The sequence below is a fragment of the Rutidosis leptorrhynchoides genome, chromosome 11 (genome assembly GCF_046630445.1).
Source record: "Rutidosis leptorrhynchoides isolate AG116_Rl617_1_P2 chromosome 11, CSIRO_AGI_Rlap_v1, whole genome shotgun sequence".
Classification (NCBI taxonomy): Eukaryota; Viridiplantae; Streptophyta; class Magnoliopsida; order Asterales; family Asteraceae; genus Rutidosis; species Rutidosis leptorrhynchoides.
Genome location: NC_092343.1, coordinates 229,997,859 through 231,151,291, shown reverse-complemented (window position 1 = coordinate 231,151,291; position 1,153,433 = coordinate 229,997,859). Strand labels below are relative to the sequence as shown.

General features: G+C 34.0%; 4 protein-coding genes, 1 long non-coding RNA gene and 1 other non-coding gene across 12 annotated transcripts; 1 reads left to right on the top strand and 5 right to left on the bottom strand.

The window, feature by feature from the left end:
• Positions 1-92,188: 92,188 nt before the first annotated feature.
• Positions 92,189-94,926, bottom strand: LOC139876971 (large ribosomal subunit protein eL20y). Its single transcript, XM_071864378.1, has 4 exons — positions 94,793-94,926; positions 94,540-94,655; positions 94,356-94,419; positions 92,189-92,614 (listed from the first exon to the last, which is right to left on the bottom strand). Exons 1-4 carry the CDS (start codon positions 94,802-94,804, stop codon positions 92,273-92,275), a joined length of 534 nt encoding a protein of 177 aa, XP_071720479.1. The 5' UTR covers positions 94,805-94,926; the 3' UTR covers positions 92,189-92,272.
• Positions 94,927-395,309: 300,383 nt separating this feature from the next.
• LOC139877558 (uncharacterized) lies at positions 395,310-397,265 on the bottom strand. The gene is made up of 4 exons (XR_011768665.1): positions 397,032-397,265; positions 396,316-396,464; positions 396,169-396,232; positions 395,310-395,596 (listed from the first exon to the last, which is right to left on the bottom strand). It is a non-coding gene; the product is annotated as an uncharacterized lncRNA (long non-coding RNA).
• Positions 397,266-633,556: 236,291 nt separating this feature from the next.
• LOC139876594 (phospho-N-acetylmuramoyl-pentapeptide-transferase homolog) lies at positions 633,557-641,213 on the bottom strand. Of its 3 annotated transcripts, none has more exons than XM_071863933.1 (8): positions 641,013-641,213; positions 640,852-640,923; positions 637,103-637,326; positions 636,525-636,975; positions 636,207-636,271; positions 635,086-635,279; positions 634,321-634,529; positions 633,557-633,770 (listed from the first exon to the last, which is right to left on the bottom strand). In XM_071863933.1, exons 1-8 carry the CDS (start codon positions 641,142-641,144, stop codon positions 633,588-633,590), a joined length of 1,530 nt encoding a protein of 509 aa, XP_071720034.1. In that variant the 5' UTR covers positions 641,145-641,213; the 3' UTR covers positions 633,557-633,587. The 3 variants fall into 3 exon arrangements, with proteins under 3 accessions (XP_071720034.1, XP_071720035.1, XP_071720036.1); XM_071863934.1 differs by having other exon boundaries at positions 637,103-637,315; positions 641,013-641,144; XM_071863935.1 differs by lacking the exons at positions 640,852-640,923; positions 641,013-641,213 and adding an exon at positions 637,428-638,906.
• A 239,964-nt stretch (positions 641,214-881,177) lies between these two features.
• On the bottom strand, positions 881,178-882,309 carry LOC139875439 (uncharacterized). Its single transcript, XM_071862775.1, has 2 exons — positions 882,221-882,309; positions 881,178-881,718 (listed from the first exon to the last, which is right to left on the bottom strand). The coding sequence occupies exons 1-2, from the start codon at positions 882,307-882,309 to the stop codon at positions 881,178-881,180; spliced, it is 630 nt and encodes a 209-aa protein (XP_071718876.1).
• A 95,918-nt stretch (positions 882,310-978,227) lies between these two features.
• LOC139878909 (small nucleolar RNA R71) lies at positions 978,228-978,334 on the top strand. The gene has a single exon (XR_011769771.1). It is a non-coding gene; the product is annotated as a small nucleolar RNA R71 (small nucleolar RNA).
• An 86,232-nt stretch (positions 978,335-1,064,566) lies between these two features.
• LOC139876324 (uncharacterized) lies at positions 1,064,567-1,070,142 on the bottom strand. 5 transcript variants are annotated; one of them, XM_071863631.1, is made up of 9 exons: positions 1,070,088-1,070,142; positions 1,068,419-1,068,800; positions 1,067,966-1,068,071; positions 1,066,747-1,067,800; positions 1,066,038-1,066,243; positions 1,065,739-1,065,942; positions 1,065,381-1,065,633; positions 1,065,185-1,065,253; positions 1,064,567-1,065,073 (listed from the first exon to the last, which is right to left on the bottom strand). In XM_071863631.1, exons 6-9 carry the CDS (start codon positions 1,065,745-1,065,747, stop codon positions 1,064,766-1,064,768), a joined length of 639 nt encoding a protein of 212 aa, XP_071719732.1. In that variant the 5' UTR covers positions 1,065,748-1,065,942; positions 1,066,038-1,066,243; positions 1,066,747-1,067,800; positions 1,067,966-1,068,071; positions 1,068,419-1,068,800; positions 1,070,088-1,070,142; the 3' UTR covers positions 1,064,567-1,064,765. The 5 variants fall into 5 exon arrangements, with proteins under 5 accessions (XP_071719732.1, XP_071719730.1, XP_071719731.1 ...); XM_071863629.1 differs by having other exon boundaries at positions 1,066,038-1,067,595; positions 1,067,736-1,067,800; XM_071863630.1 differs by having other exon boundaries at positions 1,066,038-1,066,879; positions 1,067,736-1,067,800.
• Positions 1,070,143-1,153,433: the final 83,291 nt, after the last annotated feature.

The window sequence follows — 1,153,433 nt, the reverse complement described above, 5'->3', positions numbered from 1 at the left end:
TCCATATTAATTGATTTCGTTGCGAGGTTTTGACCTCTATATGAGACGTTTTTCAAAGACTGCATTCATTTTTAAAACAAACCATAACCTTTATTTCATAAATAAAGGTTTAAAAAGCTTTATGTAGATTATCAAATAATGATAATCTAAAATATCCTGTTTACACACGACCATTACATAATGGTTTACAATACAAATATGTTACATCAAAATCAGTTTCTTGAATGCAGTTTTTACACAATATCATACAAACATGGACTCCAAATCTTGTCCTTATTTTAGTATGCAACAGCGGAAGCTCTTAGTATTCACCTGAGAATAAACATGCTTTAAACGTCAACAAAAATGTTGGTGAGTTATAGGTTTAACCTATATATATCAAATCGTAAGAATAGACCACAAGATTTCATATTTCAATACACATCCCATACATAGAGATAAAAATCATTCATATGGTGAACACCAGGTAACCGACATTAACAAGATGCATATATAAGAATATCCCCATCATTCCGGGACACCCTTCGGATATGATATAAATTTAGAAGTACTAAAGCATCCGGTACTTTGGATGGGGTTTGTTAGGCCCAATAGATCTATCTTTAGGATTCGCGTCAATTAGGGTGTCTGTTCCCTAATTCTTAGATTACCAGACTTAATAAAAAGGGGCATATTCGATTTCGATAATTCAACCATAGAATGTAGTTTCACGTACTTGTGTCTATTTTATAAATCATTTATAAAACCTGCATGTATTCTCATCCCAAAAATATTAGATTTTAAAAGTGGGACTATAACTCACTTTCACAGATTTTTACTTCGTCGGGAAGTAAGACTTGGCCACTGGTTGATTCACGAACCTATAACAATATATACATATATATCAAAGTATGTTCAAAATATATTTACAACACTTTTAATATATTTTGATGTTTTAAGTTTATTAAGTCAGCTGTCCTCGTTAGTAACCTACAACTAGTTGTCCACAGTTAGATGTACAGAAATAAATCGATAAATATTATCTTGAATCAATCCACGACCCAGTGTATACGTATCTCAGTATTGATCACAACTCAAACTATATATATTTTGGAATCAACCTCAACCCTGTATAGCTAACTCCAACATTCACATATAGAGTGTCTATGGTTGTTCTGAAATATTTATAGATGTGTTGGCATGATAGGTCAAAATATTGTATACGTGTCTATGGTATCTCAAGATTACATAATATACAATACAAGTTGATTAAGTTATGGTTGGAATAGATTTGTTACCAATTTTCACGTAGCTAAAATGAGAAAAATTATCCAATCTTGTTTTACCCATAACTTCTTCATTTTAAATCCGTTTTGAGTGAATCAAATTGCTATGGTTTCATATTGAACTATATTTTATGAATCTAAACAGAAAAAGTATAGGTTTATAGTCGGAAAAATAAGTTACAAGTCGTTTTTGTAAAGGTAGTCATTTCAGTCGAAAGAACGACGTCTAGATGACCATTTTAGAAAACATACTTCCACTTTGAGTTTAACCATAATTTTTGGATATAGTTTCATGTTCATAATAAAAATCATTTTTCCAGAATAACAACTTTTAAATCAAAGTTTATCATAGTTTTTAATTAACTAACCCAAAACAGCCCGCGGTGTTACTACGACGGCGTAAATCCGATTTTACGGTGTTTTTCGTGTTTTCGGGTTTTAAATCATTAAGTTAGCATATCATATAGATATAGAACATGTGTTTAGTTGATTTTAAAAGTCAAGTTAGAAGGATTAACTTTTATTTGCGAACAAGTTTAGAATTAACTAAACTATGTTCTAGTGATTACAAGTTCCTTGGATAAACCTACTGGAAATGAGAAAAATAGATCTAGCTTCAAAGGATCCTTGGATGGCTTGAAAGTTCTTGAAGCAGAATCATGACACGAAAACAATTTCAAGTAAGATTTCCGCTTGAAATAAGATTGTTATAGTTATAGAAATTGAATTAAAGTTTGAATATGATTATTACCTTGTATTAGAAATATAACCTACTGTAAGTAACAAAGGTTTATTGATCTTGTATGATTACTTGGAATGGATTTAGAAAACTTGGAAGTAAACTTGCAATCTTGGAAGTATTCTTGATTTTATGAAACTAGAACTTTTGGAATTTATGAAGAACACTTAGAACTTGAAGATAGAACTTGAGAGAGATCAATTAGATGAAGAAAATTGAAGAATGAAAGTGTTTGTAGGTATTTTTGGTCGTTGGTGTATGGATTAGATATAAAAGATATGTAATTTTGTTTTCATGTAAATAAGTCATGAATGATTACTCATATTTTTGTAATTTTATGAGATATTTCATGCTAGTTTCCAAATGATGGTTCCCACATGTGTTAGGTGACTCACATGAGCTGCTAAGAGCTAATAATTGGAGTGTATATACCAATAGTACATACATCTAAAAGCTATGTATTGTACGAGTACGAATACGGGTGCATACGAGTAGAATTGTTGATGAAACTGAACGAGGATGTAATTGTAAGCATTTTTATTAAGTAGAAGTATTTTGATAAGTGTATTGAAGTCTTTCAAAAGTGTATGAATACATATTAAAACACTACATGTATATACATTTTAACTGAGTCGTTAAGTCATCGTTAGTCGTTACATGTAAACGTTGTTTTGAAACCTTTAGGTTAACGATCTTGTTGAATGTTGTTAATCCATTGTTTATTATAACAAATGAGATGTTAAATTGTTATATTATCATGATATTATGATATATAATATATCTTAGTATGATATATATACAGTTAAATGTCGTTACAACGATAATCGTTACATATATGTCTCGTTTCGAAATCATTAAGTTAGTAGTCTTATTTTTACATATGTATTTCATTGTTAATACACTTAATAATATATTTACTTATCATTTAACATAATTAACCAAGTGTATCAATATCTTATTATGATTCATATGTACCTAGTAAGACGTTGTTATAACGATAATCGTTATATATATCGTTTTCGAGTTTCTTAAATTAATAGTCTCATTTTTATGTATATAACTCATTGTTAAAATACCTAATGAGATACATACTTATAATAAAATCATGTTAACTATAACCATATATATGTCATCATATAGTTTTTACAAGTTTTAACGTTCGTGAATCACCGGTCAACTTGGGTGGTCAATTGTCTATATGAAACCTATTTCAATTAATCAAGTCTTAACAAGTTTGATTAATTAACATGTTGGAAACACTTAATCATGTAAATAACAATTTCATTTAATATATATATATATATATATATATATATATATATATATATATATATATATAAACATGGAAAAGTTCGGGTCACTACAGTACCTACCCGTTAAATAAATTTCATCCCGAAATTTTAAGCAGTTGGAGGTGTTGACGTATCTTCTGGAAATAAATGCGGGTATTTCTTCTTCATCTGATCTTCACACTCCCAGGTGAACTCGGGTCCTCTACGAGCATTCCATCGAACCTTAACAATCGGTATCTTGTTTTGTTTAAGTCTCTTAACATCACGATCCATTATTTCGACGGGTTCTTCAATGAATTGAAGTTTTTCATTGATTTGGATTTCGTCCAACGGAATAGTGAGATCTTCTTTAGCAAAACATTTCTTCAAATTTGAGACGTGGAAAGTGTTATGTACAGCCGCGAGTTGTTGAGGTAGCTCCAGTTGGTAAGCTACTGGTCCGACACGATCTATAATCTTGAATGGTCCAATGTACCTTGGATTTAGTTTCTCCCGTTTACCAAATCGAACAACGCCTTTCCAAGGTGAAACCTTAAGCATGACCATTTCTCCAATTTCAAACTCTATATCTTTTCTTTTACTGTCCGCGTAGCTCTTTTGTCGACTCTGGGCGATTTTCAATCTTTGTTGAATTTGGATGATTTTCTCGGTAGTTTCTTGTATTATCTCCGGACCCGTAATCTGTCTATCCCCCACTTCACTCCAACAAATCGGAGACCTGCACTTTCTACCATAAAGTGCTTCAAATGGCGCCATCTCAATGCTTGAATGGTAGCTGTTGTTGTAGGAAAATTCTGTTAACGGTAGATGTCGATCCCAACTGTTTCTGAAATCAATAACACAAGCTTGTAGCATGTCTTCAAGCGTTTCTATCGTCCTTTCACTCTGCCCATCAGTTTGTGGATAATAGGCAGTACTCATGTCTAGACGAGTTCCCAATGCTTGCTATAATGTCTGCCAGAATCTTGAAATAAATCTGCCATCCCTATCAGAGATAATAGAGATTGGTATTCTATGTCTGGAGACGATTTCCTTCAAATACAGTCGTGCTAACTTCTCCATCTTGTCATCTTCTCTTATTGGCAGGAAGTGTGCTGACTTGGTGAGACGATCAACTATTACCCAAATAGTATCATAACCACTTGCAGTCCTTGGCAATTTAGTAATGAAACCCATGGTAATGTTTTCCCATTTCCATTCCGGGATTTCAGGTTGTTGTAGTAGACCTGATGGTTTCTGATGTGCAGCTTTGACCTTAGAACACGTCAAACATTCTCCTACATATTTAGCAATATCGGCTTTCATACCTGGCCACCAAAAATGTTTCTTAAGATCCTTGTACATCTTCCCCATTCCAGGATGTATTGAGTATCTGGTTTTATGAGCTTCTCTAATACCATTTCTCTCATATCTCCAAATTTTGGTACCCAAATTCTTTCAGCCCTATACCGGGTTCCGTCTTCCTGAATATTAAGATGCTTCTCCGATCCTTTGAGTATTTCATCCTTTAAATTTCCCTCTTTTAAAACTCCTTGTTGCGCCTCCTTTATTTGAGTAGTAAGGTTAGTATGAATCATTATATTCATAGATTTTACTCGAATGGGTTCTCTGTCCTTTCTGCTCAAGGCGTCGGCTACCACATTTGCCTTCCCCGGGTGGTAACGAATCTCAAAGTCGTAATCATTCAACAATTCAATCCACCTACGCTGCCTCATATTCAGTTGTTTCTGATTAAATATGTTTTGAAGACTTTTGTGGTCGGTATATATAATACTTTTGACCCCATATAAGTAGTGCCTCCAAGTCTTTAATGCAAAATCAACCGCGCCTAATTCCAAATCATGCGTCGTATAATTTTGTTCGTGAATCTTCAATTGTCTAGACGCATAAGCAATCACCTTCGTTCGTTGCATTAATACACAACCGAGACCTTGCTTTGATGCGTCACAATAAATCACAAAATCATCATTCCCTTCAGGCAATGACAATATAGGTGCCGTAGTTAGCTTTTTCTTCAATAACTGGAACGCTTTCTCTTATTCATCCTTCCATTCAAATTTCTTCCCTTTATGCGTTAATGTAGTCAAGGGTTTTGCTATTCTGGAAAAGTCTTGGAAGAACCTTCTGTAGTAACCAGCTAGTCCTAAAAACTGGCGTATGTGCTTCGGAGTTTTTGGGGTTTCCCACTTTTCAACGGTTTCGATCTTTTCTGGGTCCACCTAGATACCTTCTTTGTTCACTATGTGACCGAGGAATTGAACTTCTTCCAACCAAAATGCACACTTTGAAAACTTAGCATACAGTTTTTCTTTCCTCAATACTTCTAGCACTTTTCTCAAATGTTCTTCGTGCTCTTGATCATTCTTTGAGTAAATAAGTATGTCATCGATGAAAACAATGACAAACTTGTCAAGATATGGCCCACACACTCGGTTCATAAGTTCCATGAACACAGTTGGTGCGTTAGTCAATCCAAACGGCATAACCATAAACTCGTAATGACCATAACGCGTCCTAAAAGCAGTTTTTGGAATATCATCCTCCTTTACTCGCATTTGATGATATTCAGAACGTAAATCGATCTTCGAATAAACCGAAGAGCCTTGTAGTTGATCAAATAAGTCGTCAATTCTCGGCAGTGGATAACGGTTTTTGATGGTAAGTTTGTTCAACTCTCTGTAGTCAAGACATAACCTAAATGTACCATCCGTCTTCTTGACAATCAAAACAGGAGCTCCCCATGGTGATGTGCTTGGTCGAATGAAACCACGTTCTAATAGTTCTTGCAGTTGGCTTTGCAGTTCTTTCATCTCGCTGGGTGCGAGTCTGTAAGGAGCACGAGCTATTGGTGCAGCTCCTGGTACAAGATCTATTTGAAATTCAACGGATCGATGTGGGGGTAATCCCGGTAATTCTTTCGGAAATACATCGGGAAATTCTTTTACGACGGGAACATCATTGATGCTCTTTTCTTCAGTTTGTACTTTATAGCATAGCAACCTTTTCTTATTAGTTTTTTGTGCCTTCAAATTACTAATAAGATGTAGCTTCGTGTTTCCCTTTTCTCCGTACACCAATAAGGGTTTTCCTTTTTCTCGTATAATAAGAATTGCATTTTTATAACATACGATCTCTGCTTTCACCTTCTTCAGCCAGTCCATGCCAACTATTACATCAAAACTCCCTAACTCTACTGGTATCAAATCAATCTTAAATATTTCGCCACCTAGTTTAATTTCTCGATTCCGGCATATATTATCTGCTGAAATTAATTTACCGTTTGCTAATTCGAGTAAAAATTTACTATCCAACGGCGTCAATGGACAACTTAATTTAGCACAAAAATCTCTACTCATATAGCTTCTATCCGCACCCGAATCAAATAAAACGTAAGCAGATTTATTGTCAATAAGAAACGTACCCGTAACAAGCTCCGGGTCTTCCTGTGCCTCTGCCGCATTAATATTGAAAACTCTTCCGCGGCCTTGTCCATTCGTGTTCTCCTGGTTCGGGCAATTTCTAATAATGTGGCCCGGTTTTCCACATTTATAACAAACTACATTGGCATAACTTGCTCCGACACTACTTGCTCCGCCATTACTCGTTCCGACACCATTTGTTCCTTTCGTTCTATTAACCCCTGGTCCGTAGACCTCACACTTCGCCGCGCTATGACCATTTCTTTTACACTTGTTGCAAAATTTGGTGCAGAACCCCGAGTGATACTTTTCACACCTTTGGCATAGCTGCTTCTGATTGTTGTTGTTGTTGCGGTTGTTATTGTTGTTGGGATGATTGTTGTAGTTGTTGTTGTTATTATTGTTGTTGTTGTTGGGCCGTTTGTTGTAGTTGCGATTGATGTTGCGATTGTTGGGATAATTGTTGCGATTATTATTGTAATTGATGTTATTGTTGTATTGGTGATTCTTATCACCGTTTTCCTCCCACTTTCTTTTGACTTGCTTCACATTGGCCTCTTCAGCCGTCTGTTCTTTAATTCTTTCCTCAATCTGGTTCACTATTTTGTGAGCCATTCTACATGCCTGTTGTATGGAGGCGGGCTCGTGTGAACTTATATCTTCTTGGATTCTTTCCGGTAATCCTTTCACAAACGCGTCGATCTTCTCTTCCTCATCTTCGAACGCTCCCGGACACAATAGGCACAATTTTGTGAATCGTCTTTCGTACGTGGTAATATCAAATCCTTGGGTTCGTAACCCTCTAAGTTCTGTCTTGAGCTTATTGACCTCGGTTCTGGGACGGTACTTCTCGTTCATCAAGTGCTTGAATGCTGACCACGGTAGTGCGTACGCATCATCTTGTCCCACTTGCTCTAGATAGGTATTCCACCATGTTAACGCAGAACCTGTGAAGGTATGCGTAGCGTACTTCACTTTGTCCTCTTCAGTACACTTACTTATGGAAAACACCGATTCGACCTTCTCGGTCCACCGTTTCAATCCGATCGGTCCTTCGGTTCCATCAAATTCCAAAGGTTTGCAGGCATGAATTCTTTGTAGGTACATCCTACACGATTTCCTGTACTGCTAGATCCAAGGTTATTGTTGGTATGTAGCGCAGCCTGTACTGCGGCTATGTTTGAAGCTAGAAAAGTACGGAATTCCTCTTCATTCATATTCACGGTGTGTCGAGTAGTCGGTGCCATTTCCTTCAAAATAGTCAAATGGAACAAGTTAATCATACAGAATATTAAGAGTAGTTAATAGTATTTTGTAGCATAATATGAACTCATTTATAAAAGCTTTTTCTTCATATTAGCGTTTTATAAGTTTAAATTCGGGTAGTACCTACCCGTTAAGTTCATACTTAGTAGCTAATATACAATTCAACTACTACAATTCTATATGAAAAACTGATTATAATAATATTTCGCGTTCAAACTTTTATACAATATTTTACAAACTTACAATACCGCTTATTTTACATAAAGCATGAAATATAGCACACAATAACTTTGATACAAGATAGTTGTGAAGATAATTCTAGCTAGTACACAAGTCGTTCAGCAAAGGCAATAAAGACACGTAATTCATACGTCCAAAAACAAGTCATGCATTCTGGTTTTACTAGGACTACTTCCCATCCTTGGTCTTGTGGAACATAACCGTTATGGCTGTTGATAAGATAGCGTGTTGTAACGTCATCAAAGGGACGAGGGTTACGTAATGACCAACAGTCCCGTAACAATCTAAAAACCTCATTTCTTACCCCAATTACCGACTCCGTCACTTGTGGGAACGTTTTGTTTAATAGTTGTAGCCCGATGTTCTTTTTCTCACTTTGGTGAGAAGCGAACATTACTAACCCGTAAGCATAGCATGCTTCTTTATGTTACATGTTAGCCGCTTTTTCTAAATCATGAAGTCCTATATTCGGATACATTGAGTCAAAATAATTTCTTAACCCGTTGCGTAAAATAGCATTTGGGTTCCGCGCAATATATGCGTCAAAGTAAACACATCGTAACTTATGGGTTTCCCAATGTGATATCCCCCATCTTTCAAACGAAAGTCTCTTATAAACCAAGACATTCTTGGAACGTTCTTCAAATGTCTTACAAACTGATCTCGCCTTAAATAGTTGTGCCGAGGAATTCTGACCGACTCTAGACAAGATTTCATCAATCATGTCTCCGGGTAGGTCTCTTAAAATATTGGGTTGTCTATCCATTTTGTGTTTTTATACTGTAAAATAGACAAGAGTTAGATTCATAAAAAAAATACTTATTAATACAAGAAATTTTTACATATATCATAAAGCATAAGCACACTATATTACATATATTACACCACACGAATACAACTATCTTATTCCGACTCGCTCGTTTCTTCTTCTTCGGTTTTGGTTCGTTTTGCCAAGTTTCTAGGGATATATGATGTTCCCCTAATACGAGCTGTCGTTTTCCATATTGGTCTAGAAAAACCTGGTGGTTTAGAGGTTCCCGGGTCATTGTTACAACTTAAGAGCTTCGGGGTTTGACGATACATATAAAGTTCATCGGGGTTGGAATTAGATTTCTCTATTTTTATGCCCTTTCCCTTATTATTTTCTTTTGCCTTTTTAAATTCAGTTGGGGTAATTTCTATAACATCATCGGAATTCTCGTCGGAATCCGATTCATCGGAGAAGTGGTAATCCTCCCAATATTTTGCTTCCTTGGCGGAAACACCATTGACCATAATTAACCTTGGTCGGTTGGTTGAGGATTTTCTTTTACTTAACTGTTTTATTATTTCCCCCACCGGTTCTATTTCCTCCTCCGGTTCCTCCTCTTCCGATTCTGATTCTTCTTCCGGTTCTGATTCTTCTTCCGGTTCTTCTTCGGGAACTTGTGAATCAGTCCAATATATATTTGACTCTTCGTTATTATTAGGTGAGTCAATGGGATTTGTGCTAGAGGTAGACATCTGTCACACAATATCAAACATGTTAAGAGATTAATATATCACATAATATATACATGTTAATAATATATAGTTTCCAACAAAAATGTTAAGCAATCATTTTTAAAGAAAACACGGTCGAAGTCCAGACTCACTAATGCATCCTAACAACTCGATAAGACACACTAACGCAAACTTTCTGGTTCTCTAAGACCAACGCTCGGATACCAACTGAAATGTCCCGTTCTTATTGATTAAAAACGTTCTATATTAATTGATTTCGTTGCGAGGTTTTGACCTCTATATGAGACGTTTTTCAAAGACTGCATTCATTTTTAAAACAAACCATAACCTTTATTTCATAAATAAAGGTTTAAAAATCTTTACGTAGATTATCATTACTACCTCAAGTTCCTTGGATAAACCTACAGGAAATGAGAAAAATAGATCTAGCTTCAAAGGATCCTTGGATGGCTTGAAAGTTCTTGAAGCAGAATCATGACACGAAAACAATTTCAAGTAAGATTTCCGCTTGAAATAAGATTGTTATAGTTAAAGAAATTGAATTAAAGTTTGAATATGATTATTACCTTGTATTAGAAAGATAACCTACTGTAAGTAACAAAGGTTTCTTGATCTTGGATGATTACTTGGAATGGATTTAGAAAACTTGGAAGCAAACTTGCAATCTTGAAAGTATTCTTGATTTTATGAAACTAGAACTTTTGGAATTTATGAAGAACACTTAGAACTTGAAGATAGAACTTGAGAGAGATCAATTAGATGAAGAAAATTGAAGAATGAAAGTGTTTGTAGGTGTTTTTGGTCGTTGGTGTATGGATTAGATATAAAGGATATGTAATTTTGTTTTCATGTAAATAAGTCATGAATGATTACTCATATTTTTGTAATTTTATGAGATATTTCATGCTAGTTGCCAAATGATGGTTCCCACATATGTTAGGTGACTCACATGGGCTGCTAAGAGCTGATCATTGGAGTGTATATACCAATAGTACATACATCTAAAATCTGTGTATTGTACGAGTACGAATACGGGTGCATACGAGTAGAATTGTTGATGAAACTGAACGAGGATGTAATTGTAAGCATTTTTGTTAAGTAGAAGTATTTTGATAAGTGTCTTGAAATCTTTCAAAAGTGTATGAATACATATTAAAACACTACATGTATATACATTTTAACTGAGTCGTTAAGTCATCGTTAGTCGTTACATGTAAACGTTGTTTTGAAACCTTTAGGTTAACGATCTTGTTGAATGTTGTTAACCCATTGTTTATTATAACAAATGAGATGTTAAATTGTTATATTATCATGATATTATGATACATAATATATCTTAGTATGATATATATACAGTTAAATGTCGTTACAACGATAATCATTACATATATGTCTCGTTTCGAAATCATTAAGTTAGTAGTCTTATTTTTACATATGTATTTCATTGTTAATACACTTAATAATATATTTACTTATCATTTAACATAATTAACCAAGTGTATCAATATCTTAATATGATTCATATGTACCTAGTAAGACGTTGTTATAACGATAATCGTTATATATATCGTTTTCGAGTTTCTTAAATTAATAGTCTCATTTTTATGTATATAACTCATTGTTAAAATACCTAATGAGATACATACTTATAATAAAATCATATTAACTATATATATATAACCATATATATGTCATCGTATAGTTTTTACAAGTTTTAACGTTCGTGAATCACCGGTCAACTTGGGTGGTCAATTGTCTATATGAAACCTATTTCAATTAATCAAGTCTTAACAAGTTTGATTGCTTAACATGTTGGAAAAACTTAATCATGTAAATTAAAATTTCATTTAATATATATATAAACATGGAAAAGTTCGGGTCACTACATATAATATATGTATTAAGTATATTTTAGGTACAAAATATTTATTTGTAGCGAAAATGATAGTTTTGATAATAATGATTTACTAATAATAATAACTTTCATAATATTGATAATACTAATATTAATAACGATATTGTTAAAATATGTTTATAATAATAATAGTAAAACTAATAATTACGAAAATGATATTTATACCAATATTAGTGAGAGTAATAATAACTTGTATTATTTTATAATAACAATAATAATAATCCTAAACATATTAATAATAATAATAATAGTACTAAAAATGGTACAATTACTAATATTTACAAAAATAATAATAAGTTGCATTATTTTTGTCACTAATTATAATGTTTATAATGATAATTTTATTATGTTCCTAATAATGATAATAATAATAATAATAATCCTAATACTTAATAATAATAATAATAATAATAATAATAATAATAATAATAATAATAATAATAATAATAATAATAAGAATAATAATAATAATAATACTAAGTAATTATAATAACTTTAGTAATGATAACAATTATAACAATAATAATTAGTACTAACAATAACAATAACAATAACAATAACAATAATAATAATAACAATAACAATAACAAATCAACAATAATAATAATAATAATAATAATAATAATAATAATAATAATAATAATAATAATAATAATAATAATAATAATATTAATAATAATAATAATAATAATAATAATAATAAAATAACAAGATTACTACCTCACATAAACTAAGCTTCAAAAAGAATAGAATGGCATTGCCCGAACTCGAACCCGCGCCCTCTCGCTCCCCCGCTAGCAACCTAACCGTCCCTCTGTTCCTCTCTTTTCTGTTTAACCTCTCAACTGTATTATACTTAATCTGTATTATTTCTATTTTCCTAGTCTTCTTCTTCGTTTAACACTAGCTCGACCAGAGATAATCCAAAACCGAAATAACCAACTTAATTTTATATAAGACTTATAAATAATCAAAATATATATTTAGAGTTGTGTTTCTGATTAATAATAATAAAAAATATATATATACATAAACACAGCAGCAGTTATTCGACGCTGTAAATAAAGAAAAAAAAATTTGATTGTTAATTTGAGAACGTTTTGGATAAAACTTTCAACACAAATTGTGTTCCAAATCATGCCTATAAACTTTATAAATTGATAATTTCAACAGAAACAATCTTTAAAACTTTAATTTGATCAAGGAACAAAGGTTGACTTTTTTTATCTAAAACTTTGACTCAGCAATTAACGATCAATACAAGAAATTGGAATCTCATTTTTTGCAGATAGTTTAAGAAATAGACTCCTAACAAGACCTCATTAATGAATTTTGAAATTAAATTCGAATTCAAGATTTGGATTAAAAGAATAAAGAACAGAGGTCATCGATTAAAAAAATAAATTTGATTGAATTAGCACTTTGATTCTATTTTAAGAAGATTGTAAGTGATAATGAGAATGGAGAAAACGAAGGACTTATTCAATTTTAATGAGGATCAATTGTTTTATAGTAAATGTGTCGACAGAATTATACTCAGACAAAAGGAAGAAACAAAAAAAATTTTAAAAGCAGATATGGACTTTTAATTGATTCGTACATTTAACTGTGATTGATTATCGAATAATTCATACAAGAAACAAAATTCCAAACAATTTGATCGAGACCCAAAACTGATTCGTACAAGATGTTTGATTTTTATAGTTTACAAAAATAATACAAATAATAATAAATCTATTATTAATAATAATAATTATATTAATAATAATAAAGAATAATGGTACAATAATCATTAAAATTATAATAATTTTTATTATTACTGATAATAATAGATTGTATTAATTTTTGATAATAATAACTATAATAATACTAATATTGATAAAGATAATAATAATAAATAATCATTAATAATAATTAAAAATTTTAATCTTAATACTATTTATAATATAAGTAATGATAACAATAATTTTAGTAATAATAATAACACTATAACAAATCCATTGTATAAATTTTCATATTTATGTATTTTACTTAATAATAATAACACTGATATTAAATATCTATTCTATTATATAATATTAATAATACAAATACTAATACTGATATTAATATTAATACTAATAATGAGAGTAATATTAATAATATGGATATAACAAATTATGCTTATAAAATCTCATATTTATCTATTATGTATTAAATTAATAATGTTTATAATACTGGTATCAATATTAATAATGAAAGTAATTTTCATTAATATAATAATTATATTATAACTTGTACTTTTATTTAATATATTAACATTACATATTATTAATTATGTAATACTTATTTTATATAATAACATATTTGAATATATATATCATTTATATATATTTTATGTATATTTTAATATAATAATTATTAATAGCAATCATATATATACAAATTCATTTTAAATTATACTTATTTATTTTGTATCATACTTATTTCTAATGTTTACATTATATTTTATAATTTTAAATTATTATACATACTTTCATTTAAATATACATATTTATTTACAACTATTGTTCGTGAATCATCGGAAATAGTCAAAAGGGCAAATGCATTCATGTAAACTGTTCCAAAGTTTTTGAGACTCGACATTACAGACTTTGCTTATCGTATCGAAATCATATAAAGATTAAGTTTAAATTTAGTCGGAAATTCCCGGGTCGTCACAATTGTGACGCTTCGCGACAAGGTTTTGGTTGTGTCTTCATGCAACGAAAGAAGGTTATTGCATATGAATCCCAACAACTGAAGATTCATAAACAAAATTATACAACTCATGATCTAGAATTGGGAGCAGTGGTATTTGCATTAAAGATTTGGAGACACTACTTGTACGGGGTTAAATGTACTGTGTATACCGACCATAAAAGCCTTCAACATATCTTCAACCAAAAAAAACTGAACATGAGGCAATGTAGGTGGGTCGAGCTGATAAACGACTATGATTGTGAAATTCGCTATCATCCCGAGAAAGCAAATGTAGTAGCAGATGCTTTAAGCAGGAAGAAAAGAGAGCCGATTCGAGTACGAGCAATGAATATGAAGATTCATACAAACCTGACTACACAAATAAAGGAGGCTCAATGAGGAGCTCTTAATGAAGAAAACTTTGGAAATGAGATGCTCAAGGGTTTAGTCAAGCAACTTGAGATACGAGAAGATGGAACCCGGTATTTTAATGGACGTATTTGGGTACCGAAGTTTAAAGGGTTAAGAAAATTAGTTTTGGATGAGGCACATAAGACGAGATACTCGATACATCCCGGAGCTAGAAAGATGTATCAAGATCTTAAGGCACACTTTTGGTGGCCAAATTTGAAAGCTGATATTGCAACATACATTGGAGAATGTTGACTTGCTCCAAAGTCAAGGTGGAACATCAGAAACCATCAGGTTTGCTTCAACAACCAGAAATCCCTGAATGGAAATGGGAATGTATTACTATGGATTTCATCACGAAGCTACCAAAGACTGCATGGGGTTATGACACCATTTGGGTAATTGTCGATCATCTCACCAAATCTGCACATTTCCTACCTATGAAGGAAATGGATAAGATGGAGAAATTGGTACGATTATACATGAAGGAAGTTGTTTTAAGACATGGAGTACCTATTTCCATTATATCTGATCGTGACAGTAGGTTTGCGTCAAGGTTTTGGCAATCACTACATGAAGCTCTAGGGACTCATCAGGATATGAGCACTGCATATCATCCTCAGACCGATGGACAAAGTGAAAGGACCATTCAGACTCTTGAAGACATGCTTAGAGCATGTGTGATCGATTTCGGAAATGGATGGGATAAATATTTACCATTGGCAGAATTCTCGTATAACAACAGTTATCATACGAGTATTAATGCTGCACCATTCGAAGCACTTTATGGAAGAAAGTGTAGATCCCCTATCTGTTGGAACTAAGTAGGTGACAGACAACTGACTGGTTCCGAGATCATACAGGAGACTACTGAAAAGATTGTGCAAATCAAGGAGAGATTGAAGACCGCCCAAAGTCGTCAAAAGAGCTATGCTGATGTTCGAAGGAAGCCGTTAGAATTTCAGGTTGATGACATGGTTATGTTAAAGGTGTCACCTTGGAAAGGTCTGATACGCTTTGGTAAGAGGGGTAAATTGAACCCAAGATATGTAGGACCATTCAAGATCATCGAACGTATTGGACCGGTGGCTTATCGACTTAAGCTACCATAACAACTTGCTGGAGTACACAATACCTTTCACATCTCGAACCTAAGGAAATGCCTTGCAAAAGAAGACCTCACTGTTCCTCTTGAAGAAATCCAAATCGACGAGAAACTGCATTTTATAGAAGAACCTATCGAAATCATGGATCGTGAAGTCAAACGGCTCAAGCAAAGCAACATACCTATAGTTAGGGTTCGTTGGAATGCTCGAAGAGGTCCTGAGTTCACTTGGGAAAGAGAGGACCAAATGAAATAGAAATATCCACAGCTGTTTACAAATACCGCCCATTGAATAGGTATTACTTCAAATTTTGGGACGAAATTTCTTTAACGGGTAGGTACTGTCATGACCCGGATTTTTCCATGATTATATATTGAACAATATTAATATTTACATGATTAAATGTTTCCAACATATTAAGTAATCAAACTTTTTAAGACTTGATTAATTAAAACAAATTTTATGTAAACGTGTGACCACCCAACTTGTCCGATGATTCATGAACGTTATAACTTGTAAATAACATGATAATATATATATATATATATAAACTTATATATATATATATATTTAACATGATGAAATGATAATTAAGTATCTCATTAAGTATATTAACAATGAACTATATACATAAAATGAGACTACTAACTTAAGGATTTCGAAACGATATATATACGTAACGATTATCGTTGTAATAACGTCTTAATATTTATATATCGTATTAAGATATATTAACACACTATGTTATCATGATAATATAACAATTTAACATCCCATTAGATATAATAACAATGAGATTAATTATATTTAACAAGGTCGTTAACTTAAAGGTTTCGAAACAACACTTACATGTAACAACTAACGATGATTTAACGACTCAGTTAAAATGTATATATATATAGTGTATTAAGATGTATTAATACACATTTGAAGGACTTCAATACATATATCAAAACACTCTTACTTAACAAAAATAATCACAATTATATTCCCATTTATTTTTATCAAGAATTCTACTCGTATTCGCTCGGTATTTGCACTCGTATTATACCCAGCTTCTAGATGTATTTACTATTGGTATATACCAATAAAAATCTGCTCCTTAGAAGCCTTAAATGATTAAGGAACATGTGGAACCAACCATTTATCAAGTAGCATGAATTATTTAGCAAGAAAACAAAATTAGAAATCTTTTCTTTCTTTATAAACTAAAAACGTTTTTATGCATACACACCATTTCTTCATTCCATTTTCTCATACTTACACTCCCAATTCTCTCTCAAAATACTCCTAACTTCATACTTGATCATCTTCAAGTATTTTTCCCATCATTTAGCTTCAATTACTGTAATGACCCGGAAATTTCTGACTAAATTTAAGCCTTAATCTTTATATGTTTCCGACACGATAAGCAAAATCTGTAATGTTGAGTCTAGAAAGTTTGAAATCTATATTCGGTTAATCAATTACCCTTTTTACCATGCCTGACGATTCACGAACAATTAATTACAAATAAATATATAGATAGATACATAAATGTGTGTGTGTGTATATATATATATATATATATATATATATATATATATATATATATATATATATATATAAACAAAGGTACATATATATAATAATTTAAATAATAAAATACAATAAATCAATTAGAATTAAAAATAATAATTAGAGAAACTAAATTACTGTTAAAAGAAATATATGTATGGTATTATTATAACTATATATGATTCTAATTATTGTAATTTGTATTATTAGTATCATTAATAATATCATTATTATCACTTTTATAATTACCTTATTTATTAACAATATTAGTATAATTTTGATAAAGTTATTATTAATATTATTATTAATTCTATTATTATTATTAGTATTCTTATTAGAAAAGTTATAATATTATGAAAGTTTATAAAATATATATATGGATAAACCGATACATATATATAACGACCATTATATAAATGAAATTATATATATATATATATATAATAGATATATATATAAATAGATATAAAAATCCGGATATAATTATACAGGTATATAAATTCGGATGTATACAATATTAGATAATTAATTGGATTCAGAATATGCACAAAAACCATTATACCGACATCAGGATATGCATTAGGTTATACATAACTATCATACTGTGATGAATTCTTGGTTCTTTCTTTAAAATCTAATTTTATATTCTTATCAGCAAGATTCTATAATCTGCTTTTATTTTATTTTTTTTGTATCCTTTTCCTTGTCTGATTGAAGAGCTGGCAATACCTCCTTCCCTTTTTAAAGCCAACGATTTTTTTGTGTTTTGGGAAGAAATACTATCGACCTCACACTCATAAAATCAGATACAAATGCATTCAGCAACTTTTAATTAGTGAATTAAACAGAAAAAAAAAATAAACAGAAACCTGTAAGCTCCCCTGTACGCGAATACCTCTAGCAAGATTTTGATTTCGAAATTTTTTTTCAAAAATCCATAAATGTAGTTGTCTTAGGATCCTTTTTCTCAAACTATATACAAAAACTCAGATTCTAAATCTTGTTATCGATTATCAATTTTGCAAGTCAAACTTGATTTTAAAAAGTCAACCGTTTTAGTTCATGAGAAAATTCGAATTCAACTGGGTGTTTCAGCTGCAATTGATAATCCCAATAGTTTCTAGGAGTAAATTGAAAACTATTTCGTGAAGACATCATAAGCTAAAACTTACTGTAATTAAAAATCAAAGTATGAGTTCTTTGTGTTCATCGACGAGGTTAAGCTTCTGCTATTTTTATTTTTTTATTTTTCAACAATCTATAATAAATCGTTGGTTTCAATTATAAGCCATCATCCATAATTGTTTCATGCTTTTATGATTTGGGGTATCCTCTGGCCAAATTTACGTTCTTTGGAGAAGAAGATTAAAATGGATTTTAGAGATAACTAAAAATCAATCTCTGTAACATTAATCAGAAAAACAGGAAACGGTCCAATGGTTTAGTGGTGTGTTGGGTGAGCGGGGGTGTCTTGGGTTCAAGCCCGGGCGTGGTCATCTTTTTGGAAAACCATTTAAAGGTAGTTTTATTTGTTATATTTATATTTATTATTATTATTATTATTATTATTATTATTATTATTATTATTATTATTATTATTATTATTATTATTATTATTATTATTATTATTATCATTATAGTTATTAATATAAATAATGGTTTCATTATTATTATTAGTAGAAATTATTATTTATTTTTTTTATTATTAGTATTCATTAATATTAAAATTAACATTTTTATTAAAACGAATCATTTTTATTAAAGTTATCATTTTTATCATTTATAAAAAAAAGTATCATTTCTAACTCTATTATTATTATTATTATTATCATCATCATTACTATTATTATCATTATTTTAGTATTATAAAGATTACTTTAATAAACAAATGACATGTATATATAAAATAGATATAATTTATTTATTTATTAATATAACATACAAATTCTTAATATAAGAAGTATACTAATAATATTAATATATAAACTAGTTAATTGTTATTATGTGTTTTAATATATATAAAAATGATATAGGTTCGTGAATCCGAGGCCAATCGTATACTTGATCAATGATGTTATATATATTTTTACTACAAAATACAGTATGGTGAGTATATAGTCCCTTTTAAACTCTAAATATTTTGGGATGAGAATACATGCATTTTATGATTTACGTTATGGACACAAGTGATCAAAAATAAATTCTATGTTGAGTTGTACCATGGCATATTTCTTTATACTTGGTAGCTAATATTTACATGAGGAATGTAAACGCGAATCCTGTTGATAGATCTATCGGGCCTGACAACCCCAACCGGGCTGGACGACCAGTTTTAAACGGTTGCACAGTACTTCGTTTCGTTACTACACTTGGTACGGTGTAGGGTTTATTTAAGAATATGCTGCTGTGATTTAAATGTTAAGTATGGTTACCAAGTGCTCAACGACTTTTCATACACGAGGAGTGTATTATGTATAAACATGAAATCTTGTGGTCCATAGTTATAACGCTGCTAGCATCAAACCTATATATCTCACCAACTTTATGTTGACATTTTAAAGCATGTTATTCTCAGGTACGAATTAAGTCTTCCGCTGTGCATTTGCTCATGTTAAGGACATTACTTGGAGTCGATCATCGCAATGGGACCAAATGTTGATGACTTCATCCAGGTAGATAAGGACGGGTCGTCACAGGTGGTATCAGAGCATTGGTCCTAGTGAACCAGGTCTTGCATTAGTGTGTCTAACTGTTAGTTGTTAGGATGCATTAGCGAGTCTGGACTTCGACCTTAGCTGCATATTATACGTATGGTTTATCATTCCTAGTGGAAAATTACCTGCTTATCATTCCTAAGTCTAGACACGACTTCCTGCACTTATTTGATAGATAGTGTACAGATAAATTCATATCTTAGTGTATCTGTTACTATAGACTTTATCTGACACGTTTCCTTAGATCCCTTCGTAATCTACGGGATCTTCTGTACTATATTCTATGTAATTAGAATATCATCCAACATCCAAAAATCATTTCATATCGAAAAATCATTCATTCAATCGTACTCAATGGAACTCACCACTAGTTCAAGTCCCTCAGATTCCGATATGGAGTTTCACCTAAGCTCCGAAAGCAGCGTCACCAGAATGAATCACATCCCCAATTCATCTGATGGGTTCGAAGTCGACTTAATCAATGGAAACGCGAAGAAGGCGATCCTTTCCGTCAACCGAATTCACCTCTTGACGAAGAACCTGAAGCATTCACCGACGAACTTGTTCGAAACACCATTTTCACCCTTATTTCCCGAATATCCTGCCACAACTATATCATAACTCAGATTCTAAACCTTATTCATCCGCTCGTTCCGACCGACAATCATCCCGGAATAATAGAAGAAGTCAACGAACTTCGCGCTCGAGTAATCAATCTGGAGAATATGGTGTAAAAATTTATCAGCTTCAGCAACCTCACCGGCACCAACAGTACCATCAATAACAGCACCAGTATCGTCAACAATTCATGCCTCAACATCTCATTCTGTACCTCCAGCATAATCATCGTTCTATGCATCGTTCTATCTACTTTATCTTCATTCTACATATCGTTCTACATCGATTATCTTCGCTCGACATGGCGATTATGTAATTTCTAAAGTTTTAGAGATTATGTAATCTAGTATTAACGATAAATCAAATGAGTTTAATATCTTATTGACTCATTAAATCCATGATTACATCTGAAGAAAATATATATGCAAGTATATTTTCATAAAGATTGTAATTAAAATTCTTTTGTACAAACTGTTAATGGTGAAAATATTTTAACGGGTAGGTAATACTCGAGGAATATTTAGATTTCACATTAATCAGTTACATGGTACATTCTTCGACTCTGATTCAACAGTCAGTCACTATCTTACTTGTATCCATAGATATACGTATCCGTTCACCACAGAATCCATTTTCGTTCAATTTCATATTTGGATTCTGACCTATCAAAATCCAACAAGTGGCATAATGAAGAAAACATCGGACAAAGTAAAATTTGTTAGAAACAAACGAACTAACTAATTGAAATATTGGTAAGAATCCACGCTAACTGTTCCTAGCTAACTGGTTACATTTTATTTATCGTAATTTAATTATCGCAATTTACATTCTCGCAATTTTATTTATCGTCATTTAATTTCTGTATTTATTTTACGCACTTTAAATAACGGAACACGTATACAAGGTTTCGACATATCATATTGACCCATCTATATATTTATCTTGGAACAACCATAGACACTCTATATGCAAATGACGGAGTTAGCTATACAGGGTTGAGGTTGATTCCAAAATATATATTTAGTTTGAGTTGTGATCAATACTGAGACCGATACACGGGTCATGATACGTATTAATTAATTCGAATGTTATATATTAAACTATGTATGAACTATTGGACTGTTAAATGAGGACTATAGACTGTGGACGAATAATATTAGACAATTAAAATGAATTAAAATACTGATTATAACATATGAAACTAAATAATTCTTCAAGTTTGCCACTTGATTTCATCTTAAACCTCATTGTATCTCGACGATTACAATCAGCGTTCAAATCTATCATGATTCTTAAAAACTCCTCAATCGAGAGGATAAACCAACCACACCTCATCCACGAAAGGAAAGAATGATGCCTATAGTTATGCATCTGAAAAACTCTCGGAAACTGAGTAAACGTTTAACAAGTAGCTGTGCTAATTCCTTTAGTGTTATTATTATCCAAAATAACTTTGCAGTTCTTTTTCAAAGTAGCAAATTTTGTCACAGCTCCAACAAGACAATTTCGATCTTTCTTTCGAAACAACCTTATCATAACCTTGATATATATGTGTGCTCTTTTATTGTTACCAGAGAACCTTTCATATACCACCATATTACCATCAGCATTTAATCATCTAAAAACACAATTCTTCTGAAACCACCTCGGTTTGATAACCGATGACCCAGATCCGTTAACTTTGAGAATGCTGACGAAGCAGCATGTTGTAGATGGTCTTAATGGCCAAAAGTTGATGATAAAGAAGGAAGAGTTAGGAACGCTCGATAGAAAATTTGGTACTGAAAACCGGATTGAGCTAATCATGAAGAAGACCAAGGAAAATACAAAGACCAAACCTTATATTCAAAGAATCCAGGTAATTTTGGATCCGCTAAAATTTTAGAGAATATCTTGTTCCAAAGTCATGTTTTCGAACTTAGAAATTCCAAAATATCATCATAAATATCTTCGATATTTCTGAAGATATATTCATAAAAATTCTTGTCCGAAAATTATCTATCTCTACGTGCTATCTGTGTTACATCCTAAAAGAAACTGTTTTAGTTTCTATATTCTTTAAAATTCAAGTTAAATTATGAATGATTTCCTAGAGAAGTGTTGGGAATTGAAGCATGAATTAGTATAATATAATAACGCTTGGCCAACGTGATTATATTACAGTAAGTCATGCTGAAAATTCTAATGAAGTGTGATGATGGTTCACAGTAGATTATACCATCATCATGTGTCATGTTACATAACTCTTTTATTCTACATAACCTCCGAACATATCAAGAAGAATATATTCTTGATAGTTCTATCTTCAGTAATTTTGATAAATTTGAAAATCAAATCGTGCTATCACATTCCTTCCTGCTTAGAACATTATAATCATTCGAAATTCTATATCTACGAATTCTGAATCATTATTCGCTTGATTTAGAATCGGGAAGAGAAAACAAGAGCTTGTAGCTCCGAAATATAAGGAAAAATATAAGGCCGATAACAACACAGAAATTACAAACCGTGTATATCAATACGTATTGCAACGTAAAGACACGGGAGAATTAAAAACACTATAACCCCAAAGGCGAAGTAGAAGAAAGTAGATTCCTCTGGTGGTAGAAGAAAAAGGAGAATGACAGATGTGAAAATTAAGAGTATATCAAGGATCAGAATGGGATGAAGCATATTGACGAACGTCTTAAAGTAGGAATTAAGGAGAAAGAATAGAAGGTGTGAGTTATGGAGAATAAGGAAAAGAAGGGATAGATTTATAGTGAAATATCCGACAGAGAAATCGAAACAGATTGCCGCATTAAATCAAAGAAGATCCTGACCGCCGAAGAACCAAATCTTATTACGTAAGATTTTCTTTAAATCCCTTAAATTCCGGAAATTCACTGTGACTACGTTAAAAGTTAAATCTCTATCTCAATCTCTTATGATAGCTTCACTTGTGCGCTTCCTATGATCGAATCGTTTTATCTATATCTCTCAATAATGATAAAACTCCATTATTACCTCATATTCGTCATGAAAACATTCCTAGTGTTATCCATGACAACCTTTATCAAATTTCGAGGACGAAATTTCTTTAACGGGTAGGTACTGTAATGACCCGGAAATTTCTGACTAAATTTAAGCCTTAATCTTTATATGTTTCCGACACGATAAGCAAAATCTGTAATGTTGAGTCTAGAAAGTTTGAAATCTATATTCGGTTAATCAATTACCCTTTTTACCATGCCTGACGATTCACGAACAATTAATTACAAATAAATATATAGATAGATACATAAATATGTGTGTGTAGATATATATATATATATATATATATATATATATATATATATATATATATATATATATATATATATATATATATATAAACAAAGGTACATATATATAATAATTTAAATAATAAAATACAATAAATCAATTAGAATTAAAAATAATAATTAGAGAAACTAAATTACTGTTAAAAGAAATATATGTATGGTATTATTATAACTATATATGATTCTAATTATTGTAATTTGTATTATTAGTATCATTAATAATATCATTATTATCACTTTTATAATTACCTTATTTATTAACAATATTAGTATAATTTTGATAAAGTTATTATTAATATTATTATTAATTCTATTATTATTATTAGTATTCTTATTAGAAAAGTTATAATATTATGAAAGTTTATAAAATATATATATGGATAAACCGATACATATATATAACGACCATTATATAAATGAAATTATATATATATATAATAGATATATATATATAATAGATATATATATAAATAGATATAAAAATCCGGATATAATTATACAGGTATATAAATTCGGATGTATACAATATTAGATAATTAATTGGTTTCAGAATATGCACAAAAACCATTATACCGACATCAGGATATGCATTAGGTTATACATAACTCTCATATTGTGATGAATTCTTGGTTCTTTCTTTAAAATCTAATTTTATATTCTTATCAGCAAGATTCTGTAATCTGCTTTTATTTTTTTTTTTGTATCCTTTTCCTTGTCTGATTGAAGAGCTGGCAATACCTCCTTCCCTTTTTAAAGCCAACGATTTTTTTTGTGTTTTGGGAAGAAATACTATCGACCTCACCCTCATAAAATCAGATAAAAATGCATTCAGCAACTTTTAATTAGTGAATTAAACAGAAAAAAAAAAATAAACAGAAACCTGTAAGCTCCCCTGTACGCGAATACCTCTAGCAAGATTTTGATTTCGAAATTTTTTTTCAAAAATCCATAAATGTAGTTGTCTTAGGATCCTTTTTCTCAAACTGTATACAAAAACTCAGATTCTAAATCTTGTTATCGATTATCAATTTTGCAAGTCAAACTTGATTTTAAAAAGTCAACCGTTTTAGTTCATGAGAAAATTCGAATTCAACTGGGTGTTTCAGCTGCAATTGATAATCCCAATAGTTTCTAGGAGTAAATTGAAAACTATTTCGTGAAGACATCATAAGCTAAAACTTACTGTAATTAAAAATCAAAGTATGAGTTCTTTGTGTTCATCGACGAGGTTAAGCTTCTGCTATTTTTATTTTTTTATTTTTCAACAATCTATAATAAATCGTTGGTTTCAATTATAAGCCATCATCCATAATTGTTTCATGCTTTTATGATTTGGGGTATCCTCTGGCCAAATTTACGTTCTTTGGAGAAGAAGATTAAAATGGATTTTAGAGATAACTAAAAATCAATCTCTGTAACATTAATCAGAAAAACAGGAAACGGTCCAATGGTTTAGTGGTGTGTTGGGTGAGCGGGGGTGTCTTGGGTTCAAGCCCGGGCGTGGTCATCTTTTTGGAAAACCATTTAAAGGTAGTTTTATTTGTTATATTTATATTTATTATTATTATTATTATTATTATTATTATTATTATTATTATTATTATTATTATTATTATTATTATTATTATTAATATTATTATTATTATTATTATCATTATAGTTATTAATATAAATAATGGTTTCATTATTATTATTAGTAGAAATTATTATTTATTTTTTTTATTATTAGTATTCATTAATATTAAAATTAACATTTTTATTAAAACGTATCATTTTTATTAAAGTTATCATTTTTATCATTTATAAAAAAAAGTATCATTTCTAACTCTATTATTATTATTATTATCATCATCATTACTATTATTATCATTATTTTAGTATTATAAAGATTACTTTAATAAACAAATGACATGTATATATAAAATAGATATAATTTCTTTATTTATTAATATAACATACAAATTCTTAATATAAGAAGTATACTAATAATATTAATATATAAACTAGTTAATTGTTATTATGTGTTTTAATATATATAAAAATGATATAGGTTCGTGAATCCGAGGCCAATCGTATACTTGATCAATGATGTTATATGTATTTTTACTACAAAATACAGTATGGTGAGTATATAGTCCCTTTTAAACTCTAAATATTTTGGGATGAGAATACATGCATTTTATGATTTACGTTATGGACACAAGTGATCAAAAATAAATTCTATGTTGAGTTGTACCATGGCATATTTCTTTATACTTGGTAGCTAATATTTACATGAGGAATGTAAACGCGAATCCTGTTGATAGATCTATCGGGCCTGACAACCCCAACCGGGCTGGACGACCAGTTTTAAACGGTTGCACAGTACTTCGTTTCGTTACTACACTTGGTACGGTGTAGGGTTTATTTAAGAATATGCTGCTGTGATTTAAATGTTAAGTATGGTTACCAAGTGCTCAACGACTTTTCATACACGAGGAGTGTATTATGTATAAACATGAAATCTTGTGGTCCATAGTTATAACGCTGCTAGCATCAAACCTATATATCTCACCAACTTTATGTTGACATTTTAAAGCATTTTATTCTCAGGTACGAATTAAGTCTTCCGCTGTGCATTTGCTCATGTTAAGGACATTACTTGGAGTCGATCATTGCAATGAGACCAAATGTTGATGACTTCATCCAGGTGGATAAGGACGGGTCGTCACAATTACAAGTTTTAATCATCATAAAAACAACCTAGAATCAAGAAGTTGCAAGATTACTTCCAATCTTTTTAATTCAATCCAACAACTCATCAAAGATCAAGAACTTCCATCTAATCTCAGTAACTTTTCATTCTTAATCAAGGTAATAATCATATCCAAGCTTTGGTTTAATTCCTATAAACATAACTACCTTAAATCAAGTAGTAATCTTACTTGAACTTGTTTTCGTGTCATGATTCTGCTTCAAGAACTTCCAAGCCATCAAAGATCCTTTGAAGCTCAAGTTATTTTCTCATCATTTCCAGTAGGTTTACCTACTATACTTGAGGTAGTAATGATGTTCATAACATCATTTGATTCATATATATATAACTATCTTATTCGAAGATTTAAACTTGTAATCACTAGAACATAGTTTAGTTAATTCTAAACGTGTTCGCAAACAAAGTTAATCCTTCTAACATAACTTTTAAAATCTACTAAACACATGTTATATATCTATATGATATGCTAAATTAATGATTTAAAACCTGTAAACACGAAGAACGTCGTAAAACCGGACATTACACCGTCGTTGTAAAATCGGGGGCTGTTTTGGGTTGGATAATTAAAAACTATGATAAACTTTGATTTAAAAGTTTTTCTTCTGAGAAAATGATATTTCTTATGAACATGAAACTATATCCAAAAATCATGGTTAAACTTAAAGTGGAAGTATGTTTTTCAAAATGGTCATCAAGATGTCGTTTTTCGACAGAAATGACTACCTCTTTCAAATATGACTTGTAACCTGTAACTCCAACTATAAACCACTACTTTTTCAGTTTAGTTCTAAATACTACAGTTCTTTATGAAACCATAGCAATTTGATTCACTTTAAACGGAGTTGTAATGAATATTTGGCGAGCAAAACAAAATCTGCTAAAATTAACGTTGTGTGGACGAAATTTATATTGTAAAAACTATATTAACCATATCCTTGCTAAATTTTCCTATATATATTTGGACATATTATCATTAGTATAACAAAATATTATAATCTTAGTTAATTCCGAGATTGTATATATATATATATATATATATATATATATATATATATATATATATATATATATATATATATATATATATATATATAATAATCTTGGTACATTCCATGACAATAAGTATACAATACGTTTTGATAAATCCTAAGACAATAAGTATACAATACGTTTTGATAAATTCTAAGACAATACATATACAATACGTCTCTGGGTTGATGCAAAGACAATACGTATACAATACGTCGTGGGGTAATTCTAAGATTATATATATACATATACACATATATATATATATATATATATATATATATATATATATATATATATATATATATATATATATATATATATATATATATATATATATATATATATATATATATATAAAACCGATTATTGGACTGTTGGACATTTCGGACTATTTAGGACTACTAACATAAAAATGTTAAAAATTAATATATAAGTATTCTATGAACTTGTTTTATTTTATTCACATGTCGTATTATTATCTGAATCATTATTATTATTATAGGTTCGTGAATCCAAGGACGACGGCCATATTTTTAATAAGCTGAAAACTTATTATTAATATACTTTTACTACAGTGAGTATATAGTCCCATTTTTAAACTCTACAAATATTTTGGGATGAGAATACATGCATTTTATGTTTTACGCCATAGACACAAGTATGTAAAATATATTCTACGTTGAGTTGTACCACTTTGCATATCTTCCCTAATAGCTTGGTAACTAATATTTACATGTTGTAAGAACATGTATACACGAATCTGATAATGCTCCAAATGAACATATATTTAGTAGCAATATCCTCCCAATATGTAAATTATTTAGTTGTAATTGTCCTATTTTAAGTTGTAATCGTTTATATTAAATAAGTGCGAAGACAAAAGGCGAAAACGACGATTTGAAGACGCAAATGACCAAAAAGCTCAAATGTACAAGATACAATCCAAGTGGTTCAAATTATTGATGAAGAACGTCTAAAAAAAAATAAGAGTACAAGTTACAAAACGCAAAGTACAAGATATTAAATTGTACGCAAGGACGTTCGAAAATCCGGAACCAGGACATGAGTCAACTATCAACGCCCGACGCAACGGACTAAAAATTACAAGTCTACTATGCACAAGAATATAATATAATATATAAATAATTATATTAATTATTTATATTTTATATTTATATATATAAAACGTCGGCAAAGAAGATCCAAAGGGGTGTGAGCTGTATTCCATTTCCCCGCGACTCGCGGAGTTCTCAGGCACAAAGTGCCGCGACTCGCGGAGCACAGAAATTTCAGAATCCCTATAAAAGGTCGCGAATTCTGCCGAGTTTAATAACATAATAATAATAATACTCCATAGTATAATATAAATATATATATATAATATAGATTAGTGTTATATTAGATTAGTTCGGGTTATGTAAAGGTTATTTTACGGGTTTTAAAATCGGAGCTCTGTCCGTGTAACACTACGCGATAAATAATCAATGTAAGCTATGTTCTCCTTTTTAAATTAATGTCTCGTAGCTAAGTTATTATTATGCTTATTTAAAACGAAGTAATCATGATGTTGGGCTAATTACTAAAATTGGGTAATTGGACTTTGTACCATAATTGGGGTTTGGACAAAAGAACGACACTTGTGGAAATTAGACTATGGGCTATTAATGGGCTTTATATTTGTTTAACTAAATGATAGTTTGTTAATGTTAATATAAAGATTTACAATTGGGCATCCTTATAAATTACCATATACACTCGATCGGACACGATGGGCGGGGTATTTATATCTACGAATAATCGTTCATTTAACCGGACACGGGAATGGATTAATAGCCACTAGAATAATTAAAACAGGGGTGAAATTACATTCAAGGGTAATTGGTGTAATTGTTAACAAAGTAGTAAAACCTTGGTTTACACGCAGTCGATAACCTGGTGTATTCATTAAACAAAGTATTAAAACCTTGTTATAATTCGAATCCCCAATTAGTTGGAATATTTAACTTCGGGTATAATAATAATTTGACGAGGACACTCGCACTTTATATTTATGACTGATGGACTGTTATGGACAAAAACCAGACGGACATATTAAATAATCCAGGACAAAGGACAATTAACCCATGGGCATAAAACTAAAATCAACACGTCAAACATCATGATTACGGAAGTTTAAATAAGCATAATTCTTTTATTTCATATTTAATTTCCTTTATTTTATATTTAATTGCACTTCTAATTATCGCACTTTTATTTATTGTTATTTAATTGCACTTTTAATTATCGTCCTTTTTAATTATCGCAAGTTTATTTTATCGCACTTTTATTATTCGCAATTTCATTATCGTTATTTACTTTACGCTTTAATTTAAGTCTTGTATTTATTTTATATTTTACATTAGGTTTTAACTGCGACTAAAGTCTTAAAATCGACAAACCGGTCATTAAACGGTAAAAACCCCCCTTTATAATAATAATATTACTTATATATATGTTTGTATTTTTATAAAAGTAAATTAATATAGCGTTGAGCTTTGTTTAAAAAAGATTCCCTGTGGAACGAACCGGACTTACTAAAAACTACACTACTGTACGATTAGGTACACTGCCTATAAGTGTTGTAGCAAGGTTTAAGTATATCCATTCTATAAATAAATAAATATCTTGTGTAAAATTTTATCGTATTTAATAGTTTTTCCTAGTAAAATATAAACTATTTCGTATCCCTTAGCTTTGACATCAAGTAATTTTTGGCGCCGCTGCCGGGGATTATCTTAAAAGCCGGAAGTGCAACGCTAATATAAAAAAAAAGATTTTTTATTTACTTTTATTAAAAGAAAAACAAAAAATTATATATTTTTAAGAGTTTGTTAAAAAGTTTTATAAGTTTCTTTATTTTTATTTTAGTTTATAAAAATATAAGTTTTATTTAAATATCTTTTATTTATATTAAAACATTAAAAAAAAACGCGTAAAATTTCAAACTGCTCCAGATCTGAAATTCTGAACCCCGCGAGTCGCGGGGTTTGAAGCATTAAATACCGCAAGTCGCGGAGATAACCTGACACGCCGACAGAAGCCCTAATTCAGCATTAATTACGGTTAATTATTAATTATTATTATTATAACCCTAACTAATTATTATTATTATAATTACTTTTACTTTTTATTTAATTTATATATTTTAGTTAAATTAGTTTAATTAAATTGTAAAATTAATAGTTTAATAAAATAAATAATATAAAAATAATATTTTTATAAAAATTGTAATTTTTACAACTTTTTGTATATTTTTATAGTTTGTCCCTTTTTAATCGCTTTAGTGTAACTTTTGTATTTTTAGCTCATATTTAATTTTAAACTTAGTTTTTGCCATAGTCATTTTTACTCTTAGATTTTTAGGCTTTGCCGTAGAATTCCTTAAGTGCTTTTTCTTTAGACTAAGATTTAGGTACTCTAGAATTTTGCGACGCCTTTTTAAGTTTTAGTTTCTTTTTAAGTTATTTCCATTTGGGATTTAGTTTTTCCTGTAAGCTTTAATATTTTTAGACACCTTTTACTATGTATCAATTATCATTCCAATTAGTAATTTCAATTTGCGATTATAATTTTAAGTTAGTTGTAGTAATAAGATTAGGTTAGTCAAGTATTTTTAAGTTTTATAAGTTTCTTTTATTTTTTTTTCGTCACCTTTTATTTTTCAACCATTTTTCTTTTTCGACCTTTTGCGACGAACTCTTTTTCTCTCTTATTTCTCGCTATTCTAGTTTTTAGGACATAGATTTTTATTCTACTTCTTATCTAAATTTCTTAAAATTACGAAAATTTATTTTGAGTGGTTAAATTGATAGACATCAAAATTTTCTGGTTCGTAGTAATAGTTGGATTTGTACGTGGACCGGGTTATTGGAGCCAAACAGTCCTCAATTATATTGAGACCAAACGAATCCTGCCCCTCTGCTGCATCTTTTGGCTATTCGAAACGTGGGCAAAATCAGAAAAGTCTATTAATTGGATAACTTATTATAATTTTTCTTTCCTTTTTAAAACTAATAGGATATTCAGTGAATGCACCGAGCAAGACGTTCATCACCTTTTGTACGTTCACCACCTGTAACTAGATCAAGACATTTAGCAAATATAACCGCCGTTGATTTTTCTTTAGAATCGTCATCCAGTCGACCAAGTACTTCAGTTCAAATTTCCGATAATTCATTTTTTGAACCCAACCTCACAATTGAGAATCCGGAGAATATTCAGGAACTGTTCGTAGATCCTGAACCATTAAACTTTCCTCCGGAGCCACCAATCATTCAAACAGAGATTGTTGAGGAACGAACCATTAAATCAGAATCATCTAGTGATACCGATTTAACAAATTCAATTATGGAGAATCTGGAACCTTTAAGTATGGAAGACCGAATGAGAGCTAAACGCACTGGCCAAGGTCACGCAATTACTCATCCAGACATTAATGCGCCAGATTATGAAATCAAAGGACAAATTCTACACATGGTGACTAATCAATGCCAATTTAGTGGTGCGCCGAAGGAAGATCCAAATGAACATCTACGTACCTTTAATAGGATCTGCACACTATTTAAAATCCGAGAAGTGGAGGATGAACAGATATATCTCATGTTATTTCCCTGGACTTTAAAGGGAGAAGCCAAAGATTGGTTGGAATCGTTACCTGAAGGGGCGATTGATACATGGGACGTTTTAGTTGACAAATTTCTTAAACAATTCTTTCCTGCATCTAAAGCCGTAAGACTTCAAGCAGAAATTGTTACGTTTACACAGAAGCCAAATGAAACTCTATATGAGGCGTGGACTAGATATGGAAAGTTGTTAAGAGGATGTCCGCAACATGGTTTAGACACCTGTCAAATAGTACAAATATTCTACCAAGGATGCGACATCACTATAAGAAAAGACATAGATATAGCAGCTGGTGGTTCTATTATGAAGAAAACCGAAACTGATGCTTACAAAATTATTGATAACACTGCTTCCCACTCACATGAGTGGCACCAAGAAAAAGATATCGTTAGATCATCTAAAGCAGCTAGAGCCGATTCTAGCCATGACTTAGATTCCATTTCTGCAAAGATAGATGCTGTGGAGAGACGAATGGAAAAGATGACTAAAGATATTCACTCAATACGAATTAGTTGTGAGCAGTGTGGAGGACCATATTTGACAAAAGATTGTCTCAGTATTGAATTAACAATGGAACAAAGAGAGAATATTTCATACATAAACCAAAGGCCTGGAAATAGTTATCAGAATAATTATCAACCGCCAAGACCGATTTACAATCAAAACCAGAATTATAACCGAAATATTCCATACAACAACCAACAAGGTCCTACCAATCAACAAGTATCTAATAACAATTACAATCAGCAAAGACCTAATTTTCAAAACAAACCACCACAACAAACCGATGATAAAAAGCCGAATGTAACAACCCAAACCGTAACCGACCAAACACGACGAAATTGCAAACAAAAAAAAAAATTTTCTGGTGCAGGCAATCTGCGCGGCGCGCCAGATGGCCGCGCGGCGCGCCGAATCACTTGGACAGCCCGCTGTCCCCGGAAGTCTATTTAACGAAAATGTTTGACTAGTTCCCGACATTTTTAGCCAAAACGCTTTTAACCATACATTCATATATGTAAAACTAGCACATAACTAAGGTTTGAGCGAGTTTTACAAAGTGGGGCCCACACGTGCCCAAAACGCCACTAAGTTTAAAATACAACGTTTAATACAAATTAGAGTTTCGACCACAAAAGTTTAATTGCCAAACGACACAACGAGCATGGTGTTTGGGGTTAAACTACCCAAGTCTCGGTCAAACTCCAAGCCAAAGCCAAAAGCGCTTCTTAATCATCGAAGCGGGAAACTCAATCCAAGGTAATGCCCTTACCCTTATCCACACACGAACCTATAAAAAGATAAACAACGAGAGGGTAAGCAAAGCTTAGTGAGCAAAAATAATTATACATATACATATATAATCTACTTACTCGCATCACTTACACAACATCATATTCGAGTTTAACAATTCATCAAGCATGCTTCAATACTAAGCATATACCAATAACCGCAATACCACAATAGCTAGTAATACAATAGCATATATTTCATGATTAAATACTTTCAATACATAAATCTCATAACCTTGGTTAACCAATTCGAACAAGGGAAACGGTGCTTAAGAGCCCGTTGGAGTTCATAACATCCGTTAGTGCTACTTAACCAACGCGTAGTCACTAATCCCCCGGGTGATGTCTTAAACAACGCGACTCACTCACCCTTTCCAATGTGGCGTCTTAAACAACGCGACGATTCCACATGCCATTCAATACGATGGGTGGTGTCTTAAACAACGCGACATCCACCCCAATACATTGTGGTGTCTTAAACAACGCGACATCCACTTCTATACCATGTGGTGTCTTAACAACGCGACAATGCCACATTCATGCAACACAAATAAGTACATTATATACACATACGCATAATTATTCCACTCACCTTATGCCGTCGGTGATTACTAAACCAAGCTTGAATTCCGAGGTAACGTACCTATTTCACAAGCATATAATCAATCAATCAACTTGGTCCAATCTCACATTACACACCATCCTAGTTCATCTTGACCCATTTGGACACTTAACCCTAATTTGGGTCATTTTCACCAAAAACCCTAACACTTGGCACTCAAGGCCTTCATACCCATTAAATCGCTAGGTTTTAACACAAAACACTAACATTAACCAACATTGGTCCATTTTGACCCATTTGACCTAATAAAAGTCAATACACTCATTTTGGGTCATCTATACCCAAATAGCACCCATTTATACATCAAGCAAGTGTTCTAACCAATTATTAGCCAATTAGGGTTTCTTAACATCAATTAACACTTTTAAAACCCTAGCTAACCCATTATTGAGTCTACATGACCCAATTTACCCAAAACACCCAATTTACCTAGAAATGGGTCTTAGTGTTCATCTTCAACACAAACCCTAACTCATACACAAAATCAAAACAAGAAATGGAAGTTAAGGCATACCACAACTATCAAAATGTAGCAAATGACGAGATGAACAACTTTAAAGCTTGCGATTAAACCCGAAACGAACTCCTTCTCCTTCAAAATGAGCTTCCTCTCTCAACAATCAACTCTCTCTCTCTAGAGTGAATGGGAGAAGATAAGGTTGGTGTACAAGGGAGTAAATGAGCTCCCAAACTACTGAACCAAGCATTAAACTCGGCCTTGATGTGAATTTACCAAAATACCCCCAAAATATCTAATTTAAAAAGAGAAAGGAAACTGTCACAGACATTTGGCGCGGCGCGCCACAAGGCCGCGCGGCGCGCAACCCTGCCAGTTCAGCTCCTTTTGTATTTTAAATACGCGCAACAGAACCCCGTTTCAAGTACCGTACATTACACTTATATACACTTATGTACACTATAAATAATCGGGTCTTACAACTCTTCCCCACTTATTCGGATTGCGACCTCGCAATCCATGCCGCATGACAAGCGGGAAGATAAACCAACACAAACTCTTCAGGTTCCCAAGTGAACTCGGAACCCTTATTCCGCCGCCATTGAACTTTAAAAGTCCTAACCTCCTTATGCCTCAACCTCTTGACCTTTTCATCAAGTATTGCAATTGGCTCTTCAACATACTCCAACTTATTGTTTAGCTCAATTTCATCTAAAGGCATCCATGAAGAATCATCCGCAAGGCACTTACGGAGGTGAGAAACATGAAACGTGTTATGGATCCCCGCAAGCTCTTCGGGCAATTCCAATCGATATGCAACTTCACCAACACGAGCTAAGACTTTAAACGGTCCAATAAACCGAGGGCCTAACTTTCCCCGTTTTCGAAATCGAATAATACCCTTCCATGGCGAAACCTTAAGCATAACCATGTCGCCCTCTTGGAATTCGATCGTTCGTCTACGTTTATCGGCATATGACTTTTGCCTATCTTGAGCCTTTTTCAAATGCTCCCGAATAATATCAATCTTGTTATTCGTCTCTAAAACCAAATCGGTACTTCCGATTTCTCTTTGACCCACTTCTCCCCAACAAATGGGAGTTCGACACCTTCGGCCATAAAGCATCTCGTAAGGTGGCATCCCGATACTAGTATGAAAACTATTATTGTACGAAAATTCCACCAAAGGTAGATGCTCATCCCAACTACCACCGAAATCGATAATGCACGCCCGTAACATATCTTCCAAAGTTTGGTTCGTACGTTCGGTTTGACCGTCCGTTTGAGGATGATACGCCGTGCTCAACTTTAATTGTGTACCCATATCTTCGTGAAACTTTTCCCAAAATCGAGATGTAAAACGGGTATCTCGATCCGAAATAATAGATATAGGAACGCCATGTCGCGAGACCACTTCCTTGATAAACAACTTAGCCAAGGCCTCCGACGATATTGCTTCTTTAATAGGAAGAAACAAAGCGCTTTTCGTCAACCGGTCCACGATCACCCAAATCGAATCATATTGAGTTCTCGCCGTCTTAGGTAATTTAGTGATGAAATCCATGGTAATGTGCTCCCATTTCCATTTCGGGATCTCTAACGGTTGCAACTTACCATACGGCTTTTGATGTTCGGCTTTAACTTGCAAACAAGTAACACATCGTTCAACGTATTTTACAACATCGCGTTTCATGCCCGGCCACCAATAATCTTTCTTCAAGTCATGATACATTTTCGTCGCGCCCGGATGAATGGAATATTTCGACTTATGTGCTTCATCGAGTAGCACCCGTCGGTAATCACCCGTCTTAGGCACCCACACCCTTCCTTGAAAGGACAACAAACCCCGCGGACCCATAGTAATAAACTCCGATTGGCCCACAATTCGTTCCGTGTGCTTATCGTGAACATAAGCCTCTATTTGGTCTTCAACCATCTTTTCAAGAAAGTCGTTAGTGATAATCAAACGTAACGATGTTATACGTATCGCCGGATGTTGAGTCTTTCGACTTAACGCATCCGCGACCACATTCGCCTTACCCGGATGGTAAAGTATCTCACAATCATAATCTTTCACCACATCCATCCATCTACGTTGACGATAATTCAAATCCCTTTGAGTAAAAAGGTGTTTCAAATTCTTATGATCCGAATATATCGTACACTTGACACCATACAAGTAGTGGCGCCAAATTTTCAACGCATGCACAACCGCCGCCATTTCAAGATCATGAGTCGGGTACCTCGTTTCGTGTTCCTTTAATTGTCGAGAGGCATAAGCAATGACTTTACCCCTTTGCATAAGAACGCACCCGAGCCCATTTAATGAAGCATCACAATAAACCACCATGTCTTCGACGCCTTCCGGTAACACTAACACCGGAGCTTGACACAACTTCTCTTTCAATAATTGAAAAGCAATTTCTTGTTCGTTTTCCCAATTGAACTTAGCACTCTTCCTCGTCAACTTTGTTAATGGAGAAGCAATCTTAGAAAAGTCTTGGATAAACCGACGATAATAACCGGCCAATCCGAGAAAACTTCGGATCTCCGTGGGCGTAGTCGGTCGTCCCCAACTCTTCACCGTCTCAATCTTCCCCGGATCCACTTGGATACCGCTTTCGTTCACAATGTGACCAAGGAATTGAACCTCCCTTAGCCAAAATTCACATTTAGAGAACTTTGCATACAACTTCTCTTTTCTTAGCGTCTTCAAAACTTCACGCAAGTGACGTTCATGTTCGTGCATACTTTTCGAGTAGACTAGTATGTCGTCAATGAATACAATAACCGACTTGTCCAACATAGGTTGGCACACCCGGTTCATAAGATCCATGAATGCCGCCGGTGCATTCGTAAGACCGAAGGGCATAACTACAAATTCATAATGCCCGTAACGCGTTCGGAAAGCCGTTTTCTCAATATCTTCCTCACGGACCCGCATTTGGTGATAGCCGGACCGTAGGTCGATCTTAGAGAAATACGTTGCGCCTTGAAGTTGATCAAACAAATCGTCGATCCTAGGTAATGGATAACGATTCTTGATCGTCACTTTATTCAACTCGCGGTAATCAATGCACATACGCATACTACCGTCTTTCTTCTTCACAAATAAGACCGGAGCGCCCCATGGCGAAGCACTCGGTCGGATAAAACCCTTCTCGAGCAATTCTTGAATTTGATTCAACAACTCTTGCATCTCCGTTGGTGCTAAACGATAAGGAGTTTTAGCAATGGGGGTAGCCCCCGGAACCAACTCGATGCGAAATTCGACTTGTCTTTCCGCCGGGACACCCGGTAACTCATCCGGAAAGACATCTTCAAACTCATTAACTACCGGAATTTCACGAATTGGTGGTGGCTCATTACGAGTGTCGACAACATGAGCAAGGAAAGCCATACCACCGGTAACAACGTGACGTCGTGCCCGAGCAAAAGTGCATATCGGCACCGATCTCCTTCGTTTGTCACCATGAATAATCATCTCTCCCCCACTTGGGGTCTTTACACGAATAAACTTGTCGTGGCATGCAATATCGGCTCTATAACGATCGAGCCAATCCATACCAACGACAACATCAAAATCACCCAAAGTCATCGGAATAAGATCAATTTCGAAACTTTCGGCGCCAAACACAACATTGCAATTTTTACACACATCAACCACTAGCGCCGTCTTGCCATCCGCTATTTCAACTTCTACCGGACGACTCAACTTTACTAGCGGTTTATTTAACTTAGGCACAAATCTTGGAGATACGAAAGACAAATTAGCACCACTATCAAAAAGTATCCGAGCCGGATTAGAATTAACCATGAAAGTACCTGAAACGACTTCATTGGATTGTTTAGCTTCTTCGTTAGACATCAAGTAGTTACGACCCCTAGCCGTACCCGCCGCCTTCTCTATCCGCTTAGCATTATCATTACGCAACTCGGGACACTCGGGCCGTTTGTGCCCTTCTTTACCGCAATTGAAACAAGTAAACTTGGGTGTAGTAGAGGGATTGGTGCAATCACGGGCCATATGTCCCTTTCGCCCACAATTATGGCAAGTATAACGAAACTCTCCCGGCGCACTCTTCTTGACACTTCCGACACTCTCGGTTGCACCCTTCTTTGAAAAGTTTGACTTCTTGCTTGAAAAATTTGAGTGACTCGAACCTTCATACTTTCTCTTCCTCAACACAATCGCTTCAAACCCTTTCGCCATATTAAACAACTCATCGAAGCTCTTCACCACATTTACGCTAATCTTTTCTTGATAACTGTCATTCAAGGTTCGATAGAAATCTTCTTTCAACATTTTATCATTCCCGACATACTCCGGGCAAAATTGCGTCTTGGACAAGAACACGGATTTGAGAGTGTTCAAGTCCATCGACCCTTGCCTTAAGGTGCGTAACTCGTCCTTAAGCCTTGTAAGATCGGCCGAAGTTCGGTACTCATCGAAGAACTCCGCTTTAAATTCATCCCAAGTGAAGTCCATACATTGTTCTTCACTATAAAGTTGGATCTTAGCATCCCACCACAATTTCGCGTCACCCCTTAGCATGCTACAACCATACCTAGTCTTCTTGTCGGGTGGACACTCACAAGTACGGAAGGCCCCCTCCATATCGGAGATGAATCGGGCACTCTTGAGTGGGTCCCGATCGCCCTCAAAAGTAGGAGGTTGAGCATCCCTAAAGTTCTTGAAGAAAAAGTCACGCCTTCCCCCATTTTCTTCTTGAAGAGCAATCTTAATTTGCTCCTTAACCAAAGTGACGACTTGTTCGTCAATTGTCTCGAGAAACATCTTCTTAACATCTTCGCGAAACTCCGCCTTTTGGCGTTGAAAGATGGCCTCAACCTTGGCCGTGAACTCGGGGTCCTCGCTCGTGCCCCCAATATCGGTGTCGTGTCCGTTTCTCATCTTCATTCTATAAAACGGAAAAGATTAAACAACGAAACTAAAGACATGACACATATATATATATACACCATACCACTCCATCTCGCTCGACAATCGTCGTACATCGCTCGTTTGACACGATTTGCACCCGTAGTAAGGGTAGCTAATCATTACTACGCGAGCTCGTCGCGTTAACTCGCTAGTACAACGTTCATTTCGCTCGATGATTGCTATACAACACAAACAATAACGCATGATTAGTTCATATAAACCTATGCGCTAACCAAGACCCGGTCCGACCCAAAGTCCTACAAGTCCCGCACAATACGCACACAAAAGTCTAAGTCTAGGCGCCTATCTCAAGTCACCTAAATCCCTTAGACCATGCTCTGATACCACTTGTAACAACCCAAACCGTAACCGACCAAACACGACGAAATTGCAAACAAAAAAAAAAAATTTCTGGTGCAGGCAATCTGCGCGGCGCGCCAGATGGCCGCGCGGCGCGCCGAATCACTTGGACAGCCCGCTGTCCCCGGAAGTCTATTTAACGAAAATGTTTGACTAGTTCCCGACATTTTTAGCCAAAACGCTTTTAACCATACATTCATATATGTAAAACTAGCACATAACTAAGGTTTGAGCGAGTTTTACAAAGTGGGGCCCACACGTGCCCAAAACGCCACTAAGTTTAAAATACAACGTTTAATACAAATTAGAGTTTCGACCACAAAAGTTTAATTGCCAAACGACACAACGAGCATGGTGTTTGGGGTTAAACTACCCAAGTCTCGGTCAAACTCCAAGCCAAAGCCAAAAGCGCTTCTTAATCATCGAAGCGGGAAACTCAATCCAAGGTAATGCCCTTACCCTTATCCACACACGAACCTATAAAAAGATAAACAACGAGAGGGTAAGCAAAGCTTAGTGAGCAAAAATAATTATACATATACATATATAATCTACTTACTCGCATCACTTACACAACATCATATTCGAGTTTAACAATTCATCAAGCATGCTTCAATACTAAGCATATACCAATAACCGCAATACCACAATAGCTAGTAATACAATAGCATATATTTCATGATTAAATACTTTCAATACATAAATCTCATAACCTTGGTTAACCAATTCGAACAAGGGAAACGGTGCTTAAGAGCCCGTTGGAGTTCATAACATCCGTTAGTGCTACTTAACCAACGCGTAGTCACTAATCCCCCGGGTGATGTCTTAAACAACGCGACTCACTCACCCTTTCCAATGTGGCGTCTTAAACAACGCGACGATTCCACATGCCATTCAATACGATGGGTGGTGTCTTAAACAACGCGACATCCACCCCAATACATTGTGGTGTCTTAAACAACGCGACATCCACTTCTATACCATGTGGTGTCTTAACAACGCGACAATGCCACATTCATGCAACACAAATAAGTACATTATATACACATACGCATAATTATTCCACTCACCTTATGCCGTCGGTGATTACTAAACCAAGCTTGAATTCCGAGGTAACGTACCTATTTCACAAGCATATAATCAATCAATCAACTTGGTCCAATCTCACATTACACACCATCCTAGTTCATCTTGACCCATTTGGACACTTAACCCTAATTTGGGTCATTTTCACCAAAAACCCTAACACTTGGCACTCAAGGCCTTCATACCCATTAAATCGCTAGGTTTTAACACAAAACACTAACATTAACCAACATTGGTCCATTTTGACCCATTTGACCTAATAAAAGTCAATACACTCATTTTGGGTCATCTATACCCAAATAGCACCCATTTATACATCAAGCAAGTGTTCTAACCAATTATTAGCCAATTAGGGTTTCTTAACATCAATTAACACTTTTAAAACCCTAGCTAACCCATTATTGAGTCTACATGACCCAATTTACCCAAAACACCCAATTTACCTAGAAATGGGTCTTAGTGTTCATCTTCAACACAAACCCTAACTCATACACAAAATCAAAACAAGAAATGGAAGTTAAGGCATACCACAACTATCAAAATGTAGCAAATGACGAGATGAACAACTTTAAAGCTTGCGATTAAACCCGAAACGAACTCCTTCTCCTTCAAAATGAGCTTCCTCTCTCAACAATCAACTCTCTCTCTCTAGAGTGAATGGGAGAAGATAAGGTTGGTGTACAAGGGAGTAAATGAGCTCCCAAACTACTGAACCAAGCATTAAACTCGGCCTTGATGTGAATTTACCAAAATACCCCCAAAATATCTAATTTAAAAAGAGAAAGGAAACTGTCACAGACATTTGGCGCGGCGCGCCACAAGGCCGCGCGGCGCGCAACCCTGCCAGTTCAGCTCCTTTTGTATTTTAAATACGCGCAACAGAACCCCGTTTCAAGTACCGTACATTACACTTATATACACTTATGTACACTATAAATAATCGGGTCTTACACCGAATTTAGAAGATATGATGACGAAGCTAGTTGAAACTCAAACGCAGTTTTTCACATCTCAGAAACAAACCAATGAACAAAATGCTCAAGCATTTAGAAATCAACAAGCTTCTATTCAAAATCTGGAACAAGAATTGAGTAACCTAGCAAGGTTAATAGGTGAAAGAAAACCGGGAAGTCTACCTAGTGATACAAATGCTAACCCCCGGAGTGAAACAGCTAAAGCCATTACCACAAGAAGTGGCACAACACTTAAACCACCGGAAATACCTGTAACTTCTGATGAAACTATTCCTACTCCACAAGAACCACAACCTGATCAAGATAAGGAAAAAGAACCGGTAGTTGAGAAGGTTAATGAAGATAACACAGTTAAGGATAAACCTTATGTTAAACCATACCAACCACCACTTCCTTACCCGAGTAAAATGAAGAAAGAGAAACTTGAAGTCGAGCAATCCAAATTCTTGGATATGTTTAAACAGATAAATGTAAATCTTCCTTTCATTGATGTGATTTCAGGAATGCCTAGATATGCTAAATTCTTGAAAGATCTAATCTCAAATAGAAAGAAAATGGAAGAACTCTCGGCTGTTACTATGAATGCTAATTGTTCAGCAGTGCTGTTGAATAAGATACCAGAAAAATTATCTGATCCAGGAAGTTTCACAATTCCATGTTTTCTGGGTAGTCTTAGTTCAATAGAAGCATTGGCAGACTTAGGTGCTAGTATAAATCTAATGCCGTATTCACTATACACTAAACTAGACCTTGGAGAATTGAAACCAACCAGAATAAGCATACAACTAGCCGATAGATCAATAAAATATCCTAGAGGGATAATGGAGAACATGCTAGTTAAAGTTGGTACTTTAGTATTTCCAGTAGATTTTGTTGTTCTGGACATGGAAGAAGATTCTCAAGTTCCTCTCATATTAGGAAGACCATTCTTAAACACGGCTAAAGCAATGATAGACGTGTTCAGTAAGAAACTGACCCTAAGTATAGAGGATGAGAGTGTTACCTTTTCAGTTGATAGAGCAATGCAACAACCACAATCTGCAGATGATACATGTTATTATATTCAAACTATAGATGCACATGCAGAATTATTAGAAGAATTTCCAGAATTACAAGGAACAGGAGAATGTTCTTTAGGAGAAGGTAATGAACCAATTAATGAAGCTGAAATGTTATCTACACTTATAGCTAATGGATATGAACCAACAACAGAAGAAATTCAAATGCTAAAAGAAGAAGACAGATATCGATACAAATCATCGATAGAAGAACCTCCGAAATTAGAGTTAAAGCCACTTCCAAACCATTTGGAATACGCTTATTTACATGGTGAATCTGAATTACCTGTAATAATATCGTCTTCTCTTACTGAAAATGAGAAATCACAACTCATTTCTGTGTTGAAAGCTCATAAACCAGCCATTGCATGGAAGATTCATGATATTAAAGGAATAAGTCCTTCGTATTGCACACATAAAATCCTTATGGAAGAAGGTCATAAAACGTATGTGCAACGCCAACGAAGACTAAATCCTAATATGCAAGATGTAGTTAAGAAAGAGATTATTAAACTGCTAGATGCAGGTTTAATTTATCCAATTTCCGATAGTCCATGGGTAAGCCCAGTTCAATGTGTACCTAAGAAGGGTGGCATGACTGTCATCACAAATGAGAAAAATGAGCTTATTCCTACTAGGACTGTAACAGGATGGCGTGTATGTATTGATTATAGAAAATTAAATGACGCCACCAGAAAAGATCACTTTCCCTTACCTTTCATAGATCAAATGTTAGAAAGATTAGCCGGAAATAGTTACTATTGTTTTCTAGATGGATTTTCCGGATATTTTCAAATTCCAATAGCACCCGAAGATCAAGAGAAAACCACATTTACGTGCCTTTATGGTACTTTTGCTTACAAACGCATGCCATTTGGACTTTGTAATGCCCCTGCAACCTTTCAAAGGTGTATGATGGCGATTTTTCACGACATGATAGAAGAATGCATGGAAGTATTCATGGATGACTTTTCAGTCTTCGGTGATACATTTAAATCATGTCTAGTTAATCTGGAACGAATGCTAATTAGATGCGAAAAATCAAATCTAGTACTTAATTGGGAGAAATGCCATTTCATGGTTAAAGAAGGCATCGTTCTTGGACATAAAATTTCAAAAGAAGGAATTGAAGTGGATAGAGCTAAAGTAGATGTAATTGCTAAACTTCCACATCCCACCAATGTTAGAGGAGTTAGGAGTTTTCTAGGGCATGCCGGTTTTTACCGACGTTTCATAAAAGATTTTTCTAAAATTGCCACTCCTATGAATAAACTCCTAGAAAAGGATACTCCATTCATCTTTTCAGATGAGTGTATCAAATCTTTTAATATTCTTAAAGAGAAACTCACTAATGCGCCGATCATGATAACACCAAATTGGAATCTACCATTTGAACTAATGTGCGATGCAAGTGATTTTGCAATGGGAGCCGTTTTAGGACAAAGGATTGAAAAACGATTTCAACCTATATATTATGCTAGTAAGACATTACAAGGAGCACAAACGAACTATACAACTACTGAAAAAGAACTCCTTGCTATTGTCTTTGCTTTTGACAAATTTCGATCATATCTCGTTCTAGCAAAAACGGTGGTCTATACCGACCATTCTGCTCTTAGATACCTATTTTCAAAACAAGATGCTAAACCAAGATTAATCCGTTGGATCTTACTCTTACAAGAGTTTGATATTGAAATCCGAGATAAAAGAGGAGCAGAAAATCTCACCACTGATCATCTTTCTCGTCTTGAAAATCCTGAGTTAGAAGTTCTAAATGAATCGGCCATACAAGACAACTTTCCTGATGAATATCTATTGAAGATAGATTATAATGAAATCCCATGGTTTGCAGACTATGCAAACTACTTAGTTTGTGGATTCCTTGAAAAAGGATTATCGTACCAAAGACGAAAGAAATTCTTCAGTGATATAAAACACTATTTCTGGGAAGATCCACATCTGTTTAAAAGTTGTCCCGATGGAATAATACGCCGATGTGTATTTGGAGATGAAGCTAGTAAAATTTTAAACCATTGTCACACAGGACCAATAGGAGGGCATTATGGGCCTCAACTAACAGCAAGAAAATTTTATGAAGCTGGATTCTATTGGCCTACAATTTACAAAGACGCACACCTTCTTTGCAAATCCTGTGATGCATGTCAAAGGGCCGGAAAAATAAATCAACGTGATGAAATGCCACAAAATGTCATCCAAGTATGTGAAGTATTTGACATTTGGGGTATTGACTTTATGGGTCCATTTCTAAAATCTCATAATAATCTATATATACTCGTAGCCATTGATTATGTATCTAAATAGGCGGAAGCACAAGCTCTCCCAACTAACGATGCACGATTTGTAGTCAACTTTTTAAAACGTCTTTTTGCAAGGTTTGGAACACCGAAAGCTTTAATAAGTGATCGGGGTACTCATTTCTGTAATAATCAACTTGAGAAAGTTCTTAAAAGATATGGAGTAACTCATAAAATCTCCACCGCATATCATCCACAAACAAGTGGACAAGTTGAAAATACCAACCGAGCCTTAAAACGTATTCTAGAGAAAACCGTAGGATCAAATCCGAAGGAATGGTCCATTAAATTGGAGGATGCACTCTGGGCTTTTAGAACAGCCTACAAAACTCCAATTGGAACCACACCTTTTAGACTTGTTTATGGAAAAGCATGTCATCTTCCAGTAGAAATTGAACACAAAGCATTTTGGGCTTTGAAAACATGTAATCTTGATTTACATGAAGCTGGACGTCTATGATTAAGTCAACTAAACGAATTAGAAGAATTAAGACATGAAGCATACGAAAATTCGTTAATCTATAAAGAAAGAACGAAGAAATGGCATGATAAAAGAATCAGAAGTTCAAAAGAATTTAAAGAAGGAGACAGAGTTCTTCTTTTCAATTCACGATTCAAGCTATTTCCTGGAAAATTGAAATCAAGATGGTCTGGACCATTCATAGTCAAAAGAGTTTTCCCATACGGAACGATAGAATTGATAAATTCAAATGGGATTGAATTTAAAGTTAATGGTCACAGAGTTAAACATTACATACATGGTCCGATGGAAGTCGACAACGAAGTTAATCACAATTTTGACACCACAGCTAACTAAGTGTGGGGAGAATCAAAGGGGTATATGTATTTCTGTTAGAGTTAGATTGTCTGTTTTCGTGTAGTTCTCGAAAATGGAACCCGAATGGTCTTTCCCTAGCAGACCCTAAAGAACTAGTCTTCTCCCCCCATTCTGAATTTTTATTTTTTTAGGTTTTTACAAAATGAAGACTGCCTGTGAACTAAACCATGGTCTAATGCTACACGCTTTGATCACTAAACGTAATAATGACATACTCCCAAGTGAAATAGTATCAGTAATCAGAGAAAGAATGGACGGAGTTAGAAAAGAATCCAGATGTGAAGATAATAAGTTACAATTTGGTAAAGGAAAATCAAAATCCGCAGCGAAAAGAAGAGCACGACACCTAGAAAGATGTCACAAATGCGGAAAATGGTCACATGGAGGTAAATGTTCAAATAATCAAACCTATTCAAATACCGAATTTGTTACTTTATGCAGAGACGGACCGTTCATATGTTTAGAAGAAAAGACACTGAATGCTCGAGGTTACGCCTATGTAGCCATGGAAAACCAATTAAACCGACTATCTTATGAATGGGATAGATCATATAACTAAGAAATCTATTTCACAGGTATGTCTGTATAGTTTTTATTTTTATTTTTATTTTTAACCTTTTGATAATAAACGCTAATTTGTTCGCTAAAAAGTATTAAATTGGTATTGAATAAAATTAGGTTTGGCGACCGAAATTATTGATATCATTCAAAAATTTATTACATCACTGCGAAATTTAACATTTATTCTTAAGGTATAAATATCTTTAATCAATCAACCCAAAATATTTCAAAAATTCGTCATGATTTAAATTAGGTCTTGGAACCGAAATTACTTTACCGAAAAGAGGGGCGCATATTTTTGATAATATTTGATTGATTAAAGTGGGATAAAAAGACAAAAAGATTTTTAATTTTATTTTTACCATGTTTTTAAAATTAATATTTAAATCTTAAATTAATATTGTAAACTTTGTAAAAACAATATTTTTAAAATTGTAAATATTTGAAAAATTAATATAAGTTTGGTATGAATTTATAATATGAATTTTTAATTTAAGTTTGGTGTGAACTTTTAATTTTTAAAATATGAATTTTTAATTTTATGCATTTCAAATTTTAAGTTTGGTGTGAATTTTTAATAATAATTTTGAATTTTATATTTAAGTTGTGTGAATTTAAAAACAAAAATTTACTTTATCTCATTAAGTTAAGAATATGATTTTTAAAATTCGTCGTAAGTTGAAGACTAGGTCTTTGAACCGAAATTGCTTTACCCGAGGGAGGGACGAGAACTTTTATTATCATTATTTTTAATCTTATTGAATTAAAGTATGCCAAAAACATTAAAAAAAAAACCCCCCAAAAATCTTAGCTTTTAAAACAATCGCTACAAAAAGACAAATTTTAAAATTTTGTCGAAGGACGGACTAGGACATCGATCCGAAACGACCTCGTCCTAAATAACAAGGGAAATAAAATTTTAAAATTAAGTACTTAATTGTTTCATAAGTTAATGATTATAAAAAAAAAAAATATATATATATATATATATATATATATATATATATATATATATATATATATATATATATATATATATATATATATATATATATATATATATATATATATATATATATCAAACTCCGCGACTCGCGGAGTTTGAAGAGTATTTCACCGCGAGTCGTGGGAGGACCAATTTACAGAAAAAAAAATATAACGCAAGAACTGATCAGTCCAACCCCCAACTCAAAAATAACAGCGAAAAACACTCCGAAAATACCCGAGAAAAAACCCCCAAAATCACAATTTTTAACCGTTAATCACCAAATCTTTTGCTAAAATCATGTTGAGAAGGATGCTATCTAAGAATTACTCAAGAAAAACGGTAAATTTCTACACCTAAACACCATTTAATCCGAAATTTGGTGTTCTTGAGCAATTTTTTCCCCAATTTGATTTTGATGCTTTTTAGTGTAATTAGGCTTAAATTGTTTATGTATTATGCTTGTATAACCTAGATTGATGCTATTTAACATGATTAGAAGCCTTAAACTTCAAATTTTGAGTAATCTAGGGTTTGTGTTCTTGAGCAAATTTGGGGCTTTTTGATATAAACAGGTTATGGCCGATTTTTGTCATGAATTGTTACTAAATTAAGTAGTGTAACATGTTTAGGTAGTTAAATGATCCAAACTTTGAGCCTAAACATGATTTTGAGAATTAAAGTGGACTTTTTCAAGTCTAAAATTCATGAACTTGATTTTTGAAAGATAATGCCATTTGAGACTTGTTTAATTGCTAGTAATGATTATTTTGACATGTTATTTGAGTTGAATGCTTATGAACTTTATTATCAACTAATTTTGACGACAAGATGCAAAATATATGTGAAATAACAACAAGACGGAATGAACAAATGATGTGCACCATTTATCATTCAGCAAACAAACGCCAATATATTTGGAAACTTTGGTAAAAATTTAATCATTTTCACACAAATCACCCTCAATAATTTAAATTGTTACTGATTTCTTGCAAATGAGGGCATTGCAAGATCTTAAGTGTGGGAAGGGGTTAAATTCTTTCGGATTTTAAAATTTTTACTTTATACACTTGGTTACCATTAAAAATACTAGTAAAGCAGTAGTTGTATTAGAATCTAGTGCTCTCTGATAATAAAGAATAGCCCTGGTCTTATATACTGACTACCCAATTCTAGTAAAATTTTTTAAAAATTTTCAATTAAATGAACTCAAAATCATGTTTATACATATTTATGAACGATAAAACTAGGTTTTAACACCGAAATTATTGTTACCTCGGAAAGGACATAAATTGAGAAACAAACTAAAATGTTAAAATTCATTTAAAATGGAATAGAGGACGATAAAAAGGAAAATAAAAGCCAAGTGTGGGAAAATTTACCAAGTTATCTTAAACATATGTCACATATATCTGTAACAAATAACTGAAAATACTTTTGCTTTGGACTAAACTAAACTGTTTTACCCGATGAAAGAAAAGAAGAGATGGATCTACACGAAGAATCAATTCCATCATTAAAAGGAAGTAAAGTCTTCCGAAAAAGACACGCGCTTCTTGATTTAGGTCAAGAAGTTGTCGTCCAGACCAGCTGTAGGTTGACGAAAAATCTAGAAAAGTCATCACTAAAATCAGCAGGAAATCCACGGACCTCAGCATTAAACAGGGTCGCCAAGTGGTCAGATTTATCCTAACCATGAGAAGGATTTATCTCGTACAATGGGGGGCACCATGCAAATTAGCTGGACAAGACTAATGAATCAGATCCCCAGAAAGGATAATCTCCTTAAAGATTAAAAATCAGCTTTTAAGACTGATATTACTCAATCCTAGAGATTGACCTTAAAGATTGAGAATTACAAACTCATGGAATTCAATGATATCTAAACTCGAGCTTGAACGAGAAAATATTTTGATCAAAATTACAAACCGATTTATTTTCTGAAAACCCTATTTTCAATGCGTTCATTACCATTGAACGTAAAATCCTAGGAATTCACCTGGAATTCATTAGGTCACCTGAACTAAAACGGGTGTCAACCGTAAGAACGGTGGTTGCATAGTGGTCAAAGACAGGACCTTGTGCCATACCGAAAAATTTTAAGGGTGAGCTTTACTATTGCTTCTACCAAGGATAGTAATTGCGTCCGACACGTTATAGACCATAATTAAAAGCATGTCAGGGGACATAGCCTTAACAGTTGCTTGTTCAACGCTTTCCTTTACAACCGGACGGTAGTTTACTGAAAGGTAATATACGGGACAAGTGAACTGGACGTGTTGCTTTCCAAATACAAGGTTAGAAAGTGGGTGACACAAAACCATAAGTTTTGAGCTAAAATTTTTTCAATTCTGAAACCCACCAAACCCACAAAAATATTTTGCAAACACCGGTAAAGGGTTATTCCGGAAAACTTATCTAGGGTAAAAACTAGATTTAATTTTCAAAAGATCAAATGTTTTCATAAAGATCCAATTTCCTTACGGATCTAAATTTTAATAGTCATGTGGGACTGTAAACCGCCTTTCAAATGTGCACTTTGCTTTGGAAACCGAAAGTAAATCGGCTATTTGATTGCAAGTGTCGTTGACCTAAACCCGAGGCAACTGTGGATGACACACCTACCTTTAACCATGGTTCTATCGTTACTATCATAATTTATACTGCCATATCAAAATCACTGATGTACAAAGTGTGAAGAATAAAGAAGTGATTCGTGTGATTTATTATAATTTCAAGTTATGTATTGCTTGAGGACAAGCAACGTTCAAGTGTGGGGATATTGGATAATGCTCCAAATGAACATATATTTAGTAGCAATATCCTCCCAATATGTAAATTATTTAGTTGTAATTGTCCTATTTTAAGTTGTAATCGTTTATATTAAATAAGTGCGAAGACAAAAGGCGAAAACGACGATTTGAAGACGCAAATGACCAAAAAGCTCAAATGTACAAGATACAATCCAAGTGGTTCAAATTATTGATGAAGAACGTCTAAAAAAAATAAGAGTACAAGTTACAAAACGCAAAATACAAGATATTAAATTGTACGCAAGGACGTTCGAAAATCCGGAACCAGGACATGAGTCAACTATCAACGCCCGACGCAACGGACTAAAAATTACAAGTCTACTATGCACAAGAATATAATATAATATATAAATAATTATATTAATTATTTATATTTTATATTTATATATATAAAACGTCGGCAAAGAAGATCCAAAGGGGTGTGAGCTGTATTCCATTTCCCCGCGACTCGCGGAGTTCTCAGGCACAAAGTGCCGCGACTCGCGGAGCACAGAAATTTCAGAATCCCTATAAAAGGTCGCGAATTCTGCCGAGTTTAATAACATAATAATAATAATACTCCATAGTATAATATAAATATATATATATATAATATAGATTAGTGTTATATTAGATTAGTTCGGGTTATGTAAAGGTTATTTTACGGGTTTTAAAATCGGAGCTCTGTCCGTGTAACACTACGCGATAAATAATCAATGTAAGCTATGTTCTCCTTTTTAAATTAATGTCTCGTAGCTAAGTTATTATTATGCTTATTTAAAACGAAGTAATCATGATGTTGGGCTAATTACTAAAATTGGGTAATTGGACTTTGTACCATAATTGAGGTTTGGACAAAAGAACGACACTTGTGGAAATTAGACTATGGGCTATTAATGGGCTTTATATTTGTTTAACTAAATGATAGTTTGTTAATGTTAATATAAAGATTTACAATTGGGCGTCCTTATAAATTACCATATACACTCGATCGGACACGATGGGCGGGGTATTTATATCTACGAATAATCGTTCATTTAACCGGACACGGGAATGGATTAATAGCCACTAGAATAATTAAAACAGGGGTGAAATTACATTCAAGGGTAATTGGTGTAATTGTTAACAAAGTAGTAAAACCTTGGTTTACACGCAGTCGATAACCTGGTGTATTCATTAAACAAAGTATTAAAACCTTGTTACAATTCGAATCCCCAATTAGTTGGAATATTTAACTTCGGGTATAATAATAATTTGACGAGGACACTCGCACTTTATATTTATGACTGATGGACTGTTATGGACAAAAACCAGACGGACATATTAAATAATCCAGGACAAAGGACAATTAACCCATGGGCATAAAACTAAAATCAACACGTCAAACATCATGATTACGGAAGTTTAAATAAGCATAATTCTTTTATTTCATATTTAATTTCCTTTATTTTATATTTAATTGCACTTCTAATTATCGCACTTTTATTTATTGTTATTTAATTGCACTTTTAATTATCGTCCTTTTTAATTATCGCAAGTTTATTTTATCGCACTTTTATTATTCGCAATTTCATTATCGTTATTTACTTTACGCTTTAATTTAAGTCTTGTATTTATTTTATATTTTACATTAGGTTTTAACTGCGACTAAAGTCTTAAAATCGACAAACCGGTCATTAAACGGTAAAAACCCCCCTTTATAATAATAATATTACTTATATATATGTTTGTATTTTTATAAAAGTAAATTAATATAGCGTTGAGCTTTGTTTAAAAAAGATTCCCTGTGAAACGAATCGGACTTACTAAAAACTACACTACTGTACGATTAGGTACACTGCCTATAAGTGTTGTAGCAAGGTTTAAGTATATCCATTCTATAAATAAATAAATATCTTGTGTAAAATTTTATCGTATTTAATAGTTTTTCCTAGTAAAATATAAACTATTTCGTATCCCTTAGCTTTGACATCAGAATCCTATTGATAGATCTATCGGGTTTGACAAACCCAACCGGGCTAGTCGCTCTAGTATCGTAAATGGTTGCATAGTACTTCATTTTTACTACACTTGGTACAGTGTAGGGAGATTTCATAATAAAGGAAATATGCCACATTAATGGTTAAGTATGGTTACCGAAGCGCTCAACAATTTATAGAATATCTCTATTGAAATATTTATAACTATGAAATCTTGTGGTCTATATTTATATCGATGCTAGCTTTAAACCTATATATCTCACCAACCTTTGTGTTGACTGTTTAAGCATGTTTATTCTCAGGTCCTTAAGAAAGTATTCCGCTGTTGCATTATCTGAGCAAGCTGTGCATGGAGTCTCATACTTTTGTTTAAATGAAGTGTTGCATTCAATAAAACCTTTGTCATGTATTATATTCGACTGTTTGTCACGTGTGTAGTATTTCGAAACCGATGTATTATGGGAATTATTTCTTAAATAATCGTCCACTTGTTTAAAACATGCATTATGTATAATAAGGGTGTGTCTTTTTATGAAACGAATGCAATATTTTCTAAAATGTATCATATAGAGGTCAAATACCTCGCTATGGGACCAATGAATAACGTACCGCGTTTATAGTAATATGGACGAGTCGTTTCACTATCTCGCTCAATGATATAAACCAACACAAACAAAAATTCTACGCGATATAAACACACGCAAGAACTACATCACAACACAAACAACAATCCTAGTTAATTCACCTGCACGCTAAGGCACTAAACAAGTCCCCGTCCGATCCGTTCACCTACAAGTCCCGCAACAAATAAGCACACACAAAAGTCTAAGTCTAGGCACTATCTCAAGTCGCCTAAATCCCTTAGACCATGCTCTGATACCACTTGAAACAACCCAACCCGTATTTAAACTGGCCCAGATTTTTTTTTTTGTAATACACTAATATCATTAACATTAGGTCCCAATTATGTTTTCAAAAACATCTTTAGTACAATATTAAGTTTAATGAACTTTAAAACATACATGACATGAGTTGAGATACAAAACGGGCATACACTCAAGACCCGTTTGACTTATCCAAAAGACACTAATCAATTTTCGACAAAAGACCGAGCATGGTGATTAGGAACGAACTACCCAATCCTGTATAACTCAAAAGCCAAGTCTTCTAAGCATCAAAACCTAGCACACTAGTCCCCACGCTTACCCTTGCCACGTCCGCCTTACAAATCTATAAAAATGTAAACAACGAGAGGGTAAGCTAACGCTTAGTGAGTGAGAATATACTACATACATATATATGCATAAAATGGACACGCCACATATTAATAATCAAATAGCACATACCAGAGTCCAAGCATAAAGGCAAGCTAAACTAAGCATACCGTATGATTGCTATACAACAAGCCAAAGTCAATAAATGAAAGTACACCAACAACGATATGTACAACGCCATTAACCTACACCCGGAGGGTTAGCTACAACACAACAATACGACAATATATATCTATATATATAACAACGCGTAAACCGCCCAAGGTTAACCCCTTAACCCAATACCGAAAGCCAAATACCAAATACCAAAATGAAGATTGGCCGAAACTACACGAGCCTTAGTAAATTCGCACCACATGCGACTACTATCTTCATTACCACAACAACATCGAGGTTGGCTGAAACTACATGAGCCTTAGTGAATCCGCACAACACGTGACCACTACCTCAAAAAGATGACCGAAACTACACGCGTCATCGTGAATCTGCACCACACGTGACTCACCTCCCGAATCAAAACCCACGGTCCTGAGATTATAAAAATCCACATCATCGGGGTTACTCAACCGCAACTCATACCAATCCCACACCATCGGGATTATACACATCCACATCACAAGCCCATGTGATAACGTACACACGAAGTGTGAACCTCGCCAAAGGTGGTCAACCAAAATGCATAACCATGCCCATTGGACCTATACACAAGTCCATCTAATCCACCTATATGTGAAGTGAGCTCTATAGCCGAGAATCACTTCACTCGACCCGCACCCACCCTATACATACATATGCACATAGTATATTAACACTCACCTCGAAGTCTTGATGGATGCACGAACCAAAAATCCACAATCGCCAATGAAACATACCAATACCACCAAAATGATGCCGTTGATGAGTAGAACAACTTTAACACTTGAACTTTAACCCGAAACACTCTTCTTCTCCTCCAAATGGAGCTCTCTCTCTCTCTCTAAACTCTCTCCTCTCTCTCTAGGGTTGAAGATGAGAGTGTTTGGTGTGTAAATGAGGATAAGATTGATCCTTGAATCAGTCTTATGGCTATAAAACCATCCATATGTGAAATTACTAAAACACCCCCAAAAGATCCCATTAAAACGGGTTAAAAATGTCAATACAGCGACAATTATCGCGTTTCTGTAACACCCCATTTTCCTCATACATGGTATAAAGGTACGTATTTTACCTTGTAAACGTTTAATATTAACCACAAACGATTGTTTATAGTTTAAATCTTGAAAATGTTGAAAGTGGTTTGATCAGGCCTTCTTATCGCGTTTTGGGTGTGCATGTCGTGTCTGGGAGTGTCGCGAGACGCGACAAAGTTGATTGAAATGCAACAATGAGTGAGCCAAGGATTTCTGATCAAACTATCGCGTTTTAGGCTAATCTATCGCGTTCTGTTTTGTCGCGGTTCGCGACATGGCGTGTCAAAACGCGATGGGTTCTGAAACCCACTTCTGTCCACTTTATCGTGTTTTAAAAGTGTTTGTCGCGTTTTGGTGTCGTGTAACTCACCATTTTTCGTGAAACGCGACAGGTGTCGATGTTTGACTATTTTAACCCGAATTAATAGCATCTTCTGGGGGTGTATTGGTCTTTTCACTTGTGGACGATTATAGATCTAGAAACTGATACATGAGTTATCCTAACTCATTTAACACACTTCCAACTACTCCACATTCAATTTAGAGAGAGAGTTAAGGTTCTAGTGAGAGAAAGCTCATTTGGAGAAGAAAGAGACCAAATCTCACCCAAGTCCGAGTTTTAAAGTTATTCCCTACGTCCCTAGCTACGTTGTGATTGTGTTAGTAATTCTTAACTCCATGTTTTGAGTTTTAATTGATTTATCGCTAGGGTTTGCTCATTTGGGACTTGTAAGACCCATTTGGGGTTAAATGGGTGAACTTGGGTTAAATTGATGTAAGAAAACCCTAAGGTTTTGTAATCTAGGGTTTGGTCTTACGAAGCTAAGTGAGTACGACTAACTACAGCCCATAGCATACATAACTGTTATACTAATCATGTCACATATTCTAACACACAAACATCACCCAAGTGCCGTCTACAGAGAATCTGGCGGCTCGGCCAAACCATTAACCACCAGCTGATCGGACTGGGGCTTACCAGAAGTTCCTCAACCACCGTATGTATATACATAATCCACACACGACGGACGCGTCATTCACATATATATACACCATGGCTGGTTAGGCTACCACAGAGGAACCCAACCCGCAGGTTGATCTCTCCTATCGAGGCTACCACACAATAGGGACGCACTGGGCTCCAGCAGACAGGCATCATCTAACATGCAGTCATCACAAGAACTAACTAACCACAACAATAAGTATATCTAACAAGCATGGCAATCATAATATAACATGCTTCTATATACTATATTCTCTAGTTAGTCCCACTCACCAAATATCAGCAACCAGCTCAGATAATCTACTACTGAGCGGCTTCCTTATCTTTTTCACCTGAACATAAGGCAAATCAAGTTAGTTACTATCCGATAACATCAAATAACACAATACAGAAATTTTTTTCAGAAAAAGTGTCCGCTAAATTTTTTTGCTTAACACTTATGCACTTTCAAAATTTACATCAGATCATCAAAATACAAACGGGCAGCATAACGGCTAAAAATCAACACTTGGTAAAATATTCACTGCCCAAGACAGTCGGACGACTGTCTACACTCACTCGGCCGAGTGTCTAGTCACTCGGTCGATGGTCTCTCACAGACACACTCGGTAGTGGGTCTTACACACTCGGTCGATGGTTGAGTCAGTCGGTCGAGTCAGTCGGTCGAGTGTCAGGAGACACTCGGCCGACCGTGTTCATCTACAGAAGCTGAAGACAAAGTGACGGGTTTCACTCAAAATCGACCAATTCTTGCTCTAGAGCTCGTTTAAGACCTCAAAACTGACCAAATCTAAGACACTAAACATGTAGAGACATAAACCCACAAGATTTGGACTCAAACAACATCAAATCTAACCATTTTGACCCAAATTACTCACTTTGTAAAAACTAACACAAAAACTCAATTTTCTCAAAGATTAAAGCATGAAATGCTACAAATCTTACCTTGATAGACTCAGTAAATCGAAAGGAACAAGATAATGTAAAAGATTTGAGCTCAAGAACAAGGATTAGAATTTAGGGTTTTGGTAGTTGGAGAAGATGAAGTACGGGTGTGTTTGTGTGTGAGAAATTTATGGAAACCAAAGGAAGAAAATGGTAGCACTAGTCACTTAAAGTGGGTTAAATCCTACACTGTGCAACACACGGGTATTTATCAGTTATCTGATATCTTTCGTACATCATTTGGCAACCCAAACGAAGTCCAAATTTAATAAACAAACCTGTTCTGTGACCCTTGTCACAAACTGGTCCTAACCACATCATTATTTAATAATAAATATTAAATAAAAATAAAAGCATATAATATCTCAACACTAACTTAAGGGCAATTTAATAATCTTACATCTAGGCCCAATTGAGGATGCTACAGTATGAAGGAACATGAACGTCATTTGCGTGAAGTATTGAAAACTTTGCGGAAGGATAAGTTGTATGCTAAATTTTCCAAGTGGGAATTTTGGCTAAGGAAAGTGCAATTCCTTGGCCACATTGTGAATAAAGAAGGCATTCAAGTAGATCCGGGGAAGATAGAGACGGTGAAGAGTTAGGAACGACCGACTACGCCTACGGAAATCTGAAGTTTTCTCGGATTGGCCGATTATTATCGTCGGTTTATCCAAGACTTTTCTAAGATCGCTTCCCCATTGACGAAGTTAACGAGAAAGAACGCGAGATTTAATTGGGAAAATGAGCAAGAGATCGCTTTCCAATTGTTGAAAGAGAAATTGTGTCAAGCTCCGGTGTTAGTATTACCGGAAGGTGTAGAAGTTATGACGGTTTATTGTGATGCCTCATTAAATGGAATCGGGTGTGTTCTAATGCAAATAGGTAAAGTCATCGCTTATGCCTCTCGACAATTAAAGGAGCACGAAAAGAGATACCCGACTCATGATCTTGAATTGGCGGCGGTGGTACATGCGTTGAAAATTTGGCGCCATTACTTGTATGGTGTCAAGTGTACGATTTATTCGGATCATAAGAGTTTGAAACATCTCTTTGATCAACGAGATTTGAATTATCACCAACGTAGATGGATGGATGTGGTAAAGGATTATGATTGTGAGATACTTTATCATCTGGGTAAGGCGAACGTGGTCGCGGATGCGTTAAGTCGAAAGAGTCAACATCCGGCGATACGAGTAGGATCGTTACGCATGATTATTACTAACGATTATCTTGTAAAGCTTGGTGAGATACAAATTGAAGCGTTCATTTATAACAAGCATGAATAACGAATTGTGGGGCAAACGGAGTTTATTACCTTAGGCTCGCATGATTTGTTGTCCTTTCAAGGGCGAGTGTGGGTGCCTAGAATGGGAGAATTCCAACAAGTGCTACTTGATGAAGCGCATAAGTCAAAGTATTTCATTCATCCAGGCGCGACAAAGATGTATTACGATTTGAAGAAGGAGTATTGGTGGTATGCATGAAATGTGATGTTGTAAAGTATGTTGAACAATGTGTCACGTGTTTGCAAGTTAAGGCCGAACACCAAAAGCCGTATGGTAAGTTACAACCATTGGAAGTCCCGAAATGGAAATGAGAGCACATTACCATGGATTTCAATACAAAACTACCAAAGACGGCGAGAACCCAATTTGATACGATTTGGGTGATAGTTGATAGGTTAACAAAGAGCGCTTTGTTTCTTCCCATTTGGGAAACGATATCGTCAGAGACTTTGGCTAAGTTTTTTATCAAGGAGGTGATATCGAGACATGGGGTTCCTATATCTATTATTTCGGATCGGGATACTCATTTCACATCTCGGTTTTGGAATAAGTTTCATGAAGATATGGGTACACAATTGAGAAAGAGCACGGCGTACTATCCTCAAACGGACGGTCAAACCGAACGTACGAATCAAACATTGGAGGATATGTTAAGGGCGTGTATTATTGATTTCGGTGATAGTTGGGATGAGCACTTGCCTTTGGAGGAATTCTCGTACAACAATAGCTATCATGCTAGTATTGGAATGCCACCTTATGAAATGCTTTATGGGCGTCGGTGTAGGACTACTATATGTTGGGGTGAAGTGGGACAAAGAGAAACCGGGAGTACCGATTTGGTTCTAGAGACGAATAGTAAAATTGAGATGATTCGGGCTCGACTTAAGGCGGCGCAAGATGGACAAAAATCTTATGCCGATAAACAAAGACGACCGATTGAGTTTCAAGAAGGTGACATGGTGATGCTTAAAGTTTCGCCATGGAAAGGTGTTATTCGGTATCGAAAACGAGGAAAGTTAGCTCCTCGGTTTATTGGTCCTTTTAAAATTTTAGCTCGTGTTGGTGAAGTTGCGTATCGTTTGGAATTACTCGAAGAGCTTGCGGGGATCCATAATACATTTCATGTTTTCCATCTTCGTAAGTGCCTTGCGGATGATTCTTCATGGGTGCCATTAGACGAGATTGAACTAAACAACAAGTTAGAGTATGTTGAGAAGCCGATTGCTATACTCGATGAAAAAGTAAAGAGGTTGAGAAATAAAGAGGTGAGAACTTTTAAAGTTCAATGGAGTCGTAGTAAAGGTTCCGAGTTTACATGGGAACCCGAAGAGTTTGTATTGGTGTATCTTCCGGCTTGTCATGCGGCTTGGATCGCGAGGACACGCTCCGATTCAAGTGGGGGAGAGTTTTAACACCCCGTTTTCCTCATACATGGTATAAAGGTACGCATTTTACCTTGTAAACGTTTAATATTAACCGCGAACGATTGTTTATAGTTTAAATCTTGAAAATGTTGAAAGTGGTTTGATCAGGCCTTCTATCACGTTTTGGGTGTGCATGTCGCGTCTGGGAGTGTTGCGAGCCGCGATAAAGTTGATTGAAACGCGACAATGAGTGAGCCAAGGATTTCTGATCAAACTATCGCGTTTTAGGCTAATCTATCGCGTTCTGTTTTGTCGCGGTTCGCGACATGGAGTGTCGAAACGCGATGGGTTCTGAAACCCACTTCTGTCCACTTATCACGTTTTAAAAGTGTTTGTCGCGTTTTGGTGTCGCGTAATGAAACGACCCGTCCTTACCCACCTGGACGAAGTCTTCAACATATGGTCCCATTGCGAGGTACTAAACTTTACATGCCATGAACGACTCCATATAGTATCTTTAAGATGAGCAAATGCACAGCGGAAGATTTCTTTCATACCTGAGAATAAACATGCTTAAAAGTGTCAACCAAAAGGTTGGTGAGTTCATAGGTTTATCATAACAATCATTTCATTATTTTAATAGACCACAAGATTTCATATACATAAACGTTTTAATAAAGATATTCTAAGTGGTTGAGCACTTGGTAACCATACTTAACATTTAATCAACGTCGCATATTCCCTTTATTATGAAATCTCACTACACCGTACCAAGTGTAGTCATCGAAACGAAGTATTGTGCAACCGTTGAATACTGGTCGTCCAGTCCGGTTGGGGTTGTCAGGCCCGATAGATCTATCAACAGGATTCGCGTTTACAATACTCATGTAAATAGTAGTTACCAAGCTACAGAGAGATATGCCAGTGGTACAACTCAACGTAGAATATATTTTAAGTACTTGTGTCTATTTTGTAAACATTTATAAAAGCATCGCATGTATTCTCAGCCCAAAAATATATATTGCAAAAGCAATTAAAAAGGGAGCAAATGAAACTCACCTAATGTATTTTGTAGTAAAAATACATAGAACGACATTGAACAAGTATAGGGTTGGCCTCGGATTCACGAACCTATATCATTTATATATATATTAACACACATAATTGTAATCAAACGAATTTATATAGTATTTGTTATTTTAGTAATTTATATGTTTCATTAATAACTTAATTAACTATTTTTATTCCCTATACTTTAGATACATAATTAGTATTTATTATAAGAATATTAATATATTTAAGTCATATATGTTTAAATATATATATTTTTTATATAACAAATATTTATTTAGTAAAATAACATTAATAATAATAATTAAAAGGTGTATTTTAAAAATAATAATACTAATAATAATTTTAATAAAAATGATAATTTTTCTAATAAAAAAATGATAACAATAATAAAAATGATAATTTTAATATTTTTTGAAAATAAAAATGATCATAATAATAGTAGTAGTAGTAGTAATAACTATAATAATAATATTTTTACTAATAATGATACTCATAATGATATTAATACTAATAATATTTATTTTAGCAATAATAATGATTTTAATGATTTAATGATAATAATAATAATAATAATAATAATAATAATAATAATAATAATAATAATAATTTTAACAAAAACTACCTTATAACTTTTTCTAAAAAGAATTTGCCTCAGACGGGACTCGAACCCGCGACCTCTCGATAACCCGAACACTCCCCTAACCACTCCTCCATACTAGTTTATCCCTTTTGCATCGTGACCCATTTATATATATCCGTTCTATATGTCTCGGCCCAATCCTCAAAATATCCTACGGCCCAACAGAAAAAGATATCCAGTCCAATAGCAATTAAATCAAACTTTGGCCCAACAAGCAAACACTTGTCCTTGGCCCATAAAAAAATATACGGCCGTTCAGTGAAGGGGTTTAAAAAAATCGTAGCCATCCATCTCTCTTAATGTCATTTTATACATTAATATAAATTCAAGTGGGGTTCTTGCCTTGTCACTGTCGGCCAATCAAGGGAACAAGAAAACGAAAAAAAAAAACAGTGTCTCTATTTGCTTCAGTTTACAAATAATTCCATAATAGTTTATTAATTTAAAAAAAAAAAATTTTACGATGGCTTTTTAATCTTGGCAAAAGAATAGCAATAAATGGCTCGATCCCTTTTTGAAAAGAAACAGAAATATACTAGGTGTAGCGACTGTGGCAGTTGGTAAGGTGGTGGAAGGTGACCGGTGGTGGCCTGGTGGTTTAGGGTGGCGATGGTATTCTCAACCGGAACAGAAACAGAAACAAAGAAAAACGCAGTAACAATGGTAGACGATGGTGGTGGTTATGGAGATGGTGGTCATGGTAGTTTTTAATCGTAATAGAAAATAGTAGTGGGTTTTCAAAGATGAAGAAGGGTTAAGTGGTTCTTGGTGATTCACGAATAAGAGAAAAGTAGAGAGAGGGAGGATGAGAGAGAGGTTCAATGGTGGTCGTTCATGATGGTTAAATGGGTGGTTTCCGATTGTAACAGGAAGAAAATAGAAACAGATAGAATGATGGTGCTCACGGTTGTAGAATGGTGAAAACGTGGTGATCATGGTGGAATTGGCTAACGGTTGTAGGTAGGTTCTTGATCAAGAAACGTAGAGAGATGGGGAGATGGCCGTTGTGGTGGTGTTTGTCGAACTGAACCAGAACCATATAGTAGGAACGATGTTTGATGATGATTAATGATGATGTGTTTTGTTTGTGGTGTTATAGAATTGAAGTAAGGTGATGAAAATGCAAATGTTGTGTTGTAAGTCTTTGTTATAAAGCAAAAGAAATCAGACAAGCTTTGTAATATAATACAAAAATAATAATATTATTATATTTATCAATCAACAAATTAAACGTGGGAAACACCTAAGAAACAGCCATCAAATTAGAAGTATTCTGCCGACAGTTTACGGGGTGTAATTCGTACCCCGTTGTTAAATAGTGACGGATAAAAGTCTTTCAGAAAAATCTTAAATTTTTAAATTAAATTTCTTTATTTATTTTAGTCATTGTGGTATAAGATTCGATCATTAATTATTAAACAAAAATTAACTCATTGTCCACTCCCCATCTTGGTTAAAATATAAAAAAAATGTTGAAATTAATTAATTAGCTCATAAATATATTTTTAATAAGCCTAAAATTTATCTAACTCATTTTCGGATCACCGTTTATTTTAAAATAATATAAGCTCAAATTTAACTTGCCTAATATCAATCGAGTGACATTTGAGTGTTACTATCGTTTACTAAATAGATTCGAACTCACAAAATATATATTTAATATACTTTATTCATATGGATGTGTTTTAAATAATAATTATCATAATATTTTTATTTTTTTTTACATATTTAATTTTAATAGTAACAACATATAATACTTCAAATTATATTTCGAATTATTATTTATGTATACATATACACATATCTATTTACAATTAAAGGTTCGTGAATCGTCGGGAATAGTCGAAGTTAAATGAATATATCAAACAGTTCAAAATTTTTGAGACTCAACTATACAGACTTTGCTTATCGTGTCAAAATACAATATTGTATCGAGAGTTTGATTTAAAATTAGTCAAAATTTTCCGGGTCGTGACAGTACCTACCCGTTAAATAAATTTCGTCCCGAAATTTGTGTGAGGTCGTCATAGCTAACAATAAAAATGTTTTCATGTCGAATATGAGTTGATAATTAGAGTTTTATCATTATTGATTAATATAGATAAAACGATTCGATCATGTGAAGCGTACGAGTGAAGCTATCACAAAAGAGTGAAAAGTTTCGTCTGAACTTTTGACGTAGTCATGGTGGATTTCCGGAATTCAAGGAATTTAAGGAAATCTTCTAATCATAAAGAAATGTATTAGCACGATTTATTAGCAACCTTGTGGAATTACAGAAGAACAGAAATATCAAGAAAATATTTTCGTGATATGCTTAGAGCTTAAGTAGAATGGAAGAGTCGTGTAACATGGCACATGATGAGTGTAAGATCTGTGAACCATCATCACGTTCCGTTAGAAATTTAGCATGACTTACTGTAATATAATCACGTTGGCCTGACGTCATTATATTATACTAACTCATGCTTCAATTCCTAATTAAACTCGAATTTTAAAGAAATTTAGAAACTAAAATGGTTTCCTTTATGATGTAATACGGATAGCACGAAGAGATAACTAATTTCGGACAAGAAGATTTATGAAAATATCCTCAGGAATATCGAAGATATTTATGATGATATTTTGGGATTTCTAAGTTCAATGGTGGTTGGAAAAAAAAATTTCCGCAAGATTTTAACATGAGTACGGATCAAGATATTCGTTGAAGGTTTCATCGGATCCATAATTACCTGGATTCTTTGAATATATGGTATGGTCCTAGTATTCGGCCTTGGTCTCCTTCATGGTGTGCTCAATCCGATTTTTAGTACCAAATTTTCTATCGAGCGTTCCTAACATTTCCTTCTTTATCATCAAACTCTTAGCCATCCAGGCCATCTACAATTTTACTGTTTCGTTTGCATTTAATGCAGCCATATCTGAATCGTCGGTTATCAATCCGAGGTGGTTTCAAAAGAATTGTGTTTTTAGATGACTAAACGCTGATGGTAATATGGTGGAATATAAAAAGGTTCTCCAGTAACGATAAAGATACGCATATATATCAAGGTTATAATAAGGTTGTTTCGAACGAAAAGTCGAAGTTGACTTGCTGGAGCTGTGACAAAATTGGCTACTTTGGAAAGGGATTGCAAAGTGATTTTCGGTAGTAACATCGCCAAAGATGCTAGCACAGATATGTGTTAAACGTTTGCTCAGGTTCCGAGTGTTTTTCATGTGCATAACTATGTGTATCAATCTTTTCTTCCGTAGATGAAGTGTGGTTGATTTATCCTCTCGATTGAGGTGTTTTCAAGAATCATGAAAGATTTGAACATGGATTAGAATCGTCAAGATTCAAATGAGGTTTAAGATGAAATCAAGTGGCAACTTGAAGAATTGTTTAGTTTCATATGTTATAATCAATATTTTAATTCATTTTAATTGTCCAATATTATTAGTCCACAGTCGATACTCCACAGTTAACAGTTCAATAATTCATATATAGTTTAGTATATAATATTCGAATTAATTAATACGTTTCGTGACCCGTATACGTCTCAGACTCGATCACAACTCAAACTATATATATTATTGTAGAATCAACCTCAACCCTGCATAGCTAACTCCCGCATTACTGCATATAGAGTGTCTATGGTTATTCCAAATAATATATATAGATGCGTCGATATGATATGTCAAAACCTTGTTTACGTGTCCCAATATTTAAAGTGCGTAAAAATAAATAACAAAAATTAAATGACGATAAATAAAGTGCGTAAAGTAAATAACAGAAATTGAATGACGATAAATAAAATTGCGAGAATGTAAATTGCGATAAATAAATTGCGATAAATAAAATGTAATCAGTTAGCTAGGAACAATTAGCTAGGAACAGTTAGCGTGGATTCTTAACAACATTTTTCTCGTAGTTAATTTGTTTGTTTCTAACAAAATTTATTTTGTCCAGTGTTTTCTTCATTATGCCACTTGTTGGATTATGATAGATCAAAATCCAAATATGAAATTGAATGAAAATGGTTATTCTGTGGTGAACGGATACGTATATCGGTGGTTGTAAATAGGATCATAAATGACTATTGAATTAGATTTGAAAGAATGTACAATATACTTATTAATGTGAAATCTGAATATTCCTCGGGTATTACCTACCCGTTAAAATATTTTCAACATTAACAGTTTGTACGAAAGAATTTTTAATTACAATCTTTATGAAAATATACTTACATATATATTTTCTTCAGATTTAATCATGGATTTAATGAATTAATATGATATTAATCTCATTTGCTTTTCGGTTTGAGCTAGAATAGCTAATCTCTAAGACTTTAGAGATTACATAATCGCCATGCTCCGTGAAGATAAATGATATAGAACGATTCGTAGAACTAAAATTAATCGATGTAGAACAACGTGTAAAACGAAGATCATGCTCGAGGTACAGAATGAGATGTTGAGGCATGGATTGTTGACGGTACTGGTGTTGGTACTGATGGTACTGTTGGTGCCGGTGATGTTGCTGAAACTGGTAAATTTTGCACCATATTCTCCCAATTGATTACTCGAGCGCGAAATTCGTTGACTTCTTCTATTATTCCGAGATGATTGTCGGTTGAAACGAGCGGGTGAATAAGGTTTAGAATTGTGGATAGAATATAATCGTGTCGAACTACTCTGGAACTGAGGTTGAAAATGGTGTTACGAACAGGTTCGCCGGTAAGTGCTTCAGGTTCTTCATCAAAAGGTGAATTCGGTTAGTGGAAGGGATTGCCTTCTGCGCGTCTCCATTGATTAAGTCAACAACGAACCCATCAGATGAAGTGGGGATGGATGATTGGTTGATTCATTCTGGTGACACTACTTTCGGAGCTTAGGTGAAACTCCATATTAGAATAGCTGTCGAAATTCGAGGAATTCGAACTAGTTGAGGGATTCATCTCGTACGATCAGATAAATGATTTTCGATAAGAAATAGATTATAGGATGTAGATTAGTACCCTACGATACATAATTTACATATGCATATATAAAACTAAAATCTCATAAGTTACAGAGGAATCTACGGAATATGTTAGGCAAAGTTTACAGTAACAGATATGTTAAGATATGAATTAGCAGATACGCTAAGATATGAATTATGTTTATACACTATTCATGCAATCCAGGCAGTAAGATATGTCTAGATTAAGTATGATAAGCAAGTGATTCCCTAAAAATGATAAGCAGAAAATTTTCGACACGGAATGATAAGCAAAGATTTTGACATGCAGACACGGTCGAAGTTCAGACTCACTAATGCATCTAATCAACTATCAGTTAGACACACTAATGCAAGACCTGGTTCGCTAAGACCACCGCTCTGATACCACCTGAAACGACCCGTCCTTACCCACCTGGACAAAGTCTTCAACATATGGTCCCATTGCGAGGTACTAAACTTTACATGCCATGAACGACTCCATATAGTATCTTTAAGATGAGCAAATGCACAGCGGAAGATTTCTTTCATACCTGAGAATAAACATGCTTAAAAGTGTCAACCAAAAGGTTGGTGAGTTCATAGGTTTATCATAACAATCATTTCATTATTTTAATAGACCACAAGATTTCATATACATAAACGTTTTAATAAAGATATTCTAAGTGGTTGAGCACTTGGTAACCATACTTAACATTTAATCAACGTCGCATATTCCCTTTATTATGAAATCTCACTACACCGTACCAAGTGTAGTCATCGAAACAAAGTACTGTGCAACCGTTGAATACTGGTCGTCCAGTCCGGTTGGGGTTGTCATGCCCGATAGATCTATCAACAGGATTCGCGTTTACAATACTCATGTAAATAGTAGTTACCAAGCTACAGGGAGATATGCCAGTGGTACAACTCAACGTAGAATATATTTTAAGTACTTGTGTCTATTTTGTAAACATTTATAAAAGCATCGCATGTATTCTCAGCCCAAAAATATATATTGCAAAAGCAATTAAAAAGGGAGCAAATGAAACTCACCTAATGTATTTTGTAGTAAAAATACATAGAACGACATTGAACAAGTATAGGATTGGCCTCGGATTCACGAACCTATATCATTTATATATATATTAACACACATAATTGTAATCAAACGAATTTATATAGTATTTGTTATTTTAGTAATTTATATGTTTCATTAATAACTTAATTAACTATTTTTATTCCCTATACTTTAGATACATAATTAGTATTTATTATAAGAATATTAATATATTTAAGTCATATATGTTTAAATATATATATTTTTTATATAACAAATATTTATTTAGTAAAATAACATTAATAATAATAATTAAAAGGTGTATTTTAAAAATAATAATACTAATAATAATTTTAATAAAAATGATAATTTTTCTAATAAAAAAAATGATAACAATAATAAAAATGATAATTTTAATATTTTTTGAAAATAAAAATGATCATAATAATAGTAGTAGTAGTAGTAATAACTATAATAATAATATTTTTACTAATAATGATACTCATAATGATATTAATACTAATAATATTTATTTTAGCAATAATAATGATTTTAATGATTTAATGATAATAATAATAATAATAATAATAATAATAATAATAATAATAATAATAATAATAATAATAATAATAATTTTAACAAAAACTACCTTATAACTTTTTCTAAAAAGAATTTGCCTCAGACGGGACTCGAACCCGCGACCTCTCGATAACCCGAACACTCCCCTAACCACTCCTCCATACTAGTTTATCCCTTTTGCATCGTGACCCATTTATATATATCCGTTCTATATGTCTCGGCCCAATCCTCAAAATATCCTACGGCCCAACAGAAAAAGATATCCAGTCCAATAGCAATTAAATCAAACTTTGGCCCAACAAGCAAACACTTGTCCTTGGCCCATAAAAAAAATATACGGCCGTTCAGTGAAGGGGTTTAAAAAAATCGTAGCCATCCATCTCTCTTAATGTCATTTTATACATTAATATAAATTCAAGTGGGGTTCTTGCCTTGTCACTGTCGGCCAATCAAGGGAACAAGAAAACGAAGAAAAAAAACAGTGTCTCTATTTGCTTCGGTTTACAAATAATTCCATAATAGTTTATTAATTTAAAAAAAAAATTACGATGGCTTTTTAATCTTGGCAAAAGAATAGCAATAAATGGCTCGATCCCTTTTTGAAAAGAAACAGAAATATACTAGGTGTAGCGACTGTGGCAGTTGGTAAGGTGGTGGAAGGTGACCGGTGGTGGCCTGGTGGTTTAGGGTGGCGATGGTATTCTCAACCGGAACAGAAACAGAAACAAAGAAAAACGCAGTAACAATGGTAGACGATGGTGGTGGTTATGGAGATGGTGGTCATGGTAGTTTTTAATCGTAATAGAAAATAGTAGTGGGTTTTCAAAGATGAAGAAGGGTTAAGTGGTTCTTGGTGATTCACGAATAAGAGAAAAGTAGAGAGAGGGAGGATGAGAGAGAGGTTCAATGGTGGTCGTTCATGATGGTTAAATGGGTGGTTTCCGATTGTAACAGGAAGAAAATAGAAACAGATAGAATGATGGTGCTCACGGTTGTAGAATGGTGAAAACGTGGTGATCATGGTGGAATTGGCTAACGGTTGTAGGTAGGTTCTTGATCAAGAAACGTAGAGAGATGGGGAGATGGCCGTTGTGGTGGTGTTTGTCGAACTGAACCAGAACCATATAGTAGGAACGATGTTTGATGATGATTAATGATGATGTGTTTTGTTTGTGGTGTTATAGAATTGAAGTAAGGTGATGAAAATGCAAATGTTGTGTTGTAAGTCTTTGTTATAAAGCAAAAGAAATCAGACAAGCTTTGTAATATAATACAAAAATAATAATATTATTATATTTATCAATCAACAAATTAAACGTGGGAAACACGTAAGAAACAGCCATCAAATTAGAAGTATTCTGCCGACAGTTTACGAGGTGTAATTCGTACCCCGTTGTTAAATAGTGACGGATAAAAGTCTTTCAGAAAAATCTTAAATTTTTAAATTAAATTTCTTTATTTATTTTAGTCATTGTGGTATAAGATTCGATCATTAATTATCAAACAAAAATTAACTCATTGTCCACTCCCCATCTTGGTTAAAATATAAAAAAAATGTTGAAATTAATTAATTAGCTCATAAATATATTTTTAATAAGCCTAAAATTTATCTAACTCATTTTCGGATCACCGTTTATTTTAAAATAATATAAGCTCAAATTTAACTTGCCTAATATCAATCGAGTGACATTTGAGTGTTACTATCGTTTACTAAATAGATTCGAACTCACAAAATATATATTTAATATACTTTATTCATATGGATGTGTTTTAAATAATAATTATCATAATATTTTTATTTTTTTTACATATTTAATTTTAATAGTAACAACATATAATACTTCAAATTATATTTCGAATTATTATTTATGTATACATATACACATATCTATTTACAATTAAAGGTTCGTGAATCGTCGGGAATAGTCGAAGTTAAATGAATATATCAAACAGTTCAAAATTTTTGAGACTTAACTATACAGACTTTGCTTATCGTGTCAAAATACAATATTGTATCGAGAGTTTGATTTAAAATTAGTCAAAAATTTTCGGGTCGTGACACGTAACGCGACCATTTGTCGCGAAACGCGACAGGTGTCGCTGTTTGACTATTTTAACCCGAATTAATAGCATCTTTTGGGGATGTATTGGTCTTTTCACTTGTGGACGGTTTTAGATCTAGAAAACTGATACATGAGTTATCCTAACTCATTTAACACACTTCCAACTACTCCACATTCAATTTAGAGAGAGAGAGAGAGAGTTAAGGTTCTAGTGAGAGAGAGCTCATTTAGAGAAGAAGGAGACCAAATCTCACCCAAGTCCGAGTTTTAAAGTTATTCCCTACATCTCTAGCTACGTTGTGATTGTATTAGTAAGTCTTAACTCCGTGTTTTGAGTTTTAATTGATTTATGGCTAGGGTTTGCTCATTTGGGATTTGTAAGACCCATTTGGGGTTAAATGGGTGAACTTGGGTTAAATTGATGTAAGGAAACCCTAAGGTTTTGTAATCTAGGGTTTGGTCTTGTAAGTTGGTGTTTGTAAGTATTAATGGTGTTGTCAAATCCCTAATATACTTGTGTGTTAGTTAAAGGTTGATAACGGTTTCGAGTTTGGCCAAAATATAAGTCTTGTTGTTAAAATGGGTCAAATGGGCAATGGTTGACTTAGTTGGGCAAGATGGGTAAGAAAATACCCTAAATGGTATTAGTCTTTGTTGTGGGACTTTAATCACTAGCTTTTAGTGATTTATGATGAGTCTTGGCCATTAATGGGCGATTTTGGTGTAATGGGTCATTCAATGCAAGCAAGTCATTAAATGCTCAAGAGTTAAGTGCTGGTGGTTAGTTCCACTAGTTTGTATATTGATGTGATTACTTAATGTATTAGGTACTTTGCGTGAAGCTTGCGGAGTTGTTAACCCATCGCCTAGTCGATAAGGTGAGTGGAATAATTATACATGTGTGTATGTAATGTATTTACTTGTGCGGAATGCGATGTGGGTTTTAAGTTCGGGTATGCGATACAACATCGTGTTGACATGTGATATGGGTTTAAAGTTCGGGCGTTCGATACCATATCATATGTATGTGTGCGAGCGTGAAGTGTGGGTTTAAAGTTCGGGCGTTCGATACCACATTTCACGTGACGGGTGGGTTTAAAGTTCGGGCGTCGATACCACTCAAGGGACTAGTGATGCATACTAGTGACGTCTGTGTGGCTAACGGTTCATTCGCGAGAATCGTTCATTTTGGATTTTGGTTAACCATGGTTGTGTGTTGTAGTGTAGCATATTATATTGTTCGTGTTATATGCTATTGTTGTGCTAGCTTGTGTTATTGGAAATTTAGCGTTATACTTTGCGATGGTATGCTATTTATATTGCTAGCATGTATGCGGTAAGTGTGCAAGTGATTGCAAGTAAGTAGGTTATATATGTATGTGTATACTTGTTGCACTCACTAAGCGTTAGCTTACCCCTCTCGTTGTTTACTTTTTAGATGAAGGTGCGAAGAAAGGGAAGGGGGTTGTTGGGCACTAGTTTTCCCTTGTTGGTTGATTGTTGAAGCTTTTGAAAGTTGACCTAGCGTTTTGGGTAGTTTAGCCCCAAACCATGCTCGGGTGTTGTTTGGATTAAAACTACCATGTTAATGGGTCGAACTTACATTACATTTGATTAAGGGCCTTCGTGCCTTCTTTGTAAACATTAAACTTGTTGTAATGGTTTAAACGGATTGTATGGAATGGGTGGCGTTATGTAATCATTTAATTGGGCGTTAACGGTTATTTAATTTTTTTTTAAAAAAGTATCCGGTTGAGTACGGGTTGGGTTGTTTCAGTTTCGCGACACCAGGACGCGATACTCTTCATCCAAACGCGACAAAAGGACAGAAGGGAGGGTTTTTACCCCATCACGTTTCAACATCAACTGTCGCGTTTCGCGACCCTTCCAGACGCGACAAAACCCTTTCAAACGCGACATATTGATCAGGTTTAACGACCGGTCCTATTTCTCCCGGACGGAGTCATCAACAGTTGGTCCCATCGCGATGATCGACTTCAAGTAAGGTCCTTATCATGAGCAAATGCACAGCGGAAGACTCAATTCGTACCTGAGAATAACATGCTTTAAAATGTCAACATAAAGTTGGTGAGATATATAGGTTTGATGCTAGCAGTGTTATAACTATGGACCACAAGATTTCATATTTATAAACATAATACACTCGCAAGTGTATGAAAAGCATTCCAAGCAGTGGGCACCCGGTAACTAGCCTTAACAAGAGTGTGTACCCCTGAGTTATAATAATATGTGCACCGAATCAAGTGCGTTCCGTTAACCTCGAAGTACTAAACACCCGTTCTTCTAGTTTAGTAGTAACTAAAACAACATCTGGGTGGGGGTGTAAAACCCGATAGATCTATCTTTAGGATTCGCGCCTACCAGTTCATAAACCAATAGTTAAAGTTACCAAGCTAGGGGATTTTTGATTCAAACCCATGTAGAACGTAATTTTAGTCACTTGTGTCCATAACGTAAATCATTTATAAAAATAGCGCATGTATTCTCAGCCCAAAAATATTTAAAGTTTAAAAAGGGACTATATACTCACCATACTGTATTTTGTAGTAAAAATACATACAACACCATTGGTAACTTATAAGGTTGGCCTTCGATTCACGAACCTATATCAATTATGTATATTAAATATATTATTGTATCTGAACAAGTTTATATATATTATTATTTCGACTGTTATATATATTTCTATATATATATATTTATAAATAGTTATTTGATTAAATAATATTACTGATATTAATGAATAAAGAGTTGTGTTATTGTAATAATATTGGAAATGATACTCCTTAACATAATAATTTGTAATATTCTTAATAATAACAATAATGATACTAGAATAATATTGATAAAATAAATGGTAATTTGTTTTAAAAAAATAAATTTTAACAAAAAGATATATATATTTTTTTAAAATTTGATAATAATTATAATGATAATTTGTAAAAATAATGATAATAGTAGTAGTTTTGTGGTTTTAATTATAATAATACTACTATTATTATTAACCTTAATGATGTTACAATAATAATTCTATTGTTAATAATGTTAATAATAACTAATGATAATTCTAATAATAACAATAAAGATGATAATTTTAATTATATTAAAGATATTAATATTAGTTAACATAATATTGGTAATGATGATATTAGTAATATTAATAAAAGATCATAATAATAAACATTGTTATACCTTAAAAAGATAGGTTTTTAAAAAGAAACGCCTCTGCTGGGTATTGAACCCACGACCTCTCGGTCACCAGACACAACACCTTGCCCTTCCTCCAGTTCATTATTTCTGACTTAATCTCTAATTAAAAGTTTATGACCCGTGTTTTACAGTTCTCATTCTTCTTCACATCAGTTTAACCCGAATTCAGTTACCCAAATCGACAAAGCTTTATAATAGAATAGAAATATTTTATTTAAGTTTAATTTAAAACGAAAAAGAAATAAAAAAAAAAATAACACAGCCTTTATTGCTGCTTCTGTTCGACGCCATGTAGGAAGAAGGAGAAGAACTGGGTTTCGATTTTGATAAAGTTTTAACCAAACTTCATAACACGAAATATGTTGCAAATCACCTCTATAAACCATAAAAAATATCAATTTAACTCAATTCGAAACGGAATACTCAAATTTGACTGAAGAACAATTGTTGACTTTTAAAATCCCAAACTTTGATCTAAAAATTCGGGTTTGATAAAACGAATTGACATTTGATAATTTGAAGAAAGTTTAAGTAGACCATTCTCAACAAAACTGTATTTTTAGATTTGAGAGAATGATTCGGTTTTGAGCTTTTGATTATCTTGTGACATGAACAGAGGTTAAATATTCATCTTCTTAAATTTCTGTTGGATTCTATAAATATCAGTAGGCACCTTAAAGGTGTAAATGATAGATGAAAGTAATAACACGAGTTACACAAGATTTGATTTTATAAAGTATTTAGCTAGACAAAGTATCACAAGCATATAGTATGAAAACGAAAAGGGACAGAAAAAAAATAAAAAATAAAACAGATGCAGAGATGGGCCTTTCCAATCAGATATATAGAGATAAGGCTCCGTGTTTTTTTTTTATATTTATACTAATATCACAATTAAATAAATATAGATGCATTATTAATAATGCAATTGATAATCATATTAATAATAATAATACTAATGATTTGCATTAACAATAATAATAACAATTATAATACTTTTAAAATAATTTTTTTTATAATAAGAATAATACTAATAATATTAATGATATCTATAATAATATTAATAATGTTCATTAATAATAAAAATATCAGTAATAATAAATTATATGTTACATAAACTATATTTTAAATTTTATACATGTTAATAATATAGTTAATAATACAAAAATTGTGCTAATAGTAATAGTGAGTGTTATAATAATAATGTTGATATAAATAAATATTAAATTTTGTAATTATATATTATGTACTCATATGCTATATATAAAAATTCATTTTATAAATCTTATATTTTATAATTTAGATCCATTTTTAATTAAACTTAATTATTTTGTATATTATTTTACATACATAATCTTACTAATCTATTATATATATATATACACATTTATTTACGTAATTGTTCGTGAATCGTTTGGCATTGTCGAAGGGTAACTGATTATCCGAATACAAATTTCAAACATTCTAGACTCATCATTAGGGTTTTTGCTTATCGTGTCGGAAACATATAGAGATTAGGGTTTAAATTTGGTCGGAAATTTCCGGGTCGTTACAGTACCCACCCGTTAAAAAAATTTCGTCCTCGAAATTTGGTCGAGGTTGTCATAAATAACAATAGGAATGTTTTCATGACGAATATGAGGTAATAATGAAGTTTTATCATTATTGAGAGATTTAGATAAAATGTTTCGATTATGTGAGACGCACGAGTGAAACTATCACAAAAAAAAAATGAGATGAATAAAAATATACTTGTTTTAACCAATGATGTGTTTAGAATTGATTTCCGAAATTTATGGAATTAAGGAAAATCTTACGTAATAAGATTTGGTTCTTCGGCGATTTAGAAAACAGGATCTCCTTTGATTTAATGTGGTAACCTGTTTCGATTTCTTTGTCGGATATTTCACTATAAAACTACTCCCTTCGTTTTCTTATTTCCATATCCCATATCTTCTACTATTTCTCCTAAATTCCTATTTTAAGACATTTGCTAAAATGCTTCATCTCATTCCAATCCTTGATATACTCTTAATTTTTACGTCTGTCATTCTTCTTTTTCATCTACCACCAGAAGAGTCTATTTACTTCTACTATACTCTTGCGTTGATAGTGTTTCTAGTTCTCCCATGTCTCTATATTGCTATCGGTATAGATATACATGGTTTGTAAATCCTGGGTGGTTGTTGAGTTTGATATCTCTTCTTATACTTTGATGCTCTTGTTTCTGTTTTCTATAATCATTGTTACTCATAGTTAATACTTTCTTCTTTTTGCTGCGATTTATACCCCAATTTCTATTTTGGGGCTTTGTCCCTTCGTTTCTTCTTCCCGTCCTTGAGTCTAGTGAGCAATGGTCCGGAATTCGTAGGTATGAGATTTGAAATGAACATAGCTAATGCTCTAAGAAAGAAAGGGTATTGGCACGATTTTGATTTGTCAAATTACCAGAATATCCAGGGAAATAGAGCTATCAAGATGATTTGTTCTTAATACATTTCAGAATTGGATAGAATGCAAGAGCCGTGTAACATGGCACATGATGACGGTACTGTAAATCATCACATTCCATTAGAAACTTAACATGACTTACTGTAATATAATGAAGTTGATCAAGTTTCATTATATTATACTAATTCATGCATCAGTTCCCAACACTACTTCAAAACATTCATATTTTAACTTCAGAGGTTTCAGAATTTAGAAACTAACACAGTTTCTTTTATATTGTAACGCAGATGTTACGGAGAGATAAACGATCCCAGATAAAAATAGTTGTGATAATATTTCCAGAAATATAGAGAACATGTATAACGGAAGATATGAAGATATCTTATAATATCTAAGATAAGATGATGATGAAGAATATCATCTGGAAAGGTTTAGAATAAGGAGTAGGGTTATTACTAACGGTTTCAGCAGGCACTGAATCGTGTGGGTTATTTGAAGTCGGGTTTAGTTTTCATGATTTGTCCACGGTTTCTTTCATACATTGCTCAATCCGTTTTCCATTTTCAACTCTTCTCTTTTTCTGGGCTTTTCCAACATACTGTACTTTATCGTAAACTTTTGACTATTAAGGTCGTTTACGGTTTTTGCTACTTCATCAGCATTTCAAGAACTACTTCATAGTCCAGGGTGTTTTCAGAAACTTCACATTCGCAATATGTACTTCTTAGGGATAAACGTTTTCGGTATAACTGGGAGAATTTCTACGAGATTTTTAAAATACTGATTGCGGATTTCGCCAAAGAGATAACGAGTTGCTGGTACATCTGCTGATGATGTTGTGAAATATAAAAGATTCTCCAGTAACGACGGCGAAAAGGACAAGGTATAAATATCGAGGTTATGATAGGAGTAGTCTTACTGAGAAGTCGAAGTGGAGCTGTGACAAAATTAGCTTCTTGAAAAGGAATCATATGATCGTTTTTACTAATGGATGATAAGGAATTCGACGCGGATGTGATTTAACTATAAGTTTGGTTTTGAAAGTTTTCAGGTGCATAACTGTATGCATAAATCTTTCTTTCGTAGACAAAGTGCGGCTGGTTCAACTTCTCGATCGAGGTGTTTCCAAGAATCATGAAAAGTTGTGGATGCGAATTGTAGTTGTCAAGATACGAATGAGGTTTTAAATAGAATCAAGTGGCAAACTTGAAGAATTGTTTAGTTTCATATGTTATAATCAGCATTTTAACTCATTTTAATTGTCCAGAGTTAGCAGTCCAATTGTCCGATAAATTCATATATAAATTAGATATATAATATTCGAATTACTTAATACGTATCGTGACCCGTGTACCGGTCTCAGTGTCGATCACAACTCAAAGTATATATATATCTTGGAATCAACTCCGACCCTGTATAGCCAACTCACACCTTCACATATAGAGTGTCTATGGTTGTTCCGAAATATATATATAGATGGGTCGATATGATAAGTCGAAACCTTGCATACGTGTCCCATTATTTATAGTGCGTAAAAGTAAATAACAGAAATTAAATGATGATAAATAAAATTGCGAGAATGTAAATCGCGATAAATTAAATGTTAATCAGTTAGCTGGGAACAGTTAGCCGAAACAGTTAGCGTGTAATCCTATCACAATTTCAATTAATTAATTCGTTTGTTTCTAACAAATTTTATTCTGTCCAATGTTTTCTTCATTATGCCACTTGTTGGATTCTGATAGGTCAAAACCCAATATGAAATTTTGAATGGAAATGGTTATTTTGTGGTGAATGGATACGTATATTGATGATTGTAAGTAGGATAATAAATGACCGTTGAATCAAATTTGAAGAATGTACAGTGTAACTTGTTAATGTGAATTTTAAATATTCCTTGGGTACTACCCACCCGTTAAAATATTTTCATCATTAACAGTTTGTACGAAAGAATTTTTAATTACGATCTTTATGAAAATATACTTGCATATATATTTTCTTCAGATGTAATTATGGATTTAATGAGTCAATAAAATTTTATACTCATTTGATTTATTGTTAGCACTTGATTACATGAGCTCTAAAACGTTAGAGATTACATAATTGCCATGTCGAACAAAGGTAAATGAGGTATAACAATACGTAGAACGAAATTAATTGATGTAGAACAATATGTAGAACGAAAATCATACTCGATGTACAGATGGTAATATTGAGGCGTGTGAGGTTGGTATACAAGATACAGATCGTAACGTTGAGATTTATGACGTGATTGTGGTTGAGGTGATAAGAGTATTGTCGGCGTTGATGATGGTGGTACGGATTATGCTGCTGGTGCTGCTGCTGGTGTCTCCACACCAGATTTTCCAAAGCCATCACTCGATCACGTAGTTCAGTAACTTCTTATATGATGTCGGGATGATTGACGATTGAAACGAGCGGGTGAGTAAGATTCGACATGTAGGATAATATATAATCATAACGGGATATTTCTAGAAAGGAGAGGTTAAATGGTTTCTCGAACAGGTTCGCCAGTAAGTGCTTTCAGGTTCATCGTCAAACGAGCAGTTTGATAGATGGAAGGGATCGTCGATGTGAAATGATTTTCGGATATCGGATGATATTCTAGTTATATAGAATATCTATAATACCAAAGATTTCGTAGACTACAGAAGAACCTACGGCATACATTAGGCAAGTCTACAGATGCGCTAAGATATGAATTCTAGTCTATACACTATCAATGCACTAAATGCAATAGGACGTGTCTAAACTTAAGATTGATGAGCAGGCAATTCCCTAAGGATGATAAGCAGCTGGTTTCCGACTAAAAATGATAAGCAAAACTTTTTGACAAGTAGACACGGTCAAAGTCCAGACTCACTAATGTATCCTAACAACTACTAGTCAGACACACTAATGCAAGACCTGGTTCACTAAGACCAACGCTCTGATACCAACTTTAACGACCGGTCCTATTTCTCCCGGACGGAGTCATCAACAGTTGGTCCCATCGCGATGATCGACTTCAAGTAAGGTCCTTATCATGAGCAAATGCACAGCGGAAGACTCAATTCGTACCTGAGAATAACATGCTTTAAAATGTCAACATAAAGTTGGTGAGATATATAGGTTTGATGCTAGCAGTGTTATAACTATGGACCACAAGATTTCATATTTATAAACATAATACACTCGCAAGTGTATGAAAAGCATTCCAAGCAGTGGGCACCCGGTAACTAGCCTTAACAAGAGTGTGTACCCCTGAGTTATAATAATATGTGCACCGAATCAAGTGCGTTCCGTTAACCTCGAAGTACTAAACACCCGTTCTTCTAGTTTAGTAGTAACTAAAACAACATCTGGGTGGGGGTGTAAAACCCGATAGATCTATCTTTAGGATTCGCGCCTACCAGTTCATAAACCAATAGTTAAAGTTACCAAGCTAGGGGATTTTTGATTCAAACCCATGTAGAACGTAATTTTAGTCACTTGTGTCCATAACGTAAATCATTTATAAAAATAGCGCATGTATTCTCAGCCCAAAAATATTTAAAGTTTAAAAAGGGACTATATACTCACCATACTGTATTTTGTAGTAAAAATACATACAACACCATTGGTAACTTATAAGGTTGGCCTTCGATTCACGAACCTATATCAATTATGTATATTAAATATATTATTGTATCTGAACAAGTTTATATATATTATTATTTCGACTGTTATATATATTTCTATATATATATATTTATAAATAGTTATTTGATTAAATAATATTACTGATATTAATGAATAAAGAGTTGTGTTATTGTAATAATATTGGAAATGATACTCCTTAACATAATAATTTGTAATATTCTTAATAATAACAATAATGATACTAGAATAATATTGATAAAATAAATGGTAATTTGTTTTAAAAAAATAAATTTTAACAAAAAGATATATATATTTTTTTAAAATTTGATAATAATTATAATGATAATTTGTAAAAATAATGATAATAGTAGTAGTTTTGTGGTTTTAATTATAATAATACTACTATTATTATTAACCTTAATGATGTTACAATAATAATTCTATTGTTAATAATGTTAATAATAACTAATGATAATTCTAATAATAACAATAAAGATGATAATTTTAATTATATTAAAGATATTAATATTAGTTAACATAATATTGGTAATGATGATATTAGTAATATTAATAAAAGATCATAATAATAAACATTGTTATACCTTAAAAAGATAGGTTTTTAAAAAGAAACGCCTCTGCTGGGTATTGAACCCACGACCTCTCGGTCACCAGACACAACACCTTGCCCTTCCTCCAGTTCATTATTTCTGACTTAATCTCTAATTAAAAGTTTATGACCCGTGTTTTACAGTTCTCATTCTTCTTCACATCAGTTTAACCCGAATTCAGTTACCCAAATCGACAAAGCTTTATAATAGAATAGAAATATTTTATTTAAGTTTAATTTAAAACGAAAAAGAAATAAAAAAAAAATAACACAGCCTTTATTGCTGCTTCTGTTCGACGCCATGTAGGAAGAAGGAGAAGAACTGGGTTTCGATTTTGATAAAGTTTTAACCAAACTTCATAACACGAAATATGTTGCAAATCACCTCTATAAACCATAAAAAATATCAATTTAACTCAATTCGAAACGGAATACTCAAATTTGACTGAAGAACAATTGTTGACTTTTAAAATCCCAAACTTTGATCTAAAAATTCGGGTTTGATAAAACGAATTGACATTTGATAATTTGAAGAAAGTTTAAGTAGACCATTCTCAACAAAACTGTATTTTTAGATTTGAGAGAATGATTCGGTTTTGAGCTTTTGATTATCTTGTGACATGAACAGAGGTTAAATATTCATCTTCTTAAATTTCTGTTGGATTCTATAAATATCAGTAGGCACCTTAAAGGTGTAAATGATAGATGAAAGTAATAACACGAGTTACACAAGATTTGATTTTATAAAGTATTTAGCTAGACAAAGTATCACAAGCATATAGTATGAAAACGAAAAGGGACAGAAAAAAAATAAAAAATAAAACAGATGCAGAGATGGGCCTTTCCAATCAGATATATAGAGATAAGGCTCCGTGTTTTTTTTTATATTTATACTAATATCACAATTAAATAAATATAGATGCATTATTAATAATGCAATTGATAATCATATTAATAATAATAATACTAATGATTTGCATTAACAATAATAATAACAATTATAATACTTTTAAAATAATTTTTTTTATAATAAGAATAATACTAATAATATTAATGATATCTATAATAATATTAATAATGTTCATTAATAATAAAAATATCAGTAATAATAAATTATATGTTACATAAACTATATTTTAAATTTTATACATGTTAATAATATAGTTAATAATACAAAAATTGTGCTAATAGTAATAGTGAGTGTTATAATAATAATGTTGATATAAATAAATATTAAATTTTGTAATTATATATTATGTACTCATATGCTATATATAAAAATTCATTTTATAAATCTTATATTTTATAATTTAGATCCATTTTTAATTAAACTTAATTATTTTGTATATTATTTTACATACATAATCTTACTAATCTATTATATATATATATACACATTTATTTACGTAATTGTTCGTGAATCGTTTGGCATTGTCGAAGGGTAACTGATTATCCGAATACAAATTTCAAACATTCTAGACTCATCATTAGGGTTTTTGCTTATCGTGTCGGAAACATATAGAGATTAGGGTTTAAATTTGGTCGGAAATTTCCGGGTCGTTACATCAGGAATTTGGGGACTTCATGTCATCGCGTTTCAATCATTCCCATCGCGTGTCGCGATGCACTGGAACGCGATACTGTGCCTTCAAACGCGATAATTCTCCAGTTTAGTCCAATTTCCAATGTTTAACCCATTTAAATCGACCACGTTTAAGGTTAAATGTAACATCCCGCGTTTTTCCGTTAAATTTATTTTTAACACCGTCTTTTTTTTTTTTAAAATAATATCCCTCGTTATTTAATTTTAACGTCACCCGTTTACACGAGCGTTTTTTTTAAAAATATTCGATCGGTTAAATCCCGCACCCGCTTTGAAACTCGAGGGACCGGAGTTGCCAAATGGGCAAACTAGTTGACTAGGTCAACTAGTCAACCCATTTTTCCACCATTTCCATCATCTCCCTCTCCCTCTCTTTCTCTCTTTCTAGCAAGAACACACACAAACCCCAACTTCATAGATTCATCATCTAAATTCGGATCGGGAAGCAAACTTCAAAACAAATTACATATTCGTGATCCTCTCATCATCCTCTTCGATTTGGTACCAATTTCATCCATTTTGGGTAACATTTCTAAAACACTAAATTTCTCTAAATTCGTTTTATATACTTGAAATTGTGTTAGTTAGTGTCTATGGCTCGTGTATAACATGAATATATGTTTTGTTTGTTCGATTTGTTGTTTTGGAGTAACTAGTTTGAACATTTGAAATGGGTTAGCTTAATCCTTGATTTTGGATGAGTTAATGTTGTTAGATTGTTAAAGTGCATGTTTTAATTGTGTTACTAGTATCACTAGCTTCGTTTTGATGTATAGGTTGATTTAGAAAACTTCAAAAACCCGATTAATGATTTTGTGATGTTTGACTAGGGTTTGATAGTTCTTGACATGAACTTTTGGATGCTTAAATGCCATGGAATGTTAATTGTTAGTGTTTAGTTGTAATGTATGCTTAATTACCTTCGAAACGGCATATCGTATGTGTGAATTGGATTCCCGAATCATAAAATACGTTTTACGAACTTGAAACTTTGAAAATAAACCTTTCTTGATCAATTGACGAGTTTTCGGTTATTGTAAATGATGTTTTTGCTGGGTGAAAGGTAGTTAATTGTATTCCTTGTCAAAAGAGCTTTCCAATGATATAAGATGCGTATTCTAAGTGTTTACGGTTTGCGTTTTGTGCTAAATTGAATTTTGGATCAAGACTTGAACTTTTGAAACTGACCAGGCACCAGGCCACGCCTAATGTCGCGCCGCGGAGCAATTTGTCGCGCCGTGGCCCAAAGGGTGATTTTAGAACATGTTTTTCAGGCTTTCTGACCTTCAACATAGGCATTTGTCGCGCCGCGGAGCAATTTGTCGCGCCGCGACAATTGCCTGTTTCATCCGAACTTCAGCAAACTTGTTTTGGCCATAACTTTTTGACCGTAACTCCGTTTTCGATGAATCAAATATCGTTGGAAACGTAATAAGATTTCCTTTCTAATGGTAAGGTTTTGAAATGTCAACTCAAACTTTATTACAATCGTTCTAACATGCTTTTATACTTGATTCTTGCATGAAACTTGACAACGTGATTCACATGCTATACTATTCGAGTCGTAACGAGCCATAGGACTAATTGAACACATTTCACCCGACCTTGTGTCGTAACCGGTTAATTGATACAACTTACTTGTTTAGGTCAAGGCTAAGCAACTTTCATGCATACGTTACTTTGTGAAGTACTTTTATACTCGTGCACTCGAGGTGAGATCATAGTCCCACCTTTTCAACAACTTTTATTCTTTTAAATCGTGGGCTGAGAAACATATACATTACATACTTATATACATTTCACATGTATATATACTTTTCATACTTTTATACTTTGAACACAAATACGAATACAAAGATACAGACGAGTTAGAACAAAAGTCCTCAATCCAATTATCATTAGTTCCACTTGCAGGGTGTAAGTGTAAGCGAGTGATTATGTTGTGTGGCCATACGGGTTTAACGAACCCTCATTCAGACGGTTCGCTACCGTTAGTGGATGAAATATAATTTCAACGTGCATAGTGTATGTTCTAACACTATATTCAAAATTCAGAGGGAAGATTCAGTTAAGCTTTGGTAATTGGGTGCTCGTAATACAAACTACATTCTTCGGAATAAATACGATTTGGATAATCATCTATACAAACTATTGTGGTTCAAAGTATACTTTTACAAATACATTTATGATCTCACCAACGTTTTTCGTTGACAGTTTTCTACATGTTTCTCAGGTTCATACATGGCTATTTGATACATGCTTCCGCGTACATTCATACTTGCTTGGGGTCAAGCATACATGCATACACTCTGATTTCATGCTTGGAGTCAAGCATACATACATACATACGCTAGGGATAGCACTTTTGGATTCAAACTTTTGTTTACATACTTACGCTATTTATAGCAACTGTGTTTTTAAACTAATTATGTCGCAAGTTATTTCATTTATACTTTATGACTTTTGTAAACTTAGACTTGTTGTCGAACGGTTTTGTAAACTAAACTTGCAAGTCTTGTACCTTTCAAATGAATGCGACATAATTTTGGTCAAACGAGTCTCATATAGGGACTACGACCACGTAACGGGACCTAAGTTAGCGGCGCCGTCAATGACGATTTTGTCGGGTCGCTACAGATGGTATCAGAGCGTTGGTTGTAGGGAACTAGGATGTGCATTAGTGTGTCTGACAGAGTCGTTAGGACGCATTAGTGAATCTAGACTACAACCGGATAGTTAGCCATTGCATTCTGACATACATTTGCTATAGATAGCACTTACTTGACTACTTGTGCATTATACTTGAATCATTCTTAATCAAACTTTTTAATGGTACCCAACCTTCATCATACGAACTCGTATTCCGCCACTTTTTGGTAACACACGTGAATTCAAGGTTCATACGCGTACGGATGACCACGACTTCGTTAGTCACTCTAGTTCGGGAATTCTGACTCCTTGGTTGTTATCCACCCCGTCTCAGCTTACTATCCACAAGTGTTGTAAAGTTACCACCACCACTTTAGATGAGTATCGTCATCACTGTTTATCACTACGGTTGCGTACTACTTGTTATCATGACTCGTTACTCTTTTCATATCTAAATACATTATTGTCTGACTCGAACCGCATTGACGTGAACAATCATTTATACACTTCCCTCGGGGAACGCTTCCTTAGAGTTGCAGAAATTCTTTCGATTTAATACGAGTCACGTTTGAGACGTCGTTACATTTTGTTCATTTTAGATTTTCACGATGACACGAACTTGAACTCATGGAGTGATGTGGGAATGGAAGTATGATTTGGCGTAATATAACGACACTCGATCAATGTGGTTATATTACGGTAAGACATACCAAAGTTCTAGTGACGCGTGATGGTGGTTAGACTCGATCAACCTAAACACCACCATGTGCCATGTACATGACTTCATCTTTTCAGGTTTGGACATCCGAAACTCCGAGAATATTTATAACAACCATACCGGGGACACACCTTCAATTATTGTCAAATTATATTTATGCTTCCGAATGAATTACCGATTCCATTCGACTTCAACCGTATGTCACATGGGTATACTAGCTCGTCCTCGCGCAGTCTTGTTGACTAACTACAATTTACTCGTTATGCTCACATCGGGGCGGAAACTTCTCTTGCATCACCCTCGTACTTCCGATTCAGGAGGTCCTTATTCTAAATTCGCAATGGAGAGCGACTCTTCACGTCGTACAAATATTCGCCACGAGGGTGGATAGTCCTAACAATCGTTTCCAAAACCCGATAAGAACTTGCCCCGACGAACGTTTTTGGAAACCGATAAATCTTCCGCGACGCGAATATTCTTGAGAAACTTGTCCTAGCTAACTTTTTCAATTCCTAGCAAACTTGTTCACTATGCCTTAGGGAAATGTACCCCGTTTCGGATTGAGATCCTCGTTTCACTTCTAGATTTTGGAGTACCTTACAAAAAGCCTCGGGACCGCGTTTAGACACGAGTACCGCGTACCATCCACAACCCGACGGACCGAACAAACATGCGATTTAAACCTTGGAAACCATAATACAAGTTTGTATTACCAACTTCAAATTTACTTGAGAAAAGTATTTTTCTTAAACCGAATCCTCGTACTACAATGATTTTCATTCGAGTTTTAACGTCACTCCTTTTGAAACCACATGTGACCGGAAACGTCATTCTCCTTTGTCGAACCAAGTAAACGATGATCAATTCACCGGGGCCGAGGTTATTCATGAGCAACCGAGAAAATTTATTCATATTCAGGTAAAACCCTACGCGACTCGTAATCACCAAGAGCTACGCCGATGTTAGACGTAAACATTTCAAATTCCACGTGGGAAACCGCGTCACGTTAAGAGTCGCATCTTGGAAAGGTGCAATCCGTTTCGGGAAACGTAGGAAGCTAAATCCGCAATATTTTGATCCTTTAAATTCTTGGGGTGTTTTGGACCCGTCGCTAGCCGTTTAGACTTTTCCGACTCATTTTGGGTCTCCGTTTATCCTACATTCGATGTATCAACTCAAAGACGTGTTTGGCGAAACAAGAACTTGTCATTCCTTTTCGATAAGCTTACTATCGACGATAAACTTCATTCCTAGGAGGACCGGTTGAAACCATGAATCGTGAAACCAAACTTCAATCCAACGTAAAAAAAAAAAAAATCCCGACCTTCAGGTTCGTTGAAATACCCTAGGACGTACTTCTCCCTTATTCGTAGAATTTACAACGCAAGATCTCGAGTAAGATTCAACAACTACTACTTCCAACTAAATTTCGGGACGAAATTTCTTTTGAGGTGTGGATAATGTAACATCCCGCGTTTTTCCGTTAAATTTATTTTTAACACCGTCTTTTTTTTTTTTAAAATAATATCCCTCGTTATTTAATTTTAACGTCACCCGTTTACACGAGCGTTTTTTTTAAAAATATTCGATCGGTTAAATCCCGCACCCGCTTTGAAACTCGAGGGACCGGAGTTGCCAAATGGGCAAACTAGTTGACTAGGTCAACTAGTCAACCCATTTTTCCACCATTTCCATCATCTCCCTCTCCCTCTCTTTCTCTCTTTCTAGCAAGAACACACACAAACCCCAACTTCATAGATTCATCATCTAAATTCGGATCGGGAAGCAAACTTCAAAACAAATTACATATTCGTGATCCTCTCATCATCCTCTTCGATTTGGTACCAATTTCATCCATTTTGGGTAACATTTCTAAAACACTAAATTTCTCTAAATTCGTTTTATATACTTGAAATTGTGTTAGTTAGTGTCTATGGCTCGTGTATAACATGAATATATGTTTTGTTTGTTCGATTTGTTGTTTTGGAGTAACTAGTTTGAACATTTGAAATGGGTTAGCTTAATCCTTGATTTTGGATGAGTTAATGTTGTTAGATTGTTAAAGTGCATGTTTTAATTGTGTTACTAGTATCACTAGCTTCGTTTTGATGTATAGGTTGATTTAGAAAACTTCAAAAACCCGATTAATGATTTTGTGATGTTTGACTAGGGTTTGATAGTTCTTGACATGAACTTTTGGATGCTTAAATGCCATGGAATGTTAATTGTTAGTGTTTAGTTGTAATGTATGCTTAATTACCTTCGAAACGGCATATCGTATGTGTGAATTGGATTCCCGAATCATAAAATACGTTTTACGAACTTGAAACTTTGAAAATAAACCTTTCTTGATCAATTGACGAGTTTTCGGTTATTGTAAATGATGTTTTTGCTGGGTGAAAGGTAGTTAATTGTATTCCTTGTCAAAAGAGCTTTCCAATGATATAAGATGCGTATTCTAAGTGTTTACGGTTTGCGTTTTGTGCTAAATTGAATTTTGGATCAAGACTTGAACTTTTGAAACTGACCAGGCACCAGGCCACGCCTAATGTCGCGCCGCGGAGCAATTTGTCGCGCCGTGGCCCAAAGGGTGATTTTAGAACATGTTTTTCAGGCTTTCTGACCTTCAACATAGGCATTTGTCGCGCCGCGGAGCAATTTGTCGCGCCGCGACAATTGCCTGTTTCATCCGAACTTCAGCAAACTTGTTTTGGCCATAACTTTTTGACCGTAACTCCGTTTTCGATGAATCAAATATCGTTGGAAACGTAATAAGATTTCCTTTCTAATGGTAAGGTTTTGAAATGTCAACTCAAACTTTATTACAATCGTTCTAACATGCTTTTATACTTGATTCTTGCATGAAACTTGACAACGTGATTCACATGCTATACTATTCGAGTCGTAACGAGCCATAGGACTAATTGAACACATTTCACCCGACCTTGTGTCGTAACCGGTTAATTGATACAACTTACTTGTTTAGGTCAAGGCTAAGCAACTTTCATGCATACGTTACTTTGTGAAGTACTTTTATACTCGTGCACTCGAGGTGAGATCATAGTCCCACCTTTTCAACAACTTTTATTCTTTTAAATCGTGGGCTGAGAAACATATACATTACATACTTATATACATTTCACATGTATATATACTTTTCATACTTTTATACTTTGAACACAAATACGAATACAAAGATACAGACGAGTTAGAACAAAAGTCCTCAATCCAATTATCATTAGTTCCACTTGCAGGGTGTAAGTGTAAGCGAGTGATTATGTTGTGTGGCCATACGGGTTTAACGAACCCTCATTCAGACGGTTCGCTACCGTTAGTGGATGAAATATAATTTCAACGTGCATAGTGTATGTTCTAACACTATATTCAAAATTCAGAGGGAAGATTCAGTTAAGCTTTGGTAATTGGGTGCTCGTAATACAAACTACATTCTTCGGAATAAATACGATTTGGATAATCATCTATACAAACTATTGTGGTTCAAAGTATACTTTTACAAATACATTTATGATCTCACCAACGTTTTTCGTTGACAGTTTTCTACATGTTTCTCAGGTTCATACATGGCTATTTGATACATGCTTCCGCGTACATTCATACTTGCTTGGGGTCAAGCATACATGCATACACTCTGATTTCATGCTTGGAGTCAAGCATACATACATACATACGCTAGGGATAGCACTTTTGGATTCAAACTTTTGTTTACATACTTACGCTATTTATAGCAACTGTGTTTTTAAACTAATTATGTCGCAAGTTATTTCATTTATACTTTATGACTTTTGTAAACTTAGACTTGTTGTCGAACGGTTTTGTAAACTAAACTTGCAAGTCTTGTACCTTTCAAATGAATGCGACATAATTTTGGTCAAACGAGTCTCATATAGGGACTACGACCACGTAACGGGACCTAAGTTAGCGGCGCCGTCAATGACGATTTTGTCGGGTCGCTACATTAAACGTTCAAGGGGTTCAATACGTAACTTCGAATATATACTAGGAAAAACGGGGTGTTACAAAACAACAGAAAGAAATTGACTGTACAACAGTTGCACCAATCATTCATGAAGATAGCTTATCCCCAAATCCACCGTTTCCTGATCAAATGATCAATACTGGGAATACTCACAAAGGAAATTAAAGAAAAGATCTACAATATTCTGGCTTTCATTATAGATGTATTTGCATGGCAAGAGTCAGACATGACAAAAATACCGCGAATAATAGGAAAGCAAAGCTGAATGCAATACAAATATACCTCCATTGTGCCGGAAGCGAAAAGGTATGGCACCAGACAAGGGTAAATTTCTGCAAGCTGTACAAAAGTTAGTAAAAGCTGAGATTTTACGAGAAGTTAAATATTAAACATGAGTAGCAAATCTTGCCATGGTAAAAAAGCCAGACAATATAAGGAGAATGTGTATAGATTTTATAAATATCAATAAAGCATGCTCAAAAGAATAAATATTCTTTGTTTGAGATTGATTGGAAGGTAGAATATCTTTACAGTTAGTCGTGGAGTGACTTAAGTCAATCTCGAGATCCAGACATTTTAAGCACCTTAACTATGTGTATTTGATTTGTTTAGATAATAGTAAATTAAATCATGTGAATTAAATCTTCGCATCAAAGCGCGGACCTTTTAAAACTAGTTAATATCATAAACTATCTTCATGGGAAAATGGGTATACTTAGTTCGATAAATTGAATTGGTTGTTGGAGCGTGAGATCGTTTCCATACTATTGTTGTGGCGCAATATCATAATCGTGTCACTTTTAATTCACACTCAATGTGAAAAAGTGAATTATTTGAATTAATCAGTAGATTTCCCTGTTTTGACTTGTATACATAGAAGTCGTAGATTTATATTGGAAATCGTGATTTTTTAAGTTGTAAGTTTCTTTTCGAAATCCTTATTATTATTATTATTTTAATTTTAATAATACCACTTTTAAGGCGATATATAAGAAATTAAATTTTGCATAAATGATACTACATTAAAATAGTTGTATGATTTCTTTTACATCAATTTGGGATCACTCAAGGGAACTTAACCATCCATGCATAACTTATCGCTAAGAAAGTCAAATTACTGAGCTACAACTCAATGTTAAATAATAGTAAAGTGGTTTTTAAAAGTTAATGGATGATTATATGCAATGTAAAACTCAAAATTGCAAGTCCTGATTTCTTAAGTGTAGCCTTACATAAAAATTTCTTCAAAAATAAATGTCAAAAACAATTACGTGATAATTCAATTATGTCACTATGAGAAAAATATTTCTCTTTTTCGATAGCTTGAAAAGTAAAAGTTTTATCCATTTACACAAATGATAACTGTAAATTCACAAGGAAAAATTGATCGAGTCGACAATTTGTTACACATGGAGGTCCATTTAAATGTTGGTGAATATTGACAAATGAAAACTTCAACACACTTCAGATATCATACAAAATTTCAACAAATAAAAAATATGAATACAAAGGGGTTTATAGCATTAATAACTTTTACACCATGATATAAAAAATAGAAACTTCAAGGACCAAATTTGTAACTTTCCAAACATACCAACGGCATAATTTTTTCAGTTCTTGAACAGCAAAATCTGACTAACAAAATCTTGAAATCGAACAACTAAAAAATCAACCATATTTCCTTAGAATTCCATAAAAAACCAAAATCATAATCTGAAAATATAGCATAGATTCGAAATCTGCACCGCAAATTGAACTAACAACGTCTGCCGTCATATTACCACCGTCATCTGCCGTCATAGTACCACCGTCATCTGCCGGCGGCAACCACTGCACCGGCGGCGGAGTAAGAAAATTAGCCGGTATCTTATCACCAACATCACCGTAGACTACGAAATCAAAAAGATCTTCAACCCCATGCACACAAACGACGTCGTTTGTGTAAAAATCAGGTGATGTGATTAAAGAATCATCAATTGTAAAATTACCAATTTCATTATTGGTAATGACAATTGTTTTGAAGGGTAATAGTGTAGGAATCCGGGTATGAGTTTTGAATAATTGGAGCTCCGAGAATGTGAAACGTTGTGGGAGAATATGGTAGGGGATAATGGTCAACGGGTCAAAGTTGAGGGACCCGGTTGCGGTGGTGGAAAGGCGGGAAAGCGCATCGTTTTCGGGAAGGAAAATGGTGGCGGAAGTTGGGATATTTGTGGTTGTTGGAATTGAAGAAACTGATGATGTTGAATTTGTGGGGTTGAAGAGTGTGTTGAGCCATGAAGTGAAGTCGCCGGAACCGATTAATGCGTCAAGAATGTTCTTGAGTTGTTGTTGTTGAATGGTGGTGGATTTTGGCGGTGGAATGGTGGGCGGTTGTGATGGGGAAGTTTGGTTTGTGGCGGAGATGTGGTGATGAATGGTGGTGGTTATGATGGTAAAGAGGAGAAAAATGATAAAATTTTTTGACATTATTTGTTTGTTGGAGGGAAATGAATTAGTTCTGATAAATTGTGATTTTTGGTTTTATTATATTTATGTAGAGAGAGAAGAGAGAAAATAGAGATGATGATAATAATGTGGTGTTTTGAGTTCATGCAATCACCTTTAACTGAAGTGATTTTTGGTTTTCTGCCTTGCATATAAATTCAATCAAGATCAGTCGGTTGCTATTTTTTTATAAAGATTTGTTATTGTTATATGATTAATTATTAATCTACACAAAATTAAAAAATATAAAAAAAAAAAAATTATGAAGAGAAAGGTTTGATGCTTATCTTAGTTACGTGGGAAAGAAATTAAAATTAAGCATTCACGAGTCACTGGTAAAATAAAGTTTGAACACTTTTTCTGGAATTGTAACAAGAAACCTAAAAATGATAAGAATAGATTGAAATTGGACAGATTCAGCAGAAAGCAATAATCAGTTCATAGGAGAAAAATGGGGCCTACGTCGCTAAATCGACAAACAATAGGATGAAATAGCAATTATCTAAAGAAATTAAGGGGTCCCAAAACCATTTTACGATATCCATAATCTTTTAAAACCAACAAAGAATCCAGGATCATGAAACAACAAACACGTTTATGGTAATAATAATAAGTTGAAGTCAAGAACATCTCTTATACAAACAAACTACAAAACCGATAACTCAAACAAACAGATTAGGCCTTGAAGCTTTGTAAGTGGTCTTGAGCTTCCTAGTTGGAGGTCTAACTTTCTTAAACACCAATGGGAATTTGATCTTTGAGTTATGAAATTGTTTTGTGGACTCCCTCTTGCAAAGCTTAGCTGGAATGGTTGCGGTCTTGATGACCTGGATGCAGTGGTGGCGCACCCTGTGGCGAGATGCCATCTCAGTGTACATTTGTTCAATAGAACCGTTAAGAGTTGTATCCCTGTACTCTTTGTACATGTTATGGTACCCTGTCCTCGATTGGTATCTTAGCCATATGCCATAGTTCTTGATCGTTGTTGGATTCTTCTCAAAAATCTAGAGAAATAAAACAATGCAACCAACGCGAGTTATATATATGTATATAATGAAGCAGATAAAGATAACTAGTGAATGATATAGATATATGATTTATTGGTTTATGATAGCAATACCCTCCCTTTACACATTACATACTACTAATTGCTTCTTCAAACCCTTTTCTACCGTATTATTGCTTAAACAACACAAATACTTCACTTACATACTAAAAATGTAAAAAATTTGAATTTTCATAGTTTTGTATTCGCCACTATATTCATAGTATGACTAGTGATGAAAGTCAACATAAACGTTAGAAATGATCCATTTGCTTTATTCTTACTTATATTCAGGTTGTGTTCGATTCAACTTTCAGTGCTGGTAATTTGGGTTTGTTTCTTAACTTGGAGCCATTAACCATTTATCACCAAGATGTGTTAAAAGTTAAAACAAATCAATAGCCAAGGGACAGACAGTAGAAGCCACTAGTATTTGTAACAAGCTTAAGAAAAAGATACTAGCCCATTAAAACCTATTCAACAAACCTGTATTATACCTGGCAAACGGGTCGAGATGGGTCGGGTTGGGTCAAAGATGGGTTCGGGTCGAAATGGGTCATGGGTCCAAACAGGTCAGAATTAAAATGGGTCGGACGGGTTGGGTCGAGACCCGGGTCGGGTTGGGTCAAGACCCGGGTCGGGTTGGGGCAAGACCCGGGTCGGTTGGGTCGGGCTAGTAACAATTTCTTGTTTGTATTTTTTGATGTATCTCTTCTGAACACGAGCCCCGAAAACGGGCGCCGAAAACGGGCGCCGAAAACGAGCGCCGAAAACGGCTGCAGAAAACGGGCCGAAAACGAACCCCGAAATTGCGCGATGAAATCGCGCGCCGAAAAACGCGCGCCGAAAACGACCGCCGAAAAAGCGCGCCAAAAACGGGCGCCGAAAAAGGGTGACGGAAAACGTGCGCCGAAAACGCGCACCGAAAACGGGCCCCAAAATCGCGCGCCGAAAACGGCCGCCCAAAACGGGCCCCGAAATCGGGCGCCGAAATCGCGCGACGGAAAACGCGCGCCGAAAACGCGCGCCGAAAACGCGCGACAAAAATAGCGCGCCGGAAAACGTGCGCCGAAAACGCGCCCCGAAATCGCGCGCCGGAAAAGCGCGCCGAAAAAGCGCGCCGAAAACGGGTGTCAAAAACGGGCGACGGAAAACGCGCGCCGAAAACGGGCCCCGAAATCGCGCGCGGAAAACGGGCCCCGAAAGCGCGCCCCGAAAACGGCCACCCAAAACGGGCCACAAAATCGGCGCCGAAATCGCGCGCCGAAAACTATAAATAAAGAGGCAGCCCGATACAAACAATTTTATGACCATAAAAGGTGCCAAAGCACGTCTCAAAGCACTAGGAGCCTAAGCAACCACCTTAAGCCAATTTACACTTACTTAACATCCCTAGCTTAAAAGCACTTATGCTCGCCTAAGGCACACTTCTTTCAAACATTACATAATGGTCAACTCGAACAACAAGAAGCAAAACTAGATGAACGTAGTTGTAAACCTGAACAACCTATAGCATATTGTACCATATAAGAACAGCTCATTTAACTACAACTTAAGTTGAACTTCAACAACTGCAATAATATAGATCTAATGCCACTTTATTTAAATCAACAAAACATACAACAATTATAAAAATCTTATAGACTATAATTATAATTAAAATTATAATTATATAACAATATCATGTTGGGGACTATTACCTCATTGATAGCCAGCATCTGACCATTGCTCTTTTTCACCTTCTTAAGCTTCCTCAAAAAGTACCTTTTTCACAAGAAATTAAGAACAAAAATCGCTTCATATATGTATCAAAATGCATATAAACGATCAAATATATATATATATATATATATATATATATATAAATTGATTGTGTAGATATACCAAAACTTGCTCTTTGCACGAACTTCGTTAGTAGCCCAAAGCTTCATACGGTAGATTTTAGGATGTTCATCTGTTTCAGTAGGCAATGCTCTGCCTACAACCTGAAACTGATGAAACTAGACACACAAATACAACAATTAATTAACAAATTATTGCCATTTATAATTAACCTAATTTATCAGTTAGTACTACATAAATACTTAAACTACGTAATTAAAATGATTAAATTACAAAAAGATAGATACTTAATTACCTTGTAACTCATGTTGTATTGCTGCCTGGTTGATCAATTTCAAACAATCAAGGTGTGTGCAAGATGTGAAATGCAGCAAATGTATAGGGGGTATGCTTTACTAAATTATGAACCCTACATCTGATTGTTTTTTCTGTTGAAATGGGCTGAGCCCATTAAGGCGTTGGGTTCACGTCCATAAAATTAAAATTGGAAAATTGATCAAAACTAGTTTTCGAACCCCTCGCTTCGCGCTGGGGGTCGGTTTTCAATGTATTTTATTGCGTTTAGTTTGTAAAATTATTTCGTAGCTAACGATGATGTCGTTGAAGCGCAACTCGAGTCGAACTAAAAGGTATAACCCGTGAAAGATTTACATGTTATTTTAAATTAACAATATATGTGCATCTCTGCGTTTCGCTATGGAATTGTCGATTTTTAAAAATTTAACGCAAAATCAACGTGTATTAAAAGTACCCCAAATATTTAGCGTTTTTTAAAAAGCGTCCGTTTTGCGTATAGTTAGTGACATTGTGTTCCTAAAATTATTTCGAGTTTAACGATGGTGTCGGAAATATTTAACTCGTTGCGAGCGAGAAGATATGATCCGTTGAATATTTGGGTGGAGTTTACTTAAGATTTTTTATGAAAATGGTTATTTGACACTTTACCCCCTGTTTAGGGGGTCGATTTGAATTTTTGAAAAAAGTCTTAGGGGCTTTTGGTGAAATGAATTTTTTTTTTTTAAAAAGATGAAAAGTCGAAAATGCCCCTATACTATTCATCATTTTTGTCTATTAGATATATGTATATATAATACTGTCATTTCAAATACTATTTTATAATATGCCTCCAAAAAATCATAATTGCAAATATGTTCATTGTGCCCATATCACGTACCATACATGATGTGTTCAAGTACCTGTTACCAAAATTTTTATCGAGACAACTTAATTTCTGACGCCACATGCACTGTGCGTGGTGTGTAGTGACCCGTCCTAATTCATCTGGACGAAGTCTTCAACAGTTGGTCCCATTGCGAGATTCTGACCTCTATATGCCATGAACGACTCCATGTAATATGAGCAAATGCACAGCGGAAGATTTCTTTCATACCTGAGAATAAACATGCTTTAAAGTATCAACCAAAAGGTTGGTGAGTTCATAAGTTTATCATAAAACAATAAAATTAATCATTTTGATAGACCACAAGATTTAAATCCTGCATGGTACAAATGGGCCCGAATCCTATACCCACCTGTAATGTACATGCGATATATTTTAAATACAGTACACCTTTCTCGTGTACGAAATCATCTTTCATAAATCTTAGTAACCGTACACATATCTCGTGCATAAAAATAACATACACATAACCTGTGTATAAAATCATTCTCTCGATACATAACATTCATTTTTCATTGTTTTTATAGCTTGGCTTGGTAACCGACCTTAACATATAATGCGCATAATAATATCCCCAAAACAGAACATCTCGTCTGTATAATAATCATATAAACTTCGAAGTACTAAACACCACGCCCACTAGCCCTTCCGTCTAGTGAACATTCTGGGTGGGGGTGTTAAATCCGGTAGCTACCTTTAGGATTCGCGTGAATTAGGGCCATACCCGATTCTAATTCTTAGGTTACCAAGCAATAATAATCAGGGGAAAAATATTCACAACAATTAGTGGCAATTATCAAGTCCACATAATTCAATAATAATCCACAGAACTTCTGTCTGCATAATAATTCATTCGAGGAATGGTTTGCTTGTGTCTATCTCGTCAAACATTTATAAAAGCATTTCATGTATTCGCAGTTCAAAAATATATTTAAAAAAAAAATATTTAATAAAACATTTGTAAAAACAGCGCATGAATTCTCAGTCCCAAAAATGTAAAGAGTAAAAGGGAATCAAATGAACTCACCTAATGTATTTTGTAGTAAAATACATAAGACTATATTCAACAATGCAGGGTTGGCCTCGGATTCACGAACCTCAAAGAGTAGTCCTTAAAAAAAATGTCCAAGTCCAGGTTTGAACACGCGACCTCTCGTTCATCAACACAACACCCAACCATCCATCTGTTTTCCCTTTTCTGTTAAACCACGACTTTGATTTTATTTATACATTACTTCAGTTCCTTTATCTTTATTGTTCTTATTATTATATTCGACATCATACGATCAATATCATAATTCAACCCGAATCATCATGACATCATACAACCTCATCGTCTATTATGATCATAATCATCATGATCTAATCTTCACCATCATAAACAATTTCGGTTATCGCTCAAATCATGCAAGCGTTGGGTGTTGTCATCGTCAGGAATCAATAAGTAAAGAACGGCCCATTTGTTCAAAAAGGTTTACTAGCCTATCAAAAATTATTACTAACCTAACAGGAAAAACCCCTTTAAACCTTGGTGCTTTATAAAAAAATCTACCACATGTTCGATGGTTTCATGGCATTATCAAATAATGTAACAACTTCTCGTCCCAACCATTAAACTAAGTCCACGGTCCCCAAATCATTTAACAGGAAAAATAATGGGTGGAATTAGTCGGGTGTCGGCCATAGAGACAAAGAAGAAACACTAATTTCCTTGGATACTCAATAAACAAATTCTATGTAATGTCAAATGTCGGCCATAAAATTTCAATAATGATCCACTTGCATAACTTTCCTCAAATATTGAATAACAAATATATTTTTAATATACTCTCTTATCTTAACATATTACCTTATCTTCATTGCTAGCTACTCATCATCACCATATCATTGTAATCCTCACAGTAACAGATGGCCGAAGCAAAAATAGAAAGAAAGGAGAAGTGTGTAGCAGCAAGTCTTCGACAGAAATATATATATATATATATATAGAGTTGCAGTGAATCGATTTGTCAAGTGGTGAACTAATACCACAACAGCAGCCCGATACATAAGCTATTAGCTGGCCCATCTTAGTTCACCCCAACAGAAAACGAACCTCGACCCATCAATTAATTGGATCTCGGCCCAAAGACCTCTTCTTGGATTCAAGGTTCATAAATAAAAAGAAAACTGCCCAACCCAAGTTCGTAGCAGCTCATAACATAAAGCAAAAGAAATTTTGGTTCATGGTTATCTAAGTGGGACGTTTTCTTTTATAAAAAAAAAAAATATACTATGAAGTTCCTTGGATGCTCAAGTACCACATACTTTTGGTGCCTTGTTAGATTAATAAGTGGGGTACATCTTGTGAAAACTTGTCGACCATTACAACTCCACTAGATTAAATAATAATTGAACGCCATATATTAATATAAACAAGTTGTCCAAAAACTTCACCATAATCTCATCTTGTCCCACTTCAATTAGTACGCACACATAAGAAGAGTAAATTTGTTGAGTCTGGTTCACGAATAGGAAAAGAAGGAGAAGGATGTAGTAGCAAAAGTTGTGGTGTTTATAAGTTGTGGTATTCGATAGTTCTTCCCAACAGAACAAGAATTAGAAGAGTAAATATTAACAGCCATATTAGAAGCTGTATCTTGAATAACAGAAGTGTGGACACAGGTTGTCGAAGAGAAAAGAAAAAATAAAAGTAGTAGGTTCATGGGTCTTGGTTGGTGTTTGTTTCGATTACCACAGAAAAAGAATAGTAGAACAGCAACCAGAATAGTGACAGCATGGTTTGGGTGATCGTACAAGGAGAGCAAGGGCTTTAGTAGCGGTGGTCTATAGTGGTGGTAGTTTTCAAGATGGTTATGTTGATCAAGCATGATGGTGGTGGAAGCTCACAGTGATGACGGGTGAAGAGTTGAAGTAAGAAGACAAGGTGATGGAGAAGAAGAGAGTAGGTTAATGGTGATTGAAAACACATAAGATTCCCGTTGTCATTCTCCATCATTCTATGTATATGTAATATAGCTAGATTTGCTCAACAAGAAAAATATTCTGTCAGAATATAAAATAAAATTGACTGTAACAGAAATTTGTTTGTTCATGATAATTGGATTCTTAATTGTACGATTCATGAGATAGAAAACAACTTGCTTAAAGTTTGAAAATGATTGGAAACAGAATACTTGTTTGCCTGTATTTATATATATGTATACGGTATTTATATTTATTATGTATATATGTATAATCTGTACATATCCGCGTATTTTATATCTATATAGTTGTTTATCTGAAATTTATATATCAATATATATGTATTTTTCATATTAAGGAAAACATAATATTATAAATAACACAAACATTAATATTTACTTTAATATTAATTTTAATAACTAAATTAGTAATATTTATAATAAAGATGATATTGCATCATATAATACTAGTAAGAATAATGAAACTTAACAATTTTAAATAATATAATAATTTAGTAATCAGATTAATAATAATACCTTCAATAATCCTAATAATAATTAAACTTATAATTTTACTAATAACCATGATACTAACAATAATGTATTAACTATATTTTACTTATAATTTAAATTTAATATGTTAATATTACCGTTTATTAATTACATATTTATTTACAGACCATAGTTCGTGAATCGTCGAGAGTAGTCAATGGTTAAATGGATATATTAAAACAGTTCAAAAATTTTGAATCTCAAATTACAGACTTTGCTTATCGTGTCGAAATCATATAAAGATTAAGTTTAAATTTGGTCGGAAATTCTCGGGTTGTCACAGTACCTACCCGTTAAAGAAATTTCGTCCCAAAATTTGAGTGAGGTGGTCATGGCTAACAATAAAAATGTTTCTATGACTAATATGAGTTGATAAGTAGAGTTTTATTACCATAGAGTAATATGGATAACATGACTCGATTACTCGAAAGTATAAGTGAAGCTATCGCAAAAGATTGAAATAGGAAAAGTAAAGATTCGTCTTAACTTTTGACAGAGTCAGGGTTGAATTCCGGAATTCAAGGGATTTAAAGAAAATCTTCGAAATCTCAAAGATTTGATTTTTCGGTGAATAAGAAAATTAAGATCTCCATAATTAAATACGATGATCTGCCTTGATTACTCTGTCTGATATTTCCATTATAAATTAAACTCTTCCGTTCCATTATTCACACCATTCCTATACTTTCTTTCTTATTTCATACATCTAAAAGATTGTGAAAATGCTTAATTCAGTTCTAATCCTTGTCCTTATCCTGGCTATCGCAACACTCATTCTCCTTTTCCAATTTCCACAGGAGGATTCTATTTTCTTCCACATCCCCCTTGGTGTTATATTGTTTTTAATTCTCCCATGTCTTTATGTTGCGATAAACATTGACATACATGGTTTGTAATTTATGTGTTGTTATCGGGCTTTATATTCTCCCTTATATTTCGAAGTCCCTTCTTCTGTTTTCCATAATCATTGTCATCCCCAGTTAATGCTCTCTTTAATTTACAGCGATTTATACCCCAATTTCTATTTCGGAGCTTTGTCCCTTCGTTTCTTCTTCTTGCGATTAAACACCGCTTGTAATGGTTCAGAATTCGAAGATATAAACTTCGGAATGAACATTGTTAATGTTCTAAGAAGGAAATCTTAATGGCACGATTTGATTTGTCAAATTACCAGAATCACTGAGAATAGAACTATCAAGAATATATTTTCTTGATATGTTCGGAGGTGAAGTAGAATGAACGAGTCGTGTAACATGGCACATGATGACGTTATGATCTGTGAATAATCATGTTCCATTAGAAACTCAGCATGACTTACTGTAATATAATCACGTTGATCAAGTGTCATTATATTATACTAACTCATGCATCAATTCCCAACACCACTTCAAAACATTCATAATTTAAACTCGAATTTTAAAGAATTTTAGAAACTAAAGTAGTTTCCTTTATGATGTAATATAGATAGCACGAAGAGATAAATAATTTCGGACGAGAATATTTATGAAAATATCTTCAGAAATATCGAAGATATTTATGATGATATTTTGGAATTTCTAAGTTCGATGGTTGATGAAGAAAGATTTTCCGCAAGATTTTTAACATGGGTACGGAGTAAGATATTCGTTGAAGGTTTCATCGGATCCAGAATTACTTGGGTTCTTTGAATATATAGTATGGTCCTTGTATTTGTCCTTGGTCTCCTTCGTGGTTAGCTCAATCCGTTTTCCAGTTCCAACTTTTCTGAGCTTTTCCAACATACTATTCTTTATCATCAAACTTTCGATGATTAAGGTCGTTTACGGTTGTCTATGGTTTCTGCTACTTCATTCAGCTTTTTCAACATTCAGAGTATTGATTTGTGATTGAGTGCTTTTCAGAATTTCAGAATGAGAGATCATAATTCTAAGAGATAAATGTCATACATATAACTGTTGATATAGATATGCTGTGAGTTTTCAAAGTACTGATTGCTGATTCCCGGTAATTGTTATGGCAATTCTTGTTACAAGATGCGGATGAGTATATGATAGGGTTTCAATGAATAAATATAATGATTTGTCAGAGAGATTTAAGCCAAGAAGCAACGAGGTTGCTGGTACGTCTACTGGTAATATGGTGGAATATAAAAGAATTCTCCGGTATCAAAAGGGTAATTGTATATATATCAGGATTATAGTAAGACTACTTCGAATGAAAAGTCGAAGTTGACTTGCTGGAGCTGTGACAAAATTGGCTACTTTGAAAAGGGATCGCAAAGTTACTTTTGCTAATAAATGCCAAAGGATCTGACGCGGCTACGTGTTAAACTTTTACTCAGTTGCCGAGAGTTTCTCAGGTGCATAACTATTTGCATAAATCTTTCCTTTCGTAGATGAAGTGCGGTTGATTCATCCTATCGATTGAGGTGTTTTCAAGAATCATGAAAGGTTTGAACGCAGATTGTAATCGTCAAGATACAAATGGGGTTTAAGATAAAATCAAGTGGCAAACTTGAAGAAATGTTTAGTTTCATATGTTAAAATCAATATTTTAATTCATTTTAATTGTCCAATGTTATTAGTCCACAGTTAACAGTCCAATAATTCATATATAGTTTAATATATAATATTCGAATTAATTAATACGTATCGTGACCCGTATACGTCTCAGACTCGATCACAACTCAAACTATATATATTATTGTAGAATCAACCTCAACCCTGTATAGCGAACTCGATCATTACAGCATATAGAGTGTCTATGGTTATTCCAAATAATATATATAGATGCGTCGATATGATATGTCAAAACCTTGTATAGGTGCCCTGATATTTAAAGTTCGTAAAATAAATAACAGAAATTAAATGACGATAAATAAAATTGCGATAATTAAATTGCGATAAAATAAATTGCGATAAAATAAATTACGATAAATAAATTGCGATAATTAAAATGTAATAAGGAATTAACAGTTAGCTAGGAACAGTTAGCTAGGGTTTTGTCAGCGTAGATTCTTAACAAAATTTCTCATAGTTAATTTGTTTGTTTCTAATAAATTTTATTTTGTCCAATGTTTTCTTCATTATGCCACTTGTTGGATTCTGATAGATCAAAATTCAAGTATGAAATTGAATGAAAATGGTTATTCTGTGGTGAACGGATACGTATATCGGTGGATGTAAGTAGAATAGTAAATGACTGTTGAATCAGATTCGAAGAATGTATAGTGTAACTTATTAATGTGAAATTTAAATATCCCTCAGGTATTACCTACCCGTTAAAATATTTTCACCATTATTAGTTTGTACAAAAGAATTTTAATTACAATCTTTATGAAAATATACTTACACATATATTTTCTTCAGATGTAATCATGAATTTAATGGGTCAATATGATATTAGACTCATTTGATTTACCGTTAGAATATGAATATATAATCTCTAAAACATTAAAGATTATATAATTGCCATGTCGAACGAAGATAAATAATGTAGAATGATTCGTAAAATGATGATTATGCTTGAGGTACAGAATGAGATATTGAGGTTTGTGCTGCAGATGTTGTTGTTGATGGTACTGGTGTTACCGGTGCTGTTGTTGAAGCAGGTACGTTTTGCACCACATTTTCCAAATTGATTATTCGAGCGCGAAGTTCGTTGACTTCTTCCATTATTCCGGGATGATTGTCGGTCGGAACGAGCAAAATGAATAAGATCTAGAATCTGGAATAGTATATAATCATGACGGGATACTCTGGAAATGAGAGAGAAAATGGTGTCTCGAACAGGTTCGCCGGTAAACGCTTCAGGTTCATTGTCAAGAGGTGAATTCGGTTGGTGGAAGGGATCGCCTTCTTCGCGTCTCTATTGATTAAGTCGACTACGAACCCATCAGATGAATTGGGGATGGCTGATTGATTGATTCATTCTGGTGACACTGCTTTCGGAGCTTAGGTGAAACTCCATATCGAAATAGCTGTCGGAATAACTATCGGAATAGTTATCAGAATCTGAGGGACTCGAACTGGTTGAGGGATTCATCTCGTACGATCAGATGAAGGATTTTCGATAAGAAATAGATTATAGGATGTAGATTAGTACCCTGCAATACATAATTTTACATATGCATATATAATACTAAAATCCCATAAGTTACGGAGGAATCTACGAAATATGTCAGGCAAAGTTACAGTAACAGATACGCTAAGATATGAAGTAGCAGATACGCTAAGATATGAATTTGTCTATACACTATTCATGCAATCAATGCAGTAAGATGTGTCTAGACTAAGAATGATAAGCAAATGATTTTCTAAGAATGATAAGCAGGTAATTTTTGACACGAAATGATAAGCAAAACTTTTGACATGCAGACACGGTCGAAGTCCAGACTTACTGATGCATCTAAACAACTATCAGTTAGACACACTAATGCAAGACCTGGTTCGCTAAGACCAACGCTCTAATACCACCTGTAGTGACCCGTCCTAATCCATCTGGACGAAGTCTTCAACAGTTGGTCCCATTGCGAGGTTCTGACCTCTATATGCCATGAACAACTCCATGTAATATGAGCAAATGCACAGCGGAAGATTTCTTTCATACCTGAGAATAAACAGGCTTTAAAGTATCAACCAAAAGGTTGATGAGTTCATAAGTTTATCATAAAACAATAAAATTAATCATATTGATAGACCACAAGATTTAAATCCTGCATGGTACAAATGGGCCCGAATCCTATACCCACCTGTAATGTACATGCGATATATTTTAAATACAGTACACCTTTCTCGTGTACAAAATCATCTTTCATAAATCTTAGTAACCGTACACATATCTCGTGCACAAAAATAACATACACATAAACTGTGTATAAAATCATTCTCTCGATACATAACATTCACTTTTCATTGTTTTTATAGCTTGGCTTGGTAACCGACCTTAACATATAATGCGCATAATAATATCCCCAAAACAGAACATCTCGTCTGTATAATAATCATATAAACTTCGAAGTACTAAACACCACGCCCACTAGCCCTTCCGTCTAGTGAACATTCTGGGTGAGGGTGTTAAACCCGGTAGCTACCTTTAGGATTCGCGTGAATTAGGGCCATACCCGATTCTAATTCTTAGGTTACCAAGCAATAATAATCAGGGGAAAAATATTCACAACAATTAGTGGCAATTATCAAGTCCACATAATTCAATAATAATCCACAGAACTTCTGTCTGTATAATAATTCATTCGAGGAATGTTTTGCTTGTGTCTATCTCGTCAAACATTTATAAAAGCATTTCATGTATTCGCAGTTCAAAAATATATTTAAAAAAAAAATATTTAATAAAACAGTTGTAAAAACAGCGCATGAATTCTCAGTCCCAAAAATGTAAAGAGTAAAAGGGAATCAAATGAACTCACCTAATGTATTTTGTAGTAAAATACATAAGACTACATTCAACAATGCAGGGTTGGCCTCGGATTCACGAACCTCAAAGAGTAGTCCTTAAAAAAAATGTCCAAGTCCAGGTTTGAACACGCGACCTCTCGTTCATCAATACAACACCCAACCATCCATCTGTTTTCCCTTTTCTGTTAAACCACAACTTTGATTTTATTTATACATTACTTCAGTTCCTTTATCTTTATCGTTCTTATTATTATATTCGACATCATATGATCAATATCATAATTCAACCCGAATCATCATGACATCATACAACCTCATCGCCTATTATGATCATAATCATCATAATCTAATCTTCACCATCATAAACAATTTCCGTTATCCCTCAAATCATGCAAGCGTTGGGTGTTGTCATCTTCAGGAATCAATAAGTAAAGAACGGCCCATTTGTTCAAAAAGGTTTACTAGCCTATCAAAAATTATTACTAACCCAACAGCAAAAACCCCTTTAAACCTTGGTGCTTTATAAAAAAATCTGCCACATGTTCGATGGTTTCATGGCATTATCAAATAATGTAACAACTTCTCGTCCCAACCATTAAACTAAGTCCACGGTCCCCAAATCATTTAACAGGAAAAATAATGGGTGGAATTAGTTGGGTGTCAGCCATAGAGACAAAGAAGAAACACTAATTTCCTTGGATACTCAATAAACAAATTCTATGTAATGTCAAATGTCGGCCATAAAATTTCAATAATGATCCACTTGCATAACTTTCCTCAAATATTGAATAACAAATATATTTTTAATATACTCTTTTATCTTAACATATTACCTTATCTTCATTGCTAGCTACTCATCATCACCATATCATTGTAATCCTCACAGTAACATATGGCCGAAGCAAAAATAGAAAGAAAGGAGAAGTGTGTAGCAGCAAGTCTTCGATAGAAATATATATATATATAGAGTTGCAGTGAATCGATTTGTCAAGTGGTGAACTAATACCACAACAGCAGCCCGATACATAAGCTATTAGCTGGCCCATCTTAGTTCAGCCCAACAGAAAAAGAACCTCGACCCATCAATTAATTGGATCTCGGCCCAAAGACCTCTTCTTGGATTCAAGGTTCATAAATAAAAAGAAAAGTGCCCAACCCAAGTTCGTAGCAGCTCATAACATAAAGCAAAAGAAATTTTGGTTCATGGTTATCTTAGTGGGACGTTTTCTTTTATAAAAAAAATATACTATGAAGTTCCTTGGATGCTCAAGTACCACATACTTTTGGTGCCTTGTTATATTAATAAGTGGGGTACATCTTGTGAAAACTTGTCGACCATTACAACTCCACTAGATTAAATAATAATTGAACGCCATATATTAATATAAACAAGTTGTCCAAAAACTTCACCATAATCTCATCTTGTCCCACTTCAATTAGTACGCACACATAAGAAGAGTAAATTTGTTGAGTCTGGTTCACGAATAGGAAAAGAAGGAGAAGGATGTAGTAGCAAAAGTTGTGGTGTTTATAAGTTGTGGTATTCGATAGTTCTTCCCAACAGAACAAGAATTAGAAGAGTAAATATTAACAGCCATATTAGAAGCTGTATCTTGAATAACAGAAGTGTGGACACAGGTTGTCGAAGAGAAAAGAAAAAATAAAAGTAGTAGGTTCATGGGTTTTGGTTGGTGTTTGTTTCGATTACCACAGAAAAAGAATACTAGAACAGCAACCAGAATAGTGACAGCATGGTTTGGGTGACCGTACAAGGAGAGCAAGGGCTTTAGTAGCGGTGGTCTATAGTGGTGGTAGTTTTCAAGATGGTTATGTTGATCAAGCATGATGGTGGTGGAAGCTCACAGTGATGACGGGTGAAGAGTTGAAGTAAGAAGACAAGGTGATGGAGAAGAAGAGAGTAGGTTAATGGTGATTGAAAACACATAAGATTCCCATTGTCATTCTCCATCATTCTATGTATATGTAATATAGCTAGATTTGCTCGACAAGAAAAATTTTCGATCAGAATATAAAATAAAATTGACTGTAACAGAAATTTGTTTGTTCATGATAATTGGATTTTTAATTGTACGATTCAAGAGATAGAAAACAACTTGCTTAAAGTTTGAAAATGATTGGAAACAGAATACTTGTTTACTTGTATTTATATATATGTATACGGTATTTATATTTATTATGTATATATGTATAATCTGTACATATTCGCGTATTTTATATCTATATAGTTGTTTATCTGAAATTTATATATCAATATATATGTATTTTTCATATTAAGGAAAACATAATATTATAAATAACACAAACATTAATATTTACTTTAATATTAATTTTAATAACTAAATTATTAATATTTATAATAAAGATGATATTGCATCATACTAGTACTAGTATGAATAATGAAACTTAACAATTTTAAATAATATAATAATTTAGTAATCAGATTAATAATAATACCTTCAATAATCCTACTAATAATTAAACTTATAATTTTACTAATAACCATGATACTAACAATAATGTATTAACTATATTTTACTTATAATTTAAATTTAATATGTTAATATTACCGTTTATTAATTACATATTTATTTATAGACCATAGTTCGTGAATCGTCGAGAGTAGTCAATGGTTAAATGGATATATTAAAACAGTTCAAAAATTTTGAATCTCAAATTACAGACTTTGCTTATCGTGTTGAAATCATATAAAGATTAAGTTAAAATTTGGTCGGAAATTCCCGGGTTGTCACATGGTGCGTGTTGGGAGCTGTTCTTGCACCTGATTTAGTCAAAAAAGTGACTAAATCGAAACTACGAGTCAAAAAATACGGTCGTTCAAAATTCTGGCACAGCAAGTGATGTGCAAAAGTTTGTGCTTACATTTATTTACTTTTATATTTAAGATTTTTAATTTACTATTCACTAAAGCACTCTAACGAGCAACAAAACCCGATCAAGGGCAATATAGTATAGTAAGTCAGGCATATTTAAGATTTTTAACTTGTTTGTAGAATCCCTTTTATCACTAATTTTCGTTTAATATTCGGTTTTGATCTCATTCGAGCAGGCGGGGTTGTTTTGATGTAAATAGTATAGACGATACCCTTATATGCTGCTCGTCTTGTATTTATATGTCTGTACATAAGCTTTGAGGTTATATATAATTTGGCTTACTTTTCAAAAAAAAGTATAGTAAGTCAGGATCGTTTCCAAGAAAGGAGTGTTATAGAGCTTTTTGAGTTTGTGATTTGAATTAAAGTAATAAAAATTAAATAACAACTAAAGGCACTAGATAGTAATAATAAAATAACGAAGTAAACAATATAATTAAAGACAAGTGTTTGAAACTTTCATGCCCTGCTTCTCCTTACATTCAATTTATAATTTTATATGACTTTTAATGACTTGACATTAGAATATCTTTACCTAAGACTAATTGATCAGGTTAATCATAAAAAAGATGGCTAGTTTTAACTTAAGGTTAATCATAAAAAAGATGGCTAGTTTTAACTTAAGGCTTGAGACCTAATAGGTAGTTTAATGTGGTTAATTAAACAATGATTATAGTTACTAGCTACAATCCTCACTATTATCTCAATCATATTTTAATATCAATCAAACGTATTAATATGGTTAATTAACTTGCTCAACTGATAATTTTAGTCTAATAATAAAAGTTAATCCTAGTGATGTGTTATTCATATACTCTTATTCATTCTAAAACTGGTTTTAAGTCATTTGAGTTATTTTATAGACAAAATTGCTGAAATGGTCCCCGTGGTTTGTACCAAAATGCTAGTTTTGTCTCTGTGTTTTTTTTCGATGGATTTGGTCCTAGCGGTTTGTCAATGTTGCTGTTTAGTGCCTATTTCTGACGGCCGTTAAAAAACTCTGTTAACTCCAGTCATGTGTCAGACATGTGAGGGTATTTTTGTCTATTTCTCTCCTATATTGACAAATTGCTGAAATCGTCCCTATAGTTTGTACCAAAGTTGCCGAAATGGTCCCTGCGATTTGTACGAAAAACTGGGTTCGTCCCTACAACCATTTCATCGTTTTCAGATCCGGATATCGTTTAGTCTGGGTAACAGTGTTGCGATTCGAAAATTCCAATCTGTATGTACACTTGAATTCTTGTTTAATTTGTTTAAATTTTCAGATTTAGAACTCGATTTTTACCTCTATTAACTTTTGATCGATTTATATTTGTAGAACAAACTAGCTAAATCTAACAATGAGGAAAGTTTCAGAAACACTTAGTGATGGTGTATGCAAAATTAAGACATTAATTCCTCATATTGATTGAGTTATCGTTGTTTTTATGTTAAAAAAAATTGAAATCGAATTTGTTTGCATTTTTATTATTGCTTTTGGAAAAATAAAATTGCAGACGTGTTTATGACTACTCAACACAACTTTCTGGAAATTTTCGTAGCTTAATTTGGTGTTTTGAGATACTTTTACACATCACCATCGTTAACCGCCAAACCACCGGATCTGAAAACGATGAAGTGGTTGTAGGGATGAAGCCAGCTTTTCGTACAAACCACAGGGACCATTTCAGCTGAAAGGACCCGTTCATATACATTATAAACGATTCTCAATAGTTGATTACATCGCGAGGTATTTGACCTCTATATGATACATTTTTCAGACATTGCATTCGTTTTTAAAAGATAAACTCTCTTTACATCGAAAATTGACAGGCATGCATACCATTTCATAATATCCAACTATAAATGACCTAATCTGTCATTTACTTAATAATAATCTCTATTGAACTCAACGACTTAAATGCAACGTCTTTTGAAATATGCCATGAATGACTTCAAGTAATATCTTTAAAATGAGCAAAATGCACAGCGGAAGATTTCTTTAATACCTGAGAATAAACATGCTTTAAAGTGTAAACCAAAAGGTTGGTGAGTTCATTAGTTTATCATAATCATTCATTCTCATCATTTTAATAGACCACAAAAATTTCTTTTCCGGTTCTCATAAATATACGTCCCATGCATAGAGACAAAAATCATTCATATGGTGAACACCTGGTAACCGACCTTAACAAGATGTATATAGAATATCCCCATCATTCCGGGACTCCCTTCGGACATGATAAATTCGAAGTACTAAACCATCCGATACTTTGGATAGGGCTTGTTGGGCCCGATAGATCTATCTTTAGGATTCACGTCAATTAGGGTGTTTGTTCCCTAATTCTTAGATTACCAGACTAAAAAGGGGCATATTCGGTTTAATAATCAAGCCATAGAATGTAGTTTCATTTACTTGTGTCTATTTCGTAAAACAGTTATAAAAGCAGCGCATGTATTCTCAGTCCCAAAAATATATATTGCAAAAGCATTTAAAAAGGGAGCAAATGAAACTCACCATACTGTATTTCGTAGTAAAAATACATAACGTCATTGAACATGTGCAAGGTTGGCCTCGGATTCACGAACCTATATTATATATATATAATTATATATATATATATATATATATATATATATATATATATATATATATATATATATATATGTTGGTCAAAATTTGTCTAACAATTTAGTTTAGGTCATAGTGTACCATAATCCTAATGCTCGAGACTAATATGCAAAAGTCAACAAAAGTCAATTTGACTCAAAATGATTTCCAAAATTTATACATGATTATAATATATTTTAAATATCGTCGTTTTATATTTTTAAATATTTTTAAAAAATTTATAAGAGTAAATAATATAATTCATTTATTAATAAATAAAATTTTATATAAAATATACTTTTATATATCTTAGGTAATAAAATTTATAAAGTTTATTTAACATCATAAAAATAATATGATAGGTAGTATTAATGTAATTATATTACACGTAGTAAAACATCTTTGTATTACATATTTATTTGATAAAATAATATCGATAATAATAATAATAAGTAAAAATTATATTATTTTGTAATGATAATTATTATTATTCTATTAATAATAATATCAATATTTATAATTATTAAAAATGACATTTTGATAAAATGATAATTCTAATTATGATAACTTTAATATTTACAACATTTTTTTAATATTATCTTTAAAATAATAATTCTATTTAAAATGATAATAATAGTGATATTTTATAATAACAATGACATTTCTATTAAAATAATAATTTTTGTTAAAATGATAGTTTTAATACTAACGATACTTTTAATAATAATAGTAATGATAAAAAATTTAAGAACGATAATTTTATCTAAATCAATATCTTATAATATTTTAATTTCATCAAGATACTCTTACTCATTATTTCCCAATCGATTCATTTAATAGTTTTTAATCATCTTTTATATCACGTTCATTTTAATAATAATAATAGTAATCATAATAATTAAATGTTACTTATATTAGTTTTAAATACTAATAATAATAAATATTATTATAATATTAATACTAATAACTATTTTAATGATAATAATAATAATAATACTAATTCTAACTTTAATGATAATAACGATAGTAATAATAATAAAATAATAATTTTTAATGATAATACTTTTTATGGATAATGATAATAATAATAATCATAATAATAATGATAATAATAATAATTAGATAAAACTAGAACGACGATAATAACGACGATAATAATTATTATAATAATACAAAAATTCAATTGACTATAACTTCAAATCCGTTCATCGAAACCATTCGATATCTAAATGAAAAGTTCTTAATTTTTCGCTAGCTTTCCAACGACATGCATATCTTATACCTTATCTCAACCGCATATGTAACTAATTCAAGATTCAACATAACCTATCTAAGGGCAATATCAAAAGTACAAGCATGCATAATCCTATATACTCGAGCACTAGTCAGGGATACACTATTAGTATGTAAAAATTAAATTACGAGTACTCAGGTATCAATATTGAGATTCAATATTGCAGGAAAGGTATGTAGACGCAACGGAGATGATAAACACTAGATTGACCTCACGAGCATACCCATGAACATTACCCATCACCTCCATAGCTATAACCCATAATTTCCTTAGCCCTATCCTACTCGAACACCAGTTTTAAAATTACTCGCTCATGACCTCGTCGTAGTATTTTATGTAATAATACTAAAAATATCGCTCCTAATACTACTAATACTAATAATAATAAGATTAATAATCTTAATATTAATAATAATAATATTAATAATATTAATAATTATAAATATAAATATAGAGAGATTGAGAGATGTGAAGTAACAAATGAATCAGGAAACGAGTACGATCGAGTCTTTATGCATTTTTTCCCACCTAACACCCCATGCAATCGCATGGGGTTTGTAAGTTATAACCATGCGATTGCATGGATAAAGAATTGTGGCCACAGTCGATTTTTCTAAGCTGCCGACACACACGTTTTAGTTTAATTAATTTATAATATATTTAATCATTATAATTAATTAAATATTATATTATATTTAGGTGCGTAGTAAAAATATAAATTTTGTTCAAAAGACTCGTACGTTGTCACTCGACTCATGTCCCACTTCCGTTTTTTTCGAACACACTTTCGTACGTTTAGAAAACTAGCCTTTTACGTTTAGTGACTCGTACCCTTATCAAAATATAGTCTTAAATCATTAACAAACAATATTACACGAAGTATAACTTATGCATGTGAGTGTTGTGTCATTTGCTTCTATAAATCAAAGTCTCGTTTGTTTATTAAAATACGTTTAATAATATTGGAACGTTTTAAATTATACATTAACGCGTTTGTAAAATATATTTATATTCTTACTTAAAATATAATTTTGTATATCTCATATATAATTGAAATATCTATCTAATTATATTTCAAAGTTCAAAATGTTTAAGTAACAGAAATATCATGTCGTATCACATTTTTACGTTTTTGAAACAATATATATATATATATATATATATATATATATATATATATATATATATATATATATATAATACAAACTTTAATTAGTTCCTTTAAAACTTATGAACAATTTATCTTATAAAACGTTTCACTAATAAAGTTCTTTAAAAATTATTTTTGTACGTTTGAAACAATATTAAATAAATATGAAAACTTTATTTTCCAAAACTAAGTATTTTTAAGAATCATTTTACTAAAAAGTTATATTAGTAGAGGTTGTTATATCGTAAAACATTTTTAGAGAAATAAAATTAAATATACTTTTCATAGGTTTCAAGTTCTTAACGTTTGTTGGTGCAACGTGGTATAAAGTCTAAAGGTTAGATAAACGTACGAAATCACTTTAATGTAAAATGTTGATACCCATTGTCTAAGTTATTTTCATTCCACATTCCAACTTTAAAATGATAATTATAATAGTTATCTTATTAATATAACGAGGAAAATGTTGTAAGGTATGAATTGAAAATCAAATAAGAATCTTCACTAACTCTTGTCTAGTTCTCGTTAGTTGACACTTTGTTTTTATTTTTAAAATCACTTTACCATTTTCCAAATATGGTTAAAAAGGAAAAGTTTCCTAAATTAAAGTGGACCTCCTAATAGGGACTCGTAATCATAATTCAATGTATCTGATAATTCAATCATTTGATATATCTTTTAATTCCATCGATAACTATTTGAATATATTATGAAACAAATACGTTTATGTAAAGTATTATACGTCTAATACTTTATTAACGTATTCAAGTTATAATATATACAATATACATATATAATCATATCCGTTCCTATAATGGTTCGTGAATCTTTGGAATTTGGTTGAGGTTAAATGAATGTATGAACACAGTTTAAAATTCTTGAGATTCAACTTACAAACTTTGCTTATCGTGTCGGGAATATATAAAGATTAAAGTTTAAATTTGGTCGAAAATTTCTGAGTTGTCACAGTACCTACCCGTTAAAGAAATTTCGTCCCGAAATTTGATTGGGATGGTCATGGCTGACAATAAGTATGTTTTCATGACGCATATAAGCTGAAGATTAGGGTTTTATTATCATTGAGTAATATGGATAAAATCATTTGATTTTGTGAAGAGTACGAGTGAAACTATTACCAAAAGAGTGAAATGAGTAGGTATAGATTCGTCATATCTTTTGACGTAGATAGGATTGATTTCCTAGTTCAAGAGATTTGGAGAAAATCTTCGTAATAGGATTTGATTCTTCGATAATCAAGGGAATTAGGATCTGCTTTAAATGCGATCATCTGTTTTGATTGCTCTGTCGGATATTTTACTATAAATCCATTTTCTTCGTTTCTTTACAACTCACACCTTCTCTTCTTTCTCCCTCAGCTCATACTTTAAAGTATTTGTCAATATGCTCCATCCAGTTCTGATTCTTGATATAATCCTTACCTTCATATCTGTCATTCTTCTTTTTCATCTCCCGCCAGAAGAATCTATTTACTTTTACTATACCCTTGGGTTTATAGTGTTTTTAGTTCTCACGTGTCTTTATATTGCTATTTGCATCGATATATACGGTTTATAATTTCTGGGTGGTTGTTGGATTTTATATCTTCTCTTATGTTTCGATGTCTCTACTTCTGTCTCCCTATTCATTGTCATCTCTAGTTAATGCTCTCTTTTATTTACTGTGATTTATACTCTAATTTCTATTTTAGAATTTTGTCCTTTCGTTTCTTCTTCTTGCGATTAAGCACCGCTTGTAATGGTCCAGAATTCGCAGATATGAATTTCGGAATGAACATTGTTAATGTTCTAGGAAGGAAATTGTAATGGCACAATCTTGACTTGTCAAATTACCAGAATACCTCAGAAAAGACCGAATCATCAAGAAATATTTTCTTGATATTTTAGTGGTTAAAGAGAATACAAGAGTCGTGTGTAACAACCCAACCCGTTAACCTACCAAAAACGTGCCATAAAAAAAATTTTCTGGGATAGTTCATCTGGACGGCATCCAGTAATCTGGACGGCATCCAGTTGTGAAGACCAGGACGGCGTCCAGCCATCTGGGACGGCGTCCAGTTGTACTAAAAAGTTCTGATAAGTTTTTCAAACACACGCGAGCGGAAAACCCGCTTCCCGACACTTTTAAACCAAAACACTTTCACAATATGTTATAATAATTAAAATTAAGAGTTTTCCATAATAAAACCGAATTTTACAACACCGGGCCCACATCGACCCAAATTACCACAAGTGACCATTTCGACCCAATTTAGTTTATACAAAACATAGACCGAGCATGGGATTAGGGATACGCTACCCAATCCTAATCAAACCAAAAGCAAGTCTTCTAAAGCAAACTACGCAAGCTCACTAGTCCCCACGCTTACCCGAGCCACGCATCCATGCAATCTATAAAAATGTAAACAACGAGAGGGTAAGCTAACGCTTAGTGAGTGAGAATATACTACATACATATATATATGCATAAAATGGACACGCCACACAAATAATCAAATACCGCATACCGGAGCATCCAAGTACAAAGGCAAGCTAGTCTAAGCATACCGTACAATCACTAAGCAACGAGCTAAAGGTACATCAACAAAAATATAAGTTCACCAACGACGAGGTGAACAACGCCAATAAGCTACACCAGGATGGTTAGCTACATCACAACAATGCATTAATATATAACAATATATAAACGCCCAAGGTTAACCCCTTAACCCAATACCGAAAACCGAATACCACAATGAAGATTGACCGAACTACACGAGCCTTAGTAAATCTGCATCCACACTAGACTACTATCTTCACTAACATAACAACATCGAGGTTGGCCGAACTACACGAGATTTAGTGAATCCGAACTACACGAGATCACTACCTCAATAAGATAACCGAACTACAAGCGTCACCGTGAATCCGAACTACACGAGACTCACTTCCGATAAGATGACCGAACTACACGCGTCATCGTGAATTCGCATCCACACGTGATACACTCCTCCAACTCAAAACCCACGGTCACGGGATTATAAAATCCACCACATCGGGGTTATCCACATCACAACAATATCAACCCTTCACCATTGGGGTTATATACTCCACATCACAAACACGTGTGATAACGTACACATAAAACGTGTACCCCGCCAAAGGTGGTCAACCAAAACGCACAACCGTGTCAATTGGACCTAAACGCAAGTCCATCAAATCCACCTATTTGTGAAGTGAGCTCTATAACTGAGAACCACTTCACCCGACCCGCACCTGTAAAGACCCGTCCTAATCCATCCGGACGAAGTCATCAACATTTGGTCCCATTGCGAGGTACTGACCTAAATATGTCATGTACGACTCCAAGTAATATCTTTAAAATGAGCAAATGCACAACGGAAGATTTCTTTCATACCTGAGAATAAGCATGCTTAAAAGTTCCAACCAAAAGGTTGGTGAGTTCATAGGTTTATCATAACAATCATTTCAATATATTAATAGACCACAAGATTTTCGTTTATAAGTATATGTACACTCGCAAGTGTATAAAAGTATTCTATAAGTTGTTGAGCGCTTCAGTAACCATACTTAACAATTAATGTGGCATATTCCCTTTATTATGAAATCTCCCTACACTGTACCAAATGTAGTAAAAACGAAGAACTATGCAACCGTTTCGATACTAGAGCGACTAGCCCGGTTGGGGTTGTCAAACCCGATAGATCTATCAATAGGATTCACCCTTACATGTTCTTACAACATGTAAATATTAGTTACCAAGCTATTAGGGAAAAAAATGCAAAGTGGTACAACTCAACGTAGAATATGTTTTTAGTACTTATGTCCATTTCGTAAAACAGTTATAAAAATAACGCATGTATTCTCAGCCCAAAAATATATAACGCAACAACATTTAAAAAGGGAGCAAATGAAACTCACCATACTGTATTTTGTAGTAAAAATACATATGACGATATTGAACAAGTGTAAGGTTGGTCTCGGATTCACGAACCTAAAACAATTGTGTATATTAAAAGCTGTAATCATAGTCGAATAATTTATATATTATTATTAATAATAATATACTTGTTTATATTATATGTTACATAGTTAAATTTAATTTATTTATTTCATATATTTTATATAGTTTATACTTATTATATTAATATAGTTTTAATTAATAACATTGTATTGATAAAGTATAGTAATAAGTAATATTGGTATAATTGTAATAATGATAGTAAATATAGTAATTTTTACTAAAAGATAGTTTTAGCAGAAGTTCCATAAAATGATATTGTTAATAATGATTTTTATGTTAATAATAATAATATTACTAATAATTATAAGAATGATACTAATACTAATATTAGTGAAAATAATAATAATTTTGTATCATTTTCATAATAATAATAATAATATTAATAATCATAATAATAGTAATAATACATATACGATAAATAACAATAATAATAATAATAATAATAATAATAATAATAATAATAATAATAATAATAATAATAATAATAATAATAATAATAATAATAATAATAATAATAATAATAATATTTAAATTGAGTAAACTACCTTTAAGCTTTCCTAAAAAAAAAAAAACTGCCTCCGACAGGGCGCGAACTCGTGACCTCTCCTTAACCCGGCATAACCCTAACCATTCCTCCATCATAGCTTTCCTGATTTACATCAGGTTCTAATTTTTATACTAGTCGTATTTCCTGTTTCCCCTATTCTTCTTCCTTTTTTAAAAAAAAATGTCACAGCTTGGGTTCGAACTCAAGACCCTTCGTTCCCATAACCAAACGCATAACCATCTGCTCTACTCTTCATTTCTATTTTAATTCACAGATTAAATTCTTATAACCACTACGTGACTGCCTTCTTCTTCTTCATCAATTATCCTTCACTACCTCTAATATATGATCATAATCTTATTCTATAATCATCATCATTATCGAACCTATATATCAGGACATTATTTAATTCATTCTAAATAACTTCAAATCATTATCAATACGCGTTCAATCTTCATCATACAACATTAGCATTATACCCGTATTATATCGTGTACCATTTCCTAGCAAACCGTAACCATTATCCTTAACATAATCATCATTCTTTTTCACATAATTCTCTTCATTGCCTTTATTACTAGAAATGGGTTATATAAGTTGAATCGTGTAGCTGTAACAAAGATTGTAATTCTCACATGAAAAATAATTGACTACCAATACAGCTCGGTCATAATAAAAACTAACCACGGCCCAATATTCCAAATAAGTGTACAGCCCAAGTACTAAATTCAGATCGTGGCCCAAGGTAGCAGCAATACTCCTTAATATTATACCCGTTTTTGAGTGGTGTACTATAAAGGAGAATAGATATCTTTAAAGTAGATTCAGTCGTATCCACACTCAATTTGTCGGTTATGGTTCCTACTTTATTCCTCATCTATGATTTAAAATGTTTTGCCTATCAATATTCTATGTATCCACTTGATAACTTTAATAAAGTTCACCCATTTATCACGTTATAATGCTCGACATATGACAGAGCAAAATTTATAGCAGGGGTTATGGTATTCGTAAATTTATGATGGGGTGCGTGTGTTTGCACTTGCAGAAACATAAGAAAAGATAGAGATGTTGGTTGGTTTATCGAATTGATTCGAGAATAAGCAGAAGATGATGAAAGTAGTGATGGTGTGTCACGATTGCATGAATGCAGTAGCAGGTATTAAAAAAGGTTCTTTAGTGTTCTAGGTCTTCATTATCACGACAAGGAATGATTTGGATTTGGTTTGCAAACTAAACACGAAATCAAAAACAGTATTATTAACAAGAAAGTCGTGTTCAAAGTGGGTTTGTTGGTGATCTTACTTGTTAACAACAGCATGTTCGATTAAGATGATGATGATATAATTGATGGTGTTCCAATGTTGAGTCGAGCAAGTGCAACAATTGAGTAGTAATAATTCGATGGTGGTGGTTAGTGGTAATGGAAGTTGCCTCATAGTAATTGTGACGACCGTGGATTTTCTAACATTTATTTATTGATAATTATTATTATTAATACTTGTGATTAAAAAAATGTATGTTATTACATTTACATGTTGCCATGATTGCCCGTACTTGACTTTAATTGCCCAAAACGTCTTTGTGACACACGAAACTTTCACGAATAATATTTTTAGAATATTATTTACATTCATGATTGATTTTATTAATCATTTTAATTAACTAAGATTATTAGTCAGTTACTGGGGCTTTTATTGGATTAGTTTGTTAATTACTTGAACTTGGGCCTTAATTAGTGTTATTGGACTTATAAGCCCACCCTACATCTTAAATGGATTCATTAGCCCATGTCTTTCATGTGTAAGTATTACTTAAAGATGTAACTAGTTAGTTTAATACTTGAAGAATCTAGTTACCACCTTATCCCCATGAAACCACCCCATTTATCCAACTTTTGAAGGCTTTTACATGCTTAAACTTGTGGACAAACCTCTCCTCCCCTTGTGCTTGCAAACCGTCGGTTTTGACATCAATAAGGAGAGTTTTGGTTTTCAAATTTCATTACTTACTTACTCACATTTCTCTCATTCTCAAAACATACTTACATTCTCTCAAACATTTCTCTTTTTTTTTTCTCTCAAGGATTTGTAAGTAACTTGAACTTTCTTCTCTTCTCCTTTTCTTTGAAAAACCATAGCAAGCTACTCTCATCATCATCATCTTTGTTTGTTGTTGATTACTTGTTAGTTGTAGTTATTTACTTACTAGTTTTCAAGAACCAAACTTGTTAGTTTGTTCTTCATTTATCTTGTATTTACAAGAACACACAAGAACATAAACTTTCTAGTTTATGTTCTACACTTAATATGTTAAAAGATTTTAAGTTCATGGTTGTAGAATCATTACTTGTAAGTCATGTTTGTAAACTTAAAGTTTACATTCTTAAAGATCAAACTTTGGTTTGAATCTTTAAAGTATGAACAACCCATAAACTAGTTACTAGTTTACTTAGTTTATTTCCTTATATTATGCACTTTAAATTCTTATATGTTGGTTAAATTTGGTCAAGTGTTACTAGTTAACTTTGATCTCATTTATCTTGAACAAAAGTTAACTTTAAAAGTTCAAGAACATGTAAGTAAGCTTTCTTTAATTATAACTTTGTACACTTATGTTAGATCTAGACTTTTGAGTCTTGGATCTTCAGGATCAAACTAAGAACTATGTTCTACATCTTAAGATCTTGATTAGTTAGTTTATTTTCAAGTTTGAAGTTCTACATTTCTTTTATATTTCATGTATGTGTTAAATCTAAGACTTTGATGTAACTTTGGTTCATCAAAACACTTGCAACACTTAAGTGTGTTGTGCGTCATATCTTGGGCTTGCACAAGTGTTATGATGGTGAAACATTGGTTAAGATGATGCAAACACATCAACGAGTGGTACACTTAAAGCTATATGCATCAAGGATGAGAACCGTGATAAGCATCGAACCCAAGAACCCACCGGAACCTACTGTTTTACTATTTATGTTTCTGACACGTAAGACCTGGGCTACTGTAAAGATGATTTTCAGATATCTCTGTTCGAGTAGATAATTTTTCATTTAGGACTCGTCTTAATCCGAGTTACGGTTTAGGATTTACGGCCCTCCGATCGTCCCTATGTCCTTTTAACGTTGTACTGAAAATTCTGACCTACTCGCACTTAGACCGTCGCCACGGTCAAATGAAGAAGAGTTTGCTTCTGGGATTTTTACCACACTTAAAAGACTCATAGACGGAGCCATGTCCACTGGTCTCACCTCTGTTCAGTTTGTGTAGAGACCGTGGTGACTGACCGAAGTCAGCCTTTGTTTTAAACTCTTTTCATAAACGAAACTTACTTTGCACCTTTTGTTTGATGATGAATGATGATGACCCTTAAGACCTTATTTACATACTTTTAAACCTATTCGGATGATTTACTGACTTAGTACTATTTGAATTAGGTTGAGGACTTTCCGGACCTACACACTTGCTTATTTCCCGAGTCATACTTTACCGCTACTTTATCATTGTGAGTTATATCATTCCCTTTTTACTTTAACTTATTTTGGGAACTGTGAATACATGCGGATTTTATGTTTTACATACTAGGCATGAGTACTTAAACTTATATATGTGTGGGTTATACAACGGCATAAACATTCCCTTTAGCTCGGTAACGTTTAGTCATTGGTTTTTGAACCGGTGAACGCGAATCTTAGATATGGATCCATAGAGTTTGACATCCCTACTCGGGCTAGTAGCACTAGCATTTAATGGGTGTTTAATACTTCGTAAACATACGCACTTGCCAAGGTACTTTCAGGGAGTATAAACGTTAAGTTAGTTACAAAGTGCCCACGGTTAACATATACTTTATCATACTGTTTTGAAACGCTCTTCGTAGCACTGAAATCTCGTGGCCTACCTTACATACTGTTATACTTAAACTATAGATCACCAACCTTTATGTTGACATTTTAAGCATGTTTTTTTCAGGTGCTTAAGGTTGCTTCCGCTGTCGTGCTAGTCTTGCTGTAGACACCCGCTGTTCTAGAGTTATCACCGCATGAACTGTTTATCCTGCATTCATAACTTTAATACTTTTGAACTATGATTTGTAACGACCTAAGGGTCATGTACTATTATCTTTGCTTCCGTTCATAGAAGCATACTTTGGTTGTAAAACACTTGACGTTCGTTATGACGTCACCTTTTATCTTGAATGCAAACGTATTTTGAAATAGCATATAGTGTTTGACCTTGTAGTGATCCTGTTGTTGATGATTCGTACACGATGGTTTTGTACGGGGCATCACATTTGGTATCAGAACTTTGGTTGTAGGGAATTAGGTTGCATTAGTGAGTCTAAGACCGACCCGAGTAGGATTCACTAATAGTCAATCTACAACTTGCTAATTTACTTGTTTCCGCTGAGCTTACTGCATGCTGCTGCTTACTTTTACTGCTATATGCCGTATGCTATTACATGATTTCACTACTGCATTCTATTATCTACTTTCGATTGCATGATACTTGTCGTTATTGCCATGCTACTTACTGTTACACATGATTTAGACTGTTGGCCTAATACGTGCTTGCTTTATGACTTACTGACATGGAAAATTTATTTTTCCTTGTTCAAATGTCAGATATTCCACCTGCTATCATTTTGGGCAGTTCAGACTCGTCAGCCACCCCACCTACTGCTGCTGCCGACACACCGATCCCGTTGCCTACTAGTGACCCCGGCGCTTCATCTTTCGGAGCTAGCAGCCACGCGCCTGCCCCAGTGGTTACTTCTAATGGAACCCAGGACTCTCCAGAGATTCCAGCTCCATCTGCCCCCGGACCCTCGGTGTCACAGCCCCGCTCCGGTGAGATTGTGATTCTCGCGAAATTCGGGGAAGGTCCATTCCGTAACCGGTATCGCCATTGGTGCTGACGCGCCCCTGATGGACGTCTCATTCCGATCAGACTCGCCCGTTACCGATAGATGATAGCCGCCCAATGAGGGCCGCCCGTGCAGTCACCACCACATGATTCGGACGACCCATCATCCGCTGATTCTTCATCCGATGACTCATCCATAGACGACTCGAGTGATGATGACTCCGATGAGGAGGACCCTGATGCACCTGTTCAGCCACCCTCCACCCCGCCGAAGAAGCGGTACCGCTTCGATGGCACCATTATTCCGGGGATCAACGGAGGACCAGCATTCACTGACGCATTTAGACGGCGTCGTAGGGTTACCGCCCGTAAGCGGCTTATTCCATACCCTGCGGATCTCTTCATCCGTAAGCCTTACCGCCTTACAGCGTCTACGTCTGGAGCTGGACCCTCGGCACCACCTGCACCACCAGCACCACCAGCACCACCCACCCCACCAGCTCCCACTGTCGAGGAATTGACAAGGGAGGTGGAAACCCTCCGTACTCGGGTAGCTGAGCTAGAGGACCAGATGTCCCATGTTATGGACATCCTACACCCACCTTCACCGTAGGGCTTTTGTATGTAGATTTCATTATGTAATCTAGCTGTAGTTATGTTTCACTTATGTATTGTACGGACTTATTCAGATGTATGAAACTTATTATTATTAATGAATGGAACTTTGCGTTATTTAATTCTTGCACGATGTTCTATTTACATTACTGTATAATGATTCTGTGGTATTTGTACCTAGATGCGTTATTTAATAACATGTGATGTTTTGATTCCATGTTGGTTACTATATACTGTATTATTACTATTTGAATACTGGATTTTGACTTGAGTCAAAATTTTTATTTAGAACACCATGGCCAACGGACGATCAACACCTACCACCGCCCAAATCGAGGAGATGATTGCCGAAAGGGTAGCCGCAGCCATTGTGGAAATGCAACCCCAAGCTCCACCGCCACCGCCACCACCACCGGTTATTCAGCCCGTTCATAATGGGTGTACGTACAAAGAGTTCCAAAGCTGTAAACCACATAAATTTAGCAGAACCGAGGGGCCGGTTGGTCTCACTAGATGGTTTGAAAAACTTGAATCAGTATTCCGAGTTAGAAACTGTTCGGAGGATAGCAAAACCAAATTTACTTCTTGCACGCTGTCTAACGGCGCGCTCACGTGGTGGAACACAATGGCACAGGCACAAGGCATTAATGAGGCGTATGCTACGCCATGGGAAGAATTTAAGTGTGCCATGATTGAGGAGTATTGTTCGAGAACCGAGATACAAAAGATGGAAATGGAATTTATGCAGTTAAAGGATGTTGGGAACGACCTTGATGGTTACAACAGGAGATTTTTGGAATTAGCCCTGATGTGTTCGACAATGGTCACCCCGGAATTCAAGCGAATGGAAAGATACTTCTGGGGACTTCCTAAGAGCATTAAGGGAAACGTCACCTCGTCCAAGCCACCAAATGTCCCGGAAGCGATGCGCATGGCGCATACTTTAATGAATCAAATAATCATCGACGAACCGGAGAAGGCTAAGTCTGAAGCAGGTAGTAGTGAGAAGCGCAAATGGGATAACAACAGGGGAAGGACCTATGATCAGAACCCGGCGAAACGACATGAGGGTTTCAGAGGAAACAACAACGGTGGAAACCCCAATCCGAACACCAACTCAAACCCGAACTACAAGGGAACCTTACCACAATGCAAGCGGTTCTACAAGCACCATACTGGGTATTGTAATGTTGTTTACGAAAAGTGCCAACGGACTGGGCATATCGGGAAAGACTGCAAGGTCACCACTTTAAATGGGAAGCAGAACCCCACAGGGCCGAGGAAGTGTTACGAATGCGGACAGATAGGCCATTTCAGAAATGCGTGTCCAAACAAGCGAAAAGATGGTGGACCACCCCGTGGTAGAGCTTTCAACGTTAATGCAAGGGACGCCCGAGAAAACCCCGACTTGGTGACAGGTATATTCACTATCAACAATCTTTTAGCTTCTGTCTTGTTTGATACTGGTGCAGATAGAAGTTATGTATGTAGACATTTTTGCGATTAGATTAATTGGTCATTAGTCCCGTTAAGAGAGAGAGTGCTTGTCGAGGTCGCCAATGGAAAACTTGAGAAAGTTGACCATATTAGTCGAGGAGCTATTATAAACATAGCTGGTGCAGATTTCGAAATTGATTTGATACCCATCAAATTGGGAAGTTTTGACGTGATCATCGGTATGGATTAGTTGAGCAAGGTAAGGGCCGATATTATTTGTGGAGATAAAGCTCTTCGTATACCACAAGGAGACGGTGAGCCACTGATCATTTACGGAGAGAGATGTACCTCGAAGCTGAACCTTATTAGCTGCGTGAAAGCGTAAAAGATCATGAAGAAGGGATGTCTTGCTGTCCTAGCACATGTGAAAGCGGTAGAAACCAAGGTGAAGAGTGTGAACGACGTTCGAATTGTGAACGAATTTTCCGATGTCTTCCCTGAAGAATTGCCTGGATTACCGCCACCAAGAGCTGTAGAGTTTCAGATCGACTTAGTGCCAGGAGCTGCACCTGTAGCTCGTGCACCTTATAGACTCTCACCTTCCGAGATGCAAGAATTACAGAGTCAACTACAAGAACTACTTGACCGTGGATTTATCCAATCAAGTTTCTCGCCTTGGGGAGCACCTGTGTTGTTTGTGAAGAAGAAGGATGGATCCTTCCGTATGTGTATCGACTACCATGAACTTAACAAATTGACAATCAAGAATAGGTATCCTCTTCCCCGCATTGACGATCTTTTTGATCAACTACAAGGATCGAGCGTTTACTCAAAGATCGATTTGCGATCCGGTTATCACCGGTTGAGGGTGAAGGAAAATGATGTGATGAAGACCGCATTTAGAACTCGCTATGGTCATTATGAGTTTCTTGTAATGCCATTCGGTTTAACCAATGCACCTGCTATATTCATGGACCTCATGAATCGTGTCTGCAAGCCGTACTTGGATAAGTTCGTTATCGTCTTCATAGATGATATCCTCATCTACTCTAAGAGCGAAGAAGAGCATGAGCAACACCTCCGACTAGTACTTGAACTCTTGAGGCAAGAGCAACTTTACGCCAAATTCTCCAAGTGTGAATTTTGGTTGAAGGAAGTCCAATTTCTGGGTCATGTTGTGAGCGACCAGGGTATCAAAGTTGATCCCGCCAAGATTGAAGCTATCAGCAAGTGGGAGACCCCCACTACACCGACGCATATTCGCCAATTCTTAGGTCTCGCCGGTTACTACCGAAGGTTTATTGAAGGTTTTTCGTTGATTGCGCGTCGTTTGACCGCGCTAACTCACAAGGGCAAGAAGTTCATTTGGGAACCCGGACACGAATCAGCATTTCAAACTTTGAAGAAGAAGTTAACCATCGCACCTATCCTATCACTTCCTGAGGGCAGTGACGGCTTTGTTGTTTATTGTGATGCATCGAAGAGTGGTTTTGGTTGTGTACTGATGCAACGATCAAAAGTTATTGCCTATGCCTCCCGCCAATTGAAGATTCATGAGCGGAACTACACTACTCACGATCTTGAACTTGGAGCCGTTGTATTTGCGCTCAAATTGTGGAGTCACGATCTTTATGGAACTAAGAGCACTATCTTCACCGATCACAAGAGTCTCCAGCACATCTTTGATCAGAAGCAACTAAATATGAGACAGCGTCGATGGATTGAGACGCTCAACGACTATGATTGTGAACTTCGTTATCATCCTGGCAAGGCCAATGTTGTAGCTGACGCTTTGAGCCGAAAGGAGAGGATGGCACCTCTTCGTGTTAGGGCTCTGAACATCACCATTCATTCGAACCTCAACAGCCAGATCAGAGTAGCCCAGGATGAGGCTCTCAAGGAGGAAAATATATCTCATGAACATTTGAACATACTTGTCTCTCGATTCGAGGTTAGGGAGTCTGGACTCCGATGTTATGCCGGAAGAATTTGGGTACCTCTTTATGGAGATCTACGGAACTTATACTTGATGAAGCACACAAATCAAGATATTCGATTCATCCTGGAGCGGGCAAAATGTGCCACGACCTTAAAGAACAGTATTGGTGGCCGAATCTTAAGAAGGACGTTGCTACTTATGTTGGTAAGTGTTTGACTTGTCCGAAAGTTAAGGCTGAACATCAGAGACCTTCTGGGTTACTTCAACAACTAAAAATCCCACAATAGAAGTGGGAACAGATAACAATGGATTTCATCACCAAGCTACCAAAGACGGTGGGCGGATACGTTACTATTTGGGTTATTGTTGACCGCCTTACTAAATCTGCACACTTCCTAGCGATGAAGGAAATAGATACGATGGAGAGACTTGCTCAATTATACATCAAGGAGGTTGTATCTCGTCATGGTGTACCTTTATCGATCATCTCGGATCGCGATCCCCGTTTTGCTTCTAGATTTTGGCATTCTTTGCAAGAAGCCATGGGAACTCGTCTCGACATGAGTACTGCTTATCACCCACAGACCGACGGGCAAAGTGAACGAACGATTCAGACCTTGGAAGACATGTTGCAAGCATGTGTCATTGATTTCGGAAAGGCCTGGGAAAGGCATTTGCTGTTAGCCGAATTCTCGTACAACAACAGTTACCACTCGAGCATTAATGTCACACCTTTTGAAGCGTTGTATGTCCGCAAGTGCCGATCTCCTATTTGTTGGGCCGAAGTAGGCGAAAAGCAAATCACCGGACCCGAGGTAGTCCATGAAACCACGGAGAAGATTGCTCAGATTCAAGATAGGCTTAAGACTGCTCGCGATCGTCAAAAGAGTTATGCCGATCTTAAACGTAAAGACTTTGAATTCAACGTCGGTGACCGCGTAATGTTGAAGGTTGCACCTTAGAAAGGTGTGATCCATTTTGAAAAACGTGGAAAGTTAAACCCACGATACATTGGTCCTTTTGAAATCTTGGAACGTGTTGGACCCGTTGTTTACCGTTTGGATCTTCCAGCTCAATTGAGCTCAGTTCATCCTACCTTCCATGTGTCAAACTTGAAGAAGTGTCTTGCTGCACCCGAACTTATCATACCACTTGAGGAACTTACGATTGACGATAAACTCCACTTCGTGGAAGAACCTGTTGAAATTATGGATCGTGAGATCAAAACTTTGAAACGCAACAAGATTCCGATCGTCCGAGTGCGATGGAATGCCAAACGAGGACCTGAGTTTACTTGGGAGCGAGAGGATCAAATGATGCAGAAGTATCCTCACCTTTTCCTGACTCCTCCATCTACCTCAGCTTAAATTTCGGGATGAAATTTTCATTAACAGGTGGGTAATGTAACGACCCTGAATTTTCTAACGTTTATTTATTGATAATTATTATTATTAATACTTGTGATTAAACAAATGTATGTTATTACATTTACATGTTGCCATGATTGCCCGTACTTGACTTTAATTGCCCGAAACGTCTTTGTGACACACGAAACTTTTACGAATAATATTTTTAGAATATTATTTACATTCATGATTGATTTTATTAATCATTTTAATTAACTAAGGTTATTAGTTAGTTACTTGGGCTTTTATTGGATTAGTTTGTTAATTACTTGAACTTGGGCCTTAATTAGTGTTATTGGACTTATAAGCCCACCCTACATCTTAAATGGATTCATTAGCCCATGTCTTTCATGTGTAAGTATTACTTAAAGATGTAACTAGTTAGTTTAATACTTGAAGAATCTAGTTACCACCTTATCCCCATGAAACCACCCCATTTATCCAACTTTTGAAGGCTTTTACATGCTTAAACTTGTGGACAAACCTCTCCCCCCCTTGTGCTTGTAAACTGTCGGTTTTGACATCAATAAGGAGAGTTTTGGTTTTCAAATTTCATTACTTACTTACTCACATTTCTCTCATTCTCAAAACACACTTACATTCTCTCAAACATTTCTCTTTTTTTTTTTCTCTCAAGGATTTGTAAGTTACTTGAACTTTCTTCTCTTCTCCTTTTCTTTGAAAAACCGTAGCAAGCTACTCTCATCATCATCATCTTTGTTTGTTGTTGATTACTTGTTAGTTGTAGTTATTTACTTACTAGTTTTCAAGAACCAAACTTGTTAGTTTGTTCTTCATTTATCTTGTATTTACAAGAACACACAAGAACATAAACTTTCTAGTTTATGTTCTACACTTAATATGCTAAAAGATTTGAAGTTCATGGTTGTAGAATCATTACTTGTAAGTCATGTTTGTAACTTAAAGTTTACATTCTTAAAGATCAAACTTTGGTTTGAATCTTTAAAGTATGAACAACCCATGAACTAGTTACTAGTTTACTTAGTTTATTTCCTTATATTATGTACTTTAAATTCATGTATGTTGGTTAAAATTGGTCAAGTGTTACTTGTTAACTTTGATCTCATTTATCTTGAACAAAAGTTAACTTTAAAAGTTCAAGAACATGTAAGTAAGCTTTCTTTAATTATAACTTTGTACACTTATGTTAGATCTAGACTTTTGAGTCTTGGATCTTCAAGATCAAACTAAGAACTATGTTCTACATCTTAAGATCTTGATTAGTTAGTTTATTTTCAAGTTTGAAGTTCTACATTTCTTTTATATTTCATGTATGTGTTAAATCTAAGACTTTGATGTAACTTTGGTTCATCAAAACACTTGCAACACTTAAGTGTGTTGTGCTTCATGTCTTGGGCTTGTACAAGTGTTATGATGGTGAAACATTGGTTAAGATGATGCAAACACATCAACGAGTGGTACACTTGAAGCTATATGCATCAAGGATGAGAACTGTGATAAGCATCGAACCCAAGAACCCACCGGAACCTACTGTTTTACTGTTTATGTTTCTGACCCATACAACCTGGGCTACTGTAAAGATGATTTTCAGATAACTCTGTTCGATTAGATAATTTTTCATTTAGGACTCTTCTTAATCCGAGTTACGTTTTAGGATTTACGGCCCTCCGATCGTCCCTATGTCCTTTTAACGTTGTGCTGAAAATTCTGACCTACTCGCACTTAGACCGTCGCCACGGTCAAACGAAGACGAGTTTGCTTCTGGGATTTTTACCACACTTAAAGGACTCATATACGGAGCCATGGCCACTGGTCTCACCTCTGTTCAGTTTGTGTAGAGACCGTGGTGACTGACCGAAGTCAGCCTTTATTTTAAACTCTTTTCATAAACGAAACTTACTTTGCACCTTTTGTTTGATGATGAATGATGATGACCCTTAAGACCTTATTTACATACTTTTAAACCTATTCGGACGATTTACTGACTTAGTACTATTTGACTTAGTTTGAGGACTTTCCGGACCTACACACTTGCTTATTTCCCGAGTCATACTTTACCGCTACTTTATCATTGTGAGTTATAGCATTCCCTTTTTACTTTAACTTATTTTGGGAACTGAGAATACATGCGGATTTTATGTTTTACATACTAGGCACGAGTACTTAAAATTATATATGTGTGGGTTATACAACGGCATAAACATTTCCTTTAGCTCGGTAACGTTTAGTCAATGGTTTTTGAACCGGTGAACGCGAATCTTAGATATGGATCCATAGGGTTTGACATCCCCACTCGGGCTAGTAGCGCTAGCATTTAACAGGTGTTTAATACTTCATAAACATACGCACTTTCCAAGTGTACTTTCAGGAGGTATAAACGTTAAGTTAGTTACCAAGTGCCCACGGTTAACATATACTTTATCATACTGTTTTGAAACGCTCTTTGTAGCACTGAAATCTCGTGGCCTACCTTACATACTGTTATACTTAAACTATAGCTCACCAACCTTTGTGTTGACGTTTTAAGCATGTTTTTCTCAGGTGCTTAAGGTTATTTGCTTCCGCTGTCGTGCTAGTCTTGCTGTAGACACCCGCTGTTCTAGAGTTATCACCGCATGAACTGTTTATCCTGCATTCATAACTTTAATACTTTTGAACTATGATTTGTAACGACCTAAGGGTCATGTACTATTATCTTTTCTTCCGTTGATAGAAGCATACTTTGGTTGTAAAACACTTGACGTTCGTTATGACGTCACCTTTTATCTTGAATGCAAACGTATTTTGAAATAGCATATAGTGTTTGACCTTGTAATGATCCTGTTGTTGATGATTCGTATACGATGGTTTTGTACGGGGCATCACAGTAATCGAATAGGGTGGTTCGTGGTGATGAAGATGAAGTGTAGTTGTTGAGTATTGACGTTCCAAGTGTTGTAGTAGCTCGTGGTGATCTCTCTCTTTCTCTTTGTAATGTAACAAGTAGATATATCCATATATAAGGAGGAAGGTGATGTTTGTTGTCGACAGAAGTATTCGAGCCAAGAAGAAGAAATCAAGAAAAAAATAAAAAGTGAAATCGATGGCTAACAGAATTTGGATCTCTCTGTGTGATTGCTATTATTGACTAATAATGATAACAGATAGTATCCAAATCTTGAGCAGTTGATGAAAGGGATTTGATCAAATGAAAATAAAACTGGAAATTGATTTTCAATAGATCGTAATAATTAGCTACAGGAGAAAATTTAAACAGATAGTGAATTATAACAGAATTTGTAATCTTCTATTTTTTTATATTTTATATTTATTAAATATTAATTATATTAATAGTGATAATAAACAATAATGATACCACTACTAATAAAAATGATAAAAATAATATCCTTAATGTTAATAACAATAAAATGTATTGTTTCCAACAAATATTAATAACCCTAATAATAATTATTTTAGTAATAATTGTAATAATATTAGATAATAATAATGATATTAATTATAAAATGGTAATAATAATATTATTCATAATACTAATTATAATAATACTGATTATAATAATATTATTATTATTGATGATTAAATAATATTAACAATAGTATAACAATATACATATTCATACATATATATTAAATTTCATATTTATATCATACTATCACTAATAATAATGAAAGTAAAAAAAATATTATTATAATTACTATGTTTAAATTATAATTTATAATTTCAAACTAATATATACACTTGCATTTATATATATACATATATATTTACAAACAGTTATTCGTGAATCCTCGGGAACAGTAGAAGGCTAAATGTTTTTCCAAGTAAACAGTTTAAGAATTTTGAGACTCGGTTTAATAGACTTTGCTTATCGTGTCGAAACTATATAAAGATTAAGTTTAAATTTGGTCAAAAATTTCTGGGTCGTCACAGTACCTACCCGTTAAAGAAATTTCATCCCGAAATTTGAGTGGTGTGGTCATGGCTAACAATAAAAATGTTTTCATGACGAATATGAGTTGATAAATAGAGTTTTATCATTACTGCTTAATATTGATAAAACGATTCGATTATGTGACACGTATGAATGAAGCTGTCATAATATAGTGGGATTAGTAAATAGTGTTTCGTCAAATCTTTTGACGTAAGTATGGTTGATTTCTGAAATTCAAGGGATTTAGAGAAAATCGTAGAGATCTGAAAGATTTGATTCTTTGGTGAACAAAATCTCTTTAATTAAATGCGATTATCTGCCTTGATTTTCTTTGTCTGGTATTTTCACTATAAATGAACTTCTTCCATTTCATTACTTCCCACCACTCCCATTTTCTATATTTTAATTCATACTTTCACATCATCAGTCAATATGCTTTATCCAGTTTTTATTCTGGATATATTCTTGACTTTCATATCGATCATTCTCCTTTTTCATCTACCACCGGAGGAATCTGTTTACTTCTACTATGCTCTTGGGATTATAGTGTTTTTAGTTCTCCCGAGTCTTTATGTTGTTATACGCAGTGATATACTCGGTTTGTAAATTCTGTGTGTGTGCTCGGTTTTATGTTTCTTGTTATATTTTGGAGCTCTTTGCCTTTTTCTTCTCTTCTCGACTTCTAGTAAAGCGAGTAACGGTCCAGAATTCGTAAGTATGGAGTTTCGAATGAACTTAATGTTCTAATCAAGAAAGAACGTAGTAGTAAGATTTGATTTGTCAAATTACCAGAATCACTGAGAATAGAACTATCAAGAATTTATTTTCTTGATATGTTCAGAGGTTAATTAGAATGAAAGAGTTATGTAACATGACACATGATAATGGTATGATCTACTGTGAACCATCATCACGTTTCATTAGAAACTCAGCATGACTTACTGTAATATAACCACGTTGGCCAAGCGCCATTATATTATACTAACTCATGCTTCAATTCTCTACACTTCTCCACAATTCATTAATAATTTATACTTAGATTTTACAGAAGTTTCCAATATAATGAAATACAGAAAACACGAAGAGGTAGATAATTTCGGACAAGAATATTTTTGAAAATATCCTCAGAAATATCGAAGATATTTATGATGATATTTTAGAATTTCTAAGTTCAAAGGTTGATGAAGAAGAATTTTTCGCAAGATTTTAACATGACTTCGGAGCAAGATATTCTCTACAGATTTCATCAGATCCAGAATTACCTGAATTCTTTGAAAATAGGGTTTGGTCCTTGTATTTGTCTTTGGTCTCCTTCAGGGTTAGCTCAATCCGTTTTTAGTACCGAATTTTTTATCGAGCATTCCCAACACTACATCCTTTATCATCAAACTCTTGGCCATTTAGGCCATCTACAATTTTATTGTTTCATCTGCATTCAATTTAGCCATATCTGAATCGTCGGTTATCAATCCAAGGTGGTTTCAAGAATTTCGAAGGATTTGAACGCAGATTGTAATCGTCAAGATACAAATGAGGTTTAAGATGATATCAAGTGGTAAGCTTGAAGAATTTTTTAGTTTCATATGTTATAATCAATATTTTAATTTATTTTAATTGTCCAATGTTAGCAGTCCACAGTTAGCAGTCCACAATTAGTAATTCAATAATTCATATATAGTTTAATATAAAATATTCGAATTAATTAATACATGTCGTGACCCGTTATATACAGGTCTCAGACTCGATCACAACTCAAACTATATATATTATTATAGAATCAACCTCAACCCTGTATAGAGAACTCGATCATTACTGCATATAGAGTGTCTATGGTTATTCCAAATAATATATATATATATATGCGTCGATATGATATGTCAAAACCTTGTATACGTGTCCCGATATTTAAAGTGCGTAAAATAAATAACAGAAATTAAATGACGATAAATAAAATTGCAAGAATTAAAATTGCGATAAATAAATGTAATCAGTTAGCTAGGAATAGTTAGCTAGGAACAGTTAGCGTGGATTCTTAACAAAATTTTTCTCATAGTGAATTTGTTTGTTTCTAACAAATTATATTTTGTCCAATGTTTTCTTCATTATGCCACTTGTTGGATTCTGATAGGTCAAAATCCAAATATGAAATTGAATGAAAATGAGAATGGTTATTCTTTGGTGAACAGATATGTATATGTGTCTATTTGAGTAGTTTTGTTAATGACTGCTGAATCTAAATTGAAGAATGTACAGTGTAACTTATTAATGTGAAATCTAAATATTCCTCGGGTATTACCTACCCGTTAAAATATTTTCACCATTAACAGTTTGTACAAGAGAATCTTTTAATCACAATCTTTATGAAAACATATACACATATATATTTTCTTCGGATGTAATCATGGATTTAATGAGTCAATATGATATTAATCTCATTTGCTTTTCAGTTTGAGCTAGAATAAGTAATCTCTAAAACTATTAGGAACCACATATTCTTCGCAGAATATTAATGAAGTTGTGGATCAATACTTCATCGTTAACTATTAGGAACCACATATTCTTCGCAGAATATTAATGAAGTTATGGATCAATACTTCATCGTTAACTATTAGGAATCACATATTCTTCGCAGAATATTTACAATGAAGTTATGGATCAATACTTCATCGTTCATTGTTGTTGGTTCTCCTTGGTATCTATGGTGCGTATGATGTTGATGTTCGCGGGACAGATTGTGATATCGAGACGTGTGATGTGGATGTTGCTGTTGGCAATGGTGATGGTACTGTTAATGTTGTTGATGGTGGTACTGTTGGTGCCAGTGATGTTTCTGAAGCTGGTACGTTTTGCACCATATTTTTCAAGGCTACAACTCGAGTGCGAAGTTCATTTACTTCTTCTATTACTTCGAGATGATTGTCGGTCGGAACGAGCGGATGAATAAGGTTTAGAATTTGAGATAGTATATAATCATGACATGATACTCTGGAAATGAGAGAGAAATTGGTATTACGAACAGGTTCGCCGGTAAGTGCTTCAGGTTCTTCGTCAAGAGGTGAATTCAGTTGATGGAAAGGATCACCTTCTTCTTGCCTCCAATGATTATGTAGGCTACGAACCCATCAGATGAATTGGGGATGGCTGATTGGCTGATCCATTCTGGTTGCACTGTCTGTAGAGCTCGATTGGAAATCCATATCAGAATCCAAGGGACTTGAACTAGTTGTGAGTTCCATCAGGTACGGTTAGATAAAGGGTTTTCGATATGAAATGATTTTCGGATATCGAATGATATTCTAATTACATAGAATACCTGTCTATAGTACAGAAGATCCCGTAAATTACGGAGGGAATTATGGAAACGCGTCAGACAAAATTTAATGTGATGAGATATGAATTCGTCTGTACACCATCTATGCAATAATTGCAATAAGACGTGTTGAGACTGAAAATGATAAGTAGATATTTTTCGACAAATGGTGGTAAGCAAAAACTTCTGACATGCAGACTAGGTTCAAGTCTAGACTCATTAATATAACCTAACAACTACTAGATCGAAGTCCAGACTCATTAATGCATCCTAACAACTACTAGTTAGACACACTAATGCAAGACCTGGTTCGCTACGACCACCGCTCTGATACCAACTGTAACGACCCGTCCTAATCTATCCGGACGAAGTCATTAACATTTGGTCCCATTGCAAGGTGCTGACCTAAATATGTCATGTACGACTCCAAGTAATATCTTTAAAATGAGCAAATGCACAGCGGAAGATTTCTTTCATACTTGAGAATAAACATGCTTAAAAGTGTCAACCAAAAGGTTGGTGAGTTCATAGGTTTATCATAACAATCATTTCAATATATTAATAGACCACAAGATTTCCGTTTATAAGTATATGTACACTCGCAAGTGTATAAAAGTATTCTATAAGTTGTTGAGCGCTTCGGTAACCATACTTAACAATTAATGTGGCATATTCCCTTTATTATGAAATCTCCCTACACTGTACCAAATGTAGTAAAAACGAAGTACTATGCAACCGTTTACGATACTAGAGCGACTAGCCCGGTTGGGGTTGTCAAACCCGATAGATCTATCAATAGGATTCGCGCTTACATGTTCTTACAACATGTAAATATTAGTTACCAAGCTATTAGGGAAAAATATGCAAAGTGGTACAACTCAACGTAGAATATGTTTTTAGTACTTGTGTCCATTTTGTAAAACAGTTATAAAAATAATGCATGTATTCTCAGCCCAAAAATATATAACGCAACAGTATTTAAAAAGGGAGCAAATGAAACTCACCATACTGTATTTTGTAGTAAAAATACATATGACGACATTGAACAAGTGTAAGGTTGGTCTCGGATTCACGAACCTAAAACAATTGTGTATATTAAAATCTGTAATCATAGTCGAATAATTTATATATTATTATTAATAATAATGTACTTGTTTATATTATATGTTACATAGTTAAATTTAATATATTTAGTTCATATATTTTATATAGTTTATACTTATTATATTAATATAGTTTTAATTAATAACATTGTATTAATAAAGTATAGTAATAAGTAATATTGGTATAATTGTAATAATGATAGTAAATATAGTAATTTTTACTAAAAGATAGTTTTAGCAGAAGTTCCAAATAATGATATTGTTAATAATGATTTTTGTGTTAATAATAATAATATTACTAATAATTATAAGAATGATACTAATACTAATATTAGTGAAAATAATAATAATTTTGTATCATTTTCATAATAATAATAATAATAATAATATTAATAATCATAATAATAGTAATAATACATATAAGATAAATAATAATAATAATAATAATAATAATAATAATAATAATAATAATAATAATAATAATAATAATAATAATAATAATAATAATAATAATAATAATAATAATAATAATAATAATAATATTTAAATTGAGTAAACTACCTTTAAGCTTTCCAAAAAAAAAAAAATGCCTCCGACAGGGCTCGAACTCGTGACCTCTCCTTAACCCGGCATAATCCTAACCATTCCTCCATCATAGCTTTCCTGATTTACATCAGGTTCTAATTTTTATACTAGTCGTATTTCCTGTTTCCCATATTCTTCTTCCTTTTTAAAAAAATGTCACAGCTTGGGTTCGAACTCAAGACCCTTCGTTCCCATAACCAAACGCATAACCATCTGCTCTACTCTTCATTTCTGTTATTTCACAGATTAAATTCTTATACCCACTACGTGACTGCCTTCTTCTTCTTCACCAATTATCCTTCACTACCTCTAATATACGATCATAATCTTATTCTATAATCATCATCATTATCGAACCTATATATCAGGACATTGTTTAATTCATTCTACTTAACTTCAAATCATTATCAATACGCGTTCAATCCTCATCATACAACATTAGCATTATACCCGTATTATATCGTGTATCATTACCTAGCAAACCGTAACCATTATCCATAACATAATCATCATTCTTTTTCACATAATCCTCTTCATTGCCTTTATTTCTAGAAATGGGTTATATAAGTTGAATCGTGTAGCTGTAACAAAGATTGTAGTTCTCACATGAAAAACAATAAAGGCAATGAAGAGGATTATGTGAAAAAGAATGATGATTATGTTATGCAGCTCGGTCATAATAGAAACTAACCACGGCCCAATATTCCAAATAAGTGTACAACCCAAGTACTAAATTCAGATGGTGGCCCAAGGTAGCAGCAATACTCCTTAATATTATACCCTTTTTTGAGTGGTGTACTATAAAGGAGAATAGATATCTTTAAAGTAGATTCAGTCGTATCCACACTCAATTTGTCGGTCAATGGTTCCTACTTTATTCCTCATCTATGATTTAAAATGTTTTGCCTATTAATATTCTATGTATCCACTTGATAACTTTAATAAAGTTCACCCATTTATCATGTTATAATGCTCGACATTTGACAGAGCGAAATTTATAGTAGGGGTTACGATATTCGTAAATTTATGATGGGGTGCGTGTGTTCGCACCTGCAGAAACATAAGAAAAGATATAGATGTTGGTTGGTTTATCAAATTGATTCGAGAATAAGCAGAAGATGATGAAAGTAGTGATGGTGTGTCACGATTGCATGAATGCAGCAGCAGGTATTAAAAAAGGTTCTTTAGTGTTCTAGGTCTTCATTATCACGATAAGGAATGATTTGGATTTGGTTTGCAAACTAAACACGAAATCAAAAACAGTATTATTAACAAGAAATTTGTGTTCAAAGTGGCTTTGTTGGTGATCTTACTTGTTAACAGCAGCATGTTCGGTTAATATGATGATGATATAATTGATGGTGTTCCAATGTTGAGTCGAGCAAGTGCAACAATTGAGTAGTAATAATTCGATGGTGGTGGTTAGTGGTGATGGAAGTTTTCTCATGGTAATCGAATAGGGTGGTTCGTGGTGATGAAGATGAAGTGTAGTTGTTGAGTATTGATGTTCCAAGTGTTGTAGTAGCTCATTGTGATCTCTCTCTTTCTCTCTGTAATGTAACAAGTAGATATATCCATATATAAGGAGGAAGGTGATGTTTGTTGTCGACAGAAGTATTCGAGCCAAGAAGAAGAAATCAAGAAAAAAATAAAAAGTGAAATCGATGGCTAACAGAATTTGAATCTCTCTGTGTGATTGCTGTTATTGACTAATAATGATAACAGATAGTATCCAAATCTTGAGCAGTTGATGAAAGGGATTTGATCAAATGAAAATAAAACTGGAAATTGATTTTCAACAGATCGTACTAATCAGCTACAGGAGAAAATTTAAACAGATAGTGAATTATAACAGAATTTGTAATCTTTTATTTTTTTATATTTTATATTTATTAAATATTAATAATTAATAATTATATTAATAATAATATTAATTATATTAATAGTAATAATAAACAATAATGATACCACTACTAATAAAAACGATAATAATAATATCCTTAATGTTAATAACAATAAAATGTATTGTTTCCAATAAATATTAATAACCCTAATAATAATTATTTTAGTAATAATTGTAATAATATTAGATAATAATAATGATATTAATTATAAAATGATAATAATAATATTATTCGTAATACTAATTATAATAATACTGATTATAATAATAATATTATTATTGATGATAATAATAATATTAATAATACTATAACAAAATACATATTCATACATATATATTAAATTTCATATTTATATCATACTATCACTAATAATAATGAAAGTAAAAAAAAATATTATTATAATTACTATGTTTAAATTATAATTTATAATTTCAAACTAATATATACACTTGCATTTATATATATACATATATATTTACAAACAATTGTTCGTGAATCCTTGGGAACAGTAGAAGGCTAAATGTTTTTCCATGTAAACAGTTTAAGAATTTTGAGACTCGGTTTAATAGACTTTGCTTACCGTGTCGAAACTATATAAAGCTTAAGTTTAAATTTGGTCGAAAATTTCCGGGTCGTCACAGCACCCATCCTACACATACACATGTACATAGGATATTGATAATGCTAAAAACGAACATATATTTCATAGCATTATTCCCCAAGAAAGACAAGATTTTAGTTGGTATTGTTCGATTTACAAGCAATATTCGTTTAAATATTAAAAAGTGAAGACAAAAGGCAGATTCGACAAATTGAAGACAAAAAGGTCCAAAGAGCTAAAAAGTACAAGATACAACTAAAAAGGTTCAAAATATTGATGAGGAACGTCTCAAAATGACAAGAGTACAAGTTACAAGACGCAAAGTACGCGATATAAAATAATACGCGAAGACGTCCGAAAATCCGGAACCGGGACCTGAGCCAAGAAGAAACGCCCGACGCAACGGACCAAAAATATCTAGTCTACTATGCACAAGAATATAATATAATATATATATAATTATATATAATTATATATTATATATATTATTATTATTATATTACGTCGGCAAGAAGAAAACAAAGTAGTTGGCTGAATCCAGGGTGGCCATGCGACTCGCATGGCCAGAAGCACAAATCCATGCGAGTCGCATGGTGTGAGATTGCTGGTCAGGTCCTATAAAAAGCCAGTTTTCTGCCGAGTTTTACACATCCTTTTTCTCTTCCTCTTCAACGTAAATATATTTATATTTATAATTTATATTTTAATTTTAATTATAATTCTAATAATAAGGGTATGTTAGCGAATGTTGTAAGGGTGTAAGTCGAAATTCTGTCCGTGTAACGCTACGCTATTTTTAATCATTGTAAGTTATGTTCAACCTTTTTATATTAATGTCTCGTAGCTAAGTTATTATTATGCTTATTTAAAACGAAGTAATCATGATGTTGGGCTAATTACTAAAATTGGGTAATTGGGCTTTGTACCATAATTGGGGTTTGGACAAAAGAACGACACTTGTGGAAACTAGACTATGGGCTATTAATGGGCTTTATATTTGTTTAACTAAATGAAAGTTTGTTAATGTTAATATAAAGATTTACAATTGGGCGTCCCTATAAATTACCATATACACTCGATCGGACACGATGGGCGGGGTATTTATATGTACGAATAATCGTTCATTTAACCGGACACGGGAATGGATTAATAGCCACTAGAATAATTAAAACAGGGGTGAAATTACATTCAAGGGTAATTGGTGTAATTGTTAACAAAGTAGTAAAACCTTGGTTTACACGCAGTCGATAACCTGGTGTATTCATTAAACAAAGTATTAAAACCTTGTTACAATTCGAATCCCCAATTAGTTGGAATATTTAACTTCGGGTATAATAATAATTTGTCAAGGACACTTGCAATTTATATTTATGACTGATGGACTGTTATGGATAAAAACCAGACGGACATATTGAATAATCCAGGACAAAGGACAATTAACCCATGGGCATAAAACTAAAATCAACACGTCAAACATCATGATTACGGAAGTTTAAATAAGCATAATTCTTTTATTTCATATTTAATTTCCTTTATTTTATATTTAATTGCACTTCTAATTATCGCACTTTTATTTATTGTTATTTTATTTAATCGCACTTTTAATTATCGCAATTTAATTTTATCGCATTTTTATTATTCGTAATTTCATTATCGTTATTTACTTTACGCTTTAATTTAAGTCTTATATTTATTTAATATTTTACATTAGGTTTTAACTGCGACTAAAGTTTTAAAATCGACAAACCGGTCATTAAACGGTAAAAACTCCCCTTTATAATAATAATATTACCTATATATATATTTGTATTTTTATAAAAATAAACTAATATAGCGTTGAGCTTTGTTTAAAGATTTCCCTGTGGAACGAACCGGACTTACTAAAAACTACACTACTGTACGATTAGGTACACTGCCTATAAGTGTTGTAGCAAGGTTTAAGTATATCCATTCTATAAATAAATAAATATCTTGTGTAAAATTGTATCATATTTAATAGTTTTTCCTAGTAAAATATAAACTATTTTATATACACCTCGTTCGACATCAAGTATTTTTGGCGCCGCTGCCGGGGAACTATCTTAAAAGCCGGAAGCGCAACGCTAATATAAAAAAAAGATTTTTAGTTACTTTTATTAAAAATTCGCTTTTGTAGAAATACGTTTTAATTATTCAAAAATATAAAAAGAAAAACAAAAATATATGTATTTTTAAGATTTTGTAAATATTTAAGTTTTATAAGTTTCTTTATTTCTATTTTAGTTTATAAAAATATAAGTTTTATTTTAAAATCGTTTATTTAAATTAAAAACAGAAAACATAAAAAAAAAAATAAATAAAAAAATAAAAAATAAAGAAAAACGCGTAAAAAGTAAAACCTGTCAACTGAATTCTGGATCCCCGCGACTCGCGGGGTTTTCTTCTCTCTTTGCCGCGACTCGCGGAGGCCTTCTGACACACGGACAAAACCCTAATCAAGCATTGATTACGGGTTATTTTAAATTATTATTAATTATTTAACCTAATTATAATTATAATTATAATTATTTTTAGTTTTAGTTTTATTTTTACTTTTTATTTATTTATGTATTTAGTATTAATTAAGTTTTCATAAAATTATAAAATTAATAGTTTTATTAAATAAATAATATAAAAATAATATTTTTATAAAAATTGTACTTTTTACAACTTTTTGTATATTTTTATATTTTGTCCCTTTTTAATCGTTGTAGCGTAATATTTGTATTTTTAGCTCATATTTAATTTTAAACTTAGTTTTTGCTATAATTATTTTTACTCCTAGATTTTTAGGCTTTGCCGTAGAATTCCTTAAGTGCTTTTTCTTTAGACTAAGATTTAGGTGCTTTAGAATTTTGCGACGCCTTTTAAAGTTTTAGTTTCTTTTTAAGTTATTTCCATTTGAGATTTAGTTTTTCCTGTAAGCTTTAATATTTTTAGACACCTTTTACTATGTACCAATTATCATTCCAATTAGTAATTTCAATTTACGATTATAATTTTAAGTTAGTTGTAGTAATAAGGTTAGGTTAGTCAAATATTTTTAAGTTTTTAAGTTTCTTTTATTTTTCCGTCACCTTTTATTTTTCAACCATTTTTTTTCTTTTTCAACCTTTATCGACGAACTCTTTTTCTTTCTTATTTCTCGCTATTCTAGTTTTAGGACATAGATTTTTATTCTACTTCTTATCTAAATTTCTTAAAATTACGAAAATTTATTTTAAGTGGTTAAATTAATAGACATCAAAATTTTCTGGTTCGTAGTAATAGTTGGATTTGTACGTGGACCGGGTTATTGGAGCCAAACAGTCCTCAATTATATTGAGACCAAACGAATCCTGCCCCTCTGCTGCATCTTTTGGCTATTCGAAACGTGGGCAAAATCAGAAAAGTCTATTGATTGGATAACTTATTATAATTTTTCTTTCCTTTTAAAAACTAATAGGATATTCTGTGAATGCACCGAGCAAGACGTTCATCACCTTTTGTACGTTCACCACCTGTAACTCGATCAAGACATCGTTTAACAAATATAACCGCCGTTGATTTTTCTTTAGAATCGTCATCCAGTCGACCAAGTACTTCAGTTCAAATTTCCGATAATCCAGTTTTTGAAACAAACCTCACAATTGAGAATCCGGAAAATATTCAGGAACGGTTCATAGATCCTGAACCACTAAACTTTCCTCCGGAACCACCAATCATTCAAACAGAGATTGTTGAGGAACGAACTATTAAATCAGAATCATCTAGTGATACCGATTCAACAAATTCAATTATGGAAAATCTGGAACCTTTAAGTATGGAAGACCGAATGAGAGCTAAACGCACTGGCCAAGGTCACGCAATTACTCATCCAGACATTAATGCGCCAGATTATGAAATCAAAGGACAAATTTTACACATGGTGACTAATCAATGCCAATTTAGTGGTGCGCCGAAGGAAGATCCAAATGAACATCTACGTACCTTTAATAGGATTTGCACACTATTTAAAATACGAGAAGTGGAGGATGAACAGATATATCTCATGTTATTTCCCTGGACTTTAAAGGGAGAAGCCAAAGATTGGTTGGAATCGTTACCTGAAGGGGCGATCGATACATGGGACGTTTTAATTGACAAATTTCTTAAACAATTCTTTCCTGCATCTAAAGCCGTAAGACTTCAAGCAGAAATTGTTACGTTCACACAGAAACCAAATGAAACTCTATATGAGGCGTGGACAAGATATGGAAAGTTGTTAAGAGGATGTCCGCAACATGGTTTAGACACCTGTCAAATAGTACAAATATTCTACCAAGGATGCGACAGCACTACAAGAAAAGACATAGATATAGCAGCTGGTGGTTCTATTATGAAGAAAACCGAAACTGATGCTTACAAAATTATTGATAATACTGCTTCCCACTCACATGAGTGGCACCAAGAAAAAGATATCATTAGATCATCTAAAGCAGCTAGAGCCGATTCTAGCCATGACTTAGATTCCATTTCCGCAAAGATAGATGCTGTGGAGAGACGAATGGAAAAGATGACTAAGGATATTCACTCAATACGAATTAGTTGTGAGCAGTGTGGAGGACCACATTTGACAAAAGATTGTCTAAGTATTGAATTAACAATGGAACAAAGAGAGAATATTTCATACATAAACCAAAGGCCTGGAAATAATTATCAGAATAATTATCAACCGCCAAGACCGATTTACAATCAAAACCAGAATTATAACCGAAATATTCCATACAACAACCAACAAGGTCCTAGCAATCAACAAGTATCCAATAATACTTACAATCAGCAAAGACCAAATTTTCAAAACAAACCACCACAACAAACCGATGATAAAAAGCCGAATTTAGAAGATATGATGACGAAGCTAGTTGAAACTCAAACGCAGTTTTTCACATCTCAAAAACAAACAAATGAACAAAATGCTCAAGCATTTAGAAATCAACAAGCTTCTATTCAAAATCTAGAACAAGAAGTAAGTAACCTAGCAAGGTTAATAGGTGAAAGAAAACCGGGAAGTTTACCTAGTGATACAAATGCTAACCCCCGGAATGAAACAGCTAAAGCTATTACCACAAGAAGTGGTACAACACTTAAACCACCTGAAATACCTGTAACTTCTGATGAAACTATTCCTACTCCACAAGAACCACAACCTGATCAAGATAAGGAAAAAGAACCGGTAGTTGAAAAGGTTAATGAAGATAACACAGTTAAGGATAAACCTTATGTTAAACCATACCAACCACCACTTCCTTACCCGAGTAAAATGAAGAAAGAAAAACTTGAAGCCGAGCAATCCAAATTCCTGGATATGTTTAAACAAATAAATGTAAATCTTCCTTTCATTGATGTGATTTCAGGAATGCCAAGGTATGCTAAATTCTTGAAAGATCTAATCACGAATAGAAAGAAAATGGAAGAACTCTCGGCTGTCACTATGAATGCAAATTGTTCAGCAGTGCTATTGAATAAGATACCAGAAAAACTATCTGATCCAGGAAGTTTCACAATTCCATGTTTTCTGGGTAGTCTTAGTTCAATAGAAGCATTGGCAGACTTAGGTGCTAGTATAAATCTAATGCCGTATTCACTATACGCTAAACTAGACCTTGGAGAATTAAAACCAACCAGAATAAGCATACAACTAGCCGATAGATCAATAAAATATCCTAGAGGGATAATGGAGAACATGCTAGTTAAAGTTGGTACTTTAGTATTTCCAGTAGATTTTGTTGTTTTGGACATGGAAGAAGATTCTCAAGTTCCTCTCATATTAGGAAGACCATTCTTAAACACGGCTAAAGCAATGATAGACGTGTTCGGTAAGAAACTGACCCTAAGTATAGAGGATGAGAGTGTTACCTTTTCAGTTGATAGAGCAATGCAACAACCACAATCTGCAGATGATACATGTTATTATATTCAAACTATAGATGCACATGCAGAATTATTAGAAGAATTTCTAGAATTACAAGGAACAGGAGAATGTTCTTTAGGAGAAGGTAATGAACCAATTGATGAAGCTGAAATGTTAGCTACACTTATAGCTAATGGATATGAACCAACAACAGAAGAAATTCAAATGCTAAAAGAAGAAGACAGATACCGATATAAATCATCGATAGAAGAACCTCCGAAATTAGAGTTAAAGCCACTTCCAAACCATTTGGAATACGCTTATTTACATGGTGAATCTGAATTACCTGTAATAATATCGTCTTCTCTTACTGAAAATGAGAAATCACAACTCATTTCTGTGTTGAAAGCTCATAAACCAGCCATTGCATGGAAGATTCATGATATTAAAGGAATAAGTCCTTCGTATTGCACACATAAAATCCTTATGGAAGAAGGTCATAAAACGTATGTGCAACGTCAACGAAGACTAAATCCTAATATGCAAGATGTAGTTAAGAAAGAGATTATTAAACTGCTAGATGCAGGTTTGATATATCCAATCTCTGATAGTCCATGGGTAAGCCCAGTTCAATGCGTACCTAAGAAGGGTGGCATGACTGTCATCACAAATGAGAAAAATGAGCTTATTCCTACTAGGACTGTAACAGGATGGCGTGTATGTATTGATTATAGAAAATTAAATGACGCCACCAGAAAAGATCACTTTCCCTTACCTTTCATAGATCAAATGTTGGAAAGATTAGCCGGAAATAGTTACTATTGTTTTCTAGATGGATTTTCCGGATATTTTCAAATTCCAATAGCACCCGAGGACCAAGAGAAAACCACATTCACGTGCCCTTATGGTACTTTTGCTTACAAACGCATGCCATTCGGACTTTGTAACGCCCCTGCAACCTTTCAAAGGTGTATGATGGCAATTTTTCATGACATGATAGAAGAATGCATGGAAGTATTCATGGATGACTTTTCAGTCTTCGGTGATACATTTAAATCATGTCTAGTTAATCTGGAACGAATGCTAATTAGATGCGAAAAATCAAATCTAGTACTTAATTGGGAAAAATGCCATTTCATGGTTAAAGAAGGCATCGTTCTTGGACATAAAATTTCAAAAGAAGGAATTGAAGTGGATAGAGCTAAAGTAGATGTAATTGCTAAACTTCCACATCCCACAAATGTTAGAGGAGTTAGGAGTTTTCTAGGGCATGCCGGTTTTTACCGACGTTTCATAAAAGATTTTTCTAAAATTGCCACTCCTATGAATAAACTCCTAGAAAAGGATGCGCCATTCATCTTTTTAGATGAATGTATCAAATCTTTTAATATTCTTAAAGAAAAACTCACTAATGCACCGATCATGATAACACCAAATTGGAATCTACCATTTGAACTAATGTGCGATGCAAGTGATTTTGCAATGGGAGCCGTTTTAGGACAAAGGATTGAAAAACGATTTCAACCTATATATTATGCTAGTAAGACGTTACAAGGAGCACAAACGAACTATACAACTACTGAAAAAGAACTCCTTGCTATTGTCTTTGCTTTTGACAAATTTCGATCATATCTCGTTCTAGCAAAAACGGTGGTCTATACCGACCATTCTGCTCTTAGATACCTATTTTCAAAACAAGATGCTAAACCAAGATTAATCCGTTGGATCTTACTCTTACAAGAGTTTGATATTGAAATCCGAGATAAAAAAGGAGCAGAAAATCTCGCCGCTGATCATCTTTCTCGTCTTGAAAATCCCGAATTAGAAGTTCTGAATGAATCGGCCATACAAGACAACTTTCCTGATGAATATCTATTGAAGATAGATTATAAAGAAATCCCATGGTTTGCAGACTATGCAAACTACTTAGTTTGTGGATTCCTTGAAAAAGGATTATCGTACCAAAGACGAAAGAAATTCTTCAGTGATATAAAACACTATTTCTGGGAAGATCCACATATGTTTAAAAGTTGTCCCGATGGAATAATACGCCGATGTGTATTTGGAGATGAAGCTAGTAAAATTTTAAACCATTGTCACACAGGACCAACAGGAGGGCATTATGGGCCTCAACTAACAGCAAGAAAAGTTTATGAAGCTGGATTCTATTGGCCTACAATTTACAAAGACGCACACCTTCTTTGCAAATCCTGTGATGCATGTCAAAGGGCCGGAAAAATAAGTCAACGTGATGAAATGCCACAAAATGTCATCCAAGTATGTGAAGTATTTGACATTTGGGGTATTGACTTTATGGGTCCATTTCCAAAATCTCATAATAATTTATATATACTCGTAGCCATTGATTATGTATCTAAATGGGCGGAAGCACAAGCTCTCCCAACTAACGATGCACGAGTTGTAGTCAACTTTTTAAAACGTCTTTTTGCAAGGTTTGGAACACCGAAAGCTTTAATAAGTGATCGGGGTACTCATTTCTGTAATAATCAACTTGAGAAAGTTCTTAAAAGATATGGAGTAACTCATAAAATCTCCACCGCATATCATCCACAAACAAGTGGACAAGTTGAAAATACAAACCGAGCTTTAAAACGTATTCTAGAGAAAACCGTAGGATCAAATCCAAAGGAATGGTCCATTAAATTGGAGGATGCACTCTGGGCTTTTAGAACAGCCTACAAAACTCCAATTGGAACCACACCTTTTAGACTTGTGTATGGAAAAGCATGTCATCTTCCAGTAGAAATTGAACACAAAGCATTTTGGGCTTTGAAGACATGTAATCTTGATTTACATGAAGCCGGACGTCTACGATTAAGTCAACTAAACGAATTAGAAGAATTAAGACATGAAGCATACGAAAATTCGTTAATCTATAAAGAAAGAACGAAGAAATGGCATGATAAAAGAATCAGAAGTTCAAAAGAATTTAAAGAAGGAGACAGAGTTCTTCTTTTCAATTCACGATTCAAGCTATTTCCTGGAAAATTGAAATCAAGATGGTCTGGACCATTCATAGTCAAAAGAGTTTTCCCATACGGAACGATAGAATTAATAAATTCAAATGGGATTGAATTTAAAGTTAATGGTCACAGAGTTAAACATTACATACATGGTCCGATGGAAGTCGACAACGAAGTTAATCACAATTTCGACACCACAGCTAACTAAGTGTGGGGAGAATCAAGTCTTTAAAGGATAATATGTATTTCTGTTAGAGTTAGATTGTCTGTTTTCGTGTAGTTCTCGAAAATGGAACACGTATGGTCTTTCCCTAGCAGACCCTAAAGAACTAGTCTTCTCCCCCCATTCTGAATTTTTATTTTTTTTAGGTTTTTACAAAATGAAGACTGCCTGTGAACTAAACCATGGTCTAATGCTACACGCTTTGATCACTAAACGTAATAATGACATACTCCCGAGTGAAATAGTATCAGTAATCAGAGAAAGAATGGACGGAGTTAGAAAAGGATCCAGATGCGAAGATAATAAGTTACAATTTGGTAAAGGAAAATCAAAATCCGCAGCGAAAAGAAGAGCACGACACCTAGAACGATGTCACAAATGCGGAAAATGGTCACATGGAGGTAAATGTTCAAATAATCAAACCTATTCAAATACCGAATTTGTTACTTTATGCAGAGACGGACCGTTCATATGTTTAGAAGAAAAGACAATGAATGCTCGAGGTTACGCCTATGCAGCCATGGAAAATCAATTAAACCGACTATCTTATGAATATAATAGATCATATAACTAAGAAATCTATTTCACAGGTATGTCTGTACAGTTTTTATTTTTTTTTTTTATTTTTAACCTTTTGATAATAAACGCTAATTTGTTCGCTAAAAAGTATTAAATTGGTATTAAATAAAATTAGGTTTGGCGACCGAAATTATTGATATCATTCAAAAATTTATTACATCACTGCGAAATTTAACGTTTATTCTTAAGGTATAAATATCTTTAATCAATCAACCCAAAATATTTCAAAAATTCGTCATGAGTTAAATTAGGTCTTGGAACCGAAATTACTTTACCGAAAAGAGGGGCGCATATTTTTGATAATATTTGATTGATTAAAGTGGGATAAAAAGACAAAAAGATTTTTAATGTTTTTAAAATTAATATTTAAATCTTAAGTTAATATTGTAAACTTTGTAAAAATAATATATTTAAAATTGTAAATATTTGAAAAATTAATATAAGTTTGGTGTGAATTTTTAATTTTTAAAATATGAAATTTTAATTTTATGCATTTCAAATTTTTAAGTTTGGTGTGATTTTTTTAGTATTAATTTTGAATTTTATAATTGTGTGAATTTAAAAACAAAAATTTACTCTATCTCATTAAGTTAAGAATATGATTTTTAAAATTCGTCGTAAGTTGAAGACTAGGTCTTTGAACCGAAATTGCTTTACCCGAGGGAGGGACGAGAACTTTTATTATCATTATTTTTAATCTTATTGATTTAAAGTATGCCAAAAACATTAGAAAACCCAAAAATCTTAGCTTTTAAAACAATCGCTACAAAAAGACAAATTTTAAAATTTTGTCGAGGGACGGACTAGGGCATCGTCCCGAAACGACCTCGTCTTAAAAAAGAAACAAAATTTTTAAAATTTTATTAAATTTTATGTTTTAAAAGTATAAGGTTTTTATATAAAAAAAAAAAAAAAAAAAAAAAAAAAAAAAAATCCAGAAATTACATCCCATGCGAGTCGCATGGGGATGGGCAGGAAGCCATGCGACTCGCATGGCCATAAAAAACTGGACAGGATCAAGTTTCAGCCGAGCTGCTCTGTCTCTCACAATAACACACACACACATACACGAAAACTCTCCAAACTCTCTCAATTTTTCACCAATTTTCACCAAATTTCTTGCAAAAATTTCACAATAATCATGCCTAGATTCAGTAGTCTCAACCCCTTCAGGAGAAAGGTAAAGATTTCACCCCTAATCTCTTTAAATTCGAATTTTTGTGTTCTTGAGCTAGAAAATTTATATTTTGATTTTGTTAAATTTAGGTGTAATTAGAGCTAAATTGTTGTTATATTATGCATGTATATCCTAGATAGAAGCTATTTAACATGAATTGAAGCTAAAAACTTCAAATTTTTAAGAATCTAGGGTTTGTGTTCTTGAGCAATTTGGGGCTTTTTGATATAAACAGGTTATGGCCGATTTTTGTCATGAATTGTTACTAAATTGAGTAGTGTAACATGTCTAGGTAGTTAATTGATCCAAACTTTGAGCCTAAACATGTTTTTGAGAATTAAAGTAGACTTTTTAAGTCTAAAAATTCATGAACTTGGATAATTTGATATAAAGGCCATTTGAAACTTGTTTCATTGCTAGTAGTGATTATTTTGGCATGTTATTTAAGATAAATGCTTATGAACTTGATGTACATTTTTCGTATATGCTTATTTGAAAAAGTGTAGACTTGACAAAAATATGAAAATGAGCACTAGTTTGATTTGAATGCCATGTAACAAGTGTTTAATTGCTATAATGATTATTGTTGACATGTTTAAGAGTTTAGATGTGATAAAACATTGTATACATTTTCGTATGTAAAAATGTAGAATTGTTATTGTTAAGAAAATGTGTATAAAATGTGTTATGAATTGAACATGTCATCATAATTGTTTCAAGTTATTATTTTGCTAACACTAATGCATATTTGGATGCACAATTTTTGTGTTTAATGTGTTTTACAGAAAGCCGATACTGGAGGTTCAGGAGCATCATCGTCCAGACAACCAGAGCCCGAACCGGAAATGTTTCATGAACAAGAACAACATATGCAACAAGAAGAAGAAGAACATGAGGAGCAACATATTCCTTATCACGATCAAGATCAATTATTCGTGAATCAGTTTCGTCAATTCGCTCCACATCAAAGGATTATGAGCTTAGACATTAATGAAGATCAGTTACACCCAAATCTGAGATTTGATCGATGTTGGATAGAGTATCCAGATTATCAAAAGAACATGCACATTCTCTACTTTAAGGTTGTTGAAATGCCAAGGGCAATTGACTGGGTACCTTTGGAAACAGTTGACCTTGCCGAACCGATTCGGGAATTATTGGTGCAAAGGTATGGTAATTCTCAGTTTAACAATTGGATGCGCCTATTTTCCATTCGTAGAACCATATATAGGGAATGGTGTATAGAATTACTTAGTACTATTAAGTTAAACAGTGATGTTAGGAGGATAGATGATAGAAGCTTTATTAGATTTCTGCTAGGTGGACGCATGTACAGAATGTCCATGATAGATTTAGCTAGGGCCTTACAGATTTACACCCCTACTGAACTTTTGAGCCCCGACTGTAATAGCTTGATTGCCCAAGGAGAAAGGGTAGATAGGGAATTTGATATTAACGCTGTCTGGAGGCGTATGTCCCACTTTAATGAATTTCACGCCAGTGGAAATCATACATACTTAGATATAGACAGAGCTGAACTCCGGGTGATTCATAGATTCTTAGCAAACACAATTACACAAAGGGGTAGGAATAAGGAGAAATTGACCGTAAACGATTTGTTCTACCTCAAGTGTATTAGAGACCCGAGGAGTTTCGTTAACATTCCCTATTGTGTTGGTTATTATCTCGCTAATGTAGTTTCGGGGATGAAATCGGGGAGTATTATAGGTGGTGGTATTTTCATTACTCTCATTGGAGAGTATTTAGGTGTAGATAAGCACCAAGGGGGTCCAATGAACGAAATAGAGGACGGAGGTGAAACTATAAGTTCAAACCTTTATCACGGTGCAAGGGTATTATTAATGAGACGTGGTCGGGTATATCGATACGAGGGACCTCAGCGACAGGTAGAAAGAGGTTCGGATGACGAGATGGAGGATGCGAACAACATTATAGGAGTTGTTCGGGAGACTGCTCTTGATTTAGGCGTTCGTATGGAGGATGAATACATGACGAACTATGATAGGCATATGCAGTACGAGGCATGGCAACGTCGGAATGACTACGAGCATTCCCGGCAACGAGAGCATGGCCGATGGTATTATCATCAGCGCCAAATTATAAGCCAGTTGCAGCCTGGCGAGATGTATTATCCGACCCGACCCGCATACTATCCCGCACATCAGCCAGAAATGAGACCACCCTATGATTCATATGATTATGACGCAGCATACCAGTTCACCTATAATCAGCCATGGAACCCGGACGCGAACATGAATTGGGATCCCTATCCTAATTATCCTCCTAACCCACCTCCTGATCAGTAGAGATAAGTTGGTAATTTTTATTTTTATTTTAAATACTTAACATTTTATTACGTTTATGTAATGTTTGATATTCTTATTATTATTGTGTACTAATATTTTTCTTATAGTTTGAAAGTGGGATGCCAAAGTTCCATTTCAAATTGCATGTATGATTATATTTGTATTGTATGTATTCTACTTTATGCACAAAACAGGGTAAAACAACGCATTTTCAAAGACTGGCATTAAGTTCAGCAAAAGCAAGTAATTTTGACGACAATGATGCAAAATGTATGTGAAATAACAACAAGACGGAATGAACAAATGACGTGCACCATTTATCATTCAACAAACAAACGCCAATATATTTGGAAACTTTGGTAAAAATTTAATCATTTTCACACTAATCACCCTCAATAATTTAAATTGTTACTGATTTCTTGCAAATGAGGGCATTGCAAGATCTTAAGTGTGGGAAGGGGTTAAATTCTTTCGGATTTTAAAATTTTTATATTAAACACTTGGTTACTATTAAAAATACTAGTAAAGCAGTAGTTATATTAGAATCTAGTGCTCTCTGATAAAAAAGAACAGCCCTAGTCTTATATACTGACTACCCAATTCTAGTAAAATTTTTCAAAATTTTTAATTAAATGAATTCAAATCATGTTTATACATATTTATGAACGATAAAACTAGGTTTTAACACCGAAATTATTGTTACCTCGGAAAGGACATAAATTGAGAAACAAATGAAAATGTTAAAATTCATTTAAAATGGAATAGAGGACGATAAAAAGGAAAATAAAAGCCAAGTGTGGGAAAATTTACCAAGTTATTTTAAACATATGTCACATATATCTGTAACAAATAACTAAAAATACTTTTGCTTTGGACTAAACTAAACTGTTTTACCCGATGAAAGAAAAGAAGAGATGGATCTACACGATGAATCAATTCCATCACTAAAAGGAAGTAAAGTCTTCCGAAAAAGACACGCGCTTCTTGATTTAGGTCATGAAGTTGTCGTCCAGACCAGCTGTAGGTTGACGAAAAATCTAGAAAAGTCATCACTAAAATCAGCAGGAAATCCACGGACCTCAGCATTAAACAGGGTCGCCAAGTGGTCAGATTTATCCTAACCATGAGAAGGATTTATCTCGTACAATGGGGGGGCACCATGCAAATTAGCTGGATAAGACTAATGAATCAAATCCCCAGAAAGGATAATCTCCTTAAAAATTAAAAATCAGCTTTTAAGACTGATATTACTCAATCCTAGAGATTGACCTTAAAGATTGAGAATTACAAACTCATGGAATTCAATGATATCTAAACTCGAGCTTGAACGAGAAAATATTTTGATCAAAAATACAAACCGATTTGTTTTCTGAAAACCCTATTTTCAATGCGTTCATTACCATTGAACGTAAAATCCTAGGAATTCACCTAGAATTCATTAGGTCACCTGAACTAAATCGGGTGTCAACCGTAAGAACGGTGGTTGCATAACATGGTCAAAGACAGAACCTTGTGCCAGACCGAAAAATTATAAGGGTGAGCTTTACTATTGCTCCTGCCAAGGATAGTAATTGCGTCCGACACGTTATAGACCATAATCAAAAGCATGTCAAGGGACATTGCCTTAACAGTTGCTTGTTTAACGCTTTCCTTTACAACCGGACGGTAGTTTGCCGAAAGGTAATATACGGAACAAGTAAACTGGACGTGTTGCTTTCCTAATACAAGGTTAGCAAATGGGTGACACAAAACCGCAAGTTTTGAGCTAAAATTTTCAAATTTGAAACCCACCAAACCCACAAAAATATTTTGCAAACACCGGTAAAGGGTTATTCCGGAAAACTTATCTAGGGTAAAAACTAGATTTAATTTTCAAAAGATCAAATGTTTTCATAAAGATCCAATTTCATTAATGGATCTAAATTTTTATAGTCATGTGGGACTGTAAACCATATCGTTACTACCATTGTTTATACCGCCGTATAGAAATCACTGATGTACAAAGTGTGAAGAATAAAAAAGTGATTCTAGTATTTCAAGACAATATTGCTTGAGGACAAGCAACGCTCAAGTGTGGGAATATTTGATAATGCTAAAAACGAACATATATTTCATAGCATTATTCCCCAAGAAAGGCAAGATTTTAGTTGGTATTGTTCGATTTACAAGCAATATTCGTTTAAATATTAAAAAGTGAAGACAAAAGGCAGATTCGACAAATTGAAGACAAAAAGGTCCAAAGAGCTAAAAAGTACAAGATACAACTAAAAAGGTTCAAAATATTGATGAGGAACGTCTCAAAATGACAAGAGTACAAGTTATAAGACGCAAAGTACGCGATATAAAATAATACGCGAAGACGTCCGAAAATCCGGAACCGGGACCTGAGCCAAGAAGAAACGCCCGACGCAACGGACCAAAAATATCTAGTCTACTATGCACAAGAATATAATATAATATATATATAATTATATATAATTATATATTATATATATTATTATTATTATATTACGTCGGCAAGAAGAAAACAAAGTAGTTGGCTGAATCCAGGGTGGCCATGCGACTCGCATGGCCAGAAGCACAAATCCATGCGAGTCGCATGGTGTGAGATTGCTGGTCAGGTCCTATAAAAAGCCAGTTTTCTGCCGAGTTTTACACATCCTTTTTCTCTTCCTCTTCAACGTAAATATATTTATATTTATAATTTATATTTTAATTTTAATTATAATTCTAATAATAAGGGTATGTTAGCGAATGTTGTAAGGGTGTAAGTCGAAATTCTGTCCGTGTAACGCTACGCTATTTTTAATCATTGTAAGTTATGTTCAACCTTTTTATATTAATGTCTCGTAGCTAAGTTATTATTATGCTTATTTAAAACGAAGTAATCATGATGTTGGGCTAATTACTAAAATTGGGTAATTGGGCTTTGTACCATAATTGGGGTTTGGACAAAAGAACGACACTTGTGGAAACTAGACTATGGGCTATTAATGGGCTTTATATTTGTTTAACTAAATGAAAGTTTGTTAATGTTAATATAAAGATTTACAATTGGGCGTCCCTATAAATTACCATATACACTCGATCGGACACGATGGGCGGGGTATTTATATGTACGAATAATCGTTCATTTAACCGGACACGGGAATGGATTAATAGCCACTAGAATAATTAAAACAGGGGTGAAATTACATTCAAGGGTAATTGGTGTAATTGTTAACAAAGTAGTAAAACCTTGGTTTACACGCAGTCGATAACCTGGTGTATTCATTAAACAAAGTATTAAAACCTTGTTACAATTCGAATCCCCAATTAGTTGGAATATTTAACTTCGGGTATAATAATAATTTGTCAAGGACACTTGCAATTTATATTTATGACTGATGGACTGTTATGGATAAAAACCAGACGGACATATTGAATAATCCAGGACAAAGGACAATTAACCCATGGGCATAAAACTAAAATCAACACGTCAAACATCATGATTACGGAAGTTTAAATAAGCATAATTCTTTTATTTCATATTTAATTTCCTTTATTTTATATTTAATTGCACTTCTAATTATCGCACTTTTATTTATTGTTATTTTATTTAATCGCACTTTTAATTATCGCAATTTAATTTTATCGCATTTTTATTATTCGTAATTTCATTATCGTTATTTACTTTACGCTTTAATTTAAGTCTTATATTTATTTAATATTTTACATTAGGTTTTAACTGCGACTAAAGTTTTAAAATCGACAAACCGGTCATTAAACGGTAAAAACTCCCCTTTATAATAATAATATTACCTATATATATATTTGTATTTTTATAAAAATAAACTAATATAGCGTTGAGCTTTGTTTAAAGATTTCCCTGTGGAACGAACCGGACTTACTAAAAACTACACTACTGTACGATTAGGTACACTGCCTATAAGTGTTGTAGCAAGGTTTAAGTATATCCATTCTATAAATAAATAAATATCTTGTGTAAAATTGTATCATATTTAATAGTTTTTCCTAGTAAAATATAAACTATTTTATATACACCTCGTTCGACATCAGATATTAACACTCACCTTATCGCCTTGATGAATCCCACCGAATAATCCACAACTCGTCAATGGAAAGTACCTATTCCATTTTCACAAAACACACAACACAATTAGGGTTGACTTACAAACCAACCCATTTGACACTTAGTGCAACTTCGACCCAAAAGCACTTCCAAGCACAAACCGCACCCAAACTAACCAACATTCACTAACACGAGTGAAAGTGGTCCTAACACTCCGATTAAACCCAAACACAAGTGTTAAACACGTGTCTTACCCATTTTGACACCAAAACCCTAATTCGACCCATTTTAAAATTAGGTAACCAAACACACCCAAAAGTGTTCCAACACTTCCATAATCACTAAACCTAGTGATTAAAACTCAAGATCAAAGCCTAATCAAGGCCAAATCGTCAACCAATCCAAAACCCGCCAAGTGACAAGAATAACTGGTCACCATAAACCCATTTCATCATCTAAGAGGGTTTCACAACAAATCAAGCTCAAACCCTAACTTGAATATCAAATCTAACAAATAAAATTCGGAGTTTGAACTTACCAATACTACCACAACGTAGCTAGGAGCAATATGAACAACTTTAAAACCCGAGCTTTGGTGAGAATCCGACTCCTTCTTCTCCAAATCAAGCTCTCTCTCTCTAAACTCTTACTCTCTCACTAGAACAAGATGAGAGGGTTTGTGTTGGTGAAGATAAGGTTGAATGAGCTCAACCTTTGCCCATTTGTGGCTTAAAACTGGCCACCAAGTGAAAAGACCAACATATCCCTTATTAAAAACTAAAATATCACAGCTGGCCCGACAGACCAACTGGATCGCGTCCCAAATATTGGACGGCTTCCGGCTCTTCTTTGCTGGACGGCATCCCGAATCCTGGACGGTGTCCCGATCAACTGAAATGGAAACAGGGTCTTACAACTCTCCCCACTTAGAATCGATCACGTCCTCGTGATCTTCGTTACCTACCCGAACGGACCTCACTTAACAGTCCTCAAACACAAGTCCCAATCCGACTTTCCTAGGCAACTCTTCCCAATGACTCACCTTTAACAACTAAAATCGTCACTCGCGATTTATCAAATCCACGATCCGAGCACTAAAACCTCCTCATTCCCTCACACTAGGAAAACTCATCCAATCTCGAACCGAGATATCAAACCTTTAGCGTACTCATACCAAGTACACTGCTAAAGTAACCACGTACCAAAATGAGGTCAACCATCTAAATCGATGAAGACCGAATAAAAGTGAATCCTTACGGATAACACTTACCACTCAACATCCCCTGTAGTGCGCAATACGACCAATACGCAACTATCGTAACGTCATAAGCAACGGTTAAAACCGATAGCGCCCAAAACAACTATGGCAACGCTAGATCCCAAGGTGAACAAAATCGACTATTGTCACACCCGTAACAACATGTGAGCGAAACACGGCTATCGCATCACTAATCCCACAACATGGTCCTCACGACCACACCATTGGCGTATAAAACAACCAATAGATCATACAACATGGTCCTTACGACCCCACCATCGGTGTATAAAACAACCGATAGATCACACAACACGGTCCTTACGACCCCACCATCGGTGTATAAAATAACCGATAGATCACACAACACGGTCCTTACGACCTCACCATTGGTGTATAAAACAACCGATAGATCACACAACACGAAGGCTGGCCGAAAACTACATGCGCCTTAGTGAATCCGAACTACACGCGACTCACTACCTTCCTCGCAACAACAATCGGGATTGGCCGAGCTACACGCGCCTTAGTGAATCCGAACTACACGAGAGTCACTATTCCAAAAGAATGACCGCAACCACACACGTCACTTGTGAATCTGAACTACACTAGACTCACTTCTCAATACAATGACCGAAACCACACGAGTCATTTGTGAATCCGAACTACACGCGACTCACTTCCACAATAAGATGACCAAACTACACGCATCATCGTTAATCCGAACTACATGCGATCCACTTCACAACTACAACACCGGATGAAGTCAGCGGACCCCGTCAATGGTCATGCTTCACCGATATATCACTACTCCCATGATGAAGTCAGCGGACCCCGAACGGTCATGCTTCACCAATCACATACTCCCATGATGAAGTCAGCAGACCCCGAAGGTCATGCTTCACCAATCACATACGCACTTTTGGCCTCAAACAACGAGTAGTGCAACATCGCGCTCTGCTACACTATAGTGAACCCTAACGGATACCACTAACCATCCACACAATCGAGCAAGAACCACCTATATCAAACATAGGCACAAAATAATAGTTCTCTAGAAGAGAATCCGATACGCACATCCCTTAACCGAGGGATTTCACCTTGCTCACCAAACACGTCCATTATCTCCCAACGAGATTTACCACATTACCACCTCGGTGATAATTCAAACCTAAAATCATAAGTACAATTTAACCGAAATTGTACTCTACCACAAATCGACCAAAACTAGGTCCCAACAAAATTTTCGGATCTACTAAAAACGTCATCCAAAATCTCACACTAGAACTTCCTCGTGTGGGAGTGTAAATCCCCCACTTGGAACTACGTTCCATTGCCGCATCTTGTACAACCGTACAATGCTACCGAAGGTAGACTTTACCAACCAATTGGGTTCACACGGCCCATCACCACATCTTATGTGATGCCCCGTACAAAACCATCGTGTACGAATCATCAACAACAGGATCATTACAAGGTTAAGTACTACATGCTGTAATAAAAGAAGTTGCATTCACGATAAAAGATGATGTCATAACCGACGTCAATTGTTTTACACCAACAATATGCTTCTACGAATAACAAGCATGAATAAATGTATGTGACCCTTAGGTCGTTACAAAACATAGTTTCAAATGTATAAAGTTTGAATGCAGGATAAACAGTTCATGCGGTGATAACACTAGAGCAGCGGGTGTCTACGGCAAGACTAGCACGACAGCGGAAGCAAATAACCTTAAGCATCTGAGAAAAACATGCTTAAAAACGTCAACACAAAGGTTGGTGAGCTATAGTTTAAGTATAACAGTAAGTAAGGTAGGCCACGAGATTTCAGTACTACAAAGAGCATTTCAAAACAGTATGATAAAGTATATGTTAACCGTGGGCACTTGGTAACTAACTTAACGTTTATACCCCTGAAAGTACACTTGGCAAGTGCGTATGTTTATGAAGTATTAAACACTCGTTAAATGCTAGCGCTACTAGCCCGAGTGGGGATGTCAAACCCTATGGATCCATATCTAAGATTCGCGTTCACCGGTTCAAAAATCAATGACTAAACGTTACCGAGCTAAAGGGAATGTTTCTGCCGTTATATAACCCACACATATATAAGTTTAAGTACTCGTGCCTAGTATGTAAAACATAAAATCCGCATGTATTCTCAGTTCCCAAAATAAGTTAAAGTAAAAAGGGAATGTTATAACTCACAATGATAAAGTAGCGGTAAAGTATGACTCGGAAAGTAAGCAAGTAATGAAGGTTGTCCGAACGGGTCCTCAACCTAAGTCAAATAGTACTAAGTCAGTAAATCATCCGAATAGGTTTAAAAGTATGTAAATAAGGTCTTAAGGGTCATCATCATTCATCATTTAACAAAAGGTGTAAAGTAAGTTTTGTTTATGAAAGTAGTTTAAAACAAAGGCTGATTTCAGTCAGTAACCACGGCCTCTACCCTTACTGAAATAAGGTGAGACCAGTGGCCATGGCTCTGTATATGAGTCCTTCAAGTGTGGTAAAGTTTACAGAAGCAAACTCATCTTCGTTTGACCAGGGCGACGGTCTAAGTGCGAGTAGGTCAGAAATTTCTGCACAACGTTAAAAGGACATAGTGACGATCGGAGGGCCATAAATCCTAAACCGTAACTCGGATTAAGACGAGTCCTATATGAAAAGTTATCTACTTGAACAGATCTATTTGAAAATCATTATCACAACAGCCCAGGTCTTATTGATCAGACCCAGAATACAGAAAACAGACAGGTCAGTAGGTTCCGGTGGTTCTTGGTGTTCGATGCTTATCACGGTTCTCATCCTTGATGCATATAGCTTCAATTGTACAACTCGTTGATGTGTTTGCATCATTTTCAACAAGGTTTGACTATTATGACACAAGTGTAGGTCTAAGACATGTAGCACAACTCACTTAAGAGTTGTATGAAGTTTGATGAACCAAAGTTACATCAAAGTCTTAGATCTAACACATACATGAACTTTAAAACTAATAATAAGTTACAAACTTGAAAGTAAACTTATGAAATCAAGATCTTGAGTGTAGAACATAGTTCTTAGTTTGATCTTGAAGATCCAAGACTCAAAAGTCTAGATCTAACGTAAGTGTACCAAGTTATAATTATAGAAAACTTACTTACATGTTCTTGAACTTTTAAAGTTAACTTTAGTTCAAGATTAATGAGATCAAAGTTAACTAGTAACATTTGACCAATATTAACCAACAAACATGAAATTAAAGTACATAAAATGAAGACATAAACTAAGTAAATAAGTAAATAAGTTCATGGGTTGCATACTTTAAAGATTCAAGCCTAAGTCTTGATCTTTAAGAAAGTAAACTTTAAAGTTTACTAACATGAATTACAAGTATGATTTACAACTCATGAACCTTAAATCCTTTGAAACAAGTAAGGTAGAATCATAAACTAGTAAGTTTATGTTCTTGAGTGTTCTTGTAATTACAAGATAAAAGAAGAATGAAACTAGTAAGTTTGATTCTTGAAATTAGTAAGTAATTAACTAACAAATACATGTAACTAAACAACAACCAAGATCAAGTGATTAAAACAAACAATGATGATGATGAGAGAGTGGTGTTAGGCCACGGTTTTGGCCAAAGAAAAGGAAGAGGAATAAGTTCTTGCTACTTACAATTTAGAGAGAAAAAGGAGAGGAAAGTTGAGAGGAATTAAGTGTGTGTTTTTGTGAGAGGATACAAGTGAAAAACTCCCTCCAAGGCCTACTAAGGCCACGGCCTGCAGCTCCAAAGGGGGGAAGGGAAGAGTTTAATGGTTACTAGCATGTAAAAGTCATAAAAGGTGGATATAAGATATGTTTGCATAGGGATTATGGGTTAACTAGATTCCAAGTGTATAAAACTAACTAGTTTCCATCTAATTGATACTTACAAGTGTAGGACATGGGCTAACTAATCCAACTAAGAAGTAGGGTGGGCTTATAAGTTCATATTCATGAGTCCATTATCATTAAACAAGCCCAAGTTCAAGTATTAACAATTTAATCCAATTAAAAGCCCAAGTAACTAACTAATCACCATAGTTAATTAAAATGATTAATAAAATCAATCATGAATGTAAATAATATCTGAAAATATTATTCGTGTAAGTTTCGGGTGTCACAAAGACGTTTTGGGCAATTAAAGTCAAGTACGGTTAATCATGGCAACATGTAAATGTAATAACATACATTCGTTTAATCACACGTATTAATAATAATTATTAATAAATAAACGTTGGAAAAATCCAGGGTCGTTACATCTTGCTCCAATCTTGAGCACACGAAGGATTTCAACCAATTCTTAACCACTTCGAACGAAAAGTGTACCGCAATTTACACAAACTCTACTCTCGCAATCATCTAATTGCTATAGTTCGTCAACTTCCAACTAGTCACTCATGTACCTAAGGGTTTCTCTCTGGTACCCTAAGTACAATGTAACTGCAACACTATCGGAGTCGAACACCACACTAGTAGGTATGAAAGAGGCACCTAATGTCGCGTCATGTAAACTCCACTACCAACATACATCGAGATCCAAAACACGCGATCTCAAGGGTTTCAATCCACCTGACGAACCCCATGGTTCATTGACTTCAACACGAGAGCGATCACGCTCTAACAACAGAACACCAAAGCCCATTCCCAAAGCTTGGTAGAAACATTTCCCAAATACTAAGAAATGCTTGGTTGCACCAAGTCTTACGCCCTTCGCCCGACAATCAAATGTCACCATAGGGTACTTCCATTAGGAGCGTCACCTATAACAACAATATGCACAACATAAGGCATTTTACAACTCAAACACAAACGGCACTTAATAATAATCAAAGGACATATTTATTAAAACGAAACGTACCTTAACGTCTCCTTGCCGCACCCGTCCCCTCCAACTTGGGACATTCTGACTTACGATGTCCTTCTTCTTGGCAGTTGAAGCACACCATGCCATCACCCTTTGGTACCGAACATTCCCAATACTTGTGACCCCTCATGCCACAATTGTAACATCTAGACGCACTAGAATCCGATATACCCGTCCGTGTACCACCCGTGCTCACACTCGGACCCTTAGCCCTCTTACTCGGAGCACCATACGAAACAACCCTTCTCTCACTTGAAGATTCACCCTTCTTCGATCGTGAATACGACTCGAAACCTCTAGGCAAGTCGAATAATTCCGCAAACGATTTCGCTTGACCTCGGCTAATTTTACTCTTCAAGTCATCATTCAAGGTCTGATAGAAATCCCCCATCAACAAACGATCATTCCCCAAATACTCCGGGCAAAAACGAGCCTTCGCCATAAATGTCGTCTTGAGAGTATTCAAATCCATAGATCCTTGTCGCAAATTTCGCAACTCATTACGCAACTCCTACAAATCGGCTGAAGTCCGGAACTCCTCGAAAAATTCCTTCTTAAACTCATCCCATGATAACGCCATAAACGGTTCACCACCTACAAGATCAATCTTACCATCCAACCAATCCTTCACCCTACCCCGTAACAAACTAGTAGCGAGTCTTGTCTTTTTCTCAGGAGGGCATTCAATAGTACAAAAACACCCTTCGACATCCGAGATCCAAGTTGTGCTTATCAAAGGATCTGGTTTCCCGTCATACATCGGGGGTTTAGTCCTCATGAAGCTCTTAAGACAACACTCCATTTCACCACTACACTGAAGTTTGGAATACTTCCTATCCATCTCTTCTTGAAGCACACTCATTTGCTCCGCAACGGCGGCCGCAACTCTTGCGTTAAACTCCAAATCGTTCGTCTCGATCCCGGTTCCCGTCGCAATTCTAAGGAATGCAAAGCGATTAGATCACGAACGTATAAAGCACACACACAATACCACCCCCATCTTGCTAAACACTCGTCGTACATCACTCGCTAGACACGATTTGCACCCGTAATAAGGTTTGCAAGTCCTTATTACGCACACACGCCGTATCAACTCGTTAGTAGAAACGACCGCCTCGCTCGATGATATAAACAAACACAAACAAAATTCTACGCGATATAAACACATGCAAGAATTATTATCACAACACAATAATATATTAATAATATCCGCATTACTAATATAAACGTTAGTCCACCTACAAACAAGGCACTAACTACAACCTATTCCGATCCGTGATCCTATAAGTCCCGCAACAAATAAGCACACACAAAAGTCTAAGTCTAGGCACCTATCTCAAGTCGCCTAAATCCCTTAGACCATGCTCTGATACCACTTGTAACAACCCAACCCGTTAACCGACCAAAAACGTGCCATAGAAAAAAAAAAATCTGGGACAGTTCATCTAGACGGCGTCCAGTAAGCTGGACGGCGTCCAGTAATCTGGACGGCGTCCAGTTGTGAAGACCAGGATGGCGTCCAGCCATCTGGGACGGCGTCCAGTTGTACTAAAAAGTTCTGATCAGTTTTTCAAACACACGCGAGTGGAAAACCCGCTTCCCGACACTTTAAAACCAAAACACTTTCACAATATGTTATAATAATTAAAACTAAGAGTTTTCCATAATAAAACCGAATTTTACAACACCGGGCCCACATCGACCCAAATTACCACAAGTGACCATTTCGACCCAATTTAGTTTATACAAAACATAGACCGAGCATGGGATTGGGGATACGCTACCCAATCCTAATCAAACCAAAATCAAGTCTTCTAAAGCAAACTACACAAGCTCGCTAGTCCCCACGCTTATCCGAGCCACCGCATCCATGCAATCTATAAAAATGTAAACAACGAGAGGGTAAGCTAACGCTTAGTGAGTGAGAATATACTACATACATATATATGCATAAAATGGACACGCCACACAAATAATCAAATACCGCATACTGGAGTATCCAAGTGAAATGTCCCGTTCTTATTGATTAAAAACGTTCCATATTAATTGATTTCGTTGCGAGGTTTTGACCTCTATATGAGACGTTTTTCAAAGACTGCATTCATTTTAAAACAAACCATAACCTTTATTTCATCAATAAAGGTTTAAAAAGCTTTACGTAGATTATCAAAAAATGATAATCTAAAATATCCTGTTTACACACGACCATTACATAATGGTTTACAATACAAATATGTTACAACAAAATAAGTTTCTTGAATGCAGTTTTTACACAATATCATACAAGCATGGACTCCAAATCTCGTCCTTATTTAAGTATGCAACAGCGGAAGCTCTTAATAATCACCTGAGAATAAACATGCTTAAAACGTCAACAAAAATGTTGGTGAGTTATAGGTTTAACCTATATATATCAAATCATAATAATAGACCACAAGATTTCATATTTCAATACACATCCCATACATAGAGATAAAAATCATTCATATGGTGAACACCTGGTAACTGACATTAACAAGATGCATATATAAGAATATCCCCATCATTCCGGGACACCCTTCGGATATGATATAAATTTCGAAGTACTAAAGCATCCGGTACTTTGGATGGGGTTTGTTAGGCCTAATAGATCTATCTTTAGGATTCGCGTCAATTAGGGTGTCTGTTCCCTAACTCTTAGATTACCAGACTTAATAAAAAGGGGCATATTCGATTTCGATAATTCAACCATAGAATGTAGTTTCACGTACTTGTGTCTATTTTGTAAATCATTTATAAAACCTGCATGTATTCTCATCCCAAAAATATTAGATTTTAAAAGTGGGACTATAACTCACTTTCACAGATTTTTACTTCGTCGGGAAGTAAGACTTGGCCACTGGTTGATTCACGAGCCTATAACAATATATACATATATATCAAAGTCTGTTCAAAATATATTTACAACACTTTTAATATATTTTGATGTTTAAGTTTATTAAGTCAGCTGTCCTCGTTAGTAACCTACAACTAATTGTCCACAGTTAGATGTACAGAAATAAATCGATAAATATTATCTTGAATCAATCCACGACCCAGTGTATACGTATCTCAGTATTGATCACAACTCAAACTATATATATTTTAGAATCAACCTCAACCCTGTATAGCTAACTCCAACATTCACATATAGAGTGTCTATGGTTGTTCCGAAATATATATAGATGTGTCGACATGATAGGTCGAAACATTGTATACGTTTCTATGGTATCTCAAGATTACATAATATACAATACAAGTTGATTAAGTTATGGTTGGAATAGATTTGTTACCAATTTTCACGTAGCTAAAATGAGAAAAATTATCCAATCTTGTTTTACCCATAACTTCTTCATTTTAAATCCGTTTTGAGTGAATCAAATTGCTATGGTTTCATATTGAACTCTATTTTATGAATCTAAACATAAAAAGTATAGGTTTATAGTCGGAAAAATAAGTTACAAGTCATTTTTGTAAAGGTAGTCATTTCAGTCGAAAGAACAACGTCTAGATGACCATTTTAGAAAACATACTTCCACTTTGAGTTTAACCATAATTTTTGGATATAGTTTCATGTTCATAATAAAAATCATTTTCTCAGAATAACAACTTTTAAATCAAAGTTTATCATAGTTTTTAATTAACTAACCCAAAACAGCCCGCGGTATTACTACGACGGCGTAAATCCGGTTTTACGGTGTTTTTCGTGTTTCCAGGTTTTAAATCATTAAGTTAGCATATCATATAGATATAGAACATGTGTTTAGTTGATTTTAAAAGTCAAGTTAGAAGGATTAACTTTTGTTTGCGAACAAGTTTAGAATTAACTAAATTATGTTCTAGTGATTTCAAGTTGAAACCTTCGAATAAGATAGCTTTATATGTATGAATTGAATGATGTTATGAGCATCATTACTACCTTAAGTTCCTTGGATAAACCTACTGGAAAAGAGAAAAATGGATCTAGCTTCAACGGATCCTTGGATGGCTCGAAGTTCTTGAAGCAGAATCATGACATGAAAACAAGTTCAAGTAAGATCATCACTTGAAATAAGATTGTTATAGCTATAGAAATTGAACCAAAGTTTGAATATGATTATTACCTTGTATTAGAATGATAACCTACTGTAAGAAACAAAGATTTCTTGAGGTTGGATGATCACCTTACAAGATTGGAAGTGAGCTAGCAAACTTGAAAGTATTCTTGATTTTATGTAACTAGAACTTGTAGAATTTATGAAGAACACTTAGAACTTGAAGATAGAACTTGAGAGAGATCAATTAGATGAAGAAAATTGAAGAATGAAAGTGTTTGTAGGTGTTTTTGGTCGTTGGTGTATGGATTAGTTATAAAGGATATGTAATTTTGTTTTCATGTAAATAAGTCATGAATGATTACTCATATTTTTGTAATTTTATGAGATATTTCATGCTAGTTGCCAAATGATGGTTCCCACATGTGTTAGGTGACTCAAATGGGCTGTTAAGAGCTGATCATTGGAGTGTATATACCAATAGTACATACATCTAAAAGCTGTGTATTGTACGAGTACGAATACGGGTGCATACGAGTAGAATTGTTGATGAAACTGAACGAGGATGTAATTGTAAGCATTTTTGTTAAATAGAAGTATTTTGATAAGTGTATTGAAGTCTTTCAAAAGTGTATAAATACATATTAAAACACTACATGTATATACATTTTAACTGAGTCGTTAAGTCATCGTTAGTCGTTACATGTAAGTGTTGTTTTGAAACCTTTAGGTTAACGATCTTGTTAAATGTTGTTAACCCAATGTTTATAATATCAAATGAGATTTTAAATTATTATATTATCATGATATTATCATGTATGAATATCTCTTAATATGATATATATACATTAAATGTCTTTACAACGATAATCGTTACATATATGTCTCGTTTAAAAATCATTAAGTTAGTAGTCTTGTTTTTACATATGTAGTTCATTGTTAATATACTTAATGATATGTTTACTTATCATAGTATCATGTTAACTATATATATATATATCCATATATATGTCATCATATAGTTTTTACAAGTTTTAACGTTCGTGAATCACCGGTCAACTTGGGTGGTCAATTGTCTATATGAAACATATTTCAATTAATCAAGTCTTAACAAGTTTGATTGCTTAACATGTTGGAAACATTTAATCATGTAAATATCAATCTCAATTAATATATATAAACATGGAAAAGTTCGGGTCACTACAGTACCTACCCGTTAAATAAATTTTGTCCCGAAATTTTAAGCTGTTGAAGGTGTTGACGAATCTTCTGGAAATAGATGCGGGTATTTCTTCTTCATCTAATCTTCACGCTCCCAGGTGAACTCGGGTCCTCTACGAGCATTCCATCGAACCTTAACAATTGGTATCTTGTTTTGCTTAAGTCTTTTAACCTCACGATCCATTATTTCGACGGGTTCTTCGATGAATTGAAGTTTTTCGTTGATTTGGATTTCATCTAACGGAATAGTGAGATCTTCTTTAGCAAAACATTTCTTCAAATTCGAGACGTGGAAAGTGTTATGTACAGCCACGAGTTGTTGAGGTAACTCAAGTCGGTAAGCTACTGGTCCGACACGATCAATAATCTTTTCTTTTAATGTCAGATTTAATTTCCCTCATTTACCAAATCTAACAACGCCTTTCCAAGGTGCAAATTTAAGCATGACCATCTCTCCAATTTCAAATTCTATATCTTTTCTTTTAATGTCAGCGTAGCTCTTTTGTCGACTTTGGGCGGTTTTCAACCGTTGTTGAATTTGGATGATCTTCTCGGTAGTTTCTTGTATAATCTCCGGACCCGTAATATGTCTATCCCCCACTTCACTCCAACAAATCGGAGACCTGCACTTTCTACCATAAAGTGCTTCAAACAGCGCCATCTCAATGCTTGAATGGTAGCTGTTGTTGTAGGAAAATTCTGCTAACGGTAGATGTCGATCCCAACTGTTTCCGAAATCAATAACACATGCTCGTAGCATGTCTTCAAGCGTTTGTATCGTCTTTTCACTCTGCCCATCAGTTTGTGGATGATAGGCAGTACTCATGTCTAGACGAGTTCCTAATGCTTGCTGTAATGTCTGCCAGAATCTTGAAATAAATCTGCCATCCCTATCAGAGATAATAGAGATTGGTATTCCATGTCTGGAGACGACTTCCTTCAAATACAGTCGTGCTAACTTCTCCATCTTGTCATCTTCTCTTATTGGCAGGAAGTGTGCTGATTTGGTGAGACGATCAACTATTACCCAAATAGTATCAAAACCACTTGCAGTCCTTGGCAATTTAGTGATGAAATCCATGGTAATGTTTTCCCATTTCCATTCCGGGATTTTGGGTTGTTGAAGTAGACCTGATGGTTTCTGATGCTCAGCTTTAACCTTAGAACACGTCAAACATTCTCCTACGTATTTAGCAACATCGGCTTTCATACCCAGCCACCAAAAATGTTTCTTGAGATCCTTGTACATCTTCCCCGTTCCAGGATGTATTGAGTATCTGGTTTTATGAGCTTCTCTAAGTACCATTTCTCTCATATCTCCAAATTTTGGTACCCAAATCCTTTCAGCCCTATACCGGGTTCCGTCTTCCCGAATATTAAGATGCTTCTTCGATCCTTTGGGTATTTCATCCTTTAAATTTCTCTCTTTTAAAACTCCTTGTTGCGCCTCCTTTATTTGAGTAGTATGGTTATTATGAATCATTATATTCATAGATTTTACTCGAATGGGTTCTCTGTCCTTCCTGCTCAAGGCATCGGCTACCACATTTGCCTTCCCCGGGTGGTAACGAATCTCAAAGTCGTAATCATTCAATAATTCAATCCACCTACGCTGCCTCATATTCAGTTGTTTTTGATTAAATATGTGTTGAAGACTTTTGTGGTCGGTATATATAATACTTTTGACCCCATATAAGTAGTTCCTCCAAGTCTTTAATGCAAAAACAATCGCGCCTAATTCCAAATCATGCGTCGTATAATTTTGTTCGTGAATCTTCAATTGTCTAGACGCATAAGCAATCACCTTCGTTCGTTGCATTAATACACAACCGAGACCTTGCTTTGATGCGTCACAATAAATCACAAAATCATCATTCCCTTCAGGCAATGACAATATAGGTGCCGTAGTTAGCTTTTTCTTCAATAACTGAAACGCTTTCTCTTGTTCATCATTCCATTCAAATTTCTTCCCTTTATGCGTTAATGCAGTCAAGGGTTTTGCTATTCTGGAAAAGTCTTTGTCATAACCCGTCCTTAACCGTAAGAACGTGTTAGATAACGTATGATTTCATTGCGAGGTATTGACCTCTATATGCGACATTTTTAAAAGAAAAACTGCATATATTATACATTACAAACCATGATTCTTATTTTTGATACAAGCTTTGGACGAAATAAAGATGATTATCGTTTAGCGATAATCTTCGACTTACAAACTTTACAAATGATGATAACAACATGATTTCTAGCATATTTTACAACACAAGTTCTTGGATATGCAGTCTTATTTTTGACACAAATATGCGTACGCAAGATCCTGCTCAAATTCAACATAATGCAGCGGAAGCTTTTAGAAATCACCTGAGAATAGACATGTTTTAAAAGGTCAACATAAAGTTGGTGAGATATAGGTTTAGTGCCGGCAGCAATATATATATAGACCACAAGATTTCGTATATAAACAGTTTAATAAAAATATTCTAAGTGGTTGAGCACTTGGTAACCATACTTAACAATTAATCACGTCGTATATTCCCTTTAATATGAAATCTTACTACACTGTACCAAGTGTAGTCATGAAACGAAGTACTGTGCAACCGTTGAATACTGGTCGTCCATTCCGGTTGGGGTTGTCAGGCCCGATAGATCTATCAACAGGATTCGCGTTTACAATACCGCTGTAAATATTAGTTACCAAGCTACAGGGAAGTATGCCAGTGGTACAACTCAACGTAGAATATATTTTTCAGTTACTTGTGTCCATATTGTAAAACATAAAATACATGTATTCTCATCCCGAAATATTTAGAGTTTAAAAGTGGGACTATATACTCACTTTCGTCTTGAAGATATATATATATATAATTTGACTTGGTCTCCGGTTGATATCACGAACCTCAAGTTCCTTGGACAAGGTTGCTGTAAAAGAGGAGTAATAACCTAGAACCAAAAGGGTGATGGAAGTGGATGAAAGATTGGAAGTAAGTTGGTGTTCTTGGAAGGTTTTCTTGAAGTATTTTTGTAAGGGTTTTCTTATGATGATTAAGTGATGTTTTGAAGCTAAAAACTTATGAGGACCTTGAAGAACACTTGAAGGTTGAAGATAAGAGAGTTTAGAAGATCATTTAACTTGAAAGAAAATTGTTATGAAAGTGTGCATATGTGTATATAGGCGTATATATGTATATGTATATATAGACTTTATTTTTTTTGATTTTTAGCTCAAAAGTCCTCATATATGATCCCACATGTATTGACTAATCAAAGGCTGCTAAGATCATATAATTGAAGTCTAATAATTGGTATTTTTCAATAGTAAAACTTCTAGAAACTACGTATTTATACGGGTACATATACCCTAAGTATACGTATAGAAATCTTGTGAAAACGGAACGAGGATTCAAATATAGCTATCTTTTGTGAATATACTTATATGGTTTTATGTATTTAAGTCCTTAAAAATGATTAAATACATTACTTATACGATATATATATAAACATTATATGTCATAAGTATTTAAGTCAAATAACGTTACGTATGGTTATCGTTTTGAAAACTTAAGTTAGTAGTTTCAAAATATACTTATAACTTATTGTTATTAATACAAAATGAGGTATTAAAACATCCTTAAATCATGTTAAACATGTATATATACATATATATATACAAACGTATAGTTATCATATATTGTATAGTTCGTGATATCATCGGTCAAACTAGACGGTCAAACGTTGTGTAAATCTCTTTTCGAAAAACATAAGTCTCGACAATTTGGATTGCTTATCATGTTGGTAAGGTTTAATTTATGTAAATATTAATCTTATAAGTATAGAATGATCGAAAAAGTGCGGGTCGTTACATTACCTCCCCGTTAAATAAATTTCGTCCCGAAATTTTAAAATTGTACCTATTTTGCGTCATCGAGAAACAAGTGTGGATACTTTTGTTTCATCTGATCCTCTCGTTCCCAAGTAAACTCGGGACCTCTTCTAGCATTCCAACGAACCTTAACAATCGGTATGTTGCTCTGTTTGAGCTGTTTAACTTCACGGTCCATGATTTCGATTGGTTCTTCGACGAATTGTAGTTTCTCGTCGATATGGATTTCTTCAAGAGGAATAGTGAGGTCTTCCTTTGCAAGACACTTCTTAAGGTTTGAGACGTGAAAGGTATTATGTACCCCGACGAGTTGTTGCGGTAACTCAAGTCGATAAGCTACCGGTCCAATGCGTTCAATAATCTTGAACGGGCCTACATATCTTGGGTTCAGCTTACCCCTTTTGCCGAAACGTATTACACCTTTCCAAGGTGACACCTTTAACATAACCATGTCCCCGACCTAAAACTCTAATGGTTTCCTTCGGACATCGGCGTAGCTCTTTTGGCGACTACGGGCTGTTTTCAATCTCTCCTTGATTTGTACTATCTTCTCAGTCGTTTCGTGTATGATCTCGGGACCAGTTAATTGTCGATCTCCTACTTCATTCCAACAGATAGGAGATCTACACTTCCTTCCATACAATGCTTCGAATGGCGCAGCTCCAATGCTCGCATGATAACTATTATTATACGAGAATTCTGCTAACGGTAAATACTTATCCCATCCGTTTCCAAAATCGATCACACATGCCCTGAGCATATCTTCAAGAGTCTGAATTGTTCTTTCACTCTGCCCGTCCGTTTGCGGATGATATGCGGTACTCATATCTAAACGAGTTCCTAGTGCCTCCTGTAGTGCTTGCCAGAACTTTGAGGTAAATCTACTATCACGATCAGATATAATGGAAATAGGTATTCCATGCCTTGAAACAACTTCCTTTATATACAATCGTAATAGTTTCTCCATTCTATCCGTTTCCTTTATAGGCAAGAAATGTGTAGACTTGGTGAGACGATCAACAATCACCCAAATGGTGTCGTAACCCCAGGCAGTCTTTGGTAACTTCGTGATGAAATCCATGGTAATACCATCCCATTTCCATTCTGGGATTTCTGGTTGTTGAAGTAACCATGACGGCTTTTGGTGTTCTGCTTTGACCTTGGAACAAGTTAAACACTCCCCAACATATGTTGCTACGTCTGTCTTTAAATTAGGCCACCAATAACGTGTCTTAAGATCTTGATACATCTTTCCAACTCCAGGATGTATCGAGTATCTTGTCTTATGTGCCTCATTCAATATCAACTTCCTTAATCCACCCAACTTCGGTACCCAAATACGATTTGTAAAATATCGAATTCCGTCTTCCCGTATAACGAGTTGCTTCTCATACTTCTTCATTATTTCATTTCTTATGTTTTCTTTATTGAGTGCTTCTTGTTGAACTTCTTTGATTTGTGAGTTGAGATTCATGCGAATTTTTATGTTCATTGCTCGAACTCGAATTGGTTCTCGTTCCTTTCTGCTTAGAGCATCGGCCACTACGTTCGCTTTCCCGGGATGATAACGAATTTCACAATCATAGTCATTTATTAACTCGACCCACCTACGTTGCCTCATGTTCAACTGTTTCTGATCAAAAATATGTTGAAGGCTTTTATGATCAGTAAACACAGTGCATTTAACCCCATACAAGTAGTGTCTCCATATCTTCAATGCAAACACGACTGCTCCCAGTTCTAGATCATGCGTCGTATAATTCCGCTCGTGAATCTTTAATTGTCGGGATGCGTATGCAATAACTTTCTTCCGTTGCATAAGAACGCAACCAAAACCTTGTCGCGAAGCGTCACAATATATTTCAAAATCATCGTTCCCTTCTGGTAACGATAAAATAGGCGCCGTAGTTAACTTCTTCTTTAGTAATTGAAATGCACTCTCCTGCTCAGAAGTCCATTCATATTTCTTCCCTTTTTGTGTTAACGCTGTCAACGGCTTAGCTATTCGGGAAAAATCTTGAATAAACCTTCTATAATAACCGGCTAAACCCAAAAATTGGCGTATCTGCATTGGTGTCTTAGGAGTCTCCCATTTTTCAATGGCTTCAATTTTTGCTGGATCAACCTGAATTCCTTTGCTACTAACAACGTGGCCAAGAAATTGCACTTCTTTCAACCAGAAAGCACATTTAGAAAATTTAGCATATAGCTGTTCTTTTCTTAACAACTCTAATATCAACCTTAAATGCTGCTCATGCTCTTGCTCACTCTTGGAATAGATAAGAATATCATCAATGAAAACGATAACAAACTTATCTAAATATGGACTACAAACTCGATTCATGAGGTCCATGAATACAGCTGGCGCATTCGTCAATCTAAACGGCATGACCAAAAATTCGTAATGACCGTAGCGTGTTCGAAAACCAGTTTTCGGTATATCTTCTTCTTTGACACGTAATTGATGATAGCCCGATCTTAGGTCAATTTTCGAGTACACACATGATCCTTGGAGTTGATCAAATAAGTCGTCAATTCTCGGTAGTGGATACCGATTCTTGATAGTTAACTTATTTAATTCACGATAATCTATACGCATTCGGAAAGATCCGTCTTTCTTCTTGACGAATAAAATTGGAGCTCCCCACGGTGAAGTACTTGGTCGTATGAATCCACGATCCAGTAATTCTTTTAACTGACTCTGAAGTTCTTTTAACTCGGACGGTGCAAGTCTATATGGAGCACGGGCAACCGGTGCAGCTCCTGGTACAAGATCTATTTGAAATTCTACAGATCTAAATGGAGGTAATCCCGGCAACTCTTCCGGAAATACTTCAGGAAAATCTCTTGCCACAGGCACGTCATTGATGCACTTCTCTTTTTCTTTCTTTTCGACTTTATTAACATGTGCTAAGATAGCATAGCACCCTTTCTTCAAGTACTTTTGAGCTTTCAAATAACTAATGAGTTTTAGCTTTGAGTTACCCTTCTCTCCATAAATCATTACTGGCGTTTTATCCTTACGAGGAATGCGAATTGCCTTCTTGGCGCACACAACTTCAGCTCCTATTTTGGACATCCAGTCCATGCCGATTATTACATCAAAACTTCCTAATTCTACGGGTATCAAATCAATCTTAAATGTTTCTCCGGCTAAATTTATTTTACAATCACGGCAAATTTTATCGGCTTTAATTAGTTTACCATTAGCTAACTCAATCATGTACTTAGCATCTAGAGGTAATGATGAACAATTCAATTTAGCGTGAAAGTCTCTACACACGTAACTTCTATCAGCACCAGTATCAAATATAATAGATGCGGATAAGTTATTAATGGTAAACGTACCCGTAACAAGCTCCGGATCTTCGCGTGCCTCTCTAGCATTAATAACAAATGCTCTCCCACGTGCAGGTCTGACATTCTTCTCTGAATTCGGGCACTGACTCTTATAGTGACCTTGTTTTCCACACCCAAAACAAGTAACGGTAGCCAAAGCAGTTCTATTTGCATTGGTGGCAGGAGTCTTGGTACCATTTGTATTTGTAACGAGAGCCCTACAATCTTCAGCAAGATGACCCTGTCGATTACACTTGGTGCATAACACACTACAGTAACCAAAGTGATGTTTGTGACAACGGTTGCATAAAGGATTTTGTCCTTTGTAACCAAAGCTTGAACCACTACCTGCACCTTGCGTGGTTTCTTGTTTCTTAAAAGATTGTTGTTGGTTACCTCGATCATAATTTCCATTCCACTTTCTTTTGTTACCTGATACCTTCACATCAGTATTGGATGCTTTCTTATCCATGATGACCTGATCCATTAGCTTGTTTGCCATGGTTATAGCTTCATGAATTGTCTTAGGTTTCGATGCTGTAACATTTGCCTTGACCTTTTTGGGCAAACCATCTTTGTACATTTCAATCTTCCGTTCTTCGGTTGGAACCAATTCAGGACATAGCAAAACTAATTCCATGAATCGCTGATTGTAGTTGGTGATTTCAGTACCAACAACCTTCAGGCTTCGTAATTCATCTTCCAACTTTCTAACCTCGTTCCTTGGACAATACTCGTTGATTAACATTATTTTGAATTCTTCCCATGGAGTATCATAAGCTACATCTCCTCCTACAGCCTTCACATAATTTTTCCACCACGTGAGTGCACTATCTTGTAAATTGCACGATGCATACTTGGTCATGTCCTTCTCAACACAACCACTGATTTTAAACACAGTCTCCATCTTTTCTATCCACCGGGTTAAACCGATCGGTCCTTCTGTTCCACTGAATGATGAGGGCTTGCAAGCTTGAAAAGTTTTGTAAGTGCACCCCACACGAGGATTTGGGTTAACTGCAGCACCTCTTGCAGCCTCGACCCATAACATTCTGTCGTTCACTCGCTGATTGATGAGTTCCTGGATTTCTTGTTCCGTCATTCGGTTCAATCGCCCCATATTCTTCTATAAGAATGAAAAGAAAATAATTATTCACATGGAATATTATAGATGTAGTGTATATTTACAGTACATTATAGCTTATTAATAATATGAACCAGGTATTATTATAAAAGCCTTTTCTTCTTATTAGCGTTTTATAATTATATCTAGGGTAGTACCTACCCGTTAATGTCCATACTTAATAGCTTAGTACAGAATCAATTACTACCATCTAAATAATACTTAACCATGGAAAATTATTGCATTTCACACTTCACTATTTTACATATGCTTATCTTACATCGAACATTAAGCAAACCACACTAATAATATTATACAAAACATTATATGATCCCATGGTTTAATACGGCAGTGCATCGTTTGGTCTATTTTCTAGGACGTTTAGGTTCAAAGAATCGCTTAACGCTTATCCTGGCTGTCTGCCTATATTTTGGCTGTGGGACTGAAGAACTGGATGTCGGGATAGAACGAATAGGAATAGCGGGAATAGGGGTGGTAGTGTCTAGTGGAGTTGGTGCCACATCATCCTTATTAAACTCAGGATTTGAATTTTCTAATTCATTAGCCTTTCGTTTCTTTCCTAGTTCGAACTCTTCTTTTGTAATTTCCTGTATTTCTTCCTCGGGTTCACTTTCCTCCTCGGGTTCACTTTCCTCCTCGGGTTCACTTTCCTCCTCGAGTTCACTTTCCGGGTTCTCTATAGTCGGTTCATCCGGAATTTGTGAGTCTTCCCCAAAGATATTATTTTCGTCATCGGATAGGTTAATGACTGGAACACCATCTGAAGATTCTGGTTCGGAGTCGCTGAATGTGATAACAAGTTTTGAGCCCGACATCTATTACACAACAACTAACCCATTAGTACTACATAATATTTACATATAAATTTTAACCAACAATGATAAGCAATGGTTTTTAAATCAGACCCGGTCAAAGTCCAGACTTACTAATGTATCCTAACGACTTATCAGTTAGACACACTAATGTAAACCTGGTTCGCTAAGACCACCGCTCTGATACCACATGTCATAACCCGTCCTTAACCGTAAGAACGTGTTAGATAACGTATGATTTCATTGCGAGGTATTGACCTCTATATGCGACATTTTTAAAAGAAAAACTGCATATATTATACATTACAAACCATGATTCTTATTTTTGATACAAGCTTTGGACGAAATAAAGATGATTATCGTTTAGCAATAATCTTCGACTTACAAACTTTACAAATGATGATAACAACACGATTTCTAGCATATTTTACAACACAAGTTCTTGGATATGCAGTCTTATTTTTGACACAAATATGCGTACGCAAGATCCTGCTCAAATTCAACATAATGCAGCGGAAGCTTTTAGAAATCACCTGAGAATAGACATGTTTTAAAAGGTCAACATAAAGTTGGTGAGATATAGGTTTAGTGCCGGCAGCAATATATATATAGACCACAAGATTTCGTATATAAACAGTTTAATAAAAATATTCTAAGTGGTTGAGCACTTGGTAACCATACTTAATAATTAATCACGTCGCATATTCCCTTTAATATGAAATCTTACTACACTGTACCAAGTGTAGTCACGAAACGAAGTACTGTGCAACCGTTGAATACTGGTCGTCCAGTCCGGTTGGGGTTGTCAGGCCCGATAGATCTATCAACAGGATTCGCGTTTTCAATACCGCTGTAAATATTAGTTACCAAGCTACAGGGAAGTATGCCAGTGGTACAACTCAACGTAGAATATATTTTTCAGTTACTTGTGTCCATATTGTAAAACATAAAATACATGTATTCTCATCCCGAAATATTTAGAGTTTAAAAGTGGGACTATATACTCACTTTCGTCTTGAAGATATATATATATAATTTGACTTGGTCTCCGGTTGATATCACGAACCTCAAGTTCCTTGGACAAGGTTGCTGTAAAAGAGGAGTAATAACCTAGAACCAAAAGGGTGATGGAAGTGGATGAAAGATTGGAAGTAAGTTGGTGTTCTTGGAAGGTTTTCTTGAAGTATTTTTGTAAGGGTTTTCTTATGATGATTAAGTGATGTTTTGAAGCTAAAAACTTATGAGGACCTTGAAGAACACTTGAAGGTTGAAGATAAGAGAGTTTAGAAGATCATTTAACTTGAAAGAAAATTGTTATGAAAGTGTGCATATGTGTATATAGGCGTATATATGTATATGTATATATAGACTTTATTTTTTTTTATTTTTAGCTCAAAAGTCCTCATATATGATCCCACATGTATTGACTAATCAAAGGCTGCTAAGATCATATAATTGAAGTCTAATAATTGGTATTTTTCAATAGTAAAACTTCTAGAAACTACGTATTTATACGGGTACATATACCCTAAGTATACGTATAGAAATCTTGTGAAAACGGAACGAGGATTCAAATATAGCTATCTTTTGTGAATATACTTATATGGTTTTATGTATTTAAGTCCTTAAAAATGATTAAATACATTACTTATACGATATATATATAAACATTATATGTCATAAGTATTTAAGTCAAATAACGTTACGTATGGTTATCGTTTTGAAAACTTAAGTTAGTAGTTTCAAAATATACTTATAACTTATTGTTATTAATACAAAATGAGGTATTAAAACATCCTTAAATCATGTTAAACATGTATATATACATATATATATACAAACGTATAGTTATCATATATTGTATAGTTCGTGATATCATCGGTCAAACTAGACGGTCAAACGTTGTGTAAATCTCTTTTCGAAAAACATAAGTCTCGACAATTTGGATTGCTTATCATGTTGGTAAGGTTTAATTTATGTAAATATTAATCTTATAAGTATAGAATGATCGAAAAAGTGCGGGTCGTTACATTACCTCCCCGTTAAATAAATTTCGTCCCGAAATTTTAAAATTGTACCTATTTTGCGTCATCGAGAAACAAGTGTGGATACTTTTGTTTCATCTGATCCTCTCGTTCCCAAGTAAACTCGGGACCTCTTCTAGCATTCCAACGAACCTTAACAATCGGTATGTTGCTCTGTTTGAGCTGTTTAACTTCACGGTCCATGATTTCGATTGGTTCTTCGACGAATTGTAGTTTCTCGTCGATATGGATTTCTTCAAGAGGAATAGTGAGGTCTTCCTTTGCAAGACACTTCTTAAGGTTTGAGACGTGAAAGGTATTATGTACCCCGGTGAGTTGTTGCGGTAACTCAAGTCGATAAGCTACCGGTCCAATGCGTTCAATAATCTTGAACGGGCCTACATATCTTGGGTTCAGCTTACCCCTTTTGCCGAAACGTATTACACCTTTCCAAGGTGACACCTTTAACATAACCATGTCCCCAACCTGAAACTCTAATGGTTTCCTTCGGACATCGGCGTAGCTCTTTTGGCGACTACGGGCTGTTTTCAATCTCTCCTTGATTTGTACTATCTTCTCAGTCGTTTCGTGTATGATCTCGGGACCAGTTAATTGTCGATCTCCTACTTCATTCCAACAGATAGGAGATCTACACTTCCTTCCATACAATGCTTCGAATGGCGCAGCTCCAATGCTCGCATGATAACTATTATTATACGAGAATTCTGCTAACGGTAAATACTTATCCCATCCGTTTCCAAAATCGATCACACATGCCCTGAGCATATCTTCAAGAGTCTGAATTGTTCTTTCACTCTGCCCGTTCGTTTGCGGATGATATGCGGTACTCATATCTAAACGAGTTCCTAGTGCCTCCTGTAGTGCTTGCCAGAACTTTGAGGTAAATCTACTATCACGATCAGATATAATGGAAATAGGTATTCCATGCCTTGAAACAACTTCCTTTATATACAATCGTAATAGTTTCTCCATTCTATCCGTTTCCTTTATAGGCAAGAAATGTGCAGACTTGGTGAGACGATCAACAATCACCCAAATGGTGTCGTAACCCCAGGCAGTCTTTGGTAACTTCGTGATGAAATCCATGGTAATACCATCCCATTTCCATTCTGGGATTTCTGGTTGTTGAAGTAACCCTGACGGCTTTTGGTGTTCTGCTTTGACGTTGGAACAAGTTAAACACTCCCCAACATATGTTGCTACGTCTGTCTTTAAATTAGGCCACCAATAACGTGTCTTAAGATCTTGATACATCTTTCCAACTTCAGGATGTATCGAGTATCTTGTCTTATGTGCCTCATTCAATATCAACTTCCTTAATCCACCCAACTTCGGACCCAAATACGATTTGTAAAATATCGAATTCCGTCTTCCCGTATAACGAGTTGCTTCTCATACTTCTTCATTATTTCATTTCTTATGTTTTCTTTATTGAGTGCTTCTTGTTGAACTTCTTTGATTTGTGAGTTGAGATTCATGCGAATTTTTATGTTCATTGCTCGAACTCGGATTGGTTCTCGTTCCTTTCTGCTTAGAGCATCGGCCACTACGTTCGCTTTCCCGGGATGATAACGAATTTCACAATCATAGTCATTTATTAACTCGACCCACCTACGTTGCCTCATGTTCAACTGTTTCTGATCAAAAATATGTTGAAGGCTTTTATGATCAGTAAACACAGTGCATTTAACCCCATACAAGTAGTGTCTCCATATCTTCAATGCAAACACGACTGCTCCCAGTTCTAGATCATGCGTCGTATAATTCCGCTCGTGAATCTTTAATTGTCGGGATGCGTATGCAATAACTTTCTTCCGTTGCATAAGAACGCAACCAAAACCTTGTCGCGAAGCGTCACAATATATTTCAAAATCATCGTTCCCTTCTGGTAACGATAAAATAGGCGCCGTAGTTAACTTCTTCTTTAGTAATTGAAATGCACTCTCTTGCTCAGAAGTCCATTCATATTTCTTCCCTTTTTGTGTTAACGCTGTCAACGGCTTAGCTATTCGGGAAAAATCTTGAATAAACCTTCTATAATAACCGGCTAAACCCAAAAATTGGCGTATCTGCATTGGTGTCTTAGGAGTCTCCCATTTTTCAATGGCTTCAATTTTTACTGGATCAACCTGAATTCCTTTGCTACTAACAACGTGGCCAAGAAATTGCACTTCTTTCAACCAGAAAGCACATTTAGAAAATTTAGCATATAGCTGTTCTTTTCTTAACAACTCTAATATCAACCTTAAATGCTGCTCATGCTCTTGCTCACTCTTGGAATAGATAAGAATATCATCAATGAAAACGATAACAAACTTATCTAAATATGGAGTACAAACTCGATTCATGAGGTCCATGAATACAGCTGGCGCATTCGTCAATCCAAACGGCATGACCAAAAATTCGTAATGACCGTAGCGTGTCCGAAAAGCAGTTTTCGGTATATCTTCTTCTTTGACACGTAATTGATGATAGCCCGATCTTAGGTCAATTTTCGAGTACACACATGATCCTTGGAGTTGATCAAATAAGTCGTCAATTCTCGGTAGTGGATACCGATTCTTGATAGTTAACTTATTTAATTCACGATAATCTATACACATTCGGAAAGATCCGTCTTTCTTCTTGACGAATAAAATTGGAGCTCCCCACGGTGAAGTACTTGGTCGTATGAATCCACGATCCAGTAATTCTTTTAACTGACTCTGAAGTTCTTTTAACTCGGACGGTGCAAGTCTATATGGAGCACGGGCAACCGGTGCAGCTCCTGGTACAAGATCTATTTGAAATTCTACAGATCTAAATGGAGGTAATCCCGGCAACTCTTCCGGAAATACTTCAGGAAAATCTCTTGCCACAGGCACGTCATTGATGCACTTCTCTTTTTCTTTCTTTTCGACTTTATTAACATGTGCTAAGATAGCATAGCACCCTTTCTTCAAGTACTTTGAGCTTTCAAATAACTAATGAGTTTTAGCTTTGAGTTACCCTTCTCTCCATAAATCATTACTGGTGTTTTATCCTTACGAGGAATGCGAATTGCCTTCTTGGCGCACACAACTTCAGCTCCTATTTTGGACATCCAGTCCATGCCGATTATTACATCAAAACTTCCTAATTCTACGGGTATCAAATCAATCTTAAATGTTTCTCCGGCTAAATTTATTTTACAATCACGGCAAATTTTATCGGCTTTAATTAGTTTACCATTAGCTAACTCAATCATGTACTTAGCATCTAGAGGTAATGATGAACAATTCAATTTAGCATGAAAGTCTTTACACACGTAACTTCTATCAGCACCAGTATCAAATATAATAGATGCGGATAAGTTATTAATGGTAAACGTACCCGTAACAAGCTCCGAATCTTCGCGTGCCTCTCTAGCATTAATAACAAATGCTCTCCCACGTGCAGGTCTGACATTCTTCTCTGAATTCGGGCACTGACTCTTATAGTGACCTTGTTTTCCACACCCAAAACAAGTAACGGTAGCCAAAGCAGTTCTATTTGCATTGGTGGCAGGAGTCTTGGTACCATTTGTATTTGTAACGAGAGCCCTACAATCTTCAGCAAGATGACCCTGTCGATTACACTTGGTGCATAACACACTACAGTAACCAAAGTGATGTTTGTGACAACGGTTGCATAAAGGATTTTGTCCTTTGTAACCAAAGCATGAACCACTACCTGCACCTTGCGTGGTTTCTTGTTTCTTAAAAGATTGTTGTTGGTTACCTCGATCATAATTTCCATTCCACTTTCTTTTGTTACCTGATACCTTCACATCAGTATTGGATGCTTTCTTATCCATGATGACCTGATCCATTAGCTCGTTTGCCATGGTTATAGCTTCATGAATTGTCTTAGGTTTCGATGCTGTAACATTTGCCTTGACCTTTTTGGGCAAACCATCTTTGTACATTTCAATCTTCCGTTCTTCGGTTGGAACCAATTCAGGACATAGCAAAACTAATTCCATGAATCGCTGATTGTAGTTGGTGATTTCAGTACCAACAACCTTCAGGCTTCGTAATTCAGTTCTTGATGGTAAGTTTGTTCAACTCTCGGTAGTCGATACACAACCTGAATGTACCATCTTTCTTCTTGACAAACAAAACAGGAGCTCCCCACGGTGATGTGCTTGGTCGAATGAAACCACGCTCTAATAGTTCTTGTAATTGGCTTTGCAGTTCTTTCATCTCGCTGGGTACGAGTCTGTAAGGAGCACGAGCTATTGGTGCAGCTCCTGGTACAAGATCTATTTGAAATTCAACGGATCGATGTGGGGGTAATTCCGGTAATTCTTTCGGAAATACATCGGGAAATTCTTTTGCAATGGGAACATCATTGATGCTCTTTTCTTCAGTTTGTACTTTTTCGACGTGTGCTAAAACAGCATAGCAACCTTTTCTTATTAGTTTTTGTGCCTTCAAATTACTAATAAGATGTAGCTTCGTGTTGCCCTTTTCTCCGTACACCATTAAGGGTTTTCCTTTTTCTCGTATAATGCGAATTGCATTTTTGTAACAAACGATCTCTCCTTTCACTTCTTTCAACCAGTCCATACCGATTATCACATCAAAACTCCCTAACTCTACTGGTATCAAATCAATCTTAAATGTTTCGCTAACCAGTTTAATTTCTCGATTCCGACATATATTATCTGCTGAAATTAATTTACCATTTGCTAATTCGAGTAAAAATTTACTATCCAAAGGCGTCAATGGACAACTTAATTTAGCACAAAAATCTCTACTTATATAGCTTCTATCCGCACCCGAATCAAATAAAACGTAAGCAGATTTATTGTCAATAAGAAACGTACCCGTAACAAGCTCCGGGTCTTCCAGTGCCTCTGCCGCATTAATATTGAAAACTCTTCCGCGGCCTTGTCCATTCGTGTTCTCCTGGTTCGGGCAATTTCTAATAATGTGGCCCGGTTTTCCACATTTATAACAAACTACATTGGCATAACTTGCTCCGACACTACTTGCTCCGCCATTACTCGTTCCGACACCATTTGTCCCTTTCGTTCTATTAACCCCTGGTCCGTAGACCTCACACTTCGCCGCACTATGACCATTTCGTTTACACTTGTTGCAAAATTTGCTGCAGAACCCCGAGTGATACTTTTCACACCTTTGGCATAGCTGCTTCTGATTGTTGTTGTTGTTGCGGTTATTATTGTTGTTGGGATGATTGTTGTAGTTGCTGTTGTTGTTGTTGTTGTTGTTGTTGGGCCGTTTGTTGTAGTTGCGATTGATGTTGCGATTGTTGGGATAATTGTTGCGATTATTATTGTAATTGATGTTGTTGTTGTATTGGTGATTCTTATCACCGTTTTCCTCTCACTTTCTTTTGACTTGCTTCACATTGGCCTCTTCAGCTGTCTGTTCTTTAATTCTTTCCTCAATCTGGTTCACTAGTTTGTGAGCCATTCTACATGCCTGTTGTATGGAGGCGGGCTCGTGTGAACTTATATCTTCTTGGATTCTTTCCGGTAATCCTTTCACAAACGCGTCGATCTTTTCTTCCTCATCTTCGAACGCTCCCGAACACAATAGGCACAATTCTGTGAATCGTCTTTCATACGTGGTAATATCAAATCCTTGGGTTCGTAACCCTCTAAGTTCTGTCTTGAGCTTATTGACCTCGGTTCTGGGACGGTACTTTTCGTTCATCAAGTGCTTGAATGCTGACCACGGTAGTGCGTACGCATAGTCTTGTCCCACTTGCTCTAGATAGGTATTCCACCATGTTAACACATAACCTGTGAAGGTATGCGTAGCGTACTTCAGTTTGTCCTCTTCAGTACACTTACTTATGGCAAACACCGATTCGACCTTCTCGGTCCACCGTTTCAATCCGATCGGTCCTTCGGTTCCATCAAATTCTAAAGGTTTGCAGGCAGTGAATTCTTTGTAGGTGCATCCTACACGATTTCCTGTACTGCTAGATCCAAGGATATTGTTGGTATGTAGCGCAGCCTGTACTGCAGCTATGTTTGAAGCTAAAAAAGTACGGAATTCCTCTTCATTCATATTCACGGTGTGTCGAGTAGTCGGTGCCATTTCCTTCAAAATAGTCAAATGGAACAAGTTAATCATACAGAATATTAAGAGTAGTTAATAGTATTTCGTAGCATAATATGAACTCATTTATAAAAGCTTTTTCTTCATATTAGCGTTTTATAAGTTTAAATTCGGGTAGTACCTACCCGTTAAGTTCATACTTAGTAGCTAATATACAATTCAACTACTACAATTCTATATGAAAAACTGATTATAATAATATTTCGCGTTCAAACTTTTACACAATATTTTACAAACTTACAATACCGCTTATTTTACATATAGCATGAAATATAGCACACAATAAATTTGATACAAGATGGTTGTGAAGATAATTCTAACTAGTACACAAGTCGTTCAGTAAAGGCAATAAAGACACGTAATTCATACGTCCAGAAACAAGTCATGCATTCTGGTTTTACTAGGATTACTTCCCATCCTTGGTCTTGTGGAACATAACCGTTATGGCCGTTGATAAGACAGCGTGTTGTAACGTCGTCAAAGGGACGAGGGTTACGTAATGTCCAACAGTCCCGTAACAATCTAAAAACCTCATTTCTTACCCCAATTACCAACTCCGTCACTTGTGGGAACGTTTTGTTTAATAGTTGTAGCCCGATGTTCTTGTTCTCACTTTGGTGAGAAGCGAACATTAATAATCCGTAAGCATAACATGCTTCTTTATGTTGCATGTTAGCCGCTTTTTCTAAATCACGAAGTCCAATATTCGGATATATTGAGTCAAAATAATTTCGTAACCCATTGCGTAAAATAGCATTTGGGTTCCCCGCAATATATGCGTCAAAGTAAACACATCGTAACTTATGGATTTCCCAATGTGATATCCCCCATCTTTCGAACGAAAGCCTTTTATAAACCAAGGAATTCTTGGAACGTTCTTCGAATGTCTTACAAACTGATCTCGCCTTAAATAGTTGTGCCGAAGAATTCTGACCGACTCTAGACAATATTTCATCAATCATGTCTCCGGGTAGGTCTCTTAAAATATTGGGTTGTCTATCCATTTTGTGTTTTTATACTGTAAAATAGACAAGAGTTAGATTCATAAAAAAAATACTTATTAATACAAGCAATTTTTACATATATCATAAAGCATAAGCACACTATATTACATATATTACACCACACGAATACAACTATCTTATTCCGACTCGCTTGTTTCTTCTTCTTCGGTTTTGGTTCGTTTTGCCAAGTTTCTAGGGATATATGATGTTCCCCTAATACGAGCCGTCGTTTTCCACATTGGTTTAGAAAAACCTGGTGGTTTAGAGGTTCTCGGGTCATTGTTACAACTTAAGGACTTCGGGGGTTGACGATACATATAAAGTTCATCGGGGTTGGAATTAAATTTCCCTATTTTTATGCCCTTTCCCATATTATTTTCTTTTGCCTTTTTAAATTTACTTGAGGTAATTTCTATAACATCATCGGAATTCTCGTCGGAATCCGATTCATCGGAGAATTGGTAATCCTCCCAATATTTTGCTTCCTTGGCGGAAACACCATTGACCATAATTAACCTTGGTCAGTTGGTTGAGGATTTTCTTTTACTTAACTGTTTTATTATTTCCCCCACCGGTTCTATTTCTTCATCCGGTTCCGATTCTTCTTCCGGTTCCGATTCTTCTTCCGGTTCCGACTCTTCTTCCGGTTCCTCTTAGGGAACTTGTGAATCAGTCCACGAATCATTCCAACTTATATTTGACTCTTCATTATTATTAGGTGAGTCAATGGGACTTGTTCTAGAGGTAGACATCTATCACATAATATCAAACGCGTTAAGAGATTAATATATCACATAATATTCACATGTTAAAAATATATAGTTTCCAACAAAATTTGTTAAGCAATCATTTTTCAAGTAAACACGGTCGAAGTCCAGACTCACTAATGCATCCTAACAAACTCGATAAGACACACTAATGCAAAATTCTAGTTCTCTAAGACCAACGCTCGGATACCAACTGAAATGTCCCGTTCTTATTGATTAAAAACGTTCCATATTAATTGATTTCGTTGCGAGGTTTTGACCTCTATATGAGACGTTTTTCAAAGACTGCATTCATTTTAAAACAAACCATAACCTTTATTTCATCAATAAAGGTTTAAAAAGCTTTACGTAGATTATCAAAAAATGATAATCTAAAATATCCTGTTTACACACGACCATTACATAATAGTTTACAATACAAATATGTTACAACAAAATAAGTTTCTTGAATGCAGTTTTTACACAATATCATACAAGCATGGACTCCAAATCTCGTCCTTATTTAAGTATGCAACAGCGGAAGCTCTTAATAATCACCTGAGAATAAACATGCTTAAAACGTCAACAAAAATGTTGGTGAGTTATAGGTTTAACCTATATATATCAAATCATAATAATAGACCACAAGATTTCATATTTCAATACACATCCCATACATAGAGATAAAAATCATTCATATGGTGAACACCTGGTAACCGACATTAACAAGATGCATATATAAGAATATCCCCATCATTCCGGGACACCCTTCGGATATGATATAAATTTCGAAGTACTAAAGCATCCGGTACTTTGGATGGGTTTGTTAGGCCCAATAGATCTATCTTTAGGATTCGCGTCAATTAGGGTGTCTGTTCCCTAACTCTTAGATTACCAGACTTAATAAAAAGGGGCATATTCGATTTCGATAATTCAACCATAGAATGTAGTTTCACGTACTTGTGTCTATTTTGTAAATCATTTATAAAACCTGCATGTATTCTCATCCCAAAAATATTAGATTTTAAAAGTGGGACTATAACTCACTTTCACAGATTTTTACTTCGTCGGGAAGTAAGACTTGGCCACTGGTTGATTCACGAACCTATAACAATATATACATATATATCAAAGTCTGTTCAAAATATATTTACAACACTTTTAATATATTTTGATGTTTAAGTTTATTAAGTCAGCTGTCCTCGTTAGTAACCTACAACTAATTGTCCACAGTTAGATGTACAGAAATAAATCGATAAATATTATCTTGAATCAATCCACGACCCAGTGTATACGTATCTCAGTATTGATCACAACTCAAACTATATATATTTTGGAATCAACCTCAACCCTGTATAGCTAACTCCAACATTCACATATAGAGTGTCTATGGTTGTTCCGAAATATATATAGATGTGTCGACATGATAGGTCGAAACATTGTATACGTGTCTATGGTATCTCAAGATTACATAATATACAATACAAGTTGATTAAGTTATGGTTGGAATAGATTTGTTACCAATTTTCACGTAGCTAAAATGAGAAAAATTATCTAATCTTGTTTTACCCATAACTTCTTTATTTTAAATCCGTTTTGAGTGAATCAAATTGCTATGGTTTCATATTGAACTCTATTTTATGAATCTAAACATAAAAAGTATAGGTTTATTGTCAGAAAAATAAGTTACAAGTCGTTTTTGTAAAGGTAGTCATTTCAGTCGAAAGAACGACGTCTAGATGACCATTTTAGAAAACATACTTCCACTTTGAGTTTAACCATAATTTTTGGATATAGTTTCATGTTCATAATAAAAATCATTTTCTCAGAATAACAACTTTTAAATCAAAGTTTATCATAGTTTTTAATTAACTAACCCAAAACAGCCCGCGGTGTTACTACGACGGCGTAAATCCGGTTTTACGGTGTTTTTCGTGTTTCCAGGTTTTAAATTATTAAGTTAGCATATCATATAGATATAGAACATGTGTTTAGTTTATTTTAAAAGTCAAGTTAGAAGGATTAACTTTTGTTTGCGAACAAGTTTAGAATTAACTAAACTATGTTCTAGTGATTACAAGTTTAAACCTTCGAATAAGATAGCTTTATATGTATGAATTGAATGATGTTATGAGCATCATTACTACCTTAAGTTCCTTGGATAAACCTACTGGAAAATAGAAAAATGGATCTAGCTTCAACGGATCCTTGGATGGCTCGAAGTTCTTGAAGCAGAATCATGACACGAAAACAAGTTCAAGTAAGATCATCACTTGAAATAAGATTGTTATAGCTATAGAAATTGAACCAAAGTTTGAATATGATTATTACCTTGTATTAGAATGATAACCTACTGTAAGAAACAAAGATTTCTTGAGGTTGGATGATCACCTTACAAGATTGGAAGTGAGCTAGCAAACTTGAAAGTATTCTTGATTTTATGTAACTAGAACTTGTAGAATTTATGAAGAACACTTAGAACTTGAAGATAGAACTTGAGAGAGATCAATTAGATGAAGAAAATTGAAGAATAAAGGATAGAACTTGAAAGTGTTTGTAGGTGTTTTTGGTCGTTGGTGTATGGATTAGATATAAAGGATATGTAATTTTGTTTTCATGTAAATAAGTCATGAATGATTACTCATATTTTTGTAATTTTATGAGATATTTCATGCTAGTTGCCAAATGATGGTTCCCACATATGTTAGGTGACTCACATGGGCTGCTAAGAGCTGATCATTGGAGTGTATATACCAATAGTACATACATCTAAAAGCTGTGTATTGTACGAGTACGAATACGGGTGCATACGAGTAGAATTGTTGATGAAACTGAACGAGGATGTAATTGTAAGCATTTTTGTTAAGTAGAAGTATTTTGATAAGTGTATTGAAGTCTTTAAAAAGTGTATAAATACATATTAAAACACTACATGTATATACATTTTAACTGAGTCGTTAAGTCATCGTTAGTCGTTACATGTAAGTGTTGTTTTGAAACCTTTAGGTTAACGATCTTGTTAAATGTTGTTAACCCAATGTTTATAATATCAAATGAGATTTTAAATTATTATATTATCATGATATTATCATGTATGAATATCTCTTAATATGATATATATACATTAAATGTCTTTACAACGATAATCGTTACATATATGTCTCGTTTAAAAATCATTAAGTTAGTAGTCTTGTTTTTACATATGTAGTTCATTGTTAATATACTTAATGATATGTTTACTTATCATAGTATCATGTTAACTATATATATATCCATATATATGTCATCATATAGTTTTTACAAGTTTTAACGTTCGTGAATCACCGGTCAACTTGGGTGGTCAATTGTCTATATGAAACATATTTCAATTAATCAAGTCTTAACAAGTTTGATTGCTTAACATGTTGGAAACATTTAATCATGTAAATATCAATCTCAATTAATATATATAAACATGGAAAAGTTCGGGTCACTACAGTACCTACCCGTTAAATAAATTTCGTCCCGAAATTTTAAGCTGTTGAAGGTGTTGACGAATCTTCTGGAAATAGATGCGGGTATTTCTTCTTCATCTGATCTTCACGCTCCCAGGTGAACTCGGGTCCTCTACGAGCATTCCATCGAACCTTAACAATTGGTATCTTGTTTTGCTTAAGTCTTTTAACCTCACGATCCATTATTTCGACGGGTTCTTCGATGAATTGAAGTTTTTCGTTGATTTAGATTTCATCTAACGGAATAGTGAGATCTTCTTTAGCAAAACATTTATTCAAATTCGAGACGTGGAAAGTGTTATGTACAGCCGCGAGTTGTTGAGGTAACTCAAGTCGGTAAGCTACTGGTCCGACACAATCAATAATCTTGAATGGTCCAATATACCTTGGATTTAATTTCTCTCGTTTACCAAATCGAACAACGCCTTTCCAAGGTGCAAATTTAAGCATGACCATCTCTCCAATTTCAAATTCTATATCTTTTCTTTTAATGTCAGCGTAGCTCTTTTGTCGACTTTGGGCGGTTTTCAACCGTTGTTGAATTTGGATGATCTTCTCGGTAGTTTCTTGTATAATCTCCGGACCCGTAATCTGTCTATCCCCCACTTCACTCCAACAAATTGGAGACCTGCACTTTCTACAATAAAGTGCTTCAAACGGCGCCATCTCAATGCTTGAATGGTAGCTGTTGTTGTAGGAAAATTCTGCTAACGGTAGATGTCGATCCCAACTGTTTCCGAAATCAATAACACATGCTCGTAGCATGTCTTCAAGCGTTTGTATCGTCCTTTCGCTCTGCCCATCAGTTTGTGGATGATAGGCAGTACTCATGTCTAGACGAGTTCCTAATGCTTGCTGTAATGTCTGCCAGAATCTTGAAATAAATCTGCCATCCCTATCAGAGATAATAGAGATTGGTATTCCATGTCTGGAGACGACTTCCTTCAAATACAGTCGTGCTAACTTCTCCATCTTGTCATCTTCTCTTATTGGCAGGAAGTGTGCTGATTTGGTGAGACGATCAACTATTACCCAAATAGTATCAAAACCACTTGCAGTCCTTGGCAATTTAGTGATGAAATCCATGGTAATGTTTTCCCATTTCCATTCCGAGATTTCGGGTTGTTGAAGTAGACCTGATGGTTTCTGATGCTCAGCTTTGACCTTAGAACACGTCAAACATTCTCCTATGTATTTAGCAACATCGGCTTTCATACCCGGCCACCAAAAATGTTTCTTGAGATCCTTGTACATCTTCCCCGTTCCAGGATGTATTGAGTATCTGGTTTTATGAGCTTCTCTAAGTACCATTTCTCTCATATCTCTAAATTTTGGTACCCAAATCCTTTCAGCCCTATACCGGGTTCCGTCTTCCCGAATATTAAGATGCTTCTCCGATCCTTTGGGTATTTCATCCTTTAAATTTCTCTCTTTTAAAACTCCTTGTTGCGCCTCCTTTATTTGAGTAGTAAGGTTATTATGAATCATTATATTCATAGATTTTACTCGAATGGGTTCTCTGTCCTTCCTGCTCAAGGCATCGGCTACCACATTTGCCTTCCCCAGGTGGTAACGAATCTCAAAGTTGTAATCATTCAATAATTTAATCCACCTACGCCGCCTCATATTCAGTTGTTTCTGATTAAATATGTGTTGATGACTTTTGTGGTAGGTATATATAATACTTTTGACCCCATATAAGTAGTGCCTCCAAGTCTTTAATGCAAAATCAACCGTGCCTAATTCCAAATCATGCGTCGTATAATTTTGTTCATGAATCTTCAATTGTCTAGACGCATAAGCAATCACCTTCGTTCATTGCATTAATACACAACCGAGACCTTGCTTTGATGCGTCACAATAAATCACAAAATCATCATTCCCTTCAGGCAATGACAATATAGGTGCCGTAGTTAGCTTTTTCTTCAATAACTGAAACGCTTTCTCTTGTTCATCATTCCATTCAAATTTCTTCCCTTTATGCGTTAATGCAGTCAAGGGTTTTGCTATTCTGGAAAAGTCTTGGATGAACCTTCTGTAGTAACCAGCTAGTCCTAAAAACTGGCGTATGTGTTTCGGAGTTTTCGGGGTTTCCCACTTTTCAACAGTTTCTATCTTTGCCGGATCCACCTTAATACGTTCTTTGTTCACTATGTGACCGAGGAATTGAACTTCTTCCAACCAAAATGCACACTTTGAAAACTTAGCGTACAATTCTTCCTTCCTCAATACTTCTAACATCTTTCTCAAATGTTCAGCGTGTTCTTGGTCATTCTTTGAGTAAATAAGTATGTCATCAATGAAAACAATGACAAATTTGTCAAGGTATGGTCCACACACTCGGTTCATAAGGTCCATGAACACAGCTGGTGCATTAGTTAAACCAAACGGCATGACCATAAACTCGTAATGACCGTAATGTGTTCTGAAAGCAGTCTTTGGAATATCATCTTCTTTCACCCGCATTTGATGATACCCAGAACGTAAGTCAATCTTTGACTAAACAGACGAGCCTTATAGTTGATCAAATAAGTCGTCGATTCTCGGTAGTGGGTAGCGGTTCTTGATGGTAAGTTTGTTCAACTCTCGGTAGTCGATACACAACCTGAATGTACCATCTTTCTTCTTGACAAACAAAACAAGAGCTCCCCACGGTGATGTGCTTGGTCGAATGAAACCACGCTCTAAAAGTTCTTGTAATTGGCTTTGCAGTTCTTTCATCTCACTGGGTGCGAGTCTGTAAGGAGCACGAGCTATTGGTGCAGCTCCTGGTACAAGATCTATTTGAAATTCAACGGATCGATGTGGGGGTAATCCTGGAAATTCTTTCGGAAATACATCGGGAAATTCTTTTGCAATGGGAACATCATTGATGCTCTTTTCTTCAATTTGTACTTTTTCGACGTGTGCTAAAACAGCATAGCAACCTTTTCTTATTAGTTTTTGTGCCTTCAAATTACTAATAAGATGTAGCTTCGTGTTGCCCTTTTCTCCGTACACCATTAAGGGTTTTCCTTTTTCTCGTATAATGCGAATTGCATTTTTGTAACAAACGATCTCTGCTTTCACTTCTTTCAACCAGTCCATACCGATTATCACATCAAAACTCCCTAACTCTACTGGTATCAAATCAATCTTAAATGTTTCGCTAACCAATTTAATTTCTCGATTCCGACATATATTATCTGCTGAAATTAATTTACCATTTGCTAATTCGAGTAAACATTTACTATCCAAAGGCGTCAATGGACAACTTAATTTAGCACAAAAATCTCTACTCATATAGCTTCTATCCGCACCCGAATCAAATAAAACGTAAGCAGATTTATTGTCAATAAGAAACGTACCCGTAACAAGCTCCGGGTCTTCCTGTGCCTCTGTCGCATTAATATTGAAAACTCTTCCGCGGCCTTGTCCATTCGTGTTCTCCTGGTTCGGGCAATTTCTAATAATGTGGCCCGGTTTTCCACATTTATAACAAACTACATTGGCATAACTTGCTCCGACACTACTTGCTCCGTCATTACTCGTTCTGACACCATTTGTTCCTTTCGTTCTATTAACCCCTGGTCCGTAGACCTCACACTTCGCCGAACTATGACCATTTCTTTTACACTTGTTGCAAAATTTGGTGCAGAACCCCGAGTGATACTTTTCACACCTTTGGCATAGCTGCTTCTGATTGTTGTTGTTGTTACGGTTATTATTGTTGTTGGGATGATTGTTGTAGTTGCTGTTGTTGTTGTTGTTGTTGTTGTTGTTGTTGGGCCGTTTGTTGTAGTTGCGATTGATGTTGCAATTGTTGGGATAATTGTTGCGATTATTATTGTAATTGCTGTTGTTGTTGTATTGGTGATTCTTATCACCGTTTTCCTCCCAATTTCTTTTGACTTGCTTTACATTGGCCTCTTCAGCTGTCTGTTCTTTAATTCTTTCCTCAATCTGGTTCACTAGTTTGTGAGCCATTCTACATGCCTGTTGTATGGAGGCGGGCTCGTGTGAACTTATATCTTCTTGGATTCTTTCCGGTCATCCTTTCACAAACGCGTCGATCTTTTCTTCCTCATCTTCGAACGCTCTCGGACACAATAGGCACAATTCTGTGAATCGTCTTTCGTACGTGGTAATATCAAATCCTTGGGTTCGTAACCCTCTAAGTTCTGTCTTGAGCTTATTGACCTCGGTTCTGGGACGGTACTTCTCGTTCATCAAGTGCTTGAATGCTGACCACGGTAGTGCGTACGCATCGTCTTGTCCCACTTGCTCTAGATAGGTATTCCAATATGTTAACACAGAACCTGTAAAGGTATGCGTAGCGTACTTCACTTTGTCCTCTTCAGTACACTTACTTATGGCAAACACCGATTCGGCCTTCTCGGTCCACCGTTTCAATCCGATCGGTCCTTCGGTTCCATCAAATTCCAAAGGTTTGCAGGCAGTGAATTCTTTGTAGGTGCATCCTACACGATTTCCTGTACTGCTAGATCCAAGGTTATTGTTGGTATGTAGCGCAGCCTGTACTGCGGCTATGTTTGAAGCTAGAAAAGTACGGAATTCCTCTTCATTCATATTCACGGTGTGTCGAGTAGTCGGTGCCATTTCCTTCAAAATAGTCAAATGGAACAAGTTAATCATACAGAATATTAAGAGTAGTTAATAGTATTTCGTAGCATAATATGAACTCATTTATAAAAGCTTTTTCTTCATATTAGCGTTTTATAAGTTTAAATTCGGGTAGTACCTACCCGTTAAGTTCATACTTAGTAGCTAATATACAATTCAACTACTACAATTCTATATGAAAAACTGATTATAATAATATTTCGCGTTCAAACTTTTACACAATATTTTACAAACTTACTATACCGCTTATTTTACATATAGCATGAAATATAGCACACAATAAATTTGATACAAGATGGTTGTGAAGATAATTCTAGCTAGTACACAAGTCGTTCAGCAAAGGCAATAAAGACACGTAATTCATACGTCCAGAAACAAGTCATGCATTCTGGTTTTACTAGGATTACTTCCCATCCTTGGTCTTGTGGAACATAACCGTTATGGCCGTTGATAAGACAGCGTGTTGTAACGTCGTCAAAGGGACGAGGGTTACGTAATGTCCAACAGTCCCGTAACAATCTAAAAACCTCATTTCTTACCCCAATTACCGACTCCGTCACTTGTGGGAACGTTTTGTTTAATAGTTGTAGCCCGATGTTCTTGTTCTCACTTTGGTGAGAAGCGAACATTACTAATCCGTAAGCATAACATGCTTCTTTATGTTGCATGTTAGCCGCTTTTTCTAAATCACGAAGTCCAATATTCGGATATATTGAGTCAAAATAATTTCTTAACCCATTGCGTAAAATAGCATTTGGGTTCCCCGCAATATATGCGTCAAAGTAAACACATCGTAACTTATGGATTTCCCAATGTGATATCCCCCATCTTTCGAACGAAAGCCTTTTATAAACCAAGGCATTTTGGAACGTTCTTCGAATGTCTTACAAACTGATCTCGCCTTAAATAGTTGTGCCGAAGAATTCTGACTGACTCTAGACAAGATTTCATCAATCATGTCTCCGGGTAGGTCTCTTAAAATATTGGGTTGTCTATCCATTTTGTGTTTTTATACTGTAAAATAGACAAGAGTTAGATTCATAAAAAAAATACTTATTAATACAAGCAATTTTTACATATATCATAAAGCATAAGCACACTATATTACATATATTACACCACACGAATACAACTATCTTATTCCGACTCGCTTGTTTCTTCTTCTTCGGTTTTGGTTCGTTTTGCCAAGTTTCTAGGGATATATGATGTTCCCCTAATACGAGCCGTCGTTTTCCACATTGGTTTAGAAAAACCTGGTGGTTTAGAGGTTCCCGGGTCATTGTTACAACTTAAGGACTTCGGGGGTTGACGATACATATAAAGTTCATCGGGGTTGGAATTAGATTTCCCTATTTTTATGCCCTTTCCCTTATTATTTTCTTTTGCCTTTTTAAATTCAGTTGAGGTAATTTCTATAACATCATCGAAATTCTCGTCGGAATCCGATTCATCGGAGAATTGGTAATCCTCCCAATATTTTGCTTCCTTGGCGGAAACACCATTGACCATAATTAACCTTGGTCGGTTGGTTGAGGATTTTCTTTTACTTAACCGTTTTATTATTTCCCCCACCGGTTCTATTTCTTCATCCGGTTCCGATTCTTCTTCCAGTTCCGATTCTTCTTCCGGTTCCGACTCTTCTTCCGGTTCCTCTTCGGGAACTTGTGAATCAGTCCACGAATCATTCCAACTTATATTTGACTCTTCATTATTATTAGGTGAGTCAATGGGACTTGTTCTAGAGGTAGACATCTATCACATAATATCAAACGCGTTAAGAGATTAATATATCACATAATATTCACATGTTAAAAATATATAGTTTCCAACAAAATTTGTTAAGCAATCATTTTTCAAGTAAACACGGTCGAAGTCCAGACTCACTAATGCATCCTAACAAACTCTATAAGAACACTAATGCAAAATTCTGGTTCTCTAAGACCAACGCTCGGATACCAACTGAAATGTCCCGTTCTTATTGATTAAAAACGTTCCATATTAATTGATTTCGTTGCGAGGTTTTGACCTCTATATGAGACGTTTTTCAAAGACTGCATTCATTTTAAAACAAACCATAACCTTTATTTCATCAATAAAGGTTTAAAAAGCTTTACGTAGATTATCAAAAAATGATAATCTAAAATATCCTGTTTACACACGACCATTACATAATGGTTTACAATACAAATATGTTACAACAAAATAAGTTTCTTGAATGCAGTTTTTACACAATATCATACAAGCATGGACTCCAAATCTCGTCCTTAATTAAGTATGCAACAGCGGAAGCTCTTAATAATCACCTGAGAATAAACATGCTTAAAACGTCAACAAAAATGTTGGTGAGTTATAGGTTTAACCTATATATATCAAATCATAATAATAGACCACAAGATTTCATATTTCAATACACATCCCATACATAGAGTTAAAAATCATTCATATGGTGAACACCTGGTAACCGACATTAACACGATGCATATATAAGAATATCCCCATCATTCCGGGACACCCTTCGGATATGATATAAATTTCGAAGTACTAAAGCATCCGGTACTTTGGATGGGGTTTGTTAGGCCCAATAGATCTATCTTTAGGATTCGCGTCAATTAGGGTGTCTGTTCCCTAACTCTTAGATTACCAGACTTAATAAAAAGGGGCATATTCGATTTCGATAATTTAACCATAGAATGTAGTTTCACGTACTTGTGTCTATTTTGTAAATCATTTATAAAACCTGCATGTATTCTCATCCCAAAAATATTAGATTTTAAAAGTGGGACTATAACTCACTTTCACAGATTTTTACTTCGTTAAAGAAGTAAGACTTGGCCACTGGTTGATTCACGAACCTATAACAATATATACATATATATCAAAGTCTGTTCAAAATATATTTACAACACTTTTAATATATTTTGATGTTTAAGTTTATTAAGTCAGCTGTCCTCGTTAGTAACCTACAACTAATTGTCCACAGTTAGATGTACAGAAATAAATCGATAAATATTATCTTGAATCAATCCACGACCCAGTGTATACGTATCTCAGTATTGATCACAACTCAAACTATATATATTTTGGAATCAACCTCAACCCTGTAAAGCTAACTCCAACATTCACATATAGAGTGTCTATGGTTGTTCTGAAATATATATAGATGTATCGACATGATAGGTCGAAACATTATATACGTGTCTATGGTATCACAAGATTACATAATATACAATACAAGTTGATTAAGTTATGGTTGGAATAGATTTGTTACCAATTTTCACGTAGCTAAAATGAGAAAAATTATCCAATCTTGTTTTACCCATAACTTCTTCATTTTAAATCCGTTTTGAGTGAATCAAATTGCTATGGTTTCATATTGAACTCTATTTTATGAATCTAAACATAAAAAGTATATGTTTATAGTCGGAAAAATAAGTTACAAGTCATTTTTGTAAAGGTAGTCATTTCCGTCGAAAGAACGACGTCTAGATGACCATTTTAGAAAACATACTTCCACTTTGAGTTTAACCATAATTTTTGGATATAGTTTCATGTTCATAATAAAAATCATTTTCTCAGAATAACAACTTTCAAATCAAAGTTTATCATAGTTTTTAATTAACTAACCCAAAACAGCCCGCGGTGTTACTACGACGGCGTAAATCCGATTTTACGGTGTTTTTCGTGTTTCCAGGTTTTAAATCATTAAGTTAGCATATCATATAGATATAGAAAATGTGTTTAGTTGATTTTAAAAGTCAAGTTAGAAGGATTAACTTTTGTTTGCGAACAAGTTTAGAATTAACTAAACTATGTTCTAGGGATTACAAGTTTAAACCTTCGAATAAGATAGCTTTATATGTATGAATTGAATGATGTTATGAGCATCATTACTACCTTAAGTTCCTTGGATAAACCTACTGGAAAATAGAAAAATGGATCTAGCTTCAACGGATCCTTGGATGGCTCGAAGTTCTTGAAGCAGAATCATGACACGAAAACAAGTTCAAGTAAGATCATCACTTGAAATAAGATTGTTATAGCTATAGAAATTGAACCAAAGTTTGAATATGATTATTACCTTGTATTAGAATGATAACCTACTATAATAAACAAAGATTTCTTGAGGTTGGATGATCACCTTACAAGATTGGAAGTGAGCTAGCAAACTTGAAAGTATTCTTGATTTTATGTAACTAGAACTTGTAGAATTTATGAAGAACACTTAGAACTTGAAGATAGAACTTGAGAGAGATCAATTAGATGAAGAAAATTGAAGAATGAAAGTGTTTATAGGTGTTTTTGGTCGTTGGTGTATGGATTAGATATAAAGGATATGTAATTTTGTTTTCATGTAAATAAGTCATGAATGATTACTCATATTTTTGTAATTTTATGAGATATTTCATGCTAGTTGCCAAATGATGGTTCACATGTGTTAGGTGACTCACATGGGCTGCTAAGAGCTGATCATTGGAGTGTATATACCAATAGTACATACATCTAAAAGCTGTGTATTGTACGAGTACGAATACGGGTGCATACGAGTAGAATTGTTGATGAAACTGAACGAGGATGTAATTGTAAGCATTTTTGTTAAGTAGAAGTATTTTGATAAGTGTATTGAAGTCTTTCAAAAGTGTATAAATACATATTAAAACACTACATGTATATACATTTTAACTGAGTCGTTAAGTCATCGTTAGTCGTTACATGTAAGTGTTGTTTTGAAACCTTTAGGTTAACGATCTTGTTAAATGTTGTTAACCCAATGTTTATAATATCAAATGAGATTTTAAATTATTATATTATCATGATATTCTCATGTATGAATATCTCTTAATATGATATATATACATTAAATGTCTTTACAACGATAATCGTTACATATATGTCTCGTTTAAAAATCATTAAGTTAGTAGTTTTGTTTTTACATATGTAGTTCATTGTTAATATACTTAATGATATGTTTACTTATCATAGTATCATATTAACTATATATATATCCATATATATGTCATCATATAGTTTTTACAAGTTTTAACGTTCGTGAATCACCGGTCAACTTGGGTGGTCAATTGTCTATATGAAACATATTTCAATTAATCAAGTCTTAACAAGTTTGATTGCTTAACATGTTGGAAACATTTAATCATGTAAATATCAATCTCAATTAATATATATAAACATGGAAAAGTTCAGGTCACTACACGAAGCACAAAGGCAAGCTAGTCTAAGCATACCGTACAATCACTAAGCAACGAGCTAAAGGTACATCAACAAAAATATAAGTTCACCAACGACGAGGTGAACAACGCCAATAAGCTACACCCGGAGGGTTAGCTACATCACAATAATGCATTAATATATAACAATATATAAACGCTCAAGGTTAACCCCTTAACTCAATACCGAAAATCGAATACCACAATGAAGATTGGCCGAACTACACGAGCCTTAGTAAATCCGCATCCACACGAGACTACTATCTTCACTAACATAACAACATCGAGGTTGGCCGAACTACATGAGCCTTAGTGAATCCGAACTACACGAGATCACTACCTCAATAAGATGACCGAATTACACGCGTCACCGTGAATTCGAACTACACGAGACTCACTTCTGATAAGATGACCAAACTACATGCGTCATCGTGAATCTGCATCCATACGTGATCCACTTCTCCAACTCAAAACCCACGGTCACGGGATTATAAAATCCACCACATCGGGGTTATCCACATCACAACAATATCAACCCTTCGCCATTGGGGTTATATACTCCACATCACAAACACGTGTGATAACATACACACAAAACGTGTACCCCGCCAAAGGTGGTCAACCAAAATGCACAACCGTGCCAATTGGACCTAAACGTAAGTCCATCAAGTCTACCTATTTGTGAAGTGAGCTCTATAACCGAGAACCACTTCACCCGACCCGCACCCATCCTACACATACACATGTACATAGGATATTAACACTCACCTTATCGCCTTGATGAATGCCACTGAATAATCCGCAACTCGTCAATGGAAAGTACCTATTCCATTATCACAAAACACATAACACAATTAGGGTTAACTTACAAACCAACCCATTTGACACTTAGTGCAACTTCGACCCAAATGCACTTCCAAGAACAAACCGCGCCCAAACTAACCAACATTCACTAACACGAGTGAAAGTGGTCCTAACACTCCGATTAAACCCGAATACAAGTGTTAAACACGTGTCTTACCCATTTTGACACCAAAACCCTAATTCGACCCATTTCAAAATTAGGTAACCAAACACACCCAAAAGTGTTCCAACACTTCCACAATCACTAAACCTAGTGATTAAAACTCAAGATCAAAGCCTAATCAAGGCCAAATCGTCAACCAACCCAAAACCCGCCAAGTGACAAGAATAACTAGTCACCATAAACTCATTTCATCATTTAAGAGGGTTTCACAACAAATCAAGCTCAAACCCTAACTTGAATATCAAATCTAACAAATGAAATTCAGAGTTTGAACTTACCAATACTACCACAACGTAGCTAGGAGCGAGATAAACAACTTTAAAGCCTGAGCTTTGGTGAGAATCCGACTCCTTCTTCTCTAAATCAAGCTCTCTCTCTCTCTCTCTAAACTCTTACTCTCTCACTAGAACAAGATGAGAGGGTTTGTGTTGGTGAAGATAAGGTTGAATGAGCTCAACCTTTGCCCATTTGTGGCTTAAAACTGGCCACCAAGTGAAAAGACCAACATACCCCTTATTAAAAACTAAAATATCACAGCTGGCCCGACAGACCAACTGGAGGGCGTCCCAAATATTGGACGACGTCCAGCTCTTCTTTGCTGGACGGCGTCCCGATCAACTGAAATGGAAACAGGGTCTTACATCGTGTAACATGGCACATGATGACGTTATAATCTGTAAATCATCACGTTCCATTTAGAAACTCAGCACGAATTACTGTAATATAATCACGTTGATCAAGTGTCATTATGTTATACTAATTCATGCTTCAGCTCCCAACAATACTTTAAAAATATTCCTATTTTAAACTCGAATGTTTCAGAATTTAGAAACTAAAATAGTTTCTTTTATGATGTAATACAGATTGCGCGAAGAGGTAAATAATTTCAGATAAGAATAATTAAGAAAATATCTTCAGAAATATGGAGGATATTTATAATGAAAGATACGATGATATCTTAGAATTTCTAATATCAGAGGATGATGAAGAATATTATCCGCAGGGGTTTAGAGTCAGGAGCAAGGTATTCGTTAATGACTTCAGCAGGTACTGAATCATTTGGATCCTTTGAAGTCAGGTTCAGTCTTTGTGATTTGTCCACAGCCTCCTTCATACTTTGCTCAATCCGGTTTCCAGTTCCAAAACTTCTCTTTTTCTGCGCTTTGCCAGCACACTACTCATTATCATCAAACTTTTTAATGTTAAGCTCGTTTTATAGTTTTTGCCGCTTCATCAACATTTCGAGAATTATTCCGCAGTTCAGGGTGTTTTTCAGAAACTTCACATTCGAAGTATGTAAGCCTTGGAGATAGACGTTATATGTATAACTGTTGGCATCAACATGCTGCGAAATTTCAAAATACTGATTGCTAATTCCCAATGATTCGTATGGCAATTCTCGTTACAAGATGCGAATGAGTAAATGATGGGGTTTCGGTAATTATAATGATTCTTCGGAAGGTCAAAGATCAGTGAAGTTGTGATTAAGTTTATTGATAATGTGGTGAAACATGAAAGGTTCTCCGGTAACAAAAGGGTAATCATATATATCAAGATTATGATAAAGCTACTCCAAATGAAAAATCGAAGTTGTCTTGCTGGAGCTGTGATAGAATTTGCTACTTTGAAAAGGAATTGCAAAGTTATTTTTGCTAATAAATGCCAAAGGATCTAACACAAATCTGTGTTGAATTATGACTTTGGTTTCGAGAGCTTTTTAAGTACATAACTGTGGGTAATATGTGGTTGAATCGTCATCTCGATTGCTCATTATTTGAAGTGTCTTCAGAAATTTTTGAAGGGTTTGAACACAGATTGTAATCGTTAATATACATTTGATGTTCTAACACAGTTTTGAAGTCAAAGTATAGCTTTGAAAGGTGTAAGAATCTAAAAGTGATGGTACCGGTTATATTTCGTATTGAATTCTGAGGTTTCAAAATCAGAATATGTAATTGGGTTTGAATGAGTATTGTTGTTTTGATTGCTATGAAGAGATGTATATTATTGTGAAAGTAGGAAGTATAGTTGATAATTTGTTTAATCAGATTCGAAGAATGTAACATATTAATTGTGAATATATATATATATATATATATATATATATATATATATATATATATATATATATATATATATATATATATATATATATATATATATATATATATATATATATATCTCGGGTATTACCTACCCGTTAGAAAATTTCACAATTAATATTTTGTACATAAGAATTTTTATTACAATTTTTATGAAAATATATATGTATATATTCTCCTCAGATGTAACATAGATTTTAATGAGTTAATACTAAATTAAACTCATTCGATTTACGGTTGGAACTAGAATTGAATAATCTCTTGAAGGCTTTAGAGATTACATAAGTATTTCTTCAATAATATTGAAATTATGAATCAATACTTCGTTATTTGTTGAGGCGTGATGTTGGTTTTGGTTAAATTCTTGTGAACTTCGCAAAGTACGAATGATGTTATCTGAAAAGTTTCGGTTACATCGATGATGAACGTGTAAAATCAAATATATACTTGATTTATTAGGAATTGAAATTTGATGAATTGAGACAGAGATTGTAGTTAACGATGGTTAAGTTGCGGGCGAAGGACGTACATTATTGCATATTTGTAATATGAATTAACCGAGTAGTTAAGATTCACACACAATAGGTTAGCACGGAAAGATTTATTTTTATTTCAAAATATATATATATATATATATAATATACATATAATTTCTTCAGGGGGAATGAGTTAATTCTTCATAACTCGTTGATACAATATACGCGTTATTGATTCGTAATGATGTCCACAGTGATTCTTGAACTGACAGAGTTTGTGATGTTACAGGTGTTGTTGATTCTGATGTTGACTGTACTGACGATGCTGGTGACGCTGACGGTACTGTTGATGCTGTTGGTAAAACAAGTTTAGCTTGTTAATCACACGCCATTTTTGTCAGGGTTTCTACTCTTCCTTCTATCATTTTAGTTCGCTTAACTGATTTATGGTTAGGGATAGATTAGATAATCTCTAAGACTTTAGAGATTACATAATCACTGCGGAATGTTTCTCTAATGAAGTTATGAATTAATACTTCGTCAGTTATTGTTGTTGGTACTCTTTGGTATCTATGGTGCGTATGACGTTGATGCTCGCGGGACAGATTATGAAGTTGAGGTTTACGATGCGATTGTGGTTGGAGGTGGTAATGGTACTGTTGGCGTTAATGATGGTGGCACTAGTTATGCTGCTGGTGCTGCTGCTGGTGTTTGTAATCTCTGCACCATATTCTCCAAAGCCACTACCCGAGCGCGAAGCTCGTTGACTTCTTCTATTACACCAGGGTGATTGTCGGTTCGGACGAGTGGATAAATATAATCTAGAATTTGATGTAGTATATAATCGTGATGAGATACTCTGGAAATGAGAGAGAAAATGGTGTTTCGGACAGGTTCGCCGGTAAGTGCTTCAGGTTATTCATCAAGAGGGCAATGTGGTGGATGAAAAGGATCGCCTTCTTCTTGTCTCCAATGATTGAGGAGGCTACGAACCCATCCCTAATTCATCCAGAATAGATGATGACTGATTGGTTGATCCATTCCGGTCACACTGCTTTCGGAGCTGGAATGGGATTCCATTTCGGAATCCGAGTGACTTGAACTGATGACAAATTCCATTTCGTACGATTGAATAAAGGATTTTTCGATATAAAATGATTTTCCGGCTATCGGATGGTATTCTATTTACATAGGATATCTATATATATAGATCAAAAGATTTCGTAGATTACAGAGGAATTTGCGGGACATGTCAAACAAAGTTTAAAGTAACAGATACGATACTATATGATTTAGCAGATACACTAAGATAAGAATTTTGTCTATACTCATGCAATTAATGTAGCAAGACGTGTCTAGACTAAAAATGATAAGCATGTAATTTCCTAAGGATGATAAGCAGATGATTTCCGACTAGAAATGATAAGCAAAACTTTTGACATGCAGACAAGGTCGAAGTTCAGACTCACTAATGCATCCTAACGACTTATCAGTTAGACACACTAATGCAGACCTAGTTCGCTAAGACCACTGCTCTGATACCAACTGAAAGGACCCGTTTAAATACATTATAAACGATTCTCAATAGTAGATTACATCGCTAGGTATTTGACCTCTATATGATACATTTTTCAGACATTGCATTCGTTTTTAAAAGATAAACTCTCTTTACATCGAAAATTGATAGGCATGCATACAATTTTATAATATCCAACTATAAATGACCTAATCTGTCATTTACTTAATAATAATCTCTATTGAACTCAACGACTTGAATGCAACGTCTTTTGAAATATGCCATGAATGACTTCAAATAATATCTTTAAAATGAGCAAAATGCACAGCGGAAGATTTCTTTAATACCTGAGAATAAACATGCTTTAAAGTGTCAACCAAAAGGTTGGTGAGTTCATTAGTTTATCATAATCATTCATTCTCATCATTTTAATAGACCACAAGAATTTCATTTCCGGTTCTCATATGTAACATCCCGCCTTTTTTCGTTTATTTTTCCGTTTAATTATTTAAGTCCTTTATATGTTTATAACACCTCCCGTTAATACGCGTTTTAAATTATCTCGTTTAGGTAATTCACGCACCCGATTAAAACTTGAGGGACCAATCTTGCCATGTGACCAAACTTTTGACTAGGTCAAAGTGGTCAAACCACTCCCATCCATTCATCTTTTTCATTTTCATTTTTCCTTTTCTCTTCATACTTTCCATTTTTCTTTCAATTCTCCAAACAAAGGAATCATCATCTAAATTCGTTCAAGAAAGCTTCAATCAAAACAAAATACATATTTGAACTCCTTGCAACTTCCTCTTCGATTCCATACCGATTATATCTCATTTGGGTAACTTTCTAAAATCACTAGATTTTGTGTTCTTGATGTTTTTAACTTATAAAGTTGTTAATTAGTGTCTATGGCTCAAGTCTAACATGAATATATGATTTATATGTTCGATCTTGTTATTTTTGATAACTAGCATGAACTTGAAAGTTTGGTGTGTTTGATTGATGATTTGATTGCTTAAATGTTGTTAAATGTTATAAATGCATGTATTAAATGTGTTCCTAACATCACTAGCTTCAATTTGATGTGTAGGTTGTTTTAGAAAACTTCATAAACTTGATTAGTGAATTTGGTGAATTTGAGTTAGGGTTTGATAAGCTTGAAATGAATATTTGATGCATTGAATGACATGAATTATTGTTAGTAAGTAGTTAGTTGTATTGTATGCTTGATTATCTACAAAACGGCGTGTTTTATGTATGCATTAAATGCCCGAATCATAAATGTGCACTTGTAAAATTTGAAGCATTAAATGTGTGCATTGATTGATCATTTGATTTGAAAAGTCGGTTATTGAAAATAAGGTTTTCGGTTGGTGAAATGTGTTTAGTTGGGTTCCTTATCAAATTAGCTTTCTAACGATATAAGGTGCGAGTTCTAAGTGTTAGCGGTTTGTAATTTATGCTTGAAAGAGTTTTGATTTGGGACTTGAACAATTGAGACTGACCAGGTACCAGCACACGACCAATGCCGCGGCGCGGTAATCCTGGGTCGCGGCGCGACCTAAGCCGTGTCCAGCTTCTGACCTACTTGTCAATTATACGGAAAATGTTTGGCACGCTATGGACCTCCAATTCACATGAGACTTGTTCTAACATACTTATATATGAATAATTAGCACAGAAAAATAGTTCGGGACCCGACCCGAACGCGTTGACTTTTTCCTTGACTTTGACCGACCAAAGTTTGACTTTTTGTCAAACTTAACCAAATGATTATACAATCTTTCTAACATGATCCTATAGTTGTATCTTGCATGAAACTTGACAATTTGATTCACATGCTACATAATCGAGTCGTAACGAGCCATAGGACTAATTGAACATCTTTGACCTATCGTGTTTACCGTTATTGATACGACCTATTTGTTTAGCTCAAGACTAGCATTGTTCTTTGCACACGTTACTTGTTGAAGTACTTATTACTCGTGTACACAAGGTGAGATCATAGTCCCACTTTTTACCCTTTTGAACTTACTTTTGGGATGAGAAAACATAAACGCTTCTTTTAACTAAGTGAACACAAGTACATGAAAACAAACATTCTACATACGAGTTTAGAACGAAAATCCTCAATTCGATTATCATTAGTTACACTTGACGGTGTAAGCGAGAACTTATGTTATATGGCCATATGGGTTTGACAAACCCTCATTCGGACGGTTCACTACCGTTATTCGAATGACATATATTTTCGGGAAACGGTGTATGTTCTAACACTATTGTGATGGGGTACTAAGGAAGGAAACGTTAAGCTTTGATAATTGGGTGCTCGTGAATATTAACTTTTAGAATGTATTACTATTTATCAATGATGCAAATCTTGTGTTTCGACTTACTTTTACTCACTGACTTACTTAAACCTATGATTTCACCAACGTTTTCGTTGACTGATTTCTATGTTTTTCTCAGGTCCTTGAACATTAGGTGATGCATGCTTCCGCTCATTCTTTTTGATGTTTGCTTTGAATGTCGAGTATAATTGCTGAAATGTCCCGTTTTTAATGATTAAAAACGTTCCATATTAATTGATTTCGTTGCGAGGTTTTGACCTATATATGAGACGTTTTTCAAAGACTGCATTCATTTTAAAATAAACCATAACCTTTATTTCATCAATAAAGGTTCAAAAAGCTTTACGTAGATTATCAAATAATGATAATCTAAAATATCCTGTTTACACACGACCATTACATAATGGTTTACAATACAAATATGTTACAACAAAATAAGTTTCTTGAATACAGTTTTTACACAATATCATACAAGCATGGACTCAAAATCTCGTCCTTATTTAAGTATGCGACAGCGGAAGCTCTTAATAATCACCTGAGAATAAACATGCTTAAAACGTCAACAAAAATGTTGGTGAGTTATAGGTTTAACCTATATATATCAAATCATAATAATAGACCACAGGATTTCATATTTCAATACACATCCCATACATAGAGATAAAAGTCATTCATATGGTGAACACCTGGTAACCGACATTAACAAGATGCATATATAAGAATATCCCCATCATTCCGAGACACCCTTCAATATGATATAAATTTCGAAGTACTAAAGCATCCGGTACTTTGGATAGGGTTTGTTAGGCCCAATAGATCTATCTTTAGGATTCGCGTCAATTAGGGTGTCTGTTCCCTAATTCTTAGATTACCAGACTTAATAAAAAGGGGCATATTTGATTTCGATAATTCAACCATAGAATGTAGTTTCACGTACTTGTGTCTATTTTGTAAATCATTTATAAAACCTGCATGTATTCTCATCCCAAAAATATTAGATTTTAAAAGTGGGACAATAACTCACTTTCACAGATTTTTACTTCGTCAGGAAGTAAGACTTGGCCACTGGTTGATTCACGAACCTATAACAATATATACATATATATCAAAGTATGTTCAAAATATATTTACAACACTTTTAATATATTTTGATGTTTTAAGTTTATTAAGACAGCTGTCCTCGTTAGTAACCTACAACTAGTTGTCCACAGTTAGATGTACAGAAATAAATCGATAAATATTATCTTGAATCAATCCACGACCCAGTGTATACGTATCTCAGTATTAATCACAACTCAAACTATATATATTTTGGAATCAACCTCAACCCTGTATAGCTAACTCCAACATTCACATATAGAGTGTCTATGGTTGTTCCGAAATATATATAGATGTGTAGACATGATAGGTCGAAACATTGTATACGTGTCTATGGTATCTTAAGATTACATAATATACAATACAAGTTGATTAAGTTATGGTTGGAATAGATTTGTTACCAATTTTCACGTAGCTAAAATGAGAAAAATTATTCAATCTTGTTTTACCCATAACTTCTTCATTTTAAATCCGTTTTGAGTGAATCAAATTGCTATGGTTTCATATTGAACTCTATTTTATGAATCTAAACATAAAAAGTATAGGTTTATAGTCAGAAAAATAAGTTACAAGTCGTTTTTGTAAAGGTAGTCATTTCAGTCGAAAGAACGACGTCTAGATGACCATTTTAGAAAACATACTTCCACTTTGAGTTTAACCATAATTTTTGGACATAGTTTCATGTTCATAATAAAAATAATTTTCTCAGAATAACAACTTTTAAATCAAAGTTTATCATAGTTTTTAATTAACTAACCCAAAACAGCCCGCGGTGTTAGTACGACGGCGTAAATCCGGTTTTACGGTGTTTTTCGTGTTTCCAGGTTTTAAATCATTAAGTTAGCATATCATATAGATATAGAACATGTGTTTAGTTGATTTTAAAAGTCAAGTTAGAAGGATTAACTTTTGTTTGCGAACAAGTTTAGAATTAACTAAACTATGTTCTAGTGATTACAAGTTTAAACCTTCGAATAAGATAGCTTTATATGTATGAATCGAATGATGTTATGAACATCATTACTACCTTAAGTTCCTTGGATAAACCTACTGGAAAAGAGAAAAATGGATCTAGCTTCAACGGATCCTTGGATGGCTCGAAGTTCTTGAAGCAGAATCATGACACGAAAACAATTTCAAGTAAGATCATCACTTGAAATAAGATTGTTATAGTTATAGAAATTGAACCAAAGTTTGAATATGATTATTACCTTGTATTAGAATGATAACCTACTGTAAGAAACAAAGATTTCTTGAGGTTGGATGATCACCTTACAAGATTGGAAGTGAGCTAGCAAACTTGAAAGTATTCTTGATTTTATGTAACTAGAACTTGTAGAATTTATGAAGAACACTTAGAACTTGAAGATAGAAATTGAGAGAGATCAATTAGATGAAGAAAATTGAAGGACGAAAGTGTTTGTAGGTGTTTTTGGTCGTTGGTGTATGGATTAGATATAAAGGATATGTAATTTTGTTTTCATGTAAATAAGTCATGAATGATTACTCATATTTTTGTAATTTTATGAGATATTTCATGCTAGTTGCCAAATTATGGTTCCCAAATATGTTAGGTGACTCACATGGGCTGCTAAGAGCTGATCATTGGAGTGTATATACCAATAGTACATACATCTAAAAGCTGTGTATTGTACGAGTACGAATACGGGTGCATACAAGTAGAATTGTTGATGAAACTGAACGAGGATGTAATTGTAAGCATTTTTGTTAAGTAGAAGTATTTTGATAAGTGTATTGAAGTCTTTCAAAAGTGTATAAATACATATTAAAACACTACATGTATATACATTTTAACTGAGTCGTTAAGTCATCGTTAGTCGTTACATGTAAGTGTTGTTTTGAAATCTTTAGGTTAACGATCTTGTTAAATGTTGTTAACCCAATGTTTATAATATAAAATGAGATTTTAAATTATTATATTATCATGATATTATCATGTATGCATATCTCTTAATATGATATATATACATTAAATGTCTTTACAACGATAATCGTTACATATATGTCTCGTTTAAAAATCATTAAGTTAGTAGTCTTGTTTTTACATATGTAGTTCATTGTTAATATACTTAATGATATGTTTACTTATCATAGTATCATGTTAACTATATATATATCCATATATATGTCATCATATAGTTTTACAAGTTTTAACGTTCGTGAATCACCGGTCAACTTGGGTGGTCAATTGTCTATATGAAACATATTTCAATTAATCAAGTCTTAACAAGTTTGATTGCTTAACATGTTGGAAACATTTAATCATGTAAATATCAATCTCAATTAATATATATAAACATGGAAAAGTTCGGGTCACTACAGTACCTACCCGTTAAGTAAATTTCGTCCCAAAATTTTAAGCTGTTGAAGGTGTTGACGAATCTTCTGGAAATAGATGCGGGTATTTCTTCTTCATCTGATCTTCACGCTCCCAGGTGAACTCGGGTCCTCTACGAGCATTTCATCGAACCTTAACAATTGGTATCTTGTTTTGCTTAAGTCTTTTAACCTCACGATCCATTATTTCGACGGGTTCTTCGATGAATTGAAGTTTTTCGTTGATTTGGATTTCATCTAACGGAATAGTGAGATCTTCTTTAGCAAAACATTTCTTCAAATTCGAGACGTGGAAAGTGTTATGTACAGCCACGAGTTGTTGAGGTAACTCAAGTCGGTAAGCTACTGGTCCGACACGATCAATAATCTTGAATGGTCCAATATACCTTGGATTTAATTTCCCTCGTTTACCAAATCGAACAACGCCTTTCCAAGGTGCAACTTTAAGCATGACCATCTCTCCAATTTCAAATTCTATATCTTTTCTTTTAATGTCAGCGTAGCTCTTTTGTCGACTTTGAGCGGTTTTCAACCGTTGTTGAATTTGGATGATCTTCTCGGTAGTTTCTTGTATAATCTCCGAACCCATAATCTGTCTATCCCCCACTTCACTCCAACAAATTAGAGACCTGCACTTTCTACCATAAAGTGCTTCAAACGGCGCCATCTCAATGCTTGAATGGTAGCTGTTGTTGTAGGAAAATTCTGCTAACGGTAGATGTCGATCCCAACTATTTCCGAAATCAATAACACATGCTCGTAGCATGTCTTCAAGCGTTTGTATCGTCCTTTCACTCTGCCCATCAGTTTGTGGATGATAGGCAGTACTCATGTCTAGACGAGTTCCTAATGCTTGCTGTAATGTCTGCCAGAATCTTGAAATAAATCTGCCATCCCTATCAGAGATAATAGAGATTGGTATTCCATGTCTGGAGACGACTTCCTTCAAATACAGTCGTGCTAACTTCTCCATCTTGTCATCTTCTCTTATTGGCAGGAAGTGTGCTGATTTGGTGAGACGATCAACTATTACCCAAATAGTATCAAAACCACTTGCAGTCCTTGGCAATTTATTGATGAAATCCATGGTGATGTTTTCCCATTTCCATTCCGGGATTTTGGGTTGTTGAAGTAGACCTGATGGTTTCTGATGCTCAGCTTTGACCTTAGAACACGTCAAACATTCTCCTACGTATTTAGCAACATCGGCTTTCATACCCGGCCACCAAAAATGTTTCTTGAGATCCTTGTACATCTTCCCCGTTCCAGGATGTATTGAGTATCTGGTTTTATGAGCTTCTCTAAGTACCATTTCTCTCATATCTCCAAATTTTGGTACCCAAATCCTTTCAGCCCTATACCGGGTTCCGTCTTCCCGAATATTAAGATGCTTCTCCGATCCTTTGGGTATTTCATCCTTTAAATTTCCTTCTTTTAAAACTCTTTGTTGCGCCTCCTTTATTTGAGTAGTAAGGTTATTATGAATCATTATATTCATAGATTTTACTCGAATGGGTTCTCTGTCCTTCCTGCTCAAGGCATCGGCTACCACATTTTCCTTCCCCGGGTGGTAACGAATCTCAAAGTAGTAATCATTCAATAATTCAATCCACCTACGCTGCCTCATATTCAGTTGTTTCTGATTAAATATGTGTTGAAGACTTTTGTGGTCGGTATATATAATACTTTTGACCCCATATAAGTAGTTCCTCGAAGTCTTTAATGCAAAAACAACCGCTCCTAATTCCAAATCATGCGTCGTATAATTTTGTTCGTGAATCTTCAATTGTCTAGACGCATAAGCAATCACCTTCGTTCGTTGCATTAATACACAACCGAGACCTTGCTTTGATGCGTCACAATAAATCACAAAATCATCATTCCCTTCAGGCAATGACAATATAGGTGCCGTAGTTAGCTTTTTCTTCAATAACTGAAACGCTTTCTCGTGTTCATCATTCCATTCAAATTTCTTCCCTTTATGTGTTAATGCAGTCAAGGGTTTTGCTATTCTGGAAAAGTCTTGGATGAACCTTCTGTAGTAACCAGCTAGTCCTAAAAACTGGCGTATGTGTTTCGGAGTTTTCGGGGTTTCCCACTTTTCAACAGTTTCTATCTTTGCCGGATCCACTTTAATACCTTCTTTGTTCACTATGTGACCGAGGAATTGAACTTCTTCCAACCAAAATGCACACTTTGAAAACTTAGCGTACAATTCTTCCTTCCTCAATACTTCTAACACCTTTCTCAAATGTTCACCGTGTTCTTGGTCATTCTTTGAGTAAATAAGTATGTCATCAATGAAAACAATGACAAACTTGTCAAGGTATGGTCCACACACTCGGTTCATAAGGTCCATGAACACAGCTGGTGCATTAGTTAAACCAAACGGCATGACCATAAACTCATAATGACCGTAACGTGTTCTGAAAGCAGTCTTTGGAATATCATCTTCTTTCACCCGCATTTGATGATACCCGGAATGTAAGTCAATCTTTGAATAAATAGACGAGCCTTGTAGTTGATTAAATAAGTCGTCGATTCTCGGTAGTGGGTAGCGGTTCTTGATGGTAAGTTTGTTCAACTCTCGGTAGTCGATACACAACCTGAATGTACCATCTTTCTTCTTGCCAAACAAAACAGGAGCTCCCCACGGTGATGTGCTTGGTCGAATGAAACCACACTCTAAAAATTCTTGTAATTGGCTTTGCAGTTCTTTCATCTCGCTGGGTGTGAGTCTGTAAGGAGCACGAGCTATTGGTGCAGCTCCTGGTACAAGATCTGTTTGAAATTCAACGGATCGATGTGTGGGTAAATCCGGTAATTCTTTCGGAAATACATCGGGAAATTCTTTTGCAATGGGAACATCATTGATGCTCTTTTCTTCAGTTTGTACTTTCTCGACGTGTGCTAGAACAACATAGCAACCTTTTCTTATTAGTTTTTGTGCCTTCAAATTACTAATAAGATGTAGCTTCGTGTTGCCCTTTTCTCCGTACACCATTAAGGGTTTTCCTTTTTCTCGTATAATGCGAATTGCATTTTTGTAACAAACGATCTCTGCTTTCACTTCTTTCAACCAGTCCATACCGATTATCACATCAAAACACCCTAACTCTACTGGTATCAAATCAATCTTAAATGTTTCGCTAACCAGTTTAATTTCTCGATTCCGACATATATTATCTGCTAAAATTAATTTACCATTTGCTAATTCGAGTAAAAATTTACTATCCAAAGGCGTCAATGGACAACTTAATTTAGCACAAAAATCTCTACTCATATAGCTTCTATCCGCACCCGAATCAAATAAAACGTAAGCAGATTTATTGTCAATAAGAAACGTACCCGTAACAAGCTTCGGGTCTTCCTGTGCCTCTGCCGCATTAATATTGAAAACTCTTCCGCGGCCTTGTCCATTCGTGTTCTCCTGGTTCGGGCAATTTCTAATAATGTGGCCCGGTTTTCCACATTTATAACAAACTACATTGGCATAACTTGGTCCGACACTATTTGCTCCGCCATTACTCGTTCTGACACCATTTGTTCCTTTCGTTCTATTAACCCCTGGTCCGTAGACCTCACACTTCGCCGCGCTATGACCATTTATTTTACACTTGTTGCAAAATTTGGTGCAGAACCCCGAGTGATACTTTTCACACCTTTGGCAAAGCTGCTTCTGATTGTTGTTGTTGTTGCGGTTATTATTGTTGTTGGGATGATTGTTGTAGTTGTTGTTATTGTTGTTGTTATTGTTGTTGTTGTTGTTGTTGTTGTTGTTGTTGTTGTTGTTGTTGTTGTTGTTGTTGGGCCGTTTGTTGTAGTTGCGATTGATGTTGCGATTGTTGGGATAATTGTTGCGATTATTGTTGTAATTGCTGTTGTTGTTGTATTGGTGATTCTTATCACCATTTTCCTCCCACTTTCTTTTGACTTGCTTCACATTGGCCTCTTCAGCAGTCTATTCTTTAATTCTTTCTTCAATCTGGTTCACTAGTTTGTGAGCCATTCTACATGCCTGTTGTATGGAGGCGGGCTCGTGTGAACTTATATCTTCTTGGATTCTTTCCGGTAATCCTTTCACAAACGCATCGATCTTCTCTTCCTCATCTTCGAATGCTCCCGGACACAATAGGCACAATTCTGTGAATCGTCTTTCGTACGTGGTAATATCAAATCCTTGGGTTCGTAACCCTCTAAGTTCTGTCTTGAGCTTATTGACCTCAGTTCTGGGACGGTACTTCTCGTTCATCAAGTGCTTGAATGCTGACCACGGTAGTGCGTATGCATCGTCTTGTCCCACTTGCTTTAGATAGGTATTCCACCATGTTAACGCAGAACCTGTGAAGGTATGCGTAGCGTACTTCACTTTGTCCTCTTCAGTACACTTACTTATGGCAAACACCGATTCGACCTTCTCGGTCCACCGTTTCAATCCGATCGGTCCTTCGGTTCCATCAAATTCCAAAGGTTTGCAGGCAGTGAATTCTTTGTAGGTGCATCCTACACGATTTCCTCTATTGCTAGATCCAAGGTTATTGTTGGTATGTAGCGCAGCCTGTACTTCGGCTATGTTTGAAGCTAGAAAAGTACGGAATTCCTCTTCATTCATATTCACGGTGTGTCGAGTAGTCGGTGCCATTTCCTTCAAAATAATCAAATGGAACAAGTTAATCATACAGAATATTAAGAGTAGTTAATAGTATTTCGTAGCATAATATGAACTCATTTATAAAAGCTTTTTCTTCATATTAGCGTTTTATAAGTTTAAATTCGGGTAGTACATACCCGTTAAGTTCATACTTAGTAGTTAATATACAATTCAACTACTACAATTCTATATGAAAAACTGATTATAATAATATTTCGCGTTCAAACTTTTACACAATATTTTACAAACTTACAATACCGCTTATTTTACATATAGCATAAAATATAGCACACAATAAATTTGATACAAGATGGTTGTGAAGATAATTCTAGCTAGTACACAAGTCGTTCAGCAAAGGCAATAAAGACACGTAATTCATACGTCCAGAAACAAGTCATACATTCTGGTTTTACTAGGATTACTTCCCATCCTTGGTCTTGTGGAACATAACCGTTATGGCCGTTGATAAGACAGCGTGTTGTAACGTCGTCAAAGGGACGAGGGTTACGTAATGTCCAACAGTCCCGTAACAATCTAAAAACCTCATTTCTTACCCCAATTACCGACTCCGTCACTTGTGGGAACGTTTTGTTTAATAGTTGTAGCTCGATGTTCTTGTTCTCACTTTGGTGAGAAGCGAACATTACTAATCCGTAAGCATAACATGCTTCTTTATGTTGCATGTTAGCCGCTTTTTCTAAATCACGAAGTCCAATATTCGGATATATTGAGTCAAAATAATTTCTTAACCCATTGCGTAAAATAGCATTTGGGTTCCCCGCAATATATGCGTCAAAGTAAACACATCGTAACTTATGGATTTCCCAATGTGATATCCCCTATCTTTTGAACGAAAGCCTTTTATAAACCAAGGCATTCTTAGAACATTCTTCGAATGTCTTACAAACTGATCTCGCCTTAAATAGTTGTGCCGAAGATTTCTGACCGACTCTAGACAAGATTTCATCAATCATGTCTCCGGGTAGGTCTCTTAAAATATTGGGTTGTCTATCCATTTTGTGTTTTTATACTGTAAAATAGACAAGAGTTAGATTCATAAAAAAAAATACTTATTAATACAAGCAATTTTTACATATATCATAAAGCATAAGCACACTATATTACATATATTACACCACACGAATACAACTATCTTATTCCGACTCGCTTGTTTCTTCTTCTTCGGTTTTGGTTCGTTTTGCCAAGTTTCTAGGGATATATGATGTTTCCCTAATACGAGTCGTCGTTTTCCACATTGGTTTAGAAAAACCTGGTGGTTTAGAGGTTCCCGGGTCATTGTTACAACTTAAGGACTTCGGGGGTTGACGATACATATAAAGTTCATCGGGGTTGGAATTAGATTTCTCTATTTTTATGCCCTTTCCCTTATTATTTTCTTTTGCTTTTTTAAATTCAGTTGGGGTAATTTCTATAACATCATCGAAATTCTCGTCGGAATCCGATTCATCGGAAAATTGGTAATCCTCCCAATATTTTGCTTCCTTGGCGGAAACACCATTGACCATAATTAACCTTGGTCGGTTGGTTGAGGATTTTCTTTTACTTAACCGTTTTATTATTTCCCCCACCGGTTCTATTTCTTCATCCGGTTCCGATTCTTCTTCCGGTTCCGATTCTTCTTCCGGTTCCGACTCTTCTTCCGGTTCCTCTTCGGGAACTTGTGAATCAGTCCACGAATCATTCCAATTTACATTTGACTCTTCATTATTATTAGATGAGTCAATGGGACTTGTTCTAGAGGTAGACATCTATCACATAATATCAAACGCGTTAAGAGATTAATATATCACATAATATTCACATGTTAAAAATATATAGTTTCCAACAAAATTTGTTAAGCAATCATTTTTCAAGTAAACACGGTCGAAGTCCAGACTCACTAATGCATCCTAACAAACTCGATAAGACACACTAATGCAAAATTCTAGTTCTCTAAGACCAACGCTCGGATACCAACTGAAATGTCCCGTTCTTATTGATTAAAAACGTTACATATTAATTGATTTCGTTGCGAGGTTTTGACCTCTATATTAGATGTTTTTCAAAGACTGCATTCATTTTAAAACAAACCATAACCTTTATTTCATCAATAAAGGTTCAAAAAGCTTTACGTAGATTATCAAATAATGATAATCTAAAATATCATGTTTACACACGACCATTACATAATGGTTTACAATACAAATACGTTACAACAAAATAAGTTTCTTGAATGCAGTTTTTACACAATATCATACAAGCATGGACTCCAAATCTCGTCCTTATTTAAGTATGTGATAGCGGAAGCTCTTAATAATCACCTGAGAATAAACATGCTTAAAACGTCAACAAAAATGTTGGTGAGTTATAGGTTTAACCTATATATATCAAATCATAATAATAGACCACAAGATTTCATATTTCAATACACATCCCATACATAGAGATAAAAGTCATTCATATGGTGAACACCTGGTAACCGACATTAACAAGATGCATATATAAGAATATCCCCATCATTCCGGGACACCCTTCGGATATGATATAAATTTCGAAGTACTAAAGCATCCGGTACTTTGGATGGGGTTTGTTAGGCCCAATAGATCTATCTTTAAGATTCGCGTCAATTAGGGTGTCTGTTCCCTAATTCTTAGATTACCAGACTTAATAAAAAGGCGCATATTCGATTTCGATAATTCAACCATAGAATGTAGTTTCACGTACTTGTGTCTATTTTGTAAATCATTTATAAAACCTGCATGTATTCTCATCCCAAAAATATTAGATTTTAAAAGTGAGACTATAACTCACTTTCACAGATTTTTACTTCGTCAGGATGTAAGACTTGGCCACTGGTTGATTCACGAACCTATAACAATATATACATATATATCAAAGTATGTTCAAAATATATTTACAACACTTTTAATATATTTTGATGTTTTAAGTTTATTAAGTCAGATGTCCTCGTTAGTAACCTACAACTAGTTGTCCACAGTTAGATGTACAGAAATAAATCGATAAATATTATCTTGAATCAATCCACGACCCAGTGTATACGTATCTCAGTATTGATCACAACTCAAACTATATATATTTTGGAATCAACCTCAACCCTGTATAGCTAACTCCAACATTCACATATAGAGTGTCTATGGTTGTTCCGAAATACATATAGATGTGTCGACATGATAGGTCGAAACATTGTATACGTGTCTATGGTATCTTAAGATTACATAATATACAATACAAGTTGATTAAGTTATGGTTGGAATAGATTTGTTACCAATTTTCACGTAGCTAAAATGAGAAAAATTATCCAATCTTGTTTTACCCATAACTTCTTCATTTCAAATCCGTTTTGAGTGAATCAAATTGCTATGGTTTCATATTGAACTCTATTTTATGAATCTAAATAGAAAAAGTATAGGTTTATAGTCGGAAAAATAAGTTACAAGTCGTTTTTGTAAAGGTAGTCATTTCAGTCGAAAGAACGACGTCTAGATGACCATTTTAGAAAACATACTTCCACTTTGAGTTTAACCATAATTTTTGGATATAGTTTCATGTTCATAATAAAAATAATTTTCTCAGAATAACAACTTTTAAATCAAAGTTTATCATAGTTTTTAATTAACTAACCCAAAACAGCCCGCGGTGTTACTACGACGGCGTAAATCCGGTTTTACGGTGTTTTTCGTGTTTCCAGGTTTTAAATCATTAAGTTAGCATATCATATAGATATAGAACATGTGTTTAGTTGATTTTAAAAGTCAAGTTAGAAGGATTAACTTTTGTTTGCGAACAAGTTTAGAATTAACTAAACTATGTTCTAGTGATTACAAGTTTAAACCTTCGAATAAGATAGCTTTATATGTATGAATCGAATGATGTTATGAACATCATTACTACCTTAAGTTCCTTGGATAAACCTATTGGAAAAGAGAAAAATGGATCTAGCTTCAACGGATCCTTGGATGGCTCGAAGTTCTTGAAGCAGAATCATGACACGAAAACAAGTTTAAGTAAGATCATCACTTGAAATAAGATTGTTATAGTTATAGAAATTGAACCAAAGTTTGAATATGATTATTACCTTGTATTAGAATGATAACCTACTATAAGAAACAAAGATTTCTTGAGGTTGGATGATCACCTTACAAGATTGGAAGTGAGCTAGCAAACTTGAAAGTATTCTTGATTTTATGTAACTAGAACTTGTAGAATTTATGAAGAACACTTAGAACTTGAAGATAGAACTTGAGAGAGATCAATTAGATGAAGAAAATTGAATAATGAAAGTGTTTGTAGATGTTTTTGGTCGTTGGTGTATGGATTAGATATAAAGGATATGTAATTTTGTTTTCATGTAAATAAGTCATGAATGATTACTCATATTTTTGTAATTTTATGAGATATTTCATGCTAGTTGCCAAATGATGGTTCCCACATGTGTTAGGTGACTCACATGGTCTGCTAAGAGCTGATCATTGTAGTGTATATACCAATAGTACATACATCTAAAAGCTGTGTATTGTACGAGTACGAATACGGGTGCATACGAGTAGAATTGTTGATGAAACTGAACGAGGATGTAATTGTAAGCATTTTTGTTAAGTAGAAGTATTTTGATAAGGGTATTGAAGTCTTTCAAAAGTGTATAAATACATATTAAAACACTACATGTATATACATTTTAACTGAGTCGTTAAGTCATCGTTAGTCGTTACATGTAAGTGTTGTTTTGAAATCTTTAGGTTAACGATCTTGTTAAATGTTGTTAACCCAATGTTTATAATATAAAATGAGATTTTAAATTATTATATTATCATAATATTATCATGTATGAATATCTCTTAATATGATATATATACATTAAATGTCTTTACAACGATAATCGTTACATATATGTCTCGTTTAAAAATCATTAAGTTAGTAGTCTTGTTTTTACATATGTAGTTCATTGTTAATATACTTAATGATATGTTTACTTATCATAGTATCATGTTAACTATATATATATCCATATATATGTCATCATATAGTTTTTACAAGTTTTAACGTTCGTGAATCACCGGTCAACTTGGGTGGTCAATTGTCTATATGAAACATATTTCAATTAATCAAGTCTTAACAAGTTTGATTGCTTAACATGTTGGAAACATTTAATCATGTAAATATCAATCTCAATTAATATATATAAACATGGAAAAGTTCGGGTCACTACACTTGCATATGTGGAGCGTCTTTTGACTACTTTAAACTGTGTCGCACGTGTTTCATTTGTACTTTAAAAATCGTTATGTACTAGTTATGGAAACTACTTTTGTAAACTTTGAAACATCCACACTTATGAAATGAATGCGACATATTTTCGGTCAAACTTTGTCTTAAAGACTTATGACCATGTAATGGGACCTACGTAGACGACGCCGTCAAACATGATTGGTCGGGTCGCTACATCATAAATATACGTCCCATGCATAGAGACAAAAATCATTCATATGGTGAACACCTAGTAACTGACCTTAACAAGATGCATATAGAATATCCCCATCATTCCGGGACTCCCTTCAGACATGATAAATTCGAAGTACTAAAGCATCCGGTACTTTGGATGGGGCTTGTTGGGCCCGATAGATCTATCTTTAGGATTCACGTCAATTAGGGTGTCTGTTCCCTAATTCTTAGATTACCAGACTAAAAAAGGGCATATTCGGTTTAATAATCCAGCCATAGAATGTATTTTCATTTACTTGTGTCTATTTCGTAAAACAGTTATAAAAGCAGCGCATGTATTCTCAGTCCCAAAAATATATATTGCAAAGGCATTTAAAAATGGAGCAAATGAAACTCACCATACTGTATTTCGTAGTAAAAATACATATAACGTCATTGAACAAGTGCAAGGTTGGCCTCGGATTCACGAACCTATATATATATATATATATATATATATATATATATATATATATATATATATATATATATATATATATATATATATATATGTTGGTCAAAATTTGTCTAACAATTTAGTTTAGGTCATAGTGTACCATAATCCTAATGCTCGAGACTAATATGTAAAAGTCAACAAAAGTCAATTTAACTCAAAATGTTTTCCAAAATTTATACATGATTATAATATAGTTTAAATATCGTCGTTTTATATTTTTAAATATTTTTAAAAAATTTATAAGAGTAAATAATATAATTCATTTATTAATAAATAAAATTTTATATAAAATATACTTTTATATATCTTAGGTAATAAAATTTATAAAGTTCATTTAACATCATAAAAATAATATGATAGGTAGTATTAATGTAATTTTGTTACACGTAGTAAAACATCTTTGTATTACATATTTATTTGATAAAATAATATCGATAATAATAATAATAGTAAGTAAAAGTTATATTATTTTGTAATGATAATTATTATTCTATTAATAATAATATCAATATTTATAATTATTAAAAATGACATTATGATAAAATGATAATTCTAATTATGATAACTTTAATATTTACGACATTTTTTTAATATTATCTTTAAAATAATAATTCTATTTAAAATGATAATAATAGTGATATTTTATAATAACAATGACATTTCTATTAAAATGATAATTTTTGTTAAAATGATAGTTTTAATACTAACGATACTTTTAATAATAATAGTAATGATAAAAAAATATAAGAACGATAATTTTATCTAAATCAATATCTTATAATATTTTAATTTCATCAAGATACTCTTACTCATTATTTCCGAATCGATTCATTTAACAATTTTTAATCATCTTTTATATCGCGTTCATTTTAATAATAATAATAGTAATCATAATAATTAAGTGTTACTTATATTAGTTTTAAATACTAATAATAATAAATATTATGATAATATTAATACTAATAACTATTTTAATGATAATAATAATAATAATACTATTTATAACTTTAATGATAATAACGATAGTAATAATAATAAAATAACAATTTTTAATGATAATACTTTTATGGATAATGATAATAATAATAATCATAGTAATAATGATAATAATAATAATTAGATAAAACTAGAATGACGATAATAACAACGATAATAATTATTATAATAATACAAAATTCAATTGACTATAACTTCAAATCCGTTCATCGAAACCATTCGATATCTAAATGAAAAGTTCTAAATTTTTCGCTAGCTTTCCAATGACATGCATATCTTATACCTTATCTCAACCGCATATGTAACTAATTCAAGATTCAACATAACCTATCTAAGGGCAATATCAAAAGTACAAGCATGCATAATCCTATATACTCGAGCACTAGTCAGGGATACACTATTAGTATGTAAAAATTAAATTACGAGTACTCACGTATCAATATTGAGATTCAATATTGCAGGAAAGGTACGTAGATGCAACGGAGATGATAAACACTAGATTGACCTCACGAGCATATCCATGAACATTACCCATCACCTCCATAGCTATAACCCATAATTTCCTTAGCCCTATCCTACTCGAACACCAGTTTTGAAATTACTCGCTCATAACCTAGTCGTAGTATTTTATGTAATAATACTAATAATATCACTCCTAATACTACTAATACTAATAATAATAAGATTAATAATCTTAATAATAATAATAATAATAATAATAATAATAATAATATTAATAATAATTATAAATATAAATATAGAGAGATTGAGAGATGTGAAGTAACAAATGAATCAGGAACCGAGTACGATCGAGTCTTTATGCATTTTTGCCCACCTAACACCCCATGCAATCGCATGGGGTTTGTAAGTTATAACCATGTGATTGCATGGATAAAGAATTGTGGCCACAATCGATTTTTCTAACCTGCCGACACACACGTTTTAGTTTAATTAATTTATAATATATTTAATCATTATAATTAATTAAATATTATATTATATTTAAGTGCATAATAAAAATGTAAATTTTGTTCAAAAGACTCGTACGTTGTCACTCGACTCATGTCCCACTTCCGGATTTTCGAACGCACTTTCGTACGTTTAGAAAACTAGCCTTTTACGTTTAGTGACTCGTACCCTTATCAAAATATAGTCTTAAATCATTAACAAACAATATTACACGAAGTATAACTTATGCATGTGCGTGTTGTGGTCATTTGCTTCTATAAATCAAAGTCTCGTTTGTTTATTAAAATACATTTAATAATATTGAAACATTTTAAATTATACATTAACGCGTTTGTAAAATATATATATATTCTTACTTAAAATATAATTTTGTATATCTCATATATAATTTAAATATCTATCTAATTATATTTCAAAGTTCAAAACGTTTAAGTAACAGAAATATCATGTCGTATCACGTTTTTACGTTTTTGAAACAATATATATATATATATATATATATATATATATATATATATATATATATATATATATATATATATATATATATATATATATATATATATATATATATATATATATGTAATTTATAATACAAACTTTAATTAGTTCCTTTAAAACTTATGAACAATTTATCTTATAAAACGTTTCACTAATAAAGTTCTTTAAAAATTGTTTTTGTACGTTTGAAACAATATTAAATAAATATGAAAACTTTATTTTCCAAAACTAAGTATTTTTAAGAATCATTTTACTAAAAAGTTATAGTAGTAGAGGTTGTTATATCGTAAAACATTTTTAGAGAAATAAAATTAAATATACTTTTCATAGGTTTCAATTTCTTAACGTTTGTTGGTGCAACGTGGTATAAAGTCTAAAGGTTAGATAAACGTATGAAATCACTTTAATGTAAAATGTTGATACCCATTGTCTAAGTTATTTTCATTCCACATTCCAACTTTAAAATGATAATTATAATAGTTATCTTATTAATATCACGAGGAAAATATTGTAAGGTATGAATTGAAAATCAAATAAGAATCTCACTAACTCTTGTCTAGTTCTCGTTAGTTGACACTTTGTTTTTATTTGTAAAATCACTTTACCATTTTTCGAATATGGTTAAAAAGGAAAAGTTTCCTAAATCAAAGTGGACCTCCTAATAGGGACTCGTAATCATAATTCAATGTATCTGATAATTCAATCATTTGATATATCTTTTAATTCCATCGATAACTATTTGAATATATTATGAAACAAATACGTTTATGTAAAGTATTATATTTCTAATACTTTATTAACGTATTCAAGTTATAATATATACAATATACATATATAATCATATCCGTTCCTATAATGGTTCGTGAATCTTTGGAATTTGGTCGAGGTTAAATGAATGTATGAACACAGTTTAAAATTCTTGAGATTCAACTTACAAACTTTGCTTATCGTGACGGGAATATATAAAGATTAAAGTTTAAATTTGGTCGGAAATTTCCGGGTTGTCACATCGGCAACTTTGGTACAAACCACAGGGACGATTTTAGTAATTTATCAATAAAAGGAAAGAAATAGACAAAAATACCCTCACATGTCTGGAACATGACTGGAGTTAACAGAAATCTTTGATGGCCGTAAGAAATAGGGACTAAATCAGCAAGAATGACAAACCACTGGGACCAAATCCGTCAAAAAAATATATGGACGAAACCAGCATTTTGGTATACACCACAGGGACCATTTCAACAATTTTGTCTATTTTATATTGATGTTGTTTTATTTTCAAGTAATGAAGTGGGCGGTTTCGGTGTACATAGCCGGAGGCTATGGATACCAGATGTAACACCCTAAAATCTGTTTCACGTTCGAGCCGCGGCGCGGGCTAATAAAGGAGCTGAATCTAAATCCTCTTAAAAGGCTTGACCTTGCTTTTTAGTACTAAGCCGCGCCGCGGGCTTCCTAGCCGCGCCGCTGCTATGAACTGTAACATGTGCGTTTTTCAGCATTTTAAAAAGGATTAAATGAGGGGCTAAAATGGTATTTTGCATATGGAAGGGTTTTAAGCCTCAAAACTGATACCAATCTCAACCTTATCCTCATTTTATCCCATCTCATCCACTCAAACACTCTCTTCACTTCTAGAGAGAGAAACCCACTTCTAGAGAGAGGAAGCTTGATTTGGAAAAGAAGAAGCTTGATTCGGGTGAAAGCTCAAGTGTTAAAGTCGCTCATCTCGTTCTTGGCTACATTGTGGTAGTGTTGGTAAGTTCTAACTCTGAATTTCAATTGCTTGATTGTTGTTCAATTTAGGGTTTTGAACTTGCATGTTCTTGAGGAAACCCATTTAGCTCTTTAATGGAAGTTTGGAGCTAGTAATTGCTGTTGTTGACCCTTGTTGGTGGATTTTGGGTTGGTTGATGATTTAATCATGTGTATGTCTTGTAATTGGGTTTAATCACTAGGTTTAGTGATTTTGGAAGTGTTGGAACCCTTTTGGGTGTGTTTGGAAGACTGATCTTGAAATGGGTCAAATTAGGGTTTATGAGTCAAATTGGGGAAGACAAGTATTAATACTTGTGTTTTGGTTAAATTTGGCGTTATAAGACCATTTTCACTTGTGATTAGTGATTATTGGTTAGTTTGGACGTTGTTTGTACTCGGAAGTGCTTTTGGGTCGGAATTACACTAGGTGTCAATTTGGGTTGGTTTGTAAATCCACCCTAATTGTGTTGTTTGTTATGTGTTAAATGGATTAGGTACTTTCCTTTGGCGATTGTGGATTTTGGTGTTGCATCCATCAAGACGACAAGGTGAGTGTCAATATACTATGTGCATATGTATGTATAGGATGGGTGCGGGTTGGGTGAAGTGACCCTCGACTATAGAGCTCACTTCACATGCAGGTAGTTTTGATGGACTTGTGTATAGGTCCAATTGGTACGGTTGTGCGTTTTGGTTGACCACCTTTGTCGTGATGCACACAATGTGCGTACGATATCACATTGTCTTGTGATGTGGATAATCCCGATGGCGTGGGATTGGTATTTGAGATGTGGTTGAGTAACCCCGATGATGTGGATTTTTATAATCCCGGGACCGTGGGTTTTGATTTGGGAAGTGAGTCACGTGTGGTGCGGATTCACGATGACGCGTGTAGATTCGGTCATCATATTGAGATAGTGGTCACGTGTGGTACGGATTTACTAAGGCTCGTGTAGTTTCGGCCAACCTCGATGTTGTAATGGTATTGAAGATAGTAGTCACATGTGGTGTGGAATTACTAAGGCTCGTGTAGTTTCGGCCAATCTTCATTTTGGTATTTGGTATTTGGCTTTCGGTATTGGGTTAAGGGGTTAACCTTAGGCGGTTTACGCATTGTTATATATATATATATATATATATATATATATATATATATATATATATATATATATATATATATATATATATATATATATTGTCATGTTGTTGTGTTGTAGCTAACCCTCCGGGTGTAGCTTGATGCCGTTGTACATATCGTTGTTGGTGTACTTTCATTTGTTGACTTAGCTTGTTGTATAACGCTCGTACAATATGCTTAGATTAGCTTGCCTTTATGCTCGGACTCCGGTATGTGCTATTTGATTATTATTATGTGGCGTATCCATTTTATGCATATATATGTATGTAGTATATTCTCACTCACTAAGCGTTAGGGTAAGCGTGGGGACTAGTGGACTTGCGTAGATTGCTTAAGAAGGCATGCTTTTGGATTGATTAGGATTGGGTAGCGTATCCTCAATCACCATGCTTGGTCTTTTTTAGAGTTTAAACACTTTGGGTCGAAAGTGTCGTTTGGGTCTTGTTAAACGGGTCCAGGTGGTCCCGGGATTTTAGAACTTATATCGTTGATTTAAAGCCACTTAAATTATGTATTATGTCGTTAAACATGTTTTGGAGTCAATCGGTGTTTTATGGTTGCTTAAATTGGAACTTGTGTAATTAAATGTAAGTCAGCATCAGACCAAGTGTTAAGCCGCGCCGCGGCCCTTGGGGGCGCGTCGCGGGTCAAAAGAGAAAATGGGGGTCGAGGGTTTTGATGGTTCCTGAGCATCAGGGCTTTTGTTAGGCCGCACCGCGGCCAGTGTCTCCGCGCGTGGGTTAAGCCTGGCAGGTGTGGTCTGCCTTTATGTTTAAAAAAAACAAATGTGTACATTAATGGTTGGTTATCGGGTTGGGTTGTTTCAAGTGGTATCAGAGCATGGTCTAAGGGATTTAGGTGACTTGAGATAGGTGCCTAGACTTAGACTTTTGTGTGTGCTTATTTGTTGCGGGACTTGTTGGTGAATGGGTAAGACGGGGATTTAGTTAGTGCCTTAGCGTGTAGGTGAACTAACTAGGATTGTGGCTAGTATCGTGATATTATTCTTGCGTGTGCTTATATCGCGTAGGATTTTTGTTTGTGTCAGTTTATATCATCGAGCGAGGCGGTCGTTGTACTAACGAGTTGATACGGCGTGTGCGCGTAATAATGACTAGCTACCATTATTATGAGTGCAAATCGATTTGAACAAGTGATGTAAGACGATTGTTGAGCTAGATGGGGTGACGTTGTGCGTGTGGTTATATACGTTCATGGACTAATCGTTTTGCATTCTTTAGAATGACGACGAGAAACGGGATTGAGGCGAGTAACGATGAGTTTAATTCTAGAGTTGCGGCCGCCGTGGCGGAGCAAATGGGAGCGTTACGAGAAGAAATGGATAGGAAGTACTCCGAATTTCGAACTAGTGGTGAAATGGAGCGTTGTCTTAAGAGCTTCATGAGGACTAAACCCCCGATGTATGACGGAAAGTTGGATCCTTTGGTAAGCACAACATATATGTATCTCGGATGTCCAAGGGTGTTTTCGCACTATTGAATGCCCTCCTGAGAAGAGGACAAGACTCGCTACTAGCTTATTGCGGGGTAGGGCGAAGGATTCGTTGGATGGTAAAATTGATATTGTTGGTGGTGAAGCATTTTTGGGGTTATCGTGGGACGATTTTAAGAAGGAATTCTTCGAGGAGTTCCGGACACAAGCCAATTTGTCGGATTTGCATGATGAGTTGCGAAATATGCAACAGAGTTCTATGGACTTGAATACTGTGACGACCCGGAAATTTCCGACCAAATTTAAAACTTAATCTTTATATGATTTTGACAAGATAAGCAAAGTCTGTAATATTGATTCTCAAAATTATTGAACTAATGTTATATATATTCAGTTAATCTTTGACTATTGAGTATTGACCGACGATTCGCGAACATCTATTTGTATATATATATATATATATATATATATATATATATATATATACAATAAGTTGGAATATTAATTATTAAAATTAATTATAAATAACTTGCAATGTGTATTTAAAAACTGATTTATGTATATTAAATAAAGATATATACATATACATATATATAATTTCAAGTTATTTAGTAAACGATAGTAACATTCGATTATTGATTCGATTGATATTTAGATAAGTTAACTAAAACGTTTAAGATGAACAAATAAAACACTAATTTGCTACAGTATTTTCGAATTGCTACAGTACCCGAAAAGCTAAATTGTTTTCGAAAACCACTATTTGCTACAGTAAAAATCATTTTGCTAAAGTAAAACACTATTTCAAAATGAAAATGTATGTATATTTTACAAATGTTATAAAATACAATATTAACTTATATATAAAACTTCTGATTTAAAATAATATTATTATATATTAAGACGTTAATTTATAGATGTAAATGACCAAAACACTCGAACGTACAAGATACACTTCGGGTAATATAGTTATTGGTAATGTAAGTCTCTATTTTTACAAAGGTACACGTCGCGAAACGTAAAGTACAAGTTATAAAAGCGTACGAAGTAACGTTCTAAAAAATGGGAACCGGGACATAAGTCGAAGGTAAACGTACAAGACATCGGAACCAAAATTTCAAGTTAAGTAGGCACCAGAATATAATATAATATATAATTAATTAATATAAATTATATATATTATATATTTATTTAATTATGTCGACAAGCAAAACAACAAAATATTTATGAGCTGTCAGGGCACCCCATGCGATCGCATGGGAATTGCACTGAGAAGCCATGCGATCGCATGGCAGTCAGGGTCAGAAAACATCTATAAAGCTCGAGCGTTTCTGCTTCAACACACACACATATATTACTACACATATATTACTCCCTCTGTATTATATTATTATTATTATTATTATTATTATTATTATTATTATTATTATTATTATTATTATTATTATTATTATTATTATTATTATTATTATTATTATTATTATTATTATTATTAATCTTATTATTATTAGTAGTAGTATTAATATTATTATTATACATAAAATATTACGACGAGGTTATGCCCAAACGATTTCAAAACAAGTCTTCGAGTAAGTCAAATCTAAAGAAATTATGGATTATTGCTAAGGAGGTTATGGGTTATGATTATGAGTCAGAGGTCAACCTAGCGTTTATCATTTCCGTTACGTCTACGTACTTTCCTGCAATATTGAATCACAATATTGATACGTGAGCATTCATATATTATCTTTTATATATTAATAGTTTATCCATGTCTAGTGCTCGAGTATATATGTTTATACATGCTTGTATGCTAAATTTCATCGTTAGATAGTTTTATGATGAATCACGAATTTAATAAATATACTACTGATATAAAGTATATAATATGCATGTCATTGGAAAGCTATCGAAAATTTAATAACTTTTCATTTAGAAATCGTGTGATTTCGATGAACGGATTAAAAGATATGGTCAACTGAATTATGTTTGACGTTAATTGAAATTGTGTTTGAAACTGTAAATTTATATTTAAAAAACTTGTCTATAAGATTGATTAATTGGATTTTTGGATACTACTAGTCAAGTAAATGAATTCTTATATAAGACACGTATAGTTTTGTTAAACAATTGTCAAAGTTGACTCTTTGAGATGACTTTTGTTAACTTTTGCATGTCGGTCTCGAGCATTAGGATTGTGATACACTATGACCCGACCTAGCTTGTTAGACATGTATTGACCAACATATGTTCTCTAGGTTGAGATCTACGATTATTTTGCATTCCGAGTTTTGGTCACATTTCGATGAATGACCTTATGTGCTGCTAAGGTGAGTTTCATTTGCTCCCTTTTTAATTGCCTTTACAATCTATATTTTTGGGCTGAGAATACATGCGCTTTATTTTAAACGCAATGGATACAAGTACATACTAAATTCTACACCGAGTTTGAACCAAAAATCCCTTAGCTTTGGTAACTAGTAACTGTCGATTATAAGAACTGGTAGGCCCGAGTAGTTATATATAGATCCATAGGGCTTGACATCCCCATCTGTTCCAGGTATAGAAACCCTAGCTTTAACTATAAAACAGACGTATGCTATTTGAGTTTAGTATACGTTGGATTGCGTGTATTGTACATGTTGGTTGCATGTATGTTAAAACAGGGGTACTTATTATAATGCTAAAGCTTAGTTACCAGGGTGCTCAATCTTATAGAATATTTTGATAAACATATCTGGATGAAACAACTGAAATCTTGTGATTCACCTTTATATACAGATTATGCGCAATATTAAAACTATGAACTCACCAACCTTTGTGTTGACACTTTTGAGCATGTTTATTCTCAAGTTCTTAGAAGTCTTTGGCTGTTTACTTATATGTGATACAAGCTATGTGCATGGAGTCATACATGCTTTATTCGAGAAAACGTTGCCTTCACAAAATCATCACCATGTATCTTATTTTGACTGCATTATCAATGGATGTAGTATTGTAAACTATTATTTACGGTGATTGTCTAAATGTAAAAATCATCAAACGTTAAAAACCTTGGAATTTGATATTCAATTTTGATGTGCCTTTTTAAAAGAATGCAATGTTTACAAAACGTATCATGTAGAGGTCAGTACCTCACTGTGAAATCTATGAATGATGTATTCGTCCAAATGGATTTGGACGGGTCATCACAGTTGGTATCAGAGCTTGAGGTCATAGGGAACCAGAATTTGCATTAGTGTGTTTAACTGGTAATTGTTAGGATGCATTAGTGAGTCTGGACTATGACCGTATCTGTTTTTACCGAGTTTTGCTTACCATTTATTGTCAGAAATTACGTGCTTATCATTCCTAATTCTAGACATGTCTTACTGCATTTACTGCATAGATAGTGTATCAACAAAATTCATATCTTAGCGTATCTGTTACTGTAAACTTTGCATGACATCTTCCATAAAATCTTCCGTAATTTATGAGATTTTGGTATTATATATACATATGTCAATTATGTATTGAAAAATACCAATCTAAATCCAATAATCTATCTCATATAAAAAATCAATTCCCTGATTATACAAGATGGATCACGTATCTCGTTCAAATTCCGACAGTTATTCTGATATGGAATTCGACATGAGCTCCGAAAGCAGCGTAACCGGAATGGATCAACCAATTAGCCATCACGTATTCTGGATGAATTGGGGATGGGTTCGTAATCTACTTAATCATTGGAGACAAGAAGAAGGTGATCCCTTCCATCCACCACATTCCCCTCTTGGCGAAGAACCTGAAGCACTTATCGGCGATCCTGTTCGTAATACCATTTTCTCTCTCATTTCCAGAGTATCTCGTCATGATTATATACTATCTCAAATTCTAGATCTTATTCATCAGCTTGTCCAAACCAACAATCACCCCGGTGTAATAGAAGAAGTCAACGAGCTTCGCGCTCTAGTATTGGCTTTAGAGAATATGGTGCAAAGATTACAAGCACAATCAACAACACCAGTACCAACAACAGCATCCACATCGCAAGCCTCAATACCACAAGCACTAGCAGCATCACAGGCATCAACAGTACCACCACCATCAATATCAACAATATCATTACTACCACCAACAACAACATCTGCATCCCACACCTCAACATCACAATTTGTCCCACGAGTATCAACGTCATACGCACCATAGATACCAAGGAGTACCAACAACAATAACCGATGAAGTATTGATTCATAACTTCATAACTTCATTAGAGAAACATTCTGCGGCGATTATGTAATCTCTAAAGTCTTAGAGATTATCTATTCTAGCCTTAACCATAAATCAGATGAGTGGACCAGGATGGTGCGTGATTTACAAGCTAGACTTGCTATACAAGCACCACCGGTAGTACCACTAGCATCATCATCATCAGTATCACCAACACCAGCAACATCTATAACATCACAAACTACACCAGCTACATAACCACCGAAGATATCGACATCACAATCATCAACGGATATATTGTATCAACGTGATTATATTACAGTAAGTCATGCTGAGTTTCTAATGGAATGTGATAAAGGTTCATAGATCATACCTGAAAGGACCCGTTCATATACATTATAAACGATTCACAATAGTTGATTATATCGCGAGGTATTTGACCTCTATATGATAAATTTTACAAACATTGCATTCGTTTTTAAAAGACAAACTTTCTTTACATCTAAAGTTGACGGCATGCATACCATTTCATAATACATCCAACTATAATTGACTTAATAATAATCTTGATGAACTCAATGACTCAAATGCAACGTCTTTCGAAATATGCCATGAATGACTCCAAGTAATATCTTTAAAATGAGCTAATGCACAGCGGAAGATTTCTTTAATACCTGAGAATAAACATGCTTTAAAGTGTCAACCAAAAGGTTGGTGAGTTCATTAGTTTATCGTAATCCATCATTTCCATAATTTTAATAGACCACAAGATTCTCATTTTTCATAAATAACATTACACTCGCAAGTGTAATAAAAATCATTCGTATGATGAACACCTGGTAACCGACATTAACATAATGCATATAGAATATCCCCCGCATACTCGCAAGTATGCCATAATATTGGCAATCGCAATCACCATTTAAATCGAAGTACTAAAGCATTCCAAATTCCAGAATGGGGTTTGTTAGGCCCATAGATCTATCATTAGGATTCGCGTCAATTAGGGGCCATTTCCCTAATTCTTAGGTTACCAGACTTGAAGGGGCGATATTCGATTTTGATAATCCAACCATACAATGTAGTTTCAAGTACGTGTGTCTATTTATTCAAAAATTTATAAAAAAAGTGCATGTATTCTCAGTCCCAAAAATATATATTGCAAAAGAATTTAAAAAGGGAGCAAATGAAACTCACAATACTGTATTTTGTAGTAATAATACATATGACGTCATTGAACAAGTGCAAGGTTGGCCTTGGATTCACGAACCTATATTAATTATATATATTTATATGTTTGATCAATATCTGTCTAACAATTTAGGTCAAGTCGTAGTGTATCACAATCCTAATGCTCGAGACTAAATATGAAAAAGTCAACAAAATTCATATTGACCAAAATGTCTTCCAAAATTTATAAATGATAATTATATAGTTTAAATATAGTCACTTTATATATTTAAATATTTTTAACATATTTTATTAAAGTAAATAATATAGTTCTTTTATTAATAAATAAAATTTTATATTAAAATTTATATAATAAAAATATACTTTTATATATCTTAAGTAATAAAATTTATAAAGTTCATTTAATATCATAAATATAATATGATAGGTATTATTAATGTAATTATATTATACGTAGTAAAATATCGTTGTATCACATATTTATTTGATAAAATAATATTGATAATAATAATAATAATAATAAGTAAAAGTTGTATTATTTTATAATAATAATTATTATTCTACTAATAAAAATAAAAATAATTATATTTTCTAAAAATGATAAAATGATAATTTTTATTATTAATAGTACTAAAATGATAATAATAATGATGTTTCATATTAACAATGATATTTTTATTAAAAATAATAATTTTAGTAAAAATAATAGTTTTAATATTAATAATACTTTTAATAATAATAATAGTAAAATAATGAAAACGATATTTTTCCTTTAAATCAATATCTTACAATATCTTAATTTCATCATGGTACTTATACTCATTATTTCCTAATTGCTTAGTTTAATAGCTTTTAGTCGTCTTTTATATCGCATTCATATTAATAATAATAATAATAGTAATCATAATAATTAGATGTTACTAATATTAGTTTTAATTATAATAATACTAATACTAATAATAATAATAATATTAATGATAATACTAATAACTATTTGAATGATAATAATAATAATCTTAACGATAATAACGATAATAATAATAATAAAAATAACAATAATATCTTTTATTAATAACGACAATGATAATAATAATAATAATAATAATAATAATAATAATAATAATAATAATAATAATAATAATAATAATAATAATAATAATAATAATAATTAGCTTATAACGACGATAACAACGACGATAATAATAATCATTTTTACAAAAATTCAATTGACTATAACTTCTAAACCTTCATCGAAACCATTCGATATCTAAATGAAAAGTTCTCAATTTTTTGCTAGCTTTCCAACGACATGCATATCATATACCTTATCTTAATATCATATGTATTTAATTCAAGATTCAACATAACCTATCTAACGACAATAACGAACGTATAAGCATGCATAATCCTATATACTCGAGCACTAGTCAGGGATACACTAATAATATATAAAAGTTAAGTTATGAGGGCTCATGTATCAATATTGAGATTCAATATTGCAGGAAAAGTACGTAGACGCAACGGGGATGATAAACACTAGTTTGACTCACGAGCAATACTCCCGAACCATACCCATAACCTCCATAGCTATAACCCATAATTTCCTTAGCTCTATCCCGCTCGAAAAACAATTTCGAAATCACTCGGACAGCACTCCGTCGTAATATTTTATGTATACTAATAATATCTTGAAATAATACGGAGTAAATATATATATGTAAATCGATTGAGAGAGTTTAGAGAAAAAAATATTTTCAAGTTTCTATGAAATAATGAAACCTATTGAATTCTATTTATAATAGATTTTTGAATTATTAAAGTGAATTATTAAAGTATGAATTATTAAAGTGAATTATTAAAGTATGAATTATTAAAGTATGAATTATTAGATTGAATTATTAAAGTTAAAGTAAAGTAAAAATAAAGTAAAGGTAAAATTTAAGTATAGTAAAAGTATAAAACTATGTACGTATAATACGCGTATAAATATATATAATATTAATTTAAATCATTATATATATTTAATAAAATAAAATATAAATATCGTTATCTTTATCATACTGGTTTAGTAATGAGTTGTCAAAAGTGGTTCTAGATATTTATAAAAGTTATATACGTTTTAATAATAAAGTTCTCTTTAAACTGAAAACATTTTTGTACGTTTGAAACTAAATCAAATAAATATGATAATTTTGTTTTCCAAAACTAAATATATTTAAGAATCATTTGGTTTAAAGGTTAAAATAATGGAAATCAGTATATCATAAAACATTTTAGAAAAGTAGAATCATATATATTCATACTAGGTTTCAAGTTTTTAAATTACAGTCTGTTGGTGAAGTATGAGATAAAGTCCAAAGGTTAAATAAACGTATGAAATCATCTTAATGAAAAATGTCGAGTTACTTAACTTGTCGATATCCAACATCTAAGTTATTTACACTCTACGTTCTTACTTATAAATCACTTTACCATTTTCCGAATGTTATCAAAAAGAATAGATTTCTTAAATCACAGTGGACCCGTAATCATATCACAATGTATCTGATAAATCAATCATTTGATATTATCTTCTAATTCCATCGATAAACATATTGAAACAAATACGTTCGTGTAAAGTATTATACGTTTAATACTTTATTAATATTCTCAAGTTATAATATATATATACATATATATACATATCTATTTATATATAACGGTTCGTGAATCGTCAGAATTTGGTCGAGGTTATAATGAATGTATGAACACAGTTTAAAATTCTTGAGATTTAACTTAACAAACTTTGCTTATCGTGTCGGAATAATATAAAGATAAAGTTTAAATTTGGTTAGAAATTTCCAGGTTGTCACAGTACCTACCCGTTAAAGAAATTTCGTCCCGAAATTTGAATGGGATGGTCATGGCTGACAATAAGTATGTTTTCATGACGTATACGAGTTAGAAATTAGAGTTTTATTACCATCAAGTAATATAGATAAAACAATTTGATTTTTGTGAAGAGTACGAGTGAAGTTATCACAAAAGAGTGAAACGAGTAAGCGTAGATTCGTCATATCTTTTGACGTAGATGGGTTGATTTTCGGAGTTCAAGAGATTTGGAGAAAATCTTCGTAATAAGATTTTATTCTTCGGTAATTAAGGAAATATAGGTTCTGCTTTAAATGCGACCATCTGTTTTGATTGCTCTGTCGAATATTTTACTATAAATCCACCCTCTTCGTTTCCTTATTCTCACAGCTCACACCTTCTATTCTTCCTTCCTCAATTCATATTTTAAAACATTCATTAATATGCTCCATCCCGTTCTGATCCTTGATATACTCCTAATTTTCATATATGTCATTCTGTTCTTTCATCTACCACCGGAGGATTTTATTTATTTTTACTATTACCTTGGGGTTTGTAACAACCCTGCTTTTTCCATTACTTCCGTTAGTTTATTTAATGGCAATTATTTACCTTTTGTGCATTTACGTGTAATAAATGCATATTTGATCTTTGGAGAGTTACAATAATTGATATGGGTTAATATTAATTCAAATAAATATTTCGGATAATGAAATACGATAAAAACGATACGATTTTGATAACTGCTTTTTGAGCAACGAAACGCTCGGGTTTATTTTAATAATTAATTTATTAATTATTAACTTTTTAAAAATAATTAATTTATTGGGTTTTTAATAAATTAACGTTTGGTTGCGTTTAACGATCGGTTTAGCGTTCCGGGCCTTCGGTACGACTAAACGACACTTGAAACGGACCACGAGTACAAGAAATTGGACAACACGAGCCCGGGCACCTCCCTTGGGCCCCATTCAGCCGATTTCCCCATCCCCACCCCTTTTATGTTTAAATTTTACGAGTTGATGGACTTAAGTGTAACTAGTGCATGCTTAGGCCCTAAGTTATGTTATAATTAGTGAATTAAAATTTCTGGAACCCTCATTCACAAAAATCCAGTCGACATATTGCTCCCTCTTTTCTCACTTGCTGCCGTCGTACCTCACCCACACACATACCATCAATTTTCGTTTTTTGATCAAGTCTTGAACATAAAGATCGCAATTCGTGTAATCCTCTACACATTGGTGTATTTTATTTGACGATCAAAGGTATATTTAGCTAAACCCTAATTATAAAAATCTGATTTTTAATAAAGTTTCATAGTTATGTTGTCTATTGCTCAAGTCTATACGCGTACGTGTTAATTGTAATCGTTATATTGATTGTTTGATGCGTTAGGGTTTAAAAATGAATTTGTTTTTGCATGATCAGAAAAATTAAGTTTTTCAAATATTAATTATTATGTTATATTCAGATTCCTAGCGAAAAACTATTGAGTTTAGGCTTTGGATTCGCTTGATTTCGTTTCCGGATGATCAAGTTATGCTTAATTGAAATTAACGTTGTGTTTTCGTGATTGATCAGAAATCTGGATTTGATAGACCATGAATTGGCATGTGAAACTTATACGAATGGAAATATAATTTAAAAACACTCAATTTAGACTAGGATATCATGCCATTTGCTTTTGTATAACCTGAGATATGCTTGAATTAGTGTAAAAGTAGTTTTATACAGCACTTGTATGAAAATAACCTTTTATGATAAAATTTGATAGCTTCTGTGATTAAAGCTTTGCATATTTGAAATATACACAAAAATTACTTCCCTTTCATGTAGATATCATAGGCTAATTGTGTCTAGATCTTTGGATAATCGCGTGCGAATGTGACTAACTAAACTAGAATCGAATCTGTAAATTGCTCTCTATTTTATACTCTGTGGATTGTGTTTATCGAATTAGAATGTAAGCTTCTGGAATATGAATTTTAACATGATATGTGACTTATTTTTAGTTTATTTCAATCTCTGAAACCTTATGCATTGGACACAATAGAGCCGTACTTTATGTGGATTCTGATTTGAGCTGAAAAATTGAACATCCAACTTGCATGAATAAAATGTACAAATTGGCTAAACAAAATTTGCTAGATTTTTTATATGTGTTAATTCTACTTGTCCTTGAACTTTGGACACTTGTCTTGTATCAATTTCATGTCCCTAACTCCGGTTATAGCCAAAATGAAATCAGTGCGTGGTCAGAAACTGACTGGGCAAACCCCAAATGTACCCCTTCTGATTCCTGACTTTTAGTTATCGTATGAGTCCCTGGCTGGACTTTTTGGAATCTATTTTAAGTATATTTATGATCTGGAGTTTTCCATGTTTACATGAATTTTGTACAATGAGATATTGTGCTAAGTACGATACGTGTTCACGAACTTTGTGCACAACGATAAACAGAAATTGTGAAAATGATTATTCATGGCCCGAAACGTATTGTTTGACTTAGGTTTGACATGTTGACCAAAATTTGACATGAACCTACTGATGTTAACTTTAGTTGACCACATTGACCAAGTTTGACTTTCTGTTTGACTTCGGTTGACTTTGTTTGACTTGCATGAATTACTTGACTATATGTTGACTTTTACTTTGAAACGCGTCGAGTCGAGAAATATGACAACTTATACTATGAAACCACCCTTATTTAAGATACATATATTGACCAAACTATATACGTATACTTAGGTTGCCTTACTCAGCTGTAAACCGTACAAGTTTTATCTGTCATCCAAGTTTATTCAAAGGTGAGTCTACAGTCCAGCTTTTTACATGTTTTTAGGGATGAGAATACACGCTGTTATACTTACATTATCAAATGCTTTTTTATTGACACGAGTACTATATATGAAAATTGAGTTTGTTCACAAAGCCTCTAGCTTGAATACTTTTAATACCATCGGTGTAATCACAATTTAGATGGACGGATCCGTTAGGTTGACAACCTCACCCACTATAAAAACTGTGGTGCATTTATTTTGAACATTAGATAAACTCGAACAAGTGTATAACATTTTAGGATGTAAAGGCGGGCATAGTGGTTTCTATACTCGGGTCATTGCTAGTATTCAGGTGCTCATATTATGCAAACGTTTTTACGACTTGGTGTTGTACTTGTAAAATCTTGTGGTCAAGGAAATTAAACTATTTTTCTGATAAATGTTTTTCAGATACTATACAACGTTATTTAAAACTGTGGTTTACGAACAATTGAGATAAAATGTGACATGGTATTGTCTACAAATATTTGAAGCTTGACATGATAGTGTCAACAAACTTTTGAAACAGGACACGGTGTTGTCTACAAACTTTTAACATTAAACCTTGGTGGTCTTCCACTAATAAACGTTTTCTCAATATTGAATATTAAACATATTGCATTGTTTACCTAAAACCTGTAGATTCACTCAACATTATTGTTGATCCGTTTTTCGTGTTTTATTCTCAGGTATTAATTGCTTCAGCTGTAAATTGTTGCCGTTACGTAGAAGTCAAGCCAAGCACTGGGACCAGAGTTAACGCTCTGTCAAAGGGATTTTTGACGGGGTGTTACATATGGTATCAGAGCTTTGGCTATAGGGAATTAGGATAAATTAGTGTGTCTAACCGTAAGGCGCATTAGTGAAGTCTAGTCTATAGTCGTGTGTCTTGGATGACTTTTATACACCATACCTGCACTATTTGCTTCACAATACGATATGTAGGGCTACACATTACATCACGTACATATACACCTTATACCCATATGATAAGGACTTGAACTAAACGCTATACTACGAATCGCATACGTACACGCAATGCGAGGTTGAACTGAATTAAGTTGACTACGCCATCTTGAACTCATGGAGTGATGTCGAATGGAAATATGAGATAGTGTAATGTAATGACCGTGATTACATTACGGTAACTCATATGGAAGTTCCGACATCGCAAAATAAGGAATTGGGGCCAAGTCAAGTAGGTTACTTGGATAAACAACGTTTAGAAAACAAACCGTGTAATCTCAAATGTGAGAAGAAACTTAACATGTGTAAATTAATTGTTAATATAACTTGTAATCATGACACAAATCGTCACTGCTCGACACTGTCTGTCACTGCCGATCACTACTTGACACTAGAAGGACACTACTTGAGTACACTCGTCATTTCATACCACTATTCAGTACTACTTATCACTGTTAACTACTACTCAACACTACCTCTCACTGCTAGTCACGACTGAACACTACTTCTCACTACTTGTCATTACTAAATACTACTTACTACTACCCCTTGCTACTTGCTACTACTCAATACTACTCATTACTGCTTACCACTACTAAGTAATACTCGACACTACCAACACCTCCGCGTTTTACTACTCGCTAATGTGCACCACAACTCATTTCTGATACGTCTTTAGAGGAGGAAAACCTGATGACCACCCGCAAAATATGTAGTAGATATTGTCTACCCGACTTCCAACTTACCAATCATTCAGCCACCCGCCGTTCATGATTTTGTTTCCCAACACGAGTCTACCGACTGATAACTATTATGTCTTATTGGGTACAATTGGTATACATGTGTATATATACTTATGATGCGAGCATGCGATCTTACAACTTATACGTCACTACTATCATCACTTCTTATCACAACCCATCGCTACTTATCACTAACGACATCACTTATTTCTACTAGTAATACTACTTTTTACCGTATCCCTTCTCATTCTTTTCCAACGTACTTATCTTAAGCGGCAATCATTTTCATTATACCCACAAACATTACCAACCAACTTTGAACACATCGACGCGAACTACATTTCATCTATTTTCCACGAGGCACATACATCTAGAAGTTTGTACCAACACTTTGACGATACAACCGAGGTAGCTATGACCTGAAGGCTATTCGAATTCCTTTCACCAACGGTAATGGTGTACGGAGAGGAGATCAGTACACCGTCATGTTACACTAATTACTCGAAGGTCCAGAAATACATGAAATGAGAATGCCCCGCAATTCTGGCACATGTGAGTGAGGATGGATCGACGTTTAAGAGACCCGAATATGTCCCGACTATTAGAGATTGTTCCGGATTTACACGTCTACCCCACCGTGAAGTCGAATTTCGAATTGATTTGTTGCCAGCAGCTGCACCCGTTACGCGTACAATATACGCATTTGCACCTTTAGAACTACAAGAGCTTCCCATAATGAAGAACATTAGGGTTGTAATGCCCTAATTTGTGACATGTACTAGAAGGTGTGTCACATAACCACGAATTCCCGAGTTAGAACTCCGGTATTGTTTGTTAAGAAGAAGGATGGGTCGATGAGATTGTGTATCGACTATAGAGAAGTGAACAAGTTGGTAATCAAGAATCGGTATCCGCTACCGAGGATTGATGACTTATTTGATCAGCTGCAGGGATTCAGTTGTTATTCGAAGATTGATTTGATATCCGGGTATCACCAATTGAGAGTCAAAGAAGCTGATGTCCCGAAGGCAGCGTTTAGAACACGTTATGGACATTATGAGTTTACAGTGATGCCGTTTGGTTTGACGAACACACCAGCAGTGTTCATGGATCTCATGAACAGTGTGTGTAAGCCATACCTAGATAAATTTGTCATTGTGTTTATTGATGATATATTGTTGTACTCCAAGAGCAAGGAAGAGCACGAAAAACATCTACGTTCGATTTTGACTATGCTTAGAGATGAGCAGTTGTAAGCAAAGTTCTCTAAGTGTGACTTTTGGTTACCAGAAGTACAATTTCTTGGCCATGTTATAGGGGCCAATGGAATACAGGTCGATCCAGTAAAGATTGAGTCGGTTAAGAATTGGGAAACTCCAAAGACGCCAACTCAGGTCCGGCAATTTTTGGGTCTAGCTAGTTACTACTGAATATTCATCAAATGATTCTCTAAGATCGCCCGACCATTGACCGCGTTGACTCATAAGGGCAAGAAGTATGAGTGGTCAGAACCGTAAGTGGCCGCATTTCAGTTGTTGAAAGAGAAGTTAACAACTGCACCAGTATTGTCTCTACCCGAGGGAAGTGAAGATTTTGTTGTTTATTGTGATGCCTCACGTCAAGGAATGGGTTGCGTGCTTATGTAACGAAATAAGGTTATTGCTTATGGATCGTGTCAGTTAAAGATTCACGAGCAGAACTACACTACGCACGACCTTGAACTAGGAGCTGTTGTCTTTGCACTTAAAATGTGGAGACACTACCTGTATGGAACCAAGTTTACTATCTTCACTGACCATAAGAGTTTACAGCACATATTCGATCAGAAACAACTCAACATGTGACAACAATGTTGGATGGAACTACTTAATGATTATAACTGCGAACTTCAATACCATCCGGGCAAGGCGAATGTTGTGGCGGATGCTTTAAGCAGAAAAGAGCGGGGTAGACCTCTTAGGGTTAAAGCTCTTAACATAGTTGTCCGTACGAATATCACATCACAAATCCGCGAAGCACAACAAGAAGCAGTGAAACAAGAAAATGTCAATGTTGAATTTCTCAGAGGAATGGATAAGAAATTTGACATCAAGGAGGATGGAACACGGTACTTGCCAATCGAATCTGGGTACCAAAGTTTGGTAGATTGAGAGAACTAGTGTTGGAGGAAGCACACAAGTCAAGATACTCAATTCATCCAGGATCAGATAAAATGTATCAAGATTTGAAGGTGTTTTATTGGTGGCCAAATATGAAAGCTGACATTGCTATCTATGTCGATAAGTGCTTGACTTGCGCTAAAGTCAACGCTGAGCATCAGAAGCCATCAGGATTATTAACTCAACCAGAGATTCTCCAGTAGAAGTGGGAAGGTATTACCATGGACTTCATCACAAAACTGCCGAGAATGGCGGGAGGTCACGATACTATTTGGGTTATCGTGGATCCTCTCACTAAGTCTACACACTTTCTACCGATATGAGAAACTGATAAAATGGAGATGTTGGTTCATATCTACATTAAGGAAGTCGTCTCTAGGCATGGAGTGCCTATATCTATTATATCTGATCGCGACAGCATATTCACTTCCAGATTTTGGCAGTCATTACAGAAAGAAATGGGGACTCGTTTAGATATAAGTACAGCATATCACCTCCAGACAGATGGCCAGAGCGAGCGAAATATTCAAACTTTTGAGGACATGTTGAGGGCATGTGTCATCAATTTCGGTAACGGATGGGATAAGTATTTACCACTAGCTGAGTTCTCATACAATAACAGCTACCATGCGAGCATTAAAGCTGCACCTTTCAAAGCATTGTACGAAAGGAAGTGTAGGTCTCCCGTTTGTTGGAGCGAATTGGGAGATAGTCAGTTGACAGGCCCTGAGATTATTCAGGAGACAACTGAGAAAATCCTACAGATTCAGGAACGATTGAGAACGGCTCGGAGTCGTCAAAAGAGTTATGTCGATGTTAGACAGAAGGACATAGAATTCCAAGTTGGTGACAAAGTTATGCTAAAAGTATCGCCTTGGAAGGGTGTTGTACGATTTGGGAAACGAGGTAAACTGAGTCCTAGATATGTTGGACCGTTCGAGATAACTGAAAGAGTTGGACCGGTAGCTTACAGATTGGAACTGCCACAAGCTCTCAGCGGTATACACGACGTTTTTCATGTATCCAATCTAAAGAAGTGCCTAGGAGAGGAGAATTTGATTATTCCTTTAGAGGAACTACGTATCGACGACAAACTTCATTTCATTGAGGAGCCTGTCGAAATTTTGGGCCGTGAGGTCAAACAATTGAAACAAAGCAGAATTCCTATCGTTAAAGTTCAGTGGAACGCGAGAAGAGGACCAGAGTTCACGTGGGAGAGTGAAGACCAGATGAGACTGAAATACCCGCAACTGTTTCCCGAGGAAACTACTTCAGAGGACGATCACTAAAATTTCGGGACGAAATTTTAATAACAGGAGGGTAATGTAACAACCCTGCTTTTTCCGTTACTTCTGTTAACCTTCCGTTAGTTTATTTAACGGTGATTATTTAACTTTTGTGCGTTTACGTGTAATAAATGCATATTTGATCTTTGGAGGGTTACAATAATTGATATGGGTTGATATTAATACAAATAAATATTTCGAATAATGAAATACGATAAAAACGATACAATTTTGATAACTGCTTTTTGAGCAACGAAACGCTCGGGTTTATATTAATAATTAATTTACTAATTATTAACTTTTTAAAAAATAATTAATTTATTGGGTTTTTAATAAATTAACGTTTGGTTGCGTTTACCGACCGGCTTAGCGTTCCGGGCCTTCGATACGACTAAACGACACTTGAAACGGACCACGAGTACAAGGAATTGGACAACACGCGCCCGGGAACCTCCCTTGGGCCCCATTCAGCCGATTTCCCCATCCCCACCCCTTTTATGTTTAAATTTTACAAGTTGATGGACTTAAGTGTAACTAGTGCATGCTTAGGCCCTAAGTTATGTTATAATTAGTGAATTAAAATTTCTGGAACCCTCATTCACAAAAATCCAGTCGACATATTGCTCCCTCTCTTCTCCCTTGCTGCCATCGTACCTTACCCACACACACACCATCAATTTTCGTTTTTTGATCAAGTCTTGAACACAAAGATCGCAATTCGTGTAATCCTCTACACATTGGTGTATTTTATTTGACGATCAAAGGTATATTTAGCTAAACCCTAATTATAAAAATCTGATTTTTAAAAAATTTTCATAGTTACGTTGTCTATTGCTCAAGTCTATACGCGTACGTGTTAATTGTAATCGTTATATTGATTGTTTGATGCGTTAGGGTTTAAAAACGAATTTGTTTTTGCATGATTAGAAAAATTAAGTTTTTCAAATGTTAATTATTATTTTATATTCAGATTCCTTGCAAAAAAACTATTGATTTTAGGCTTTGGATTCGCTTGATTTCGTTTCCGGATGATCAAGTTATGCTTAATTGAAATTAACGTTGTGTTTTCGTGATTGATCAGAAATCTGGATTTGATAGACTATGAATTTGCATGTGAAACTTATACCACTGGAAATATAATTTAAAAACACTCAATTTAGACTAGGATATCATGTCGTTTGCTTATGTATAACCCGAGATATGCTTGAATTAGTGTAAAAGTAGTTTTATACAGCACTTGCATGAAAATAACCTTGTATGATAAAATGTGTTAACTTATGTGATTAAATCCTTGCATATTTGAAATGTACACAAAAATTACTTCACCTTTCATGTAGATATCATAGGCTAATTGTATCTAGATCTTTGAATAATCGCGTGCGAATGTGACTAACTAAACTAGAATCGAATCTGTAAATTGCTCTCTGTTTTATACTATGTGGATTGTGTTTATTGAATGAGCATGTAAGCTTAGGGAATATGAATTTTAACATGATATGTGACTTATTATTAGTTTATGTCAATCTCTGAAACCTTATGCATTGGGCACAATAGAGCCGTACTTTATGTGGATTCTGATTTGAGCTGAAAAACTGAACATCCAACTTGCATGAATAAACTGTACAAATTGGCTAAACAAAATTTGTTAGATTTTTGATATGTCTTACTTTGACTTGTCCTTGAACTATTTCCACTGGTCTTGTATCAATTGCATGTCCCTAACTCCAGTTATAGCCAAAATAAAATTAGTGCGCGGTCAGAAACTGACTGGGCAAACCCCAAATGTACCCCTCCTGATTCCTAACTTTTAATTATCGTATGAGTCCCTGGCCGTACTTTTTGGAATCAATTTTAAGTATATTTATGATCTGGAGTTTTCCATGTTTACGTGAATTTTGTACTATGAGATATTGTGCTAAGTATGCTACGTGTTCACGAACTTTGTGCACAACGATAAACTGAAATTGTGAAAATGATTATTCATGGCCTGAAACGTATTGTTTGACTTAGGTTTGATATGTTGACCAACATTTGACATGAACCTACTGATGTTGACTTTATTTGACCACATTGACCAAGTTTGACTTTCGGTTTGACTTCGGTTGACTTTGTTTGACTTGCATGAATTACTTGACTATATGTTGACTTTTACTTTGAAATGCGTCGAGTTGAGCAATAAGACAACTTATACTATGAAACCACTCTTATTTAAGATACATATATTGACCAACCTATATACGTATACTTAGGTTGCCTTACTCAGCTGTAAACCGTACAAGTTTTATCTGTCATCCAAGTTTTTTCAAAGATGAGTCTACAATCCCGCTTTTTACATGTTTTCAGGGATGAGAATACACGCTGTTATACTTACATTATCAAATGCTTTTTTATTGACACGATTACTATATATGCATATTGAGTTTGTTCACAAAGCCTCTAGCTTGAATACTTTTAATACCATCGGTGTAATCACAATTTAGATGAACGGATCCGTTAGATTGACAACCTCACCCACTATAAAAACTGTGGTGCATTTATTTTGAACATTAGATACACTCAAACAAGTGTATAACATTTTAGGATGTAAAGGCGGGTATAGTGGTTTCTATACTCGGGTCATTGCTAGTATTTAGGTGCTCATATTGATGGAATTTAACATTTTAACTAGCAACATGTTCATGTAGTTTACTCAATCATAAAACCAATTTTAAGATAGTTAAAGCAAGCAGAAGCATTAATAGAACAAGTACATTTGTTAAGCCATTTTGTTAAATCCCATATTAATATCAAGTCATTAATTTATGCTTACATATAAAACAAGTAGATAGGATATATACCTCCTCAAGCTAGTTGAGGGTATTAAGGGAAATCAATATGATGATGAAGATGATGACTGTTGCAACCTCTAATTAGAAGCCTCAAGTGTGTAATACCCCAAGCTTTCAATCACCAACACCCTACTTAGTTTAGTTAGGATTTTTTGACACTAAATTGCTACCAAAACAAGAAGTAACACCTCCCCTTTTGTGGTAAAAGTTTCAGCCATCAAAACAGAAAAAGGGATGGAGAGAATGTTAGAACTTCTTCGTTTATGCTTGAGTCAATACCTTGTTAAAAGAGTTCTCACATGCACCTTTGGAAGTGTGTTATGGAACTTAACAAAAGCAATAGCATGGGTGTTTCCTTGTTCCTCTCAAAACCGCCACCCACCTTCATTTTATAACAATAATTGTTTAAAAAAAAACTTGTAATAAAATGCCATGTATTTTGTTAAGTTACTTGAACTTTTATAAACCAATTTATAAAACATAACACAATGTAATTATTTAAACCTATAAATAATTAATTCCTTAAGGTATAAGTTATCCAAATAACTTGACTCAAGTGATAATATTTTAGAAACCCGATTTTCTAAAATCTAAGCGTCACGTATTTATTTAACGATCCGATCATTAAGATTAAATACATACAAAGTGTTGGTAAGCTTGTTATTGGGTATGACCCAACTTGGATCATAACATATTAGCCACATTGATTTAATATGTCTCTCGGGCATATGAAATACCTTCACATATTATGCAAACGTTTTTATGACTTGGTGTTGTACTTGTAAAATCTCGTGGTCAAGGAAATTAAACTATTTTTCTGATAACTGTTTTTCAGATACTATACAACGTTATTTAAAACTATGGTTTACGAACAATTGAGATAAAACGTGACATGGTATTGTCTACAAATATTTGAAGCTTGACATGATAGTGTCAACAAACTTTTAAAACAGGACACGGTGTTGTCTACAAACTTTTAACATTAAACCTTGGTGGTCTTCCACTAATAAACGTTTTCTCAATATTGAATATTAAACATACTGCATTGTTTACCTAAAACCTGTAGATTCACTCAACATTATTGTTGATCCGTTTTGCGTGTTTTATTCTCAGGTATTAATTGCTTCTGCTGTAAATTGTTGCCATTACGTAGAAGTCAAGCCAAGCACTGGGACCAGAGTTAACGTTCCGTCAAAGGGATTTTTGACGGGGTGTTACAGGGTTATAGTAATTTTAATTCTCCCGTGTCTTTACGTGGCGATACGTATTGATATGCACGGTTTGTAATTTATGTGTTGTTGTCGAGCTTTATATTTTCTTTTATATTCAAGAGTTCTATACTTTTGTCTTCTCTTCCCGACTTCAAGTTAAGCGAATAATGGTCCAGAATTCATAGGTATGGATTTTGAAATGAACGTAGTTAATGTTCTAAGAAGGGAATTGTAATGGCACGATCTTGATTTGTCAAATTACCAGAATACCTCGGAAAAGGCCGAATCATCAAGGAAAATATTTTCTTAATATATTTAGAGTTTAAGTAGAATATAAGAGTCGCGTAACATGGCACATGATGATGTTATGATCTGTGAGTCATCACGTTTCATTTAGAAACTCAGCATGACTTACTGTAATATGATCACGTTGATCAAGTGTCATTATATTATACTAACTCATGTTTCAGTTCTCAACACTACTTCAAAAATATTCATAATTTAAACTCGAAGGTTTACAGAATATAGAAACTAAACAGTTTCCTTTTTGATGTAATAGAGATAGAGCAAAGAGATAAATGATTTCAGATAAGAATAGTTATGGAAGTATCTTCAGAAATATGGAGGATATTTATAATGAAAGATTAGAATATCTAAGATCAGAGGATGATGAAGAATATTGTCCGTAAGAGTTTTAAAGTAAGGAGTAAGATATTCGCTAAAGACTTCAGTAGACACTTAATCATTTGGATTCTTTGAAGGTAGGTTTAGTCTTTGTGATTTGTCCACAACCTCTTTGTGATAGGTAAATGATGGGGTTTTGATAATTATAATGATTTTTCAGAAAATCAAAAATCTGTGAAGTTGTTGGTAAGTTTATTGCTAATGTGATGGAACATAAATGGTTCCCCGGTAACGATGGGGAAAGGGCAATGTATATATCAAGGTTATAATAAGGTTGTTTCGAATGAAAAGTCGAAGTTGACTTGCTGGAGCTGTGACAAAACTGACTATTTTGGAAAGGAATTGAAAAGTCATTTTAGCTAATAAATGCCAAAGGGTCTGACACGGATACGTGTTAAACTATGACTTTGGTTTTATAAGTTTTTCAGGTACATAACTATGGGTAACATGTGGTTGGATCATCATCTCGATTGTTCATTATTTGAAGTGTCTTCAGGAATTTCGGAGGGTTTGAACACAGATTGTAATCGTTAATATACATATGATGTTCTAGCACAGTTTTGAAGTCAAATTATAACTTGGAAAGATATAGGAATCTAAGAGTGATGATACTGGTTATATTTCGAATTGAATTCTGCGATTTCAAGATCAGCATATGTAATTGAATTTGAATGAGTATGGTTGTTTTGATTTTTATAAAAGAATTTGTATTGTTGAGAAAATAGTGTGTATAGTTGTTGATTCCTGATTCAGATTCGAAGAATGTACCATATTAATTGTGAATTTATATATCTCTCGGGTATTACCTACCCGTTAAATTTTTTTTTCACAATTAATATTTTGTACAAAAGAATTTTATTACAGTCTTTACGAAAATATATATGTGTATATTTTCTTTAGATGTAACATAGATTTAATGAGTTAATATTAAATTAAACTCATCTGATTTATGGTTGAAACTAGAATTGAGTAATCCCTAAAACTTTAGAAATTACATAAGTATTTCTTCAATAATATTATGAATCAATACTTCGTTATTTGTTGATACATGATGCTGGTTTTTGTGAAATTTTTGTGAACTTCGCCAGGTACGAATGATGTTATTTGGAAAGTTTTGAGTACATCGATGATGAAAGTGTAAAATTAAACATATATTTTAATAATACACTTGGTTTATTATGAGTTGGAATTTATTGAATTGAGACAGAAATTTTAGCGAACGATGGTTAAGTTGCGGAAGAAGGACGTACCTCATTGCATATTAGTAATATGAATTAATCGAGTAGTTAAGATTCACACATAATAGCTTAGTATGGAAAGATTTATTTTGATCTCAAAATTTATATTTATATATATATATATATATATATATATATATATATATATATATATATATATATATACATATAATTTCTTCAGAGGGAGTGAGTTAATACTTCATAACTCGTTGATACAATATACGCGTTATTGATTCGTAATGATGTCCACAGTGATTCTTGAACTGACGGAGTTTGTGATGTTATAGGTGCTGCTGATTCTGATGATACTGACAGCACTGACTATGATGGTGATGCTACAGTACTGTTGATGCTGTTGTTAAAACAAGTCTAGCTTATAAATCACACATCATTCTTGTCAGGGTTTCTACTCTTCCTTCTATCATTTCGATTCACTCGTCTGATTTATGGTTAGGGTTAGAATAGATAATCTCTAAGACTTTAGAGATTACATAATCACCGCGGAGTGTTTCTCCAATGAAGTTATGAATCAACACTTCATCGTTTGTTGTTGTTGGTATTCCTTGGTATCTACAGGGTGTATGACATTGGTGCTCGTGGGAAAGATTGTAAAGTTGAGGTTTACGATGCGGTTGTGGTTTGGGGTGGTAATGGTACTGTTGGCATTGATGATGGTAGTACTGGTGATGCTGCTGGTGCTGCTGGTGTTTGTAACCTTTGGACTATATTCTCCAAAGCCACTACCCGAGCGCGAAGCTCGTTGACTTCTTCTATTACACCGGGGTGATTGTCGGTTCGGACGAGCGGATAAATAAAATCTAGAATTTGATGTAGTATATAATCATGACGAGATACTCTGGAATAAAGGAGAAAATGGTGTTTCGGACAGGTTCGCCGGTAAGTGCTTCAGGTTCTTCGCCAAGAGTGCAATGTGGTGGATGGAAAGGATCGCCTTCTTCTTGTTTCCAATGATTGAGGAGGCTACAAACCCATCCCCAATTCATCAAAAATAGATGATGGTTTATTGGTTGATCCATTCCAGTCACACTGCTTTTGGAGCTTGAGTGGAATTTCATATCGAAATTCGAGGGACTTGAACTAATGACGAATTCCATTTCGTATAATTGAATAAAGGGTTTTTTTTCGATATGAAATGATTTTCAGCTATCGGATGATATTCTAATTACACAGAATATCTATATATATAGAGTAAAAGATTTCGTAGATTACGGAGAAATTTACGGAATATGTCAGGCAAAGTTTACAGTAACAGATATGCTAAGATATGAATTAGCAGATACTCTAAGATATAAATTTTCTCTATACACTATTCATGCAATCAATGCAATAAAATGTGTCTAGACTAAGAATGATAAGTAGATAATTTCCGACAAAAATGATAAGCAAAACTTTTGACATGCAGACACAGTTGAAGTCCAGACTCACTAATGCATCCTAACGACTTATCAGTTAGACACACTAATGCAGACCTGGTTCGCTAAGACTACCGCTCTGTGAAATGTCCCGTTCATATTGATTATAAACGTTCCATATTAATTGATTTCGTCGCGAGGTTTTGACCTCTATATGAGACGTTTTTCAAAGACTGCATTCATTTTTAAAACAACCATAACCTTTATTTTATCTATAAAGGTTTAAAAAGCATTACGTAGACTATCAAATAATGATAATCTAAAATATACCGTTTACACACGACCATTACATAATGGTTTACAATAAGAATATATTACATCAAAAATAAGTTTCTTGAATGCAGTTTTTACATAATATCATACAAGCATGGACTCCAAATCTTGTCCTTATTTTAGTATGCAACATCGGAAGCTCTTAATAATCACCTGAGAATAAACATGCTTAAAACGTCAACAAAAATGTTGGTGAGTTATAGGTTTAACCTATATATTATCAAATCATAATAATAGACCACAAGATTTCATATTTCAATATACATCCCATACATAGAGATAAAAATCATTCATATGGTGAACACCTGGTAATCGACATTAACAAGATGCATATAAGAATATCCCCTATCATTCCGGGAAATCCTTCGGACATGATAAAAACGAATTCGAAGTACTAAAGCATCCGGTACTTTGGATGGGGTTCGTTAGGCCCAATAGTTCTATCTTTAGGATTCGCGTCAATTAGCAGATCGGTTTACTAATTCTTAGGTTACCAAGCAAAAGGGGCATATTCAGCTTCGATTATTCACCCATATAATGTAGTTTCATTTACTTGTGTCTATTTCGTAAAGCATTTATAAAACTGCATGTATTCTCATCCCAAAATATTAGATTTTAAAAGTGGGACTATAACTCACTTTCACAGATTTTTACTTCGTCGGGAAGTAAGACTTGGCCACTGGTCGATTCACGAACCTATAACAAATATGTACATATATATCAAAGTAGGTTTAAAATATATTTACAACATTTTTAATACGTTTTACTGTTTTAAGTTTATTGAGTCAGCTGTCCTCGTTAGTAACCTACAACTAGTTGTCCACAGTTAGATGTACAGAAATAAATCGATATATATTATCTTGAATCAATCCACGACCCAGTGTATACACGTCTCAGGCTAGATCACAACTCAAAGTATATATATTTTTGGAATCAATCTCAACCCTGTATAGCTAACTCCAACATTACTGCGTATAGAGTGTCTATGGTTGTTCCAAATAATATATATACATGGGTCGATATGATATGTCAAAACATTTGCATACGTGTCTATGGTATCCCAAGATTACATAATATATTAGAATACATGTATAATACAATATAAATTAGCTAGGATATGATTTGTATAGAATTGTTACAATATTTCCCGTAGCTACAACAATAAAAAATATCCAATCTTGTTTTACCCATAACTTCTTCGTTTTAAATTCGTTTTGAGTAAATCAAATTGCTATGGTTTCATATTGAACTCTATTTTATGAATCTAAACATAAAAATTATAGGTTTATAGTCAGAAATATCAGTTACAAGTCGTTTTTGTAAAGGTAGTCATTTCAGTCAAAAAATGACGTCTAGATGACCATTTTAGAAAACATACTTCTACTTTGAGTTTAACCATGATTTTTGGGTATAGTTTCATGTTCATAAGAAAAATAATTTTCCCAGAAGGACAACTTTTAAATCAAAGTTTAACATAGTTTTTAATTAACTAACCCAAAACAGCCCGCGGTGTTACTATGAAGGCGTATATCCGGTTTTACGGTGTTTTTCGTGTTTTCAGGTTTTAAATCATTAAGTTAGCATATCATATAGATATAGAACATGTGTTTAGTTGATTTTAAAAGTCAAGTTAGAAGGATTAACTTTTGTTTGCGAACAAGTTTAGAATTAACTAAACTATGTTCTAGTGATTTCAAGTTTAAACCTTCGAATAAGGTAGTTTTATATATATGAATCGAATGATGTTATGAACATCATTACTACCTCAAGTTTTATGGATAAACCTACTGGAAATGAGAAAAATAGAACTAGCTTCAAAGGATCCTTGGATGGCTTGAAAGTTCTTGAAGCAGAATCATGACACGAAAATAAGTTCAAGTAAGATTTCCACTCGAAATAAGATTGTTATAGTTATAGAAATTGAATCAAAGTTTGAATATGAGTATTACCTTGTATTAGAAAGATATATTAATGTAAATAATAAATATTTCTTGAGGTTGGATGATCACTTTACAAGATTGGAAGTAAGCTAGCAAACTTAGAAGTATTCTTGATTTTATGAAACTAGAACTTATAGAATTTATGAAGAACACTTAGAACTTGAAGATAGAACTTGAGAGAGATCAATTAGATGAAGAAAATTGAAGAATGAAAGTGTTTGTAGGTGTTTTTGGTCATTGGTATATGGATTAGATATAAAGGATGTGTAATTTTGTTTACATGTAAATAAGTCATGAATGATTACTCATATTTTTGTAATTTTATGAGATATTTCATGCTAGTTGCCAAATGATGGTTCCTACATGTGTTAGGTGACTCACATGGGCTGCTAAGAGCTAATCATTGGAGTGTATATACCAATAGTACATACATCAAAAAGCTGTGTATTGTACGAGTACGAATACGGGTGCATACGAGTAGAATTGTTGATGAAACTGATTTTTGTTAAGTAGAAGTATTTTGATAAGTGTATTGAAGTCTTTCAAAAGTGTATGAATACATATTAAAACACTACATGTAAATATATTTTAACTGAGTCGTTAAGTCATCGTTAGTCGTTACATGTATATGTTGTTTTGAAACCTTTAGGTTAACGGTCTTGTTAAATGTTATTAACCCATTGTTTATTATATCTAAAGAGATGTTAAATTGTTAAATTATCATGATATTATGATATATAATATATCTTAGTATGATATATATACAGTTAAATGTCGTTACAACAATAATCGTTACATATATGTCTCGTTTCGAAATCATTAAGTTAGTAGTCTTATTTTTACATATGTAGCTCATTGTTAATACACTTAATGATATATTTACTTATAATTTAACATAATTAACCAAGTGTATCAGTATCTTAAAATGATTCATATGTACTTAGTAAGACATTGTTTTAACGATAATCGTTATATATAACGTTTTCGAGTTTCTTAATTTAATAGTCTCATTTTTATGTATATAACTCATTGTTAAAATACCTAATGAGATACTTAATTATCATAAAATCATGTTAACTATATATATATAACCATATAAATGTCATCATATAGATTTTACAAGTTTTAACGTTCGTGAATCACCGATCAACTTGGGTGGTCAAATGTCTATATGAAACCTATTTCAATTAATCAATTCTTAACAAGTTTGATTGCTTAACAGGTTGGAAACACTTAATCATGTAAATAACAATTTCATTTAATATATATGTAAACATGGAAAAGTTCGGGTCACTACAGTACCTACCCGTTAAATAAATTTCGTCCTGAAATTTTAAGCAGTTGGAGGTGTTGACGTATCTTCTGGAAATAAGTGTGGGTATTTCTTCTTTATCTGATCTTCTCGTTCCCTGGTGAACTCGGGTCCTCTACGAGCATTCCATCGAACCTTAATAATTGGTATCTTGTTTTGCTTAAGTCTTTTAACCTCACGATCCATTATTTCGACGGGTTCTTCGATGAATTGAAGTTTTTCGTTGATTTGGATTTCATCTAACGGAATAGTGAGATCTTCTTTAGCAAAACATTTCTTCAAATTCGAGTCTTGGAAAGTGTTATGTACAGCTGCGAGTTGTTGAGGTAACTCAAGTCGGTAAGCTACTGGTCCGACACGATCAATAATCTTGAATGGTCCAATATACCTTGGATTTAATTTCCCTCATTTACCAAATCGAACAACGCCTTTCCAAGGTGCAACTTTAAGCATGGCCATCTCTCCAATTTCAAATTCTATATCTTTTCTTTTAATGTCAGCGTAGCTCTTTTGTCGACTTTGGGCGGTTTTCAACCGTTGTTGAATTTGGATGATCTTCTCGGTAGTTTCTTATATTATCTCCGGACCCGTAATATGTCTATCCCCCACTTCACTCCAACAAATCGAAGACCTGCACTTTCTACCATAAAGTGCTTCAAACGGCGCCATCTCAATGCTTGAATGGTACTGTTGTTGTAGGAAAATTCTGCTAACGGTAGATGTCGATCCCAACTGTTTTCAAAATCGATAACACTTGCTCATAGCATGTCTTCAAGCACTTGAATCGTCCTTTTGCTCTGCCCATCAGTTTGTGGATGATAGGCAGTACTCATGTCTAGACGAGTTCCTAATGCTTGTTGTAATGTCTGCCAGAATCTTGAAATAAATCTGTCATCCCTATCAGAGATAATAGAGATTGGTATTCCATGTCTGGAGACGACTTCCTTCAAATACAGTCATGCTAACTTCTCCATCTTGTCATCTTCTCTTATTGGCAGGAAGTGTGCTGATTTAGTGAGATGATCAACTATTACCCAAATAGTATCAAAACCACTTGTAGTCCTTGGCAATTTAGTGATGAAATCAATGATAATGTTTTCCCATTTCCATTCCGGGATTTCGGGTTATTGAAGTAGACCTGATGGTTTCTGATGCTCAGCTTTGACCTTAGAACACGTCAAACATTCTCCTACGTATTTAGCAACATCGGCTTTCAAACCCGGCCACCAAAAATGTTTCTTGAGATCCTTGTACATCTTCCCCGTTTCAGGATGTATTGAGTATCTGGTTTTATGAGCTTCTCTAAGTACCATTTCTCTCATATCTCCAAATTTTGGTACACAAATCCTTTCAGCCCTATACCGGGTTCTGTCTTCCCGAATATTAAGATGCTTCTCCGATCCTTTGGGTATTTCATCCTTTAAATTTTCCGCTTTTAAAACTCCTTGTTGCGCCTCCTTTATTTGAGTAGTAAGGTTATTGTGAATCATTATATTCATAAATTTTACTCGAATGTGTTCTCTGTTCTTTCTGCTCAAGGCGTCGGCTACCACATTTGCCTTCCCCATGTGGTAACGAATCTCAAAGTCATAATCATTCAACAATTCAATTCACCTACGCTGCCTCATGTTCAGTTGTTTCTAATTAAATATGTGTTGAAGACTTTTGTGGTCAGTATATATAATACTTTTGACCCCATATAAGTAGTGCCTCCAAGTCTTTAATGCAAAAACAACCGCGCCTAATTCCAAATCATGCGTCGTATAATTTTGCTCGTGAATCTTTAATTGTCTAGACGCATAAGCAATTACCTTCGTTCGTTGCATTAATACACAACCGAGACCTTGCTTTGAGGCGTCACAATATATCACAAAATCATCATTCCCTTCAGGTAATGACAATATAGGTGCCGTAGTTAAATTTTTCTTCAACAATTGAAACGCTTTTTCTTGTTCATCCTTCCATTCAAATTTCCTCCCTTTATGCGTTAATGCAGTCAAGGGTTTTGCTATTTTGGAAAAATCTTGGATGAATCTCCTGTAATAACCAGCTAGCCCTAAAAATTGGAGTATGTGTTTCGGAGTTTTCGGGGTTTCCCACTTTTCAATGGTTTCAATCTTTGCTGGATCCACCTGAATACCTTCTTTGTTCACTATGTGACCGAGGAATTGAACTTCTTCCAACCAAAATGCACACTTTGAAAACTTAGCGTACAGTTTTTCTTTCCTTAACAACTCTAGCACTTTTCTCAAGTGTTCTTCATGCTCTTGGTCATTCTTTGAGTAAATAAGTATGTCATCGATGAAATAAATGACAAACTTGTCAAGGTATGGTCCACACACTCGGTTCATGAGGTCCATCAACACAGCTGGTGCGTTAGTCAACCCAAACAGCATAACCATAAACTCGTAATGACCGTAACGCGTCCTAAAAGCAGTCTTTGCAATATCATCCTCCTTCACCCGCATTTGATGATACCCAGAACGTAAATCAATCTTCGAATAAACCGATGAGCCTTGTAGTTGATCAAATAAGTCGTTGATTCTCGGTAGTGGGTAGCGATTCTTGATGGTAAGTTTGTTCAACTCTCGGTAGTCGATACACAATCTAAATGTACCATCCTTCTTCTTGACAAACAAAACAGGAGCTCCCCACGGTGATGTGCTTGGTCGAATGAAACCACGCTCTAAAAGTTCTTGTAATTGGCTTTGAAGTTCCTTCATTTCGCTAGGTGTGAGTCTATATGGAGCACGAGCTATTGGTGTAGCTCCCGGTACAAGGTCTATTTGAAATTCAACAGATCGGTGTGGAGGTAGTCCCGGTAATTCTTTCGGAAATACATCGGGAAATTCTTTTGCGACGGGAATATCATTGATGTTCTTTTCTTCGATATTGACTTTCTTGACTTGTGCTAACACAGCGTATCAACCTTTTCTTATTCGTTTTTGTGCATTCAGGTTACTAATAAGATTTAACTTCGCGTTGCTCTTTTCTCCGTACACCATTAAGGGTTTTCCTTTTTCTCGTATAATACGAATTGCATTTTTGTAACAAAGGATCTCTGCTTTCACTTTCAACCAGTCCATACCGATTATCAAATCAAAACTCCCTAACTCTACTGGTATCAAGTCAATCTTAAATGTTCCGCTAACCAGTTTAATTTCTCGATTCCGACATATATTATCTGCTGAAATTAATTTACCATTTTCTAATTTGAGTAAAAATTTACTATCCAAAGGCGTCAATGGGCAACTTAATTTAGCACAAAATTCTCTACTCATATACCTTCTATCCGCACCCGAATCAAATAAAACATAAGCAGATTTATCGTCAATAAGAAACGTACCCGTAACAAGCTCCGGGTCTTCCTGTGCTTCTGCCGCATTAATATTGAAAACTCTTCTACGGCCCTACCCATTAGTATTCCCCTGATTCGGGCAATTTCTAATAATGTGGCCAGGTTTTCCACATTTATAACAAACAGCGTTGGTATTACTTGCTCTGACACTATTCGTTTCGGCATTACTTGTTCCGACATTATTTTTTCCTTTAGTTCTGTTAAACTTTGGTCCGTAGACCTCACACTTTGTTGTGCTATGACCATTTCTTTTACACCTGTTTCAAAATGTCGTGCAAAACCCCTGATGATTTTCTTCACACCTATGACATGGCTGTTTTTGGTTTTTGTTGCCGTTGTTGTTATTGAGGTTGTTGTTGGGATTGTTATTGTTGTTGAAACGGTTGTTGTAGTTATTGTTGTTGTTGGGATGTTTGTTGTAGTTATTGTTAGGATTGCGATTATTGTTGCGATTGTTATTGCGGTTGTTAGGATAGTTGTTGTGATTGTGATTGTAATTGTTGTTGTTGTTGTTGTACTGGTGACTCTTGTCACCGTTTTCCTCCCACTTCCTCTTAAGTTGTTTCGTGTTGGCTTCTTCGGCCGCCTGCTCTTTAATTCTTCCCTCAATCTGATTTATGAGCCATTCGACTTGCCTTCTGTATAGAATTGGGCTATTGTGAACTCACATCTTCTTGAATCCTTACTGGTAACCCTTTTACAAACGCGTCGATCTTCTCTTCTTCATCTTCGAATGCTCCCGGACACAATATGCACAACTATGTGAATCGTCGTTCATATGTGGTAACGTCGAACCCTTGTGTTCGTAACTCTCTAAGTTTTGCCTTGAGTTTATTGACTTCGTTTCTAGGATAGTACTGCTCGTTCATCAATTGCTTGAATGCCGACCACGGTAGTGCGTAAGCAGCATTTTGTCCTACCTGTTCAAGATAGGTGTTCCACCACGTTAACGCAGTACCTGTGAAGGTATGCGTAGCGTACTTAACTTTGTCCACTTCAGTATACTTACTTATGGCAAACACCGATTCGACTTTCTCGGTCCACCATTTCAATCCAATTGGTCCTTCGGTTCCATCAAATTCCAAAGGTTTACAGGCAGTGAATTCTTTGTAGGAGCATCCTACACGATTTCTTGCGCCGTTAGCTGCATTGCTAGATTCAGAGTTATTGTTGGTATGTAGCGCAGCCTGTACTGTGGCTATGTTTGCAGCAAGAAAGGTACGAAATTCCTCTTCGCTCATATTCATGGTGTGTCGAGTAGTCGGTGCCATTTCCTTCAAAATGGCCAACTGAATAGAGTTAATGATACAGAATATTAAGAGTAGTCAATAGTATTTCGTAGCATAATATGAACTCTTGTATAAAAGATTTTTCTTCATATTAGCGTTTTATAAGTTTAAATTCGGGTACTACCTACCCGTTAAGTTTATACTTAGTAGCTAATATACAATTCAACTACTACAATTCCATATGAAAACTGATTATAATAATATATCATATATAAACATTCTTCAAACTTACAACATCTCTATATTACATATAACATGAAATATAGTACACTTTGATACAGGACAGTTTTGAAGATAAATCTAGTTAATACGCAAGTTGTTCAGCAAAGGAAATAAAGACACGTAATTCATAAGTCCATAAACAAATCATGCATTCTGGTTTTACTAAGACGACTTCTCATCCTTGGTCTTGTGGAAAATAACCGTTATGACCATTGGCTAAGCAGCATGTTGTAATGTCGTCAAAAGGACGAGGGTTTCGTAATGTCCAACAGCCCCGTAATAATCTAAAAACCTTGTTTCTCACCCCAACTACTGAATCCGTCACTTGTGGGAAGGTTTTATTTAAAAGTTGCAATCCGATGTTCTTTTTCTCACTTTGGTAAGAAGCGAACATCACTAACCCGTAAGTATAACATGCTTCTTTATGTTGCATGTTAGAAGCTCTTTCTAATTCATGAAATCCTATGTTGGGATATGTTGAGTCAAAATAGGTTCTTAACCCGTAGCGTAAAATTGCATTTGGGTTCCCCGCATTTAACGCTTTAAAGAAAACACGGCGTAACTTACGGTCTCCCCAATGTGATATACCCCACCTATCAAAGGAAAGCCTTTTATAAACTAAGGCATTTCTAGAAAGTCTTTCAAATGTTTGACAAGTTAATTTTGCCATAACTAAATGTGCTGATGAATTCTGACCGACTCTAGACAAGATTTCCTCAATCATATCCTCTGGTAGGTCTTCTAAAATATTCGGTTGTCTACCCTTAACGTCCATTTTGTTTTTATACTATAAAATAGACAAGGATTAGATTCGTAAAAGATAATTAACAAACAATACAAGCAATTTTTACATAGAACATTAAAGTACACGCACACTACAATACATATAATACACAACATGATTACAACCCTCTAATCTAAATCACTGGTTTCTTCTTCTTCGGACTTGGTTCATTTTTCTAATTTTCTAGGAATATATGGTGTTCCTCTAATACGAGCCGTCGTTTTCCATAATGGTTTAGAAAAACCTGGTGGTTTAGAGGTTCTCGGGTCATTGTTACATTTTAGGAAATGTGGATATTATCGATACATATAAAGTTCATCGGGGTTGGAATCGGGTTTCTCTATTTTTATACCTTTTCCCTTATTATTTTCTTTCGCTTTATTAAATTAGGTCGAGGTAATTTCTATAACATCATCGGAATCCTCATCGGGATCCGATTCATCGGAAAATTGGTAATTTTCCCAATATTTTGCTTCCTCGGCGGAAACACCATTGACCATTATTAACTTTGGTCTGTTGGTTAAGGATTTTCTTTTATTTAATCGGTTTACAATAGGTATCAATATTTCTTCCTCCAGAACCTCTTCTTCTTCTGGTTCCTCCTCTTCCGATTCATCCTCTTCTGGTTCCTCTTCTTCCGGTTCCTCCTCTTCCGGTTCCTCCTCTTCCAGTTCCTCTTCGGGAATTTGTGAATCTTCCCAAAATATATTCGAATCTTCATTATTATTAGGTGAATCAATGGGATTTGTACTAGAGATAGACATCTATCACACAATATCAAACACATTAAGAGATTAATATATCACATAATATTTACATGTTAATAATATATAGTTTCCAACAAAAGTGTTAAGCAATCGTTTTTAAAGAAAACACGGTCGAAGTCCAGACTCACTAATGTATCCTAACAAACGCGATAAGACACACTAATGCAAATTTCTGGTTCTCTAAGACCAATGCTCTGATACCAACTGAAATGTTCCGTTCATATTGATTATAAATGTTCCATATTAATTGATTTCGTCGCGAGGTTTTGACCACTATATGAGACGTTTTTCAAAGACTGCATTCATTTTGAAAACAACCATAACCTTTATTTTATCTATAAAGGTTTAAAAAGCATTACGTAGATTATCAAATAATGATAATCTAAAATATACCATTTACACACGACCATTACATAATGGTTTACAATAAGAATATATTATATCAAAAATAAGTTTCTTGAATGCAGTTTTTACATAATATCATACAAGCATGGACTCCAAATCTTGTCCTTATTTTAGTATGCAACAGCGGAAGCTCTTAATAATCACCTAAGAATAAACATGCTTAAAACGTCAACAAAAATGTTGATGAGTTATAGGTTTAACCTATATATTATCAAATCATAATAATAGACCACAAGATTTCATATTTCAATATACATCCCATACATAGAGATAAAAATCATTCATATGGTGAACACCTGGTAACCGACATTAACAAGATGCATATAAGAATATCCCCTATCATTCCGGGAAATCCTTCGGACATGATAAAAACGAATTCGAAGTACTAAAGCATCCGGTACTTTGGATGGGGTTCGTTAGGCCCAATAGATCTATCTTTAGGATTCGCGTCAATTAGTAGATCGGTTTACTAATTCTTAGATTACCAAGCAAAAGGGGCATATTCAGCTTCGATCATTCACCCATATAATGTAGTTTCATTTACTTGTGTCTATTGCGTAAAGCATTTATAAAACTGCATGTATTCTCATCCTAAAATATTAGATTTTAAAAGTGGGACTATAACTCACTTTCACAGATTTTTACTTCGTCGGGAAGTAAGACTTGGCCACTGGTTGATTCACGAACCTATAACAAATATGTACATATATATCAAAGTATGTTCAAAATATATTTACAACATTTTTAATACGTTTTACTGTTTTAAGTTTATTGAGTCAGCTGTCCTCGTTAGTAACCTACAACTAGTTGTCCACAGTTAGATGTACAGAAATAAATTGATATATATTATCTTGAATCAATCCACGACCCAGTGTATACACGTCTCAGGCCAGATCACAACTCAAAGTATATATATTTTTGGAATCAACCTCAACCCTGTATAGCTAACTCCAACATTACTGCATATAGAGTGTCTATGGTTGTTCCAAATAATATATATACATGGGTCGATATGATATTTCAAAACATTTGCATACGTGTCTATGGTATCCCAAGATTACATAATATATTAGAATACATGTATAATATAATATAAGTTAGCTAGGATATGATTTGTATAAAATTGTTACAATATTTCCCGTAGCTACAACAATAAAAAAATATCCAATCTTGTTTTACCCATAACTTCTTCGTTTTAAATCCGTTTTGAGTGAATAAAATTGCTATGGTTTCATATTGAACTCTATTTTATGAATCTAAACAGAAAAAGTATAGGTTTATAGTCAGAAATATAAGTTACAAGTCGTTTTTGTAAAGGTAGTCATTTCAGTCAAAAAAATGACGTCTAGATGACCATTTTAGAAAACATACTTCCACTTTGAGTTTAACCATGATTTTTGGATATAGTTTCATGTTCATAAGAAAAATAATTTTCCCAGAAGAACAACTTTTAAATCAAATTTTAACATAGTTTTTAATTAACTAACTCAAAACAGCCCGCGGTGTTACTACGACGGCGTATATCCGGTTTTACGGTATTTTTCGTGTTTTCAGGTTTTAAATCTTTAAGTTAGCATATCATATAGATATAGAACATGTGTTTAGTTGATTTTAAAAGTCAAGTTAGAAGGATTAACTTTTGTTTGCGAACAAGTTTAGAATTAACTAAACTATGTTCTAGTGATTTCAAGTTTAAACCTTCGAATAAGGTAGTTTTATATATATGAATCGAATGATGTTATGAACATCATTACTACCTCAGGTTTTGTGGATAAACCTACTGGAAATGAGAAAAATAGATCTAGCTTCAAAGGATCCTTGGATGGCTTGAAAGTTCTTGAAGCAGAATCATGACACGAAAACAAGTTCAAGTAAGATTTCCACTCGAAATAAGATTGTTATAGTTATAGAAATTGAATCAAAGTTTAAATATGAGTATTACCTTGTATTAGAAAGATATATTACTGTAAATAAGAAAGATTTCTTGAGGTTGGATGATCACTTTACAAGATTGGAAGTAAGCTAGCAAACTTGGAAGTATTCTTGATTTTATGAAACTAGAACTTATAGAATTTATGAAGAACACTTAGAACTTGAAGATAGAACTTGAGAGAGATCAATTAGATGAAGAAAATTGAAGAATGAAAGTGTTTTTAGGTGTTTTTGGTCGTTGGTATATGGATTAGATATAAAGGACGTGTAATTTTATTTACATGTAAATAAGTCATGAATGATTACTCATATTTTTGTAATTTTATGATATATTTCATGCTAGTTGCCAAATGATGGTTCCCACATGTGTTAGGTGACTCACATGGGCTGCTAAGAGCTGATCATTGGAGTGTATATACCAATAGTACATACATCTAAAAGCTGTGTATTGTACGAGTACGAATACGGGTGCATACGAGTAGAATTGTTGATGAAACTGAACGAGGATGTAATTGTAAGCATTTTTGTTAAGTATATGTATTTTGATAAGTGTATTGAAGTATTTCAAAAGTGTATGAATACATATTAAAATACTACATGTAAATACATTTTAACTGAGTCGTTAAGTCATCGTTAGTCGTTACATGTATATGTTGTTTTGAAACCTTTAAGTTAACGGTCTTGTTAAATATTATTAACCTATTGTTTATTATATCTAAAGAGATGTTAAATTGTTACATTATCATTATATTATGATATATAATATATCTTAGTATGATATATATACAGTTAAATGTCATTACAACGATAATCGTTACATATATGTCTTTTTTCGAAATCATTAAGTTAGTAGTCTTATTTTTACATATGTAGTTCATTGTTAATACACTTAATGATATATTTACTTATCATTTAACATAATTAACCAATTGTATCAATATCTTAATATGATTCATATGTACTTAGTAAGAGGTTGTTATAACGATAATCGTTATATATATCGTTTTCGAGTTTCTTAATTTAATAATCTCATTTTTATGTATATAACTCATTGTTAAAATACCTAATGAGATACTTACTTATCATAAAATCATGTTAACTATATATATAACCATATATATGTCATCATATAGTTTTTACAAGTTTTAACGTTCGTGAATCACCGGTCAACTTAGGTGGTCAAATGTATATATGAAACCTATTTAAATTAATCAAGTCTTAACAAGTTTGATTGCTTAACATGTTGGAAACACTTAATCATGTAAATAACAATTTCATTTAATATATATATAAACATGGAAAAGTTCGGGTCACTACACTCTGATACCAACTGAAAGGACCCGTTCATATACATTATAAACAATTCACAATAGTTGATTATATCACGAGGTATTTGACCTCTATATGATACATTTTATAAACATTGCATTCGTTTTTAAAAGACAAACTTTCTTTACATCTAAAGTTGACGGCATGCATACCATTTCATAATACATCCAACTATAATTGACTTAATAATAATCTTGATGAACTCAATGACTCGAATGCAAGGTCTTTCAAAATATGCCATGAATGACTCCAAGTAATATCTTTAAAATGAGCTAATGTACAGCGGAAGATTTCTTTAATACCTGAGAATAACCATGCTTTAAAGTGTCAACCAAAAGGTTGGTGAGTTCATTAGTTTATCGTAATCCATCATTTCCATAATTTTAATAGACCACAAGATTCTCATTTTTCATAAATAACATTACACTCGCAAGTGTAATAAAAATCATTCGTATGATGAACACCCGGTAACCGACATTAACATAATGCATATAGAATATCCCCCGCATACTCGCAAGTATGCCATAATATTGGCAATCGCAATCACCATTTAAATGGAAGTACTAAAGCATTCCAAATTCCAGAATGAGGTTTGTTAGGCCCATAGATCTATCTTTAGAATTCGCGTCAATTATGGGGCATTTCCCTAATTCTTAGGTTACCAGACTTGAAGGGGCGATATTCAATTTCGATAATCTAACCATACAATGTAGTTTCAAGTACTTGTCTCTATTTCGTCATACATTTATAAAAACAGTGCATGTATTCTCAGTCCCAAAAATATATATTGCAAAAGCATTTAAAAAGGGAGCAAATGAAACTCACAATACTGTATTTTATAGTAAAAATACATATGACGTCATTGACCAAGTGCAAGGTTGACCTTGGATTCACGAACCTATATTAATTATATATATTTATATGTTTGATCAATATCTGTCTAACAATTTAGGTCAAGTCATAGTGTATCACAATCCTAATGCTCGAGACTAAATATGCAAAAGTCAACAAAAGTCATATTGACCAAAATTTCTTCCAAAATTTATACATGATAATTATATAGTTTAAATATAGTCATTTTATATATTTAAATATTTTTAACAGATTTTATTAAAGTAAATAATATAGTTCTTTTATTAATAAATAAAATTTTATTTTAAAATTTATATAATAAAAATATACTTTTATATATCTTAAGTAATAAAATTTATAAAGTTCATTTAATATCATAAATATAATATGATATGTATTATTAATGTAATTATATTACACGTAGTAAAATATCTTTGTATCACATATTTATTTGATAAAATAATATTGATAATAATAATAATAATAAGTAAAAGTTGTATTATTTTATAATAATTATTATTATTCTACTAATAAAAATAACAATAATTATATTTTCTAAAAAATAACAATTATTATCATTTCACTCTTTTGTGATAACTTCACTCGTACACTTCGCATAAACAATTTGTTTTATTCATATTACTCAATGATGATAAAACTCTACTTTTCAACTCATATGAGCCATGAAAACATACTTATTGTCAACCATGATGATCCCACTCAAATTTCAGGACGAAATTTCTTTAACGGGTAGGTACTGTGACGACCCGAAAATTTCCAACCAAATTTAAAACTTAATCTTTATATGATTTTGACAAGATAAGAAAAGTATGTAATATTGATTCTCAAAATTTTTGAACTAATGTTATATATTCAGTTAACCTTTTACTATTGATCGACGATTCACGAACATCTATTTGTAAATAAGTATATATATATATATATATATATATATATATATATATATATATATATATATATATATATATATACACACAATAAGTTGGAATATTAATTAATAAAATTAATTATAAATAACTTGTAATGTGTATTTAAAGGCTAATTTATGTCTATTAAATAAAGATATATACATATATATAATTTCAAGTTATTTAGTAAAATTCGTTTATTGATTCGATTGATATTTAGATAAGTTAACTAAAACGTTTAAGATGAACAAGTAAAACACTAATTTGCTATAGTATTTTCGAATTGCTACAGTACCCGAAAAGCTACAGTTTTTTGAAAACCACTATTTGCTACAGTAAAAATCATTTTGCTACAGTAAAACACTATTTGCTACAGTAAAAATGACTTGCTACAGTAAAACACTATTTTCTACAGTAAAAACGATTTGCTACAATAAATACTATTTGCTACAGTAAAACACTATTTGCTACAATGAATAATATGTCGACGAGCTAAAAGTTAAACGATTGTGAGCTGGACACTAGGGCCATGCGATCGCTTGGCTAATGCCCTTCTAAACCATGCGATCGCATGGTGAGGTTTGGTGGCACAAGTCTATAAAGTTCAACGAATTCAGTTCATTTGTTGCACATTTCAATCTCTTCCTCTGATCTTCATATTACTCTGTATTTATTTTATTTATTTTATTATTAATTATTATTAATCCAAATATATTATTAGTAGTATTAGTATTATTATTATTATTATTATTATTATTATTATTATTATTATTATTATTATTATTATTATTATTATTATTATTATTATTATTATTATTATTATTATTATTATTATGACATAAAATACTACGACGAGGGTATGTTTGAGTTATTTCATACGGGTTTTATGAGCGGAAATTATTTCATAAGGAAATTATGGATTATAGCATTGGAGGTTATGTGTATCGTTCGGGGGTATGTTCGTGAGGTCAATCTAGTGTTTATCATTCCCGTTGCGTCTATGTAGTTTCCTATAATATTGAATCACAATATTGATACGTGAGAATTCATATCTTATCTTTTATATATTAATAGTGTATCCATATCTAGTGCTCGAGTATATATGTTTATGCATGCTTGTATGCTTTAATTTTGTCGTTAGATAGTTTATGATGAATCACGAATTTGATACATATGCTACTGATATAAAGTATATGATATGCATGTTTTTGGAAAGCTTGCGAAAAATTATTAACTTTTCATTTAGAAATCGCGTGATTTCGATGAACGGATTAGAAGATATGGTCAACTGAATTATGATTAACATTAATTGAAATTGCTTTTGAATTTGCATTTGATATTTAAACAATTTGTTTATAAGATTGATAAATTGGATTTTTTAAATATTACTAAGCCAGTAAATAAATTTCTATATAAGGCACATGAAACAACCCAACCCGTATTCCATACGATAAATTTTTTTTTAAAATAATACACATTTATGCGCCAATTAAATATGTAACCATTCCACACGTTCGTTGGAACATACAACAAGTTTTAGTGTTTACAAAAGGCACAAAGGCCATTAACGAATGAGATACAAATTTGACCAATACAAAAATGATAGTTTTAAACCAAACAACACATCGAGCATGGTTTGGGACTAAACTACCCAAAATGCTAGGCCAACTTCCAAAAGCTCCAACAAAACATCATCAAAAGACACCTAATGCCCGATAACCCCTTTGCCCTTATCCACACCTGCATCTAAAAAGATAAACAACGAGAGGGGTAAGCTAATGCTTAGTGAATGCAATAATTATACATACACATATATAATATATCTACTTGCAAACACTTACACAATACCGTACACAAGCTAGCAATTCGACAACCATGCAAAACATTATGCATATACCAATAACCGCAATTCACATTGAGCTAGCAATAACAAAAGCATATAGTTCATATTTAAGTATGCAAATGCACAATTCATACAACCATGGTTAACCAATCGTAAAAGGAATGGTACTCTAATTTCCCATTGGTGTTCATAACAACCATTAGTGCACAACACATATATCACTAACCCTTGGACAACACATATCCATTTATAAAATCGTTAGTGTACAACACATATAACACTAAATCGGACAACACATATCCATTCATAAATCATTAGTGTACAACACATATAACACTAAATTGGACAACATATATCCGTTCTTAAAACCGTTAGCGTACAACGCATATATCACTAACTTGGACAACACATATCCATTTCTAAGTAAACACATCATATACGTACATGTATACTTATTCCACTCACCTTGACATAAGGATGATGATTATGCACGTCCGAACTTCAAGGCAATGTACCGAGACTATCAACGTGTAGCTAGAGACACAAGGAACAACTTTAATTCTTGTTCCAAAGATCAACCCTCAATCCTTCACTCTCCAATCTCATTTTTAATTCAAATGGGTTTTAAGTTTTAGGAGAGAAATTTGGAAAGAAAATAGAAAAGAAATTGCATTAAATGAACAAGTGGCTGAGATTTAATGCTCCCATCAGACTTACACGTCAAATTACCAATTTGCCCCTTAAATTCCCTTAAAATGAGCTAAGTCCGACACCAGTTCAGCAGAACTGTCGCGGCGCGTCCTTAATCGTCGCGGCGCGGCGTATAAAAGGAAAATATGTGATGACCCGGGAATTTTCGACCAAATTTAAACTTGATCTTTATATGATTCCGACACGATAAGCAAATTCTGTAATGTTAAGTCTCGAATATTTTGGAACTACGTTCATATTCAATTACCCTTTGACTATGCCCGTCGATTCAGGTACAATTGTGTTTAAATAAATATGTATATATATATATATATTTATATATATATATATGGATATATAAATATAAACAAAAGTATATATATATATATATATATATATATATATATATATATATATATATATATATATATATATATATATATATATATATAATGAATTGAAATAATACAATTTAATCTTTAGAATTAAAAATATAAAATAATATATAGAATAAATAAATTACTATAAATATATATAGGTATATATATATATATATATATATATATATATATATATATATATATATATATATATATATATATATATATATATATATGACCATGATTTCTATAATTGGTGACTATAGTTATATTGTAATATATATAAAAATGTATAAGTATTAAATATAAAAGATATGTTAAAATTTACATAATTAATAAATTATAATATTAATACATTAAAAGTAAATACAAGATAAGAATATAGTTGTTGTAGTAATATAATTATCACTTTCATTATTATTATTAATGTTAATATTAATATTTGTATTATTAATATTATATAATACATAGATATAAAAATTGAAATATAAAACTTGTTATATGTTAAACCTTAATTGTATTATAATTAGATATTATTAAAGACACTATTATTTTTTTTATTCATTTATAAAATTATTATCATTTTTATGATTTTTTATCATTATTACTTATTATTATTATTATTGATATTATTATTATTATTATTATATTTATTAATTATTAATATTAAATAAATAAAAAAAAGTCATGAGCTAGTACCATTCAGTTACCCATATCCCTCAAAACTGTATTTGATTTTTGTAATTGTCGGATGTTGTTACAAGTCATTCTCAATCACAATTCAAAACAAAAATCTTGTGCTATATAATGTCTCTTGCATCCAGTGAATGAATGAACCTGAGAAAAAATCACTAAATAATCTCGACACTCTGTACATTCATCTTTTTAACCATATTTTGATTTCGAATGAATTTTTAAAATGTAATAATGCAGTCTTGTTAGGAATCGTCTATCTAAACTATCTGTAAGTTTTCAATCTTCAATTCTTTCTATCAATTTCTAATTTGAGAGTCAAAGTTTTGGTTTTCAAAGTCAACTAAGTGTTCTTGAATCAAATTCGAGTTTGTTTTGATATCTCCAGTTAATTTGATAATCCATAAAGTTTATAGGAATGATTTGCAACACAATTCATGTTGTAATCATAACCTATAACACTCTTAATCTAAAAATCAATTTTTGAGTTCTTGAGTTCTTCACAGTGATATACACTAACGAGAATTCGAAACAAATTTCAAAAACTAGAAATGTAGAGTTGTTAGGAATCATTTACTTAAACTTCTTGTAAAATCTCAAGTTTCAATTCTTAATAACGAAATCGAATTTGCGAGTCAAAGTTATGTTGTCAAAAGTCAACGAAAGTGTTCATCGCGAAATTCGTAAACGTGTTGAAGTTTCCAGTTAAATTGATGATTTAAATAGATTTTAGGAATGATTTGAAACATGTTTCATGTTGTAAAGATTGTCCAAAATGAACTCAAAATTGAAAAAAAAAAAATAATTTCTTGGCTACTAGCAAGCAGTAGGATTTTTTTTGTTTTTTTTTTCTCATTTTTTTTTATCATGAACACATTTTTTTTGTTCATGTTGTTTACAAGTCATAAATGAAAACCCGTTCGATTGTTGTTGAGTTTTTGCCCCCGTTTGATTTTAAACTTGGTGAAGAAGATGATGAACATGGCTAAATGAAATACTATATATATAGTTTGGGTTGCCTTATAAATCAGATAAACAAGACAGAGGGAATGGTTAAGTGTGTTTGCGGGTGAGCTGGAGGTCTCTAGTTCAAACCCGGTTCAGGGCATATTTTTTTAGAAAGGCTTTGGAAGGTAGATTTCATTACCAAAATTATTATTATTATTATTAGTATTGTGATTATTATTATTATGGTTATTTTTAGAACACTTATTATTACTAATACAAGTATTATTATAAAGACTATAATTTATTATTATAATTATGATTATGATTATTATTATTATTATTATTATTATTATTATTATGAGAATGATACAAATTATTATTATTTTTATTAATATTAGTACTTGTAACATTTTATAATTGTTAGTGTTATTATTATCATCCACATAGGTATTATTATTAATATTATCATCATTATTATTAATATTACAAAGTATCATTAATAGACTTATCATTTAAACATTTATATTAGTGATATTGTATAATTATTGAAAATTTCTATTAAAACTATTAAAAATTACCATTATTATTATTAGTATTATTTTTTACTAAAACTATCATTATTATTGATATCAGTATTATCTATGTCATTATCATTAAAATAATTACGATTATGAAAAATAAAAGTTTTAAAGACGTTATTAAAATTATAAACATAAAAATAAAGATTTTATATATAAATATATATTTAATACACATAACTTAACTTAACTATACTAATATATCTATATATATAATGAAAATATATATAATGAACCTATTAGTCTACTATATATATAAATTACATCACTAATAATAATATAAATAAATATATTTGTTCGATTACAAGTATATGTCTTAATAGATATATGAATGATATAGGTTCGTTAATCCGAGGCCAACCCTACATTGTTCAATGTCGTCATATGTATTTTTACTACAAAATACATTATTGTGAGTTTCATTTGCTTCCTTTTTAAATGCTTTTGCAATATATATTTTTGGGACTGAGAATACATGCGCTGCTTTTATAACTGTTTTACGAAATAGACACAAGTACTTAAAACTACATTCTATGGCTGGATTATTAAACCGAATATGCCCCTTTTTAGTCTGGTAATCTAAGAATTAGGGAACAGACACCCTAATTGACGCGAATCCTAAAGATAGATCTATCGGGCCCAACAAGTCCCATCCAAAGTACCGGATGCTTTAGTACTTCGAAATTTATATCATATCCGAAGGAGGATCCTGGAATGATGGGGATATTCTTATATGCATATTGTGAATGTCAGTTACCAGGTGTTCAATCCATATGAATGATATTTTTGTCTCTATGCATGGGACGTATGATTATGAGAAATGGAAGTATGAAATCTTGTGGTCTATTAAAATTTTTGAAATGATTATTTATGTTAAACTAATGAACTCACCAACCTTTTGGTTGACACTTTAACGCATGTTTATTCTCAGGTACGAAAGAAATCTTCTGCTGTGCATTTGCTCATCTTAGAGATATTACTTGGAGTCATTCATGACATATTTCAAAAGACGTTGCATTCGAGTCGTTGAGTTCATCACGATTATTATTAAGTCTATTATAGTAAGATATATTACGAAATGGTATGCATGTTGTCAACTTTCGATGTAATGAAAGATTGTCTTTTCAAAAACGAATGCAATGTTTGTAAAATGTATCATATAGAGGTCAAATACCTCGCGATGTAATCAACTATTGTGAATCGTTTATAATCGATATGGATTTCGTCCGGATGGATTAGGACGGGTCGCTTCAGTTGGTATCAGAGCGGTGGTCTTAGCGAACCAGGTCTTGCATTAGTGAGTCTAACTGATAGTCGTTAGGATGCATTAGTGAGTCTGGACTTCGACCGTGCCTGCATGTCAAAAGTGTTGCTTATCATTTTTGTCGGAAATCATCTATTTTTCATCCTTAGGAAATTACCTGCATATCATTCTTAGTCTAGACACATCTTACTACAATGATTGCATGAATAGTGTATAGACAAAATTCGTATCTTAGCGTATCTGTTAATTCATATCTTAGCATATCTTGTAATGTAGACTTTGTCTGACAACTTTCGTAGATTCCTTCGTAACATATGGGATTTTAGTATTGTATATGCATATGTGAATTATGTATTGCAGGGTACTAATCTACATCCTATAATCTATTTCTTATCGAAAATACTTCATCTGATCGTACGAGATGAATCTCTCAACCAGTTCGAGTCCCTCAGACTTCGATAGCTAATCCGATAGTTATTCCGATAGCTATTCCGACATGGATGTTCACCTAAGCTCCGGAGGCAACGTCACCAGAATGAATCAACCAATCAATCATCCCCAATTCATCTGATGGGTTCGTAGTTGACTTAACTGATGGAGACGAGAGGAAGGCGATCCTTTCCACCCACCAACCGAATTTACCTCTTGGCAATGAACGTGAAGCACTTACCGGCGAACCAGTCTGAAACACCATTTTCACCCCCATTTCTCGAATATCTCACCACGATTGTATTCTATCTAAAATTCTAAACCTTATTCATCCCCTCATACCGACCGACAATCATCCCGGAATAATAGAAGAAGTCAATGAACTTCGCGCTCGAGTAATCAATCTGGAGAATATGGTGCAAAAATTACCAGCTTCAACAACATCACCGGCACCAACAGTACCATCAATAACAACACCAGTACCATCAACAACCCATGCCTCGACGTCTCATTCTATACCTTGAGTACAATTATCATTCTACGTATCGTTCTACATCATTTATCTTCGTTCGACATGGCGATTATGTAATATCTAATGTTTTAGAGATTATATATTCTTGTTCCAATGGTAAATCAAATGAGTTTAATATCATATTGACTCATTAAATCCATGATTTCATCTGAAGAAAATATATATGTATATATATTTTCATAAAGATTGTAATTAAAAATTCTTGTGTACAAACTGTTAATGGTGAAAATATTTTAACGGGTAGGTAATACCCGAGGAATATTTAGATTTCACATTAATAAGTTACACTGTACATTCTTCGAATCTAATTCAACAGTCATTTACTATCCTACTTACATCCACCGATATACAAATCCGTTCACCACAGAATAACCATATTCATCCAATTTCATATTTGGATTTTGATTTATCAAAAATCAAGTGGCATAATGAAGGAAACATTTGACAAAATAAAATTTGTTAGAAACAAACAAATTAACTATGAGAAATTTTGTTAAGAATCCACGCTAACTGTTCCTAACTAATTGTTTCCAGCTAACTGATTACACTTTATTTATCGCAATTTAATTATCGCAATTTACATTCTCGCAATTTTATTTATCGTCATTTAATTTCTGTTATTTACTTTACGCACTTTATTTATCATCATTTAATTTCTGTTATTTAATTTACTCACTTTATTTATCGTCATTTAATTTCTGTTATTTATTTTACGCACTTTAAATATCGGGACACGTATACAAGGTTTTGACATATCATATCGACGCATCTATATATATTATTTGGAGTAACCATAGACACTCTATATGCAGTAATGCGGGAGTTAGCTATACAGGGTTAAGGTTGATTCTACAATAATATATATAGTTTGAGTTGTGATCGAGTCTGAGACGAATACGGGTCACGATACGTATTAATTAATTCGAATATTACATATTAAACTATATATGAATTATTGAATTGCTAACTATGGACTATCAACTGTGGACTACCAACATTGGACAATTAAAATGAATTAAAATATTGACTATAACATATGAAACTAAACAATTCTTCAAGTTGCCACTTGATTTCATCTTAAACTTCATTTGTATCTTGACGATTCCAATATGCGTTCAAACCTTTCATGATTTTTGGAAATACCTCAATCGAGAGGATGAACCAACCGCACTTCATCTACGGAAGAAAAGATTGATGAATATAGTTATGCACCTGAAAACACTCGGAACCCGAGTAAACGTTTAAAACGTATCTGTACTAGCTTCTTTGGCGTTGTTATTACCGAAAATAACTTTACAATCACTTTCCAAAATAGCCAAATTTGTCATAGCTCCAACAAGTCAACTTCGACCTTTTGTTCTAAACAACCTTATTATAACCTTGATATATATGCGTGCTCTTTTATTGTTACCGGGGAACCTTTTATATTCCATCATATTACCAGCAGACGTACCAGCAACCTCGTTGCTCCTTGGCTTAAATCTCTTCGACAAATCACTATATTTATCTATTGAAGTCTCATCATGTACTCATCTGCATCCTGTAACAAGAATTGCCATACCAATTACCGGGAATCAACAAATCTGTATTTTGAGTCTCGCAACGTTTCCACATCAACAGTTATATGTATCCATATAACATTTATCTCTTAGAACTATGATCTTCCATTCTGAAATTCTGAAAAGCACCCAGTCTGTGAATTAATGCTCTGAATTTTGAAAAGTTGAATGAAGCAACAAAAACTGTGGATGATTTTAACAGTCAAAAGTTTGATAAAAAAAAGATACGTTGGAAAAGCTCAAAAGGAAGTTTGGTACTGAAAAACGAATTGAGCAAACCATGAAGGAGACTCTGAGCAAATCACAAGGACTAAACTTGTACATAAAGAACCCTGATGATTCTGTTTCTGATGAAGTCTTTAGCGAATATGTTGCTCCTTATTTATTCTAAATCCTTGCGAAAGGATTTTCTTCATCAACATTCGACCTCAGAAATTCTGGAAATATCATCATAAATATCTTCGATGTTTCCGAGAATATTTTCATAACAATTCTTATCTGAAATCATTAATCTCTTCGTGCTATCAGTGTTACATCATATAGAAACTATTAGTTTCTATATTCTGTAAACTTTCATGCTTAAAATATGAATGTTGTTGAAGTAATGTTGGGAACTGATGCATGAGTTAGTATAATATAATGACACTTGATCAACGTGATTATATTACAGTAAGTCATGCTGAGTTTCTAATGGAACGTGATGATTCACAGATTATAACGTCATCATGTGCCATGTTACACGACTTTTACATTTTATCTGATATATAAACATATCAAGAACATATTTTCTTGATAGTTCTATCTTTCCCGGATATTCTGATAATTTGACGAATCAAGATCGTGCCATTACCATTCCTTTCTTAGAACATTAACAATGTTCATTATGGAAATTATATCTGCGAATTCTGGACCATTACAAGAGATGCCTAACTGCAAGAAGAAGAAACGAAGGGATAAAGCTCCGAAAGAGAAATTGGAGTATAAATCGCAGCAAATAGGAGGGATTATTAACTGTGGATGACAATGATTATAGGAAACAGAAATAGGGACATTGAAAAATAAGGGGAGATACAAAGCCCGATAACAACGTATAAATTACAAACCGTGGATATTAATAGGAATAGCAATATAAAGACACGGTAAAATTAATAATAGTATCACCCCATTAAAAGTAAACATATTTTTCTGGTGGAAGATTGACAAGAAGGATACAGAAAAGATAATTAGAAATATATCAAGGATTAGAAATGGATTAAGCATTTTCACAATCTTATGGATGTAAGAACTAAGAAAGAAAGTATAGGAATGGTAAGAATAATGGAACGAAGGAGCTTAATGTATAATGGAATTATCAGACAGAGTAATTGAGACAGATCACCGTATTTAATTATAGAGATCTTAATTTCCTTATTCGCCGAAGAATCAAATCTTTTAGATTTCGATGATTTTCTTTAATCCCTTGAATTCCGAAATTCAACCAAGACAACGTCAAAAGCTAAGACGCACCTTAATTTCTAAATTCAAACGTGACCAAGTCAAATATTATGACGAATCTCTATTTCTTCGTTTCAATCTTTTGTAACAGCTTCACTGTTACGCTTCACACAATCGAATCATTTTGCCTATGTTAATCGATAATGATAAAACTCTATTTATCAACTCATATTTGTCATGAAAACATTCTTATTGTTAGCCATGATGACCTCACTCAAATTTCGGGACGAAATTTCTTTAACGGGTAGGTACTGTGATGACCCGGGAATTTCCGACCAAATTTAAACTTGATCTTTATATGATTCCGACACGATAAGTAAATTCTGTAATGTTAAGTCTCGAATATTTTGGAACTATGTTCATATTCAATTACCCTTTGACTATGCTCGTCGATTCATGAACAATTGTGTTTAAATAAATATGTGTATATATATATATATATATATATATATATATATATATATATATATATATATATATATATATATATATAATATAAACAAAAGTATATATATATAATGAATTGAAATAATACAATTTAATCATTAGAATTAAAAATATGAAATAATATATAGAATAAATAAATTACTATAAATATATATAGGTGTATATATATATATATATATATATATATATATATATATATATATATATATATATATATATATATATGAACATGATTTCTATAAGTTGTGACTATAGTTATATTGTAATATATATAAAAATGTATAAGTATTAAATATAAAAGATATGTTAAAATTTACATAATTAATAAATTATAATATTAATACATTAAAAGTAAATACAAGATAAGAATATAGTTGTTGTAGTAATATAATTATCACTTTCATTATTATTATTAATGTTAATATTAATATTTGTATTATTAATATTATATAATACATAGATATAAAAATTGAAATATAAAACTTGTTATATGTTAAACCTTAATTGTATTATAATTAGATATTATTAAAGACACTATTAATTTTTTTATTCATTTATAAAATTATTATCATTTTTATGATTTTTTTATCATTATTACTTATTATTATTATTGATATTATTATTATTATTATTATTATATTTATTAATTATTAATATTAAATAAATAAATAAATAAAGAAAAGTCATGAGCTAGTACCATTCAGTTACCCATATCCCTCAAAACTGTATTTGATTTTTGTAATTGTCGGATGTTGTTACAAGTCATTCTCAATCACAATTCAAAATAAAAATCTTGTGCTATATAATGTCTCTTGCATCCAGTGAATGAGTGAACCTGAGAAAAAATCACTAAATAAGCTCGACACTCTGTACATTCATCTTTTTAACCATATTTTGATTTCGAATGAATTTTCAAAATGTAATAATGCAGTCTTGTTAGGAATCGTCTATCTAAACTATCTGTAAGTTTTCAATATTCAATTCTTTCAATCAATTTCTAATTTGAGAGTCAAAGTTTTGGTTTTCAAAGTCAACTAAGTGTTCTTGAATCAAATTCGAGTTTGTTTTGATATCTCCAGTTAATTTGATGATCCATAAAGTTTATAGGAATGATTTGCAACACAATTCATGTTGTAATCATAACCTATAACACTCTTAATCTAAAAATCAATTTTTGAGTTCTTGAGTTCTTCACAGTGATATACACTAACGAGAATTCGAAACAAATTTCAAAAACTAGAAATGTAGAGTTGTTAGAAATTATTTACTTAAACTTCTTGTAAAATCTCAAGTTTCAATTCTTAATAACGAAATCGAATTTGTGAGTCAAAGTTATTTTGTCAAAAGTCAAAGAAAGTGTTCATCGCGAAATTCGTAATCGTGTTGAAGTTTCCATTTAAATTGATGATTTAAATAGATTTTAGGAATGATTTAAAACATGTTTCATGTTGTAAAGATTGTCCAAAACGAACTCAAAATTGAAAACAAAAATTTTTTTTTCTTGGCTACTAGCAAGCAGTAGGATTTTTTTTTTTATCATGAACACATTTTTTTTTGTTCATGTTGTTTACAAGTCATAAATGAAAACCCGTTCGACTGTTGTTGAGTTTTTGCCCCCGTTTGATTTTAAACTTGGTGAAGAAGATGATGAACATGGCTAAATGAAATACTAGATATATAGTTTGGGTTGCCTTATAAATCAGATAAACAAGACAGAGGGAATGGTTAAGTGTGTTTGCGGGTGAGCGGGAGGTCTCTAGTTCAAACCCGGTTCAGGGCATATTTTTTTAGAAAGGCTTTGAAAGGTAGATTTCATTACCAAAATTATTATTATTATTAGTATTGTGATTATTATTATTATGGTTATTTTTAGAACACTTATTATTACTAATACAAGTATTATTATAAAGACTATAATTTATTATTATAATTATGATTATGATTATGATTATTATTATTATTATTATGAGAATGATACAAATTATTATTATTTTCATTAATATTAGTACTTGTAACATTTTATAATTGTTAGTGTTATTATTATCATCCACATAGGTATTATTATTAGTATTATCATCATTAATAGACTTATCATTTAAACATTTATATTAGTGATATTGTATAATTATTGAAAATTTCTATTAAAACTATTAAAAATTACCATTATTATTAGTAGTATTATTTTTTACTAAAACTATCATTATTATTGATATCAGTATTATCCATGTCATTATTATTAAAATAATTACGATTATGAAAAATAAAAGTTTTAAAGACGTTATTAAAATTATAAACATAAAAATAAAGATTTTATATATAAATATATATTTAATACACATAACTTAACTATACTAATATATCTATATATATAATGAAAATATATATAATGAACCTATTAGTCTACTATATATATAAATTACATCACTAATAATAATATAAATAAATATATTTGTTCGATTACAAGTATATGTCTTAATAGATATATGAATGATATAGGTTCGTGAATCCGAGGCCAACCCTACATTGTTCAATGTCGTTATATGTATTTTTACTACAAAATACATTATTGTGAGTTTCATTTGCTCCCTTTTTAAATGCTTTTGCAATATATATTTTTGGGACTGAGAATACATGCGCTGCTTTTATAACTGTTTTACGAAATAGACACAATTACTTAAAACTACATTCTATGGCTGGATTATTAAACCGAATATGCCCCTTTTTAGTCTGGTAATCTAAGAATTAGGGAACAGACACCCTAATTGACGCGAATCCTAAAGATAGATCTATCGGGCCCAACAAGCCCCATCCAAAGTACCGGATGCTTTAGTACTTCGAAATTTATATCATGTCCGAAGGAGGTTCCCGGAATGATGGTGATATTCTTATATGCATATTGTGAATGTCAGTTACCAGGTGTTCAATCCATATGAATGATATTTTTGTCTCTATGCATGGGACGTATGATTATGAGAAATGGAAGTATGAAATCTTGTGGTCTATTAAAATTATGAAATGATTATTTATGTTAAACTAATGAACTCACCAACCTTTTGGTTGACACTTTAATGCATGTTTATTCTCAGGTACGAAAGAAATCTTCCGCTGTGCATTTGCTCATCTTAGAGATATTACTTGGAGTCATTCATGACATATTTCAAAAGACGTTGCATTCGAGTCGTTGAGTTCATCAAGATTATTATTAAGTCTATTATAGTAAGATATATTACGAAATGGTATGCATGTTGTCAACTTTCGATGTAATGAAAGATTGTCTTATAAAAAATGAATGCAATGTTTGTAAAATGTATCATATAGAGGTCAAATACTTCGCGATGTAATCAACTGTTGTGAATCGTTTATAATCGATATGGATTTCGTCCGGATAGATTAGGACGGGTTGCTTCAAAATAGACCCTTCTTAACTAAACTTCCGATCCATATTTCCTTTGTTTGTCGCGTCGCGGCCCAGATCGTCGCAGCGCGGCATTAGCCTATGCCTGAACAGTTCGACAACCTAAAACACGTTTCGATTTTATATAATTCGTACACTTAAATCCCGCTTCCTATATTCGCCTATCCCTCAACAATAGTCTCACAAGACTTAACGCTATCAAAACCCATGTATAAACTTGTATATGCACACATTATCAAGTATATATATACACACACGTATATCTATATATATATATATATATATATATATATATATATATATATATATATATATATATATATATATATATATATATATATATATATATATATATATATATATATATATATATATATATATATATATATATATACACGTATATCTATACGATTACGCATAATCTAATGAGTTACAAACGTACAAATGATTAAGTTTGTACCTTTCAATATGTACGGGAAAAACGGGATGTTACAACTCTCCCCCACTTGAATCGGAGCACGTCCTCACGCTCCAAGACGCATGACAAGCCTGGAGATAAACCAAAACAAACTCTTCGGATTCCCGCGTAAACTCGGAACCCTTTCGATGTCGCCATTGCACTTTGAAGGTTCTAACTTCCTTGTTTCGCAACATCTTAACCTTTTCGTCAAGGATCGCAATCGGTTCTTCAGCTTATTTTAACTTGTTATTCAAAGTAATCTCATCTAAAGGCACCCAAGTCGAGTCATCTGCAAGACACTTACGAAGATGGGAAACATGAAACGTGTTATGGATTCCCGCAAGTTCTTCGGGTAACTCTAGTCGATAAGCAACCTCACCAACACGTGCCAAAACCTTGAAAGGACCAATAAACCGAGGGGCTAACTTTCCTCGCTTTCGAAACCGAATAACACCCTTCCATGGAGAAACCTTAAGCATCACCATGTCACCTTCTTGAAACTCAATCTTTCTCCTACCTTTATCGGCATAAGACTTTTGTCTATCTTGTGCCGCTTTAAGTCGAGCCCGAATCATCTCAATCTTGCAATTCGTCTCCAAAACCAAATCGGAGCTCCCGATCTCTCTTTGATCCACTTCTCCCCAACAAATTGGAGTTCGACACCTACGCCCATAAAGCATCTCATACGGTGGCATTCCAATACTAGTGTGGTAACTATTATTGTACGAGAATTCCACCAATGGCAAGTGCTCATCCCAACTTCCACCAAAATCAATAATACACGCCCTTAACATATCCTCCAACGTTTGGTTCGTACGCTCGGTTTGACCGTCCGTTTGAGGATGATACGCCGTGCTCATTTTCAATTGAGTACCCATATATTCATGAAACTTGTTCCAAAACCGGGACGTAAAACGAGTATCTCGATCCGAAACAATAGATATAGGAACCCCATGCCTCGATATCACCTCCTTGATAAACAACTTGGATAAAGTCTCCGATGATATCGTTTCCCGAATGGGAAGAAACAAGGCACTTTTCGTCAATCGATCAACTATCACCCAAATCGTATCATATTAGTAATGAAATCCATGGTAATGTGCTCCCATTTCCATTTCGGGATCTCTAACGGTTGTAACTTACCGTACAGCTTTTGGTGTTCGGCTTTAACTTGCAAACACGTGACGCATTGTTCAACATACTTAACCACATCACGTTTCATACCGGGCCACCAATAATATTTCTTCAAGTCATAGTACATCTTTGTTGCACCCAGATGAATGGAATACTTTGACTTATGTGCTTCATCTAGTAGCACTTGTCGGTTACCACCCATCTTATGTACCCACACTCTTCCTTGAAACGACAACAAACCACGCGAGCCCATAGTAATGAACTGTGTTTGCCCCACAATCCGCTCTTCATGCTTGTTGTGAACATACGCTTCTATTTGAATCTCACCAAGCTTTACAAGGAAATCGTTAGTAATAATCATGCGTAACGATCCTACTCGTATCGTCGGATGTTGACTCTTTCGACTCAACGCATCCGCGACCACGTTCGCCTTTCCCGGATGGTAAAGTATCTCATAATCATAATCCTTTTCCACATCCATCCATCTATGTTGACGATAATTCAAATCTTGTTGGGTAAAGAGATGTTTCAAACTCTTATGGTCCGAATAAATCGTACACTTGACACCATACAAGTAATGGCGCCAAATTTTCAACGCATGTACAACAGCCGCCAACTCAAGATCATGAGTCGGATATCTCGTCTCGTGTTCCTTTAATTGTCGAGAGGCATAAGCGATGACTTTACCCCTTTGCATAAGAACACACCCGGGCCCATTTAGAGAAGCATCACAATAAACCGTCATGTCTTCTATCCCTTCCAGCAATACCAACACCGGAGCTTAACACAATTTCTCTTTTAACAATTGAAAAGCAATTTCTTGCTCGTTCTCCCAATTGAACCTTACGTTCTTCCTCGCCAACTTCGTCAAAGGAGAAGCAATCTTAGAAAAGTCTTGGATAAACCGACGATAATAGCCGGCCAGTCCGAGAAAACTTCCGATTTCCGTAGGCGTAGTCGGTCGCCCCCAACTCTTCACCGTTTCTATCTTCCCCGGATCTACTTGAATACCTTCTTGATTCACAATATGGCCAAGGAATTGAACTTCCCTTAGCCAAAATTCACATTTGGAGAACTTAGCATACAATTTCTCCTTCCGCAACGTCATCAATACTTCACGCAAAAGGTGTTCATGTTCCTTCATACTCTTAGAATAAACAAGTATGTCGTCAATGAACACAATTACCGACTTGTCCAACATAGGTTGGCACACTCAGTTCATAAGATCCATGAATGCCGCCGGTGCATTCGTAAGACCAAAAGGCATAACTACTGTTAACACCTATTTCTTTATGAGGTAAGGCTTAGTGTGCAACAAGATACTAGAAGTAATCTAGCTTTGGGAGGGCGGAGTGTTGCCGATTGATTTTTACCCTCGGGAAATAATCCCTGCAGACCCGGTTCACAAGTGTAGAAACTTGTGGGGTGGCTTAATCAATCTGTCATCCGTAGAGCGTAAGAGTGCTAGCCGGATGACTTCTAGTGAGAGAAAGTAGAGAGAGAGAGAGAAGTGAAGTCTCAGCTCTCAAAGTTGTCAGAATACCTGAACTGTGTAAAATGACGACCCAAGGGGTCTATTTATAGTGTCAGATCCCCCAGATGACTTGGGGACACGTGTCAGATGATGATACGTTCTGTTATTCGTGATCCGTAATTTACGCTGAAGGTGGCGTTCTCTGACCAGGGCTTACGCGCTAGGCGGCCTTCAGGGCTTACGCATGACGGAGCAGCCTGTACAGCGGAGAACGCTGGACGGTTAACTCCACAAAACTGTTGCTTCCAGCATTCCTGATGCTACTTTTATGCAACCATTATGCCTTTTATGTGTGTATACGATAGGATACACCATTAAGTCCCCCCAGTTTAATGACTTAAGCATTTGAAGAATGATTAAGTCGTTAAACTTTTGAAAACGCATGCCAAACCAGCCTGTTCATTGCCCACTTGCATCGGGGAAAACATTTTAGGCATTAATTGCAGACGAATTTTACTGACGCTGTTATGATTAATTTTTTACGACTGAGATCATCCACGCGCCTCCAGCTGTAAAAAGTGTTATTTCGTACCCTTCATTTAAACTTACCCATACACGTGTCTCAATCATGGCCATAAAAATTGCACCGATGAACCCTATAAAAACCGTCATAACCCTGTTACCATCACTTTTTTACTTTTGCCAAGATCTAAAAAGCATATTTCTCCCCCAAATCTTCATCGCCTTCTTCAATCTTCAACTTTTTAAGGCTTACCGTCTTCCAAGGTCAGTACACTTCATCTTACTACTATTTTCTGCTTGTTGATATCTTTTACTGTATTATCATGGCTTCTACACGGAGTACTGGCCAAGAGCACGCTAAGCCTTCTTCGTCAAATACCGCTGACATTCCAGAAGTTATCACGATGGCTTCATCATTGACAAGTGAATATTTAGATGGCTTAAAGATTGCCTTCCGCCATCTCAATCAATACAACCCTGTTCTTCCCACCAATAGACAAACTGCTGACAACCCTCCTGAGGGGAAAATTACTTTACATGCCTTACAAATTACCCACGGCAACCTCCGTGTTCCCCTTACTAACTTTCTTCTTCGCCTTCTTAGATATTATAAGGCCTGTCTTAGTCAAATGCATCCCCACGGCCTTCAAAAAATCATCCTTTTTGAAATGTACTGCAATGCTATTAATATAAAGCCTCGCATTAAAGTTTTTATCTCTTTGTTTAGAATTCGCACAATTAGTGATTGCTGGCTTACTATTGATAGTAAGAAAAATAACCATTTTATTGTTCCAAATAGAGTTTCAAATTTGAAGGACTGGAAAAGTCCATTTTTCTTTGTTGATGAGACCGTTATCCCGGAAGAGTACTCCGTTGTCCGGGAATGGGGTGCTATTGATGCTGGTATAGGAAAGGGCGTTAAGATTTCTCCCTCAGAGCAGCGGATAGTAAATAGCTTGAAAGAGCTCCGCCTTCCGCCCAGATCATACGAAAGGTATGAGGGAATTCTTGTGCTGTGCAAAGTGAGTCAAGAATGGCCAAGCAATTCTGTGCCAGTACTTCGTGAGAAAAACCAGGGTAGGATGTGATATGATCATCCTATTATATATAAATAGATTTGTGTCTATTGTTTGTCATGTTTACTTATATTGCTGTTTATGTGTAATTTTTGCAGCCAACTCCGTGATGCAGGTTCGCTCTGCTCTTTTATCCGCTGATCTCAATGATGATGTAGAGGTCACTGCTCGTGACAAAACTGTTGAAGAGCTACAGGCAGAGAGAATTGCAGCTGAAACTAAAGCTGCTGCTGATGCTGCTGCTACTGCTGAAAAGGGGAAAGAAATTGCTGTGAGCAGCTCAGACAGTGAATCCGGGTCTGAGCATACAGACACTGAGCGGACAACGGATGATACCACTACCGCTGATCAACAAACATCGGAGTCAGTTGACATCACGGGTGAAACTAACCCCACTCCTCCTCCAACCCAAAAGACAAGAAAGAAGAGCATAGGCTCTAAAAGGGTGAAGAGTACAGAGGAGGGCAAAAAGCAGAAACGCAGGAGAAGTATGTCCATTATGTGCTTTCTTGAAAATGCACATGTTTTTGCTTACAATCGTTATGTTTGTTCATAATGCTAATTTGTTCATGTTAGTGATTTTAGCAGAGTCGGATGATAGCCAAGGGAAGGCCGCGAAGGGCGATGAACGAAGGTCGGAGGAGATTCTTGAAAGTGAAGGAGAGAAGGGCCTGAAAACGCCTGACCCAAACTTTACTCCATTCGATGAATCTGAATTTCATGAAGATAGGCCGGAAGGCAACTCTGCTTATCATTCTCCTCCTCCTAATATCACTAACCCAGCTATCACATCCTCCAATGTGCAAGAGCCAACTCTTCCTACTCATGTGAAGGCATTGCAGGCCATCATTACAAACCCTGCCACTAAGGATAAAGAATTTGCAACTCTTCTTCAGGTATTAATGATAAGACCTTCTGCATGTATACGTTTGTAACTTATTGATGTGAGTTGCCTGAAATTACTCATAAATTTTTTTTCTTGTACAGGGTTGTGTTATCCCTGAGCTGAAACCCCAATTCACCGCTCTCCGTTCTGATCAACTCAGGGAATCAACTATGGCAGCTCATGTACTGCTAACCAATCATCTGGACTCTGTGCTGCAACTGCAGAAGCGTCAAGAGTCTATTCTTGCTATAGCCCATAAAGACATAGCTGAAGGTGCAAATGCTCGTAAAAGAGCTGCTGATGCTTAGCGTGCCTTAAGTGATGCGCAGAAAATAATAAAGGCTAAAGAAGTTGAGCTAAAAAGTGCTCAAGATGCTGCTGTTGTTCTGTAAGGGGAAAGGGATGCTGAGAAGAAAATACTTGAAGAGGAGCAAGTGAAAGTGGGTGAACTGGAGAAGCACCTGAATGCAGAGAGGGAAAAATTTGCTGAGCTTCTCCGGAGGGCGGAGAAAGGTGAAGGTAATTTTGCTGAGCTTAAGAAGGGTATATCAGGTCTGATAGCTAAGGTGCTTGGATTAAGTCTTGTAGGGAATCCCTACAATGATTAAGTTGATGCTGCCTGTGCCCATGCTATTGCTGATGTGACTGGAAAGCTGTTTAAACGCCTTGCACCCAACCAAACCCCTTCTGCTGCTATTACCAAACTTATGCCTCCTGGTACTCAGGAAAAGGTTGATGAGACTAAAGACAAATTGATATATTTGAAGATAAACGTTTACGAAGAAGTATGTAGCAAAGAAGATTCATCTGCTCAAGATGTGCTTAGCGTGCAGTTTGATTGATTTTTGTAAAAATGTCAAACAATGTTTTGTAATAAATTTCCTTCTGACCTTGACATTATATACATACTGACTTTATTGTGATGACTACATGTGTTTACATGCTTGTTGCAAATATTTTGATGCTTAATGCTTTAAAACCAATCGATTATGCACCTGAGCATAAAATTTCTATACACAATTATGCAGTGTATAATTGAGCAAATCATTTTAAAAAGTGTATAAGGTAATTCATATGTAGACGCCTTGTAGTATTAAGTTTTGCTAAATGAATATGATGTCTGAATTCTGTTACACGGTTTCCGTCATAAAATTAATGAGGAAGAATTATGAAGTGTTTTAGAAGAATGATTACAAATCAATAGACTCTCCGTCTTACGTCTTCCGTCATAAAGTATATGAGGAGGAATTGCTAATTATTTTGCCTTCATACATAAAATATAGAACTTCGTTCTGTGAAGTAAGTTTTTTATAATGTTTGTCATGACAAGTATCTGAGTTTTGTATCATGCCTCGGTGCGTTCTAGTAAAACTTAAAAGTTTTCTAGCCGATCCCTTGTGCCTTTACTGGCCGGCACAAAAGCTTCCGCCATCGGAGGTATTTTAAAAATGCACTCCTTCTGTGGGCAGGTTATAAATGTAATGTTTTACAGTTGTCACGGGCAGCACTTTGTTTAAGAAAAATATAAAATTTATTGTTCGGTACTGTGCAATACATAAACGATTGGTGATGAATTTAGGTGGATCAAGCCTAATTAGTATGCCATGAATGTTTAATGTATGCAATTGCTAACATATGCATTGTAAAATAACCACAATGGTTCACAGTAAATTGATAAACGTTGCTCTTCATATAATGCGAAAATATGTTTTTCAAATGCCAAACATGCGTATTTTGGCATGAATACAATGATTGTAAAAGACAATGTCTTCGTAAAAATGCTAAAAAACTGCTCTGATAATAAACTTTTGTTCTTGATAACATGATGAGATTTGCTTCTTCATACGCCAAGCGGCCAGCGCTATCCGGCCTACACACTTGATTATGTAATGAAAAACTCCTGAACTTCATCATCACTAAACAACCGATCATGCTTTCTCCAGTTTATGTTGCCTTTTGGTAAGTTCACAAATGTGGATCTCTCCCTAGCCGGTGCCACATACTGCGAATGTATGGCGGCTACTCCGTTAGGAGTTGGGAACCTGATCTCTGCATGAGCTGTCGATGTTATCACTCCGAATTTAGCCAACGCTGCCCTTCCAAAAAGGACATTAAATCGAGAATTTCGATCTATGATTGTGAAATCGATTGTTTCTGTTCTCAACAATGGGAATGTGCCCATAACAACTTCCAAACGAATCTGCCCCATGGCATTTACCGATGCTCCCGTTAATCCATAAACTTTTAACCTCGTTTGCCTAGCTCTACTCTGCACATACCTTGGAAAAGTCTTCAAGCAATGCCAGTAAATGATGTCAGCTTCACTTCCCGTATCTGTGTAGATACAGTTAACAAACTTATTTGCTATCTCTGCTGAAATGATCACTGGTTGGACGGACAACACCCAATTCTGAATTGGCTGAAAGATAATTGGAGCATATCTCCAGCTGTCCAAATTGCTGTTTGTTGATTCACCTTCTTCATAATGACTGTCGTTGATCCAAACCATCCTAATTACAACTTCTGGAGTTGTCTCGCACTCTGTGATCCAGTCTCCGTACTGTGGTTGGTTTCGATTATCTCTTCCGCCATGCTGCTCTCTTTTGTTCTCTCCACGGCATCCTTTGTTACCATCATTCCTTTGCCACGCAAATTTCCTGCGAGGATCATTCCTCCTGTACTGTTTGCCAGGCAACAAATGATTCAGTTCTCCTGCCTTGATTTTCACTATAATTTCTCTCATCAAAGATTTGCAATTGTCCGTATCATGGCCCCAAGCTTCATGGAAATCGCACCACAACTCACTCTTTGGACCCTCCCTTTCTTCCATAGGTGCTGGAGCATTGAAAGTGGTCCGAATTGGTTCAGTGAAGAGAATCTCTTTTGGAGTTTTGGTAAGCTCCATTATTAACGGGTGCCTTTCTATTGGTCTTCTATTGTGGTGGAAATCATTAGGGTGATTGTTTCCTCTCCATCCTCCATTTGAATTGTCATTCCTTCTCTGATTTCTGTCAAAATACCGTCCTCCGTTGTGCAGCTTGCTACTACTGCCAGTATCAAACTTATTCAACCCATGCTCACCAGCTCGAACATGCCTCTGTGCAACCTCCAACGCCTGATGCAATGTTTTTGGCAAGTCATACCGTAATGCATGAACAAGTGCACTAAACCGTCGCTGGTCCAAACATAAAATGAAACCAGATACAAGCTGTGATTCTGGAAAATCAGGGATCTTCTGTGCTTCAAGTGTATAACGCTTCATAAAATTGCTCAAAGATTCGTTATGATGCATTGTGATCTCATGTGCATCAAGATGTGTCAGAGTACAGCTCCGAAGATTTTGGTATTGCATCACAAATTTTGCTCTCAAGTCAAGAAAACTAGTAATACTCCTTGGCAGCAAACTATCAAACCATTCGCGTGCCATTTTCTGCAGTACCATAGGAAACATATGGCACACAGTTTCATCCTCCCAATGATGCAACCTCATAACTCCTTCAAACATAGTCAGAAAATCTTCCGGATCCGTTGTGCCATCATAAACTCCAATTGTTGGTATAGCAAGATTTCTGGGCAATGGATAATTAGCAATTCGATCAATGAAACACTGTGTAGATTCTGCCATGGCTGGTGGCTTGGTGGCTTGCTCTCCAGTAATGAGGGCAAAGAAATTGTCCACGGCCACAGCACGGACGGCGGGCTGCGCTAAGCGTTGCTTATATTTTGCCGGAGCTGTTTGCTTAAGAATGTCATTTAATAGCAACACTGCCTGCTTCTCTGACATGAACTCATCTTTGTCAATTTCATCATCAGAGTCGTTATTATCATAGCTCAGGTCGTTATCATCCCCAGAATCATCAATAAGACTGCCCAGCTTGTCGAGTAGCCTGGATAACTTGTATTTTGATATAGATTGCCTTTTCATTATTTGCTTATCTTTGCCATACGCCATCCACCGAAGGGGTATAAATGATGGACATCATCGTGGTTGCATCAATGGTTATCGCTCTGGATTAGTAACAAAATTTGAAAGTCTTTCTGCACTTTTGGCTGTCGTTTCTTCGATTACTGGCCTTTTCTCCGCATTAGTTGCCAAATGTTTAAGCCTTTCTGCAGTTTCAGCAACTGTTTCTTCAATCGTACCATCTAGTGGCTGAACGGGTACATCTTCAACAGTTATCATGTCGTCAGTTGATGGATTGTTGACTGCTTCAAGTACAAATGGAACTTTAGTTGTTTTTGTTCCTTTTCCATTTCGTGTGTTCTTTGCATTAGTGGATGGCGCCATTGTTAACACCTATTTCCTTATGAGGTAAGGCTTAGTGTGCCAACAAGACACTAGAAGTAATCTAGCTTTGGGAGGGCGGAGTGTTGCCGATTAATTTTTACCCTCGGGAAATAATCCCTGCAGACCCGGTTCACAAGTGTAGAAACTTATGGGGTGGCTTAATCAATCTGTCATCCATAGAGCGTAAGAGTGCTAGCCGGATGACTTCTGGTGAGAGAAATTAGAGAGAGAGAGAAGTGAAGTCTCAGCTCTCAAAGTTGTCAGAATATCTGAACTGTGTAAAATGATGACCTAAGGGGTCTATTTAGAGTGTCAGATCCACCAGATTGCTTGGGGACACGTGTCAGATGATGATACGTTCTGTTATTCGTGATCCGTAATTTACGCTGAAGGTGGCGTTCTCTGACCAGGGCTTACGCGCTAGTCGGCCTTCAGGGCTTACGCATGACGGAGCAGCCTGTACAGCAGAGTACGCTGGACGGTTAACTCTACAAAACTGTTGCTTTTAGCCTTCCTGATGCTACTTTTATGCAACCATTATGGCTTTTATGTGTGTATACAATAGGATACACCATTAACTATAAACTCAAAATGCCCATAACGCGTTCGAAAAGCCGTTTTCTCTATGTCTTCCTCACGGACCCGCACTTGATGATAGCCGGACCGTAAGTCCTTGATCGTCAAAATACGTTGCACCTTGGAGTTAGTCAAAAAATCGTCAATCCTAGGCAAAGGATAACGATTCTTGATCGTCACTTTATTCAATTCCCGGTAATCGATGCACATCCGCATACTACCATCCTTCTTTTTCACGAATAAAACTAGAGCGCCCCATGGCGAAGCACTCGGTCGAATAAAACCCTTTTCAAGAAACTCTTGGGTTTGATTTAGCTACTCTTGCATTTTCGTTGGTGCTAAACGATAAGGAGTTTTAGCAATGGGAGTATCCCCCGGAACCAACTCAATGCGAAATTCAACTTGTCTTTCCGCCGGAACACCCGGTAACTCATCCGGAAAAACGTCTTCAAATTCACTAACCACCGGAATTTCACGAATGGGTGGTGACTCATCACGAGTATCAACAACATGGGCAAGAAAGGTCATGCCACCACTAACAAGGAAACGACGTGCCCGTGCAAAAAAACATATCGGCAAAAGTCTTCTTCGCTTATCGCCATGAATAATTAACTCTCCCCCACTTGGGGTCTTTACACGAATAAATTTTTCATGGCATGCAATATCGGCTCTATTATGATCGAGCCAATCCATACCCACAACAATATCAAAATCACCCAAGGTCATCAGAATGAGATCTATCTTAAAGTTTTCGGCACCAAACACAACATCACAATTTTTACACACGTCGACCACTAGCACCGTCTTGCCGTCCGCTATTTCGACTTCTACCGGACGACTTAACTTAGCTAATGGTCTATTAAGTTTAGGCACAAATTTAGGAGACACAAACGACAAATTTGCACCGCTATCGAAAAGAATCCTTGCCGGATTAGAATTGACCATGAAAGTACCTGAGACAACTTCGTTCGATTGTTTGGCTTCATCATTGGTCATCAAATAGTTGCGACCCCTCGCAGTACCCGCCGCCTCGAGACACTCGGGCCTTTTGTGCCCTTCTTTACCACAATTGAAACAAGTAAATTTGGGTGTGGAAGGTGAGTTGGGGCAATCACGAGAGATGTGACCTTTTTTCCCACAGGTATAGCAAGTGGGTACATGACCACTGGAGCCACCTTTCTTCGCACTATTAACACTTTCGGAGCCCTTCTTGTTCTTTTTGTTGGAAAAGCTCGATTGATTCGAATTCTCGAACTTCCTCTTACCAAAAGTAAAACTACTCTTTCTCAACACAAGCGCTTCAAAACCCTTCGCCATATTGAACAATTCATCAAAGCTCTTCACCACGTTTACACTAATTTTCTCTTGATAGTTATCATTCAAGATTCGATAGAAATCTTCTTTCAACATTTTATCATTCCCGACATACTCCGGGAAAAATTGGGTCTTGGACAAAAACACGGATTTGAGAGTGTTCAAATCCATCGACCATTGCCTCAAGGAATGTAGTTCATCCTTAAGCCTAGTAAGATCGGCCGAAGTTCGGTACTCATCGAAAAACTCCGCCTTGAATTCATCCCATGTGAACTCCATACATTGTTCTTCGCCATATACTTGGATTTCCGCGTCCCACCATAACTTAGCATCGCCCCTTAACATACTACATCCGTACCTTGTCTTCTTATCAAGAGGATATTCGCAAGTACGGAAAGCCCCCTCCATATCGGAGATCCAACGGGCACTTTTAAGAGGATCTCTTTCGCCATCAAAAGGGGGAGGTTGAGAATCCTTGAAGTTCTTATAGAAAAAGTCTTCCCACATTATCTTCATGTAGGACGGCCTTAACTTGTTCCCTTACTACATTGACTAATTGTTCGTCAATTGAATCTAGGAACATCTTCTTGATATCTACGAGATACTCCGCCTTTTGAGCTTTATGGATGGCCTCAATCTTGGCCGTCAACTCGGCGTCCTCACTTGTATCCCCGTTACCATTATCGGGTCCATTTCTCGTCTTCATTCTATAAAACAAAATGGATTAAACGACGAAACAAAAGAACATAACACGCATGCATATACATATACACCACACTACTCCATCTTACTCAACAATCGTCGCATTAACTTGCTAGTACAACGTCCATCTCTCTTGATGATTTCAACTACAACACAAAACAATTGGTGCAAGGTTAAATCACATAAACCTAAGCACTAACAATTCCCGATCCGACCCGTAGTCCTACAAGTCCCGCTTAAAGCGCATACATATAAAAGTCTAAGTCTAGGCACCTATCTCAAGTCACCTAAATCCCTTAGACCATGCTCTGATACCACTTGAAACAACCCAACCCGTATTCCAAATGATAATTTTTTTTTTAAAATAATACACATTTACGCGCCAATTAAATATGTAACCATTCCACACGTTCGTTGGAACATAAAACAAGTTTTAGTGTTTACAAAAGGCACAAAGGCCATTAACGAATGAGATACAAGTTTGACCAATACAAAAATGATAGTTTTAAACCAAACAACACATCGAGCATGGTTTAGGACTAAACTACCCAAAATGCTAGGCCAACTTCCAAAAGCTCCGACAAAACATCATCAAAGGACACCTAATGCCCGATAACCCCTTTGCCCTTATCCACACCTGCATCTAAAAAGATAAACAACGAGAGGGGTAAGCTAATGCTTAGTGAATGCAATAATTATACATAAACATATATAATATATCTACTTGCAAACACTTACACAATACCGTACACAAGCTAGCAATTCGACAACCATGCAAAACATTATGCATATACCAATAACCGCAATTCACATTGAGCTAGCAATAACAAAAGCATATAGTTCATATTTAAGTATGCTAATGCACAATTCATACAACCATGGTTAACCAATCGTAAAAGGAATGGTACTCTAATTTCCCATTGGTGTTCATAACAACCGTTAGTGCACAACACATATATCACTAACCCTTGGACAACACATATCCGTTTATAAAATCGTTAGTGTACAACACATATAACACTAAATCGGACAACACATATCCATTCATAAATCATTAGTGTACAACACATATAACACTAAATTGGACAACATATATCCGTTCTTAAAACCGTTAGCGTACAACGCATATATCACTAACTAGGACAAAACATATCCATTTCTAAGTAAACACATTATATACGTACATGTATACTTATTCCACTCACCTTGACACAAGGATGATGATTATGCACGTCCGAACTTCAAGGCAATGTACCGAGACTATCAACGTGTAGCTAGAGACACAAGGAACAACTTTAATTCTTGCTCCAAAGATCAACCCTCAATCCTTCACTCTCCAATCTCACTTTTAATTCAAATGGGTTTTAAGTTTTGGGAGAGAAAATGGAAAGAAAAGAGAAAAGAAATTGCATTAAATGAATAAGTGGCTGAGATTTAATGCTCCCATCAGACTTACATGTCAAATTACCAATTTTCCCCTTAAATTCCCTTAAAATGAGCTAAGTCCAACACCAGTTCAGCAGAACTGTCGCGGCGCGGCCTTAATCATTGCGGCGCGGCGTATAAAAGGAAAATAGACCCTTCTTAACTCAACTTCTGATCCAGATTTCCTTTGTTTGTCGCGTCGCGACCCAGATCATCACGGCGCGGCATAAGCCTATGCCTGAACAGTTCAACAACCTAAAACACGTTTTGATTTTATATAATTCATACACTTAAATCCCGCTTCCTATATTCGCCTATCCCTCAACAATAGTCTCACAAGACTTAACGCTATCAAAACCCATGTATAAACTTGTATATGCACACATTATCAAGTATATATATATATATATATATATATATATCTACACGTATATCTATACGATTATGCATAATCTAATGAGTTACAAACGTACAAATGATTAAGTATGTACCTTTCAATATGTACGGGAAAATGGGATGTTACAGCACGTCTCATTTTGGTAAACAATTGTCAAAGTTGACTGTCTTATCATGTGTTAAAGCTTTATAAACACTATAATCTGATTTTACAAGTATTGGAAAGCTATGTGAAATAATAAAATATTTTCGATTGCCATGATAATTCAAATATAATATAGCTCCTGAAATAAATAATATTTTGAGTTTGATAAACTATAAATTCGTTCAATTATCAAAACTTATACTATAATAATAAACATGTATAGATTTAAAGATCATATTGGGTCAGATTGACTGTTGAGATGACTTTTGTTAACTTTTGCATGTCAGTCTCGAGCATTAGGATTGTGATATACTATGACCTGACCTAGTTTATTAGACATGTATTGACCAACATATGTTCTCTAGGTTGAGATCTACGGTTATCTTGCATTCCGAGTTTCAGTCACATTTCGATGAATGACCTTATGTGCTGCTAAGGTGAGTATCATTTGCTCCCCTTTTAAATGCTTTTGCAATATATATTTTTGGGCTGACAATACATGCAATTTATTTTAACGCAATGGACACAAGTACATACTTAATTCTCTACTGAGTTTGAACAAAAAATCCCTTAGCTTTGGTAACTAGTAACTGCCGATTATAAGAACTGGTGGGCGCGAGTAGTTGTATATGGATCCATAGGGTTTGACATCCCCGTCTGTTCCAGGTATAGAAACCTAGCCTGAACTATAAAACAGACGTATGCTATTTGAGTTTAGTACACGTTGGATTGCGTGTATTGTACATGTTGGTTGCATGTATGTTAAAACAGGGGTACTTATTATAACGTTAAAGTTTAGTTACCAGGGTGCTCAATTCCGTATAATCTTTTGCTAAACGTTTCGGATGAAACAACTGAAATCTTGTGATCCATCTTTATATACAGATTATGCGAAACATTAAAACTATGAACTCACCAACCTTTGTGTTGACACTTTTAAGCATGTTTATTATCAGGTTCATAGAAGTCTTCTGCTGTTTGCTTATACGTTATACAAGCTATGTGCATGGAGTCATACATGCTTTATTCAAGAACACTTTGCATTTACAAAATCATCACCATGTATCTTATTTTGACCGCATTGTCAACGGATGTAGTATTTTTAAAAACTATTATTTACGGTGATTGTCTATATGTAGAAATCATCAGATGCCGAAAACCTTGGATTTATATATTCAGTTATGGTGTGCCTTTTCAAAAGAATGCAATGTTTACAAAACGTATCATATAGAGGTCAAAACCTTACTATGAATTCAATGAATGATGTATTCGTCCAAGTAGATTTGGATGGGCCATTACAGTTGGTATCAGAGCTTGAGGTCAAAGGGAACCAGAATTTGCATTAGTATGTTTAACTGGTAATTGTTAGGATGCATTAGTGAGTCTGGACTATGACCGTATCTGTTTTTACCGAGTTTTGCTTATCATTTCTTGTCAAAAATTATTTGCTTATCATTCTTAAGTCTAGACACATTTCCTGTATTTATTGCATACATAGTGTACAGACGAATTCATATCTTAGCATATCTATTACTGTAAACTTTGCTTGACATCTTCTGAAAATTCCTCTATGATATATGGAATTTTGGTATTATATATACATATGTGAATTATGTATTGAAGAATACCAATCTAAATTCTATAATCTATTTCATATCAAAAATCATCTCCCTAATTATACAAGATGGATCCCGTATCTAGTTCAAATTCCTTAAACTCCGACAGCTATTCCGATATGGATATTCACCTGAACTCCGAAGATAGTGTAATCAGAATGGATCAACCAATCAGCCATCACCTATTCTGGATGAATTGGGGATGGGTTCGTAGCCTACTTAGTCATTGGAGGCAAGAAGAAGGTGATCTCTTTGATAAGGCTAAAAAGGAACATATATTTCATAGCAAAATCCTCCAAGAAAGACAAGATTTTAGTTGCAATTGTTCCATTTTCAAGTAATATTCGTTTATTTTAAATAAGTGCGAAGACAAAAGGCGAAAACGACGAATTGAAGACACAAAGGTCCAAAAAGCTCAAAAGTACAAGATACAATCAAAAAGGTTCAAATTATTGATGAAGAACGTCTAAAAATGACAAGAGTACAAGTTACAAAACGCAAAGTACACGATATAAAATTGTACGAAAGGACGTTCGAAAATCCGGAACCAGGACATGAACCAACTCTCAACGCTCGACGCAACGGTGTAAAAATTACGAGTCAACTATGCACAAGAATAAAATATAATATTTAAATAATTCATAATAAGAATAATATTAAATAATAAAAAGTTGTTAATTGAGCATAGTTCAGGGGTCATAAGCGAAAATTCAAATTTATAATTCGCCTATAAAAGGCTATATTACGTTCGATGAAGGGAGAAGACTTTTTTTTCGATCTTTTTTTTCTTCTATCTTTTTCTTATTTTTCTATTATCAATATCAATATCTAAAAATCTCTATCATAATGTTAATGTAATAAGATATAACAATAATCTTAATTTTAAGTTTAAATTATGATAATAATAAGATTTATGATAGAGATCGTTTGAGTGTGTAAGTCGAAATTCTGTCCGTGTAACGCTACGCTATTTTTAATCATTGTAAGTTATGTTCAACCTTTTTACATTAATGTCTCGTAGCTAAGTTATTATTATGCTTATTTAAAACGAAGTAATCATGATGTTGGGCTAATTACTAAAATTGGGTTATTGAACTTTGGACCATAATTAAGGTTTGGGCAAAAGACCGACACTTGTGGAAATTGGATTATTGACTATTAATAGATGGGGGGTATTGTCTAATTGAGTGACAACTCATTGGAGTCTGTCGAACCTATCTTCAAATTAATTAACCTAATAATTAATAATGATTATGGTTGTCCTATTTAGTGACGTTCATATGGAATCTGTTATAATCATTTAATTAATCAATTGGGTTGGGTAATTGATTATTCATTCTGATCAAGTGGATGAATTAATATTCATAAACTAATTAAAACAGGGGTGGATTACATACAGTGATAACTGGTGTAATTGTTGACAGAAGTGATAACTGCGTCACAGTTTAAATCCTTAATCAGTTGGAATATTTGACTTCGGGTATAAGGGTAATTTGACGAGGATACTCGCACTTTATATTTATGACCGATGGACTATTATGGACAAAAATCAGATAGACGTATCAAATAAACCAGGACAAAGGACAATTAACCCATGGTAATAAATTAAAATCAACACGTCAAACATCATGATTACGGAAGTTTAAATAAGCATAATTCTTTTATTATATTTCTCATCGTATCTTTATTTACTGTCATTTTATTACTCGCAATTTTATTTACTGTCATTTTATTTATTGTCATTATTTTACGCACTTTAATTATCGTCATTTATCTTTACGCTTAAAATATAGAATCGACAAACCGGTCATTAAACGGTAAAACCCCCCTTTTATAATAATATTACTACTTATATAATTATATATATTTTGTATAAATATAGTTGTTAAAAATATAGTAAGTATCACCAGCTCCCTGTGGAACGAACCGGACTTACTAAAAACTACACTACTCTACGATTAGGTACACTGCCTATAGTGTTGTAGTAAGGTTTAGGTATATCCCATCCGTAAATTAATAAAACTTGTGTCATATTTTGTAGTATTTCCTAGTAAAAATAATAGTATTTCGTACCCTCACGCTACATCATCAAGTTTTTGGCGCCGCTGCCGGGGAGCGCTAAAACGCTATATTTTTAATTATAATAATATTGAAATAAAATATAATAATATAATAATATTGAAATAGAATATAATAATATAATAATATTGAAATAGAATATAATAATATAATAATATTTAAGAATAAAAAATTTATACGTAAATTTTAAAAAAAAGTCGTATTTATTAAATACTTCAGGGGTATATTATGTAACTTATAATTAATAATTGCTATCATGTCGCTTTCATGTGAATAGTAAATTAATTAATTTATTTTCATTTACTATTCATAAATAGTAAATGAATTAAAAAAAAAAAAGTTTTGAAAAAAAAAATTATAATTATAAAAAAATTATTAATTTGTAAAAAAAAAAATCGTTTTTTTAAAAAAAAAAAAAAATCGTTTTTTTAAAAAAAAAAAAAAATTTCGTTTTAAAAAAAAAAAAAAAATTTGTGTAAAAAAAAATCGTTTTTTTTTAAAAGAAAAAAAAATTCGTTTTAAAAAAAAATTTGTAAAAAAAAATCGTTTTTTTTTTAAAATTTTAAAAAAAAAAAAAAAAAATTATTAAAAAAAAAATATATATATAATTTTAAAATTTTGTCTATAAAAAAAAAATGTTTTTTTTTAGTTTTATTACCTTTAGATTTTTAGACTATAGTCGCAACTTTTAGTATTAAGTTTAGTTTTGCCATAGTTATTTTTATACTTTTAGATTTTTAGGCTTTGCCGTAAAATTCCTTAAGTGCTTTTTCTTTAGACTAAGATTTAGGTGCCTTAAAATTTTGCGACGCCGTGTTAAAATTTTAGTATCCTTTTAAGTAATTCCCGTTTTTCGTTTAAAATCGCTTTTTAATTTTAGACGCGCTACAATTTTCTTATTTTTCGACCTTTTATTTTTTTCAACCATTTTTATTTTTCAATTTTTTTTTTTTTCCGACGCACTCTTTTTCTCTCTTATTTCTCGCTATTCTAGTTTTAGGACATAGATTTTTATTCTACTTCTTATCTAAATTTCTTAAAATTACGAAAATTTATTTTAAGTGGTTAAATTAATAGACATCAAAATTTTCTGGTTCGTAGTAATAGTTGGATTTGTACGTGGACCGGGTTATTGGAGCCAAACAGTCCTCAATTATATTGAGACCAAACGAATCCTGCCCCACTGCTGCATCTTTTGGCTATTCGAAACGTGGGCAAAATCAGAAAAGTCTATTGATTGGATAACTTATTATAATTTTTCTTTCCTTTTAAAAACTAATAGGATATTCAGTGAATGCACCGAGCAAGACGTTCACCACCTTTTGTACGTTCACCACCTGTAACTAGATCAAGACATTTAACAAATATAACCGCCGTTGATTTCTCTTTAGAATCGTCATCCAGTAGACCAAGTACTTTAGTTCAAATTTCCGATAATCCATTTTTTGAACCCGACTTCACAATTAAGAACCCGGAGCATATTCAAGGACAATTCCAAGATCCTGAACCACTAATTATTCCTCCTGAGCCACAAACCATTAAATCAGAATCCTCTAGTGATTCGGATACAACAAATTCAATTATGGAAAATCTGGAACCTCTAAGTATGGAAGATCGAATGAGAGCCACACGCACGGGCCAAGGTCACGCCATTATTAAACCAGAAGTTAATGCTCCAGATTATGAAATTAAAGGACAAATCCTACACATGGTAACTAACCAATGCCAATTCAGTGGTGCACCGAATGAAGATCCTAACGAACACCTTCGTACGTTTAAAAGAATTTGTACACTATTCAAAATCCGAGAAGTGGAAGACGAACAAATCTATCTCATGTTATTTCCCTGGACTTTAAAGGGAGAAGCCAGAGATTGGTTAGAATCGTTACCTGAAGGGGCGATTGACACATGGGATGTTTTAGTTGAAAAATTTCTTAAACGATTCTTTCCGGCATCCAAAGCCGTGAGACTTCAAGGAGAAATTGTTACGTTCGCGCAAAATCCAAATGAAACATTATATGAGGCGTGGACAAGATTCGGAAGGATGTTGAGAGGATGTCCTCAACACGGATTAGATACTTTTCAAATAGTACAAATCTTCTATAAAGGCGTAGACATCGCCACACGAAAAGACATCGACATAACCGCTGGTGGATCCATTATGAAGAAAACCGCAACTGAAGCTTACAAGATCATTGATAGCACAGCCTCCCACTCACATGAGTGGCATCAAGAAAAAGATATCTTTCGATCATCTAAAGCGGCTAGAGCCGATTCTAGCCATGACTTTGATTCCGTTTCCTCAAAAATAGATGCTTTCGAAAGACGAATGGAAAAGATGAATAAAGATATTCACGCAATACGAATCAGTTGTGAGCAATGCGGTGGACCACACTTATTGAAAGATTGTCACATTGAACCAACCATGGAACAACGAGAGAATGTTTCCTACATGAACCAAAGGCCTGGAAATAATTATCAAAATAATTATCAACCGCCAAGGCTAAACTTAAATCGAAATCAAAACATTCTTTACAATCCAAAAGGACCCGAAAATAACTGGTATAACCAACAAGGTCCGAATAACCAACCGACTCAAAACAACACTTTCAATCAACAAAGACCTAGCTTGTATAAACCACCACAACAACCCGAAGAGAAAAAGCCAAATCTAGAAGAAATGATGGCAAAGCTAGTTGAATCTCAAACACAATTTATTACATCTCAAACCCAAACGAATGAGAGGTTTGATCAGTCATTAAGAACTCAACAAGCTTCCATTTTGAATCTAGAAAAACACGTAGGTACTCTTGCTAGCATGATGAGTGAGAGGGAACAAGGAAAGCTACCGAGTAATACTGAAGTAAATCCTCGGAAAGAGAATGTTAATATGGTGTCAACAAATTCTGAAAAACCAGCACCAGAAGATGGGAAGGTTTTAGATGTGAGTAACAATGAAGAAGTTACACCACCACCACCACCCGAGTATGTAAAGCCAGTGGTGACACCATACAAACCACCCATCCCGTTTCCAAGAAAAGGAGTTGAGTATGAGCAAGTAATAGGTAATAAAGTTGGTGATACCATTGGAAAGAAGAAGAAGAAGAAGTATAAGAAAGTGCAAGAAACAAAAACCGTAGAAGTAAACCCGGTGAATACAGTTCCACCAAAACCTCCACCTAGGGTAGGTGATCCGGGTGAATTTATTGTTCCTTGTCTACTTAGTGATTGTGTCATGTATGATGCACTAGCAGATTTAGGTGCAAGTGTAAGTGTTATGCCTCTTTCCTTATATAAGAGATTAGGTGTAGGTAAGTTAAGTCCAACGGATATGAGTGTTCGACTCTTTGATCAAACCATTAAGCACCCAGTTGGAATTGCTGACAACCTACCCGTTCAAGTAGGCAATTTAACCTTTCTAGTCGAATTTATTGTCATTGACATAGAAGAGGACCCAAACATTCCTCTAATTTTAGGTCGGCCATTCTTAGCGTCCACCAAGGCGTTATTTGATGTAGGAAATGGAAGAATGACACTTAAAAGTGGTGACAAATCGATCACCTTTATGATTCGAAAGTCTAAATCTCCACCAGCCAAAACCGTTGAACCAGTAAAAATAATTGGTAAGAACCATGTGGTTTTACCAACTCCAACGGTAATACTTAGCAATAATGAAACGCCTAAGTGTGGGGAAAATGAAGTAACACCTAATGATGACATGATAACAAAGAACCCCGTTGTTGATACGAAATTAAATGATCCCGTTATTAATAGTTCAATGAAGAAACTTATTAAACGGATTCGCGATGCTAGAACCAAGGGGAACTTTAAGTTATGTAACCGGTTAGTATCCAATCTATCACCTAAAGAAAAGGAGAAACTAGTTGAAATTGTGGATATTACACAGGAATCCGACCAATGGCTTAAAGAAAAAGTCACGGATATGCAAGTTGATTATGGACCAAGAGAAATTGACGATGAAGCTAATCACAATTTCGACAACACAGCTACCTAAGTGTGGGGAGATTCAAATGTTCTAAAAGGAAAATGTTGTCGAGAGTTAGTTGTTCTGTTCTCGTGTAGTTCCGAGAATGGAATCCGATTGGTCTTTTCCGCTAGCAGACACTAAAGAACTAGTTTTCTCCCTCCATTCTGAATTTTTGTTTTTTAGGTTTTATATAAAATTAATATGTTTTTTTAAATTTAATGTTTTGTGTGATTTTAAAAACAAAAAAATTGACTTTATTTCATTAAGTTAAAAAAAAAAAAATTGATTTCTAAAATTCGTCGTGAGTTGAAGACTAGGTCATTGAGCCGAAATTGCTTTACCCGAGGGCGGGATGAAAAATTTTGTTATCATTATTTTTAATTTTATTGATTTAAAGTATGCCAAAAAATACTATGTTTTATAAATTTTTGAACGTGGGGTTATATACCAAACTTCAAAAATATGTATATATGTTTGTATTTTATGTTATGTACAAAACAGGGTAAAACAGCGCACTTTCAAAGACTAGCATTAAGTTTAGCAAAAGCTAATAATTTTGACGACAATATCAAATGTGAAATAACAACAATATGTTTGCAAACTCGGTATTTTTAATCACTTTTCTACGTTAATCACCCTCATGAATTTATAATTATAGTCTGATTTCATGCAAATGAGGGCATTGCATGATCTTAAGTGTAGGGAAGGGTTATAAATTCTCTCGGGTTTACACTTAGTTTAATTGCCAAATTTTGTGAAAATTTGAAAAATTTTCAACTAAACGAATTCAAAATCATGTTTATACATATTTATGAACGATGAAAACTAGGTGTTAATATCGAAATTATCGTTACATCGGAAAGGACATAAATTGAGAAACAACCTAAAATGCTTGAATTCATTTAAAATGGAATAAAGGAGAATAAAAAGGCAAAGAAAGAAACTAAGTGTGGGGAGAATGTACCAAGTTATTCAATTAAAAACTATCTATCACATATCTTTGTACAAGATTATTGCAGGTACTTTTGTTTTGGATGATACTAATCAGTTTTACCCGGTTTACTGTAATATATTTGAAAGAAAGATGGATCTACATGATGAATCAATTCCATCATTAAAAGGAAGTAAAGTCTTCCGAAAAAGAAACACGCTTCTTGATTTAGGTCATGAAGTTGTCGTCTAGACCAGCTGTAGGTTGACGAAAAATCTAGAAAAGTCATCTCTAAAATCAGTAGGAAATCCACGGACCTCAGCATCAAACAGGGTCGCCATGTGGTCAGATTTATCCTAACCATGAGAAGGATTTATCTCGTACAATGGGGGGCACCGTGCAAATTAGCTTGATAAGACTAATGAATCAGATCCCCAGAAAGGATAATCTCCTTAAAGATTAAAAATCAGCTTTTAAGACTGATATTACTCAATCCTAGAGATTGACCTTAAAGATTGAGAATTCAAACTCATGGAATTCAATGATATCTAAACTCGAGCTTGAACGAGAAAATATTTTGATCAAAATTGCAAACCGATTTGTTTTCTGAAAACCCATTTTCAATGCGTTCATTACCATTGAACGTAAAATCCTAAGAAATTCACCTGGAATTCATTAGGTCACCTGAACCAAATCGGGTGTCAACCGTAAGAATGGTGGTTGCATAGCATGGTCGGAGACAGGACCTTGTGCCAGACCGAAAAAATCATAGGATGATCTTTACTATCGCTCCTACCAAGGATAGTTTTAGCATCCGACACGTTAAAAGACCATAATCAAATGCATGTCACGGGACATTGCCCTAACAGTTTCTTGTTCATCGCTTTCCTTTACAACCGGACGGTAGTTTACCGAAAGGTAATATACGGAACAAGTAAACTGGATGTGTGCTTTCCGATACCGGGATAGCAGTGGATTACACGAACCTAAATGTTTTAGCCAAAATAATGATCCACAAATATATTTTGCAACACCAATGATGGATCAAATCAGAAAACTTGTCTAGGGTAAAATCTAGCTTGAATTTTCAAAAGATCAAATGTTTTCATAAAGATCCAATTTCCTAAAGGATCTACATTTTTATAGTCATGTGGGACTGTAAACCGCCTTTCAAATGTGCACTTTGCTTTGGAAACCGAAAGTAAATCGGCTATTTGATTGCAAGTGTCGTTGACCTAAACCCGAGGCAACTGTGGATGACACACCCACCTTTAACCATGGTTCTATTGTTAATATCATTGTTTATACCGCTCTATAAAAATCACTGATGTACAAAGTGTGAAGAATAAAGAAGTGATTCGTGTGATGTATTATATTATTTCAAGACTGTATTGCTTGAGGACAAGCAACGCTCAAGTGTGGGGATATTGATAAGGCTAAAAAGGAACATATATTTCATAGCAAAATCCTCCAAGAAAGACAAGATTTTAGTTGCAATTGTTCCATTTTCAAGTAATATTCGTTTATTTTAAATAAGTGCGAAGACAAAAGGCGAAAACGACCTATTGAAGACACAAAGGTCCAAAAAGCTCAAAAGTACAAGATACAATCAAAAAGGTTCAAATTATTGATGAAGAACGTCTAAAAATGACAAGAGTACAAGTTACAAAACGCAAAGTACACGATATAAAATTGTACGAAAGGACGTTCGAAAATCCGGAACCAGGACATGAACCAACTCTCAACGCTCGACGCAACGGTGTAAAAATTACGAGTCAACTATGCACAAGAATAAAATATAATATTTAAATAATTCATAATAAGAATAATATTAAATAATAAAAAGTTGTTAATTGAGCATAGTTCAGGGGTCATAAGCGAAAATTCAAATTTATAATTCGCCTATAAAAGGCTATATTACGTTCGATGAAGGGAGAAGACTTTTTTTTCGATCTTTTTTTTCTTCTATCTTTTTCTTATTTTTCTATTATCAATATCAATATCTAAAAATCTCTATCATAATGTTAATGTAATAAGATATAACAATAATCTTAATTTTAAGTTTAAATTATGATAATAATAAGATTTATGATAGAGATCGTTTGAGTGTGTAAGTCGAAATTCTGTCCGTGTAACGCTACGCTATTTTTAATCATTGTAAGTTATGTTCAACCTTTTTACATTAATGTCTCGTAGCTAAGTTATTATTATGCTTATTTAAAACGAAGTAATCATGATGTTGGGCTAATTACTAAAATTGGGTTATTGAACTTTGGACCATAATTAAGGTTTGGGCAAAAGACCGACACTTGTGGAAATTGGATTATTGACTATTAATAGATGGGGGGTATTGTCTAATTGAGTGACAACTCATTGGAGTCTGTCGAACCTATCTTCAAATTAATTAACCTAATAATTAATAATGATTATGGTTGTCCTATTTAGTGACGTTCATATGGAATCTGTTATAATCATTTAATTAATCAATTGGGTTGGGTAATTGATTATTCATTCTGATCAAGTGGATGAATTAATATTCATAAACTAATTAAAACAGGGGTGGATTACATACAGTGATAACTGGTGTAATTGTTGACAGAAGTGATAACTGCGTCACAGTTTAAATCCTTAATCAGTTAGAATATTTGACTTCGGGTATAAGGGTAATTTGACGAGGATACTCGCACTTTATATTTATGACCGATGGACTATTATGGACAAAAATCAGATAGACGTATCAAATAAACCAGGACAAAGGACAATTAACCCATGGTAATAAATTAAAATCAACACGTCAAACATCATGATTACGGAAGTTTAAATAAGCATAATTCTTTTATTATATTTCTCATCGTATCTTTATTTACTGTCATTTTATTACTCGCAATTTTATTTACTGTCATTTTATTTATTGTCATTATTTTACGCACTTTAATTATCGTCATTTATCTTTACGCTTAAAATATAGAATCGACAAACCGGTCATTAAACGGTAAAACCCCCCTTTTATAATAATATTACTACTTATATAATTATATATATTTTGTATAAATATAGTTGTTAAAAATATAGTAAGTATCACCAGCTCCCTGTGGAACGAACCGGACTTACTAAAAACTACACTACTCTACGATTAGGTACACTGCCTATAGTGTTGTAGCAAGGTTTAGGTATATCCCATCCGTAAATTAATAAAACTTGTGTCATATTTTGTAGTATTTCCTAGTAAAAATAATAGTATTTCGTACCCTCACGCTACATCATCACTCTTCCATCCACCACATTCCCCTCTTGGCGAAGAACCTGAAGCACTTACCGGCGAACCTGTTCGTAATACCATTTTCTCTCTCATTTCCAGAGTATCTCGTCATGATTATATACTATCTCAAATTCTGGATCTTATCATCCGCTCGTCCGAACCGCCAATCATCCCGGTGTAGTAGAAGAAGTCAATGAGCTTCGCGCTCGGGTAGTGGCTTTGGAGAATATGGTGCAAAGATTACAAGAACTAGCAGCATCACCGGCATCAACAGTACCACCATCATCAACACCAACAGTATCATTACCACCACCAACAACAACATCAGCATCCCACATCTCAACATCACAATCTGTACCTCGAACATCAACGTCATACGCACCATAGATACCAAGGAATACCAACAACAAACGATGAAGTATTGATTCATAAATTCATCGAAGAAATATTCTGCAGAGAATATGTAGTTTCTAAAAGTTTTAGAGATTACTTATTCTAGTTCTAATTGTAAATCAGATGAGTGAGCGAACAGAAATGATGAAATAAAACCCTGATCGGAATGGTGCATGATTTACAAGCAAGATCTGTTTAACCAGTATCATCAACAGTACCGTCTGCATCAGCATCATCTACAACATCACAAGCTCCGCCAGATCCATAATCACCGCAAACATCATCACTAATCAACAACGCGTATATCGTATCAATGAGTTATGAAGTATTAACTCATTCCCTCTGAAGAAATTATATGTATATTTTATATATATATGAATTTTGAGATCAAAATAAATCTTTTCGTACTAAGCTATTACGTGTGAATCTTAACTAGTAGGTACTACTCGGTTAGTTCATGTTACTGATATGCTATGATGTACATCCTTCGTTAACCACAATCTCCGTTTCAACTCAATGAATTCCATTTCATAATAAACTAAGTATATTATTCAATTATATGTTTGATTTTATACTTTCATTTTCGATGTACTTGAAACTTTCCAGAAAACATCATTCGTACCTTGCGAAGTTAGCAAGTGTTCTATAAGCACCAACATGATGCTCTAAGGAAATAACAATAAAACTGCATAATGAAGTATTGATTACATTAGTGAAATACTCCGCGAAGATTATTAAATCTTTAATTTTTTAGAGATTATTCATTTCTAATCCACCCAAAAATCAAATGAGCTTAATATGATATTAACTCATTAAATCTGTATTACATCTGAAGAAAATATACATACATATATTTTCATAAAGACTGTAATAAAATTCTCTAGTACAAAATATTACTTGTGAAACTTTTAACGGGTAGGTAATACCCGAGAGATATATAAATTCACAATTAATATGTTACAATCTTCGATTCTGATTCAGCAAATCATCAACTATACTCACTACTTTTACAATGATATACAAACTTTCATAGAAATCAAAACAACCATTCGCATCTAAATTTGATTACATATTCTGATTTTGAAAAATCAGAATCCAAGCCAAGATTTAACAGAAAACATCACTCTTAGATTCCTACATCTTTCAAAGCTATACTTTGTCTTCAAAACTGTGCTAGAACATCACTTAGATTCATAAAACCCAGAAAAATATTTGTATCATTCAAATTTCTAGAACATTATATGTATCTTGACAATTACAACCTTCATTCAAACCCTTCAAACTCTTGAAAACACCTCAGATTGATAATTGATGATTAGGTTATGATAACTTTGAATGCTGATGAAGCAGCAAAACTGTAAATGGTCTTAATGGCCAAAAGTTTGATGATAAAATAGTATGTTGGCAAAGCTCAGAAAATTTGGTACTGAAAAACGGATAGAGCAAACCATGAAGGAGGCTGTAGACAAATCACAAGGACTAAACCTGCCTTCAAAGAATCCAAATGATTCAGTATCTGCTGAAGTCATTAACGAATACCTTGCTCCTGACTCTAAACCTTTGCGGACAAATATTCTTCATCACCTTTCGATAGTAGAAATTCTAAGATATCATCTTATCTTTCATTATAAATATCCTCGATATTTCTGAAGATATTTTCATAACTATCCTTATCTGAAATCATTTATCTTCTTGCGTTATCTGTATTACATCATAAAGAAAACTGTTTAGTTTCTATATTCTGTAAACCTTCGAGTTTAAAATATGAATGTTTTGAAGTAGTGTTGGGAGTTGAAGCATGAGTTAGTATAATATAATGGCACGTGATCAACGTGATTATATTACAGTAAGTCATGCTGAGTTTTTAATGGAATGTGATAAAGGTTCATAGATCATACCCTCATCATGAACCATGTTACATAACTCTTTCATTCTATTTAACCTGTAAACATATCAAGAAAATATTTTTCTTGATGATTCGGTCTTTTCCGGATATTCTGGTAATTTGACAAATCAAATCGTGCTATTACCTTTCCTTTCTACTTTGTATATTATGATCATTCGAAGCTCCATACCTACGAATTCTGGATCATTACTCGCTTGACTTGAAGTCGGGAAAAAAAAACAAAAGCATGAAGCTCCGAAATAGAAATGGGAGTATAAATCGCAGCAAATAAGAGACAACATTAACTGTGGATGTTAATGATTATAAAAAGATAGAAGCAGGGACATCGAAATATAAGGGGAGATATAGAACCCAACAACAACCCAGAAATTACAAACTGTGTATATCGATGCGTATAGCAATATAAAGACACGGGATAACTAAAAACTCTATAAAACCAAGAGTATAGTAGAAGTAAATAGAATCTTCCGGCGGTAGATGAAAAAGAAGAATGAGAGATATGAAAGTTAGGAGTATATCAAGAATCAGAACTGGATGGAGCATAATGATGAATGCTTTAAAGTATGAATTGAGAAAGAAATAATAGAAGGAGTGAGCTGTGGAAATAAGGAAACGAAAGTGGTGAATTTATAGTGAAATATCCGACAGAGCAATCAAAATAGATTATCGCATTTAACCAAAGAAGATCCTATCTCCTTAACTACCGAAGAATCAAATCTTATTACGAAGATTTTCTCTAAATCCCTTGAATTCCGGAAATCAACTGTGACTATGTCACCGGTTAAGACAAACCTTCATTTACTCATTTCACTCTTTCGTGATAACTTCACTCGTACACTTCGCATAAACAATTTGTTTTATCCATATTACTCAATGATGATAAAATTCTACTTTTCAACTCATATGAGTCATGAAAACATACTTATTGTCAACCATGATGATCCTACTCAAATTTTGGGACGAAATTTCTTTAACGGGTAGGTACTGTGACGACCCGAAAATTTCCAACCAAATTTAAAACTTAATCTTTATATGATTTCGACAAGATAAGCAAAGTCTGTAATATTGATTCTCAAAATTTTTGAATTAATGTTATATATTCAGTTAAGCTTTAACGATTGACCGACGATTCACGAACATCTATTTGTAAATATATATATATATATATATATATATATATATATATATATATATATATATATATATGATGTGCGTAGAGGTGTATACGAAATAGCTTATATTTTACTCTGAAATACTATTAAAAACGATACAATTTTACACAAGTTATTTATTTATTTATAAAGTGGATATATCTAAACCATAATACAACACTTATAGGCAGTGTACCTAATCGTACAGTAGTGTAGTTTTTAGTAAGTCCGGTTCGTTCCACAGGGAGCTAGCTAAGTTTAAAGCTATATTTTTAAAACTATATTTGTAAATATATAAATATATATATATAAGTAGTATTATTATTATAAAAGGGGGTTTTTACCGTTTAATGATCTGTTTGTCGATTTTAAAACTTTAGTCGCGGTTAAAACCTAATGTAAAATATTAAAAATAAATAAAACTTAATTTAAAGCGTAAAGTAAATGACAATAATTAAAGTGCGATAAATTAAAGTGCGATAAATAAAACGACAATAAATAAAATTGCGATAATTAAAAAGTACGATAATTAAAAGTGCAATAAATAAAATGACAGTAAATAAAAGTGCGATGAAATATGAAATAAAGGAATTATGCTTATTTAAACTTCCGTAATCACAATGTTCGACGTATTAATTTTAGTTTATTACCATGGGTTAATTGTCCTTTGTCCTGAATTATTCAATATGTCCATCTGGTTTTTGTCCATAACTGTCCATCAGTCATTAATATAAAGTGCGAGTGTCCTCGTCAAATTATCCTTATATCCGAAGTCAAATATTCCAACTAATTGGGGACTTAAACTATAATTACACCTATTTTCCTTGTATATAATTCACCCCTGTTTTAATAAGTCCATTGACTATTAATCCATTCTCGTTTCCGGTTAAATGAACGATTATTAGTACTTATAAATATCTCTCCCATCGTGTCTGATCGAGTGTATGTGGTTATTTATAATTATGTCCAATTGTAAATCTTTATATTAAATTAACGAACTATCATTCAATTAAACAAATATAAAGCCCATTAATAGCTCATAGACTAATTTCTACAAGTGTCGTTCTTTTGTCCAAACCCCAATTATGGTACAAAGCCCAATTACCCAATCTTAATATTTTAGCCCAACATCACAATTATTTCGACTTAAATAAGCATAATAATAACTTAGCTACAAGACATTAATTTAAAAAGGTTGAACATAACTTACAATGATTAATAATAGCGTATCGTTACAAGGACAGAATTTCGACTTACACCCTTACAACATTCGCTAACATACCCTTATTACTATTAAATTAAAATTAAAATTATAAATTATAAATTATATATATATATATATCGTAAGAGTGAGAGATAGATTAGAGAAAGATATGTTACATTCGACCAAAAACTGCGAACTTTATAGGACCTGGGCTGATACTGTTCACCATGCGATCGCATGGCATTTGTGCCTTCTGGCCATGCGATCGCATGGCCTTCTTTTACAGCTCACATACTTTTGTTTGTTTATTTGCCGACGGTTTTATTAAATAATATAAAATATATAATTTTAAGAATTAATTATATATTATATTATATTCATGTGCATAGTTGACTTGTAATTTTTAGTCCGTTGCGTCGAGCGTTGAGAGTTGACCCTTGTCCCGGTTTCAGATTTTCGAACGTCCATGCGTACTATTTAACATCTTGTACTTTGCGTTTTGCGGCTCGTACTCTTGTAACTTTTAGACATTTCTCATCAATAATTTGAACCACTTTGATTGTACTTTGTACTTTTGAGCTTTTTGGTCGTTTGCGTCTTCAATTCGTCGAATCTGTCTTTTGTCTTCACCTTTTATTATTTAAACGAATATCACTTGTAAATAGAACAATTGCAACTAAAAGCTTGTCTTTCTTGAGGGATAATGCTATGAAATATATGTTCGTTTTTAGCATTATCAATATATATATATATATATATATATATATATATATATATATATATATATATATATATATATATATATATATACACAATAAGTTGGAATATTAATTATTAAAATTAATTATAAATAACTTGCAATGTGTATTTAAAAGCTGATTTATGTATATTAAATAAAGATATATACATATATATAATTTCAAGTTATTTAGTAAAATTCGTTTATTGATTCGATTGATATTTAGATAAGTTAACTAAAACGTTTAAGATGAACAAGTAAAACACTAATTTGCTACAGTATTTTCGAATTGCTACAGTACCCAAAAAGCTACAGTATTTTCGAAAACCACTATTTGCTACAGCAAAAATCATTTTGCTACAGTAAAACACTATTTGCTACAGTAAACACTATTTGCTAAGTAAAAAACACTATTTTCTACAGTGAATAATATGTCGACGAGCTAAAAGTTAAACGATTGTGAGCTGGACACTAGGGCCATGCGATCGCATGGCCAATGCCCTTCGAAACCATGCGATCGCATGGTGGGGTTTGGTGGCACAAGTCTATTAAGTTCAACAAATTCAGTTCATTTGTTGCACATTTCAATCTCTTCCTCTGATCTTCATATTACTCTGTATTTATTTTATTATTAATTATTATTATTAATCCAAATATATTATTAGTAGTACTAGTATTAGTATTATTATTATTATGACATAAAATACTACGACGAGGGTATGTTTGAGTTATTTCATACGGGTTTTATGAGCGGGATAGAGCTAAGGAAATTATGGGTTATAGCATTGGAGGTTATGGGTATCGTTCGGGGGTATGTTCATGAGGTCAATCTAGTGTTTATCATTCCCGTTGCGTCTACGTAGTTTCCTACAATATTGAATCACAATATTGATACGTGAGCATTCATATCTTATCTTTTATATATTAATAGTGTATCCATATCTAGTGCTCGAGTATATATGTTTATGAATGCTTGTATGCTTTAATTTTGTCGTTAGATAGGTTATGATGAATCAAGAATTTGATACATATTCTACTGATATAAAGTATATGATATGCATGTTTTTGGAAAGTTGGCGAAAAATTATTAACTTTTCATTTAGAAATCGCGTGATTTCGATGAACGGATTAGAAGATATGGTCAACTGAATTATGATTAACATTAATTGAAATTGCTTTTGAATCTGCATTTGATATTTAAACAATTTGTTTATAAGATTGATAAATTGGATTTTTTAAATATTACTAAGCAAGTAAATAAATTTCTATATAAGGCACGTCTCGTTTTGGTAAACAATTGTCAAAGTTGACTGTCTTATCATGTTTTAAAGCTTTATAAATACTATAATCTGATTTTACAAGTATTGGAAAGCTATGTGAAATAATAAAATATTTTCGATTGCCATGATAATTCAAATATAATATAGCTCCTGTAATAAATAATATTTTGAGTTTGATAAACTATAAATTTGTTCAATTATCAAAACTTATACTATGATAATAAACATGTATAGATTTAAAGATCATATTGGGTCAGATTGACTGTTGAGATTACTTTTGTTAACTTTTGCATGTAGGTCTCGAGCATTAGGATTGTGATACACTATGACCTGACCTATTTTATTAGACATGTATTGACCAACATATGTTCTCTAGGTTGAGATCTACGGTTATCTTGCATTCCGAGTTTCAGTCACATTTCGATGAATGACCTTATGTGCTGCTAAGGTGAGTATCATTTGCTCCCCTTTTAAATGTTTTGCAATATATATTTTTGGGCTGAGAATACATGCAATTTATTTTTAACGCAATGGACATAAGTACATACTTAATTCTACACTGAGTTTGAACCGAAAATCCCTTAGCTTTGGTAACTAGTAACTACCAGTTATAAGAACTGGTGGGCGCGAGTAGTTGTATATGGATCGATAGGGTTTGACATCCCCATCTGTTCCAGGTATAGAAACCCTAGCCTGAACTATAAAACAGACGTATGCTATTTGAGTTTAGTATACGTTGGATTTCGTGTATTGTACATGTTGGTTGCATGTATGTTAAAATAGGGGTACTTATTATAACGTTAAAGTTTAGTTACCAGGGTGCTCAATTCCGTATAATCTTTTGCTAAACGTTTCGGATGAAACAACTGAAATCTTGTGATCCATCTTTATATACAGATTATGCGAAACATTAAAACTATGAACTCACTAACCTTTGTGTTGACACTTTTAAGCATGTTTATTCTCAGGTTCCTAGAAGTCTTCTGCTGTTTGCTTATACATTATACAAGCTATGTGCATGGAGTCATACATGCTTTATTCGAGAACACTTTGCATTCACAAAATCATCACCATGTATCTTATTTTGACCGCATTGTCAACGGATGTAGTATTTTTAAAAACTATTATTTACGGTGATTGTCTATATGTATAAATTATCAGATGCCGAAAACCTTGGATTTATATATTCAGTTATGGTGTGCCTTTTCAAAAGAATGCAATGTTTACAAAACGTATCATATAGAGGTCAAAACTTCACTATGAAATCAATGAATTATGTATTCGTCCAAGTGGATTTGGATGGGTCATCACAAAAACTCTCTTGTACAAAATATTAACTTGTGAAACTTTTAACGGGTAGGTAATACTGAAAGATATATAAATTCACAATTAATATGTTACATTCTTCAATTTTGATTCGGCAAATCATCAACTATACTCACTACTTTCACAACGATATACATTCTTTCCTAGAAATCAAAACAACCATTCGCATCCAAATTCGATTACATATTCTGATTTTGAAAAATCAGAATCCAAGCCAAGATTTAACAGAAAACATCACTATTAGATTTTCACATCTTACAAAACTTTGAATTCAAAACTGTGCTAGATCCTTTGACATTATTATTACCGAAAATAACTTTGCAATTCCTTTTCAAAGTAGCCAGTTTTGTCACACCACCAGCAAATCAACTTCAATTTTTCATTCGAATAAGCCTTATTATAACTTTGATATATAAGTTTGCCCTTCGTCATCGTTACTGGGGAATCATTTATATCCCACCACATTAGCAGTAAACTTACCAGCAACTTCGTTACTCATCAGCTTAAGTCTCCCCGAAAAACCATTATATGTATTCATTAAAACCCTATCATATACTTATCCACATCTTATAACAAGAATTGCCATACCAAGTACCGGGAAATCAGCAATCAGTATTTTGAATCTTGCAGCGTTTCTACATCAACAGTTATATGTATACATATAACATTTATCTCTTAAAATTTTGATCTTCCATTCTGAAATTTTGAAAAACACCTAGTCTACGAATCAATACTCTGAATTTTGAAAAAGTTGAATGAAGCAACAAAAACTGTAAACGACCTTAACAGTCGAAAGTTTGATGATAAAGAATAGTATGTTGGCAAAGCTCAGAAATGTTGGAACTGAAAAATGGATTGAGCAAACTATGAAGGAGACTGTGGACAAATCATAAAGACAAAACCTGCCTTCAAAGAATCCAAATGATTCAGTGTTTGCTGAAGTCATTAACGTATACCTTGCTCCTGACTCTAAACCTTTGCGGACAAATATTCTTCATCACCTTTCGATATTAGAAATTCTAAGATATCATCGTATCTTTCATTATAAATATCCTCAATATTTCTGAAGATATTTTCATAACTATCCTTATCTAAAATCATTTATCTCCTCGCGCTCTCTGTGTTACATCATAAAGGAAACTGTTTTAGTTTCTAGATTCTGAAAAATTCGAATTAAAATTTGAATGTTTTTGAAGTAATGTTGGGAATTAAAGCATGAGTTAGTATAATATAATGATACTTGATCAACGTGATTATATTACAGTAAGTCATGCTGAGTTTCTAATGGAACGTGATAAAGGATCACAGATCATACCCTCATCATGAACCATGTTACATAACTCTTTCATTCTATTTAACCTCTAAACTATCAAGAAAATATTTTTCTTGATGATTCGGTCTTTTCCCGATATTCTGGTAATTTGATAAATCAAATCGTGCTATTACCTTTCCTTTTTACTTTGTATATTATGATCATTCGAAACTCCATACCTACGAATTCTGGACCATTATTCGCTTGACTTGAAGTCGGGAAGGAAAAACAAAAGCATGGAACTCCTAAATATAAGGGAAAATATAAAGCCTGACAGCAACACATAAATTACAAACCGTGTATATCAATACGTATTGGAATGTAAAGACACGAGAGAATTAAAAACATTATAACCCCAAGGTAATAGTAGAAGAAAATAACTTCCTCTGGTGGCAGATGAAAAAGAAGAATGAAGGATACGATAGCCAGGAAAATATCAAGAATCAGGACTGGATTTAACATTTTCACAACCTATTGGGAGGTATGAAATGAGGAAGAAGATGTAGGAGTAATATATGAAAATAATGGAACGGAAGAGGTTGATTTATAGCGAAATATCATACATAGCAATCGAGGCAGATTACCGCAATTAATCAAAGAGGATCATAATTTTCTTGATTACTGGAGAATCAAATCTTTATAAATTTCAAGGATTATCTTTAGATTCCTTAAAATCTGGAAATCCACCGTGACTACATCAAAAGTTAAATCTTTATCTCAACCTTTTGTGACAGCTTCACTCGTACGCTTCACATAATCGAATTGTTTTATCTATATTAGTCAATAATGATGAAACTCTATTCAACAACTCGTATTTTTCATGAAAACATTTTTATTGATAGCCATGACAATCTCTATCAAATTTTGGGACGAAATTTCTTTAACGGGTAGATACTGTGACGACCCAGAAATTTCTGACCAAATTTAAAACTTAATCTTTATATGATTTCGACAAGATAAGCAAAGTCTGTAATATTGATTCTCAAAATTTTTGAACTAATGTTATATATATTCAGTTAACCTTTGACTATTGACCGACGATTCGCGAACAACTATTTGTAAATATATATATATATATATATATATATATATATATATATATATATATATATATATATATATATATATATATACAATAAGTTGGAATATTAATTATTAAAATTAATTATAAATAACTTGCAATGTGTATTTAAAAACTGATTTATGTATATTAAATAAAGATATATACATATATATAAATTTAAGTTATTTAGTAAACGATAGTAACATTCGATTATTGATTCGATTGATATTTAGATAAGTTAACTAAAACGTTTAAGATGAACAAGTAAAACACTAATTTGCTACAGTACTTTCGAATTGCTATAGTACCCGAAAATCTAAAGTGTTTTCGAAAAACCACTATTTGCTATAGTAAAAATCATTTTGCTACAGTAAAACACTATTTCAAAATGAAAATGTATGTATATTTTACAAATGTTATAAAATATAATATTAACTTAGATATAAAACGTTTTGATTTAAAATAATATTATTATATATTAAGACGTTAATTTATAGACGCAAATGACCAAAATACTCGAACGTACAAGATACACTTCGGGTAATACAGTTATTGGTAATGTAAGTCTATATTTTGACAAAGGTACACATCACGAAACGTAAAGTACAAGTTATTAAAGCGTACGAAGTAACGTTCGAAAAACCGGAACCGCGACATAAGTCGAACGTAAACGTACAAGACATCGGAACCAAAATTTCAAGTTAACTAGGCACGAGAATATAATATAATATATAATTAATTAATATAAATTATATATTATATATTTATTTAATTATGTCGACAAGCAAAACAACAAAACATTGTGAGCTGTCAGGGCACCCCATGCGATCGAATGGGAATTGCACTGAGAAGCCATGCGATCGCATGGCAGTCAGGGTCAGAAAACATCTATAAAGCTCGAGCGTTTCTGCTTCAACACACACACATATATTACTCCACATATATTACTCCATCTGTATTATATTATTATTATTATTATTATTATTATTATTATTAATCTTATTATTAGTAGTAGTAGTAGTAGTATTATTAGTATTATACATAAAATATTACGACGAGGTTATGCCCAAACGATTTCAAAACAAGTCTTCGAGTAAGGCAAATCTAAAGAAATTATGGATTATTGCTAGGGAGGTTATGGGTTATGATCATGAGTCAAAGGTTAACCTAGCGTTTATCATTTCCATTGCGTCTACGTACTTTCCTGCAATATTAAATCACAATATTGATACGTTAGCATTCATATCTTATCTTTTATATAGTAATAGTGTATCCATGTCTAGTGCTCGAGTATATATGTTTATACATGCTTGTATGCTAAATTTCATTGTTAGATAGTTTTATGATGAATCAAGAATTTAATACATATACTACTGATATAAAGTATATAATATTCATGTCATTGGAAAGCTATCGAAAAATAAATAACTTTTCATTTAGAAATCGTGTGATTTCGATGAACGGATTAAAAGATATGGTCAACTGAATTATGTTTGACGTTAATTGAAATTGTGTTTGAAACTGTAAATTTATATTTAAACAACTTGTCTATGAGATTGATAAATTGGATTTTTGGATACTACTAGTCGAGTAAATGAATTCTTATATAAGACACGTCTCGTTTTGTTAAACAATTGTCAAAGTGGACTCTTTGAGATGACTTTTGTTAACTTTTGCATGTCGGTCTCGAGCATTAGGATTGTGATACACTATAACCCAACCTAGCTTGTTAGACATGTATTGATCAACATATGTTCTCTAGGTTGAGATCTACGATTATTTTGCATTCTAAGTTTCGGTCACATTTCGATGAATGACCTTATGTGCTGCTAAGGTGATTTTCATTTGCTCCTTTTTTAATTGCCTTTACAATCTATATTTTTGGGCTGAGAATACATGCATTTTATTTTAAACGCAATGGATACAAGTACATACTAAATTCTACACCGAGTTTGAACCGAAAATCCCTTAGCTTTGGTAACTAGTAACTGCCGGTTATAAGAATTGGTGAGCGCGAGTAGTTATATATGGATCCATAGGGCTTGACATCCCCGTCTGTTCCAGGTATAGAAACCCTACCCTGAACTATAAAACAGATGTATGCTATTTGAGTTTAGTACACGTTGGATTGTGTGTATTGTACATGTTGGTTGCATGTATGTTAAAACAAGGGTATTTATTATAACGTTAAAGCTTAGTTACCAGGGTGTTCAATCTTGTAGAATATTTTGATAAACATTTCTGGATGAAACAACTGAAATCTTGTGATCCACCTTTATATACAGATTATGCGCAACATTAAAACCCAACCTTTGTGTTGACACTTTTAAGCATGTTTATTCTCAGGTTCTTAGAAGTCTTTTGCTGTTTTCTTATATGTGATACAAGCTATGTGCATGTGAAGGTATTCGTATGCCCGAGAGATATATTAAATTAATGTGGCAAATATGTTATGATTCAAGTCGGGTCATACCCAATAACAAGCTTACCAACACCTTATACGTATTTAATCTTAACGATTGGTTCGTTAAATAAATACGCGACACTTGAACTTTAGAAAATCGGTTTTCTAATATCACTTGAAATAAATTATTTGGATAATTTATATTTAATTATTTATAGGTTTAAATAATTATGTTGTGTTATATTTTATAACTTAGTTTATAAAATATGTAAGTAACAAATGCAAGGAATTAGATATAACAAAGTTTATATTCTACAAGTTTTATAAAACAATGGTCTTTTATAAAAAAAATAATACCCACTCATGTGCTGAATTTTGGAAGCCCCATGAGGACACACATGCAAGCATATTTGTAACTTTTAAGGTGACTCCATTCCAAATGTGCATGGGTGATTGAAAGACCAAGATATTCCTTGACTTCTACTTAGAAAAATACAACATTTCAAGTGTTAAAGAGGCTCACATTTTCTGTCCAATATTGCTGCTGCTGTTCGATTTTTTGGGCAGCAAGAAAGGGTCTTTGAGCTTGTTTTTTTTGGTCATTCAAGTGTCTCTAAAGCCTAACCACATTAAGGAAGGTGTTGGTAATTGAAAGCTTGGGGTATGCTACACTTGAGGCTTCAAGTTAGAAGCTTATTTGCCATCATTTTCTTCATCATTTTCAGCTCACAAACTGCAGCTGCTGTCCGATTTTTACAAGGCAGAAAAGTGGTTTTTCAAGTTAGTTAACAAGGGTTTAAAGGTTCCAAAGTATAGCCAAGATTAAGGGTGGTGGTGGAGCACAAGAGCTTAGGGTTCTATACACTTGAAGGTTCAAGTTAGGGGCTCATTTCATCATCATCTCCTTCAAGCTTTCTGCTCATTTTGGACAGCCCTTAAACTTAATTAAGGAGGTATAACACTCTATCTTTTCTTGTTAATTAGTAAGCATAATATTCACAACTTGATCCTTGTGGGATTTGGCTTTAATTGGTTTAAAGATGACAAGTAAAATTGATTAACACACGCTTCCGCTTATTATGATTCTTAAAAGGTTTTAAGATATATGAACTTGTTAAATCCCAACATTGGTATCTAGAGCCGAAGTTGTTGAAATATGCTTCGAATTGTTGTCTTTAAACCCACTATATTTGCATTCCAAGTACATGCATGAAAATGGAATACAAAATTTTGGGTTTGGGTGGGTTTGAGGAGATGGCCGAATTCTTGGAGGTTCCAAAAGGGGTTTGGAACTTACCATTTTGGTCAATTTTGGTTGCATGTTAATGTTCACAATCCTAGCCTTGACCTTGTGTTGCATGCATGTGTGTTTGGTTGATTTATGATTCATTTGGTATGTATTATTATTCATTCAAATGGCATGTAATAATTATTCAATTGGTTTGTAATAATTCATTCATTTGTTATGTAATTCATTTTATATTTGGTATGTAAAATAGAATAGGTTGTAATTTCATTTTCTGGATAAAATGTATTAGGATACATATTTTGTAAAAATGAAGAACAAGATCATGAAGACTTGTAGAACACAAGGAGCATTTGGATGCAAGGTTAAGTGGGAGATTGGAAATCTCTTACTTTGTGTTAAAACCCCTTAACCGGTGGCATTTGTTTTCGGCTAAACAAATGTCCACCAAAATGGCTAGATTGTGAACACACTTATTTTGCATGTATGGTTGTTTGTATGATTATTGTTTTGTATGTTTGGTTGATACAATTAATCACAAGATAACAACAAACAAAACGACAATTTAAATTGGTTAAATTAGACGTACTAAGTACATGCAAAACGGCAATTTAAATGGTTAAATTAAAAGGCAACCAAAAACCTTAATAAATGGTTATTAAGAACAAGAAAAGGATAACGTATATAAAATGGTTTATATCAAGTAATTGGCTCAATTACAAGATATGAAATTGGTTTTTCATAAGTACCATACACTAAATGCATGTTAGTGTATGGCATAAAAGTTTTCTCAAACTAGAATTAAACGAAAACTTAAAATCCCTTTTACAAACAAGGCAACAAGTTTAACGCCATCCTTTTGTGTGACACTTGAACATATTAGGGAACTCATGATGGGATAAAGGTCACCTAACCATCATGAACAAACTAATGTGGTTAAGGTGAATTTTACATACTTGTGGGATAAAGGTCACCTAACCACTTGTATGTTAAATTTACACGTTTACACAAGTAGGACGACTTGATTTGGGAATCATGAACTTAGGGTCACCGAAGCATGAGGAACAAATAGGCATTGATGGGATAAATATGCCATGCAAAAGGATTGCATGATCCCATACATTAGAAGTTGCAAAAGGATTGCAATTGTCATATAATGACTACCTAGCTAAATCAAACAACGGGATAAAGGTCACCTAACCGAAATTTGGTTTACCGTTGGATTCTAAAATTTAATATATCAATTGGATTAAAAGGGTATTGAATGTTAAATTAAAATCGATACTTAAACGAACTTTGTTAAATTTTGTAGATGGCCGCCAATAACAACAACATTCCAAACGCACCAATCCACTTTAATAACCTATCATTGAGGTCCATCCTCAGAAAAGAAAATAACTCCCAATCTGTTTCATCTAATGCACTAAAGATGAAAAGCCTCATTGATCGATTGCACCGTCTCAACAGTCCCGTGTCTAATGAATTAACCACGGTCCTTATCCTCAACTCTTTGTCAAAAAGGTTTGACACATGCGTGTTGAATTACAGCATGAATGATTGGGATAAGAGCATTGACGATTTATATGTCATGCTAAGGACGGATGAATCAAGCATGGGTAAAAGGGCTTCACCCATGCTCATGATCAAAGAAGGTGGATCCAAGGATAAATCCTCTTCTAAGCCAAAGGTGGCTAAGAAGAAAGGACCCACCTACAAGGGCAAAGGAAAAGGGAAGATGGTTGCCCCAACCAACAACACTAAATGGCAAAAGGGTGCCAGACAAGCAAACCCCAAGGAAGATCCGTGCTTTGGTTGCGGTGTGACAGGTCACTGGAAACGCAACTGCCCGGTCTACCTAAAGGAGTTGAATGCAAAGAGGGATGCAGGGCAAACCTCAAGTAATGTATACATGATATACGTTGAGCTTAGTATTACTTCTTCTAATACATGGGTATTAGACACAGGATGTGGAACTCATATTTGCAATTCATTGCAAGGGTTCATAAGAAGTAAACTAAATGCGGGAACAACAAGTCTCTACATGGGAAATGGTGCAAAGGTGCACGTAAAAGCTCAAGGAGACTTTGTTTTACAGCTACCAAGTGGTTTGGAGCTTATATTGAAAAATGTTTTGTATGCACCTGATTTAACACGAAACATTATTTCTGTTTCCCGTTTAAGACAATGTGGTTTTAATCTTAATTTTATTAATAATGATATCCATGTTTTCTTGAATGATATGTTCTATTTTAAGGCTTCGCCTTTGAATGGTATTTATGAATTGGTTCATGATAACACATCATTCGATAGCTCAATATACCAAGCAAGCACCAAGAAGCTCAAAATGGATTTGAGTGATTCCTACTTATGGCATTGTCGCCTTGGTCACATAAACAAGAATCAAATACATACACTTCAAAAGAATGGACTTTTGAAATCGAATGAACTTGACTCGTTTGATGTATGTGAATCTTGTTTGCAAGGCAAAATGACTAAAGCACCTTTCAAAGGGACCTATGAAAGGGCTAAGGACTTATTGAAATTAATACATTCGGATGTATGTGGACCCTTTAAGCCCATAGCTGGGAATGGTGAAAGATACTTCGTTACTTTCATTGATGACTTCAGTCGTTTCGGATATGTCTACTTATTAAGACACAAGGACGAAACTTTTGAAGCATTCAAGGAATATCAAAACGAAGTACAAAATCAACTCAATAAGACAATCAAGGTACTTCGTACCGATAGAGGAGGTGAATACCTAAGCGATGCTTTCCAAGATCATCTTAGGAGTTGTGGGATCATCTCACAACTTACTCCACCCGGAACACCACAACTTAATGGAGTTTCCGAAAGGAGGAACCGAACCCTAATGGATATGGTTCGATCTATGATGACAAGAAGCTCGTTACCTCTATCATTTTGGGGTTATTGTCTATGCTCCGCGGCTCGTATTTTAAACATGGCCCCAACCAAGAAAGTGGAACGAACACCTCATGAGATGTGGTTTGGAAAACCTCCATCTCTATCATACTTAAAGGTATGGGGATGTGAAGCTTATCCTAAGCGTTACGTCCCTAATAAGTTGAATGCTTGATCCACGAAGTGTATCTTCATAGGATATCCCAAGGATGATATGGGATATTATTTCTATGATCCATCCGAGCAGAATGTATTTGTTGCTCGGAAGGCTGAATTCCTTGAAACTAAGTTCCTTCTGGAAGGAAATAGTGAAAGGAAGATAGATCTTGAAGAGGTTCAAGATCAAGTGGATGATACACAATTGGTTGACACTAGCACTCAACATGAAAATGTTGAGAATGATCACATGGGTGATCAAGGTATACAAAACATTCGTAGATCTGGTAGAATTAGTAACCCTCCTGAGAGATATGGGTATCTCATAGATGGTTGCAATACGGTTGATTTGGATGAACCAACAAACTACCAAGATGCTTTATCACGGATTGATAAAGATAAATGGCAGGAAGCCATGAAAGCTGAAATGCAATCCATGTATGACAACCAAGTTTGGGAATTGGTTATACAACCTACTAGCTCTAAGTTAGTTGATTGTAAATGGATTTTAAGAAGAAAACCGACATACATGGAAACTTAGATACATACAAAGCTAGACTTGTAGCAAAAGGTTTCACTCAAACTCAAGGGGTTGATTATGATGAAACTTTTTCACCTGTAGTAATGCTAAAGTCTATCAGGATATTATTTACCATTGCTGCACATTATGATTATGAGATATGGCAAATGGATGTCAAAACCGCTTTCCTAAATGGATATCTTGAGGAAGATGTCTATATGGTTCAGCCTGAAGGTTTTGTCGATCCAAAACATCCTGACAAAGTATGTAAACTAAAGAAGTCAATCTACGGACTGAAACAAGCTTCTAGAATGTGGAATCATCGTTTTAATGAGGAAGCCAAGCAATTTGGCTTCATTAAAAATGGAGATGAAGCTTGTGTATACAAGAAAGCTAGTGGGAGCTCTGTCATATTCCTTGTACTATATGTGGATGATATATTATTATTTGGAAATGATATTCCGCAAATTCAAGGAGTTAAGACTTGGCTAAATAGTTGCTTCTCCATTAAGGATATTGGAGATGCAAAATACATTTTGGGGATTGGGATCTACATGGATAGATCCAAGAAATTGATAGGTTTGAATCAAAGCGCATACATTGAAAAGGTCTTGAAAAGGTTCAAGATGGAGAACTCTAAGAAAGGTTTGGTACCTATTCAAAGAGGAACACTTCTCAGTTCATCTCAGTGTCCCACCACAAAAGATGAACAGGAGAGAATGAAGAATGTCCCATACGCGTCAGCTATTGGGTCAATCATGTATGCAATGATATGTACTAGACCGGATGTGTCATGCGCTCTAAGCTTGACAGGTAGATACCAGAAAAACCCAGGAAACAGTCATTGGATTGCTGTTAAAAGTATATTGAAATACCTTAGAAGGACTAAGGATATGTTTCTTATATACGGGTCTGGTGAGGATGAACTCGCTGTAAAAGGTTACGTGGACGCGAGCTTCCAAACTGATTGAAATGGATCTCGGTCACAATCCAGTTATGTCTTCATTTTAAATGGAGGTGCGGTCTCTTAGAAGAGTTAAAACTAGGATGTTGTTGCTTTATCCACTACAGAATCAGAGTACATCGCCGCCTCATTGGCAGCTAAGGAAGCTGCAAGGATGAAGAAATTCATCGACGACTTAGGAGTGGTCCCTACCATTCAGGACACTCTTGAGATCTTTTGTGATAACGAAGGTGTGATTGTTCAAATCAAGGAACCTCGTGCTTACCAAAAGACCCGTCACTTTGAGCGGAGATTCAACTACATAAGGGATGAAGTTGAAAAGGGAAAGATATGTATTCGCAAAGTTCACACAGATCTTAACATAGCGGATCCACTCACGAAGTTCTTACATGGAGCAAAACATGAAGGACATGTTTGTGCATTAGGGCTTCGATATTCTAGTGATTGGATATGGTCTGTTTTAAGTATTGTAAAGGAACGAAGTGGTTCAAACTCATTAATATAATTATGGTTTAATTTATTTTGAGTTAAGTTCCTATTTTGCATATTTTATCCATGAATAAGTTATTATTCTAAATTCCGTAGTCGATCACATTTGTGGGAATGAATGTGAGGTTTAGACTATTATGAACTTGGATTGGTAAACATTCACGGACTGAATGTGGGGCAAGGTTGCTACCAAGGTTCATAGATATTTGTGGGATACAAATATTGGAAGACCCGCTCTCAAGACTTACTGTATGGAGCCTTTGTGGTTGATCACATGTAATCTTGAGTAAAGGCGAATATCATCGTATCCTCTGACCTGAGATACATATTGGGTCCTAATATTCACCGAGTATTATGCCTTGATTCTTTCCTTCGCTATTCTGAAATATGGTAGTACATAAGGAAGAGCTCAGGTATAATACAAAAGTGTGTATCTAGGACGTATGTAGTCAAGATGGAATTTGTCCCTCTTATTCGTTGAGAGTCAGATGTCTAAGGCCTGATAAAGTTAAATCTAAAAGAGAGTGATCATTCTGTATCTCTTGGATTTAACATGACATCTAGGATGAAAGGATATAATGAAAGATTCACCTATTCATATTCGAGATGGGACTCGAAAGGGATGATGTTATTGAATGGCACAAAGTCATAACATATTGGGGGTGATGGACGGTGTGTTAGGCTGTATCCATCACTTGCATTAATTTCTTATGTTTCTCGTGCAAGTGGGAGATTGAAGGTATTCGTATGCCCGAGAGATATATTAAATTAATGTGGCAAATATGTTATGATCCAAGTCGGGTCATACCCAATAACAAGCTTACCAACACCTTATACGTATTTAATCTTAACGATTGGTTCGTTAAATAAATACGCGACACTTGAACTTTAGAAAATCGGTTTTCTAATATCACTTGAAATAAATTATTTGGATAATTTATATTTAATTATTTATAGGTTTAAATAATTATGTTGTGTTATATTTTATAACTTAGTTTATAAAATATGTAAGTAACAAATGCAAGGAATTAGATATAACAAAGTTTATATTCTACAAGTTTTATAAAACAATGGTCTTTTATAAAAAAAAATAATACCCACTCATGTGCTGAATTTTGGAAGCCCCATGAGGACACACATGCAAGCATATTTGTAACTTTTAAGGTGACTCCATTCCAAATGTGCATGGGTGATTGAAAGACCAAGATATTCCTTGACTTCTACTTAGAAAAATACAACATTTCAAGTGTTAAAGAGGCTCACATTTTATGTCCAATATTGCTGCTTCTGTTCGATTTTTTGGGCAGCAAGAAAGGGTCTTTGAGCTTGTTTTTTTTGGTCATTCAAGTGTCTCTAAAGCCTAACCACATTAAGGAAGGTGTTGGTAATTGAAAGCTTGGGGTATGCTACACTTGAGGCTTCAAGTTAGAAGCTTATTTGCCATCATTTTCTTCATCATTTTCAGCTCACAAACTGCAGCTGCTGTCCGATTTTTACAAGGCAGAAAAGTGGTTTTTCAAGTTAGTTAACAAGGGTTTAAAGGTTCCAAAGTATAGCCAAGATTAAGGGTGGTGGTGGAGCACAAGAGCTTAGGGTTCTATACACTTGAAGGTTCAAGTTAGGGGCTCATTTCATCATCATCTCCTTCAAGCTTTCTGCTCATTTTGGACAGCCCTTAAACTTAATTAAGGAGGTATAACACTCTATCTTTTCTTGTTAATTAGTAAGCATAATATTCACAACTTGATCCTTGTGGGATTTGGCTTTAATTGGTTTAAAGATGACAAGTAAAATTGATTAACACACGCTTCCGCTTATTATGATTCTTAAAAGGTTTTAAGATATATGAACTTGTTAAATCCCAACAGCATGGAGTCACACATGCTTTATTCGAGAAAACATTGCATTCACAAAATCATCACCATGTATCTTATTTTGACTGCATTATCAACGGATGTAGTATTGTAAACTATTATTTACGGTGATTGTCTATATGTAAAAATCATCAAACGTTAAAAACCTTGGAATTTGATATTCAATTATGGTGTGCCTTTTTAAAAGAATGCAATGTTTACAAAATGTATCATGTAGAGGTCAGTACCTCACTGTGAAATCGATGAATGATGTATTCATCCAAATGGATTTGGACGGGTCATCACAAATACTCTCAAGATGACCTTTATGGCGAAGGCTCATTTTTTCCCGGAGTATAACGGAAGAGATAGTATGTTGATGGGAGATTTCTATCGAAATTTGAATGATGACTTACGGAGCAAGATTAGCCTTGGTCAAGTGAACTCGTTTGCGGAGTTATTCGCAGTGGCTAAGGGTTTCGAATCGCATTCAAAATCGAAAGTTAGTGAACCTTCAAGTAAGAGAATGGTTGTTTCGTATGGTGCTCCAAATAAGAGAACTAAGGGTGCAAGTGATGTGCGTAGAGGTGTATACAAAATAGTTATATTTTTACAAGAAAATACTATTAAGTACGATACAATTTTATACAAGATATTTATTTGTTTATAGAATGGATATACCTAAACCTTGCTACAACACTTATAGGCAGTGTATCTAATCGTACAGTAGTGTAGTTTTTAGTAAGTCCGGTTCGTTCCACAGGGAGACTTAGCCAAGTTTAATGCTATATTTTTAACTTATGATTGTAAAAATACAAAAATATATATAAGTAGTATTATTATTATAAAAGGGGGTTTTTACCGTTTAATGACCGGTTTGTCGATTTTAAAACTTAAGTCGCAGTTAAAACCTAATGTAAAATATTAAATATATAAAAGACTTAATTTAAAGCATAAAGTAAATAACGATAATGAAATTGCGATAAATAAAAATGCGATAAATAAAATGAAAATAAATAAAAGTGCGATAATTAAAAGTGCAATTAAATATGAAATAAAGGAAATTAAATATGAAATAAAGGAATTATGCTTATTTAAACTTCCGTAATCATGATGTTTGACGTGTTGATTTTAGTTTATTCCCATGGATTAATTGTCCTTTGTCCTGGATTATTCAATATGTCCGTCTGGTTTTTGTCCATAACAGTCCATCAGTCATAAATATAAAGTGCGAGTGTCCTCGTCAAATTATCCTTATATCCGAAGTCAAATATTCCAACTAATTGGGGACTTAAACTATAATTACACCAAGTGTCCTTTTATATAATTCACCCCTGTTTTAATAAGTCCATTAACTATTAATCCATTCCCGTGTCCGGTTAAATGAACGATTATTAGTACTTATAAATATCCCGTCCATCGTGTCCGATTGAGTGTATATGGTTATTTATAGGTACGTTCAATTGTAAATCTTTATATTAAATTAACAAACTATCATTTAATTAAACAAATATAAAGCCCATTAATAGCCCATAGTCTAATTTCCACAAGTGTCGTTCTTTTGTCCAAACCCCAATTATGGTACAAAGCCCAATTACCCAATTTTAATATTTAGCCCAACATCATGATTACTTTGGCTTAAATAAGCATAATAATAACTTAGTTACGAGACATTAACTTAAAAAGGTTGAACATAACTTACAATGATTAATATTAGCATAGCGTTACACGGACAGAATTTCGACTTACACCCTTACAACATTCGCTAACATACCCTTATTATTAGAATTTAAAATTAAAATTAAAATATAATATATATATATATATATATATATATATATATATATATATATATATATATATATATATATATATATATATATATATATATATATATATATACGTTTGAGTAAGAAGAAGAAAAAGATGGATATTTTAATTGATCACCAAACTGCGAAATTTATAGGAGTGTGGCCAGCTACCTACTGCCATGCGATCGCATGGAAAATTCACCTCCTGGCCATGCGATCGCATGACCTCTTTTTCCAGCTCACATGAGCTTGTTTTCTTTCTTGCCGACGGTATTTAATAATAATATAATATATAAATAATTTATAGAATTATTTAAATATTATATTATATTCGTGTGCATAGTTGACTTGTAATTTTTAGTCCGTTGCGTCGAGCGTTGAAAGTTAACTCTGGTCCCAGTTTCGGATTTTCGAACGTCCTTGCGTACAATTTAATATCTTGTATTTTGCATTTTGCGTCTTGTACTCTTGTAATTTTGAGACGTTTCTCATCAATAATTTGAACCACTTTGATTGTACTTTGTACTTTTGAGCTTTTTGGTCATTTGCGTCTTCAATTCATCGAATCTGTCTTTTGTCTTCACCTTTTATTATTTAAACGAATATCACTTGTAAATAGAACAATTGCAACTAAAAGCTTTTCTTTCTTGAGGGATAATGCTATGAAATATAAGTTCATTTTTAGCATTATTAAATATTCTCACACTTGAGCGTTGCTTGTCTTCAAGCAATATAGACTTGAAATAAAAATACTAGAATCACTTCTTTATTCTTCACACTTTGTACATCAGTGATTTCTATACGGCGGTATAAACAATGATAGTAACGTTGTGGTTTACAGTCCCATATGACTATGAAAATTTAGATCCTTAAGGAAATTGGATCTTTTATGAAAACATTTGATCTTTTGAAAATTAAATCTAGCTTTTACCCTAGAAAAGTTTTCCGGAATAACCCTTCACCGGTGTTTGCAAATTGTTTTTGTGGGATTGGTGGGTTTCAGATTTGAAAATTTTAGCTCAAAACTTGCGGTTTTGTGTCACCCACTTGCTAACCTTGTATTGGGAAAGCAACACGTCCAGTATACTTGCTCCGTATATTACCTTTCGATAAACTACCGTCCAGTTGTAAAGGAAAGCGTTGAACAAGCAACTGTTAAGGCAATGTCCCATGACATACTTTTAATTATGGTCTATAACGTGTCGGATGCAATTACTATCCTTTGTAGGAGCAATAGTAAAGCTCACCCTATAATTTTTTGGTCTGGCACAAGCTCCTGTCTTTGACCATGCTACGCAACCACCGTTCTTACGATTGACACCCGATTTGGTTCAGGTGACCTAATGAATTCCAGGTGAATTCCTAGGATTTTACGTTCAATAGTAATGAACGCATTGAAAATGGGTTTTCAGAAAACAAATCGGTTTGTAATTTTGATCAAAGTATTTTCTCGTTCAAGCTCGAGTTTAGATATCATTGAATTCCATGAGTTTGTAATTCTCAATCTTTAAAGTCAATCTCTAGGATTGAGTAATATCAGGCTTAAAAGCTAATTTTTTATCTTTAAGGAGATTATCCTTTTCTGGGAGTCTGATTCATTAGTCTTATCAAGCTAATTTTCCCGGCCCCTCCCCATTTTACGAGATAGATCCTCTCATAGTTAGGATAAGTCTGACCACTTGGCGACCCTGTTTGATGCTGAGGTCCGTGGATTTCCAGCTGATTTTCGAGAAAACTTTTCAAGGTTTTTCGTAGACTCTACAACTGGTCTGGACGACAACTTCATGACCTAAATCAAGAAGCGCGTTTCTTTTTCGGAAGACTTTACTTCCTTTTAATGATGGAATTGATTCATCTTGTAGATCCATCTTTCTTTCAAATATATTACAGTTTTTCGGGTAAAACGGTTAATTTTGTCCAAAACAAAAGTATCTGCAATTATTTGTACAAAAATATGTGATATATAACTTGGTAAATTTTTCCCACACTTGGCTTTTATTTTCCTTTCTTTTCCTTTTTATTGTCCTCTACTCCATTTTAAATGAATTCTAACATTTTGGGTTGTTTCTCAATTTATGTCCTTTTCGAGGTAACAATAATTTCGGTGTTAATACCTAGTTTCATCGCTCATAAATATGTATAAACATGATTTTGAGTTCATTTAATTGAAAATTTTGAAAAATTTTACTAGAATTGGGTAGTTAGTATATAAGACTAGGGATGTTCTTTATTATCAGAGAGCACTAGATTCTAATACAACTACTGCGTTACTAGTATTTTTAATGGTAACCAAGTGTATAAGTTAAAATTTTAAGAATCCGAAAGAATTTAACCCCTTTCCACACTTAAGATCTTGCAATGCCCTCATTTGCAAGAAATCAGTAACAATTTAAATTATTGAGGGTGATTAGCGTAGAAAAATGATTAAATTTTACCAAAGTTTCCAAACATATTGGCGTTTGTTTGTTGAATGATAAATGGTGCACATCATTTGTTCATTCCTTCTTGTTGTTACATCACATTCGTTTTTCGTTTTGTCGTAAAAATTAGTAGCTTTTGCTGAACTTAATGCCAGTCTTTGAAAATGCGCTGTTTTACCCTGTTGTATAAAATTGACAATATACATACATACAAATATAAACATGCATGGTAATTTGAAATGGGACTTAAAATCCCACTTTCAAATCAAATATGAAATATTAGTACAACATAATAAAAATATTAAACATTACAATAAAAGTATCAAAATATAATGTGTTTAAACATAAATAAATAAAAATAATAAAAAAAATAAAAATCATAGAAATCACCAACTGGAACTATATCAATCTGGATAGGGGTTCCAGTTCATGTCATCGTCCGGGTTCCATGGTTGGTGATAGGTGTACTGATAGGCCTGGTTAGGGTCGTAGAGAGTATATGGTGGTCTCATCTCGGGCTGGTGTGGAGGATAGTAAGCAGGTCGGGTCGATACGTAGTGATCCTGAGGTTACAGCCGGCTCATGATCTGACGCTGATGATAGTCTCATCTATCATGCTGTCGTTGCCTGGAATGCTCGTAATCATTCCGGGCTTGCCACTGCTCCATCCGACCAAATCTATCCTCATTTGTCATTTCCACCTCATCTACACGCTGGTAGACGTCAGTCATAGCCTCCCTAATGACATCCCTAATGTCATTCGCTTCCTCCATTTCCTCATGTGAACCTCTCTCTACCTGAGGATGACTACCAACATAGGGTATTGCCTGATTGCATCTGCTTTTTAATACCTTAGCACCCTGATAGACCCTCAATCCTAAAGGCTCAACCTGTTCCCTACATTCCAAAAGTGAACCTCCTTGATCCCTATCTACACCCAAATACTCTCCAATGAGAGTAACAAAAATACCTCCTCCTATTATTCCCCCTTCCTGTATTCCTTCTACCATCTTAGACAAATAAAAACCAACACAGTAAGGGATATTAACAAAGCCTCTTCGGTCTCGAATACACGTTAGGTAAAATAAATCATGTAAGGTCATTTTCTCCTTATTGTGACCTCTCTGTGTAATCAAGTAAGCCAAAAATCTATGAATTATACGAAGCACGGCTTTGTTAATATGTAAGTAGGAGTGTTTTCCTCCCAGCGTAAAAACATTATAATCTGACATATGCCTCCAGACAGCGTTCGCGTCAAAATTCCTATCTACCCTTTCACCACAATAAATCAAATTCATACAATCGGGTAGTAGTAATTCACCAGGAGTATATATCTGCAAAGCCCTGGCCATGTCCAGCATGGACATCCTGTACATCCTACGGCCAAGTATAAATCTAAGAAAACTTTTATCATCTAATCTATCTACATCTGCATTTAACGCTATAGTACTCATAAGCTCAATGCACCATTCCTTATATACAGGTCTACGAATGGTGAATAAACGTTCCCAATCGTAAAAAGAAGAGCTGCAATACCTTTGGATCAAATGCTGTCTAACTGAGTTAGCAAGTTGGACCCTTTCCAAAGGCTCCCAATCGATTACCCTCGGCACTTCTACATTTTTCGGTATCAGTTTGAATTTGTTACTTTGATATGTCGGGTAATCTCTCCAGCTTCTATCGAATCTCATATTAGGATGCAACGTGTGTTCAGGAATCGTTGGGTATTCTACTGGCGGATGCATCGGAAATACTATAAAGGCATCAACAAATTATAGCGGATCATAATAAGGTACGTGTTGATCAGGTTGATGTTGTGGTTCGTGTTGTTGTTCCGGTTTAGGTTCATATTGCAATTCTGGCTCAGGTTCCGGTTGTGGTTGTCTAGATGATGATGATGCACCATCAGTATTAGTAAATCTCTGCAAAACACATTAAACACAAAATTTGTGCATCCAAATATGCATTAGTGTTAGCAAAATAACGACTTAAAACAATCACAATGACATGTTTAATCAAAATTAAACTTATACACATTTTCACAATTTTTACAATTCTACACTTTTTCAAATAAGCATATATGAAAATGTATACAAAGTTCATAAGCATTTAACTTAAATAACATGTCAAAATAGCCATTACTAGCAATTAAACAAGTTTCAAATGGCATTTACATCAATTTAATCAAGTTCATGAATTTTATACCTAAAAAGTCCACTTTAATTCTCAAAAATCATGTTTAGGATCAAAGTTTGGATCATTTAGATACCTAAACATGTTACACTACTTAATTTAGCAATAATTCATGACAAAAATCGGCCATAACCTGTTTATATCAAAAAGTCCCAAATTGCTCAAGAACACAAACCCTAGATTTCTAAAATTTTTGAAGTTTTTGGCTTCAAATCATGTTAAATAGCATCAATTTAGGTTATACATGCATAATATACTAACAATTTAACTCTAATTACACTAGAAATTAACAAAATCAAATTAGGTAAAATATTGATAAATATCACAAAAACTAGAAAATTTATGAGTTTAGGGGTGTAATTTTTACCTTCTTTGAAATGCTTCTGAACAATTTCATGATTAAAGCGGATTATAGCGAGAAATTTGGTTGATTTTGGTGAAAAATGGTGATTTTAGGGTGAGATGTGTGTGTGTTTTCGTATGTGTGTGTGAGTATGGAATGGGACAGAGAGCAGCTCGTTGGAGCTTTTGTTTCTGGCCTGATTTCGACCTCCATACGATCGCATGGCTTACAAGGGTAAATCTCATGCGATCGCATGGGTCCCTGTATTTTTTATTTTTTTATATAAAAACCTTATACTAATAAAACATATAATTAATTAAAAATTAAAATTTTGTTTCTTTTTAGGATGAGGGCATTTCGGATCGTTATCCTAGTCCGTCCCTCAACAAAGTTTTAAAATTTGTTACTTTTTTAAGCGCGGTTTTAAAAGCAAAGATTTTTGGGTTTTTTTTTAAATATTTTTGGCATACTTTAGTTCAATAAGATTAAAATAATGATAATAAAAGTTCTCGTCCCTCCCTTGGGTAAAGTAATTTCGGTTCAATGACCTAGTTTTCAACTCACGACGAATTTTAAAAATCATATTTTTATCTTAGTGAAATAAAGTAAATTTTTGTTTTTAAATTCACACCAAACTTAAATTTAAAATGCATAAAATTAAAAATTCATACTATTAAAATTTTAAAAATTCATACCAAATTTATATTATAATTTTGTTTTTATACATACAAACTTATATTAAAAATATAAATTTTTCAAATATTTACAAACTTAAATATATTGATTTAAAAAGTTTACAATAATAATTTAATATTAATATATTAATTTTAAAAACAAAGTAAAAATAAAAATTAAAAATCTTTTTGGTCTTTTATCCCACTTTAATCAATCAAATATTATCAAAAATATACGCCCCTCTTTTCGGTAAAGTAATTTCGGCTATATTACCTAGTTTTACTCCTGACGAATTTCTGAAATATTTTGGGTTGATTGATTAAAGATATTTATACCTTAAGAATAAACGGTAAATTTCGCAGTGATGTAATAAATTTTTGCATGATATCAATAATTTCGGTTACGCATACCTAATTTTATTGAATACCAATTTAATACTTTATAGCGAACGATTCAGCGTTTATTATCAAAAGGTTAAAAGCAATAAAAATAAAAACTGTACATACTTACCTGTGAGATAGAATTCTCAGTGACCTGCTTTAGCCCACTCAAAAGATAGTTGGACTAATTGGTTTTCCATAGCTACATAGGCATAACCTCGAGCATTCAACGATTTTTCTTCGAAACATATGAACGGTGCTTCTCTGCATAAAGTTACGAACTCGGTATTGGAATATGTCTGATTCGTCGAGCATTTTCTTTCGTGTGACCATTTTCCGCATTTGTGACATCTTTCAAGGTGTCGTGCTCTTCTTTTCGCTGTGGATTTTGATTTTCCTTTACCAAAAAGTAACTTATTATGATCGTTTCTGAGTTCTTTTCTTACTCCGTCCAATTTGGCTCTTATTACTGATACCAGTTCACTCGGAAGTGTATCATTATTACGTTTAGTGATCAAAGCGTGTAGCATTAGACCATGGTTCAGATCAAAGGAATTCTTCATCTCGTAAAACCTAAAATAAAAAATAAAAATTCAGAATAGGGGGAGAAGACTAGTTCTTTAGGGTCTGCTAGGGAAAGACCATTCGAATTCCATTCTCAAAAACTACACGAAAACAGAATATCTGACTCTAACAGAAATACATATTACCCTAAAAATATTCGAACTCCCCTTACTTAGTTAGATGTGGTGTTGAAATTGTGATTAACATTATTTTCAATTGGATCATCAACAACTTGTATATCTCTGATTTTTGCTTCAATCCATTTGTTGATTTCCTCCGTAACTTTCACAAATTCAACTAACATTGCCTTATTGTTTGGCGATAAATTGGATACTAATCGGTTACATAACTTAAAGTTTCCCTTAATCTTAGCATCGTGAATCCGTTTATAAAGTTTCTTCGTTGAACTGTTAAAAACGGGTTCATCTAATTTTGTATCATCAACGGGGTTCTTTGTGATCGGATCATCATTAAGTGTTTCTTCATCTTCCCCACACTTATGCGTTTTTATTGGTTTAACAGTTTTGGTTGGTGGAGATCTAAACTTTCGGTTCACAAAGGTGACCGATTTGTCACCATCCCTAAGTGTCATTCTACCTTCTCTTACATCAATGAATGCCTCGTTGGTTGCTAAAAATGGGCGACCTAAAATTAGAGGAATATCAAGGTTTTCCTCCATATTAATCACTATGAAGTTTGCAACAAAGGTCAAACTTACCACGTTAACAAGTAAATTATTTGCTATTCTAACCGGGTGTTTAATTGTTAGGTCAAATGATTGAACACCTATTTTGGTTAGTTTTAATTCTCCCATCCCTAATATTTTGTATAAGGAAAGAGGCATAATATTTGCACTTGCTCCTAAATCTGCGAGTCCATTATATATAGCACCATCATTAAGCAAGCAAGAAATGATAAATTCGCCCGGGTCTCCTGCTTTAGTAAGTTGAGTTGATTTGTAAACCTTTTTCCGGTGTTCTTTTCTTGGTTCTTTCACTTCTATTTGAACTTCTTGTTCACATTTTCCTTCCTTTCTTAGAATGGGAGGTTTGTATAAGAATTCTTCTTCATCACTCCAATTTGAATCCTCCATATTTTCTAATTTCGATTTTTCATATGTTGTTGATAACATATTTATGTTTTCATTTTGAAGGTTTTCTTGGGTTGTGAAATTATGATTGACTTCATTGTCAACTTCCATCGGACCATGTATGTAATGTTTAACTCTGTGACCATTAACTTTAAATTCAATCCCATTTGAATTTATTAACTCTACTGTTCCATATGGGAAAACTCTTTGGACTATGAATGGTCCAGACCATCTTGATTTCAATTTTCCAGGAAATAGCTTGAATCGTGAATTGAAAAGAAGAACTCTGTCTCCTTCTTTAAATTCTTTTGAACTTATGATTCTTTTATCATACCATTTCTTCGTTCTTTCTTTATAGATCAACGAATTTTCATATGCTTCATGTATTAATTCTTCTAATTCATTTAGTTGACTTAACTGTAGACGTCTAGCTTCATGTAAATCAAGATTACATGTTTTCAAAGCCCAAAATGCTTTGTGTTCAATTTCTACAGGAAGGTGACATGCTTTTCCATAAACGAGTTTAAAAGGTGTGGTTCCAATTGGAGTTTTGTAGGCTGTTCTAAAAGCCCAGAGTGCATCCTCCAATTTCATGGACCATTCCTTCTGATTTGATCCTACGGTTTTCTCTAGAATACGTTTTAATGCTCGATTAGTATTTTCAACTTGTCCACTTGTTTGTGGATGATAAGCGGTTGAGATTTTATGAGTTACTCCATATATTTTTAGAACTTTCTCAAGTTGATTATTACAAAAATGAATACCCCGATCACTTATTAAAGCTTTCGGTGTTCCAAACCTTGCAAGAAGACGTTTTAAAAAGTTGACTACAACTCGTGCATCGTTAGTTGGGAGAGCTTGTGTTTCCGCCCATTTAGATACATAATCAATGGCAACGAGAATGTAGAGATTATTATGAGATTTTGGAAATGGACCCATAAAGTCAATACCCCAAATGTCAAATACTTCACATACTTGAATGACATTTTGTGGCATTTCATCACGTTGACTTATTTTTCTGACCCTTTGACAAGCATCACAGGATTTGCAAAGAAGGTGTGCGTCTTTGAAAATTGTAGGCCAATAGAATCCAGCATCGTAAACTTTTCTTGCGGTGAGTTGAGGCCCATAATGCCCTCCTGTTGGTCCTGTGTGACAATGGTTTAAGATTTGACTGGATTCATCTCCGAATACACATCGGCGTATTATTCCATCGGGACAACTTTTAAACAAATGTGGATCTTCCCAGAAATAGTGTTTTATAGCACTAAAGAATTTCTTTCGTTTTTGGTACGATAATCCGTTTTCAAGGAATCCACATACTAAGTAGTTTGCATAGTCTGCAAACCATGGAATTTCATTATAATCTATCTTCAATAGATATTCATCAGGAAAGTTGTCTTGTATGGCCGATTCATTTAGAACTTCTAATTCAGGATTTTCAAGACGAGAAAGATGATCAGCGGCGAGATTTTATGCTCCCTTTTTATCTCGGATTTCAATATCGAACTCTTGTAAGAGTAAAATCCAACAGATTAATCTTGGTTTGGCATCTTGTTTCGAAAATAGGTATCTAAGAGCAGAATGGTCAGTATAGACCACCGTTTTAGCTAGAACGAGATATGAACGAAATTTGTCAAAAGCAAAGACAATTGCAAGGAGTTCTTTTTCAGTAGTTGTGTAATTTTTTTGTGCTCCTTGTAACGTCTTACTAGCTTAATAAATAGGTTGAAATCGTTTTTCAATCCTTTGTCCTAAAACGGCTCCCATTGCAAAATCACTTGCATCGCACATTAGTTCAAACGGTAGATTCCAATTTGGAGTTATCATGATCGGCGCATTAGTGAGTTTTTCTTTAAGAATATTAAAAGATTTGATGCATTCATCTGAAAAGATGAATGGAGCATCTTATTCAAGGAGTTTGTTCATAGGAGTGGCAATTTTAGAAAAATCTTTTATGAAACGTCGGTAAAAACCGGCATGCCCTAAAAAACTCCTAACTTCTCTAACATTTGTGGGATGTGGAAGCTTAGCAATTACATCTACTTTAGCTCTATCCACTTCAATTCCTTCCTTTGAAATTTTATGACCAAGAACGATGCCTTCTCTAACCATGAAATGGCAATTCTCCCAATTAAGTACTAGATTTGATTGTTCACATCTAATAAGCATTCGTTCAAGATTAACTAGACATGATTCAAATGTATCACCTAAGACTGAAAGGTCATCCATGAAAACTTCCATGCATTCTTCTATCATGTCGTGAAAAATCGCCATCATGGACCTTTGAGAGGTTGCAGGGGCGTTGTAAAGTCCAAATGGCATGCGTTTATAAGTAAAAGTACCATAAGGGCACGTGAACGTGGTTTTCTCTTGGTCCTCAGGTGCTATTGGAATTTGAAAATATCCGAAAAAACCATCAAGAAAACAAAAGTAACTATTTCCGGCTAATCTTTCTAACATTTGATCAATGAAAGGTAAGGGAAAGTGATCTTTTCTGGTGGCTTCATTTAATTTTCTATAATCAATACAAACACGCCATCCTGTTATAGTCCTAGTAGGAATAAGCTCATTTTTCTCATTTATGATGACATTCATGCCACCCTTTTTAGGCACGCATTGAACTGGGTTTATCCATGGACTATCAGAGATTGGATAAATAAAACCTGCATCAAGCAGTTTAATAATTTCTTTCTTAACAACATCTTGCATATTCGGATTTAGTATTCTTTGCTGTTGCACATACTTTTTATGACCTTCTTCCATATGGATTTTATGTGTGCAATACGAAGGACTTATTCCTTTAATGTCATGAATCTTCCATGCAATAGCTGGTTTATGAGCTTTTAGCACAGTAATGAGTTGAGATTTTTTATTTTCAGTAAGAGAAGATGATATTATTACAGGTAATTCAGATTCACCATGTAAATAAGCATATTCCAAATGGTTTGGAAGTGGCTTTAACTCTAATGTCGGTGGTTCTTCTATCGATGATTTATATCGATATCTGTCTTCTTCTTTTAGCATTTGAAGTTCTTCTATTGTTGGTGCATATCCATTAGCCATAAGTGTAGCTAACATTTCAGCTTCATTAATTGGTTCAGTTCCTTCTCCTAAAGAACATTCTCCTATTCCTTGTAGTTCTGGAAATTCTTCTAACAATTCTGTATGTGAATCTATAGTTTGAATATAATAACATGTATCATCTGCAGATTGCGGTTGTTGCATGGCTCTATCAACAGAAAAGGTAACACTCTCGTCCTCTATACTTAGGGTCAGTTTCTTACCAAATACGTCTATTATTGCTTTAGCCGTGTTTAAGAATGGTCTTCCTAATATGAGAGGAACTCGAGAATCTTCTTCCATGTCTAGAATAACAAAATCTACTGGAAATACAAAAGTACCAACTTTAACTAGCATGTTTTCCATTATCCCTCTAGGATATTTTACTGATCGATCGGCTAGTTGTATGCTTATTCGTGTTGGTTTCAATTCTCCAAGGTCTAGTTTAGCGTATAGTGAATACGGCATTAAATTTATACTAGCATCTAAATCTACCAATGCTTCTATTGAACTAAGACTTCCCAGAAAACATGGAATTGTGAAACTTCCTGGATCTGATAATTTTTCTGGTATCTTATTCAACAGTACTGCAGAACAATTAGCATTCATAGTAACAGCCGAGAGTTCTTCCATTTTCTTTCTATTTGTGATTAGATCTTTCAAGAATTTAGCATATCTAGGCATTCCTGAAATCACATCAATGAAAGGAAGATTAACATTTATTTGTTTAAACATATCCAAGAATTTGGATTGCTCGGCTTCAAGTCTCTCTTTTCTCATTTTACTTGGATAAGGAAGTGGTGGTTGGTATGGTTTAACATAAGGTTTAGCCTTAATTGTGTTATCTTCATTAACCTTTTCAACTACCGATTCTGTTTCCTTTTCTTGCTCAGATTGTGGTTCTTGTAGAGTAGGAATAGCGTCATTAGAAATTACAGGTATTTCAGGTGGTTTAAGTGTAATACCACTTCTTGTGGTAATAGCTTTAGCTGTTTCATTCCGGGGGTTAGCATTTGTATCACTAGGTAGACTTTTCGGTTTTCTTTCACCTATTAACCTTGCTAGGTTACTTACTTCTTGTTCCAAATTTTGAATAGAAGCTTGTTAATTTCTAAATGCTTGAGCATTTTGTTCATTGGTTTGTTTCTGAGATGTGAAAAATTGAGTTTGAGATTCAACTAGCTTCGACATCATATCTTCTAAATTTGGCTTTTTATCATCGGTTTGTGGTGGTTTGTTTTGAAAAATAGGTCTTTGCTGATTGTAAGTATTGTTGGATACTTGTTGATTGCTAGGACCTTGTTAGTTATTGTATGGAACATTTTAGTTATAATTCTGATTTTGATTGTAGATTGGTCTTGGCGGTTGATAATTATTCTGATAATTATTTCCAGGCCTTTGGTTTATGTATGAAACATTCTCTCTTTGTTCCATTGTTAGTTCAATACCGAGACAATCTTTTATCAAATGTGGTCCTCCACACTGCTCACAACTAATTCGTATTGAGTGGATATCTTTAGTCATCTTTTCCATTCGTCTCTCGACAGCATCTATCTTTGCGGAAATGGAATCAAAGTCATGGCTAGAATCGGCTCTAGCTGCTTTAGATGATCTAACGATATCTTTTTCTTGATGTCACTCATGTGAGTGGGAAGCAGTGTTATCAATAATTTTGTAAGCATCAGTTGCTGTTTTCTTCATAATGGAACCACCAGCTTCTATATCTATGTCTTTTCTTGTAGTGATGTCGCATCCTTGGTAGAATATTTGTATTATTTGACAGGTGTCTAAACCATGTTGCGGACATCCTCTTAATAACTTTCCAAATCTTGTCCATGCCTCATATAGAGTTTCATTTGGCTTTTGCGTGAACGTAACAATTTCTCCTTGAAGTCTTACGGCTTTAGATGCCGGAAAGAATTGTTTAAGAAAATTTTCAACTAAAACGTCTCATGTATCAATCGCCCCTTCAGGTAATGATTCTAACCAATCTTTGGCTTCTCCCTTTAAAGTCCAGGGAAATAACATGAGATATATTTGTTCATCCTCCACTTCTCTTATTTCAAATAGTGTACAGATCCTATTAAAGGTACGAAGATGTTCATTTGGATCTTCCTTCGGTGCACCACTAAATTGGCATTGATTAGTTACCATGTGTTGGATTTGTCCTTTGATTTCATAATCTGGCGCATTAATGTTAGGTTGAATAATTGCGTGACCTTGGCCAGTGCGTTTAGCTCGCATTCGGTCTTCCATACTCGGAGGTTCTAGATTTTCCATGATTGAATCTGTTGAATCTGAATCACTTGAGGATTTTGATTTAATGGATTGTTCCTCGACAATTTCTATTTGAATGATTGGTGGTTCCGGAGGAAAGATTAGTGGTTCAGGATCTCTGAATTGTCCTTGAATATCCTCCGGATTCTCAATTGCGAGGTCGGGTTCAAAAAATGGATTATCGGAAATTTGAATTGGAGTACTTGGTCGACTGGATGACGATTCTAAAGAAAAATCAACGGCGATAATATTGGCTAGATGTCTTGATCTGGTTACAGGTGGTGAACGTATAAAAGGTGGTGAACGTTTTGCTCGGTGCATTCACTGAATATCCTATTAGTTATAAAAGATAAAAAATTATATAAGTTATCAAATTAATAGACTTTTCTGATTTTGCCCACGTTTCGAATAGCCAATAGATGTAGCAGGTAGTCAGGACCCTTTAAATCGAAAGCTCACAACTCAGCCACTAACAAATCCAACTATTACTACGAAACAGAAAATTTGGATGTCTATCAATTTAACCACTTAAAATAATTTTTCGTTGAAATTTAAAGAAATTTTAGATAAGAAATAGAAAATTCTATGTCCTAAAAACTAGAGCGTCGAGAAATAAGAAAGTAAAAGAGCGCGTCGAAAAACGTCGAAAAATAAAAGGTCGAAAAAAATAATAGGCGTCCAAAAATAAAAATAAGAAAGTAGCGCGTCGAAACTTAAAAAGGAACTAAAAACTAAGAATTAAAAGTTGCGTCTAAAAATATTAAAGCTTACAAGAAATTATATATCCAAAACGGCAAAAACTTAAAAAGTACTAAAATTTATAAAATGGCGTCGCAAAATTCTAAAGCACCTAAATCTTAGTCTAAAGAAAAAGCACTTAAGGGATTTTACGGCAAAGCCTAAAAATCTAGAAATAAAAATACCTATGGCAAAAACTATGACTTAAAACTAAATACGAGCGAAAAATACAAATATTACGCTAAAACAAATAAAAATAAACAAAATATAAAAATAAACTTAAAGTTGTAAAAAGTACAATTTTTATAAAAATATTATTTTTATATTATTATTTATAAAAGTATTAATTTTTATATATTAATAAAACTAATTAAACTAAAAATACAAATTAATAATAAAAACTAAACTAATTAATTAAAAACTAAACCCTAATTAGGGTTTTAATAATAATAATAATAATAATTAAACTAAACCCTACTGTCGGCTGAGGTTACCAGGCGAGTCAAATCAAGCCATGCGATCGCATGGTTTGATAGTTAAAATCTCATGCGGTCGCATGAGGTAGATTTTCGGGCCAGGATATTGGGCTTCAACAGTGATCGGGCCGAGTTCTTATATTTTTTTCTGTTTTAATATTTATAAAAAAGTGTTTATATAAATTAAATAAAACTTATATTTTTACAAACTAAAAATAGAAATAGAAATATTTTATAATTTTATATATTTTTGAACAACTCTTAAATATATATATATTTTGTTTTTGTTTTTATATTTTTGTATTTTTAATATTTAAAACGTATATTTTTATAAAAACGATCTAAGACTTAATAAAAATCTTTTTTTTTATATAGCATCGCGCTTTCGGCGTTTTAGTTTCCCCGGCAGCGGCGCCAAAAATACTTGATGTGCGTAGAGGTGTATACAAAATAGCTATATTTTTACAAGAAAATACTATTAAATACGATACAATTTTACACAAGATATTTATTTATTTATAGAATGGATATACCTAAACCTTGCTATAACACTTATAGGCAGTGTACCTAATCGTACAGTAGTGTAGTTTTTAGTAAGTCCGGTTCGTTCTACAGGGAGACTTAGCCAAGTTTAATGCTATATTTTTAACTTATGATTGTAAAAATACAAAAATATATATAAGTAGTATTATTATTATAAAAGGGGGTTTTTACCGTTTAATGACCGGTTTGTCGATTTTAAAACTTAAGTCGCAGTTAAAACCTAATGTAAAATATTAAATATATAAAAGACTTAATTTAAAGCGTAAAGTAAATAACGATAATGAAATTGCGATAAATAAAAATGCGATAAATAAAATGACAATAAATAAAAGTGCGATAATTAAAAGTGCAATTAAATATGAAATAAAGGAAATTAAATATGAAATAAAGGAATTATGCTTATTTAAATTTCTGTAATCATGATGTTTGACGTGTTGATTTTAGTTTATTCTCATGGGTTAATTGTCCTTTGTCCTAGATTATTCAATATGTCCGTCTGGTTTTTGTCCATAACAGCCCATCAGTCATAAATATAAAGTGTGAGTGTCCTCGTCAAATTATCCTTGTATCCGAAGTCAAATATTTCAACTAATTGGGGACTTAAACTATAATTACACCAAGTGTCCTTGTTTATAATTCAACCCTGTTTTAATAAGTCCATTAACTATTAATCCATTCCCGTGTCCGGTTAAATGAACGATTATTAGTACTTATAAATATCCCGCCCATCGTGTCCGATCGAGTGTATATGGTTATTTATAGGTACATTCAATTGTAAATCTTTATATTAAATTAACAAACTATCATTTAATTAGACAAATATAAATCCCATTAATAGCCCATAGTCTAATTTCCACAAGTGTTGTTCTTTTGTCCAAACCCCAATTATGGTACAAAGCCCAATTACCTAATTTTAATATTTAGCCCAACATCATGATTACTTTGGCTTAAATAAGTATAATAATAACTTAGCTACGAGACATTAATTTAAAAAGGTTGAACATAACTTACAATGATTAATAATAGCGTGGCGTTACACGGACAGAATTTCGACTTACACCCTTACAACATTCGCTAACATACCCTTATTATTAGAATTTAAAATTAAAATTAAAATATAATATATATATATATATATATATATATATATATATATATATATATATATATATATATATATATATATATATATATATATATACGTTTGAGTAAGAAGAAGAAAAAGATGGATATTTTAATTGATCACCAAACTGCGAAATTTATAGGAGTGTGGCCAGCTACCTACTGCCATGCGATCGCATGGAAAATGCACCTCCAGGCCATGCGATCGCATGGCCTCTTTTTTCAGCTCACATGAGCTTGTTTTCTTTCTTGCCGACGGTATTTAATAATAATATAATATATAAATAATTTATAGAATTATTTAAATATTATATTATATTCGTGTGCATAGTTGACTTGTAATTTTTAGTCCGTTGCGTCGAGCGTTGAAAGTTGACTCTGGTCCCGGTTTCGGATTTTCGAACGTCCTTGCATAGAATTTAATATCTTGTATTTTGCATTTTGCGTCTTGTACTCTTGTAATTTTGAGACGTTTCTCATCAATAATTTGAACCACTTTGATTGTACTTTGTACTTTTGAGCTTTTTGGTCGTTTGCGTCTTCAATTTGTCAAATCTGTCTTTTGTCTTCACCTTTTATTATTTAAAAGAATATCACTTGTAAATAGAACAATTGCAACTAAAAGCTTGTCTTTCTTGAGGGATAATGCTATGAAATATATGTTCGTTTTTAGCATTATTAGCAAGTGTAAGTACGAGTGATATACGGATGGGTATATCGGATTCTAGTGTGTCTAGGTGTTACAATTGTGGCGTGAGGGGTCACAAGTTTTGGGAATGTTCTTTGCCAAACGGTAGTGGCACGGTGTGCTTCAATTTCCAAAGAGAAGGACATCGTAAGTCAGAGTGTCCCGAGTTAGCGGGGACGGGTGTGGCGAAAAGACGTTAAGGTACTTTTTGTTTTAATAAATATGTCCTTAAATTATTTATTATGTGCCGACGAGTTTGGGTTGTTAAATACATTGTGTTGTGCGTGTTATTGTAAGGGTGACATTCCTAATGGAATTACCCTATGGTGACGCTTGGATTGATGGATGAAGGGCGTAAGACCTGGTGCAAACAAGTATTCCTTAGTGTTTGGGAAATGTTTCTACCAAGCCATGGGAGTGGGCTTTGGTGTTCGGTCGTTAAGCCCGTGTTCGCTTTTGTGTTGAGGTTGGCGAACCATGAGTTTCATCGGGTGGATGGAACCATAGAGATCGAGTGTTTTGATCTCGATGTGTGTGTTGTTAATGGGGTCTACGTGACGCGATGTTAGGTGCCTCTTTCATACCTACTAGCATGGTATTCGACTCCGACGGTGTCGCGGTTACATTGTATTTAGGGTACCGGTGAGAAACCCTTAGGTGCTTTAGTGACGGTGGGAAAGTTACAAGTGATAGCAACCCGGTGATTGCTAGAGTGATACTTGTACGGTTTGGTAAGTACTTCGGTTGAAGTAGTGAAGGATGATCCGAAATCCTTTGTATGCTCAAGGGTGGAGCAAGGTATTGTGATGTGTATGTTATGGGATACTATTATCTCAATGATGTGGGTACGGAACAGAGTTATAAGTGGGGGAGTTTGAACTCTCGCACGAAGATGTTCTAGTGTGTTGACATTGGACGATGCTCGTATAGATTCGAAGCTAGTGTTGAGACCTACGTTGGTCGAGTGTGGTAAAAGTACGGTTGAAATAAATTGCACTTATGGTTTTGGATTTAAATTATCACCGAGGTGGTAATGTGGTGAATCTCATTGAGAGATAATGGACGTGTTGACGAGCAAGGTGAGATACTTCGGTTAAGGGATGTGCATGTCAGATTCTCTTCTAGAGAATTATTGTCTTGTGCCTAGGTGCGATATAGGTGGTTCTTGCTCGATTGTGTTGGCATTGTGTATGCGTGCGTATGATGCGTATGCAAAGATTCCAAATGAGTGGAATGTTTCTAAGTATGAGTATATACTTGTTGTTTGGGGTGGATGGTTAGTGTATTACGTTAGGATTCACTATGGTGTAGCAGGGTGCGATGTTACACTACTCGTTGTGATCGAGGCCAAAAGAGCGTGTGTTGATGGTTAGTGTATTCCGTTAGGATTCACTATGGTGTAGCAGGGCGCGATGTTACACTACTCGTCATTGAGGCCAAAAGAGCGTGTGTGACGGGTGGGTTTAAAGCTCGGGCGTTCGATACCACCCAAGGGACTAGTGATGCATACTAGTGGCGTCTGCATGGCTAACAGTTCATTCGCGAGAATCGTTCTCTTTGGATTTTGGTTATGTGTTGGGAGTAGTGTTATATCGGCATGGTATAACATTATCGGGAAATGGGAGTACCGGTGGGAAATGAGAGTACCATTCCTGTGTTGTGATTTCGGGGAGTGAGTCTCGTGTAGTTCGGATTCATAATGACACGTGTAGATGTGGTCATTCTATTGGGATAGTGACTCTCGTGTGGTTCGGATTCACTAGGGTGCGTGTAGTTCGGCTAATCCCGATTGATGTTGCGGTGGAGGTAGTGAGTCGCGTGTGGTGCGGATTCACTAAGGCGCGTGTAGTTTCGGCCAGCCTTCATGTTATTGATTTGAGAACTATCAGTTGATGGTTCGGTCGTGAGGACCATGTTGTGTGATTAGTGATGCAATAGCCGTGTTTTGCTCACGTATTTGCGGTAGTTGCGTATTAGCCGTGTTTGCGCACTACAAGGGATGGTAAGTAGTAAGTGTTATCCGTAAGGATTCGCTTTTATTCGGTCTTCATCGGTTAGATGGTTGACCTTATTTTGGTATGTGGTGGTTACTTTAGCACGGTACTTGGTATGTGATTGGTATTGTTTTTCCGATGTGAGGGATTTAGCAAGTTTTAGTGCTCGTATTTGCGAATTCGATAAATTGCGAGTGACGTTTAAGTTGTTGAAGGTGACTCTCTGAGAAGAATTTCCTAGAGGGGTTAGAAGAATACATGGTGATTTCGTGTATTCTAGGTGATCGTTATAGACTTCGGATGTTGTGTGCATTGCATGTCTCAGAATGCGTACGAGTGTGTATTTGGTGAAATGTCCCGTTCATATTGATTATAAACGTTGCATATTAATTGATTTCGTCGCGAGGTTTTGACCTCTATATGAGACATTTTTCAAAGACTGCATTCATTTTTAAAATAACCATAACCTTTATTTTATCGATAAAGGTTTAAAAGCATTACGTAGATTATCAAATAATGATAATCTAAAATATACCGTTTACACACGACCATTACATAATGGTTTACAATAAGAATATATTATATCAAAAATAAGTTTCTTGAATGCAGTTTTTACATAATATCATACAAGCATGGACTCCAAATCTTGTCCTTATTTTAGTATGCAACAGCGGAAGCTCTTAATAATCACCTGAAAATAAACATTCTTAAAACGTCAACAAAAATGTTGGTGAGTTATAGGTTTATCCTATATATTATCAAATCATAATAATAGACCACAAGATTTCATATTTCAATATAAATCCCATGCATAGAGATAAAAATCATTCATATGGTGAACATCTGGTAACCGACATTAACAAGATGCATATATAAGAATATCCCCATCATTCCGTGACACCCTTCGGATATGATATAAATTTCGAAGTACTAAAGCATCCGGTACTTTGGATGGGGTTTGTTAGGCCCAATAGATCTATCTTTAGGATTTGCGTCAATTAGGGTGTCTGTTCCCTAATTCTTAGATTACCAGACTTAATAAAAAGGCGCATATTCGATTTTGATAATTCAACCAATGTAGTTTCACGTATTTGTGTCTATTTTGTAAATCATTTATAAAACCTGCATGTATTCTCATCCCAAAAATATTAGATTTTAAAAGTGGGACTATAACTCACTTTCACAGATTTTTACTTCGTCGGGAAGTAAGACTTGGCCACTGGTCGATTCACGAACCTATAAAAAATATGTACATATATATCAAAGTATGTTCAAAATATATTTACAACATTTTTAATACGTTTTACTGTTTTAAGTTTATTAAGTCAGCTGTCCTTGTTAGTAACCTATAACTAGTTGTCCATAATTAGATGTACAGAAATAAATCGATATATATTATCTTGAATCAATCCACGACCCAGTGTATACACGTCTCAGGCTAGATCACAACTCAAACTATATATATTTTTAGAATCAACCTCAACCCTGTATAGCTAACTCCAAAATTACTGCATATAGAGTGTCTATGGTTGTTCCAAATAATATATATAGATGGGTCAATATGATATGTCAAAACATTTGCATATGTGTCTATGGTATCTCAAGATTACATAATATATTAGAATACATGTATAATACAATATAAGTTAGCTAGGATATGATTAATATAGATTTGTTACCAATTTTCAAGTAGTTACAACAAGCAAAAATAACCAATCTTGTTTTACCCATAACTTCTTCATTTTAAATCCGTTTTGAGTGAATCAAATTTCTATGGTTTCATATTGAACTTAAATTTATGAATATATACATAAAAAGTATAAGTTTATAGTTTGAATTATAGGTTACAAGTCATTTCTGTAAAGGTAGTCATTTCAGTCGAAAGAACGACGTCTAGATGACCATTTTGGAAAACATACTTCCACTTTGAGTTTAACCATAATTTTTGGATATAGTTTCATGTTCATAAGAAAAATCATTTTCCCAGAAGAACAACTTTTAAATCAAAGTTTATCATAGTTTTTAATTATCCAAACCAAAACAGCCCCCGGTTTCACTACGACGGCGTATATCCGATTTTATGGTGTTCATCGTGTTTCCAGGTTTTAAATCATTAAGTTAGAATATCATATAGATATATAACATGTGTTTAGTTGATTTTAAAAGTCAAGTTAGAAGGATTAACTTTTGTTTGCGAACAAGTTTAGAATTAACTAAACTATGTTCTAGTGATTACAAGTTTAAACCTTCGAATAAGATAGCTTTATATGTATGAATCGAATGATGTTATGAATATCATTACTACCTCAAGTTTTCTGGATAAAATCACTAGAAATTAGAAAAATGGATCTAGCTTCAAAGGATCCTTGGATGGCTTGAAAGTTCTTGAAACAGAATCATGACACGAAAACAGTTCAAGTAAGATTTTTACTCGAAATAAGATTGTTATAGTTGTATAAATTGAATCAAAGTTTGAATATGAATATTACCTTTAATTAGAAAGATAACCTACTATAAATAACAAAGGTTCCTTGATCTTAGATGATTACTGGGAATGGTTTAGAAAGCTTGGAAGTAGACTTGCAAACTTGGAAGTATTCTTGATTTTTATGAAACTATACTTATGGAATTTATGAAGAACACTTAGAACTTGAAGATAGAACTTGAGAGAGATCACTTATATGAAGAAAATTGAAGAATGAAAGTGTTTTTAGGTGTTTTTGGTCGTTGGTATATGGATTAGATATAAAGGATGTGTAATTTTGTTTTCATGTAAATAAGTCATGAATGATTACTCATAATTTTATAATGTTATGAGATATTTCATGCTAGTTGCCAAATGATGGTTCTCACATGTGTTAGGTGACTCACATGGGCTGCTAAGAGCTGATCATTGGATTGTATATACCAATAGTACATACATCTAAAAGCTGTGTATTGTACGAGTACGAATACGGGTGCATACGAGTAGAATTGTTGATGAAATTGAACGAGGATGTAATTGTAAGCATTTTTGTTAAGTAGAAGTATTTTGATATGTGTCTTGAAGTCTTTCAAAAGTGTAAGAATACATATCAAAACACAACATGTATATACATTCTAATGGATTCGTTAAGTCTTCGTTAGTCGTTACAAGTAAGTATTGTTTTGAAACCTTTAAGTTAACGATCTCAATTAATGTTGTTAACCCAATGTTTATTACATCAAATGAGATGTTAAATTATTATATTATCATGATATTATGATGTATGGATATCTCTTAATATGATATATATATACATTAAAATATCGTTACAGCGATAATCGTTACATATAGGTCTCGTTTCGTAATTCTTGGGTTAGTAGTCTTGTTTTTACATATGTAGTTCATTGTTAACACACTTAATGATATATTTAATATCATTTTATCATGTTAAATATAGGGTATCAATATCTTAACATGATACATATGTATTTAGTAGACGTTATCATAACGATAATCGTTATATATATCATTTCGAGTTTCTTAACTTAGTAATCTCATTTCTTATGTATATCACACATTGTTAATATACTTAGTGCGATACTTACTCATCATAATCTTATGTCAACCATATATATATGTCTATATATATACCATGATAATGCTAAAAACGAACATATATTTCATAGCATTATTCCTCAAGAAAGACAAGCTTTTAGTTGCAATTGTTCTATTTACAAGTGATATTCGTTTAAATAATAAAAGGTGAAGACAAAAGATAGATTCGACGAATTGAAGACGCAAACGACCAAAAAGCTCAAAAGAACAAAAGACAATCAAAGAGGTTCCAATTATTGATAAGAAACGTCTCGAAATCACAAGAGTACAAGATTCAAAACGCAAAGTACAAAATATAAAATTGTACGCAAGGACGTTCGAAAATCCGGAATCGGGACCAGAGTCAACTCTCAACGCTCGACGCAACGGACTAAAAATTACAAGTTAACTATGTATATAAATATAATATAATATATAATTAATTATATTAATTATATATATATTATATTTATAAATAAAAAAACCGTCGGCAGAGAAAGACTCCAAGGACTGAGCTGTAAATTCATTCTCCGCGACTCGCGGAGTTTGAAGAGGATTTTACCGCGAGTCGCGGAGCCCCAAAAATCGAAAATCCCTATAAAGCCAACCGAATTCTGATCACAATTAATAATCTTTTTCTCTCTTCTCTCATATATACGTAAAATATATATATATAATTTATATTTTAATTTTAATTTTAATTATAATTCTAATAATAAGGGTATGTTAGCGAATGTTGTAAGGGTGTAAGTCGAAATTCTGTCCGTGTAACGCTACGCTATTTTTAATCATTGTAAGTTATGTTCAACCTTTTTATATTAATGTCTCGTAGCTAAGTTATTATTATGCTTATTTAAAACGAAGTAATCATGATGTTGGGCTAATTACTAAAATTGGGTAATTGGGCTTTGTACCATAAATGGGGTTTGGACAAAAGAACGACACTTGTGGAAATTAGACTATGGGCTATTAATGGGCTTTATATTTGTTTAACTAAATGAAAGTTTGTTAATGTTAATATAAAGATTTACAATTGGGCGTCCCTATAAATTACCATATACACTCGATCGGACATGATGGGCTGGGTATTTATATGTACGAATAATCGTTCATTTAACCGGACACGGGAATGGATTAATAGCCACTAGAATAATTAAAACAGGGGTGAAATTACATTCAAGGGTAATTGGTGTAATTGTTAACAAAGTAGTAAAACCTTGGTTTACACGCAGTCGATAACCTGGTGTATTCATTAAACAAAGTATTAAAACCTTGTTACAATTCGAATCCCCAATTAGTTGGAATATTTAACTTCGGGTATAATAATAATTTGACGAGGACACTCGCACTTTATATTTATGACTGATGGACTGTTATGGACAAAAACCAGACGGACAGATTAAATAATCCAGGACAAAGGACAATTAACCCATGGGCATAAAACTAAAATCAACACGTCAAACATCATGATTACGGAAGTTTAAATAAGCATAATTCTTTTATTTCATATTTAATTTCCTTTATTTTATATTTAATTGCACTTCTAATTATCGCACTTTTATTTATTGTTATTTAATCGCACTTTTAATTATCGTACTTTTTAATTATCGCAATTTTATTTTATCGCACTTTTATTATTCGCAATTTCATTATCGTTATTTACTTTACGCTTTAATTTAAGTCTTGTATTTATTTTATATTTTACATTAGGTTTTAACTGCGACTAAAGTCTTAAAATCGACAAACCGGTCATTAAACGGTAAAAACCCCCCTTTATAATAATAATATTACTTATATATATATTTGTATTTTTATAAAAGTAAACTAATATAGCGTTGAGCTTTGTTTAAAGATTTCCCTGTGGAACGAACCGGACTTACTAAAAACTACACTACTGTACGATTAGGTACACTGCCTATAAGTGTTGTAGCAAGGTTTACGTATATCCATTCTATAAATAAATAAATATCTTGTGTAAAATTGTATCGTATTTAATAGTGTTTTCTGCTAAAATTAATAACTATTTTATATACACCTCGCATAACATCAAGTATTCCCGGCAATGGAACCAGGGGTTAAATTCTTTCGGATTTTAAAATTTTTTACTTTATACACTTGGTTACCATTAAAAATACTAGTAAAGCAGTTGTTGTATTAGAATCTAGTGCTCTCTGATAAAAAAGAACAGCCCTAGTCTTATATACTGACTACCCAATTCTAGTAAAATTTTTCAAAATTTTCAATTAAATGAATTCAAAATCATGTTTATACATATTTATGAACGATAAAACTAGGTTTTAACACCGAAATTATTGTTACCTCGGAAAGGACATAAATTAAGAAACAAACTAAAATGTCAAAATTCATTTAAAATGGAATAGAGGACGATAAAAAGAAAAATAAAAAGCCAAGTGTGGGAAAATTTACCAAGTTATTTTAAACATATGTCACATATATCTGTAACAAATAACTGAAAATACTTTTGCTTTGGACTAAACTAAACTGTTTTACCCGATGAAAGAAAAGAAGAGATGGATCTACACGATGAATCAATTCCATCATTAAAAGGAAGTAAAGTCTTCCGAAAAAGACACGCGCTTCTTGATTTAGGTCATGAAGTTGTCGTCCAGACCAGCTGTAGGTTGACGAAAAATCTAGAAAAGTCATCACTAAAATCGGTTGGAAATCCACGGACCTCAGCATTAAACAGGGTCGCCAAGTGGTCAGATTTATCCTAACCATGAGAAGGATTTATCTCGTACAATGGGGGGGCACCATGCAAATTAGCTGGACAAGACTAATGAATCAGATCCCCAGAAAGGATAATCTCCTTAAAGATTAAAAATCAGCTTTTAAGACTGATATTACTCAATCCTAGAGATTGACCTTAAAGATTGAGAATTCAAACTCATGGAATTCAATGATATCTAAACTCGAGTTTGAACGAGAAAATATTTTGATCAAAATTATAAACCGATTTGTTTTCTGAAAACCCTATTTTCAATGCGTTCATTACCATTGAACGTAAAATCCTAGGAATTCACCTGAAATTCATTAGGTCACCTGAACTAAATCTGGTGTCAACCGTAAGAACGGTGGTTGCATAGCATGGTCAAAGACAGGACCTTGTGCCAGACCGAAAAATTATAAGGGTGAGCTTTACTATTGCTCCTACCAAGGATAGTAATTGCGTCCGACAAGTTATAGACCATAATCAAAAGCATGTCACGGGACATTGCCTTAACAGTTGCTTGTTCAACGCTTTCCTTTACAACCGGACGGTAGTTTGCCGAAAGGTAATATACGAAACAAGTAAACTGGACGTGTTGCTTTCCTAATACAAGGTTAGCAAGTGGGTGACACAAAACCATAAGTTTTGAGCTAAAATTTTCAAATCTGAAACCCACCAAACCCACAAAAATATTTTGCAAACACCGGTAAAGGGTTATTCCGGAAAACTTATCCAGGGTAAAAACTAGATTTAATTTTCAAAAGATCAAATGTTTTCATAAAGATCCAATTTCCTTAATGGATCTAATTTTTTTATAGTCATGTGGGACTGTAAACCATATCGTTACTACCATTGTTTATACCGCCATATAGAAATCACTGATGTACAAAGTGTGAAGAATAAAGAAGTGATTCTAGTATTTCAAGACAATATTGCTTGAGGACAAGCAACGCTCAAGTGTGGGAATATTTGATAATGCTAAAAATGAACATATATTTCATAGCATTATTCCTCAAGAAAGACAAGCTTTTAGTTGCAATTGTTCTATTTACAAGTGATATTCGTTTAAATAATAAAAGGTGAAGACAAAAGACAGATTCGACGAATTGAAGACGCAAACGACCAAAAAGCTCAAAAGAACAAAAGACAATCAAAGAGGTTCCAATTATTGATAAGAAACGTCTCGAAATCACAAGAGTACAAGATTCAAAACGCAAAGTACAAAATATAAAATTGTACGCAAGGACGTTCGAAAATCCGGAACCGGGACCAGAGTCAACTCTCAACGCTCGACGCAACGGACTAAAAATTACAAGTTAACTATGTATATAAATATAATATAATATATAATTAATTATATTAATTATATATATATTATATTTATAAATAAAAAAACCGTCGGCAGAGAAAGACTCCAAGGACTGAGCTGTAAATTCATTCTCCGCGACTCGCGGAGTTTGAAGAGGATTTTACCGCGAGTCGCGGAGCCCCAAAAATCGAAAATCCCTATAAAGCCAACCGAATTCTGATCACAATTAATAATATTTTTCTCTCTTCTCTCATATATACGTAAAATATATATATATAATTTATATTTTAATTTTAATTTTAATTATAATTCTAATAATAAGGGTATGTTAGCGAATGTTGTAAGGGTGTAAGTCGAAATTCTGTCCGTGTAACGCTACGCTATTTTTAATCATTGTAAGTTATGTTCAACCTTTTTATATTAATGTCTCGTAGCTAAGTTATTATTATGCTTATTTAAAACGAAGTAATCATGATGTTGGGCTAATTACTAAAATTGGGTAATTGGGCTTTGTACCATAAATGGGGTTTGGACAAAAGAACGACACTTGTGGAAATTAGACTATGGGCTATTAATGGGCTTTATATTTGTTTAACTAAATGAAAGTTTGTTAATGTTAATATAAAGATTTACAATTGGGCGTCCCTATAAATTACCATATACACTCGATCGGACACGATGGGCGGGGTATTTATATGTACGAATAATCGTTCATTTAACCGGACACGGGAATGGATTAATAGCCACTAGAATAATTAAAACAGGGGTGAAATTACATTCAAGGGTAATTGTCGTAATTGTTAACAAAGTAGTAAAACCTTGGTTTACACGCAGTCGATAACCTGGTGTATTCATTAAACAAAGTATTAAAACCTTGTTACAATTCGAATCCCCAATTAGTTGGAATATTTAACTTCGGGTATAATAATAATTTGACGAGGACACTCGCACTTTATATTTATGACTGATGGACTGTTATGGACAAAAACCAGACGGACAGATTAAATAATCCAGGACAAAGGACAATTAACCCATGGGCATAAAACTAAAATCAACACGTCAAACATCATGATTACGGAAGTTTAAATAAGCATAATTCTTTTATTTCATATTTAATTTCCTTTATTTTATATTTAATTGCACTTCTAATTATCGCACTTTTATTTATTGTTATTTAATCGCACTTTTAATTATCGTACTTTTTAATTATCGCAATTTTATTTTATCGCACTTTTATTATTCGCAATTTCATTATCGTTATTTACTTTACGCTTTAATTTAAGTCTTGTATTTATTTTATATTTTACATTAGGTTTTAACTGCGACTAAAGTCTTAAAATCGACAAACCGGTCATTAAACGGTAAAAACCCCCCTTTATAATAATAATATTACTTATATATATATTTGTATTTTTATAAAAGTAAACTAATATAGCGTTGAGCTTTGTTTAAAGATTTCCCTGTGGAACGAATCGGACTTACTAAAAACTACACTACTGTACGATTAGGTACACTGCCTATAAGTGTTGTAGCAAGGTTTAAGTATATCCATTCTATAAATAAATAAATATCTTGTGTAAAATTGTATCGTATTTAATAGTTTTTCCTGCAAAAATTTAATAGTATTTTATACCCCTCTGCTTTAACATCAAGTATTTTTGGCGCCGCTGCCGGGGACACTCTTAAACGCCGGAAGCGCAACGCTAATAAAAAAAATAAAAAATTTTAGCTTACTTCTATTAAAAATTCGTTTTTGTAAAAATACGTGTTAATTATTCAAAAATATAAAAAGAAAAACAAAAATATAAGTATTTTTTTTAAATATTTAAGTTTTATAAGTTTCTTTATTCTTATTTTAATTTATAAAAATATAAGTTTTATTAAATATCTTTTATATATAGAAAAAACAGAAAACAGAAAATAAAAAAAAATAAATAAAGAAAAAACGCGTCGATTCAAACTGTGCCAGAATTGAATTTCTGAACCCCGCGACTCGCGGGATTTTCTTCATTAATTACCGCGACTCGCGGAGACTTTCTGACACGCCGACAGAAGCCCTAATTCAGCATTTATTACGGATTATTATTAATTATTATTAATATAAACCCTAATTATGTATTATTATTATAATTAAGTTTTATTTTAAAATTTCTTTTTATTTAATTTGTTTTATTTTGTTTAAATTAGTTTTATTAAATTGTAAAATTAGTAGTTTTATTAAAAAAAAAAATAATATAAAAATAATATTTTTATAAAAATTGTACTTTTTATAACTTTTTATATATTTTTATATTTTGTCCCTTTTTAATCATTGTAGCGTAATATTTGTATTTTTAGCTCATTTTTAATTTTAAACTTAGTTTTTGCTATAGTTATTTTTACTCCTAGATTTTTAGGCTTTGCAGTAGAATTCCTTAAGTGCTTTTTCTTTAGACTAAGATTTAGGTGCTTTAGAATTTTGCGACGCCTTTTTAAGTTTTAGTTTCTTTTTAAGTTATTTCCATTTGGGATTTAGTTTTTCCTGTAAGCTTTAATATTTTTAGACACCTTTTACTATGTATCAATTATCATTCCAATTAGTAATTTCAATTTGCGATTATAATTTTAAGTTAGTTGTAGTAATAAGATTAGGTTAGTTAAGTATTTTTAAGTTTTTATAAGTTTCTTTTATTTTTCCGTCACCTTTTATTTTTCAACCATTTTTTCTTTTTCGACCTTTTTCGACGAACACTTTTTCTTTCTTATTTCTCGCTATTCTAGTTTTTAGGACTTAGAATTTTTTCTACTTCTTATCTAAATTTCTTAAAATTACGAAAATTTATTTTAAGTGGTTAAATTGATAGACATCAAAATTTTCTGGTTCGTAGTAATAGTTGGATTTGTACGTGGACCGGGTTATTGGAGCCAAACAGTCCTCAATTATATTGAGACCAAACGAATCCTGCCCCTCTGCTGCATCTTTTGGCTATTCGAAACGTGGGCAAAATCAGAAAAGTCTATTGATTGGATAACTTATTATAATTTTTCTTTCCTTTTAAAAACTAATAGGATATTCAGTGAATGCACCGAGCAAGACGTTCATCACCTTTTGTACGTTCACCACCTGTAACTAGATTAAGACATTTAGCAAATATAACCGCCGTTGATTTTTCTTTAGAATCGTCATCCAGTCGACCAAGTACTTCAGTTCAAATTTCCGATAATCCATTTTTTGAACCCAACATCACAAATGAGAATCCGGAGAATATTCAGGAACGGTTCGTAGATCCTGAACCACTAAACCTTCCTCCGGAGCCACCAATCATTCAAACAGAGATTGTTGAGGAACGAACCATTAAATCAGAATCATCTAGTGATACCGATTCAACAAATTCAATTATGGAGAATCTGGAACCTTTAAGTATGGAAGACCGAATGAGAGCTAAACGCACTGGCCAAGGTCACGCAATTACTCATCCAGACATTAATGCGCCAGATTATGAAATCAAAGGACAAATTCTACACATGGTGACTAATCAATGCCAATTTAGTGGTGCGCCGAAGGAAGATCCAAATGAACATCTACGTACCTTTAATAGGATCTGCACACTATTTAAAATCCGAGAAGTGAAGGATGAACAGATATATCTCATGTTATTTCCCTGGACTTTAAAGGGAGAAGCCAAAGATTGGTTGGAATCATTACCTGAAGGGGCGATTGATACATGGGACGTTTTAGTTGACAAATTTCTTAAACAATTCTTTCCTGCATCTAAAGCCGTAAGGCTTCAAGCAGAAATTGTTACGTTCACACAGAAGCCAAATGAAACTCTATATGAGGCGTGGACAAGATATGGAAAGTTGTTAAGAGGATGTCCGCAACATGGTTTAGACACCTGTCAAATAGTACAAATATTCTACCAAGGATGCGACATCACTACAAGAAAAGACATAGATATAGCAGCTGGTGGTTCTATTATGAAGAAAACCGAAACTGATGCTTACAAAATTATTGATAACACTGCTTCCCACTCACATGAGTGGCACCAAGAAAAAGATATCGTTAGATCATCTAAAGCAGCTAGAGCCGATTCTAGCCATGACTTAGATTCCATTTCCGCAAAGATAGATGCTGTGGAGAGACGAATGGAAAAGATGACTAAGGATATTCACTCAATACGAATTAGTTGTGAGCAGTGTGGAGGACCACATTTGACAAAAGATTGTCTCAGTATTGAATTAACAATGGAACAAAGAGAGAATATTTCATACATAAACCAAAGGCCTGGAAATAATTATCAGAATAATTATCAACCGCCAAGACCGATTTACAATCAAAACCAGAATTATAACCGAAATATTCCATACAACAACCAACAAGGTCCTAGCAATCAACAATTATCCAATAATACTTACAATCAGCAAAGACCTAATTTTCAAAACAAACCACCACAACAGACCGATGATAAAAAGCCGAATTTAGAAGATATGATGACGAAGCTAGTTGAAACTCAAACGCAGTTTTTCACATCTCAAAAACAAACTAATGAACAAAATGCTCAAGCATTTAGAAATCAACAAGCTTCTATTCAAAATCTGGAACAAGAAGTAAGTAACCTAGCAAGATTAATAGGTGAAAGAAAACCGGGAAGTTTACCAAGCGATACAAATGCTAACCCCCGGAATGAAACAGCTAAAGCTATTACCACAAGAAGTGGTACAACACTTAAACCACCTGAAATACCTGTAACTTCTGATGAAACTATTCCTACTCCACAAGAACCACAACCTGATCAAGATAAGGAAAAAGAACCGGTAGTTGAAAAAGTTAATGAAGATAACACAGTTAAGGATAAACCTTATGTTAAACCATACCAACCACCACTTCCTTACCCGAGTAAAATGAAGAAAGAAAAACTTGAAGCCGAGCAATCCAAATTCTTGGATATGTTTAAACAGATAAATGTAAATCTTCCTTTCATTGATGTGATTTCAGGAATGCCAAGATATGCTAAATTCTTGAAAGATCTAATCTCAAATAGAAAGAAAATGGAAGAACTCTCGGCTGTTACTATGAATGCTAATTGTTCAGCAGTGCTGTTGAATAAGATACCAGAAAAATTATCTGATCCAGGAAGTTTCACAATTCCATGTTTTCTGGGTAGTCTTAGTTCAATAGAAGCATTGGCAGACTTAGGTGCTAGTATAAATCTAATGCCGTATTCACTATACACTAAACTAGACCTTGGAGAATTAAAACCAACAAGAATAAGCATACAACTAGCCGATAGATCAATAAAATATCCTAGAGGGATAATGGAGAACATGCTAATTAAAGTTGGTACTTTAGTATTTCCAGTAGATTTTGTTGTTCTGGACATGGAAGAAGATTCTCAAGTTCCTCTCATATTAGGAAGACCATTCTTAAACACGGCTAAAGCAATGATAGACGTGTTCGGTAAGAAACTGACCCTAAGTATAGAGGATGAGAGTGTTACCTTTTCAGTTGATAGAGCAATGCAACAACCACAATCTGCAGATGATACATGTTATTATATTCAAACTATAGATGCACATGCAGAATTATTAGAAGAATTTCCAGAATTACAAGGAACAGGAGAATGTTCTTTAGGAGAAGGTAATGAACCAATTGATGAAGCTGAAATGTTAGCTACACTTATAGCTAATGGATATGAACCAACAACAGAAGAAATTCAAATGCTAAAAGAAGAAGACAGATATCGATATAAATCATCGATAGAAGAACCTCCGAAATTAGAGTTAAAGCCACTTCCAAACCATTTGGAATACGCTTATTTACATGGTGAATCTGAATTACCTGTAATAATATCGTCTTCTCTTACTGAAAATGAGAAATCACAACTCATTTCTGTGTTGAAAGCTCATAAACCAGCCATTGCATGGAAGATTCATGATATTAAAGGAATAAGTCCTTCGTATTGCACACATAAAATCCTTATGGAAGAAGGTCATAAAACGTATGTGCAACGCCAACGAAGACTAAATCCTAATATGCAAGATGTAGTTAAGAAAGAGATTATTAAACTGCTAGATGCAGGTTTGATATATCCAATTTCTGATAGTCCATGGGTAAGCCCAGTTCAATGCGTACCTAAGAAGGGTGGCATGACTGTCATTACAAATGAGAAAAATGAGCTTATTCCTACTAGGACTGTAACAGGATGGCGTGTATGTATTGATTATAGAAAATTAAATGACGCCACCAGAAAAGATCACTTTCCCTTACCTTTCATAGATCAAATGTTGGAAAGAATTGCCGGAAATAGTTACTATTGTTTTCTAGATGGATTTTCCGGATATTTTCAAATTCCAATAGCACCCAAAGATCAAGAGAAAACCACATTCACATGCCCTTATGGTACTTTTGCTTACAAACGCATGCCATTTGGACTTTGTAACGCCCCTGCAACCTTTCAAAGGTGTATGATGGCGATTTTTCACGACATGATAGAAGAATGCATGGAAGTATTCATGGATGACTTTTCAGTCTTCGGTGATACATTTAAATCATGTCTAGTTAATCTGGAACGAATGCTAATTAGATGCGAACAATCAAATCTAGTACTTAATTGGGAGAAATGCCATTTCATGGTTAAAGAAGGCATCGTTCTTGGACATAAAATTTCAAAAGAAGGAATTGAAGTGGATAGAGCTAAAGTAGATGTAATTGCTAAACTTCCACATCCCACCAATGTTAGAGGAGTTAGGAGTTTTCTAGGGCATGCCGGTTTTTACCGACGTTTCATAAAAGATTTTTCTAAAATTGCCACTCCTATGAATAAACTCCTAGAAAAGGATGCTCCATTCATCTTTTCAGATGAGTGTATCAAATCTTTTAATATTCTTAAAGAAAAACTCACTAATGCACCAATCATGATAACACCAAATTGGAATCTACCATTTGAACTAATGTGCGATGCAAGTGATTTTGCAATGGGAGCCGTTTTAGGACAAAGGATTGAAAAACGATTTCAACCTATATATTATGCTAGTAAGACGTTACAAGGAGCACAAACAAACTATACAACTACTGAAAAAGAACTCCTTGCTATTGTCTTTGCTTTTGACAAATTTCGATCATATCTCGTTCTAGCAAAAACGGTGGTCTATACCGACCATTCTGCTCTTAGATACCTATTTTCAAAACAAGATGCTAAACCAAGATTAATCCGTTGGATCTTACTCTTACAAGAGTTTGATATTGAAATCCGAGATAAAAGAGGAGCAGAAAATCTCGCCGCTGATCATCTTTCTCGTCTTGAAAATCCCGAATTAGAAGTTCTAAATGAATCAGCCATACAAGACAACTTTCCTGATGAATATCTATTGAAGATAGATTATAAAGAAATCCCATGGTTTGCAGACTATGCAAACTACTTAGTTTGTGGATTCCTTGAAAAAGGATTATCGTACCAAAGACGAAAGAAATTCTTCAGTGATATAAAACACTATTTCTGGGAAGATCCACACCTGTTTAAAAGTTGTCCCGATGGAATAATACGCCGATGTGTATTTAGAGATGAAGCTAGTAAAATTTTAAACCATTGTCACACAGGACCAACAGGAGGGCATTATGGGCCTCAACTAACAGCAAGAAAAGTTTATGAAGCTGGATTCTATTGGCCTACAATTTACAAAGACGCACACCTTCTTTGCAAATCCTGTGATGCATGTCAAAGGGCCGGAAAAATAAGTCAACGTGATGAAATGCCACAAAATGTCATCCAAGTATGTGAAGTATTTGACATTTGGGGTATTGACTTTATGGGTCCATTTCCAAAATCTCATAATAATCTATATATACTCGTAGCCATTGATTATGTATCTAAATGGGCGGAAGCACAAGCTCTCCCAACTAATGATGCACGAGTTGTAGTCAACTTTTTAAAACGTCTTTTTGCAAGGTTTGGAACACCGAAAGCTTTAATAAGTGATCGGGGTACTCATTTCTGTAATAATCAACTTGAGAAAGTTCTTAAAAGATATGGAGTAACTCATAAAATCTCCACCGCATATCATCCACAAACAAGTGGACAAGTTGAAAATACCAACCGAGCTTTAAAACGTATTTTAGAGAAAACCGTAGGATCAAATCCGAAGGAATGGTCCATTAAATTGGAGGATGCACTCTGGGCTTTTAGAACAGCCTACAAAACTCCAATTGGAACCACACCTTTTAGACTTGTTTATGGAAAAGCATGTCATCTTCCAGTAGAAATTGAACACAAAGCATTTTGGGCTTTGAAAACATGTAATCTTGATTTACATGAAGCCGGACGTCTACGATTAAGTCAACTAAACGAATTAGAAGAATTAAGACATGAAGCATAAGAAAATTCGTTAATCTATAAAGAAAGAACGAAGAAATGGCATGATAAAAGAATCAGAAGTTCAAAAGAATTTAAAGAAGGAGACAGAGTTCTTCTTTTCAATTCACGATTCAAGCTATTTCCTGAAAAATTGAAATCAAGATGGTCTGGACCATTCATAGTCAAAAGAGTTTTCCCATACGGAACGATAGAATTAATAAATTCAAATGGGATTGAATTTAAAGTTAATGGTCACAGAGTTAAACATTACATACATGGTCCGATGGAAGTCGACAACGAAGCTAATCACAATTTCGACACCACAGCTAACTAAGTGTGGGGAGAACCAAGTCTTTAAAGGATAATATGTATTTCTGTTAGAGTTAGATTGTCTGTTTTCGTGTAGTTCTCGAAAATGGAACCCGAATGGTCTTTCCCTAGCAGACCCTAAAGAACTAGTCTTCTCCCCCCATTCTGAATTTTTATTTTTTTTAGGTTTTTACAAAATGAAGACTGCCTGTGAGCTAAACCATGGTCTAATGCTACACGCTTTGATCACTAAACGTAATAATGACATACTACCGAGTGAAATAGTATCAGTAATCAAAGAAAGAATGGACGGAGTTAGAAAAGAATCCAGATGCGAAGATAATAAGTTACAATTTGGTAAAGGAAAATCAAAATCCGCAGCGAAAAGAAGAGCACGACACCTAGAAAGATGTCACAAATGCGGAAAATGGTCACATGGAGGTAAATGTTCAAATAATCAAACCTATTCAAATACCGAATTTGTTACTTTATGCAGAGACGGACCGTTCATATGTTTAGAAGAAAAGATACTGAATGCTCGAGGTTACGCCTATGTAGCCATGGAAAACCAATTAAACCGACTATCTTATGAATGGGATAGATCATATAACTAAGAAATCTATTTCACAGGTATGTCTGTACAGTTTTTATTTTTATTTTTATTTTTAACCTTTTGATAATAAACGCTAATTTGTTCGCTAAAAAGTATTAAATTGGTATTAAATAAAATTAGGTTTGGCGACCGAAATTATTGATATCATTCAAAAATTTATTACATCACTGCGAAATTTAATGTTTATTCTTAAGGTATAAATATCTTTAAACAATCAACCCAAAATATTTCAAAAATTCGTCATGAGTTAAATTAGGTCTTGGAACCGAAATTACTTTACCGAAAAGAGGGGCGCATATTTTTGATAATATTTGATTGATTAAAGTGGGATAAAAAGAAGAAAAAAAAAGATTTTTAATTTTATTTTTACCATGTTTTTAAAATTAATATTTAAATCTTAAATTAATATTGTAAACTTTATAAAAACAATATATTTAAAATTGTAAATATTTGAAAAATTAATATAAGTTTAGTATGAATTTATAAATTTTTAAATTAAGTTTGGTGTGAATTTTTAATTTTTAAAATATTAATTTTTAATTTTATGCATTTCAAATTTTAAGTTTGGTGTGAATTTTTAATAATAATTTTGAATTTTATATTTAAGTTGTGTGAATTTAAAAACAAAAATTTACTTTATCTCATTAAGTTAAGAATATGATTTTTAAAATTCGTCGTAAGTTGAAGACTAGGTCTTTGAACCGAAATTGCTTTACCCGAGGGAGGGACGAGAACTTTTATTATCATTATTTTTAATCTTATTGAATTAGAGTATGCCAAAAACATTGAAAAAACCCAAAAATCTTAGCTTTTAAAACAATCGCTACAAAAAGACAAATTTTAAAATTTTGTCGAAGGACGGACTAGGACATCGATCCGAAACGACCTCGTCCTAAATAACAAGGGAAACAAAATTTTAAAATTAATTACTTAATTGTTTTAATAAGTTAATGATTATAAAAAAAATAAAAAATAAAAATAAAAATACCAAACTCCGCGAGTCGCGGAGTTTGGAGGGTAAATCCCCGCGACTCGCGGAGGGGCCGGATTACAGAAAAAAAATAAAGAGCTGAACGATCAGTTTCAGTCCCCAACCCAAAACTCAAAAAACACAGCGAACATACTGCCGAAAATACACCCAAAAACATCCCCAAAATCACAATTTTTAACCGTTAATCACCAAATCTTTTGCTAAAATCATGTTGAGAAGGATGCTATCTAAGAATTACTCAAGAAAAACGGTAAATTTCTACACCTAAACACCATTTAATCCGAAATTTGGTGTTCTTGAGCAAATTTTTCCCCAATTTGATTTTGATGCTTTTTAGTGTAATTAAGCTTAAATTGTTTATGTATTATGCTTGTATAACCTAGATTGATGCTGTTTAACATGATTAGAAGCCTTAAACTTCAAATTTTGAGTAATCTAGGGTTTGTGTTCTTGAGCAATTTGGGGCTTTTTGATATAAACAGGTTATGGCCGATTTTGGTCATGAATTGTTGCTAAATTAAGTAGTGTAACATGTTTAGGTAGTTAAATGATCCAAACTTTGAGCCTAAACATGATTTTGAGAATTAAAGTGGACTTTTTCAAGTCTAAAATTCATGAACTTGATTTTTGAAAGATAATGCCATTTGAGACTTGTTTAATTGCTAGTAATGATTATTTTGACATGTTATTTGAGTTGAATGCTTATGAACTTGGCGAACATTTTCGTATATGCTTATTTGAAAAAGTGTAGATTTGATGAAAATATGAAAATGAGCTTAAGTTTGATATAAATTGATAATGTCATTGTAATTATTTTGATTGATGATTTTGCTGACACTAATGCATATTTGGATGCACAAAAATTGTGTTTGATGTGTTTTGCAGAATGAAAGGGGTGAATCTTCATCCCAAGCCCGCAATGCTCCTGCTGAGAATTTGGAACAACAGGAGGTGGATAACTACTACAAGCAGGATATACCTCATCCAGTCATGACCTTTTCTGATATGCACTTGGAAGAGTTGCACCCGAACCTGAGATTTGACAGACTTTGGATAGATTATCCAAAATATCAACGGGGTTTGCATACTCTTCATTCCAAGGTTGTTGAGGTACCGAGGGTCATAGAATGGGGACCCTTAGAAGCTGTAGAATTGGCCGGGCCAATTAGGGAATTACTTGTACAGAGGTATGGTAATTCTTCTTTTAATGACTGGGTATGTTTATTCACCATACGTAGACCTGTATATAAAGTATGGTGTGAAGAATTGTTATGTAGTATAGAGTTGAATGATCGGGTAGCTAGTTTAACCGATCGTTCTTTTATTAGATTTTTATTAGGCGGTTCGATGCGCCACATGTCTTTACTGGACATGGCTCAGGCTTTACGTATATATACGCCTGAGGAGTTAGCGTCTGCCGATTGTAGAGGATTGATACTAAACGGTAGAAAGATAGATGAGAATTTTGATACACACGGTGTGTGGAGTCAAATGACAAGCCATCACCGTTTCAAAGGGGGAAATTACTCTTATTTGGATATAGATAGAGCCGAATTAAGAGTGATACATAGGTTTTTAGCTAATTCGATTACACAAAGGGGTAAGAACAAAGAAAAAGTAAATGAACAGGATTTGTTTTACCATATGTGTATTCGAGACCCACAAAGCGCTGTAAGTATACCATATTGTGTGGGTTATTATTTATCAGCTATGGTTCGGGGGATGCGACCACATAGCATAATAGGAGGTGGTATTTTTATTACTTTGATTGGTGAATATCTCGGTGTGGATATAAGTCGGGGGGGATTATTACTAGAAGAGCCGGAACCCCGCGATACTATAGGTTTAAATGTATACCATGGTGCGAAAGTTTTGAAGAGGCGAAATAACGCCGCAGTACGATACCATGGTAGACATCCACAAGTGGAGAGAAACCAGCAGTAAGGTAATGTAGGAGGGGGGAATGAGATGCAAGAAATGCATAGGTTTATAGCTTCTCAGGAATACGAAAATGCTAGACAGAGAGCATTTGAAGATTGGCAAGTTCATCAGAACCAAATCATAGCTCATTGCCAACATATAGGTAGAAACTATATTCCTACACCGAAACCCATCTTCCCTCCTTGGTCTATAGAGATGCAGCCACCATATCCTACGTATGACCCTGCCGAAGCATTCTATAGCACCTATGGTTATGCCTGGAACCCCTATTGGTACCAATATCATCCTTAGTTTACTTATTATTTTTTTTTTATTTTGTAATTTGTAATTATTGATACGTTTAATACTTTTGTTAATATTGTAATCATTTTTATAATTGTCTAACTTTTATTCTTAGATTTTAATAATTTTTGAATGTGGAGTAATATACCAAACTTCAAAAATATGTATATATGTTTGCAGTTTATCTTATGTACACAACAGGGTAAAACAACGCATTTTCAAAGACTGGCAATAAGTTCAGCAAAAGCAACTAATTTTGACGACAAGATGCAAAATATATGTGAAATAACAACAAGACGGAATGAACAAATGATGTGCACCATTTATCATTCAGCAAACAAACGCCAATATATTTGGAAACTTTGGTAAAATTTAATCATTTTCACACAAATCACCCTCAATAATTTAAATTGTTACTAATTTCTTGCAAATGAGGGCATTGCAAGATCTTAAGTGTGGGAAGGGGTTAAATTCTTTCGGATTTTAAAATTTTTTACTTTATACACTTGGTTACCATTAAAAATACTAGTAAAGCAGTAGTTGTATTAGAATCTAGTGCTCTCTGATAAAAAAGAACAGCCCTAGTCTTATATACTGACTACCCAATTCTAGTAAAATTTTTCAAAATTTTCAATTAAATGAATTCAAAATCATGTTTATACATATTTATGAACGATAAAACTAGGTTTTAACACCGAAATTATTGTTACCTCGGAAAGGACATAAATTAAGAAACAAACTAAAATGTCAAAATTCATTTAAAATGGAATAGAGGACGATAAAAAGAAAAATAAAAAGCCAAGTGTGGAAAAATTTACCAAGTTATTTTAAACATATGTCACATATATCTGTAATAAATAACTGAAAATACTTTTGCTTTGGACTAAACTAAACTGTTTTACCCGATGAAAGAAAAGAAGAGATGGATCTACACGATGAATCAATTCCATCATTAAAAGGAAGTAAAGTCTTCCGAAAAAGACACGCGCTTCTTGATTTAGGTCATGAAGTTGTCGTCCAGACCAGCTGTAGGTTGACGAAAAATCTAGAAAAGTCATCACTAAAATCGGTTGGAAATCCACGGACCTCGGCATTAAACAGGGTCGCCAAGTGGTCAGATTTATCCTAACCATGAGAAGGATTTATCTCGTACAATGGGGGGGCACCATGCAAATTAGCTGGACAAGACTAATGAATCAGATCCCCAGAAAGGATAATCTCCTTAAAGATTAAAAATCAGCTTTTAAGACTGATATTACTCAATCCTAGAGATTGACCTTAAAGATTGAGAATTCAAACTCATGGAATTCAATGATATCTAAACTCGAGTTTGAACGAGAAAATATTTTGATCAAAATTATAAACCGATTTGTTTTCTGAAAACCCTATTTTCAATGCGTTCATTACCATTGAACGTAAAATCCTAGGAATTCACCTGAAATTCATTAGGTCACCTGAACTAAATCGGGTGTCAACCGTAAGAACGGTGGTTGCATAGCATGGTCAAAGACAGGACCTTGTGCCAGACCGAAAAATTATAAGGGTGAGCTTTACTATTGCTCCTACCAAGGATAGTAATTGCGTCCGACACGTTATAGACCATAATTAAAAGCATGTCACGGGACATTGCCTTAACAGTTGCTTGTTCAACGCTTTCCTTTACAACCGGACGGTAGTTTGCCGAAAGGTAATATACGGAACAAGTAAACTGGACGTGTTGCTTTCCTAATACAAGGTTAGCAAGTGGGTGACACAAAACCATAAGTTTTGAGCTAAAATTTTCAAATCTGAAACCCACCAAACCCACAAAAATATTTTGCAAACACCGGTAAAGGGTTATTCCGGAAAACTTATCTAGGGTAAAAACTAGATTTAATTTTCAAAAGATCAAATGTTTTCATAAAGATCCAATTTCCTTAATGGATCTAATTTTTTTATAGTCATGTGGGACTGTAAACCATATCGTTACTACCATTGTTTATACCGCCATATAGAAATCACTGATGTATAAAGTGTGAAGAATAAAGAAGTGATTCTAGTATTTCAAGACAATATTGCTTGAGGACAAGCAACGCTCAAGTGTGGGAATATTTGATAATGCTAAAAACGAACATATATTTCATAGCATTATTCCTCAAGAAAGACAAGCTTTTAGTTGCAATTGTTCTATTTACAAGTGATATTCGTTTAAATAATAAAAGGTGAAGACAAAAGACAGATTCGACGAATTGAAGACGCAAACGACCAAAAAGCTCAAAAGAACAAAAGACAATCAAAGAGGTTCCAATTATTGATAAGAAACGTCTCGAAATCACAAGAGTACAAGATTCAAAACGCAAAGTACAAAATATAAAATTGTACGCAAGGACGTTCGAAAATCCGGAACCGGGACCAGAGTCAACTCTCAACGCTCGACGCAACGGACTAAAAATTACAAGTTAACTATGTATATAAATATAATATAATATATAATTAATTATATTAATTATATATATATTATATTTATAAATAAAAAAACCGTCGGCAGAGAAAGACTCCAAGGACTGAGCTGTAAATTCATTCTCCGCGACTCGCGGAGTTTGAAGAGGATTTTACCGCGAGTCGCGGAGCCCCAAAAATCGAAAATCCCTATAAAGCCAACCGAATTCTGATCACAATTAATAATCTTTTTCTCTCTTCTCTCATATATACGTAAAATATATATATATAATTTATATTTTAATTTTAATTTTAATTATAATTCTAATAATAAGGGTATGTTAGCGAATGTTGTAAGGGTGTAAGTCGAAATTCTGTCCGTGTAACGCTACGCTATTTTTAATCATTGTAAGTTATGTTCAACATTTTTATATTAATGTCTCGTAGCTAAGTTATTATTATGCTTATTTAAAACGAAGTAATCATGATGTTGTGCTAATTACTAAAATTGGGTAATTGGGCTTTGTACCATAAATGGGGTTTGGACAAAAGAACGACACTTGTGGAAATTAGACTATGGGCTATTAATGGGCTTTATATTTGTTTAACTAAATGAAAGTTTGTTAATGTTAATATAAAGATTTACAATTGGGCGTCCCTATAAATTACCATATACACTCGATCGGACACGATGGGCAGGGTATTTATATGTACGAATAATCGTTCATTTAACCGGACACGGGAATGGATTAATAGCCACTAGAATAATTAAAACAGGGGTGAAATTACATTCAAGGGTAATTGGTGTAATTGTTAACAAAGTAATAAAACCTTGGTTTACACGCAGTCGATAACCTGGTGTATTCATTAAACAAAGTATTAAAACCTTGTTACAATTTGAATCCCCAATTAGTTGGAATATTTAACTTCGGGTATAATAATAATTTGACGAGGACACTCGCACTTTAATTTTATGACTGATGGACTGTTATGGACAAAAACCAGACGGACAGATTAAATAATCCAGGACAAAGGACAATTAACCCATGGGCATAAAACTAAAATCAACACGTCAAACATCATGATTACGGAAGTTTAAATAAGCATAATTCTTTTATTTCATATTTAATTTCCTTTATTTTATATTTAATTGCACTTCTAATTATCGCACTTTTATTTATTGTTATTTAATCGCACTTTTAATTATCGTACTTTTTAATTATCGCAATTTTATTTTATCGCACTTTTATTATTCGCAATTTCATTATCGTTATTTACTTTACGCTTTAATTTAAGTCTTGTATTTATTTTATATTTTACATTAGGTTTTAACTGCGACTAAAGTCTTAAAATCGACAAACCGGTCATTAAACGGTAAAAACCCCCCTTTATAATAATAATATTACTTATATATATATTTGTATTTTTATAAAAGTAAACTAATATAGCGTTGAGCTTTGTTTAAAGATTTCCCTGTGGAACGAACCGGACTTACTAAAAACTACACTACTGTACGATTAGGTACACTGCCTATAAGTGTTGTAGCAAGGTTTAAGTATATCCATTCTATAAATAAATAAATATCTTGTGTAAAATTGTATCGTATTTAATAGTTTTTCCTGCAAAAATTTAATAGTATTTTATACCCCTCTGCTTTAACATCATACCACAACATGTAGTTTTTACAATTTTGTAACGTTCGTGAATCGCTGGTCAACATGGGTGATCAATTGTCTATATGAAACTTATTTCATTTAATCAAGTCTTAACAAGTTTGATTGCTTAACACGTTGGAAACATTTAGTCATGTAAATATCAATCTCAATTAATATATATAAACATGGAAAAGTTCGGGTCACTAAAGTACCCACCCGTTAAATAAATTTCGTCCAGAAATTTTAAGCTGTTGAAGGTGTTGACGAATCTTCTGGATAGATGTGGGTATTTCTTCTTCATCTGATCTTCACGCTCCCAGGTGAAATCGGGTCCTCTACGAGCATTCCTTCGAATCTTAACAATCGGTATCTTGTTTTGCTTAAGTCTCTTAACCTCACGATCCATTATTTCGACGAGTTCTTCAATGAATTGAAGTTTTTCATTGATTTGGATTTCGTCCAACAGAATAGTGAGATCTTCTTTAGCAAAACATTTCTTCAAATTCGAGACGTGAAAAGTGTTATGTACAGCCGCGAGTTGTTGAGGTAGCTCCAGTTGGTAAGCTACTGGTCCGACACGATCTATAATCTTGAATGGTCCAATGTACCTTGGATTTAGTTTCCCCCGTTTACCAAATCGAACAACGCTTTTCTAAGGTGAAACCTTAAGCATGACCATTTCTCCAATTTCAAACTCTATATCTTTTCTTTTACTGTCTGCGTAGCTCTTTTGTCGACTCTGGGCGGTTTTCAATCGTTGTTGAATTTGGATGATTTTCTCGGTAGTTTCTTGTATTATCTCCGGACCCGTAATCTGTCTATCCCCCACTTCATTCCAACAAATCGGAGACCTGCACTTTCTCCCATAAAGGGCCTCAAACGGCACCATCTCAATACTAGAATGATAACTGTTGTTGTAGGAAAACTCTGCTAACGGTAGGTGTCGATCCCAACTGTTTCCGAAATCAATAACACATGCTCGTAGCATGTCTTCAAGCATTTGTATCGTCCTTTCACTCTGCCCATCAGTTTGTGGATGATAGGCAGTACTCATGTCTAGACAAGTTCTTAATGCTTGCTGTAATGTCTGCCAGAATCTTGAAATAAATCTGCCATCCCTATCAGAGATAATAGAGATTGGTATTCCATGTCTGGAGATGACTTCCTTCAAATACAGTCGTGCTAACTTCTCCATCTTGTCATCTTCTCTTATTGGCAGGAAGTGTGCTGATTTGGTGAGACGATCAACTATTACCCAAATAGTATCAAAACCACTTGCAGTCCTTGGCAATTTAGTGATGAAATCCATGGTAATGTTTTCCCATTTCCATTCCGGGATTTCGGGTTGTTGAAGTAGACCTGATGGTTTCTGATGCTCCGCTTTAACCTTAGAACACGTCAAACATTCCCCTACGTATTTAGCAACTTCGGCTTTCATACCTAGCCACCAAAAATGTTTCTTGAGATCCTTGTACATCTTCCCCGTTCCAGGATGTATTGAGTATCTGGTTTTATGAGCTTCTCTAAGTACCATTTCTTTCATATCTCCAAATTTTGGTACCCAAATTCTTTCAGCCCTATATCGGGTTCCATCTTCTCGAATATTAAGATGCTTCTCTGATCCTTTGGGTATTTCATCCTTTAAATTTCTCTCTTTTAAAACTCCTTGTTGCGCCTCCTTTATTTGAGTAGTAAGGTTAGTGTGAATCATTATATTCATAGCTTTTACTCGAATGGGTTCTCTATCCTTTCTGCTCAAGGCGTCGGCTACCACATTTGCCTTCTCCGGGTGATAACGAATCTCAAAGTCATAATCATTCAACAATTCAATCCACCTACGCTGCCTCATATTCAGTTATTTCTAATTAAATATGTGTTGAAGACTTTTGTGGTCGGTATATATAATACTTTTGATCCCATATAAGTAGTGCCTCCAAGTCTTTAATGCAAAACCAACCGCGCCTAATTCCAAATCATGCGTCGTATAATTCTATTCGTGAATCTTCAATTGTCTAGACGCATAAGCAATTACTTTCGTTCATTACATTAATACACAACCGAGACCTTGCTTTGAGGAGTCACAATATATCACAAAATCATCATTCCCTTCAGGTAATGACAATATAGGTGCCGTAGTTAACTTTTTCTTGTACAATTGAAATGCTTTCTCTTGCTCATCTTTCCATTCAAATTTCTTCCCTTTATGCGTTAATGCAGTTAAGGGTTTTGCTATTCTGGAAAAGTCTTGGATGAACCTTATGTAGTAACCAGCTAGTCCTAAAAACTGGCGTATGTGTTTTGGAGTATTCGGGGTTTCCCACTTTTCAACGGTTTCGATCTTTGCCGGGTCCACCTGGATACCTTCTTTGTTCACTATGTGACCGAGAAATTGAACTTCTTCCAACCAAAATGCACACTTTGAAAACTTAGCGTACAGTTTTTCTTTCCTCAATACTTCTAGCACTTTTCTCAAATGTTCTTCGTGCTCTTGATCATTCTTTGAGTAAATAAGTATGTCATCAATGAAAACAATGACAAACTTGTCAAGATATAGCCCACACACTCGGTTCATAAGGTCCATGAACACAGCTGGTGCATTAGTCAATCCAAATGGCATAACCATAAACTCGTAATGACCATAACGCATCCTAAAAGCAGTTTTTGGAATATCATCCTCCTTTACTTGCATTTGATGATATCCAGAACGTAAATCGATCTTCGAAAAAATAGACGAGCCTTGTAGTTGATCAAATAAGTCTTCGATTCTCGGTAGTAGGTAGCGGTTCTTGATGGTAAGTTTGTTCAACTCTTGGTAGTCGATACACAACCTGAATGTACCATCTTTCTTCTTCACAAACAGAACAGGAGCTCCCCATGGTGATGTACTTGGTCGAATGAAACCACGCTCTAAAAGTTCCTGTAACTGACTTTGTAATTCTTTCATTTTGTTGGGTGCGAGTCTGTATGGAGCACGAGCTATTGGTGCAGCTCCTGGTACAAGGTCTATTTGAAATTCAATGGATCGATGTGGGGGTAATCCCGGTAATTCTTTCGGAAATACATCGGGAAATTCTTTTGCGACGGGAACATCACTGATGCTCTTTTCTTCAGTTTGTACTTTCTCGACGTGTGCTAGAACAACATAGCAACCTTTTCTTATTAGTTTTTGTGCCTTCAAATTACTAATAAGATGTAGCTTCGTGTTGCCCTTTTCTCCGTACACTATTAAGGGTTCTCCTTCTTCTCGTACAATGCGAACTGCATTTTTGTAACATACGATCTCTGCTTTCATCTCCTTCAGCCAGTCCATTCCAACTATTACATCAAAACTCCCTAACTCTACTGGTATCAAATCAATCTTAAATATTTCGATACCCAGTTTAATTTCTCGATTCCGGCATATATAATCTGCTGAAATTAATTTACCGTTTTCTAATTCGAGTAAAAATTTACTATCCAACGGCGTCAATGGACAACTTAATTTAGCACAAAAATCTCTACTCATATAGCTTCTATCCGCACCCGAATCAAATAAAACGTAAGCAGATTTATTGTCAATAAGAAACGTACCCGTAACAAGCTCCGGGTCTTCCTGTGCCTCTGCCGCATTAATATTGAAAACTCTTCCGCGGACTTTTCCATTCGTGTTCTCCTGGTTCGGGCAATTTCTAATAATGTGGCACGGTTTTCCACATTTATAACAAACTACATTGGCATAACTTGCTCCGACACTACTTGCTCTGCCATTACTCGTTCCGACACCATTTGTTCTTGTCGTTCTGTTAACCCCTGGTTCGTAGACCTCACACTTCGCCGCGCTATGACCATTTCTTTTACACTTGTTGCAAAATTTGGTGCAAAACCCTGAGTGATACTTTTCACACCTTTGGCATAGCTGCTTCTGATTGTTGTTGTTGTTGCGGTTGTTATTGTTGTTGGGATGATTGTTGTAGTTGTTGTTGTTGTTGTTGTTGTTGTTGTTATTGTTGTTGTTGTTGTTGTTGTTATTGTTGTTGTGCCATTTGTTGTAGTTGCGATTGATGTTGCGATTGTTGGGATAGTTGTTGTTGTTGTTGTTTTAGTGACTCTTATCACCGTTTTCCTCCCACTTTTTTTTGACTAACTTCACGTTGGCCTCTTCGGCCGCCTGTTCTTTAATTCTTCCCTCAATCTGGTTCACTAGTTTGTGAGCCATTCTACATGCCTTTTGTATGGAGGCAGACTCGTGTGAACTTATATCTTCTTGGATTCTCTCCGGTAACCCTTTCACAAACGCGTCGATATTCTCTTCCTCATCTTCGAACGCTCTCGGACACAATAGGTACAATTCTGTAAATCGTCTTTCATACGAAATTATATCGAATCCCTGTGTTCGTAACCCTCTAAGTTCTGACTTGGGCTTATTGACCTCGGTTCTAGGACAGTACTTCTCGTTCATCAAGTGCTTGAATGCTGACCACGGTAGCGCGTAAGCAGCATCTTGTCCCACTTGCTCTAGATAGGTATTCCACCATGTTAACGCAATACCTGTGAATGTATGCGTAGCGTACTTCACTTTGTCTCCTTCAGTACACTTACTTATCGCAAACACCGATTCAACTTTCTCGGTCCACCGTTTCAATCCAATTGGTCCTTCGGTTCCATCAAATTCTAAAGGCAGGCAGTGAATTCTTTGTAGGAGCATCCTACATGATTTCTTGCGCCGTTAGCTGCATTGCTAGATTCAGAGTTATTGTTGGTATGTAGCGTGGCCTGTACTGTAGCTATGTTTGAAGTAAGAAAGGCACGAAATTCCTCTTCGCTCATATTCAGGGTGTGTCGAGTAGTCGGTGCCATTTCCTTCAAAATAGTCAAATGAAACAATTTAATCATACAGAATATTAAGAGTAGTCAATAGTATCTCGTAGCATAATATGAACTCATTTATAAAAGCTTTTTCTTCATATTAGCGTTTTATAATTTTAAATTCGGGTACTACCTACCCGTTAAGTTCATACTTAGTAGCTAATATACAATTCAACTACTACAATTCCATATGAAAAATTGATTATAATAATATATCACATACAAATATTCTTCAAACTTACAACTTCGCTATATTACATATAACATGAAATATAGTAAACTATGATACAGGACAGTTTTGAAGATAAATCTAGTTAATACGCAAGTTGTTCAGCAAAGGAAATAAAGACACGTAATTCATAAGTCCAGAAACAAGTCATGCATTCTGGTTTTACTAAGACGACTTCCCATCCTTGGTCTTATGGAAAATAACCGTTATGACCATTAGCTAGGCAGCATGTTGTAATGTCGTCAAAAGGACGAGGGTTTCCTAATGTCCAACAGCCCCGTTATAATCTAAAAACCTTGTTTCTCACCCCAACTACTGAATCCGTCACTTGTGGGAAGGTTTTATTTAAAAGTTGCAATCCGATGTTCTTTTTCTAACTTTGGTAAGAAGCGAACATCACTAACCCGTAAGCATAACATGCTTCTTTATGTTGCATGTTAGAAGCTCTTTCTAATTCACGAAATCCTATGTTGGGATATGTTGAGTCAAAATAGGTTCTTAACCCGTAGCGTAAAATTGCATTTGGGTTCCCCACATTTAACGCTTTAAAGAAAACACGGCATAACTTACGGTCTCCCCAATGTGATATACCCCACCTATCAAAGGAAAGCCTTTTATAAACTAAGGCATTTCTGGAAAGTCTTTCAAATGTTTGACAAGTTAATTTCGCCATAACTAAATGTGCTGATGAATTCTGACCGACTCTAGACAAGATTTCCTCAATCATATCCTCTGGTAGGTCTTCTAAAATATTTGGTTGTCTACCCTTAACATCCATTTTGTTTTTATACTGTAAAATAGACAAGGATTAGATTCGTAAAAGATAATTAACAAACAATACAAGCAATTTTTACATAGAACATAAAAGTACAAGCACACTACAATACATATAATACACAACATGATTACAACCTTCTAATCTGAATCACTGGTTTCTTCTTCTTCAGACTTGGTTCATTTTCCTAATTTTCTAGGAATATATGGTGTTCTTCTAATACGAGCCGTCGTTTTCCATAATGGTTTAGAAAAACCTGGTGGTTTAGAGGTTCCCGGGTCATTGTTACATTTTAGGAAATACGGATGTTGTCGATACATATAAAGTTCATCGGAGTTGGAATCGGGTTTATCTATTTTTATACCTTTTCCCTTATTATTTTCTTTCGCTTTATTAAATTGGGTCGAGGTAATTTCTATAACATCATCGGAATCCTCATCGGGATCCGATTCATCGAAAAATTGGTAATCTTCCCAATATTTTGCTTCCTCGGCACCATTGACCATTATTAACTTTGGTCCGTTGGTTGAGGATTTTCTTTTATTTAATCGATTTACTATAGGTATCAATATTTCTTCCTCCGGAACCTCTTCTTCTTTTGGTTTCTCCTCTTCCGATTCATCCTCTTCTGGTTCCTCTTCTTCCGGTTCCTCCTCTTTTGGTTCCTCCTCTTCCGGTTCCACTTCGGAAATTTGTGAATCTTCCCAAAATATATTCGACTCTTCATTATTATTAGGTGAATCAATAGGTTTTGTACTAGAGGTAGACATCTATCACACAATATCAAACACATTAAGAGATTAATATATCACATAATATTTACATGTTAATAATATATAGTTTCCAACAAAAAAATGTTAAGCAATCGTTTTTGAAGAAAAACACGGTCGAAGTCCAAATTCACTAATGCATCCTAACAAACTCGGTAAGACACACTAATACAATTTTCTGGTTCTCTAAGACCAATGCTCGGATACCAACTGAAATGTCCCGTTCATATTTATTATAAACGTTCCATATTAATTGATTTCGTCGCGAGGTTTTGACCTCTATATGAGACGTTTTTCAAAGACTGCATTCATTTTTAAAACAACCATAACCTTTATTTTATCGATAAAGGTTTAAAAGCATTACGTAGATTATCAAATAATGATAATCTAAAATATACCATTTACACACGACCATTACATAATGGTTTACAATAAGAATATATTATAACAAAAATAAGTTTCTTGAATGCAGTTTTTACATTATATCATACAAGCATGGACTCCAAATCTTGTCCTTATTTTAGTATGCAACAGCGGAAGCTCTTAATAATCACCTGAGAATAAACATGCTTAAAACGTCAACAAAAATGTTGGTGAGTTATAGGTTTAACCTATATATTATCAAATCATAATAATAGACCACAAGATTTCATATTTCAATATACATCCCATACATAGAGATAAAAATCATTCATATGGTGAACACCTGGTAACCGACATTAACAAGATGCATATATAAGAATATCCCCATCATTCCGGGACACCCTTTGGATATGATATAAATTTCGAAGTACTAAAGCATCCGGTACTTTGGATGGGGTTTGTTAGGCCCAATAGATCTATCTTTAGGATTCGCATCAATTAGGGTGTCTGTTCCCTAATTCTTAGATTACCAGACTTAATAAAAAAGGGCATATTCGATTTCGATAATTCAACCATAGAATGTAGTTTCACGTACTTTTGTCTATTTTGTAAATCATTTATAAAACCTGCATGTATTCTCATCCCAAAAATATTAGATTTTAAAAGTGGGACTATAACTCACTTTCACAGATTTTTACTTCGTCGGGAAGTAAGACTTGGCCACTGGTCGATTCACGAACCTATAACAAATATGTACATATATATCAAAGTATGTTCAAAATATATTTACAACATTTTTAATACGTTTTACTGTTTTAAGTTTATTAAGTCAGCTGTCCTTGTTAGTAACCTATAACTAGTTGTCCATAATTAGATGTACAAAAATAAATCGATATATATTATCTTGAATCAATCCACGACCCAGTGTATATATGTCTCAGGCTAGATCACAACTCAAACTATATATATTTTTGGAATCAACCTCAACCCTGTATAGCTAACTCCAACATTACTGCATATAGAGTGTCTATGGTTGTTCCAAACAATATATATAGATCGGTCGATATGATATGTCAAAACATTTGCATACATGTCTATGGTATCCCAAGATTACATAATATATTAGAATACATGTATAATACAATATAAGTTAGCTAGGATATGATTAATATAGATTTGTTACCAATTTTCACGTAGTTACAACAAGCAAAAATAACCAATCTTGTTTTACCCATAACTTCTTCATTTTAAATCCGTTTTGAGTGAATCAAATTGCTATGGTTTCATATTGAACTTAATTTTATGAATCTATACAGAAAAAGTATAAGTTTATAGTCGGAATTACAGGTTACAAGTCGTTTTTGTAAAGGTAGTCATTTATGTTGAAAGAACGACGTCTAGATGACCATTTTGGAAAACATACTTCCACTTTGAGTTTAACCATGATTTTTGGATATAGTTTCATGTTCATAAGAAAAATTATTTTCCCAGAAGAACAACTTTTAAATCAAAGTTTATCATAGTTTTTAATTATCCAAACCAAAACAGCCCCCGGTTTCACTACGACGGCGTATATCCGATTTTATGGTGTTCATCGTGTTTCCAGGTTTTAAATCATTAAGTTAGTATATCATACAGATATAGAACATGTGTTTAGTTGATTTTAAAATTCAAGTTAGAAGGATTAACTTTTGTTTGCGAACAAGTTTAGAATTAACTAAACTATGTTCTAGTGATTACAAGTTTAAACCTTCGAATAAGATAGCTTTATATGTATGAATTGAATGATGTTATGAACATTATTACTACCTCAAGTTTTCTGGATAAAACCACTGGAAATGAGAAAAATGGATCTAGCTTCAAAGGATCCTTAGATGGATTGAAAGTTCTTGAAACAGAATCATGACACGAAAACAGTTCAAGTAAGATTTTTACTCGAAATAAGATTGTTATAGTTGTAGAAATTGAATCAAAGTTTGAATATGAATATTACCTTGAATTAGAAAGATAACCTACTGTAAATAACAAAGGTTCCTTGATCTTAGATGATTACTTGGAATGGATTAGAAAGCTTGGAAGTAGACTTGCAAACTTGGAAGTATTCTTGATTTTTATGAAACTATACTTATGGAATTTATGAAGAACACTTAGAACTTGAAGATAGAACTTGAGAGAGATCACTTAGATGAAGAAAATTGAAGAATGAAAGTGTTTGTAGGTGTTTTTGGTCGTTGGTATATGGATTAGATATAAAGGATGTGTAATTTTGTTTTTATGTAAATAAGTCATGAATGATTACTCATATTTTTGTAATTTTATGAGATATTTCATGCTAGTTGCCAAATGATGGTTCCCACATGTGTTAGGTGACTCACATGTACTGCTAAGAGCTGATCATTAGAGTGTATATACCAATAGTACATACATCTAAAAGCTGTGTATTGTACGAGTACGAATACGGGTGCATACGAGTAGAATTGTTGATGAAACTGAACGAGGATGTAATTGTAAGCATTTTTGTTAAGTAGAAGTATTTTGATATGTGTCTTGAAGTCTTTCAAAAGTGTAAGAATACATATCAAAACACAACATGTATTTACATTCTAATGGAGTCGTTAAGTCTTCGTTAGTCGTTACAAGTAAGTGTTGTTTTGAAACCTTTAAGTTAACGATCTCAATTAATGTTGTTAACCCAATGTTTATTATATCAAATGAGATGTTAAATTATTATATTATCATGATATTATGATGTATGAATATCTCTTAATATGATATATACATTAAAATATCGTTACAACGATAATCGTTACATATAAGTCTCGTTTCGTAATTCTTGGGTTAGTAGTGTTGTTTTTACATATGTAGTTCATTGTTAACACACTTAATGATATATTTAAATATCATTTTATCATGTTAAATATAGTGTATCAATATCTTAATATGATACATATGTATTTAGTAGACGTTATCATAACAATAATCGTTATATATATCATTTCGAGTTTCTTAACTTAGTAATCTCATTTCTTATGTATATCACACATTGTTAATATAATTAGTGCGATACTTACTCATCATAATCTTATGTAAACCATATATATATGTCTATATATATACCACAACATGTAGTTTTTACAATTTTATAACGTTCATGAATCGCCGGTCAACATGGGTGATCAATTGTCTATATGAAATTTATTTTATTTAATCATGTCTTAACAAGTTTGATTGCTTAAAACGTTAGAAATATTTCGTCATGTAAATATCAATCTCAATTAATATATATAAACATGGAAAAGTTTGGGTCACTACATTTGGTTAATGGAATAATCTTCGGGTTAATGAGAAATGTGGTAGAAGTCGGATTGGAACGATTGTTTGAGGACCTTAGAGTGTGGGTCCGGACGGTTAAGTGACTAGGATCACGGGGACGTGATCGGATTTAAGTGGGGGAGAGTTGTAACACCCCAATATCTATTTCAGGTTCGAGCCGCGCCGCGGGCAATTGGGCCGCGCCGCGGGCTAATAAAGGAGTTGAATCTGAATCCTTTTAAAAGGCTTGACCTTTCTTTTTAGCACTAAGCCGCGCCGCGGGCTTCCTAGCCGTGCCGCGGCCATGAACTGTAACATGTGCGTTTTTCAGCATTTTAAAAAGGATTAAATGAGGGGCAAAAATGGTATTTAGCATATGGACGGGTTTTAAGCCTCAAAACTGATACCAATCTCAACCTTATTCTCATTTTATCCCATCTCATCCACTCAAACACTCTCTTCACTTCTAGAGAGAGAAACCCACTTCTAGAGAGAGGAAGCTTGATTTGAAGAAGAAGAAGCTTGATTCGGGTGAAAGCTCAAGTGTTAAAGTCGTTCATCTCATTCTTGGCTACATTATAGTAGTGTTGGTAAGTTCTAACTCCGAATTTCAATTGCTTGATTGTTGTTCAATTTAGAGTTTTGAACTTGCAAGTTCTTGAGGAACCCATTTAGCTCTTTAATGGAAGTTTGGAGCTAGTAATTGCTGTTGTTGACCCTTGTTGGTGGATTTTGGGTTGGTTGATGATTTAATCATGTGTATGTCTTGTAATTAGGTTTAATCACTAGGTTTAGTGATTTTAGAAGTGTTGGAACCCTTTTGGGTGTATTTGGAAGACTAATCTTGAAATGGGTCAAATTAGGGTTTATGAGTCAAATTGGAGAAGACAAGTATTAACACTTGTGTTTTGGTTAAATTTGGCGTTATAAGACCATTTTCACTTATGATTAGTGATTATTGGTTAGTTTGGACGTTGTTTGTACTCGGAAGTGCTTTTGGGTCGGAATTGCACTAGGTGTCAATTTGGGTTGGTTTGTAAATCCACCTTAATTGTGTTGTTTATTATGTGTTAAATGGATTAGGTACTTTCCTTTGGCGATTGTGGATTTTGGTGTTGCATCCATCAATACGATAAGGTGAGTGTCAATATACTATGTGCATATGTATGTATAGGATCAGTGCGGGTTGGGTGAAGTGACCCTCGGCTATAGAGCTCACTTCACATGTAGGTGGTTTTGATGGACTTGTGTATAGGTCCAATTGGCACGGTTGTGCGTTTTGGTTGACCACCTTTGGCGTGATGCACATTATGTGTGTACGATATCACAAGGTCTTGTGATGTGGATAATCACAATGGCGTGGGATTGGTATTTGAGATGAGGTTGAGTAACCCGGATGATGTGGATTTTTATAATCCCGGGACCGTGGGTTTTGATTTGGGAGGTGAGTCACGTGTGGTGCGGATTCACGATGACGCGTGTAGATTCGGTCATCATATTGAGGTAGTGGTCACGTGTGGTGCGGATTCACTAAGGCTCGTGTAGTTTCGGCCAACCTCGATGTTGTAATGATATTGAAGATAGTAGTCGCGTATGGTGCGGATTTAGTAAGTGATATCGGCCAAAAAGTCACATTTTTACCCCCAATATTAAGCCCTAGAACAATAAAGATTTAAAATTTGTCAGCAAAATTATCGCTTTTTTGTTTTATTTTGTAGATTAAGTAATTACAAAGGCGATGCAAAAAGAATCAAGTAAAACGGAGCTAAAACGAAGATTCTAGAGCGAAAACGGTGAAAGACAAGAAATCAAGTTACAATCCAGTGAAATCAGCTGACCAGGCAGACCAAATGGCTTGCCAAACGGCCTGCCAAACGACCTACCAAATGGCCACAACAAATGGGCACCTTAAACGGCTTGACTTGCCAAACGGCCCCTGCAAACGGCCTGCCAAACGGCCTGCCAGCCGTTTGCAGGCAAAAATCAAGTCTATTTAAAGGGCTTTCTCCATCCATTTCAACACACACTCAATTTGTAATTCACTTTATATTTTTCAAGCTTTTAGTTAGTTTTTAGTAGTAGTTAGCTTAGCTTTTATTTTCCGGAGGATATCCCGGCGAGTCCCTGCGATATCGGGCAGATTTCTTCGGCTTTTCAGGTTTTTATCCGAAACGCTTGTCTTTTGTATTAAACATGTGTTCTTACTTTTTATGTTTAATAAGGCATTCCGATATTACCATGATAGCTTAATTAATCTGTATGTTGCCATGATAGAAGTTTGGGTTAGCGTAATTATGTTAATTTAGTACGATTACTGTTATAATACTGAACTAGGAAGTCTGATAGATTTGTATGCTAGCATCTTAAGGATTAACCAACCTAGGTTGTGATCAGGACTTGTCCACCTATATGAAATTAGCTACTTCATAGGATTAAGACCCCTGGTTATACTGTATCTGAAGATTCTATGAACTCGGTATGGCCGGAGTTCCCGAGAGGCATTTAATGTGCTTTTAGGACACGGAACTTAGGAATTGAGACATGAATGACCTAGTATGCCTATTGATTGTTCCAAAGAGACTTCTTAGGAGCTGTTAAGATATAGTTAGCGCCTTCACTGTGTGACCCAAGCCTATTGCATGTTCTTGTTTGATTGTTGCCTTAGGACTTAGTCGTATCAACTGTTTAGGTACTCATTAGATTTCTATCTGCTTTACTATCAGTATATCAACTGTAATATTGTATAATGTTTGAATTGATATGATCTCATTAATATGATGGAATGGTTGTTAGTTTTCACTTAAAGTTTTGCCAACTTAAACCGACGGATTCCTTCCGTTTGTGATCAGTGTTTAATCAACACGACACGTTGTTATTCAGTTAACTAAACTGACAACGAGGGTTAGGATTAGAGCTTAACTCACTAATAAACCTAGTACTTTACTGAGGATAACCTTCGAGGTATAGTTACCTTTCAATTATATGACCAAGTGACATACTTCTCACTGCTCAAAGAGAACTCCGAGAGTTCAGAGACAAGTAGATCTGTGTAATTGGCTCATCCAACCAGATCTACATCATTCCAAGCATAGTCTTAACATAAGCATAATTACCTTCCCCTAACCCAACACTGATATCTTGGTCAACATTTCCCTGATCTGCATACTACGGATATCCTTCCACTTATTTACTTTTCCGCACTTAGGACTTTTAGCTTAAACCAACTACTATCTTTTATCTAGGTAATTTAACTAAAAGACAATTATCCACTTGATCTTCAATTCGTTAATCCATAAAAAAACACGACACTAGGTTAACTTACACCTTCTACACTTTAGAAAGTAAAAGTAAATTTAGGCCCCGCACAATATAAATAAACAAAACCACTGTGCTACTTTGTTCCATCGAACCGGACATTCTGCGGCCTAACGACACCGCATGAATAAAACCGTCCGTTAGTAGCATATCACTAAGGCTCGTGTAGTTTCGGCCAATCTTCATTTTGGTATTTGGTATTTGGCTTTCGGTATTGGGTTAAGGGGTTAACCTTGGGCAGTTTACACGTTGTTATATATATATATATATATATATATATATATATATATATATATATATATATATATATATATATATATATATATATATATATATATATATATATATATATACACATTGTCATGTTGTTGTGTTGTAGCTAACCCTCCGGGTGTAGCTTGATTGTGTTGTACATATCGTTGTTGGTGTACTTTCATTTGTTGACTTAGCTTGTTGTATAGCGCTCGTATGGTATGCTTAGATTAGCTTGCCTTTATGCTCGGACTCCGGTATGTGCTATTTGATTATTATTGTGTGGCGTATCCATTTTATGCATATATATGTATGTAGTATATTCTCACTCACTAAGCGTTAGCTTACCCTCTCGTTGACTTTATTTTTATAGATTCGCGTGAAGGTGGTCTCTCGGGTAAGCGTGGGGACTAGTGGACTTGCGTAGATTGCTTTAGAAGGCGTGCTTTTAGATTGATTAGGATTGAGTAGCGTATCGCCAATCACCATGCCCGGTCTTTTGTAGAGTTTAAACACTTTGGGTCGAAAGTGTCGTTTGGGTCTTGTTAAACGGGTCCAAGTGGTCCCGGGATTTTGGAACTTATATCGTTGATTTAAAGCGACTTAAATTATGTATTATGTCGTTATACATGTTTTGGAGTCAATCGGTGTTTTGTGGTTGCTTAAATTGGAACTTGTGTAATTAAATGTAAGTCAGCATCAGACCAAGTGTTAGCCGCGGGTCAAAAGAGAAAATGGGGGTCGAGGGTTTTGATGGTTCCTGACCATCGGGGCTTTTTTTAGGCCGCGTCGCGGCCAGTGTCCCCGTGCCGCGGGTTAAGCCTGGTAGGTGTGGTCTGCCTTTTTGTTTAAAAAAATGTGTACGTTAATGGTTGGTTATCGGGTTAGGTTGTTTCACCAGAATCCGAATTTTGAACAGTTTCTTATTCTTCATTAATTATGCAATTATCACAGGGTATTACATTCACTCAAGCATATGTTAAGGGTTTTAGCCCATAAATAACTCACAATAAATAAAAGAGAAGAATACTTAAAAGAAATACCGGAATAACTTGAATTGAATTGCAAAAGATTAAGAAAAAGTACCAAATTCTCGATTATAATGGAAGAAAGCTTAAAAAACTAAACTATAATTGAATAATGGAAAATCTACTCTAAATTCGTAATCTGATTTTGAAATCCAGGAAAAAACTGTCTAAAATATGAACCGAGCTCTTAATATTACTTTTCTGTCGACAACCCAGCCGGCAGCTTTAACTAGTAAAGCCGGCGGATCTAGTGAATTTTGAGTGACCTGTACATTTTGACTTGTACTTGAAGTCCACGAATGTCATAACCAGAATTTTTTCATGATTATATATATATATATATATATATATATATATATATATATATATATATATATATATATATATATATATATATATATATATATATATATATTATGAGATTAATATTTACATGTATAAATATTTCTAACATGTTAAGCAATCAAACTTGTTAAGACTTGATTAATTGAAACGGATTTTATGTAAACGTTTGACCACCCAGTTTATTCGATGATTCACGAACGTTATAACTTGTATATGATATGATAATATATATATATATATATATATATATATATATATATATATATATATATATATATATATATATATATATATATATATATATATATATATATATATATATATATATATATATGTTTAACATGATGAAATGATAATTAAGTATCTCATTATGTATATTAACAATAAACTATATACATAAACCAAGACTATTAACTTAAGGATTTCGAAACGATATTTATATGTAACGATTATCGTTGTAACGACGTCTTAATATATATATATCGTATTAAGATATATTAATACACTATGTTATCATGATAATATAACAATTTAACACCTCATTAAATATAATAACAATGGATTAATTGCATTAAACGATATCGTTAACTTAAAGGTTTTAAAACAACGCATGCATGTAACGACTAACGATGATTTAACGACTCGATTAAAATGTATACATATCTAGTGTATTAAGATGTACTAATACACATTTGAAAGATTTAATGACATATATCAAAATACTTCTAATTAACAAAAATAGTTACAATTACATTCCCATTCGTTTTCATCAATAATTCTACTCGTATTCATTCAGTATTCGTACTCGTATTATACCCAGCTTTTAGATGTACATACTATTGGTATATACACTTCAATGATCAGCTCTTAGCAGCCTTAATGAGTCATCAAAACATTTGGAAACCATCATTTAACATCTAGCATCAAATATCTAGCAAAAATACAAACTAATGGAGCCTATATCCATGCTCCATTTTCACGAATTCAACCACCACCATAAACACTTTCATTTTTCAACTTTCATGCATCAAACTAATCTCTCTCAAGTTCTCTCTTGATGTTCTAAGTGTTCTTAATCATCTTTATCAAAATCTACATCAATCTAGCTCATAAATCCAACCTTTAATCATCATACAAAACAACTACTCTAGAACACTTCAAGAACACTTTCAAGTTTACTAGATTACTTCCAAGCTTTCAAATCCATTCCAATTAATAATCTAAGATCAAGAAACCTTTATTATTTACAGTAGGTTATCTTTCTAATTCAAGGTAATATTCATATTCAAACTTTGATTCGATTTCTATAACTATAACTATCTTAATTCAAGTAGTAATCTTACTTGAACTTGTTTCGTGTCATGATTCTATTTCAAGAACTTCCAAGCCATCAAAGATCCTTTGAAGCTCAAGTTTATTTCTCATCATTTCCAGTAGTTTTACCTACTATACTTGAGGTAGTAACGAAGTTCATAACATCATTTGATTCATATATATATAACTATCTTATTCGAAAAATATAACTCGTAATCACTAGAACATAGTTTAGTTAATTCTAAACTTGTTCGCAAACAAAGTTAATCCTTCTAACTTGACTTTTAAAAACAACTAAACACATGTTTTATATCTATGATATGCTAACTTAATGATTTAAAACTTGGAAACACGAAGAACACAGTAAAACGGACATACGCCGTCGTAGTGAAACTGGGGACTGTTTTGGGTTGGATAATTAAAAACTATGATAATCTTTGATTTAAAAGTTTTTTTTCCTGGAAAATGATATTTCATATGAACATGAAACTATATCCAAAAATCATGGTTAACCTCAAAGTAGAAGCATGTTTTTCAAAATGGTCATCAAGATGTCGTTCTTCGACGGAAATGACTACCTCTTTAAAAATATGCATGTAACCTGTAACTCCGACTATAAACCACCACTTTTTCAGTTTAGTTTCACAAAATTCAGTTCGTTACGAAACCATAGCAATTTGATTCACTCAAAACGGATTTGTAATGAAGAATTTATGGACAAAACAATATTGATTAAAATGGCTAAAATGAATACGGGATTAGTTTGATAAAATCTATACTAACCATATCTTAGCTAACTTTTCTTGTATTATACATGTATTCTAACATGTCATGGTTACACAATACGTCGGATAAATCAAAAAACACCACATGCACAATACGTCGAGATAACTTCAAAGACAATAGCGGTATTGTGGGTCATGATTGAGTCTTATACAACACGTGTATACTATGTACTACTAATTGTGGACTACTAATTGTGGACTACTAATTGTGGACTACTAACTTAACAACTTAAATTGTCAACACGTAAATAAAAATATGATGTGAATGTATTTCTATCATACTTTGATATATATGTATATATTTGTTATAGGTTCGTGAATCGGCCCGTGGCCAAGTCTTATTTCCGACGAATTGAAAATCTGTGAAAGTGAGTTATAGTCCCACTTTTAATATCTAATATTTTTGGGATGAGAATACATGCAGTTTTATAAATGTTTTACAAAATAGGCACAAGTACTTGAAACTACATTCTATGGTTGGATTATTATACCGGATATCACCCTTTTTAGTCTGGTAACCTAAGAATTAGGGAACGGACACCCTAATTGACGCGAATCCTAAAGATAGATCTATCGGGCCCACAAGCCCCATCCGGGTTACGGATGCTTTAGTACTTCGATTTATCATATCTGATGAGAGTCCCGGAATGATGGGGATATTCTAGATACATTTTGTTAATGTCGGTTACCAGATGTTCACTATATGAATGATTTTTATCTCTATGCAGTTTGCGAAATGCCTGTACGTGATGTATATTTAAGGAAAATGAAATCTTGTGTTCTATTATTACAATTTACGATATAGGTAAAATCTATAACTCACCAACATTTTTGTTGACGTTTAAAGCATGTTTATTCTCAGGTGATTATTAAGAGCTTCCGCTGTTGCATTGAAACGACCCAACCCGTATTAAAACCGGCCCATAAATTTTTTTCCTTTTAATACGCTTTAAATAACACTTTAGGTCCCAATTGTGTTTTCATAAACATCTTTAATACAATAGAAGGTTTAATAAACCTTAAAACATTTAATACATTGATTAATTGTCCAAACGGACATACACGACCCGACTAGTTTAGTTTCCAACCAAAACCGTGCATGGTGATTTGGGACTACGCTACCCAAATCCTAATCGAATACAAAAGCAAGATCTTCTTAGCAACCTAGCCAAGATCTCTAATCCCCAAACTTACCCAAGCCGCCAAGCATGCGATCCTATAAAAATAGCAACAACGAGAGGGTAAGCTAACGCTTAGTGAATGATAATATACTACATACATATATATGTATAAAATGGACACGCCACACAAATATCAAATACAGCATACCGAAGCATCCATGCATAAGGCAACTACACTAAGCATGTCGTACTATCTCTAAGCAACAAGCTAAAGATATCAACAAAGTGTAAGTTCACCAACGACGATGTGAATAACGCCAATAAGCTACACCCGGAGGGTTAGCTACAACACAACATTACATTAATATATATAACAATATAAAATGAATAAGGTTAACCCCTTAACCCATTACCGAATACTAAACGCCACAATGAAGATTGGCCGAGCTACACGAGCCTTAGTAATCCGAACCCACACGAGATTACTATCTTCACAACATCGAGGTTGGCCGAACTACACGAGCCTTAGTAATCCGAAACCACACGAGATTACTACCTCAATAAGATGACCGAACTACACGAGTCATCGTGAATCCGAACTACACGCGATTCACTTCTCAACATCAAAACCCACGGTCACGGGATTATAAAATCCACCACATCGGGGTCATCCACTTCACAACAATATCAACCCTTCGCCATTGGGGTTATAACATCCAAATCACAACCACGTGTGATAACGTACACACAAGCGTGTACCTCGCCAAAGGTGGTCAACCAAAACGCACAAACGTTCCAATTGAACCTATACACAAGTCCATCAATCCACCTATATGTGAAGTGAGCTCTATGACCGAGAACCACTTCACCCGACCCGCACCCATCCTACAATGCATATAGGATATTAACACTCACCTTGTCGCCTTGAAGAATGCTTCCAAGTAATCCGCAACTCGTCAATGGAAAGTACCTATTCCATTATCACAAATTCAACAACACACTTAGATTGGATTTACAAACCAACCCAATTTGACACTTAGTGCAAATTCGACCCAAATGCACCTCCAAGTACAAACCGCGCCCAAACTAACCAATAATCACTAACACAAGTGATAATGGTCCTAATATGCCAATTAAACCCGAACACAAGTGTTAAACACTTATCGTTCTCAAAATCGCCCATAAACCCTAATTTTGACCCATAAGGTCAAAATCTCACCATTTACAAGTTTTGACACCAAAACATGTTTAACTCGGCTTTATACTTAAACTTAATCCATTTTAAGTTTACAACCCTCATTGAATCGACATTCGGGTTATAATCCTCAACAAACCCTAATTTCGACTCTAATCAAAATTAGTCAACCACAAGAACCCTAAAAGTCTCCAAAACATCAATAATCGCTAATACTAGTGATTATACACCATCCTCAAGTCTTAAACATGGTTAAATCATTAACCAACCCAAAACCCGCCTCTAACACTTACAAACCCGAATCTTGGTGTTAATCTCCAATTAACAACTAAATGGGTTCCATCTATGAATCATACAATCAAAAGCCCCAAATTTGAATGATGAACACGAAAATGAAATTCGGAGTTAGAGCTTACCACTAGTATCACCATGTAGCTAAGAACGAGGAGAACAAACTTGTCAACTACGCCAAAGATCAAAACCCGCTTCTTCCTTTCCAAAATCCCACTTGAATCACTTGAGGATTTTAAGTTTTGAGAGGAAAATAGGAAAGAAAAGGAAAAAGAAAATAAAGAAAATGAATGACTGGATGAGGTTAAAGCCTCAAATCTGGCTCAAACGTGAAATGACCAAATTGCCCTTGAACTTCATTTAAAATTACAAGAATCCGGTGCCAGTTCGCACTGTATGCCGCGACGCGGCCTAATTCGTCGCGCCGCGACCTATAACTAGGTCTGGGATCATTTTATATCAAGCTTCTGATCTGGATTCTTTCGAAACGCCGCGCCGCGGCTCCATTTGTCGCGCCGCGACACTCTGCTTTCCCTGATTCATTTTTCTCGCGTACTAACTTCAACATGCGAGTACGCTTTGAACCATCCGTAAACTAGTCGTACGCACACTTTACACCTATAAGTCATGTACGGGGAAAACGGGGTGTTACATGCATGCTAATTAAAGACAAGAATTGGAGTCAGCATGCTTGTATGATAATGTTTAAAAACAGCATTCGAAAAACACTTTGTTGTATCATATTATTGTAATCCATTATGTAATGGTCATGTGTAAACGTTATATTTTTTATTATCATTACTTGATAATCTACGTTATATCTTTTAAACCTTTGTAGATAAAATAAAGGTTATAGTTTGTTTTAAAAACGAATGCAGTCTTTGAAAAACGTCTCATATAGAGGTCAAAACCTCGCAATGAAACCAATTAATATGAAACATTTATAATCAATATGAACGGGGCATTTCAACGAAATCCCAAAATTAGTATATTAGCCGGTAGTTGAGAGTGAAATAGCCTGCAGCTCCTATTCTTCCGAATCAAGGTAAACCTTCTTACCTTATCCAGTTCAACTTGGGCTTTACGGTCAAGTAACCTCCTCATCTTGCCACTTATCAAAGATCCATCGTACTAATAACCGAGTTTGATGAGCGAATACATTCAATGGAATTTGTGCAACTATTGTGTAATTTCTTGCAAGCGAATCTGTGAACCCGAAAATAAAAGGAAAAATCGCAAATAAAAGAAATGGAAAGATTAATTGAAATCCCATGAGAAATATGTGAACATTGTGATTTTCATTTTCATACGTAATAAATACTGAGTGAGTAATGTATATGTGTAGGACTTTTAAATGTGTTACTCCACTACAACAACTGATTCTTCTGCATAAACCAGCGAATTTGCGAGTCTTAAGCTAATTATCATATTATTTTAAAAATAATAATCAATGCATATAATCGAAAAGCTCGTATAGACTCAAGAGTTTGTTCGAGCTCTACTGGTCGTCCCGTGATGTTGACAACTTTTGAAAGTTCTTTCGAGTTTAAGAGTCCGTGGTGTTGACAAATTTTAAAAGTGATTTTGAGTGGCGTTAGTAACTTAACGTCTATAAATTTTTTTTATATTGTAACAAAATCATATTTATATTGTAACAGTTATTCAGATTGCTGGGCTTGATATATTGCATACAATTACAAAATATGATATATAGTTGCGGCACTCTTATATATGAGATAAAATGAAAATATAATATCATACTTATAATTCGTAATGAATAATAATATTAGGTACAAAGAATGACAAGTGTATTATGCATCAACCTTAAACTTTACTTGAACATATATATATATATATATATATATATATTGATTGTATTTAAGGGAAGTTTAATTATGAAAATTTCATATAAACATGGATTAATTATGAAAATTGTTAAACGAAAATGTAAAGGTAAAGATTATGGTGAGTGTAACCGTTCAACACGTTTGGATTTTGTATTATGATGATTAACTCATGATGGTGGTAAATTATAAATAAACTAGTAAGGTTCGTGGCCGTGCAAATGCACGGCCCACGCTACATACTATGATTAATAAATTAATACATACGACCTGAATCTAGAGGCGACCTGAATCTAGAGGCGTACTTCATAGTACGCTTTAATAAATTTGTGCGCACAATCTGAATGTAGAGGCATACTTCAATGTTCTTGAATGTTAAGGAATTAAGTAGTCATAAGGTGTTTGTATGTCTGGCATATAGATCTTCCAACGGCTTCAACATCTCACGCCTTATTGATCCAAGACGACAGTTAATTTCCTAGATTTGACATGCAGGGGGGAGTAGGATAAAGAAAACCTTACTTTACCACCTTGGGCATGTGCTTCCTCAATTATCTTCATTGCAATCATACGATCTGATGCATAAAATTCAAGTTATATGATTGAGGTATTTAACTAAGGATTTAAAAAATCATTGATACTGCGTCTCTTTCAAACAAACTACTTGTATGTTCATGCAAAATAACTGAGTGATGATAACAAAACAAATTTATTTGTAAATCTAAAGCAAAAGATAAGAAGAAAAACTAACAATTCAGGGAATTTATTTGGTGATAGTTGCATAGTCTGGTAAGGCTATTTTGCGTAGTCGGAATAACAAAATTGTATCGAAATTTAGGTGTCATATTTCGGCACATAAATAATAAAAAAGACCCCTAATTATTGTTGATTACCTATGTAACTCCTCAATTACATCGAACCTAAAGCAGCCCGAACTCTATATACATAATTAAAAAATCAAATCAAATAACAACAAACAAACAAAAAGACCTAAGAAATGATAATTTGCACAATAAGTAGTCGAATTACGAATTATGATCAAAAGTAGTCACGAAATAACGGATCGTCAAAGAGAAAAATTATTTACATTTCACATGTCACGATTGATTTCCCTAGTACGGAGAAAAGGGGTGTGAAGCAAATGTACCCGGTAAGCGGAACGTGAGCCAAAACTACACATGCCGTAAGAAGCTGATGCATACCTATATCAGCTGTCAGCTGCTTGTCAGTTAGGAGAAAAAGGTTCAAACTCAAATTGGAAGTAAAATAAACTTAAATTTAAACGACAACGAACCTAAAGAAGGTTGATGGAATGGTGTTGGTGGTGATGTAAAGGGATACACCACCCACTCTGAACATCAATCAACGAATTGATTGGCAACCGACTGTGTTCATCAACCGAATGCCTTCAGAGTTCCTGAATTTCCTTATTAGATTAAGCATCTGAACCGAAGAAAAACGAGATTAATCACGATAAGTAACCCTAACTCGATCACCTAAATCTCCCTTCAGTACCACAAAGGCAACTCAACAACTCAAGTACAAATATAAAACATATGTTATAGCCATCAACAGGCGCTAACCCCTGAGCTAGAACGTCATGAAATTATACAAAGAGACACCAAATTCAGTGAACCACAACAAGAACTACAAATAAACTCTATCAATTGATGACCTAAATCTCCCCTCGTCATTAATCATTTAAAAGATAACTGAAGAAGGCAATCTAACTACAAATATAAAACATATGATATAGTCAGTAACAATGACTAACCCCTGCTATGTATCATAGTAAAACGCTAGAAATAGATACAAAAATCAGAGTATTACAACAATTCAATGATCCACAATCAAAATAAAGAGGCAACAATAAAAAAAAATACCCAATTTCATATAATCGATAATCAAAGAGACAATAGAAAAAAGATATAACTAATTCTGTAGAGTTAACATTAACAATCAAATTAATAAAGAAAAAAAAATTAATAGACACAAGGGAAAAAGAAATACCCAATTCAATTTTTAATGTTGCGGAAGAAGAAGTGCACGAAAGGTAGTGAAGGAGAAGCCGATTTGAATTCAGATTAGTTGCTGTCATTTGTAAAGGAGAACCACGTTCGAGAAGCGAGGGAAACAAGCAGGTGGTGGCAGGTCATGAGGACTTGGAGAAGCAGGAGGTGGCACTTTGAAATACCCTAAACGTGTAACGTTAGAGATGATAGGATTTGCTGGTTAAATTGGAGACGGTTTAGCGAGAGGACAAAATGTGTCATTCAAATAAAGCAAGCGTACACAGGAAGGCAGTTTTAGGGAAGATATTTTCTCACGTGAATGGCCATGGAATTACCATTATACCACTTGCCGCTTAGGTAGATTCGAACCTTGAAGCTTCTGAACAAATTAGTAATAGGATTTTTACCAAGTAGCTGGGTGGTAGACGACAAAAGTGTACAGTAAACAAATGCTCCTTTTTATGAGTACGTAGATATAATAAATATAATGTAATAATAGGCCACATATTGTTGAATTGTGAACTCATAAATGAGAATCTTTATATTTTTTCGTACTACGCTAAGATATACACATACCAGATTGATTGTACACATAATTTGTATAATAACTGATAATATAATAATCATTTAAAGAAGAGATTTGGAAATTAATACAATAATATATATATATATATATATATAATATCAAGTTAGAACTTTTTTAGTGTAAGAACTCTAGGAACTCCAAAATACACTGAAATTCGAGCAAAAAAAAGTGACGGACGAGCAAAAAATAAGGAATTCGAGCATAAAACAAGGAATTCGAGCAAAAAAACACAGGCAAGCAAATTTTTTTTGTTCGAATTACGAAAATGTAGAACACAAAATTGTTCGAATTTCAATTTTTTTGTTCGAATTTCACGTGTTTTACAAATTTTTGTTCGAATTTGAAGAATGTAGAACACAAAATTGTTCGAATTTCACCAGTTTTGTTCGAATTTCACTTTTTTGTTCGCCCGCCATTTTATTTTTGTTTGACTTTCACCATTTTTGTTCGAATTTCACCATTTTTGTTTGCCCGCCCCTTTTTTGTTCGAATTTCAGTGTATTTTGGTGTTTTTTGGAGTTCTCAGGGTTCTCATACAAAAAAAAATCTCATTTGATCCCTTTACTATATATATATATATATATATATATATATATATATATATATATATATATATATATATATATATATATATATATATATATATATATATATATTCATATTCATATAACCTCTAAAATGATGATGTTATCATTACACTAATTATCTTCTAATTTTCATAATGATGATGTCATTATTTTTTTATATATTAATTCTATTATAAAATTAATTATAATTAAAAAATGATACAAAATCAAATAAATAAATACCCAAAATATATAAATACCTCAATGACTATATGTACAAACTTTTTAACAAATAAGACAATCTTTTACAAAATAACTCATGAACACATGTACAAACTTTGAAGCATATTTTACAACCTTCATATAATAATTGTATTTTAAGTTTTAAAAAATTTTCAAGAAACATTTGTTATTACTAATTATTATTGTTAAGAATATAAATGCTCAAATTTTAAGCAAACTTTATTATTATTATTATTACTATACTATCTAAAAGACAAAACCATGTAGCACTATTCATCAATAGTAACCAGGGGTATTTTCGTTATTTCACCTTTTTTTGTCTCCAACGATAAAAGAAGCAACTTTCGTAAAAGAACAAACCCTTCAACGTTACCAAAAGATGTCGAAAAAAATTCTTTTTTACAAAAAAATAAACTACCTTTTTTTTTTTCCTCCACGATAAAAGAGGTAACTTTCATAAAAGGAACAACCCTTCAATGCTACCAAAAGATGTCGAAAAACATTCTTTTTTACAAAATAGATCAACCAACTTTAAAAAAAAGGAACACTAAAAGAAGCAACTTTCACAAAAGGAACAACCCTTCAATGTTAGATGTCGAAAAAAATTCTTTTTTACAAAATAGATAAAAAAAAAAAATTTTAACTCGCATTCAAAACGGAGCCCCCGGCGCGAAGCGAGAGCTCCACAACTAGTTATTATATTATTATTATTATTATTATTATTATTATTATTAAAATATGAGTTCTCTTTACAGGATTAATTACGTTACATATGTATCCGAACTACATGTCTCAATAAAAAATTGTAATGTAGGTTTTTATGACATGAAAAACAGTAATTGTGATGAAAATTGAAAGATAGTGGTTAGAGAATGAATGTAGTTCATTTATTATGACCAAGTTAAGTAAATCAATATGTTTGTAAAAACAACGACAAGTTTCTTAGTCAGAATCTGTAGTTCCACGGGTCATTAAACTAAATGACTTTAACATTTACATTCACTTAATACCTAAAACATATCATTAAACTGTTTCGTTTAAACAAACTCACGATTCCACGAGTCGTTTCACTAGTGTTATGAGTAATTCTCTTTTGATAGCAATTTAGAACAAATTGTTCTACTTTCGAATGACAATTTATGGATGGAATAAAAAACGTATACATATTGTATGAATCTCATATAATTAAGGAATATTATATAATTTATAATTATAATTATATTTAATTGATATTTATAAATATCGAAGGCATGTGGCAAAATTTAATATGGTGGTGACATTTGACAGATATGCACAAGATTTATAATAGCGTACGTATATATGTATAGATGGATAGATAAATTTGTATAATAACTAAGGGTGTGTGTTGATTGAATGTTGGTTAATGGACTAAACGACAAAGTTAAGTATGATGCTTAACCAAAGAATATGTTTTGATGATGACACATACATATGCATAAGTGATGATCGACATCTTAACATAAAACACGCAAGGTCGCTAATCCATACTTGATCCTGCAAATGACCAAGTCAAACAAAACTTAATGAATGAAAATAAAGGTCAGCAAAGCACACGGTCAAAGTACGGTCGACCGCATACCCAGCCGTAGAAGTCCAAACTAAATTGCAACGCAGTTTTGTGAAAACAAGTTGCACGGTCGCCACCACGGTCAACCGCAGTGCAACCGCAGTGCAACCGCTATTTTCTCTGTCACCATTTTTGACCAAATTTAGTTTGACTAGTTCCCGACATCTATAATTCATGAAACCTTTCTCAACATGCTTAGAATAGATGCCCTCTCCATACTCAATTGAGTTTTGGTCATAAAAACACTAATCTTGGTTAATTACGCTTAATTACATCTTAATGATAAAATAATCAAGTTTAGACATAACACATAAGTGTCAATCAACAGCTTGTGATCTTAAAACTTATCTAGATATCCTTTGTATGATCACCAAGTACCAACACATTTAAGCTAATGTCACTATAACATTAATTACAATCAAAGATGAATTAGTGATTAATTAAGACTAAATGAAGAACAACGCTTTCAAGTGTAACTAGTAAAGACTTGTAATCCTAGAATACACTTAGATATATTTAGGATGGTCACCAAGTCCTAACTCGAGATTGCTCTTCCCTTGTGCATGTGTTGGACATTAATGTGTGCTTACACATTAATCATGCAATATGTTATATTGCAAGTAAGCTTATTAAAAGCTTAAACTATAGTGTTGTGCAAATATCTATGTAACGACCCTGGATTTTTCATCTTATATTATTGATATTTATTATTAATACTTGCGTTGTACTAAATATATTCTTATACAATTTGACTTTCCATGTCCCGACTTGTCTTTTTGACACGTGCTTTTCACGAATAATATTTCGAATATTATTTACGTTCATGATTAATTACTATTAATTATTTCTAATTAACTAATGTAAGTAATTAATTACTTGGGCTTGTTACTAAGTTGTTGCATACTTATACATGGGCTTTTGTTATTGGATTTGAACTATCAAAGCCCACCCTACATCACTTAATGGACTACTTAATGAGCTCATCTTTATGCTAATGATACATTAAGCTAAACAAGGATTAATTAAGTTAAGTGAGGAGAAAAATGTTTCAAGCATGCATGATCCCTTTCCCATGCATTTAACCTTATACACCTTCCTAGCAATCACCACTCTCCCACACATGAAAGCACCATGTTGACTACCCCTTTTGGAGGCCAAAACCATCGGCCTTTTTGTTGGTGGGGAGGGAGTTCAATTTTTTTTTTTTGTTACTTATATTCTTGTATTGAACTTCATTTTTCACACATCTTTCTTACATACTTTCTCTCTAAACTTTTCTCTCAAATTTGTAAGTAAAATTTATTTTTCTTTCTTCTTTTTCCTTTAAAATCACCAAGTATCATCATCATGTTATTTACTAGTTTGTTGTTTGTTGTTAAAGATCAAACTTTCTAGTTTGTATCTTCATGGATCTTGCTTCTTCCATCCTTTGTTTTGATGAAGAACCAAGAACAAGGATCTAAGCTTGTTAGCTTATGGTTCTACACTTGAGATATTATAAAGATCTAAAGTTCATAAGCTTTAAGATCTTACTTGTGTTTATGTTTTGTAAACTTAAGGTTTATTTTCTTAAGATCCAAGCTTTGGCTTGAATCTTCTTAAGTATGAAACAAACATGAACTTATTAATTGTAACTTTAGTTTATTTCTTTCTTTTGTAAGTATTTTAATTAGTGATTTATTTAATTTTGGTCAAGTATTACTAGTTAAACTTGATCTCATTTTTCTTGGAACTAAAGTTTAAACTTTGTAAGTTCAAGAACATGGAAGTTTAACTTTCTAGTTATAACTTCATACACTTATGTTAGATCTAAGTTTCTATAGCTTATGGTCTTTCAATTTTGTCTAAAACAAAATCTTATAAGCTTATATATACATTCTACAAGATTAAAATCTAAGTTTCATAACTTATGGTTTTATTAAAGTAAAGATCCAAGTTCCATAACTTAGGGTTTAACTTAAGAATACTAGATCTAGACTTTCTAGTCTAGGATCTTCAAGATCTAACTAAGATCTAAGTTCTACAACTTAAGATCTTGTTTATTTAGTTTGCATTCAAGTTTATAGCTTAATATTACTATTAGAACTCATGTATGTGTCGGATCTAAGATCTTGATGTAACTTTGGTTCATCAAACTTCTTACAACCCTTAAATGAGTTGTGCTATTTATCTTAGACATACACTAGTGTCACGATGGTCAAAAATTGGTAAAGATGATGCAAACACATCAACGAGTTGTACACTTGAAGCTATAAGCATCAAGGATGAGAACTGTGATGAGCATCAAACACCAAGAATCCACCGGAGCACTTTGCTTAATGTTTTCTGGATCTGATCAGGCTACTGGTGTAGTGACCCGAACTTTTCCATGTTTATATATATTAATTGAGATTGATATTTACATGATTAAATGTTTCCAACATGTTAAGTAATCAAACTTGTTAAGACTTGATTAATTGAAATATGTTTCATATACACAATTGACCACCCGAGTTGACCGGTGATTCACGAACGTTAAAACTTGTAAAAACTATATGATGACATATATATGGATATATATATATATATATAGTTAACATGATACTATGATAAGTAAACATATCATTAAGTATATTAACAATGAACTACATATGTAAAAACAAGACTACTAACTTAATGATTTTTAAACGAGACATATATGTAACGATTATCGTTGTAAAGACATTTAATGTATATATATATCATATTAAGAGATATTCATACATGATAATATCATGATAATATAATAATTTAAAATCTCATTTGATATTATAAACATTGGGTTAACAACATTTAACAAGATCGTTAACCTAAAGGTTTCAAAACAACACTTACATGTAACGACTAACGATGACTTAACGACTCAGTTAAAATGTATATACATGTAGTGTTTTAATATGTATTTATACACTTTTGAAAGACTTCAATACACTTATCAAAATACTTCTACTTAACAAAAATGCTTACAATTACATCCTCGTTCAGTTTCTTCAACAATTCTACTCGTATGCACCCGTATTCGTACTCGTACAATACACAGCTTTTAGATGTATGTACTATTGGTATATACACTCCAATTGTAGAAACCCGAACTAATCCTCCCGGATGGAATCTTCAACAGTTGGTCCCATTGCGATGATCGACTCCAAATAATGTCCTTAACATGAGCAAATGCACAGCGGAAGTCTTAATTTGTACCTGAGAATAACATGCTTTAAAAAGTCAACATAAAGTTGGTGAGATATATAGGTTTGATGCTAGCAGCGTTATAACTATGGACCACAAGATTTCAAGTTTATAAACATAATACACTCGCAAGTGTATGAAAAGCATTCTAAGTAGTGGGCACCCGGTAACTAGCCTTAACAAGAGTGTGTACCCCTGAGTTATAATAATATGTGCACCGAATCAAGTGCGTTCCGTTAACCTCGAAGTACTAAACACCCGTTCTTCTAGTTTAGTAGTGACTAGAACAACATCTGGGTGGGGGTGTAAAACCCGATAGATCTATCTTTAGGATTCGCGCCTACCAGTTCATAAACCAATAGTTAAAGTTACCAAGCTAGGGGATTTTTGATTCAAACCCATGTAGAACGTAATTTTAGTCACTTGTGTCCATAACGTAAATCATTTATAAAAAATAGCGCATGTATTCTCAGCCCAAAAATATTTAAAGTTTAAAAGGGACTATATACTCACCTAATGTATTTTGTAGTAAAAATACATATAACATCATTGATCAAGTATAAGGTTGGCCTCGGATTCACGAACCTATATCATTTATATATTTATTAATTATTGTAATCGAACGATTCCATATATTATAATTTTATTTATTATGCAATTATTAATGTTATTATGTGATATGTACTAAATATATTCTTATTTAGCTATACATTTGGTGAAATAATGTATGTAGCAATTTGTATATTTTTATGATAATAATAATACTAGTAATTAGATTTTTAGCAATGATATTAGTATTAATAGTTTTGATCATAGTAATATAGGTAATGTTAGTTATGATAAAAGTAATGATATTAATGATAAGGTAAAATGTTAGTTTTTATAGAATATTATCTTTAATAATAATGTTACTTCCATTACTAATAATAATAACAATAATAATCATAATAATAATAATAATCCCAAATAAAAAGAAATTTGATAAATAACTACCTCTTCAAAAACAATTGCCTGCGCCAGGGTTTGAACCTACGACCAATAGCTTACCCGACCACTCCCTCAACCGTTAGGCTGTGCTTGATTATCTGTTTTAATACGCTTACCAGTTTATTTAGCCCGTAATTATTTTTGTCTAATTCATCTCCTTCCTCAATAACAAATCGACCCAAGACCCAAAACAAATTCCAAAATATGAACTGTGAGTTTAAGTGATTATATATGAAACAAAGATCAATTTATACTAAGTATTATATTAATTTGACAATCGAAATAAAAAAAAAATTGTTACCTGTTACGTTGCTGAAAGAAAAAAAAAATTAAAAATAAAAAAAATAAAACGTGATTTTGAAATCAAAACGTTTTGAGAGAAAAACTTCTACACGAAATAGATTGGAAATCCTATTTAGAAACTTTCTGCACCTTCGATTTAACATAAAACCCAAAAACGAGTTCGAATTTTCCCATGAACAACTCAATTGACTTTTTAGAAAAATACCTTTAACTTCAAAATTCGAATCCAATTTAATGATTTTGATTCTGAAAGTTTACAGGTAGTTTCAACAGACGATTACTAACACAATAGCAGTTTTAGATTTTGAAAATCGTTTAAAAACCAAGCCTCTGCAAATAGCAATACACGAACAGGACACTCGACTTTTTATTAAATTTAATTGGATTTAATTCTTCCTCACTTAATTACATTCAGATTGTATTCTGTGATTAGTAGTGATATTTGAAGTTTTTAACTGGTTTTTCCCAAGCCTATAAACTCGATGTGTATATATAGAAGGATTTAATTCTATTGACAGTCAAGACATAAAAAAAATAAATGATAAATAAATAATAATAATAATAAAAATAAGAAAAATTTGAGAGTGATAGGCAACGAATTTTTGGCCATATTGTGAAATTGATTCTTTCATTGGTACGTTTTAAGAGCTAGCAAACAATTTCCATAAAGTTTGAAAATGATAGAAAACATATTATATACTTTATAAATGTATTTAATTGAACTTTCATAGATATATCTTCGGATAACCATTGCTATATATCGTTTATATTTATATCTGTAGTTTAAATATATACAGAAAATAGAATAATATTAATTATACAGCATTAGTATTTACTACCGATTTTAATAATGATAATTATCTATAATAACAATAATAACAATAATAATTATAAATAAACTAATAATAATAATATTAATATCAAGAAAAATGTTAATTATTAATAATAAGGTTATATATTAACATAAGTTGTATTATTATAATAATATTTATAATAAATTTAATAATTAACCTTCATAAGTTTGTTTTAAACTAGTTTAATAATAATCGAATAGATCTCATTTTAATAATCACACATATGTATATGTATATGTATATATATATTTACACATAATTGTTCATGAATCGTTAGGCTTGGTCAAGAGGGTAACTAATTATCCAAATATAGGTTTCAGACTTTCTAGACTCAAAATTAAGGTTTTTGCTTATCGTGTCAGAAACATATAGAGATTAGGGTTTAAATTTGGTCGGAAATTTCCGGGTCGTTACAGTACCCACCCGTTAAAGAAATTTCGTCCCCGAAATTTGAGTGAGGTCGTCTTGGCTAACAATAAAATTGTTTTTATGATAAATATGAATTGATAGAATAGAATTTTATTACCCTTGAGTATTAGGGATAAATCAATTCAATTATTAGATGAGTACGAATGAAGCTATCACAAAAGAGTGAGATGTGTAATTAGTGTTTCGTCAAATCTTTTGACATAGATAGGTTTGATTTCCAGAATTCAAGGGATTAAGGAAATCTTCTATTCAGAAAGAAAATGTATTCGCACGATTTATTAGTACACTGTTGGAGTTACAGAATAACAGAAATATCAGGTAAATATTTCTGTGATATGCTGAGAGATTAGATCGAATGTAAAAGTCGTGTAACATGGCATATGATGATGGTACTATGAATCATCACATTCCATTAGAAACTCGACATGACTCACTATAATATAATGAAGTTGATCAAGTTTCATTATATTATACTTAATTCATGTATCAGTTCCCAACACTACTTCAAAAACATTCATATTTTAAACTCGGAGATTTCAAAATTTAGAAACTAACACAGTTTCTTTTATATTGTAACGTAGATATTACGGAGAAATAAATATTCTCAGATAAGAGTACTTATGAAAATATCTTCAGTAATATTGAGGATATTTATAATGAAAGGCACGATGATATCGTAAATCTTCTATCATTGATGGATAACGAGGAAGATTTGTCTGCGAAGGTTTAGAATGAGGAGTAAGGTGTTTACTAATGATTTCAACAGGTACGGAATCATTTGGATCCTTTGAAGTCAAACTTATTCTTTGCAATTTGTCCACAGCCTCCTTCATACTTTGCTCAATTCATTTTTCAGTTCCCAACCTTCTCTTTTTCTGAGCTTTACCAACATACTGTACTTTATCGTTAAACTTTTGATTGTTAAAGTCGTTTACAGTTTTTGCTGCTTCATCAGCATTTCAAGAACTAGTTCATAATTCATGGTGTTTTTCAGAAACTTTACATTCAATGTATAAAGTTCTTTAGGGATAGACGTTATTATTTCCAAGATACTGATTGTTGATTTTTGTCAAAGGGATGACGATCTGCTGGTACATCTGCTGACGGTGTGGTGGGATATAAAAGGTTCTCTGGTAACGATGGCGGAAGAACAACGTGTATATATAATGAAGTTGTAATGAGAGTAGTCTTGCTGAGAAGTCGAAATGGGGCTGTGACAAAATTGGCTACTTGAAAAGGAATCGTATGGTTGTTTTTGCTAATGAATGATAAGGAATTCGACGCGAATAGGTTTTAACTATAACTTCGATTTCGAAAGTTTTTCAGGTGCATAACTGTATGCATGAATCTTTCTTCCATAGACGAGGTGCAGCTGGTTCAACTTCTCGACCGAGGTGTTTTCAAGAATCGTGAAAAGTTGTGGATGCGAATTGTAGTCGTCAAAATACGAATGAAGTTTAAAATAGAATCAAGTGGCAAACTTGAAGAATTATTTAGTTTCATATGTTATAATCAACATTTTAATTCATTTTAATTGTCCAAAGTTAGCAGTTCAATAGTCCGATAATTTCATATATAAATTAAATATATAATATTCGAATTAAATAATACGTATCGTGACCCGTGTACCGGTCTCGGTGTCGATCACAACTCAAAGTATATATATATTTTGGAATCAACTCCGACCCTGTATAGCCAACTCCCACCTTCACATATAGAGTGTCTACGGTTGTTCCGAAATATATATATAGATGGGTCGATATGATAAGTCGAAACCTTGCATACGTGTCCCGTTATTTAAAGTACGTAAAATAAATAAATATATATCATGACCCATGCACCATGTTGTCTCAGAATTAATCCGACGTATTGCGTACATGTGTCCCGACTTAAAATGCATAAAAGTAAATAACATAAATTAAATGACGATAAATAAAATTGCGAGAATATAAATTGCGATAAATTAAATGTTAATCAGTTAGCTGGGAACAGTTAGCCGGAACAGTTAGCGTGGATTCCTATCACAATTTCAATTAATTAATCCGTTTGTTTCTAACACTTTTTATTTTTGTCCAATGTTTTCTTCGTTATGCCACTTGTTGGATTCTGATAGGTCAAAATCCAAATATGAAATTTTAAATGGAAATGGTTATTCTGTGATGAATGTGTAGCGACCCCGACAAATCGTCAAATGACGGCGTCATCTACGTATGGTCCCATTACATGGTCGTAAGTCTTTATAACAAAGTTTGACCGAAAAGTATGTCGCATTCATTTCATAAATAAGGGTGTTTCAAAGTTTACAAAAGTAGTTTCCATAACTATTACATAACAATGTTTAAAGTTTGTATGAAACACGTGCGACACGATTAAAAGTAGTCAAAAAGACGCTCCACGTATGCAAGTATACTCGACATCCAATGCAAGTATCAAATAGTATGAGCGGAAGCATGTATCAACTAAGTTCAAGGACCTGAGAAAAACATAGAGAAACTGTCAACGAAAACGTTGGTGAAATCATAGGTTTAAATAAGTAATTGAGTAATAGTAAGTTGAACCACAAGATTTGCAACATCGATAAAGCCATAGTACATTCTAAAAGTTAATATTCACGAGCACCCAATTATCAAAGCTTAACGTTCCGTCCGTTGAATACCCCATCAATTAGTGCTAGAACAACACTGTTCCCGAAAATATATTTCATTCGTAAACGGTAGTGAACCGTTTGAATGAGGGTTTGTCAAACCCATATGGCCATATAACATAAGTTCTCGCTTACACCATCTGATGTAACTAATGATAATCGGATTGAGGATTTTCGTTCTAAACTCGTATGTAGAATGTTTGTTTTTCCCGTTCTTGTGTTCACTTAGTTCAAAAGAATCGTTTATGTTTTCTCATCCCAAAAGTAAGTTCAAAAGAGTAAAAAGTGGGACTATGATCTCACCTTGAGTGCACGAGTAGTAAAGTACTTCGACAAGTAAACGTGTGCAAAGAACAATGCTAGTCTTGACCTAAACAAATAGGTCGTATCAATAACGGTAAACACGATAGGTCAAAGATGTTCAATTAGTCCTATGGCTCGTTACGACTCGATTATTTAGCATGTGAAATCAAATTGTCAAGTTTCATGCAAGATACAAGTATATAAACAAGTTAGGAAGGTTGCATAATCATTTGGTTAAGTTTGACAAAAAGTCAAACCTCGGTCGGTCAAAGTCAACGAAAAAGTCAACACGTTCGGGTCGTGTCCCGAACTATTTTTCTGAGGTTTTTAATCATGTATGAGCATGTTAGGACAAGTTACATGTGAATCGGAGGTGCGTAGCATAGCAAACATTATTCAAAAATTGACCAAGTTAGACAGACCCAAATGGCGCGCCGCGCGGGTATATGGCGCGCCGCGCCATTACCTGTGCAGAGAATTCTGGCAGTTTTTAAGTTTTATGCACGAACCTAACTTCAAACAATCACCATTTATGATCCGCAAACAATCAAGACAAGTATCTTATACCGTTGGGAAGGTAATTTGACGAGGAAAACAACTAAACACATTTCATCAATCAATCTACCTATTACAACAACCAAAACCGCATCTAATGCTTAACATTAACCGCATACAAGTTCATAAATGCAATTCAATGATTCGGGCAACCAATTTACATGAATGATATGCCGTTTCGAAGGTAATCAAGCATACAATCCAACTAAACACTTACCAATAATAATCCATGGCATTCAATGCATCAAAAGTCCATTTCAAGTTCATCAAACCCTAACCCAAATTCACCAAAATCAATAATCAAGTTCATGAAGTTTTCTAAGGCAACCTACACATTAAATTGAAGCTAGTGATGCTAGTAACACAATTAAAACATCAACTTTTAACATCTAACAACATATGATCATCCAAAATTCAAGAACAACACACCAAAATTCAAGTTCATGCTAGTTACACTAAAACAACGAGATCGAGCATATAAATCATATATTCATGTTAGACTTGAGCCATAGACACTAATTAACACTTTTATAAGTTAAAAACATCAAGAACACAAAATCTAGTGATTTTAGAAAGTTACCCAAATGAGATGAAGTTGGTACCAAAATGAAGAGGATGAAGAGAGGATCACAAATATGTAGTTTATTTTGTTGTAAGCCTCCTAGATCGAATTTAGATGATGATTGAATGAATTTGGTAGATGGGTGTGTGTTCTTGCTAGAGAGAAAGAGAGAGAGATGGAGATGGTAATGAATGGGTGAAAGGGGTTTGACCCTTTGACCTAGTCAAGGGTTTGATCCCTTGTCAAGTTTAGTCCCTCAACTTTCGTTCGGGTGCGGGAATTACCTAAACGAGATAATTTAAAACGCGTATCAACGGGAGATGTTATAAACATATAACGGACTTTATATTAGTATAACGGAAAAGTAATTGGAAAAAGGCGGGATGTTACATTACCTACTCCTTAAAAGAAATTTCGTCCCGAAATTTAAGTAGGCGTAGTAGTCGTTGTTTCTTCCTCGAGGTCTTGCGTTTCCGAATTCACGAATAGATGAGGATACTTCCTTTGCATTTGATCTTGTCTTTCCCAAGTAAACTCGGGTCCTCTTTTGGCATTCCAACGAACCTTGACAATCGGAATTCGGCTTTGTTTCAATGTCTTGACGGAGGTGTCCACAATTTCAACCGGTTCCTCCACAAAATGAAGTTTGTCATCAATAGTAAGTTCTTCGAGAGGGATGACGATATCGGGTTCGGCAAGACACTTTTTCAAGTTAGATACATGGAAGGTAGGATGAACGGAGTTCAATTGAGGCGGAAGATCTAAACGATAAGCAACGGTTCCAATACGCTCCAAGATTTCGAAAGGACCAATATACCGCGGATTTAGCTTCCCGCGTTTCCCAAAACGGATTACACCCTTCCAAGGTGCGACTTTTAACATTACTCGGTCACCGACTTGAAATTCAAGATCGTTGCGTCGTTTGTCGGTATAGCTCTTTTGACGACTTCGGGCCGTCCTAAGCCTATCTCGGATTTGAACGATTTTCTCGGTGGTTTCGTGAATGAGTTCGGGTCCGGTGATTTGCACGTCGCCTACCTCGGCCCAACAAAGAGGTGAATGACATTTGCGGCCATATAGCGCTTCAAAAGGTGCGGCTTTAATACTCGCGTGATAACTATTGTTGTAAGAGAACTCGGCGAGAGGTAAGTGCTTGTCCCAAGCTTTTCCGAAATCAACCACGCAAGCTCGTAACATGTCCTCTAAGGTTTGAATTGTACGTTCGCTTTGTCCATCGGTTTGAGGATGATATGCGGTGCTCATGTCTAAACGCGTTCCCAACGCTTCTTGCAATGTACGCCAAAATCTAGAAACGAAACGGCCATCTCGGTCGGAGATAATCGATAAAGGTACACCGTGTCGGGCTACGATCTCCTTAATGTAAAGTTGTGCAAGTTTCTCCATTTTGTCCGTTTCTTTCATGGCAAGGAAGTGTGCGGATTTGGTGAGACGGTCAACAATAACCCAAATGGTATCATAACCGCCCGTCGTTTTTGGTAGCTTGGTGATAAAATCCATCGTTATCCTTTCCCACTTCCATTGCGGGATCTCGGGTTGTTGAAGTAGTCCGGACGGTCTTTGGTGTTCGGCTTTGACTTTGGAACATGTCAAACACTTGGAAACATAAGTAGCTACGTCCCTTTTGATGTTCGGCCACCAATATAGTTGTTTAAGGTCGTGGTACATCTTATTGGCACCGGGGTGAATCGAGTATCGTGACTTATGGGCTTCATCTAAAATAAGGCTTCGTAGGTCCCCATAACTAGGCACCCAAATCCTTCCGGCGTAATATCGGAGTCCGGTCTCCCTAATTTCGAATCGAGAGACGAGAATGTTCAAGAGCTCGTGTGAAAGGTTTTCATCCTTGAGAGCCTCATCTTGGGCTACCCGAATTTGGCTATTAAGGTTTGTGTGGATGGTGATGTTTAAGGCTCGGACACGAAGAGGCACCGCTCTTTCTTTTCGACTTAAAGCATCGGCTACTACATTTGCCTTCCCGGGATGGTAACGAAGCTCGCAATCGTAATCGTTTAAGGTTTCAATCCACCTTCGTTGTCTCATGTTTAGTTGCTTTTGATCGAAAATGTGTTGGAGGCTTTTGTGGTCGGTAAAGATAGTACTCTTGGTTCCATAAAGATAGTGTCTCCACATTTTAAGTGCAAAGACAACGGCTCCGAGTTCGAGATTATGTGTCGTATAGTTTCGTTCATGAATTTTTAGTTGTCGAGAAGCATAAGCAATGACTTTCGTTCGTTGCATCAATACACACCCAAAACCATGTTTCGAGGCATCACAATATACAACAAAGTCATCATTGCCTTCGGGAAGTGACAAGATAGGAGCGGTGGTTAGCTTCGTTTTCAAGATTTGGAATGCGGATTCATGTTCGGTCGCCCAAATGAATTTCTTTCCCTTGTGAGTCAATGCGGTTAGAGGACGTGCAACCAAAGAGAAGTTTTCGATGAATCTACGATAGTACCCGGCGAGACCCAAGAATTGACGAATGTGAGTAGGAGTAGTAGGAGTCTCCCATTTGCTAATGGCTTCGATTTTCGTTGGATCGACTTTAATACCTTGGTCACTTACAACATGACCAAGAAATTGAACTTCCTTTAACCAAAATTCACACTTGGAGAATTTGGCATAGAGTTGTTCTTGTCTTAAAAGTTCAAGCACAAGTCGGAGATGTTGTTCGTGCTCTTCTTCATTTTTAGAATAGATCAATATGTCATCGATGAACACAATAACGAATTTATCGAGATACGGTTTGCACACGCGGTTCATAAGATCCATGAACACCGCCGGTGCGTTAGTGAGACCAAATGGCATGACAAGGAATTCATAACTACCATAACGAGTTCGGAAAGCGGTTTTGGAGACATCTTCCCCCTTAACCCTCAATTGATGATAACCCGAGCGGAGATCGATTTTCGAATATACACAAGACCCTTGTAGTTGATCAAAGAGGTCATCGATGCGAGGAAGAGGATATCGGTTCTTAACCGTCAATTTATTTAGTTCATGATAATCAATGCACATTCGTAGGGATCCGTCTTTCTTTTTAACAAACAAAATCGGAGCGCCCCAAGGTGAATGGCTAGGTTGGATAAAACCACGATCAAGTAGTTCTTGGATTTGACTTTGCAATTCTTGCATTTCAGATGGAGCGAGTCTATATGGTGCACGCGCTACGGGTGCAGCTCCCGGAATAAGATCGATTTGGAATTCAACCGGTCGATGAGGCGGAAGACCCGGCAATTCGTCGGGAAATACATCGGAATAGTCACTAACAATTGGCACATCATCGATGTGCTTCTCATCGGACTCGACTTTCTTAATGTGAGCAAGGATCGTAAAACAACCCTTACGGAGTAGTTTTCTAACTTTAATACTCGAAACGAGGTTGAGTCCGGTGCAACTCTTATCGCCATAGACGATCAAAGGTTCACCATTCTCGATAGGAATTCGGATTGCGTTAAGATCACAAAGAATGTGAGATTTCGTTTTGACTAACCAATTCATACCGATTATTACATCAAAGCTTCCTAGTTCCATGGGTATCAAGTCAATTTCAAATTCCTTACCCAAAATGTTCAAAGTACACCCCCGGTAATATGTGTCGGCACTTAAGAGTTTTCCGTCGGCCACTTCGATAGAATAAGTAGTATCTAAGGGGTGTGGTGGAGTGCAAAGGGTAGGAGCCAAAGTCTTAGACACAAAACATTTATCGGCACCCGAATCGAATAAACAAGTAACATAAGTGTTGTTGAGAAGAAACGTACCCGTGACTAGTTCATTGTCATCTCGGGCTTCCTCGGTGTTGATGTTAAAGGCTCGGCCTCGGTTGTTGGGGTTGGTTTTCTTTTTCGGGCATTCGTTCTTATAATGGCCCGTTTGGCCACATTCGTAACAAGTGACCGTTTTTGGACGATTGGGCCCCTTTCGAGCGACGGGGGCGGTGCTTGTGCAATTGTTGGCCCTATGACCAACTCCTTGGCAACGGTGACAAATTAGCTTGTTACATTCGCCGTAATGATGTTTGTGGCACTTGTTGCACAAAGGTAAGTTTCCGACATAACCCTTCTTGCCGTCGTTGTTGAAGGGCTTTTTGGTGAAGGTGTTGTTGTTGTAGTCAGTTGATGGAGTGGCTTCCCATTTCCTTTTGTTGCCACCCGACTTGTCCTCGGCCTTAGGAGCCGGCACTACGATTTCGTCAACCGTTTCGATTAATTGACGAGCCATGTTCATAGCGGCTTGATGAGTAGCGGGTTTGGATGACATCACCCCTTGTTTGATGCTTTTTGGAAGACCGAGCATGTAGAGCTCAATCCTTTGAGATTCGGGGTTAACAAGATTAGGACACATCAAGGATAGTTCGGCGAAGCGTTGATTATAAGCTTTAAGATCGTTTCCGACCGCTTTCAAAGCTCTTAGTTCTTCCTCGAGCTTTCGGGTTTCTTCGCGCGGAAAGTATTCGACAATCATCTTTTCCTTCAAATCGGCCTAAGAGAGGGCATGAGCTTCATCGGTACCCACCGATTGAACATAGGTGTTCCACCAGGTGAGAGCAACACCGGAGAACGTGTGGGTGGAGTATTTGACCTTGTCTTGATCCCGACAACCGCTTATGCTAAAGACGGCCTCAGTTTGTTCAAACCAACGAGTAAGCACAACCGGTCCACCGGTTCCATCATAAGTGTGAGGTTTGCACCCCATGAAAGCTTTGTAGGAGCATCCCTCGTTTGAGTTACCGGCCCCATTGTTGTTGTTGTTGTTGTGGTTGTTGTTATTGTTATTGTTGTTGGAAGAGTGACCGGCCATGGCCGCATCTACGGCGGTAGCTATCATCCGTTCGAGAGCTTGTTCGGGAGTTTCGTTGCGGCGTACGCGACGAGGAGCCATTGTTCCTTCAAAACAAAAGAATACCGTTGGTTAGTATTCTAAATAATACTAACCGTGATATGGGATAAAGATAGAGAGAAAATTATCCTTGACCCGCCTTAAATTCTTTATGTCATAATGTCGGTGTGTTCATATGAGTCACCGTAATATAATTTCCGGGAATTATATTACCCTAATTCATATGTGCATTCGACATTACATCATATAGTCAAGGTGGCGTGTCAATTAAATTATACAACGCAAGATTTAGATAGGATAAGAGTAGATATGAGTAAGAGAGTTCGAGTATAAATGCACAAATAGTCAAGTAATTCCTACGTCAAGTCTATATGCCGGTTGTAGTCTAGACTCACCAATGTACCCTAAGACTCGGGGTTGACACCAATGAACTCTAAATCCCTACAACCAAAGCTCTGATACCACTTGTAGCGACCCCGACAAATCGTCAAATGACGGCGTCATCTACGTATGGTCCCATTACATGGTCGTAAGTCTTTATAACAAAGTTTGACCGAAAAGTATGTCGCATTCATTTCATAAATAAGGGTGTTTCAAAGTTTACAAAAGTAGTTTCCATAACTAGTACATAACAATGTTTAAAGTTTGTATGAAACACGTGCGACACGATTAAAAGTAGTCAAAAAGACGCTCCACGTATGCAAGTATACTCGACATCCAATGCAAGTATCAAATAGTATGAGCGGAAGCATGTATCACCTAAGTTCAAGGACCTGAGAAAAACATAGAGAAACTGTCAACGAAAACGTTGGTGAAATCATAGGTTTAAATAAGTAATTGAGTAATAGTAAGTTGAACCACAAGATTTGCAACATCGATAAAGCCATAGTACATTCTAAAAGTTAATATTCACGAGCACCCAATTATCAAAGCTTAACGTTCCGTCCGTTGAATACCCCATCAATTAGTGCTAGAACAACACTGTTCCCGAAAATATATTTCATTCGTAAACGGTAGCGAACCGTTTGAATGAGGGTTTGTCAAACCCATATGGCCATATAACATAAGTTCTCGCTTACACCATCTGATGTAACTAATGATAATCGGATTGAGGATTTTCGTTCTAAACTCGTATGTAGAATGTTTGTTTTTCCCGTTCTTGTGTTCACTTAGTTCAAAAGAATCGTTTATGTTTTCTCATCCCAAAAGTAAGTTCAAAAGAGTAAAAAGTGGGACTATGATCTCACCTTGAGTGCACGAGTAGTAAAGTACTTCGACAAGTAAACGTGTGCAAAGAACAATGCTAGTCTTGACCTAAACAAATAGGTCGTATCAATAACGTTAAACACGATAGGTTAAAGATGTTCAATTAGTCCTATGGCTCGTTACGACTCGATTATTTAGCATGTGAAATCAAATTGTCAAGTTTCATGCAAGATACAAGTATATAAACAAGTTAGGAAGGTTGCATAATCATTTGGTTAAGTTTGACAAAAAGTCAAACCTCGGTCGGTCAAAGTCAACGAAAAAGTCAACACGTTCGGGTCGTGTCCCGAACTATTTTTCTGAGGTTTTTAATCATGTATGAGCATGTTAGGACAAGTTACATGTGAATCGGAGGTGCGTAGCATAGCAAACAATATTCAAAAATTGACCAAGTTGGACAGACCCAAATGGCGCGCCGCGCGGGTATATGGCGCGCCGCGCCATTACCTGTGCAGAGAATTCTGGCAGTTTTTAAGTTTTATGCACGAACCTAACTTCAAACAATCACCATTTATGATCCGCAAACAATCAAGACAAGTATCTTATACCGTTGGGAAGGTAATTTGACGAGGAAAACAACTAAACACATTTCATCAATCAATCTACCTATTACAACAACCAAAACCGCATCTAATGCTTAACATTAACCGCATACAAGTTCATAAATGCAATTCAATGATTCGGGCAACCAATTTACATGAATGATATGCCGTTTCGAAGGTAATCAAGCATACAATCCAACTAAACACTTACCAATAATAATCCATGGCATTCAATGCATCAAAAGTCCATTTCAAGTTCATCAAACCCTAACCCAAATTCACCAAAATCAATAATCAAGTTCATGAAGTTTTCTAAGGCAACCTACACATCAAATTGAAGCTAGTGATGCTAGTAACACAATTAAAACATCAACTTTTAACATCTAACAACATATGATCATCCAAAATTCAAGAACAACACACCAAAATTCAAGTTCATGCTAGTTACACTAAAACAACGAGATCGAGCATATAAATCATATATTCATGTTAGACTTGAGCCATAGACACTAATTAACACTTTTATAAGTTAAAAACATCAAGAACACAAAATCTAGTGATTTTAGAAAGTTACCCAAATGAGATGAAGTTGGTACCAAAATGAAGAGGATGAAGAGAGGATCACAAATATGTAGTTTATTTTGTTGTAAGCCTCCTAGATCGAATTTAGATGATGATTGAATGAATTTGGTAGATGGGTGTGTGTTCTTGCTAGAGAGAAAGAGAGAGAGAAGGAGATGGTAATGAATGGGTGAAAGGGGTTTGACCCTTTGACCTAGTCAAGGGTTTGATCCCTTGTCAAGTTTAGTCCCTCAACTTTCGTTCGGGTGCGGGAATTACCTAAACGAGATAATTTAAAACGCGTATCAACGGGAGATGTTATAAACATATAACGGACTTTATATTAGTATAACGGAAAAGTAATTGGAAAAAGGCGGGATGTTACAGAATGAATACGTATATCGGTGATTGTAAGTAGGATAGTAAATGACCGTTGAATCAGATTCGAAGAATGTACAGTGTAACTTGTTAATGTGAATTTTAAATATTCCTTGGGTACTACCCACCCGTTAAAATATTTTCATCATTAACAGTTTGTACGAAAGAATTTTTAATTACGATCTTTATGAAAATATGCTTGCATATATATTTTCTTCAGATGTAATTATGGATTTAATGAGTCAATAAGGTATTGAACTCATTTGATTTATTGTTAATACTAGATACATGATCTCTAAAACTTTAGAAATTACATAATTGTCATGCCGGACGAAGGTAAATGAGGTAGAACAATACGTAGAACGAAATTATTCGATGTAGAATGATATGTAAAACAAGGAGTATACTTGAAGTACTGATGATGATATTGAAGCGTGTGATGTTGATATTCAAGGTACAGATCGTGACATTGAGATTTATGACGTGATTGTGGTTGGGGTGATAAAAGTATTGTCGGCGTTAATGATGGTGGTACGGATTATGCTGTTGATGCTGCTGCTGGTGTCTCCACACCAGATTCTCCAAAGCCATTACTCGATCACGTAGTTCGTTAACTTCTTATATTATGTCGGGATGATTGACGATTGAAACGAGCAGGTGAGTAAGATTCGAAATATAGGATAATATATAATCGTAACGAGATATTTCTAGAAATGAGAGGTTAAATGGTTTTCTCGAACAGGTTCGCCGGTAAGTGCTTTCAGGTTCAATGCCAAGAGAAAGTCGATAAATGGAATGGATCTTCGATGTGAAATGATTTTCGGATATTGGATGATATTCTAACTTCATAGAATATCTACCTATGTATTACTAAAGATTTTGTAGACTACAGAGGAATTTACGGCATATGTCAGGCAAATCTACAGATGAGCTAAGATACGAATTATCAGATATGCTAAGATATGAATTTCGTCTACACACTATCGATGCAGTAACTGCAGTAAGACGTGTCTAGACTTATGAATGATAAGCAGGCAATTCCCTAAGGATGATAAGCAGATGGTTTCCGACTAGAAATGATAAGCAAAACTTTTGACATGCAGACACGGTCAAAGTCCAGACTCATTAATGTATCCTAACAACTACTAGTCAAACACACTAATGCAAGACCTGGTTCACTAAGACCAACGCTCTGATACCAACTGTAGAAACTCGAACTAATCCACCCGGATGGAATCTTCAACAGTTGGTCCCATTGCGATGATCGACTCCAAATAATGTCCTTAACATGAGCAAATGCACAGCGGAAGTCTTAATTTGTACCTGAGAATAACATGCTTTAAAAAGTCAACATAAAGTTGGTGAGATATATAGGTTTGATGCTAGCAGCGTTATAACTATGGACCACAAGATTTCAAGTTTATAAACATAATACACTCGCAAGTGTATGAAAAGCATTCTAAGTAGTGGGCACCCGGTAACTAGCCTTAACAAGAGTGTGTACCCCTGAGTTATAATAATATGTGCACCGAATCAAGTGTGTTCCGTTAACCTCGAAGTACTAAACACCCGTTCTTCTAGTTTAGTAGTGACTAGAACAACATCTGGGTGGGGGTGTAAAACCCGATAGATCTATCTTTAGGATTCGCGCCTACCAGTTCATAAACCAATAGTTAAAGTTACCAAGGTAGGGGATTTTTGATTCAAACCCATGTAGAACGTAATTTTAGTCACTTGTGTCCATAACGTAAATCATTTATAAAAAATAGCGCATGTATTCTCAGCCCAAAAATATTTAAAGTTTAAAAGGGACTATATACTCACCTAATGTATTTTGTAGTAAAAATACATATAACATCATTGATCAAGTATAAGGTTGGCCTCGGATTCACGAACCTATATCATTTATATATTTATTAATTATTGTAATCGAACAATTCCATATATTATAATTTTATTTATTATGCAATTATTAATGTTATTATGTGATATGTACTAAATATATTCTTATTTAGCTATACATTTGGTGAAATAATGTATGTAGCAATTTGTATATTTTTATGATAATAATAATACTAGTAATTAGATTTTTAGCAATGATATTAGTATTAATAGTTTTGATCATAGTAATATAGGTAATGTTAGTTATGATAAAAGTAATGATATTAATGATAAGGTAAAATGTTAGTTTTTATAGAATATTTTCTTTAATAATAATGTTACTTCCATTACTAATAATAATAACAATAATAATCATAATAATAATAATAATCCCAAATAAAAAGAAATTTGATAAATAACTACCTCTTCAAAAACAATTGCCTGCGCCAGGGTTTGAACCTACGACCAATAGCTTACCCGACCACTCCCTCAACCGTTAGGCTGTGCTTGATTATCTGTTTTAATACGCTTACCAGTTTATTTAACCCGTAATTATTTTTGTCTAATTCATCTCCTTCCTCAATAACAAATCGACCCAAGACCCAAAACAAATTCCAAAATATGAACTGTGAGTTTAAGTGATTATATATGAAACAAAGATCAATTTATACTAAGTATTATATTAATTTGACAATCGAAATAAAAAAAAAATTGTTACCTGTTACGTTGCTGAAAGAAAAAAAAAATTAAAAATAAAAAAAATAAAACGTGATTTTGAAATCAAAACGTTTTGAGAGAAAAACTTCTACACGAAATAGATTGGAAATCCTATTTAGAAACTTTCTGCACCTTCGATTTAACATAAAACCCAAAAACGAGTTCGAATTTTCCCATGAACAACTCAATTGACTTTTTAGAAAAATACCTTTAACTTCAAAATTCGAATCCAATTTAATGATTTTGATTCTGAAAGTTTACAGGTAGTTTCAACAGACGATTACTAACACAATAGCAGTTTTAGATTTTGAAAATCGTTTAAAAACCAAGCCTCTGCAAATAGCAATACACGAACAGGACACTCGACTTTTTATTAAATTTAATTGGATTTAATTCTTCCTCACTTAATTACATTCAGATTGTATTCTGTGATTAGTAGTGATATTTGAAGTTTTTAACTGGTTTTTCCCAAGCCTATAAACTCGATGTGTATATATAGAAGGATTTAATTCTATTGACAGTCAAGACATAAAAAAAATAAATGATAAATAAATAATAATAATAATAAAAATAAGAAAAATTTGAGAGTGATAGGCAACGAATTTTTGGCCATATTGTGAAATTGATTCTTTCATTGGTACGTTTTAAGAGCTAGCAAACAATTTCCATAAAGTTTGAAAATGATAGAAAACATATTATATACTTTATAAATGTATTTAATTGAACTTTCATAGATATATCTTCGGATAACCATTGCTATATATCGTTTATATTTATATCTGTAGTTTAAATATATACAGAAAATAGAATAATATTAATTATACAGCATTAGTATTTACTACCGATTTTAATAATGATAATTATCTATAATAACAATAATAACAATAATAATTATAAATAAACTAATAATAATAATATTAATATCAAGAAAAATGTTAATTATTAATAATAAGGTTATATATTAACATAAGTTGTATTATTATAATAATATTTATAATAAATTTAATAATTAACCTTCATAAGTTTGTTTTAAACTAGTTTAATAATAATCGAATAGATCTCATTTTAATAATCACACATATGTATATGTATATGTATATATATATTTACACATAATTGTTCATGAATCATTAGGCTTGGTCAAGAGGGTAACTAATTATCCAAATATAGGTTTCAGACTTTCTAGACTCAAAATTAAGGTTTTTGCTTATCGTGTCGGAAACATATAGAGATTAGGGTTTAAATTTGGTCAGAAATTTCCGGGTCGTTACACCAATGATCAGCTCTTAGCAGCCCATGTGAGTCACCTAACACATGTGGGAACCATCATTTGGCAACTAGCATGAAATATCTCATAAAATTACAAAAATATGAGTAATCATTCATGACTTATTTACATGAAAACAAAATTACATATCCTTTATATCTAATCCATACACCAACGACCATAAACACCTACAAACACTTTCATTCTTCAATTTTCTTCATCTAATTGATCTCTCTCAAGTTCTATCTTCAAGTTCTAAGTGTTCTTCATAAATTCCAAAAGTTCTAGTTTCATAAAATCAAGAATACTTTCAAGTTTGCTAGCTCACTTCCAATCTTGTAAGGTGATCATCCAACCTCAAGAAATCTTTGTTTCTTACAGTAGGTTATCATTCTAATACAAGGTAATAATCATATTCAAACTTTGGTTCAATTTCTATAACTATAACAATCTTATTTCAAGTGATGATCTTACTTGAACTTGTTTTCGTGTCATGATTCTGCTTCAAGAACTTCGAGCCATCCAAGGATCCGTTGAAGCTAGATCCATTTTTCTCTTTTCCAGTAGGTTTATCCAAGGAACTTAAGGTAGTAATGATGTTCATAACATCATTTGATTCATACATATAAAGCTATCTTATTCGAAGGTTTAAACTTGTAATCACTAGAACATAGTTTAGTTAATTCTAAACTTGTTCGCAAACAAAAGTTAATCCTTCTAACTTGACTTTTAAAATCAACTAAACACATGTTCTATATCTATATGATATGCTAACTTAATGATTTAAAACCTGGAAACACGAAAACACCGTAAAACCGGATTTACGCCGTCGTAGTAACACCGCGGGCTGTTTTGGGTTAGTTAATTAAAAACTATGATAAACTTTGATTTAAAAGTTGTTATTATGAGAAAATGATTTTTATTATGAACATGAAACTATATCCAAAAATTATGGTTAAACTCAAAGTGGAATTATGTTTTCTAAAATGGTCATCTAGACGTCGTTCTTTCGACTGAAATGACTACCTTTACAAAAACGACTTGTAACTTATTTTTCCGACTATAAACCTATACTTTTTCTGTTTAGATTCATAAAATAGAGTTCAATATAAAACCATAGCAATTTGATTCACTTAAAACGGATTTAAAATGAAGAAGTTATGGGTAAAACAAGATTGGATAATTTTTCTCATTTTAGCTACGTGAAAATTGGTAACAAATCTATTTCAACCATAACTTAATCAACTTGTATTGTATATTATGTAATCTTGAGATACCATAGACACGTATACAATGTTTCGACCTATCATGTCGACACATATATATATATTTCGGAACAACCATAGACACTTTATATGTGAATGTTGGAGTTAGCTATACAGGGTTGAGGTTGATTCCAAAATATATATAGTTTGAGTTGTGATCAATACTGAGATACGTATACACTGGGTCGTGGATTGATTCAAAATAATATTTATCGATTTATTTCTGTACATCTAACTGTGGACAACTAGTTGTAGGTTACTAACGAGGACAGCTGACTTAATAAACTTAAAACATCAAAATATATTAAAACTGTTGTAAATATATTTTGAACATACTTTGATATATATGTATATATTGTTATAGGTTCGTGAATCAACCAGTGGTCAAGTCTTACTTCCCGACGAAGTAAAAATCTGTGAAAGTGAGTAATAGTCCCACTTTTAAAATCTAATATTTTTGGGATGAGAATACATGCAGCTTTTATAAATGATTTACAAAATAGGCACAAGTACGCGAAACTACATTCTATGGTTGAATTATCGAAATCGAATATGCCCCTTTTTATTAAGTCTGGTAATCTAAGAATTAGGGAACAGACACCCTAATTGACGCGAATCCTAAAGATAGATCTATTAGGCCTAACAAACCCCATCCAAAGTACCGGATGCTTTAGTACTTCGAAATTTATATCATATTCGAAGGGTGTCCCGAAATGATGGGGATATTCTTAAATATGCATCTCGTTAATGTCGGTTACCAGGTGTTCACCATATGAATGATTTTTATCTCTATGTATGAGATGTGTATTGAAATATGAAATCTTGTGGTCTATTGTTACGATTTGATATATATAGGTTAAACCTATAACTCACCAACATTTTGGTTGACGTTTAAAGCATGTTTATTCTCAGGTGAATACTAAGAGCTTCTGCTGTTGCATACTAAAATAAGGACAAGATTTGGAGTCCATGTTTATATGATATTGTGTAAAAACTGCATTCAAGAAACTGATTTCGATGTAACATATTTGTATTGTAAACCATTATGTAATGGTCGTGTGTAAACATTATATTTTAGATTATCATTATTTGATAATCTACGTAAAGCTTTTTAAACCTTTATTTATGAAATAAAGGTTATGGTTTGTTTTAAAATGAATGCAGTCATTGAAAAACGTCTCATATAGAGGTCAAAACCTCGCAACGAAATCAATTAATATGGAACTTTTTTAATCAATAAGAACGGGACATTTCAGTTGGTATCCGAGAGTTGGTCTTAGAGAACCAGAATTTTGCATTAGTGTGTCTTATCGAGTTTGTTAGGATGCATTAGTGAGTCTGGACTTCGACCGTGTTTACTTGAAAAATGATTGCTTAACAAATTTTGTTGGAAACTATATATTTTTAACATGTGAATATTATGTGATATATTAATCTCTTAACGTGTTTGATATTATGTGATAGATGTCTACCTCTAGAACAAGTCCCATTGACTCACCTAATAATAATGAAGAGTCAAATGTAAATTGGAATGATTCGTGGACTGATTCACAAGTTCCCGAAGAGGAACCGGAAGAAGAGTCGGAACCGGAAGAAGAATCAGAACCGGAAGAGGAGGAACCGGAGGAGGAAATAGAACCGGTGGGGGAAATAATAAAACGGTTAAGTAAAAGAAAATTCTCAACCAACCGACCAAGGTTAATTATGGTCAATGGTGTTTCCGCCAAGGAAGCAAAATATTGGGAGGATTACCAATTCTCCGATGAATCGGATTCCGACGAGAATTCCGATGATGTTATAGAAATTACCCCAACTGAATTTAAAAAGGCAAAAGAAAATAATAAGGGAAAGGGCATAAAAATAGAGAAATATAATTCCAACCCCGATGAACTTTATATGTATCGTCAAACCCCGAAGCCCTTAAGTTGTAACAATGACCCGGGATCCTCTAAACCACCAGGTTTTTCTAAACCGTTGTGGAAAACGACAGCTCGTATTACGGGAACATCATATATCCCTAGAAACTTGGCAAAACGAACCAAAACCGAAGAAGAAGAAACGAGCGAGTCGGAATAAGATAGTTGTATTCGTGTGGTGTAATATATGTAATATAGTGTGCTTATGCTTTATGATATATGTAAAAATTGCTTGTATTAATAAGTATTTTTTTATGAATCTAACTCTTGTCTATTTTACAGTATAAAAACAAAAAATGGATAGACAACCCAATATTTTAAGAGACCTACCCGGAGACATGATTGATGAAATCTTGTCTAGAGTCGGTCAGAATTCTTCGGCACAACTATTTACGGCGAAATCAGTTTGTAAGACATTCGAAGAACGTTCCAAGAATGTCTTGGTTTATAAGAGACTTTCGTTTGAAAGATGGGGGATATCACATTGGGAAACCCATAAGTTACGATGTGTTTACTTTGACGCATATATTGCGGGGAACCCAAATGCTATTTTACGCAACGGGTTAAGAAATTATTTTGACTAAATGTATCCAAATATAGGACTTCATGATTTAGAAAAAGCGGCTAACATGCAACATAAAGAAGCATGCTATGCTTACGGGTTAGTAATGTTCGCTTCTCACCAAAGTGAGAAAAAGAACATCGGGCTACAACTATTAAACAAAACGTTCCCACAAGTGACGGAGTCGGTAATTGGGGTAAGAAATGAGGTTTTTAGGTTATTACGAGACTGTTGGTCATTACGTAACCCTCGTCCCTTTGACGACGTTACAACACGCTGTCTTATCAACGGCCATAACGGTTATGTTCCACAAGACCAAGGATGGGAAGTAGTCCTAGTAAAACCAGAATGCATGACTTGTTTCTGGACGTATGAATTACGTGTCTTTATTGCCTTTGTTGAACGACTTGTGTACTAGCTAGAATTATCTTCACAACTATCTTGTATCAAAGTTATTGTGTGCTATATTTCATGCTTTATGTAAAATAAGCGGTATTGTAAGTTTGTAAAATATTGTATAAAAGTTTGAACGCGAAATATTATTATAATCAGTTTTTCATATAGAATTGTAGTAGTTGAATTGTATATTAGCTACTAAGTATGAACTTAACGGGTAGGTACTACCCGAATTTAAACTTATAAAACGCTAATATGAAGAAAAAGCTTTTATAAATGAGTTCATATTATGCTACGAAATACTATTAACTACTCTTAATATTCTGTATGATTAACTTGTTAAATTTGACTATTTTGAAGGAAATGGCACCGACTACTCGACACACCGTGAATATGAATGAAAAGGAATTCCGTACTTTTCTAGCTTCAAACATAGCCGCAGTACAGGCTGCGCTACATACCAACAATAACCTTGGATCTAGCAGTACATGAAATCGTGTAGGATGCACCTACAAAGAATTCACTGCCTGCAAACCTTTGGAATTTGATGGAACCGAAGGACCGATCAGATTGAAACGGTGGACCGAGAAGGTCGAATCGGTGTTTGCCATAAGTAAGTGTACTGAAGAGGACAAAGTGAAGTACGCTACGCATACCTTCACAGGTTCTGCGTTAACATGGTGGAATACCTATCTAGAGCAAGTGGGACAAGATGATGCGTACGCACTACCGTGGTCAGCATTCAAGCACTTGATGAACGAGAAGTACCGTCCCAGAACCGAGGTCAATAAGCTCAAGACAGAAACTAGAGGGTTACGAACCCAAGGATTTGATATTACCACGTACGAAAGACGATTCACAGAATTGTGCCTATTGTGTCCAGGAGCGTTCGAAGATGAGGAAGAGAAGATCGACGCGTTTGTGAAAGGATTACCGGAAAGAATCCAAGAAGATATAATGAAACAACCCAACCCGTATTAAAACCGGCCCATAAAAATTTTTCCTTTTAATACGCGTTAAATAATACTTTAGGTCCCGTTACACATATTCCAAAACGTATTTGTTATCAAAGTAAGTTCATCGAACTTAAAACATACATTAATGATTTAAACTCCTTAATACAATGGTTCATTAATTAAATCGTAAACCGGTTATAATCATTATGACCCGACTAGTTACGTTTACACAAAACCGAGCATGGTGATTTAGGACTACGCTACCCAAATCCTAATCGAGTCCAAAAGAAAGATCTTCTAAAGCAACCTAGCCGAGATCTCTAATTCCCAAGCTTACCCGAGCCGCCAAGCATGCGAACCTATAAAAATATCAACAACGAGAGGGTAAGCTAACGCTTAGTGAGTGAGAATATACTACATACATATATATGCATAAAATGGACACGCCACAAAATAGCAAATACCGCATACCGGAGCATCCAAACATAAAGGCAAGCTAGTCTAAGCATACCGTAAGATCACTAAGCAATGAGCTAAAGATACATCAACAAAATATAAGTTTGCCAACAACGATGTGAACAATGCCAATAAGCTACACCCGGAGGGTTAGCTACAACACGACAATACAACATTATATGTATACAATATATATGTATATATATGTATATATCTCTCGAATAACATAAATTGCTTACGCTTACAACACAATAACCATGGTTAACCAATCGTACAAGGGAACGATACTCGTAAGAGACCGTCGGAGTCCGTAACATCCATTAGCGTTGCTTAAACACCGCGTAATCACTAATCCCCTGGGTGATGTCTTAAACACCGCGACTAATTCACCCCCATGACAATGTGGCGTCTTAAACACCGCGACGAATCCACACGTCAATCAAAATAATGAGTGGTGTCTTGAACACCGCGACAATTCCACTCCCATGACAATGTGGTGTCTTAACCACCGCGACAATACCACATTCATACTACACAAATAAATACATTATATACGTACACGCATAATTATTCCACTCACAATATTAACCCTTCGCCATTGGGGTTATATAATCCACATCACACGCCCATGTGATAGAGTACACGCAAGGTGTGCACCTCGTCAAAAATGGTCAACCAAAATGCACAACCGTGCCAATTGGACCTACACACAAGTCCATCAATCCACCTATATGTGAAGTGAGCTCTATAACCGAGAACCACTTCACCCGACCCGCACCCATCCTACACATACATATGCATATAGGATATTAACACTCACCTTAAGCCTTGATTAATGCAACCAAGTAATCCGCAACTCGTCAATGGAAAGTACCTATTCCATTATCACAAATTCAACAACACACTTAGATTGGATTTACAAACCAACCCAATTTGACACTTAGTGCAAATTCGACCCAAATGAAATTCCAAGTACAAACCGGGCCCAAACTAACCAATAATTACTAACATGGGTGAAAATGGTCCTAATATGCCAAGTAAACCCAAACACAAGCGTTAAACACATGTCTCACCCATTTTGACACCAAAACCCTAATTTTGACCCATTAAGTCAAAATCTCACCGTTTACAAGTCTTGACACCAAAACACATTTAACTCGGTTTAATACTTCAACTTAATCCATTTTAAGTTTATAAACCTTAATAAATCAACAATCGGGTCAAAATCATCACCAAACCCTAATTTTGGCTCTAGTCAAAATTAGTCAACTCCAAGAACCCTAAATGTCCCCAAAACCTCAATGATCACTAATACTAGTGATTATACACCATTTACAAGTCTTACAAGCATGAACTTGCACACCAAACCCAAAACCCGACATTAACAACAATAAACCCGAATCTTGGTGTTAACCTTCAATTAACAACTAAATGGGTTTCACCTATGAATCATACAATCAAAGGCCCTACACTTGAATGATGAACACGAAAATGAATTTCGGAGTTAGAGCTTACCACTAGTATCACCGTGTAGCTAAGAACGAGGAGAACACACTTGTCAACTACGCCAAGGATCAACTCCCGATCCTTCCTTTCCAAAAATCCTTTTGAAATCAAATGGGTGTTTGAGTTTGAGAGGAAAAATGAAAAGAAAAGGGAAATTAAAATGAGAAATGAAATGAATGGATGAGGTTAAATCCTCAAATCTGGCTCAAACGCGAAAAGACCAAATTGCCCTTGAACTTCATTTAAATTTACAAGAATCTGGTGCCAGTTCGCACCATTCGCCGCGCCGCGGCCTAATTCGTCGCGCCGCGACGATTGCCTCGAACTGGTGACTTTGTTAACAAGCTTTCTGATCTGGATTTATTTGAAATGCCGCGCCGCGGCTCCCTTTGTCGCGCCGCGACACCCAACGTGGCCTGACACATTTTCTCGCATACAAGACTTTAACACCCAAACATGTATAGAACCCTTCATACGCCTGTCGTACACACACAATACACCTATAAATCATGTACGGGGAAAAACGGGGTGTTACAACTCTCCCCCACTTAGACTCGATCACGTCCTCGTGATCCTTGTCATTTAACCAAACGGACCACACTTCACGGTCCTCAAACATAAGTCCAAACCGACTTTCCTAAGCAATTCTTCCCACTGAATTGCCTTTAACAACTAAATCGTCACCCGCGATTTATCAAATCCACAATCCGAGCACTAAAACCATGCTCATTCCCTAACATCGGGAAAACTCAACCAATCTCGTACAGAGATATCAACCCCTTAGCGTACCCTTACCGAGTACAACGCTAAAAGCAACCAAGTCTCAACCTAAGGTCAACAATCCGAAACGATGAAGACCGAACCAACGAATCCTGACGGATAACACCAATCACTAAACATCCCTTGTAGTGTGCAATACGATCAATACGCAACTACCGTAACATCATAATCAAAAGGCTAAAACCGATAGCGCCCAAAACGACTATGAAAATGCCAAATCCAAAGGTGTACAAAATTGACTATCGTCACACCCGTAACAACACGTGAGCGAAACACGGCTATCGCATCACTAATCATACCACATGGTCCTCGCGACCCCACCATCGGCGTATAAAAACACCCGATCGATCACACAACACGGTCCTTACGACCCCATCATTGGTGTATAAAACAACCAACAGATCAACATCACGGTCCTTACGACCCCACCATCGGTGTATAAAACAACCGACAGATCACACAACACGAAGGCTGGCCGAAAACACACGCGCCTTAGTGAATCCGAACTACACGCGATTCACTACCATGATGAAGTCAGCGAACCCGAATATCATGCTTCACCAATCAATAATCCCATGATGAAGTCAGCGGACCCCGAAGGTCATGCTTCACCAATCTCAACACCGGATGAAGTCAGCGGACTCCGAAAGTCATACTTCACCGATATAACACCTCGCTCATGAGGAAGTCAGCGGACCCCGAAGGTCATGCTCCACCAATCGCATACTCCCATGATGAAGTCAGCGGACCCTAAAGGTCATGCTTCATCAATCACCAATACCATGATGAAGTCAGCGGACCCCGAAGGTCATGCTTCATCAATCAACGCCCTTTTGGCCTCGAACGACGAGTAGCGTAACATCGCGCTCTGCTACGCCATAGTGAATCCTAACGGATACCACTAACCATTCACATACACGAGCAAGAACCACCTATATCAAACATAGGCACAAAACAATTATTCTCTAGAAGAGAATCCGACACACACCTCCCTTAACCGAAGGATTTCACCTTGCTCGCCAAACACGTCCATTATCTCTCAATCGAGATTTACCACATTACCACCTCGGTGATAATTCAAATCCAAACCATAAGTACAATTTATCCGAAATTGTAATCTACCACAAATCGACCAAAATCAGGTCTCGACAACATTTTCCGGATCTACCAAAAGCATCATCCGAAATCTCACACTAAAACTTCCTCGTGCGGGAGTATAACTCCCCCATTTGGAACTACGTCCCATATCCACAACTCGTACAACCGTACAATGCTACCTAAGGTAGACTTTACAAAGATTGAGCTCACACGACCCGTCACCATATCTTGCTCCAGCCTTGAGCACACAAAGGATTTCAATCAATCCTTAAACACTTCGAGCAAAAAGTGTACCACGATTACACAAACCATACCTTCGCAATCATCCAATTGCTTTAGTTTGTCAAATTCCACCTAGTCACTCATGTACCTAAGGATTTCACTTCGGTACCCTAAGTACAATGTAACCGCAACATAATCGGAGTCGAACACCACGCTAGTAGGTATAAAAGAGGCACCTAATGTCGCGTCATAAAGACTCCATTACCAACATACATCGAGATTCAAAACACTCGATCTCAAGGGTTTCAGCCCACCCGTCGAACCTCACGGTTCATCGACCTCAACACAAAAGCGAACACGCGCTTAACAACCGAACACCAACCCATTTCCATGGCTTGGTAGAAACATTTTACAAATATCAAGGAATGCTTGGTTACACCAAGTCTTACGCCCTTCGCCCGTCAATCAAAACGTCGTCATAGGGTACTTCCATTAGGAACGTCACCCATATCAATAACATGCACAACACAATGCATTTAATAAACTCAACTTCAAACGGCACTTAATAAATAATCAAAAGACATATTTATTAAAACGAAACGTACCTTAACGTCTCCTTGCCGCCCCCGTCCCCGCTAACTTGGGACATTCTGACTTACGATGTCCTTCTTCTTGGCAATTGAAGCACACCATGCCATCGCCTTTTGGTACCGAACATTCCCACGACTTGTGACCCCTTATGCCACAATTGTAACATCTAGATGCACTAGAATCCAATATACCCGTCCGTGTACCACCCGTGCTCACACTCGGACCCTTAGTCCTCTTACTCGGAGCACCATGCGAAACAACCCTTCTCTCGCTCGAAGGTTCACCCTTCTTTGATCGTGAATACGACTCGAAACCTCTAGCCACGGTGAATAATTCCGCAAACGATTTCGCGTGACCCCGGCTAATCTTATTCTTCAAGTCATCATTCAAGGTTCGATAGAAATCCTCCATCAACAACCGATCATTCCCTAAATACTCCGGGCAAAAACGAGTCTTCGCCATAAAGGTCGTCTTGAGAGTATTCAAATCCATAGATCCCTGTTGCAAGTTTCGCAACTCATCACGCAATTCCGACAAGTCGGCCGAAGTCCGGAACTCCTCGAAGAATTCCTTCTTAAAATCGTCCCACGATAATGCCATAAATGGCTCACCACCGATAAGATCAATCTTACCATCCAACCAATCCTTCGCCCTACCCCGCAATAAACTAGTAGCAAGTCTTGTCTTTTTTCTCGGGAGGGTATTCAATAGTACGAAAACACCCTTCAACATCCGAGATCCAAGTTGTGCTTACTAAAGGATCCGGTTTCCCATCATACATCGGAGGTTTAGTCCTCATGAAGCTCTAAAGACAATGCTCCATTTCTCCACCATTTCGAAATTCGGAATACTTCCTATCCATTTCTTCTCGAAACGCACTCATTTGCTCCGCAACGGCGGCCGCAACTCTAGCGTTAAACTCAGCGTCGTTCGTCTCGATCCCATTTTCCGTCGCCATTCTAAGGAATGCAAAGCGGTTAGACCACGAACGTGTAAATCACACGCACAACACTGCCCCATCTTGCTAAACATTTGTCGTACATCACTTGCTAGACACGATTTGCACCCGTAATAAGGTTTGCATGTCCTTATTACGAATACACGTTGTATCGGCTCGTTAGTACAACAACCGTCTCGCTCGATGATATATGCAAACACAAACAAAATTCTACGCGATATAAACATACGCGAGAATTATTATCACATCACAATAGCATATTAATAATATTCGCATTACTAATATAAACGTTAGTCAACCTATAAACAAGGCACTAGCTAGAACCCATTCCGACCCATACTCCTACAAGTCCCGCAACAAATTAAGCACACACAAAAGTCTAAGTCTAGGCACCTATCTCAAGTCACCTAAATCCCTTAGACCATGCTCTGATACCACTTGAAACAACCCAACCCGTATTAAAACCGGCCCATAAAAATTTTTCCTTTTAATACGCGTTAAATAATACTTTAGGTCCCGTTACACATATTCCAAAACGTATTTGTTATCAAAGTAAGTTCATCGAACTTAAAACATACATTAATGATTTAAACTCCTTAATACAATGGTTCATTAATTAAATCGTAAACCGGTTATAATCATTATGACCCGACTAGTTACGTTTACACAAAACCGAGCATGGTGATTTGGGACTACGCTACCCAAATCCTAATCGAGTCCAAAAGCAAGATCTTCTAAAGCAACCTAGCCGAGATCTCTAATTCCCAAGCTTACCCGAGCCGCCAAGCATGCGAACCTATAAAAATATCAACAACGAGAGGGTAAGCTAACGCTTAGTGAGTGAGAATATACTACATACATATATATGCATAAAATGGACACGCCACAAAATAGCAAATACCGCATACCGGAGCATCCAAACATAAAGGCAAGCTAGTCTAAGCATACCGTAAGATCACTAAGCAATGAGCTAAAGATACATCAACAAAATATAAGTTTGCCAACAACGATGTGAACAATGCCAATAAGCTACACCCGGAGGGTTAGCTACAACACGACAATACAACATTATATGTATACAATATATATGTATATATATGTATATATCTCTCGAATAACATAATTTGCTTACGCTTACAACACAATAACCATGGTTAACCAATCGTACAAGGGAACGATACTCGTAAGAGACCGTCGGAGTTCGTAACATCCATTAGCGTTGCTTAAACACCGCGTAATCACTAATCCCCCGGGTGATGTCTTAAACACCGCGACTAATTCACCATCATGACAATGTGGCGTCTTAAACACCGCGACGAATCCACACGTCAATCAAAATAATGAGTGGTGTCTTGAACACCGCGACAATTCCACTCCCATGACAATGTGGTGTCTTAACCACCGCGACAATACCACATGCCAATCAAACAATGAGTAGTGTCTTAAACACCACGACACTACTACTCGTTACTTAGAATGTGGTGTCTTGAACACCGCGACAATACCACATTCATACTACACAAATAAATACATTATATACGTACACGCATAATTATTCCACTCACAATATTAACCCTTCGCCATTGGGGTTATATAATCCACATCACACGCCCATGTGATAGAGTACACGCAAGGTGTGCACCTCGTCAAAAATGGTCAACCAAAATGCACAACCGTGCCAATTGGACCTACACACAAGTCCATCAATCCACCTATATGTGAAGTGAGCTCTATAACCGAGAACCACTTCACCCGACCCGCACCCATCCTACACATACATATGCATATAGGATATTAACACTCACCTTAAGCCTTGATGAATGCAACCAAGTAATTCGCAACTCGTCAATGGAAAGTACCTATTCCATTATCACAAATTCAACAACACACTTAGATTGGATTTACAAACCAACCCAATTTGACACTTAGTGCAAATTCGACCCAAATGAAATTCCAAGTACAAACCGCGCCCAAACTAACCAATAATTACTAACACGGGTGAAAATGGTCCTAATATGCCAAGTAAACCCAAACACAAGTGTTAAACACATGTCTCACCCATTTTGACACCAAAACCCTAATTTTGACCCATTAAGTCAAAATCTCACCGTTTACAAGTCTTGACACCAAAACACATTTAACTCGGTTTAATACTTCAACTTAATCCATTTTAAGTTTATAAACCTTAATAAATCAACAATCGGGTCAAAATCATCACCAAACCCTAATTTTGGCTCTAGTCAAAATTAGTCAACTCCAAGAACCCTAAATGTCCCCAAAACCTCAATGATCACTAATACTAGTGATTATACACCATTTACAAGTCTTACAAGCATGAACTTGCACACCAAACCCAAAACCCGACATTAACAACAATAAACCCGAATCTTGGTGTTAACCTTCAATTAACAACTAAATGGGTTTCACCTATGAATCATACAATCAAAGGCCCTAAACTTGAATGATGAACACGAAAATGAATTTCGGAGTTAGAGCTTATCACTAGTATCACCGTGTAGCTAAGAACGAGGAGAACACACTTGTCAACTACGCCAAGGATCAACTCCCGATCCTTCCTTTCCAAAAATCCTTTTGAAATCAAATGGGTGTTTGAGTTTGAGAGGAAAAATGAAAAGAAAAGGGAAATTAAAATGAGAAATGAAATGAATGGATGAGGTTAAATCCTCAAATCTGGCTCAAATGCGAAAAGACCAAATTGCCCTTGAACTTCATTTAAATTTACAAGAATCTGGTGCCAGTTCGCACCATTCGCCGCGCCGCGGCCTAATTCGTCGCGCCGCGACGATTGCCTCGAACTGGTGACTTTGTTAACAAGCTTTCTGATCTGGATTTATTTGAAACGCCGCGCCGCGGCTCCCTTTGTCGCGCCGCGACACCCAACGTGGCCTGACACATTTTCTCGCATACAAGACTTTAACACCCAAACATGTATCGAACCCTTCATACGCCTGTCGTACACACACAATACACCTATAAATCATGTACGGGGAAAAACGGGGTGTTACAACTCTCCCCCACTTAGACTCGATCACGTCCTCGTGATCCTTGTCATTTAACCAAACGGACCACACTTCACGGTCCTCAAACATAAGTCCAAACCGACTTTCCTAAGCAATTCTTCCCACTGAATTGCCTTTAACAACTAAATCGTCACCCGCGATTTATCAAATCCACAATCCGAGCACTAAAACCATGCTCATTCCCTAACATCGGGAAAACTCAACCAATCTCGTACAGAGATATCAACCCCTTAGCGTACCCTTACCGAGTACAACGCTAAAAGCAACCAAGTCTCAACCTAAGGTCAACAATCCGAAACGATGAAGACCGAACCAACGAATCCTGACGGATAACACCAATCACTAAACATCCCTTGTAGTGTGCAATACGATCAATACGCAACTACCGTAACATCATAATCAAAAGGCTAAAACCGATAGCGCCCAAAACGACTATGAAAACGCCAAATCCAAAGGTGTACAAAATCGACTATCGTCACACCCGTAACAACACGTGAGCGAAACACGGCTATCGCATCACTAATCATACACATGGTCCTCGCGACCCCACCATCGGCGTATAAAAACACCCGATCGATCACACAACACGGTCCTTACGACCCCATCATTGGTGTATAAAACAACCAACAGATCAACATCACGGTCCTTACGACCCCACCATCGGTGTATAAAACAACCAACAGATCACACAACACGAAGGCTGGCCGAAAACACACGCGCCTTAGTGAATCCGAACTACACGCGATTCACTACCATGATGAAGTCAGCGAACCCGAATATCATGCTTCACCAATCAATAATCCCATGATGAAGTCAGCGGACCCCGAAGGTCATGCTTCACCAATCTCAACACCGGATGAAGTCAGCGGACTCCGAAAGTCATACTTCACCGATATAACACCTCGCTCATGATGAAGTCAGCGGACCCCGAAGGTCATGCTCCACCAATCGCATACTCCCATGATGAAGTCAGCGGACCCTAAAGGTCATGCTTCATCAATCACCAATACCATGATGAAGTCAGCGAACCCCGAAGGTCATGCTTCATCAATCAACGCCCTTTTGGCCTCGAACGACGAGTAGCGTAACATCGCGCTCTGCTACGCCATACTGAATCCTAACGGATACCACTAATCATTCACATACACGAGCAAGAACCACCTATATCAAACATAGGCACAAAATAATTATTCTCTAGAAGAGAATCCGACACACACCTCCCTTAACCGAAGGATTTCACCTTGCTCGCCAAACACGTCCATTATCTCTCAATCGAGATTTACCACATTACCACCTCGGTGATAATTCAAATCCAAACCATAAGTACAATTTATCCGAAATTGTAATATACCACAAATCGACCAAAATCAGGTCTCGACAACATTTTTCGGATCTACCAAAAGCATCATCCGAAATCTCACACTAAAACTTCCTCGTGCGGGAGTATAACTCCCCCATTTGGAACTACGTCCCATATCCACAACTCGTACAACCGTACAATGCTACCTAAGGTAGACTTTACAAAGATTGGGCTCACACGACCCGTCACCATATCTTGCTCCAGCCTTGAGCACACAAAGGATTTCAATCAATCCTTAAACACTTCGAGCAAAAAGTGTACCACGAATTCAACAACACTTAGATTGGATTTACAAACCAACCCAATTTGACACTTAGTGCAAATTCGACCCAAATGAAATTCCAAGTACAAACCGCGCCCAAACTAACCAATAATTACTAACACGGGTGAAAATGGTCCTAATATGCCAAGTAAACCCAAACACAAGTGTTAAACACATGTCTCACCCAATTTGACACCAAAACCCTAATTTTGACCCATTAAGTCAAAATCTCACCGTTTACAAGTCTTGACACCAAAACACATTTAACTCGGTTTAATACTTCAACGTAATCCATTTTAAGTTTATAAACCTTAATAAATCAACAATCGGGTCAAAATCATCACCAAACCCTAATTTTGGCTCTAGTCAAAATTAGTCAACTCCAAGAACCCTAAATGTCCCCAAAACCTCAATGATCACTAATACTAGTGATTATACACCATTTACAAGTCTTACAAGCATGAACTTGCACACCAAACCCAAAACCCGACATTAACAACAATAAACCCGAATCTTGGTGTTAACCTTCAATTAACAACTAAATGGGTTTCACCTATGAATCATACAATCAAAGGCCCTAAACTTGAATGATGAACACGAAAATGAATTTCAGAGTTAGAGCTTACCACTAGTATCACCGTGTAGCTAAGAACGAGGAGAACACACTTGTCAACTACGCCAAGGATCAACTCCCGATCCTTCCTTTCCAAAAATCCTTTTGAAATCAAATGGGTGTTTGAGTTTGAGAGGAAAAATGAAAAGAAAAGGGAAATTAAAATGAGAAATGAAATGAATGGATGAGGTTAAATCCTCAAATCTGGCTCAAACGCGAAAAGACCAAATTGCCCTTGAACTTCATTTAAATTTACAAGAATCTGGTGCCAGTTCGCACCATTCGCCGCGCCGCGGCCTAATTTGTCGCGCCGCGACGATTGCCTCGAACTGGTGACTTTGTTAACAAGCTTTCTGATCTGGATTTATTTGAAACGCCGCGCCGCGGCTCCCTTTGTCGTGCCGCGACACCCAACGTGGCCTGACACATTTTCTCGCATACAAGACTTTAACACCCAAACATGTATCGAACCCTTCATACGCCTGTCGTACACACACAATACACCTATAAATCATGTACGGGGAAAAACAGGGTGTTACATATAAGTTCACACGAGCCCGCCTCCATACAACAGGCATGTAGAATGGCTCACAAACTAGTGAACCAGATTGAGGAAAGAATTAAAGAACAGACGGCTGAAGAGGCCAATGTGAAGCAAGTCAAAAGAAAGTGGGAGGAAAACGGTGATAAGAATCACCAATACAACAACAACAGCAATTACAATAATAATTGCAACAATTATCCTAACAATCGGAACATCAATCGCAACTACAACAAACGGCCCAACAACAACAACAACAACAGCAACTACAACAATCATCCCAACAACAATAACAACCGCAATAACAACAACAACAGTCAGAAGCAGCTATGCCAAAGGTGTGAAAAGTATCACTCGGGTTTATGCACCAAATGTTGCAACAAGTGTAAAAGAAATGGTCATAGCGCAGCGAATTGTGAGGTCTACGGAGCAGGGGTTAACAGAACGAAAGGAACAAATGGTGTCTGAACGAGTAATGGCGGAGCAAGTAGTGTCGGAGCAAGTTATGCCAATGTAGTTTGTTATAAATGTAGAAAACCGAGCCACATTATTAGAAATTGCCCGAACCAGGAGAACACGAATGGACAAGGCCGCGGAAGAGTTTTCAATATTAATGCGGCAGAGGCACAGGAAGACCCGGAGCTTGTTACGGGTACGTTTCTTATTGACAATAAATCTGCTTATGTTTTATTTGATTCGGGTGCGGATATAAGCTATATGAGTAGAGATTTTTGTGCTAAATTAAGTTGTCCATTGACGCCTTTGGATAGTAAATTTTTACTCGAATTAGCAAATGGTAAATTAATTTCAGCAGATAATATATGTCGGAATCGAGAAATTAAACTGGTTAGCGAAACATTTAAGATTGATTTGATACCAGTAGAGTTAGGGAGTTTTGATGTGATAATCGGTATGGACTGGTTGAAAGAAGTGAAAGCAGAGATCGTTTGTTACAAAAATGCAATTCGCATTATACGAGAAAAAGGAAAACCCTTAATGGTGTACGGAGAAAAGGGCAACACGAAGCTACATCTTATTAGTAATTTGAAGGCACAAAAACTAATAAGAAAAGGTTGCTATGCTGTTCTAGCACACGTCGAGAAAGTACAAACTGAAGAAAAGAGCATCAATAATGTTCCCATTGCAAAAGAATTTCCCGATGTATTTCCGAAAGAATTACCGGGATTACCCCCACATCGATCCGTTGAATTTCAAATAGATCTTGTACCAGGAGCTGCACCAATAGCTCGTGCTCCTTACAGACTCGCACCCAGTGAGATGAAAGAACTGCAAAGCCAATTACAAGAACTTTTAGAGTGTGGTTTCATTCGACCAAGCACATCACCGTGGGGAGCTCCTGTTTTATTTGTCAAGAAGAAAGATGGTACATTCAGGTTGTGTATCGACTACCGAGAGTTGAACAAACTTACCATCAAGAACCGCTACCCACTACCGAGAATCGACGACTTATTTGATCAACTACAAGGCTCGTCTGTTTATTCAAAGATTGACTTACGTTCCGGGTATCATCAAATGCGGGTGAAAGAAGATGATATTCCAAAGACTGCTTTCAGAACACGTTACGGTCATTACAAGTTTATGGTCATGCCGTTTGGTTTAACTAATGCACCAGCTGTGTTCATGGACCTTATGAACCGAGTGTGTGGACCATACCTTGACAAGTTTGTCATTGTTTTCATTGATGACATACTTATTTACTCAAAGAATGATCAAGAGCACGAAGAACATTTGAGAAAAGTGCTAGAAGTATTGAGGAAAGAAAAGTTGTACGCTAAGTTTTCAAAGTGTGCATTTTGGTTGGAAGAAGTTCAATTCCTCGGTCACATAGTGAACAAAGAAGGTATCCAGGTGGACCCGGCAAAGATCGAAACCGCTGAAAAGTGGGAAACCCCAAAAACTCCGAAACATATACATCAATTTTTAGGATTGGCTGGTTTCTACAGAAGATTCATCCAAGATTTCTTCAAAATAGCAAAACCCTTGACTGCATTAACGCATAAAGGGAAGAAATTTGAATGGAAGGATGAACAAGAGAAGGCGTTTCAATTATTGAAGAAAAAGCTAACTACGGCACCTATATTGTCATTGCCTGAAGGGAATGATGATTTTGTGATTTATTGTGACGCATCAAAGCAAGGTCTCGGTTGTGTATTAATGCAACGAACGAAGGTGATTGCTTATGCGTCTAGACAATTGAAGATTCACGAGCAAAATTATACGACGCATGATTTGGAATTAGGCGTGGTTGTTTTTGCATTAAAGACTTGGAGGCACTACTTATATGGGGTCAAAAGTATTATATATACCGACCACAAAAGTCTTCAACACATATTTAATCAGAAACAACTGAATATGAGGCAGCGTAGGTGGATTGAATTGTTGAATGATTACGACTTTGAGATTCATTACCACCCGGGGAAGGCAAATGTGGTAGCCGACGCCTTGAGCAGAAAGGACAGAGAACCCATTCGAGTAAAATCTATGAATATAATGATTCACACTAACCTTACTACTCAAATAAAGGAGGCGCAACAAGGAGTTTTAAAAGAGGGAAATTTAAAGGATGAAATACCCAAAGGATCGGAGAAGCATCTTAATATTCGGGAAGACGGAACCCGGTATAGGGCTGAAAGAATTTGGGTACCAAAATTTGGAGATATGAGAGAAATGGTACTTAGAGAAGCTCATAAAACCAGATACTCAATACATCCTGGAACGGGGAAGATGTACAAGGATCTTAAGAAACATTTTTGGTGGCCAGGTATGAAAGCCGATATTGCTAAATACATAGGAGAATGTTTGACGTGTTCTAAGGTCAAAGCTGAGCATCAGAAACCATCAGGTCTACTTCAACAACCCAAAATCCCGGAATGGAAATGGGAAAATATTACCATGGATTTCATCACTAAATTGCCAAGGACTGCAAGTGGTTTTGATACTATTTGGGTAATAGTTGATCGTCTCACCAAATCAGCACACTTCCTGCCAATAAGAGAAGATGACAAGATGGAGAAGTTAGCACGACTGTATTTGAAGGAAGTCGTCTCCAGACATAGAATACCAATCTCTATTATCTCTGATAGGGATGGCAGATTTATTTCAAGATTCTGGCAGACATTACAGCAAGCATTAGGAACTCGTCTAGACACGAGTACTGCCTATCATCCACAAACTGATGGACAGAGCGAAAGGACGATACAAACGATTGAAGACATGCTACGAGCATGTGTTATTGATTTCGGAAACAGTTGGGATCGACATCTACCGTTAGCAGAATTTTCCTACAACAACAGCTACCATTCAAGCATTGAGATGGCGCCGTTTGAAGCACTTTATGGTAGAAAGTGCAGGTCTCCGATTTGTTGGAGTGAAGTGGGGGATAGACAGATTACGAGTCCGGAGATAATACAAGAAACTACCGAGAAAATTATCCAAATTCAACAAAGATTGAAAACCGCCCAGAGTCGACAAAAGAGCTACGCGGACAGTAAAAGAAAAGATATAGAGTTTGAAATTGGAGAAATGGTCATGCTTAAGGTTTCACCTTGGAAAGGCGTTGTTCAATTTAGTAAACGGGGGAAACTAAATCCAAGGTACATTGGACCATTCAAGATTATAGATCGGGTCAGACCAGTAGCTTACCAACTTGAGCTACCTCAACAACTCGCGGCTGTACATAACACTTTCCACGTCTCAAATTTGAAGAAATGTTTTGCTAAAGAAGATCTCACTATTCCGTTAGACGAAATCCAAATCAATGAAAAACTTCAATTCATTGAAGAACCCTTCGAAATAATGGATCGTTAGGTTAAGAGACTTAAACAAAACAAGATACCGATTGTTAAGGTTCGATGGAATGCTCGTAGAGGACTCGAGTTCACCTGGGAGTGTAAAGATTAGATGAAGAAGAAATACCCGCATCTATTTCCAGAAGATTCGTCAACACCTTCAACAGCTTAAAATTTCGGGACGAAATTTATTTAACGGGTAGGTACTGTAGTGACCCGAACTTTTCCATGTTTATATATATTAATTGAGATTGATATTTACATGATTAAATGTTTCCAACATGTTAAGCAATCAAACTTGTTAAGACTTGATTAATTGAAATATGTTTCATATAGACAATTGACCACCCAAGTTGACCGGTGATTCACGAACGTTAAAACTTGTAAAAACTATATGATGACATATATATGGATATATATATAGTTAACATGATACTATGATAAGTAAACATATCATTAAGTATATTAACAATGAACTACATATGTAAAAAACAAGACTACTAACTTAATGATTTTTAAACGAGACATATATGTAACGATTATCGTTGTAAAGACATTTAATGTATATATATCATATTAAGAGATATTCATACATGATAATATCATGATAATATAATAATTTAAAATCTCATTTGATAATATAAACATTGGGTTAACAACATTTAACAAGATCGTTAACCTAAAGGTTTCAAAACAACACTTACATATAACGACTAACGACGACTTAACGACTCAGTTAAAATGTATATACATGTAGTGTTTTAATATGTATTTATACACTTTTGAAAGACTTCAATACACTTATCAAAATACTTTTACTTAACAAAAATGCTTACAATTACATCCTCGTTCAGTTTCATCAACAATTCTACTCGTATGCACCCGTATTCGTACTCGTATAATACACAGCTTTTAGATGTATGTACTATTGGTATATACACTCCAATGATCAGCTCTTAGCAGCCCATGTGAGTCACCTAACACATGTGGAAACCATCATTTGGCAACTAGCATGAAATATCTCATAAAATTACAAAAATATGAGTAATCATTCATGACTTATTTACATGAAAACAAAATTACATATCCTTTATATCTAATCCATACACCAACGACCAAAAACACCTAAAAACACTTTCATTCTTCAATTTTCTTCATCTAATTGATCTCTCTCAAGTTCTATCTTCAAGTTCTAAGTGTTCTTCATAAATTCTACAAGTTCTAGTTACATAAAATCAAGAATACTTTCAAGTTTGCTAGCTCACTTCCAATCTTGTAAGGTGATCATCCAACCTCAAGAAATCTTTGTTTCTTACAGTAGGTTATCATTCTAATACAAGGTAATAATCATATTCAAACTTTGGTTCAATTTCTATAACTATAACAATCTTATTTCAAGTGATGATCTTACTTGAACTTGTTTTCGTGTCATGATTCTGCTTCAAGAACTTCGAGCCATCCAAGGATCCGTTGAAGCTAGATCCATTTTTCTCTTTTCCAGTAGGTTTATCCAAGGAACTTAAGGTAGTAATTATGTTCATAACATCATTCGATTCATACATATAAAGCTATCTTATTCGAAGGTTTAAACTTGTAATCACTAGAACATAGTTTAATTAATTCTAAACTTGTTCGCAAACAAAAGTTAATCCTTCTAACTTGACTTTTAAAATAAACTAAACACATGTTCTATATCTATATTATATGCTAACTTAATGATTTAAAACCTGGAAACACGAAAAACACCGTAAAACCGGATTTACGCCGTCGTAGTAACACCGCGGGCTGTTTTGGGTTAGTTAATTAAAAACTATGATAAACTTTGATTTAAAAGTTGTTATTCTGAGAAAATGATTTTTATTATGAACATGAAACTATATCCAAAAATTATGGTTAAACTCAAAGTGGAATTATGTTTTCTAAAATGGTCATCTAGACGTCGTTCTTTCGACTGAAATGACTACCTTTACAAAAATGACTTGTAACTTATTTTTCCGACTATAAACCTATACTTTTTATGTTTAGATTCATAAAATAGAGTTCAATATGAAACCATAGCAATTTGATTCACTCAAAACGGATTTAAAATGAAGAAGTTATGGGTAAAACAAGATTGGATAATTTTTCTCATTTTAGCTACGTGAAAATTGGTAACAAATCTATTCCAACCATAACTTAATCAACTTGTATTGTATATTATGTAATCTTGAGATACCATAGACACGTATACAATGTTTTGACCTATCATGTCGACACATCTATATATATATTTCGGAACAACCATAGACACTTTATATGTGAATGTTGGAGTTAGCTATACAGGGTTGAGGTTGATTCCAAAATATATATAGTTTGAGTTGTGATCAATACTGAGATACGTATACACTGGGTCGTGGATTGATTCAAGATAATATTTATCGATTTATTTCTGTACATCTAACTGTGGACAACTAGTTGTAGGTTACTAACGAGGACAGCTGACTTAATAAACTTAAAACATCAAAATATATTAAAAGTGTTGTAAATATATTTTGAACATACTTTGATATATATGTATATATTGTTATAGGTTCGTGAATCAACCAGTGGCCAAGTCTTACTTCCCGACGAAGTAAAAATATGTGAAAGTGAGTAATAGTCCCACTTTTAAAATCTAATATTTTTGGGATGAGAATACATGCAGGTTTTATAAATGATTTACAAAATAGACACAAGTACGTGAAACTACATTCTATGGTTGAATTATCGAAATCGAATATGCCCCTTTTTATTAAGTCTGGTAATCTAAGAATTAGGGAACAGACACCCTAATTGACGCGAATCCTAAAGATAGATCTATTGGGCCTAACAAACCCCATCCAAAGTACCGGATGCTTTAGTACTTCGAAATTTATATCATATCCGAAGGGTGTCCCGGAATGATGGGGATATTCTTAAATATGCATCTTGTTAGTGTCGGTTACCAGGTGTTCACCATATGAATGATTTTTATCTCTATTTATGAGATGTGTATTGAAATATGAAATCTTGTGGTCTATTGTTACGATTTGATATATATAGGTTAAACCTATAACTCACCAACATTTTTGTTGACGTTTAAAGCATGTTTATTCTCAGGTGAATACTAAGAGCTTCCGCTGTTGCATACTAAAATAAGGACAAGATTTGGAGTCCATGTTTGTATGATATTGTGTAAAAACTGCATTCAAGAAACTGATTTCGATGTAACATATTTGTATTGTAAACCATTATGTAATGGTCGTGTGTAAACATTATATTTTAGATTATCATTATTTGATAATCTACGTAAAGCTTTTTAAACCTTTATTTATGAAATAAAGGTTATGGTTTATTTTAAAATGAATGCAGTCTTTGAAAAACGTCTCATATAGAGGTCAAAACCTCGCAACGAAATCAATTAATATGGAACGTTTTTAATCAATAAGAACGGGACATTTCAACTGGGCTACTAGAAAAGTTGATTTCCAGATTTTTTGGTTTGAGTAGATGACTTTTCATTTAAGACTCATCTTAATCCGACTTACGGTTTGGGATTTATAGCCTTTCGAAAGTCACTACGCCCTTTTAACGTTGTGCTGAAATTTCTGACCTACTCACACTTAAACCATCGCCACGGTCAAACAAAGACGAGTTTGGTTCTGAAAATTGGTCAGCGGTTAAAAGACTCATATACGGAACCATGGCCACTGGTCTTACCTCATTTCAGTTTGTATAGAGGTCGTGGCAGCTGAGCGAAGTCAGCCTTTGTTTCGATCTCTATTCTTGATTGAAAACTTACTTTACTTTTTACTTATGTTGTTGATGATGATGATACTTAAGACCTAATTTACATAATCTTAAACCTTTGAGAACGATTTACTAACTTAGTAACTTTTGACTTAAGTTGAGGACCTTTCGGACCAACTACTTGCTTACTTATCTAGTACCGACTTTACTACTTTTCACTGTGAGTTATAGCATCCCTTTTTTACTTTAACTATTTTGGTATCTGAGAATACATGTGAGTTTTACGTTTTAAATACTAGGATAGTACTTAAACTTTATATATGTGTGGGTTATACAACGGCATAAACTTTACCCTTAGCTCGGTAACGTTTAGTCATTGGTATTTGAACTGGTGAACGCGAATCTTAGATATGGATCCATAGGGTTTGACATCCCCACTCGGGCTAGTCGCGCTAGAATTTAACGGGTGTTTAATACTTCGTAAACTTACGCACTCGCCAAGTGTACTTTTAGGGGGTGATATTTACGTTAAATTAGTTACCAAGTGCCCACGGTTGAACATATACTTTTCATACTATTTTGAAATACTGAAATCTCGTGGCCTACCTTACATTACTGTTATACTTAAACTATAGCTCACCAACATTCGTGTTGACGTTTTTAAGCATGTTTTCTCAGGTGCTTAGAGGTTTGATGCTTCCGCTGTAGTAGTCTTGCTGTGTAGACTCCCGCTGCTTTTGTTAGAGATGTCTCTACATGAAACGTTTACCTTGCATTCACAAACTATGTTACTTTTGAAACAATGAATTTGTAATGACCATTGGGTCTCGTACTTATGTTAATTGCTTCTATTCGTAGAAGCCTACTATCGTTTGTAAAACTTTTGATGTCGGTTATGACGTCACTCTTTCTTATGAATGCAAACTTATTATAAAACAGCATATAGTGTTTGACCTTGTAACGATCCTGTTGTTGATGATCCGTACACGTTAATTTTGTACGGGGCGTCACATTTGGTATCAAAGCCAGGTTGTAGGGAATTAGGTTGCATCAGTGAGTCTAGACCGGACCAAGTAGGATTCACTAATAGGACTAATCTACAACTTGCTAGTTTACTTGTTTCTGCGGAACTTGCTGCATGCTGCTACTTACTTTTACTGCTATATGTCGTATACTGCTACTTGTTTTCACTAGTGCATGCTACTATATGCTTTCGATTGCATGATACTTCTGTAGGATTTGTTATTATTGCCATGCTACTTACTGCTATAGATGATCTAGACTGTCGTAGTTACTTTGCCTAACACGTGCTTGCTATATGATTTACTGACATGGAAAAAGTTATTTTTTCTTGTTCAGATGTCGGATATCACGCCCATTATCATTGACTTGGGGAGCGACTCAGATTCATCTGCCGCCTCGCCTGCTACTGCTGCCGACTCACAGATCCCGTCATCGCTACCCTCCAGTGACTCTGGCGATTCCTCTAGGGACAGTAGCCATGCACCTGACCTAATGATCATCTCTGATGGAGACGAGGACCCAGAGGAGATTCCAGCTCCACCTAGCCCAGGACTCCCGGAGCCACAGCACCATTTCGGTGGTGCTGTGTGAAATGTCCCGTTCTTATTGATTAAAAACGTTCCATATTAATTGATTTCGTTGCGAGGTTTTGACCTCTATATGAGACGTTTTTTCAAAGACTGCATTCATTTTAAAACAAACCATAACCTTTATTTCATCAATAAAGGTTTAAAAAGCTTTACGTAGATTATCAAATAATGATAATCTAAAATATCCTGTTTACACACGACCATTACATAATGGTTTACAATACAAATATGTTACAACAAAATAAGTTTCTTGAATGCAGTTTTTACACAATATCATACAAGCATGGACTCCAAATCTCGTCCTTATTTAAGTATGCGACAGCGGAAGCTCTTAATAATCACCTGAGAATAAACATGCTTAAAACGTCAACGAAAATGTTGGTGAGTTATAGGTTTAACCTATATATATCAAATCATAATAATAGACCACAAGATTTCATATTTCAATATACATCCATGCATAGAGATAAAAATCATTCATATGGTGAACACCTGGTAACCGACATTAACAAGATGCATATATAAGAATATCCCCATCATTCCGGGACACCCTTCGGATATGATATAAATTTCGAAGTACTAAAGCATTCGGTACTTTGGATGGGGTTTGTTAGGCCCAATAGATCTATCTTTAGGATTCGCGTCAATTAGGGTGTCTGTTCCCTAATTCTTAGATTACCAAACTTAATAAAAAGGGGCATATTCGATTTCGATAATTCAACCATAGAATGTAGTTTCACGTACTTGTGTCTATTTTGTAAATCATTTATAAAACCTGCATGTATTCTCATCCCAAAAATATTAGATTTTAAAAGTGGGACTATAACTCACTTTTACAGATTTTTACTTCGTCGGGAAGTAAGACTTGGCCACTGGTTGATTCACGAACCTATAACAATATATACATATATATCAAAGTATGTTCAAAATATATTTACAACACTTTTAATATATTTTGATGTTTTAAGTTTATTAAGTCAGCTGTCCTCGTTAGTAACCTACAACTAGTTGTCCACAGTTAGATGTACAGAAATAAATCGATAAATATTATCTTGAATCAATCCACGACCCAGTGTATACGTATCTCAGTATTGATCACAACTCAAACTATATATATTTTGGAATCAACCTCAACCCTGTATAGCTAACTCCAACATTCACATATAGAGTGTCTATGGTTGTTCCGAAATATATATAGATGTGTGGACATGATAGGTCGAAACATTGTATACGTGTCTATGGTATCTCAAGATTACATAATATACAATACAAGTTGATTAAGTTATGGTTGGAATAGATTTGTTACCAATTTTCACGTAGCTAAAATGAGAAAAATTATCCAATCTTGTTTTACCCATAACTTCTTCATTTTAAATCCGTTTTGAGTTAATCAAATTGCTATGGTTTCATATTGAACTCTATTTTATGAATCTAAACAGAAAAAGTATAGGTTTATAGTCGGAAAAATAAGTTACAAGTCGTTTTTGTAAAGGTAGTCATTTCAGTCGAAAGAACGACGTCTAGATGACCATTTTAGAAAACATACTTCCACTTTGAGTTTAACCATAATTTTTGGATATAGTTTCATGTTCATAATAACAATCATTTTCTCAGAATAACAACTTTTAAATCAAAGTTTATCATAGTTTTTAATTAACTAACCCAAAACAGCCCGCGGTGTTACTACGACGGCGTAAATCCGATTTTACGGTGTTTTTCGTGTTTCCAGGTTTTAAATCATTAAGTTAGCATATCATATAGATATAGAACATGTGTTTAGTTGATTTTAAAAGTCAAGTTAGAAGGATTAACTTTTGTTTGCGAACAAGTTTAGAATTAACTAAACTATGTTCTAGTGATTATAAGTTTAAACCTTCGAATAAGATAGCTTTATATGTATGAATCGAATGATGTTATGAACATCATTACTACCTTAAGTTCCATGGATAAACCTACTAGAAAAGAGAAAAATGGATCTAGCTTCAATGGATCCTTGGATGGCTCGAAGTTCTTGAAGCAGAATCATGACACGAAAACAAGTTCAAGTAAGATCATCACTTGAAATAAGATTGTTATAGTTATAGAAATTGAACCAAAGTTTGAATATGATTATTACCTTGTATTAGAATGATAACCTACTGTAAGAAACAAAGATTTCTTGAGGTTGGATGATCACCTTACAAGATTGGAAGTGAGCTAGCAAACTTGAAAGTATTCTTGATTTTATGTAACTAGAACTTGTAGAATATATGAAGAACACTTAGAACTTGAAGATAGAACTTGAGAGAGATCAATTAGATGAAGAAAATTGGAGAATGAAAGTGTTTGTAGGTGTTTTTGGTCGTTGGTGTATGGATTAGATATAAAGGATATGTAATTTTGTTTTCATGTAAATAAGTCATGAATGATTACTCATATTTTTGTAATTTTATGAGATATTTCTTGCTAGTTGCCAAATGATGGTTCCCACATATGTTAGGTGACTCACATGGGCTGCTAAGAGCTGATCATTGGAGTGTATATACCAATAGTACATACATCTAAAAGTTGTGTATTGTACGAGTACGAATACGGGTGCATACGAGTAGAATTGTTGATGAAACTGAACGAGGATGTAATTGTAAGCATTTTTGTTAAGTAGAAGTATTTTGATAAGTGTATTGAAGTCTTCCAAAAGTGTATAAATACATATTAAAACACTACATGTATATACATTTTAACTAATTCGTTAAGTCATCGTTAGTCGTTACATGTAAGTGTTGCTTTGAAACCTTTAGGTTAACGATCTTGTTAAATGTTGTTAACCCAATGTTTATAATATCAAATGAGATTTTAAATTATTATATTATCATGATATTATCATGTATGAATATCTCTTAATATGATATATATACATTAAACGTCTTTACAACGATAATCGTTACATATATGTCTCGTTTAAAAATCATTAAGTTAGTAGTCTTGTTTTTACATATGTAGTTCATTGTTAATATACTTAATGATATGTTTACTTATCATAGTATCATGTTAACTATATATATATCCATATATATGTCATCATATAGTTTTTACAAGTTTTAACGTTCGTGAATCACTGGTCAACTTGGGTGGTCAATTGTCTATATGAAACATATTTCAATTAATCAAGTCTTAACAAGTTTGATTGCTTAACATGTTGGAAACATTTAATCATGTAAATATCAATCTCAATTAATATATATAAACATGGAAAAGTTCGGGTCACTTCAGTACCTACCCGTTAAATAAATTTCGTCCCGAAATTTTAAGCTGTTGAAGGTGTTGACGAATCTTCTGGAAATAGATGCGGGTATTTCTTCTTCATCTGATCTTCACGCTCCCAGGTGAACTCGGGTCCTCTACGAGCATTCCATCGAACCTTAACAATTGGTATCTTGTTTTGCTTAAGTCTTTTAACCTCACGATCCATTATTTCGACGGGTTCTTCGATGAATTAAAGTTTTTCGTTGATTTGGATTTCATCTAACGGAATAGTGAGATCTTCTTTAGCAAAACATTTCTTCAAATTCGAGACGTGGAAAGTGTTATGTACAGCCGCGAGTTGTTGAGGTAACTCTAGTCGGTAAGCTACTGGTCCGACACGATCAATAATCTTGAATGGTCCAATATACCTTGGATTTAATTTCCCTCGTTTACCAAATCGAACAACGCCTTTCCAAGGTGCAACTTTAAGCATGACCATCTCTCCAATTTCAAATTCTATATCTTTTCTTTTAATGTCAGCGTAGCTCTTTTGTCGACTTTGGGCGGTTTTCAACCGTTGTTGAATTTGGATGATCTTCTCGGTAGTTTCTTGTATAATCTCTGGACCCGTAATCTGTCTATCTCCCACTTCACTCCAACAAATCGGAGACCTGCACTTTCTACCATAAAGTGCTTCAAACGGCGCCATCTCAATGCTTGAATGGTAGCTGTTGTTGTAGGAAAATTCTGCTAATGGTAGATGTCGATCCCAACTGTTTCGGAAATCAATAACACATGCTCGTAGCATGTCTTCAAGCGTTTGTATCGTCCTTTCTGTCATAACCCGTCCTTAACCATAAGAACGCGTTAGATAACGTATGATTTCATTGCGAGGTATTGACCTCTATATGAGACATTTTTAAAAGAAAAACTGCATATATTATACATTACAAACCACAACCATTATTTTTGTTACAAGCTTAAGACAATAAAAAGAAGATTAACGTTTAGCGATAATCTTCGACTTACAAACTTTACAAATGATGACAACAACACGGTTTCTAGCATATTTTACAATACAACATCTCGGATATGCAGTTTTATTTTTGACACAAACATGCGTACGCAAGATCCTGGTTAGATCCAACATGATGCAGCGGAAGCTTTAGAAATCACCTGAGAATAGACATGTTTTAAAAGGTCAACATAAAGTTGGTGAGATATAGGTTTAATGCCGGCAGCAATAAATATATAGACCACAAGATTTCGTATATAAACAGTTTAATAAAAGTATTCTAAGTGGTTGAGCACTTGATAACCATACTTAACATTTTCACGTCGCATATTCCCTTTAATATGAAATCTTACTACACCGTACCAAGTGTAGTCACAAAACGAAGTACTGTGCAACCGTTGAATACTGGTCGTCCAGTCCGGTTGGGGTTGTCAGGCCCGATAGATCTATCAACAGGATTCGCGTTTACAATACCGCTGTAAATATTAGTTACCAAGCTACAGGGAAGTATGCCAGTGGTACAACTCAACGTAGAACATATTTTTCAGTTACTTGTGTCCATATCGTAAAACATAAAATACATGTATTCTCATCCCGAAATATTTAGAGTTTAAAAGTGGGACTATATACTCACTCTTGTCTTGATGATATAAATAATTTGACTCGGTCTTCCGGTTGATATCACGAACCTATCCATATATAATATATCAATATGTTTTCATTTTTAAACAAACGTTATAAATATATACTTGTTATACTTTTAATACTTTGAATAATTCCTTAGTCCGTAGTTAGCAGTCCGATGTTAGTAATTCAATTTTTAATGGTTCATTTTTAGATGTTTAATATACCCGCAATAAATAAAACCCCCAACGAAATAAATAAAACCCCAACGTATATGTATTGGTCGAGATTAATCTTGACCCATGGTACCGGTGTTGTCAAATGACGTGTTGCGTACATAAAGTACCGGTGTTGTCAAATGACGTGTTGCGTACAATCATGGGATCTTATGATTAATCTTCTCGTGTTGTTTACGGGTAATCCTGAACCATATAAAATTGAATTATAAGTACATATATATAAAATATCATGTTATCTTAGAAATATGTGATTTATATCATTTTTTTCCAATTGATCCCGTAGTTGAAATGATCTAGGATAACCAATTTTGTTTCGGTCATAGTTTCTTCGTTACAAATCCGTTTTCGTTGATTCAAATTGCCATCTTCTTGGATCGAGTTCTTCTTTAAGACTATGAACTGTAAATACCTTGGTTTGTATTCAAAATCATACGGCATAAGTGAAACATTAGTGAAACATATGAAGTTAAACATTTTTGTTACAACAAAATCATTTAATGACCATTTTTCTAAAAATACTTATACTTTGAAAAACCAAGTTCTACCTTGTTAAATTAACATATAAATAAGTTATGTTACATGTCTTGAAGTATTTTAAAAGTTAAGTTAGAAGGATCTATTTAGTTTGCAAACAAGTTTGAAAACATTCAAACTATGTTCTTGTTGTTAAACTTTTGTACCACAAAATAAGATAGCTATATATATATGAATTGAATAAGGTTATGAACATAGATTCTACCTCAAGTTCCTTGGATAAGTTTGCTGTAAAAGAGGAGTAAGAAGCTAGAATCAAAAGGGTGATAGAAGTGGATGAAAGATTGGAAGTAAGTTGGTGTTCTTGGAGGGTTTTCTTGAAGTGTTTTTGTATGGTTTTCTTATGGTGTTTTAGTATGGTTTTTGAAGCTAGATCTTCTTGGAAACTTTGCTGAATTGATTAAGGATTTTAAGGCTATGGAAGAGTGTGTGTTTTGCTAAGAGATTTGAAGTTGAAATGAACTAAAATGATGATACATATAGATAAAAAAAAACGTGACCATGGGGGTCCTCATGGACAAAATTTCAAGTTATGATTTCATGTATCTAGCCTTATTTGTGTCCAAGTTCAATTACCTAGCCCTCATGGCATGAATAATGGCTGGTTAGGTGGTGATTTTGATGTGTATTTACTATTAGTAAATACGTATAGGAGCTTGGTATGATACGAGTACAAATACTCTAGGTATACGTATAGAAATTTTGTGAAAAATGGAATGAGGATTCAAATATAGCTATCTTTTGTGAATACACTTATATGGTTTTATGTATTTAAGTCTTTAAAAGTGATTAAATACATTACTTATACAATATATGTATAAACATTATATGTCTTAAGTATTTATGTCAAATAACGTTACGTATAGTTATCGTTTTGAAAACTTAAGTTAGTAGTTTCAAAATACACATATAACTTGTTGTTATTAATACAAAATGAGATATTAAAACATTTATTAATCATGTTAAATATGTATATATACATTTATATACACAAACGTATAATTATCATATATTGTATAGTTCGTGATATCATCGGTCAAACTAGACGGTCAAACGTTGTGTAAAACTCTTTTCGGAAATATAAGTCTCGACAAATTGGATTGCTTATCATGTTGGCAAGGTTTAATTTATGTAAATATTAATCTTATAAGTATAGTATGATCGAAAAAGTGCGGGTCGTTACATTACCTCCCCGTTAAATAAATTTCGTCCCGAAATTTTAAAATTGTACCTATTTTGCGTCATCGAGAAACAAGTGCGGATACTTTCGTTTCATCTGATCCTCGCGTTCCCAAGTAAACTCGGGACCTCTTCTAGCATTCCAACGAACCTTAACAATCGGTATATTACTCTGTTTGAGCTTTTTAACTTCACGGTCCATGATTTCGATTGGTTCTTCGACGAATTGTAGTTTCTCGTCGACATGGATTTCTTCAAGAGGAATGGTGAGGTCTTCCTTTGCAAGACACTTCTTAAGGTTTGAGACGTGAAAGGTATTATGTACTCCGGTGAGTTGTTGCGGTAACTCGAGTCGATAAGCTACCGGTCCAATGCGTTCGATGATCTTGAACGGGCCTACGTACCTTGGGTTCAGTTTACCCCTTTTGCCGAAACGTATTACACCTTTCCAAGGTGACACCTTTAGCATAACCATATCCCCGACCTGAAACTCTAATGGTTTCCTTCGAACATCGGCGTAGCTCTTTTGGCGACTACGGGCTGTTTTCAATCTCTCCTTGATTTGTACTATCTTCTCGGTCGTTTCGTGTATGATTTCGGGACCAGTTAAATGTCGATCTCCTACTTCATTCCAACAGATAGGAGATCTACACTTCCTTCCGTACAATGCTTCGAATGGCGCAGCTCCAATGCTCGCATGATAACTATTATTATACGAGAATTCTGCTAACGGTAGATATTTATCCCATCCGTTTCCAAAATCGATCACACATGCCCTGAGCATGTCTTCGAGAGTCTGAATCGTTCTCTCACTCTGTCCATCGGTTTGTGGATGATATGCGGTACTCATATCCAAACGAGTTCCTAGTGCCTCCTGTAGTGATTGCCAAAACTTTGAGGTAAATCTACTATCACGATCGGATATAATGGAAATAGGTATCCCATGCCTTGAAACAACTTCCTTTATATACAATCGTAATAGTTTCTCCATTCTATCCGTTTCCTTTATAGGCAAGAAATGTGCAGACTTGGTGAGACGATCAACAATCACCCAAATGGTGTCGTATCCCCAGGCAGTCTTTGGTAACTTCGTGATAAAATCCATGGTAATACCATCCCATTTCCATTCTGGGATTTCTGGTTGTTGAAGTAACCCTGACGGCTTCTGGTGTTCTGCTTTGACCTTAGAACAAGTTAAACACTCCCCAACATATGTTGCAACGTCGGTCTTTAAATTAGGCCACCAATAACGTGTCTTAAGATCTTGATACATCTTTCCAACTCCAGGATGTATCGAGTATCTTGTCTTATGTGCCTCGTTCAATATCAACTTCCTTAATCCACCCAACTTCGGTACCCAAATACGATTTGCAAAATACCGAATTCCTTCTTCCCGTACAACAAGTTGTTTCTCGTACTTTTTCATTATTTCATTCTTTATGTTTTCTTCATTGAGTGCTTCTCGTTGAACTTCTTTGATTTGTGAGTTGAGATTCATACGAATTTTTATGTTCATTGCTCTAACTCGAATTGGTTCTCGTTCTTTTCTGCTTAAAGCATCAGCCACCACGTTTGCCTTCCCGGGATGATAACGAATTTCACAATCATAGTCGTTTATTAACTCGACCCACCTACGTTGCCTCATGTTCAATTGTTTCTGATCAAAAATATGTTGAAGGCTTTTATGATCAGTAAACACAGTGAATTTAACCCCATACAAATAGTGTCTCCACATCTTCAATGCAAACACTACTGCTCCCAGTTCTAGATCATGCGTCGTATAATTCCGCTCGTGAATCTTCAATTGTCGGGATGCAAATGCAATAACTTTCTTCCGTTGCATAAGAACACAACCAAAACCTTGTCGCGAAGCGTCACAATATATTTCGAAATCATCGTTCCCTTCTGGTAACGATAATATAGGCGCCGTAGTTAACTTCTTCTTCAATATTTGAAATGCATTCTCCTGCTCCGAGGTCCATTCGTATTTCTTCCCTTTTTGCGTTAACATTGTCAACGGCTTAGCTATTCGGGAAAAATCTTGAATAAACCTTCTATAATAACCGGCTAAACCCAAAAATTGACGTATCTGCGTTGGTGTCTTAGGAGTCTCCCATTTTTCAATAGCTTCAGTTTTTGCTGGATCAACCTGAATTCCTTCGCTATTAACAACGTGACCAAGAAATTGCACTTCTTTCAACCAGAAAGCACACTTAGAAAATTTAGCATAAAGTTGTTCTTTTCTCAACAACTCCAGTATCAACCTTAAATGCTCTTCATGCTCTTGCTCACTCTTGGAATAGATAAGAATATCATCAATGAAAACGATAACAAACTTATCTAAATACGGACTACAAACTCGATTCATGAGGTCCATAAATACAGCTGGCGCATTCGTCAATCCAAACGGCATAACCAAAAATTCGTAATGACCATAACGTGTTCGAAAAGCAGTTTTCGAAATGTCCTCTTCTTTGACGCGTAGTTGATGATAGCCCGATCTTAAGTCGATTTTTGAATAAACACATGATCCTTGCAATTGATCAAATAAGTCATCAATTCTCGGTAGTGGATATCGATTCTTGATAGTTAACTTATTTAATTCACGATAGTCTATACACATCCTAAAAGATCCATCTTTCTTCTTAACAAACAAAATTGGAGCTCCCCACGGTGAAGTACTCGGTCGTATGAATCCACGGTCCAGTAATTCTTTTAACTGACTTTGAAGTTCTTTTAGTTCGGACGGTGCAAGTCTATATGGAGCACGAGCCACTGGTGCAGCTCCTGGTACTAAATCTATTTGAAATTCTACCGATCTAAATGGAGGTAATCCCGGCAATTCTTCCGGAAAAACTTCAGGAAAATCTCTTGCCACAGGCACGTCGTTGATACACTTTTCTTTCTTTTCGACCTTATTAACATGTGCTAAAATAGCGTAACATCCCTTTTCTAAACACTTCTTGGCTTTCAAACAGCTAATGAGTTTTAGCTTTGAATTACCCTTCTCTCCATAAATCATCACCGGTATTTTATCCTTACCAGGAATACGAATTGCCTTCTTGGCACAAACAACTTCCGCTCCTATTTTGGACATCCAGTCCATGCCGACTATTACATCAAAACCTCCTAATTCTACGGGTATTAAGTCGATTTTAAACGTTTCTCCGGCTAGATTTATTTCACAATCACGACAAATTTTATCGGCTTTAATTAGTTTACCATTAGCTAACTCAATCATGTACTTAGCATCTAGAGGTAATGATGAACAATTCAATTTAGTGTAAAAATTTCTACACACGTAACTTCTATCGGCGCCAGTATCAAATAAAATAGATGCTGATAAGTTATTAATGGCAAACGTACCCGTAACAAGCTCCGGGTCTTCTCGTGCCTCTCTAGCATTAATAACAAACGCTCTTCCACGTGCAGGTTCGCCATTCTGATTCGGGCACTGGCTCTTATAATGACCTTGTTTTCCACACCCAAAACAAGTAATGTTAGCCAAAGCAGTTCTATTTGCGTTGGTGGCAGGAGTCTTGTTACCATTTGCATTTGTAACGAGAGCCTTACAATCTTCAGCAAGATGTCCCTGTCGATTGCATTTGGTGCACAACACACTACAGTAACCAAAGTGATGTTTGTGACAACGGTTGCATAAAGGACTTTGTCCTTTGTAACCAAAGCCTGAACCGCTACCCGCACCTTTCGGGGTTTCTGATTTCTTAAAAGATTGCTGTTGGTAACCTCGATCATAATTTCCGTTCCACTTCCTTTTGTTACTCGATACCTTCACCTCAGTAGTGAATGCTTTCTTATCCAGAATGACCTGATCCATTAACTCGTTCGCCATGGTTATAGCTTCATGAATTGTCTTAGGTTTCGACGCCGTAACGTTTGCCTTGACCTTTTTGGGCAAACCACCTTTGTACATTTCAATCTTCCGTGCTTCGGTTGGAACCAATTCAGGACATAGTAAAACCAATTCCATGAATCGCTGATTGTAGTTGGTGATTTCAGTACCAACCACCTTCAAACTTCGTAACTCATCTTCTAACTTAATAACCTCATTCCTTGGACAATACTCGGTGATTATCATTGCTTTGAATTCTTCCCATGGAGTATCATAAGCTACATCTCCTCCTACCGCCTTCACATAATTCTTCCACCATGTGAGTGCACTATCTTGTAAAGTGCACGATGCAAACTTGGTCATGTCTTTTTCATCACAACCACTGATTTTGAACACCGTCTCCATCTTTTCTATCCATCGGGTTAAACCGATCGGTCCTTCCGTTCCACTGAATGATGAAGGTTTGCAAGCTTGGAAAGTCTTGTAAGAGCATCCTACACGAGGATTTGGATTAACTGCAGCAGCTCTTGCAGCTTCGACCCATAGCATTCTATCGTTCACTAGCTGGTTGATGAGTTCCTCGAGTTCTTGTTCCGTCATTCGATTCAATCGCGCCATTTCCTAATGAAAGAAAATAATTATTCACATGGAATATTATAGATGTAGTGTGTATTTATAGTACATTTATAGCTTGTTAATAATATGAACCAGGTATTATTATAAAAGCCTTTTCTTCTTATTAGCGTTTTATAATTATATCTTGGGTAGTACCTACCCGTTAATGTTCATACTTAATAGCTTAGTACAGAATCAATTACCACAATCTAAATAATACTTAACCATGGAAAATTATTGCATTTCATACTTCGCTATTTTACATATGCTTACATCAAACTTTAAACAAACCACACTAATAATATTATACAAAACATTATGTGATTCCATGGTTTAATACGGTAGCGCATCATTTGGTCTATTTCCCAAAACATTTATGTCCAGGGAATCCCCCAACGCGAATCCTAGCTGTCTCCCTACGTTTTGGCTGAGGAGCCGAAGAACTAGATGCGGGGATAGCACTAATAGGAATAGCGGGGATAGGAGTGGTAGTGTTGAGTGGAATTGGTGCTACGTCATTCTCACTAAGTTCGGGATTTGAATTTTCTAATTCATTCGCTTTTCGTTTCTTTCCTTGATCGAATTTTTCTTTCGTAATTTCTAGTATTTCTTCCTCGGGTTCACTTTCTTCTTCGGGTTCACTTTCCTCTTCGGGTTCACTTTCCTCCTCGGGTTCACTTTCCGATATTTCTATAGTTGGTTCATCCGGAAATTGTGAATCTTCCCCAAAAATACTACTTTCGTCATCGGATATGTTAATGACTGAAACACAATCTGAAGGTTCTGATTCGGAGTCGCTGAATGTGATAATAAGTTTCGAGCCCGACATCTATCACACAACAACTAACCCATTAGTACTTACATAATATTTACACATAAATTTTAACCAACAGTGATAAGCAATGGTTTTTTTTTTTTAAAATCAGACCCGGTCAAAGTCCAGACTTTACTAATGTATCCTAACGACTTCTCGGTTAGACACACTAATGCAAACCTGGTTCGCTAAGACCAACGCTCTGATACCACATGTCATAACCCGTCCTTAACCATAAGAACGCGTTAGATAACGTATGATTTCATTACGAGGTATTGACCTCTATATGAGACATTTTTAAAAGAAAAACTGCATATATTATACATTACAAACCACAACCATTATTTTTGTTACAAGCTTAAGACAATAAAAAGAAGATTAACGTTTAGCGATAATCTTCGACTTACAAACTTTACAAATGATGACAACAACACGGTTTCTAGCATATTTTACAATACAACATCTCGGATATGCAGTTTTATTTTTGACACAAACATGCGTACGCAAGATCCTGGTTAGATCCAACATGATGCAGCGGAAGCTTTAGAAATCACCTGAGAATAGACATGTTTTAAAAGGTCAACATAAAGTTGGTGAGATATAGGTTTAATGCCGGCAGCAATATATATATAGACCACAAGATTTCGTATATAAACAGTTTAATAAAAGTATTCTAAGTGGTTGAGCACTTGATAACCATACTTAACATTTTCACGTCGCATATTCCCTTTAATATGAAATCTTACTACACCGTACCAAGTGTAGTCACAAAACGAAGTACTGTGCAACCGTTGAATACTGGTCGTCCAGTCCGGTTGGGGTTGTCAGGCCCGATAGATCTATCAACAGGATTCGCGTTTACAATACCGCTGTAAATATTAGTTACCAAGCTACAGGGAAGTATGCCAGTGGTACAACTCAACGTAGAACATATTTTTCAGTTACTTGTGTCCATATCGTAAAACATAAAATACATGTATTCTCATCCCGAAATATTTAGAGTTTAAAAGTGGGACTATATACTCACTCTTGTCTTGATGATATAAATAATTTGACTCGGTCTTCCGGTTGATATCACGAACCTATCCATATATAATATATCAATATGTTTTCATTTTTAAACAAACGTTATAAATATATACTTGTTATACTTTTAATACTTTGAATAATTCCTTAGTCCGTAGTTAGCAGTCCGATGTTAGTAATTCAATTTTTAATGGTTCATTTTTAGATGTTTAATATACCCGCAATAAATAAAACCCCCAACGAAATAAATAAAACCCCAACGTATATGTATTGGTCGAGATTAATCTTGACCCATGGTACCGGTGTTGTCAAATGACGTGTTGCGTACATAAAGTACCGGTGTTGTCAAATGACGTGTTGCGTACAATCATGGGATCTTATGATTAATCTTCTCGTGTTGTTTACGGGTAATCCTGAACCATATAAAATTGAATTATAAGTACATATATATAAAATATCATGTTATCTTAGAAATATGTGATTTATATCATTTTTTTCCAATTGATCCCGTAGTTGAAATGATCTAGGATAACCAATTTTGTTTCGGTCATAGTTTCTTCGTTACAAATCCGTTTTCGTTGATTCAAATTGCCATCTTCTTGGATCGAGTTCTTCTTTAAGACTATGAACTGTAAATACCTTGGTTTGTATTCAAAATCATACGGCATAAGTGAAACATTAGTGAAACATATGAAGTTAAACATTTTTGTTACAACAAAATCATTTAATGACCATTTTTCTAAAAATACTTATACTTTGAAAAACCAAGTTTTACCTTGTTAAATTAACATATAAATAAGTTATGTTACATGTCTTGAAGTATTTTAAAAGTTAAGTTAGAAGGATCTATTTAGTTTGCAAACAAGTTTGAAAACATTCAAACTATGTTCTTGTTGTTAAACTTTTGTACCACAAAATAAGATAGCTATATATATATGAATTGAATAAGGTTATGAACATAGATTCTACCTCAAGTTCCTTGGATAAGTTTGCTGTAAAAGAGGAGTAAGAAGCTAGAATCAAAAGGGTGATAGAAGTGGATGAAAGATTGGAAGTAAGTTGGTGTTCTTGGAGGGTTTTCTTGAAGTGTTTTTGTATGGTTTTCTTATGGTGTTTTAGTATGGTTTTTGAAGCTAGATCTTCTTGGAAACTTTGCTGAATTGATTAAGGGTTTTAAGGCTATGGAAGAGTGTGTGTTTTGCTAAGAGATTTGAAGTTGAAATGAACTAAAATGATGATACATATAGATAAAAAAAAACGTGACCATGGGGGTCCTCATGGACAAAATTTCAAGTTATGATTTCATGTATCTAGCCTTATTTGTGTCCAAGTTCAATTACCTAGCCCTCATGGCATGAATAATGGCTGGTTAGGTGGTGATTTTGATGTGTATTTACTATTAGTAAATACGTATAGGAGCTTGGTATGATACGAGTACAAATACTCTAGGTATACGTATAGAAATTTTGTGAAAAATGGAATGAGGATTCAAATATAGCTATCTTTTGTGAATACACTTATATGGTTTTATGTATTTAAGTCTTTAAAAGTGATTAAATACATTACTTATACAATATATGTATAAACATTATATGTCTTAAGTATTTATGTCAAATAACGTTACGTATAGTTATCGTTTTGAAAACTTAAGTTAGTAGTTTCAAAATACACATATAACTTGTTGTTATTAATACAAAATGAGATATTAAAACATTTATTAATCATGTTAAATATGTATATATACATTTATATACACAAACGTATAATTATCATATATTGTATAGTTCGTGATATCATCGGTCAAACTAGACGGTCAAACGTTGTGTAAAACTCTTTTCGGAAATATAAGTCTCGACAAATTGGATTGCTTATCATGTTGGCAAGGTTTAATTTATGTAAATATTAATCTTATAAGTATAGTATGATCGAAAAAGTGCGGGTCGTTACACTTTCGCTCTGCCCATCAGTTTGTGGATGATAGGCAGTACTCATGTCTAGACGAGTTCCTAATGCTTGCTGTAATGTCTGCCAGAATCTTGAAATAAATCTGCCATCCCTATCAGAGATAATAGAGATTGGTATTCCATGTCTGGAGACGACTTCCTTCAAATACAGTCGTGCTAACTTCTCCATCTTGTCATCTTCTCTTATTGGCAGGAAGTGTGCTGATTTGGTGAGACGATCAACTATTACCCAAATAGTATCAAAACCACTTGCAGTCCTTGGCAATTTAGTGATGAAATCCATGGTAATGTTTTCCCATTTCCATTCCGGGATTTCGGGTTGTTGAAGTAGACCTGATGGTTTCTGATGCTCAGCTTTGACCTTAGAACACGTCAAACATTCTCCTACGTATTTAGCAACATCGGCTTTCATACCCGGCCACCAAAAATGTTTCTTAAGATCCTTGTACATCTTCCCCGTTCCAGGATGTATTGAGTATCTGGTTTTATGAGCTTCTCTAAGTACCATTTCTCTCATATCTCCAAATTTTGGTACCCAAATCCTTTCAGCCCTATACCGGGTTCCGTCTTCCCGAATATTAAGATGCTTCTCCGATCTTTTGGGTATTTCATCCTTTAAATTTCCCTTTTTTAAAACCCCTTGTTGCGCCTCCTTTATTTGAGTAGTAAGGTTATTATGAATCATTATATTCATAGATTTTACTCGAATGGGTTCTCTGTCCTTCCTGCTCAAGGCATCGGCTACCACATTTGCCTTCCCCGGGTGGTAACGAATCTCAAAGTCGTAATCATTCAATAATTCAATCCACCTACGCTGCCTCATATTCAGTTGTTTCTGATTAAATATGTGTTGAAGACTTATGTGGTCGGTATATATAATACTTTTAACCCCATATAAGTAGTGCCTCCAAGTCTTTAATGCAAAAACAACCGCGCCTAATTCCAAATCATGCGTCGTATAATTTTGTTCGTGAATCTTCAATTGTCTAGACGCATAAGAAATCACCTTCGTTCGTTGCATTAATACACAACCAAGACCTTGCTTTGATGTGTCACAATAAATCACAAAATCATCATTCCCTTCAGGCAATGACAATATAGGTGCCGTAGTTAGCTTTTTCTTCAATAACTGAAACGCTTTCTCTTGTTCATCATTCCATTCAAATTTCTTCCCTTTATGCGTTAATGCAGTCAAGGGTTTTGCTATTCTGGAAAAGTCTTGGATGAACCTTCTGTAGTAACCAGCTAGTCCTAAAAACTGGCGTATGTGTTTCGGAGTTTTCGGGGTTTCCCACTTTTCAACAGTTTCTATCTTTGCCGGATCCACCTTAATACCTTCTTTGTTCACTATGTGATCGAGGAATTGAACTTCTTCCAACCAAAATGCACACTTTGAAAACTTAGCGTACAATTCTTCCTTCCTCAATACTTCTAACACCTTTCTCAAATGTTCACCGTGTTCTTAGTCATTCTTTGAGTAAATAAGTATGTCATCAATGAAAACAATGACAAACTTGTCAAGGTATGGTCCACACACTCGGTTCATAAGGTCCATGAACACAGCTGGTGCATTAGTTAAACCAAACGGCATGACCATAAACTCGTAATGACCGTAACGTGTTCTGAAAGCAGTCTTTGGAATATCATCTTCTTTCACCTGCATTTGATGATACCCGGAACGTAAGTCAATCTTTGAATAAACAGGCGAGCCTTGTAGTTGATCAAATAAGTCGTCGATTCTCGGTAGTGGGTAGCGGTTCTTGATGGTAAGTTTGTTCAACTCTCGGTAGTCGATACACAACCTGAATGTACCATCTTTCTTCTTGACAAACAAAACAGGAGCTCCCCACGGTGATGTGCTTGGTCGAATGAAACCATGCTCTAAAAGTTCTTGTAATTGGCTTTGCAGTTCTTTCATCTCGCTGGGTGCGAGTATGTAAGGAGCACGAGCTATTGGTGCAGCTCCTGGTACAAGATCTATTTGAAATTCAACGGATCGATGTGGGGGTAATCCCGGTAATTCTTTCGGAAATACATCGGGAAATTCTTTTGCAATGGGAACATCATTGATGCTCTTTTCTTCAGTTTGTACTTTCTCGACGTGTGCTAAAACAACATAGCAACCTTTTCTTATTAGTTTTTGTGCCTTCAAATTACTAATAAGATGTAGCTTCGTGTTGCCCTTTTCCCCGTACACCATTAAGGGTTTTCCTTTTTCTCGTATAATGCGAATTGCATTTTTGTAACAAACGATCTCTGCTTTCACTTCTTTCAACCAGTCCATACCGATTATCACATCAAAACTCCCTAACTCTACTGGTATCAAATCAATCTTAAATGTTTCGCTAACCAGTTTAATTTCTCGATTCCGACATATATTATCTGCTAAAATTAATTTACCATTTGCTAATTCGAGTAAAAATTTACTATCCAAAGGCATCAATGGACAACTTAATTTAGCACAAAAATCTCTACTCATATAGCTTCTATCCGCACCCGAATCAAATAAAACGTAAGCAGATTTATTGTCAATAAGAAACGTACCCGTAACAAGCTCCGGGTCTTCCTGTGCCTCTGCCACATTAATATTGAAAACTCTTCCGCGGCCTTGTCCATTCGTGTTCTCCTGGTTCGGGCAATTTCTAATAATGTGGCCCGGTTTTCCACATTTATAACAAACTACATTGGCATAACTTGCTCCGACACTACTTGCTCCGCCATTACTCGTTCCGACACCATTTGTTCCTTTCGTTCTGTTAACCCCTGGTCCGTAGACATCACACTTCGCTGCGCTATGACCATTTCTTTTACACTTGTTGCAAAATTTGGTGCAGAACCCCGAGTGATACTTTTCACACCTTTGGCATAGCGACTTCTGATTGTTGTTGTTGTTGCGGTTATTATTGTTGTTAAGATGATTGTTGTGGTTGCTGTTGTTGTTGTTGTTGTTGGGCCGTTTGTTGTAGTTGCGATTGATGTTGCGATTGTTAGGATAGTTGTTGCGATTATTGTTATAATTGTTGTTGTTGTTGTATTGGTGATTCTTATCACCGTTTTCCTCCCACTTTCTTTTGACTTGCTTCACATTGGCCTCTTCAGCAGTCTGTTCTTTAATTCTTTCTTCAATCTGGTTCACTAGTTTGTGAGCCATTCTACATGCCTGTTGTATGGAGGCGGGCTCGTGTGAACTTATATCTTCTTGGATTCTTTCCGATAATCCTTTCACAAACGCGTCGATCTTCTCTTCCTCATCTTCGAATGCTCCCGGACACAATAGGCACAATTTTGTGAATCGTCTTTCGTACGTGGTAATATCAAATCCTTGAGTTCGTAACCCTCTAAGTTCTGTCTTGAGCTTATTGACCTCGGTTCTGGGACGGTACTTCTCGTTCATCAAGTGCTTGAATGCTGACCACGGTAGTGCGTACGCATCGTCTTGTCCCACTTGCTCTAGATAGGTATTCCACCATGTTAACGCAGAACCTGTGAAGGTATGCGTAGCGTACTTCACTTTGTCCTCTTCAGTACACTTACTTATGGCAAACACCGATTCGACCTTCTCGGTCCACCGTTTTAATCCGATCGGTCCTTCGGTTCCATCAAATTCCAAAGGTTTGTAGGCAGTGAATTCTTTGTAGGTGCATCCTATACGATTTCCTGTACTGCCAGATCCAAGGTTATTGTTGGTATGTAGCGCAGCCTGTACTGCGGCTATGTTTGAAGCTAGAAAAGTACGGAATTCCTCTTCATTCATATTCACGGTGTGTCGAGTAGTCGGTGCCATTTCCTTCAAAATAGTCAAATGGAACAAGTTAATCATACAGAATATTAAGAGTAGTTAATAGTATTTCGTAGCATAATATGAACTCATTTATAAAAGCTTTTTCTTCATATTAGCATTTTATAAGTTTAAATTCGGGTAGTACCTACCCGTTAAGTTCATACTTAGTAGCTAATATACAATTCAACTACTACAATTCTATATGAAAAACTGATTATAATAATATTTCGCGTTCAAACTTTTATACAATATTTTACAAACTTACAATACCGCTTATTTTACATAAAGCATGAAATATAGCACATAATAACTTTGATACAAGATAGTTGTGAAGATAATTCTAGCTAGTACACAAGTCGTTCAGCAAAGGCAATAAAGACACGTAATTCATACGTCCAGAAACAAGTCATGCATTCTGGTTTTAATAGGACTACTTCCCATCCTTGGTCTTGTGCAACATAACCGTTATGGCCGTTGATAAGACAGCGTGTTGTAACGTCGTCAAAGGGACGAGGGTTACGTAATGTCCAACAGTCCCGTAACAATATAAAAACCTCATTTCTTACCCCAATTACCGACTCCGTCACTTGTGGGAACGTTTTGTTTAATAGCTGTAGCCCGATGTTCTTTTTCTCACTTTGGTGAGAAGCGAACATTACTAACCCATAAGCATAGCATGCTTCTTTATGTTGCATGTTAGCCGCTTTTTCTAAATCATGAAGTCCTATATTCGGATACATTGAGTCAAAATAATTTCTTAACCCGTTGCGTAAAATAGCATTTGGGTTCCCCGCAATATATGCGTCAAAGTAAACACATCGTAACTTATGGGTTTCCCAATGTGATATCCCCCATCTTTCAAACGAAAGTCTCTTATAAACCAATACATTCTTGGAACGTTCTTCGAATGTCTTACAAACTGATCTCGCCTTAAATAGTTGTGCCGAGGAATTCTGACCGACTCTAGACAAGATTTCATCAATCATGTCTCCGGGTAGGTCTCTTAAAATATTGGGTTGTCTATCCATTTTGCGTTTTTATACTGTAAAATAGACAAGAGTTAGATTCATAAAAAAAAATACTTATTAATACAAGCAATTTTTACATATATCATAAAGCATAAGCACACTATATTACATATATTACACCACATGAATACAACTATCTTATTCCGACTCGCTTGTTTCTTCTTCTTCGGTTTTGGTTCGTTTTGCCAAGTTTCTAGGGATATATGATTTTCCCCTAATACGAGCCATTGTTATCCACATTGGTTTAGAAAAACCTGGTGGTTTAGAGGTTCCCGGGTCATTGTTACAACTTAAGGACTTCGGGGGTTGACGATACATATAAAGTTCATCGGGGTTGGAATTAGATTTCTCTATTTTTATGCCCTTTCCCTTATTATTTTCTTTTGCCTTTTTAAATTCAGTTGGGGTAATTTCTATAACATCATCGGAATTCTCGTCGGAATCCGATTCATCGAAGAATTGGTAATCCTCCCAATATTTTGCTTCCTTGGCGGAAACACCATTGACCATAATTAACCTTGGTCGGTTGGTTGAGGATTTTCCTTTACTTAACCGTTTTATTATTTCCCCCACCGGTTCTATTTCTTCATCCGGTTCCTCCTCTTCCGGTTCTGATTCTTCTTCCGGTTCCTACTCTTCTTCCGGTTCCTCTTCGGGAACTTGTGAATCAGTCCACGAATCATTCCAATTTACATTTGACTCTTTATTATTATTAGGTGAGTCAATGGGACTTGTTCTAGAGGTAGACATCTATCACATAATATCAAACACGTTAAGAGATTAATATATCACATAATATTTACATGTTAAAAATATATAGTTTCCAACAAAATTTGTTAAGCAATCATTTTTCAAGTAAACACGGTCGAAGTCCAGACTCACTAATGCATCCTAAAAAACTCGATAAGACACACTAATGCAAAATTCTGGTTCTCTAAGACCAACGCTCGGATACCAACTGAAATGTCCCGTTCTTATTGATTAAAAACGTTCCATATTAATTGATTTTGTTGCGAGGTTTTGACCTCTATATGAGACGTTTTTTCAAAGACTGCATTCATTTTAAAACAAACCATAACCTTTATTTCATCAATAAAGGTTTAAAAAGCTTTACGTAGATTATCAAATAATGATAATCTAAAATATCCTGTTTACACACGACCATTACATAATGGTTTACAATACAAATATGTTACAACAAAATAATTTTCTTGAATGCAGTTTCTACACAATATCATACAAGCATGGACTCCAAATCTCGTCCTTATTTAAGTATGCGATAGCGGAAGCTCTTAATAATCACCTGAGAATAAACATGCTTAAAACGTCAACAAAAATGTTGGTGAGTTATAGGTTTAACCTATATATATCAAATCATAATAATGGACCACAAGATTTCATATTTCAATATACATCCCATACATAGAGATAAAAATCATTCATATGGTGAACACCTGGTAACCGACATTAACAAGATGCATATATAAGAATATCCCCATCATTCCGGGACACCCTTCGGATATGATATAAATTTCGAAGTACTAAAGCATCCGGTACTTTGGATGGGGTTTGTTAGGCCCAATAGATCTATCTTTAGGATTCGCGTCAATTAGGGTGTCTGTTCCCTAATTCTTAGATTACCAGACTTAATAAAAAGGGGCATATTCGATTTCGATAATTCAACCATAGAATGTAGTTTCACGTACTTGTGTCTATTTTGTAAATCATTTATAAAACCTGCATGTATTCTCATCCCAAAAATATTAGATTTTAAAAGTGGGACTATAACTCACTTTCACAGATTTTTACTTCGTCGGGAAGTAAGACTTGGCCACTGGTTGATTCACGAACCTATAACAATATATACATATATATCAAAGTATGTTCAAAATATATTTACAACACTTTTAATATATTTTGATGTTTTAAGTTTATTAAGTCAGCTGTCCTCGTTAGTAACCTACAACTAGTTGTCCACAGTTAGATGTACAGAAATAAATCGATAAATATTATCTTGAATCAATCCACGACCCAGTGTATACGTATCTCAGTATTGATCACAACTCAAACTATATATATTTTGGAATCAACCTCAACCCTGTATAGCTAACTCCAACATTCACATATAGAGTGTCTATGGTTGTTCCGAAATATATATAGATGTGTGGACATGATAGGTCGAAACATTGTATACGTGTCTATGGTATCTCAAGATTACATAATATACAATACAAGTTGATTAAGTTATGGTTGGAATAGATTTGTTACCAATTTTCACGTAGCTAAAATGAGAAAAATTATCCAATCTTGTTTTACCCATAACTTCTTCATTTTAAATCCGTTTTGAGTTAATCAAATTGCTATGGTTTCATATTGAACTCTATTTTATGAATCTAAATAGAAAAAGTATAGGTTTATAGTCGGAAAAATAAGTTACAAGTCGTTTTTGTAAAGGTAGTCATTTCAGTCGAAAGAACGACGTCTAGATGACCATTTTAGAAAACATACTTCCACTTTGAGTTTAACCATAATTTTTGGATATAGTTTCATGTTCATAATAACAATCATTTTCTCAGAATAACAACTTTTAAATCAAAGTTTATCATAGTATTTAATTAACTAACCCAAAACAGCCCGCGGTGTTACTACGACGGCGTAAATCCGGTTTTACGGTGTTTTTCGTGTTTCCAGGTTTTAAATCATTAAGTTAGCATATCATATAGATATAGAACATGTGTTTAGTTGATTTTAAAAGTCAAGTTAGAAGGATTAACTTTTGTTTGCGAACAAGTTTAGAATTAACTAAACTATGTTCTAGTGATTACAAGTTTAAACCTTCGAATAAGATAGCTTTATATGTATGAATCGAATGATGTTATGAACATCATTACTACCTTAAGTTCCTTGGATAAACCTAATGGAAAAGAGAAAAATGGATCTAGCTTCAATGGATCCTTGGATGGCTCGAAGTTCTTGAAGCAGAATCATGACACGAAAACAAGTTCAAGTAAGATCATCACTTGAAATAAGATTGTTATAGTTATAGAAATTGAACCAAAGTTTGAATATGATTATTACCTTGTATTAGAATGATAACCTACTGTAAGAAACAAAGATTTCTTGAGGTTGGATGATCACCTTACAAGATTGGAAGTGAGCTAGCAAACTTGAAAGTATTCTTGATTTTATGTAACTAGAACTTGTAGAATATATGAAGAACACTTAGAACTTGAAGATAGAACTTGAGAGAGATCAATTAGATGAAGAAAATTGAAGAATGAAAGTGTTTTTAGGTGTTTTTGGTCGTTGGTGTATGGATTAGATATAAAGGATATGTAATTTTGTTTTCATGTAAATAAGTCATGAATGATTACTCATATTTTTGTAATTTTATGAGATATTTCTTGCTAGTTGCCAAATGATGGTTCCCACATGTGTTAGGTGACTCACATGGGCTGCTAAGAGCTGATCATTGGAGTGTATATACCAATAGTACATACATCTAAAAGCTGTGTATTGTACGAGTACGAATACGGGTGCATACGAGTAGAATTGTTGATGAAACTGAACGAGGATGTAATTGTAAGCATTTTTGTTAAGTAGAAGTATTTTGATAAGTGTATTGAATTCTTCCAAAAGTGTATAAATACATATTAAAACACTACATGTATATACATTTTAACTGATTCGTTAAGTCATCGTTAGTCGTTACATGTAAGTGTTGTTTTGAAACCTTTAGGTTAACGATCTTGTTAAATGTTGTTAACCCAATGTTTATAATATCAAATGAGATTTTAAATTATTATATTATCATGATATTATCATGTATGAATATCTCTTAATATGATATATATACATTAAACGTCTTTACAACGATAATCGTTACATATATGTCTCGTTTAAAAATCATTAAGTTAGTAGTCTTGTTTTTACATATGTAGTTCATTGTTAATATACTTAATGATATGTTTACTTATCATAGTATCATGTTAACTATATATATATATCCATATATATGTCATCATATAGTTTTTACAAGTTTTAACGTTCGTGAATCACCGGTCAACTTGGGTGGTCAATTGTCTATATGAAACATATTTCAATTAATCAAGTCTTAACAAGTTTGATTGCTTAACATGTTGGAAACATTTAATCATGTAAATATCAATCTCAATTAATATATATAAACATGGAAAAGTTCGGGTCACTACACTGTGATTCCTGGGGGAAATGAGGACGGTCCTTTCTGTAATGAGCGAGGACATTGGGTCAGACGCCTTGCTGATGGGCGTGTCGTGCCAATCCCACCTAGCAGATATCGATTGATGACCACCGGTCAAGCAGATCCACCCTCAGATGATTCAGATGACTCATCATCCGATGACTTCAGCGAGGAGGATTCCGACGAGGACCCTGAGGAGACGCCCGTGCAGCCGCCCTCTACCCCGCCGAAGAAATGGTATCGTTTTGATGGTACTGTTATTCCGAGGGTTAACGGAGGTAGACCGTTCGTGGACGCACACGGACAGTTGGTTAGGGTTACCGCCCGTAAGCGGGTTGTGCCTTACCATGCCGATCCATTCGTGCGTAAGGCTTCCCGTTACGTACCGTCTACTTCTGGTGCTGGACCGTCTGCACCACCAGCTCCACCAGCATCATCTGCACTACCAGCTCTACCTGTACTATCTGAATCGCCTGCCCCACCAGCATCCCCCGTCGTCGAGGAACTGACGAGGGAAGTGCATATCCTCCGTGCTCGGATAACTGAGCTCGAGGACCAGGTGTCCCACATGATGGACATCCTTTACCCACCGTCACCATAGGGCTATTGTATTAGATTTCATTATGTAATCCCGTTTGTAGTTTCATGTTTTACTCATGTATTGTACTAACCTTATGTGGATGTATGCAACTTTCTTATTAATGAATGGAACTTGGTGTTGTTTAATTTCTGTACGGTGTTCTATTTACGTTACTATATGATGATTTTGTGGTACCTGTATCTAGTTAAATTACTTAATTAACATGCGATGTGTTGATTCCATGTAAGTTACCATATACCGTATTATTATTTATTGAATGCTGGATTATGACTTAAGTCGAAATTTCAGTTTCGAAGATCAATGACAAATGGAAGATCAACGTCCACAGCAGCACAGATTATGTAGTGACCAGAACTTTTCCATGTTTATATATATATTAAATGAAATTGATATTTACATTATTAAGTGTTTCCAACATGTTAAGCAATCAGACTCGTTAAGACTTGATTAATTGAAATAGGTTTCATATAGACAATTGACCACCCAAGTTGACCGGTGATTCACGAACGTTAAAACTTGTAAAAACTATATGATGACATATATATGGATATATATATAGTTAATATGATATTATGATAAGTAAGTATCTCTCTAAGTATATCAACAATGAGTGATATACATAAAAATGAGTTTATTGAATTAAGAAACTCGAAAACGATATATATAACGATTATCGTTATAACAACGTCTTACTAATTACATATGAATCATTTTAAGATATTAATACATTATATAAACATGATAAATGATAAGTAAACATATCATTAAGTATATTAACAATGAACTACATATGTAAAAACAAGACTACTAACTTAAGGATTTCGAAACGAGACATATGTGTAACGATTATCGTTGTAATGACTTTTAATTGCATATATATCATGTTAAGATATATTAATACATCATAATATCATGATAATTTAATAATTTAACATCTCATTAGATATAATAAACATTGGGTTAACAACATTTAACAAGATCGTTAACTTAAAGGTTTCAAAACAACACTTACATGTAACGACTAACGATGACTTAACGACTCAGTTAAAATGAATATACATGTAGTGTTTTAATATGTATTTATACACTTTTGAAAGACTTCAAGACACTTATCAAAGTACTTCTACTTAACAAAAATGCTTACAATTACATCCTCATTCATTTTCATCAACAATTCTACTCGTATGCACCCGTATTCGTACTCGTACAATACCCAGCTTCTAAATGTATTTACTATTGGTATATACACTCTAATGATTAGCTCTTAGCAGCCCATGTAAGTCACCTAACCATGTGGGAACCATCATTTGGCAACTAGCATGAATGATTACACAAAATTACAAACTAATGGAGCCTATATGTTGACTCTATTTTCACGTGAAGTATGGTGTCCACAAACACATTCATTTTGCAACTTACATGCATCAAACTACTCTCTCTCAAGTGTTCTTTCTTTGTTCTAACTGTTCTTCATCATCTTCAACAAAATCTAGCTCAATCTAGTTCATAAATCCATACATAAACCAAGATACAAAACAACTACTCAAGAACACACCAACAACACTTCCAAGTTTGCTAGCTTGCTTTCAATCTTGAAAATCCATTTCAAGTGATCATCCAACCTCAAGAAATCTTTCTTAATTATAGTAAAATATCTCTCTAATACAAGGTAGTACTCATATTCAACCTTTGATTCAATTTCTATAACTATAACAATCTTATTTCAAGTGGAAATCTTACTTGAATTTGTTTTCGTGTCATGATTTTGCTTCAAGAACTTTCAAGCCATCCAAGGATCCTTTGCAGCTAGATCTATTTTTCTCATTTCCAGTAGGTTTATCCACAAAACCTGAGGTAGTAATGATGTTCATAACATCATTCGATTCATATATATAAAACTACCTTATTCGAAGGTTTAAACTTGTAATCACTAGAACATAGTTTAGTTAATTCTAAACTTGTTCGCAAAAAAAAGTTAATCCTTCTAACTTGACTTTTAAAATCAACTAAAACACATGTTATATATCTATATTATATGCTAACTTAATGATTAAAAACCGGAAAACACGAAAAACACCGTAAAACGGGATATACGCCGTCGTAGTAACACCGCGGGCTGTTTTGGGTTAGTTAATTAAAAACTATGAAAAACTTTGATTTAAAAGTTATTCTTCTGGGAAATGATTTTTCTTATGAACATGAAACTATATCCAAAAATCATGGTTAAACTCAAAGTGGAAGTATGTTTTCCAAAATGGTCATCTAGACGTCGTTCTTTCGACTGAAATGACTACTTTTACAAAAACGACTTGTAACCTATATTTCCAACTATAAACTTATACTTTTTCTGTTTATATTCATAAACTTAAGTTCAATATGAAACTATAGCAACTTGAATCACTCAAAACGGATTTAAAACGAAGAAGTTATGGGTAAAACATGATTGGATAATTTTTCTCGTTATAGCTACGTGAAAATTGGTAACAAATCTATATTAATCATATCCTAGCTAACTCATATTGTATTATACATGTATTCTAATATATTATGTAATCTTGGGATACCATAGATACGAATACAATATTTTGACATATCATATCGACCCATCTATATATATATATTTCAAAACAACCATAGACACTCTATATGCAGTAACGTTGGAGTTAGCTATACAGGGTTGTGGTTGATTCCAAAATATTATATATACTTTAATTTGTGATCTAGCTTGAGGTTTTTATACACGAGGTCGTGGATTGATTCGAGATATTATATATTGCTTTATTTTTCTCTACATCTAACTATGGACAACTAGTTGTAGGTTACTAACGAGGACAGCTGACTTAATAAACTTAAAACATTAAACGTATTAAAAATGTTGTAAATATATTTTGAACATACTTTGATATATATGTACATATTTTTTATAGGTTCGTGAATCGACCAGTGGCCAAGTCTTATTTCCCGACGAAGTAAAAATATGTGAAAAAGAGTTATAGTCCCACTTTTAAAATCTAATATTTTGAGATGAGAATACATGCAGTTTTATAAATATTTTACAAAATAGACACAAGTAAATGAAACTACATTCTATGGCTAGATTATTAAACCGAATATGCCCCTTTTTAGTCTGGTAATCTAAGAATTAGGGAACAGACACCCTAATTGACGCGAATCCTAAAGATAAATCTATTGGGTTCAACAAACCCCATCCAAAGTACCGGATGCTTTAGTACTTCGAATTCATGATGTCTGAAGGGAGTCCCGGAATGATAGGGGATATTTTATATGCATCTTGTTAAGGTCGGTTACCAGGTGTTCACCATATGAATGATTTTTATCTCTATGTATGGAATGTTTATTGAAATATGAAATCTTGTGGTCTAGTATTATGATTTGATAAATACATAGGTTAAACCTATAACTCACCAACATTTTTGTTGACGTTTAAAGCATGTTTATTCTCAGGTGATTATTAAGAGCTTCCGCTGTTGCTAAAATATGGACAAGATTTGGTGTCAGCATGCTTGTATAATATTGTTTAAAATTGCATTCGAGGTTTACTTTGTTGTAACATATTAATATTGTAAACCAATATGTATTGGTAGTGTGTAAGTGTGATATTTTAGATTATCATTTCTGGATAATCTAGGTGGTGACTTTTTAACCTTGTCGATAAAATAAAGGTTATGATTTGTTTTAAAAACAAATGCAGTCTTTGAAAAACGTATCATATAGAGGTCAAAACCTCGCAACGAAATCAATTAATATGGAACGTTTATAATCAATATGAACGGGACATTTCATTTGGTATCCGAGCGTTAGTCTTAGAGAACCAGAAATTTGCATTAGTGTGTCTTATCGAGTTTGTTAGGATACATTAGTGAGTCTAGACTTCGACCGTGTTTTCTTTAAAAACGATTGCTTAACACTTTTGTTGAAAATTATATATTATTAACATGTAAATATTATGTGATATATTAACCTCTTAATGTGTTCGATAGTGTGTGATAGATGTCTACCACTAGTACAAATCCCATCGACTCACCTAATAATAATGAAGAGTCGAATATAATTTGGGAAGATTCACAAATTCCCGAAGAAGAACCGGAAGAGGAGGAACCGGAAGAGGAGGAACCGAAAGAGGAAGAACCGGAAGAAGAAGAGGTTCCAGAGGAAGAAATATTGATACCTACAGTAAATCGTTTAAATAAAAGAAAATCCTTAACCAACGGACCAAAGTTAAAAATGGTCAATGGTGTTTCCGCCGAGGAAGCAAAATATTGGGAAGATTACCAATTTTCCGATGAATCGGATCCCGATGAGGATTCCGATGATGTTATAGAAATTACCTCGACCCAATTTAATATAGCAAAAGAAAATAATAAGGGAAAAGGTATAAAAATAGAGAAACCTGATTCCAACCCCGATGAACTTTATATGTATCGGCAACGTCCGTATTTCCTAAAATGTAATAATAACCCGGGAACCTCTAAACCACCAGGTTTTTCTAAACCATTGTGGAAAACGACAGCTCGTATTAGGGGAGCATCATATATCCCTAGGAAATTAGCAAAATGAACCAAGTCCGAAGAAGAAGAAACGAGTGAGTCAGATTAAAAAGTTGTAATCATGTTGTGTAATATATGTAATATAGTGTGCTTGTGCTTTTATGATAAATGTAAAATTGCTTGTATTGTTTGTTAATTATCTTTTATGAATCTAACCCTCGTCTATTTTTACAGTATAAAAACACAAAATGGACGTTAAGGGTAAACAACCGAATATTTTAGAAGACCTACCAGAGGATATGATTGATGAAATCTTGTCTAGAGTCGGTCAGAATTCATCAGCACAATTAGTTATGGCGAAATTAACTTGTCAAACATTTGAAAGACTTTCCAGAAATGCCTTAGTTTATAAAAGGCTTTCCTTTGATAGGTGGGGTATATCTGATAATGCTAAAAACGAACATATATTTCATAGCATTATTCCTCAAGAAAGACAAGCTTTTAGTTGCAATTGTTCTATTTACAAGTGATATTCGTTTAAATAATAAAAGGTAAAGACAAAAGACAGATTCGACGAATTGAAGACGCAAACGACCAAAAAGCTCAAAAGTACAAAAGACAATCAAAGAGGTTCCAATTATTGATAAGAAACGTCTCGAAATTACAAGAGTACAAGATTCAAAACGCAAAGTACAAGATATTAAATTGTACGCAAGGACATTCGAAAATCCGGAACCGGGACCAGAGTCAACTCTCAACGCTCGACGCAATGGACTAAAAATTACAAGTTAACTATGTATATAAATATAATATAATATATAATTAATTATATAAATTATATATATATTATATTTATATAATAAACCGTCGGTAAACAAAGAGCCAAAATGGAGTGAGCTGTATTTACAAACTCCGCGACTCGCGGAGTTTGAAGGTAAAAAGGGCCGCGAGTCGCGGAGCCCCAAATTCTGAAACTCCCTATAAAAGCAAACGAATTCTGATCGCAAAAACCAACAAATATATCCATTCTCTCTATATCTATACGTAAATATTTATATTTATATTTTAATTTTAATTTTAATTTTAATTTTAATTTTAATCCTAATAATAAGGGTATGTTAGCGAATATTGTAAGGGTGTAAGTCGAAATTCTGTCCGTGTAACGCTATGCTATTTTTAATCATTGTAAGTTATGTTCAACCTTTTTAATTTAATGTCTCGTAGCTAAGTTATTATTATGCTTATTTAATCCGAAGTAATCATGATGTTGGGCTAATTACTAAAATTGGGTAATTGGGCTTTGTACCATAATTGGGATTTGGACAAAAGAACGACACTTGTGGAAATTAGACTATGGGCTATTAATGGGCTTTATATTTGTTTAACTAAATGATAATTTGTTAATTTTAATATAAAGATTTACAATTGGACGTCCCTATAAATAACCATATACACTCAATCGGACACGATGGGCGGGGTATTTATATGTACGAATAATCGTTCATTTAACCGGACACGGGAATGGATTAATAGCCACTAGAATAATTAAAACAGGGGTGAAATTACATTCAAGGGTAATTGGTGTAATTGTTAACAAAGTAGTAAAACCTTGGTTTACACGTAGTCGATAACCTGGTGTATTCATTAAACAAAGTATTAAAACCTTGTTACAATTCGAATCCCCAATTAGTTGGAATATTTAATTTCGGGTATAAGGATAATTTGACGAGGACACTCGCACTTTATATTTATGACTGATGGACTGTTATGGACAAAAACCAGACGGACATATTAAATAATCCAGGACAAAGGACAATTAATCCATGGGCATAAAACTAAAATCAACACGTCAAACATCATGATTACGGAAGTTTAAATAAGCATAATTCTTTTATTTCATATTTAATTTCCTTTATTTTATATTTAATTGCACTTCTAATTATCGCATTTTTATTGTTATTGTATTTAATTGCACTTTTAATTATCGTACTTTTTAATTATAGCAAGTTTATTTTATCGCATTTTTATTAATCGCAATTTCATTATCGTTATTTACTTTACGCTTTAATTTAAGTCTTGTATTTATTTTTAATATTTTACATTTGGTTTTAACTGCGACTAAAGTTTTAAAATCGACAAACCGGTCATTAAATGGTAAAAACCCCCCTTTATAATAATAATATTACTTATATATATATTTGTATTTTTATAAAAGTAAACTAATATAGCGTTAAGCTTTGTTTAAAGATTTTCCCTGTGGAACGAACCGGACTTACTAAAAACTACACTACTGTACGATTAGGTACACTGCCTATAAGTGTTGTAGCAAGGTTTAAGTATATCCATTCTATAAATAAATAAATATCTTGTGTAAAATTGTATCGTATTTAATAGTATGTTCCTGCTAAAATTAATAGTATTTTATACCACTCCGCTACCACATCAAGTATTTTTGGCGCCGCTGCCGGGGAACAATCTAGCTTAAAAGCCGGAAGCGCAACGCTAATTAAAAAAAAAAGATTTTTAGTTTACTTTTATTAAAATACGTTTTTGTAAAAAAAATATATACGTTTTTAATTATTCAAAAATATAAAAAGAAAAATAAAAAAATATAAGTATTTTTAAGATTTTGTTAAATATTTAAGTTTTATAAAGTTTCTTTATTTTTATATAAGTTTTATTTAAGTATTTTGTTTTTATTTAAAACATATAAAAAAAACGCGTAAAATTTCAAAACTGTACCTGAGTTGAGTTTTGAAACCCCGCGACTCGCGGAGGTTTGCTGCTTGGACTACCGCAACTCGCGGAGCCACTCTGACACCGACAGAAACCCTAATCTGCATTTAATTAGGAGTAATTAATTATTATTATTATTTTAACCCTAATTAGTTTAATTATTATTATAATTTAGTTTAAGTTTTAATTTAATTAGTATAATTAATTATAATTAGTTTTAATATATATATAAAATTAATGCTTTTATAAAATAATATAAAAATAATATTTTTATAAAAATTGTACTTTTTACAACTTTTTGTATATTTTTATATTTTGTCCCTTTTTAATCGTTTTAGCGTAATATTTGTATTTTTAGCTCATATTTAGTTTTAAACTTAGTTTTTGCCATAGTTATTTTTACTTCTAGATTTTTAGGCTTTGCCGTAGAATTCCTTAAGTGCTTTTTCTTTAGACTAAGATTTAGGTACTTTAGAATTTTGCGACGCCTTTTTAAGTTTTAGTTTCTTTTTAAGTTATTTCCATTTGGGATTTAGTTTTTCCTGTAAGCTTTAATATTTTTAGACGACTTTTACCTATGTATCAATTATCATTCCAATTAGTAATCTCAATTTGCGATTATAATTTTAAGTTAGTTGTAGTAATAAGGTTAGGTTAGTCAAGTGTTTTTAAGTGTTATAAGTTTCTTTTATTTTTCCGTCACCTTTTATTTTTCAACCATTTTTCTTTTTCGACCTTTTTCCGACGCGCTCTTTTTCTTTCTTATTTCTCGCTATTCTAGTTTTAGGACATAGATTTTTATTCTATTTCTTATCTAAATTTCTTAAAATTACGAAAATTTATTTTAAGTGGTTAAATTGATAGACATCAAAATTTTCTGGTTCGTAGTAATAGTTGGATTTGTATGTGGACCGGGTTATTGGAGCCAAACAGTCCTCAATTATATTAAGACCAAACGAATCCTGCCCCTCTGCTGCATCTTTTGGCTATTCAAAACGTGGGGAAAATCAGAAAAGTCTATTGATTGGATAACTCATTATAATTTTCTTTCCTTTTAAAAACTAATAGGATATTCAGTGAATGCACCGAGCAAGACGTTCACCACCTTTTGTACGTTCACCACCTGTAACTAGATCAAGACATTTAGCAAATATTACTGCCGTTGATTTTTCTTTAGAATCGTCATCCAGTCGACCAAGTACTCCAGTTCAAATTTCCGATAATCCATTTTTTGAACCCGACCTCACAATTGAGAATCCGGAGAATATTCAGGGACGATTCATAGATCCTGAACCACTAAACTTTCCTCCGGAACCACCAATCATTCAAACAGAGATTGTTGAGGAACGAACCATTAAATCAGAATCCTCTAGTGATTTCGATTCAACAAATTCAATTATGGAGAATCTGGAACCTTTAAGTATGGAAGACCGAATGAGAGCTAAACGCACTGGCCAAGGTCACGCAATTACTCATCCAGACATTAATGCGCCAGATTATGAAATCAAAGGACAAATTCTACACATGGTGACTAATCAATGCCAATTTAGTGGTGCGCCGAAGGAAGATCCAAATGAACATCTACGTACCTTTAATAGGATCTGCACACTATTTAAAATCCGAGAAGTGGAGGATGAACAGATATATCTCATGTTATTTCCCTGGACTTTAAAGGGAGAAGCCAAAGATTGGTTGGAATCGTTACCTGAAGGGGCGATTGATACATGGGACGTTTTAGATGAGAAATTTCTTAAACAATTCTTTCCTGCATCTAAAGCCGTAAGACTTCAAGTAGAAATTGTTACGTTTACACAGAAGCCAAATGAAACTCTATATGAGGCGTGGACTAGATTTGGAAAGTTGTTAAGAGGATGTCCGCAACATGGTTTAGACACCTGTCAAATAGTACAAATATTCTACCAAGGATGCAACATCACTACAAGGAAAGACATAGATATAGCAGCTGGTGGTTCTATTATGAAGAAAACCGAAACTGATGCTTACGAAATTATTGATAACACTGCTTCCCACTCACATGAGTGGCACCAAGAAAAAGATATCGTTAGATCATCTAAAGCAGCTAGAGCCGATTCTAGCCATGACTTAGATTCCATTTCCGCAAAGATAGATGCTGTCGAGAGACGAATGGAAAAGATGACTAAAGATATTCACTCAATACGAATTAGTTGTGAGCAATATGGAGGACCATATTTGACAAAAGATTGTCTCAGTATTGAATTAACAATGGAACAAAGAGAGAATATTTCATACATAAACCAAAGGCCTGGAAATAATTATCAGAATAATTATCAACCGCCAAGATCGATTTACAATCAAAACCGGAATTATAACCGAAATATTCCGTACAACAACCAACAAGGTCCTAGCAATCAACAAGTATCCAATAATACTTACAATCAGCAAAGACCTAATTTTCAAAACAAACCACCACAACAAATCGATGATAAAAAGCCGAATTTAGAAGATATGATGACGAAGCTAGTTGAAATTCAAACGCAGTTTTTCACATCTAAAAAACAAACCAATGAACAAAATGCTCAAGCATTTAGAAATCAACAAGCTTCTATTCAAAATCTGGAACAAGAAGTAAGTAACCTAGCAAGGTTAATAGGTAAAAGAAAACCGGGAAGTCTACCTAGTGATACAAATGCTAACTCCCGAAATGAAACAGCTAAAGCCATTACCACAAGAAGTGGTACAACACTTAAACCACCTGAAATACCTGTAACTTCTGATGAAGCTATTCTTACTCCACAAGAACCACAACCTAATCAAGATAAGGAAAAAGAACCGGTAGTTGAAAAGGTTAATGAAGATAACACAGTTAAGGCTAAACCTTATGTTAAACCATACCAACCACCACTTCCTTACCCGAGTAAAATGAAGAAAGAGAAACTTGAAGCCGAGCAATCCAAATTCTTGGATATGTTTAAACAGATAAATGTAAATCTTCCTTTCATTGATGTGATTTCAGGAATGCCTAGATATGCTAAATTCTTGAAAGATCTAATCTCAAATAGAAAGAAAATGGAAGAACTCTCGGCTGTTATTATGAATGCTAATTGTTCAGCAGTGCTGTTGAATAAGATACCAGAAAAATTATCTGATCCAGGAAGTTTCACAATTCCATGTTTTCAGGGTAGTCTTAGTTCAATAGAAGCATTGGCAGACTTAGGTGCTAGTATAAATCTAATGCCGTATTCACTATACGCTAAACTAGACCTTGGAGAATTGAAACCAACCAGAATAAGCATACAACTAGCCGATAGATCAATAAAATATCCTAGAGGGATAATGGAGAATATGCTAGTTAAAGTTGGTACTTTAGTATTTCCAGTAGATTTTGTTGTTTTGGACATGGAAGAAGATTCTCAAGTTCCTCTCATATTAGGAAGACCATTCTTAAACACGGCTAAAGCAATGATAGACGTGTTCGGTAAGAAATTGACCCTAAGTATAGAGGATGAGAGTGTTACCTTTTCAGTTGATAGAGCAATGCAACAACCACAATCTGCAGATGATACATGTTATTATATTCAAACTATAGATGCACATGCAGAATTATTAGAAGAATTTTCAGAATTACAAGGAACAGGAGAATGTTCTTTAGGAGAAGGTAATGAACCAATTGATGAAGCTGAAATGTTAGCTACACTTATAGCTAATGGATATGAACCAACAACAGAAGAAATTCAAATGCTAAAAGAAGAAGACAGATATCGATACAAATCATCGATAGAAGAACCTCCGAAATTAGAGTTAAAGCCACTTCCAAACCATTTGGAATACGCTTATTTACATGGTGAATCTGAATTACCTGTAATAATATCGTCTTCTCTTACTGAAAATGAGAAATCACAACTCATTTCTGTGTTGAAAGCTCATAAACCAGTCATTGCATGGAAGATTCATGATATTAAAGGAATAAGTCCTTCGTATTGCACACATAAAATCCTTATGGAAGAAGGTCATAAAACGTATGTGCAACGCCAACGAAGACTAAATCCTAATATGCAAGATGTAGTCAAGAAAGAGATTATTAAACTGCTAGATGCAGGTCTAATTTATCCAATCTCTGATAGTCTATGGGTAAGCCCAGTTCAATGTGTGCCTAAGAAGGGTGGCATGACTGTCATTACAAATGAGAAAAATGAGCTTATTCCTACTAGGACTGTAACAGGATGGCGTGTGTGTATTGATTATAGAAAATTAAATGAGGCCACCAGAAAAGATCACTTTCCCTTACCTTTCATAGATCAAATCTTGGAAAGATTAGCCGGAAATAGTTACTATTGTTTTCTAGATGGATTTTCCGGATATTTTCAAATTCCAATAGCACCCGAGGACCAAGAGAAAACCACATTCACGTGCCCTTATGGTACTTTTGCTTACAAACGCATGCCATTTGGACTTTGCAATGCCCCTGCAACCTTTCAAAGGTGTATGATGGCGATTTTTCATGACATGATAGAAGAATGCATGGAAGTTTTCATGGATGACTTTTCAGTCTTCAGTGATACATTTGAATCATGTCTAGATAATCTGGAACGAATGCTTATTAGATGCAAACAATCAAATCTAGTACTTAATTGGGAGAAATGCCATTTTATGGTTAAAGAGGGCATCGTTCTTGGACATAAAATTTCATAAGAAGGAATTGAAGTGGATAGAGATAAAGTAGATGTAATTGCTAAACTTCCACATCCCACCAATGTTAGAGGAGTTAGGAGTTTTCTAGGGCATGCCGGTTTTTACCGACGTTTCATAAAAGATTTTTCTAAAATTGCCACTCCTATGAATAAACTCCTAGAAAAGGATGCTCCATTCATCTTTTCCGATGAGTGTATCAAATCTTTTAATATACTTAAAGAGAAACTCACTAATGCGCCGATCATGATAACACCAAATTGGAATCTACCATTTGAACTAATGTGCGATGCAAGTGATTTTGCAATGGGAGCCGTTTTAGGACAAAGGATTGAAAAACGATTTCAACCTATATATTATGCTAGTAAGACGTTACAAGGAGCACAAACGAACTATACAACTACTGAAAAAGAACTCCTTGCTATTGTCTTTGCTTTTGACAAATTTCGATCATATCTCGTTCTAGCAAAAACGGTGGTCTATACCGACCATTCTGCTCTTAGATACCTATTTTCAAAACAAGATGCTAAACCAAGATTAATCCGTTGGATCTTACTCTTACAAGAGTTTGATATTGAAATCCGAGATAAAAGAGGAGCAGAAAATCTCGCCGCAGATCATCTTTCTCGTCTTGAAAATCCTGAATTAGAAGTTCTAAATGAATCGGCCATACAAGACAACTTTCCTGATGAATATCTATTGAAGATAGATTATAAAGAAATTCCATGGTTTGCAGATTATGCAAACTACTTAGTTTGTGGATTCCTTGAAAAAGGATTATCGTACCAAAAACAAAAGAAATTCTTCAGTGATATAAAACACTATTTTTGGGAAGATCCACATTTATTTAAAAGTTGTCCCGATGGAATAATACGCCGATGTGTATTTGGGGATGAAGCTAGTAAAATATTAAACCATTGTCACACAGGACCACCAGGAGGGCATTATGGGCCTCAACTAACAGCAAGAAAAGTTTATGATGCTGGATTCTATTGGCCTACAATTTACAAAGACGCACACCTTCTTTGCAAATCCTGTGATGCTTGTCAAAGGGCCGGAAAAATAAGTCAACGTGATGAAATGCCACAAAATGTCATACAAGTATGTGAAGTATTTGACATTTGGGGTATTGACTTTATGGGTCCATTTCCAAAATCTCATAATAATCTCTATATTCTAGTAGCCATTGATTATGTATCTAAATGGGCGGAAGCACAAGCTCTCCCAACTAACGATGCACGAGTTGTAGTCAACTTTTTAAAACGTCTTTTTGCAAGGTTTGGAACACCGAAAACTTTAATAAGTGATCGGGGTACTCATTTCTGTAATAATCAACTTGAGAAAGTTCTTAAAAGATATGGAGTAACTCATAAAATCTCCACCGCATATCATCCACAAACAAGTGGACAAGTTGAAAATACCAACCGAGCTTTAAAACGTATTCTAGAGAAAACCGTAGGATCAAATCCGAAGGAATGGTCCATTAAATTGGAGGATGCACTCTGGGCTTTTAGAACAGCCTACAAAACTCCAATTGGAACCACACCTTTTAGACTTGTTTATGGAAAAGCATGTCATCTTCCAGTAGAAATTGAACACAAAGCATTTTGGGCTTTGAAGACATGTAATCTTGATTTACATGAAGCCGGACGTCTACGGTTAAGTCAACTAAACAAATTAGAAGAATTAAGACATGAAGCATACGATAATTCGTTAATCTATAAGGAAAGAACGAAGAAATGGCATGATAAAAGAATCAGAAGTTCAAAAGAATTTAAAGAAGGAGACAGAGTTCTTCTTTTCAATTCACGATTCAAGCTATTTCCTGGAAAATTGAAATCAAGATGGTCTGGACCATTCATAGTTAAAAGAGTTTTTCCATACGGAACAGTAGAATTGATAAATTCAAATGGGATTGAATTTAAAGTTAATGGTCACAGAGTTAAACACTACATAGATAGTCCGATGGAAGTCGACAACGAAGTTAATCACAACTTCGACACCACAGCTAACTAAGTGTGGGGAGAATCAAGTCTTTAAAGGATAATATGTATTTCTTTTAGAGTTATATTTTCTGTTTTCGTGTAGTTCTCGAAAATGGAACCCGAATGGTCTTTCCCTAGCAGACCCTAAAGAACTAGTCTTCTCCCCCCATTCTGAATTTTTATTTTTTTTAGGTTTTTACAAAATGAAGACTGCCTATGAACTAAACCATGGTCTAATGCTACACGCTTTGATCACTAAACGTAATAATGACACACTACCGAGTGAAATAGTATCAGTAATCAGAGAAAGATTGGACGGAGTTAGAAAAGAATCCAGATGTGAAGATAATAAGTTACAATTTGGTAAAGGAAAATCAAAATTCGCAGCGAAAAGAAGAGCACGACACCTATAAAGATGTCACAAATGCGGAAAATGGTCACATGGAGGTAAATGTTCAAATAATCAAACCTATTCAAATACCGAATTTGTTACTTTATGCAGAGACGGACCGTTCATATGTTTAGAAGAAAAGACACTGAATGCTCGAGGTTACGCCTATGTAGCCATGGAAAACCAATTAAACCGACTATCTTATGAATGGGATAGATCATATAACTAAGAAATCTATTTCACAGGTATGTTTGTACAGTTTTTATTTTTTTATTTTTATTTTTAACCTTTTGATAATAAACGCTAATTTGTTCGCTATAAAGTATTAAATTGGTATTGAATATGTAACAACCCAAACCAACCCGCGAACAAACCACATGAAAATACAAAATAATTTTTTTTTTGCTGCACAGTGAACTGGCGCGGCGCGCCAGTATGGCCGCGCGGCGCGCCATTCGGGTCTGTCCGGAAAGTCTCAAAATGCGAAAAAGTTTGACTAGTTCCCGACACTTTTAGACGAAACGCTTTTTACCATACATCCAAATATGTAAAACTAACTTGTTTCAAATATAAAATCAATGTTTTACAAGCGGGGCCCACATCGGCCGTTTTACGAGTTTAATACAATTTACGAGTTTCGACCACCAAAAAGTTTAAGTTCCAAACTACACAATGAGCATGGCGTTTGGGATTAAACTACCCAACTATCGGTCAAACTCCACGAGCTACTAAAGCCAAAAGCGTCCCCTAGCATCAAGCGGGATCTCTAGTCCAAAACGATGCCCTTACCCTTGTCCAAAACCGAACCTATAAAATGGTAAACAACGAGAGGGTAAGCAAAGCTTAGTGAATGCAATAATTATACATACATATATATAACCCATCTATTTGCAATCACAATTACCGAATACCTTGTACGAACTTGAAACTCAAATTAGCATAACATCATACCCGAAATACTTAACAAGTCGCACATTATCACCAAACCGCATTAACATATACTCAACACAATATATTTAAACAATATGCCAAACAATCAACAATCTCAATATGGTTAACCATAACGCTATGGTGCTACCGGCTCGTGGTTCATACCATACGCAATTGAGTCATACTCTTTTATAGTGCTACCGGCTAGTGGTTCACACTCGATGCTACCGGCTCGTGGTTCACATCTTAGTTTATAGTGCTACCGGCTCGTGGTTCACACTCGATGCTACTGGCTCGTGGTTCACATCTTATCGCACACATGTCATGGAACTACCGGCTCGATGGTTCATGCCATAACACCCACAAATAAACACGCCATATACACATACGTATAATTACTCCACTCACCTTAGAGTCTTCGTGAAAAGATACCCGAGCTTGCGAAACCTCAAAGTAACGTACCTATCACATTATACATATCATCAAACGCAAACTCAAGTCGGTCAACCAATTCTTTCACCATTCCTAAGTCATTTTTACCCAAAGTGCAATCCCGAGCCATTTTGCACCATTAACCCTAATAATGGGTCAACTTCACCAAAAACCCTAACTCTAGTCAAATATGGTCTTATTACATTTTTAAATCACCAATTTAACTCATTTTCACACATGCAAGACCACTTAGGTCATTAAAGACCCATTTGACCCATTTCAAGGTCAACACACCTATTTGGGTCATCCATGCCCAATTAACACCCATTTACATATCATTGAAGTGTTCTAGTACTTTAACTAACTAATTAGGTTCATAAACATAAATTAACACTTTGAAAACCCTAATTAGTTACCTTTGAGTCTACATGACCCAAAATCACCCAAATCCCCCAAATTACTAGCAAGTGGGTTTTGTGTGCATCACTAACCCAAACCCTAATCCCTTAATGCAATTAAAGTAAGAATCTAGGTTTTAGAACTTACCAACACAATTACTACGTAGCTAGCGACTAGATGAACGACTTTAGAACTCGCACTATGACCCGATTCAACCTCCTTTACCCTTTAATGAAGCTTTCTCTCTCCAGAAATGTACTCTCTCACTAGAATTGAATTGGAGAGGATAAGGTGGTTGTGAATGGAGTTAATGAGCTCCCAAAACTGATCCAAGGCATTAAATTCGGACCCCAAGGTGATTTTACTAAAATGCCCTCAAAATATCTAATTAAAAAGAAAAGGGGAATCTGTCGCAGACAGATGGCGCGGCGCGCCACATAGCCGCGCGGCGCGCGACCTCCCAGTTCAGCATCTTTTGTCCTTTTTAATTATGTGCAACAAAAACCCCAAACTTGAGTAACTCATATACACATATGTACACTACGAATATTCAAATCTTACAACTCTCCCCCACTTATTCGGATTGCGTCCTCGTAATCCAAGCCGCATGACACGAGGGAAGATAAACTAACACGAACTCTTCGGGCTCCCAAGTGAACTCGGAACCTTTGCTTCATCGCCATTGAACCTTAAAGGTCCTCACCTCTTTATTCCTCAACATTTTCACCTTCTCATCAAGGATAGCAATCAGTTCTTCGACATATTCTAAGTTGTTGTTTAGCTCGATCTCGTCTAAATGCATCCATGAGGAATCATCCGCAAGACACTTACGAAGGTGGGAAACATGAAATGTATTATGGATCCCCGCAAGCTCTTCAGGTAATTCTAATCGATATGCAACTTCACCAACACGAGCTAAAACCTTGAACGGTCCAATAAACCGAGGAGCTAACTTTCCTCGTTTTCGAAATCGAATAATACCTTTCCATGGTGAAACCTTAAGCATCACCATATCGCCTTCTTGGAACTCAATCAATCGCCTACGTCTATCGGCATACGACTTTTGCCTATCTTGAGCCTTCTTCAAATGTTCCCGAATCAAATCGATCTTTCTATTTGTCTCTAAAACCAAATCGGTACTCCCGATCTCTCTTTGACCCACTTCTCCCTAACAAATGGGAGTTCGACACCTACGCCCATAAATCATTTCGTAAGGTGGCATCCCGATACTAGTATGATAACTATTATTGTACGAGAATTCCACCAAAGGCAAATGCTCATCCCAACTACCACCAAAGTCAATGATGCACACTCGTAGCATATCTTCCAAAGTTTGATTCGTACGTTCGGTTTGCCCGTCCGTTTGAGGATGATACGCCGTGCTCAACTTCAATTGCGTGCCCATATCTTCATGAAACTTTTCCCAAAACCGCGATGTAAAACGGGTATCTCGATCCGAAATAATAGATATAGGAACCCCATGTCGCGAGACCACTTCCTTGATAAACAACTTAGCCAAGGTCTCCGACGATATCGCTTCTTTAATGGGAAGAAACAAAGCGCTCTTTGTCAATCGGTCAACTATAACCCAAATCGAACCGAATTGGGTTCTCGCCGTTTTAGGTAACTTTGTAATGAAATCCATGGTAATGTGCTCCCATTTCCATTTTGGGATTTCTAACGGTTGCAATTTACCATACGGCTTTTGGTGTTCGGCTTTTACTTGCAAACACGTGACGCATTGCTCAACATACTTCACAACATCACGCTTCATGCCCGGCCACCAATAATCTTTCTTCAAGTCAAGATACATTTTCGTCGCGCCCGGATGAATGGAGTATTTTGACTTATGTGCTTCATCAAGTAGCACTCGTCGGTAATCACCCATCTTAGGCACCCACACCCTTCCTTGGAAGGACAACAAACCACGCGGACCCATAGTAATAAACTCCGATTGGCCCACGATTCGCTCCGTATGCTTGTTGTGAACATAAGCCTCTATTTGAATCTCACCAAGCTTTTCAAGAAAATCGTTGGTAATAATCAAACGTAACGACCCCACTTTTATCGCCGGATGTTGACTCTTTTGACTCAACGCATCCGCGACCACATTCGCCTTACCCGGATGATAAAGTATTTCATAATCGTAGTCTTTCACCACATCCATCCACCTACGTTGGCGATAATTCAAATCTCGTTGATTAAAGAGATGTTTCAAACTCTTATGATCCGAATAAATCGTACACTTGACACCATACAAGTAATGGCGCCAAATTTTCAACGCATGCACTACCGCCGCCAACTAAAGATCATGAGTCGGATACCTCGTTTCATGTTCCTTTAATTGTCGAGAGGCATAAGAGATGACCTTACCTCTTTGCATTAGAACACACCCAAGACCATTTAAGGAAGCATCACAATAAACCACCATGTCTTCAACACCTTCCGGTAACACTAACACCGGAGCTTGACACAACTTCTCTCTTAACAATTGAAAAGCAATTTCTTGCTCGTTCTCCCAACCAAACCTCGCATTCTTCCTTGTCAATTTCGTCAATGGAGAAGCAATCTTAGAAAAGTCTTGGATAAACCGACGATAATAACCAGCCAATCCGAGAAAACTTCGGATTTCCGTAGGCGTAGTCGGTCGTCCCCAACTCTTCACCGTTTCGATCTTCCCCGGATCTACTTGAATACCGTTTTCGTTCACAATATGACCAAGGAATTGAACTTCCCTTAGCCAAAATTCACATTTGGAGAACTTTGCATACAACTTCTCCTTTCGTAGCGTCTTCAATACTTCACGCAAATGATGTTCATGTTCGTTCATACTTTTCGAGTAGACTAGTATGTCGTCAATGAACACTATTACCGACTTGTCCAACATAGGTTGGCACACTCGATTCATAAGATCCATGAATGCCGCCGGTGCATTCGTAAGACCAAAGGGCATAACTACAAACTCATAATGCCCGTAACGCGTTCGAAAAGCTGTTTTCTCTATGTCTTCCTCACGGACCCGCATTTGGTGATAGCCGGACCGTAGGTCGATCTTAGAGAAATACGTTGCACCTTGAAGTTGATCAAATAAATCGTCATTCCTAGGTAATGGATAACGATTCTTGATCGTCACTTTATTTAACTCACGGTAATCAATGCACATACGCATACTACCATCTTTCTTCTTCACAAATAACACCGGAGCGCCCCATGGCGAAGCACTCGGTCGAATAAAACCCTTCTCGAGCAACTCTTGGGTTTGATTTAACAACTCTTGCATTTCCGTTGGTGCTAAACGATAAGGAGTTTTAGCAATGGGAGTAGCTCCCGGAACCAACTCAATACGAAACTCAACTTGTCTTTCCGCCGGAACACCCGGTAATTCGTCCGGAAAAACGTCTTCGAATTCCCTAACAATCGGAATTTCGCGAATAGGTGGTGGCTCATTGCGAGTATCAACAACATGAGCAAGGAAAGCCATGCCACCGGTAACAACAAAACGACGTGCCCGTGCAAAAGTGCATATCGGCACCGGTCTCCTTCGCTTATCACCATGAATAATTAACTCTCCCCCACTTAGGGTCTTCACACGAATAAACTTATCATGGCATGCAATATCGGCTCTATAACGATCGAGCCAATCCATACCGATGACAATATCAAAGTCGTCCAAGGTCATTGGAATAAGATCAATTTTAAAGGTTTCGGCACCAAAAACAACCTCACAATTTTCACACACATCAACCACTAGCACCGTCTTTCCGTCCGCTATTTCGACTTCTATCGGACGACTTAACTTAGCTAACGGTCTATTAAGTTTAGGCACAAATTTAGGAGACACAAACGACAAATTTGCACCGCTATCGAAAAGAATCCTTGCCGGATTAGAATTAACCATGTAAGTACCTGAGACAACTTCATGCGATTGTTTGGCTTCATCATTGGTCATCAAGTAGTTGCGACCCCTAGCCGTACCCGCCGCCTTCTCTAACCGCTTCACATTATCATTTCGCAAATCGGGACACTCCGGCTTCTTATGCCCCTCTTTACCACAATTAAAGCAAGTGATTTTGGTCGACGCCTTGGTGCAATCACGGGCCATGTGTCCTCTTTGATTACAATTATAACACGTGGGCCAGAAACCCCCGGAAGCACCCTTCTTCACACTATTAAAGCTTTCGGAGCCTTTCTTGGACTTCTTATTTGAGAAGTTCGAATGACTTGAACCCTCAAACTTCCTCTTTGAAAAAGTAAAATCGCTCCTTCTTGGCACCTCCGGCTCAAAACCCCGAGCAAATTCAAATAATTCGTCAAAAGACTTAGCCATACCCCGACTAATCTTACCCTTGTACTCATCATTTAAAGTGCGGTAGAAATCCTTCATTAGCTTGTGATCATCACCGACATACTCCGGGCAAAAACGAGTCTTTGCCAAGAAGGTAGACTTAAGAGTAACTAAGTCCATTGAACCTTGCTGCAAATGGTGCAACTCGTCCCGGATTCTATCGAGATCGGAAGAAGTTCGGTATTCCTTGAAAAACTCCTTCTTAAATTCTTCCCACGTCAAGCCCATACATTGTTCCTTACCATACAAGTTGATTTTATCATCCCACCATAACTTAGCCTCTTCTCGTAGCATGCTAGAGCCATACCTCGCCTTCTTCTCGGGAGGACATTCCGAGGTACGGAAAGCTCCCTCGATGTCGGAGATCCAACATGTACTTTTTAAAGGATCTCGTACCCCATTAAACATCGGGGGTTGAGCGTCCTTGAAATTCTTGTAGTGGAAGTCCCGCCTCCCTTCACCTCCTTCACCACGAGGATAAATGTTTCTAGCATCAAGGGCCTCTTCGATAGTGGCCTTCATTCGTTCATTTATCAAATCGATCACTTGCCCATCGACCGAATCCTGGAAGACTTTTCGGACGTCCGTAAGAAAATCCACTTTTAACTTTTCAAAGACGGCCTCAACCTTGGCCGAAAACTCGGCGTCCTCACTTGTACTTCCGTTATCATGATCGGGTCCGTTTCTCGTCTTCATTCTATAAAACGAAGTAGGTTAAGCGGCGAAACAAAAGACATAACTCGTATGTATATACATATACACCACACTACCCCATCTTGCTCAACAATCGTTGTACATTGCTTGCTCGACACGATTTGCGCCCGTAACAATGGTAGCTAATCATTGTTACGCGAGCACGTCGCATTGACTTGCTAGTACAACGTCCATCTCGCTCGATGCTCGCTAAACATACATAACAAATAGCTCATGATTAGTTTACATAAACCTATGCACAAACCAATCCCGATCCGACCCAAAGTCCTACAAGTCCCGCATAAACGCGCATACAAGAAGTCTAAGTCTAGGCGCCTATCTCAAGTCACCTAAATCCCTTAGACCATGCTCTGATACCACTTGTAACAACCCAAACCAACCCGCGAACAAACCACGTGAAAATACAAAATAAAATTTTTTTTTGCTGCACAGTGAACTGGCGCGGCGCGCCAGTAAGGCCGCGCGGCGCGCCATTCGGGTCTGTCCGGAAAGTCTCAAAATGCGAAAAAGTTTGACTAGTTCCCAACACTTTTAGACGAAACGCTTTTTACCATACATCCAAATATGTAAAACTAACTTGTTTCAAATATAAAATCAATGTTTTACAAGCGGGGCCCACATCGGCCGTTTTACGAGTTTAATACAATTTACGAGTTTCGACCACCAAAAAGTTTAAGTTCCAAACTACACAATGAGCATGGCGTTTGGGATTAAACTACCCAACTATCGGTCAAACTCCACGAGCTACTAAAGCCAAAAGCGTCCCCTAGCATCAAGCGGGATCTCTACTCCAAAACGATGCCCTTACCCTTGTCCAAAACTGAACCTATAAAATGGTAAACAACGAGAGGGTAAGCAAAGCTTAGTGAATGCAATAATTATACATACATATATATAACCCATCTATTTGCAATCACAATTACCGAATACCTTGTACGAACTTGAAACTCAAATTAGCATAACATCATACCCGAAATACTTAACAAGTCGCACATTATCACCAAACCGCATTAACATATACTCAACACAATATATTTAAACAATATGCCAAACAATCAACAATCTCAATATGGTTAACCATAACGCTATGGTGCTACCGGCTCGTGGTTCACACCATACGCAATTGAGTCATACTCTTTTATAGTGCTACCGGCTCGTGGTTCACACTCGATGCTACCGGCTCGTGGTTCACATCTTAGTTTATAGTGCTACCGGCTCGTGGTTCACACTCGATGCTACCGGCTCATGGTTCACATCTTATCGCACACATGTCATGGCACTACCGGCTCGATGGTTCATGCCATAACACCCACAAATAAACAAGCCATATACACATACGTATAATTACTCCACTCACCTTAGAGTCTTCGTGAAAAGATACCCGAGCTTGCGAAACCTCAAAGTAACGTACCTATCACATTATACATATCATCAAACGCAAACTCAAGTCGGTCAACCAATTCTTTCACCATTCCTAAGTCATTTTGACCCAAAGTGCAATCCCGACCCATTTTGCACCATTAACCCTAATAATGGGTCAACTTCACCAAAAACCCTAACTCTAGTCAAATATGGTCTTATTACATTTTTAAATCACCAATTTAACTCATTTTTACACATGCAAGACCACTTAGGTCATTAAAGACCCATTTGACCCATTTCAAGGTCAACACACCCATTTGGGTCATCCATGCCCAATTAACACCCATTTACATATCATTGAAGTGTTCTAGTACTTTAACTAACTAATTAGGTTCATAAACATAAATTAACACTTTGAAAACCCTAATTAGTTACCTTTGAGTCTACATGACCCAAAATCACCCAAATCCCCCAAATTACTAGCAAGTGGGTTTTGTGTGCATCACTAACCCAAACCCTAATCCCTTAATGCAATTAAAGTAAGAATCTAGGTTTTAGAACTTACCAACACAATCACTACGTAGCTAGAGACTAGATGAACGACTTTAGAACTCGCACTAAGACCCGATTCAACCTCCTTTACCCTTTAATGAAGCTTTCTCTCTCAAGAAATGTACTCTCTCACTAGAATTGAATTGGAGAGGATAAGGTGGTTGTGAATGGAGTTAATGTGCTCCCAAAACTGATCTAAGAAATTAAATTCGGACCCCAAGGTGATTTTACCAAAATGCCCTCAAAATATCTAATTAAAAAGAAAAGGGGAATCTGTCGCAGACAGATGGCGCGGCACGCCACATAGCCGCACGGCGCGCGACCTCCCAGTTCAGCATCTTTTGTCCTTTTTAATTATGTGCAACAAAAACCCCAAACTTGAGTAACTCATATACACATATGTACACTACGAATATTCGGATCTTACAGAATAAAATTAGGTTTGGCGACCAAAATTATTGATATCATTCAAAAATTTATTACATCACTGCGAAATTTAACGTTTATTCTTAAAGTATAAATATCTTTAACCAATCAACCCAAAATATTTCAAAAATTCGTCATGAGTTAAATTAGGTCTTGGAACCGAAATTACTTTACCGAAAAGAGGGGCGCATATTTTTGATAATATTTGATTGATTAAAGTGGGATAAAAAGCCAAAAAGATTTTTAATTTTATTTTTACCATGTTTTTAAAATTAATATTTAAATCTTAAATTAATATTGTAAACTTTGTAAAAACAATATTTTTAAAATTGTAAATATTTGAAAAATTAATATAAGTTTGGTGTGAATTTATAATATGAATTTTTAAGTTTGGTGTGAATTTTTAATTTTTAAAATATGAATTTTAATTTTATGCATTTTAAATTGTAAGTTTGGTGTGAATTTTTAATATTAATTTTGAATTTTATATTTAAATTGTGTGAATTTAAAAACAAAAATTTACTTTATCTCATTAAGTTAAAAATATGATTTTTAAAATTCGTCGTGAGTTGAAGACTTGGTCTTTGAACCGAAATTGCTTTACCCGAGGGAGGGACGAGAACTTTTATTATCATTATTTTTAATCTTATTGAATTAAAGTATGCCAAAAACATTAAAAAACCCAAAAATCTTAGCTTTTAAAACAATAGCTACAAAAAGACAAATTTTAAAATTTTGTCGAGGGACGGACTAGGACATCGATCCGAAATGACCTCGTCCTAAATAACAAGGGAAACAAAATTTTAAAATTAATTACTTAATTGTTTTAATTAGTATAAGATGTTATTAAAAAAAAAAAAAAACTCCGCGAGTCGCGGAGTTTGAAGGGTAATATACCGCGACTCGCGGAGTTCCTAAAATTCAGGAAAAAAAATATAAATGCAGAACTGATCAGTCCCCAACCCACAACACAGAAAAAAACTGCGAAAATACTGCCGAAAAAACCCGCAAAAACACCCCCAAAATCACAATTTTTAACCGTTAATCATCAAATCTTTTACTAAAATCATGTTGAGAAGGATTCTATCAAGGAATTACTCAAGAAAAACGGTAAATTTCTACACCTAAACACCATTTAATCCGAAAATTAGTGTTCTTGAGCAATTTTTTCCCCAATTTGATTTTGATGTGTTTTAGTGTAATTATGCTTAAATTGTTTATGTATTATGCTTGTATAACCTAGATTGATGCTATTTAACATGATTAGAAGCCTTAAACTTCAAATTTTGAGTAATCTAGGGTTTGTGCTCTTGAGAAATTTGAGGCTTTTTGATATAAACAGGTTATGGCCGATTTTTGTCATGAATTATTGCTAAATTAAGTAGTGTAACATGTTTAGGTAGTTAAATGATCCAAACTTTGAGCCTAAACATGATTTTGAGAATTAAAGTGGACTTTTTCAAGTCTAAAAATTCATGAACTTGATTTTTGAGAGATAATGCCATTTGAAACTTGTTTAATTGCTAGTAATGATTATTTTGACATGTTATTTGAGTTGAATGCTTATGAACTTGGCGAACATTTTCGTATGTGCTTATTTGAAAAAGTGTAGATTTGATGAAAATATGAAAATGAGCTTAAGTTTGATATAAATTGATCATGTCATTGTAATTATTTTGATTGATGATTTTGCTGACACTAATGCATATTTGGATGCACAAAAATTGTGTTTGATGTGTTTTGCAGACTGAAAGGGGTGAATCTTCATCCCAAGCTCGCAATGCTCCTGCTGAGAATGCGGAACAACAGGAGGTGGATAACTACTACAAGCAAGATATACCTCATCCAGTCATGACATTTTCTGATATGCACTTGGAAGATTTGCACCCGAACCTGAGATTTGATAGACTTTGGATAGATTATCCAAAATACCAAAGGGGTTTGCATACTCTTCATTCTAAAGTTGTTGAGGTACCGAGGGTCATAGAATGGGGACCATTAGAAGCTGTAGAATTGGCCGGGCCAATTAGGGAATTACTTGCACAGAGGTATGGTAATTCTACTTTTAACGACTAGGTACGTTTATTCACCATGCGTAGACCTGTATATAAAGTATGGTGTGAAGAATTGTTGTGTAGTATAGAATTAAATGATCGGGTAGCTAGTTTAACCGATCGATCTTTTATTAGATTTTTGTTAGGAGGTTCGATGCGCCACATGTCTTTACTAGACATGGCTCAGGCTTTACGTATATATACGCCTGAGGAGTTAGCATCTGCCGATTGTAGAGGGTTGATACTAAATGGTAGAAAGATAGATGAAAATTTTGATACACATGGTGTATGGAGTCAAATGACAAGCCATCACCGATTCAAAGGGGGAAATTACTCTTATTTGGATATAGATAGAGCTGAATTAAGAGTGATTCATAGGTTTTTAGCTAATTCGATTACACAAAGAGGTAAGAACAAGGAAAAGGTAAATGAACAGGATTTGTTTTACCATATGTGTATTCGAGACCCACAAAGCGCTGTAAGTATACCTTATTGTGTGGGTTATTATTTATCAGCTATGGTTAGGGGGATGAGACCGCATAGCATAATAGGAGGTGGTATATTTAAAACTTTAATTGCTGAATATCTCGGTGTGGATATAAGTCGGGGGGGATTATTAGTCGAAGAACCAGAACCCCGCGATACAATAGGTTTAAATGTATACCATGGTGCGAAAGTTTTGAAGAGGCGAAATAACGCCGCAGTACAATACCATGGTAGACATCCACAGGTTGAGAGAAACCAACAGCAAGGTAATGTAGGAGGGGGAAATGAAATGCAAGAAATGCAAAGGTTTATAGCTGCACAGGAGTACGAAAATGCTAGACAAAGAGCATTTGAAGATTGGCAAGTTTATCAAAACCAAATCATAGCTTATTGCCAACATATAGGTAGAAACTATATTCCTACTCCAAAGCCCATATTCCCTCCCTGGTCTATAGAGATGCAACCACCGTATCCTACGTATAACCCTGCCGAAGCATTTTATAGTACCTATGGTTATACATGGAACCCCTATTGGTATCAGTATCATCCCTAGTCTACTTAGTTTTTTATTTTATTTTATTATTTGTAATGTTGATACGTTTAATACTTATGTTAATATTGTAATAGTTTTTATAATTTTCTAACTTTTATTCTTAGATTTTAATAATTTTTGAATGTGGGGTAATATACCAAACTTCAAAAAAAAATAAAATATGTATATATGTTTGCAGTTTATCTTATGTACACAACAGGGTAAAACAATGCATTTTCAAAGACTGGCATTAAGTTCAGCAAAAGCAACTAATTTTGACGACAAGATGCAAAATATATGTGAAATAACAACAAGACGGAATGAATAAATGATGTGCACCATTTATCATTCAGCAAACAAACGCCAATATATTTGGAAACTTTGGTAAAATTTAATCATTTTCACACAAATCACCCTCAATAATTTAAATTATTACTGATTTCTTGCAAATGAGGGCATTGCAAGATCTTAAGTGTGGGAAGGGGTTAAATTCTTTCGGATTTTAAAATTTTTATCTTAAACACTGGGTTACCATTAAAAATACTAGTAAATCAGTAGTTGTATTAGAATCTAGTGCTCTCTGATAATAAAGAACAGCCCTAGTCTTATATACTGACTACCCAAATCTAGTAAAATTTTTCAAAATTTTCAATTAAATGAACTCAAAATCATGTTTATACATATTTATGAACGATAAAACTAGGTTTTAACACCGAAATTATTGTAACCTCGGAAAGGACATAAATTGAGAAACAAACCAAAATGTTAAAATTCATTTAAAATGGAATAGAGGACAATAAAAAAGAAAATAAAAGCCAAGTGTGGGAAAATTCTCCAAGTTATTCAAAACATATATCACATATTTTTGTACAAATAACTGAAAATACTTTTGCTTTGGACTAAACTAAAAAGTTTTACCTGATTTATCGTAAGAGAGATGAATCTACACGATGAATCAATTCCATCATTAAAAGGAAGTAAAGTCTTCCGAAAAAGAAACGTGCTTCTTGATTTAAGTCAGGAAGTTGTCGTCCAGACCAGCTGTAGGTTGACGAAAAATCTAGAAAAGTCATCACTAAAATCAGCAGGAAATCCACGGACCTCAGCATTAAACAGGGTCGCCAAGTGGTCAGATTTATCCTAACCATGAGAAGGATTTATCTCGTAAAATGGGGGCACCATGCAAATTAGCTGGATAAGACTAATGAATCAGATCTCCAGAAAGGATAATCTCCTTAAAAGATCAAAAATCAGCTTTTAAGCCTGATATTACTCAATCCTTGAGATTGACCTTAAAGATTGAGAATTACAAACTCATGGAATTCAATGATATCTAAACTCGAGCTTGAACGAGAAAATATTTTGATCAAAATTACAAACCGATTTGTTTTCTGAAAACCCTATTTTCAATGCGTCCATTACCATTGAACGTAAAATACTAGGAATTCACCTGGAATTCATTAGGTCACCTGAACTAAATCGGGTGTCAACCGTAAGAACGGTGGTTGCATAGTGGTCAAAGACAGGACCTTGTGCCAGACTGAAAAATCATAAGGGTGAGCTTTACTATTGCTCCTACCAAGGATAGTAATTGCGTCCGACACGTTATAGACCATAATTAAAAGCATGTCAGGGGACATTGCCTTAACAGTTGCTTGTTCAACGCTTTCCTTTACAACCAGACGGTAGTTTACCGAAAGGTAATATACGAGACAAGTAAACTGGACGTGTTGCTTTCCAAATACAAGGTTAGCAAGTGGGTGACACAAAACCGCAAGTTTTGAGCTAAAATTTTCAAATCTGAAACCCACCAAACCCACAAAAATATTTTGCAAACACCGGTAAAGGGTTATTCCGGAAAACTTATCTAGGGTAAAAACTAGATTTAATTTTCAAAAGATCAAATGTTTTCATAAAGATCCAATTTCCTTAATGGATCTAAATTTTTATAGTCATGTGGGACTGTAAACCATATCGTTACTACCATTGTTTATACCGCCGTATAGAAATCACTGATGTATAAAGTGTGAAGAATAAAGAAGTGATTCTAGTATTTCAAGACGATATTGTTTGAGGACAAGCAACACTTAAGTGTGGGAATATTTGATAATGCTAAAAACGAACATATATTTCATAGCATTATTCCTCAAGAAAGACAAGCTTTTAGTTGCAATTGTTCTATTTACAAGTGATATTCGTTTAAATAATAAAAGGTGAAGACAAAAGACAGATTCGACGAATTGAAGACGCAAATGACCAAAAAGCTCAAAAGTACAAAAGACAATCAAAGAGGTTCCAATTATTGATAAGAAACGTCTCGAAATTACAAGAGTACAAGATTCAAAACGCAAAGTACAAGATATTAAATTGTACGCAAGGACATTCAAAAATCCGGAACCGGGACCAGAGTCAACTCTCAACGCTTGACGCAACGGACTAAAATTACAAGTTAACTATGTATATAAATATAATATAATATATAATTAATTATATAAATTATATATATATTATATTTATATAATAAACCGTCGGTAAACAAAGAGCCAAAATGGAGTGAGCTGTATTTACAAACTCCGCGACTCGCGGAGTTTGAAGGCAAAAAGGGCCGCGAGTCGCGGAGCCCCAAATTCTGAAACTCCCTATAAAAGCAAACGAATTCTGATCGAAAAAACCAACATATATATCCATTCTCTCTATATCTATACGTAAATATTTATATTTATATTTTAATTTTAATTTTAATTTTAATTTTAATCCTAATAATAAGGGTATGTTAGCGAATATTGTAAGGGTGTAAGTCGAAATTCTGTCCGTGTAACGCTACGCTATTTTTAATCATTGTAAGTTATGTTCAACCTTTTTAATTTAATGTCTCGTAGATAAGTTATTATTATGCTTATTTAATCCAAAGTAATTATGATGTTGGGCTAATTACTAAAATTGGGTAATTGGGCTTTGTACCATAATTGGGGTTTGGACAAAAGAACGACACTTGTGGAAATTAGACTATGGGCTATTAATGGGCTTTATATTTGTTTAACTAAATGATAATTTGTTAATTTTAATATAAAGATTTACAATTGGACGTCCCTATAAATAACCATATACACTCAATCGGACACGATGGGCGGGGTATTTATATGTACGAATAATCGTTCATTTAACCGGACACGGGAATGGATTAATAGCCACTAGAATAATTAAAACAGGGGTGAAATTACATTCAAGGGTAATTGGTGTAATTGTTAACAAAGTAGTAAAACCTTGGTTTACACGCAGTCGATAACCTGGTGTATTCATTAAACAAAGTATTAAAACCTTGTTACAATTCGAATCCCCAATTAGTTGGAATATTTAATTTCGGGTATAAGGATAATTTGACGAGGATACTCGCACTTTATATTTATGCCTGATGGACTGTTATGGATAAAAACCAGACGGACATATTAAATAATCCAGGACAAAGGACAATTAACCCATGGGCATAAAACTAAAATCAACACGTCAAACATCATGATTACGGAAGTTTAAATAAGCATAATTCTTTTATTTCATATTTAATTTCTTTTATTTTATATTTAATTGCACTTCTAATTATCGCATTTTTATTGTTATTGTATTTAATTGCACTTTTAATTATCGTACTTTTTAATTATCGCAAGTTTATTTTATCGCATTTTTATTAATCGCAATTTTATTATCGTTATTTACTTTACGCTTTAATTTAAGTCTTGTATTTATTTTTAATATTTTACATTTGGTTTTAACTGTGACTAAAGTTTTAAAATCGACAAACCGGTCATTAAACGGTAAAAACCCCCCTTTATAATAATAATATTACTTATATATATATTTGTATTTTTATAAAATTAAACTAATATAGCGTTAAGCTTTGTTTAAAGATTTTCCCTGTGAAACGAACCGGACTTACTAAAAACTACACTACTGTACGATTAGGTACACTGCCTATAAGTGTTGTAGCAAGGTTTAAGTATATCCATTCTATAAATAAATAAATATCTTGTGTAAAATTGTATCGTATTTAATAGTATTTTCCTGCTAAAATTAATAGTATTTTATACCACTCCGCTACCACATCAATATCACATTGGGGAGACCGTATGTTACGCAGTGTTTTCTTTATAGCGTTAAATGCGGGGAACCCAAATGCAATTTTTCGCTACGAGTTAAGAACCTATTTTGACTCAACATATCCCAACATAGGATTTCGTGAATTAAAAAGAGCTTCTAACATGCAACATAAAGAAGCATGTTATGCTTACGGGTTAGTGATGTTCGCTTCTCACCAAAGTGAGAAAAAGAACATCGGATTACAACTATTAAATGAAACATTCCCACAAGTGACGGACTCAGTAGTTGAGGTAAGAAACAAGGTTTTTAGATTGCTACGAGGCTGTTGGGCATTACGAAACCCTCGTCCTTTTGATGACATTACAACATGCTGCCTAGCCAATGGTCATAACGGTTACTTTCCACAAGACCAAGGATGGGAAGTCATTTTAGTAAAACCAGAATGCATGACTTGTTTCTGGACTTATAAATTACGTGTCTTTATTGCCTTTGCTGAACAACTTGCGTATTAATTAGAATTACCTTTATAGCTGCCGTGTAGTAAAGTTGTTATGTGTTATATTTCATCATATATGTATTATAAGTGGTATTGTATGTTTGTAAAATATTGTATAAAAGTTTGAACGCGAATTATTATTGTAATAAGTTTTTCATATAGAAGCGTAGTAGTTGAGTTGTATAGTAGCTAGTAAGTATGAACTTAACGGGTAGGTACTACCCGAATTAAAACTATAAAATGCTAATATGAAGAAAAAGCTTTTATAAATAAGTTCATATAATGCTACGTAACACTATTGACTACTCTTAAATTCTATATGATTAACTCAATTCTTTTGGGCTATTTTTGAAGAAAATGGCACCGGCGACTCGTCAGAATTTGAACATGAGTGAGGAAGACTTCCGTGTTTTTCTTGCAGCAAACATAGCCGCAGTACAGGCTGCGATGCAAAATAACAATAACTCTGGATCTAGCAGTGGAACTAATTCCACAAAAAATCGTGTAGGATGCTCCTACAAAGAATTCACTGCCTGCAAACCTTTGAAATTTGATGGAACCAAAGGACCAATTGGATTGAAACGGTGGACCAAGAAGGTCAAATTGGTGTTTGCCATAAGTAAATGTACTGAAGAGGATAAAATTAAGTACGCTATGCATACCTTCACAGGTACTGCGTTAACGTGGTGGAACACCTATCTTGAACATGTAGGACAAAATGCTGCTTACGCACTACAGTGGTCGGCATTCAAGCAATTGATGAACGAGAAGTACCGTCCTAGAAACAAAGTCAATAAGCTCAAGGTAGAACTTAGATAGTTACGAACATAAGGATTTGACATTACCACATATGAACGACGATTCACAGAGTTGTGCCTATTGTGTCCGGGAGCGTTCGAAGATGAAGAAGAGAAGATCGACGCGTTTGTAAAAGGGTTACCTGTAAGGATTCAAGAAGATGTGAGTTCACACGAGCCCGCTTCCATACAGAAGGCAAGTCGAATGGCTCATAAACTCATAAATCATATTGAGGGGAGAATTAAAGAACAGGCGGTCAAAGAAGCCAACACGAAACAACTCAAGAGGAAGTGGGAGGAAAACGGTGACAAGAGTCACCAGTACAACAACAATAACAATTACAACTACAACCCCAACAACAATCGCAACAATAACTGCAATCTTAATAATAACTACAACAAACGTCCCAACAACTACAACAACCGTTTCAATAATAATAACAATCCCTACAACAACCTCAATAACAACAAACAACAGAAACAACCATGCTTCAGGTGTGCAGAGTACCATCCAAATGCGTTTTGCACAACAGTTTGCACCAAGTGTAAGAGAAGTGGTCATGGCGCAGCAAAATGTGAGGTTTACGGACCAAAGAACAACAAAAATAAAGAAACAAATAAGGTCGGAACAAATAATGCCTACGTAGTTTGTTATAAATGTAGAAAACCAGGCCAGATTATTAGAAATTGCCCAACCCAAGGGAATACTAATGGGCAAGGCTACGGAAGAGTTTTCATTATTAATACGACAGAAGCGCAGGAAGACCCAGAGCTTATTACGGGTACGTTTCTTATTGACAATACATCTGCTTATGTTTTTTTTATTCGGGTGTGGATAGAAGCTATATGAGTAGAGATTTTTGTGCTAAATTAAGTTGTCCACTGACGCCTTTGGATAATAAATTTTTACTCGAATTAGCAAACGGTAAATTAATTACAGCAGATAATATATGTAGGAATTGAGAAATTAAGCTGGTTAGTGAAACATTTAAGATTGATTTGATACCAGTAGAGTTAGGAAGTTTTGATGTGATAATTGGCATGGACTGGTTGAAAAAGGTGAGAGCAGAGATTGTATGTTACAAAAATGTAATTCGCATTGTACGGGAAAAAAGAAAACCCTTAATAGTGTACGGAGAAAAGAATAACGCGAAATTAAATCTTATTAGTAGTATGAAGGTGCAAAAACTAATAAGAAAAGGTTGTTACGTCATTCTAGCACACATCGAGGAAGTAAAACCTGAAGAAAAGAACATCAGTGATGTTTCCGTCGCAAAAGAATTTCACGATGTATTTCCGAAAGAATTACCGGGATTACCCCCACATCGATCCGTTGAATTTCAAATACACCTTCTACCAGGAGCTGCACCAATAGCTCATGCTCCATACAGACTCGCACCCAGCGAAATGAAAGAATTACAAAGTCAGTTACAAGAACTTTTAGAGCGTAGTTTCATTCGACCAAGCACATCACAATGGGGAGCTCCTGTTTTATTTGTCAAGATGAAGGATGGTACATTTAGGTTGTGTATCGACTACCGAGAGTTGAACAAACTTACCATCAAGAACCGATAGCCACTACCGAGAATCGACGACTTATTTGATCAACTACAAGGCTCATTGGTTTATTCGAAGATTGATTTACGTTCTGGGTATCATCAAATGCGGGTGAAGGAGGATGATATTCCAAAGACTACTTTTAGGACACGTTACGGTCATTACGAGTTTATGGTTATGCCGTTTGGGTTGATTAACGCACCAGCTGTGTTCATGGACCTCATGAACCGAGTGTGTGGACCATACCTTTGTGATGACCCGGAAATTTCCGACCAAATTTAAACTTTAATCTTTATATGATTCCGACACGATAAGCAAAATCTGTAATGTTGAGTCTCGAAAGTTGAAAACTATATTCATGTAATCAATTTCCCTTTGACCATGCCTGACGATTCACGAACAATTATGTGTAAATAGATATGTATATATGATATATACTCGTTAATTGAAAACGTTAACAATGTGTTAGATATGTAATACTTTACATGAACATAATTTGATCAATATAGTTATTGATGAAATTAAAAGATAATATCATATGATTGAATTATCAGATACATTGAATTATGATTACAAGTCTCTGCTATGAGGTCCACGTTGAATTAAGAAATCATTTCTTTTTAACGGTATTCAGAATAAATGATAAAGTGATTTTTAAATGAGAACAAAGTATCACTTATCAAGTGTAGGCAAAAACTAGTGGAGATTCCTGTTTGATCTCCAATACATATTCTACAATAATTTCTTGTGTTAATTATTTAACATTCATAATGATTAAATCATTGGAATAAGGTTCATCGACTAGATAAACCCATTTGACATGTTACATTATAATAATTTCATACATTTGATTGTTCTTTAGATTTAACCTTACGATACACGATTGAACTATAAGATAGAAACTAGGAACCATTATGACTTATGTATTATATGACTTAACCTTATTAAACGAAAACGTTCCTTGATAGGATAGAATTTTTTATTTAAAAGGTTTTATTTAAATAGTGTAAATTGAATATATACAATAGGTTGAAATGATAATTATTGGAACTAAGTATATAAATAACTTGAAACGTGTACCTACAATGTGTTCATGAATATTAAATATATATATGATTACAAATTAGTTATGTAAACGATAGTAACACTTGTTATTTGATTCAACTGATATTAAGATATTTTATTTAGAAAGTTTAAGGAAAGTAAACTAAACGTTGGCGCATAAATGAATTATATCAAATTAAGTTCAAAGTATAAATGCTACGTGTTATAAGATTTTCTAAACGAATTTAAAATGATTTTGAATATAAATAGTTTTGGAAAACTAAACCTTATAGTATTATTTGATTTACTTTCAAACGTACGATAACATTTTTTTTTTCGATATAATAGAATTTGATTATAAAATATTTTATGGATTTTCAATGATATGAAAATAAAAATAAAGATAAAAATAAAGGTTTCTTATGAGCACTAAAAGATTACAACATTTCATCTCAAGATTTCAAGTTACAATGATGGAAATCACTAAACCTGCGCACTTGTACGAGAAAAATCATAACTAAATCATACTGACTAGAAAAAGGGTGATTCCGGTGTCCAGACGTCCGTAACTCAAAAATCTACAATTTTCGTGAAGACACCATACGCGGACTGTAGTGACCCGAACTTTTCCATGATTATATATTTTAATTGAGATTGATATTTACATGATTAAATGTTTCCAACATGTTAAGCAATCAAACTTGTTAAGACTTGATTAATTGAAATATGTTTCATATAGACAATTGACCACCCAAGTTGACCGGTGATTCACGAACGTTAAAACTTGTAAAAACTATATGATGACATATATATGGATATATATATAGTTAACATGTTACTATGATAAGTAAACATATCATTAAGTATACTAACAATGAACTACATATGTAAAAACAAGACTACTAACTTATTGATTTTTAAACGAGACATATATGTAACGATTATCGTTGTAAAGACATTTAATGTATATATATCATATTAAGAGATATTCATACATGATAATATCATGATAATATAATAATTTAAAATCTCATTTGATATTATAAACATTGGGTTAACAACATTTAACAAGATCGTTAACCTAAAGGTTTCAAAACAACACTTACATGTAACGACTAACGATGACTTAACGACTCAGTTAAAATGTATATACATGTAGTGTTTTAATATGTATTTATACACTTTTTAAAGACTTCAATACACTTATCAAAATACTTCTACTTAACAAAAATGCTTACAATTACATCCTCGTTCAGTTTCATCAACAATTCTACTCGTATGCACACGTATTCGTACTCGTACAATACACAGCTTTTAGATGTATGTACTATTGGTATATATACTTCAATGATCAGCTCTTAGCAGCCCATGTGAGTCACCTAACACATGTGGGAACCATCATTTGGCAACTAGCATGAAATATCTCATAAAATTACAAAAATATGAGTAATCATTCATGACTTATTTACATGAAAACAAAATTACATATCCTTTATATCTAATCCATACACCAACGACCAAAAACACCTACAAACACTTTAATTCTTCAATTTTCTTCATCTAATTGATCTCTCTCAAGTTCTATCTTCAAGTTCTAAGTGTTCTTCATATATTCTACAAGTTCTAGTTACATAAAATCAAGAATACTTTCAAGTTTGCTAGCTCACTTCCAATCTTGTAAGGTGATCATCCAACCTCAAGAAATCTTTTTTTCTTACAGTAGGTTATCAATCTAATACAAGGTAATAATCATATTCAAACTTTGGTTCAATTTCTATAACTATAACAATCTTATTTCAAGTGATGATCTTACTTGAACTTGTTTTCGTGTCATGATTCTGCTTCAAGAACTTCGAGCCATCCAAGGATCCATTAAAGCTAGATCCATTTTTTTCTTTTCCAGTAGGTTTATCCAAGGAACTTAAGGTAGTAATGATGTTCATAACATCATTCGATTCATACATATAAAGCTATCTTATTCGAAGGTTTAAACTTGTAATCACTAGAACATAGTTTAGTTAATTCTAAACGTGTTCGCAAACAAAAGTTAATCCTTCTAAGTTGACTTTTAAAATCAACTAAACACATGTTCTATATCTATATGAAATGCTAACTTAATGATTTAAAACCTGGAAACACGAAAAATACCGTAAAACCGGATTTACGCCGTCGTAGTAACACCGCGGGCTGTTTTGGGTTAGTTAATTAAAAACTATGATAAACTTTGATTTAAAAGTTGTTATTCTGAGAAAATGATTTTTATTATGAACATGAAACTATATCCAAAAATTATGGTTAAACTCAAAGTGGAAGTATGTTTTCTAAAATGGTCATCTAGACGTCGTTCTTTTGACTGAAATGACTACCTTTACAAAAACGACTTGTAACTTATTTTTCCGACTATAAACCTATACTTTTTCTGTTTAGATTCATAAAATAGAGTTCAATATGAAACTATAGCAATTTGATTCACTCAAAACGGATTTAAAATGAAGAAGTTATGGGTAAAACAAGATTGGATAATTTTTCTCATTTTAGCTACGTGAAAATTGGTAACAAATCTATTCCAACCATAACTTAATCAAATTGTATTGTATATTATGTAATCTTGAGATAGCATAGACACGTATACAATGTTTCGACCTATCATGTCGACACATCTATATATATTTCGGAACAACCATAGACACTCTATATGTGAATGTTGGAGTTAGCTATACAGGGTTGAGGTTGATTCCAAAATATATATAGTTTGAGTTTTGATCAATACTGAGATACGTATACACTGGGTCATGGATTGATTCAAGATAATATTTATCGATTTATTTCTGTACGTCTAACTGTGGACAACTAGTTGTAGGTTACTAACGAGGACAGCTGACTTAATAAACTTAAAACATCAAAATATATTAAAAGTGTTGTAAATATATTTTGAACATACTTTGATATATATGTATATATTGTTATAGGTTCGTGAATCAACCAGTGGCCAAGTCTTACTTCCCGACGAAGTAAAAATCTGTGAAAGTGAGTTATAGTCCCACTTTTAAAATCTAATATTTTTGGGATGAGAATACATGCAGGTTTTATAAATGATTTACAAAATAGACACAAGTACGTGAAACTACATTCTATGGTTGAATTATCAAAATCGAATATGCCCCTTTTTATTAAGTCTGGTAATCTAAGAATTAGGGAACAGATACCCTAATTGACGCGAATCCTAAAGATAGATCTATTGGGCCTAACAAACCCCATCCAAAGTACCGGATGCTTTAGTACTTCGAAATTTATATCATATCCGAAGGGTGTCCCGGAATGATGGGGATATTCTTATATATGCATCTTGTTAATGTCGGTTACCAGGTGTTCACCATATGAATGATTTTTATCTCTATGTATGGGATGTGTATTGAAATATGAAATCTCGTGGTCTATTATTATGATTTGATATATATAGGTTAAACCTATAACTCACCAACATTTTTGTTGACGTTTTAAGCATGTTTATTCTCAGGTGATTATTAAGAGCTTCCGTTGTCGCATACTTAAATAAGGACGAGATTTGGAGTTCATGCTTGTATGATATTGTGTAAAAACTGCATTCAAGAAACTTATTTTATTGTAACATATTTGTATTGTAAACCATTATGTAATGGTCGTGTGTAAACAGGATATTTTAGATTATCATTATTTGATAATCTACGTAAAGCTTTTTAAAACCTTTATCTATGAAATAAAGGTTATGGTTTGTTTTAAAAATGAATGCAGTCTTTGAAAAACGTCTCATATAGAGGTCAAAACCTCGCCACGAAATCAATTAATATGGAACGTTTTTAATCAATAAGAACGGGACATTTCAGTTGGTATCCGAGCGTTGGTCTTAGAGAACCAGAATTTTGCATTAGTGTGTCTTATCGAGTTTGTTAGGATGCATTAGTGAGTCTGGACTTCGACCGTGTTTACTTGAAAAATGATTGCTTAACAAATTTTGTTGGAAACTATATATTTTTAACATGTGAATATTATGTGATATATTAATCTCTTAACGCGTTTGATATTATGTGATAGATGTCTACCTCTAGAATAAGTCCTATTGACTCACCTAATAATAATGAAGAGTCAAATGTAAATTGGAATGATTCGTGGACTGACTCACAAGTTCCCGAAGAGGAACCGGAAGAAGAGTCGGAACCGGAAGAAGAATCGGAACCGGAAGAAGAATCGGAACCGGATGAAGAAATAGAACCGGTGGGGGAAATAATAAAATGGTTAAGTAAAAGAAAATCCTCAACCAACCGACCAAGGTTAATTTTGGTCAATGGTGTTTCCGCCAAGGAAGCAAAATATTGGGAGGATTACCAATTCTCCGATGAATCGGATTTCGATGAGAATTCCGATGATGTTATAGAAATTACCCCAACTGAATTTAAAAAGGCAAAAGAAAATAATAAGGGAAGGGCATAAAAATAGAGAAATCTAATTCCAACCCCGATGAACTTTATATGTATCGTCAACCCCCGAAGTCCTTAAGTTGTAACAATGACCCGAGAACCTCTAAACCACCAGGTTTTTCTAAACCAATGTGGAAAACGACGGCTCGTATTAGGGGAACATCATATATCCCTAGAAACTTGGCAAAACGAACCAAAACCGAAGAAGAAGAAACAAGCGAGTCGGAATAAGATAGTTGTATTCGTGTGGTGTAATATATGTAATATAGTGTGCTTATGCTTTATGATATATGTAAAAATTGCTTGTATTAATAAGTATTTTTTTTATGAATCTAAACTCTTGTCTATTTTACAGTATAAAAACACAAAATGGATAGACAACCCAATATTTTAAGAGACCTACCCGGAGACATGATTGATTAAATCTTGTCTAGAGTCAGTCAGAATTCTTCGGCATAACTATTTAAGGCGAGATCAGTTTGTAAGACATTCGAAGAACGTTCCAAGAATGCCTTGGTTTATAAAAGGCTTTCGTTCGAAAGATGGGGGATATCACATTGGGAAATCCATAAGTTACGATGTGTTTACTTTGACGCATATATTGCGGGGAACCCAGATGCTATTTTACGCAATGGGTTAAGAAATTATTTTGACTCAATATATCCGAATATTGGACTTCGTGATTTAGAAAAAGCGACTAACATGCAACATAAAGAAGCATGTTATGCTTACGGATTAGTAATGTTCGCTTCTCACCAAAGTGAGAACAAGAACATCGGGCTACAACTATTAAACAAAACATTCCCACAAGTGACGGAGTCGGTAATTGGGGTAAGAAATGAGGTTTTTAGATTGTTACGGGACTATTGGACATTACGTAACCCTCGTCCCTTTGACGACGTTACAAAACGCTGTCTTATCAACGGCCATAACGGTTATGTTCTACAAGACCAAGGATGGGAAGTAATCCTAGTAAAACCAAAATGCATGACTTGTTTCTGGACGTATGAATTACGTGTCTTTATTGCCTTTGCTGAACGACTTGTGTACTAGCTAGAATTATCTTCACAACCATCTTGTATCAAATTTATTGTGTGCTATATTTCATGCTATATGTAAAATAAGCGATATTGTAAGTTTGTAAAATATTGTGTAAAAGTTTGAACGCGAAATATTATTATAATCAGTTTTTCATATAGAATTGTAGTAGTTGAATTGTATATTAGCTACTAAGTATGAACTTAACGGGTAGGTAATACCCGAATTTAAACTTATAAAACGCTAATATGAAGAAAAAGCTTTTATAAATGAGTTCATATTATGCTACGAAATACTATTAACTACTCTTAATATTCTGTATGATTAACTTGTTCCATTTGATTATTTTGAAGGAAATGGCACCGACTACTCGACACACCGTGAATATGAATGAAGAGAAATTCCGTACTTTTCTAGCTTCAAACATAGCCGCAGTACAGGCTGCGCTACATACCAACAATAACCTTGGATGTAGCAGTACAGGAAATCGTGTAGGATGCACCTACAAAGATTTCACTGCCTGCAAACCTTTGGAATTTGATGGAACCGAAGGACCGATCGGATTGAAACGGTGGACTGAGAAGGTCGAATCGGTGTTTCCCATAAGTAAGTGTACTGAAGAGGACAAAGTGAAGTACGCTACGCATACCTTCACAGGTTCTGCGTTAACATGGTGGAATACCTATCTAGAGCAAGTGGGACAAGACAATGTGTACGTACTACCGTGGTCAGCATTCAAGCACTTGATGAACGAGAAGTACCGTCCCAGAATCGAGGTCAATAAGCTCAAGATAGAACTTAGAGGGTTACGAACCCAAGGATTTGATATTACCACGTACGAAAGACGATTCACAGAATTGTGCCTATTGTGTCCATGAGCATTCGAAGATGAGGAAGAGAAGATTGACGCGTTTGTGAAAGGATTACCGGAAAGAATCCAAGAAGATATAAGTTCACACGAGCCCGCCTCCATACAACAGGCATGTAGAATGGCTCACAAACTAGTGAACCAGATTGAAGAAAGAATTAAAGAACAGACTGCTGAAGAGGCCAATGTGAAGCAAGTCAAAAGAAAGTGGGAGGAAAACGGTGATAAGAATCACCAATACAACAACAACAGCAATTACAACAATAATCGCAACAATTATCCCAACAGTCGCAACATCAATCGCAACTACAACAAACGGCCCAACAATAACAACAACAACAACAACAACAACAGCAACTACAACAATCATCCCAACAACAATAATAACCGCAACAACAACAACAATCAGAAGCAGCTATGCCAAAGGTGTGAAAAGTATCACTCGGGATTCTGCACCAAATTTTGCAACAAGTGTAAAAGAAATGGTCATAGCGCGGCGAAGTGTGAGGTCTACGGACCAGGGGTTAATAGGACGAAAGGAACAAATGGTGTCGGAACGAGTAATGGCGGAGCAAGTAGTATCGGAGCAAGTTATGCCAATGTAGTTTGTTATAAATGTGGAAAACTGGGCCACATTATTAGAAATTGCCCGAACCAGGAGAACACGAATGGACAAGGCCGCGAAAGAGTTTTCAATATTAATGCGGCAGAGGCACAGGAAGACCCGGAGCTTGTTACGGGTACGTTTCTTATTGACAATAATTCTGCTTACGTTTTATTTGATTCGGGTGCGGATAGAAGCTATATGAGTAGAGATTTTTGTGCTAAATTAAGTTGTCCATTGATGCCTTTGGATAGTAAATTTTTACTCGAATTAGCAAATGGTAAATTAATTTCAGCAGATAATATATGTCGGAATCGAGAAATTAAACTGGTTAGCGAAACATTTAAGATTGATTTGATACCAGTAGAGTTAGGGAGTTTTGATGTGATAATCGGTATGGACTGGTTGAAAGAAGTGAAAGCAGAGATCGTTTGTTACAAAAATGCAATTCGCATTATACGAGAAAAAGGAAAACCCTTAATGGTGTACGGGGAAAAGGGCAACACGAAGCTACATCTTATTAGTAATTTGAAGGCACAAAAACTAATAAGAAAAGGTTGCTATGCTGTTTTAGCACACGTCGAGAAAGTACAAACTGAAGAAAAGAGCATCAATGATGTTCCCATTGCAAAAGAATTTCCCGATGTATTTCCGAAAGAATTACCGGGATTACCCCCACATCGATCCGTTGAATTTCAAATAGATCTTGTACCAGGAGCTGCACCAATAGCTCGTGCTCCTTACATACTCGCACCCAGCGAGATGAAAGAACTGCAAAGCCAATTACAAGAACTTTTAGAGCGTGGTTTCATTCGACCAAGCACATCACCGTGGGGAGCTCCTGTTTTGTTTGTCAAGAAGAAAGATGGTACATTCAGGTTGTGTATCGACTACCGAGAGTTGAACAAACTTACCATCAAGAACCGCTACCCACTACCGAGAATCGACGACTTATTTGATCAACTACAAGGCTCGCCTGTTTATTCAAAGATTGACTTACGTTCCGGGTATCATCAAATGCGGGTGAAAGAAGATGATATTCCAAAGACTGCTTTCAGAACACGTTACGGTCATTACGAGTTTATGGTCATGCCGTTTGGTTTAACTAATGCACCAGCTGTGTTCATGGACCTTATGAACCGAGTGTGTGGACCATACCTTGACAAGTTTGTCATCGTTTTCATTGATGACATACTTATTTACTCAAAGAATGACCAAGAACACGGTGAACATTTGAGAAAGGTGTTAGAAGTATTGAGGAAGGAAGAATTGTACGCTAAGTTTTCAAAGTGTGCATTTTGGTTGGAAGAAGTTCAATTCCTCGGTCACATAGTGAACAAAGAAGGTATTAAGGTGGATCCGGCAAAGATAGAAACTGTTGAAAAGTGGGAAACCCCGAAAACTCCGAAACACATATGCCAGTTTTTAGGACTAGCTGGTTACTACAGAAGGTTCATCCAAGACTTTTCCAGAATAGCAAAACCCTTGACTGCATTAACGCATAAAGGGAAGAAATTTGAATGGAATGATGAACAAGAGAAAGCGTTTCAGTTATTGAAGAAAAAGCTAACTACGGCACCTATATTGTCATTGTCTGAAGGGAATGATGATTTTGTGATTTATTATGACGCATCAAAGCAAGGTCTCGGTTGTGTATTAATGCAACGAACGAAGGTGATTGCTTATGCGTCTAGACAATTGAAGATTCACAAACAAAATTATACGACGCATGATTTGGAATTAGGTGCGGTTGTTTTTGCATTAAAGACTTGGAGGCACTACTTATATGGGGTCAAAAGTATTATATATACCGACCACAAAAGTCTTCAACACATATTTAATCAGAAACAACTGAATATGAGGCAGCGTAGGTGGATTGAATTATTGAATGATTACGACTTTGAGATTCGTTACCACCCGGGGAAGGCAAATGTGGTAGCCGATGCCTTGAGCAGGAAGGACAGAGAACCCATTCGAGTAAAATCTATGAATATAATGATTCATAATAACCTTACTACTCAAATAAAGGAGGCGCAACAAGGAGTTTTAAAAGAGGGAAATTTAAAGGATGAAATACCCAAAGGATCGGAGAAGCATCTTAATATTCAGGAAGACGGAACCCGGTATAGGGCTGAAAGGATTTGGGTACCAAAATTTGGAGATATGAGAGAAATGGTACTTAGAGAAGCTCATAAAACCAGATACTCAATACATCCTGGAACGGGGAAGATGTACAAGGATCTCAAGAAACATTTTTGGTGGCCGGGTATGAAAGCCGATGTTGCTAAATACGTAGGAGAATGTTTGACGTGTTCTAAGGTCAAAGCTGAGCATCAAAAACCATCAGGTCTACTTCAACAACCCGAAATCCCAGAATGGAAATGGGAAAACATTACCATGGATTTCATCACTAAATTGCCAAGGACTGCAAGTGGTTTTGATACTATTTAGGTAATAGTTGATCGTCTCACCAAATCAGCACACTTCCTGCCAATAAGAGAAGATGACAAGATGGAGAAGTTAGCACGACTGTATTTGAAGGAAGTCATCTCCAGACATGGAATACCAATCTCTATTGTCTCTGATAGGGATGGCAGATTTATTTCAAGATTCTGGCAGACATTACAGCAAGCATTAGGAACTCGTCTAGACATGAGTGCTGCCTATCATCCACAAACTGATGGGCAGAGTGAAAGGACGATACAAACGCTTGAAGACATGCTACGAGCATGTGTTATTGATTTCGGAAACAGTTGGGATCAGCATCTACCGTTAGCAGAATTTTCCTACAACAACAGCTACCATTCAAGCATTGAGATGGCGCCGTTTGAAGCACTTTATGGTAGAAAGTGCAGGTCTCCGATTTGTTGGAGTGAAGTGGGGGATAGACAGATTACAGGTCTAGAGATAATACAAGAAACTACCGAGAAGATCATCCAAATTCAACAACGGTTGAAAACCGCCCAAAGTCGACAAAAGAGCTACGCTGACATTAAAAGAAAAGATATAGAATTTGAAATTGGAGAGATGGTCATGCTTAAAGTTACACCTTGAAAAGGTGTTGTTCGATTTGGTAAACGAGGGAAATTAAATCCAAGGTATATCGGACCATTCAAGATTATTGATCGTGTCGGACCAGTAGCTTACCGACTTGAGTTACCTCAATAACTCGCAGGTGTACATAACACTTTCCACGTCTCGAATTTGAAGAAATGTTTTGCTAAAGAAGATCTCACTATTCCGTTAGATGAAATCCAAATCAACGAAAAACTCCAATTCATCGAAGAACCCGTCGAAATAATGGATCGTGAGGTTAAAAGACTTAAGAAAAACAAGATACAAATTGTTAAGGTTCGATGGAATGCTCGTAGAGGACCCGAGTTCACCTGGGAGCATGAAGATCAGATGAAGAAGAAATACCCGTATCTATTTCCAGAAGATTCGTCAACACCTTCAACAGCTTAAAATTTCGGGACGAAATTTATTTAACGGGTAGGTACTGTAGTGACCCGAACTTTTCCATGTTTATATATATTAATTGAGATTGATATTTACATGATTAAATGTTTCCAACATGTTAAGCAATCAAACTTGTTAAGACTTGATTAATTGAAATATGTTTCATATAGACAATTGACCACCCAAGTTGACCGGTGATTCACGAACGTTAAAACTTGTAAAAACTATATGATGACATATATATGGATATATATATATAGTTAACATGATACTATGATAAGTAAACATATCATTAAGTATATTAACAATGAACTACATATGTAAAAACAAGACTACTAACTTAATGATTTTTAAACGAGACATATATGTAACGATTATCGTTGTAAAGACATTTAATGTATATATATCATATTAAGAGATATTCATACATGATAATATCATGATAATATAATAATTTAAAATCTCATTTGATATTATAAATATTGGGTTAACAACATTTAACAAGATCGTTAACCTAAAGGTTTCAAAACAACACTTACATATAACGACTAACGATGACTTAACGACTCAGTTAAAATGTATATACATGTAGTGTTTTAATATGTATTTATACACTTTTTAAAGACTTCAATACACTTATCAAAATACTTCTACTTAACAAAAATGCTTACAATTACATCCTCGTTCAGTTTCATCAACAATTCTACTCGTATGCACCCGTATTCGTACTCGTACAATACACAGCTTTTAGATGTATGTACTATTGGTATATACACTCCAATGATCAGCTCTTATCAGCCCATGTGAGTCACATAACACATGTGGGTACCATTATTTGGCAACTACATGAAATATCTCATAAAATTACAAAAATATGAGTAATCATTCATGACTTATTTACATGAAAACAAAATTACATATCCTTTATATCTAATCCATACACCAACGACCAAAAACACCTAAAAACACTTTCATTCTTCAATTTTTTTCATCTAATTGATCTCTCTCAAGTTCTATCTTCAAGTTCTAAGTGTTCTTCATATATTCTACAAGTTCTAGTTACATAAAATCAAGAATACTTTCAAGTTTGCTAGCTCACTTCCAATCTTGTAAGGTGATCATCCAACCTCAAGAAATCTGTGTTTCTTACAGTAGGTTATCATTCTAATACAAGGTAATAATCATATTCAAACTTTGGTTCAATTTCTATAACTATAACAATCTTATTTCAAGTGATGATCTTACTTGAACTTGTTTTCGTGTCATGATTCTGCTTCAAGAACTTCGAGCCATCCAAGGATCCGTTGAAGCTAGATCCATTTTTCTATTTTCCAGTAGGTTTATCCAAGGAACTTAAGGTAGTAATGATATTCATAACATCATTCTATTCATACATATAAAGCTATCTTATTCGAAGGTTTAAACTTGTAATCACTAGAACATAGTTTAGTTAATTCTAAACTTGTTCGCAAACAAAAGTTAATCCTTCTAACTTGACTTTTAAAATCAACTAAACACATGTTCTATATCTATATGATATGCTAACTTAATGATTTAAAACCTGGAAACACGAAAAACACCGTAAAACCGGATTTACGCCATCGTAGTAACACCGCGGGCTGTTTTGGGTTAGTTAATTAAAAACTATGATAAACTTTGATTTAAAAGTTGTTATTCTGAGAAAATGATTTTTATTATGAACATGAAACTATATCCAAAAATTATGGTTAAACTCAAAGTGGAAGTATGTTTTCTAAAATGGTCATCCAGACGTCGTTCTTTCGACTGAAATGACTACCTTTACAAAAATGACTTGTAACTTATTTTTACGACTATAAATCTATACTTTTTCTGTTTAGATTCATAAATAGAGTTCAATATGAAACCATAGCAATTTGATTCACTCAAAACGGATTTAAAATGAAGAAGTTATGGGTAAAACAAGATTGGATAATTTTTCTCATTTTAGCTACGTGAAAATTGGTAACAAATCTATTCCAACCATAACTTAATCAACTTGTATTGTATATTATGTAATCTTGAGATACCATAGACACGTATACAATGTTTCGACCTATCATGTCAACACATCTATATATATTTCGGAACAACCATAGACACTCTATATGTGAATGTTGGAGTTAGCTATACAGGGTTGAGGTTGATTCTAAAATATATATAGTTTGAGTTTTGATCAATACTGAGATACGTATACACTGGGTCGTGGATTGATTTAAGATAATATTTATCGATTTATTTCTGTACGTCTAACTGTGGACAACTAGTTGTAGGTTACTAACGAGGACAGCTGACTTAATAAACTTAAAACATCAAAATATATTAAAAGTGTTGTAAATATATTTTGAACATACTTTGATATATATGTATATATTGTTATAGGTTCGTGAATCAACCAGTGGCCAAGTCTTACTTCCCGACGAAGTAAAAATCTGTGAAAGTGAGTTATAGTCCCACTTTTAAAATCTAATATTTTTGGGATGAGAATACATGCAAGTTTTGTAAATGATTTACAAAATAGACACAAGTACGTGAAACTACATTCTATGGTTGAATTATCAAAATCAAATATGTCCCTTTTTATTAAGTCTGGTAATCTAAGAATTAGGGAACAGACACCCTAATTGACGCGAATCCTAAAGATAGATCTATTGGGCCTAACAAACCCCATCCAAAGTACCGGATGCTTTAGTACTTTGAAATTTATATCATATCCGAAGGGTGTCCCGGAATGATGGGGATATTCTTATATATGCATCTTGTTAATGTCGGTTACCAGGTGTTCACCATATGAATGATTTTTATCTCTATGTATGGGATGTGTATTGAAATATGAAATCTTGTGGTCTATTATTATGATTTGATATATATAGGTTAAACCTATAACTCACCAACATTTTTGTTGACGTTTTAAGCATGTTTATTCTCAGGTGATTATTAAGAGCTTCCGTTGTCGCATACTTAAATAAGGACGAGATTTGGAGTCCATGCTTGTATGATATTGTGTAAAAACTGCATTCAAGAAACTTATTTTGTTGTAACATATTTGTATTGTAAACCATTATGTAATGGTCGTGTGTAAACAGGATATTTTAGATTATCATTATTTGATAATCTACGTAAAGCTTTTTAAAACCTTTATCTATGAAATAAAGGTTATGGTTTATTTTAAAAATGAATGCAGTCTTTGAAAAATGTCTCATATAGAGGTCAAAACCTCGCCACGAAATCAATTAATATGGAACGTTTTTAATCAATAAGAACGGGACATTTCACGGACTGCGTACCTATCTACGCGAAACGCATAATCTTGTGCCGACATATTTTGGTGGCGGCTCACTATGTAACATGTTTTTAATTTTTATTAATATTATATTATATTATTATATTATTTATAAATCTATATATATTTAGGATCGATCATAATTGTTTTCTAACTATCTATATCTCACACTCTCTCTATAATTATATTTATTATTATTATTGTTAGTATTATTATTATTATTATTAGTATTATTATACATAAAATACTACGACGAGGTCATGGGCGACTTATTTCAAAACCGTTTTATGAGCGGGATAGAGCTAAGGAAATTATGGGTTATAGCTATGGAGGTTATGGGTAATGTTCGGGGGCTTTGCTCGTGAGTCAAACTAGTGTTTGTCATCTCCGTTGTGTCTACGTACCTTTCCTGCAATATTGAATCTCAATATTGATACGTGAGTACTCATAATTTAAATTCTACATATTAATAGTGTATCCCTGACTAGTGCTCGAGAAAATAGGATTATGCATGCTTGCACTTTTGATATTGCCCTTAGATAGGTTATGTTGAATCTTGAATTAGTTACACCTCCGGTTAAGATAAGATATAAGATATGCATGTCCTTGGAAAGCTAGCGAAAAATTATGAACTTTTCCTTTAGATACCAAATGGTTTTGACGGATGGATTAAAAGTTATAGTCAATTGAATCTTTGTATTATTATTAAAAATGATTATTATTATCGTCGTTATTATCTTCGTCCTAGTTTTATCTAATTATTATTATTATTATTATCATTGTCAATAAAAGGTTTTGTTATCAAAAACTGTTATTTAAATATTATTACTATCGTTATTATCGTTAAAATTATAATTAGTATTATTATTATTATGATCATTAAAATAGTTATTAGTATTACCATTATCATAATATTTATTATTATTAATATTATATTAGTAACACTCGACTATTATGATTACTATTATTATCATTAAAATGAACACGATATAAAAGACGATTTAAAAACTATTAACAAATTGATTAGGAAATAATAAGTATGAGTATCATGATGAAATTAAAATATTGTAAGATATTGATTTAGATAAAATTATCGTTCTTGCTATTCTTATCATTATTATTATTATTAAAAGTATCGATAGTATTAAAACTATCATTTTAACAAAAATTATCATTTTAATAGAAATGTCATTGTTACTATAAAATATCATTAATTATTACTATTTTAAATAAAATGGTTATTTTAAAGTATCGTAAATATTAAAGTTATCATAACTAGAATTATCATTTTATCATAATATCATTTTTAGTAAATATAACTATTGATATTTTTATTAATAAGATAATAATAATTATTGTTACAAAATAATACAACACTTACTTATTATTATTATCATCAATGTTATTTTATCAGATAAAAATGTAATACAAATAATATAATTACCTTAATAAAACCTATCATAACATTTTTATGATATTCAATGAACTTTATAAATTTTGTTATCTAAGATATATAAAAGTATATTTTTATGTATAAAGTTTTATTTATTAATAAATGAATTATATTAATTACTCTAATAAATCTTTTAAATATTTAAAATATAAAACGATGATATTTAATCTATATAATAATCATTCTGGAAATCATTTTGAGTCAAATTAACTTTTGTTGACTGTTGCATATTAGTCTCGAGCATTAGGATTGTGGTACACTATGACTTGACTTAAATTGTTAGACAAATATTGACCGACATATAAATATATATACTTAATTTAGGTTCGTGAATCCGAGGCCAACCTTACACTTGTTCAATGATGTTATATGTATTTTTACTACGAAATACAGTATGGTGAGTTTCATTTGCTCCCTTTTTAAATGCTTTTGCAATATATTTTTGGGGCTGAGAATACATGCGCTGTTTTTATAACTGTTTTACGAAATAGACACAAGTACGTGAAACTACATTCTATGGTTGAATTATCGAAATCGAATATGCCCCTTTTTATTAACTCTGGTAATCTAAGAATTAGGGAACAGACACCCTAATTGACGCGAACTCTAAAGATAGATCTATCGGGCCCAACAAGCCCCATCCAAAGTACCGGATGCTTTAGTACTTCGAAATTTATATCATGTCCGAAGGAGGATCCCGGAATGATGGGGATATTCTTATATACATATTGTGAATGTCGGTTACCAGGTGTTCAATCCATATGAATGATATTTTTGTCTCTATGCATGGGACGTATGTTTATGAGAAATGGAAATATGAAATCTTGTGGTCTATTAAAATGATGAAAATGAAATGATTACTATAAACTAATGAACTCACCAACCTTTTGGTTGACACTTGAAAGCATGTTTATTCTCAGGTTTGAAAGAAATCTTCCGCTGTGCATTAGCTCGTTTTAAGGATATTACTTGGAGTCATTCATGACATATTTCAAAAAGACGTTGCATTCGAGTCGATGAAGTTCAATAGATATTATTATTGAGTAAATGACAGATTAGGTCATTATAGTTTGGATATTTTGAAATGGTATGCATACCTGTCAACTTTCGATGAAATGAAAGGTTGTGTTTTAAAAACGAATGCAATGTTTGTAAAATGTATCATTTAGAGGTCAAGTATCTCGCGATGTAATCATATGTTGTTGTATTTGTTCCTATGGATTGGGACGGGTCGCTTCATGTGGTATCAGAGCGGTGGTCTTAGCGAACCAGGTCTTGCATTAGTGTGTCTAACCGATAGTCGTTAAGATACATTAGTGAGTCTGGACTTCGATCGTGTCTGCATGTCAAAAGTTTTGCTTATCATTTTTAGGAAGAAATCATCTACTTATCATCCTTAGGAAATTACCTGCTTATCATTCTTAAGTCTAGACGCTTTTTCCTGCATTTATTGCATAATAGTGTATAGACAAATTCTTATCATATCATATCTATTACTGTGAACTTTGGCTGACATCTTTCAAAGATTCCTCCGTAAATTATGGGATTATATATACATATGTAAATTATGTATAGAAAGATATCAAATCTAACTCCTATAATCTATTCCATACAAAAAAAATTCATTTCCCCGATTATACAAGATGGATTCCGCATCTAGTTCAAACTCCTCAGATTCCGACAGCTATGCCGATATGGATTTTCACACGAGCTCCGAAAGCAGCGTCACCGGAATGGACCAACCAATTTCCCATCATCTGTTCTGGATGAATTGGGGATGGGTTCGTAATATACTAAATCACTGGAGACAAAAAGAAGGCGATCTCTTCCACCCACCACAATCACCTCTTGGCGATGAACCTGAAGCACTTACCGGCGAACCTATTCGAAACACCATTTTCTCTCTCATTTCTAGAGTATCTCGTCACGATTATATACTATCCTATATTACGAATCTTATTCATCCACTCGCTCCAACCGCCAATCATTCCAGTGTATTAGCTGAAGTTAACGAACTTTGCGCTCGAGTAGTGGCTTTAGAACACATGGTGCAAGGATTACAAACACCATCAGCAGCACCAGCAGCATAATCAATACCGCCAGTAACATCAACATCGCAAGCCTCAATACCATAAGCACCAGCAGTATCACCGGCATCAACGGAGCCACCATCATCAACATCAACCGTATCATTACCACCATCAACAATCGCATCCGCATTACACGCCTCAACATCACAATCTGTACCTCGGATATCAACATCTCACGCACCATAGATACCAAGGAGTACCAATAACAACAAACGATGAAGTATTGATTCATAACTTCATCGGAGAAACATTCTGCGGTGATTATGTAATCTCTAAAGTCTTAGAGATTATGTATTTCAGCCCTAACCATAAATCAGATAAGTGGACAGAGATGATAGAGAGAAGAATCGAAACCCTGACAAGAAGGGTGCACAATTTACAAGCTAGACTTGATTTACCAGCAGCATCAACAGTACCATTAGCAGCACCAGCATAGTCAGTAACATCAGCATCGTCAGAATCAGCAGCACCTATCACATCACAAATTTCATCAGTTCAAGAATCACTGTGGAAATTATTATGAATCAACAACGAGTATGTTGTATCAACGAGTTATAAAGTATTAACTCATTCCATCTGAAGAATTATTATATATTTTATATATATGAATTCTGGAACTATAATAAATCTTTTCGTACTAAGCTATTAAGTATGAATTGGAAAAGGGGTAGGTACTACTCGGTTAAATTCATATTACTAATATGCTATGATGTACATCCTTCGTAAACAACATAACCATCGTTAACTACAATCTCTGTTTCAATTAAATGAATTCATTTTCGTAATAAACCAAGTGTATCATTCAATAACACGTTTGATGTTACACTTTCATCTTCGGTGTACTCGAAATTTACTGAAAAACAACATTTGTATCTTGTGAAGTTAGCAAAAGTTTTATGAGCATCAGCATGATTCACTAAGGAAATATCTATGAGAATAAATAATGAAGTATTTATTACATTAGCGAAATACTCCGCGAAAATTATGTAATCTCTAATGTTTTAGAGATTATTCTTTACTAATTCAATGCCAAAAATCAAATGAGATTAATATGATATTAACTCATTAAATCTGTATTACATCTGAAGAAAATATATACACATATATTTTCATAAAGACTGTAATGAAAAATTCTTGTTCAAAATATTATTCGTGAAATTTTTAACGGGTAGGTAATACCCGAGTGATATTTAAATTCACAATTAATATGTTACATTCTTCGATACTGATTCAACAATCATCAACTATAACCTCTACTTTCATAACAATATACATTCTATTATAGAAATCAAAACAACCATACTCATTCAAATCTAATTACATATTCTGATTTTGAAATCTCAGAATTCAATTCGAGGTATAAAAGAACTCATCACTCTTAGATTCTTACATTTCTCAAAGCTATACTTTGACTTCAAAACTGTGCTAGAACATCATAAGAATATTAACGATTACAATTGGTGTTCAAACCCTTCAAAATTTTGGAAGACACTTTAAATAATGAACAATCGAGATGATGATCCAACCTCATGTTACCCATCGTTTTATACCTGAAAAATTCTCGAAACCAAAGTCATAGTTTAACACGTAACCGCGTCGAATTCTTTATCAATTATTAGCAAAAACAACCTTACGATTCCTTTTCAAAGTAGCCAGTTTTGTCACAGCTTCAGCAAGTCAACTTCGACTCTTCAATCGGACTAGCCTCATTATAACCTCGATAGCTACGTTGCCCTTTCACCAATCGTTACTGGGGAACCTTTCATATCTTACCACATTCGCAGTAAACTTATCAACAACTTCATTAACCTTCGACTTAAGCCTCTCTGAAAAGTCACTATACTTATTCATTAAAACCCATCATGTACTCACCTACATCTTGAAACGATAATTGTCATACCAATTACTGAAAAAAATCAGCAATCAGTATTTTGAAATCTCGCAGCATTTCTACTTCAATAGTTATATATTCATGTAACATCTACCTCCAAGACTTACATACTTCGAATGTGAAGTTTCTGAAAAACATCTCGAACTACGGATAGTTCTCGAAATGCTGATGAAGCAGCAAAAACTGTAAACGACTTTAACAGTCAAAAGTTTGATGATAAAGAATGGTATGGTGGTAAAGCTGAGAAAAAGAGAAGGTTTGGAACTGAAAAACGGATTGAGCAGACCATGAAGGAGACTGTGGACAAATCACACGGACAAAATCTACCTTCAAAGGATACAAATGATTCAGTGTCTGCTGAAATCATTAGCGAACACCTTACTTCTTATTCTAAACCTTCACAGACAAATATTCTTCATCATCATCATATCTTGAACATTCTAAGATATCATCGTATCTTTTATTATAAATATCCTCGATATTTCTGAAGATATTTTCATAAGTATTCTTATCAGAAATCTTTTATCTCTTCGCAACACCTGCGATTCAATATAAAAGAAACTATGTTAGTTCTAAATTCTGAAAAATTCAAATTTAAAATAGGAATGTTTTTGAAGTAGTGTTGAGAACTGAAGCATGAGTTAGTATAATATAATGACACTTGATCAACGTGATTATATTACAGTAATTCATGCTGAGCTTCTAATGGAACGTGATGATTCACAGAACATACCATCATCATGTGCCATTTACACGACTCTTACATTCTACCCAAACTCCAAACATATTAAGAACATGTCTTATTGATAGTTCTATCTTTAGGATATTCTGGTGATTTACCAAATCAAGATCGCACCATTACGATTTCTTTCTTAGAACATTAACTATGTTCAATCCGAATTTCATATCTACAAATTCTGGACCATTATTCGCTTGACTTAGAGTCGAGAAGAGAATAAAAAGGCAAAGAGCTCCGAAATATAAGGAAAGATATAAATCTCAACAACAACACATAATCTACAAACCGTGTATATCAATACGTATTGCAACGTAAAGACGCGGGAAAATTAATAACACTATAACCCCAAGATAATAGTAGAAGTAAATAAAATTCTCCGGTGATAGATGAAAGAGAAGAATAACAGATATGAAAGTTAAGAGTATATCAAGGATCAGAATGGGATAGAGCGTATTGATAGATGTTTTAAAGTATGAATTGAGGAGAAAGAACAGAAGATGTGAGGTATGGAAAATAAGGAAAAGAAGGGGGTGGATTTATAGTAAAATATCCGACAGAGAAATCAAAGCAGATGATCGCATTTAAAAATCGATCCTAATTCCCTGGATTATCGAAGAATCAAATCTTATTACGAAGATTTTCTCCAAATCTCTTGAACTTGGAAATCAATCCTATCTACGTCAAAAGCTATGACGAATCTACACCTACTCATTTCACTCTTCAGTGATAGCTTCACTCGTGCTCTTCACAAAATCTAATGGTTTCATCCATATTACTCAATAATGATAAAACTCTATTTATCAACTCATATTTGTCATGAAAACATTCTTATTGTTATCCATGATGACCTCTATCAAATTTTGGGGACGAAATTTCTTTAACGGGTAGGTACTGTGATGACCCGGAAATTTCCGACCAAATTTAAACTTTAATCTTTATATGATTCCGACACGATAAGCAAAATCTGTAATGTTGAGTCTCGAAAGTTGAAAACTATATTCATGTAATCAATTACCCTTTGACCATGCCTGACGATTCACGAACAATTATGTGTAAATAGATATGTATATATGATATATACTCGTTAATTGAAAACGTTAACAATGTGTTAGATATGTAATACTTTACATGAACATAATTTGATCAATATAGTTATTGATGAAATTAAAAGATAATATCATATGATTGAATTATCAGATACATTGAATTATGATTACAAGTCTCTGCTATGAGGTCCACGTTGAATTAAGAAATCATTTCTTTTTAACGGTATTCGGAATAAATGATAAAGTGATTTTTAAATGAGAACAAAGTATCACTTATCAAGTGTAGGCAAAAACTAGTGGAGATTCCTGTTTGATCTCCAATACATATTCTACAATAATTTCTTGTGTTAATTATTTAACATTCATAATGATTAAATCATTGGAATAAGGTTCATCGACTAGATAAACCCATTTGACATGTTACATTATAATAATTTCATACATTTGATTGTTCTTTAGATTTAACCTTACGATACACGATTGAACTATAAGATAGAAACTAGGAACCATTATGACTTATGTATTATATGACTTAACCTTATTAAACGAAAACGTTCCTTGATAGGATAGAATTTGTTATTTAAAAGGTTTTATTTAAATAGTGTAAATTGAATACATACAATAGGTTGAAATGATAATTATTGGAACTAAGTATATAAATAACTTGCAACGTGTACCTACAATGTGTTCATGAATATTAAATATATATATGATTACAAATTAGTTATGTAAACGATAGTAACACTTGTTATTTGATTCAACTGATATTAAGATATTTTATTTAGAAAGTTTAAGGAAAGTAAACTAAACGTTGGCGCATAAATGAATTATATCAAATTAAGTTCAAAGTATAAATGTTACGTGTTATAAGATTTTCTAAATGAATTTAAAATGATTTTGAATATAAATAGTTTTGGAAAACTAAACCTTATAGTATTATTTGATTTACTTTCAAACGTACGATAACATTTTTTTCTTCCGATATAATAGAATTTGATTATAAAATGTTTTATGGATTTTCAATGATATGAAAATAAAAATAAAGATAAAAATAAAGGTTTCTTATGAGCACTAAAAGATTACATTTCATCTCAAGATTTCAAGTTACAATGATGGAAATCACTAAACCTGCGCACTTGTACGAGAAAAATCATAACTAAATCATACTGACTCGAAAAAGGGTGATTCCGGTGTCCAGACGTCCGTAAATCAAAAATATACAATTTTCGTGAAGACACCATATGCGGACCGCGTACCTATCTACGCGAAACGCATAATCTTGTGCCGACATATTTTGGTGGCGGCTCACTATGTAACATGTTTTTAATTTTTATTAATATTATATTATATTATATTATTATATTTTTTATAAATCTATATATATAGGATCGATCATAATTGTTTTCTAACTATCTATATCTCACACTCTCTCTATAATTATATTTATTATTATTATTGTTAGTATTATTATTATTATTATTATTAGTATTATTATACATAAAATACTACGACGAGGTCATGGGCGACTTATTTCAAAACCGTTTTATGAGCGGGATAGAGCTAAGGAAATTATGGATTATCGCTATGGAGGTTATGGGTAATGTTCGGGGGTTTTGCTCGTGAGTCAAACTAGTGTTTGTCATCTCCGTTGTGTCTACGTACCTTTCCTGCAATATTGAATCTCAATATTGATACGTGAGTACTCATAATTTAAATTCTACATATTAATAGTGTATCCCTGACTAGTGCTCGAGAAAATAGGATTATGCATGCTTGCACTTTTGATATTGCCCTTAGATAGGTTATGTTGAATCTTGAATTAGTTACACCTGCGGTTAAGATAAGATATAAGATATGCATGTCCTTGGAAAGCTAGCGAAAAATTATGAACTTTTCCTTTAGATACCAAATGGTTTTGACGGATGGATTAAAAGTTATAGTCAATTGAATCTTTGTATTATTATTAAAAATGATTATTATTATCGTCGTTATTATCTTCGTCCTAGTTTTATCTAATTATTATTATTATTATTATTATCATTGTCAATAAAAGGTTTTGTTATCAAAAACTGTTATTTCAATATTATTACTATCGTTATTATCGTTAAAATTATAATTAGTATTATTATTATTATGATCATTAAAATAGTTATTAGTATTACCATTATCATAATATTTATTATTATTAATATTATATTAGTAACACTCGATTATTATGATTACTATTATTATCATTAAAATGAACACGATATAAAAGACGATTTAAGATGATGAAATTAAAATATTCTAAGATATTGATTTAGATAAAATTATCGTTCTTGCTATTCTTATCATTATTATTATTATTAAAAGTATCGATAGTATTAAAACTATCATTTTAACAAAAATTATCATTTTAATAGAAATGTCATTGTTACTATAAAATATCATTAATTATTACTATTTTAAATAAAATGGTTATTTTAAAGTATCGTAAATATTAAAGTTATCATAACTAGAATTATCATTTTATCATAATATCATTTTTAGTAAATATAATTATTGATATTTTTATTAATAAGATAATAATTATTATTATTACAAAATAATACAAAACTTACTTATTATTATTATCAATGTTATTTTATCAGATAAAAATGTAATACAAATAATATAATTACCTTAATAAAACCTATCATAACATTTTTATGATATTCAATGAACTTTATAAATTTTGTTATCTAAGATATATAAAAGTATATTTTTATGTATAAAGTTTTATTTATTAATAAATGAATTATATTAATTACTCTAATAAATCTTTTAAATATTTAAAATATAAAACGATGATATTTAATCTATATAATAATCATTTTGAGTCAAATTAACTTTTGTTGACTGTTGCATATTAGTCTCGAGCATTAGGATTGTGGTACACTATGACTTGACTTAAATTGTTAGATAAATATTGAACGACATATAAATATATACTTAATTTAGGTTCGTGAATCCGAGGCCAACCTTACACTTGTTCAATGATGTTATATGTATTTTTACTACGAAATACAGTATGGTGAGTTTCATTTGCTCCCTTTTTAAATGCTTTTGCAATATATTTTTGGGGCTGAGAATACATGCGCTGTTTTTATAACTGTTTTACGAAATAGACATAAGTACGTGAAACTACATTCTATGGTTGAATTATCGAAATCGAATATGCCCCTTTTTATTAAGTCTGGTAATCTAAGAATTAGGGAACAGACACCCTAATTGACGCGAACTCTAAAGATAGATCTATCGGGTCCAACAAGCCCCATCCAAAGTACCGGATGCTTTAGTACTTCGAAATTTATATCATGTCCGAAGGAGGATCCCGGAATGATGGGGATATTCTTATATACATATTGTGAATGTCGGTTACCAGGTGTTCAATCCATATGAATGATATTTTTGTCTCTATGCATGGGACGTATGTTTATGAGAAATGGAAATATGAAATCTTGTGGTCTATTAAAATGATGAAAATGAAATGATTACTATAAACTAATGAACTCACCAACCTTTTGGTTGACACTTGAAAGCATTTTTATTCTCAGGTTTGAAAGAAATCTTCCGCTGTGCATTAGCTCGTTTTAAGGATATTACTTGGAGTCGTTCATGACATATTTCAAAAAGACGTTGCATTCGAGTCGATGAAGTTCAATAGAGATTATTATTGAGTAAATGACAGATTAGGTCATTATAGTTTGGATATTTTGAAATGGTATGCATACCTGTCAACTTTCGATGAAATGAAAGGTTGTGTTTTAAAAACGAATGCAATGTTTGTAAAATGTATCATTTAGAGGTCAAGTACCTCGCGATGTAATCATATGTTGTTGTATTTGTTCCTATGGATTGGGACGGGTCGCTTCAACCTTGACAAGTTTGTCATTGTTTTCATCGATGACATACTTATTTACTCAAAGAATGACCAAGAGCACGAAGAACATTTGAGAAAAGTGCTAGAGAGGAAAGAAAAACTGTACGCTAAATTTTCAAAGTGTGCATTTTGGTTGGAAGAAGTTCAATTCCTCGGTCACATAGTGAATAAAGAAGGTATTCAGGTGGATCCAGCAAAGATTGAAACCGTTGAAAAGTGGAAAACCCCAAAAACTCCGAAGCATATACGCCAATTTTTAGGACTAGCTGGTTACTATAGAAGGTTCATCCAAGACTTTTCCAGAATAGTAAAACCCTTGACTGCATTAACGCATAAAGGGAAGAAATTTGAAAGGAAAGATGAACAAGAGAAAGCGTTTCAATTGTTAAAGAAAAAGTTAACTACGTCACCTATATTGTCATTACCTGAAGGGAATGATGATTTTGTAATATATTGTGACGCCTCAAAGCAAGGTCTCGGTTGTGTATTAATGCAACGAATGAAAGTAATTGCTTATGCTTCTAGACAATTGAAGATTCACGAGCAGAATTATACAAAGCATGATTTGGAATTAGGCGCGGTTGTTTTTGCATTAAAGACTTGGAGGCACTACTTATATGGGGTCAAAAGTATTTAACGGTGTATCCTATCGTATACATACATAAAAGGCATAATGGTTGCATAAAAGTAGCATCAGGAAGGCTGGAAACAACAGTTCTGCGAAGTTTTCCGCTCAGCGTTCTCCGCTGTACAGGCTGCTCCGTCATGCGTAAGTCCTGAAGGCCGCCTAGCGCGTAAGCCCTGTCCGGAGAACGCCACCTTCAGCGTAAATTTTGGATCACAAGTAACAGAACGTATCATCATCTGACACGTGTCCCCAAGCAATCTGGTGGATCAGACACTATAAATAGACCCCTTGGGTCATCATTTTACACAGTTCAGATATTCTGACAACTTTGAGAGCTGAGACTTCACTTCTCTCTCTCTCTCTCTACTTTCTCTCACTAGAAGTCATCCGGCTAGCACTCTTACGCTCTACGGACCACAGATTGATTAAGCCACCCCACAAGTTTCTACACTTGTGAACCGGGTCTGCAGGGATTATTTCCCGAGGGTAAAAATCAATCGGCAACACTCTGCCCTCCTAAAGCTAGATTACTTCTAGTATCTTGTTGACGCACTAAGCCTTACCTCATAAGGAAATAGGTGTTAACAATGGCGCCATCCACAAATGCAAAGAACACACGAAACGGAAAAGGAACAAAAACAACTGAAGCTCCATTTGTACTTGAAGCAGTCAACAATCCATCAACTGACGACATGATAACTGTTGAAGATGTACCCGTTCAGCCACTAGATGGTACGATTGAAGAAACAGTTGTGAAACTGCAGAAAGGCTTAAACATTTGGCAACTAATTCGGAGAAAAGGCCAGTAATCGAAGAAACGACAGCCAAAAGTGCAGAAAGACTTTCAAATTTTGTTACTAATCCAGAGCGACGACCATTGATGCAACCACGGTGATGTCCATCATTTATACCTCTTCGGAGGATGGCGGATGGAAAAGACAAGCAAATAATGAAAAGGCAATCTATATCAAAATACAAGTTATCCAGGCTACTCGACAAGCTGATCAGTCTTATTGATGATTCTGGGGATGATAACAACCTGAGCTATGATAATAATGACTCTGATGATGAAATTGACAAAGATGAGTTCATGTCAGAGAAGCAGGAAGTGTTGCTATTAAATGACATTCTTAAGCAAACAGCTCCGGCAAAATATAAGCAACGCTTAGCGCAGCCCGCCGTCCGTGCTGTGGCCGTGGACAATTTCTTTGCCCTCATTACTGGAGAGCAAGCCACCAAGCCACTAGCCATGGCAGAATCTACACAGTGTTTTATTGATCGAATTGCTAATTATCCATTGCCCAGAAATCTTGCTATACCAACAATTGGAGTTTATAATGGCACAACGGATCCGGAAGATTTTTTGACTATGTTTGAAGGTGTTATGAGGTTGCAGCATTGGAAGGATGAAACTGTATGCCATATGTTTCCTATGGTACTGCAGAAAATGGCACGCGAATGGTTTGCTAGTTTGCCGCCAAGGAGTATTACTAGTTTTCTTGACTTGAGAGAAAAATTTGTGATGCAATACCAAAATCTCCGGAGCTGTACTCTGACACATCTTGACGCACACGAGATCACAATGCATCATAACGAATCTTTGAGCAATTTTATGTAGCGTTATACACTTGAAGCACAGGAGATCCCTGATTGTCCAGAATCACAGCTTGTATCTGGTTTCATTTTTTGTTTGGACCGGCGACGGTTTAGTGCAATTGTTCATGCATTACGGTATGACTTGCCAAAAACATTGCATCAGGCGTTGGAGGTTGTACAAAGGCATGTTCGAGCTGGTGAGCGTGGGTTGAACAAGTTTGATACTGGCAGTAGTAGCAAGCCGCACAACGGAGGACGGTATTTTGACAGAAATCAGAGAAGGAATGACAATTCAAATGGAGGATGGAGAGGAAACAATCACCCTAATGATTTCCACCATAACAGAAGACCAATAGAAAGGCACCCGTTAATAATGGCGCTTACCAAAACTCTGAAAGAGATTCTCTTCACTGAACCAATTCGGACCACTTTCAATGCTCCAGCACCTATGGAAGAAAGGGAGGGTCCAAAGAGTGAGTTGTGGTGCGATTTCCATGAGGCTTGGGGCCATGATACGGACAATTGCAAATCTTTGATGAGAGAAATTATAGCGAAAATCAAGGCAGGAGAACTGAATCATTTGTTGCCTGGCAAACAGTACAGGAGGAATGATCCTCGCAGGAAATTTGCGTGGCAAAGGAATTATGGTAACAGAGGACGCCGTGGAGAGAACAGAAGAGAGCAGCATGGTGGAAGAGCTAATCGGAACCAACCGCAGTACGGAGACCGGAACACAGAGCGCGAGACAACTCCAGAAGTTGTAATCAGGATGGTTTGGATCAACGACAGTCATTATGAAGAAGGTGAATCATCAAACAGCAATTTGAACAGCTGGAGATATGCTCCAATTATCTTTCAGCCAATTCAGAATTGGGCATTGTCCGTCCAACCAGTGATCATTTCAGCAGAGATAGCAAATAAGTTTGTTAACTGTATCTATACAGATACGGGAAGTGAAGCTGACATCATTTACTGGCATTGCTTGAAGACTTTTCCAAGACATGTGAAGAGCAGAGCTAGGCAAACGAGGTTGAAAGTTTCTGGATTAACGGGAGCACCGGTAAATGCCATGGGGCAGATTCGTTTGGAAGTTGTTATGGGCACATTCCCATTATTGAGAACAGAAACAATCGATTTCACAATCATAGATGGAAATTATCGATTTAATGTCCTTTTTGGAAGGGCAGCGTTGGCTAAATTCGGAGCGATAACATCGACAGCTCATGCAGAGATCAGGTTCCCAACTCCTAACGGAGTAGCCGCCATACATTCACAGTATGTGGCACTGGCTAGGGAGAGATCCACATTTGTGAACTTACCAAAAGGCAACGTAAACTGGAGAAAGCATGATCGGTTGTTTAGTGATGATGAAGTTCAGGAGTTTTTCATTCCATAATCAAGTGTGTAGGCCGGATAGCGCTGGGCGCTCAGCATGTGAAGAAGCAAATCTCAGCATGTTATCAAGAACAAAAGTTTATTATCAGAGCAGTTTTTTAGCATTTTTATGAAGACATTGCCTTTTACAATCATTGTATTCATGCCAAAATACACATGTTTGGCATTTGAAGAACATATTTTAGCATTATATGAAGAGCAACGTTTATCAATTTACTGTGAACCATTGTGGTTATTTTACAGTGCATATGTTAGCAATTGCATACATTAAACATTCATGGCGTACTAATTAGGCTTGATCCACCTAAATTCGTCATCAATCGTTTATGTACTGCACAGTACCGAACAATAAATTTTATATTTTTCTTAAACAAAGTGCTGCCCGTGACAAATGTAAAACATTACATTTATAACCTGCCCACAGAAGGAGTGTATTTTTAAAATACCTCCGATGGCGGAAGCTTTTGTGCCGGCCAGTAAAGGCACAAGGGATCGGCTAGAAAACGTTTAAGTTTTACTAGAACGCACCGAGGCATGATACAAAACTCAGATACTTGTCATGACAAACATTATAAAAAACTTACTTCACAGAACGAAGTTCTATATTTTATGTATGAAGGCAAAATAATTAGCAATTCTTCCTCATATACTTTATGACGGAAGGCGTAAGACGGAGAGTCTATTGATTTGTAATCATTCTTCTAAAACACTTCATAATTCTTCCTCATTAATTTTATGACGGAAAGCGTGTAACAGAATTCAGACATCATATTCATTTAGCAAAACTTAATACTACAAGGCGTCTACATATGAATTACCTTATACACTTTTCAAAATGATTTGCTCAATTATACACTGCACAATTGTGTATAGAAATTTTATGCTCAGGTGCATAATCGATTGGTTTTAAAGCATTAAGCATCAAAATATTTGCAACAAGCATGTAAACACACGTAGACATCACAATAAAGTCAGTATGTATATAATGTCACGGTCAGATGGAAATTTATTACAAAACATTGTTTGACATTTTTACAAAAATCAATCAAACTGCACGCTAAGCACATCTTGAGCAGATGAATCTTCTTTGCTGCATACCTCATCATAAACATTTATCTTCAAATTTATCAATTTGTCTTTAGTCTCCTCAACCTTTTCCTGAGTACCAGGAGGCATAAGTTTGGTAATAGCAGCAGAAGGGGTCTGGTTGGGAGCAAGGCGTTTAAACAGCTTGCCGGTCACATCAGCAACGCATGGGTGCAGGCAGCATCAACATAATCATTGTAGGGATTCCCTACAAGACTGGATCCAAGCACCTTAGCTATCAGACCTGGTATACCCTTCTTAAGCTCAGCAAAATTACCTTTGCCTTTCTCCGCCCTCCGGAGAAGCTCAGCAGACTTTTCCCTCTCTGCGTTCAGCTGCTTCTCCAGCTCACCCACTTTCACCTGCTCCTCTTCAAGTTTTTTCTTCTCATCATCCCTTTCCCCTTGCAGAACAACAGCAACATCTTGAGCACTTTTTAGCTCAACTTCTTTAGCCTTTATTATTTTCTGCGCATCACTTAAGGCACCCTCAGCATCAGCAGCTCTTTTACGAGCATTTGCACCTTCAGTTATGTCTTTACGGGCTATAGCAAGAATAGACTCTTGATGCTTCTACAGTTGCAGCATAGAGTCCAGATGATTGGTTAGCAGTACATGAGCTGCCATAGTTGATTCCCTGAGTTGATCAGAACGGAGAGCGGTGAATTGGGGTTTCAGCTCAGGGATAACACAACCCTGTACAAGAAAAAATTTTATGAGTAATTTCAGGCAACTCACATCAATAAATTACAAACATATACATGCAGAAGGTCTTATCATTCATACCTGAAGAAGAGTTGCAAATTCTTTATCCTTAGTGGCAGGGTTTGCAATGATGGCCTGCAATGCCTTCACATGAGCAGGAAGAGTTGGCTCTTGAACATTGGAGGATGTGATAGCTGGGTTAGTGATATTAGGAGGAGGAGAATGATAGGCAGAGTTGCCTTCTGGCCTATCTTCATGAAATTTAGATTCATCGAATGGAGTAAAGTTTGGGTCAGGCGTTTTCAGGTCGTTCTCTCCTTCACTTTCAAGAATCTCCTCCGACCTCCGTTCACCGCCCTCCGCGGCCTTCCCTTGGCTATCATCCGACTTTGCTAAAATCACTAACAAGAACAAATTAGCATTATGAACAAACATAACAGTTGTAAGCAAAAACATGTGCATTTTCAAGAAAGCACAGAATGGACATACTTCTCCTGCGTTTCTGCTTTTTGCCCTCCTCTGTACTCTTCGCCCTTTTAGAGCCTATGCTCTTCTTTCTTGTCTTTTGGGTTAGAGGAGGAGTGGGGTTAGTTTCACCTGTGATATCAACTGACCCCGATGTTTGTTGATCGGCGGTGGTGGTATCATCAGCTGTCCGCTCAGTGTCTGTATGTTCCGACCCGGATTCACTGTTTGAGCTGCTCACAGCAATTTCTTTCCCCTTTTCAGCAGCAGCAGCAGCATCAGCAGCAGCTTTAGTTTCAGCTGCAACTCTCTCTGCCTCTAGCTCTTCAACAGTTTTGTCACGAGCAGTGACCTCTACATCATCATCAAGATCAGCGGATAAAAGAGCAGAGCGAACCTGCATCACGGAGTTTGCTGCAAAAATTACACATAAACAGCAATATAAGTAAACATGACAAATAATAGACATAAATCTATATATATATAATAGAATGATCATATCACATCCTACCCTGGTTTTTCTCACGAAGTACTGGCACAGAATTGCTTGGCCATTCTTGACTCACTTTGCACAGCACAAGAATTCACTCATACCTTTCGTATGATCTGGGCGGAAGACGGAGCTCTTTCAAGCTATTTACTATCTGCTGCTCTGAGGGAGAAATCTTAACACTCTTTCCTATACCAGCATCAATAGCACCTCATTCCCGGACAACGAAGTACTCTTCCAGAATAACGGTCTCATCAACAAAGAAAAATGGACTTTTCCAGTCCTTCAAATTTGAAACTCTATTCGGACCAAAAAAATGATTATTTTTCTTACTATCAATAGTAATCCAGCAATCACTAATTGTGTGAATTCTAAACAAAGAGATAAAAACTTTAATGCGAGGCTTTATATTAATAGCATTGCAGTACATTTCAAAAAGGATGATTTTTTGAAGGCCGTGGGGATGCATTTGAATAAGACAGGCCTTATAATATCTAAGAAGGCGAAGAAGAAAGTTAGTAAGGGGAACACGAAGGTTGTCGTGGGTAATTTGTAAGGCGTATAAAGTAATTTTCCCCTCAAGAGGGTTGTCAGCAGTTTGTCTATTGGTGGGAAGAACAGGGTTGTATTGATTGAGATGGCGGAAGGCAATCTTTAACCCATCTAAATATTCACTTGTCAATGATGAAGCCATCGTGCTAACTTCTGGAATGTCAGCGGTATTTGACGAAGAAGGCTTAGTGTGCTCTTGGCCAGTACTCCGTGTAGAAGCCATGATAATACAGTAAAAGATATCAATAAGAAGAAAATAGCAGTAAGATGAAGTGTACTGACCTTGGAAGATGGTAAACCATAAAAAGTTAAAGATTGAAGAAGGCGATGAAGATTTGGGGGAGAAATATGCTTTTTTAGATCTTGGCAAAAGTAAAAAAGTGATGGTGACAGGGTTATGACGGTTTTTATAGGGGTTCATCGGTGCAATTTTTATGGCCATGATTGAGACACGTGTATGGGTGAGTTTAAATGAAGGATACGAAATAACACTTTTTATCGCTGGAGGCGCGTGGATGATCTCAGCCGTAAAAAATTAATCATAACAGCATCAGTAAAACTCGTCTGCATTTAATGCCTAAAATGTTTTCCCCAATGCAAGTGGGCAATGAACAGGCTGGTTTGGCATGCGTTTTCAAAAGTTTAACGACTTAATCATTCTTCAAATGCTTAAGTCATTAAACTGGGGGGACTTAATGGTGTATCCTATCCTATACACACATAAAAGGCATAATGGTTGCATAAAAGTAGCTTCAGGAAGGCTGGAAACAACAGTTCTGCGAAGTTTTCCGCTCAGCGTTCTCCGCTGTACAGGCTGCTCCGTCATGCGTAAGCCCTGAAGGCCGCCTAGGGCGTAAGCCATGTCCGAAGAACACCACCTTTAGATTAAATTTCGGATCACAAGTAACAGAACGTATCATCATCTGACACGTGTCCCCAAGCAATCTGGTGGATCTGACACTATAAATAGACCCCTTGGGTCGTCATTTTACACAGTTCAGATATTCTGACAACTTTGAGGGCTGAGACTTCACTTCTCTCTCTCTCTCTAATTTCTCTCACTAGAAGTCATCCGGCTAGCACTCTTACGCTCTACAGATGACAGATTGATTAAGCCACCCCACAAGTTTCTACACTTGTGAACCGGGTCTGCAGGGATTATTTCCCGAGGGTAAAAATCAATCGGCAACACTCCGCCCTCCTAAAGCTAGATTACTTCTAGTATCTTGTTGATGCACTAAGCCTTACCTCATAAGGAAATAGGTGTTAACAGTATTATATATACCGACCACAAAAGTCTTCAACACATATTTAATCTGAAACAACTGAACATGAGGCAGCGCATGTGGATTGGATTGTTGAATGATTACGACTTTGAGATTCGTTACCACCCGGGGAAGGTAAATGTGGTAGCCGACGCCTTGAGCAGAAAGGGCAGAGAACCCATTAAAGTAAAAGCTATGAATATAATGATTCACAATAACCTTACTACACAAATAAAGGAGGCGCAACAAGGAGTTTTAAAAGAAGGAAATTTAAAGGATGAAATACCCAAAGGATCGGAGAAGCATCTTAATATTCGGGAAGACGGAACCTGGTATAGGGCTGAAAGAATTTGGGTACCAAAATTTGGAGATATGAGAGAAATGGTACTTAGAGAAGCTCATAAAACCAGATACTCAATACATCCTGGAACGGAGAAGATGTACAAGGATCTCAAGAAACAGTTTTGGTGGCCGGGTATGAAAGCCGGTGTTGCTAAATATGTAGGAGAATGTTTGACGTGTTCTAAGGTCAAAGCTGAGCATCAAAAACCATCAGGTCTACTTCAACAACCCGAAATTCCGGAATGAAAATGGGAAAACATTACCATGGATTTCATCACTAAATTGCCAAGGACTGCAAGTGGTTTTGATACTATTTGTTTAATAGTTGATCGTCTCACCCAATCAGCATACTTCCTGCCAATTAGAGAAGATGACAAGATGGAGAATTTAGCACGACTGTATTTGAAGGAAGTCATCTCCAGACATGGAATACCAATCTCTATTATCTCTTATAGGGATGGAAGATTTATTTCGAGATTCTAGCAGACATTACAGCAAGCATTAGGAACTCGTCTAGACATGAGTACTGCCTATCATCCAAAAACTGCTGGTCAGAATGAAAGGACGATACAAACGCTTGAAGACATGCTACGAGCATGTGTTATTGATTTCAGAAACAGTTGGGATCGACTACTACCGTTAGCAGAATTTTCCTACAACAACAGCTACCATTCAAGCATTGAGATGGCACCGTTTGAAGCACTTTATGGTAGAAAGTACAGGTCTCCGATTTGTTGGAGTGAAGTGGTGGATAGACAGATTACGGGTTCGGAGATAATACAAGAAACTACCGAGAAGATCATCCAAATTCAACAACGGTTAAAAACCGCCCAAAGTCAACAAAAGAGCTGCGCTGACATTAAAAGAAAAGATATAATTTGAAATTGGAGAGATGGTCATGCTTAAAGTTGCACCTTGGAAAGGCGTTGTTCAATTTGGTAAACGAGGGAAATTAAATCCAAGGTATATTGGACCATTCAAGATTATTGATCGTGTCGGACCAGTAGCTTACCGACTTGAGTTACCTCAACAACTCGCGGCTGTACATAACACTTTCCACTTCTCAAATTTGAAGAAATGTTTTGCTAAAGAAGATCTCATTATTCCGTTAGACGAAATCCAAATCAACGAAAAACTTCAATTCATCGAAGAACCCGCCAAAATAATGGATCGTGAGGTTAAAAGACTTAAGTAAAACAAGATACCAATTGTTAAGGTTCGATGGAATGCTTGTAGAGGACCTGAGTTTACCTGGGAACGAGAAGATCAGATGAAGAAGAAATACCAGCACGTATTTCCAGAAGATACGTCAACACCTTCAACTGCTTAAAATTTCGGGACGAAATTTATTTAACGGGTAGGTACTGTAGTGACCCGAAATTTTCCATGTTTATATATATATTAAATAAAATTGATATTTACATGATTAAGTGTTTCCAACATGTTAAGCAATCAAACTTGTTAAGACTTGATTAATTGAAGTAGGTTTCATATAGACAATTGACCACCCAAGTTGACCGGTGATTCATGAACGTTAAAACTTGTAAAAACTATATGATGACATATATATGGATATATATATATATATATATATATATATATATATATATATATATATATATATATATATATATATATATATATATATATATATATATATATATATATATATAGTTAACATGATATTATGATAAGTAAGTATCTCTCTAAGTATATCAACAATGAGTGATATACATAAAAATGAGTTTATTGAATTAAGAAACTCGAAAACGATATATATAACGATTATCGTTATAACAACATCTTACTAATTACATATGAATCATTTTAAGATATTGATACATTATATAAACATGATAAATGATAAGTAAACATATCATTAAGTATATTAACAATGAACTACATATGTAAAAACAAGACTACTAACTTAAGGATTTCGAAACGATTATCATTGTAACGACATTTAATTGTGTATATATCATGTTAAGATATATTAATACATCATAATATCATGATAATGTAATAAATTAATATCTCATTAGATATAATAAAAATTGGGTTAACAATATTTAACAAGATCGTTAACTTAAAGGTTTCAAAACAACACTTACATGTGACGACTAACGATGACTTAACGACTCAGTTAAAATGAATATACATGTAGTGTTTTAATATGTATTTATACACTTTTGAAAGATTCAAGACACTTATAAAAGTACTTCTACTTAACAAAAATGCTTACAATTACATCCTCGTTCATTTTCATCAACAATTCTACTCGTATGCACCCGTATTCGTACTCGTACAATACCCAGCTTCTAAATGTATTTACTATTAGTATATACACTCCATTGATCAGCTCTTAGCAGCCCATGTGAGTCACCTAACCATGTGAGAACCATCATTTGGCAACTATCATGAATGATTACACAAAATTACAAACTAATGGAGCCTATATGTTGACTCCCTTTTCATGTGAAATATGGTGTCCACAAACACATTCATTTTGCAACTTACATGCATCAAACTACTCTCTCTCAAGTGTTCTTCCTTTGTTCTAACTGTTCTTCATCATCTTCAACAAAATCTAGCTCAATCTAGTTCATAAATCCATACATAAACCAAGATACAAAACAACTACTCAAGAACACACCAACAACACTTCCAAGTTTTCTAGCTTGCTTTCAATCTTGCAAATCCATTTCAAGTGATCATCCAACCTCAAGAAATCTTTCTTAATTATAGTAAGATATCTCTCTAATACAAGATAGTACTCATATTCAAACTTTGATTCAATTTCTATAACTATAACAATCTTATTTCAAGTGGAAATCTTACTTGAATTTGTTTTCGTGTCATGATTTTGCTTCAAGAACTTTCAATCCATCCAAGGATCCTTTGAAGCTAGATCTATTTATCTTATTTCCAGTAGATTTATCCACAAAACCTGAGGTAGTAATGATGTTCATAACATCATTCGATTCATATATATAAAACTACCTTAATCGAAGGTTTAAACTTGTAATCACTAGAACATAGTTTAGTTAATTCTAAACTTGTTCGCAAACAAAAGTTAATCCTTCTAACTTGAATTTTAAAATCAACTAAACACATGTTCTATATCTATATGATATGCTAACTTAATGATTTAAAATCGAAAAACACGAAAAATACCGTAAAACCGGATATACGTCGTCGTAGTAACACCGCGGGCTGTTTTGGGTTAGTTAATTAAAAACTATGATAAACTTTGATTTAAAAGTTTTTCTTCTGGGAAAATGATTTTTCTTATGAACATGAAACTATATCCAAAAATCATGGTTAAACTCAAAGTGGAAGTATGTTTTCCAAAATTGTCATTTAGACGTCGTTCTTTCGACTGAAATGACTACCTTTACAAAAACGAATTGTAACCTGTATTTCTGACTATAAACTTATACTTTTTCTGTTTAGATTCATAAACTTAAGTTCAATATGAAATCATAGCAACTTGAATCACTCAAAACGGATTTAAAACGAAGAAGTTATGGGTAAAACAAAATTGGATAATTTTTCTCGTTGTAGCTACGTGAAAATTGGTAACAAATCTATATTAATCATATCCTAGCTAACTCATATTATATTATACATGTATTCTAAAATATTATGTAATCATGGGATACCATAGACACGAATACAATGTTTTGACATATCATATCGACCCATCTATATATATATATATATTTCGGAACAACCATAGACACTCTATATGTAGTAATGTTGGAGTTAGCTATACAGGGTTGAGGTTGATTCCAAAATATTATATATACTTTGAGTTGTGATCTAGCCTGAGGCTTGTATACACGAGGTCGTGGATTGATTCGAGATATTATATATTGCTTTATTTTTCTGTACATCTAACTATGGACAACTAGTTGTAGGTTACTAACGAGGACAGCTGACTTAATAAACTTAAAACATTAAACGTATTAAAAATGTGGTAAATATATTTTGAATATACTTTGATATATATATGTACATATTTGTTATAGGTTCTTGAATCGACCAGTGGCCAAGTCTTACTTCCCGACGAAGTAAAAATCTGTGAAAATGAGTTATAGTCCCACTTTTAAAATCTAATATTTTGGGATGAGAATACATGCAGTTTTATAAATGTTTTACAAAATAAACACAAGTAAATGAAACTACATTCTATGGCTGGATTATTAAACCGAATATGCCCCTTTTTACTCTGGTAATCTAATAATTAGGGAACAGACACCCTGATTGACGCGAATCCTAAAGATAGATCTATTGGGTTCAACAAACCCCATCCAAAGTACCGGATGCTTTAGTACTTCGAATTCATCATGTCCGAAGGGAGTCCCGGAATGATAGGGGATATTCTATATGCATCTTGTTAAGGTCGGTTACCAGGTGTTCACCATATGAATGATTTTTATCTCTATGTTTGGGATGTTTATTGAAATATGAAATCTTGTGGTCTATTATTATGATTTGATAAATATATAGGTTAAACCTATAACTCACCAACATTTTTGTTGACGTTTAAAGAATGTTTATTCTCAGGTGATTATTAAGAGCTTCCGATGTTGCATGCTAAAATATGGACAAGATTTGGTGTCAGCATGCTGGTATGATATTGTTTAAAACTGCATTCGAGATTTACTTTATTGTAACATATTAATATTGTAAACCAATATGTATTGGTAGTGTGTAAGTGTGATATTTTAGATTATCATTTCTGGATAATCTCGGTGATGAGTTTTTAACCTTGTCGATAAAATAAAGGTTATGGTTTGTTTTAAAAACGAATGCAGTCTTTGAAAAATGTCTCATATAGAGGTCAAAACCTCGCAATGAAATCAATTAATATGGAACATTTAAAATCAATATGAACGGGACATTTCAGATTGAGGAGATGATAACTGAACGAGTAGCCACATCAATTGCAAATGTCAACCCCCAAGCTCCACCTGTTAACCAGAACAATCATAACGGATGCACCTATAAGGAATTTCAAAGCTGCAAGCCCCACAATTTCAGTGGTATTGAGGGGCCAGTTGGACTGACGAGATGGTTTGAGAAATTGGAAGCTGTGTTCCGTGTGAGCAACTGCTCAGAAATGAACAAGACTAAGTATGCCTCCTGTACACTGTCGGACGGTGCTTTAACCTGATGGAACACACTTGCTCAGGCTAAGGGTATTGACGAGGCTTATGCTACACCGTGGGAGGAATTTAAGGGGGCTATGATCGAGGAGTACTGCCACAGAACAGAGATTTAGAAAATGGAAGCTGAGTTTTATGAGTTGAAGGTTGTGGGAACCGATCTTGACGGTTATAACCGAAGGTACTTGGAACTAGCTTTGATGTGTCCCATGATGGTTACCCTGGAATTTAAGCGAATGGAACGGTATTTGTGGGGACTTCCCAAGTCCATCCAGGGAAATGTCACCTCTTCGAAACCAGCTGATGTCCCCGAAGCTATGCGCATGGCCCACACCCTGATGAACCAAATTACCAGCAAAAAACCAGAAATGGCAAAATCAAAATCGGGAGCTAGTAATGAGAAACGTAAGTGGGACAGCAACAAGGGAAGGGTCTTGATCAAAACCCAGCTAAGAGGCATGAAATTTTCAAGGGGAACAACGATGGGAGGAACCCCAACCCAAACCCTACCTCAAACCCTAATTACAAGGGTAGTCTCCCGCAGTGCAAGAGATGCTACAAGCATCATACCGGATACTGCAACGTAGTTTGTAAAAAGTGTAAAAGGACTAGGCATATTGGCAAGGACTGCAAGATCACTACCCCAACTGTGAAGACAAACCCTACTGGACCAAGGAAGTGCTATGAGTGTAGACAACAGGGCCACTTCAGGAATGAATGTCCCAATAAGAAAAAGGATGGTGGGCTAGCGCGTGGAAGAGCTTTCAATGTAAACGCAAGGGATGCCCGTGAGAACCCCGACTTGGTTACAGGTATATTCACTATCAACAATCTATTAACTTCTGTCCTATTTGATACTGGTGCCGATAGGAGTTATGTATGTAGACACTTTTGCTCTAAGATAAATTGGTCGTTAGTTCCTTTAAAGGAGAGTATGCTTGTTGAGGTAGCCAATGGAAAACTTGAGAAAGTTGACCAAAGTAGCTGAGGAGGTATTATCAACATAGCTGGTGTGGATTTTGAGATTGACTTGATACCCATCAAATTAGGAAGTTTTGATGTCATTGTTGGTATGGACTGGTTGACCAAGGTAAGGGCCGACATTATCTGTGGAGATAAAGCTATTCGTATACCACACGAAGATGGTGAGCCACTGATTATTTATGGAGAGAGATGTAACTCGAACCTTGTAACGTCCTCCAGATAGGGTCTGGAAGAAACGTCACTAATATCAAATGAACCAACATATTATAATATACGAGAACAATACTACATGATAAAATCAAACTTTATTGAGAGTACGCAGCGGAAAATGAAATGTCGTTACAAGAATTGAAATTACAATAAAGTAAATGTTTCAAATGCAAGAATAGTAAATGCGATATCTCTTGTTCCTAAGTCCAAGTAGCATCACATAAGCAGTAAGTAAGTAAGCTTGAATCAATCAGCACCTGAGACAAACATGCTAAAGTGTTAACCAAAAAGGTTGAGTGAAATCATAGGTTTCACAAAAGTAGTTATCGTTGTTTTTAGACCACAAGATTTAGTTTGTAAAGTTGATCTTCCGCAGGATCAAAAAGTTATGCCAAGGCGTGATATTTAGACTAAAAGTTCAAGTTTTCCCCAATGACAAGTTGTGTATGTCCTTGTCGGTTTAATTTCATTATTAAGTAATACAAAGACTTAGTTGTGTATGTCCTTGTCGGTTTAATTTCATTATTAAGTAATACAAAGACTTAGTCAAATGTATCGGGGACGTTACTCCCGATAGGCCTACCCCCAATAATTAAGCATGCAATCAACGAGAAATTAAAAATATCACTATAGGGACTTAGTCGGACATAGCCGGGTATAGCATAGTTTTAGCAGTTGATACTTGTGTCTAAAGTGTAAAATGTAAAAACAGCATGTGTCTCACCCCAATAAAAGTAAGTAAGTTTGCTAGCAATAAAGAGTGGGGCTATGAGTTCACCTTAGTAAGTAGAGAGATGAGCTAGTTATTCCTCGGAATAGAAAGTTGGAACCAACAGAAAGTCAACCTATTGACATTTAAGAGTAGTAAGTGTTTTTGCTCATGTTTAAGTATGATAGTGTTTTAAGTATAGTTCATTTTCCTTTTCTAGTAAGTTTCTATTTTTAGAAAGTTTCCACTTTTAGTAGGTTTCTTATCTTAGTAAGTTTCTATAACTAGAAAATTTCTACTTTAAGAGTGTTTTCCATTTTAGGATACTTGCCGTATTAGATAAGCTTCCAATCACCCCTTTCCCTTCGAATGGCCATTTCAGGTCTAGAGGCTTGAGCTATAGGACCCTTTAAATTAGAAAATCCAAACCCTTCCGCCTAGAGTTTCGTAGAAACCATTCGTCAAGAAAGTTCGAAGATCTATACATCTCTAATACATATCCCAAAATGTTTTTATGTGTTATAATATAAGTAGTAGGTTATAGGTGTTAGTAATAGTACAAGTGTATAAGTGTTAAGTGATATAGTATAAGTAGTATTAGGGTTAAGTAATAAGTAGTATTATTAATTAATTAGGTTTAATTAATTAAAGTAGTATTAAATAATTAGGGTTTAGGAAAGAAATGATTAAATGATTAGGTAATGATTAGGGTTATAATAAATAAATGTTTAGGGTTTAGTAATTAGGGTTTAATAATTAGGGTTAGGTTTAATTAGGGTTTATATATATATGTGTGTATACATTTTGTTTCCTTATTTAAACACTATCAAATCTTTAACAAATCTTTAGAGTTTTTAATGACTAGCAAAAATCATTATATATATATATATATATATATATATATATATATATATATATATATATATATATATATATATATATATATATATATATATATATATATATATATATATATATATATATGCCAAAAATATATATATATATATATTAGGTATATATAAACTTTTTTATGCATGTACTTATATATAGTATGTGTATACTTGTTTCCTTATTTAACTATTAACAAATCTTTTTTCAAATCTCCTAGGGTTTAAAGAACAAACTAAATTTCTTTTTTATTTTTTTTTATTTTCGTGTGTATGCATGTGTATGTATACTTTTATATTTATTTTTTTACATGAACAATATGAATGTTAAGATCATGCATGTATACAATTATGATTATAAACATGATTTAAAAGTAAGATTTAAGAGTTTTGGATCTAGGGTTTTTACCTTGATGAACATTGATGATGATTAACAAGAAAAGTTGAAGATGACTTGAAGATAAAGAACAAAGCCTTGAATATTTGAAGAATCCTTGAAGATCTTCAAAGAACACGAAGAATGCGAAGAACAACTTTAAGATTCCTTGAAGATGATGGTGGTGTGTTGGGGATTTCTTGGCCAAAAATCCAAGAGAGAAGGGGGAGGGATTTTTAGGGTTTTTGTGTGATGAATGAGATGAGAAAACCTAAATCCTTGCACCTCCTTTTATACTTGAGCTAGGAAGGATCTAGAATTAGGGTTTAGTTAGGTTTTATTAGGGAATAAGTTAGGTTTAGGGAGGAGGTAAAAGTGGGCCAATTTTTAGAGGGCAAAAGGGTAAATTTACCCCTCAAAATTTCGGCTAGGGCATACATGGATAAGTTTGGAACTTTTTTGTTTTAGTCCTTGTACTTTAAATTAGTTTAAATGGCTCATTAAAGGTTGTAATTAAATTATTCAAAGGCTACAAGTTTTATAGTATTATATTTTGTTCACAAAAGTTAATTAGCTTTTATTTTCCATCTTTTATTAACTTGTCAATTATTGCACAAAGTTAATTAATACGTTTTATAATTCTTAATACTTAACAATTATTAGTTAAAGTTTAATTATTGAACTTTAATTATTTTGTTTGGGCATTTAATATTGAAAGAAATATAGAATGGAAAATTGAGGGTCGTTATAAAGCTGAACCTCATTAGTTGCATGAAAGCACAAAAGATTGTGAAGAAAGGACGTATTGCTGTTTTAGCACATGTGAAAACATTAGAAACCGAGGTGAAGAGTGTGGATGATGTACGAATTGTGAACGAATTTCTCGATGTCTTTCCGGAAGAATTTCTTGGGTTACCGCCAACGAGAGCAGTGGAATTTCAGATCGATTTAGTGCCAGGAGCTGCACCTGTAGCTCGCGTACCTTATCTACTCGCACCTTCTAAAATGCAAGAGTTGCAGAGCCAACTACAAGAACTGCTAGACCGTGGATTTACCAAACCAAGTTCTTCACCTTGGGGCGCACCTGTTTTATTTGTGAAGAAGAAGGACGAATCTTTCCGCATGTGTATCGATTATCGTGAGCTGAACAAGTTGACGATCAAGAATCGGTATCCCCTTCCCAGAATTGATGCTCTTTTCGATCAGCTGCAAGGCTCAAGCGTTTACTCTAAGATCGATTTGCGATCAGGTTATCACCAGTTGAGGGTAAAGGAGAGTGATGTGATGAAAACTGCGTTCAAAACCCGTTATGGTCATTATGAGTTTCTTGTGATGCCATTCGGTTTAACCAACACACCTGTCGTGTTTACGGATCTCATGAATCGTGTATGCAAACTGTTAACACCTATTTCCTTATGAGGTAAGGCTTAGTGTGTCAACACGATACTAGAAGTAATCTAGCTTTAGGTGGGCGAGTGTTACCGATTGATGTTTGCTCTTAGGAAATAATCCATGCAGACCCGGTTCACAAGTGTAGAAACTTGTGGGGTGGCTTAATCAATCTGTCGTCCGTAGAGCGTAAAAGTGCTAGCCGGATGACTTCTAGTGAGAGAAAGTGCTAGAGAGAGAGAGATGAAGTCTCAGCTCTCAAGTTTGTCAAAATCTCTGAACAGTGTAAAATGACGACCCAAGGGGTCTATTTATAGTGTCAGATCCACCGGATTGTTCGGGGACACGTGTCAGATGATGATACGTTCTGTTACTTGTGATCCAAAATTTATGCTGAAAGTGGCATTCTCCGGTCAGGGCTTACGTGCTAGGCGGCCTTCAGGGCTTACGCATGACGGAGCAACCTGTACAGCGGAGAACGCAGGAAGGATAATTCCACAAAACTGTTGTTTCCAGTCTTCCTGATGCTACTTTTATGCAACCATTATGCCTTTTATGCGTGTAAACGATAGGATACACCATTAAGTCCCCCCAGTTTAATGACTTAAGCGTTTGAAAAACGATTAAGTTGTTAAACTTTTGATAACTCTTCCGAAACAAGCCTTTTCATTGCCCATTTGCATCGGGGAAAACGTTACAGGCATTAAATACAGATGAATTTTACTGACGCTGTGATGATTAACTTTAAATGGTTGAGAATCTCCACGCGCCTCCAGCTGTAAAAAGTGTCATTTCGTACCCCACGTTTAAACTTACCCGTACACGTGTCACAATCATGTCCATAAAAATTGCATCAACGAACTCCTATATAAACCGGCATAACCCTTTTATCTTCACTTTTTTACCTTTGCCAAGATCTAAAAAGCACATTTCTTCCAAAATCTTCATCGCTTCCTCCAACCTTCAACTCTTTAAGGTTTTATCATCTTCCAAGGTCAGTTACACTTCATCTTACTACTATTTCTTTCCTGTTGATATCTTTTACATTATTACCGTGGCTTCTGCACCGAGTACTGGCCAAGAACACGCAGAGCCTTCTTTTTCAAATGCTGCTAACATTCCTGAAGTTAGCACGATGGCGTCATCACTAACAGGAGAATACTTAGATGGTTTGAAGATTGCCTTTCTCCATCTTAATCAATACAACCCTGTTCTTCCTACCAACAGGAAAACTGCCAACCATCCTCCTGATGGAAAAATTACTTTATACGCCTTACAACTTACTCACGGCAACCTCCGTGTTCCCCCTACTAACTTTCTCCTTCGCCTTCTTAGATATTATAAGGCCTGCCTTAGCCAAATGCATTCCCATGGCCTTCAAAAAATTATCCTTTTTGAAATGTACTGTAATGCCAGCAACATTAAGCCTTACATTAAAGTTTTGATCCCTTTGTTTAGAATTCGTACAATTAGCGACTGCTGGCTTACTATTGATAGTAAACGAAATACTCATTTTGTTGGTACAAATAGAGTATCAAACTTGAAGGACTGGAAGAGTCCGTTTTTCTTTGTTGATGAGACTGTTATTCCGGAGGAGTATTCCATTGTCCGGAAATGGGGTGCTATTGATGCTGGTGTAGGAAAGGGTGTTAAGATTTCTGCCGCAGAGCAGCGGATAGTAAATAGTTTGAAAGAGCTCCGCCTTCCGCCCAGATCATACGAGAAGTATGAGGGGATTCTTGTGCTGTGTAGAGTGAGTCAAGAATGGCCAAGCACTTCTGTGCCAGTACTCCATGAGAAGAATCAGGGTAGGATGTGATATGATCATCCTAATATATATAAATGCTTGTCTATTGTTTACCATGTTTGCTTATATTGCTGTGGATGTTTAATTTTTGTAGCCAAATTAGAGATTTTGGTTCGCTCTGCTCTTTTATCCGTTGATCTTGAGGATGAAGTGGAAATCACTGACCGTACTAAAAATGCTGAAGAGCTAGAGGTAGAGAGGGCTGCAACTGAGGCTAAGGCTGCTGCTGATGTTGTTGCTGCTGAAAAGGGTGAAGAAATCATTGTTAGCAGTTCTGACAGTGAGTCTGGGTCTAAACAGACAGACACTGAACGGACAGCAGATGACACCACCACCGCCGAGCAGCAGACATCAGGCTCGATTGACATCACGGGTGAAACAAACCCTACTCCTCCAATTAAAAAGACAAGGAAGAAGTGCATAGGCTCCAAAAGGGCAAAAAGTACTGAGGAGAGCCAACAGCAGAAACGCAGAAGAAGTATGTCCATTCTGCTCTTTCTTGATAATGCACATGTCTTTGCTTATAACTGTTATATTAGTTCATAATGCTAATTTGTTTATGATAGTAATTTTAACATAGTCTGATGATAGCCAAGGAAAGGCTACTGAAGGTGATGAACGGAGGCCGGAGGAGAACCTTGAAGGTGAAGGAGATAAGGGTCTGAAAACTCCTGACCCAAACTTTACTCCATTTAATGAATCCGAATTCCATGAGTCGAGGACGGAGGACGACGCCTCCTATCATTCTCCACCTCCTAGCTCTACTATGCCTCCTATCACCTCATCCAATGTGCAAGAGTCATCTCTTCCTGCTCATGTGAGGACGTTGCAGGCGATCATTGAGAACCCTGCTACTAAGGACAAAGAATTTTCAACTCTTCTTCAGGTATGAATGATAAAACCTCCTGCATGTATATGCTTGCAATTTATTTATGTGAGTTGCTTGAAATTAACCATAAAATTTTTCTTCTGCAGGGTTATGCTATCCCTGAGCTTAAACCCCATTTCACCGCTCTCCGCTCTGAGCAGCTTAGGGAATCAACTGTTGCAGCTCATGTATTGCTGACCAACCATCTGGATTTTGTGCTGCAACTTCAGAAGCAACAGGAGTCCATACTTGCCTTTGCCCGTACTGAGATTGCTCAAGGTGCAAATGCTCGCAAGAGAGCTGCTGATGCTGAGCGTGCCTTGACTGATGCTCAGAATATATTGAAGGCTAGAGAAGCTGAGTTAAAAAGTACTCAGGATGCCGCTGTTGCTCTGCAAGAGGGGAAGGACAGGTTGGTGGATGCTGAAAAGAAAAATTTTGAAGAGGAGCAGGTGAAAGTGGGTGAGCTGGAGAAGCAGCTGAGCGCGGAGAAGGAAAAGTCTGTTGAACTTCTCCGGAGGGCGGAGGAAGGCGAGGGTAACTTTGCTGAGCTTAAGAAGGGTATACCGGGTCTAATAGCTAAGGTTCTTGGGTCCAAGCTTGTTGGGGACCCCTACAATGATTATATTGATGCTATGCGCACCCATGCTATTTCTGATGTGACAAGTAAATTGACCAGACGCCTTGCTCCAAACCAGACTCTCCCTGCTGCTATTGCTAATCTGATGCTTCCTGGAACTCTGGAGAAGGTCAATGAAGCAAAGGATAAGTTGGTTAATCTAAAAATAGATGTGTATGATGAAGTATGCAGCAGGGAGGAATCCTCTGCTCAGGATGTGCTTAACATAGAATTTTCATAAATTTGTAACTATTTGATGAACAACTGTTTGTAATAAACTTTGACAATTTGGATGCCATAAATATGTATTGCTTTAATGGTGGTGTCCCCTTGCATACTTGTTCCAATTATTTTGTTGTTTCCTACTTAGAACAAATCTGTGATGCACTGAAGCATATAATAAATTTGTTATGTACAATTGTACATTATATAACTGAGCAAAGCACTTAGATAAGTGTTTAAGGTAATACGTTTTTGGATGTTTTGCACTGTTAACTTCAGCTGAATGAGCAACATATCAAAAATTCACTTTGCAAACATTATGCATTCAAACATTCAGTAGGACATTTGTAATTTGTTATATGCGTTCCATCATCAAATTAATGAGGAATAGTTATGAAGTGTTTTTGAAGAGTGATTATAAAATAATCTTTCCGCCATACGCCTTTCGTCATAAAGTATATGAGGAAGAATTTTTGAAATATTGCGTAAAGATTAGTTATGAGTTAGTGACATGTCCGTCATACGCCTTCCGTCATAAAATATATGAGAAAGAATTGTGTAATATATTTGGCCTTCATAAACTATAAACTTCTTTCGTTCTGTGAAGTAAGTTTTTTATAATGTTTGTCATGACAAGTATCTGAGTTTTATATTTTGCCTCGATGCATTCTAGTAAAACTTTAACGTTTTCTAGCCGATCCCTTGTGGCTTTGCTGGCCGGCACAAAAGCTTCCACCATCGTAGGTATAAAAATACTCTCCTTCTGTGGGCAGGATATAAATACAATGTTTTATATTTGTCACAGGCAGCACTTTGCATAAGAAAAATATAAAATTTTATTGATCAGTACTGTGCAATACATAAACAATTGATGACGAATTTAGGTGGATCAAGCCTAATTAGTACATCATGAACGTTTAGTGTATGCAATTGTAAAAATAGGCACTGTAAAGATGACCACAATGGTCTACAGTAAATTGATAAATTTTGTTCTTCAGAAATGCTAACAAATTGCTCTTATTGAAATGATAAATTTTACTCTTGATAAAATGCTGGGAATTGTTTCTTCAAACGCAAAGCGCCTAGCGCTGTCCGGCCTAAACACTTGATCATGGTATAAAGAACTCCTGAACCTCATCCTCCCTGAACAACCGATTACACCTCCTCTGATTGATATTGTCTTCTGGTAAGTTTGCAAATGTGGATCGTTCCCTTGTTGGTGCCACATACTGTGAGTGTATGGTGGCTACTCCATTCAGAGTTGGGAATCTGATCTCTGCATGAGTCATTGATGTTATCGCTCCAAATTTAGCTAACGCTGCCCGTCCAAAAAGGACATTAAATCGAGAGTTGCCATCCAGAATAGTGAAATCGATTGTTTCAGTTCTCAATAGTGGAAATGTTCCCAAAATGACCTCCAAATGAACTCGCCCCATTACATTCACTAGCACTCCTGTTAGCCCTGAAACCTTCAAACTCGTCCGTCTAGCTCTAACCTGCACATTTCTTGGAAAAGCCTTGAAACAATGCCAATAAATGATGTCAGCCTCACTACCTGTATCTGTGTAGATATAGCTGACGAACTTGTTTGCAATTTCTGCTGAAATGACCACTGGCTGAACGGACAAGGCCCAATTTTGAATTGGTTGAAAAATGATTGGGGCATATCTCCAGCTATCAACATTGTTATCCGACTGCTCACCGTCCTCATAGTGACTTCCATTCAACCTAGGGATGGTAATGGATGTTGCATCCATGGACATCCACCTGATCCGATCCATTTATAATGGATATGGATGATGTAAATGGACGATTAATGGATATGGATATGGATATGGATGATCTAAATATTTCGTGGATCGGATGTGGATGACAACTTATCATCCACGTATATATCCATTATCACCTGAAATACATCTATATATACATATATACGTACTAAAGTATAATCATTTCAATCTACATGTTGATATACATATACATATAACCTACAAATTCGTAAATTATTAACGAAGATAAGAGTTGTAACAGTCACAATTATTAAATTGTTACTAACAATATTCAAAGTTACGTATTTAGATTAGTTTAAACTTATATCTACATATATTATAACGTATTTTGTTCATTTAAATTCACAATCGGCGAAAAATTACAATCAAATCATGTGTAACAAATCAAAAACATAAAGATTAAATATTTACATTTGTTATATCTATGTTGAATTGATAAAATCATCATTAGATTAACATTACATTTGATATCCAACGGATATCCATTAACCCGCATAATCTATCGAATATGGATATGGACGGATGAACTGAAGTTAAATGGATATGGATATGGATATAGATGAGAAAAAATTAAATGGATATGGATGTGGATATGGCATCATCCGATCCATATCCGATCCATTGACATCCCTAATTCAACCATACTCTTTTAATTACAACGTCTGGAGTTGACTCACACTCCGTGATCAGGTTTCCGTACTGGTTTCTGTTATCTCTTCCGCCATGCTCTTCCCTTCCTCTGTTCTCACCTTGACGACCTCTTCCACCATCATTCTTTTGCCATCCAAATTTCCTGTGAGGATCATTTATCCTATATTGTTTTCTTGGCAACAAGTGGTTTAATTCTCCTGCTTTGATCTTTGCGATGATTTCTCTCATCAGAGGTTTGCAATTATCTGTATCATGACCCCATGCCTCATGAAAGTCGCACCATAGCTCACTTTTTGGACCCTCTCTTTCTTTCATAGGTGCCGGAGGATTGAAAGTGATCTGAATTGGTTCGGTGAAAAGAATCTCTTTGGGAGTTTTAGTCAGTGCCATTATCAAAGGATGCCTTTCTATTGGCCTCCTGTTGTGATGAAAATCGTTAGGATGATTGTTGCCTCTCCATCCACCATGAGAATTGTCATTCCTCCTCTGATTTCTGTCAAAGTACCACCCTCCGTTGTGCAGTTTGCTACTGCTACTGCCATCAAACTTGTTCATCCCCCGCTCACCGGCTCGAACATGCTTCTGTGCAACTTCCAACGCCTGATGCAGACTTTTTGGCAGGTCATACCTTAATGCATGGACAAGTGCACTAAACCGTCGTTGATCTAAACAGAAAATGAAACCAGATACTAGCTGAGATTCTGGACAATCAGGTATCTCCTGTGCTTCAAGTGTGTATCGCTTCATGAAATTACTCAAGGACTCATTGTGATGCATTGTGATCTCATGTGCATCAAGATGTGTCAAAGTGCAGCTACGAAGATTTTGATATTGCATAACAAACTTTGCACGAAGATCCAAATAACTTGTAATACTCCTTGACGGTAAGCTTCCAAAACCATTCCCTTGCCATTTTCTGCAACACCATTGGAAACATATGACAAGCTACCTCGTTATCCCAATGTTGTAACCTCATTGCACCTTCAAACTTGGTAAGAAAATCTTCAGGATCCGTTGTACCTTCATAAACTCCAATTGCCGGTATGCCAAGATTTCTAGGCAACGGATAGTTAGCAATTCGATCAATAAAACATTGAGTAGATTCTGCCATAGCCGGTGGCTTTGTAGCTTGCTCTCCAGTAATTAGTGCAAAAAAAATTATCCACAGCCACAGCACAGACGGCGGGCTACGCTAAGCGTTGCTTATATTTTGCCGGAGCTGTCTGCTTAAGGATGTCATTTAAAAGCAACACTGTCTGCTTCTCAGACATGAACTCACCTTTGTCAACTTCATCGTCAGAATCATTATTAATATAGCTCAAGTCATTATCATCCTCAGAATCATCAATAAGACTGCCCAGCTTATCAAGTAGTCTGGATAACCTGTACTTTGATATAGTTTGCTTTTTCATGATTTTCTTGTCTTTGCCATCCGCCATCCGTCGAAAAGGTATGAATGATGGACATCATCGTGGTTGCATCAACGGTCGCCTCTCTGGATTAGTGACAAAGTTTGGAAGCCTTTCTGCACTTTTAGTTGTTGTTTCTTCGATTACTGGCCTTTTCTCTGAATTAGTTGCCAAACGCTTAAGCCTTTCTGTAGTTTCAGCAACTGTTTCTTCAATCGTACCGTCCAGTGGCAGAACAGGTACATCTTCAATAGTGATCATGTCTTCAGTTAATGGATTGTTGACTGCTTCAAGTACAAATGGAACTTCAGTTATTTTTGTTCCATTTCCGTTTTGCGTGTTCTTTGCATTAGTGGATGGCGCCATTGTTAACACCTATTTCCTTAAGAGGTAGGGCTTAGTGTGTCAACACGATACTAGAAGTAATCTAGCTTTAGGTGGGCGAGTGTTGCCGATTGATGTTTGCTCTTGGGAAATAATCCCTGCAGACCCGGTTCACAAGTGTAGAAACTTGTGGGGTGGCTTAATCAATTTGTCGTCCGTAGAGCATAAAAGTGCTAGCCGGATGACTTCTAGTGAGAGAAAGTACTAGAGAGAGAGATGAAGTCTCAGCTCTCAAGTTTGTCAAAATGTCTGAACTGTGTAAAATGACGACCCAATGGGTCTATTTATAGTGTCAGATCCACCGGATTGTTCGAGGACACGTGTCAGATGATGATACGTTCTGTTACTTGTGATCCGAAATTTATGCTGAAAGTGGCGTTCTCCGGCCAGGGCTTACGCGCTAGGCGGCCTTCAGGGCTTACGCATGATAGAGCAACCTGTACAGCGGAGAACGCTGGACGGATAATTCCACAAAACTGTTGTTTCCAGTCTTCCTGATGCTACTTTTATGCAACCATTATTCCTTTTATGGGTGTATACGATAGGATACACCATTACAAACCATACCTGGATAAGTTCGTTATCGTCTTCATAGATGATATCCTCATCTACTCCAAAAGCGAAGAAGAACATGAGCAACATCTTCGACTAGTGTTTGAACTCTTGAGACAAGAGCAACTTTATGCCAAATTATCCGAGTGTAAGTTTTGGTTGAAGGAAGTCCAATTCCTGGGTCATATTGTGAGCGATCAAGGTATCAAAGTTGATCCCACAAAGATCGAAGCTATCAGCAAGTGGGAAACCCCCACTACTCCGACTCATATCCGCCAATTTTTAGGTCTCGCCGGTTACTACCGAAGATTTATTGAAGGTTTCTCTCTGGTTGCGCGTCCTTTGACTGCGCTGACTCACAAAGGGAAAAAGTTTGTTTGAGAAACCGAACAAGAATCAGCATTTCGAACCTTGAGGCAGAAGTTAACCACCACGCCTATCTTATCACTTCCTGAAGGCAGTGACGATTTCTTCGTATATTGTGATGCCTCAAAAAATGGTTTTGGTTGCGTATTGATGCAAAGAACGAAGGTCATTGCTTATGCTTCTCGTCAACTAAAGATTCACGAGCAAAATTACACTACTCACGGTCTCGAACTTGGAGCCGTCATCTTTGCGCTCAAATTATGGAGACACTATCTTTGTGGAACTAAAAGTACTATTTTCACCGACCACAGAAGCCTCCAACACATATTCGATCAGAAAAAACTGAACATGAGACAGCGACGATGGATCAAGACGCTGAACGACTATGATTGTGAACTTCGTTACCATCCTGGCAAGGCCAATGTTGTAGCCGACGCTTTGAGCTGAAAGGAGAGGATGGCACCTCTTCGTGTCCTCGCCCTGAACGTCACCATTCATTCAAATCTCAATAGCTAAATTCGAGTAGCCCAAGATGAGGCTCTCAAGGAGGAGAATATTTCTCATGAACACTTGAACATTCTCATCTCTCGATTCGAGGTTAAGGAGACTGGACTCCGATACTTCGCCGAAAGAATTTGGGTGCCTAGTTATGGGGATTTGCGAAGCCTCATTCTAGACGAAGCCCACAAGTCAAGATATTCGATTCATCCAGGAGCCGGTAAAATGTACCACGATCTCAAGGAACAGTATTGGTGGCCTAATCTTAAGAAGGATGTTGCAACTTATGTTGGGAAGTGTTTGACTTGCTCGAAGGTTAAGGCCGAACATCAAAGGCCATCTGGGTTACTTCAGCAACTGGAAATCCTGCAATGGAAGTGGGAAAGGATAACGATGGACTTCATCACGAAACTACCAAAGACAGAATTCTGCCTTTTTCTATTTTAAGTTTAATGAAGGGCTTTTTGGTCTTTTCACTTGAGGCCGGATCTCAGGCCTTATCAGCTGGTTTGGATCCACTTTTGGATCATTTTCACATCCATTCATCACTCTAAAGTATCTTAGAGAGAGAGGGAGAATTCTAGTGAGAGAATTGGGGTTTTGGAGAGGAAGGAGCTTGAATTGATCAAAGTCTCGGGTTTTAAAGTTGTTCACCTCGTTCCTAGCTTCGTTTTGGTTGTTGTGGTAAGTTCTAACTCCGAATTTCATTGTTTGATTTTGATATTCAAGTTAGGGTTTGAACTTAAATTGTTGATAAACCCATTTAAACTCATGAAGTGAATTTACTGTTGCTTGTAATCGGGTTTATTGTTATTGTTGGTGGATTTTGGGTTGGTGAACAAATTGGTTATGATTAGGACTTGTAATTGGGTTTAATTACTAGGTTTAGTGATTATGGAAGTATTGGAACCCTTTTTGTGTGTTTGAAAGACTAATTTTGGAATGGAGTCAAAATTAGGGTTTTTGGGTGATTTTAAGATTGATAAGTGTTTAACACTTAAGATTGGGTTCATTGGCATATTAGAACCATGTTCACTTGTGATTAGTGATTATTGGTTAGTTTGGGCGCGTTGTGTTTATGAGTGCGATTGGTCGAATTTGCACTAAGTGTCAAATTGAGTTGGTTGTAAATCCACTCTAAGTGTGTTGTTGTATTTGTGATGAATTGATTAGGTATTTTACATTGACGTGTTGCGGATTACTTGGAAGTATTTCATCAAGGCGACAAGGTGAGTGTTAATATCCTATGTGCATATGTATGTGTAGGATGGGTGCGGGTCGGGTGAAGTGGTTCTCGGTTATAAAGCTCACTTCACATATACGTGGATTTTTATGGACTTGTGTAATAGGTCCAATTGGCACGGTTGTGCGTTTTGGTTGACCACCGTTGGCGAGTTGCACACTTGTGTGTACAATATCACATGGATTGTGATTTGGAGTTATAACCCCGACGGCGTGGGTTATAGAGTGGGAAATGAATATCGGTTGCTCGTATTCATAATATTTTGGGTAGTGAATCTCTGGTAGTGCGGATTCATGATGACTCGGGTTGTTCGGTCATCTTATGATGTGGTAGTGAATCTCGGGTTGTGCGAATTCACTAAGGCTCGGGTAGTTCGGCCAACCTCGGTTGTTGAATTGGTGAAGAAGTGAATATCGGGTTGTGGGAATTCACTAAGGCTCGGGTTGTTCGGCCAATCTTCATTGTGGTGTTTGGTATTCGGTAATAGGTTAAGGGGTTAACCTTATTTCGTTTATATATTGTTATATATATATATATATATTGTTTTATTGTCGTGATGTAGCTAACCCTCCGGGTGTAGCTTCTTGACGTTGTTCACATCGTCGTTGGTGAACTTATGTTTGTTGATGCATATTTTGCTTGTTGCTTAGTGATCGTACGGTATGCTTAGATTAACTTGCCTTATTGCATGGATGCTCCGGTATGCGGTATTTGAATATTTGTGGCATGTCCATTATATGCATATATATGTATGTAGTATATTTTCACTCACTAAGCGTTAGCTTACTCTCTCGTTGTTTACATTTTTATAGATTGCATGGATGCGGTGGCTCGGGTAAGTGGGAACTAGTGGACTCGCATAGTTGCTTTAGAAGATCTTGCTTTTGGATTGATTAGGATTGGGTAGCGTATCCCCAATCGTCATGCTCGGTCTTTATATTGTGTTAAAAATCATGTGGTTGAAAACTTGTATTTTGTACGAAAGTCGTAAAATGGCCGATGTGGGCCCGGTCTCGTAAAACTCATTTTATTATTGGAACATGTTATTTTTAACTATTATAACATGTTGTGAAAAGCCTTGGGTCTAAATGTGTCAGGAAGTCGAAGATCTTTCGCGTAAAACGGAAAAAGTGGACAGAAGCTGCCAGGCACCAGTGCGCGCCGCGCACCTGGTGTGGTGCGCTCGGCGCACCCTTCTGCCCAGTTTTAATTTTTTTTTTATTTCCGCGTTTTTGGTCGGTTAACGGGTTGGGTTGTTACAAGTGGTATCAGAGCATGGTCTAAGGGATTTAGGTGACTTGAGATAGGTGCCTGGACTTTGACCTTTGTGTGTGCTTATTTGTTGCGGGACTTGTAGGTGAACGGGTCGGAATAGGTTGTAGTTAGTGCCTTGTTTGTGTAGTGACCCGAACTTTTCCATGTTTATATATATTAATTGAGATTGATATTTACATGATTAAATGTTTCCAACATGTTAAGCAATCAAACTTGTTAAGACTTGATTAATTGAAATATGTTTCATATAGACAATTGACCACCCAAGTTGACCGGTGATTCACGAACGTTAAAACTTGTAAAAACTATATGATGACATATATATGGATATATATATAGTTAACATGATACCATGATAAGTAAATATATCATTAAGTATATTAACAATGAACTACATATGTAAAAACAAGACTACTAACTTAATGATTTTTAAACGAGACATATATGTAACGATTATCGTTGTAAAGACATTTAATGTATATATATCATATTAAGAGATATTCATACATGATAATATCATGATAATATAATAATTTAAAATCTCATTTGATATTATAAACATTGGGTTAACAACATTTAACAAGATCGTTAACCTAAAGGTTTCAAAACAACACTTACATGTAACGACTAACGATGACTTAACGACTCAGTTAAAATGTATATACATGTAGTGTTTTAATATGTATTTATACACTTTTTAAAGACTTCAATACACTTATCAAAATACTTCTACTTAACAAAAATGCTTACAATTACATCCTCGTTCAGTTTCATCAACAATTCTACTCGTATGCACCCGTATTCGTACTCGTACAATACACAGCTTTTAGATGTATGTACTATTGGTATATACACTCCAATGATCAGCTCTTAGCAGCCCATGTGAGTCACCTAACACATGTGGGAACCATCATTTGGCAACTAGCATGAAATATCTCATAAAATTACAAAAATATGAGTAATCATTCATGACTTATTTACATGAAAACAAAATTACATATCCTTTATATCTAATCCATACACCAACGACCAAAAACACCTACAAACACTTTCATTCTTCAATTTTCTTCATCTAATTGATCTCTCTCAAGTTCTATCTTCAAGTTCTAAGTGTTCTTCATAAATTCCAAAAGTTCTAGTTTCATAAAATCAAGAATACTTTCAAGTTTGCTAGCTCACTTCCAATCTTGTAAGGTGATCATCCAACCTCAAGAAATCTTTGTTTCTTACAGTAGGTTATCATTCTAATACAAGGTATTAATCATATTCAAACTTTGGTTCAATTTCTATAACTACAACAATCTTATTTCAAGTGATGATCTTACTTGAACTTGTTTTCGTGTCATGATTCTGCTTCAAGAACTTCGAGCCATCCAAGGATCCATTGAAGCTAGATCCATTTTTCTCTTTTCCAGTAGGTTTATCCAAGGAAATTAAGGTAGTAATTATGTTCATAACATCATTCGATTCATACATATAAAGCTATCTTATTCGAAGGTTTAAACTTGTAATCACTAGAACATAGTTTAGTTAATTCTAAACTTGTTCGCAAACAAAATTTAATCCTTCTAACTTGACTTTTAAAATCAACTAAACACATGTTCTATATCTATATGATATGCTAACTTAATGATTTAAAACCTGGAAACACGAAAAACACCGTAAAACCGGATTTACGCCGTCGTAGTAACACCGCGGGCTGTTTTGGGTTAGTTAATTAAAAACTATGATAAACTTTGATTTAAAAGTTGTTATTCTGAGAAAATGATTTTTATTATGAACATGAAACTATATCCAAAAATTATGGTTAAACTCAAAGTGGAAGTATGTTTTCTAAAATGGTCATCTAGACGTCGTTCTTTCGACTGAAATGACTACCTTTACAAAAACGACTTGTAACTTATTTTTCTGACTATAAACCTATACTTTTTCTGTTTAGATTCATAAAATAGAGTTCAATATGAAACCATAGCAATTTGATTCACTCAAAACGGATTTAAAATGAAAAAGTTATGGGTAAAACAAGATTGGATAATTTTTCTCATTTTAGCTACGTGAAAATTGGTAACAAATCTATTCCAACCATAACTTAATCAACTTGTATTGTATATTATGTAATCTTGAGATACCATAGACACGTATACAATGTTTCGACCTATCATGTCGACACATCTATATATATTTCGGAACAACCATAGACACTCTATATGTGAATGTTGGAGTTAGCTATACAGGGTTGAGGTTGATTCCAAAATATATATAGTTTGAGTTGTGATCAATATTGAGATACGTATACACTGGGTCGTGGATTGATTCAAGATAATATTTATCGATTTATTTCTGTACATCTAACTGTGGACAACTAGTTGTAGGTTACTAATGAGGACAGCTGACTTAATAAACTTAAAACATCAAAATATATTAAAAGTGTTGTAAATATATTTTGAACATACTTTGATATATATGTATATATTGTTATAGGTTCGTGAATCAACCAGTGGCCAAGTCTTACTTCCCGACGAAGTAAAAATCTGTGAAAGTGAGTTATAGTCCCACTTTTAAAATCTAATATTTTTGGGATGAGAATACATGCAAGTTTTATAAATGATTTAAAAAATAGACACAAGTACGTGAAACTACATTCTATGGTTGAATTATCGAAATCGAATATGCCCCTTTTTATTAAGTCTGGTAATCTAAGAATTAGGGAACAGACACCCTAATTGACGCGAATCCTAAAGATAGATCTATTGGGCCTAACAAACCCCATCCAAAGTACCGGATGCTTTAGTACTTCGAAATTTATATCATATCCGAAGGGTGTCCCGGAATGATGGAGATATTCTTATATATGCATCTTGTTAATGTCGGTTACCAGGTGTTCACCATATGAATGATTTTTATCTCTATGTATGGGATGTGTATTGAAATATGAAATCTTGTGGTCTATTGTTACGATTTGATATATATAGGTTAAACCTATAACTCACCAACATTTTTGTTGACGTTTAAAGCATGTTTATTCTCAGGTGAATATTAAGAGCTTCCGCTGTTGCATACTAAAATAAGGACAAGATTTGGAGTCCATGTTTGTATGATATTGTGTAAAAACTGCATTCAAGAAACTGATTTCGATGTAACATATTTGTATTGTAAACCATTATGTAATGGTCGTGTGTAAACAGGATATTTTAGATTATCATTATTTGATAATTTACGTAAAGCTTTTTAAACCTTTATTGATGAAATAAAGGTTATGGTTTGTTTTAAAATGAATGCAGTCTTTGAAAAACGTCTCATATAGAGGTCAAAACCTCGCAACGAAATCAATTAATATGGAACGTTTTTAATCAATAAGAACGGGACATTTCAGTTGGTATCAGAGCGTTGGTCTTAGAGAACCAGAATTTTGCATTAGTGTGTCTTATCGAGTTTGTTAGGATACATTAGTGAGTCTGGACTTCGACCGTGTTTACTTGAAAAATGATTGCTTAACAAATTTTATTGGAAACTATATATTTTTAACATGTGAATATTATGTGATATATTAATCTCTTAACGCGTTTGATATTATGTGATAGATGTCTACCTCTAGAACAAGTTCCATTGACTCACCTAATAATAATGAAGAGTCAAATGTAAATTGGAATGATTCGTGGACTGATTCACAAGTTCCCGAAGAGGAACCGGAAGAAGAGTCGGAACCGGAAAAAGAATCGGAACCGGAAGAAGAATCGGAACCGGATGAAGAAATAGAACCGGTGGGGGAAATAATAAAACGGTTAAGTAAAAGAAAATCCTCAACCAACCGACCAAGGTTAATTATGGTCAATGGTGTTTCCGCCAAGGAAGCAAAATATTGGGAGGATTACCAATTCTCCGATGAATCGGATTCCGACGAGAATTCCGATGATGTTATAGAAATTACCCCAACTGAATTTAAAAAGGCAAAAGAAAATAATAAGGGAAAGGGCATAAAAATAGAGAAATCTAATTCCAACCCCGATGAACTTTATATGTATCGTCAACCCCCGAAGTCCTTAAGTTGTAACAATGACCCGGGAACCTCTAAACCACCAGGTTTTTCTAAACCAATGTGGATCACGACGGCTCGTATTAGGGGAACATCATATATCCCTAGAAACTTGGCAAAACGAACCAAAACCGAAGAAGAAGAAACAAGCGAGTCGGAATAAGATAGTTGTATTCGTGTTGTGTAATATATGTAATATAGTGTGCTTATGCTTTATGATATATGTAAAAAAATTGCTTGTATTAATAAGTATTTTTTTTATGAATCTAACTCTTGTCTATTTTACAGTATAAAAACACAAAATGGATAGACAACCCAATATTTTAAGAGACCTACCCGGAGACATGATTGATGAAATCTTGTCTAGAGTCGGTCAGAATTCCTCGGCACAACTATTTAAGGCGAGATCAGTTTGTAAGACATTCGAAGAACGTTCCAAGAATGCCTTGGTTTATAAAAGGCTTTCGTTCGGAAGATGGGGGATATCACATTGGGAAATCCATAAGTTACGATGTGTTTACTTTGACGCATATATTGCGGGGAACCCAAATGCTATTTTACGCAATGGGTTAAGAAATTATTTTGACTCAATATATCCGAATATTGGACTTCGTGATTTAGAAAAAGCGGCTAACATGCAACATAAAGAAGCATGTTATGCTTACGGATTAGTAATGTTCGCTTCTCACCAAAGTGAGAACAAGAACATCGGGCTACAACTATTAAACAAAACGTTCCCACAAGTGACGGAGTCGGTAATTGGGGTAAGAAATGAGGTTTTTAGATTGTTACGGGACTGTTGGACATTACGTAACCCTCGTCCCTTTGACGACGTTACAACACGCTGTCTTATCAACGGCCATAACGGTTATGTTCCACAAGACCAAGGATGGGAAGTAATCCTAGTAAAACCAGAATGCATGACTTGTTTCTGGACGTATGAATTACGTGTCTTTATTGCCTTTGCTGAACGACTTGTGTACTAGCTAGAATTATCTTCACAACCATCTTGTATCAAATTTATTGTGTGCTATATTTCATGCTATATGTAAAATAAGCGGTATTGTAAGTTTGTAAAATATTGTGTAAAAGTTTGAACGCGAAATATTATTATAATCAGTTTTTCATATAGAATTGTAGTAGTTGAATTGTATATTAGCTACTAAGTATGAACTTAACGGGTAGGTACTACCCGAATTTAAACTTATAAAACGCTAATATGAAGAAAAAGCTTTTATAAATGAGTTCATATTATGCTACGAAATACTATTAACTACTCTTAATATTCTGTATGATTAACTTGTTCCATTTAACTATTTTGAAGGAAATGGCACCGACTACTCGACACACTGTGAATATGAATGAAGAGGAATTCCGTACTTTTCTAGCTTCAAACATAGCCGCAGTACAGGCTGCGCTACATACCAACAATAACCTTGGATCTAGCAGTACAGGAAATCGTGTAGGATGCACCTACAAAGAATTCACTGCCTGCAAACCTTTGGAATTTGATGGAACCGAAGGACCGATCGGATTGAAACGGTGGACCGAGAAGATTGAATCGGTGTTTGCCATAAGTAAGTGTACTGAAGAGGACAAAGTGAAGTACGCTACGCATACCTTCACAGGTTCTGCGTTAACATGGTGGAATACCTATCTAGAGCAAGTGGGACAAGATGATGCGTACGCACTACCGTGGTCAGCATTCAAGCACTTGATGAACGAGAAGTACCGTCCCAGAACTGAGGTCAATAAGCTCAAGACAGAACTTAGAGGGTTACGAACCCAAGGATTTGATATTACCACGTATGAAAGACGATTCACAGAATTGTGCCTATTGTGTCCGGGAGCATTCGAAGATGAGGAAGAGAAGATCGACGCGTTTGTGAAAGGATTACCGGAAAGAATCCAAGAAGATATAAGTTCACACGAGCCCGCCTCCATACAACAGGCATGTAGAATGGCTCACAAACTAGTGAACCAGATTGAAGAAAGAATTAAAGAACAGACTGCTGAAGAGGCCAATGTGAAGCAAGTCAAAAGAAAGTGGGAGGAAAACGGTGATAAAAATCACCAATACAACAACAACAGCAATTATAACAATAATCGCAACAACTATCCTAACAATCGCAACATCAATCGCAACTACAACAAATGGCCCAACAACAACAACAACAACAACAACAGCAACCACAACAATCATCTTAACAACAATAACCGCAACAACAACAACAGTCAGAAGCAGCTATGCCAAAGGTGTGAAAAGTATCACTCGGGGTTCTGCACCAAATTTTGCAACAAGTGTAAAAGAAATGGTCATAGCGCGGCGAAGTGTGATGTCTACGGACCAGGGGTTAATAGAACGAAAGGAACAAATGGTGTCGGAACGAGTAATGGCGGAGCAAGTAGTGTCGGAGCAAGTTATGCCAATGTAGTTTGTTATAAATGTGGAAAACCGGGCCACATTATTAGAAATTGCCCGAACCAGGAGAACACGAATGGATAAGGCCGCGGAAGAGTTTTCAATATTAATGCGGCAGAGGCACAGGAAGACCCGGAGCTTGTTACGGGTACGTTTCTTATTGACAATAAATCTGCTTACGTTTTATTTGATTCGGGTGCAGATAGAAGCTATATGAGTAGAGATTTTTGTGCTAAATTAAGTTGTCCATTGACGCCTTTGGATAGTAAATTTTTACTCGAATTAGCAAATGGTAAATTAATTTCAGCAGATAATATATGTCGGAATCGAGAAATTAAACTGGTTAGCGAAACATTTAAGATTGATTTGATACCAGTAGAGTTAGGGAGTTTTGATGTGATAATCGGTATGGACTGGTTGAAAGAAGTGAAAGCCGAGATCGTTTGTTACAAAAATGCAATTCGCATTATACGAGAAAAAGGAAAACCCTTAATGGTGTACGGAGAAAAGGGCAACACGAAGCTACATCTTATTAGTAATTTGAAGGCACAAAAACTAATAAGAAAAGGTTGCTATGCTGTTCTAACACACGTCGAGAAAGTACAAACTGAAGAAAAGAGCATCAATGATGTTCCCATTGCAAAAGAATTTCCCGATGTATTTCCGAAAGAATTACCGGGATTACCCCCACATCGATCCGTTGAATTTCAAATAGATCTTGTACCAGGAGCTGCACCAATAGCTCGTGCTCCTTACAGACTCGCACCCAGCGAGATGAAAGAACTGCAAAGCCAATTACAAGAACTTTTAGAGCGTGGTTTCATTCGACCAAGCACATCACCGTGGGGAGCTCCTGTTTTGTTTGTCAAGAAGAAAGATGGTACATTCAGGTTGTGTATCGACTACCGAGAGTTGAACAAACTTACCATCAAGAACCGCTACCCACTACCGAGAATCGATGACTTATTTGATCAACTACAAGGCTCGTCTGTTTATTCAAAGATTGACTTACGTTCCGGGTATCATCAAATGCGGGTGAAAGAAGATGATATTCCAAAGACTGCTTTCAGAACACGTTACGGTCATTACGAGTTTATGGTCATGCCGTTTGGTTTAACTAATGCACCAGCTGTGTTCATGGACCTTATGAACCGAGTGTGTGGACCATACCTTGACAAGTTTGTCATTGTTTTCATTGATGACATACTTATTTACTCAAAGAATGACCAAGAACACGGTGAACATTTGAGAAAGGTGTTAGAAGTATTGAGGAAGGAAGAATTGTACGCTAAGTTTTCAAAGTGTGCATTTTGGTTGGAAGAAGTTCAATTCCTCGGTCACATAGTGAACAAAGAAGGTATTAAGGTGGATCCGGCAAAGATAGAAACTGTTAAAAAGTGGGAAACCCCGAAAACTCCGAAACACATACGCCAGTTTTTAGGACTAGCTGGTTACTACAGAAGGTTCATCCAAGACTTTTCCAGAATAGCAAAACCCTTGACTGCATTAACGCATAAAGGGAAGAAATTTGAATGGAATGATGAACAAGAGAAAGCGTTTCAGTTATTGAAGAAAAAGCTAACTACGGCACCTATATTGTCATTGCCTGAAGGGAATGATGATTTTGTGATTTATTGTGATGCATCAAAGCAAGGTCTCGGTTGTGTATTAATGCAACGAACGAAGGTGATTGCTTATGCGTCTAGACAATTGAAGATTCATGAACAAAATTATACGACGCATGATTTGGAATTAGGCGCGGTTGTTTTTGCATTAAAGACTTGGAGGCACTACTTATATGGGGTCAAAAGTATTATATATACCGACCACAAAAGTCTTCAACACATATTTAATCAGAAACAACTGAATATGAGGCAGCGTAGGTGGATTGAATTATTGAATGATTACGACTTTGAGATTCGTTACCACCCGGGGAAGGCAAATGTGGTAGCCGATGCCTTGAGCAGGAAGGACAGAGAACCCATTCGAGTAAAATCTATGAATATAATGATTCATAATAACATTACAACTCAAATAAAGGAGGCGCAACAAGGAGTTTTAAAAGAGGGAAATTTAAAGGATGAAATACCCAAAGGATCGGAGAAGCATCTTAATATTCGGGAAGACGGAACTCGGTATAGGGCTGAAAGGATTTGGGTACCAAAATTTGGAGATATGAGAGAAATGGTACTTAGAGAAGCTCATAAAACCAGATACTCAATACATCCTGGAACGGGGAAGATGTACAAGGATCTCAAGAAACATTTTTGGTGGCCGGGTATGAAAGCCGATGTTGCTAAATACGTAGGAGAATGTTTGACGTGTTCTAAGGTCAAAGCTGAGCATCAGAAACCATCAGGTCTACTTCAACAACCCGAAATCCCGGAATGGAAATGGGAAAACATTACCATGGATTTCATCACTAAATTGCCAAGGACTGCAAGTGGTTTTGATACTATTTGGGTAATAGTTGATCGTCTCACCAAATCAGCACACTTCCTGCCAATAAGAGAAGATGACAAGATGGAGAAGTTAGCACGACTGTATTTGAAGGAAGTCGTCTCCAGACATGGAATACCAATCTCTATTATCTCTGATAGGGATGGCAGATATATTTCAAGATTCTGGCAGACATTACAGCAAGCATTAGGAACTCGTCTAGACATGAGTACTGCCTATCATCCACAAACTGATGGGCAGAGCGAAAGGACGATACAAACGCTTGAAGACATGCTACGAGCATGTGTTATTGATTTTGGAAACAGTTGGGATCGACATCTACCATTAGCAGAATTTTCCTACAACAACAGCTACCATTCAAGCATTGAGATGGCGCCGTTTGAAGCACTTTATGGTAGAAAGTGCAGGTCTCCAATTTGTTGGAGTGAAGTGGGGGATAGACAGATTACGGGTCCGGAGATTATACAAGAAACTACCGAGAAGATCATCCAAATTCAACAACGGTTGAAAACCGCCCAAAGTCGACAAAAGAGCTACGCTGACATTAAAAGAAAAGATATAGAATTTGAAATTAGAGAGATGGTCATGCTTAAAGTTGCACCTTGGAAAGGCGTTGTTCGATTTGGTAAACGAGGGAAATTAAATCCAAGGTATATTGGACCATTCAAGATTATGGATCGTGTCGGACCAGTAGCTTACCGACTAGAGTTACCTCAACAACTCGCGGCTGTACATAACACTTTCCACGTCTCGAATTTGAAGAAATGTTTTGCTAAAGAAGATCTCACTATTCCGTTAGATGAAATCCAAATCAACGAAAAACTTCAATTCATCGAAGAACCCGTCGAAATAATGGATCGTGAGGTTAAAAGACTTAAGCAAAACAAGATACCAATTGTTAAGGTTCGATGGAACGCTCGTAGAGGACCCGAGTTCACCTGGGAGCATGAAGATCAGATGAAGAAGAAATACCCGCATCTATTTCCAGAAGATTCGTCAACACCTTCAACAGCTTAAAATTTCGGGACGAAATTTATTTAACGGGTAGGTACTGTAGTGACCCGAACTTTTCCATGTTTATATATATTAATTGAGATTGATATTTACATGATTAAATGTTTCCAACATGTTAAGCAATCAAACTTGTTAAGACTTGATTAATTGAAATATGTTTCATATAGACAATTGACCACCCAAGTTGACCGGTGATTCACGAACGTTAAAACTTGTAAAAACTATATGATGACATATATATGGATATATATATAGTTAACATGATACCATGATAAGTAAATATATCATTAAGTATATTAACAATGAACTACATATGTAAAAACAAGACTACTAACTTAATGATTTTTAAACGAGACATATATGTAACGATTATCGTTGTAAAGACATTTAATGTATATATATCATATTAAGAGATATTCATACATGATAATATCATGATAATATAATAATTTAAAATCTCATTTGATATTATAAACATTGGGTTAACAACATTTAACAAGATCGTTAACCTAAAGGTTTCAAAACAACACTTACATGTAACGACTAACGATGACTTAACGACTCAGTTAAAATGTATATACATGTAGTGTTTTAATATGTATTTATACACTTTTGAAAGACTTCAATACACTTATCAAAATACTTCTACTTAACAAAAATGCTTACAATTACATCCTCGTTCAGTTTCATCAACAATTCTACTCGTATGCACCCGTATTCGTACTCGTACAATACACAGCTTTTAGATGTATGTACTATTGGTATATACACTCCAATGATCAGCTCTTAGCAGCCCATGTGAGTCACCTAACACATTTGGGAACCATAATTTGGCAACTAGCATGAAATATCTCATAAAATTACAAAAATATGAGTAATCATTCATGACTTATTTACATGAAAACAAAATTACATATCCTTTATATCTAATCCATACACCAACGACCAAAAACACCTACAAACACTTTCATTCTTCAATTTTCTTCATCTAATTGATCTCTCTCAAGTTCTATCTTCAAGTTCTAAGTGTTCTTCATAAATTCCAAAAGTTCTAGTTTCATAAAATCAAGAATACTTTCAAGTTTGCTAGCTCACTTCCAATCTTGTAAGGTGATCATCCAACCTCAAGAAATCTTTGTTTCTTACAGTAGGTTATCATTCTAATACCTGGTAATAATCATATTCAAACTTTGGTTCAATTTCTATAACTACAACAATCTTATTTCAAGTGATGATCTTACTTGAACTTGTTTTCGTGTCATGATTCTGCTTCAAGAACTTCGAGCCATCCAAGGATCCATTGAAGCTAGATCCATTTTTCTCTTTTCCAGTAGGTTTATCCAAGGAAATTAAGGTAGTAATGATGTTCATAACATCATTCGATTCATACATATAAAGCTATCTTATTCGAAGGTTTAAACTTGTAATCACTAGAACATAGTTTAGTTAATTCTAAACTTGTTCGCAAACAAAATTTAATCCTTCTAACTTGACTTTTAAAATCAACTAAACACATGTTCTATATCTATATGATATGCTAACTTAATGATTTAAAACCTGGAAACACGAAAAACACCGTAAAACCGGATTTACGCCGTCGTAGTAACACCGCGGGCTGTTTTGGGTTAGTTAATTAAAAACTATGATAAACTTTGATTTAAAAGTTGTTATTCTGAGAAAATGATTTTTATTATGAACATGAAACTATATCCAAAAATTATGGTTAAACTCAAAGTGGAAGTATGTTTTCTAAAATGGTCATCTAGACGTCGTTCTTTCGACTGAAATGACTACCTTTACAAAAACAACTTGTAACTTATTTTTCCGACTATAAACCTATACTTTTTCTGTTTAGATTCATAAAATAGAGTTCAATATGAAACCATAGCAATTTGATTCACTCAAAACGGATTTAAAATGAAAAAGTTATGGGTAAAACAAGATTGAATAATTTTTCTCATTTTAGCTACGTGAAAATTGGTAACAAATCTATTCCAACCATAACTTAATCAACTTGTATTGTATATTATGTAATCTTGAGATACCATAGACACGTATACAATGTTTCGACCTATCATGTCGACACATCTATATATATTTCGGAACAACCATAGACACTCTATATGTGAATGTTGGAGTTAGCTATACAGGGTTGAGGTTGATTCCAAAATATATATAGTTTGAGTTGTGATCAATACTGAGATACGTATACACTGGGTCGTGGATTGATTCAAGATAATATTTATCGATTTATTTCTGTACATCTAACTGTGGACAACTAGTTGTAGGTTACTAATGAGGACAGCTGACTTAATAAACTTAAAACATCAAAATATATTAAAAGTGTTGTAAATATATTTTGAACATACTTTGATATATATGTATATATTGTTATAGGTTCGTGAATCAACCAGTGGCTAAGTCTTACTTCCCGACGAAGTAAAAATCTGTGAAAGTGAGTTATAGTCCCACTTTTAAAATCTAATATTTTTGGGATGAGAATACATGCAAGTTTTATAAATGATTTACAAAATAGACACAAGTACGTGAAACTACATTCTATGGTTGAATTATCGAAATCGAATATGCCCCTTTTTATTAAGTCTGGTAATCTAAGAATTAGGGAACAGACACCCTAATTGACGCGAATCCTAAAGATAGATCTATTGGGCCTAACAAACCCCATCCAAAGTACCGGATGCTTTAGTACTTCGAAATTTATATCATATCCGAAGGGTGTCCCGGAATGATGGAGATATTCTTATATATGCATCTTGTTAATGTCGGTTACCAGGTGTTCACCATATGAATGATTTTTATCTCTATGTATGGGATGTGTATTGAAATATGAAATCTTGTGGTCTATTGTTACGATTTGATATATATAGGTTAAACCTATAACTCACCAACATTTTTGTTGACGTTTAAAGCATGTTTATTCTCAGGTGAATATTAAGAGCTTCCGCTGTTGCAAACTAAAATAAGGACAAGATTTGGAGTCCATGTTTGTATGATATTGTGTAAAAACTGCATTCAAGAAACTGATTTCGATGTAACATATTTGTATTGTAAACCATTATGTAATGGTCGTGTGTAAACAGGATATTTTAGATTATCATTATTTGATAATTTACGTAAAGCTTTTTAAACCTTTATTGATGAAATAAAGGTTATGGTTTGTTTTAAAATGAATGCAGTCTTTGAAAAACGTCTCATATAGAGGTCAAAACCTCGCAACGAAATCAATCAGTTTGTAGGTGGACTAATGTTTATATTAGTAATGCGGATATTACTAATATATTATTGTGTTGTGATAATAATTCTCGCGTGTGTTTATATCACGTAGAATTTTGTTTGTGTTTGTTTATATCATCTAGCGAGGCGGTCGTTGTACTAACGAGTTGATACGGCGTGTGTGCGTAATAAGGACTTGCAAACCTTATTATGGGTGCAAATCGTGTCAAACAAGTGATGTACGACGGGTGTTGAGCAAGATGGGCGGTGTTGTGCGTGTGGTTTTACACGTTCGTGGACTAATCGTTTTGCATTCTTTAGAATGGCGACGCGAAACGAGTTCGAGACGAATGACGAGGAGTTTAATACTAGAGTTGCGGCCGCCGTTGCGGAGCAAATGAGTGCGTTGGAAGAAAGAATTGATAGGAGGTATTTCGAATTTCAAGGTAGTGGGGAAATGGAGCGTTGTCTTAAGAGCTTCATGAGGACTAAACCCCCGATGTATGCCGGAAAACCGGATCCTTTGGTGAGCACAACTTGGATCTCGGATGTCGAAGGGTGTTTTCGTACTATTGAATGCCCTCCTGAGAAGAGGACAAGACTCGCTACTAGTTTGTTGCGGGGTAGGGCAAAGGATTGGTTGGATGGTAAGATTGATCTTGTTGGTGGTGAACCGTTTATGGCGTTATCGTGGGACGAGTTTAAGAAGGAATTCTTCGAGGAGTTCCGGACTTCAGCCGATTTGTCGGAAATGCGAAATGAGTTGCGAAATTTGCAACAAGGGTCGATGGACTTGAATACTCTAAAGACGACCTTTATGTCGAAGGCACGTTTTTTCCCGGAGTATATTGGGAATGATCGGATGTTGATGAAAGATTTCTATCGGAATTTGAATGATGATTTGCAAGGCAAAATTAGCATTGGCCAAGTTGTAACGACCCGTCCTTATCCACCTGGACGAAGTCATCAACATTTGGTCCCATTGCGATGATCGACTCCAAGTAGTGTCCTTAAAATGAGCTAATGCACAGCGGAAGACTTAATTCGTACCTGAGAATAAACATGCTTAAAAGTGTCAACCAAAAGGTTGGTGAGTTCATAGGTTTATCATAACAATCATTTCAATATATTAATAGACCACAAGATTTCCGTTTATAAATATATGTACACTCGCAAGTGTATAAATGTATTCTATAAGTTGTAGGCACCCGGTAACAAGCCTTAATGTTCATGTTTTACCCTCTGAAGTACACCAGATCAGGTGTGTTTAAAATAACCTCAAAGTACTAAAGCATCCCATAGTCAGGATGGGGTTTGTCAGGCCCAATGGATCTATCTTTAGGATTCGCGCCTACTGTACATAGACAAGTAGTTTAATGTTACCAAGCTAAGGGTATGTTTCTGGTTTAAACCCACATAGAATTAGTTTTAGTACTTGTGCCTATTTCGTAAAACATTTATAAAACAGCGCATGTATTCTCAGCCCAAAAATATATATAAAAGGGGAGTAATGAAACTTACCATACTGTATTTTGTAGTAAAAATACATAGGACGACATTGAACAAGTATAGGGTTGGCCTCGGATTCATGAACCTATATCATTTATATGTATATTAACACACATATTTGTAATCGCACAAATTTATATATATATAAATTTATTAGTTATATCATTTTTATACTAATAATCTATATGTTTCATATATTCTTTTTATATATTTAAAATAAATGAAAATATTACTTTTGTTATGTTATGTGTATTAAGTATATCTTTGTGTGTGTGTGTATATATATATATATATATATATATATATATATATATATATATATATATATATATATATATATATATATATATATATATATATATATATATATATATCGTTTGTTTATTAAAATTATAATAAAATTAAAATAATATTAGTAATGATAAAATAATAATAATGATAATAGAGTTAGATATGATAATTGTAATATTAATGATAAAATGATAACTTAATTAAAAATGATTCTTTAAAAATGTAAATTTTTAGTAATAATGAATACTAATAATAACTATAAAAATAATGATTTTACTAATAATAATAATGATACTAATATTTATATTTTTAATATTTGTAATAACATAATAATAATAATACCTTAAGAGAATTGATAAGCTAAAAAAAATCAACTGTCACTGCCTGGAATTGAACCCACGACCTTTCGTTGAGCAACAATACACTTAACCATCCATGCAAATCACGTTTTTTTTGTTTTCTGTTATATTCTCATATTTACCACTATATAATCCGTTTATCTATCAATCCCTTTTCTCTTTTGAAAATCATCATCCAACTTACGTTCCCTCAAGAATTTATATCCTTTCCATTTATCTACTTGGGTTTTGGCCCATCAGAGAGAGTACGGCCCAAGTAGTTGATTGTCGAGCCCAACATACATTTCATGTCATCGGCCCATCTAGCAATTTTAATAGCCCAAGTTTTTATTGCAGTTAATAAAAAAAGCAGTCGACTGGGTCTTGTATCGAACCCAGGACCACTCCGCCTACAAAGCACACACTAAACCACTCTGCTGTGATAACGTTTCTGGTTAATTCACGAAATATATTTCCTATATATCTAACTGTTTCTTTTTCCTTCTCACTAACCAATTCATCATCATATCGTCGAACAGAAATAAGCTGCTTCATCATAATACATCATCATATTAATACAATATCATCATCATCGTATTAAGTAATGGGTGTGTGTGTGGTTCATCGAACAAGAAAAAAAACAGAAACGTACATAATTGAAATTCGTGGCCTAGGTTGTCCTCATTAACATAAGTTAAAAAGCTTATTTGTTGTATTATTAAACAACCGAAAGTAATTAGTTGGTAGCAGTCTTAATCGTTCATTGTTTCTTCCACTACCATAAAATCATCCTTTATCACCTTATATTAAACTCTTCACTGTTTTGGTGTGAATCATTCAAATCACAAGAGAAAGAAAGGATGCAGTAGTAGTAATCAATGAACAAAAATATAATAGTTGTTGTATAGCAGTAGAAACAACTCGTGGTGTAGCTGAAACAGTAACATGGGACAGTTGTAGCAATAACCGATTGAAATTGTTTGGGTTTTCAGATGAAACGGTAACCTGTTGAATGTTTTGGAGTTCTTGGGTCAAGTTTAAATAGTGGCAGCAAGCAATACCTCTGCTGCAGTTGAGCACATGCAGCAAGAAAAGAAAAAGAGGCTGAGTAGTGGCGTTTGATGATCATGGGACAAGAGAGATAGTAAGAAAGTGAAGGTTGTAGGTGACAGATAAAGGTGGCGATAGCATGGTTACCCAACAACAAAAATATGAAAAAATGGTGGTTATCCATGGTGGTTGTAAGAGGTGGAAGAGAAGTGACCGACGGTGGAGGATGCCGGTGGTAGATGGTGGTTGAAGATGATGATCGATGATGGTTTAGATGATGGTTTGAGTTGGTGATCAAAAAATAAAAATTGGAACCCGAATATGTAGTGATACTTCCTAGTTTTATGCATATGTATATAGCATATATATATGATAGGTGCAGTAATAATAATATTGAATATACATGTAGTGAGTCATATATTGAAATAAACGTGCACATATATAAAGTAATAATAAAAAAATAATAGCAGCCTCTTCCTTGGTTCTTTCTACCGACACTCTAATAGTGTTAAATCGTGCCCGTTGTTAATCAGTGGCGGAATAAAGTTCTCAGAAAAATTTTAAATTAACAATTTTTATTTATTTTGGTCATTACGACATAAAATTCGGTCATTAACTATTAATTAAAAATTACATTAATTATTCACCCCAACCCCCAAGTAAAATATGAAAAAGTTTAAAATTCAATAATTAGTTCCTAAATACATTTTAATAAGCCTATAATTTATAAAACTCATTTTCGACTAACCGTTTATAATATAAGTTTGAATTTAATTTGTCTAATATCAATTGAATGATAATTGAGTGTTTCTATCGTTTTCTAAATAGATTTGAAATCACAAAATATATATTTACTATTCTTTATATATATATATATATATATATATATATATATATATATATATATATATATATATATATATATATATATATATATATATATAGATGTATTTTAAATAATAACTATCATAATATCATGTTTTTAATTCACATGATCACTAAATCATATTATATATTTCAAACTCTTATTATATATTTATATATATATTTATTTAAAATATATATGCATCTATTTACAACTAGTCGTTCTTGAATCGTCGAGAACCGTCGAAGGTCAATTGAATATATGAAGCAGTTCAAGATTTTTGAGACTCAGCCTAACAGACTTTGCTTATCGTGTTGAAAATACAAGATCGTATCCAGAGTTTGGTTTAAAATTAGTCGAAATTTTCCGGGTCGTGACAGTACCTACCCGTTAAAGAAATTTCGTCCCGAAATTTGAGTGAGGTCGTCATGGCTATCAATAAAAATGTTTTCATGAAGAATATGAGTTGATAAGTAGTGTTTTATCATTTTTGATTAATATGGATAAAACGATTCGATCATGCGAAGTGTACGAGTGAAGCTATCACAAAAGAGTGAAAAGTTTCGTCTTAACTTTTGATGTAGTCATGGTGGATTTCCGGTATTCAAGGAATTTACAGAAATCTTCTAACCAGAAAGAAAATGTAGTAGCACGATTTATTAGCAATTTGTTGGAATTACGGAAAAACAGAAATATCAAGGAAATATTTTCGTGATATGCTTAGAAATTAAATAGAATGAAAGAGTCGTGTAACATAGAGCATGATGACGATAGGGTCTATGAATCATCACGTTCCATTAGAAACTCAGCATGACTTACTGTAATATAACCGCGTTGGCCAAGCGCATTATATTATACTAACTCATGCATCAGTTCCCAACATTATTTCAATAACATTCATATTTTAAGCTCGAAAGTTTACAGAATATAGAATCTAACAGTTTCTATATGATGTAACACCGATAGCATGAAGAGATTAATGATTTCGGACAAGAATATTTATGAAAACATCCTCAGAAATATCGAAGATATTTATGATGATATTTTGGAATTTCTAAGTTCGAAGGTTGATGAAGAAAGATTTTCCGCAAGATTTTAACATGTCTTCGGAACAAGATATTCTCTAAAGATTTCGGTGGATCCAGAATTACCTGGATTCTTTTGAAAATAGGGTTTGGTACTTGTAATTGTCCTTGGTCTCCTTCATGGTTAGCTTAATCCGTTTTTTTTTTCAGTACCAAATATTTTCTATCGAGCGTTCCCAACACTCCATTTTATCATCACCTTTGGCCATTAAGACCATTTACTAAATGCTGCTTCGTCAGCATTTTCAAAGTTAACGGACCTGGGTCATCGGTTATCAAACTGAGGTGGTTTCAAAAGGATTGTGTTTTTAGATGATTAAACGCTGATGGTAATATGGTGGAAAAAGGTTCTTCGGTATCAATAAAAGAGCACACATATATATCAAAGTGATAATAAGGTTGTTTTGAATGAAAAGTCGAAGTTGACTTGCTGGAGCTGTGACAAAATTAGCTACTTTGAAAAGGGATTGCAAAGTCACTTTTGGTAATAACAACGCCAAAGGAGCTAGCACAAATATGTGTTAAACGTTTACTCAAGTTCCGAATGTTTTCAGGTGCATAACTAAATACATCGATCTTTTCTTCCGTAGATGAAGTGCGTTTGGTTCATCCTCTCGATTGAGGTGTTTTCAAGTATCATGAAAGGTTTGTACGCAGATTGTAATTTGTCAGGATACAAATGAGGTTTAAGATGAAATCAAGTGGCAAACTTGAAGAATTGTTTAGTTTCATATGTTATAATCAATATTTTAATTCATTTTAATTGTCCAATATTATTAGTCCACAGTCGATAGTCCACAGTTAACAGTCTAATAATTCATATATAGTTTAATATATAATATTCGAATTAATTAATACGTTTCGTGACCCGTATACGTCTCAGACTCGATCACAACTCAAACTATATATATTATTGTAGAATCAACCTCAACCCTGTATAGCTAACTCCCGCATTACTGCATATAGAGTGTCTATGGTTATTCCAAATAATATATATAGATGCGTCGATATGATATGTCAAAACCTTGTATATGTGTCCCGATATTTAAAGTGCGTAAAAATAAATAACAAAAATTAAATGACGATAAATAAAGTGCGTAAAGTAAATAACAGAAATTAAATGACGATAAATAAAATTGCGAGAATGTAAATTGCGATAAATAAATTGCGATAAATAAAATGTAATCAGTTAGCTAGGAACAATTAGCTAGGAACAGTTAGCGTGGATTCTTAACAAAATTTCAATTAGTTAATTCGTTTGTCTCTAACAAATTTTATTTTGTCCAATGTTTTCTTCATTATGCCACTTGTTGGATTCTGATAGGTCAAAATCCAAATATGAAATTGAACGAAAATGGATTCTGTGGTGAACGGATACGTATATCTATGGATACAAGTAGGATAGTGACTGACTGTTGAATCAGAGTCGAAGAATGTACCGTGTAACTGATTAATGTGAAATCTAAATATTCCTCGGGTATTACCTACCCGTTAAAATATTTTCACCATTAACAGTTTGTACAAAAGAATTTTAATTACAATCTTTATGAAAATATACTTGCATATATATTTTCTTCAGATGTAATCATGGATTTAATGAGTCAATAAGATATTAAACTCATTTGATTTATCGTTAGTACTAGATTACATGATCTCTGAAACATTAGAGATTACATAATCGCCATGTCGAACGAAGATAAATGAGGTAGAACGATACGTAAAGCGAAGATAATCGATGTAGAACGATGTGTAGAACGAAGATCATACTCGAGGTACAGAATGAGATGTTGAGGCACGTGGTGTTGAAACTTGGGTTGTTGGTGGTACTGGTGTTGATGCTGATAGTACTGTTAGTGCTGGTGATGTTGCTGAAGCTGTTAAGTTTTGCACCATATTCTCCAAAGCCACTACTCGAGCACAAAGTTTGTTAACTTCTTCCATTACCGCGAAAAGGTTGACGGTCGGAACGAGCGGATGAATAAAGTTTTGGATTTTAAATAGAATATAATCGTGACGAGGTACCCTGGGAGTAAGGGTGGAAATGGTGTTTTGAATAGGTTCGCCGGTAATTGCTTCAGGTTCTTCGCCAAGAGGGTAATTTGGTTGGTGAAAAGGATCGCCTTCTTCTCGTCTTCATTGATTAAGTCGACTACGAACTCATCAGATGAATTGGGGATGGATGATTAACTGATTCATTATGGTGACGCTGCTTTCGGAGCTGAAGTGGGACTCCATATTGGAATAGCTGTCAGAATAACCATCGGAATAGCTATCGAAATCTGAGGGACTCGAACTGGTTGAGGGATTCATCTCTTACGATCAGATGAAGTATTTTTGATAAGAAATAGATTATAGGATGTAGATTAGTACCCTGCAATACATAATTTACATATGCATATATAATACTAAAATCCCATAAGTTACGGAGGAATCTACGGAATATGTTAGGCAAAGTTTACAGTGACAGATATGCTAAGATATGAATTAGCAGATACGCTAAGATATGAATTATGTCTATACACTATTCATGCAATCCAGGTAGTAAGATATGTCTAGATTAAGTATGATAAGCAAGTGATTCCCTAAAAATGATAAGCAGGAAATTTTCGATACGGAATGATAAGCAAAACTTTTGACATGTAGACACGGTCGAAGTTCAGACTTACTAATGCATCTAATCAACTACCAGTTAGACACACTAATGCAAGACCTGGTTCGCTAAGACCACCACTCTGATACCACCTGTAACGACCCGTCCTTATCCACCTGGACGAAGTCATCAACATTTGGTCCCATTGCGATGATCGACTCCAAGTAGTGTCCTTAAAATGAGCTAATGCACAGCGGAAGACTTAATTCGTACCTGAGAATAAACATGCTTAAAAGTGTCAACCAAAAGGTTGGTGAGTTCATAGGTTTATCATAACAATCATTTCAATATATTAATAGACCACAAGATTTCCGTTTATAAATATATGTACACTCGCAAGTGTATAAATGTATTCTATAAGTTGTAGGCACCTGGTAACAAGCCTTAACGTTCATGTTTTACCCTCTGAAGTACACCAGATCAGGTGTGTTTAAAATAACCTCGAAGTACTAAAGCATCCCATAGTCAGGATGGGGTTTGTCAGGCCCAATAGATCTATCTTTAGGATTCACGCCTACTGTATATAGACAAGTAGTTTAATGTTACCAAGCTAAGGGTATATTTCTGGTTTAAACCCACATAGAATTAGTTTTAGTACTTATGCCTATTTCGTAAAACATTTATAAAACAGCGCATGTATTCTCAGCCCAAAAATATATATAAAAGGGGAGTAATGAAACTTACCATACTGTATTTTGTAGTAAAAATACATAGGACGACATTGAACAAGTATAGGGTTGGCCTCGGATTCATGAACCTATATCATTTATATGTATATTAATGATGATGTAGCGTGAGGGTACGAAATAGTATTATTTTTAATACAAAATACTACAAAATATGACACAAGTTTTATTAATTTACGGATGGGATATACCTAAACCTTGCTACAACACTATAGGCAGTGTACCTAATCGTAGAGTAGTGTAGTTTTTAGTAAGTCCGGTTCGTTCCACAGGGAGCTGGTGAAGTTAACGCTATATTATTAAGTTTATTTGTAAAAATATATATATAAATAAGTAGTAGTATTATTATAAAATGGGGGTTTTACCGTTTAATGACCGGTTTGTCGATTTTAAGCGTAAAAATAAATGACAAAAATTAAAGTGCGTAAAATAAATTGCGATAAATAAAATGACAGAAAATAAAATTGCGAGTAATAAAATGACAGTAAATAAAGATACGATGAGAAATATAATAAAAGAATTATGCTTATTTAAACTTCCGTAATCATGATGTTTGACGTGTTGATTTTAATTTATTACCATGGGTTAATTGTCCTTTGTCCTGGTTTATTTGATACGTCTATCTGGTTTTTGTCCATAATAGTCCATCGGTCATAAATATAAAGTGCGAGTATCCTCGTCAAATTACCCTTATACCCGAAGTCAAATATTCCAACTGATTAAGGATTTAAACTGTGACGCAGTTATCACTTCTGTCAACAATTACACCAGTTATCACTGTATGTAATCTACCCCTGTTTTGATTAGATATGAATATTAATTTACCCACTTGATCAGTTTGAATAATCAATTACCCAACCCGAATAATTAATTAAATGATTATAATAGATTCCATATGAACGTCACTAAATAGGACAACCATAATCATTATTAATTATTAGGATAATTAATTTGAAGATAGGTTCGACAGACTCCAATGAGTTGTCACTCAATTAGACAATACCCCCCATCTATTAATAGTCAATAGTCCAATTTCCACAAGTGTCGGTCTTTTGCCCAAACCCCAATTATGGTACAAAGTTCAATAACCCCGTCTTAATATTTTAGCCCAACATCACGATTACTTCGGCTCAAATAAGCATAATAATAACTTAGCTACGAGACATTAATGTAAAAAGGTTGAACATAACTTACAATGATTAAAAATAGCGTAGCGTTACACGGACAGAATTTCGACTTACACACTCAAACGATCTCTATCATAAATCTTATTATTATCATAATTTAAAATTAAAATTAAGATTATTGTTATATCTGATTACATTAACATTATGATAGAGAATTATAAATATAGATATTGATATTTGATATAGAAAAATAAGAAAAAGATAGAAAGAAAAAAAAGATCGGAAAAAATCTCCCTCCTCTCATCGAACGTAATATAGCCTTTTATAGGCAAATTAGAAATTGAATTTTCATTTACGACCCCTGAACTATGCTCAATTAACAACTTTTTATTATTTAATATTATTCTTATTATGAATTATTTAAATATTATATTTTATTCTTGTGCATAGTTGACTCGTAATTTTTACACCGTTGCGTCGAGCGTTGAGAGTTGGTTCATGTCCCGGTTCCGGATTTTCGAACGTCCTTTCGTATAATTTAATAACTTGTACTTTGCGTTTTGTAACTTGTACTCTTGTCATTTTTAGACGTTCTTCATCAATAATTTGAACCTTTTTGATTGTATCTTGTACATTTGAGCTTTTTGGACGTTTTGGTCTTTCAAATCTTCGTTTTTGTCTTTAAATCTTCATTTTCGAGCGATTTGCGTCTTTCGTCTTCGCACTTATTTATTTAACTATTACAACTAAAAATAAGGAAATTACATTTAAAAACTTTACATATTGGAACGATATTGCTACTAAATATATGTTCATTTGGAACACTATCAAATATCCCCACACTTGAGCGTTGCTTGTCCTCAAGCAATACAGAACTTGAAATAAAAACATACATGAATCACTTTTTTATTCATCACATTTTGTACATCAGTGATTTTGATATAGCGGTATAAACAATGACAGTAATGATGGTTAAAGGTGGGTGTGTCATCCACAGTTGCCTCGGGTTTAGGTCAACGACACTTGCAATCAAATAGCCGATTTACTTTCGGTTTCCAAAGCAAAGTGCACATTTGAAAGGCGGTTTACAGTCCCACATGACTATAAAAATTTAGATCCTTTAAGGAAATTGGATCTTTATGAAAACATTTGATCTTTTGAAAATTCAAGCTAGATTTTACCCTAGACAAGTTTTCTGATTTGATCCATCATCGGTGTTGCAAAATATATTTGTGGATCAATATTTTGGCTAAAACTTTTAGGCTCGTGTAATCCACTGCTATCCCGGTATCGGAAAGCACACATCCAGTTTACTTGTTCCGTATATTACCTTTCGGTAAACTACCGTCCGGTTGTAAAGGAAAGCGATGAACAAGAAACTGTTAAGGCAATGTCTAATGACATGCATTTGTTCATGGTCTAATTACGTGTCGGATGCTAGTACTATCCTTGATAGGAGCAATAGTAAAGATCATCCTATGATTTTTCGGTCTGGCACAAGGTCCTGTCTCCGACCATGCTATGCAACCACCGTTCTTACGGTTGACACCCGATTTGGTTCAGGTGACCTAATGAATTCTGTTGAATTCCCAGGATTTTACGTTCAATGGTAATGAACGCATTGAAAATGGATTTTCAGAAAACAAATCGGTTTGTATTTTTGATCAAAATATTTTCTCGTTCAAGCTCGAGTTTAGATATCATTGAATTCCATGAGTTTGTAATTCTCAATCTTTAAAGTCAATCTCAAGGATTGAGTAATATCAGGCTTAAAAGCTGATTTTTAATCTTTAAGGAGATTATCCTTTCTGGGGATCTGATTCATTAGTCTTATCAAGCTAATTTGCACGGTGCCTCCCCATTGTACGAGATAAATCCTTCTCATGGTTAGGATAAATCTGACCACTTGGCGACCCTGTTTGATGCTGAGGTCCGTGGATTTCCTGCTGATTTTAGTGATGACTTTTCTAGATTTTTCGTCAACCTACAGCTGGTCTGGACGACAACTTCATGACCTAAATCAAGAAGCGCGTGTCTTTTTTGGAAGACTTTACTTCCTTCAAATGATGGAATTGATTCATCGTGTAGATCCATCTTTCTTTCAAAAGTATTATAGTAAATCGGGTAAAACTGATTAGTATTATCCAAAACAAAAGTACCTGCAATAATCTTGTACAAAAATATGTGATATATGTTTTAAATTGAATAACTTGGTACATTCTTCCCACACTTAGTTTCTTTCTTTGCCTTTTTATTTTCTTTTATTTCATTTTAAATGAATTCAAGCGTTTTAGGGTGTTTCTCAATTTATGTCCTTTTCGAGGTAACGATAATTTCGGTATTATCACCTAGTTTTCACCGTTCATAAATATGTATAAACATGATTTTAAATTCATTTAGTTGAAAATTTTTCAAATTTTCACAAAATTTGACAAATAAACTAAGTGCAAACCCGAGAGAATTTATAACCCTTCCCCACACTTGAGATCATGCAATGCCCTCATTTGCATGAAATCAGACTATAATTATAAATTCATGAGGGTGATTAGTGTAGAAAAGTGATTAAAAATACCCAGTTTGTAAGCATATTATTTTACATCACATTTGATATTTTGCTTCTTGTCGTCAAAATCAGTAGCTATTGCTGAACTTAATGTTAGTCTTTGAAAGTGCGTTGTTCTACCCTGTTTTGTACATAATATAAAATACAAACATATATATACATATTTTTGAAGTTGGGTATATTTCCCCACGTTCAAAAATTTATAAAATATAATATTTTTTTGGCATACTTTAGATCAATAAAATTAAAAATAATGATAACAAAATTTTTCGCCCCGCTCTCGGGTAAAGCAATTTCGGCTCAACGACCTAGTCTTCAACTCACGACGAATTTTAGAAATCAAATTTTTTTTAACTTAATGAAATAAAGTAAATTTTGTTTTTAAAATCACACAAAACTTAAATTTAAAAAGCATATTAATTTTTATATAAAACCTACAAAATAAAAAAAATTCAGAATGGAGGGAGGAAACTAGTTCTTTAGTGTCTGCTAGCGGAAAAGACCAATCGGATTCCATTCTCGGAACTACACGAGAACAGAACAACTAACTCGAGATAGCATTATTTTTTTTAGAACATTTGAATCTCCCCACACTTAGGTAGCCGTGGTGTCAAAATTGTGATTAACTTCATCGTTAATTTCTCTTGGTCCATAATCAACTTGCATTTCCGTGACTTTTTCTTTAAGCCATTGGTCGGATTCCTGTGTAATATCCACAATTTCAACTAGTTTCTCCTTTTCTTTAGGTGATAGATTGGATACTAACCGGTTACATAACTTAAAGTTCCCCTTGGTTCTAGCATCGCGAATCCGTTTAATAAGTTTCTTCATTGAACTATTAATAACGGGATCATTTAATTTCGTATCAACAACGGGGTTCTTTGTTATCATGTCATCATTAGGTGTTACTTCATTTTCCTCACACTTAGGCGTTTCATTATTGTTAAGCACTACCGTTGGAGTTGGTAAAACCACATGGTTCTTACCAATTGTTTTTACTGGTTCAACGGTTTTAGTTGGTGGAGATTTAGACTTTCGAATCATAAAGGTGATTGATTTGTTACCACTTTTAAGTGTCATTCTTCCATTTCCTACATCAAATAACGCCCCGGTGGACGCAAAGAATGGTCGACCTAAAATTAGAGGAACGTTTGGGTCCTCTTCTATGTCAATGACAATAAATTCGACTAGAAAGGTTAAATTGCCTACTTGAACGGGTAGGTTGTCAGCAATTCCAACTGGGTGCTTAATGGTTTGATCAAAGAGTCGAACACTCATATCCGTTGGACTTAACTTACCTACACCTAATCTCTTATATAAGGAAAGAGGCATAACACTTACACTTGCACCTAAATCTGCTAGTGCATCATACATGACACAATCACTAAGTAGACAAGGAACAATAAATTCACCCGGATCACCTACCCTAGGTGGAGGTTTTGGTGGAACTGTCTTCACCGGGTTTATATTTACGGCTTTTGTTTCTTGCACTTTCTTATTCTTTTTCTTCTTCTTCTTTCCAGAGGTATCACAATCTTTATTACCTATCACTTGCTCATACTCAACTCCTTTTCTTGGAAACGGGATGGGTGGTTTGTATGGTGCCACCACTGGCTTTACATACTCGGGTGGTGGTGGTGTAACTTCTTCATTGTTACTCTCATCTAAAACCTTCCCATCTTCTGGTGCTGGTTTTTCAGAATTCGTTGAAACCATATTAACATTCTCATTCCGAGGATTTACTTCAGTATTACTCGGTAGCTTTCCTTGTTCCCTCTCACTCATCATGCTAGCAAGAGTACCTACGTGTTTTTCTAGATTCAAAATGGAAGCTTGTTGAGTTCTTAATGACTGATCAAATCTCTCGTTCGTTTGGGTTTGAGTTTCAATAAATTGTGTTTGAGATTCAACTAGCTTGAATACCACGTCTTCCATATTTGACTTTTTCTCTTCGGTTTGTTGTTGTGGTTTATATAAGCCAGGTCTTTGTTGATTGAAAGTGTTGTTTTGAGTTGGTTGGTTATTCGGACCTTGTTGGTTATACCAGTTATTTTCGGGTCCTTTTGGATTGTAAAGAATGTTTTGATTTCGATTGAAGTTTAGCTTTGGCGGTTGATAATTATTTTGATAATTATTTCCAGGCCTTTGGTTCATATAGGAAACATTCTCTCGTTGTTCCAATGTTGGTTCAATGTGACAATCTTTCAATAAGTGTGGTCCACCGCATAGCTCACAACTGATTCGTATTGCGTGAATATCTTTATTCATCTTTTCCATTCGTCTTTCGAAAGCATCTATTTTTGCGGAAACGGAATCAAAGTCATGGCTAGAATCGGCTCTAGCCACTTTAGATGAACGAAAAATATCTTTTTCTTGGTGCCACTCATGCGAGTGGGAGGCTGTGTTATCAATAATTTTGTAAGCTTCAGTTGCGGTTTTCTTCATAATGGAACCACCAGCTGTTATGTCGATGTCTTTTCGTGTGGCGATGTCTACGCCTTTATAGAAGATTTGTACTATTTGAAAAGTATCTAATCCGTGTTGAGGACATCCTCTCAACATCCTTCCGAATCTTGTCCACGCCTCATATAATGTTTCATTTGGATTTTGCGCGAACGTAACAATTTCTCCTTGAAGTCTCACGGCTTTGGATGCCGGAAAGAATCGTTTAAGAAATTTTTCAACTAAAACATCCCATGTGTCAATCGCCCCTTCAGGTAACGATTCTAACCAATCTTTGGCTTCTCCCTTTAAAGTCCAGGGAAATAACATGAGATAGATCTGCTCATCTTCCACTTCTCGGATTTTGAATAGTGTACAAATTCTTTTAAACGTACGAAGGTGTTCGTTAGGATCTTCATTCGGTGCACCACTGAATTGGCATTGGTTAGTTACCATGTGTAGAATTTGTCCTTTGATTTCATAATCTGGCGCATTAACTTCTGGTTTAATAATGGCATGACCTTGGCCCGTGCGTGTGGCTCTCATTCGATCTTCCATACTTAGAGGTTCCGTTACTTCCATAATTGAATTTGTTGAATACGAATCACTAGAGGACTCTGATTTAACGGTTTGTGGTTCAGGAGGAATAATTAGTGGTTCAGGATCTTGGAATTGTCCTTGAATATGCTCCGGGTTCTTAATTGTGAAGTCGGGTTCAAAAGATGGATTATCGGAAATTTGAGTTAGAGTTCTTGGTCGACTAGATGATGATTCTAAAGAAAAATCAACGGCAGCTATATTTGTTAAACGATGTCTTGATCGAGTTACAGGTGGTGAACGTACAAAAGGTGGTGAACGTCTTGCTCGGTGCATTCACTGAATATCCTATTAGTTTTAAAAAGGAAAGAAAAATTATAATAAGTTATCCAACCAATAGACTTTTCTGATTTTGCCCACGTTTCGAATAGCCAAAAGATGCAGCAGAGGGGCAGGATTCGTTTGGTCTCAATATAATTGAGGACTGTTTGGCTCCAATAACCCGGTCCACGTACAAATCCAACTATTACTACGAACCAGAAAATTTTGATGTCTATCAATTTAACCACTTAAAATAAATTTTCGTAATTTTAAGAAATTTAGAGAAGAAGTAGAAAAAATTCTAAGTCCTAAAAACTAGAATGGCGAGAAATAAGAGAGAAAAAGATTGCGCGTCGAAAAGTGTCGAAAAATGAAAAAGACGAAGAGTGGTTTGTAAACACGCGGTTAATCCAACCTTATAACGATCACTATCTTAAAATTAAAACTACAAATAGAGATTACTAATTGGAATTGTAATTGATACATAGGTAAAAGGCGTCGAAAAATAAAAATAAGAAAATAACTATGGCAAAACTAAACTTAATACTAAAAGTTGCGACTATAGTCTAAAAATCTAAAGGTAATAAAACTAAAAAAAACATTTTTTTTTTATAGACAAAATTTTAAAAATATATATTTTTTTTTTTTAATAATTTTTTTTTTTTTTTACGTTTTTTTTTTTTACGTTTTTTTTTTTTTTTTTTTTTTTTTTCGTTTTTTTTTTTTTTAAATTTTTTTAAAAAAAAAAACGATTTTTTTTTTTTTTAAAATTTTTTTTTTTTTAAAACGATTTTTTTTTTTTTTTTTTTAAAAAAAACGATTTTTTTTTTTTTTTTTTTTTTTTTTTTTTTACAAATTAATAATTTTTTATAATTATAATTTTTTTTTAAAACTTTTTTTTTTTTAATTCATTTACTATTCATGAATAGTAAATAAAAATAAATTAATTAATTTACTATTCACATGAAAGCGACATGATAGCAATTATTAATTATAAGTTACATAATATACCCCTGAAGTATTTAATAAATGCGACTTTTTTTTAAAATTTACGAGTTTAATAGACCACGAGTCGATGGGTTTTGCAAAAAGGGTGGTCCAAAGTTCAAGTTATCCCAAACTAAATGGCCCAAAAGTAATACGTATATTTAATTGTCAGTTCATCATCTTTTTAGTCCGACTTTACTTAAATGAAGCTTGGATAGCTGTAGTTCGGCCAAGAGAATAAAATAATTAAACGGGTAGGCCATGATGTTGGAGTTGGTCCGTTAATTGTGGTAGATAAATCGATCAAATTAACAATAGTCACTTTTGGCGGTTTCTTGTTGTAAAGGAATTAGGAAAACAACAACTCTTTATCCTCTATCATTATCACCATCGACACTATCAATATTCTAGTCCACATGTACCACTAGTCCCCAAATATCCTAATGCTACTTTTATAAAGGAGTTTTATCACATTCAATATACCACTTTTAGGTGGTAGTGGTTTACAACTGGCTTGTTAATTCTTAAATATTATTATATTATTATATTCTATTTCAATATTATTATAATTAAAAATTAAAAATATAGCGTTTTAGCGCTCCCCGGCAGCGGCGCCAAAAACTTGATGATGTAGCGTGAGGGTACGAAATAGTATTATTTTTAATACAAAATACTACAAAATATGACACAAGTTTTATTAATTTACGGATGGGATATACCTAAACCTTGCTACAACACTATAGGCAGTGTACCTAATCGTAGAGTAGTGTAGTTTTTAGTAAGTCCGGTTCGTTCCACAGGGAGCTGGTGAAGTTAACGCTATATTATTAAGTTTATTTGTAAAAATATATATATAAATAAGTAGTAGTATTATTATAAAATGGGGGTTTTACCGTTTAATGACCGGTTTGTCGATTTTAAGCGTAAAAATAAATGACAAAAATTAAAGTGCGTAAAATAAATTGCGATAAATAAAATGACAGAAAATAAAATTGCGAGTAATAAAATGACAGTAAATAAAGATACGATGAGAAATATAATAAAAGAATTATGCTTATTTAAACTTCCGTAATCATGATGTTTGACGTGTTGATTTTAATTTATTACCATGGGTTAATTGTCCTTTGTCCTGGTTTATTTGATACGTCTATCTGGTTTTTGTCCATAATAGTCCATCGGTCATAAATATAAAGTGCGAGTATCCTCGTCAAATTACCCTTATACCCGAAGTCAAATATTCCAACTGATTAAGGATTTAAACTGTGACGCAGTTATCACTTCTGTCAACAATTACACCAGTTATCACTGTATGTAATCTACCCCTGTTTTGATTAGATATGAATATTAATTTACCCACTTGATCAGTTTGAATAATCAATTACCCAACCCGAATAATTAATTAAATGATTATAATAGATTCCATATGAACGTCACTAAATAGGACAACCATAATCATTATTAATTATTAGGATAATTAATTTGAAGATAGGTTCGACAGACTCCAATGAGTTGTCACTCAATTAGACAATACCCCCCATCTATTAATAGTCAATAGTCCAATTTCCACAAGTGTCGGTCTTTTGCCCAAACCCCAATTATGGTACAAAGTTCAATAACCCCGTCTTAATATTTTAGCCCAACATCACGATTACTTCGGCTCAAATAAGCATAATAATAACTTAGCTACGAGACATTAATGTAAAAAGGTTGAACATAACTTACAATGATTAAAAATAGCGTAGCGTTACACGGACAGAATTTCGACTTACACACTCAAACGATCTCTATCATAAATCTTATTATTATCATAATTTAAAATTAAAATTAAGATTATTGTTATATCTGATTACATTAACATTATGATAGAGAATTATAAATATAGATATTGATATTTGATATAGAAAAATAAGAAAAAGATAGAAAGAAAAAAAAGATCGGAAAAAATCTCCCTCCTCTCATCGAACGTAATATAGCCTTTTATAGGCAAATTAGAAATTGAATTTTCATTTACGACCCCTGAACTATGCTCAATTAACAACTTTTTATTATTTAATATTATTCTTATTATGAATTATTTAAATATTATATTTTATTCTTGTGCATAGTTGACTCGTAATTTTTACACCGTTGCGTCGAGCGTTGAGAGTTGGTTCATGTCCCGGTTCCGGATTTTCGAACGTCCTTTCGTATAATTTAATAACTTGTACTTTGCGTTTTGTAACTTGTACTCTTGTCATTTTTAGACGTTCTTCATCAATAATTTGAACCTTTTTGATTGTATCTTGTACATTTGAGCTTTTTGGACGTTTTGGTCTTTCAAATCTTCGTTTTTGTCTTTAAATCTTCATTTTCGAGCGATTTGCGTCTTTCGTCTTCGCACTTATTTATTTAACTATTACAACTAAAAATAAGGAAATTACATTTAAAAACTTTACATATTGGAACGATATTGCTACTAAATATATGTTCATTTGGAACACTATCAATTAACACACATATTTGTAATCGCACAAATTTATATATATATAAATTTATTAGTTATATCATTTTTATACTAATAATCTATATGTTTCATATATTCTTTTTATATATTTAAAATAAATGAAAATATTACTTTTGTTATGTTATGTGTATTAAGTATATCTTTGTGTGTGTGTGTATATATATATATATATATATATATATATATATCGTTTGTTTATTAAAATTATAATAAAATTAAAATAATATTAGTAATGATAAAATAATAATAATGATAATAGAGTTAGATATGATAATTGTAATATTAATGATAAAATGATAACTTAATTAAAAATGATTCTTTAAAAATGTAAATTTTTAGTAATAATGAATACTAATAATAACTATAAAAATAATGATTTTACTAATAATAATAATGATACTAATATTTATATTTTTAATATTTGTAATAACATAATAATAATAATACCTTAAGAGAATTGATAAGCTAAAAAAAATCAACTGTCACTGCCTGGAATTGAACCCACGACCTTTCGTTGAGCAACAATACACTTAACCATCCATGCAAATCACGTTTTTTTTGTTTTCTGTTATATTCTCATATTTACCACTATATAATCCGTTTATCTATCAATCCCTTTTCTCTTTTGAAAATCATCATCCAACTTACGTTTCCTCAAGAATTTATATCCTTTCCATTTATCTACTTGGGTTTTGGCCCATCAGAGAGTGTACGGCCCAAGTAGTTGATTGTCGAGCCCAACAGACATTTCATGTCATCGGCCCATCTAGCAATTTTAATAGCCCAAGTTTTTATTGCAGTTAATAAAAAAAAAGCAGTCGACTGGGTCTTGTATCGAACCCAGGACCACTCCGCCTACAAAACACACACTAAACCACTCTGCTGTGATAACGTTTCTGGTTAATTCACGAAATATATTTCCTATATATCTAACTGTTTCTTTTTCCTTCTCACTAACCAATTCATCATCATATCGTCAAACAGAAACAAGCTGCTTCATCATAATACATCATCATATTAATACAATATCATCATCATCGTATTAAGTAATGGGTGTGTGTGTGGTTCATCGAACAAGAAAAAAAATAGAAACGTACATAATTGAAATTCGTGGCCTAGGTTGTCCTCATTAACATAAGTCAAAAAGCTTATTTGTTGTATTATTAAACAACCGAAAGTAATTAGTTGGTAGCAGTCTTAATCGTTCATTGTTTCTTCCACTACCATAAAATCATCCTTTATCACCTTATATTAAACTCTTCACTGTTTTGGTGTGAATCATTCGAATCACAAGAGAAAGAAAGGACGCAGTAGTAGTAATCAATGAACAAAAATATAATAGTTGTTGTATAGTAGTAGAAACAACTCGTGGTGCAGCTGAAACAGTAACATGGGACAGTTGTAGCAATAACCGATTGAAATTGTTTGGGTTTTCAGATGAAACGATAACCTGTTGAATGTTTTGGAGTTCTTGGGTCAAGTTTAAATAGTGGCAGCAAGCAATACCTCTGCTGCAGTTGAGCACATGCAGCAAGAAAAGAAAAAGAGGCTGAGTAGTGGCGTTTGATGATCATGGGACAAGAGAGATAGTAAGAAAGTGAAGGTTGTAGGTGACGGATAAAGGTGGCGATAGCATGGTTACCCAACAACAAAAATATGAAAAAATGGTGGTTATCCATGGTGGTTGTAGGAGGTGGAAGAGAAGTGACCGACGGTGGAGGATGCCGGTGGTAGATGGTGGTTGAAGATGATGATCGATGATGGTTTAGATGATGGTTTGAGTTGGTGATCAAAAAATAAAAATTGGAACCCGAATATGTAGTGATACTTCCTAGTTTTATGCATATGTATATAGCATATATATATGATAGGTGCAGTAATAATAATATTGAATATACATGTAGTGAGTCATATATTGAAATAAACGTGCACATATATAAAGTAATAATAAAAAAATAATAGCAGCCTCTTCCTTGGTTCTTTCTACCGACACTCTAATAGTGTTAAATCGTGCCCGTTGTTAATCAGTGGCGGAATAAAGTTCTCAGAAAAATTTTAAATTAACAATTTTTATTTATTTTGGTCATTACGACATAAAATTCGGTCATTAACTATTAATTAAAAATTACATTAATTATTCACCCCAACCCCCAAGTAAAATATGAAAAAGTTTAAAATTCAATAATTAGTTCCTAAATACATTTTAATAAGCCTATAATTTATAAAACTCATTTTCGACTAACCGTTTATAATATAAGTTTGAATTTAATTTGTCTAATATCAATTGAATGATAATTGAGTGTTTCTATCGTTTTCTAAATAGATTTGAAATCACAAAATATATATTTACTATTCTTTATATATATATATATATATATATATATATATATATATATAGATGTATCTTAAATAATAACTATCATAATATCATGTTTTTAATTCACATGATCACTAAATCATATTATATATTTCAAAATCTTATTATATATTTATATATTTATTTATTTAAAATATATATGCATCTATTTACAACTAGTCGTTCTTGAATCGTCGAGAACCGTCGAAGGTCAATTGAATATATGAAGCAGTTCAAGATTTTTGAGACTCAACCTAACAGACTTTGCTTATCGTGTTGAAAATGCAAGATCGTATCGAGAGTTTGGTTTAAAATTAGTCGAAATTTTCCGGGTCGTGACACAAGTGAACTCGTTTGCGGAGTTATTTAACATGGCTAGGGGTTTCGAATCACATTCGCGAACGAAAGCTAGGGAGCTTTCAAGTAAAAGAAGGGTTGATTCGTATGGTGCTCCAAGTAAGAAAACTAAGGGCGCAGGTGCGAGTATGGGTAATGTGGAGAAAGGTTCGACGAGTTCTCGTGCACCTAGATGTTTCAATTATGGTGTTAGGGGCCACAAGTTGTGGGAATGCACAATGTCGAAGAGTGATGATGGAATGTGCTACTATTGTCATAAAGAGGGACATCGCAAGCCGAATTGTCCCGAGTTGGCGGCAGCGAATGCCGCAAGGAGACGTTAAGGTACGTTTCTTTTTAATAAATATGCCCATTGAATATTTATTTATGCGTCGATGCGTTCGGGTTTGTGGGTTGCATAGTATTTTGCATGTTTTTGTTATGGGTGACGTTCCTAATGGAAGTACCCTATGGTGACGTTTTGATTAATGGGTGAAGGGTGTAAGACTTGGTGTAACCAAGCATTCCTTAGTATTGATAAATGTTCTACCAAGCCTTGGGAATGGGCTTTGGTGTTCGGATGTTAGAGCGTGTTCGCTCTCGTGTTGAAATTGATGAACCATGAGGTTCGTCGGGTAGATTGGAACCCTTGAGATTGAGTGTTTTGGATCTCGATGTAGGTTGGTAATGGAGTTTACATGACGCGACATTAGGTGCCTCTTTCATACCTACTAGGGTGGTGTTTGACTCCGATAGCGTTGCGGTTACATTGTACTTAGGGTACCAGAGAGAAACCCTTAGGTACATGAGTGACTAGTTGGAAGTTGATGATCTATAGCAATTGGATGATTGTGAGAGGAGAGTTTGTGTAATTTGCGGTACATTTTTCGTTCTAAGTGTTTAAGGATTGGTTAAAATCCTTCGTGTGCTCAAGGTTGGAGCAAGATATGGTGATAGGTCGTGTGAACCCAATTGTTAGTAAAGTCTACCTTCGGGAGCATTGTACGGTTGTATGAGATGCGGTTATGGATCGTGGTTCAAAGTGGGGGAGTTACGCTCCCGCACGAGGAAGTTTTAGTGTGAGAGTTCGGATAATGCTTATGGTAGATCCGAAAATTTTGTTGGGACCTAGTTTTGATCGATTTGTGGTAGAGTACAATTTCGATTAAATTGTACTTATGGTTTTGGATGTAAATTATCACCGAGGTGATAGTGTGGTAATCTCGTTGAGAGATAATGGACGTGTTTGACGAGCAAGGTGAAATCCCTCGCCTAAGGGATGTGTGTGTTGGATTCTCTTGTAGAGAATTATTGTTTTGTGCCTATGTTCGATATAGGTGGTTCTTGCTCGATTGTGTGGATGGTTAGTGGTATCCGTTAGGGTTCACTATAGTGTAGTAGAGCGCAATGTTGCACTACTCATTGTTTGAGGCCAAAAGTGCGTATGAGATTGGTGAAGCATGACCTTCGGGGTCCGCTGACTTCATCATGGGTTTAGTGTTATATCGGTATGGTATAACGTTATCGGAATGGGAGTACCATTCACGTGTTGTGTTGTGGGATGTGAATATCGGGTTGTTCGTATTCACAATAATTCGGGTAGTACGATTGTCCCTGTTGGTTGGACTCATAGTTTGAGGTAGTGAATGTCGGGTAGTTCGGATTCACTAAGGCTCGAGTTGTACGGCCATCCTCGGTTATACTATGTGGCGGAGGTAGTGAATATCGGTTTGCGCATATTCACGATGACTCGGGTTGTGCGGTCATTTCGTTGTGGGATATATGGATTGGGTTGGTGAATTTCGGGTTGTGCGAATTCACTAAGGTTCGGGTTGTTTCGACCATCCTCCATATTTTGTAAATCATTTATAAAACCTGCATGTATTCTCATCCCAAAAATATTAGATTTTAAAAGTGGGACTATAACTCACTTTCACAGATTTTTACTTCGTCGGGAAGTAAGACTTGGCCACTGGTTGATTCCCGAACCTATAACAATATATACATATATATCAAAGTATGTTTAAAATATATTTACAACACTTTTAATATATTTTGATGTTTTAAGTTTATTAAGTCGGCTGTCCTCGTTAGTAACCTACAATTAGTTGTCCACAGTTAGATGTACAGAAATAAATCGATAAATATTATCTTGAATCAATCCACGACCCAGTGTATACGTATCTCAGTATTGATCACAACTCAAACTATATATATTTTGGAATCAACCTCAACCCTGTATAGCTAACTCCAACATTCACATATAGAGTGTCTATGGTTGTTCCGAAATATATATAGATGTGTCGACATGATTGGTCGAAACATTGTATACGTGTCTATGGTATCTCAAGATTACATAATATACAATACAAGTTGATTAAGTTATGGTTGGAATAGATTTGTTACCAATTTTCACGTAGCTAAAATGAGAAAAATTATACAATCTTGTTTTACCCATAACTTCTTCATTTTAAATCCGTTTTTAGTGAATCAAATTGCTATGGTTTCATATTGAACTCTATTTTATGAATCTAAACAGAAAAGTATAGGTTTATAGTCGGAAAAATAAGTTACAAGTCGTTTTTGTAAAGGTAGTCATTTCAGTCGAAAGAACGACGTCTAGATGACCATTTTAGAAAACATACTTCCACTTTGAGTTTAACCATAATTTTTGGATATAGTTTCATGTTCATAATAAAAATCATTTTCTCAGAATAACAACTTTTAAATCAAATTTTATCATAGTTTTTAATTAACTAACCCAAAACAGCCCGCGGTGTTACTACGACGGCGTAAATCCGGTTTTACGGTGTTTTTCGTGTTTCCAGGTTTTAAATCATTAAGTTAGCATATCATATAGATATAGAACATATTTGTAGTTAATTTTAAAAGTCAAGTTAGAAGGATTAACTTTTGTTTGCGAACAAGTTTAGAATTAACTAAACTATGTTCTAGTGATTACGAGTTTAAACCTTCGAATAAGATAGTTTTATATATATTAATCGAATGATGTTATGAACATCATTACTACATAAAGTTTAGTAGGTAAACTTACTGGAAGTGACAAGAAATGATCTAGCTTCAAAGGATCTTGGATGGCTTGAAAGTTCTTGAAGTAGGATCATGACACAAAAACAAGTTCAAGTAAGATTTTTACTCGAATTAAGATAGTTTATAGTTATAGAAATTGAATCAAAGTTTGAATATGAATATTACCTTGAATAAGAAAGATAACCTACTATATATAACAAAGGTTTCTTGATCTTAGATGATTACTTGGAATGGATTAGAAAGCTTGGAAGTAAATTAGTAAACTTGAAGGGATTTTTGAAGTGTTCTTGAAGTGTTCTTCCTATGATGATTATAGCTTGATTCTTGAAGTGATTTTTGATGAAGATGATGATTAACTACTGGAAAAATACGTTCATAATAGTGTGTGTGTGTGTGTGTGTGTGTGTGTGTTGAGAGAGAATTAGAAAGAGAATTGGAAGTGAAATGGAGTGAATGATGAGTGGTAATTGGTGAGTGGTGAGTGGGGTTAAAAGGAGTTCTAGTTAGTTGACTAGCTCATGGTAGAAGTTAAAATTGATTAGTCATACATGACATAATCAAGAGTGGAATCCCATGCTAGTTCCTATTGGTATATACTCATAGTAAGTACGTTTTGAAGCTGTGTATAATACGGGTAAGAATACGACTAGAATTATTGATGAAAGAAAAGAATGGAAAAGTAACTGTAACCATTTTCGTTAAGTATGAGTGTTTTGATATATGTCTTGAAGTCTTCCAAAAGTATTTTAATACATCTAAATACACTACATGTATATACATTTTAACTGAGTCGTTAAGTCATCGTTAGTCGTTACATGTAAGTGTTGTTTTGAAACCTTTAAGTTAACGATCTCAATTAATGTTGTTAACCCATTGTTTATTATATCTAATGAGATGTTAAATTATTATATTATCATGATATTATGATATATTAATATATCTTAATATGATATATATATATATACATTTAAATGTCGTTACAACGATAATCGTTACATATATGTCTCGTTTCGAAATCCTTAAGTTAGTAGTCTTGTTTATATGTATATAACTCATTGTTAATATACTTATGGAGATACTTACTTATCATAATCTCATGTTAACCATATGTATATCCATATATATATCGTCATGTCATTTTTACAAGTTTTAACGTTCGTGAATCGCCGGTCAACTTGGGTGGTCAATTGTTTATATGAAACATATTTCAATTAATCAAGTCTTAACAAGTTTGATTGCTTAACATGTTGGAAACATTTAATCATGTAAATATCAATCTCAATTAATATATATAAACATGGAAAAGTTTGGGTCACTACAGTACCTACCCGTTAAATAAATTTCGTCCCGAAATTTTATGCTGTTGAAGGTGTTGACGAATCTTCTGGAAATAGATGCGGGTATTTCTTCTTCATCTGATCTTCACGCTCCCAGGTGAACTCGGGTCCTCTACGAGCATTCCATTGAACCTTAACAATTGGTATCTTGTTTTGCTTAAGTCTTTTAACCTCACGATCCATTATTTCGACGGGTTCTTCGATGAATTGGAGTTTTTCGTTGATTTGGATTTCATCTAACGGAATAGTGAGATCTTCTTTAGCAAAACATTTCTTCAAATTCGAGACGTGGAAAGTGTTATGTACAGCTGCGAGTTGTTGAGGTAACTCAAGTTGGTAAGCTACTGGTCCGACACGATCAATAATCTTGAATGGTCCAATATACCTTGGATTTAATTTCCCTCGTTTACCAAATCGAACAACGCCTTTTCAAGGTGCAACTTTAAGCATGACCATCTCTCCAATTTCAAATTCTATATCTTTTCTTTTAATGTCAGCGTAGCTCTTTTGTCGACTTTGGGCGGTTTTCAACCGTTATTGAATTTGGATGATCTTCTCGGTAGTTTCTTGTATAATCTCCGGACCCGTAATCTGTCTATCCCCCACTTCACTCCAACAAATTGGAGACCTGCACTTTCTACCATAAAGTGCTTCAAACGGCGCCATCTCAATGCTTGAATGGTAGCTGTTGTTGTAGGAAAATTCTGCTAATGGTAGATGTTAATCCCAACTGTTTCCGAAATCAATAACACATGCTCGTAGCATGTCTTCAAGCGTTTGTATCGTCCTTTCGCTCTGCCCATCAGTTTGTGGATGATAGGCAGTACTCATGTCTAGACGAGTTCCTAATGCTTGCTGTAATGTCTGCCAGAATCTTGAAATATATCTGCCATCCCTATCAGAGATAATAGAGATTGGTATTCCATGTCTGGAGACGACTTCCTTCAAATACAGTCGTGCTAACTTCTCCATCTTGTCATCTTCTCTTATTGGCAGGAAGTGTGCTGATTTGGTGAGACGATCAACTATTACCCAAATAGTATCAAAACCACTTGCAGTCCTTGGCAATTTAGTGATGAAATCCATGGTAATGTTTTCCCATTTCCATTCCGGGATTTCGGGTTGTTGAAGTAGACCTGATGGTTTCTGATGCTCAGCTTTGACCTTAGAACACGTCAAACATTCTCCTACGTATTTAGCAACATCGGCTTTCATACCCGGCCACCAAAAATGTTTCTTGAGATCCTTGTACATCTTCCCCGTTCCAGGATGTATTGAGTATCTGGTTTTATGAGCTTCTCTAAGTACCATTTCTCTCATATCTCCAAATTTTGGTACCCAAATCCTTTCAGCCCTATACCGAGTTCCGTCTTCCCGAATATTAAGATGCTTCTCCGATCCTTTGGGTATTTCATCCTTTAAATTTCCCTCTTTTAAAACTCCTTGTTGCGCCTCCTTTATTTGAGTTGTAATGTTATTATGAATCATTATATTCATAGATTTTACTCGAATGGGTTCTCTGTCCTTCCTGCTCAAGGCATCGGCTACCACATTTGCCTTCCCCGGGTGGTAACGAATCTCAAAGTCGTAATCATTCAATAATTCAATCCACCTACGCTGCCTCATATTCAGTTGTTTCTGATTAAATATGTGTTGAAGACTTTTGTGGTCGGTATATATAATACTTTTGACCCCATATAAGTAGTGCCTCCAAGTCTTTAATGCAAAAACAACCGCGCCTAATTCCAAATCATGCGTCGTATAATTTTGTTCGTGAATCTTCAATTGTCTAGACGCATAAGCAATCACCTTCATTCGTTGCATTAATACACAACCAAGACCTTGCTTTGATGTGTCACAATAAATCATAAAATCATCATTCCCTTCAGGCAATGACAATATAGATGCCGTAGTTAGCTTTTTCTTCAATAACTGAAACGTTTTCTCTTGTTCATCATTCCATTCAAATTTCTTCCCTTTATGCGTTAATGCAGTCAAGGGTTTTTCTATTCTCGAAAAGTCTTGGATGAACCTTCTGTAGTAACCAGCTAGTCCTAAAAACTGGCGTATGTGTTTCGGAGTTTTTGGGGTTTCCCACTTTTCAACAGTTTCTATCTTTACCGGATCCACCTTAATACCTTCTTTGTTCACTATGTGACCGAGGAATTGAACTTCTTCCAACCAAAATGCATACTTTGAAAACTTAGCGTACAATTCTTCCTTCCTCAATACTTCTAACACCTTTCTCAAATGTTCACCGTGTTCTTGGTCATTCTTTGAGTAAATAAGTATGTCATCAATGAAAACAATGACAAACTTGTCAAGGTATGGTCCACACACTCGGTTCATAAGGTCCATGAACACAGCTGGTGCATTAGTTAAACCAAACGGCATGACCATAAACTCGTAATGACCGTAACGTGTTCTGAAAGCAGTCTTTGGAATATCATCTTCTTTCACCCGCATTTGATGATACCCGGAACGTAAGTCAATCTTTGAATAAACAGACGAGCCTTGTAGTTGATTAAATAAGTCGTCGATTCTCGGTAGTGGGTAGCGGTTCTTGATGGTAAGTTTGTTCAACTCTCGGTAGTCGATACACAACCTGAATGTACCATCTTTCTTCTTGACAAACAAAACAGGAGCTCCCCACGGTGATGTGCTTGGTCGAATGAAACCACGCTCTAAAAGTTCTTGTAATTGGCTTTGCAGTTCTTTCATCTCGCTGGGTGCGAGTCTGTAAGGAGCACGAGCTATTGGTGCAGCTCCTGGTACAAGATCAATTTGAAATTCAACGGATCGCTGTGGGGGTAATCCCGGTAATTCTTTCGGAAATACATCGGGAAATTCTTTTGCAATGGGAACATCATTGATGCTCTTTTCTTCAGTTTGTACTTTCTCGACGTGTGCTAGAACAGCATAGCAACCTTTTCTTATTAGTTTTTGTGCCTTCAAATTACTAATAATATGTAGCTTCGTGTTGCCCTTTTCTCCGTACACCATTAAGGGTTTTCCTTTTTCTCGTATAATGCGAATTGCATTTTTGTAACAAACGATCTCTGCTTTCACTTCTTTCAACCAGTCCATACCGATTATCACATCAAAACTCCCTAACTCTACTGGTATCAAATCAATCTTAAATGTTTCGCTAACCAGTTTAATTTCTCGATTCCGACATATATTATCTGCTGAAATTAATTTACCATTTGCTAATTCGAGTAAAAATTTACTATCCAAAGGCGTCAATGGACAACTTAATTTAGCACAAAAATCTCTACTCATATAGCTTCTATCCGCACCCGAATCAAATAAAACGTAAGCAGATTTATTGTCAATAAGAAACGTACTCATAACAAGCTCCAGGTCTTCCTGTGCCTCTACCGCATTAATATTGAAAACTCTTCCGCGGCCTTGTCCATTCGTGTTCTCCTGGTTCGGGCAATTTCTAATAATGTGGCCCGGTTTTCCACATTTATAACAAACTACATTGGCATAACTTGCTCCGACACTACTTGCTCCGCCATTACTCGTTCTGAGACCATTTGTTCCTTTCGTTCTATTAACCCCTGGTCCGTTGTAACGACCCAGAAGTTTCCGACCAAATTTAAACCTTAAACTCTATATGTTTCCGACACGATAAGCAAAATCTGTAATGTTGAGTCTAGAAAGTTTGAAATCTATATTCAGATAATCAGTTATCCTTTGATTGTGCCTGACGATTCACGAACCATTGTGTGTATGTAAGTGTATAAATAAATACATAAATATAAAAATGTATATATGATCTTTGGAGTTAATAAAATAAACTTTAATCAATTAGAATTAAACATATAAAACAATTATGTATTCATATATATATATATATATATATATATATATATATATATATATATATATATATATATATATATATATATATATATATATATATATATACATATTATTATGAACTTATATGCATATATGTGATACATGTTAATATTTATTATTCGTACATTGTGATATATATATATATATTTAAATTACCATTATTCTTATTAATGTTAGCATAATATTTGTATCTTGATAAATATTATTATTATTAATGTCATTAATAATATTATTAGTAATACTTAATATCATTATTATTCATTTTAATAAGCTTATTATTATACTTATATTTATTAATAATAAAACTAATAATCGAGTATATAATCACAATCTGTTTCACGTTCCTTTCAACTCTTGTGTAACTTTTGTTTCTGTCATAAACTTGTTAATATATCGTTATCACTAATCTAATTAGCAATACAGCTGGAAATTTTTTTTGTCAAAACTCCTGTACTTGATTGAAAGGCTGTCGAGCTCATTATTGTCATACAAACTGATTAGTTCTTGCATCCAATTACAAATATATCTATCTATCCACTACTCTATGAAAATATACGTTTATACATATCATAATATCACCATCTTTGTCCATCTCTCTTCTTTCTTCTTCTCTAAACCATAACCATCTTCATCCCATCCGTCACCATAAAACCGCCATCAATCACCATTGAAGAACACCTTCTTGTCCTATCCATGTTCGAACCAGGATCACCAAAACTATTATATTACTCGATATTTGCTGCTAATGTGTTTCGTTACAACAAAAACCGAACCACTTCTGGTGATGTACTGCTACTCGTTAAAACCCAAACCAACACCACCTCAAACCCTTCCACCTAGGACCCGTCACCACCATTAACGACCCTTCAATCATTACTCTTCATTTTATTTTTCTGATTTTTCGAGCACCATGACCACCACTTAACACCTTGATCATCTTGTACAAACATCTAAACTCACCACCAATTAAACAAACCTTCACCTTCACCACCACTCTCACTTTCTTTCTTGATTTTTCCTTTTGAATTCATCACCACCTGCGAATCCAGTATTTTTGCTACTGCTCTAACGATTCTGGTTATTATTAACCCAACACAAACGAACACCTTATTCTTTCTCACCGTTGATTGCTACTACCTTTTGCATCCACCTATTACCGCCACCACTATCGAGAACCTGCAGCTCCTGTGTGCTGCTATTGTTGCAATGCCTGTACGTTTCTGTTTTCACAGCCATCCATGACCGAAGGATGGAATAAAGAATAACGATGATAAAAAAAAAAAAGTGATCGGTGAGCTGTCTGTTGCCTCTTATGATTACGATGATGAGAGAGGGTGAGATGTTGACGGCTGGATATTGATCTGGTCGATTGTTATTTCTAATTATTTGCTGAGTCAGACGAATCCAAGGAAATCACATACATACCCTATCTTAACTAATGGATCGATTATTAGGATTAATAGAATAAATAAGGTGGTTCATGGGCTTGTTAAATATTTGGACTGTCAAGATTAATTGGGCCGTTTGTTTTGGTTGGTCCAAGACCCACTTATGAGACCTGAGTAAACGAGTATAATGATGAATTGGTGTTTTGATGGGTGATGACTTAGATGAAACATTAGCTAAATGAGTTATATAGTTGTAAGTTCGATTTAAATCACAAAAGCATAACAGATCAGATGGTTTAGAGGTGATGTTAGGGAACGAAAGGTCAGGTGTTCGAGCCCTGCCTGTGACATAATTGTTATTCTTTTTAAGGTAGTATTATTGTTTACTATTAGTCATTATTATTAATATTATTATAATAAGTATTAACATATAACATTTTTATTTATTAGTATTATCATTATTATAAGTATATTATTATCATTATTATTATTATTATTATTATTAATATATCAAATAAAGATTTTCTATGTAAAAATATATTATTAACATAAAGCATAACTATATTAATATTTTTGTAACAAATATTAATTATTTATTTAACATATATAAAATATATGTAGTAATTTAGTTATTAATGAAACATACAAATTTTTAAAATAACAATTAAAAATAGTACCTAAATTTGTTCGATTATCATTATACGTGTTAATATATATATACGTGATATAGGTTCGTGAATCCGAGGCCAACCCTACACTTGTTCAATGATGTTATATGTATTTTTACTACAAAATACAGTATGGTGAGTATATAGTCCCACTTTTAAACTCTAAGTATTTCGGGATGAGAATACATGTATTTTATGTTTTACGTTATGGACACAAGTAACTGAAAAATATATTCTACGTTGAGTTGTACCACTGGCATACTTCCCTATAGCTTGGTAACTATTATTTACAGCGGTATTGTAAACGCGAATCCTGTTGATAGATCTATCGGGCCTGACAACCCCAACCGGACTGGACGACCAGTATTCAACGGTTGCACAGTACTTCGTTTCGTGACTACACTTGGTACAGTGTAGTAAGATTTCATAATAAAGGGAATATGCGACGTGATTAAATGTTAAGTATGGTTACCAAGTGCTCAACCACTTAGAATATTTTTATAAAATGTTTACATATGAAATCTTGTGGTCCATAGTTATAACACTGTTAGCATCAAACCTATATATCTCACCAACTTTATGTTGACTTTTTAAAGCATGTCATTCTCAGGTACGAATTAAGTCTTCCGCTGTGCATTAGCTCATACTAAAGACACTACTTGGGGTCGATCATCGCAATGGAACCAAATGTTGAAGACTTCGTCCGGGAGGATAAGGTCGAGGTCTTTACAGGTGGTATCAGAGCGGTGGTCTTAGTGAACCAGGCCTTGCATTAGTGTGTCTGACTAGTAGTTGTTAGGATACAGTAGTGAGTCTGGACTTCGACCGTGTCTATCTGCCAAAATGTTTTGTTATCATTTCTAGTCGGAAACCATCTGCTTATCATCCTTAGGGAATTGTCTGCTTATCATTCTTTAGTCTAGACACGTCTTACTGCATTTGGTGCATCGATAGTGTATAGACAAAATTCATGTCCTAGAGTATCTGATAATTCATATCTTGGCGCATCTGTAGACTTGCCTGACATATGCCGTAGGTTCCTCTGTAGTCTACGAACTCTTTAGTATTACATATATAGATATTCTATATAGTTAGAATATCATCCGTTATCCGAAAAGCATTTCACATCGAATATCCATTCCATCCGTCAAATTGCCCTCTTGGCGATGAACCTGAAGCACTTACCGGCGAACCTGTTCGAGAAACCATTTTCTCTCTCATTTCTAGAGTATCTCGTCACGATTTTATACTTTCCCCATATTTCGAATCTTGTTCATTCGCTCGTTTCAACCGCCAATCATTCTGGTGTACTAGTAGAAGTTAATGAATTTCGCGCTCGCGTGACGGCTTTGGAGAACCTGGTGCGAAGGTTGCAAACACCAGCAGTAGCACCATCAGCATAATCTGTACTACCATCATCGACGTCGACAGTACCCTTATCATCTCTAAACCATAACCGCGCCGTAACTCTCAATATCACAATTTGTACCTCGAATATCAACATTACACGCCTCAATATCACCATCTGTACTTCGAGTATGAACTTCGTTCTACACATCGATCTACATCGGCTATCTTCGCTTTACGTATCATTCTACCTCATTTTTCCTCGTTCGACATGGTGAATATGTAATTTCTAAAGTTTTAGAGATTATGTAATCTAGTATTAACGGTAAATCATATGAGTTTTTGACTCATTAAATCCATGATTACATCCGATGAAAATATATATATTTTCATAAAGATTGTAATTAAAAATTCTTTTGTACAAACTGTTAATGATGAAAATATTTTAACGGGTGGGTAGTACCCGAGGAATATTTAGAATTCACATTAATAAGTTACACTGTACATTCTTCGAATCTGATTCAACGATCATTTACTATCCTACTTACAACTACCGATATACGTATCCGTTCACCACAGAATAACCATTTCTATTCAAATTTCATATTTGGATTCTGACCTATCAGAATCCAACAAGTGGCATAATGAAGAAAACATTGGATATAATAAAATTTGTTAGAAACAAACAAATTAACTAATTGAAATTCTGTTAAGGATCCACGCTAACTGTTCCTAGCTAACTGTTCCCAGCTAACTGATTACATTTATCGCAATTTATATTATCGCAATTTACATTCTCGCAATTTTATTTATCGTCATTTAATTTCTGTTATTTATTTTTACGCACTTTAAATGACGGGACACGTATGCAAGGTTTCGACTTATCATATCTACCCATCTATATATATATTTCGGAACAACCGTAGACACTCTATATGTGAAGGTGGGAGTTGGCTATACAGGGTCGGAGTTGATTCCAAAATATATATATACTTTGAGTTGTGATCGACACCGAGACCGGTACACGGGTCACGATACGTATTATTTAATTCGAATATTATATATTAAATTATATATGAACCATTGAACCATCGGACTATTGGACTGCTAACTTTGGACAATTAAAATGAATTAAATTAAAATATTAATTATAACATATGAAACTAAATAATTCTTCAAGCTTGCCACTTGATTTCATCTTAAACCTCATTTGTATCTCGACAATTACAATGCGTGTTCAAATCTTTCATGATTTCATCTTAAACCTCATTTGTATCTCGACAAGAGTTAGATTCATAAAAAAAATACTTATTAATACAAGCAATTTTTACATATATCATAAAGCATAAGCACACTATATTACATATATTACACCACACGAATACAACTATCTTATTCCAACTTGCTCGTTTCTTCTTGTTTGGTTTTGGTTCGTTTTGCCAAGTTTCTAGGGATATATGATGTTCCCCTAATACGAGCCGTCGTTGTCCACATTGGTTTAGAAAAATCTGGTGGTTTAGAGGTTCCCGGGTCATTGTTACAACTTAAGGACTTCGGGGGTTGACGATACATATAAAGTTCATCGGGGTTGGAATTAGATATCTCTATTTTTATGCCCTTTCCCTTATTATTTTCTTTTGCCTTTTTAAATTCAGTTGGGGTAATTTCTATAACATCATCGGAATTCTCGTCGGAATCCGATTCATCGGAGAATTGGTAATCCTCCCAATATTTTGCTTCCTTGGCGGAAACACCATTGACCATAATTAACCTTGGTCGGTTGGTTGAGGATTCTCTTTTACTTAACCATTTTATTATTTCCCCCACCGGTTCTATTTCTTCTTCCGGTTCCGATTCTTCTTCCGGTTCCGATTTTTCTCCCGGTTCCGACTCTTCTTCCGGTTCCTCTTCGGGAACTTGTGAATCAGTCCACGAATCATTCCAATTTACATTTGACTCTTCATTATTATTAGGTGAGTCAATGGGACTTGTTCTAGAGGTAGAAATCTATCACATAATATCAAACACGTTAAGAGATTAATATATCACATAATATTCATATGTTAAAAATATATAGTTTCCAACAAAAATGTTAAGCAATCATTTTTAAAGAAAACACGGTCGAAGTCCAGACTCACTAATGCATCCTAACAAACTCGATAAGACACACTAATGCAAATTTTCTGGTTCTCTAAGACCAACGCTCGGATACCAACTGAAATGTCCCGTTCTTATTGATTAAAAACGTTCCATATTAATTGATTTCGTTGCGAGGTTTTGACCTCTATATGAGACGTTTTTCAAAGACTGCATTCATTTTTAAAACGAACCATAACCTTTATTTCATAAATAAAGGTTTAAAAAGCTTTACGTAGATTATCAAATAATGATAATCTAAAATATCCTGTTTACACACGACCATTACATAATGGTTTACAATACAAATATGTTACATCGAAATCAGTTTCTTGAATGCAGTTTTTACACAATATCATACAAACATGGACTCCAAATCTTGTCCTTATTTTAGTATGCAACAACGGAAGCTCTTAGTATTCACCTGAGAATAAACATGCTTTAAACGTCAACAAAAAAGTTGGTGAGTTATAGGTTTAACCTATATATATATATCAAATCGTAGCAATAGACCACAAGATTTCATATTTCAATACACATCCCATACATAGAGATAAAAATCATTCATATGGTGAAAACCTGGTAACCGACATTAACAAGATGCATATATATAAGAATATCCCCATCATTCCGGGACACCCTTCGGATATGATATAAATTTTGAAGTACTAAAGCATCCGGTACTTTGGATGGGGTTTGTTAGGCCCAATAGATCTATCTTTAGGATTCGCGTCAATTAGGGTGTCTGTTCCCTAGTTCTTAGATTACCAGACTTAATAAAAAGGGGCATATTCTATTTCGATAATTCAACCATAGAATGTAGTTTCACGTACTTGTGTCTATTTTGTAAATCATTTATAAAACCTGCATGTATTCTCATCCCAAAAATATTAGATTTTAAAAGTGGGACTATAACTCACTTTCACAGATTTTTACTTCGTCGGAAAGTAAGACTTTGCCACTGGTTGATTCATGAACCTATAACAATATATACATATATATCAAAGTATGTTTAAAATATATTTACAACACTTTTAACATATTTTGATGTTTTAAGTTTATTAAGTCAGCTGTCCTCGTTAGTAACCTACAACTAGTTGTCCACAGTTAGATGTACAGAAATAAATCGATAAATATTATCTTGAATCAATCCACGACCCAGTGTATACGTATCTCAGTATTGATCACAACTCAAACTATATATATTTTGGAATCAACCTCAACCCTGTATAGCTAACTCCAACATTCACATATAGAGTGTCTATGGTTGTTCCGAAATATATATAGATGTGTCGACATGATAGGTCGAAACATTGTATACGTGTCTATGGTATCTCAAGATTACATAATATACAATACAAGTTGATTAAGTTATGGTTGGAATAGATTTGTTACCAATTTTCACGTAGCTAAAATGAGAAAAATTATACAATCTTGTTTTACCCATAACTTCTTCATTTTAAATCCGTTTTGAGTGAATCAAATTGCTATGGTTTTATATTGAACTCTATTTTATGAATCTAAACATAAAAGTATAGGTTTATAGTCAGAAAAATAAGTTACAAGTCGTTTTTGTAAAGGTAGTCATTTCAGTCGAAAGAACGACGTCTAGATGACCATTTTAGAAAACATACTTCCACTTTGAGTTTAACCATAATTTTTGGATATAGTTTCATGTTCATAATAAAAATCATTTTCTCAGAATAACAACTTTTAAATCAAAGTTCATCATAGTTTTTAATTAACTAACCCAAAACAGCCCGCGGTGTTACTACGACGGCGTAAATCCGGTTTTACGGTGTTTTTCGTGTTTCCAGGTTTTAAATCATTAAGTTAGCATATCATATAGATATAGAACATGTGTGTAGTTAATTTTAAAAGTCAAGTTAGAAGGATTAACTTTTATTTGCGAACAAGTTTAGAATTAACTAAACTATGTTCTAGTGATTACGAGTTTAAACCTTCGAATAAGATAGTTTTATATATATGAATCGAATGATGTTATGAACATCATTACTACCTCAAGTTTAGTAGGTAAACCTACTGGAAGTGACAAGAAATGATCTAGCTTCAAAGGATCTTGGATGGCTTGAAAGTTCTTGAAGTAGGATCATGACACAAAAACAAGTTCAAGTAAGATTTTTACTCGAATTAAGATAGTTTATAGTTATAGAAATTGAATCAAAGTTTGAATATGAATATTACCTTGAATAAGAAAGATAACATACTATATATAACAAAGGTTTCTTGATCTTAGATGATTACTTGGAATGGATTAGAAAGCTTGGAAGTAAATTAGTAAACTTGAAGGGATTTTTGAAGTGTTCTTGAAGTGTTCTTCCTATGATGATTATAGCTTGATTATTGAAGTGATTTTTGATGAAGATGATGATTAACTACTGGAAAAATACGTTCATAATAGTGTGTATGTGTTGAGAGAGAATTAGAAAGAGAATTGGAAGTGAAATGGAGTGAATGATGAGTGGTAATTGGTGAGTGGTGAGTGGGGTTAAAAGGAGTTCTAGTTAGTTGACTAGCTCATGGTAGAAGTTAAAATTGATTAGTCATACATGACATAATCAAGAGTGGAATCCCATGCTAGTTCCTATTGGTATATACTCATAGTAAGTACGTTTTGAAGCTGTGTATAATACGGGTAAGAATACGACTAGAATTCTTGATGAAAGAAAAGAATGGAAAAGTAACTGTAACCATTTTCGTTAAGTATGAGTGTTTTGATATATGTCTTGAAGTCTTCCAAAAGTATTTTAATACATCTAAATATACTACATGTATATACATTTTAACTGAGTCGTTAAGTCATCGTTAGTCGTTACATGTAAGTGTTGTTTTGAAACCTTTAAGTTAACGATCTCAATTAATGTTGTTAACCCATTGTTTATTATATCTAATGAGATGTTAAATTATTATATTATCATGATATTATGATATATTAATATATCTTAATATGATATATATACATTTAAATGTCGTTACAACGATAATCGTTACATATATGTCTCGTTTCGAAATCCTTTAGTTAGTAGTCTTGTTTATATGTATATAACTCATTGTTAATATACTTATGGAGATACTTACTTATCATAATCTCATGTTAACCATATGTATATCCATATATATATCGTCATGTCGTTTTTACAAGTTTTAACGTTCGTGAATCGCCGGTCAACTTGGGTGGTCAATTGTCTATATGAAACATATTTCAATTAATCAAGTCTTAACAAGTTTGATTGCTTAACATGTTGGAAACATTTAATCATGTAAATATCAATCTCAATTAATATATATAAACATGGAAAAGTTCGGGTCACTACAATTAGGTGAGTTCATTTTAATCCCTTTTACTCTTTACATTTTTGGGGCTGAGAATACATGCAAATGCTTTATTAACTGTTTTACAATATTTATATGCGTGAGTTTCATTTGCTCCCTTTTTACTTTTTATATTTTTGGGCTGAGAATACATGCGCAATTTTTATAAATGTTTTTACAAAATAGACACAAGTAATCAAAACTATATGCCCCTTTTTATTAAGTTTGGTAATCTAAGAATTAGGGAACAGACACCCTGTGATGACCCGGAAATTTCGACTAAATTTAAACTTAATCTTAAATGATTAATGACTTCGACACGATAAGCAAAGCCTATGAAGTTGAATCTCAAAATTTTGAACTATTCAATTACCCTTCGGTTGTTCTCAACGATTCGCGAACCATTATATGTAAACAGATACATATATATACTATAACTTGAAAACGTAACAAAGTTTTAATTGCATGATACCGCACATTAAACTTATTGGTTTATATATCTATTTGAATATATATGATTTCAAGTTATTTAGTAAACGATAGTAACATTCGATTATTGATTCGATTGATATTTAGATAAGTTAACTAAAACGTTTAAGATGAACAAGTAAAATACTAATTTGCTACAGTATTTTCAAATTGCTACAGTACCCAAAATGCTACAGTGTTTTCGAAAATCACTATTTGCTACAGTGAAATTGACTTTGCTACAGTGAATTGCTACAGTAAAACTAGTAAAACTTTAACACGTATCTGTGATAAATCCTTCGGCATTATTATTACTGAAAATAATCTTACAATTCCTTTTCAAGTATCCAGTTTTGTCACAACTTCAGCAAGTCAACTTCATTTGGATAAGCCTTAATTAAACCTTGACATATAGGATTACCCTTTCTATTGTTGTTACCGGGGAACCTTTTATATCCCATCATATTAGCAGTAAATGTACCAGCGACTCCGTCACTCTGCTATTTAAATCTCTCCGGAAATCACTATATATACCTTGAAATCTGATCATGTACTCATCCACATCTTGTAACGGTAATTGCCATACCAACCACCGGGAATTAACAATCAGTATTTTGAATCTCGCAGCGTTTTCTACGACAACAGTTATATATAAACATATAACATCTATCTTCTAGACTTAGATACTTCGAATGTGAAGTTTCTGAAAAACACCCCAAACTGTGAAACTAGTCCTCCTAATTTTGGAAAAATGCTGATAAAGCAGCAAAAACGGTAAACGACTTTAACAGTCAAAAGTTTGATGATAAAGAATAGTATGGTGGTAAAGCTGAGAAAAAGAGAAGGTTTGGAATTGAAAAACGGATTGAGCAAACCATAAAGGAGACTGCGGACAAGTCACAGGGACTAAACTTATACATAAAGAATCTAGATGATTCTGTTTTTGATGAAATATTTAGCGAATATCTTGCTCCTTACTTATTTCAAATTCTTGCGGAACATATTCTTCATCATCCTTCGATATTAGAAATTCTAAGATATTATCATATCTTTCATTATAAATATCTTCGATATTTCTGAAGATATCTTCATAACTATTATCATCCGAAATTATTTATCTCTTCACGCTATCTGTGTTACATCATAAAAGAAACTATTTTAGTTTCTAAAATCTGAAAAATTCAAAAAAAAAAAAAAATGGATGTTTTGAAGTAGTGTTGGGAACTGAAGCATGAGTTAATATAATATAATGACACTTGATCAACGTGATTATATTAAAGTAAGTCATGCTAAGTTTCTAATGGAACGTGATAAAGATTCACAGATCCCACCCTCATCATGAACCATGTTACATAACTCTTTTAACCTCTAAACATATCAAGAAAATATTTTTCTTGATGATTCGGTCTTTTCCGGATAATTTGGTAATTTGACAAATCAAGATCGTGCCATTACGATTACCTTCTCAGAACAATAACTATGTTCATCCAAAACTCTATACCTACGAATTCTGGACCATTACAAGAGATGCCTAATCGCAAGAAGAAGAAACGAAGGGACAAAGCTCCGAAATAGAAATTGGAGTATAAATCGCAGCAAATAGGAGGGAGTATTAACTGTGAATGACAATGATTATAGAAGATAGGAGTAGGGACATTAAAATATAAGGGGAGATATAAAGCCCGATAACAAACCTGAAATTACAAACCGTGTATATCAATGCGTATAGCAATATAAAGACACGGGAGAATGATAAATACAACAATCCCTAGAGCATAATAGAAATAAACAGATTCTTCTGGTGGGAGCTGGAAAAGAAGGATGATTGTGGCAAACGTCAATATTAGGTCAAGAACCAGAACTGGATTGAGCATTTTCACAATTTTTTTTTAATGTATTAATTGGGGAAGAAAGTTTTAAGGGTGGTGAATATTATGAAACGGAAGAAGTCAATTTATAATGGAAATACCGGACAAAGTAGCCAGGGCAGGTTACCACATTTAATTAAAGTGGATCCTAATTTCCTTAAATCCCGGTGAATCAAATCCTGTATATATTTCAAAGATTTTCTTTTAATTTCCTTGAATTCCGGAAATCAAACGTTACTACGTCAAGAGATAAGACGAATCTCTATTCTCCATTTCACTCTATTACGATAACTTCTCTCATACGCTTCGAGTAATTGGATTGTTTTATCCATATTATTCAACGGTGATAAAAATTCTATTTATCAACACATATTCGTCATGAAAACATTTTTATTGTTAGCCATGACGACCTCACTCAAATTTCGGGACGAAATTTCTTTAACGGGTAGGTACTGTGATGACCCGGAAATTTCGACTAAATTTAAACTTAATCTTAAATGATTAATGACTTCGACACGATAAGCAAAGCCTATGAAGTTGAATCTCGAAATTTTGAACTATTCAATTACCCTTCGGTTGTTCTCAACGATTCGCGAACCATTATATGTAAACAGATACATATATATACTATAACTTGAAAACGTAACAAAGTTTTAATTGCATGATACCGCACATTAAACTTATTGGTTTATATATCTATTTGAATATATATGATTTCAAGTTATTTAGTAAACGATAGTAACATTCGATTATTGATTCGATTGATATTTAGATAAGTTAACTAAAACGTTTAAGATGAACAAGTAAAATACTAATTTGCTACAGTATCTTCAAATTGCTACAGTACCCAAAATGCTACAGTGTTTTCGAAAATCACTATTTGCTACAGTGAAATTGACTTTGCTACATTGAATTGCTACAGTAAAAAATGACTTTGCTACAGTAACTTTGCTACAGTAACACTATTTCAAAATGAAAATGTATATATTATATATATATTAACAAATAGCGAGACGATGATTTATAGAAGTAAATGACCAAAACATTTGAAAGTTTAAGATATACTATGAGTGGTATAGTTTATGGATAATTTAAGACTATATTTTGACAAAGGTACGTGACACGAAACGTAAAATGCAAGTTTTCTAAAGGTACGAAAGGACATTCGAAAAACTGGAACCGGGACATAAGTCGAGTGATGACGTACGACTTATCGGAACAAAAATTACAAGTCAACTATGCACGTGAATTTAATATAATATATAATTAATTATTTAAATTATATATATTATATTAATATTTTATCATGTCGACAAACAAATGGACAAATGATTCTGAGCTGGAAATTGAGGCCATGCGATCGCATGGCCATCATGCCCAAAATCCATGCGATCGCATGAGGCAAAATTTCAGGCCAAGTGCTATAAATTCTCGAGTTTTGGCCAGATAAATCACACACACATATATATTATTTTTACTCCGTATTTATTTTATTATTATTATTATTATTATTATTATTAATAAGATTATTATTAATCTTATTATTTTTATTATTAGTGTTATTATTTTTGCGATACAAAAATAATAATGTACATAAAATATTACGACGGAGTGCTGTCCAAGTAATTTTTCAAAACGAGTTTCCGAGAAAGCTAGAGCTAAGGAAAATATAGGTTATTGCCAAGGAGGTTATGGGTAATATTCGGGGGTATTTTTGTGAATCAAACCTCGTGCTTATTATCTCCAATGCGTCTACGTGCTTTCCTGCAATATTGTATATCAATATTAAACTGTGAGTTTCATAAGATCCCTTTTACTCTATACATTTTTGGGCTGAGAATACATGCAAATGCTTTATTAACCGATATACAATATTTATATGTGTGAGTTTCATTGATCCCTTTTTAATTGCTTTTGCAATATATATTTTTGGGCTGAGAATACATGCACTTTATTTTAAACGCAATGGATACAAGTACATACTAAATTCTACACTGAGTTTGAACCGAAAATCCCTTAGCTTTGGTAACTGTTAACTGCCAGTTATAAGAACTGCTGGGCGCGAGTAGTAGTATATGGATCCATAGGGCTTGACATCCCCGTCCGAGCTAGAGCGCTAGCCTTTTAACGGACGTATGCTATTTGATAAGCGTACACGTTGGTTTGCGTGTATTATTAAGATGATTATACAAAGGGTACAAATTATATATACATTAAAGTTTAGTTACCAGGGTGCTCAAATTTGTAGAACCGATTGATAAACGTTTCGGATGAAACAACTGAAATCTTGTGATCCCCCTTTTATGTAAAACCTATTGATAAACGTTTTGAATAAAACAACTGAACTTTTGTAATCCACATTGATATACGGATTATGTGTAATATTAAAACTATGAACTCACCAACCTTTGTGTTGACACTTGAAGCATGTTTATTCTCAGGTTTCCTAGAAGTCTTCCGCTGTTTGCTTATATGTTAGACAAGCTATGTGCATGGAGTCATACATGGCATATTTTTCAAGGAAACGTTGCATTCACCAAATCATCACCATGTATCTTATATTGACTGCACTGTCAACGGAAGTACTATTGTAAACTATTATTTACAGTGATTGTCTATATGTAGAAATCATCAGATGTTGAAAACCTTTGATTTAAATATTCATTTATGGTGTGCCTTTTCAAAAGAATGCAATGTTTACAAAACGTATCATATAGAGGTCAAATACCTCGCAATGAAATCAATGAATGACGTATTGTCCATATGGATTTGGAGCGATCGTCACACACCCTAATTGACGCGAACTCTAAAGATAAATCTATCGGGCCCAACAAGCCCCATCCAAAGTACCGGATGCTTTAATACTTCGAAATTTATATCATGTCCGAAGGAGGACCCCGGAATGATGGGGATATTCTTATATACATATTGTGAATGTCAGTTACCAGGTGTTCAATCCATATGAATGATATTTTTGTCTCTATGTATGGGACGTGTGTTTATGAGAACTGAAAATATGAAATCTTGTGGTCTATTAAAATTATGAAATGATTATTTATGTTAAACTAATGAACTCACCAACCTTTTGATTGACACTTTAAAGCATGTTTATTCTCAGGTACGAAAGAAATCTTCCGCTGTGCATTTACTCATCTTAGAGTTATTACTTGGAGTCATTCATGACATATTTCAAAAGACGTTGCATTCGAGTCGTTGCGTTCTTCAAGATTATTATTAAGTCAATTATAGTTAGATATATTATGAAATAGTATGCCTGCCATCAACTTTTGATGTAATGAAAGATTGTCTTTTCAAAAACGAATGCATTGTTTGTAAAATGTATCATATAGAGGTCAAGTACCTCGCAATGTAATCAACTGTTGTGAATCGTTTATAATCGATATGGACTTCGTCCAGATGGATTAGGACGGGTCTCTACCGTTGGTATCAGAGCGGTGGTCTTAGTGAACTGAGTCTGTATTAGTGTGTCTAACTGATAAGTCATTAGGATGCAGTGGTGAGTCTGGACTTCGACCGTGTCTGCATGTCAAAAGTTTTGCTTATCATTTTGTGTCAAAAATTATCTGCTTATCATTCTTAGAGAATCACTTGCTTATCATTCTTAGTCTAGACACGTTTTACTGCATTGACTGCATGAATAGTGTATAGACAAAAATTCATATCTTAGCGTATCTACTACTTCATATCTTAGCGTATCTGTTACTGTAACTTTGCTTGACAACTTCCGTAGATTCCTCCGTAACTTATGGGATTTTAGTATTATATATGCATATGTAAATTATGTATTGCAGGGCACTAATCTACATCCCATAATCTATTTCTTATCAAAAATCCTTCATCTGATCATACGAGAAGAATCCTGCAACCAGTTCGAGTCCCTCATATTCCGATAGCTATTCCGATAGTTATTCCTACAGCTATTCCGACATAGATGTTCACTTAAGCTCCGAAAACAGCGTCATCGACATGAATCAACTAATCAGCCATTATCAATTCATCTGATGGGTTCGTAGTCAACTTAATTAATGGAAACGCGCAGGAGGCCATCCCTTCCACCAACTGGATTCACCTCTTGACAATGAACCTGAAGCGTTTACCGGCGAACCTGTTCGAGACACCATTTTCAGTCTCATTTCCAGGGTAATTCGACAAGATTATATTCTATCCATAATTCTGAACCTTATTCATCCGCTCGTTCCAACCGACAATCATCCTGGAGTAATAAGTCAATGAACTTTGCACTCGAGTAATCCATTCGGAGAATATGGTGCAAAATGTACTAGCTTCAGCAACATCACTGGCACCAACAGTACCATCAATAACAGCACCAGTACCATCAACAATCCATGCCTCGACATCTCATTTTGTACCTCGAATATAATTATTGTTCTACGAATCGTTCTACATCATTTATCTTCGTTCGACATGGTGAGTATGTAATCTCTAATATGTTAGAGATTATATATTCTTGTTCTAACGATAAATCAAATGAGTTTAATATCATATTGACTCATTAAATCCATGATTACATCTGAAGAAAATATATATGTATATATGTTTTCAAAAAGGTTGTAATTAAAAATTCTTTTGTACAAACTATTAATGGTGAAAATATTTTAACGGATAGGTAATACCCGAGGAATATTTAAATTTCACATTAATAAGTTACACGGTATATTCTTCGAATCTGATTCGACAGTTGTTCACTATCCTATTTACAACCACCGAGATACGTATCCGTTCACTAAAGAATAACTATTTTTATTCAAATTCAATTTTATATTTGGATTTTGACCTATCAGAATCCAACAAGTGGCATAATGAAGAAATAATGGACACAATAAAAATTGATTAGAAACAGACTAATTAACAATATTAAATTTTATTAAAAAACCACGCTAACAAAATCCTAGCTAACTGTTCCTAGCTAACTGTTAATTCCGTATTACATTTTATTTATCGCAATTTAATTATCGCAATTTATTTTATCGCAATTTATATTCTCGCAATTTTATTTATTGTCATTTAATTTCTGTTATTTACTTTACGCACTTTATTTATCGTCATTTAATTTCTGTTATTTATTTTACGCACTTTAAATATCGGGACACGTATACAAAGTTTTGACATATCATATCGACACATCTATATATATTATTTGGAATCACCATAGACACTTTATATGCAGTAATGATCGAGTTCTCTATACAGGGTTGAGGTTGATTCTATAATAATATATATACTTTGAGTTGTGATCGAGTCTGAGACGTATACGGGTCACGACACTTATTAATTAATTCGAATATTATATATTAAACTATATATGAATTATTGGACTGTCAACTGTGGACTATCGACTGTGGACTAATAACATTGGACAATTAAAATGAATTAAAATATTGATTATAACATATGAAACTAAACAATTCTTCAAGTTGCCACTTGATTTCGTCTTAAACATCATTTGTACCTTCACGATTACAATCTGCGTTCAAACCTTACATGATTCTTGGAAACACCTCAACCGAGAGGATGAACCAACCGCACTTAATTTATGGGAGAAAAGATTGATGCATATAGTTATGCACCGGAAAACACTCAGAACCTGAGTAAACGTTTAACACGTAGCTGTGCTAATTCCTTTAGCGTTATTATTACCGAAAATAACTTTGCATCTACTGTTCGAGATAGCCAGTTTTGTCACAGCTCCAGCAAGACAACCTCGACTTTTCGTACGAAACAACCTTATTATAACCTTGATGTATATGCGTGCTCTTTTATTATTACCGGGGAACCTTTCATATTCTACCATATTACCAGTAGACTTACCAACAACTTCATTATTCATTGGTTTAAGTCTCTCCGAAGAACCATTATAGTTGTTCGTTAAAACCTATTCATATACTCATCCGCATCTTGTAACAAGAACTGCCATACCAATTACCGGGAATCAGCAATTAGTACTTTGAAAACTCACAGCATATCCACATCAACAGTTATATGTATAACGTTTATCTTTTAGAGTTATGATCTTTCATTATGAAATTCTGAAAAGCACTCAGTCTACAAATCAATATTCTGAATATTGAAAAAGCAGAATGAAGCAGCAGAAATCATAGACAACCGTAAATGACCCTAATCATCGGGAGTTTGATGATAAAGAATAGTATGTTGGAAAAGCTCAGAAAAGTTGGAACTGGAAAACGGATTGAGCTAACCACGAAGGAGACCAAGGACAAATACAAGGACCAAACTCTATATTCAAAGAATCCAGGTAATTCTAAATCCGATGAAATCTTTAGAGAATATCTTGCTCCGAAGTCATGTTAAAATCTTGCGGAAAATCTTTCTCCATCAACCATCGAACTTAGAAATTCCAAAATATCATCATCAATATCTCCGATATCTCTGAGGATATTTTCATAAATATTCTCGTTCGAAATTATATACCTCTTCGTGCTTCCTGTGTATCATTATATTGGAAATATTCAATAGAAAATTTAGTACCGAAAAACAGATTATGCGAAACTATGAAGAAAGCCGTGGACAAATCATAAAGAATAAGTTTAACTTCAAAGAATCTAAATGATTCAATGTCTGCTGAAGTCTTTAGCGAATATCTTGCTCGTTACTCTAAACCCTTGCAGACAATAGTCTCCATCATTCTATGATCTTAGATATTCAAAGATATTATCGTATCTTTCATTATAAATATCCTCCATATTTCTGAAGATATTTTTATAATTATTCTTATCTGAAATCATTAATCTTTTCGTGCTATCAGTATTACATCATATAGAAACTGTTAGTTTCTATATTCTGTAAACTTTCGAGCTTAAAATATGAATGTTATTAAAGTAATGTTGGGAACTGATGAATGAGTTAGTATAATATAATGACATTTGATCAACGTGATTATATTACAGTAAGTCATGCTGAGTTTCTAATGGGACGTGATGATTCATAGATCCTAACGTCATCACATGCCATGTTACATAACTCTTTCATTATGCTTAACTACTGAACATATCAAGAAAGTATTTTCTTGATAGTTCTATTCTCAGTGATTCTGGTAATTTGATAAATCAAATCGTGCTAATACATTAGTTCTTATTTAGAACACGATGTTTATTCGAAATTCCATACTTACGAATTCTGGAGCATTACTCGCTTTACTAGAAGTCGGGAGAATAATAAAAAGGCAAAGAGCTTCAAAATATAAGAGAAAATATAAAGCCCAACAACAACACCAAAATTACAAACCGTGGATATCAGTATGTATGGCAATATAAAGACACGGGAGGATTATAAATACAATAATCCCTAAAGCATAATAGAAATAAACAGATTCTTCAGGTGGGAGTTGGAAAAGAAGAACTATCATTGCGATAATCAGGATAAGGACAAGGATCAGAACTGGATTAAGCATTTCACGATCTTTTGAATTTGGGAATTGAGTATTGAAGTGGTGAAGACTAATGGAACAGAAAAGGTAAAATTTATAGTGAAAATATCAGACAGAGGAATCGAGGCAGATCACCGTATTTAATTATAGAAATCCAAATTTCCTTATTCGCAGAAGAATCAAATCTTTTAGATTTCGAAGATTTTCTTCAAATCCCTTAAATTCCGAAATTCAATCAAGACAACGTCAAAAGATAAGACGCATCCTATTTTCTAAATTCAATCATGACTCTGTCAAAAGTCAAGAATGAATCTTTACTTTCCTATTTCACTCTTTGGTGATAACTTCACTCGTACTCTTCGAGTAATCGAATTATCTTATCCATATTACTCAACAGTGATAAAACTCAGTTTATCAACTCATATTCATCATGAAAACATTTTTATTGTTAGCCATGACCACCTCACTCAAATTTCGGGACGAAATTTCTTTAACGGGTAGGTACTGTGATGACCCGGGAATTTCCGACCAAATTTAAACTTAAAATTTATATATTTCCGATACGATAAGCATAGTCTGTTAGAACGAGTCTCAAAATTTTTGAACTAGTATATGAAATCATTTAACCCTTAACCTTTCCCGACGATTCACAAACCATTTTATTGTAAATAGAAATGTATATATATAAATAACTATACACATAAATAAATTATATATTATAAATATATTAATGAACTACTATGTAATTTAGAAAGAATGCTTAAAACTTATTATTTAAAACTGTTTATTCAATTATAGAGCGTAGATTGAATATATATATATATATATATATATATATATATATATATATATAATTTGTCAACAAATAACAAAGTATTAAATAAATAAGGTTATACTTTGAGTTTAATTGTTTTAATGTATGTAATTAATACATTCATCTAAATAATAAAATTGAATATGTAAAACATAATTATATATAGTTATTTGAATATGTATATGATATATAAACATAAATATTATTATATGTATATCGATAAAATGTATAATTATTAAATATATGTTATTATATAGGTATTAAATAATACATAACATGTAATATTAATATATCAAAATATAAATGTTACACCAATAATATTATTATTACTTACACTATTATCATTAAAAAATAATATTAATATATGTATTATTAATATTATTATAATATATAAAATATAAATATAAAAATTCAAAACATGTAAGTTTGTTACATCTTTATTATTACTAATAATATTATTAGATATTATTACTACCATTTATCATTAAAAATCATTATTATTAAAATTTATTATTTTTATTATTATTAATATACAAGTTATTATCATTATCATTAATATTATTATTAGTATTATTATTATATCTATTAGCAATATAATTAGTATTACTTTGATATTAATATTAATATTATTAATATTATTATTATTTCTGTTATTATTATTGTTAGTATTTATTATTATTGTTAATATTATCAATATTATTATTAATTATTTATTAAAAAAAATGAATTCATAACTCAATAATTCGTACGAATCGGTTATCCTTCAACTTCTGCTTTTTAAATTTTGTTTTCTTCTAATTAGAACTATCGACTACATTATTGCCATAACAGTCGACTTTAGCAATCACAATTAGAGAAAGGAAAAAAAAAAATTTCTTTTTTATTGAACCCGTCGGTTCTCTTATTTCTACTTTTTGGCAAAAACTCAAATTCGATTTTAATTTCAAAATCCAAAAATGTAGAATTGTTAGGAATGTTCTACTTGAACTATCTGCAAAATTCCATTATCCAATTTTCAATATCGAGTCTGAATTCTTGAGTCAAAGTTTGTGTTTCAAAAGTCAACTGAATTGTTCTTTATAAAAATTCGAATTCTAGTTAATGGTTTTGGATCAATTGACGAATCCATTAGTTTCTATAAACGATTTGAAAACAAATTCGTGTTATAACCTTTATCAAATTCGTTGCCATTTGAAAAATCAATTTTTTTTTTATAGTTTCAGCGACGAACACAGTGGGCTATATATATATATATATATTTTTCTTTTTCTTTTTCTTTCAAAAGTATTCAAAACAAATTGATTACGATTCACGTCCAAATCCTAAATTGTTACTGAGATTCACGGTTATGTTTTGGTTGGAATGGTTTTTGGTCGAATCAAAATTGTGAAGAGGAAGAAGATACAAAAAAAACATATACGGGTTATAACTTATCAAAAGGATTATAGAACAGAAAAATGGTTATGGTTCAATGGTTAATGAGTGTTGCGGGGTTGCGGGTGGTCACGGGTTCAAGTCCCACTTGGAGCATTTTTTTAGAGGGTATACACTTTTAATTCCAACTCCATTTCTTTTATTATTATTATTATTAATATTATATTATTATTATTATTATTATTATTATTATTATTATTATTATTATTATTATTATTATTATTATTATTATTATTATTATTATTATTATTATTATTATTAGTGTTATTGTTATTAGTGTTATTATTGTTATTATTATAATTATAATTAGTATTGCAAATATAAGTATTAGTTACTACTTATTATTATTATAAAAATTAAATTTTCAATTATGATTGTTAATGTTAGTGTATTATTAATATTAATATCATTACCATTAATAGCATTATTATTAAGTAATATTATTGTTGATATTATCATTAGTATTAAGATTGTTATTTTTATATATCGTATAATTATAATTAGGATTATTAATAAGTATTATACGTTTATGAACTAAACTTGGAAAATATGGAAATTCTTGTGATCAGAAATAAGATAGGTATTTAGATAAATATAAGATTGACCTTGATTAGGATATAACTACGATCGTGCACATTGTAAACAAAATAGCTTTACATATGTAAATAAAGATATAACACCCTTAAGTTCTTAAAATGATAAAAAGTATTATAATTAATAAAATTATTATCTTGATATCACTAAAACTATTATTTTCATTGTTATCAATATTATTAGGTAGTTACTAAAATCATTATCATAACCATCATTTACAGTAAAATTAATTTTTACAAGTATTATTGTTATTATCATGGTTATTACCAATATTGGAATTATTATTAACATTGAAAATTATTATAATTATAATCAAATATACTTTTATTTACTATTATTAATATTATATATTATCATGTATATAAAAATATACTTAAAAATAATATTACTTATAAGTATGAAATATTTATATTAACAATCTTCATATAAATATTCATATATAATAAATTACGTATTTTAATATATATATATATATATATATATATATATATATATATATATATATATATATATACATATAAAACTATATAAATATTAACCGTTTTTAAATATATATATACAAATCATATAACTAGAATATAAAAGTTATAATATATGAAATGGTTCGATTACAATTATAGGTATTAATGATTATACAAATGATATAGGTTCGTGAATCCGAGGCCAACTCTGCATTGTTCAGTTGTTTAATGTCGTCATATGTATTTTTACTACAAAATACATTAGGTGAGTTCATTTGAATCCCTTTTACTCTTTACATTTTTGGGGCTGAGAATACATGCAAATGCTTTATTAACTGTTTTACAATATTTATATGCGTGAGTTTCATTTGCTCCCTTTTTAATTTTTATATTTTTGGGCTGAGAATACATGCGCAATTTTTATAAATGTTTTTACCAAATAGACACAAGTAATCAAAACTACATTATATGGTTGAATGATCAAAATCGAATATGCCCCTTTTTATTAAGTCTGGTAATCTAAGAATTAGGGAACAGACACCCTAATTGACGCGAACTCTAAAGATAGATCTATCGGGCCCAACAAGCCCCATCCAAAGTACCGGATGCTTTAGTACTTCGAAATTTATATCATGTCCGAAGGAGGATCCCGGAATGATGGGGATATTCTTATATACATATTGTGAATGTCGGTTACCAGGTGTTCAATCCATATGAATGATATTTTTGTCTCTATGTATGGGACGTGTGTTTATGAGAACTGGAAATATGAAATCTTGTGGTCTATTAAAATTATGAAATGATTATTTATGTTAAACTAATGAACTCACCAACCTTTTGGTTGACACTTTAAAGCATGTTTATTCTCAGGTACGAAAGAAATCTTCCGCTGTGCATTTACTCATCTTAGAGTTATTACTTGGAGTCATTCATGACATATTTCAAAAGAGGTTGCATTCGAGTCGTCGCGTTCTTCAAGATTATTATTAAGTCAATTATAGTTAGATATATTATGAAATAGTATGCCTGCCGTCAACTTTTGATGTAATGAAAGATTGTCTTTTCAAAAACGAATGCAATGTTTGTAAAATGTATCATATAGAGGTCAAGTACCTCGCGATGTAATCAACTGTTGTGAATCATTTATAATCGATATGGATTTCGTCCGGATGGATTAGGATGGGTCTCTACAATTTACGTTCATGATTAATTACTATTAATTATTTCTAATTAACTAATGTAAGTAGTTAATTACTTGGGCTTGTTACTAAGTTATTGCATACTTATACATGGGCTTTTGTTATTAGATTTGGACTATCAAAGCCCACCCTACATCACTTAATGGACTACTTAATGAGCCCATCTTTATGCTAATGATACATTAAGCTAAACAAGGATTAATTAAGTTAAGTGAGGAGATAAATGTTTCAAGCATGCATGCTCACTTTCCCATCCATTTAACCTTATACACCTTCCTAGCAATCACCACTCTCCCACACATGAAAGCACCATGTTGACTACCCCTTTTGGAGGCTAAAACCGTCGGCCTTTTTGTTGGTAGGGTGGGAGTTCAATTTTTTTTTTTTTTTGTTACTTATATGCTTGTATTGAACTTCATTTTTCACACATCTTTCTTACACTACTTTCTCTCTAAACTTTTCTCTCAAATTTTTAAGTAACAACTTTATTTTTCTTTCTTCTTTTTCCTTTAAAATCACCAAGTATCATCATCATGTTATTTACTAGTTTGTTGTTTGTTGTTAAAGATCAAACTTTCTAGTGTGTATCTTCATGGATCTTGCTTCTTCCATCCTTTGTTTTGATGAAGAACCAAGAACAATGATCTAAGCTTGTTAGCTTATGGTTCTACACTTGAGATATTATAAAGATCTAAAGTTTATAAGCTTTAAGATCTTACTTGTGTTCATGTTTTGTAAACTTAAGGTTTATTTTCTTAAGATCCAAGCTTTGGCTTGAATCTTCTTAAGTATGAAACAAACATGAACTTATTAATTGTAACTTTAGTTTATTTCTTTCTTTTGTAAGTATTTCAATTAGTGATTTATTTAATTTTGGTCAAGTATTACTAGTTAAACTTGATCTCATTTTTCTTGGAACTAAAGTTTAAACTTTGTAAGTTCAAGAACATGGAAGTTTAACTTTCTAGTTATAACTTCACACACTTATGTTGGATCTAAGTTTCTATAGCTTATGGTCTTTCAATTTTGTCTAAAACAAAATCTTATAAGCTTATATATACATTCTACAAGATTAAAATCTAAGTTTCATAACTTATGGTTTTATTAAAGTAAAGATCCAAGTTCCATAACTTAGGGTTTAACTTAAGAATACTAGATCTAGACTTTCTAGTCTAGGATCTTCAAGATCTAACTAAGATCTAAGTTCTACAACTTAAGATCTTGTTTATTTAGTTTACATTCAAGTTTATAGCTTAATATTACTATTAGAACTCATGTATGTGTCGGATCTAAGATCTTGATGTAACTTTGGTTCACCAAACTTCTTACAACTCTTAAATGAGTTGTGCTATTTATCTTAGACATACACTAGTGTCATGATGGTCAAAAATTGGTAAAGATGATACAAACACATCAACGAGTTGTACACTTGAAGCTATAAGCATCAAGGATGAGAACCGTGATGAGCATCAAGCACCAAGAATCAACCAAAGCACTTTTCTTACTGTTTTCTAGATCTGATCAGGCTACTGGGCTACTGGAAAAGTTGATTTCCAGATTTTTCGGTTTGATTAGATGACTTTTCGTTTAAGACTCGTCTTAATCCGGCTTACGGTTTAGGATTTATAGCCTTCCGAAAGTCACTATGCCCTTTTAATGTTGTGCTGAAATTTCTGACCTACTCGCACTTAAAACGTCGCCACGGTCAAACGAAGACAAGTTTGGTTCTGAAAATTGGTCAGTGGTTAAAGGACTCATATACGGAGCCATGGCCACTGGTCTCACCTCATTTCAGTTTGTATAGAGGTCGTGGCAGCTGAACGAAGTCAGCCTTTGTTTCGATCTCTATTCTTGATTGAAAACTTACTTTACTTTTTACTTATGTTATTGATGATGATGATACTTAAGACCTAATTTACATACTTTTAAACCTTTGTGAACGATTTACTGACTTAGTAACTTTTGACTTAGGTTGAGGACCTTTCGGACCAACTACTTGCTTACTTATCTCGTACCAACTTTACTACTTTTCACTGTGAGTTATAGCATCCCTTTTTTACTTTGACTATTTTGGGAACTGGGAATACATGCGCGTTTTACGTTTTACATACTAGGCAAGAGTACTTAAACTTTATATATGTGTGGGTTATACAACGGCATAAACTTTCCCCTTAGCTCGGTAACGTTTAGTCATTGGTATTTGAACCGGTGAACGCGAATCTTAGATATGGATCCATAGGGTTTGACATCCCCACTCGGGCTAGTCGCACTAGCATTTAACGGGTCTTTAATACTTCGTAAACTTACGCACTCGCCAAGTGTACTTTTAGGGGATGATATTTACGTTAAGTTAGTTACCAAGTGCCCACGGTTGAACATATACTTTTCATACTGTTTTGAAATACTGAAATCTCGTGGCCTACCTTACATTACTGTTATACTTAAACTATAGTTCACCAACATTCGTGTTGACGTTTTTAAGCATGTTTTCTCAGGTGCTTAGAGGTTTGATGCTTCCGCTGTAGTAATCTTGCTGTGTAGACTCCCGCTGCTTTTGTTAGAGATGTCTCTGCATGAAACGCTTACCTTGCATTCACAAACTATGTTACTTTTGAAACAATGAATTTGTAATGACCATTGGATCTCGTACTTATGTTAATTGCTTCTATTTGTAGAAGCCTACTATCGTTTGTAAAACTTTTGATGTCGGTTATGACGTCACTCTTTCTTATGAATGCAAACTTATTTTAAAACAGCATATAGTGTTTGACCTTGTAACGATCCTGTTGTTGATGATCCGTACACGTTAATTTTGTATGGGGCTTCACAATCTATATGATTGATTTTAGAATAACTATCTCTTGCTATGTGTGAGTATTACTTGCTACTTGCTAATATGTTTAATACTCATCAATTTACCAACTTGATTAATATGCTTGCTATGTGCTTACTAGTTAAAACACTAGGATTCAAGTAACTAGTCTACTCCAATGAATTAAGTGTAAAATGGTTCACAATGGAATAATGGTCAATAATCTATTTGGTCTTGTCTAAGTAACACTTTGTGATTACTTGTTAAAGTATAACTTAACATTGATGTCTTTACATACTTGATATTTATTTTAGAAAGACATCATTCAATTAATCTCCACTAAATCTTAAAATGAATATGACTTGTGATTAATTAAAACTAGGAAATTAATGACATGATGACTAGTCTTTAGGATTGAACCAAATGCAATAATGAGCCTAACTATGTCTTGACCAAAACTGAGATTACCCAAAATGCCAATCAAGACACTTCTCCAAGAATGTTGGGTTTCCCACATTTGAAGTTTTATGTCATTTTCACTCAATAAGACCAAATCTCACATACTTAATGCATGTAGTACTTGTATAGGATATTGGGTTTCTTTTGCAGGTGCTAGATGGAGTAAAGATTTCAAAATGTGATGTTCAAATTTGAGTCAAACGGTTATACAACGAATACACATTTTTGGACTGGAGCACGCACGGTCGAACCACGGTCGACCGTGTCAGTCACCGTGTGATAACGACTATTTTTTTAATCACACTATAAAAGACAAGCATTGAAGAGCAATTGAAGTTGACCCTCTTGCATATTTCAAAAGCTTATTTCCAGAGATCACAAGGGCTCTAATTACTACTCAAATGTGATCAAGCAAGAGAAGATTCTATGATCTTATAGATATAGAATTTAGTTTTTGTAAACTTACTAATCAAAATCATTTATCTTGTGAGTTTACTAAGTGTAATGTATGTCCTAGTATTATCTTAGGATCATCGTTACAAATTGTATAAGTCTTGTAACTTCAATTAGTAGAAGCATATGCTAGCTTAGTGATCTACTTCTTTAAAGGGACTTAGGAAGTTGATTAATCTTATTTGAAGATTAATACTTGTCCAAGGTGAAGACAAGTTGATCTAGGTTGGAGTTGATCTTTCAAAGGGATAGAAAGATTAGGTTCGTTGTCTACCAAAGAAGTTGAAGACTTGTAAATTGGATCTCCACCGGGTTTGGAGAAAAGTGCTTAGTGAAGCAAGAAATCCCAATTAGTGTAATCGGAGAGTGGATCAAGGTTATCCACCCAAACCACTATAAATCCTTGTGTCTATGTTCTTTACATTACTTTATTCATCATTTTGAACATACACATCACACACATCAAGTTTGAGTTGAATTGATTGATCATAGTTAATCGAATTTGGTGTTCAATCGAAAAAGTGTTAAAAACGTATTAAGTAGCTATTCACCCCCCTCTATTTACTTACAGTGTGAATGAGTCGAGTTATTTAAATTTGACTCGTTAAAGAGCTCGATTTGATTTGATCTTTGATTTCGAACACAAGCTTAATATATATATATATATATATATATATATATATATATATATATATATATATATATATATATATATATATATATATATATATATATATATATATATATATATATATATAGAGAGAGAGAGAGAGAAAGAGAGAGAGAGTAGAGGGATTAAATGAGAACCTTTTGTGTGTGAGAACCCTGAGAACTTCAAAATACACTGAAATTCGAGCAAAAAAAGTGGCGGACGAGCAAAAAAGTTGAAATTCGAGCAAAAAAGGGGAAAGTCGAACAAAAAAAAGGAGACCGAACAAAAAATGAAAGTCGAACAAAAATTGTTAAATTCGAACAAAAATGTGTTCTACATTTTTGAAAGTCGAACAAAAAAATGTAGAACACGTTGATATTCGAACAAAAAACGTGATATTCGAACAAAAATGTGTTCTACATTTTGGTAATTTGAACAAAAAAAAAATTCGTTCGTCCGTGTTTTTTTCGTTGCTCGAATTTCATGATTTTTGCTCGCGCGCCACTTTTTTTGCTCGAATTTTAGTGTATTTTTGAGTTCCTAGAGTTCTCACACTAAAAAGGTTATCACTGAATCCTCTCCCTATATAGTAGAGGGATCAAATGAGAACTTTTTTTGTGTGAGAACCCTGAGAACTCCACAAAACACCCAAATACACTGAAATTCGAACAAAAGAAGTGGCAGGCGAGGTAGAAACAAGGAATTCGAGCAAAAATGGGGAAATTCGTCAAAAAAAAGCGGGCAAACAAAAAAGTGGCGGACGAACAAAAAATGTGAAATTCGAACAAAAATTGTGAAATTCGAACAAAAATGTGTTCTACATTTTTGAAATTCGAACAAAAAAAATGTAGAACACATGATAGTCGAACAAAAATGTGTTCTACATTTTTGAAATTCGAAACAAAAAAAAAGGCGGGCGAACAAAAAAGTGGCGGACGAACAAAAATTGTGAAATTCGAACAAAAATGTGTTCTACATTTTTGAAATTCGAACAAAAAAATGTAGAACACACGATAGTCGAACAAAAATGTGTTCTACATTTTTGAAATTCAGAAAAAAAAATATTTGCTCGACTATGAAGTTTTGTTCGTCCGTGTTTTTGATTTTTGCTCGAATTTCCTTTTTTTTTTGCTCGCCCACCACTTTTATTGCTCGAATTTTAGTGTATTTAGAGTTCCTAGAGTTCTCACACTAAAAAAGTTCTCACTGGATCCTCGTACTATGTGTCATTATTTTTTCTATCGGCTCAATTTTTCTTTATTTTGTAATCGACACCAAGCACATAAAAATAATTTACTTGATGTATTTGCTAGAATCGATACCAAACATTTGTACTTTATTATTTACATCTTCATTTTTACTTGAATTTTTTAATTTAACGACACCACAAATAACTAAAAATTTAACTATTTTACTGAACGCTCGTGTATCGCACGTGTTTAAAGCTGAATAATCAATTACTCAGATCTTTTCAATTGTAGTTGCACTCTTTTACTCTAACAATAATGTTAATTTAGAAGTTGATAATAACTAATTGTTCAATTAATTTTTCATCGTACAGACTAAAAATATATACAAAGTGTATAACCAATTACTTAGATTATATGCTACTTTCACATATTAAGTTAGGAGTGTATAATAACAAATCTTTTAATTAATTTTTCATCAACCGTGCATCGCACGAGCTAAAAACATAATATTTATATATAGATATCAGCTTTTGCATTTTTAATACTTAATATATACACATATATTATGGCACCAGGGTATTTCTAAAATAAATAAATAAGTAAATAAATAAATAAATAAAAGAATCATATACCATGGTATTGAAATTGGATAATATGAGATATTTAGTGTGTACATCAACGCTAAAACTATTTGCACCAAACTGGGCTTAGTATCTAATTAAAAAATGTGACGAGAATGAGTAAGAATAGGCCATAGGCCATAGTCCATAGGCCATAATAATAATAATAATAATAAGCTATACAGAAATAAGACCTACATATCCAGCATACAGCATCAATATGCATGATATCATGTATGTGCCTGCAACGATAACAGGTTCTTTAATTCCACACGATTCAAGATGGTAATGCAAGGGAACCGCCTTGAACAAACGTCGCCCAACTCCATGCAGCCGTTTAGTGGTCTTGAAGTATGATACCTATTAAATTAGAATGCAGCAGAATTATGTAATAGATGGGCATGCATATAAATACATTGATGTAGATGCGTCAAAATGGGCGGGTCTGGATCGCATTTGGTGAAATGGGTCTCGAAAAACAGGTTTGGGTTTGGTTGAGCCTTCATATTTTCTCATTGAAATATGAATTATAAACAATCAATATCTTACATGCAACAAAATTTATTTGTCGATAGCATGTCCATTTAGCCATGTGATCCATGATTTTTGGGTTGTGGCCAAACAACCCAAGAACCTAAAATATTTACACCATTTGACCCGTTCCTTCAAACATGGATAAATTTGTCATTTTAATCAGATATATATAAAAGGACTATTCTAATGAGGCCATAAGAGATGTCGATAAGGTGCATAAAACTCTTGTACAGTTTAATAACCGAAATTTTAAATTGAATATATAACCGCTACGTACAAAAGTGTTATGCACCTTAACTACAACCCTAAGAACTGACATTAGAAAGAGGGGGGGGGGGGGGGGGGGGGGAAGGGAAGGTAAGATAGCAACTGATACCTGCAATACAACAGATAGTGCTTCCAACACAATGACTCCAGACGATATAAGCAACGGAAAAAACATTCCCGTTGAAGCAGCCATTGCAGCCAAGGCTCCACCCAACGCCAAAGTGCCAGTATCACCCATAAACACCGAAGCTTTGTACCGGTTATGAAAAAGGAAACCAACGCAAGCTCCGGCCATTGATGCTCCAAACACAGAAAGATCTGGTTTAAGTACAAACAAAACACACTTAACAAACCCTCATTTTAAAATCTTTTTTCAGTTTTCACTTGTTCTAATGAAGAAATCGTGGCCAAACAGAAAAAAGATACGATATGGATTATAACTTGTGAATCTCACACGACAAAAAGGCTACAGCCTGTTTTTTTATTTTATTCATAAACTCAAAAAAACTAACTTTCACGGAAGCTAAATACCATCTTAAATACTAGACTACATAACTAATAGAGGAAATAGATGAACATAAAATATATATTTGAAAAATCAAATCCTATCCTAATTGATTTCTAACTTTCTCACCACGTTGCAAAACTTCCAGAAGATTAATCCTAATCTTTTTATTAATACTCCAGCCCATTTTATTCAAAAACACTTCCAATTCAAATTCATATACTTCAGCCCACTTTGCTGTTAAATCAAACCACATTAACTGAGCCAATCTATGAAGCCCAGTTATTAATAAAATAGGCCCACCTGGATCATACGGATATGCATCACGTTCTGTATAAGATTTTTACATTATTACTGTAGTGTACGAACCTGAACATATTGGAAGGACTGCAATGGACATGCCTATAAATGAAAGAGCAGCGGTTCCTCCAGCTAACCCATCGAGACCATCGGTTAACTCCACGCCGTTAACCATTGACACGAAAGTTAATAAAGTCAGTAATAAATAAGAACCTCCCATGGAGATCAAGCCCAGTGGTAGAGGTAGAGGAACCACCATTTTACTACAAACAAAAAAAAAGCAATAAGCTAGGGTCAAACAGCAAGTCCCAGCTGATATCATAACACGTACCTCATCCAATTGTCCATTTGCATCCATTGATGCAGAACTCGGAATTACTCGGCGAGTACTCGGTCAAACTTAGTCAAACTCGACCAAAACTCGGGAGCACTTGGAAATTCAGCCAAATTGGTCAAAACTCAGTCAAAAAGGGGTCAAAGTCAAACTTGGTCAACATCCGAGTACAACCCGAGTTGCCGAGTACTCCCTAAAAAGTTCCGAAGGAGTACTCCCCGAGTAACAAGATAGAGTACTCCCAGAGTAACAAGATTCGCAAACTTGCTAGCATCACATTCATAATTTATAAACTATGATCATTAGAAAACAAATAAGAAAAAACACCAAACAAGTTGTAAATTGGGGACTTCATTTAATTTTTTTCCCCGAAAAGCTGGGGACTTCATTTTTATGTTCATGTATGCAGGCAAAGGGATTTTGATGAACAAGAATAGGTATAACTGAAGCCTGTTCAGTCAACAAAGATATTCGTCACTTGATATCTAACAATGAAAAAAGCATGACAAAACAAAAACTTCATCTGGGATTGTAATCTAAGGTTATTAGACTTCAGATAAGGGAAAAATCCATAGCATTCTTGGCTTCTCACTAAGTTTGTTACCACGCAGTAAATTTGTATATAAACAAAAACTTAAAACACTTGGGAAAATGTTTTCGCTTTAATTCATCCTAATTTCAGCATAAAAAATTCTCCGACTAACCATTGGGAATTAACCTATATCTGGGGAAGACGGGAAAAAAGTTCATAACAAGAATTGAATTCAAGAATAAGAGCAATTCACAGAATGTAGTATTTCACTTTAAGATTGACATCTAAGTAAGTTACCATTAAAATAGTTACAAGAAAGTATACATGCTGTACGGTGATGCTATATTCCTTGTACATAACCAAAAGCAGAACCATGCTCCAACAGCTACCTGTACATAAAAATTCATGCATTAGTATTGATTACAGAGACACAATTACTTCATTATAACCTAAATCTTTGACAAGTCATTTGAAAGGTTGCATGAATTACTCAATTGACCTTTTCAACTTTTTTGACCACTTCCCTATTTAACTTTATATTTTAATTTTACCAATTTAACCATTATGAGCTAAAACAAATCAGCTAGTTCATATGTCAATAGTTCGAAATGGTAACCTCTAAGAGCTATTTAAAACTCTTACCTCTAACATAATTCTTATCCATGGAGATAGGCCGATCCTCCGCCTTTTCACCAAACATAAAACGTCATCTATTAACCCAATAGCAGCAAATGCTATAGTTGCTATAGATGCTCCGGAAACTTCTATAGAAGAAAATCCAACTAATACTTCGGCCACAACTACACCAATAGGTATAAGAAACAATCCACCCATTGTGGTAGTTAGCTTCTTCTTCGACGAGTGCCTAGCTGGCCATTTACTGATAACCACTTGCATTTTTGATATACGAAATAACGGAACACATATATAGCCAGCACACGACACCAAAACTGCCGATACTATAAAAGGAAAAATTAAATGAAACGGTGGTAAAGGAAGCCTCACTATCCGCCACGCATGTGAATCCAAAAGTAGCAAAAGCACTATCAAAAATGTTACAAGCCCTATGTTGATAAAAATTCCATATTTAATCCTGCAATGCATAAATAGTAAATGTCACCATTTACTTTTGTACACAAATGGAGGATGGTTACTTACTGAATATGATTTTAAATATAACTCATCAAAATTACAATTTTTTTGGAAATTTATTATCTTACCTGTTTCGTCTATGAGATCTGCCCATCATTGTCAGCTTCTGAGCAGTCGCTGTTAAGACGTCATCAGGTTGACGATATCGCTCACTTGATGTTGGAATATCAACATCAGTGATTGGATTTAATATGATATCACCATCACTTTCTTCACCTTCACTTGAAGAAAAGGCGTATCCGATAGACCCATCACTGTCAATTCTATCATCTAGTGAAAAGCTAGACATGTCCTAAAAAACAATAAAATATTAGAAATTTAAGCCATTTAATCAACACGCATAGACGAATAATCAATATAATGAATAAGGTTGTAAAAGTTGCTAGTCCGGACCTTGTAGAGATTGATTGGTCAAGTCGACGGACTGGCCGGATGTTGACCAACTTTGAGTTGGACTATATTTGACTGATTTTGAACAAATAAATGTAGCTTTGACCGACCAAACGTTGACTGTTTTTACACAATTTTGACCCATTGATTATAGTTGACCAGCGTAGAAAGACCGTTGAACGACTTTGAGTGACTTGGGCCTAGTTGAGTGAGACTATTCCCAATCGGCTGATTTAAACAACCCTAATTACCAGCAAGATGATCATGATTGTGTACGTCAAACTCCAACAAAATCTCTGATGACATTCAATTATTCTCTCGTGAACACAAGTAAAAGAAAAGAAAGAGAGTCCAGACCTTGTAGGACTAATCAGCCAAATCTAATACTATCGAGGACTAATTAGTAAATCGGGGCCTAATTCAAAATTTTAAAACTTCACATTCCTTTTGTGGATTCTAGAAGAAATGAATGTAGAAGCCATGCCAACTAATTAGAAAATCAGAATCTAGAAAGGCCAATTTTTTTTTAATTAATGCTCCCAGTTTGTACTTTTATAGATAGTTTTATTTATTTATTTATTATAGTGTATCACCTCCACCTTTCCTAAATAATCACTTCTCTAATAAACTTTTAAGATTGGTGGAGGTGTTCTAACTTTCATAAAAAATATAGCGTTAATGTGACGTTATGAGCAAATCTATCTCCACCAAACTTAATGGAACAAATCAGATAAGCAAGATGAGTTACACTCGCCGTATCATGGATTAACACTAACATTTGAACATCCTACCAAAAACAGAAACATGAGTTACAAGTAAGGTAAAAAGAATTTGCTCATTTCACCTAACCCACTACAGATTTTTCATGAATAGACCTAATCAATGTATCAGAATGGGTAGCCTACTAAGACCATTCTCACCCATGACGCCCTTCTTCTGATTAACATAATAATGCCACATCAGCGCCACAACATCATTTCCTTCTCATTTCTTCCTATCAGTAAATCATCACATATCACCCCCATGGTTTTAAAAAACGTTCGAGGCGTACGCCTCGAGGTGCGCCTCAGTGCGTTTTTCGATTTTTCCGTTTCAAAACGTACTCCTCAAAGTCTAATTAAAACGTACGCCTCAAATGGGAGAGGCGGTGCGATTTTTTACGCCTCACTGGTTACAAAAAAAACGTACGCCTCATGAAAATAAAACAAATTGATGGTTTTAGGGTTACTTGGTTTTAATAAAAGCATACAATTCGCTGGAATTGATTAGTTTCTTCGAAATTCTTAGCTGGTAGTAGTGTCAGAAAAAGCTTGATCGACATTTGAAGTGCAAGAACTCCAAAAGTCTGCGTGGCTGCTTTCAATTTAGGGTTGAAGGCTTTTAATTTAGGGTTGAAAGATGTTGCTTACCTTTTTATCACTGTACGTATTATTTAACTTATATTTTCCCCCCTCAATTTAATTTTCATACATTTTAACCCCGTAAGTTGAATTGTCATCTTAAACTCATTATTAAATAGATACAATTTAACCCCTACAATTAAAAAAATATTTATATCTAATATTTATACATATATATATATATTAAAAAATATAGATTTGAGAGACACTTATGGACAAGATGATGGAAATAGTATAATGAACTTATAACTTTTTATGTATTTTTTAACTCTGCCTCGAACGTACGCCTTGGTTCGCCTCGAGGCGTACGCCTCGCCTCACAAAGGGAAAACGCCTCGAGGCGCGTTTTCGTTTTTTAAAACCTTGATCACCCCAACCATCACACCCTTCCTCAACCACTATAAAATAAATTAATTATTTAAATCATAGTACAAATCTAAAACTAAAAGGTACAAGTAATTTAAACCAAGACATCCGCGATGAATTATGCTTAATTATGACAAAACGATTGGCTAGAAAAGTTTGGCTAAACATTGGCTAGGTGCTGCCAATGGTGCCAATTTTTAGCATGAGTGATTGGCGATAGTGTAGCAGGTTTAACAAGTACATAGGGAGTGCTCTAAAAAGGCAAAGACAGACCAGCAAGCTTAGTTTAAATATAATAAGTGCCACAAATGAGAATGAATAGCTAATACGGTTTTTCAAGTATGTAAATTGCTTGGGTAATATAAAAATGACCAAGATTGAATACAAGTGAGCTTAATACCTACACACAATAAAAAAGTAGGTAGTTTTGAGATGAATATCACTTTTAAATCTAGGAAGAACACGTTTCCAGGTTACTTATTAACACATCACTCTACAAAACTTCATACCAAGTACTTAACCTTTGTTTTGTTAACTAAACAGAGGATATTGTTCGAGAAACCAGCTCAAGCTATGCAATAGCTTGCTAAATAAACTTTGAACCAGACTTGTAGCCTCATGTGGGTGTTAGAAATTACTTTGCATGATTCATGAATCTGTTTACTTCAACCCTAAACAAGGAATTCGATAAGGAGAACAGGAACTGGAAAATGTCATATATCATGATAATATATCATGATTCAAAAAACGATATAGTTCAACCCTAGACTATTACTCTACAGGTAGTTTTCCTTCCATATTGTAAACAATGGTTTAGTCTATAGGCATTTGTATTATCCAAGTTTACTGAAGGGTGAAAGGCCATACTAAAGAATATAAGTTTTTATCAAAGTAACTATAACCAAAAATTTGAAACTTAATATTTCATTGTTGTAGATGATTAATGGAAGGAGATCTAGATGTTGTTTCCACCACTACTATAAAGATCAGAACCTGAAGCTGACTTGTAGATGCTATATTTATAGTATTTAGAATTCTTGAAATCTAATTCATCAATTATTATTGCCTCTTTATTCACTGAATATAGGAAAAGAAGGTTCCGGATACAAATCGATGGCATAGTATATCCACTCCAATTTTCACTAAAGCTTCATATCTCTAACTAAATTACACAGCTTCCCATTTGCATCAATAGCATTCCATGCTCATTACAAATTTCATAATATTAAAAGTTCATACGAATCTTGATGATTTCACCGTTTCGACTCGTAAAACTATTACAGATGTTCATTTCAATTAAGGCTTCCAAACTAAATGTCGAAACTCATGTATACATCAACTTCTGTACGAGTCAGCAACAAAGAACATGCTCGTTTTACCTATCCCCTAAATTCAAATAGTTGAGTAGTCACTCTTTTCAATTGTTCGATATTATAAAATTTTAACAGAGCACTCAGCTAGTAAAAGTGCAAATAAGCAGACTAGGTTTAAATACAATCGGTGAAACAAAACAATATAAGACCTACTTAATTAGCATTATTAATAACTTCAAATAATTATTTCATACAGTTCAATAGGCATATGAGAAACACAATTTCAAAAGGAATAAATATGAAATTAGAAAGTAATAAGTATGAAATTAGGTTAAACAGCATACGTACCCAATCCATAGAAGCAACAATAAGAAACCTATCTCTTGATCCATATTTCTGTATCCTCGAAAAAGCCGATAACTGTACAAATATTGAACAAAAATAAACAAATTAATTCATATGCAACTTATAGATCTGATTGTGATTGCAGTAAGCATGAGATTGGTTACCTTGTAGTTATCGAAATGTGAAGGAGGACAGTATTTAAATGGAAAAGTATTGAATTGTTGAGATGGAATGGAAGGGTTTTGAAAACCTAATTTAAACCCTATCTGAGGGAAATTAACGGAATAGGATCGCATGATTGAATGAATGACTGGTAGATTAGTTACAGATAAATGAAGAATAATATGTGATGTATATATATATATATATATATATATATATATATATATATATATATATATATATATTCAAGTGCAAACACCGAGAGAGATGAAAAACATTGGGAAGAAGAGAGTTTGCATTGGGGTTATCGGTGGGTTTCTTAAACCTTACTTTTACCGTTCCTATTCCAAATTTCCAATTGCTACGAGACTTGCATTTTCTGAAACATGGAATATGAAATACTCCTAAACGAAAGATGAGTGCATGAGTTGTACTGTGGTTCAGCGGTTCGTGGCTGCCTTCTTTAGAGAAGGTCAGAAGTTCGACCTCTGTTGACTACATATTAACTCACAATTCCATCCATGTCATTAAGTTCCACCCATAACACATTTCCTACATCGCGTTGGGGGTAAAGGGGATAGGGGTTTTACCGTCCATGCCTCGTATGGGATTGGTGCGGGTTTTCTCTTGGACACGCAGTTGGGGGCGGGTATAACTATGTAGGAGATGAACGCGTATGTGGTTAAGCCCCCTTTGGTGATCCTAACAGCTGTCCAAAAAAAAATATGAGTGCACGTTTTCATGTATTTTAGTCAATAGTCAATTCAATTAAGACAAAATTGATCAAATCGTTTGTGTTCACACATTTTATCTCTTTTCGTCTCTCCCAATTGTCATAAATCATCATAAACATGCATAAATCGATAAGCTACATCGCCACGTGTCCACCCTATATGTATGAAATTGTAGAAGTAACAAATCCTAGGTTTGGATGGTTATAGTTATTGGCTTTATCAAAAAGTATTGAGACGTAATCAAATAGAACTTGTTATCCATTTCGAAAGCAGAATCTGAGTTTTTGTTGCCTAAAGGTGCATCTTCTGCATTCATAACTTTAATTCTTAAAGTTGTTAATCATTTGTTCGTTAAAGATTTTAGACATATTTCGTTAATCAGCTCTAAATACAAGATTATCACTAAAATCTTGACTAGTCGATTGGCCAAAGTGATTTATTAATGCAGAGGAGGCAACATTCATAGCTGCGTGGCGAATTATGGATGGGCCATTAACTTTGAGCGAGACCATGGATTGGTATAAGAGGAAACATGAAAAGTTTATGATTTTCACAGTGAACTTCGAGAAAGTGTATGACTCAATTAGTTGGGAGTACTTGAACTTCATGATGTCAAATTTTAGTTTCGGTTTGATTTAGCATTGTTGATTTTCATGTGTCTTAAATCGACCAGAACCTCTGTCATTATAAATGGTAGCCCGACAAGTGAGTCTGAAATCAAAAGTGTCCTTCGTCAAAGGGTTTCGCTTAGTTCATGTTTATTTCTACTTGTTTTGAAAGTGTTACATCTGAAATTGAAGGAGAGTGTGAATTTTGTTCACATTCAAGAGGCTCGAGTCGGGGTGGACAATATCTTGGTGTCTCATTTATATTACGCAGATGATGCGGTAGTTTTTACGGAATGGAATATGCAAAATTTCAATCATATAATAGAGGTTTTTGATTCGTTTTATGGCCAATCTGGTTTAAAACTAAATATCAACAAATTCCATTTATTTGGTGTGGGTGTTCTAAAAGTGGATATCGATAATTTTGTTTGAGTCAAAGATTACGCAAAGGGTACGTTTCCTTTTACCTATTTGGGTCATCCGTTGGGCACTAATATGAATTTAATCGCGAGTTGGGATCCCCTTATACCTCGGTTTAGGAAAAAGTTGTCGGGTGGAAAGCTTCTATGTTGTCTATTGGTGGTAGACTTACACTTATTAAATCTATGTTGGAAAGTTTGGGAATTTATTATTTATCGCTATTTTAATGTCCTGAGCTCATCCTTAATGATCTTGAAAATATTTGTAAAGGTACGTTTTCTGATTTAATTCATAATTTAGAGCTTGAATGACGATAGCAATATGTATGTATGTATGTATGTATGTATGTATGTATGTATATGACGTGTATGAATATTAATAATGATGATGATATGAATCTAATGTTAAAGATCAATATGAATTACAACATCGGGTCAAAATTTATTAAGTGTAAGTTTGTTATAAAGTAATGGAATTGGTTACAAGTTTGAGGGTGTTTGGTTAAGTGTGTGAGGATAAAGGTGTAAGGGAGTGAACTGAATGGGGCTAGCTTAACAAGGTAGGGGATGGTGACTATATAAATAGTCTCATAGTCTGTACACTTTAAGGTATTAGGGGAAAATCATATCAATAATATTGAACCTAATAATATCCTTGCAGATTTCTTTGGGGTTCCTCTAGTGATCAGAAAAGAATGCATTGGGTTAGATGTGAGCTTATTTTGTCTTCGTTGGAGAAAGGAGGTTTGGGTATTAGTTCGTTGAGAACTTTTAATTTGGATTTAATCTTTAATTGGATCTGAATGTTCGTTAAGTTCTCGATTCGAATTGGGCTTTGGTTATCATGTAAGACCCAAATGTTTATTGTATATAGAGTATTTATGGTGTACATTAAGTGTGTGAAGCGTGGAACAAATTATACACTGGCAGGCTGTTCTGACCTCTGTGCGCGCCGCGCAAGGTCAGTGGTGTGCGCCGCGCACATCACCTGGGACAGATTTCTTGTCTTTTTCTAATTTGAGTTAAATGAGGGGCTTTTTGGTCATTTCACTTGAGGACGGATCTGTGGCCATATCAGCTGGTTTGGATCCAACTTTGGATCATTTTCACATCCATTCAACACTCTCATCCATTCTTAGAGAGAGAGATTTCTAGAGAGAGATTTGGGGTTTTGAAGAAGAAGAAGCTTGAATCGATTTAAAGCTCAAGTGTTAAAGTTGTTCACCTCGTTCCTAGCTATGTTTTGGTTGTTGTGGTAAGTTCTAACTCCGAATTTCATTATTTGATTTGATATTCAAGTTAGGGTTTGAACTTGGTTTGTTGAGAAACCCATCTAAACTCTTGAAGTGAGTTTATTATTGCTAGTAATCGGGTTTATTGTTGTTGGTGGTGGGTTTTAGGTTGGAAATTGATATTGCACATTTTTCATATATTTATCATGGCAATATCCGTCATTATTAGTCCGTTCGGATACGGTTTTGGTTATTATTCGCGATTATTTAGAGGATTATGGTTTTGAGAGGCGAGAAGATCTTTTGTACGCTTTTTAGATCATTTTGAGGTATGTTCTATGTTATTTCATCAGTGGTGCCTTAATATGAAGTTGCAAGTTGGTTCTGGGCATTTTATGGTGAAAAATTAAGAAGGAATCTGTGCACGTGTTAAGCCGCGGCGCGGCTTTGGAGCCCGCGGCGCGGGTTATAGCTGAATTTGAGGGTCGAGCATATTGTAACAAGGAGGAGTGTTGGCAAGAGTTAAGCCGCGGCGCGGCTTGCCAGGCCGCGGCGCGGGTCGACACTGGGTCGGTTTTTGGAACTATAAATAGGGAAATTAAACCCTAACTTTTTAACACTTTTTATCCAGACGAATTCCAGCAGCTTTGAGGCGATTTTTGGTGACTTTTGGGGAATCCCAACATCATTTAATCAATTCAATCATTCCGAGAACGCGTTTCGATTCGTCAATCGTTCAAGATCACGATTTCAACTAGGTTTAATTCTTATCAAACATAATGAATTATGTTAATTGTTTATTTATGATTTTGTTTTCAGCCATGATTGTTGGCTAAGTTTTCAATGCTTGTCTAGATTAATAATCGAGGTTTTGGATGTTATGATTTATGATTTATTAATTTATGCATGTTTATTTCAATAGTTTGAATAAAAGATCGATTCTTATTGATGTTTAACTTTATGAACTTGATTGATTAGTGTATTTGTTTGATAAAGAGAACTCTTGTTGATTTAAAACACTAGTTTACCATTGATTTGTCTTAATTGATTATTTGCTAAACCGGACCAAGGGGGTAAATTAAGTTTAAACGGTTAGACGATATAGGGGTGAATTGTGTAGAGCGAACGCAAAGGCAATTGTTATTCAAATCTATGATCTAGTTAATTAATTAGTCACAAACGAAAAGGTCTTAGGTACCAGGGAACCCTACATCTAGTAATTCTAGTTTGAGTACTTGCTAAAGAGAACTCTTGGCGGGTCGACTGAGTAATTTGCATGTATTAAGTTTTAAATCGGGCTAAAGTATAAAAACATCCAATTCCGAGGGTAAAAGGTCTAGACGAGCATTTTCATTTCATTTTATATCAAAACTATCTTAATTGCTTTCTTGTTTTAATTTTTATAAATCTAAAATCCAAAAATATTGTTTTTAATTTTCAAATCAAAGCTTGATTTGGCTAATCGTTAAATAGCCACAAAATCATTATCTCGTACTTTCAACTTTAATAGATTAACTTAGTTTATTTCCATTAGTTGCAATCTTAATTCTCACTTTAAACTGCCCTTAGAACGATTCGGATTTACCAACTTTATACTATTGCACGATCGGGTACACTGCCCGTTAGTGTGTAGTAACCTTTAAACCAGAATTTTCCAGAGATAATTTATATACTAGATTTTACACATCAGAAACCGACTTGGCCATGATTAGGACTTAAAAATTGGGTATAATCACTAGTGTTAGTGATTATGGAAGTGTTGAAACCCATTTGGGGGTATTTGGTTGACAAATTTTGAAATGGGTTAAAATTAGGGTTTATGTGTCAATTTGGGCAAGATAAGTGTTTAACACTTATGATTGGGCGTAATTGGTGTATTAGGATCATTCTCACTTATGTTAGTGATTATTGGTTAGTTTGGGCGCGGTTTGAGCTCGGATGTGCATTTGGGTCGAAATTGCACTAAGTGTCATTTTGGGTTGGTTTATAAATCCACCCTAATTGTGTTGTTGTTATGTGATAAATGGAATAGGTACATTTCATTGGCGATTGCGGATTTTGGTTTTGCATCCATCAAGATTTTAAGGTGAGTGTCAATATACTATGTGCATATGTATGTGTAGGATGGGTGTGGGTTGGGAGAAGTGAACCTCGGCTATAGAGCTCACTTCACATATAGGTGGATTTGATGGACTTGCGTGATCAAGCATATTTTCACGAGGTCAAGGTGAACTTATGCTTGAGTGCATAGTAGGGTTTAAGGACTAACAACATTCGGACCTCCGACACTTAGTCGTGGATAACCCACATCGGTATCGTTTCGATTCCGATAGGGTTGCCAATTTGAGAGTCCACCAACAACCTAGCATACGAGATTGAGTGGCCCAAAGACATGAAGGTTTTATATTTTGAGACATACCTGAAAGTCTTAGAGATCGTATGAAGCTTTGTTCGTACGACGAAGATTTGTATGCTGTGGTTTACGTATAAGTGAAACGAATGAATGTGTATGTTTTAGGGTTTATGAGCTATGTATTTATAGGCTCATGAATTAGGGTTTTGGTGGAATCCCTTCCCTAATTAAATGCAATCTTATCCCAACTAACTTTCGTTATTTAAGGAAAAGAATCCGAATTGATTATACCGTACTGATGTGGTAGCGGAGTGGTATAAAATAGTTATTAATTTTAGCAGAAAATACTATTAAATACGATACAATTTTACACAAGATATTTATTTATTTAGAGAACGGATATACTTAAACCTTGCTACAACACTTATAGGCAGTGTACCTAATCGTACAGTAGTGTAGTTTTTAGTAAGTCCGGTTCGTTCCACAGGGAATCTTTTTAAACAAAGCTTAACGCTATATTAGTTTACTTTTATAAAAATACAAATATATATATATAAGTAATATTATTATTATAAAGGTGGGTTTTTACCGTTTAATGACCGGTTTGTCGATTTTAAAACTTTAGTCGCAGTTAAAACCAAATGTAAAATATTAAAAATAAATACAAGACTTAAATTAAAGCATAAAGTAAATAACGATAATGAAATTGCGAATAATAAAAGTGCGATAAAATAAACTTGCGATAATTAAAAAGTACGATAATTAAAAGTGCAATTAAATACAATAACAATAAATAAAAATGCGATAATTAGAAGTGCAATTAAATATAAAATAAAGGAAATTAAATATGAAATAAAAGAATTATGCTTATTTAAACTTCCGTAATCATGATGTTTGACGTGTTGATTTTAGTTTTATGCCCATGGGTTAATTGTCCTTTGTCCTGGATTATTTAATATGTCCGTCTGGTTTTCGTCCATAACAGTCCATCAGTCATAAATATAAAGTGCGAGTGTCCTCGTCAAATTATTCTTATACCCGAAGTTAAATATTCCAACTAATTGGGGACTTAAACTGTAACAAGATTTTAATATTTTGTTTAATAATTACACCAGGATGTCGACTGAGTGTAACCCAAGGTTTTAATATTTTGTTATCAATTATACCAAGTGTCCTTGTACATAATTTCACCCCTGTTTTAATTATTCTAGTGGCTATTAATCCATTCCCGTGTCCGGTTAGATGAACGATTATTCGTACATATAAATACCCCGCCCATCGTGTCCGATTGAGTGTATATGGTAATTTATAGGGACGCCCAATTGCAAATCTTTATATTAACATTAACAAACTATCATTTAGTTAAACAAATATAAAGCCCATTAATAGCCCATAGTCTAATTTCCACAAGTGTCGTTCTTTTGTTCAAACCCCAATTATGGTACAAAGCCCAATTACCCAATTTTAGTAATTAGCCCAACATCATGATTACTTCGTTTTAAATAAGCATAATAATAACTTAGCTACGAGACATTAATGTAAAAAGGTTGAACATAACTTACAATGATTAAAAATAGCGTAGCGTTACACGGACAGAATTTCGACTTACACCCTTACAACATTCGCTAACATACCCTTATTATTAGAATTATAATTAAAATTAAAATTAAAATATAAATATATATATATATTTTACGTATGAATGAGGAGAAGAAAAAGATGATGATTACGATCAGAATGCGCGAGCTTTATAGGGATTTTCTGAAATTGGGGCTCCGCGACTCGCGGCCTTTTTGGCCTTCAAACTCCGCGAGTCGCGGAGTTTGAAATTACAGCTCAGATACTTTGGAGTCTTTCTTGCCGACGGATTTATAAATATATATAATATATTAAATAATTATAAGAATTATTTAAATATTATATTATATTTATGTGCATAGTTGATTTGTAATTTTTAGTCCGTTGCGTCGAGCGTTGAGAGTTGACTCATGTCCCGGTTCCGGATTTTCGAACGTCCTTGCGTACAATTTAATATCTTGTACTTTGCGTTTTGAATCTTGTACTCTTGTAATTTCGAGACGTTTCTTATCAATAATTGGAACCTTTTTTATTGTCTTTTGTACTTTTGAGCTTTTTGGTCGTTTGCGTCTTCAATTCGTCGAATCTGTCTTTTGTCTTCACCTTTTATTATTTAAACGAATATCACTTGTAAATAGAACAATTGCAACTAAAAGCTTGTCTTTCTTGAGGAATAATGCTATGAATTATATGTTCGTCTTGAAATACTAGAATCACTTCTTTATTCTTCACACTTTGTACATCAGTGATTTTCTATACGGCGGTATAAACAATGGTAGTAACGATATGGTTTACAGTCCCACATGACTATAAAAATTTAGATCCATTAAGGAAATTGGATCTTTATGAAAACATTTGATCTTTTGAAAATTAAATCTAGTTTTTACCCTAGATAAGTTTTCCGGGATAACCCTTTACCGGTGTTTGCAAAATATTTTTGTGGGTTTGGTGGGTTTCAGTTTTGAAAATTTTAGCTCAAAACTTATGGTTTTGTGTCACCCACTTGCTAACCTTGTATTTGGAAAGCAACACGTCCAGTTCACTTGTCCCGTATATTACCTTTCGGTAAACTACCGTCCGGTTGTAAAGGAAAGCGTTGAACAAGCAACTGTTAAGGCAATGTCCCCTGACATGCTTTTAATTATGGTCTATAACGTGTCGGACGCAATTACTATCCTTGGTAGGAGCAATAGTAAAGCTCACCCTTATAATTTTTCGGTATGGCACAAGGTCCTGTCTTTGACCACTATGCAACCACCGTTCTTACGGTTGACACCCGTTTTAGTTCAGGTGACCTAATGAATTTCAGGTGAATTCCTAGGATTTTACGTTCAATGGTAATGAACGCATTGAAAATAGGGTTTTTAGAAAACAAATCGGTTTGTAATTTTGATCAAAATATTTTCTCGTTCAAGCTCAAGTTTAGATATCATTGAATTCCATGAGTTTGAATTCTCAATCTTTAAGGTCAATCTCTAGGATTGAGTAATATCAGTCTTAAAAGCTGATTTTTAATCTTTAAGGAGATTATCCTTTCTGGGGATCTGATTCATTAGTCTTATCCAGCTAATTTGCATGGTGCCCCCCCATTGTACGAGATAAATCCTTCTCATGGTTAGGATAAATCTGACCACTTGGCGACCCTGTTTAATGCTGAGGTCCGTGGATTTCCTGCTGATTTTAGTGATGACTTTTCTAGATTTTTCGTCAACCTACAGCTGGTCTGGATGACAACTTCATGACCTAAATCAAGAAGCGCGTTTCTTTTTCGGAAGACTTTACTTCCTTTTAATGATGGAATTGATTCATCGTGTAGATCCATCTCTTCTTTTCTTTTATCGGGTAAAACAGTTTAGTTTAGTCCAAAGCAAAAGTATTTTCAATTATTTGTTACAGATATATGTGACATATGTTTAAGATAACTTGGTAAATTTTCCCACACTTGGCTTTTATTTTCCTTTTTATCGTCCTCTATTCCATTTTAAATGAATTTTAACATTTTGGTTTGTTTCTCAATTTATGTCCTTTCCGAGGTAACAATAATTTCGGTATTAAAACCTAGTTTTATCGTTCATAAATATGTATAAACATGATTTTGAGTTCATTTAATTGAAAATTTTGAAAAATTTTACTAGAATTGGGTAGTCAGTATATAAGACCAGGGTTGTTCTTTATTATCAGAGAGCACTAGATTCTAATACAACTACTGCTTTACTAGTATTTTTAATGGTAACCAAGTGTATAAAGTAAAAAATTTTAAAATCCGAAAGAATTTAACCCCTTCCCACACTTAAGATCTTGCAATGCCCTCATTTGCAAGAAATCAGGAATAATTTAAATTATTGAGGGTGATTTGTGTGAAAATGATTAAATTTTTACCAAAGTTTCCAAATATATTGGCGTTTGTTTGCTGAATGATAAATGGTGCACATCATTTGTTCATTCCGTCTTGTTGTTATTTCACATATATTTTGCATCTTGTCGTCAAAATTAGTTGCTTTTGCTGAACTTAATGCCAGTCTTTGAAAATGCGTTGTTTTACCCTGTTGTGTACATAAGTTAAACTGCAAACATATATACATATTTTTGAAGTTTGGTATATTACCCCACATTCAAAAATTTTTAAAATCTAAGAATAAAAGTTAGACAATTATAAAAACTATTACAATATTAACAAAAGTATTAAATGTATCAATCATTAAAAATTACAAAATAAATAAAACTAAGTATACTAGGGATGATACTGGTACCAATAGGGGTTCCAGGCATAACCATAGGTGCTATAGAATGCTTCGGCTGGGTCATACGTAGGATACGGTGGCTGCATCTCTATAGACCAGGGAGGGAAGATGGGTTTCGGTGTAGGAATATAGTTTCTACCTATATGTTATCAATGAGCTATGATTTGGTTCTGATGAACTTGCCAATCTTCAAATGCTCTCTGTCTAGCATTTTCGTACTCCTGAGAAGCTATAAACCTTTGCATTTCTTGCATCTCATTCCCCCCTCCTACATTACCTTGCTGTTGGTTTCTCTCAACCTGTGGATGTCTACCATGGTATGGTACTGCGGCGTTATTTCGCCTTTTCAAAACTTTCGCACCATGGTATACATTTAAACCTATAGTATCGCGGGGTTCTGGTTCTTCTACTAATAATCCCCCCGACTTATATCCACACCGAGATATTCACCAATCAAAGTAATAAAAATACCACCTCCTATTATGCTATGCGGTCGCATCTCCCGAACCATAGCTGATAAATAATAACCCACACAATACGGTATACTTACAGCGCTTTGTGGGTCTCGAATACACATATGGTAAAACAAATCCTGTTCATTTACCTTTTCCTTGTTTTTACCCCTTTGTGTAATCGAATTAGCTAAAAACCTATGAATCACTCTTAATTCGGCTCTATCTATATCCAAATAAGAGTAATTTCCCCTTTTGAAACGGTGATGGCTTGTCATTTGACTCCACACACCGTGTATATCAAAATTTTCATCTATCTTTCTACCGTTTAGTATCAACCCTCTACAATCGGCAGATGCTAACTCCTCAGGCGTATATATACGTAAAGCCTGAGCCATGTCCAGTAAAGACATGTGGCGCATCGAACCGCCTAACAAAAATCTAATAAAAGAACGATCGGTTAAACTAGCTACCCGATCATTCAACTCTATACTACATAACAATTCTTCACACCATACTTTATATACAGGTCTACGCATGGTGAATAAACGTACCCAGTCATTAAAAGAAGAATTACCATACCTCTGTACAAGTAATTCCCTAATTGGCCCGGCCAATTCTACAGCTTCTAAGGGTCCCCATTCTATGACCCTTGGTACCTCAACAACCTTAGAATGAAGAGTATGCAAACCCCTTTGATATTTTGGATAATCTATCCAAAGTCTGTCAAATCTCAGGTTCGGGTGCAACTCTTCCAAGTGCATATCAGAAAAGGTCATGACTGGATGAGGTATATCCTGCTTGTAGTAGTTATCCACTTCCTGTTGTCCTGCATTCTCAGCAGGAGCATTGCGAGCTTGGGATGAAGATTCACCCCTTTCAGTCTGCAAAACACATCAAACACAATTTTTGTGCATCCAAATATGCATTAGTGTCAGCAAAATCATCAATCAAAATAATTACAATGACATGATCAATTTATATCAAACTTAAGCTCATTTTCACATTTTTATCAAATCTACACTTTTTCAAATAAGCATATACGAAAATGTTCGCCAAGTTCATAAGCATTCAACTCAAATAACATGTCAAAATAATCATTACTAGCAATTAAACAAGTTTCAAATGGCATTATCTTTCAAAAATCAAGTTCATGAATTTTAGACTTGAAAAAGTCCACTTTAATTCTCAAAATCATGTTTAGGCTCAAAGTTTGGATCATTTAACTACCTAGACATGTTAGACTACTTAATTTAGCAACAATTCATGACAAAAATCGGCCATAACCTGTTTATATCAAAAAGCCCCAAATTTGCTCAAGAACACAAACCCTAGATTACTTAAAATTTGAAGTTTAAGGCTTCTAATCATGTTAAATAGCATCAATCTAGGTTATACAAGCATAATACATAAACAATTTAAGCATAATTACACTAAAAAGCATCAAAATCAAATTGGGAAAAAAATTGCTCAAGAACACCAAATTTCAGATTAAATGGTGTTTAGGTGTAGAAATTTACCGTTTTTCTTGAGTAATTCCTAGATAGCATCCTTCTCAACATGATTTTAGTAAAAGATTTGGTGATTAACGGTTAAAAATTGTGATTTTGGGGGTGTTTTTGGGTATTTTTTCGGAGTATTTCGCAGGTTTTCGGTTTTGGGGAGTGAAACTGAGCTGTTTCAGCTCGTTTTATTTTTTTTTGTAATCCGGTCCTCCCGCGAGTCGCGGCTTATTAAGCCTTCAAACTCCGCGACTCGCGGAGTTTGTTTTTTTTTTTGTTTTTTTTTTTTTTAATCATTAACTTATAAAACAATTAAGTACTTAATTTTAAAATTTTGTTTCCCTTGTTATTTAGGACGAGGTCGTTTCGGATCGATGTCCTAGTCCGTCCCTCGACAAAATTTTTAAAATTTGTCTTTTTGTAGCGATTATTTTAAAAGCTAAGATTTTTGGGTTTTTTTTTTAATGTTTTTGGCATACTTTAATTCAATAAGATTAAAAACAATGATAATAAAAGTTCTCGTCCCTCCCTCGGGTAAAGCAATTTCGGTTCAAAGACCTAGTCTTCAACTTACGACGAATTTTAAAAATCATATTTTTAACTTAATGAGATAAAGTAAATTTTTGTTTTTAAATTCACACAACTTAAATATAAAATTCAAAATTAATATTAAAAATTCACACCAAACTTAAAATTTGAAATGCATAAAATTAAAAATTCATATTTTAAAAATTCACACCAAACTTAATTTAAAAATTCATATTATAAATTCACACCAAACTTATATTAATTTTTCAAATATTTACAATTTTAAATATATTGTTTTTACAAAGTTTACAATATTAATTTAAGATTTAAATATTAATTTTAAAAACATGGTAAAAATAAAATTAAAAATCTTTTTGTCTTTTTATCCCACTTTAATCAATCAAATATTATCAAAAATATGCGCCCCTCTTTTCGGTAAAGTAATTTCGGTTCCAAAACCTAATTTAACTCATGACGAATTTTTGAAATATTTTGGGTTGATTGTTTAAAGATATTTATACCTTAAGAATAAACATTAAATTTCGCAGTGATGTAATAAATTTTTGAATGATATCAATAATTTCGGTCGCCAAACCTAATTTTATTCAATACCAATTTAATACTTTTAGCGAACAAATTAGCGTTTATTATCAAAAGGTTAAAAATAAAAATAAAAATAAAAACTGTACAGACATACCTGTGAAATAGATTTCTTAGTTATATGATCTATCCCATTCATACGATAGTCGGTTTAATTGGTTTTCCATGGCTACATAGGCGTAACCTCGAGCATTCAGTGTCTTTTCTTCTAAACATATGAACGGTCCGTCTCTGTATAAAGTAACAAATTCGGTATTTGAATAGGTTTGATTATTTGAACATTTACCTCCATGTGACCATTTTCCGCATTTGTGACATCGTTCTAGGTGTCGTGCTCTTCTTTTCGCTGCGGATTTTGATTTTCCTTTACCAAATTGTAACTTATTATCTTCGCATCTGGATTCTTTTCTAACTCCGTCCATTCTTTCTCTGATTACTGATACTAATTCACTCGGGAGTATGTCATTATTACGTTTAGTGATCAAAGCGTGTAGCATTAGACCATGGTTTAGTTCACAGGCAGTCTTCATTTCGTAAAAACCTAAAAAAAATAAAAATTCAGAATGGGGGAGAGAAGACTAGTTCTTTAGGGTCTGCTAGGGAAAGACCATTCGGGTTCCATTTTCGAGAACTACACGAAAATAGACAATCTAACTCTAACAGAAATACATATTATCCTTTAAAGACTTGATTCTCCCCACACTTAGTTAGCTGTTGTGTCGAAATTGTGATTAACTTCGTTGTCGACTTCCATCGGACCATGTATGTAATGTTTAACTCTGTGACCATTAACTTTAAATTCAATCCCATTTGAATTTATTAATTCTATCGTTCCGTATGGGAAAACTCTTTTGACTATGAATGGTCCAGACCATCTTGATTTCAATTTTCCAGGAAATAGCTTGAATCGTGAATTGAAAAGAAGAACTCTGTCTCCTTCTTTAAATTCTTTTGAACTTCTGATTCTTTTATCATGCCATTTCTTCGTTCTTTCTTTATAGATTAACGAATTTTCGTATGCTTCATGTCTTAATTCTTCTAATTCGTTTAGTTGACTTAATCGTAGACGTCCAGCTTCATGTAAATCAAGATTACATGATTTCAAAGCCCAAAATGCTTTGTGTTCAATTTCTACTGGAAGATGACATGCTTTTCCATAAACAAGTCTAAAAGGTGTGGTTCCAATTGGAGTTTTGTAGGCTGTTCTAAAAGCCCAGAGTGCATCCTCCAATTTAATGGACCATTCCTTCGGATTTGATCCTACGGTTTTCTCTAGAATACGTTTTAAAGTTCGGTTGGTATTTTTAACTTGTCCACTTGTTTGTGGATGATATGCGGTGGAGATTTTATGAGTTACTCCATATCTTTTAAGAACTTTCTCAAGTTGATTATTACAGAAATGAGTACCCCGATCACTTATTAAAGCTTTCGGTGTTCCAAACCTTGCAAAAAGACGTTTTAAAAAGTTGACTACAACTCGTGCATCGTTAGTTGGGAGAGCTTGTGCTTCCGCCCATTTAGATACATAATCAATGGCTACGAGTATATATAGATTATTATGAGATTTTGGAAATGGACCCATAAAGTCAATACCCCAAATGTCAAATACTTCACACACTTGGATGACATTTTGTGGCATTTCATCACGTTGACTTATTTTTCCGGCCCTTTGACATGCATCACAGGATTTGCAAAGAAGGTGTGCGTCTTTGTAAATTGTAGGCCAATAGAATCCAGCATCATAAACTTTTCTTGCTGTTAGTTGAGGCCCATAATTCCCTCCTGTTGGTCCTGTGTGACAATGGTTTAATATTTTACTAGCTTCATCTCCAAATACACATCGGCGTATTATTCCATCGGGACAACTTTTAAACAGATGTGGATCTTCCCAGAAATAGTGTTTTATATCACTGAAGAATTTCTTTCGTCTTTGGTACGATAATCCTTTTTCAAGGAATCCACATACTAAATAATTTGCATAGTCTGCAAACCATGGGATTTCTTTATAATCTATCTTCAATAGATATTCATCAGGAAAGTTGTCTTGTATGGCTGATTCATTTAGAACTTCTAATTCAGGATTTTCAAGACGAGAAAGATGATCAGCGGCGAGATTTTCTGCTCCTCTTTTATCTCGGATTTCAATATCAAATTCTTGTAAGAGTAAGATCCAACGGATTAATCTTGGTTTAGCATTTTGTTTCGAAAATAGGTATCTAAGAGCAGAATGGTCGGTATAGACCACCATTTTTGCTAGAACGAGATATGATCGAAATTTGTCAAAAGCAAAGACAATAGCAAGGAGTTCTTTTTCAGTAGTTGTATAGTTCGTTTGTGCTCCTTGTAACGTCTTACTAGCATAATATATAGGTTGAAATCGTTTTTCAATCCTTTGTCCTAAAACGGCTTCCATTGCAAAATCACTTGCATCGCACATTAGTTCAAATGGTAGATTCCAATTTGGTGTTATCATGATCGGCGCATTAGTTAGTTTCTCTTTAAGAATATTAAAAGATTTGATACACTCATCTGAAAAGATGAATGGAGCATCCTTTTCTAGGAATTTATTCATAGGAGTGGCAATTTTAGAAAAATCTTTTATGAAACGTCGGTAAAAACCGGCATGCCCTAGAAAACTCCTAATTCCTCTAACATTGGTGGGATGTGAAAGTTTAGCAATTACATCTACTTTAGCTCTATCCACTTCAATTCCTTCTTTTGAAATTTTATGTCCAAGAACGATGCCTTCTTTAACCATGAAATGGCATTTCTCCCAATTAAGTACTAGATTTGATTGTTCGCATCTAATAAGCATTCGTTCAAGATTAACTAGACATGATTCAAATGTATCACCGAAGACTGAAAAGTCATCCATGAAAACTTCCATGCCTTCTTCTATCATGTCTTGAAAAATCGCCATCATACACCTTTGAAAGGTTGCAGGGGCATTACAAAGTCCAAATGGCATGCGTTTGTAAGCAAAAGTACCATAAGGGCACGTGAATGTGGTTTTCTCTTGGTCCTCGGGTGCTATTGGAATTTGAAAATATCCGGAAAATCCATCTAGAAAACAATAGTAACTATTTCCGGCTAATCTTTCCAACATTTGATCTATGAAAGGTAAGGGAAAGTGATCTTTTCTGGTGGCGTCATTTAATTTTCTATAATCAATACACACACGCCATCCTGTTACAGTCCTAGTAGGAATAAGCTCATTTTTCTCATTTGTAATGACAGTCATGCCACCCTTCTTAGGTACGCATTGAACTGGGATTACCCATGGACTATCAGAGATTGGATAAATTAGACCTGCATCTAGCAGTTTAATAATCTCTTTCTTAACTACATCTTGCATATTAGGATTTAGTCTTCGTTGTTGCACATACGTTTTATGACCTTCTTCCATAAGGATTTTATGTGTGCAATACGAAGGACTTATTCCTTTAATATCATGAATCTTCCATGCAATGGCTGGTTTATGAGCTTTCAACACAGAAATGAGTTGTGATTTCTCATTTTCAGTAAGAGAAGACGATATTATTACAGGTAATTCAGATTCACCATGTAAATAAGCGTATTCCAAATGGTTTGGAAGTGGCTTTAACTCTAATTTCGGAGGTTCTTCTATCGATGATTTATATCGATATCTGTCTTCTTCTTTTAGCATTTGAATTTCTTCTGTTGTTGGTTCATATCCATTAGCTATAAGTGTAGCTAACATTTCAGCTTCATCAATTGGTTCATTACCTTCTCCTAAAGAACATTCTCCTGTTCCTTGTAATTCTGGAAATTCTTCTAATAATTCTGCATGTGCATCTATAGTTTGAATATAATAACATGTATCATCTGCAGATTGTGGTTGTTGCATTGCTCTATCAACTGAAAAGGTAACACTCTCTTCCTCTATACTTAGGGTCAGTTTCTTACCGAACACGTCTATCATTGCTTTAGCCGTGTTTAAGAATGGTCTTCCTAATATGAGAGGAACTTGAGAATCTTCTTCCATGTCCAGAACAACAAAATCTACTGGAAATACTAAAGTACCAACTTTAACTAGCATGTTCTCCATTATCCCTCTAGGATATTTTATTGATCTATCGGCTAGTTGTATGCTTATTCTGGTTGGTTTTAATTCTCCAAGGTCTAGTTTAGTGTATAGTGAATACGGCATTAGATTTATACTAGCACCTAAGTCTGCCAATTCTTCTATTGAACTAAGACTACTCAGAAAACATGGAATTGTGAAGCTTCCTGGATCAGATAGTTTTTCTGGTATCTTATTCAACAGCACTGCTGAACAATTAGCATTCATAGTAACAACCGAGAGTTCTTTCATTTTCTTTCTATTTGAGATTAGATCTTTCAAGAATTTAGTATATCTAGGCATTCCTGAAATCACATTAATGAAAGGAAGATTTACATTTATCTGTTTAAACATATCCAAGAATTTGGATTGCTCGGCTTCAAGTTTTTCTTTCTTCATTTTACTCGGGTAAGGAAGTGGTGGTTGGTATGGTTTAACATAAGGTTTAGCCTTAGCTGTGTTATCTTCATTAACCTTTTCAACTACCGGTTCTTTTTCCTTATCTTGATCAGGTTGTGGTTCTTGTGGAGTAGGAATGGCTTCATCAGAAGTTACAGGTATTTCAGGTGGTTTAAGTGTTGTACCACTTCTTGTGGTAATGGCTTTAGCTGTTTCATTCCGGAGGTTAGCATTTGTATCACTAGGTAGACTTCCTGGTTTTCTTTCACCTATTAACCTTGCTAGGTTACTTACTTCTTGTTCCAGATTTTGAATAGAAGCTTGTTGATTTCTAAATGCTTGAGCATTTTGTTCATTGGTTTGTTTTTGAGATGTGAAAAACTGCGTTTGAGTTTCAACTAGCTTCGTCATCATATCTTCTAAATTCGGCTTTTTATCATCAGTTTGTTGTGGTGGTTTGTTTTGAAAATTTGGTCTTTGCTGATTGTAAGTATTATTGGATACTTGTTGATTGCTAGGACCTTGTTGGTTGTTGTATGGAATATTTCGGTTATAATTCTGGTTTTGATTGTAAATCGGTCTTGGCGGTTGATAATTATTCTGATAATTATTTCCAGGCCTTTGGTTTATGTATGAAATATTCTCTCTTTGTTCCATTGTTAATTCAATACTGAGACAATCTTTTGTCAAATGTGGTCCTCCACACTGCTCACAACTAATTCGTATTGAGTGAATATCCTTAGTCATCTTTTCCATTCGTCTTTCCACAACATCTATCTTTGCGGAAATGGAATCTAAGTCATGGCTAGAATCGGCTCTAGCTGCTTTAGATGATCTAACGATGTCTTTTTCTTGGTGCCACTCATGTGAGTGGGAAGCAGTGTTATCAATAATTTTGTAAGCATCAGTTTCGGTTTTCTTCATAATAGAACCACCAGCTGCTATATCTATGTCTTTTCTTGTAGTGATGTCGCATCCTTGGTAGAATATTTGTACTATTTGACAGGTGTCTAAACCATGTTGCGGACATCCTCTTAATAACTTTCCATATCTTGTCCACGCCTCATATAGAGTTTCATTTGGTTTCTGTGTGAACGTAACAATTTCTGCTTGAAATCTTACGGCTTTAGATGTAGGAAAGAATTGTTTAAGAAATTTGTCAACTAAAACATCCCATGTATCAATCGCCCCTTCAGGTAACGATTCCAACCAATCTTTGGCTTCTCCCTTTAAAGTCCAGGGAAATAACATAAGATGGCTTCTCGGATTTTAAATAGTGTGCAGATCCTATTAAAGGTACGTAGATGTTCATTTGGATCTTCCTTCGGCGCACCACTAAATTGGCATTGATTAGTCACCATGTGTAGAATTTGTCCTTTGATTTCATAATCTGGCGCATTAATGTCTGGATGAGTAATTTCGTGACCTTGGCCAGTGCGTTTAGCTCTCATTCGGTCTTCCATACTTAAAGGTTCCAGATTGTCCATAATTGAATTTGTTGAATCGGAATCACTAGAGGATTCTGATTTAATGGTTCGTTCCTCAACAATCTCTGTTTGAATGATTGGTGGTTCCGGAGGAAAGTTTAATGGTTCAGGATCTACGAACCGTTCCTGAATATTCTCCAGATTCTCAATTGTGAGGTTGGGTTCAAAAAATGGATTATCGGAAATTTGAACTGAAGTACTTGGTCGACTGGATGACGATTCTAAAGAAAAATCAACGGCGGTTATATTTGCTAAATGTCTTGATCTAGTTACAGGTGGTGAACGTACAAAAGGTGGTGAACGTCTTGCTCGGTGCATTCACTGAATATCCTATTAGTTTTTAAAAGGAAAGAAAAATTATAATAAGTTATCCAACCAATAGACTTTTATGATTTTGCCCACGTTTCGAATAGCCAAAAGATGCAGCAGAGGGGCAGGATTCGTTTGGTCTCAATATAATTGAGGACTGTTTGGCTTCATTAACCCGGTCCACGTACAAATCCAACTATTACTACGAACCAGAAAATTTTGATGTCTATTAATTTAACCACTTAAAATAAATTTTCGTAATTTTAAGAAATTTAGATAAGAAGTAGAATAAAAATCTATGTCCTAAAACTAGAATAGCGAGAAATAAGAAAGAAAAAGAGTTCGTCGGAAAAAGGTTGAAAAAGAAAAATGGTTGAAAAATAAAAGGTGACGGAAAAATAAAAGAAACTTATAAAAACTTAAAAATACTTGACTAACCTAACCTTATTACTACAACTAACTTAAAATTATAATCGCAAATTGAGATTACTAATTGGAATGATAATTGATACATAGGTAAAAGCCGTCTAAAAATATTAAAGCTTACAAGAAAAACTAAATCCCAAATGGAATTAACTTAAAAAGAAACTAAAACTTAAAAAGGCGTCGCAAAATTCTAAAGTACCTAAATCTTAGTCTAGAGAAAAAGCACTTAAGGAATTCTACGGCAAAGCCTAAAAATCTAGGAGTAAAAATGACTATGGCAAAAACTAAGTTTAAAATTAAAATATGAGCGAAAAATACAAATATTACGTTAAAACGATTAAAAAGGGACAAAATATAAAAATATACAAAAAGTTGTAAAAAAATACAATTTTTATAAATATTATTTTTATATTATTTATTTATTAAAACTACTAATTTTACAAATTAATTAAACTAATTAATACTAAATACATAAATTAAATAAAAAGTAAAAGTTAAAATAAAACTAATAATAATAATAATAATAATAATAATAATTAGGGTTAAATAATAATAATAATAATTAATTTCCCCGTAATAAATGCAGGATTAGGGCTTCTGTCGCGTGTCAGGTTTTCTCCGCGAGTTGCGGTATTCAAGGCAGTAAACCCCGCGAGTCGCGGGGTTCAGAAATTCAACTGACAGCTTTTAATTTCGACGCGTTTTTATTTTTATTTTTATTTTTATTTTCTATTTTCTGTTTTATAATTTTCTGTTTTATAATCTAAAAGTTATATATAAAAACTTATATTTTTACAAACTAAAGATACTTTATAAAACTTAAATATTTAACAAAATCTTAAAAATATACAAATTTTCTGTTTTTTTTATATTTTCGAATATTTAAAACGTATTTTTACAAAAACGTACTAAAAGTAAAAATCCTTTTTTTTTATATATAGCGTTGCGCTTCTGGCTTTTAAGATAGTCCCCAGCAGCGGCGCCAAAAATACTTGATGTGGTAGCGGAGTGGTATAAAATAGTTATTAATTTTAGCAGAAAATACTATTAAATACGATACAATTTTACACAAGATATTTATTTATTTAGAGAACGGATATACTTAAACCTTGCTACAACACTTATAGGCAGTGTACCTAATCGTACAGTAGTGTAGTTTTTAGTAAGTCCGGTTCGTTCCACAGGGAATCTTTTTAAACAAAGCTTAACGCTATATTAGTTTACTTTTATAAAAATACAAATATATATATATATATATATAAGTAATATTATTATTATAAAGGGGGGTTTTTACCGTTTAATGACCAGTTTGTCGATTTTAAAACTTTAGTCGCAGTTAAAACCAAATGTAAAATATTAAAAATAAATACAAGACTTAAATTAAAGCATAAAGTAAATAACGATAATGAAATTGCGAATAATAAAAGTGCGATAAAATAAACTTGCGATAATTAAAAAGTACGATAATTAAAAGTGCAATTAAATACAATAACAATAAATAAAAATGCGATAATTAGAAGTGCAATTAAATATAAAATAAAGGAAATTAAATATGAAATAAAAGAATTATGCTTATTTAAACTTCCGTAATCATGATGTTTGACGTGTTGATTTTAGTTTTATGCCCATGGGTTAATTGTCTTTTGTCCTGGATTATTTAATATGTCCGTCTGGTTTTTGTCCATAACAGTCCATCAGTCATAAATATAAAGTGCGAGTGTCCTCGTCAAATTATTCTTATACCCGAAGTTAAATATTCCAACTAATTGGGGACTTAAACTGTAACAAGATTTTAATATTTTGTTTAATAATTACACCAGGATGTCGACTGAGTGTAACCCAAGGTTTTAATATTTTGTTATCAATTATACCAAGTGTCCTTGTACATAATTTCACCCCTGTTTTAATTATTCTAGTGGCTATTAATCCATTCCCGTGTCCGGTTAGATGAACGATTATTCGTACATATAAATACCCCTCCCATCGTGTCCGATTGAGTGTATATGGTAATTTATAGGGACGCCCAATTGCAAATCTTTATATTAACATTAACAAACTATCATTTAGTTAAACAAATATAAAGCCCATTAATAGCCCATAGTCTAATTTCCACAAGTGTCGTTCTTTTGTTCAAACCCCAATTATGGTACAAAGCCCAATTACCCAATTTTAGTAATTAGCCCAACATCATGATTACTTCGTTTTAAATAAGCATAATAATAACTTAGCTACGAGACATTAATGTAAAAAGGTTGAACATAACTTACAATGATTAAAAATAGCGTAGCGTTACACGGACAGAATTTCGACTTACACCCTTACAACATTCGCTAACATACCCTTATTATTAGAATTATAATTAAAATTAAAATTAAAATATAAATATATATATATATATTTTACGTATGAATGAGGAGAAGAAAAAAGATGATGATTACGATCAGAATGCGCGAGCTTTATAGGGATTTTCTGAAATTGGGGCTCCGCGACTCGCGGCCTTTTTGGCCTTCAAACTCCGCGAGTCGCGGAGTTTGAAATTACAGCTCAGATACTTTGGAGTCTTTCTTGCCGACGGATTTATAAATATATATAATATATTAAATAATTATAAGAATTATTTAAATATTATATTATATTTATGTGCATAGTTGATTTGTAATTTTTAGTCCGTTGCGTCGAGCGTTGAGAGTTGACTCATGTCCCGGTTCCGGATTTTCGAACGTCCTTGCGTACAATTTAATATCTTGTACTTTGCGTTTTGAATCTTGTACTCTTGTAATTTCGAGACGTTTCTATCAATAACTGGAACCTTTTTGATTGTCTTTTGTACTTTTGAGCTTTTTGGTCGTTTGCGTCTTCAATTCGTCGAATCTGTCTTTTGTCTTCACCTTTTATTATTTAAACGAATATCACTTGTAAATAGAACAATTGCAACTAAAAGCTTGTCTTTCTTGAGGAATAATGCTATGAATTATATGTTCGTTTTTAGCATTATCACGTACATTCTTCTAGAATGTACTGAACCCTTATGCAAGTATACGAAACTCGCATCAGATGGTATAGGCGCACGAGGTGCGGCTATACTCGTGTCAAATTATGAGAACTCACGTGCGTTTTGGGGCTTTGGATGCGCAATCCGCATAGTCCTGCGGATATGCGTATCATTAAGTCCCCCCTAGTTCGATGTTATATACAATGAAAATTAGTGTATGACGTCGAACTAAGAAGAAAAAATGTACACATAATGAACCTTAACAACACCTTTGAACCAAATTAGCATGCTTAATAGTTCCAATACAAATCCTAGTTGGATTTCAAATGTAAACGGACAGTGCATGAGGTTATTTAAATATATATGCGTAACCGGATACTGTATTGGCATTAAATGCAATGTATACGTGCAGTCACCAAACTGTCTTTTCGGCTGCATTTCCTGCACCCGAGGTAGCAACTGTCACTGTATACCGAAAAGGTAATGATTGTAATTATGCAACCGCCTATTGATGCTAACGTGCACCGGACCTCTTAACAAAGTATTTTAGCTTAAGATTGATACACGTGTACGGCTACCATTATACCCTTGTTACTTTTTGACTCCCGTATTTTCTCTATAAATAGCCTTTTGGCTTTTTCGTATCTCACAATCTTTTCCTTTTGAAATCATTCAACCCTTTTCATCTTCTCTGCAAAAACCTAAAAAAGGTATATCTCGTACTCTTATACTTTTGCATTTACACTATGTAACCCTAGTTACAATTTTTATGCATCACTCATTTGTTGTTCTGATTGTTGTCATTGTAGATGAAGTTGGAATCTTACGCCCCCAATCCGTCCACTGATTCCGGTAACCCTTCGAGTTCACTGATTAGTCATTCAGACACACGACCTTCACTATACCAAACTCCCGGTGCTAGAGGGCTAAGTGACCACAAAAGGTTACATGACGAAGGTACTAATTTCAGCCGATGGACTTGTCATTTGAATATCGATGTTAAGTTTTTATACGCCATGTTTATCTTTTTTGCAGGTCCAAGTGGTGTAGCTCATCCTTCCAAACGCATGTGCCCAAATCCAGATGATTTATCTTTACTGATTCCGAATGCCAGTGAGTTCATGAAGGTTCCCCCTCCAGTATTTGCATAGCAATTTTCTTTTTTACAATCCTGTGCCCCTCAGCAATTGATGCAAAAGTTTTCTGCACTTTCACCCTCCGAGGAACTTTATATTGACACACAATCGACACTGCTCAACTTTGCCAAGGACCTCAACCGTTTGCAACTCAAATCTGCTGCGCTCGCTCATCCACCACCGCCGTCACCGACAGAGGCTTCCAAGATACATGCCTTGCAACAGGAAGATGTAAAACTAACTGCCCAACTTGCTGTTGCGGTAACCGCGCACGTGCAGGCAGAAGAGCGGATCAATGTTATGATGTTTAAAAGGCAACAGGAGGAAGATCAGCATGATGCGGAAAAGAGGTTTATGGAGTCTGAGATTACGTCTCTTTCTGCGAAAATGAAAGAAGCAGAGGGCCATGTTGTGTTTTTAAATGAAAGCTTTAGCGACTGGATCTCAGCCCAGGAATCATGGGGTGCCAAGCATGGTGTTATAAAGGCGCAATATGACATTCTTCGTCAGGGCCTTCCAACAATAGTCCAACATGCGCTTGACTACAAAGCAGTCGAGCAGCGTTTTGGCTCAGCTATGGTTACTTGCTAAAGAGAACTCTTGGCGGGCCTACTGAGTAATTTGCATGTATTAAGTTTTAATTCGGACTAAAGTATAAAAACATCCAATTCCGATGGTAAAAGGTCTAGACGAGCATTTTCATTCCATTTGATATCAAAACTATCTTAATTGCTTTCTTGTTTTAATTTTTATAAATCTAAAATCTAAAAATATTGTTTTTAATTTTCAAATCAAAGCTTGATTTGGCTAATCGTTAAATAGCCACAAAATCATTATCTCGTACTTTCAACTTTAATAGATTAACTTAGTTTATTTCCATTAGTTGCAATCTTAATTCTCACTTTAAACTGTCCTTGGAACGATTTCGGATTTACCAACTTTATACTATTGCACGATCGGGTACACTGCCCGTTAGTGTGTAGTAACCTTTAAACCGGCATTTTCCAGAGATAATTTGATAACTTATATAATTTTTATTTTTATAACTTATAGGATATTCGGTGAATGCACCGAGCAAAACGTTCACCACCTTTCATACGTTCACCACCTGTAACTCGATCAAGACATATAGCCAATATTGTCGCCGTTGATTTTTTTTTTAGAATCGTCATCTTGTCGACCAAGTACTCCAATTCAAATTTTCGATAATCTATTTTTGAACCCGACCTCACAATTGAGAATCCGGAGGATATTCAGGGACAATTCAGAGATCCTGAACCACTAATCATTCCTCCTGAACCACAAATCACTCATCCAGAGATTGTCGAGGAAGAAACCATTAAATCAAAATCCTCTAGTGATTCAGATTCAACAAATTCAATCATGGAAAATATGGAACCTCTAAGTATGGAAGACCGAATGAGAGCTAAACGCACTGGCCAAGGTCATGCAATTACTTAACCAGACATTAATGCACCAGATTATGAAATCAAAGGACAAATCCTACACATGGTAACAAATCAAGGCCAATTTAGTGGTGCGCCGAAGAAAGATCCAAACGAACATCTTCGAACCTTTAATAGGATCTGTACACTATTCAAAATCAGAGAAGTTGAGGATGAACAGATCTATCTCATGTTATTTCCCTGGACTTTTAAGGGAGAAGCCAAAGATTGGTTAGAATCGTTACCTGAAGGGGCAATTGATACATGGGATGTTTTAGTTGAAAAATTTCTTAAACAATTCTTTCCGGCATCTAAAGCCGTGAGACTTCAAGGAGAAATTGTTACGTTCATACAAAAGCCAAATGAAACTCTATATGAGGAGTGGACAAGATTTGGAAAGTTGTTAAGAGGATGTCCTCAGCATGGTTTAGACACTTATCAAATAGTACAAATATTCTACCAAGGATGTGATATTACTACACGAAAAGACATCGACATAGCAGCTGGTGGTTCCATTATGAAGAAAACCACAATTGAAGCTTACAAAATTGTTGATAACACTGCTTCCCACTCACATGAGTGGCATCAAGAAAAAGATATCGTTAGATCATCTAAAGCGGCTAGAGCCGATTCTAGCCATGACTTTGATTCCATTTCCGCAAAGATAGATGCTTTCGAGAGATGAATGGAAAAGATGACTAAAGATATTCATGCAATACGAATTAGTTGTGAGCAGTGTGGAGGACCACATTTGACAAAAGATTGTCTCAGTATTGAACAAACAATGGAACAAAGAGAGAATGTTTCATACATGAACCAAAGGCCTGAAAATAATTATCAAAGTAATTATCAACCGCCAAGACCAATCTACAATCAAAATTAGAATTATAACCGAAATGTTCCATACAACAATCAACAAGGTCCTAACAATCAACAAGTATCTAACAATACTTACAATCAACAAAGACCTATTTTTCCAATTAAACCACCACAAACCGATGATAAAAAGCCAAATTTAGAAGATATGATGTCGAAGCTAGTTGAATCTCAAATGCAGTTTTTCACATCTCAGAAACAAACCAATGATCAAAATGCTCAAGCATTTAGAAATCAACAAGCTTCTATTCAAAATCTGGAACAAGAAGTAAGTAACCTAGCAAGGTTAATAGGTGAAAGAAAACCAGGGAGTCTACCCAGTGATACAAATGCTAACCCCCGGAATGAAACAGCTAAAGCCATTACCACGAGAAGTGGTATTACACTTAAATCACCTGAAATACCTGTAATTTCTGACAACTCTATTCCTACTACACAGGCACCACAGCCTGAGCAAGATAAGGAAACATAACCGGTAGTTGAAAAGGTTAATGAAGATAATACAGTTAAGGCTAAACCTTATGTTAAACCATACCGACCACCACTTCCTTACCCAAGTAAAATGAGAAAAGAAAGACTTGAAGCTGAGCAATCCAAATTCCTGGATATGTTTAAACAAATAAATGTAAATCTTTCTTTCATTGATGTGATTTTAGTAATGCCAAGATATGCTAAATTTCTGAAAGATCTAATCACAAATAGAAAGAAAATGGAAGAACTCTCAGCTCTGTTGAATAAACTACCAGAAAAATTATCAGATCTAGGAAGTTTCACAATTCCATGTGAAACTTCCTGAAAGAAAATGGAAGAACTCTCAGCTGTTACAATGAATGCTAATTGTTCTGCAATACTGTTGAGTAAACTACCAGAAAAATTATCAGATCTAGGAAGTTTCACAATTCCATGTTTTCTGGGTAGTCTAAGTTCAATAGAAGCATTGGCAGACTTAGGTGCTAGTATAAATTTAATGCCATATTCATTATACGCTAAACTAGACCTTGGAGAATTGAAACCAATACGAATAAGCATACAACTAGCCGATCGATCAGTAAAATATCCTATAGGGATAATGGAGAACATGCTAGTTAAAGTTGGTACTTTAGTATTTCCAGTAGATTTTGTTATTCTGGACATGGAAGAAGATTCTCGAGTTCCTCTCATATTAGGAAGACCATTCTTAAACACGGCTAAAGCAATAATAGACGTGTTTGGTAAAAAATTGACCCTAAGTATAGAGGATGAGAGTGTTACCTTTTCAGTTGATAGAGCCATGCAATAACCGCAATCTGCAGATGATACATGTTATTATATTCAAACTATAGATTCACATGCAGAATTGTTAGAAGAATTTCCAGAATTACAAGGAACATGAGAATTATCTTTAGGAGAAGGAACTGAACCAATTGATGAAGCTGAAATGTTAGCTGCACTCATGGCTAATGAATACGAACCAACAACAGAAGAACTTCAAATGCTAAACGAGGAAGACAGATATCGATACAAATCATCGATAGAAGAACCACCGATATTAGAGTTAAAGCCATTTCTAAACCATTTGGAATACGCTTATTTACATGGTGAATCTGAATTACCTGTAATAATATCATCTTCTCTTACGAAAAATGAAAAATCTCGACTCATTTCTGTGCTAAAAGCTCATAAACCAGCTATTGCATGGAAGATTCATGACATTAAAGGCATAAGTCCTTCGTATTGCACACATAAAATCCTTATGGAAGAAGGCCATAAAACCTATGTGCAATGCCAATGGAGACTAAATCCTAATATGCAAGATGTTGTTTAGAAAGAAATTATTAAACTGCTAGATGCAGGTTTAATTTATCCAATCTCTGATAGTCCATGGGTAAGCCCAGTTCAATGCGTACCTAAGAAGGGTGGCATGACTGTCATCACAAATGAAAAAATGAGCTTATTCCTACTAGGACTGTAACAGGATGGCGTGTCTGTATTGATTATAGAAAATTAAATGACGCCACCAGAAAAGATCACTTTCCCTTACCTTTCATTGATCAAATGTTGGAAAGATTAGCCAGAAATAGTTACTATTGTTTTCTTGATGGTTTTTCCGGATATTTTCAAATTCCAATAGCACCCGAGGACTAAGAGAAAACCACATTCACGTGCTCTTATGGTACTTTTGCTTACAAACGCATGCCATTTGGACTTTGCAACGCCCCTGCAACCTTTCAAAGGTACATGATGGCGATTTTTCATGACATGATAGAAGAATGCATGGAAGTTTTCATGGATGACTTTTCCGTCTTCGGTGATACTTTTGAATCATGTCTAGTTAATCTTGAGAGAATGCTAATTAGATGCGAACAATCAAATCTAGTACTTAATTGGAAGAAATGCCATTTCATAGTTAAAGAAGGCATCATTCTTGGTCATAAAATTTCAAAGAAAGGAATTGAAGTGGATAGAGCTAGAGTAGATGTAATTGCTAAACTTCCACATCCTACCAATGTTAGAGGAGTTAAGAGTTTTCTAGGGCATGCCGGTTTTTACCGACGTTTCATAAAAGACTTTTCTAAAATTGCCACTCCTCTGAATAAACTCCTAGAAAAAGATGCTCCATTCATCTTTTCAGATGAATTCATCAAATCTTTTAATATTCTTAAAGAAAAACTCACTAATGCGCCGATCATGATAACTCTAAATTGGAATCTACCATTTGAACTTATGTGCGATGCAAGTGATTTTGCAATGGGAGCCGTTTTAGGACAAAGGATTGAAAAACGATTTCAACCTATTTATTACGCTAGTAAGACATTACAAGAAGCACAAACGAATTACACAACTACTGAAAAAGAACTCTTTGCCATTGTCTTTGCTTTTGAAAAATTTCGTTCATATCTCGTTCTAGCTAAAACGGTGGTCTATACTGACCATTCTGCTCTTAGAGACCTATTTTCGAAACAAGATGCCAAGCCACGATTAATCCGTTAGATCTTACTCTTACAAGAGTTCGATATTGAAATCCGAGATAAAAAGGGAGCAGAAAATCTCGCCGCTGATCATCTTTCTCGTCTTGAAAATCCCGAATTAGAAGTTCTAAATGAATCGGCTATACAAGATAACTTTCCTGATGAATATCTTTTGAAGATCGATTATAATGAAATTCCATGATTTGTAGACTATGCAAACTACTTAGTATGTGGATTCCTTGAAAAAGGGTTGTCGTACCAAAAACGAAAGAAATTCTTTAGTGATATAAAATACTATTTTTGGGAAGATCCACACTTATTTAAAAGTTGTCCCGATGGAATAATACGCTGATGCGTATTCGGAGATGAAGCTAATCAAATCTTAAACCATTGTCACACAGGACCAACAGGAGGGCATTATGGGCCTCAACTCACAGCAAGAAAAGTTTACGATGCTCGATTCTATTGGCCTACAATTTTCAAAGACGCACACCTTCTTTGTAAATCCTGTGATGCTTGTTAAAGGGCCGGAAAAATAAGTCAACGTGATGAAATGCCACAAAATGTCATTCAAGTATGTGAAGTATTTGACGTTTGGGGTATTGACTTTATGGGTCCATTTCCAAAATCTCATAATAATCTCTACATTTTCGTTGCCATTGATTATGTATCTAAATGGGCGGAAGCATAAGCTCTCCCAACTAACGATGCACGAGTTGTAGTCAACTTCTTAAAACATCTTTTTGCTAGGTTCGGAACACCGAAAGCTTTAATAAGTGATCGTGGTACTCATTTTTGTAATAATCAACTTGAGAAAGTTCTCAAAAGATATGGAGTAACTCATAAAATCTCAACCGCTTATCATCCACAAACAAGTGGACAAGTTGAAAATACCAACCCAGCATTAAAACATATTCTAGAGAAAACCGTAGGATCAAATTCGAAGGAATGGTCCATGAAATTGGAGGATGCACTCTGGGCTTTTAGAACAGCCTACAAAACTTCAATTGGCACCACACCTTTTAGACTCGTTTACGGATAAGTATGTCACCTTCCAGTAGAAATTGAGCACAAAGTATTTTGGGCTTTGAAGACATGTAATCTTGATTTACATGAAGCTGGAAGTCTACGGTTAAGTCAATTAAATGAATTAGAAGAATTAAGACATGAAGCATATGAAAATTCGTTAATCTATAAAGAAAAAACGAAGAAATGGCATGATAAAAGAATCAGAAGTTCAAAAGAATTTAAAGAAGGAGACAGAGTTCTTCTTTTCAATTCACGATTCAAGCTATTTTTTGGAAAATTGAAATCAAGATGGTCTGGACCATTCATAGTTAAAAGAGTTTTCCCGTACGGAACAGTAGAATTAATAAATTCAAATGGGATTGAATTTAAGGTTAATGGTCACAGAGTTAAACATTACATAGATAATCCAATGGAAATTGAAGATGAAGTTAATCACAATTTCGACACCACGGCTAACTAAGTGTGGGAAGATTCGAATCTTTTAAGGGTAATATGTATTTCTGTTAGAGTTAGATATTCTGTTTTCGTATAGTTCTCGAGAATGGAATCCGAATGGTCTTTCTCTAGCAGACCCTAAAGAACTAGTCTTCTCCCTCCATTCTGAATTTTTATTTTTTTAGGTTTTACGAGATGAAGAATTCCTTTGATCTGAACCATGGTCTACTACTACACGCTTTGATTATTAAACGTAATAATAACATCTTCCCGAGTGAACTAGTATCATTCATAAGAGGAAAAATGGATGAAGTAAGGAGAGAACTCAGGAACAATCATCATAAGACACATTTTGGTAAAGGAAAATCAAAATCCGCAACAAAAAGAAGAGCACGACTCCTTGAAAGATGTCATAAATGCGGAAAATGGTCACACGAAGGTAAATGTTCAAACAATCAAACATATTCAAATACCAAATTTGTTACTCTATGCAGAGAATGACCGTTCATATGTTTAGAAGAAAAGTTATTAAAAAATCGAGGTTACGCTTATGTAGCTATGGAAAACCAAATCACACGACTCTCCTATGAGTCAGCTAAAGCAGGTCTCTGAGAATTCTATCTCACAGGTAAGTATGTACAGTTTTTATTTTTATTTTATTGCTTTTAACCTTTTGATAATAAACGCTGAATCGTTAGCTATAAAGTGGTAAATTGATATTCAATAAAATTAGGTATGCGAAACCGAAATTATTGATATTGTAGTGACCCGAACTTTTCCATGTTTATATATATTAAATGAAATTGTTATTTACATGATTAAGTGTTTCCAACATGTTAAGCAATCAAACTTGTTAAGACTTGATTAATTGAAATAGGTTTTATATAGACAATTGACCACCCAAGTTGACCGGTGATTCACGAACGTTAAAACTTGTAAAAACTATATGATGTCATATATATATATATATATATATATATATATATATATATATATATATATATATATATATATATATATATATATATATATATATATATATATATATATATATATATATATATATATATATAGTTAACATGGTATTATGATAAGTAAACATATCATTAAGTATATTAACAATGAACTACATATGTAAAAACAAGACTACTAACTTAAGGATTTCGAAACGAGGCATATATGTAACTATTATCGTTGTAACGACATTTAACTGTATATATATCATACAAAGATATATTAATATATCATAATATTATGATAATGTAATAATTTAACATCTCTTTAGATATAATAAACAATGGGTTAACAACACTTAACAAGATCGTTAACCTAAAGGTTTCAAAACAACATTTACATGTAACGACTAACGATGACTTAACGACTCAGTTAAAATGTATATACATGTAGTGTTTTAATATGTATTCATACACTTTTGAAGACTTCAAGATACTTATCAAAATACTTCTACTTAACAAAAATGCTTACAATTACATCCTCGTTCAGTTTCATCAACAATTCTACTCGTATGCACCCGTATTCGTACTAGTACAATACACAGCTTTTAGATGTATGTACTATTGGTATATACACTCCAATGATCAGCTCTTAGAAGCCCATGTGAGTTACCTAACACATGTGGGAACCATCATTTGGCAACTAGCATGAAATATCTCATAAAATTACAAAAATATTAGTAATCATTCATGACTTATTTACAAGTAAACAAAATTACACATCCTTTATATCTAATCCATATACCAATGACCAAAAACAGCTACAAACACTTTCATTCTTCAATTTTATTCATCTAATTGATCTCTCTCAAGTTCTATCTTCAAGTTCTAAGTGTTCTTCATAAATTCTATAAGTTCTAGTTTCATAAAATTAAGAATACTTCCAAGTTTGCTAGCTTACTTCCAATCTTGTAAAGTGATCATCCAACCTCAAGAAATCTTTCTTATTTACAGTAAGATATCTTTCTAATACAAGGTAATACTCATATTCAAATTTTGATTCAATTTCTATAACTATAACAATATTATTTCGAGTGGAAATCTTACTTGAACTTGTTTTCGTGTCATGATTCTGCTTCAAGAACTTTCAAGCTATCCAAGGATTCTTTGAAGCTAGATCTATTTTTCTCATTTCTAGTAGGTTTACCTTCTAAAATTAAGGTAGTAATGATGTTCATAACATCATTCAATTCAAACATATAAAACTATCTTATTCGAAGATTTAAACTTGTAATCACTAGAACATAGTTTAGTTAATTCTAAACTTGTTCGCAAATAAAGTTAATCCTTCTAACTTGACTTTGAAAATCAACTAAACACATGTTCTATATCTATATGATATGCTAACTTAATAATTTAAAACATGGAAACACGAAAAATATCGTAAAACCGGACATACGCCGTCGTAGTAACACTGCGGGCTGTTTTGGGTTTGATAATTAAAAACTATGATAAACTTTGATTTAAAAGTTGCTCTTCTGGGAAAATGATTTTTCTTATGAACATGAAACTATATCCAAAAATCATGGTTAAACTCAAAGTGGAAGTATGTTTTTCAAAATGGTCATCAAGACGTCGTTCTTTCGACTGAAATGACTACCTCTTACAAAAATGACTTGTAACGTATATTTCCGACTATAAACCTATACTTTTTCTGTTTAGATTCATAAAATAGTGTTCAATATTAAACCATAGCAATTTTATTCAATCAAAACGGATTTAAAACGAAGAAGTTATGGGTAAAACAAGATTGGATATTTTTAATTGTTGTAGCTACGGGAAATATTGTAACAATTCTATACAAATCATATCCTAGCTAACTTATATTGTATTATACATGTATTCTAATATATTATGTAACCTTTGGATACCATAGACACGTATTCAAATGTTTTGACATATCATATCGACCCATGTATATATATTATTTGGAACAACCATAGATACTCTATATGCAGTAATGTTGGAGTTAGCTATACAGGGTTGAGGTTGATTCCAAAAATATATATACTTTGAGTTGTGATCTAGCATGAGACATGTATACATTGGGTCGTGGATTGATTCAAGATAATATATATCGATTTATTTCTGTACATCTAATTGTGGACAACTAGTTGTAGGTTACTAACGAGGACAGCTGACTTAATAAACTTAAAACATTAAAACGTATTAAAAATGTTGTAAATATATTTTGAGCATACTTTGAAATATATATGTACATATTTGTTATAGGTTCGTGAATCGACCAGTGGCCAAGTCTTACTTCCCAACGAAGTAAAAATCTGTGAAAGTGAGTTATAGTCCCACTTTTAAAATCTAATATTTTGGGATGAGAATACATGCAGTTTTATAAATGTTTTACGAAATAGACACAAGTAGATGAAACTACATTATATGGGTGAATGATCGAAGCCGAATATGCCCCTTTTTAGCTTGGTAGCCTAAGAATTTGGGAACAGACCCCAAAATTGACGCGAATCCTAAAGATAGATCTATCGGGCCCAACAAGTCCCATTCTAGAAATTGGAATGCTTTGGTACTTCGAAATTATCATATTCGATGGGTGTCCCGGAATGATGGGGATATTCTATATGCATCTTGTTAATGTCGGTTACCAGGTGTTCACCATATGAATGAATTTTATCTCTATGTATGGGATGCATATTGAAATATGAAATCTTGTGGTCTATTATTATGATTTGATAATATATAGGTTAAACCTATAACTCACCAACATTTTTTTTGACGTTTTAAGCATGTTTATTCTCAGGTGATTATTAAGAGCTTCCACTGTTGCATACTAAAATAAGGACAAGATTTGGAGTCCATGCTTGTATGATATTATGTAAAAACTGCATTCAAGAAACTTATTTTTGATGTAATATATTCTTATTGTAAACTATTATGTAATGGTCGTGTGTAAACAGTATATTTTAGATTATCATTATTTGATAATCTACGTAATGCTTTTTAAACCTTTATAGATAAAATAAAGGTTATGGTTGTTTTAAAAATGAATGCAGTCTTTGAAAAACGTCTCATATAGAGGTCAAAACCTCGCGACGAAATCAATTAATATGGAACGTTTATAATCAATATGAACGGGACATTTCAGATATCATACAAAAATTTATTACATCACTGCGAAATTTACATTTATTCATAAGGTATAAATATCTTTAATCAACCAACTCAAAATATTTCAAAAATTTATCAGGAGTAAAACTAGGTAAAATAGCCGAAATTACTTTACCCAAAAAGAGGGGCGTATATTTTTGATAATATTTGATTGATTAAAGTGGGATAAAAGACCAAAAAGATTTTAATTTTATTTTTTTCCATGTTTTTAAAATTAATATTATAAATTTTTAAATCAATATATTTAAGTTTGTAAATATTTTAAAAACTAATATTTTTAATATAAGTTTGTAAAACTAATATATATAAATATTAATAATATTTATATGAAATCTTATGCATTTTAAGTTTAAGTTTGGTGTGAATTTAAAAACAAAATTTACTTTATTTCATTAAGTTAAAAATTTGATATTTAAAATTCGTCGTGAGTTGAAGACTAGGTTATAGAATCGAAATTGCTTTACCCGAGGGCAGGACGAGAAATTTTATTATCATTATTTTTAATCTTATTGAATTAAAGTATGCCAAAAACATTTAAAAAACCCAAAAATCTTTGCTTTTAAAACAATCGCTTTAAAATGACAAATTTTAAATTTTGTCGAGGGACGGACTAGGTAAACGTACCGAAACGACCTTTTTCTAAATAAAAAGGAAAATAAAATTTTAAATAAATCACTTATTTATTTTAAGAAGTTAAAGGTTTTATTAAAAAAAAAGGGATCAGACCCCATGCGATCGCTTGGGGTTTCCTCTTCAAAGTCATGCGGTTGCATGACCCCATAAAACTGGACAGATAAAAAAACCCCACGAGCTGTTCTGTCTTCACAATACACACACACACAAAAACATACGCAAATATACACAAAACCCTCTCAAATTTCACCAATTTTTCACCAAAATCAACGAAATTCGTCACAATAATTCGCTATAATCATGTCTTTTCTCAGATGGGGAAGCAGAAAGGTAAAAATTTCACCCTTAAACTCATAAATTTCCTACTTTTTGTGATAATTTTAATTAATTTCAATAATTTGATTTTGTTAATTTCTAGTGTAATTAGAGTTAAATTGCTAGTATATTATGCATGTATAACCTAGATTGATGCTATTTAACATGATTTGAAGCCAAAAACTTCAAAATTTGTAGAAATCTAGGGTTTGTGTTCTTGAGCAATTTGGGGCTTTTTGATATAAACAGGTTATGGCCGATTTTTTTCCATGAATTATTACTAAATTAAGCAGTGTAACATGTTTAGGTTGCTAAATGATCCAAACATTGATCCTAAACATGATTTTTGAGTATTAAAGTAGACTTTTTAATTCTAAAATTCATGAACTTGATTAATTTGATATAAATGCCATTTGAAACTTGTTTAATTGCTAGTAATGATTATTTTGACATGTTATTTAAGATAAAAGCTTATGAACTTTGTAAACATTTTCATATATGATTATTTGAAAATGTGTAGAATTGATAAAAATATGAAAATGAGTATAAGTTTAATATAGATTAAACATGTTATTGTAATTGTTTTAATTTGTTATTTTGCTAACACTAATGCATATTTGGATGCACAAATTTTGTATTTAATGTGTTTCGCAGAGAAATACAGATACACACGGTGCATCAAAATCTAGGCAACCTGATCCAGAACCACAGCCAGAGATGCAATATCACGAACTGGAATAACAACCTGAACAACAATAACATTATGATCAACACCTGCCATACTATGTACCCGAACCACAAATTTTTATTTCCTACGTAGTATTTCCCATTCACCATATAATAGAACACCCAACAATTCATGAAGAACAGTTGCATCCCAATTTAAGATTTGATAGAAGTTGGAGAGATTACCCGACGTACCAAAGTAACAAATTTAAACTTTGGACCAAAAATGTAGAAGTACCAAGGGTAATAGATTGGGAGCCTTTGGAAAGGGTCCACCTAGCTAACCCAGTTAGGCAGCATCTAATCCAAAGGTATGGCAGCTCTTCTTTTTCCGATTGGGAACGTTTATTTACCACTCATAGGCCTGTATATAAAGAGTGGTGTGTTGAGCTAATGAGTACTATAGCTTTTAATAAGGATGTAGATAGGTTAGACGATAAGAGTTTTCTTAGATTTTTACTTGGCCGTAGGATGTACTGGATGTCCATGCTGGACATAGCCAGGGCTTTACAGATTTACACTCCCACTGAATTACTATCACCTGATTGTACAAATTTGATTTATCATGGTGATAGAGTAGATAGAAATTTTGACGCTAATGCCATCTGGATGCGTATGTCAAATTTTAATGTGTTTACGCGGGGAGGAAGACACTCCTATTTAGATATTAATAAAGCCGAGCTTCATATAATACACATATTCTTAGCAAACTCGATTACACAAAGAGGTAACAACAAGGAGAAAATGACCTTACACGATTTATTTTACCTTAAGTGCATTCGAGACACTAGAAGCTTTGTTAATATCCCCTACTGTGTTGGTTTTTATCTTTCCAAAATGGTGAAAGTTATACAGGAAGGGGGAATAATAGGAGGAGGCATTTTTGTTACTCTCATTGAAGAGTATTTAGATGTAGATAGGGAACAAGGGGGTCCAATGATGGTGGTTAGGGAACAAGACGATACTTTAGGTTTGCAAGTCTATCAAGGTGCAAAGGTATTGACTAGGAGACGCAATCAGGCAATACCATATCAGGGCCGCTATCCACAGGTAGAGAGGGGTTCGGATGATGAGATGGAGGAAGCGGATGACATTAGGGATGTCATTAGGGATAGTGCTACTGACGTTTTCCAGTGTATAGATGAGGTAGAAATGACTAATGAGGATAGGCATCGTCAGTATGAGCAGTGGCAAGCCGCGAATGAGTATGAGACTTCCAGGCAACGCCAACATGATAGCTGGCAAGTTCATCAGCACCAAATCATGAGCCAGCTATCATATCAGGTACCAAATAACTACATCCCGACTCGACCTGCTTACTATCCACCACATCAGCCCGACATGCGACCACCCTTTAACCTGTACGACCCTAATCAAGCCTACCAGGTGAAATGTCCCGTTCTTATTGATTAAAAACGTTCCATATTAATTGATTTCGTTACGAGGTTTTAACCTCTATATGAGACATTTTTCAAAGACTGCATTCATTTTAAAACAAACCATAACCTTTATTTCATCAATAAAGGTTTAAAAAGCTTTACGTAGATTATCAAATAATGATAATCTAAAATATCATGTTTACACACGACCATTACATAATGGTTTACAATACAAATATGTTACAACAAAATAAGTTTCTTGAATGCAGTTTTTACACAATATCATACAAGCATGGACTCCAAATCTCGTCCTTATTTAAGTATGCGACAGCGGAAGCTCTTAATAATCACCTGAGAATAAACATGCTTAAAACGTCAACAAAAATGTTGGTGAGTTATAGGTTTAACCTATATATATCAAATCATAATAATAGACCACAAGATTTCATATTTCAATACACATCCCATACATAGAGATAAAAATCATTCATATGGTGAACACCTGGTAATCGACATTAACAAGATGCATATATAAGAATATCCCCATCATTCCGGGACACCCTTCGGATATGATATAAATTTCGAAGTACTAAAGCATCCGGTACTTTGGATGGGGTTTGTTAGGCTCAATAGATCTATCTTTAGGATTCGCGTCAATTAGGGTGTCTGTTCCCTAATTCTTAGATTACCAGACTTAATAAAAAGGGGCATATTCGATTTCGATAATTCAACCATAGAATGTAGTTTCACGTACTTGTGTCTATTTTGTAAATCATTTATAAAACCTACATGTATTCTCATCCCAAAAATATTAGATTTTAAAAGTGGGACTATAACTCACTTTCACAGATTTTTACTTCGTCGGGAAGTAAGACTTGACCACTGGTTGATTCACGAACCTATAACAATATATACATATATATCAAAGTATGTTCAAAATATATTTACAACACTTTTAATATATTTTGATGTTTTAAGTTTATTAAGTCAGCTGTCCTCGTTAGTAACCTACAACTAGTTGTCCACAGTTAGATGTACAGAAATAAATCGATAAATATTATCTTGAATCAATCCATGACCCAGTGTATACGTATCTCAGTATTGATCACAACTCAAACTATATATATTTTGGAATCAACCTCAACCCTGTATAGCTAACTCCAACATTCACATATAGAGTGTCTATGGTTGTTCCGAAATATATATAGATGTGTCGACATGATAGGTTGAAACATTGTATACGTGTCTATTGTATCTCAAGATTACATAATATACAATACAAGTTGATTAAGTTATGGTTGGAATAGATTTGTTACCAATTTTCACGTAGCTAAAATGAGAAAAATTATCCAATCTTGTTTTACCCATAACTTCTTCATTTTAAATCCATTTTGAGTGAATCAAATTGCTATGGTTTCATATTGAACTCTATTTTATGAATCTAAATAGAAAAGTATAGGTTTATAGTCGGAAAAATAAGTTACAAATCATTTTTGTAAAGGTATTCATTTCAGTCGAAAGAACGACGTCTAGATGACCATTTTAGAAAATATACTTCCACTTTGAGTTTAACCATAATTTTTGGATATAGTTTCATGTTCATAATAAAAATCATTTTCTCAGAATAACAACTTTTAAATCAAAGTTTATCATAGTTTTTAATTAACTAACCCAAAACAGCCCGCGGTGTTACTACGACGGCGTAAATCCGGTTTTACGGTGTTTTTCGTGTTTCCAGGTTTTAAATCATTAAGTTAGCATATCATATAGATATAGAACATGTGTTTAGTTGATTTTAAAAGTCAAGTTAGAAGGATTAACTTTTGTTTGCGAACAAGTTTAGAATTAACTAAACTATGTTCTAGTGATTACAAGTTTAAACCTTCGAATAAGATAGCTTTATATGTATGAATCGAATGATGTTATGAACATCATTACTACCTTAAGTTCCTTGGATAAACCTACTGAAAAAGAGAAAAATGGATCTAGCTTCAACGGATCCTTGGATGGCTCGAAGTTCTTGAAGCAGAATCATGACACGAAAACAAGTTCAAGTAAGATCATCACTTGAAATAAGATTGTTATAGTTATAGAAATTGAACCAAAGTTTGAATATGATTATTACCTTGTATTAGAATGATAACCTAATGTAAGAAACAAAGATTTCTTAAGGTTGGATGATCACCTTACAAGATTGGAAGTGAGCTAGCAAACTTGAAAGTATTCTTGATTTTATGTAACTAGAACTTGTAGAATATATGAAGAACACTTAGAACTTGAAGATAGAACTTGAGAGAGATTAGTTAGATGAAGAAAATTGAAGAATGAAAGTTTTTGTAGGTGTTTTTGGTCGTTGGTGTATGGATTAGATATAAAGGATATGTAATTTTATTTTCATGTAAATAAGTCATGAATGATTACTCATATTTTTGTAATTTTATGAGATATTTCATGCTAGTTGCCAAATGATGGTTCCCACATGTGTTAGGTGACTCACATGGGCTGCTAAGAGCTGATCATTAGAGTGTATATACCAATAGTACATACATCTAAAAGCTGTGTATTTTACGAGTACGAATACGGTTGCATACGAGTAGAATTGTTGATGAAACTGAACGAGGATGTAATTGTAAGCATTTTTGTTAAGTAGAAGTATTTTGATAAGTGTATTAAAGTCTTTAAAAAGTGTATAAATACATATTAAAACACTACATGTATATACATTTTAACTGAGTCGTTAAGTCATCGTTAGTCGTTACATGTAAGTGTTGTTTTGAAACCTTTAGGTTAACGATCTTGTTAAATGTTGTTAACCTAATGTTTATAATATCAAATGAGATTTTAAATTATTATATTATCATGATATTATCATGTATGAATATCTCTTAATATGATATATATACATTAAATGTCTTTACAACGATAATCGTTACATATATGTCTCGTTTAAAAATCATTAAGTTAGTAGTCTTGTTTTTACATATGTAGTTCATTGTTAATATACTTAATGATATGTTTACTTATCATAGTATCATGTTACCTATATATATATATATCCATATATATTTCATCATATAGTTTTTACAAGTTTTAACGTTCGTGAATCACCGGTCAACTTGGGTGGTCAATTGTCTATATGAAACATATTTCAATTAATCAAGTCTTAACAAGTTTGATTGCTTAACATGTTGGAAACATTTAATCATGTAAATATCAATCTCAATTAATATATTTAAACATGGAAAAATTCGGGTCACTACAGTACCTACCCGTTAAATAAATTTCGTCCCGAAATTTTAAGCTGTTGAAGTTGTTGACGAATCTTCTGGAAATAGATGCGGGTATTTCTTCTTCATCTGATCTTCACGCTCCCAGGTGAACTCAGGTCCTCTACGAGCATTCCATCGAACCTTAACAATTGGTATCTTATTTTGCTTAAGTCTTTTAACCTCACGATCCATTATTTCGACGGGTTCTTCGATGAATTGAAGTTTTTCGTTGATTTGGATTTCATCAAATGGAATAGTGAGATCTTCTTTAGCAAAACATTTCTTCAAATTCGAGACCTGGAAAGTGTTATGTACAGCTGTGAGTTGTTAAGGTAACTCAAATTGGTAAGCTACTGGTCCGACACGATCAATAATCTTGAATGGTCCAATATACCTTGGATTTAATTTCCCTCGTTTACCAAATCGAACAACGCCTTTCCAAGGTGCAACTTTAAGCATGACTATCTCTCCAATTTCAAATTCTATATCTTTTCTTTTAATGTCAGCGTAGCTCTTTTGTCGACTTTGGGCGGTTTTCAACCGTTGTTGAATTTGGATGATCTTCTCGGTAGTTTCTTGTATAATCTCTGGACCCGTAATCTGTCTATCCCCCACTTCACTCCAACAAATCAGAGACCTGCACTTTCTACATAAAGTGCTTCAAACGGCGCCATCTCAATGCTTGAATGGTAGCTGTTGTTGTAGGAAAATTCTGCTAACGGTAGATGTCGATCCCAACTGTTTCTGAAATCAATAACACATGCTCGTAGCATGTCTTCAAGCGTTTGTATCGTCCTTTCACTCTACCCATCAGTTTGTGGATGATAGGCAGTACTCATGTCTAGACGAGTTCCTAATGCTTGCTGTAATGTCTGCCAGAATCTTGAAATAAATCTGCCATCCCTATCAGAGATAATAGAGATTGGTATTCCATGTCTGGAGATGACTTCCTTCAAATACAGTCGTGCTAACTTCTCCATCTTGTCATCTTCTCTTATTGGCAGGAAGTGTGCTGATTTGGTGAGACGATCAACTATTATCCAAATAGTATCAAAACCACTTGCAGTCCTTGGCAATTTAGTGATGAAATCCATGGTAATGTTTTCCCATTTCCATTCCGGGATTTCGGGTTGTTGAAGTAGACCTGATGGTTTCTGATGCTCAGCTTTGACCTTAGAACACGTCAAACATTCTCCTACGTATTTAGCAACATCGGCTTTCATACCCGGCCACCAAAAATGTTTCTTGAGATCCTTGTACATCTTCCCCGTTCCAGGATGTATTGAGTATCTGGTTTTATAAGCTTCTCTAAGTACCATTTCTCTCATATCTCCAAATTTTGGTACCCAAATCCTTTCAGCCCTATACCGGGTTCCGTCTTCCCGAATATTAAGATGCTTCTCCGATCCTTTAGGTATTTCATCCTTTAAATTTCCCTCTTTTAAAACTCCTTGTTGCTCCTCCTTTATTTGAGTAGTAAGGTTATTATGAATCATTATATTCATAGATTTTACTTGAATGGGTTCCCTGTCCTTCCTGCTCAAGGCATCGGCTACCACATTTGCCTTCCCCGGGTGGTAACGAATCTCAAAGTCATAATCATTCAATAATTTAATCCACCTACGCTGCCTCATATTCAGTTGTTTCTGATTAAATATGTGTTGAAGACTTTTGTGGTCGGTATATATAATACTTTTGACCCCATATAAGTAGTGCCTCCAAGTCTTTAATGCAAAAACAACCGCGCCTAATTCCAAATCATGCGTCGTATAATTTTGTTCGTGAATCTTCAATTGTCTAGACGCATAAGCAATCACCTTCATTCATTGCATTAATACACAACCGAGACCTTGCTTTGATGCGTCACAATAAATCACAAAATCATCATTCCCTTCAGGCAATGACAATATAGGTGCCGTAGTTAGCTTTTTCTTGAATAACTGAAACGCTTTCTCTTGTTCATCATTCCATTCAAATTTCTTCCCTTTATGCGTTAATGCAGTCAAGGGTTTTGCTATTCTGGAAAAGTCTTGGATGAACCTTCTGTAGTAACCAGCTAGTCCTAAAAACTGGCGTATGTGTTTCGGAGTTTTCAGGGTTTCCCACTTTTCAATAGTTTCTATCTTTGCCGGATCTACCTTAATACCTTCTTTGTTCACTATGTGACCGAGGAATTGAACTTCTTCCAACCAAAATGCACACTTTGAAAACTTAGCGTACAATTCTTCCTTCCTCAATACTTCTAACACCTTTCTCAAATGTTCACCGTGCTCTTGGTCATTCTTTGAGTAAATAAGTATGCCATCAATGAAAACAATGGCAAACTTGTCAAGGTATGGTCCACACACTAGGTTCATGAACATAGCTGGTGCATTAGTTAAACCAAACGGCATGACCATAAACTCGTAATGACCGTAACGTGTTCTGAAAGCAGTCTTTGGAATATCATCTTCTTTCACCCGCATTTGATGATACCCGGAACGTAAGTCAATCTTTGAATAAACAGACGAGCCTTGTAGTTGATCAAATAAGTCGTCAATTCTCGGTAGTGGGTAGCGGTTCTTGATGGTAAGTTTGTTCAACTCTCGGTAGTCGATACACAACCTGAATGTACCATCTTTCTTCTTGACAAACAAAACAGGAGCTCCCCACGGTGATGTGCTTGGTCGAATGAAACCACGCTCTAAAAGTTCTTGTAATTGGCTTTGCAGTTCTTTCATCTCACTGGGTGCGAGTCTGTAAGGAGCATGAGCTATTGGTGCAGCTCCTGGTACAAGATCTATTTGAAATTCAACGGATCGCTGTGGGGGTAATCTCGGTAATTCTTTCAGAAATACATCGGGAAATTCTTTTGCAATGGGAACATCATTGATGCTCTTTTCTTCAGTTTGTACTTTCTCGACGTATGCTAGAACAGCATAGCAACCTTTTCTTATTAGTTTTTGTGCCTTCAAATTAGTAATAATATGTAGCTTCGTGTTGCCCTTTTCTCCGTACACCATTAAGGGTTTTCCTTTTTCTCGTATAATGCGAATTGCATTTTTGTAACAAACGATCTCTGCTTTCACTTCTTTCAACCAGTCCATACCGATTATCACATCAAAACTCCCTAACTCTACTGGTATTAAATCAATCTTAAATGTTTCGCTAACCAGTTTAATTTCTCGATTCCGACATATATTATCTGCTGAAATTAATTTACCATTTGCTAATTCGAGTAAAAATTTACTATCCAAAGGCGTCAATGGACAACTTAATTTAGCACAAAAATCTCTACTCATATAGCTTCTATCCGCACCCGAATCAAATAAAACGTAAGCAGATTTATTGTCAATAAAAAACGTACCCGTAACAAGCTCTGGGTCTTCCTGTGCCTCTGCCGCATTAATATTGAAAACTCTTCCGCGGCCTTGTCCATTCGTGTTCTCCTGGTTCGGGCAATTTCTAATAATGTGGCCCGGTTTTCCACATTTATAACAAACTACATTGGCATAACTTGCTCCGACACTACTTGCTCCGCCATTACTCGTTCCGAAACCATTTTTTCCTTTCGTTCTATTAACCCCTGGTCCGTAGACCTCACACTTCACCACGCTATGACCATTTCTTTTACACTTGTTGCAAAATTTGGTGCAGAACCCCGAGTGATACTTTTCACACCTTTGGCATAGCTGCTTCTGATTGTTGTTGTTGTTGCGGTTATTATTGTTGTTGGGATGATTGTTGTAGTTGCTGTTGTTGTTGTTGTTGTTGTTGGGCCGTTTGTTGTAGTTGCGATTGATGTTGCGATTGTTGGGATAATTGTTGAGATTATTGTTGTAATTGCTGTTGTTGTTGTATTGGTGATTCTTATCACCGTTTTCCTCCCACTTTCTTTTGACTTGCTTCACATTGGCCTCTTCAGCAGTCTGTTCTTTAATTCTTTCTTCAATCTGGTTCACTAGTTTGTGAGCCATTCTACATGCCTGTTGTATGGAGGCGGGATCGTGTGAACTTATATCTTCTTGGATTCTTTCCGGTAATCCTTTCACAAACGCGTCGATCTTCTCTTCCTCATCTTCGAATGCTCCCGGACACAATAGGCACAATTCTGCGAATCGTCTTTCGTACGTGGTAATATCAAATCCTTGGGTTCGTAACCCTCTAAGTTCTGTCTTGAGCTTATTGACCTCGGTTCTGGGACGGTACTTCTCGTTCATCAAGTGCTTGAATGCTGACCATGGTAGTGCGTACGCATCGTCTTGTCCCACTTGCTCTAGATAGGTATTCCACCATGTTAACGCAGAACCTGTGAAGGTATGCGTAGCGTACTTCACTTTGTCCTCTTCAGTACACTTACTTATGGCAAACACCGATTCGACCTTTTCGGTCCACCGTTTCAATCCGATCGGTCCTTCGGTTCCATCAAATTCCAAAGGTTTGCAGGCAGTGAATTCTTTGTAGGTGCATCATACACGATTTCCTGTACTGCTAGATCCAAGGTTATTGTTGGTATGTAGCGCAGCCTGTACTGCGGCTATGTTTGAAGCTAGAAAAGTACGGAATTCCTCTTCATTCATATTCACGGTGTGTCGAGTAGTCGGTGCCATTTCCTTCAAAATAGTCAAATGGAACAAGTTAATCATACAGAATATTAAGAGTAGTTAATAGTATTTCGTAGCATAATATGAACTCATTTATAAAAGCTTTTTCTTCATATTAGCGTTTTATAAGTTTAAATTCGGGTAGTACCTACCCGTTAAGTTCATACTTAGTAGCTAATATACAATTCAACTACTACAATTCTATATGAAAAACTGATTATAATAATATTTCGCGTTCAAACTTTTACGCAATATTTTACAAACTTACAATACTGCTTATTTTACATATAGCATGAAATATAGCACACAATAAATTTGATACAAGATGGTTTTGAAGATAATTCTAGCTAGTACACAAGTCGTTCAGCAAAGGCAATAAAGACACGTAATTCATACGTCCAGAAACAAGTCATGCATTCTGGTTTTACTAGGATTACTTCCCATCCTTGGTCTTGTGGATCATAACCGTTATGGCCGTTGATAAGACATCGTGTTGTAACGTCATCAAAGGGATGAGGGTTACGTAATGTCCAACAGTCCCGTAACAATCTAAAAACCTCATTTCTTACCCCAATTACCGACTCCGTCACTTGTGGGAACGTTTTGTTTAATAGTTGTAGCCTGATGTTCTTGTTCTCACTTTGGTGAAAAGCGAACATTACTAATCCGTAAGCATAACATGCTTCTTTATGTTGCATGTTAGCCGCTTTTTCTAAATCACGAAGTCCAATATTCGGATATATTGAGTCAAAATAATTTCTTAACCCATTGCGTAAAATAGCATTTGGGTTCCCCGCAATATATGCGTCAAAGTAAACACATCGTAACTTATGGATTTCCCAATGTGATATCCCCCATCTTTCAAACGAAAGCCTTTTATAAACCAAGGCATTCTTGGAACGTTCTTCGAATGTCTTACAAACTGATCTCGCCTTAAATAGTTGTGCCGAAGAATTCTGACCGACTCTAGACAAGATTTCATCAATCATGTCTCCGGGTAGGTCTCTTAAAATATTGGGTTGTCTATCCATTTTTTGTTTTTATACTGTAAAATAGACAAGAGTTAGATTCATAAAAAAAATACTTATTAATACAAGAAATTTTTACATATATCATAAAGCATAAGCACACTATATTACATATATTACACCACACGAATACAACTATCTTATTCCGACTCGCTTGTTTCTTCTTCTTCGGTTTTGGTTCGTTTTGCCAAGTTTCTAGGGATATATGATGTTCCCCTAATACGAGCCGTCGTTTTCCACATTGGTTTAGAAAAACCTGGTGGTTTAGAGGTTCCCGGGTCATTGTTACAACTTAAGGACTTCGGGGGTTGACGATACATATAAAGTTCATCGGGGTTGGAATTAGATTTCTCTATTTTTATGCCCTTTCCCTTATTATTTTCTTTTGCCTTTTTAAATTCAGTTAGGGTAATTTCTATAACATCATCGGAATTCTCGTCGGAATCCGATTCATCGGAGAATTGGTAATCCTCCCAATATTTTGCTTCCTTGGCGGAAACACCATTGACCATAATTAACCTTGGTCGGTTGGTTGAGGATTTTCTTTTACTTAACCGTTTTATTATTTCCCCCACCGGTTCTATTTCTTCATCCGGTTCCGATTTTTCTTCCGGTTCCGATTCTTCTTCCGGTTCCGACTCTTCTTCCGGTTCCTCTTCGGGAACTTGTGAATCAGTCCACGAATCATTCTAATTTACATTTGACTCTTCATTATTATTAGGTGAGTCAATGGGACTTGTTCTAGAGGTAGACATCTATCACATAATATAAACGCGTTAAGAGATTAATATATCACATAATATTCACATGTTAAAAATATATAGTTTCCAACAAAATTTGTTAAGCAATCTTTTTTTCAAGTAAACACGGTCGAAGTCCAGACTCACTAATGCATCCTAACAAACTCGATAAGAGACACTAATGCAAAATTCTGGTTCTCTAAGACCAACGCTCGGATACCAATTGAAATGTCCCGTTCTTATTGATTAAAAAGTTCCATATTAATTGATTTCGTTGCGAGGTTTTGACCTCTATATGAGACATTTTTCAAAGACTGCATTCATTTTAAAACAAACCATAACCTTTATTTCATCAATAAAGGTTTAAAAAGCTTTACGTAGATTATCAAATAATGATAATCTAAAATATCATGTTTACACACGACCATTACATAATGGTTTACAATACAAATATGTTACAAAAAAATAAGTTTCTTGAATGCAGTTTTTACACAATATCATACAAGCATGGACTCCAAATCTCGTCCTTATTTAAGTATGCGACAGTGGAAGCTCTTAATAATCACCTGAGAATAAACATGCTTAAAACGTCAACACAAATATTGGTGAGTTATAGGTTTAACCTATATATATCAAATCGTAATAATAGACCACAAGATTTCATATTTCAATACACATCCCATACATAGAGATAAAAATCATTCATATGGTGAACACCTGGTAACCTACATTAACAAGATGCATATATAAGAATATCCCCATCATTCCGGGACACCCTTCGGATATGATATAAATTTTGAAGTACTAAAGCATCCGGTACTTTGGATGGGGTTTGTTAGGCCCAATAGATCTATCTTTAGGATTCGCGTCAATTAGGGTGTCTGTTCCCTAATTCTTAGATTACCAGACTTAATAAAAAGGGGCATATTCGATTTCGATAATTCAACCATAGAATGTAGTTTCACGTACTTGTGTCTATTTTGTAAATCATTTATAAAACCTGCATGTATTCTCATCCCAAAAATATTAGATTTTAAAAGTGGGACTATAACTCACTTTCACAGATTTTTACTTCGTCGGAAAGTAAGACTTGGCCACTGGTTGATTCACGAACCTATAACAATATATACATATATATCAAAGTATGTTCAAAATATATTTACAACACTTTTAATATATTTTGATGTTTTAAGTTTATTAAGTCAGCTGTCCTCGTTAGTAACCTACAACTAGTTGTCCACAGTTAGATGTACAGAAATAAATCGATAAATATTATCTTGAATCAATCCATGACCCAGTGTATACGTATCTCAGTATTGATCACAACTCAAACTATATATATTTTGGAATCAACCTCAACCCTGTATAGCTAACTCCAACATTCACATATAGAGTGTCTATGGTTGTTCCGAAATATATATAGATGTGTCGACATGATAGGTCGAAACATTGTATACGTGTCTATGGTATCTCAAAATTACATAATATACAATACAAGTTGATTAAGTTATGGTTGGAATAGATTTGTTACCAATTTTCACGTAGCTAAAATGAGAAAAATTATCCAATCTTGTTTTACCCATAACTTCTTCATTTTAAATCCGTTTTGAGTGAATCAAATTGCTATCGTTTCATATTGAACTCTATTTTATGAATCTAAACAGAAAAAGTATAGGTTTATAGTCGGGAAAATAAGTTACAAGTCGTTTTTGTAAAGGTAGTCATTTCAGTCGAAAGAACGACGTCTAGATGACCATTTTAGAAAACATACTTCCACTTTGAGTTTAACCATAATTTTTGGATATAGTTTCATGTTCATAATAAAAATCATTTTCTCAGAATAACAACTTTTAAATCAAAGTTTATCATAGTTTTTAATTAACTAACCCAAAACAGCCCGCGGTGTTACTACGACGGCGTAAATCCGGTTTTACGGTGTTTTTCGTGTTTCCAGGTTTTAAATCATTAAGTTAGCATATCATATAGATATAGAACATGTGTTTAGTTGATTTTAAAAGTCAAGTTAGAAGGATTAACTTTTGTTTACGAACAAGTTTAGAATTAACTAAACTATGTTCTAGTGATTACAAGTTTAAACCTTCGAATAAGATAGCTTTATATGTATGAATAGAATGATGTTATGAACATCATTACTACCTTAAGTTCCTTGGATAAACCTACTGGAAAATAGAAAAATGGATCTAGCTTCAACGGATCCTTGGATGGCTCGAAGTTCTTGAAGCAGAATCATGACACGAAAACAAGTTCAAGTAAGATCATCACTTGAAATAAGATTGTTATAGTTATAGAAATTGAACCAAAGTTTGAATATGATTATTACCTTGTATTAGAATGATAACCTACTGTAAGAAACAAAGATTTCTTGAGGTTGGATGATCACCTTACAAGATTGGAAGTGAGCTAGCAAACTTGAAAGTATTCTTGATTTTATGTAACTAGTACTTGTAGAATAAATGAAGAACACTTAGAACTTGAAGATAGAACTTGAGAGAGATCAATTAGATGAAGAAAATTGAAGAATGAAAGTGTTTGTAGGTGTTTTTGGTCGTTGGTGTATGGATTAGATATAAAGGATATGTAATTTTATTTTCATGTAAATAAGTCATGAATGATTACTCATATTTTTGTAATTTTATGAGATATTTCATGCTAGTTGCCAAATGATGGTTACCATATGTGTTAGGTGACTCACATGGGCTGCTAAGAGCTGATCATTGGAGTGTATATACCAATAATACATACATCTAAAAGCTGTGTATTGTACGAGTACAAATACGAGTGCATACGAGTAGAATTGTTGATGAAACTGAACGAGGATGTAATTGTAAGCATTTTTGTTAAGTAGAAGTATTTTGATAAGTGTATTGAAGTCTTTCAAAAGTATATAAATACATATTAGAACATTACATGTATATACATTTTAACTGAGTCGTTAAGTCATCGTTAGTCGTTACATGTAAGTGTTGTTTTGAAACCTTTAGGTTAACGATCTTGTTAAATGTTGTTAACCCAATGTTTATAATATCAAATGAGATTTTAAATTATTATATTATCATGATATTATCATGTATGAATATCTCTTAATATGATATATATACATTAAATGTCTTTACAACGATAATCGTTACATATATGTCTCGTTTAAAAATCATTAAGTTAGTAGTCTTGTTTTTACATATGTAGTTCATTGTTAATATACTTAATGATATGTTTACTTATCATAGTATCATGTTAACTATATATATATCCATATATATGTCATCATATAGTTTTTACAAGTTTTAACGTTCGTGAATCACCGGTCAACTTAGGTGGTCAATTGTCTATATGAAACATATTTCAGTTAATCAAGTCTTAACAAGTTTGATTGCTTAACATGTTGGAAATATTTAATCATGTAAATATCAATCTCAATTAATATATATAAACATGGAAAAATTCGGGTCACTACACCAGGACACCTATCACCAACCATGGAACCCGAACGATGATATGAATTGGAATCCATATCTAAATCAATAGTGTTCCATTGGTGATTTCTTATCTTTTATTATTTTTATCTATTTATGTTAAACACTTAATATTTTGATACTTTTATGTAATGTTTGACATTTTTATTATTTTCTACTAATATTTCATATTTGATTTGAAAGTGGGATATTAAGTCCCATTTCAAATTATCATGCATGTTTATATATGTATGTTTGTATATTGTCAATTATACAAAACATGGTAGAACAGCACATTTTCAAAGACTGGCATTAAGTTCAGCAAAAGCTATTAATTTTGACAAAAAAATGCAAAATATATGTGAAATAACAACAAACGGATTGAACAAATGAAGTGCACCATTTATCATTCAAAGCATACAACAATATGTTTGGAAACTTTGGTAAAATTTTAATCATCTTTTTACGCTAATCACCCTCAATAATTTAAATTGTTACTGATTTCTTGCAAATGAGGGCATTGCAAGATCTTAAGTGTGAGAAGGGGGTTAAATTCTTTCGGGTTTTAAAATTTTAATTTAAACACTTGGTTACCATTAAAAATACTAGTAACACAGTAGTTGTATTAGAATCTAATGCTCTCTGATAATAAAGAACAGCCCTAGTCTTATATACTGACTACCCAATTCTAGTAAAATTTTTAAAAAAATTTTCAAATAAATAAATTCAAAATCATGTTTATACATATTTATGAACGATAAAACTAGGTGTTAACACCGAAATTATTGTTACCTCGGAAAGGACATAAATTGAGAAACAACTCAAAATGCTTGAATTCATTTAAAATGGAATAGAGGAGAATAAAAAGGCAAAGAAAGAAAAATAAAAGCCAAGTGTGGGAAATATTTACCAAGTTATTTAGAACATGTATCACATAATTTTGTACAAATAATTGAAGATAATTTTGTTTTGGACGATATTAATCAGTTTTACCCAGTTTATTGTAATGGAATTTAAAAGGAAGTAAAGTCTCCCGAGAAAAAGACACGCACTTCTTGATTTAGGTCAGGAAGGTTGTCGTCCAGACTAGTTGTAGAGTCTACGAAAAACCTTGAAAAGTTTTCTCGAAAATCAGCTGGAAATCCACAGACCTCAGCATCAAACAGGGTCGCCAAGTGGTCAGACTTATCCTAACCATAAGAGGATCTATCTAGTACAATGGGGGGGGGGGGCACAGTGCAAATTATCTTATAAGACTAATGAATCAGATCCCCAGAAAGGATAATCTCCTTAAAGATCAAAAATTAGCTTTTAAGCCTGATATTACTCAATCCTTGGGATTGACCTTAAAGATTGAGAATTACAAACTCATGGAATTCGATGATATCTAAACTCGAACTTGAACGAGAAAATATTTTGATCAAATTACAAACCGATTTGTTTTCTGAAAACCCTATTTTCATTGCGTTCATTACCATTGAACGTAAAATCCTAAGAATTCATCGAAATTCATTAGGTCACCTGAACCAAATCGGGTGTCAACCGTAAGAACGGTGGTTGCATAGCATGGTTGAAGATAGGACCTTGTGCCAGACCGAAAAACTATAGGGTGATATTTACTATTGCTCCTACAAAGGATAGTAATTGCATCCGACACGTTATAGACCATAATCAAAAGCATGTCATTAGACATTGCCTTAACAGTTGCTTGTTCAACGCTTTCCTTTACAACCGGACGGTAGTTTACCGAAAGGTAATATATGGAACAAGTAAACTGGACGTGTTGCTTTCCCAATACAAGGTTAGCAAGTGGGTGACACAAAACTATAAGTTTTGAGCTAAAATTTTCAAATCTGAAACCCACAAAACCCACAAAAACATTTTGCAAACACCGATGAAGGGTTATTCCGGAAAACTTATCTAGGGTAAAAGCTAGATTGAATTTTCAAAAGATCAAATGTTTTCATAGAGATCCAATTTCCTTAAGGATCTAAATTTTCATAGTCATGTGGGACTGTAAACCACATCATTACTATCATTGTTCATACCGCCGTATTAAAATCACTGATGTACAAAGTGTGAAGAATAAAGAAGTGATTCAAGTATGTTTTTATTTCAAGTTCTATATTGCTTGAGGACAAGCAACGCTCAAGTGTGGGAATATTTGATAATGTTAAAAACGAACACATATTTCATAGCATTATCCCCCAAGAAAAACAAGCTTTTAGTTGCAACAGTTCTATTTACAAGTGATATTCGTTTAAATAATAAAAGGTGAAGACAAAAGACAGATTCGACAAATTGAAGACGCAAATGACCAAAACGCTAAAAAGTACAAAGTACAATCCAAGAGGTTCCATTTATTGATGAGAAACGTCTAGAAATTACAAGAGTACGAGCCATGAAATGCAAAGTACAAGATATTAAATAGTACGCAAGGACGTTCGAAAATCCAGAACCGAGACATGAACCAACTATCAAAGCGCGACGCAATGGACCTAAAATTACGAGTCAACTAGGCACAAGAATATAATATAATATATATATAATTATATAAAATTATATATATTATATTATATATTAAATAAACTCAGCAGCCCACATTTTAGTTGACAATGTGAGCTGGTACAGCTGGCCATGCAATCGCATGGCCAGGTAGTGTTAAAGTCATGCGATCGCATGAGGGCCTGTAGCTGGCCAAGTCCTATAAATTGCAACGTTTTTGGCCGAATTATGTACACAATATATTATCTATCTCTCACTCTCTTAAATATATATTTATATTTATATTTTAATTATAATTTTAATATTAAAGTTTAATAATAATAAGGTTATGTTAGCGAATTTTTTAAGTTTGTAAGTCGAAACTCTGTCCGTGTAACGCTACGCTATTAATACTCATTGTAAGTTATGTTCAACCTTTTTAATTTAATGTCTCGTAGCTAAATTATTATGCTTATTTAAATCAAAGTAATCGTGATGTTGGGCTAAATATTAAGACGGGGTAATTGGGCTTTATACCATAATTGGGGTTTGGACAAAAGACCGACACTTGTGGAAATTGGACTATGGACTATTAATGGGCTTTATATTTGTTTAACTGAATGATAGTTCATTAATTTAATATAGAGATTTACAATTTGACGTATCTATAAATAACCATATACACTCGATCGGACACGATGGGCGGGATATTTATAAGTACTAATAATCGTTCATTTAACCGGACATGGAAATGGATTAATAGTCAATGGACTCATTAAAACAGCGGTGGATTACATACAAGGACACTTGGTGTAATTGTTAATAAAGTATTAAAACCTTGGATTGCACACAGTCGATAACCTGGTGTAATCATTAACAATGTATTAAAACCTTATTATAGTTTAAGTCCCCAATTAGTTGGAATATTTGACTTCGGGTATAAGGATAATTTGACGAGGACACTCGCACTTTATATTTATGACTGATGGACTGTTATGGACAAAAACCAGATGGACATATCGAATAATCCAGGACAAAGGACAATTAACCCATGGTAATAAACTAAAATCAACACGTCGAACATCATGATTACGGAAGTTTAAATAAGCATAATTCCTTTATTTTATATCTCATCGCACTTTTATTTACTGTCATTTTATTTATTGCACTTTTAATTATCGTACTTTCAATTATCGCATTTTTAGTTATCGTCATTTAATTTACGCCTTAAATTAGATCATTTGTATATTTAATATTTTACATTAGGTTTTAATTGTGACTAAAGTTTTAAAATCGACAAACCGGTCACTAAACGGTAAAAACTCCCCTTTTTATAATAATAATAATAATACTACTTATATATATATATATATATATATATATATATATATATATATATATATATATATATATATACAAATATAGTTTAAAAATATAGCGTTAAACTTGGCTAGCTCCTTGCGGAACGAACCGGACTTACTAAAAACTACACTACTTTACGATTAGGTACACTGCCTATAGTGTTGTAGCAAGGTTTAGGTATATCCACTCTATAAATAAATAAATAACTTGTGTAAAATTGTATCGTATTTAATAGTATTTCGCAATAAAAATATAACTATTTCGTATACACCTCGCATAATATCAACGACCTACGTTTTATTCTATCTATTTCTTTCTTTTCTTAACGGGCACCACAAACCACTCCCAAGCACCACTTGTGTTCTATGTTTTGTTTATGATTCGGTCATCATCCATCGCCATTAGACAACCAAGAACTCACCATCATAAACCATCATCAAACCCACTTGTTTTCATTATTACTAATGACGGAGAAGACCACCACTCTACCACCGTTTACCATTTCCCTACTACTTGAATTAATACACGATTACAACCTTGATCCTCATTATGAACCACAATAACGATCATCCTCACCACCGAGACCACCTTGTCTTATCTTCTATCTCTACATAAACCTTGCATCACTACCATCACCACTTTGATCACCATCTAATCACCACTACCCTCTACTTATTTCTACAGCTTGTTTACATTTTGTTATGATCAAATGATAATAATCATCGACAACCCACTATCTAGTTCTCTCTATCCATCTCTCTTATTTTATTCACAAACTCACTTAGACAAGAACCTGCAATCATTGAGGTTCGATAGCTACTGCTGCAGTTTCTGGGTTCGTTTTCTGTCTAGTACAACAACAATGGCTGCTGCTGTAACCGTTTTCATTGGTGACCTAATACACACCCATCAACCACCATTTGAACACCACCAGGTACAATCGAACCACTCATTTGATCACCCTATACCTGCTGCTACTATGTATAATTTTGTAGAAACAAACCCAAGCCAAATAAACTACCGTTGCTACTCGATTATGTTTACAACCAATAGCCATCGATCACCACCTACAAACATCATTACCATCGACACCCAACACCATCAGATATCACCACCACCTTTGTGATCTTCCTTCTCTATAACCCACATAAAATCTTCGATCACACACAAATCCATCATGAGCCTGCGACTATTACGGTTCCTACACGACTAATGTTGCATTACTATTGTTCTCTCTTGCTTGTAGTTGAAATCCACTTAAACACCATTATTTTCTGTTTCAATTGTCGATAACCCTTGAGTTATATTTTTTTTTCGTTTGTGCTCAACTCCAACAAACATCACCTCCTTTAGCATTATAAAAGGACTACTACTCTTCTTATGGCCGACAACATCTAATCTATAACCCCACTTGATAAAGTTAATTGAGGTGTAAAAGAAAACAAAACCTTTTTTAATCCTTATCTATTATGACTGCTTATTCTTTTTTTTTTCTTCTTTCCGTTTGAACTGGGCGAAAACACTTCACTCACCCATTGATTTTACTTGGGCCGCTAAACTATTTTGTTTGGGCTGTAATCCTAGGCCAAGAACATTTTACATTTTCTGTTGGGCCTTAAGTATTGAGCTAGGCTAAGTGGGCTGCTACTGCAGCTACTGTTGGTCTAATGTGAGCTATTTTTATGAATTGATGCTTAAAAAAAGACGATGATGAAAATGATGTACAGTGCAATGATGACGATGATGAGGTTAAATGATGGTGATGAAGGAATAATAAAATGATGTTAATATTACACGAAATGATAATACCGTTACGAGGTGTGGTGACTTGATGATGAAATTGTGATAACAATATTGATGATGAAACTGTGAAAAGAATATTGCACGAGGTGATGATCACAAATAGAAGATGATGATAATATGATTTAATGATGATGATGAAGTTATGATGTTGATAATGATGAATGAAAGATTAGATGAAATTACGATGGGTTATAAGCTATTAAATTGCTAAGTAACTCAAAAGAACACACACGAATCCATGGTTAGGGAAGATGTCGGGTTAACGGGAGGTCGCGGGTTCAAACCCAGATTTGAGCATTTTTTATAGGACTACTTCTTTGAGGTAGTTTACTTATTACTCATTTTTTATTATTATTATTATTATTATTATTATTATTATTATTATTATTATTATTATTATTATTATTATTATTATTATTATTATTATTATTATTATTATTATTATTATTATTATTATTATTATTATTATTATTATTATCATTTTTAATGTAAGTAGTATTATTATTAAAACTAAATTTTTTTTATTTTTTATAAAAATTATCATTTTTATTATTAGAACTATTATTATTATTATTATTATTATTATTATTATTAGAATTATCATTATTTTTATCATTATTATTTTTATTATCATTTTTATTATTTCTAACAATAATATTATTATTCTTATCATTATTATTCTTAGTATTATTAATTTATCAAATAAAGATTTTCTATATAAAAATATATTATTTACATACAACATAACTATATTAATATGTATGTAATACATATTAATTATCTATTTAATATATATAAAAAATAAATAAATATAGTTAATTTAGTTATTAATGAAACGTACAAGTTACTAAAATAACAATTAATAATAATACCTAAATTTGTTCGATTACCATTATATGTGTTAATATACATATAAATGATATAGGTTCGTGAATCCGAGGCCAATCTTGCATTATTCAATGTCGTCATATGTATTTTTACTACAAAATACAGTATTATGAGTTTCATTTGCTCCCTTTTTAAATGCTTTTGCAATATATATTTTTGGGACTGAGAATACATGCGCTGCTTTTATAAATGTTTTACGAAATAGATACAAGTAATCAAAACTACATTCTATGGTTGAATTGTTATACCGGATATCGCCCTTGTTGAACTTGGTAGCCTAAGAATTGGTGTTTATTATAATTGCCTCCAATTGACGTGAATCCTAAAGATAGATCTATGGGCTTTGACACGCCCCAGTCAGAGAATTTGAACTGCTTTAGTACTTCGATGTTTATAGGTTTGGGGATATTCTAGATGCATTTTGTTAATGTCGATTACCAGGTGTTCAATCCATATGAATGAATTTTAAACACTTGCGAGTGTATGATTATTGAACAAATGAAATCTTGTGGTCTATTAAAATTATGGAAATTGTAGTGACCCGAAATTTTCCATGTTTATATATATTAAATGAAATTGAAATTTACATGATTAAATATTTTCAACATGTTAAGCAATCAAACTTGTTAAGACTTGATTAATTGAAATGTGTTTCATATAGACAATTGACCACCCAAATTAACCGACGATTCACGAACGTTACAAATTCATAAAAACTATATGATGTTATATATATAGACATATATATGGTTAACATGAAATTATGATAAGTAAGTATCTCACTAGGTATGTTAACAATGAGTGATATACATAAAAATGAGTTTATTGAATTAAGAAACTCGAAACGATATATATAACGATTATCGTTATAACAATGTCTTACTAAATACATATGAATCATATTAAGATATTGTTACACTATGTTTAAATATGATAAATGATAAGTAAACATATCATTAAGTGTATTAACAATGAACTACATATGTAAAAACAAGACTACTAACTTAAGGATTTTGAAAGGAGTCATATATGTAACGATTATCGTTGTAACGACATTTAAATGTGTATATATCATATTAAGATATATTAATTCCTCATAATATCATGATAATGTAATAATTTAACATCTCATTAGATATTATAAATAATGGGTTAACAACATTTAACAAGATCATTAACTTAAAGGTTTCAAAACAACACTTACATGTAACGACTAACGAGGACTTAACGACTCAGTTAAATGTATATACATGTAGTGTATTATGTTTTATTAATACACTTTTAGAAGACTTCAAGACACATATCAAAGTACTTTTATTTAACAAAAATGCTTACAATTACATTCTCATTTAATTTCATCAACAATTCAACTCGTATGCAACCGTATTCATACTCGTACAATACACAGCTTCAAGATGTATTTACTATTGGTATATACCAATAGAAAAACATCAAAATCAGACACCTAATCAGCTACTTTTGTTCTCTAGCATGGATGATTAATCAAGTTGGCCATTAGAGGAAATAATTACACTAAAAACCAAACTACAATTTGCATGTAATCACATGCACATTCACGTTTTTTATCACCATCCCACACACTTTCATTTTTCAATTTTCTTTCATACATTTAATCTCTCTCTTGTTCTATGATGATGTTCTAAGTGTTCTCCAACGTATTCAACAAAATCTACATCAATCTAGCTCCTAAAACCAACCTTTGATCAACCTACAAAACAACTACTCAAGAACACACCAACAACACTTCCAAGTTTGCTAGCTTACTTCCAATCTTGCAAATCCACTTTGAGTGATCATCCAACCTCAAGAAATATTTCTTATTTACATTAAGATATCTTTCTAATACAAGGTAATACTCACATTCAAACTTTGATTCAATTTCTATAACTTTAACAATCTTATTTCTAGTGGAAATCTTACTGGAACTTGTTTTCGTGTCATGATTCTACTTCAAGAACTTTCAAGCCATCCAAGGATCCTTTGAAGCAAGATTTATTTTTCTCATTTCCAGTAGGTTTATCCACAAAACCTGAGGTAGTAATGATGTTCATAACATCATTCGATTCATATATATAAAACTACCTTATTCGAAGGTTTAAGCTTGTAATCACTAGAACATAGTTTAGTTAATTCTAAACTTGTTCGCAAACAAAAGTTAATCCTTCTAACTTGACTTTTAAAATTAACTAAACACATGTTCTATATCTATATGATATGCTAACTTAATGATTTAAAACCTGAAAACATGAAAAATACCGTAAAACCAGATATGCGCCGTCATAGTAACACCGCGGGCTGTTTTGGGTTAGTTAATTAAAAACTATGATAAACTTTTATTTAAAAGTTGTTATTCTGGGAAAATGATTTTTCTTATGAACATGAAATTATATCCAAAAATCATGGTTAAACTCAAAGTGAAAGTATGTTTTTCAAAATGGTTATCCAGACGTCGTTCTTTCGACTGAAATGACTACCTTTACAAAAATGACTTGTAACCTGTATTTTCGACTATAAACTTATACTTTTTCTATTTTTATTCATAAACTTAAGTTCAATTTGAAACCATAACAACTTGAATCACTCAAAACGGATTTAAAACGAAGAAGTTATGGGTAAAACAAGATTGGATAATTTTGCTTGATGTAGCTACGTGAAAATTGGTAACAAATCTATATTAATCATATCCTAGCTAACTTATATTGTATCATACATGTATTCTAATATATTATGTAATCTTGGGATACCATAGACACGTATGTAAATGTTTTGACATATCATATCGACCCATGTATATATATTATTTGGAACAACCATAGACACTCTATATGCAGTAATAATTGAGTTAGCTATACAGGGTTGAGGTTGATTCCAAAAATATATATACTTTGAGTTGTGATCTAGCCTGAGACGTGTATACATTGGGTCGTAGATTGATTCAAGATAATATATATTGATTTATTTCTGTACATCTAACTGTGGACAACTAGTTTTAGGTTACTAACAAGGACAGATGAGTTAATAAACTTAAAACATTAAAACGTATTAAAAATGTTGTAAATATATTTTGAAAATACTTTGATATATATGTATATATTTGTTATAGGTTCGTGAATCGACCAGTGGCCAAGTCTTACTTCCCGACGAAGTAAAAATCTGTGAAAGTGAGTTATAGTCCCACTTTTAAAATCTATTATTTTTTGGGATGCGAATACATGCGATTTTATAAATGTTTTACAAAATACACATAAGTAATCGAAAATACTTTCTATGTTGGATTATCGAACTGAATATGCCCCTTTTTAGCTTGGTAGCCTAAGAATTAGGGAAATGGCCCCTAATTGACGCGAATTCTAAAGATAGATCTATTTGGCCCAACAAGCCTCATTCGAGTTACGGATGCTTTAGTACTTCGATTTATCATATCCGATGAGAGTCCCGGAATGATGGGGATATTCTATATGCATCTTGTTAAGGTCGGTTACCAGGTGTTCAACATATGAATAATTTTTATCTCTATGCAGTTTGTGAAATGCCTGATATGAGATGTATTATAAAAATGAAATCTTGTGGTCTATTATTATGATTTGATACCATGTAGGTTAAACCTATAACTCACCAACAATTTTGTTGACGTTTTAAGCATGTTTATTCTCAGGTGATTATTAAGAGCTTCCGCTGTTGCATACTAAAATAAGGACAAGATTTGGAGTCCATACGTGTATGATATTGTGTAAAAACTGCATTCAAGAAACTTATTTTGATGTAATATATTCTTATTGTAAACCATTATGTAATGGTCGTGTGTAATCGGTATATTTTAGGTTATCATTATTTGATAATCTACGTAATGCTTTTTAAACCATTATCGATAAAATAAAGGTTATGGTTGTTTTAAAAATGAATGCAGACTTTGAAAAACGTCTCATATAGAGGTCAAAACCTCGCGACGAAATCAATTAATATGTAACGTTTATAATCAATATAAACGGGACATTTTAGTTGGTATCCGAGCATTGGTCTTAGAGAACTAGAATTTTTGCATTAGTGTGTCTTACCGAGTTTGTTAGGATGCATTAGTGAGTCTGGACTTAGACCGTGTTTTTCTTCAAAAAACGATTGCTTAACATTTTTTTGTTGGAAACTATATATTATTAACATGTAAATATTATGTGATATAGTAATCTCTTAACGTGTTTGATATTGTGTGATATATGTCTACCTCTAGTACAAATCCCATCGACTCACCTAATAATAATGAAGAGTCGGATATATTTTGGGAAGATTCACAAATTCCCGAAGAGAAACCGGAAGAGGAGGAACCGGAAGAGGAGGAACCAGAAGAGGAGGAACCAGGAGAGGAGGAACCGGAAGAGGAGGAACTGGAAGAAGAAGAGGTTCTGGAGGAAGAAATATTGATACCTACAATAAATCGATTAAATAAAAGAAAATCCTCAACCAACGGACCAAAGTTAAAAATGGTCAATGGTGTTTTCGCCGAGGAAGCAAAATATTGGGAAGATTACCAATTTTCTGATGAATCGGATCCCGATGAGGATTCCGATGATTTTATAGAAATTACCTCGACACAATTTAATAAAGCAAAAGAAAATAATAAGGGAAAAGGTATAAAAATAGAGAAACCTGATTCCAACCCCGATGAACTTTATATGTATCGGCAACATCCGTATTTCCTAAATTGTAAAAATTACCCGAGAACCTCTAAACCACCAGGTTTTTCTAAACCATTGTGGAAAACGACGACTCATATTAGAGGAACACAATATATCCCTAGAAAATTAGGAAAACGAACCAAGTCCGAAGAAGAAGAAACCAGTGATTCAGATTAGAGGGTTGTAATCATGTTGTGTATTATATGTATTGTAGTGTGCTTGTACTTTTATATTCTATGTAAAAATTGCTTGTATTGTTTGTTAATTATCTTTTATGAATCTAATTCTTGTCTATTTTACAGTATAAAAACACAAAATGGACGTTAAGGGTAGACAATCGAATATTTTAGAAGACCTACCAGAGGATATGATTGATGAAATCTTGTCTAGAATCGGTCAGAATTCATCAGCACAATTAGTTATGGCGAAATTAACTTGTCAAACATTTGAAAGACTTTTCAGAAATGCCTTAGTTTATAAAAGGCTTTCCTTTGATAGGTGTGGTATATCACATTGGGGAGACCGTAAGTTACACCATGTTTTCTTTAAAGCGTTAAGTGCTGGGAACCCAAATGCAATTTTACGCTACGGGTTAAGAACCTATTTTGACTCAACATATCCCAACATAGGATTTCGTAAGTTAGAAAGAGCTTCTAACATGCAAAATAAGGAAGCATGTTATGCTTACGGGTTAGTGATGTTCGCTTCTCACCAAAGTGAGAAAAAGAACATCGGATTACAACTTTTAAATAAAATCTTTCCACAAGTGACGGATTCAGTAGTTGGGGTGAGAAACAAGGTTTTTAAATTATTACGGCTGTTGGACATTACGAAACCCTCGTCCCTTTAATGACATTACAACATGCTGTCTTATCAACGGTCACAACAGTTATGTTCCACAAGACCAAGGATGGGAAGTAGTCTTAGTAAAACCAGAATGCATGACTTGTTTCTGGACGTATGAATTACGTATCTTTATTGCCTTTGTTGAACGACTTGCGTATTAACTAGAATTGTCTTCGCAACTGTTTTGTATCAGAGTTTTTATGTGCTATATTTCATGCTATATGTAAAATAGCGGTATTGTAAGTTTGCAAAATATTGTATAAAAGTTTGAATGTGAAATATTATTATAATCAGTTTTTCATATAGAATTGTAGTAGTTGAATTGTATGATAGCTACTAAGTATGAACTTAACGGGTAGGTATTACCCAAATTAAAACTTATAAAACGCTAATATGAAGAAAAAGCTTTTATAAATGAGTTCATATTATGCTACGGAGTACTATTGACTACTCTTAATATTCTATATGATTAACTTAATTCTTTTGGCTATTTTTGAAGGAAATGGCACCAACTACTTGATAGTGCTCAAAATGAACATATATTTAGTAGCAATATCCTCCCAATATGTAAATTATTTAGTTGTAATTGTCCTATTGTAAGTTGTAATTGTTTATATTAAATAAGTGCGAAGATAAAAGGCGAAAACGATGATTTGAAAACGCAAATGACCAAAAAGCTCAAATGTACAAGATACAATCCAAGTGGTTCAATTTATTGATAAGAAACGTCTAAAAATGACAAGAGTACAAGTTGCGGAACGAAAAGTACAAGATATTAAATTATACGAAAGGACGTTCGAAAATCCGGAACCGGGACCTGAGCCAACTATCAACGCCCGACGCAACGGACTAAAAATTATGAGTCAACTATGCACAAGAATATAATATAATATTTAAATAATTATATAAATTATTTATATTATATATATATATATATATATATATATATATATATATATATATATATATATATATATATATATATATATATATATATATATATATATATATATATATATATATAATAAATATGTCGACAAAGCTAGGATCCAAAATTTGGTGAGCTGGATTCTGAAGCTTCGCACTCGCGGAGCTGTGAAGGCTTAAACCGCCACGATCGCGGAGCACACCAGGATCAAAATTTCCTATAAAAGGCACGAGCTTGCTGCCGAGTTCAACACACAAAAAACACCAAAAAATAAATAATAATCCCTCTGTAATAATAATATATAATATATATATATAAATATATATATATATATATATATATATATATATATATATATATATATATATATATATAGTATAGGTTAGTTTTATATTAGTTAGTTTGGGTAATGTAAAGGTTATTTTACGGGTTTTGAAGTCGAAATTCTGTCCGTGTAACACTACGCGATAAATAATCAATGTATGTTATGTTCTCCTTTTTAAATTAATGTTTCGTAACTAAGTTATTATTATGCTTATTTGAGCCGAAGTAATCATGATGTTGGGCTAAATATTAAAGATGGGGTTATTGGGCTTTGTACCATAATTGGGGTTTGGACAAAAGAATGACACTTGTGGAAATTAGACTATGGGCTATTAATGGGCTTTATATTTGTTTAACTAAATGATAGTTTGTTAATTTTAATATAAAGATTTACAATTGGACATACCTATAAATAACCATATACACTCGATCGGACACGATGTGCGGGATATTTATATGTACGAATAATCGTTCATTTAACCGGACACGGGAATGAATTAATAGTCTATGGAATTATTAAAACAGGGGTGAAATTATGTACAAAGACACTTGGCGTAATTGTTAACAAAGTATTAAACCTTGGATTACACGCAGTCGATATCCTGGTGTAATTATCAAACAAAGTATTAAAACCTTGTTACAGTTTAAGTTCCCAATTAGTTGGAATATTTGACTTCGGATATAAGGATAATTTGACGAGGACACTCGCACTTTATATTTATGACTGATGGACTGTTATGGACAAAAATCAGACGGGCATATTAAATAATCCAGGACAAAGAACAATTAACTCATGGGAATAAACTAAAAATCAACACGTCAAACATCATGATTACGGAAGTTTAAATAAGCATAATATATTTTATTTCATATTTCCTCGTACTTTTATTTATTGTCATTTTAATTATTGTTATTTATTTTATATTGTTAGTTAAATATCGTCATTTACTTTACGCTTCGCTTAAAATATAAAATCGACAAACCGGTCATTAAACGGTAAACCCCCCTTTTATATATTATTATATATAATTATATATATTTTGTACAAATATAGTTAATTAGAATATAGTGTGAAATAAGCCTGCTCCCTGTGGAACGAACCGGACTTACTAAAAACTATACTACTCTACGATTAGGTACACTGCCTATAGTGTTGTAGCAAGGTTTAAGTATATCCCATCTGTAAATAAATTATTAAAACTTGTGTAATTTGTATCGCTTTTCGTATCAAAAATATATAGTATTTCACGTACACCTCGCACGACATCAAGTATTTTTGGTGCCGCTGCCGGGGATCGAACGCGAAATGCTATAATTTTAATATATATTTGTATAAATATATTTTTAGAAAAACAATATAAAATTTAAAAAAAAAAAGTAAACCTGTCAAACAAATTTTCACCCTCCGCGACTCGCAGAGTTTGTTGCCAGCTAGGATCCGCACTCGCGGAGTTTGCCCTGACACGCCTGATCAACCTAATTCAGCATTAATTACGGAGTATTAATTATTATTATTTATTATAAACCCTAATTACTTTATTATTATTATAATTTATTTTAATTTATTTTAATTAATTAGTTATAATTAGTTATAATTAGTTTTAATTAGTTTTAATATATATAAAAATTAATACTTTTATTAAATAAATATAAAAATAATATTTTTATAAAAATAAATAAATTTTTCATTTTTAGCTTCTTTTTATAAATTGTAACTTTTTAATCGTTTAATCGTAAAATTTGTATTTTTATCGTTCGTAGCTAGTTTTAAGTTCTAGTATTTTGCCGTAGCTTATTTTTATTTCTAGATTTTTAGGTTTTGCCGTAAAATCCCTTAAGTGCTTTTTCTTTAGAATTAAGATTTAGGCACTTTAGAATTTTGCGACGCCGTTATAGATTTTAGTGCCTAATAACGTAATTACCGATTTTCTATAGAATTGCATTTAAGTTTTAATACCTTTAGGCGCAACTTTTTAGATTTAGTTTTTAGACTTTTAAGTTTCGACGTTTTTCTTTCTCATTTTTATTTTTCGACGTTTTTCGACGCTACTCTTTTTCTTTCTTATTTCTCGCCGCTCTAGTTTTTAGGACATAGAATTTTCTCAATTTCTTCTCTAATAATTCAAAAAGAAAAATTATTTTAAGCGGTTAAATTGATAGACATCCAAATTTTCTGCTTCGTAATAATAGTTGGATTTGTTAGTGGCTGAGTTGTGAGCTTCCGATTTAAAGGGTTCTGGCTCCCTGCTGCATCTATTGGCTATTCGAAACGTGGGTAAAAGCAGAAAAGTCTATTAATTTGATAACTTATATAATTTTTATTTTTATAACTAATAGGATAATTAAGTAAATGCACCACATTGTAGCTAAAATTTGGTAATAAGCGCATTATGAAAAATCTTGAAAATATCTTGGAAACTCTTTATGACATCCGAAATCAATTTAATCAATACTCTCAAACGAGTGTTGATGACAATTCGTTCGGTCAATCTTGGATCACGAATGACGAAATAATAACTGGTTGTGAAATCTGTGGAGATTATCATTCAACATGGGAATGTTATTATTACGTTCCTATGGAAAATTATGAACCCATGGAACATGAATGGAATGATTATGAAGAATACAATTCTAATTGGGATTATTCCCAAGAATATATCCAAACTCAACAACCAGAAGACGAGGAAAAGTATGTGTCTGAAAATTCTTTAGATTATATGAAAATCAAACTCGAAGAACTTTATGTTCAAAATGAACAAATGAGAGAGTTTGTAAATAGGCAAACTGAAACTCTATCAGATTACACACCGGTTGATCTGAGGAGTATTGTGCAATAAAATCTCATATCATCGAATTCTGATGAATTCGAGAGCTCCGAAATCACCAACTATCCCGATGATACGTTTTATTAAGCTTTACCAATTTCACAACATATCGACACATTTGCCTCTACCGACGAAATCATCAATCCATCAATGGATGAAGAAGAAGTAAGGGTGACAAATTGGTACTCTTGGGAAAATGATAACGTTAAAAATTTTACCCCCGAGACCAAAGTAGTGGGACCGATAAGTACCGTTAATAAAGAAGAATCTACTTCGATCCCGAAATTCACCATTCTACAACCTTCCAACCCAATATTCTCAATAGACGAGTCATCTACCGAAGATGAACTACGAGCTGTAATAGATAATGACACCTCGGATTTCACCCAATTGGGTAATAGAGGTGAAACCTTTGATCCCGAGAATGAACGGAAGGAAATGTTAGGAATTGTCCACCCTATAGAAATATGTATGTCGGTGTATATCGATCCATTTGACCAAGAACCAGAAAAGAGACATTTCCATTTACTAAAAGCTACACTTAAAAAAAGAATTAAGTAGTGACGATCGGGTGGTTCTAAACTTTAAACCCATTGATATATTATACACCACCCGAGATGTAAATAACTGGCTCACTATTCTAATTCGTGGAACTTATTCTACCAACTTCACATATCGTCAGCTAAGTATAGGGAAGTTAACCCCAATTAACATTAAATTAGGGGTTCGGGTTAGTGCATAACTCGTTAATAAACATGCATGATGAGTAAGGGTAAAAGACGCATTTTCAAAAATTAGCAAACAGTTCAAAAAAGCAACCGTTTTTGAAGAAAAACATGTGTGATAAAACAAGAAGGAATGAACAATGCGGCGCGCCATCTATCATTCGACGAGCTATGAAATTACAAACTGGGTATTTTTAATCACTTTTCTACACTTATCACCCTCGTGAATTTATAATTATAGTCTGATTTCATGCAAATGAGGGCATTGCATGATCTCAAGTATGGGGAAGGGTTATAAATTCTCTCGGGTTTGCACTTGGTTTATTTGCCAAATTTTGTGAAAATTTTAAAAATTTTCAAATAAATGAATTCAAAATTGTATTTATACATATTTATGAACGATAAAACTAGGTGTTAATGCCGAAATTATTGTTACCTCGGAAAGGACATAAATTGAGAAACAACTAAAACGCTTGAATTTATTTATTAAATATAAAAAGACGCATGATAAAAGCCAAGTGTGGGGAGAATGTACCAAGTTATTCAATTAAAAACTATCTATCACATGTTTCTGTAAAGTTTATTGCAGGTGCTTTTGTTTTAGACTAAATTAACTGTTTTACCCGGTTTACTGTAATATATTTGAAAGAGAGATGGATCTACACGATGAATCAATTCCATCATTAAAAGGAAGTAAAGTCTTCCGAAAAAGAAACGCGCTTCTTGATTTAGGTCATGAAGTTGTCGTCCAGACCAGCTGTAGGTTGACGAAAAATCTAGAAAAGTCATCTCTAAAATCAGCAGGAAATCCACGGACCTCAGCATCAAACAGGGTCGCCATGTGGTCAGACTTATCCTAACCATGAGAGGATCTGTCTTGTAAAATGGGGAGGGCGCCGTGCAAATTAGCTTGATAAGACTAATGAATCAGACCCCCAGAAAGGATAATCTCCTTAAAAGATCAAAAATCAGCTTTTAAGACTGATATTACTCAATCCTTGAGATTGACCTTAAAGATTGAGAATTACAAACTCATGGAATTCAATGATATCTAAACTCTAGCTTGAACGAGAAAATATTTTGATCAAATTACAAACCGATTTGTTTTTTGAAAACCCATTTTCAATGCGTTCATTACCATTGAACGTAAAATCCTAGGAATTCACCTGGAATTCATTAGGTCACCTGAACCAAATCGGGTGTCAACCGTAAGAACGGTGGTTGCATAGCATGGTCGAAGACAGGACCTTGTATTGCTCCTACAAAGGATAGTAATAGCATCCGACACGTTTTTGGACCATAATCAAATGCATGTCATTAGACATTGCCTTAACAGTTGCTTGTTCAACGCTTTCCTTTACAACCGGACGGTAGTTTGTCGAAAGGTAATATACGGAGCAAGTATACTGGACGTGTTGCTTTCCTAATACAAGGTTAGCAAGTGGGTGACACAAAACCGTAAGTGTTGAGCTAAAATTTTCAAATCTGAAACCCACAAAACCCACAAAAATATTTTGAAAACACCGGTGAAGGGTTATTCCGAAAAACTTATCTAGGGTAAAAGCTAGATTGAATTTTCAAAAGATCAAATGTTTTCATAAAGATCCAATTTTCTTAAGGATCTAAATTTTTATAGTCATGTGGGACTGTAAACCACACCGTTACTATCATTGTTTATACCACCGTATCAAAATCACTGATGTATAAAGTGTGAAGAATAAAGAAGTGATTCGTGTGATTTAATTTCAAGTTCTGTATTGCTTGAGGACAAGTAACGCTCAAGTTTAGGGATATTTGATAGTGCTCCAAATGAACATATATTTAGTAGCAATATCCTCCCAATATGTAAATTATTTAGTTGTAATTGTCCTATTGTAAGTTGTAATCGTTTATATTAAATAAGTGCGAAGATAAAAGGCGAAAACGACGATTTGAAGACGCAAATGACCGAAAAGCTCAAATGTACAAGATACAATCCAAGTGGTTCAATTTATTGATAAGAAACGTCTATAAATGACAAGAGTACAAGTTGCGGAACGGAAAGTACAAGATATTAAATTATACGAAAGGACGTTCGAAAATCCGGAACCGGTACCTGAGCCAACTGTGACAACCCGGAAATTTCCAACCAAATTTAAACTTTAATCTTTATATGTTTCCGACACGATAAGCAATATTTGTTAAGTTAAATTTCAAGAATTTTAAACTATGTTCATACATTCATTCAACCTCGACCAAGTTCCAACGATTCACGAACCATTAAACGAATATGATTATATATGTATATGTGTATATATATATTATAACTTGAAACGTAAACAAAATATTATATTAAATACTTTATATGATTGTATCTGTTTCAAAATATTTATCAATGGAATTAGAAGATAAGATCAAATGATTGAATTATCAGATATATTGAATTACGATTACAAGTCTCTGTTGAAAGGCCCACGTTGATTTGAGAAATCTTTCCATTTTAACAATATTTGGAAAATGGTAAAGTGATTTATAAATAAGAACAAATTGTCAATCATTGAGAACTAGACAAAGGATAGTGGAAGATTGAATCTCATAAAGACTCGATTGATTTATTTAGTTTCAAACGTACAAAAACGTTTTTAGTTTAAAAAGAACTTTATTATTAAAACGTATATAACTTTTATAAATATCTAGAACCACTTTTGACAACTCATTACTTAACTAGTATGATAAAGATAACGATATTTATATTTTATTTTATTAAATATATATAACGATTTAAATTAATATTATATATATTTATACGCGTATTATACGTACATAGTTTTATACTTTTACTATACTTAAACTTTACCTTTACTTTATTTTTACTTTACTTTAACTTTAATAATTCACTTTAATAATTCATACTTTAATAATTCACTTTAATAATTCATACTTTAATAATTCACTTTAATAATTCATACTTTAATAATTCACTTTAATAATTAATACTTTAATAATTCACTTTAATAATTCATACTTTAATAATTCACTTTAATAATTCAAAAATCTACTATAAATAGAATTCAATAGGTTTCATTATTTCATAGAAACTTGAAAATATTTTTCTCTAAACTCTCACAATCGATTTACATATATATATTTACTCCGTATTATTTCAAGATATTATTAGTATACATAAAATATTACGACAGAGTGCTATCCAAGTGATTTCGAAATTGTTTTTCGAGTGGGATAGGATTAAGGAAATTATGGGTTATAGCTATGGAGGTGATTGAGTATGGTTCATGGGTATGCTCGTGAGGTCAATATAGTGTTTATCATTTCCGTTGCGTCTACGTACCTTTCCTGCAATATTGAATCTCAATATTGATACGTGAGTACTCATAATATAACTTTTACATACTAATAGTGTATCCCTGACTAGTGCTCGAGTATTTAGGATTATGCATGCTTGTACTTTTGATATTGCCCTTAGACAGGTTAGGTTGAATCTTGAATTAGTTACACTTGCGGTTGAGATAAGGTATAAGATATGCATGTCCTTGAAAAGCTAGCGAAAAATTAAGAACTTTTCCTTTAGATATCGAATGGTTTCGATGAATGGATTAGAAGTTATAATCAATTGAATTTTCGATATTTTTATTAAAAATGATTATTATTATCATATTTTTTTATCATCGTTCTAGTTTTATCTTATTATTATCTTTATCAATAAAAGGGATTTATCATTAAAAATTGTTATTTTTTTTATTATTACTATCGTTATTATCGTTAAAGTTATAATTAGTATTATTATTATTATCCAATTATTATTATTATTATTATTATTGGTATTATTATTATTATTATCATTATTAATATATATATCATTATTTAAAAATGGTTATTGTTATTGTTATTATTATTATTACTATATTATCATTAAGATAATTATTAGTATTATCGTTAATAATATTATAGTAACTATCATTATTAATATTAGTGTAATTAAAATAAATATTTGTAACACCTAATTATTTTTATTACTATTATTATCATTATTATGAACACGATATAAAAGATAATTAAAAGCTATTAAATGAAACGATTAGGAAATAATGGGTAAGAGTATCATGATGAAATTAAAATATGATAAGATATTGATTTAGATAAAATTATCGTTCTTATTATTTTTATCATTACTATTATTATTAAAAGTATAGTTAGTATTAAAACTATCATTTTAACAAAAATTATCATTTTAATAGAAATGTCATTGTTACTATAAAATATCACTATTATTATTATTATTATTTTAAATAGAATTATTATTTTAAAGATAATATTAAAAATTATCGTAAATATTAAAGTTATCATAATTAGAATTATTGTTTTATCATAATGTCATCTTGGTAATTATAAATATTGATATTTTTATAATAATAATTATTATTACAAAATAATACAACTTTTACTTACTATCATTATAGATATTATTTTATCAAATAAATATGTGATACAAACATATTTTACTACGTGTAATAACTTACTTTAATAATACCTATCATATTATCTTTATAATATTAAATGAACCCTATAAATTTTATTACTTAATATATATAAAAGTATAATTTATTATATAAATTTAATATAAAATTTTATTTATTAATAAATAAATTATATTATTTACTCTAATAAATCTTTTAAAAAATATTTAAAAATATAAAACGATGATATTTAAACTATATATTAATCATGCATAGATTTTTGGAAATTATTTTGAGTCAAATTTAATTTTGTTGACTTTTGCATATTAATCTCGAGCATTAGGATTGTGGTACACTATGACTTGACCTAATTTGTTAGACAAATATTGACCAACACATAAATATATATAATTAATTTAGGTTCGTGAATCTGAGGCCAACCTTGCACTTGTTCAATGACGTTATATGTATTTTTACTACGAAATACAGTATGGTGAGTTTCATTTGCCTTTTTACCCTTTATATTTTTGGGCTGAGAATACATGCACAATTTTTATAAATGTTTTACGAAATAGACACAAGTAATCGAAACTACATTATATGGTTGAATTATCGAAATCGAATATGCCCCTTTTTATTAAAGTCTGGTAATCTAAGAATTAGGGAACAGACACCCTAATTGACGCGAATCCTAAAGATAGATCTATTGGGCCTAACAAACCCCATCCAAAGTACCGGATGCTTTAGTACTTCGAAATTTATATCATGTCCGAAGGAGGATCCCGGAATGATAGGGGATATTCTTATATGTATCTAGTTAATGTCGGTTACCAGGTGTTCACCATATGAATGATTATTTTTGTCTCTATGCATGGGACGTATATTTATGAGAACTGGAAATGAAGTTCTTGTGGTCTATTAAAATGATGGAAATAAATGATTATGATAAACTAATGAACTCACCAACCTTTTGGTTGACACTTTAAAGCATGTTTATTCTTAGGTGTTAAAGAAATCTTCCGATGTGCATTTGCTCATTTTAAAGATATTACTTGGAGTCTTTCATAGCGTATTTCGAAGAACGTTGCATTCGAGTCGTTGAGTTCATCAAAGATTATTATTAAATCAATTTATAGTTGGATAGTGGATATTATGAAATGGTATGCATGCCTGTCAATTTTCGATGTAAAAAAGATTGTCTTTTAAAAACGAATGCAATGTTTGTAAAATGTAAAATATAGAGGTCAAATACCTCGCAATGTAATCAACTATTGTGAATCGTTTATAATGTATATGAACGGGTCCTTTCACCAACTATCAACGCCCGACGCAACGGACTAAAAATTATGAGTCAACTATGCACAAGAATATAATATAATATTTTAATAATTATATAAATTATTTGTATTTTATATATATATATAATAAATATGTCGATAAAGCTAGGATCCAAAATTTGGTGAGCTGGATTCTGAAGCTCCGCACTCGCGGAGCTGTGAAGGCTTAAACCTCCACGATCGCGGAGCACACCAAGATCAAAATTTCCTATAAAAGGCACGAGCTTGCTGCCGAGTTCAACATACAAAAAACACCAAAAAATAAATAATAATCCCTCTGTAATAATAATATATAATATATATATATATATATATATATATATATATATATATATATATATATATATATATATATATATATATATATATATATATATATATATATATATATATATATATATATATATATATATATATATATATATATATATATATATATATATAGTATAGGTTAGTTTTATATTAGTTAGTTTGGGTAATGTAAAGGTTATTTTACGGGTTTTGAAGTCGAAATTCTGTCCGTGTAACACTACGCGATAAATAATCAATGTAAGTTATGTTCTCCTTTTTAAATTAGTGTATCGTAACTAAGTTATTATTATACTTATTTGAACCGAAGTAATCATGATGTTGGGCTAAATATTAAAGATGGGGTTATTGGGCTTTGTACCATAATTGGGGTTTGGACAAAAGAACGACACTTGTGAAAATTAGACTATGGGCTATTAATGGGCTTTATATTTGTTTAACTAAATGATAGTTTGTTAATTTTAATATAAAGATTTACAATTGGACATACCTATAAATAACCATATACACTCGATCGGACACGATGGGCGGGATATTTATATGTACGAATAATCGTTCATTTAACCGGACACGGGAATGAATTAATAGTCTATGGAATTATTAAAACAGGGGTGAAATTATGTACAAGGACACTTGGCGTAATTGTTAACAAAGTATTAAACCTTGGATTACATGCAGTCGATATCCTGGTGTAATTATTAAACAAAGTATTAAAACCTTGTTACAGTTTAAGTCCCCAATTAGTTGGAATATTTGACTTCGGATATAAGGATAATTTGACGAGGACACTCGCACTTTATATTTATGACTGATGGACTGTTATGGACAAAAACCAGACGGGCATATTAAATAATCCAGGACAAAGAACAATTAACCCATGGGAATAAACTAAAAATCAACACGTCAAACATCATGATTACGAAAGTTTAAATAAGCATAATATATTTTATTTCATATTTCCTCGTACTTTTATTTATTGTCATTTTAATTATTGTTATTTATTTTATATTGTTAGTTAAATATCGTCATTTACTTTACGCTTCGCTTAAAATATAAAATCGACAAACCGGTCATTAAACGGTAAACCCCCCTTTTATATATTATTATATATAATTATATATATTTTGTACAAATATAGTTAATTAGAATATAGTGTGAAATAAGCCAGCTCCCTGTGGAACGAACCGGACTTACTAAAAACTATACTACTCTACGATTAGGTACACTGCCTATAGTGTTGTAGCAAGGTTTAAGTATATCCCATCTGTAAATAAATAATTAAAACTTGTGTAATTTGTATCGCTTTTCGTATCAAAAATATATAGTATTTCACTTACACCTCGTACGACATCACTACTCGTCAGAACTTGAACATGAGTGAGGAAGACTTCCGTGCTTTCCTTGCAGCAAATATAGCCGCAGTATAGGCTGCAATGCAAAACAACAATAACTCAGGGTCTAGCAGTGGAGTTAACTCTACAGGAAACCGTGTAGGATGCTCCTACAAGGCTTTCACTGCCTGTAAACCTCTGGAATTCGATGGAACTGAAGGACCAGTCGGACTGAAACGATGGACCGAAAAGGTCGAATCTGTTTTTGCTATAAGCAAATGTGCTGAGGAAGATAAGGTAAAGTACGCCACGCATACCTTCACAGGTACTGCGTTTACATGGTGGAATACCTATCTCGAACAAGTGGGACAAGATACTGCTTACGCACTACCGTGGTTAGCATTTAAACACTTGATGAACGAGCAGTACCGTCCCAGAAATGAAGTCAATAAGCTTAAGACAGAGCTTAGAGAATTAAGAACGAAGGGATTCGATATCACCACATATGAACGATGATTCATCGAGTTGTGTTTATTGTGCCCAAGAGTGTTCGAAGATGAAGAAGAGCAGATCGATGAGTTTGTAAAGGTGTTACCAGAGAGAATTCAGGAGGATGTAAGTGCAAGCGCGCCCACTTCAATGTAAAAGGCAAGCCGAATGGCTCATAAACTTATAAACCAGATCGAGGGAAGGATTAAAGAGCAGGCGGCCGAGGAGGCCAAAATGAAACAAGACAAGAGAAAGTGGAAAGAACCCACTGACAAGAGTCACAATTTCAACAATCAACACCATAATCACAACCACAATCGCACCATTTTTCGCAACAACAAACGCAGCAAAAACCATTCCAACAACAACAACTACAACAATCATCCCAACAATAATACCAACCGCAACAACAAAAATCCCAACAATAATCTCAATAACAACACTGGTAATCAAAATCAGAAAATTCCGTGTCTAAGGTGTGATGGGTACCATCCAACTACTTTTTGTCCAGCATCATGTACCAAATGTAATAGAAAGGGTCATGATGCAACGAAGTGTGAAATTTATGGACCATCGGGTAAAGGAACAAGTAATGCCCACATTATTTGTTATAGATGCGGGAAGAAGGGCCACTATAAAACTGCGTGTCTAAACCAGGGAAATAATAATGGGCAAAGCCGTGGGAGAGTTTTTAACATTAATGCGGAAGAAGTGCAGGAAGACCCGGAGCTTGTTACGGGTACGTTTCTTAGCGATGAAAAACATGCTTATGTTTTATTTGATTCGGGTGCAGATAGAAGTTATATGAGTAGAGATTTTTGTGCTAAATTAAGTGGTCCATTGACGCCTATGAATAATAAATTTTTACTCGAATTAGCAAACGGTAAATTAATTTCGGCAGATAAAATATGTCGGAATCGAGAAATTAAACTGGTTAGCGAAACGTTTAAGATCGATTTGATACCAGTAGAGTTAGTAAGTTTTGATGTGATAATCGGTATGGACTGGTTGAAAAAGGAGAGAGCAGAAATCGTATGTTACAAAAATGCAATTCGCATTGTACGAGAAAAAGGAAAACCTATAATGGTGTACGGAGAAAAGAGCAACGCGAAGCTAAATCTTATTAGTAATTTGAAGGCGCAAAAACTAATAAGAAAAGGTTGCTATGCCGTTCTAGCACACATCGAAGAAGTCAAACCTGAAGAAAAGAACATCAATGATGTTCCCGTCGCAAAAGAATTTCCCGATGTATTTCCGAAAGAATTACCGGGACTACCTCCACATCGATCTGTTGAATTTCAAATAGATCTCGTACCAGGAGCTGAACCAATAACTCGTGCTCTATACAGACTCGCACCCAGTGAAATGAAAGAACTCCAAAGCCAACTACAAGAACTTTTAGAGCGTGGTTTTATACAACCAAGTACATCACCATGGGGAGCTCTTGTTTTGTTTGTTAAAAAGAAGGATGGTACATTCAGGTTGTGTATCGACTACCGAGAGTTGAACAAACTTACCATCAAGAATCGTTATCCACTACCAAGAATTGACGACTTATTTGATCAACTACAAGGCTCGTCAGTTTATTCGAAGATTGATTTACATTCTGGGTGTCATCAGATGCGGGTGAAGGAGGATGATATTTCGAAGACTGCTTTCAGAACGCGTTACGGTCATTACGAGTTTATGGTTATGCCGTTTGGGTTGACTAATGCACCAGCTGTGTTCATGGACCTCATGAACCGAGTGTGTGGACCATACCTTGACAAGTTTATCCTTGTTTTTATCGATGACATACTTATTTACTCAAAGAATGATCAAGAGCACGAAGAACATTTGAGAAAAGTGCTAGAGTTGTTGAGGAAAGAAAAACTGTACGCCAAATTTTCAAAGTGTGCATTTTGGTTGGAAGAAGTTCAATTCCTCGGTCACATAGTGAACAAAGAAGGTATTCAGGTAGATCCGGCAAAGATCGAAACCATTGAAAATTGGAAAACCCCGAAAACTTCGAAGCATATACGTCAATTTTTAGGATTGGCTGGTTACTACAGAAGATTCATCCAAGATTTTTCAAAAATAGCAAAACTCTTGACTGCATTAACGCATAAAGGGAAGAAATTTGAATGAAAGGATGAGCAGAAGAAAGCGTTTCAATTGTTGAAGAAAAGGTTAACTACGACACCTATATTGTCATTGCCTGAAGAGAATGATGATTTTGTGATATATTGTGACGCCTCAAAGCAAGGTCTTGGTTGTGTATTAATGCAACGAACAAAAGTAATTGCTTATGCGTTTAGACAATTGAAGATTCATGAGCAAAATTATACGACACACGATTTGGAATTAGGCGCTGTTGTTTTTGCATTAAAGACTTGGAGGCACTACTTATATGGGGTCAAAAGTATCATATATACCAACCACAAAGTCTCCAACATATATTTAATCAGAAACAACTAAACATGAGGAAGCGTAGGTGGATTGAGTTATTGAATGATTACGATTTCGAGATTCGTTACCACCCAGGGAAGGCAAATGTGGTAGCCGATGCTTTGAGTAGAAAGGACAGAGAACCTATGCTGGTAAAAGCTATGAATATAATTATTCGTACTAACCTTATACTCAAATAAAGGAGGCTCAACAGGGAGTTGTAAAAGAAGGAAAGTTGAAGAATGAAATACCCAAAGGATCGGAGAAACATCTAAATATTCGGGAAGACGGAACCCGGTATAGGGCTGAAAGAATTTGGGTACCAAAGTTAGGAGATGTAAGAGAAAAGGTACTTAAGGAAGCACATAAAACCAGATATTCAATACATCCCGGAGCGGGGAAGATGTACAAAGATCTCAAAAAATACTTTTGGTGGCCGGGTATGAAAGCCGATATTGCTAGATACGTAGGAGAATATTTAACGTGTTCTAAGGTCAAAGCTGAACATCAGAAACCATCAGGTCTACTTCAACAACTTGAAATCCCGAAATGGAAATGGGAAAACATTACCATGGATTTCATTAATAAATTGCCAAGGACTGCAAGTGGTTATGATACTATTTGGGTAATAGTCGATCGTCTCACCAAGTCAGCACACTTTCTGCCAATGAGAGAAGATGATAAGATGGAGAAGTTAGCACGACTGTATTTGAAGGAAGTCGTCTCCATACATGAAATACCAATCTCTATTATCTCTGATAGGGATGGCAGATTTATTTTAAGATTCTGGCAGACATTACAGCAAGCATTAGGAACTCGTCTAGACATGAGTACTGCCTATCATCCATAAACTGATGGGCAGAGCAAAAGGATAATACAAACGCTTGAAGACATGCTACGAGCATGTGTTATTGATTTCGGAAATAGTTGAGATCGACACCTACTGTTAGCAGAATTTTCCTACAACAACAGCTACCATTCAAGCATTGAGATGGCGCCGTTTGAAGCACTTTATGATAGAAAGTGCAGGTCTTTGATTTGTTGGAGTGAAGTGGGGGATAGACAGATTACGGGTCCGGAGATAATTCAAGAAACTACCGAGGAGATCATCCAAATTCAACAACGGTTGAAAACCGCCCAAAGTCGACAAAGAGTTACGCGGACATTAAAAGAAAAGACATAGAATTTAAAGTTGGAGAGATGGTCATTCTTAAGGTTTCACCTTGGAAAGGCGTTGTTCGATTTGGTAAACGGGGGTAACTAAATCCAAGGTACATTGGACCATTCAAGATTATTGATCGAGTCGGACCAGTAGCTTACCGACTTGAGTTACCACAACAACTCATGGCTGTACATAACACTTTCCACATCTCGAATTTGAAGAAATGTTTTGCTAAAGAAGATCTCACTATTCCGTTAGACGAAATTCAAATCAATGAAAAACTTCAATTCATCGAAGAACCCGTCGAAATAATGGATCGTGAGGTTAAAATGTGATGACCCGAAAATTTCCGACTAATTTTAAACTTAATCTTTATATTACTTCGACATGATAAGCAAAGTCTGTAATGTTGAGTCATAAAAGTTTTGAACTGTTTAGATGGATTCATTTGACCTTTGACTATTTCCGACGATTCACGAACTATTGTGTGTAAATAAATATGTAACTATATATACATATATAAATATAAGTGTACATATTAAGTTGAATTAATAAAATTCAAAATAATAATTTGAATTGAAAATGTAAAGTAAAATACAAAGTAATTAAGCAATTATTTAAATGAATATACATATATATATATATATATATATATATATATATATATATATATATATATATTATTATCTATATATGATTTCTATTAGTAATTATTAATGTATTGTGAGATATATATATATATATATATATATATATATATATATATATATATATATATATATTAAATATTCAATAAATATTACTATATTATATAATGAAAATTTTATATATTATGTGTAGTTACAAGTTAAAATATAAATGTTATATTAATATTATTATCATTACTTCATTATTATTATAAATGTTAATATTAAAATTAATAATTGTATTATTATAAGAAGTGTTATTAATAACATTATTAAGAATATTATTGTTATCATTTTATCATCATTAAACTTATTAAGATTATTAAATTCTGTCAATATCATTATTATTATTATTATTATTATTATTATTATTATTATTATTATTATTATTATTAATAATATATTATTATTTTGAAGTATTAATATTATTTTCAATATTATAAATCTAATTATTATTATTATTATTATTATTATTATTATTATTATTATTATTATTATTTATGTATATATGCAAGTTATAATCAGATACATACCTGTACAAAATACTAATAATTATATAAAGACATACAGCTATATATGTATATACATAAAATTTCGCTTATATACATATATATGAACATACATTTATGGATTTAGTTCCCCATCCTTATCAAACTTTTTTGTAAATTATCTTAAAATTTCAATTGATGGAATTTAACAAGTTTCAAAACAACATGTTCATGAAGTTAACACAATCATAAACCAATTTTAAGATAGTTAATACGAGCGGAAGCATTAATAGAACAAGTATATATGTAAAGCCATTTTGTTAAATTCCATATTAATATCAAGTCTTGGAATCATGCTTACAAATATAACAAGATTGGAATAGTGTTTATACCTCTTCAATGGTGGATATTGTGCTGAATTTGGACAGCAACAAGCTTGGAATATGATGATGAAAGCAAGCTCCAAAGTAATGAAACCTCAAGGAGAAATACCCCAAACTATGCACCAACACTCTAGCTTTTAGTTAGGATTTATTTGACACTTAATATGAGCTTGCATAAACTAGTGAAGAACCCTTTTTCTTCCCCTAAAACTTACGGCATTCAGCAGCAGCAAGAGAAGTTTTATGCAATTTTTTTTGATGTGTTTTGTGTATATGCATGTGTTGTAGTGACTATGAGTCAATGGACATGTTTTATAGAATGATGCAAAAGCATGGCATACTAAAGAAGGAATCTCTAGCATGTGCACTTGACTCCCAATGCCACTACCAACAAGTTTATAAAAAAATTAGTTTTATAAAAGAATTAGTTTTTATAAAACCTTTTATTTTTATAAACTTCCATATATTTATATATACATTTTATATAAAACCAAATTATATAAAATGTAACATAAATTTATTAATTATTTAACCTATAAATAATTAAATCCATAATATATATAAGTTATTCCATAATTTATATATATATATGTACGCATCAAGTAATATCTCAGAAAATCGTTTTTCTTAAAGTTCAAGTGTCGCGTATTTAATCAATGATCCAATCGTTAAGATTAAATACGTATAAGGTGTCGGTAAGTTTGTTATTGGGTACGACCCGACTTGGATCATAACACATTATCCACATTAATTTAATATGTCTCTCGTGCATACGGAATACCTTCATCAATCTCCCACTTGCACGAGAAACATAAGAAATTAATGCAAGTGATGGATACCACCTAACGACCATCCATCACCCCCAATATGTTATGACTTTGTGCCATTCAATAACATCATCCCTTTCGAGTCCCCATCTCGAATATGAATAGGTGAATCTTTCATTATATCCTTTCATCCTAGATGTCATGTTAAATCCAAGAGACATAGAGTGATCACTCTCTTTTAGATTTAACTTTATCAGGCCTTAGGCATCTGACTCTCAACGAATAAGAGGGACAAATTCCATCTTGACTACATATGTCCTAGATATATACTTTGTATTACACCTGAGATCTTTCTTATGGACTACCATATTTCAAAATAGCGAAGGAAAGAATCAAGGCACAATACTTAGTGAATATCCGAACCCAATATGTATCTCAGGTCAGAGGATACAATGATATTCGCCTTTACTCAAGATTACATGTGATCAACCACAAAGGCTCCATTTAGTAAATCTCGAGGGCGGGTCTTCCAATATTTGTATCCCACAAATACCTATGAACCTTGGTTGCAACCTTGCCCCATATTCATCCCTTGAATGTATACCAATCCAAGTTCATAATAGTCTAAACCTCACACTTGCTCCCACAAATGTGATCGACTACGGAATTTAGAATAATTTCTTATTCATGGATAAAATATGCAAAATAGGAACTTGACTCAAAATAAATTAATGCCATAATTATATTAATGAGTTTGAACAATTTCATTCCATCACAATACTTAAAACAGATCATGACCAATCACTAGAATATCGAAGCCCTAATGCACAAACATGTCCTGCATGTTTTGCTCCATGTAAGAGCTTTGTGAGAGGATCCGCTATATTAAGATCTGTGTGAACTTTGCGAATACATATCTTTCCCTTTTCAACTTCATCCCTTATGTAGTTGAATCTCCGCTTAATGTGACGGGTCTTTTGGTGAGCACGAGGTTCCTTGATTTGAGCAATCGCACCCTCATTGTCACAAAAGATCTCAAGAGGGTCCTGAATGGAAGGGACTACTCCTAAGTCATCGATGAATTTCTTCATCCATGCAGCTTCTTGAGCTGCCAATGATGCGGCGATGTACTCCGACTCTGTAGTGGATAAAGCAACAACATCCTGTTTTGAACTCTTCCAAGAGACCGCACCTCCATTTAGCGTGAAGACATAACCGGATTGTGATCGAGAATCATCGCGATCAGTTTGGAAACTCGCGTCCACGTAACCTTTTACAACGAGTTCCTCCTCACCAGACCCATATATTAGAAACATATCCTTAGTCCTCCTAAGGTATTTCAATATACTTTTGACAGCAATCCAATGACTGTTGCCTGGGTTATTCTGGTATCTGCTTGTCAGGCTAAGAGCGCATGACACATCCCGTCTAGTGCTTATCATTGCATACATGATTGACCCAATGGCAGACACATATGGGATTTTCTTCATTCTCTCATGTTCATCTTTCGTGGTGGGGCACTGAGATGAACTGAGAAGTGTTCCCTTTTGAATAGGTACCAAACCTTTCTTAGAGTTCACCATCTTGAACCTTTTCAAGATCTTTTCAATGTATGCACTTTGATTCAAACCTATCAGTTTCTTGGATCTATTCCTGTAGATCCCAATCCCCAAGATGTATTGTGCTTCTCCAAGATCCTTAATGGAGAAGCATTTACTTAGCCAAGTTTTAACTCCTTGCATTACCGGAATATCATTTCCAAATAACAATATATCATCCACATATAGTACAAGGAACATGATAGTGCTCCCACTAGCTTTCTTATATACACAAGCTTCATCACCATTTTTAATGAAGCCAAATTTCTCGGCTTCCTCATTAAAACGAATATTCCACATTCTAGATGCTTGTTTCAATCCGTAGATTGACTTCTTTAACTTGCATACCTTTTTAGGATATTTCGGATCAACAAAACCTTCAGGCTGAACCATATAGACATCTTCCACAAGATATCCATTTAGGAAAGCGGTCTTGACATCCATTTGCCATATTTCATAATCATAATGAGCAGCAATGGCAAATAATATCCTAATAGACTTTAGCATTGCCACAGGCAAAAAAGTTTCATCATAGTCAACCCCTTGAGTTTGAGTGAAACCTTTTGCTATAAGTCTAGCTTTATATGTATCCAAGTTTCCATGTATCTCGGTTTTCATTTTAAAAAGCCTTTTACAATCAACTAGCCTTGAGCCAGCAGGTTGTGCAACAAGTTCCCAAACTTGGTTATCATACATGGATTGCATCTCAGCATTCATGGCTGCCTTCCATTTATCCTTATCAATCCTTGATAAAGCATCTTGGTAATTTGCTGGTTCATCCAAATCAACCATATAGCAACCATCCATGAGAAACCCATATCTCTCAGGAGGATTACTAATCCTACCAGATCTGCGAACGTCTTGTGTATTTTGATCATCCATTTGATCATTCTCAACATTTTCATGTTGAGTGCTAGTGTCAACCAATTGTGTATCATCTACTTGATCTTGAATCTCTTCAAGATTTATTTTCCTTTCACTTTCGCCTTCCATTAAGAACTTAGTTTCAAGGAATTCTGCCTTCCGAGCAACAAATACATTCTGCTCGGAAGGATCATAGAAATAATATCCCATATTATCCTTAGGATATCCTATGAAGATACACTTCGTGGATCGAGCATTCAACTTATTAGGGACGTAATGCTTAGGATAAGCTTCACATCCCCATACCTTTAAGTATGATAGAGATGGAGGTTTTCCAAACCACATCTCATGAGGAGTTCGTTCCACTTTCTTGGTTGGGGCCATATTTAAAATACGAGCCGCGGAGCATAGACAATAACCCTAAAATGATAGAGGTAACGAGTTTCTAGCCATCATAGATCGAACCATATCCATTAGGGTTCGGTTCCTCCTTTCGGAAACTCCATTCAGTTGGGGTGTTCCAGGAGGAGTGAGTTGCGAGATAATCCCACAACTTCTAAGATGATCTTGGAAAGCATCGCTTAGGTATTCACCTCCTCTATCAGTACGAAGTACCTTGATTGTCTTATTGAGTTGATTTTGTACTTCGTTTTGATACTCTTTGAATGCTTCAAAAGTTTCGTCCTTATGTCTTAACAAGTAGACATATCCGAAACGACTGAAGTCATCAATGAAGGTAAAAAAGTATCTTTCACCATTCCTAGTTATGGGCTTAAAGGGTCCACATACATCCGAATGTATTAATCCCAATAAGTCCTTAGCCCTTTCATAGGTCCCTTTGAAAGGTGCTTTAGTCATTTTGCCTTGTAAACAAGACTCACATACATCAAACGAGTCTAGTTCATTTGATTTCAAAAGTCCATTCTTTTGAAGTGCATGCATTAGGTTCTTGTTTATGTGACCAAGGCGACAATGCCATAAGTAGGAATCACTCAAATCCCTTTTGAGTTTCTTGGTGTTTGCATGGTATATTGAGCTATTGTATGCTGTGTCATCATGAACCAATTCATAAATACCATTCGAAGGCGAAGCCTTAAAGTAGAACACATTATTTAAAGAAACATGGATATCATCATTAATGAAATTAAGATTAAAACCACATTGTTTCAAACGGGATACAGAAATAATGTTTCGTGATAAATCGGGTGCATACAAAACATTTTTCAAAATAAGCTCCAAACCACTTGGTAGCTTCAAAACAAAGTCTCCTTGAGCTTTCACTTGCACCCTTGCTCCATTTCCCATGAAGAGACTTGTTGTTCCCGTATCCTGATCACTTCTTTTGAACCCCTGCAAAGAATTGCAAATATGAGTTCCACATCCTGTGTCTAATACCCATGTATTAGAAGAAGTAATACTAAGCTCAATGTATACCATATATACATTACCTGAGGTTTGCCCTGCATCCCTCTTTTCCTTCAACTCCTTAAGGTAGGCCGGGCAGTTTCGTTTCCAGTGACCCATTTCACCGCAACCGAAGCACGGATCTTCCTTAGGGTTAGCTTTACCGGCAACCTTTTACTTCTTGTTGTTGTTGGTTGGGGTAACTGATGTCGAACGAGGTGTATATAAAATAGTTATTATTTTACTAGAAAAACTATTAAATACGATACAATTTTACACAAGATATTTATTTATTTATAGAATGGATATACTTAAACCTTGCTACAACACTTATAGGCAGTGTACCTAATCGTACAGTAGTGTAGTTTTTAGTAAGTCCGGTTCGTTCCACAGGGAGATCTTTGAACAAAGCTCAACGCTATATTAGTTTACTTTTATAAAAATACAAATATATATATAAGTAATATTATTATTATAAAGGGGGGTTTTTACCGTTTAATGACCGGTTTGTCGATTTTAAAACTTTAGTCGCAGTTAAAACCTAATGTAAAATATAAAATAAATACAAGACTTAAATTAAAGCGTAAAGTAAATAACGATAATGAAATTGCGAATAATAAAATTGCGATAATTAAAAAGTACGATAATTAAAAGTGCGATTAAATAACAATAAATAAAAGTGCGATAATTAGAAGTGCAATTAAATATAAAATAAAGGAAATTAAATATGAAATAAAAGAATTATGCTTATTTAAACTTCCGTAATCATGATGTTTGACGTGTTGATTTTAGTTTTATGCCCATGGGTTAATTGTCCTTTGTCCTGGATTATTCAATATGTCCGTCTGGTTTTTGTCCATAACAGTCCATCAGTCATAAATATAAATTGCAAGTGTCCTTGTCAAATTATTATTATACCCGAAGTTAAATATTCCAACTAATTGGGGATTCGAATTGTAACAAGGTTTTAATACTTTGTTTAATGAATACACCAGGTTATCGACTGCGTGTAAACCAAGGTTTTACTACTTTGTTAACAATTACACCAATTACCCTTGAATGTAATTTCACCCCTGTTTTAATTATTCTAGTGGCTATTAATCCATTCCCGTGTCCGGTTAAATGAACGATTATTCGTACATATAAATACCCTGCCCATCGTGTCCGATCGAGTGTATATGGTAATTTATAGGGACGCCCAATTGTAAATCTTTATATTAACATTAACAAACTTTCATTTAGTTAAACAAATATAAAGCCCATTAATAGCCCATAGTCTAGTTTCCACAAGTGTCGTTCTTTTGTCCAAACCCCAATTATGGTACAAAGCCCAATTACCCAATTTTAGTAATTAGCCCAACATCATGATTACTTCGTTTTAAATAAGCATAATAATAACTTAGCTACGAGACATTAATATAAAAAGGTTGAACATAACTTACAATGATTAAAAATAGCGTAGCGTTACACGGACAGAATTTCGACTTACACCCTTACAACATTCGCTAACATACCCTTATTATTAGAATTATAATTAAAATTAAAATATAAATTATAAATATAAATATATTTACGTATGAAGAGGAAGAGAAAAAAGATGATTAAAACTCGGCACAAAACTGGCTTTATATAGGACCTGACCAGCAATCTCACTCCATGCGACTCGCATGGATTTGTGCCTCTGGCCATGCGAGTCGCATGGCCACCCTGGATCCAGCCAAATTGATTTGTTTTCTTCTTGCCGACGTAATATAATAATAATAATATATATAATATATAATTATATATAATTATATATATATTATATTATATTCTTGTGCATAGTAGACTAGATATTTTTGGTCCGTTGCGTCGGGCGTTTCTTCTTGGCTCAGGTCCCGATTCCGGATTTTCGGACGTCCTCGCGTATTATTTTAAATCGCGTACTTTGCGTTTTGTAACTTGTACTCTTGTCATTTTGAGACGTTCCTCATCAATATTTTGAACCTTTTTAGTTGTATCTTGTACTTTTTAGCTCTTTGGACCTTTTTGTCTTCAATTTGTCGAATCTGCCTTTTGTCTTCACTTTTTAATATTTAAACGAATATTGCTTGTAAATCGAACAATACCAACTAAAATCTTGTCTTTCTTGGGGAATAATGCTATGAAATATATGTTCGTTTTTAGCATTATCAAATATTCCCACACTTGAGCGTTGCTTGTCCTCAAGCAATATTGTCTTGAAATACTAGAATCACTTTTTTTATTCTTCACACTTTGTACATCAGTGATTTCTATACGGCGGTATAAACAATGGTAGTAACGATATGGTTTACAGTCCCACATGACTATAAAAATTTAGATCCATTAATGAAATTGGATCTTTATGAAAACATTTGATCTTTTGAAAATTAAATCTAGTTTTTACCCTAGATAAGTTTTCTGATTTGACCCACCATCGGTGTTGCAAAATATATTTGTGGATCAATATTTTGGCTAAAAACATTTAGGTTCGTGTAATCCACTGCTATCCTGGTATCGGAAAGCACACATCCAGTTTACTTGTTTCGTATATTACCTTTCGGTAAACTACCGTCCGGTTGTAAAGGAAAGCGATGAACAAGAAACTGTTAAGGCAATGTCCCGTGACATGCATTTGTTCATGGTCTAATTACGTGTCGGATGCTAGTACTATCCTTGGTAGGAGCAATAGTAAAGATCATCCTATGATTTTTCGGTCTGGCACAAGGTCCTGTCTCCGACCATGCTATGCAACCACCGTTCTAACGGTTGACACCCGATTTGGTTCAGGTGACCTAATGAATTCCAGGTGAATTCCTAGGATTTAACGTTCAATGGTAATGAACGCATTGAAAATGGATTTTCAGAAAACAAATCGGTTTGTATTTTTGATCAAAATATTTTCTCGTTCAAGCTCGAGTTTAGATATCATTGAATTCCATGAGTTTGAATTCTCAATCTTTAAGGTCAATCTCAAGGATTGAGTAATATCAGTCTTAAAAGCTGATTTTTAATCTTTAAGGAGATTATCCTTTCTGGGGATCTGATTCATTAGTCTTATCAAGCTAATTTGCACGGTGCCCCCCCATTGTACGAGATAAATCCTTCTCATGGTTAGGATAAATCTGACCACTTGGCGACCCTGTTTGATGCTGAGGTCCGTGGATTTCCTGCTGATTTTAGTGATGACTTTTCTAGATTTTTCGTCAACCTACAGCTGGTCTGGACGACAACTTCATGACCTAAATCAAGAAGCGCGTGTCTTTTTCGGAAGACTTTACTTCCTTTTAATGATGGAATTGATTCATCGTGTAGATCCATCTCTTCTTTTCTTTCATTGGGTAAAACAGTTTAGTTTAGTCCAAAGCAAAAGTATTTTCAGTTATTTGTTACAGATATATGTGACATATGTTTAAAATAACTTGGTAAATTTTCCCACACTTGGCTTTTTATTTTTCTTTTTATCGTCCTCTATTCCATTTTAAATGAATTTTAACATTTTAGTTTGTTTCTCAATTTATGTCTTTTCCGAGGTAACAATAATTTCAGTGTTAAAACCTAGTTTTATCGTTCATAAATATGTATAAACATGATTTGAATTCATTTAATTGAAAATTTTGAAAAATTTTACTAGAATTGAGTAGTCAGTATATAAGACTAGGGCTGTTCTTTTTTATCAGAGAGCACTAGATTCTAATACAACTACTGCTTTACTAGTATTTTTAATGGTAACCAAGTGTTTAATATAAAAATTTTAAAATCCGAAAGAATTTAACCCCTTCCCACACATAAGATCTTGCAATGCCCTCATTTGCAAAAAAAATCAGTAACAATTTAAATTATTGAGGGTGATTTGTGTGAAAATGATTAAATTTTTACCAAAGTTTCCAAATATATTGGCGTTTGTTTGCTGAATGATAAATGGTGCACGTCATTTGTTCATTCCGTCTTGTTGTTATTTCACATATATTTTGCATCATTGTCGTCAAAATTACTTGCTTTTGCTGAACTTAATGCCAGTCTTTGAAAATGCGTTGTTTTTACCCTGTTGTGGACATAACATAAAATACATACAATACAAATATAATCATACTTGCAATTTGAAATGGAACTTTGGCGTCCCACTTTCAAATTATAAGAAAAATATTAGTACACAATAATAATAGAAATATCAAACATTACATAAACGTAATAAAATGTTAAGTGTTTAAAATAATAAAAATAAAAATTACCAACTTATCTCTACTGATCAGGAGGTGGGTTAGGAGGAAAATTAGGATATGGATCCCAATTCATGTTCGCGTCCGGGTTCCATGGCTGATTATAGGTGAACTGGTATGCTGCGTCATAATCATATGAATCATAGGGTGGTCTCATTTCTGGCTGATGTGCGGGATAGTATGCGGGTCGGGTCGGATAATACATCTCGCCAGGCTGCAACTGGCTTATAATTTGGCGCTGATGATAATCCCATCGGCCATGCTCTCGTTGCCGGGAATGCTCGTAGTCATTCCGGCGTTGCCATGCCTCGTACTGCATATGCCTATCATAGTTCGTCATGTATTCATCCTCCATACGAACGCCTAAATCAAGAGCAGTCTCCCGAACAACTCCTATAATGTTGTTCGCCTCCTCCATCTCGTCATCCGCACCTCTTTCTACCTGTCGCTGAGGTCCCTCGTATCGATATACCCGACCACGTCTCATCAATAATACCCTTGCACCGTGATAAAGGTTTGAACTTATAGTTTCACCTCCGTCCTCTATTTCGTTCATTGGACCCCCTTGGTGCTTATCTACACCTAAATACTCTCCAATGAGAGTAATGAAAATACCACCACCTATAATACTCCCCGATTTCATCCCCGAAACTACATTAGCGAGATAATAACCAACACAATAGGGAATGTTAACGAAACTCCTCGGGTCTCTAATACACTTGAGGTAGAACAAATCGTTTACGGTCAATTTCTCCTTATTCCTACCCCTTTGTGTAATTGTGTTTGCTAAGAATCTATGAATCACCCGGAGTTCAGCTCTGTCTATATCTAAGTATGTATGATTTCCACTGGCGTGAAATTCATTAAAGTGGGTCATACGCCTCCAGACGGCGTTAATATCAAATTCCCTATCTACCCTTTCTCCTTGGGCAATCAGGCTATTACAGTCGGGGCTCAAAAGTTCAGCAGGGGTGTAAATCTGTAAGGCCCTAGCTAAATCTATCATGGACATTCTGTACATGCGTCCACCTAACAGAAATCTAATAAAGCTTCTATCATCTATCCTCCTAACATCACTGTTTAACTTAATAGTACTAAGTAATTCTATACACCATTCCCTATATATGGTTCTACGAATGGAAAATAGGCGCATCCAATCGTTAAACTGAGAATTACCATACCTTTGCACCAATAATTCCCGAATCGGTTCGGCAAGGTTAACTGTTTCCAAAGGTACCCAGTCAATTGCCCTTGGCATTTCAACAACCTTAAAGTAGAGAATGTGCATGTTCTTTTGATAATCTGGATACTCTATCCAACATCGATCAAATCTCAGATTTGGGTGTAACTGATCTTCATTAATGTCTAAGCTTAGAATCCTTTGATGTGGAGCGAATTGACGAAACTGATTCATGAATAATTGATCTTGATCGTGATATGGAATATGTTGCTCCTCCTGTTCTTCTTCTTCTTGTTGCATATGTTGTTCTTGTTCATAAAACATTTCCGGTTCGGGCTCTGGTTGCCTGGACGATGATGCTCCTGAACCTCCAGTATCGGCTCTCTGTAAAACACATTAAACACAAAAATTGTGCATCCAAATATGCATTAGTGTTAGCAAAATAATAACTTGAAACAATTATGATGACATGTTCAATTCATAACACATTTTATACACATTTTCTTAACAATAACAATTCTACACTTTTACATACGAAAATGTGTACAATGTTTTATCACATTTAAACTCTTAAACATGTCAACAATAATCATTATAGCAATTAAACACTTGTTACATGGCATTCAAATCAAACTAGTGCTCATTTTCATATTTTTGTCAAGTCTACACTTTGTCAAATAAGCATATACGAAAAATGTACATCAAGTTCATAAGCATTTATCTCAAATAACATGCCAAAATAATCACTACTAGCAATGAAACAAGTTTCAAATGGCCTTTATATCAAATTATCCAAGTTCATGAATTTTTAGACTTAAAAAGTCCACTTTAATTCTCAAAAACATGTTTAGGCTCAAAGTTTGGATCAATTAACTACCTAAACATGTTACACTACTTAATTTAGCAACAATTCATGACAAAAATCGGCCATAACCTGTTTATATCAAAAAGCCCCAAATTGCTCAAGAACACAAACCCTAGATTCTTAAAAATTTGAAGTTTTTAGCTTCAATTCATGTTAAATAGCTTCTATCTAGGATATACATGCATAATATAACAACAATTTAGCTCTAATTACACCTAAATTTAACAAAATCAAAATATAAAATTTCTAGCTCAAGAACACAAAAATTCGAATTTAAAGAGATTAGGGGTGAAATCTTTACCTTTCTCCTGAAGGGGTTGAGACTACTGAATCTAGGCATGATTATTGTGAAGTTTTGCAAGAAATTTGATGAAAAATGATGAATTTTTGAGAGGGTTTTGGAGATGGTTCGTGTTTGTGTATGTGTGTTTGTGAAAAAGAGCAGCTCGCTGGATAATTTGATCCTGTCCAGTTTTTAACAGCCATGCGAGTCGCATGGTTTCATGCCCATCCCCATGCGACTAGCATGGGGTTAAATTCCAGTTTTTTTTTTTTTTTTTTTTTTTTTTTTTTTTAATAATAAAATCTTATACTTTTAAAACATAAATAAATAAAATTTTAAAAATTTTGTTGCTTTTTAGGACGAGGTCGTTTCGGGACAATGCCCTAGTCCGTCCCTCGACAAAATTTTAAAATTTTGTCATTTTCAAGTGATTGTTTTAAAAGCTTAGATTTTTGGATTTTCTAATGTTTTTGGCATACTTTAAATCAATAAGATTAAAAATAATGATAATAAAAGTTCTCGTCCCTCCCTCGGGTAAAGCAATTTCGGTTCAAAGACCTAGTCTTCAACTTACGACGAATTTTAAAAATCATATTTTTAACTTAATGAGATAAAGTAAATTTTTGTTTTTAAATTCACACAACTTAAATATAAAATTCAAAATTAAAAATTAAAAATTCACACCAAACTTTAAAATTTGAAATGCATAAAATTAAAATTTCATATTTTAAAAATTAAAAATTCACACCAAACTTAATTTAAAAATTTATAAATCATATCAAACTTATATTAATTTTTTCAAATATTTACAATTTTAAATATATTGTTTTTATAAAGTTTACAATATTAATTTAAGGTTTAAATATTAATTTTAAAAACATGGTAAAAATAAAATTAAAAATCTTTTTGTCTTTTTATCCCACTTTAATCAATCAAATATTATCAAAAATATGCGCCCCTCTTTTCGGTAAAGTAATTTCGGTTCCAAGACCTAATTTGACTCATGACGAATTTTTGAAATATTTTGGGTTGATTGATTAAAGATATTTATACCTTAAGAATAAACGTTAAATTTCGCAGTGATGTAATAAATTTTTGAACGATATCAATAATTTCGGTCGCCAAACCTAATTTTATTTAATACCAATTTAATACTTTTTAGCGAACAAATTAGCGTTTATTATCAAAAGGTTAAAAATAAAAATAAAAATAAAAACTGTACAGACATACCTGTGAAATAGATTTCTTAGTTATATGATCTATTATATTCATAAGATAGTTGGTTTAATTGATTTTCCATGGCTGCATAGGCGTAACCTCGAGCATTCATTGTCTTTTCTTCTAAACACATGAACGGTCCTTCTCTGCATAAAGTAACAAATTCGGTATTTGAATATGTTTGATTATTTGAACATTTACCTCCATGTGACCATTTTCCGCATTTGTGACATCGTTCTAGGTGTCGTGCTCTTCTTTTCGCTGCGGATTTTGATTTTCCTTTACCAAATTGTAACTTATTATCTTCGCATCTGGATCCTTTTCTAACTCCGTCCATTCTTTCTCTGATTAATGATACTAATTCACTCGGTAGTATGTCATTATTTCTTTTAGTGATCAAAGCGTGTAGCATTAGACCATGGTTTAGTTCACAGGCAGTCTTCATTTTGTAAAAACCTAAAAAAAATAAAAATTCAGAATGGGGGGAGAAGACTAGTTCTTTAGGGTCTGCTAGGGAAAGACCATACGTGTTCCATTTTCGAGAACTACACGAAAACAGACAATCTAACTCTAACAGAAATATATATTATCCTTTAAAGACTTGATTCTCCCCACACTTAGTTAGCTGTGGTATCGAAATTGTGATTAACTTCGTTGTCGACTTCCATCGGACCATGTATGTAATGTTTAACTCTGTGACCATTAACTTTAAATTCAATCCCATTTGAATTTATTAATTCTATCGTTCCGTATGGGAAAACTCTTTTGACTATGAATGGTCCAGACCATCTTGATTTCAATTTTCCAGGAAATAGCTTGAATCGTGAATTGAAAAGAAGAACTCTGTCTCCTTCTTTAAATTCTTTTGAACTTCTGATTCTTTTATCATGCCATTTCTTCGTTCTTTCTTTATAGATTAACGAATTTTCGTATGCTTCATGTCTTAATTCTTCTAATTCGTTTAGTTGACTTAATCGTAGACGTCCGGCTTCATGTAAATCAAGATTACATGTCTTCAAAGCCCAAAATGCTTTGTGTTCAATTTCTACTGGAAGATGACATGCTTTTCCATAAACAAGTCTAAAAGGTGTGGTTCCAATTGGAGTTTTGTAGGCTGTTCTAAAAGCCCAGAGTGCATCTTCCAATTTAATGGACCATTCCTTCGGATTTGATCCTACGGTTTTCTCTAGAATACGTTTTAAAGCTCGGTTGGTATTTTCAACTTGTCCACTTGTTTGTGGATGATATGCGGTGGAGATTTTATGAGTTACTCCATATCTTTTAAGAACTTTCTCAAGTTGATTATTACAGAAATGAGTACCCCGATCACTTATTAAAGCTTTCGGTGTTCCAAACCTTGCAAAAAGACGTTTTAAAAAGTTGACTACAACTCGTGCATCGTTAGTTGGGAGAGCTTGTGCTTCCGCCCATTTAGATACATAGTCAATGGCTACGAGTATATATAGATTATTATGAGATTTTGGAAATGGACCCATAAAGTCAATACCCCAAATGTCAAATACTTCACATACTTGGATGACATTTTGTGGCATTTCATCACGTTGACTTATTTTTCCGGCCCTTTGACATGCATCACAGGATTTGCAAAGAAGGTGTGCGTCTTTGTAAATTGTAGGCCAATAGAATCCAGCTTCATAAACTTTTCTTGCTGTTAGTTGAGGCCCATAATGCCCTCCTGTTGGTCCTGTGTGACAATGGTTTAAAATTTTACTAGCTTCATCTCCAAATACACATCGGCGTATTATTCCATCGGGACAACTTTTAAACAGATGTGGATCTTCCCAGAAATAGTGTTTTATATCACTGAAGAATTTCTTTCGTCTTTGGTACGATAATCCTTTTTCAAGGAATCCACAAACTAAGTAGTTTGCATAGTCTGCAAACCATGGGATTTCTTTATAATCTATCTTCAATAGATATTCATCAGGAAAGTTGTCTTGTATGGCCGATTCATTCAGAACTTCTAATTCGGGATTTTCAAGACGAGAAAGATGATCAGCGGCGAGATTTTCTGCTCCTCTTTTATCTCGGATTTCAATATCAAACTCTTGTAAGAGTAAGATCCAACGGATTAATCTTGGTTTAGCATCTTGTTTTGAAAATAGGTATCTAAGAGCAGAATGGTCGGTATAGACCACCGTTTTTGCTAGAACGAGATATGATCGAAATTTGTCAAAAGCAAAGACAATAGCAAGGAGTTCTTTTTCAGTAGTTGTATAGTTCGTTTGTGCTCCTTGTAATGTCTTACTAGCATAATATATAGGTTGAAATCGTTTTTTAATCCTTTGTCCTAAAACGGCTCCCATTGCAAAATCACTTGCATCGCACATTAGTTCAAATGGTAGATTCCAATTTGGTGTTATCATGATCGGTGCATTAGTGAGTTTCTCTTTAAGAATATTAAAAGATTTGATACACTCATCTGAAAAGATGAATGGCGCATCCTTTTCTAGGAGTTTATTCATAGGAGTGGCAATTTTAGAAAAATCTTTTATGAAACGTCGGTAAAAACCGGCATGCCCTAGAAAACTCCTAACTCCTCTAACATTGGTGGGATGTGGAAGTTTAGCAATTACATCTACTTTAGCTCTATCCACTTCAATTCCTTCTTTTGAAATTTTATGTCCAAGAACGATGCCTTCTTTAACCATGAAATGGCATTTCTCCCAATTAAGTACTAGATTTGATTTTTCGCATCTAATTAGCATTCGTTCCAGATTAACTAGACATGATTTAAATGTATCACCGAAGACTGAAAAGTCATCCATGAATACTTCCATGCATTCTTCTATCATGTCGTGAAAAATCGCCATCATGCACCTTTGAAAGGTTGCAGGGGCGTTACAAAGTCCAAATGGCATGCGTTTGTAAGCAAAAGTACCATAAGGGCACGTGAATGTGGTTTTCTCTTGGTCCTCGGGTGCTATTGGAATTTGAAAATATCCTGAAAATCCATCTAGAAAACAATAGTAACTATTTCCGGCTAATCTTTCCAACATTTGATCTATGAAAGGTAAGGGAAAGTGATCTTTTCTGGTGGCGTCATTTAATTTTCTATAATCAATACATACACGCCATCCTGTTACAGTCCTAGTAGGAATAAGCTCATTTTTCTCATTTGTAATGACAGTCATGCCACCCTTCTTAGGCACGCATTGAACTGGGCTTACCCATGGACTATCAGAAATTGGATATATCAAACCTGCATCTAGCAGCTTAATAATCTCTTTTTTAACTACATCTTGCATATTAGGATTTAGTCTTCGTTGGCGTTGCACATACGTTTTATGACCTTCTTCCATAAGGATTTTATGTGTGCAATACGAAGGACTTATTCCTTTAATATCATGAATCTTCCATGCAATGGCTGGTTTATGAGCTTTCAACACAGAAATGAGTTGTGATTTCTCATTTTCAGTAAGAGAAGACGATATTATTACAGGTAATTCAGATTCACCATGTAAATAAGCGTATTCCAAATGGTTTGGAAGTGGCTTTAACTCTAATTTCGGAGGTTCTTCTATCGATGATTTATATCGATATCTGTCTTCTTCTTTTAGCATTTGAATTTCTTCTGTTGTTGGTTCATATCCATTAGCTATAAGTGTAGCTAACATTTCAGCTTCATCAATTGGTTCATTACCTTCTCCTAAAGAACATTCTCCTGTTCCTTGTAATTCTGGAAATTCTTCTAATAATTCTGCATGTGCATCTATAGTTTGAATATAATAACATGTATCATCTGCAGATTGTGGTTGTTGCATTGCTCTATCAACTGAAAAGGTAACACTCTCATCCTCTATACTTAGGGTCAGTTTCTTACCGAACACGTCTATCATTGCTTTAGCCGTGTTTAAGAATGGTCTTCCTAATATGAGAGGAACTTGAGAATCTTCTTCCATGTCCAAAACAACAAAATCTACTGGAAATACTAAAGTACCAACTTTAACTAGCATGTTCTCCATTATCCCTCTAGGATATTTTATTTATCTATCGGCTAGTTGTATGCTTATTCTGGTTGGTTTCAATTCTCCAAGGTCTAGTTTAGCGTATAGTGAATACGGCATTAGATTTATACTAGCACCTAAGTCTGCCAATGCTTCTATTGAACTAAGACTACCCATAAAACATGGAATTGTGAAACTTCCTGGATCAGATAGTTTTTCTGGTATCTTATTCAACAGCACTGCTGAACAATTAGCATTCATAGTAACAGCCGAGAGTTCTTCCATTTTCTTTCTATTCGTGATTAGATCTTTCAAGAATTTAGCATACCTTGGCATTCCTGAAATCACATCAATGAAAGGAAGATTTACATTTATCTGTTTAAACATATCCAAGAATTTGGATTGCTCGGCTTCAAGTTTTTCTTTCTTCATTTTACTCGGGTAAGGAAGTGGTGGTTGGTATGGTTTAACATAAGGTTTATCCTTAACTGTGTTATCTTCATTAACCTTTTCAACTACCGGTTCTTTTTCCTTATCTTGATCAGGTTGTGGTTCTTGTGGAGTAGGAATAGTTTCATCAGAAGTTACAGGTATTTCAGGTGGTTTAAGTGTTGTACCACTTCTTGTGGTAATAGCTTTAGCTGTTTCATTCCGGGGGTTAGCATTTGTATCACTAGGTAGACTTCCCGGTTTTCTTTCACCTATTAACCTTGCTAGGTTACTTACTTCTTGTTCCAGATTTTGAATAGAAGCTTGTTGATTTCTAAATGCTTGAGCATTTTGTTCATTGGTTTGTTTTTTAGATGTGAAAAACTGCGTTTGAGTTTCAACTAGCTTCGTCATCATATCTTCTAAATTCGGCTTTTTATCATCGGTTTGTTGTGGTGGTTTGTTTTGAAAATTCGGTCTTTGCTGATTGTAAGTATTATTGGATACTTGTTGATTGCTAGGACCTTGTTGGTTGTTGTATGGAATATTTCGGTTATAATTCTGGTTTTGATTGTAAATCGGTCTTGGCGGTTGATAATTATTCTGATAATTATTTCCAGGCCTTTGGTTTATGTATGAAATATTCTCTCTTTGTTCCATTGTTAATTCAATACTGAGACAATCTTTTGTCAAATGTGGTCCTCCACACTGCTCACAACTAATTCGTATTGAATGAATATCCTTAGTCATCTTTTCCATTCGTCTCTCGAAAGCATCTATCTTTGCTGAAATGGAATCTAAGTCATGGCTAGAATCGGCTCTAGCTGCTTTAGATGATCTAATGATATCTTTTTCTTGGTGCCACTCATGTGAGTGGGAAGCAGTGTTATCAATAATTTTGTAAGCATCAGTTTCGGTTTTCTTCATAATAGAACCACCAGCTGCTATATCTATGTCTTTTCTTGTAGTGATGTCGCATCCTCGGTAGAATATTTGTACTATTTGACAGGTGTCTAAACCATGTTGCGGACATCCTCTTAACAACTTTCCATATCTTGTCCACGCCTCATATAGAGTTTCATTTGGCTTCTGTGTGAACGTAACAATTTCTGCTTGAAGTCTTACGGCTTTAGATGCGGGAAAGAATTGTTTAAGAAATTTGTCAATTAAAACATCCCATGTATCAATCGCTCCTTCAGGTAATGATTCCAACCAATCTTTGGCTTCTCCCTTTAAAGTCCAGGGAAATAACATGAGATATATCTGTTCATCCTCCACTTCTCGTATTTTGAATAGTGTGCAGATCCTATTAAAGGTACGTAGATGTTCATTTGGATCTTCCTTCGGCGTACCACTAAATTGGCATTGATTAGTCACCATGTGTAGAATTTGTCCTTTGATTTCATAATCTGGCGCATTAATGTCTGGATGAGTAATTGCGTGACCTTGGCCAGTGCGTTTAGCTCTCATTCGGTCTTCCATACTTAAAGGTTCCAGATTCTCCATAATTGAATTTGTTGACTCGGTATCACTAGATGATTCTGATTTAATAGTTCGTTCCTCAACAATCTCTGTTTGAATGATTGGTGGTTCCGGAGGAAAGTTTAATGGTTCAGGATCTATGAACCGTTCCTGAATATTCTCTGGATTCTCAATTGTGAGGTTGGGTTCAAAAAATGGATTATCGGAAATTTGAACTGAAGTACTTGGTCGACTGGATGACGATTCTAAAGAAAAATCAACGGCGGTTATATTTGTTAAACGATGTCTTGATCTAGTTACAGGTGGTGAACGTACAAAAGGTGATGAACGTCTTGCTCGGTGCATTCACTGAATATCCTATTAGTTTTAAAAAGGAAAGAAAAATTATAATAAGTTATCCAATCAATAGACTTTTCTGATTTTGCCCACGTTTCGAATAGCCAAAAGATGCAGCAGAGGGGCAGGATTCGTTTGGTCTCAATATAATTGAGGACTGTTTGGCTCCAATAACCCGGTCCACGTACAAATCCAACTATTACTACGAACCAGAAAATTTTGATGTCTATTAATTTAACCACTTAAAATAAATTTTCGTAATTTTAAGAAATTTAGATAAGAAGTAGAAAAAAAATTCTAAGTCCTAAAAACTAGAATGGCGAGAAATAAGAGAGAAAAAGAGTTCGTCGAAAAAGGTTGAAAAAGAAAAAATGGTTGAAAAATAAAAGACGACGGAAAAATAAAAGAAACTTAAAAATACTTAAAAATACTTAACTAACCTAACCTTATTACTATAACTAACTTAAAATTATAATCGCAAATTGAGATTACTAATTGGAATGATAATTGATACATAGTAAACGGTCTAAAAATATTAAAGCTTACAGGAAAAACTAAATCCCAAATGGAAATAACTTAAAAAGAAACTAAAACTTAAAAAGGCGTCGCAAAATTCTAAAGCACCTAAATCTTAGTCTTAAAGAAAAAGCACTTAAGGAATTCTACGGTAAAGTTTAAAAATATAGGAGTAAAAATAACTATAGCAAAAACTAAGTTTAAAATTAAATATGAGCTAAAAATACAAATATTACGCTACAACGATTAAAAAGGTACAAAATATTAAAAGAAATAAAAAGTGATAAAAAATACAATTTTTATTAAAATATTATTTTTATATTAATTATATTAAAGTATTAAGTTTTAAATATAATAAAACTAATTAAAAGTAATTAATTAAACTAAAAACTTAATTAATAATAATAAAATCAAATTAGGGTTTAATAATAATAATAAATTATACTCCGTAATAAATGCGTTTTTAGGGTTTGGTTGTGGCCCTGTCAGACCCCTCATGCGAGTCGCATGATTTAAGCAGGTGGGTCATGCGAGTCGCATGACTGAACTGGACCGGTTCAATTGACAGGTTCAATTTGACAGGTCACGTAATATTTAATATTTATTTTCTTTTTTCTGTTTTATATTTAAAATATAAATATATATATAATTAAAATAAAACTTAATTTTAAAAACTAAAAATAAACTTAAAATACTTTATAATTTTGTAAAAATAAAAGAAAAACTTAAAAAAATACACTTTAAAATATATATATATATATTTTTTTTAATTTTTTTAAAAATATAAATTTTACCAAAACTTATTATAACTTAAAAATTAAAAATATGGCGTTTCGCTTCGGCGTTCCCCGGCAGCGGCGCCAAAAATACTTGATGTCGAACGAGGTGTATATAAAATAGTTATTATTTTACTAGAAAAACTATTAAATACGATACAATTTTACACAAGATATTTATTTATTTATAGAATGGATATACTTAAACCTTGCTACAACACTTATAGGCAGTGTACCTAATCGTACAGTAGTGTAGTTTTTAGTAAGTCCGGTTCGTTCCACAGGGAGATCTTTGAACAAAGCTCAACGCTATATTAGTTTACTTTTATAAAAATACAAATATATATATAAGTAATATTATTATTATAAAGGGGGGTTTTTACCGTTTAATGACCGGTTTGTCGATTTTAAAACTTTAGTCGCAGTTAAAACCTAATGTAAAATATAAAATAAATACAAGACTTAAATTAAAGCGTAAAGTAAATAACGATAATGAAATTGCGAATAATAAAATTGCGATAATTAAAAAGTACGATAATTAAAAGTGCGATTAAATAACAATAAATAAAAGTGCGATAATTAGAAGTGCAATTAAATATAAAATAAAGGAAATTAAATATGAAATAAAAGAATTATGCTTATTTAAACTTCCGTAATCATGATGTTTGACGTGTTGATTTTAGTTTTATGCCCATGGGTTAATTGTCCTTTGTCCTGGATTATTCAATATGTCCGTCTGGTTTTTGTCCATAACAGTCCATCAGTCATAAATATAAATTGCAAGTGTCCTTGTCAAATTATTATTATACCCGAAGTTAAATATTCCAACTAATTGGGGATTCGAATTGTAACAAGGTTTTAATACTTTGTTTAATGAATACACCAGGTTATCGACTGCGTGTAAACCAAGGTTTTACTACTTTGTTAACAATTACACCAATTACCCTTGAATGTAATTTCACCCCTGTTTTAATTATTCTAGTGGCTATTAATCCATTCCCGTGTCCGGTTAAATGAACGATTATTCGTACATATAAATACCCCGCCCATCGTGTCCGATCGAGTGTATATGGTAATTTATAGGGACGCCCAATTGTAAATCTTTATATTAACATTAACAAACTTTCATTTAGTTAAACAAATATAAAGCCCATTAATAGCCCATAGTCTAGTTTCCACAAGTGTCGTTCTTTTGTCCAAACCCCAATTATGGTACAAAGCCCAATTACCCAATTTTAGTAATTAGCCCAACATCATGATTACTTCGTTTTAAATAAGCATAATAATAACTTAGCTACGAGACATTAATATAAAAAGGTTGAACATAACTTACAATGATTAAAAATAGCGTAGCGTTACACGGACAGAATTTCGACTTACACCCTTACAACATTCGCTAACATACCCTTATTATTAGAATTATAATTAAAATTAAAATATAAATTATAAATATAAATATATTTACGTATGAAGAGGAAGAGAAAAAAGATGATTAAAACTCGGCACAAAACTGGCTTTATATAGGACCTGACCAGCAATCTCACTCCATGCGACTCGCATGGATTTGTGCCTCTGGCCATGCGAGTCGCATGGCCACCCTGGATCCAGCCAAATTGATTTGTTTTCTTCTTGCCGACGTAATATAATAATAATAATATATATAATATATAATTATATATAATTATATATATATTATATTATATTCTTGTGCATAGTAGACTAGATATTTTTGGTCCGTTGCGTCGGGCGTTTCTTCTTGGCTCAGGTCCCGATTCCGGATTTTCGGACGTCCTCGCGTATTATTTTAAATCGCGTACTTTGCGTTTTGTAACTTGTACTCTTGTCATTTTGAGACGTTCCTCATCAATATTTTGAACCTTTTTAGTTGTATCTTGTACTTTTTAGCTCTTTGGACCTTTTTGTCTTCAATTTGTCGAATCTGCCTTTTGTCTTCACTTTTTAATATTTAAACGAATATTGCTTGTAAATCGAACAATACCAACTAAAATCTTGTCTTTCTTGGGGAATAATGCTATGAAATATATGTTCATTTTTAGCATTATCAGTAACCATCTTCCCCTTTCCCTTGCCCTTACCTTGGTAGGCGGGTCCTTTCCTCTTAGCCGCCTTCGGCTTAGAAGTGTTATTGTTTTTGGACCCGCCTTCATTGATCATAAACATGGGTGAAGCTCTTTTACCCATGCTCGCTTCGGCCGTCTTAAGCATGGCGTGTAATTCGCCAATGCTTTTATCCCATCCATTCATATTGTAATTCATTACAAATGTGTCAAGCCTCTTTGACAAGGAGTTAAGGATAAGGTCCGTGGCTAATTCATTATACACGTTGCAGTTTAGACGGTTCGCTCGATCAATTAGGCTTTTCATCTTAAGGACATAAGATGAAACGGATTGGGAGTCGTCCATCCGACATGCATGAAGCGCTCGAACCGTTTCGAAGCGCTCGACACGAGCTTGTTGAAGGAACATCTCCTTCAACTGTGTGATCATGTCATATGCACTATGATGCTCAAAATCCTTTTGGAGTTCGGGTATCATAGTCCCAAGCATGAGGCAAGAAACTTGCACCGAATCGGTGCAATATTTCTGAAGGTATTTCGTATGCCCGAGAGACATATTAAATTAACGTGGCCACTATGTTATGATTCAAGTCGGGTCATACCCAATAACAAGCTTACCAACACTTTATATGTATTTATTTTAACGGTTGGATTGTTAAATGAATACGCGATACTTGAACTTTGAAAAATCGGTTTTCTAAATTATAATCACTTGAGATAAATTATTTGGATAATTTATATATGATGTGGATTTAATTATTTATAGGTTTAAATAATTATTTTGTGTTATATTTTATAAAATGGTTTATAAAATAATTACAAGTAACTAATACATGTTATTTTTTGCAAGTTTTATAAAATAATTACATGTTTTATAAAATAAATCTTGTTATAAAATGTATAGATGGAGTGTGCAGAATTTAAGTCTCCAAGACATGCACCCATGCTCCTTGCTTGTTACTTTTAATACAACACAATTCCAAGGCACATGGGGGACTCAATGACCAACATATTCTCACAAGTATTCAAGGGAACAAAGACACACACTTGACTAGAGGAGAGGTGAGTTATTTTGAGTCAAAAGTCCCTCTCATTGCTGCTGTCCAGTTCGTGAATTCCAGCAGCAGAAGAGGCAGTTTTACTTGCTTTATTAAGTGATTAAGTGTTCAAGAAAAAGCCTAACCATAGTATTAGGTTTTGGGTAAACGTTTGGGGTATTATCTCTTGAGGTTTCATACTTTTGAAACTTGATTCATCATCATCTCTTGGGAGTTGCTGCTGTCCAATTTTTCAAGTGCAATCAAAGGGGTTTTGAGCTTGGTTAATTAGTTAGCCAAGTGTCTAAATCTTAACTAACTTAAAGGGTGGTGTTGGTGCATCAAAGGCTCGGGCTTTTACACTCTTGATCATCATCTTCCTCTTCATCTATTAACCTCCTAACTTGGAGTAGGTACTCTCTAAACATCCTTTCATAATGTAAGCATATTTCATAACTTGATAACTATATGGAATTCATCTAAAGTGGTTTAACATATTAACATGCTTTCTTAATAACATGCTTCCACTTTTATTAACTCTAAATGAATTAGTTTCATGAATATGTTTATTTAAGGAACTCGTTGAAATGTTGAATTCCATCAATTTCTCCCAATAAGCCATGCCTTCCGTATCATCCCCCTCCGGTTGATCGGGAATGGGGTCTTCCAACACATACGCCCTATCCTCTAGTTTGAGGACAATTCTTAGATTGCGGAACCAATCCATGAAGTTCGTATGGTTGAGTTTTTCCTTTTCGAGTATTGACTTCAACGATAGGTTGTTAAAGTTGATAGGTGCGTTAGGAATGTTGTTGTTATTGGCGGCCATCTACAAAATTTAACAAAGTTGTTTAAGTATTAATTTTAATTTAACAATCAATACCCTTTTAATCCAATTGATATTTATTAAATTTTAGAATCCAACGGTAAACCAAATTTCGGTTAGGTGACCTTTATCCCGTCATTTGATTTAGCTAGGTAGTCATTGTATGACAATTGCAATCCTTTTGCAACTTCTAAGTTATGGGATCATGCAATCCTTTTGCATGGCATATTATCCCATCAACGCTTATTTGTTCATCATGCTTCGGTGACCCTAAGTTCATTATTTCCAAATCAAGTCGTCCTACTTGTGTAAACGTGTAAACTTAACATACAAGTGGTTAGGTGACCTTTATCCCACAAGCATGCGAATTTCACCTTAATCATATTAGTTTGTTCATGATGGTTAGGTGACCTTTATCCCATCATGAGTTCCCTAATATGTCTAAGTGTCACACAAAAGGATGGCGTTTAACTTGTTTACCTTGTTTGTTAAAGGGATTTTAAGTTTTCATTATTTCTAGTTTGAGAAAACTTTTATGCCATACATCAACATGCATTTAGTGTATGGTTCATTTGAAATCCATTTTCATGTCATGTAATTTAGCCAATTACTTGATATAAACCATTTTATATGTGATCATTTTCTTGTTCTTAATAACCATTTATTAAGGTCTTTTGCCACTTTTAATTTAACCAATTAAATTTGTCGTTTTGCATGTTGTTAACTATTTTTAATTTAACCAATTAAATGTAGTTTAGCTTGTTGTTAACATGTGTGATAACTTGTAGTAATCAAACATACAAACTATAATCAAACAACACAACCATGCATGCAAAATAATTATGTTCACAATCAAGCCTTTTGGTAAGCATTTTGTTTAGCCGAAAACAAAATGCCACCGGGTAATGGGTCATAACACAAAGTAGGAGATTTTACCACTCCCACTTAATCTTGCATCCAAGTAGATCTTTCTTGTGTTCTTCCTTTGACTCCATCTTTTCATTTTCATTTTTACAAAAAAAAAAAAAAATATCCTAATACATTTTTCTAAAAAAAAAAAATGAAAATACAACCTAATCTATTTTACATACCAAATATAAAATAAATTACATAACCAAAATTAATGAATATTACAACCAAATGAATGAATTAATTATTACATACCAAATGAATAAATATAAATCATTCAAACACACATGAATTCAATCAAAAGGTCAAGGCATTGATTGTGAACACTACATACAACAAATATAACCAATATGCAAGTTCCAAACTCTCTTGGAACCTCCAAGAATTCGGCCACCATATCAAACCCACCCAAACCCGAACATTTTTACATTCCATATTCATGCATGTGCATGAAATGCAAATATAGTGGGTTTAAAGACCATAAAAGAAGCATAATCCATAGACTTCGGCTCTAGATACCATTGATGGAATTTAACAAGTTTCAAAACAACATGTTCATGAAGTTAACACAATCATAAAACCAATTTTAAGATAGTTAATACGAGCGGAAGCATTAATAGAACAAGTATACATATAAAGCCATTTTGTTAAATTCCATATTAATATCAAGTCTTGGAATCATGCTTACAAATATAACAAGATTGGAAGAGTGTTTATACCTCTTCAATGGTGGATATTGTGCTAAATTTGGACAGCAACAAGCTTGGAATATGATGATGAAAACAAGCTCCAAAGTGATGAAACCTCAAGGAGAAATACCCCAAACTATGCACCAACACCCTAGCTTTTAGTTAGGATTTATTTGACACTTAATATGAGCTTGCATAAACTAGTGAAGAACCCTTTTTCTTCCCCTAAAACTCACGGCATTCAGCAGCAGCAAGAGAAGTTTTATGCAGTTTTTTTTTGATGTGTTTTGTGTATATGCATGTGTTGTAGTGACTATGAGTCAATGGACATGTTTTATAGAATGATGCAAAAGCATGGCACACTAAAGAAGGAATCTCTAGCATGTGCACTTGACTCCCAATGCCACTACCAACAAGTTTACAAAAAAATTAGTTTTATAAAAGAATTAGTTTTTATAAAACCTTTTATTTTTATAAACTTCCATATATTTATATATACATTTTATATAAAACCAAATTTTATAAAATGTAACATAAATTTATTAATTATTTAACCTATAAATAATTAAATCCATAATATATATAAGTTATTCCATAATTTATATATATATATGTACACATCAAGTAATATCTCAGAAAACCGTTTTTCTTAAAGTTCAAGTGTCGCGTATTTAATCAATGATCCAATCGTTAAGATTAAATACGTACAAGGTGTCGGTAAGTTTGTTATTGGGTATGACCCGACTTGGATCATAACACATTAGCCACATTAATTTAATAGGTCTCTCGGGCATACATAATACCTTCATCAATCTGTTACGAAATCTGATATTTTTTCAAATTCAACTGTATTCGATTTTATTTCAAGTCGTTTTCCAATCTGTAGATGATTTCCCCAATTCGTATAAATCAAATACAATAAACACAAAATCCGTTAGATTTCATGATCAAAACTGTATCTTAATTTTGTTTCTGTCGAATTTTGTTACACGTCTTTTCAAACACAACTGGAAGCAGAAAAATTACTATATTGATTACTACATATTAGGATTGGATTAAGAACAAAAATTACAGAAAACTCAGTCATATTACCTTTGTTCTTTAACTTTTTGACAAAAACCCAATCCTCATTGAAATTAGAAAATCCAACAGAAATATGAAGATACATATACATAGGTATATTACTTACACATACATAACACCAACACAACACAACCATCTTCCCTCTCTTTCATATATCTCTCTCTCTTAATTCTTATAACTACAGAACCATAACAACCACCTCCAAAACCCATTTCAAATCTTGAATACCACCACTTTTCTTTTCCTGTTAACCGACACTTCCATCACCAGTTAAACACCACCACTCGCTATTTACTTCGCTGCTGCTTCACCATTTCATTTTACGATTGAAAACTAGTCAAAACAAAACCGCCACTACATTTTCTTCTTCCTTACTCCTTTCTCATCATGGTATATTGAATCCTGCTGTAGCACGTCTTTGTTTCTAACTTGTTTTAACAACGAAAGCAATGAGATAGGTACGATAATAGAAAAGTGGGTTGAGCAAAGTTTAAAGTGACGAAACGGGTTTTATACATATACACACACACATATATATATATATATATATATATATATATATATATATATATATATATATATATATATATATATATATATATATATTCATAGTTTAAGTTATAGATTGAATATATTAAAGCTTCTTTATAATCTTGTATGGTCGAAAGTTCCAATACTATAATTCCACTTGATTATTAAATGATAAAGGAAGTTTATTTTGGTCACATGTTTCTACTTTTCCTTCATGCTGGTTGACCAATATGACTTTTGAGGGATCTTTTCTTTAGTTAGTAAAGTAACCGGCCCCCCCTTTTATTTAACAAATTCATACATGTTATTATGGGCCATGGTGTATTTGTGGTTATGTCAAAGACAAGAGGACGTGATTAATAATAGGATTAACGATGATGACAAGAGTTGATGATGAAACGGTGATGAAGAACCTGTCTGTTTTTTTTTCCTGATCAAAGCAACTCCAGCTCAACCCTACTTATATCATCGATTTATGAAGCAGGCCAACCCACAAGATACCGATTGATTACTGGGCTGTTAACTTCTATCTGGGTTAACTATTCTATATTGGGCCTGTTACAATAAGATTTGGATTACGGGTAAAATAAATTAATGGGGAAGTTTAGTCAGAAAAAGGAAACTGGAATAGTGGTTTGAGAGGGTGGCGTGTTATTCATGAGGCTGCGGGTTCGAATCCCGTCTCTGGTGGTTTACTTCCTTTTTTTTTAAACCTTTAAAGGTAGTTTATTATTATTATTATTACTACTATTATTATTATTGTTATTATAAATTATTATTGTTATTATTATTGGTGTTATTATTATTATTAATTATATGATATTATTATTATAATTACCCAATATTATTATTATTATTATTAATATTATCATTATTAATAAAAGTTATTATTATTATCACTAGTAAAACATTAATATCAAAACTTACCTTTTTAAGCAGATAAATATTTTGTACATAAAATATACTTATTACATAAGCTATGATTATATTAAAATTTTCACATAACTATAAATATATATATATATATATATATATATATATATATATATATATAATCTACCAATATTATTTATATAAGTATTTACAAATAACGAATTATCGATTTTTAAATATAACATTAAACAAGTAAGAATGTAAATATAGATATATTAATATAACTATATAAATATCAACTATTATGAATATATACATAAATTAAACATACATAATATATAAACTAAAGGTATAATAAGTAAATTTGTTCAGTTATGATTATATGTTTTAATATAAATATACAAATGATATAGGTTCGTGAATTCGAGGTCAATCCTACACTTGTTCAATGTCGTCATATGTATTTTTACTACAAAATATAGTATTGTGAGTTCATTCGATTCCCTTTTACTCTTTACATTTTTGGGACTGAGAATACATGCACTGTTTTTACAACTGCTTTATTAAATGTTTTTGAAATATATTTTGAACAGTGAATAAATGAAATGCTTTTATAAATGTTTGAGGAGATAGACACAAGCAAAACATTCCTCGAATGAATTATTATGCAGACAGAAGTTCTGCGGATTATTATTGAATTATGTGGACATGATAATTGCCAACATTGAATTATGTAGACATGATAATTGCCACCGTTAAATTATGTGGACATGATAATTGCCACTAATTGATATGAATGTTATGTATCGAGAGTATGATTTTTATACACAGGTTATGTGTATTATTTTTGTACCCGAGATATGTGTACGGTTACTAAGAATTATGAAAAAGGATTTCGTACACAAGAAAGGTGTACTGTATTTAAAAGATATCGCATGTACATTACAGGTGGGTATATGTAACAACCCGAACCAAACCCGTAATAATATCACAAATAAATATTTTTTTTTTGACTGGCCAGCATATGGCGCGGTGCGCCAGGTGGTGGCGCGGCGTGCGAACCCACCTGGGCAGACTGCTGTCCCCGGTAACCAAAAACCCAAAAATGTTTGGCCGTTTCCCAACATAATTAGACGAAACGCTTTCACCCACAAGTTCATATATGTAAAACTAGCACGTTCCATTAATAAAATTAGTTTTACGAAGCGGGGCCCACACGGCCCAATTTACAAGTTTAAATACAAAATATGAGTTTCGACCGCCAAAAAGTTTAAGTACCAAACTACACTACGAGCATGGCATTTGGGATTAAACTACCCAAGTCTCGGTCTAACTCCAAGAACTCACTTCCAAAAAGCGTCCCCTAATCAACAAAGCGGGATCTTTAATCCAAGATAATGCCCTTACCCTTGTCCACAATCGAACCTATAAAAAGGTAAATAACGAGAGGGTAAGCAAAGCTTAGTGAATGCAATAATTTTACACATACATATATAATATATCTACTTGCAAACACTTACACGCATACCGTATACATGCTAGCAGTCACAATTAGCTTATCGTCTTAAATACAAGCTATAACTTCCCATAATCAAGCTAGCATAACCAAAAGCATATATAACATGAACAAAAGTAATATGCTTACACTACAACACAATAAACATGGTTAACCAATCGTACAAGGAACGGTGTTTAAAGACCGTCGGTGTTCACAACAACTATTAGTGCACTTAACACGTCGCACACTAACCCCTCGGGTGGCATCTTAGCACTTCGATACTTCACCCCGGGTGGTGTCTTAACACATCGACAGTTCACCCCGAGTGGTGTCTTAACACATAGACACTTCACTCGTTACATCTCACGAAGTAGCATCTTAACACATCAATGCTTCACTCTCGAGTGGCATCTTAACACATCGACACTTCACTCGTTACGTGAACGTGGTGTCTTAGCACATCGACACTTCACATATCACGCTACACAAATAAACACATTATATATCTACGCATATAATTATTCCACTCACCTTTCGCCTTCGGTGAATCAATAAACCAAGCTTGAAACTTCAAGGTAACGCACCTATTATAAAGTATATATAATCAATTATTTGTTCAAGTTGGTCAAACTCGCAACACTCACCATTTCTAGGTCATTTTGACCCATTTGGACACCTAACCCTAATATTGGGTCACCAAAACCCTAATCATTTGCCAAGATAGGTTCAAAACACATTTTAGAACAAGGTTTATGCACTAAACGCAAACATTAACCAACTTAGGTCCATTTTGACACGTTTGGCCCGTTTAGGAACACACCCATTTCGGGTCATCCACTAACCCACTTAACATCCATTTACATAAATATTGGTGTTCTAGCAATTCACTAACTAATTAAGGTTTATTAACAACAATTAATGCTTGAAAAACCCTAGTTAGTCAACTTTGAGTCAACATAACCCAATTTCACCCAAAACACCCAAATTCACTAACAAATGGGTCTTAGTGTTCATTACCTACACAAACCCTAACTCTTAAACAATTAAAACAAGGAAATTAGGTTTAAGGCTTACCACAACTATCAAAACGTAGTAAATGAGGAGATGAACAACTTTAGTGCTTACACTTTGACCTGATTTGTAGTGACCCGAACTTTTCCATGTTTATATATATTAATTGAGATTGATATTTACATGATTAAATGTTTCCAACATGTTAAGCAATCAAACTTGTTAAGACTTGATTAATTGAAATATGTTTCATATAGACAATTGACCACCCAAGTTGACCGGTGATTCACGAACGTTAAAACTTGTAAAAACTATAGGATGACATATATATGGTTATATATATAGTTAACATGTTTTTATTATAATTATGTATCTCATTAGGTATTTTAACAATGAGTTATATACATAAAAATGAGACTATTAATTTAAGAAACTCGAAAACGATATATATAACGATTATCGTTATAACAACGTCTTACTAGGTACATATGAATCATATTAAGATATTGATACACTTGGTTAATTATGTTAAATGATAAGTAAATATATTATTAAGTGTATTAACAATGAAATACATATGTAAAAATAAGACTACTAACTTAATGATTTCGAAACGAAACATATATGTAACGATTATCGTTGTAACGACATTTAACTGTATATACATCATACTAAGATATATTATATATCATAATATCATGATAATATAATAATTTAACATCTCATTTATTATAATAAACAATGGGTTAACAACATTCAACAAGATCGTTAACCTAAAGGTTTCAAAACAACATTTACATGTAACGACTAACGATGACTTAACGACTCAGTTAAAATGTATATACATGTAGTGTTTTAATATGTATTCATACACTTTTGAAAGACTTCAAGACACTTATCAAAATACTTCTACTTAACAAAAATGCTTACAATTACATCCTCGTTCAGTTTCATCAACAATTCTACTCGTATGCACCCGTATTCGTACTCGTACAATACACAGCTTTTAGATGTATGTACTATTGGTATATACACTCCAATGATCAGCTCTTAGCAGCCCATGTGAGTCACCTAACACATGTGGGAACCATCATTTGGCAACTAGCATGAAATATCTCATAAAATTACAAAAATATGAGTAATCATTCATGACTTATTTACATGAAAACAAAATTACATATCCTTTATATCTAATCCATACACCAACGAACAAAAACACCTAAAAACACTTTCATTCTTCAATTTTCTTCATCTAATTGATCTCTCTCAAGTTCTATCTTCAAGTTCTAAGTGTTCTTCATATATTTTACAAGTTCTAGTTACATAAAATCAAGAATACTTTCAAGTTTGCTAGCTCACTTCCAATCTTGTAAGGTGATCATCCAACCTCAAGAAATCTTTGTTTCTTATAGTAGGTTATCATTCTAATACAAGGTAATAATCATATTCAAACTTTGGTTCAATTTCTATAACTATAACAATCTTATTTCAAGTGATGATCTTACTTGAACTTGTTTTCGTGTCATGATTCTGCTTCAAGAACTTCGAGCCATCCAAGGATCCGTTGAAGCTAGATCCATTTTTTTCTTTTCCAGTAGGTTTATCCAAGGAACTTAAGGTAGTAATGATGTTCATAACATCATTTGATTCATACATATAAAGCTATCTTATTCGAAGGTTTAAACTTGTAATCACTAGAACATAGTTTAGTTAATTCTAAACTTGTTCGCAAACAAAAGTTAATCCTTCTAACTTGACTTTTAAAATCAACTAAACACATGTTCTATATCTATATGATATGCTAACTTAATGATTTAAAACCTGGAAACACGAAAAACACCGTAAAACCGGATTTACGCCGTCGTAGTAACACCGTGGGCTGTTTTGGGTTAGTTAATTAAAAACTATGATAAACTTTGATTTAAAAGTTGTTATTCTGAGAAAATGATTTTTATTATGAATATGAAACTATATCCAAAAATTATGGTTAAACTCAAAGTGGAAGTATGTTTTCTAAAATGGTCTTCTAGACGTCGTTCTTTCGACTGAAATGACTACCTTTACAAAAACGACTTGTAACTTATTTTTCCGACTATAAACCTATACTTTTCTGTTTAGATTCATAAAATAGAGTTCAATATGAAACCATAGCAATTTGATTCACTCAAAACGGATTTAAAATGAAGAAGTTATGGTAAAACAAGATTGGATAATTTTTCTCATTTTAGCTACGTGAAAATTGGTAACAAATCTATTCCAACCATAACTTAATCAACTTGTATTGTATATTATGTAATCTTGAGATACCATAGACACGTATACAATGTTTCGACCTATCATGTCGACACATCTATATATATTTCGGAACAACCATATACACTCTATATGTGAATGTTGGAGTTAGCTATACAGGGTTGAGGTTGATTCCAAAATATATATAGTTTGAGTTGTGATCAATACTGAGATACGTATACACTGGGTCGTGGATTGATTCAAGATAATATTTATCGATTTATTTCTGTACATCTAACTGTGGACAACTAGTTGTAGGTTACTAACGAGGACAGCTGACTTAATAAACTTAAAACATCAAAATATATTAAAAGTGTTGTAAATATATTTTAAACATACTTTGATATATATGTATATATTGTTATAGGTTTGTGAATCAACCAGTGGCCAAGTCTTACTTCCTGACGAAGTAAAAATATGTGAAACTGAGTTATAGTCCCACTTTAAAATCTAATATTTTTGGGATGAGAATACATGCAGGTTTTATAAATGATTTACAAAATAGACACAAGTACGTGAAACTACATTCTATGGTTGAATTATCGAAATCGAATATGCCCTTTTTTATTAAGTCTGGTAATCTAAGAATTAGGGAACAGACACCCTAATTGACGCGAATCCTAAAGATAGATCTATTGGGCCTAACAAACCCCATCCAAAGTATCGGATGCTTTAGTACTTCGAAATTTATATCATATCCGAAGGGTGTCTCGGAATGATGGGGATATTCTTATATATATGCATCTTGTTAATGTCGGTTACCAGGTGTTCACCATATGAATGATTTTTATCTCTATGTATGGGATGTGTATTGAAATATGAAATCTTGTGGTCTATTGTTACGATTTGATATATATAGGTTAAACCTATAACTCACCAACATTTTTGTTGACGTTTAAAGCATGTTTATTCTCAGGTGAATACTAAGAGCTTCCGCTGTTGCATACTAAAATAAGGACAAGATTTGGAGTCCATGTTTGTATGATATTGTGTAAAAACTGCATTCCAGAAACTGATTTCGATGTAACATATTTGTATTGTAAACCATTATGTAATGGTCGTGTGTAAACAGGATATTTTAGATTATCATTATTTGATAATCTACGTAAAGCTTTTTAAACCTTTATTTATGAAATAAAGGTTATGGTTTGTTTTAAAAATGAATGCAGTCTTTGAAAAACGTCTCATATAGAGGTCAAAACCTCGCAACGAAATCAATTAATATGGAACGTTTTTAATCAATAAGAACGGGACATTTCAGTTGGTATCCGAGCGTTGGTCTTAGAGAACCAGAATTTTGCATTAGTGTGTCTTATCGAGTTTGTTAGGATGCATTAGTGAGTCTGGACTTCGACCGTGTTTACTTGAAAAATGATTGCTTAACAAATTTTGTTGGAAACTATATATTTTTAACATGTGAATATTATGTGATATATTAATCTCTTAACGTGTTTGATATTATGTGATAGATGTCTACCTGTAGAATAAGTCCCATTGACTCACCTAATAATAATGAAGAGTAAAATGTAAATTGGAATGATTCGTGGACTGATTCACAAGTTCCCGAAGAGGAACCGGAAGAAGAGTCGGAACCGGAAGAAGAATCGGAACCGGAAGAAGAATCGGAACCGGAAGAAGAAATAGAACCGGTGGGGGAAATAATAAAATGGTTAAGTAAAAGAGAATCCTCAACCAACCGACCAAGGTTAATTATGGTCAATGGTGTTTCCGCCAAGGAAGCAAAATATTGGGAGGATTACCAATTCTCCGATGAATCGGATTCCGACGAGAATTCCGATGATGTTATAGAAATTACCCCAACTGAATTTAAAAAGGCAAAAGAAAATAATAAGGGAAAGGGCATAAAAATAGAGAAATCTAATTCCAACCCCGATGAACTTTATATGTATCGTCAACCCCCGAAGTCCTTAAGTTGTAACAATGACCCGGGAACCTCTAAACCACCAGGTTTTTCTAAACCAATGTGGACAACGACGGCTCGTATTAGGGGAACATCATATATCCCTAGAAACTTGGCAAAACGAACCAAAACCGAACAAGAAGAAACGAGCGAGTCGGAATAAGATAGTTGTATTCGTGTGGTGTAATATATGTAATATAGTGTGCTTATGCTTTATGATATATGTAAAAATTGCTTGTATTAATAAGTATTTTTTTTATGAATCTAACTCTTGTCTATTTTATAGTATAAAAACACAAAATGGATAGACAACCCAATATTTTAAGAGACCTACCCGGAGACATGATTGATGAAATCTTGTCTAGAGTCGGTCAGAATTCCTCGACACAACTATTTAAGGCGAGATCAGTTTGTAAGACATTCGAAGAACGTTCCAAGAATGTCTTGGTTTATAAGAGACTTTCGTTTGAAAGATGGGGGATATCACATTGGGAAACCCATAAGTTACGATGTGTTTACTTTGACACATATATTGCGGGGAACCCAAATGCTATTTTACGCAACGGGTTAAGAAATTATTTTGACTCAATATATCCGAATATTGGACTTCGTGATTTAGAAAAAGTGGCTAACATGCAACATAAAGAAGCATGTTATGCTTACGGATTAGTAATGTTCGCTTCTCAACAAAGTGAGAACAAGAACATCGGGATACAACTATTAAACAAAACGTTTCCACAAGTGACGGAGTCGGTAATTGGGGTAAGAAATGAGGTTTTTAGATTATTACGGGACTGTTGGACATTACGTAACCCTCGTCCCTTTGACGACGTTACAACACGCTGTCTTATCAACGGCCATAACGGTTATGTTCCACAAGACCAAGGATGGGAAGTAGTCCTAGTAAAACCAGAATGCATGACTTGTTTCTAGACGTATGAATTACGTATCTTTATTGCCTTTGCTGAACGACTTGTGTACTAGCTAGAATTATCTTCACAACTATCTTGTATCAAAGTTATTGTGTGCTATATTTCATGCTTTATGTAAAATAAGCGGTATTGTAAGTTTGTAAAATATTGTATAAAAGTTTGAGCGCGAAATATTATTATAATCAGTTTTTCATATAGAATTGTAGTAGTTGAATTGTATATTAGCTACTAAGTATGAACTTAACGGGTAGGTATTACCCGAATTTAAACTTATAAAACGCTAATATGAAGAAAAAGCTTTTATAAATGAGTTCATATTATGCTACAAAATACTATTAACTACTCTTAATATTCTGTATGATTAACTTGTTCCATTTGACTATTTTAAAGGAAATGGCACCGACTACTCGACACACCGTGAATATGAATGAAGAGGAATTCCGTACTTTTCTAGCTTCAAACATAGCCGCAGTATAGGCTGCGCTACATACCAACAATAACCTTGGATCTAGCAGTACAGGAAATCGTGTAGGATACACCTATAAAGAATTCACTGCCTGCAAACCTTTGGAATTTAATGGAACCGAAGGACCGATCGGATTGAAACGGTGGACCGAGAAGGTCGAATCGGTGTTTGCCATAAGTAAGTGTACTGAATAGGACAAAGTGAAGTACGCTACGCATACCTTCACAGGTTTTGCGTTAACATGGTGGAATACCTATCTAGAGCAAGTGGGACAAGACGATGCGTACGCACTACCGTGGTCAGCATTCAAGCACTTGATGAACGAGAAGTACCGTCCCAGGACCGAGGTCAATAAGCTCAAGACAGAACTTAGAGGGTTACGAACCCAAGGATTTGATATTACCACGTACGAAAGACGATTCACAGAATTGTGCCTATTGTGTCCGGGTGCATTCGAAGATGAGGAAGAGAAGATCGACGCATTTGTGAAAGGATTACCGGAAAGAATCCAAGAAGATATAAGTTCACACGAGCCCGCCTCCATACAACAGGCATGTAGAATGGCTCACAAACTAGTGAACCAGATTGAAGAAACAATTAAAGAACAGACTGCTGAAGAGGCCAATGTGAAGCAAGTCAAAAGAAAAGTGGGAGGAAAACGGTGATAAGAATCACCAATACAACAACAGCAATTACAACAATAATCGCAACAATTATCCCAACAATCGCAACATCAATCGCAACTACAACAAACGGCCCAACAACAACAACAACAACAACAATAACAACAACAATAGCAACTACAACAATCATCCCAACAACAATAATAACCGCAACAACAACAACAATCAGAAGCAGCTATGCCAAAGGTGTGAAAAGTATCACTCGGGGTTCTGCACCAAATTTTGCAACAAGTGTAAAAGAAATGGTCATAGCGCGGCGAAGTGTGAGGTCTACGGACCAGGGGTTAATAGAACGAAAGGAACAAATGGTGTCGAAACGAGTAATGGCGGAGCAAGTAGTGTCGGAGCAAGTTATGCCAATGTAGTTTGTTATAAATGTGGAAAACCGGGCCACATTATTAGAAATTGCCCGAACCAGGAGAACACGAATGGACAAGGCCGCGGAAGAGTTTTCAATATTAATGCGGCAGAGGCACAGGAAGACCCGGAGCTTGTTACGGGTACGTTTCTTATTGACAATAAATCTGCTTACGTTTTATTTGATTCGGGTGCGGATAGAAGCTATATGAGTAGAGATTTTTGTGCTAAATTAAGTTGTCCATTGACGCCTTTGGATAGTAAATTTTTACTCGAATTAGCAAATGGTAAATTAATTTCAACAGATAATATATGTCGGAATCGAGAAATTAAACTGGTTAGTGAAACATTTAAGATTGATTTGATACTAGTAGAGTTAGGGAGTTTTGATGTGATAATCGGTATGGACTGGTTGAAAGAAGTGAAAGCAGAGATCGTCTGTTACAAAAATGCAATTCGCATTTTACGAGAAAAAGGAAAACCCTTAATGGTGTACGGAGAAAAGGGCAACACGAAGCTACATCTTATTAGTAATTTGAAGGCACAAAAACTAATAAGAAAAGGTTGCTATGCTGTTCTAGCACACGTCGAGAAAGTACAAACTGAAGAAAAGAGCATCAATGATGTTCCCATTGCAAAAGAATTTCCCGATGTATTTTCGAAAGAATTACCGGGATTACCCCCACATCGATCCGTTGAATTTCAAATAGATCTTGTACCAGGAGCTGCACCAATAGCTCGTGCTCCTTACAGACTCGCACCCAGCGAGATGAAAGAACTGCAAAGCCAATTACAAGAACTTTTAGAGCGTGGTTTCATTCGACCAAGCACATCACCGTGGGGAGCTCCTGTTTTGTTTGTCAAGAAGAAAGATGGTACATTCAGGTTGTGTATCGACTACCGAGAGTTGAACAAACTTACCATCAAGAACCGCTACCCACTACCGAGAATCGATGACTTATTTGATCAACTACAAGGCTCGTCTGTTTATTCAAAGATTGACTTACGTTCCGGGTATCATCAAATACGGGTGAAAGAAGATGATATTCCAAAGACTGCTTTCAGAACACGTTACGGTCATTACGAGTTTATGGTCATGCCGTTTGGTTTAACTAATGCACCAGCTGTGTTCATGGACCTTATGAACCGAGTGTGTGGACCATACCTTGACAAGTTTGTCATTGTTTTCATTGATGACATACTTATTTACTCAAAGAATGACCAAGAACGCGGTGAACATTTGAGAAAGGTGTTAGAAGTATTGAGGAAGGAAGAATTGTACGCTAAGTTTTCAAAGTGTGCATTTTGGTTGGAAGAAGTTCAATTCCTCGGTCACGTAGTGAACAAAGAAGGTATTAAGGTGGATCCGGCAAAGATAGAAACTGTTGAAAAGTGGGAAACCCCGAAAACTCCGAAACACATACGCTAGTTTTTAGGACTAGCCCGTTACTACAGAAGGTTCATCCAAGACTTTTCCAGAATAGCAAAACCCTTGACTGCATTAACGCATAAAGGGAAGAAATTTGAATGGAATGATGAACAAGAGAAAGCGTTTCAGTTATTGAAGAAAAAGCTAACTACGGCACCTATATTGTCATTGCCTGAAGGGAATGATGATTTTGTGATTTATTGTGACGCATCAAAGCAAGGTCTCGGTTGTGTTTTAATGCAACGAACGAAGGTGATTGCTTATGCATCTAGACAATTGAAGATTCACGAACAAAATTATACGACGCATGATTTGGAATTAGGCGCAGTTGTTTTTGCATTAAAGACTTGGAGGCACTACTTATATGGGGTCAAAAGTATTATATATACCGACCACAAAAGTCTTCAACACATATTTAATCAGAAACAACTGAATATGAGGCAGCGTAGGTGGATTGAATTGTTGAATGATTACGACTTTGAGATTCGTTACCACCCGGGGAAGGCAAATGTGGTAGCCGATGCCTTGAGCAGGAAGGACAGAGAACCCATTCGAGTAAAATCTATGAATATAATGATTCATAATAACCTTACTACTCAAATAAAGGAGGCGCAACAAGGAGTTTTAAAAGAGGGAAATTTAAAGGATGAAATACCCAAAGGATCGGAGAAGCATCTTAATATTAGGGAAGACGGAACCCGGTATAGGGCTGAAAGGATTTGGGTACCAAAATTTGGAAATATGAGAGAAATGGTACTTAGAGAAGCTCATAAAACCAGATACTCAATACATCCTGGAACGGGGAAGATGTACAAGGATCTCAAGAAACATTTTTGGTGGCCGGGTATGAAAGCCGATGTTGCTAAATACGTAGGAGAATGTTTGACATGTTCTAAGGTCAAAGCTAAACATCAGAAACCATCAGGTCTACTTCAACAACCCGAAATCCCGGAATGGAAATGGGAAAACATTACCATGAATTTTATCACTAAATTGCCAAGGACTGCAAGTGGTTTTGATACTATTTGGGTAATAGTTGATCGTCTCACCAAATCAGCACACTTCCTGCCAATAAGAGAAGATGACAAGATGGAGAAGTTAGCATGACTGTATTCGAAGGAAGTCGTCTCCAGACATGGAATACCAATCTCTATTATCTCTGATAGGGATGGCAGATTTATTTCAAGATTCTGGCAGACATTACAGCAAGCATTAGGAACTCGTCTAGACATGAGTACTGCCTATCATCCACAAACTGATGGGCAGAGCGAAAGGACGATACAAACTCTTGAAGACATGCTACGAGCATGTGTTATTGATTTCGAAAACAGTTGGGATCGACATCTACCGTTAGCAGAATTTTCCTACAACAACAGCTACCATTCAAGCATTGAGATGGCACCGTTTGAAGCACTTTATGGTAGAAAGTGCAGGTCTCCAATTTGTTGGAGTGAAGTGGGGGATAGACAGATTACGGGTCCGAAGATTATACAAGAAACTACCGAGAAGATAATCCAAATTCAACAACGGTTGAAAACCGCCCAAAGTCGACAAAAGAGCTACGCTGACATTAAAAGAAAAGATATAGAATTTGAAATTGGAGAGATGGTCATGCTTAAAGTTGCACCTTGGAAAGGCGTTGTTCGATTTGGTAAACGAGGGAAATTAAATCCAAGGTATATTGGACCATTCAAGATTATTGATCGTGTCGGACCAGTAGCTTACCGACTTGATTTACCTCAACAACTCGCGGCTGTACATAACACTTTCCACGTCTCGAATTTGAAGAAATGTTTTGCTAAAGAAGATCTCACTATTCCGTTAGATGAAATCCAAATCAACGAAAAACTTCAATTCATCGAAGAACCCGTCGAAATAATGGATCGTGAGGTTAAAAGACTTAAAAAAAACAAGATACCAATTGTTAAGATTCGATGGAATGCTCGTAGAGGACCCGAGTTCACCGGGGAGCATGAAGATCAGATGAAGAAGAAATACCCGCATATATTTCCAGAAGATTCGTCAACACCTTCAACAGCTTAAAATTTCGGGACGAAATTTATTTAACGGGTAGGTACTGTAGTGACCCGAACTTTTCCATGTTTATATATATTAATTGAGATTGATATTTACATGATTAAATATTTCCAACATGTTAAGCAATCAAACTTGTTAAGACTTGATTAATTGAAATATGTTTCATATAGACAATTGACCACCCAAGTTGACCGGTGATTCACGAACGTTAAAACTTGTAAAAACTATACGATGACATATATATGGTTATATATATAGTTAACATGTTTTTATTATAAGTATGTATCTCATTAGGTATTTTAACAATGAGTTATATACATAAAAATGAGACTATTAATTTAAGAAACTCGAAAACGATATATATAACGATTATCGTTATAACAACGTCTTACTAGGTACATATGAATCATATTAAGATATTGATACACTTGGTTAATTATGTTAAATGATAAGTAAATATATTATTAAGTGTATTAACAATGAAATACATATGTAAAAATAAGACTACTAACTTAATGATTTCGAAACGAGACATATATGTAACGATTATCGTTGTAACGACATTTAACTGTATATACATCATACTAAGATATATTATATATCATAATATCATGATAATATAATAATTTAACATCTCATTTGTTATAATAAACAATGGGTTAACAACATTCAACAAGATCGTTAACCTAAAGGTTTCAAAACAACATTTACATGTAACGACTAACGATGACTTAACGACTCAGTTAAAATGTATATACATGTAGTGTTTTAATATGTATTCATACACTTTTGAAAGACTTCAAGACACTTATCAAAATACTTCTACTTAACAAAAATGCTTACAATTACATCCTCGTTCAGTTTCATCAACAATTCTACTCGTATGCACCCGTATTCGTACTCGTACAATACACAGCTTTTAGATGTATGTACTATTGGTATATACACTCCAATGATCAGCTCTTAGCAGCCCATGTGAGTCACCTAACACATGTGGGAACCATCATTTGGCAACTAGCATGAAATATCTCATAAAATTACAAAAATATGAGTAATCATTCATGACTTATTTACATGAAAACAAAATTACATATCCTTTATATCTAATGCATACACCAACGACCAAAAACACCTACAAACACTTTCATTCTTCAATTTTCTTCATCTAATTGATCTCTCTCAAGTTCTATCTTCAAGTTCGAAGTGTTCTTCATATATTTTACTAGTTCTAGTTACATAAAATCAAGAATACTTTCAAGTTTGCTAGCTCACTTCCAATCTTGTAAGGTGATCATACAACCTCAAGAAATCTTTATTTATTACAGTAGGTTATCATTCTAATACAAGGTAATAATCATATTCAAACTTTGGTTCAATTTCTATAACTATAACAATCTTATTTCAAGTGATGATCTTACTTGAACTTGTTTTCGTGTCATGATTCTGCTTCAAGAACTTCGAGCCATCCAAGGATCCGTTGAAGCTAGATCCAGTTTTCTATTTTCCAGTAGGTTTATCCAAGGAACTTAAGGTAGTAATGATGTTCATAACATCATTCAATTCATACATATAAAGCTATCTTATTCGAAGGTTTAAACTTGTAATCACTAGAACATAGTTTAGTTAATTCTAAACTTGTTCGCAAACAAAAGTTAATCCTTCTAACTTGACTTTTAAAATCAACTAAACACATGTTCTATATCTATATGATATGCTAACTTAATGATTTAAAACCTGGAAACACGAAAAACACCGTAAAACCGGATTTACGCCGTCGTAGTAACACCGCGGGCTGTTTTGGGTTAGTTAATTAAAAACTATGATAAACTTTGATTTAAAAGTTGTTATTCTGAGAAAATGATTTTTATTATGAATATGAAACTATATCCAAAAATTATGGTTAAACTCAAAGTGGAAGTATGTTTTCTAAAATGGTCATCTAGACGTCGTTCTTTCGACTGAAATGACTACCTTTACAAAAACGACTTGTAACTTATTTTTCTGACTATAAACCTATACTTTTCTGTTTAGATTCATAAAATATAGTTCAATATGAAACCATATCAATTTGATTCACTCAAAACGGATTTAAAATGAAGAAGTTATGGTAAAACAAGATTGGATAATTTTTCTCATTTTAGCTACGTGAAAATTGGTAACAAATCTATTCCAACCATAACTTAATCAACTTGTATTGTATATTATGTAATCTTGAGATACCATAGACACGTATACAATGTTTCGACCTATCATGTCGACACATCTATATATATTTCGGAACAACCATATACACTCTATATGTGAATGTTGGAGTTAGCTATACAGGGTTGAGGTTGATTCCAAAATATATATAGTTTGAGTTGTGATCAATACTGAGATACGTATACACTGGGTCGTGGATTGATTCAAGATAATATTTATTGATTTATTTCTGTACATCTAACTGTGGACAACTAGTTGTAGGTTACTAACGAGGACAGCTGACTTAATAAACTTAAAACATCAAAATATATTAAAAGTGTTGTAAATATATTTTAAACATACTTTGATATATATGTATATATTGTTATAGGTTCGTGAATCAACCAGTGGCCAAATCTTACTTCCCGACGAAGTAAAAATCTGTGAAAGTGAGTTATAGTCCCACTTTTAAAATCTAATATTTTTGGGATGAGAATACATGCAGGTTTTATAAATGATTTACAAAATAGACACAAGTACGTGAAACTACATTCTATGGTTGAATTATCGAAATCGAATATGCCCCTTTTTATTAAGTCTGGTAATCTAAGAATTAGGGAACAGACACCCTAATTGACGCGAATCCTAAAGATAGATCTATTGGGCCTAACAAAACCCATCCAAAGTACCGGATGCTTTAGTACTTCGAAATTTATATCATATCCGAAGGGTGTCCCGGAATGATGGGGATATTCTTATATATATGCATCTTGTTAATGTCAGTTACCAGGTGTTCACCATATGAATGATTTTTATCTCTATGTATGGGATGTGTATTGAAATATGAAATCTTGTGGTCTATTGTTACGATTTGATATATATAGGTTAAACCTATAACTCACCAACATTTTTGTTGACGTTTAAAGCATGTTTATTCTTTGGTGAATATAAGAGCTTCCGCTGTTGCATACTAAAATAAGGACAAGATTTGGAGTCCATGTTTGTATGATATTGTGTAAAAACTGCATTCCAGAAACTGATTTCGATGTAACATATTTGTATTGTAAACCATTATGTAATGGTCGTGTGTAAACAGGATATTTTAGATTATCATTATTTGATAATCTACGTAAAGCTTTTTAAACCTTTATTTATGAAATAAAGGTTATGGTTTGTTTTAAAAATGAATGCAGTCTTTGAAAAACGTCTCATATAGAGGTCAAAACCTCGCAACGAAATCAATTAATATGGAACGTTTTTAATCAATAAGAACGGGACATTTCATGATTCGAGTTTCTTCTTCCTTAATTTGAGCTCTCTCACTCTAGAATCTAACTCTCTCTCTAGAATTGATTGGAAGATGATAAGGTGGGTGAATATGGAGTAAATGACACTCCAAACAACTGATCCAAACCTTAAAGTCGGACTTAAGTGGTTTTACCAAAATGCCCTTAAAATATCTAATTTAAAAAGAAAAAGGAATCTATCAGCTCGTAATGGCGCGGCGCGCCATAAGGCCGCACGGCACGCCAAATGCCCAGTTCAGCTTCTTTTGCCTGTTAATTATATACAACGTAAACCCCACAAATTGAATCACTTATTCACACATATGTACTATGAAATATTTGGGTCTTACAGTATAGGATTCGGGCCCATTTATACCATGCAGCATTTAAATCTTGTGGTCTATCAAAATGATAAATTTTATTGTTTTATGATAAACCTATGAACTCACCAACCTTTTGGTTGACACTTTAAAACATGTTTATTCTCAGGTATGAAAGAAATCTTCCACTGTGCATTTCTCATTTTAAAGACATTATTTGGAGTCGATCATCGCAATGGGACCAGATGTTGGTGACTTCGTCCAGATGGATTAGAACGGTGTATGACATGTGGTATCAGAGTGTTGGTCTTAGCGAACCAGGTCTTGAATTAGTGTGTCCAACTGATAGTTGTTTAGATGCATTAGTGAGTCTGGACTTCGACCGTGTCTGCATGTCAAAAGTTTTGCTTATCATTTTGTGTCAAAAATTACCTGCTTATCATTCTTAGGGAATCACTCGCTTATCATTCTTAGTCTAGACACATCTTACTGCATTGATTGTATGAATAGTGTATAGACAAATTCATATCTTAGCGTATCTGCTAATCCATATCTTAGTGTATCTGTTACTATAGACTTTATCTGACACGTTTCCGTAATTCCCTCCGTAATCTACGGGATCTTTTGTACTATGGATAGGTATCCTATGTAATTAGGATATCATCCGATATCTGAAAATCATTTTATATTGAAAAACCCTTTACTCAATCGTACGAAATGGAACTCACCACTAGTTCAAGTCCCTCGAATTTCGACAGCTATTTCGACATGGATATTCACCTAAACTCTGGAAGCAACGTCACCAGAATGAATCAACCAATCAGTCATCCCCAATTTATTTGATGAATTATTAGTCAACTTAATCAATGGAGACGAGAAGAAGGCAATCCTTTCCACCAACCAAATTCATCTCTTGACGAAGAACCTGAAGCACTTACCGGTGAATCAGTCTGAAATATCATTTTCACCCTCATTTCTCTAATATCTCGTCATGATTACATAATATCTCAGATTCTAAACCTTATTCATTCGCTCGTTCCAACCCACAATCATCCCGGAATAATAGAAGAAGTCAACAAACTTCGCGCTCGAAAAATAAATTTGGAGAATATGGTGCAAAATTTACCAGCTTTAGCAACATCACCGGCACCAACAGTACCACCAACAACTCAAGTTTCAACATCACATGCCTCAACATCTCATTCTGTATCTCGAGAATAATCATCGTTCTACATGACGTTCTACATCATTTATCTTCGTTCGACATGATGGTTACGTAACCTCTAATGTTTTAGAGATTATGTACTCTAGTTCTAAACATAAACCAAATGAGTTTAATATCATATTAACTCACTAAATCCATGATTACATCTGAAGAAAATATATACGTATATATGTTTTCATAAAGATTGTAATTAAAAATTCTTTTGTACAAACTGTTAATGGTGAAAATATTTTAACGGGTAGGTAATTCTCGAGGAATAATTAGATTTCATCTTAATAAGTTACATTGTACATTCGTCGAAGCTGATTCAACAGTCATTTACTATCCTACTTACAACCACCGATATACGTATCCGTTCACCGCAGAATAACCATTTTCATTCAATTTCATATTTGGATTTTGACCTATCAGAATCCAACAAGTGGCATAATGAAGAAAACATATGACCAAATAAAATTTGTTAGAAACAGACAAATTAACTATGAGAAATTTTGTTAAGAATCCACGCTAACTGTTCCTAGCTAACTGATTACATTTTAATTATTGCAGTTTATATTCTTGCAATTTTATTTATTGTCATTTAATTTCTGTTATTTATTTTACGCACTTTAAATATCGGGACACGTATACAAGGTTTTGACATATCATATCGACGCATCTATATATATTATTTGGAATAACCATAGACACTCTATATGCAGTAATACTGGAGTTAGCTATACAGGGTTGAGGTTGATTCTATAATAATATATATACTTTGAGTTGTGATCGAGTCTGAGACATGTACATGGGTCACGATACGTATTAATTAATTCGAATATTATAAATTAAACTATATATGAATTATTAGACTGTTAACTGTGGACTATCGACTGTGGACTAATAACATTGGACAATTAAAATGAATTAAAATATTGATTATAACATATGAAACTAAACATTTCTTCAAGTTTGCCACTTGATTTCATCTTAAACCTCATTGGTATTTTGACGGTTACAATCTGCCTTCAAACCTTTCATAATTCTTGAAAACACCTCAATCGAGAGGATGAACCAACCGCACTTCATCTACGGAAGAAAATATCGATGCATATAGTTATGCACCTGAAAACTCTCGAAAACTGAGTAAACGTTTAACGCGTAGCTGTGCTAATTCCTTTAGCGTTATTGTTATCGAAAATAACTTTGCAATCTCTTTCCAAATTAGCCAATTTTGTCACAACTCCAACAAGTCAACTTCGATTTTTCGTTCAAAACAACCTTATTATAACCTTGATATATATGTGTGCTCTTTTATTATTACCGGGGAACTTTTTACATTCCATCATATTATCAGCAGACGTACCAGAAACCTCGTTGCTCCTTGGCTTAAATCTCTTCGACAAAACACTATATTTATCTATTGAAGTCTTATCATGAACTCATCGGTATCTTGTAGCAAGAATTTCCAAACCAAGTATCGGGAAATCAGCAATCAGTATTTTGAATCTCGCAGCATTTCTACATCAAAAGTTATATATACATATAACATTTATCTCTTAGAATAATGATATCTCATTCTGAAACTCTGAACAAATCACAAGGATTAAACTTGTACATAAAGAATCCTGATGATTCTGTTTCTGATGAAATCTTTAGCGAATACCTTGCTCCTTAATCGCTCTAAATCATCGTGAATGAATTTCTTCATCACAATTTGATTCTAAAATTATAAGATATTATCGTATCTTTCAATATTAATATCCTCAATATTTCTGAAGATATCTTCATAAATATTCTTCTCCGAAATCATCTATTTTCTCGCGTTATCAGTGTTACATCATAAGAAACTGCTGATTTCTATATTCTGTAAACTTTCGAGTTTAAACTATGAATGTTTTTGAAGTAGTGTTGGAAATTGATGCATGAGTTAGTATAATATAATGACACTTGATCAACGTGATTATATTACAGTAAGTCATGTTGAGTTTCTAATGAAACATGATGATTCACAGACTAAAACGTCATCATGTGTCATGTTACACGACTCTTACATTCTATCTAATATATAAACATATCAAGAACATATTTTCTTGATAATTCTATCTTTTCTCTTAAGTTATAGTAATTTAACCAACCAAGATCGTGCTATTACAATCTCTCTCTTAGAACGCTAGTCATGTTCATTCGAAACTTCATACCTATTAATTCTGAACCATTATTCGCTTGACTTAAAATCTGGAGGAGAAAACAAAAGGATGAAACTCCAAAATATAAAGGAAATGAAGCGGGTGGATTTATAGGGAAGTATCCGACATAGCAATTAAGACAGATCATCGCATTTAACCAAAGAGGATCCTAATTTCCTTAATTACCGAAGAACTGAATCTTATATAGATTTCAAAAATTATCTCTAAATTCCTTGAACTCCAGAAATCAATCATATCTACGTCAAAAGTTAAGACGAATCTTTATTTCTTCATTTCACTAATTTGTGATAGCTTCACTCGTACTCTTCGAGTAATCAAATTATCTTATCCATATTACTCTATGGTAATAACACTCTATTTATTAACTCATATTTGTCATGAAAACATTTTTATTGTTAGCCATGACCACCTCAATCAAATTTCGGGACGAAATTTCTTTAACGGGTAGGTACTCTGAAGACCCGGAAATTTCCGACTAATTTTAAACTTAATCTTTATATTACTTCGACATGATAAGCAAAGTCTGTAATGTTGAGTCTTAAAATTTTTGAACTGTTTAGATGGATTCATTTGACCTTTGACTATTTCCGACGATTCACGAACTATTGTGTGTAAATAAATATGTAACTATATATACATATATAAATATAAGTGTACATATTAAGTTGAATTAATAAAATTCAAAATAATAATTTGAATTGAAAATGTAAAGTAAAATACAAAGTAACTAAGCAATTATTTAAATGAATATACATATATACAAGTATATATAATATTATTATCTATATATGATTTCTATTAGTAATTATTAATGTATTGTGATATATATATATATATATATATATATATATATATATATATATATATATATATATATATATATATATATATATATATATATATATATATATATATATATATTAAATATTCAATAAGAATTACTATATTATATAATGAAAAGTTTATATATTATGTGTAGTTACAAGTTAAAATATAAATGTTATATTAATATTATTATCATTACTTCATTATTATTATTAATGTTAATATTAAAATTAATAATTGTATTATTATAAGAAGTGTTATTAATAACATTATTAAGAATATTATTGTTATCATTTTATCATCATTAAACTTATTAAGATTATTAAATTCTGTCAATATCATTATTATTTATTATTATTATTATTAATATATTATTATTTTGAAGTATTAATATTATTATCAATATTATAAATCTGATTATTATTATTATTATTATTATTATTATTATTATTATTATTATTATTATTATTATTATTATTATTATTATTATTATTATTATTATTATTATTATTATTATTATTATTATTATTATTATTATTATTATTATTATTATTATTATTATTATTATTATTATTATTATTATTATTATTTATGTATATATGCAAGTTATAATCAGATACATACCTGTACAAAATACTAATAATTATATAAAGACATACAGCTATATATGTATATACATAAAATTTCGCTTATATACATATATATGAACAGACATTTATGGATTTAGTTCCCCATCCTTATCAAACTTTTTTGTAAATTATTTTAAAATTTCAATCTGGTACGAAATCTAATATTTTTTCAAATTCAACTGTATTCGATTTTGTTTCAAGTCGTTTTCCAATCTGTAGATGATTTCCCCAATTCGTACAAATCAAATACAATAAACACAAAATCCGTTAGATTTCATGATCAAAACTGTATCTTAATTTTGTTTCTGTCAAATTTTGTTACACGTCTTTTTAAACACAACTGGAAGCAGAAAAATTACTATATTGATTACTACATATTAGGATTGGATTAAGAACAAAAATTACAGAAAACTCAGTCATATTACCTTTGTTCTTTAACTTTTTGACAAAAACCCAATCCTCATTGAAATTAGAAAATCAAACAGAAATCTGAAGATACATATACATAGGTATATTACTTACACATACATAACACCAACACAACACAACCATCTTCCCCCTCTTTCATCTATCTCTCTCTCTTAATTCTTGTAACTACAGAACCATAACAACTGCCTTCAAAACCTATTTCAAATCTTGAATACCACCACTTTTCTTTTCCTGTTAACCGACACTTCCATCACCAGTTAAACACCACCACTCGCTATTTACTTCACTGCTGCTTCACCATTTCTTTTTACGATTGAAAACTAGTCAAAATAAAACCGCCACTACATTTTCTTCTTCCTTACTCCTTTCTCATCATGGTATATTGAATCCTGTTGTAGCACGTCTTTGTTTCTAACTTGTTTTAACAACGAAAGCAATGAGATAGGTACGGTAATAGAAAAGTGGGTTGAGCAAAGTTTAAAGTGACGAAATGGGTTATATATATATATATATATATATATATATATATATATATATATATATATATATATATATATATATATATATATATATATATATATATATATATATATATATATATATATATATATATTCATAGTTTAAGTTATAGACTGAATATATTAAAGCTTCTTTATAATCTTGTATTGCCGAAAGTTTCCAATACTATAATTCCACTTGATTATTAAATGATAAAGGAAGTTTATTTTGGCCACATGTTTCTACTTTTCCCTCATGCTGGTCGACCAAGATGACTTTTGAGGGATCTTTTCTTTAGTTAGTAAAGCAACCGGCCCCCCCCTTTTATTTAACAAATTCATACACGTTATTATGGGCCATGGTGTATTTGTGGTTATGTCAAAGACAAGAGGACGTGATTAATAATAGGATTAACGATGATGACAAGAGTTGATGATGAAACGGTGATGAAGAACCTGTCTGTTTTTTTTCCTGATCAAAGCAACTCCAGCTCAACCCTACTTATATCGTCGATTTATGAAGCAGGCCAACCCACAAGATACCGATTGATTACTGGGCTGTTAACTTCTATCTGGGTGAACTATTCTATATTGGGCCTATTACAATAAGATTTGGATTACGGGTTAAATAAATTAATGGGGAAGTTTAGTCAGAAAAATGAAACTGGAAGAGTGGTTTGAGAGGGTGGCGTGTTATTCATGAGGTTGCGGGTTCGAATCCCGGCTCTGGCGGTTTACTTCCTTTTTTTTAAACCTTTAATGGTAGTTTATTATTATTATTATTACTACTATTATTATTATTATTATTATTATTATTATTATTATTATTATTATTATTATTATTATTATTATTATTATTGTTATTATAAATTATTATTGTTATTATTATTGGTGTTATTATTATTATTATTAATTATATGATATTATTATTATAATTACCCAATATTATTATTATTATTATTATTATTATTATTATTATTAATATTATCATTATTAACAAAAGTTATTATTATTATCACTAGTAAAACATTAATATCAAAAGTTACCTTTTTAAGCAGATAAATATTTTGTACATAAAATATACTTATTACATAAGCTATGATTTTATTAAAATTTTCACATAACTATAACTATATATATATATATATATATATATATATATATATATATATATATATATATATATATATATATATATATATATATATATATATATATATATATATATATATATATATATATATATATATATATATATATATATATATAATCTACTAATATTATTTATATAAATATTTACAAATAACAAATTATCGATTTTTAAATATAACATTAAACAAGTAAGAATGTAAATATAGATATATTAATATAACTATATAAATATCAACTATTATGAATATATACATAAATTAAACATACATAATATATAAACTAAAGGTATAATAAGTAAATTTGTTCAGTTATGATTATATGTTTTAATATAAATATACAAATGATATAGGTTCGTGAATCCGAGGCCAACCCTACACTTGTTCAATGTCGTCATATGTATTTTTACTACAAAATACAGTATTGTGAGTTCATTCGATTCCCTTTTACTCTTTACATTTTTGGGACTAAGAATACATGCGCTGTTTTTACAACTGCTTTATTAAATGTTTTTGAAATATATTTTGAACAGTGAATACATAAAATGCTTTTATAAATGTTTGACGAGATAGACTCAAGCAAAACATTCCTCGAATGAATTATTATGCAGACAGAAGTTCTGCGGATTATTATTGAATTATGTGGATATGATAATTGCCAACATTGAATTATGTGGACATGATAATTGCCACCGTTGAATTATGTGGACATGATAATTGCCACCAATTGATATGAATGTTATGTATCGAGAGTATGATTTTTATACACAGGTTATGTGTATTATTTTTGTACACGAGATATGTGTACGGTTACTAAGATTTATGAAAAAGGATTTCGTACACGAGAAAGGTGTACTGTATTTAAAAGATATCGCATGTACATTACATGTGTGTATAGGATTCGGGCCCATTTGTACCATGCAGCATTTAATCTTGTGGTCTATCAAAATGATAAATTTTATTGTTTTATGATAAACCTATGAACTCACCAACCTTTTGGTTGACACTTTAAAACATATTTATTCTCAGGTATGAAAGAAATCTTTCGCTGTGCATTTGCTCATTTTAAAGACATTATTTGGAGTCGATCATCGCATTTGGGACCAGATGTTGGTGACTTTGTCCAGATGGATTAGGACGGGGTATGACATAAATGACTTAAGCAAAACAAGATACCCATTGTTAAGGTTCAATGGAATGCTCGTAGAGGGCCCGAGTTCACCTGGGTGTGACGACCCGGGAATTTCCGACCAAATTTAAACTTAATCTTTATATGTTTCCGACACGATAAGCAAAGTCTGTAATGTTGAGTCTCAAAAACTTTGAACTGTGTTCACGCATACATTTGACCTTTGACCATTCCCGACGATTCACGAACAATTATATATATATATATATATATATATATATATATATATATATATATATATATTACTTTAATTTGAAATAATATACGATTTAATTATTAGAACTAAATATGTAAAAATAATATAAGATGTAATGAGAAATATTATTATATGTATGTATATATATATATATATATATATATATATATATATATATATATATATATATATATATATATATATATATATATATATATATATGAATATTACTTGTATATATATAAAATTATATTTTTAAATTTATTTATATATATATATATATATATATATATATATATATATATATATATATATATATATATATATATATATATATATATATTCAGTATATTTATTTATGTAATAAAACATGTTACTAAAATGTGTTTATATATACATATACATATAGTATATTAACAATACGATTTCAAGCTTAAATAGTAAACGTCAGTAAAACTTGGTTGGAATTTTGCCAGCATTCATATAGTTCTAATACTTGTTTAAGAAGATTGAAAATAAAAATTGAACTGTAAATTGATTACGAAGATTTTAGGTTTGATAAAAATATTTTTACCCTTTTAAGTTTAAATATTTGTACTCCGTATATATTAATTGGAATAGAAAATAAATATTTATCGAACATTTTTGATCGGGTTTCAAACAGTTAATGAGTGAAATAATTAAATATATTTAAAATAAAAATTTGAGATTTTTAGGAACACTTTTATACGTTAACTATTTAGCAATGGGCACGATATTGCATTCCCTTGGAAAGTGTTGGCACAAGAGTTAATATTTTAGGCTGGTATCCATGATCACACGTTTATTTATTTAATTATATTATAATAATTATTATTTTATTAATATTATTAATTAATAATTAAAATGACTCTTCAGTGTTATATGTACATATATGAACATAACTTCATCCTCATCTAAAACCACCACACCCCGTATTTTGTTTCCCCATTTCTTTTTTGTTTGTAGAGCACCGGAGCACCACCACCCTATACCACCGAAGCTCCATCAACCGCCATGAACTGCCGGAAAACATCACCAAACGTCACCACTTTATTCATCTCTCTCATCTCTCTCTTTCTCATCCTCACTTTCTCTCAATTCTTTGTGAAACACCATGAACACTCTTTTGTTCATCATATCCGACAACCTGCAACCCTCATCACCATGAACAACCACCATCACCGGTTATCTCTCACCGTCCTCCATCTCTTCTCTCTCTACAATCACCACCTTCATTCACATTTGTTTTTAGTTCTTGTCATTTGATCGAGACCCACAACTACAACCATTAACGATCACGACCTCCGTAAACCACTGCAACCATTAACACACCACTATCTCAATCTCTCTCTTTCTCTTAATCTTTTTGATGATCGAAGACCACCACTGCACACCATCATCGTTTCCTATTTTATTTTGCTCGATGAACCACCTGCAAAACCCACGAAAGCTGTTGCATTGTACTATTACTTCAGCCATTGAAACCACCACCATCTTGTAAACCGCCACCACAATCAAACCCGTTTCTATTTAAATTCGAACAAACATCAAATATGTTCCTACTACTTCACTGTTGTTTCTGTTCAAAATAAAATGAAGAATGATCATGATATCGTAAACTTGCTATATAATGGTGAAACACGATGATTACCCGAAAAAGATGTTGACGACAATTAGGAGAATCATGGAGTGATAATCAATTGATGATGATATGTATGTTGACTATGAAACACAAAAGATGATACGAGGATGAATAAGATGATCGATGGTGGTATCGATTTATGATGATGATACAGTGATTAACGATGATTGATGATGAATATGACGTATTGTTGCTTCTGTGTCCAGACAAAACCCAAAAAGCCATCAGTATCTAATTGAAATTTTTTAACGGGCCTATGAATCCATATAGTCAAATAATTTAACTTGGGCTTACCATTGGGCTGCGAATTCTTTGGTGGATTGGGCCGAAATGTTGAGGAAAATGGAAGAAGGAGAAAGTATCGGATTTAATAAATATTAGAGGAGTTAAAAATCAGAAAAATAGTTATGGCAGAATGGTCTAGGGTGTTGTTTGTTAAGCGAGAGGTCTCGGGTTCGAGCCCGGACACTAACATTAGTTTTTATTTCTTTCATGGGAACTACAAACTTAATTAAGGTAGTCTCATTCCTAATGTTTATTATTACTTATTATTATTATTATTATTATTATTATTATTATTATTATTATTATTATTATTATTATTATTATTATTATTATTATTATTATTATTATTATTATTATTATTATTATTATTATTATTATTATTTATTATTATTATTAATATCATTAAAAGTATCCTTATTATTATTATTTTTATCATTATTATTATCATTAAACATGATTTTAGTATCATTATTAATATTAATATTATTATTAATATTATTATTATCATTATTATTATTACTTCAAATAAAACAACTAGTATTATTATCAAAAATTTATGTTTTCATTATTAAACCTAATTATTACTATTACCAACACTATTTTAGTATCATTAAAATCATTATTTTTAACAAACAAAAGTTATTTATATAAAAATATACATATATGATAACTATATAAATATTACATTTCTATTTTAAATAAGTAATATATAATTAATATATACAAACGGATTTGATGTTTATTACATGTTAAATATATGTGTTAATATATATATATATATATATATATATATATATATATATATATATATATATATATATATATATATATATATATATATATATATATATATATATATATATATATATATATATATATATAAATGATATAGGTTTGTGAATCCGAGGCCAATCCTACACTTGTTCAATATTGTCATATGTATTTTTACTACAAAATACATTAGGTGAGTTCATTTGCTCCCTTTTTACTCATTACATTTTTGGGCTGAGAATACATGCAAATGCTTTATTAACTGTTTTACAATATTTATATGCGTGAGTTCATTTGATTCCCTTTTACTCTTTACATTTTTGGGACTGAGAATACATGCGCTACTTTTACAACTGCTTTATTAAATGCTTTTGAAATACATTTTGAACTGCGAATACATGAAATGCTTTTATAAATGTTTGACGAGATAGATATAAGCAAAACATTCCTCGAATGAATTATGTGGACGTGATAATTGCCACCATTGAATTATGTGGACGTGATAATTGCCACAATTTATATGAATATTTTTCCCTGATTATTATTGCTTGGTAACCTAAGAATTAGGGAACATCACTAATTTTGAGAATTAGTGCACGCCTAATTGACGCGAATCCTAAAGGTAGCTACCGGGTTTAACACCCCCACCCAGAATGTTCACTAGACGGAAGGGCTAGTGGGCGTGGTGTTTAGTACTTCGAAGTTTATATGATTATTATACAGACGAGATGTTCTGTTTTGGGGATATTATTATGCGCATTATATGTTAAGGTCGGTTACCAAGCCAAGCTATGAAAGCAATGAAAAGTGAATGTTATGTATCGAGAGAATGATTTTTATACGCAGGTTATGTGTATGTTATTTTTGTGCACGAGATATGTGTACGGCTACTAAGATTTATGAAAGATGATTTCGTACATGAGAAAGGTGTACTGTATTTAAAAGATATCGCATGTACATTACAGGTGGGTATAGGATTCGGGCCCATTTGTACCATGCAGGATTTAAATCTTGTGGTCTATCAAAATGATGAATTTTATTGTTTTATGATAAACTTATGAACTCACTAACCTTTTGGTTGACACTTTAAAGCATGTTTATTCTCAGGTATGAAAGAAATCTTCCACTGAGCATTTGCTCATTTTAAGGATATTACTTGGAGTCATTCATGACATATTTCAAAAGATGTTGCATTTGAGTCGTTGAGTTCATCAAGATTATTATTAAGTCAATTATAGTTGGATATATTATGAAATGGTATGCATGCCATCAACTTTCGATGTAATGAAAGATTGTCTTTTCAAAAATGAATGCAATGTTTGTAAAATGTATCATATAGAGGTCAAGTACCTCGTTATGTAATCAACTGTTGTAAATCGTTTATAATCGATATGGACTTCGTCCGGATGGATTAGGACGGGTCACTACAATTGGTATCAGAGCGGTAGTCTTAGCGAACTAGGTCTTGCATTAGTGTGTCTAACTGATAGTTGTTTAGATGCATTAGTGAGTCTGGACTTCGACCGTGTCTGCATGTCAAAAGTTTTGCTTATCATTTCTAGTCAGAAATCATCTGCTTATCATCCTTCGAAAATTACCTGCTTATCATTCTTAGTCTAGACATGCCTTACTGCCTCTATTGCATAGACAGTGTATAGATAAATTCATATCTTAGCGTATCTGTTATTGTTACCTTTGTCTGACAGCTTCCGTAGATTCCTCCGTAACTTATAGGATTTTAGTATTATATTTGCATATGTAATTATGTATTGCAGGTTACTAATCTACATCCTATAATCTATTTCTTATCAAAAATCCTTCATCTAATCATACGAGATGAATCCCTCAACCAGTTCGAGTCCTTCAGATTTCTGATAACTATTCCGATAGTTATTCCGACAGTTATTCCGATATGGAAACACACTTGAGCTCCGAAAGCAGTATAACCAGAATGGATCAACCAATCAGCCATCATCAATTCATCTGATGGGTTCGTAGTCTACTTAATCATTGGAGACAAGAAGAAAGTGATCTTTTTAATCAACCGAATTCACCTCTTAGTGAAGAACCTGAAGCACTTACCGGCGAATCTATTCGAAACACCATATTCACCCTCATTGCCAGGATATCCCACAACGATTATATTCTATCCACAATTCTAGATCTTATTCATCCGCTCGTTTCGACCGACAATCATCCTGAAGTAATAGAAGAAGTCAACAAAATTCGCGCCCAATTTATAGCCTTGGAAAATATGGTGCAAAACGTACCAACTTCAGCAACATCATCGACACCAACAGTACCACTAACATCAATACCAGTACCACCAAATAACCCAAGTTCAAACATCACACGCATCAACATCTCATTATGTACCTCGAGCATAATCATCATTCTACGTATCGTTCTACATCAATTATCTTCGTTCTTCATGGCGATTGTGTAATCTCTAATGTTTTAGAGATTATGTATTCTAGTTCTAACGGTAAATTAAATGAGATTAACATTATATTAACTCATTAAATCCATGATTACATCTGAAGAAAATATATATGTAAGTATATTTTCATAAAGTTTGTAATTAAAAATTCTTTCGTACAAACTATTAATGGTGAAAATATTTTAACGGGTAGGTAATACTCAAGGAATATTTAGATTTCACATTAATAAGTTACTCTGTACATTCTTTGAATCTGACTCATGAAATGTCCCGTTCATATTGATTATAAAAGTTCCATATTAATTGATTTCGTCGCGAGGTTTTGACCTCTATATGAGACGTTTTTCAAAGACCGCATTCATTTTTAAAACAACCATAACCTTTATTTTATCTATAAAGGTTTAAAAAGCATTACGTAGATTATCAAATAATGATAATCTAAATTATACCGTTTACACACGACCATTACATAATGGTTTACAATAAGAATATATTACATCAAAAAAATAAGTTTCTTGAATGCAGTTTTTACATAATATCATACAAGCATGGACTCCAAATCTTGTCCTTATTTTAGTATGCAACAGCGGAAGCTCTTAATAATCACCTGAGAATAAACATACTTAAAACGTCAACAAAAATGTTGGTGAGTTATAGATTTAACCTATATATTATCAAATCATAATAATAGACCACAAGGTTTCATATTTCAATATACATCCCATACATAGAGATAAAATTCATTCATATGGTGAACACCTGGTAACCGACATTAACAAGATGCATATAAGAATATCCCCTATCATTCCGGGAAATCCTTCGGACATGATAAAAACAACATCGAAGTACTAAAGCATCCGGTACTTTGGATAGGGTTCGTTAGGCCCAATAGATCTATCTTTAGGATTCGCGTCAATTAGTAGATCGGTTTACTAATTCTTAGGTTACCAAGCAAAAGGGGCATATTCAGCTTCGATCATTCACCCATATAATGTAGTTTCATTTACTTGTGTCTATTTCGTAAAACATTTATAAAACTGCATGTATTCTCATCCCAAAATATTAGATTTTAAAAGTGGGACTATAACTCACTTTCACAGATTTTTACTTCGTCGGGAAGTAAGACTTGGCCACTGGTCGATTCACGAACCTATAACAAATATGTATATATATATCAAAGTATGTTCAAAATATATTTACAATATTTTTAATACGTTTTAATGTTTTAAGTTTATTAAGTCAGCTGTCCTCGTTAGTAACCTACAACTAGTTGTCCACAATTAGATGTACAGAAATAAATCGATATATATTATCTTGAATCTATCCACGACCCAGTGTATACACGTCTTATGCTAGATCAAAACTCAAAGTATATATTTTTTTGGAATCAACCTCAACCCTGTATAGCTAACTCGAACATTACTGCATATAGAGTGTCCATGGTTGTTCCAAATAATATATATACATGGGTCGATATGATATGTCAAAAAATTTGTATACGTGTCTATGGTATCCCAATATTACATAATATATTAGAATACATGTATAATACAATATAAGTTAGCTAGGATATGATTTGTATAGAATTTTTACAATATTTCTCGTAGCTACAACAGTCAAAAAATATCCAATCTTGTTTATCCATAACTTCTTCGTTTTAAATCCGTTTTGAGTGAATCAAATTGCTATGGTTTCATATTGAACTCTATTTTATGAATCTAACCAGAAAAAGTATAGGTTTATTGTCAGAAATATAAGGTACAAGTCATTTTTGTAAGAGCTAGTCATTTCAGTCGAAAGAACGACGTCTTGAAGACCATTTTGAAAAACATACCTCCACTTTGAGTTTAACCATGATTTTTGGATATAGTTTCATGTTCATAAAAAAATCATTTTCCCAGAAGAACAACTTTTAAATCAAAGTTTATCATAGTTTTTAATTAACTAACCCAAAATAGCCCGCGGTGTTACTACGACGGCGTATATCCGGTTTTACGGTGTTTTTCGTGTTTCCAGGTTTTAAATCATTAAGTTAGCATATCATATAGATATAGAACATGTGTCTAGTTGATTTTAAAAGTCAAGTTAGAAGGATTAACTATTGTTTGCGAACAAGTTTAGAATTAACTAAACTATGTTCTAGTGATATCAAGTTTAAACCTTCGAATATGATAGCTTTATATGTATGAATCGAATGATGTTATGAACATCATTACTACCTCAAGTTTTGTGGATAAACCTACTAGAAAAGAGACAAATGAATCTAGCTTCAAAGGATCCTTGGATGGCTTGAAAGTTCTTGAAGCAGAATCATGACACGAAAACAAGTTCAAGTAAGATCATCACTCGAAATAAGATTGTTATAGTTATAGAAATTGAATCAAAGTTTGAATATAAGTATTACCTTATATTAGAAAGATATCTTACTGTAAATAAGAAAGATTTCTTGAGGTTGGATGATCACTCAAAGTGGATTTGCAAGATTGGAAGTAAGCTAGCAAACTTGGAAGTATTCTTGAGTTTATGAAACTAGAACTTATAGAATTTATGAAGAACACTTAGAACTTGAAGATAGAACTTGAGAGAGATTAATTAGATTAAGAAATTGAAGAATAAAAGTGTTTGTAGGTATTTTTGGTCGTTGATATATGGATTAGATATAAAGGATGTGTAATTTTGTTTACATGTAAATAAGTCATGAATGATTAATAATATTTTTGTAATTTTATGAGATATTTCATGCTAGTTGCCAAATGATGGTTCCTACATGTGTTAGGTGACTCACATGGGCTACTAAGAGCTGATCATTGGAGTGTATATACTAATAGTACATACATCTAAAAGCTGTGTATTGTACGAGTACGAATACGGGTGCATACGAGTAGAATTGTTGATGAAACTGAACGAGGATGTAATTGTAAGCATTTTTGTTAAGTAGAAGTATTTTGATAAGTGTCTTGAAGTCTTTCAAAAGTGTATGAATACATATTAAAACACTACATGTATATACATTTTAACTGAGTCGTTAAGTCATCGTTAGTCGTTACATGTAAGTGTCGTTTTGAAACCTTTAGGTTAACGATCATGTTAAATGTTGTTAACCCATTGTTTATTATATCTAAAGAGATGTTAAATTATTACATTATCATGATATTATGATGTATTAATATATCTTAATATGATATATATACAATTAAATGTCGTTACAACGATAATCGTTACATATATGCCTCGTTTCGAAATCATTAAGTTAATAGTCTTATTTTTACATATGTAGTTCATTGTTAATATACTTAATGATATTGTTACTTATCATAATATCATGTTAACTATATATATATATATCCATATATATGACAGCATATAGTTTTTACAAGTTTTAACGTTCGTGATTCACCGGTCAACTTGGGTGGTCAATTGTCTATATGAAACCTATTTCAATTAATCAAGTCTTAACAAGTTTGATTGCTTAACATGTTGGAAACACTTAATCATGAAAATATAGTTTTCATTTAATATATAATCATGGAAAAGTTCGAGTCACTACAGTACCTACCCGTTAAATAAATTTCGTTCCGAAATTTTAAGTTGTAGAAGGTGTTGACGAATCTTCTGGAAATAGGTGCGGGTATTTCTTCTTCATCTAATATTCACCCTCTCAAGTAAACTCAGGTCCTCTATGAGCATTCCATCGAACCTTAACAATTGGTATCTTGTTTTTCTTAAGTCTTTTAACCTCACGATCCATTATTTCGACGGGTTCTTCAATAAATTGAAGTTTTTCGTTGATTTAGATTTCGTCTAATGGAATAGTGAGATCTTCTTTAGCAAAACACTTCTTCAGATTCGGGATATGAAAAGTGTTATGTACAGTGCCAAGTTGTTGAGGTAACTCCAGTTGGTAAGCTACTGGTCCGACACGATCTATAATCTTGAATGGTCCAATGTACCTTGGATTTAGTTTCCCCCGTTTACCAAATCGAACAACGCCTTTCTAAGGTGAAACCTTAAGCATGACCATCTCTCCAATCTCAAATTCTATATCTTTTCTTTTACTGTCTGCATAGCTCTTTTGTCGACTCTCTGCGATTTTCAATCGTTGTTGAATTTGGATGATTTTCTCGGTAGTTTCTTGTATTATCTCCGAACCCGTAATCTGTCTATCCCCCACTTCACTCCAATAAATTGAAGACCTGCACTTTCTACCATAAAGTGCCTCAAACGGCGCCATCTCAATACTCGAATGATAACTGTTGTTGTAGGAAAATTCTGCTAACGGTAGGTGTCGATCCCAACTGTTTCCGAAATCGATAACACATGCTCGTAGCATGTCTTCAAGGGTTTGTATCGTCCTTTCACTCTGCCCATCAGTTTGTGGATGATAAGCAGTACTCATGTCTAGACGAATCCCCAATGCTTGTTGCAGTGTCTGCCAAAACCTTGAAACAAATCTACCATCCCTATCAGAGATTATAGAGACTGATATTCCATGTCTGGAGACAAATTCCTTCAAGTATAGACGTGCTAACTTCTCCATTTTGTCATCTTCTCTCATTGGCAGGAAGTGTGCTGACTTGGTGAGACGATCGACTATTACCCAAATAGTATCATATCCACTTGCATTCCTTGGCAATTTAGTCATGAAATCGATGGTAATGTTTTCCCATTTCCATTCTGGGATTTCAGGTTGTTGGAGTAGACTTGATGGTTTCTGATGTTCAGCTTTGACCTTTGAACACGTCAAATATTCTCCTACATATTTAGCAATATCGTCTTTCATACCCGGCCACCAAAAGTGCTTCTTGAGATCTTTGTACATTTTTCCTACTCCGGGATGTATTGAGTATCTGGTTTTATGTGCTTCCTTAAGTACCATTTCTCTCACATCTCCAAACTTTGGTACCCAAATTCTATCAGCCCTATATCGGGTTCCGTCTTCCTGAATTTTAAGATGTTTCTCCGATCCTTTGGGTATCTCATTCTTCAACTTTTCTTCTTTTACAACCCCCTGTTGCGCCTCCTTTATTTGAGTAGTAAGGTTAGTACGAATAATTATGTTCATAGCTTTTACCTGTATAGGTTCTCTGTCCTTTCTACTCAAAGCGTCGGCTACCACATTCGCCTTCCCCGGGTGGTAACGAATCTCAAAGTCGTAGTGATTTAACAATTCAATCCACCTACGCTGCCTCATGTTTAATTGTTTCTGATCTAATATATGTTGGAGACTTTTGTGGTCGGTATATATAATACTTTTGAGCCCATATAAGTAATGCCTCCAAGTCTTTAATGCAAAAACAACAGCGTTCAATTCCAAATCGTGAGTCGTATAATTTTGCAGGTGAATCTTCAATTGTCTAGACGCATTAGCAATTACTTTCATTCGTTGCATTAATACATAACCGAGACCTTGCTTTGAGGCATCACAATATATCACAAAATCATAATTCCCTTCAGGCAATGACAATATAGGTGCTGTAGTTAGCTTTTTCTTCAACAATTGGAACGCTTCCTCCTGTTCATCCTTTCATTCAAATTTCTTTCCTTTATGCGTTAATGCAGTCAAGGGTTTTGCTATTTTGGTAAAATCTTGAATGAATCTTCTGTAGTAACCAGCCAATCCTAAAAATTGACGTATATGCTTCGGAGTTTTTGGGGTTTCCCAGTTTACAACGGTTTTAATCTTTGCCGGATCAACCTGAATACCTTCTTTGCTCACAACGTGTCCGAGGAATTGAACTTCTTTCAACCAAAATGCACACTTTGAAAACTTAGCGTACAGTTTTTCTTTCCTCAACAATTCCAGTACTTTCCTCAAATGTTCTTCATGCTCTTGATCATTCTTTGAGTAAATAAGTATGTCATCGCTGAAGATAATGACAAACTTGTTGAGATATGGTCCACACACTCTGTTCATGAGGTCCATGAACACAGCTGATGCATTAGTTAAACCAAACGGCATAACTATAAATTCGTAATGACCGTATCGCATCCGGAAAGCAGTCTTCGGAATATCATCCTCCTTTACCCGTATTTGATGATATCCGGAACGTAAATTGATCTTCAAATAAACCGAAGAGCCTTGTAATTGATCAAATAAGTCTTCGATTCTCGGTAGTGGGTAACGGTTCTTGATGGTAAGTTTGTTCTACTCTCGGTAGTCGATACACAACCTGAATGTACCATCCTTCTTTTTGACAAACAAAACAGGAGCTCCCCATGGTGATGTACTTGGTCGTATGAAACCATGCTCTAGAAGTTCTTGTAATTGGCTTTGAAGTTCCTTCATTTCACTGGGTGCGAGTCTGTATGGAGTACGAGCTATTGGTGCAGCTCCCGGTACAAGATCTATTTGAAATTCAACGGATCGGTGTGGAGGTAATCCCGGTAATTCTTTCGAAAATACATCAGGAAATTCTTTTGCGATGGGAACATCATTGATGCTCTTTTCTTCAGTTTGTACTTTCTCGACGTGTGCTAGAACAACATAGAAACCCTTTCTTATTAGCTTTTGCACCTTCAAATTACTAATAAGATTTAGCTTCGCGTTGCTCTTTTCTCTGTACACCATTAAGGGTTTTCCTTCATCTCGTACAATGCGAATTGCATTTTTGTAACATACGATCTCTGCTTTCACCTCTTTCAACCAGTCCATGCCGATTATCACATCAAAACTCCCTAACTCTACTGGTATCAAATCAATCTTAAATGTTTCGCTACCCAGTTTAATTTCTCGATTCCGACATATATTATCTGCTGCAATTAATTTACCATTTGCTAAATCTAGTATAAACTTATTATCCAAAGGCGTCAATGGACAACTTAATTTAGCACAGAAATCCTTACTCATATAGCTTCTATCCGCACCCGAATCAAATAAAACATAAGCAGATGTATTGTCAATAAGAAACGTACCCGTAACAAGCTCTGAGTCTTCCTGCGCTTCAACCGCATTAATGTTGAAGACTCTTCCTCGGCCTTGCCCATTATTATCCCCCTGATTTGGACACATATTTTTGTAATGTCCCTTCTTCCTGCATCCGAAATAGGTAATGCCGGCATAACTTGTTCCGACATTATTTGTTCCCTTAGCCATTGATCCGTAGATTTCGCACTTTGTTGCACCATGACCCTTTCTATTACACTTAGTACACACTGCTGTACAGAGCCCAGTTGGATGGTATCCTTCACATCTCTGGCAGAATTTCTGCCTCTTGTTGTTATTGTTGGGATTGTTCTTGTTGTGGTTGTTATTGTTGTTGAAACGGTTGTTGTAGTTATTGTTGGGGTGGTTGTTGTTGTTGCATTTGTTGTTGTGAAAATTAGTGCAATTGTAGTTGTGATTGTTGGGTTGATTATTGAAATTGTGACCCTTGTCACTGGTTTCTTCCCATTTCCTCTTGACTTGTTTCGTATTGGCTTCTTCGGTCGCCTGTTCTTTAATCCTTTCCTCAATTTGATTTATAAGTTTATGAGCCATTCGACTTGCCTTTTGTATGGAGGCGGGCTTGTGTGAACTTATATCCTCTTGGATCCTTTCCGGTAACCCTTTTACAAATGCGTCGATTTTCTCTTCTTCATCTTCGAACGCTCCCTGACACAATAGGCACAACTCTGTGAATCGTCATTCGTACGTGGTAATATCAAACCCTTGTGTTCGTAACCCTCTAAGCTCTACCTTGAGCTTATTGACCTCATTTCTGGGACGGTACTGCTCGTTCATTAAGTGTTTGAATGCTGACCACGGTAATGCATAAGCAGCATCTTGTCCCACCTGTTCTAGATAAGCGTTCCACCATGTTAACGCAGTACCCGTGAAGGTATGTGTAGCGTACTTTACTTTGTCTTCTTCAGTGCACTTACTTATGGAAAACACCGATTCAACCTTCTCAGTCCACCGTTTTAATCCAATTGGTCCTTCGGTTCCATCAAATTCCAAAGGTTTGCAGGTAGTGAATTCTTTGTAGGAGCATCCTACACTATTTCTTGCGCCGTTAGCTGCATTGCTAGATTTAGAGTTATTGTTAGTATGTAGCACAGCCTGTACTGCGGCTATGTTTGCAGCAAGAAAGGTACGAAATTCCTCTTCGCTCATATTCATGGTGTGTCGAGTAATCGGTGCCATTTCCTTCAAAATAGCCAACTGAATCGAGTTAATCATACAGAATATTAAGAGTAGCCAATAGTTTTTTGTAGCATAATATGAACTCATTTATAAAATCTTTTTCTTCATATTAGCGTTTTATAAGCTTAAATTCGGGTACTACCTACCCGTTAAGTTCATACTTAGTAGCTAATATACAATTCAACTACTACAATTCCATATGAAAAACTAATTATAATAATATATCACATACAAATATTCTTCAAACTTACAACTTCGCTATATTACATATAAAATGAAATATAGTACACTTTGATACAGGACAGTTTTGAAGATAAACCTAGTTAATACGCAAGTTGTTCAGTAAAGGAAATAAAGACACGTAATTCATAAGTCCAGAAACAAGTCATGCATTCTGGTTTTACTAAGATGACTTCCCATCCTGGTCTTGTGGAAAATAACCGTTATGACCATTGGCTAGGCATCATGTTGTAATGTCGTCAAAAGGACGAGGGTTTCGTAATGTCCAACAGCCCCGTAATAATCTAAAAACCTTGTTTCTCACCCCAACTACTGAATCCATCACTTGTGGGAAGGTCTTATTTAAAAGCTGCAATTCGATGTTCTTTTTCTCACTTTGGTAAGAAGCGAACATCACTAACCCGTAAGCATAACATGCTTCTTTATGTTGCATGTTAGAAGCTCTTTCTAATTCACGAAATCCTATGTTGGGATATGTTGAGTCAAAATAGGTTCTTAACCCGTAGCGTAAAATTGCATTTGGGTTCCCCGCTATTAATGCTTTAAAGAAAACACGGCGTAACTTACGGTCTCCCCAATGTGATATACCCCACCTATCAAAGGAAAGCCTTTTATAAACTAAGGCATTTCTGGAAAGTCTTTCAAATGTTTGACAAGTTAATTTCGCCATAACTAAATGTGCTGATGAATTCTGACCGACCCTAGACAAGATTTCCTCAATCATATCCTCTGGTAGGTCTTCTAAAATATTCTGTTGTCTACCCTTAACGTCCATTTTGTTTTTATACTGTAAAATAGACAAGGATTAGATTCGTAAAAGATAATTAACAAACAATACAAGAAATTTTTACATAGAATATAAAAGTACAAGCACACTACAATACATATAATATACAACATGATTACAACCCTCTAATCTGAATTGCTGGTTTCTTCTTCTTCGGACTTGGTTCGTTTTCCTAATTTTCTAGGAATATATGGTGTTCCTCTAATACGAGCCGTCGTTTTCCACAATGGTTTAGAGAAACCTGATGGTTTAGAGGTTCCCGGGTCATTGTTACATTTTAGGAAATACGGATGTTGTCGATACATATAAAGTTCATCGGGGTTGGAATCGGGTTTCTCTATTTTTATACCTTTTCCCTTATTATTTTCTTTCGCTTTATTAAATTGGGTCGAGGTAATTTCTATAACATCATCGGAATCCTCATCGGGATCCGATTCATCAGAAAATTGGTAATCTTCCCAATATTTTTCCTCCTCGGCGGAAACACCATTGACCATTATTAACTTTGGTCTGTTGGTTGAGGATTTTTTTTATTTAATCGATTTACTATAGGTATCAATATTTCTTCCTTTGGAACCTCTTCTTCTTCCGGTTCCTACTCTTCTGGTTCCTCCTCTTCCGGTTCCTCTTCTTGTGGTTCCTCCTCTTCCGGTTCCTCTTCTTCCGGTTACTCTTCGGGAATTTGTGAATCTTCCCAAAATATATTCGACTCTTCATTATTATTAGGTGAATCGATGGGATTTGTACTAGTGGTAGACATCTATCACACAATATTAAACACGTTAATAGATTAATATATCACATAATATTTACATGTTAATAATATATAGTTTCCAACAAAAAAATGTTAAGCAATCGTTTTTGAAGAAAAACACGGTCGAAGTCCAGACTTACTAATGCATCCTAACAAACTCAATAAGACACACTAATGCAAATTTCTGGTTCTCTAAGACCAACGCTCGGATACAAACAAAAATGTCCCATTCATATTGATTATAAACGTTCCATATTAATTGATTTCGTCGCGAGGTTTTGACCTCTATATGAGACGTTTTTCAAAGACCGCATTCATTTTTAAAACAACCATAACCTTTATTTTATCTATAAAGGTTTAAAAAGCATTACGTAGATTATTAAATAATGATAATCTAAAATATACCGTTTACACACGACCATTACATAATGGTTTACAATAAGAATATATTACATCAAAAAAATAAGTTTCTTGAATGCAGTTTTTACATAATATCATACAAGCATGGACTCCAAATCTTGTCCTTATTTTAGTATGCAATAGCGGAAGCTCTTAATAATCACCTGAGAATAAACATGCTTAAAATATCAACAAAAATATTGGTGAGTTATAGGTTTAACCTATATATTATCAAATCATAATAATAGACTACAAGATTTCTTATTTCAATATACATCCCATACATAGAGATAAAATTCATTCATATGGTGAACACCTGGTAACCGACATTAACAAGATGCATATAAGAATATCCCCTATCATTCTGGGAAATCCTTCGGACATGATAAAAACAACATCGAAGTACTAAAGCATCTGGTACTTTGGATGGGGTTCGTTAGGCCCAATAGATCTATCTTTAGGATTCACGTCCATTAGTAGATCGGTTTACTATTTCTTAGGTTACCAAGCAAAAGGGGCATATTCGGCTTCGATCATTCACCCATATAATGTAGTTTCATTTACTTGTGTGTATTTCGTATAACATTTATAAAACTGCATGCATTCTCATCCCAAAATATTAGATTTTAAAGGTGGGACTATAACTCACTTTCACAGATTTTTACTTCGTCGGGAAGTAAGACTTGGCCACTGGTCGATTCACGAACCTATAACAAATATGTACATATATATCAAAGTATGTTCAAAATATATTTACATTATTTTTAATACGTTTTAATGTTTTAAGTTTATTAAGTCAGCTGTCCTCGTTAGTAACCTATAACTAGTTGTCCACAATTAGATGTACATAAATAAATCGATATATATTATCTTGAATCAATCTACGACCCAGTGTATACTCGTCTCAAGCTAGATCACAACTCAAAGTATATATATTTTGGAATCAACCTCAACCCTGTATAGTTAACTCCAACATTACTGCATATAGAGTGTCTATGGTTGTTCCAAATAATATATATACATGGGTCGATATGATATGTCAAAACATTTGGATACGTGTCTATGGTATCCCAAGATTACATAATATATTAGAATACATGTATAATACAATATAAGTTAGCTAGGATATGATTTGTATATAATTTTTACAATATTTCCAGTAGCTACAACAATCAAAAAATATCCAATCTTGTTTTACCCATAACTTCTTCATTTTAAATCTGTTTTGAGTGAATCAAATTGCTATGGTTTCATATTGAACTCTATTTTATGAATCTAACAAGAAAAAGTATAGGTTTATAGTCGAAAATATAAGTTACAAGTTGTTTTTGTAAGAGGTAGTCATTTCAATCGAAAGAACGACGTCTTGATGACCATTTTGAAAAACATACTTTCACTTTGAGTTTAACCATGATTTTTGGATATAGTTTCATGTTCATAAAAAAAATCATTTTTCCCAGAAGAACAACTTTTAAATCAAAGTTTATCATAGTTTTTAATTAACTAACCCAAAACAGCCTGCGGTGTTACTACGACGGCGTATATCCGGTTTTACGGTATTTTTCGTGTTTCCAGGTCTTAAATCATTAAGTTAGCATATCATATAGATATAGAACATGTGTGTAGTTGATTTTAAAAGTCAAGTTAGAAGGATTAACTTTTGTTTGCGAACAAGTTTAGAATTAACTAAACTATGTTCTAGTGATATCAAGTTTAAACCTTCGAATAAGATAGCTTTATATGTATGAATCGAATAATGTTATGAACATCATTACTACCTCAAGTTTTGTGGATAAACCTACTGGAAAAGTGACAAATGGATCTAGCTTCAAAGGATCCTTGGATGGCTTGAAAGTTCTTGAAGCAGAATCATGACACGAAAACAAGTTCGAGTAAGATTATCACTCGAAATAAGATTGTTATAGTTATAGAAATTGAATCAAAATTTGAATATGAGTATTACCTTATATGAGAAAGATATCTTACTATAAATAAGAAAGATTTCTTGAGGTTGGATGATCACTCAAAGTGGATTTGCAAGATTGGAAGTAAGCTAGCAAACTTGGAAGTATTCTTGATTTTATGAAACTAGAACTTATAGAATTTATGAAGAACACTTAGAACTTGAAGATAGAACTTGAGAGAGATCAATTAGATGAATAAAATTGAAGAATGAAAGTGTTTATAGGTGTTTTTGGTCGTTGGTATATGGATTAGATATAAAGGATGTGTAATTTTGTTTACATGTAAATAAGTCATGAATGATTACTAATATTTTTGTAATTTTATGAGATATTTCATGCTAGTTGCCAAATAATAGTTCCCACATGTGTTAGGTGACTCACATGGGCTGCTAAGAGCTGATCATTGGAGTGTATATACCATTAGTACATACATCTAAAAGCTGTGTATTGTACGAGTACGAATACGGGTGCATACGAGTAGAATTGTTGATGAAACTGAACGAGGATGTAATTGTAAGCATTTTTGTTAAATAGAAGTATTTTGATAAGTGTCTTGAAGTCTTTCAAAAGTGTATGAATACATATTAAAACACTACATGTATATACATTTTAACTGAGTCGTTAAGTCATCGTTAGTCGTTACATGTAAGTGTTGTTTTGAAACCTTTAGGTTAATGATCATGTTAAATGTTGTTAACCCATTGTTTATTATATCTAAAGAGATGTTAAATTATTACATTATCATGATATTATGATGTATTAATATATTTTAATATGAAATAAATACAATTAAATGTCGTTATAACGATAATCGTTACATATATGCCTCGTTTCAAAATCATTAAGTTAATAGTCTTGTTTTTACATATGTAGTTCATTGTTAATATACTTAATGATATTTTTACTTATCATAATATCATGTTAACTATATATATATATCCATATATATGACATCATATAGTTTTTACAAGTTTTAACGTTCGTGAATCACCGGTCAACTTGGGTGGTCAATTGTCTATATGAAACCTATTTCAATTAATCAAGTCTTAACAAGTTTGATTGCTTAACATGTTAGAAACACTTAATCATGCAAATATAGTTTTCATTTAATATATAATCATGGAAAAGTTCGGGTCACTACAACTCAACAGTCAATTACAATCCTACTTACATCCATAGATATATGAATACGTTCAGCACAGAATAACCATTTTCATTCAATTTCATATTTGGATTTTGATTTATCAGAATCCAACAAGTGGCATAATGAAGAAAACATTGGACAAAATAAAATTTGTTAGAAACAAACAAATTAATTATGAGAAATTTTGTTAAGAATCCACGCTAACTGTTCCTAGCTAACTGTTCCTAGCTAACTGATTACATTTTATTCATCGTAATTTATTTATCGCAATTTATTTATCGCATTTTATTTATCGCAATTTTAATTCTCGCAATTTTATTTATCGTCATTTAATTTCTGTTATTTATTTTACGCACTTTAAATATCGGGACACGTATACAAGGTTTTGACATATCATATCGACACATATATATATATTATTTGGAATAACCATAGACACTTTATATGCAGTAATGCTAGAGTTAGCTATAAAGGGTTGAGGTTGATTCTACAATAATATATATAGTTTGAGTTGTAATCGAGTCTGAGACATGTACACGGGTCATGATACGTATTAATTAATTCAAATATTATATATTAAACTATATATGAATTATTGGACTGTTAACTGTGGACTATCGACTGTGAACTAATAACATTGGACAATTAAAATGAATTAAAATATTGATTATAACATATGAAACTAAACAATTCTTCAAGTTTGCCACTTGACTTCCTCTTAAACCTCAATTGTATCTTGACGATTACAATCTGCGTTCAAACTCTTTATGATTCTTGAAAACACCTCAAGCAAGAGAATGAATCAACCGCACTTCATCTACAGAAGGAAAGATTTATGCATACAGTTATGCACCTGAAAACACCAAGAAACTAAGTAAACGTTTAACACAAAGCTGTGTTAATTCCTTTAGCGTTATTATTACTGAAAATAACTTTGTAATTCCTGTTCGAGATAGCCAATTTTGTCACAGCTCCAGCAAGTCAACTTCGACTTTTCTTCCGAAACAACCTTATTATAACCTTGACATATATGCGTGCTCTTTTATCATTACTAGGGAACCTTTTATATCTTGCCACATTAGCAGAAAACTTACCAACAACTTCATGGATTTTTGACTTTCCGAAACCTTATCATATACTCATCCATATCTTGTAACGAGAATTGCCATATCAATTACTGGTAATCAAAAATCAGTATTTTGAATCTCACAACGTTTCTACATCAACAGTTATATGTATACATATAACATTTATCTCTTAGAATTATGATCTTCCATTCTGAAATTCTGAAAAGCACCCAGTCTGCGAATTAATTTTAAAAATTTGAACGAAGCAACAAAAACTATGAACGACCTCAACAGCCAAACATTGATGATAAAGAATTGTATGTTGGCAAAGCTCAGAAAAAGTTTGAAACTGAAAAACTGATTGAGCAAACTACGAAGGAGTCTCTGAACAAATCACAAGGACTAAACTTGTACATTAAGAATCCTGATGATTCTGTTTCTGATGAAATCTTTAGCGAATACCTTGCTTTTGACTCCAAACTCTTGCGGACAAATTTTCTTCACAATCCTTCGATATTAGAAATTCCAAGATATCATCGTATCTTACATTATAAATATCCTCCATATTTCTGAAGATATTTTCATAACTATTCTGATCTGAAATCATTAATCTCTTCGTGCTATCAGTGTTACATCATATAGAAACTGATAGTTTCTATATTCTGTAAACTCTCGAGCTTAAAATATGAATGTTATTGAAGTAATGTTGGAAACTGATGCATGAGTTAGTATAATATAATGACACTTGATCAACGTGATTATATTACAGTAAGTCATGCTGAGTTTCTAATGGGACGTGATGATTCACAGATCATAACATCATCATGTGCCATGTTACATAACTCTTTCATTCTGCTTAACTTCTGAACACATCAAGAAAATATATTCTTGATAGTTCTATTCCCAGTGATTCTAGTAATTTGACAAATCAAATCGTGCTATTACGTTCTTTCTTGTTTAGAACATTAAGCTCATTCGAAACTCCACACATATGAATTCTGGACCGTTACTTGCGAAAAGAAAACAAAAGCATGAAGCTCCGAAATAGAAAGGGAGTATAAATCGTAGCAAATAAGAGAGAGCATTAACTATGAATGACAATGATTATAGAAGACGGAAACAGATACTCAAAAATATAAGAGACAATATAAAGCCCAATAGCAACACGGAGGTTTCAAACCGTGGATATTAATACGAATAGCAATATAAAGACACGGTAGAATTAAGAATAGTATCATCCCAAGGTAATAGTAGAAGTAAACAGATTTTCTTGGTGGAAGATTGAAAGGAATGATGACAGAAATGATAATTAGGAAAATATCAAGGATTAGAATGGGATTAAGCATTTTCACTATCTTTTGGAGGTATGAACTAAGAAAGAAAGTATAGGAATGGTGAAAATAATGGAACGAAAAAAGTTTAATTTATAATGGGAATATCAGACAGAGTAATCGAGGCAGATCGCCGTATTTAATTATAGAGATCTTAATTTTCTTATTCGCCTAAGAATCAAATCTTTCAGAGTTCGAAGATTTTCTTTAAATCCCTTAAAATCCGGAATTCAACCAAGACAACGTCAAAAGTTAAAGACGAACCTTATTTTCCTAAATTCAACCATGACTAGTCAAAAGTTATGATGAAACATGTCTTTCTCATTTCACTATTTAGTGATAGCTTCACTCGTACGCTTCGAATAATCGAATCGTTTTATCCATATTACTCAATGATGATAAAATTCTATTTATCAACTCATATTCGTCATAAAAACATCTTTATTATTAGTCATGACCACCTCACTCAAATTTCGGGACGAAATTTCTTTAACAGGTAGGTAATGTGATGACCCGGGAATTTCCGACCAAATTTAAACTTAATCTTTATATGTTTTCGACACGATAAGCAAAGTCTGTAATGTTGAGTCTCAAAAACTTTGAACTGTGTTCACGCATACATTTGACCTTTGACTATTCTCGACGATTCACGAACAACTATTTGTAAATAGATACATATATATATTTACTTTAATTTGAAATAATATACGATTTAATTATTAGAACTAAATATTTAAAAATAATATAAGATGTAATGAGAAATATTATTATATGTATGTGTATATATATATATATATATATATATATATATATATATATATATATATATATATATATTCAATATATTTATTTATGTAATAAAACATGTTACTAAAATGTGTTTATATATACATATACATATAGTATATTAAAAATACAATTTCGAGCTTAAATAGTAAACGTCAGTAAAACTAGGTTGGCATTTCGCCATCGTTCATATAGTTCTAATACGTGTTTAAGAAGATTGAAAATAAAAATTTAACTATAAATTGATTACGAAGATTTTAGGTTTGATAAAAATATTTTTACCCTTTTAAGTTTAAATATTTGTACTCCGTATATATTAATTGGAACAGAAAATAAATATTTATCGAACATTTTTGATCGGGTTTCAAACAGTTAATGAGTGAAATAATTAAATATATTTAAACTAAAAATTTGAGATTTTTAGGAACACTTTTATACGTTAACTGTTTAGCAATGGGCACGATATTGCATTCCCTTGGAAAGTGTCGGCACAAGAGTTAATATTTTAGGCTTGTATCCATGATCACACGTTTATTTATTTAATTATATTATAATAATTATTATTTTATTAATAATTAAAATGACTCTTCAGTGTTATATGTACATATATGAACATAACTTCATCCTCATCTAAAACCACCACACCCCGTATTTTGTTTCCCCATTTCTTTCTTGTTTGTAGAGCACCAGGGCACCACCACCCTATACCACCGAAGCTCTATCAACCGCCATGAACCGCCGAAAAACATCACCAAACGTCACCACTTTATTCATCTCTCTCATCTCTCTCTTTCTCATCTTCACTTTCTCTCAATTCTTTGTGAAACACCATGAACACTCTTTTGTTCATCATATCCAACAACCTGCAACCCTCACCACCATGAACAACCACCATCACCGGTTATCTCTCACCTTCCTCCATCTCTTCTCTCTCTACAATCACCACCTTCATTCACATTTGTTTTTAGTTCTTATCATTTGATCGAGAACCACAACCACAACCATTAACGATCACGACCTCCGTAAACCACTACAACCATTAACACACCACTATCTCAATCTCTCTCTTTCTCTTAATCTTTTTGATGATCGAAGACCACCACTGCACACCATCATCGTTTCCTATTTTATTTTGCTCAATGGGTTAATAACATTTAATAAGATCGTTAACTTAAAGGTTTCAAAACAACACTTACATGTAACGACTAACGATGATTTAACGACTTAGTTAAATGTATATACATGTAGTGTATTATGTTGTATTAATACACTTTTGGAACACTTCAAGACACATATCAAAGTACTTCTATTTAACAAAAATGCTTACATTTACTTTCTCGTTCAATTTCATCAACAATTCAACTCGTATGCAACCGTATTCATACTCGTACAATACACAGCTTCTAGATGTATTTACTATTGGTATATACCAATAGAAAAACATCAAAATCAGACTCCTAATCAGCTACTTTTGTTCTCTAGCATGGACGATTGATCAAGTTGGCCATTAGAGGAAATAATTACACTAAAAACCAAACTACAATTTGCATGTAATCACATGCACATTCACGTTTTTTATCACCATCCCACACACTTGCATTTTTCAATTTTCTTTCATCCATTTGATCTCTCTCTTGTTCTATGATGATGTTCTAAGTGTTCTCCAGCATATTCAAAAAAATCTACATCAATCTAGCTCCTAAAACCAACCTTTGATCAACCTACAAAACAACTACTCAAGAACACACCAACAACACTTCCAAGTTTGCTAGCTTACTTCCAATCTTGCAAATCCACTTTGAGTGATCATCTAACCTCAAGAAATCTTTCTTATTTACAGTAAGATATCTTTCTAATACAAGGTAATACTCATATTCAAACTTTGATTCAATTTCTATAACTTCAACAATCTTATTTCGAGTGGAAATCTTACTTGAACTTGTTTTCGTGTCATGATTCTACTTCAAGAACTTTCAAGCCATCCAAGGATCCTTTGAAGCTAGATCTATTTTTCTTATTTCCAGTAGGTTTATCCACAAAACCTGAGGTAGTAATGATGTTCATAACATCATTCGATTCATATATATAAAACTACCTTATTCGAAGGTTTAAGCTTGTAATCACTAGAACATAGTTTAGTTAATACTAAACTTGTTCGCAAACAAAAGTTAATCCTTCTAACTTGACTTTTAAAATCAACTAAATACATGTTCTATATCTATATGATATGCCAACTTAATGATTTAAAACCTGAAAACATGAAAAACACCGTAAAACCGGATATACGCCGTCATAGTAACACCGCGGGCTGTTTTGGGTTAGTTAATTAAAAACTATGATAAACTTTGATTTAAAAGTTGTTCTTCTGGAAAAATGATTTTTCTTATGAACATGAAACTATATCCAAAAATCATGGTTAAACTCAAAGTGAAAGTATGTTTTTCTAAATGGTCATAAAGACGTCGTTCTTTCGACTGAAATGACTACCTTTACAAAAATGACTTGTAATCTGTATTTCTGACTATAAACTTATACTTTTTCTATTTTGATTCATAAACTTAAGTTCAATATGAAACCATAGCAACTTGAATCACTCAAAACGGATTTATAACGAAGAAGTTATGGGTAAAACAAGATTGGATAATTTTGCTTGATGTTGCTACGTAAAAATTGGTAACAAATCTATATTAATCATATCCTAGCTAACTTATATTGTATCATACATGTATTCTAATATATTATGTAATCTTGGGATACCATAGACATGTATGCAAATGTTTTGACATATCATATCGACCCATGTATATATATTATTTGGAACAACCATAGACACTCTATATGCAGTAATGATTGAGTTAGCTATACAGGGTTGATGTTGATTCCAAAAATATATATACTTTGAGTTGTGATCTAGCCTGTTACGTGTATACACTGGGTCGTGGATTGATTCAAGATAATATATATCGATTTATTTCTGTACATCTAACTGTGGACAACTAGTTGTAGGTTACTAACAAGGACAGCTGACTTAATAAACTTAAAACATTAAAACGTATTAAAAATGTTGTAAATATATTTTGAACATACTTTGATATATATGTACATATTTGTTATAGGTTCATGAATCGACCAGTGGCCAAGTCTTAATTCCCGACGAAGTAAAAATCTGTGAAAGTGAGTTATAGTCCCACTTTTAAAATCTATTATTTTTTGGGATGAGAATACATGCGATTTTATAAATGTTTTACAAAATAGACATAAGTAATCGAAAATACTTTCTATGTTGGATTATCGAACCGAATATGCCCCTTTTTAGCTTGGTTGCCTAAGAATTAGGGAAATGGCCCCTAATTGACGCGAATCCTAAAGATAGATCTATTTTGTAATGACCCGGAATTTTTCGACCAAATTATACTTATGAGATTAATATTTACATAAATTAAACCATACCAACATGATAAGCAATCCAAATTGTTGAGACTTGTGTTTTGAAAAGAGTTTTACACAACATTTGACCGTCTAATATGACCGATGATATCACGAACTATATAACATACGATAATTATACGTTTGTGTATATATATGTATTTATATATATTTAACATGATCTAAGGATGGTTTAACATCTCATTGTGTACTAATGACAATGAGTTATAAGTATATTTTGAAACTACTAACTTAAGTTTTCAAAACGATAACTATACGTAACAATCTTTGATATATATACTTATAATATATAATGCTTATACACGTATCGTATATATAAAGTATTTAATCACTTTTAAGGACTTAAATATATAAAACAATATAAGTATATTCACAAAAGATAGCTATATGTAAATTCTCGTTCCGTTTCCTCAAGATTTCTATACGTATATCTAGGGTATATGTACCCGTATCATACTCAGCTTCTATACGTATTTACTATTGGTATATACACATCAAATCAACATCCTAATCAACATTATTACTGCCCTACATATGAGGTAACTAGGATTTGTCAAGTAGTATGAATTATTAGTAAGAAAACAAAATTAGGAATCCTTTTCTTTCTTTATAAACTAAAAACGTTTTTATAAATGAACACCATTTCTTCACTCCATTTTCTCATACCTACACCCTCATTTCTCTCTCAAAATACTCCTAACTTCATACTTGATCATCTCCAAGCATTTTCCCCATCATTTAGCTTCAATTACAAGCCTTAAACACCATAAGAAAACTCTTTCAAGAACATATCAAAATAACCACTCATTTGAAGAAGTTTACTTCCAACCTTTTGATCTAACTCCACCACTCTTTGATTCCAATATTATTTCTTATATTTTGCAGTAACTTTGTCCAAGTAACTTGAGGTAGTAACCTTGTTCATAATCTTATTCAATTCATATTCATATAGCTATCTTATTTTGTGGTATAAAATTTTAACAACAAGAACATAGTTTGAATGATTTCAAACTTGTTCGCAAACTAAATAGATCCTTCTAACTTGACTTTTAAAACACTTCAAGACCTGTAATATATCATAATGATATGCTAACCTAACAAGATATAACTCGGTTTTACAAAGAACATCTTAAAAACTGAATCTACGTCGTCGGAGTGCAACCGGGGGCTGTTTTGGGTTGGATAATTAAAAACCATCTTGAACTTTGAATTGGAAGTTCATGTTCTGGAAAAATGATATTTCTTATGAATATGTTAACACATAAAAATTTCATGGTTTAACTCAAAGTGTAAGTATTTTTAGAAAAATGATCATTAAATGTTGTTTCTATGATGGAAAATGATCACTTTCATAAGTTTCACCAAAGTTTGACCTATAACCTATGATTTCAAATACAAACTAAGGTATTTTCAGTTCATATTCTTAAAATTTGACTCGATCCAAGGAATTGGCAAGTTGAACCAACAAAAACGGAGTTGTAATGAAGAAACTACGACTAAAACAAGATTGGGTATCCGAAGCTAGTTTAGCTACGAAAATATTTGGAGAAAAAGTAAATTAATCATATCTTTTCTAATTAATATGATATTTTATATATAATTACTTATGATTTGATTTTATATATTTCAGGACTACCCGTAAACAACACGAGAAGATTAATCATAAGACCTCATGATTGTACACAACACGTCATTTGACAACACGGTACTTTATGTACGCAACACGTCATTTGACAACATGGTACTGTGGGTCGAGATTAATTCTGATCAATACGAATACGATGGGGTCTTTATTTATTTTATTTAAGCAACTAATTGTGGACCACTAACATCGGACTGCTAACTACGGACTAAGAAAATATTAAAAGTATTAATAGTATATATATATATGTAACGATTACTTAAAAAAGAAAATATGTTGATATATTATATATATGGTTAGGTTCATGATATCTATCGGAGACCAAGTCGAATTAAATACCTTCAAGGCAAAAGTGAGTTTCATTACTCCCTTTTTATATATATTTTTGGGCTGAGAATACATGCGCTGTTTTATAAATGTTTTACGAAATAGGCACAAGTACTAAAACTAATTCTATGTGGGTTTAAACCAGAAATATACCCTTAGCTTGGTAACATTAAACTACTTGTCTATGTACGGTAGGCGCGAATCCTAAAGATAGATCTATTGGGCCTGACAAACCCCATCCTGACTATGGGATGCTTTAGTATCTGGTGTACTTCAGAGGGTAAAACATGAACGTTAAGGCTTGTTACCGGGTGCCTACAACTTATAGAATACTTTTATACACTTGCGAGTGTACATATATTTATAAACGGAAATCTTGTGGTCTATTAATATATTGAAATGATTGTTATGATAAACCTATGAACTCACCAACCTTTTAGTTGACACTTTAAAGCATGTTTATTCTCAGGTATTAAAGAAATCTTCCGCTGTGCATTAGCTCATTTTAAGGATATTACTTGGAGTCATTCATGGCATATTTTGAAAGACGTTGCATTCGAGTCATTGAGTTCATCAAGATTATTATTAAGTCAATTATAGTTGGATATATTATGAAATGGTGTGCATACCGTTAATTTTCGTTGTAAAGAAAGTTTGTCTTTTAAAAATGAATGCAATGTTTGTAAAATGTATCATATAGAGGTCAAATACCTCGCGATGTAATCAACTATTGTGAATCATTTATAATGTATATGAACGGGTCCTTTCAGTTGGTATCAGAGCGGTGGTCATAGCGAACCGGGTCTTGCATTAGTGTGTCTAACTAGTAGTTGTTAGGATGCATTAATGAGTCTGGACTTCGACCGTGTCTACACGTCAAAAGTTTTTCTTATCATTTCTAGTCGGAAATCATCTGCTTATCATCCTTAGGAAATTACCTGCTTATCATTCATAAGTCTAGACACATTTTACTGCATTTACTGCATTGATAGTGTATAGACGAATTCTTATCTTAGCATATCTGTTATTGCGAACTTTGACTGATATCTTTTCAAAGATTCTCCGTAATTTACGGGATTTTAGTATTATATATACATATGTAAATTATGTATTAAAGAGTACCAAATCTAACTCCTATAATCTATTCCATACCAAAAATTCATTTTCCCCATTATACAAGATGGATTCTGCATCTAGTTCGAATTCTTCAGATTCCGACAGTTATGCCGATATGGATTTCCATTCGGGCTCCGAAAGCAGCATCACCGGAATGGATCAACCAATTTCCCATCATCTATTCTGGATGAATTGGGGATGGGTTCGTAATATACTAAATCACTGGAGACAAGAAGAAGGTGATCCATTCCATCCACCAAATTGCCCTCTTGGCGATGAACCTGAAGCACTTACCGGCGAACCTATTCAAAACACCATTTTCTCTCTCATTTCTAGAGTATCTCGTCACGATTATATACTATCACATGTTACAAATCTTGTTCATTCGCTCGCTCCAACCGCCAATCATCCCGGTGTACTAGCAGAAGTTAACGAACTTCGCGCTCGCGTGACGGCTTTGGAGAACATGGTGCGAAGGTTGCAAACACCAGCAGCAGCACCAGCAGCATAATCAGCACCACCATCAATAACATCAACAATACCATCATCACCACTAACAAACAACATCCGCATCACACGTCTCGACATCATAATCTGTCCCATAAACATCAACATCATACGCACCATAGATACCAAGGAGTACCAACAATAACGAACGATGAAGTATTGATCCATAACTTCATTGATGTTCTGCGAAGAATATGTGGTTTCAAAAAGTTTTAGAGATTTCTTATTCTAGCTCAAACCGAAAAGCAAATGAGATTAATATCATATTAACTCATTAAATTCATGATTTCATCTGAAGAAAATATATATGTATATATGTTTTCATAAAGATTGTAATTAAAAGTTCTTTTATACAAAATATTAATGGTGAAATTTTTTTTTTAACGGGTAGGTAATACCCGAGGAATAATTAGATTTCATCTTAATAAGTTACTTTGTACATTCGTCGAAGCTGATTCAACAGTCATTTACTATCCTACTTACAACCACCGATATACATATCCGTTCACTGCAGAATAACCATTTTCATTCAATTTCATATTTAGATTTTGACTTCCCAGAATCCAACAAGTGGCATATAAAGAAAACATATGACAAAATAAAATCTGTTAAAAACAAACAAAATAACTATGAAAAATTTTGTTAAGAATCCACGCTAACTGTTCCAGCTAACTGTTCCTAGCTAACTGATTACATTTTATTTATCGCAGTTTATTTATCGTAATTTAATTATCGCACTTTTATTTATCGTCATTTAATTTCTGTAATTATTTTACGCACTTTAAATATCGGGACACGTATACAATGTTTTGACATATCATATCGACGCATCTATATATATTATTTGGAATCACCATAGACACTCTATATGCAGTAATGATCGAGTTCTCTATACAGGGTTGAGGTTGATTCTACAATAATATATATAGTTTGAGTTGTGATCGAGTCTGAGACGTATACGGGTCACGACACGTATTAATTAATTCGTATATTATATATTAAACTATATATGAATTATTGGACTATTACTGTGGACTATCGACTGTGGACTAATGACATTGGACAATTAAAATGAATTAAAATATTGATTATAACATATGAAACTAAACATTTCTTCAAGATTGCCACTTGATTTCATCTTAAACCTCATTGTATCTCGACGATTACAATCAGCGTTCAAATCTATCATGATTCTTAAAAACACCTCAATCGAGAGGATAAACCAACCGCACTTCATCTACGGAAGAAAAGATTGATGCATATAGTTATGCACCTGAAAAATCCTCGGAAACTGAGTAAATGTTTGACACGTATCTGTTCTAGTTCCTTTGACATTGTTATTACCGAAGATCGTTTTGAAATCCCTTTCCAAAGTAGCTAATTTTGTCACAGCTCCAGCAAGTCAACTCTGACTTTTCATCCGAAACAACTTTATTATAACCGCGATATATATGCGTACTCTTTATTGTTACTGGGGAACCTTTTATATTCCACAATATTACCATCAGCGATTAATCATTCTAAAAACACAATTCTCCTGAAACTACCTCGGTTTGATAACCGATGACCCAGATCAGTTAACTTTGAAAATGCTGACGAAGCAGCATGTTGTAGATGATCTTAATGGCCAAAAGTTTGATGATAAAGAAAGGAGTGTTAGGAACGCTCGATAGAAAATTTAGTACCGAAAAGAGAATTATGCGAAACTATGAAGAAAGCCGTGGACAAATCACAAAGAATAAGTTTGCCTTCAAAGAATCCAAATGATTCTGTGCCTGCTGAAATCGTTAGCAAACATCTTATTTCTCATTCTAAACCTTCACAGACAAATCTTCTTCATCATCAATTGATATTAGAAATTCTAAGATATTCTCGTATGTTCTATTATAAATATCCTCCAAATTTCTGGCGATATTTTCACAACTATTCTTATCTGAGATCATTTATCTCTCCGTAATATCTATAACATAAAAGAAACTGTGTTAGTTTCTAAATTCTGAAACCTTCGAGTTTAAAATATGAATGTTTTGAAGTAGTGTTGGGAACTGAAGCATGGATTAGTATAATATAATGACACTTGATCAACGTCATTATATTACAGTAAGTCATGCTGAGTTTCTAATGAAGCATGATGATTCACAGTACCATCATCATGTGCCATTTACACGACTCTTACATTCTATCTAATCTCTAAACTTATCAAGAGAATATTTTTCTGGATGACTCGGTCTTCTCCAGGGTATTCTGGTAATTTAACAAATCAAAATCGTTCTATTACCATTTTCTTCTTAGAGAATTAGCTATGTTCATTCTGAATTTCATATCTACGAATTTCGGACCATTACTCGCTTGACTCGAAGTCGGGAAGAGAAAACGAAAGCATGAAGCTCCGAAAAATAATGAAGAATATAAACTCCGATAATAACCCCAAAATTACAAACCGTGTATATCGATGCAGATAGCAATATAGAGACATGGGAGAATTAGAAACACTATAAACACAAGAGTATAGTAGAAGTAAATAGATTCTTCTGGTGGTAGATGAAAAAGAAGAATGACAGATATAAAAGTTAGGAGTATATCAAAAATCAGGACTGGATGGAGCATATTGATGAATGCTTTAAAGTAAGAATCAAGGGAGAAAGAATAGAAGGTGTGAGTCGTGGAAAATAAGGAAACGAAGGGGTGAATTTATAGTGAAATATCCGACAGAGCAATCGAAATAGATTATTGCATATAATTAAAGAAGATCCTGATTTCCTTAATCACCAAAGAACCAAATCTTGTTACGTAAGATTCTCTTTAAATTCCTTAAATCCGGAAAATCAATCATAACTACGTCATCGGTTAAGACGAATATATTTTACTCATCTCACTCTTTTACGATAGTCTCATTTATATTCTTCACATAATCGAATCGTTTTATCTACATTACTCAATGATGATAAAACTCCATTATCACCTTATATTTGTCAAGAAAACCTTCTTATTGTTATCCATAACAACCTCTATCAAATTTCGGGGACGAAATTTCTTTAACGGGTAGGTACTGTAATGACCCGGAATTTTTCGACCAAATTATACTTATGAGATTAATATTTACATAAATTAAACCATACCAACATGATAAGCAATCCAAATTGTTGAGACTTGTGTTTTTGAAAAGAGTTTTACACAACGTTTGACTGTCCAATATGACCGATGATATCACGAACTATATAACATACAATAATTATACGTTTGTGTATATATATGTATTTATATATATTTAACATGATCTAAGGATGGTTTAACATCTCATTGTGTACTAATGACAATGAGTTATAAGTATATTTTAAAACTACTAACTTAAGTTTTCAAAACGATAACTATACGTAACATTCTTTAATATATATACTTATAATATATAATGCTTATACACATATCGTATATATAAAGTATTTAATCACTTTTAAGGACTTAAATACATAAAACAATATAAGTATATTCACAAAAGATAGCTATATTTGAATTCTCGTTCCGTTTTCTCAAGATTTCTATACGTATATCTAGGGTATATGTACCCGTATCATACCTAGCTTCTATACGTATTTACTATTGGTATATACACATCAAATCAACATCTTAATCAAAATTATTACTGCCCTAGATATGAGGTAACTAGGATTTGTCAAGTAGTATGAGTTATTAGTAAGAAAACAAAATTAGGAATCCTTTTCTTTCTTTATAAACTAAAAACGTTTTTATAAATGAACACCATTTCTTCACTCCATTTTCTCATACCTACACCCTCATTTCTCTCTCAAAATACTCCTAACTTCATACTTGATCATCTCCAAGCATTTTCCCCATCATTTAGCTTCAATTACAAGCATTAAATACCATAAGAAAACTCTTTCAAGAACATATCAAAATAACCACTCATTTGAAGAAGTTTACTTCCAACCTTTTGATCTAACTCCACCACTCTTTGATTCCAAGATTATTTCTTATCTTTTGCAGTAACTTTGTCCAAGTAACTTGAAGTATTAACCTTGTTCATAATCTTATTCAATTCATATTCATATAGCTATCTTATTTTGTGGTATAAAATTTTAACAACAAGAACATAGTTTGAATGATTTCAAACTTGTTCGCAAACTAAATAGATCCTTCTAACTTGACTTTTAAAACACTTCAAGACCTGTAATATATCATAATGATATGCTAACCTAACAAGATATAACTTGGTTTTACAAAGAACATCTTAAAAACTGAATCTACGTCGTCGGAGTGCAACCGGGGGCTGTTTTGGGTTGGATAATTAAAAACCATCTTGAACTTTGAATTGGAAGTTCATGTTCTGGAAAAATGATATTCCTTATGAATATGTTAACACATAAAAATTTCATGGTTTAACTCAAAGTGTAAGTATTTTTAGAAAAATGATCATTAAATGTTGTTTTTATGATGGAAAATGATCACTTTCATAAGTTTCACCAAAGTTTGACCTATAACCTATGATTTTGAATACAAACTAAGGTATTTTCAGTTCATATTCTTAAAATTTGACTCGATCCAAGGAAGTGGCAAGTTGAACCAACAATAACGGAGTTGTAATGAAGAAACTACGACTAAAACAAGATTGGGTATCCGAAGCTAGTTTAGCTACGAAAATATTTGGAGAAAAAGTAAATTAATCATATCTTTTTTAATTAATATGATATTTTATATATAATTACTTATGATTTGATTTTATATATTTCAGGACCACCCGTAAACAACACGAGAAGATTAATCATAAGACCTCATGATTGTACGCAACACGTCATTTGACAACACGGTACTTTATGTACGCAACACGTCATTTGACAACATGGTACCATGGGTCGAGATTAATTCTGATTAATACGAATACAATGGGGTCTTTATTTATTTTATTTAAGCAACTAATTGTGGACCACTAACATCGGACTGCTAACTACGGACTAAGAAAATATTAAAAGTATTAATAGTATATATATGTAACGATTACTTAAAAAAGAAAATATGTTGATATATTATATATATGGTTAGGTTCGTGATATCTATCGAAGACCAAGTCGAATTAAATACCTTCAAGGCAAAAGTGAGTTTCATTACTCCCTTTTTATATATATTTTTGGGCTGAGAATACATGCGCTGTTTTATAAATGTTTTACGAAATAGGCACAAGTACTAAAACTAATTCTATGTGGGTTTAAACCAGAAATATACCCTTAGCTTGGTAATATTAAACTACTTGTCTATGTACGGTAGGCGCGAATCCTAAAGATAGATCTATTGGGCCTGACAAATCCCATCCTGACTATGGGATGCTTTAGTACTTCGAGATTATTTTAAACACACCTGATCTGGTGTACTTCAGAGGGTAAAACATGAATGTTAAGGCTTGTTACCAGGTGCCTACAACTTATAGAATACTTTTATACACTTACGAGTGTACATATATTTATAAACGGAAATCTTGTGGTCTATTAATATATTGAAATGATTGTTATGATAAACCTATGAACTCACCAACCTTTTAGTTGACACTTTAAAGCATGTTTATTCTCAGGTATTAAAGAAATCTTCCGCTGTGCATTAGCTCATTTTAAGGATATTACTTGGAGTCATTCATGGCATATTTTGAAAGACGTTGCATTCGAGTCATTGAGTTCATCAAGATTATTATTAAGTCAATTATAGTTGGATATATTATGAAATGGTGTGCATACCGTCAATTTTCGTTGTAAAGAAAGTTTGTCTTTTAAAAACGAATGCAATGTTTGTAAAATGTATCATATAGAGGTCAAATACCTCGCGATGTAATCAACTATTGTGAATCGTTTATAATGTATATGAACGGGTCCTTTCATATTTGGCCCAACAAGCCTCATCCGAGTAACGGATGCTTTAGTACTTCGATTTATCATATCCGATGAGAGTCCCAAAATGATGGGGATATTCTATATGAATCTTGTTAAGGTCGGTTACCAGGTGTTCAACATATGAATGATTTTTATCTCTATGCAGTTTGCGAAATGCCTGATATGAGATGTATTATAAAAATGAAATCTTGTGGTCTATTATTATGATTTGATAATATATAGGTTAAACCTATAACTCACCAACAATTTTGTTGACGTTTTAAGCATGTTTATTCTCAGGTGATTATTAAGAGCTTCTGCTGTTGCATACTAAAATAAGGACAAGATTTGGAGTCCATACGTGTATGATATTGTGTAAAAACTGCATTCAAGAAACTTATTTTGATGTAATATATTCTTATTGTAAACCATTATGTAATGATCATGTGTAATCAGTATATTTAAGGTTATCATTATTTGATAATCTACGTAATGCTTTTTAAACCATTATCGATAAAATAAAGGTTATGGTTGTTTTAAAAATGAATGCAGACTTTGAAAAACGTCTCATATAGAGGTCAAAACCTCGCGACAAAATCAATTAATATTGAACGTTTATAATCAATATGAACGGGACATTTCAGAAATGACTGATTATGATAAACTAATAAACTTACCAACCTTTTGGTTGACACTTGAAAGCATGTTTATTCTCAGGTATGAAAGAAATCTTCCGCTGTGCATTAGCTCATTTTAAGGATATTACTTGGAGTCATTCGTGGCATATTTCGAAAGACATTGCATTCGAGTAGTTGAGTTCATCAAGATTATTATTAAGTCAATTATAGTTGGATGTATTATGAAATGGTATGCATGCTTGTCAATTTTCGATGAAATGAAAAGTTGTCTTTTAAAAATGAATGCAATGTTTGTAAAATGTATCATATAGAGGTCAAATACCTCACGATGTAATCATATGTTATCGTATTCGTCCTTATGGATTAGGACGGGTCGCTTCATCGTGCGGCTATGGATGTGAGTTTCTTACAGTTTTGGTTAGGAGGAGTTGAACGGGAAATGAGTAGGATGGATCTTTGTCGAGCGTTGAATTTATACCCCGACATGGATGATTTTATTTTAAAGCAGTATTTAGGAGAGACTCAGTTTTATGGTGCCGAATTCTTTAATGCGCAGCAATACTGGTATCAACTTAGTGGCAAGAATCCGTTTGTGTCAAGTGAATCGAAGGGGTCAGACATTCGTGATAAGGATGCAAGGTTGATTCAAAGGTTCTTGGGGTGCACATTTTGTGCAAGAGTGAATGGGTAAAAACAAAGTGATGACTCATGATTTATGGTTGATTTATATGATTAAGAATGAACAGTTTGCTGATTTGGCTAGTCTGGTGGGTGAATATTTACGTAAGCATGCGCTTGAAAAGCAACGGGCAAAACCAATTTTGGGTGGTTATTATGTTACAAAAATTGCCAATTTTTTCAATATTAACTTCACTCATTGCACATCGGCTCGTGACATCGGCTGTTTACCCTACATTTCGTGTAACAAACTTAGAAACGTGTCCTGCGGAACAGGAACGTGCAATCCTGCTAGATACATCAACTATCGATGACAAACTACTCTTCATAGGAAAACCAGTTGAAACCAGGGATCGTAAAAAAAAAAAAAAAAAAAAAAAAAAAAAAAAAAAAAAAAAAAAAACCAAACCTTAATACAACGTGAAACCCTAACTATCCAAATTCATGAGAACACTCAAGGACGTACCTTCACTTATTCATAGCATTGACATCTCCGGTCTCGAGTGAGAGGCATCGATTATTACTTCCAACTAAATTTCGGGACGAAATTTCTTTTGAGGTGTGGATAATGTAACATCCCGCATTTTTCCGTTAAATTATTTTAACGCCCGTCTTTTTCTTTTTAAATAATACCCTTCGTATCTAGATTCGTATCCTTTGTTAAGTAACATTTTAAATATTCTCGTTATCGGATTTTAATATCTCCCGTACTCCCGTGAAATTTAAAATAATTCGTTCGGTTAATTCCCGCACCCGATTCATAGTTGAGGGACCAAAATTGCCAAGGGTTCAAACCTTTGACTAGGTCAAAGGGTCAAACCCTTTCCACCCTTTCATTATCACCTCCTCCAATTTATTACTTCCTCCATTTTCTCTCTAACTCCAAACACAAAGATTCATCATCCATTTATGATCTAGCGGGTATTTTGCAAAACAAATTACATATTTGAGCTCCTTGCAACTTCCTCTTCGTTTTGGTACCAACTTCATCTCATTTGGGTAACATTTCTAAAACACTAGATTTCTTTAAATTCGTGTTCTTGACTTATAAAGTTGTTCATTAGCGTCTATGGCTCATTGTGATGTCGTGTATATAATTTGTATGCTCGATTCGTTGTTTTTGGTGTAACTAGTTCAATATGAAAATTACTTGCTAAATCCTTGATTTTGGATGGTCAAATGTTGTTAGATTGTTAAAGTGCATGTTTTAAAAGTGTTACTAGTATCATTAGCTTCGTTTTGATGTATATGTTGATTTAGGAAACTCCAAGAACATGATTAGTGATTTTGTGAACATTGGATTAGGGTTTGATAAGCTTTACATGAACTTTTGATGCGTCAAATGCTATGAGATATTGTTGTTAAGTGTTTTGTTGCAATGTGTGTTTGATTACCTTCGAAACGGCATAACATACATGTAAATTGGTTGCCCGAATCATAAAATGCGTTTTTGGAACTTGAACTTTGATTATGAATGTTTAATTGTGGTTTTTGGTTGTTATAAGTGGAAGTTTGATTGATGATATGTGTTTAGTTGCATTCCTCGTCAAAATACCTTTCCAAGGATGTATGATAGGCGTTATAAGTGTTTGCGGGTCAAGAGTTGTGTTAGAATTGGTTTTGGCTCGTGCATAGTTTGAAAGACAGAAAAATAGCTGAACTACAGGTCGCGCGGCGCGCACCCTATCCCGCGCGGCGCGCCAAATGGCCTGGACAGATTCTGACCTCCATGTCCCTTTTAACGTGAAATGTTTGACTAGCTACCGACCTCCGATTCACATGAAACTTGTTTTAATATACTTGTATATGAATAATTAGCATGGAAAATTTGTCCGGGACCCGACCCGAACATGTTGACTTTTTCGTTGACTTTGACCCGACCAAGTTTGACTTTTTGTCAAACTTAACCAATTAATTATGCAATCTTCCTAACATGCTTTTATACTTGTATCTTGCATGAAACTTGACAATTTGCTTCACATGCTATATTAATCGAGTCGTATTGAGCCATAGGACTAATTGAACATCTTTGACCCTTCGTGACTATCGTTATTGATACAACCTAATTGTTTAGGTCGAGACTAGCATTGTTCTTTGCACGTTTACTTGTTGAAGTACTATTTCACTCTTGCAATCAAAGGTGAGATCATAGTCCCACTTTTACTCTTTTTGAACTTATATTTGGGATGAGAAAACATAAACGATTCTTTTGAACTAAGTGAACACAAGAACGGGAAAACAAACATTCTACATAAGAGTTTAGAACAAAAATCCTCAATTCGATTATCATTAGTTACACTTGCCGGGTGTAAGCGAGAACTTATGTTATATGGCCATATGGGTTGACAACCCTCATCTTTGACGGTTCGCTACCGTCTACGGATGAAATATATTTTCGAGAATCAGTGTTTGTTCTAGCACTATGGATGGGGTATACAATGGATGGAATGTTAAGCTTTGATAATTGGGTGCTCGTGAATATTAACTTTTAGAATGTATTACTATTATTTCAACTTTGCAAACCTTGTGGTTCGACTTACTTACTTTTACTCACTTACTTACTTAAACCTATGATTTCACCAACGTTTTCCTTGACAGATTTCTATGTTTTTCTCAGGTCTTGCACGATATGTGATACATGCTTCCGCTCATTATTTGATACTTGCATTGGATGTCGAGTATACATGCATTTCATGGAGCGTCTTATGACCTTACTTTAAACCGTGTCGCCTAGATTTCATTTGTACTTATAACCTTGTAACTTAACTTTTGGTGGAACAATTCTTTTAAACTTTGGAAACAATCTTTATGTTGAAATGAAGGCGACATATTTTGGTCAAACGTTGTCATAAAGACTTATGACCAGGTAATGGGACCCATGTAGACGACGCCGTCACTTGACGATTTGTCGGGGTCGCTACAAGTGGTATCAGAGCTTTGGTTGTAGGGATTTAGAGTTCATTTGTGTCCACCCCGAGTCATAGGGTACATAGGTGAATCTAGACTACAACCGGCATATAGACTGAAGTAGGAATTATTTGACTAATTGTGCATTTATACTCGAACTCTTCTATCATATCTAACTCGTATTCGATCTTGATCTTACGTTGATAAATTTTGTTGATGCGCCACCTTGACTTTATGAAGTAATGTTAAATGCACATGAGAATCAGGGTAATATAATTTCCGGGATTATATTACGGTGATTCACATGGACGTTCCGACATTATGACATAGAGAATTTAAGGCGAGTCAAGGAAAATTTTCTCTCTATCCTTATTCCATGCCACGTTTAGTATTGTTGAAAATACTAACCAACGATATTCTTGTCTCATGAAGGAACAATGGCTCACCAAGGTCAACACAATACTCCTCTCGAAACTCTAGAACAAGCTCTTCAACGAATGATAACCACCGCCGTGGGTACGGCCGTGGCCGATCACTTTTCTAACAACAACAATCATGGAGCCGGTAATTCAATCGAAGGTTGCTCCTACAAGAACTTCATGAAGTACAATCCTCCCACTTTCGATGGAACCGGGGGACCGGTTGTTCTCACCCGATGGTTTGAACAAATGGAGATCGTTTTTAACACAAGCGGTTGTCGAGACCAAGATAAGGTCAAGTTTTCCACCCTCACTTTCACCGGTATTGCTCTCTCATGGTGGAACACGTATGTACAATTAGTGGGAAGCGATGAAGCCCACACACTCTCTTGGACCGAATTAAGAGAAAGAATGATCACCGAATACTTCCCGCGCGACGAGACTCGAAGGCTCGAACAGGGTCTAAGGAATTTAAAAACGGTCAGAAATGACCTCGAAGCTTATAATCAACGGTTTACTGAACTAGTCTCGATGTGTCCAAATCTCATGACTCCCGAATCCCTAAGAGTCAAACTTTACATGGATGGCCTCCCTAAGAGCATACAACACGGGGTAATGGCATCCCAACCCACTAACCTACAAGAGGCTTTAGCAAAGGCCCACCAAACTTTGGAAACGGTGAATGAAATGGAAGCACCGGCACCAATGGTCGAGAACCACCCGAGTAACAACAAAAGAACATGGGGAGCCTCTCAATTTAGCAACCACAACAATAACAACAACCCTGCCAAGAAGCCTTTCACCTCCAACGACAAGAAAGGCTATGTCGGAAAACTACCTTTTTGTAACGAATGCCACAAGCATCACTTTGAAGGATGTGGCAGGTTTCGCCACCGGCGCCAAGGAAGTGGTCACGTCGCCAAACGTTGTAGAAGTACCACCCCCGTCGCTCGAATGATGCCCAACGCTCACAGGACGGGTGCTTGCTTCGAATGTGGTCAACTGGGTCATTTTAGGAATGTGTGCCCAAAGAAGAAATCAACCCCAACGCACGCCGTTGAACTTTCAACATCAACGCTTAGGATGCCCGAGACGACGATGGACTAGTCACGGGTACGTTTCTTCACAACAAACCGTATATTTCATACTTATTCGATTCGATTACCGCTAGACGTTTTACAACCGAGACCTTGACTTGTACTCTTTACATTCCACCTTTTTCCCCTAGATACTACTTAGGCAATGTAAGCGACCAACGGAAAGATATTGTGTGTCTATAAATTTTATCGGAGGATATGCGTTAAGAAATTGGACTCGACACCTATAGAACTAAGGAGCTCAGAACCTATTCGTTAAGGAGAAATTATTCCCCTATAGTTATGTATAGAATATTGTGAACTAAGTAATTTTCAGTTGGAAACCGATACCCTCTTCCTCGTATCCATTACCTCCTGATTATTTGCGTGGATCCCTTGTATTCCAAATCGACTTCCGTTCCGGTTATCATCAATTGGGTGTTAAGGGAGACGATGTCTCCTAAGCCATTTTCTGAACTCGCAAAGTTAGTTGTAAATCTCTCTTAGTACCGTTTGATTTATTTAGGACTCCGTCCGTATTCATGAACCTCCTAAACCACGTATGCAACTTATCTAGACGAATCTGTTATCGTATTTATATATGACATCTTAACTTATTTAAGTAAAGAAGGAAAACGAACAACATCACCATCTTACGCTCGAACTTTTGAGAAAAGAGCAACTCTATACCAAATTCTCCGAGTGAGAATTTCTGTTGAACGAAGTCCAATTTTCTAGACCATGATGTTAATGGTCAAGGCATTACAATCAATCTCGAAATCAAGCCACATGTAATCAGGAAACTCTACCAACTCGGACTTGTATTCGTAAAAATCTTAGATCTTGTCTGTTATTACCGAAGATTCATTTCTGACTTTTCTCGTGTCACACGACTTTTAAACTCGTTAACTCACTAAGGAAAACTTTAAACCTCTCCGTGTTCGAACCTTGAGCATGATTCTTCACACCAACAATTCTAGTTAAAATCGTATAGCAACAGATGGAACTCAAACATGGAAATATTTTTACTTGAACGCCGAAAGGCATACTCTCTCGTCTCAAAAATCAACATAACTAAAATTCGTTATTTTGCACGAAGAATTCGAATACTAAATTGTGGATCCGATCAATTTTCTCGTCATCCCGTACCACACTACCTACCTCTGTTATTTCACCGTCACCGTCTAATATTACTGGAATTTAAGATAACACACAATCCAACGATACTTCACTCTTCTTTGACTTAACGCCCTTGTGTTTCTGATAATCGGTCAACTATTATTCAACCCCGAACTATACAAGTACGTGTACTACCTCGTTTCTCTTTCAGACTTCAACTTTTGACAACTAGAGGCACGTTATGGCAACCCCGAGATGTAAACTCATCCTATTCTAGGTCCTCGTTTCACTCCTATCTTTATCGCTCGCACTTCCGTTTAAGGGAACTCCTTGTAACATTTCTCCATGGATAGAGAAATTCCTCATATTACCTTAGTATTCGCCACGAGGGTGAATAGTCCTAACGAACATTTTTTTTTCGAACCCTAACTGACTTGTTCAAACATATCTTAAGAGATCCTATTCTAACACGGTGTACCATTGCCAATTACCTCGGATCAAAATACTCGTATCGCTTCTAGTTTTGCAAGAAACCTTGGAAACCCACTTGGACATACGTACCGCGTATCTCCCACAACCGACGAACCGAGCAAAAGTACGATTCAATCTTGGAAAGACATGTTATAGACTGGTATTGTCACCTTTAGTAGTTCCTTTTACGACGACAACTATCACTCGTATATTAACGCAGCACTTCCGAAACCCTATATGACCGCTAATGTCATACCCCTGTTCATTTAATCAAAGCATCAACCACCGAAATCTGAACTCCATCAAGAAACAACAATTGAGATCGTTCAAGTCCGAGGAGGGCTAGAGACAACCCATGGTCGCCAGAAGAGTTATACCAAACTTAGATGAAAACCTCACAAATCCCAGTGTGTAATCGCGTAATATTGAGAAACCGCACCTTGGAAGGGTGTAATCCATTTTGGGAAATCGAGAAAGGCTATATCCGCAATATTGAACCTTTTGAAACCTTGGGGCGTATTGGAACCGCTTCCTACCGTTTAGAACTTCCGACTCAATTAAGTTTCTGTTTACCCTACATTTCGTGTAACAAACTTAGAAACGTGTCCTGCGGAACAGGAACATGCAATCCTGCTAGATACATCAACTATCGATGACAAACTACTCTTCATAGGAAAACCAGTTGAAACCAGGGATCGTAAAAAAAAAAAAAAAAAAAAAAAAAAAAAAAAACCAAACCTTAATACAACGTGAAACCCTAACTATCCAAATTCATGAGAACACTCAAGGACGTACCTTCACTTATTCATAGCATTGACATCTCCGGTCTCGAGTGAGAGGCATCGATTATTACTTCCAACTAAATTTCGGGACGAAATTTCTTTTGAGGTGTGGATAATGTAACATCCCGCATTTTTCCGTTAAATTATTTTAACGCCCGTCTTTTTCTTTTTAAATAATACCCTTCGTATCTAGATTCGTATCCTTTGTTAAGTAACATTTTAAATATTCTCGTTATCGGATTTTAATATCTCCCGTACTCCCGTGAAATTTAAAATAATTCGTTCGGTTAATTCCCGCACCCGATTCATAGTTGAGGGACCAAACTTGCCAAGGGTTCAAACCTTTGACTAGGTCAAAGGGTCAAACCCTTTCCACCCTTTCATTATCACCTCCTCCATTTTATTACTTCCTCCATTTTCTCTCTAACTCCAAACACAAAGATTCATCATCCATTTATGATCTAGCGGGTATTTTGCAAAACAAATTACATATTTGAGCTCCTTGCAACTTCCTCTTCGTTTTGGTACCAACTTCATCTCATTTGGGTAACATTTCTAAAACACTAGATTTCTTTAAATTCGTGTTCTTGACTTATAAAGTTGTTCATTAGCGTCTATGGCTCATTGTGATGTCGTGTATATAATTTGTATGCTCGATTCGTTGTTTTTGGTGTAACTAGTTCAATATGAAAATTACTTGCTAAATCCTTGATTTTGGATGGTCAAATGTTGTTAGATTGTTAAAGTGCATGTTTTAAAAGTGTTACTAGTATCATTAGCTTCGTTTTGATGTATATGTTGATTTAGGAAACTCCAAGAACATGATTAGTGATTTTGTGAACATTGGATTAGGGTTTGATAAGCTTTACATGAACTTTTGATGCGTCAAATGCTATGAGATATTGTTGTTAAGTGTTTTGTTGCAATGTGTGTTTGATTACCTTCGAAACGGCATAACATACATGTAAATTGGTTGCCCGAATCATAAAATGCATTTTTGGAACTTGAACTTTGATTATGAATGTTTAATTGTGGTTTTTGGTTGTTATAAGTGGAAGTTTGATTGATGATATGTGTTTAGTTGCATTCCTAGTCAAAATACCTTTCCAACGATGTATGATAGGCGTTATAAGTGTTTGCGGGTCAAGAGTTGTGTTAGAATTGGTTTTGGCTCGTGCATAGTTTGAAAGACAGAAAAATAGCTGAACTACAGGTCGCGCGGCGCGCACCCTACCCCGCGCGGCGCGCCAAATGGCCTGGACAGATTCTGACCTCCATGTCCCTTTTAACGTGAAATGTTTGACTAGCTACCGACCTCCGATTCACATGAAACTTGTTTTAATATACTTGTATATGAATAATTAGCATGGAAAATTTGTCCGGGACCCGACCCGAACATGTTGACTTTTTCGTTGACTTTGACCCGACCAAGTTTGACTTTTTGTCAAACTTAACCAATTAATTATGCAATCTTCCTAACATGCTTTTATACTTGTATCTTGCATGAAACTTGACAATTTGCTTCACATGCTATATTAATCGAGTCGTATTGAGCCATAGGACTAATTGAACATCTTTGACCCTTCGTGACTATCGTTATTGATACAACCTAATTGTTTAGGTCGAGACTAGCATTGTTCTTTGCACGTTTACTTGTTGAAGTACTATTTCACTCTTGCAATCAAAGGTGAGATCATAGTCCCACTTTTACTCTTTTTGAACTTATATTTGGGATGAGAAAACATAAACGATTCTTTTGAACTAAGTGAACACAAGAACGGAAAAACAAACATTCTACATACGAGTTTAGAACAAAAATCCTCAATTCGATTATCATTAGTTACACTTGCCGGGTGTAAGCGAGAACTTATGTTATATGGCCATATGGGTTGACAACCCTCATCTTTGACGGTTCGCTACCGTCTACGGATGAAATATATTTTCGAGAATCAGTGTTTGTTCTAGCACTATGGATGGGGTATACAATGGATGGAATGTTAAGCTTTGATAATTGGGTGCTCGTGAATATTAACTTTTAGAATGTATTACTATTATTTCAACTTTGCAAACCTTGTGGTTCGACTTACTTACTTTTACTCACTTACTTACTTAAACCTATGATTTCACCAACGTTTTCGTTGACAGATTTCTATGTTTTTCTCAGGTCTTGCACGATATGTGATACATGCTTCCGCTCATTATTTGATACTTGCATTGGATGTCGAGTATACATGCATTTCATGGAGCGTCTTATGACCTTACTTTAAACCGTGTTGCCTAGATTTCATTTGTACTTATAACCTTGTAACTTAACTTTTGGTGGAACAATTCTTTTAAACTTTGGAAACAATCTTTATGTTGAAATGAAGGCGACATATTTTGGTCAAACGTTGTCATAAAGACTTATGACCAGGTAATGGGACCCATGTAGACGACGCCGTCACTTGACGATTTGTCGGGGTCGCTACAGTCTCGAGGGTTGATAATGTTCAAATTGGTGTGTCGAGTAGTTTTAATGATTTTCGGGGAGATCAACGATAACATAATGATCCTATGTGGGAAAGTCAACAGCGCGTCGACGCGGGTACGTTACCACAAGAGGAGATGGCGGTGGAGTCATTGCATGATCAGTAATGGATGCAGTATGGTAATGACTGGCAGCGACATTATGCACGTATTTATTATAATTATCCGAATGATTATATGAGTATGCCATAGGTAGAGCCAGTTTACTACCGTAATCCGATTAGGCCCCGAGTGTCTGCGCTAACATACAACCCGTGTAAATCTATGGACGCGATGAGGAGGCAGTTCTATGAGCGGTACCCGCAAGGCCAATGACCTTTAGGAGATTTTTATTGAGAATGGCCTGCGCGCCAATGATCTTGTTGTAATTATTTCAAACTTTTTCTTTGTTGGGTCTGTACTTATTTAACTATTTACTTTGATTATATTTTTTAAGACTTATTTGGGGATAAGGCGTTTCGGTTACCGGGTGGTGCCACCTTATCCCGTTTATGTAGTTCTTTTGTTTTTCTTTTATTAGGTTGGTTGGTGAAACGAATTTTCAAGTCTGGCATTAAGTTCAGCGAAACTACACGATTGATGATATTGGTGTGATGATCGGGAATGGACGATGTTCTTATAATGGCAGTCAGTTCAGCACCATCTGTCACTGGCATTCCACGATCAGTAGTTAAACTTGATAAGTTTTTACATTTTCTCACATTATCCTTTCGATTTTAATCTATTTTTGATCTCAAGTGTTGGGGACATTACTTGATCTCAAGTGTGGGGTTGGGGATGTAAAATCTTTCGGGTTGGTTGTTATTTGAGTCATCATCATATTAGTTTTGATATAAAGAGACTTGACGTTTCACGGGTTTTGGTCGTAAAAAAAATTGAAAAATTAGGGGTAAAAAAAATAGAAAAGTTAGTTTAAAAATAAAAAAAAGTAGAAAATTAATTGAAAATTCGGCCAAACCCTAATTGTTCCACATGTTCATTTTCTTGGACATGAAATCCTACGAGTTCGGGGAACTAAATAGTAGGTCACCTGTACCAAAACGGGTATAAACCGTGAGAGAGCGGTGATTTCATAGCGTGATTGTGACCGAATCACGTGCCAGATTTAAAACTTTTGGTTACTTGGTATAGCAGACTTCCAAAAATATACCATTTTATTATTACATCATCTAATGGTGTGATACTGTGGGAAGAGGAGCCTTGAGCTTCACCAGTGTTGTCCTTTTTAGGAACAATAGCTACGTGCTTGTGTTTACTTAGACAACACAACCCATAGCCAAAAGCTATGTCACCCAAAGGTTTTTGGGATTTATCATAAGGGTAATATCTACTTCCTACCTTTCTTTAAACAAGCAGAAAAGCTTGTCATCGTTAGAAATAGGAGGTTATGTGTATATTATTTGTGGAAGAGAGGATTGATGATTTAGAAGTTTGATTGTTCTTGAAAGCTTTGTTTATTACTTGATTTGCTTTGCTTTGCTTGATTACAAATGAGGGGTGAAGCCCTCTATTTATACTACTCAATGGAGTAGTCTAGAACTCTCCATCATCTACTAATATCTAGATATTTTCTAAGTATTATCTAGATATTTCCTAAATATTATCTTAGATATTTTACAAGATGTTTCTACTCACTTTCACTACTAGATATTACAAGAAGTTTCTAGATATTGGACTACTATCTTGATCCATATACTTGTATACTTGCAAGCCCATATTCAAAACACATAGCCCAAAATCAAGTTTAACTTCCAACAGCCCCTCTTAAACTTGATTTCGTCACTCCGAGCATATTCCGTAATCTCTGAAATGTCTCATGTTTTAGAGGCTTTGTGAAAATATCAGCAACTTGGTCAAATGACTTCGCGTACTTTATCTGTACCTCTTTATTTGTTACACACTCCCTGATGTAATGGTATTTCGTATCGATGTGCTTGCTTCGATCATGGAAGATTGGATTCTTTGCTAGAGCAATCGCAGACTTGTTATCCACATATATCTCCGTGGGTTCCTTTTGAAAAAACTTAAGCTCATTTAGTAACTTCCTGAGCCATATTGCATGACAGGTGCATGATGTTGCTGCAACAAACTCGGCTTCACAAGTTGACAGAGTCACAATGGGTTGCTTCTTCGAGCTCCATGTGAACGCCGTGTCTCCCATATAGAACACAAAACCACTCGTACTCTTACGATCATCTATGTCTCCAGCCCAATCACTATCACTGTATCCAACTAACTTGAAGTGATCAGAAGGTGAATAAAACAGGCCATAGTCAATCGTACCTTTGATGTAGCGAAGTATCCTCTTGGCCGCCTTCAAGTGATTTATTGTAGGTGCTTCCATGTATTGACTTACTACTCCAACTCCGTAGAGAGTATCTGGCCTCGTGCAGGTTAGGTACCTCAGACTTCCAACTAAACTCTTATATTGTGTTGGGTCCACCAAGTATCCTTCATCATCTTTTGACAATTTGAGATTGCAATCCACCGGTGTGTTCATTGACTTGCAGTCATTCATCTTAAACTTCTTGAGCACCTTATTCGCATAACCTTCTTGGGATATGAATATTCCTTCTTTCTTTTGTTTTACCTCGATCCCAAGATAGTAATCCATAAGACCAATGTCGGTCATCTCGAACTCCCGAACCATTGCTTTCTTGAACTCCTCAAACATTTTGGGATTACTACCGGTGAATATCAAGTCATCCACGTATAGGCACACAATCATAACATCTCCATCATTGCTAACTTTGGTGTAGAGGGCATGCTCATGGGGGCATTTCGTAAAGTCATTCTGCTGGAAATACTTGTCTATCCTGCTATTCCATGCCCGAGGCGCTTGCTTCAACCCGTATGAAATGTCCCGTTCTTATTGATTAAAAACGTTCCATATTAATTGATTTCGTTGCGAGGTTTTGACCTCTATATGAGACGTTTTTCAAAGACTGCATTCATTTTTAAAACAAACCATAACCTTTATTTCATAAATAAAGGTTTAAAAAGCTTTACGTAGATTATCAAATAATGATAATCTAAAATATCCTGTTTACACACGACCATTACATAATGGTTTACAATACAAATATGTTACATCGAAATCAGTTTCTTGAATGCAGTTTTTACACAATATCATACAAACATGGACTCCAAATCTTGTCCTTATTTTAGTATGCAACAGCGGAAGCTCTTAGTATTCACCTGAGAATAAACATGCTTTAAACGTCAACAAAAATGTTGGTGAGTTATAGGTTTAACCTATATATATCAAATCGTAACAATAGACCACAAGATTTCATATTTCAATACACATCCCATACATAGAGATAAAAATCATTCATATGGTGAACACCTGGTAACCGACATTAACAAGATGCATATATATAAGAATATCCCCATCATTCCGGGACACCCTTCGGATATGATATAAATTTCGAAGTACTAAAGCATCCGGTACTTTGGATGGGGTTTGTTAGGCCCAATAGATCTATCTTTAGGATTCGCATCAATTAGGGTGTCTGTTCCCTAATTCTTAGATTACCAGACTTAATAAAAAGGGGCATATTCGATTACGATAATTCAACCATAGAATGTAGTTTCACGTACTTGTGTCTATTTTGTAAATCATTTATAAAACCTGCATGTATTCTCATCCCAAAAATATTAGATTTTAAAAGTGGGACTATAACTCACTTTCACAGATTTTTACTTCGTCGGGAAGTAAGACTTGGCCACTGGTTGATTCACGAACCTATAACAATATATACATATATATCAAAGTATGTTCAAAATATATTTACAACACTTTTAATATATTTTGATGTTTTAAGTTTATTAAGTCAGCTGTCCTCGTTAGTAACCTACAACTAGTTGTCCACAGTTAGATGTACAGAAATAAATCGATAAATATTATCTTGAATCAATCCACGACCCAGTGTATACGTATCTCAGTATTGATCACAACTCAAACTATATATATTTTGGAATCAACCTCAACCCTGTATAGCTAACTCCAACATTCACATATAGAGTGTCTATGGTTGTTCCGAAATATATATAGATGTGTCGACATGATAGGTCGAAACATTGTATACGTGTCTATGGTATCTCAAGATTACATAATATACAATACAAGTTGATTAAATCCGTTTTGAGTGAATCAAATTAAATCCGTTTTGAGTGAATCAAATTGATATGGTGTCATATTGAACTCTATTTTATGAATCTAAATAGAAAAGTATAGGTTTATAGTCGGAAAAATAAGTTACAAGTCATTTTTGTAAAGGTAGTCATTTCAGTCGAAAGAACGACGTCTAGATGACCATTTTAGAAAACATACTTCCACTTTGAGTTTAACCATAATTTTTGGATATAGTTTCATGTTCATAATAAAAATAATTTTCTAAGAATAACAACTTTTAAATCAAAGTTTATCCTAGTTTTTAATTAACTAACCCAAAACAGCCCGCGGTGTTACTACGACGGCGTAAATCCGGTTTTACGGTGTTTTTCTTGTTTCTAGGTTTTAAATCATTAAGTTAGCATATCATATAGATATAGAACATGTGTTTAGTTGATTTTAAAAGTCAAGTTAGAAGGATTAACTTTTGTTTGCGAACAAGTTTAGAATTAACTAAACTATGTTCTAGTGATTACAAGTTTAAACCTTCGAATAAGATAGCTTTATATGTATGAATCGAATGATGTTATGAACATCATTACTACCTTAAGTTCCTTGGATAAACCTACTGGAAAAGAGAAAAATGGATCTAGCTTCAACGGATCCTTGGATGGCTCGAAGTTATTGAAGCAGAATCATGACACGAAAACAAGTTCAAGTAAGATCATCACTTGAAATAAGATTGTTATAGTTATAGAAATTGAACCAAAGTTTGAATATGATTATTACCTTGTATTAGAATGATAACCTACTGTAAGAAACAAAGATTTCTTGAGGTTGGATGATCACCTTACAAGATTGGAAGTGAGCTAGCAAACTTGAAAGTATTCTTGATTTTATGAAACTAGAACTTTTGGAATTTATGAAGAACACTTAGAACTTGAAGATAGAACTTGAGAGAGATCAATTAGATGAAGAAAATTGAAGAATGAAAGTGTTTGTAGGTGTTTTTGTTCGTTGGTGTATCGATTAGATATAAAGGATATGTAATTTTGTTTTCATGTAAATAAGTCATGAATGATTACTCATATTTTTGTAATTTTATGAGATATTTCATGCTAGTTGCCAAATGATGGTTCCCACATGTGTTAGGTGACTCACATGGGCTGCTAAGAGCTGATCATTGGAGTGTATATACCAATAGTACATACATCTAAAAGCTGTGTATTGTACGAGTACAAATACGGGTGCATACGAGTAGAATTGTTGATGAAACTGAACGAGGATGTAATTGTAAGCATTTTTGTTAAGTAGAAGTATTTTGACAAGTGTATTGAAGTCTTTCAAAAGTGTATAAATACATATTAAAACACTACATGTATATACATTTTAACTGAGTCGTTAAGTCATCGTTAGTCGTTACATGTAAGTGTTGTTTTGAAACCTTTAGGTTAACGATCTTGTTAAATGTTGTTAACCCAATGTTTATAATATCAAATGAGATTTTAAATTATTATATTATCATGATATTATCATGTATGAATATCTCTTAATATGATATATATATACATTAAATGTCTTTACAACGATAATCGTTACATATATGTCTCGTTTAAAAATCATTAAGTTAGTAGTCTTGTTTTTACATATGTAATTCATTGTTAATATACTTAATGATATGTTTACTTATCATAGTATCATGTTAACTATATTTATATCCATATATATGTCATCATATAGTTTTTACAAGTTTTAACGTTCGTGAATCACCGGTCAACTTGGGTGGTCAATTGTCTATATGAAACACATTTCAATTAATCAAGTCTTAACAAGTTTGATTGCTTAATATGTTGGAAACATTTAATCATGTAAATATCAATCTCAATTAATATATATAAACATGGAAAAGTTCGGGTCACTACAGTACCTACCCGTTAAATAAATTTCGTCCCGAAATTTTAAGCTGTTGAAGGTGTTGACGAATCTTCTGGAAATAGATGCGGGTATTTCTTCTTCATCTGATCTTCATGCTCCCAGGTGAACTCGGGTCCTCTACGAGCATTCCATCGAACCTTAACAATCGGTATCTTGTGTTGTTTAAGTCTCTTAACCTCACGATCCATTATTTCGACGGGTTCTTCAATGAATTGAAGTTTTTCATTGATTTGGATTTTGTCCAACGGAATAGTGAGATCTTCTTTAGCAAAACATTTCTTTAAATTTTAGACGTGGAAAGTGTTATGTACAGCCGCGAGTTGTTGAGGTAACTCAAGTCGGTAAGCTACTGGTCCGACACGATCAATAATCTTGAATGGTCCAATATACCTTGGATTTAATTTCCCTCGTTTACCAAATCGAACAACGCCTTTCCAAGGTGCAACTTTAAGCATGACCATCTCTCCAATTTCAAATTCTATATCTTTTCTTTTAATGTCAGCGTAGCTCTTTTGTCGACTTTGGGTGGTTTTCAACCGTTGTTGAATTTGGATGATCTTCTCGGTAGTTTCTTGTATAATCTCTGGACCCGTAATCTGTCTATCCCCCACTTCACTCCAACAAATCGGAGACCTGCACTTTCTACCATAAAGTGCTTCAAACGGCACCATCTCAATGCTTGAATGGTAGCTGTTGTTGTAGGAAAATTCTGCTAACGGTAGATGTCGATCCCAACTGTTTCCGAAATCAATAACACATGCTCGTAGCACGTCTTCAAGTGTTTGTATCGTCCTTTCGCTCTGCCCATCAGTTTGTGGATGATAGGCAGTACTCATGTCTAGACGAGTTCCTAATGCTTGCTGTAATGTCTGCCAGAATCTTGAAATAAATCTGCCATCCCTATCAGAGATAATAGAGATTGGTATTCCATGTCTGGAGACGACTTCCTTCAAATACAGTCGTGCTAACTTCTCCATCTTGTCATCTTCTCTTATTGGCAGGAAATGTGCTGATTTGGTGAGACGATCAACTATTACCCAAATAGTATCAAAACCACTTGCAGTCCTTGGCAATTTAGTGATGAAATCCATGGTAATGTTTTTCCATTTCCATTCCGGGATTTCGGGTTGTTGAAGTAGACCTGATGGTTTCTGATGCTCAGCTTTGACCTTAGAACACGTCAAACATTCTCCTACGTATTTAGCAACATCGGCTTTCATACCCGGCCACCAAAAATATTTCCTGAGATCCTTGTACATCTTCCCCGTTCCAGGATGTATTGAGTATCTGGTTTTATGAGCTTCTCTAAGTACCATTTCTCTCATATCTCCAAATTTTGGTACCCAAATCCTTTCAGCCCTATACCGGGTTCCGTCTTCCCGAATATTAAGATGTTTCTCCGATCCTTTGGGTATTTCATCCTTTAAATTTCCCCCTTTTAAAACTCCTTGTTGCGCCTCCTTTATTTGAGTAGTAAGGTTATTATGAATCATTATATTCATAGATTTTACTCGAATGGGTTCTCTATCCTTCCTGCTCAAGGCATCGGCTACCACATTTGCCTTCCCCGGGTGGTAACGAATCTCAAAGTCGTAATCATTCAATAATTCAATCCACCTACGCTGCCTCATATTCAGTTGTTTCTGATTAAATATGTGTTGAAGACTTTTGTGGTCGGTATATATAATACTTTTGACCCCATATAAGTAGTGCCTCCAAGTCTTTAATGCAAAAACAACCGCGCCTAATTCCAAATCATGCGTCGTATAATTTTGTTCGTGAATCTTCAATTGTCTAGACGCATAAGCAATCACCTTCGTTCGTTGCATTAATACACAACCGAGACCTTGCTTTGATGCGTCACAATAAATCACAAAATCATCATTCCCTTCAGGCAATGACAATATAGGTGCCGTAGTTAGCTTTTTCTTCAATAACTGAAACGCTTTCTCTTGTTCATCATTCCATTCAAATTTCTTCCCTTTATGCGTTAATGTAGTCAAGGGTTTTGCTATTCTGGAAAAGTCTTGGATGAACCTTCTGTAGTAACCAGCTAGTCCTAAAAACTGGCGTATGTGTTTCGGAGTTTTCGGGGTTTCCCACTTTTCAACAGTTTCTATCTTTGCCGGATCCACCTTAATACCTTCTTTGTTCACTATGTGACCGCGGAATTGAACTTCTTCCAACCAAAATGCACACTTTGAAAACTTAGCGTACAATTCTTCCTTCCTCAATACTTCTAACACCTTTCTCAAATGTTCACCGTATTCTTGGTCATTCTTTGAGTAAATAAGTATGTCTTCAATGAAAACAATGACAAACTTGTCAAGGTATGGTCCACACACTCGGTTCATAAGGTCCATGAACACAGCTGGTGCATTAGTTAAACCAAACGACATGACCATAAACTCGTAATGACCGTAACGTGTTCTGAAAGCAGTCTTTGGAATATCATCTTCTTTCACCCGCATTTGATGATACCCGGAACGTAAGTCAATCTTTGAATAAACAGACGAGCCTTGTAGTTGATCAAATAAGTCGTTGATTCTCGGTAGTGGGTAGCGGTTCTTGATGGTAAGTTTGTTCAACTCTCGGTAGTCGATACACAACCTGAATGTACCATCTTTCTTCTTGACAAACAAAACAGGAGCTCCCCACGGTGATGTGCTTGGTCGAATGAAACCACGCTCTAAAAGTTCATGTAATTGGCTTTGCAGTTCTTTCATCTCGCTGGGTGCGAGTTTGTAAGGAGCACGAGCTATTGGTGCAGCTCCTGGTACAAGATCTATTTGAAATTCAACGGATCGATGTGGGGGTAATCCCGGTAATTCTTTCGGAAATACATCGGGAAATTCTTTTGCAATGGGAACATCATTGATGCTCTTTTCTTCAGTTTGTACTTTCTCGACGTGTGCTAGAACAGCATAGCAACCTTTTCTTATTAGTTTTTGTGCCTTCAAATTACTAATAATATGTAGCTTCGTGTTGCCCTTTTCTCCGTACACCATTAAGGGTTTTCCTTTTTCTCGTATAATGCGAATTGCATTTTTGTAACAAACGATCTCTGCTTTCACTTCTTTCAACCAGTCCATACCGATTATCACATCAAAACTCCCTAACTCTACTGGTATCAAATCAATCTTAAATGTTTCGCTAACCAGTTTAATTTCTCGATTCCGACATATATTATCTGCTGAAATTAATTTACCATTTGCTAATTCGAGTAAAAATTTACTATCCAAAGGCGTCAATGGACAACTTAATTTAGCACAAAAATCTCTACTCATATAGCTTCTATCCGCACCCGAATCAAATAAAACGTAAGCAGATTTATTGTCAATAAGAAACGTACCCGTAACAAGCTCCGGGTCTTCCTGTGCCTCTGCCGCATTAATATTGAAAACTCTTCCGTGGCCTTGTCCATTCGTGTTCTCCTGGTTCGGGCAATTTCTAATAATGTGGCCCGGTTTTCCACATTTATAACAAACTACATTGGCATAACTTGCTCTGACACTACTTGCTCCGCCATTACTCGTTCCGACACCATTTGTTCCTTTCGTTCTATTAACCCCTGGTCCGTAGACCTCACACTTCGCCGCGCTATGACCATTTCTTTTACACTTGTTGCAAAATTTGGTGCAGAACCCCGAGTGATACTTTTCACACCTTTGGCATAGCTGCTTCTGATTGTTGTTGTTGTTGCGGTTATTATTGTTGTTGGGATGATTGTTGTAGTTGCTGCTGTTGTTGTTGTTGTTGTTGGGCCGTTTGTTGTAGTTGCTATTGATGTTGCGATTGTTGGGATAATTGTTGCGATTATTGTTGTAATTGATGTTGTTGTTGTATTGGTGATTCTTATCACCGTTTTCCTCTCACTTTCTTTTGACTTGCTTCACATTGGCCTCTTCAGCAGTCTGTTCTTTAATTCTTTCTTCAATCTGGTTCACTAGTTTGTGAGCCATTCTACATGCCTGTTGTATGGAGGCGGGCTCGTGTGAACTTATATCTTCTTGGATTCTTTCCGGTAATCCTTTCACAAACGCGTCGATCTTCTCTTCCTCATCTTCGAATGCTCCCGGACACAATAGGCACAATTCTGTGAATCGTCTTTCGTACGTGGTAATATCAAATCCTTGGGTTCGTAACCCTCTAAGTTCTGTCTTGAGCTTATTGACCTCGGTTCTGGGACGGTACTTCTCGTTCATCAAGTGCTTGAATGCTGACCACAGTAGTGCGTACGCATCGTCTTGTCCCACTTGCTCTAGATAGGTATTCCACCATGTTAACGCAGAACTTGTGAAGGTATGCGTAGCGTACTTCACTTTGTCCTCTTCAGTACACTTACTTATGGCAAACACCGATTCGACCTTCTCGGTCCACCGTTCCAATCCGATCGGTCCTTCGGTTCCATCGAATTCCAAAGGTTTGCAGGCAGTGAATTCTTTGTAGGTGCATCCTACACGATTTCCTGTACTGCTAGATCCAAGGTTATTGTTGGTATGTAGCGCAGCCTGTACTGCGGCTATGTTTGAAGCTAGAAAAGTACGGAATTCCTCTTCATTCATATTCACGGTGTGTCGAGTAGTCGGTGCCATTTCCTTCAAAATAGTCAAATGGAACAAGTTAATCATACAGAATATTAAGAGTAGTTAATAGTATTTCGTAGCATAATATGAACTCATTTATAAAAGCTTTTTCTTCATATTAGCGTTTTATAAGTTTAAATTCGGGTAGTACCTACCCGTTAAGTTCATACTTAGTAGCTAACATACAATTCAACTACTACAATTCTATATGAAAAACTGATTATAATAATATTTCGTGTTCAAACTTTTACACAATATTTTACAAACTTACAATACCGCTTATTTTACATATAGCATGAAATATAGCACACAATAAATTTGATACAAGATGTTTGTGAAGATAATTCTAGCTAGTACACAAGTCATTCAGCAAAGGCAATAAAGACACGTAATTCATACGTCCAGAAACAAGTCATGCATTCTGGTTTTACTAGGATTACTTCCCATCCTTGGTCTTGTGGAACATAACCGTTATGGCCGTTGATAAGACAGCGCGTTGTAACGTCGTCAAAGGGACGAGGGTTACGTAATGTCCAACAGTCCCGTAACAATCTAAAAACTTCATTTCTTACCCCAATTACCGACTCCGTCACTTGTGGGAACGTTTTGTTTAATAGTTGTAGCCCGATGTTCTTGTTCTCACTTTGGTGAGAAGCGAACATTACTAACCCGTAAGCATAACATGCTTCTTTATGTTGCATGTTAGCCGTTTTTTCTAAATCACGAAGTCCTATATTCGGATATACTGAGTCAAAATAATTTCTTAACCCGTTGCGTAAAATAGCATTTGGGTTCCCCGTAATATATGCGTCAAAGTAAACACATCGTAACTTATGGATTTCCTAATGTGATATCCCCCATCTTTCGAACGAAAGCCTTTTATAAACCAAAGCATTCTTGGAACGTTCTTCGAATGTCTTACAAACTGATCTCGCCTTAAATTGTTGTGCCGAGGAATTCTGACCGACTCTAGACAAGATTTCATCAATCATGTCTCCGGGTAGGTCTCTTAAAATATTGGGTTGTCTATCCATTTTGTGTTTTTATACTGTAAAATAGACAAGAGTTAGATTCATAAAAAAAATACTTATTAATACAAGCAATTTTTACATATATCATAAAGCATAAGCACACTATATTACATATATTACACCACACGAATACTACTATCTTATTCCGACTCGCTCATTTCTTCTTGTTCGGTTTTGGTTCGTTTTGCCAAGTTTCTAGGGATATATGATGTTCCCCTAATACAAGCCGTCGTTGTCCACATTGGTTTAGAAAAACCTGGTGGTTTAGAGGTTCCCGGGTCATTGTTACAACTTAAGGACTTCGGGGGTTGACGATACATATAAAGTTCATCGGGGTTGGAATTAGATTTCTCTATTTTTATGCCCTTTCCCTTATTATTTTCTTTTGCCTTTTTAAATTCAGTTGGGGTAATTTCTATAACATCATCGGAATTGTCGTCGGAATCCGATTCATCGGAGAATTGGTAATCCTCCCAATATTTTGCTTCCTTGGCGGAAACATCATTGACCATAATTAACCTTGGTCCGTTGGTTGAGGATTTTCTTTTACTTAACCGTTTTATTATTTCCCCCACCGGTTCTATTTCTTCATCCGGTTCCGATTCTTCTTCCGGTTCCGATTCTTCTTCCGGTTCCGACTCTTCTTCCGGTTCCTCTTCGGGAACTTGTGAATCAGTCCACGAATCATTCCAATTTACATTTGACTCTTCATTATTATTAGGTGAGTCAATGGGACTTGTTCTAGAGGTAGACATCTATCACATAATATTAAACGCGTTAAGAGATTAATATATCACATAATATTTACATGTTAAAAATATATAGTTTCCAACAAAATTTGTTAAGCAGTCATTTTTAAAGAAAACACGGTCGAAGTCCAGACTCACTAATGCATCCTAACAAACTCGATAAGACACACTAATGCAAATTTTCTAGTTCTCTAAGACCAACGCTCGGATACCAACTGAAATGTCCCGTTCTTATTGATTAAAAACGTTCCATATTAATTGATTTCGTTGCGAGGTTTTGACCTCTATATGAGACGTTTTTCAAAGACTGCATTCATTTTTAAAACAAACCATAACCTTTATTTCATAAATAAAGGTTTAAAAAGCTTTACGTAGATTATCAAATAATGATAATCTAAAATATCCTGTTTACACACGACCATTACATAATGGTTTACAATACAAATATGTTACATCTAAATCAGTTTCTTGAATGCAGTTTTTACACAATATCATACAAACATGGACTCCAAATCTTGTCCTTATTTTAGTATGCAACAGCGGAAGCTCTTAGTATTCACCTGAGAATAAACATGCTTTAAACGTCAACAAAAATGTTGGTGAGTTATAGGTTTAACCTATATATATCAAATCGTAACAATAGACCACAAGATTTCATATTTCAATACACATCCCATACATAGAGATAAAAATCATTCATATGGTGAACACCTGGTAACCGACATTAACAAGATGCATATATATAAGAATATCCCCATCATTCCGGGACACCCTTCGGATATGATATAAATTTCGAAGTACTAAAGTATACGGTACTTTGGATGGGGTTTGTTAGGCCCAATAGATCTATCTTTAGGATTCGCGTCAATTAGGGTGTCTGTTCCATAATTCTTAGATTACCAGACTTAATAAAAAGGGGCATATTCGATTTCGATAATTCAACCATAGAATGTAGTTTCACGTACTTGTGTCTATTTTGTAAATCATTTATAAAACCTGCATGTATTCTCATCCCAAAAATATTAGATTTTAAAAGTGGGACTATAACTCACTTTCACAGATTTTTACTTCGTCTGGAAGTAAGACTTGGCCACTGGTTGATTCACGAACCTATAACAATATATACATATATATCAAAGTATGTTCAAAATATATTTACAACACTTTTAATATATTTTGATGTTTTAAGTTTATTAAGTCAGCTGTCCTCGTTAGTAACCTACAACTAGTTGTCCACAGTTAGATGTACAGAAATAAATCGATAAATATTATCTTGAATCAATCCACGACCCAGTGTATACGTATCTCAGTATTAATCACAACTCAAACTATATATATTTTGGAATCAACCTCAACCCTGTATAGCTAACTCCAACATTCACATATAGAGTGTCTATGGTTGTTCCGAAATATATATAGATGTGTCGACATGATAGGTCGAAACATTGTATACGTGTCTATGGTATCTCAAGATTACATAATATACAATACAAGTTGATTAAGTTATGGTTGGAATAGATTTGTTACCAATTTTCACGTAGCTAAAATGAGAAAAATTATCCAATTTTGTTTTACCCATAACTTCTTCATTTTAAATCCGTTTTGAGTGAATCAAATTGCTATGGTTTCATATTGAACTCTATTTTATGAATATAAACAGAAAAGTATAGGTTTATAGTCGGAAAAATAAGTTACAAGTCATTTTTGTAAAGGTAGTCATTTCAGTCGAAAGAACGACGTCTAGATGACCATTTTAGAAAACATACTTCCACTTTGAGTTTAACCATAATTTTTGGATATAGTTTCATGTTCATAATAAAAATCATTTTCTCAGAATAACAACTTTTAAATCAAAGTTTATCATAGTTTTTAATTAACTAACCCAAAACAGCCCGCGGTGTTACTACGACGGCGTAAATCCGGTTTTACGGTGTTTTTCGTGTTTCCAGGTTTTAAATCATTAAGTTAGCATATCATATAGATATAGAACATGTGTTTAATTGATTTTAAAAGTCAAGTTAGAAGGATTAACTTTTGTTTGCGAACAAGTTTAGAATTAACTAAACTATGTTCTAGTGATTACAAGTTTAAACCTTCGAATAAGATAGCTTTATATGTATGAATCGAATGATGTTATGAACATCATTACTACCTTAAGTTCCTTGGATAAACCTACTGGAAAAGAGAAAAATGGATCTAGCTTCAACGGATCCTTGGATGGCTCGAAGTTCTTGAAGCATAATCATGACACGAAAACAAGTTCAAGTAAGATCATCACTTGAAATAAGATTGTTATAGTTATAGAAATTGAACCAAAGTTTGAATATGATTATTACCTTGTATTAGAATGATAACCTACTGTAAGAAACAAAGATTTCTTGAGGTTGGATGATCACCTTACAAGATTGGAAGTGAGCTAGCAAACTTGAAAGTATTCTTGATTTTATGAAACTAGAACTTTTGGAATTTATGAAGAACACTTAGAACTTGAAGATAGAACTTGAGAGAGATCAATTAGATGAAGAAAATTGAAGAATGAAAGTGTTTGTAGGTGTTTATGGTCGTTGGTGTATGGATTAGATATAAAGGATATGTAATTTTGTTTTCATGTAAATAAGTCATGAATGATTACTCATATTTTTGTAATTTTATGAGATATTTCATGCTAGTTGCCAAATGATGGTTCTCACATGTGTTAGGTGACTCACATAGGCTGCTAAGAGCTGATCATTGGAGTGTATATACCAATAGTACATACATCTAAAAGCTGTGTATTGTACGAGTACGAATACGGGTGCATACGAGTAGAATTGTTGATGAACCTGAACGAGGATGTAATTGTAAGAATTTTTGTTAAGTAGAAGTATTTTGATAAGTGTATTGAAGTCTTTCAAAAGTGTATAAATACATATTAAAACACTACATGTATATACATTTTAACTGAGTCGTTAAGTCATCGTTAGTCGTTACATGTAAGTGTTGTTTTGAAACCTTTAGGTTAACGATCTTGTTAAATGTTGTTAACCCAATGTTTATAATATCAAATGAGATTTTAAATTATTATATTATCATGATATTATCATGTATGAATATCTCTTAATATGATATATATATACATTAAATATCTTTACAACGATAATCGTTACATATATGTCTCGTTTAAAAATCATTAAGTTAGTAGTCTTGTTTTTACATATGTAGTTCATTGTTAATATACTTAATGATATGTTTACTTATAATAGTATCATGTTAACTATATATATATCCATATATATGTCATCATATAGTTTTTACAAGTTTTAACGTTCGTGAATCACCGGTCAACTTGAGTGGTCAATTGTCTATATGAAACATATTTCAATTAATCAAGTCTTAACAAGTTTGATTGATTAACATGTTGGAAACATTTAATAATGTAAATATCAATCTCAATTAATATATATAAACATGGAAAAGTTCGGGTCACTACACCGTATAAGGCCTTTTTCAATTTTAGCACCTTATTCTCTTGGCCTTTCACGATGAATCCAAAAGGTTGTTCTATATAGACTTCTTCTTCTAAGTGGCCATTAAGGAACGCGGACTTGACATCCATTTGATAAATCTTCCAATTATGTTGAACCACAAGTGAGATTATCAATATTATAGTTTCTAGACGAGCGACGGGAGCAAATACCTCGTCATAGTCTATGCCGGCTCGTTGACTATATCCCTTTGCCACCAACCTTGCCTTATATCTTTCAACTTCACCTTTGGAATTCTTCTTGGCCTTGTACACCCATTTTACACCAATAGCCTTATGTCCCTTTGGTAGTGTGGCAAGATCCCACTTATTATTCTTCTCGATTGCTTGAATCTCTTCGTCCATAGCACGTTTCCACTTTTGGCTTTTTGTTGCATCTTCATAACTTATTGGCTCACAATCGGCAAGAAGGCAGAACAATGATAGATCCTCCATAGGCTGGGTTACCTCGTACAACTCCTCAATGCTCCTTGTGTGATGTTGTAGCCTACTTGATTCTCCTCCTGATGTTGGTGTCACTTCATTAGGTGTAGTGGTTGGAGTACGTGGAGAGTGTGGAGATGGTGTACTAGAAGGTTCTTGAACTTCTAGATATTTTTCGTTCTTTGCAGTACTCTCGAATGGATAAGGGAGAAAGTCGTAGTTCTCCTCTTCGGGAACATTCCAATCCCATTTTGCTTCTTCATCGAACACCACGTCTTGACTTGAGATTACTTTACCATTCATGGGATTGTATAGCTTGTAACCCTTCGAACTTGAGTCATAGCCCACGAATATGAGTTTCTCACTTTTATTATCGAGCTTCATCCTCTTCTAATCTGGCACATGAGTATATGTCACACTTCTGAACACTCGAAGGTGTGAGATGCCGGGCTTCCTTCCACTCCAAGCTTCAATGGGCGTTTTGTTCTTGACACTTCTAGTGGGCGAGCGATTTGATAGATAGATCGCACAGTCCACTGCCTCAGCCCAAAACTCCTTAGGCATCCTTTTGGTCTTTAACATACTCCGGGTCATATCAAGAATGGTCCTATTTTTTCTTTCCACAACACCATTTTGTTGAGATGAATACGGACGAGTTAGAGGACGTCGTAACCCGTTGTTGTCGCAAAATCCCTTGAATTCCTTGGATGTGAACTCTCCTCCACGATCGTATCTCATCGCCTTTATGGTGAGACCACTTTGATTCTCCACAAATGCTTTAAACTTCTTGAACATTCCAAAAGCTTCCGACTTCTCTTTTAGAAAATAGACCCATGTCTTTCGACTAAAATCATCAATGAATAGAAGAAAATATCTATTTTTACCAAAAGACGGTGGGCTTATGGGTCCACGCACATCCGTGTGAATAAGTTCTAGAGGTTTCTTCGCTCTACTAGAAGCTTCTGTTGGAAAACTGTTTCGGAAGTGCTTTCCTAGGAGGCATCCCTCACATATTTGATCCGCATGATTAATTGGAGGCAAACCCTTCACCATTCCTTTACTTGATAATAATTTTAAGCCTCCAAAATTTAAGTGCCCGTATCTCATGTGCCAAAGCCAAGAATTATCTTTGAAACATGCTTTTAAACATCTTGGAATGTCATGTTGAATATTTAGCATGAACATCCTATTCGTTGACATTGACACCTTAGCAATCAAACCCCCTTTTTGGTCTCTTAAAGAAAGGGTACGATTTGTCATGTGAATATCATAGCCTTTCTCTAAGGGTTGTCCAATACTCAGTATATTCGTCTTCATATTGGGCACATAATACACGTTAGAGATAAATTGATGCCTTCCATTTTTCAAGCGGATGAGAATCTTACCTTTGCCTTTAACCGGGACTTTAGAGGAATCTCCGAAGGTGATATTTCCACTAATTACCTCGTCTAACTCCACAAACATATTTTTGTCACCGCACATATGGTTGCTTGCACCCGTGTCGAGATACCACAAATTTGATTCTCCGTTATCTTCACCTTTGCATGCTAGTAACAAAGTATTTTCCACGGCTTCAGTATCTTCTTGTGCAAAATTTGCTCTTTCTTGCACGTAATTGTTTGACTTCTCACATTCCGAAGCATAGTGGCCAAATTTATGACAATTATAGCATTTGGTTTGAGAATTGTCATACATTGGCCTTCTACTTGTGTAGCCTCTCCCGCGACCTCTTGTCGGGTGAAAATCTTGACTTCTTTCTTCATTTTTGTAAGAACTATAACCTCCACGTTTGATATATCCTTGCCCTCATCCTCGGCCACGTACTTGACCACGACCTCGTTGACTCGTTTGATGAGTCTTTTCACTGTTCTCTTCCTTGAAAGAGAGTTTTTCTTGTAAAGCTTGCTCCGAAGGCTCTTTACTTTTCTTACTAAACCTCTCTTCATGGGCTTGTAGTGAACCCATGAGTTCATCGATAGTCATTGATTCTAGATCTTTAGATTCTTCGATGGCTACGACTATATAGTCGAATTTTGAATCTAATGATCTAAGAATCTTCTCAATGACTCTTACATCACTTAGAGTTTCACCATTCCTTTTTAATAGATTGACAACCGCCAAGACTCTTGTAAAATAATCAGAAATTGATTCTGAGTCTTTCTTATTTAAGGATTCAAACTCACCTCGTAGTGTTTGTAGTCGAACCTTTTTCACCTTATCAACTCCCTTATAAGAATTCTCCAAGATCTCCCATGCTTTCTTTGCGGTGGTTGCACTTGCAATTTTCTCAAAAGCTCCATCATCTACACTTTGTTGGATGATGGAAAGAGCCTTTTGATCGTTCGTCTTCATTAATTTTTTCTCCTTGCCGAGAGGACCTTTTTCTGCAGGTTCCTCATAGCCTTCCTCCACAATCTCCCATAAGTCTTGTCCACCTAGGAAGGTCTTCATTTGGATGCTCCATCTATCATAATTATCCTTTGTGAGGTGAGGAAACGTGATGACATTGTTGGCCATCATCTTGTCGAACCAAGCTCGTGATACCAATTTGTTAGAAATAGGAGGTTATGTGTATATTATTTGTGGAAGAGAGGATTGATGATTTAGAAGTTTGATTGTTCTTGAAAGCTTTGTTTATTACTTGATTTGCTTTGCTTTGCTTGATTACAAATGAGGGGTGAAGCCCTCTATTTATACTACTCAATGGAGTAGTCTAGAACTCTCCATCATCTACTAATATCTAGATATTTTCTAAGTATTATCTAGATATTTCCTAAATATTATCTTAGATATTTTACAAGATGTTTCTACTCACTTTCACTACTAGATATTACAAGAAGTTTCTAGATATTGGACTACTATCTTGATCCATATACTTGTATACTTGCAAGCCGATATTCAAAACACATAGCCCAAAATCAAGTTTAACTTCTAACACTTTGTAAGGATCATATAGCCCAAACATAATGTCCTGCAATATAAGTCCAAGAGTCCATCCTTTTCTAAAACCAATTGGTATTAGAGGGACTTCCCCATTGACTTATATACATACATTTGTTTTTGTCTCCCTCCTATGTGGGATAGGTTTGCACCCAACAATCCTCCCCTCAAACCGAAGACCACATTACCGAGCCTCCCCTTCAACGATACTCCCGCCATCTTATATCACGGGTCTCTTTTCTTTCACTTTTCTTTCACTACCGGGACACGCCTCTTCCTCTTATACCGCCTATACCGCCGATCTCTTTCTTTCACTTTTTCTTTCACCATCGGGACACGCCGCACTTCCACTCCTTGGGAAGGAAGACTTTCGATATAAGGCACCATGACTCAATTATCGTTGGCAAACTGAGGGGGGTGCCATGTCACACCGTGCGTTCAGGGGTGCGCCACCATCGTCCACCACATCGGGCTATAGCCTAGTACTGATGCCATTTGTAAGGATCGTATAGCCCAAACATAATGTCCTGCAATATAAGTCCAAGAGTCCATCCTTTTCTAAAACCAATTGGTATTAGAGGGACTTCCCCTTAGACTTATATACATACATTTGTTTTTGTCTCCCTCCTATGTGGGATAGGTTTGCACCCCAACAGTCATGTGGGAAGTAGGTAACTTGGAATTAATTCCAACCACGTTCATTACCATTGAATGTGAAATCCTACGAATTCTTTAAGAATTCAATCGTAAGTCACCTGCACCAAGGCGGGTGTCAACCGTATGAACGGTGATTGAATCGTGTGGTCAAAACCGGGCCATGCGCTAGATCGAAAACTTTAATAGGGCGATCCTCACTGTTTCTCCTAACAAAGACAATGTTGCGTCTGACCACTTTGTATAACCCTAAGAGTAAAGTCTCCAAATCAACATGCTTGCTGATTTATTTCAGAAGTTATAGTCCAGACCAGTTGTAGGGTGACGAAAAGTCTTGAAAAGTCATTTCTAACATCGACTGGAAATCTACCAGGCCTTAACATCAAACATGGAAACTGGTAGTCAGACTTATCTCGATAAGGGAGATCTGTCTCGTTAAATGGGGAGCGCACCATGATACACAAATCTGTGATTGATCAGATTCCCAGTTGGATAACCTCCGGAAAGGTAAGATATCAGCTTTTAAGACTGATGAACTTCAATCTTTATGATTGACTCAACGGATTAGATGATCACTTCATGATTATCGATGATATCTGGACGTAATGTGTATCCTCCTAAGCACATTATTTTCTTACCAACATCTAGCGATGTTAGGTACCGTGGGAGGTATTGGCTTGACCAATTGCGGGGTAGCCCGTATGGTTCGTATGGTTCTTTGGTTTGAGATTTTCATTTATTTTCGGCTCATGGTTTCCACTTGTATCCACGTATCATATATTTGAAGACATTATCAGGTTCGGGATTCTCTATATTTATTTGGATTATATCTTTGGCACTTTGTACGAGTTATTATTTTGTGCCGATTCTTTATTTGGGGATGTTGGAGAATTTGGGATTACAAGTGGAAGTCACATGGTTAATTTGTTCTATTAAAATCGTACCCATGCTAGTTGCTCATTTAGTTCATGTTCGTTGGTTCTACTTACACTTATGAAGACGCTATCATTTGGTAGAAGATTATTTTCGAGTCGAATTTGCTTGAGGACAAGCAAGACTCTAGTGTGGGATGATTTGATATTGCACATTTCTCATATATTTATCATGGCAATATCCATCATTATTAGTCCATTCGGATAGGTTTTGGTTATTATTCGCGATTATTTGGAGGATTATGGTTTCGAGAGCTGAGAAGATCTTTTGTATGCTTTTTAGATCATTTTGAGGTATGTTCTATGTTATTTCATCAGCGGTGCCTTAATATGAAGTTGAAAGTTGGTTCTGGGCATTTTGTGGTGAAAAATTAAGAAGGAATATGTGCACGTGTTAAGCCGCGGCACGGCTTTGGAGTTCGCAGCGTGGGTTATAGCTGAATTTGCGGGTCGAGCATATTGTAACAAGGAGGAGTGTTGGCAAGAGTTAAGCCGCGGCGCGGCTTGCCAGGCCGCTGCGCGGGTCGACACTGGGTCGGTTTTTGGAGCTATAAATAGGGAAATTAAACCCTAACTTTTTAACACTTTTTATCCAGACGAATTCCAGCAGCTTTGAGGCGATTTTTGGTGACTTTTGGGGAATCCCAACATCATTTAATCAATTCAATCATTTTGGGAACGCGTTTCGATTTGTCAATCGTTCAAGATCACGATTTCAACTAGGTTTAATTCTTATCAAACATAATGAATTATCTTAATTGTTTATTTATGATTTTGTTTTCAGCCATGATTGTTAGCTAAGTTTTCAATGCTTATCTAGATTAATAACCGAGGTTTTGGATGTTATGATTTATGATTTATTAATTTATGCATGTTTATTTCAATATTTTGAATAAAAGATCGATTCTTATTGATGTTTAACTTTATGAACTTGATTGATTAGTGTATTTGTTTGATAAAGAGAACTCTTGTTGATTTAATACACTAGTTTACAATTGATTTGTCTTAATTGATTGTTTGCTAAACCGGACCAAGGGGGTAAATTAAGTTTAAACGATTAGACGATATAGGGGTGAATTGTGTAGAGCGAACGCAAAGACAATTTGTAGCGACCCGACAAAATCGTCATTGACGGCGCCGTCTACTTAGGTCCCGTTACGTGGTCATAAGTCTTTAAAACAACGTTTGACCAAAAGATATGTCGCATTCATTTCAAATGTAAAGATTGTTCAAAGTTTACGAGAATAGTTCCACCACAAGTTACGTTACAAAGTTATAAGTACAAATGAAACTTATGCGACACAATTTAAAAGTAGCCAAAAGACGCTCCGTGTATGCATATATACTCGACATCCAATGCAAGTATCAAAATAATGAGCGGAAGCATGTATCATGTATCGTTCAAGGACCTGAGAAAAACATAGAAATATGTCAACGAAAATGTTGGTGAAATCATAGGTTTAATTAAGTAAGTACAAGTGAACCACAAGATTTGCATCAATGAAATAATAGTAATACATTCCAAAAGTTTGTTTCACGAGCACCCAATTATCAATGCTTAACATTCCTTCCATAGAACCCCATCACTTAGTGCTAGAACATACACTGTTTCTCGAAAATATATTTCATTCGTAAATAGTAGCGAACCGTTTGAATGAGGGTTTGTCAAACCCATATGGATCCATACAACATAAGTTCTCGCTTACACCCGGCAAGTGTAACTAATGATAATCGAATTGAGGATTTTGTTCTAAACTCGTATGTAGAATGTTTGTTTTCCTGTACTTGTGTTCACTTAGTAAAGAAATGTTTATGTTTTCTCATCCCAAATGTAAGTTCAAAAAGAGTAAAAGTGGGACTATGATCTCACCTTGAGTGCACGAGTAGTAAAGTACTTCAACAAGTAAACGTGTGCAAAGAACAATGCTAGTCTTGACCTAAATAATAGGTTGTATCAATAACGGTAAACACGATAGGTCAAAGATGTTCAATTAGTCCTATGGCTCGTTAAGACTCGATCATAATAGCATGTGAATCAAATTGTCATGTTTCATGCAAGGTACAAGTATAAAAACATGTTAGAACGATTGCACAAATATTTGGTTAAGTTTGATTAAAAGTCAACTTGGTCGGGTCAAAGTCAACGAAAAAGTCAACATGTTTGGGTCGGGTCCCGAACTATTTTTCTGAGGTTTTTAATCATATATGAGCATGTTAGAACAAGTTTCATGTGAATCGGAGGTCCGTAGTATGCCAAACATTTTTTGTATTTTGGACATGGAGGTCAGAACCTGACCACGGCTTATGTCGCGCCGCGACATAAGCTGGCCGCGCCGCGGCATTGGCCGTGCGCTGGTACCTGGTCAGTCTCAATTGTTCAAGTCCCAAATCAAAACTCTTTCAAGCATAAATTACAAACCGCTAACTCTTAGAACTCGCACCTTATATCGTTGGAAAGGTAATTTGACAAAGAACACAACTAAATATATTTCACCAACCAAAAACATTATTTGTAACAATCGGCTTTCCAAAATAAATGATCGATTAATGCACACATTTAATACTCGAATTTGATAAGTGCACATTTATGATTCGGGCATTTAATGCATACATACAACACGCCGTTTTGTAGGTAATCGAGCATACAATACAACTAACTACTTACTAACAATAATTCATGGCATTCAATGTATCATCTATTCATTTCAAGCTTATCAAACCTTAACCCAAATTCACCAAAAATCACTAATCAAGTTTATGGAGTTTTATCAAGCAACCTACACATCAAATTGAAGCTAGTGATACTAGGAACACAATTAGAACATGAACTTTTAACATCTAACAACATATGATCATCCAAAATTCAAGAACAACACACCAAAATTCAAGTTCATGCTAGTTATACTAAAACAACGAGATCGAGCATACAAATTACATACACGACATCACAATGAGCCATAGACACTAACTAACACCATTTCAAGTCAAAAACACGAATTTAGAGAAATCTAGAGTTTTAGAAATGTTACCCAAACGAGATGAAGTTGGTACCAAAATGAAGAGGATGAAGAGAGGATCACGAATATGTAATTTATTTTGTTGTAAGCCTCCTAGGTCGAATTTAGATGATGATTGAATGAATTTGGTAAATGTGTGTGTGTTCTTGCTAGAGAGAAAGAGAGAGAGAGGGAGATGGTTGAATGGTGGTGATTGGGGTGGACTAGTTGACCTAGTCAACTAGTTTGCCCCGTGTTAATTTTAGTCCCTCGAGTTTGTAGTCGGGTGCGGAAAATACCTAAACGGAATATTTTAAAACGCGTATTAACGGGAGATGTTATAAACATATAACGGAGTTTAAATTAGTATAACGGAAAAGTAAATGGAAAAAGGCGGGATGTTACATTACCTACTCCTTAAAAGAAATTTCGTCCCGAAATTTAAGTAGGCGTAGTAGTCGTTGTTTCTTCCTCGAGATCTTGCGTTTCTGAATTCACGAATAGATGAGGATACTTCCTTTGCATTTGATCTTGTCTTTCCCAAGTAAACTCGGGTCCCCTTTTGGCGTTCCAACGGACTTTAACAATCGGGATTCGGCTTTGTTTCAATGTCTTGACGGAGGTGTCCACAATTTCAACCGGTTCCTCCACAAAATGAAGTTTGTCATCAATAGTAAGTTCCTCGAGAGGGATGACGATATCGGGTTCGGCAAGACACTTTTTCAAGTTAGATACATGGAAGGTAGGATGAACGGAACTCAGTTGAGGTGGAAGATCTAAACGATAAGCAACGGTTCCAATACGCTCCAAGATTTCGAAAGGACCAATATACCGCGGATTTAGCTTCCCGCGTTTCCCAAAACGGATTACACCCTTCCAAGGTGCGACTTTTAACATTACTCGGTCACCGACTTGAAATTCAAGATCATTGCGTCGTTTGTCGGTATAGTTCTTTTGACGACTTCGGGCCGTCCTAAGCCTATCTCGGATTTGAACGATTTTCTCGGTGGTTTCGTGAATGAGTTCGGGTCCGGTGATTTGCACGTCGCCTACCTCGGCCCAACAAAGAGGTGAACGACATTTGCGGCCATATAGCGCTTCAAAAGGTGCGGCTTTAATACTCGCGTGATAACTATTGTTATAAGAGAACTCGGCGAGAGGTAAGTGCTTGTCCCAAGCTTTTCCGAAATCAACCACGCAAGCTCGTAACATGTCTTCCAAGGTTTGAATTGTACGTTCGCTTTGTCCATCGGTTTGAGGATGATATGCGGTGCTCATGTCTAAACGCGTTCCCAACGCTTCTTGCAATGTACGCCAAAATCTAGAAACGAAACGGCCATCTCGGTCGGAGATAATCGATAAAGGTACACCGTGTCGGGCTACGATCTCCTTAATGTAAAGTTGTGCAAGTTTCTCCATTTTGTCCGTTTCTTTCATGGCAAGGAAGTGTGCGGATTTGGTGAGACGGTCAACAATAACCCAAATGGTATCATAACCGCCCGTCGTTTTTGGTAGTTTGGTGATAAAATCCATCGTTATTCTTTCCCACTTCCATTGCGGGATCTCGGGTTGTTGAAGTAGTCCGGACGGTCTTTGGTGTTCGGCTTTGACTTTGGAACATGTCAAACACTTGGAAACATAAGTAGCTACGTTCCTTTTGATGTTCGGCCACCAATATAGTTGTTTAAGGTCGTGGTACATCTTATTGGCACCGGGGTGAATCGAGTATCGTGACTTATGGGCTTCATCTAAAATAAGGCTTCGTAGGTCCCCATAACTAGGCACCTAAATCCTTCCAGCGTAATATCGGAGTCCGGTCTCCCTAATTTCGAATCGAGAGATGAGAATGTTCAAGAGCTCGTGTGAAAGGTTTTCATCCTTGAGGGCCTCATCTTGGGCTACACGAATTTGACTATTGAGGTTGCTGTGAATGGTGATGTTTAAAGCTCGGACACGAAGAGGCACCGCTCTTTCTTTTCGACTTAAGGCATCGGCTACTACGTTTGCCTTCTCGGGATGGTAACGAAGCTCGCAATCGTAATCGTTCAAAGTTTCAATCCACCGTCGTTGTCTCATGTTTAGTTGTTTTTGATCGAAAATGTGTTGGAGACTTTTGTGGTCGGTAAAGATAGTACTCTTGGTTCCATAAAGACAGTGTCTCCACATTTTAAGTGCAAAGACAACGGCTCCGAGTTCGAGATCATGCGTCGTGTAGTTTCGTTCATGAATTTTGAGTTGTCGGGAGGCATAAGCAATGACTTTCTTTCGTTGCATCAATACACACCCAAAACCATGTTTCGAGGCATCGCAATATACAACAAAATCATCATTGCCTTCGGGAAGTGACAAGATAGGAGCGGTGGTTAGCTTTGTCTTCAAGATTTGTAACGCGGATTCTTGCTCGGTCGCCCAAATGAATTTCTTTCCCTTGTGAGTTAATGCGGTTAGAGGACGTGCAACCAAAGAGAAGTTTTCGATGAATCTACGATAGTACCCGGTGAGACCCAAGAATTGACGAATGTGAGTAGGAGTAGTAGGAGTCTCCCATTTACTAATGGCTTCGATCTTCGTGGGATCGACTTTAATACCTTGATCACTTACAACATGACCAAGAAATTGAACTTCCTTCAACCAAAATTCACACTTGGAGAATTTGGCATAAAGTCGTTCTTGTCTCAAGAGTTCAAGCACAAGTCGGAGATGTTGTTCGTGCTCTTCTTCATTTTTATAATAGATCAGTATATCATCGATGAACACAATAACGAATTTATCGAGATACGGTTTGCACACGCGGTTCATAAGATCCATGAACACCGCCGGTGCATTAGTGAGACCAAATGGCATGACGAGGAATTCATAACTACCATAACGAGTCCGGAAAGCGGTTTTGGAGACATCTTCCCCCTTAACCCTTAATTGATGATAACCCGAGCGGAGATCGATTTTCGAATATACACAAGACCCTTGTAGTTGATCAAAGAGGTCATCGATGCGAGGAAGAGGATATCGGTTCTTAACCGTCAATTTATTTAGTTCACGATAATCAATGCACATTCATAGGGATCCGTCTTTCTTTTTAACAAACAAAATCGGAGCGCCCCAAGGTGAATGGCTAGGTTGGATAAAACCACGGTCAAGTAGTTCTTGGATTTGACTTTGCAATTCTTGCATTTCGGATGGAGCAAGTCTATACGGTGCACGTGCTACGGGTGCGGCTCCCGGAATAAGATCGATTTGGAATTCAACCGGTCGATGAGGTGGAAGACCCGGCAATTCGTCGGGAAATACATCGGAAAAGTCACTAACAATTGGCACATCATCGATGTGCTTCTCATCGGACTCGACTTTCTTAACGTGGGCAAGGATCGCAAAACAACCCTTACGGAGTAGTTTTCTAACTTTAAGGCACGAAACGAGGTTGAGTCTGGTGCAACTCTTATCGCCATAAACAATCAAAGGTTCACCATTCTCGATAGGAATTCGGATTGCGTTAAGATCACAAAGGATGTGAGATTTCGTTTTGACTAACCAATTCATACCGATTATTACATCAAAGCTTCCTAGTTCCATGGGTATCAAGTCAATTTCAAATTCCTTACCCAAAATGTTTAACGTACACCCCCGGTAATATGTGTCGGCACTTAATAGTTTCCCGTTAGCCACTTCAATGGTATAAGTGGTATCTAATGGAAGAGGTGGAGTGCTAAAAGAATGAGTCAAAGTCTTGGATATAAAGCATTTATTGGCACCCGAATCGAATAAGCAAGAGACATAAGAATTGTTGAGAAGAAACGTACCTGTGACTAGTTCAGTGTCATCCCGGGCTTCCTCGGTGTTGATGTTGAAAGCTCGGCCGCGCGTATTGGGGTTATCTTTCCTCTTCGGGCATGCATTTCTATAATGGCCCGTTTGGCCACATTCGTAACAAGTGCTCGTCTTTGGTGCATTGGGCCACTTTCGAGCGACGGGAGTGGCACTTTTACAATCGTTGGCCTTATGACCAATTCCTTGGCACCGATGGCAAATTAGCTTACTACATTCGCCAAAGTGATGTTTGTTGCATTTGTTGCAAAGAGGTAGAATTCCGGCATAACCCTTCTTGCCGTCGGAGGTGAAAGATTTCTTGGCAAAGTTGTTGTTGCTTGATTGGGGAGCTTCCCATTTTCTTTTGTTGTTACCCGCCTTTTCCTCGGCTTTAGGTGCCGGTACTACGATTTCGTCCACTGTCTCTATCAATTTGCGGGCCATGTTCAAAGCTTCTTGATGATTAGGGGGTTTGGATGACATTACTCCGTGTTTGATGCTCTTTGGAAGACCATCCATGTAAAGTTCAACCCTTAAAGCTTCGGGGTTCACAAGATTTGGGCACATCAAGGCTAGTTCGGAAAATCTTTGATTATAAGCCTTGAGATCATTTCCGATCGCCTTTAAAGTTCTTAGCTCTTGTTCGAGCCTTCGGGTTTCTTCACGAGGGAAATCTTCGACAATCATCTTTTCCCTCAAGTCGGCCCAAGAGAGGGCGTGAGCTTCATCGGTACCCACCGATTGTACATAAGTATTCCACCATGTAAGAGCGACACCGGCGAAGGTGTGAGTGGAGTATTTGACCTTGTCTTGGTCCCGACAACCGCTTATGCTAAAGACGGCTTCCGTTTGCTCAAACCATCGGGTGAGCACGACCGGTCCCCCGGTTCCATCAAAAGTGTGAGGTTTGCACCCCATGAAAGCTTTATAGGAGCATCCTTCGTTTGAGTTACCGGCTCCATTGTTGTTGTTGTTGTTGTTGTTGTTGTTGTGGTTGTTATTATTATTGTTGTTGGATGAGTGATCGGCCATGGCCGCATCTACGGCGGTAGCTATCATCCGTTCGAGAGCTTGTTCGGGAGTTTCATTGCGGCGTACACGACGAGGAGCCATTGTTCCTTCAAGACACAAGAATATCATTGATTAGTATTCTCAATAATACTAACCGTGATATAGAATAAAGATAAAGAGAAGTTTTTCCTCGACTCGCCTTAAATTCTTTATGTCATAATGTCGGAACGTTCATATGAGTCACCGTAATATAATCCCGGAAATTATATTACCCTGATTCATATGTGCATTCGACATCATTTCATATAGTCAAGGTGGCGTGTCAATCAAATTAAACAACGTGAGATTAAGATGAACTAAGGGTAGATATGAGTAGAAGCGTTCGAGTATAAATGCACAAGTAGTCAAGTAATTCCTACTTCAAGTCTATATGCCGGTTGTAGTCTAGACTCACCAATGTACCCTATGACTCGGGGTCGACACCAATGAACTCTAAATCCCGACAACCAACGCTCTGATACCATCTGTAGCGACCCGACAAAATCATCATTGACGGCGCCGTCTACTTAGGTCCCGTTACGTGGTCATAAGTCTTTAAAACAACGTTTGACCAAAAGATATGTCGCATTCATTTCAAATGTAAAGATTGTTCAAAGTTTACGAGAATAGTTCCACCACAAGTTACGTTACAAAGTTATAAGTACAAATGAAACTTATGCGACACAATTTAAAAGTAGCCAAAAGACGCTCCGTGTATGCATATATACTCGACATCCAATGCAAGTATCAAAATAATGAGCGGAAGCATGTATCATGTATCGTTCAAGGACCTGAGAAAAACATAGAAATCTGTCAACGAAAACGTTGGTGAAATCATAGGTTTAAGTAAGTAAGTACAAGTGAACCACAAGATTTGCATCAATGAAATAATAGTAATACATTCCAAAAGTTTTTTTCACGAGCACCCAATTATCAATGCTTAACATTCCTTCCATAGAACCCCATCACTTAGTGCTAGAACATACACTGTTTCTCGAAAATATATTTCATTCGTAAACGGTAGCGAACCGTTTGAATGAGGGTTTGTCAAACCCATACGGATCCATACAACATAAGTTCTCGCTTACACCCGGCAAGTGTAACTAATGATAATCGAATTGAGGATTTTGTTCTAAACTCGTATGTAGAATGTTTGTTTTCCTGTACTTGTGTTCACTTAGTAAAGAAATGTTTATGTTTTCTCATCCTAAATGTAAGTTCAAAAAGAGTAAAAGTGGGACTATGATCTCACCTTGAGTGCACGAGTAGTAAAGTACTTCAACAAGTAAACGTGTGCAAAGAACAATGCTAGTCTTGACCTAAACAATAGGTTGTATTAATAACGGTAAACACGATAGGTCAAAGATGTTCAATTAGTCCTATGGCTCGTTAAGACTCGATCATAATAGCATGTGAATCAAATTATCATGTTTCATGCAAGGTACAAGTATAAAAACATGTTAGAACGATTGCACAAATATTTGGTTAAGTTTGATTAAAAGTCAACTTGGTCGGGTCAAAGTCAACGAAAAAGTCAACATGTTCGGGTCGGGTCCCGAACTATTTTTCTGAGGTTTTTAATCATATATGAGCATGTTAGAACAAGTTTCATGTGAATCGGAGGTCCGTAGTATGCCAAACATTTTTCGTATTTTGGACATGGAGGTCAGAACCTGACCACGGCTTATGTCGCGCCGCGACATAAGCTGGCCACGCCGCGGCATTGGCCGTGCGCTGGTACCTGGTCAGTCTCAATTGTTCAAGTCCCAAATCAAAACTCTTTCAAGCATAAATTACAAACCGCTAACTCTTAGAACTCGCACCTTATATCGTTGGAAAGGTAATTTGACAAAGAACACAACTAAATATATTTCACCAACCAAAAACATTATTTGTAACAATCGGCTTTCCAAAATAAATGATCGATTAATGCACACATTTAATACTCGAATTTGATAAGTACACATTTATGATTCGGGCATTTAATGCATACATACAACACGCCGTTTTGTAAGTAATCGAGCATACAATACAACTAACTACTTACTAACAATAATTCATGGCATTCAATGTATCATCTATTCATTTCAAGCTTATCAAACCCTAACCCAAATTCACCAAAAATCACTAATCAAGTTTATGGAGTTTTCTCAAGCAACCTACACATCAAACTGAAGCTAGTGATACTAGGAACACAATTAGAACATGAACTTTTAACATCTAACAACATATGATCATCCAAAATTCAAGAACAACACACCAAAATTCAAGTTCATGCTAGTTATACTAAAACAACGAGATCGAGCATACAAATTACATACACGACATCACAATGAGCCATAGACACTAACTAACACCATTTCAAGTCAAAAACACGAATTTAGAGAAATCTAGAGTTTTAGAAATGTTACCCAAACGAGATGAAGTTGGTACCAAAATGAAGAGGATGAAGAGAGGATCACGAATATGTAATTTATTTTGTTGTAAGCCTCCTGGGTCGAATTTAGATGATGATTGAATGAATTTGGTAAATGTGTGTGTGTTCTTGCTAGAGAGAAAGAGAGAGAGAGGGAGATGGTTGAATGGTGGTGATTGGGGTGGACTAGTTGACCTAGTCAACTAGTTTGCCCCGTGTCAATTTTAGTCCCTCGAGTTTGTAGTCGGGTGCGGAAAATACCTAAACGGAATATTTTAAAACGCGTATTAACGGGAGATGTTATAAACATATAACGGAGTTTAAATTAGTATAACGGAAAAGTAAATGGAAAAAGGCGGGATGTTACACAATTGTTATTCAAATCTTTGATGTAGTTAATTAATTAGTCACAAACGAAAAGGTCTTAGGTGCCAGGGAACCCTACATCTAGTAATTCTAGTTTCAGTACTTGCTAAAGAGAACTCTTGGCGGGTCGACTGAGTAATTTGCATGTATTAAGTTTTTAATCGGGCTAAAGTATAAAAACATCCAATTCCGAGGGTAAAAGGTCTAGACGAGCATTTTCATTCCATTTGATATCAAGTGGTGTAGCTCATCCTTCCAAACGCATGTGCCCAAATCCAGATGATTTGTCTTTACTGATTCGGAATGCTAGTGAGTTCATGAAGGTTCCTCCTCCAGTATTTGCACAATAATTTTCTTTTTTACAATCCTGTGCCCCTCAGCAATTGATGAAAAAGTTTTCTGCACTTTCACAATCCGAGGAACTTTATATTGACACACAATCGACACTGCTCAACTTTGCCAAGGACCTCAACCGTTTGCAACTCAAATCTGCTGCGCTCGCTCATCCACCGCCGTCACCGACAGAGGCTTCCAAGATACATGCCTTGCAACAGGAAAATGCAAAACTAACTGCCCAGCTTGCTGTTGCGGTAACCGCGCACGTGCAGGCAGAAGAGCAGATCAATGTTAAGATGTTTAAAAGGCAACAGGAGGAAGATCAACATGATGCGGAAAAGAGGTTTATGGAGTCCGAGATTACGTCTCTTTCTGCGAAACTGAAAGAAGCAGAGGGCCATGTTGTGTTTAAATGAAAGCTTTAGCGACTGGATCTCAGCCTAGGAATCATGGGGTGCCAAGCATGGTGTTATAAAGGCCCAATATGACATTCTCCGTCAGGGCTTTCCAATAATAGTCCAACATGCGCTTGACTGCAAAGCAGTCGAGTAGCATTTTAGCGCAGCTATGGTTGCTGCTCGCGCCTATGAGCGCACCTTTTTCTGGAATGTCATTTGCCGGGAAATGCCCGTACCCCATGTGATTCCCCCCAATATTGCTGAGTTGCTCATCGATGGAGCCAAGAAAAAATGTGAGGAAGCTTGTTCCCAGCTTCAACAAATCTCAATCCCCCGTCTTCAATTTCTCATTAACGATCCTACCATCTCCGCGCAGGAGATAATTACTGATGTAGTGCCTCGTCCTAATCCATCTGGACGAAGTCTTCAACAGTTGGTCCCATTGCGAGGTTCTAACCTGTATATGCCATGAACGACTCCATGTAATATGAGCAACTGCACAGTGGAAGATTTCTTTCATACCTGAGAATAAACATGCTTTAAAGTGTCAACCGAAAGGTTGGTGAGTTCATAAGTTTATCATAAAATAATAAAATTCATCATTTTGATAGACCATAAGATTTAAATGCTGCATGGTACAAATGGGCCCGAATCCTATACCCACCTGTAATGTACATGCGATATCTTTTAAATACAGTACACATTTCTCATGTACGAAATCATCTTTCATAAATCTTAGTAATCGTACACATATCTCGTGCACAAAAATAACATACACATAACCTGTGTATAAAATCATTCTCTCGATACATAACATTCACATCAACTGGTGGTAATTATCATGTCTACATAATTCAATGGTGGTAATTATCATGTCCACATAATTCAACGGTGGCAATTATCATGTCCACATAATTCAATAATAATTCGCAAAACTTCTGTCTGCATAATAATTCATTCGAGGAATGTTTTGCTTGTGTCTATCTCGTCAAACATTTATAAAAGCATTTCATGTATTCGCAGTTCAAAACATATTTCAAAAGCATTTAATAAAGCAGTTGTAAAAACAGCGCATGTATTCTCAGTCCCAAAAATGTAAAGAGTAAAAGGGATTCAAATGAACTCACCTAATGTATTTTGTAGTAAAAAGACATATAATGACATTGAACAACTGAACAATGCAGAGTTGGCCTCGGATTCACGAACCTATAACAGTTATTTATATTAATACACATAATAACAATTAAACAAGTTTATATATTATTATTTTTATAAAAGTCTTATATAAATTTTCTAGTGTATACTTTGTTTATATGTATATTAATTTATATGTTATTTTAATACATATCTTAAATCTTAAATATATTTAATTTCAATATTTGAAATAATTAGTTATTACATATTATTAATGTAAATTCAAAAGGTATGTTAAATTTCTACTAAAATAATTTCAATAATAATAATAATAATATTAATAATATTAATAATAATAATAATAATAATAATAATAATAATAATAATAATAATAATAATAATAATAATAATAATAATAATAATAATAATAATAATAATAATAATAATAATAATAATAATAATAATAATAATAATAATAATAAGAAATAAACTACCTCAAAGAATAGTCTAAAAAAAATAACGCCACTGCCAGGGCTCGACCTCTAGCTCACCAACAAACACTCCTAAACCACTCCTCCAATCTTGATTTTCTTATTAAACTTGTAACCCGTTTATATTTAACTTATGTTTTCTGTTTCCTTCTCTTCAACGCTAACATCTAAGATCATAATCATCATATTATTTATCCTTTACGCACGTTCATCATCAACATAAATGGGTCTCGGCCCAATCAATTAATGTCACAAGCCCAATATAGAATTTCAGCCCAACCACAGACCCAAGTTTTTAAGGAGTGCAACTTCTATTTTCTTTTTAGAAAAAAAAGAAGATCGCCCCAGCCTAGTATTGAACTCAAGACCTCTCGTTTTACAACCATACACTCAAACCACTGAAGCACTCATGAAATCTTGTTACAATATACGTATTTATATATTTAATAGATACGGGCAGTTATCATCTTCCTCCAAAACTTCATCATCATCATCATTCACGTACTTCGTATTATTCCATCCTCATCATCATCTTAATCATCTTCATCGTCATCATCATACTTAATCTTACTCATCATTTTATGTTCCTAGCATCATCATTATTATCCTAATAACCTTATCATCATCATCTTACATATCAAACCCGTCATTAAATCATTTCCTCATGTAACCACCTTTAATATCATTGTCATTATCCTATTCGACCGTTCAACATCACTGAATCACCATTATCACGATTTCTCGTCCTTCACACCTTGCTAATTATTATTATCGTTATCATCACCAATGATAATCATCATTATTATTTAAGTACGTTCATTTTCACTAACAGGTGGGTTTCATATAGTGAAACAAATCCGTAGACCAAATTAAGAGATTAATAGAGTTGATTTAAATAATGGATTTATGGCCACAAGTGGAGAAAGGGGTCCATATTCAAGTGGGTTATCTTTACTAGTGTCGGCCAATTGAAAAGGAAAACGAAACATGTATGGCTATTATCAATTTTAGTTGACAGAATAAGAAAAAAAAATATGCGGGCCTATGCCAGTGGTACATGATGGTGGTAGATAAATGGTTATTGTGTGGGGGTTTTGGTTCCTAAACAGGAATGTGATGCAGGTGGTTGATTAGTTGATAAGGATAATGGTTATTTGACTCAATAGACACTAGATAGCAACGATTTAAGTAGTTTTTCTTCGACAACAACCAGAACAGAAACAAGTAGAAATAGTGTTCACGAGCAGCAACATGGAATCAAAAAATTAATGGCGATTGCCTGAGGTTTTGGTTCGAAAGGAAATAAAATAGCTGCTGTAGCAGCGAGCGGAAGACAGAAGCAATTAACAGACTCTTTTAATGATATTAGTGGTTGTGTGGGTTCGTATAAGGAGAATAAACAGAAGTATGTAGCAACACTATTATTGGGTATTGTAGGTTTTGGGTTGTGTGTTCTCATGGTTACAAGGAAAAATATAATTGTAGCAACCATAGTGATGGTAGTCATATGTGGTGTCGGGTTCGAGTGGTAGGGTGGCGGGTTTACACTAAGAATGAGGGTGGTGAGTGGTGGTGGATATTTGAAGATGAAAACCAACGAAAATCTTTATCGGGTGGAGGTGTGGTTTGCTCGTGGTGATTAAATGGGTTTGTAAATCACAAAACAGAAAACATACTAGATGAATGGTTTTGGGGTTTGGGTAAAGTGGAGACGGTGATTTGATTCTTGAACCTAAACATGAACATGAATTGTAATGGGTTCTTGAGTGATGGTTATCATATGTAGGGAGTGGAAGAAAGAGAGATAACGTACAAGTGGTGGTATACAAATGATAATGGTTATGGTGATTGTCATGCTTAGCATATGTATATAAAAAGATTGTTTGAGAGTAGATAGGATCGAATATGGTTTTGATAGCACACATGTGTGTTGTGTTTTGATTTAAATCCATGACTTGCATGTAGAAGAAAAGAAGCAAATTATTTGTGTGTGTGTGTGGGTCTATATACAAGTGTATATGCTTTCATATAGATAATGATAATAGATAGATGATGGATATTATAGTATTATTAAATGAATCACAAGGACAGAATTAGTTTAAATAAAACGTGTGATTGAATTGAATCAAAGAAAGTGGACAGATTGAATCAATCATAAATAGTAATCTAATTTTTCCTCATTCAGAATTCAATCAACTATCAATCAATTGTCTGTTTGAGTCACGGGTAGGATCAAACAACTTATAATTTTAATTATAGGTTAATTAATAAATAATAAATATAATAATAAATTAATATATACTAAGAACGTGGGAAAAGAGAATTAGCAGCCGGATCAATTGATATTTGGTACCGACAGTGTACCCGTCACAGTGTGCACGGGTACTATATCGTGTTCATTGCTAAATAGTTGAAGTATAAAAGTGTTCCTAAAAATCCCAAATTTTTAGATTAAATATATTTAATTATTTCACTCATTAACTGTTTGAAACCTGATCAAAAAGATCCAATAATTATTTATTTTCTGTAACAAATAATATGTACGGAGTACTAAAATTTAAACTAAAAAGATAAAAAATATTTTTGACACATCTACAATCTTCGTAATCAAATTACACTCCAACTTTTATTTTAACCCTTCATAAACTCATGTTAAATCTATATGAACGCTAATGAAATGTTAACCAAGTAATACAAACTTTGAAAATTAAGCACGAAATTCAATATACTATACTAATACATTTTAAGATCAGGTTTATTATATAACTAAATATATTAAATATATATATAAATAGATCTAATATTTAATCTTATATATTTAAAATTTGTATTCATGTATATATACATATACATATTTATATATATTTGTATTTAATAAAATTTCTCATTACATCGTATTTTATTTCAAATTATGTTTCAAATTAAAATATAATTATATCTATATATATATATACATATTTTAATATATATGTATCTATTTACAAATAGTTGTTCGTGAATCGTCGAGAATAGTCAAGGTCACTTGATTTCATAAAACAGTTCAAAAATTTCGAGACTTAATATTACAGACTTTGCTTATCGTGTCGGAACCATATAAGATTCAAGTTTAAATTTGGTCGGAAATTCTCGGGTCATCACAGTACCTACCCGTTAAAGAAATTTCGTCTCGAAATTTGAGTGAGGTCGTCATGGCTAACAATAAATATGTTTTTTTGACGAATATGAGCTGATAAATAAAGTTTTATTATTATTAAATAATACAAATAAAATAATTCGATTATTCGAAGAGCACGAATGAAGCTATCACAAAAGAGTGAAATGAATAAATGAGGTTTCGTTTTAACTTTTGACGTTGCCTTCGTTGAATTCCGGAATTCAAGGGATTTAACGAAAATTTTCGAAAACTAAGAGATTTGATTCTTCGGCGAATAAGGAGATTAAGATCTCTATAATTAAATACGGTGATCTGCCTCGATTACTATGTCTGATATTTTCATTATAAATTAAACTCCTCCGTTCCATTATTCTCACCATTCCTATACTTTCTTTCTTAGTTCATACATCTAAAGATTGTGAAAATGCTTAGTCCAGTTCTAATCCCTAATATTTTCCTAATTATCATTTCTGTCATCCTTCTTTTCAATCTTCCACCAGAAAAATCTGTTTACTTTTAATATAACCTTGTGGTGATACTATTCTTAATTATGCCGTGTCTTTATATTGTTATTCCTATTAATATCCACGGTTTGTAACTTTCGTGTTGTTATTGGACTTTATATTTTCTCTTACATTTTGGATTTCTTTGCCTTTTTATTATCTTCTCGACCTCTAGTAAAGCGAGCAACGGTCCAGGATTCATAGATATGAATTTCGAAATGAACATAGTTAATGTTCTAAGAAAGAAATGGTAATAGCACGATCTTGATTCGTCAAATTACCAGAATATCCTGGAAAAGACCGAATTATCAAGAAAAATATTTTCTTGATATGTTTAGAGATTAGATAGAATGTAAGAGTCGTGTAACATGGCGCATGATGATGGTACTGAGAATCATCACGTTCCATTAGAAACTCAACATGAATTACTCTAATATAATCACGTTGATCAAGTGTCATTATATTATACTAACTCATGCATCAGTTCCCAACATTACTTCAATAACATTCATATTTTAAATTCGAAAGTTTACAGAATATAGAAACTAACAGTTTCTATATGATGTAACACTGATAGCGCGAAGAGATTAATGATTTCAGATAAGAATAGCTATGAAAATATCTTCAGAAATATCTAGGATATTTATAACGAAAGATACGATAATATCTTTGAATATCTAAGATCAGAGGATGATGGAGACTATTGTCCGCAAGGGTTTGAAGTAAGGAGCAAGATATCCGCTAAAGACTTCAGCAGGCATTAAATCATTTGGATTCTTTGAAGTCAAACTTATTCTTTGTGATTTGTCCACGACGTCCTTCATAGTTTCGCATAATCCGCTTTTCGGTACTAAATTTTTCTATTGAGTGTTTCCAATACTCCATTCTTTATCATCAAACCTTCGACTGTTAAGGTCATGTATAGTTTTTGTTGCTTCATTCAACTTTTCAAAATTCAGAGTATTAATTCGCAGAATGGGTGCTTTTCAGAATTTCAGAATGGAAGATCATAGTTCTAAGAGATAAATGTTATATGGATACATATAACTGTTGATGTGGAAACGTTGCGAGTCTCGCAATACAAATTTGCTGATTCCCGGTAATTGGTACGGCAATTCTTGTTACAAGATGCGGATGAGTATATGATAGGGTTTTGATGAACAAATATAATGGTTCTTCGGAGAGACTTAAGTCAATAAGTAATGAAGTTGCTGGTAAGTTTACTGTTAATGTGGTGGAATATAAACGATTTTCCAGTAACGATGATGAATAAGGCAAACTTATATATCAAGTTATAATAGAGTATACTCGAATGAAAGTCGAAGTTGATTTGCTGAAGCTGTGACAAAATTTGGCTAATTTTGGAAAGAGATTGCAAAGTTATTTTTGGTAATAACAACACTAAAGGAGCTAGCACAGATACGTGTTAAATGTTTACTCAGGTTCCAAGTGTTTTTCAGATGCATAACTATATGCATCAATCTTTTCTTCCGTAGATGAAGTGCGGTTGGTTCATCCTTTAGTTTGAGGTGTTTTCAAGAATCACGAAAGGTTTGAACGCAGATTGTAATCGTCAATATACAAATGAGGTTTAAGATGAAATCAAGTGGCAAACTTGAAGAATTATTTAGTTTCATATATTATAATCAATATTTTAATTCATTTTAATTGTCCAATGTCATTAGTCCACAGTCGATAGTCCACAGTTGACAGTCCAATAATTCATATACAGTTTAATATATAATATTTGAATTAATTAATACGTATCGTGACCCGTGTACATGTCTCAGACTCGATCACAACTCAAATTATATATATTATTATAGAATCAACCTCAACCCTGTATAGAGAACTCGATCATTACTGCATATAGAGTGTCTATGGTTATTCCAAATAATATATATAAATGCATCGATATGATATGTCAAAACCTTGTGTACGTGTCCCGATATTTAAGGTGTGTAACATAAATAACAAAAATTAAATGATGATAATTAAAGTACGTAAAGTAAATAACAGAAATTAAATGACGATAAATAAAATTGCGAGAATGTAAATTGCGATAATTAAATTGCGATAAATAAAGTGTAATTAGTTAGCTGGGAACAATTAGCTCGGAACAGTTAGCGTGGATTCTTAACAAAATTTCTCATAGTTAATTTGTTTGTTTCTAACAAATTTTATTTTGTCAAATGTTTCCTTCATTATGCCACTTGATTTTTGATAAATCAAAATCCAAATATGAAATTGGATGAATATGGTTATTCTGTGGTGAATCAGATTCGTATATCTGTGGATGTAAGTAGGATGGTAATTGACTTGTTGAATCAGATTCGAAGAATGTACAGTGTAACTTATTAATGTGAAGTCTAAATATTCCTCGGGTATTACCTACCCGTTAAAATATTTTCACCATTAACAGTTTGTACAAAAGAATTTTTAATTACATTCTTTATGAAAACATACTTGTATATATATTTTCTTCAGATGTAATCATGGATTTAATGAGTTAATATGATATTAAACTCATTTGATTTACGTTAGAACAAGAATATATGATCTCTAAAACATTAGAGATTACATATTCGCCATGTTGAACGAAGATAAATGATGTAGAACGTCATGTAGAACGATGATTATGCTCGGGGTACCGATTGTGATGTTGAGGCGTGTGTTGTTGTAGTTTGCGTTGTTGCTGGTGGTACAGTTGATGCAGTTGATGTTGCTGAAGCTGGTACATTTTGCACCATATTTTCCAAGGCTACAACTCGGGCGCGAAACTCATTGACTTTATTACTCCGGGATGATTGTCGGTATGAACGAGCGAATGAATAAGGTTTTGAATCTGAATTGTGATATAGTCGTGGCGAGACACTCTGGAAATGAGAGAAAATGGTGTTACGAACAGGTTCGCCGGTAAGTGCTTCAAGTTCTTCACCAAGAGCGTAGGTTGGTGAGTGGAAAGGATTGCCTTCTTCTCGTTTCCATTGATTTAGTCGACTACGAAATTATCAGATGAATTGGGGATGGCTGATTGGTTGATTCATTCCGGTGACACTGCTTTCGGCGCTTGAGTGAAACTCTATGTCGGAATAGCTGTCGGAATAAATAGCGAAATAGTTATCGGAATCTAAGGGACTCGAACTGGTTGAGGGACTCATCTCGTACGATCAGATGAAGGACTTTTGATAAGGAATAGATTATAGGACGTAGTTTAGTACCCTGCAATACATAATTTACATATGCATATGTAATACTAAAATCCCATAAGTTACGGAGGAATCTACAGAAGTTGCCAGGCAAAAGTAACAATAATAGGTACGCTAAGATATGAATTTATCTATACACTGTCTATGCAATAGAGGCAGTAAGACATGTCTAGACTAAGAATGATAAGCAGATGATTTTCGACAAAAAATGATAAGCAAAACTTTTGACATGCAGACACGGTCGAAGTCCAGACTCATTATTGTATCCTAATGACTATCAGTTAGACACACTAATGCAAGACCTGGTTCTCTAAGACCACCACTCTGATACTAACTGTAGTGCCCCGTCCTAATCCATCTGGACGAAGTATTCAACAGTTGGTCCCATTGCGAGGTTCTGACCTCTATATGCCATGAACGACTCCATGTAATATGAGCAACTGCACAGCAGAAGATTTCTTTCATACCTGAGAATAAACATGCTTTAAAGTGTCAACCGAAAGGTTGGTGAGTTCATAAGTTTATCATAAAATAATAAAATTCATTATTTTGATAGACCACAAGATTTAAATGCTGCATGGTACAAATGGGCCCGAATCCTATACCCACCTGTAATGTACATGCGATATCTTTTAAATACAGTACACATTTCTCATGTACGAAATCATCTTTCATAAATCTTAGTAACCACCACATGTAGTACAGTGGGGACGCATCCCACTCAGTGCCTTCCCAGCTAAACGCCTGGTGACCACTGAGCGTATCTCAGACACTGATTTTATGGCCCGCCTCTTGGCAACGTACAGCCAACCCTAACAGGGACCGCTAGGAGTAAAAGCCAATGCTTCATCACAGGTAACACTGTGAGAACCCCCTCTACGATTAACTCGCTCATAAACGGCATTAAACCAGATCTGATACCACATGTCATACCCCGTCCAAATCCAGCTGAACGAATACAATAACATCTGGTACCATCGCGATGAACTGACTTCTATATGCCATAAACGACTCCATGTAAATGAGCAAATGCACAGCGGAAGGTTTCTTTCATACCTGAGAATAAACATGCTTTCAAGTGTCAACCAAAAGGTTTGTGAGTTCATAGGTTTATCATAAAATAATAAAATTCAACATTTTGATAGACCACAAGATTTAAATGCTGCATGGTACAAATGGGTCCGAATCATATACCCACCTGTAATGTACATGCGATATCTTTTAAATACAGTACACATTTCTCGTGTACGAAATCATCTTTCTTAAATCTTAGCAACCGTACACATATCTCGTGCACAAAAATAACATACACATAACCTGTGTATAAAATCATTTTCTCGATACATAACATTCACATCAATTGGTGGCAATTATCATGTCCACATAATTCAATGGTGGCAATTATCATGTCCACATAATTCAATGGTGGCAATTATCATGTCCACATAATTCAATGGTGGCAATTATCATGTCCACATAATTCAACAATAATCCGCAGAACTTCTGTCTGCATAATAATTCATTCGAGGAATGTTTTGCTTGTGTCTATCTCGTCAAATATTTATAAAAGCATTTCTTGTATTCGCAGTTCAAAATATATTTCAAAAGCATTTAATAAAGCAGTTGTAAAAAAAAGCGCATGTATTCTCAGTCCCAAAAATATAAAGAGTAAAAGGGAGCAAATGAACTCACCTAATGTATTTTCTAGTAAAAATACATATGACTATATTGAACAATGCAGGGTTGGCCTCGGATTCACGAACCTATATCATTTGTATATTTATTAAAACTTGTACTTGTAATCGAACGAATTTATATGTTATTATCATTAATAATATACTTGTTATATTATGTTATATAGATAAACTTAATATATTTAATTCATACTTTGTATATAATTAACAATTATCATATTAAATTTTAATATAATGGTAATGTGTTTTTATATATATTTTTATTTGTAATTATACCAGTAATAATAATAGTTGTATTGGTAAGAATAATAATAATGATAGTAAAAATATTAACAATGATAAAAATATTAATAATAATGTTAATACTAATGATGATGAAAATAATAATAATGATAATTTTAATAAAAATATTAATTTTAATAATAATAATAATAATAATAATAATAATAATAATAATAATAATAATAATAATAATAATAATAATAATAATAATAATAATAATAATAATAATAATAATAATAATAATAATAATAATAATAATAATAATAATAATTAATAATTAATAATGATAATAATAATAATAATGTTAATACTACCTTTGAGGAAAGAGCTCCAAAAAGAAAAATATAATGCTTCCATCCGGGCTCAAACTCGAGACCTCTCGCTAATTCAATAGCACACCAAACCACTCTTCCAAATCCATTTTTTTGATATTATGGGGAACCAATTATAACTAATCCGTTTATAAGGTCAAGCCTAACAGATTAACATGGATTTCGGCCCAACAAAATGTGTAGTCCTCGGCCCAACAGAATAGGCAGTCCAATAACACTTTTCTAATAAAGAATATAGGACTGCAGGAGACTATTTTGATATTATGGGGAACCAATTATAACTAATCCGTTTATAAGGTCAAGCCTAACAGATTAACATGGATTTAGGCCCAACAAAATGTGTAGTCCTCGGCCCAACAGAATAGGCAGTCCAATAACACTTTTCTAATAAAAAATATAGGACTGCAGGAGACTAGGCTCGAACTCAGGACCTATCATTCATCAACCCAACACCCAACCAATAAGCCATTTATGTTTTTCTGTTTACTATCCCACTTTAAATTTATTTAAACCGTATTGACTTTGTTTCTATTTTCTTTTCTTCCCAAAATTAAAATGATCACCACTAATTTAATCATAATCTTAATTATAATCCTAATATTAATCTTAGTTATATTATCTTTCTAATTATAATAATTCGATATCTTCATTTTATTACTCCATGTCTTCGTTATCACCATCATCATACGCTATCATTTATCCTAATTATCATATCATATCATCATCTTATATCATAACCGCAACCTTTATTATCACCTTAACCGTTTGTTACACCAAAGGACCGAAATAGCAATCTAAGAAGGAAACCAATTGTGATTACGTCTAAAATATTACCACATTAGGCTAGGGTCACGGCTTTTTTTTTTAATAATTAAATTTGTCACGGCCCTACAAGCACTCCATAGACTCCTCTAAAACACGCATGGCCCATCATACCATCTGGTATCCTCCAACCGAATTGTTTACACCCTATTGACGTTTCCTATATCTATTTAATATACATTATTAGTGGGAGTTGGTATGTACTTTACCTAATGCAATAACAATTATCTTTAATCATAACAAGTTGGCTTTTCCTTAATGATATCATCGATTATCACACAAAAAGAATATAGATATAGGTAGTTACGGTTTTTGAGGGTTTATGGTGGGTTTATAATGGTGGCTAGTAGTTACGGACTGTAGCAATAAACACACGGATTAGAGTAGCAACAATCAACAGGTATTGCGAGTTGTTTGGGAGTGTATTGGTGTTCGAATAATTACAGAAAACAGTAGGCGTATCGGTTTATCATGGTGTGGTTTTTGGTGTTTGAAACCGAACAGAAAACAGATATATTTAGCAGCCATAGTAGGGTGATTTTAGTGGTGATGGAGTATGGTTCAAACGAAAGAAATAGGAAACAGAAAATATATGTGCAAAGGTGGTGGTTGTTTGGTGACAAAACTCAATAGTAGCGGCAATAGTTCAACCGTAGCAACTCCATAGTTGTTGTCGTTTGTTTTGAACTGAAACACAGGGAACATCTAGTAGGTTTGATGGTGTAGAAGATGTCCTCAATTTAAAACAGAAACGTGTAGCAACAATGATGGATTATGTGATGGTCTTAAATGGTGACGATTGTGTGGTTATTCAAACGGGTTTGTCCTTTGAGATGTTGATTGAAAACAGAAATATAGGAGATCGAGCAGTTGGTCTTGGTGGTTTAATGGTGATTGTGTGGGAATCAAAAGTAGCAATAATATGCATGGTTCGATGTATCTTCATGGTGATTGAATGGTGAGGAGGTTGAAGGTCGCCGGAAGTTGTAACCGTGGTGATGATGGTTGCAGGAGATGAAGGGTGTAAATATATCCCTATCTATCTTCATACATACATATATATATATATATATATATATATATATATATATATATATATATATATATATATATATATATATATATATATATATATATATATATATATATAAAAGATAAAAGATATAAGTTATAAAACTATAGAATTAATAATAATAAGTAATATAATAATGCACTTAATAATCAAAAACGCACAGTAATTCAATCAATTTCAATTTGGAAGATTTGGCCAAATATTCTCATGGACTTATTTAACACATAAAGTAATAATAATAATAAAATAATAAACTTTATATCTATTGAAGATCATGAACGTACAGTACAAAATAGTATTTGAAGTGATTAGCAGCCTTTAGTTTGTTCTAATATTGTCGACATCAATTTCATACGGATATTATATCATGTCCATTGCTAAACATTTAAAACATAAAAGTGTTCCTAAAAATCCCAAATTTTTATATTAAGTTTATTTATTTATTTCCGTCATTATGGTATACAAATTGATCGTTAACTATTTACAATTATTAAATAAAAATTAAATTAATTATTAGCTCCCAACCCCAAGTAAAATATGATAAGTGTAAAACTTAACAAATAACTCCTAAATATATATTTAATAGGCCTATAAATTATATAACTCATTTTCGGATCACCGTTTATTTTAAAATCATATAAATTTCTTTTTACCCGTTTACTGTCAATCAAATGACAATTGAACGTTACTTTCGTTTACTAAATAACTTCGAAACCCTATTTATACATTATATATATTTTATTTATATACATAGGTAATAATTATTTTACATAAATAATTCCAACAGTTACCATTACCATATACAATATTTCATATCATTATATATATTTTAATAATTGCATATCTATTTAAGTAATCGTATCGTGAGTCGTTGGGAACAGTCGAAGGTCAATTGATTTCATAATTCATCATTTTTATAGACCACAAGATTTAAATGTTGCATGGTACAAATGGGCCCGAATCCTATACCCACCTGTAATGTACATGCGATATCTTTTAAATACAGTACACATTTCTCATGTACGAAATCATCTTTCATAAATCTTAGTAACCGTACACATATCTCGTGCACAAAAATAACATACACATAACCTGTGTATAAAATCATTCTCTCGATACATAATATTCACATCAACTGGTGGCAATTATCATGTCCACATAATTCAATGGTGGCAATTATCATGTCCACATAATTTAACGGTGGAAATTATCATGTCCACATAATTCAATAATAATTCGCAAAACTTCTGTCTGCATAATAATTCATTCGAGGAATGTTTTGCTTGTGTCTATCTCGTCAAACATTTATAAAAGCATTTCATGTATTCGCAGTTCAAAACATATTTCAAAAGCATTTAATAAAGTAGTTGTAAAAACAGCGCATGTATTCTCAGTCCCAAAAATGTAAAGAGTAAAAGAGATTCAAATGAACTCACCTAATGTATTTTGTAGTAAAAATATATATAATGACATTGAACAACTGAACAATGCAGGGTTGGCCTCGGATTCACGAACCTATAACAGTTATTTATATTAATACACATAATAACAATTAAACAAGTTTATATATTATTATTTTTATAAAAGTCTTATATAAATTTTCTAGTGTATACTTTGTTTATATGTATCTTAATTTATATGTTATTTTAATACATATCTTAAATCTTAAATATATTTAATTTCAATATTTGAAATAATTAGTTATTACATATTATTAATGTAAATTCAAAAGGTATGTTAAATTTTTATTAAAATAATTTCAATAAAAATAATAATAATAATAATAATAATAATAATAATAATAATAATAATAATAATAATAATAATAATAATAATAATAATAATAATAATAATAATAATAATAATAATAATAATAATAATAATAATAATAATAATAATAAATAAACTACCTCAAAGAATAGTCTAAAAAAATAACGCCACTGCCAGGGCTCGAACCCGCGACCTCTAGCTCACCAACAAACACTCCTAAACCACTCCTCCAATCTTGATTTTCTGATTAAACTTGTAACCCGTTTATATTTAACTTATGTTTTCTATTTCCTTCTCTTCAACACTAACATCTAAGATCATAATCATCATATTATTTATCCTTTACGCACGTTTATCATCAACATAAATGGGTCTCGGCCCAATCAATTAATGTCACAAGCCCAATATAGAATTTTAGCCCAACCACAGACCCAAGTTTTTAAGGAGTGCAACTTCTATTTTCTTTTTAGAAAAAAAAAATCGCCCCAGCCTAGTATTGAACTCAAGACCTCTCGTTTTACAACCATACACTCAAACCACTAAAGCACTCATGAAATCTTGTTACAATATACGTATTTATATATTTAATAGATACGAGCAGTTATCATCTTCCTCCAAAACTTCATCATCATCATCATTCACGTACTCCGTATTATTCCATCCTCATCATCATCTTAATCATCTTCATCGTCATCATCATACTTAATCTTACTCATCATTTTATGTTCCTAACATCATCATTATTATCCTAATAACCTTATCATCATCATCTTACATATCAAACCCGTCATTAAATCATTTCCTCACGTAACCACCTTTAATATCGTTGTCATTATCATATTCGACCGTTCAACATCACCGAATCACCATTATCACGGTTTATCGTCCTTCACAGCTTGCTAATTATTATTATCGTTATCATCACCAATGATAATCATCATTATTATTTAAGTACGTTTGTTTTCACTAACAGGTGGGTTTCATATAGTGAAACAAATCCGTAGACCAAATTAATAGATTAATAGAGTTGATTTAAATAATGGATTTATGGCCACAAGTGGAGAAAGGGGTCCATATTCAAGTGGGTTATCTTTACTAGTGTCGGTCAATTGAAAAGGAAAAGGAAACATGTATGGCTATTATCAATTTTAGTTGACAGAATAAGAAAAAAAAAATATGCGGGCCTATGCCAGTGGTACACGATGGTGGTAGATAAATGGTTATTGTGTGGGGGTTTTGGTTCGTAAACAGGAATGTGATGCAGGTGGTTGATTAGTTGATAAGGATAGTGGTTATTTAACTCAATAGACACTAGATAGCAATGATTTAAGTGGTTTTTCTTCGACAACAACCAGAACAGAAACAAGTAGAAATAGTGTTCACGAGCAGCAACATGGAATCAGAAAATTAATGGCGATTGCCTGAGGTTTTGGTTCGAAAGGAAATAAAATAGCTGCTGTAGCAGTGAGCGGAAGACAGAAGCATTTAACAGACTCTTTTAATGATGTTAGTGGTTGTGTGGGTTCGTATAAGGAGAATAAACAGAAGTATGTAGCAACACTATTATTGGGTATTGTAGGTTGTGGGTTGTGTGTTCTCATGGTGTGACGACCCGAAAATTTCCGACCAAATTTAAACCTAACCTTTATATGTTTCCGACACGATAAGCAGAATTTGTAATGTTGAATCTCAAAAAGTTTGGAACTATATTCATGTAATCAATTACCCTTTGACCGTGTTCGATGATTCACGAACAATTATGTGTATATAGATATGTATATATAATATATAATAACTGAAAACATTAACAAAGTATTTGATATATATGATACTTTACATGAACATATTTGTTTCGATATATTTATGGACAGAATTAAGAGATAATATCAAATGATTGAATTATCAGATACATTATGATATGATTACGGGCCAATGTTATGAGGTCCACTGTGATTTAAGAAATCTATTCTTTTTGACAATATTCGGAAAATGGTAAAGTGATCTATAAGTAAGAACGTGGAGTGTAAATAACTTAGATGTTGGATATCGACAAGTTAAGTAACTCGACATTTTTCATTAAGATAATTTCATACGTTTATTAAACCTTTGGATTTTATCCCATGCTTCACCAACAGACTGTAATTTAAAAACTTGAAACCTATTATGAATATATATAATTCTACTTTTCTAAAATGTTTTATGATATAACGATTTAAATTAATATTAAATATATTTATACGCGTATTATACGTACATAGTTTTATACTTTTACTATACTTTAACTTTACCTTTACTTTACTTTTACTTTACTTTAACTTTAATAATTCACTTTAATAATTCACTTTAATAATTCACTTTAATAATTCATAATTTAATAATTCACTTTAATAATTCATACATTAATAATTCACTTTAATAATTCATAGTTTAATAATTCACTTTAATAATTCATACTTTAATAATTCACTTTAATAATTTAAAAATCTATTATAAATAGAATTCAATAGGTTTTATTATTTCATAGAAACTTGAAAATATATTTCTCTAAACTCTCTCAATCGAATTACATATATATATTTACTTAGTATTATTTCAAGATATTATTAGTATACATAAAATACTATGACGGAGTTATATTCAGACGATTTCAAAATAAGTTTTCAAACAGGATAGAACTAAGGAAATTATGGGTTATAGCTATGGAGGTTATGGATATTGTTAGAGGGTATAGCTCGTGAGGTCAACCTAACGTTTATCATTTTCGTTGCGTCTACGTACTTTCCTGCAATATTGAATCACAATAATGATACGTGAGCATTCATATCTTATCTTTTATATATTAATAGTGTATCCCTGACTAGTGCTCGAGTATATATGATTATGCATGTTTGTATGCTTAGTTTCGTCTTTAAATAGTTTATGATAAATTACGAATTTGATACATATGCTACTGAGATAAGGTATATGATATGCATGTCGTTGAAAAGCTAAAGAAAAATTAATAACTTTTCATTTAGAAATCATGTGGGTTAGATGAACGGATTAAAAGATATGGTCAACTGAATTATTATTAATTTTAATATTATTATTAAAACGATTATTATAATTGTTATCAGTTGATGTTATTACTAAAATTATTTTTATTAATAAAAATTAATATTTTTATTGAAACTATCATTTTATTATTTTTATCATTATTATTATTATCAATATTATTTAATCAAATAAATATGCGTACAAAGATATTTTTACCACACGTAATATAATTACATTAATAATACATACCACTATATTTTTATGATATTAAGTGAATTTTATAAATTTTTTACTTGAGATATATAAAAGTATATTTTTATCATATATGAATTTAAATATAAATTTTTATTTATTAATAAATGACTTGTATTATTTTGTATAATAAGATCTGATAAATATATTTAAATATATAAAACGACTATATATAAGTTATATAATAAACATGTATAGATTTTGGAAGTTATTTTGGGTCAAGTTGACTTTTGTTGACTTTTGCATGTCGGTCTCGAGCATTAGGATTGTGATACACTACGACCTGACCTAAATTGTTAGACAGATATTGACCAACATATAAATATATATATACTTAATATAGGTTCATGAATCCGAGACAAACCCTGCACTTGTTCAGTGCCGTCATATACATAATTGCTACGAAATACAGTATTGTGAGTTTCATTTGCTCCCTTTTTAATTGCTTTTGAAATATATATTTTTGGGCTGAGAATACATGCGCTGTTTTATAAATGTTTTACGAAATAGACACAAGTACTAAAACTAATTCTACGTGGGTTTAAACCAGAAATATACCCTTAGCTTGGTAACATTAAACTACTTGTCTATGTACGGTAGGCGCGAATCCTAAAGATAGATCTATTGGGCCTGACAAACCTCATCCTGACTATGGGATGCTTTAGTACTTCGAGGTTATATTAAACACACCTGATCTGGTGTACTTTAGAGGGTAAAACATGAACGTTAAGGCTTGTTACCGGGTGCTTACAACTTATAGAATACTTTTATACACTTGCGAGTGTACATATATTTATAAATGGAAATCTTGTAGTCTATTAATATATTGAAATGATTGATATGATAAACCTATGAACTCACCAACCTTTTGGTTGACACTTTTAAGCATGTTTATTCTCAGGTATTAAAGAAATCTTCCGCTGTGCATTAGCTCATTTTAAGGATATTACCTGGAGTCATTCATGACATACTTTGAAAGACGTTACATTCGAGTCGTTGAGTTCATCAAGATTAATATTAAGTCAATTATAGTTGGATGTAATATGAAATGGTATGCATGCCATCAATTTTTGATGTAAAGAAAGTTTGTCTTTTAAAAACGAATGCATTGTTTGTAAAACGTATCATATAGAGGTCAAATACCTCGCGATGTAATCAACTATTGTGAATCATTTATAATGTATATGAACGGATCCTTTCAGTTGGTATCAGAGCGGTGGTCTTAGCGAACCAGGTCTTGCATTAGTGTGTCTAACTGATAGTTGTTAAGATGCATTAGTGAGTCTGGACTTCGACCGTGTCTGCATGTCAAAAGTTTTGTTTATCATTTTTAGTCGGAAATCATCTACTTACCATCCTTAGGAAATTACCTGCTTATCATTCTTAGTCTAGACACGTCTTGCTGCATTGATTGCATGAATAGTGTATAGACAAAATTCATATCTTAGCGTATCTGCTAAATCATATCTTATCATATCTATTACCGTAAACTTTGCCCGACATATTCCGTAAATTCCTCCGTAATCTATGAAATCTTTTGATCTCTCTCTCTCTCTCTCTCTCTCTCTATATATATATATATATATATATATATATATATATATATATATATATATATATATATATATATATATAGATATTCTATGTAGTTAGAATACCACCCGATAGCCGGAAAATCATTTCATATCAAAAAAATCCTTTATCAAATCGTACGAAATGGAATTCGTCAGCAGTTCAAGTTCCTCGGATTCCGAAATGGAATCCAACTTAAGCTCCGAAAGCAGTGTGACTGGAATGGATTAACCAATCAGCCATCATCTATTCTGGATGAATTGGGGATGGGTTCGTAGCCTCCTTAATCATTGGAGACAAGAAGAAGGTGATCCTTTCCATCCACCACATTGGCCTCTTGGCAATGAACCTGAAGCACTTACCGGCGAACCTGTCCGAAACACCATTTTCTCTCTCATTTCCAGAGTATCTCGTCATGATTATATACTACACCAAATTCTAGATCTTATTTATTCGCTCGTCCGAACCGACAATCACCCCGGTGTAATAGAAGAAGTCAACGAGCTTCGCGCTCGGGTAGTGGCTTTGGAGAATATGGTGCAAAGGTTACAAACACCAGCAGCAGCACCAGCAGCATAACCAGTACCACCATCAACAACATCAACAGTACCATTACCACCACCAACAACAACCGCATCGCAAACCTCAACTTCACAATCTGTCCCACGAGCATCGACGTCATACGCCATGTAGATACCAAGGAATACCACAACGATGAAGTACTGATTCATAACTTCATTGGGAAAACATTCTACGACGATTATGTAATTTCTAAAGTTTAGAAATTATCTATCCTAGCCTTAACCATAAATCAAATGAGTTTAATTTAATATTAACTCATTAAATCTATATTACATCTGAAGAAATATACACATATATATTTCCATAAAGACTGTAATAAAATTCTTTTGTACAAAATATTAATTGTGAATTTTTTTTTTAACGGGTAGGTAATACCCGAGAGATATATAAATTCACAATTAATATGTTACATTCTTCGAATCTGATTCAGCAAATCATCCATTATACTCCCTACTTTCACAACAATATACATTCTTTTATAGAAATCAAAACAACCATACTCATTCAAAATCTAATTACATATTCTGATTTTGAAATCTCAGAATTCGATTCAAGATATAACCGAAATCATCACTCTTATATTTCTACATCTTTCAAAACTATACTTTGACTTCAAAACTGTCCTAGAACCTCATTTCTATTCATGGAACTCACAAAAATATTTGTATCATTCAAAATCTTAGAACATCATATGTATATTAACAATTACAATATGTGTTCAAACACTTCGAAATTATTAAAGACATGCGAGATGATGATCCAACCACACATTACCCACTGCCATGCACCTGAAAAGCTCTCGAAACCAAAGTTATAGTTTAACACGTATCCGTGTCAGATCCTTTGATATTTATTACCAAATATAATTTTTCAATCTCTTTCCAAAATAGACAGTTTTGTCATAGCTTCAACAAATCACCTTCATTTGTTTATACGAATAAACCTTATTATAACAATTACCCCTTCATCATTGTTACCAGGGAACCTTTCATATCTCGCCACATTAGCAGTAAACTTATCAACAACTTCATTAACCTTCGACTTAAGCCTCTCTGAAAAGCTACTATACTTATTCATTAAAACCCCATCATGTACTCACCTACATCATGTAACAATAATTATCACACCAACTACTGGGAATTAGCAATCAGTATTTTGAATTTCGCGACAATTTTACGTCAAAAGTTATATGTATACATATAACGTCTATCTCCTAGACTTACATACTTCGAATGTGAATTTTCTGAAAAACATCCCAAACTATGAACTAGTTCTCCGAAATTGGAAAAATGCTGATGAAGCAGCAAAAACTGTAAACGAATTTAACAGTCAAAAGTTTGATGATAAAGAATAGTATGGTGGTAAAGCTGAGAAAAAGAGAAGGTTTGAAACTGGAAAACGGATTGAGCAGACCATGAAGGAGGCTGTGGACAAATCACAAAGACTAAACCTACCTTTAAAGGATCCAAATGATTCAGTGTCTACTGAAATAGTTAGCAAACACCTTACTTCTTATTCTAAACCTTCACAGACAAATCTTCTTCATCATCCATCTATGTTAAGAATTCTAAGATATTATCGTATCTTTTTTTATAAATATCTTCGATATTCCTGAAGATATTTTCACAACTATTCTTATCTAAAATCTTCTATCTATTCGCAATATCTGCGTTACAACATAAAAAGAAACTATGTTAGTGAAGCATGAGTTAGTATAATATAATGACACTTGATCAATGTGATTATATTACAGTAAGTCATACTGAGTTTCTAATGAAATGTGATGATTCACAGAACATACCGTCATCATGTACTATTTACATGACTCTTACATTCTACCCAATTTCCAAACATATTAAGAACATATCATCTTGATAGCTCTATATTTTAGGATATTCTGGTAATTTGCCAAATCAAGATCGTGCCATTACGATTTTCTTCTTGGAACATTAACTATGTTCATCCAAAATTCATATCTACAAATTCTGGACCATTATCCGCTTGACTTAAGGTCGGGAAGAGAAAACGAAAGCATGAAGCTCCGAAATATAATGGAGAATATAAAGCCCGATAACAACCCCGAAATTACAAACCTTGTATATCAATGCGTATAGCAATATAAAGACACGGGAGGATGAAAAACACAATAACCCCAAGGTAATGGTAGAAGAAAATAACTTCCTCCGGTGGTAGATGAAAAAGAAGAATGACAGATATAAAAGTTAAGAGTATATCAAGAATCAATACTGGATGAAGCATATTAACGAATGCTTTAAAGTATGAATTGGGGAGAAAGACTAGAAGGTGTGAGCTGTGGAAATAAAGAAACGAAGGGGTGGATTTTTAGTAAAATATCAGACAGAGAAATCGAGACAGATTATCGCATTTAATCAAATAAGATCCTGATTTCCTTAATCGCCAAAGAACCAAATCTTATTGCAAAGATTTTCTTTAAATTCCATGAATTCTGGAAATCAATCATAACTACGTCATCGGTTAAAACGAATATACGTTTACTCATTTCACTCTCTTGCGATAGCTTCACTTATACTCTTCGCGTAATCAAATTGTTTTATCTATATTACTCAATGATGATAAAACTCTATTTATAAACTCATATTCGTCATGAAAACATTTTTAAAGTTAGCCATGACGACCTCGATCAAATTTCGGGACGAAATTTCTTTAACGGGTAGGTACTGTGACGACCCGAAAATTTCCGACCAAATTTAAACCTAACCTTTATATGTTTCCGACACGATAAACAGAATTTGTAATGTTGAATCTCAAAAAGTTTGGAACTACATTCATGTAATCAATTACCCTTTGACCGTGTTCGACGATTCACGAACAATTATGTGTATATAGATATGTATATATAATATATAATAACTGAAAACATTAACAAAGTATTTGATATATATGATACTTTACATGAACGTATTTGTTTTGATATATTTATGGACAGAATTAAGAGATAATATCAAATGATTGAATTATCAGATACATTATGATATGATTACGGGACAATGTTATGAGGTCCAATGTGATTTAAGAAATCTATTCTTTTTGACAATATTCGGAAAATGGTAAAGTGATCTATAAGTAAGAACGTGGAGTGTAAATAACTTAGATGTTGGATATCGACAAGTTAAGTAACTCGACATTTTTCATTAAGATGATTTCATACGTTTATTAAACCTTTGGATTTTATCCCATGCTTCACCAACAGACTGTAATTTAAAAACTTGAAACCTATTATGAATATATATAATTCTACTTTTCTAAAATGTTTTATGATATAACGATTTAAATTAATATTAAATATATTTATACGCGTATTATACGTACATAGTTTTAAACCTTTACTATACTTTAACTTTACCTTTACTTTACTTTTACTTTTACTTTACTTTAACTTTAATAATTCACTTTAATAATTCACTTTAATAATTCATACTTTAATAATTCACTTTAATAATTCATACTTTAATAATTCACTTTAATAATTCATACTTTAATAATTCACTTTAATAATTCATACTTTAATAATTCACTTTAATAATTTAAAAATCTATTATAAATAGAATTCAATAGGTTTTATTATTTCATAGAAACTTGAAAATATATTTCTCTAAACTCTCTCAATCGAATTACATATATATATTTACTTAATATTATTTCAAGATATTATTAGTATACATAAAATACTACGACGGAGTTATATTCAGACGATTTCAAAATAAGTTTTCAAACGGGATAGAACTAAGGAAATTATGGGTTATTGCTATGGAGGTTATGGATATTGTTCGAGGGTATTGCTCGTGAGGTCAACCTAACGTTTATCATTTTCGTTGCGTCTACGTACTTTCCTGCAATATTGAATCACAATATTGATACGTGAGCATTCATATCTTATCTTTTATATATTAATAGTATATCCCTGACTAGTGCTCGAGTATATATGATTATGCATGTTTGTATACTTAGTTTCGTCGTTAAATAGTTTATGATAAATTACGAATTTGATACATATGCTACTGAGATAAGGTATATGATATGCATGTCGTTGAAAAGCTAAAGAAAAATTAATAACTTTTCATTTAGAAATCGTGTGGGTTCGATGAACGGATTAAAAGATATAGTCAACTGAATTATTATTAATTTTAATATTATTATTAAAATGATTATTATAATTGTTATCAGTTGATGTTATTACTAAAATTATTTTTATTAATAAAAATTAATATTTTTATTGAAACTATCATTTTATTATTTTTATCATTATTATTATCAATATTATTTAATCAAATAAATATGCGTACAAAGATATTTTTACCACACGTAATATAATTACATTAATAATACATGCCACTATATTTTTATGATATTAAGTGAATTTTATAAATTTTATTACTTGAGATATATAAAAGTATATTTTTATCATATATGAATTTAAATATAAATTTTTATTTATTAATAAATGACTTGTATTATTTAGTATAATAAGATTCGATAAATATATTTAAATATATAAAACGACTATATATAAGTTATATAATAAACATGTATAGATTTTGGAAGTCATTTTGGGTCAAGTTGACTTTTGTTGACTTTTGCATGTCGGTCTCGAGCATTAGGATTGTGATACACTACGACCTGACCTAAATTGTTAGACAGATATTGACCAACATATAAATATATATATACTTAATATAGGTTCATGAATCCGAGACAAACCCTGCACTTGTTCAGTGCTGACATATTCATAATTGCTACGAAATACAGTATTGTGAGTTTCATTTGCTCCCCTTTTAATTGCTTTTGCAATATATATTTTTGGGCTGAGAATACATGCGATGTTTTATAAATGTTTTACGAAATAGACACAAGTACTAAAACTAATTCTACGTGGGTTTAAACCAGAAATATACCCTTAGCTTGGTAACATTAAACTACTTATCTATGTACGGTAGGCGCGAATCCTAAAGATAGATCTATTGGGCCTGACAAACCCCATCCTGACTATGGGATGCTTTAGTACTTCGAGGTTATATTAAACACACCTGATCTGGTGTACTTTAGAGGGTAAAACATGAACGTTAAGGCTTGTTACCGGGTGCCTACAACTTATAGAATACTTTTATACACTTGCGAGTGTACATATATTTATAAACGGAAATCTTGTGGTCTATTAATATATTGAAATGATTGATATGATAAACCTATGAACTCACCAACCTTTTGGTTGACACTTTTAAGCATGTTTATTCTCAGGTATTAAAGAAATCTTTCGCTGTGCATTAGCTCATTTTAAGGATATTACCTGGAGTCATTCATGACATACTTTGAAAGATGTTGCATTCGAGTCGTTGAGTTCATCAAGATTAATATTAAGTCAATTATAGTTGGATGTAATATGAAATGGTATGCATGCCGTCAATTTTTGATGTAAAGAAAGTTTGTCTTTTAAAAACGAATGCAATGTTTGTAAAACATATCATATAGAGGTCAAATACCTCACGATGTAATCAACTATTGTGAATCGTTTATAATGTATATGAACGGATCCTTTCACATGGTTACAAGGAAAAATATAATTGTAGCAACCACAGTGATGGTAGTCATATGTGGTGTCGGGTTCGAGTGGTAGGGTGGCGGGTTTACACTAAGAATGAGGGTGGTGAGTGGTGGTGGATATTTGAAGATGAAAACCAATGAAAATCTTTATCGGGTGGAGGTGTGGTTTGCTCGTGGTGATTAAATGGGTTTGTAAATCACAAAACAGAAAACGTACTAGATGAATGGTTTTGGGGTTTGGGTTGTAGTAAAAGTGGAGACGGTGATTTGATTCTTGAACCTACACATGAACATGAATTGTAATGGGTTCTTGAGTGATGGTTATCATATGTAGGGAGAGGAAGAAAGAGAGATAACGTTCAAGTGGTGGTATACAAATGATAATGGTTATGGTGATTGTCATGCTTGGCATATGTATATAAAAAGATTGTTTGAGAGTAGATAGGATCGAATATGGTTTTGATAGCACACATGTATGTTGTGTTTTGATTTAAATCTGTGACTTGCATGTAGAAGAAAAGAAGCAAATTATTTGTGTGTATGTGTGGGTCTATATACAAGTGTATATGCTTACATATAGATAATGATAATAGATAGATGATGGATATTATAGTATTATTAAATGAATCACAAGGACAGAATTAATTTAAATAAAATGTGTGATTGAATTGAATCAAAGAAAGTGGACAGATTGAATCAATCATAAATAGTAATCTAATTTTTCCTCATTCAGAATTCAATCAACTATCAATCAATTGTCTATTTGAGTCACGGGTAGGATCAAACAACTTATAATTTTAATTATAGGTTAATTAATAAATAATAAATATAATAATAAATTAATATATACTAAGAACGTGGGGAAAAGAGAATTAGCAGCCGGATCAATTGATATTTGGTACCGACAGTGTGCACGGGTACTATATCGTGTTCATTGCTAAACAGTTGAAGTATAAAAGTGTTCCTAAAAATACCAAATTTTTAGATTAAATATATTTAATTATTTCACTCATTAACTGTTTGAAACCTGATCAAAAAGATTCAATAATTATTTATTTTCTGTACCAAATAATATGTACGGAGTACTAAAATTTAAACTAAAAAGATAAAAAATATTTTTGACACATCTACAATCTTCGTAATCAAATTACACTCCAACTTTTATTTTAACCATTCATAGACTCATGTTAAATCTATATGAACGCTAATGAAATGTTAACTGAGTAATACAAACTTTGACAAATTAAGCTCGAAATTCAATATACTATACTAATACATTTTAAGATCAGGTTTATTATATAACTAAATATATTAAATATATATATATATATATATATATATATATATATATATATATATATATATATATATATATATATAGATCTAATATTTAATCTTATATATTTAAAATTTATATTCATGTATATATACATATACATATTTATATATATTTGTATTTAATAAAATTTCTCATTACATCGTATTTTATTTCAAATTATGTTTCAAATTAAAATATAATTATATCTATATATATATATATATATATATATATATATATATATATATATATATATATATATATATATATATATATATATACATATTTAAATATATATGTATCTATTTACAAATAGTTGTTCGTGAATCGTCGAGAATAGTCAAGGTCACTTGATTTCATAAAACAGTTCAAAAATTTTGAGACTTAATATTACAGACTTTGCTTATCGTGTTGGAACCATATAAGATTCAAGTTTAAATTTGGTCAAAAATTCCCGGGTCATCACAACTGACAAACTCGATTGAGTTTGTTAAGCTACCCTGGATGGATACCATTCATCCTGCCTTGGGTGGCTTGTTTTTTTGCCAGTGAGGGATGGGCCTTGCAGTCTTGGAGGTTTCGCATCCCTATATTATATTTTCCTTTTTTGTTTACAGCGGAGTATGCGTCTGATCGCTGCGTGCGAGGATGGCAAACTCTCGTTAGTATAGGGCAAACGTTCCAGCCAATGCCACCCCCTTTTTTTCTTTTATTTTTTATTTTTATATTAGCTTATATTAGGTCAAATTTTGGTACACGTCCCGCTTTTATGCTAAGCGGTTGACTTTATATTCTCTAACTGTAATTTGTTAGCTTTTGATTGAATATAATTCGACATCTTTTTTGGTTAAAGTGCATTTATTGTGTTTTTAAGAAATCACTACGGCGGTTATAATGATTTGTTACAACATTATGCATTCAATAACTCTTATGTAGAATAAATGACATGACTTCATGACGGGAGCGACCCTTCAATCATTTCATGATATTTTTATTCTTACACCAATAATCCAATGTTGTACGCACCAGTAAGCAAACCAATGCTTATAACTTTATACTCAAGACTTTTATAAAAATTTTTATAAGTACGTACGCGTATACAATCCAATGTAAATTACCCATACTATAGACAAACCAATGTCTATACTCGAGAGTCTTCCGGCCACGCCAATGTCCGGGTTATTTAAATAAGTAAACCAAACTTGTGTTTTATAATCTAGACTGTGCAAGTCTCCGTCTTGCGCGGTGTACAAGCATTTGAAACAAACCAATGTTTCACTACTTTCACCATTAAAAATAGTATTAGTAACCAAACTAAACTATGCCACTTGAGATTCGGAGTGTGTCTCTGTGCAGCTTAAGGGGCATGCAATCAACAAATGTAAAAATGCACAAGTTATTGGCTTAAATTGCATAATTTAATTTATTTCAAACATATCACTTGACCAACACTTAGCTGTCATGTTTACAATGTAAAATAAAAATTCATATAATAAAAACTTTAAACAGATGTCTGGGATGATCAATCCCTCTGCAGTTTTTTCATATGTAGCACCATTTTAGTGTTTGCGCATGCCAGGTGCGCTTTATTGCTTTTCCATCCAAACTTGCTAGCCGATACGCCCCTGTATCGCTTACGCCAATAACCTTGTACGGTGCTTCCCATTTAGGTCCAAGTTTACCCGTGTCCTCTGCTCTACTTGCTTCATTTTTTCACCACACCAAGTCATCCAATTGGAAAGATAATGGTTGTACGCGCTTATTATAGTAGCTTGTGATTCTTTGCTTGTTGATTGCTTCTTTTATAGCCGCCATTTCTCTGCATTCTTCAACTAAGTTTAGATTTTCACGCAGTTCTTCGCTATTGCTACTTTCATCAAAGGAAGCTATGCGCATAGTTGGCACATTTGTTTCGGTGGGTATTACAGTCTCGGACCCGTACACCAAACGAAAAGGTGTTTCATTAGTTGCGCCTTTTAGAGTTGTGCGGTGTGCCCACAATACATTAGGAAGCTGATCTATCCAACTCCTTCGACACAATCCAAGCCTTGCTTTGATTCCTAACACAATGTCTCAATTTGTGACCTCACATTGACCATTCGCCTGAGGGTGTGCGACTGATGTAAATGTTTGCTTTATATTCAATTCTTGGCACCAGTCACTGAATGGATTACCTTTAAACTGGGTACCATTGTTGCTTACTATTTCATTTGGTATTCCAAACCAACAGACAATGTTTTCCCATACGAAATTTCAGATTTGCTTGCCCGAAATTGTTTTCATCGGTTTGGCTTCTACCACTTCGTAAAATAATCAACGGCCACTACCAGAAACTTTACGCCCCCAGGTCCTACGGGGAATGGCCCCACTATGTCGATTGCCCATTTGCAGAATGGCCATGGAGACATGACCGATATCATTGGATGTCGCGGAGCCTTGCTTACCGGTGCATGAAGCTGACACGACTGACATTTGCGTATCACTTCTGCAGCATCTTTGTACATTGATGGCCAGTAGTATTCGAGCCGCATTATTTTGGATGCAACTGTTTTGTGTCCTGAGTGCAAAGCGCACATTCCCTCGTGCACTTCCCGTATGATTGATTCTGCTTAAGTTGGATTAAGACACCGCAAATGGGGTCCCAAAAAAGACTTTCTGTATAGAATTCCCTTGTCTAACAAAAACATTGATGCTTTCATCTTAATTTTTCTTGCTTCAATTGAATCTATCAACAATGTACTTTTGTTTAGAAATTCTACTATTGGTGTCATCCAACTCTGCTCCTCTTCTTCGACTACGACTGATACATTGTCTTCCTCAATAGATTTTACTTTAACTTCCTTAACCCAAATTTCTTTCGTAAAATGGCTGAATGTTAAGGCAGCTAACTTAATAAGTGCGTCCGCCTTTTTGTTAAATGTTCTTGAAACCTGAGTTATCTGGAATAAGTCAAAGTCTACCGCCAGATCTTGCACAAGTTTTAGATATTTTTGCATTGATTCATCATGTGCCTTAAATATTCTTTTGAATTGGTTTGCAATCAACTGCGAATCAACATATACTGACAGTTCTTTTACCTCCAAATATTTTACTACTCGCATTCCAGATAACAATGCTTCATACTCAGCTTCATTGTTTGTGACGGGGAAGCTAAATTAAAGCGCAAAGGTATATTTGTAACGACCCTGGTTTTTCCAACGTTATTTATTAATAATTATTATTATTAATACGTGTGATTAATCGAATGTATGTTATTACATTTACATGTTGCTTTGATTGCCCGTACTTGAACTTTAAATGCCCGAAACGTCTTTGTGACACTCGGAACTTGTACGAATAATATTTTAAGATATTATTTACATTCATGATTAATTTTATTGATCATTTTAATTAACTAAAGCTATTAGTTAGTTACTTGGGCTTAACTTGGACTTTTATTGGATTACTTGCTAACTACTTGCAACTTGGGCCTTTTAAGTGATGATGGACTTGTGTAAGCCCACCCTACTTATGCTAATGGACATTTAGCCCAACTCTTTCAACATGTAAGTATTAGTTTAAACATGAACTAGCTAGTTAAAGGCTTTTGGAATATAGTTGGCTCACTATCCCCATGCAACCTATCCTTTTAACCAACTTTAAGCCTCTTTACATGTTATTATCCACCAAACTTCTTCCTCCCCCCTTGTTTTCTGCTGGCCAACGGTTTAAGGCCCCATTAGGGGTGCCATTTGACTTCATTCTTCACTTCATACACTCTTGTTTACTCTTCCAAAAACACACACACACTTTACTTGCAATTTTCTTCTCTCTTTTTCTCTCAAGTTCTTTGTTCTTTGTAAGTAATTTGAAGACATTTCTTCTTCTTCTTTCTCCCTAAAAACCGTGGCCTTTTACCCCTTAAACATCATCATCAATTGTTGTTTGTTTACTTGTTCTTACTTAATGTTTGAATACATGTAGTTACTAGTTATATGTTACTTACTTTCTAACTTTCAAGAACAAACTTACTAGTTTGATTTCTTCATCTTTATCTTGTTATAACAAGAACATTCAAGAACATAATCTATCTAGTTATGTTCTACATATTTTGTTTCAAAATAACTAAAGTTCATAGTTGTATAAACTCATTACTTGTAGTTCTTGAAGTAACTTTGAAGTTACTTCACTTAAAGATCAACTTGGTTGAATCTTTAAAAGTATGAGCAACTATGAATCATTTTCTTGTTTATTTAGTTTTCTACTTTATTTGTTTCAAAGATTTAAAGTTTATAATCTTTATAATTGTTACTTGTGTTCTTGTTTGTTGTATGTTACTAGAATACCACCTTCATGGTTGGTTTAGGCTTATCATTCATTTTTATTTATTTCTTATTGTTAGTTGCTTACTACACATTTGAACAGGGACATGAAACCAACAAGAGCTTACACTTTGGTGCAAGTATCATGGATCCAACACTTGGTTGTGATCTTTCTTAGTGTTCATGAACTTGTTCATAAACTTACATGTAACCTTGGTTCATCAAACACTTACAACACTTGCACTTGAGTTATGATGGACAAACCTTGGTCAAAATGATGTTAACACATCAACGAGTTGTACACTTGAAGCTATACGCATCAAGGATGAGAACCGTGATGAACATCAAGCACCGAGACAACCGAAACTCTCCAAAACCCACTGTTCTGTCCAAAACCTACTGACCTGATGCTTCTGGAACAGACCAGTAGACCTGGGCTGTTCTAACCTTGATTTTTAGATAGAACTTTTCGAGTAGATAACTTTTCATATAGGACTCGTCTTAATCCGAGTTACGGTTTAGGATTTATGGCCCTCCGATCGTTACCATGTCCTTTAACGTTGTGCAGAAATTTCTGACCTACTCGCACTTAGACCGTCGCCACGGTCAAACCAAGACGAGTTTGCTTCTGTAAATTTTACCACACTTAAGGGACTCATAGACGGAGCCATGACCACTGGTCTCACCTTAATTCAGTAAGGGTAGAGGCCGTGGTGACTGACCGAAGTCAGCCTTTGTTTTAAACGACTTTCATAAACGAGTCTTACTTGTTACCTTTTGTTTAATGATGATTGATGATGACCCTTATGACCTTAATTACGTACTTGTAAACCTTTTGAGACGACTTATTGACTTAGTGCTATTTGACTTAGGTTGAGGACGTTTGGACCGTTACTTGCACACCACTTTCCGACTACTACCTTACCATTACTACTAATCATTGTGAGTTATAGCATTCCCTTTTTACTTTAACTTATTTTGGGAACTGAGAATGCATGCGGATTTTATGTTTTACATACTAGGCACGAGTACTTAAACTTTATATATGTGTGGGTTATATAACGGCAGAAACATTCCCTTTAGCTCGGTAACGTTTAATCATTGGTTTTTGAACCGTGAACGCGAATCTTAGATATGGATCCATAGGGTTTGACATCCCCACTCGGGCTAGTAGCGCTAGCATTTAACGAGTGTTTAATACTTCGAGGTTATACGCACTTGCCAAGTGCACTTTAAGGGGGTACATTAAACGTTAAGTTAGTTACCGGGTGCCCACGGTTAAGCATATACTTTTACATACTTTTGAAACGCTCGTTGTAGCACTGAAATCTCGTGGCCTACTTACATTACTGTTATACTTAAACTATAGCTCACCAACCTTTGTGTTGACCTTTTTAAGCATGTATTTTCTCAGGTGCTTGAAGTCGCTTCCGCTATCTTACTAGTCGTGCTGTAGAACCCGCTGCCTAGAGTTGTTATCGCATGACTACTTATGTTGCATTCAAACTTTTTACTTATGAACTTATGTTATGTAACGACCATTATGGTCACGTACACTTATTTAATACTTCTACTTAGCGAAGCATACTTTTGGTTTGTAAAACAATTGACGTATGTTATGACGTCACTTTTATTTATGAATGTAAACTCTGTTTTGAAAACGCATATAGTACTTAACCTTGTAATGATCCTGTTGATGATGGTCCGTACATGATGATTTAGTACGGGGCGTCACATTTGGTATCAGAGCATTGGTTGTAGGGAATTAGGATGCATTAGTGAGTCTAAGACCGACCCGAGTAGGATTCACTAATAGGGCTAATCTACAACTTGTTAGTTTACTTGTTTCCGCTGAACTTACTGCATGCTGCTGCTTACTGTTACTGCTATATGCCGTATGCTACTACGTGATTTCATTACTGCATGCTATTACTTGCTTTCGATTGCATGCTAGTTTCGTACGATTACTGATATTGCCATGCTACTTATTGTTATACATGATTTAAACTGTTGGCCTATTATTTGCTTGCTTTATGACATACTGACATGGAAAATTTATTTTTCCTTGTTCAGATGTCGGACGTTCCACCTACTGACATCTCGAGCGGCTCAGGCCCCGTTGTTCCACCCACTGCTGCACCTGTTGCTGCTGCTGCTGCTGCCGACATTCCGGCCCCGACACCCACTGGCGACCCCGGCGCCTCTAGTTCTGGAGCTAGCTCTAGTGTGCCTATCCCGGCGTCTTCTTCCAGACCCCTGAGGCAACTGGCTCGCATTGGCGGCATGGAGATCCCCGCGGAGTTCGGGGAAGGTCCCTTCCGTAATCACTGGCGCACACCTTGCCGACGCACTGCCGACGGCCGCTTAGCCGTGATTACGCCAGGCCGACACCGACAGATGTTGGCCGCTTTCGGATATGTTGAGCCACCCGCACCACCACCGCATGATTCAGACGACGGTTCTTCCACCGATGCTTCTTCAGACGACACCTCATCTGACGACTCCAGTGATGAGGAGGATCCCGCTGACCGACCGATTCAGGCACCTTCTACCCCGCCGAAGAAGCGGTATCGCTTCGCTGGCATAATTCCTGGTCGTACTGTCACTGACGCTTATGGTCGGCGTCGTAGGATCAATGCACGTAAACGGCTGGTGCCGTACCCCGCCGATCCACAGATATTACCGTCTCCACCCAGAGCCGGACCATCCACTTCAGCACCACCGGCTCCACCTGCACCGCCAGCACCACCTGCCCCACCATCTTCCTCTAATAAGGAAATGAGGCGGGAGATTGAGATTCTCCAGACTCGAGTTACTGAGCTCGAGGAGCAGTTGACTCATGTTTTGGACATCTTGTACCCACCATCGCCGTAGGACTTTGTACTAGATTCTGTATTGTAATCTCTTTTGTAATTTCATATTTCACTTATGTAATGTACGAACTTATTGTAATGTATGAACCTATTATCATTAATGAATGGAATTTGTGTTGCTTACTTCTTGCGCAAGTGTTCTATTTACGTTATCATCTCATGGTTTTGTGGTACCTATATCTGCTTGCGTTATTTAATCAACATGTGTTGTGCTGTTTTCATGTTGGTTGTTATATAATGTACTATTATTATTTGCATAATGGATTTTGACTTGAGTCAAAATGTTTGTATAGAACATCATGGCCAACGGGAGATCTATTCCCACCGCGGCACAAATTGAGGAAATGATTAACGAGCGAGTCGCTGCTGCACTAGCCGAAAGACCACCCCAAGTTCCACCACCACCGCCTGTCAATCCACCTGTCGTCCGAGATGGGTGTACTTACAAGGAATTCCAAAACTGCAAGCCACACTACTTCAGTGGCACTGAGGGACCCGTCGGTCTCACCAGATGGTTCGAAAAATTGGAATCGGTATTCAGGGTTAGCAATTGTTCTGAGGCTAACAAAACGAAATTTGCATCTTGCACTCTGTCTGATGGCGCGCTCACATGGTGGAATACCATGGCCCAAGCGAAAGGAATTGATGAGGCGTATGCTACGCCTTGGGAAGAATTTAAATGTGCTATGATCGAGGAATACTGTCCGAGAACCGAGATTCAAAAGATGGAAATCGAATTTATGCAATTGAAAACCGTAGGGAACGACCTTAACAGCTACAACCGTAGGTTTTTGGAATTGGCTCTTATGTGTCCAACCATGGTCACCCCCGAATTTAAGCGTTTGGAGAAATACTTCTCGGGACTTCCTAAGTCCATCAAGGGTAATGTTACCTCATCCAAGCCACCAAGTGTTCCCAAAGCAATGCGCATGGCGCATACTCTCTTGAATCAAATCATCCTTGACGAGCCGGAGAAGGCTAAGTTCGAAACTGTTAGTGGTGAAAAGAGGAAATGGGACAACAACCACAACAACAACAGGGGTAGGAACTATGATCAAAACCCGGCAAAACGACATGAAGGGTTCAGGCAAAACAACAACATACACAACAACAACACCAACCCCAACAACAATAACCGCACCAATCCGAACTACAAAGGAACCTTACCACAATGCAATAGGTGCTACAAGCACCACACTGGGTATTGCAATGTTATCTGTGAGAAGTGCCAACGATCTGAACATGTTGGCAAGGATTGCAAGGTTACCACTTTGAATGTGAAGCCAAACCACAACAACAATGGGCCTAAGAAGTGTTATGAATGTGGAAAGACGGGCCATTTCAGAAACGAGTGTCCTAACAAGCGTAAGGATGGTGGACCACCACGTGCTAGAGCCTTCAATGTTAATGCAAGGGACGCTCGCGACAACCCCGACTTGGTGACAGGTATATTCAAGATCAACAATCTTTTAGCTTCTGTCCTATTTGATACTGGTGCCGATAGGAGCTATGTGTGTAGACATTTTTGTGATAAGTTAGATTGGTCGTTAGTTCCTTTGAAGGAAAGTATGCTGGTCGAGGTCGCCAATGGAAAACTTGAAAAGGTTGACCATATTAGTCGTGGAGCTATTATCAACATAGCTGGTGCAGATTTCGAAATTGATTTGATACCTATCAAACTGGGAAGTTTCGACGCAATCGTCGGTATGGATTGGTTGAGCAAGATAAAGGCCGATGTTATCTGTGGAGATAAAGCACTTCGCATACCACAAGGAGATGGCGAACCACTGGTTATCTATGGAGAGAGATGTACCTCGAAGTTGAACCTCATTAGTTGCGTGAAAGCGCAAAAGATTATGAAGAAGGGACGCTTTGCTGTCCTAGCACATGTGAAAGCAGTAGAAACTGAGGTGAAGAACGTGAACGATGTGCGTATTGTGAACGAGTTTTCCGATGTCTTTCCCGAAGAACTGCCTGGATTACCGCCACCGAGGGCAGTAGAGTTTCAGATTGACTTAGTGCCAGGAGCTGCACCTGTAGCTCGCGCACCTTATAGACTCGCACCTTCCGAGATGCAAGAATTACAGAGTCAACTACAAGAGCTATTAGATCGAGGGTTTATCCAACCAAGCTTCTCGCCTTGGGGCGCACCTGTGTTGTTTGTAAAGAAGAAGGATGGATCCTTCCGTATGTGTATCGACTACCGTGAACTAAACAAATTGACTATCAAGAATCGATATCCTCTTCCACGAATTGATGATCTTTTTGATCAACTACAAGGATCGAGCGTTTATTCAAAGATCGATTTGCGATCCGGATATCACCAGCTGAGGGTGAAGGAAAGTGACGTGATGAAAACTGCATTCAGGACCCGTTATGGTCATTATGAGTTCCTCGTGATGCCATTCGGTTTGACAAATGCCCCTGCCGTGTTCATGGATCTCATGAATCGTGTCTGCAAGCCTTACTTGGATAAGTTTGTTATCGTCTTCATAGATGATATCCTCATCTACTCTAAGAGCGAAGAAGAACATGAGCAACACCTTCGGCTAGTGCTTGAACTCTTAAGACAAGAGCAACTTTATGCCAAATTCTCCAAGTGCGAATTTTGGTTGAAGGAAGTACAGTTTTTGGGTCATGTTGTGAGCGACCAGGGTATCAAAGTTGATCCCGCCAAGATTGAAGCCATCAGCAAGTGGGAGACCCCCACTACTCCAACGCATATTCGCCAATTTCTAGGTCTCGCCGGTTATTATCGAAGGTTTATCGAAGGATTTTCTCTGATTGCGCGTCCTTTGACCGCACTGACTCACAAGGGCAAGAAGTTCATTTGGGAACCCACACATGAATCAGCATTCCAAACTTTGAAGAAGAAGTTAACCTCCGCACCTATCCTATCGCTTCCTGAAGGCAGTGACGACTTTGTTGTTTATTGCGATGCATCAAAGAGTGGTTTTGGTTGTGTACTGATGCAACGATCAAAGGTTATTGCCTATGCCTCCCGCCAATTGAAGATTCACGAGCGGAACTACACTACACATGATCTTGAACTTGGAGCCGTTGTCTTTGCACTCAAATTGTGGAGACATTATTTGTATGGAACTAAGAGCACTATCTTCACCGATCACAAGAGTCTCCAGCACATCTTCGATCAGAAGCAATTGAATATGAGACAGCGTCGATGGATCGAGACGCTCAACGACTACGATTGTGAACTCCGTTATCACCCTGGCAAGGCCATTGTTGTAGCTGACGCTTTAAGCCGAAAGGAGAGGACGGCACCTCTCCGTGTTAGGGCTCTGAACATCACCATCCACTCGAACCTCAACAACCAGATCAGAGTAGCCCAAGTTGAGGCTCTCAAGGAGGAGAACATATCTCACGAGCATTTGAACATACTTGTCTCTCGATTCGAGGTTAGAGAGTCTGGACTCCGATGTTATGCCGGAAGAATTTGGGTACCTTACTATGGAGATCTACGAAGCCTGATACTTGATGAAGCACACAAATCGAGATATTCGATTCACCCCGGTGCAGGTAAAATGTACCACGACCTTAAAGAACAGTATTGGTGGCCGAATCTTAAGAAGGACGTTGCAACTTATGTTGGGAAGTGTTTGACTTGTTCGAAAGTTAAAGCCGAACATCAGAGACCTTCTGGGTTACTTCAACAGCCGGAAATCCCACAATGGAAGTGGGAAAGGATCACAATGGATTTCATTACTAAGCTGCCGAAGACGGTGGGCGGATGCGATACTATTTGGGTTATTGTTGACCGCCTCACCAAATCTGCACACTTCCTAGCGATGAAGGAAACTGATACAATGGAAAGACTTGCTCAGCTGTACATCAAAGAGGTTGTATCTCGTCATGGTGTACCTTTATCAATCATCTCCGATCGCGATCCCCGTTTTGCTTCCAGATTTTGGCGTTCTTTGCAAGAAGCCATGGGAACTCGTCTTGACATGAGTACTGCTTATCATCCTCAGACTGACGGGCAAAGTGAACGAACGATTCAGACCTTGGAGGACATGCTGCGTGCATGTGTCATTGATTTTGGAAAGGCCTGGGAAAGGCATTTGCCACTCGCCGAATTCTCGTACAATAACAGTTATCACTCTAGCATTAATGCTGCACCTTTTGAAGCATTGTATGGTCGTAAGTGCCGATCTCCTATTTGTTGGGCCGAAGTAGGCGAAAAGCAAATCACCGGACCCGAGGTAGTTCACGAAACCACGGAGAAGATCGCTCAGATCCAAGCTAGACTTAAGACTGCCCGTGATCGCCAAAAGAGCTATGCCGATCTTAAACGGAAAGACTTTGAATTTAATGTTGGTGATCGTGTAATGTTGAAGGTTGCACCTTGGAAAGGTGTGATCCGTTTTGGAAAACGTGGAAAGTTGAACCCACGATACATTGGTCCATTCGAGATCTTGGAACGTGTTGGACCAGTTGCATACCGTTTGGATCTACCAGCACAATTGAGCTCAGTTCATCCTACCTTCCATGTGTCAAACTTGAAGAAGTGTCTTGCTGCACCCGAACTCATCATACCATTGGAAGAACTTACCATTGATGACAAACTCCACTTTGTGGAGGAACCTGTTGAGATTATGGATCGTGAGATCAAAACTTTGAAACGCAACAAGATTCCGATTGTACGAGTACGATGGAATGCCAAACGAGGACCTGAGTTTACTTGGGAACGAGAGGATCAAATGATGCGGAAATATCCTCATCTTTTCCCGACTCCTCCATCTACTTCAGCTTAAATTTCGGGACGAAATTTTCTTTAACAGGTGGGTAATGTAACGACCCTGGTTTTTCCAACGTTATTTATTAATAATTATTATTATTAATACGTGTGATTAATCGAATGTATGTTATTACATTTACATGTTGCTTTGATTGCCCGTACTTGAACTTTAAATGCCCGAAACGTCTTTGTGACACCCGGAACTTGCACGAATAATATTTTAAGATATTATTTACATTCATGATTAATTTTATTGATCATTTTAATTAACTAAAGCTATTAGTTAGTTACTTGGGCTTAACTTGGACTTTTATTGGATTACTTGCTAACTACTTGCAACTTGGGCCTTTTAAGTGATGATGGACTTGTGTAAGCCCACCCTACTTATGCTAATGGACATTTAGCCCAACTCTTTCAACATGTAAGTATTAGTTTAAACATGAACTAGCTAGTTAAAGGCTTTTGGAATATAGTTGGCTCACTATCCCCATGCAACCTATCCTTTTAACCAACTTTAAGCCTCTTTACATGTTATTATCCACCAAACTTCTTCCTCCCCCCTTGTTTTCTGCTGGCCAACGGTTTAAGGCCCCATTAGGGGTGCCATTTGACTTCATTCTTCACTTCATACACTCTTGTTTACTCTTCCAAAAACACACACACACTTTACTTGCAATTTTCTTCTCTCTTTTTCTCTCAAGTTCTTTGTTCTTTGTAAGTAATTTGAAGACATTTCTTCTTCTTCTTTCTCCCTAAAAACCGTGGCCTTTTACCCCTTAAACATCATCATCAATTGTTGTTTGTTTACTTGTTCTTACTTAATGTTTGAATACATGTAGTTACTAGTTATATGTTACTTACTTTCTAACTTTCAAGAACAAACTTACTAGTTTGATTTCTTCATCTTTATCTTGTTATAACAAGAACATTCAAGAACATAATCTATCTAGTTATGTTCTACATATTTTGTTTCAAAATAACTAAAGTTCATAGTTGTATAAACTCATTACTTGTAGTTCTTGAAGTAACTTTGAAGTTACTTCACTTAAAGATCAACTTGGTTGAATCTTTAAAAGTATGAGCAACTATGAATCATTTTCTTGTTTATTTAGTTTTCTACTTTATTTGTTTCAAAGATTTAAAGTTTATAATCTTTATAATTGTTACTTGTGTTCTTGTTTGTTGTATGTTACTAGAATACCACCTTCATGGTTGGTTTAGGCTTATCATTCATTTTTATTTATTTCTTATTGTTAGTTGCTTACTACACATTTGAACAAGGACATGAAACCAACAAGAGCTTACACTTTGGTGCAAGTATCATGGATCCAACACTTGGTTGTGATCTTTCTTAGTGTTCATGAACTTGTTCATAAACTTACATGTAACCTTGGTTCATCAAACACTTACAACACTTGCACTTGAGTTATGATGGACAAACCTTGGTCAAAATGATGTTAACACATCAACGAGTTGTACACTTGAAGCTATACGCATCAAGGATGAGAACCGTGATGAACATCAAGCACCGAGACAACCGAAACTCTCCAAAACCCACTGTTCTGTCCAAAACCTACTGACCTGATGCTTCTGGAACAGACCAGTAGACCTGGGCTGTTCTAACCTTGATTTTTAGATAGAACTTTTCGAGTAGATAACTTTTCATATAGGACTCGTCTTAATCCGAGTTACGGTTTAGGATTTATGGCCCTCCGATCGTTACCATGTCCTTTAACGTTGTGCAGAAATTTCTGACCTACTCGCACTTAGACCGTCGCCACGGTCAAACCAAGACGAGTTTGCTTCTGTAAATTTTACCACACTTAAGGGACTCATAGACGGAGCCATGACCACTGGTCTCACCTTAATTCAGTAAGGGTAGAGGCCGTGGTGACTGACCGAAGTCAGCCTTTGTTTTAAACGACTTTCATAAACGAGTCTTACTTGTTACCTTTTGTTTAATGATGATTGATGATGACCCTTATGACCTTAATTACGTACTTGTAAACCTTTTGAGACGACTTATTGACTTAGTGCTATTTGACTTAGGTTGAGGACGTTTGGACCGTTACTTGCACACCACTTTCCGACTACTACCTTACCATTACTACTAATCATTGTGAGTTATAGCATTCCCTTTTTACTTTAACTTATTTTGGGAACTGAGAATGCATGCGGATTTTATGTTTTACATACTAGGCACGAGTACTTAAACTTTATATATGTGTGGGTTATATAACGGCAGAAACATTCCCTTTAGCTCGGTAACGTTTAATCATTGGTTTTTGAACCGTGAACGCGAATCTTAGATATGGATCCATAGGGTTTGACATCCCCACTCGGGCTAGTAGCGCTAGCATTTAACGAGTGTTTAATACTTCAAGGTTATACGCACTTGCCAAGTGCACTTTAAGGGGGTACATTAAACGTTAAGTTAGTTACCGGGTGCCCACGGTTAAGCATATACTTTTACATACTTTTGAAACGCTCGTTGTAGCACTGAAATCTCGTGGCCTACTTACATTACTGTTATACTTAAACTATAGCTCACCAACCTTTGTGTTGACCTTTTTAAGCATGTATTTTCTCAGGTGCTTGAAGTCGCTTCCGCTATCTTACTAGTCGTGCTGTAGAACCCGCTGCCTAGAGTTGTTATCGCATGACTACTTATGTTGCATTCAAACTTTTTACTTATGAACTTATGTTATGTAACGACCATTATGGTCACGTACACTTATTTAATACTTCTACTTAGCGAAGCATACTTTTGGTTTGTAAAACAATTGACGTATGTTATGACGTCACTTTTATTTATGAATGTAAACTCTGTTTTGAAAACGCATATAGTACTTAACCTTGTAATGATCCTGTTGATGATGGTCCGTACATGATGATTTAGTACGGGGCGTCACAATATTCTTCTCCCTCTGGACTTTTTAGGACTATGTCTGCCCCTGCGCCTTCTGGTCCACAAGCCCCATCTGTGTGCATCTCCCACAACTGTTCGGGCGGAGGTGGTATTTCTTTTGATTCATGCGAGACTTCGATATCTCCGGTTGTTTAAGCCAAATAATCTGCCAGAACTTGCCCTTTTACCGCATTTCTTGGTGAGAAGCTTATCTCATGCTCTCCCAATTCAATAGACCATTTGGCCATGCGACCATAATTTTCTGGTTTATAAAGCACCTGCTCAACAAGTATCAGCGAATGTAAATTTGCTAGAAATTATCAAGCATTTTTATGTTTGTGGACAACACATTGTTGTTCGTCATACCTGCTTTATTGGCTGATCTGTTAGGACCATTATTGGATGTGCTTGGAAATATCTCCTTAAGCGTCTAGCCATATGCACGAGTGCATAAACCAGTTTTTCAATTGCAAGATAGTTTAATTCGCTCCCTGTTAAGGCTTTGCTAACAAAATATACAGGCATTTGTACCTGTCCGCATAGCATAATCATATAATTTTAAATGTCTACTGATTGATAATTAGCAATTTTTAAGTTTATAGTGTGTACCTGTCCCCTGTTGTAGTGACCCGAACTTTTCCATGTTTAGATATATATATTAAATGAAATTGTTATTTACATGATTAAGTGTTTCCAACATGTTAAGCAATTAAACTTGTTAAGACTTGATTAATTGAAATAGGTTTCATATAGACAATTGACCACCCAAGTTGACCGGTGATTCACGAATGTTAAAACTTGTAAAAACTATATGATGACATATATATGGATATATATATATATATATATATATATATAGTTAACATGATATTATGATAAGTAAACATATCATTAAGTATATTAACAATGAACTACATATGTAAAAACAATACTACTAACTTAATGATTTTGAAACGAGACATATATGTAACGATTATCGTTGTAACGACATTTAATGTATATATATCATATTAAGAGATATTTATACATCATAATATCATGATAATATAATAATTTAAAATCTCATTTGATATTATAAACATTGGGTTAACAACACTTAACAAGATCGTTAACCTAAAGGTTTCAAAACAACACTTACATGTAACGACTAACGATGACTTAACGACTCAGTTAAAATGTATATACATGTAGTGTTTTAATATGTAATCATACACTTTTGAAAGACTTCAAGACACTTATCAAAATACTTCTACTTAACAAAAATGCTTACAATTACATCCTCGTTCAGTTTCATCAACAATTCTACTCGTATGCACCCGTATTCGTACTCGTACAATACACAGCTTTTAGATGTATGTACTACTGGTATATACACTCCAATGATCAGTTCTTAGTAGTCCATGTGAGTCACCTAACACATGTGGGAACCATTATTTGGCAACTAGCATGAAATATCTCATAAAATTACAAAAATATGAGTAATCATTCATGACTTATTTACATGAAAACAAAATTACATATCCTTTATATCTAATCAATACACCAACGACCAAAAACACCTACAAACACTTTCATTCTTCAATTTTCTTCATCTAATTGATCTCTCTCAAGTTCTATCTTCAAGTTCTAAGTGTTCTTCATAAATTCCAAAAGTTCTAGTTTCATAAAATCAAGAATACTTCCAAGATTGCAAGTTTACTTCCAAGTTTTCTAAATCCATTCCAAGTAATCATCCAAGATCAAGAAACCTTTGTTACTTACAGTAGGTTATATTTCTAATACAAGGTAATAATCATATTCAAACTTTAATTCAATTTCTATAACTATAACAATCTTATTTCGAGTGAAAATCTTACTTGAAATTGTTTTCGTGTCATGATTCTGCTTCAAGAACTTTCAAGCCATCCAAGGATCCTTTGAAGCTAGATCCATTTTTCTCATTTCCAGTAGTTTTATCCAAGGAACTTGAGGTAGTAATGATGTTCATAACATCATTTGATTCATACATAAAAAGCTGTCTTATTCAACGTTATAAACTTGTAATCACTAGAACATAGTTTAGTTAATTCTAAACTTGTTCACAAATAAAGTTAATCCATCTAACTAGACTATTAAAATTAACTAAACACATGTTCTATATCTATATGATATGCTAAGTTAATGATTTAAAACCCGTAAATACGATAAACACCATAAAACTGGATATACGCCGTCGTAGTAAAACCGGGGGCTGTTTTGGTTGGGATAATTAAAAGCTAAGAATAAATTTGATTTAAAAGCTATACTTCTGGAAAAATGATTTTTCTTATGAACATGAAACTATATCCAAAAATCATGGTTAAACTCAAAGTGAAAGTATGTTTTTCAAAATGGTCATGAAGATGTCGTTCTTTCGACGGAAATGACTACCTCTTTCAAAAACGACTTGTAACTTGTATTTCCAACTATAAACTTATACTTTTTCTATTAAGATTCATAAATTTAAGTTCAATACGAAATCGTGGCCACTGGAATCACTCAAAACAGATTAGAAACGAAGAAATGGCGAGTAAAACAAGATTGATAAAAACTACTCATTTTACCTACGTGAAAGTTAGTAATAAATCTATTCCAACCATAACCTAATCAACTTATATTGTATATTATTTAATCTTGAGATACCATAGACATGTATATAATGTTTCGACCTATCATGTCAACCCATATATATATATATATATATATATATATATATATATATATATATATATATATATATATATATATATATATATATATATATATATATATTGTGGAACAACCATAGACACTCTATATGTAAATGTTGGAGTTAGCTATACAGGGTTGAGGTTGATTCCAAAATATATATATAGTTTGAGTTGTGATCAATACTGAGATACGTATACACTGGGTCGTGGATTGATTCAAGATAATATTTATCGATTTATTTCTGTACATCTAACTGTGGACAACTAGTTGTAGGTTACTAACGAGGACAGCTGACTTAATAAACTTAAAACATCAAAATGTATTAAAAGTATTGTAAATATATTTTGAACATACTTTGATATATATGTATCTATTGTTATAGGTTCGTGAATCAACCAGTGGACAAGTCTTACTTCCCGACGAAGTAAAAATCTGTGAAAGTGAGTTATAGTCCCACTTTTAAAAATCTAATATTTTTGGGATGAGAATACATGCCGGTTTTATAAATGATTTACAAAATAGACACAAGTACGTGAAACTACATTATATGGTTGAATTATCGAAATCGAATATGCCCCTTTTTATTAAGTCTGGTAATCTAAGAATTAGGGAACAGACACCCTAATTGACGCGAATCCTAAAGATAGATCTATTGGGCCTAACAAACCCCATCCAAAGTATCGGATGCTTTAGTACTTCGAAATTTATATCATATCCGAAGGGTGTCCCGGAATGATGGGGATATTCTTATATATGCATCTTGTTAATGTCGGTTACCAGGTGTTCACCATATGAATGATTTTTATCTCTATATATGGGATGTGTATTGAAATATGAAATCTTGTGGTCTATTGTTACGATTTGATATATATAGGTTAAACCTATAACTCACCAACATTTTTTGTTGACGTTTAAAGCATGTTTACTCTCAGGTGAATACTAAGAGCTTCCGCTGTTGCATACTACAATAAGGACAAGATTTGGAGTCCATGTTTGTATGATATTGTGTAAAAAATGCATTCAAGAAACTGATTTCGATGTAACATATTTGTATTGTAAACCATTATGTAATGGTCGTGTGTAAACATGATATTTTAGATTATCATTATTTGATAATCTACGTAAAGCTTTTTAAACCTTTATTTATGAAATAAAGGTTATGGTTTATTTTAAAATGAATGCAGTCTTTGAAAAACGTCTCATATAGAGGTCAAAACCTCGCAACGAAATCAATTAATATGGAACGTTTTTAATCAATAAGAACGGGACATTTCACCTGTCCGCTATCAATACCGAACTTATTGCTTCTTTCGATGCTGCTAAGTATAGTACCAATGCTTCGCCCGCAATCAGCGCAGTCATTATTGGCAACTCTTTCAGTAAATTTTTCATTTCCTGAAACGTCACTTCTGCTTCCTCCGTCCATTTGAAATCCGCTTTCTTTAAACAATTCTTTAATGTTCCGAAAAAGGGGAGTGATTGCTCTGCGGATTTTGTTAAGAACCTTTATTAATGCCGCCAACTTACCCATTAAACTTTGCACCTCCTTTTTATTTCTTGGTGACGGCATATTCTCGATTGCCTCTATTTTCTTTGGATTTGCACGTATCCCGCGCTCAGTTATTATATGACTAAGAAACTTTCCTTCTTCTTCTCCAAAACTGCACTTCGACGGGTTGAGCTTCATATTAATCTTTCTTAATGATGCGAACATTTCTAATATGTCTTCCAATAAGCCTTGCTCTGTTGTGCTCTTTATAACTAAGTCATCAATGTACGCTTCTAAATCTCTACCAATCTGACCTTTGAAGGCCTCGTCTACACCCGTTGGTATGTTTCTTCGGCATTTGTTAAACCAAATGACATCTTGGTATAGCAGTATATGCCCTGGCTTGTGTGAAAAGCAGTTTTATCCTCATCGTCTGTTGCCATCTGTATCTGATGGTATGCTTTGTACGCATCTAAAAAACATTTGTATCGGAAGCCAGCTAGCGACTCAACCTTCCAGTCTATTTCTGGTAGAGGATAATTGTCCTTGGGACAGGCTTTATTAATATCCGTGAAGTCAACACACATGCCAAGATCCATCAGGCTTTTTTACCAGTACTGGGTTTGCTACCCACGTTTGGTACCTTACCTCTCGTAATATGTTTGTTTTGACTAACTTATCGACATCCGTATTAGAAGCTAATATATTACGAAGCTTAAACTTTGTCTCATCGGACAATCCTCCGCCGATTTTAATTTTTTGTTCTGTATGTTGCGGATTTGCGATGATCATGCAGCTTCGAAGCTGCTTTGCCTCACTTGGCCGTTTTTCTGCTTGTTCCACAGCCGTGACGATTGCATCTTGTTTTTCTGACCTTATCGTTGCAATTCCTAATGGTGTTGGGAACTTAACAAGGCCATGTACTGTTGAAGGCATAGCTGCCAATTTTTGCAAAGTTGTGCGTCCTAAAAGTGCATTATATTTTGAGTAAGACCTTACGACAACGAATTCTACTGTTGTACTCCTTACTAACTCCTTATTATCATCATCTACTAGCTCTAGTTGTAATTCAATGATCCTGATTGGCCATGCGGACTCCCCAGAAAATCCTGATAATGCGGTGTTAGGGGCCACTAGCCTGGCTCGCACTGCCCCTAGCAGCAAGCGAAAACAATTGTCATACCCCCAAATAGGGCCGGGGAAATATGACTTCACAATATCACAACACAAGTCTGTATAAACGAGAACGACTCTATATGAGACATTTTTAGTATAACCAATGTATTAAAGAAGCTGAAAGTATTAAGTCATTATAATAGGTGTTCTAATGCAATAATATGAATGTATAAATGCGGACTCCAAAAGCAGCAAAGTCCAAATAGCAAGTAATCTTTAGCAATCTTCACCTGAGACAAAACTGAAGGTATTTCGTATGCCCAAGAGACATATTAAATTAATGTGGCTAATATGTTATGATCCAAGTCGGGTCATACCCAATAACAAGCTTACCAACACTTTATATTATTTATTTTAACGGTTGGATTGTTAAATAAATACGCGACACTTGAACTTTAGAAAATCGGTTTTCTAAAATATCATCACTTGGAATAAATTATTTGGATAATTTATATGTAATTATTTATAGGTTCAAACAATTATGTTGTGTTATATTTTGTAAAATGGTTTATAAAATTATTGCAAGTAACAAATACATGTTTATTTTATACAAGTTCTATAAAATAAAATCTTGTTATAAAATATAAAGAGAGTGGGCAGTTTTTGGGACTCTAAGACACCCCATGCTTGGTTTTAGTTGTTACTTTTAAGACTACACAAGTCCTAAGGTGCATGCACAACTCTTGGACCAAAGTTTGAATTATTCTCTCAAGTGAAACTAGAAGTTCAAGGCTTGTAAAAACTGCATAATTTGAGCTACTGCTGCTGTTTGGAACCGTGGCCTTTTGGCACTCAAAAAGGGGGTTCTAGATTTGTTTTTGCGAGCTCTATTATAGTGTCAATCAAATCCTAACTAAAGGCAAGGGTGTTGGGATAATTGCTTGGGGTATTACTTGCTTGAGGCTTCAAGTTAGAAGCTCACTTTCCATCATCTTCATCATCTTCTTGCTCATCTGTGAACAACCCTCAACTTGCTTGAGGAGGTATAATCTCTACTCTCCTTGTTTATATTTGTAAGTATATATTCATGACTTGATATCTTAATGGAATTCAAATAAAATGGTTTAACATATAAACTTGTTTTCTTAATTGTTATGCTTCCACTTGCTTTAATATTCATAAAATTTGTTTTGTGATTATGTAAACTCTAAGAACATGTTGTTATGTTGAATTCCATCAATGGTATCTAGAGCCGAAGTCTATGAAATATGCTTCTTATATATGGTCTTTAAAACCCACCAACTTTGCATTCTATTAACATGCATGAATGTAGAAAGCAAAAATTATTGGATTTGGGTGGGTACATTGTTTTGGCCGAATTTGGGAGGTTCCAAAAGTGGTTTTGGGTTTTCCATTTGGTTAATAATTGGTGATATATTGATGTTCACAATCATAGCCATGACCTTATGTTTGAATGAATACTTGTTTAGTTGATTAATTATTCATTTGGTATGTAATATTAATTCATTCATTTGGTATGTAATATTAATTCATTCATTTGGTATGTAATATTAATTCATTCATTTGGTTGTAATATTTATTCATTTGGTTATGTAATTTATTTTATATTTTGTATGTAAAATAGATTAGGTTGTATTTTCATTTTTTAGAAGAAATGTATTAGGATATATTTTTTGTAAAAGATGAAGATGCAAGATGAAGACAAGAAAGATACAAGATTAAGTGGGAGATTTTGAAATCTCCTACTTTGTGTTACAACCCCTTAACCGGTGGCATTTGTTTTCGGCTAAACAAATGTCTACCAAATTGGCTTGATTGTGAACATATTTGTTTTGCATGCATGGTTGATTATTGTGTTTGTATATTTGGTTGCTACAAGTAAATCACAAGTTAACAACAAGCAAAATGACAATTTAATTGGTTAAATTAGACATTATTAACGACATGCAAAACGACAATTTAAATGGTTAAATTGAAATGGCAAAAGGACATTAATAAATGGTTATTAAGAACACTAAAAGGATCACATATATAAAATGGTTTATATCAAGTAATTGGCTTAATTACAAGACATGAAAATGGTTTTTCATAAGTACCATACACTAAATGCATGTTGGTGTATGGCAAAGAAGTTTTCTTAAACTAGAAATAATGAAAACTTAAAATCCCTTATTAACAAGGCAAACAAGTTAAACGCCATCCTTTTGTGTGACACTTAAAAATATTAGGGAACTCATAATGGGATAAAGGTCACCTAACCATTATGAGCAAACTAATATGATTACAATGAATTTTGCATACTTGTGGGATAAAGGTCACCTAACCACTTGTATGTTAAATTTACACGTTTACACAAGTAGGACGACTTGATTTGGGAATCATGAACTTAGGGTCACCGAAGCATGAGGAACAAATAGGCGTTGATGGAATAAATATGCCATGCAAAAGGATTGCATGATTCCATAACTTAGAAGTTGCAAAAGGATTGCAATTGTCATATAATGACTACCTAGTTAAATCAAATGACGGGATAAAGGTCACCTAACCGAAATTTGGTTTACCGTTGGATTCTAAAATTTAATAATATCAATTGGATTTAAAGGGTATTGATTGTTAAATTAAAATTGATACTTAAACAACTTTGTTAAATTTTGTAGATGGCCGCCAATAACAAAAACATTCCAAATGCACCTATCAACTTTAACAACCTATCTTTGAGGTCTATCCTCGAAAAGGAAAAACTCAACCATACAAACTTCATGGATTGGTTTCGCAATCTAAGAATTATCCTCAAACTAGAGGATAGGGCGTATGTGTTGGAAGACCTCATTCCCGATCAACCGGATGAGGATGATACGGAAGGCATGGCTTATTGGGAGAAATATTGCACCGATTCGGTGCAAGTTTCTTGTCTTATACTTGGGACTATGATACCAGAACACCAAAAGGATTTCGAGCATCATAGTGCATATGACATGATCACACAATTGAAGGAGATGTTCTTTCAACAAGCTCATGTCGAGCGCTTCGAAATGGTTCGAGCGCTTCATGCATGTCAGACGGACGACTCCCAATCTGTTTCATCTTATGTCCTTAAGATGAAGAGCCTAATTGATCGAGCGAACCGTCTAAACTGCAACGTGTCTAATGAATTAGCCACGGACCTTATCCTTAATTCTTTGTCAAAGAGGTTTGACACATTTGTAATGAATTACAACATGAATGGATGGGATAAGAGCATTGGCGAATTACATGCCATGCTTAAGACGACCGAAGCGAGCATGGGTAAAAGGGCTTCACCCATGTTTATGATCAATGAAGGCGGGTCCAAAAACAATAACACTTCTAAGCCAAAGGTGGCTAAGAGGAAAGGACCCACCTACCAAGGCAAGGGCAAGGGAAAGGGAAAGATGGTTACCCTAACCAACAATAACAAGAAGCAAAAGGTTGCTGGTAAAGCAAACCCCAAGGAAGATCCGTGCTTTGGTTGCGGTGAGATGGGTCACTGGAAACGCAACTGCCCGATCTATCTAAAGGAGTTGAAAGAAAAGAGGGATGCAGGGCAAACCTCAGGTAATGTATATATGGTATACGTTGAGCTTAGTATTACTTCTTCTAATACATGGGTATTAGACACAGGATGTGAAACTCATATTTGCAATTCTTTGCAGGGGTTCAAAAGAAGTAGTCAAGATGCGGGAACAACAAGTCTCTTCATGTAAAATGGAGCAAGGGTGCAAGTGAAAGCTCAAGGAGACTATGTTTTAAAGCTTCCAAGTGGTTTGGAGCTTATTTTGAAAAATGTTTTGTATGCACCCGATTTATCACGAAACATTATTTCTGTGTCCCGTTTGAAACAATATGGTTTTAATCTTAATTTCATTAATGATGATATCCATGTTTATTTAGATAATGTGTTCTATTTTAAGGCTTCGCCTTTGAATGGTATTTATGAATTGGTTCATGATGACACATCATTCAATAGCTCAATGTTCCATGCAAACACCAAGAAACTCAAAAGGGATTTGAGTGATTCCTACTTATGGCATTGTCGCCTTGGTTACATAAACAAGAATCGAATGCATACACTTCAAAAGAATGGACTTTTGAAATCAAATGAAATAGACTCGTTTGATGTATGTGAATCTTGTTTACAAGGCAAAATGACTAAAGCACCTTTCAAAGGGACCTATGAAAGAGCTAAAGACTTATTGGGATTAATACATTCGGATGTATGCGGACCCTTTAAGCCCATGACTAGGAAAGGTGAAAGATACTTCGTCACATTCATTGATGACTTTAGTCGTTTCGGATATGTCTATTTATTAAGGCACAAGGACTAAACTTTTGAAGCATTTAAAGAATATCAAAATGAAGTACAAAATCAACTCAACAAGATAATCAAGGTACTTCGTACCGATAGAGGAGGTGAATACCTAAGCGATGCTTTCCAAGATCATTTTAGAAGTTGTGGGATTATCTCGCAACTTACTCCACCCTGGACACCACAGCTTAATGGTGTATCCGAAAGGAGGAACCGAACCCTAATGGATATGGTTCGATCTATGATGGCTAGAAGCTCGTTACCTCTATCATTTTGGGGTTATTGTCTATGCTCCGCGGCTCGTATTCTAAATATGGCCCCAACCAAGAAAGTGGAACGAACCCCTCATGAGATGTAGTTTGGAAAACCTCCATCTCTATCATACTTAAAGGTATGGGGATATGAAGCTTATCCTAAGCGTTACGTCCCTAATAAGTTGAATGCTCGATCCACGAAGTGTATCTTCATAGGATATCCCAAGGATGATATGGGATACTATTTCTATGATCCAACCTAGCAAAATGTATTTGTTGCTCGAAAGGCTGAATTCCTTGAAACTAAGTTCCTAATGGAAGGAAATAGTGAAAGGAAGATAGATATTGAAGAGGTTCAAAATCAAGTAGATGATACACAATTGGTTGACGCTAGCACTCAACATGAAAATGTTGAGAGTGATCAAATGGATGATCAAAATACACAAGACGTTCACAGAACTGGTAGGATTAGTAATCCTCCTGAGAGATATGGGTTTCTCATGGATGGTTGCTATGTGGTTGATTTGGATGAACCAACAAACTACCAAGATGCTTTATTAATGATTGATAAAGATAAATGGCAGGAACCCATGAACGCTGAGATGCAATCCATGTATGACAACCAAGTTTGGGAACTTGTTGCACAACCTGCTGGCTCTAGGCTAGTTGATTGTAAATGGCTTTTCAAAATGAAAACTGACATACATGGAAAGTTGGAACATACAAAGCTAGACTTGTAGCAAAAGGTTTCACTCAAACTCAAGGGGTTGACTATGATGAAACTTTTTCGCCTGTGGCAATGCTAAAGTCTATTAGGATATTACTTACCATTGCTGCTCATTATGATTATGAAATATGGCAAATGGATGTCAAGACTGCTTTCCTAAATGGACATCTTGAGGAAGATGTCTATATGGTTCAGCCTGAAGGTTTTGTTGATCCAAAATATCCTGAAAAGGTATGCAAGTTAAAGAAATCTATCTACGGATTGAAACAAGCATCTAGAATGTGGAATCATCGTTTTAATGAGGAGGCCAAGAAATTTGCGTCATTAAAAATGGTGATGAAGCTTGTGTATACAAGAAAGCTAGTGGGAGCACTATCATGTTCCTTGTATTATATGTGGATGATATATTGGGAACGATATTCCGGCAATGCAAGGTGTTAAAACTTGGCTAAGTAAATGCTTCTCCATTAAGGATCTTGGAGAAGCACAGTACGTTTTGGGGATTGGGATCTACAGGGATAGATCCAAGAAACTAATAGGTTTGAATCAAAGTGCATACATTGAAAAGATCTTGAAAAGGTTCAAGATGGAGAACTCTAAGAAAGGTTTGGTACCTATTCAAAGGGGAACACTTCTCAGTTCATCTCAGTGCCCTACCACGAAAGATAAACAAGAGAGAATGAAGAAGGTCCCATATGCATCTGCTATTGGGTCAATCATGTATGCAATGATATGTACTAGACCGAATGTGTCATGCGCTCTTAGCCTGACAAGTAGATAACAGAATAACCCAGAAAACCGTCATTGGATTGCTGTCAAAAGTATATTGAAATACCTTAGGAGGACTAAGGATATGTTGCTAATATATGGTTCTGGTGAGGTGGAACTCGCTATAAAAGGTTACGTGGATGTGAGTTTCCAAACTGATCGAGATGATTCTCGATCACAATCCGGTTATGTCTTCACATTAAATGGAGGTGGGGTCTCTTGGAAGAGTTCAAAACAGGATGTTGTTGCCTTATCCACTACAGAGTCAGAGTACATTACCGCCTCATTGGCAGCTCAGGAAGCTGCATGGATGAAGAAATTCATCGATAACTTAGGAGCAGTCCCTTCCATTCAGGACCCTCTTGAAATCTTTTGTGACAACGAGGGTGTCATTGCTCAAATCAAGGAACCTCGTGCTCACCAAAAGACCCGTCACATTGAGCGGAGATTCAACTACATAAGGGATGAAGTTGAAAAGGGAAAGATATGTATTCGCAAAGTTCACACAGATCTTAATATAGCAGATCCACTCACGAAGCTCTTACATGGTGCAAAACATCAAGGACATGTTAGTGCATTAGGGCTTCGATATTCTAGTGATTGGTTGTGATCTATTTTATGTATTGTAACAAAACGGAGTGGTTCAAACTCATTAATATAATTATGGTGTTAATTTATTAATCTTGAGTCAGGTTCCTATTTTGCATACTTTATCCATGAATAAGAAATTATTCTAAATTCCGTAGTCGATCACATTTGTGGGAACAAGTGTGAGGTTTAGACTATTATGAACTTGGATTGGTATACATTCACGGGATGAATGTGAGGCAAGGTTGCAACCAAGGTTCATAGATATTTGTGGGATACAAATATTGGAAGACCCGCCCTCAAGATTTACTAAATGGAGCCTTTGTGGTTGATCACATGTAATATTGAGTAAAGGTGAATATCATTGTATCATCTGACCTGAGATACATATTGGGTTCATATATTCACCAAGTATTGTGCCTTGATTCTTTCCTTCCCTATTCTGAAATATGGTAGTTCACAAGGAGGAGCTCAGGTATAATGCAAGGTATATATTTAGGACGTATGTAGTCAAGATGGAATTTGTCCCTCTTATTCGTTGAGAGTCAGATGTCTAAGGCCTGATAAAGTTGAATCTAAAAGAGAGTGATCACTCTGTATCTCTTGGATTTAACATGACATCTAGGACAAAAGGATAAAATGAAAGATTCACCTATTCATATTCGAGATGGGAACTGAAATGTCCCGTTCTTATTGATTAAAAACGTTCCATATTAATTGATTTCGTTGCGAGGTTTTGACCTCTATATGAGACATTTTTCAAAGACTGCATTCATTTTAAAACAAACCATAACCTTTATTTCATCAATAAAGGTTTAAAAAGCTTTACGTAGATTATCAAATAATGATAATCTAAAATATCCTGTTTACACACGACCATTACATAATGGTTTACAATACAAATATGTTACAACAAAATAAGTTTCTTGAATGCAGTTTTTACACAATATCATACAAGCATGGACTCCAAATCTCGTCCTTATTTAAGTATGCGACAGCGGAAGCTCTTAATAATCACCTGAGAATAAACATGCTTAAAATGTCAACAAAAATGTTGGTGAGTTATAGGTTTAACCTATATATATCAAATCATAATAATAGACCACAAGATTTCATATTTCAATACACATCCCATACATAGAGATAAAAATCATTCATATGGTGAACACCTGGTAACCGACATTAACAAGATGCATATATAAGAATATCCCCATCATTCCGGGACACCCTTCGGATATGATATAAATTTCGAAGTACTAAAGCATCCGGTACTTTGGATGGGGTTTGTTAGGCCCAATAGATCTATCTTTAGGATTCGCGTCAATTAGGGTGTCTGTTCCCTAATTCTTAGATTACCAGACTTAATAAAAAGGGGCATATTCGATTTCAATAATTCAACCATAGAATGTAGTTTCACGTACTTGTGTCTATTTTGTAAATCATTTATAAAACCTGCACTGGTTGATTCACGAACCTATAACAATATATACATATATATCAAAGTATGTTCAAATTATATTTACAACACTTTTAATATATTTTGATGTTTTAAGTTTATTAAGTCAGCTGTCCTCGTTAGTAACCTACAACTAGTTGTGCACAGTTAGATGTACAGAAATAAATCGATAAATATTATCTTGAATCAATCCATGACCCAGTGTATACGTATCTCAGTATTGATCACAACTCAAACTATATATATTTTGGAATCAACCTCAACCCTGTATAGCTAACTCCAACATTCACATATAGAGTGTCTATGGTTGTTCCGAAATATATATAGATGTGTCGACATGATAGGTCGAAATATTGTATACGTGTCTATGGTATCTCAAGATTACATAATATACAATACAAGTTGATTAAGTTATGGTTAGAATAGATTTGTTACCAATTTTCACGTAGCTAAAATGAGAAAAATTATCCAATCTTGTTTTACCCATAACTTCTTCATTTTAAATCTGTTTTGAGTGAATCAAATTGCTATGGTTTCATATTGAACTCTATTTTATGAATCTAAACAGAAAAGTATAGGTTTATAGTCGGAAAAATAAGTTACAAGTCATTTTTGTAAAGGTAGTCATTTCAGTCGAAAGAACGACGTCTAGATGACCATTTTAGAAAACATACTTCCACTTTGAGTTTAACCATAATTTTTGGATATAGTTTCATGTTCATAATAAAAATCATTTTCTCAGAATAACAACTTTTAAATCAAAGTTTATCATAGTTTTAAACTAACTAACCCAAAATAGCCCGCGGTGTTACTACGACGGCGTAAATCCGGTTTTACGGTGTTTTTCGTGTTTCCAGGTTTTAAATCATTAAGTTAGCATATCATATAGATATAGAACATGTGTTTAGTTGATTTTAAAAGTCAAGTTAGAAGGATTAACTTTTGTTTGCGAACAAGTTTAGAATTAACTAAACTATGTTCTAGTGATTACAAGTTTAAACCTTCGAATAAGATAGCTTTATATGTATGAATCGAATGATGTTATGAACATCATTACTACCTTAAGTTCCTTGGATAACCTACTAGAAAAGAGAAAAATGGATCTAGCTTCAAAGGATCCTTGGATGGCTCGAAGTTCTTGAAGCAGAATCATGACACGAAAACAAGTTCAAGTAAGATCATCACTTGAAATAAGATTGTTATAGTTATAGAAATTGAACCAAAGTTTGAATATGATTATTACCTTGTATTAGAATGATAACCTACTGTAAGAAACAAAGATTTCTTGAGGTTGGATGATCACCTTACAAGATTGGAAGTGAGCTAGCAAACTTGAAAGTATTCTTGATTTTATGTAACTAGAACTTGTAGAATTTATGAAGAACACTTAGAACTTGAAGATAGAACTTGAGAGAGATTAATTAGATGAAGAAAATTGAAGAATGAAAGTGTTTGTAGGTGTTTTTGGTCGTTGGTGTATGGATTAGATATAAAGGATATGTAATTTTGTTTTCATGTAAATAAGTCATGAATGATTACTCATATTTTTGTAATTTTATGAGATATTTCATGCTAGTTGCCAAATGATCGTTCCCACATGTGTTAGGTGACTCACATGGGCTGCTAAGAGCTGATCATTGGAGTGTATATATGATAATGCTAAAAACGAACATATATTTCATAGCATTATTCCTCAAGAAAGACAAGCTTTTAGTTGCAATTGGTCTATTTACAAGTGATATTCGTTTAAATAATAAAAGGTGAAGACAAAAGACAGATTCGACAAATTGAAGACGCAAACGACCAAAAAGCTCAAAAGTACAAAAGACAATCAAAGAGGTTCCAATTATTGATAAGAAACGTCTCGAAATTACAAGAGTACAAGATTCAAAACGCAAAGTACAAGATATTAAATTGTACGCAAGGACGTTCGAAAATCCGGAACCGGGACTAGAGTCAACTCTCAACGCTCGACGCAACGGACTAAAAATTACAAATCAACTATGCACATAAATATAATATAATATTTAAATAATTCTTATAATTATTTAATATATTATATATATTTATAAATCCGTCGGCAAGAAAGACTCCAAAGTATCTGAGCTGTAATTTCAAACTCCGCGACTCGCAGAGTTTGAAGGCCAAAATGGCCGCGAGTCGCGGAACCCCAATTTCAGAAACTCCCTATAAAGCTCGCGCATTCTGATCGTAAAAAATAATCTTTTTCTTCTCCTCATTCATACGTAAAATATATATATATATATATTTATAATTTATATTTTAATTTTAATTTTAATCCTAATAATAAGGGTATGTTAGCAAATGTTGTAAGGGTGTAAGTCGAAATTCTGTCCGTGTGACGCTACGCTATTTTTAATCATTGTAAGTTATGTTCAACCTTTTTATATTAATGTCTCGTAGCTAAGTTATTATTATGCTTATTTAATCCGAAGTAATCATGATGTTGGGCTAATTACTAAAATTGGGTAATTGGGCTTTGTACCATAATTGGGGTTTGGACAAAAGAACGACACTTGTGGAAATTAGCCTATGGGCTATTAATGGGTTTTATATTAACTAAACAATACCTTGTTAATTTAATATACAAACTTATAATTTGACGTATTTATATATAACCACATACGCTTGACTGGGTACGGTGGGCGGGATATCTATAAATACCAATAATTATTCATTTTACCGGATACGGAACTGGATTAATAGTTAATAAACTTGTTGAAACAAGGGTGAATTACATTCAAGGGTAATTGGTGTAATTGTTAACAAAGTAGTAAAACCTTGGTTTACACGCAGTCGATAACCTGGTGTATTCATTAAACAAAGTATTAAAACCTTGTTACAATTCGAATCCCCAATTAGTTGGAATATTTGACTTCGGGAATAAGAATAATTTGGCGAAGGCTTTCGCTCTTTATATTTATGAATGATGGACTATTATGGACAAATCCGTATGGACATATTAAATAATCCAGGACAAAGGACAATTAACCCATGGGAATAAAACTAAAATCAACACGTCAAACATCATGATTACGGAAGTTTAAATAAGCATAATTCTTTTATTTCATATTTAATTTCCTTTATTTTATATTTAATTGCACTTCTAATTATCGCACTTTTATTTATTGTTATTTAATCGCACTTTTAATTATCGTACTTTTTAATTATCGCAATTTTATTTTATCGCACTTTTATTTATTGCAATTTCATTATCGTTATTTATTTTACGCTTTAAATTAAGTCTTTTATTTATTTAATATTTTACATTAGGTTTTAACTGCGACTAAAGTTTTAAAATCGACAAACCGGTCATTAAACGGTAAAAACCCCCCTTTATAATAATAATATTACTTATATATATATATTTGTATTTTTATAAAAGTAAACTAATATAGCGTTAAGCTTTGTTTAAAAAGATTCCATGTGGAACGAACCGGACTTACTAAAAACTACACTACTGTACGATTAGGTACACTGCCTATAAGTGTTGTAGCAAGGTTTAAGTATATCCATTCTATAAATAAATAAATATCTTGTGTAAAATTGTATCGTATTTAATAGTATTTTCTGCTAAAATTTAATAGTATTTTATACCCCTCTGCTAAAACATCAAGTATTTTTGGCGCCGCTGCCGGGGAATCTCTTAAACGCCGGAAGCGCAACGCTATATATATATATAAAAAAAAGATTTTTAGTTAACTTTTATTAAAATTTGTTTTTGTAAAAATACGTTTTAATTATTCAAAAATATAAAAAGAAAAACAAAAATATAAGTATTTTTAAGATTTTGTTAAATATTTAAGTTTTATAAGTTTCTTTATTTTTATTTTAGTTTATAAAAATATAAGTTTTATTTAAATATCTTTTATTTATATAAAAATAGAAAAAAGGAAAATAAAAAAAAATAAATAAAGAAAAACGCGTCGAATTTAAATAAGCTGTCATCTGAATTTCTGAACCCCGCGACTCGCGGGGTTTTCTGCATTAATTACCGCGACTCGCGGAGGTACTCTGACACGCGACAGAAGCCCTAATCAGGCATTAATTACGGTGTAATAATTATTATTATTATTATTATTTAATTAAAAACCCTAAAATAGGTTTTATTTATTTATTAATTAGTTTAGTTTCTTTTTATTTAATTTGTTTTATTTAGTGTTAATTAGTTTTATTAAATTGTAAAATTAATAGTTTTAATAAATAAATAATATAAAAATAATATTTTTATAAAAATTGTAATTTTTACAACTTTTTGTATATTTTTATATTTTGTCCCTTTTTAATCGTTTTAGCGTAATATTTGTATTTTTAGCTCATATTTAGTTTTAAACTTAGTTTTTGCCATAGTTATTTTTACTTCTAGATTTTTAGGCTTTGCCGTAAAATCCCTTAAGTGCTTTTTTATTTAGACTAAGATTTAGGTGCTTTAGAATTTTGCGACGCCTTTTTAAGTTTTAGTTTCTTTTTAAGTTATTTCCATTTGGGATATAGTTTTTTCTGTAAGCTTTAATATTTTTAGATACCTTTTACTATGTACCAATTATCATTCCAATTAGTTATCTCAATTTGCGATTATAATTTTAAGTTAGTTGTAGTAATAAGGTTAGGTTAGTCAAGTATTTTTAAGTTTTATAAGTTTCTTTTATTTTTCCGTCACCTTTTATTTTTCAACCATTTTTCTTTTTCGACCTTTTTCGACGAGCTCTTTTTCTTTCTTATTTCTCGCTATTCTAGTTTTAGGACATAGATTTTTATTCTACTTCTTATCTAAATTTCTTAAAATTACGAAAATTTATTTTAAGTGGTTAAATTGATAGACATCAAAATTTTCTGGTTCGTAGTAATAGTTGGATTTGTACGTGGACCGGGTTATTGGAGCCAAACAGTCCTCAATTATATTGAGACCAAACGAATCCTGCCCCTCTGCTGCATCTTTTGGCTATTCGAAACGTGGGCAAAATCAGAAAAGTCTATTGATTGGATAACTTATTATAATTTTTCTGTCCTTTTAAAAACTAATAGGATATTCAGTGAATGCACCGAGCAAGACGTTCACCACCTTTTATACGTTCACCACCTGTAACTAGATCAAGACATTTAGCAAATATTACTGCCGTTGATTTTTCTTTAGAATCGTCATCCAGTCGACCAAGTACTTCAGTTCAAATTTCCGATAATCCATTTTTTGAACCCGACCTCACAATTGAGAATTCGGAGAATATTCAGGAACGATTCGTAGATCCTGAACCACTAAACTTTCCTCCGGAACCACCAATCATTCAAACAGAGATTGTTGAGGAACGAACCATTAAATCAGAATCATCTAGTGATACCGATTCAACAAATTCAATTATGGAGAATCTGTAACCTTTAAGTATGGAAGACCGAATGAGAGCTAAACGCACTGGCCAAGGTCACGCAATTACTCATCCAGACATTAATGCGCCAGATTATGAAATCAAAGGACAAATTCTACACATGGTGATTAATCAATGCCAATTTAGTGGTGCGCCGAAGGAAGATCCAAATGAACATTTACGTACCTTTAATAGGATCTGCACACTATTTAAAATCCGAGAAGTGGAGGATGAACAGATATATCTCATGTTATTTCCTTGGACTTTAAAGGGAGAAGCCAAAGATTGGTTGGAATCATTACCTGAAGGGGCGATCGATACATGAGACGTTTTAGTTGACAAATTTCTTAAACAATTCTTTCCGGCATCTAAAGCCGTAAGACTTCAAGCAGAAATTGTTACGTTCACACAGAAACCGAATGAAACTCTATATGAGGCGTGGACAAGATATGGAAAGTTGTTAAGAGGATGTCCGCAACATGGTTTAGACACCTGTCAAATGGTACAAATATTCTACCAAGGATGCGACATCACTACAAGAAAAGACATAGATATAGCAGCTGGTGGTTCTATTATAAAGAAAACCGAAACTGATGCTTACAAAATTATTGATAACACTGCTTCCCACTCACATGAGTGGCACCAAGAAAAAGATATCGTTAGATCATCTAAAGCAGCTAGAGCCGATTCTAGCCATGACTTAGATTCCATTTCCGCAAAGATAGATGCTGTGGAAAGACGAATGGAAAAGATGACTAAAGATATTCACTCAATACGAATTAGTTGTGAGCAGTGTGGAGGACCACATTTGACAAAAGATTGTCTCAGTATTGAATTAACAATGGAACAAAGAGAGAATATTTCATACATAAACCAAAGGCCTGGAAATAATTATCAGAATAGTTATCAACTGCCAAGACCAATTTACAATCAAAACCAGAATTATAACCGAAATATTCCATACAACAACCAACAAGGTCCTAGCAATCAACAAGTATCCAATAATACTTACAATCAGCAAAGACCTAATTTTCAAAACAAGCCACCACAATAAACCGATGATAAAAAGCCAAATTTAGAAGATATGATGACGAAGCTAGTTGAAACTCAAACGCAGTTTTTCACCTCTCAGAAACAAACCAATGAACAAAATGCTCAAGCATTTAGAAATCAACAAGCTTCTATTCAAAATCTAGAACAAGAAGTAAGTAACCTAGCAAGGTTAATAGGTGAAAGAAAACCGGGAAGTCTACCTAGTGATACAAATGCTAACCCCCGAAATGAAACAGCTAAAGCTATTACCACAAGAAGTGGTACAATACTTAAACCACCGGAAATACCTGAAACTTCTGATGAAGCTATTCCCACTCCACAAGAACCACAACCTGATCAAGATAAGGAAAAAGAACCGGTAGTTGAAAAGGTTAATGAAGATAACACAGCTAAGGATAAACCTTATGTTAAACCATACCAACCACCACTTCCTTACCCGAGTAAAATGAAGAAAGAGAAACTTGAAGCCGAGCAATCTAAATTCTTGGATATGTTTAAACAGATAAATGTAAATCTTCCTTTCATTGATGTGATTTCAGGAATGCCTAGATATGCTAAATTCTTGAAAGATCTAATCTCAAATAGAAAGAAAATGGAAGAACTCTCGACTGTTACTATGAATGCTAATTGTTCAGCAGTGCTGTTGAATAAGATACCAGAAAAATTATCTGATCCAGGAAGTTTCACAATTCCATGTTTTCTGGGTAGTCTTAGTTCAATAGAAGCATTGGCAGACTTAGGTGCTAGTATAAATTTAATGTCGTATTCACTATACACTAAACTAGACCTTGGTGAATTGAAACCAACAAGAATAAGCATACAACTAGCCGATAGATCAATAAAATATCCTAGAGGGATAATGGAGAACATGCTAGTTAAAGTTGGTACTTTAGTATTTCCAGTAGATTTTGTTGTTTTGGACATGGAAGAAGATTCTCAAGTACCTCTCATATTAGGAAGACCATTCTTAAACACGGCTAAAGCAATGATAGACGTGTTCGGTAAGAAATTGACCCTAAGTATAGAGGATGAGAGTGTTACCTTTTCAGTTGATAGAGCAATGCAACAATCACAATCTGCAGATGATACATGTTATTATATTCAAACTATAGATGCACATGCAGAATTATTAGAAGAATTTCCAGAACTACAAGGAACAGGAGAATGTTCTTTAGGAGAAGGTAATGAACCAATTGATGAAGCTGAAATGTTAGCTACACTTATAGCTAATGGATATGAACCAACAACAGAAGAAATTCAAATGCTAAAAGAAGAAGACAAATATCGATACAAATCATCGATAGAAGAACCTCCGAAATTAGAGTTAAAGCCACTTCCAAACCATTTGGAATATGCTTATTTACATGGTGAATCTGAATTACCTGTAATAATATCGTCTTCTCTTACTAAAAATGAGAAATTACAACTCATTTCTATGTTGAAAGCTCATAAACCAGCCATTGCATGGAAGATTCATGATATTAAAGGAATAAGTCCTTCGTATTGCACACATAAAATCCTTATGGAAGAAGGTCATAAAACGTATGTGCAACGCCAACGAAGACTAAATCCTAATATGCAAGATGTAGTTAAGAAAGAGATTATTAAACTGCTAGACGCAGGTCTAATTTATCCAATCTCTGATAGTCCATGGGTAAGCCCAGTTCAATGCGTGCCTAAGAAGGGTGGCATGACTGTCATTACAAATGAGAAAAATGAGCTTATTCCTACTAGGACTGTAACAGGATGGCGTGTGTGTATTGATTATAGAAAATTAAATGACGCCACCAGAAAAGATCACTTTCCCTTACCTTTCATAGATCAAATGTTGGAAAGATTAGCCGGAAATAGTTATTATTGTTTTCTAGATGGATTTTCCGAATATTTTCAAATTCTAATAGCACCCGAAGATCAAGAGAAAACCACATTCACGTGCCCTTATGGTACTTTTGCTTACAAACGCATGCCATTTGGACTTTGCAACGCCCCTGCAACCTTTCAAAGGTGTATGATGGCGATTTTTCACGACATGATAGAAGAATGCATGGAAGTATTCATGGATGACTTTTCAGTCTTCGGTGATACATTTGAATCATGTCTAGTTAATCTGGAACGAATGCTAATTAGATGCGAACAATCAAATCTAGTACTTAATTGGGAGAAATGCCATTTCATGGTTAAAGAAGGCATCGTTCTTGGACATAAAATTTCAAAAGAAGAAATTGAAGTGGATAGAGCTAAAGTAGATGTAATTGCTAAACTTCCACATCCCACCAATGTTAGAGGAATTAGGAGTTTTCTAGGGCATGCCGGTTTTTACCGACGTTTCATAAAAGATTTTTCTAAAATTGCCACTCCTATGAATAAACTCCTAGAAAAGGATGCTCCATTTATCTTTTCAGATGAGTGTATCAAATCTTTTAATATTCTTAAAGAAAAACTAACTAATGCGCCGATCATGATAACACCAAATTGGAATATACCATTTGAACTAATGTGCGATGCAAGTGATTTTGCAATGGGAGCCGTTTTAGGACAAAGGATTGAAAAACGATTTCAACCTATATATTACGCTAGTAAGACGTTACAAGGAGCACAAACGAACTATACAACTACTGAAAAAGAACTCCTTGCTATTGTCTTTGCTTTTGACAAATTTCGATCATACCTCGTTCTAGCAAAAACGGTGGTCTATACCGACCATTCTGCTCTTAGATACCTATTTTTAAAACAAGATGCTAAACCAAGATTAATCCGTTGGATCTTACTCTTACAAGAGTTTGATATTAAAATCCGAGATAAAAGAGGAGCAGAAAATCTCGCCGCTGATCATCTTTCTCGTCTTGAAAATCCCGAATTAGAAGTTCTAAATGAATCGGCCATACAAGACAACTTTCCTGATGAATATCTATTGAAGATAGATTATAAAGAAATTCCATGGTTTGCAGACTATGCAAACTATTTAGTACGTGGATTCCTTGAAAAAGGATTATCGTACCAAAGACGAAAAAAATTCTTCAGTGATATAAAACACTATTTCTGAGAAGATCCACATCTGTTTAAAAGTTGTCCCGATGGAATAATACGCCGATGTGTATTTGGAGATGAAGCTAGTAAAATATTAAACCATTGTCACACAGGACCAACAGGAGGGCATTATGGGCCTCAACTAACAGCAAGAAAAGTTTATGATGCTGGATTCTATTGGCCTACAATTTACAAAGACGCACACCTTCTTTGCAAATCCTGTGATGCATGTCAAAGGGCCGGAAAAATAAGTCAACGTGATGAAATGCCACAAAATGTCATCCAAGTATGTGAAGTATTTGACATTTGGGGTATTGACTTTATGGGTCCATTTCCAAAATCTCATAATAATGTATATATACTCGTAGCCATTGATTATGTATCTAAATGGGCGGAAGCACAAGCTCTCCCAACTAACGATGCACGAGTTGTAGTCAACTTTTTAAAACGTCTTTTTGCAAGGTTTGGAACACCGAAAGCTTTAATAAGTGATCGGGGTACTCATTTCTGTAATAATCAACTTGAGAAAGTTCTTAAAAGATATGGAGTAACTCATAAAATCTCCACCGCATATCATTCACAAACAAGTGGACAAGTTGAAAATACCAACCGAGCTTTAAAACGTATTCTAGAGAAAACCGTAGGATCAAATCCAAAGGAATGGTCCATTAAATTGGAGGATGCACTCTGGGCTTTTAGAACAGCCTACAAAACTCCAATTGGAACCACACCTTTTAGACTTGTTTATGGAAAAGCATGTCATCTTCCAGTAGAAATTGAACACAAAGCATTTTGGGCTTTGAAGACATGTAATCTTGATTTACATGAAGCCGGACGTCTACGATTAAGTCAACTAAACGAATTAGAAGAATTAAGACATGAAGCATACGATAATTCGTTAATCTATAAAGAAAGAACGAAGAAATGGCATGATAAAAGAATCAGAAGTTCAAAAGAATTTAAGGAAGGAGACAGAGTTCTTCTTTTCAATTCACGATTCAAGCTATTCCCTGGAAAATTGAAATCAAGATGGTCTGGACCATTCATAGTCAAAAGAGTTTTCCCATACGGAACGATAGAATTAATAAATTCAAAAGGGATTGAATTTAAAGTTAATGATCACAGAGTTAAACATTACATACATGGTCCGATGGAAGTCGACAACGAAGTTAATCACAATTTCGACACCACAGCTAACTAATTGTGGGGAGAATCAAGTCTTTAAAGGATAATATGTATTTCTTTTAGAGTTAGATTGTCTGTTTTCATGTAGTTCTCGAAAATGGAACCCGAATGGTCTTTCCCTAGCAGACCCTAAAGAACTAGTCTTCTCCCCCCATTCTGAATTTTTATTTTTTTTTAGGTTTTTACAAAATGAAGACTGCCTGTGAACTAAACCATGGTCTAATGCTACACGCTTTGATCACTAAACGTAATAATGACATACTCCCAAGTGAAATAGTATCAGTAATCAGAGAAAGAATGGACGGAGTTAGAAAAGAATCCAGATGTGAAGATAATAAGTTACAATTTGGTAAAGGAAAATTAAAATCCGCAGCGAAAAGAAGAGCACGACACCTAGAAAGATGTCACAAATGCGGAAAATGGTCACATGGAGGTAAATGTTCAAATAATCAAACCTATTCAAATACCGAATTTGTTACTTTATGCAGAGATGGACCGTTCATATGTTTAGAAGAAAAGACACTGAATGCTCGAGGTTACGCCTATGTAGCCATGGAAAACCAATTAAACCGACTATCTTATGAATGGGATAGATCATATAACTAAGAAATCTATTTCACAGGTATGTCTGTATAGTTTTTATTTTTATTTTTATTTTTAACCTTTTGATAATAAACGCTAATTTGTTCGCTAAAAAGTATTAAATTGGTATTGAATAAAATTAGGTTTGGCGACCGAAATTATTGATATCATTCAAAAATTTATTACATCACTGCGAAATTTAACGTTTATTCTTAAGGTATAAATATCTTTAATCAATCAACCCAAAATATTTCAAAAATTCGTCATGATTTAAATTAGGTCTTGGAACCGAAATTACTTTACCGAAAAGAGGGGCGCATATTTTTGATAATATTTGATTGATTAAAGTGGGATAAAAAGCCAAAAAGATTTTTAATTTTATTTTTACCATGTTTTTAAAATTAATATTTAAATCTTAAATTAATATTGTAAACTTTGTAAAAACAATATTTTTAAAATTGTAAATATTTGAATTTTTAAATTAAGTTTGGTGTGAATTTATAATATGAATTTTTAAATTAAGTTTGGTGTGAATTTTTAAAATATAAATTTTTAATTTTATGCATTTTAAATTTTAAGTTTGGTGTGAATTTTTAATATTAATTTTGAATTTCATATTTAAGTTGTGTGAATTTAAAAACAAAAATTTACTTTATCTCATTAAGTTAAAAATATGATTTTTAAAATTCGTCGTAAGTTGAAGACTAGGTCTTTGAACCGAAATTGCTTTACCCGAGGGAGGGACGAGAACTTTTATTATAATTATTTTTAATCTTATTGAATTAAAGTATGCCAAAAACATTAAAAAAACCCAAAAATCTTAGCTTTTAAAACAATCGCTACAAAAAGACAAATTTTAAAATTTTGTCGAAGGACGGACTAGGACATCGATCCGAAACGACCTCGTCCTAAATAACAAGGGAAACAAAATTTTAAAATTAATTACTTAATTGTTTTAATAAGTTAAAGATTATAAAAAAAAAAAAAATACCCAACTCCGCGACTCGCGGAGTTTGAAGGGTATTTCACCGCGAGTCGCGGGAGGACCGGAAATTAGAAAAAAAAATAAAGAGCTGAAACTGATCAGTTCACTCCCCACAACAGCAAAATAACTGCGAAATAACCCACAAAAAACCCGAAAAATACACCCCAAATTCACAATTTTTAACCGTTAATCATCAAATTTTTTACTAAAATCATGTTGAGAAGGATGCTATCTAGGAATTACTCAAGAAAAACGGTAAATTTCTACACCTAAACACCATTTAATCCGAAATTAGTGTTCTTGAGCAATTTTTTTTCCCAATTAGATTTTGATGCTTTTTAGTGTAATTAGGCTTAAATTGTTTATGTATTATGCTTGTATAACCTAGATTGATGCTATTTAACATGATTAGAAGCCTTAAACTTCAAATTTTGAATAATCTAGGGTTTGTGTTCTTGAGCAAATTTGGGGCTTTTTGATATAAACAGGTTATGGCCGATTTTTGTCATGAATTGTTGCTAAATTAAGTAGTGTAACATGTCTAGGTAGTTAAATGATCCAAACTTTGAGCCTAAACATGATTTTGAGAATTAAAGTGGACTTTTTCAAGTCTAAAATTCATGAACTTGATTTTTGAAAGATAATGCCATTTGAAACTTGTTTAATTGCTAGTAATGATTATTTTGACATGTTATTTGAGTTGAATGCTTATGAACTTGGCGAACATTTTCGTATATGCTTATTTGAAAAAGTGTAGATTTGATGAAAATATGAAAATAAGCTTAAGTTTGATATAAATTGATCATGTCATTGTAATTATTTTGATTGATGATTTTGCTGACACTAATGCATATTTGGATGCACAAAAATTGTGTTTGATGTGTTTTGCAGACTAAAAGGGGTGAATCTTCATCCCAAGCTCGCAATGCTCCTGCTGAGAATGCGGAACAACAGGAGGTGGATAACTACTACAAGCAGGATATACCTCATCCAGTCATGACCTTTTTCTGATATGCACTTAGAAGAGTTGCACCCGAACCTGAGATTTGACAGACTTTGGATAGATTATCCAAAATATCAAAGGGGTTTGCATACTCTTCATTCTAAGGTTGTTGAGGTACCAAGGGTCATAGAATGGGGACCCTTAGAAGCTGTAGAATTGGCCGGGCCAATTAGGGAATTACTTGTACAGAGGTATGGTAATTCTACTTTTAATGACTGGGTACGTTTATTCACCATGCGTAGACCTGTATATAAAGTATGGTGTGAAGAATTGTTGTGTAGTATAGAGTTGAATGATCGGGTAGCTAGTTTAACCGATCATTCTTTTATTAGATTTTTGTTAGGCGGTTCGATGCGCCACATGTCTTTACTGGACATGGCTCAGGCTTTACGTATATATACGCCTGAGGAATTAGCATCTGCCGATTGTAGAGGGTTGATACTAAACGGTAGAAAGATAGATGAAAATTTTGATACACACGGTGTGTGGAGTCAAATGACAAGCCATAACCGTTTCAAAGGGGGAAATTACTCTTATTTGGATATAGATAGAGCCGAATTAAGAGTGATTCATAGGTTTTTAGCTAATTCGATTACACAAAGGGGTAAGAACAAGGAAAAAGTAAATGAACAGGATTTGTTTTACCATATGTGTATTTGAGACCCACAAAGCGCTGTAAGTATACCGTATTGTGTGGGTTATTATTTATCAGCTATGGTTCGGGGGATGAGACCGCATAGCATAATAGGAGGCGGTATTTTTATTACTTTGATTGGTGAATATCTCGGTGTGGATATAAGTCGGGGGGGATTAGTAGTAGAAGAACCAGAACCCCGCGATACTATAGGTTTAAATATATACCATGGTGCGAAAGTTTTGAAAAGGCGAAATAACGCCGCAGTACCATACCATGGTAGACATCCACAGGTTGAGAGAAACCAACAGCAAGGTAATGTAGGAGGGGGGAATGAGATGCAAGAAATGCAAAGGTTTATAGCTTCTCAGGAGTACGAAAATGCTAGACAGAGAGCATTTGAAGATTGGCAAGTTCATCAGAACCAAATCATAGCTCATTGCCAACATATAGGTAGAAACTATATTCCTACACCGAAAGCCATCTTCCCTCCCTGGTCTATAGAGATGCAGCCACCGTATCCTACGTATAATCCTGCCGAAGCATTCTATAGCACCTATGGTTATGCCTGGAACCCCTATTGGTACCAATATCATCCCTAGTCTACTTATTTTTTATTTTATTTTGTAATTTGTAATGATTGATACGTTTAATACTTTTGTTAATATTGTAATAGTTTTTATAATTGTCTAACTTTTATTCTTAGATTTTAATAATTTTTGAATGTGGGGTAATATACCAAACTTCAAAAATATGTATATATGTTTGCAGTTTATCTTATGTACACAACAGGGTAAAACAACGCATTTTCAAAGACTGGCATTAAGTTCAGCAAAAGCAACTAATTTTGATGACAAGATGCAAAATATATGTGAAATAACAACAAGACGGAATGAACAAATGATGTGCACCATTTATCATTCAGCAAACAAACGCCAATATATTTGGAAACTTTGGTAAAATTTAATCATTTTCACACAAATCACCCTCAATAATTTAAATTGTTACTGATTTCTTGCAAATGAGGGCATTGCAAGATCTTAAGTGTGAGAAGGGGTTAAATTCTTTCGGATTTTAAAAATTTTTACTTTATACACTTGGTTACCATTAAAAATACTAGTAAAGCAGTAGTTGTATTAGAATCTAGTGCTCTCTGATAATAAAGAACAGCCCTAGTCTTATATACTGACTACCCAAATCTAGTAAAATTTTTCAAAATTTTCAATTAAATAAACTCAAAATCATGTTTATACATATTTATGAACAATAAAACTAGGTTTTAACACCGAAATTATTGTTACCTCAAAAAGGACATAAATTGAGAAACAAACTAAAATGTTAAAATTCATTTAAAATGGAATAGAGGACGATAAAAAGGAAAATAAAAGCCAAGTGTGGGAAAATTTACCAACTTATCTTAAACATATGTCACATATATCTGTAACAAATAACTGAAAATACTTTTGCTTTGGACTAAACTAAACTGTTTTACCCGATAAAAGAAAAGAAAAGATGGATCTACACGATGAATCAATTCCATCATTAAAAGGAAGTAAAGTCTTCCAAAAAAGACACGCGCTTCTTGATTTAGGTCATGAAGTTGTTGTCCAGACCAGCTGTAGGTTGACGAAAAATCTAGAAAAGTCATCACTAAAATCAGCAGGAAATCCACGGACCTCAGCATTAAACAGGGTCGCCAAGTGGTCAGATTTATCCTAACCATGAGAAGGATTTATCTCGTAAAATGGGGGGGCACCATGCAAATTAGCTGGATAAGACTAATGAATCAGATCCCCAGAAAGGATAATCTCCTTAAAGATTAAAAATCAGCTTTTAAGCCTGATATTACTCAATCCTAGATATTGACCTTAAAGATTGAGAATTCAAACTCATGGAATTCAATGATATCTAAACTCGAGCTTGAACGAGAAAATATTTTGATCAAAAATTACAAACCGATTTGTTTTCTGAAAACCCTATTTTCAATGCGTTCATTACCATTGAACGTAAAATCCTAGGAATTCACCTGGAATTCATTAGGTCACTTGAACTAAATCGGGTGTCAACCGTAAGAACGGTGGTTGCATAGCATGGTCAAAGACAGGACCTTGTGCCAGACCGAAAAATTATAAGGGTGAGCTTTACTATTGCTCCTACCAAGGATAGTAATTGCGTCCGACACGTTATAGACCATAATCAAATACATGTCATTAGACATTGCCTTAACAGTTGCTTGTTCAACGCTTTCCTTTACAACCGGATGGTAGTTTACCGAAAGGTAATATACGGGACAAGTAAACTGGACGTGTTGCTTTCCAAATACAAGGTTAGCAAGTGGGTGACACAAAACCATAAGTTTTGAGCTAAAATTTTCAAATCTAAAACCCACCAAACCCACAAAAATATTTTGCAAACACCGGTAAAGGGTTATTCCGGAAAACTTATCTAGGGTAAAAACTAGATTTAATTTTCAAAAGATCAAATGTTTTCATAAAGATCCAATTTCCTTAATGGATCTAAATTTTTATAGTCATGTGGGACTGTAAACCATATCGTTACTACCATTGTTTATACCACCGTATAGAAATCACTGATGTACAAAGTGTGAAGAATAAAGAAGTGATTCTAGTATTTCAAGACGATATTGCTTGAGGACAAGCAACGCTCAAGTGTGGGAATATTTGATAATGCTAAAAACGAACATATATTTCATAGCATTATTCCTCAAGAAAGACAAGCTTTTAGTTTCAATTGTTCAATTTACAAGTGATATTCGTTTAAATAATAAAAGGTGAAGACAAAAGACAGATTCGACGAATTGAAGACGCAAACGACCAAAAAGCTCAAAAGTACAAAAGACAATCAAAGAGGTTCCAATTATTGATAAGAAACGTCTCGAAATTACAAGAGTACAAGATTCAAAACGCAAAGTACAAGATATTAAATTGTACGCAAGGACGTTCGAAAATCCGGAACCGGGACCAGAGTCAACTCTCAACGCTCGACGCAACGGACTAAAAATTACAAATCAACTATGCACATAAATATAATATAATATTTAAATAATTCTTATAATTATTTAATATATTATATATATTTATAAATCCGTCGGCAAGAAAGACTCCAAAGTATCTGAGCTGTAATTTCAAACTCCGCGACTCGCGGAGTTTGAAGGCCAAAATGGCCGCGAGTCGCGGAACCCCAATTTCAGAAACTCCCTATAAAGCTCGTACATTCTGACCGTAAAAAATAATCTTTTTCTTCTCCTTATTCATACGTAAAATATATATATATTTATAATTTATATTTTAATTTTAATTTTAATCCTAATAATAAGGGTATGTTAGCAAATGTTGTAAGGGTGTAAGTCGAAATTCTGTCCGTGTAACGCTACGCTATTTTTAATCATTGTAGGTTATGTTCAACCTTTTTATATTAATGTCTCGTAGCTAAGTTATTATTATGCTTATTTAATCCGAAGTAATCATGATGTTGGGCTAATTACTAAAATTGGGTAATTGGGCTTTGTACCATAATTGGGGTTTGGACAAAAGAACGACACTTGTGGAAATTAGACTATGGGCTATTAATGGGTTTTATATTAACTAAACAATACCTTGTTAATTTAATATACAAACTTATAATTTGACGTATTTATATATAACCACATACGCTTGACTGGGTACGGTGGGCGGGATATCTATAAATACCAATAATTATTCATTTTACCGGATACGGAACTGGATTAATAGTTAATAAACTTGTTGAAACAAGGGTGAATTACATTCAAGGGTAATTGGTGTAATTGTTAACAAAGTAGTAAAACCTTGGTTTACACGCAGTCGATAACCTGGTGTATTCATTAAACAAAGTATTAAAACCTTGTTACAATTCGAATCCCCAATTAGTTGGAATATTTGACTTCGGGAATAAGAATAATTTGACGAAGGCTTTCGCTCTTTATATTTATGACTGATGGACTATTATGGACAAATCCGTATGGACATATTAAATAATCTAGGACAAAGGACAATTAACCCATGGGAATAAAACTAAAATCAACACGTCAAACATCATGATTACGGAAGTTTAAATAAGCATAATTCTTTTATTTCATATTTAATTTCCTTTATTTTATATTTAATTACACTTCTAATTATCGCACTTTTATTTATTGTTATTTAATCGCACTTTTAATTATCGTACTTTTTAATTATCGCAATTTTATTTTATCGCACTTTTATTTATTGCAATTTCATTATCGTTATTTATTTTACGCTTTAAATTAAGTCTTTTATTTATTTAATATTTTACATTAGGTTTTAACTGCGACTAAAGTTTTAAAATCGACAAACCGGTCATTAAACGGTAAAAACCCCCCTTTATAATAATAATATTACTTATATATATATATATTTGTATTTTTATAAAAGTAAACTAATATAGCGTTAAGCTTTGTTTAAAAAGATTCCCTGTGGAACGAACCGGACTTACTAAAAACTACACTACTGTACGATTAGGTACACTACCTATAAGTGTTGTAGCAAGGTTTAAGTATATCCATTCTATAAATAAATAAATATCTTGTGTAAAATTGTATCGTATTTAATAGTATTTTCTGCTAAAATTTAATAGTATTTTATACCCCTCTGCTAAAACATCAATATACCAATAGTGCATACATCTAAAAGCTGTGTATTGTACGAGTACGAATACGGGTGCATACGAGTAGAATTGTTGATGAAATTGAACGAGGATGTAATTGTAAGCATTTTTGTTAAGTAGAAGTATTTTGATAAGTGTATTGAAGTCTTTCAAAAGTGTATAAATACATATTAAAACACTACATGTATATACATCTTAACTGAGTCGTTAAGTCATCGTTAGTCGTTACATGTAAGTGTTGTTTTGAAACCTTTAGGTTAACAATCTTGTTAAATGTTGTTAACCCAATGTTTATAATATCAAATGAGATTTTAAATTATTATATTATCATGATATTATCATGTATGAATATCTCTTAATATGATATATATACATTAAATGTCTTTACAACGATAATCGTTACATATATGTCTCGTTTAAAAATCATTAAGTTAGTAGTCTTGTTTTTACATATGTAGTTCATTGTTAATATACTTAATGATATGTTTACTTATCATAGTATCATGTTAACTATATATATATCCATATATATGTCATCATATAGTTTTTACAAGTTTTAACGTTCGTGAATCACCGGTCAACTTGGGTGGTCAATTGTCTATATGAAACATATTTCAATTAATCAAGTCTTAACAAGTTTGATTGCTTAACATGTTGGAAACATTTAATCATGTAAATATCAATCTCAATTAATATATATAAACATGGAAAAGTTCGGGTCACTACAGGAACTCAAAAAGGATGATGTTATTGAATGGCACAAAGTCATAACGTATTGGGGGTGATGGACGGTCGTTAGGTGGTATCCGTCACTTGCATTAATTTTTTATGTTTCTCGTGCAAGTGGGAGATTGAAGGTATTTCGTATGCCCAAGAGACATATTAAATTAATGTGGCTAATATGTTATGATCCAAGTCGGGTCATACCCAATAACAAGCTTACCAACACTTTATATGTATTTATTTTAACAGTTGGATTGTTAAATAAATACGCGACACTTGAACTTTAGAAAATCGGTTTTCAAAAATATCGTCACTTGGAATAAATTATTTGAATAATTTATATGTAATTATTTATAGGTTCAAACAATTATGTTGTGTTATATTTTATAAAATGGTTTATAAAATTATTGCAAGTAACAAATACATGTTTATTTTATACAAGTTTTATAAAATTATTACAAGTTTTATAAAATAAAATCTTGTTATAAAATATAAAGAGAGTGGGCAGTTATAGGGACTCCAACACACCCCATGCTTGGTTTTATTTGTTACTTTTAAGACTACACAAGTCCTAAGGTGCATGCACAACTCTTGGACCAAAGTTTGAATTATTCTCTCAAGTGAAACTAGAAGTCCAAGGCTTGTAAAAACTGCATAATTTAAGCTAATGCTGCTGTTTGGAGCTGTGGCCTTTTGGCACTCTAAAAGGGGTTCTAGATTTGTTTTTGCAAGCTCTATTATAGTGTCAATCAAATCCTAACTAAAGGCATGGGTGTTGGGGTAATTGCTTGGGGTATTACTTGCTTGAGGCTTCAAGTTAGAAGCTCACTTTCCATCAACTTCATTATCTTCTTGCTCATCTGTGAACAACCCTCAACTTGCTTGAGGAGGTATAATCTCTACTCTCCTTGTTTATATTTGTAAGTATATATTCATGACTTGATATCTTCATGGAATTCAAATAAAATGGTTTAACATATAAACTTGTTTTCTTAATTGTTATGCTTCCGCTTGCTTTAATATTCATAAAATTTGTTTTGTGATTATGTAAACTCTAAGAACATGTTGTTATGTTGAATTCCATCAAAAACATGCTTAAAGTGTCAACCAAAAATGGTTGAATGAACAACATATGTTTATCAATAATAACCAAGTTTTTAGACCACAAGATTTAATTATAAAGTTTAATCAGTTCGGTAGTTATGCTGGTGTATATGATATCGATACTAATCATAAGTTACCCTAAACACATAACGTTCGTGTCGTGAATCATTATTATGTATCCATTGACCAACGGTCATCCGGATAGAGACGTCACTCTCAATAGCGCTATTCACAATAACTAAGCTTGCCTTTATACGTAGCAATTAACGATATCATGGTAGGGATTTAGCATGAATCAAAGCATGTTAGCACAGTTTGAACTAATCAAAATAAATTTGAGTACTCGTGTCTAAGCGTAAAACAGTTTAAAAGCAGGCATGTGTCTCACCCCAAAAGTTCAAAATAAGTAATAGAAACAGTTAAAAAGTGGGGCTATGAAGTTCACCTTAATAGCAGATAGATATTTCACGCAAGTTATATGATTGGAGTGTTGAACACGGAGATCTCAACCTAGAGATATTATGTTCGATTAGTTAATGTCTAATAGACATAAAGTTTATTTATTAATATAGCAAACTATATTAGCAGTGACCATTTTCGAGAAAAAGTTATTACTTCTCAAAAGTTTCTATATTTGAAAACCTACTATTTATGGAAAGCTTCCACTTATAGTAAGCTTCTAATTTAAGAAGTTCGGGTTATAATCTTTAACAAAGATGTTGTACAATCTTGCCCAAACTTCGTTGCTACATTGCAAGTCACTCGAATGATCTATTGTTACCGAGCGGCCCATGATCTCTTGACCAGAATCTAAGTCTTGGCATTCGAGATCCACAAGCATCCCATAATGGTACCAAGGATCACCCTAGGCCACAAGTAGCGGTAATGTTTGTAGTCTTTGTACGCTACCTTTAATCATAACCTTCACGTTAGGTGTTTACACACAACAAGTTATTTATATCCTTATTAGTTATATATATATATATATATATATATATATATATATATAAGTGAAAATATATTTAGTGTTATTAAGTGTTACCATATAGTTAAGTGTATAAGTTATACTAATAATGGTATTATTAGTCTTTAGTTATTTAACTATTATGTAAACTTATCATTATATGTTACATATATAATTATACCTATGTGATCACACATATATATACATTCTTTATTATTAATATACATGTATGTGTTCATCACTATATGATATATATATATATATATATATATATATATATATATATATATATATATATATATATATATTTATATATCTTAGGTGTAGATGTTATATATATATATATATATATATATATATATATATATATATATATATATATATATATATATATATATATAAGTGTAAGATGGTACATATATATATACTTATTACTTTTTACTATTATGTTTACTAACTTATTATAATACTTACATAATACACATTCATACCTACATACACACGTACATATACATACATATATACTCATACATATACACGTATGTATATATTTACATATACACACACACACATATACATACAGTGTATATGTGCACATACACACGTATGCATGCATGCATGCAAGTACACCATGATCATAACTACGTTACTAATCCATAATCGTAACCTAAATCTTTTAATCACAATCTTTATTTATTTCATTAATCATATCTAAACCCTAATCATATTAATCATAATCTAATAGCACTACTCTTCATCACATGAAATCATAACCTTATTCAAGGACATTAATCACGACACTTAACCTTATTAACATAATAACTTATTGATCTAATTAATCATGCATCTTTTAACCCTAATCTTCTTTTTATCAATATTAACTCATATTCATAATCTACTTTTAATTTTTCTACCTACATAAAATTATAAACCTCATATTTGGATTAACCATATTATTAACATAACCCTATGTCATATTCATTATCATTATTCATACACATTCATAATTCATATTCATTATCATTCTTTTACACACACTTCATTATCTTTTATCCCTTAATTCATCCTAATAACTAGTCAAGTTCATACTTCATAATCATATTTTAGATTCAACATAAATTCATAATCTTAATACTTTTAATCTTATCCATAAATCTTTAACATCTAAACTCAACATGAAATCATAAACTTCTATCTTAATACATATAATCATTATCTAAGAGATTTAAGTAGGATTAAACTAGGGTTAGAACTACCTCAAGAAGAATGAAATCAAGGATTTGGTGATGAGTATGGTATGAAACAGAAACAGTAGCCAAGTAGCAGCAGTAACGACCCAGAAGGAGGGTCTGTTTGGGTCTTCTTTCATTCGACAGAAACTGCAGCAGGTACAACAGCACTTTGCAGCAACTTAGGTGATTTATAGGGTTGTTGAGTATCATGTATTCAGCAGGAAACAGCAGACTTAATGGTGATCGAATGAAGACTGAATAGAGGCTATTTTGATGGGTTGGGAGTCGACTGCAACAGCAAGAAAACAGGCTGCTATGGCAGTCAATTACAGCAGGGTTTTGTGGTGGTTTAAAGTCAATTTTGGCAGGAGGGTTTTGAGGTGCAGTTTAGTCGACAATCTTGAAGGGAAACAGGAGAACTAGTTGACTTATTTTCTGCAGGAATTAGGGTGAATAACTTGGAAGATCATGAGGGTTTATATAGGTGTTGTTGTATTTCCTAATTAAACTAGGTTTGCTTGGTGATCAAGAATTGGAATTAGAGGTTTTCTAGGATAATGAACTTAGGGACCAAGTCTAATTTTCCTATCTTGATTTCTACAGACTATACAGCTGATTTTATTTTTGTGATTTCATGTATCTTTTTATTTATTTATTTTTTTAACGGCACTAGCCTTTTATAAATATATATTATTTTTTTTACTAATTATTATTATTATTATTATTATTATTATTATTATTATTATTATTATTATTATTATTATTATTATTATTATTATTATTAGCGTTAGGGTTACATATATTTAAATACATTTTATTTATTTATTTGTCCCTAACTTTTATTAACTTTATTTGGTTCCAATTAGTTTACATATTAATTTTTATAGTTTATACAATATCACTTATAATAATACATATAGACTTATAAATTTAAAGACACAAATGCATAAACTTTATTTTAACAGAAAATATCGACCAAAAGATAATATTTAATCAAAGTTGTTAAACAAAGTTCATGAGTACAAGAAGTCCTATTAAATGAACAGTTAAAACAGAAATGAAAAATTGAGGGTCGTCATAGTACCTCCCCGTTAATAAAAACTTCGTCCTGAAGTTTTAGGTGGACTTCTCGGATGCATCTGCGGTTGAGAAGAAATGGGGATATTTTCGTCTCATTTGGTCTTCACGTTCCCAGGTATACTCGGGGCCTCGTCGTGAATTCCAACGGATTTTAACAATAGGTATAGTGCTTTGTTTCAAGCGTTTCTCGGTTTGATCAACGACCTCAATTGGTTCTTCTATGAAGTGCATCTTTTCATCAATGCGAATGTCATCCAAAGGAATAACGAGTGTGTCATCAACAAGACACTTTTTGAGATTTGAGATGTGAAATGTATGAACTTTATTTAATAGGAAGTGTTGACTAAAAATTACCATTCGGTCAATGTTTTGTTAAAGCAAAGTTTACACTTAATTACAGTGGGAATCTATTTGAGTGAGAGCTGATGTTGCATGAAATTTTAGCTAAAAGAGCCTAGGTGATTAGAATATCTAGTCTTATGGACTTCCTTCATGACTAGTTCTTGAAAAAATTCTGAGTAGTGGTGATTTTTATAGGATTGACATGTATTCCTTCACTATCAACTACATGTCCGAGAAATTGTATGGTTTGCAGTCCAAGTTCACACTTGGGAAGCTTGGCATACAGTTGTTCCTTCTTTAAGAGATCGAGAATCAATTACAGATGTTGCTCATGCTCTTTCTCGCTCTTGGAATAGATTAAGATGTCATCAATGAAAACCTTTACGAATTTATCAAGATATGGTTTGCATACACGGTTCATAAGATCCATGAATACAGCAGGAGCATTGGTTAAACCAAAAGGCATGACAAGAAACTCATAGTGTCTATAATGAGTTTGGAAAGTAGTCTTAGAAACATCAGTTTCCTTGACTCTCAATTAATGATAACCCGACCTAAGATCAATCTTCGAATAGATACTTGACCCTTGCAAATGGTCAAATAGGTCATCAATACGCGGGAATGGATAACGATTCTTGAGAGTTAGCTTGTTGAGTTCTCGGTAAATAATACACATCCTCAATGTCCCATCTTTCTTCTTAACAAATAGAACGGGTGCTCCTCAAGGAGGCAAGCTAAGACGATTGAAACCTTTTTCCAAAAGTTCTTTGGGATTGGCTGGGTAATTCCTTCATTTCGGATGGAGCTAATGAAATGTCCCGTTCTTATTGATTAAAAACGTTCCATATTAATTGATTTCGTTGAGAGGTTTTGACCTCTATATGAGACGTTTTTCAAAGACTGCATTCATTTTAAAACAAACCATAACCTTTATTTCATCAATAAAGGTTTAAAAAGCATTACGTAGATTATCAAATAATGATAATCTAAAATATCCTGTTTACACACGACCATTACATAGTGGTTTACAATACAAATATGTTACAACAAAATAAGTTTCTTGAATGCAGTTTTTACACAATATCATACAAGCATGGACTCCAAATCTCGTCCTTATTTAAGTATGCGACAGCGGAAGCTCTTAATAATCACCTGAGAATAAACATGCTTAAAACGTCAACAAAAATGTTGGTGAGTTATAGGTTTAACCTATATACATCAAATCATAATAATAGACCACAAGATTTCATATTTCAATACACATCCCATACATAGAGATAAAAATCATTCATATGGTGAACACCTGGTAACCGACATTAACAAGATGCATATATAAGAATATCCCCATCATTCCGGGACACCCTTCGGATATGATATAAATTTCAAAGTACTAAAGCATCCGGTACTTTGGATGGGGTTTGTTAGGCCCAATAGATCTATCTTTAGGATTCACGTCAATTAGGGTGTCTGTTCCCTAATTCTTAGATTACCAGACTTAATAAAAAGGGGCATATTCGATTTCGATAATTCAACCATAGAATGTAGTTTCACGTACTTGTGTCTATTTTGTAAATCATTTATAAAACCTGCATGTATTCTCATCCCAAAAATATTAGATTTTAAAAGTGGGACTATAACTCACTTTCACAGATTTTTACTTCGTCGGGAAGTAAGACTTGGCCACTGGTTGATTCACGAACCTATAACAATATATACATATATATCAAAGTATGTTCAAAATATATTTACAACACTTTTAATATATTTTGATGTTTTAAGTTTATGAAGTCAGCTGTCCTCGTTAGTAACCTACAACTAGTTGTCCACAGTTAGATGTACAGAAATAAATCGATAAATATTATTTTGAATCAATCCACGACCCAGTGTATACGTATCTCAGTATTGATCACAACTCAAACTATATATATTTTGGAATCAACCTCAACCCTGTATAGCTAACTCCAACATTCACATATAAAGTGTCTATGGTTGTTCCGAAATATATATAGATGTGTCGACATGATAGGTTGAAACATTGTATACGTGTCTATGGTATCTCAAGATTACATAATATACAATACAAGTTGATTAAGTTATGGTTGGAATAGATTTGTTACCAATTTTCACGTAGCTAAAATGAGAAAAATTATCCAATCTTGTTTTACCCATAACTTCTTCATTTTAAATCCGTTTTGAGTGAATCAAATTGCTATGGTTTCATATTGAACTCTATATTATGAATCTGAACAGAAAAAGTATAGGTTTATAGTCAGAAAAATAAGTTACAAGTCGTTTTTTTAAAGGTAGTCATTTCAGTCGAAAGAACGATGTCTAGATGACCATTTTAGAAAACATACTTCCACTTTGAGTTTAACCATAATTTTTGGATATAGTTTCATGTTCATAATAAAAATCATTTTCACAAAATAACAACTTTTAAATCAAAGTTTATCATAGTTTTTAATTAACTAACCCAAAACAGCCCGCGGTGTTACTACGACGGCGTAAATCCGGTTTTACGGTGTTTTTCGTGTCTCCGGGTTTTAAATCATTAAGTTAGCATATCATATAGATATAGAACATGTGTTTAGTTGATTTTAAAAGTCAAGTTAGAAGGATTAACTTTTGTTTGCGAACAAGTTTAGAATTAACTAAACTATGTTCTAGTGATTACAAGTTTAAACCTTCGAATAAGATAGCTTTATATGTATGAATCGAATGATGTTATGAACATCATTACTCTCTTAAGTTCCTTGGATAAACCTACTGGAAAAGAGAAAAATGGATCTAGCTTCAACGGATCCTTGGATGGCTCGAAGTTCTTGAAGCAGAATCATGACACGAAAACAAGTTCAAGTAAGATCATCACTTGAAATAAGATTGTTATAGTTATAGAAATTGAACCAAAGTTTGAATATGATTATTACCTTGTATTAGAATGATAACCTACTGTAAAAGATTTCTTGAGGTTAGATGATCACCTTACAAGATTGGAAGTGAGCTAGCAAACTTGAAAGTATTCTTGATTTTATGTAACTAGAACTTGTAGAATATATGAAGAACACTTAGAACTTGAAGATAGAACTTGAGAGAGATCAATTAGATGAAGAAAATTAAAGAATGAAAGTGTTTTTAGGTGTTTTTGGTCGTTGGTGTATGGATTAGATATAAAGGATATGTAATTTTGTTTTCATGTAAATAAGTCATGAATGATTACTCATATTTTTGTAATTTTATGAGATATTTCATGCTAGTTGCCAAATGATGGTTCCCACATGTGTTAGGTGACTCACATGGGCTTCTAAGAGCTGATCATTGGAGTGTATATACCAATAGTACATACATCTAAAAGCTGTGTATTGTACGAGTACGAATACGGGTGCATACGAGTAGAATTGTTGATGAAACTGAACGAGGATGTAATTGTAAGCATTTTTGTTAAGTAGAAGTATTTTGATAAGTGTATTGAAGTCTTTTAAAAGTGTATAAATACATATTAAAACACTACATGTATATACATTTTAACTGAGTCGTTAAGTCATCGTTAGTCGTTACATGTAAGTGTTGTTTTGAAACCTTTAGGTTAACGATCTTGTTAAATTTTGTTAACCCAATGTTTATAATATCAAATGAGATTTTTAATTATTATATTATCATGATATTATCATGTATGAATATCTCTTAATATGATATATATACATTAAATGTCTTTACAACGATAATCGTTACATATATGTCTCGTTTAAAAATCATTAAGTTAGTCGTCTTGTTTTTACATATGTAGTTCATTGTTAATATACTTAATGATATGTTTACTTATCATAGTATCATGTTAACTATATATATATATCCATATATATGTCATCATATAGTTTTTACAAGTTTTAACGTTCGTGAATCACCGGTCAACTTGGGTGGTCAATTGTCTATATGAAATATATTTCAATTAATCAAGTCTTAACAAGTTTGATTGCTTAACATGTTGGAAACATTTAATCATGTAAATAACAATCTCAATTAATATATATAAACATGGAAAAGTTCGGGTCACTACAGTACCTACCCGTTAAATAAATTTCGTCCCGAAATTTTAAGCTGTTAAAGGTGTTGACGAATCTTCTGGAAATAGATGCGGGTATTTCTTCTTCATCTGATATTCATGCTCCCAGGTGAACTCGGGTCCTCTATGAGCATTCCATCGAACCTTAACAATTGGTATCTTGTTTTGCTTAAGTCTTTTAACCTCACGATCCATTATTTCGACGGGTTCTTCGATGAATTGAAGTTTTTCGTTGATTTGAATTTCTTCTAATGGAATAGTGAGATCTTCTTTAGCAAAACATTTCTTCAAATTCGAGACGTGGAAAGTGTTATGTACAGCCGCGAGTTGTTGAGGTAACTCAAGTCGGTAAGCTACTGGTCCGACACGATCAATAATCTTGAATGGTCCAATATACCTTGGATTTAATTTCCCTCGTTTACCAAATCGAACAACGCCTTTCCAAGGTGAAACTTTAAGCATGACCATCTCTCCAATTTCAAATTCTATATCTTTTCTTTTAATGTCCGCGTAGCTCTTTTGTCGACTTTGGGCGGTTTTCAACCGTTGTTGAATTTGGACGATCTTCTCGGTAGTTTCTTGTATAATCTCTGGACCCGTAATCTGTCTATCCCCCACTTCACTCCAACAAATCGGAGACCTGCACTTTCTACCATAAAGTGCTTCAAACGGCGCCATCTTAATGCTTGAATGGTAGCTGTTGTTGTAGGAAAATTCTGCTAACGGTAGATGTCGATCCCAACTGTGTTCGAAATCAATAACACATGCTCATAGCATGTCTTCAAGCGTTTGTATCGTCCTTTCGCTCTGCCCATCAGTTTGTGGATGATAGGCAGTACTGATGTCTAGACGAGTTCCTAATGCTTGCTGTAATGTCTGCCAGAATCTTGAAATAAATCTACCATCCCTATCAGAGATAATAGAGATTGGTATTCCATGTCTGGAGACGACTTCCTTCAAATACAGTCGTGCTAACTTCTCCATCTTGTCATCTTCTCTTATTGGCAGGAAGTGTGCTGATTTGGTGAGACGATCAACTATTACCCAAATAGTATCAAAACCACTTGCAGTCCTTGGCAATTTAGTGATGAAATCCATGGTAATGTTTTCCCATTTCCATTCCGGGATTTTGGGTTGTTGAAGTAGACCTGATGGTTTCTGATGCTCAGCTTTGACCTTAGAACACGTCAGACATTCTCCTACGTATTTAGCAACATCAGCTTTCATACCCGGCCACCAAAAATGTTTCTTGAGATCCTTGTATATCTTCCCCGTTCCAGGATGTATTGAGTATCTGGTTTTATGAGCTTCTCTAAGTACCATTTCTCTCATATCTCCAAATTTTGGTACCCAAATCCATTCAGCCCTATACCGGGTTCCGTCTTCCCGAATATTAAGATGCTTCTCCGATCCTTTGGGTATTTCATCCTTTAAATTTCCCTCTTTTAAAACTCCTTGTTGCGCCTCCTTTATTTGAGTAGTAAGGTTATTATGAATCATTATATTCATAGATTTTACTCGAATGGGTTCTCTGTCCTTCCTGCTCAAGGCATCGGCTACCACATTTGCCTTCCCCGGGTGGTAACGAATCTCAAAGTCGTAATCATTCAATAATTCAATCCACCTACGCTGCCTCATATTCAGTTGTTTCTGATTAAATATGTGTTGAAGACTTTTGTGGTCGGTATATATAATACTTTTGACCCCATATAAGTAGTGCCTCCAAGTCTTTAATGCAAAAACAACTGCGCCTAATTCCAAATCATGCGTCGTATAATTTTGTTCGTGAATCTTCAATTGTCTAGACGCATAAGCAATCACCTTCGTTCGTTGCATTAATATACAACCGAGACCTTGCTTTGATGCGTCACAATAAATCACAAAATCATCATTCCCTTCAGGCAATGACAATATAGGTGCCGTAGTTTGCTTTTTCTTCAATAACTAAAACGCTTTCTCTTGTTCATCATTCCATTCAAATTTCTTCCCTTTATGCATTAATGCAGTCAAGGGTTTTGCTATTCTGGAAAAGTCTTGGATGAACCTTCTGTAGTAACCAGCTAGTCCTAAAAACTGGCGTATGTTTTTAGGAGTTTTTGGGGTTTCCCACTTTTCAACAGTTTCTATCTTTGCCGGATCCACCTTAATACCTTCTTTGTTCACTATGTGACCGAGGAATTGAACTTCTTCCAACCAAAATGCACACTTTGAAAACTTAGCGTACAATTCTTCTTTCCTCAATACTTCTAACACCTTTCTCAAATGTTCACCGTGTTCTTGGTCATTCTTTGAGTAAATAAGTATGTCATTAATGAAAACAATGACAAACTTGTCAAGGTATGGTCCACACACTCGGTTTATAAGGTCCATGAACACAGCTGGTGCATTAGTTAAACCAAACGGTATGACCATAAACTCGTAATGACCGTAACGTGTTCTGAAAGCAGTCTTTGGAATATCATCTTCTTTCACCCGCATTTGATGATACCCGGAACGTAAGTTAATCTTTGAATAAACAGACGAGCCTTGTAGTTGATCAAATAAGTCGTTGATTCTCGGTAGTGGGTAGCGGTTCTTGATGGTAAGTTTGTTCAACTCTCGGTAGTCGATACACAACCTGAATGTACCATCTTTCTTCTTGACAAACAAAACAGGAGCTCCCCACGGTGATGTGCTTGGTCGAATGAAACCACGCTCTAAAAGTTCTTGTAATTGGCTTTGCAGTTCTTTCATCTCGCTGGGTGCGAGTCTGTAAGGAGCACGAGCTATTGGTGCAGCTCCTGGTACAAGATCTATTTGAAATTCAACGGATCGATGTGGGGGTAATCCCGGTAATTCTTTCAGAAATACATCGGGAAATTCTTTTGCAATGGGAACATCATTGATGCTCTTTTCTTCAGTTTGTAGTTTCTCGACGTGTGCTAGAATAGCATAGCAGCCTTTTCTTATTAGTTTTTGTGTCTTCAAATTACTAATAAGATGTAGCTTCGTGTTGCCCTTTTCTCCGTACACCATTAAGGGTTTTCCTTTTTCTCGTATAATGCAAATTGCATTTTTGTAACAAACGATCTCTGCTTTCACTTCTTTCAACCAGTCCATACCGATTATCACATCAAAACTCCCTAACTCTACTGGTATCAAATCAATCTTAAATGTTTCGCTAGCCAGTTTAATTTCTCGATTCCGACATATATTATCTGCTGAAATTAATTTACCATTTGCTAATTCGAGTAAAAATTTACTATCCAAAGGCGTCAATGGACAACTTAATTTAGCACAAAAATCTCTACTCATATAGCTTCTATCCGCACCCGAATCAAATAAAACATAAGCAGATTTATTGTCAATAAGAAACGTACCCGTAACAAGCTCCGGGTCTTCCTGTGCCTCTGCTGCATTAATATTGAAAACTCTTCCGCGACCTTGTCAATTCGTGTTCTCCTGGTTCGGGCAATTTCTAATAATGTGGCCCTGTTTTCCACATTTATAACAAACTACATTGGCATAACTTGCTCCGACACTACTTGCTCCGCCATTACTCGTTCCGACACCTTTTGTTCCTTTCGTTCTATTAACCCCTGGTCCGTAGACCTCACACTTCGCCACGCTATGACCATTTCTTTTACACTTGTTGCAAAATTTGGTGCAGAACCCCGAGTGACACTTTTCACACCTTTGGCATAGCTGCTTCTGATTGTTGTTGTTGTTGCGGTTATTATTGTTGTTGGGATGATTGTTGTAGTTGCTGCTGTTGTTGTTGTTGTTGTTGTTGTTGAGCCGTTTGTTGTAGTTGTGATTGATGTTGCGATTGTTGGGATAATTGTTGCGATTATTGTTGTAATTGCTGTTGTTGTTGTATTGGTGATTCTTATCACCGTTTTCCTCTCACTTTCTTTTGACTTGCTTCATATTGGCCTCTTCAGCAGTCTGTTCTTTAATTCTTTTTTCAATCTGGTTCACTAGTTTGTGATCCATTCTACATGCCTGTTGTATGGAGGCGGGCTCGTGTGAACTTATATCTTCTTGGATTCTTTCCGGTAATCCTTTCACAAACGCGTCGATCTTCTCTTCCTCATCTTCGAATGCTCCCGGACATAATAGGCACAATTCTGTGAATCGTCTTTCGTACATAGTAATATCAAATCCTTGGGTTCGTAACCCTCTAAGTTCTATCTTGAGCTTATTGACCTCGGTTCTGGGACGGTATTTCTCGTTCATCAAGTGCTTGAATGCTGACCACGGTAGTGCGTACGCATCGTCTTGTCCCACTTGCTCTAGATAGGTATTCCACCATGTTAACGCAGAACCTGTGAAGGTATGCGTAGCGTACTTCACTTTGTCCTCTTCAGTACACTTACTTATGGCAAACACCGATTCAACCTTCTCGGTCCACCGTTTCAATCCGATCGGTCCTTCGTTTCCATCAAATTCCAAAGGTTTGCAGGCAGTGAATTCTTTGTAGGTGCATCGTACACGATTTCCTGTACTGCTAGATCCAAGGTTATTGTTGGTATGTAGCGCAGCCTGTACTGTGGCTATGTTTGAAGCTAGAAAAGTACGGAATTCCTCTTCATTCATATTCACGGTGTGTCGAGTAGTCGGTGCCATTTCCTTCAAAATAGTCACATGGAACAAGTTAATCATACAGAATATTAAGAGTAGTTAATAGTATTTCGCAGCATAATATGAACTCATTTATAAAAGCTTTTTCTTCATATTAGCGTTTTATAAATTTAAATTCGGGTATTACCTACCCGTTAAGTTCATACTTAGTAGCTAATATACAATTCAACTACTACAATTCTATATGAAAAACTGATTATAATAATATTTCGCATTCAAACTTTTACACAATATTTTACAAACTTACAATACCGCTTATTTTACATATAGCATGAAATATAGCACACAATAAATTTGATACAAGATAGTTGTGAAGATAATTCTAGCTAGTACACAAGTCGTTCAGCAAAGGCAATAAAGACACGTAATTCATACGTCCAGAAACAAGTCATGCATTCTGGTTTTACTAGGATTACTTCCCATCCTTGGTCTTGTGGAACATAACCGTTATGGCCATTGATAAGACATCGTGTTGTAACGTCGTCAAAGGGACGAGGGTTACGTAATGTCCAACAGTCCCGTAACAATCTAAAAACCTCATTTCTTACCCCAATTACCGACTCCGTCACTTGTGGGAACGTTTTGTTTAATAGTTGTAGCCCGATGTTCTTGTTCTCACTTTGGTGAGAAGCAAACATTACTAATCCGTAAGCATAACATGCTTCTTTATGTTGCATGTTAGCCGCTTTTTCTAAATCACGAAGTCCAATATTCGGATATATTGAGTCAAAATAATTTCTTAACCCATTGCGTAAAATAGCATTTGGGTTCCCCGCAATATATGAGTCAAAGTAAACACATCGTAACTTATGGATTTCCCAATGTGATATCCCCCATCATTTGAACGAAAGCCTTTTATAAACCAAGGCATTCTTGGAACGTTCTTCGAATGTCTTACAAACTGATCTCGCCTTAAATAGTTGTGCCGAAGAATTTTGACCGACTCTAGACAAGATTTCATCAATCATGTCTCCGGGTAGGTCTCTTAAAATATTGGGTTGTCTATCCATTTTATGTTTTTATACTGTAAAATAGACAAGAGTTAGATTCATAAAAAAAAAAATACTTATTAATACAAGCAATTTTTACATATATCATAAAGCATAAGCACACTATATTACATATATTACACCACACGAATACAACTATCTTATTCCGACTCGCTTGTTTCTTCTTCTTCGGTTTTGGTTCGTTTTACCAAGTTTCTAGGGATATATGATGTTCCCCTAATACCAGCCGTCGTTTTCCACATTGGTTTAGAAAAACCTGGTGGTTTAGACGTTCCCGGGTCATTGTTACAACTTAAGGACGTCGGGGGTTGACGATACATATAAAGTTCATCGGGGTTGGAATTAGATTTCTCTATTTTTATGCCCTTTCCCTTATTATTTTCTTTTACCTTTTTAAATTCAGTTGGGGTAATTTCTATAACATCATCGGAATTCTCGTCGGAATCCGATTCATCGGAGAATTGGTAATCCTCCCAATATTTTGCTTCCTTGGCGGAAACACCATTGACCATAATTAACCTTGGTCGGTTGGTTGAGGATTTTCTTTTACTTAACCGTTTTATTATTTCCCCCACCGGTTCTATTTCTTCATCCGGTTCCGATTCTTCTTCCGGTTCCGATTCTTCTTCCGGTTCCGACTCTTCTTCCGGTTCCTCTTCGGGAACTTGTGAATCACTCCACGAATCATTCCAATTTACATTTGACTCTTCATTATTATTAGGTGAGTCAATGGGACTTGTTCTAGAGGTAGACATCTATCACATAATATCAAACGCGTTAAGAGATTAATATATCACATAATATTCACATGTTAAAAATATATAGTTTCCAACAAAATTTGTTAAGCAATCATTTTTCAAGTAAACACGGTCGAAGTCCAGACTCACTAATGCATCCTAACAAACTCGATAAGACACACTAATACAAAATTCTGGTTCTCTAAGACCAACGCTCAGATACCAACTGAAATGTCCCGTTCTTATTGATTAAAAACGTTCCATATTAATTGATTTCGTTGCGGGTTTTGACCTCTATATGAGACGTTTTTCAAAGACTGCATTCATTTTAAAACAAACCATAACCTTTATTTCATCAATAAAGGTTTAAAAAGCATTACGTAGATTATCAAATAATGATAATCTAAAATATCCTGTTTACACACGACCATTACATAGTGGTTTACAATACAAATATGTTACAACAAAATAAGTTTCTTGAATGCAGTTTTTACACAATATCATACAAGCATGGACTCCAAATCTCGTCCTTATTTAAGTATGCGACAGCGGAAGCTCTTAATAATCACCTGAGAATAAACATGCTTAAAACGTCAACAAAAATGTTGGTGAGTTATGGGTTTAACCTATATACATCAAATCATAATAATAGACCACAAGATTTCATATTTCAATACACATCCCATACATAGAGATAAAAATCATTCATATGGTGAACACCTGGTAACCGACATTAACAAGATGCATATATAAGAATATCCCCGTCATTCCGGGACACCCTTCGGATATGATATAAATTTCGAAGTACTAAAGCATCCGGTACTTTGGATGGGGTTTGTTAGGCCCAATAGATCTATCTTTAGGATTCGTGTCAATTAGGGTGTCTGTTCCCTAATTCTTAGATTACCAGACTTAATAAAAAGGGGCATATTCGATTTCGATAATTCAACCATAGAATGTAGTTTCACGTACTTGTGTCTATTTTGTAAATCATTTATAAAACCTGCATGTATTCTCATCCCAAAAATATTAGATTTTAAAAGTGGGACTATAACTCACTTTCACAGATTTTTACTTCGTCGGGAAGTAAGACTTGGCCACTGGTTGATTCACGAACCTATAACAATATATACATATATATCAAAGTATGTTCAAAATATATTTACAACACTTTTAATATATTTTGATGTTTTAAGTTTATTAAGTCAGCTGTCCTCGTTAGTAACCTACAACTAGTTGTCCACAGTTAGATGTATAGAAATAAATCAATAAATATTATCTTGAATCAATCCACGACCCAGTGTATACGTATCTCAGTATTGATCACAACTCAAACTATATATATTTTGGAATCAACCTCAACCCTGTATAGCTAACTCCAACATTCACATATAGAGTGTCTATGGTTGTTCCGAAATATATATAGATGTGTCAACATGATAGGTCGAAACATTATATACGTGTCTATGGTATCTCAAGATTACATAATATACAATACAAGTTGATTAAGTTATGGTTGGAATAGATTTGTTACCAATTTTCACGTAGCTAAAATGAGAAAAATTATCCAATCTTGTTTTACCCATAACTTCTTCATTTTAAATCCGTTTTGAGTGAATCAAATTGCTATGGTTTCATATTTAACTCTATTTTATGAATATAAACATAAAAAGTATAGGTTTATAGTCGGAAAAATAAGTTACAAGTCGTTTTTGTAAAAGTAGTCATTTCACTCGAAAGAACGACGTCTAGATAACGATTTTAGAAAACATACTTCCACTTTGAGTTTAACCATAATTTTTGGATATAGTTTCATGTTCATAATAAAAATCTTTTTCTCAGAATAACAACTTTTAAATCAAAGTTTATCATAGTTTTTAATTAACTAACCCAAAACAGCCCGCGGTGTTACTACGACGGCGTAAATCCGGTTTTACGGTGTTTTTCGTGTCTTTGGGTTTTAAATCATTAAGTTAGCATATCATATAGATATATAACATGTGTTTAGTTGATTTTAAAAGTCAAGTTAGAAGGATTAACTTTTGTTTGCGAACAAGTTTAGAATTAACTAAACTATGTTCTAGTGATTACAAGTTTAAACCTTCGAATAAGATAGCTTTATATGTATGAATCGAATGATGTTATGAACATCATTACTATCTTAAGTTCCTTGGATAAACCTACAGGAAAAGAGAAAAATGGATCTAGATTCAACGGATCCTTGGATGGCTCGAAGTTCTTGAAGCAGAATCATGACACGAAAACAAGTTCAAGTAAGATCATCACTTGAAATAAGATTGTTATAGTTATAGAAATTGAACCAAAGTTTGAATATGATTATTACCTTGTATTAGAATGATAACCTACTGTAAAAGATTTCTTGAGGTTGGATGATCACCTTACAAGATTGGAAGTGAGCTAGCAAACTTGAAAGTATTCTTGATTTTATGTAACTAGAACTTGTAGAATATATGAAGAACACTTAGAACTTGAAGATAGAACTTGAGAGAGATCAATTATATGAATAAAATTAAAGAATGAAAGTGTTTATAGGTGTTTTTGGTCGTTGGTGTATGGATTAGATATAAAGGATATGTAATTTTGTTTTCATGTAAATAAGTCATGAATGATTACTCATATTTTTGTAATTTTATGAGATATTTCATGCTAGTTGCCAAATGATGGTTCCCACATGTGTTAGGTGACTCACATGGGCTGCTAAGAGCTGATCATTGGAGTGTATATACCAATAGTACATACATCTAAAAGCTGTGTATTGTACGAGTACAAATACGGGTGCATACGAGTAGAATTGTTGATGAAACTGAACGAGGATGTAATTGTAAGCATTTTTGTTAAGTAGAAGTATTTTGATAAGTGTATTGAAGTCTTTTAAAAGTGTATAAATACATATTAAAACACTACATGTATATACATTTTAACTGAGTCGTTAAGTCATCATTAGTCGTTACATGTAAGTGTTGTTTTGAAACCTTTAGGTTAACGATCTTGTTAAATGTTGTTAACCCAATGTTTATAATATCAAATGAGATTTTAAATTATTATATTATCATGATATTATCATGTATGAATATCTCTTAATATGATATATATACATTAAATGTCTTTACAACGATAATCGTTACATATATGTCTTGTTTAAAAATCATTAAGTTAGTAGTCTTGTTTTTACATATGTAGTTCATTGTTAATATACTTAATGATATGTTTACTTATCATAGTATCATGTTAACTATATATATATCTATATATATGTCATCATATAGTTTTTACAAGTTTTAACGTTCGTGAATCACCGGTCAACTTGGGTGGTCAATTGTCTATATGAAATATATTTCAATTAATCAAGTCTTAACAAGTTTGATTGCTTAACATGTTGGAAACATTTAATTATGTAAATATCAATCTCAATTAATATATATAAAAATGAAAAAGTTCGGGTCACTACAGCTAAACGGTATGATACCTATGCAATAGGTACAGTACCGGGCGTGGATAATTGACAAGTGAAGGATATATAATATCTAGGGTTGATATTTTTAGTTGACAATATAGTGATAAGGAGTATGTAATGGTACACAATGGTCCTAAGGTTGATTAAATCTTATTCCCATCATGATCCATTAGGATTTCTGTATGACTTATCATAATATAATTACGTTGATCAAGTGTCATTATATTATTCTAAATCATACTGTTATCACTCCATAGGGTTACTACTATGTCATTTAGTCAATATGCATCTTCTTCGAGGCGAATAATTCAATGGAAAATGAAAAGAAAGAAAATAACATCATTCATTCATTTAAAAGAAAATAACCAGAGTATTACAGAAACTTAACGAAATCTTCCAAAAAGTACTAAATGGTAACATGAAGAACACTATGTAAATGAAGAATTTAAATGTCTAGTGGTTTCCAAAAACTCTTCATTCTTCTTCTTATCCAAACATTGATTTTTGAAATGCCCTTCTCCTCCGCAGTTATAGCAAGTAGGAACGGTTGCATTTGCCTTTGTAGTTCGAGTTTTGGTTGATGGAGTAACAACTCTACAATTCTTGGCTACGTGACCCACCTTCTTACACTTGGTGCACTTGGCCTTACACCATCCTTCATGATGTCTCTCACATCTTTTGCAATAAGGACGTTTTCCCTTATTCAACTTGTTGAAGTTTCCCTTATAAAGCTTGTTGAATTTGCTTTTAGAAATTTCTTGCTCCATTCCTTCTCTCTTTCTTTTTGCACCTTCTTTCTCCTTATGTTTGTCGATAAAATAACTTTCCATGCAAGCAGCTTCTCGTATGGTGCCCGGGTTCTCCAAGATAACATCTCTCTGGACTTTATCAGGTAATCCATTGATGTAGCATTGGATCCCTAGATACTCGGAAGTAGCCATGAGAGCAAACTCTTAAAATCGATTGGTGTAGCTCATGAGATCAGCATTCACCATTTCTATATTACTGAGCCCAGGTCTTTTAGTACTCTTGTATGTAGGGGGCGGGTAGCTTATAAAACTTTGATGAGAACAAATAGTAGAAAATTTTCGCGGTGCGCCATTGTTGCCATTGCCTTGCGCGGCAGCCAACAGTTATTGAAATTGTGCGGGAGTCAAAGTGACATTTGGAAGAGCGTTAGTGCCACGAGTTGGTTGAGCCATTGACCTTCAATACATACAACAATATTAGTCGAAGAGTTATGGTGCCAGTAAGTTATAAGTTTGTTTAATGATGCATAAATTTCACACCACATATATTAGGAAAATAGATATGAGAAATAACGAGATGTTTTAAAAACACTTGAATTTCATTAAACATCACAAAGATAACTAACATCTTTTATTATACACGAAACGAAACTAGAATAAACACGAAACGAAACTAAGATAGTAGGTTTAGGCAAAGCCTTTACAATGAACGAAAACTAATACGGAAATAGAAAAGAAATCCTAAGATCAAATTCTTAGGTGATGGGGGTTGGGTCTTGAAAATGTTCCCACAGAAGATCCTTGAGAAACTGCACATCCTTCTCTAGTTCCTCAATCCTTTGATCTTGAAGCTCAATCTCTTTATCATGTCTCCTAGCAGTCTTTTTAAAGATGTTATACACATCATACGAGTATTTTGACAATTCCTCTTGTTGATCTTCAAGCGTACTAAATTGTCCATCAAGAAGTTCCTTTATCTTACCAAATTCTGTCTTCACTTCTTGTAAATCACTCTTTACCTTAGCATGTTCAATAGAGTTCGTGCAAAGCACGAAAATAGTGGTAAGACGGGGTTCTTTGGATGAACTTGAACTCTCGGTTTTTGATGTTTCAGGTTCCTTTCTTTTTAAAGAAGGAGGTAAGGCAACAGAAGGCTCGGACTTGGATTCTTCCTCGGGTTCTTTCTCGGAATGCTCCTCCTCCACTTCTTCTTCAATCATCTCTTCCACAAACTCTTCCTCCTCGTCATCCCCATCATAGTTAGCATTAGTGTGGGATTCTTCCAAATGAGGGGAGTGTGGTGGACTAGCAGGGATATAATTTGGGTGAGTTGGTGAAAATGGCAGGGAGACGGGTCCATAAGCCGGTGTGCGGACAGATCTTTCGGAGTAGGATCCCTCGGGGTTAGAAATGACGATCGAGTTAAGGCGAGACATCCTAAATGAAAAGAAAGAGAGATAATTAGGTAGGTTCTAAGGACGACGCGAAAGCACGAATAAAATGTAAGGGAAAAAGCACTAGAAACTAAAACAAAAAAGATTATAGACCTATAGATTGCTAAAGCACCTAACTAACACATAAGGCACACATAAAAATGCAATCCTGGTACTCTATAACAACCTGGCTCTGATACCACTCTGTCATACCACCAAATAAGGCCGGGGAAATATGAATTCACAATATCACAACACAAGTTTGTATAAACGAGAACGACTCTATATGAGACGTTTTTAGTATAACCAATGTATTAAAGCAGCTGAAAGTATTAAGTAATTACAATAGGCATTCTAATGCAATAATATGAATGTATAAATGCGGACTCCAAAAGCAGCAAAGTCCAAATAGCAACTAATCTTTAGCAATCTTCACCTGAGACAAAACATGCTTAAAGTGTCAACCAAAAATGGTTGAGTGAACAACATAGGTTTATCAATAATAACCAAGTTTTTAGACCACAAGATTTAATTATAAAGTTTAATCAGTTCGGTAGTGGTGCTGGTGTATATGATATCGATACTAACAATAAGTTACCCTAAACACATCACGTTCGTGTCGTGAATCATTATTATGTATCCATTGACCAACGGTCATCCGAATAGAGACATCACTCTCAATAGCGCTATTCACAATAACTAAGCTTGCCTTTATACGTAGCAATTAACGATATCATGGTATAGATTTAGCATGAATCAAAGCATGTTAGCACAGTTTGAACTAATCAAAATAAAGGTTGAGTACTCGTGTCTAAGCGTAAAACAGTTTAAAAGCAAGCATGTGTCTCACCCCAAAAGTTCAAAATAATAATAGAAATAGTTAAAAAGTGGGGCTATGAAGTTCACCTTAATAGCAGATAGATATTCCAGGCAAGTTATATGATCGGAGTGTTGAACACGGAGATCTCAACCTAGAGATATTATGTTCGATTAGTTAATGTCTAATAGACATAAAGTTTGTTTATTAATATAGCAAACTATATTAACAGTGACCATTTTCGAGAAAAAGTTATTACTTCTCAAAAGTTTCTATATTTGGAAACCTACTATTTATGGAAAGCTTCCACTTATAGTAAGCTTCTAATTTAAGAAGTTCGGGTTATAATCTTTAACAAAGATGTCGTACAATCTCGCCCAAACTTCGTTGCTACATTGCAAGTCACTCGAATGATCTATTGTTATCGAGCGGCCCAGGATCTCTTGACCAGAATCTAAGTCTTGGCATTCGAGATCCACAAGCGTCCCATAATGGTACCAAGGATCACCCTAGGCCACAAGTAGCGGTGATGTTTGTAGTCTTTGTACGCTACCTTTAATCATAACCATCACGTTAGGTGTTTACACACAACAAGTGAATATATATTTTGTGTTATTAAGTGTTACCATATAGTTAAGTGTATAAGTTATACTAATAATGGTATTATTAGTCTTTAGTTATTCAACTATTATGTAAACTTATCATTATATGTTACATATATAATTATACCTATGTGATCACACATATATATACATTCTTTATTATTAATATACATGTATGTGTTCATCACTATATGATATATATATCTTAGGTGTAGGTGTTATACATATATATATATATATATATATATATATATATATATATATATATATATATATATATATATATATATATATATATATATATATAAGTGAAAGAAGGTACATATATATACTTTTTACTTTTTACTATTATGTTTACTAACTTATTATAATACTTACATAATACACATTCATACCTACATACCCACGTACATATACATACATATATACTCATACATATTCACGTATGTATATATTAACATATACACACACACACATATACATACAGTGTATACGTGCACATACACAAGTATGCATGCATGCATGCACGTACACCATGATCATAACTACGTTACTAATCCATAATCGTAACCTAAATCTTTTAATCACAATCTTTATTTATTTCATTAATCATATCTAAACCCTAATCATATTAATCATAATCTAATAGCACTACTCTTAATCACATGAAATCATAACCTTATTCAAGTCCATTAATCACGACACTTAACCTTATTAACATAATAAATTATTGATCTAATTAATCATGCATCTTTTAACCCTAATCTTCTTTTTATCAATATTAACTCATATTCATAATCTACTTTTAATTTTTCCACCTACATAAAATTATAAACCTCATATTTGGATTAACCATATTATTAACATAACCCTATGTCATATTCATTATCATTATTCATACACATTCATAATTCATATTCATTATCATTCTTTTAACACACACTTCATTATCTTTTATCCCTTAATTCATCCTAATAACTAGTCAAGTTCATACTTCATAATCATATTTTAGATTCAACATAAATTCATAATCTTAATACTTTTAATCTTATCCATAAATCTTTAACATCTAAACTCAACATGAAATCATAAAGTTCTATCTTAATACATATAATCATTATCTAAGAGATTTAAGTAGGATTAAACTAGGGTTAGAACTACCTCAAGAAGAATGAAATCAAGGATTTGGTGATGAGTATGGTACGAAACAGAAACAGTAGCCAAGCAGCAGCAGTAATGACCCAGAAGGAGGGTCTGTTTGGGTCTTCCTTCGTTCGACAAAAACTACAGCAGGTACAGCAGCACTTTGCAGCAACTTAGGTGATTTATAGGGTTGTTGAGTGTCACATATTCAGCAGGAAATAGCAGACTGAATGGTGATCAAATGAAGACTGAATAGAGGCTGTTTTGATGGGTTGGGAGTCAACTGCAACAGCAAGAAAACAGGCTGCTATGGTAGTCGATTACAGTAGGGTTTTGTGGTGGTTTAAAGTCGATTTGGCAGGAGGGTTTTGAGGTGCAGTTTAGTCGACAATCTTGGAGGGAAACAGGAGAACTAGTCAACTTATTTTCTATAGGAATTAGGGTGAATAACTTGGAAGATCATGAGGGTTTATATAGGTGTTGTTGGATTTCCTAATTAAACTATGTTTGCTTCGTGATCAAGAATTGGAATTAGAGGTTTTCTAGGATAATGAACTTAGGGACCAAGTCTAATTTTCCTATCTTGATTTCTACAGACTACACAGCCTATTTTATTTTTGTGATTTCATGTATCTTTTTATTTTTATTTTTTAAACGGCATTAGCCTTTTATAAATATATATATTTTTTACTAATTATTATTATTATTATTATTATTATTATTATTATTATTAACGTTAGGGTTACATTTATTTAAATACATTTTATTTATTTATTTGTCCCTAACTTTTATTAACTTTATTTGGTTCCAATTAGTTTACATATTAATTTTTATAGTTTAGACAATATCACTTATAATAATACATATAGACTTATAAATATAAAGACACAAATGCATAAACTTTATTTTAACAGAAAATATCGACCAAAAGATAATATTTAATCAAAGTTGTTAAACAAAGTTCATGAGTACAAGAAGTCCTATTAAATGAACAGTTAAAATAGAAATGAAAAATTGAGGGTCGTCATAACAATGTTCGTACATTATATTAACACCGCAACCGGTGTCTATATGCAGTCGCTTGATGATGTACCCGCAGCTTTTAACACGTTCCTTAATTGTGATGGGCGCATCCAAGGGTTCTTGTGCTGTGGCCGGGAACATCATGGGAGTGTTTTTCCATTCTTTAGATACTTCCAACTTGCGTCTCTGATTTGCTCGTCCGCTGGTTACCATATTTATGGTCTTATCCGTTTCCTTTCCATCATTCTTCTTTTGCCACGGATATTCCTTTTCTACTTTTAGCTTATCGATTGGTGCTCTTGCATTTTTCTTCAGGTGTTACAATCTTCCTCTTTTGAGTTGAGCAACTACCTTTTCGATTAAATGCCGACATTTGTTGGTTCATGACCGTAATCATCATGAAAATCACAAAATTTACTTTTTTTCTCTATTCCCATACTTTGACAAAGGCACTGGGGGGTCGAAGCTTTTGAATACTGCCTCTGTAGCCAAAATTTATTTTGGTGTTTTTGTAAGGTCTTTTATTAGCGCAACATTCTCGGTGTGACTTCTTTTATACCTCTGACTTCCTCCCCCTTTGTTGTAGTTGAATTTGCGATACTTGTAATTATGATAGTTACCACTCCTGGGTTGCCCATTACTACCATAAGACCTGCCAGACTCTGACCCTCTTCCTTGCACTGGATAATAATCATCGTCGATGTCCATACTTGAAGAGGTGTTTCTGCAATTCTGTTTTATGTCTTCTTGTGCCCGCATGTAATCATGCATTTCTTTTACGTCTTCTGCAAAAGTTCCTGGCACTCTTCTGCGTAACCGCTGCCATAAAGATAGGTGTCTGTCGGTATCTATACAATGTGTAAAGTCGGACACCTTCTGGCTTTCTGGAAAGTCTTGTATTTTGACCACCTCCTTGGTGTATCTGTCTATTATCTCTCCTAAGCTTTCTTTCGATTTCTGCTTAATGTCGTGGCATTCGCCATGTGTTCTTTTGCGTGCGCACAAGTTGTGGAAGTTTAATAAAAATCTTGAGCGCAAATTCGTAAAACTTGTAACGCTTTGGGCTGGAAAATTATTGAACCATTCCCTAGCTACTCCTTGCAGCACTATTGGTAGCATATGGGAGCTAACTCAAGACTTTGCTTAGCTTTTTGCCCTTGCATCACCGCGAACCAATTATTCATAAATTCTTGCACTCGTATTGGCTCATTGAAAGATGGAGCCAAGTGTGGTGGCATGACTTGCTGCAATTGAGATATGAAGCTGTTTGATTGATTTGCGACATAGTGCGCCCCGCTATATAGGTTGCTTGCAGCAGTATGGACTGGTTGCGAAGGCACATATGCCGTCGACCCTTGTTGCGGTGTCAGCATGATATATGAACCATCTAGATTTCTCAGACCCATCTGCCTGATTTTTTCCCGAGCCTTCTAGGTAGTAACCCTTTCAATCGGAGTTTCGGGTTCAACCGAGGTGATAATCGGTATGGTGCCCACACAAGTAGTTTTAACTTTGAAACCTAGTGGAATGGTTTCGCTTGGAGAACCGAAGCTCAGATTCTTTGGCGGAAGATCCTCGAATGGTTTGAAGCTAGTTCATGTTTCCAGTAAACTTTCATCAGGAGAGTGCCACTAACTCTTAGATGATTCTGTTAGGACCGTTTTTGATGTGACCGACCCTGTTTCAACATTTAGTGTCAATGGAGGCTTTGTTGCACCTTTGATTAGTGCTGGTGGTGTCGATGGTGTATTCGTAACAGTCGCCGTAGGTGTTTGAAACCCTGGACTTACTGGAGAGTCCGATCGCCCTTGATTTTTGGCACTCTTACTTCCTCCACCCATTCTTGCAGACAATTAAAAACCTGCAAGTGACCGATTAATTAAACAAAAAAGTTTTTCGAAAAAAAGATACGTATAATAAATCATACACAACATAAATTCCAATCTTGTTTGTTTCATATAACCGGTCCCACGGATGGCGTCAAATGATCAAGCATATTTTCAGGAGATCAAGGTGAACTTACGCTTGAGTGCATAGTAGGGTTTAAGGACTAACAAAATTCGGACCTCCGAAACTTAGTCGTGGATAACCCACATCGGTATCGTTTCGATTCCCACAGGGTGGCCAATGTGAGATTCCACCAACAACCTAGCATACGAGGTTGAGTGGCCCAAAGACATGAAGGTTTTATAGTTTGAGACATACCTGAGAGTCTTAGAGATCGTATGAAGCTTTGTTCGTACGACGAAGATTTGTATGCTGTGGTTTACGTATAAGTGAAACGAATGAATGTGTATGTTTTAGGGTTTATGAGCTATGTATTTATAGGCTCATGAATTGGGGTTTTGGTGGAATCCCTTCCCTAATTAAATGCAATCTTATCCCAACTAACTTTCGTTATTTAAGGAAAAGAATCCGAATTAATTATACCGTACATTCTTCTAGAATGTACTGAACCCTTATGCAAGTATACGAAACTCGCATCAGATGGTATAGGCGCACGAGGTGCGGCTATACCCGTGTCAAATGTTGGAAACTCACGTGCGTTTTGGGGCTTTGGATGCGCAATCCGCATACTCCTACGGATATGCGTATCATTATTGTGTAATAGGTCCAATTGGCACGATTGTACGTTTTGGTTGACCACCTTTGGCGAGGTGCACACTTTGTGTGTACGTTATTGCATGGGATTGTGATTTGGGAAACCCCGATATGGTGCGGGGTTGGTATTTCGAGTTACGGATGAGTAACCCCGAAGATATGGATTTTTGTAATCCCGAGACCGTGGGTTTGATTTGAGAAGTGAATCACGTGTGGTGCGGATTCATGATGACGCGTGTAGATTAGGTTTTCTTATTGAGGTTGTGGTCACGTGTAGTGCGGATTCACCAAGGCTCGTGTAGTTTCGGCCAACCTCGATGTTGAAATGGTATTGAAGATAGTAGTCGCGTGTGGTGCGGATTTACTAAGGCTCGTGTAGTTCGGCCAATCTTTATTTGGTATTGGGTTAAGGGGTTAACCTTGGGCGGTTTACGCATCGTTATATATTATTGTCGTCTTGTTGTGATGTAGCTAACCCTCCGGGTGTAGCTTGATGGTGTTGCACATATCGTTGTTGGGGTACTCACATTGTTGATATTATTAGCTTGTTGTATAGCGATCGTACGGTATGCTTAGATTAGCTTGCGTTTATGCTTGGACTCCGGTATGTGCTATTTGATTATTATTGTGTGGTGTGTCCATTTTATGCATATATATATATATATGTAGTATATTCTCACTCACTAAGCATTAGCTTACCCTCTCGTTGTTTATATTTTTATAGATTCGTGTGGAGGTGGTGGCTCGGGTAAGCGTGGGAACTAGTGGACTCGCGTAGGTTGCATTAGAAGACATGCTTTGTGATTGATTAGGATTGGGTAGCGTATCCCCAATCACCATGCTCGGTCTTTATTTTGTGTTAAACTCATGTGGTCGAAAATTGTATTTTGTACGTAATTAATGGAAAATCGGGCCGATGTGGGCCTGGTATCGTAAAACTTGTTTTATTATGAAAACGTGTTAGTTTTACTTACTTTAATGTGTTGTGAAAACCGTTTCGTCTAAAAGTGTCGGGAAGCATGAGATCTTTTCACGTGAGAATGACATTTGGGATAGCAGGATATGGAGCGGCGTGCCCTATATTAGAGCGGTGCTCCATTTGGCCAAAAACCTGATTTTGTAAAAAAAAAAAAAAAAAATTTAAGTGTTTTCGGTTGGATAATGGGCTGGGTCGTTACAAGTGGTATCAGAGCATGGTCTAAGGGATTTAGGTGACTTGAGATAGGCGCCTAGACTTAGACTTTTGTGTGTGCTTATTTGTGGCGGGACTTGTTAGAGTACTGGTCGAAACGGGTTGTAGTTAGTGCCTTGTTTGTAGGTGGACTAACGTTTGTATTAATATGTGGATATTATTAATATACTATTGCATTGTGTTTATGTTTGCGTTTTCGAATATCATCGAGCAAGATGATCGTGGTACTAACGAGTGGAGGTGACGTGTTCGCGTATTAATGAATAGCTACCATTAATACAGGTGCAAATCGTGTCTAACAAGTGATGCAAGACGATTATTGAGCAAGATGGGGCAATGTTGTGTGTGTGGTTTTATACGTTCGTGGTCTAATCATTTTGCATTCTTTAGAATGACGACGAGAAATGGGACCGAGACGAGTGACGATGAGTTTAACGCTTGAGTTGCGGAGCAAATGGGAGCGTTACGAGAAGAAATGGATAGGAAGTATTCCAAATTTCGAAGTAGTGGTGAAATGGAGCGTTACGGGAAACCGGATCCTTTGATAAGCACAACATGGATCTCGGATGTCGAAGAGTGTTTTTGTACTATCGAATGCCCTCCCGAGAAGAGGACAAGACTCGCTACTAGCTTGTTGCGGGGAAGGGCGAAGGATTGGTTGGGTGGTAAAATTGATATTGTTGATGGTGAATCGTTTATGGGGTTATCGTGGGATGATTTTAAGAAGGAATTCTTCGAGAAGTTCCGGACGCAAGCCGATTTGTTGGATTTGCGTGATGAGTTGCAAAATTTGCAACAAGGTTCTATGGGTTTGAATACTCTCACGACGACCTTTATGGCGAAGGCTCATTTTTTCCCGGAGTATAACAGGAGAGATAGTATGTTGATGGGAGATTTCTATCGAACTTTGAATGATGACTTGCGGAGCAAGATTAGCCTTGGTCAAGTGAACTCGTTCGTGGAGTTATTCGCCATGGCTAGGGGTTTCGAGTCGCATTCGCAATCGATAGTAGGTGAACCTTCAAGTAAGATAAGGGTCATTTCGTATGGTGCTCCAAGTAAGAGAACTAAGGGTGAAAGTGTTAGCACGGGTGGTATACGGGCGAGTATATCGGATTCTAGTGTGCCTAGGTGTTACAATTGTGGCGTGAGAGGTCACAAGTCTTGGGAATGTTCAGTGCCAAAGGGTGATGGCACGGTGTTCTTCAATTGCCCAGGAGAAGGACATCGTAAGTTAGAGTGTCTCGAGTTAGCGGGGACGGGTGTGGAGAGAAGACGTTAAGGTACTTTTCATTTTAATAAATATGTCCTTTGATTATTTATTATGTGCCGATGAGTTCGGGTTGTTAAATGCATTGTGTTGTACGTGTTATTGTTATGAGTGGCATTCCTAATGGAATTACCCTACGGTGGCGTTTGGATTGATGGACGAAGAGCATAAGACTTGGTGCAACCAAGCATTCCTTAGTGTTTAGGAAATGTTTCTACCAAGCCATGGGAAGGGGCTTTAGTGTTCGGCTGTTAAGCGCGTGTTCGCTTTGTGTTGAGGATGGCGAACCATGAGGTTCATCGGGTGGATGGAACCTTAGAGACCGAGTGTTTGATCTCGATGTATGTTGGTAATGGAGTCTACGTGACATGATGTCAGGTGCCTTTTTATACCTGCTAGCGTGATGTGCGACTTCGATGGTTGTGGTTACATTGTACTTAGGGTACCCTATAGAAACCCTTAGGTACATGAGTGACTAAGCAGAATTTGACAAGCCATAGCAATCGGACGATTGCAAGAGTGATGTCTTGTGTTCGTGTAAATGAATGATTTGAACAAAGTGGTGAAGGACGATCTGAAATCCTTCGTATGCTCAAGGTGGGAGCAAGGTTTGGTGACGTGCATGTTATGAGATGCAAGACGGATGAACCTCATCTCTCTTTTAGGAGTTCGGTTGTATGAGTCTCAGTGAGATGGAGACGGACTCGATGGTTGACTAAGTCAACAATGAGTGGATCGTGGTTTTACGGGATACTTTTATCTCGATGATGTGGTTATGGAACGGAGTTCTAAGTGGTGGAGTTTGAACTCTCGCACGAAGATGTTTCAGTGTGCTGATATTGGGCGATGCTCGTATAGATTCGATGTAGTGACCAGAACTTTTCCATGTTTATAAATATTAAATGAAATTGTTGTTTACATAATTAAGTGTTTCCAACATGTTAAGCAATCAAACTTGTTAAGACTTGATTAATTGAAATAGGTTTCATATAGACAATTGACCACCCAAGTTGACCGGTGATTCACGAACGTTAAAATTTGTAAAAACTATATGATAACATATATATGATTATATATATAGTTAACATGATATTATGATAAGTAAGTATCTCATTAGGTATTTTAACAATGAGTTATATACATAAAATTGAGTTTATTGAATTAAGAAACTCGAAACGATATATATAACGATTATCGTTATAACAACGTCTTACTATATACATATGAATCATATTAAGATATTGATACACTATGCTTAATCATGATAAATTATAAGTAAACATATCATTAAGTATATTAACAATGAACTACATATGTAAAAACAAGACTACTAACTTAATGATTTCGAAACGAGACATATATGTAACGATTATCTTTGTAATGACATTTAATGTATATATATCATATTAAGTTATATTAATACATCATGATATCATGATAAAGTAATAATTTAACATCTCATTTGATATAATAAACAATGGGTTAACAACATTTAACAAGATCGTAAAGCTAAAGGTTTCAAAACAACACTTACATGTAACGACTAACGATTACTTAACGACTCAGTTAAAATGTATAAACATTTAGTGTTTTAATATGTATTTATACACTTTTGAAAGACTTCAAGACACTTATCAAATTACTTCTATTTAACAAAAATGCTTACAATTACATCTTCTTTCAGTTTCATCAACAATTCTACTCGTATGCACCCGTATTCGTACTCGTACAATACCCAGCTTTTAGATGTATGTACTATTGGTATATATACTCCAATTATTAGCTCTTAGTAGCCCATGTGAGTCACCTAACACATGTGGGAACCATCATTTGGCAACTAGCATGAAATATCTCATAAAATTACAAAAATATTAGTAATCATTCATGACTTATTTACAAGTAAACAAAATTACACATCCTTTATATATAATCCATATACCAATGACCAAAAACAACTACAAACACTTTCATTCTTCAATTTTCTTTATCTAATTGATCTCTCTCAAGTTCTATCTTCAATTTCTAAGTGTTCTTCATAAATTCTATAAGTTCTAGTTTCATAAAATCAAGAATACTTCCAAGTTTGCTAGCTTATTTCCAATCTTGTAAAGTGATCATCCAACCTTAAGAAATCTTTCTTATTTACAGTAAGATATCTTTCTAATACAAGGTAATACTCATATTCAAACTTTGATTCAATTTCTATAACTATAACAATCTTATTTCGAGTGGAAATCTTACTTGAACTTGTTTTCGTGTCATGATTTTGCTTCAAGAACTTTCAAGCCATCCAAGGATCCTTTGAAGCTAGATCTATTGTTCTCATTTCCAGTAGGTTTATCCACAAAATCTGAGGTAGTAATGATATCCATAACATCATTCAATTCATATATATAAAACTACCTTATTCGAAGGTTTAAACTTGTAATCACTAGAACATAGTTTAGTTAATTCTAAACTTGTTCGCAAACAAAAGTTAATCCTTCTAACTTGACTTTTAAAATCAACTAGACACATGTTCTATATCTATATTATATGCTAACTTAGTGATTTAAAACCTGAAAACACGAAAAACATCGTAAAACCGCATATACGCCGTCGTAGTAACACCGCGAGCTGTTTTGGGTTTGATAATTAAAAACTATGATAAACTTTGATTTAAAAGTTGTTCTTCTGGGAAAATGATTTTTCTTATGAACATGAAACTATATCCAAAAATCATGGTTAAACTCAAAGTGGAAATATGTTTTTCAAAATGGTCATCAAGACGTCGTTCTTTCGACTGAAATGACTACCTCTTACAAAAACAACTTGTAACTTATATTTCTGACTATAAACCTATACTTTTTCTGTTTAGATTTATAAAATAGAGTTCAATATGAAACCATAGCAATTTGATTCACTCAAAACGGATTTAAAACGAAGAAGTTATGTGTAAAACAAGATTGGATATTTTTTGATTGTTGTAGCTACGGGAAATATTGTAACAATTCTATACAAATCATATCCTAGATAACTCATATTATATTACATGTATTCTAATATATTATGTAATCTTGGGATACCATAGACACGTATGCAAATATTTTGACATATCATATCGACCCATGTATATATATTATTTGGAACAACCATAGACACTCTATATGCAGTAATGTTGGAGTTAGCTATACAGGGTTGAGGTTGATTCCAAAAATATATATATACTTTGAGTTGTGATCTAGCCTGAGACGTATATACACTGGGTCGTGGATTGATTCAAGATAATATATATCAATTTATTTCTGTACATCTAACTTTGGACAACTAGTTGTACGTTACTAACAAGGACAGCTGACTTAATAAACTTAAAACATCAAAATGTATTAAAAATATTGTAATTATATTTTGAGTATACTTTGATATATATGTACATATTTGTTATAGGTTCGTGAATCGACCAGTGGCCAAGTCTTACTTCCCGACAAAGTAAAAATATGTGAAAGTGAGTTATAGTCCCACATTTAAAATCTAATATTTTGGGATGAGAATACATGCCGTTTTGAAAATGATTTACAAAATAGACACAAGTATTGAAACTACATTCTATGTTGAATCATTATACCGGATATCGCACTTATTGAACTTGGTAACCTATGAATTGGTGTTTATTATAAATGCCACCAATTGACGTGAATCCTAAAGATAGATCTATGGGCCATTGACAAGCCCCAGTCAGAGAATTTGAACTGCTTTACTACTTCGATATTTATACCCCATGATATTCTAGATGCATTTATTAATGTCGGTTACCAGGTGTTCAACCATACGAATGATTTTTATTCAGATTGCATGTTTTTGAAAGATGAAATCTTGTGGTCTATTATTACAATTTGATATATAGGTTAAACCTATAACTCACCAACATTTTTGTTGACGTTTAAAGCATGTTTATTCTCAGGTGATTATTAAGAGCTTCCGCTATTGCATGCTAATATATGGACAAGATTTGGTATCAGCATGCTTGTATAATATTGTTTAAAACTGCATTCGAGTTTTACTTTGTTGTAACATATTAATATTGTAAACCAATATGTATTGGTAGTATGTAAGTGTGATATTTTTAGATTATCATTTCTGATAATCTAGTTGGTGTCCTTTTAACCTTGTCGATAAAATAAAGGTTATGGTTTGTTTTAAAAACGAATGCAGTCTTTGAAAAACGTCTCATATAGAGGTCAAAACCTCGCAACGAAATCAATTAATATGGAACGTTTATAATCAATATGAACGGAACATTTCAGTTGGTATCCGAGCGTTGGTCTTAGAGAACCAAAAATTTGCATTAGTGTATCTTATCGAGTTTGTTAGGATACATTACTGAGTCTGGACTTCGACCATGTTTTCTTTAAAAAAAAAACGATTGCTTAACATTTTTTGTTGGAAACTATATATTATTAACATGTAAATATTATGTGATATATTAATCTCTTAACGTGTTTGATATTGTGTGATAGATGTCTACCTCTAGTACAAATTCCATCGACTCACCTAATAATAATGAAGAGTCAAATATACTTTGGGAAGATTCACAAATTCCAGAAGAGGAGGAACCGGAAGAAGAGGAACCGGAAGAGGAGGAACCGAAAGAGGAGGAACCGGAAGAAGAATAGGTTCCGGAGAAAGAAATATTGATACCTATAGTAAATCGATTAAATAAAAGAAAATCCTCAACCAACGGACCAAAGTTAATAATGGTCAATGGTGTTTCCACCGAGGAAGCAAAATATTGGGAAGATTACCAATTTTCCGATGAATCGGATCCCGATGAGGATTCCGATGATGTTATAGAAATTACCTCGACCCAATTTAATAAAGCGAAAGAAAATAATAAGGGAAAATGTATAAAAATAGAGAAACCCGATTCCAACCCCGATGAACTTTATATGTATCGGCAACATCCGTATTTCTTAAAATGTAACAATGACCCGGGAACCTCTAAACCACCAGGTTTTTCTAAACCATTGTGGAAAACGCCGGCTCGTATTAGAGGAACACCATATATTCCTAGAAAATTAGGAAAACGAACCAAGTCCGAAGAAGAAGAAGAAACCAGTGATTTAGATTAGAGGGTTGTAATCATGTTGTGTATTATATATAATGTAGTGTGCTTGTACTTTTATGTTCTATGTAAAAATTGATTGTATTGTTTGTTAATTATCTTTTACGAATATAATCCTTGTCTATTTTACAGTATAAAAACACAAAATGGACGTTAAGGATAGACAACCAAAAATTTTAGAAGATCTACCAGGAGATATGATTGATGAAATCTTGTCTAGAGTTGGGCAGAATTCATCAGCATAATTAGTTACGGCAAAATTAGTTTGTCAAACGTTTGAAAGACATTCCAGGCATGCCTTAGTATATAAAAGGCTTTCCTTTGAAAGATGGGTATATCACATTGGGGAGACTTTAAGTTACGCCAAGTTTTCTTTAAAACATTTAGTGCGGGAAACCCAGATGCAATTTTATGCTACGGGTTACGAACCTATTTTGACTCAACATATCCCAACATAGGATTTCATGAGTTAGAAAGAGCTTCTAACATGCAACATAAAGAAGCATGTTATACTTATTGGTTAGTGATGTTCGCTTCTTACCAAAGTGAGAAAAAGAATATCGGGTTACAACTTTTAAATAAAACCTTCCCACAAGTGACGAACTCAGTAGTTGGGGTAAGAAACAAGGTTTTTAGATTGCTATGAGGCTGTTGGGCATTACGAAACCCTCGTCCTTTTGACGATATTACAACATGCTGCCTAGTCAATGGTCATAACGGTTACTTTCCTCAAGACCAAGGATGGGAAGTCGTCTTAGTAAAACCAGAATGCATGACTTGTTTTTGGACTTATGAATTACGTGTCTTTATTTCTTTTGCTGAACAACTTGCGTATTAACTAGAAATGCCTTTATAGCTGCCGAGTAGCAAAGATATTATGTGCTATATTTCATCCTATATGTATAATAGTGGTATTGTATGTTTGTAAAATATTGTATAAAGGTTTGAACGCGAAATATTATTATAATAAGTTTTTCATATAGAAGCGTAGTAGTTGAGTTGTATGGTAGCTAGTAAGTATAAACTTAACGGGTAGGTACTACTCGAATTAAAACTATAAAATGCTAATATGAAGAAAAAGCTTTTATAAATAAGTTCATATAATGCTACTAGATACTATTGACTACTCATAAATTCTATATAATTAACTCAATTCTTTTGGCTATTTTTGAAGGAAATGGCACCGGCAACTCGTCAGAATTTGAACATGAGCGAGGAAGACTTCCGTGTTTTCCTTGATGCAAACATAGCCGCAGTGCAGGCTGCAATGCAAAATAACAACAATAACTCTGGTTCTAGTAGTAGAACTAATCCCACAAGAAATCGTGTAAGATGCTCCTACAAAGAATTCACTGCCTGCAAACCTTTAGAATTTGATGGAACTGAAGGACCAATTGGATTGAAACGGTGGACCGAGAAAGTCGAATCAGTGTTTTCCATAAGTAAGTGTACTGAAGAGGACAAAGTTAAGTATGCTACGCATACCTTCACAGGTACTGCGTTAACATGGTGGAACACCTATCTTGAACAGGTAGGACAAAATGCTGCTTATGCACTACCGTGGTCGGCATTCAAGCAATTGATGAATGAGCAGTACCGTCCTAGAAACGAAGTCAATAAGCTCAAGGTAGAGCTTAGAGAGTTACGAACACAAGGGTTCGACATTACCACATATGAACGACGATTCACAAAATTGTGCCTATTATGTCCAGGAACGTTCGAAGATGAAGAAGAGAAGATCGACGCGTTTATAAAAGGGTTACCAGTAAGGATTCAAGAAGATGTGAGTTCACACGAGCCCGCTTCCATACAAAAGGCAAGTCGAATGGCTCATAAACTCATAAATTAGATTGAGGGAAGAATTAAAGAGCAGGCGGCCGAAGAAGCCAACAAGAAACAACTCAAGAGGAAGTAGGAGGAAAACAGTGACAAGAATCACCAGTACAACAACAATAGCAATCGCAACAACTATCCCAACAACCGCAACAACAATCGCAATAATAACCGCAATCCTAACAATAACTACAACAAACGTCCCAACAACAACAACAACAACTACAACAACCGTTCCAACAACAATAACAATCCCAACAACAACCAAATCAATAACAACAATGGCAACAACAATCAGAACAATAAATGTCTAAGGTGTGGAGGGTTTCATCCAGATAAGTTCTGTGTAGTAGTGTGTACCAAGTGTAATAGAACTAGACATAGTGTAACGAAGTGTGATGTCTATGGACCAAAGGCATAAAAAAATAACAGAATAAATAATTCCATTATTTGTTACGGATGCGGAAAACCGGGCCATTTCAGCAAAGCATTCCCTAATCAAGGGAATAATAATGGGCAAGGCTATGGACGAGTCTTCAACATTAATTTGGTAGAAGCACAGGAAGACCCGGAGCTTGTTACGGGTACGTTTCTTATTGATGATAAATCAGCTTATGTTTTATTTGACTCGGGTGCAGATAGAAGCTATATGAGTAGAGATTTTTTTGCTAAAATAAGTTGCCCATTAATGCCTTTGGATAGTAAATTTTTACTCGAATTAGCAAACGGTAAACTAATTATAGCAGATAAAGTATGTCGGGATAGAGAAATTAAACTGGTTGACGAAACATTTAAAATTGATTTAACACCAGTCGAGTAAGGGAGTTTTGATGTAATAATTGGGATGGACTGGTTGAAAAAGGTGAGAGCAGAAGTCATTTGTTATAAAAATGCGATTCGCATTGTGCGTGAAAAAGGAAAACCTTTAATGGTGTACGGAGAAAAGAACAACGCGAAATTAAATCTTATTAGTAGTTTGAAGGCGCAAAAACTAATAAGAAAAGGTTGTTATGTCATTCTAGCACACATCAAGGAAGTTAAACCTGAAGAAAAGAACATCAGTGATGTTCCCGTCGCAAAAGAATTTCCCGATGTATTTCCCAAAGAATTACCGGGATTACCCCCACATCGATCCGTTGAATTTCAAATAGACCTTGTACCAGGAGCTGCACCAATAGCTCGAGTTCCATACAGACTCGCACCCAGCAAATGAAAGAATTACAAAGTCAGTTACAGGAACTTTTAGAGCGTGGATTCATTCGACCAAGTACATCACCGTGGGGAGCTCCTGTTTTGTTTGTTAAGAAGAAGGATGGTACATTTAGGTTGTGTATCGACTACCGAGAGTTGAATAAACTTACCATCAAGAACCGCTACCCACTACCGAGAATTGACGACTTATTTGATCAACTACAAGGCTCGTCGGTTTATTCGAAGATTGATTTACATTCTGGGTATCATAAAATGTGGGTGAAGGAGGATGATATTCCAAAGACTGCTTTTAGGACGCGTTACAGTCATTACGAGTTTATGGTTATGTCGTTTGGGTTGACTAATGCACCAGCTGTGTTCATGGACATCATGAACCGAGTGTGTGGACCATACCTTGACAAGTTTGTCATTGTTTTCATCGATGACATACTTATTTACTCAAAGAATGGCCAAGAGCATGAAGAACATTTGAGAAAAGTGCTAGAGTTGTTAAGAAAGGAAAAATTGTACGCTAAGTTTTCAAAGTGTGCATTTTGGTTAGAAGAAGTTCAATTCCTCGGTCACATAGTGAACAAATAAGGTATTCAGGTGGATCCAGCAAAGATTGAAACCGTTGAAAAGTGGGAAACCCCAAAAACTCCGAAGCACATACGCCAATTTTTAGGGCTGGCTGGTTATTACAGGAGATTCATCCAAGATTTTTTCAAAATAGCAAAACCATTGTCTGCATTAACGTATTAAGGGAAGAAATTTGAATGGAAGGATGAACAAGAGAAAGCATTTCAATTGTTGAAGAAAAAGTTAACTACGGCACCTATATTGTCATTACCTGAAGGGAATGATGATTTTGTGATATATTGTGACGCCTCAAAGCAAGGTCTCGGTTGTATATTAATGCAACGAACGAAGGTAATTGCTTATGCGTCTAGACAATTAAAGATTCACGAGCAAAATTATACGACGCATGATTTGTAATTAAGCGCAGTTGTTTTTGCATTAAAGATTTGGAGGCACTACTTATATGGGGTCAAAAGTATTATATATACTGACCACAAAAGTCTTCAACACATATTTAATCAGAAACAACTGAACATGAGGCAGCGCAGGTGGATTGAATTGTTGAATGATTACGACTTTGAGATTCGTTACCACCCGGGGAAGGAAAATGTGGTAGCCGACGCCTTGAGCAGAAAGGACAGAGAACCCATTCGAGTAAAAGCTATGAATATAATGATTTACACTAACCTTACTACTCAAATAAAGGAGGCGCAACAAAGAGTTTTAAAAGAGGGAAATTTAAAAGATGAAATACCCAAAGGATCGGAGAAGCAGCTTAATATTCGGGAAGACGGAACCCGGTATAGGGCTGAAAGAATTTGGGTACCAAAATTTGGAGATATGAGAGAAGTGGTACTTAGAGAAGCTCATAAAACCAGATACTTAATACATCCTGGAACGGGGAAGATGTACAAGGATCTCAATAAACATTTTTGGTGGCTGGGTATGAAAACCGATGTTGCTAAATACGTAGGGAATGTTTGACGTGTTCTAAGGTCAAAGCGGAGCATCAGAAACCATCAGGTCTACTTCAACAACCCGAAATCCCGGAATGGAAATGGGAAAACATTACCATGGATTTCATCACTAAATTGCCAAGGATTGCAAGTGGTTTTGATACTATTTGGGTAATAGTTGATCATCTCACCAAATCAGCACACTTCCTGCCAATAAGAGAAAATGACAAGATGGAGAAGTTAGCACGACTGTATTTGAAGGAAGTCATCTTCGAACATGGAACTCGTCTAGACATGAGTACTGCCTATCATTCACAAACAGATGGGCAGAGCGAAAGGACGATATAAATGCTTGAAGACATGCTACGAGCATGTGTTATTGATTTCGGAAAGAGTTGGGATCGACATCTACCGTTAGCAGAATTTTCCTACAACAACAGCTACCATTCAAGCATTGAGATGGCGCCATTTGAAGCACTTTATGGTAGAAAGTGCAAGTCTCCGATTTGTTGGAGTGAAGTGGAGGACAGACAGATTACGGGTCCGGAGATAATACAAGAAACTACCGAGAAGATCATCAAAATTCAACAACGGTTGAAAACCGCTCAAAGTCGACAAAAGAGCTACGCTGACATTAAAAGAAAAGATATAGAATTTGAAATTGGAGAGATGGTCATGCTTAAAGTTACACCTTGGAAAGGCGTTGTTCGATTTGGTAAACGAGGGAAATTAAATCCAAGGTATATTGGACCATTCAAGATTATTGATCGTGTCGTACCAGTAGCTTACCGACTTGAGTTACCTCAACAACTCGCGACTGTACATAACACTTTCCACGTCTCAAATTTGAAGAAATTTTTTGCTAAAGAAGATCTCACTATTCCGTTAGACAAAATCCAAATCAACGAAAAACTTTAATTCATCGAAGAACCCGTCGAAATAATGGATCGTGAGGTTAAAAGACTTAAAGAAAACAAGATACCAATTGTTAAGGTGCGATGGAATGCTCGTAGAGGACCTAAGTTCACCTGGGAATGAGAAGATCAGATGAAGAAGAAATACCGACACTTATTTCCAGAAGATACCTCAACACCTCCAACTGCTTAAAATTTTGGGACGAAATTTATTTAACGGGTAGGTACTGTAGTGACCCGAACTTTTCCATGTTTATATATATTAAATAAAATTGTTATTTACATGATTAAGTGTTTCAAACATTTTAAGCAATCAAACTTGTTAAGACTTGATTAATTAAAATAGGTTTCATATAGACAATTGACCACCCAAGTTGACCGGTGATTCACAAACGTTAAAACTTGTAAAAACTATATGATGAAATATATATGATTATATATATAGTTAACATGATATTATGATAAGTAAGTATCTCATTAGGTATTTTAACAATGAGTTATATACATAAAATTGAGTTTATTGAATTAAGAAACTCGAAACGATATATATAACGATTATCGTTATAACAACGTCTTACTAAATACATATGAATCATATTAAGATATTGATACACTATGTTTAATCATTATAAATCATAAGTAAACATATCAGTAAGTATATTAACAATGAACTACATATGTAAAAACAAGACTACTAACTTAATGATTTCGAAACGAGACATATATGTAACGATTATCATTGTAACGACATTTAATGTATATATATCATATTACGTTATATTAATACATCATGATATCATGATAATGTAATAATTTAACATCTCATTTGATATAATAAACAATAAGTTAACAACATTTAACAAGATCGTTAACCTAAAGGTTTCAAAACAACACTTACATGTAACGACTAACGATGACTTAACGACTCAGTTAAAATGTATATACATGTAGTGTTTTAATATGTATTTATACACTTTTGAAAGACTTCAAGAGACTTATCAAATTACTTCTATTTAACAAAAATTCTTACAATTACATCCTCGTTCAGTTTCATCAACAATTCTACTCGTATGCACCCGTATTCGTACTCGTACAATACACAGCTTTTAGATGTATGTACTATTGGTATATACACTACAATGATTAGCTCTTAGAAGACCATGTGAGTCACCTAACACATTTGGAAACCATCATTTGGCAACTAGCATGAAATATCTCATAAAATTGCAAAAATATTAGTAATCATTCATGACTTATTTACAAGTAAACAAAATGACACATCCTTTATATCTAATCCATATACCAACGACCAAAAACACCTAAAAACACTTTCATTCTTCAATTTTCTTCATCTAATTGATCTCTCTCAAGTTCTATCTTCAAGTTCTAAGTGTTCTTCATAAATTCTATAAGTTCTAGTTTCATAAAATCAAGAATACTTCCAACTTTGCTAGCTTATTTCCAATCTTGTATAGTGATCATCCAACCTCAAAAAATCTTTCTTATTTATAATAAGATGTCTTTCTAATACAAGGTAATACTCATATTCAAACTTTGATTCAATTTCTATAACTATAACAATCTTATTTCAAGTGGAAATCTTACTTGAACTTGTTTTCGTGTCATGATTTTGCTTCAAGAACTTTCAAGCCATCCAACGATCCTTTGAAGCAAGATCTATTTTTCTCATTTCCAGTAGGTTTATCCAAAAAACCTGAGGTAGTAATGATGTCCATAACATCATTCGATTCATATATATAAAACTACCTTATTCGTAGGTTTAAACTTGTAATCACTCGAACATAGTTTAGTTAATTCTAAACTTGTTCGCAAACAAAAGTTAATCCTTCTAACTTGAATTTTAAAATCAACTAGACACATGTTCTATATCTATATGATATGCTAACTTAATGATTTAAAACCTGAAAACAAGAAAAACACCGTAAAACCGGATATACGCCGTCGTAGTAACACCGCGGGATGTTTTGGGTTTGATATATAAAAACTATGATAAACTCTGATTTAAAATTTGTTCTTCTGGGAAAATGATTTTCCTTATGAACATGAAACCATATTCAAAAATCATGGTTAAACTCAAAGTGGAAGTATGTTTTTCAAAATGGTCATCAAGACGTTGTTCTTTCGACTGAAATGACTACCTCTTACAAAAACGACTTGTAACTTATATTTCCGACTATAAACCGATACTTTTTCTATTTAGATTCATAAAATCAATATGAAACCATAGCAAATTGATTCACTCAAAACTGATTTAAAATGAAGAAGTTATGTGTAAAACAAGATTGGATATTTTTTGATTGTTGTAGCTACGGGAAATATTGTAATAATTCTATACAAATCATATCCTAGCTAACTCATATTGTATTACATGTATTCTAATATATTATGTAATCTTGGGATACCATAGACGCGTATGCAAATATTTTGACATATCATATCGACCCATGTATATATATTATTTGGAATAACCATAGACACTCTATATGCAGTAATGTTGGAGTTAGCTATACAGGGTTGAGGTTGATTCTAAAAATATATATACTTTGAGTCAAGATAATATATATTAATTTATTTCTGTACATCTAACTATGGACAACTAGTTGTAGGTTACTAACGAGGACAGCTGACTTAATAAACTTAAAACATCAAAATGTATTAAAAATATTGTAATTATATTTTGAGCATACTTTGATATATATGTACATATTTGTTATAGGTTCGTGAATTGACCAGTGGCAAAGTCTTACTTCCCGACGAAGTAAAAATCTGTGAAAGTGAGTTATAGTCCCACTTTTAAAATCTAATATTTTGGGATGAGAATACATGCAGTTTTGAAAATGATTTACAAAATAGACACAAGTATTGAAACTACATTCTATGTTGAATCGTTATACCGAATATCGCCCTTGTTGAACTTGGTAACCTAAGAATTGGTGTTTATTATAATTGCCACCAATTGACGCGAATCCTAAAGATAGATCTATGGGCCATTGACAAGCCCCAGTCAGAGAATTTGAACTGCTTTAGTACTTTGATATTTATATATGGGGATATTCAAGATGCATTTGTTAATGTCGGTTACCAGGTGTTCAACCATACGAATGATTTTTATGCAGATTGCATGTTTTTGAAAGATGAAATCTTGTGGTCTATTATTACAATTTGATATATAGGTTAAACCTATAACTCACTAACATTTTTGTTGATGTTTAAAGCATGTTTATTCTCAGGTGATTATTAAGAGCTTCCGCTGTTGCATGCTAATATATGGATAAGATTTGATGTCAGCATGCTTGTATAATATTGTTTAAAACTGCATTCGAGTTTTACTTTGTTGTAACATATTAATATTGTAAACCAATATGTATTGGTAGTGTGTAAGTGTCATATTTTTAGATTATCATTTCTGATAATCTAGGTGATGTCCTTTTAACCTTGTCGGTAAAATAAAAGTTATGGTTTGTTTTAAAAACGAATGCAGTCTTTGAAAAACGTCTCATATAGAGGTCAAAACCTCGCAACGAAATCAATTAATATGGAACATTTAAAATCAATATGAACGGGACATTTCATTCGAAACTAGCGTTGAGACCTACGTTGGTCGATTGTGGTAAAGGTAAGGTTTGGAATAAATTGTACTATGGTTTTAGATTTAAATTATCACCGAGGTGGTAATGTGGTGAATCTCATTGAGAGATAATGGACGTGTTTGACGAGCAAGGTGAGATCCCTCGATTAAGGGATGTGCGTGTCGGATTCTCTTCTAGAGAATTATTGTTTTGTGCCTATGTGCGATATAGGTAGTTCTTGCTCGATGGTGTTGGCGTTGTGTACGCGTACGTATGATGCGTGTGTAAAGATTCCAAGTGAGTGGAATGTTTCTGATGTGCTGAATCGTAACCTTAATTTTGAACGGATTTGAGTTGTTTTGTTACACGAATTGATTTATTGTATATATGGTGTTTTAATGAATTCGGTTGATTTCACACATATATAGGCAACTAGTCCTATCTACGTAGTTTAGTTTTATAGGTAAATCCAATTCGTTTCACATGGAGATAGAGTGTTTAATGGTTTTTTAATAGTCTTTGATGTTAAACTAGTTTAAAGGGGGTTTTTTTTGGATTAGGAATTATATAATATAACAATAATGAAAAATAACTTAATTAAACTAACTTACTTGATAATTAAAATTACAAGATTTATAATCATTAAATTAAAAGTGAATAAAATAAAATTACACTATTTATGATAATATAATTATATTACCGAATAGTAATAAGTAAAATAATAACTTGCAATATAATTAAATAGGAGTGTTTACTTAAATGTTTTGCCTCTAGATCCATGGATTGTTGATTGTTTTGACATTAAGTCCGATTAAAATGTTTTTATATATAACTTTATATTTTCTCTCGAATATATAAAGTTTCAACTAACTAAATTAAATCTAATTTTCATCGGATCTTATTAACTATACCCCAAGTATTTAAATTGAGACCTAACCTAGTTTTGACTTTCGCCAAAACCTTAAATCGTAACGGTTTCCCTTTTTACAATTTCACTATTATATAACTAATGATATTACCCAAACCACCGAACCTTATTTCTAAATTAGTGTTAATAACTTATCCATAAGTTTGTCTAAACCACTTTTAGTGTTAAAGCTTAATTTATATTAATAGAAATAACCTTCGCTATTTATATCTAACAAATTAAGTGATAAGGAGTAAATATCTAATCGTATAACAATGGTTCTTTTAGCTAGACACAATGTTAAAAATACCTAGGTTACATTTTAATATTTACAAATGATAACAATCCATTTCACTAGGGCTCTACATCTAAGCAAACACTATAGGAAATTAGCTAATCATTATAATAGGACGAACATAAAAATTTAAATATACAAACATAATAATAACAATAATGATAATGATAAAAAATGATAACAATAATTTCAGTAGAACAAACTTACGAAAATCTTCACTTTCATTAACTTCAAATGGTAGAAAATTACAATAACAAAACTCTTTCACTCGAACAATAATACCCTTAATCACTAACAATACCACCCTTAATATTGAAACTATCCTAATTCTTGAACCTTAAAATTAATACGAAATGAAAATTGAAGTAATTGATACGGAGTAAATGAAATAAACAAAGACAGTAGCTAAATAAATGAGTTGTGATGTGTGTTCTCACTCTCTCCGTATATAGCCTTAGAATTTGTAAGTGATCCATTTTTTTATTCTCCATCTTGCTGTCTTTTGTAAAAGAATTTCTTTAAAAATGAGGGTGTGCTACTTGCCTTAGGGTAGTTGGTTGAAAGTTGATAAAGAATCCATTGTAAATTTGATGCGTGCTAACTTCCCTCAAATAATTGGTTGATGTGATCTGTTTCTTCTTATTATAATTCAAAGTATTTTTGTGAGCTGCTATCCAGATGAAAAGAATTGATATTATACTGATAAAGCACCATCCCATGTTCACTGTCGGATCTCAATTGTTGCAAGAATACACGTTTTGGGTAGAAACTACACGTTTCGTGTAGATAAGAACTGTACACGATTCGCGTAATTAGTCTTCATGATTTACACGATTCGTGTAATTGCAAATCTCAATTCATGATTTGTTTGTCTTTTTCCTTTTATTTACGGTAATCACCCTTTATCTTTATAATATATTTCGTATTCAAATAAACACTTCTTGATATATTCTTTTTAAATCCTTGTTGTATTTTCCCGATCATCTCTTTAATCATATTTTCTTCGCTCGTTATAGATGTATATTTTAAGGCACTTTGACTTGAAGTCTTCTTTTCTTCGATCATCTTGAACTTGCATATTTTTTTCGTCTTTTATTCTTGATTTTGGATAAACGTTTTCTCGATATATAATTGGTTTAAATTCGTCGTTTATCGTCTTTTCTTCCAACTTTAACATGTGTATTACTTTCGTCGCTTTTCTCGTAAAATGTTAATCTAATGTCTTTGATAAACGATAAAAGAATACGAAATATAAATGATATTGCGTCGAAAACAAATTTGAAATGAAAGAAAACACTCTATTTTTTTCAAATTTTTAATAAATTTAAAAGATTAACGTTTTAAAATTTTAAAACAAGTATATGAAAAATAAAAATTACATGAATTTAAAATACAATCTAATTTTTTTATATACTTTTAAACCAACTAATTTTCAAACTTAAAACTTTGTTTCCTATTGACTAGGTAGAGATAATTTCGTTTGTTACACCTATCATTGTCCATGACAAAGATTACAAGTTATATATTTTTACGGTTATTGATAAAAAAGGTATATATATATATATATATATATATATATATATATATATATATATATATACATATATATATTTATATTTTCTTTTGTTTTTGTGGTTTACTATTTAACAGATATCTTATGAATCCAACAAGAAATTTCGTGCAATTTGAAGAACGACAATTCAGTTGTAACACTTAACATTATCGTCTTCAATGAAGACAGGTTGAACTCAAGGTTCATCACTTTTTAAATGATAGACCGTTTTAATAAAAACACACAACAAACAAATACAAACTAAAACACAACAAAATGCAAACACACAAAAACATAAAAACACAAACACATACAACTGGCGAGAAAAATATTTAGAGGGTGAAACCGTGTTGACTCACCTCGTAGTAGAGTCGTACCATTTCGCTCCCCATGGCTTCGTAGGCGTACCCTCGTTGGTTTAAGAGGTTTTCCTCTGAACATTTAAAAGGTCTTTCTTGGCACAAGGTTACGTATTCATAATTAGAGTCCGTTTGGTTCTTTGGGCAATCTCCGTAGTGAGTCAGTTTTCCACATTTTACACACTTGCCCAAATGACGCGCTCGACGCTTCTTAGCTGATTTTGAATTACCTTTTGCATAACTTTTCTCATTAAGTTCTTGCCTTATTTCTTTTCTTGCCTGATCGCATCTACTCTTTATATCTAATACCACATCCCTCGGTAAAATATTATCGCATATAAAAAAGAAGTGGTTGTAAACATATTGATCGCGCATCTTGAAAATAAAAAAATAAATAAGAATGAAACAAAATAAAAAGGTAGAATGGAGGGAGAAGACTAGTTCTTTAGTGTCTGCTAGGGAAAGACCGAACGAACCCCATTCTTAAAGATAAAAATAAAGGAGAATGGAGTTGAAAACCTTAAAGTTACCCCAAATTTACTTGTCCTTAGGGTAAAAGGTGATTTCATCTCTTTCCGTAGTGTTGATTCCGTCAAAGTATAACTTGAGTCGATGACCGTTCACCTTGAAAGTTCCACCGTCTTTGCTATATAACTCCGCATATACAGATGGAAATACCTGTTTTATTATATATGGTCCAGTCCACCGGGATCTAAGTTTCCCAGGTGAAAACTTAAAACGTGATTGGAAAACTAATACTTTATCCCCTTGTTCGAATTCTTTTCTTTCTTTTAATCGTGCATCGTGCCATCTCTTAGTTTTCTCTTTGTATGTTTTAGAGTTTTCATAAGCTTGTAGTCTTAATTCATCTAATTCATTAAGTTGTAAGAATCGGTTTTCTCTGGCTTCCACAAGGTCGGTGTTACATTCTCTTAGAGCCCAATATGCCTTGTGTTCAACTTCGACAGGTAGATGACACGCCTTACCATAAATTAATCGAAAAGGGGTAGTACCAATGGGCATTTTAAATGCGGTTCTCAATGCCCAAAGTGCATCATCTAACTTTCGATGCCAGATTGTAGGATTATTCTTAACTGTTTGTTCTAATATTCATTTAAGACCTCGGTTTGTGTTTTCAACTTGTCCACTCGTTTGAGGGTGGTAGGAAGTTGAAAAACGGTGAGTAACTCCATATTTCATTAGCACTTTTTCTAATAATTTATTCGTGAAATGAGTTCCTCGATCACTAATTAAGGCTTTTGGAAGCCCAAAGTGTGAGAATAGGTTTTTCAAAAAGTTCACAACAACATGGGCATCGTTAGTGGGTAAAGCTTTTGCTTCGGCCCATTTAGTGACATAGTCAACTACCACAAGGATGTATTTGCATTTATTTGATGCGAGAAATGGACCCATGAAGTCAATACCCCAAATGTCAAATACTTCACATACAAGAATGCCTTTTTGTGGCATTTCATCCCTTTTTGAGATGTTACCGGATCTTTGACATGCATCACATATTTTAACCATGTGGTGTGCATCTTTGAAAATGGTTGGCCAATAAAAACCTGAGTCAAAGATCTTCTTATCTGTATAGCTAGGTTCGAAATGACCACCAGCTGGGCCTTGATGACAGTGCTCCAATATTTGTTGAGCTTCTTTACCATATACGCATCGGCGGATAACTTGATCCGCTCCTATTCGAAAAAGATTTGGGTTTTCCCAGAAGTAAAACTTTAAGTCAGTAAAGAATTTCTTCTTTTGATGGTACGTTTGGTTTTTAATTAATACTCATGCAGCGAGATAGTTTTCAAAATCTGCAAACCATGGAACTTCAATTTTAGCTTCTACTCTTATTAGAAACTCATCGAAAAAAGTGTCATGAATAACTGACTCGTCTAGTTCTTCTAGGTCGGGATTTTCAAGACGAGACAAGTGATCAGCAGCGAGATTCTCAGCACCCTTTTTATCCTTGATTTCTATGTCAAATTCTTGTAAGAGAAGAATCCAACGTATTAATCTAGGCTTTGCATCTTGTTTCTTGAACAAGTACTTTAGGGCTGAATGATCGGTAAAAACAATTGTTTTGGACAACACAAGGTATGATCTAAATTTATCGAAAGCAAATACAATTGCAAGGAGTTCTTTTTCGGTAGTTGTATAGTTAAATTGTGCTCCTGTTAGTGTTTTACTTGCATAATATATTGGTTGAAATTTGTTATCTTGGCGTTGTCCTAAAATGGCTCCTAGTGCAAAATCACTAGCATCACACATTAGTTCGAATAGTTTGGACCAATCGGGAGATACTATGATAGGTGCATTCGTAAGTTTATCTTTTAGAATGGAGAAAGCTAGTAAGCATTCGTCATTGAAGTTGAATGTACTATCTTTCTCAAGAAGTTTAGTCATGGGTCGAGCGATTTTGGAAAAGTCCTTTATGAATCGTCGATAGAAACCCGCATGACCTAAGAAACTACGAACTCCTTTAACGTTAGTTGGAGGAGGAAGCTTTGAGATTACATCGATCTTAGCTTTGTCTACTTCCATTCCATCTCGAGAAATCTTGTGTCCTAAAACAATGCCTTCCTTCACCATGAAGTGGCATTTTTCCCAATTTAAAACAAGATTTGATTCCTCACAACGAATTAACATTCGCTCGAGGTTTGAAAGGCATGAATCAAAGGAGTCTCCAAAAACAGAGAAATCGACCATAAAGACTTCCATACTTCCTTCTATAATGTCGTGAAAGATTGCCATCATACACCTTTGAAAGGTGCCTGGCGCGTTGCATAATCCGAACGGCATTCGTCGGTATGCGAAGGTACCAAATGGACAAGTAAATGTTGTCTTGTCTTGCTCTTTTGGATCAATGGGAATTTGAAAATAATCGGAAAATCCATCAAGGAAACAGTAATAATCATTTCCCGCTAAACGTTCTATCATTTGGTCAATAAAAGGAAGTGGGAAATGATCTTTCCTTGTGGTGTCGTTTAAACGATGATAGTCTATACAGACTCTTCAACCAGTGACTGTTCTTGTAGGAACGAGTTCATTCTTATCATTAAGGATGACAGTTGTACCCCTTTCTTAGGTACCACTTGAACAGGACTAACCCACGGGCTGTCGGATAAAGGTTATATTAACCCGGCATCAAGTAACTTGATAACCTCCTTCTTGATAACTTCTTTCATGTTAGGGTTTAACCTTCGTTGCCTTTGTACCACGGGTTTAAAATCTTCTTCCATTAGAATCTTATGAGTACAATAAGCTGGGTTAATCCCTAGAATATCGGTTATTTTCCAAGCAATTGCCCTTTTGTGAGCTTTTAAAACGGACATTAACCTACCCTTTTCATCATCGGAGAGTTTTGATGAAATTATAACGGGTAATTGTGACGTACCTTGGAGATAAGCATACTCCAAATGTTTCAGGAGTTCTTTAAGTTCTAAGGTGAGTGGTTCTTCCAAGGAAGATTTTATCCGAAACCTATTACCATCGGTAATTTCTTCAAAGGGTTCATCTTCCTTGGGAATTTCTTCCTCAACGTCATCTTCATCGATGACTACTTTCAACAATTTGTCAAGTTCAACCTCGACATCAAATTCATTACTTTCACTCATTGGGGTGAAGTTCGAGGTGTTGACATTTAGTAATTCTTTTAATTATTCTTCAACACAACAATCAACAATGTCTACTTTATAACATTCGTCATCGGAGGGGATAGGTTGTTTCATAGCTTTATCTATGTTTAAGGTAACTCTATCTTCCCCTACACCTAGACTAAGTTCTTTATCTTTAACACGCACAATCGCGTCGGAGGTATTTAGAAAAGGTCGCCCTAGAATTAGGGGAACCTTACTATCTTCTTCTATTTCAAGGACAACGAAATCGGCAGGAAAGATTAAATGATTGACTTTAACCGGTAGGTTTTCGGCAATACCGATAGGATAGTTAAAAGTTCTATCGGCTAGGCGTATACACATCCTAGTTGGTTTTAGATCACTTAGGTTTAGTTTTAAGTACAAGGAGTGTGGCATAAGATTAATACTTGCGCCTAAGTCAGCTAATGCATCGTACATTACTGAATCTCCCATCAGACATGGAATAATGAAACTACCAGGATCTCCAAGTTTCGGTGGCATCTTTTGCTTTTGCAAAATTGCTGAGCATTCCTCATTAAGGAATGTGGTTGAAACTTCTTCATATTTACCTTTATCGGCTATGAGATCCTTGATAAACCTTCCATAATTTGAGATACCCGCAAGAACATCTACAAGTGGTACATTGATACAAATTTGCTTAATCATTTCGGCAAACTTGTTGTACTGTGCTTGTAATTTATCTTTCTTCAAACATTGTGGTTATGGAATTGGATGTTTGTATTCTCTTAACGGCGGTTGAGTTTTAGGTGCACTTGTGGTTGGCACTTCATCTTCTTCCATCGAAGACTCTTTTTTGTTAGGAATAGGAACACGAGCACGAGGTTTTGGAATATTGGGGTTAATGGTTAACCCACTTTTCGTAGTTATGGAATTTACTTACGAGAAGTTACTTGAGTTTTGAGTTTCCTTACCCTTAGGGTTTGGTTGCGTGTTTGATGGTAAAGTTCTCGATTGTCTTTCGGCAAGCAATTGGGCTATTCTTCCCATATCTCTTTCAAGATTTCGAATCAACGCTTGATGATTCCTTTGTACTTGCTCGTTTTGTCTTTTCATCTGTTCATTTGTCTCCGACTGATTTTTAATGAAAGTTAACATGATTTCTTCCAAACTAGGTTTCTTTTCTACTTGTTGTGTGTTATTGTTTTGTTGTTGATATTGTATCAGAGGTAACGGTTGTTGTTGGAAATTGTTTTGAGGAGGTGGATTTGGAGGTTGGTTTCTATTGTGAAAACCAGGTGGTCCATTTCTTTGAAAGGCGAAATTCTTTGGATTTTGATATCCATTGTTTCCTCCTTGATAATTGGAATTCCCTCCTTGATAATTTTTTTGTCTTTGATTGGCCACAAAATTAACTTGAGGTATCGGAACCATTGGCCTATCATTGACATCACAATCTTTTGTGAAATGTAGCTCTCCACAGTTTTCACATCTTACTTGCAAGGCTAAAACTATTGAATTTAGTTTTTCAATTTCTTTACCAAACTTTTTGAATTGGTTTGCGAAAGAAGATATGCTTGTAGAAGTGTCATAATCTTCATCAATAATTGCCACTGTATTTCTAGGTTGTTGATCTCTAGAAGGTGTCCATTCAAATGTGTGAATAGATATGTCTTCCAACAATTTATACGCTTGATTTGGAGATTTATACAGAAATACTCCTCCTGCGGAGGAGTCTAAGATACTACGAGTATGTTCATTAATTCCTCGATAGAAGATGTGAACAATTTGCTTCTTTTGTAGTCCATGTTGTGGACAGTTTCGTAGCATTCTTTTTAACCTCTGCCAATCATCGTATAGACTTTCATCCGATTTTTATTTAAAAATGGTTATCTCGGATCTAAGTCTTTCGGCCTTCGCGGGAGGAAAGAATCGGGAGATGAATTTATCTCTTAGCTCATTGAAGGTTGTGATATAATCGGGTTCTAATTCCTTCAACCATGCTTTTGCATCTCCAGTTAAAGAATATGGAAAAATTCTTAACATATATGCATCAGAAGTAATGCCTTTAGCTTTGTACAATTCACATAATTCTTCGAAGCCTTCAATATGTTCAATCGGATTATTATTATTAAGCCTTCCATCAAATTGATTCTCATGAACCATTTGCATGAATTGCCTTCTAACTTCAAAGTTTTCGGCTTCAATTTCGGGTTTTCTAACTGATGAAAGTGTTTTAGGAATAGTAGTTTGTCTACTATTCCACATTGGTAGGTCATTAGGATCAGGTGTTACTTCAGCCAAGTGATCAGGCAGTACTTCAGCCATTTCTTCTTTAATAACAATGGTTTCAGATTCCGTTATAAGCTTCGGCTATTTACTAGTGTTACCTACTTGTTTCTTTTTAGTGTTTTTTGGTGTATTAAAATTACTAGTACTTCCTACTTCTTTTTGTTGTTTTTGTCCTTTATTAATTCTTTGCGGTTCCGGATTAAGTTTAACGAGTTTAGGGTTTCCTGAACGGGTCATACAATTGGGAATTTGTACAAAGATCTAAAGGATTTATTCATAAACACTGAACTTTCTTGGAAATGAATTTCCTCAAGAGGATCGAATAACATAAAAACAATTATAAAAACCTTTAAACAAACAAATTTTTCTTCTGATTTTGCCTACGTTTTGAATAGCCAAAAGATGCAGCAGAGGGGCAGGATTCGTTTGGTCCCAATATAATTGGGTACTGTTTGGCTCCAATAACACAATCCACATACAAATCCAACTACTACTACGATTCAGAAAAATTATCTATTTATTTAACTGCCAACTCCCCGGCATCGGCGCCAAAAAGTTGATGTGCTGAATCGTAACCTTTATTTTGAACGGATTTGAGTTGTTTTATTACATGAATTGATTTATTGTATATATGGTGTTTTAATGAATTCGGGTTGATTTCACACATATATAGGCAACTAGTCCTATCCGCGTAGTTTAGTTTTATAGGTAAATCCGATTCGTTCCACAGGGAGATGGAGTGTTTAATGGTTTTTTAATAGTCTTTGATGTTAAACTAGTTTAAAGGGGTTTTTTTTGGATTAAGAATTATATAATATAACAATAATGAAAAATAACTTAATTAAACTAACTTACTTGATAATTAAAATTACAAGATTACAAGATTTATAATCATTAAATTAAAAGTGAATAAAATGAAATTACACTATTTATGATAATATAATTATACTACTGAATGGTAATAAGTAAAATAATAACTTGCAATATAATTAAATAGGAGTGTTTACTTAAATGTTTTGCCTCTAGATCCATGGATTGTTGATTGTTTTGACATTAAGTCCGATTAAAATGTTTTTATATATAACTTTATATTTTCTCTCAAATATATAAAGTTTCAACTAACTAAATTAAATCTAATTTTCATCGGATCTTATTTAGATAGTTAACTATACCCCAAGTATTTATATTGAGACCTAACCTAGTTTTGACTTTCGCCAAAACCTTAAATCGTAACGGTTTCCCTTTTTACAATTTCACTATTATATAACTAATGATATTACCCAAACCACCGAACCTTATTTCTAAATTAGTGTTAATAACTTATCCATAAGTTTGTCTAAACCACTTTTAATGTTAAAGCTTAATTTATATTAATAGAAATAACCTTCGCTATTTATATCTAACAAATTAAGTGATAAGGAGTAAATATCTAATCGTATAACAATGGTTCTTTTAGCTAGACACAATGTTAAAAATACCTAGGTTACATTTTAATATTTACAAATGATAACAATCCATTTCACTAGAGCTCTACATCTAAGCAAACACTATAGGAAATTAGCTATTCATTATAATAGGACGAACATAAAAATATAAATATACAAACATAATAATAACAATAATGATAATGATAAAAAATGATAACAATAATTTTAGTAGAACAAACTTACGAAAATCTTCACTTTCATTAACTTCAAATGGTAGAAAATTACAATAACAACACTCTTTCACTCGAACAATAATACCCTTAATCACGAACAATACCACCCTTAATATTGAAACTATCCTAATTCTTGAACATTAAAATTAATACGAAATGAAAATTGAAGTAATTGATACGGAGTAAATGAAATAAACAAAGACAGTAGCTAAATAAATGAGTTGTGATGTGTGTTCTCACTCTCTCCGTATATAGCCTTAGAATTTGTAAGTGATCCATTTTTTTATTCGCCATCTTGCTGTCTTCTGTAAAAGAATTTCTTTAAAAATGAGGGTGTGCTACTTGCCTTAGGGTAGTTGGTTAAAAGTTGATAAAGAATCCATTGTAAATTTGATGTGTGCTAACTTCCCTCAAATAATTCGTTGATGTGATCTGTTTCTTCTTATTATAATTCAAAGTATTTTTGTGAGCTGTGATCCAGATGAAAAGAATTGATATTATACTGATAAAGCACCATCCCACGTTCACTGTCGGATCTCAATTGTTGCAAGAATACACATTTCGGGTAGAAACTACACGTTTTATGTAGATAAGAACTGTACACGATTCGCGTAATTAGTCTTCATGATTTACACGATTCGTGTAATTGCAAATCTCAATTCATGATTTGTTTGTCTTTTTCCTTTTATTTATGGTAATCACCCTTTATCTTTATAATATATTTCGTATTCAAATAAACACTTCTTGATATATTCTTTTTAAATCCTTGTTGTATTTTCCCAATCATCTCTTTAATCATATTTTCTTCGCTCGTTATAGACGTATATTTTAAGGCACTTTGACTTGAAGTCTTCTTTTCTTCGATCATCTTGAACTTGCATATTTTTTTCGTCTTTTATTCTTGATTTCGGATCAACGTTTTCTCGATATATAATTGGTTTAAATTCGTCGTTTATCGTCTTTTCTTCCAACTTTAACATGTGTATTACTTTCGTCGCTTTTCTCGTAAAATGTTAATCTAATGTCCTTGATAAATGATAAAAGAATATGAAATATAAATGATATTGCGTCGAAATATATGTATGTTTATAGCTATATCAGTTTCTTAGTATGAGTATATACTTGTTGTTTGGAGTGGATGGTTAGTGTATTCCATTAGGATTCACTATGGTGTAGCAGGGAGCGATGTTTCACTACTCGTTGTGATCGAGGCCAAAAGAGCGTGTGTTGATGGTTAGTGTATTCTGTTAGGATTCACTATGGTGTAGCCGGGCGCGATGTTACACTACTCGTCATTGAGGCCAAAAGAGCGTGTGTGACGGGTAGGTTTAAAGTTCGGGCATTCGATACCACCCAAGGGACTAGTGATGCATACTAGTGGCATCTGCGTGGCTAATGATTCATTCGTGGGAATCGTTCCCTTTGGATTTTGGTTATGTGTTCGGAGTAGTGTTATATAGGCATGGTATAACATTATCGGGAAATGCGAGTACCGGTGGGAAATGAGAGTACCATTCCTGTGTTGTGATTTCGGGAAGTGAGTCTCGTGTAGTTCGGATTCACAATGACACGTGTAGATGCGGTCATTTTATTGGGATAGTGACTCTCGTGTAGTTCGGATTCACTAGGGCGCGTTTAGTTCGGCCAATCCCGATTGTTGTTGCAGTGAAGGTAGTGAGTCGTGTGTGGTGCGGATGCACTAAGGCACGTGTAGTTTCGGCCAGCCTTCATGATGATTGGATTTGAGAACTATTGGTTGCTTTATACGCCGGTGGTTCGGTCGTGAGGACCACGTTGTGTGATTAGTGATGTGATAGTCGTGTTTCGCTCACATGATTTGTTGAGGGTGTGACAATGGTCATTTTTGTACACCTTGGGTTTAGCGTTGCCATAGTCGTTTGGGACGCTAGCGGATTTAGTCGTTTGCTTACGATTTTATGGTAGTTGCGTATTGGTCGTGCTGCGCACTACAAGGGATGTTAAGTGGTAAGTGTTATCCGTAATGATTCGTTTTTATTCGGTCTTCACCGTCTTGGTCGTTGACCTTATGTTGGGACGTGGTTGCTATTAGCATTGTACTTGTTAGGGGTACGCTAAAGGATTGATATCTCGGTACGAGATTGGTTGAGTTTTTACCGATGTGAGATTGAGCAAGTTTTAGTGCTCGAATTTGTGGATTGGATAAATCGCGAACGACAATTTAGTGTTAAAGGCGATTCACTGAGAAGAATTACCTAAAGAAGTTGGAAGAAAACATAATGATTCCGCGTGTGCTAAGCGATTGTTGTAGATTTCGGATATTGTGTGCATTTCATGTTTCAGAATGCATGCATGTGTGTAATGGGTAAATGGAATAATCTTCGAGTTAATGATAAATGTGGTAGAAGTCGGTTTGGAACGTATGTTGAGGACCATATAGTGAGGGTCTGGTCGGTTAAGTGACGAGGATCACGAGGACGTGATTGAATTTAAGTGGGGGAGAGTTGTAAGACCCAAATGTTTATTGTACATAGAGTATTTATGGTGTACATTAAGTGTGTGAAGCGTGGAACAAATTATAAACTGGCAGGCTGTTCTGACCTCTGTGCGCGCCGCGCAAGGTCAGTGGTGCGCGTCGCGCACATCACCTGGGACATAATTCTTTTCTTTTTCTAATTTGAGTTAAATGAGGGGCTTTTTGATCATTTCACTTGAGGACGGATCTGTGGTCATATCAGCTGGTTTGGATCCAACTTTGGATCATTTTCACATCCATTCAACACTCTCATCCATTCTTAGAGAGAAAGAGATTTCTAGAGATTTAGGGTTTTAGAGAAGAAGAAGCTTGAATCGATCAAAAGCTCAAGTGTTAAAGTTGTTCACCTCGTTCCTAGCTACATTTTGGTTGTTATGGTAAGTTCTAACTCCGAATTTCATTGTTTAATTTGATATTCAAGTTAGGGTTTGAACTTGGTTTGTTGAGAAACTCATTTAAACTCTTGAAGTGAGTTTATTGTTGCTAGTAATCGGGTTTGTTGTTGTTGTTGGTGGGTTTTGGGTTGGAAATCGACTTGGCCATGATTAGGACTTGAAAATTGTGTATAATCACTAGTGTTAGTAATTATGGAAGTGTTGGAACCCATTTGGGGTATTTGGTTAACAAATTTTGAAATGGGTCAAAATTAGGGTTTATGTGTCAATTTGGGCAAGATAAGTGTTGAACACTTATGATTGGGCGTAATTGGTGTATTAGGACCATTCTCACTTGTGTTAGTGATTATTGGTAGTTTGGGCGCGGTTTGAGCTCGGAAGTGCATTTGGGTCGAAATTGCACTACGTGTCATTTTGGGTTGGTTTGTAAATCCACCCTAATTGTGTTGTTGTTATGTGATAAATGGAATAGGTACATTCTGTGATGACCCGGAAATTTACGACCAAATTTAAACTTAATCTTTATAACTATTATCATGAATTCATTTAACCTTGACCATTCCCGACGATTCACGAACTATAGTTTGTATATATATATATATATATATATATATATATATATATATATATATATATATATATATATATATATATATATATATATATATATATATATATATATATATATATATATATATATATATATATATATATATATATATATATGTATATATATATATATAAGTATATATATAATAATAATAATTTGAAATAATATATTATTAATTGTAAGAGCTAAATTGTAAAACAATAAACGATATAATAATTAAGTTGTTATTAATCTATAAATATAACATATGATTTCTGTATATATTTATTATTAGGTGCATATTATAATATAACAGGTATAACTATTCAATTATATATAATATATAATAATTATTAAACTATTACATAATTAATGAATTGTAATTTTAATATATGAAATTATAATTTAAAATACGGTTATGAAATTATTATTAATACTTCTATTAAAATAAATATTAAGATTAATATTGATATCAGTAATTTTAATATTATTAAAATTATAATATATTGATATAAAAAGTTGTTACATGTAATTGGTTACATCATTATTTGTATTATTATGATTATTATTATCATTATTGTTGATTAACAATATTACCATATTATTATTATTATCTTTAACAATATTATTATTATTATTATCATTATTATTTTTATGGTTATTATTAGTAGAAAATAATTCAATGTATTATTATTATCAATAATATAATTATTATCATTCTTATAATTTGTAGTATCATTATTGTTTATTATTATTAATTATTATTATTATTAATTGTATATATATTTATTAATAATAGTTTAATTATATAAACTACAAATAATAAAGGAATCAGTACGATTTCTCTTTAGTTTCACAATCAAACTATTTTCAAATTTTGTTTCTGTCGGTAATCTGTTATACATCTATTTCATCAACATTATCAAACAAAAATTCATTCAATATATATTTATTAGTGTTGCTGTGAACGAATTAAAACAGATATAAAAAAAAGTCGATACTCTCTGTTCTTGTGTCAAATTATCAATAGATCAATTTCGAATGAATTATCAAAATCTAATAATTCAGTGTCGTTTGGAATGATCTAAGTAAACTATCTGTAAGTTTTCAACTTCCAATTCTTTCTATTAATTTCAAATTTTCGAGTCAAACATTATTTTAAAAAAGTCAAACATATGAACAAAGATCAAATTCGAGTTCGTTATAATGTTTAAAGTTCAATTGATGATTTGAAATGTTCCTAGGAGTGATTTACTACACAATTCATGTAGAAATCAAGATCTAAAATGCTCTAAAATTCATAATTCGATTTAGTGTTCTTGACAGGGATGAACACTAGATCAAATTCGAATAAATTTTTAAAATGTAATAATGCGGTCTTATTAGGATTCTTTAACTCAAACTATCTGGAAAATTTCAAATTTCAATTCTTGATAACGAGCTAGAATTTTGGAGTCAAAGATGTTGTTTTAAAATTCAAACATTCTGTTCTTGCCAAAATTCAAACTTGTTTTGATATCTCAAGTTAATTTGTTGATCGAGAAAGATGTTAGGAGTAAATTGAAATATAATTCGTGTTGTAACCTTGATCTAAAACGTTCCAAATATCGAATTCAAGTGTCGAGTTGATCTTCGTTCATATTTGCTGTTACAGCTAAATGTCTTTTTATTTGGAATCTGTTAATGCAAGATAAATGTAAAGAATCATTTCTGTTTCAATTTCCAAACTATAAACCTGTTGATATTATTTGGTTTGTTTGTGATCGATTGAATTAAGAAGAAAAAATAGGAAGAAAAGAGGTTACGAGTTTTATTTAATTCGATGTATCATATTTCAGAAAAATAGGCAGCAGCTCGTTGGTTAAGGGGTGTTTGGTATGAACGGGAGGTCTCAGGTTCGAACCTGATTTGGTGCAATTTTTTTTAAAAGGGTTTCTAAGGTAGTTTTATATTTTTTTTAAAAATCATCATTATTATTATTATTATTATTATTATTATTATTATTATTATTATTATTATTATTATTATTATTATTATTATTATTATTATAAATTATTATTGGTATTGTTATTATTGTTATTATTGTTATTATTATTATTACTATTATTATTAAGTATTAGTATTAGTATTATTATTAGTATTAGTATTATCAATATTAATATTGTTATTATTAGTAATATAATTGTTATTATTATTACAAATATAAGAACTAGGATAAAAATTATCATTTATCATTAATATTAATATTATGATAATAATAATAATTATTATTATTAGTATTATTATGAAAATAATAAAAGTTATTATTATTTCCATTAATATTTTTGTATTAGTATCATTTTTATTAGTATTAATAACATATTTAAAATTTGTAATATCATTACTATCATTAGTATTATTATTATATGTATTATCACTAAAATTATCAAAACTATTAATTTTAACTGATAAATAATCCATACATAGAATACACTTATTACATATACTCTAATTATATAACCATATATCAAACATATTAACATTTTGATATAAATACTTATATATAACAAATTATTGAATTTTAAATTTAATACTAAACATATAGATAAATATAGATAATGTAATATAACTAAATGTATAGATATTAATTATTTTAAATATATATACAAAATAAATAGATATAACATAGGATATAATATATATAAATAAAGTATATATTTTAAAGGGAATTTATTATAAATTCTATACAACTTCAAATATATAAAAATTTATATAATTAATAAATGAAATTATGAGATTTCTATTATATGTTTTAATAGACATACAATTGATATAGGTTTGTGAATCCAAGGCCAACCCTGCATTATTCAGTTCAGTCGTATGCATATTTTTACTACAAAATATCGTATCGTGAGTTTCATTTGCTCCCTTTTTAAATGCTTTTGCAATATATATTTTTGGGACTGAGAATACATGCGCTTTTATAAATGTTTGACAAAATAGACACAAGTACATGAACTACATTCTATGATAGAAATATTTGAATTCCGTGATTCGATTTCTATACAGATTGCATTAGCTACCATTGGTATGAATGTTTTGTATTTTGATTGCATTAGCTACCGTCGGTGAGAATGTTTTGCATTTTGATTGCATTAGTTATCGTCGGTGAGAATGTTTTGCATTTTTGCATTAGCTACCACTGGTATGATTGTTTTGCACTTTCCGTATTCCCATCAGGTGTTCTTCATATGAATGATTTTTAGCCGTGAGCAGACCGGCATATTATTTGAAAATGAAATCTTGTTGTCTATTAAAATTATGAAATGATGATTTATGATATACTAATGAACTCACCAACCTTTTGGTTAACACTTTTAAGCATGTTTATTCTCAGGTATTAAAGAAATCTTCCGCTGTGCATTTGCTCAATTTAAAGATAATACTTGGAGTCATTCATGGCATGTTTCAAAACACATTGCATTCGAGTCATACGAGTTCATAAAGATTGTTATTAAATAAATGACAGATTAAGTCATTTATGAAGGTATTTCGTATACCCGAGAGACATATTAAATTAATGTGGCTAATGTGTTTTGATCCAAGTCGGGTCATACCCAATAACAAGCGTACCGACACCTTATTCATATCTAATCTTAACGATTGGTTCATTGATTATAATACACGACACTTGAATTATAAGAAAAATGGTTTTCTTAAATCACTTGATATGTATATATAAATTATGGAATAATTTATATAATGCGAATTTAATTATTTATTGGTTAAATAATTAATTAAGTTATCTTACATTTTTATAAAATGGGTTTTATAAATAAAGTATACATAACTAATATATGGAAGGTTATAAAATCTAATTTATAAAATCTAATTTTATAAAATTATTTAAATTAAATGGAAGTGGCATTGGAAGTAGGAGTTCTTGTGCCCAATACACCATCCATTGGCCATTTAATTTCCATATCCATATGCATGTATCTAGTCCTCTTAGTGACCACATACACATGCAAATACACATATCAAGTAAATGGAAAAAGCTCTCCTCCTACTACTTGTTTTTGGCTAAAATTTTCAAGGGGTTTAGGAGGTGTTCTTGAGTTTTTGAGGCAAAATTCAAGTGTAAAATCCTAACCAAATCAAGAGGGTGTTGGTGCACAAGCTTGGGGTATATCAACTTGAGGCTTCATCCGTTTGGAGCTTGCATTCATCATCATCTTCGCCACCCACCTCCTAACTTGGAGAAGGTATATTCTCTTAACTCACTTGTAGTTTGTAAGCATATTTCACAACTTGATCCGATTTGGGATTTGACTTTAATCGGTTAAAGAATAACATGTTTGTAATCGGTTTTACACGCTTCCAAAAAGTTTATTTCTTAAATGGGTTTTAAGTTTTGGAACATGTTAAATCTCAACAATGGTATCTAGAGCCGAGGTTGTTGGAATATGCTTCGAGATGGTTATTAAACCTACTTTATTTGCATTCTATGAGCATGCATGAAAGTAGAATGCAAAACTTTTCGGGTTTTTGGGTGGTGTTGGTTTTGGCCAAAAATTGGGAACCCAAAAATGGGTTTTGGGTTTTTCCATTTTGGTCATACTTGGTTGTATGATAATGTTCACAATCTTAGCCTTAACCTTGTGGTTGGTTGTATGTTTGGTTGATTTGTTATTATTCAATTGGTTTGTAATAATAATTATTCATTTGGTCATGTAATTTATTTTATATTCGGTATGTAAAATAGATTAGGTTGTATTTTCATTTTCTAGAGAAAAATGTGTTAGGATATATTTTTTGTAATAAAATGAAGATACAAGATGGAGACAAGGAAGAACACAAAGAGGAAGCATTTGGATGCAAGATTTAGTGGGAGATTTTGGGAATCTCCAAATTTGTGTTTGTCCCTATTGACCGGTGACATTTGTTTTCGGCTAAACAAATGTCTACCAAATAGGCTTGATTGTGAAACATATTCTTTGCATGCTTGGTTGTTTTTGTATGATTATGGATTGTATGTTTGTATGCTACAAGTTTATCTTACATATTAACAACTCGCAAAGAATATAAACTAAAATTTAACAACTCGCAAAGAATATAAACTAAAATTTAATTGGTTAAATTTGAAATGACTAAAAGGATTTAGTAGTAATAAAATTGGTTTTATTACATGACATGAAAAATAGATTTTCACATATACCACACACTAAATGCATGTTAGGGTATGGTATAAAAGTTTTCTTGAACTAGAATAAAGAAACCTTAAAACCCTTTTGCATGCAAAGGAAAGAAGTTTAACGCCATCCTTTTGTGTGACACTTAGGCATATTAGAGAACTCATGATGGGATAAAGGTCACCTAACCGTTATGAGCAAACTAATATGATTAAGGTGAATTTCGCATGCTTGTGGGATAAAGGTCACCTAACCACTTGTATGTTAAGTTTACATGTTTACATAAGTAGGACGACTTGATTTGGGAATCACGAACTTAGGGTCATTGAAGCATGAGGAACAAATAGGCGTTGATGGGATAAATATGCCATGCAAAAGGATTGCATGATCCCATACCTTAGAAGTTGCAAAAGGTTGCAATTGTCATATAAATGACTACCTGGCTAAATCAAATAACGGGATAAAGGTCACCTAACCGAAATTTGGTTTACCGTTGGATTCTAAAATTTAATATATCAATTGGATATAAAAGGGTATTGATTGTTAAATTAAAATTGATACTTAAACGAACTTTGTTAAATATTGTAGATGGCCGCCAATAACAACAACATTCCTAATGCACCAATCAACTTTAATAATATATCATTAAGGTCCTTACTCGAAAAGGAAAAACTCAACCATACAAATTTCATGGATTGGTATCGCAATCTAAGAATTGTCCTCAAGCTTGAGGATAGGGCGTATGTGTTAGAAGACCCCATTCCTGATCAACCCGAGGAGGATGATGTCGAAGGTATGGCATATTGGGAGAAATATTGCGCCGATTCAGTTTAAGTTTCTTACCTTACGCTTGGGACCATGATCCCCGAACACCAAAAGGATTTTGAGCATCATGGGGCATACGAGATGATCACTCAGTTGAAGGAGATGTTCCTTCAACAAGCTCGTATTGTGCGCTTCGAAAAGGTTCGAGCGCTTCATGCTTGTCGAATGGACGACTCCCAATCCGTCTCATCCTATGTTCTTAAAATGAAAATCCTAATTGATCGATTGCACCGTCTAAACTGTAACGTGTCTAATAAATTAACCACGGACCTTATCCTCAACTCTTTGTTAAAAAGATTTAACACATTCGTGTTGAATTACAACATGAATGGTTGGGATAAGAGCATTGGCGAATTGCATGCCATGCTTAGGATGGCCGAATCAAGCATGGGTAAAAGGGCTTCACCCGTGATTATGATCAATGAAGGTGCGTCCAAAAATAATTCCACTTTTAAGCTAAAGGTGGCTAAGTGGAACGGACCCACCTACCATGGCAAGGGCAAGGGAAAGGGGAAGATGGTTACCCCAACCAACCAAAACAAGAAGCAAAAGGTTGCTGGTAAAGGAAATCCCAAGGAAGATCCGTGTTTTGGTTGCGATGAAATGGGTCACTAGAAACGCAACTGCCAGATCTACCTAAAGGAGTTGAAAGAAAAGAGGGATGCTGGGCAAACCTCAGGTAATGTATACATGGTATACGTTGAGCTTAGTATTAATTCTTTTAATACATGGGTATTAGACACGGGATGTGGAACTCATATCTGCAATTCTTTGCAGGGGTTCAAAAGAAGTAATCAAGATGCTGGAACAACAAGTCTCTTTATGTGAAATGGTGCAAAGGTGCACGTAGAAGCTCATGGAGACTTTGTTTTAAAGCTACAAACTGGTTTGGAGCTTAATTTGAAAAATGTTTTGTACGCTCCTGATTTGACTCGAAACATTATTTCTATATCCCGTTTAAGACAATGTGGTTTTGATCTTAATTTTATTAATGATGATATCCACATTTCTTTAGATAATGTGTTCCATTTCAAGGCTTCTCCTTTGAATGGTATTTATGAATTGGTTCATAATGACACATCATATAATAGCTCAATGTTCCATACAAACACCAAGAAACTCAAAATGGATTTGAGTGATTCCTACTTATGGCATTGTCGCCTTGGTCACATAAACAAGAACCGAATACATACACTTCAAAAGAATGGTCTTTTGAAATCAAGAGAGCTAGGCTCATTTGATGTATGTGAATCTAGTTTACAAGGAAAAATGACTAAAGCACCTTTTAAAGCGACTTATGAAAGGGCTAAAGACTTATTGGGATTAATACATTCAGATGTATGTGGACCCTTTAAGCCCATGACTAGGAATGGTGAAAGATACTTCGTTACTTTCATTGATGACTTCAGTCGTTTCGAATATGTCTACTTGTTAAGACACAAGGGCGAAACTTTTGAAGCATTCAAAGAATATCAAAACGAAGTACAAAATCAACTCAACAAGACAATCAAGGTACTTCGTACCGATAGAGGAGGTGAATACCTAAGCGATGCTTTCCAAGATCATCTTAAAAGTTGTGGGATTATCTCGCAACTTACTCCTCCTGGAACACCCTAACTTAATGGAATATCCGAAAGGAGGAACCGAACCCTAATGGATATGGTTCGATCTATGATGGTAAGAAGCTCGTTACCTCTATCATTTTGGGGTTATTGTCTATGCTCCGTGGCTCGTATTCTAAATATGGCCCCAACCAAGAAAGTGGAACGAACTCCTCATGAGATGTGGTTTGGAAAACCTCCTTCTTTATCATACTTGAAAGTATGGGGATGTGAAGCTTATCCAAAGCATTTCATCACTAATAAGCTGAATGCTCAATCCACAAAGTGTATCTTCATAGGATATCCCAAGGATGATATGGGATAATATTTCTATGATCCAATCGAGCAAAATGTATTTGTTGCTCGGAAGGCGGAATTCCTTGAAACTAAGTTCCTTATAGAAGGTAATAGTGAAAGGAAGGTGGATCTTGAAGAGGTTCAAGATCAGGAAGATGATATACAATTGGTTGACACTAGCACTCAACATCAAAATGTTAGGAATGATCACATGGGTGATCAAAGTATACAAGACGTTCGTAGATCTGGTAGGATTAGTAATCCTCCTGAGAGATATGGGTTTCTCATGGATGGTTGCTATGTGGTTGATTTGGATGAACCAACAAACTATCAAGATGCTTTATTAAGGATTGATAAAGACAAATGGCAGGAAGCCATGAACGCTGAGATGCAATCCATGTATGACAACCAAGTTTGGGAACTGGTTATACAACCGACTGGCTCTAAGTTAGTTGATTGTAAATGGCTTTTCAAGAAGAAAACCGACATGCATGGAAACTTGGATACATATAAAGCTAGACTTGTAGCAAAAAGTTTCACTCAAACTCAAGGGGTTGACTTTGATGAAACTTTTTCACCTGTGGCAATGCTAAAGTCTATCAGGATATTATTTGCCATTGCTACCCATTATGATTACGAGATATGGCAAATGGATATCAAGACCGCTTTCCTAAAAGGATATCTTGAGGAAGATGTCTATATGGTTCAGCCTGAAGGTTTTGTTGATCCGAAATATCCTAACAAAGTATGTAAGTTAAAGAAGTCAATCTACGGATTGAAACAAGCATCTAGAATGTGGAATCATCGTTTTAATGAGGAGGCCAAGAAATTTGGCTTCATTAAAAATGATGATGAAGCTTGTGTATACAAGAAAGCTAGTGGGAGCACTATCATGTTCCCTGTACTATATGTGGATGATATTTATTTTTTGGAAATGATATTCCGCAAATGAAAGGTGTCAAAACTTGGCTAAGTAGATGCTTCTCCATTAAGGATCTTGGAGAAGCACAATACGTTTTGGGGATTGAGATCTACAGGGATATATCCAAGAAATTGATAGGTTTGAATCAAAGTGCATACATTGAAAAGGTCTTAAAAAGGTTCAAGATGGAGAACTCTAAGAAAGGTTTGGTACCTATTCAAAGAGGAACACTTCTCAGTTCATCTCAGTGCCCCACCACGAAAGATGAACAGGAGAGAATGAAGAATGTCCCATACGCGTCTGCTATTGGGTCAATCATGTATGCAATGATATGCACTAGACCGGATGTGTCATGCGCTCTTAGCTTGACAAGTAGATACCAGAATAACCCTGGAAATAGTCATTGAATTGTTGTTAAAAGTATATTGAAATACCTTAGGAGGACTAAGGATATGTTTCTCATATACGGGTCTGGTGAGGAGGAACTCGCAGTAAAAGGTTACGTGGACGGCAGTTTCCAAACTGATCGAGATGATTCTCGATCACAATCAGGTTTTGTCTTCATGTTAAATGGAGGTGCTGTCTCTTGAAAGAGTTCAAAACAGGATGTGGTTGCATTATCTACTACAGAGTCAGAGTACATTGCTGCCTCATTGGAAGCTCAGGAAGCTGCATGGATGAAGAAATTCATCGACGACTTAGGAGTGGTCCCTTCCATTCAGGACCCTCTTGAGATCTTTTGTGACAACGAGGGTGCGATTGCTCAAATCAAGGAACCTCGTGCTCACCAAAAGACCCGTCACATTGAGCGGAGATTCAACTACATAAGGGATGAAATTGAAAAGGGAAAGATATGTATTCGCAAAGTTCACACAGATCTTAATATAGCGGATCCACTTACGAAGCTCTTACATGGGGCAAAACATGAGGGACATACTTGTGCATTAGGGCTTTGATATTCTAGTGATTGGTCATGATCTGTTTTAAGTATTGTAACGGAACGAAGTGGTTCAAACTCATTAATACAACTATGGTGTTAATTTATCTTGAGTCATGTTCCTATTTTGAATATTTTATCCATGAATAAGCTATTATTCTAAATTCCGTAGTCAATCACATTTGTGGGAACAAGTGTGAGGTTTAGACTATTATGAACTTGGATTGGTATACATTCACAGGTTGAATGTGGGGTAAGGTTGCTACCAAGGTTCATAGATATTTGTGGGAAACAAATATTGGAAGAATCGCTCTCAAGACTTACTGAACGGAACCTTTGTGGTAGATCACATGTAATCTTGAGTAAAGGAGAATATCATTGTATCCTCTGACCTGAGTAACATATTGGGTTCGGATATTTACCAAGTATTGTGCCTTGATTCTTTCCTTCGTTATTCTGAAATATGGTAGTTCATAAGGAAGAGCTCAGGTATGATACAAGGTATATATTTAGGACGTATGTAGTCAAGATGGAATTTATCCCTCTTATTCGTTGAGAGTCAGATGTCTAAGGCCTGATCAAGTTAATTCTAGAAGAGAGTGATCACTTTGTGTCTCTTGGATTTAAATGACATCTAGGACAAAAGGATGTAATGAAAGATTCATCTATTCATGTTCGAGTTGGGATCTCGAAAGGGATGATGTTATTGAAAGGCACAAAGTCATAACATATTGGGGGTGATGGACGGTCATTAGGTGGTATCCATCACTTGCATTAATTTCTTATGTTTCTCGTGTAAGTGGGAGATTGAACGTATTTCGTATGCCCGAGAAACATATTAAATTAATGTGGCTAATGTGTTTTGATACAAGTTGGGTCATACCCAATAACAAGCTTACCGACACCTTATTCGTATTGAATCTTAACGATTGGTTCGTTGATTGTAATACACGACACTTGAATTATAAGAAAAATGGTTTTCTTAAATCACTTGATATGTATATAAAAATTATGGAATAATTTATATAATGCGGATTTAATTATTTATTGGTTAAATAATTAATTAAGTTATGTTACATTTTTATAAAATGGGTTTTATAAATAAAGTATACATAACTAATATATGGAAGGTTATAAAATATATTTTATAAAATCTAATTTTATAAAATTATTTAAATTAAATGGAAGTGGCATTGGAAGTAGGAGTTCTTGTGCCCAAGACACCATCCATTGGCCATTTAATTCCCATATCCTTATGCATGTATCTAGTCCTCCTACTACTTGTTTTTGGCCGAAATTTTCAAGAGGTGTAGGAGGTGTTCTTGAGTTTTTAAGGCAAAATTCAAGAGGGTGTTGGTGCTCAAGCTTGGGGTATATCAACTTGAGGCTTCATCATGTAACGACCCAACCCGTTATCCAACCAAAATCATGCCTAAATTTTTTTTTTTTTTAGACAGTGCTCTGAACGGCATCCAGTTATCTGGACGGCGTCCAAGCCTTTTGGACGGCGTCCAAATGAACTAAATAATTCTAATCAGTTTTACAAATACACGCGAGCGAAAAACCCGCTTCCCGAAACTTTTAAACCAAAACACTTTCACAATATGTTATAATAATTAAAACTAAGAGTTTTCCACAATAAAACCGAGTTTTACGACACCGGGCCCACATCGGCCGTTTTACGACTTTCGTACAAAATTACGAGTTTTCGACCATATAAGTTTAACACAAAAACGAAGACCGAGCATGGAGATTGGGGACACGCTACCTAATCCTAATCAAATCCAAAAGCACGTCTTCTAAGCAACTACGCAAGCCCACTAGTTCTCACGCTTACCCGAGCCACCGCATCCATGCAAATCTATAAAAATGTAAACAACGAGAGGGTAAGCTAATGCTTGGTGAGTGAGAATATACTACATACATATATATGCATAAAATGGACATTCCACGTAAGTAATCAAATAACGCATACCGGAGCATCCAAGCATAAAGGCAAGCTAAGATAAGCATACCGTACGATCACTAAGCATCAAGCTAAAATAACAACAAATATAAGTTCACCAACGACGCTGTGAACAACGCCAATAAGCTACGCCCAGAGGGTTAGCTACATCACAACAATACGACAATATATAAACCAATATACAAACGTCCAAGGTTAACCCCTTAACCCAATTACCAAATGAAGATTGGCCGAACTACGCGAGTCTTAGTAAATCTGCATCCACACGAGACTACTATCTTCAATATCACAACAACATCGAGGTTGGCCGAACTACACGAGCCTTAGTGAATCCGAAACCACACGAGATCACTACCTCAATAAGATGACCGGACTACACGAGTCATCATGAATCCGAACTACACGTGATCCACTTCTCCAATATCCAAACCCACGGTCACGGGATTATGAAATCCACCACATCGGGGTTATCTAATTCACAACTCAATATCAACCCTTCGCCATTGGGGTTATATAATCCACATCACAAACACGTGTGATGACGTACACACAAAATGTACACCTCGCCAAAGGTGGTCAACCAAAACGCACAACAGTGCCAATTAGACCCATACATAAGTCCATCAAATCCACCTATATGTGAAGTGAGCTCTATAACCGAGAATCACTTCACCCGACCCGCACCCATCCTACACATACATATGCACATAGGATATTAACACTCACCTTGTCACCTTGATGAATGCAACTGAATAATCCGCAATACGCCAATGGAAAGTACCTATTCCATTATCACAATACAACAACACACTTAGAGTGGATTTACAAACCAATTTAAATCGACACTTAGTGAAATTTCGACCCATTGCACTTTCATGCACCAAACCGCGTCCAAACTAACCAATAATCACTTACACAAGTGAGAATGGTCCTAATATGCCAACTAAACCCGAACACAAGTGTTAAACACTCGTCTTGCCCAAATTGACACCAAACCCTAATTTTGACCCATTTCAAAATTAGTCAACTAAATACTTCCAAAAGGGTTCCAACACTTCCATAATCACTAAACCTAGTGATTAAACCCAATATCAAAGCCTAGACATGGCCAAAACGTCAACCAACCCAAAACCCGCCAAGTGACAAGAATAACTAGTCACCATAAACCCACTTCATCATCTAAAAGGGTTTCACAACTAATTAAGCTCAAACCCTAACATTGAACCTCAAATCAAACAAATGAAATTCGGAGTTTGAACTTACTAATACTACCACAACGTAGCCAAGAACGAGATGAACAACTTTAGAACCCGAGCTTTGGTGGGAATCCGACTCCTTCTTCTCCAAATGGAGCTTTCTCTCTCTAAAACTCTTCCTCTCTCTAGGGTTTGAAGATGAGAGTGTTTTTGGGTGTAAAGTGAGGATAAGATGATCAATAGGTCAGCTTTGAAGGTTCCAAACCGACCCCAAGTGAAAAGACCATCATACCCCTTTTAAAATCTTAAAATTACACAGCTGGCCCGACAGACTAATTGGACGGCGTCCAACATTCTGGACGGCGTCCAGTCCTTCTCTACTGGACGGCGTCCCACCATTGGGACGGCATCCCATACAACTGAACAAGTCTGAAACTGAAACAGGGTCTTACAACTCTCCGCCACTTAAACATGATCGCGTCCTCGCGATCTGTGCCACTTAACCGAACAGACCACACTCAACGGTCCTCGAACATAAGTCCCAATCCGACTTTCCTAGGCAATTCTTCTTAATGAATCACCTTTAACAACTAAATCGTTATCCATGATTTATCAAATCCACAAATTCGAGCACTAAAACTCGCTCAATCCCTCACATCGGGTAAAACTCAACCAATCTCGTACCGAGATATCAACCCCTTAGCGTACTCTTACCAAGGACAACGCTAAAAGCGACCAAGTCTCAACCTAAGGTCAACAACCCGAACGATGAAGACCGAATAAAATGAATCCTTGCGGATTACACTTACCACTTAACATCCATTGTAGTGCGCAATACAACCAATACGCAACTATCGTAACATCATAAGCAAACGGCTAAAACCAATAACGCCCAAAACGACTATGGCAACGTAAACCTAAGGTGTACAAAATCGACTATTGTCACACCCGTAACAACATGTGAGCGAAACACGGCTATCGTATCACTAATCACGCAACATGGTCCTCACGACCCCACCATCGGCGTATAAAATAACCAATAGTTCACACAACATGGTCCTTACGACCTCACCATTGGCGTATAAAATAACCAATAGTTCACACATCCAACAACATGAAGGCTGGCTGAAAACTACACACGCCTTAGTGAATCCGCACCACACGCGACTCAACTACCTCCACCGCATAACAATCGGGATTGGCCGAACTACACGCGCCCTAGTGAATCCAAACTACGCGAGAATCACTATCCTAAAAGAATGACCGCATCCACACGAGTCATTGTGAATCCGAACTACACGAGACTCACTTCCTCAATATAATAACCGCATCCACATGAGTCATTGTGAATCCGAACTACACGAGACTCACTTCCACAATAAGATGACCGAACTACACGTGTCATCGCGAATCCGAACTACATGAGACTCACTTCTACAATAAGATGACCGAACTACACGTGTCATCGTGAATCCGCATCCACACGTGATCCACCTCCCAAATCTCAACACAGGAATGGTACTCCCATTCCCCATCGGTACTCGCATTTCCTGATATCGTTATACCATACCGATATAACCCTACCCCCAAGGTGAAGTTAGCGGACCACGTCAACGGTCATAACCCACCAATCACACATGCTCTTTAGGGGTCACACAACGAGTAGTGTAACATCGCGCACTGCTACACCATAGTGAATCCTGATGGAATACACTAACCATCAACACACGCTCTTTTAGCCTCGATCACAACGAGTAGTGTAACATCACGCACTGCTACACCATAGTGAATCCTTACGGATTACACTAACCATCCACCCCAAACAGATATCCATTAGTGTACTTAACACCGCGTAACACTAACTCCCAGGTGGTGTCTTAACACCGCGACTAACCTACCCAAGTAAAACCATAATACATCTACGTGCATCATATGCATAAAATGGACACGCCACGTAAGTAATCAAATAACACATACCGGAGCATCCAAGCATAAAGGAAAGCTAAGCTAAGCATACCGTACGATCACTAAGCATCAAGCTAAAATAACAACAAATATAAGTTCACCAACGACGCTGTGAACAACGCCAATAAGCTAAGCCCAGAGGTTTAGCTACATCACAATAATATGAAAATATATAAACCAATATACAAACGTCCAAGGTTAACCCCTTAACCCAATTACCAAATGAAGATTGGCCGAACTACACGAGCGTTAGTAAATCCGCATCCACACGAGACTACTATCTTCAATATCACAACAACATCGAGGTTGGCCGAACTACACGAGCCTTAGTGAATCTGCAACCACACGAGATCACTATCTCAATAAGATGACCGGACTACACGAGTCATCGTGAATCCGAACTACACGTGATCCACTTCTCCAATATCCAAACCCACGGTCACGGGATTATGAAATCCACCACGTCGGGGTTATCCAATTCACAACTCAATATCAACCCTTCGCCATTGGGGTTATATAATCCACATCACAAACACGTGTGATGACGTACACACAAAATGTGCAACTCGCCAAAGGTGGTCAACCAAAACGTACAACCGTGCCAATTGGACCCATACATAAGTCCATCTAATCCACCTATATGTGAAGTGAGCTCTATAACCGAGAATCACTTCACCCGACCCGCACCCATCCTACACATACATATGCACATAGGATATTAACACTCACCTTGTCGCCTTGATGAATGCAACTGAATAATCCGCAACGCGCCAATGGAAAGTACCTATTCCATTATCACAATACAATAACACACTTAGAGTGGAATTACAAACCAACTCAAATCGACACTTAGTGCAATTTGACCCATTGCACTTCCAAGCACCAAACCGCGTCCAAACTAACCAATAATCACTAACACAAGTGAGAATGGTCCTAATACGCCAATTAAACTCGAACACAAGTGTTAAACACTCGTCTTGCCCAAATTGACACCAAACCCTAATTTTAACCCATTTCAAAATTAGTCAACCAAATACTCCTAAAAGGGTTCCAACACTTCCATAATCACTAAACCTAGTGATTAAACCCAATATCAAAGCCTAGACATGGCCAAAATGTCAACCAACCCAAAACCCGCCAGGTAACAAGAATAACTCCACTTCATCATCTAAAAGGGTTTTACAACTAACTAAGCTCAAACCCTAACATTGAACCTCAAATCAAACAAATGAAATTCGGAGTTTGAACTTACCAATACTACCACAACGTAGTCAAGAACGAGATGAACAACTTTAGAACCCGAGCTTTGGTGAGAATCCGACTCCTTTTTTTCAAATGGAGCTTCCTCTCTCTAAAACTCTTTCTCTCTCTAGGGTTTGAAGATGAGAGTGTTTGTGGGTGTAAAGTGAGTATAAGATGATCAATGGGTCAGCTTTGAAGGCTCCAAACTGACCCCAAGTGAAAAGACCATCATACCCCCTTTTTAAAATCTTAAAATTACGCAGCTGGCCCGAAGACTAATTGGACGGCGTCCAACATTCTGGACGGTGTCCAGCCCTTCTCTACTGGATGGCGTCCCACCATTGGGACGGCGTCCCAAATAACTGAACAAGTCTGAAACTGAAACAGGGTCTTACACATCCGTTTGGAGCTTGCATTCATCATCATCTTTGCCACCCACCTCCTAACTTGGAAAAGGTATAATCTCTTAACTCACTTGTAGTTTGTAAGCATATTTCACAACTTGATCCGATTTGAGATTTAACTTTAATCGGTTAAAGAATAACATGTTTGTAATCGGTTTTACACGCTTCCGCAAAGTTTATTTCTTAAATGGGTTTTAAGTTTTGGAACATGTTAAATCCCAACAATTTATAGTTCGGATGTATTTGGAAATGGTATGCATACCAGTTAACTTTTGATGAAATGAAAGTTTGTCTTTTAAAATGAATGCAATGTTTACAAAATTATCATATAGAGGTCAAATACCTCGCAATGGGACCATATGTTATTGTATTCGTCCATGTGGATTAGGACGGGTCATCTCATGTGGTATCAGAGCGGTGGTCTTAGCGAACCAGGTCTTGCATTAGTGTGTCTAACTAGATACTGTTAGGATGCATTAGTGAGTCTGGACTTCGACCATATCTGCATGTCAAAAGTTTTGCTTATCATTTTTTATCGGAAATTACCTGCTTATCATTCTTAAGTCTAGACACATCTTACTTCACTTACTACATAGATAGTGTATAGACAAAACTCATATCTTAGCGTATCTGTTGCTGTAAACTTTGCCTGCCAGCTTTCGAAGATTCCTTCGTAACTTATGGGATTCTAGTATTATATATACATATGTAGATTATGTATTGAAAATTATCAAATCTAAGTCCTATAATCTATCTCATATCGAAAATCAATTCCCTGATCGTACAAGATAGATTCCGCAACTAGTTCGAGTCCCTCGGATTCTGATAGCTATTTCGATAGATATTCCGACAGCTATTCCAATATGGATATTCACATGAGCTCCGAAAACAGTGCAATCGGAATGGACCAGCCGATTAGTCATCTTCAATTCTAGATGAATTGGGGATGGGTTCGTGATCTACTTAATCATTGGAGACAAGAAGAAGGTGATATTTTCCACCAACCGAATTCACTTCTTGACGAAGAACCTGAAGCACTACCGGCGAACCAGTTCGAAACACCATTTTCACTCTCACTTCCTGGATAACTCGCGATGATTACATAATATCCACAATTGTAAATCTTATTCTTCCGCTCGTTCCGACCGCCAATCATCCCAGAGTAATAGAAGAAGTCAACGAGCTTCGCGCTTGAGTTGTGACTTTGGAGAATATGGTGCAAAACTTACAAGCACCAGCAGCATCACCGGCACCAACAGTACCACCAGCATCGGCACCCGTACCACCAATAACACAAGCCTCAACATCACACGCCTCAATATCACCATCTGTACTTCAAGTATGATCTTCGTTCTACATATCGTTCTACATCGATTATCTTCGATCTACATATCGTTCTACCTCATTTATCTTCGTTTGACATGGCGATTATGTAATCTCTAATGTTTTAGAGATTATGTACTCTAGTTCTAACCGTAAATCAGATGAGTTTAATATCATATTAACTCATTAAATCCATGATTACATCTGAAGAAAATATATATGTAAGTATATTTTCATAAAGATTGTAATTAAAAATTCTTTTGTACAAACTGTTAATTGCGAAAATATTTTAACGGGTAGGTAATACCCGAGAAATATTTAGATTTCACATTAATAAGTTACACTGTACACTCTTCAGTTCTGATTCAACAGTCATTAACAATACTGCTCAAATCCGCACATATACGTATTCGTTCACCAAAGAACAACTATTTTTATTCAAATTCAATTTCATATTCGGATTTTGACCGATCAGAATCCAAGTCAAGATTTGACAAGTGGCATAATGAAGAAAATAATGGACAAAATAAAATTGATTATTAACCAATTAATTAACTACGTAAAACTTTAAACCTATACTAATCAAATCCTAGCTAACTGTTCCTAGCTAACTGTCCCTATAACCGTTATGACTATTTCCTTATTACATTTTATTTATTATCATTTTAATTATCGCAATTTATTTATCTCAATTTTAATTATCGCAATTTAGTTATCGTAATTTTAATTATCGCAATTTATTTATCGCAATTTTAATTATCGCAATTTATTTATCGCAATTTTAATTATCGCAATTTTAATACTCGCAATTTTATTTATCATCATTTAATTACTGTTATTTATTTTACGCACTTTAAATATCGTCGGATAAATCGGGACACGTATACAATGTTTTGACATATCATATTGACATCATCTATATATATTATTTTGAATAACCCGTAAGACACTATATGCGGTAATGCTTGAGTTAGCATATAATGGGTCGAGGTTAATTCTGAAATAATATATATACCATGGGTTGTGATCGAGTCTGAGACATGTATACAATGGGTCACGATACGTCTTGATTAATTATATTATATATTGAACTATTAGACTATTGGACTACTAACATTGGACTACTAACATTGGACAATTAAAAAGTATTAAAAGAGTAGGAAATATTAATTACAACATTTTAACTTAAGATCGCTAATAAGTTACATCTACTACAGTTAAATAATTCCTCAAGTTGCCAATTGATTTCATCTTAAACAATCTTTTGTATCTTGACGATTACAATCTGCGTTCAAATCCTTCAAAATTCTTGAAACACCTCGGATTAATAACCAATGATTCAGTTATGATCACTTTGAATGCTGATGAAGCAGCAAAACTGTAGATGGTCTTAATGGCTAAAAGTTTAAAAATAAAGAATCGAGTGTTGGAAACGCTCGATAGAAAATTTGGTATTGAAAAACGGATTGAGCAAACCATGAAGGAGAACACAGACAAATACAAGGACTAAATTCTGTATTCAAAAAACCCAAAAAATTCTGTATCCGATAAAATCTTTAGCGAATACTTTGCTCCTTACTTATTCTAAATCCCTGCGGAAAAGTTCTGCAACATCCTTTGATTATAGATGCTTTAAATTCTAAGATATCATCGTATCTTTCGTTATAAATATCTTCGATATTTCTGAAGATACCTTCACAAATATCTTTGTCTGAAATTATCTATCTCCTCGTGCTATCTATGTTACATCATAAAAGAAACTGTTTTAGTTTCTATCCTTCTATAAAATTTGAGTTTAAATTATGAATGATTTCGGGAGAAGTGTTGGGAATTGAAGCATAAGTTAGTATAATATATTGACACTTGATCAACGTGATTATATTACAATAAGTCATGCTGAGATTCTAAATGGAACGTGATGATTCGCAGACCATAACGTCATCATATGCCATGTTACACGACTCTTACATTCTACCTAATCTCCAAACATATCAAGAACATATCTTCTTGATAGTTCTATCTTTTCTCTTGAATTCTGGTAATTTAACCAATCAAGATCGTGCTATTACAATCACTCTCTTAGAACATTATTCATGTTCATTCGAAACTTCATACCTATGAATTGTGGACTATTATTCGCTTGACTTAAAGTCGGGAAGAGAAAACAAAAGTATGGAACTCCAAAATATAAAGGAAAATATAAAGCCTGACAACAATTACAAACCGTGTATATCAATACGTATTGCAACGTAAAGGCACAGAAAAATTAAAAACACTATAACCCAAGGTAATAATAGAAGAAAATAAATTCCTCCGATGGAAGATGCAAAAGAAGAATGACAGATACAAAGGTCAGGAATATATCCAAAATTAGAACCGGATGGAGCATATTGACGAATGTTTTAGAAATATGAATTGGGAAAGAAAGTATAGAAGATGGGAGTGTGAAAATAAGGAAATGAAGAGGGTGGATTTATAGTGAAATATCCGACAGAGCAATCAAAACAGATTATCGCATTTAACCAAAGAAGATCCTAATTTTCTTAAGTACCGAAGAATCAAATCTTATTATGAAGATTTTCTCTAAATCCTTGAATTCCGGAAATCAACCGTGACTACGTCACCGGTTAAGACGAACCTGCATTTACTTATTTCATTCTTTTGTGATAGCTTCACTCGTACTCTTCACATAAACGAATTGTTTTATCCATATTACTCAATGATGACAAATCATTAATTTTCAGCTCGTATGCGTCATGAAAACATACTTATTGTCAGCCATGACGATTCCAATCAAATTTAGGAATGAAATTTCTTTAACAGGTAGGTACTGTGACGACCCAAAAATTTCCGACCAAATTTAAACTTAATCTTTATATGATTTCAACACGATAAGTAAAGTCTGTAATGTTGAGTGACAAAAATTTTGAACTATTATCATGAATCCATTTAACCTTGACCATTCCCGACGATTCACAAACAATTGTTTGTGTGTATATATATATATATATATATATATATATATATATATATATATATATATATATATATATATATATATATATATATATATATATATATATATAATAATTTGAAATAATATATGATTAATTGTAAGAGCTAAATTGTAAAACAATAAACGATATAATAATTAAGTTGTAATTAATCTATAAATATAACATATGATTTCTGTATATATTTATTTTTAGGTGCATATTATAATATAAAAGGTATAACTATTCAATTATATATAATATATAATAATTATTAAACTATTACATAATTAATGAATTGTAATATTAATATTTGAAATTATAATTTAAAATATGGTTATGATATTATTATTAATACTTCTATTAAAATAAATATTAAGATTAATATTGATATCAGTAATTTTAATATTATTAAAATTATAATATATTGATATAAAAAGTTGTTACATGTAATTGGTTACATCATTATTTGTATTATTATGATTATTATTATCATTATTGTTGATTAAAAATATTATCATATTATTATTATTATCTTTAACAATATTATTATTATTATTAATATCATTATTATTTTTATAGTTATTATTAGTAGAAAATAATACAATGTATTATTATTATCAATAATATAATTATTATCATTCTTATAATTTTTAGTATCATTATTGTTTATTATTATTAATTATTATTATTATTATTATTATTATTATTATTATTATTATTATTATTATTATTATGATTATTATTATTATTAATTGTATATATATTTATTAATAATAATTTAATTATATAAACTATAAATAATAAAGGAATCATTACAATTTCTCTTTAGTTTCACAATCAAACTATTTTCAAATTTTGTTTCTGTCAGTAATCTGTTACACATCTATTTCATCAACATTATCAAACAAAAATTCATTCAATATTTATTAGTGTTGCTGTGAACGAATTAAAACAGATATAAAATAAAGTCGATACTCTCTGTTCTTGGGTCAAATTATCAATAGATCGATTTCGAATGAATTATCAAAATCTAATAATTCAGTGTTGTTATGAATGATCTAAGTAAACTATCTGTAAGTTTTCAACTTCCAATTCTTTCTATTAATTTCAAATTTTCGAGTCAAAGATTATTTTCAAAAAGTCAAACATATGAACAATGATCATATTCGAGTTCGTTATAATGTTTAAAGTTCAATTGATGATTTGAAAAGTTCCTAGGAGTGATTTACTACACAATTCATGTAGAAATCAAAATCTAAAACGCTCTAAAATTCATAATTCGATTTAGTGTTCTTAGTGTTCTTAATAGGGATGAACACTAGATCAAATTTGAATAAATTTTCAAAATGTAATAATGCAGTCTAATTAGGATTCTTTAACTCAAACTATCTGGAAAATTTCAAATTTCAATTCTTGATAACGAGCTAGAATTTTGGAGTCAAAGTTGTTGTTTTAAAAGTCAAACATTCTGTTCTTGCCAAAATTCAAACTTGTTTTGATATCTCAAGTTAATTTGTTGATCGAGAAAGATGTTAGGAGTAATTTGAAATATAATTCGTGTTGTAACCTTGATCTAAAACGTTCCAAATATCGAATTCAAGTGTCGAGTTGATCTTCATTCATATTTGCTGTTACAGCTAAATGTCTTTTTATTTGGGTTCTGTTAATGCAAGATAAACGTAAAGAATCGTTTCTGTTTCAATTTCCAAACTATAAACCTGTTGATATTATTTGGTTTGTTTGTGATCGATTGAATTAAGAAGAAGAAATAGGAAGAAAAGAGGTTACGAGTTTTATTTAATTTGATGTATCATATTTCAGAAAAATGGGCAGCAGCTCGTTGGTTAAGGGGTGTTTGGTATGAACGGGAGGTCTCGGGTTAGAACCTCGTTTGGTGCAATTTTTTTTAAAAGGGTTTCTAAGGTAGTTTCATATTTTTTTAAAAATCATTATTATTATTATTATTATTATTATTATTATTATTATTATTATTATTATTATCATAAATTATTATTGTTATTGTTATTATTATTAGTATTATTATTAAGTATTAGTATTATTATTATTATTAGTATTATTATTAATTAATATGAATATCATTTATTATTAGTATTATCAATATTAATATTGTTATTATTAGTATTATAATTGTTATTATTATTACAAATATAAGAACTATGATAAAAATTATCATTTTTCATTAATATTATGATAATAATTATTATTATTAGTATTATTATGAAAATAATAAAAGTTATTATTATTTCCATTAATATTAGTATTAGTATCATTTTTATTAGTATTATTAACATATTTAAAATTTGTAATATCATTACTATCATTATTATTATTATATGTATTATCATTAAAATTATCAAAACTATTAATTTTAACCGATAAATAATCTGTACATAGAATACACTTATTACATTTACTCTAATTATATAACCATATATCAAACATATTAACATTTTGATATAAATACTTATATATAACAAATTATTGAATTTTAAATTTAATACTAAACATATAGATAAATATAGATAATGTAATATAACTAAATGTATAGATATTAATTATTTTAAATATATATACAAAATAAACAGATATAACATAGGATATAATATATATAAATAAAGTATATATTTTAAAGGGAATTTATTATAAATTCTATATAACTTCAAATATATAAAAATTTATATAATTAATAAATGAAATTATGAGATTTCTATTATATGTTTTAATAAACATACAATTGATATAGGTTCGTGAATCCAAGGCCAATCATGCATTGTTCAGTTCAGTCGTATGCATATTTTTACTACAAAATATCGTATCGTGAGTTTCATTTGCTCCCTTTTTAAATGCTTTTGCAATATATATTTTTGGGACTGAGAATACATGCGCTTTTATAAATGTTTGACAAAATAGACACAATTACATGAACTACATTCTATGATAGAATTATTTGAATTCTGTGGTTCGATTTCTATACAGATTGCATTAGCTACCATCGGTATGAATGTTTTACATTTTGATTGCATTAGCTACCGTCGGTGAGAATGTTTTGCATTTTGATTGCATTAGCTATCGTCGGTGAGAACGTTTTGCATTTTTGCATTAGCTACCGCCGGTATGATTGTTTTTCACTTTCCGTATTCCCATCAGGTGTTCTTCATATGAATGATTTTTAGCCGTGAGCAGACCGGCATATTATTTGAAAATGAAATCTTGTGGTCTATTAAAATTATGAAATGATGATTTATGATATACTAATGAACTCACCAACCTTTTGGTTGACACTTGTAAGCATGTTTATTCTCAGGTATTAAAGAAATCTTCCGCTGTGCATTTGCTCAATTTAAAGATATTACTTGGAGTCATTCATTGCATGTTTCAAAAGACATTGCATTCGAGTCATACGAGTTCATAAAGATTGTTATTAAATAAATGACAGATTAAGTCATTTATAGTTCGGATGTATTTGGAAATGGTATGCATACCTGTTAACTTTTGATGAAATGAAAGTTTGTCTTTTAAAATGAATGCAATGTTTACAAACTTATCATATAGAGGTCAAATACCTCGCAATGGGACCATATGTTATTGTATTCATCCTTGTGGATTAGGACGGGTCGTCTCACATTCTATTGGCGATTGCGGATTTTGGTTTTGCATCCATCAAGATTTCAAGGTGAGTGTCAATATACTATGTGCATATGTATGTGTAAGATGCGTGCGGGTTGGGTGAAGTGAACCTCGGCTATAGAGCTCACTTCACATATAGGTGGATTTGATGGACTTGCGTAATAGGTCCAATTTGAAATGTCCCGTTCTTATTGATTAAAAACGTTCCATATTAATTGATTTCGTTGCGAGGTTTTGACCTCTATATGAGACGTTTTTCAAAGACTGCATTCATTTTAAAACAAACCATAACCTTTATTTCATCAATAAAGGTTTAAAAAGCATTACGTAGATTATCAAATAATGATAATCTAAAATATCCTGTTTACACACGACCATTACATAGTGGTTTACAATACAAATATGTTACAACAAAATAAGTTTCTTGAATGCAGTTTTTACACAATATCATACAAGCATGGACTCCAAATCTCGTCCTTATTTAAGTATGCGACAGCGGAAGCTCTTAATAATCACCTGAGAATAAACATACTTAAAACGTCAACAAAAATGTTGGTGAGTTATAGGTTTAACCTATATACATCAAATCATAATAATAGACCACAAGATTTCATATTTCAATACACATCCCATACATAGAGATAAAAATCATTCATATGGTGAACACCTGGTAACCGACATTAACAAGATGCATATATAAGAATATCCCCATCATTCCGGGACACCCTTCGGATATGATATAAATTTCGAAGTACTAAAGCATCCGGTACTTTGGATGGGGTTTGTTATGTAGTGACCCGAACTTTTCCATGTTTATATATATTAATTGAGATTGATATTTACATGATTAAATGTTTCCAACATGTTAAGCAATCAAACTTGTTAAGACTTGATTAATTGAAATATGTTTCATATAGACAATTGACCACCCAAGTTGACCGGTGATTCACGAACGTTAAAACTTGTAAAAACTATATGATGACATATATATGGATATATATATATAGTTAACATGATACTATGATAAGTAAACATATCATTAAGTATATTAACAATGAACTACATATGTAAAAACAAGACTACTAACTTAATGATTTTTAAACGAGACATATATGTAACGATTATCGTTGTAAAGACGTTTAATGTATATATATCATATTAAGAGATATTCATACATGATAATATCATGATAATATAATAATTTAAAATCTCATTTGATATTATAAACATTGGGTTAACAACATTTAACAAGATCGTTAACCTAAAGGTTTCAAAACAACACTTACATGTAACGACTAACGATGACTTAACGAATCAGTTAAAATGTATATACATGTAGTGTTTTAATATGTATTTATACACTTTTGAAAGACTTCAATACACTTATCAAAATACTTCTACTTAACAAAAATGCTTACAATTACATCCTCGTTCAGTTTCATCAACAATTCTACTCGTATGCACCCGTATTCGTACTCGTACAATACACAGCTTTTAGATGTATGTACTATTGGTATATACACTCCAATGATCAGCTCTTAGCAGCCCATGTGAGTCACCTAACACATGTGGGAACCATCATTTGGCAACTAGCAAGAAATATCTCATAAAATTACAAAAATATGAGTAATCATTCATGACTTATTTACATGAAAACAAAATTACATATCCTTTATATCTAATCCATACACCAACGACCAAAAACACCTACAAACACTTTCATTCTTCAATTTTCTTCATCTAATTGATCTCTCTCAAGTTCTATCTTCAAGTTCTAAGTGTTCTTCATATATTCTACAAGTTCTAGTTACATAAAATCAAGAATACTTTCAAGTTTGCTAGCTCACTTCCAATCTTGTAAGGTGATCATCCAACCTCAAGAAATCTTTGTTTCTTACAGTAGGTTATCATTCTAATACAAGGTAATAATCATATTCAAACTTTGGTTCAATTTCTATAACTATAACAATCTTATTTCAAGTGATGATCTTACTTGAACTTGTTTTCGTGTCATGATTCTGCTTCAAGAACTTCGAGCCATCCAAGGATCCATTGAAGCTAGATCCATTTTTCTCTTTTCCAGTAGGTTTATCCAAGGAACTTAAGGTAGTAATGATGTTCATAACATCATTCGATTCATACATATAAAGCTATCTTATTCGAAGGTTTAAACTTGTAATCACTAGAACATAGTTTAGTTAATTCTAAACTTGTTCGCAAACAAAAGTTAATCCTTCTAACTTGACTTTTAAAATCAACTAAACACATGTTCTATATCTATATGATATGCTAACTTAATGATTTAAAACCTGGAAACACGAAAAACACCGTAAAACCGGATTTACGCCGTCGTAGTAACACCGCGGGCTGTTTTGGGTTAGTTAATTAAAAACTATGATAAACTTTGATTTAAAAGTTGTTATTCTGAGAAAATGATTGTTATTATGAACATGAAACTATATCCAAAAATTATGGTTAAACTCAAAGTGGAAGTATGTTTTCTAAAATGGTCATCTAGACGTCGTTCTTTCGACTGAAATGACTACCTTTACAAAAACGACTTGTAACTTATTTTTCCGACTATAAACCTATAATTTTTCTGTTTAGATTCATAAAATAGAGTTCAATATGAAACCATATCAATTTGATTCACTCAAAACGGATTTAAAATGAAGAAGTTATGGGTAAAACAAGATTGGATAATTTTTCTCATTTTAGCTACGTGAAAATTGGTAACAAATCTATTCCAACCATAACTTAATCAACTTGTATTGTATATTATGTAATCTTGAGATACCATAGACACGTATACAATGTTTCGACCTATCATGTCGACACATCTATATATATTTCGGAACAACCATAGACACTCTATATGTGAATGTTGGAGTTAGCTATACAGGGTTGAGGTTGATTCCAAAATATATATAGTTTGAGTTGTGATCAATACTGAGATACGTATACACTGGGTCGTGGATTGATTCAAGATAATATTTATCGATTTATTTCTGTACATCTAACTGTGGACAACTAGTTGTAGGTTACTAACGAGGACAGCTGACTTAATAAACTTAAAACATCAAAATATATTAAAAGTGTTGTAAATATATTTTGAACATACTTTGATATATATGTATATATTGTTATAGGTTCGTGAATCAACCAGTGGCCAAGTCTTACTTCCCGACGAAGTAAAAATCTGTGAAAGTGAGTTATAGTCCCACTTTTAAAATCTAATATTTTTGGGATGAGAATACATGCAGGTTTTATAAATGATTTACAAAATAGACACAAGTACGTGAAACTACATTCTATGGTTGAATTATCGAAATCGAATATGCCCCTTTTTATTAAGTCTGGTAATCTAAGAATTAGGGAACAGACACCCTAATTGACGCGAATCCTAAAGATAGATCTATTGGGCCTAACAAACCCCATCCAAAGTACCGGATGCTTTAGTACTTCGAAATTTATATCATATCCGAAGGGTGTCCCGGAATGATGGGGATATTCTTATATATGCATCTTGTTAATGTCGGTTACCAGGTGTTCACCATATGAATGATTTTTATCTCTATGTATGGGATGTATATTGAAATATGAAATCTTGTGGTCTATTATTATGATTTGATATATATAGGTTAAACCTATAACTCACCAACATTTTTGTTGACGTTTTAAGCATGTTTATTCTCAGGTGATTATTAAGAGCTTCAGCTGTCGCATACTTAAATAAGGACGAGATTTGGAGTCCATGCTTGTATGATATTGTGTAAAAACTGCATTCAAGAAACTTATTTTGTTGTAACATATTTGTATTGTAAACCATTATGTAATGGTCGTGTGTAAACAGGATATTTTAGATTATCATTATTTGATAATCTACGTAAAGCTTTTTAAACCTTTATTGATAAAATAAAGGTTATGGTTTGTTTTAAAATGAATGCAGTCTTTGAAAAAACGTCTCATATAGAGGTCAAAACCTCGCAACGAAATCAATTAATATGGAACGTTTTTAATCAATAAGAACGGGACATTTCATGTTAGGCCCAATAGATCTATCTTTAGGATTCGCGTCAATTAGGGTGTCTGTTCCCTAATTCTTAGATTACCAGACTTAATAAAAAGGGGCATATTCGATTTCGATAATTCAACCATAGAATATAGTTTCACGTACTTGTGTCTATTTTGTAAATCATTTATAAAACCTGCATGTATTCTCATCCCAAAAATATTAGATTTTAAAAGTGGGACTATAACTCACTTTCACAGAGTTTTACTTCGTCGGGAAGTAAGACTTGGCCACTGGTTGATTCACGAACCTATAACAATATATACATATATATCAAAGTATGTTCAAAATATATTTACAACACTTTTAATATATTTTGATGTTTTAAGTTTATTAAGTCAGCTGTCCTCGTTAGTAACCTACAACTAGTTGTCCACAGTTAAATGTACAGAAATAAATCGATAAATATTATCTTGAATCAATCCACGACCCAGTGTATACGTATCTCAGTATTGATCACAACTCAAACTATATATATTTTGGAATCAACCTCAACCCTGTATAGCTAACTCCAACATTCACATATAGAGTGTCTATGGTTGTTCCGAAATATATATAGATGTGTCGACATGATAGGTCGAAACATTGTATACGTGTCTATGGTATCTCAAGATTACATAATATACAATACAAGTTGATTAAGTTATGGTTGGAATAGATTTGTTACCAATTTTCACGTAGCTAAAATGAGAAAAATTATCCAATCTTGTTTTACCCATAACTTCTTCATTTTAAATCCGTTTTGAGTGAATCAAATTGCTATGGTTTCATATTGAACTCTATTTTATGAATCTAAACAGAAAAAGTATAGGTTTATTGTCATAAAAATAAGTTACAAGTAATTTTTGTAAAGGTAGTCATTTCAGTCGAAAGAACGACATCTAGATGACCATTTTAGAAAACATACTTCCACTTTGAGTTTAACCATAATTTTTGGATATAGTTTCATGTTCATAATAAAAATCATTTTCTCAGAATAAAAACTTTTAAATCAAAGTTTATCATAGTTTTTAATTAACTAACCCAAAACAGCCCGCGGTGTTACTACGACGGCGTAAATCCGGTTTTACGGTGTTTTTCGTGTCTCCGGGTTTTAAATCATTAAGTTAGCATATCATATAGATATAGAACATGTGTTTAGTTGATTTTAAAAGTCAAGTTAGAAGGATTAACTTTTGTTTGCGAACAAGTTTAGAATTAACTAAACTATGTTCTAGTGATTACAAGTTTAAACCTTCGAATAAGATAGCTTTATATGTATGAATCGAATGATGTTATGAACATCATTACTATCTTAAGTTCCTTGGATAAACCTACTGGAAAATAGAAAAATGGATCTAGCTTCAACGGATCCTTGGATGGCTCGAAGTTCTTGAAGCAGAATCATGACACGAAAACAAGTTCAAGTAAGATCATCACTTGAAATAAGATTGTTATAGTTATAGAAATTGAACCAAAGTTTGAATATGATTATTACCTTGTATTAGAATGATAACCTACTATAAACGATTTCTTGAGGTTGGATGATCACCTTACAAGATTGGAAGTGAGCTAGCAAACTTGAAAGTATTCTTGATTTTATGTAACTAGAACTTGTAGAATATATGAAGAACACTTAGAACTTGAAGATAGAACTTGAGAGAGATCAATTAGATGAAGAAAATTAAAGAATTAAAGTGTTTGTAGGTGTTTTTGGTCGTTGGTGTATGGATTAGATATAAAGGATATGTAATTTTGTTTTCATGTAAATAAGTCATGAATGATTACTCATATTTTTGTAATTTTATGAGATATTTCATGCTAGTTGCCAAATGATGGTTCCCACATGTGTTAGGTGACTCACATGGGCTGCTAAGAGCTGATCATTGGAGTGTATATACCAATATTACATACATCTAAAAGCTGTGTATTGTACGAGTACGAATACGGGTGCATACGAGTAGAATTGTTGATGAAACTGAACGAGGATGTAATTGTAAGGATTTTTGTTAAGTAGAAGTATTTTGATAATTGTATTGAAGTCTTTTAAAAGTGTATAAATACATATTAAAACACTACATGTATATACATTTTAACTGAGTCGTTAAGTCATCGTTAGTCGTTACATGTAAGTGTTGTTTTGAAACCTTTAGGTTAACGATCTTGTTAAATGTTGTTAACCCAATGTTTATAATATCAAATGAGATTTTAAATTATTATATTATCATGATATTATCATGTATGAATATCTCTTAATATGATATATATACATTAAATGTCTTTACAACGATAATCGTTACATATATGTCTCGTTTAAAAATCATTAAGTTAGTAGTCTTGTTTTTACATATGTAGTTCATTGTTAATATACTTAATGATATGTTTACTTATCATAGTATCATGTTAACTATATATATCCATATATATATGTCATCATATAGTTTTTACAAGTTTTAACGTTCGTGAATCACCGGTCAACTTGGGTGGTCAATTGTCTATATGAAATATATTTCAATTAATCAAGTCTTAACAAGTTTGATTGCTTAACATGTTGGAAACATTTAATCATGTAAATATCAATCTCAATTAATATATATAAACATGGAAAAGTTCGGGTCACTACAGTACCTACCCGTTAAATAAATTTTGTCCCGAAATTTTAAGCTGTTGAAGGTGTTGACGAATCTTCTGGAAATAGATGCGGGTATTTCTTCTTCATCTGATCTTCACGCTCCCAGGTGAACTCGGGTCCTCTACGAGCATTCCATCGAACCTTAACAATTGGTATCTTTTTTTGCTTAAGTCTTTTAACCTCACGATCCATTATTTCGACGGGTTCTTCGATGAATTGAAGTTTTTCGTTGATTTGGATTTCATCTAACGGAATACTGAGATCTTCTTTAGCAAAACATTTCTTCAAATTCGATACGTGGAAAGTGTTATGTACAGCCGCGAGTTGTTGAGGTAACTCAAGTCGGTAAGCTACTGGTCCGACACGATCAATAATCTTGAATGGTCCAATATACCTTGGATTTAATTTCCCTCATTTACCAAATCGAACAACGCCTTTCCAAGGTGCAACTTTAAGCATGACCATCTCTCCAATTTCAAATTCTATATCTTTTCTTTTAATGTCCGCGTAGCTCTTTTGTCGACTTTGGGCGGTTTTCAACCGTTGTTGAATTTGGATGATCTTCTCGGTAGTTTCTTGTATAATCTTCGGACCCGTAATCTGTCTATCCCCCACTTCACTCCAACAAATCGGAGACCTGCACTTTCTACCATAAAGTGCTTCAAACGGCGCCATCTCAATGCTTGAATGGTAGCTGTTGTTGTAGGAAAATTCTGCTAACGGTAGATGTCGATCCCAACTGTTTCCGAAATCAATAACACATGCTCGTAGCATGTCTTCAAGTGTTTGTATCGTCCTTTCGCTCTGCCCATCAGTTTGTGGATGATAGGCAGTACTCATGTCTAGACGAGTTCCTAATGCTTGCTGTAATGTCTGCCAGAATCTTGAAATAAATCTACCATCCCTATCAGAGATAATAGAGATTGATATTCCATGTCTGGAGACGACTTCCTTCAAATACAGTCGTGCTAACTTCTCCATCTTGTCATCTTCTCTTATTGGCAGGAAGTGTGCTGATTTGGTGAGACAATCAACTATTACCCAAATAGTATCAAAACCACTTGCAGTCCTTGGCAATTTAGTGATGAAATCCATGGTAATGTTTTCCCATTTCCATTCCGGGATTTCGGGTTGTTGAAGTAGACCTGATGGTTTCTGATGCTAAGCTTTGACCTTAGAACACGTCAGACATTCTCCTACGTATTTAGCAACATCGGCTTTCATACCCGGCCACCAAAAATGTTTCTTGAGATCCTTGTACATCTTCCCCGTTCCAGGATGTATTGAGTATCTGGTTTTATGAGCTTCTCTAAGTACCATTTCTCTCATATCTCCAAATTTTGGTACCCAAATCCTTTCAGCCCTATACCGGGTTCCGTCTTCCCGAATATTAAGATGCTTCTCCAATCCTTTGGGTATTTCATCCTTTAAATTTCCCTCTTTTAAAACTCCTTGTTGCGCCTCCTTTATTTGAGTAGTAAGGTTATTATGAATCATTATATTCATAGATTTTACTCGAATGGGTTCTCTGTCCTTCCTGCTCAAGGCATCGGCTACCACATTTGCCTTCCCCGGGTGGTAACGAATCTCAAAGTCGTAATCATTCAATAATTCAATCCACCTGCGCTGCCTCATATTCAGTTGTTTCTGATTAAATATGTGTTGAAGACTTTTGTAGTCGGTATATATAATACTTTTGACCCCATATAAGTAGTGCCTCCAAGTCTTTAATGCAAAAACAACCGCGCCTAATTCCAAATCATGCGTCGTATAATTTTGTTTGTGAATCTTCAATTGTCTAGACGCATAAGCAATCACCTTCGTTCGTTGCATTAATACACAACTGAGACCTTGCTTTGATGCGTCACAATAAATCACAAAATCATCATTCCCTTCAGGCAATGACAATATAGGTGTCGTAGTTAGCTTTTTCTTCAATAACTGAAACGCTTTCTCTTGTTCATCATTCCATTCAAATTTCTTCCCTTTATGCGTTAATGCAGTCAAGGGTTTTTCTATTCTGGAAAAGTCTTGGATGAACCTTCTGTAGTAACCAGCTAGTCCTAAAAACTGGCGTATGTGTTTCGGAGTTTTCGGGGTTTCCCACTTTTCAACAGTTTCTATCTTTGCCGGATCCACCTTAATACCTTCTTTGTTCACGATGTGACCGAGGAATTGAACTTCTTCCAACCAAAATGCACACTTTGAAAACTTAGCGTATAATTCTTCCTTCCTCAATACTTCTAACAACTTTCTCAAATGTTCACCGTGTTCTTGGTCATTCTTTGAGTAAATAAGTATGTCATCAATGAAAACAATGACAAACTTGTCAAGGTATGGTCCACACACTCGGTTCATAAGGTCCATGAATACAGCTGGTGCATTAGTTAAACCAAACGGCATGACCATAAACTCGTAATGACCGTAACGTGTTCTGAAAGCAGTCTTTGGAATATCATCTTCTTTCACCCGCATTTGATGATACCCGGAACGTAAGTCAATCTTTGAATAAACAGACGAGCCTTGTAGTTGATCAAATAAGTCGTCGATTCTCGGTAGTGGGTAGCGGTTCTTGATGGTAAGTTTGTTCAACTCTCGGTAGTCGATACACAACCTGAATGTACCATCTTTCTTCTTGACAAACAAAACAGGAGCTCCCCACGGTGATGTGCTTGGTCGAATGAAACCACGCTCTAAAAGTTCTTGAAATTGGCTTTGCAGTTCTTTCATCTCGCTGGGTACGAGTCTGTATGGAGCACGACTATTGGTGCAGCTCCTGGTACAAGATCTATTTGAAATTCAACGGATCGATGTGGGGGTAATCCCGGTAATTCTTTTGGAAATACATCGGGAAATTCTTTTGCAATGGGAACATCATTGATGCTCTTTTCTTTAGTTTGTAGTTTCTCGACTTGTGCTAGAACAGCATAGCAACCTTTTCTTATTAGTTTTTGTGCCTTCAAATTACTAATAAGATGTAGCTTCGTGTTGCCCTTTTCTCCGTACACCATTAAGGGTTTTCCTTTTTCTCGTATAATGCGAATTGCATTTTTGTAACAAAAGATCTCTGCTTTCACTTCTTTCAACCAGTCCATACCGATTATCACATCAAAACTCCCTAACTCTACTGGTATCAAATCAATCTTAAATGTTTCGCTAACCAGTTTAATTTCTCGATTCCGACATATATTATCTGCTGAAATTAATTTTCCATTTGCTAATTCGAGTAAAAATTTACTATCCAAAGGCGTCAATGGACAACTTAATTTAGCACAAAGATCTCTACTCATATAGCTTCTATCCGCACCCGAATCAAATAAAACGTAAGCAGATTTATTGTCAATAAGAAATGTACCCGTAACAAGCTCCGGGTTTTCCTGTGCCTCTGCCGCATTAATATTGAAAACTCTTTCGCGACCTTGTCCATTCGTGTTCTCCTGGTTCGGGCAATTTCTAATAATGTGGCCCGGTTTTCCACATTTATAACAAACTACATTGGCATAACTTGCTCCGACACTACTTGCTCCACCATTACTCGTTTCGACACCATTTGTTCCTTTCGTTCTATTAACCCCTGCTCCGTAGACCTCACACTTCGCCACGCTATGACCATTTCTTTTACACTTGTTGCAAAATTTGGTGCAGAACCCCGAGTGATACTTTTCACACCTTTGGCATAGCTGCTTCTGATTGTTGTTGTTGTTGCGGTTATTATTATTGTTGGGATGATTGTTGTAGTTGCTGTTGTTGTTGTTGTTGTTGTTGTTGTTGTTGTTGTTGAGCCATTTGTTGTAGTTGCAATTGATGTTGCGATTGTTGGGATAATTGTTGCGATTATTGTTGTAATTGTTGTTGTTGTTGTATTGGTGATTCTTATCACCGTTTTCCTCCCACTTTCTTTTGACTTGCTTCACATTCGCCTCTTCAGCAGTCTGTTCTTTAATTCTTTCTTCAATCTGGTTCACTAGTTTGTGAGCCATTCTACATGCCTGTTGTATGAAGGCGGGCTCGTGTGAACTTATATCTTCTTGGATTCTTTCCGGTAATCCTTTCACAAACACGTCGATCTTCTCTTCCTCATCTTCGAATGCTCCTGGACATAATAGGCACAATTATGTGAATCGTCTTTCGTACGTGGTAATATCAAATCCTTGGGTTCGTAACCCTCTAAGTTCTGTCTTGAGCTTATTGACCTCAGTTCTGGGACGGTATTTCTCGTTCATCAAGTGCTTGAATGCTGACCACGGTAGTGCGTACGCATCATCTTGTCCCACTTGCTCTAGATAGGTATTCCACCATGTTAACGCAGAATATGTGAAGGTATGCGTAGCGTACTTTACTTTGTCCTCTTCAGTACACTTACTTATGGCAAACACCAATTCAACCTTCTCGGTCCACCGTTTCAATCCGATCGGTCCTTCGGTTCCATCAAATTCCAAAGGTTTGCAGGCAGTGAATTCTTTGTAGGTGCATCCTACATGATTTCCTGTACTGCTAGATCCAAGGTTATTGTTGGTATGTAGCGCAGCCTGTACTGCGGCTATGTTTGAAGCTAGAAAAGTACGGAATTCCTCTTCATTCATATTCACGGTGTGTCGAGTAGTCGGTGCCATTTCCTTCAAAATAGTCAAATGGAACAAGTTAATCATACAGAATATTAAGAGTAGTTAATAGTATTTCGTAGCATAATATGAACTCATTTATAAAAGCTTTTTCTTCATATTAGCGTTTTATAAGTTTAAATTCGGGTAGTACCTACCCGTTAAGTTCATACTTAGTAGCTAATATACAATTCAACTACTACAATTCTATATGAAAAATTGATTATAATAATATTTCGCATTCAAACTTTTACACAATATTTTACAAACTTACAATACCGCTTATTTTACATATAGCATGAAATATAGCACACAATAAATTTGATACAAGATGGTTGTGAAGATAATTCTAGCTAGTACACAAGTCGTTCAGCAAAGGCAATAAAGACACGTAATTCATACGTCCAGAAACAAGTCATGCATTCTGGTTTTACTAGGATTACTTCCCATCCTTGGTCTTGTGGAACATAACAGTTACGGCCGTCGATAAGACATCGTGTTGTAACGTCGTCAAAGGGACGAGGGTTACGTAATGTCTAACAGTCCCGTAACAATCTAAAAACCTCATTTCTTACCCCAATTACCGACTCCGTCACTTGTGGGAACGTTTTGTTTAATAGTTGTAGCCCGATGTTCTTGTTCTCACTTTGGTGAGAAGCGAACATTACTAATCCATAAGCATAACATGCTTCTTTATGTTGCATTTTAGCCGCTTTTTCTAAATCACGAAGTCCAATATTCGGATATATCGAGTCAAAATAATTTCTTAACCCATTGCGTAAAATAGCATTTGGGTTCCCCGCAATATATGAGTCAAAGTAAACACATCGTAACTTATGGATTTTCCAATGTGATATCCCCCATCTTTCGAACGAAAGCCTTTTATAAACCAAGGCATTCTTGGAACGTTCTTCGAATGTCTTACAAACTGATCTCGCCTTAAATAGTTATGCCGAAGAATTCTGACCGACTCTAGACAAGATTTCATCAATCATGTCTCCGGGTAGGTCTCTTAAAATATTGAGTTGTCTATCCATTTTATGTTTTTATACTGTAAAATAGACAAGAGTTAGATTCATAAAAAAAATACTTATTAATACAAGCAATTTTTACATATATCATAAAGCATAAGCACACTATATTACATATATTACACCACACGAATACAACTATCTTATTCCGACTCGCTTGTTTCTTCTTCTTCGGTTTTGGTTCGTTTTACCAAGTTTCTAGGGATATATGATGTTCCCCTAATACGAGCCGTCGTTTTCCACATTGGTTTAGAAAAACCTGGTGGTTTAGAGGTTCCCGGGTCATTGTTACAACTTAAGGACTTCGGGGGTTGACGATACATATAAAGTTCATCGGGGTTGGAATTAGATTTCTCTATTTTTATGCCCTTTCCCTTATTATTTTCTTTTACCTTTTTAAATTCAGTTGGGGTAATTTCTATAACATCATCGGAATTCTCGTCGGAATCCGATTCATCGGAGAATTGGTAATCCTCCCAATATTTTGCTTCCTTGGCGGAAACACCATTGACCATAATTAACCTTGGTCGGTTGGTTGAGGATTTTCTTTTACTTAACCGTTGTATTATTTCCCCCACCGATTCTATTTCTTCATCCGGTTCCGATTCTTCTTCCGGTTCCGATTCTTCTTCCGGTTCCTCTTCGGGAACTTGTGAATCAGTCCACGAATCATTCCAATTTACATTTGACTCTTCATTATTATTAGGTGAGTCAATGGGACTTGTTCTAGAGGTAGACATCTATCACATAATATCAAACGCGTTAAGAGATTAATATATCACATAATATTCACATGTTAAAAATATATAGTTTCCAACAAAATTTGTTAAGCAATCATTTTTCAAGTAAACACGGTCGAAGTCCAGACTCACTAATGCATCCTAACAAACTCGATAAGACACACTAATGCAAAATTCTGGTTAAGACCAACGCTCGGATACCAACTGAAATGTCCCGTTCTTATTGATTAAAAACGTTCCATATTAATTGATTTCGTTGCGAGGTTTTGACCTCTATATGAGAAATTTTCAAAGACTGCATTCATTTTAAAACAAACCATAACCTTTATTTCATCAATAAAGGTTTAAAAAGCATTACGTAGATTATCAAATAATGATAATCTAAAATATCCTGTTTACACACGACCATTACATAGTGGTTTACAATACAAATATGTTACAACAAAATAAATTTCTTGAATGCAGTTTTTACACAATATCATACAAGCATGGACTCCAAATCTAGTCCTTATTTAAGTATGCGACAGCGGAAGCTCTTAATAATCACCTGAGAATAAACATGCTTAAAACGTCAACAAAAATGTTGGTGAGTTATAGGTTTAACCTATATACATCAAATCATAATAATAGACCACAAGATTTCATATTTCAATACACATCCCATACATAGAGATAAAAATCATTCATATGGTGAACACCTGGTAACCGACATTAACAAGATGCATATATAAGAATATCCCCATCATTCCGGGACACCCTTCGGATATGATATAAATTTCGAAGTACTAAAGCATCCGGTACTTTGGATGGGGTTTGTTAGGCCCAATAGATCTATCTTTAGGATTCACGTCAATTAGGGTGTCTGTTCCCTAATTCTTAGATTACCAGACTTAATAAAAAGGGGCATATTCGATTTCGATAATTCAACCATAGAATGTAGTTTCACGTACTTGTGTCTATTTTGTAAATCATTTATAAAACCTGCATGTATTCTCATCCCAAAAATATTACATTTTAAAAGTGGGACTATAACTCACTTTCACAGATTTTTACTTCGTCGGGAAGTAAGACTTGGCCACTGGTTGATTCACGAACCTATAACAATATATACATATATATCAAAGTATGTTCAAAATATATTTACAACACTTTTAATATATTTTGATGTTTTAAGTTTATTAAGTCAGCTGTCCTCGTTAGTAACCTACAACTAGTTGTCCACAGTTAGATGTGTGATGACCCGGGAATTTTCGACCAAATCTAAACTTGAATCTTATATGATCTCGACACGATAAGCAAAGTCTGTATTATAGAAGTCTAAAAATTATTTTTCTTTTAACTGTGTTCATATATATCAAATACCCTTCGACTGTTCCAGACGATTCACGAACCTTTAATGTATATATATGTAATTTATTATATCCTAATTATTAATTGTATTATCATTATTGTTATTATTTATATTATCATATTATTATTATTACCATTATTACTAATTAAAATGATCATTTTTTTTTAGTATCATTATTATTATTATTATTAGAAATATTATTATTGTTATCATTATTATTATTAAGTTTATTAGTTTTATTACTAATTATTATTATATATTTACAAATAGTTAGGATTAACATTAAATATTAATTGTTATATTGATAATATAATTATTAATTAATATTTACTATTAATTATAATATAAAAACAGAATATTACGTGTACATGATTTCACCATCTGTTTTATATATTTTTTTTTTCTGTACTCTTCTTTATCCCGTGAATTCATGTCGACCCCATTTTTCAGTAGCAAACAAATCTAGCAATCAGATATATTAACTCCATTATTCGATTATTTTTAGATATACTGCCCTTCACTATTATTTTTTTTTTGATTAAACAGATTATTAAAGAAGAAAAGTAAGAAGCATTTCCTGTCGTGATAATTTTTTCATCAAAAATCGAATTCAAGTTTTATTTTAAAATCTGTAAATGCAGTCGTGTTAGGATTCATTTACTCAAACTATATGCAAAGTTTCAAAATCCAATTCGTAAAATTGAGTACAAATTTTCGAGTCAAACTTTTGGTATTAAAAAGTCAACCAATGGTCATCAATCGAATTCGTATTTTCTGTGATGATTTAAGTTAAATTGACGATCCCTATAGTTTTTAGGATTGAATTGAAATATACTTTGTGTTTTAATCTTTGTCTATTACGTTCGTATAAAAGAAATCAATTTTTTTTTTGTTCACACAGTCGACGAGCAAAGAACAGCAGCTGTTCTTTTTTTTTTAATTTTTTTTCTTTCTTCTCAACTCAAATAATCACCAATATGTATTTTCTGTTTTTCCATATTCAAGTCTTTAATCGTTTTTGAAGAGATTAAGTTTGTTTGGAATCAATTTGGTTAAGATGAAGAAGATGATATGTATGTGGATATATAATACGGTTTATATAAATTTGGGGGAGGAATAAAATTAGAAAAACCAAGGCAGCTCAATGGTATGGGAGAGTGTCGGGGTATCTTGTGGTCCTGAGTTCGAGACTAGGGAAGGGCTATTTCTTTTTGGAACCTTTTTGATATGAGGTAGTTCATGTTCTATTATTATTATTATTATTATTATTATTATTATTATTATTATTATTATTATTATTATTATTATTATTATTATTATTATTGTTATTGTTATTGTTATTGTTATTGTTATTGTTATTGTTATTGTTATCATTATGTTAATTATGGTTACTACTAAAATTAATATCATGAATGTTGTTATCATTAACATAATTTATATTATTAACATTATTAATATTATTAGTATTAACATTATTATAATTATTAGTATTATCCTTACTAATATTATTATCATTAGTATTATTATTATTGTTATTATGATTAACATGATTATGAACATGTCTATAACATTTATATTATGAAAGTTATAATAACAGTTGTTACGGTAAAGCTTTGAAAATGGTTATAATTATATGAACTCAGGAACAATTATGAATATAGTTATGAAATTTAGTTATAGGAACTGTAAATATAAATTAGAAAAGTAAACACGAGGATTATGATAAATATGATTATTATTATTAACACGGCTATTATTATTATTATTATTATTATTATTATTATTATTATTATTATTATCATTATATTATCAATGTAAATTGCTATTTTGTTAAAACTATCATTTTTATTTTATTATTATTATTATTAAAACTATCTTTTTAAATAATTATTATTACTATCATTATTATTAGTAGTATTAAAATTATTATTATTATTACCCTTATGTTAGTTAACATTTTTCAAGCAAGAGAAATTTATATAAAATATATCTATTAAAGAAGTATACTAATATTATATAATACTATATTTTAACTAATATGATATTATAACGTTAATTAAATTAAATACCAAATAAGTATTATAACATTATAAATATATATATATATATATATATATATATATATATATATATATATATATATATATATATATATATATATATATATATATATATATATATATATATAGGAATATTAACCTTAAAACATAACAAAATATATCTAAAGTTGTTCGATTTCGATTATATGCATTAATATTTATACAAATGATATAGGTTCGTGAATCCGAGGCCAACCTTGCATTGTTCAATATAGTTACATGTATTTTTACTACAAAATACATTAGGTGAGTTTCATTTGCTCCCTTTTTAAATGCTTTTGCAATATATATTTTTGGGACTGAGAATACATGCACTGCTTTTATAACTGTTTTACGAAATAGACACAAGTAAATAAAACTACATTCTATGGCTGGATTATTAAACCGAATATGCCCCTTTTTATTAAGTCTGGTAATCTAAGAATTAGGGAACAGACACCCTAATTGACGCGAATCCTAAAGATAGATCTATCGGGCCCAACAAGCCCCATCCAAAGTACCGGATGCTTTAGTACTTCGAAATTTATATCATATCCGAAGGAGGATCCCGGAATGATGGGGATATTCTTATATGCATATTGTGAATGTCAGTTACCAGGTGTTCAATCCATATGAATGATATTTTTGTCTCTATGCATGGGACGTATGTTTATGAAATGGAAATATAAAATCTTGTGGTCTATTAAAAATTATGAAATGATTATTTATGTTAAACTAATGAACTCACCAACCTTTTGGTTGACACTTGAAAGCATGTTTATTCTCAGGTACGAAAGAAATCTTCCGCTGTGCATTTGATCATTTTAAAGATATTATTTGGAGTCATTCATGACATATTTCAAAAGACGTTGCATTCGAGTCGTTGAGTTTATCAAGATCATTATTAAATCAATTGTAGTTGGATATATTATGAAATGGTATGCATGTCTGTCAACTTTTGATGAAATGAAAGATTGTCTTTTCAAAACGAATGCAATGTTTGTAAAATGTATCATATAGAGGTCAAGTACCTCGCGATGTAACCAACTATTGTGAATCGTTTGTAATCGATGTGGACTTTGTCCGGATGGATTAGGACGGGGCATTTCAGTTGTTATCAGAGCAGAGGTCTTAGCGAACCAGGTCTGCATTAGTGTGTCTAACTGATAAGTCGTTAGGATGCATTAGTAAGTCTGGACTTTGACCGTGTCTGCATGTCAAAAATTTTGCTTATCACTTTGTGTTGAAAATTTTCTTGATTATTATTCTTAGAGAATCACTTGCTTATCATTCTTAGTCTAGACACGTTTTACTGCATTGACTGCAAGAATAGTGTATAGACAAAATTCATATCTTAGCGTATCTGCTACTTCATATTTTAGCGTATCTATCACTGTAACTTTGCCTGACAACTTCCGTAGATTCCTCCGTAACTTATGAGATTTTAGTATTATATAAGCATATGTAAATTATGTATTGCAGAGTACTAATCTACATCCTATAATCTATTTCTTATCGAAAATCCTTCATCTGATCGTATGAGATGAATCCTGCAACCAGTTCGAGTCCCTCAGATTCCGATAGTTATTCCGACAGCTATTCCGACATAGATGTTCACCTAAGCTCCGAAAACAGCGTCATCGGCATGAATCAACCAATCAGCCATTATCAATTCATCTGATGGGTTCGTAGTCGACTTAATTAATGGAAACGCGCAGAAGGCAATCCCTTCCATCAACCGAATTCACCTCTTGACAATGAACCTGAAGTGTTTACCGGCGAACCTGTTCGAGACACCATTTTCAGTCTCATTTCCAGGGTAACTCGACAAGATTATATTCTATCCACAATTTTGAACCTTATTTATCCGCTCGTTCCGACCGACAATCATCCTGGAGTAATAAGTCAACGAACTTCGCGCTCGAATAATCAATTCGGAGAATATGGTGAAAAATGTACCAGCTTCAGCAACGTCACCGGCACCAACAGTACCATCAATAATAGCACCAGTACCATCAACAATCCATGCTTCAATATCATCATCTGTACTTTGAGTATGATCTTCGTTCTACGTATCGTTCTACCTCATTTATCTTCGTTCGACATGGAGAATATGTAATCTCTAAAGTTTTAGAGATTATTTATTCTAGTTCCAACTGAAAAATAAATGAGTTTAATTTCCCATTGACTCATTAAATCCATGATTACGTCTGAAGAAAATATATATGTATATATGTTTTTATAGAGATTGTAATTAAAATTTTTATTGTACAAACTGTTAATGGTGAAAATATTTTAACGGGTAGGTAACACCCGAGGAATATTTCGATTCTACATTAATAAGTTACACTGTACATTCTTCGAATCTGATTCAACATTCATTTACTATCCTACTTACATCCACCGATATACAAATCCGTTCATTACAGAATAACCATTTTCATCCAATTACATATTTGGATTTTGATCTATCAGAATCCATCAAGTGGCATAACGAAGAAATAATGGACACAATAAAAATTGATTAGAAACAGATTAATTAACAATATGAAATTCTATTAAGAATCCACGCTAACAAAATTTTAGCTAACTGTTCCTAGCTAACTGTTAATTCCGTATTACCATTTAATTATCGCAATTTATTTATCGCAATTTATTTTATCGCAATTTAATTATCGCAATTTTAATTATTGTCATTTAATTTCTTTTTTTTTTAATTTACGCATTTTATTTATCGTCATTTAATTTATGTATTTATTTTACGCACTCTAAATATCGGGACACGTATACAAGGTTTTGACATATCATATCGGCACATCTATATATATTATTTGGAATCACCATAGACACTCTATATGCAGTAATGATCGAGTTCTCTATACAGGGTTGAGGTTGATTCTCAAATAATATATATACTTTGAGTTGTGATCGAGTCTGAGACGTATACGGGTCACGATATGTATTAATTAATTCGAATATTATATATTAAATTATATATGAATTATTGGACTGTTAAATGTGAACTATCGACTGTGGACTAATGACATTGGACAATTAAAATGAATTAAAATATTGAATATAACATATGAAACTAAACATTTCTTCAAGTTGCCACTTGATTTCATTTTAAACCTCATTTGTATCTTGACGATTACAATCTGCGTTCAAACCTTTCACGATTCTTGAAAACACCTCAATCGAGAGGATGAACCAACCGCACTTCATCTATGGTAGAAAAGATTTACGCATATAGTTATGCACCTGAAAAATTCTCAGAACTTGTATAAACGTTTAACACGTATCTGTGCTAGCTCCTTTGGCGTTGTTACTACCGAAAATAACTTTACAATTCCTTTCCCAATTAGCCAATTTTGTCATAGCTCCAGCAAATCAAACTTTGACTTTCATTCGGATTAAACTTATTATAACTTGATTTATAAGCCCACCTTTCGTCATCGTTACCGGAGAACTGTTTATATTTCACCACATTAACAGAAACTTATCAGCAACTTCATTACTCATCGACTTAATTTCTCCGAAGAATCATTATATTTATTCATTGAAACCCCATCTTGTATTCATCTACACACTGTAACAATAATTGCCATAACAATTACCGGGAATCAGCAATCAGTACTTTGAAAACTCACAGCATATCTACATCAACAGTTATATATATGACATTTATCTCTTAGAATTATGATCTCTCATTCGGAAATTCTGAAAAGCACTCAGTCACAAATCAATACTCTGGATGTTGAAAAAGCTGAATGAAGCAGCAGAAACTGTAGATAACCGTAAACGACCATAATCATCGAAAGTTTGATGATAAAGATTAGTATGTTGGGAAAGCTCAGAAAAGTTGGAACTGGAAAGCGGATTGAGCTAACCATAAAGGAAACCAAGGAGAAATACAAGTAACATACCCTAAATTCATAGAACCCAGATAAATCTAGATCCGTTGAAATCTTTAGAGAATATCTTGCTCCGAAGTCATGTTAAAATCTTGCGGAAAATCTTTCTCCATCAACCATCGAACTTAGAAATTCCAAAATATCATCATCAATATCTTCGATATTTCTGAGGATATTTTCACAAATATTCTCATCCGAAATTATATACCTCTTCGTGCTTCCTGTGTATCATTGTATTGGAAACACTCAATAGAAAATTTGTGTCGAAAAGCGGATTATGCGAAACTATGAAGGAAGCTGTGAACAAATCACAAAGAATAAGTTTGACTTCAAAGAATCCAAATGATTCTGTTTCTGATGAAATCTTTAGCGAATACCTTGCTTCCGAATCTAAACCTTTACGGATAAATCTTCTTCATCATCCATCGATATTAGAAATTCCAAGATATCATCGTATCTTTCATTATAAATATCCTTCATATTTCTGAAGATATTTTCATAACTATTCTTATCTGAAATCATTAATCTCTTCGTGCTATCAGTGTTACATCATATAGAAACTGTTAGTTTCTATATTCTGTAAACTTTCGAGCTTAAAATATGAATGTAATATAAGTAATGTTGGGAACTGATGCATGAGTTAGTATAATATAATGACACTTGATCAACGTGATTATATTACAGTAAGTCATGCTAAGTTCTAATGGGACATGATGGTTCACAGTAGATCATACCACCATCATGTGTCATGTTACATAACTCTCTCATTCTAATTAACTTCTGAACATATCAAGAAAGTATATTCTTGATAGCTCTATTCTCAATGATTCTGGTAATTTGACGAATCAAATCGTGCTATTACGTTATTCCTTGATTATAACATTAAATTCATTCGAAACTCCATACTTACAAATTCTAGACCATTACTCGTTTTACTAGAGATCGAGAGGAGATTAAAAAGACGAAGAGCTCCGAAACATAAAGGAAGATATAAAACTCGACAACAACACTGAAATTACAATAATTAAAAATTAAAACATCACGACAATTAAAAATTTAAAAGATTACAATTAAACTACTCGTCGTCATCAAATGTCATCTGCAAAGTAGCGTTCACCAGTCATTTCACCATCCGTGAGGTACTCTGGAGACATCAGTATTTCTCTTGATGCCTCAATTGCTGCTTCAGCTGATTCATCGAGGTAACGATAACCCAACGTCTCTTCATCTTCAAGAACCGCATACAAAGAAATGCGTTTACCGCGATCTTCAATGGTATCTTTTATAAAGTACCATTGATCATCGGTACACAGAAAACTTGCCCTACAATCCGCATCATAATCGTCTTTATAAAAGAACACAGACGTGAATTCACACGGAACTTTTTCCTTCAGAAAGGATAGCAAGTCTTGTAAACCAACATCACGAATGTCGATATCTTCAAACGAAATACTATCGGCCCACTTATATTCCTTCATTTGATTACGGAAATCACCTCCTTAATGAACATCGAATGAAACAATCATTGGGGGAAGTGTTAACATTTTGCAGTTAGGGAGTGTTTGATTTTGATTTTGAGAAAGGTGGAAATATAAAAGAAATATATGTTTGAGTGTATAAAATGAAGTATATGGTTGGTGTTTTTATAGTGTAAAAGTGACCGTTGAAATAGCCGTTGGATTTTTTTTTTATTATTTTTACTATTGGCTAAAAATTTAGGCAAGTTTTTGGGCGAAGGTGGACGATGCCCGTTGGGACCTCTCTCATGATAGTTTCATTCGTACTCTTTGACTAATCGAATTATTTTATCTGTATTATTCAATAATGATAAAATTCTATTTATCAGCTCATATTCGTCAGGAAAACATATTTATTGTTAGCCATGACGACCTCACTCAAATTTCGGGACGAAATTTCTTTAACGGATAGGTACTGTGATGACCCGGGAATTTCCAACCAAATCTAAACTTGAATCTTATATGATCTCGACACGATAAGCAAAGTCTGTATTATAGAAGTCTAAAAATTATTTTTCTTTTAACTGTGTTCATATATATCAAATACCCTTCGACTGTTCCAGACGATTCACGAACCTTTAATGTATATATATGTAATTTATTATATCCTAATTATTAATTGTATTATCATTATTGTTATTATTTATATTATCATATTATTATTATTACCATTATTACTAATTAAAATGATCATTTTTTTTAGTATCATTATTATTATTATTATTATTAGAAATATTATTATTGTTATCATTATTATTAAGTTTATTAGTTTTATTACTAATTATTATTATATATTTACAAATAGTTAGGATTAACATTAAATATTAATTGTTATATTGATAATATAATTATTAATTAATATTTACTATTAATTATAATATAAAAACAGAATATTACGTGTACCATGATTTCACCATCTGTTTTATATATATTTTTTTCTGTACTCTTCTTTATCCCGTGAATTCATGTCGACCCCATTTTTTAGTAGCAAACAAATCTAGCAATCAGATATATTAACTCCATTATTCGATTATTTTTGGATATACTGCCCTTCACTATTTTTTTTTTTTTTTGATTAAACAGATTATTAAAGCAGAAAAGTAAGAAGCATTTCCTGTCGTGATAATTTTTTCATCAAAAATCGAATTCAAGTTTTATTTTAAAATCTGTAAATGCAGTTGTGTTAGGATTCATTTACTCAAACTATATGCAAAGTTTCAAAATCCAATTCGTAAAATTGAGTACAAATTTTCGAGTCTAACTTTTGGTATTAAAAAGTCAACCAATGTTCATCAATCAAATTCATATTTTTTGTGATGATTTAAGTTAAATTGACGATCCCTATAGTTTTTAGGATTGAATTGAAATATACTTTGTGTTTTAATCTTTGTCTATTACGTTCGTATAAAAGAAATCAATTTTTTTTTGTTCACACAGTCGACGAGCAAAAAACAGCAGCTGTTCTTTTTTTTTTTAATTTTTTTTCTTTCTTCTCAACTCAAATAATCACCAATATGTATTTTCTGTTTTTCCATATTCAAGTCTTTAATCGTTTTTGAAGAGATTAATTTTGTTTGGAATCAATTTGGTTAAGATGAAGAAGATGATATGTATGTGGATATATAATACGGTTTATATAAATTTGGGGGAGGAATAAAATCAGAAAAACCAAGGCAGCTCAATGGTATGGGAGAGTGTCGGGGTATCTTGTGGTCTTGAGTTCGAGACTAGGGAAGGGCTATTTCTTTTTGGAACCTTTTTGATATGAGGTAGTTCATGTTCTATTATAATTAATATTATTATTATTATTATTATTATTATTATAATTATTATTATTATTATTATTATTATTATTATTATTATTATTATTGTTATTGTTATTGTTATTGTTATTGTTATTGTTATTGTTATTGTTATTGTTATTGTTATTGTTATTGTTATTGTTATTGTTATTGTTATTGTTATTGTTATTGTTATTGTTATTGTTATCATTATGTTAATTATGGTTACTACTAAAATTAATATCATGAATGTTGTTATCATTAACATAATTTATATTATTAACATTATTAATATTATTAGTATTAACATTATTATAATTATTAGTACTATCCTTACTAATATTATTATCATTAGTATTATTATTATTGTTATTATGATTAACATGATTATGAACATGTCTATAACATTTATATTATGAAAGTTATAATAACAGTTGTTACGGTAAAGCTTTGAAAATGGTTATAATTATATGAACTCAAGAACAATTATGAATATAGTTATGAAATTTAGTTATAGGAACTATAAATATAAATTAGAAAAGTAAACACGAGGATTATGATAAATATGATTATTATTATTAACACAGCTATTATTATTATTATTATTATTATTATTATTATTATTATTATTATTATTATTATTATTATTATTATTATTATTATTATTATTATTATTATTATTATCATTATATTATCAATGTAAATTGCTATTTTGTTAAAACTATCATTTTTATTTTATTATTATTATTATTAAAACAATCTTTTTAAATAATTATTATTACTATCATTATTATTAGTAGTATTAAAATTATTATTATTATTACCCTTATGTTAGTTAACATTTTTCAAGCAAGAGAAATTTATATAAAATATATCTATTAAAGAAGTATACTAATATTATATAATACTATATTTTAACTAATATGATATTATAACGTTAATTAAATTAAATACCAAATAAGTATTATAACATTATAAATATATATATATATATATATATATATATATATATATATATATATATATATATATATATATATATATATATATATATATATAGGAATATTAACCTTAAAACATAACAAAATATATCTAAAGTTGTTCGATTTCGATTATATGCATTAATATTTATATAAATGATATAGGTTCGTGAATCCGAGGCCAACCTTGCATTGTTCAATATAGTTACATGTATTTTTACTACAAAATACATTAGGTGAGTTTCATTTGCTCCCTTTTTAAATGCTTTTGCAATATATATTTTTGGGACTGAGAATACATGCACTGCTTTTATAACTGTTTTACGAAATAGACACAAGTAAATAAAACTACATTCTATGGCTGGATTATTAAACCGAATATGCCCCTTTTTATTAAGTCTGGTAATCTAAGAATTAGGGAACAGACACCCTAATTGACGCGAATCCTAAAGATAGATCTATCGGGCCCAACAAGCCCCATCCAAAGTACCGGATGCTTTAGTACTTCGAAATTTATATCATATCCGAAGGAGGATCCCGGAATGATGGGGATATTCTTATATGCATATTGTGAATGTCGGTTACCAGGTGTTCAATCCATATGAATGATATTTTTGTCTCTATACATGGGACGTATGTTTATGAAATGGAAATATAAAATCTTGTGGTCTATTAAAAATTATGAAATGATTATTTATGTTAAACTAATGAACTCACCAACCTTTTGGTTGACACTTGAAAGCATGTTTATTCTCAGGTACGAAAGAAATCTTCCGCTGTGCATTTGATCATTTTAAAGATATTATTTGGAGTCATTCATGACATATTTTAAAAGACGTTGCATTCGAGTCGTTGAGTTTATCAAGATCATTATTAAGTCAATTGTAGTTGGATATATTATGAAATGGTATGCATGTCTGTCAACTTTAGATGAAATGAAACATTGTCTTTTCAAAACGAATGCAATGTTTGTAAAATGTATCATATAGAGGTCAAGTACCTCGCGATGTAACCAACTATTGTGAATCGTTTGTAATCGATGTGGACTTTGTCCGGATGGATTAGGACGGGGCATTTCAAGATGTACAGAAATAAATCGATAAATATTATCTTGAATCAATCCACGACCCAGTGTATACGTATCTCAGTATTGATCACAACTCAAACTATATATATTTTGGAATCAACCTCAACCCTGTATAACTAACTCCAACATTCACATATAGAGTGTCTATGGTTGTTCCGAAATATATATAGATGTGTCGACATGATAGGTCGAAACATTGTATACGTGTCTATGGTATCTCAAGATTACATAATATACAATACAAGTTGATTAAGTTATGGTTGGAATAGATTTGTTACCAATTTTCACGTAGCTAAAATGAGAAAAATTATCTAATCTTGTTTTACCCATAACTTCTTCATTTTAAATCCGTTTTGAGTGAATCAAATTGCTATGGTTTCATATTGAACTCTATTTTATGAATCTAAACAGAAAAAGTATAGGTTTATAGTCGGAAAAATAAGTTACAAGTCATTTTTGTAAAGGTAGTCATTTCAGTCGAAAGAACGACGTCTAGATGACCATTTTAGAAAACATACTTCCACTTTGAGTTTAACCATAATTTTTGGATATAGTTTCATGTTCATAATAAAAATCATTTTCTCAGAATAACAACTTTTAAATCAAAGTTTATCATAGTTTTTAATTAACTAACCCAAAACAGCCCGCGGTGTTACTACGACGGCGTAAATCCGGTTTTACGGTGTTTTTCGTGTCTCCGGGTTTTAAATCATTAAGTTAGCATATCATATAGATATAGAACATGTGTTTAGTTGATTTTAAAAGTCAAGTTAGAAGGAATAACTTTTGTTTGTGAACAAGTTTAGAATTAACTAAACTATGTTCTAGTGATTACAAGTTTAAACCTTCGAACAAGATAGCTTTATATGTATGAATCGAATGATGTTATGAACATCATTACTATCTTAAGTTCCTTGGATAAACCTACTGGAAAAGAGAAAAATGGATCTAGCTTCAACGGATCCTTGGATGGTTCGAAGTTCTTGAAGCAGAATCATGACACGAAAACAAGTTCAAGTAAGATCATCACTTGAAATAAGATTGTTATAGTTATAGAAATTGAACCAAAGTTTGAATATGATTATTACCTTCTATTAGAATGATAACCTACTGTAAACGATTTCTTGAGGTTGGATGATCACCTTACAAGATTGGAAGTGAGCTAGCAAACTTGAAAGTATTCTTGATTTTATGTAACTAGAACTTGTAGAATATATGAAGAACACTTAGAACTTGAAGATAGAACTTGAGAGAGATCAATTAGATGAAGAAAATTAAAGAATGAAAGTGTTTGTAGGTGTTTTTGGTCGTTGGTATATGGATTAGATATAAAGGATATGTAATTTTGTTTTCATGTAAATAAGTCATGAATGATTACTCATATTTTTGTAATTTTATGAGATATTTCATGCTAGTTGCCAAATGATGGTTCCCACATGTGTTAGGTGACTCACATGGGCTGCTAAGAGCTGATCATTGGAGTGTATATACCAATAGTACATACATCTAAAAGCTGTGTATTGTACGAGTACGAATACGGGTGCATACGAGTAGAATTGTTGATGAAACTGAACGAGGATGTAATTGTAAGAATTTTTGTTAAGTAGAAGTATTTTGATAAGTGTATTGAAGGCTTTTAAAAGTTTATAAATACATATTAAAACACTACATGTATATACATTTTAACTGAGTCGTTAAGTCATCGTTAGTCGTTACATGTAAGTGTTGTTTTGAAACCTTTAGGTTAACGATCTTGTTAAATGTTGTTAACCCAATGTTTACAATATCAAATGAGATTTTAAATTATTATATTATCATGATATTATCATGTATGAATATCTCTTAATATGATATATATACATTAAATGTCTTTACAACGATAATCGTTACATATATGTCTCCTTTAAAAATCATTAAGTTAGTAGTTTTGTTTTTACATATGTAGTTCATTGTTAATATACTTAATGATATGTTTACTTATCATAGTATCATGTTAACTATATATATATCCATATATATGTCATCATATAGTTTTTACAAGTTTTAACGTTCGTGAATCACCGGTCAACTTGGGTGGTCAATTGTCTATATGAAATATATTTTAATTAATCAAGTCTTAACAAGTTTGATTACTTAACATGTTGGAAACATTTAATCATGTAAATATCAATCTCAATTAATATATATAAACATGGAAAAGTTCGGCTCACTACACAATTGACACGGTTGTACGTTTTGGTTGACCACCTTTCGAGAGGTGCACACTTTGTGTGTACGTTATCACATGGGCTTGTGATTTGAGAAACCCCGATATGGCGTGGGGTTGGTATTTCGAGTTGCGGATGAGTAACTCGAAGATATGGATTTTTGTAATCCAGAGACCGTGAGTTTGATTTGGGAAGTGAATCATGTGTGGTGCGAATTCACAATGACGCATGTAGATTCGGTCATCTTATTGAGATAGTGGTCACGTGTAGTGCAGATTCACTAAGGCTCGTGTAGTTTCGGCCAACCTCAATATTGAAATGGTATTGAAGATAGTAGTCGCATGTGGTGCGGATTTACTAAGGCTCGTGTAGTTCGGCCAATCTTCATTTGGTATTGGGTTAAGGGGTTAACCTTGGGCGGTTTACGCATCGTTATATATTATTGTCGTTTTGTTGGGATGTAGCTAACCCTCCGGTGTAATGACCCGGAAAATTTTGACTAAATTTAAACCAAACTCACGATACGATTTCATAATTCTGATATGATAAGCAAAGTCTATTAAATTGAATTTCAAAATTTTTGAACTATTTTATGAAATCATTTGACCTTCGACCAGTTCCGACGATTCACGAACAATTAATTATAACTTGATGTGTGTGTGTATATATATAAATAATAATTGGAAACATAATTTTAAATATTGTATGTTGTTGTTACTAAAATTTATTTACGTAAAGTAAAATAAAAATAGGATATTATAATAATTATTATTTAAAAATATATCTCTATATATAAATAAAGTATATTATAAATAAATATTAAATGATTGTAATACTCGTTTGATGTTTCGATTGATATTAAGCAAGATAAATTTAAACTTATGTAATTTTAAAATAAATGGTGATACGAAAATGAGTTCTATAAATTTTAGGCTTATTAAAAATGTATTTAGAAACTATTTGTTAAGTTTTAACACTTTTTATATTTTACCCAGAATTGAGAGGGACAGTTGATGTAATTTTTATTTAATAAATTAAGGATCGAATTTTATACCATAATGACCAAAATAAATAAATATAGTTAATCTAAAAATTTGGGATTTTTCCGAAAACTTTTATCCGCCACTTATTTCAAATAGTGCACGACACACAGTCCGTGAAAACTGTCGGTAGATAAATTACAAAAGTTTGGCTGCTCAACTATTTCAATCATATGTGAGATTACTGTTAGGATATTTATTATTATTTATATTACTTTATGAATTATATATAGATATTAACACCTACATGATGAACTCCAACACCTCACCATTCCCTATTATGAAATTCGTTCATCATCAATCCAAACCCACAATAAGACCAAACCATCTATCTTTCTCTTCTCTCTATCCTGGTAAACTTCATAAGTCACCATCCACAGGGAACCACAAACCACCACTCTTGTTGAACTATCACCACTTTAATCATCTCCTTCATCTCACCGGACTGCCACCGTCGAGCATGAACACCCGCCACCATACACCATGATAACCCTTATACCGCCACTTCCATCACCTTCTCCATCGCCAACAATAACTCATTAAAACTATAACCATCGATCTATTTTCTTCTATCCAGGAACACCTTAAACCCATCTCAACCCGAGAATAATCCGATCACTTTCTTTCTCCTCAAACACCATCGACCAAACTAAAATAGGAAGTCAGAATACAAAACCAAAAACAATGTTGGAAAAATATTTTTTTTTATCTCTCTTTAATTACAATAGAAAAGTAATGAGTAATTAAAGGCCCCATATTGTCTCCCAACTACTCACTTATCTCAGTAAACTAATACAAGTGGGGCAACTATCATACATGTCTATTTTCTAAAAGAATATGTGATTATGGGAGAATATGAACGTAAGCTTTGTATCTGTAAACTTCTCCACGTGTCCCATATTTGATGAGAATTAATAGTATCATGGAAACTGATTAACTCTTCTAACCTGTTCTTGAATCTCGAGTTTCAGTTACGTACAAGATCCACCCGGATCAGTTAACAAAGGACCCAATAACAACCATTTAACGTGTACGTGTCCCTCTTCTGCTTTTTACTGCTGCTACTACAGCTCATTTAATTTCGTTCCAACAATAGCTAAAGCTGCTGTTATACGTTGTTGTTTGCACCTCAAACACCACCGCCTCCTTTGACAAACCAACCGCCACCCCCACTCTTCTAATTCCTGCGAAAACCATTTCATCACTACCATCAAAACCATTTTTCTGTTTGCAACGTTTCCTTCTTTTCTGTTTTTCTGGTAATTCGAACAAGCAGCTGCAGCCGTATATATTTTTTTTTCTTTTACCTCTATACAACAAAACTAACCGTAAATATTGAAGTTATTTGCACGGTAACAATTTAGGCTTCAAGAACTAGCGGGCCAATTAGTTAAACTAGGTTTTGTTAGTTGGGCCGAGATTTCTTTTTATGTTGGGCCGAGTTCAATTCGTTTTCTATTGGGCCGAGTACCAATATTGTGTTATTGATCCGAAACCCTAATTAAAATGATGAGAACGATGAGGTATATGATGATGGATAGATGTTGATATCGATGAACGGTGTATGTGATTGCTGCTCGTCCCCCATTGTGTTGCTGCTCAACCGTTTTGTACCACACTCGAACACTCACTCGTATTTTTCGTTCGTTTACCCGAAGGTTCATGAATCCGAGGCCAACCCTGCATTGTTTAGTATCATCGTATGAATATTTTTACTACAAAATATTATATCGTGAGTTCATTTGATTCCCTTTTACTCTTTACATTTTTGGGACTGAGAATACATGCGTTATTTTTACAACTGCTTTATTAAATGCCTTTGAAATCTATATTTTTGGACTGAGATGCTTTTATAAATGTTTGACGAGATAGACACAAGCAAAACATTCCTCGAATGAATTATTATGCAGACAGAAGTTATGTGGATTATTATTGAATGAGTTGGACGTTATAATTGCCACTAATTGTTGTGAATATTTTCCCTTAATTATTAATTCTTGGTAACCTAAGAATTAGAAATGGGTATGGCCCTAATTCACGCGAATCCTAAAGGTAGCTACCGGGTTTAACACCCCCACCCAGAATGTTCACTAGACGGGAGTGCTAGTGGGCGTGGTGTTTAGTACTTTGAAGTTTATATATTATACAGATGAGATGTTCTGTTTTGGTTATATTATTGATGCGCATTATATGTTAAGGTCAGTTACCATGTTGAGCAATGAAATCAAATTGAATGTTATGTATCGAGAGAATGATTTTTATACACAGGTTATGTGTATTATTTTTGTGCACGAGATATGTGTACGGTTATTTAAAAATCGCGAGGCAACCTACGGGGGAGAAAAGGATATGAACCTACTCTGCTAAGCATTATGAAAAATGGTGTTGTACACGAGATAGGTGTACTGTATTTAAATCTCGTGGTCTATCAAAATGATGAATTTTATTGCTTATGATAAACCTATGAACTTACCAACCTTTTGGTTGACCCTTGAAAGCATGTTTATTCTCAGGTATGAAAGAAATATTCAGCTGTGCATTTGCTCATTTTAGAGATATTACTTGGAGTCATTCATGGCATATTTCAAAAGACGTTGCATTCGAGTCGTTGAGTTCAATAAGATTATTATTAAGTTATTGATAGTTTGATATATTATGAAATAGTATGCATGCCTGTTAACTTTCGATGTAATGAAAGTTTATCTTTTAAAAACGAATGCAATGTTTGTAAAATGTATCATTTAGAGGTCAAATACCTCGCGATGTAATCATATGTTATTGTATTCGTCCTTATGGATTAGGACGGGTCGTCTCATGTGGTATCAGAGTGGTGGTCTTAGCGAACCAGGTCTTGCATTAGTGTGTCTAACTAATAGTTGTTTAGATGCATTAGTGGGTCTGGACTTCGACCGTGTCTGCATGTCAAAAGTTTTGCTTATCATTTCGTGTCAAAAATTACTACTTATCATTCGTAGGGAATCACTTGCTTATCATTCTTAGTCTATAGACATCTTACTGCATTGACTGCATGAGTAGTGTATAGACAAAATTCATATCTTAGCGTATCTGCTAATTCATATCTTAGCGTAGTTGTTACTGTAAACTTTGCCTGACATATTCCGTAAATTCCTCCGTAATCTATAAAATCCTTTGTTCTATATATATAGATACTCTATGTAATTAGAATATCATCCGATAGCCGGAAATCATTTTATAACAAAAAATACTTTATTCAATCGTACGAAATGGAATTCGCCACTAGTTCAAATCTCTCGGATTCCGACAGCTATTCCGACATGGATGTTCACCTAAGATCTGAAAGCAGTGTGATCGGGATGGATCAACCAATTAGCCATCATCTATTCTGGATGAATTGGGGATGATTTCGTAGCCAACTTAATCAATGGAGACGCGAAGAAGGTGATCCCTTCCACCAACCGAATTCACCTCTTGGTGAAGAACCTGAAGCACTTACCGGCGAACCTATCCGAAACACCATTTTCAGCCTCATTTCTAGAGTAGCTTGACACGATTATATTCTATCCACAATTCTAAACCTTATTCATCCGCTCGTTCCGACCGACAATCATCCCGGAATAATGGAAGAAGTCAACGAGCTTTGCGCTCGAGTAATCAATTTGGAAAACGTGGTGCAAAACCTACCAGCTTCAGCAACAGCACCGGCAACACCAGTACCACCAACAACAACATCCGTAGCATAAGCCTCAACACTACACGCCTCAAACTCACAGTCTGTACCTCCAGCATAATCATCATACTACATGATGTCCTACATCGATTATCTTCGTTCTACATGATGTTCTACATCATTTATCTTCGTTCGACATGGCGATTATGTATTCTCTAATGTTTTAGAGATTATATATTCTTGTTCTAACGGTAAATCAAATGAGTTTAATATTATATTGACTCATTAAATCCATGATTACATCTGAAGAAAATATATACGTATATATGTTTTCATAAAGATAGTAATTAAAAATTCTTTTGTACAAACTGTTAATGGTGAAAATATCTTAACGGGTAGGTAATACCCGAAGAATAATTAGATTTCACACTAATAAGTTACACTATACATTCTTCGAATATGATTCAACAGTCATTTACTATCCTACTTACATCCACAAATATACGAATCTGTTCACCACAGAATAACCATTTTCATTCGATTTCATACTTAGATTTTGACCTATCAGAATCCAACAAGCGGCATAATAAAGAAAACATTGGACAAAATAAAATTTGTTAGAAACAAACAAATTAACTATGAGAAATTTTGTTAAGAATCCACGCTAACAAAATCCTAGCTAACTGTTCCTAGCTAACTGTTAATTCCTTATTACATTTATTTATCGCAATTTATTTATCGCAATTTTAATTCTCGCAATTTTATTTATCGTCATTTAATTTCTGTTATTTATTTTACGCACTTTATTTATCGTTATTTAAATACTGCTATTTACGCATTTTAAATATCGGGACACGTATACAAGGTTTTGACATATCATATCGACGCATCTATATATATTATTTGGAATAACCATAGACACTGTATATACGGTAATGTTCGAGTTAGCTATACATGGTTGAGGTTGATTCTAAAACAATATATATACTTTGATTTGTGATCGAGACTGAGACATGTATACAATGGGTCACGATACGTATTAATTAATTCGAATATTATATATATGAATTATTGAATTACTAACTGTGGACTACCAACATTGGACAATTAAAATGAATTAAAATATTGATTATAACATATGAAACTAAACATTTCTTCAAGTTTTCCACTTGATTTCATCTTAAACCTCATTTGTATCTTGACGATTACAATCCGCGTTCAAACCTTTCATGATTCTTGAAAACACCTCAATCGAAAGGATGAACCAACCGCACTTCATCTATGGAAGGAAAGATTTATGCATATAGTTATGCACCTGAAAAACTCTCGAAAACTGAGTAAACGTTTAACACATAGCTGTGCTAATTCCTTTAGCGTTATTGTTACCGAAAATAACTTTGCAACTCCTATCCGAGATAACCAGTTTTGTCACAGCTCCAGCAAGTCAACTTCGACTTTTCATTCGAAACAACCTTATTATAACCTTGATATATACATTGTCTATTCACCTTTGTTACCGGGAAACATTTTATATTCTGAAATATTAAAACCAGATGTACCAGCAACCTCGTTGCTCCTTGGCTTAAATCTCCCCGAAAAATTGCTATACTTATTTATTGAAACCCTATCATGTACTCATCGACATCTTGTAATGATAATTGCCATACCAAATACCGGGAAGCATTAATCATTAATTCTCGAATTTCGCAGCGTTCATACGTCAACAGTTATATATCTATATATAACGTATATATTCTGGACTGATGAATTTCAATTCGGAATCTCTGAATTCCTGAAAAGCACTCTAACTTACGAATCAGATCTCTGAGTTCTGAAAAAGTTGATGAAACAGCAAAAACTAAAGACTGTTTAAACAGTCAAAAGTTTGATAATAAAGATCGACATACTGAAAAAGCTCAAAAGTTTTGATACTGAAAAATGAATCGAGCAAACCATGAAGGAGACCAAAGACAAATACAAGGACCAACCCTGTATTTAAAGAATCCTGATAATTCTGTTTCTGATGAAATCTTTAGCGAATACCTTACTCCTTAATTGCTCTAAATCATTGTGAATGAATTTCTTCATCACACTTTGAATCTAAAATTCTAAGATATCATCGTATCTGTAGTGACCCGAACTTTTCCATGTTTATATATATTAATTAAGATTGATATTTACATGATTAAATGTTTCCAACATGTTAAGCAATCAAACTTGTTAAGACTTGATTAATTGAAATATATTTCATATAGACAATTGACCACCCAAGTTGACCGGTGATTCACGAACGTTAAAACTTGTAAAAACTATATGATGACATATATATGGATATATATATAGTTAACATGATACTATGATAAGTAAACATATCATTAAGTATATTAACAATGAACTACATATGTAAAAACAAGACTACTAACTTAATGATTTTTAAACGAGACATATATGTAACGATTATCGTTGTAAAGACATTTAATGTATATATATCATATTAAGAGATATTCATACATGATAATATCATGATAATATAATAATTTAAAATCTCATTTGATATTATAAACATTGGTTTAACAACATTTAACAAGATCGTTAACCTAAAGGTTTCAAAACAACACTTACATGTAACGACTAACGATGACTTAACAACTCAGTTAAAATGTATATACATGTAGTGTTTTAATATGTATTTATACACTTTTAAAAGACTTCAATACACTTATCAAAATACTTCTACTTAACAAAAATGCTTACAATTACATCCTCGTTCAGTTTCATCAACAATTCTACTCGTATGCACCCGTATTCGTACTCGTACAATACACAGCTTTTAGATGTATGTACTATTGGTATATACACTCCAATGATCAGCTCTTAGCAGCCCATGTGAGTCACCTAACACATGTGGGAACCATCATTTGGCAACTAGCATGAAATATCTCATAAAATTACAAAAATATGAGTAATCATTCATGACTTATTTACATGAAAACAAAATTACATATCCTTTATATCTAATCCATACACCAACGACCAAAAACACCTATAAACACTTTCATTCTTTAATTTTCTTCATCTAATTGATCTCTCTCAAGTTCTATCTTCAAGTTCTAAGTGTTCTTCATATATTCTACAAGTTCTAGTTACATAAAATCAAGAATACTTTCAAGTTTGCTAGCTCACTTTCAATCTTGTAAGGTGATCATCCAACCTCAAGAAATCTTTTACAGTAGGTTATCATTCTAATACAAGGTAATAATCATATTCAAACTTTGGTTCAATTTCTATAACTATAACAATCTTATTTCAAGTGATGATCTTACTTGAACTTGTTTTCGTGTCATGATTCTGCTTCAAGAACTTCGAGCCATCCAAGGATCCGTTGAAGCTACATCTATTTTTCTCTTTTCCAGTAGGTTTATCCAAGGAACTTAAGATAGTAGTGATGTTCATAACATCATTCGATTCATACATATAAAGCTATCTTATTCGAAGGTTTAAACTTGTAATCACTAGAACATAGTTTAGTTAATTCTAAACTTGTTCGCAAACAAAAGTTAATCCTTCTAACTTGACTTTTAAAATCAACTAAACACATGTTCTATATCTATATGATATGCTAACTTAATGATTTAAAACCCGGAGACACGAAAAACACCGTAAAACCGGATTTACGCCGTCGTAGTAACACCGCGGGCTGTTTTGGGTTAGTTAATTAAAAACTATGATAAACTTTGATTTAAAAGTTGTTATTCTGAGAAAATGATTTTTATTATGAACATGAAACTATATCCAAAAATTATGGTTAAACTCAAAGTGGAAGTATGTTTTCTAAAATGGTCATCTAGACGTCATTCTTTCGACTGAAATGACTACCTTTACAAAAATGACTTGTAACTTATTTTTTCGACTATAAACCTATACTTTTTCTGTTTAAATTCATAAAATAGAGTTCAATATGAAACCATAGCAATTTGATTCACTCAAAACGGATTTAAAATGAAGAAGTTATGGGTAAAACAAGATTGGATAATTTTTCTCATTTTAGCTACGTGAAAATTGGTAACAAATCTATTCCAACCATAACTTAATCAACTTGTATTATATATTATGTAATCTTGAGATACCATAGACACGTATACAATGTTTCGACCTATCATGTCGACACATCTATATATATTTCGGAACAACCATAGACACTCTATATGTGAATGTTGGAGTTAGCTATATAGGGTTGAGGTTGATTCCAAAATATATATAGTTTGAGTTGTGATCAATACTGAGATACGTATACACTGGGTCGTGGATTGATTCAAGATAATATTTATTGATTTATTTCTGTACATCTAACTGTGGACAACTAGTTGTAGGTTACTAACGAGGACAGCTGACTTAATAAACTTAAAACATCAAAATATATTAAAAGTGTTGTAAATATATTTTGAACATACTTTGATATATATATATATATATATATATATATATATATATATATATATATATATATATATTGTTATAGGTTCGTGAATCAACCAGTGGCCAAGTCTTACTTCCCAACGAAGTAAAAATCTGTGAAAGTGAGTTATAGTCCCACTTTTAAAATCTAATATTTTTGGGATGAGAATACATGCAGGTTTTATAAATGATTTACAAAATAGACACAAGTACGTGAAACTACATTCTATGGTTGAATTATCGAAATCGAATATGCCCCTTTTTATTAAGTCTGGTAATCTAAGAATTAGGGAACAGACACCCTAATTGACGCGAATCCTAAAGATAGATCTATTGGGCCTAACAAACCCCATCCAAAGTACCGGATGCTTTAGTACTTCTAAATTTATATCATATCCGAAGGGTGTCCCGGAATGATGGGGATATTCTTATATATGCATCTTGTTAATGTCGGTTACCAGGTGCTCACCATATGAATGATTTTTATCTCTATGTATGGGATGTGTATTGAAATATGAAATCTTGTGGTCTATTATTATGATTTGATGTATATAGGTTAAACCTATAACTCACCAACATTTTTGTTGACGTTTTAAGCATGTTTATTCTCAGGTGATTATTAAGAGCTTCCACTGTCGCATACTTAAATAAGGACGAGATTTGGAGTCCATGCTTGTATGATATTGTGTAAAAACTGCATTCAAGAAACTTATTTTGTTGTAACATATTTGTATTGTAAACCACTATGTAATGGTCGTGTGTAAACAGGATATTTTAGATTATCATTATTTGATAATCTACGTAATGCTTTTTAAACCTTTATTGATGAAATAAAGGTTTTGGTTTGTTTTAAAATGAATGCAGTCTTTGAAAAACGTCTCATATAGAGGTCAAAACCTCACAACGAAATCAATTAATATGGAACGTTTTTAATCAATAAGAACGGGACATTTCAGTTGGTATCCGAGCGTTGGTCTTAGAGAACCAGAATGTTGCATTAGTGTGTCTTATCGAGTTTGTTAGGATGCATTAGTGAGTCTGGACTTCGACCGTGTTTACTTGAAAAATGATTGCTTAACAAATTTTGTTGGAAACTATATATTTTTAACATGTGAATATTATGTGATATATTAATCTCTTAAAGCGTTTGATATTATATGATAGATGTCTACCTCTAGAACAAGTCCCATTGACTCACCTAATAATAATGAAGAGTCAAATGTAAATTGGAATGATTCATGGACTGATTCACAAGTTCCCGAAGAGGAACCGGAAGAAGAGTCGGAACCGGAAGAAGAATCGGAACCGGAAGAAGAATCGGAACCGGATGAAGAAATAGAACCGGTGGGGGAAATAATAAAACGGTTAAGTAAAAGAAAATCCTCAACCAACCGACCAAGGTTAATTATGGTCAATGGTGTTTCCGCCAAGGAAGCAAAATATTGGGAGGATTACCAATTCTCCGATGAATCGGATTCCGACGAGAATTCCGATGATGTTATAGAAATTACCCCAACTGAATTTAAAAAGGCAAAAGAAAATAATAAGGGAAAGGGCATAAAAATAGAGAAATCTAATTCCAACCCCGATGAACTTTATATGTATCGTCAACCCCCGAAGTCCTTAAGTTATAACAATGACCCGAGAACCTCTAAACCACCAGGTTTTTCTAAACCAATGTGGAAAACGACGGCTCGTATTAGGGGAACATCATATATCCCTAGAAACTTGGTAAAACGAACCAAAACCGAAGAAGAAGAAACAAGCGAGTCGGAATAAGATAGTTGTATTCGTGTGGTGTAATATATGTAATATAGTGTGCTTATGCTTTATGATATATGTAAAAATTGCTTGTATTAATAAGTATTTTTTTTATGAATCTAACTCTTGTCTATTTTACAGTATAAAAACATAAAATGGATAGACAACCCAATATTTTAAGAGACCTACCCGGAGACATGATTGATGAAATCTTGTCTAGAGTCGGTCAGAATTCTTCGGCACAACTATTTAAGGAGAGATCAGTTTGTAAGACATTCGAAGAACGTTCCAAGAATGCCTTGGTTTATAAAAGGCTTTCTTTCGAAAGATGGGGGATATCACATTGGGAAATCCATAAGTTACGATGTGTTTACTTTGACTCATATATTGCGGGGAACCCAAATGCTATTTACGCAATGGGTTAAGAAATTATTTTGACTCAATATATCCGAATATTGGACTTCGTGATTTAGAAAAAGCGGCTAACATGCAACATAAAGAAGCATATTATGCTTACGGATTAGTAATGTTCGCTTCTCACCAAAGTGAGAACAAGAACATCGGGCTACAACTATTAAACAAAACGTTTCCACAAGTGACGGAGTGGGTAATTGGGGTAAGAAATGAGGTTTTTAGATTGTTACGGGACTGTTGGACATTACGTAACCCTCGTCCCTTTGACGACATTACAACACGATGTCTTATCAACGGCCATAACGGTTATGTTCCACAAAACCAAGGATGGGAAGTAATCCTAGTAAAACCAGAATGCATGACTTGTTTCTGGACGTATGAATTACGTGTCTTTATTGCCTTTGCTAAACGACTTGTGTACTAGCTAGAATTATCTTCACAACCATCTTGTATCAAATTTATTGTGTGCTATATTTCATGCTATATGTAAAATAAGCGGTATTGTAAGTTTGTAAAATATTGTGTAAAAGTTTGAATGCGAAATATTATTATAATCAGTTTTTCATATAGAATTGTAGTAGTTGAATTGTATATTAGCTACTAAGTATGAACTTAACGGGTAGGTACTACCTGAATTTAAACTTATAAAATGCTAATATGAAGAAAAAGCTTTTATAAATGAGTTCATATTATGCTACGAAATACTATTAACTACTCTTAATATTCTGTATGATTAACTTGTTCCATTTGACTATTTTGAAGGAAATGGCACCGACTACTCGACACACCGTGAATATGAATGAAGAGGAATTCCGTACTTTTCTAGCTTCCAACATAGCCGTAGTACAGGCTGCGCTACATACCAACAATAACCTTGGATCTAGCAGTACAGGAAATCGTGTAGGATGCACCTACAAAGAATTCACTGCCTGCAAACCTTTGGAATTTGATGGAACCGAAGGACCGATCGGATTGAAACGGTGGACCGAGAAGGTTGAATCGGTGTTTGCCATAAGTAAGTGTAATGAAGAGGATAAAGTGAAGTACCTGCGTTAACATGGTGGAATACCTATCTAGAGCAAGTGGGACAAGACGATGCGTACGCACTACCGTGGTCAGCATTCAAGCACTTGATGAACGAGAAATACCGTCCCAGAACCGAGGTCAATAAGCTCAAGACAGAACTTAGAGGGTTACGAACCCAAGGATTTGATATTACCACGTACGAAAGACGATTCACAGAATTGTGCCTATTATGTCCGGGAGCATTCGAAGATGAGGAAGAGAAGATCAACGCGTTTGTGAAATGATTACCGGAAAGAATCCAAGAAGATATAAGTTCACACGAGCCCGCCTCCATACAACAGGCATGTAGAATGGCTCACAAACTAGTGAACCAGATTGAAGAAAGAATTAAAGAACAGACTGCTGAAGAGGCCAATGTGAAGCAAGTCAAAAGAAAGTGGGAGGAAAACGGTGATAAGAATCACCAATACAACAACAACAGCAATTACAACAATAATCGCAACAATTATCCCAACAATCGCAACTACAACAAACGGCTCAACAACAACAACAACAACAACAACAACAACAACAACAACAACAACAACAACAACAACAACAACAACAACAACAACAACAACAACAACAACAACAATCATCCCAACAACAATAATAACCGCAACAATAACAACAATCAGAAGCAGCTATGCCAAAGGTGTGAAAAGTATCACTCGGGTTCTGCACCAAATTTTGCAACAAGTGTAAAAGAAATGGTCATAGCATGGCGAAGTGTGAGGTCTACGGACCAGGGGTTAATAGAACGAAAGGAACAAATGGTGTCGGAACGAGTAGTGTCGGAGCAAGTAGTGTCGGAGCAAGTTATGCCAATGTAGTTTGTTATAAATGTGGAAAACCGGGCCACATTATTAGAAATTGCCCGAACCAGGAGAACACGAATGGACAAGGTCGCGGAAGAGTTTTCAATATTAATGCGGCAGAGGCACAGGAAGACCCGGAGCTTGTTACGGGTACGTTTCTTATTGACAATAAATCTGCTTACGTTTTATTTGATTCGGGTGCGGATAGAAGCTATATGAGTAGAGATTTTTGTGCTAAATTAAGTTGTCCATTGACGCCTTTGGATAGTAAATTTTTACTCGAATTAGCAAATGGTAAATTAATTTCATCAGATAATATATGTCGGAATCGAGAAATTAAACTGGTTAGCGAAACATTTAAGATTGATTTGATACCAGTAGAGTTAGGGAGTTTTGATGTGATAATCGGTATTGACTGGTTGAAAGAAGTGAAAGCAGAGATCGTTTGTTACAAAAATGCAATTCGCATTATACGAGAAAAAGGAAAACCCTTAATGGTGTACGGAGAAAAGGGCAACACGAAGCTACATCTTATTAGTAATTTGAAGGCACAAAAACTAATAAGAAAAGGTTGCTATGCTGTTCTAGCACACGTCGAGAAACTACAAACTGAAGAAAAGAGCATCAATGATGTTCCCATTGCAAAAGAATTTCCCGATGTATTTCCGAAAGAATTATCGGGATTACCCCCACATCGATCCGTTGAATTTCAAATAGATCTTGTACCAGGAGCTGCACCAATAGCTCGTGCTCCTTACAGACTCGCACCCAGCGAGATGAAAGAACTGCAAAGCCAATTACAAGAACTTTTAGAGCGTGGTTTCATTCGACCAAGCACATCACCGTGGGGAGCTCCTGTTTTGTTTGTCAAGAAGAAAGATGGTACATTCAGGTTGTGTATCGACTACCGAGAGTTGAACAAACTTACCATCAAGAACCGCTACCCACTACCGAGAATCGACGACTTATTTGATCAACTACAAGACTCGTCTGTTTATTCAAAGATTGACTTACGTTCCGGGTATCATCAAATGCGGGTGAAAGAAGATGATATTACAAAGACTGCTTTCAGAACACGTTACGGTCATTACGAGTTTATGGTCATGCCGTTTGGTTTAACTAATGCACCAGCTGTGTTCATAGACCTTATGAACACCATACCTTGACAAGTTTGTCATTGTTTTCATTGATGACATACTTATTTACTCAAAGAATGACCAAGAACACGGTGAACATTTGAGAAAGGTGTTAGAAGTATTGAGGAAGGAAGAATTGTACGCTAAGTTTTCAAAGTGTGCATTTTGGTTGGAAGAAGTTCAATTCCTCGGTCACATAGTGAACAAAGAAGGTATTAAGGTGGATCCGACAAAGATAGAAACTGTTGAAAAGTGGGAAACCCCGAAAACTCCGAAACACATACGCCAGTTTTTAGGACTAGCTGGTTACTACAGAAGGTTCATCCAAGACTTTTCCAGAATAGCAAAACCCTTGACTGCATTAATGCATAAAGGGAAGAAATTTGAATGGAATGATGAACAAGAGAAAGCGTTTCAGTTATTGAAGAAAAAGCTAACTACGGCACCTATATTGTCATTGCCTGAAGGGAATGATGATTTTGTGATTTATTGTGACGCATCAAAGCAAGGTCTCAGTTGTGTATTGATGCAACGAACGAAGGTGATTGCTTATGCGTCTAGACAATTGAAGATTCACGAACAAAATTATACGACGCATGATTTGGAATTAGGCGCGGTTGTTTTTGCATTAAAGACTTGGAGGCACTACTTATATGGGGTCAAAAGTATTATATATACCGACCACAAAAGTCTTCAACACATATTTAATCAGAAACAACTGAATATGAGGCAGCGTAGGTGGATTGAATTATTGAATGATTACGACTTTGAGATTCGTTACCACCCGGGGAAGGCAAATGTGGTAGCCGATGCCTTGAGCAGGAAGGACAGAGAACCCATTCGAGTAAAATCTATGAATATAATGATTCATAATAACCTTACTACTCAAATAAAGGAGGCGCAACAAGGAGTTTTAAAAGAGGGAAATTTAAAGGATGAAATACCCAAAGGATCGGAGAAGCATCTTAATATTCGGGAAGACGGAACCCGGTATAGGGCTGAAAGGATTTGGGTACCAAAATTTGGAGATATGAGAGAAATGGTACTTAGAGAAGCTCATAAAACCAGATACTCAATACATCCTGGAACGGGGAAGATGTACAAGGATCTCAAGAAACATTTTTGGTGGCCTGGTATGAAAGCCGATGTTGCTAAATACGTAGGAGAATGTCTGACGTGTTCTAAGGTCAAAGCTGAGCATCAGAAACCATCAGGTCTACTTCAACAACCCGAAATCCCGGAATGGAAATGGGAAAACATTACCATGGATTTCATCACTAAATTTCTAAGGACTGCAAGTGGTTTTGATACTATTTGGGTAATAGTTGATCGTCTCACCAAATCAGCACACTTCCTGCCAATAAGAGAAGATGACAAGATGGAGAAGTTAGCACGACTGTATTTGAAGGAAGTCGTCTCCAGACATGGAATACCAATCTCTATTATCTCTGATAGGGATGGTAGATTTATTTCAAGATTCTGGCAGACATTACAGCAAGCATTAGGAACTCGTCTAGACATGAGTACTGCCTATCATCCACAAACTGATGGGCAGAGCAAAAGGACGATACAAACGCTTGAAGACATGCTACGAGCATGTGTTATTGATTTCGAAAACAGTTGGGATCGACATCTACCATTAGCAGAATTTTCCTACAACAACAGCTACCATTCAAGCATTGAGATGGCGCCGTTTGAAGCACTTTATGGTAGAAAGTGCAGGTCTCCGATTTGTTAGAGTGAAGTGGGGGATAGACAGATTACGGGTCCGGAGATTATACAAGAAACTACCGAGAAGATCATCCAAATTCAACAACGGTTGAAAACCGCCCAAAGTCGACAAAAGAGCTACGCGGACATTAAAAGAAAAGATATAGAATTTGAAATTGGAGAGATGGTCATGCTTAAAGTTGCACCTTGGAATGGCGTTGTTCGATTTGGTAAACGAGGGAAATTAAATCCAAGGTATATTGGACCATTCAAGATTATTGATCGTGTCGGACCAGTAGCTTACCGACTTGAGTTACCTCAACAACTCGCGGCTGTACATTACACTTTCCACGTCTCGAATTTGAAGAAATGTTTTGCTAAAGAAGATCTCACTATTCCGTTAGATGAAATCCAAATCAACGAAAAACTTCAATTCATCGAAGAACCCGTCGAAATAATGGATCGTGAGGTTAAAAGACTTAAGCAAAACAAGATACCAATTGTTAAGGTTCGATGGAATGCTCGTAGAGGACCCGAGTTCACCTGGGAGCATGAAGATCAGATGAAGAAGAAATACCCGCATCTATTTCCAGAAGATTCGTCAACACCTTCAACAGCTTAAAATTTCGGGACGAAATTTATTTAACGGGTAGGTACTGTAGTGACCCGAACTTTTCCATGTTTATATATATTAATTGAGATTGATATTTACATGATTAAATGTTTCCAACATGTTAAGCAATCAAACTTGTTAAGACTTGATTAATTGAAATATATTTCATATAGACAATTGACCACCCAAGTTGACCGGTGATTCACGAACGTTAAAACTTGTAAAAACTATATGATGACATATATATGGATATATATATAGTTAACATGATACTATGATAAGTAAACATATCATTAAGTATATTAACAATGAACTACATATGTAAAAACAAGACTACTAACTTAATGATTTTTAAACGAGACATATATGTAACGATTATCGTTGTAAAGACATTTAATGTATATATATCATATTAAGCGATGTTCATACATGATAATATCATGATAATATAATAATTTAAAATCTAATTTGATATTATAAACATTGGGTTAACAACATTTAACAAGATCGTTAACCTAAAGGTTTCAAAACAACACTTACATGTAACGACTAACGATGACTTAACGACTCAGTTAAAATGTATATACATGTAGTGTTTTAATATGTATTTATACACTTTTAAAAGACTTCAATACACTTATCAAAATACTTCTACTTAACAAAAATGCTTACAATTACATCCTCGTTCAGTTTCATCAACAATTCTACTCGTATGCACCCGTATTCGTACTCGTACAATACACATCTTTTAGATGTATGTACTATTGGTATATACACTCCAATGATCAGCTCTTAGCAGCCCATATGAGTCACCTAACACATTTGGGAACCATCATTTGGCAACTAGCATGAAATATCTCATAAAATTACAAAAATATGAGTAATCATTCATGACTTATTTACATGAAAACAAAATTACATATCCTTTATATCTAATCCATACACCAACGACCAAGAACACCTACAAACACTTTCATTCTTTAATTTTCTTCATCTAATTGATCTCTCTCAAGTTCTATCTTCAAGTTCTAAGTGTTCTCCATATATTCTACAAGTTCTAGTTACATAAAATTAAGAATACTTTCAAGTTTGCTAGCTCACTTCCAATCTTGTAAGGTGATCATCCAACCTCAAGAAATCTTTTACAGTAGGTTATCATTCTAATACAAGGTAATAATCATATTCAAACTTTGGTTCAATTTCTATAACTATAACAATCTTATTTCAAGTGATGATCTTACTTGAACTTGTTTTCGTGTCATGATTCTGCTTCAAGAACTTCGAGCCATCCAAGGATCCGTTGAAGCTAGATCCATTTTTCTCTTTTCCAGTAGGTTTATCCAAGGAACTTAAGATAGTAATGATGTTCATAACATCATTCGATTCATACATATAAAGCTATCTTATTCGAAGGTTTAAACTTGTAATCACTAGAACATAGTTTAGTTAATTCTAAACTTGTTCGCAAACAAAAGTTAATCCTTCTAACTTGACTTTTAAAATCAACTAAACACATGTTCTATATCTATATGATATGCTAACTTAATGATTTAAAACCCGGAGACACGAAAAACACCGTAAAACCGGATTTACGCCGTCGTAGTAACACCGCGGGCTGTTTTGGGTTAGTTAATTAAAAACTATCATAAACTTTGATTTAAAAGTTGTTATTCTGAGAAAATGATTTTTATTATGAACATGAAACTATATCTAAAAATTATGGTTAAACTCAAAGTGGAAGTATGTTTTCTAAAATGGTCATCTAGACGTCGTTCTTTCGACTGAAATGACTACCTTTACAAAAACGACTTGTAACTTATTTTTCTGACTATAAACCTATACTTTTTCTGTTTAGATTCATAAAATAGAGTTCAATATGAAACCATAGCAATTTGATTCACTCAAAACGGATTTAAAATGAAGAAGTTATGGGTAAAACAAGATTGGATAATTTTTCTCATTTTAGCTACGTGAAAATTGGTAACAAATCTATTCTAACCATAACTTAATCAACTTGTATTGTATATTATGTAATCTTGAGATACCATAGACACGTATACAATGTTTCAACCTATCATGTCGACACATCTATATATATTTCGGAACAACCATAGACACTCTATATGTGAATTTTGGAGTTAGCTATACAGGGTTGAGGTTGATTCCAAAATATATATAGTTTGAGTTGTGATCAATACTGAGATACGTATACACTGGGTCGTGGATTGATTCAAGATAATATTTATCGATTTATTTCTGTACATCTAACTGTAGACAACTAGTTGTAGGTTACTAACGAGGACAGCTGACTTAATAAACTTAAAACATCAAAATATATTAAAAGTGTTGTAAATATATTTTGAACATACTTTGATATATATGTATATATTGTTATAGGTTCGTGAATCAACCAGTGGCCAAGTCTTACTTCCCGACGAAGTAAAAATCTGTGAAAGTGAGTTATAGTCCCACTTTTAAAATCTAATATTTTTGGGATGAGAATACATGCAGGTTTTATAAATGATTTACAAAATAGACACAAGTACGTGAAACTACATTCTATGGTTGAATTATCGAAATCGAATATGCCCCTTTTTATTAAGTCTGGTAATCTAAGAATTAGGGAACAGACACCCTAATTGACGCGAATCCTAAAGATAGATCTATTGGGCCTAACAAACCCCATCCAAAGTACCGGATGCTTTAGTACTTCGAAATTTATATCATATCCGAAGGGTGTCCCGGAATGATGGGGATATTCTTATATATGCATCTTGTTAATGTCGGTTACCAGGTGTTCACCATATGAATGATTTTTATCTCTATGTATGGGATGTGTATTGAAATATGAAATCTTGTGGTCTATTATTATGATTTGATGTATATAGGTTAAACCTATAACTCACCAACATTTTTGTTGACGTTTTAAGCATGTTTATTCTCAGGTGATTATTAAGAGCTTCCGCTGTCGCATACTTAAATAAGGACGAGATTTGGAGTCCATGCTTGTATGATATTGTGTAAAAACTGCATTCAAGAAACTTATTTTGTTGTAACATATTTGTATTGTAAACCACTATGTAATGGTCGTGTGTAAACAGGATATTTTAGATTATCATTATTTGATAATCTACGTAATGCTTTTTAAACCTTTATTGATGAAATAAAGGTTATGGTTTGTTTTAAAATGAATGCAGTCTTTGAAAAACGTCTCATATAGAGGTCAAAACCTCGTAATGAAATCAATTAATATGGAACGTTTTTAATCAATAAGAACGGGACATTTCAGTATCTTTCCTTATAAATATCCTCGATATTTATGAAAATATTTTCATAACTATTCTTATATGAGATCATTTATCTTTTCGCGATATCATTGTTACATCAGAAAGGAAACTGTTTTAGTTTCTAAATTCTGAAAAATTCGAACTTAAAATATGAATGTTATTGAAGTAGTGTTGGGAACTGAAGCATGAGTTAGTATAATATAATGACACTTGATCAACGTGATTATATTACAGTAAGTTATGCTGAGTTTGTAATGAAACGTGATGATTCACAGACTATAACTTCATCATGTGCCATGTTACATGACTCTTACATCCTACCTAATCTCCAAACATATAGAGAACATATCTCCTGATAGTTCTATATTTTCTCTTGAATTCTGGAAATTTAACCAATCAAGATCGTGCTATTACAATTTCATTCTTAGAATGTTAGTCATGTTCATTTGAAACTTCATACCTACGAATTCTGGAACATTATTCGCTTGACTTAAAGTCAGGAAGAGAAAAAAAAGGGTGGAACTTCAAATTATAAAGGAAATGAAGAGGGTGGATTTATAGTGAAATATCCGACAAGAGCAATCAAAACAGATTATCATATTTAACCAAAGAAGATCCTATTTCCTTAATTGCTAGAGAATCAGATCTTATTATAAAAATTTTCTTTAAATCCCTTGAATTCCGGAAATCAACAGTAACTACGTCACCGGTTGAGACGAACCTTCATTTTCTCATTTCACTATTTTGTGATAACTTCATTCGTACTCGTCGAATAATCGAATTATTTTATCTCTATTACTCAATGGTAATAAAACTCTATTTATCAACTCATTTTTGTCATGAAAACATATTTATTGTCAGGCATGACGATCTCAATCAAATTTCGGGACGAAATTTCATTAACGGGTAGGTACTGTAATGACCCGGAAAATTTCGACTAAATTTAAACCAAACTCACGATACGATTTCATAATTCTGATATGATAAGCAAAGTCTATTAAATTGAATTTCAAAATTTTTGAACTATTTTATGAAATCATTTGACCTTCGACCAGTTCCGACGATTCACGAACAATTAATTGTAACTTGATGTGTGTGTGTGTGTATATATAAATAATAATTGGAAACATAATTTTAAATATTGTATGTTGTTGTTACTAAAATTTATTTATGTAAAGTAAAATAAAAATAGGATATTATAATAATTATTATTTAAAAATATATCTCTATATATAAATAAAGTATATTAAAAATAAACATTAAATGATTGTAATACTCGTTTGATGTTTCGATTGATATTAAGCAAGATAAATTCAAACTTATGTAATTTTAAAATAAACGGTGATACGAAAATGAGTTCTATAAATTTTAGGCTTATTAAAAATGTATTTAGGAACTATTTGTTAAGTTTTAACACTTTTTATATTTTACCCAGAATTGAGAGGGACAGTTGATATAATTTTTATTTAACAAATTAAGGATCGAATTTTATACCATAATGACCAAAATAAATAAATATAGTTAATCTAAAAATTTGGGATTTTTCCGAAGACTTTTATCCGCCACTGATTTCAAATAGTGCACGATACACAGTCCGTGAAAACTGTCGGTAGATAAATTACAAAAGTTCGGCTGCTCAACTATTTCAATCATATGTGAGATTACTGTTAGGATATTTATTATTATTTATATTACTTTATGAATTATATATAGATATTAACACCTCACCATTCCCTATTATGAAATTCGTTCATCATCAACCCAAACCCACAACAACACCAAACCATCTATCTTTCTTTTCTCTCTATCCTGGTAAACTTCATAAGTCACCATCCACAGGGAACCACAAACCACCACTCTTGTTGAACTATCACCACTTTAATCATCTCCTTCATCTCACCGGGCCGCCACCATCGAGCATGAACACCCGTCACCATACACCATGATAACCCTTATACCGCCACTTCCATCACCTTCTCCATCGCCAACAACAACTCATTAAAACTATAACCATCGATCTATTTTCTTCTATCCGGGAACACCTTAAACCCATCTCAACCCGAGAATAATCCGATCACTTTCTTTCTCCTCAAACACCATCGACCAAACTAAAATAGGAAGTCAGAATACAAAACCAAAAACAATGTTGGAAAAATATTTTTTTTTTATCTCTCTTTAATTACAATAGAAAAGTAATGAGTAATTAAAGGCCCCATATTGTCTCCCAACTACTCACTTATCTCAGTAAACTAATACAAGTGGGGTAACTATCATACATGTCTATTTTCTAAAAGAATATGTGATTATGGGAGAATATGAACGTAAGCTTTGTATCTGTAAACTTCTCCACGTGTCCCATATTTGATGAGAATTAATAGTATCATGGAAACTGATTAACTCTTCTAACCTGTTCTTGAATCTCGGGTTTCAGTTACGTACAAGATCCACCCGGATCAGTTAACAAAGGACCCAATAACAACCATTTAACGTGTACGTGTCCCTTTTCTGCTTTTTACTGCTGCTACTACAGCTCATTTAATTTCGTTCCAACAATAGCTAAAGCTGCTGTTATACGTTGTTGTTTGCACCTCAAACACCACCGCCTCCTTTGACAAACCAACCGCCACCCCCACTCTTCTAATTCCTGCGAAAACCATTTCATCACTACCATCAAAACCATTTTTTTCTGTTTGCAACGTTTCCTTCTTTTCTGTTTTTCTGGTAATTCGAACAAGCAGCTGCAGCCGTATATATTTTTTTTTTCTTTTGCCTCTGTACAACAAAACTAACCGTAAATATTGAAGTTAGTTGGACGGTAACAATTTGGCCTTCAAGAACTAGCGGGCCAATTAGTTAAACTAGGATTTGTTAGTTGGGCCGAGATTTCTTTTTATGTTGGGCCGAGTTCAAAATTCGTTTTCTATTGGGCCGAGTACCAATATTGTGTTATTGAGTCGAAACCCCAATTAAAATGATGAGAACGATGATGTATATGATGAGGTATATGATGATGGATAGATGTTGATATCGATGAACGATGTATGTGATTGCTGCTCGTCCCCCGTTGTGCTGCTGCTCAACCGTTTTGTACCACACTCGAACACTCACTCGTCTTTTTCATTCGTTTACCCGAAGGTTCATGAATCCGAGGCCAACCCTGCATTGTTTAGTATCGTCGTATGAATATTTTTACTACAAAATATTATATCGTGAGTTCATTTGATTCCCTTTTACTCTTTACATTTTTGGGACTGAGAATACATGCGTTATTTTTACAACTGCTTTATTAAATGCCTTTGAAATCTATATTTTTGGACTAAGATGCTTTTATAAATGTTTGACGAGATAGACACAAGCAAAACATTCCTCGAATGAATTATTATGCAGACAGAAGTTATGTGGATTATTATTGAATTAGTTGGACGTTATAATTGCCACTAATTGTTGTGAATATTTTCCCTTAATTATTAATTCTTGGTAACCTAAGAATTAGAAACGGGTATGGCCCTAATTCACGCGAATCCTAAAGGTAGCTACCGGGTTTAACACCCCCACCCAGAATGTTCACTAGACGGAAGGGCTAGTGGGCGTGGTGTTTAGTACTTCGAAGTTTATATATTATACAGACGAGATGTTCTGTTTTGGGGATATTATTGATGCGCATTATATGTTAAGGTCGGTTACCATGTTGAGCAATGAAATCAAATTGAATGTTATGTATCGAGAGAATGATTTTTATACACAGGTTATGTGTATTATTTTTGTGCACGAGATATGTGTACGGTTATTTAAAAATCGCGAGGCAACCTACGGGGGAGAAAAGGATACGAACCTACTCTGCTAACCATTATGAAAAATGGTTTTGTACACGAGATAGGTGTATTATATTTAAATCTTGTGGTCTATCAAAATGATGAATTTTATTGCTTATGATAAACCTATGAACTTACCAACCTTTTGGTTGACACTTGAAAGCATGTTTATTCTCAGGTATGAAAGAAATTTTCAGCTGTGCATTTGCTCATTTTAGAGATATTACTTGGAGTCATTCATGGCATATTTCAAAAGACGTTGCATTCGAGTCGTTGAGTTTAACAAGATTATTATTAAGTTATTGATAGTTTGACATATTATGAAATGGTATGCATGCCTGTCAACTTTCGATGTAATGAAAGTTTGTCTTTTAAAAACGAATGCAATGTTTGTAAAATGTATCATTTAGAGGTCAAATACCTCGCGATGTAATCATATGTTATTGTATTCGTCCTTATGGATTAGGACGGTTCGTCTCATCTGGGTGTAGCTTGATGGCGTTGTGCATATCGTTGTTAGTGTACTCACATTGTTGATATTATTAGCTTGTTGTATAGCGATCGTACGGTATGCTTAGATTAGCTTGCCTTTATGCTTGGACTCCGGTATGTGCTATTTGATTATTATTGTGTGGCGTGTCCATTTTATGCATATATATGTATGTAGTATATTCTCACTCACTAAGCATTAGCTTACCCTCTCGTTGTTTATATTTTTATAGATTCGCGTGGAGGTGGTGGCTCGGGTAAGCGTGGAAAGTAGTGGACTCGCGTAGGTTGCTTTAGAAGACGTGCTTTATGATTGATTAGGATTGGGTAGCATATTCTCAATTACCATGCTCGGTCTTTATTTTGTGTTAAACTCATGTGGTCTAAAATTGTATTTTGTACGTAATTAATGGAAAATCGGGCCGATGTGGGCCCGGTATCGTAAAACTTGTTTTATTATGAAAACGTGTTAGTTTTACTTACTTTAATGTGTTGTGAAAACCGTTTCGTCTAAAAGTGTCGGGAAGCGGAAGATCTTTTCGCATGAGAATGACATTTCGGACAGCAGGATATGGAGCGGCGCTCCATTTGGCCAAAAACCTGATTTTGCAAAAAAAAAAAAAAAAAAAAAAAAAAAAAAAAAAAAAAAAAAAAAAATATTCAAGTGTTTTCGGTTGGATAACGGGCTGGGTCGTTACATATCAAGTCGATTCATGAAGTGCGGGCTAGTTTCGAAGGTGATAGACCTCACACGAGTGGCATCTGTTCTAACATTGTAAGGCATACCACATGACGATGGACGGGAATTTCATTCCTCGTTGCATAAAACGATTGCCAATGATCGGTTTTTGGGTTGACGATTGGCTTGGTAATGGCGCTCTTTGTTCCAGTTTTCGTCGACTGTATCTTTTAGATAAGCATCCCCACTGTTTGCTAGCTGATAGGAGGGGTGAGGTCGATTGGAATTGGAGTTGGGTTCATTAAAATATAAGCAATCGTAATGAGCATTCGCTTCGTGTTATCATTGCGCATATTGGTGACATTGCTCTTATGGTGATGCTGATTCATGGGGATGGAGGATCGCGGACGATAACTCTTATTCGGATAGTAGTACCAGATCATTCATTGCTGATATTATTCTTCCTAATGCAACTCATGGTACTCGTTGGTTAATATACTTACAACTAAGACTTAACATATTTTAGTGGAGGGTTGCTCTTGATAGATTTCCTACGCGGATTAAATTACCAGAGAAAGGTTGGAGATTGAAGTCGTTGGTTGCAGTTTTTGTCAGTATGGCAATAAGTCTGGTGATCATTTCTTTTTCTAGTGTTCAGTTGCAGTCGCTTTGTTGAGGAAGGTTCGGATTTGGCTTGGTCTTGATCGTCGTATGCCTTCCTTTTTATCTTGGCAGGAGCTTATGTCGTGGGTTAATACTTGGCATGTTTCGAGAGAGCATAAAGACAAGATCATGGTGATTTATGCATCATGGTGGTTTGTGCGGCTCTATGTGGAAGCTCGGGCGGTTTCGTAACAGCACTTTGTTCAAGCATTGCATGTTCAAGAAATGTCTTTTATTGGAGATCGTTTGTAAGTTTTAATTTAGTTGATCTTGTAACAAACGTCATAAAAATATAAGTTGGAACTTATGGCTGAATAAGCTATTGTAATCCTCTCCTAGGGTCTTGCTAGGAGGTTTGGTTTAAATATGTGTGTTCAAAAAAAATAAAAAAGCAACCTTAGTCATGTTTCTAATGTTTATACTCTCGGGTTACATGCACGTAACGGTATACGATTCTTTACCTAATTTTTCTGGGTAAACTGAATTATTTAAATATATGCAAAACTGTATCATCATGGTTTCAAGTTGCATTGTTAATATAGGTACAAAAAATATATATGTATTTTTTTTATTTGTTTAATGTATACAGTAATACTACTATGAAAACAACATTTCAACTAAAATCAAAAAGAGAGATTTCTTATGTTCCCCTTTAGAAAAAGAATTATTGTATTTTACTTTTTCATGCTTTATTTTTTTAGAAATTGTAAGCAATGTGGTTTTGAAGTTAAAGGGTTCATTGGGTTTCAACTGCTTTTGAAAGAAAAAACCAGGGGAGCGTGTAACATAAACACGATTAGTCCATTATTGACAATATAGGCTTTTTGGTTCATACAGACCCTACCACTCACCACTTTTTGGCCGACCATTGAATTGCGTTTTACTTTACAGATCACAACACAAATCAAATGTACATTTTCTGATCATTTCTAGTAACAAAACCAAATGTTTTCATGCATTAAATGTTAAAACATGTTGTTCTGTTTTATAAACTTACTAGATTTAAGAGCCCGTGCGTTGCACGGAAACTCTTCAACAAACAAACTTGAATAGTAAAATGTTATATCAATTAACGATATGATAAAGACAGTAACACAAGTATTGTTGTGGGTGAACTGCTTAATTATTTTTGTTTTACACAAAACACATGGATTAAGAGCGTTGAACGGCAGCTCAATATATTGTATTCGAATGGGTTAATATCGATACCGAGTACTTGTATGTATGATTGTAAAATTTAGACTAACTCTATAGGAATGAAAGATATTTACAAAACTATGAATCAACACAAATTTCAATTTCAATAATAATTAACAACTCGGCAAGAAAACTTTTAATTTAACACAAAGTCATCAAATAAACCAACACACAAACATAAAACCAAACTAACTGAATAATATTCATATTATCACTGTTAAAAAAACATATTATCAACTTTGTTCTTAGTTCAAAATAACCTAAGCATTATGAACTAAATTTGCGTAATTTGGTATGTGTTGATACCTCAGCTAACGTTTCATCGTTATGAGATGTAACGATTTCTATTCGACAACTATCAACACATGTGCTTCTAAAACTGAGAGCAAATGCTCGACGGTTGCAACATTGTGTCTGTCTTTACAAAGAGTTGTACAAAATGAACTTTGAGCAACTTCAAACCACTCTTGATCCCTTTGATCAAATTGACCCCCTGTTACTTCAACATCTAGAACAATCCCGAATTCGCGAAATTGGTATAATTGATAGCATTTACGGTATGATAAAATTACAATCCCAAAAACTTTCATTACTAATATTCTCTGTGTTGGAACCAAATTTAGAATAAAAAAAAAGTATTCTAACAACTATGCATAAATACACGTACTAATGAACAATCATTTGTTCATAGATAATGTCAATAAGTTTTGTATATTTTCAACTTGAGTGGACCACCGAGTTGCTTAATGAAGCACATCACCCGGGATCAATTTTGGGTTATGCCAAATTGTTCAGAAATGAGAGTGTGATCAGAGGGTACGCATAATGCGCAATTCACTCAGTATCAGATCTCGCGTTCGGAGGGCTTGATTACCCATGTTTTACCCTCTATGAGGAGCCAATGTGCTTGTTCATAGAGGGGTTTCATCGCATGAAAAAACTTGAACTTTTTAAAAAAATAATATATTATTAAAAAACAACACAATGTCAAACCCCTAATAGCACGATCAATGGATAAGATTAGCTAAAAGTAGTGCAAGAACTCCACCTACATTTAATTCAACAAATGATTCAAAATAGCCACATACATATTGAAATTATTCAGAGAATGACATTTTGTATGAAGTTATTTTTTTAGTTGTATATTTTACCTTAAACCATCATAGAAACTTTTTTTAAGACTAAAAGGCAGTAGTAGTCCATAGTAACAAGGACATTAAGTATATGGTTTATAATTAGAGAGCAATCAGCTATTGCTTATGGCTTGGCGATATATATGGTATGTAGTTGTCACTCTCAAGCTATGTGTAGTTTACAAAGAAATCCATTATAGATCAAAACTTAAACCAATAAATGATTACATTGAATTTAACTACTTGAACACACAAACTGTAGTGAGTTCATATTCATTTATCTCATAACTTTAGAAGAGCCATATTTCAACACATCACATTTTAAAAATTCCAGAAAGTCAATAAAGAGAGTAATAAATAAATTTACAACTAAAATAACTCTTGTGCATGAAATAACCAAATTCTCATTTACGCATTTTTTTTAAAACAACTTGTTGTATGTTAATCAAGAATTAGGCCAAATGGGCATATGGTATGTTTTGAAATGTTTACAAACTGACTCCATTACACATAAGGATAACCGCCAGCGTTAATGGAGTCATCGACACGGGCACTGAATGAGGTCATGCTAAACATCTGATTATAAGCTCTTTTGTTGTCCATAAAGTGGGGATCTTGTAATAAAAGTTTGATGCTGCCAGGAGGTTCTTCTTCTCCAGGAATCCAAACGTGACCTTCTTGGCAACATGTATGGTAACGAAGACTGTGATCTCTAGAATAAGACTTTATGCACTCTTTGTACCAAAAATTAGCGCCACAATTATTGCATACGTTGTCACAGTCTCCTAAATCATGATAAAAAGCAGTAACACCTGCATAGAGTTCAATAACCAACGAATAAGAAGTTCCAGGGAAAAGAATAGAAGCTAGTAACAGTCGAAAAACAATTAAAAATAAAGTTGCTTAAGTGCAGTACCACACACCTTCAGCAGTTAAAGGGCGTGAATCAATAAGAGCACAACTTGGAAATTCGAGTCTCGCGTCAGTAGTCACTGTAAAAAAATAAAAAAAAATAAGCACCGATCTATATGTAAATTGTAGGAAAACCGAAACTGTCGACAGTGACACAAAGTGGAAAGAAATAACCGAGCTACGATATAAACTAAAGAAAGAAGGTACCTACAGCTGAGGCACAAATAGCAGACGGGGAAGCTGATGCTTTTGTAGAAACATAACCAAATAAGTGAAAGATGAGAATAACTCGAGCAAATGCGATCGATGCTGCTACTGAATCGTCGACGGACATCGAAGGCAGCATAGGCGATGTCGGAGCAGGTGCAGGTGCAGCAGGAATCGACGCATCGAAAACATTAATAGTAGACCGAAAGTACAATACTCTAATGGGTGTTCCATCAAGTGTTCGACATGCAGACTATCGTAGGTAACATTCGTAGTTGCATAAATCATTTAATCACATTAGAAACAATACATTAATAATTTCTAGTCAACGAAAACTTATACAGACCAATAATAATACCTGAAACATTTACGCTACTATCTGAAACAGCCCTCGCAGTAGAAGCAAAAGAAATAGGTAGATGGCAGTTAAGAAGATGATCACTCAAACTACCCGCCACAATAGGAATGCACGACCCACCAATAGGAGTGGAACCGATATAACCATGATACTCAAACGGATATTCAAGTAACTGTTCAACATGGACCTCAATCAAACCATCAACTGCAGATAGATTGTACACTTCAAAAAATCACACATAAAAAAAACACAAATAACTTTAAAATAAATAAAAAAGTGATGAGAGTCATGGATGTTACCAAACATATTTGTATTAGATTCCGGGTTTGAACCACCATCGGACACCGAAGCAACACAAACAGCAGGCCTCGAAAATGTACGTTATTAAATTTGGAAACATGTGTCCGGACAGTCTCATACACAGCTGGACAACTGCTGCTTGAACTCCAATAATTGATGCAAAAGCTTAGTGGTATAACACCATTTAAGAAGTCACTTCCTCCCTCTTAGCATAATAAAAAGATGTTCCATAATTCGGTTACTAAAGATTAAAACATATTACTAACAATTACCAATGCTCAATAGATAATATCCCATAAACACTAATGTAGGTAACTCAACAAACTGAATCCTTCTATTTAAACTACATAACATGAAAACAATAGAGAAGTATATGTGTTTGTTGTTTAGAATTACGCTTCCAGCATATATGACTTCGCATACAGATATATTCGTGAACCACAAGTTCACTAATTAACATCTAAGATTCTAAACAAATTCTAAACTTCAAACATAACCTATTTTCTTCACATAATTTGAGTAAGTCATACAATATTTCATCTAATACAACCCTCAATTATATCTAAGGCAGACTTAGCATAAGAATTTATACTAAGTAAATCAACTTAAATGTAAAGTTGATATCAACTAAAGCAATGAAATACACTTAGATATATATATATATCAAAGTAATCGAAATCGTTATAATTGATAGCATGAAGGACGTACCATAAAAGATCCCATCAAAGTAAAAAAAGATCACTCCAAAGAAGTAAAAACTATCTCTGGGTACTTCTGGCCTCGCAAAAACTATCTCCAGGTAAAAACATGACTTTTCCAACTCGATATTCACAAAATCAATCTGTCTTAAGTTATTATGATTTCACATCATTATAATTACCAATCCTCAGTAACCAATTCTAGTAAAAACCAATTCTATTATATCAAAAATCTCAAATGAAATAAAAACATAGTATGCATAGATCACGACATATTTAAGGAGTATCAAATAACCATTTTTAATTTCAATTGACAGATGATCAATAAAACACCATGCTTGAGCCCGTAAAAAGTTTTTACCTATTAACTGAACACAATGGCTGCACAAAAATTATCTAATACCGGGCAAACATGTACATAGTAAAGACTCAAGTAGTAGATCAAGCATCCGGTGTTGCAACTACTGTCTAAAACAATTACAAACATGCTTATTTCAGTTTCCATTTAGTTGTAGTTTAGTTGCATGCTTCTTTTGGTTTAGTTGACATTTAGTTGCAACTAATGTACACATTTTACTACTTGTAGCAAACAATAGCTTGAAAAAAATTATAAGCATCGATTAGTTTTTTTCAATTTGATATGAAGTGTATATATCCCAGGTCAGCAATTGATACAATATACACACATATGAAAGTTATTATTCGTTGATATAGTAATAACTAATAGTGTTAATGTTTTACCCTGAAACTTCATATTGGAAAGCAAATGTCACCTAAACCAACAATTAAAACCTATCTATATCATACTTGCTGACCTGGGAGATACATATTGATTGGTGATTGTATCGTACTTGCTGACCTGGGTTATCATAAAGGAAATGATGGTTTACAAAAGAATATGAATTATGTTGTAAAAAACGAAGAAGGTGGTAAGTAAGTAAATGTGATGAATTTTACACCTTTAATACATAATCATAGAACGAATGTTCAAGAACTTACATGTTGAAGAATCACTGAAGAAGCTTTGTTCATGGGCATATTTCAAAATTCACATTTTTTCCATCCTGTAAAAAATTCAATTATCATAACCCACTTCAAATATGTAAAAAAATAAAAAACTATATCTACATATGTAACAGTATGAAATACTTTTTTTTTTTTTTTAAAAAAAACGTAACAGTATGAAATATTACGTTGTGTAAAAAGAACAAAAAAAAAAAAAAAAATACCTTGATTCTGCAATCTCTAAACAACTTGATTCAGGATGTTGAAACATCGAGTTTACTACAATTTTATGATGGATTGTACGAAATAAGATAAAGATATCATTGTAACCTGCAACAAAAGAGTCAGCTTTAGCTTTATCATGATGTAGGTATAAATCGTAACCCATTTGAATTCGGTTAAAAAAAAAAAAAAACATAAACTAAATATGTCAGTATGAAATACGGAGTATGAACTTTTGTAAAAAAAAAAAAAAAAACAGCTTGTTTGCAAGGTTTCTGAATTATTACACAAAAATAAAATATTGTTGCAACACCAATTTTGATAATCACTACATCAAGTCATAATCAAAAACATAAATCATAATCAAAATTGCTACAGATCATAACTCTGTTATAATCAAGGTATATTTAATACCTACATATTTAGAACTAAAAATAAAAACGTATTGCATATACCTTGACTGAAGCGTCTTACAATCAGATTGAACCGAACATTTCAGTTATTCTTGGTGCCGCGGAACTCTAAAAACACAGATCAGATTAATGATTGTTTGAATTGAATAATCAATCGTTCGACGTGTACTGAAGAGGTTTGAATTGAATGATTGTTTGTTTGAATTGAACCGATTACGGTTTTTGAATCGACTTCATCTTCTTCCAAATCGAAACTGAATTGAAGCCCTGATAACTGCTTTGATCGATCAATAGGGAACATGTACTTCCCTATTTGGAATTGGAGATTTATTGATGATGAACGCCTCATTCAGTTTATTAGGTTCCATTTACCGATTTAATGGTTGGGATTTGCACGGCGATTAGAAGAGGTTTTTTGTTAAACCTACGACATTCCTCGTCACGTGTAGAACATGTGAGGGTATTTTATTCATTGTATCCTTTTCTTCTATTTATCTTTTTTTATCAGTTGACTTTTCTCTCATTCAACTCAAAACATGAACCCTAATTTCTTAATTCAAAATAAAAATAACATTACCATTTCTTTTATCCACTAAAACTCAGATTTTATCCACCAAAACTCAGATGAAAATTGGAAGCGAACAAACTTTATCCACTAAAACTCAGATGAAAATTAACAATCCATACCCCAACAATTTGTTTCTTTATTGATAAATAGCAAAATCATTCACAGTAAACTTGTCATTTCGTTGTTTTCTTCCTAAAATCATAAATAAATAAATAAATATAAAAAAAAAATTACAAACCCCATTATAAGAAAAACAATAATACGGATCCCAAATCATATGAGAAAATTAAAACGGATCCCAAATCATAAGTGAGTTGATGGAGAAAATAATACGGATCCCAAATCATAGATGAAAAAAATACGGATCCCTTTGTCTTTTCGTCATCTCGCGCGTAAACAATGACAACAAATAATTAAGAGAGTCGATGATGTGCGACGAGTGGTGGTTGACGGCGGCGCAACCCAAAGGTGACCTTGACGGCGGTGACGGTTGTTCTAGCCGTCGGGTGGTTATGGCAGATCTCGCTACAAGCTCACTTCAAAACCCATATTCATATTTCCTGAATTCATGGTCTCGTTCAAGTGATTAATATTTAAATAAACGTTTTTTGTCAAATATATTGGAACTTTTCATCTGGGTGTTGAATATTCTATGGATCGGTGATTCAAAATAATGGTAAATGAATCATCTTTGACTCAAGATATTAGGGGAAAAAAGAAAATGCAAGTGGACTACCTTTCCCCTGATTCATCTTTGACTCGGGTAAGTGGGCAAGTGTTGTGCGTGTTTTATATGGTGACATAACTTAAATCAATCATGTGAAGTTGTAATTTTGATGATGAATTTGTGAATCTATAGTATAAAAGTAGGGTTTTTAATTTGGGGATGATTAACATGATGACATGGGATGAAAAGATAAGTTGAATAATAAAGAAAGAAATAAAATAAAAAGACTAAAGTACCCTCACATGCTTTGTACATGGCTGAACAAACGGCTGAAATTGACAGAAACTAGACGGGAGGACGAGAGATGTATAATTGTGATACATTAGGGACGAGGGATGCACACAAAAAAAAGAAAAAGGACGAGGAGTCAAAGTTGATGTAAACATCAGGGACGAGGAATGAAATTTTGTCTAAACCTAATTTAGAACGGGAGGAAGAATAGAGAGACTGGCGATTTTTGTGAAGCGTTTAGCAGGACACGTGTCAATTTTCAGTATTTACTAATTTTTAGTCTACTTTTAATCACAAAATTAGGAGGCTTAAGAAAGAATTAGAGGAGGACATGTCAGATACATCTTACCGATTTATGTAGATAGATAGATAGATAGATAGATAGATAGATAGATGATATGCGTTTGAGAATATGAAAGTAGTAATAGGTTGATGGACTACGTTTAACGTTTAACGGGAACACTGTTCGGAAGAAATTGAAGAAACGAGTGACAAATGTTCGAGGTGGTGTTTATGACAATATTAAGGACATAATTGGAATTTTGAAAATAAAGTTAAATAATGAAATAATTCAATTAATTAATCAAAAAAATACAGCAACTAATAAGATAAAATACTTTCGATCGTGTTAAATCAAAGCGCTTATAGTCTCGCGGTACCTGGGGAATCCAATAATTAAGAAGAAGTTGGTTCGAGCCTCGTATTAAGCATAATTCGTGGATTAATATGTATCAGGGGTGTGTAAGTTGCATTTCTAATAAAAAAAAATATTATACTCCCTCCATCCCAAATTAGGTGTCTTGTAAAAATTTTTGTTGGATTTAAGATAGATATAATAAATGTCAGTTTTGCTCTTATATTTAAGGTAAATTTGACTGAATTTATTTTTAATATGAGTGAAAAAGAGTAATAAATGAGGGTAAATTAGAGAGTTTAATAATATTTATGGAGTTGTAATCCCTTGAATCCAATAATCTGCTTAAAATCTAACGGACCAATTAGAGCGCGACATGTGGCGCAACAATCACATTGATTGAAAAAAAAAAAATTTAAAAATTTTTTTTTTTAAATTTTTTTTTATCTTTTTTTTTTAAATTTATCAATTAAAATCCAATCACATGTGATTGTAAAGCCCCCCCAATCACATGTGATTTTAAAACACAATCACATGTGATTCTGCATGTCAAATCCAATTATGTGTTTGAAAAAAAATTCAAAATTTTATTCAAAAAAATCCAAATTTTTTTTCGAAAAAAAATTTCAACCGGAAAGCGATTTTAATTTGATGATTTGATCAAGTTTGTTAGCGTTTCGTGGTCATATCTTCAAAATTTTAGACTTTAATTCGGTGATTTGATCAAAAACTTGGTGTTTAGAGGTTTTTGCACAAATTAACTGAAAATTGTCATTTTACTAAAAAAATAAATTTCAATCACATGTGATTGAATTTGACATGCAGAATCACATGTGATTGGGTTTTACAATCACATGTAATTGGCATGCAGGATCACATGTGATTTACTGCATGTCAAATCCAATCACATGTGATTGAAAAAACAAATTTAAAAAAAATTCGAAAAAAAAAATTTCGGAAAAAAAATTTCGAAAAAAAAATTAAATTTTTTGTTTGAATTTTTTTTTCAATCACATGTGATTATCGCGCCACGTGTCGCATTCTGATTGGTCCCTTGAATCTCAACTTAAAATTTGGTTTCATTTGAATATTTTTATGAGTTTTTTTTTGCAAATGGCCAATTATTTTGGGACATATATAAATAGTAAGATAGACACTTATTTTGAGACGGAGGGAGTATGAGTGAATTGAGTTTTAAATGTACTTTTTATTTGTATGAGTTTCATCAATTATTATATAACACAAATAAATATTTGAGGACAAAGTTGAAAAAAATTATTATATAACACAAATAAAGATATTTGATGTCAAAGTTGAAAAGAAAAGACATTAAAAAGTTAAAACCAAAAAGACGCGTGGTCAGTGGCCAAGGCTCCGTATTTGAGTCCTCTAACCGCTGTCCAATTTTCAGATCCTAACTTGATGTCGTTTGACCGTGGCAACGGTTCAAGCGCGAGTAGGTCAGAATTTTCAGCACGTCGTTACAAAGGCGTAGAAATTTTCGGAAGGCTATAAATCCTAAACCGTATATCGGATTTAGGCGAGTCTTAAATGAAAAGTCATCTACTCGAAATGAACTATCTGAAAATCAATTTTCCAGAAGTCCCAGGAGTCTGATCAAACCCCAAAAAACAGTAAACAAGTGCTCCGGTGGGTTCCTTGGTTGTTGATGCTCATCACGGTTCTCATCCTTGATGCGTGTAAGCTTAAAGTGTACAACTCTTTGATGTTTTAGCATCACTTTGACCAAGGTTCAACCATCAATACACAAATGTCAAGACTAAGAGGTAATACAACTCACTTAAGAGCTTTAGAAGGATGATGAACCAAGGTTACATCATGTTCTTAGTCTTAACACAAATACAAGTTCTATTCAAGATTAAAGCTACAAACTTTGATTCAATCAAACAAGAAAGACATAAATTTGATCAATCAAGGTAATGAAACCCTAATCTAGAGAGCTTGGATCCTTTAACAAATGATTACGAGATTGCAAAGCTAGAAAGTTTGAATCTTTTATGTCCTTGAAGATCTTGAAAGCAAAAAGCTAGATCTTCAAGTTTCATGAAGACCATAAACACAAGTTTTGATTTTTTAGCAAAAACAAAGTGATCTTAAGCTATAAAGCTTAGATCCATCAAAGTAATGAAGATCCAAAGCTAGAAAGCTTGCATCTTTTATGTTCTTGAATATCTTTAAACCAAAAGGCTAGATCTTCAAGTTTCATGAAGATCATAAACACAAGTTTTGATCTTTATAACAAAATAAAGAGATCATAAGCTAGAAAACTTAGATCCAACAAAAGTAATGAAGATTCAAAGCTAGAAAGCTTGAATCTTTTATGTTCTTGAAGGATTCAAATCAAAGTTTGAATCTACAAGATATAACAAGATCAAAAAGCTAAAAAGATTGATCTTATAAAGATGATGATGATGTCGTGACCTAGAAGAAGAAAAGAAGAAGAAGAAAATTTGAAACTTACACTTTTAGAGTGAGAAAGACTAGAGAGAAAATTAGAGAGCAAGTGTGTGTAAAATGTGCATGAGATCAAGTATGAAATGGAAGGAAATAGCTTGGTATTTATAGTGGGAATGATGGTGGTGGCCGTGGGTTTTGGGGACAAGGGGGACACCTTTTTGTTTTTTGGTTAGTGGTGGTCTAAAGGTGGTGCTTATTGTTAGGATCCCATGCAACATTTGTGATAATGGTGAACAAAAAAGCTAGTATGTTGGCTATTATAAGTGGGTTTTTGTCCTACATCTTAATGGGTCATAATCCATTTAAAATTGGGCTAATTAAATGGTCCAATAGCTAGAGTAGGGTGGGCTTAAGTCCAACAAGGTAGAAAGTCCAACAAGACTAACACGTGTGCATTAGCAAAATACTAAGCGTAATTAAGCATCCAAAAAGTCAAGTAATTGTTATTAGAAAATAACAATTAGTATTACGTAGTCATAATATTCCAATTACGACAAAAGTTAAACGTGTACCAAAACATATAGGTTGTTCTAAACGTCAAGTGACACTAACTGTCATAAAAGCATTCGAGGATTAAGTAAAGTAACTAAGTACTTAATAAAACGTTTTAAAATATAAACGAAAGTAATCAACATGAAAAAAGATCCTAGAATATAATCTAACACAGTACGCACAAATACGCAGCTTCGTGGAAATAACAAGCACAAGTATAAGTCGAAAAAGCCGGGTCGTTACATTACCCACCTGTTAAAGAAAATTTCTTCCCAAAATTTTAAGCTGAGGTAGACGGTAGAGTTGTGAAGAGGTGAGGATACTTTTGCTTCATTTCATCCTCTCGCTCCCAAGTAAACTCGGGTCCTCGTTTTGCATTCCATCGGACTCGGATGATCGGAATCTTGTTGTGTTTCAAGGTCTTGACCTCACGGTCCATAATTTCGACAGGTTCTTCCACAAAGTGGAGTTTGTCATTAATCGTAAGCTCCTCGAGTGGTATGACAAGTTCTGGTTCAGCAAGACACTTCTTCAGATTCGACACGTGGAAAGTTATGAACAGCACTCAACTGAGTCGGAAGGTCCAAATGGTAAGCTACGGGTCCAACATGCTCCAAGACTTCAAAAGGACCAATGTATCGCGGATTTAGCTTCCCACGCTTTCCAAAACGGATTACACCTTTCCAAGGTGCGACTTTCAACATCACGCGGTCACCTACTTGGAATTCGCGATCTTTACGCTTAAGGTCGGCATAGCTCTATTGACAATCACGGGCATTCTTGAGCCTCGCTTGAATCTGAACGATCTTCTCGGTTGTTTCATGTACGATTTCGGGTCCGGTGATTTGCTTTTCACCTACTTTGGCTCAACAGATAGGAGAACGGCACTTGCGACCATATAAAGCTTTGAATGGAGTGGCCTTAATGCTCGCGTGATAGCTATTGCTGTAAGAGAATTTGGCTAGAGGCAAATGTTTCTCCCAAGCCTTTCCGAAATCAATTACACAAGCACGCAACATGTCCCTCAGGGTTTGAATTGTGCGCTCGCTCTGTCCATCAGTTTGCGGGAGATACGCGGTACTCATATCTAAACGTGTTCCCAAAGCTTCTTGTAAAAAACGCCAAAATCTAGAAGCGAAACGGGCATCTCTATCTGAAATAATAGACAGGGGTACACCGTGACGAGATACAACTTCCTTTATGTATAGCTACGCCAGTATCTCCATCGTATTGGTTTCCTTCATGGCTAGGAAGTGAGCAGATTTGGTATGACGGTCGATAATAACCCAGACGGTATCATAACCGCCTACCGTCTTCGGTAACTTTGTGATGAAGTCCCTCGTTATTCCTTCCCACTTCCATTATTGGATTTCGGGTTGCTGAAGTAATTCAGATGGCCTCTGATGTTCGGCTTTGATCTTGGAACAAGTTAAACACTTTCCAACACATGTAGCAACATCCTTCTTAAGGTTGGCCACCAATATTGCTCCTTGAGGTTGTGGTACATCTTACCAGCTCCTGGATGAATTGAATACCTTGACTTGTGGGCTTCGTCTAGAATAAGGCTTCATAAATTCCCATAACTAGGCACCCAAATTCTTCCGGCAAAGTATCAGAGTCCAGTCTCCTTAACCTCGAATCGATAGGTGAGAACGTTCAAATGCTCCTGAGAAATATTCTCCTCTTTGAGAGCCTCATCTTGAGCTACGCGGATCTGGCTATTGAGATTCATGTGAATGGTGATGTTCAAGGCACGGACACGAAGAGGTACCATTCTCTCCTTTCGGCTCAAGGCATCAGCTACTACATTTGCCTTGCCAGGATGGTAGCGAAGTTCACAATCATAGTCGTTCAATGTCTCGATCCACCATCGCTGTCTCATGTTCAGCTGCTTCTGATCGAATATGTATTGGAGGCTTTTGTGGTGGCTTTTGTGGTCGGTGAAGATAGTGCTCTTAGTTCTATAAAGGTAGTGTCTCCATGATATCGGCTAAAAAGTCACATTTTCACCCCGGTATTAAGGCCCAAAAATAAGAAAGATTCTAACTTTGTCGGAAAAATACCCACTTCGTCGGTTAGAATTGAAGAACAAGTAATTACGAAGGTGGTGCAAAAAGAATCAAGAGAATCGTAGCTAAAACGAAGATTCTAGAGCGAAAACGGTGAAAGACAAGAAATCAAGTTACGATCCAGGGAATTCAGGCTGACCAGCAAGCCATACGGCCTGCCATACGGCCTGCCAGTATGGAAACGGCCTGCCATATACGTGCCACCACACGAGCCACCAAACGGCCTGCCTTGCATACGGCCTGCCAAATACGGCCTACCATACGGCCTGCCAAACGGCCTGCCAGTATGGAAACGGCCTGCCAGTATGGAAACGGCCTGTCATATACGTACCACCACACGAGCCACCAAACGGCCTGTCTTGCATACGGCCTGCCAAATACGGCCTGCCATACAGCCTGCCAAACGGCCTGCCAGACGTATTTGGCAATTTTCAAGTCTATTTAAAGGGTCTTTGTCATTCATTCCAACACATACTTCAATTCACTTCTTTCTCTCTCTTGTACAATATTAGTCATACTTTCAAGGCCTTCTCACCTCCGAGCAGGAAATTAAGTACCCGGAGGCGAACACTGAAGATTGTATTAGGAGCGGTCTGGAGTCTTGAAGTTGTCACTTTTGTATTCGGAACTCGTTTAATCTACTGGTACTTCTATCCTTTATCTTATATAATGTTTTATGATATTATTGCCATGATTAGCGAGTAGTTATCTTTAGTGTATGCTATGACGTAAGCAGTTATAATGCCGAAATAATATTATGGTCTGTGTATGTTGTCGAAATGCTTTCCGATTATGCTTTAAACTCAATCGCTTTTCCAACTAATAGAACGTAGTTATAGGCTCTGTTATTGGGAAGTCGCGAACCCCGATTCAGAGTACACTATCTGTGTCACCCCTTGGTAAGAGAAGTCTCTCGGATACAATGTAAGATCGACCGAGGCACACCGGTTGTAGTAAGTCTATCGAGCTTTGGATTCTGACTGAGGACTCTTTCGTAGTGAAACATCTGACTAGACCCTTAGTACATTGTCGGTCCCAGACCATGCTAGTATAGTCACCAAGCATATAAACTTCGTACGTACACGCTGAAGCACAACGGTTGTTGTAAGCTGTACCTCTACTAAGTAAGGCCATGGAACACGGTTAGTGTTGACCAGTACACTGCACCATAACGCGGTCTCAAGCATTGCACCCTGCTTGAGGGATTCTTAGTTAATTAAGGAACTGTTTGTTTAGACACATAAAGGATTGGACCTTTAGGATAACCGAACGTGCTCATGGAAGTCAGACTTGACTTGGCCATGGTGTTCTTTATGGTTGAACTCTTTTTAAGGGCCTAACTATCTTTTACCAATCATTAACGAAAGCATTGAAGCACATCACGTTTCTCGGATATGGTACACCATGTATTCTATTATGCTTAAGAAAGTTTAAACCATTTTGGAATGTTAATACGTCACCCAACCGAGTCGCTCAATTGGATGAGCTGTCTGAACGTGTATGCCTGTAGTCAGACTGCACTGGTGTCGGGGGTAAAGGACATTGCTGTCTATTCAGAATCTTCAAGCCTAACGCAGTACCCAGTGACATGTCTTATGACAGGGGCGTTTAGGACCAGTGTAATGAATACAAGGCCTCTGCCTATTCATGAGCCAGCATTCCATAATCTCGGCAGAATAACGGATGAAGTCATAGTATGCACTTACTTTAACCTTATCTGGATTACAAATTTTATCGCATTTACTTTATCTATCTTATAAATTAGAAAATCCCAAAATAAATATTCACTACTCCCTAACTATCTTAGGCTACAATATAGGTTCGATGTTACTAATATCTCAAAAATACGACTCTAGGTCATACTTCCCTTACTTATAAGGAGTAGTAAGATTTAGGCTCCGCTAAATATAAATTTAAAACAGTACCCTCTCCCACGAGTGGGTGATCCTGGTGTGCCGCGACCTAACGATACCGCGCAGATAAAAATCGTCCGTTTCGGCCATATCAAGAGACCTACTAGTTTTTGGCGCCGCTGCCGGGGAACTGGTATCAGGCAATACTGTTTTCAATCAAACTTATTCACAAGCATTTAGTGGTGTCTAAGAAAGACAATTATACACGGACTTGGTTATTGGATTTTCTGAACAGTCGCCAATTATATTGGGACCAAAAGGATCCTGCCTCTCCGTAGTCGGCCTGGCCACTTGGTTTGTTGAATAGTTTGTGCGAAGCTTTGTTACCAAAATACCAGGGAATCACTAGCCAGAACCAAAAACATATTCCACTATAGGATAGTTAGTTAATTAGATTATATTACTTTAGATTACCTTAGATTAGATTACATTAGATTACCTTAGATTGCCTTAGATTAAATTAGATTACCTTAGAATTAGCTTATTATAATTTAGCTTATTTGAGAAAAATTAAAAACAAAAAGGCATACCTAGTGTATGACCCAAACCCGATCTAGACCAGGGCCGTTGTTATTCGTACCTGATCCAGACGCAATAATCTCTAAAGCACGCAAGGAAGCACGAATCAGAAACCAAATGGCGTTACGCGTTACTTTAGCAGAAAACACGAAACCCTAGACTGAAGGTCGTGGAGGACCAATCAGATTTCCAGAGATTCAAGGACACTCGTTCGAGTTAAAACATCACATCATCCAGCTCATTCAAAATAGCTGTCAGTTTCATGGATTCCTGAATGACGATCCTAATTCTCACCTTGATAAATTTATAACTCTTTCGAACTCCTACAAACAGCCAGGGATAGGACAAGATATAGTCCGGCTATACTTATTCCCCTATTCTCTCACTCATCATGCTTAAACTTGGTTTGAAGGACTGGAAAAAGATTCCATCACGTCATGGACGGAGATGGCGACTAAATTCCTAACCAAATATTTCCCTCCTTCTAAACAAACCAAACTGAAGAATGACATCATTAACTTCAAACAAAGTTACGATGAATCTCTTTACACTGCATGGGAGCGTTTCAAAACCCTGCTGAAGAAGTGCCCTAATCACCAGTTAGAACGGTCAGCCCAAATCTGTACCTTCTACAATGGTCTTACGGTAAATCATAGGACGACGATCGATGCAGCAGCTCAAGGGAATCTGATGAACTAAACCGCAGATGAAGCATGGGAATTGCTCGAGAACATGACGATGCATCATCATGACTGGAACAGTGGTGAAACAACTTCATCATTTGCCTCACTCTCTGCACTTAACAATCAAACGGAGGCCATCAAATCCCTTACAGATAAGATGGAATCTCTTGCCAAACAACTCGGAGAATTGAAGATGCAACCACAGCAGGTTAACCAAGCTCAGGCTTATGTTAATTGTACCAACCCGCAACCTACTGAAGACTATCAAGTTGAGTACGAAAACCCTGACGGTTCACTCTGTTACGTTCAATACCCAGCTCGTCCACCAAATCCCGGATTCAATCAACCACCAAGGGTTATCAATTTCAGCGAAACAATCAACCTTTTCGATATCGCTATCCTCCTTATCCAGCCCAACAATCTCAATTGACCTACGATCAACCACTTCCACTCACTGGTCCCCCAGTTGAGGAGAATTCCCCTACCACCCAGATTACAAAAGCAGCTAACCCCACTTTCGGAGCTGATGATCAGTTAACTCAGTTCATCCAAGGACAACAACAGTTAAATCATAGAACTGTAACCAGACAAGATCAGACGGAGATACTAATGAGAAATTAATTGGCTCTGCTCAAAAGTTTGGAAACGCAGCTCGGACAGTTATCACAACACCTTGAAACCCGACCGCAGGGAAGATTGCCAAGTAATACTATCCAGAATCCCCACATAGAAGAAGCCAAGCAAATGGATTCCGTAATCCCAGAGGAAGAACCACGGAGAAGGTCAATTAGGCTCAAGAACAAATCAACATATACTCAGAAGCTGACCCCTGAAACTCCAGTTCGCATACCTTATCCTGGAAGGCTACAAGAAGAACCATCCAAGCTTGATTCCTTCAAACTAGATGGAAGATTCTTGGACACCATGTCCAAAGTTCCCAACCAGAAGAGATACATCCGAAGGCTTCTATCTACAAAGGAGAGGATACCAGACTCTAACAAAATTCCACTGAGTGAAGAATGCTCTGCATTACTCAGAAACTCTCTACCACCTATGCTAGGAGATACGGGCCGATTCATTTTCCCGTGTTCAATCTACCAATCTGGAACCATTCATGCGCTAGCAGATTTAGGAGCAAGTATCAACCTAATCCCCTACTCTCTCTACAAGAGATTAGAGTTAGGAGACTTGTTACCAACCAAAATGACAATCCAACTTGCCGATCATACAATTCGATATCCTAAGGGCATAGTTGAGAACGTCTTGGTGAAAGTCGACAAATTCTTGTATCCTACGAATTTCGTTGTAATGGATATTAAGGAAGACCTACACACCCCAATAGTGTTAGGAAGACCTTTCATGAATACGGCTAGGACTGTCATTGATGTGTATAATCAAACCATGATCTTACGATCACATGGGGAGAGCGTTACCTTCAAAATTAACCGACCAACCGATCTTTCTGGACAGGCAGAGATGTTTGCTATTTCCACCCGACGGATCACTTTCGATGATGAGTCATTACCACCAGCCGACGATATCGAGATGGGTGTCGAATCACAGTCTGTAGACGAACCAGAAATGGAAGAAGAGGATCCCAGTGAAGAAATAGAGGAAGAGGAGGAATCTGAAGAGGAAGAGGAAATGGAAGACGTAAAAGAAACTGCAACAACACCCGTTCCAAGCACTGAGCGTCATGAAGAAATAATGAGGCTTGAAACAGCAGATCACAGTTTAATCATTCGCTTCAAAAAGAAGAACGACAAGGCTGAAGTTAAGGATATAGAAATTGATCCTGTAAGTATCAAAGTGGAGAATCAGAATACTGAAGAAACCCGTTCATCAGACGCATCCTCAGAGGAACCGGATACCGATGATGACGAGGAAGAGCATCATGAAGACATTCTGACTAACCCCCACTTTCCAACCGAAGTAGATCAAGGGGAGCCGGACTCTTCTTCAGATCAAATTCTGGTTATATCCACACATGCAGACATGATTACCTTCATCAATGATACCGATGAATTTGAAGACATTCTTGAAGCCATCCGAAAGTCAACCATTGATTTTTCGCTACGCTTAACAGAACGAATCATGGCTATCAGAGAAGAGCACCACCTCTATCTCCGAAGCGAAGACAATGATGTTGAAATCCTAGAAGAACACATTCAAGACTTTATCAATTCTCTTCACGATCATATCTATCACGAAGAAAGGCAACGAGAGCACAATTCAGTGATTCGCACTATTCTTGAAATAAGATTCTGTCGAGATCAGAAGATCATTTACTCTAGGGTTTATAATGCCTTAGCCGGATCTGCACTTCTGTTCTCACGAAACGAACGAGCACTACAGACTCTCATCCAGAAACATATGGATCTTTCCACCAGCCGCCCGACTTATCACTCTGATTTGCAAATGATCGAGGATATTCACAGTTTTTTCGCTCTTTTAGATAGAGATAATTTCGAAAGCACACCAGACAGACTAGTGATTTACGTAACAATTGATCACCACGCTGATCTAATTATCAAAGAGTTACAAGACGCTGTTATGAAGGAAGCAAGGCGAAACAATCCGTTCTCTCATCTTGAACCAGATCGAGTCAACATTGCCACCTATGTTACGAAGCAGCTATCACGTATCTTCCACAAAACCACAGATCCTAGTTTCATATTTAAAGCTGGATGTCGAGAGATATACTCAAAGACGGTGAAATTAATACTCGGATCAGGATTGCTGTTCACTTCTTTCCAGCTTCGTCTCTTAACTAATCTGTGCAAAGCTACAGACTCTTACTGTGGAGATCACCATTCCGAAGACTTCGAAATTCTAAAGATACAGTTTCTTACATTTTTTGAAGACCTCCGAAATGAGCATCCCGTCAGAGAAATCATCAACACCAGCACTGCGACCATGATTGACATTCATGGGTCAACCACAGAGCTGTGGATCATATTCTCATCGGACTTCAAGACTTATCAAGAGCCGAAACTGCGCACTACTTATCATTCAGAAGATCTTCAAGAGAAGTACCGGACTTGTTACCACTATTGGTCCGACACTTTCTCAGGACTTATCCACCAAGACTCACATTCCCTCAAGAAGACCAAGATCACAACCATCAATGAGGAATGTTTGCTTTTTGAAGAATCACTACGGTCGAGCCAACGACCTTAAACAAAAGCGCTTCTCGGGAGGCAACCCGTGCAATAAAGTAGAGTAAAAGAATAAAGGATGACAAATGAGCCGATAAAGAAGCAAGGAAGCCAGCTGCATCTGCTAGGGGTATTTCTTTCTTTTCGCTACTAGCTCAAGATTCAAACCATACCGCATCCTAACTTATAACTAAGTGTGGGATAACACCCAATTAAAACACTAGACAAACACTCCCAAATCTTCAACTAAAACTCCTAAGTGTGGGATACACTAGGAACATTGAGGACAATGTTCATCTAAGTGTGGGATGTTGGTATCTTTTTATGCTATATCATAATAAACCATTACGAAAATTCCAAGTCCTTAAGCCAAATTTCAAATTTTTTGCAAAAGAAACCCCTTTTCGAAAAAGTATTTTTGAAAACCTAAAACGTTTGTTAAAAATAAGGCTTAAGTAAAGGTGGAAATCTTGTTAGATTGAAATCTCTAATAGAGCATTGCATGACTAAGGCATTATCGACCTAAATTGATTATGGTGAGACACCCCAAATAAGACCAGCATTCATCTCTAATGCTTCACTATTTTTCTTTGAGAGTGCCGATGACTGTTCTCAGAATCAGAACTTCCTTTAGATCTACATCTCCAAGCAGCAAAGCGTGGTTCGGTTGTAATCAAAATAGCTACCCATTTGTCAAACATAAGCCTTCCACACCTCTACTACTTCTACTCCACCACCACATCCATATCACCTTTACTATTTCTCAGAAAACTCAGAAAATGAGATTCCTTCCGAAAACCCAATGTTATAAACCTCTCAAGTATCATGGCAAAGATCTTGAAAAAGTGTACCGGCAAAAAGTTTCTCGAGATGAAGTCTCCAAAAAAAAAATGATGAAGGAGCAGAACTAAATAAGAGAAATGCCGAAGACAACTCGACCGAAAATGATTATCAAATGAAGAAAAGTTCAAAAGTGCTTCTCAAAATACTTCAGCACTCCTATCGATCCGAATAAAAGTCTGTATAAATACTATATTATCCTTTTATCTCACCCTTCAAAAAACAACTTCACTACCACTCCAAAATTCCTTTCCATCATTGACAAATAACCCATAAAGCTGAGATTACTACCGTTCTCGCTCTAGCAGCAAGGATTTGAGTCTTTATCAAGCCTATGACGATGGGTGCAGCATGACTGGCTATGAGCGTATTCATTTCTTAGATCTATAGGGAATCCTAAACACCTGAGTGATTTGAGTGACCCGTGAAAGCTAGCCTATGTCATGTAACCTCCTCGCATGCTTGCAGAGATAATTTCAATCCTAACATAGATGACTCACCTTATCTTTTTGCTCTTATAATAAAAGCAAACCGCTTAGGCTATTAGAAAAGAAGCGCTGAAAAGATTCTTTAAAATGAGAGTTTGCTTGAGGATAAGCAAAGTCTAAGTGTGGGATATTTGAAATCGGCTAAAAAGTCACGTTTTCACCCCGGTATTAAGGCCCAAAAACAAGAAAGATTCGAACTTTGTCAGAAAAATACCCACTTCGTCAGTTAGAATTGAAGAACAAGTAATTACGAAGGCGGTGCAAAAAGAATCAAGAGAATCGGAGCTAAAACGAAGATTCTAGAGCGAAAACGGTAAAAGACAAGAAATCAAGTTACGATCCAGGGAATTCAGGCTGACCAGCAAGCCATACGGCCTTCCATATGGCCTGCCATACGGCCTACCAGTATAGAAACGGCCTTCCATATACGTGCCACCACACAAGCCACCAAACGGCCTGCCTTGCATACGGCTTGCCAAATACGGCCTGCCATATGGCCTGCCAGTATGGAAACGGTCTGCCATATACTTGCCACCACATGAGCCACCAAATGGCCTGCCTTGCATACGGCCTTCCAAATACGGCCTGCCATACTGCCTGCCAAACGGCCTGCCAGGCGTATTTGGCAATTTTCAAGTCTATTTAAAGGGTCTTTGTCATTCATTCCAACACACACTTCAATTCACTTCTTTCACTCTCTTGTACAATATTAGTCATACTTTCAAGGCCTTCTCACCTCCAAGCGGGAAATTAAGTACCCGGAGGTGAACGCTGAAGATTGTATTAGGAGCGGTCTGGAGTCTTGAAGTTGTCACTTTTGTATTCGGAACTCGTTTAATCTACTGGTACTTCTATCCTTTATCTTATATAATGTTTTATGATATTATTGCCATGATTAGCGAGTAGTTATCTTTAGTGTATGCTATGATGTAAGCAGTTATAATGCCGAAATAATATTATGGTCTGTGTATGTTGTCGAAATGCTTTCCGATTATGCTTTAAACTCAATCGCTTTTCCAACTAATAGAACGTAGTTATAGGCTCTGTTATTGGGAAGTCGCGAACCCCGATTTAGAGTACACTATCTGTGTCACCCCTTGGTAAGAGAAGTCTCTCGGATATAACGTAAGATCGACCGAGGCACACCGGTTGTAGTAAGTCTATCGAGCTTTGGATTCCGACTGAGGACTCTTTCGTAGTGAAACATCTGACTAGACCCTTAGTACATTGTCGGTCCCAGACCATGCTAGTGTAGTCACCAAGCATATAAACTTCGTACGTGCACGCTGAAGCACAGAGGTTGTTGTAAGCTGTACCTCTGCTAAGTAAGGCCATGGAACATGGTTAGTATTGACCAGTACACTGCACCATAACGCGGTCTCAAGCATTGCACCCCGCTTGAGGGATTCTTAGTTAATTAAGGAACTGTTTGTTTAGACACATAAAGGATTGGACCGTTAGGATAACCGAACGTGTTCATGGAAGTCAGACTTGACTTGGCCATGGTGTTCTTTATGGTTGAACTCTTTCTAAGGGCCTAACTATCTTTTACCAATCATTAACGAAAGCATTGAAGCACATCACGTCTCTCGGATATGGTACACCATGTATTCTATTATGCTTAAGAATGTTTAGACTATTTTGGAATGTTAATACGTCACCCAACTGAGCCGCTCAATTGGATGAGCCGTCTGAACGTGTATGCCTGTAGTCAGACTGCACGGGCGTCGGGAGTAAGGGAAGTTGCTGTCTATTCAGAATCTTCAAGCCTAACGCAGTACCCAGTGACATGTCTTATGACAGGGGCGTTTAGGACCAGTGTAATGAATACAAGGCCTCTGCCTATTCATGAGCCAGCATTCCATAATCTCGACAGAATAACTGATGAAGTCATAGTATGCACTTACTTTAACCTTATCTGGATTACAAATTTTATCGCATTTACTTTAACTATCTTATAAATTAGAAAATCCCAAGATAAATATTCACTACTCCCTAACTATCTTAGGCTACAATATAGGTTTGATGTTACTGATATCTCAAAAATACAACTCTAGGTCATACTTCCTTTACTTATAAGGAGTAGTAAGATTTAGGCCCCGCTAAATATAAATTTAAAATAGTACCCTCTCCCACGAGTGGCTGATCCTGGCGGGCCGCGATCTAACGACACCGTGCAAATAAAAACCGTCTATTTCAGCCATATCACTCCACAGTTTAAGCGCAAAGACGACAGATCCAAGCTCGAGATCGTGAGTCATGTAGTTTTGCTCGTGAACCTTCAGTTGTCGGGAGGTAATGGTGTATCCTATTGTATACATGCATAAAGGCACAATATTCCCATGAAAATAGCATCAGGAAGACTGGGAACAACAGTTTTGTAAAACTGTCCGTCCAGCATTCTTCGTTGTGCAGGCTTCTTCCGTCATGCGTAAGCCCTGAAGGCCGCCTAGCGCTTAAGTCCTGACCGGAGAGCATCACATTTAGCATAAATTTTGGATCACGAATAACAGAACGTATCATCATCTGACACGTGTCCCCGAATACTCAGATGGATCTATCACTATAAATAGCCCCCTTGGGTCGTCATTTTATACATTCAGACATTCTGACAACTTGTGAGCAGAGACTTCACCTTTCTCTCTCACATAGTACTTTCTCTCACTAGAAGTTATCTGGCTAGTAGCTCAAAGCTCAGAGGACAAAAGATTGATTAAGTCACCCCACAAGTTCCTATACTTGTGAACCGAGTCTGCAGGGATTATTTCTCGAGGGAAAACATCAATCGGCAACACTCCCCCACTTTTAGCTAGATACTTCTAGTATTGTGCTGATACACTAAGCCTTACCTCATAAGGAAATAGGTATCAACAATGGCGCCATCTATTATCAAAACGAATCATCTCACCGATACTGACAAAGAAGGCGAGGATAAAGAATTGGTACCCATAGGTGTATGCATGATACATCCATGGAAAGCTGGACAACGGAGAAAGGCAGAAGTGTTGGAAGATTGGAAACAACAATTAATATCGTTTCCTTCTATGTTTAACACAAATCCGTCCGATAGTCTAGTAGTTATAGAAGCACGAGTTGCTAATTGCAAAATAGGCAACATTTATACTGACACAAGAGCCGGAGCAAATATTATGTATGAACATTTCTTCATACAGCTCCCTAAATACGTATAAGAGACGATGAAGGAAACGTATGTGCTGTTAGCAAGTTTTATAAGTGAATTGTCTTGGTCTGACGGAAGTATTCTTCTTGAAGTAGTTTTGGGAAAGCCACCCCTTAAATGCACAGCAAACATCGAGTTTCTAGTGGTAAAAGCTAATTTACAATACAATATAATTTTGGGAAGAACTGCCTTGATGACATTTGGGGCTGTGACGTCAACTGTGCACGGTATGATGAAATTTCCAACACCTGGCGGAATAGCAACGTTATACGCAGAACGGCAGAAGTCAATTGAGTGTTCTCAAGTAACAAAAGCAATAATTAAGCCAATAATACATGATGATGGGTCAATCTCGCCAAATCTACAATTTCCAGATCAAAAGATCATAATTGGGCATACGTTATCTATGGCATGTAAAGAAAAGTTATACAACATTTTGGCAATAAATTTAGACATCTTTGCATGGCAACCGTCTGATATGACCGGTGTTCAAAGAGAAGTTACAGAACATAGGTTAAATGTGAATCCTAATATACATCCTGTTTGTCAAAAGAAGCTAGGTATGGCTCCAGAACGAAGCAAATTCCTCCGTGATGAGGTACAAAGTTTGGTGGATGCTGGAATCTTGCGAGAGGTCAAATATCATACGTGGGTGGCCAATCCGGTCATGGTAAGGAAGCTGAACAACTCATGGCGGATGTGCGTAGATTTCACAGATATCAATAAAGCATGCCCAAAGGATAATTATCCTTTACCTGAAATAGATTGGAAGGTTGAATCATTGGCAGGATATCGATTTAAATGTTTTTTAGATGCAGCTAAGGGGTATCATCAAATACCTATGGCCTTAAAATATGAAGACAAAACGGCTTTTCACACGACGGAAGGCATATTCTGTTACATGAAAACGCCTTTTGGTTTAAAGAATGCAGGAGCAACATATCAACGACTTATTGATATGGCATTTAAGGATCAAATTGGGCGAAATTTAGAGGCTTATGTCGACGACATCGTTATAAAAATTCATATTGAAGAAAAGATGTTGCGAGATATACAAGAGACTTTTGCATCTTTGCGAAAAATCAATATGAAATTAAATCCCAAGAAGTGTGCGTTTGGTGTAGAAGAAGGAAAATTTTTAGGTCATATTGTTACAGAACGGGGTATTAAAGCTAATCCTAAGAAAATTCAAGCAATTGAAGACATGAAATCGTCGGCCAACAAAAAGGATGTTTAAACATTAAATGGATGCTTAGCAGCATTAACAAGATTTTTATACAAAGCAGCTGAAAAGTCCCTTCCATTCATGAAGGTGTTAAAAAGTTGTTTCAATAAAAAAGATTTTGTATGGACGGCGGAGGCCGAAGGAGCATTTCAGGAAGTCAAGCAATTGTTGAAAACATTACCTACGTTAACAGCACCAAAAGAAAGGGAAACTTTGATTTTGTATTTAGCTGTCTCAAAAGAAGCAATTAGTTCTGTCTTAATCGCAGAACGGAATGGCGTGCAAATGCCTATATATTTTGTTAGCAAAGTATTACAGCTCAGTGAAACGAATTATCCACCAATTCACCGCATGGTTTATGCCCTTGTGCATACTGCACGACGTTTACGGAGGTATTTTCAAGGTCATCCTATCTTGGTGTTAACAGACCAACCGTTGAAGCAAATACTCCAGCGTCCAGAGTCATCTGGTCGTCTAGCGAAATGGGCCATTGAATTGGGTGAATATAGAGTTGACCTCGGATTCACGAACCTATATCAAGTATATATATTAACACATATACTCGTAATTAAATAAGTTTATATATTATTTTACTTGTTATATATTTCTATATATATATATATATATATATATATATACATATATATATATATATATATATATATATATATATATATATATACTTATATATATATATATTCTATATATAAGTATTTGTTTGATAAAATGATTTTAATAATGATAATGAATAAAGAGTTGTATTATTTTGTAATAACCATAATAATACTGGTAGTAAAGATGATAATAATCTTAAGAAGGTTTTAATAATAATAATAATAATAATAATAATGATAATAATAATAATAATAATAATAATAATAATAATAATAATAATAATAATAATAATAATAATAATAATAATAATAATAATAATAATAATAATAATAATAGTAATAATAATAATAATAATATAGTTTTGATGATAGCAAAAATGATAATTTTTGTAAACATAATAATAATGATAATACTTTTTAATAATAATAATACTAATAAAGATAATCATATTAGTAATAATAATAATGATAACATTAATAATACTTATAAATATAAAATGATACTAATACTAATAACAATGATACTAATAATAATAATTTGTATTGTTTTCAAAATAATAGTAATAATAATAATTCTAATCATAATAATGTTAATAAAATTTAAAATGATAATAATAATGATAGTTTTAATAATAATACTAACAATCTTAATGATATTAATAATAACACTTATGTTAATGATAATAATAATTACCATAATAATAATAATAATAATAATAATAATAATAATAATAATAATAATAATAATAATAATAATAAATGATCCTTAATTCTTATTTTAGTAATAATAATAATAATAATAATAATAATAATAATAATAATAATAATAATAATAATTATTATTATTATTATTATTATTATTATTATTATTATTATTATTATTATTATTATTATTATTATTATTATTATTATTATTATTATTATTATTATTATAATATAAATGGAAACTACCTTATAAAGCTTTTTACAAAAAAATGCCCAGTGCCGGGCTCAAACCCGAGACCTCTCACTCACCCGCAAACACCCATAACCATTCTACCATTTCTGTTTTTCTGTTTAAATTGCCAACCCAATTTTATTTAACCCGTATAAATTTGATTCCATTTTCTTCTTCTTCATTTATTCAACAGACCAAAGTAATAACAATCGTGGTTGTGAATTTTGTTTTGGGTTTAGGAATTACAAAGGAAATATGATTGATTAGAATATGGGTTACATTGATCGATAGTAAGAAAAATAAATAAAGAAAACAGCAGCGGCAGTCCAGTTACACTCGCGAAGAACTCAGTTGGTGATTTTGATTTTCAAACGGTTTTAGAAAAAAATTCCTACATGAAATAGGTTCTAATTCGTACCTAGAAACTTTCTCAATTATCAATTTTAACAAAAACATCTAATAGAGTTCGAATTTTAAGAAGAACCAATCGTTTGACTTTTTACAAATTAACTTTGACTCGTGAATTCAAACTCGTTAAGAAAAATTGGAGCTTGGGATTTTGCAGATAGATTAAGTAGAAGATTCCTAACAGAACCGCATTTAAGGATTTTAAAATGGCATTTGATTTCGAAGTTTTTGAGAAAATGACCAAGAATAGAGGTCGACACCTCATATTTTCTAATTTTTCTGTTTTTCTTTTTGGTTTATTAATTCAAATTATACCAGGGAGTTATATAGAGTTTAAGTAAGATTAGTTTAATCACAATGATTCAAAGTTTGTGGATGTCGACTGGATTCTCGATCAAACAGAAAAGAAAAGAAAAAAAATAATAAAAGCAGATAATAAAAATATAAAAATAAAAGTAGAAGATCACGATAATAAAAAAATAAAAAAATATGTAATGCTGGTACCTAATTTAGGTATCTGTTACTTTTTATTTTTTTAATTAATATTAATAATTAATTAATAATTATATTAATAATAATACAAATTAAGAATAATTATATTAATAATAACAATAATACTTTTAATATTATTAATAATGATAATTAATAATAATAATATTAAGTATAAAAAAATAATAATAATATTAGGAATAACAATACTAGTGATGATAATACTAATAATAATAATTTAAATCATATAATAGATGATAATAATAATAATAATTTTGATAATAATAATATTAAATGACAATATTGATAATGATAATTGCAAATGATAATAATTAATGATAATAATAATAAATTGTCTTAGTTTCATAGTAATAAGGATAATGATAAGTGTCAATAATAATATCAATAATAGTATTAATAGTAATAATATTATTATTAATAATAAGTTGTATTAATAATGATGATGTTAATAATATATTAGTAATTATAATTATATTAATAATATTAATAATAATATTAATAATACTGATACTAATAATGATTGTAAATGATATAAAATAATTAATGATAATTTTGTTTAAAACAATATTAATAATAATACTAATACATAATTATTTTCAAATATTTGTTCGTGAATCGTTGGAATTACATACAAGTTAGGTTTAAATTTTGTCGAAAATTTCCGGGTTGTTATAGTACCTATCCGTTAAAAGAAATTTCATCCCGAAATTTTAGTTGTTGCCATCAGTCGGCGTTGTTTATAAACAGGTGGGGATATTTTCGTTTTTATTTGGTTTCCACGTTCCCAGGTATACTTGGGGCCTTGCGTGAATTCCAACGAATAGAATATTGTTTTGTTTCGAGCGTCTAAATCTTTAAGAGTGTTATTGATTAGGTTTCCTCAGAAGGAGATGATGATGTCATACTAGCATTTCAATACACATGAAATGTGTTATGAATAATAGTGAGCTTATTTAAATCTTGAGCGTTTATGCCACAATATTAGGGTAGACAAAATATAGAGGAGTTCGTGAAAATCATGGTCATGAAATTTGATAGAGATCGTCATTGTTTACAACAAGAATGATGAATATAAGTTGAAAAATAGAGTTTTATCAACATGGGGTAATATGGATGAAATGATTCGATTATAGAAAGAGTATAAACGAAGCTATCACAAAAGAGTGAAATGAGGAAATTAAATGTTCGCCTTAACTTTTGACGTAGTCATGATGGATTTCTGGAATTCAAGGAATAAAAAAAAATCTTCATAATCTTTATAAGATTTGATTCTCCGATAATTAAAGAAATTAGGATTTTCTTTGATTAAATGCGGTGAATTGTCTTGGTTGCTGTGTCTGAAATTTCGCTATAAATTAGCTTCTTCTGTTTCATTATCTTCACCGCTTCTATACTTTCTTCCTCAATTCATACTTCCAAAAGATTTAGGAAATGCTTAATCCAGTTCTGATCCTTGTTATTATATTGACCATATATACTGTCATTCTTCTTTTTGCATTTACCACCAGAGGAATTTGTTTTCTTCTACTATTCCCTTGGGGTTATAATATTTTTAATTCTCTCGTGTCTTTACGTTGCAATACGTATTGATATACACGGTTTGTAAATTCCGTGGGATTTGTATTTTCCTTTATATCTCGAAGCTTCATGCTTTTGTAAAGCAAGTAATGGTCCAGAATTCGTAGGTATGAAGTTTCAAATGAACCTACTGTTCTAAGTAGACAGGAACGTAATATCACAATTTGATTTGTTAAATTACCAGAATTACTGAGGATAGAACTATCAAGAATATATTTTCTTGATATGTTCAGGGATTAAGTAGAATGTAAGAGTCGTGTAACATGGTAAATGATGATTATAAAGTCTATGAATCATCATCTTCCATTAACAATTTAGCATGACTTACTGTAATATAATCACGTTGGCCTGACGTCATTATATTATACTAACTCATGCTTCAATTCCCAACACTTCTTCAAAACATTTATAATTTAAACTTGAATTTTACAGAATATAGAAACTAAAATAGTTTCCTTTATGATGTAATAAAGATATCGCAAGAGATAATTAATTGCGGACAAGAATCATTATGAAGATATCTTCAAAAATATCGAGGATATTTATAACGAAGAATACGAAAATATTTAAAATCGAAGGATAATGATAGAAATTCTTCTGTAAAGATTTAGAATGCGTAAAAAGATCTTCTGTGATTTCCTTCAGAAATCGAATCATCCAGATTCTTTGGTTATAGGTTTAGTCCTTTTGGTCAATCCATCTTTCAATACCAGATTTTCTTTTGAACGTTTCCAACACACAATTCTTTATTATCAAGCTTCTGGTAATTAAGACTGTCTACGGCCTTTGCTGCTTCATCAGCATTATTAGGGTTAACGAATCTGAATCGTTGGTTATAGTTCTAAGGTGTTTTCAAGAATTTTGAAGAATGTATAATGTAACATATTAATGTGAGATATAAATATTTCTCGGGTATTACCTACCCATTAAAATATTTTCACCATCAATAGTTTGTACAACAAAATATTTAATTACAATCTTTATGATAATATACATACATATATATTTTCCTTCAGATGTAATCATGGATTTAATGAGTTAATATAATATTAAACTCATTTGATTTACGATTGAAATGAGAATAAATAATCTCCAAAACTTTAGAGATTACATAATCGTCACGGAATATTTCTTTAATGAAGTTATGAATCAATACTTCATCGTTCATTGTTATTGATATACCTCGGTATATGATATTGGTGCTCGTGGAATCCTTTTGAACTTTGCAAGGCACGAATAATATTTTCAAAAAGGTTTCGAATACATCGAAAATGAAAGCATACAATCAAACATGTATTTGAATAATGAAATTGGTTTATTATGAAATGGAGTTTATTGTGCTGAAGCAGTGATTAACGATTGTTAAGTCATTAACGAAGGATGTACATCATAGCATATTAGTGATATGAATTAACCAAGTAGTACATACTAGTTAAGATTCACACATAATAGCTTAGTACGAAAAGATTTATTTTTGTTCCAAACCATATATATATATATATATATATATATATATAAAGTATACATATATAATTCTTCAGGAAGAATGAGTCAATACATCTTAACTCATTATTACTAATATTCATTGGTATCTATGGAGCGTATGATATTGATGTTTGAGGTACTGAGTGTGATGTTGAGGCGTGGGATGCGGATGTTATTGTTGGTGGTGCTGGTGCAGTTGGTGGTGATGCTGATGGTGCTTACAGTGCTTATGGTGTCGGTGATGTTGGTGGTACTGGTGGTGCTGATGGTACTGCTGGTTATGCTACTGGTGCTGCTGATGCTTGTAGATATTGCACCATATTCTACAGAGCCACTACTCGAGCTCGAAGATCATTGACTTCTTCTATTATACTGGGATGATTGGCGGTTCGGACAAACAGATGAATAAGATCTAGAATTCTAGATATTATATAATCGTGGCGGGCTGTTCTGGAAATGAGGGTGAAAATGGTGTTTCGAACTGGTTCACCGGTAAGTGCTTCAGGTTCTTCACTAATAGGGCAATGTGGTGGGTGAAAAGGATCACCTTCTTCACTTCTCCATTGATTAAGTCGGCTACGAAACCATCCCCAATCCATCCAGAAAAGATGATGACTGATTGGTTCGTTCGTTCCGGTTACGCTGCCTGTGGAGCTCGAGGAGTTCGAGGAATCCATATTATGTGTTTGGAGTAGGGTTTGATATGAAATGGGTGTTGGATACTGATTGATATATTTGTCTCCTCGAATACGTATATATAGCAAAAAGATTTCCGTAATTTACGAAAGAGATTTAGGAAAAGTATCAAACAAAGTCTATTGGGATAGATATGATAAGATATGATTTATCTATACTCCATTTATGGAATAATTGCAGTATGACGTGTCGAGATAAAAAAAAATGATAAGTATGTAATCAGATAATCTTTCGATTAAAGACTTTCAATTCGTAATGGCCTATTCAGGTCTAGGGGCTTGAGCTATAGGATCCTTTAAATCGGTAATCCAAACCCTTCCATTCTAGGGTTTCGTAGACGCCACTTGATAATGCTAAAAACGAATATATATTTCATTGCATTATCTCTCAAGAAAGACAAGCTTTTAGTTGAGGTTGTTCTATTTACAAGTGATATTCGTTTAAATAATAAAAGGTGAAGACAAAAGACAGATTCGATGATTTGAAGACGCAAACGACCAAAAAGCTAAAAAGTACAAAGTACAATCAAAGTGGTTCAAATTATTGATGAGAAACGTCTCAAAATTACAAGAGTAGAAGACGCAAAACGCAAAGTACAAGATATTAAATAGTACGCAAGGACTTTCGAAAATCCGGAACCGAGACATGAACCAACTTTCAGTGCGAGACGCAACGGACCAAAAATTACAAGTCAACTATGCACAAGAATATAATATAATATATATATAATTATATAAATTATATATATATATATATATATATATATATATATATATATATATATATATATATATTAAAAAATACAGCAGCCCACGTTTAAATCAAGAGATGAACTGTATTCCATACCTCCGCACTCGCGGAACTTTTGTGAACAAAATATCCGCACTCGCGGAGGTCTACAGTGAATTGTGGGGCTATAAAAGTCGCGCTTTCTGATCGAATTTTTTACACCTTTTTCTATTTTTTACTCTATATACATAGTATATGTATCAATTATCAATCCAAGTCGTAATCTCAATTTGTAATTTTAATTTTAAGTTAGTGATAATAATAAGGTTGGGTTAGTCGAATGTTTTAAGGTTTTGTAAGTCGGAACTCTGTCCGTGTACCACTACGCTATTAATACCCACTGTAAGTTATGTTTATATTATTTTCATTAATGTCTCGTAGCTAAGTTATTATTATGCTTATTTAAATTGAAGTAATCATGATGTTGGGCTAAATATTAAAGACGGGGTAATTGGGCTTTGTACCATAATTGGGGTTTGGACGAAAGAACGACACTTGTGGAAATTAGACTATGGGCTATTAATGGGCTTTATATTTGTTTAATTAAATGATAGTTTGTTAATTTAATATAAAGATTTACAATTGGATGTACCTATAAATAACCATATACACTCAATCGGACACGATGGGCATGATATTTATAAGTACTAACAATCGTTCATTTAACCGGACACGGGAATGGATTAATAGTTAATAGACTTATTAAAACAGGGGTGAATTATGTACAAGGACACTTGGCATAATTGTTAACAAAGAATTAAAACCTTGGGTTACACGCAGTCGATATCCCGGTGTAATTATTAAACAAAGTATTAAGACCTTGTTACAGTTTAAGTCCCCAATTAGTTGGAATATTTGACTTCGGATATAAGGATAATTTGACAAGGACACTCGCACTTTATATTTATGACTGATGGACTGTTATGGACAAAAACCAGACGGACATATTAAATAATCCAGGACAAAGGACAATTAACCTATGGGAATAAATTAAAATCAACACGTCAAACATCATGATTACGGAAGTTTAAATAAGCATAATTCCTTTATTTTCATATTTAATTGTATTTTTAATTATCGCACTTTTATTTACTGTCATTGTATTTAATTGCACTTTTAATTATCATACTCTTTAATTATTGTAATTTTATTTTATCGCACTCTTATTTATCGCAATTTCATTATCGTTATTTAGTTTACTCTTTAAATTAAGTTATAATTATTTTTAATATTTTACATTACGTTTTAGCTGCGACTAAAGTTTTAAGATCGACAAACCGGTCATTAAACGGTGAAAACCCCCTTTTATAATAATTATATTACTTATATAAATATATTTGTATTTTTACAATTAAAACTAATATAGCGTTGAACTAGTTTAAGTCTCCCTGTGGAACGAACCGGACTTACTAAAAACTACACTACTGTACGATTAGGTACACTACCTATAAGTGTTGTAGCAAGGTTTAGGTATATCCACTCTATAAATAAATAAATAACTTGTGTAAAATTGTATCGTATTTAATAGTATTTTGTTGTAAAAAAGTAATAGTATTTTATACCCCTTCGCTTTAACATCACCACTCGTCAAGAAAATTTAATGATCAAAAATAACGAGAAAGCAAAGATTTTGAAAGTAATGAATATGAATAGTAGAGATTTCAAGAATCATGGATAACATTTTATGTAACACATATGTAATACACAAAACCATGATAGATGACATAGGAATATCAAGAATTTCAATAATCATGACTGATAGCCCTCGGTGTCTGTAATGATGATAAAGTTCATGCTAGTCATCCTAAAAGAATGAGAGAAGGAAGGTTACAAGCATTCTAAGGAAGACATAAGGCAAGAGGTAAAAATATAGATAACAGATAGCAAGATAATAAGAGATAGGCAATTAAAACTAAGGCAGGAAAGACTATAGTCCTAAAGATTGCTAAGGCACCCTAGCTAACACATAAGGCGCACATAAAATGCAATCATGGTTCTTTATAACAGCCCTGCTCTGATACCAATCTGTCACACCCCCAAATAGGGCATGGGGTATTTGTGACTAATTATATCAAATCACAGTTGTATAAACGAGAACGACTCTATATGAGACGTTTTATTAGTTTTGCAGCAGAAGATAAATAGATTACATTGCATTTAGAGCATTAAATGTTTTTAAATGAACTGGTAAGTAATGCATGAAGACTCCAAGCATGGCAAGAAATCATCATTAAAGTAGCAGATATACAGCAGAAGCAATATTTAAGTACCTGAGAATAAACATGCTTAAAAAGTCAACACGAGGTTGAGTGAGTTCATAGGTTTATCATAAATCAATAGTTCAGTATAGCATTAGACAACAAGATTTCAGTTTAAAGTTGATTAATACCAAATATATCAATCAAAAGAGTTGCTGTTTGTAATATCGCAAATAAACAAAAGTTACCCCGTGACACCTTGTACTGTCAGTGTCATTGAATCATTATTATGTATCCAAAGACCAACGGTCAAATGGACAGAGACGTTACTCTCAATAGCGTTATTCATAATAACTAAGTTTGCATCTTATACCTCAGCAATTAACGATATTACGGCAAGGATTTAGCATGACAAAGCACGTATATAGCATAAAAGTTTGAGTACTTGTGTCTAACGTGTAAAACAGTTATAAAAGTTGCGCATGTATTCTCAGCCCAAAAATATATATAAAAAGGGAGCTATGAAAACTCACGATACTGTATTTTGTAGTAAAAATACATATGGCGGCATTGAACAAATATAGAGTTGACCTAAGATTCACGAACCTATATCAAGTATATATATTAACACATATACTCGTAATTAAATAAGTTTATATATTATTTTACTCAATACGAATTAGTTTTGGGCTGTGTGGAGGACCACATTTAACAAAAGATTGTCTCAGTATTGAACTAACAATGGAACAAAGAGAGAATGTTTCATACATAAACCAAAGGCCTGGAAATAATTATCAGAATAATTATCAACCGCCAAGACCAAACTACAATCAAAACCAGAATTATAACCGAAATGTTCCATACAACAACCAACAAGGTCCAAGCAATCAACAAGTATCCAATAATACTTACAATCAGCAAAGACCTATTTTTCAAAACAAACCACAACAAACCGATGATAAAAAGCCAAATTTAGAAGATATGATGTCGAAGTTAGTTGAATCTCAAACTCAATTTTTCACATCTCAGAAACAAACCAATGAACAAAATGCTCAAGCATTTAGAAATCAACAAGCTTCGATTCAAAATTTAGAACAAGAAGTAAGCAACCTAGCAAGGTTGATAGGTGAAAGAAAACCGGAAAGTCTACCTAGTGATACAAATGCTAACCCCCGGAATGAAACAGCTAAAGTCATTACCACAAGAAGTGGTATCACACTTAAACCACCTGAAATACCTGTAATTTCTGATGATGCTATTCCTACTCCACAAGAACCACAATCTGATCAAGATAAGGAAACAGAACCGGTAGTTGAAAAGGTTAATGAAGATAACATGTAGCGACCCGACAAAATCATGTTTGACGGCGCCGTCTACGTAGGTCCCATTACATGGTCATAAGTCTTTAAGACAAAGTTTGACCGAAAATATGTCGAATTCATTTCATAAGTGTGGATGTTTCAAAGTTTACAAAAGTAGTTTCCATAACTAGTACATAACGATGTTTAAGTACAAATGAAACACGTGCGACACAGTTTAAAGTAGTCAAAAGACGCTCCACATATGCATGTATACTCGACATCCAAAGCAAGTATCAAAAGAATGAGCAGAAGCATGTATCACCTAATGTTCAAGGACCTGAGAAAAACATAGAAATCTGTCAACGAAAACGTTGGTGAAATCATAGGTTTAAGTAAGTAAGTGAGTAAAAGTAAGTCGAACCACAAGATTTACATCAATGATAAAATAGTAATACATTCTAAAAGTTAATATTCACGAGCACCCAATTATCAAGGCTTAACATTCCGTCCGTTGAACCCCATTAATAGTGCTAGAACAACACTGTTTCTCGAAAATATATTTCATCTGTGGACGGTAGTGAACCGTCCGAGATGAGGGTTTGTCAAACCCATATGGCCATACAACATAAGTTCACGCCTACACTTACACCCTGCAAGTGTAACTAATGATAATTTAATTGAGGATTTCGTTCTAAACTCGTATGTAGAATGTTTGTTTTCCTCTACTTGTGTTCACTTAGTTAAAAAGAAATGTTTATGTTTTCTCATCCCAAATGTAAGTTCAAAAGAGTAAAAGTGGGACTATGATCTCACCTTGAGCGCAAGAGTAAATAAGTACTTTGACAAGTAACGTGTGCAAAGAACAATGCTAGTCTTGACCTAAACAAATAGGTTGTATCAATAACGATAGTCACGATTGGTCAAAGATGTTCAATTAGTCCTATGGCTCGTTACGACTCGATTATGTAGCATGTGAATCAATTTTTCAAGTTTCATGCAAGATACAAGTATAGAAACAAGTTAGGAATGTTGCATAATCATTTGGTTAAGTTTGACAAAAAGTCAAACTTTGGTCGGTCAAAGTCAACGAAAAGGTCAACACGTTCGGGTCGGGTCCCGAACTATTTTTCTGAGGTTTTTAATCATATATGAGCATGTTAGAATAAGTTACATGTGAATCGGAGGTGCATAGCATAGCAAACATTATTCGAAAATTGACAAAGTTGGACTGACCACTTTGGCGCGCCGCGCGGGTATATGGCGCTGATGATGTAGCGTGAGGGTACGAAATAGTATTATTTTTAATACAAAATACTACAAAATATGATACAAGTTTTATTAATTTACGGATGGGATATACCTAAACCGTGCTACAACATTATAGGCAGTGTACCTAATCGTAGAGTAGTGTAGTTTTTAGTAAGTCCGGTTCGTTCCACAGGGAGCTGGTGGTACTTACTATATTTTTAACAACTATATTTATACAAAATATATATAATTATATAAGTAGTAATATTATTATAAAAGGGGGGTTTTACCGTTTAATGACCGGTTTTTCGATTCTATATTTTAAGCGCAAAGATAAATGACGATAATTAAAGTGCGTAAAATAATGACAATAAATAAAATGACAGTAAATAAAATTGCGAGTAATAAAATGACAGTAAATAAAGATACGATGAGAAATACAATAAAAGAATTATGCTTATTTAAACTTCCGTAATCATGATGTTTGACGTGTTGATTTTAATTTATTACCATGGGTTAATTGTCCTTTGTCCTGGTTTATTTGATACGTCTATCTGGTTTTTGTCCATAATAGTCCATCGGTCATAAATATAAAGTGCGAGTATCCTCGTCAAATTACCCTTATACCCGAAGTCAAATATTCCAACTGATTAAGGATTTAAACTGTGACGCAGTTATCACTTCTGTCAACAATTACACCAGTTATCACTGTATGTAATCCACCCCTGTTTTAATTAGTTTATGAATATTAATTCATCCACTTGATCAGAATGAATAATCAATTACCCAACCCAATTGATTAATTAAATGATTATAACAGATTCCATATGAACGTCACTAAATAGGACAACCATAATCATTATTAATTATTAGGTTAATTAATTTGAAGATAGGTTCGACAGACTCCAATGAGTTGTCACTCAATTAGACAATATCCCCCATCTATTAATAGTCAATAGTCCAATTTCCACAAGTGTCGGTCTTTTGCCCAAACCTTAATTATGGTCCAAAGTTCAATAACCCCATCTTAATATTTTAGCCTAACATCACGATTACTTCGGCTAAAATAAGCATAATAATAACTTAGTTACGAGACATTAAATTAAAAAGGAAGAACATAGCTTACAGTGGTGATTAATCGCGTAGCGTTGTACGGACAGAATTTCGACTTAAAACCCGTAAAACATTTCTTACAATAACCCAACTAAACCATAACTTTATTATTAAAATTAACTTATATTAAAATTATAATATAAATATATATTACATATTACAGAAGAGAGAAAGAAATATGAAGAAAGGTGTTCTTTTCATTACACCGTGAATTTCATTTTATAGACAATTGGTGATTTGAAATTTTCACTTATGACCCCTTAACTATGCTCAATTAACAACTTTTTATTATTTATTATTATTCTTATTATGAATTATTTAAATATTATATTATATTCTTGAGCATAGTTAACTTGTAATTTTAGCTCCGTTGCGTCGAGCGTTGAAAGTTGGTTCATGTCTCGGTTTCGAATTTTCGAACGTCCTTGCGTACAATTTAATATCTTGTACTTTGCGTTTTGTAACTTGTACTCTTGTCATTTTTAGACGTTTCTCATCAATAATTTGAACCACTTGGATTGTATCTTGTACATTTGAGCTTTTTGGACGTTTGCGTCTTCAAATCTTCGTTTTCGCCTTTTGTCTTCGCACTTATTTATTTAAACAATTACAATGAAAATATAATACAATTACATATGAAAACCTATTATTTAGGAGGGATATTACTATGAAATATATGTTCCTTTTTAGCCTTATCAAATATCCCCACACTTGAGCGTTGCTTGTCCTCAAACAATACAGAACTTGAAATAAAAACATACATGAATCACTTTTTTATTCATCACACTTTGTACATCAGTGAATATGGTGGTATAAACAATGATAGTAACGATAGAACCATGGTTAAAGGTGGGTGTGTCATCCACAGTTGCCTCGGGTTTAGGTCAACGACACTTGCAATCAAATAGCCGATTTACTTTCGGTTTCCAAAGCAAAGTGCACATTTGAAAGGCGGTTTACAGTTCCACATGCCTATGAAAATTTAGATCCGTTAGGAAATTGGATCTTTATGAAAACATTTGATCTTTTGAAAATTCAATCTAGCTTTTACCCTAGACAAGTTTTCCGGAATAACCCTTCACCGGTGTTTGCAAAATATTTTTGTGGGTTGTGTGGGTTTCAGATTTAAAAATTTTAGCTCAACACTTGTGGTTTTGTGTTACCCACTTGCTAACCTTGTATTAGGAAAGCAACACGTCCAGTTTACTTGTCCCGTATATTACCTTTCGGCAAACTACCGTCCGGTTGTAAAGGAAAGCGATGAACAAGAAACTGTTAAGGCAATGTCCCGTGACATGCTTTTAATTATGGTCCAAAAACATGTCGGATGCTTTTACTATCCTTTGTAGGAGCAATAGTAAAGCTCACCCTTATAATTTGTCGGTTTGACACAAGGTCCTGTCTCCGACCATGCTATGCAACCACCGTTCTTACGGTTGACACCCGATTTGGTTCAGGTGACCTAATGAATTCCAATGAATTCTCAGGATTTTACGTTCAATGGTAATGAACGCATTGAAAATAGGTTTTCAGAAAACAAATCGGTTTGTATTTTGATCAAAATATTTTCTCGTTCAAGCTCGAGTTTAGATATCATCGAATTCCATGAGTTTGAATTCTCAAATTTTAAGGTCAATCTCAAGGATTGAGTAATATCAGTCTTAAAAGCTGATTTTTAATCTTTAAGGAGATTATCCTTTCTGGGGATCTGATTCATTAGTCTTATCAAGCTAATTTGCACGGTGCCCCCCCATTGTACGAGATAAATCCTTCTCATGGTTAGGATAAATCTGACCACTTGGCGACCCTGTTTGATGCTGAGGTCCATGAATTTCCTGCTGATTTTAGAGATGACTTTTCTAGATTTTTTTGTCAACCTACAGCTGGTCTGGACGACAACTTCTTGACCTAAATCAAGAAGCGCGTGTCTTTTTCGGAAGACTTTACTTCCTTTTAATGATGGAATTGATTCATCGTGTAGATCCATCTTTCTTTAAAATATATTACAGTAAACCGGGTAAAACTGATTAGTATCGTCCAAAGCAAAAGTACCTGCAATAATTCTTATACAAAAATGTGATAGATAGTTTTTAATTGAATAACTTGGTACATTCTCCCCACACTTAGCTTTTATTTATTCTTTTCTTTGCCTTTTTATTCTCTTCTATCCCATTTTAAATGAATTCAAGCGTTTTGGGTTGTTTCTCAATTTATGTCCTCGAGGTAACAATAATTTCGGCATTAACACCTAGTTTTATCGTTCATAAATATGTATAAACATGATTTTGAATTCATTTAGTTCAAATTTTTTCAAATTTTCACAAAATTTGGCAATTAAAACAAGTGTAAACCCGAAAGAATTTATAACCCTTCCCCACACTTGAGATCTTGCAATGCCCTCATTTGCAAGAAATCAGTAAAAATTTAAATTCATGAGGGTGATTAGTGTAGAAAAATGATTAAAAATACCGAGTTTGCAAACATATTGTTGTTATTTCACATTTGATATTTTGTTTCTTGTCGTCAAAATTAGTACCTTTTTCTGAACTTAATGACAGTCTTTGAAAGTGCGTTGTTTTACCCTGTTTTGTATATAACATAAAATACAAACATACATAATTTTGAAGTTGGGTATATTACCCCACGTTCAAAAATTTATAAAATCTAATATTTTTTTTGGCATACTTTAAATCAATTAAATTAAAAATAATGATAACAAAATTTCTCGTCCCGCCCTCGGTTAAAGTAATTTCGGTTCAACTACCTAATCTTCAACTCACGACGAATTTTAGAAATCATTTTTTTACTTAATGAAATAAAGTAAATTTTGTTTTTAAATTCACACAAAACTTAAATTTAAAAAGCATATTAATTTCATATAAAACCTACAAAATAAAATAAAAAAAAATCAGAATGGGGGGAGAAAATTAGTTTTTTAGTGTCTGCTAGCGGAAAAGACCAATCGGATTCCATTCTCGAAACTACACGAGAACAGAACAACTAACTCTAGAGAGCATTTTCTTTTTAGAACACTTGAATCTCCCCACACTTAGGTAGCTGTGGTATCGAAATTGTGAATAACTTCATCGTCAATTTCTCTTGGACCATAATCAACTTGCATATCTATGACTTTTTTTTAAGCCATTGGTCGGATTCCTGTGTAATATCCACAATTTCAACTAGTTTCGCCTTTTCTTTAGGCGATAGATTGGATACTAACCGGTTACATAACTTAGAGTTCCCCTTAGTTCTAGCATCGCGAATCCGTTTAATAAGTTTCTTCATTGAACTATTAATAACGGGATCATTTAATTTCTTATCAACAACGGGGTTCTTTGTTATCAGGTCATCATTAGGTGTTACTTCATTTTCCCCACACTTAGGCGTTTTATTATTGTTAAGCACTACCGTTGGAGTTGGTAAAACAACATGGTTCTTACCAATCGTTTCCGCTGGTTCAACGGTTTTGGTTGGTGGAGATTTACACTTTCGAATCATAAAGGTGATCGATTTCTCATCATTACTAAGTGTCATTCTACCCTTTCTTACATCAAATAACGCCCCGGTGGACGCTAAGAATGGTCGACCTAAAATTAGAGGAACGTTTGAGTCCTCTTCTATGTCAATGACAATGAATTCGACTAGAAAGCTTAAATTACCTAATTGAACGGGTAGGTTGTCAGCAATTCCAACTGGGTGCTTAATGGTTTGATCAAAGAGTCGAACACTCATATCCGTTGGACTTAACTCACCTACACCTAATCTCTTATATAATGAAAGAGGCATAATACTTACACTCGCACCTAAATCTGCTAGTGCATCATACATGACACAATCACTAAGTAGACAAGGAACAATAAATTCACCTGGATCACCTATCCTAGGTAGAGGTTTTGGTGGAACTGTCTTCACCGGGTTTACTTCTACGGTTTTTATTTCTTGCACTTTCTTATTCTTCTTCTTCTTCTTCTTTCCAGAGGTATCACAAACTTTATTACCTATCACTTGCTCATACTCAACTCCTTTTCTTGAAAACGGGATGGGTGTTTTGTATGGTGCCACCACTGACTTTACATACTCGGGTGGTGGTGGTGTTGTAACTTCTTCATTGTTACTTACATCTAAAACTTTCCCATCTTCTGGTATTGGTTTTTCAGAATTTGTTGATATCATGTTAACATTTTCATTCCGAGGATTTACTTCATTATTACTCGGTAGCTTTCCTTGTTCCCTTTCACTCATCAATCTAACAAGAGTACCTACTTGTTTTTCTAGATTCAAAATGGAAGCTTGTTGAGTTCTAAATGACTGATCAAACCTCTCATTCGTTTGGGTTTGAGTTTCAATAAATTGTGTTTGAGATTCAACTAGTTTAAATACCACTTCTTCCAGATTTGACTTCTTCTCGTCGGTTTGTTGTAGTGGTTTATATAAGCCAGGTCTTTGTTGATTGGAAGTGTTGTTTTGAGTTGGTTGGTTATTCGTACCTTGTTGGTTGTACGAGTTATTGTTGGTTCCATTTGGATTGTAAAGAATGTTTTGATTTCGATTGAAGTTTGGCCTTGGCGGTTGATAATTATTCTGATAACTATTTTCCAGCCTTTGGTTCATGTAGACAACATTCTCACGTTGTTCCATTGTTTGTTCAATGTGACAGTCTTTCATTAAGTGTGGTCCACCGCATTGCTCACAACTGATTCGTATTGCGTGAATATCTTTATTCATCTTTTCCATTCGTCTCTCGAAAGCATCTATTTTTGCGGAAACGGAATCAAAGTTATGGCTAGAATCGGCTCTAGCCGCTTTAGATGAACGATATATATCTTTCTCTTGGTGCCACTCATGAGAGTGGGAGGCTGTGTTATCAATAATTTTGTAAGCTTCAGTTGCGGTTTTCTTCATAATGGAACCACCAGCTGTTATGTCGATGTCTTTTCGTGTAGCAACGTTGACACCTTGGTAGAATATTTGTACTATTTGATAAGTGTCTAAACCGTGTTGAGGACATCCTATCAACAACTTTCCAAATCTTGTCCACGCCTCATATAGAGTTTCATTTGACTTTTGTGTGAACGTAACAATTTCTCCTTGAAGTCTCACGGCTTTAGATACCGGAAAGAATCTTTTAAGAAATTTCTCAACTAAAACATCCCATGTGTCAATCGCCCCTTCAGGTAACGATTCTAACCAATCTTTGGCTTCTCCCTTTAAAGTCCAGGGAAACAACATGAGATAGATCTGTTCATCCTCAACTTCTCGGATTTTGAATAGTGTACAGATCCTATTAAACGTACGAAGATGTTCTTTTGGATCTTCCTTCGGCGCACCACTATATTGGCACTGATTAGTTACCATGTGTAGGATTTGTCCTTTGATTTCATAATCTGGCTCATTAATGTCTGGCTTAATAATGGCGTGACCTTGGCCCGTGCGTGTGGCTCTCATTCGGTCTTCCATACTTAGAGGTTCCAGATTTTCCATAATTGAATTTGTTGAATACGAATCACTAGAAGATTCTGATTTAATGGTTTGTGGTTCAGGAGGAATGATTAGTGGTTCTGGATCTTGGAATTGTCCCTGAATATTCTCCGGATTCTCAATTGTGAGGTCGGGTTCAAAAGATGGATTATCGAAAATTTGAGTTGGAGTTCTTGGTCGACTAGATGATGATTCTAAAGAAAAATCAACGGCGACAATATTGGCTAGATGTCTTGATCGAGTTATAGGTGGTGAACGTATGAAAGGTGGTGAACGTTTTACTCGGTGCATTCACTGAATATCCTATTAGTTTTTAAAAGGAAAGAAAAATTATATAAGTTATCCAATTAATAGACTTTTCTGATTTTGCCCACGTTTCGAATAGCCAAAAGATGCAGCAGAGGGGCAGGATTCGTTTGGTCTCAATATAATTGAGTACTGTTTGGCTCCAATAACCCGGTCCACGTACAAATCCAACTATTACCACTTAAAATAAATTTTCGTAATTTTAAGAAATTTAGATAAGAAGTAGAATAAAAATCTTATCCTAAAACTAGAATAGCGAGAAATAAGAAAGAAAAAAAAACGCGTCGAAAAAGGTCGAAAAATAAAAGGTCGAAAAATAGGCATTGAAAAATAAAAATAAGAAAGTAGCGCGAAAAACGGCGTCGCAAAATTCTAAAGCACATAAATCTTAGTCTAAGAAATAAGCACTTAAGGGATTTTACGGCAAACCTAAAAATTCTAGAAATAAAAATAACTATGGCAAAGCTAAACTTAATACTAAAAATTGTAACTAGAGTCTAAAAATCTAAAGGTAATAAAAAAAAAGAACTTTTTTTTTATTTATTTATTTTTTTATATTTCGTTTTTGAAGGATTTTAAAATTTTTAAAAAAAAATTTTTTTTTTTATATATTTTTTTTAAAACTTTTTTTTTTTAAAAAAAATTTTTCTTAAAAAAAACAATTTTTTTTACAATTTTTTTTTAAAACGAATTTTTTTCTTTAAAAAAAATGATTTTTTTACACAATTTTTTTTTTAAAGGAATTAATAATTTTTTTATTATTATTATTTTTTTTCAAAACTTTTTTTTTAACTCATTTACTATTCATGAATAGTAAATGAAAAGAAATTAATTAATTTACTATTCACATGAAAGCGACATTATAGAAATTATTAATTGCAAGTTACATAATATACCTCTGAAATATTTAATAAATACGACTTTTTAAAACTTTTACGATTCAAAATAGTAAAGGAAAGAAATTAATTAATTTACTATTCACATGAAAGCGACATTATAGAAATTATTAATTATAAGTTACATAATATACCCCTGAAATAAATAATAAATACGACTTTTTAAAACTTTTAAAACTTTTACGTATCAAATTTGATTTTAAAATATTATTATATTACTATATTTTATTTCAATAATATTATATTATTATATTTATTAAATTATTATATTTAAATTAATATATCTTTCATCAATCAAAAACTAAAAAAAAAAAAAACTTAAATACCCCGTGAAAACACAAAAAGTGTCCCCGAAATTACTTTTTTTTATAACTATATTTTTACAGATATAAATTAAAAATATAGCGTTTTAGCGCTCCCTGGCAGCGGCGCCAAAAACTTGATGATGTAGCGTGAGGGTACGAAATAGTATTATTTTTAATACAAACTACTACAAAATATGACACAAGTTTTATTAATTTACGGATGTGATATACCTAAACCTTGCTACAACATTATAGGCAGTGTACCTAATCGTAGAGAAGTGTAGTTTTTAGTAAATCCGGTTCGTTCCACAGGGAGCTGGTGATACTTACTATATTTTTAACAACTATATTTATACAAAATATATATAATTATATAAGTAGTAATATTATTATAAAAGGGGGTTTTACCGTTTAATGACCGGTTTGTCGATTGTATATTTTAAGCGCAAAGATAAATGACGATAATTAAAGTGCGTAAAATAATGACAATAAATAAAATGACAGTAAATAAAATTGCGAGTAATAAAATGACAGTAAATAAAGATACGATGAGAAATACAATAAAAGAATTATGCTTATTTAAACTTCCGTAATCATGATGTTTGACGTGTTGATTTTAATTTATTACCATGGGTTAATTGTCCTTTGTCCTGGTTTATTTGATACGTCTATCTGGTTTTTGTCCATAATAGTCCATCGGTCATAAATATAAAGTGCGAGTATCCTCGTCAAATTACCCTTATACCCGAAGTCAAATATTCCAACTGATTAAGGATTTAAACTGTGACGCAGTTATCACTTCTGTCAACAATTACACCAGTTATCACTGTATGTAATCCACCCCTGTTTTAATTAGTTTATGAATATTAATTCATCCACTTGATCAGAATGAATAATCAATTACCCAACCCAATTGATTAATTAAATGATTATAACAGATTCCATATGAACGTCACTAAATAGGACAACCATAATCATTATTAATTATTAGGTTAATTAATTTGAAGATAGGTTCGACAGACTCCAATGAGTTGTCACTCAATTAGACAATATCCCCCATCTATTAATAGTCAATAGTCCAATTTCCACAAGTGTCGGTCTTTTGCCCAAACCTTAATTATGGTCCAAAGTTCAATAACCCCATCTTAATATTTTAGCCTAACATCACGATTACTTCGGCTCAAATAAGCATAATAATAACTTAGTTACGAGACATTAAATTAAAAAGGAAGAACATAGCTTACAGTGGTGATTAATCGCGTAGCGTTGCACGGACAGAATTTCGACTTAAAACCCGTAAAACATTTCTTACAATAACCCAACTAAACCATAACTTTATTATTAAAATTAACTTATATTAAAATTATAATATAAATATATATTACATATTACAGAAGAGAGAAAGAAATATGAAGAAATGTGTTCTTTTCATTACACCGTGAATTTCATTTTATAGACAATTGGTGATTTGAAATTTTCACTTATGACCCCTTAACTATGCTCAATTAACAACTTTTTATTATTTATTATTATTCTTATTATGAATTATTTAAATATTATATTATATTCTTGAGCATAGTTAACTTGTAATTTTAGCTCCGTTGCGTCCAGCGTTGAAAGTTGGTTCATGTCTCGGTTTCGAATTTTCGAACGTCCTTGCGTACAATTTAATATCTTGTACTTTGCGTTTTGTAACTTGTACTCTTGTCATTTTTAGACGTTTCTCATCAATAATTTGAACCACTTGGATTGTATCTTGTACATTTGAGCTTTTTGGACGTTTGCGTCTTCAAATCTTCGTTTTCGCCTTTTGTCTTCGCACTTATTTATTTAAACAATTACAATGAAAATATAATACAATTACATATGAAAACCTATTATTTAGGAGGGATATTACTATGAAATATATGTTCCTTTTTAGCCTTATCAGGCGCGCCGCGCCATTACCTGTACAGAGAAATCTGGCAGTTTTTAAGTTTTATGCACGAACCTAACTTCAAACAATCACCATTTATGACCCGCAAACAACCAAAACATGTATCTTGTATCATCGAAAAGGTATTTTGACAAGGAAAACAACTAAACACATTTCAACAATCACATTTACTTTTACAACAACCAAAATCACATTCAATGCTCCTCATTAAATGCATTCAAGTTCATAAATGAAATTTGATGATTCGGCAACCAATTTACATGAATGATATGCCGTTTCGAAGGTGATCAAGCATACAATACAACCTAACACTTACAAATAACATTTAATGTCATTCAAAGCATTAAATGTTCACATTAAATTCTATCAAACCCTAACCAACAACATCAAAATCACTAATCATGTTTATGAAGTTTTCTAAAACAACCTACACATCAAATTGAAGCTAGTGATACTAGCAACACATTTAATACATGTATTTATCACTTTTAACAACATTCAAACAACCAAATCACCAAATTAAACACACCAAAGTTCATATTCAAACTAGTTACTTCAAATAACGAAATCGAACATATAAATCATATATTCATGTTAGACTTGAGCCATAGACACTAATTAACAACTTTATAACTTAAAAACATCAAGAACACAAAATCCAGTGATTTTAGAAAGTTACCCAATTGTAATGAAATCGGTATGGAATCAAAGAGGAAGTTGCAAGGATTCCAAATATGCAATTTGTTTTGATTGATGCTTGCTTGAACGATTTTAGATGATGAATCTTTGTATGAGTATTTGAGAGGAAAATGAAAAGTATTAAATGAAAAGAGAAATGAAAGGGATAATGGATGGTGGAAGGGGTGTTGACTAGTCAAAAGCTAGTCACACCTTTGATCACTTGACAAAACTAGTCCCTCAAGTTCGGTTGCGGGTGCGTGAATTACCTAGACGAGATATTTTTAAAACACGTATTAACGGGAGATGTTATAAACATATAACGGGATTTAAATAGTATAACGGAAAAGTAAACGGAAAAAGGCGGGATGTTACATTACCTACTCCTTAAAAGAAATTTCGTCCCGAAATTTAAGTAGGCGTAGTAGTCGTTGTTTCTCCCTCGGAATCTTGCGTTTCCGGAACTGGGAACAAGTGAGGGTATTTCTTTTGCATTTGATCTTGCCTTTCCCAAGTAAACTTGGGTCCCCTTTTGGCGTTCCAACGGACTTTAACAATCGGAATTCGGCTTTGTTTCAATGTCTTGACGGAGGTGTCCATAATTTCAACCGGTTCCTCCACAAAATGAAGTTTGTCATCAATAGTAAGTTCCTCGAGAGGGATGATGATATCGGGTTCGGCAAGACACTTTTTCAAGTTAGATACATGGAAGGTAGGATGAACGGAGTTCAATTGAGGTGGGAGATCTAAACGATAAGCAACGGTTCCAATACGCTCCAAGATTTCGAAAGGACCAATATACCGCGGATTTAGCTTCCCGCGTTTCCCAAAACGGATTACACCTTTCCAAGGTGCGACTTTTAACATTACTCGGTCACCGACTTGAAATTCGAGGTCGTTGCGTCTTTTGTCGGTATAGCACTTTTGACGACTCCGGGCCATCCGAAGCCTATCTTGGATTTATACAATCTTCTCGGTAGTTTCGTGAATGAGTTCGGGTCCGGTGATTTGCACGTCGCCTACCTCGGCCCAACAAAGAAGTGAACGACATTTTCGGCCATATAGCGCTTCAAAAGGTGCGGCTTTAATACTCGTGTGATAACTATTGTTGTAAGAGAACTCGGCGAGAGGTAAGTGCTTGTCCCAAGCTTTTCCAAAATCAACCACGCAAGCTCGTAACATGTCCTCTAAGGTTTGAATTGTACGTTCGCTTTGTTCATCGGTTTGAGGATGATATGCGGTGCTCATGTCCAAACGCGTTCCCAACGCTTCTTGCAAGGTACGCCAAAATCTAGAAACAAAACGGCCATCTCGGTCGGAGATAATCGATAAAGATACACCGTGTCGGGCTACGATCTCCTTGATGTAAAGTTGTGCAAGTTTCTCCATTTTGTCCGTTTCTTTCATGGCAAGGAAGTGTGCGAATTTGGTGAGACGGTCAACAATAACCCAAATAGTATCATAACCGCCCGACGTTTTTGGTAGTTTGGTGATAAAATCCATCGTTATCCTTTCCCACTTCCATTGCGGGATTTCGGGTTATTGAAGTAATCCGGACGGTCTTTGGTGTTCGGCTTTGACTTTGGAACATGTTAAACACTTGGAAACATAAGTAGCTACGTCCCTTTTGATGTTCGGCCACCAATATTGTTGTTTAAGGTTGTGGTACATCTTATTGGCACCGGGGTGAATCGAGTATCGTGACTTATGGGCTTCATCTAAAATAAGGCTTCGTAGGTCCCCATATCTAGGCACCCAAATCCTTCCGGTGAAATATCGAAGTCCGGTCTCCATAACTTCAAATCGAGAGACGAGAATGTTCAAGAGCTCGTGTGAAATGTTTTCATCCTTGAGAGCCTCATCTTGGGCTACCCGAATTTGGCTATTAAGGTTGGTGTGAATGGTGATGTTTAAAGCTCGGACACGAAGAGGCACCGCTCTTTCTTTTCGACTTAAGGCATCGGCTACTACATTTGCCTTTCCGGGATGGTAACGAAGCTCGCAATCGTAATCGTTTAAGGTTTCAATCCACCTTCGTTGTCTCATGTTTAGTTGCTTTTGATCGAAAATGTGTTGGAGACTTTTGTGGTCGGTAAAGATAGTACTCTTGGTTCCATAAAGATAGTGTCTCCACATTTTAAGTGCAAAGACAACGGCTCCGAGTTCGAGATCATGCGTCGTGTAGTTTCGTTCATGAATTTTGAGTTGTCGAGAAGCATAAGCAATGACTTTCGTTCGTTGCATCAATACACACCCAAAACCATGTTTCGAGGCATCGCAATATACAACAAAGTCATCATTGCCTTCGGGAAGTGACAAGATAGGAGCGGTGGTTAGCTTCGTTTTCAAGATTTGGAATGCGGATTCATGTTCGGTTGCCCAAACGAATTTTCTTCCCTTATGAGTTAACGTGGTTAGAGGACGAGCAATCAAAGAAAAATCCTTGATGAATCTACGGTAGTATCCGGCGAGACCCAAGAATTGACGGATGTGAGTAGGAGTAGTAGGAGTCTCCCATTTACTAATGGCTTCGATTTTCGTTGGATCGACTTTAATACCTTGGTCACTTACAACATGACCAAGAAATTGAACTTCCTTTAACCAAAATTCACACTTGGAGAATTTGGCATAGAGTTGTTCTTGTCTTAAAAGTTCAAGCACAAGTCGGAGGTGTTCCTCGTGTTCTTCTTCGCTTTTTGAATAGACTAAAATATCATCGATGAACACGATAACGAATTTGTCAAGATACGGTTTGCACACGCGGTTCATAAGATCCATGAACACTGCCGGTGCGTTAGTGAGACCAAATGGCATTACAAGAAATTCATAACTACCATAACGAGTTCGGAAAGCGGTTTTGGAGACATCTTCCCCCTTAACCCTCAATTGATGATAACCCGAGCGGAGATCGATTTTTGAATATACACAAGACCCTTGTAATTGATCAAAGAGGTCATCGATGCGAGGAAGATGATATCAATTCTTTACCGTCAATTTGTTTAGTTCACGATAGTCAATGCACATTCGTAGGGATCCGTCTTTCTTTTTAACAAACAAAATCGGAGCGCCCCAAGGTGAATGGCTAGGTTGGATAAAACCACGATCAAGTAGATCTTGGATTTGACTTTGCAATTCTTGCATTTCGGATGGAGCGAGTCTATATGGTGCACGTGCTACGGGTGCGGCTCCCGGAATAAGATCGATTTGGAATTCAACTGGTCGATGAGGTGGAAGACCCGGCAATTCGTCGGGAAATACATCGGAATAGTCATTAACAATTGGCACATCATCGATGTGCTTCTCATCGGACTCGACTTTCTTAACGTGAGCAAGGATCGCAAAACAACCCTTACGGAGTAGTTTTCTAACTTTAATACACGAAACGAGGTTGAGTCCGGTGCAACTCTTATCGCCATAGACGATCAAAGGTTCACCATTCTCGATAGGGATTCGGATTGCGTTAAGATCACAAAGGATGTGAGATTTCATTTTGGCTAGCCAATTCATACCGATTATTACATCGAAGCTCCCTAGTTCCATGGGTATCAAGTCAATTTCAAACTCATTACCCAAAATGTTTAACGTACACCCCCGGTAATATGTGTCGGCACTCAATAGTTTTCTGTTGGCCACTTCAATGGTATAAGTGGTATCTAGTGGACGTGGTGGAGTATTAAAAGAATGAGTCAAAGTCTTGGATACAAAACTCTTATCGGCACCCGAATCGAATAAACAAGTAACATAAGTGTTGTTGAGAAGAAACGTACCCGTGACCAATTCATTATCATCTCGGGCTTCCTCGGTGTTGATGTTGAAAGCTCGGCCGCGCGTATTAGGGTTATCTTTCCTCTTCGGGCATGCATTTCAATAATGGCCCGTTTGGCCACATTCGTAACAAGTGACCGTTTTTGGAGGATTGGGCCCTTTTCGAGCGATGGGGGCGGCGCTTGTGCAATTGTTGGCCTTATGACCAACTCCTTGGCACCGGTGGCAAATTAGCTTGCCGCATTCACCCGAGTGGTGCTTGTGACATTTGTTGCAAAAAGGTTGAGTGCCGGCATTGTGACGACCCAGAAATTTCCGACCAAATTTAAACTTTAATCTTTATATTATTCCGACACGATAAGCAAAGTTTGTTAAGTTAAATCTCAAGAATTTTAAACTGTGTTCATACATTCATTATAACCTCGACCAAATTCCGACGATTCACGAACCGTTATATATAAATAGATATGTTATGTATATATATATTATAACTTGAGAATATTAATAAAGTATTAAACGTATAATACTTTACATGAACGTATTTGTTTCAATATGATTTTCCACGAAATTAAAAAAAAATATATATTAAATGATTGAATTATCAGAAACATTGAATTATGATTACAAGTCTCTGTTGAGAGGTCCACTATGATTTGAGAAAATCTATTCCTCTTAACGATATTCAGAATAATTTGTAAAGCTATTTATAAATAAAAACAAAAAGTGTCATTTACGAAAGTTAGATAAAAGTTAGTGGAGAATTGGTTTCCATAATATTCTATTAATCTATTTTCAAACGTACAAAGACGTTTTCAGTTTAAAAAGAACTTTATTATTAAAACGTATATAACTTTTATAAATATCTAGAATCACTTTTGACAACTCATTACTTAACCAGTATAATAAATATAACGATATTTGTATTTTATTTCATTAAATATATATAACGATTTAAATTAATATTATATATATTTATACGCGTATTATACATACATAGTTTTTATACTTTTACTATACTTTAACTATACATTTACTTTACTTTTACTTGTACTTTACTTTAACTTTAATAATTCACTTTAATAATTCATACTTTAATAATTCACTTTAATAATTCATACTTTAATAATTCACTTTAATAATTCACTTTAATAATACATACTTTAATAATTCACTTTAATAATTCCTACTTTAATAATTCACTTTAATAATACATACTTTAATAATTCATATTTTAATAATTTACTTTAATAATTCATACTTTAATAATTCACTTTAATAATAATTACTTTAATAATTTACTTTAATAATTCAAAAATCTATTATAAATAGAATTCAATAGGTTTCATTATTTCATAGAAACTTGCAAATATATTTCTCTAAACTCTATCAATCGATTTATGTATATATATATATATATATATATATATATATATATATATATATATATATATATATATATATATATATATATATATATATATATATATATATATATATATATATATTTGCTCTGTATTATTTCAAGATATTATTAGTATACATAAAATATTACGACGGAGTGCTGTCCGAGTGATTTCAAAATAGTTTTTTTTGAATGAGTCGAAGCTAAGGAAATTATGGGTTATAGCTATGGAGGTGATGGGTATGGTTCATGGGTATGCTCGTGAGGTCAATCTAGTGTTTATCATCTCCATTGCATCAAAGTACTTTTCTGCAATATTGAATCTCAATATTGATACGTTCGTGAATTCGAGGCCAACCTTGCACTTGTTAAATGACGTTATATGTATTTTTACTATGAAATACAGTACTGTGAGTTTCATTTGCTCCCTTTTTAATTGCTTTCGCAATATATATTTTTGGGCTGAGAATACATGCGCTGCTTTTATAAATGCTTTACGAAATAAAGACAAGTGATTAAAAATGATATTCTGCGGATTGATGTGCTAGGTAATTTAGTTACATGTTATAAGAGCATGTAAGCGCGAATCCTAAAGATAGATCTATCGGGCTTAACACCCCCATCCTGTAGGCTGCACTAGACATAAGAGCTAGTGGGCGAATGTTTAGTACTTCGAGGATTATTTATACACTTGCGAGTGTACATATCCATCTTTGGAAAGATGACTTATTATATTATTGTTAAGGTTGGTTACTGAGGCCTCAACATAAGCAGAACGGTTTTATACACTTGCGAGTGTACGTATATTTATAAACGGAAATCTTGTGGTCTATTAATATATTGAAATGATTGTTATGATAAACCTATGAACTCACCAACCTTTTGGTTGATACTTTAAAGCATGTTTATTCTCAGGTATTAAAGAAATCTTCCGCTGTGCATTAGCTCATTTTAAGAATATTACTTGGAGTCATTCATGGCATATTTTGAAAGACGTTGCATTCGAGTTATTGAGTTCATCAAGATTATTATTAAGCCAATTATAGTTGGATGTATTATGAAATGGTGTGCATGCCGTCAACTTTCGTTGTAAAGAAAGTTTGTCTTTTAAAAACGAATGCAATGTTTGTAAAATGTATCATATAGAGGTCAAATACCTCGCGATGTAATCAACTATTGTGAATTGTTTATAATGTATATGAACGGGTCCTTTCAGTTGGTATCAGAGCGGTGGTCTTAGCGAACCAGGTCTGCATTAGTGTGTCTAACTGATAGTCGTTAGGATGCATTAGTGAGTCTGGACTTCGACCGTGTCTGCATTTCAGAAGTTTTGCTCATCATTCTTGTTGAAAATTACCTGCTTATCATTCTTAGTCTAGACACATCTTATTGCATTGATTGCATGAATAGTGTATAGACAAAATTCATATCTTAGCGTATCTGCTAATTCATATCTTAGCGTATCTGTTACTGTAAACTTTGCCTGACATATTCCGTAAATTCCTCCGTAATCTACGAAACCTTTTGCTCTATATAATTAGAATACCACCCGATAGCCGGAAAATCATTTCATATCAAAAAATTCTTTATTCAATCGTACGAAATGGAATTCGTCATTAGTTCAAGTCCCTCGGATTCCAAAATGGAATCCCACTCAAGTTCCGAAAGCAGTGTGACCGGAATGGATCAACCAATTAGTCATCATCTATTCTGGATGAATTGAGGATGGGTTCGTAGCCTCCTTAATCATTGGAGACAAGAAGAAGGTGATCCCTTCCATCCACCACATTACCCTCTTGGCGAAGAACCTGAAGCACTTACCGGCGAACCTATCCGAAACACCATTTTCTCTCTTATTTCTAGAGTATCTCGTCACGATTACATACTACACCAAATTCTAGATTTTATTTATCCGCTCGTCCGAACCGACAATCACCCCGGTGTAATAGAATAAGTGAACGAGCTTCGCGCTCGGGTAGTGGCTTTGGAGAATATGGTGCAATGGTTACAAACACCAGCAGCAGCACCAGCAGCATAAACAGTACCACCATCAGCAACACCAACAGTACCATCACTACCACCAATAACAACATCCACATCCCACACCACAACATCACAATCTGTATCTCAAACATCAACGTCATACCCCCTGTAAATATCCAGGAATATCAACAACAACAAACGATGAAGTATTAATTCATAAACTTCATTGAAGAGATATCTCTGCGGCAGTTATGTAATCTCCAAAATCTTAGAGATTATTTAATTCTGACCGTAAATCGGATGAGTGAACGGAGATGGTAGAGTAAAAACTTTGATCAAAAATGGTGTACGATTTACAAGCTAGATTTGTTTTACCAACAGCATCAACAGGACCGTAGCATCATCAACACAGTCAGTGCCGTCAGTATCGTCAGAATCAACAGCACCTGTAACATCACAAACTCTGTCAGTTCAAGAATCATTGTGGACATCATTACGAATCAACAACAAATATATTGTATCAACGAGTTATGAAGTATTAACTCATTTCCAATCGAAAGATTTATATGTATATTTTATATGTATAAATTTTTAAACCATAATAAATCTTCCCGTACTAAGCTATTATGTGTGAATCTTAACTACTCAGTTAATTCATATTACAAATATGCAATGATGTACGTCCTTCGTTCGCAACTTAACCATCGTTAATTACAATCTCTGTCTCAATTCAATAAAAATCCAATTCATAATAAATCAAGTGTATTATTCGAATATATGTTTGATTTTACACTTTCATCATCGATGTACTCGAAACTTTTCAAATAACATCATTCGTACCTTGCGAAGTTCACAAGAATTTCACGAAAACCAACAAATAACAAAGTAATGATTCATAATTTCAATATTATTGAAGAAATACTTATGCAATTTATAAAGTTTTAGGGATTACTCAATTCTAGTTCTAACCATAAAACAAATGAGTTTAATTTAATATTAACTCATTAAATCTATATTACATCTAAAGAAAATATACACATATATTTTCATAAAGACTGTAATAAACTTCTTTTGTACAAAATACTAATTGTGAAAAATTTTTAACGGGTAGGTAATACCCGAGAGATATATAAATTCACAATTAATATATTACATTTTTTGAAACTGATTCAGCAATCATCAACTATACTCCCTACTTTCACAACAATATCCATTCTTTCATATAAATCAAAACAATCATACTCATTCAAATTCAATTACATATTCTGATTTTGAAATCGCATAATTCAATTCGAAATATAACCAGTATCATCACTCTTAGATTCCTATATCTTTCAAAGCTATACTTTGACTTCAAAACTGTGTTAGAACATCATATGTATTAACGATTACAATATGTGCTCAAACCCTTCGAAATTCCTGAAGACACTTCAACTAAGGAACAATCGAGATGATGATCCAACCACATGTTACCCATAGTTATACACCTGAAAAACTCTCAAAACCCAAGTCATAGTTCGACACGTATCCGTGTTAGAGCCTTTGGCATTTACTAGCTAAAATAACTTTTCAATTCCGTTTCAAAATAGACAGTTTTGTCACATCTCCAGCAAGTCAACTTCGACTTCTCAATCAAAACAGTCTTATTATAACCTCAATAGATACGTTGCCCTTTCGCCAACGTTACCGGGGAATCGTTTATATTCACCACATTAGCAATAAACTTACCAACAACTTCACTGATCTTTGACTTTCAAAAAAAAAAAAAAATCATTATAATTATCGAAACCCTATCATATACTCATTCGTACCTTATAACAAGAATTGCCATACCAATTATTGAGAATCAGCAATCAGTATTTTGAAACCACGCAGCATGTCTACATCAACAATTACATATACACACAACGTCTACCTCCAAGACTTACATTCTTTGAATGAGAAATTTCTGAAAAACACCCTAAACTGCGAACCAGTTCTCAAAATTTTGAAAAATGCTGATGAAGCAGCAAAAACTGTAAACGACCTTAACAGTAAAAAGTTGGATGATAAAGGATAGTATATTGGCAAAGCTCAGAAAAAGAGAAGCTTTGGAACTGGAAAACGGATTGAGTAAAGTATGAAGGAGGCTGTGGACAAATCACAAAGGCTGAACCTGCCTTCAAAGAATCCAAATGATTCAGTACTTACTGAAGTCATTAACGAATACCTTGCTCCTGACTCTAAATCCCTGCGGATAATATCCTTCATCATCCTCTGATATTAGACATTATAAGATATCATCGTATCTTTCATTATAAATATCATCCATACTTCTAAAGATATTTTTATAAATATTGTTATCTGAAATCATTTACCTCTTCGCGCTATCTGTATTATATCATAAAAGAAACTATTTTAGTTTCTAAATTCTGAAACATTCGAGTTTAAAATAGGAATATTCTTGAAGAAGTGTTGGGAGCTGAAGCATGAGTTAGTATAATATAATGACACTTGATCAACGTGATTATATTACAGTAATTCATGCTGAGTTTCTAAATGGAACATGATGATTCACAGATCATAACGTTATCATGTGCTATGTTACACGACTCTTGTATTCTCTTTGATCTCTAAATATCAAGAAAATATTTCTTGATGATTCGGCCTTTTCCGAGGTATTCTGGTAATTTGACAAGTCAAGATCGTGTCATTACAATTTCCTTCCTAGAACATTAACATTGTTCATTCCGAAATTTATATCTGCGAATTCTGGACCATTACAAGCGGTGCTTAATCGCAAGAAGAAGAAACGAAAGGACAAAGCTCCGAACTAGAAATGGGAGTATAAATCATAGCAAATAGAAGAGAGCATTAACTGTGGATGACAATGATTATAGAAGAAGCAAGGACTTTGAAATATAAGGGAAGATATAAAACCCAACAACAACCCAGAAATCACGAACCGTATATATCAATGCATATAGCAATATAAAGACACGGGAGAACTAAAAACACTATAAAACCAATAGTATAGTAGAAGTAAATAGATTCTTCCGGAGGCAGATGAAAAAGAAGAGCGACAGATATGAAAGTGAGGAGTATATCAAGAATCAGCACTGGATGAAGCATATTGACAAATACTTTAAAATATGAGTTGAGAAGGTGTGAGTTGTAAGAAAACAAATGAGGTGGATTTATAGTGAAATATCCGACAGAGAAATCAAAATAGATTATCGCATTAATTCGAAGAGGATCATAATTTCCTTAATCGCCGAATAATCAAATCCAATATAGATTACAAAGATTTTCTTTTCGGAGATCAATCGTGATGATGTTAAAAGATAAAACGAATCACTATTATCTTATTTCATTCATTTACGATAACTTCACTCACACGCTTCGAGTAATCGAATTATTTTATCCATTCTTCTTGAACATGATAAAACTCTATAATCGTTATAATAACATTCTCATTGTTAGTCATGACGACCTCTATCAAATTTCGGGGACGAAATTTCTTTAACGGGTAGGTACTGTGACGACCCGGAAATTTTCGACCAAATTTAAACTTTAATCTTTATATTATTCCGACACGATAAGCAAAGTTTGTTAAGTTAAATCTCAAGAATTTTAAACTGTGTTCATACATTCATTATAACCTCGACCAAATCCCGACGATTCACGAACCGTTATATATAAATAGATATGTTATGTATATATATATATTATAACTTGAGAATATTAATAAAGTATTAAACGTATAATACTTTACATGAACGTATTTGTTTCAATATGATTTTCCACGAAATTAAAAAAAAAATATATTAAATGATTGAATTATCAGAAACATTGAATTATGATTACAAGTCTCTGTTGAGAGGTCCACTATGATTTAAGAAAATCTATTCCTCTTAACGATATTCAGAATAATTTATAAAGCTATTTATAAATAAAAACAAAAAGTGTCATTTACGAAAGTTAGACAAAATTTAGTGGAGAATTGGTTTCCATAATATTCTATTAATCTATTTTCAAACGTACAAAGATGTTTTCAGTTTAAAAAGAACTTTATTATTAAAACGTATATAACTTTTATAAATATCTAGAATCACTTTTGACAACTCATTACTTAACCAGTATAATAAATATAACGATATTTATATTTTATTTCATTAAATATATATAACGATTTAAATTAATATTATATATATTTATACGCGTATTATACATACATAGTTTTTATACTTTTACTATACTTTAACTATACATTTACTTTACTTTTACTTTTACTTTACTTTAACTTTAATAATTCACTTTAATAATTCATACTTTAATAATTCACTTTAATAATTCATACTTTAATAATTCACTTTAATAATTCACTTTAATAATACATACTTTAATAATTCACTTTAATAATTTATACTTTAATAATTTACTTTAATAATTCATACTTTAATAATTCACTTTAATAATAATTATTTTAATAATTCACTTTAATAATTCAAAAATCTATTATAAATAGAATTCAATAGATTTCATTATTTCATAGAAACTTGAAAATATATTTCTCTAAACTCTATCAATCGATTTATGTATATATATATATATATATATATATATATATATATATATATATATATATATATATATATATATATATATATATTGCTCTGTATTATTTCAAGATATTATTAGTATACATAAAATATTACGACGGAGTGCTGTCCGAGTGATTTCAAAATAGTTTTTTTGAATGAGTCGAAGCTAAGGAAATTATGGGTTATAGCTATGGAGGTGATGGGTATGGTTCATGGGTATGCTCGTGAGGTCAATCTAGTGTTTATCATCTCCGTTGCGTCTACGTACTTTTCTGCCATATTGAATCTCAATATTGATACGTTCGTGAATTCGAGGCCAACCTTGCACTTGTTAAATGACGTTATATGTATTTTTACTACGAAATACAGTATTGTGAGTTTCATTTGCTCCCTTTTTAATTGCTTTCGCAATATATATTTTTGGGCTGAGAATACATGCGCTGCTTTTATAAATGCTTTACGAAATAGAGACAAGTGATTAAAAATGATATTCTGCGGATTGATGTGCTAGGTAATTTAGTTACATGTTATAAGAGCATGTAAGCGCGAATCCTAAAGATAGATCTATCGGGCTTAACACCCCCATCCTGTAGGCTGCACTAGACATAAGAGCTAGTGGGCGGATGTTTAGTACTTCGAGGATTATTTATACACTTGCGAGTGTACATATCTATCTTTGGAAAGATGACTTATTATATTATTGTTAAGGTTAGTTACTGAGGCCTCAACATAAGCAGAACGGTTTTATACACTTGCGAGTGTACGTATATTTATAAACGGAAATCTTGTGGTCTATTAATATATTGAAATGATTGTTATGATAAACCTATGAACTCACCAACCTTTTGGTTGATTCTTTAAAGCATGTTTATTCTCAGGTATTAAAGAAATCTTCCGCTGTGCATTAGCTCATTTTAAGAATATTACTTGGAGTCATTCATGGCATATTTTGAAAGACGTTGCATTCGAGTTATTGAGTTCATTAAGATTATTATTAAGCCAATTATAGTTGGATGTATTATGAAATGGTGTGCATGCCGTCAACTTTCGTTGTAAAGAAAGTTTGTCTTTTAAAAACGAATGCAATGTTTGTAAAATGTATCATATAGAGGTCAAATACCTCGCGATGTAATCAACTATTGTGAATCGTTTATAATGTATATGAACGGGTCCTTTCAGTTGGTATCAGAGCGGTGGTCTTAGCGAACCAGGTCTGCATTAGTGTGTCTAACTGATAGTCGTTAGGATGCATTAGTGAGTCTGGACTTCGACCGTGTCTGCATCTCAAAAGTTTTGCTCATCATTCTTGTCGAAAATTACCCGCTTATCATTCTTAGTCTAGACATCTTATTGCATTGATTGCATGAATAGTGTATAGACAAAATTCATATCTTAGCGTATCTGCTAATTCATATCTTAGTGTATCTGTTACTGTAAACTTTGCCTGACATATTCCGTAAATTCCTCCGTAATCTACGAAACCTTTTGCTCTATATAATTAGAATACCACCCGATAGCCGGAAAATCATTTCATATCGAAAAATTCTTTATTCAATCGTACGAAATGGAATTCGTCATTAGTTCAAGTCCCTCGGATTCCGAAATGGAATCCCACTCAAGTTCCGAAAGCAGTGTGACCGGAATGGATCAACCAATTAGTCATCATCTATTCTGGATGAATTGAGGATGGGTTCGTAGCCTCCTTAATCATTGGAGACAAGAAGAAGGTGATCCCTTCCATCCACCACATTGCCCTCTTGGCGAAGAACCTGAAGCACTTACCGGCGAACCTATCCGAAACACCATTTTCTCTCTTATTTCTAGAGTATCTCGTCACGATTACATACTACACCAAATTCTAGATTTTATTTATCCGCTCGTCCGAACCGACAATCACCCCGGTGTAATAGAAGAAGTGAACGAGCTTCGCGCTCGGGTAGTGGCTTTGGAGAATATGGTGCAATGGTTACAAACACCAGCAGCAGCACCAGCAGCATAAACAGTACCACCATCAGCAACACCAACAGTACCATCACCACCACCAATAACAACATCCACATCCCACACTGCAACATCACAATCTGTATCTCAAACATCAACGTCATACCCCCTGTAAATATCCAGGAATATCAACAACAACAAACGATGAAGTATTAATTCATAAATTTCATTGAAGAGATATCTCTGCGGCAGTTATGTAATCTCCAAAATCTTTGAGATTATTTAATTCTGACCGTAAATCGGATGAGTGAACGGAGATGGTAGAGTAAAAACTTTGATCAAAAATGGTGTACGATTTACAAGCTAGATTTGTTTTACTAACAGCATCAACAGGACCGTAGCATCATCAACACAGTCAGTGCCGTCAGTATCGTCAGAATCAACAGCACCTGTAACATCACAAACTCTGTCAGTTCAAGAATCATTGTGGACATCATTACGAATCAACAACAAATATATTGTATCAACGAGTTATGAAGTATTAACTCATTTCCAATCGAAAGATTTATATGTATATTTTATATGTATAATTTTTTAAACCATAATAAATCTTCTCGTACTAAGCTATTATGTGTGAATCTTAACTACTCAGTTAATTCATATTACAGATATGCAATGATGTACGTCCTTCGTTCGCAACTTAACCATCGTTAATTACAATCTCTGTCTCAATTCAATAAAAATCCAATTCATAATAAATTAAGTGTATTATTCGAATATATGTTTGATTTTACACTTTCATCATCGATGTACTCGAAACTTTTCAAATAACATCATTCGTACCTTGCGAAGTTCACAAGAATTTCACGAAAACCAACAAATAACAAAGTAATGATTCATAATTTCAATATTATTGAAGAAATACTTATGCAATTTATAAAGTTTTAGGGATTACTCAATTCTAGTTCCAACCATAAAACAAATGAGTTTAATTTAATATTAACTCATTAAATCTATATTACATCTAAAGAAAATATACACATATATTTTCATAAAGACTGTAATAAACTTCTTTTGTACAAAATATTAATTGTGAAAAATTTTTAACGGGTAGGTAATACCCGAGAGATATATAAATTTACAATTAATATATTACATTTTTTGAAACTGATTCAGCAATCATCAACTATACTCCCTACTTTCACAACAATATCCATTCTTTCATATAAATCAAAACAATCATACTCATTCAAATTCAATTACATATTCTGATTTTGAAATCGCATAATTCAATTCGAAATATAACCAGTATCATCACTCTTAGATTCCTATATCTTTCAAAGCTATACTTTGACTTCAAAACTGTGTTAGAACATCATATGTATTAACGATTACAATATGTGCTCAAACCCTTCGAAATTCCTGAAGACACTTCAACTAAGGAACAATCGAGATGATGATCCAACCACATGTTACCCACAGTTATAAAAAGGAAATATGATTGATCAGAATATGGGTTACATTGATCGATAGTAAGAAAAAAAAATAAAGAAAACAGCAGCGGCAGTCCAGTTACACTCGCGAAGAACTCAGTTGGTGATTTTGATTTTCAAACGATTTTAGAAAAAAATTCCTACATGAAATAGGTTCTAATTCGTACCTAGAAACTTTCTCAATTATCAATTTTAACAAAAACATCTAATAGAGTTCGAATTTTAAGAAGAACCAATCGTTTGACTTTTTGCAAATTAACTTTGACTCGTGAATTCAAACTCGTTAAGAAAAATTGGAGCTTGGGATTTTGCAGATAGATTAAGTAGAAGATTCCTAACAGAACCACATTAAAGGATTTTAAAATGGCATTTGATTTCGAATTTTTGAGAAAATGACCAAGAACAGAGGTCGACACCTCATATTTTCTAATTTTTCTGTTTTTCTTTTTGGTTTGTTAATTCAAATTATACCAGGGAGTTATATAGAGTTTAAGTAAGATTAGTTTAATCACAATGATTCAAAGTTTGTGGATGTCGACTGGATTCTCGATCAAACAGAAAAGAAAAGAAAAAAAATAATAAAAGCAGATAATAAAAATATAAAAATAAAAGTAGAAGATCACGATAATAAAAAAATAAAAAAATATGTAATGCTGGTACCTAATTTAGGTATCTGTTACTTTTTATTTTTTCAATTAATATTAATAATTAATTAATAATTATATTAATAATAATAATACAAATTAAGAATAATTATATTAATAATAACAATAATACTTTTAATATTATTAATAATGATAATTAATAATAATAATATTAAGTATAAAAAAATAATAATAATATTAGTAATAACAATACTAGTGATGATAATACTAATAATAATAATTTAAATCATATAATAGATGATAATAATAATAATAATTTTGATAATAATAATATTAAATGACAATACTGATAATGATAATTGCAAATGATAATAATTAATGATAATAATAATAAATTGTCTTAGTTTCATAGTAATAAGGATAATGATAAGTGTCAATAATAATATCAATAATAGTATTAATAGTAATAATATTATTATTAATAATAAGTTGTATTAATAATGATGATGTTAATAATATATTAGTAATTATATTAATGATATTAATAATAATATTAATAATACTGATACTAATAATGATTGTAAATGATATAAAATAATTAATGATAATTTTGTTTAAAACAATATTAATAATAATACTAATACATAATTATTTTCAAATATTTGTTCGTGAATCGTTGGAATTACATACAAGTTAGGTTTAAATTTTGTCGAAAATTTCCGGGTTGTTATAGTACCTATCCGTTAAAAGAAATTTCATCCCGAAATTTTAGTTGTTGCCATCAGTCGGCGTTGTTTATAAACAGGTGGGGATATTTTCGTTTTTATTTGGTTTCCACGTTCCCAGGTATACTTGGGGCCTTGCGTGAATTCCAACGAATAGAATATTGTTTTGTTTCGAGCGTCTAAATCTTTAAGAGTGTTATTGATTAGGTTTCCTCAGAAGGAGATGATGATGTCATACTAGCATTTCAATACACATGAAATGTGTTATGAATAATAGTGAGCTTATTTAAATCTTGAGCGTTTATGCCACAATATTAGGGTAGACAAAATATAGAGGAGTTCGTGAAAATCATGGTCGTGAAATTTGATAGAGATCGTCATTGTTTACAACAAGAATGATGAATATAAGTTGAAAAATAGAGTTTTATCAACATGAGGTAATATGGATGAAATGATTCGATTATAGAAAGAGTATAAACGAAGCTATCACAAAAGAGTGAAATGAGGAAATTAAATGTTCGCCTTAACTTTTGACGTAGTCATGATGGATTTCTGGAATTCAAGGAATAAAAAAAAATCTTCATAATCTTTATAAGATTTGATTCTCCGGTAATTAAAGAAATTAGGATTTTCTTTGATTAAATGCGGTGAATTGTCTTGGTTGCTGTGTCTGAAATTTCGCTATAAATTAGCTTCTTCCGTTTCATTATCTTCACCGCTTCTATACTTTCTTCCTTAATTCATACTTCCAAAAGATTTAGGAAATGCTTAATCTAGTTCTGATCCTTGTTATTATATTGACCATATATACTGTCATTCTTCTTTTTGCATTTACCACCAGAGGAATTTGTTTTCTTCTACTATTCCCTTGGGGTTATAATATTTTTAATTCTCTCGTGTCTTTACGTTGCAATACGTATTGATATACACGGTTTGTAAATTCCGTGGGATCTGTATTTTCCTTTATATCTCGAAGCTTCATGCTTTTGTAAAGCAAGTAATGGTCCAGAATTCGTAGGTATGAAGTTTCAAATGAACCTACTGTTCTAAGTAGACAGGAACGTAATATCACAATTTGATTTGTTAAATTACCAGAATTACTGAGGATAGAACTATCAAGAATATATTTTCTTGATATGTTCAGGGATTAAGTAGAATGTAAGAGTCGTGTAACATGGTAAATGATGATTATAAAGTCTATGAATCATCATCTTCCATTAACAATTTAGCATGACTTACTGTAATATAATCACGTTGGCCTGACGTCATTATATTATACTAACTCATGCTTCAATTCCCAACACTTTTTCAAAACATTTATAATTTAAACTTGAATTTTACAGAATATAGAAACTAAAATAGTTTCCTTTATGATGTAATAAAGATATCGCAAGAGATAATTAATTGCGGACAAGAATCGTTATGAAGATATCTTCAGAAATATCGAGGATATTTATAACGAAGAATACGAAAATATTTAAAATCGAAGGATAATGATAGAAATTCTTCTGTAAAGATTTAGAATGCGTAAAAAGATCTTCTGTGATTTCCTTCAGAAATCGAATCATCCAGATTCTTTGGTTATAGGTTTAGTCCTTTTGGTCAATCCGTCTTTCAATACCAGATTTTCTTTTGAACGTTTCCAACACACAATTCTTTATTATCAAGCTGCTGGTCATTAAGACCGTCTACGGCCTTTGCTGCTTCATCAGCATTATTAGGGTTAACGAATCTGAATCGTTGGTTATAGTTCTAAGGTGTTTTCAAGAATTTTGAAGAATGTACAATGTAACATATTAATGTGAGATATAAATATTTCTCGGGTATTACCTACCCATTAAAATATTTTCACCATCAATAGTTTGTACAACAAAATATTTAATTACAATCTTTATGATAATATACGTACATATATATTTTCCTTCAGATGTAATCATGGATTTAATGAGTTAATATAATATTAAACTCATTTGATTTACGATTGAAACGAGAATAAATAATCTCCAAAACTTTAGAGATTACATAATCGTCACGGAATATTTCTTTAATGAAGTTATGAATCAATACTTCATCATTCATTGTTATTGATATACCTCGGTATATGATATTGGTGCTCGTGGAATCCTTTTGAACTTTGCAAGGCACGAATAATATTTTCAAAAAGGTTTCGAATACATCGAAAATGAAAGCATACAATCAAACATGTATTTGAATAATGAACTTGGTTTATTATGAAATGGAGTTTATTGTGCTGAAGCAGTGATTAACGATTGTTAAGTCATTAACGAAGGATGTACATCATAGCATATTAGTGATATGAATTAACCAAGTAGTACATACTAGTTAAGATTCACACATAATAGCTTAGTACGAAAAGATTTATTTTTGTTCCAAACCATATATATATATATATATATATATATATATATATATATATATATATATATATATATATATATATATATAAGTATACATATATAATTCTTCAGGAAGAATGAGTCAATACATCTTAACTCATTATTACTAATATTCCTTGGTATCTATGGAGCGTATGATATTGATGTTTGAGGTACTGAGTGTGATGTTGAGGCGTGGGATGCGGATGTTATTGTTGGTGGTGCTGGTGCTGTTGGTGGTGATGCTGATGGTGCTTATAGTGCTTATGGTGTCGGTGATGTTGGTGGTACTGGTGGTGCTGATGGTACTGCTGGTTATGCTGCTGGTGCTGCTGATGCTTGTAGATATTGCACCATATTCTACAGAGCCACTACTCGAGCTCGAAGATCATTGACTTCTTCTATTATACTGGGATGATTGGCAGTTCGGACAAACAGATGAATAAGATCTAGAATTCTAGATATTATATAATCGTGGCGGGCTGTTCTGGAAATGAGGGTGAAAATGGTGTTTCGAACTGGTTCACCGGTAAGTGCTTCAGGTTCTTCACTAATAGGGCAATGTGGTGGGTGAAAAGGATCACCTTCTTCACTTCTCCATTGATTAAGTCGGCTACGAAACCATCCCCAATCCATCCAGAAAAGATGATGACTGATTGGTTCGTTCGTTCCGGTTACGCTGCCTGTGGAGCTCGAGGAGTTCGAGGAATCCATATTATGTGTTTGGAGTAGGGTTTGATATGAAATGGGTGTTGGATACTGATTGATATATTTGTCTCCTCAAATACGTATATATAGCAAAAAGATTTCCGTAATTTACGAAAGAGATTTAGGAAAAGTATCAAACAAAGTCTATTGGGATAGATATGATAAGATATGATTTGTCTATACTCCATTTATGGAATAATTGCAGTATGACATGTCGAGATAAAAAAAATGATAAGTATGTAATCAGATAATCTTTCGATTAAAGACTTTCAATTCGTAATGGCCTATTCAGGTCTAGGGGCTTGAGCTATAGGATCCTTTAAATCGGTATTCCAAACCCTTCCATTCTAGGGTTTCGTAGACGCCACTTGATAATGCTAAAAACGAATATATATTTCATTGCATTATCTCTCAAGAAAGACAAGCTTTTAGTTGAGGTTGTTCTATTTACACGTGATATTCGTTTAAATAATAAAAGGTGAAGACAAAAGACAAATTCGACGATTTGAAGATGCAAACGACCAAAAAGCTAAAAAGTACAAAGTACAATCAAAGTGGTTCAAATTATTGATGAGAAACGTCTCAAAATTACAAGAGTACAAGACGCAAAACGCAAAGAACAAGATATTAAATAGTACGCAAGGACTTTCGAAAATCCGGAACCGAGACATGAACCAACTTTTAGTGCGAGACGCAACGAACCAAAAATTACAAGTCAACTATGCACAAGAATATAATATAATATATATATAATTATATATATATATATATATATATATATATATATATATATATATATATATATATATATATATATATATATATATATATATATATATATATATATATATTAAAAAATACAGCAGCCCACGTTTAAATCAAGAGATGAACTGTATTCCATACCTCCGCACTCGCGGAACTTTTGTGAACAAAATATCCGCACTCGCGGAGGTCTACAGTGAATTGTGGGGCTATAAAAGTCGCGCATTCTGATCGAATTTTTTACACCTTTTTCTATTTTTTACTCTATATACATAGTATATGTATCAATTATCAATCCAAGTCGTAATCTCAATTTGTAATTTTAATTTTAAGTTAGTGATAATAATAAGGTTGGGTTAGTCGAATGTTTTAAGGTTTTGTAAGTCGGAACTCTGTCCGTGTACCACTATGCTATTAATACCCACTGTAAGTTATGTTTATATTATTTTCATTAATGTCTCGTAGCTAAGTTATTATTATGCTTATTTAAATTGAAGTAATCATGATGTTGGGTTAAATATTAAAGACGGGGTAATTGGGCTTTGTACCATAATTGGGGTTTGGACAAAAGAACGACACTTGTGGAAATTAGACTATGGGCTATTAATGGGCTTTATATTTATTTAATTAAATGATAGTTTGTTAATTTAATATAAAGATTTACAATTGGATGTACCTATAAATAACCATATACACTCAATCGGACACGATGGGCATGATATTTATAAGTACTAATAATCGTTCATTTAACCGGACACGGGAATGGATTAATAGTTAATAGACTTATTAAAACAGGGGTGAATTATGTACAAGGACACTTGGCGTAATTGTTAACAAAGAATTAAAACCTTGGGTTACACGCAGTCGATATCCCGGTGTAATTATTAAACAAAGTATTACGACCTTGTTACAGTTTAAGTCCCCAATTAGTTGGAATATTTGACTTCGGATATAAGGATAATTTGACAAGGACACTCGCACTTTATATTTATGACTGATGGACTGTTATGGACAAAAACCAGACGGACATATTAAATAATCCAGGACAAAGGACAATTAACCTATGGGAATAAATTAAAATCAACACGTCAAACATCATGATTATGGAAGTTTAAATAAGCATAATTCCTTTATTTTCATATTTAATTGTATTTTTAATTATCGCACTTTTATTTACTGTCATTGTATTTAATTGCACTTTTAATTATCATACTCTTTAATTATTGTAATTTTATTTTATCGCACTTTTATTTATCGCAATTTCATTATCGTTATTTAGTTTACTCTTTAAATTAAGTTATAATTATTTTTAATATTTTAAATTAGGTTTTAGCTGCGACTAAAGTTTTAAGATCGACAAACCGGTCATTAAACGGTGAAAACCCCCTTTTATAATAATTATATTACTTATATAAATATATTTGTATTTTTACAATTAAAACTAATATAGCGTTGAACTAGTTTAAGTCTCCCTGTGGAACGAACCGGACTTACTAAAAACTACACTACTGTACGATTAGGTACACTACCTATAAGTGTTGTAGCAAGGTTTAGGTATATCCACTCTATAAATAAATAAATAACTTGTGTAAAATTGTATCGTATTTAATAGTATTTTGTTGTAAAAAAGTAATAGTATTTTATACCCCTTCGCTTTAACATCACCACTCGTCAAGAAAATTTAATGATCAAAAATAACGAGAAAGCAAAGATTTTGAAAGTAATGAATATGAATAGTAGAGATTTAAAGAATCATGGATAACATTTTATGTAACACATATGTAATACACAAAAACATGATAGATGACATAGGAATATCAAGAATTTCAATAATCATGACTGATAGCCCTCGGTGTCTGTAATGATGATAAAGTTCATGCTAGTCATCCTAAAAGAATGAGAGAAGGAAGGTTACAAGCGTTCTAAGGAAGACGTAAGGCAAGAGGTAAAAATATAGATAACAGATAGCAAGATAATAAGAGATAGGCAATTAAAACTAAGGCAGGAAAGACTATTATCCTAAAGATTGCTAAGGCACCCTAGCTAACACATAAGGCGCACATAAAATACAATCATGGTTCTTTATAACAGCCCTGATCTGATACCAATCTGTCACACCCCCAAATAGGGCCTGGGGTATTTGTGACTAATTATATCAAATCACAGTTGTATAAACGAGAACGACTCTATATGAGACGTTTTATTAGTTTTGCAGCGGAAGATAAATAGATTACATTGCATTTAGAGCATTAAATGTTTTTAAATGAACTGGTAAGTAATGCATGAAGACTCCAAGCATGGCAAGAAATCATCATCAAAGTAGCAGATATACAGTAGAAGCAATATTTAAGTACCTGAGAATAAACATGCTTAAAAAGTCAACACGTGGTTGAGTGAGTTCATAGGTTTATCATAAATCAATAGTTCAGTATAGCATTAGACAACAAGATTTCAGTTTAAAGTTGATTAATACCAAATATATCAATCAAAAGAGTTGCTGTTTGTAATATTGCGACTAAACAAAAGTTACCCCGTGACACCTTGTACTGTCAGTGCCATTGAATCATTATTATGTATCCAAAGACCAACGGTCAAATGGACAGAGACGTTACTCTCAATAGCGTTATTAATAATAACTAAGTTTGCATCTTATACCTCAGCAATTAACGATATTACGGCAGGGATTTAGCATGACAAAGCACGTATATAGCATAAAAGTTTGAGTACTTGTGTCTAACGTGTAAAACAATTATAAAAGTTGCGTATGTATTCTCTGCCCAAAAATATATATAAAAAGGGAGCTATGAAAACTCACGATACTGTATTTTGTAGTAAAAATACATATGGTGGCATTGAACAAATATAGAGTTGACCTAAGATTCACGAACCTATATCAAGTATATATATTAACACATATACTCGTAATTAAATAAGTTTATATATTATTTTACTCAATACGAATTAGTTTTGGGCAGTGTGGAGGACCACATTTAACAAAAGATTGTCTCAGTATTGAACTAACAATGGAACAAAGAGAGAATGTTTCATACATAAACCAAAGGCCTGGAAATAATTATCAGAATAATTATCAACCGCCAAGACCAAACTACAATCAAAACCAGAATTATAACCAAAATGTTCCATACAACAACCAACAAGGTCCAAGCAATCAACAAGTATCCAATAATACTTACAATCAGCAAAGACCTATTTTTCAAAACAAACCACAACAAACCGTTGATAAAAAGCCAAATTTAGAAGATATGATGTCGAAGTTAGTTGAATCTCAAACTCAATTTTTCACATCTCAGAAATAAACCAATGAACAAAATGCTCAAGCATTTAGAAATCAACAAGCTTCGATTCAAAATTCAGAACAAGAAGTAAGCAACCTAGCAAGGTTGATAGGTGAAAGAAAACCGGAAAGTCTACCTAGTGATACAAATGCTAACCCCCGGAATGAAACAGCTAAAGTCGTTACTACAAGAAGTGGTATCACACTTAAACCACCTGAAATACCTGTAATTTCTGATGATGCTATTCCTACTCCACAAGAACCACAATCTGATCAAGATAAGGAAACAGAACCGGTAGTTGAAAAGGTTAATGAAGATAACATGTAGCGACCCGACAAAATCATGTTTGACGGCGCCGTCTACGTAGGTCCCATTACATGGTCATAAGTCTTTAAGACAAAGTTTGACCGAAAATATGTCGCATTCATTTCATAAGTGTGGATGTTTCAAAGTTTATAAAAGTAGTTTCCATAACTAGTACATAACGATGTTTAAATACAAATGAAACACGTGCGACACAGTTTAAAGTAGTCAAAAGACGCTCCACATATGCATGTATACTCGACATCCAAAGCAAGTATCAAAAGAATGAGCGGAAGCATGTATCACCTAATGTTCAAGGACTTGAGAAAAACATAGAAATCTGTCAACGAAAACGTTGGTGAAATCATAGGTTTAAGTAAGTAAGTGAGTAAAAGTAAGTCGAACCACAAGATTTACATCAATGATAAAATAGTAATACATTCTAAAAGTTAATATTCACGAGCACCCAATTATCAAGGCTTAACATTCCGTCCATTGAACCCCATTAATAGTGCTAGAACAACACTGTTTCTCGAAAATATATTTCATCTGTGGACGGTAGCGAACCGTCCGAGATGAGGGTTTGTCAAACCCATATGGCCATACAACATAAGTTCACGCCTACACTTACACCCTGCAAGTGTAACTAATGATAATCGAATTGAGGATTCCGTTCTAAACTCGTATGTAGAATGTTTGTTTTCCTCTACTTGTGTTCACTTAGTTAAAAAGAAATGTTTATGTTTTCTCATCCCAAATGTAAGTTCAAAAGAGTAAAAGTGGGACTATGATCTCACCTTGAGCGCAAGAGTAAATAAGTACTTCGACAAGTAACGTGTGCAAAGAACAATGCTAGTCTGGACCTAAACAAATAGGTTGTATCAATAACGATAGTCACGATTGGTCAAAGATGTTCAATTAGTCCTACGGCTCGTTACGACTCGATTATGTAGCATGTGAATCAATTTGTCAAGTTTCATGCAAGATACAAGTATAGAAACAAGTTAGGAATGTTGCATAATCATTTGGTTAAGTTTGACAAAAAGTCAAACTTTGGTCGGTCAAAGTCAATGAAAAGGTCAACACGTTCGGGTCGGGTCCCGAACTATTTTTCTGAGGTTTTTAATCATATATGAGCATGTTAGAATAAGTTACATGTGAATCGGAGGTGCATAGCATAGCAAACATTATTCGAAAATTGACAAAGTTGGACAGACCACTTTGGCGAGCCGCGCGGGTATATGGCGCGCCGCGCCATTACCTGTACAGAGAAATCTGGCAGTTTTTAAGTTTTATGCACGAACCTAACTTCAAACAATCACCATTTATGACCCGTAAACAACCAAAACATGTATCTTATATCATCAGAAAGGTATTTTGACAAGGAAAACAACTAAACACATTTCAACAATCACATTTACTTTTACAACAACCAAAATCACATTCAAAGCTCCTCATTAAATGCATTCAAGTTCATAAATGAAATTTGATGATTCGGCAACCAATTTACATGAATGATATGCCGTTTCGAAGGTGATCAAGCATACAATACAACCTAACACTTACAAATAACATTTCATGTCATTCAAAGAATTAAATGTTCACATTAAATTCTATCAAACCCTAACCAACAACATCAAAATCACTAATCATGTTTATGAAGTTTTCTAAAACAACCTACACATCAAATTGAAGCTAGTGATACTAGGAACACATTTAATACATGCATTTATCACTTTTAACAACATTCAAACAACCAAATCACCAAATCAAACACACCAAAGTTCATATTCAAACTAGTTACTTCAAATAACGAAATCGAACATATAAATCATATATTCATGTTAGACTTAAGCCATAGACACTAATTAATAACTTTATAACTTAAAAACATCAAGAACATAAAATCTAGTAATTTTAGAAAGTTACCCAATTGTAATGGAATCGGTATGGAATCGAAGAGGAAGTTGCAAGGATTCCAAATATGCAATTTGTTTTGATTGATGCTTGCTTGAAAGATTTTAGATGATGAATCTTTGTATGAGTATTTGAGAGGAAAATGAAAAGTATTAAATGAAAAGAGAAATGAAAGGGATAATGGATGGTGGAAGGGGTGTTGACTAGTCAAAAGCTAGTCACACCTTTGATCACTTGACAAAACTAGTCCCTCAAGTTCGGTTGCGGGTGCGTAAATTACCTAGACGAGATATTTTTAAAATACGTATTAACGGGAGATGTTATAAACATATAACGGGATTTAAATAGTATAACGAAAAAGTAAACGGAAAAAGGCGGGATGTTACATAACACAGTTAAGGCTAAGCCTTATGTTAAACCATACCAACCACCACTTCCTTACCCAAGTAAAATGAGAAAAGAAAAACTTGAAGCTGAGCTATCCAAATTCTTGGATATGTTTAAACAAATAAATGTAAATCTTCCTTTCATTGATGTAATTTCAGGAATACCTAGATATGCTAAATTTCTGAAAGATCTAATCACAAATAGAAAGAAAATGGAAGAACTCTCGGCTGTCACTATGAATGCTAATTGTTCTGCAGTGCTGTTGAATAAGATACCAGAAAAATTATCTGATCCAGGAAGTTTCACAATTCCATGTTTTTTGGGTAGTCTTAGTTCAATAGAAGCATTGGCAGACTTAGATGCTAGTATAAATTTAATGCCATATTCACTATACGCTAAACTAGACCTTGGAGAATTGAAACCAACACGAATAAGTATGCAACTAGCAGATCGATCAGTAAAATATCCTAGAGGGATAATGGAGAATATGCTAGTTAAAGTTGGAACTTTAGTATTTCCAGTAGATTTTGTTATTATGGACATGGAAGAAGATTCTCGAGTACCTCTCATATTAGGAAGACCATTCTTAAACACGGCCAAAGCAATAATAGACGTGTTTAGTAAGAAACTGACCCTAAGTATAGAGGACGAGAGTGTTACTTTTTCAGTTGATAGAGCCATGCAACAACCGCAATCTGCAGATGATACATGTTATTATATTCAAACTATAGAATCACATGCAGAATTGTTAGAAGAATTTCCAGAATTACAAGGAACAGGAGAATGTTCTTTAGGAGAAGGAACTGAACCAATTGATGAAACTGAAATGTTAGCTACACTTATGGCTAATGGATATGAACCAACAACAGAAGAAATTCAAATGCTAAAAGAAGAAGACAGATATCGATATAAATCATCGATAGAAGAACCACTGACATTAGAATTAAAGCCACTTCCAAACCATTTGAAATACGCTTATTTACATGGTGAATCTGAAGTACCTGTAATAATATCGTCTTCTCTTACTGAAAATGAAAAATCTCAACTCATTTCTGTATTGAAAGCTCATAAACCAGCTATTGCATGGAAAATTCATGATATTAAAGGCATAAGTCCTTCGTATTGCACACATAAAATCCTTATGGAAGAAGGTCATAAAATGTATGTGCAACGCCAATGAAGACTAAATCCTAATATGCAAGATGTTGTTAAGAAAGAAATTATTAAACTACTAGATGCAGGTTTAATTTATCTAATTTCCGATAGTCCATGGGTAAGCCCAGTTCAATGCATACCTAAGAAGGGTGGCATGACTGTCATAAAAAATGAGAAAAATGAGCTTATTCCTACTAGGACGGTAACATGATGGCGTGTTTGTATTGATTATAGAAAATTAAATGACGCCACCAGAAAAGATCACTTTCCCTTACCTTTCATTGATCAAATGTTGGAAAGATTAGCCGAAAATAGTTACTATTGTTTTCTTGATGGTTTTTCCGGATATTTTCAAATTCTAATAGCACCCGAGGACCAAGAGAAAACCACATTCACGTGCCCTTATGGTACTTTTGCTTACAAACGCATGCCATTTGGACTTTGCAATGCCCCTGCAACCTTTCAAAGGTGCATGATGGCGATTTTTCACGACATGATAGAAGAATGCATGGAAGTTTTCATGGATGACTTTTCAGTCTTTGGTGATACATTTGAATCATGTCTAGTTAATTTTGAACGAATGCTTATTAGATGCGAACAATCAAATCTAGTACTTAATTGGGAGAAATGCCATTTCATGGTTAAAGAAGACATCGTTCTTGGTCATAAAATTTCAAAGGAAGGAATTGAAGTGGATAGAGCTAAAGTAGATGTAATTGCTAAACTTCCACATCCCACCAATGTTAGAGGAGTTAGGAGTTTTCTAGGGCATGCCGGTTTTTACCGACGTTTCATAAAAGATTTTTCTAAAATTACCACTCCTATGAATAAACTCCCAGAAAAGGATGCTCCATTCATCTTTTCAGATGAATGCATCAAATCTTTTAATATTCTTAAAGAAAAACTCACTAATGCGCCGATTATGATAACTCCAAATTGGAATCTACCATTTGAACTCTTGTGCGATGCAAGTGATTTTGCAATGGGAGCCGTTTTAAGACAAAGGATTGAAAAACAATTTCAACCTATTTATTATGCTAGTAAGACATTACAAGGAGCACAAACGAATTACACAACTACTGAAAAAGAACTCCTTGCTATTGTCTTTGCTTTTGACAAATTTCGTTCATATCTCGTTCTAGCAAAAACGGTGGTCTATACCGACCATTCTGCTCTTAGATACTTATTTTTGAAACAAGATGCTAAAACACGATTAATCCGTTGGATCTTACTCTTACAAGAGTTCGATATTGAAATCTGAGATAAAAAGGGAGCAGAAAATCTCGCCGATGATCATCTTTCTCGTCTTGAAAATCCCGAATTAGAAGTTCTAAATGAATCGGCCATACAAGACAACTTTCCTGATGAATATCTATTGAAGATAGATTATAATGAAATTCCATGGTTTGCTGACTATGCGAACTATTTAGTATGTGGATTCCTTGAAAAAGGGTTGTCGTACCAAAAACGAAAGAAATTCTTTAGTGATATAAAACACTATTTCTGGGAAGATCCACATTTGTTTAAAAGTTGTCCCGATGAAATAATCCGCCGATGTGTATTCGGAGACAAAGCTAGTCAAATTTTAAACCATTGTCACACAGGACCAACAGGAGGGCATTATGGGCCTCAACTCACAGCAAGAAAAGTTTACGATGCTGGATTCTATTGGCCTACAATTTTCAAAGACGCACACCTTCTTTGCAAATCCTGTGATGCTTGTCAAAGGGCCGGAAAAATAAGTCAACGTGATGAAATGCCACAAAATGTCATTCAAGTATGTGAAGTATTTGACATTTGGGGTATTGACTTTATGGGTCCATTTCCAAAATCTCATAATAATCTCTACATTCTCGTTGCCATTGATTATGTATCTAAATGGGCGGAAGCACAAGCTCTCCTAAATAACGATGCACGAGTTGTAGTCAATTTTTTAAAACGTCTTTTTGCTAGGTTTGGAACACCAAAAGCTTTAATAAGTGATCGGGATACTCATTTTTGTAATAATCAACTTGAGAAAGTTCTCAAAAGATATGGAGTAACTCATAAAATCTCCACTGCTTATCATCCACAAACAAATAGACAAGTTGAAAATACCAAGCGAGCTTTAAAACGTATTCTAGAGAAAACCGTAGGATCAAATCCGAAGGAATGGTCCGTGAAATTGGAGGATGCACTCTGGGCTTTTAGAACAGCCTACAAAACTCCAATTGGAACTACAAGTTGATTATATATATATTAAAAAATACAGCAGCCCACGTTTAAATCAAGAGATGAGCTGTATTCCATACCTCCGCACTCGCGGAACTTTTGTGAACAAAATATCCGCACTCGAGGAGGTCTACAGTGAATTGTGGGGCTATAAAAGTCGCGCATTCTGATCGAATTTTTTACACCTTTTTCTATTTTTTACTCTATATACATAATATATGTATCAATTATCAATCCAAGTCATAATCTCAATTTGTAATTTTAATTTTAAGTTAGTGATAATAATAAGGTTGGGTTAGTCGAATGTTTTAAGGTTTTGTAAGTCGGAACTCTGTCCGTGTACCACTACGCTATTAATATGCACTGTAAGTTATGTTTATATTATTTTCATTAATGTCTCGTAGCTAAGTTATTATTATGCTTATTTAAATTAAAGTAATCATGATGTTGGGCTAAATATTAAAGACGGGGTAATTGGGCTTTGTACCATAATTGGGGTTTGGACAAAAGAACGACACTTGTGGAAATTAGACTATAGGCTATTAATGGGCTTTATATTTGTTTAATTAAATGATAGTTTGTTAATTTAATATAAAGATTTACAATTGGATGTACCTATAAATAACCATATACACTCGATCAGACACGATGGGCGGGATATTTATAAGTACTAATAATCGTTCATTTAACCGGACACGGGAATGGATTAATAGTTAATAGACTTATTAAAACAGGGGTGAATTATGTACAAGGACACTTGGCGTAATTGTTAACAAAGAATTAAAACCTTGGGTTACACGCAGTCGATATCCTGGTGTAATTATTAAACAAAGTATTAAGACCTTGTTACAGTTTAAGTCCCCAATTAGTTGGAATATTTGACTTCGGATATAAGGATAATTTGACGAGGACACTCGCACTTTATATTTATGACTGATGGACTGTTATGGACAAAAACCAGACGGACATATTAAATAATCCAGAACAAAGGACAATTAACCCATGGGAATAAATTAAAATCAACACGTCAAACATCATGATTACGGAAGTTTAAATAAGCATAATTCCTTTATTTTCATATTTAATTGCATTTTTAATTATCGCACTTTTATTTACTGTCATTGTATTTAATTGCACTTTTAATTGTCATACTCTTTAATTATTGTAATTTTATTTTATCGCACTTTTATTTATCTCAATTTCATTATCGTTATTTAGTTTACTCTTTAAATTAAGTTATAATTATTTTTAATATTTTACATTAGGTTTTAGCTGCGACTAAAGTTTTAAGATCGACAAACCGGTCATTAAACGGTAAAAACCCCCTTTTATAATAATTATATTACTTATATAAATATAAATATATTTGTATTTTTACAATTAAAACTAATATAGCGTTGAACTAGTTTAAGTCTCCCTGTGGAACGAACCGGACTTACTAAAAACTACACTACTGTACGATTAGGTACACTGCCTATAAGTATTGTAGCAAGGTTTAGGTATATCCACTCTATAAATAAATAAATAACTTGTGTAAAATTGCATCGTATTTAATAGTATTTTGTTGTAAAAAATTAATAGTATTTTATACCCCTTCGCTTTAACATCACCACTCGTCAAGAAAATTCAATGATCAAAAATAATGAGAAAGCAAAGATTTTGAAAGTAATGAATATGAATAGTAGAGATTTCAAGAATCATGGATAAAATTTTATGTAACACATATGTAATACACAAAACCATGATAGATGACATAGGAATATCAAGAATTTCAATAATCATGACTGATAGCCCTCGGTGTCTGTAATAATGATAAAGTTCATGCTAGTCATCCTAAAAGAATGAGAGAAGGAAGGTTACAAGCGTTCTAAGGAAGACGTAAGGCAAGAGGTAAAAGTATAGATAACAGATAGCAAGATAATAAGAGATAGGCAATTAAAACTATGGCAGGAAAGGCTATAGTCCTAAAGATTGCTAAGGCACCCTAGCTAACACATAAGGCGCACATAAAATGCAATCCTGGTTCTTTATAACAGCCCTGCTCTGATACCAATCTGTCACACCCCCAAATAGGGCCTGGGGTTTTTGTGACTAATTATATCAAATCACAGTTGTATAAACGAGAACGGCTCTATATGAGACGTTTTATTAGTTTTGCAGCGGAAGATAAATAGATTACATTGCATTTAGAGCATTAAATGTTTTTAAATGAACTGGTAAGTAATGCATGAAGACTCCAAGCATGGCAAGAAATCATCATCAAAGTAGTAGATATACAGCAGAAGCAATATTTAAGTACCTGAGAATAAACATGCTTAAAAAGTCAACACGAGGTTGAGTGAGTTCATAGGTTTATCATAAATCAATAGTTCAGTATAGCATTAGACAACAAGATTTCAGTTTAAAGTTGATTAATACCAAATATATCAATCAAAAGAGTTGTTGTTTGTAATATCGCGACTAAACAAAAGTTACCCCGTGACACCTTGTACTGTCAGTGTCATTGAATCATTATTATGTATCCAAAGACCAACGGTCAAATGGACAGAGACGTTACTCTCAATAGCGCTATTCATAATAACTAAGTTTGCATCTTATACCTCAGCAATTAACGATATTACGGCAGGGATTTAGCATGACAAAGCACATATATAGCATAAAAGTTTGAGTACTTGTGTCTAACGTGTAAAACAGTTATAAAAGTTGCGCATGTATTCTCAGCCCAAAAATATATATAAAAAGGGAGCTATGAAAACTCACGATACTGTATTTTGTAGTAAAAATACATATGGCGGCATTGAACAAATATAGAGTTGACCTAAGATTCACGAACCTATATCAAGTATATATATTAACACATATACTCGTAATTAAATAAGTTTATATATTATTTTACTTGTTATATATTTCTATATATATATATATATTCTATGTATAAGTATTTGTTTGATAAAATGATTTTAATAATGATAATAAATAAAGAGCTGTATTATTTTGTAATAACCATAATAATACTGGTAGTAAAAATGATAATAATCTTAATAAGGTTTTAAAAATAATAATAATAATAATAATAATAATAATAATAATAATAATAATAATAATAATAATAATAATAATAATAATAATAATAATAATAATAATAATATAGTTTTGATGATAGCAAAAATGATAATTTTTGTAAAAATAATAATAATGATAATACTTTTTAATAATAATAATACTAATAAAGATAATCGTATTAGTAATAATAATGATAACATTAATAATACTTATAAATATAAAATGATACTAATACTAATAACAATGATAATAATAATAATAATTTGTATTGTTTTCAAAATAATAGTAATAATAATAATTCTAATCATAATAATGATAATAATATTTAAAATGATAATTATAATGATAGTTTTAATAATAATACTAATAATCTTAATGATATTAATAATAACACTTATGGTAATGATAATAATAATTACCATACTAATAATAATAATAATAATAATAATAATAATAATAATAATAATAATAATAATAATAATAATAATAATAATAATAAATGATCCTTAATTCTCATTTTAGTAGTAGTAGTAATAATAATAATAATAATAATAATAATAATAATAATAATAATAATAATAATAATAATAATAATAATAATAATAATAATAATTATATAAATTGAAACTACCTTATAAAGCTCTTTCCAAAAAAATGCCCACGACCGGGCTCGAACCCGAGACCTCTCGCTCACCCGTAAACACCCATAACCATTCTACCATTTCTGCTTTTCTGTTTAAATTGCCAACCCAATTTTATTTAACCCGTATAAATTTGATTCCATTTTCTTCTTCTTCATTTATTCAACATACGAAAGTAATAACAATCGTGGTTGTGAATTTTGTTTTGGGTTTAGGAATTACAAAGGAGATATGATTGATAAGAATATGGGTTACATTGATCGATAGTAAAAAAAATAATAATAAAGAAAACAGCAGCGACAGTCCAGTTACACTAGCGAAGAACTCACTTGGTGATTTTGATTTTCAAACGGTTTTAGACAAAAATTCCTACATGAAATAGGTTCTAATTTGTACCTAGAAACTTTCTCAATTATCAATTTCAACAGAAACATCTAACAGAGTTCAAATTTTAAGAAGAACCAATCGTTTGCCTTTTTGTAAATTAACTTTGACTCGTGAATTCAAACTCGTTAAGAAAAATTGGAGCTTGGGATTTTGCAGATAGATTAAGTAGAAGATTCCTAACAGAACCACATTTAAGGATTTTAAAATGGCATTCAAATTTGAAGTTTTTGAGAAAATGACCAAGAACAGAGGTCGACACCTCATATTTTCTAATTTTTCTGTTTTTCTTTTTGGTTTGTTAATTCAAATTGTACCAGGGAGTTATGTAGAGTTTAAGTAAGATTAGTTTAATCACAATGATTCAAAGTTTGTGGATGTCGACTGGATTCTCGATCAAACAGAAAAGAAAAGAAAAAAAAAATAATAAAAGCAGATAATAAAAATATAAAAATAAAAGTAGAAGATCACGATAATAAAAAAATAAAAAAATATATAATGCTGGTACCTAATTTAGGTATCTGTTACTTTTTATTTTTTTAATTAATATTAATAATTAATTAATAATTATATTAATAATAATACAAATTAATAATAATTATATTAATAATAACAATAATACTTTTAATATTATTAATAATGATAATTATAATAAGTATAAAAATAATAATAATAATAATATTAGTAATAATAATACTAGTAATGATAATACTAATAATAACAATTTAAATCATATAATAAATGATAATAATAATAATTTTGATAATAATAATATTAAATGACAATACTGATAATGATAATTGCAAATGATAATAATTAATGATAATAACAATAAATTGTCTTAGTTTCATAGTAATAAGGATAATGATAAGTATCAATAATAATATCAATAATAGTATTAATAATAATAATATTATAATTAATAATAAGTTGTATTAACAATGATGATGTTAATAATATATTAGTAATTATATTATTGATATTAGTAATAATATTAATAATACTGATAATAATAATGATTGTAAATGATATAAAATAATTAATGATAAGTTTGTTTAAAACAATATTAATAATAATACTAATACAAAATTATTTTCAAATATTTGTTCGTGAATCGTTGGAATTACATACAAGTTAGGTTTAAATTTTGTCGGAAATTTCCGGGTTGTTATACGGCAGGTGCGTTAGTTAAACCGAATGACATCACCAAAAATTCATAGTGGCCATAACGGGTTCTGAACGCAGTCTTCATCACATCGCTCTCCTTCACCATCTACTGGTGATAACCTGATCGCAAATCGATCTTGGAGTAAACGCTGGATCCTTGCAGCTGATCGAAAAGATTGTCAGTTCTAGGAAGGGGATACCGATTCTTAATCGTCAACTTGTTCAGCTCACGATAATCGATACACATGTGGAAAGATCCGTCCTTCTTCTTCATGAACAAAATAGGTGCGCCCCAAGGCAATGAACTCGGCCGGATAAATCCACGGTCTAGCAATTCCTGCAGTTGGCTCTGCAACTCTTGCAGTTCGGAAGGTGCAAGTCAATAAGGTGCTCGAGCTACAGGTGCAGCTCCTGGCACTAGATCGATGTGGAAATCCACTGATCTCAGCAGCGGTAATCCCGGAAATTCTTCTGGAAGACGTCAGGAAATTCATTCACAATTCGTACATCATCCACGCTCTTCTCCTCGGTTTTTACCTTCTTCACATGCGCCAAAATAGCAAAACGCCCCTTTTTCATGACCTTTTGTGCCTTCATGCAACTAATAAGGTTCAGCTTCGGGCTACATCTCTCCCCGTAAATAATTAGTGGCTCACCATCTTTGCGAGGGATACGAAGAATCTTCTCTCCACAAACAACTTCTGCTCTTACTCTGGACAACCAGTCCATACCGACTATCACATCAAAGCTCCCCAACTTAATGGGTATCAAATCAATCTCAAAATCCACACCAGCTAGGTTTATTATACCTCCTCGACCAATTTGGTCAACTTTCTCAAGTTTTCCATTGGCTACTTTGACAAGAACACTTTCGTCCAAAGGAACTAACGACCAATCTATCTTAGAGCAAAATTGTATACATACATAACTCCTATCGGCACCAGTATCAAACAAGACAGAAGCTAAGAGGTTATTGATAGTGAATGTACCTGTGACCAAGTCAGGATATTCACGAGCATTTCTGGCATTCATGTTGAAGAATCTTCCACGTGCTGGCCCGCCATCCTTCTTCTTGTTCGGACATTCATTCTTGAAGTGACCCTACTGACTGCACTCAAAGCACTTCCTCGGTCCATTCGGGTTTGTCCTCATAGCTGGGGTGGTGATCTTACAATCTCTGCCGACGTGTCCAATCCTTTTGCACTTCTCACACACCACGTTGAAGTATCCAATATGATGCTTGTAGCATCTCTTACACTGGGGAATGGTGCCTTTGTAGTTAGGACTAGGGCTAGGGGTCCTCCAGTCACTGTTTTCCTTAAAATTCTCATGCCTCTTAGCAGGGTTCTGGTCAAAACCTTTTCCCTTGCTTCCGTCCCACTTACGTTTCACATTACTAGCTCCCGATTCCGATTTCACCTTCTCTGGCTCTTGGCGGGTAATTTGATTCATCAGGGTGTGCGCCATAGGCATAGCTTCCGGGACATCTACTGGTTTTGAAGAAGTGACATTTCCTTGAATGTCCTTGGGGAGTCCCCACAGATACCGTTCCATTCGCTTGAACTCGGGTGTAACCATTGTGGGGCACATCAATGCCAACTCTAAGTACCTTCGACTATAGCCATCAAGGTTAGTTCCTCCCAGGATGTTGCATAAGCTTCGTTTATTCCCTGAGCCTGGGTGAACGTATTCCACGAAGTTAAAGCGCCATCCGACAGCATGCAGGATGCAAACTTGGTCTTATTCCCTTCGGAGCAGTTACTCACACGGAACACAGATTCCAACTTTTCAAACCATCTCATCAGCCCAACTGGCCCTTCCGTTCCACTGAAATTGTGGGGCTTGCAACTCTGAAATTCCTTATAAGTGCACCTGTTCTGAACAGCTGGGTTAGCCGGTGGAGCTGGAGCAGGGTTGGCATTCGCCATAGCTGCGGCTACTCGAGCAGCTATCATCTCCTCGATCTGTGCTGCAGTGGGCATTTCTCTGGGACCTTTTCCGTTTGCCATTAGTCTTCCAGACAAAATTTTTGACTCAAGTTAAAATCCGTTACCCAATAACGATAACGCTATTATAACATACTAATCAACTATTCAACCAACACAGAACAAGGAAAAATAACTTTTTCCATGTCTGTAAGACATATAACAAGCACGTAATCGGGCACTACAGCATCCTAGATCGTCTACAGCAGTACATAGCATGGCAATATTAACAATATCAAATAGAAGTATTCATGCAATCAAAAGCAGATAGTAGCATGCAGTAGCGAGAATAAGCAGTAGCATACAACAAGTTCATGTTGCAGTAAAAGTAAGCAGTAGCATGCAGTAGGTTCTGTAGAAACAAGTAAACAAGCAAGTTGTAGATTAGTCCTATTAGCGAATCCTACTCGGCTCGGTCAAGACTCACTAATGCAACCTAATTCCCTACAACTAATGCTCTGATACCAAATATGATGCCCCGTACAAAATCAACGTGTACGGATCATCAACAACAGGATCATTACAAGGTCACAACACTGTATGTTATTTGAAAATAAGTTTTGCATTTATGAAATGATAATTTCGATTGTTTTACAAAAGATAACGTGACACAAAGGTCATTACAAAGCTATTATTCAAAATAACATAAGTTTTAAATGCAAGGTAAAAGTTTTATGATTGAGACATCTCTAAGTAATGCAGCGGAAGTCTAACACAGCGTGACTATAACAGCAAGTCTAACAGCAGTCTAACAGTAGTCTAAGAGCAGTAGCAACAACATCTAAGCACATGAGAAAAGCATGCTTAAAATGTCAACACGAATTTTGGTGAGCTATAGTTTTAGTAAACAATAATATAAGGTAGACTACGAGATTTCGGTTTTCAAAACAGTATGAAAAGTATATGGTTATCCGTGGGCACATAGTAACTAAATTAACGTAAATATAAATATCACCCCCTAAAAGTACACCTGGCGAGTGCGTATGTTCTCGAAGTATTAAACACCCGTTAAATGCTAGTGCGACTAGCCCGAGTGGGGATGTCAAACCCTATGGATCCATATCTAAGATTCGCGTCTACCGGTTCAAAAACCAATAGTTAAACGTTACCGCGCTAAGGGAAAAGTTTATGCCGTTATATAACCCATACATATGTAAAGTTTAAGTACTCTTGTCAAGTAAGTAAAACATAAAAAGCGCATGTATTCTCAGTCCCAAAAATAGTAAAGTAGAAAAAGGAAGCTATAACTCACCGTGAAAAAGCGGTAAAAGTCGATATGAAAAGTATGCAGGTAGTAAGTCGGTCCGAAAGGTCCTCAACCTAAGTCAAAAGTTACTAAGTCAGTATATTGTCCCAAAAGGTTTAAAAGTAAATAAGTTAAGTCTTAAGTATCATCATCATCATCATCATTCGTAAAAGACAAAGTAAGTTTTCAACAAGAATAAATATCGAAACAAAAGGCTGACTTCGTACAGCTGTTACGACCTCTATACAAACCAAAAAGATGCGTGGTCAGTGGCCAAGGCTCCGCATGTGAGTCCTTTAACTGCTATCCAATTTTCAGATTCTAACTTGATGTCGTTTGACCGTGGCGACGGTTCAAGCGCGAGTAGGTCAGAATTTTCAGCACGTTGTTACAAAGGCGTAGTGATTTTCGGAAGGCTATAAATCCTAAAACGTATATCGGATTTAGGATAGTCTTAAATGAAAAGTCATCTACTCGAAATGAACTATCTGAAAATAAATTTTCCAGAAGTCCTAGGAGTCTGATCAGACCCCGAAAAATAGTAAACAAGTGCTCCGGTGGGTTCCTTGGTGCTTGATGCTCATCACGGTTCTCATCCTTGATGCGTGTAAGCTTAAAGTGTACAACTCTTTGATGTTTTAGCATCACTTTGACCAAGGTTCAACCATCAACACACAAATGTCAAGACTAAGAGGTAATACAACTCACTTAAGAGCTTTAGAATGATGATGAACCAAGGTTACATCATGTTCTTAGTCTTAACACAAATACATGTTCTATTCAAGATTAAAGCTACAAACTTTGATTCAATCAAACAAGAAAGACATAAATTTGATCAATCAAGGTAATGGAACCCTAAGCTAGAGAGCTTAGATCCTTTAACAAATGATTACGAGATTGCAAAGCTAGAAAGCTTGAATCTTTTATGTCCTTGAAGATCTTTAAAGCAAAAAGCTAGATCTTCAAGTTTCATGAAGACCATAAACACAAGTTTTGATCTTTTAGCAAAAATAAAGTGATCTTAAGCTATAAAGCTTAGATCCATCAAAGTAATGAAGATCCAAAGCTAGAAAGCTTGCATCTTTTCAAAAGGCTAGATCTTCAAGTTTCATGAAGATCATAAACACAAGTTTTGATCTTTATAACAAAATAAAGAGATCATAAGCTAGAAAACTTAGATCCAACAAAAGTAATGAAGATTTAAAGCTAGAAAGCTTGAATCTTTTATGTTCTTGAAGGATTCAAATCAAAGTTTGAATCTACAAGATATAACAAGATCAAAAAGCTAAAAAGCTTGATCTTATAAAGATGATGATGATGTTGTAACCTAGAAGAAGAAAAGAAGAAGAAGAAAATTTGAAACTTACACTTTTTAGAGTGAGAAAGACTAGAGAGAAAATTAGAGAGTAAGTGTGTGTAAAATGTGAATGAGATCAAGTGTGAAATAGAAGGAAATAGCTTGCTATTTATAGTGGGAATGATGGTGGTGGTCGTGGGTTTTGGGGACAAGGGGGACACCTTTTTGTTTTTTGGTTAGTGGTGGTCTAAAGGTGGTGCTTATTGTTAGGATCTCATGCAACATTTGTGATAATGGTGAACAAAAAAGCTAGTATGTTGGCTCTTATAAGCTGGGTTTTTGTCCTACATCTTAATGGGTCATAATCCATTTAAAATTGGGCTAATTAAATGGTCCAATAGCTAGAGTAGGGTGGGCTTAAGTCCAACAAGGTAGAAAGTCCAACAAGACTAACAAGTGTGCATTAGCAAATTACTAAGCGTAATTAAGCATCCAAAAAGCCAAGTAATTGTTATTAGAAAATAACAATTAGCATTACGTAGTCATAATATTAGAATTACGACAAAAGTTAAACGTGTACCAAAGCATATAGCTCGTTCTAAACGTCAAGTGACACTAACGGTCATAAAAGCATTCGAGGATCAAGTAAAGTAACTAAGTACATAATAACACGTTTTAAAATATAAACGAAAGTAATCAACATGAAATAAGATCCCAGAATATAATCTAACACAGTACGCACAAATATGCAGCTTCGTGGAAATAACAAGCACAAGTATAAGTCAAAAAAGCCGGGTCGTTACATTAGGTTCAATTTGTACGAAGATTGAGTTCAATCTGCATAGAGATTGAAGATCAACCTACAACAGATTGAATGTCATATGTTGATTTCATCTGTTCAATCAATCTGCATATAAAATAAGCTCAATCTGCAAGCAGATTGACTCAATCTGCAAGCAGATTGAACTCAATCTCCGCTAGTTCTCTTGGTTCTCTACTACCTTTGGTTCTCCATGGATCCTCACCCTATATATATATATATATATATATATATATATATATATATATATATATATATATATATATATATATATATATATATATATATATTGGGTAAAGGGTTAATACCCGGCAAATTGAACTTAATATACTCTATTGTCTATTATGTTATATGAAATATAATAAACGAGTTACTTCCAAATTCATACAAACCGAAATTATCACTCATATTTTTTTAGAAAAGACAGATGTTAGTAAATAAACACCAGTAATATGATAGGAAAATTATGTTCAGAATTACACCGACTCTACAAAATATCCAAACAAAACGATTCTAAACAAACATTCCCACAAAACGAACCTAAGCAACCGTTCTAGCAAAAATGAACCTAAATAATCATTCTAGCAAATTGAAATTAATGCTATTACAACTTTGCTCCAACCATAACACTTGCAATGACCATTCAGACTACAACGAGGCTAAGAAAAAATCTAAGTTAACAAACACGTAACCACTAAAAGTGCCGGATCTAAGTAACCAATGATCCGGGTGTAGTAATGCTCAAACCAGCCGGATTTTATGACAGAGCCAAATCCAGATGTGTCAAAAAGGTGATCCGGGCGGATTTGGTGAGTTGGGGGGATTTGGGTGTACATGGCCGGATCCGAGAGTGTACATGGCCAGATTTGATGTTTAGACTTGGATTGGTGTAATTCAGAAATTCGTCTTCACTATTTTCTGATAATGCTAAAAACGAACATATATTTCATAGCATTATTCCTCAAGAAAGACAAGCTTTTAGTTGCAATTGTTCTATTTACAAGTGATATTCGTTTAAATAATAAAAGGTGAAGACAAAAGGAAGATTCGAAGAATTGAAGACGCAAACGACCAAAAAGCTCAAAAGTACAAAATACAATCAATGAGGTTCCAATTATTGATAAGAAACGTCTCAAAATTACAAGAGTACAAGATTCAAAACGCAAAGTACAAGATATTAAATTATTCGCAAGGACGTTCAAAAATCCTGAACCGGGACCAGAGTCAACTCTCAACGCTCGACGCAACGGACTAAAAATTACAAGTTAACTATACATATGAATATAATATAATATATAATTAATTCTTAAAATTAATATATATATTATATTATATTTAAATAAACGTCGGCAGAAGAAAACAACCAAATTTGGCTCTCCCCAGCTGGCCATGCGATCGCATGGCCTTGAAGGGTAAAGCTCATGCGATCGCATGAGCATCTTTTCCAGATCACAGGCCTATAAAAATCGAGCTTTGGTGTAACACAAAACACATCTTTTTCTTCTTCACTCAAACGTAGTATATGTATATATAATTTATATTTTAATTTTAATTTTAATTTTAAATCCTAATAATAAGGGTGTGTTAGCGAATGTTGTAAGGGTGTAAGTCGAAATTCTGTCCGTGTAACGCTAAGCTATTTTTAATCATTGTAAGTTATGTTCAACCTTTTTAATTTAATGTCTCGTAGCTAAGTTATTATTATGCTTATTTAAAACGAAGTAATCATGATGTTGGGCTAATTACTAAAATTGGATAATTGGGCTTTGTACCATAATTGGGGTTTGGACAAAAGAACGACACTTGTGGAAATTAGACTATGGGCTATTAATGGGCTTTATATTTGTTTAACTAAATGATAATTTGTTAATGTTAATATAAAGATTTACAATTGGACGTCCCTATAAATAACCATATACACTCGATCGGATACGATGGGCAGGATATTTATATGTACGAATAATCGTTCATTTAACCGGACACAGGAATGGATTAATAGCCACTAGAATTATTAAAACAGGGGTGAAATTATGTACAAGGACACTTGGCATAATTGATAACAAAGTATTAAAACCTTGGGTTACACTCAGTCGACATCCTGGTGTAATTATTAAACAAAGTATTAAAATCTTGTTACAGTTTAAGTCCCCAATTAGTTGGAATATTTAACTTCGGGTATAAGGATAATTTGACGAGGACACTCGCACTTTATATTTATGACTGATGGACTGTTATGGACAAAAACCAGACGGACATATTAAATAATCCAGGACAAAGGACAATTAACCCATGGGCATAAAACTAAAATCAACACGTCAAACATCATGATTACGGAAGTTTAAATAAGCATAATTCTTTTATTTCATATTTAATTTCCATTATTTTATATTTAATTGCACTTCTAATTATCGCACTTTTATTTTTTGTTATTGTATTTAATTGCACTTTTAATTATCGTACTTTTTAATTATCGCAAGTTTATTTTATCGCACTTTTATTTATCGCAATTTCATTATCATTATTTACTTTACGCTTTAAATTAAGTCTTTTATTTATTTAATATTTTACATTTTGTTTTAACTGCGACTAAAGTTTTAAAATTGACAAACCGGTCATTAAACGGTAAAAACCCCCCTTTATAATAATAATATTACTTATATATATATTTGTATTTTTATAAAATAAAACTAATATAGCGTTAATCTTTGATTAAAAGATTTTCTCTGTGGAACGAACCGGACTTACTAAAAACTACACTACTGTACGATTAGGTACACTGCCTATAAGTGTTGTAGCAAGGTTTAAGTATATCCATTCAATAAATAAATAAATATCTTGAGTAAAATTGTATCATATTTAATAGTATTTCCTTGTAAAATATAATCTATTTTATATACACCTCGCAGAACATCAAGTATTTTTGGCGCCGCTGCCGGGGAGACTCAAAAGTCTTTGTTTTTCTTACTTAAAAGCCGGAAGCGCAACGCTAAATAAAAAAAAAATTTTATTTTTAGTTTACTTTTATTAAAATACGCTTTTGTAAAAATACGTTTTAGCATATTCGAAAATATAAAAAGAAAAACAAAAATATAAATATTTTTAAGAGTTTGTTAAATATTTAAGTTCTATAAGAGTTTCTT

What these genes read in the sequence shown, in the direction of transcription:
- LOC139876594 (XM_071863933.1), bottom strand. Translation starts at nt 641,144, where the DNA reads ATGCGATCCTATTCCGTTAATTTCCCTCAGATAGGGTTTAAATTAGGT. An exon ending in GGATAAGAATTATGTTAGAG is followed by an intron (nt 636,272 to 636,524) that starts GTAAGAGTTTTA and finishes TTTTATGTACAG; the next exon opens with GTAGCTGTTGGAGCATGGTT. An exon ending in ATAGCATCACCGTACAGCAT is followed by an intron (nt 635,280 to 636,206) that starts GTATACTTTCTT and finishes TTTTGTTTGTAG; the next exon opens with TAAAATGGTGGTTCCTCTAC.
- LOC139876324 (XM_071863631.1), bottom strand. An exon ending in TATTTGTGCCTCAGCTGTAG is followed by an intron (nt 1,065,254 to 1,065,380) that starts GTACCTTCTTTC and finishes ATTTTTTTACAG; the next exon opens with TGACTACTGACGCGAGACTC. An exon ending in ACGCCCTTTAACTGCTGAAG is followed by an intron (nt 1,065,074 to 1,065,184) that starts GTGTGTGGTACT and finishes AACTCTATGCAG; the next exon opens with GTGTTACTGCTTTTTATCAT.
- LOC139876971 (XM_071864378.1), bottom strand. An exon ending in CGTGCAAAGAGCAAGTTTTG is followed by an intron (nt 94,420 to 94,539) that starts GTATATCTACAC and finishes CTTGTGAAAAAG; the next exon opens with GTACTTTTTGAGGAAGCTTA. An exon ending in AGATGCTGGCTATCAATGAG is followed by an intron (nt 92,615 to 94,355) that starts GTAATAGTCCCC and finishes TTATTTCTCTAG; the next exon opens with ATTTTTGAGAAGAATCCAAC.
- LOC139875439 (XM_071862775.1), bottom strand. Translation starts at nt 882,309, where the DNA reads ATGAAGTCAAATGGCACCCCTAATGGGGCCTTAAACCGTTGGCCAGCA. An exon ending in AGTTTGGTGGATAATAACAT is followed by an intron (nt 881,719 to 882,220) that starts GTAAAGAGGCTT and finishes GCTTTAATTTAG; the next exon opens with CTTCCCCGTCACAAACAATG.